The following is a 1,153,433-nucleotide window of genomic DNA, read 5'->3' on the forward strand; positions in this document are numbered from 1 at the left end:
ATCCCAAGTCACTGAATTTTCTTCAACTTGGCATTGATGTGGCACATTTGGAATAGTCTATCTAGCTTTGTGCCATCTAGTTAAAGCAGAAAATTAAGAGACTGGAAAAAGTATAGGAGAGGGCTCTCAAGAGGCAGAGGACACATAGCCTACAGGAGAGGTTGAGGGAAGCAGGCTTGTTTAGTTTGACAAAGAGAAGATTAAGGCTGAGAAGAACAAAGTGCAGCCTATAATAATTAATTGCAGGGGAGCTACAAAAAATAATGGTGTCAAACTTTTCAGAAAATGACCTCGAATTGTAGGTTGTGAGGTTCATACTGGGCATTAGAAAAAATTCTTCACTGGGAGGATCCTGAGCATTGGCACAGGTTGTCCAGAAAGGGCATGGACTATCCACCCATGGAGATTTTCAGAACTCAGCTAGAGAAAGCCAGAGCTGACATGATTTAGATTAGCAACAGTCATGCTATAGGTGGGAGACTGGACTAGGTGACCTCCAAAGATCCATTCCAACCAATATTTCTATGATTCTGTCTGAAGAACTGAAAACAAGCATGTAGTGCTTATCTCTGGAGAACAGCAACAACAACAAAAATAACAAAACAAAAAAAAAAAAAAAAGAAGATGGAAGATGAACTGCAGTTTACCTTCCACAGCAAAGTGTAATTAAATCAGTATCATCTTTAAAATTACCTTTCATTATTTTTTCAGCTACACTAAAATGAAGCTAGTTCAGCAGGAAGAAAACTGAGATCTAAAAGCCCCAGCTGGAGGCAAACACCTTTGAGGGATGAAATTTAGACCTTATTTCTCTTCCCCACATTCTAACTACTCTACATTTTTCCACTCATCTTTGCAGCTTCTTTGAACTTACTTCTAAGGTGCTTCACTTCCCCTGCTGTCAGACAGCTGCTCTCTGAACAACAACTGGCAGAGTGAAGGACTGCAACAATCAGGCACTATTTGCCAATGCAGCTTCTGAACCCCGCAGCACTCCTGCTGAAAAAGATGGGTCGAAGGCAGAAGGGAGAATGCCTTGTGTTTTTACTTCTATTTATTCTGTAAATTAGAATAGCCTACACACCAAAGACTCGCTAGATACGTTTCATACATAGGGTACTGTAATTAGCTACAAGCTTTTTCACTAATATTAAAGCATAGAAGAACCATCACAGTTTGGCTTCCTTTCCTTCTCTACAAGTCTACCATGGCTGGAGGAGCAGCTAGTCTCAAACACAAAATGTTTAAACAGATTATTCATATCTTCCCTGGGAATTATCAAGAATGAAAGAGCACAGTGGCTAAAGGAATGAAAGGGGGTGCCTCACTAATTCCAGAAAATCATAGTAAAATAACACACATTTCTTGGCGAATATAGTTTTGTTCTGCTCTCCTTTATGAACGTACAGAAACTCTATACCACAATGGCTCAATATATTCAAAGCATTAATAAATGATAAATATCACACATACCTATAAATCCTAGAAAATATCACACTCAATTCTATAGCATAAGAGAGTCACTACTGTGCATCTAGAGCAGTAAAGAAACTGTAGTTCTCGACTTTCCTTTTCAGACTTTGGGGTTTTTTGGCATTAGATTATTTTAATTAGAGAAAAGGAGAACATGTCTGTGTGGAATTTTCATCACTTTTCCATTCTCAGCACTCACAACTTTTATCTTTGTATCAAGCGTGTCTATATTTCCATATTAAAACAACAAGAAAGCATTATTCCATCACTTTAAATGTCACATGTTGCATGTTGTGGCTTGGTCTGTTACAATGGAAGACAAATGATGACCTAAGAAGCCCTTTCCAGTTTCTGGTGTCATAATTATTTGTAAAAAGCACATAGTTGTTGGTGTCAAACAATCTGCCACTACTGATTGCACAAGGAACAATGCTTTGCCATCATTTGTCTGTCTGATTTATTTTTCCTTCTACTTAAGAAGTCTTTTCCCTTCATGATAAAACAACACAATTTTTTTTCCTTTACATATATGTATGTGCATGTGTTTATATTGGCCATGAGACTTCTTGTTCTGATTGAATTCCTAAAAAAAAAACACAACACAACAACAACAAAAACACCACTACACCACTACCACTACATTTTGTGATGACTCAAAAAATATCACTGGGGAAAAAAAAAAAAGGGTGTGTGTGGGGGAGTTGTCACCTTCTGTGGTATGTTTATGAAGATTATAATTTTGAGTAACCTGGAGCTGGAAAAGTCTCTACAGTCTCCTCCAACATAAAAATGTGGAACATCACTTAAAAGGAAATTTAATTAGTTGGCATGACTCCTGGGTGAAATTTATTATATTATATTATCAGTAGAAAAACATGCTGATACTCCAACTACACTATCTTTTTACTCTCAGAGACAGAGGCAATTTCTCTCTCAATCATTAAAATAAAATGCATGGCCAGCCTCAATTTTACTCCTCTCAATAAGAAAAACAGCAAGCAAGCTACAATATCTACACTGCTGTCTCATCCTCAATGGGTAATTCCTGTGCACCCAAATCTCTGGTTTCACTATGTTCTCTAGCTTACTGTCAACCCTCACACTATCCCCTATTCTTATCCTATAGTAAGTCACAACAACAGACAAATTAATGCTAAATATCCCAGAATAAATTATGACTAAACAAAGGATAAAATAAATGGCAGACAAACCATTAATATTTTTTAGGATACAGCATTTCTTTACTTCACAAAGACTGAGCATACAGAAATGCTCTTTTTTCTTGATCTTTCTTGTAAATCTGAGGAAACTCTAATGGCAGGAAATTAATATTCTTTTATTTCTGGAGTATGAAATGGCACTAATAAGGTCAAATATCTAGTTGAGGAGATTGCTTATATGCCAAATCCAGAATACAATGAGGAGAGGAAAACCTGACATTTCAATACTCCAAGATTTACTTTGAAGCTCTGGTTAAGGAAAGTCAAAAGGATATTCTAAAGCTGTTCAAGATATTAATCTAAATCATGAAGTTTTCTATTTTACACTTACTGCTTGGAAACACTGTGTCTTTCTAACACAGCTGCCAAACATTTTGTCTTGTTAAGCTAAATACAAGCTTACTGAGAAATTACCAGTAACCCTCTCTTTTCGTTTCACATTGCCATCTTAAGCTGTAATATCTCTTCCACATCCCCCCTTCTCTAACTTCTCTAACATATTTTTGGCAATCCATTCTCCTCCTCTTCATATATCCATCCATTTCAAAAAATATTTATATAATTCTCGACATTTTTCAAAAATTAATGCTTTATTGATCCCTTATTGTCTTTAATATGATTTACCTCCTTAAAGGAACCATTAAAAAATGCATTATTTATAGTGTTGCTTGTCACCACACTTCAAATCTGTAGACAGTTCTTTAAATTTTTCATTTCAAATGACAATATAAACAATTATGCCCGCCATTTTTTTCCCAAATGTAATTACTATTCATATTTGTTATCTGTAAATTAGTTTGAAAACAGTCTTACTATATGCCTGGTCAAAATTTAACCTGTATTTAAAAGTAAAAGTGTCTTCTACCAAATTCTGAATGGGTAGATAACCAGTAAGACAATGAGTATTTATTTTCACTCATTCATGAAGCTTTAGGATTTTCCAGCTCTCTTAACTTCTCATTCACTGTAGAGAGGGGCTTGCTTCTTACGCTGCCATTTGTTACCCAACCACCAGCCACACCCCACTACCCATTTCTGCACTTTAAATCACTGGCAGCACTAGTTCTCAGGACACCAACAGATTGTAGTATGAACTGTGCTATATTACACCAACAACAATTGCTATTCTTTAGTTCAACCTCCCCAGCTTACTGAAGACTGGAAAAAAATGAAAGAAATCTCTAAGATTTCTGGCTTCCCCTATAAAGCCCTCTGTCACAATTAAGCAGCATTTTTTGGTTGGTTGGTTTGTTGGTTTGTATTGGGTGGGGAGAGGGAAGGCAACAGCAATCTATACCTGATCATCAGCTACTGTATTCTAAACTTCTTGTAGTGCTGACAAAACCAGCCAACTGTCCCCTTAGATTCAGACTGGTGAAAGTGCTGTGCTGGTGTCACAGGGAAGGACTATTTCCTGAAGAAACCCTGAACTAGTACATATATATACATATATGCGTATAGACATCTCTCCCACCTTAGTGTGCTGCCTAGAATTTTATCCTTAGCTCACCAGGGCAATATTGCTCAATTTCATAGTTCTTCCTCATTACCCAACTACTATCCAACAATAGTGATGCTACCCCTTCTCTAAAGCGCAACTGGAATATATGTAAAAAAATTCACAGTGTATAAACTTCAACTATGAAAGAGTACCATTTGACTAATTAGCACTTGCCCCAGTGAAAAGTCACATGTATAAACTTAAGTAATAATAAAGGTAACAATTTAATTAATCAGCATTAACTTCACAGCTCTGGAATGAATGCTTACCTTGCAGAACAAGTGGTAATTCATGCCTATGGTGACACTTATACTGCTATTACCATCTTGTTGTTTGTTTTTTTGTTTGCTTTGTTTTCTTCACAGATCTAAAGTCTTCCTTCTCTACTGGCTACTCTGAAAAAAAAGCTTTTGTGATTCTTAGAATCCTCCCTGAAAACTCACTTTCTGAAGAGAATATGGACAAGTAATTTTATGTTTCAGCGTGCTTGTACCTGGACAGTGGATTAGGGATCAAATCCAATTTTATCTTCTGCTGCACTTTTTCATATAATTCTGTTTGCTCCTGTGTTGCACTAAATTGAGATGTTTCTTATTCTAGCTTTCCCAGAACATATTTTTAAGTAAATCTTATATGTATTTATGTTTTGTGTTTATGGTTTTTACTCTTAGTCTGGTTATACCAACACTACTGTTCCCTCCTTTGGACATATTTCACACTCACCATTACTCATTATCTGCTTACACTCATGATTTCCTATATTTTAGTGTCATGAATATCAAAATCTTAACTTACCTGCACATTAGTGCTTAAATAAACACAACAAATAAACAAATTACAGAGAAGCGACAACCAGAAATGAGTTTATATTTACACTTCAATCACTTTTGAAATTCTTCCATGTCATATGTTTTACTGTTTGACATAAGCATGCAGATATACTCTATATTAAATAATAAATTTAAAAAAAAAAATCAGTTTTGAATCTTCCCCACAAGTATCGTACTTTTTCCTTGTGGCTGTAGCTAAAGAGTGGGACTGTTCTTTAAGAATTCTGTTTTTAATCTGCTTAATAAATTCGACACATTCAAGGAAAAAACAATCTTTCTTAGCAATTTAACTTTGTAAGAACTTCAACTCCTTCTAGCCAGCAACCTAATATATCAGAATGGTGTCATTGAAAAGCATTAATTTAAATGTCTCTAGGAAAATAATAATAATAATAATAAAAGTCTATGGATAAGTTTAAGAAGACATAACTTGGTCATTTGTCTGTAGTTATTTTATTTGCAAAAAGTTTTGCAGATACTATATTTTGCAGATTAATCCGCAAATCAGAACTACCCACCTGCCTTCAAACTACACTAATCTAAGCCTTTCTGTCCTTACCTTTTACCTGTCTATTCTTTCCCCTCCCATCTTTACAAACAACAACAACAAAAAGCTTACAGTTTCAGGTGAGGTCTAGGTAGAAACTCTTTCAGGTAGGGAATAGGTATGTTCCGTAACAGCACTAAGTGATTCAGTTGCATTCAGTTATTTCCTTAATGCTTCATTGAAATTAAACACTTTCTCAAAATGTGAAACAACTTCAAAATTTTGGTAGAGAAAGATTTATGAGTTAGCAACACATTTTTTGAAAAAGTATGTAATGACGTCTGTAAAGAATTCAGAACAATGGCCTGTGCATACATAACCTTAATGATACAGTTGAGAACATAAACATACCTATGTGTATGGAAAATGTTAATTACAGTACATACAATGGGACTTTACACCGACACAGTTGTAACTCTCTCCAGCCACTTCTGACAGTCTTGCACCACCACCAGAGCTGCCTGGGAGCAGATCCAAGGCCCAGCGCTGATGCTGCCAGTTGTGTGACCTTAGCTCTGCCTACTGAGGAAACTGCAAGGTGAGAGCAAGCAAGGAGAAGATCTGTAGAGTAAAACCAGGCAAGATAAGAAAGGTAAAATTGCAACTAGAGGATTACTGAGGTAGGGACCCTTATCAAATCAAGTTAAAAAGAAAAGCAACAAATAAAGATATAAAATTTTGGAGGGGAAAAAAAAAATAAAAAAAAATGAGAGAATGACAAGAACTATCAAGTGTCAGTTCCAGGGAACAGCAAAAGTCAACCTTCCCCCCTTGACTGGTACCTATCTTGGCCAGCAAATGCTCTTCAGGTGTTGGTGAACTTTTATGTGTTTTAGCCAATAAAAGTCTGCCTCCTGCATTTGACTTGGATGTCTTCTGCATGTAGAGTGCTCTTTTACAAAAGGTGCCTGAACAAAGCAACTCCTCTGCAATCACAGAGGGAAGGTAGCTGTTGCACAACAAAGGGTCTAAAAGTGCAGTGCACAACCTACTTGCAATAAAAAGAAAAATGTCTGGCTATACACACTTGCAACATCTGCGTTTAAAATAGTGAGGGGGTGTTCTCTGGAGGGAAGAGAAAAAAAAAAAAAAAAAAAAAAGAAGTTTTACCTTCAAAGAGAGGAAACTTAAAATAAAATCTACATTTTGAGACCTGGAAAAATGTTATGACAAACCAAAATGTTGCATGACATGGATACTTGTAATTGCAAGGATCCTGATTTAATGACCCAAGATGTCCCCTTCCAGTCTTAAATTCATATTTTGATCATATCTGGTCCTGTTTCATGGTCAAACAAACCCAAACTCCAAACATTACAAAACCAGTCCAACTTGTTCCTCTAAATACACTGCCAGGTGTTAAGAATTATAACACATACATATAATTTTTTCTCTTTGGCTTGAAGTTTAACTACACAAAAGATTATGCCTATAAAGAAATAGGTTGGGAAAGGATGATCGTGATTTTTTTTTTTTTTAAAGCAATACTTAAACAATTTCTGCATCTTTACTCATAAGCTATATATCCTGAAACACGGGATGGGAGGCATAGGAAAGAGCTTTGCTGCCTCTATGGAAGAAACTGATAAGACCGAACAATTTATTAAATTTAGTATTATAAGTCAGTGAGGAACATTTCATTATTTTAAGTTATAACAACATTAGAAAAAAGGGTCAGATGAAGCCTATATTTAAGTTATTTATAATCAATATCTTCTGGTGAAGTCTGAGCACAAGAAAAAAATTAATTCCCAGGCATCATTCTGTGACAAATGGCAAGTCTCAAAAGCTCGGTCTATATTAGAGAATTAAACAGGTCTGGGACAGTCTCAAGCACTGTCCTGCAGTTTGTTTTTTTTTACTTATTTATTTAACTCTTAGCATACTCCCTTACTATGGTTTTGCTGTGTCAGATTCTGCTCTCCCAAGTTACCTCATATTGCTAGGATAGCATGAGCCAGGCACCTACCCCAGTAGACAGTATGATATGGCCACAATGTTTAACATAGATAAAGAAGGGAAAGGTTGGTTATATGAACACAAGTTATAATGTGACATTTGCCTTAAAAGTCAGAGAACACGCTATGTTGTATTTTATTTAGTAATACAGACACAGCAGTATGGACTGCACTAGCAGAGGATAGGAGTTTTGCAGAGACAGCCCCCTGAGGTCTGTACAAGAAATATATTGTGCTGCCTCGAAGTGGATTATAGAGCTTTAGAAATGAGTACCTCTCAGTATTCCTAAATTTCAGTGGAGGCAATAGAAAGACAAGTTTTTCATAGGGGAAATTGTAACTCGTCCTAAACAAACAGTATTTGTAGGGATATATAAATATATATATAATTCATATATATATATATATATATATATATGAATTTTATTGAGTTATTGACCATGAGTAATTAAAATGGTCTATACTGCAAAAAACACTGATGATAAAAATATGGTTGAAGGTCTTATCTATACAACAACAAAAGGATCATTATAACTAAGTTGTTACATTACTAAATCTGCAGTATAGTATAAGTAAAGAAAATTCACATAAAATGCTAATGTTAGTATAGGTTTTTCCTCTAGAGGAAAGACAATAAACCATACTGGTAGTACACGTTTGCAAACATAGCTACATTCACACCACAATTTGTACTACTTACCAACTACTTTAGTTAAAAAGAAAATCAAATTCTTAGTGGGCATTATCACAGTAAAAAAGTACCCTATTCAGCAAAATTGGTTTATTTTCTATAATGAAGGCTTACAGTCATAAATAAATGTCTCTCTGCATGGTTGGAACATCTACTAAATACCAGGTGAATGATTTATCTCAAACAGTATTAAGACATTAATTTGAGGCACTTTAACTTAGACCTATGTTCAGATCACCTAAATTCTAACTGACCTAGAATGCAGGTGAATCTTCAACAACCAAAAACTCTTTACCATTTTTGGAACTGCCTTTATATACTTATTTTGGGAAGGCAGGAAACAAGAAATATGCTTCCAGCTTTTTTTTTTTTTTTTTTGCTTTTTTTTTTTTTGTCACTATACATTTTATAATGTGAAAGGCATCTGTAATCCGGGATTATAAATAGCAGTTGACAAACATGGAATGAAACTGCAATCAATATTTTTGGAAATACTTTGGGGAGCAGAAATTAGTAAACATGAATGGTCTAAAAATATAAAACATTTTGTAGTATTCTAAACAATTCACAGATGGTGGACTGACAAATGCAAAATAAGCAAGGTACTGCACTTAAGATTCTCACAATAGGATGACGAGTGTGAAAGAAATGACTGTACAGCTAATAAGCTGAAATCCATAATAGTGTGAGGTATGCTTAGTGACCAAAGGTGTCTGAACAAGAAAAAAAGCCACCGAAACTATTTCTTGTAATGAGGATTTAGTTCCTTGCCATTCTCCAGACAAGCTTTCATAAACACAATGAATCATTTTAGTACACCCCAATCCATTCTTTAAAAAGAATGCAGTCTTTCTTCTTAGAAAAATGTGCTACTGTAAGCAAACTATAATTATTTTTATTTTGTATTAAACAGTATTTTAATTTTTATATTCATTCATACATAAGGCTTTGAGAAAACAGATTTGTTCTCTTTGCATTTTCTTCTTACTTTTTTAAAGGTACTAACAAGTATCACCTGAAAAAAGACTCCAATATTCTGCCTATCCCACCTTCTTTATTAGGTTGCAAGGATAAAACATTTATGCTTTCTCAGATGTTCTCTGCCCGATAAGTCATAGGTCTAAGATAAAAGTTTCAAAAATGTATTTGCATCCACTGCATATCAGATTAACTTTCCTGTAGGCAATTTTGGAGGTGCTGCTGCAGAATATGTCACAGTTACAATATTTCAGTGACTTTTAAAAAAGAAGTTCTCACCCTTCACAAATATTCACAAGTCTCTTGAAATGAAGCAGTATTTCCCTAGCACCCAATTGATAAGCTAGCTATTTAGAGCTATTTAAAGACCTAGTGGATGAGATCCCATGGAACACTGTCCTCAGGGACAAAGGAGCTGAACAGAGCTGGTGACTCTTTAAGGATGTTTTCCTTAGAGCACAAGAACTTGTCATCCCCCTGTGTAAGAAAGCAGCCAGGGAGGGCAGACAACCGGGATGGCTGAGCAAGGACCTGCTGGTCAAACTGAGGCACAAGAAGGAAATGCACAGGCAGTGGAAGCAGGGACATGTGGCCTGCAAAGAGCACAGGGATACTGTGCGGATGTACAGGGATGGCATAAGGAAAGACAAGACATGGATGGAACTGAGCTTGGCAAGGGATGCAAAGAATAACAAGAAGGGATTCTATAGGTACATTGCTCAGAAAAGAAAGGCCAAAGAGAGCGTATCCCCTCCAATGGATGAGAAGGGTGAACTGGTAACAACAGACACGGAGAAGGCTGAGGTACTCAACAACTTGTTTACCTGAGTCTTCACTGGCAGTCAGGCTTCCATGTCTCTCATTTCCCTGAACCTGTATATGAGGGCTGGGGGAGCAAAGTCCCTCCCACTGTAAGCAAAGAGCAAGTTTGAGACCACCTGATGAAACTAAACAGGTACAAGTCTATGGGGCTTGATGACATGCATCCCAGTGTCCTGAGGGTACTGGCTGATGGAGTTGCCAAGCCTCTCTACATCATATCTGAAAAGTCCTGGCAGTCAGGTGAAGTGTATGGTGACTGGAAAAAGGGAAACATCACTCCCATTTCTAAGGGTAGAAAGGGGTATCCAGAGAACTACAGACCTGTGAGCCTCACCGCTGTGCCTGGAAAGATGATGGAACAGATCCTCCTGGAAGCAATGTCAAGGAACATGCAAGACAAGGAGGTGATCTGAGACAGCCAGCATGGCTTCACCAAGGGTAAAGTGTGCCTGACCAATCTGGTGGCCTTCTATGACAGAGTCACTGCATTAGATGACAAGGGAAGACAGACCAATGTCATCTGCTTGGACTTGTGTAAGGCCTTTGACACTGTCCCATGTGACATCCTGATCTCCAAATTGGGAAGATATGGGCTTAATGGGTGGACAATTCAGTGGATAAGGAGTTGACTTAAAGGCCTCACCCAGAGAGTGGTGGACAATAGCTGTATGTCCAGGTAGAGGCAGGTGACAAATGATGTCCCTCAGGGGTCTGTCTTGGAACCAATGTTGTTTAATATCTTTATCAATGACATAGACAGTGGGATCGAATGTACCCTCAGCAAGTTTGCAGATAACACCTAGCTGAGTGGTGCAGTTGGTACAACAGAAAGAAGGGATGCCATCCAAAGGACCTGGACAAGCTTGAGAAGTGGGCCCACGTGAACCTAATGAGGTTCAATAAGTCCAAGTGCAAGGTGCTGCAGTTGGGCTGGGGCAGTCCCAGACAGAAGTACAGACTGGGAGAACTCATTGAGAGCAGCCCTGCAGAGACGGACTTCGGGGTTCTGGTGGATGAACTCGACATGAGCCAGCAGTGGGCGCTTGCAGCCCAGAAGGCCAACTGTGTCCTGGGCTGCATCGACACAGGAGTGGCCAGCAGGGCAAGGGAGGTGATTCTGCCTCCATATTCTGCCCTTGTGAGGCTCTACTTAAGAGTATTACATCAAGGTCTGGAGCCCTCAGCACAAGAAAGATGTGATCCTGTTAGAATGTGTCCAGAGGAGGGCCACAAAGATGATCAGTGTGCTGGAGCACCTCTCCTATGAAAAAAGGCTGAGAGAGCTGGGGTTGTTCAGCCTGAAGAAGAGAAGGCTCTGGGGAGACCTCACTGCGACCTTTCAATATTTAAAGGGATCTATAAAAAAGATGGAGAGCAACTTTTTGCTCATTCAGATAATGACAGTACAATGGGGAATGGTTTTAAAGTAAAAGAGGGGAGATTTAGATTAGAGGTTAGAAGGAAATTCTTCACTCTGAGAGTGGTGAGGCACTGGAACACTTAGGAGCTAATACAGAGCCACAAAATTAAATTTCCTTTTGAAAGCCATTGCAACCAACAAAGGTTGTACCAAAGTCAGTGCAGTCTGAGCAAAAGGGGTCTGAGCAGACCAATGCATTTAGATTGATTTAGCCATTTAGACTGAATTCAGTAGCTTTGCTGCCCATTATTAAATCATAGGAGGTATTACAGAGGACATAAGTAACTGCTTTCCCAGGTCGGGATGCCTCTAAGCATACTCTAGCAGCCATCCCAATGCACCAAAACTGAAAACCAAAGTGGAGGACTGAAATTACCTGAGCTTGCCTCTAGAGCTAGGTGATGCCAAAGACCAGACAATTAGTTTGCCTGAGACTTGGCCTTCTAACAGTGAGATACAAAAGGTATTTGGGCAATTTGAATCTGACCCCAAGCCCTGAACTCAAAGGGACTAGGAGATTCTCCTGTGCTTAAAGACCCAGAATTCACTGGATATATCACCAAGTAAAAATGTGTTATTCGTGAGTTCAAATTCAAGAATGAGGATAGCACTGTCTGAGGTACTATGGCAAGAAACAATGACCACACCATCCAAGAATAACGAGTTGTAGTCTAAACCTTTTTTTTTCTCAGTTACAGAATACATTTTAGACATGGAACAAAACATTTGTGTCATAACTATATAAAGAATCCAGTGGTAAACCTCTAAATCAAAACCTAAGTAATAGAGATGATTCATGTATTGGTATAACTAAATTGTAAAAAAGAAGTATTTCAGGTTTTGATATTTACCATATGATGTTTTGCAAAATACTGAGTTTTGAACTGAGTTTTAATGATGTTTTTGTTCACCCCCAAAATGGCACTTGTGTTGATGTATTATCAGAATAGTATTATTTATAAACTCTTCTCAAATACAGGGAGGTAAACAAGTGTACTTATTTGGATCAGCATTAAAAACACAGAATACTTATTCCTAATTTAGCTTTATTTCAACTGTTCATGATCTTGCTATAGTTTCTGGATAAAATGGTAGCCATAGCAACTGCATATCATATATCAGATAGAAATCAGTATTGAATCCATTCACCATACACAAAAATGTTAGTATTGAGCTAAGGAAAAAAAAACTGAAGAATATTTGTATGTCAAATTTGTCACGTTGAGAAGCTGAGTTGATCTACATTACTTCAGCAGATTATGTTTCATGTACAAGGCACTGTTGCAACATGTCACTCTGATGATCAAAGTTCAGACCTGAGCACTCTCAACAATAAAGGGTAACAGCTGAGGTGCAGAGCTTCCCTTAATTAGAGAGCTGCAGGACAAAACTGCATCCATCTCCACCAAGTGACCATTTTACTAAAAAATAACTTTACTTATGTAAAACCATTGTCAAATAATCATATACATTCAATCTCAGTGAGGATAGACATTAAAAATAACAACAACATAAAACAAAACTGGTTTTACCTAATTCTGTTCTCAATAAACAACTGCTGCAATTTCAATTTCAATGATATATGACTATATTTAAGGCCAGCATAGTGGTAGATGCAGTTTACCATAAATATTTCATTTTCTGAACAGAAACTCTCAGTCATGGGAAGCATGAAAATAAAAGTCAGCTTAAACAGAGCAGTTTCCGAGACTGTTCTCAAGGCACAAAAGGACAGTATTTTTACCTAGCTTTATAAAATGACTTGTTACCGCTCTCTGGCATATGCAAACTAACTGATTCTTAAACCCATGCTAGCGTAACAGCTTGGCTGGGCTTTTTTTAGTAACGTTGTTCTTATGGGAGATCAGTAGCACTCATTGTTCCACTTTGCACCCCTGTTGTGCCTTTTAGCACAACAGAGAATTACCAGGAGCATTAACAGTTATTCCATTTCTGAACTTCCATTTTAAGCTATCAATTAAGCAGCTTTTAGTTAAAGAGTGTGTTTTTTTCTCAAACAAATAAACTCTCTCACAAAGCATTTTACACAGTTAGCCAGTTATACAAAAACCTTCCCTGAAGCAAGACTCAGTATCTCAAAAATTGAAAGACCAGAACTGAAGAGGCTCACAGCCTTATTTCATCACTCACTATATTTGTTTAATCACAAAGTGATGATCCAACTGAAATTACTGAAATATAGAGTAACCACACTGAAAAAGCAGCAGATTAACAGAACACCTTTGTTTTTCCCATTCTTCTTTTTTTTGTGTGTGCATTTCTAATCACAATGCGCATATGTAATTAGAACACAGTCCTATACAGTAAGGAGCAACATACAGAAATTTCAAGCTATCTAGTAAATGAATTCAAATACTCCAGGTGTATATGTTAAAAGTCCATTTGCACAAGTTAAAATATTGGTTTCAGGAAGCATATCATTAATTTGAAGTCACACTGAAATCTTTTATGTTACTTTTGTGCTTAAAATTAAGCATGTTCTTCAGTATCACTCCTTCACAGTTTTGTCTTGAAACCTAATCACCCAGTTTGCTTAGCAAGATCCTTTGATATCATATTTTCAATTCCCAGCCAGTAAGGTGACTTTATTCCTTTAGCTTTAAAGAATGATTAATTACATTTCATATACTTCATCACCATTCGTCATGTTGGTACCATAGAAACTGATGTTTTATCTGCCCAAAATATTACATAATAATGTAGGTACTGCATAAAAAGTAATTTCTGACAGAAAAGGTTTATCTTGCTGTTCGAATACCATGTTCTGTATTCTAAGGTTTGCTTGCAAGAAGCATTCCAAAAATTAATTATTCATGTAGTAAAAGAAGTTTAACCTTCAGTAAACCAGCCTGAGGTTTGCCTGAGGGATTTTCCAAATTCTCGTTTTGTGTGTTTCATATAGATGCTGATCAAATTTCTCACCTGCAAAAGTCTATATGATATAATATTGTCTCACGCCAAGTAATTTGCATCTAATACAAAGTTGAAAAGTCCTATGGCTCCTTCTTAAAATATAAAACAAGGGAGAAGAAAATCTAATATTGATTGATCCTCAGTTATTTCAAAGTATACTTTCTTTCTGATACTGAAATGTGTCAGGAGGTGACAAAATAAACCCAGGTTTGACACTTTATCGATCAAGTGTTTTACCCTGTGAACTGCAAGAGTATGTAGAACTGTTCCCCGATGCTGTATTATTATGTGCACACACACACACTGCTCAGTAGCCATGAATCTTTATATTTCTTAGTATTTTTAATTTTAACTTTAATGATATTGTTCAATTTAACTCCTTTTTCTCCTCAAAACTCAAATACCATATTTAGTCATGCTGACAGAAAGAAAAGACACTACCAGTTCTTCTGTCTCAGCTTCCACCCACCCTAATTTTCCAAGTATTCTTTCAGTCAACTCTAAAATAATTTTAGCTTTTGAAAATATTGTCTGCTACAGTGGTATATCAAAATGACTCTTTGGGGGGGGGCTGGCATTCTTTCATCATTGATATTATCCCAGCTTCTCAGAGGATAATCAGTTCAAATTTCAATGCCTCAATCACATCAGTACATCCTGGGAAATCACTGTAGGCTTCCTTTTGATTTCAAACTATAATAATAGTTCCTTTGGTCCCTTTAAAGGATTACATTCACTGTAAAATCTACGCTGGAATCCTTCCTCTGAAGAACAGCTGTTTTCAGAGAATGGCTCTGATAGTGAGAAAGCACTTAATCAGGCAGATAAAAGTGAGTAAAATGTAGTTCAGAATTTAGATAATGATGGTCAAAAATCAGATAATTCAGTACGGTACTTCACCTGTTGCAATATATTGCCTATTCTTGCTTTATTCTATGCAGGTTTTTACACATTTGTCACACTAGTGTCTGAATGCCTTCCAGTAGTACACATAGCAATGTGACTAACATCTGTCACATGTTGTTGTTCCCTTACCTTCTCCCTAGGGAGAACTGTATGTGCTGAGGAACATTCTGCTTCAGTAAGGCTTGATTATTTTTAACCAAGCACTAGTAGTTACTGCAGGAAGGATGAGAAATTGTAATTAAATGGGTATGGAATTATGACTAAAATGTGATCCAGAAACAAAGCTTTTACTTTAACACTCTATAGTATGAGAAGATTAGATCAAATAAAAACTCAAGAATCAAAAGCATCTGAGGTCCATTTCAGCATAAACATTTTCATTTCAGTTCCAGTTTCGGCATAAACAGTGGCTGAGCAAAGATATGGATGTGCTTAAACTAAAGCCTAATTTGGTTTCATGTTTTCTCTCATTAAACACAGCATGAGAAATCAAACAAACTAAAATATCTATACCTTGTCATGGTATTATTTTTTTTTTCTAAAGGCTGCAGGCCCCCTTTTGCCCTAAGATTAGTTATGATGCCTCCCTCCCTCCCCCCATTCCCCTTATGATTAAAGCACGGACATGAGAAGGATTCAGCCTGGGGCTGTGGTCTAAATCAACAGCGGTTCTCTTCTGCTACTCCACAGTACTCCACAGAAGAGTTCTGACATAGAGTATTCTGTAAAACAAAGCATAGCAGCAGACTCGGTTTGTTCCATCCTGAAGGTAATGATTATTTTGCAGAACCTTTCTGGTGTGGAGATTGAAGATGTAAAGATGCCCCTGAAGCACACAGAATACTTAAAGAGCACCATCTAGCAGGTTCTTGTTAGCAGAGACAGGTCTGGTCAAAACCAATATACATCTGGCTGGCGTGTACCAAGAAACACAGTGACACTTTTCAATATAAAGAGGAGTATCTGTTACAACATTTTTACTTAAAAAGTAATATCCCAGACCAATTCTGGATGCTTTGTATTTTATGTAATCCTGGTGTTTCTAGCCACAACTGTTCCAGCAGAAATTGTGTTCCCTGTGTGACTGTGCCACTACTGGTAAGCCTACATCAGTAAACCCCTTTCTTACATGATGGTGTCGCTCAAAGTATGTCTGCACCATGAATTCTTCTATGACTTTGTCCACATAGCTCTCCAGCTACTTCAAGTACTTGAAGAAATTAAGCTGTGCAACTCCATGCTCAGTATAGGCTAGTGATGCAAAAAGATACTTGTCACCTGGATTTTCATGTTGTTTTTTTTTTTCCAGTACCAAAACTCGGTAGCTTGAAAATGGCTTTGACAGATCTCCATTACATACCCATGTCAACACATGTAAGAGGAAAAGTTTTTTGTTTAGATAGATAATTTTTAGGTATAGAAATGTAAATCTTCAAATGTTTCTCATTGTAAACATCATTTTCTACCACTCCAAAATATCTTACATAATAATATATTTTCCACAAATGTATGTAGGTTATTTTGATTATTGCACCACTACTTAAAAGCAAGTCAAAGTGTTGCTCTCATATAACTATAGACTAGATAAATGATTTCTAGGAAATCATCAATAGTTAAATGAATAAAATCAAACACTAATAGAAATTAAATGTTAGAACATGAAGTTCATACTACAATTACTCACAGGGTTTGCAGGGTCCAACCAGACAGCTTTATTAGCATCATCTATCGCTTCTTTCCAATCTTACAGAATAAATGAGATAAAGCAACAAATAAAAGTATGGACATTTTTCTTATGATTAGACACATTTCACAATTAAATCTGAACATTTAATATTTACAATAACATTTCCTTTGTTCTATCTGTAAGTATCTTCTAAAAGTTTTAGCTGAGTTAACTTCATGTCACCTCAGGTTATCTTCCCAAATGGAGGATGGAGGGGGGTATTTGCTGAGGAGTTATGTCAGACAATTATTCTTCCAAAAGATCTTTCTTACTTGCTTTTTTTTTTTTTTTTTTTTTTTTTTTGCTATGCATTCAGAAGCAAATTCAGGATAAAATTATAACCTCCTCTGTGATGCTTGTAGTGCATATACTACAGAACTGTCATGCTGGTCCTGTAGTCCAGAACCATGAGATTAAGGAGGGACATTCTAAATTAAACTTCATGAAAATATGGTATTCTTTTAGTAATTAAACCCAAAGCGAAGTTACTTTTGTTTGTGTTTGCTTTTTTTTCTAAAATCTTAGGCTTTTAATGGGACTTTTATGTAAGCTTTTCTTAGTATTAAAAAACAAACAAACAAAAAAAAAGATGTTTCTTTTTGGTTTAGAAGTCTAAATGGAATATCAATGTTCAAAATAGCCATCAACAGGATCAAAAACATAGTTGAAATATATGCACAGAGCGGGGAACCAGAAATTCTAAGTTGCTTTGGAAGCTCTATCTGTGACTCAAATATTATTCAAGATGTCTAATAAGACAGACCTGTGGATTACAAGCATGAATCAAAATATGTAGGAACTGTGGTCTAGAAACAGAAAAATCTTGTTATACAAAAATAAATAAGTAAATAAATAAATAAATCTAAGAATAGACAAGAGATACTTCTCTTTTTAAGAAGATGGTAGGAGAAAATTTGTTTATTGCAGAGTACCATATGCAAAGAGAAATGTAGTGAGCATAGCTGTAAAGGTCCACTTTCAGAAATATTGATATTTCTGACACTACTTCACAATCAGTTGTAATATGAAGCTGTAACTTCAAAATTATTCCACAGCAGTAAGCTATGACCTAGTTGAGAAACCACCACAAATGGATTAAACATATACTTTGTGGCTGAATAGGTGAATCTCTTGACAAACATCCCTGAAGGCTCAGATTCAATGCTCAGTAGGTTACTTCTCTTCAAAAGTAGTCTAAAAAGTAAAAGTAATAAAAGAAAGAGAAAGAACAGAGCTTTGGATGAAAGACAGCAATTATTAAAGTCCACAATATTGCTGTGGAGAAAAGCACAGAATTCTTTGGAAGAAATACTGAAAATACTGCTTATTCTTAATTTAGTATAGCACAACTACCCAAACTAAATACTTCTATTTAACTGAGTAAGCTGAACTTACATAACAGGTTGCAGCAAAATATTTGACATAAACCAACACCAAACCATCTACGTTCTCTCATTCTTCTTATATTTTCAAAGAACACTGTTTCATGATATGAAATGTTTCCCAGAAACTCTGTTCTGGCATAATACAGTACTGCAGAACAGTATTTGAAAGCTGAACAGTCAATATATAGAAAATTAGTCTCGTTCAAATTGTAAGAGCTTTAAGGGAAAACATTGCAGCACCCATTTGAAAGCTGTATTACCTGTTCCTAGGCAATATTAAAATATAAAAAATAAAACAACAAAACCAGCCGAGTATTAATAAGTAATGTTCTAAGACAATAAGCTTTTATATGTTATGTTGGAATAAATCAGTACATACAACAAAGGCAACATCCAACAGCATTTATTTTAATACCGTAGTATTAATAATGTAATAGTAACAGTATAATGGGCATTATACTTTTATGTGTGATGTTTAATTTATTTTGCAGGAATAATATTTTAATGAAAATATCATATTTTTGAAGTATTTTCTATTACATAGATTTATATACATTAAAAAACTACAGATTGATAAAAATTCCTTTTCAGATTAACTGTTTTCACTGTGTATCCTAAACTCTTACTTTAATTCCCCTGCAGGTCAGCAGAGGAACAATATCTTGGAATATCAATAAGTATTAATTACTGATGAAGAATTTACTGTGAATCAAGAAGCCCACTAGGCTGCCCAGCTGTCCAATTCACTCTGCACTCAGAGTACAAAGTGGGCTAAGACCCCTGTTGATCCTAAACAACACCACTGCTGCATGTGAATGAAAGTCAGAAAAATATTTTTATTACTTAATTTCCCTACTTTTCCAACATCTTGACTGTGGTAAACATAGAATCAGGAAATAAAGAACAAATACATCCCCACAAGCATATTTTTATACCTGGAATGTCAATATTTGATACTAAAGTTAACCAAAGTCCTAGAGAATCTTGCTAATTTTCACATATGCATGTGCTCTTTGAGAAAGTGCTGGTGTTTGGAGGACAGATCTGGAGTCACAGCCAATTTGCTATGCTCTCTGAAGAAAAAGACAGGATCATGAACTATAAAGTTATGATATAAGCACCAGCATTACACTACATCCAATATCGTTACACCAAATAAACATTGTCATTACAAACTTAATGATATTCTTGAGACATCCACATTAGCACCATTGGTCTTCTATTTATTTCAAATTATTGTTTTTATTTACCTCAGCAGGGCTCTATACGATTACTCCCCAGACTGTTCAGACTCCTATGGGGATGATTTATGCTGTCATTCCTACATAATGTTTCCCATAATTGTACTGTGTTTAAAAAACATTAGAACCCAAGGGGCTAGACAAGGAGTTATAACATTAACAGCATGCTCGTATAAATCAATTTACTCCCTTGGAGGGGAAAAAAAAAAAAAAATAAGTTAATAAGATTACAGAAAAAAAAACTGCAAAGCCAATGCAAACTTACCATTATCAGCAGGTTTAATCAATAAGTATAAATGCACCACAGATAAATTCCAGAAATGAAAACATAAAGAGGGATCCATTTCCACATATATGTTATTACATGCTATTGACTTTAATAAACATTAATCATAAAATTAGGAAAAATAACACTTTATTGAAAAGATTCAATCCTACAAGCTGGTGAGCGCCCCAAAAGCTCTAAATGTACCATATTTTACAAGAGTTCTCGGAGCTGTGTAAGATCAACCTAATATTAGCAGTGGATATAATTTCATAACTACATAATTTCAAAAAAATTCAAGTATATTGGAAGGATCAAGATGTTACCCGTGATTTCAGAAACACTGACCATTAAGGAGAAAACCTAATTATAGGGGTTATTTGGGTAGAGAAACAGAGAAGTTCAGCCTTTCCTTTCCATTACCTAACAAAATACCTAATTTTACTCAAAAAAAAAAAAAAAAGCAACACCTCACAAGTCAATTTTTAATATGCTTAATGTAATGTGCAAGCATAAGATAACCTAATATATTCGGAAGATGGATTATTTGTAGCACAGTCCGATCTGAGCCTCTAAATGTAGTATTGTTTATTGCATTCACTGATCTAATTTTGCTGTACTGTAACTTTATTCTAAGATGCAGCTGTCACTCAGTTTAGAATAAATTTAATGTGATAAAAAATGACAAAACTAAAACAGGACAATGTATATTAAAAAACGCTATTTTGATATACTCCCTGATCAAAAATGCAGCAGTTCACTAAACCTATGATATTCTTCTCCCCACAAAAGAGTGCGTTATTATGCAACATACATACCATAAAATTCCACTGCAGATTTACCTTAGGGATAAATGAAACTTCTGTTGCTTTAGTGAGTTCATCCAAAGCCTCTTTATGGCAGTTCTGTTTTTGCAAGGCTACAGATAGATGACAGCAAGTTTCAAATAACTGAAACATATGACCAGAATCACAAATCAGTTTTTGGAGTTTTAGCCTTGGTTAAGTTCATTTTGTCCTAATGAAAACTACTTTTACTGTTTTTCCTGTGCAGCCATTATATAAGGACAGATTCTTATTTCCATAAAGCAGTGTGGTCTATAGGATTAAATGGTAAAGTGGTACTTTACAGGAGCTGAAGATCTAACACTTTGGTCACTAGTTAGTGAACAATAGAACTTGAGGCTGATATGAGAACTATGTTATTATTTCACATTACAATGTCTTCTACTAAGTAAGAAGATGTTTCATAACTCTGACAAATTAATTTTAAGTTCTGCAAAGTTATCACAACACTAAGCCACAAAAAATATATTTATTTCAGACTTGTAAAAAAAAAAACAAAAAAAACTAACAACAAAACCACCAGCATTTTGAATTCCAATATCAAATGACACATAAGCTGCAAATTGGACTGGTTAGGTAACCAGGGGTATTATCATGGAGAAATTTTGGCATCTAAGAAATAAGTAGGTATGCAACCGATCAGAAATTGTATTGAAAAAAAAAATCAAGTTGTTCAACATGAAGTATTTCATTTAGGCAGCTACTATGAAACTGCAAAATCTGGAAAATCCAGACAACATACTGCAGGACAACTTTTCTGAATATTAAAAGCCTACAAGCACAGACACCATAGAAATTGTAAAATTTATTGGTGGGAACTGCAATAGAGGCAGGAGCTCTGGGTGTTCCATGTTAAACTTGCAACAAAATTATAAATCATAAACCTTACTAACTCCCTCATGAACAGGAACACCAGTAACTGGAGCCTGGCTGTTGACTGAAATGCAATCAGACTTCAACACCTTTAAAAGATGGGGGGCATGGTGAAGGTGAAGACTTCGTAGGAAATCTGAGAAGTAACATGAAATTTAGTCTTCACACTTTTTGAATTTGTAGCTAAGACTTTTAGAATTTTCTCTTGCGCGCAGGAGGTGTATACTACACTTTTATACCAACTTTGGGGACAATAGCATTAATTGGTCAGACTAAAATTCTGCTTCTTTTCTTCTGGTGACCCAAACCACGCATTCTCCCAAATTTCCTAGCAGCTCTCCAGGATGTCATCAGTCAAACACATAATTCAATTCCATGATACTTGGCTAGCATGTCATGTTCCCATGCTTAGGAACAAACAGATTGGCAGAGAAATATTCCCTGAACAAAAATTTAAAAGAAAAAGGTTTCTTTGTCATTTTCACTTTAATCTCCAATATGGGGAACAGCACATGGCACATATTTTTTCTCTTTCTCTCATTCTGTGGCATCTTTTACCATGTACATTTCTGGTCTTTTACACTAAAGCTCTTGAATGTTTTGTGGCTTACAATCTGAAAAGGACAGATTCTAGTAAACTGTGCTGGGTTTTCATGTAATGTGGACTTGGCACCTATTCAGGCAAGTTGAATTTGATGATGAAAGAACAGGGCTGAAAGGGCACAAACATTTCTAAAATTCTGTTAGTGATCAAATTAAGGCTGGATCCAAAGCTCCATTGAGAGGAGAAGCAGTCCTTCCATTCAGAACAAGAAACAAATCCACTAGTATTTTGTGAAGTACCACTTGCTCAGTACTTTTCCATTCAAATTCCAGAACGATGAGCCAGCTTCCCTCCTGTGACCTCATGTAAGTTAGGAGTACTAGACTTCACAAAGGAATCCATCTTTTTTGCCATCACGTGTGTTTTGTTCACTGAGTTTACTTTAAGGTTATTGAGGTCATTGTTGATTTTTGTGTGTTTGTTTGGTTTTGGTTGGTTGTTATGTTTTTTGTTGTTGTTTTGATTTGTTTTTGAGGAGGGAAGCATTTGGGAAACTTCCCAGAGGGAAGCTTCCAAATTTTATGTAATGAAAGCTGCAGATTTTTTGCAAGAATGTGGCCAAATATGACAATAGAGACTGAATCAAGGAGCTCTGGTCTCCTGTTTGTAATCTGTGAGACAATTTCAAGGTTGCCAACTGTGAATAGTTAGCATCCCTCTCAAAAGATTAATTATCCTCTTTGAAATGCCACCAACATTCAAAGAGGTTCCTCTCAAAGGCAAGAGGTAACAAAACATCGTGGTGGATGGCGTGGGCCTGAGCTTCTGTGAGGTAAAAACATGGCAGCAGCCACCACAGGCCACACCGCAGCAGGGCAGCCAGAGGGTGGCCCTGGAGGCAGGTGGCCCTCGCACTCCCGCCTGGTGGGAAATGGCCTTCAAACTGGCTGAAGTTTTTGGCTCACTGAGGAGTGCAAGACTATGATCCGTATTGTTGAATAGTGGTGGGTATTTGCGCAAAATATTTGAATTTATAGTTTGGTAAAAAAGTATATTTTCAGATGAACTGACTCTCCTGGCTGCCATAATGTATCAAATATATTTGGGGAAAGATAGTTTCCTCACTTCCAGATACAACTGAATTCAAGGCAAGAAAGAAAGAATTAAACATACACAAAAGTTTATTTCTTGTCCAAAACTTGTCAGACTTATAAAGCCCAATCTTGGGTAACAGAGATGAAGATGAGGCCAGTCAGCACTAGTTGCCCTAAAAGTTGTGACAAACGACTTTATGAATGTTTAGTTTAATTTCTGGGCCTGAAGAATATTTGGAATGCTGTTTTTTCTTCATTATGCTTTGAGAAATAGGTAGAAATTAATTACTTCCTATTCTCTGGTCTCTTGCTACACAAAGCAGAAACAGTAAACTTTAAACAATCTTCTCTACCTGTTACTATTATTCATTTTCTGTGCTTTAATACCAGTGTTCTAATATATTAATATAATATTGATACTGTAATACTGAAATAAGTTATTAAAATGAAGTTATCCTGTTCTGGATATTAGATCAAAAAATGTTTATTCATTTAACTGAGAAAATAATAAATACATCAGGAGACCTTGATACTTGGTGCACAAATTCAGTAAGTTATTTGTTTTCTAAACCAACAAAGCTGTTGTCTGTTGGACATGGAGCACAATGATGGACTGCAGAGAGCCCTTGGGAGAAAACTGAGTTGCCAAGTTAAGGTATTTCTGAAAGCTACAACACAGGCAGGGGATATCTGGTGCCAGAATTTTCTCACATTCTTCTTTCAGTCAGCTTGGTTTTCTGTTGTGTATTCGTAAATGAAGTGAGTGATTTAACTTCATACATTTGCCTCTTCTTTCTTTTGATACTTTCTTCCAAATAATACTTGGCTTAATTTCCCTGTGGCCTTTCCACTGCATATCAGATGGTATCAGCTGGTATTATAGGAAATCAGTGTACTTTCCTTCTGCTCCTCCTCTGCATGATGGTATTAAAAATTTGGCTTGAATAAGATTGTAATTCTGAACAGCCATAAGCATTACATTGATCTGTGCCTGTTTCAGACTAGAAAATGCTCCATCTTTAAAAAAAATAACAAAAAATTGTTAAAAAATAGTACAAGACTAGGAAACAACTAGCACATGTTGATCAATTACTTTTTGTAAGTCAGTATGTTGGCTGTATAAACTTTCCTCCATGAAGAAAGCAGGTAAATCACATGAATGAAACAGATCTGACATTTATTCTAGTTTTTTCATAGTAAGATTTGAATATCTTCCCCAACCAGTTTTAAAGTTTGCATCCATTTATTCCATTAAAATTAAATCCATGGTCCAATTCCTTGGAAAATACAATTGTTCAGTTAACAATGTAGTTTTGTGATTCCTGGCATCTGACTTTCATTAAAAATAATTAAATAAATAAATAAAAAAAATAAGTACAACTTAGCATGAAGACAAATAACAGATAATTGGTCTGGATAATTTAAGGGACAGATGTTATAGTTTAAAAGCTTATTTTAGACCATTTCAGTGAATTACATTTGTTTAATCATGTGTACTTCAAAAACATTCTCTACATTTTACTTTGAAAAGAAGAAAAAAACTCAACATGCTGTTCACACACTCATTGGTTCTGGCAAAGTCACGAGTGTATTGAATCTCTTGTCCTTGTACACATTTATCTCTGTAAACAAACTACATCCTGGGTGTGTCTGAGATACTGCAGAGTCTGCTTACAGATGTGTCAGCAACACGGAAAAAAAAAAAATCAGAGTTTGGTGCTACAGAAACACAATTCAAAACCCCATGTGCAGACAATGACAGTTTGAGAATACATCTAAGGTATCTAATGACTGCCTGCAGCCAAAAGGGGCAGTCCCACCACCTTTCCCAGTCTGGACAGTCAAGCACCAAGCTGACATTTATCTGACACCATGGAAAGGCAGTTTATGGAGCCATCTGGCTGGAAAATCTGAACAAGCTCACTGCAGGATCAGGTAAGCACCAGCACAGGAGAGACAACTGGAGAACAACTGAAAATCCAAAATCCTATTACCTCTGCAGAGTTAATGTTCCTGAGCTAGCTTTCACCTGTATGGCAAGCAGAGGCTAAAGCATTCTCCTAAGAGCTGGCAGTTACAAATGCTATTACCAAGAACACAGCAGGGCTTATATATTTTTTTTTTTTTAAATCACAGAGAGAGATATTTAGTCGTGAAAGCAGGCCTGTAGTATGTGGGAGAGCAATATGGAAATCTCTTTTGAGCATTAAGATGGTCAGACACATCTTCCATCCTCTAAAATAGTGTCCCACCCATCAGGCTCTATTCAAGGCAGAAGAGGAAAACAACATCTGCAACTTGCAATTTGCAGTGCCTAAACTTGCAGACCTTAATCACAAGCACATGAAAGAAAAAAAAAAAAAAGGAAAAAAAAAGGAAAAAAAAATATGTTTTTCATTTGGCCAGACTAGAAACTGCAAAACACAGTAAGCTAGTTCTAAACTATTAGCCCATTTAGGTTCAGAATAAAACCACTGAAATGGCAAAATACAAGTCCTTTCAGACTTGTACTGTAGAACACATGAAAATCTAACTCATAACACAATGACATTGTTTGAAAAATAACCTTCATTTTAGCTGTAATTTTCCTGTCCATAGGTGCTAGAATTACCTGCAAAAGAGGTAGTTCAAATAGAATTAATAAAAAGTGAATAGTTATGTACAGCAGCTACTTTTAAAGATTAAAATCATTTTGCCTGTACCAGAGGCACCAGACAGTCACCTTACCCCAAATTGTAACGTAGATCTTGAGAGGTTTAGAGCACAGAAGCAGGCTGCTGTAAAACATGGAAGCAATTTGCCTTGGAGCAAAAATGGTAGCCAGTAATGACAGTCTATTTTATGCCCCAGTGACTGAAGAGGTGATTAAGTTTAAAAAATAAAAATAAAAGAAAGAGAAAAAAGAAAAAAGAAAAAAAAGAAAAGCTATAGCATGGTTAACAGAGACTCTAAGACCTGAACTTCAGCATAGTGAGGAAAAAAAATAAATAAAACAACAAAAACTATTGCTAGGTTCTTTGAATTATCCTTTCTGTAGTACATTCTTATTGTTCTCACAGAGAACAAAAGAAAACAGGCAAGTCCAAATGTTTTATGTTTTTTGCAATATTCTGTGATCAGTGCTTTCTGTACCTAAGCAAAGACATGGCTTAAATGGAACGAATATTCAAAACTCATTTCCAAGTAAAAAGTATTAGGTAAGTAATTTATTTTCCAACAGAAGCTTAGGGGGGAAAAAAAAATCATGTATTCCATATAAACAAGGAGAAAGATTTTTTGTTCCAGTTCTAAGTTGCTGACTGAAAAGTTGATGAACCTGTAAGTACATTTTTAATAAAATTCTCTGGTGAGACTACAGGTAAATCCATAAAGAGGATATGGGCACTAAAGCCTACACATCCAGCAAGCCACAACGGCAGTGGTAGAGGTGCTCTTTTCATCATTGCTCTTGAACCAGTACAAGTGTGCAACAAATCTCAGTTCATGAAATCAGAAGTGAAGATGGGATGACTGTGACTCCCTAATTAATGGTTAGCAGAGCCATTTTGGAAGGTGGGCTCATGGGTGTTCTCATTGCTGTTAAAACTGTTATGTATTTTATATTAAATAATGTTTTGATATAAGCAAGGATAAGTAGATGTATAGAGAAAAAAATTGTAACATCATCTGTCTAGGAGAGGACCCTCAACTTGAGAGCCCTTCCTACAGCTGCAATTGCTTGATCCCTCAGGAGGTTTGAATTCTTCTCTAGGTGACAGCAGAGGTTCAATGAACAAAATGGAAGAGACAGCCAAGTGCAATAGCCTGCAGGTGACTGCACTCCTTTTGGAGATGGTAGGTAAACAGGCTTTAACATCTCTCTTGCCTCAGCTCAGAGGAAGGCATGGAATGGGTCTCAGCTGCTGAATGTGCATCACCTGTGCTTCAAAATGCACTAATTCTCACTTTCATGTGCTGTGTATTAAGCGCTTTATTACAAAGCCCACTGGAATCAGCCCTTCTTGGAAATGGAGGTGTGCCTCATTTCTGGGTTCTGGCTGGGCTGAGGCCACAGTTAAGCACAGAGCTACGACATCTGGGTAGTTCCGACCACCTCTGATGCATCCCAGGAGCAGGCACCTTCCTCCAGAAACACAGGATTGTACTTCAGCGCCTAAACTCTTCCTGAGCCTCACTTCCAGCCCTAAAGTTGTCTATCTGATCTGGCAGTCTGCTGTAAAGACATACAGTCATTAAAAATTTACCACAGAAACTAAGCATAAATTTATGAAGCGAAGAGTTATATAAGGTTTTATTTATTTATTATTTGATTAAATTAAACTTTAAAAATCTTTATAAAAATTACAGATTGCTATTACTTACAAAATCAAATATTTTAAGTTCTACAGCTGATCCTGCAATTCTGCTGAAACTTGAGCATCTCTGGCTGGGTGCAACAACCCTCCTCTTCCTCCCCAAGTAGAATGAAGCTAATCAGGCCTCTGATACAGAATCCAGAGAACACAGAATCTATCAGAAAAAAATAATAATAATTCATATTCTGGCTGAAAAAAACAGCATAATAAGACCTTATGTTCCTTTCTATGGATCAGCATGTTCTGCTATTAAATCTTAATCAATTGAATACTGCTTCTGTTATATAAAATGGATTAAAAAATTTACAATTCATAGTAGACAGTTATTTAAAAAAAAAATTGAAAACGAATACTCACAAACATCATTTTGAAAGTAGACTAGTGATGTGGTACTGTGCAATCCAACATTATGCATTGTATGCTTTTGCTTTAAATAATATGAACACCTTCCGCTGGTTCTTCATGATATGATTTGGTATGCTTCCTTGTCAGCTTTCAAAATAGATTTGCATAACATGTACCACTGATTTATAGAAGACTGGTCAGGGGGGTGGTGAATAGGATGTCTAGCCTATTTTCTATATGAGTTATAACTGCAAGAGCAAGCAAAATACTCGCAAAGCTCTCATCCAACAATATACAATAAACTTTTAATTCCCTCACTTTCCTTTAAAAAAAATGCAGAAGGTTTTTCAGATTGCCAGTATCCATATAGATTTTGGAAATGCTGCCAGAGGCAAAAGCCATCTGTCCAGAGACCTTGTGTTTCCACACAGCTACTCTGAACCTACATTTTTACTCAGAATTAGAGCACGTATAAGATACTGTTGTAGACCCTAGGCTCCCTTGCCTTATAACAAAGGAATCACATTAAAAGACTTTAAATAAATAAATAAATAAATAAATAAATATTTATCCCTCATCCCATCATCAGGTAACAAAAACCTAATGCTGAACTAACAGACATTTCTCTCCACCATCAATTGTCACTAGGTATTGGTATTTTGCTCCCCTAAGTGGATCCCTGTTAATGAAGGAAAGAATCAGGTTGCAAATTTGAGAGCATTTTGCAGAAAACTCTCAGCTGGCAGCTCTATGCATTTTAGAACAATTAGTGTTACATCTGTTGTGCTCTTGCTATCCCTGCCATTCCAGGAGCTGTATAAGGACAGAGAGAAAAGTCCCACTCTGACTTAGGAGTTGTATAGACCAAAGCCTATGCCTCAGACAGTGTGTGGAAACACATGGACATTATGCATAATGATAGAATTCTACTAATCTATGAAGTAACATTATTACAAGGAAAACAAACAAACAAAAAAAAAAAAAAAACAAGGCTGCTCATTTCTCCACAGCTTTTCTCTTTATTTTTCTAGATAAGGTACAGCATGGTAAAAAATACATCACATACCAGTATCTAATCTTAGAGTTAGGCACAGGATCCTCCTCCAAAAGAAATACACATATCTTGCTGGGTAGCAGAAACTGCCATGACTAGCTAAGAGCAGCAAGGAATATGTAGTTCTCCATAAATTTGAACTTTAATCACAGCTGGCAGTCGCACATCTTTAGAGTGCAGATGTGTTATTTTCCATGTCTTCCCGCAGGTTTCCTCAGCTTCCTAACATTGCTGCAGTCTTGAGTGTTGAACTGCATCCAACTGTTTCACAGCTATGTCCTGGTCAAAAACAAATAATAGGTAAAGTGATGAACAACAACATTGATGTGACATTAAATATTATTTTGTGAAGAAAACATTAAGTACCCACCTTCAGTACTAGCTATCTTCTCTATTCCAATGAAAAATGGAAGAATAACTCTTTCAGCCATACATACAGCAGTACTAGAGTCTGAAAATAGTTCAGCACAGATAGCTAAAGACACCAAGAGAAAATGTAGAAAACTGTTGACTTAGACTATTGATAGAATCTATGATTCTACAGCTGGGAAAGCAGACACGTGTTGGCATTGCATTCTAGGCAAAAAGTCATTAAGAAACATCAGGATAGCAATTATCTGCCATTGTATTAATAGTGCAGCTCTTTCCTTTCTAGTCAACTTCTAATATTTATATTGGAGATCTTTTTGAAGAATGCAATACGAGCAAACCATATGACAAATTTCAGATTGATGGAGTTCATTAATGTTAAATTGTAAAAAGGTCTCACCTTTCCAGAGCATTAGATTTAGATCAGACAAGATAATTTCTATAGTAGATTCCAAAGCATTAAATAGTTAAAGTTCAGATCAAGTGTAGTGATCTATCTGTCTATATGTTACAAGTTTAGGTATCTATGGTCTCAGACACCAATCATCTCAATGTGCTAGAGAAAAATTTCTAATTGATTGGCCATGAGCCCATGAGGATACTCAGTCCTAAATGCTGATTCTTCTTTGCTTCCAGTGGCCATCAACATGTAAATATTGTGATACTCAACGTTTTTCATTGAAGTGTTCATGACACTGCTCTCCTGTGATTTCCACAAGGACATCATATCATAAGACTGTCTCTCTTCATATCGATCTATACGTCAAAATTTTGAGAACCCCTGCTTGGTCATTTTTGGTCTTTTTTGGTCATCTCTATTACCAGCAAGACTAACAAGGTTAACAGTGATTTGCATCTCAAAAATTTAAGTACTCAGAAAACTTCTTGAAGATTCAATGTCTACTTAAGGAAGTCTGAGGAGACCAAAAGATTCTCTCTAATATTTTAAAGATCTTCTCAGAAAACATTTAGTCTTTGAGAGGAGATTCTGCAGTGACGTCTAGCAATTTTCTTTAACTGCCCTTTCCCTCTCCTCTTCTCTCCTGTTCTCATCTCCCCTCTCCTCTGTTCCCAGACGTGCCTTCTGTGCCATTAAATTTTGAAGTAGGGAGGTTTCCATTCCTGATCAGTAACCTCCTTCAGAACATAAGTGAATACAAATACCACAAAACAAATACGTGAGTTAGTCAAGTTGTAATTCTCAACTCAGTGTTGACAAGCATAAAGATGCAAAATCGTTTCATTTCCAACATATTGCATGGGATGTCTTTGCTTGTTTATAGCATAGAGAAAATTTGAGAAAGATCTATGCATGTAAAAAGATCAATGCACAAGTCTTATTTTACAGAGGTAATGCTGTGAAAAGGGTCAAAAGTCAATCATATGCCTCTACAAAAGATCTGTCCACCAGGGGACCATGATCTCCATGCAGTTTTAATCTCTGGAGGCATAGAAATAACAGGAGAAGATGTAGTCTTTGAAGATGGTTGTCTTTTTATGTTCTGGCACACAAAAAAGATAAATAAGCATTCAACCATCAGGAGCAGCAGCAATAAATATTCAGCATTCTGATACCTAATTCCTAAGCATTCATAATCTAAAACATTTTTTTCACCAAGAGTCTGTTTTATTGTGGTCCCATTTTTTTCCAGTTTAATATGAACCACCAGAAAACCAAATAATATTTTACTTCTGGCATTATGTCTTTGTCAACAAGAAAATTGATTGTTTTTCTTTGCTGTGTATGAATGCATTTTCTAAATGTTTAAATGTTGAATAGGAATGATCCCAAAATGTCTGTGCTAATTTATTTTCATTTTATTTATTTTTTTTTCTCAGAAAACCTCAGTTTAATCTCTGTCTTTGCAATTTTCTGATTTAGAGCAGCTCCCAAATAACCTCTGATGTATTTAAAGCAGATAGCCTGAGGGCTTGGGAGGACCACTGCAGAAATATTTGCCGTGCAGTGTTTGCATGTTTCTTCCAAGGGACCATTCTAATGAATGTTTTGCCAGTATGGTTAGATGAACCATGCATTCTAATGAATGTTTTACCAGTATGGTTAGATGAACCATGGTGGAATTATTCAGCATCTAATTACACAAGAATTCCTACCTTGGTAAGAAGCAGGCGGTGATGAAGATGCTTGAATCATTCTCAGACCAGTTCATTTTTGTTTAGTGCTCACTTCAATGGAAGTCACACGCATACCCATAGAGCGAAGACTGTCCCTTGGGGCTGGAAGACAGCTCAAGTTGTGGACTTCTATCTTTCAGAGTATACCTACTGTAAAGGACCTGGAGTGTCATCGAGCTAAGTAATTGTATTTATACACACATGTAGCATGCAGGGCAGTCTCACTCTCTCTCACATTGTTTCTCTGCAAGAATTCCGGAATTGGGGAACTGACAGAAATCACCCACAATTTTGTAATAGATGTTAAGTCAGAAAGAACTGTATGTGCAAAAAAAAAAAAAAAAAAAATTAATTCTATAAAACCACAAAGTATAAAAGAGTCTTTCTCCCTCTTATCTATAGCAGTCTAAGCAACAAGAAAAAGGTGACACCAGTGTCTCAGGAGGCATTGATTGGAGAGAAAAGTCAATGGCAATGGGGGCTTACAATTTCCAAAGGGTTATAAAATGATTGGCACCAAATGTCTGTACTTTTCATGTGGAGTTATCTTTACAGTGGAAAAATGAATGGCAGAATGAACAAATTAATGTATAAATGAAAGAAATAAAGGGAGTACTCAGCACAAACACAAAGAGACAACCAAGATGGAAAAAATGAAACTAATGTAGCTTCTTACATTCAGAACTGTATCTTGACATGCAAGCGGGTAGAGAGGATTTCCAGAACTGAACACACAAAAAGAAAGGTGCAACTGACAATTCCTAAGTACTCAGTTTGACTTAACTTTGAAGTTAATCCAGAAACTAAACATGCAGTGATATTTTCCTCAGCACAGCTCTTACAGTAGGATAAAACTCAAGTAAATGAAATTAGGCACTCATGTTTCATCTTTGAACATACAGTGGCTCTATGAGCTTCTGGTGAGATGTGACCTTGTGCCTGAGTGAGCTAAATGTTCTTCATATTGGAAGTCAGGTGGTTCTTCTGTGATTTTTCTATCTTTATATCATGACAAGAAGGAACTACGGCACAAGGCAACACCTAGGAAATGTCTTCTTCTCTGACCTAGGTCACTGCACGTTCCAGTGGATGACAACACATTAATTGTAGTACACAGCACAGCCTCGCTCACAGCCACGACCCCACATGCCACACACTGTTCACAGATCACAGGCTCAAGTGCTGTCTACATCTAGTGCATGGAGTTGCGTGAGAGAAGGCAATCTGGCTGGCTGCCCTTCACACACCTTGGTTAGGTGGTCGCTCTGCAAAAGAATCTGGTACTCCGTGCATAACCTCAACACTTCTGTCATTTAATCACTACCTAGTTTCAGATACACTTCTTCCCATATTTAATTTTTAACTATTCCTATCTCAGCTTTTGAGTTGGGGTATTTTTTGGTTGGTTTTGGTGTTTTGTTTTTGTTTGTTTGTTTGTTTGTTTTGGGGGGTCATTCTTAAATCTTGAACACTAGTTAAATAAATGACAAAACACGATTCTTTGTGATTGTGTTTCTCCATTTATTACATGTTATGGGTAAAATCTTCATCCAAATAGACTCAGTGACAAAATTTACACTGAGATCAGTGACACTGAGATTTCACTCTCTGGATATTTTGCACATAAAGAAGTCGTGTCAAGAGAACAATAATGTTTCACTATCAAGAACCCTGGAAGTCAAATAATTATCATTTTGCAAACAGAATTAAAGTTTCCTTCCTCTGTGTGCCTGCACTATCACATACCCTTTAGACACTGCGGAGTAGTTCAGCTGACACAGCTTCTGGAAACACTTCTTGCTATTCTTCTGCCTCCCGTTGCACCTCCTTGGCCTGCTTGGGCTCTTGCTCACAGGGGAGTTCCACCCCGTGCCCCTCTGCCTGATGCCTGTCCCCAGAGCTGCTGCTTCCTCTCCACACAGCCGGTCTGCTGGGACACGAAGTAATAACATTACAGCTAATGTTCAGAGTTTAAATGCTTACCTGATTGGCTGCCCATTCTGTAGCATGGCAAGAAGGACCAGGTTCTGGGGATGCTTGTGCCCTAAGCTGTCATTGTAAAATTCCCCAAATAGGTTTGGTGATAGAGACTGGGCCACACAGCTCCTTGTCTCCCATAGGAACAGGACCTGATGATGCTTAGTCTGTGTGTCTTGTGTGGTCTTAAACAGAAGGTGGATCCCAGTTCTTTCAGACTGAAAATATGTGGTAGCTGAAATTCAGGCACTAGAGAAACTTACAAGTAAATGTAGGTGACCCTGATCAGGCAGGATTTGTAGAGACTGTTCTATTGACACCTTTTGGCTCTGACTCCAGGTTTCTGCTGAGCATGTATAGACTGAGACCTTTCAGAAATAAGTGCAGTCTGGGGTAGCATTGCACTGTGTAAGGCTGTTCTGGCCACAAATACTGCTTACTGACAACTCTCAAGCCCTACTCAAAACTTAGGGATGCAAGATCTGATCAGAAGAAAAGGCTGCCAAAATTCTTCTTAACTTAGCAGCACATCTTCTCCTTTTGTCTCACTCTCAGAAACAGCTGAAAATTTAAAGCAAAGGGGGATGAACCAGGGAAAGGGAAAATCCTGTGTGAATGAGGCATTCAGCAAGAACATTTTCAGTACAGCATCTGAAGTTTGGCAAAACTATGGCAAACAAAGTTTGGATCTTAACTTCAAAAGTACCATACAGTTGTATTCGTTGGCACTGCTACCTACCCTGCTTAATTTGGCACATCACTATCTTCCAATCAGTGCTAATTATAGCCTTCCAAAACCATGATTTGTTCAAACAGATGCTACTTCCAAAAAATAAATAAATAAATGGCCACATAAAGGTTTCTTTCTTTCTCCCACAGAATCTCTCTCCCCCATTATTACAGCAATATGTGATATGAGATGGGTAACACGCGGGCCAAGCTAAGATCTAAACAAGGCAATTTTACACCCCTTTCGCCACTGCTGGCACAGTCACCGTTGTTTTGAAAAAACTGTTCTCCCATGAGAAAAATGCACTTTATCTTTTCAGTGGACTCACAATTTCTGCTGCAATTCGCTGATCAGTATCACTAACGTTTTCAGCAGTGGGGTTGCGTTTATAGATCTGCTTTCACTGAAGCATTTTCTTCTCATAAATCATTTAATCTCTTGCCAGGCTGCAATATCATACTTGGGCTGCACAACATAAAAACAGATGGATGTTTTGCAGCCAGCAAGTGAGACATCTAGAGCACTATATGCTCTTTCATGAGTAGTCTACAAATAACATAATTTCATCATTTTAAAAATGTTGCTTTTCTCTTTTTTTTTCTCTTTACTTTAAAATGCACAAAATTTAATATTTTAAGTCCCACAAAAGTAATGAAAATGTAGGCAGATCCACATGTAACATTGTGCGTAAACAGAAGTAAACCAGAAAATCATTTTAAGCAGCAGATGGAAATAGAGTCTCTTGAAATGTATGCATGTATGGAGCCCAGAAAGAAATGATAAAAACATTAGGTAAACTATCTGTCCCTTTGCAGATAGGATCTGGTATATGTATCTATGAAAAATATCCGACTACTTCTCATGTATCTATCCAGTCAGGAATTAGAGCTAGCTATCACTAAGCAAGTTTAATTATCCCAGAAGAGAAAACATTAACATTTCTATGAATTGTATTGTAGTCTGTACAAAAGACACCATAAAAAGTCACAGTACTAAAGACTAATTAGAAATTGTGCTCTCACACCCGGGGTAGCTTTATTGAAACCTGTGGCCTTTCAGAGAACATGAGAAAACATTTAGATAACAAGAATTGCAGAATAAATGCAATTAGTACAGTTAGATATACTGAACAAGGCTCAAAGCACACTGTGGATTATAAAAATGGTTATTTTATTGTTTGCATTATTTTCAGCATTATGCACAAGATAATGCGGAAAATTGTACAATATTGCACCACTGCCCTTACTGACAGACTGATACATCATACAGAAAACATCTTTTACTTCTAATAGAGGCACGTTTAGTTGCAGCATTTTCAGCATTCTTTATTAGAATAATAATAATAATACTTAGCTTTAAATGAAATGAAATCCCATTAAGTATCTGAAAATGACCATATACAGTGGAAGCTCACTATTCTGACAGTTTGGGACCTTTTTACCACCCAGATAATGGAAGGTTTCTGTAAATCTATGTTCTATAAGTCTATGTTTTTCAGAATCTAACAATTTTTTTTTAACAGGTTGTAATTATTTCGACCTAAGATAAAATATAAAAAGTAAGAAAATATGTGTACTAAACATATAATGGTGGGGCCAGAACAGTAATGAAGGCAACACTAAGCTCATGTTCAGATTAGATTCAGAAAGTAGTTTCCACAGTGCTCTCTAAAATATAGTTAGAAAGAAAACAAAATAATTTTCTCTCTCACAGTTATGTAGAATAAACACTAAGAAGGATGAAAAAGTAGCATAGTTAAAAAGTAGACAGAGCCCATATCAGTGTATTTAGTGTTCTCTGCACTGATCTCCCTAGAGTCCACAACATTATTCGTGAAAATAGGACATGGTTTCTTTTGCTTTTGACCAGATGCTCAAGTCATAATCCTGTACTTTCTGTAGCCATCTTTCCATGCTGAATTCCCTTTGTACAAGTTTTAATTAGCTATTACATGGAGTGCTTTAGCATTTCTGCATCCATCAATTACTTGTCACAATAAAGTTTATGCTATGGATATGCTGATCACCATACTCAATGAGTTTCTTTTTCATAAAACAGGAATCCAACTATTTCCTAAAAAAAAAAAAAAAAAAAAAAAAAAAAGAGAGAGAGAGACAACTTTGGCTTAGCAACTGTATAGCCATTATTTTTTTACCAGTTTCAATACTTTGAGGATTTATGATCAGTTGTTTTCTGACTAAAAAATAATTAAATCCAGATCTATGACAACTGCCAGTAGTACAAAAATCCTGAGTATACACAGTTAGAATTCAGAAATCTTGTTAATAGACCTCATTTGAAAAATTAGATGGCAATAAGTTAAATTATTAAATAATTTTGTAAATGTTTGTGTATTCCAGAAGCAGTATAAATTGTTCCTCTGTGTCAGTACTTGCCCCAGAACAGAGTTAACCATATACATGTTTTCTCTTCTCCTTTCACAGGTGTGTTTATAAATGCATATATGTGCATTTCTGTGTTTGTGTCCACAAATAAAAATGAAGATGCTAGAAAAATACTCTAACAGCTATATTTAAAAGTCTAGGGCAAGTAAACACACAAGATATTTCTCAATTGGCCCAATAAATGAGATCCCAGGATGCCAGGTAGGGATGGTAGATCAGACTCTATGTTTGCTAATGCTTTATTCCACTGAGCCACAAGCGACTGTGTTAATATTTTTTAAAACAGCAAAGAAACCAACGTGGTGCCTCATTACTGATGCTGATAGAGAATCAGGAACCTAATTCTGTTCTCATTTGGAAATAAAAGCCATTTTTGGGTAAATCATGCATAACTTTCCTGAAGTCGATAGATTTAAAACAGTGTAAAACTGGGGTGAGGGAGAAGACGTATCTCTCAGCCGCATAGGAAAACCATTTCCATGATATATTCTATAAATTTGTAGGAAGCCTACATAAAATTTTCCATTTAGGCAATTTCCTGTAGCATAGCTAATTACTGCGATCTAACTAAAGGGAAAAATGTAATTGCAATATGACTCACTAAAACATTAAAATACTCAACAGAAGATATAGTTTGCATAAACAATCTCAGTAGCAAATTAATCTTTGAACAATACTGTTCTCTCACTATTTATTTCAATATTTTGCAAAGAGATATTTAAAAACAGAAAAACTGCTTTATGGTTAAGGTTCAAGAGTGGGAGGATGTGTGATGACTTCTTTCCTGAATGTCACTGCAAAGTAGCTATAGTAGGCACAAGATTATAAGCACAAGGTTTTTTACAGTAATACCACCTGGATACTTTAATGCTTGTTTCAGGGCAGGCTGAAGATGCGCCTGAATTTTGGAAGGGCTGAGAAGCTCTCACCTTTTGGTCACCCACAGACCAGGCATTTCTTCTATGGTCTCCATGGGATAAGTTGGTGAACATTCTTGACCACTTCTGCCGGGTCAACACAAGGTTGAAGATACAATAAACACTTCAGGGGGCTGAACATACTCTTGGGATCTGGGACACCTACTCAGACTTTTTCTCCATATCAAGAAGAGAATTTAAGTGCATATCTCCAGCATAAAGCTCTTCTCTGTGTAGGTTCAAAATGTAGGAGGGCGTCACTCTAAAGCCTGTTGATGGGTGTTCATTTTTTCTTAAAAGTTGATTAAATCTCTTCTCTCAGTTGAAGTGCCTTTGGGTCCACACACTGACTTGTTTTAAGTTTAGGTTGTGGCACTCTCAGTTATTCCAACTATAGCAGGTGCTATGGTAAAAGATACTGGTTCTCCCAGCAAACCTTGCCTGATATATGTGCCTAGGCTTCATGGCTTTAACAGTACTACTGCTGTGGTGGTGTGTGTGAGGAGCACAAGAGCACAAGTCAAAACTACAGAGTCTATTAGGTGGCAAAGCACATAAAAATCAAGTTTGGTGACAGTCATCTAGATATAGTCAGAATATTACAGAAAAATTCCTTTCCAATGTTGGATATGTTTGTCCTTTACAGCTATTGGATTCATTTTGATGCAGTGCACAGACTTTGAGAATTAAAAGTGTGAACACAGCTCTGTGACAATATGAAATTCAATAGTTGCATATAATCTGTCACTTCTGGTACTGAAGCCTGCTTACTGTCAACTACCATTAAAAATCTTTTGTTCTCTTTATCAAAGGTACAGACAGTGAAGGGGGAAAATGAAAGCACTAGGAACTGAAAGTATTAAGCATTAATTATACGCTTTCTTTTGAGTTGCCTTTTAGAGGACAGCAGTTGTCCTATTTGATCAGCAAAAAAGGAAAAGCTACAACAACTCCAATTGCAGCTGCTGTTGTTCTTGCTATTGAAATCTGATTTTGTTTTCGAAAGGTAAACCAAAACAAGCACGTACAAAACAGGACAGAAATGTTAAAATAACCCGCAGCTTTTTGTTGTGGCATTAATTGGATTTCAGTGCTGGAGCACCTAGTCCTTAAGACTTTCCTACATTATTAGATGGCCCCTCTGTTAGCAGCTTCTGTCTTCAGCCTCTTCCTGATATTAGAAGATAAATGTTGTTTTCTGACCCTACTTTCTGAACTGCCCATGTGGGTGTGGATCCTTATCTTCTGAATAAGGACTAGAAGCATCCAGCTTTGCCTCATGCTTTGTGCTCACTTTCACTGTCACTCTTGTCCTCCCCTGCATCCTCATCTCAGTATCCAGAAGGACACGAGCAACTCATCCAGAGCCAAGTAAAGATAAAACTCAAAAAGAGTTTATGTTAGTAGCAGACTGTCCTACGGATCCTTGTGTTAAAGGGAAGTCTGCCAATGCAAGTGGCCGAACAGACATATAACTTTTGTCTTTAGTAGGGGACTAAACATATATTTCCAAATAATTTGGAAGCCAGTTCTGTAAAGAAAAATAAGATTTTTCATTTTCCTCCGTTGTGTTTTGGAACTCCTTAGTCAGTCCAAAGAGATACAGAAAAGGAAGGGACTTCTGAAATTGTGCCAGATTTGGCCAAGGAGGGGATGTAGCTGTACCTCACTGCACCACCTGTGGAGGGAGTTGGGACAACTGCAGTGCATCCTTTCCAATATAATAGATTCTTCTCTTATAGCATAACTGGCAGAGCAAGAAAGAAAAGATTCTTGAGGTGCTGCTTTAATATAATGATGCCAGAATCTTCAGTCTTTCTGCGTTCAATGACATGACAGAGACATGTCACTGGACAATTAATCTTACTTCTGCAACTAAGAAGAGCACAGTGCTCTGCGCCCAGCTTTGCTCTGCGGCATCTACTCAGGCACACATCAGGCTGAGCCTGGGCTGCATCCACAAGCCTGAACATGAGGGGATCTGGCTTACCTGCTGGTCTTGGTGCGTGCCCTGGACGTCACCTGATGCTGATTCCCTATAGCTAGCACTTGCTTACTCATGCAGATCTTGTATTCTTGTCTAAGCAATATTTAGAACCGTACAGTTTCCAAAGTGTAACTTGGTTTCTGTTGGCTGACATTCAGAAGTAAACAATGATTTGAATTAATTTAATAGCATAATTAGATTCAAAAATATCTGTAAAGTATAATTCCAGTAGCCCAATATACCGATATCTTTTTTTTCTTTTCGTTTTTCTAAATTTTTCAATTAAAAGGTTGTGTTTTTTTTTTAGTACTGAAAACTGTTTCCTCTCTAATCCTATGCAATTTGTTCATTATATACAAATTAGTGATTATGCTTTGTTCTCTAAGAATACACAAATACAGGTATGTTTAACCCAATGTATAGATCTACTTCAGAGTCACAGCTATTTTTCATGTATGTAAATAAGTAACAGAAAAATAAAAATAAAAAGAGCACTAGTTTCTCAAGCATTCTTACAATTTTGTGATTAGAATTAACATATATTATATAACATATAATCATAGGAAATAAATGTTTACCTACAAAGGAAAAAGAGTTTCTAATTCCACGGCCATGGGAAGATTTTCGTAGAAAGAGAATGCAAATCCAAACAGAAAAAAAAATGTCAGTGTAATAACCATTACTTGCTACTATATAGACTTATCTTTTCTCGCATAGATCTGAGAAGTGTGGGGGACAGCAGCTGACTGCTGTCTATGCATCTTCTAAGATGGCCTCAAATTTTAATGGATTTCCTAATGTGATTAAACACTTCAGACCTCTAGCGGAAAAATACCAGATTTCTATTTTTATTTTTTCCCTGAATATCCTTGTCCTTTGAATAGAGGAATATAAAGGGCACTGGGAAATGACCGGAGATCAGCGCCTAAGATTACTGGCTGTGTCCGACAGAATTCAGAAAGCAAGACAAAAGGTCCTATTCTATTTGTATCCACAAAAAGGGTTGAGTTGGATGTTTTCCTGGGAAAGAATACCAAAACTAAACCTCAAATACATATATATTTTAATATGAAAATCTTTCCTATATTAGAGGACTTCCCCTTCTCCTTAGCTCATACATATTTTACTTTATTACATTACCCTCTCCACCTCAGAATTTCCAAAAGTGACCTGCATGCTGTGTAAAATAAAGTGAGCATTAAATGATAACAACCAACATCAATTTTGTACTGGCAAAATGACTATAGCTTACACAGGGCAGTGAAGAATATGCCTCATTTTATATACAATTATACAATTAAGTCCTTCCCAAATTTTCTAAAATGAAAATACAACATTGCTTATTAATAGACAGTGATCTCTCTTGGCTGTAGCCTCTCTGGTCAAATGTAGTCTTTCCACACACACTAAAGCACAACACCCAATTTGCTTCTGTTACTCTCATTTTGTTTCAGTGTAACTCCAGTAACTCAGCACTTAAAAGTGGAATTACGCTGGATGTTGGTGTAGAGTGAATAGAGCCCATTATTTATGTTTGATAAGATACAGCAGGTCCTTTCAGTTGCTTTGTGTCACTGTGATGACACAAATCATTATGGAACTCTACTTAACTGGGGTTCCTGGTGGATTTATCCACAGATTTCCATGAATGTGAACAAGGCATACACTTCCACAGATGCACCATCTGTCACGCAGCAATACCCTCAGGAACTCAACAGACTTCTTCTTGGCCACTGAGAGCGAACTGTACTCAATGGAAGAGCATTTGAAGAAGAACAATTCTGGCCTGGTCTGTTACCATCTAATTGCCACTGAAGTCAGAAAATATATCAGAAAGAAAGTAGTTCTGGTATTTAAAAACAGTTTTTCCTTGGAACATTTATTAGGAAGCAGAAAGTGATAGAAAAAAAATTTAATTCCTATTAAACTGTACCATTTGCATCCAGGCTAAGGTCACTCAAGACATTGGATATGCATGACATTTTCAGACCCTTCAAAATGCCAGTTCAGAAATACCTTGTGTGGAAAAATAATAAAAATAGAAAACTGAATCAGCAGTTTTCTTTTGTTTGTTGTTTAAAATTCAAAAGGCATTCCTAGGCTTACAGCGATTGAGCTCCTTTGTTATTTTTACATAAAAATGCATAGATGGAAAAACACTGTAAAGCAATAACCTGCAGCTAAGTTGTCCTTAATGTACTTATATTCTCTCTTTTGTAACAGTTCACATACTGTGGCTGACTCAATGTCCTCTTCTAATATAAATATACTTTATCATTTGTAGCCAATAAAGTACAGTGAAGTTTTAGACAGAAATCCCATAATACCAAAATAGTGATTTTTAAAAAGTAGGTTTTAAAAAGTAGAATCAGTCTCTGCCTGCTTTATTTGCTTTAAATTTGATAACAGTACTTCATATCATTCCAGACTTTCAATATATATCACATTCACATTCATATATAACGTTTGATATTCCAAAACTTTAAAAAGCTTCATGAAATAATTTCTGGCAAAATATCAATAAAATGAAAACCTGAAACTTCGCTCCCAAGTGAGATTTTAGGATGCTAATATATTCACCACAGCACTGAATATATTTTTAACAGTGTCTGGATTTCAAAACAGCAGAAAAAGGGCAAAGGTTCAAACTTCAGATGTGAAGAAAGATTTTATTTATACAATCAAAATATTTTTTTTATTATTAAAACTTTCCCCCCCCAAAAAAACACATCAAAAGTGACTTGGAGTTTTTCCAGGACTTGAAGCCTTCACGAAATATTTTTAATAGATGAGCAGCTGCACCGAGATAGAACTGCAAAGTTTGTTTTAGGTCAGTTCACATAATGAAGCCTCCCGCCTACCCCAGTTTCCTTCTGAAGAATGAATGATGCTGGTATCCTAGATGGGGGCTGACATAAACCTGACAGTACACAAAACAATGTGGACTGCATGCGATTGCTCTGTCCCTTTGTCTTCTCATGCCTGTCTCAGTAAAGCAGCCATATTCTTCATTTCACCTTTTCTTTGTGCCCACTTTCTTTTTCCCTTTCCCTTTAATGCCATTCTCTTCTTTTTTTATGGCCCTCATGCCACAGGACATCCTAATAAAATGTAAACATCTGTTGAGGACAGTGATCCAGAAGATTGCTTGTACATTCCCTTAGCAGCTGGAGGCTGGAGGTTTATGGGATGACCCTAGAAGCCTTCCTCTCTGCTGCTTCTCCAGGGCCTGCTGGAGCCATGACGCTGGGCAGACCCCTCCAGAGGCAGCAGGACTCTCTCCGCGCTGTCCCCTGCATACTCAGCTAAGGAACAAGGAGCAGGGCAGCCACATCCGAATCAAGCTCTTTGGCTTTATGGGGTCTGAAGCCTTCAAGTAATCAAGTGTTGTCTCCACAGGGCTGCAGGCAGTCTGCACAGGAGCAGTCTCCATCCATTCCACTGAAGCTGGAGCTTTCGTACTAGGAGCGAACATTTCGTGGCCAAATACAAATTCAAGATATGAGACTGAGAAGAATGTATAAAACAGACAACCTCAAAGATCCAGGTGGAAGTCCATGTTTTATTGAAGGCTTTTTAAGTATGCTGCATCACCTGGTATTTTCCTGTGTATCTGCAGGAAACGTCATTTAGGGAATGCAGTATTTCAAAAGACAAATATTCCCAGAAGGCACAGAGAGAATAGATCCAGTTTCAGTCACTGGGTGAATTTCCCAGATTCTGCCTGGAAAGGTCTGCATTTAGTTCTAGACATAACTGGGTGAAATTTCTGAAGTCGGTGGCAAACCTCCTGTCATACCTATTAGGGCCAAATGTTAACTGAAGGAAGCATTGTGCTCAGTTGAGTACAAGTTTTTACTAACTCAGATGTAAGGAAGAAAAAAAATAAATCATTATCACCACCACATGCATCTACAAAAATCTTGATGCAATCCTGCACTCACTATTTAAGCAACTGTTATTGTCTGTTCCAGCTTTGCATATTGGCTTGTGGCTGTCATCTCATACATAATAGCAAACTACACAGAAAAGTTTCATACTACCACTGGTATTGGTTAAGATTTGAGAGAACAAGACAGAAAATCTAATGATTTCCCTTTAGATAAGTTAAAGTCATCCTCACTCTCTGAGGGTACAGGTGTTTTTCTTCATTTTCATGCTGCGATTAAGGCCAGGAGTGCTACTAAACTGCAATAAATAAATAAACAAATTTCAAATTGCCTTTATGGCAGCAAGAAAACTAATGGAAACTGTCTAAGAGCTATTTCCAGTACAAGAGGAGGTGAATCCATTTCTTGTAATCATTAATTTAGGAAGCTGATAAGAGATTTATGGGATTTTGAACCTTGAAATGTAAGAAAATTGTTCCTATAACATGTTCAGCCTGCAGTTTCCCATCGTGTATTAAATTCAGTGTCAGACATAATAGTTACCATTTGGAACTTGTCTCATGCTTACCAAGCAATCTTCCAGACTGGTATAAAATTGCTCGTCTTGGACAGAAGCATTTTTTAATAAGAATGAAATGTGATCATTTTTCCTAAAAAAAAATGAAAAAAAAAAAAAAAAAGTATGTATTAAGATTAAATGTTACACCTGTACCAAACTACATTTCTGGAATTTTTTGCTACTGTATCTGTTAGATCAAAGGCGCCTTCGAAGAGCAATAACTTACTGGGTCTTTATTTGTTATTTTACATCTTTAGACATGTGTGAATTCAATATAGTTTGCATGTGTGCATTTAGATACGCACATACGTATGGATATGTCTGTCTGTAATATAAAAAAGCCTGCAACAAAATAATATCAAGGCTGCAAATTCAGGTATTCATAAATTAGAAAATGCTAGAAGGAAAGCTGCCAGTGCACCATCATTGGCTCTCCTATCCAGAAGGACGAGTATCCTAGATACTTTTTCACTTTTTAAATATTATTTCTGTGGCTTAAAAATCATCACAATGCTCTACACAGATATGTACACATATAAATATTAATCCCACTGGTGCATGTGCTAAATCTTAACCACCAGCCTCTCCGAAAACACATGCACACACAAACACAAATGATATAGCTCTATCATTATTGTTATTGACCCATTTCATGCTTTTGTCTTCCATTTCATACTCATACCCTTCTTTGAAGAACAGAGATAACTATTCTCTGTTTGTAATATGGATAGACATTTAGAATAAAGGAATTAGGAGAATATAGCTATTCCTCTGTCAAGTTTCCTTCTCATTTTCTACCCATCCTTCTACATTCTCCCCAGTAACTTCTCTCGCAATACTGGTATGAATTACAAAACATCACAGGTCTGAAGCAGCCAGCCTGGGTGGTTGGCTTCATAGAGCTCCAGTAGAGGAAGTGCTCTGTCCCCAAATTATCTTGTTTACCTTGGTCTCTTTCTCCTTCTTCGGCTAAGGGAATTGCAACAGGATCCAGATACTAGTAATACACTTGTGTGTTGTACACCCTCCTATCTCAAATATTTGTTGGGTTTATAATGGTACCTAAGACCAAGTGAATTTGGATTTGCTTAGTTCTAGAGAAATTAAAAACACAAGACAGGAAATAGCCCTAGCTGCAAAGAGTTGGCACTAAAAACAGACACAGGAAAAGGATTATACCATCTGGGAGTCAATTGCTTGAGCAACTGCTTTACGTTGGGAGGTACCTTATGACACCAGACAAGCAAGAATGGATAAAACACAATTTATTCAGATTGCTGTTGCTGTGCTTCTCTCTCTTCAGAGAAGCAGCTCCAATGTTACAGTGCCATGCACTACAGGAATCCCTGAGACTTTCCAACAAACCATCTAATGCCATGATGTATTCAGTGAGACTGTAACCCACCCCACCAGTTGTCTCTGGAGCTATCATACCTGGGAATCTTCCATCCTGGCAAACCACCCTTGGGCCACCTGGAGTTTTGGGCAGAGGAAAGTGCCTCTCAGTGCTGGATCAAACTAAGGACGACGTCACTGAGAACCCGTCTTATGATACACACAGGAATTAATAATTTCAATAAATCTGGACAATTAAGATCATAGGGTAACTTGGATTGGAAGGGACCTCAGGACATTTCTAGCCCACCCTTGCATTCAAAGCAGTCACCTGTGAAATCAGACCAGGTTGCCCAGGGATTTATCCAATTGGTTCTTGACAACCTCCGATGCCAAGATGGACACCAAACATTTCTAAGCAGCCCGTTCCAGAACCTGACTGTCCTAAAAGAAAAAAGTCGTTATATCTAGTCAGAACCTTTCTTGTTTCAATTTATGTCCCTTGTCTCTTGCCCTCCTGAGGTGCACTGCTTTGAAGAGTCTGGGTCCATCTTCTTGATGGTACCAAGAGTACTGGCAGGCTGCTGTTAGGTGTCCTCAAAGCCATCTCTCCTTCAGACTGAAGGGTCCCTTCCTTCAGCGTCTCATCACAGGGCAAGTGCTCCAGACATGGACTATCCTGGTGGCCTTCTTCTGAACTTTCTCCCATTTTATCAGGGTCCTTGTCCTGGGGAGACCAGCAGTGGATGCAGTACCTATCTGTGGTCTGACAAATTCTGATTAAGCCTTCATCAGGCTTTACAGAGAAATTATAAAATCAGTGTTGCAATAGGCAGGTTCTCAACTCAATGTTTTCACATATGCTCACCGATTTACATAAGACACTGTGAACTGTGCAGGTTTAATGCCATGACTTGGAACTGAGTTTGCCCTGAACTGTGAAATTTATAATCACACTGGCAATTAGTATCATGGACTCTGAAGTTTCTCTCTTCTGCAGCTGAATGCCTAATTTTAATCTAAAACTAGCTAGTGTGGGTCCTGGTAGAAAAGCAGTCATTATAATATGACATTCAGCACAGGCTTGCTCCTCTACTGTACTTGTGTGAGCAGTACTGTCTGAGATAGACATTGCTGCAATTGTACTCAAGCCAGTACTCAGCTCAGTCAAGACAATTTAGCGCTGATATATTCCATTTTCATGAAAGAAAGCATTTGCAAATGAAATGGTACTTTACCAGGACCATTAAAAGGCAAATAAAGTTGAAGAGAAGTCCTGTAACTTCTGTATTTTAATAATATTGTCCTAGTTGGAAATCTGTGTGCAGAGAAGAAATGGTTTGGATTGCTAATGTGAGACTGTGTAATGGAAGCCGCTAAAATAATCTTTATGTAAGTGATACTGAGTTTCTGAGGGTGAAGGATAACATTGCAAAATGAAAGACCTAAAATTAGCTGTAACATTTAATGAATAATGGATTTCTGGAAATTATTAGTGTATGTGTGTAATGCAGATTCTACTCCTTAGAAAAGGCAGGACAAAAAAAAATAGAGAAAGAAAAAGCAAAAAAGATAAAGGCCATCTTCAGCTCTTCAAACAACTTTCTGAATGACACTCCAGATATCAAACAAAAAGGAATAACTACCTCCTTTTTCAGCATTTCCATTGCAATATGGAATGCTCTGGTTAACAGAAGTCCATAAAATAAACAGGAAGAAAAAAAAAAAAAAAAAGATGTTAATTAGCAGGAGAAAAGTAATCTAATTATGGTTATATCTGTCTAGGTATTCCCAGCTAACTTGAGATTTTCTGTCACTCTTTGCTATGGACCTGCATGTAAATTTTGATCTGGACTTCCCATTGTAGTGTAACCAGCATACTTGTCTTTTAGCTATTCCTTTCAAAAATAGACAAATAAATACAGAAAATACATCTACTCCTGTGAGCGTCCACATGAATGGCTTATTCATGGAAGAGTGTTTTACACTAGTTTCAGAACAACCACTATACACTAATATTTTTGGTAGCCAGATTGGAGATAACTGTAACCAGGTCTTCTGGCAGAATTACTTCATCCAGGGAAAGGAAAGAAGAACTGATGGGCTCTTAAAGTGAATAGAATTGAACGAGCCACCTTCTGGTTACCACAACCAGCGTTTGAGTTCATGGTCATTCTCTAGAAAGTTGCTAACATATTTTCTGTTTTGGTTTCCACTTGGCTGTGAATTTCTTTTTCAAATTGTCCTGATAGTACCAGACCATATCAAACACATAGTACAGCTTAATTCTGTAATCCACTAAGCATCATAAAAGCAACAAAATGGCCTTCATATATAAAAGCATATTATAAAGAATATCCATTTTTTCTAGAATTTATTATGTAAATTTAAAATTATTTAGCCAGAAGGGAACTTCACAGCTCTCACTCTTCTGCATGAGTTTTTGGGGGAGACCAAGGACACAACTTGCTTGTAAGTGTTTCTGTGCACACATCTCTGATGGCAGAGGTAGAGCAGAGGTAAGATGACCCATTAGCACGGTAGGACACATCATTAGAAAATTCTCATACCATCCTGATGAGGACAGGGATGTACAAGTAGGTTTCTCTTTAGACTGTTTTCAGTCTCCATTCATTCTATCAACTGTGATGTTGAAGGTAAATTTTAATGGAAGTGGGATATGTATAGAAGACAGAGCAGGGAAAGAAATGCTTTGCTATTCTGTAAACCAGAAACATAACAGATATTGCAATTTAGGTAAAAGGTCTAATTATTATGTATAAGTCAAGATATTTACCTAAGGTTCATCCGAAGTCAGTCCCTGAGTGGACGAAGGAGAAGAAGGGAAGCAGCAGATACCGCCACAACTAATAAGTCCAAGAACCCAGACAATAAAAGTGCTCATATAAAAATGCCAGTCTGGACAACAGGATTGTCACTCTCTGGCTACAAGGTTTTGGGGGGGTGAAGCTTGCCTCATGCTCCACAACCTCCCTGCTTACAACATCACTGCATAACCACATGGTCTAAGTCAGGGAGGAAAGGAGAGAGGCAGGTAAGAACAGAAGTAGTGCAAAAACAGGTATATCTGAAGAAAACCTGCTGAATCCAGGCATCCAAGATCACTGTCACAAAGAGCAAGTGTCACAGCCCTTGCATAGATCAGTGGGGTACCCACGTGCTATGTAGGCTGCTTAGAGAGCAAACAGGTCAAGAAGGGAGATCGGACGGCAAGGCCATATTCCCTGGCATTGACATGAAGGATGTTGGTGCGACCCTCATTGACAGGACCAGAAGAGCACTGATTAGCTGCAACTCATTAACTAAGGGCTCATCAGTCCTCTGAAGAGTTAAGCCTTTTAACCTCACTATGAACTGTTTTTATGATAGATGCCAAGATATCAAGGAATTCAACAGCAGGACTAAGGTATGTCCATGCATAAGTGAAGACAGATTTCCCTGTGATGAACAGAACTGAAGATTTGTACCAATAACACTGGGCAGAAACATTAAGGCTGTGTTCAGCTCTGATACTTTACCAGGAAACAAGATGTAAACACCGGTTATAATTTATGAGTTTTGATGTTTGCAATATAGAGTTTGAATAAAAATGGATCAGGAAATGAATGGAGCATACTCAGAATGACACTAACAAGAACATGATTTATTGCATACTGTTAAATAAGTGAGTGGCAAGCACACTATCTAAATGAAAGCTTCTTTAAACCAGGTATCTCACAATCTCGTTTCTATCAAAATAATGCTCTGCTGATGACTTGATTCTATGAGACGTGTGATTTGCTACTAAGGCAATAGCCTTGAGCTTCAGCAAAAAGATTAGGTCCTCAATATCTTTGAAAACTGTGTCCATGACTGTTGCCTCCGTCTTAAAACACGGATCTTAGATCAGCTATGGCACATTAGTAGCTTTGAAGGAGAAAGTGTGGAATAAAGTCAGCAGCGGTCATCTGTTGGTGCTGTATTAGAAGAAGCAAATGATTTTGCAAATTCTTGTTCCTCCTCTGATGTTAGCAGCAGAGCATGTGCTTTGTCTGCCGTTCCAGCCAAGGATTGTGCCAAGAACAACAGAAAGTTCTCTGATTTTCAAATCTGTTGTTGTTGAATAATTGATAGTTTTGCTGCCACCACGAGGACACCTTCAGAAACAATGCCTACATGGCAGTGAGTCTTGGGCTGTAAGAGATCTATGACGCATGCTAATTAAAATTACTAATTTAAAAAATATATTTTGTCAGTTGAAGATAAATAAATGCATGAGAGATTTGTTTCCTGAGTTCCTATGGTCTGAAATTACAGATGACAGTCCTTCTGTAAAGGGTGAGAGAATTCATTTAGATTAAATTATCCTTTCATTTCCTTTCCTAAAACATCAGAAAACCTCCCTAACTGACATTTTTGCCTTTGTGTCAGGGATAGCATTAAGAATAATTTTCTCTGATTGTCTCTTCGACAGGCAGAGAACTCATTTTAATCGATACATCGTAAGCTGTTATTACAGCTATTTTCTATCTTAATTCAGCCTGCCCTTCATAATTATGTGGGTTTTCTCCTGTTTTTTAAAAGCTCTGGAAGGTGGCAGATTTCCACCACCTAGTGGAAAAAGTCTGTATTGTCTCCTGAAAAGCTTTGTTCAGCTTTCTCTCTAGTGCCTGTTTTAAACATCACTACTGCAAGTTCCCTATTTTTAGCACCTGTCACCAAAGAAGTTTTCTTTTTCACTTTTACTGGTGAATGTATCCAGGCATGCACAGATGTCGTTGAAGGTATCAGAATGTTACATCTTCCGTAAACTCTGTGGCACAATGTACAGGAAACCTATGTCTGTGTTTTTCCTTATTTGTAAGGATCAAGTAATTTGTAATGTGAACGGGAAATCGGGAGGCTTTAAAAATGATTCAAGGTCTGCCAAGGAACATCACTGCTTCCCTGCAGCCCATCTGCTTTGCTGTGAGCCCTGACCCCCACCCAGGTACACACTCCAGAGCAAACAAGAAACACTGAACTTGTTCGGGCAACGTTCATGTAGGGATGCTCTGCACTTTGGGTGCTGAGATTGAAATGCTGAATGGAGTCAGGGAAAAACTGCCAGAAATAAGGTTAAAAATAAATAAAAATAAAAAGGCAAATGCAAGCAGTGCCATTGTCACCTCTTATTATTACTGCCAGAAAAGTCTCTATCCCTTGAGCATCCTCTCTCATCCCACCTGTTCCAAAGCAAGCAAGAGGCCTCCTTTGGCCTTTCAGAGAAGAAACTACTTTTGAAATCCAGCTCTGAATGTGAATTGACAGAGGTAAAACAGCAGAATCACAGAATCACAGAATGGTTGAGGTTGTTAGGGACCTCCAGAGATCATCTAGTCCAACCCCCTGCTCAAGCAGGGTCACCTAGAGCATGCTACACAGGAGCAGGGTTAAGAAGCTCTTGTCTTTTCACACTGTACAGGCAGAATGCTGATTCTGAGGAAAATCCTGTGTCTGTTGAACCTGGTAGAATTTTTCTTAGTGTTGCCCCTGGAAAAATATGTCATTATCTGGCTCTTATCAATAGATGTCTCACACTAGTTAGTTTATCCCCGTAATGCCTCTTTGAACCAGCAAAATGCTGCTACCTCTCTCCACTTCATACCAGTAGATTGGGGAGATTAATGTGTAAATTAACAAACGGACATCATCATGACAATCCCCTCTGTGGTGAGTTACTGGGATCTGAGTGCCACAGAGATCCCCAGAGATCCTCCTCCTGTTTGGTTGTCTTTCTAATCCTCTGGACTGGGTTCCAGGATACAGCTTTAGGCACCTTGTTTCCAGTGCTTTCCCAGCTAACTGCCCCTTTATTCATCTGTGCTCAAAATCAAGAACTTCAAAACTCCAGGTAATTTGCCATGATACATTGGAAGCAGCCAAACACATCTTTGCAGCAGAAAGATTCCCTGAGCATCTAAGTACCCTCTCCTGGCAGTGCTAATCCATTAGCATCTAGTTCACAGCTAAGATCTGCCAGGATTCAGAAATGAGCTGCTTGCACATATCTCTCTTCTACAGTGCCCAATCTGCTCAGCTGTTCAGAGCACATCTAATGAATCATGGTCTACACAGGATAAAAAAGACACTGGTAGTGTTACTGTCCCCACTCCTACTTTGTCCAGTAGCTCAATGAGAGGCTGCTCAGCTATGATGAAGCAGGCTTGAGAAGATTTCAGCTACTGCTTCCTATTTCCCAAATGAGGACTGCAGATCTCAAATTACAGGTTTAAATGTAGCTCTCAGTGACACCTGTTACAGTTGTACCACTTACATGGGGGAAAAATACATTAGAGAGAGGAAAGGTTTCAAGTAAATGTATCAGTAGCTCTTTCACATGAAGTTTATATTTTTGCAGGAGGAACAAGAAAATACAGTTCCTGAATAGCTGGCAAGAAATTAACAGCAGGTGAGAAGTCTGCAGTAATCATAAAAGAATCCCCTAAAGAGACAAGTGAAATAGAAATGAGAAACCCCATTGCTTTTTTAGATACCTAACAAAGAACTGGAACTAAGCTGTACAACACAAATTGTTGGAAACTACCATAAAGACCTTTTACTGAAACACTCGTCAAGGACACCTGGAGTCACAAAGGAGAACCTGTATGGAAAGTTTTCTGAACAGTTTATTGAATGCCAGGTAATCGTATTAGTGTTTGTTATTCCTAAGTAAAGTGTAGGAAATTGTACTGACTGTTTTGGAAGGTGTGTTTCCCTTGCCTGTGTAATACAGTGTGGTACTAAAAATGTAAAGGCTGCAGTCCTGTAAATGGAAGCAGGACTCTGTCCTAAGATGCACAGAATTATGATGATATTTGTCAGAAATAATATGCTTCTCTTTCTGCCGTGACAAATAGCTAAATTAATAAATACCAGACAAAATTTTGTGTATATCAGAATGACAGCTTTAATGAGACAAACAAGAGTTTGTCTTGAAATGCCTTAAACTACAACAGGTTACGATCACGCAGAGCAATCGGCAAGCTGGCAGCTATCCTGGGACTGCTGAACAGAGGTCGCCCAGAAGGAAAGCCAAGTACACAGGAGACTGGAATCTCTCAGTGGTGAGAGGTCCGACCCATGTGCATGGACCCAGTTCACCCTGGGATGTTTGACTGCTCTTAGCAAGAGCAGAAAGAAGTTTGCTGGCTACTTTGGGATGGCAGGTTCTGCTTAATAACCTAATATTGGGAAAAGCTGATGTAGCTATTTCAGCGAGAAGACAGAAATTCAAACTATGAATCTCAGATTCTTATAGCAAGGAAAATGATGGTCTGTAAAACATAACAGTTTCTTGAATGATCTTTATTGAAAGAAATGGCTTCATCTTCACTAGCTGTAAAGGGTGTTGGGAAGGGTTAAGTGGCCTAAGAAATTCTCCATCTCAAAACGAGTGGATAGATCACTGATACATAATTGCACCTTGCATTATAATCATTTTCAAGAGGGTCTACATCTCCCCAAATCAATAGATATGCCTACCCCTTGTCAAAGTAATCACTTAAGTGTGTGTGTCCGTGTCAGTGGTTGTCTAAAAGGTTTACTTGCGTTTTACATTTGTGTGCAAGTGACCAGTCCAATCAGTGGCAAAACATCATTTTATCACGGATCTGAAGGAAGGAAAAAAAGGTGCTGAATGGACAGGGGGACCCCAGCCAACCATCACCCAGAAAACACTTCCCCTTCAAGGCTCTACGAGGCAGCCTACACACGGGTGAGGTCCTGCTCGGCAGCAGCAACCAAAAGCAGCAGCCGGACCCTACAAGCACTGCAGTGCTGCCCCCAGCTCCCAGCTCGGCAAAACCATGGGCCCCTGCCTCACGTCGCCCGGGCAGGGCTGCCCTTCTCATCTCCTCTGGGTTCACCACAGGCCCTTTCCCAGGAGCACACACAGCCCTCTGACCTTGTGCCCAAAAGTGGCCATGTTTGCAGTGAAAGGGGACGTTTAAAAGCTCAGGGACATTTGCAAAGACGTGTTGAGCTGTTGAATTCCTTCTTAGACTTGCTCATGAGCCCCTAGGTGTACCATTGTACAGCAGAGTTGCTTCACAGGCCTGGGGTAACAAAGTCAGTGCTGACCAGACTGCATACTTAAAAAATTGTATTTAATATGTTCACATTTCTCTCTTTTAATTTTTAAGTTAATATTTTTGTTCAGCTGAACTTTTGCCAAACCTCCTTGCTCTTCCTCCAAGCCCAGCAAGGAGATGACTCGACAATTTCCATGGAAATAATAGCAATAAGCAGCTAAAAACTTATTTAAAAGGCATTATGGCTGCCCTTGGAGGTAAAAATAAATTAAAAAAAAAAAAAAAAAAAAAAAAGAGTAATGAAGAAAACCCGGCTCTGCCTGACAGCAGCCTCTAGCCAGCAGTGCCCTTTCGGCTCAGGCGCACGGAGGCGTTTCATTACCCCTCGCACCCGACATTTCGCCGCCATCGTATCGGCGCCTGCAGTCTTGCCGTGGCCGTGCCTTGGCGGCTGGCCAAGGGCCTCGGTCCACGCTGGGATTATCCGGCTGAAAATTGCCCCACATCGCCCCAGCCTGCGGTCAGCGTCACGTTCCCAAACGCCCCTCAACCCCGGGACCCGGCCCCGCCGCCATTTTCCCTCGCCGGGCTCCCCCTGCCGCCGGGCTCGCCTCAGCCCCTCCGGGCCGCGCCCGCCTCCGAAATGGCCGCCAGGGGTCGCCCTGCGCCAGCGAGCGGCGGCGGGAGGTTGTCGGTGCCCTGAGGGCCCGGCAGGACGAGGGCAGCCGGCGTTAGCCCCTGCCCTCCCCTCAAGCCCACCGCCTTCCCTCACACCCACAGCCTTCCCCTCACGGCACCCAGCACCCGACATATCGGCTGTTGTCTGCCAAGAGATGCAGACCCTCCTGCCCTGGTCTCTCTGTAGAGGCACTTGAGGATAGACCTTAAAGCAAGTGCTCGGAGGCAGGAAGGCATTTGGTAGGGCAGACACAAAATGTTATGAAGGAACATCTCGGAGAGTCAGGTGGCTCTTTCTTGACAGTTTATCCCGATTTTTTTTCCTGTGATCACTCTTCCTCATGGAAAAGACCTAAATGAGTCAGTCAGTGCTTATTTATAGCTGCTGAATCAGTTCAGTAGATGTCATCTGCTGCCCGTACACTTTGACAAGCTGACTCAGTCGCTGTAAGTGGCATCACGGCCCTGTGGGTCCTCCTGCCTGAGGTTTTTGTACGAGATAAGCAGCAGATAAGGTAAACCAGGCACAATAAAACTGTATAGGTTAGGTTGTGCAAGAAGCAGTCTTAAGAAAACTTTCCTTCCTTACCACAGTGAACTGATTGGTTGATACTATTAAAATAAATAAATAAATAAGCCACCTACATCTAAAATTATATTAAAATAATATTAGGAAGTTCTCTTTGTTACTATTAGTTTACAGGTAGCAAGCTTTTTCCCTCATTATCTAGTTATTTAAGCTTGCTCCAGGATGCAAAGTCAGTTGGTCACTGACGATGCATAAAAAGAGCTAGAATCCTTGTCACGCTTGCTGTTGAAATATCAATTAAAAATAGCCCACATATCTACCCATATGATTATGAGAACCCAGGGGGAGGTTTTCTGATGAAAATGCTTCAGTTTTCCCTCAAGGGAAAAAAAAAACAGAAAAAAAAAAAACACCTAGAGCATTCAGTAATTGTTGGGAGTTAATTAATCAGCCACAAGCTTTTGCAGAGGAGCAAAGAGTGTCTGAATTTGAAAATTTCATGTCACCTTGTAGACAAGCAATGTTTTCCAAAGTCAGTTACATGGTGCAGAAGATATTGAGATTAAATGAGCAGCGCAGAACATGAAAAACAAACCCATAATTATTAATAGATTCTTAAATTGGCAGGTGATAGATTTTTAAATTGTCCTTTCACCCTTCTGTGTAAGTCAGTTTGCCTCACAATGATAAATTAGCGGCAGCACTGTGCTGAGCCTGTTTCCACTGGACGCTTCTCATTACCATTCAGGGGTTTTGCTGGCTCATCAGTGCATCGTGGACAGCATTTCAATTGCTGCAATGTGGCCCAGAAACAAGAGAAAGGATAGAAAACAGAGTCTATAAAAACCTTTTCTTGAATTCTAAGATTGATCAAGTTCTCAAATAAGTGTAAGCTCTTTGGCCATGGTGTTGCTAGTTTTTATGTATCCCAGAGGAAGACACAGTACATTCATCCCCTCTGTTCTTCTCTTTAAATCTCAGTATTCTTGTTAATCTATCAGGAAAATAAGAACAGTAACATGTAATGGACTGAATGTGCTTTTTTCTCAGTCGAAGAGAACAGCTCCTTTAATCCCAGTAGCACAAAGCTACGAGCTAAGGATTTGGTCCAACTTTTATTATTCACCAGCATCTTCCAAGAAAAATGAAACCAGCAACCTATAAGAAGATCGTTAAACGTCTTGGACAGATGATTTTCAATTATGAGTCAAAACATCAATTAAATTTTTAGTTGTTATTCTGCATTTGTTTTACGTAGGTGTTGCTTAATCAGAGTTCTAATTAAAAATAGTTGTAGTTCTATATGCCAAAGTAAACATTTTCAAAATACTAAGGAATTTTGGAGCATGTTGCTCTGATGATATTTCCGATAGGGAAGGTTCTGAATCTGTGAACTGAAATTCCAGTCGGACAGGGTGAAAGGAATAAGAAAACCTGAGAATTCTGATATGTAAATGGATATTTGCAGGCAACTTCATGTATAATTTCACAATATCTTGCTTTGCTGGAATTAAAATAAATATCGGATCTTCAAAATCTTAAAAACCCCATGAAATAGGATTTTTGTTCTTCAGATAATTCTAGTTTTGACAGTTCCCCTTCTGCTTTGTTGAGCATTGTTACACCCTGTTCATTTTGCAAATACATTGACACTGCATTTAATGTTCCTGAATAGTTAGGGTTGTGTACAATACAAAGCACATCACCTTGAGAGCACGTGGTCTAACAAAACTTGTGACCAGCCTTTTACCACTCCTGGAATTTTCTCTTCTGCCTCCAGATTCAGAGTACACACATCATTATTATTTTTCACCCATGTTCAGCTTTGTATTGTTACTGGTGAACAAAGCATGTGAAGCTTTCTACCTAAATCAGTAGTAATAACAAATGTTAGTCCTTCCCACTGAATCTTTGACAACTCTTTTTCCAGATCAAAACTGAATGCACACTAGAGGATAGATGTTGTATTACAGTTCCAAATATCTCAGGGTTTATCTTAACAGTAAAATCATCTCACAGAGTTATTATAATAAGTGAAAAAATGGAAGGTAAACTATTTTTCATGTTCACAAGCAATAGACCAGGTAATACTTGGCTTAAATTTCAGCAAGGGAGATTAGAGTTAGACTTCAGGAAGTTTTTTTAACCATGTGGTTAGCTAAGCACCAGAGCAGGAGACTTGCGGAAGCTCCATCACTGAAATATTTTATGATATGAATGGACAAGCATCTGTCAGAAATGGTTTAAGTATATCTGATGGTGCTGTCAGGCAAAGGGATAGATTTATTTGCCTCTCAAATTGTCCCCCACCTATCTGTGCATCTTCATTTACTGAAGGTGCCCACGGTCTGTATTTACCTAACCCCTGACAGTTTCATAGACAGATCTCTCTAGAAAGAGTATTTTGTCCTCTGTTCTTGCTTGCTGCTTGTAGCCATCAAGCTCTATTTCCTCGTAGAAAAGCACAAGACTAAGACCAAGACCTGACATTGCATTGGAAGCTGACCAAGTACATGCTGATGTTCTCATGGTAGCCCAACGCCAAGGAAGGTGGGGCCTGTGCTAGCTGGTCCTCTGCTATCTGTTACTGTACGTTATCTCCACACTTAGCTCCATGTAGTCAGATATAGTAGTCCAGACTTGTGGTAACAAAAACATGGACAGTTGTGGATATCGGAAACAAAGGGGTGAAATTCTCACAAAACTCACCAGGGGAAAAAAAAACATTTTGTCTACTGATATTAACTGATTACCTAAAGATTGAAACAACACTTCAAGAACTTGCACTGTGATGCCTTTGATTGAAGCTGCAGATAATTTCTTGGTTAAATCTAGGTGTTTCTCCTTAGTTACCATGATATTTCTAATATTGTCCAGATTTATTCAGCAGAAAAATTCCTGAAGTCAAGTTGTCATTTCAGTAATTATAGTTGTTGTAGCTGTGGAGAGATGAGCATCAATGTCATGTTATTAAATCTATCCAAACCCTTTGTGTGTCATATTGCTTTACAGTGAACTCAAATAAACATTGAAAAGCCAATGATTTTGTTTAAGTGTCTCTATAGTCTTCAAATACGAGCAAAGAGAAAGAAGCAGTGCTGCTGAGTGTGGTTGTAACAACACTATCAGTTCACCTTCCTGGATGGAAAGTTGTCACACCACCAGACACTGCAAAGACTCCTCAAATGTGCAGCAGAACAGAGACCTTATCCATGTCTACGGGAGATAGATCCTAACATACACTGTATATCGGTTGTACCACATGCTGTTGGAGCTAGGAGTTTACTTGTTGCTTAGCTGTTTATTCAGGAAGAGGATCGCGGAGCTCTGGAAAGAGTTGAAGTTCACTTCAGGGTCAAGTTCATTGGAGATTTTGAGTCCAGCATTGGATTGTTTGGGACTATTTCACCGTCTGTAGATATGACAAATATGTTCCCCTGAAGGAGCCATTCCTTGCTGCTGTTTATGGGGGTACTCCAGAAAGTGGTGGTGGAGTGGTTGTGGCACTCTACTGTCAAGACAGCTATCACACCTGCTGCTCTCATACAGAAGTCATCCTCACTGTAAATGGATATTGGGATAAATTTGAGCTGGGAAGCCATAAGCAGCTGTATTCATTGCTGCTCCATGTCACTCTTGTACACAAGTAGCTCCACCAACAGATGTTTCAACAGTGTTAGCAGGATGGGCTTAAGGAGTTCCTTGGACCTTTGCACTTTTAAAATCACTGCTTTAAATCACTGATCGCTGCAAGTGAAGAAGCAATTAAATACAAAAAGGATGATTTGGAGGCTCAGTCCTCTGTGATACTGAGCACACCTACACATTGCTGGTCCTATCTAAGTCTGCGGCAGCTGAGGGTACTCAACACCTTACAGGCTCAAACACTGGAGGGAAGAATACCAGCACTCCTAATCAATAATAGACAGACAGAAAAAAAAAAAAAAAAAAAAAAAAAAAAGTGGATTTCCTATGATTATTGACTGAATAACCAGGTTAACAGAAATTGAGGACAAGATCTGAGAAATGAGGGCGCTTCCATTTCTTTGGGGACTGTTGCTGTAGCACAGATTTTATTTACGTTGCCTCCTGCCAGAAAAATCTACAGACAATTGGTGTCAGTTTCTAGTGAACCACAGACTGTTCTGATAGCTGCAGTTGCAATGAAGGATGTGACAAATCCATGTTTGAGATGCACTGAATGCCAAATACTAGTTGTTTCTCCCTGGCTAACAAGTACAGATGTGTGTCAGTGTGAGACAAGAGCCTGAAAGCAGTTTTGGTAGCTACAAGATGAGTGGGAGAGATGAGACCTTAACAGTGTCATTAAAAAGCAGCTGACAGGTAAGAGAACAGAGAAACAGCACTGCGAGTGTCATGTTTTTAGTCATACGACACTTTTTCTTTCATCATTTAAGAGCATTTACAGAAAGATTTTTTTTTGTAGTCTTTCAGATTTCTTTCCTTGCAACACATTCTACAGTTACTTTTATCATTCTATTAGCAATAGTAAAGTCATCTTTGTAACAAACACTGACAATATCCAGAGGAGATAGCTATGACTCCAGCTGAGAATTAACAGCAGGAGTAATAAACTCTTAAGTCTAAACCTCAGTTTTCATGTGAATGATTTGACAGTAGTACAGAAGAAAAAGAAAAATGGTGCTCAAGAAATAGAAAGAAAGTGATGCAAAACATAGGTGTAAACCAAAGTATTCCTCTTAGAGGGAATAGAATTCCTATGAATCAATGGGCAAATCCAAGTAAGGTCATAGCAAGAAAGACTCCTGTACCTAGTTCTTCAGTCTATTGTAGATGATGAAGTCACCACAGCACGAATTGTCACTCATTCTGGATAAGGAGACTGCAATACAAGTGGACTTTGGAGACTTTTCTGTAAAATACTCCAGAAGAGATAAGAAAGCTTTGGATGAAAAAAGGAGAACTTGAAGTAAAGGAGAAGATGCTGGACATACTCCAGGGTGTCAGCTGCCATTTATTTCACTCTTGTGATGGGAGTAACCAACTCATTTATTGATAATTGAGATGGCTTCTTAATGTGCATACCAGTATCAGGACCTGAGTACTAAAATGACAAAGCTACCCACCAGCGTCTTATGTGATTGTGCTTTTGGGTCTCAATCTCCACACCTGCATGAAGTCAAAGTGAGAAAGCATCAGCTGCTGCTTTTACCCTCAGCACTACTTCAAAAGGAGGGCTCAGACCAGATTTCCATCTGGCCCTGTGGTCTTTCTCCAGTAGTGGCCAAGAGAAACTACAGGGAAGAGTACAAGTACAGCTAGCGTTTTCCCCACATTTCTTTATAAAACACTTGGTCTTCCCTCTGAAACTGACAACAAGTACTGAGTAGAGCATGCTAGCATTGTTGTGAGATGGGTATTACCAGAATGAGTTCTCTAAGCCTATTTCCCATGTAAGACTATATGACATCAGCTTTCAGTCATCAGGAATTTGGACTGAATATGGCATATTATGAAAAGGTTGTTTTTTAGATGAGTCTGTTTTTTGTTTTTGTTTTTTTTTTTTTAGCAGAAGTGGTAAGTCGATCTATTTAGATGTAAAGAAATGTAAACCATCAAGCTCTGTGGCACAACAGGTTTTATTTATAAGTTATGAAATCTGCAGTTATCCTTAAATACAAATAATATAGAAGCAAACAGAACTCGTTCCAAAGTGAACAAGATCATGCTGGAATCATTTGAATAAAAATCACCATTTCATGTTATCATTCACTTAAATTTACTTTACATTTAAAGTAAAACTAAGCCCCTAAACCTGCAATTAACAATGCTCAGAGAATCTGAAACTCTCCTGAAAGTTGTTGACCATCCACTGTTTATTTTGGATTATACGAGCTTAGTTTTCATAATCTCTATTTACATGAAACAGGACCAAATATTCTTTTCTAATATTCCTCGTTCAGATAGCCTTTCCAGTGTTCCTGTGACCATATCAGAATGTTTAAGTAGCCTGTGTATCATATGGAAACATCCGAGTGCATGAACAGAGTGATGCTGAATTTCATTCTGAAGTAGATTTATTCCACAGGGACTTTCAGCTCGGGATGGGTGAAGAAATCATGAAGATCAGGAGACTCTGTGAAGAGGTGTCTCCCCTTTTCCTTCATTCCTGAGTGATTTAGATACTTTAATATCATATTGTTCATTTTCTTAAGCTCCTCTATGTTCTTCTTTTCAGATAATAGTCTGTTTGATATTTGGTCCATCTTGTTTCTAGTTTGAACTGGGAAAAGAAAATGTACCATATTAAATTGGCAACATATAGGCCAAGAGCATCACTACCCTCTCTTGCATTCCTGTGTTAAAGTGTAGGGAATTATTATGGATTAAAATATTAAACAGGAAAACGGCAGCAGAATCCAATGAGAAAAAGTTATGCATCTGGTGGAGTTACCTGCTCATTAAATTCTTCAACTGCTTATTTTCTGTCTTATTGACTGCAACACGGTATAATACAATAAAATACACTGGTTCAGACAAAATTTACAGTCTTCAGCAGTGTATCTGTTCCATTTGTGTCCACAAGAAAATGTCTTATTAAATGGCTCCAAGTTGCTATTTCTGGGCACTGTCCACCTATATTTTTTCTAAAAGTACGACTACTAAAGCATGCCAAAGACTACAGCCGTATCACCCGATTTCCTGAAGCATTTAGGTTAAAGGAGAACTCTTGTAAATACTGGCATTAAGAGGCACGTTTACTCTGGACCACCAATATGCAGTATACATTACACACACTTCTGGAGCTATACTTGTTTTGGCTTTCTGAGGCTGAAAAAATTTACCCATGGGTTTTAAAGCAGACAGAAGTTTAGTTCTAATGGTGCCAATGCAAAACAAATCTATGTCTGTGGATTACAAACATTATCTGACACAAACACTACTGGTAACTGGTTCCAAAAAGAACAGGTCTCTACCAACCTGAGACCAAGCAAATTTCTTTAAACCCTGTAAGTAGTCTTTTCACTACTACTTTACCATTTTTCCACCAGAGGGGCACATTACTCATTTATGTATACCAGGGCTCTACTTTTAGCAGCAGCCCATTAAAGATATCTAGAATTCAAATATGAGATATTTGAATTAGGCTTTTACAGTCGTGCCACTGAAGATTTCCTTTGTGTTCTTTACTTGTCTGATATTCTGTCCCTTGAGAACTTCTAAGCAAATTCAGTCAAGGATGAGGATTTTTTCTTCACTCTAGTAAATTCCCTACTATAGAAGAAAATAAATCTTAATTTCATATGGATTCCAATTCCTTCAAAAATGGACTGGTGAATCAAAAAATGCACCTCAGACTCTGTCCAATAAATTAGCACAGAAAGCCCCAAGATGGCAAGGGTTCCATAAAGCAAGGTCACCTGTACCTGTAGCCATGTGCTTAGCAGCACTAGCTGAGCCAGCCCAACCAGCCCACCCCTTATGTCTGCAGACTGTATGCTACGTGCCAATTTTGACATATGTCATCTGATTTTTTGTTTCTTTGAGGTTTTCTTAGTTACACTTTCCAGTCAGTACTTAGCTTGCAACCCTCAGGTCTTTCTGAATAAAAGAGAATATCTTCAGGGAGCCTGATTTAAGTGCTATTCCATTTATATTATTAGTGTAATTCCAGTTTCAGTGGAATGACACCAATACTGAATTTCACCTGGAAAGATACAGAAAGCTTACTCATTGCCTTATGATCAGCTCTAAAATTTAATTTAATTTCCAGTTGGCATTTTCAAAAACACACTTTCACCCTTCTGAGATAAATTCTTGACAGCTGTTTAAGCTCACAAAACCTTTACACAAAGAATAAAACTGTGCCTGGTATCTCAGAGAGTAGAGGCCTGTGCTCTCACTCCCAGGACCAAGACCCACTGCCCATAGCCAGCTAAGTGCTTTGGACATGCAGATATGACGGTAGGATTTTATAGGGTAGTATGACACATTTCAGCAAAGTTCTTCTTCCAGTTGGCCCCATATTTATAAGAACCACTGTTGGTTTTACTTACTTATTAAGAATATTACAAATGAAACAAGTGCCAAACTGACGATCAAAGTGAGAATGAAGATGATGAAGAACAAACATTGGTTTCTTGTGTTATTCCCTGCCGTGGTTTCTCCAGTACCACCAGTGTTCTCATACTCCTCATCTGTAATGAGATAACATTGATAAAGCTTGATAAAGTGATAACATTTGTCAAGGTGGGTTAGAATAAACATGCCAAAATGCTTCTGGCTCCAGAATACATCACAATTTTGGCCAATAGACTTTGTTTCCTGTGATATTCCATGAGAAATGAAGAAACCAACTTTATGATCTCAGCTTGAATTTGGATGTACAAAAACTAAAGTATCTGTTATAACTGTTGTAACATTTTCAACAACAACAACAACAAAATGTTTCTGTTGTTGAAATACACAGTTTTGTTGAAGTTGACCTGTTTTTACAGTTTACATGTATAAGACTGCAATGAAGTTTTCATCAGAAAGCTTTCTGAAGGTTTCAATGGACTCAGCCTTTTCAAAAGAGAAGAGAGAAAAAAAATCAGATTGAAAACCTAGTTACAGATTCATCCTACACATTTATCCTTCAGATCCACTTCTTCTTTTATTTGATGGTATAAGTACCCATGGGATGACTAAATTTCCAAATTAAGCAGCACAGTTGCTCCTGATGTTGGATACGATGACTGTAGGCCTCATTTTTTTATCTGAAAACATGTTTATTATTATTATTCTTTGAAAACACTCTATCGGTCTTGTTGGTTTCATTCCAACAAAACATGTAGTATATATCCTCCCAAATTGCCCAAATTGGAATAGAGTTTCACATGGACTACATATTTTGTCCTTCAAGCACAGGAAGAAAGAGGGGAAAAAAGAACAAGCAGTTGCTGTGCTTCCTTGAATCTGAAAAGCAAGACAGTTTACTGTGCTCTTAAGAATGTCTTGCATAAAGGGAAAGTCAATAGCTTCTCTCACAGTAAGAACTGCAATCAAATGAAAGATGGCAATAAACCCTAAAGATGATGGGTGAAGTCAAGTGAAGACCAAGACGAAATTCAAGTGAATATCAAAGAAAATCACGCTTGAAACAGAATTGTTTATTGACTAATGTTTCATTAATTTTATATTTTGGGGAGAGCAGGGAGCTAATGTAATTTCATTTTAGTGTCAGCCTCTTACATGCAAAGTAAAATTACATACTGTAATTTCTCCTCCTATAATTGCTGTCTTGCCATTCTGAAAGGGAGAGTAGCAAGTGCATCTATGAAAAGTGTTTCTAGATCATGTTTTGGTATTAGCTGGTAGAAATCTCTGAGGGCTTTGCAACTGAGCCTTTAGTGATAAAGCTGAGGGAAGGACGCCTATGCCATAACAGCACTTTAATAATGAACAAACCTGGGACTGAACAATTCACTGAGCTAACTGGAGATCTCTGGGAATATCTCAGCTTCTCTTTATTGCATTTAACACGCTCCTGACTGTTGGTAAGTAGAAAACCTTTAATATTTGTTTTGGTGGACTTTATGTTTATTCCCTTAGCATTCATAACAAATGCATCATATACTAAGTACCTGCACCGATATCGCTTTCTAATTAGCATAATAAGGAGGGGGGACAGCCTGCTACTACTGCCTCTCAAGTACACTAAGCTATCAACAGAGTTCCCAAAAATGGTGTGTGCTTGCTCTGCTTACTGACTGTTTCTTACTGACTGGACTAGCCAGCATTGTAAGGAGTCAGTGAACACAGACTCTTGCCAAGCTGCAAACAGTGGGACCATTTTACCGTCTAAAACATAAAGAAACTTTTGCATGGCTGCTACCAAAACAATCAAAAGTTGTTTGCATTTTAAATACATTTTTAACATGTTTGCTAGTGTGCTTGATTATGCCAGGTCATATAAAGCTACTGAACAAAAGGAATGCTGTCTGTACTGTAACACTCTAGAAACGTCATTTTTAAAACAAACTGGGCATCAGCTAATATACCTAACAGACCTTGTTCACAAGAATGTAGTGTTTATCAGAAACACTGATGACTGATAACTACAGAACTCCTACAGAACTGATAACTACAGAACTGATAACTACAGAATCTCCAAGCTTTAAAAAAGGTAAAAGACGTGTATGCTAAAATGAATAATCCTAGAAGCCAAAGAGCCAAAGCACTTTACAAATGGATGCATAAAATACATAATAGGCTACCTTTTTTTACTGCTGAAATGTGGGGAGGAACATTTACATGACTATTCCACAGAACCCTTTGAAAGTAAAGAACACTGTTTTATTAAAAACTACAAAAGAGAATAAGACAGACACACTGCAGGGTGGCACACTGCAAAACCAATTTATCCCGTTGTCTCATTTTGTACTTGTAGAAACCAAGATAATCTACATATGAAAATTAAGCAGCTTAAGTCTAACATCTTTGTGTAGAATCCAGAAGCTGACAGCACTCCAGTTACTTGCATTAGGAGAACTGTTTCAATGTTCTCTGGAAAGGCATTTGTGCCCCATGACTAGAAGAATGATTAAGTTACGGCCCTTTGAATCTTATTTAAATGTAATTGTCCTTCTATAACTTTTCTTCAGTCAAATTTGCCATTATAGTAGAGGAAATAAAAACTGATTCAAATGTTGTCATGTGGAATGCTGCTGAAGAACTCCAACTTTCAAGAAGTTTCCAGGTGACAAGGAACACAAGTATATTTTAACTATCACTGGCCAAAAAAAAAATGAAAAATCTTGTTGCCATGAGCAAGTCAAAGATAGAAGCCACATAAAAGCAGTAAGAGTGGGAGAGCCCATATCTGAAACTGTGAGTAAAGAGATTCTGTGAATTAAAATGCTTAAAAGTCTCACAGGTTTGAAACCTTAGATGTGTCTTAAAAGAATCAACAGAAATTCACTGTTTTTTCTATTGCTGCATTTAGTGTGCTAGAATTTATGCTTGTGAAGAGTTATGATGTTACTCATATAAGAGGTATATATTGGGCAGTACTGGAGAAATTATCTTGCCTGATGGATCTCAATGGAAGTGAAAGCCAAGTTCAGGCTTCTTCAGTGCAGAGCTTGACATATACTTATTGGCCTGTTGGGCTGTTGACGGTGCAACACAATGTGGTTAGAGCTTTCAAGTGCCATACATAACTCTTTTTTACAGCCTACTGTATGTACTCAATAACCACGGAGCATCATCTGTCATAGTGTTGTGGTTTAACCCGGCCGGCAGCTAAACACCACACAGTCGTCCACTCACCCTCCCCCCTCCCTCTCTGGGATGGGGGAGAGAAACGGGAAAGTGAAGTCTGTGAGTTGAGATAAAGACAGTTTATTAAGACAGGAAAATAATAATAATAATAATAATAGTAATAATAATAATAATAGTATTACTAATAATAATGTGTACGAAATAAGTGATGCACAATGCAATTGCTCACCACCCGCTGACCGATGCCCAGCCTATCCCTGAACAGCCGGTCCCCCCACCCCGGCTAGCCACCCCTATATATTGTTCAGCATGACGCCATATGGTATGGATATACCCCTTTGGCCAGTTTGGGTCAGCTGTCCTGGGTCTGTCCCCTCCCAGCTCTTGCTGCACCCCTAGCCTGCTCGCTGGCAGGACAGAGCGAGAAGCTGAAAAGTCCTTGGCTTGGTGTAAGCACTGCTCTACAACAATTAAAACATCAGCATGTTATCAGCGCTCTTCTCATCCTAATCCAAAACATAGCGTCCTACCAGCTACTAGGAGGAAAATTAACTCTGTCCTAACTGAAACTAGGACACATACATACCTAGTGCATGTTGGGATTCATCTGGACAAGCGTTTAGTTTGTTTAGGTTATTTAAGGAATCAACAACATAAAGTTTTCCTTCTTCATCAGTATTGGGGAGGTTAATTTCCAAAGAAGGCCTCTCCATTCTGTCTAAAATAATAATAAAAAGGTAAGTTAAAAAAATAAGTATGTGAAATAACTAGTAACAGTAAGTGTCCTGAGCTGCAGAAGTGCTGAGCAGCTTTAGCAACCCCTAAAATAAAGGCATTTGAAGGACCAGCATGCTTGAAGGGAAGGGTAACGCAGTATGTAACATTTGTTGTTTATTCTGGACATCTTTAATGAGTATAAAATTTCATTTCTGCATTGTATTTGTGCACATGTAAATGCACATATAGATGTGCATATACATATACAAATATACATAAATAATTATACATATGTGTACATATGTATATATACATGTAGAAGGAGAAAATTATTTCATTAGTAGTGATTTGAATATTAATTATTCCGTTGTCTGAATAACCCTTTGCAGGGTACTTGGGAGGTACTTGGTAAGATGAAGAGCGATACCCTGACCACAGCGAAGGCCAAAGCTTCACTAACAGCAGCAGGAAGGATGTCACTCAGGTCCTGTGCTTTCAGCATCAAACTATTCGGAGGTGAGACGTCCAGAATACTGGCATGGACGTAGGAGACAAGGAGCAGGAATATGAGTCTGCTTATGCACCTTGGAATGTCACCATGAAGTTATTTGTGAATAATGGGGCAGACAATAATCTTCTAGTGTAGTTCTACTTCATATAGATGCGAGTTATGGATACATTAAAGCTTGGTGGTAAAGCCTTTTCTTCAGGCCATTACTCCTTGCCTTGAGAAAAGCATTGGATGGGGCCCAGCCAGCTTCTCTGCAAAGTCCGTGTGCACATGCTGACCGAATGATTGTATAAATACATACAATTATGAAGATTATATAGAGAGAATAAACAATACCTAAGCAGTCTCCTCTGTGTGTTGAAGCACTCTACAGTTCTAGCCATTAGGAGATGCAGTTGTTCTAACTAGGCATCCTAGCCTACACTAGGCGCTGAAAACTCCCTTGATAGTTACTGAAGAAAAATATGTACCTCCAGGAAATATTCCCCTTACACTTACATAGGTCTTCTCAGACCTTAGAACTGCAGTCTAAGGGTACCTTTTCCTTGCCAGCAAATGTAAAGGCAGCGCTCACAGAGGTTAGTTTACAGTTGAAGTGAGATACTTCTAGCACATTTAGTATTTTATTAAATCTCTCAAGTTCAATTTTACCTGCCAAACATAACTCAGCACTTCATGGGACGCAAGCCTCCTGTTGGTGGATGATGATAAGCATCTAAGGGTGATTTCTGAATCCCAGAGAGGTGGAATTGCCCTTTTTAACATGTCTCCCTCCCTTTTCAGTAAGTAAAGAACGCAGTGTGACTGGATTCCTAACTCAGCACTTCAGTCAAAAACTAAATAAAAATTACAAGTTCAAGGAATACAGGCATATATGTTTACATAAAGCACCCATTCTTTCAAATCAAATCAGACGGAGGAGATTGCCATATTTGAGCACACAGCCAAGTAGATATTCACTGAGTCTTAGTAAGACTGAAGACTAAGTGCTTATTTCTCTCCTGATAATGGGAATATTTCTAATAGTGGAGATTGACAGGCCTACATGTATACTTTTCTATTTATATTTAAGGGAAGATTACAGCTTAGTGTTTCTCTGTTCAAAATTGTTGCTGAAAAATACAAAAACGAGGTAGAAAATTGATCATAGCAGCGGTGACCCTAAGGCAGTGCCTGGTTTTCAGGTGTGCAGCAGTAATTTCAGGACAGAGCTGCATCTCCTTGCATTCCCTGGAATTTCACAAATGTCACAAGGTTCAAGACCGCAGCACTGGCTAGCCGCAGTGCCACCCATTTTCTCTCTGCTATCTCCCCACAGGCACATCCGTGACTGACCGCAGGCATTACAGAGCCCTGTGCTGCCACAGCATGCTAAAAGCTACCCCCTCGTGCACAGACGCCTGGGCTATTTTTAGCTTCCAAAGGGCAGTTGTTTCTCTTGGGTATTTTGGTTAGTACCTCCCTGCAACTTCAGGGAAGACTCTTCTGAACAACTTGGGCTGTAATAAATGTGAGTATCTTTCATTCATTATTATGAACTGAATTTTACACTTCTGATTTCATTATTATTTAAAACCACTAAGTAATGTAAGTGCAGTGAAGAAAACCCATCTTAACTCAATGATGTATTACAATTATTATTTTCCCACTGACATAACGAACAAACGTGAGAGGATACATCACCATCGCTGGCCAAAAGCACTGATTAGTTGCTCAGCAAACTAATCTAGACATTTTTGTTGTTGTTGTTGTTGATGGTGGTTTTTGGAATCACTCTTTCTTGTACTTTAACCTTGTTTAAATACTTTTTTCCCCATTTGACTTCTAAATTCCTCCTTAGACTGCTGTAAAATTAGAACTTAGCGTGAAGATGCTGAACATTCTTACCCGAAAAAATCAATCTAAAAGGAATTAACAAACAGGAGAATGAAACGTTACTTACAACATAACCACGTTCAGGTAATACGCCAGTACGGAAGAAATCAGCCAGTGCCAATCACCAGAACAAAACTCGTGCTGCTGTTCCCCTCTGCCTTTAGACCTATCGGAGCCCGTCCACTCCTGCAGGACCCATGAAGGCAGCTATGAAGCAGGCTGTCCCTTTCAGTCTATATTTAGCATTCATCTCGGCCAAGTATACTGACTTCACAATATTGACCTATTTAAAAAGAGATCGGCACATATACCGCTCAGTGCTTATTACTCTATTGGAATTATTATAATATCCTATAAGAGGAAATTGGAAGATATGTTACTGGTGATCAATATGTCACTAACCCTTTGGTTTATGATGCCTTTTTAAAGCTAGTTTGCTATGCAGCAGAGTCATAGCTACAGTACTGTAGTTATGAGCAACCAGTTTGCTATGCAGCAGAGTCATTTCTATAGTATTGCAGTTATGAGGACTTTAAAGGCATAGACTAGGAAAACAGAGTATTTTCCTCCTCCCACACACCTTATAATTTCAAGTGAGACTGTGTAAAGGCACGGACTAATTTGTACAGCATCCAGAAAATAAATTCTGAGCTGTTTGTGGTAACTGTTCCTTCACGGATAGTTCTTTACTTTTTTTAATTGCTAATGTCACAGAACATAGAGTTACAGCATGCAAGTGACAGGCAGTTGATGCTAACAGGGACCATACATGAAAACAGTAAGTCCTTTCTGACTTCTTAAACGTTGAACTGCTTTAAACTGACAGTGGATGTATTTTTCTTTCAGGTAACACGAGATGACACATTTACCAACCCAGACTTTCCTACTCCATGCTGAGAACCTTTGAAGCTGGCCAGCCTTAGATGTTGGGGCAGAAACGCAAAACAAATCTCACTTCTGTCCCTGAAAGATTCCTGACACCATTGTAATTATAAGTCAATATCCAGACCTCCACTTTTCTAAGCTTGCAAAGGTCTATAAAACCAACCACATCTCAATCGGGCAGCAAAACGGCCCCCTCTCACCTCCTTCCCTCTAACAGCCTTGGAAGCCGTCCTAATCTCTGTGGCTGGCACCTCCAGCATACTGGGGGAAAGGGGAACCACGTGCCTGGCCCTCTGCCGAGAGGTGCTGCAGAAAGCGATTCTGCAAAACCCAGGGAGCACAGGAAGCTACCACAGAGCTGCTTTATGCTACTTGAGTACACCAGAGGTGACCACCCAGTATCCAGAGGGAGCAGACCAGCTCAAAGAGGGCAGGGTCTGCTACATCTAGTCCAGCGATCAGGGGCTTCTAACTCACGTATTTAAAGATCTGCTCCTTCAGAAGTGGCAGCTATGTAATTTCTCTATGTAAGTTCTATGTTTTCACATAAAACCCTCACTGTCCCCCCACAGCAGACCATTTTTATTGGCACATCTCAGTCCTATAAAGAGGGAAACTGAGGGCACAGTAGTGGCTTTCAATATAATAAAACAGGGCATCTAAGAATGTCTCCTGTCACATAAAAATACTTTGCAGCACAAAACATGGGGAAAAATTTGAACTTTAGTCCACAGATTTCAGGCTATTACTAACAGTATGCATTAAAAATGCACAGTAGGCTACTGTGCAGACTGTATGTAAGATGCACCTTCCAGAGACAGCAGGGTACAGTTCCATGTAGCAGCTCAATGCAAGAACATCGAGGTGCTTGAGAGAGTCCAGAGAAGGGCAACGAAGCTGGTGAGGGGTCTGGAGAACAAGTCTTACGAGGAGTGGCTGAGGGAGCTGGGGTTGTTCAGCCTGGAGAAGAGGAGGTTCAGGGGTGACCTTATTGCACTCTACAGGTACCTTAAAGGAGGCTGTAGCAAGGTGGGGGTTGGTCTGTTCTCCCACATGCCTGGTGACAGGACAAGGGGGAATGGGCTAAAGTTGCACGAGGGGAGGTTTAGGTTGGATATTAGGAAGAACTTCTTCAGGGAAAGGGGTGTTAGGCAGGGGAAGGGGCTGCCCAGGGAAGTGGTTGAGCTACTATCCCTGGAGGTCTTTAAAAGACGTTTAGATGTAGAGCTTAGTGATATGGTTTAGTGGAGGACTTGTTAGTGTTAGGTCAGAGGTTGGACTGGCTGATAGTGGAGGTCTCTTCCAACCTAGATGATTCTGTGATCTGCCAAGGAGTTTAATGTAAGTCAGCCACATCAGAACAGGCAGCTAACTGTAGTTTTGCATGAAAGACTCCTCTTTCAAAACAGAGGTTGTGCTAGCTTTCCAACTTTCCATATGAATAGTAATCACTAAGACAAAGAAAGCAGTGAGAAAGATCTTTATTCCAAAAATTAAACATCCAATTTGAAAACATATGAATCTTTATTTTACATTGAGGCAAGTATGTCATTTACTACTTTGTTGTAAGTGAAGGTAATGTAGCTTCAGTCCTCTTCCACATCAATTCATACTATACAGAAATTTTTGTCCATCAATGACTCAGGGCATTTTAAAAGGTACTAAAATAACTTCACATGAACCGGTTCATCCTTCCATATTAGCACATTTTTACCAAAACATTTGGTCAATGAATTCATTTAATTTACCTTACTGTGAAGTAAGGAATCCAATCCGACACATGGCAGTTGACTACGTTTATGCACAGCCTTGAACAGTTGAGTTACAATATATCCAGGGTTGGAGCAAGTTGCAGCTAATGCACGTGTTACAATGTTCCCCCAGCACCCAATCTTACATCAATCTATGTACAGTGTATATGCAACTAAGCAACAACATGCATTCTATTTACAGATTTTATACAATATCCCTGCGCACAAGTGCAAGCTGAGTACAGAAATAAAAAAAGTCAATTAAAGGTTACAAATCAATTATGAAATAGTTAAAATTGAACCCCACAGAGATCTAGAAAAACTCCCCCACATCTGCTCTTTTATCACGACATTTACTTCTAGCTTTTGTCCGAGCCTTGAATGCAGCAGAGTTGTATAAGTGCTACAAGATAAAAAAGAGAAATTAATCACAGACATTCAAAAGTTTGATGCCCTTTACAGATTTTTTTTTAATGCAAAGAAATTGAAAATATTTTTACTTTTTAAGGAAGTGGTTGGCTGGCCTTCTGAAACATGCAATATAATCTTTGTACCAAAGGCTGACTTGTTTTAATGTGTATGCTTAAAGGCAATTTGGAGTGTAAGGACTAGAAGCATTTCTATAAATCAGTCATTCTTGAGCATCATACAGGCATGGTATAGATTAAGTATATTAGTATATAAGATTTCCTGAACACCCCAAACCCCAAAACCTAGGGCTGTTTGTCATAAGAACTCAAGCATCACATGTATGGAGCATAAATCTGACACCAACTGGCAACCAAGTCAACCTCCAGACCTCCCTGGAAGGCTGAAGCAGACAGGTGCCCAATGGAAAAGCTAAAATAAGAGGTCAAAGACATGCAACGAAGATTTGTTTTCATTCAAAACAATGAAGCTTTGTTAAATTTAAACATGGTATCTTCTGAAGCCCACAATTTGAATACTATTAGTGTGTTAAGTAAAGAAAATATATTGAGGTTCAATAACCTACCCTTTCAAAACGGGAGATCTTCATTGTTTTAAGAGCTGCGGCATCGAGCATTACTGGTGGACCAAGCTCAAACACATTCCGAAGAAAATCATTTGACTAAACAAAAAACATACACAGTAAGTTTCCCTTCTGATGAAAAGTCACAGATGACTGAATAAAATACCAGTATTCCAGTAAAAAACAGCAGCAACTCAACACAACTCTTAACTTTTGCAATTGATCCAGGGAACAGTTCTTCCTTGTACCAGAAGAAGGCCAAGAACTCAAACAGTCCTATCAGGCAAACACAAAGCCACCCCCCCGTGATTTTTTTTGTTTGTCCCAGCAAGTCACACACTGTCCTGCTACATCCTTTGCACAAGACTAGGCAGCTGGACACAGATCCATATGGTTTCACAACACTGATTTGTTCTATCTGGCTGTAAAAATATTTGAGAAAACTGAAAACATTACATGCCAGCCCCTGCCCCAATCATTTAGAAATGCAATTCACATTGGACCAAAGACTTTAACCCCATAATTATCACATTTGGGAACACTTTGGGAACACACACCCCTACACTGCAGTTGCCACTTCCAATATGCATCGGAACAGATGACTAGGGAACAGGCAGTCCCTAACAGATAAGGACAGAGATGGTGGAAGTGGGCAGCTTTACAGCAGCCAGACTGCACCGCTCTACTGAAATGGGATTCAGGAGGTGAGTAGGAACACCCTGAAGCTACATAAATATTCAGCCTGAGTTTCATGCTTTTTGGAGAAGCCTTCGAACCGCTAACCCAACTCACCCAGACAGTTCTACCTCGCTGTCATTCTTCCCCCCTCTATTTTTAACTCAAGGTATTAAAATAGATCTTGTATCAAGGAGGCATGGCCCTTACTTTGCCAAATTCAAGTAAACGTGTTTTTAAACAAAGTTTTATTCATTTCTTTAACTGCTGTCATCTAAAACTTGAAATTGTTTTTTTGTTACACCATGTTCTACGTAACACTTTGGACCTCATTTTCAATTGCCACCAAGAAGCCTCTAGTTAACAGTCTGGGCATGGATCAAACAGCAGCTCACCTGCAGATGATATTGCATCCCTGACCCCAGAATCTCCTTGAAGGTATCGTAAGTTTGTTTTTTAACCCAGCAGTCAATATACATGCGCTCAGGTCCAAATTTAACTGTCTCTGTAGGAAAGTCACGCTCCTGTACAAAATTAAAGGAAAAAGCATTTATGATTTTTCAAGTCACAAAGCATTCAAGTATATGTACCTGACTTTTTTTCTTGAAAGTGACTTCAGGAATTGGTCTCAACTCCAGGAAAAAAAATAGTTCTGAGATTGAGTCATCTTCCAGTCAGTTTGAGCATCATTTACACCCCACCCTTCAACTGCAGTACTATGAAGAAAGCTCCACTTGTGACAATGGAACATAAGTGCTAATAAGTGACTCAGACTCCTTTGCAGGTCATCTCAAAGGTGAATTCAAATCACTCCAAAGCCTTCTCCTTAGCATCTGTGATGCGCAAGAATTAAGACACTTACTCCCTGCCACCCATATGCAAACACTTGTTCAGGCCCTGACAGAGATACCATTTACAAACGTCTCAATACTAAGCTGATTTGTGTGTTATGCACATCAATTCAATAAAAAGATTTTACAAGAATATTTTGAAATAAACCTTTTTAAACTATTTGGGATGTTAATCTGAATGTACTACAAGTTTTGCATGAAAAATCTGCTCAGGGCATAAAATAAAGAAAATTTAGTATTTACAATATGTTCAGCCTGTTTTCAATAGAAAAAACTCTATGACACGGAAGTCAAATTCAGAGGAAAGTTTGACTTTGCTAAACTCCTAAAAAATTTTAAGTTGCATTTAAATTTACAAATTAAATTACAATTTTGTTAAATTGTATTTAACAAAAATGATCAGCATAATCTGAAATCTCATTTAAGTTCTCCTGTCTTCTTCACTGAAACAGTAATTTTCATTAAGTTGTACGCTACATGGTTTACAATCAATACACTTGAGTAAGCCAAAAAGATCACCTCCACAGCTCGCAGAACATCTCTGAAGACAGATCGCTGCTTTCTTTTATCTACTTTGGCTCGGTGCTTATTTCCGTCAGTAGCTAGAGCTCTTAGTTTCTCTGTTAGAAGTTCCATGTCCTCATAAAAGAAATCCTAATCCAAAAAAAATCACAAGAGAACAAACACGTTCAGTTTCTGGCCTCAACATTTGTCCCCGCAAGGGACTGATCTCTCCAAATTCTGGTCATGGAAACCTCTACAAGCTGTTAACTTAGTGATGTCCCTGTCTCTTTAAATAAAGAAACTTCCTTTAATCCATTAAGAGTGAAGTCACCCAAGTGGGACACTATCAGCTCCATGCCAGTAGTCAGAGCTACATGAAGCAGTCCAGATCCTTCATGTATAGATCTGTTGAGTTGTCCTGTTCAGCAACACCAAAGGGCTCAGCCTAATTTATCTGCTGAACCTGGTTGGCAGTCCTGTCAACAGGCTGAGGGCACTTCCGAGTTATTACTACAGAACTTATGCTACAGGTGACTGATTGTGAGATGCTATTACACTGATATTAAGAAATATATAGCCTTAAGTCTTTTAGACCTAAGTTTCCTACCTTAAGTTAGAAAGCATTTAAAAGTTCACTTCTGTTCGGCGTTTTTTAAAGGCAAAATTCCTCAGAAGGGAGTGTTTTCTTCCCTTCATTTACTAGTTCAGTGGTAGTCTACCTGGATAAGTAAGCCACTTATGTAAAGAAAGAATCACCTCATCTGAACACGACAACTGACTAGTCTGAGCTTACAGCCTACTTTCTGAGAAAACTGATCTAAGACAAAACAGTAAACATCTTTAATGTGAAGTGGTTTTTAAGGATCCAAAGCGAATTATTGGTAGCAGTTAATGGAGCCTTTCCTTAATGGAATAGAACAGGTTCTATGTCAATATAGACTTATTACTGAATTTATAGTTATTGGCAGTAAGTTTGACCAAGTAAAGGATCAAGTTCTGGTCTCATTTTTTCTTTCAATGTTGGCTTCCACAGTCAGGACTCAAATCCCTCCTGTTTGAAATTACACCCAATTCTCAGCATACTGTTTCAAATTTTGCCACGCCAATGTGTTTTGTACCCTTGAGTCAACTAGTTGTCCTTTGGACAGTGTCCTGGCAAAGCACGGCAGCCTTCATCAAGCTAGGAGTCACTCAGGCAGCTATGACAAACTGCGCTTTGTGTGAGTGGAAACAATTTTCCTCTGTGCTGTCAGAAAACCAATCCAGAAATTAATAAGGCATATTGAAGAACATAAAGACAAGTTCAGCTGTGCATGAGGTAATACAGAGAAGCTTGCATCTAATCCAACTCGAATGCAAACCCTAAGAAATCTCCAACAGTAACACTGGTATCTGCACGAGGTTTGTGCAAATTGTTTCAAGACATCCCCTCTTAATTTGCAGCTGACTAAAAGTAGTCACAAGTGCTGCTTAACTGTTATACAAGTTACTCTTCCTGAGGATACTGAAAAAGAATATAGAAGTAAACATGGTTATTGCTGAAGGATAGATTTTTATATGAGAACAGAATTGTGCAGGTTAGGAATCGTTAGAACTTGCCTGCAGAACAGTAAGGATCTAATGAATGTTCCCACTACAGTAACAGTGTTTTATAGTGTTTTATCTTGGAAAATCTATTTCCAGGGATAGTTTCCCTTTTTAAAAAGCTGGTATTGTACTTACACACTAGAGCTTGCACACTGCACTTGTAGTTACTCTTAACTACTGTTTAATGTGGTGTGTTTCTTTGTTTGTTTTATACTGGTCCTATTTTGCAGCATCGGAATCAGTGTAAAAATGATAGCTAACCTGATCTAAAATCTTGCTGTACCCAATTAAAGTGGGGCTGTCTCACTACCAAGAACATCCCCAGTGAACTGGATGCCACTTGCTGAGATCAGGGATACTCTATAACATGGGTTAACAATCTGTCGTCATCACCCCAACACAATAAAACTGCTGACTGATACTTACAGCATCTGTTTCACGTGCCAGTTCAAACAGAAGAGCTAGTGTTTCTCCAGCTGCTATTCTCATGTTGACATCATCACAAGATAGCATACTTGGAAGTTTATGCAAGTGCCTAAGGAATATTTCATGAACATGTTGTTAATTACTGTTCATTTCTGTGAAATGAAGCGATGTCACAAGTTCTGTTTTCCAGAAAGATACTCACATTTCAATTTTCTTCTTCACTTCATTCATTGGACAAATTGTCAACAACAGTGTCCATGCTAAGAGTGCACTGATGTGAAGAACAGTATTGGGAGTACTTGATACACCATTAGTGTCTCTATCTCGCGGATAAGCTTTTATGAAGATGTTTTCCAGGCACTCCATAGTAGAGTACAGCTCCTGAACAGAGGTAAAAGGATTATGGAAGTTGTTGATGCACATTTTCATATCATGAATTAAAAGAAAAAGGAAGTATTACTTATCCTCACCGTAATGTCATCAGTGACGATGAAACAGCAAATCCCTAAGCAGGTTGCACACTAGACAAAAGAAAAAAACTGTCAGTATTTGATGTTAATGTTACGACTGACAAAGTCTTTAAATATGGTGTTTGAAGTGTGGCAGCTGGAGTAATGAAGACTTGAGATTAAAGCCTTAGTCTTCAAGATTGCTTAATCCAGCTCCTTCACAATAGTTAGATCTCACTTCCTGTCTTCTCTCAGGATGGTTTTACAACATATGCCACTCTTAAACATTCACTTCTCCTGTTCTGTTCAACACCTTACAAGTACTACATGTAGCACTCCCTTCGCCCAAGTATTTTTAATCCCACTAGAGTCCACTAGTGGAATTATACAGACTAAAAATAGTAATGGATCTATGGCATTTATTTACAGCTGTAGGAAATTTTTCCCTCTGCCCACTATAAGTTATACTGCATGAGAACGCTGACTTCAACAGCCTTTCCTGGAACTACCCAGCTTTTATCACAAGGTCCTACAAGTCCCTTCCCAATTGCCCCAATTCTGCTCCATTTCTTCTCACGAGGAAAAGGGCTCTTCTTTTCAAAGTGACATTTGCACTACAAAACCACACAGTATCCAAAAACTATACTCAAACATCACTTTAAGTGCCAGAACAAGCTTTTGTTTGTAGAAAAAACTGCTATTGAACTACTATTTCCTCTTCCAGAGGACAGATACTATTTTATAAATATAAAATATAAATATAGGAAGACACAGTCAGAGGGAAAACTTTTTCTAAAGGAGTTCAACAAAGTCACCCAAGAACAAAGTTAACAGCATGGCCTGAAAGAAGAACTGACAATCTGAAAACGTGTCCTGTGTCGCTCAGCCCTCAGAACTGCGGTAAGGGAGTGCAATATTGTAAGTTAAGAAATGGACAAAATACTAGGTGTAACAGCTCTCCACCAGAGTTCCTAGGTTAAAGGGAAGAATGACATTGAAGCTTTAGGCGGAGTTCCTCTAAGACAGTGAAGTTTGCTATGCATCACCCAGAGCATACGTCAACATGAGGTGTTTACACTAGTGCAGTAACCTTTAGTTCTGGATGACACGGTAGTGAGACTGCCTAAAACTGCCCTCTGTCCCTCAACGGACAAAAACATTTAACCTTCTAAGACTTACGGCCTGTCGGGCTTGGACACTGGCTGTTCCGTCACAGACGATCTTCTTCAGAACTGGACCAAGGGTCTTAAAAATCTCTTCACTTTCAATTCCTGACCCCATCTGCACGCACAGGAGACATGCCAGTCCGGCAGCTGCACACTGCTCCTCACTCTTACCTAGACATTAACATACTGTGGTGAGCGATCACCTCGTGCATTCCTCCCTTCAGTTAAAGGCATCAGTTTGAAAACCTTTAAGTGGAAACTCGGAAACCAAACAGAATGACAGAATGTAATTTCAGTTAATTTTTGAGGTCACTTAAAATATGACATCCAAATTCAGAACAGGAATTTTGTAAACACAACTAAATTAAGAGCTCTATAAAGCACTAGAGAAGCCTCACAGACTTCTCCCCCAAAAAAAAACAAACAAGGCACAGCATTGGCATTACAGCTTTCTAATAGCAAGCACTTTACCTTTCTTTATGCAGCGTTCAATGCTATCAGTTAGTGTCATTCTCCTTTCCATGATAAATTCATATAATATTTTAGAAGAAAATGCACTTTTCAGACTTTCAAGTGCTGCTTGTCTTGTTTTGGCACTGTTAGAAGAAAGAAGGAAAACTTCTTGAAATCAATGCCAGTTAAAGCTCAGCCTTTGATTTTATGGTCATCTACATTTCTCTGGTCCCAACAGAGAGCAACCGACCGCAGAACTATAAAGCATGAAGTGCTATCAATTATCTCCTTCCCTCAAGGAGTGAAAAGTTCCAGCACAAGGCCGGAAATACAACTCACAATAGTACAACAGGCTAGAAATAAAGTCACTCTACTTGAAGCTCTTCGGAAAGTCTGATTCTCACTTATCTAAGCACCTGGTAGGCTTTTCAGATCCGAAAGAAAAGCAAGCCCTCTCCAGGGTGAAATAAACGTAGTTTCAGAAGCATACAAAGAACTTCCCCTATTTTACCAGGAAGCCACCAAACAACATATAAATTAATTTCTTCAAAGCATACTATACCTCTTGTCCAACGTAAGATCAATAAATCCCTTCAATTTGTATTCTAAGTCTTCTTGAGTGGCTTCTTCATCAACTTCAGGCCCTAATCCATAAGAAATAGTTTATTTAGATGCATATTTTATTAGCAGACATTAGTATCTAACACTGAACATTTTTAGTACTAATAAGAAGTAGTTCAGCATAGACAACAGCAACAGAATTGTTCAGTATTACAACAGCTATATCAAACTGCCTCTTATGAAAGCTGACCGGTTGATACACCCATGCTGTTTCCGTACCTGCTCGTTACATGTTCTAAAAATGAACGCAGGAGTTAATTGGGTCTCACATAAGCTTCGTACGACTGACAGACCAGCACCCATCCGGCCAGCAGTACATTTTCATCCTGTCCACCATTTCTACCCCCTGACGCACAGGGGGATATTCCCCGCTGATGCAGTGAACGCCTCATGTCGTATCTGGCATCACATCAGACACCTCCACAACAGTAGCTTGGGTACAAGTGTCGCACGTATTCACAGGGGAGGCTCCCAGCCTCATCCCCCTGAAGCAGAAGCAGGCCTTCAGTCCTCTCCTCCCAATGAGGGGTCATTAGCAACAGCCCAGGTTGAGGAAGAGACAAGCTGCTGCCTACAGAGGGGTCTGCCACAGCACAAACCTCATCCCAACCTGCTAAGTGCAACTAACTCCGTCTCAAACTCCCCCACACTTTCTACCACCTCACCTATAAGACAATTTTTTGTAATGTACCTTGATTTTTTTTTTTGTCTCTAAAGTCTATCATTCCCACAGAAAGAAGCCTAATAATAAAAGAGGAAGATAAAAATTAAAGAATTTACCATCCTCAGTGAAGCTAGCAGGATCACTGAAGCCACTGCAGTGGCTCATAGTTTCAATTGAAGCATCTTCATCACTAAAAGGCTGCACATTTCTGGGCTGACCACCTTAAAAAAAGATGAACACAACTGGTCAGTAACTTGAACACAGAAAAGAAAGATCTGGATACCAAAAGTAGAATTTAATCCTCTCAACACACCCACTTGCTCTGATCCAGACCCAAAGCACGTGTCCAGCCCTCTACCTCCTCCTTTATTCCCACCTGTCCAGAAGACTTGTTGGGCTCAGTTCTGGAAAATCATGTGTGAATGGTGGGGAAGAACCCACCTAGTTTTCCAAGTATTGGTAGCAATCCTAACTCTACGTTTAGGAATTTTCCTGTAACCCAAGTCACGTTACTGCACTTTCCTGTGACTGTGTCCTAAAAATAGCTTCATATTGATTTAACTGTTCGGAACAACTACCTAAAAACTTGCCACACGAACTTTACTTTTCAATTTTGCAGGACTTCAGGCTGGCCTAGGTTAGAAGCGTAGGCAAACATACATTACCCAGTTCAACGCAGGATTTACTGGATTAAGTGCAGTATGTGCACTATCAGCAACACCCAGCCCTGTGCTCTGATCAACTGCTCCAGCCGCTAAGATTTATGTTCTAAGCAAGTTGAGAGAGTTGTAGTCTTAGCTCATTTTCAGTAGAAGCTAAAACATCAAAGTGCCAAGAGGAAGAATTTTTTTTCCCCTTCAAGAAGGCCTCCTTTTAGTAACTTCAGTCTTTTAAGAAGGCATCATTACTGCCTGTGGTACTCATCTCTGGAGCTTTTCATATCTTATTTTTAGAGCAGTAATAATTGGGTGAGTTTGAGCTGGTAATACTGTAAGCTCTATTATTGCCTTATTCTAGCTAAATCTACTGAAGTTGATTAAGAAAAAAATAACTTTACCGCTGTTTGTCCAACAGCCTTTCCAGATGCCTTCCACAGAACTCCAAATTTTACTCTTCCACTTAATTTAGAGGCAATGGTACCAAAAAAATTACATCAGAGGCCAACGCACAATGCTTGCCTGTCTCAGGCAGACTTCCTGACTACCAAGACCCAGCAAAGTATTTTTATTTAGGCAGAATCAAACCTGACTTGATCAATTTGTGAGCATTTTCCAGTAAAGCTGAATTCACATTTCGGAGGCTTAACAAGCCTTAGACGCCTGGCTGTTGCACTGCCCACACTCGTGGTGTTTCCTATGGTTACAGAAGGCAAACACAAACGTGCTTGCAGGGATGGAGAACGTGTAAAGCTCATGGCTCTGGCACGGCCACCTTCATGCTCCTAGTGATGTCAAACCCGGTGGACAAAATGGCAATAGTCACCGCCAGCCCTGCACAGAGAGGCAGCCGCAGGAGGATACTGCAAGCTGCCCGTGCGGTTAGGCCAGGGCCGTAACAGCCGGAAGGGCAATCTCCCTGCCCCCAACAAAGCCTCCACGCCCTCCAGCCACCATGACCCCCTTCTCCTTTCCACACAACCCTCCTCACTCAGACTGGGCACTTCCCACAACCCCCCTTTAGCCCAAAAGGCCCGTATTTCCCCCCAAACCGAGGGCAGCCCGGGGCCCTGACACCCCCCCGCGGGCCGGGCCCCGCCAACGCCTCCAGGCCCGTCCCCCCCCGCACCCCCGCACCCCCCCAGGCGCATGCGCACTGGCCGCGACCCGGCGGCCCTGGAGCCGGCTCCTGTCAGCGCCGGCCCCGCCCCGGCGCGCGGAGCCCGGGCCCGGCGGGCGCCTCACGGAGGCCCCGCGGCTCCCCGCTCCCGGCCCCGCTGTCTCACCGGCGCCGCGCTGGTGGGCGCCTCCCCGCTTCTTGGCCTTGGGCATGGCCGCAGCGGCGCTCGGCCCGGCTCGCTCCCCGCGCGCTGCCCTTCCCTCCGGCCGGGTGCCGGTGTCCGCGCTCCCCCCCTGCCCGGGCAGGGCCGAGGATCAGCCGATGGAGGAGCAGGCGGGCTTTTTACTCCAACGTCTCTGCGAGGCGGCCTTCCCGGGCCGGGGCAGCGGAGGGGATTGGCGGCGGCAGGCGGAGGACGGACGGGCGGCGAAGGCAGAAATCCCCGTGGAGGCCCGCGAGCGGAGTCGATGCATCTTTCTCCTCTCAGGCACCCGGGGCGAAAGGCGCCGAGGGGGCGCCCGGCGACGCTTTTATACCCGGGGGGCGGGGCTTGGCGCCGCGCCGCCGCCGCGGCCAATCAGCGGGCGGCGGCTGGCTCGGGCGCGCGAACCCGTGACGCGGCCGCGCGGAAGGGGCCGCGACGTCAGCGGCGCCGTGACGCGGGGCATGCTGGGGGCGGCGGGCTCGGCTGACGAGATTTGGGGGGGGGGGGAGGGGAAGGGCGTGGAGGGGCTTTACCGGCTCTCTGCGCGTGTGGTGGGTACAACTTTAACAAAAACCCTGTTTTTATCGTTATTTTTTTGTCAGAAGGGAGACGCTGTGAAAGTCGGGGAACAAAACCCGCTTCTGGTGGCCGCAGAAAGGAATTTCTCGTGTTTTTTCACGCTAACCACCCAGAAATCCTTATTACTGTCTACATCTATACTGAAAGCCCACGTGGTGTACAATTCATGTGGCTTAAAATCTGAATCTTACCCAAAAACTAGTATTTTTTGTCTTCTGCTAAGCTCAATAACAACATTCCCATCCACTAACAAGAGGTTAAATGACAACAATTCCGAAACATGAACGTTAGAGGCTCACACTGCAGTGGCTGAGGGGCAGAGGGCGGTTTTCCAGAACGTGCCAAAAAGTTATCTCAGGTGCAACAGTGGCGGCGTTACTTGAATCCCTTCATGTACAAAACACGTTCATGCTGTGGCTTCCAGAAAGATAAACTTTCATAACAATTCTGTGTAAATGATACACGGAAAATAAAGGAATCGGGGCTTAGCGAGCTGTTTGTAAGCAAATGGCTTAGCGAGCAAATGGTAATAGCTTCAGCATCTGTTTCTGGAAAATGGTTACTGGTTATCAGTTGTGATATTTGGGGGGTGCTGGTAGGGCCCACTGCTGTGCCGTGGGAGTCTCCTGGTGAACAACTCCCTCTGGGGCATGCAAGAACCGAGTTGCTGAGAAGGCCTACTCACTTCATTTCTTTTAAAATCCTGTTAAAAAAAAGGGGGACAAAAGTCAGTAAGCACTGCCTGTGTGCAGGGCAGCACAAGAGTGTCTCAGAGGCACCAATTTTTCTCCTTCGAGATGGTTCCTGTGAAATGTTAGGGAAAAAGACAGCCTTCCAGGTAAGTAGGTGGAGGAGTTTTAATTAAATACAGGAGGTGTAACTGCACCCCTGGGTACGCAAGACTCAATATTAGAACAGGGGAGCTGAATAAGCAACAGCTCCTAATAGCAGCCGAGCAAACTTGTGTGGTAGGTGTGTTTTAAATGCAAGATGCCAATACCGTTTTATTAAGGTCAGCCGTGTCCTAACGCCTTCCTGTATGTCTGCTCTCTTAATGCATAAGTTACTTTCACAGGTACAGGCTGACCAGTTGGCCCAGACTTAAGTGGAGTCGTCGCCTTCATGCTGGTGCCCTCGTCTCAAAACAATGCTGTCTTAAGCTGCCAGCAAGGATTAGGTTGAACATTGAACTTCTTGCAGGTGTGACAGCCGGAACAACAAGTGTGAAGGTGGTCTAACCAGGACAGGTGGAGGCAAAAGCCCTGGAGGGGGGGAGGAGAAAAAGTTGAGGCTCAGGTGGGAAAAGCAGCTGCTGAAGTACAAGAAGGTGTTACTAGACTCAGACAACCAAAATAAATTACAAAATGTGACAAAAACAAGGAACCCGTGACTACTTTGTATCTGTGACCACCTTGCCTCTGACTTTTACTTGTGGCTTATATTCTGATCCACACTCTTGCCAGGTTACCAAGATTCCCTGGATATCTGACCAGCAGCTTAGTGAGATCTCACAAAAGGGGTTGCATATCACTGCTTAGTTTTGCACAGCTTGTCTGTGACAGAACAGCCTCTTTGTCCTGCTTGTTGACTTCTTGCCCACTATCCTGATTTATCATACTGGCAGGGACACATGGCGCCACTAGGTTGGCTCAAGACTACTTTCTGACAAAAATCTCTGGCTAAAAGGAGAGTCACGTGGTGTCAGAAGTCTGTACCTATTGTCTGGCTCGCACTGGAGCGACTGGTATCGCGGGTGTCACAGTAACAGTGGCACCAGTGGTACCAGCAGAGGTGAAAGTTAGCATCCCCTGGCCAAAAGCGTTTCACGAAGCAGCAGGGGCAGGCAGGTCTGTAAGGCAAAGCGAGCTAGGAGCCAAAGATGACACGGAGGCAGGCATGAGAGTGGCCTCACTGCCAAGCAGGTGCAGTCCCACAGCCCCCAAAGAAGAAGAGCAGAGCAGGTCAGGTGGTGGTGACCAGCTTCAGCCAGGAGTACAGGCTGCCAGAGGATCCAAGTGACCGTAGAGACAAGCAGGTGTGAGGTCAAGCCAGAAAGTGAAGCCAGCAAGTCAGGGTCCGAGTCAGGTTCAGTGACAATAACCAGCACCGGCCGCTGGTGTGGTCAGCATCAGATAAGCCTGCAGAGAAGAGGAGGATCTGAGATCAGCTCTGCTGGGTCAGGGTCTGGGCCAGCAGGTATATGGCCAGCCACAGGCATGTCTGTAACATAGCTCAGGCAAGGACCAGGGCTTCTGAGTGAAAGTAAGCGGGCCCTGCTTCGTATAGCTCTTTCTCACGCAGCAGTCTGATCTGAGGCCGCACAGCAGCACCATGGCAGAGCTGGCTTGAGCACAGACAGCTTGACTCTGACAAAGGACCTAAGAAAAGGTGTGACGAAGAGCTTCAGCCCATCTGAGAGGCGTGCATACGTAACTGAGACGGTATATGGGACTTAGTATTTTATTGCCAGAGTTTATTTGAGAGACATGTAAACCACCATCGTATAATGAACAATTGGAGGCATAGTCAGACATACCTTTTACACCATTAAGTGCTGTAAGTCAGAAACGAAGGAGAGGAGCTAGGAATTCAAGGGGTCACATGGATCCTTGATTCATGTGGGTGTTTTCCTCCTCTTCTAACATGCTGGTTCTCCTATCTTTGCAAACAAAATCCCCTGGATTTCTTTTCTTCCTTTCTGCTGTTCCTTTGAATATGACCCTTAAGACACCACAGAGAGTCCCAGACTTGTACGGGTTACCTTGTATTGCATGATCAACTTTCTCACAACCACAAAAGATCTCAGAAGCAAGAAAAGACCACAGAGCTGGAACACAGGCCGTGCTAAGGGCATCCCTGGCCAATACTCCAAAGTGCCAGTGACTACCTTACTGACAGCCTGTGAACCTGTTAGCAGCACCACAGGCCTTGCCCTGGAACACTTAATGCTCCAAATTAATGTTCTCAGCTTTAATGTGTAGCCTCAGCGCCCAAAATAAATGTGCCCATAACAAATTACAGCCACAACCTCCCTCTGCTCCGGCCACAGTCGCTACTGTGGTATACTTGTTTGTGACTTGTCTCTGTAGGCAAAGGCAGCTCATCCTGTTCCTTCCAGGGTACCTGATCGTATGCCCGGGAAGAAAGGCTGAGACTTGGAGGGGAAAGCCCTTGTAAAGTCTGAGCAAAGGTGCTCAGATACACACATCTACTTCCAGGTATGTGTCGACAAAATTTCTGAGCTTGTGATCACGAGTAGCACAAATTCTTAATGTGCAAAAGTAAGATGCAAACCGCAAATAAAAATATAGAGAGGAAAAGCCAAGAGCTGCAGCTTTTTTCCCTTTGAGTGCTGGAACACATGTTAAGGGCTAAACAGTTCCCACTATAATATTTCAGGGGCATTACATTACAGCAGAAGTTGTACGGTGTCCAGGTTGGAGGTCCTTTCAGTTTTCATACATCGTTTACCTCCCACCTTCTTATTTATATTCTGGAATCCCGGCCAGCTGTGGTCAAACATCTAAGTCCCGAATAAAATTAAATGTGACGGCAGGCTAGCTATTGGAGCAGCTATTATTAGAGCCTGAGGGAGTTTTGGCCTTAGCTGAAGAAGTAACTTCAAACACCGAAGGTTCCTGACGTCTACAGCTGGCTGAAGTCCAGTACCGTAAGGTAATGCGAAACAAGCCTGTGGTCATTTCCCTAATTTCAGCGGCACTGTGTGTATGGACCTTCAGAGGGTATTTTGGAGGGAAAAGAAAGCAATCGGGAAAGAAGTTTGATTATTTATAGTGAGTAGATGGATTTAGAAAGCCTGCCTGCTTAGAGGCATGACCATGCAAATCAGCCAGGCAGACACAGATATCCTCTCACAACCTTGGGGGTGTTTACAATGTATATGTGCTAGAGGCATGTATTGCACTTTGCACATAAAAGAAAGATGTATTGTGCTGTTTTAAATTTACGATCCTCATTAAATTAACTCTGTCTGCAGTAGAATATTTATGCACATTATCAAACACTATATATTTTATACAGTTGGGCACATCTTCAGTCACACAATACCCTGACTTTCCAAGGCAAGGGGGTTCGGCTGGGTCCCTAGTCCAGAACTTTTTGCTGATTTTATCCATTTTTTTACTGATACTTACCTCCTTTTCATGAGGCAGATCCTTCACTCCATACTTGTGACTTATTCATGCCAAACCTTCTTGGACCTCAGTAAGAGCTTTTCCTGGTAAGAAGGAAAGAAACAATCCATACTTAAGCTCTCTGGTACATATGCCATTATTAATTTTACGTCTAAATTTGGCCTCCTGAACTTGGACCATCACTGTCGATAGCAACTGACCACAAATGTTATTCCTGACCATAACAGCATTACAGATCAACTGTCCTCAACTGGAAAAAGAAAGACAAGCCTCCTTGTCAAACTTAAGCCCTTGCAATCATTTTGCAATAGCTAATAATATTTTGCTAGAATAAAGGTGAACAAAATAGAAAAAATGTAATGGGATGCTGGATTTGTCTCTAGTTTATTGCTGTGAGGCTTTAGTGAAACAAATTTGGGTAATCAACATTGTGCTGTTTTAAAACTGTGTCGTAAAAGCCAGTGTTTCGTGCCTCTTAAAATCTTATCTGTTGTTGGTTTGTGTCTTGCTTCACATGGTTTCTCAGCCTGTTTTGCAAAATGTCGGATTTCCTAATATCAGCCTCTATGATATGGTTCAATATGGTTGAGGAAAATCATCATTTTTCTGCTATTCTAAAATGAAATATTTTAAAAATGATTTCTTTAGATCCAAGTTCAAGTTTAAACCTAAAATTCCTAATGACTTCCACCCCCCCAAAAATTGTTTGCGACTTCTCAGGGTTGGATAGAATTAGAGGACTGTGACACAGCCTTTCCCTTATCATGTGGTACAACAATCAGGAGTACACATCTTGTTCCCCTCAGCAAACATGTTTCTATTGCATTGCAACCCTGTTGACCTGAGCAGTTAGCCAATGCTCAGTGGCATTTGTAGGGGAATCAGATATTTTTCTGTTTCTGCCCCTTTATCTCAGGCAATGTGTACAGAGGCTCATTCCACTGAAAACCAGTAAGGATTAAATAGCAGGAGACAATACGCCAAATCTCATTTCTGCCAACAATTAAACCAAGCCCTTTCCATGCTCACAGTCCCGTGTCCTTTTCTAGCTGCTTGCCAGGTACTTGGTTGTGCTCTGCCACCTCATTTGTAAACACACAGATGCAATCGATAATCCTTGTTTGTATTTGCAGGGAAACTTCTAACTGCATGTCCAGCCACTTCAGACTCACATGCGGAGCTGGTCCATGGGCAATGATTTTCCCTTACTGCAACAGCCAGAAAGTGGAAGGACTCTAGCCTGGCCTAGCTTGTCATCAGTTGTCTACACCACTGCACATGCTACACGTGCAAGTGACTATGGGAAGCACGTTCATGGCATTTCAGATCCTCCCGAACAGTAGTACCTTTGCAATGCTCTTGCCTATTGCTTAGGAGAGAAGGCCTCCCTCACTTCAGACAGCACAAGTAATTTCATGCGGTTTGCTGAGATATACTGTGCAACTACACATGGGAAGCTCAGAAACTCATTGCTTTCTTGGTTGTTTTCCTCTTGAGCAATTCTGATCCCAGGAAACAGATTTTCCTCTTGCCTCTGCGTGATGCACATGAGCAATGACAAAGCGGCAGCACCTTCCATTAGCTCTTTGCCAAAACATGCTGGTTTGCAAGGCATCTCTGTTAATGCAGATGTAAAGCGTTAGTCCTGTTCGTATTCAGTGATAAAAATCCAAATAGAATAGCGCAGCACAAAGGATTGGAAGGGATTTCTTTGTATCTGCCTGTCTAAATGTTTGCTTTTCCAGGTACGTTCTTCATATAACCTCTTAAATTAACGTGTTCAGCTGCAACTTAGTTCTGGTTAAGAATCCATCTGCATATGGGAGGCTGTTTCCAAAAATCAGCTTTCTCTTTACCAGAGCAATTTATTCATGTGCAGCATTTATCAGTTTGTCCTGCTGATAAACCTGACCTTCACCTCTTCTGTGGTGTTTACTCTTCTGAGAGCAGCTGGTTGCTTTCTCAAACTTTGTTTTTGAGGGCACCATGTAGGGCAATGTTCTTTGCATGTAGCTTAAATTATTTAAATAAAATGTCTAATTTAAGACCTTAGCTAGAACTTAGGCTGAATGGCTGGAGATACCCACCTCTTTCCATCACCTGCAGGAGTCCCAGGTGACTGTGCCCCTAATTGACATGTCTTTGTGAAGTTTCTGAGGTGGGGAGCATGAATCCAGGCTTTAATGTTGTTCTTTATCTCTTGACGTCTTTCTCTGCACGGGTTCTGATGAGAATTTATCTTTCATGGTAAAAACACAGTATTCCAGTATTCCAGATAAAGTCTCATCACTGTCATCAGTAGCTTTCATACTTCTCTGTCAGAAATATCCTGAAACAGTCGCCAGCATGTTAACTTTTAACAGGCCTGAATTCTGCACTATATTTCCCTCCTCACCATTTACAGTTCATTAACTCTCTAGTTTAGACTTGAAATTCATGTTAGTCTGAAGTCCATGATCTTTCACTTCAGATTATTAAATTTTTAAATTATTACTTTATTTCTGTCAGCCCCGATCTTAAAGTGAGTTCTTCTTGGGCAATATTTTAAATCTTCTCTATAAAGACATCACCTGCCACTTCACACGGCAATTTTACGTTTCATTAACGCGCTCTTGTTTTTTGTGTCCTTGCCATCAGTGGCAGCATTGGTCTGCCTGCTCCCAAGAACAAGAAATTCCTGTCAGAAGCTCTCGTTCCGTGCTGAATAGTCACCCACTTGTTGCCTATACGTTTGCCAGGCTGCCCAAATAGCAAAAGGTATCATTTCTTAATCATAAAGTTGTTCTTGGAACAGAGGGAAATGTAACAATAAAGCTGTTATCAGCTCTTAGGCAATCACAGCCCTATTACCATTCAGTCAGTGGAAACTGCTGCTTATTTGAAAGACGATTATTTGATTGCTGCTTATTTGAAAGGTGATTTCTCACTGCAAGTTGCACCGAAGCTGCTAGGATCTGCCAAAGCCCGTGCTCCACAGTCTCAATAACATTCAGACTTCGTACTTCTCTTTACACCAAAAACTGGAAATACGAAGAGTGGTTAACTGGTGGAGGGGAAAGATTGTTTCAGCTGCTGGTTTACAGTGTGGTGGTTGAGCAAGATAGGGAGAGGAGTGATAAAGGTCACTTCCAAGAAAGGGAGAGTTGATGTTTTTCTGTAGTATCATGAGGGGTGATAGACACATGGCTTTTAGTCTACCGAAGTCCATCAAGGAAAGATCAGGTTGTACACCCGGTGGGGCCTCAAAGTCCTGTCGTATCCCGGATACTTTTGCATACCTGCATTCCTGTTCCCCACAGGATGACTGTGTGCTGCCTTCCCATCTCTCTCTACTCAAGGGATCTTCGTGATGCTGGAAGATTTTATCAGCTTATATTTCGAGGGGTGCACATTCCAGCTACTGGTGAAGCTGCTGGACATGCTAAATAGAAGCTCCGACTGTCACTCTCTGGGTGATTGTTCTCAACATCAGGCATTTTCTGCCCAAGGATGTTGTAACATTCCTCCAATATTCTAGAAATGACTGAATGTGGTGTAGTAAAGCTATCATGTTACAGGCAAGCATGAACAAACTGACGTGGGTATGAAGTTATGTGCAGGCCCTGGCTTCAATGCCCACAGGTGAGGACACGCTCCTGGATGCAAAAGCTGCTTTAACCTTCCAGGCACTGATGAATAAAATGTAACAAATCAAATTGCTATTGCTTAGCCAGCATTTAGTCAATAAGGAGCTACACAGAGGGGCTTTTGCACTAAGGGGAAACACATACACCTTGTAGAGGAACTGGAGGGCCCTTTCTGGAAGAAAACAGAGAAAAGCAGGTGTAAATGGAGCAGAAAAACGATGCAACCCCTACAGAAATCTCCCATGCAATCTGTGGAGTACAGGGAATGTATAGGGCAATAAAGTTTAGGATTTCCAGGTACCGTCAATGCCAGCCAAGAATAATGACTCATTCAAGTGTGTGTAAGAGGTGCACTTTGAAAATAAGAATGTGGGCAAACAGGTACTGGCATGGAAACGCACACAACAGTTTGTTTAAACACTATCTTTCCTAACCAGCTGCTCGGGGACACGTGACAAGCCGTGGTCCTTTGCCAGGCCCTTGGCGTACGTCTCCTGGCCCGGCCCCTTGCCATGAAACCCTCCTCAGCTCCCAGGGTGCTTCCTGATACTGCGATGGGCCCAGCACAAGGACCTTAAGAAAGAAAGAGGAAGAAGGAATTATTAAGAAAAAAAAAAAAAGAAGAAGAAGAAGAGAGAAATGTGTGTCATGCAACAGTTTCATACTGAATGTGTGGATGAGTAAGCCTCCACGCTGGAGATCCCCCGGTCCAACAACTCACTTCCTCACGTAAGGCCCAGCCCACTGAAAATACTGCCTGCGTAACCTTCAAAAATGGCATCCCTCACACAGGAGTCAGAGGCCCCTCTGTGGTCCCCACGCTGTCACCTCGGACAGCCACAGGCAGCAGGAGCGGGAATGGCCCCGCATTCCTGGGAGGCTTCAGGGGCCCCGTAAGCGTGTGTCTGACCGGAGCTGCCGTGGAGGTTGTAGCAGAGACGCGGTGGAAATAGCGCGGTGCTTCATGAGCTGGCTCGTTACAGGCAGTAATAACAACGTGCAGCATTCCTCTGCCTTGAGATCAGCATCCCAGACCAGTCAGACTGATGCCAGCACCGCGCCACACCTGCCCGTGCTGTCATTAAAAGCCAAATCCTCGCCTCAGAGAAGTCAGTGCCAAAACCCCGTTCAGTCTTCCGCTGCCTTTTTGGCCATTTTCTGCCAGCCCCAGGCGTCAGGCACAGCCCTGGGGATGGCGACATTGGCCCACGAGTGGGTGGGGGTCAGGATCTCCTAGCATCTGGCAGCTCCGCTCCTCTGGTCTTCCCATTCCTAGCACAGGGTCAATGGGCTCAGGATGGAAAACAGCATGAGCAAGGTGGTAATGGAAAAAATAAGACCCTACAAGATATAAGACAATACAATGCAGTATTGTATGAGACATGGCTGCTATTGTTATGAGGGCTCTTAGTTGGCCAAGAGACAAAATACATCTCTTGGGGTTATTTATCATTTGTGTGTGTTTTAAGGTGTTTTTTGAGTTTTTGGTTCAGTTTGATTTTGCCCTTTTTTTTTTTTTTTGGTTTGTTTCAGATCCCACTTCTAAATATAGGGAAAGTTCCCTTTTGTCTCTTGGCATTGGAGAGAGCCGATCACTACTCTGGTCTGAATTTACATCTGCATCTAAATCCAGTCTTTTCAGAGAGCTCCTGATTTTTGACGGAGGCTTCCAGCAAAAGTCTGTGCTGCAGCTTGGAAAGGAACCCAGCACCCTGCCTGCACAGGGAGAGGGGTGGAGCTCAAAAGCCTTCAAGTGCCCTTCCCTCCTCCTGCAGGGCGAAGTCCAGGGAGAAAAAAAAAAAAAAAAAAGCACCAGAGCAGGCTCCTCTTGGGAGCTGCTGCCCAGCACCCCACGCTTCCCTGAGATCGCGCACCACTGCGTGCCACAGCACCGGTATTAAGAAAGTGACCTCAGAGGACAGCTAGAAACTGTTTTCTCCTCACATCACAGAATTTGTCTATTCATAATTGTACCTTGGACTGTTAGAATAATCTCTTTAACTCTCTTCAGTCTATTTATTTGCTATATAAACAGTGCTGGAGGGATGAGACATACCCTGTAGACTAACGATGGGCCACTAGTTTTGCATGTACCACCCCTTCCATTTTTGATTTGAAAGCATCTCCAGAGCAGCAAAATAACATGCTGAAAATGTAATTCTGGCTGCCATTTGATGCAGTTGAATAGCTAGCACTAAGGAAGAGTCAGGTTTGCATGCTAGGCTATTACAGGCCCAGATAGGATGAATACTCACTGTAGCTTGCAACAAAATTTTTGACACAAGTAGTAATAAAACATAATAGCATTTGAGGTTTTTAAAAGAAGGCACTTCCCATACAGACTAACCACAGGAACAATTAAAGGTGCAAAAGTCCATTTTCCTCATGTGCTGTCAGACAGAATACATTAACCTACGAACAAACCCAAGGGTTGCATTCTTTTGTTCTGCAAATTAGCTAACCTCATAATTACAGGGTTTTATATAACTAAAGGAGGCTTCTTTTGATCTGCACTTCTTTTAGATCAAGTTACTTTACATCAAAATAATCACTGGCCTGGTTTGCACAAGGGACATCTCTGAGCAGTGTTAGTGAGATTTTCTTGCAATAAGGCTTATTACACCTTGAGGGCTTTCAGAGAGTATTCAGGAGGGTTTTCAGAAGGAAAGATTACTCTGAAGTATCTACCGTGTTCAAAATGGAGCGTAGCTACAAAAGCCATCTATTCTTTCTGGAAATATTATCCTTTCTAACTCAAGACAGCACCATAAAACCTCATGACATCATTTGTTTCCATTAGTCACAGCTCATTTCTCACTAATAAAAGAAGTGCAATCTGGGACAGATTGACGTCCATAAACATGATTTACTCTGAAAGTAAGCCACTAGCCAAAACTTCAGGTGTTACAGACGTTTCTGTGGCGATAAGCCGATGATGGAAGCAGATGTTTCGTCAGGATGGGAATTGCCGTTCACTCACAGAGAAGACAAGATGACTTACATCCCCAAACCCAAGAACTGCGATAAGGGGCTGTGCCGTTTCTCACCGTTCAAATTCCCTTTCAGGAGAGCGTGCAACCAGCAATCTTTGCCTCTTATCCTGTCATGGGCTGTGGAGGTATCAGAGCACCTGTTAGGCTCAGCACCAGGGCCTACCTTGATCGCGGGCCTACCTTGCTCGCAGCTTCTCCATTCCCTCTGCTCGGTGCCACACAGACACAAAGCAATACCTCATTTCCCTCATGTGCCCTTTATTCTGGGAGACAGCATGCTTGTTCTGGAAGTGAAAGCTCGTAGCAGAAGGCACTTAAAGCCACCTGCATTTACCACACAAGATAAATCCTGGCTGTTACACGAGCCCCCACGTCAGTGAGTTTAGCAGCTGTAGTGCCCTGAAGTCTGGTCCGTGTGCAGAAGGGTAAATAAGGCTCTTTTCCTTGGTGGTTGCTGACAAAGCTTGTAACAGGCCTAATAATGCTTTTGTCCTGTGGGAAATAAGTATGTTAATTTGTCTGTGTAAACACTCATCCCTCTTCAGGAAATGCCCTGCTTGGCTCTACGTGTCCCTCCACATGTTTTATGGAAGCAGTTATATAAACAGCTGACTCCCTGTGCCTCTTCTCACCTCCTCATTAACACAGGTCAAAAATCCAGCAGCCCAAACCCACATTTCTGCTCTTTATGCTGTCTCCCCAGGATCTTCCCAGTCCTTCTCCCCTGTAGAATCAAATGCTTTTTCTTGAATCAAATGAATTCAGGCTAATACAGTCTCTGTCAGTCACGGTAGCCCCGGGAAGTCATCCCTTTTGACGTCTCCATCCCATTTATTGACGTCTCCAGACCTGATCTTTATAACTTTGGCATTGAGAAAACGACCTTCAAACCTCGGGAACGGAGCACGCTGTTCCTTCCACACTTCACATCTTTTTATCATTTCTGTGTCTACAGTTGTGAAGACAGCTGCTTTTGGGACAATTTTCCTGTTTTAAAGCGATTTTTAAACGTTGACATCGTATCCCCGATTGCCCCTTCGCGTGAACCGTAATTTCTGAATGGAGGGCCCAGAAGGAGTTTGCGTTGCTGCCATCTCCCGGCTCAGCCGGTGAACTCCACAAAGCAATAACAAAGGCCCATTAACAACGACGAGAAATTAAACAAACTCGAACAGAACATCAGTCTTCCCGAGGGCAGCTGTTAGATGCCAGAAGAGCGTGTTAAAGGCGCTACACACCAGAAGGACCACTGCCAGCTGGAAATTGCGGAGCTGTCTGCAACCGTCTCGCCATTGTTGTCGCACCAATGTAACACCGATGGTGATGTTAGGAGGCATAAGGAAAGAAGCATTTCTCTGCGTTTTGGAAGGCATTTGATAAGTGGCTCTGCAGTCAATTTTATGGCTTTCTTGAAGTCATTTCCCTGCTGCTCGTACAGCTCTTTCAAAGCCTGGAAAAAGAGAAAGAACGTTTTTTGGTTTTAAGCAGGTAAATGGGAAACAATGGAAATTACCTCCGGACGCTCAAGGAGAGGTGCAGGCTTAGAAATTAATTTACTTTTAGGAACTGATTGGCTGACAATGTCTAATTACTGTGGTTCCTATAGCTATGGTAAATACGGCATTTGTAGAGACTTTGTAGCTGATAAATTAAAAAAAAAAAAAAAGTATATTTTCATTCAAGGTTAAAACATTCATTAGAGGTTAAAAATGCAATAACCTGAGCAAAAATAATTAAAATAGTAACTATTTTTGCTGCACACCACAACACATTTCAGAGTAAAAAAAAGTAGCCTTTGTTGTGCTCTGCAGAGAAAGCAACACCATGAGGTGCACAGCAAATCCAGTATAAATTCATCATATAAATATACAATATGTTTAATTTCTGCCCTTATTTTGTGAAAAGCACAGTATTTTGTCTTTACTCCATTCACATATGCTGAATTTCAGATTCTTTGCAGTTTTATCGTTGCACCGGCTTTCTCACGAAAATTCTTCATATATCAAAATCATGTTTAATGATTAGGAATCCAAAAAGCGCTCCGTATTCTGTGAATGACACCTCTGTACTTCAGCTCCAAGCTCTGCCACTCCTCAGAAATTCATTCTGCTGCTGCTACCCGGGATGATGGAGCACGAGCGAGCTCTCTGCTCCCTTCCGCAGCCGTGGCTGCATTCATCAGCCAGCCAGCTGGCTGCACCAGCTCCCTTCGGATCCTCTTTCCCTGACTAAGCAGCGCTGCCATAAAACTGCATTGTCTCTGCGCGCTCTGCCCTTCCTCCACAGATGTTACCATTTCAATGGGCATACACAGTCCCTCGGCAAAGCTAAAATAATGCTGTGCCAAGTTCCTCTTGGCCAAGATACTTCCTGATGCTGATTTTTTTGGAGCTCGTGCCAGCAGCGTACCTTTCCCACCCCAAGGACAGAACGTCTTTGCTTTATGCTGCCTGGCAGCCTGCCCGTATGGCATCCAGGTTTCTTAAGTTCAGCATGGTTTCCATATGATCAGGTTAAATTATTTTGGGATAATAAATGATTTCGTGGCACACAACACTCTCTGGAGCATAGTCACTTACACTCAACAAATATTTTGCATACAAAATTGCATGCAAAACCTAGAAATGTAAAGCCTAACCTTAGGAAGAGCTATTTTTCTTGCCTGGTGCAGTAAAGCAATAACCCTCACTGAGGCATTCCGTATGGACATCTACCCCATGCAACGTGGTCAGTAATTTTTATCTGTCATTCTCTATTGTTTAATTCCACCACTGATTACTCCAGTGAAATACAACTGCCCTAATGAAGTTGTTCAAGAATAACCGTGACCAGAATCTGCCCTTAGTTTATAGACATCACCACTGCTGTACAGAGCAAGCTAACCAAAGATGCCCATCTCTCTGCTGCTCTAGTGGCTCTCTGAGCTCATGTGTCACCTTAGTGGGATGCTTCATACGGGTATGCAAAAGAGAATTAGCACTCGTTAGAGACACGTGTGGCCAAATGACGGATGTGCTCAGCACAGCACGATGGCCAGGCACCACAAAACGACAGCAGTGGTGGCAGGCAGGTGCCCGGCGCAATGCAAGGTAGGGTGCAGCCAGGGACACCAGGCTCGCTGCTTTCTCACTGAGCGGGTTTGAACGAAGGAGCACAGAGGACGACATAGAATGTTTGTGCTGTGCTCGTCTTTTCATAACTGCTATAAGTGTCCGACATGCCTATAAGAAATTCCCCTTACCTTCAGCAGAAGCACCCCCTGTGAGCATTTGGGAGCGAATGGCAGCCCAAGGGAAGCATTTCGGCCAGCCGTGCCTGCACACATAGCAGCGGGGATGCTGGAGGCAGGCGTGTGCTTTCCTAACAGCCCCGCAGGTAGGGCTCACAGCAGTTTCCCAAACGCTCCCGCTGCTGCTTTGCCATTCAGCAGCTTTGTCGTGGATCCTGGGAGAGAGATGGAGCTTGAGAGGCTTGGTGGGTGATGGATTCACCTTTCCTTGAAGGCATTTCTTACCAACAAGGCAGACGTTGACTCACTGCTGACTCTGCTGTGCCTCTTCTCCCCCTGACTTGGAGACCTCAGTGGCCACATTTTTCACCCCACAGCTTTCACGTGCACACAGTTACATCCCATGCACAAACGTTAATCACAAGCAGTTGTTTTGTGGGCAAAATCTGGTTCCTCGCAGGTCATTGCACACATCCTGCCCCACAATAACCCTTGCAGCTCCTCTACCTGCTGTAATGCAGCACTGGCCAGGTCTCCTCCATCCCCTTTACTCCCTCCCTGGTTCCTTCAGCTGTATGTCATGGGATCACTAATTCCTCACTGCAGTGCTTCATCTTCCTCTCTCCTCTGTATTTTGACAGCTCAGGAGGCAGCACATGCTCTGACGGCCTCAGAGCAATGTGTGCTAACTGGCTGGCAGTGTTCACATGCTGTGTGCTTGGCCAAGGGCTGCCTCTCGCAGCGGAGGAGGCCGAGCTGCCCTTCCCTCTCCTCGGGATGCGCTGTTCTGCCCTGCCACTGGCATCTGGTGATCCCTCTAGGAGTTACGTATTCATGAGACTCCTCATTCTTTGGCATATTTGGTTAAAATCGCCCAACAGATTCCAGAGACTTTAGGTCTGAGAGGCAGGCAGGAACACCAGCAGCTGTAGCAATCGCATAGTTCCAATTCCTTAGGAAACCGGGCAAAAAAATGAATTATATTGGAAAGCAGATGCTAAGGAGCTGCACTCAGTACCAACACTACCTCGCTGTCTCACCACCGCCTTTCATCTGTCCACCAGTCTTCTTCTCATCTCTCATTCTGAATTAGATGGCAAGGTCCGTGGAGCAAGAAATGTATTTTTGCTCCCTGATTTCCTCATTACAGAACTAAAAAAGTAATAACATAGAAACACACGGGGTTTGAATAGGTTCATTTTCTAGAACAACTGCTTCTCATGAAACTGTTTGAAACGCCTGGCACAGAGCTGGTGAGCTCAAACCTTGGGGTGAGTGAAGGTGCTGAAAATTGCTCCTTGACCTCCTCCCCAGCTGCTCCCTTCCTCCTAACAAACGCTGTGCCACTGCGACCCTCTGACACCCAGCACGCCAGGTCGCCACCCCAAATCTGCTGCCAGGGAGTTTTCTTGGCCAGAGCCCTTGGGAGGGAGCGTGCGTCTCTTGGCCATCTGCGTGACGGGTCCTGAGCAAAACCACCCTGCCCACAGCTGCGAGGGCAGGCACAGCGCACGACGTGGCTCGAGCATCACACGGTGCGGGCAACGCATCAAAACAAACTCTGAATTGTGAACACCACCAGGGTTTGACCAGTTCTCCACACAAATCTGCAAGCAAATTGCAGAGGGTGGCCTGCTGGCCCGCTGAACCACCGTGGCAGTGAGGGCTGCAAAGAAATAGTAAAGCAGGAAAAGTCGTGTTCATCGTGTGCCAATAACGTCTCTGGGGTGGGCTGAAGCATCGAAAGCCTGTCTTAGTGCTCAGTGCTGGGAACAGGGGCTGAGAGACATCTTCAAATAATGAATCAGCTTAATATGGTTAAAACTTCTTTCTTGTTAGCTTGAACAGCAGGATAAATGAGTGATACATGTGCATGTCACAAGGGGAGCAGAACGATGAAGGAGGTTAATTCACACAGGAGGAAAAGGCAATAAATATCTAACCAAGATGAACAAATGAAAAACACTGGAAACAGGGTAAGCCTGTTCTCAGTGGTTTGAAATATGACAGTATTTATGGTCATTGTCCTGCGGGGTGCATATTAAATTTCCCTGCCTCGTGGGGCTACTCAAATGAAAACTAAAATTTCCCATCTTTTTCAAAAGCAGTAGGCAGGAGATGTGATGCTGGATCACCGTGACCACCCTTTGGAGTATTGAGTTCCTGCATTGAAGATCTTGCACTCCTCAAGCCCACACCACCATTGTTTGGCTCTGCCCAAAAGCTGGCCCCAGAGGAAAGAGGATGTCGCTGAGGTACAACATCTGCCACCGCAGAAGCAAACCAGGGCCGGGGAGTTGCAGAGCAGCTCCCTTTCTGATTTTGCTAGAATCCTTTTCACAGCGCACACTTGGATACCTGCTGTTACCCTTAGTTTGAACCCAATAAGCGCCGTGTTTGGCAGGGGACAGAAATAGATAACACGTGAGAACAGAGCCAAAGGTTCAGCCATCCAGCTGAACATGTAGCTGGCATTTGCCCTTGTAAAGGTATTCCTCAAAGCGCAGAGACTTTGACTACAGAAGCTGCACCATGCCCAGCTGGAGCCCTGCGAAGGAAGTCCCACGTCATCTCCTATGTACGGATCTGCCAGCTGAGAGCCAGGAAGAGCCACAGCACTCGAGACAGGACCATCCTCTGCTCAGGGTCGGCCCGGCAGTGACGTTGCTTTGCTCTCTGCTCCCTGCCGTGAGGCCAGGCAGTGGCCGCAGGGTGCAGGAGGAGGAGGAGGGCTCCCAGAGGAGTCCACGGTCATCTACCAGGGGAAAGGCCCTGGGTTGGTGCTGCCTTCAAAATCTAGTGTCTGCAGGACCGTGGTCCTGGAGAGAGGAAAAGCTGCTGTGTGGTGGCACTGGGAGACTTGTAGGGGACTGGTGGGAGAGCTCACACAGGTGAGAGGCACCAGTATGGTGTGGCCACCCCGCTGCCCGCACTCTTCTTAGCGTGTCCATCTGTCTGTCTGCTCTCTGCTCACTGCCAGCCCCGTGGTACTGGCAGCTCTCAGCACGAGCTGTTTGCGCTGGTGGGCTGCTGGGGCACCTTGCTCCTGGGGCTGCAGCTGGAACTGTGCCGCCCCGTTTCCCTGTGGTGCCCTCTTGTCCTGGCCACGCAGCAGAAGCCTGCCATGGGTCGCTCCGCCTCACACCAATTGTGCTTCCCCCCCTCTGCAGATATAAACGGGCTGATGCCAAAGGCCGTGCTGACATCTGTGCCTCATTGCCATGCAGGCTTCCTTTGTGCATCACTTTTAATGCTCCCAAGTGACACGCGGCCACCGAGTGCGTCAAGCCAGGGCTGGGATTTGAGTTGGGCTCTCCCCTCTTTGCCTCTCATCTGAGGCAGCGGCAGCTCTGAGAAATGGCTGCTGGGATCAGCCTCCTGTTGGGGACTACGAACAAACACTAGAGAAAATGAGAGCAAGGGAACATCGAAGCTTCTCATGGAAATTAGTCATTGCAGCATGGCTTCTGACTTTGTGCGCCGCGCTGAGCTCTGTCAGCCCTCAGAGAGCTACAGGCCACAGTCAGTGGCACAAAGCCCTCTTGCAGGCAGGGCTGAGCTCTCTGAGCTGGTTAGTGTAAAGCTGCTCTGCACCCAAGGGTGTGGAGAGAAGCAGGCAGGTCTGCTGCGGGACGGGGGCTGTACTGGCAGGAGCCCTACCCGCAGTGCTGCACACAAAGAAGACCCGAGCCCCAAGGGGTGTCCCCAGGCACTTATGACAACTGCAGGGACAAGTATTTGGTGGTGGAGCTGTGTGCGTGCATGCAGGAGGGAAAGGGCCACGGCATGGTTACGACAGAAAGCCACGGAAGCTGTTGGTGTGTTAAAACTGGGTCTGCAGTTGTAAGCAAGGAAAATCTCAGGAAAAGGACTATGTTATTAATAAGGACACCAAAAAGAGCCCTAACTCCCTCAATTAACCACTGATGTCCCTCAAATGTGTAACCTAAATGGGTTACAGTGGTAGCTGTTGGAAAAGCTGCCACATGATACCTGAAAACCCTGCCAGGAGTCAATAGCAATGAATTTTGAGTGGATATTCTCTTCTCCCATCCCACCACATTCCTCCTTTTTTTTTTTTTTTTTTTAACCATTCATCTTTGCCTAAGCCTCGTGCATCAACTAAGTCACCGCACATCACCCAAAATCATGCACATATGTGAGAAGTAGGCATTTGGATGCTTAAGCATGTACAGCCTGTGCTTTGTCGTAGTTGAGATTCCAACCGAATAATGAGACAAAGAGTCATGAAGCTTGCGTCCTAAGGAGAACAAAATAACAATCCTATCTCCAAGTCCCCTCCGATATTATTAGAATACAGCAGATTTAAAATGCCTCTATCAGCTACTACAAGACTGTGGTTTCCCCAGCTGAACATCCTAAAAGAAATTTCCTTAAGGTTCCAGTCCAGAAGCAAATGTCGCCAGGTGCTTGTCCTTGGCATTCGTTTTCATCCCATTCAGCCCCAGGGTGCTGAGTTAGGACCCAGAGCGGATGATGGCAGTGGGCAAGAACTAGTCACTCAGGCCAGGGCTACTTAAAACAAAGGCAAGGCAGAAACAGGACCTCTGGCAGCTCTCTGTAGGCAGGGAGGGTGGGCAGTGGTGTGGGAGCAAGTGAGGACGTAGCAGCTGCTCACCAGTCCCTGCAAGGACCGCGAGGTCCCCGCCAAGCAGGCGGTGGCAGGATGCAGATAACTGGTCAGGCTGGGATTGGGAAATATGAGAATGCAATGTTCCTTGATGAAGCCATAAAATAGTCTTACTGGCATAGCAGCATATGACCAAATCATCAGCACGGTGCAGAGGCAGGGCTTCTCTGCACTGAAGTACTTTAACTGAGGATCTGCCTCTGGATCTCTCTGCCCGGCTTGTTTGGTGAGATGTGTGATCTCTCTGATCCTGCTACCCACCTCACGGAGTCACTTTGACCCCATGTAGTCTTCTTTTGCAGCCTGCCAGCCCCAAAGCTCTTGTGTCATTCGCCTTGGTCCGCTTCCGGAAGGCGTGTGCCTCTGGTCTGCTGGGACACCCGTCTGAGGTTGGCGTCCAAGTTAAAATGCGCTCAGTGGTCATGTATCCAGGGAGATCAGATCGAATCTGACAACTTTTTCATCGCCTTCTCTGGAATTGGTTTTGGCAGCCAGTTCCCAAAGTCCTGTTCAGGTTCTTCCGAACTTGCTCTCTTGTACCCGCCTGAACCATGTGAGTCACTCCTTTGAGTCACCCTTCTGTAACGATTTAAAACATTTCTCTTGCTTCCGTACAACTGACACGAAAACCCTGTTCCTGTTCCTTGCCGGCTCATTATTTTTTCTGTGGCTTCCACCCACCAGCTAGTCAGGGAGGACACTTCAATCTCGCCCGCTTTTTGAATCCAACTTTTTCTTTTCACCTCTGTAGGTCACGCTGTCTGCAAGACCGTGAATGTCTTTCTTTCCCACCTTTCTCCACACGGCATTGTGTGACAACTGAAGGAAGGCTGTGATGTGAAATAAATCGCATTGCACTGGGCTGTGAATGCGCTGGGGGCTCGGTAACGCCGCAGACCAACAGGGTGCAGTACCACACCGCACACTGCTCCCCACAGGCACCCTCGGCAAGCCCACGGGCGAGAAGTAATTTCCCAGTTCCCAAACACGAAATTCAGTTGGTTCTCCCCAGTTTAACATCTATTTCTCAAGCACATGTTAACATTCTTATCTAAATGAATTTGGATTGCACATAAATATGAGAGGGCAGGTGGAAAAACGGCTTTTTTTGTAAAGCCACTTAAAACAAACACTTTTCACCTGTTCAGTTGAAACCCTCACAGTAGCAATTACCCACGGCATGTTTTCACGGCTATGAAGCCTCAACAAATAGCCACCAGCCTTCAGATGAGGTGCATGCATGCTGACTGCAAAGCGGATTTAAAGCGATCTCTTATAAATAGTTAATACAGCGTAAATGGAGTATAAAGGAAAAGAATTGCTGAGCAGGAGAGAGAGAATGGTATCTTACTTGTGCACACCACTGCAGTCAGCCCAAATGCTTTCCCTCTACCGCAGTACACTAATTTCACTCATGGCTTGCCATTTCCATCTTCCAGCTCGGCTAATACGGCTGCCTGAAAATTAGAGAAGCTGGAAGCCCATGTTTGTTATTTCCATTATAGCATGCCATGGTCTTTGGCTGCTGTGCAATGGCACAGGTCCACCAAAAAGCAAAGAAAACCTGTCCCATTAACCAAGACACTGCTCTGTGTTTATGGTCATGCTATATCCCGGACTCTCTAGTCCAGCCACGGACTGGTACTGAAGTCCTGGTACTGACCTTCTGTTTCTCTTGACAATAACAGCAAAATAAAGTGATCCCATATGTATGTAATCTAGAGTCTAATTCCCATGAAATATTTAAAACTATGCTTTTGGATTCATCTCCCACACTCTGAAAAAAAATAAAATCAGGCAGATGTGAGCTACCAGGATCTGGAGGTACCTGGGGCTTCTTGCTCAGCTATGAGATGGGGCTTTGCTACAAAGGCTTCGGCCTTTGGAGGAGGAGGAGGAGATTGTCCTCTATGGGTTTTCTAGCAGTCGGTAGGTGTGGGTAGTGCTCAGTAAGCTGCTGGAGGTCAGCCCTGCCCTTGCGCAGCCCCTGTCTGCCTGCTTGCACCCGCAGAGGGGAGCCAGCGGTGCTGCTGGGGATGCTGCCACACCGACACCACAGCGGTAGAGGCCAGCTGCAGGAGCAAGGTGTTGAGCAAACAGGATTTGGTCCTGAGCCTGTGGCTTTAGGGCTGGTTTTGACCGCAGCTGAAAGGCATCTCTCCTTTGTGCAGAGTCAGTCCTGGTTAAATGTACACACGTAGATGTGTAGCTGATAGTACTTCAAAAACACCACAAGGGATCCAGCCTCCCTCAGGTATTTCTTAATTTTTAGATTATGCTAAGATGATCCTGTTAAAAACCTCTTATCAGAGAAGGCGAACGGGGATTCCTACCAGTGCTCTCACATATTTGCAAATAACATCATCTCCCTAAAACTGTTTTGCTCCGTTTCCTTCCTGTCGTGTGTGACAACATTTGCTAACAACAAGCAGAAGACAAAGGACGAGGAAGCGAGATTTCAGCTCTTCAGATAGGAGATCGTCCCCAAGGAGAAACTGCCTTTATTTTTGTAATCTGTTTTCCTTTTCTCCTCTAGCTTATCTTCAGCTGCCTTTTTCTCCAGTCCAGTCACCACACACTGCCTGGAGCAGAAAGAAGCCACACAGAAGAGGTACCGTTACTCATGGGGTCACAGAGCTTTCCTACCATTTTTTCCCTACCGCACAACAATAACTACAATCAGCAAAATTTGCTCTAGGACCAAAAGAGGGAAACAAAGGTATTTTAGAAACAAATGCAGTCAGGCACTGCAGTGTTTGTAGTGTTAGGAAGTTTGTTTGTCAGGTGTACTGTGGGTAGTGCAGGTCCAAGCAGGAGCAGTGGTGAGAAATGACAGCGAGCATCGTCCAAACCGATACCAAAGTGGAGAAGGAGTGGGGAGGCCAAAATCTACAGGAAAAATCACCCAGGTGCTGTTCTGACACCTGAAAACAAAACAAAACGAAGCAAAATAACAAAGCAATAGCTGTTGCTCACACATCCTGCCTGCTAAGAAAACCCACATGATTCAGCAGAGAAACCCACCCAAAGACGTGGGCAAAGCTGCTGTGGTTTGAGAAGTGAGCTTCTGTCAGATCCAAGGGCAGCTTTGGTGCTGAGGAAGTACTTAATTGCAGAAGGTTGTCAGAGCACGAAATTAGGATTAAAGGGCTCTGCAAGACTTTTGGAAGTCTTTGAACTGTTTCTAAGGAGTATCATGCCTTTTATCTTTGCAGTTGCCAAACCAGCCCTTCAAAAGGTGCAGTAGTGGAGTAGAAGTGGATTGAGATGCTACTTAAAACCCATTCTGTTTTCTGTTAATTTGGTGCTTAATGTCTGTTTTACTCAGGCACATCCAGGTTATAGTTTGATGATTTTGCTTCCAAACAATATGTGTAAAATTACCCTTACTAAAAAAGGAAGGCTGGTATTTTTTATTTTTATTTTTTAATCAGAAGGAGCTACAACATCCAGCAATGGGCAGAATACAGTTAATATGACAAAAGTCATGTTACAGCTGTGGAAGTTCACAGCCCCTTGCCTTTGTGATAACGCTGATGTGTGCATGCCTGTGCTGATGTTGAGCTCCTGTTTTGCTGGGGCAGCAAGGAGCCAACACCAGGGTTTGCTCCTTCCAGCACCTCAGTTTTCAATACCCCACACTGCCGTACTCTCCAGAAGGACAACCTGCAGTTTATTCATGTCATTTTCTCTTTGTCCTGCTTAACCTTTGCCTGCAGCCCAGCAGTCCTTCTGGGAGCCGCTGCATTGACCCCTGCACAAGCAGTGCCTGCAGTGCTGGGATCTCCAGACCGAAGGTGTGTCATGAAGAATACCTGAGGTCACAAGAGGCTGCTGTATTCACCAGCCTTTGCCCGCTGTATCCGCCAGTCCTTGCCCCCATCAGGGCATTCCACTCACGCTGCGTCCCAGGTAACCTGGGTAAAACAGGAGTGTGGAGTCTCCTCTTGAGAGCTATCTGCATTGGAAACAAAACCCACAAAACCAAAGTGAGTTAGCCACAGGAGAGAGATGAATCCTGCATCGTGCTGGGTTTCCTGTGGGAATCACTTCTTGCAAGTGCGCTCCTCCGGCGATGACTTGGCAGAGCAGGCACTCACAGCAGGTCTGAATTCTGCTCTGGGTTTCCAGCACTGTTGTGACTTACGTGGCAAGCTGGTTCAGGTGACAGTGGCTTATAAAAGGGTTAGATTCTCAAACAGGTTGCCCTGCTCGTTGTAATATTCGCGTCAGCAGAGGAATGGAGAGGTTACAATCTCTTGGTTCAGTCCGTGAGCACTGCCCAGTCATGAAAGGATGCTGAAGGTGAGAAAGCTGTGCCCAGCTGCGTGGTCAGTTGTCGGTGTGACCACAGGAAATGTCAATCTAAATGCCTCATCTCTGCAAAGAAATCAGAGCTCTGAATAGCCTTTCTAACCATAAATATTATCTAAAGTATTATTTCGGGACTTAGAAAGCAGCTTGTGTAACCCAAAATTGTTTAAACCAAAACCAGAATTAACAGACAACAGTTCATTATATTTTTTATATCTTACAGAAAATTACAACAAATCTTTTTGTAACTTTTTGTTACAATTTTTGAAATTGTAAAACTAATATAATTTATTTATGATGAACTTGGCCTCCAAATTTCCAAAGAGATTTCTGTTGTACAGAGAAGTTATCAGCAACAAAACCAATAGTAACTGATGGAGAAACGCAAGTAATACAGGATAACAGAATCTGCTCTTTTTACCAAGACTAAAGTTGGTCACAGATCAACGCCTTTCTCTGTTGATCCTTCTGTAAGGAAGACACAACAGTGGTTGATTCTGGAGGCGTATCATCTGGCAATGAAAACCTGGGATTTTCCCTTGACCCTATAAGGCCTTGCTGCCTAGGCTGGTGGGCAGTGGCCCCCTTGGTGGCCACAAGGAGCATGCTGTCCTCCTTGCCCCTACAGAGCTCTCCTGTCCTCAGAGGAATTTTGGGCTCTGTGTAAACCAGTGGCTGAATCTTCCACCCAACTCACCATGTTAACCAGAAAACCCATAAAATGCTTCCTCTCCATTAAAGCCACCCCTCACTATTTGAAAGAGCTGCTCGAAAACTTTCTAGCACTATGCTCCTCTGCTGAAAAAGCTGACTTGCCTAGACCCAAAGGTCCTACAGAGAAAAGTCTATTTTGGCAACATCTTGATTTTCCATAGAATATTTCATCTTTTTCTTATGAAGTACTTTTTTTATTATTATTATTTTTATTTTTTTTCCCTTCAACAGCAGTGCATTTCAGTAATTAATCTGGTTCCCAGTTCCCAGCTGGAATACAGACTGGCCCATGAATGGCCTATTAGTACTGTTTTGAAATGGGCAGCAAAGTTTTCAATAACCAATTGTCACTTTCTCTCTTTATTGTCATTTATTCAATTCCAGCTTTAAGATAAAAAGAGGAAATCAAATTGCATCTGACTGACCCAAATACAATTTTTGAAATCTTTCATTTTCTGTCATGCAAGCAAAGTAATTTTTGTAATGTCACTGTTGCCACAAACTGAAATCACCAGCTTGTGTCTAATCCTTTTGTTGCGTAGGTGAGAATATACGTGGAGGGAATACCATGCAAATTCACTACAGACTATTCTATAAAATATAATACGATAAAGTGAGCATGTTTTTATTTGCCTCTTGAACCCGCTGACAAGGACTTGTTCTGAGCTATGGTTTTGCTGCAGTGACCCAGCTGTCTCTGGGATTACCTGGCTCCTGAAGGGTGGGTTTGGTGAGTTAAGTGATGAGTGTAAATACCTAAAAAGCTGATGCATGCTCAGCCACCTCCTGATTTTTCCCTTGGGTTCTCTTTTCTGTCATTCCCATATGACAGTGAAAAAATTCCGTTTCACTGAGTTTTTACACCACAGTTGGGAATTTCAGAGGCGTACGGACTCATCCTGGCAGCAGGTATTCGTGCTGTCAGTACACAGCCATGGCACACCAGGAAACTCTCTCAAGAAGCTGACTGTTGGGAGATCCTATGTGCGCACCCAGGGGTGCCTTGTGGTACCTGCATTATCTTCCCAGGGGCACAGCCAGCACGATGGGGTGATGTGCTCCAGAGGGGGATTTGGCTTAGGAAAGGTTTCTATTCCCTTTTCTTTTCTTTCCTTGGGGTGGATGTGCAGCCTAAGTCACAACACAGCCCTCCAAATGGGGTACGCAGGTTTCACAAAAAACGTGTAATTATTGTTCTGAAAAAACGTTCCTTCCTCTAACACTACCGCAGGCACTTGGCTGTACCCTAAAAGCACAGGAAGGCCTGCTATCTGTAACACACCTGGGCTAAGGCAGACTGTGAAACATGGCTACACACCACCACGTTTTTCCAACAGCCATGCTTCCTGACTGGTCGATATTTCAGATTCAAGTTTCTGCAGCCACCTGCAGAGAGCCTAATTTAGATCTATGTCTTTCAACACCCTCAGCAAGGGTTTCAGAGGTTTGTTAGGCATCATCAAGCTGGGTTCCTATTTCTTTAAGGTTAAAAAGAAAAACCTCTCCATCTTTTTAAGGAAATTATGTTCCAATTGCTGCACAGGTTTCCAAGTAATTTCCTTCCCCTGCAAAAGCAGGTGATGCCCTAATAATACCTCAGAGAAACTGGGAACTGGCAAATCCACTGCTGCCAGCAGTGACTTGGGTTGCACGGGGGTTGAAAATGTGGGGAGCCCTAAGGAAACGAAGAGAGAGGCCAGGACTCTGGATGCTGGAGCTACAAATGCTTTTTTGCTGGTGCTCCCATGGCTCTGCTTCCCCGTGAAGCAAGAACGCAGTGTTCAAAGGGAAATCTTTAAAAGAGGCAGAGGTAGTCAGTGGACCCAAACCTGAAAGGAAAACATCATAGAAAAGGAAAAGCTGGCACGGAGCCTGTTTCCAACCGAACGATTTCACAAAGAGGCATCCAGGCTGCCCCTTGACTCACTTCTTTTCTCATCTTGCTTCTGGGCTCGTACAGCCTGATTTGCAAAACAGCAATGTACAAAAGTCTGTGTGGCGCACCTAACTTGCAAGCCTGATTGCTGGAAATGCCAACATTTCACAGTAATTGAGCATATAACTGAGCCCTGCTGTTGTACACGGACTTTTTAGTGCAGCCCCGGGCAGAGGTCAAGGTATATTTTTGCATCTGTGTACTAAAGACCACGTCTCCGACCACAGCAAGCCGTTCGCTGGGACCAGTACATGGCTGATTTTTAGCAAGGATTTGGCAAGTTAGGATTTAAGCTGTGCCTCTCTGTCGCTAGGTAGTGAAAACAGAGGGCTTGTTTTCGGAACAGACCTGGCACGCTGGCTTATGGTGAACGGGGATTTAAAGTGAGGATGTTTTGTTGGCACGCACTTGTAGCAGACCTTACCTTGTCCTCCCACTAACACAGTAATCTCTTTAATGGCCAGCCCAGCTAGGATATGTATGATCTTTGTAATATTCAGGCCCCAGGCCAAAACAGACAGAGCTTGTCTACAAGGCATAACACTGTACCATGTAGATCTTACTTGGAGGTAGCTCAGAGCTTTTCTGCAGAACTGCCTCATGCCAGAGACACGTACCCTCATTAGTTAAAAGTCTGAAACACTCCCAGTTTAAACTCAGAGCAGACCAGGGGCAAGTTGGAGGAAAAGTTTTTCTAAAAAGAGCCTAAAAATACAGCCATGTTTACACACCTCTACCAGCAGAATAGCACAATTACTAGAAAGTAGCAAACTCTCCCTACATAGGTAACTGGAGATACATATATCACTGTGTGTTTCACTGAAGTCAAAATTGCTGAGGGATGACGAGAAATGATTCCTCATTCTCACTGAGTAGGTATGGGTTGCTCTCAAATTCCTTTGCTCCTGTTGAGCAATGTCTCTGTTTGGAAAAGTAAGATACTATCCAGCATCCAGTTAGCGAAAATGGCAGTGTGCAGTCAGTCCCCTGTGAATGCAAATGAATGCACGTTGGACATAGGAAGAGGTTTTCAGTACATTGTCCTAAAAACAATTCCTGCAAACAGATAGTAAGCAAAAACAGTGTGCAGGTACCACATGGTCCTGCAAGGTATGTCTGAGAAGCAGGGCTTAGATTCTTGTATGATAGTGCACAGTATCCTTCCCTGTGGCCCAAAGTTGGTTACCAGGTATGTATGGTACATATCACTTTACTGCCACTGCATTTGAGTATTGTAGCATGTTTAATTCAAAGATCTAATAACAATAATAATAATAATAATTAATTATAATGAAAAACAGCAACATGCTTAAAAATGCCTCTCCTTATCCCACAACTAACACAACTGGTTCACGACTTGGTTTCATCCAGGCATGAGTGATGGAAATCTTGAGGAGAGTAGTGCTAGCCTCCCTGTTCAATTAATGGGCTTAGCGTGCATCTAAATGACTTCCAGGTAGTTCTGGAGGATGACTTTCCTCACAAGGGCATAGGTTTGCACTAGCAATGTTACCAGTTTTAAGACTTTGTTGTGTAGCAGTTAGACCTTCTCATTGTAATTATTCTATCCTTCAAGTCCCTGCTCTAGGTGAACCCAACAATTTCTGTAAACATAATAGCATAGAATTGGTCTGTCCTAGAAAGCATGAAGAGGACACATTAACGAAATACATTAGAGACGGAACAGTGTGGTTTAAGAGAAAATTAAGCAAGTATTTAAGTAATTGTGGTGGTTTTACCGTGCTAGGCAGCTGAACACCACAGCCGCTCTCTCACTCCCCCTCCTTAGATGAGGAGGGGAAGAAGTAAAGGAAAGAACAACTCACGGGTTGAGATAAGGATGATTTAATTAAAGGAAGAAAAAAAAATAATTATTAAGGAAAGATTATTATTAATTAAACAATTTAACTAAACAATTTAACTAAACAATTTAAATAAAAAATTTAAATAAACAATTTAACTAACAATTAACAATTTAACTAAGGGGGAAAAAAGGAAAGGGGAAAGGGAGGGGGAAAGGGAAAACTAAAAAAAAAAACAAGTAAAGGCTATGTGGAAGTGCAGAGGAAAGAAATTACTCTCTACTTCCCACAAATGAGCAATGCTTGACCACGTCCTTGAAGCAGGGCCTCAACGCACGTAGCCGGTGTTCGAGAGGAGAACAGACGTTTTCACAACGAGAGCCCACCCCTCCCTTCTTCCTCCTTTTTCCACCTTTTATTGCTGAGTGTGACATCATATGGTATGGAATATCCCTTTGGTTGGTTTAGGTTGGCTGCCCTGGTGATGTTTCTTTTCTCCCATCTTTGCCCACCCCTAGTGGGGTTAGAGAGAGTCCTGATGCTGTGCCAGCACTGCTCAGCAGCAGACACAACACTGGTGTGATACCACTGCTGTTTTAGCTACAAGTGCAGGGCACAGCACTGTATGGGCTGCTGCAGGGAAAGTTAACGTCCCAGCCAGACCCAGTGCAGTAATTCAGAGGATGTGATTTAGCATGTAGTAGAGCTAGTGGGACACACCCCAGCAGCGATAAGCAAAAGCTAATTGCTGTTCCCTGAAGCTGTAAGATGTCTAATGATCCAAGACAATTTGTAAAATTACTGTAAAAATATATGACTAACATTTTCTGTGAATTAAAGACAGCAAGCAGTATAGTGTGATTCTTATATTCAGACTTCAAAGATGTCTGTAAATCTGCCTTTATTCCCTTCAGTGATCAGAAAACTTGAACTTTTTATTTCCTTATCTAGGAATAGAAATACTTGTGGTATCAATAATATAATTTCACGTAGGCTTATATGCCAGCTGGAACAGTGTGCAGAATAGTGAAGTAGTTGAACCTAATTATAAATTGATGATAACTGCGCATGAAGTATGAGAGTATGCACTTACCCAGTGCTTGAAAGAAGGAGCTGGGAGCTAATATTATCATTCATTTTTTATATTATGCCAGAACCTAAGTCAAAGCAGGAAAGGTACTCATGAGAATTTGGCACTCCGCAAATACAAATGGACATATTCCTGATTCTCAGAGCCCAGGACCTAAATAGGATTAAGATGTGACAGGGGAGAGGAGAGGGGAGCAGTAGTAAGACTGAAATAATGTTGTTTGTATTGGCTAAGGTAACGTCAAGGCTTCCCAATGTTTTTTAATGAGAACCTACTGAATCATTAAACAGTCTGCCAGCCTAGCCTAAGAAAATATCCTATAAAACAAGGATTTAGGAATCAAATGCAAAGAGGGTTTCTCCTAGTTCATTATATCTCCACGTGTCTTACAATTCCCTATACCCAGAACAGGGAATCAGCGTGCTCACTGGTCATACACACAGGACCCTGTCTCTTCCTTAAGGACATGGCACCCTCAGCAGAACTTGACAGCACACCATGGTACTCATCACTGTGGGGCAAAGAACATTGACAGAGTCACAGGACACTTGTAAAAGAGAGAGGGAAAAAAAATTAGGGAAATTAATATGCAGAAACAGGTAGAATTAAGTCTTTTCCCCAGTGCTTCTTCATAAACAAGAAGATACTACCTTGAACTAGGATTTCAGCTCAGAATTTTTTCTGCAAATCAGCCAGCAAAGACATCAGTGTTACTCTATAACATCGTGTTAAAACTGTTTTTGCCCTTCTACCAGCAGTTTTATCTAATGCAATTGCAGTTATGCTCTCTTTTTCCCCCTCTTTTCACTCCATTCACAACAAACAAACAAACAAACAAAACACAAAAAAAACTGCAAACAAGTGGTAACATGGTAGCTATGGGTGGCAAGCTTTTGAGGCTGAAATAAACCACTTTTATAATGAAAAGGCACAAATATTTTAAGAAATGTGCAATTCCCTTAACGAGCTTTGTCAGTGTTAGGCAGGACAGACAATGCAGGTACTCAGCCTTGTATGCTCTTCTTGGATTGCATGACCTGCATTAAACTGCATCACATTAAAGTAAGTTGGAGAGAGACTGTCTGACTTGCATCCTCACAAAAATGTGATGAGTATTTCATGAGGCTGCTGAATGAAGAACTACCAGAAGATAACAGTGCATGTGCTTGACTTACTAGTGCAAATAAAAATACAAGCATTTGCTGAAAGTCCTCTTAAAATCTCAAATTAACTATTATTTTTTTTCCTAAGAAAAAAAGGTAGAGCCAGAGAGACAAGAATTTATTCCCTGGAAAATTATTACTAAATATACAAATAGCTGACACTTAAAGGAGTTTGACTGATGGCACAAGCTGTAAATGCCAACAAAAAACCTGCACTTGAGATCAACATCTGTGTGCTCTCATTGCTGCCTGAAGAAACCACAGGGTGAGGCAGTGCTTCGGTTCCATGCCTTGCCTTCCAGATGTTGGCTGATCACTGAAATCAAACAAATGTGCCCAGTGATTAAGGCTCTGAACTTCATCAACTGCCAAATCTATGAACTTTCAGCTCCCAAATACCATTGAACTGCATTTGAGCAAATGAGCAAAAGATAAAATCAATAATGTACAGAAAATAATAAATAACAGATAATCAGGCATATCCATGATTCAAACCCACCTGAGCTCTTCTTCAGTGTTATTGGACTAAAGTACTTGAGGAATGACTTGAGTTCAATGACCCAGGCTGTATCTCAAAGACAGCTTACTTCATTAAGAGAAATGGTCATGGAGCACAAAAGCTAAGATGAAGCAATGTACAGCTGGGCACAGGTGGTTCATCCCACAGCCCTTTCTGTCTTTTCAGGTCAGCCATTCAGGTCAGCCATGCTCCCTATGTATTCTATACATAGTTTTTACTCAGCATATTTCTTCATAAAGCCTATTAACTCCCACTAACTGAAAAGTGGGACAGACATGGTCCATTCCTTTCTTCTTGAAGTCCTAAGTCTGTGGTTTCCAGCCAGAGTCTGCCTCCAGAGGGAACAAGAAAAGCAAATTCATACACTGTATGTGTGACTGCAAGTGCCAAACTGCTCCAGGATCCGCACCTCCACCTGAAAAAACAGGGATGACTATTACTGTTCTGCGGTATTCCTGTGTATTTCTATACAGTATTGGGCTTACATGGCAAGGTTTTGGTAGAGGGAAGGGAATGCTGCAGAGGTGGCTGCTGTGAGAGGAGACCAGGACCTGCCTCATGTCAGATCAGAGCCAGCTCCAGACGGCTCCAAAAGGGACCTGCTGCTGGCCAGAGCTGAGCCAGTGAGCGACACTGGTTGGGCCTCTGGGAGAGCAGATTGGAGAAAAGGGAAAGCAACTGCTGTGCAACAGCAGCTGGGAGAGAGGGGTGAGAAAATGTGAGAGAAGCAGCCCTACAGCCCCCAAGGTCAGTGCAGCAGGAGGGCAGGAGGTGCTCCAGGCACGCAGCACAAGTTCCCCTGAGGCCTGCGGAGAGGCCCCTGGCGGAGCAGGCTGTCCCCCTGCAGCCCATGGGTCCCCCATGGAGCAGATCTCCACGCTGCAGCCCGTGGAGGAGCCCCCGGTGGAGCAGGTGGATGTGGCCTGGAGGAGGCTGCGGCCCATGGAGAGCCCCCGCAGGAGCAGGCCCCGGGCCGGAGCTGCAGCCCGTGGAGAGGAGCCCACGCAGGAGCAGGGGGTCTGGGGGGAGCTGCCGCCCGTGGGGGACCCGTGCTGGGGCAGTTTGCTCCTGGGGGATGGACCCCATGGTATGGACCCATGTTGGGGCAGTTCTTGAAGAGCTGCTGCCTGTGGGCAGCCCCCACAGGATCAGCTGGGGAAGGACGGCATCCCGTGGGAGGGACCCCACGTGGAGCAGGGGCAGAGAGGGACCGTGAGGGAGTGGAGGAGACAAAGCGTCAGGGACTGACCGCAGCCCCCATTCCCTGTTCCCCTGAGCTGCTTGGGGGGAGGCAGTAGAGGAGGGTGGATGAGGTGAAGGTGATTTTGTTTTGCTTTTGGTTCTCACTGCTCTACTCTGTTACTAATAGGCAATAAATTACATTAATCTCCGTACACTGTGTGTGTTTTGCCCATGATGCCAATTGTTGAGTGATCTCCCTGTCCTTATCTCAACCCTGGAGCCCTTTTCCATCATATTTTCTCCCATTGTTCTTTTGAGGATGTGGGGAGAGATAGTGGTGTGGTGGAGTTAACTAGCCATCGGTGTGAAAACACCCTATATACATAGGAATATTTCTGTATTTCTGTACTTCTGAAGTTGCCACAGATCTATCTTTCCATGTCAGTGATTTTATTTTATTTTTTTTTGCCTACCATCTCAACTCTATTTATTTATTTATTTAGTTAGTTATTTTTGTGAAGGACACAAAGTCATTTTTTCTGTCCCTAAAGATTAGTGAGAATGAAATTGTGAACTTAAATTATTCAAAATTTTGAGAAAGCAGGCTGCTATTTGTAGTTTGTCTGCTGACTCTAGCATGTTAAGTGGCTAATTTCAGAAGTCTTGCATGCTTGGCAATGTTTGCTGTCAAAACATCACACACAATTTTTCGGTAGGAAGTCTGCAGCACACCAGGCTGGAGAAGCAGTTGTTTCTGTGTTTCTCCACACGTGCTAAATGACAGTAATGGATGCGGAGCCTAAAGCGGTCAACTTTCCAAAGGTAAGGTAGTTTGCAATCTGTCACCAGTGACAGAAACAACTTCAAACAGGAACAGAAACACTGTGTAGAAAAAGACGGGAGAGACCTCTGCAGTTTGTTAATCACATAATGGCAAAGTTGTGGTAGCTGTTACGGCACATGTCCCTTTCACAGCAATTACCTGCAGGGCTTTAGGAAGTTAAACAGCACCGACACCAGAGTGCTGCCTCGAGCACCCAAGCTTGTGCTAAAGCAAGGCAGTGCTGGTCACTGTGCACAGCAGTTTCTCCACCAGACTTGCCCTTCTTCTGCTCAGCACCCAGCTCTACACACAGGTAGGGACTGCGGATCCTTTAGTGGCCTTTGCATGTAGCTCAGATACTGTGTGAAGCCCTTGGGTACCTGTCCTAGCTGTGAAATCAGAAACCCTGTTTGGTACCTGGGTCCCTTTCTAGTCCATGGGGACACACATCTTAAAAATGAAGCCTAAACCAGCCACCGTACCAACAGGGAGCCAGCAGAAAAAGATGAGGGAGTTTGTGTCCAAAAGCCTTCTGCTCATTCACATGCAATTTCCTGAGTGAAGGCTGCAGGCATGTCTTCTAGGTAAGGTATGGAGCCAACAGGAGGCAGATTTCATCTAGTTTTACATTATGGAAGGGCATTCAGCATTTTCTTTCTCACTCTGGGCAGAACTGGCATGGACAGGCCTAGTTGGTGCAGCTGCACAGGGAGTGGGGATCTGGTCCACTGTTTTTCTGAGCCAAAAATGGCTTCAAGTTGTGTTTGTAGCCAGTGTGTAAATTATTGCCCTCAAAGGGAAGAAGGGATTAAAGACAGCAGGGCTTGACAGCAAGCCATCCACCTGCAATCCCTTCCGTGACCTGCTGAGGCAGGGGTAAGAGCCCATGCTCCGCTACACAGTGGAGGACGGTGAATATAAACAAAACACTCTCCTAAGAAGGAGCTAGGAGGCTTTCTTACTCTTCTGGCCCTCCTAACATGACGCGGAGGCTGTAACCTCCCACCACCACAGGAAAAGGACAAGCTGCCGTGAGATTAGAAGGCAGTCATCTACAGAAGAGCTTGAGGGTTGGAGAAGTGGTTGCACCCAGCTGCTGAAGAAGGCAGGGGGTGAAAATGAAGAGATGTCCTTCCCTTCCTCACTCTCTTTACAAGCTGCTCCTGTTGGAGCAGGGGCAGAGAGTGACTGTGAAGGAGGGGCAGAGAGGAAGTGTTAGGGACTGACTGCAGCCCCCATTCCCCTTTCCCCTGCACTGCTGGGGTGAGGAGGTAGAGGAGGGTGGATGGGGGGAAGGTGTTTTTAGTTTCCTTTTAGTTTCTCACTGCTCTAGCTTGTTACTAATAGGTAATAAATTTCATTAATCTCCCTGTGCTGAGTCTGTTTTAACCATCACGATAATTGTTGAGTGATCTCCCTGTCCTTATCTCAACCCTTGAGCCCTTTGCATCTCATTTTCTCCCCCTTTCCCTTTGAGGAGGGGGAGTGAGAGAGTGGTTTTGGTGGAGCTCAGCTGCCCAGCCGAGTAAAACCACCACAGCAAAAAGATTGAATCTTCTAGATGGATATAGCCTTCTCACAGGCAGACATAAAAACTCTATAATTAAAAGGAAGAAATATTAGTTGGTTCTTTGAAAACAGAAAAAATAAAATAAAATCTGTATTTCTGTTACTATTTTGTAGCCACCAGAACATCAATTCATAGCTTGCACAAGAGATGACACCAATCATGTTTACATGGCACTCACATATTGCTGTGTCCAATAGATTAGTACATAATTTACCGCTATGATTTACAAAAGCTGTGTTGCAAGATCCCATAACTACCAAATGCACTTGGATCATCCAACATACATGCAGAAAGTCTGTTTTTGCCTTTTCCTTCATGACCAGTACACAGACAGCACGTAACAGGACTTACTTACTAGCTTCCACTTCCTCTGCAGAGCCGTAAATCTGCACAGGAGACACCCCACACATGTGCTAAGCTCTTTTAAACCCTTAGCTACCTGACATAGTATTTAGTCTGGCTTTCAGCTGGCATACTGATACCTCAGGCAGTTACGTGGCTTCATCGGCAACCGCTGTTTCCACTGAGATGACAGGTTGATGCTCTGGCTTTCTCAGCTCTATTTTTGGCCAGGGTTGCCCCGGTATTTTCAGCTTAATATTTTTATTCTAATAGAAGATGCTCGGTAGTAGTCTTGTCATCTTTCTTAATTTCTTTTCCTCCCAGCCACTGCTGTCACTCTGGAAGTCAGCGTGAGTTTCCATTTTGTGTTCCAAGGCAGCCCACAGTCCCTCCTGTGATTTCTCCACCGCTTATGATCCAATTTACTTTTTCATTTTAGTCTTATTTTTAAGGTAGCACCTGGGGCATAATTTTTACAGATTCCTTTCTCTTAGCTCCACAGCCCTTTCTTTCTTCTCAGGTCAGCTTTCAGTTGCTGCTATTGTCTTATTGAGCTCTGCCATCCCATGGGAGGAGGGCCAGAGCCAGAGCTCGTGCTGCAGATGCGCTCCTCTGAGCCTGCCAGGTAGGCCTGGGTGAGGAGCAGGAGGTGGCCAGGGGAGACAGGAGGGATGGTGGCAGGGGGATAAAACACTGGGAACAAAGAGGGTAGAGTATCAACTGTAACATTTGTAATCAACGCAAAGCCAAAAAGAAATTTAATGGATAAGCATTGTCAAACATGAAGGAATTCGTTTTTTTCAAACCAAAAAAAAACAACCCTAAATAGCAGAAAATTCTTGCTTGGCAGGGTGTTGAAATTCATTTTAGATATTGACTGGAATCCTATCTAACTGATTTTAAACCAGTCATTAGGAGCAATTAAACATTTTCCCAGTGGCACCAGGAAGCAGCAGAAGCACTGTCTGCTTGATATTTAAAGGTTGCTGGTCACTGGGGACGGTCTGGCACCCATGGGCCAATGATCCACGCTGCTACATTGCAGCACAGACCCCAACCTCCTGCTGAGACCTCAAGAAGTGGCTGACAGCTGCCCCTGTACCCCCAAACCATGTTTAAGGGGGGGCGGGTAGCTAAGAGTGCTCTGGGACTGCCTTGGGTGTAAGCACCCACCTGGCCAAAATCTCCAGAAGATTTTTTCCAGCCCCAATGCAACAGGGGTCACACCAAGGATATTGAGAGTCCTGTTATTAAAGATCCTTTGCTGGATTCCCATTGGTTTCCATGGGAAAAAAAAAAAAAAAAAGAGAGAGAAAAAGAAATTAAGCATCTGGCATTAAGATATTTTTCATGCTTTATGTCTACAGAAACAGCATCAGTGTTACTAAGCAATCTGTAATTTCCCAGATTGCTTACCTGAAATGTGGCCTGTTTGTCTGACTGGCTCAATGCAAGTCAGAAAGCTCAGGCCTCTCATGAAGAAAAGAATATTCAGAATATTATTAAAGGTACTATTACAGTAAATCAGTAAATTTGCAAGGGGAATTTATCCAAGTATCAGCTGTAATGGAGACAAAAAGCCTCTTCTTAACTTAGAAACTTTCTTATCCTGAAGCAAAGGTAAGGTACAAACAATACCACAAACTTAAGAGAATCCTGAGAAATCTTTCTTATATACCTCACGGGTATTTACTTTGTAAGGAAAATATTAAACCCATGCTTGGACAGTTCCAGAGAACCAGGATTTCAAATGGAGACTGTATACAAAGCAAAGCAACAATTAAGTGAATTAAAGGATTAACAATACTTTGAACATCTTTCTTTTAATCTCAGCAAACTCATGGATTTGTAGCTTTTAAGACTTACAAGAGGTTAATGTGAGCACCTTCTCTAGCCCTGAGTGGAACATTGCCATTCTACATCCTGTGATGGCTTTTTTCCTTATAGAAAATTGGTCTTTGTGTGCAACTGAGCACTTGGAAGATCTGCATTTGACTAAAATCAGAGGGTCTTCTATATAATATTCTTTCCTTGTTTAAAAACCTCAAGTGATGGCAAATTAGACATATTCTGAAAATCTGGTTCAGAAATTAGCCCTTCTTTTTAAATGGTATGGCTTTTAATTTTAATATTTTTTTTTCCTTATAGGAATGTCTCCCTAAAATTAAGTTTCTTATTGAATCAATAACTATTTTGATGGTAATTTTTATCTAGTAGCTATTCTTGCACAATCACCATCTTGCTGGTTAGGAAACTGAGGCAACTGAGGGAAGAAGCAACATTTGTCAAAGGATGTAATTCGTCTATAGGAATTCAGGAGGCCAAAACTGTCACATGTTCATGAGCTTTCTTCTCTAAAGCTAAGCCCTGTCCATAATTATTTGCTCTTTATTTCACCTAGACTCAAACAGAAACATCATGCAGAACAGGCAGTTTATTAGAACGGGTCAAATATCAGTGAAGACCCACACCAGCGTTTCTGTAAATGGTATCAAGGCAGACGTGCATCAGAAGGTAACACACCAACCACAAGCCAACTGGAACGTTAAAGCTAAACCCACCTCAAGGTTAAAACAGCACTCAGCTCCGTGGCAGGTGGTTTGCAAAGATAGCCTCTCTAATGAGGAATCGGTAATTCCTGCATTATTTATTTCTGTGTTGTTCTGATATTTCCAGAGAACACGGAAATGAAAAATCAGCCTCCTAACACTCAGTGGTGCTGTGGCTTGAGGCACCGCCAGGAGCCTGCCTGTAATTGTTCTGCTGGATCTCACCACATCCTGACCTGATGTGACAAACGCATCACACAGCTTCCTCCGAGCCCGAAAGTTTGACAGATTTATCCTAAAGAAACACATCTGCAATTCACCGGTGTCCAGGTGCTCAGCAGTAACAGCAGAGAGCTGCCACTGGCGCTTCCTGGGCTCCTCAAGGTGCCAAAATGAAGAGCGAGGGTTTCTGGAAGGTCTCTGATCTGCTTAATGATAACGGTGTGGTACCCGCAGCGAGATCTCGCAGGAGTGCTCAGAGTCGGTGAGTGGGCACAATGGAGCATTAAATGCAGATAAAGAACAATGTATTTTTACATCCTGTGATGTGATAAGGCTCCTCATGTCCTTTGTACTTTCTTTGTACTTTTTTTTTACGCTTGTAGAAACAACTATCAGCCCACAAATTTTAAAATAAGAGTCAGTAATGACTAATATCTGACCTAGGTTTCACACCTAGCTGCAGCTCCCACAGTCTGAATTCACACCCAGGTCCTTGTAGTGTTCTGGCTTCCTGTTTGATGTCGACACTGAAAGGTAGGGGCTGCCAGCCACGGGGCCACTTCAGTCCCAGCTTTGTGCAGAGCGACAAACTCTCCTTTGCAAAGGCACCCAGAGGGGATACGTGCTATTTAGAGTGTTACCTAATGCTTTCTTCTGTGATGAGTTGGTACAAAGACTGCTGTAATTCATGTCAAGAGCCAGGTTAAATTAATCGCCATAAGCCCTTTTGTTTTGGAATGTCACAACAATATCATCACTTTGCGTTGTAACAGAGATGTGAAAAACGTGGGATGTGGTTAGAAAGGCAGGAGTGGAACAGTCTAGCAGTTTTAGCCGTATTCCTCAATGAAATCTCTACACTTCTACCACCATCTTCCTTCTTCACCTGTATTCAGACTCAGGAGGGACTTCCAAGACACAGTAGTTCATGGGAAGGAAAAACAGAGCTGTAACAAACTACCTGTGGAGCTTGTCCAGCTTCTCGACTACTCCTGTTAAGCAGGCATCTATTCAATAGCCAACTATAACTGAGATTCTCTGGATCAAGGAAACTCTTATGTACGTATTGTGATGCTTTTTCTGTTTTTAGCGATTTGTATATTTAGATCCATGATTATAATTTAACCTATGACCACACGTGCCAAATGGTAAGCAATTGTCCTCCTGCCCCCAAAGCTGCTGTGAGAACAGTGACAGAGATTAAATGACTGGTTTCAGATATTTCCAATACAGCTGTCAAAGCTAGTTCTTTCCAGAAGGCAAATCACCTGATCCATGTAGACCTCCAACTTCAGATTACATTAATTATGCAGGGTAGGGTTCTGATCCAAATTGATGTAACCAAATTTAGGAGTCCAGATGTAGGTGAACAGATGTGACCTAGGTGTCAGTTTCCACTATAGTTCACACAGTCTAAAAGAGATATTTAGCTGCCAGCCAAAGGTGCTGGATTTAGCCGCTCAGACTTTGGTATGCCTCAGGGCCATCTGAGATGCTCCACGGCATTTGAAATGCCCGTGTACAGTTGACAGAACTGACACGAGACCTTTGAGAGATCAGCATCCTTTAGGAGCAGCTGCTGGAGACCAGGTTATTTTCAAACATCTCAGATGACACTTAGATGCCTGCCTGTGAAGAACTGAATAAACTTTTAGGTGTTTTACTGTGGAGTGAGCCGAATGACTCTCTAGGATCCACGGGCTACACTGACTGTTTATAACAGAAGCTCAGACATTAGGTTTGTATGTATCTACACACAGGCAGATCCTCGGTTCCAGGATGGTAAACCAGACAGAGAACTGTGTTACAAGGAACATTTCTAGCAAGAAAATGCTTTTACTTCTATCTAAATTAGTGCAAACAAGACTGATATATTTTTGATTGTACGTATCCTGAATTTCCCTGCTCTTCAAGCAGAGAGAGTGAATTTACCAGGAATGTAAAATATCAAATGTAATTTCAACTAATAGGTCACATGGCAATTTCTAACCTGATCTGGATCTTCCTGAGAAAGAGTTTGGGGAAGGAAGCTCTAAAATCAAAGTCGAGGCAGCTAAAATTTTCACTGGTGGAAGAAGTCAAATGAAGCGAGCCTTAGAAGCAGAAAAATTCCAACAGAGGGGAAAACAAACAAACACACAAAAACCAACAGCTTTGGGCAGAACAGCACATTCAGTACTCGTGGAAAAAAGGAATGAGTTTTACATTAGCTGGGCTTTTTGTTCAGCCACTGCTGCCTGCAGCATTTCAGCAGTGCTGATTCTAATGGCGTTCAGGTGTAATTGCAGTAACTCACTCCGAGGTTACAAATACCTGGTCTACACAACAGTCGTTATCTAACCAAGGTTTATGGACCTGGCAGAGATAGATGAGGGTGTTATTTGACCGTACCCACTTCCGTCTTTCTATTGTAACTAAAGCCAATAAAGCATCTTAGCAACAAAACAACTAAACAAAAATGACCTATCAAAGACAGATTTAACAAAACTTCCCGGGGAAAAAAAAATCATTGCCAATGAGAAAAACAGATTTTCTCCAGGGACCTTTGATTCTCCTTTGCCTCTGTATATAAGTAAAATGCAATAATGCAAGGACATTTAATACAGCAACAAGTCGTAAGCAAAGCTGTGAAATTTGCTGCTCTTCAATAGCAGTCCTTTCCAAGGACTACGTCCAATGTCCACTCTGGATTTGACTTTGCCCATGGAGGCTGGTATACTTGGAAGAAAGTAACTGTACTGTACACAGGTGTCTTGTACCAGACTTAAGTTGAACAAATCACTCTGTGAACAATAAGAGAGAGAAAATGAGAGATCACCAGTAGCGATCTAACCAGAATTCGGAGGCAGTGATGGAACTGAGAGATGACAATAGCGAAGAGACATTTTAGAGACTTACTTGGGTGTTTCACACATGGCTTACCATTTAGCCAGCTGAGAGCAGCCACTGACAGTTCTTGCAAAGCATGCCAGACAAATGTAATACAGAAACTGAAAACAGTAAGTGTCTTAAATGAAAGTCAGTAACCATCAACTCATTAAGAAAGATCAAGTCTGCATAGAATTGTCAGAATAAATTGTACGTGGAAGAGTATCAGAGATATAATTAAGGTATTTTTAAAGCAGGCAGGAGAAATTGCTGGTCACCAGGACACAAGCTTTTTTGCTCCTTTTTGCTCCTGTCAAGAGGACAGTTTTAGATAAAGTGAAGGGAGTATGTACATGGAGTGAAGATCTAAGCTAAGAGGAAATATTATGGTAAGAAATGTGTGCTGGACTTAAACTAGAGCAGCTTTTTTCATAACAATTAGCACCACTCATTCTTCTAATTTGACTCTATCAAGCACAGTTGCCAACCCCAACTCTGTCTATTCCATGACTTATAAAAAAACTATTTTGTAATACTTCCAAAAATGCTCGTGTTAAAAATATGTATTTGCGCGTATAAGAGCTGAGCCTATACACTGTCTGCAGTCATAACTGTGTCTCCCATCCAATGGCAAAAAAAAATACTTCGGTTTTAAAACAGACACTCATATTAGCTGTGCTTTAGACAGAGGACAAGTATTCCCTGGGAAAACTGTGGCTATGAAACAAACAAAGACAGTATGATCAAGCAAAATCTTTAATTAGAAGCATCATTGTGCTTAAATGAAGACGCTCAATATTTACTAGAAATTGTACCCCAACTTTCTCTCTGAACTTATGGAGACTTTAAACCTACCTTGTTGCCTGCCGTGCATACTTGAAGTAACAAGGTCAACTCCAGTCTGATTCCTCACGTTCCCTGTATTTTCAGTGAACTGGTACACTTTTGATAAATTTTTCCTGAGTACCTTTTCTTCTCTACTCAAAAAAGTCAAGCAGTCCATGTTGTTTTTACAATTTTAAACTTTAAATTTAACAAATTTAAAAAAAATTAAAATTCCTCTTATGATACTCTCTTAATTCTACACTGAAAAATTGCAGTTTCAGATTTCTGTTAGAACCAGGAACAACAGCCATCTCATATTGCTGATATTAACATCTTTGATTTCACTTTGTAGGGTTTCGAGTGACTCAACATGACATTCCTCTTGATTAGGAAACATTTTGCTATTTCACTTTATGATATAACAATAAAATTTTATCTTTCCCCCTAATGTGCCTTTCTGAGATTGGCTTGCCATAAAACACATCTGTGTGCTGCTGATTTACCCACAGTTCCCTTGCTGATTTCTTCCACTGCTCAACAACACACTTATTATTAATGTAAACCCTACTAACTCTTACTCCCACCTCAGCTGTAGAATCTGATGAAAAAGCAAAGACTGGGATCAATTTCTAATTTAGGAAGAAAAGTAGATGCTTGGGAAGAAAAATACATAAAATGAAAAAAAAATCAATAGCAACAGCCAATTACTGTATTTCACATGCAAGAAGTACAAACTACAGTTTCTTTAAGATGGTCATATGTTCCAGTTCAAAGAAAAAAAAAAAAAAATTTTGAACCAGTTTATTCAAAGTCAATGCAGATACATGAGTACATCTGCCCCCTTCCTTTGTCTGTATTCTCAGCACCTGCTGAACCACTTCTATCCCATTTCCTCCTGACAGAGAGAGAAATTGCTTCTGTGTCTGTTTCACTGTGCAGTTAGGGGGCTGCTCTGCCTTTCTCAGTACATTTTCAGCATCCTGTTGTTGTAACCTATCTCTAGAGCACCTGGGCCCCAGAGCAAAAAGGAAAGGGGAAGCAAAGAGAGGTGCTACTGGGTGATAGGTAATGCCAGGACAAACCAAGTTCACTACAAATTAGAAGAAATTGATGCAAATATACTGCATGGTGAATTAGGCTGGATATAGAAGCTTAGCAGAACATGTGTAAAGATTTGAGCTTTAGCTCCTGCTCCTAGGGACTGGTATCTAATTCTTAATCACCATATAATGACAAACGTAACTCTTATTGACAGCAATCTAGTTCACATAAAGGGACCTGTGCAAAGACAAAGCTATGGCTTTGAATCTTTTCAGGCAGGGAAGGGCACTGAACCAAGTCTCCCATACTTTGGGCAAGTGCTTTAACACTGAGCTAAAGGAGAAAAAGGAACGGGTTACCGTTTGAAAGCGGTTACACAAAGCCAAACCTGAACTCTAGCACTACCATAAATAAAATTTCAGAGGAGAAACAGAGGCAAGAATACCTAGTTTTGATCATCCTAGTAGGACTTAGGGTATGAGCTGTTTTGCCTTATCAACACTATGGTGTTTCTGGACATGGTGAAGGCCTATCACCTATTAGGCGGGGAACTCTTAAGTTCCATATTATAGTAAATACGGTAACTTCAATGGACAGCTGAGTAGAGATTTTGAGGATTTAATTTGGACTTACGTGCCTGCAATCCCCTAAGTCATTTATTTCGCATCTCAGTTCATGACCATGCAATAAGGCTATTTTAAATTCTGTGGATTTTTGATGCAACCAAGATTGCAATTGTCCTACACATTTTGAGGCTTCATATTGACAGCATTCCATGCAGTCAGATACCCATGAGCCATGCAGAGCTTTACTGATGTTTCTGGGCCAGTTTTCAGAACAGGCACTCTGTATCTGGTATTTTGATAATGAATAATAGAAATATACAGATCCATATTCACTTTGAAGAAATCTAAAAATAGCAAAATTTGCTTTATGTAACAGACCAGAAGTGAAATTCAGGTTCTTTTCCACATGCTCTCTAAGAGCAGTAACGCATAGAAGTTTTACTCATTGGCTTATATATAAAGACATACTGTCTCAATTTTTCATGTTTTTCATGAGATGGCCTTAAAGTAGAACTCTGATTTTGGTATATTCAGAAAAAAAAAGAAGAAAAATCCTATTTTTGAATAATACCAACAGTATTCTAAGAACCAAGCAGAAAATCCAGCACTTAGTCTTAAAATAAAGCTAAAACTTAAAGGAAGATAAACAAAAAACTTTGCACATAAATTTTATTTAGCATTCCCATTCATGTAATATTTGCCCAGCGACAACATTAATGAGGTGAACTGTAGTCCAATACGAGTGGAAGAATGTGTTTTTTGTCTTCCAGGAGAAACACTCAAAGGTCAGCAACTGTAATTCAAGGTCAGTTTTTCTCCTGACTGTTGTTCTCTTCACACAGTAGCTGGTTTAAAACACTGCTCTGTTTGAGAGCTTTTAGATTGGATATATCTTCACTTACAACGGGGATATCTTCACTTTGATCCTCAGTTACCAGATCTTCACTGTCTGACAGTGTACACAGCAGTGTATCATTTTCATAAGTAGGAAAATAATACCTGGAAGCAACAAGGTTTAACAGAACAGAATATTACTAGATAGTCACATATTTTGTTTTAAAAAGGCTGTGCTTATTTTATGAGATTAGATTCATAAAACGGAAAAATGAGAAAGTTCAGTTTACTGCAATGAGTAATCAGCATGCTCAAAAAATCAACTGACAGGTGCACCTTGGAAGAGTCACACAGAAGAGGCAGCAACAGACAAGCCTTCCCCCATTTCTTGCCCTGCCCATTCTCACAACTGAGGCCACGGATCCAGATCTGTCCCATAACAAATGCTTAACAGATTTTTTTAAGTGAGAACACTCCCTGTGCTCTACCATCTACGCCATCATCCCCTAGATATACAGAACATGCTTGCAATCTGAATCAGTGCTATGTTACACTCTCTCCATTTGCTCTGGGAAAAACCACGGATAAAGAGACATCTTGTTTTGATGCCTAAATTTAGGTAGATATTATACATATATCTACATTAGATGTGCAAAAGAAGGGGTTCGATTTGTTTCCAGAACCATATGTTCACTACCTTTACTAGCAATGAAATATGTGCCAGATGCCCATCCTAGGCAGGAATTGCATCTCTGTAGAGAGCTAATGGCTCAAAGACCTTGTGTCTAGAATTTGGAGTGTTCAAGATGCTGCCTTAGTGCACAGATTCAACCTTTGCTCCACCAGGAGAAAGTGCTCAGAGCGCAACACTTGTGCTTTTCACTGTGCACTGCATGACTGCAAACACACTCAAAAGACAACTTTGAAATAAGATCTCTAGCATACTAATTTGACAGTGCAGACATGGCTTATGGTGACACTGCATCCAGGATGCAACTAGAAGAGCAGTATCCCATGTTCATTTTAGCTTCAGATAGTACAGGGATTTCTGAGTAGTTCTGAGACCACTTACTATTTTATCTGTGCTAGTAGAGCTGAGGGGCTTTGGGCACTGCAGCACTGGCAAAAAACAGAACTTTCAACTTCTTGCTTTACAGACATTAACAGACAGCAGTATAAATGCTGGAAGAAATATGTTTGTCCTTACTGTGGTTGGTCCCATGTAGACCTGGGTGGCAGGAATGTGATGTGTTTTGTCTCTTCCATATGACTTATCAATCCTCCTTTAGACTGAAATTTTTCCTGGCAATTGTAACAACGACAATGATGGATTTCCCTCCTTATGAAGTTCACTAGCTTTACTTGCTGATAGAAGTTCAGACCTAGGACAGACAGTAGTAAACAAACACTTGAGGAATATAACAATTTACAAATGCTTTCCTGGATTAAGCATTAAGGTTTATAAAGGTTACTGAAGACCAGCACTGCCTGAACGCTGTAACTTAGCAAACTAACCGAGCAAATGTTTCTTCCCAGCTGCAGGGGAACTGGTCCTTCTTTTACAGTAAAAATTACAAACATTTTGCTTCCTCTCTGTCTAGAGGAGAAAGGAAACATTGGGCAAACACAGCTTAGACCACAGCCTTCTAAGTTGCAAGCAAGTCTTAACAGGCATAATAATAATAATCCTATTAATAATAGTAATACTTATTCCAGGGCTCTGCCAGCCGGATGTGGGACTCATAGAGCAGCTATTTGTAGAGGCCACTCTGTGAAAGAATCCAATGGTTCTAAAGAAAATAGCACACATCCTTGGCACTAACAACTCTGCTGAGGAAAGAAGCAGGGAAAGTGCAGTTAACAAAAGCTTCTGGCCTGTGTTTTTTTTGCAAATCTGACTTCATTTTTGTAATGACTTAAAATCCTGAGGAGCATGCAGAAAGCAAGGAGCTGACACAGGTATGAGAGTCCCAGAAAAATAAAGTGTTCTTGGCTGTCTTTTATAAGCTGGCAGAAACAGTTTCCATAATGGAAAAGTTAGATGTCCAAACAAAAAACAAATTGATACAGCTGTTTTCCGGTATTCTTATAATGTGGTTTTCGCCACACTAGCAGCAAATGCTGACAATTACAGCATCTCTTACTCACCATGTTCTGACTTTATTTTAAGGAAGTCAAATCCATGTGATTTCTAGAGGGAAAGAAAAAAGGAAAGGAAAAATTCTCATTCCCAATAATTGTACTAGTCCACGCTGAAGACAGCTCAGCTTTTCAGACTGACACAGACATATAGACATGCAAACACTAATGTATGGAATAACGCCCGAAAGTTATTTCATCAGAAACTTTCATATTCTGTTAAACTGCAACTCTCCTATTAATTAGTTTATTAAAACTGAAACACAGATGCTAACCATCAAATGTTTTAAATCATCAAGCAACTTTATTATTAAAAATGCTACTATTTTATTGTATGTACCAGTCTGTACACTCAAAAGTAATAGCTATTCATACTATTAATGTAAAACTTGATTCTATTGAATATTATAGAGGGCAGATGCTAGAGATGCAGTGCCTTCATTGTGCACTAAAGAAGGCATTCCAGTTCAGCAGCTGATTTAATCTTAAGAAAGATGCCACAATCCTACTTTTGAATTCCAAAGTGCTGAAAGAACTGATATTTAAAACAAGTATATTTGGCTTACATAGCAAGGTTTTGGTAGTGGGGAGGGGGCTGCAGCAGGGATGGTTGCTCTGAGAGGAGACCAGCAGCTGCCCCATGTCAGATCAGAGCCAGCTCCAGCCAGCTCCAAAAGGGACCCGCTGCTGGCCAGAGCTGAGCCAGTGAGCGACACTGGTTGGGCCTCTGGGAGAGCAGATTGGAGAAAAGGGAAAGCAACTGCTGTGCAACAGCAGCTGGGAGAGAGGGGTGAGAAAATGTGAGAGAAGCAGCCCTGCAGCCCCCAATGTCAGTGCAGCAGGAGGGCAGGAGGTGCTCCAGGCACACAGCACAAGTTCCCCTGCGGCCTGTGGAGAGGCCCCTGGTGGAGCAGGCTGTCCCCCTGCAGCCCATGGGTCCCACATGGAGCAGATCTCCACGCTGCAGCCCGTGGAGGAGCCCCCGGTGGAGCAGGTGGATGTGGCCTGGAGGAGGCTGCGGCCCATGGAGAACCCCCGCAGGAGCAGGGCCCGGGCCAGAGCTGCAGCCCGTGGAGAGGAGCCCACGCAGGAGCAGGGGGTCTGGGGGGAGCTGCCGCCCGTGGGGGACCCGTGCTGGAGCAGTTTGCTCCTGGGGGATGGACCCCGTGGTACGGAGCCAGGTGGGAGCAGTTGTTGAAGAGCTGCTGCCTGTGGGCAGCCCCCACAGGCTCAGTTGGGGAAGGACGGCATCCCGTGGGAGGGACCCCACGTGGAGCAGGGGCAGAGAGGGACGGTGAAGGAGCGGCAGAGACTAAGCGGAGACGAAGCGTTAGGGACCGGCCACAGCCCCCATTCCCCATTCTCCTGTTCTGCTCAGGGGGTGGAGGTGGAAGATGGCAGATGAAGGGGGAAGGTGCTTTTAGATTGCTTTTATTTCTCACTGCTCTACTCTGTTATTAGTTGGCATTAAGTTACATTCATCTCCCTATGCTGAGTTTGTTTTTCCATGACAATAATTGTTGAGTAATCTCCCTGTCCTCATCTTAACTCATGAGCCTTCTTTTTACATCATATTTTCTCCCCCTCTTTTTTTTTTTTTTTTTTTTTTTTTTGAGGAGGATAGTGAAAGAGCAGTGTGGTGGAGCTAAGATGCCCATCAGCGTAAAACCACCACCACCAGTCTTACCTGCATGTGAAGATAGAGTTTTCCAGTGGTGTCTGCTTGTTGTTCACAGAACAGGCAAACTGCACACACAGGATGCTCTTCCCAGTCAGACCAGTCTCTTATGATTAAGAGTCAAAAATATTCATTTAGTTGTGGAAAACAGTAGAGATATTTTGTGAAAGAGCGCTTCAGCTTCTGCTCTTACAGCACCAGAAATAAATTCAGAGAAACTGAATACTTTAAATGGGGTGGAAGAGAATGTGGATTTATAGCTGAAAATGTGATTAGAAACCGCCTTACTGTCTAAAAAAGATTAGCAATTCAAGAATAACTGAGCAGTTACTGCTGAGTAATTCCTGTGCAGGAAGGCAGTAAGTCATACTTGAATTTGCCTGCACTGCTAACAACAGGATCTTAACTTCAGTTTCTATCCAGTTTGACAAGTTATAAAAAAATTGCTTTCAGTATTTATTTTTGTAAGATCTTTCAAATTTTTCTAATCTTTCAATACACCAGCCACAGACATAAACATCACACAGAGTTCACTCCAAGTGTTACTTATCAAATATTATTCTAGAAAGAAACACTCATTTATGCAACATTTAGATATGCACATAGAAAATAAATACCAACATTTATCCATTTAGTTCCACAACACTGCTTAGAAATAGTGGTATTGTTGCACCCAGTTTTTAATCAAGTAAAGTTAAGCTTAAGTCACAGGCAGAACTAGATGGGTAGTGGAGGTTTGGTAGTGACCTGAAGGCCTGGAGCCAAGAATAACAGACAGAGGCAGATGTTGCCCTCAAACAGCACCGCTGAAGTTTCCTTCAAAATTCTGCTTTAATCTCTAGCTGTTACCTTTTTATCAGACTTTTTCATACAACTTCTTTTTTATGCTGACATTTTGGATGCTTACTCTAGATTTGAAATGTGAGCAAATGCAGTTCAACCATTTTTAAATACGAAAGTCAAAAAAAAAGTATTGCCCACATCATTATAAACCATAAAGACTGTTGTTTGAATTATATGAAAAAAAATACATAGGCTTGTGGTTGAAATATGAAATTTATAGTTCTCATTGTGGAGAAATGTCTTTAATGAGAACAATTTGAAGTTGATTTGACTGGCTTAAATGAATTTTAACTGTGTACTAACTATGCACAGCATTTTCCCTGTAACTACTTTCAACAGTAATGTTCTTTCAAGTCTTTATAATGTGCACATACGTAACTCTTACTTACTCTTCCACGTTATCTAGTAATTCCCGATCATCCTCTGACTGCACTTCCTCCCAGGACTTTCCAAATTCCTTGTGAAAAAGAAAAAAGAAAAACATTTTCTGATTCACATCACATTTTATATATCGAATGAATATTTGGGAAGTCATAATCAACACCTTATTTTGGATCACTCTGGTATTTCTATGAGTTAAAGGCAGTCATACAGCACTGCCTTAGTAATAACTTTTAAAATAACAATACATTTATCTTTTAATGGGCTCCCCACACTAGATCTGTGAAGAAAATGATTTGGCACAGAGCTCTCACGAAGAGCATTCAAGCTCTGTGTAAAACTACTGTTGCAACACTACCAAGAAGTTGCCAAGGTGGGGATGTTTGATCACTGGTTTGTGTTTGCCAGCACACTTGCTCAATCCAATCTGCCCTCCTTCTTCTTCATGCAGCATATGCTGATTAAACAATGCAGCTATTGCTTCTGAGACTTCACTTGGCATAGCTACACCAGCCAGTGCTCATATCTCACACAAGATTATGCTGGTAAAAAGGCGTAGCACAAACCTAGCCACAGAGTACTACAGAGAAGCAGCATGAGCTGAGGCACGGATTAGAATATAGCTTCTCTTCCACCCTCTTCTCAGAGCTGAATGTAAGCATACCTATTCATGACGTTCTGTTCTTTCTTTTACCCTCTGTATTGTTTATTTATACCTTAAAGATCTTCAGCACAAAGCCTATCACAATACTTTTGTGCAGTGTTCAGCACAATGGCGGGCACTCTCGGCATGACTGTGATATAAATAACAGACAATAAAAAGCTGAAGCACTCTACTGAAGTTCCAGCAGTGATCTTTAGCTAGTGTTTTTCTTTCCTCTGACAGGTTCTTCCTGCCTTTAAAAATAAACCAGGGCCAACTAACCAGTAATTGAAATAGTATTTTTGAACTCATGCTTTTGATGGCTGCGAAGCATTCACAAAGATCATAGTTGATGATCTTGTCCCCAGTAAAAAATGGCAATGAACAAAAAGGTCATTCTTTCATTTATTTCATTCAAGTACTTCCTCTAATAAATATATTTAATAACATCCTTAGCAACAAGTGTTATTATTGTCTTTATGGCTGTTTGGAAAAAGAATTTAAAGATACACATCATTTAACAATTTAATGAGAACTTTCAAAGCTGTTACTGTCTATCAGGTAAATGATACACAAATATCTCTAGACAGCTCTAAACATAATGCCATTAAAGTTTACAGAATGAAAATTCACTAATTAATTCAGGGATGCTACGTGGTAGTGTGCAAACTCTCTGAGTTACAAGGGAGACTCATTAATGTCACCATTACTGTGAGATAACATGAAGCCATTAACACGTCTCACCACATGTTCTCACAGCTGCACACAAGTTTCCTATAGCTTCTACTATTAACACCTTAATGAGAGGATACCAGCTCACAACCACAGCAAAATGAAGACGGATGCTAACAGTTTTTCCCCTTAGCAACCTGGAGTATATGTTCACAAAAGTGCTTGTTCAAAACAGCAGCCAATATTGAACTTCAACTTTTAATTGAAGGGGAAAGGGGATAGATAACAGCTATGCACAAGCTTCGTCATTGTTGCTGTTTCTTTACGGTATTTCTGCAAAGAAGGCAGTGCAGGATCTTGCAAGAAGTCTGCTTCGCTCATCTATACTTATTCAGAGGAGAGAAAAAGAAACACAAAAGCTAATCAGGTCTTGTACCACTGGAAAATTCCAAGGTAAATGGATAACTGGGGACATGATCATGAAGGTGTCAAAAGACTGAAGCTGAGCAACTGGGTGGGACAGAGTTCTTCAAAAGATTTTTGAAACTCTTTCAATTTTGTCTTAAAAAAACCACAAAACACACACAGAAAAGAAGCAAAAAACATTACAGCTTGATAAGCATCTGGGACCAAGGGTGGCTTTGTTATACATTCAAGGTCCCTTGCTCTTTCATCTGGGATGCATGAACTCTCAGTAAACATCTCTAGAGATTCCAAAGAAATCCTTAACAAAACCAGAGAAAAAACTGCACTTGACATTGTTAATAGTTCACACAGTAGAAAATACATGATTAAAGGCACTGCAGGACTTGATATATACCCAAGAAAAAACAACTATTTTTTAAATACTTGCTGCATATCTCATGGAGAGGAAAACTCTTTAGAAGAGTGAGGAGAGCACGACAATATGCATGGTTTGATGATTTTCTCTTCTAAAAAAGTTTGAATGTACAGAGATGAATTGCCTCACCAACAATTTATCTCCTCAACTTGAGCACAGCTTTAAAGGTTTTGTAGGGAAAAGGCCTGCATGCTTCACTGGGGCAACATACCCCAACATGAGAAGAAGTTGTGAGATGGGAGAAACTAGACACAGGCAGCTGCTATCTCAAGTGTTTTTCCCAAAAGAGCAATTACTGAACTACATGCAAATAGTATTCCTGGCCTGTGGAGCTCAGAAACTCCAAACAGCTGCTGATTTCCCTGCAAATTTCCCCTTGCCTTACTATGATCATCTGATTTGTTTCATACTGCTGCAGAACTTAGTGATGCTTTATCATGTAGAAGAGATGCTTTTACCCCAACATTAATGAACAGACATTGGATTCATTTTAAAATGAAGTGCTTCCCCACTTGGAGCCTGATCTCTCCTTGAAGAGAAACGAACATACCAATTTTATTAAGACTTGAACTACCACCAACTGAAGGAGTGTTTCCCTTTACTATTTTACAAACTATTTGCTACTTAAGTCAGAGCAGGCTAAATATAAAGAGTAACCTCTATAAATTCCCTTCCCTCTTCAGCAACAGCTAATAATGATGATTTAGAGCTTGGCAATGAGAAGAAAACAGCTTTTCATCTTTGAGGAAAAGTAAAATTTTCTAATAAGTGATAGGTCGCATTTTTAGCTGTCTAGCTTAGTCATAAGCACATTCATTATGGTGATGTTACATTACTACAGATACGTGACATCAACTTGAAAATGAACATCATCACTTTCTACAAGGGATACTCCATACTTAAAGTGCAGCTGGTAACCATCTTGCGAACAAAGGCAGGCCCTCTCATGCTGGGTCTACCTCAGTTCTCTGGACTGGGAACAAGAGAGTTTTACGACTGCTTTCTGTTCTTTTATGACCTCGAGCAGGTATCACAGACTACAAAGTTCTTCCCTCTCCATTTTTACTTGACCCTTGGTGCAAGACGACTCATGGGGACACAGGCTTGCAAAGGCACAGAAACAAGAAAATTAGGTTGGAAGGTTCTTTTTTTTTGAGAAAAGTAAGGTAACCTACATATATATCTTGGATGTACTGCTGCTCAGTTCTTCGTCCTCTATCCGTTGGTCTTTTTCAATCTATACTTCAACCGTTTTGGAATAGGATTGGTATCATCTTCCATACTTATACAATACTGACAGAAGACCTCCAAATCAACTGTGCAAGTGACCCCACTGCCTTTCGAGTCATTTGCATAACTGCAAAACTCCCATTCTAATTCTATGTAACTACCAAGTAATAAACTTTTGATACTTCCTTATGAAAGAAATCTGTTATATATGCATGTGACAAAAAAGTGCTTCCGCTCCTGCTAAAGATCATATGTAATGCTGTATCTTAACATTAACCTGTGAGCAACAGAACATGTGAATAATACGGAGGTAGACTAATCAAAGCAGCTTGTGGGTTGTGACACAAGTTGTGAAAAGTCTTAGAACACCAAAACATTTACAAAACAATTTGCACTATTATTCATTGTGAAGCCAAACTGAAAACTTAGGAGAGGGAATTATCAACACACAAACAGAAAATGTAACTTATGTTATGAAACCAGATTCTTACAACTGCAGTAAAAACACAAGGGAAGCCAGAAGTAGAATGGAGGGAAAGGAAGAAGGAAGGAAGGCCTACTGCTCTAAATGAAGTCGATGGGAACTTTGCCATCAACTTAAAAACACAAGAACTGGCCAGAAGATCATAAGGCAATTCAGCAGGCATTCGCAGGACATGTGAACAGAAAGCCTTTAAAACCTCTCAGTAAAAAAGCCACAAAATAAAGGAAACTGCCAGCTCCAGCTTAATAAGTCTATTTTACACAGGGCTTGGTGAAGATAATATGTAACGGGAAAAAAAGGACATTAACATAAATACAACTTGGCTTTAAAGAAGGTGTCTGTAAGATGGTACCAAAGAACTATCCATTTAAATAGCTAAAGATCCAGCTGCTGATAGAAAAGCTTTATGATGCACATCCTAAAAGTAAAGAGGATAATGCTGTGATGATACTGATGTTTATCATTAGAAACCTACTTAGTCTTACAGTCTCTTTGTGATGAAAACAAACTTGAACAAACTTGGAACATGGAAATATCTTTTTTACATTCTCAAATTCAAACTCTTCTGTGAAAACATGAAAAATAGATAAATTCTAAGTCTACATCTTTAGGTCAAGATGAATTGACTAGTATATATCAAAACAGTGTATCTGTCAATTCAAATAAAATATTCAACTCATGTCTGTAGCTGTGCAATTGTATAATTCCCCTGGAAATTTAGAGCAATAGAAAGAACAGATCTTTAAGACTCCTTGAAAAGTCAGTAAAGCTTGACACTACAGAAGAAAATCCTCTAGTAAACTGTGAAGGGCTGAGGGAGAGGAAGTAAAACCACTAGAAGTCATTACAGCAAGTATACCTTGCATAACATCTAGAATTGACTGAATATAAATTCAGTTTTAAAAAAGTCTTATGACATTAACATAATCGACTGTAGACTACAAATGTGCAGTAGAGATAATGTTATTTCTCCTTACATATAAAGGCTATTCTACAGAACTCCCAGTGAAAAAATTAAAGTTCTTCCCTGTAATCTCTCTTCCTCCTTTGTGAAGATGTTCAAGAAAAGAAAAGAGTTTACCAAAAGCTATTTTGAGAGCATATACATACTTTCTGCTACATAGGAACTACTCTAAGATTTTCATGTTAATGGAAAGTTTAATCCCACGTAGTATGAGTGTGCAAATTCACATTGTATAGTGAACTATTCTATAAGTGCTTAAGTTTTTAGTCTGTTTTATTAAAAAAAAAAAAAGCTTTACTTAAAAGAAATGTCTTAAGTGCTGATATGGCTACACTCTGAAGGATCAGAAACAGTGAATAGAAACAGTCCATTTTGTATAACATAGTGAAAGACAAAAGAGAATATGTGAAAAGAAAACATGGCTATAGCAGAACACAGAGACAGACAAAAAATTGTGATCTTTCAAAGTATGTCCAAGAAGAAGCACTAGAAACACACTGTCACAAACCTTGCACACATAGCCCCCTGCTGATCTTAAGCATTTTGGTGGTTTGATATTTTTTATTTGAATTACATTTACCATCCCCTGTCTGTAATACCAAGGACATGAAAAATACATCTCTAAGTGATGCTAACAAGTGACCAGTACCAGAATTGGTTCAGGTTGGCATACGAAGTCACTCTGCAAAGTCCTGCCCAGAATACCAGCGATAACTACAGAGGTCCAGGGCACTGACACGAGCAGTGTCCTGTGACTGCCCATGCTGCTTAATAGTTTGCATGCTCCATGGCCATGCCAACAGCACTGCCCAGACAATGCTTGGACATGGCTCTGGAAGTGTACAGGCCACAGATCATTCCCAGTAGACAGCATGGACAAGGCCACTACTTTGAAAGAAAAGAGGTTAGCTGTGTGAACACCAGCCTTGCTGTTATATTTAATCTGGCCTGTTCTGCATGTTAACATGACATAGCTGCCGTGTCTTCACTGATATTATGACCTCCCTGCATGTCTATAAAATTTCTTTAGGCAGTCATCTGGCTCAATTTCCTGACCAAAGCTGGGACCAATGCAAAGCTGAACATCAAATGCAAATTCAAGACGGAAGGGAATTTAAAGAGAATGCCAAGTTCTGAATGAAAATATAAGATTACCTATAAGACTAATAGAGAAGAAAATAAAACATTACAATCACTTACAATTACAACATTAAATTCAAATCTGCTAACTTGTAAGGAAGAAGTGAATGCTAAGTTCTGTTGGGAAGCTGAGAATAACCAATATGCAAAACTTCACAACTTCTTCCTCACAATGCAGCAAGTATAGATCAGTTTTAAAGCAGTGGTATTTAAATATCTAGAAAAGAAAATAAAGGTCTCAGATCACTGTTCTTTGGAAGGAAGGCATACAGGATCACAGAGGGAATTCACTCCACCCAGGGTAGAAGGGACTTTGCAGAGCCTTAAACGTCCAGATTTTTGTTCTGAAGATTGGATTAAAACCCAGGGAAAGAGATTAAATGGAAAGAGTGGGTAAAACATCCAAAAGTGCCTGAAAAAATTGTTTATAACCTGGATATTCACAAATGCAAGAGGCACAGAGACTAGTTCAGGTGAAATACCATTATTTCTGGGAGAGAGTGTAGAAGCTTTTAAAGCAGCTCTTACATTCAAGAGTTGAAGACAGGAAGTGAAAATTTGTTACACACACATCATACACACTCTCAAAGATCTGAGATAAAAAATATTAATACCTAACAACATACACCTACCTGGAGGCTAAAAGCAAACACTTACTTTTTCTTTCATCTATGTATCTTTCATTTTCCTCCTCTTTGCATTTAATTTATACTTTGAAGAGCACTTCCAGCCTAAGGTTTGTAGAAACAAGCTCAAAGCCAGTAGCATTCAAGTTAGATCTCCATTTATTTCATTACTTTATCTCATTTTCCCTTCTGGTTATTAAAGCAGAGACTGAGCACTAATGACATGATGATTAGCATCTCTTCAAGCTGCATTCTTGCATCTCTCAAAATCAAATCTCAACAACAAATGTTTACTATTCCTTAGTTTAATAATTATCCAGAATATCATACCATAAATGAGCATATTTCTTAAGAGTCCTTCACTTGATTTTTGACCTTTGTACTAATTGCTGGTTTGGAATTACTCACTTCTAACAAGATATTGTCTGCATCACTCTAGTTGATGTACGATTTATTCACAGAACCTCTTACCAAGTAATTAATGATATAAAATCTGTCATATTCTTTGTTTTTGGCATTGATTCTGCGATGCTGCTTCTTTCTCATATGATCTTTAAGTGTGTTTTTGTCTCTGAAGATTTTTTCACAGTATAAACACTGCAAACTAGGATAAAAAGGTAAACAGGTCAACATGTTAAAACAAAAATAGTGCAAGATAATATACTTAAATAAGCTGGAGATATATAAAGTAAGATAAATTCTAAGCACATGAGAGCAAACCAAATGAAAAGGAAAGTCAATTTATTTGCAAAAAGAATCTTAGATCACAGTACAGTCAATCAAACACTGAGATAACCAGACTCCTAACAAAAACTACATACAATGAAAATATAGATAATAAAGTTTACTGTTTGACCCAGAAGTAAAATGGGAGAAAAGTCTGCTTTACCAAAATTGTCCTATCAGGACATGGGAGGGACGTTGACTGGTAAGCAATTGAATTCTTAATTCAGCATGCACTTATACAAGAATCTAATCAATGAGTAACTGTTACATTGTCATTTAGAGAGAGAAAAAAAAAACATATCCTGAACGTGCTACATATCTTTTAACCCTGAGAGGTTGAAAGCAATGTGTTAAGATTCTAAGTTTGACTAGGAACCAATCTCTTAATCTTATAAATACAGCAGTCAGAGAAAGACTAATTTGAGCTCTCCTTGCTGAAGCAGTGGGCTGCACAGCAGTGATCTCTCCTTGGGCTGGGACACCTCTCAAAGTTACTCCTCACGGCAGAGGAATCCTTACTAACTACCCTTGTTGGTGAGTGGAACTTGAATTTTTAAAGGTACCTGATTTATGTTAAGACTTAGCAACTTAAATATGCAGTAGACTAATCAATGTGACTCCTGTCATTATAACAAATTAATTATATCAATCTATTTACTGTAATAAATTAAATTGCTGCAATGTCATTAAACCTTGTAAGTGTTGGATATCTCCTGCGACACTAGTTAATGTGTTAAAACAGTATTCTTATAAGAGATGGCTTACTTATCCTACCAGGATGGACACAGTTTCTTTTGGCCATCTCTGCAGAAGGGTAGGGAAAATCCTTAGAAAAATCAAAATCCATTCTGTTCAATTAAAAATTTTGTAACTGGGAATTGTATCTTTGTATTTGTGCTACTGGCTAGCAGGAAGAACAGTGTGATTGAACGGCGAGTCAACAACACTTCAAGACTCAAAAGACATGGACATTAAAAAAATACGGTGGCTATGAACAAAAGTGATCACCCATTTTTTATTTTTATTTTTACTGACAAATGAAAGCATGCTCGATTATACAATCAAAAGGAGTTTTAACAGTGTTTGGGTCAGACCTTTCTGTAATTTTTCTGTGGTTTCAGACACACACGTTGAAGAAGAAAATTATTTTCTCACTCAAGTGTTTGCCCACATAGAAACAATACCGTGTCTAGCAGGTCTGTTCCTGCACCCAGAAAGCCCTCATACTCCTTCAGCAAAGGTGCAGCTAGATTCCACTCAGCTCTTATGTGTGGAACATCAATTCAGGATTCTCAGTATCCTTCTGCCTTACAAGAATTTTAAAGTTTAGGCTTATTGAGTTCTGCTTGTGCTTGCAGCCTAAAAATCTGAAAACTGCCTAGCTCGTGGATTGTAGGTCCAGTGGCAGAATACATGTTTAAAAATCTGCTTTCCTCTACCTGCTTACAATAAAGTGTATGCTCTGACTGTGTAAGGCATTCCCAGGAAAGATGTGTAATGCATTTCCTCAGAATACACAACGTAGTCATGATATTCGTCTAAAATTAGACTTTTCTGCTCTCAAAAATATTTTCAGGCACTATCCTACTAGCACAGCTATTAAGTCTACTCTCAGCAGGAGGAGAAGAGTGGCCTTTCATTGCTTTGGAAGCAACTTCAGTGTGTGCATTAACTACAGGCTTAATTGGCTTTGAAAAACCTCCATCTAAATGACACCCTGAGGTCCTCCTGATAATCAGTGCAGCTGCGATTTATCAGTTGCAACACTAATTATAATACAGAAGGCATTCTTAAAATATCTTCATTTCAGGAGGATGTTTACCTGTATCTATCATGACTGCATGTTCTTTGATAGGCCACAGATTGTAAATTAGAGACCACCATCGCCTTTCCAGTCTTTTGAATCTCTTTTTATTTTTTTGCAGATGTACAAGCCAATGGATTCTAAATTTGTCTGGAAGGATACTTAATCTAATTTCTATACCCCAGTTTTCACAAATTCCTGCATTTTGAGGCTTTTAATTACAAAGCTTAAGATTTACACATACTTCTCCTAGAGTCTTTGGTTACAGATTGTATTAAAATCTACTAAGCTTCTTAAAAGCTACAGTTTCACTCTTAAGGTTTACTCTTTAAGGTATGGTTTCACTCTTTCTGCTAGAATCCTAGAATCCTAGAATGGCCTGGGTTGGAAGCGACCTCAAAGATCATCTAGTTCCAACCCTCCCCGGCATGGGCAGGGATGCCACCCACTAGACCAGGTTGCTCAGGGCCTCATCTAACCTGGCCTTGAACACCTCCAGGGATGGGGCATCCACAGCTTCTCTGGGCTACCTGTTCCACTGCCTCACCACCCTCTGAGTGAAAAATTTCCTTCTAACCTCTAACCTAAATCTTCCCTCCTTTAGTTTAAAACCATTCCCCCTTGTCCTAGCATTATCTAGAGCCCAAGTGATATGTGTTACATACTTGTCCCATTTGTGAAATTCATAAAGGGCACTTACACACTTGCAAAAGAAACTCAAAGTGAAGAATTCTTTGTTCTTTGCTACCTAAGTTCTTCTCCCAAATTGCCTTTTTAACTTCTTCAGCCATCTCAGATTTACATGCTTCTCAGGCAGCATATACATTAGCATTCCCATTCTGCTATGGGATGTAAGGGAGGGCCCCAAAATCTCACATATTAAATATACAGAGAGAGACAAAAGATGATTGGCACAAGAACTCTGTATTAAGTGATTAAAGAGACGTCTAGCAAAAAGATGGTTACAACAAGAAATAAGATCATTGACTCCAGCAGTTATGAGAAAAAGGGGCATGCTACTATTGACGTTAATGAAAACTGTGCAACTTAACTAAAGCACTACATGTGACTCTATTATTCCAGCAAACACATACTACAAAGTGTTATGAATTAGCTTTCAATAAATTAAAGAAAAGCCTTCTAAGATCACCCACGCAAAAGTTACATTCTCTCTTAGTTTCTTCTTAACTAACCATGAGTGCTGAATTATTTTAACCCAACTTCTTTCCAAGGTTAAAAGAAATATGACTCAAGTCCATTTAAAAACAACAAAACAAGGAACCTACTTACTTGTCAAGCTTCTCCTGTAATACAGCCAAGAATTCACAGCAATTCACAATGTTATCTGGCAGCCCAATGTTAAAAGCATGCTCTCTTGCCATATGATTGAGAAGGACAGATCTACAAAAGACATTCAAAAAGAACATTATGTATTCCTGAATACATATGAGAATTATGTAGCTTGTGACTCAAAATATGCCAACTGCTCTAAAAATGCATAAAAGTCAACATTAAATAAACAATAATAGTGTTTCTGCCACTGCTAGAAAAAAAAGAATGCAACTTATTGTATTGGGAAGTTTTCAATTTCAGTTCTACTGTATGTTCAGTGACATTTCATCTGATTAATCTGCATGCATATAATATAATCTTTTTAATGAAAATTACAATATAGTTTTATTTTGACCCTCTCTTAGCAAATCTCATTTATTAACTTGAATAAGAAAATAATATGTTTCAAACAACAGTCTTGAGAAACATTCAAAGAAGCCATTTGTTAGTTTTCTCAGTGCTGGTTAACAAAACGGATTCTTTTATATCAATATTGCTTCATGCAGTACTAGCAAGACAATGAGCACTGAACTGTGTTCATGAACAAACATGATATTCAAACAAGTTATTTTTTCTAATAGAGATGTAATGGTTAATTACTTAGGTGTCTAACAGCTCTATATTCCTCAGCTTCTGCTTTTTGGGGACTAAAGAAATCTTCAAGTGTAAACACTGCTGAGCCTTCCTCTCACCACAGTCCAAGTGCGATTTTCAAATCACATATTCTGTCTGTCAGACCCAAGTAAGCAGTAGATAAAGTTCTTGGGGGCTGAATGATGTGAAGTGCGGTAAACCATGCAGTAAAGCGAAAATGACACTCAGCCAAAACTGCGAAGACCAGCAGGGACACGACCACAGGTTCTTCTACCCTTCCAGAGTACCAGAGCTACCCATGCAATCAGACACATTCAGGGATAATACTCATTCTCTCCAGCTGAAACTGTTTTATTGTATATAAATAAATTTTCAGTGGAGCAGACACTTGAATGCAGCTCCTGCTTGCACTTGACTGATGCTGCAAAGCACTCCATTCTCACTCTAATTTTCCTCCCTTTTTCATTCTATCTTTAAATCTTGCCAAACCAGTGTGAATTTAAACAGAAAAATGTGTAACTGGATAGATACATTTTTAACAGCCATACTGGCTTAAACAGCTCTCCTTGACACCAAAACAGCTGACACAAAACTCTCTCTTTAAAATGGTTTAGTTCTCAAATCCAGCTTACCATATAATTCTACAAAGTTGCACTGGAATAATTATAGGACTGAGAAGTGGGAGAAGTCTACTTGAAATGTCAGTGCAGTTGAAAGAAATACCTAAGCTACATCCCAAAAAGATTTCTAGCTTCTGAGTCCCAATATTAGACATTAACTAGCTCGATGATGTTAAAACCATAAACAAAGAAGCTGAACAGACATGAAAAAAATAAAACAAACCTGTTTCCTGTGAATTCTTGATCACAGAACATGCACATACTATGAAAACTTGTGTCATCTCTCTCTCTCTGTTGCTGTTCTAGAATTTCTCTCTATGAAAAGAAACAGATAAAATTATTCAGATTAAAAATAACAATCATTTCATCACATAAGCATTTTACCTCTTTATCCTTACTGGTAACAATGACCAAATGTGCTGACAGAAACCAGAAGTTAGTATTGGAGGAGGAGGGAGTAGCTCACAAAAATTACAGCATTTTTTTTCAAAGGCAGTGTGCGCTCCAGTCAACTTCCAGCAAAATTCCCCTACTATTATGCAAGTTCATAGAATCACAGAATGACTTGGGCTGGAAGGGACCTTAAAGACCACCCTGTTCCAACCCTACTGCCATGGGCAGGGGCACCTCCCACTAGATCGGGTTGCTCACGGCCCCATCTAACCTGGCCTTGAATAATTCCAGAGATGGGGCATTCAAAAGTTCAGTGGGAAAGATGCATGGAAAGAAATACAAACCGCAGAGAAATTTCACACAGCTATTTAAATGATTCTTTATATAACAGATCAGTTTATTGTCTCTACTTAGGTACAGATTTATCCCTGCTATCAGCGAGCAAGCTTATGGGTAACCACATAAACCACAGTGGAATGATAAAAGTAAATTCTACTTGTTTCATCACAGGCAATCTAGAATACTTCTTTGTGATGCAGAAGGATGGCAAAAATCCTGGTGGTTTCTGCAAGGAACTATGGCATGCAATAAATTCATAGGAAAGGAGAAGCTGATGATTGCCTGTACCACTAGTTTTATTTAATTTAGAGCAAATTAGAGCAATTTAGATGCTTTACAACTCTTGACCAGAATTTTCCTAACATCGATAAAATCATACAGCAGGTGATGCGCTCTGGTGCTGCAACAGCAATAGTGTGGTTATGTTGTGGAGTTACTCTACACTTCACATGGAAAGGCCTGGATCATCAGGGACATGGGGGAGTCAACGTTTGGATTAAAACAGCACATCTTTAGTCTAGCTATACCCTGCCTTGTACTTGTGTTTTAAGAACGGATAACTGGTAAAGCATTTATTTTCTGTGTTACGCAGAGATGTTACTGTCTGCTCTCTGACACGTGGGATCATGACTGAATTTTTTAGGGGATTTTCTCAACCTCTTTATCTCCCTAAAGCCGGCAACAGTGGGGCTTTGTGCTTCTGACCTACCTCTTCTTCTTTTTGCGTGGATTAAAGCCCAAAGTAGCCTACAGTCTGTGTGTAAATTCACATTCAGCGATGCCTGGTAGGTGAGCTCCACGGAAGGAAGGAAGGTGAAAAATAATAAGGGAAGAGGAAGGAGAAAAGGAAGGCTTGAGGCATTGCCATTGCAGGCCCACATGTGTCCTGCAGCTGGAAGATGCCTGGCTATGCAAGCCAGTCTACCATACCACGGAGGGTATGGCTGATGTTAGGGCAAATAAATGTGGTATTGGCTTCTTTTCTGCAACAGCAAAATGCTGTATTGAGCAGAGGACTGGGGGATTAAAAGGACATCTGCTGGAAAACAAAGTAACGTGTCACACTTGAGTTATATTGGGCCTCAGGCCCATGGCTGCTGTGGGGGGAAGAGTGCACCATGCCTTAGACAGTTTTAGGGCCTGTATTCAGCCAAACAATTTGGGAGTTTTACGTACGTCACATCAGCTAAGATTCCGTCACCCTCAAAACACAAATTCTGGGGCTTTTTTTGTTCACTTTTACACTACAAAGTACACCTTTTTATTGTAGTCATGTTCAGCACTACCTACTCAAATTCCAGACCATATCCTCTGACATCCTGCTGTGTTATGCAAAATGTCAACTAACAAATATAAGTGGATATTTTTCAGGGCTGACTCCTGGGAAAAGATAAATGGAGCATAAAGTGTCTTTTGAGAGCCCTTCAGCAGAGATACAATTAAGTAAGAATATCCGTGCTCCACACGGGCAGAAAGCATCCCATAGCATGCCAGCGAGAACTGGACTTTTACTGGTACTCTTGGCTGTCACCTCTCTCTGCTCAGCAGTACATCTCATGCTGTTTTGCCAACCTTGAATTTGAAGGTATCTGCATGTAGTTTATAGAATTTGTAAAATAAACCAGAAAGAATCTACAAGGAAAACAAAAGATGCCATATACAAATTAAATATTAAGATAGCAAGAGTTTAAGCACCTCACCCTCCTATTAGTGACATTCCAACATAGCTTCCTAATTGTACTCTACTGTGAGGAAAGAAGTGTTCTACAATATTTGACACTTGGCTGCTTAACTCTACCCACTTCCCACAAATTGCTTACTGGAGCCCTGGTGAGCTGCTATTCCCAGTTATGCCTGAGGGGGAATGTGAAGCACACTGTATCCCTCAGACACTGCTCCTGATACTCTGCTCTCTCACCCTTCTGGTTTCCCCCTGCACCAGCAAGCTCAGCAGCTGAGAGGCCTTGTCTAACACAGCATCGTTGCTTTACAAATTTTCTCAGTAGAATTTAAAAAATATCTTCCAATGTAGAGACTCCTGTTATCATTTGTCTGCATCATCCATTGCTAGATGGTACTTTCCAAGCCAGAAAGCAAATCCATTACTTGCACAGGTGAGGAATTAAAAGCACTGGCTCAAGTCCAGTACAGTAAAAGTGAGAGCCCTGCTCTGCCCTGCTGACATTCCCAGACACCCTCCTACCTCCATTCCATTGCTGGGACTTGATGGGACAATAGCAATAACAGTAACTTGCATAAAACTCTGGGGATTTTTCTGAGTGGAGATTTTCAGCTCCAGAATTGACGCCAAGTTTAAAGTCAAGTCGTGATGCAGGAAATGAACAATTTACTTTAATACCTGCACCAGTTTCCAAACTGTTCCAACTGTAGGCACCATTAGTATTAATTTGTGGTTGATATTAAGAAAAAAACAAACAAACAAACATAAAAACATTTCAGACATGAGAATTTTCCAAAACTTTTTAGGATACTGTGTCATATCAAAGCGCCAGAGAATGAGAGGGCAATGTTACTCAAGGAAAAAGCAAACAGGACAGAGTAAATGTGTATCAGTTTTCTTTTCTTACAATGAATACAAGAGCTGAGTACAGACAGAAAAGGTAATCCAAAATATTACAACAGTAAGTGGCTCAAATGCTAGAGTTTAATTCCAGGCAATTACTGTACAATATTGATGCTGTTTGATGAATAGTTCCTGACCCCCATCTCTTTCAATCTTTTGTCAGAAGTTCTGTTAGCTATTTGTCCTTCAATCTTTCTACCATATTGTTTGATACACTAAAAAAATGCATTACTTTACTGAAGACTGTCAAACTAGTTATGAAACAACCATTAATTCAATTTCCATTTTTTCTGTGTGGAAAAACACTCTTCTACAGCTCTTAGCTATACACTTTTTAGAATAAGGCAGATTTAAAAAAAACAACCAAATTGTAAGATCATATCTGTGCTGTGTTTTAACTAATTAAACAAGAAAAAAAAAAGAAAACCATGGTAAGAATATGCAAGCATTTATACAGGATAATCACCTTTAAATATACCACACTAAACTAGAAATACAAAATAAATTCGATTGCATGACAATTTGTAACTTGGAGTTTAGAAAAATGCCACAGACATTCATGATGCTCAGTTTGAGGTTGCGAGGAGTTCAGACCTGCTCCCAGTAGGCAGCAATTTAAAATGTTCCTGAAAAAAATGCGCCTGTCTCTCTCCTTGGAAGCAGTATTCTGGAAGAAATTACCATTTTTTTTTTTCCCCCAGAAACACTTAACCACTTTGCATCAGCAAGAATTCACACTGATAATGAGTAAAAGTTGAAAAATGCATACTTAAAGTGCTTACTTAAGTAGACACTTTTCCCTAAACAATTACTTCATTTCTGGTCTGTAGTTCAAAATGCATTCACGACACACAAAATACCTTGAAAAGGTAAGACAACCAACTCCACTGGATGTCAAAAGATATGCACTCAAGAATGTTGGTTTCATGGCACATTAGACTTTCCCGATATTCTAATACCTGCTACCCCTTCTTCTAAAACACAGTCTAACCCAGCTATTGAATCATCTTTATTGGTTTCAAGCCCTGCTCTTTCATCATACACTCCTTTACTAACAAATAGTTTACTTAGCTATTTAAATACATGGCTCTGATCAATTACATTGAACTATCACATAGAACATTACATAGAACCATCACAACCAGTACTTGGCACAAGTTTTGCTGCTTTTGCTTCCAACCTCAAGAAAGAATTACTGGTCAAAAGTTTCTTCACACTACATCAATTGGTCTGACAAAAAAGCCATTACTTCTTTCTCTAAAATCCTGACTCTTTTATAATCACGGCACTTCTGAGAGAGAAGAAATTAAGGCAGAAAGTACTTCTCTAGCTGTAAGATAGAGGCAGATTACACTAGGTAGTTTGGGACAAGATCATGCAGTGAATTTGTGGCTGCAATGAGACTTCAATTTATTCCTCAGTCCAGGAACCCATTTGTGAAGTGGAGAACTGGATTCTGTAGTTCAGTCTGTAAAATGGAGCTAGCAGCAGGATGGGTCTTCATTTTTAAGATGCTGAGGACAAAAAAAAAATATTGCCATAAACCATGACAAGAAAAAGTCCAAAGTCTCTAGTCCAAAGATTTAAGCCTACAGGTAGTCTCAGCTTTAAGCAGGTGTTTCAGTACTGGGCTGGACTTGGGCAAGGGCATTTTGGAATTTGAGGATTCTTGTTGCCATTTGTTTTGCCAGGTCTGGTCATTTGCTCTTAACCTCTCCAGGCAAGAGACTACAAAGACAGTACATTATACAAGCGATCGTTTGAGAGAAGTTCCAATTAAAGCTTTTTATAAACAGAGCTATATCCCCTGGGAAGGCAGTTTGCCTGAAGATGTTTCTTTGAAGAGGAAACCTCTCAACTATTAGAGTGTGAAGCACTCAAACATCTGAATCAGCAGAGTCCTGCTGCACTGAGCACACTGTCATCCTCACTGCTCCGAAGAATGCACAATTACAAGGTACGCTTTCTGCTGTTAGGATAACTGACTCATTAATACTCCTGAAATCAGACTGTCTTGTCTGGGAAACAAGTAACCAGAGGCAGCAAGGTGGGTGTGAATCTGGATCTGAATAATACCAGATAGAGACAATAAGAATACATGTTTTATCAAGCCCTCCTAGGTGATCTCTCAAACACACAGCGTGTATCTTTAGTTCTAGTTTCTTCCAATTTAAATAAGAGCTACATTTCCCCGCTGAGTGCTCACAGAAACTAGCTATTGCTGTAGGCAAAGGAACCAAGCGAAACAGATTCTGTTAAAAAAAAATAAAAAATCACGCTGACAGATCACAAGAAGCTGCTTATATATTTTACTGCCAATGAAACAAACGAGTACAGCACACTGCAACAAAGACTAGGACTGGTGAGACTGTGATGCATTCTAAACACTTGCCAAGCATACTATTTGATGATTTTATACACCTTTAGGATAAACTCCTTTTAGAGTAAGAGAATTAAATTTGCTTTTATGTGTACAGCTTCCTCAAAGATTGGCAGATGAGCTTCAGATTGTGCTTGTGGCTGCTAGACAGAAAAAATATTTATAAAGAATTATGGTATTGGAAACTTCATACCTCTGTAAAGACCTGCAATCATATCTGTGTATCAACAGCCTGGGTCCTAACTTCTATACTTAGCTTCCCTCCTTACCGATCACTGTGTTCAGTTCTCCCACTTCAGACATTACTCTTGCCTCTTGAATACAGAAAAACGGCTTTAAACTGAAAGAGGGTGTGTTTAGATTAGGTATAAGGAAGAAATTCTTCGCTCATAGGGTGGTGGGACACAGGAACAGGTTGCCCAGAGCAGCTGTGGATGCCCCATCCCTGGAGGTGTTCAAGGCCAGGCTGAATGGGGTTTGGCCAACCTGGTCTGGTGGGAGGTGTCCTGCCCATGGCGGGGGGTTGGCACCAGGTGATCTTTAAGGTCCCTTCTAACCCAAACCATTCTGGGATTTTATGAAAAAAAAATCTTCCAATTTGTAATCATTATGAAGTCCTCCATGTTATCTCACAAAGAGTGCCTTTTCTTTAATATTATCAGAGATGCCTGCTGGAGAAGTCCTGCAGGAAACAGCTTAACATGCATGGAAATACAACAAATTTGTCAAGATAGGCCCTCCAGTCCAGAAAATGCTCAACGCATTTGAAGTCATCTGTCATACCATCAATATATATGTATTTGCTGACTACTTTGCACACTTTTTCTTCTAATTCAATGAATTTGAGAATTCATACATAGTTCTGGAGCTTCATAAACAGAGCTCTACTGGCTTGACAGATAGAACTGCTGCCAAAGACTAAGAAATGAAAGATGATGGCATTAGAGACACACTTTTGGGAAATGGAAGAAAACAATGGAACAGTGACCTACAGTCGTCCAAGAGAGGCTGCCCATCTGGTGATGAAACTGTGAATACTCTGGTTTATCTGGTACAGGCTGATCACTCAAGCGGGCAGTTCTGATTTACTGCATACTCAGATAAGAATGTTACCACAAAACTGGGAATGAGAATGGACAGGGGAAGTGATGAGTAACATCTTCCTGTATCTTTCTGGGTGAATTCAAGGCACAGGACACCAGCTTGCCAGCTAAGCGCGGAGACTTTTAGACAAGGTTTGAAAGGACAGCGTCAAAAACTCAGAGAGAAATAAGAGTCGTGATCTACTGGAAAAACAGGAAGTTGGGAAGGAAACGTTGGTTGTGGTGGGGAAAATGTTGGATAATCTGCTGAAACCTAGATCCTAGGCAAACTGAAAAAAAATTAGTACAAAGACTGAACTATAACTTAACTGGCATTATAACCAGCAAAAGTCTCAGGACTGTAATATGGATATCACAAATTTATTGTGAAACCCCTGAGGCACATTCTCTTGGTTTGTTTTGTATGGCAAGTTGCCTCACAGAAATAGGGAAAATGTTTTTTTCCATACCCTATCCTAGATACCAGCCTTGTCGGCAGAACTCAGGTTCTAAGTAACCAGAGGGGCTGAGTAATAGTGATAGCTGTAAAGGACTGTTTCCCTGGCTGTCTACTCCACTTGTTCTCAGCTGTTTCCTATCTTCCATCTCGCTCTTCTTCTCCAGTTGACTCTGATACTGAATTCACTAGAACATTCACTAGAAATAAACATCAAAGAAGAGCAGGAATCCATTACTTAAAGTAGTAGGAGACCAAATATAGACAAAAGAGGAATGCCTCCAGTATTCAGGGCTTCAGTCTTTGCAGGAAAGGTTATTTATGTCAAGACTATTAGCAAAATGCATTTAAAACAAAAGAAACAAAGAAACAAGACAAAAAAAAAAGGTTAAATGCTGGAAGTTACATATATTCAAATCTTCTGGAATACACTCACAAGTCATTATGGAAGTGGATAAAACAATTCCTGACTGTTAGTGCAACAACTCCTCAAAAGCCCATGGAGGATGGACGAAATTCCAGAGTGCCAGAGAAAAGCCATTAAATACAGATCTTAAAACAGGGAAAAGAAGGACCTATAGAATTTCATCCGTGTAGGTACTGACAGGCTAACATTATCATTAGCATAAGACTAGCATCCCGATCTTTTCCGGTGCATAGCTTCAACTTCTTGAACTTTGTCTCAGCTTAAGCTTGTGACAAACTGAGGATGGTAAATACAACTCAGCTTAGGAAACTGGTATAGCTCTGTACTTTAAAGGTGCCTTTGTCCCTCTTCCAGTTCTTGTGAAGGTTGCTCTTCAGGCTGGATTTGCTAGGAGGGACTGCAGCCTCTTCACTTTAAAACTACCAGCCACACAATAGGAGAATGGCTGCAAACACGGTAGCCACACAAGGCCAACGTTGTGGTAAATATGGGTAAATTTTCAAAAAATAGATTTGGGGTTTTTACTTTTATAAGAAGTGGTGTATATAAGCCCAAGTGGTGTATACTAACACTGACTCTCCTAATCTCATTTGAGTTTTGCCTCCAGGACTTCCTAGCCTGGTTCCACTAGTGATCTTCACAACCACTAATGCTTTGTGAAGACTGTGTTTTTCCAAAAGACTGTATCTGTTTTACATTACATAGTCCTGTTAGCTATTTCAGCAAGCTGCACTCTAACCTAGTTCAGGCTCATTCCTTGGCCTCTCTCAATACATCACAGTCACCATAATGTCTCGGCATGACATCCACCTTGGCCAGCTCCCCTGCTGCAATACAGCCTGAAATATTCCTAAACTGGAGTTTCAAAACTGCTAAATGAAGTGCTTCAGCTAGCACATTTTAAACATAGCATTTGTCCTTGTTTCCTTGTTTGGGCTTGCTGTTGGGGACAGCAGTTAGGATTCAAAGGCTGCAGAAAAATCACCAGAAGTTTTACAGTTCTGGTCTTTATTCTGAGCAACTCACACAAGCCCACTTGCCAGCTCACTCTTAATTGCTAGACTTGTCTGGAGGTACAAGACTTTGCAAAGCAAAATAACTATTTAACTTGCAAGTCAACACTCAGATTGCAGCAAAAGGAAATAAAAAAGTAAACAGACTTTATTGCTTTAACTAGAGCTGTGATTCCATTAGCCCCAACTACAGCAGCAGCTTGATTTCACAAAAAGCTTCAGTGAAAACTGAAGATATGATTCTGATATTTAAAGCAGTGTTAATATCAAAGGCTATTTTACACCATAATGATTAACTCTTTCTTTTCAAACTTAATTATGCTGTAAACAAAAGCAGCACTTGCTTTGGGCTAAAACCTTCACTCTTCTGACTTTGAGGAAACAACTACTTGCAGAGGAGATGAGATGGCTTACCTGCCACTCCCTTGACACCAGTACTCTGCCCTCCCTTGACACCAGTAGTGGAGAGAAGGCCTAGCTGGGATAGGATTGTATAGCACAAAACACGGAAAACTCAGAAACAAATGGCCTTTTAAAAAAGAAAAAGTACAGTTCAAGGTGTAGCAGCCAGGACTTACTACTACAGCAGACAGTTATATGAAAACAATAGTTGCATGCTCAATAACGATTCTCTTCCCTTCCTCAAATAACATGAATGTGCTTGGGAAACGAACACCACTGTGACAGTGCATGCCTGCATGCGATATACAAGAGGTCTCACATAACCTCAAGGGGAATACGGGAAACTGGAAAAGGTACAGAGAGGTGTAACAGTGATGTACAGGGAAGAACCATGACATAAACAGCAACTTCAACCTAGAATCACTGCATCATGGAAGTTTGAAAGGACCTCTTGAGATCATCTAGTCCAATGTCCTGCTCAAACTGGGTCACCTAGAGCTCGCTGTCCAGGACTGTGTCCAGCTGGGTTTTGACTGTCTCCACTGATGGAGATCCTACAGCCTCTCTGGGCAACCTGTTCCAGTGTATGACCACCCTCACAGTAAACATATGTCTTCTCCTTTTCGGATGGAATTTCCTGATTTATAATTCATGTCCATTGCCTCCTGTTCTGATGGGGGGGGCATGTGGTGGTTTTACCCTGCTACACAGCTGAACACCACAGCTGCTCTCTCACTCTCCCTTCTCAAAGGAAAAGGGGAAGAAAATATGATGGAAAGGGCTCAAGGGTTGCAATAAGGACAGGGAGATCACTCAACAATTGTCATCACAGGTAAAACAGACTCAGCATAGGAAGATTAATATAATTTACTGCTTATCATTAAGCAGACTATAGCAGTGAGAACTAAAAGCAAACTAAAACACTTCCCCCAATTCAACCTCTTCTACCTCCTTCCCCTGAGCAGCGCAGGGGAACAGGGAAATGGGGCTGCGGTCAGCCCCTTATACTTCGTCTGTGCTGATCCTTCATGGTCACTCTCTGCCCCTGCTCCACCAGGGACTCCTCCACGGGCTGCAGTGTGGAGATCTGCTCCACCATGGGACCCATGTCCCTTTTTGGGGACAGTCCTTTTTGGCTCACAGAGGCCACCCCTGAAGCCCCCTTGCTACCATGCCCTTGTCACGTAAACCTAAGACAGAGCAGCAGTGAGAGAAGTCTGGTTTGATCTTCATTTCTTTCTACTGCATATTTATACACATTGCTAAGATTCCCCCTGAGCCTTCTCTTTTGCAGGCTTAACAGTGCCAGCTCTCTCAGCCTCTCCTTGTATGACGGATGCTCCAGTCCCTTAATCATTTTTGGGACCCTGCAATGGGTTTGCTCAAGTAAGTCTGTATCTTTCTAGTCGTGGGAAGCCCAGAACTGGACACAGTACTTCAGGTGTGGACCCACCAGTGCTGAGCAGAGGGGGAAGGACCATCTCCCTTAACCTGCTGTCAAAGCTCTTCCTAATGCAGTCCTGGATGCTGCTCTTTGCTGTGAGGGCACACTGCAGCACATAACTAATGGAGGACATGATGTAAGGTAGGAAAACCAGGAGACAAATCATGGATGGTTTGGATAAGATTAAGGACGAATTGTTCACTACCTTTTCTAATGTGAAAAACTTTCCAAGGGGGAGGGGAGAGATTGGAAAGAGCCGAACAAACAGTTCTCTCACAGTGTAGTTAAGCTGTGCAACTCCGCTGCAGGAACTTGTGGATATCAGAAGCTTGTAGGGGGCTGAGAGTTGGAGGTTCATGAAATAAAAATCTACTGTGTTAAATATAGATATGGTGTTGTTGAATTTGGAAATTCTTGAGCTGTCAGTTGCTGGAGACTAGGAGAATATTTTAAGAAAGAATCACCACTGGATCAGAGCAAGGCAAAAACATACCAGACACTTGGCTGCTGGCAAAGGTAAGATACTGACCTAGGCAAACCTTTTCTGCTGATCCAGGGTGGGCCTTATGATGAACTGGGAAAGAAGCATGCTAGGCATGAGTGCACCAGACGCTTTTTTCTCAGTCCATGCCAACCCAATGGACCTACACAGGAATGAAGATTTCAGCTGAAGCACCTCCAACTCTGTGGGAAATCCTCAGTTTCAGAACTATTACAATTCTCCTTTGCAAGAGCTGGGACACCATGGAGAGCTGTGTGAGACCTGTACATATTCCACAGATTCTGGGGATTCACTTGTTGTGTGCAGCAAGATTCAGAATGTGACTTTAGCCAAAAAACAGATAGAGCATTCCCAGGGTAGCAGCTTTTGCCTGCCAGTCCCAATCTTCCTGAGCAATAGAATTTGATTTTTGTAAGCATCCCCCTCATTCTGAATGCTTGTATTTTAAGTTGTTTTTCAGTTGCATGCTGTGTACGTAGACTTGTAAAAGAAACATAAGGTTAGTAACTTGCCAACCAGGTAAGGTACCAGAAGAAACTGCAAAACAAAGAGCTAAAAGTCCTGTATTGATTAATCAAAGGACAGAGCTCCCAGCAGTAAACTGAGGAACTTGCTTATGTCAAGATCGAAAGGCTTGCACTTTAAGACCTCACAGCATAGATAACTTAGCAGAAGACCCTGCATCCTAACACTAGGAGCTTGGCAACAAGACTGCAATGCATCACATAGCATTCATTTTTAAATTAGCCTAAGAGGAAAAACAGATTACAGATGTGTATTTCAAACAAGGAAACAACACAAAACAGTGGTCAGCAACCTGGGCTAAGACTCATGGAAGCTGAAATCAGCAAGAGCCTAACACAAATGACACCCAGACAGAACTCACAACTCCTAAGATATGAGAGATTTGTCTAAAGGGCTAGGGTGTCATCACCAAGCAAAAAGAAACCCAGGGGGTTTCCTGAGGACTCAACAGCTGTCACAGAGACGATCCTGGACAGACTTCCTCCACTCATGCATCTTGGTGCATGTGAGTATGTAAGTGTGAATTAAAACCATCCGACTGAAAGTGTATTAGTACACAAAAGCAGTTTGCTTGAAGGCTTTTTAAGTATCACTTTCTGTTTCACAGTAACGTACACTGAGTTTTATTTTGCTAATGTCCCCACATGTAAATTACTACACAAAAGATAGTGTGTCAGTGCACTGCAGGTTCTTTGAAGAAGAAAAACATTCAACACACTCAGCCTTTTTGTTATGCTCTGGGTGTATTTTCCACCCCTGTGAAACACTGACATACAACCTGTAAATTTATTCCAATGAAAAATCTATAAACAAGGACTTTATATACTCTTCCGTAGTAAATAGGAAAATGAACTAAAATAAAAGCATTTTGCAGTTTAGTAAAATATGCTTTATATATAAAATGTCCACTAAGTTTCCATATATTATACTAATGAACTGTTTACCTTAAAAAAAGGAAACAAAAGTGATTTCTTACCAGTCTCTTTTGCTGAAGTTGTTCTCTAAGTAACCTGTCTTCCGGTAAGACGTCACAGAGAAGAAAATAGTTGTCTTGTTCTTCTGTTAAGAGATCAGGAAGTGTGGGTAAGGGATGGGAGGCTGGTGCTGTTTTAAATATTTGTAGCATATAATCTGCTAAACCTCTGGATGGATTAGGAATAAGAGATGACTTCTTCAATCTATTAAAGGCAGCTATTTTAATTGCATAATTTAATGAAACATGCTTAAACATTTGTATACACTTACTCATAAGGCTTTATCAGCAATTACATACATACATCCGATCTTAAACAGAACTGAATTCACACCATTTATATTGCAGTACAAAGACAAAAGTCTTGCATAGGTTTTCCCCACAACCACCCTTGTTCTCTTTTATGTTGGTTCTTCCGGAGACAGAGAAACCTTTAATCATTGATATTAGTCACAGTATATAGTCAGCATAAAAGAATCATTAAGTGACTTTTAGTTCTATCTCGCATGTGGGATTTTTCAATTATTTCTCTAAATAATTATTCATTTTCAGTAGTTATCATTTGGCATACCCTTCACTAACAACACCACCTTTTACTGTCAGATCTTGTTCCATCTGCAAGTGTGTATCATAGCTGTTTAATAACACACACTGCGGCTTGCCTAATTAACATTTTAATTGTTTTATGTACATTTTATGTTTACTACACTTTTTACTGTTTATGTTCATATCCATTTTAGTAATGAAACAAATCTCATTCAAATTAATTACTTTAAAATTACTCAGCAGACAACGATATATAAAAACATTTAAGAAAACAGTTTGCATTTGAAACCTACTCATTTATTAATCAAAGGGTTGTGTGGCTGGTGAGCTGAACTGACCATTACTAAGTCTTTCTCCATTTTAAAGTTTCCCATTTCAGCCTTTCCCAACTTTTCACACAGAACCTGTACGAAGTAACATAAACCTCCTGATTTCTGAGCTATCCGATTTGAAGGAGCTCATCATTAATATTAACAAAATAATCTCACTGTCCTTTGGAATGGCTACTGTTGGATCACAATTTTGGTAGGCTCTAGCCTTCAGGTGCTTGATTTGCAATTTTCAAAATGAGTGGTAGGTGTTAAAATTTCAGCAGCAAAAAAATACATATGTAAGAGAAATGTAAGTCTTTGGAGTGATTTTCACATTTTCCAGGACTATTTTTCTTAAAATTAATTTGAATTAGAACAGTTTATTTCCACGCATCTCTGACACTGTCTGCATGCATTTTTACTGTCTTATAAGCTCCCCATAGATGATTAAAGATGTAGGAAAGCCCTAATGTTCTCTTATCTGCTTTTATGTAAATTATATATTTTTGTTAGGAAGGGGAAGCCAAAGAAATATATCAGCTTCTGCTTGGAACAGAAGGTGGTGAAGTTCACAACAGGAAACTCATTTTTGTGGAAATCTGTTTAACAATTTTGTGTCTACTTCTGAGAAAAACACTTCTTTTGCACTGTCAGCCTCTGTCCTTATGAAGGAGCATCCAACTGGGCCAGAGCTGTGAGGTACAGTCCTTGGTCTTGTGTCGGAGTGCAGAAAATTGCAGTCTTTGTACCCTTAACGTGAAGATATTTTCTCTTAACATTTTTGGGGCAATAAGCACAGGGAGAGGAGAAAGGAAGCATGACTGCGGCCCTGCTGCCCAAGAAGAGCTAACAGCATGAGCTGGGGGTAGGGGACAGGGTGAATTTGGGAAGGTAGTTCCCTGGGAATGTTTCTCTACATTTCTGGAAGGACTGCCAGCAATTATTTATGGAGTGGTTACCAAAGCTTCCCTAGCTATGATGAGGAGCAGCACTGCTTCTAGGCCTTGTTTGGCAGCTGGCCCCACTTTGGCAGAGTGTTGAAGCCTGAACTTGAGCTCATCCTTGCTCAGCACCTTACTGAAGCACATTGCCACCCTTCAGGAAGGTATGTTTAAATATGTAGCTGAATTAAACATTATTTCTGTGCTTTTCTGACCTAGTGTCAGATTACTTCACATTTGACTGAATCAAAGCACCAGTATATGCCAGAAATTATCATATGATCTGGCCAATAGAGAAAATAGCAGCATACTTACCTAATGGAGCTTCCGAATTTGTTCTTATCACACTACAAAAGTCTGTGATGGGTTGTTCTGCAAACCTCTTCTTCCAATGTAAGATATACCTTGAAATTAAGGGGGAGATGATTAGTGAAGAAGGAAAAACCCAAACTGTTTAATAAACAGTTGATCTGCTCTCATTTCTTGTATTCTTTAAATTCTTATAGGTCTTAAGTGTTGGTTGTTTTTTTTTTAATTCCTCTCATTTTTTTCTTCCTTTAACCTGGTTTTCTCATTCATTAAATTCACTCAGCTTCATTAAACCTGGGTTCAACTACCCTGTCAAAGTGAAGATCTAAATAAGAAAGATTTGCATTTGGTTTTACATAAACACTGTAACTTATTCACATTTTCAGACATATGTGCCATTCAGATGCATCTTTACTGAAAAGATATACTACAGAGTACTCTCAAATTCCCAAAATATTGCGCTCGGTGTTCTGCAAGATGCAGGCAAGGATCTGAAACTCAGTTAAAACACCAACTTGTCAAAAGTGAGGTTTTGGCAGGTCTCCTGTGGAGTTACAGTGAAAGCTGTAGCTTGGCAGACAACTAGGAAGACAGAAAAATGAAGTCCCCAAACACCTGGGGGTGGGGTACCAGACAGAATAAGAAAAGCCCTAAACACAGCTTGAAAGTTTAACCCATCAACTACAGTTGTTTAAAAATGTTCCTGTACTATTATTGTTTGTCACAGCAGCATTAACAGACCACAATGGAGATTCTGAAATAGAAGCTACTGTCTAATCAAAAAATCATCACCCTCAGTTCTATGATGAAGTGAATAAAGCAGCCCCTGTGCTAATTATTCAGAATCTTATTAAAGAAAAATAATCTGAAAACATTTAAGTGTATGCTTACATTTATGCCTATTGCATAATATTAATCATGTAAGAGTTGGTCAGGTAAAGGCTAGCTCTTCAGTGACTGTTTCCTATTGACATGACATCAAATTAGGAAAAGAATCATAAAAATTCAGACTATTATGAGGACGTTTCTAGATATTTGTAGCTGCTCTTGACATGGAGAGGATTAACCTCTGGTACAACAGACAGCTAAGCACAGTAAAACCTGCAAGCACAGATGAAGCTCATTCAGAGGCATCATTAGATGTCTGTAAGTGACAGGTGAGCATTTTGTTGTGCCTCTGCCCACTACTTTTATAATGTATGATGAAATTAGTCTTGCAGCTACATAGAACAGCAGGTCTTCAAGAATGGAGTTTTTAGGACATGAATGTTCAAATGAAAGGATTTCAAGATGCCATTCAGTCTGTCCCCTGAACTGAAATAAGCGAACACCATTTAGACAAACTCACCAAACCAGAACCTTCTGTGCCATGAAGCTTACTGTTAAGGGATTTTATATGATACGGCTTAACCCAAATAATCAATGCTCAAATAAAGCCAATGCCTTGTCATACTTTCAGGAAGAGAGAGTAAGTGATCACTGTCCTCTATGTATCAGTCATGCATGTATTGGATGTATTCACCTCATCTCTATTCCTTCTCCTACTGCCAACTTATCTTTATTTTTCCAAGCTTACAAAAAAATAAAATGCTTTCCATTAGCACTGATCTTCTCTGGACTTTCCAGTGCTTGTTGTTCTGTCAAGAAACACATACCTAAGACTGGTTCTAACTCACTGTTGAGTATAAATATAATATAATGTATTTATAGTTATTTCCCTTTATTTTTCACACTTCATTTTAACACCTCAGATTATACTTGTCTTTTTTTGTTCACAGTATTAGACTCATTTGCTGGTATTCAGTACAGCAAATAAGAGAAGAAACACTTCAGAGTAACAGCTCCACCACATCACATCCTGGGGCTGTTTTTCTCTAACATTTGGCTACCTTCCAATTGCATTAGAAGCCAAAAGAATCTAAATGGACATTTTCTTGAAAAGGTGATTTAAAAATAAATTTCTAGTAACCCAGAATAATCCCCCAAGTGCACTTAAACTGGCATTCCATTACTGAGCAGTTCTGATCCCTTTATTTATCTGAGGAAACTAGCATTATCTCCAAAGAACATTGCATTCTTGTTCTGCCTGCCTTCTGCACAAAACCAAACAAAACAAGTATCAATTTTCAATTTTATGCAGTTTTAAGCTCCTATGTCTGACTAAGGATTTATATGGCTTACATTCATCTTCCCAAATTTCATATTAATGTTTAGGTTTTTGCACTTTGATAGTTAGGCACAAGTTACTAGCTTTGGCAGAGTAACTGATCACGGAAGGCCTACCACAAAAGTCCTTCTATTTGAGAAATTATCCAGCTAACACTTAAGCACTGCAACACAACTAGTTACAAAATCAGTAGGTACCATCTAGCCTTCTGACAGGACCATACATCATTGTGTGTGAAAACAAAATGCCAAGCAAGTGCTGAGCCCCTGAAATCACAAGCCAGCTGGGCCTTTGCCAGCTACTGGAAAAAGAGAGAAAGCCAAACGTGACCCCACCGAGAAGATCGGTGACACAGCTGTACGAGTCACAGTTACATGCAGATCATAGACCTGTGAAGTATAGTTAAGGATTAAATGTGATTTCTGTGGGAAAATACTGGCATCCTTAAGATAGGGTAAATGAATTTCAACCCAGAATGTGTAAGTTCACGTACTGAACAGCTTCTCTGTACAATACATCTTTACGGCATCGTACAGTTGTAGAAACTGTCTTCTCATGTGAATAAAACCGAAAATTGGAAGAGTTGACCGTCTAGAATGCCCTTTATGAAATAAACAGCTTTCTAGCTTGTACACAGCTTGCTGGTTAGTAACAGGATCTGAGAAGTGACAAAGAATTTCTAACAGAGGAATTGCCCTGTGCTGTAGCTACACAACACCCCAGTGTAAAACAAGTATTTTAGAAATACAATCTCTAGTTTTCTGAAGCTTTATATAGTAACTGTACACATACATACCCATTTTTAACAACATAATCTTTACCTTCTAAAATCTGCCACCAGTTTCACATCAGCGATGACAAGCTTGTGTTCAATTATCATGTGCTTCAGGAGCTGGCTTTGTTCCGGTAGGATATAGCATTCTTTGCAGAAAATGCAAGGCACATATGGAGAATCCTCTACAGCAGCAACTCCCGCTGGACTCGCTGGACTTTCTGGCAGAGTCAGAGGCTCCAAAATACACTCCGTATCTAAGATAAATGAAAAGAATAATTACAGTAATTTTGGCTAAGTGAATAAATCTCTATCACTTGGAGCACTTTTAGGCAGTGTATGTAAAAACCTGTTTTGTTGCGCCCCAGTTTTGTTGCATGGATGATTTCAGCAACAAGGTGTATGGAAGCCACTTGACTGCATTACACTATTGGGTTTATGTGGCAAGGTTTTGGTAGCGGGGGGCTGCAAGGGTGGCCTCTGTGAGAAGACTCCAGAAGCTGCCCCACGTTAGATAAGAGCTAGTTTCAGATGGCTCCAAAGGGACCCGCTGCTGGCCAGAGCTGAACCAGTAAGTGATGTTGTTTGTACCTCTGTGAGAGCAGATTTATGAAAGGGGAAAAAAAAACTAAACTGCTTTGCAACAGCAGCTGGGAGAGAGGAGTGAGAAAATGAGAGAGAACCAGCCCTGCAGACAGTGCAGAAGGAGGGCATGCAGCAGAATCACAGAATCATCCAGGTTGGAAGAGACCTCCAAGATGACCTAGTCCAACCTCTGACCTAACAAGTCTTCCACTAAAACGCGGCGGAGACAAAGCGTCAGGGACTGACCACAGCCCCCATTCCCCATTCCCCTGTGCTGCTTGGGGGGAGGACATAAAAGGGGGTGGATGGTGGGATGGTGTTTTTAGTTTGCTTTTAGCTTCTCACTGCTTTAGCTTGTTAGTAATAAATTTTATTAATCTCCTTATGGTGAATTTGTTTTGCCCATGACGGTAACTGTTGAGCGATCTCCCTGTCCTTATCTCAACCCTTGAGCCCTTTCCATTGTATTTTCTCCCCCTTTCCCTTTGAGGAGGGGGAGTGAGAGAGTGGTTTTGGTGGAGCTCAGCTGCGCACCTGCGTAAAACCACCACAATTATTTCCAAGATGGGCAGTGTGAGGTTAGCAGAGGACAGTTCTCAAATATATACTCCAGATGAAACTCTAGTTGACAGCAAATCAAAGTTTATTAGACAGCACAAGTGCACTGCTTATTACTAAATGAAGTTTTATGATGAGAAACCCACTTTTCTTTCTCTCACTACATAGGTTACCTGTTGATGTGAATGAGGCTTGTCTCTTTGCCATATTCCTCATACTATGAGGAAGGCATTAAATTGTATAGCACAGACTGGTTTGTATGTTGATTTCTCCTAATTATCTTTTCACATATTACACAATACTTCCACCATTGTCTGACTCTTGAAGTTCTCTATATGTTTGACTTGCCTCTTTTTTGCCAGTAGGATCTTTCTTACTCTTTCGTGACAAAATAAAAGATAATTCTTCTTAGAGATTACTGCTACCTGGCAGCCTAGGCCCACTGAAACACTTCCTACCTCTACAGGTATTAAGCAGGGCCCACACATGCCCTTGTGGGAAGGTTAACAGCTTGTGTTTGTGATAGACCCTACCACCCAGGCATAAGTTGCTCAAATGACAGCATACAGAGGTGAGTCACCCACTGATGTTCTCCAGATTCACGGCTGTTCGTACGTAGTTCAACAAGGGGCTGGATTGCACGGGACTGCAGTAGAGTATTGTAGATTCTCCCTTTCCCGAACATGCAGGCTTACCTGGGGTATACGTCTCCCCCCTAATTAAATAACAGCAGTGTAAACTCCAAAGCTCTTCCACTGGTATAAATGAGTGTAATTCATTAAGACACGCTGTGTGACCATCAGATTTCAACAGCTGGCCCTATTAGCCTCACCAAATTCCAGTTGTCTAGAAATAAACCATGTTGTTCATTTTCCAAACAAACCATACCTAGGTCTTTGCTGAGGTTTTATTTTAGAAACAAAATATCCATTTCAATACATATCTTCAATTTCAGGTAGCACAAGGAGAATAAAAGCAAACAGAAAAAGCTCTCCAATTGTGCCTGCATCGTGAATGAAAACAGAAAACATCACGGGTCTCCTTGACTCTTTTGATATGAAATTAACTTGAAAACTCCACATCTTTGGATTCCTGCAGTGATATGAATGCCTCTGGAAAGAAATTTCACAGGTTCACAGAATGGCTGAGGTTGGAAGGGACCTTTGGAGGCCATCTGGTCCAACCCCCTGCTCAAGCAGGGACACCCAAAACAGGTTGACCAGGACCACGTCCAGGTGGCTTTTAAGGATCTCCAAGCAGGGAGGCTCTACAGCCTCTCTGGGCAGCCTGTGCCAGTGCTCAGTCACCCGTACAGTGAAAAAGTGCTGATGTTCAGAGAGAAACTCCCATGTTTCAGTTTCTGAAGGTATCTACAGAACTAAGAAAAGATAAGGACATCTCCAGCCTTCTCCCAAGCCTATTATTTTGCCACAGAATTTTAAAATATGTAAGGTTAATGGAAGTTTAATTAACACTATTTATCAGATAGAAGAATAAATGTACAACAATTTTCATCCTACAAAATTCACATGGATGTATTATATTGCCAAGCACACTAAATCTGGTACCTGATAAATCTGATAACTTGTCCACATGGAAAAAAATGAAAAATAATTTTAGGAATCATATCCATTTAGCTTTTTTTTTCTAGGTGAGAAGTTCTTCTGCAACTCACCCCACCATCCTCTGACAAGACTTTGAAATAATCAAAGAAGGGCTGAAGTTTCAGAGACAGAGCCATGAAACTCCTAAAAGTCCTGTGACAAATTTCAGTCAGGTAAACGAAGAGGCACAGACTGGGGCGTGGGACACCCCATCCATCACACGTGCTGTTCAGCTGGTTTGCACGTGTAGTGCTCCAAAGCAGCCACAGCGTGCACTGATTGCTGCTGCAGGACAAAACTATAGGATGTACAGCTTCTTGAGTTCCATGCTGCTCGTGGAACTAAAAAGCTGCCCTGCGCAACTGCTAAAGCCTCTACCTAAGCAATTTGAAAAATAAAACTTCCTGGCAAGGCAGTGCCTTGGCAGAAGACTGATGGACACGTTACACTGAATTCAGCTTATCTCGTCAAACTACACAGCGTGGAGCAATGGTAGTGCACAGAGCACACCATTACCTGGAGCAATACAACTGCAATTGACAGTCTAACGTTTCTTTTCTCCTAGTTTTACCTGCACATCAGCCTGTTCCCTTCCCCTAGATACTTCTTTATTAAATTGGGATTGTATAAATTGTTCCATTTTTTCCTATTTTAAGAACAGCAACTGCTACACAAAATGATATAGCAATCCTGACAGAAGGGTCAGCACTCCTAAGCAGAACATTTTAGCTGCAAGATTCTAGGTTTGTGCATTCTTACAGTCGGCATGGGTTTATAGCCTGGAGAATCATTAAAATGTGTTTACAGAGAAAAGTAGAGCAACTTAATTTCCTTTGCAATTGCTGACTCTCACTGACACCAAAAGAGCTAAGAGGATACTCTGTCAGCCAGGTCAGCTGTGCCCAGTAAGCCGCTAGCCTGCTTTTTGTTCATTTTTGGTTTAGGTCTCTTGCAATGACCTATTTGAACATTTAGAAGTCCAAATAAACAAAAGCCTATCTGCCTCAACAAACTAACTTTCCAAAGATAGGTATGCATGGCAAGACTTGCTATTCAACATGGACAAGGAGCTGATATAGTCCCTTAGCACAAGTACCAGGCAGAAACAATTATTTGGGCTTGAAGAACAGACCTGTTTATCTTTCAGTGTAGGGGTGAGTTGCAGAAGGAATAAAGGGAGGTGAAGTATTTTTGATGCCCAAAGAGAGTAGCTGATACCATATGACAATAACTTAAATATCGTTTGCTGGACCAGTGTGGCGACTGAAGAAGCTTACACAATTTATTTCAAAGGCCCTTAAAGGAGGAGGCGAGGGGGAAAAAAAAAAAAAAAAGAAAATATCTTTGTACTCATCTGCTGCAAGAAAACACTGAAAAAGAAGGTAAATGCACAGAACAAAGATGTACAGCCTTTAGCATAGTACTTAATGGATTAGCACATAACACAAACATCAAATAGTCCAAATAAAGCTACGCATATTACTGAAATCCCTGAAAAAGCAGCTAATTTTGATGCTATGTTTGGAGCAGAGTGGCCACAAGTACTGAAGAAATGCTGTTGAACTCTATAAAGCACAGCTAAGGGCTACCAGGGAGGTAAAACACTTGCATGGAGTTCTCAGGCTCCAGCAGACTCCCACTTGCAGTCGCGTGAAAATGAGTGAAAAGCTGCAAGCTTTTCTCTTAAAACCTACTGCCACACGAATGACTTCACAGGGTCAGATTAAACATCCATCTAGTGCAAGCACCCTGTCTGACAGTGGCAAGAAGCAAATACCTAGGGAAAACAGGGCAAACCATCAGCGATCACACAAATAGCAGAGTCTGCCATCAATCTGAGGGTGGAGAGTTTAAGACACAGACTGTATCTGTGCCTCGGTTTTACAGCATGTTAAGGATTTTCCTTTCATGGATTTGTTTCAGCGCTTTTTGAAATTGTCTGTCTTTTAACACCTACCAAAACCTGCAGCAGCATTTCACATTCTCCTCACAGTTATTCATTCCTCGCCGCCCTCGTTCAACCCTTTGCCTGTCCTACTCACCCTTTTTAGTTGGGAGAGGGAGTGGGGTGAAAACAAGAGCAAAAGAAAATGGATCTCTAAATCAGTGCAGTTTTTCCTCAATCTTTTTTCTGTTCCTTTTCTATTCATAGTGTTTTGCTTGCATTTAGGATCATTCAGAACCATTCAATTATCTTCAGTGTTTCCAAAGTCTCAGAAAAGTAAATCAGGTATTAACATACATGACAATGGCCATGTTCTTTGTGTTCAGTCCCAAGTGCTCTGCATTTGTTAACACTGAATAGCATTTTTATTGTCCAGTTCATTCAAATAACGTGAGATTCTTCTGCATTGCTTCAGTTGGCCCTAATGCTTACTACTTGGAAAAAAAAAAAAGTTCATTAATAGCAAAATTTATCACCTAATACCCTTCCTATTTGTGGCTGTGGTGAACAGCACAGGATCCAGTTACTTACAAAATCCCTCCGTAAAGTTTCTGCCCAACTCTCCTTTCACAGGTGAGTTCTCCTCCTCTACCCAAAGGAAAATCAACATGACTTTTATTTAAGTAGATACCCCAAGGACTTCAGAGGAAGGCCACCCTACTCAGGAGCCAAGAAAGTCCCTCTGTCATTCACACAATTGACAGCTGACAGCTGACACCATGTTGTTCAACCTTTAACATGACAGATAAAATTGTAGTCTTTTACAGCTAATACAGCGCTAAAAATGTAAATTGCTAGAAAGAAGAGATTAGAGGAATATATTCTTTGAAAACAAAGACTAGAAGCTATACCAAATTCTTCAGGGGAAAATAAAATGAATACTTTAAAGACATTTGATAATGAGATGGTATAGAAAATGATGTGGATTATGCAAATTACTTTGAAAACTGGAATAGGCATTACTTTTCGTTATAGGTATGCATACCATACTAGTACAATGGAATCCTGATTCCTGCACACCACACGCTCTATGTACCACCTTAACAGCAACGAAAGAAAGGAGGCTGTCCATTAAAGAAATTATATGGCTTTATTTTAACTGTTGTTAAATATAGACTAGTTAACCTTCACAACTAATGAAGCAACAGGCTCAAAATGGATTCATTTTCCTTACTGGAACATTTTTAGTTTTAAATACCGTTGTTCCCAACTCAAAACTAATGTTAGTTTGCACATTAAGTAAGTGCTATACCCACACAGGCACAATAAAGACTATAGCAATACAGGCAATGTACTCTGCACAATCACACATGCAATTATCACAAAGCAACACGCCGTGTAATTTTACGGCCAATACAGCAGATCTGAGTAGCAGAAAGAAAAGCAAGGAAAGATTTGTGCATTTAAAGGCCACTTGTGAACGGCAAAGTCCTCGGAGACAGGTTAGCCAGTGCACAGCTTGCTGCCACCTACAAGCACAGGGAAGCTTTGTTTTCTGTCCTTCTCCACCTCATCCTCCCACCCTGAACCACCTACTGCCCTTTCGCTTGCGCTGGCTCCTCTGCTTGCCAGCGTTCAGATCAACAACAAAGCTTCACTATTCTGATTGCTAACTCACATGGCCCGGCCCTGAGAAGGAATCTGCAGCCTCGATTCATTCGCCAGAGCTCAGGCAGAGGCAAACACCTCCAGGAGGCACTCAGCAAGCTGAGGGAGGAACTCCCCAATTAGTCCGCTGGGAACGCTGAACAGAGGGTCACTCATGCCCTTCCTTTTGAAGTTTTGCCACTGCAAAACGAAGAATGAACGTCACGGGACTAGAAAGGAGGTAACATAAGCCCAGTACCATGGGTTTTTAACTATGAAAGAAGAAACCTAATTCCTTTTAGGAAAATTAAGCATTTTCTGATCAGATGAAGAACACTGAAGAATATTTCCAGAGAATACTCTGAAAATTCAAGACTGTGAGTATCCGAAAAAATTAAATGATGACAGAGGAATTCATGCCAGTTGACTTAGGACAGAAATTTAGAGGTTTCATGTCATTTTTTGCAGTGTTATGGCACAACAACAAGGCTTCAAGTTGAAGAGCGTATTATGTAAATACCACCATGTACAGTATGTATTTATAAGCCCACTGTTGGTAACACAAGGACAATGAAACAAAATAAGAACATCTGCTGGAATGTTAAGTGTCTTTCTAATTAAATCCAGTAGTTGAATGAATCAATTCATTACCAACAAGTCTGGTTTATTATCTCATTAATACAGCTGGTTAATATTATGAGGAGATTAGCAGGAGAACTTGAAACGATCCTACAACAAAAATGAACGCCCCAAAGATATACGGGCAAATAAATGAGACCAAACAACGAGTAAAAGACTGAGCGTTTTAGACATGTAAAGAACAAAGGGGAGAACAAATGACGGGAAAACAAAAGGCGCACAGCAAACCTGGCACTCTGCAACAACAGCATAACAGATGCCTACTGGAAAACAGAAAGGCTGAGCACCCTCCCCCAAGCTCACACCGCTTACATGGCAAAAAGATGTAGTTCTCAGAATAACCAGCCCCCCACATTAGGGAGCTAGGCTGTATCCCTACAGGCAACTCTGCACAAAACAGCACCACATTTAAAACTCTTCTGGAAAGAGTAGGTTTAAAGCTCTGCCTAGTATTTGAGTTTTCTTGAGCTGTAATAAAAACGAGTATCAAGAAGTACTGGCATGCCTCTCGAAATGCACACATGACAGCTTCCTTCTTTGGCAACCTTGGCACTACAGAACCTATCTGCTGGCACTGCTGCATTCCCTAATTTGTGGTCACATTCTTGGAAGAGATTTTATACTAATTACAGGATTTTTTCCTTTGTTTTCTGGAGTATGAAAGATGGATGACTAATGACTTGCCAAATAAACAGTATTCAAAAACAAAACTCAGAATAAAGGAAATAAACCACCCTGTCATCATCCTCACCAATAGCACATGCAAATATGTTCCTTAGGGAACGGAGAATCAATACACATAACAATTTCCTCGCTCTATGTATTAAAGCACTCAAGTACTTCTATTAAGTTGAATTATTATTCAGTCTGAGTTCACGAGGAATTATTTAGCTATTACTTCTGCTTGTTAACACGCTATTGACGATATTTAGTTAAAATGTCCATGTGCTCTAGGAGAGGACTCATCCCGTAGCTTCCCCCAAGATCAGTCACGCTCAGCCCTGTGCGGTTTTTCATTGAATGCAAATGAGCACTTCAAGAGCATGCTTAATCCTACAGCTAAACCTTGCCAGTTTTGCAGAAAACGTACATATTCTGTAGCATCCGCTGTCCGGGAATATGTGAATTTTACTCCAGTAAAATGACAGATCTAAGAAAAGCTGTAGGTTACCAAATCCTAGTGTCGCAGGAGTGAGTTTCTACAGAGCAGGTGTCTGCTGGGAGCTGGAACTAACAGAAATACAACTGTGCTAAATAGCCATATTTAACAGGGCTGCTCTGTCGGGGAGCTTAGGATGTTGCAGTTTCATTAGCATTAACAAGTGTTGCTATGGGTACCGGAGTGGAGGCATCAGAGTACAAGTGAATAGAAGGAGTGGGAAAGTGATTAATAAAAATGTGAAGTGTTGGAATTTTAATAAAACAAAACCAATCCGCTTGCCAACGAGATCATGTTTAAATAATAGACTACATTACTGCCTAGTTCACCAACAGGTATATGCCACTGCTTGCCATCTTTCTGCTTAAGCCCAGGAAGACAAAACCCTGCGTGAATAACAAGGAACACCACAGCAAAAGCACTGTGCTCACATTGAGAGGGACTTACATACACGTGCACAGACAGACGAAAGTGACCCTAATAAGTAGTCATAACAATATTTAAGTGCTGATGCTAATACGCCATTTATAAATATTTAACACACTACAGACAAGTTCTGTGCAAGCTCAGAGCCACATAATATCTCATTTCTGGGTAAATAGCATTGAGTAACATTAGCATAGCAGGGTTTGATGTCTTTGTCATAAAAATGAAACAATATTTATCTTTAATTCAGAATGAAATATTTTTATTACATCCTTTAGCACTACTCTGATTTCTTACCACTGCTGTTACACAAAATTAGTGCCATTTCTGTTTACAGAACACCTGGAGGATGAAATGGTAGCATTGCCTGTGTACCCATGTCAAAAAAAACTTGTGCTATAACTTGTGCTATACTCAAAATAAAAAGTCAATTCCTATCCTTTGCAAAACTAGGAAAAAATTACCGAAAGAACATATGTTTACCTGTTTTTTTTTCCACCTTCCCTGTCCAAAAGTTGGAATTAAAAAATCTACAGTAATTCCCACAAGTGACAACCTATGTGATGACTAATAGCAGAACTTCTGCTTTGCTGTTTCATTAACCACTGAAGGCTGTTATCTTGGACTCTTCCTACAGCAGTTATTTCATCAGTTTCAGTAACATCTTCAGAGTATTTCCCAAGTTGTAATGCATCCACTCCTGCCAGTCAATACATAACAACCAATTCCTCTGGAGGTGCTTTAGGATTTAGCCTTGCCTGTGGGTGCTGCTCTAGGTTCGCAGGATAGATCCTGGCTATTTCCTATGTGCTGTGAAGGGAACGCAGGTTTTCACTACTCCCACAGCCAAAACACCTTCAGCACGCCTGTCTTCCACTCCTATCACTACACCTTCTTTTCTAACCCCACCCTGCCTGCTCCTCCTGGATACCCTTACCACAGTCTTCCTCCTCTGCTGCTCTAACACCTTCAGCAGACAAATCTATTCAGGGGTGTGACACAAAGTGGGAAACCAAGGTCAGTTTAATTACTTCACACAATTTTCCATAAACCTTAACCCTCAGTTGCTTCTACTCTACCCTGTTCCCTGCCCACTACCCAAAACCACAAATGTGGCCCATGTATGACTTACACCAGCCATCAGCCCCCCTCCATCCTCCAGCTCCATCCTTTCAAGAGCACTTATTTATCTTTGTCATGTGATCCTCCCCAAACGTTTCCTTTCCTGAATCTTGGCTTTGGGTGCAATCCGCTGTGCAAACTTTGTGGTTAGTTCTACAAATATTTATTTGTGCAAACATTGCACTCGTGAACAATCTCATTCAGCAGGCTATCAGACTTACTTCAGTGCATTGGCAAGATGAAAACTGTAAGCATAAATACAGAGAGACTGTCTTAATAACTAAAGAACTGCATCAGTCTATACTTTTTTCTTTATTATTAGAAAAGCAATGAAGCAAATCAAGACGATTCTGAGGTGGTACTCCATACTCAGCGGTCTTTGCTGACATCTCCCCTGTTTAATGTTAAAAATTGATATTTATAAATTACTTAGGTTTATATGAATTATTATACTGATTTGGCCTTGATATACTTGGCCTGTTCAGCCTGGAAAAGAGGAGGCTGAGGGGAGACCTCATCGTCCTCTACGGCTTCCTCATGAGGGGGAGTGGAGGGGCAGGCGCCGATCTATTCTCTTCAGGGACCAGCGATAGGATGTGAGGGAATGGTGTCAAGCTGAGGCAGGGGAGGTTCAGGCTGGATATCAGGAAGAGTTCTTCACTGAGAGGGTGGTCACACACTGGAACAGGCTCCCCAGGGGTGTAGTCACGGCACCAAGCCTGTCGGAGTTTAAGAAGCATTTGGACTGTGCTCTTAGTCACATGGTCTGAATTTTGGGGTGGAGCCAGGAGTTATGTGGTGCCAGGAGTAGGGACTCGATCCTTATGGGTCCCTTCCAACGTGGGATATTCTATGATTCTATGTTTTCAGGGGTTAGACAGAATAGTAGGACACTTCAGCAAAGAAGTTTTTTTTGAAGCAAACAATATTGATCTTTTATTGTTTAGCGTGATCACATTACATGGTAGACATGGGGTTCAGTTCTGTGTTAAGATATTAAAATCTGGCACTAAGAAGCAATGATTAAAACTTGCCCTACTATCTTGAAAGATTACCAAGGTAATTATGTGGCCTGAAATTCTGAATGTTTAGTTCCCAGGGAGAGGAGGAAAATATCCAACACAAGAATCTGAAACAGGAAAAGAGTGGTCATTTTGGTTCTTGTTTTGTACTTATGGTCTAAACCTAACTAATTCAAATTACCATTTTTTTTCCTGGTTAATTTGCTGTTGTATACATTAGCATATCAAAGGCATCATAATAAAATATTAAACAATGCTGTTTTAAGGCTGAGGTTTAAAGACTAAATTTCAGTGATTTTTAAATGAAAGCTGCTGCCATGCTGATCAAGACTGATTTTAAACCTCTAAAAATATCCCCTCGAGGGTGTCAGAAGTGAAGACCTGTATGTGAATTCAGTGCTTGCGTATTTTACCGCGGCCATTGCTCCATGGACTTCTCTGAAAGCATTAGCAAGCTTGAAGTTACCATAGAATAAGAGTCATTTAGGTTGGAAAAGACCTCCAAGATCACCAAGTCCAACTGTCAAGTGACCTACGGAGTCCCATCACTAAACCAGGTCCCTTAGTACCATGTCCACACATCTCTTAAATGCCTCCAGGGATGGGGACTCCATCAATTCCCTGGGCGGCCTCTTCCAATGCTTGACCACCCTCTCTGTGAAGAAAGAATACTTACATAAAGGCTCTTTCAGGCTTCTGTAAACCATACAACCTATAGGTAACCTGTAGGAACCTGAAGTTCCTTCAGCCTGTGTCTCAGATGTTTTCCTAAGCTTTTGAATAACAAAAATACCAATGCCCTCCACCACCACAGGACACATTAGACAGTCTAACACAGAATACTGATTTTCTGTATTTCAAAGTGATGTGCAAGTGCTCGTAAATAAAGGCCTGTTGTCAGCAAACAAATTCAACACATAGGAGTCTATCTTAGTTTCCATTTACTACAATTGTGACCTTAGCTCTTACAAAACCAAGGGGTCTTAACAGTATGTTTAATAAGGAGAGTAATATTTCTTCTATAATGTGTTAACTAGTTTACTCTGTACTTGTCATTATTTAGCAGAGATCAATAATCCTTTATTACAAGAATTTTCCTCATCTTTCATTTTGTTACTTTTGCTATTCCTCTAAAAGGATTCAATTCCCAAGAACATATTTATCTACACAGATTCAAAACTTTTCCTCTCGATGTTAAAAAGGCTTCCTGGTGGTCTTTTTAAATTATTGCTTTGCTTTCTATAGATAAAAGTAAGACTGTCTGATTTTCCTTTAAAAATCTAAAGCCTCCTTTTGAGGTTCCTATGAGACATCCTCATGTGATTATAATGGGGATTTTACCATGCTCCTGACTAAACTGTATTACAGGGCTTCTAACTCTTTTCCAATGATACACATTCCTTGAAAAATGCATTTGAGAAAAACGAGTTTTAAAAAATGTGAAATTTTCATTTTAACTGTCACTTTAATTTTTATAAGGCTAACAGAAATTAGTCCTAAACTTAAAGCATATGCCGAGAAACCCCATTTCTGACGTTTGTAGGTTTCATAATGGCAGGACAGGTGGAAATCTCACTCAGGTATTCTGATAGAGCTTCTTGATATTCAGAAGGCCTTCAAGGCCAACTTGTTTACCGAATTTTGTATTTAAGGTGAATGAGTACAACGAAGAGGCACTGTGGTATCAGAAGCACTGTGAGCTGTTGCTGCTTTCTCAGCGACCTGGAGCTTTTCCAGACGGAGAGTAGCAAAAGAAGTTGTTTCTACTTTTAGAATCAAACCTCCATAAATTGGTATTCAAACTGGAAAAAACAATGGCTGAAAAGGACAGCTCATTATAATGTGCAGTGATGTGGATCAATATAGTTCAGCCTAATTGATACCTTAGCTAAGGAAAACAAAGCCTTGACTGTATTTCAAATAATCCACTATTTACACATTTTACACTTTTTTTTTTGAAAACTAATTTCAGAAGAAAGTATTTTAAAGTCAGAGCTCAAATATTAATGTCTTGTAGATCTCGGTGACATCTCACAGCAGTCCATATCAGATTTCTGTGAACATACTCTGACTTTATCCCAGAGTTTGAAATGAACATTTTGTGATATTGTACTTATTTCTCTTGACCTTCATGCATTTATTAAACATAGGACACAGATCTTTACTTCTTAAGTATGGTGTACACTTACTGACTGTTTCTGCTAAGTAGCTCTTAGACATGGATGGTAAAATAATTGAAGTTAATTTCCTCAAGAAACAGAATTAGAACATTAGAATTAGTGATACAAGTTGTTTATGTTTTTCAGGCAACATTTTGCTAACTGTATAAATACATGCAGACTCCTGAACATTAAATTAGCACAGTAATAACACAGGCTGCATATTTTCATTCCACAGAAGACAAAATCAAATTAAAACCTCAAGCAGGATGTTTTCTGTTACATGCCATCCTTCAGAAAAAAAGCTCTATCTCATTTATTCATGCATTACTGAGTCATAATAAAATTCCATGCTGGCACACTGGTCAAGACAAATGCTAGCAAGATGCTCCAGTGACAGTAGCATCACTTATTACTGCAAGCATTTGTTCCATAACCACTGCTGTTTCCATGCCATGAGTTGTGTTCTGCTTCGGGCTGACGCAGCGTGCACGCAGACCTTTGGCAGAGCGCTGTGCCACGCTTCCCTCTGCTCCTCACCAGCCCCTTCCCTCTTCCTGCACCTCTCGGAGCAGATGCAACCCGCACAGGAGTCCTGACATCCCTGATCAGCCTCCGGCTGCTCTGCACATGGGTTTGGTTCAGAGGGCAGTTTTGGGGCACGCTAACTAGATTTGTTTGGAGTCCAGGTACATGCAAAATGCGCTCCAAGTCCTGGCACAGGTCTCCAACAAGGGGCACCATTTCAGACAGCTCTGCATCACGGGCATGCTGGGGCTGGTTGGTGTGGGAAGGCTGACTGCATGTGATCCCAAGTAAAAATGCCAAACCACAGAATATAGTTGTAGGGACTGCAGCACCAATTGCTTTTATCTACCGTGCCATTCCTATTGCGCCAAATTATTTGTTAATGTAGAAGAACCACACCGTACCTGCTTGTGAGGTTGAAACAGATGGCATATCTAGTTATAAAGCTTCTACACCAGACAGATAAAGAGAAGGCTTTTAACCTGCGGCTACTACAGAGGGCAAGAAAGAGGAACAGCTGCTCCTCAGGGACCAAACCACTGATGATAAATGGGAGAATGACATCTAAATGAGCCAGCATCAACCAGAAGCAGCTGGGCCATTTCACAGTGGTCACTGTCTTTCACAAAAATCAGAGAAATATAGAAGAAAGTGGAAAAATACCCGTTCAGAAGAAATGGTCCAGTGAAAACATGAGGCTAAAAAAATCAAACAGAAAGTTTAATAAAGCCAGCTGAAATATATCACTAAGAACAGATGACAAAAGTGAATTTTGGACTAATGAAGCCACTGACAAAAGATCTACTCCAAATCCTCATTTACAGTTCTACTATATCAAAACACTACTGGCAAACAAGCAGTGAAGACTGAAGCATGGAACTACTCGCTGGGAAACCCGGCCTTGATATCAGTGACCAGACAGCAGACTTGTAACTACACCGTTTCCTACAGTTCAGAAACATTAAAAGTTGATAGTTACTGCTGTACACTGATTATCTACAATCCTTTTTAATTAGAGAATAAACTCAAGCAAAACACAATGTTATTTTCATTTACTTCATAATTACAATTTGACTGCCATAACATGTAGCATGTTTTGTAAAATTAATAAAGATTTTGGTTCAGCACTCCGGGCTCCCTACCATAATCAAAATATCAAATATGGGTAACTATTTATTTACAATGAGGTTTGAGCACTTCACACTTGTGCAGTAAAAAAAAAGTGCTATCGTTTATATTTCAGGGTATAAATCATGTGTTCATGGAAGAGAATGTGAAGGAGAAGCCTCAGAGACAATCTGGGAGCACCAAAATTTTGGCAGTGAGAACACACAGGTAAGGAGTTCTGGCCGGGGCTGCAACACAGGACACGATGGAAGGAAGTGCACAAGGTTGAGAAACGTTATGAAGGCTGTTTGGACAGACAAATCAAGAATTTCACCCGTACCGAAGTAAAAAAAAAAAATTTTTTTTTTAAGTCCTTGTCCTCCTTTCCTACCATCCACGCCTATTACAACAGCATCCCAGTTTAAGCACTACATCCCTCCTCACAAAAGCTGTCTGAAGTCTCAGAGGGAGAATTCTATCATCTGTCTATATGACAGGCTCATTCTACTGCAGACATCAGAGGATATGATTTACAGGTTTGGTGCTCTTCCAGAGAACTTGGCAAAGCAAAACACAGTAAGATAATTGTGAACAGGGTGTTTCAAGGGGCACAGCAAACTCTCCTGGCACCTGTGCTACACTCAGAACAATGAGAAAAACTTGTACCTCTCCAGCCCACACCTCCACATCTACATAAAGCATTTCCACATCCATTATTTGTTCAAGTAACGAGAAACTCTTTTCAGGTAATATTGAGGCAGTTTAAATGACTTCATCAGTCTGCAGACTGAGGAACCACCACTCGCTATCACAGAATCATGGAATCATACAGGTTGGAAAAAATCTCCAAAATCATCTGGCCCAACCATCCCCCTACCACCAATGTCACCCACTAAACCATGTCCCCAAGCACCACGTCCAACCTTTCCTTGAACACCTCCAGGGACGGTGACTCCACCACCTCCCTGGGCAACCCGTTCCAATGTCTGACTGCTCTTTCTGAGAAGAAATGTCTCCTCATTTCCAACCTGAACCTCCCCTGGCACAACTTGAGGCCATTCCCTCTAGTCCTATCACTAGTTACCTGTGAGAAGAGGCCGACCCCCAGCTCCCCACACCTTCCTTTCAGGCAGTTGCAGAGAGCAATAAGGTCTCCCCTGAGCCTCCTCTTCTCCAGACTAAACAACTCCAGTTCCCTCAGCCTCTCCACACAGGACTTGTGCTCCAGGCCCCTCACCAGTTCCATAGCCCTTCTTTACGCAGGTAATGGAAGGTCTGGGCAGAGATTTCAGACAACGTAAAGGCTTAGCATGCAAACAATTATCATGTTTAAGCTGTGCTGCGGTCCACTTGCACATGCTTAGATAGTCTGAAGCAGCTTACTTCTCAGAGCTCTAGTCTCCGCACATGGTGGCTGATACTTGGTAGTGTGCTCCTAAGTCAAAGCCTTGACTGAACTCTGAGCAGGTAAGAATTGGCTTGGATTCCTGGATTTAAATACAGCTGTACCTCCACTAGTAAGCAGTTAAAGAAATTATACCTAATGAAGATCAGGGCCATCCATTTTCTTCTTCATTTAAGCTATGAAAATTTTCTGAATTCAGAGAAAAACAAGTTGCAAGCCTTTACTGGGTATTTTTGGAGAATACAACATGGTCTATGTCTTGTGCTAATGGGAGTTATATATTCATGGCAAGGTGTGAAGACACCCCTTGTCTTCAGATAAAACACACTGCATATTTGTAACACATCTATTTGTAAAATTATGGCAGGTTAACAGGCAGCTCAGATAGTATTACCAAGCAGTGCAATCCTTTAATTATTTTATTAAGCCATAATTACACATTTAAGAAAATACTTAGTTTCACTTGTATATTCACCTGTCATCAGTTCCGTAGTTGTAAGAAGTGTCCTGGGGAAGGCTAAAAGACACTACGGTCTTATTGTAACGGCTGCATGGAAGTTTTTTGCCTTTTTACTATTCAAAGACAGAAGCACATAAAAGATTATTTTACCAATTGTAACTTAGTAATTTCTACTCCTCCATGTGACCTATGTGCTTATTAGGTAACCATTTCAAATTACTATGAGATTGCATTTTTAATTAAAAATCATAACAGATATGCTCTTAAAACATTTTTAGATAATATTGTTTTAGGAGATTCGTTCTTGTAATCACATTACAATAAACTGTGCTGCGCTCACAACATTAATTAGCGAACCTCTCCTCCAGGTATAATTACTAGTTGTTCTATTCACAATGATTAACCTGCATCAAATCGAAATCCTTTAAAGAGCTTATAGCGCCTACTGGCAAAAGGATTCTCTTCCTCTCTCCAAAATCTGTGGCACAGTGGAAACACCAGGTCTTGAAATCCTGAACTGAATGCATAGGTTTAACTTAAAAAACAGACAGCGGCATTGTGGACGGGGGGAAGCCTCCAGCGAAGAACAAACGAAGATGCAAACACGTGTGTCAACATTTGGAACTGGCTGGGTTTTAAGAAGGGTACCAAGAAGGATACCAAACTCTAAAACCATCAGGCAGATGTGGACAGATGTGGGTGGGCTGGGTGACCTACCTCCTGTGCACCTAATGTCTGAGGAACTCTGATGAATGAATAGGCAAGAAGTGACAGCTACATGCTTGGGGTAATGGCTGCTTTATCACCTTGTTGGGGTTTTCGCCCTTGACAGAAAGTAGCCATCAGCTCCCTGCTCACAAAAGCACATGGCAGATGTTTGAAAATAAAGGAGGTAACTCACTCACTCAGGGACTGTTTGGGTAGGATAGGTAGTATAAGGATATGTGGAATGGGAGGTCATCTGGTTCATTAACATATTTGGTTAACAACTACTCAGTATAAAATAACAAGTAACAGAGAAAAAGATGGATTACGCGCAGGCACACAAACATTAACGAGCAGGTGATGACAGAGACAATAACGAAGACCAGAAGTCTTTGGTCACTACAGGAACTAATGCCATTAATGGAACTACTCAGACCTAGCTTTGAAGAGATTCAACCTGTACTTTGTCACCGGTAAGAAAGGAGAAACATAATTATTGTACATACTATCGAATATTTGAGGGTGCTTGCAGAATTGTGTGAAACAGAACGGATTGTGGATTATGTGGATTGTGGGATTATGCAAACATTATTATGGGAAATGTAGAGGAGGGGCCAACAGCACAAAATGGGAAGGATCTGGGAGGAACAAACATAGGGAAATGCAGGGCGAGGGGAATAAAAAGGGCAATTGAGCTTAAACAGGCTGCTGGTGGGCACACTTTTCTGACGAAGTCCTGAACCTGATCACCACTGCCTAGCCTTTCTTCTTATTAAATCCTTTTCTTAACTATTTTTGTATAAGTCACCCTCTGTCCTATGTATAAGACTGCTCTGAAGTCCAAGCGTCAGCAACTGCACAACAGGCTGCAGGTTGCAGGGCCAGATACCAGCAACTAGAGAGATCATGGCATATTTTTATCTTCCTAGTGAATTTAAACCTGTACTTATCATAGGTATATGTGTAATTTGCTAACAAAATTCAATCTGGACTAGCCAACAAACAACCAGTGAGTATAAGCAGACCTGTACCTGGGAAGACAAGGCCTGAGTCAGTGGCTGGTAAGGGGCTCAAGGTCCAGGCACGACCTGAGCCGAGGCCTGCAAGGCAGTCCAGGCAGCGGACATTGAGGCTGAGATAATGTTTGAGGGATCTATGGCCATGGGGTACTTGTGAGACAAGTGTGGGTGCATGCCTCCATTCTGACAGCAAACACCAAGATGGGTTAGCTGGTGAGGAGGAGACCTGCACGCTGGGTAAGAAGCCCAGAGCCCAGATAATCAGACAGGGTTAGAGGTCATGGCAATGTTCAAAGGATCCATGGATGTGGCTATGCTTCTGAAAGTGACAGCCAGGATCTGTGCTTTCGCTAGTGGACTTCAACCCTGATCCAATTTGTCACCCCAAATGGAACACAAGAGTACCCCAGTCCTTAACCTTTAATGTCTTAAGAACGGGCTTTAGGGCAGAGCGCTGCCAGGGACACTGCTGCTGCTAACGCCGCCCTCTCTGCCTGGCTCTCCCAGGGTACTGGGATCAGAGCAGGCGTCAGAGAGGCAGTCTCCTTTTTTGAAGAGCCCTATGTGGCCTGGGGCTACTGCCAAGGAATCCCTTTCATTGCTCCTCCAGCAGAGCCACTGTGATGCATGCATGAGCTTTAGCTCAGGTGCTCTGCAGCACCATACCTTCCTACATAGCTTGGAGCAGCAAACGTGGAGGAAGCTGTCATTACAATGCTATTGTCAGAGCTAGCAGTAACCCAGGGAGGCAACTTAAGAGTGGGAAAAGAGAAACACTTGTCCACTCCCCCGCTCACTTTCCAGCTTCCAGAACAGAAGGGAAGCAGCAACGTGGAGGCCAAATCCCATCTTTAATTTAGCACATGGGAGCCAAGAAGTGCTTCACTTCCCCCACTCCCAGAAACTGAGTGCACTATTAAGCTCAGTAGGCAGGAGAGCTACAAAGAAAACTGTGAAGAATGGCTGGATTTCAGATGAGTAAGAGGGAAGTTGTGTGAGAAATGGCCAGGCTTCACAAAGAACAGTGGGGGAGGATATTGGGACCTTTTGGGGAGTGAAATCTTGCAAGACCTGCAGGGCTGAGCTTACTGTATCAGTGATGCCATAAGAGGCTGAAATGACCCAGGTAAGAGCATCAGAATACCAAATTTGGTTACAGACAGAGCACAACTGGGACCTATGGGGAAGAAATAATAAAGGGCAGATTTATCTGGGAGGTGAGAAGGGCGGAGAAATGGAGGAATAATGACAGAGAAGAACAAGCACAGGAAAATGGAGAAGATGGGCATAAAAAGAGCCAGTTGCATGTAAGTACATTCTTGAGCCCTGCACATGATCACTGCAGTCTATCCTATATTCTAACTAAATTATGTTCTTAACTTTTGTGCAATCTTACTCTGTCACACAAATGAGGGTGCTGCAAGGGCTAAGCGTAAGCAACTTGGAAAACAGACTTCAGGTCACTGGGCCTGCAGGTCTAGATGCCAGCAACTGGAAAGCCTGAAATGCAAGAGGTCTGAATGCCAGCAACTGGAGGGACCACAGCCATAGTACTTGTAGGTCTAAACATCAACAACTGGAGAGGTTGGACTGTACATGTGAGAGGTCTGAACATCAGCAACTTGAGGGACCAGGGTGTATTTACATTTCCACAGCATCCTGAGAAGTGACAGAAGTGAGTAGGAGGAGACCATCATTTAGAAACACTGAGTCTGAGATGCTGTGTCATTTGCCCGAGGTCCAGGAATGGATGTTAAACAGACTTAGAGCCCATGCTGATATATAAGAGGTCTATTAACATGGGGGGTGCCTGAAAATCTAGAGAGGATTCTATAGTGAATGTCAGTCATGATGAACCAGAAAGGAAGAACAAGATTGGGCTATCCGTATTGTTGTTTATGTGAGTGGTATAGGTGTTTATGAGGATATGATAAAGCCAGTTGCTCTGTGGTTGCCTGCATGGCCAACCATTAGATTTTCCTGTTTCTGCACGCCCCTCTTGAATGCATGCTCAGCCTTGCTACTGGCCAGACCTGCAGACAGGAACAGCAGCAGCCGCATCCATGAACCAGGACAGAGAAACATCTCTCAGGTCTGAAAATACACAAAACTGGCTGTCAGCAACCAGGAAAGAGGAATCCTTGGATCCCAGAGTCCATTGGATTGAGCAGCTCTCATAACATCCTTAACAAATGGAACTTAGAATAGAGCTGAAGAAACGATGCTTATAGTATCAGAAACAAAACAACTTTCACTGAAGTATCCTCTAGGCAGTAATTAAAAAGAAGAGTAGACTTGTACAAGACCAGTCAAGCCTCAGTTTTTCACAATAAGTCAAATTCCCTTTAAAACAGGACACAAGAGATAGTGGGAGAATAACATGTTGTGCTTGGACGTGGTATGCTCCAGGAACATAGTACTGAAAAGCATTTGAGCACATTAAAACCCTAAGTAAGAAACTGCAACTTTCAGACTGCCTATGAATTTATGAAAGACATGCTTCCACAAAAAAAATAAAATCCATTGCCAGATGCTGTAAGAAATGTTGATATGTAGCTTAATTAATGTAGACTGAATAACTTGTACTGTGGACAGTGATATGTTTTTTATAAGCCACTCAGTGACAGCTGCTAGAGTAAATTAACTAGAAAGAAACGCAGTCCTGTATTAGCATATACAAGCATGGGCTTTCTTATAAACAGGAAATTGCAAGACAGGAAAAAGTATTATATTTTATTTTCCTATATTCTGTCTCCAAAGAAGTGACACACCTTCTCAGGTGCACATGGAAGCACAACATAATGCTAGAGTGAACAGCTACGTGGAAATGAAACTTTTGGAAGAATAGGAATTTTACTTAGAGCCAGGGAAATGATAATATTAGTATCAAGTATTTTCTTTGTCTACAGGCAGTGCTTTATAGTACAAGATCTGTTTATTCTAAGTGACTGGAGCATAAATGAATAATTTTGAAAAGGATGTTTCAGCTATTGGCTAGTTTTGTCTTTGTTCAAGGCAAGAAAGAAGACGTGCTCCAAGCCTAATAAAAACATGCTGAAGACAGTCATGGCTAACATGACGGACAGCAATTAAAAGGCTGTGGCAGAATTTCATGACTCCCAGCCAACATGCCGGCAGCCCTCTCTCATGGAGAGGAAGATTGCTTGGACGTACATGGAAATCTATAGGCTGGGACAGAAGTTAATTCAGCCTGGCACCTACTGTTTTGATTTTCAATCCTGACTTTTACACATATTGTCACGTAGGGACTCCAAAGGATCTGCAACAGGATGTAAAGCAAGTCTGGGAATCCTGAGCAAAGTCACTGAACGTTCACTAATACTATCAATGAGTTTTTGAATTCACTAACAAGGAAACACCATAGGTCAGATCTCTAAATTCCTATGGAATAAACTTTCTTCATACTCGTCTCGATGTCTTCACATGAGTAACCTGGAAAAACCTGAAACTCACCTCATTGTCTCTAGTACCCCACAGTCCTATATGCAGTGGCACACAGACTTGCACAGACAGAAGCAGATGACCTTTTTAACAGCTAAAACAACATAGCTCTGCCTTTGTATGCAGTTACACTAGCGTAGTCCTCTAGAAGTGACTGGCTTTTCATGGAGGCGAAGCTTATGCCAACACAAATAAAGCAAGAGTACTGCTTTAACTAGCAGCACCATTAAAATGAGATGAGTTTTGTGAACAGAAGCAGGGGACGTACTACAGAAACAACACAAAAGTGCTTAAATTACTCTTTACCTGAGTTTGACAACTAGAAGAGAAACCGAACAACCACGCTCCAGACCTAGGTTTGAAGTTGCCTGCTTGCATGATTTCTTCCAATGTGTCTTTCACACTACTGGTGACAGAAATTCAACGTAACGTGACAATAAAGGCTAAAAGACAACCTGAACTAGAACAACTTGAACTGCTTTCCTCTCTTAGTTCTGAAAACATTAAAACTGAATTTTTGTTCAGCTGAAACTGAAACATCCCAGTTCAAAGTAATGATGTGACTGGAGGGTAGTTTGTGTTTTTTTTAAAAGAAACATGAATTACTCGTGTTAGAGGTGATGTGTACCTGGTGCGGCCCGCAGAGCAGCACTGCACACTATATTCTCCTCTTTTTTCCCCCATTTCCCCCTGTTTCCCCCGCCAGGACCACACCACACAACCGCAGCTCCCGGACCCCCCTCTCAGCGCCCAGGTGCCTCCTACAGTCCCCGCCCGAGCCGGGGGGCTCGTTCCGCATCGCCCACTCCGATCCGGAGCCAAGCCGCGCCCGGACGACCCGGGGGAGCCTAGCTCAACCCCCAGCACCCTCAAACCCACGCGGGTGCCCCCCCTCACCCCCAGACCCCGCCGGTCCCCCCGCACTCACCTCCCCGCGCCGCCCGCCCGCCGGCCCCGCGGGGCGCCGCCATCTCGCCGCTCCCCTCGCTCCCTCCTTCCCTCCCTCCCTCCCTCCACGCTCCGCCCCGCCGCCGTCTCCCTCCCCCGGCGGCCGCGGGGCCGGCCGGGGCTCGTAGTCCCCTCCGTGCCGCCGGCGGCGAGGGGCGCGGCCGCGGCGAGGCACTACGTTGCCCGGCGTGCAGCGGGACGGCAGATATAAGTGGCTGGCGGCCGAGCGGCGCCTCTAGTCGGTCCGTCCGTCCGTGCGTCCGTCTGTCTGTGGGTCGGTCAGAACAATGCATCAGCCGCCGGAGCCGGGCAGCCGCGGCTGAGGAGCAGCCCGCCAGGCGGAGCCGGCCGCCGCTCCGAGCGGAGCGGTGCCGCCGGCATGTGGATACCCACGGAGCACGAGAAGTACGGCGTGGGTGAGTGAGGGGCCGGGGGAAGGGGGCGCCGCGCCGGCCCCGCCGCGCCACCTGCTCGCCCCGGAGCTCCGGGAAGCGGCCCCGGGGACCGCCGCGAGCCGCCGGGAGGGGTCCCCGGGTCCCCGCCCCGCCGGGGACCGCCGCGCATTGTTCGGTCCTGCCGAGCCGTGCCGGTCCGTGCCGAGCCGTGCCGCAACTTTGCCCCGGGGCAGGGCTCCGGAGCCCGCTGGGTCGCTTTGTGCGGGGAGCGCCGTGACGGCGCGCGTCGGTTTTTTATATTTTCTCCCCCTTTTTGACAGCGCCGCGCCGCCTCGTCCTGCACAATGGCCTCGCTTGCCCGTGCCGAGCCGGGCGGCAACTTGGGCGAGCTGCTTGGCTAGCAGCAGCCCCGCTGGCCCCGGGGTCGGTGCCGCCTGGGCACCTCACCCAGGTGGGGCTGGGCTGCGGGACGCCCCCTGCCCGGGGTGAGCAGAGCCTTAAAAACCTCGGTGGGACCCCCCGGAGTGGCTGGCTGGGGGTTGGCAGCCGAGTGTTTCGAGCTGCAGCCCTCCTCTCAGTCTGCTTGTTGTTGGGTTTTGTGTGCGTGCGTCTATTTCTTTTGTTTTGTTTTATTTTTTTATTTCCGAGAGTAGCACGCTGTTTCCCAATTGCAGCGCTTTTTCCGATTTATGAGATAAATGCGATCACAGAGCATCTCTTTTAATACCACCGACAAGCACCGAACAGCCTTCCCCTTGTTTGAATAGCTGCCGCCCGGGCAGCTATTGAAGTGCTACGCTTTGAGGTGCTACCCCTCCGCCAACACTTCCCCTGTTTGGCAGAGCCTTTAGGTGGGTGAACGTGGTGGAGCTTTGTCCAGCTCTCCTCTCCTCACTCGGGAGGGCTGGGCTCGTGTTGCTGCGATCTCAGCTCGCTAAAGAGGCGCGCTCGTGGCTTCTCAACAGCGGGCTTTCTTTGGATCGGCCAGAAAGCGTAATTCGCTGAAAGAATCCTCCCTGGTTGTGCAGATATCATATAGGCACAAGTCGGTGCTTATTCTTGTTAAAATTCATTCCGTGGTTTTCTGCGATTCGCGTTCCAAAGGCTATTCAAGATAGTAACAAAAAGCCACTGTTCGATTTGGGTCCGCTGTACCCCTGGGACAGGGGTGGCAGCGTGGTTCGTACAGCCACCGCAAAATGATGGAAAACGGGTCTCAAGTCGTTATTATCTCTCAGGGGCTGTGTTTTATGCTGTGTGCTGGCTCACCTGCATGATGAGTGCTATCTGCAAAATCTTCACACCCAATTACGGTGTCAGCTATTGTGCTGCCTGGCAGCGGTAGGGGAGGCTGGAGAAATAGTTGTCTCTTGCTGTATAATTCTTTAAACTTTGATTTATGAAAGCCACTTTACACAATCCTGTATTTTGTACCAAAGATCTACTTTTGTATGTTCCTTTTTAAAGTCGTGCTGTTGCTGTGTTTCCAAGCAGTTTTTAAATAACAGTGTGTTTATCTGCCCTGGTAAAATGGGTGCATTATAAAACCCTTGGAGAATCCTGATTAGTTGTACCAAGCATATGTATCCTTTGTATAAAGAGCTCAGGGCTTGCATTAACATCAGACCTCATCTGCATTTTCAATCTGAATTTTGCAGCACATGCTGTGTGCTGCACATTTCTACTGTGACATGCCAAAATGGATGAATAACCAGGCAACAGCCACCTGGCTGCACTGAAGGGTTGCTGGTAGCCAGGTGGCTGTTGCTCGCTTGCACAGCCTGATCCCCACTTTGAGGAGCAGTTAGTGCAAGTAGCCATCTCTTCAATTTTTTTTAAAACTTTTGCCTGCTAACCATCGATAACATATAATTGCTTTTTTTGAGAAGGCTGTTTTACTCTGAGTTCATTTGTTAGTAGCATACAGCCATGATGACCATTACACTTAGATGTGATAGTGTTTGTACTGCAATTTTTGTGGGTTTCATTTCTAAGGCAGTAGATTTGGTCAGCTCTTTATTATCCCCCAGGATGCTAAATGTGAGGCACTGGAGCAGCTTGCCCAGAGAAGCTGTGGATGCCCCATCCCTGGAGCAGTTCAAGGTCAGGTTGGGTGAGGCCCTGGGCAACCTGATCCAGTGGGTGGCATCCCTGCCCATAGCAGGGAGGTTGGAGGTAGGTGATCTTCAAGGTCCCTTCCAACCTGAGCCATTCAGTGATTGAAGTAAGCATTGAAATAGAAGTGCTTCTGAGAAAGTTTGCTTTGTCTGGGTTTTTGATACCCTTATTTGCCAAACAGAAGGTTAAACTGTATTTCACTTGGATGCTTCGTTTGCATTGAATTATCCCCTCAGCTGTTGTGTCAAACTAGTGACAGCATCACACAAAGCATCCACCAGTCAGGTACGTGGAGCATGTAGCACAATGTGTGCTGATGTAGGGGCAGAAGAGGTAAGCTTTTGTGGGTTTCTTGGATTGTTGTTAACAGTAGCTAAAACAGGTAGATGTCAAGTGGAGTTGGCTCAAATACATTGCATGCCGTTCTATACGGACTTGGAACATAACAGCACAATATTGTTTAGAACAATAACCAAATCCGTTCTTAAAATGAGTCATTTAAGACTGTGTAGCTGTGGATCCTCTGCAGACAGCAAACCAGCAAGTGCAGCTTCTGAAGTTGATTCTTGCTGGCTGGTGCAAACTGGAAACTTCTAGCTCTAATAAACTAAAAAAAAAAAAAAAGATAAATCACAAGAGTAAATGATTATTTTGTAGATGCTCTCTGGGGTAAATACAGAAGTTCTGTTAGGCAGTCTGAATGTAAAGGATCAGTTTTTCTTTTTACCTCACTAGCTCTGCATACTGCTGTACTGTCTGTGGTCTTTGATTTACCTGCACCTTGTGAATCAAACCTCAGGTTTGATTAACCTGAATGTGAACCTTGCATTTATGCTGTCTGCAATGTAGGTGGCTTACCTTTGTCTGGTAAGCACATCACTTGACAAATTTTGTTGGGAAGGCATTTTTCAGATTAGGATGGAAAGATCAGAGAATAATTAATCAGTTGCTGAATGCCTCATCTAATTTATAGGTGGCATGTTGTTCCAGGTCCTGAAGTCATTTCATGTAGCATAATCTACCAATTTAGCTCAGAAGTTTAAATAGTGCTTGGTATTTTAGTGTGGTTAAGCTATAAATCTGGCTTCCTGAAGGGGTATGAAGTGTGGCTATCTCCCATTTTACAGAGGAAAAGAGAAGGATTAAATGACTTTGTGCTATAAGCTGAGGTTTATGGGAGGAATAAGCCAGGAGTGTATTAGTTGATCACAGGAGCCGTATTGATTGGCACACAGCAAAAGCTGAATCAATTGGCTTGTGCCCCATTCTTCTGAGTTGCAGTTGGACAAGTCTCGCTGGCAATCCTGTTGAAAGCTGCTGAGATATCTTTGTCTTCATGCTGCAATCATTTTTTTTGACTTTGAGGTAACATTACTGTAAATGAGCTTGTTGTTGAGCTAAACAAACCAACAAAGATGACCAAGACTGTGGTGTGGCCACTGTCATGATGTATCTGTCATAAGAATGCTAGGCATCTAATATAATGTGGTTTGTTTAACATGTGCTTCATCAACTTCTCTTCCATCCCTCCCCAAGCAGTACAAACAATGCTCTTATTTCCCTTCTCCTGTGTTGATCTTGCCTCACAGTTTTATGTGGAATTCAGCTTGCATTTTTGCCTTACACTAATACAACTTCTAATAATGAACCTGCAACAAGCTGCCTAAATCTCTATTTAGAGGTGAGGCCAGGCAAAGCACAGTGCTTGTTGGGGCTTGTGAACCCCTTTTGGCTAGGGAGCAGGCAAGGTGATCTTTGTCTTCTTGTTACAGCATGGACTGTTTGGGGCTGGTCACCTGCAGGGAGGTGAATGTGGGGTGGTACAGGGCATGGAGGCTGAACCTAGCAGGACATCCATGCTCCCTCCACACCCTGGGGCAGTGGGAGCCCATTCCCATTTCATGAAATACTCCCCAGGTTTTGGCTCTTCGAGATACAAGACGTGGGCCTTACATTGTCACGAAGGGTTTCATACCCATTTAGGATGACAGTCAAATAAAAATGACATTTTACTGGTCTTCTACATAAACAATAACTATCAGTATCTTCCAGAAATGATCTCAGCTTACAGCTTTTGGACTAGAAGTAACTAACTGCTTTCTGTTGGAGAGCAGAACATAAAGGATAAGATTTTAAAAGCCAGGTCATAAGACTAGCCCTAACTTACTTCTGTGATGATTGTAAAATCAGTGAAATTGCATTAAAATAAGACTAACACAAGATTTATTTTTTTAAAATGGGTTTTTAATAGTTGCTTCCAAACGCCTAGAGTCTTTGGTATGGGTGTGATCTGAATGTCCATACCGTCCCCTGAGGACAACCCAGAGCTGGTTGGTTCCTTAACACCGTATTACATAGCTCCCATCAGAGTTTTCATCTTTCCTGTTCACTGTGTATATAGAGCTACTAGGGGAAAATTTAAGACTGATGTTACGGCGCTGGCAGCTGTATACTGATGACACTGTCTTTCTTCCTGTTCAGTTGTATTGAGCTTCTTGTCACCGTTCACCTTTTTCAGTGTTGGGACTTGTGTGGCTACTAGCTGGGCAAGATTTAGCCAAAAGACAATGGAGCAGTGGTGAATTAAATAGCACAAGGAGTGAAGGCTGATGGAGTCTGTGACTGCTTCTGGGAGCTCAGACAGCACATGATGCAGTCACTAAATTCTCTGTCAAGGAGGCTACATCTGTTATTTTACTATTATCATGCAGATAGTGGAAACTTTGCAGTGCTGTGAGGTTGTCTGCCAGAACTGCCTTTTGATACACCTTCTTGCTTCCCTCACCTGCAGCCAGGAAATAAAACCTCAGTATAAAAGAGGATTTCACGTTTACAGACTAGTTCAAGGTGAACGTGTTATTTACCACTTTCCATAGTTTCCAGCTCATTTGAGTGTAATTCACTGTGCAGGTTTTGGTCTATAAATTCTCTGTAATTTGAGTCTTGGGATCAGGGAATATCCTGAAGAGAGCAGTTTGAGATCTTGGATCACTTGAGGTACTTGAATAGATGCAGCCACTGATGGAGCTTCCAGCAAAAACCTCTCACCCCATGGGAGAAGTGCTGCTTCATTTCTTTAGGTTGAGCAAGTACAAGTGGTGTTTGTGTGGGTTTTGTTTTTGTGCTGCAGGATTGGTAGTTGATTCTGTGAAGGTTTAGGGAAACCTAGATATAACCCCTCAAAGTCCTCTCAAGCCTGTCTTGGTGGTTTTGCAAAGAAGGGTAGAAATGCAAAGGTCTTGCTTCACTCTTTCTGGAATTGTGTTTGTTACTGTTTATTTTTGCATGTCCTTTTGTGAGGAATTGGGCAAAATGCCTTCAGAGGTGACCACTGTCCAATTTCCAGTTGGAAGCCAGAGATTAACCCAGAGGGAGATACCATTTTTGTTTTCTAGTTTGCATTGGTGGTAGGAAGGGTCTAACACAAATGTAATACCCAGGTTTAGTAGTTTTGAGGGACAATCAATAGAAACTCAGGGGCATGTATGTCTAGGAAGGGTTTTGAGAGGCTTAGTCTGTGCTACTTTCTGAAGGCCTAGTCAACTCTGTCTCTTCTGAAGGATGTTTGCCAGCGTGGTCTTCAACATGCTGGTAACAGAGCGTCTGTGACCTCTGTAGTCAGTGCTTAGCAATCCTACTACTAGAAAGTTTTCAGCATTGTAGTATGGTTTTCCTCTTGGATATATCATTAAGTGTATATGAATATTTGCTGAGACTGTTTTATCTCGGAGCCAAATAGCTCCAGTTACTTCATCCTTTCCTTGTAGGCCATGTTGGTCTTATCCTTGACCTTAACCTGTGTCCAAAACTGGACCGAGAAGCTCAATCAGGCAGAGCAGGAGAACCTTTCAGTGTGTTCTCCAGGCAGTGTGCCTGCCTGTCACTCCCACCGTGCTATCTGTGCCTTTTGCAGCAGCATCACGCTGACTCATGTTCAGCTGGGAACCACAGAGCACTTCAGATCCTTTTCTGGGGTATGCCTGTCTAGACAGTCATTCTCCCATCCTGTATTTGTCAGCTGATTACTTCTGCTCGTGTGTGACACTTTGCATTTGTCCTTAATGAACCGCACCTTATTTCTTCCATACTATTTCTCCTGGTTTTCAGCTCTGCTGGCTCCCAAGTTTCCCTTCTCACGTAAGCCTGTTGGAAGCACCTTGTCTGACAGTTTTGTGAGAGATGCAGTTTAGGAACCATGCTTGCTAACAGAAGCAGAACTTGCTAACAGAAGCAGTGCTTGACGAGCTACTGAAAGACACTTGGATGCCACCTGGATTTGCCATTAGTTTTGGATCTCTGTTTAAAGGGAATGTTTTCTTCAGATCTTTACAAAAACAAAAGACTGAGGTGATAGGTACTTTCTGTCTATCTTCATAATGCATGTTTCTCGTTGTTCCGAATGCATGCTACATTTTAGTAGTTTAAATAGGATGTGATAAGTTGTCAACTGTGCTTTCTGAGGCACCTGAAATGTTTCTTTTGAAAATAATGCTGATCTAAGTTCCAGGTGCTCTGGGGTGGATGTAAGAGCTGCGAACAGTGCAGCTCTGAAAGTCACCTGTGATGGGGACAAAGAAAGAAGCTTGGATTTTGCACTTTGTAATGCATTATGCTTGCTGGCTTTGTTTTCTTGAGTAGGAAAATAGGATAGAATCTAATAAGAGTTTTGTAGGGATTTAAAAAAATCAGTTCTGGTGTGGGATGAAGCAAGATGATGCGCTCTTGAAGGAGTGCTAATACAAAGGAAACCCTGCTGATACGGATTGCATGTTTCATCTTTCCCCAGTTAAGGAACCAAGTCAATTTTTTTCAGATTCACGTGTGATATTTATCTACTTCTTTAATAATAACAGCTGGAATTATTATAACTGAAAGTAAGGAAGTCTTCTTACTGGGCTCTCCAGTACTTTGAGTTTTGTTGTTTTGGTAGTTTGTGTGTGGAAAAACACAACAGCAGAAAAAGGAATAAACCCCCAGATTGGGTCATTGGTTAGCAGAACTCAGAATAAGGCGTTTGAAGGATGACTTAACTTTATTTCAGTTTTGTTTGCGTTACTGTATTTTGTCTGCTTTGTCTGCTTTTGGCCTTGCAGGGCTCTGGGAGCGGGTGGTGGCTGATCTCATGCAGTCAGGAGGTAAATGCTGAGCTTGTGCTGCTTTTCTGGCAGCAGAGGAGGAACGGGGTGCCCTTTCTCAGTCGCTGCTTGCTATTTCTCCATTCGGTTTTTAGTATTGCTTGCACTGAACTTAAAACTTCTGAGATTGATTTAGAAATGCAAAATGATTCTTAACCATAAAGATCATCTGTATACTGACACCTTTTCTTCAGTAACTTGCATTGAATGTATGTGAATCTGTAGATGCTGGGGATAAGAGGTGGGCATGAACTGCAATAGGGGCTCTTCTGTGACAAGTTACTGTTTTGTTTTATTTTTTAATAAAGCATTTTTATTTTACTATCAAAACCCATTAACTATTCAATGAGATAATGTTTCATGTTCTGAAGTTATTTTAAATTACAAGTTGCAATGCAAAAAGTAATTGATTACTCCACAAAGCCTTGTTTCAACTTGCCTACAGAACAACATAATGAGTGAAGGATGCACAAGATGCCATGTGGAGAAAGTTGTATTCCTGATGCTTTGTTTTCTTATATAAATTGAATGCAAGTTAGCTGCAAAAATTACATTACTTAAGAATCATACAAACAGCAATTGGGAATTGATTCCTAATAATGAGGGACGTTATATAACTATGAAACCATTGTTTTTCTATAAGGTAGAATTACTGTTTTTCTAGGTAATGTTCTCTGTGAAATCAGATACATTTCTGAGGAAAAGTTCTCTGTAAAGGTGGTAATTTGATTTTTTTTTTTAAGTGTAATGTCTTCTAATGTTTTTTGAAAAAGAAAAAGTGGCCTTGGGAAACTGAAGTGTCATCAGTGATTGATAAAGGCACCTCTGATTCCTTGGGCACAGTGGAGAGACACTCCCTGAAATGACATGGTAGAGAAATCGCTTTTAGGTTGTAAGTGCTCACTTCTGGTAAGTGATAGTGGTAGCTTTTGTAAAGAATAAAGTTGGCTAATACTTTGTAACTTAAAAGCATGTGTAAAGCTGCTTTTCTCACATCTGTTAGTTCTGTGAGGATAAGGAGCTTGACATGCAGCTTCTGCCTTTGCATGGGATTCAGAATTGCTCCTTTCTGGATGTTAACGTTATCCTCTCTAATTATGGTAAGGGAAGAAGAAATCTGAATATGTATTTTTGAAATGATTTACTGGATAAGTGCTTGCAGAGCTGCAGTGTTATTCACGGTTAATAGTGGAAACTTCTTAAACATTCATCACTTATCTGTCTCTTCCCTATTCCTTCACCTTCCCCCGCCTTCCCCAGCTTCCTTCCTTTTTTGGTTTGTAAAGATTCAGACTAAAAGAAAAAAAAAAAGAGGAAATCCTAAGGTGGAAAACAACGGAAGATCACTGCTCTTCTATTTCAGTGTAAGAGCACATGTCAGTGCTGTAGAGAGTTCATTCCTTCAGCTATACTTGCTTCTCTTCCTCCACCCGTCCATATTGGAATGAAATTGAATAGCTAATTATAACTGAGGCCAAAATGCTGTCACTTCCTGATATCCTTTCTTCTGCTTGGGATAACAAAGGACCCAAAAGCTAAATCTCCTTTCTCACTGGGCTAGCTGTAATTTTGAGTGCTCAGCTGTGTCAAACAAACAGGCTTATTCCTGTCTCTTGCCAAGTTAAAGAGGTAAAGTAAGGGTACAGGTATCTGCCCACACATACTTTGCCATTATATTAATCTTAGGAAAATGTGCTAATGATAGTAGTATGCGTCCCAAGTTACACATTTTCCAGCTACTTACATAACAAGAAAGTTAAATTTCATACTTTGATTTTTTTTTTCAAATCAGATTGGAAGACAAAATATTTGCATATAGTCCTTTCTGCATGCAAGTTAGGCTTTTTGTAATAATTTAATTATCCAAGGCCTTTGAAAAATTTCTTACCACCAATTAATTGAAAAAGTAGTAAAAGATGCTGAAAATAGGTACAATTTTAAAATAATACAGACTTCCAGGAAAGTGTGTGGTGTTCTTGCATGTCAGAGGCAACTGTTGGTTTAGAGTTTAATCCTCTTTGAAGGTTGTATTTTGAGATGTGCTTTGTTAAACAATATTCAGAGGAATCTGAGATAACAGGCTTCCCAAGTTCTGATTTAGGGTAGTATGGAAATCCCTCCTTCCACAGTCACCTGCAGAGTTAACATTTTTATTAGGTTGCCCTCTGGTTTCTTTTGGAAAACACTGTGGTTCTGTTTATTTTTTCTTCCCCTGCTTAAATAAGTGGTAGGTTTTTCTCAAGCTATGCAATTATAATCTGCTCTAAGAAGCAGTATTTAAAGCTTTTTCCCTTGGTGAAGAGCATTGGCTTCCTAGCAGCGGGAAGGATGTGTGGGGTCAGTTCTGCTGCTGCTCCCTGTCTGTTGTTCAGTGTTAGACCACAGCCATGGCTTTTGCTTTTTCACGTTTAAACGTGGTCATGCTTGCTTACGTTCAGAAATTTCACTGGGAAGCCTGTGAGACTCAAATTGTTGGGTTTTGATGTATTTACATGCAAAGGAAAGTGTCTTGTTTCAGATCTGCAAAGAGTGTTCTGCTGAATAGGCTGGGGCTGGAAAAGAAATGCATCTAAAAATGTGTATTTAATAGACGTGTTAAGAAATAACACCAGTTCTGAAGGTGATTGAGATAAAGTACAGAGGTTAGTTGTTACATTAAATAGGTACAAATTGTGTGGTTTCTTTTTTTCCCTAAATCATTACAAAAAAGCAACTTGGTAAACAAAAAGTGCAACTGTAACTGTAGAATTGCCATGAAAACCAAAGCGATTTCTCCTACAAAGATCTCTTTGGATTTATATGTATAAATAATGTTTCTAGCTCTTTTTTCAGCAGCCAGCTAACTGCTTTATATGTGGAAATGTCTTCAATGTGGTTGTGATGCTGATGGAGATCTTAGCACCGTATCGCTGTCTCACCTCTGAGTGCGGTTTCCACAGCAGAACCATGGCCAAATAGCAAGAGGCTGCTGTGGAAGGGCTTGGTCTTAGAGAAGCAAAAGTAGAGAGTCAAGATATTTAACCACTAGGTGTTGAATAGACTGGTTTAAATTAACAAGCTACATTTTTTTGTTAATCTCTGAAATTGATCTATTGTTTGCGGAACTGTCGTAGGTTTGGCTTTTTAATGGCCCACATAAAACACCTTTTATGCTTTTATGGACCTTATGCAAAAGTTCAAAAGCACTGTAGACTACAAATACCGGGTTTTGTGTAGGCTGTGCACAGTTACAGTACCATATGTTAGAATAATTCAGGAAACTTGCAATAACATTGCCTTGAATACAAGGAAAGAGCTTAGGTGAGCTGAGTGTCATTGCGTGGGGGTCAGCGCAGGCATGGCCTGGCTGGGCCAGCTCTGGGACCGTCCTGGCTCCGGCCTTGCTCTCCCCCAGCCTTCTGCTTTTGTAACAAACAGTTGGGAGCAGCTTATCTGGCTGACAACAAACTGCCCTTTTGGCAGGGAGGGATTCCTTCGTGCCAAACCAGAAATCGGCACCTCGAGCTGGGCTGGGGCTGCCCCCCACAGTAGGCCGGACCCCAGGGTTTCTCACTAGCCTTGCTGGAGTGCCTTGCAGCCGCAGCGTGGTGCTGGGCTGCTGCTGGCATCCGTGGGCAGCTGCCAGGGCATCTCTGCGTGGTGCTGGACCTGGCTGCATCAGGGGAAGTAGACTTGACAGTAAGCTACGGCCTAGCGAGAAGTTTAGTTAGCCTGTCAAGAAATACATTGTTGTTTTTGTGGGGCAGGGACAAATAATGAGTCGAAGTAGGTGGTTTAGTTTTGTCTTCTCATCCTGCTGTAGTGGTCTGAAATCATGAGTGTGCTGTTCTCTGAACCTACTGCTGCTTCAAAAACTTCTGCAAATTTTAGGCCATTCCCACTTGTTAGTGCTATTCAGATGGTTTTAATTTGAGCACTTTGACTAGCTCTTTCCTATTGTACAGGCTGCTCATTAAGCTATCCTTGCTCTCAAACTGTCTCCACGTGCAGCAAGCAGAGCTGTCTAAGCACGTGTCCTGGAAACTAAGTTGGGATTGACTCTTGTCAACTCTGAGCAGGCTACTAAAATGCAGTTTGAGTGTCACAAGGTAAGAAACTAAACTCTGAAGTTGCAACTTCAGTTCTGTTGATACAAGATTGTTCTATCTTTTTCCAGAAGTTTTGCTCCCTGGAAAAATTAGACAAAGACAGAACCAAGAACTAGTAAGTGTACTGTGAGAGTTCAGTGAAATGTAAGCAACTAAGTAAATCAAAATGAGCACAAACGTGACACTTGTGACATCCTTTCAAGGGTTCTGTGTCTCATTGTTGCACCCCAAACTGAAGCGGACAAAACTTGAGTCCTTTCAATATAGTATGGGAAAGGAAAACAAATATTTCTGCTTAGTATAAGCAAAATATATTTTATAATAACATATTTATGTGGTTGATAGAAGACAACTGAGTACCCTTGGATTAATGAAACTTCTCCCAAAAATGTCTCAGTCCTGTCATTCAGCAGCATATCTGTTCTTTATGCACCAAAATTGGTACTCAAGCTCAAGGGAAGTACTCTTTTCTTATGTGATTTTTTTTATGTTCTGTACCAAATATGGTTTTAGGTACATTACAAGAACATTTTAGGACAGGATAAATTATTTGCCTGTGTTCTATGGGGGTACTAGACTTTTCACATCTAAGACATTGAAGCACCATCCTTAACTCTGCTATGGTAGCTATAAAGCTAGGGGATCACATATAATGTTAATCATATTGGAGGCACTTTCTTGTGTGTCTTCCCCCACATCCTCCTCTCAGTTAGAGGAGCTGTGAACTGACTTAATGTGTTCAAGGCTTTTTTTTGTTGGAGGTATCCCTGGGGGGGGGGTGTGGTGGGTATGCTTGCTGTACAACGGTGTATGAGAGTAGGGACTAGAATGTGATGCATGACCTGTGTATGTATTTCTTTCCAAGCTTTTTCAAGCTGGCAGTCACCTTGTTTGTGACACTTCCAATTGCTAAGTGTGTTTTCAACCTGTTTTCATACTGGATTTCCAATTTGTCGCATCTCCCTGCTGTTCAGCCCTACCACAATGAACTGAGTGAAAGGGAAGAAAAAGAGCTATTGAGTGTCTGATAATCATCAGGCTGGCTCAGATCAGGACTATGTTTTTTGGAGAGTTCCATAACACAATCTTAAAATATGTAACTTGTCTGAAGAATTTAATATTCTCTCTTTTTCCCTTCATGTCTTGAATCATTTAAGGACCTTTATTAGTAAAGGGGAAGGTAGTTGCTACCAGGCTTCAGTACCCTATCCTTGTTTTTAGCAAAGATAGCTTGATAACCGTCAGTGTTCACATCTCTATACATGTAATTTGCACAAGAAAACAAGTGGCAATATCAGTTTTCAAAAGGAATTGTTTTGTGAGTGATCTCCCCTATAGAAGGGTAGATATTAAGACAAATTAATGATAAGCGATTTTAAAAAGGAATAGATTAGTCTCGTCAGATGCACATTTAATAGACAAGCTAGGCAGGTCTGGCTTTGCTTCTCTTTAGTCCCAAAGGCTAGATAAAGAAGTCCATTGTACAGCAATTTTCTTTTTCTCTGAAGCAGATTTTGTTTCCAGAAATTCATCAGTGTGTAGTTCAGTCTTAAAATTGTTTTTGACTTTTCTCTAGTACTCATAGAAGTTTCTCTTAGCTAGTTTGGAATAACTGTGTTCTGCGTGGACGTGGATCTAGTGACTGTGGGAAGGCATTCCTGCAGCCTGTGGTATGTCACACCAGCCCCCGGAGGTGAAAGGAATGCTGTGGCCTCAGATGTCGCATTGAGATACTGATACCACTAGTGTAAAACGATGCTGTACTGTTCACGTGCTGCAAACCTGATTTAAATACCCTGAATTCTACAAGCATATAAGTGCAACAGGGTTTTGTATCATCTGCATTGTAATCGACACGTGCACATCTCTCATGTAACACGATCCTTTCTGTATAAAGTTAGTTTCAGGCTTATTGGTTTACATTTCTGATAATATGAAGAATTTAGGAAAAACAAACCAATCTTTGCAGTTGTGCGGAGATGTATGCAAAGATCTTGGGCCAGTTATCTTATGTTTACTTGCAAATTGTTTTTACTTAAACTATTTGGTAATCTTGCAAAGGTTAAAGAAAAAGAAAAAATCTTGCTATAGATCATGAAGTAGTGTAAGTGAACTAAAAACATCTATGCTAATTATGTTTTTATTTGTTTTTGTTTGTTTGTTTTTCTTGAAAATATGGAAGCTTGAAGGTTGTTGCAGCAGCTTCAGTTGGAAGGGAAGGGAGACTTGGACAGAGATGGGCCTACAGAGCTGGACTTGGCAAATGCAGTAGGGGATAGTGAGTATCAGACTAGGGAAGTAGAGACTGGATTGAGGGATTTTGGAGCCTAAGCTAAGTGGTGAATAGGGGCAGAGGTCAGACTTGCAGCATGCTATTATCACGTCATGAGGTGGGATTTGCAAAGGGTTTAGTAGTAGACTGGCGGAGGGGAAAACTGGCAGGCACAGGAGGAGTCACAACTGTATGGAAGACACAAAGTATGGAAGTGTGGGAAGCTTTCTTTGCTTCACTGACAGGCTTTTTGGGGCATCTGCTGCCTGCCTGTCTGGGATGGAAGTTGTAATTAAGGCTTGCTGCAAAACTTGTAGAGCTTAGGCAGTGGTGGGAGCAGACCTTCTGCCCAGCTGTTTCTGGAGGATGTGCTGTCAGGGATTGCGTTTTGTAAGGGGTATGTAACATGACTTATGGTGCTATTCGGATATTATTAAAGCACACTTCAGAGACAAGACCACGTCGGGATTCTGAAGTACTTCATTCACCTTGCATTTTCTTGGTACTTTGGCTGTGTAGTTTTAGGTAAGGACTTCAGATCTGAACTTTCTGTAATCAGTTGTATTTATCTCAGTTTGTAGGTCATGCGGGTTTTAGTTCACTAGATAATGACTCCAAGAGACTCTTGAATGCTGCTAATGAGATTTCAGCTAATCAAAAGTCCTTCTCCTGTGGTGCCAAGTCAGGGCTTGCTGCTCTCTGAACGAGCTGTTCCTGAACATACAAAGTTCTCAGTTGCAGAAAACTGCTTGGAAACTTTTGGCTGAATGCTTGATTGTGACCTAAGAAGAGCGCTTGAATTAGGAGAGCTGATGGCATAATCCTGTTCCCTGCATTACGTGCTCAGCAGCTAAGCTGCTAGTGCATTAACAAAGGGTGGGCAGTTCTCAGCTACATATTGAAGATTCAGTTGCTTAGGTGACCTACAGATGACCAAGACGATGGCTGATGCTGAAAGATACAGACGGTGGCACGAAAAGATGTTATCTTTAATTCTGCTTTACTGGGGTACTGGATTCTGTCAATACTGTGTTGCTTGCGGGAATCAAGCTTGAACTTCATTGGTAGGGGAGCTTTGAGGTGGCCATACCAATCTTGATTAAATGACACGTTCAGTTGGCTTTAACGGAGTGCTGTGTTCACTCTAAGAACTGTCAGCATTCCTGGTATTGTTTGTACCACCTCACTTAGAATCAGTGAAATGTAGGGACTAGCAGTCCCTGGTGCTTGTGTACCAAAAATACCATTTATTAAATAAAACGAGTATGTATTTGTTCAGAAGTGTAGAAAGTGATGAATGAGCGTGATTTTGTTGGGCTAAGGTTGATTGCACATCATAGGACTTCTTTTTTTGAGGTCACGCCTGCTGGAGGCTGCTGCTTAGAGCATGTCCTGGAGCTGCTGGCAAGCATTTTATTTAGAAAAGAGTGTGTGAGTGCACGTGTACCAATAGTGCACAAATGCCATCACAAAGGGCCTTTGCAGAGAGTTATAGGAGTTGAACCTCTATTATCATGAACTGTGTACTGCAGAAGTACGATGAATGCCTGTAATGTTTGTGAAATGGCCTTTTTACAGATGAATCACAATAGATAATTTTAAAATGCTTTAAATTCCTATTTTCTTGCATAGTTCACCTCTGTCATCTTAAATATTTATGCTTTCTGGTTTATTCTTACAAATATGATTTCAGTTTTCAAGTAATGCAGCTGTGTGTTGTGGGAGACACGCTGGTGACCTTACTAAAGACTGAATTCAGGCCACTCGGCTACTGTCCAAATTCTCTGCCAGCTTAGCTACTTGACCACCTGCTTCTGTTTTTTCATCCCCTTTGCAAATGTAGGTTTTGTTCATTTTCTGGCATCTCAACTTTGCCTTTTGTAAAAAGAAATTAAACCACGTGGGTAAGGTCTACGCTCCAGAGTGCTTAAGGGTTTTTGCAGTTCTTGCAGTCATTTGAATTTCCACTAGCTGTTCAAGCATGGATTTGCAGGGAAAGAACAGAGGATGGCAGCTTTTGCACCTCCACGTCTGTGCTGCCCAGCCAGGCTCATGCGCTTCATCATGTAGGACATAAAGGCAGCTGTGCAGTTCTGCATAGTCACACGGCAGCTTTCCTGCTCTGCAGGAAACTTGGTGGATGCTCAGGTGGGAGATGTCCAGGTAGCACTGATGTACGCCTGGGGCGTGACTGTGTTCTTTAAGCTGTCAAAATACGCAGCTCAAGTTTGTTGTCTCTGCTCATACCTCTCTGACATGAAAAACTAAAGGGAGGTAAGAAGGAAATACAAATCATAAATCTGACTTGAAGACATGATGGTGAGCGCCTTTCTGAGTATGAATCTCGTAATAGCCCATAGCGGCTATTAAGCGCTGGATGGGGAGTCTGCAGTAATGGCTTAGATTCCCACGTCTGCTACGGACCTGCCCATTGAATGGGTCCGAGTTACGCGACCTCAGTGCCTGGCTTGTAAAGCAGACACTGAAAGGCTGGCTCTCGCTGCTGGCCGAGAGCTTGAGTGCTTGTATCCTCTGACATAGCTGAGATACTTCAGGAATTGCTGCTGTGGTTAGCTGAGGAAAAGTGAAGAAAAAAGGGTTGGCTGTTCTGTAACTTCTCCCTGTTTTAAGCAACGCTATCAGCTTCTAAAATTTCCATCCCATTTTTGTCATCAGATATAACCATGATGCAGTGATTTGAGTGCACATAGATGTAAAGGAACTATAATTAAAAATAGGAAAAATCTCAGAAATAATTTCTGGTATCCATGCAAATGCCAATAGGTTGTTATTTTTATCCTGGACCTTTTAAAATGCATTAGTCATGTGGACAAAGAAGTTATGTCTGTGCTGCTTTTGTCTGTTGCTTCTGGAGACTGCCCTGGAGAAGCCATATCTAATTGAGACGCTCTTTGAGTCCCCAAGCCCGTGGCATGCTTCCAGCCCACCCTGACAGTGCCCACGTCGCAGTGAGGGCTCATGGCATCAGTTGCATGAAGCCACTTCGCATCTCCACAAGCGCCCTATGGTACCGTGCTGCTCAGAATGCCTGTGTACCTGGTACTGCCGCAGACATCAGCGCTGCTGAGTGTCAACACTGCTTCATGGTAGAGGAGGGTCTGCTTTACAGTGTCCACTGCCTTTCTCTGGAGACTAACGTATATATTTGGTGTTCTCACAGTCACGGTCTACTGAAATAGCTTCATGAAGGAGAATATCCATTTCTGCTTCTATTACCAGGACATACTGTCATGTCTTGGAGTTGAGGCTCAAGGACCAGCAATTTCCCCTTGTTTTTTTTAGTAGGAGTAGGAAAGAGGGAGTGGTGTCTGAAGATAGAGAAAATGCCAAGTCAGGCCAGCTGCCAGCAAAGCCAATTTCATTCCATCTCCTTTGCTTTAGCCTTTGCAGTGACCAGGTGTATATATACAAGGGTGCAAAGTAGTTTTCTACCAGGATCATTTGTGTAGAATTATTTGTGGACTGAAAGATATTTTTCTACCATTAGTAGCCATAAGAAAGATGCAGTAAAGCCGTAAAAATGCAGTAGCCTGCATTTCCAGGGGCAATCTGCAGTATTGCATGCTGCTGTTCCCCCTACTCAATATTCAAAAAAGGAAGGATGAAATTGGAGTGACTCCTGTATGAGCACCTTCTGGATATCCCTTGCAGGACTGAAAGGGTATTGGGTAAGTTTAACGCCACCGTGTGTTTTTCTAGGGCTGTATGCTGTGGTCCGTACCCAAGGAGTTGCTGTGCCATCTATGTCTTTTGAACGGTTCTGGTGCATGCTCATAGAAGGAGATGGTCCATGTTTTGGCCACAGATGAGAAGTCCCCCATGTGATTCATGGGGCACCCTGTGCCATGTTGCAGTTCTGTGATGTACTGGCACTGGATTTCAATGGAGAAAGGGAAGAAAAGGGGCATACTGAGGGAGACGGTGTTTGTGCTGCTGGATGGGATGGAGTAGGAAGGTACTGCAGAACCTGTGCAGTGGTCAAAGACTACTCACTTTATTTTTGTGTTCTCTTCCATTGGTTTCCGTAATACCTGCAAGAACTGGCATCTTTCAAAAGGTGGCTTGACCACCTGGATAGTCTTCTGCTGGTTGTTTGGCAGGAGAAGAAAGTGTGCTGAGCAGGTACTGGCTTTGGATTTGATCTAGATATGAGTCAGCTGTGCACATACTTGCAAATATTGGCTAGAGGATTGCAATGTTGTTAGCTGGCTCTATTGCTTGTTGGACAGATTACAGTGACTTGGCAGTGCTGAAATGGGAACTTTGGCCTGTGAGGCACAGAGTCTATTAAGAGGGTTGACTGCCTACATGTTCCAGCATTTAAAGACATATCCATTGTGTTAGGATGATGGGATCTGGCATCAGGGCCTGGTTATGCAGTCTCTACCAGTTATGAGGTCTCTCCAGTTAAAAAGTTGAGAAGAAATCTTAGCTTTTTCTATGCCTCCTCTATACAAGCTTCAAGAGAAACATTCAGAATTCTTTAATACTAGCTTACTAGTTTTGAAAATTAAATTCTGTGATAAAAATAGAACACTGAGCTGCTACTCTTAAGCTTCCTAAAGTAAATGTTTGTTGTCTTTTGATTTTTCATCTAGTGGGCACCAAGGATATACTTAACAGCCAAACTGACTTTCCTTCATTCTCACATTTCACTTTTCTCTTCTCCTCCTTCATAAAATAATCTACCACAGAAGTCCACAACACAAGATGATAAACTTAAAACAAACAAACAAAAAATACAACAAACCACAAAGGAACCCAACCCCTCCAAATCAAAAACAAAATACAAAACAGTCCAACTTGAACTAATTAGTCTTGTATCCTGCTTTCACGATAGTAGAAGGACAATGAAGTGAAGCAATTGCATGGAAAGAAATAAATGAAGTGTGGTGTTTTTTGTGTTTTTCTGTTTTAACTCATTACTCCTGAACATTCAGAGTTAGGTGGAGAGAAGTCTGGCTTGGTGTCATCATGCCGAGCAGGATTTCTGTATTTCTGGTGCTGTCCTGTTTAGGTCTCTACTGCCTGAGTGGCAAAATATTGTATAATTGTATATTGCAAAGATCAGTCAGGGAAGGCATTATCTCTTTGAACCTCTTACTGTTAACCTCTTGTGCAAATCACATACTGCCAGCTCTTTTTTAGTGTCCAGTATAGAGATTTATTTTTATCACTGTGGTGTGCAGGCTTTGCCACTGAGTAGTGGATATGGCAGCAATTTGCTGCTGCAAGTTAGGAGTAGCAGGATCTCGATTAAGATGACAAACAGTTTTTCTTGATTCACCCTAAGCAGCTGTTAGAGCATCCAAGCTCTCCAGAGATTTGATTAACTAGCTGCGTGCTAAGGATATCTGTGCTTCAGTTTGGATAGATTTTGACAAGCCTCTGTTAGGAAGAGTTTAAAAAGTAGATGAGGGATTGTATTTTGTAAGTAATCAGCATAAGCCAGTTATGCTTTTTGTAGCTAGAATTTACAGCCTTATTTTTCAAAATAAATACAGAGAACTGGAAGTCTTGTGATGCAGTTCATAGTTTTGTATTTTGTTTTTCTTTTCAGTCTTAGGCATTTGGACAAAAGATGCTATCAATGTCAACAGAAGTTGAGTGTAATAACAGTTGGGCTGAGCTCTGACCATTAGTTTGCCCTATGTTGTTAGGTTACCAAAAGAAGAAACAGGATCAATATTCTCTTTGCTGTTCTCCAGATTTTGCCATTGGAGATAGAGTTAAGTGTAAGTCTAGCTTGAAGGTTTGACAGCTGACTTTGTTATGCCACATTAAACATGATGTGTAGACGCCACACATGAGCTATTGATATTTTCTTGTCTAGTCTGGAGGGAGTGGTCTTAGTTCTCAAGCTGTCATGCCCAGTAGAGTCTTAAGTCCATGAATAAAACATCATTACATTAGTTCGCTGTGACAAATTGTATTCAGTGTGAGTAAGCAACAATTTATTGGGAGCGGCTTGGGGACCGGTGGAGGGGTGGATTCCAACATCCTTGCTGCAAACTAAGGAACTGGTGGGACCAAATCAATTTATTTTTCCAGTATTTAAATGTCTTTAAGGTTTGGAATCAGGAAAGCCTTGTTGTCAAAAGCAGACAGACAAACAGACAGATTCGCAGAACCTAAACAAAACCAAACCCATTGCCAGTTTCTATCATTCAGGCTAGAAGTTTGCTCCTCTCCTAGTAGAGGGTAAGCAGAAGGGAATGGGGAATAGACCTTGCTGACTTCCAAGGTAAAAGTGGAACTTCTTCAAAAACGTCCAGTTATCCTAAGATATTTCTGAAACACTTATTTCCAATTGATCTTTCTACTTGATATGAGGATTTCTGAAGTATCTATAATATAGAATTTGGATTAGCACTTATAACAAGACAAGAATATATTTTCTGACAATAACTATTGCATTTATTTCTAGGTTTGTCACAGTAACTCTAGAAAGATTACTTTTTCTTTTAAACAGTAGCATGGACACATCTGTAAAAGCAGCTGCTTTTAAAAGATTCTTAATTTACATTAAGAAATATTCAAATTTATTTTTATATTGCTTGTTTTTCTCATGTTTATTAAAGTGTCAACGCTAGCTAGTGCTCCAGGAATCACTGGGATTCCCTGTGTCCTTTGGGGTTTATTTGGATGACCTCCTAGCTCTCCCAGTCAATTTGAAAATTAGAGATGTTCACTTTAGTCATAGGAAAATAAGATCCGTTGGGAAACTCAGGATTTAGTAAGATACAGCCAGAGTTCTGCGAACTTGGAAACTGTCAAGGGAGCTGTTAGAGACTTTGTGATGATGGAAGGATTTGTGAAGAACGGGTGTAGCAGCAGCTCTCTGCCTCTAGCAGGTCCCGAGGTCTGCTGAAGTCCACAGATATGGGCAGAGGAATGAGTCTGAAGCATCACCTGTTTTCTGTGGCTTAGCAGTAGCCTCTTTATTAGCTGTCTCGAAGCACTTGATTGTGGAGATGTTATTTTCTTTCCTACTTTTCACAGAGGGCAGTAACACAGAGTCTGCCCATCTGGTACTGACCAACTGAGAACGTGGGTGCTCTGGTTTGATCTCTGCAGACACTTCATGTGCTGCTGATGTTCCGGGCTGCCGCTGCCCTTTGCAGCCTGAACTGAGCAGGGGTGCTCAGCCCTTTAACCCCTCTTCTTCAGCTAATGCTCAACTGATGTCCTCACTTCCAGCTCTCCTTTTCAAGTTCTTCTTGCATGCCTTGCAGCAGATCACTGTGGACAGAGTTAGTGACAAGAAGTCGTCAGCAGGACTGATTTGGGGAAGTCAAAACTTGGAGCTGTGAAAGTGGATGTTATCTCAGGCAGGAGCTGCAGGAGGGGAAGTGAAAACAGACACGATTAACAGGCAGATGCCAATCCAGAGCTCCCTGTGCTAACTTTGTTGTTGTTCACATGTTCTTTGTACTCCCTTATGCATGTAAAAGCTCAGGTCTGATGTGGACCTGAGGGCCCCCTGTCCTGCCTGGTGAGTACCCCAGGTGTGCATGTACCTGCCTTCCCTCAGGGACAAGCCAAACTGGCCATTCTGCCTAGTATCTGCCTGTGCCAAGAAACACATTAAAAATATTTTTGATTCAGTAAGTATGGGGAAGGCTTCAAATTGACTCAATTAGAGCATATTATTTTCATGTGATAGTTCTTAAAGTTCTTGGAGAACACTGATAGCAGGGGCTTAAAAGCTATCATTAAATACACCTAATGCCTGGTATGCTGAAGTGCCGGGGACTTTAGGTTCTGTTGTAATGGAAATGATAATTGTCATCGTGGTCTCCACCCTCATCCACACCCAGTGAGTGTACCTTGAACTGGCTGCACATCTAATGGACAAGTTCCTTGTATGTGCCATCACAAAACATGAATGGATTGATGTAAAGCATACCTTGAGAGCTACCTCGGTTCCATCCATCAGCAGGTGTCAACGCGGGTAGTCTGACCTGAGGCTGCACAAAGTAATAGCTGAAGAAAAGCTCAGAAGAAGGAACAATATGAATCAGGAGAACTTAAGACCTGAAGTTGAAAATGCTTTGAATATGCTCTCAAAGCACTCAAATAAGCAACATGAAATTAATTCTAAATTAACCTCCACTACATATGTGACTATACAAACTAGTAAAATGCGCATATAGACAGATTTATGTATATCATGCAATGTAAATGTTGGAAGATTGCTGAACATGAGTAGGTGGGAATTTAGTAGGTTTGAGCACCCTCGTCAAGTCTGGCATGTGAAGAATGAAGACACACCCATAGGCCATCTCACTGTGGTTAGAAGTGGTTACCTCTCCATGTTTCTCATTATGCAAAACCCTATTTTCAGCAGGTTTAAATGAATTTAGAAGTGGATCTAATGGAGTGAATCTTGTTCTCATGAATTATTTGTGAATCTGAAGTACTGACAAGACTTGAACATACCTAAACCAGAGAAAAAGAGGAGAACTTGTCCTTTTACTGAAGAAAATAAAAACGAAAAAATAACAAAATTCACAGACAAACCAAACAACCAAAAAACAACAAACATATAATTTTAATTAAAACCTTGATATTTATTTTTTAATAGCTCATAGAAATGGATGATATAAACTCGTTCCAGATATTCAGTTTCTTAGTGTTCGTTCATGTAGCTGTATTGTTTTAACAAGTAATTTTGGTAAAGTATTATAATTCATGATTGGCAGCTTCTCTGGTAATTAGCAGTTAATTTTCTTATATTAATGAATGTAATAATCAAAAACACTTTAACTCATAAAAACAGTCTAGTAAACAGAAATAATTACTGAGAGCTACAAAGACTTGGGAAAACGCTATGGATTTTCAGTTAATTTCAATGACTATTCAACGTACTTCTAAAACTTCTGTAAAATGAGCCTTCAGATCTATTTTAAAAATAAACTATGCTTGCATTTCTCTCCATGCAAAGAATAAACTGCTTTTTGCCAGTTTCCAGAAACAGTTGCAGCAAACTTTTTTCTTCCAGTGTGTCTGACATTTCTTGCCATGTCAATGGACATATAGTACTGTCATTTGTCTTGTACTGGACTTGTGTCTATGATGATTCAAATGATTGACAAAAGATGAAGTAGATTCTTTGTATTGTAGAAACAGGAACTCTGATAGAGATGAGCCCTGTTAGACTTCTCCCCTGTCTGAGTTTATTTAATCTGTGCCAATATTTCTGTAAGATATGAGAGAGCCTTTATCTTATGGAGGAATAAATGCCAGTCTCTGTTTTTAACAAATTATTTGCACAGAACAATCCTACTGTTACAGTAAAGTGTTCCAGCTAGTGATCTATAGCTTTTATTCATGAAACATGGAAGCTGTTCTAAATTTTTAAGCCACTCTAGAAGTGTGATGTATGATTTCTTATCTTTTTCAGGACTGCAATCGAAAGTTAACGTTTAAAGTTAACCACTTACTCCAGCAAATATTTGGGATATCCTTTAAGAAACATTACTCATCCTCTAGTCTTAATTTTTCCCTGCCACTTCCTGTATAGAAGTGTAAGCGTAGGTTAGACTTAAATGGACTTTTTATTTTCTTTCCTTTACTACATGTCATAAAACTTTATGCTCAGTGACTGTTGTCAAGCATTTGATTATGCAAGTCTGTTAAAATATTCAGGTACCATATCATACTTGCCAAGTTTTCTTCAGCTCTTCATTGCAAACTGCATGCATGCCATTCTTGGGGATGCAATTCCACATTAGGAGGTTTGAGATATGACAGAAAAACCACCAAAGTAACTTCATTATGTTCAAACTTCAGGAAAATCACTGACATAACATTTGTTTCTAGTAGTTAAGATTCTTGCCTTTTAGAGTCAAACAGGCACTATAGTTATAGAAGCATATCATTTTGGGCAAAGCCTAAACTGGGTGGCATGAGAGAGCATAAGAGAATGTTTGAGGGACTCCTGGAGGTCCTCTTGTCCACTCTCTCTAGTGAAGCAGGGCTACCTACAGCAGACTGCCCAGGACCATGTCTAAGCACCTCTTGAGTATTTCCAAGGAGGAAACCTGCACAATCTCTCTGGGCAACCTGTGCTGTGTCACCCTCACGGTGAAAAAGCGTTTGCTGATGCTCAGACGGAAACTCCTGTGTTCCTTTCTGTGCCCATAGCCTCTTGTCCTGACACTGGGCACCACTGAAGACAGCCTGGCTTGATCTTCTATGTACCATCCCTTTGGATTATTTGTACACACTGAGATTTCTGCCCCTCTAGCCCCCTCTTCTCTACGCTGAAGAGTCCCAGCTTGCACCATCTTTCTTCATAGGGAGAGATGCTCCAGGTCCTTAATCATTTTGGGGGCCTTTCGCTAGACTCTCTCCAGTATGCTGGAGTGAGTCTGGCAATAATGCTTGCTCATTTTCAACTTAAGTGTCCACCAGGACTGACGGGTCCTTTTCTGCACAGCTGCTTTCTAGCTGGGTGGCCCCCAGCCTACCCTGTCAAATGGGGTTGTTCCTCCCCAAGTGCAGGTCTTTGCACTTCCCCATGTTGAACAGCATGAGGTTCTTGTCAGCCCATTTGTCTAGCCTGTCCAGCTCTCTGGATGGCAGCGTGACCCTCAGGTGTGTCAGTTGCTCCTCACAGTTTTATATCATCTACAGTCTCCTGAGGATGAACTCTGCCTATCATCCAGACTCTAAGATGTTGAGTAGAACAGTATGCTATGCATGGCTAGTTGCTACTGGCCTAACTGCTGCTGGCTTCCAGGTAGACTTGTGCCACTGGTCACCTCTGGGCCCAGTTGTTCAGCCAGCTTTCAGTCCACCTCACTGTCTGCCCATCCAGTCTGTACTTCGTTAGCATCTCCTTGAGGGAGACAGTATCAGAGGCCTTCCTGAAGTCTAGGTAGACATCCACTGCTCTCCCCTTGCTGACCAAGTAGTCTTTTTAGTACAGAGGGCTATGCATGTGTTTGTATGGATGGGTATTTAACTTGTAACTTCAGAAGTGTTGCTCTGACCAGATTTGCTGCAGGATCTGTGCTACTGAAATCATGCATCCCTTCCTAGAACCTCACACCTGAAGTTATGAGCTCTTCTGTTTGAGGTAAATGACTGATGGTATCCTAATTGAAAAGAAATTTCATTAACTGCAGAATGACTTAATATTTCAAGCTGAATTTAAAGCTTTTTAATTTCTGGTTTTAAATTTTTTAAAGACTTTTCATTGAAAATGACTAAGGAATGACCTGCAGTAGCTGTATCAGTAGTTCCCTGCCTGGCCTGACCTTATGTGATTAAGCTTATCTGATTGTAACAAGTATTACGCTTTTCAAAGATAAAATTACAAAAAGTTTCATTGTACTTTTCTGCCTTAAGGTTTAACATAAGTAACTCCAGAGCGAAACTTAAGCGTGAGGACAGCATTATGATATTTTCCCATCTGTTAAGAACAAAGAAACCCCCCCCCCAAAGTGTCCCACAGTTGCCAGGTTGCCGTGGATACCAGCCTTCCATTTTGTTGTCTCTGGAGTGGATGTGCTTTATGTACACACTTCAACTGGTTGAACTTCTGCAAAAGTAATGGTAAATAAATTACGTGAGGTAACCTTAAACCTTTTGTCTGCTTAAGCACTTTTGTGTAGGTCTTTATGATGATAGATAACAATGTTTTACATTTAATTTCTGTTTTACTTGTCAAATTGAACGAGGGCTTCTGCTTTGGTGACTCTGGCTACATGTTTTTCATGAAGCTGCAGAAATCAATGGCAAAAGAAAAGTTCTAGCCCTTTTGAATAAGGCTGTATTATGTTTAGCGGAGCATTCAATGAATTTTCTTGAGTTGTTTCACGTTATAGGCTTGCTTGTTTATTTGAGGGGTGTACGTGCGTGTCTTTTACCTGGATTTGTAGGAATGAAAATAAGCAGCAGCTGCCAAACCAGGAACCTTTAGTTTGAAATGTTGCAGGTCAGGTATCTTAGTTTTGCCACATTAATGAAACTACCACATTGATAACTAATCAGGAGGTCTTGTGAGGCACAACTGAAAAATTCAGGTAGTTGTGGAATATTGTACATTATGTAAAAATTAAGTTAATACAGTTGTGGCTGAGTTTGCCAAACATAAATATTGGTTTGTGGCAGTAGGTGATATCTTCTGTGGCAGAGATACAAAGTCTCTTTGAAGTTGCATTTGTCTGAGCTTGGTCAGAAGATGTGCTCATCAGTCACACGGGCACCAAGCTGGCCTCTCACTGCCTAGTCTTGTGTGTGGCCTTGGAAGGGGACACGTGTCACTGAACATCTAATATGGTTGATTATATAAAATGAAATAAGGACCACGTTCTTTATGTCAGTCATTGAGAAATTGCAATGCGCTTTTTCTGATAGTGCACTCTGCAAATAACATTAGTGCTGTAAAGATGCTCTCCTTTAGGGCATCAGGTACAAAAGGGAGCAAGCGTTTTCCATAACTGTGAAACCAACTTGCAGCTTCTGGAGTCCTTAACTCTGTGCTGGGCGATGGGCTAAGAAGAGTATGACTAACTCAGAGTCCTTACGGAGCTCTGGGAATAGACAGGTCTGATGAAAAGACTCGGGCAAGGTCTTGTCAGTCATTGTAGTTGAAACAAAGGGCCAGGAAGGAAGAGGGTTGATGTGTCTGTGTATGCGTATAATTTTTAACCCAGAGGTGTTGGAATGACTTGAAATCTTTCCCCTTGACAAAAAGAAAATGTACAGCACAGGTTTGGGGGAGATACTTAGAGTTGCTCTGGAGCTCCTGATAACAGTAGAGCAGTAAAGAATCAGATAATGTGTTATTAATATTTAAACCTTAAAGTCCTTATCACAGGCTTCTTGTTTCAATATTTAGTAGAGGCAAAAAACTCTGTGCCTTTTTAATTTTAACAAATATATATATATATATATATTTCTTTAGGGATTAAAAAAGTATTTGAAGCCCTTCACTGTGGGATTTGTATTGTTCACTTATTTCCTTTAATTACTTTCCAGGTGCTGTCAGCCACAAATTTCTTGCAGTATAGTTTTAGCAATAAAAAATATGGAATAACATACAGGGCCTGGGCTGGAAATAAGGAAGATTGTGCTCTATTTTTAGCTCTTCCTCTGTTTTGCTTTATGACATGCAGCAAATTACTGAACCTCTTTTAACGATCATTTGTTAAGCCTAGGAAGAAAATTATATTCTTATATTTGTAAAAATACTTGAGGATACTTCAGACAATTAATTGATTGTACGGTGCATGTATTTTTTACTCTTTTTATAATACTTGAATATCTTCAATACAAGTGTATTTCTATTAAGTATCAGAGGAAAGTAATACGTTAAAGTCCTCTTAATTTATGTTGTAGTATAAAAGGGATTTTCCAAATTATCGGATGTCATAGTTGAGATGAAGCATAAATAATGTATAAAAAATTTATAGTGAATTTTTAAAATGTGATCTTGTGCGAAAGTAGCTGTGCTTGCTAATCAGTGAGACCAGTCTGGTACCTGTCTGCTCTGTTCTTCTTTTCCATTTTGACAATGCAGAAGCCTAATAATGCATTTCTCCTGGTACTGAGTTTGTTTAACTGCATGTGCTTGGATCCATGGAGTGCTCTGGTTGCTTTTGGAATAGCTGGAAAGATTATGTCTCCAAGAAAAATTGAAATGTGATAACTTGCTAGCATCTGAAAGAAGTATAAAAAGAAAATAATAAGCAAATTAGTTTTGGTAAAATAAGGTGTGTGCCTAAGATCAGTTATATTTTTTGGGTAGTCCAGGAGGTGAACTGCTAAGTTGAAGGCTTTCTCTGTTTTTCATTAATTTTAGAGTATAAAGTAAGAAACACAGGCATTATAGGAGTCAAAACCAGAACAAATAATCTTCAGTGCAAACCTGCTTTAAGTATACTTCAGTCACTCCATTGTAAGGTTTTAATTTCACTTTTGCTGAGAGAGAAATCTGAATTATTTGGTCAGAACAACAGGAGGAGATTTATCTTAATGCCATGGAGCCTGGCTCACAGGGAGGAGCAGTCATATGTCAGAAGTACTTACAGAGAGTGCAGATCACTGCATAAAATATACCTTATTAATGTTTACCTAGGGAGTCTATAATATTGCAGTGATTGCTGTGAGTGGACCCCAGCTGTACGTTGATAACAAGAAGTCATTGTATTTACATGGTAATTGTTTTTTCGAAGACATATTTAGAAGTAGCAGAGTTAATTGGGGTCAAGCTGTTGGCTGGTATATATGGGCACAGTTCCATTAACTTGAGCTTCTCCTGCAGTGAATTTATCCTCTTCTAATAAAAATTTATGGCTTTAATGCTTTCTAGTCTTTGCAAGGATTGAGCACAGACATTGATGCTTCTTTACATAGAACTGGGGATCCTTTTATTTGTGGCTGTTTATCCATGTCTGTTGATGAACAGGAGAAAAGTGTCTTAATGTGTTTTACCTGTGCTGAAAGTGGTTAAATTGAAGTTCCTTATCTGAATACAGGCTGGCCTTGGCACAAAGTGCTGAGTCCACTTTCAACCTCTATTTTTTTTGTGGTACCCTTAAATGTGAAGAAGTTAGAAGTGCTGGTAACTTTCTTTTCTATCTCTTTCCTGACTTTCCTCAAGAACAAATAAGAATTCCAGTTACATGTTGGGGTGAACACACATCTCTGGATTTGACCCTAATAATCTTTGACTTGGCTGTGAGAGTTGCAGCACTCACATGGTGTAGGAAGGTTGGGCAACAGTTCCTTTCCTTGGCTCCCCTGTAGGCAAGACGGCTATTTCGGTAAGAGAGTTGAGGTTTGTTGGCTATGTCTGTTAGAGATGTGTCTAAACTTTTATTCATGTTTAAACAAACACGTTTTATGCAGACTATAGAATCAGTCTCTTTTAACTATGAAGTCAGATATTTCCTAGGACTGAAGAAAGCAAGGAGGGAAAGAGGCATATTTTGTTGTTGTTGTGTGATGTGCTATTAAGTTAAAAAAATAAATAAATCACTAGATGATGTGGTAAAAGGCAACATATTGCAAGTTCTATATGTGTGGTTTGAATGTGTATCCCCATTCTCTAACCTTGCTTCTGCTAGGAAAAGTAAAATGAAATAAAGGACAGCATGAGAGATCACTTTAATGAGTAAATATAATCACCTGAGGTTAAATACACTGTCTGACTTTCTGTGTTATTACTGTGCCTGTTTTCAGTCTTTGAAAGAGAGAATTTTTGAATCATGTTTTCATAACATTTTAAATCTAGTCAAAACCTTTGACTATTTTTTCAGATGGACTGGTACTTTGACAATTGATGTCTGAAATCAAGAGCAACAATGAAATGTGACAATTAAATTTAGCTGTGTAAGTTAGCTTTTAGCTGTGTTGAGAGCCATTTCCTTATTTCTGTAAGAAATGTATGATATTCAACAGAATTTTAGTGATTTTTTTCAATTTGTTACTTACGTCAGTATAGTTTATATCAGTAGAACTCCTAATATAGCTACTGTACTTAAAGTCTCAATGAGATGAGAAGGAGAAAAAAGGCACACTGCATATTTTCTTGTACCTCATGCTTCAAGAATTTTCATGTGCAGCTTCTTTGCAAATAGAAGATACCGTACCCAACCATTTAGGTTTGTTTTTTCTAATTTTCAAATGAGAAATGTCTTGCTCCTAAAGATTTGGCTTCAAATGATGAACTTAACTTTTAGACAAACACTTGTAATACTGTCTCTTGGGTTTATAACATGCTATGTTGCTGTAGAATATTAAAACTTCTAGAAATGGTATTATTTTATTATTTTTATGGTATGGTCTTAGCAATCTAATATTCTCATTGCCACTGGACGTTGTTTGATGTTACAATAATGAGTTGAGCATGTATACGAAGGGAAATATTAGTGGTGATTTTTGAGGAATTGTTATGGCAGATCTTCTTGGAAGGAAGGTATTTTCAGCTTTTGTCACAGAGCAGTTTCTAAGACATTGAGTACATGTTGAGAAGATAATGAATCTTTTGCCACCTCATAATCCAAAGAAACACGATATCAAGAATGGAAGGAAATACTGAAAGGAAACACTCAAATACCTGATTTCATTCCAAATATGTGAATGGGGATACATTCCTCAGAAGTTTATAATGTTAATTAAGAAGTTAAAGTGACCCTAACAGAGTGGAGCTCGTTCAAAGTAACGCTTCAGCTCATCCACTCTTTTTTAGCTTTTGTCTGTACAACTTTCCTGGGTGAAACTTCACTGCTTCCTTCCTATTTACTAAATTTATGTTGAAGCTCAACATTTTGTTCAAGTGTATCCTCCATGTTGAAGCAATCACTTAGGGTACGTCATAAATTGCTTCAGTTTAGGTTTACTTTTAGCAAAGGGATTGCATTCACACACTGCACAAAAATAAATAAATAAAAATATCCAAGACTGAACAGTAACAGAAAGCTGGGATGGATTATTTAAGCTTGTTGATACCATGCTTAACTGGTTCTCAAATAGACAAGTGTATCCTTTTTTTCCCATTTACCTCCCCTCCCCAAATATCTGCACTTTCAAGTAGTAAATTTTACACTAGAAAGGGAACGTCTAAAAGGCTTTCAGTGCTGGCAACAATTCGTAGAAGTTGGGCAGCCGATTGACCGAACTACGCAGTTGTTATGGCTGCTGCTTTCGGTTCCCTGGAGGAGCCGAGCTTGTTTGTCTCTCGTCCGAGCTGTGACCAGGCTTCGTAGGAAGTGTGTGGCCACTCGAGTTCTGATTTAACGTACATCTTGAGGAAATAATCTAACGGCTTTGAGGCACGAACACACTACCTCCAGAAACACGTTTCTACAGACTAGTGCAGGTAGGGCATTGGGATATTTATTTGCAGATTAAGCAGACTACTTTATAGAGGGCGTGTTTGTTTTTGCTGGTTAGAAAGGAAATCTGTGACTTACGGGTGCTAAGATAGGCTCCGTTCTGTACAATCTAGGGAAAGTAGAAAATGCTGAAATCCAGTCTACGGCAATAAAAGTGGCATTTTGCTGGGCCTTTTTTTTGCATGCAGTTCTAATGGTAGCATATCCCCGCTGCTTCGGTGTTGTGCATCGATGTGTGTAGGATGGAGTGGAAGAGGCCGATGTGAGGTTGGTGAGCGCTAATGTGTGTTTTGAAGCACCACTTCCAGTTGTGCTTTTCATGGGATTTAGGGATCCTGCTGTCCTGTTAACAGAGACTCAATTCCAAGGTCTCTAAGCAGCTATCAAAATGTTCTCAAAAACCCTACCACCACCAAAAAAAAACAACAAAACAAAACCACAAACCATCCGCTGCCTCCCTCCTGCAACAAACTGGAGTTTCAGATCCCCCAAAGCACTAGTGGCTGGTTATCTTATAGGCCTTAATCTCCCAGTTCTCTCCCAGCTGCACAGAGCCCCCATGCCTAACTGAGCACATTCAGACTCTGAATTCTTCCGTCACGAGAGCCACTCTTGATTCCATTTTGCAAGATAGCTGGCTCTGTGGACGACTAGGTGACCTAGGAACTATGGGGCTATTTATACTGTTTATGCTGCTGAAACTATGGAACCACTGTCTACATGGATGAGACTATTGAGTGAGAAGCAGAATTTTCTTTTTATTTCCTTTAGAGTTTTTCTCAAGCATTTGTTGCAGAGCGCAGCTCTTCTATTGCACGTTATTTCTCATGACATCGGGCATGTTTCATGTATTAAAAACAAACATATGGAAGCACCAAGAAGGTGACCAAGCCAGGCAATAAAAATGTAGGGTATGAACAGTGCGGAACAGAGAGCTGGTATTATTCATGGTGTGTGGGGAGATAGGAAATGAGAAACTGGCTTATGAATTCCAATGGCACTGATAACCATGACAACAGTGGCTAATACAGATCGGACTGCAGTGTAACGTGTGGTAAAATGTATTGAAGAGGTAGATCTGTGGGGTTTTATTTCAAATTTCACCAGTTTGAATTGTTATATTTGAAATACGTAGTTCTCAGTTTTATGAAAATAAAACGTAGCATAACATATAATGAATGAATCTTAGCATTCAGCTCTCCAAAAGTAATTTATCTTCCTTTTATAACACTTCTGCTGCTCATTACAGTCTTTCAATCTTGTTTATTCTGTTTGATAAAAGGAGCTTAGCTTGACTATTCATTTGCAACAATCCATTCGTATTTCTTTCCTGCAGGTAAAACCCTGTCTCTATTCAGTTTTAAACTGTTGGGTATAACTCCTTTCTGTACTATTCGTGGACTAAGGGGTTGGGTATTAGGACAGCAGTAAATCGTTTTAAATCAACCAAAATGGAGAAGAATCAAGCAGGATTTAGCAGGCGTTTAGGGAATTAATCATCCCTCAGTGTTTTGTGTGTGGACTGCTTCATATGTGAGTGTAAACATGTAGAAAACACTCAGTGCTTATTAAACCCCACGCTTTGTTTGTTAGCTTCCCTGAAAATTCAAAAGGCTTTCAGTGGAGCTACGTATAGCAAGTTAGATTGCCACACACATGCATTTGATTAATGTACATTTTCTGTTAAATGAAGATAAATGGCAGGTCACCTAGCTGAGAGGCCAGAATTTTAGCTTGGTTTAGTTTAAGGCCAGCTGTTGGTTCTGATTCTGATACCTAGCCCCACTGATCCTCCTCCCCACCCCGTCCAATAATTACAATTAAATAATTACTAGACATTTATTTTCTCTTTCACAATAGCCACAAATTCAATTCCATTTTTTCTTTGCTACCTATGTGTGCTGATAAGAAAGAATTGAGAAGTTGAGGTAAAATACACGCATGTGACAAAGTTCTGCATTACTGGTGATACTGTTAGTAACTCTAAGCAAATAACCTGGTGTTTCAGCCGTGCTTGAAAATATGAGCTGCTTTTTTTTCCCCCACTTAATTAAATTGTAAAATGGAAAATTATCTCTCACAGACAGGTCATGTGGCCTTTCTGATGAAAATATGGAAAGGACACTTTTAACTGGAGGTGTGATTCATTTGCAAGAGGCCAGGGTCTGCGCTTCAGTGGGAGGTGTGAAAAGAGCTGCTCGGGAGCCTCAGCACTTGCCAGCAGGGAAGGGCTCCTCGCGGTGCCAGGGCAGTGGCTCATCACCTAAAGCTTGCCGGTTTGTGCCCTTTCAGAGCAGTTCATATTTTAAATGTTACTTCTAATGGTGGTGGGTACCCTTGCAAATATCCAGTTCTTTCTGGCAGTTTTGCTAAGCACTTGCCTTCCGTCTCTTGCTGCAATTAGATGCAGTAATTACTGTAAACAGGGATTTCTGTACGAAAGGTTTTTTCCTGTTATCAGTTCTAATTTGCTAGCCTTACAGTTGCATTGTCTACTGTAATGTCATGGGAAAGGTTGAATAGATGTTCCTGACCTACTTTCTGTGCTGTTCGTTACTCTGCATATCTGTACCACGTTGCCCCTTTAGGGACTTTATTTTTCAGGGGGAACAACTCCTGATATCTCTTCATACAGATGCATTTCCGCTGCTCTTATCTAAATCTTGCTGTGGCAAAATTAAGAAGCTTTGGTCTCCATATTGTCAGTCCCCAAAGAGAAAACTTCTTTCCTTCTCTGAAGTTTGTAAGAAAGCTCTTGCAAGGAGCTATCTTCCCCAGGGAAATTTTCTCTTCTCCCTTTTTCATACCTCACTGACAAAAGACGTCGATGTTATGAGATGGAGTACCTTGTCAGTGGGCTCCCTTACTTCCAGGTTCTTTACCACTGTTCCTCTCACCCTCTGGCAAGATGAAGATCTTTCCAGGAGGACAGAGGAATGAGCTGTCCCATATTTAGATACAAAATTACACGTGTGCAGTTGTCCTTCTGTGCTCAAGGTGAGATCGGTCATACCTAAAAATCACAGCCGGCTTCAACTTTTTTCTTATTTCATGGATTTTACTGCAGGAGGGTTAAGGAAACATGAACTTTTTTTGCTGCTTCTTGAAACAGCTTCTAGGAAAGGGGCACTTGGATCAGTCCTGGGCAACACCTAATGTTGAATTTGGCTCATTCAGGGTAGCTATTTGCTGTACTTTCCCAGTGGGTATTGGTAGGAGTCTCAAATTCACAGGACTTAGTTGCATTCTGTCACCTCTCTGTGAGGGACAGTACTTGTGCTTTGCCATGCATGACTTACAGGGGGCCAATTGTGGGGAATAATGCTTTACTGGGGGAGAAGAGCTCTTGGAAGTATATTTTCTTTTGCCTCCTGTACAAGTTCACTGTTCAGGACAAAACGTACTTAGGTTTTTAGGATTAGACATGTATAGAATTAGGAACAGGGACTTCGCTGCAAGTTTCTGCATGTATTATTGGAAAACATGAAGATAATCACTTTGATAATATTTGCTTCGTCATGGATTGGATCTGGCAGTCTCCTGTCTCAAACCTCTGAGCTGGTGTGACAGGATATAGTTCTTAAATCTGGTCAAAGGGTTAAAAGTGGACTTATATACAAAAGCAAAGAAGCTGCTTGCTTTCTAAAAGGCAATCCAGAAGCAAGGTAGCAAAGGATATTATTTCCACATTCAGAAAATATTTAGAGAAGAGAGGGAGGGAGGTACCCAGTGTACCTCAGTTTAACACCTTAATTATATTCTGGCTGACTGCGTGTGTGAAATGAAATGAGAAGAGATGCTCAAGAAAACAGTCAAATATTTCAAAACTGCCATCCATCTAGTGTGCCTTCCAGGAAACTACGGGTAAGCTAATCAGGGGGAAATGACTTCTAGGCAGTCATCACGTCCTTTTATTTTCCTAAAGCCAAAGCCTGGGATCAAGAAGAATGATAAGCTCTTTAAAGTTGCTGCCTGGAAGAGGTATTTTGAGATAGCGACGTGTACGTAAGTAAAGGAAGCGCAGACTCTTGCTGCTCAGGAGTTAGCAGAGCGTGAGGCGGCGGTGTGCGGCAGAGGCAGGGGCTCTGCAGGATGCCTGCTGTCTGTAAGTCCCCGTACGCTCCTGCTTGGGCTTCTCTAGCCTATAGAACAGCTGCAGCTGTGGAAAAAGGCAGATAAGCCATAGGTAGGTGTTCGTAAGCTCTGTGAAGGAAAATCAACCATCCACGCACAGGTCTTTTGTGACCCTTCCTTCCCGCTGGCGCTCTGCTTCTGTGAATGGGTGGAAAATTCAGCTGGAGGCAGCTGTTTTGGGGTCATTTTAGCAACACGATGCTTGCAAGCCCTGGAAGAAGGGAATCCAACAAACAGAAACTGTTAGTGGCCTCTGAGTAGTTGACATGTGCCTTGCACCAATTCAAACATGGGCCTGTGTGTTAATATGTTTAATAAATGGTTTGACAGTCCTGGGCCTTGCTGAATGACAAAGCTGAGCAGCTCAGCTGGGGAGGAGAGGCAGGCACAGTGGAAACCTATCATGGTACGAGAGACTGCAAGGCAGTATGAGGTATCGTCTGCCCTGTAATCATGACAGTCTGATGAGAAATGTGTTGTTGTACTGCAGAAATTTCCTCTGAAATCAGGTGCAGTGTGCATTTTGTGCTGTAGGGAATGCAACTGCAACTAGAGGGTTATTTCAATATAGTTCCACAAAAGAGAGAAGAGGAGAAGTCAGAGGTACAGCTCATCCCCCAGCTGTAATGAGTTTCTCTAATAGTTGTGAAATATTTCTTCTGTCTTCCTACTCCTGTACAGGGAGTGATACTGTCAGTGCTGGTTCCTCTTCTTCCATCATGACATATTTTGAAACCAGAGAAATATTTTTAGAAACCAATTTTCTCTGGCATTCTTTGTGAATGCGGCCTATCCCTTCTGGAACCTGTAACTGTATTTATATGCACTGGACTCCTTTGTTTTTATAGAGCTGTGGAAAATAACTTTAAAGGGGGGGGAGTAGAACGCAAGTGGCTATTTTGTTGTTGTTGTTGTTTTTGCTGCTATATTCGTTTTGTCTTCTGCAGAAGATGGGACCTTTGAAATCTGGAAAAGCTGAAGCCGTTGGGACAGAACTCATTCTGCCACCTACAGGGATAGCGTTTTACAGTGAGATTTCCATAAACATACAAATTCATAATTTTGTGTGGGGGGGAAAAAAAAACACAACAGCAAAGCAATAAAAAACAAACAAGGCAAGAGGTAAAGAATGTATACATAAGCACAAAACCACTCTAACTTGCTTTGAGTCGGTCAGCATCCTGAGTCAGTGGTTAGTCTGAGAAAAGCTCGCAGCCTAATGTGAGAAATGCAGTGACTTGCTCCTTGCACAGCCCCTCAGAAGCACACTGAGCTCTTCCCGAGGGTCCAGGGAAGGTCTGTCCTGTCTACCCTGTTACACACCTGAGCATGTTAGGGTGTCTACAGAGTCAGCCTAGAAGCACAGGAGATAAGAAGGTTGTGTGTGTTCATCCTGCTTATGATACCTTTCTCTTCCGTCAGTGCTCATCTTCTAACAATATGGAGTTACTATGGTCCATCAAAATGGACCTAGTACTCACCAAACAAGTGATAGAGTGAGACCCAAAACGTGGAACACCTGTGCTCTTACTGGTTGTCTGCATACAACATACCTGTCTCATTCATGAAATATTTTTTCCTGTGCTTTCATCATCCTTGGTGATGAGCTGTGTATTTCAGTGTCAGTGGCTTTGGGTGATACGCCAGTTGCTGAGTAGTCAAAAATATGTGCAGTTGAAAGCAGCTCTGAACATTGTGCAAGGGGAAACAGTGACACGATCTGTAAAATCTGGTTTGATGTTCTCTGGCATATTTGATTTCAGTTTCTGAGCCCAAATTTTGTTTTTCCTTCTTGGGCAGTAATTACACCTCAAGTATTTTAGAAGTTACAGTCCTTTTGGACCAAACACGTTTTTTGCAAATCTAACAATGGGAGAAAAGGCCAAACTAATTATTGGCAAATGTTAATTGAGTTAAAATCTCTATTGTGGGTAACTTGAGAGTTGAAGATGAACACAGCAATAAAAAATGCTCTTGAGAAGAATTTGCAAATTTGATGCAAAGAATTAATGAGGAGTACACAGAACTTTAGCTTGAAGTTGAGTGTTTCTTAAAACACTTCAGCTAAATCAAAATGCAAAGGAAGGACGCTTCATCCAATGTGTGAAGAGAACTGAATAAAAGTTTTGGAAAGAAAAATTTCACAAATTATTGTTGTTAACTTATTTACAACCACTGAAGTGCTGAATGAGACCTACAAGGAGCGTTGACCTTTTTTTCCAAAGAAATATCAATAGCTGCCAGGTTTGTTTTAGCAATTAAGAGGAGACCTTATACAACTGATAGAAACAGCAGAAAGGTTTTACTTAACATAAGGTTTCATTTGTAAAGGGAATGAAGATACTGGTACTGCACTACTGTCCACTTGACGATGTAACCATATTTTTAATGGAAAGATATTCTAAACTGAAACTGGAGTGGCTGAAAAGGAGGAAGAAAGAAAAAAAGAACCATACAACAACAAGCTTATGCTGAATGTTTATTGCAATTGACTCTCTTCAGGGGTTTTCACGACCCTTCTAGAATCCTGATTCAGAACAGACTGCAGGATCTCGTGCTGATCTTCTCGTCATTCTTTGCCTCCTTAGGGGTTGTGTGTGTAGGTAACACATACATATGGACAGCTACTTCTAAAAGGTGGTTAAGGAATCACCTTAATACATTATTGTCCTGAATGCTTCTAAATGTTTCTTGTTTATTCAATGAGAAAATTATTTTGATCCTCACTGGAAGCACTTATGCCTGAACTAGTTGTTTTGCAAAGGCAAACAGACACAGGTAGAAAACTCCTACTCAATTGTACGTCTGAACTAAATGTTGTTGCAAGCTTGATCCCTGCTGTCCAAAAGTATTTCCTCCATTTTCTCTGTCATGTTTATTGACATTTTGAAAACATTGTATACCTCTTAAACTTTTTTCCGATTAAATGCATTTGTTAAATTGAAGCTCAAGAAGATATTTCTATTCCTGCTGTCCTTACTCTTGTAAGTGGATTAAGGAATAAAATATTAGGAACAGATTGGAAGGAAACTTGGCTTCAGAGCAGAGATTTGATAAATGATGGAAATATCGTGGGCACACACCTTTTTCTCTTGCAAATTCCATGTGCTACATAGGCTTAAATTTATTTCCCTTCTGTAGTTTGGCTTTCCTAACTACAAAAACATTCTGCACAAGCATTTTCTGTGGCTTGACTTGTGTGTGCACGTGCACCTAGATGCTGACTAGAATGTCCTCTCCGTCTCTTCTGTATTTGAGTGGGAATGTGATTGTTTTGTGCAAGCTGCAAGCACTGTGGGTGCTCAGAGGAAAATGCTGGCTGGACTACTGCAGGGTAAAAGCCAGAAAGCAGCTGGAGTAAATGATTACTGAGACATTAAAACTGGTAATTACAGAGACGAAACAGGTCTCTGACTAGACTTGCGGAGGGAGGAATATAAAATATTGCTGGTTGTCATCAGCTTCTGTATCAGTCTGAGCTAAAAGGAGTTAGATGAGTATTTGGGCATGGCTAGCTTGTCTAAACTGATAGTTGAACATAATTTACACAATGGAGAAGGAGTTCAAGAAAAGATAAGAAGATTTAAAGTAAGTGGCTCTTGTTATTAGGCATACATACAAAAGTGTACATAGTGTATACAGTTGTATATATGTATACATATAGTGACTCTCCAGGCATACATAAATTCTCTAAAAAGTTAAATGATGGGCGCTTTTACTTCATGACGTTTGCATGAGGTAAAAATGTAATAGAAAGCATTGTTCAGGATTACAGGCTATATTATTTAAAAGTTAGATGTCCATTAGAATTCAAAATTCAAAATCCCCTCACAGAGGAGCCGTGCTGCCGGCACCTGGGCATGGACACCAGGAGGACACCAATACAGTTGGATTTGTCAGCTGTTTCAGAAAAGCCGCTGTGAAATTCCTTCAGAAGAAGCAAAGTGGCTGGCTTTGGTATGTTAAAACACTGGTTGGTGAATCCCATATGTTTGGCTCCTGTCTAGGGCTTTTCAGGTCCCCTTGCTGGGCAGAGTGGGCAGCTCTGAAGTAAGGCTTGTGAAATCCGAGTGGTGAGCCTCTAAGTACGTGTGTGGTTTTAAAATTCAGTGTGCTTAGCATTCCTCATTTTGTTGTTTTTTTTTTCAACTTTCATGAACAACTTGCTTTGTGTGATTGAAAAAGTAAGAAATTCAGAGAGAGCTTGAACAAGCATGAAGTAGTTGTGGCTGTGTACTCAATCTCATACAGATATAAACAGCTCTAATCTCTTACCCTGCTCTTCCAAATAAACTGCAGTTGAACAAATGACTCCTACGTGACAAATGTATGTATGACTTCAAGCAGCATGCAAAAGAACAGCTGAACCCCAATTAAAAAACAAACAAACAAAAAACAACACACAAACTTTAAGTTATCTACTCTCCTCTCTTCAACAAAAGTAAAATTTTGGACTTGGGAGCTTGTGTGGAGAGTCATTAAGTTTGGCCTCTTGCTGCTTGAAAACAACATTAATTCAGGATCAGAGTATCTGTGGAAAAGGCCTGCGAGCTTCCACTTCGAACGGAGTTTTTCAGCTGGAGCAGCTCTGCAGAGCGTATCTTCTGCAGAGCAGCAGCTGAGGGAAGTCCTGGGTTTTGGTCTGAATGCCAAGTCTTTATGGTTTTTGCATTAGTCGTTTTTGGGGAATAAAATTGGAAGATCCCTTCTCAAGCAAGTCTAGCAGAGCCAGAAAGCCATATGTGCCTCATGCATGTATGCTTTCATTCCATCTCTTCAGTCAAAGTATAGCTTGTTGGAGATTGCTTGCCGGGTCAAACCCTTTGGAGGGGAGACCTGCTCTTCTACCTTGTCCCTGAATGCCTGTCAGGTGTAGGGGTAGAAATGTGTATAGTTTTCAGCCGTCTGGGGAAGATGCAGCTATAAACTGTGAGAGCCTAGAGAAATAATTTTGGCAAGAACTGTTAAGGGCTTTTGTAGATCACATCGGTGTGTTCAGGAGCCTAAATGCACGTCTGCGGTTACAGTGACATCTAAGGAAGACACCCTAAAGCTCTTGTTAGAATGCTAAATGGCTGATCAGAAATAGAAGGGTTTTTTCAAACAGCCTGAATAGGACAAGCCTGAGGGGGTAAGTTGGTGTGTGAGCTGGTTTATGTGAGGCACCGTAAGGAGCAAGTTGTTGACTCCTAAGGTAGATGCCTGGATGCAGCTGCGGAATCGTGCCCCATGTTCATCACATGCATTCGCTGCCTGAATTCGTATACAGAGCTCCGTCTGATATGATGACACTGAGCAAGCATACAAAAAAAGTTTTTTTTTCTTTGTGAAGTAAAACAGAGATTCACGGTGTATACTTAAAAATGTGGGGCCCTCTAAAGAAGATCGTGTGACTGCAAATATCTTAATTTCTGTCTGAAATAACTGGCCAGCAGTCTGGGTACACAGTGCCCCTTCCTCTTCTTTAAAATACTGACGTGGTACTTTGTGAAAGTGGTAATTTTAAATATTCTGGAATGCTTTGTATAAGTTGGAACACATCTCAGAAATGTTTGCTATTGATTCTTCTTCATAAAAATATTTTGACTTATGGAAGAAACAGAAATGTATGGTGGAAAAAACAACCTTTTTCTTGAAGCTGATTCTCTTGACACTGAGGAATTCATTCTGTCAGTTCTTTGTGGTTAACTGCTGCGTGCTTATACACGTGCTATGTTACAATCAATACTACTTAAGCCTGTGGTTTTATTGTTACCTGGCAGTACGTTCCTCAAGTGGCCTGTTTAATGGAAAAGCAAATTATTGGAGAAGTATTTCCCTCCAGTTGCATGCTTGTGCGTTATTTACATTCTTATTGTTTGCAAAATGAGATAACAATTTGCTTTGCTATTGTATAAATCTGGGAGCTGATGTTATGGTATGCATGGTATGCTTGTGTGGATCCAGACTAAGGGAACCTGATTCTGCCTACGTCCTTTGGACACTAATTCCTTCATTATATATTCACGTCTACGAGTGGTAAGGAAAGCTTGAAAGTTCTTATACTGGATTTAAAAAAGCAAGCTATGTGAAATTTCTTTTTCTAGCTGAAACTTCTATAAATCTCAGGTTTTAATGAAGACGCATTTCCTCAATGTCATAGGAATTTGTTGGAAGCATTTATAAATAACAAAAATACACCAAATTTGTTGATATGTTATAGTCTGCTCTTTAAACTTTCTACTTCAGACGGCTTGTCAGTCGGGTAGAGTGTTGTAGCCTGTGGCCATGTGAAGATTTCTGCTGTGCAGTTTGTAAGAACAAGGAAGTTGATGAAAGGTAATTATTGGACAGGCTGTAAAATGGCATGGGCTAATTAGTTGTGACTTCAGCTGTACGATGACTCCTCCAGTAGGCTAAGCCTGTGTTTTGTATTGAAATAGTATCGTTCTCCCTTAAGAAAAGCCTATAGTGAAAATATTTCTCTGTTTATTTAAAATGCAGTCAGTAAAATGAAAGCATTCTTGTCACCTGCAGCGGCTGCCGTGCTGTAGGCAGCTTGAGTTATTACAGGTAAATTGATAGTGAAAAGCCTTTCTTTCTGCAGGATGATTTCATTAGAGAAAATTAATTGCTGTGCAGTTGTGCTGCCCGACGCAGCCTTTCTAACTGAATTTAAACTGTCCAATCAGACCATAGTCAAAAGTTCATTGTGTGGGTACTGCATACCTGGAAGAAGGGAGAAGCCTGGGTAATGCTAGGCATGTAGTGCAGGAGCCGCTTCAGTGACCCTGCAGCAGTCGCTTTGGTTTTAGCGGGATTTATTGCCCCCAGCTAAGCACTAGCCACGCGGGACCTGAAATGACTCTAAAACCAGCCAAGTGTCCCTGCAGCGCTTGGGTTCTGCGTGGGTGCAGCAAATGTATAGGGCCAGCAGGGACCTGGCATGGTGCCCCAGCAGATAAACCTCCCCTGAACGCAGAGAACTGGCTGGGGGGCAGCACAAAGCCCTATTTAAACTCGGTGCCTTGGGGTTTGCAAGACGTGGCTGCTCTGGGATGAAAGTCGAGGCCAGGGGGATGCTGCAGCACGTAGTCCCCAGCGGTCACAATTTGAGGATTATGATCTTAAAACACCTGAGCTGCTTCTCCATAAAACTAGCTCAGCTTTATAGCTGAAGTGAGGAGAGACTTTTTTGGTTCCATGCTGGTACCGGAAGCGTTCAGCCAGACCTGCTGTCATTCTTTCTCTGCTTCCCTTGCCATTCACTCTTCACTTTTTTTTTCTTTTCCATACCTCTCTTCTCCACCTTGTTCCATCCCAGTCCTTGCTTGCTTCACAAAGTATTTCATTCTGTCGGCTACCAAAAGCACTTGTTTTGAGACTGAACTCTGCTTCCCTGTAAGCTTAATTGTATTCCGTCAGCTCCCAACATCTAAGGATGCCTGGTTTTTTATGGTTAGTTATGCAAGTTGTGGATTGTACCCCTGTCCTTTCATCCCTAATTGCAGCTTTTAGAGGTCTGGGATATGATTCAGCACAATATCTAAGTATTGCTTGTGTACACTTAGGGGCCTTGCTAAATTTTGACATGGAGTACAAACCACAAATGCAAGCAAAGGGGGGTGGGGGAGAAGGCAGTGGTTCCTGCCTTCGAAACATGGACGGATGAAATGGGACTGCTGGTTCTGGGATTCTGTTTTATGTTTATGCCTTTCTTGTGAGAGATGGCTGTTGCATAGATGTAAGTATGCATGACAGAGGTGTACTAGATGTGGTCACGTTTTTCAACTTACCAGCCACTCCTTCTTTTGAAGGTAACTTTAGATACTGAAAAATTCTCCTTTTAGATATATAAGAAGCTTCTTGAGTGCAATCAGCCTCTGTAAAGCCCATTCTTCCAGTACAGTTGTCTTTCTGAAAACTATCAGGTCTTCAGCTACCGCTCTCAATCTCTAAGGAAACAGGCTTTTCAGTTCCCTCTAAGACAAACTACAGTCTCGTCAATACATCTCTTTTTCCCTTTCCTGGTTATGTGAGAGCTGGAGGTCCAGCCTCTGCCACATCAGTTCTTTATCAGAAATGAATAAGCAGATGATTTCATATCATGGGCGTGATTCCAACATTTTTATGATAACACTTAAGCTACTGTCTAGTTGGTAGTAGAATATATGAATGCATTGCCGTTATTTATATACTCTGGAAAGGGGTACAAAAATGCAATGTAAAGTATGTTAATTCATTTTCAGAATTGGCCTTGTTTTCCATGATCACAGCTGTAGCTGTTCCCCCCCCCCCCCCCCCCCCCCCCCCCAGCATGTGATGATGCAGATGAAAACAAATCTTGCAGCATCTTATAAACCACTATGAAATGTTTTGAGGGAGACATCTGGATCTCATTCACTTGTGGAATTGTTGTTCTAGTCTGCGGTCACTACGGTGAACCCCACGACTGTGGGGATGAATAGGAAGCAAAACAGCAAAGGGAATGTTGTCCAGAAGGAACATTAAAAACATCGTGATCGTGTGTTTTAACCATCTTTCACATGCTGCTGATGCAAAAATCCTGGCCACTTTGCTATGAGTTACAATTAGGAGGTGTGCTGTAGTGACTTGTTGCATCTGTACGAAGAGCAAAGGTGAAATTATCTGCATTAGCTGATGTCCTTCGTGTTCGTGAAATGTATGTTAAATAACTTTGCTGTTTCCCTTGACAAATAGTAACTTAAGACTTGTTTAGTCCACTTTTATAAGGCTTTTTTTTTTTTATCTGATTTGGTACTTGATGAAGCTTGGAACTCCTTGAAGGTCGGAGAGTTTCAGTAAAAGCTGGGTATTTCAATCTCAGCACCTTAACGGTGTTTGAGCACTTTCAGGCTGTTAAATCTATGCCAAATTCTAGCAGGTCTGACAGCGCAAACCTAGTTGAAGGATCCAGGTTAAATGGGTTGTAGAAGGAAGAAATACATTGTTTTATTTTGCATCCATGACTAGATGGCTTGTGTAATTTGTGTTAATCAGTGCAGAGATCTGTTTTGACATCCTACCCTTTCCTAGAGTTGTAAATTTCTGTTAAATAGTTTTACTGCTTTAATTTAGTCTTGTGCAGCCTTAATACCATTAAAAAGAATGTTTTTGAATAAAGACAGTTTCAAAGTCTACTGCTATAAAGCTGTGCTTCTGTCTCTTACGTTCCCTGTGTGCTTAAGACTTCTCAGCCACCGCCACAATCTCTTATTTTGAGATCTGACCATGGTAGCTTTAAATCTGACAAATCTGCTTAGAGCTGTCTCTCTGAAGACAGGTAACAGCTTCAGTTTACGAATCTGGACTCTTGTGAGAGCTCCTAGGAAAAAGGGTTGTTGGAGTGCTGCTTAGGTGGGTTGGTGAAGTGCTGCTTGCTCCTGTTGATGTCTCGGTGTTGCATGTTTTTATCATGTGAATGGTGATTAAATAGCATAACTGGGACTTGCACGTGTTATATGACAAATGCCGATGTCCATGTGTTGTTACAGCTTCTCTGAAGTTAACCCAGTGATTGTTCTCTCTGGGATGGGGTTGTTCTCTATGGCAGATGACAGGATTCTGAAGCTGTTAGAAGGTTTCAGTGAAATTGTCCCTTTAAATCCCTTTTTTCATTTCAGCACTTAGTTTTATCACAGAGTGCTTTTAATACCTGCCCACACCTTTGCTTGAAATTATCTTTAGAATTGCATCCGCAGTTTTCAGTGGTACTCTCTGCAGCTCTTCAGCTGTTCAATGCCTGCTCGCGTTAATGACAATTGAGACTATTGTTTCCTCTCTAGTAATTTAGACTTCAGTTATATCAGTCTGAGGAAAAATGATCAGTTCTCCTTAAATAACATCAGAGTTAGCATTTTGTGATAATTTTTAGTTCAAAGTGCTTTTTGACAGGTGTTGTTTATGCTCACCAGTCTCTCTGTCACTTGTTAGATAGTAAAAAATAATGCTCTTGCATCATTTGAACTAGCCTAGAAAACCACTTTTGATTAAATAACCCCCCCCCCCCCCCGACATCTTTGAAGGCATTCATATGAATTTTACTCGCTTCTGTAGGTTCCCAGTCTCAACTGAAACTCACACTTACTGTATTTTGTCATCCGCAGTCACACAGGGAGGTGCAGCCCTGAGCAGCACACGTGCAGTAAGGTTAAACCAGCACGGCTGCGGTGCTGCCTCCTTGGCTCCGGGAGCCGTGCAGTGGTTTGCAGTCTTGGTTTTTGTGTGATGTTTCTGTGAATGAAAATGTTGTGGATATACTTGTGGATATAGTTGGATATCCTAAATTTCTGTCCAATTTTTAAGTCAGAGCGTGTTCCGATGGCCACGAGACATGAAATGAAGAGGTATGAGAAAGCACTCCCATTGCTCCCAGGCTGGAACTGTGCAGGTGAGAGTACTCCTGCCTCTGCTCTGCTGCCATGAGAAGTGGCTCTGTTCAGGTTTGCTCTGCAGCACGTGGCTGCGGTCATGTTCAGACACTTGGTGCCTGTATTTGGGAACTTTTGTTTCTCATTTAGAATAGCTGGGCCTTTTTTCTGGACAAATGTAAGCTTTCGCTTCATCTTTCTGTTTTTTTTTGTTTGTTTGTTTTAGCATCAGTACATCAATGTATAAAATCAATTTCATATCACTTAATTTGGTGCAAATACTTGCAAAATAAATGTTTTTATTTTTTATATTTGGCTTGTAAAATGGGGCCTGTGCTCTGCTTTCTGAGGATAGTTTTCCTTTTCTGCAGAAAAAAAGAGAACTCTGTAGTTAAGCCTTTAAATCTCCAGCCTTTGTATTTACTGTGATACTGGAGCAGACATTGATGCTGCTGTATTTGAGAAGCTCTCTGGTGTTTTAAGTTTAGAAGTTACTCTTACGTTATGTTTCTTTTGTGCAACCCAGCCTAATTTAGAATCCATTAACATGAGATGCTTTGCCACTTTTTATTGGTCATGAGCCTAGAGGTGTAGAAGAAAATCCTTGAAATTTATTTCACCACCTAACTAGAGTGGTTAGGGAATTATCACTTCTGAAGTAATATTCTAGTAACAGTAGTTAACCACTAGGAGATTTGGTACATACACAAGTCAATATATTGTAATATATGGAAGCTGCTATCTATTCATGATTTTCCTTCTGGTTTGATTCCACGTTGTTCTTCGGGTATATTTATATTTGTACAAAATTGTCCTCAGACTGGGTGTGATTGTTTCATTTCCTTGATCTACTTTCAGATGGAAAGCAAAACTTTCTTTACATTCTTAGCCCACACAGTGAGTTTTTTCCTCTTATTTTTTTAAGAAAAAAAGAAAAATGAGAGATGTAGTATAGCCCTGCGGGTACTGTATGGCGAATGTCCATAACTGTCACCTACTTGCTATATTTTGCAAGAGATTTAAAAATATGCCTGTAACATAACCAATTAGAGAAAATGGAAATATGGTAGAGGGTGTTCTGGCTGCCCTTCCTGCTACATTATTAAGCAGGTAATGCTCAGCATTCCTGCCCGTACTATAGCTGGTAGAGAGCCCTGAGCCCTTTGAGGCTTTTCAGTCAATACGGATTTGTGGAGTACTGTAGGTAAGGGATTTGTTTCGGAGTAGGCTGAACAACACAGAAAACCTCTAAGAAATAAAAATAAAAATAAAAAAAATCACCACCCTACTTCCATTAATTTTTCAGTCTTTTGCCTCTAAGCAATTGAGATAGAGATCAGAAGTGAGAGGAGAATTGATGCTGTTCTGTTATCTGGGAATCGTTTCAACACGAAATTCACTTTAGTTAAACTGAAGTCAGCTGAGCTCTCACAGGTCCTCCTGATCTCCATTCAGGCTTAAGGACCGGCGTGTTTTTTTCCTCTTACGTAATTCCTTCTGTGGCAGAACGCGTGTTGTATTGGGGGATTTTAGAGTCCGCTTCCAGTAATGTATAGCAGCTGTGGAGGCTGGATAATCTTCTGCAGCTAAACTGGGAAGAAAAAAACAACATGAAAACAACCTGAAGTAATTTATTGCTTTAAAGAAATTGAAGTAACATCTGCAATACAGTAATCAGCCAAGTAATGCTTCGATACTCATCATAAATTTAGTCTGTAGAAATCAGCCATTGATTGTAATTGAGCATGATAGACATACTTTCCAATGGCCCTATCGTCTCCTATTTTTAGAATTGCTTTCTATAAAATGATCTACATCATTGCTTTGCCTGAGGTGTAAGTGTTTAAGAATTTGATATTTGTCACTTGAGTTATTGTAGTGAATAGTAACATTCGTGGATGAAAGGTGGATTATGGATTGAAAGGCTCCTGGCTTTGTGGGGTGAAAGGTAAAGGAGGTCCCCAGGACGCCTTTGTTCCCCAACCAGTCTGATCTCCGTCAGGGGAAGGAGGATCCTGTATTGTCCCTGGGGATTTCAGTTTATACCCATGGCTACAAAGTTAGGTGCTCTGGGCACCTTGTCCTCCTTCCTTGTCCTTTTAAGTGCACAGCCCCCTTCTCAGGTGAGCCTGCTTTATTTACCAGGACTCAGTGGCACCTTTGCATTTGGATCATTTTTGAGGCTCCAAAATATTTCAGAACTTTTATCAACTGTCCAACAAACTTTCACAGATGGAGGAGAGAACTTGAAGAGGAGACTCACGGTAGCAGTGCCGCCTGTGGCTGGTTTCTAGTATTAATCAGGTCTCTGGGTTAGGATATGCCTTGAAAATCTGCAGTAGCTCACAGGATTGCTTCAGAAGCTGGTGGATGCTGTCAGGAGTACTCAGTTTCCCTTTATGTTGTATTTGTGGGTTCTTGTGTTTTTTTTGTTTGTTTGTTTGTTTTGAAGAACAACAAAAAGAAACAAAACCATCCAAAATCCTGACTCCATTGCATTCCCTTTTCCATCCCCTTCCTCCATTTGTTTTCATGTATTCACTACCTCCTCTGTTTCCTCAATTACTCTCAGGTTTTGTGGATTGTGTCCCATGTTGCCTTCCCACCAGAGCTTTTGATTTTATAGGATAGGGTCTGGATCTGTCCCTGCTGTGGGATACCCTGGGGACAAACAGCGATAAGAAAAGGATCTCAGCAAGTTCCTGTTTGAGATGGGACTGAAGGGCCGTTCCCTCCTGTCCCTGACTCCTTCCTGGAAGGTGATGAGGAAAATAAGAAAATAAGGTTGCTGCCATGACCATGACTGCTACCATTGTCATCATGATCATTTAATTCCTGCAGCCACTCTCGCCACCATCGCATGGGAGTAATTAACAACGTGGAGAAAGAAGATTGAGGATAAGAAGTGCATACCCTGATTTACATATCTCTGTACGGAACAGATGAATCGAAATGAGAACTCAGCACAATTACGCAGAAAAGCTTGCTGCTCTTGCCTTAGTTCTTGGAGTGACAAGCTCAGATGTGGGGTTTTTGTTTGTTTCAAACATGGCTTGAAAGCATTATATATTGTAATATTGTACAGTAAATTGGTAATGTAAAAAAAGCTCCCTTTGCTGCTTGTTAAGTGTCTCATCTAAATCTATATTGCTGGCTTCCAAGGCTAGCAAAGGCACAGTAATTTTAGAACAAATTGCTCTGCTTCCTAGAACAGCTGGATTACATCAAAGATCCAACTGGAAGCCATCTCTGCTCTCTCCTGTAGTGTTAATATATCAGTTTTTCCGTTAATTGCATGATCACTGTTAATTTAATCTACAACAGATCAATGTTACTGAATTACAGAGTGTGTTATTTCTATTGAGTAGAAAGTGAATGGGACGTTTGAACTGGCTTAGTGTGCTGTTGAGAAGGAGAGCAATTGATTGATACGGAAAAAATGAATGGGAGGATGGCCCTGTAAAATATGTGGAGTCTTTTTAGCTTTTCTACCCTTTTGTTTTCATATATTTCATTGAAGTCATGATCATTATGGCAATAGCATTCACGCAGATTTCTGTGAAATCATCCCTGATTTTCTAGGGGATAACAAATTAAATGCTGTTTGCTGCTTTTTTTATTAAAAGTACTCCATCTCCTCTGACCTCCTTCGTCCTACGTGGAAACGACCTGTTTTGCTGTCTTCTTCCCATGAGTCAGAATCCCAAACGGCAAGAAATGAGCTGGGAAATCCATCTATTCAAACTGTAGCTCAACCGTTTGTGCATCCTGCTGATAGGGCTACTTTCAGGCCTGTAACAATCTTAAATTTGTCGGTCATTCTTCAATGAACCTTCAGCAATAAGAATGCAAACAGTCTGAGATACTTAGGCACAGGATTTTGTGGCAGCTACGAAGAGAGCTGTAGCCGATGCTTCAATTTGCTCGTATCGCACGGTTCCCATGTACCTGTCTGCCCAGAGGCAGCAGCTCAGCATGCCAGGTGCCTTTTGCTATAGATGAAGAAGCAGTAACGTGTAGGCACCTCAAGAGATGAACACTCTGTTACAGGCTGTGGCATCTTTACATACAAACCTTACCCTCTTCAACTGTCAATGGCTATTTAGAAAAAGGAAGGTAGGAGAACAGAGTCTGAACAGAGTTTTTTTCATAAATTTTGGGTTTCTTTTTGCAGACGGCTTAAATGTTGAAGGAATTCAAATGGGTGCCAGCTTGAGAAGGCAGAAGGAATGTATAGTATTTAGGCCATGATTGAAATGTTTTGCTCTTGTACTTTACAAAAACTCGTAATGTATAGATACATTGGCAGGAGGTCTAATGCTGTTTTAGTATTTATGTCAAACAAGTACATGGAGGATACGGAGCTCTTACCGTGTACTTGTTTTCAGCAAGGTAGTGTTCTTTAACACCGTCTGAAAGCATATATATGCTTTGTTCAAGCAAAGATTTCACTGATCGTCAAATGACATTGGATTACGTTAGCCACTTATCAAGAGGTCGATGTAAGACAAACAACCCCTTTATTAGGAAAATCTTCAAGAAGTCTGGAAACAACGTAAATTCCATCAGCTGTATAGTGAGCATCTATTGTCTTTCACTGCATAAGGATGGCTACTGCTCCCATTAGCAGGCAGCAGAGGCTGATGCTGAAAAGACCATTTCAAAGCGCAGGTGCAGCAAACTGCAGTAATGGATGTGTTTAAGAAATGGGTTTGAAGTTAACTTGAATAAAAAATGATTAATTTCCTGGCAGCTTCTCATTACTTATTCAGCTTACTTGCTTTTGTTCTTTGCCTTTTTGTCTTAATGTGTTAAAAGAGAAAACACAGCTTCTTTGTTTCGAGAAAAGCTTCTCAAAACAATGCGTTAGATGCTTACAGAGTGGTAGGTTTGGGAAAGTCCCCATGGATACCCTGTCCACAGTCACTAGGAGTATCCTTCAGTGTTTTAGACTTGGCTTTTTGTCCCTTTGAAACAGTTAGTAGAGGAGCAACAATACTGAGCGTCACTGAACAAAAAGTGCAGGGGAAGGGGAGAACGGTGCAGCACCAGAAGCTGTTGGTGTCCCCACCAGAGGCCTGTACTGCACTAAGAGAATGAGGAGCAGTGATTAGCGTGCCTGGTAGGTCGGTGGCCATCCCTTGAAAAGCGTCCTTACCATTTGTGCTTCAGCTATCACACTGCCGTGGGGCAAAAGGAGAGATCCTGCAGGACCGTCTTACTTCCTTTGCCACAGCGTAGCTGAATGTGTGCTTATTCTGTGGGTTAGTAGCTTGTGTGATTCACTAGGTCAGGAAATCTTCCAAAACCAAAACTGAGGCTGGACAGCTGTTTTACTTGTCCCAACAGCTGTTTTATTTGTCCCACAGTATCCTTCATCAAAAGTTTGATTCTTGATTCATTCCCGTCTTGTACCTGTGATAGCTGTAGGGTTCTCGCCGCGGGGTTAGTATGCAAGGCTGGTAGACCTTGTGTCAACAGCCAGATTATCTTTCCTTAGCTAGTTGGGTCTCCCACCTTGATCAAAAAGCGGTATTCTTCTCAGTAGATGCCATGCTGGCAGTGCTGTAGTTTTGACCTGGATGCTTAAGCCTCAATTAAATAAAACGGTGGCCAGCCATTTATTTTCAATATGTATTGTCCATTCCTCTTATAGCAAAGTCAATTGTGTTTAACTGATATTCTGCCTGTTTTTAAATGGGTATACAATTTGGTAAAAGGAGCCCATCTGTACAGAAATCTATAGCATTCTAGCTTCTAGCTGTGCTTTTCCCAAAGATCATGCAATCGCAGGAAGGCAGAGGCTACGAGACACCTCTGGAGACCATTTAGTCCAATCCCATGGCTCAAAGGAGGGTCAGCTAGAACGCGTTGCTCAGGGCCATGGCTAGGTGGGTTTCAAGCATTTCCAAGGGTGGAAACTACACAACCTCTCTACGCAGTCTGTTCCTGTGCTTAGCTAACCTCACAGTGAAGTGTTTTCTTACATATTTCAGTGTGTGCCCATTGCCTCCCATCCTGTTACTGCGTGCCGCTAAGAAAAGTCTGGCTCCATCGTCTTTATCCACTTCCCCAAAACTGGGTATTTAAATACACTGATAAGATTCCCCCCAAAAGCATTCCTTTCTCCATGTTAAGCAGTCCCAGCTCTCAGCCTCTCCGCATACATCAGATGCTGCGAGCCCCTTATCTCCATGGCCCTTTGCCAGACTCACTGCAGTAGGTACCCATCTTCTCTGGAGAAGCCCAGCACTAGGCATGGCACTCCAGATGTGCTGAGGAGAGGGGAAGGATCTTCTCACTCAGCCACCTGGAAATGCCCTTCCTCATGCAGCCCAGGGCACAGTTGGTCGTCTTGGCCGCAAGGGCACACTGCTGACTCAAGTTCAACTCAGGGACTACCAGGACCCTCCAGGTCCTCTTATGCCAAGCTATTTTCCAACCAGTTAGCCCCCAACATGTACTGGTAGGCTCTATGTTTATTGTCTGCCGGCTGGAGGGAGTGCATCACCTTTCTTTGCAGGTTAGGCACTGGGGTATCACAAAAAGTGTTTGTAAATGAGTCCCTACGAAGGGAGGTGGTCCACTGCACTGATGCGTACCTATGCTTTTGAAAGCATCAGTAATAATTCACTCAACTTACTGCAGCATAAACATCTAATGATGCAAAACACGACTATTTTAACAGTTTCCACTGTAAAATTCTTAGTTTGCTGTATGCATATTATCCTCTGTTCGGTGACTTTGCAGTAATTAGAAATTGTAATGGGTACACTTTAAATAATATTCAAGATTTTCAAGAGTGATAAAAGAATTTTGAGTGCTGTCTTGAAACTTTTAAAGGAAGGCGTAAGTATTAAAGCCTGCCACATCAGCACTTAGTGAAAATCAGAGTTCTAGTTAAGTGCTCCACTCTTTGTTGAAAATCTTAGTGTATAATGTAAGGAAAGATATTTAAATAAGTGAATAAGTGGGTGGAACAGCAAGTAGATTAACTATTACTAAAGGTTTTTTGACCAATAAACTACAATCAGCCATCAAAACTTCTTATTAGTTAATAAAAACCTTTATTGTGGCAGTTCTATTTGAGCACACCGCTATTCATGGTCTTCTGTTCCATCAGTAGTATGCAGACCAGTTTGTGAGTGACTGGTATGAACCTGAGAAGTGGTTAGTGTGTGTTTGTGAGCCCACAGTGCTCCACAAGCCTTGCGTATAAGCTGTCATCAGTTTTTTCTGTTAATTTCTTGCTTGACAATAAACTACTCTGCTAGTTTTACTCGTGATGTATCAAACCCTTTAAATTATTCAATACGCCATGAACTGTGATATTATGCACGAGCAAGCCTTACTGCTTTTGTAATGTCCTTCACTTTGAAAATCCTTTAGGAATGTTATACACTGAACTTAGCCAAAGCTCTACTGGTCTTGTGGAACAGATAATTGCAAATAGTAAGACTTAGGCAATTTAGCATCTGTTTTCAATAAGTGCTGTAGTGAACATGGAAATTCAGTTTTCTGTTTGAGTTGGATATGCCAGTCTTATGCTTTCCTATGCCATACCGTGTTGAAAAGCAGGTATATGTCATTGTTTGTGTTGTCAGAGAAGTGAATGCCTAAAGCCTGTCAAACCTACTGTAGCGCTGGGTAGTTATTTCTGAACTTGTGTCTTTCTGCTTTGAAGGACAGGATTTGAACTGAGTAGTTGCGCTGGTGATTTTTTTGCAGCTCTTCAGGGTCTGAAACAGCACTGTATTGACTAAATATTCCATAGGGCTCTCCTGTGCAGTAGAAAACGTCAGAGACATGCTGTCTCTCCTACAGCTATTTCCATTTCCCAAGGATTAGTAAACCGATTTCTCTTATTAGAAGGACTCAATGTTGTGCAACATGAAGTACTTCACGTCTTGCTCATGCCTTCAGAGATTGATATAAACAGATGCAGATTGCTTTGTCTGTGAGCAGAATGACAAAAATGCATTTCAGGTGTGGTGAGATGTTGAAGATTGAAGGCGGTGCAGTGAGATTTTGATGATTGCAGGCGGTGCAGTGATGCTGCCACAACTTGCAGGTAGCGCTGTGCCTGCGTGGCTCTGCCAGGACCTCGGGAGGCGTAGCACTTCGTCAGAGAGACTACTGCTTTGTACTGTTGTAAGAACTTTTTGCTAATAACAGCAGATTTATAGATTTCAAAGCAAATATTTTCTCTATTTGTATCTGAAATCTGTTTAAATAGGTTATTAAATAATTAACACATTTTGCACAACTCTTTTCCGTTGGCATTACGTGGTACTGCTGTTGGTTAGGAGAATGCTTTAAAATGCTTTGCAAGTGTTCTCATAAAATAGTAGTAGTATCAGCCACACTCTTTTTCTTTTTCCTATATTTTTTGTAAATAATTTCTTTAATTTATGGAATTTTGTCTTGGCTGTTACGTGCTGAAGACAGGTGACGACCACTGTTTGTGCCAGGCAGTCTGAGGGAAAGGGCCGGGTGGTTTGGCTGACAGCTGAGCTAGCCTAATTCGGCTGGAAAGTGGGACTCAGTTCAGTTGTGCAGAGCGCTTCTTGCTCTGAGTTACTGTCTGCATTCGCCTTCTCTTCACATTTGCTAAAATCAAGCATTATGTGCTGGCTGGGTGTGCAGTGGCCAAGCCCATTCATCAAATCGGAGGTCCCAAAGATTCGTTCCGTACTTTGAGAAATGAAGCCCTTCATTTCAGTGATGTATTTCACATGGCTTATTTTGATTTCCATCCTTCAACTGCAGGAAATAACTAGTATTTAATAAAAAAAAATACTATTTGGTCTTCATTGGTTTTGAAATTAGAAACATAGGTGTTCAGCAATGTGGGTCACGGGTTTTTGATTGTATCCTCTGATCTTCTCATTGATTGCTTCTATTTAATATTTTCATATGAACCAAAGTTTTTCATATTTTGATCTTACTAATCAATGCATTTTAAAAAAATACTGCATCGATTTGCCATTTTCCTGGGTGTTGTGAAAGTCTCTATTCACTTCTATTTGCTTCAGGTGTAAATAACTGAAAATCTTACTTCATTATGCACAGAGCAAGTACATTCTGCCTCTGTAACGCAGGCCTTCGTGCTAGCCTGGTTTGATGTGGGATGGCTCCCTGAGAATGCAAAGCTCTTACTTCAACCCTATCTGTTTAATGGCCGAAAAGGCAGAACTTCTTAGTGACACTTGCAAACTGCCCTAGCCACTGAAGAAAGCTATGTTACTCAAGTTCTAATGTTATGGGGATGGAAAGTTAATCTGTTCAGAGAAATAGTGATTTGTTTTTGCTTGGCTTACTGTTTCACGGATTTTTAGGTGTAGACTTCATGTTCCTACTCAGGGAAATCTTTTTTCCATCAGGTGTCCCCACATGGGAAAGTTAAGTTAGAGGTAAGAAAACTTTTATTTTTTTATTTTGGGCGAGGTAGACTGGGTAGTCCAAAAATAAATCTATCTCCTATTAGAAACGTATGTTATTTGTGGCCATTGTTTAGAGAGGACCAAGAGGAACAAGAGAGCATTTATTACTATTAATGCTGCATTAGCAGTTCACGATACAGATTCCGTGCAGCTAAATGCTGTAACAGCACACAGAAATATGTGACTGCAGTAAGTAACCTCTTTCCTCCCTTACACTCTCTTGTCTTTCCTTTTTTATTTCTTTTCTATGAGATAATGTCTGGGAATGTAAGGCTTGCAATATTGTGAAGTAATCCTAATTGAGACATTGGGGTTTATTGCACCAGAGAAATGAAATAAAAATGATTTGCTGTGTAGATATTAACGCTAGCAATGGAAACCCTCTCCACGGAAATGTCTCTGAGGCTGGTGGCCGCCGATAATGCTGAGCTTTGGGATGATTTGGAGACGGCCTCCTCTCTGCCTGGCAGGGGAGACAGCACGGGGATTAAAGCATAAGTGCCAAATGTTTCATAGCTTCTCTCCTTCAGAGTTTATGCAAATTCATAATGGCTCAATTTGCATATTCCCAGGTAGTTTGCACATCTCGTTTAAATTGCGTGCTTTTGTTCCGAAGGTAAACGAGGTCTATTGTTTCAAACACGTGAGGTAGGAACGGGGCAAGTCTCTGTTACCCTGCTTAGGATCTTTGATCCCAAGGGCGTGCTTCTTCTTGAGCAAGCGGACAATTTAACTTGAGTGTCCTTTGCCTGGTTTATTTTTTGTGGTTCTGCTAAGTGACAAACACTGCAGGAGGTTCGTGCTGCGGCACTCGCCTCTGACATCACTTGCTCGGGAGGTGCCACCAAGCAGTGGCTGAAGTAAGCACCATTGCTCACAGTCTGCTGATGTGCGTGGGCCTGCAGTAAACATGCAGTCGAAAGACGTGACTTTGTAGTGCCAAAAATGCAGGTAAAAATTGAGCTTCACCTCCCCATCAAATGGGTCACAGGCAGTCTGCTGCAGGATTGACAGCTTGGGGGGGTTGTGGTGAAGAACAGCCCAGTGAAAACCCAGCACAGCCACATAAGTTTTAACGCACGGAAAGCTTTGAGGTGAAGGTATGGAGAAGGTTTGGGTAGGGTTTAGCTCAGCTATGCTTACTCTACATGAGCCTTTTCAAGATTTGTCATGAGTGCTGCCTGTAAACCCTACTTTATTTTATCACTTTGCCTCTTGCTTGTTTCTGAGGGCTGCTGAGCTCTTCAGTTTCTCATCCATCCAGAACACCCGAGTCGTGTGGATGATGGCCTCCAGAATCACGTCTTGGTTTGGACAGCCTGTATTGAATTGGTACTGGATGGAGCTGTAGAGGAAAGTGCCATGTGAGCCACGCAGCTTTTGGCAGCCCTGCCCCAAGACAACATTGTGTGAGAGACAAGAAGTGGGGAGAGGGAATTTCACCTGGAACTGAAGGGTTGCAGCGGTCACTGGAAGATGGTTGACAGCATGAAGCAAAAACCTACATCTGAGGTGCTGCAAGGAGCAGGGCTCTCCGACGAGAGTTTTTGCCTGCCCCTGATGGGAAGAAATTAAATGAAGAATATTTGGACTGAACTGTGCAGCTCTTTGAAGTAGGATCTATGTGATCAATCATCCCTGGAAAGTGCTATTGACTGCTATTTTAACTAGACTGAATAAACCATTGTTGCGTACTGTAAGACGTAATTTTACATTGGAGGAGGAATTCGCTAATGACCTAATAGATAAGCTTTTGTTTCTAACTGTCGCTCACTTTAAAAGCAGACCTAGAATGTTAATTTTTCACAGAGGAGTAATTTGGGCAGAAGAGAAAGCAAGACTTGCCTTAATTTTTTTTCGGACTTGATTGTGACTGCTGGACTGTGCAACAATTCGGTCTTTGTAGAGCTGCATCGGTAGGGATTTTTAAATGTACAGTCATTTGTATGGTAACAAAAAGGTTCAGCTCATCAACGTTCAGCTCTACGGGAAACCTCTTGTTACCATGCCTGTGATTTTTTTTCTTCGTACTTTTCCATAGATACAGTTGGTGGGATGGTGGTTGTATTTTTGTGTTTGTTGGGTTGATTGGTTTGGTTTGGAAGAACAAGTTAAACTTGAATTAAGCTTAGTATTCAGTGGTCCAAATTTTTATCAGTCTTCTAGTGAATGGGCTTTTTGCCTAATTTTTCAACTTCTCCAGCTCAGCCACATGCTGAAATGACACAAACATTTACATGTGTTTGATAAAAGCAAAAATGGAGAAATGAAGGGCGTTCTGCCTTCCACTCACAGTATACATTTGATGTTTTGATGCTGTTAATGGTTTTTAAGGCATAGACTTTCTTTTCTGTGCTTTCTCTCCCTTCCCCCCCTTTAAGTAGTAGGTGCAATCTCTTCTTGTGTTACTTCTATTTTCAGTCTTTCATAAGAGATAGTTAAAATGTACTGTAATATGATGAGTTGAAAGGAGCTTCTGTTTGATTATCATGCAAAGCTGGAAATCTGGTTTCCAGATCTCTGTTTTAGCTCTTTTGTATTCTGCTTGTCTGAGCTGGTCACTCAGCTTTCTCCTGTTAATGCAGCAATGCCTTTATCCACCTGCCCAGTTTCTGGGGCTATTTTATTCCCCAATAAAGCTATGCTCATGCTTGGTTTGGGCTAATGCAGAGCGTGTCCACACTGTCTAGCAACTTTTACCTTTAAATACAACTTGAAGACTTCCTGGAGCCAATAGTTACGTGCTTTTTATCTGCAGTCTTATCCTATGGTGTTGTAGGTGACAAATGTAGTTGTCATCATTTGTTCTTTCATTACAATTTCATTGCTTTTAATTACTTTGATTCTTACTTTGATACGTGTAATGTATGACCGGGCTTCATTGCACTAAGTGCAGGAATGTGCAGATCCAAATAGGTTATATTTTATTTTGAACATTTTTTTTTTCTCCACAGAATACCTTTCTATCCCTTATATTTTGCTTTTACTTTGGGGGAATTTGCCATGAGCATATCTTTGTGATTTCCTAGATAGCCTTCAGCAATTGATGTGGCTACATCCTTCCCTATCCCTTGGATACCAATACGGCCACCAACAGTAGGGTCTGCAAGCTGGGTAGATGTGCTTGAGCAAGACGCAGCAGTGCTGCTGATCCTCGTGGTTCATCTGAACTCCCTCTTGCTCTCAGTGGGAGCAGGGCGCAGGCAGAGGACTGGCTTCTGAGGAACACAGGAGCTCCAGGCTTTATTTAGACAAGTCTCTCTTCATTTAAATAAAGGTTGTGTTTGCTGTAGTCTCATCTGAGCTGGGTACAAAATGTGCAATTACATTGCTTTTCGAGGAATTAGAATTTCGTGGGAATACTGAATAACAATTTTTCTTCCTCCTTTTGAAGATCAAACAGATTATCCTTAACATTGCTTCTGAACATGACAACAGGCAGGAAGACAGTAAACATAGTAAAAGAGCTCTTCACAGTTTACTTGATGTTTTGTTTTTTATTTTTTAACCTTTTCCTGCATGGCTCAGAATTTCAGTCACAAACTCGGCTTGAGAACTCAGAATAAATCTCACAGTATCTGGGGGGAGAAGGCCTCTAGAGCAACCTCCGGCTCCGATCAGGGTCAGCTGCAAGGTGAGACCAGGCTACTCGGTGCTCTATCAGCTGGTGGCCTCGGCAGGTTCTGCTTATGGAGACTGCATGACCTTCCTGCGCAACCTTTTGTGCTGCTGGACTGCCTCGTGCTGGCACCGTTTTTCCTTATATCCACTCAGAAGCCGGATGTAAAAAGTCTAGGACTTCAAAAGGAGGCAGAAGGAGTCTGTTGCAAGTTTTCTAACCCTGTTCTTCTCCTTTGTAACCTTTTCCCTCTTACTCTTTAGTCCCTGTTGTAACCTCAGCTCTACTACAACTCCCTCCTGTCACTTAGTAGATGTGTACATCTCCTTTGAATGTCCCACAAGCACTTCTCTTTAAATGCTTGTAAAGATGAAGACAAAAAGAGCTGCAAAAGGAAACTAAGGCAAAGAATGCTTACTGGTAGCATTAAATTTGAAGGAAGTATTGCATCCTTGATGCTCAAAGCCTGGTCCAGATGGTAAGCAAAAGGAACCATAGCAGAAAGCTATGGTTCATTGCAGTTTTTCTTACTTGTTTAAGGCAAGCATAACATGGGTTAAAAGCTACAATGTGTTTAACATTTTTTTCAGAAAGGCTAGAATATGGCATTCTATGAACTGCTTCAGTAGGAAAACCGTAACAACATGCATACAGTTCTATTCTCATTTTTGGGGCTATTTTGGTAAGTTTAAGTTTTACTAAATTCAGTAGAATTTCGGTAAGTTAATTTTTGGTTAAATCGTATTTTTTTCTTGAAATATCCCAGAGCTGAATGTCAGTTCTGCACTAGGGGATATTCCTTGAAAGTGATATCAAATACGCTGTTTTTTGTTAGAACAAGAGTTGTAAAATCACAAATCCCATATGACATGAAAGATACCAAAATATGCAGTTGTTTTTAAAAGGTGATTGCAGAGTCCAGTGTGTTGCTTGAATATTAAAAGGTTAAGATTTGCCTTGAAAGACCTGAAAAATGGGACCATGGATTTTTTGCCTAAAGCCTAGTGAATTTATAAACTGACTGTGTAGTACAAAGGCGGAGTTCCTCTGGACGTAAAGTCGATCCGTTGGTGTCCCAAGGGAACAATGCTGCAATCAGTGTCACTGCGGGCCTTCGTCAATGATTCAGTAGGAGCCGTACAATGCAAGTAAGGCAATGTGGCCCGGCACGTTGGTGGCTCACTGCTGCTCACAGTGACAAAACCACAGTGCAGTGCTACCCGAGTCTCGGGCCAGTAGAGCCTGGCAGAAAACACAAGAATTGTCTTGCACTCCTCCAGTTATACTAATGAAAGCCACAGCTTACGAAAACGACACTTTTCTGACTTACAAATTCCTCATTTGGAGGTTGAGAGAATGATATTAGCAGATTTTGGCAGTTGAGTGACAGTGTATCCTATCTGAAAGAGGAATTTAAAGCAAACAGGGTTCTTTAGCTGTTTTGAAAACAGATGGTAGAAAGGTGAAAAATATATCCATCAAAATGGTGATTTGCCTTCAGCCAGAGTAGTGTTCAGTTCTGTTGTTGCAGTTGAAAATGAGGCAGCTTAGATTAGTGAATCTGATCTGTTCTGGGTCAGAAATCAAGCTGAAATGGTTATTTACAGATTTATTAGTGGTACGATATGCAATGACAGGGAAGCCAAGAACTAATTGGGAATTGAACACTAGTTTAATTTCCCAAATGTGTAGATGGTGCTTTAGATAAAATGCTTGCTGATGTTGTCTCATAAGAAAAATCCAGAGATTATCCCAAAGCCTAATAAAGAATAAAATTGGAAGCCAGTTTATACGATCTCATTTACCTCCAGAAGTAACTTTAAATTCTTGTAACAAATGGTTTGATAAATTCAAAGATTTTAAAAGTCTTTCATACTAAGTCAGCTCCTGGGTGATTTAATACAGGTTAATAGACTGAGGAACCATTGTAGCTGGTTTTGTAAAAGACAAATGTAGTAAGTCGCCTGTGGTCCTCCTCATGGTGTAGTAAATTATGAATAAGCTTGCTATATGAGTATAAATTTTTCTTCCCTACAAACCTATGAGCATAAAGAATAACTGCTTTCAAGATTTTTTCCTGAGAAAAGGTCATTTCGAGGAATCAACACGCTTTTCTTGTTAAGATGCTACTGTGACCTACAGAAAGTGGATGAGAGCTGCAGGCTTTGTTTGGGGTGATAGCATTTAATGGAAATGAAAATCTTTCTTTTAGCGGACATATAACTTTATTAAAATTGGAGTAAGCATAATTTTTTCTTGTCATGTGGCCTATGCAAATAAAATGCACTGCGGCAGTTAAAATTTAGTTACATAAGTCATCAAAATTCGAAGCGAAACTTAAATTTTCTAGCTGAGGAAAAAGGAACAAGAAAGTTACGCATCAAAAATGCTGTGCATGTACCTTTGTCAGAAATGCAAATCAACCAGTAATGGGTTACTGGAAACCAGAGGATGGTTGAGGAAAGCTTTTTATTGAAGAACAGAATGGGAATTTGTATCCCAGTAGTAGTGAAGATGGTTTCCTTTTCAAATACAAACGGTTACCATCAAATTCTGTTTGTGAAGCTTCTCAGACTGTGCCTGATCGTGAAGGCTGTGCAGCCACTGTTTGAGTAACGTTTCACTTTGACCATGATGTCCTAGCTTCGCTAGTAATTTGTCATGAGATAAATTTTGACGTTTCTCTTCAAGGAGAGAAGGCTGCTTGTCTCAGTTGAGGAAACATACCATGTGGTACCTCGATGTTTATACAAATGCTCTTACTCTCAATGGGAAACTGCAGAAATGCTACCATTTCTTAATAACACCTAGTCTCATTGCATTTGGATGTCTTACTCATCAGCTGGAGGCAAAACAAAAATGTAAAACTTTTCTGTGATACAGAGACAATTTTGGTAACAGCTTGGAAAACAAAACAAAACAAACACCTAGCTGCATCCCTCTGGGCCTTTTATTCCTTTTTTTCCATACCCACTTACTTTTTTACCCACTACTACTTTTTTTCCATACACACTAGTATCTCTGAGATAACAAAAAAGAGCTCTTCTGCTCTTATTGAATATTTGTTTAAATATTTACTCTGTGAGCTCAGAAACTATGTGCCTTCAAGACTGCCTCTATGCTTGTGGATTTTTTTCTCTCCCATGCTGGAGATGATGCTTTCTGTCTGTCTGCGTGGCTGTTTGATGCAGCGATGAAGGAAGGCTCGTATATCCCACTCCAACTGTGTAGAATTTCACCAGTCACCTGAGTTGAGAAGCTTTGAAATATGAGGCAGATCCCTGTATCTTCAGCTTCACTGATGCCTAGCATGTGGAGCATTTACCTGTCCTTTTCTTACAGTTTTCACACCAAAAGTTGTGCTCAGAACACTTTGGAGATGAAGATACAGGGTTGGAAGTGTGGACAGGAGGGAGTAAGGTCCAGCAGACCTGAGAAGTAAAAGGTATTGAAGTCTGGAGTAGGGAAAATTTGCCATCAGAAAGCCAAAACACACATGCAACCCTGGACTTATCAGCTCACGTCACACTTGATTCAATAGTAGGTCATAGAGCTGTCGTCAATCTGTTTAAAAGAGAAATCTTTTGTTCTGGGTCGATACTCTGTGTTCATGCTGCAGGTAAACATTTGCTGTTCTGTAGCTCTAGTTTTGTAACAGATTGTTCTGCATGTGCAGATATTTCTGAGGCTGGAGTTAATATGCTTACCCTTGTTGTTTTGGAGAAGCCTTTCCTAAATTTTAAGAAGTGAAGAAAGTCCCTTTGTACTTCCTTGTATTATGGGGATTTGAACAGGCAGCGTCTGCGTTTGTTTCCTTGTTAATTATTATTGCTAATTGCACAGACCAATCTTCTGCCTGTAGAACTCTTTCTGTACTTCCCAATTCTTATCTGTTGTCTGTTGCTGAAGGTCTATTTGGTAGTTGTTTCTACTACTTGTATAACGAAGCATGTGGTTTGCAGGATACATCGTAGTAGCCTATTTTTAAGCAGTCATGATGCTTCTTAGTGGTTGTTGATGGTGTTCTCTTCCAGACCTCAAATTTATGTCTGCTTTCTCAGGGAAGCTGGGGTTTTTTGAGACCTGACAAGAATGATACAGTGAAATGGTTCAGGTTTTTGTCCATGTTTGATTTCTTGGTCATTCGTTATGCAGTGGAGGAACTTTGTGTTTCATGAATAAGGTAGTGAGGAGTTCCACATTTTTCTGGTCACCCAGCTAAGCCTGGCTCCCAAGAGCATTACATGGTTTGTTACTTCAACAGCTATACCTTAGTTTACCAGTAACAGTAGGGTGTGTGTAACATGTTTGAAGAAGGAACTTGCCCTGAAAAACCTGGTCAATTTAGCAAATGAGAATTCAAAGAAGAATTCAAAGAAACTTGCATTCAATGGTAGCTTTACTCCTCTAACAGGTGAGAACCAGTGGCTGCAATGGTCTGCGTGTAGAGAGCCACGCAAAACGCAGTTGAGCCTTTTAGAGGCAATGGCTTTGTGATATATCTGCATTCCCATCTTAGAGCATAAGGGTGAGAAGATCTGTATCTGCATTCATTTTGTCAAAGAATATATTAAAATAAGTTTCAACCTTCTCTTTAATTTTGTGTAGGTTCACTTTGCATCTCTACATATGCAAACACGTTGAGCTCCATTTAAGTGGTTGAGCAGCTACTCCCAAGATTGACTCCAATTTCTCTTCTTCCTTCCTGAACTTTTAAAATTCTTCAGATATTTAAAAAATAAAATCAAACACCCTTTAGACTCCCATGCTATACATCTTGTGTTACTGATCTTTAGTCTCTTACTTAGTCTCTTCCAGATTTTGGAACATTTATTTGGGCTTGTCTTACCTGAAGGCTTGTTGCAGTGATAAATAACTTACCTTTGGAGATACTATTTGATGGTTGACCCTTAAAATGAAGTAGTTAATTATTTTGTAATTGCTAGTCTGGGCATTGTTGGGATGCTTGTTCTGGGTTACAGATATTTGTAATTTGCTCTGGCATGTCGAGGCTGATCCCTAGGGTAAATTGCAACTTTTTAGTTTGGAAAAAAAACAGTTTGGGATTGCCTAGCTCACTTTGAGAGTTATATTTATGGCAGCATAATTGCTTCAGTCATCTTGAGTTTAAAATACAGTGTAACATGTGACAAACTTATTTAACACATGCTTAGAAAAGGCTATGGGGGAGGTAATTGAAGAAACACACTGTCATCCTTTGGGACTGAGACACGAGTGCAAATCTTGTGAGTGGGGGGGAGTGGTTATATTGGTGGTGGTTGTTAGTTGGTTTTCTTTTTTCTCTTCTCTGTATCCTCAAAGTATGCAACAGCCAGTTACACTACAGTTAACTTGGCTCTCTTTCTGGAATACTTGGTTTGCCTGGTTTTTGTAAGGGCCTATTCTGAAGTGAGATGGTCACGTCGTGCCGCCAGCATTAACCAAGAGTAGGGCAGAGGATGAGAGCAGAAGGTTCATCGTGGTGGGCTCATGCTAGAGAATAAAAGTCCGTGTTTATCACAGTATCTCTGCGATTATGTAAGTTTCCCTCCGAAAATAGCAGCCGAATTACAGCTGTGGTTGGGAAAATGAGCCTGTGTGAGATCTAGTGCCTTCGTGGTCAGCTTGAGCAAGTCATGGAGCACGGGACGCGTTATTCTGCTGCTGAGAGCCCCAGCTCCTGCCTAGCCTCAGCGGGATTTGCACCCACAGCAACACCCACGGGCAGCTGTGAGATTGCAGTGCCACAGCTGCCCAGCCCTCAGCAGCACCGCTTCTCGTTATACTGACCCGGAATACTGCCCTACATCTGTTTTAGAGGATTTTTTTCATTTTCCCCTCTTAGCTTGCCTGAAGCACCCTCCAGATGTTAAATCAGCTGGTAGTTGCAATATGATAGATTGGCTGCTAATTAGTTTTTTTTCTAGAAGCGTTAGTTGTTACCTTTTAATGTTTTTTTGTACCCTGCACTTGTCCTGGCATTTTACTTTCTCTGACACATCAGAATGTTAATTAGTCTTCTGAATTCATTTACCTATGCAAATACAGATGGTGTAGCCTATTGGGTTGTTTCCTGTGCAATACAGTTGTGAACTAGCCAGTTCAACTGCTACCAGAAGTTGCAAGCAGCTGTGCTGTTCCTCCCTCACCAATTTATTGCAGTGCTTTTGTTGTGATAAATCACAACACCAAGGCTTTCGTGTACGGTAGCTAGTATCAAGTCACTTCATACTGATGTCCTTAACTATCAGATATGACATGCTGACTGGCTTTTATTGGTCTTGGCCTAAACAAGGCATAAATATTACTCTAAAATAGGAAAGGATGCTGACGGATAGTCAGAAAGGGCATTCACCTCTGAAATGATGAATGTAATCCAGAAATCATAACACTCTGGTAACACTCTGGTAGCTGTTTAAGGGCTTACGTGGGATGACTATTCACATCTTGGTCCTGTGCTCTGAGGACAAGTGTCCGTATCACAAAAAGACATTAACACTTACTGGTGTTCTGTGAAGAAAGAAGTTTGGGAAGCCAACAAGCAAATGCATTTTTCAGCACCCCCCAATTCAGCACCGCTCCTTTCTTGTAAGATTTCATGTACTTTGTAGTTTCGTTTATGCCAGCAATTAACCTTCGCTTTGGATAAATAACAAAACTCGGCTGGGTGAAAGCTGCTAGGCTTGCATTAGCATTGGTGGGTATCACCTCAGTATGACTGTGTGCTTTTCAATTCCTTAGGTTATGGTATGGTTTCTTAGACTCATCTTGTGTTTCGGGTGCAAGTGTCTAATGAGGGTTGTCTGTGAGCTGTCCTTGCATGAAAGCAGGGTCTTGGAGCCATCTGTAGTTTAACAGGACCGCTTGCCATCTCAGAAGGACTCTCTCATGAAGAGATGCAGTTTTGACCTTGCTGGCACTGAGAGTTTAGTTACCTGTCCAGGGAAATGTTACATTGAAAGCATATTAAAAATATTTAGGAATATGTATATGTTTCCTAAAGATTTTGTCATGTAATTGTTCTGTTCCTCAGTGGACAAAATTTTCTGCATTTCCAGCCTGCCTCAGTTTCCTTACTTTTCTGATGCTTACTTTCACTTGCTTACACTGAAGCCTCCGCAAGGCTCGTTTTCGTATTTCCCCCTACCTCACATGGCATCAGCTCTGAATTTTTGACACTCCCTCCAGCCTCCCGGTCTGCTGCATAACCTGGCTGTGACTTCCTCAAATTCTTCAATTCTTCTACTTCGTTTTGCTGCTGCTTCCAAATCTCTCAATCTCCACCCACGTGAGACCAAGATTTTCGAGAGTCTGCATTAATAATTAACAAAAACAGTTCTGTCTAGGAGTTCTTTCCCTTTACAACAAATTTGGTCTTGTTTGCACTGATAGATGTCGTTAAGGTTTAATGATCCTTGATTCACATTCCCCGCACAAATGCCAGTTGGTTAGCACATGTCACCAACCTGTTAGCAAGGGAGAAAGCACTCGTGGTACAACTGGAGCTGGTATTAATATCGTGGGCATAGATTGACAGATTCTCTAAGCTATTGCACTTAACTTGCTGAATATTTAAAACCTCATTAAGCAGTGTTAGGAACTTCTGTTCTGACACCTTACTTTAAATATCTACGGTGGAACACTTGGGTTTGGAAGAAGTAAGCCTTCCCTTACATACAGCTACCTCGATCCCAAAGCAAACACCTGAAACATGACCGTCTGAAAACTCACCATGAAAGGTGAGCCCAGTGGCTTTTACAATGCAGAACACAAAACATCAATTTTAAGATGTGTCGTTTCACCTAGTCGCTGCATCCAGTATATTTTTCCCTTCTGTAGGCATTTTAGTTTTTAATTTTTTTCTAAAGGCCAAGCAAGTGTACAGTACTCAAGTCTGAAGATGCTACTTTTTAAAAGGGTTTAAAGATGTAAAAGAAATGAAATCTATTTTAGGATTTCTGTTTATTTGTTTGTTTTTTAAGAAAAAAATGCTAAATGTTGCTTGGCAGGAATTAGCTAGATTATTTCCTGGGAAACAGTAATCTAGAATAAGATTAACGTGTTGTGTTGAAATGCAGTGTTGATGCAGTAGTATCTCACTTTTAAATTATGATAGCATGAGTGTAAGCCTATATTCCCAGGGTGAAATCTAAAACTTTGATCTAGCAGCAAAACTCCTAGATACAATTGCCATCTATCAGAATATAAATTTTGGATTTAAGAGTTGATCTGGAAGCTCAATAGAAAAGTTTTACTTGTAATGAAGAATTTTATCCACAGGTGTTGGCACTCCATCATTAAAAAAAAATAAAAATGATTTGAAGTTCTAGTATCCTAAATGTCCAAGTTAACTCACTGAATTTAAGGAAGATACAATTTTCAATTAATTATTTAATTTAATTTAATAAATGTTAAGCATTAGGCATATTAAATACTGAAAGTCATTACTGCAACATTAATTTTTACATGGATAATCCTTGCAGTTCATAGTGTAAAGAAGCCAGACAGTTGGCTAACTTTTTTCATTCTCGGCTTCTTTTTTCTTTATTTTACCTGTAAGCATAGATTTCAGGATGTGACGAAGATTAGAATAGATGAACAGGATGACATAAATTACAAATGCTGTTCACAAAGCAATAACTGTTTTTCCCCCTCTTTATCTTGCAGAAGTACATCATTTAATTGAAAACTGGTCTAAAATCTTTGTATGTGAAAGTTGGATTTTATTCTCCAAAAAGCCTGAGTTCTGAGAGTAACTTAAAAAAAGAAAAAAGAAACCCCCTTATAAATATATGTATGTTTTGAAGTAGGATTTATATCTAATGTATTCAGTCTCTAATACCTTCTAATCATAGTATTTAAGATAATACTGAGCAGCTGTAAATCACTACTTGAGACAAACATTGAAAGAATTCTAGATCATTTAGAACTGGTCTAAAAGCACACAGTTCATCATTAAATACTTCGTTTTAAAGAGTTTTAAATATTCCTTTGTTTCCAGAGAGAATGGATCCTTTTATAGTTGAGTCTTGGTCAAAATCACAAGGAAAAAAAAAATAGAAGTATCAAGTTTTGCAAGGAAAGTGATTTGCATACTATTACTTTGCTTTCTGTCAAATTTTGTTAAGCTTGCTGTGACCTACTTAAGAGTCTTATGATGAGATTAAGAATTGCAGTGAATTCTGTGTTGCAGACTACACTAGTTTTAGCACTTATGTTTACCACACCACTTTTGTCTTAGTGGAAGTAGTGCAGAGTTTCTCATCGTAAGCCTTTGGCTAAGTCTTTGATTCATTTTCCTCTGCAGAGTCTAGTTTCTTCTTAGGGTTTTTATTTTTTGTTTGTTTTGTTTTGGTGGGTTTTGTATTTCTAAATTTTTTCAGGCAAAATATGGCAGCTGCAGGTTCACCCTGCCTGTTCTGGCAGTCAGCTTTACTATGTGAATTGCAGGTTGAACCCAACTGGAAACGTTTTTGTTGGGCCAAAATTTTTATGTCACTGGCAGAGTATTGTTTCTGTCACCACAGCTATGACAAAGTCCACTACTGTCTTTACTTTCCCATCTTAGTAATACTAGAAATCTGTGAAAAGCAAAATGCACATACACAATAACCCAATGTCCTTCTCCTCAGGGCTGCTCTCAATCCATTCTCTGCCCAGCCTGTATTTGTGCTTGGGATTGCCTTGGCCCAGATGCAGAACCTTGCGCTTGGCCTTGTTGAACTTCATGGTTGGTTCTTCATTCTCCCAGTCCCTGCCTTTGCCTTCTGCAACTTGGGCAGCGTGACTTGAGTACTTGCCGGTGAAGACTGAGGCCAAAAAGTCTTCAGGTACCTCAGCCTTCTCCATATCCCAGGTAACCAGGTATCCCCTTTCCTTCTGGAGAGGGCTGAAAATTTCCCTAGTCGTCTTTTTATCACTGATGTACCTATAGAAGCCTTTCTTATTGCCCTTGATGTCCCTGGACAGATTAAATTCTATCAGGGATCCCTAGTCCTGATGGAGTATGATCGTAGCTCAAAAGCCTACTTGGGCAAATCAAGTTGCAAGGTGGAATCATTAAGATGATATTTTAGTCTCATTTCTGCATGTACTTGCCCTACATTATAGTTAAGTCCATTAATCAGTTTAGTATTACAGTGTAATGGAGACCAATCTTCACACTCGCCCCGTCAGGCCCGTTCTGTGTCCTGGGGACTACTGCAGGACGTTTGCAAAGGCACAAGTTTAAGATCTCTTCAGTTTAAGTTTTAATTCTAATGCATCCGCCTCTTTGCTGTTTTGAGCTCTCGTTTTACTGGTTGTTGCTTGTTATGTGTGAGGGTGGGTGATCTTCTCAGTCCTTAAAAAGAAAAAAGGGAGGGGAACGAACTGAAATGGTAAAATAGAAACATTAGGGCAGATGAAAATAAACACAGCCAATTTCAGAATCTTTAAGCTAACTTCTTATTCAGAAAAGGTGAAGTGCTAGTAGGAGTATTTTCTAATAAAACCTGTACTTTGTCTCTTCTTGTGTCTACTCTAGCTGAAATATAACGGCTTCAAATTTCACCAGATGTACGTGAATGAGAATAGTCTGTTTTGGCATGCTTGACACCTTCAGTTCTTTTGGAGACTGAGAGCATAAAATTGTCTAATTTCCATACATTTTAGAAAACAAGTATGAAAAGTCATAAGACTTTACTTCCGTGATTTTGCTCATGTGTAATTTCCTTTCTGTGACACTTCAGTGCTTTAAATGAAGGCCTTCAAGGATTAGATAGGATTAGGTTGGTCAAATAATGGTACCTCCTTCTGGCACTACGAGTAACCAAACCACAAATGAGCATAATTAGCATATCTGTTAACACTGCTGCTGGTTGGAACTAATGAATTTCAGTGTGAGCCGAGTAGCAATTGTTGGCTGACCTTTCAGATAATCCTAGTAAAGTGGAAAAGCAAACCCTTTTAATTGGGATGGTAATTTTAGAGTTAATAAAGAGGATATTTTTGATAAATGCATTGAACATGCTATATTTAAACTTCTGAAGAAATTTAGAAGCAGTGTTGCAAGCCTTGGTGTGCCTCTTACTTTCCTATTGCTCCACAGGTTTAACTCTTTACTGGGTTGCAAATACTTTCTTACTCCATAAAAAGCCATTTTCCTTGACTTGTTCTCTTCAATTCCTTGTTAGGAAGAACAGACCCGTTACAAGTTAGATGTGTTACTGATGATTTACATACCTGTAGTAGTTTTAATTAATGGGTAGGATTATGATATGGATCAAAAGCTTCTGCTTATCCAAGTCTAAACTAGTGGTTATTCATGCACAGTGTTCCCAGTGATTCTATTTTGAGCTGATATCCCAGCTACCTAAATTGAGAGGTTTTAGGCATGTGATTTTTTGAGAGAGGAGAAGGGAATAATGCAGAAGTACTAAATAGTAGAGTTGTTTTAAAGCCAGGTAACTCTAAGGAAAAATAATGTTGTTTTTAAAGTATGCTTGTGCTTATTCATCTTCAGATTCAGCATTTGGCTTGGAACTCAGCAGCTGATTCTTTTCAGTGCTTCTGAAAATCTTCTGTTAAAAAAAGGAAAGTCCATGTCGTAGAAATGCCACCTGATTCATCTCATCAATTCTTTTGCTTATTTCATTCAATTTCAAAACATCTTAGCAGTCTCCTAATCATCTAATTTACTTATTTTCAACATCCATACATTGCTGTTTAGTCTGTACTTGGCATCAGAAACTGCTACTACTGCTGTGTAGCATAGGAACTGAACAGTTGTCAAGCTGGGTCAAGCCACATACGCCCGTCTGTTTTTTTACGGGAATTTTTTTTACTGGGAAAAAGCATAAGGAATAAGGGAAATATAGATTTAACCATGCTTGTTAGAGCCTTTCCAAAGACTAAGATTGCATTAGGACTGTTGTACTTAAGTCCTCCTATATCAGTAATCCCTTTTAAAATTGCTTTTATTGTCAACCTTGACAGCATTCTGTGACAGTGATGTTGTGTAACTTGATTGTGCCTCCGTGAAAATACTATTTGGTTCATTTTAAACCTGCTGCTGGACCATTCATTCCTTTAAGGTATTATGCTATGAGGAGTAGGAATTGCATGTTTGTTTTCCCTTAATTTTTGTGGTTTGTGTTCCTCTGTATTACCTTGTCAGTTACATTTCTTTTCCAAGCTCAGTTCAGGAGGATGATGCATGCCTTGGATAACCTTTTCTGTCTTTCTTTGACCAGAACCTGTTCTGGTTCTTCTGTTTATTCCAAAAATGGGAACCAGAATTTTGCAAGGGGGGATTTCTCTATGGATTTAGGTAGTGGCAGAACTTCTGGGTACTGCAGCAATTAGTTTTACGTAAACTGTGTAGCTTTGTAAGCTTTGAACATGTTATGTAGATTTTCAATCACTACTTGCTTCAAGTTGATGGATTAAGTGGAGTTTTGCTTGTATCTTAACTAAGCTTTGTTTTGTTTTGTTTTGTCATCATGGTGGCAGCTACAGCCTTTGAGGTATTGACCTTTGAGATAGAGTGGGTGGAGATGGGATAGAGGCAGTCCTCTTGATACAGGAAAAATACCCGAGTTGACTGCCTGATGTGTCTATGTGTCTTGCTCCTGCCTCTGTGGTACACTTTATCACCAGACTCAGGAAGAATTATTTTGTTAGATTAGATTGGCAGGAACCCTGGTTTCTTGACTCTTTTTTTTTTCTTCCTGTGGCACTGTACAGCTGCAACTCAGTCTATGATTATAAGAATCCACCTTGCTATGAGGTGCTAGGAAATGATGTGCAGACAGCGATGTGGAAATGCACATTGCACAGACACAGTGTGGATGCTTCTGGGGGCAAATATCTCCTAATAACCTGCGATTATGGATTATGGGTCACGAGCATTTTGGATGTGCCCCATACAGTATCCTCTAGTCAAAGGCTAGAAAAACTGGATATTTGGTTGTGGTAAATTATTTTTTCAGCATTTATTTAAGGAATAAATCTGTTTTCTGAGATGTTGAAGTGTTTACAGCAAAGCAGAAAACATCATGTGAAGAATGCCCTGTATAATTTGCAATGGTCAGTCCTTAGTTTTTCTGTGGATGATGCAATTTTGTGTATTAACTACAGGACACTGACAAGATATTTTATGGTACAGTCATGTATGTAATTATTGTTTTGGTTTTTATAATCGACAGTGGTAACATCTGGGTGATTTATTCCTGCCAATTATTTTCTGAATTAATATGCTCAGTCTAAGGGTAATCAAACAACAGAGCAAAAAGCCCAATAAATCGGGAACCAATTTTTGAAGGCAGATATTATGATTTTTTTTGATGGCTGTGCAGTGGAAAAGATCAGTTCACACACCATTTCCTGACCAACTAATTTGTTTAACCACATGCGTTACAACCAAAGGTATGATCGCCATAGTTTATCACTTAAAAAATGCTCATTTGCATCAAAAACCATAGAATATCCTGAGTTGGAAGGGACCTGCAAGGATCACTAAGCCCAACTGCTGACTCCACCCAGGACCACCCAAAAATCAGACCCTATGTCTGAGAGCGTTATCCAAACCCTCCTTGAACTCCGTCAGGCTCGGTGCTGTGACCACTGCCTTGGGGAGCCTGTCCCAGTGCCCGACCACCCTCTGGGTGCAGAACCTTTCCCTAACACCCAGCCTGACCCTCCCCTGTCCCAGCTCCATGCCGTTCCCTCGGGTCCTGTCGCTGTCCCCAGAGAGCAGAGCTCAGCGCCTGCCCCTCCGCTCCCCTCGTGAGGAGCTGCAGGCCGCCATGAGGCCTCCCCTCAGCCTGCTCTGCTCTGGGCTGAACAAACCAAGTGGCTTCAGCCGCTCCTCATAGGTCTTGCCCTCTAGACCCTTCATCATCTTTGTAGCTGTACTTCAGATATCTCTAATAACTTTATGTCCGTCTTATACTGTGGTGCCCAGAACTGCCCACAGTACTCAAGGTGAGGCCGCACCAGCACAGAACATAGCAGGACAATCCCTTCGCTCGACAAGCTTGCAGCACTGTGCTTGATGTACCGCAGGATACAGTTGGCCCTTTTGGCTGCCAGGGCACACTGCTGGCTCATATTCAACTTGCTGTCAACCAGAGCTCCCAGATCCCTTTCTGCGGGGCTGCTCTCCAGGCTCTCATCTCTCATCCTGGACATATATATCCATGGTTGGCCCATCCCAGGCACAGAATCCACCACTTGCTCTTGTTAAACTTCGTATTGTTGGTGATATTTTGTTTTACTTATTTCTAGAATATCTTTTTGTAAGAGGTCTTCTGCTTGAGTTTCATGTTCTCATTTCGGAAGTTTTTTTGAAGCATTGGAGGAAAACACAGCTTTTTTCTCTCCTTACCTCAGATGCTGGATAAATCCTATGGGGCCTCTGTTATACTATCTGGATGCCCAGGAGGCTATTAATTGTAGGAAGGAAAAACAGTCTTTCAACAAATGAATGATTTTAAATTAGCTTAATAATTATATCAGCTGTCTGTGCTGGTAAGCTGGCTCTCTTGACAAAATATGTGGCTGGGAGTTCCTGTGCTCACTGCCCCTCACTGGGAGTGGTCCCTTCCAGGGCAGCAGCCTTTCAGGAAGGCTTTGCTGCTGGTTTTGCTTGGCTTTCATTTCTCCTCATTCCCTGCCTCACCCATGCCCCTTTCACATGGAGCTTGGCAGCTGCTTTTCCTTCAAGTCTTTGAGTTTTGTACTTAAGTTCAGTGCAAAGGAAGTGCATGATGTGTCTTACTGGCATGGACAATGGTCAATATATTGTAGATCTGATCTGAGCTCATTTCAGCTTTGCTACCAACCTGCTAGCAGATGCTGAGCTGACAAAAAGTGTTTTTACCTGTTCCTGCTCATTTTTCTTATTTATGAAGTAAAGTTTTTGCTACTTGCGTTGCTTTTAAAGAGATTCAGAAAGCAGTCATGTGGGTTTGTTCATCTGGAGAAGGATGGGAAAACTCCTTAATAATAAAAGAAAAAAACAAGCACCAAGGACAGCATTATGAGCTGGTCAAGGGAAATGATCGTCCCACTCTACTCTGTGCTGGTGTGGCCTCACCTTGAATACCTGTGTCCAGTTTGCCTGTCAAGACCTTGACTAGTTTTATTGAGGAGGTATTTCATGGTTCAGAATGTAATGTGAGTCTCCCAGTACTGATTTCTTAGAAATACTTCACTGTTTTCTGTGTTTTTCTGGACCCATGGTATCCCAAACATACCCCTAAGCCACCTCTAGAGGAAGAGTTAAGGAGAGAGCTGTAATAGTGGCCGTTATTTTTAGTGACTCTCCCAATATGTTAAACAGTGTTGAAAACAAAAGAATTATCTCGATGTACTCATACATAAAAAGATAAATGCTGAGATGCAGCAATGAATAGTAATATAAACATTTGAAGAGGGCTGTTTGCTCACATACTTCCGCTGATAACTTCCTTCCCGCCAAACAAGACTATCAGTCCCTGGTCAGCAATCTTCATTATCCTATAACTGGCTGCATATTCTTTTCAGATACATTTTTGGATGCTCTTGTGCACTTTTATAAGCAGCCAACTGAACCTAAACCCTCATCATCCACGATTTTGGAGTAATAGGTATAATTTGTAAGCAAACATGAGTAGTACAGGAAGGATCTGATTTTTCGAGAGAATTCTTCTGAAAGTACATCAGAAGCCTGCAGGGATACTGTGAAAAGCATATATCCAGATAGATTTATTTTTTTTCCGGAGCTTTGACTAGAAAAAGAGTAAGTTTATTCATGTGTTATGTTTCCTCTTTGGGCGTACATTTTAAGATACCTGTGGGATTATGTTAAATATCCCTGTAGTTTTAACTTTATGGAGATTAGTGATGAAACTTGTCAGGGCTAACTACACTGAGTTCTGCTGGCTCAACGATTGAAGGCAGGCTGAAAAGTGAAATGGTTATTTCCAACCATTAAACCTCATAAACCAGCTTAAAACCAGAGTGGGATGTTTAAACTTCTTCAGTTCAGCAGTTTCTGAAAATTTTCAGAGGAGAAAGCAGTTTTGCTTCACCAGTCATGAATTTCCAGTATAATTTGAAATGTCTCTCAAATACGCTAGATCAAGAAAGTTCTGCTTCATTTAAGATAAAAAAAAAATGCACCAGGGTATTTGTAAGTGATTTGTAATCATCATCTTCCTTAGATGCACTTACCTAGATGCACTTCCACACCTTGCAAACAGACTAGTTTTTCAAGAGGTTTTCTGGGATTAAGTTCACATCTACAGATAATTGGCTGATCTGTATGGCAGTCTACAACAGCTCACAGTTACACAAAAAATCTTTGGGTTTTGTTTATTTTTATTGCTAACTAAATTACACAATGTGCTTATTGCGTAAGTTTTTAGGGGTTTTGTTTTATTACTGAGGAAATGACTACTAATAATTAGAACAATATTGTGATAATTTTTGACGTAAAGCAAAAGATTGGCATTTAATAAATATACGTCATAAGTAACAATGTGGTTAAGGCTATAGATTACCAAAGCAGAATAATTTTGAGTTATAAAATGGGAGAGAGAACATTACAGGTAGGTTAAATTCAAAATTAACAGAACTCTTATTGATAAAACAACAGTATTTAAAATAAATTTATAATGATATGGTTGAATGTCAGAGAAACACAGATTACCAAGAGACTGCCTCTTGTCTGCGATATAATGATACGAGACACACTGAAAAGTATTGGCACTAAAAATTGCGCAGGGTGTTGATTTTACTTTTGTTGTCTTTTGCTGATGGCATGTCAAGTACAGAGTTGAACACTGTTCTTACGAAGGAAATAAAAGAAAATTGGACAGTGTTTTATCTATAATGGCATTTGAGGGACCTGTCTGTTATAAAAAATTTACTGCAGAAGATAGATGGCCTGTCTCTTTTTCATTAGTGAAGAAACCTTATGCTCTACTTTTGTTGGCCTCCTTGAAAGTCACTTATTACTTGAATAGGAGTAAACACTGAAATTTTAACGGGAAAGTGGTCTAGTTTGCCAAACTCTTTTATACCAAACACATGGAGTTTCTCAGCTACTATACTGTTGTCTGACTGTGTTCTCCTTGGAAGGCTCTGATAGTTGCTGAAGAATGATGTTGCAGTTTGCACAGCAGTCTGGTTTTCTTTACAGTTCACAAGACTACAGCTCTTTTGAACTTGGGTTTGTATGGCGGTACATGAAAAGTTCATTAAAAGCTGTGAAATTATTGACCCTAAATTCAGGGCAGAATGTCGGGCTATAATGCTTTTTTGGGACAGAAGAGGAGAATAGGGAAATGTTGGTCATTAGGCTTTGAACCAGACCCAGTACACTTGGATTAAATCAACACAAAATTGTAAGGATGCACTCAGCTATTCAAGGCCTGCTTTAAAATAAACACCTTAGTGTTATTCTGAAAAAAGTTACATGCTTTCTTGGAAGTGTCTCCTGAGTCTATAATTACGTGAAACACCCTTCATTTCGTGCTGTCTGTGTGGGGATGTGAGAGGTAGCCAGCAAACCTTCTGGCATATGCAAGAATATCACCATGGATCTGGATTTGAAATCATGTGCAACTTTGAGTCTTTTAAATTTAACTTTCTGGAGGTTTTAGTGAGCACCACATCATGCTTTAATGAGGCCCCAAATACACTGAAGAGTCATGATGAGACCTGGTTTCTGTGCGTACAGGGCTTTGTTGACTTTGTTGGACCTCAGATGCACTTGTGCTTCTCCCGTACACGCATTAACATTTTTTTCTGTATCTGACACCTACAGGAAGTTGCCAAAAGAAAAAGAAAAAAAAAAGAAAAGAAAAAAAAAGAGAGAAGAAGAAACAGGTGGAATATATTTGATTTTAATTGAAAATTTTGGTTCCCCAAAAGCTGTGAACAAAACCTGAAGACTTTTTCAAGTTAAAGTTACATAACAATAACTCTTTCCTTTGCCGATGATATTGAAAACTAAGGCAATTACTTAACAAGCTTAAAAAAAATAGTTACTTGGAAAGACTTAGTTGTTTGGAAATACTTAGTCATAATGAAAGTCATAGTAACGGTTATTTTTATCTGAAGAAGGTTGTCCTCATAGATAATGTCATCTTTAACATAATCTACTTTTTTCCACGTTCTGCTTTGTACCAGCTGGATTTTTTAAGTTGTTGCTGATACTTTGTCCATACTTACTGCTCATGATGTCAGTCTAAGAGCATCGATACTGCTTCCGTGGCTCTAGAGAGAGTACAAGAGAGCTGTGAGACCAGATGGTCTAACTGCACGTAGCATAGCTCCTGCATTGTGTTCAATCCTGTGATATGATTCAATGCATGACATCTATACCTTATGGGACTGCGTTTACCTCGCTTTCTACTGCTATACCTGAGACAGGTTTTACATGCACATTCGTTCTCTTCAAAGAAGGAAAGTCTTAAAGGAAATCTGATAGCGAGGAGCTGGATCATCTACTCATAGACTCCAAGGTGCACTAGGTTTTCTAGATGTGTACAGACCTGCTAGTTTTATTTTCTTTTTACTTTTAAATTTCCATTTCCAGAACTAATGCAAATCAAGAAATTGCTCTTAGCAGAGTCAAAATGTAGACATAGTAAGAGGTGGTAGGAGCTCAAGAAATGCTTAACTCATATTTGATTGAAGAAGAAAAATAATTAGTGAAATCTCATACCTGCAAGGATAGGCACTCTGGTGGTGTATACTGAATTACTCCTGGTATTCTAGACGGGCAGCCATTCTCAACAGCAGGTAGGTGCCCCAGGAAGCCATCACTTGTTACTTTCAGTGCTCTTTCCTAAGATACAGTGCTTAATATCTAAGGTACCTAAACGAAAGAGTTAGCAAAAGTTTCTGCAGATGTTGGGGGAACTGTTATCAAACCAGGTGATAAAGTTCCTCCCTGAAGCTGAGATGCAGGATGAGCAGAGCTTGACAAATGCTCAGACAGGCACACTAAACTGATTATCTGTATTAGAATAGTCCTATGGGTTTTGGCAGCATTGTAATCAGGGATTTGAAAGCGATTACCTTGCTGAATTCAAATGTTGAGACCAGAACAGGGGGAGTGTGCTCTGCTGCAGCTCCGTGTTCTTTGTGTATTTCAGCCTTGGTATTTGCCTTGGCTGTGCAAACAGCTAGTGCTAGTAGCAGCAGGAATTTTGGATGTTGGCTTTGTTTTTCAGACAAGCAAAGAACGGTCATATGGAAAGGTTCATGGTTCTACTTACATAGTATTTTCATAGCTTGGACGTTGCTAGAAACTTTTTAATGATTTTTGAAGAGCCATGAAGTATTTTCCTAAATAGCTGTTCGATAAATATTCCTATTAGGAATATGCCACACAGGCACTCATCTCTGAAGAGCAGGTGAACGCTGCACTTGAGCAGCACTTGAGATATTCAGGAGTCACGCGTGGCTCAGGAGCCCTGGGCTGTCAGCATCTGAGCTGTGTGATCCTTTTAATTGTGGTCGGCATACAGGAGAGAGAGCTCACACTCTTTCATGTCAATATAAATTTAAGGGTTCTTGTCCTCAGTGACCTGCAGGAGATTTAAGGATCACTTCTGTTATCGAGACTAACACGGGTATTGTCTCTATCGAGGAGAGGTTAGATTGATTTCTTTTTTTCCCCTCTCTGCTTTTCTGCCATTGCCTTCATTAGCTTGTTTTTGGTTAGCAGCAAGCCTTCTAGGGTATCTGGAGGCAGCACAGTGCATTACTGAACAGATGCCTGAATTAACCCGTGTAATAGAAGTGTGAGCATGTAGCTGTGCTGTCGTGGCACTCCATCCAGATCAATTCATATGCAGGCAAAGCTGAGTGCATGCGGTGGCCTGGGACGGTAAGCTTTGGCCGTTCAGCATTAACAACGTTGTACGCCTGCGTGTGTTTATGCTTGCAAAAATTCTGCCTATTTAGAAATCTAAAAAGGTACCTTGGCTTCTTTTGGGGAGAAAAAACTCATCCTGGAAAACATAGAGCTAAGGAATCGTTTGGAGAAAAGAGCAGAGAAGGTGACAAGAGAAGGCTTGCTCAAACTTTCCCACAAGAACAAGGGGATGTGAAAGGAAATTGTAAGCGGCAGGTGTAAAATAAAAGGAAGATTTCTTTTTTTCCTGAACCTTATTTAAACTGGTGAGTTCGCTTCCAGGGGAGTTTGTCAGCACCAACATTACAATGCATTCATAATACATTAAATGCATACACAAATTCATTAGTAGCTGTCGAACACGGAATGATCACATCTGGCTCAGGAGACACGAGATGCCGAGAGCTGTACCGCTGGATGCTTGCATTGCTTGCCGGTGGTCGGTAGCATCAGGATGACTTTGCAGGCAGAATCCTGAGCAGAGATGTTGGTCTGACTTCTTGATTTTATTTAATGTCTGCTTTGATGATGTGCTCTCTCTAATGTTGCATTTTCTGCAGCTGCTTACATTGACAGATTAGTATTGTGTTTGCTCTCCATATGTACATATCTGTCATTACTCATCAGTTAAAGGGCTGCATAAAAGCAAGCTCAATTTTTTGTCATAAATGGAATACTGAACAATAAAGGATTTATCAACTGAACTCTATGCTGTCCTTTTAATATTACAAGCTCCCTAATTGTATTTATTACGGCTTTTCTGGTATGTTTTCAAGTGTTGAATTCAAAATAAACCTCTTGAAATGGTTGTACCTGAAACTCTCAGTCTGTCTAAAGAACAGCACTTCAAGTCCAGAACACAAACTCGAAAAATGGCTTTTGCCGCAGAGAGGACCTGATTTCAATTATAGCAGATAATATCTGAAATCAATATAATAGCTTCTGGTCATCTGTTAGGAGGAAAGGAACAACACTGTGTGCCTCATTAGTTCTTACATGCAGGTCTCCAGTTATTTCAGGCGTAAAAATTTTAAGAACGTAACCCCAAGCAAAACTTGGAAATGGGCCACCCACCCCTGCTACCAGTGGATCAATTCCTTTTCTATCACAGCATCTTGTTCCTTGTCAAAACCAGCCCCTGTGACACAGTGTTCCCACCCTCCAAATCAGTTATTTTCCTGTGTTTTTATATTTCTGCGTGGTTCCTGTGCTGTCTCTGGTAGTTGGGACATCACGGCTCGGGGCGTTGAACTGGAGTCTGCTTTTAATTCCACCACTGAGCGTGCACAATATGGCCAAGTAATTTTAAAGTGATGATTAAAGCAATTAATGTTTTTCTACCCCCCTCCCCTCTTTCTTCAGATGAAGGACTGTCTTTTATTATCTGAAACCTGAGCCTCCTGTCGTGGCACAGATTGCCCAGCTTTGAGGTATCGGTCGCTGCTGCAGATGTCGCCTCCCCTGCTCCCGATGCCTTTGCGGGTGGGGATGTAAGCCCATAAGCCCTGCTGCTTAGCCAGAGCTGTGGTGTGCTGCCTGTCTTCCTTCTTAGCACTGAGCTTAATTTTAGCTTGGGACAGGGAGCATCCTGAGCACCACGTTGCGTTGCACCCTTTGTGGGGGAACATTTTCATTTTATAAACAAAAACCTGAGCCAGTCATGAAGCTCAACGTGGTCTTGGTGAGTCTCAAGTGTTTCTTTATAATGCTAACTCAGCTGAAGGAGTTCAGTGCAGTAATTGTCACTGGGAAAAAAAAATCTTGTTGTGTTTTTCAGAACAGCAATTCTGTTTGTGCTGTAGAAGAGCAGAAGGGTCTTGCACCAAAGAACTTCATTTAGGCTTTAATTAAGACCTTGGGCTTGGATTGATCTGTTTATAGGCCAGGGGCCTGTGTCTCACAGCTGTCCAACAGGGAGCACAGACAGGCAGTGACTTAGATAATGAAAGAGATGAAAGGGAAAGTTTCTTTTGAGAAGCTAAACATAAGCTCCATCAGATCACTCCTTCTGTCTGCTCTTTCTCCTAATTGGGACAGTGGTCTGATGTGAAGGTAAGACTGGAAACCTCATTCCAATAGTTCACAGTGAAAAAGTTGTGAGAAACTCATCAAGAAGGTGTCCAGTAATATTTCTTATCACATTCCTGATTGAACTGACTCTGTTTTATTGACCTTTGCAGAAGGAAAATATTATGGATGACATTTTGGATGATTTTTAGCAGTTTATCACAGATAAGTAACTTAACCCAAAAGAAAACCTGTGCGAGATGGCCAGTTCTCTCCATAGCTCTCAAGCAAATGGGTTGTTTCAAAACAGGATTCATTGCACCTGTAATACCAAAGACATTCTGATCTTCGCCTTAACCCAAGAACTTCTTTAATGTTTCATATCACTGTAGATCTCACTGTATGATTTCACCTTCTGTATGGACTGGGATTTTGTGTCCTATGTTGTTTTACTGACTTACCCTCTCAGTACCCTTTGGCAGCAAGAAAATACTTAATAGTTCCAAGTTAGCTGTTGTATTTGAACTCACTTTCAAACCTCCTTCTGGGAATATATCCTCCTGCAAACCTTTATTCCGGAGTTTCACATTTCCTCTTTCTCTTGTGGCCGAGGGGTGATCGAAGACGGCATCAATCAGCGCGCCTGTGCCTGAAACACGAACAGGAAATGTGAAGGACCTTCAGGTACTACAATGACAAAATGTATGTAGGTGTAAGTGCTTGTGATACACAGCTTCCTGTGCCTGTGCGTGCGGACAGCACATCTGCAGGGACTGCAGGTACTGGGAGGAGAGCCGTATGCAGAGGGGATTTCCTATCTATCTCCTGCCCACCCTCCTTTTGTAAGGTCGCCGCTCTCCAGTTGCAAGGGAAGCGAGAGGAGGTGATAACCACAGCAGCTGCTGTCGTCGTGACAATGAAAATGGTGTGCATTTGGTGCACGTGCTTCAGTGAATGCTGTATATATAAAAAGTCCAGTTCTGTGAGTATGGTGAACACACACCGCTCTCTGGAGCTAGGTTGGCAACACCTTCAGCCACATCACTGCACCGTGGTTAGTTGTATACAAACTACTACAAGAACAAAGTAACGAGCATCTGCAAAGTGTTGCAGAACAACGTGGCCATTGGAGGAAAGGGCAAGAAGCTTGGTCCATCAAACTTGTATCACAGCTGGGCTGTGCCCTACTCGAGTTGCTGAACCCCAGGATCTCCTCTAGTAGAACTGAAGCTACCTCCTCCCATGACTTCATTGTTATCCTCCCTCTGTTCTGCGTATATACATACATCTCAGATAAACTCAAAAGACACAAATAGCTGCCTCCTGTCTTGGTCCCGGGTCTGAACATGATTAGTAGAAAGTTAGCCAAGGAACCATTTCTGTGATAAGTTGCTTGCTCTACACAGAGTGATTCATCTGTGGATTCCTGTGCCTTGCCTTACATTCTCTGCTGCTCTGCAGTGTGCTTTTCATTTGTTTTGAGTGGCACTGCTAAAGACGTCAGTCTGCCTGTTTTGAGCCTGACCTGGCTGCGAGACCTCTGTTAGACTCCTGCCAGAAATTTGCAAGTGGATGGGGTGACTGCGCTGGCTTGGTGGTGCAGGTGATGCCCTCATTTTTTCTTTCTTTTTTTTTTTTCTGATACTCTGCAGGTTATCTTTCTAGAGGATATTTCAAGATACAATTTTGTCTTCCGTACAAGCTCTAAAATGAATTCTGGCTATTTTTTACTGTGTCAGATTTCAATCTTTTTCTGTCCTAAAAGTGTTTTTTTTGAAATTTGTCTTCAAAAAAAAAAAGAGAAAAAAGGAAAAAAAAATATCTCTAACAGATCTAGTAACTAAGTAATAAAACCTGAATGTCACAGCAAAGTTGGATCATAACAATGTGACAGGATATGCTGGCTCTTAAGGAAAAAAATAGTCCTTCTTTTTACTGCGTGGAATTTAAAAATAAGACATCTCACAAGTATAATAAAACACAAGGATTTTGTTTGCATGCTAGTTCTGCAAATTCTTTAATTTTATTTCAATTGCTCTACTTCTGTCGGAGCTATTTTGGCAGACTCCATAATACACATTTACCTCTAGCAGACTGGAAAGCTGACCAGATGACGCCTGTCATTCCTGTGCCGTAGAGGAATTCAGATACGCATTTTATTGACTTTTTTTATTTATAAGTAAGCTGTTTTCACTTTTAGATATTTGTGTAAGAATTAACCAAAAAATTCTTATTATTCAGTTCTTAGACAAACTTTTTCAATGTAAAAATGCTTTCTAGCGACTAACGCTCTAAAACTGGTGTAAAAATGGTGTACTTGATCACGGTGGGAGAACCGTAGCAGGTCTTTTTATTTCAGTATGCTTATCTTAGGGGATTTTGTTTCCATATAAATACCTGGGGAGTAGGAGTAGCACTAAACTGAATGTAGATTATTCAATACACGTACCTTGGAAGAACCAAAAAAAAATTAGTGCTGCAAGTTGTGGTCGCATCAAACTCTTTGGGTTGACTCAGACACATAGGCTGGCAGGTTTTTTTCAAAGGGTTCAATAAGGACTGTGGGTTACAAACAGTGGTGATTCAGCAGTGACTGACATATTCTGAAGAAAGATTTGGCAAAGATGTACATCTTTGTCTTTTAGAAAAGGAGGTAATGTTTTGTCTAGAGAATTTCCAAGGAGCATAAAGTTTAGCCTTACAACTTGCCAAACAGCAGAAGCGTGGAAGATACACACGTATCCAGTTTCAGCAAAGACAAATAGAAGTTGTGTGTACATCCAAGGACAAGATTTGGTTTGTGCTTTTAAATACTTATATCTCAACGTGTGAAGAAGAATTCCTTAGAAATTGCTGCTGATTTTACAGCTGAAGTAATTTATTTCTGTGATGATATTTTAAAAAAATAGTGCCTCAAACAGGTTGAAGGGAGATAACGTTTTTTTTAGTAGCTTTTGTTTCCACAAACGCCTAAGCTATGTACATTCACAATGGGAGATTTGCACAGTTGTCATTATTTACACTTATTGATGAAACAAATTTAACTCTGCATTTCCAAATCGGCGTAACATCAAAATCGAGCGTTTTCCCTGAGCTGCTGCACGTCATGGGGTGCATCGTCCTACAGTACAAAACATATCCTGTTGTTTGACTCTTAAAATCTGGAATTTTCTGGCAAAGATTCACAAAGGAATTTTAAATTTTCGTGGCTGCTGACAGCTGATCGCTGCTGCTGCCTCTGAGGAGCATGGTGACAAGAGCAGGAGGGTGGCTGACATTACGGTGTGATCGAGTGCAGTCACTGCTCGTGGCGGGAGAGACTCCAGACAGTCAATGGGCTGCTAAAATGGATTTTTGTCACTCCAGATGTTGCATTTCCCTTGGTGGAAGAATAGGTACTTGATATGCACAGCTGTACCCAGGGGGGTTCCTTTTTGCTTTTACATATGAAGATTTATTCGCATGCCTCTGAGTTGGTTTTGTTTTTTGTTTGTTGGTTGGTTGGTTGATTGTTTTTTTACTTTGCTGTGAGATTTTTTTTTTCTACCTAGATTGATAGGTGTTTGATAGCAGCAAGACGTCTGTTTGGTCATTGAGTGATTTTCTGCATCACGTCCCGCTGATAATGGTAGAAAGCCATTTTCCTCTTCAACTTCAAAAATAAGTTTCAGAATAATGTTGCAGTGCAGAGAATCAAAGTCACTATTGCTTGGTGTCATGGCCTGAATTAGGCAGAATTTTAATTCAGAATTTCAGGTACAACAAGCAGAGGGTTGAGTAGCCAAATTGTTATCTAGCATGTTGATGGATTTTTAGCATATGTAGGAGTGAGCTTTTCGAGCGGCTTTTGAGTATTACACGTTGGTTCTGAACAACAACAACAACAAAATCAGCTGGTTATTTTTTTTTAGCGCTAACAATATACGACTTAACTCGTGACTATTTTAAGTATGAGGAAGAGTCGCTGTGTGACCTGGTGGGTGCTTTGTTTCCACGGCCCGTGGCGTGTCCAGTGCGGGAGGTCCACGTGTGCAGCTCCTGCCCCAACTTCCCTGGCCAGCAAGGCTGGGGGGGGAACGATGCATGCCGAAGGATTTCAGCAAACAGCCTGCTTTGTAGCGTGCCTACTATTCCCCATCCCCTAACCATTTCCTCAGCTGGGATTATATGGAGTGTTGGGTCTACAGCATCCATTAAACTTCTGAGAAATAAGTCTTTCCTTTTGTGACAAGTCGGTGGTACAGATGGCAACAAAAATATTGGCACTTTCTGCTTGCAGACGTCTGAGGTCAGCTATGTGTTAGTGGGAACATTTGGAATAAAACAGTTTCTGTCCTTGAGGGTAGTTATGGGTAGTAGACTAGCTGGCAGCCTTCTCCAGTACAAGCTTTCCATTCATGCGTAGTAGGTCTGTGTGTCATTTTTTTTTTCCAAATTCTATGTTTTAAGTATTCTGCTCATAACAGTGGCTTAACCTCTGGTTCTTTGTACAGCTCATGGTTTCAGTATTAACACTTAACTACCCCTGTTAGTATACTGTTTTTATTAAAGAACAATCCTGACTTATATCTTAGTAATTTAAACGTCCTGTCTCTTTCAGTAATAGCTGGTTTTCGAGGGACAGTCCCCCATGGCCTGTCACTGGAGATTGGAGACACCGTTCAGATACTAGAGAAATGTGATGGTGAGTTCACAGGCTGGACTTCCAGTGGTAATGAAGGCTCCTATACTGTTGATTTGAACCCAATTACTTATTTATTTTCTTAAATGAACACATTTTTTTAAAGTCAACAATACAACAAATTCCAGTCTCCATTTTTTCCACAGTTCTAATGAGCTCTAATTCCTATCATAATTTATTTGTAACTCATCTTTTTTATTTAATCTCCTTGTTTAATAAAACTTCACAGAAGATAACAGTTAAAAGAGCAAGGAGTTGTCATTATGATTCTTCTGCTTTCTGGGTATTTCCTGGGGAAGTCTGACTGCCATCAGGACCCTTTCATATTCATTTGAAGCCAGAAGTTTAAAATCAGCAATGTAAAAATTCTCTTCTGCCTCTGTTCTGAGTTAGAGAAGACTAATATATTTTTAGAAAACGACCATTACTAGTATAAAAGAAATAAAGCTGCAGTTTTTTCATAATCTGTTCCCTTAATTCATCACCTGAAGTTTATCTGTTAATATGATTTTTTTGTTCATTTAAGATTATGTAGGTATTTTTGTGGTTTCATGTTGGGATTATATACTATTAATCTTGCTGTAAGAAATTTTCTTATAAAAGGCGTAAGATTCATCATTTTGAATTGGGTATATTATAAATCTTATATAGTAATGTGGTTGATAAATTCGGATTGTGAAGTCCAAAAATTATCTGTAAATGTTTACAATGAATATGAAACCATTACCCCTTTTGCACTAGACCTTTTGTTGATACAGGTTTAGAGAGTCATTCCTGAAAATACACGTGAATTAAGTCACCTGAATATGAGCTGGTTTAAACAAAATACCTTTTATTGTGTAGAAAGTCCTCTAAATGAGTTCAGTCTGCCAGCACTGTGTAATAGTCATATCTGTCCAAAAGGGAAAAATTAAATCTGTTTTACATATGGAAATGATTTGCATACTTTAAAAAACAAAATGTTCTTTCTCCGCAGGATGGTACAGAGGATTTGCCTTAAAAAACCCCAATGTTAAGGTAAAGATCAATTTCAGTTTTGCGTTCTTTGGCAAAAATGTGTATTTACTTCATAAAAGTTTATAGTCTCCATGTAAGTATATGATATTTACTTTTAAAAGAAAACTGGCGCTTACAGTTAAGTATTTTATTGATATTGCATGAATTAGATTTGGACATGGATTACACTTCTCAAATGCTCCTGTGTATTCGGATGATACACTTTACAAACCTGAGGATCTGGCAAATTTTCTTTTATATCTGATTTTTAGAGGCTTAGTTAATGGGAAATGACTATTGAGGATATTAATTATAAATAATGTTAGAAAAGTTAATTACACTGTGCCTATTTTCTTGATGTTATGCATTAATTTAGAACATCCAGTGGAGACAAATAGTATATAGGAGCCATATGCATCATATCAATTGAATAAAATATATCTATTTCCATCTAAAATATGTGATTCATTTTATTTTTCTTTGGTGTGTAGTCTTCAATTTCCATAGGATTATAGTTGATAGTACTCTAAGCCAGATTCCACTGTTTTTTGTTGCATTCAGACATGAAATATTATTAAATTCATACATTTATTTTCTTCAGCATTTGTTCATCCTGATTGTGTTTAAGCTTTTCCTATCTTAATTGTCTTTCTATTTTCTTAATCTCCCCTGTCAACCTGCCTCTATCACTGTAAAGACTTTGCTTTTCATATGGGAAACTATTTCTTTTTTTTTCCCATCCACACAGTACTAGAATTTTTAGTTTTATTAATGTCATTGAAGAAAAATGAAGCTGTCGTTCCTTTAACTCACATCGTAAGCTTATTTATTTTTTTTTCCCCTCTTCATTTCCAAGCCCCTTCAGCTGTAAAGTAGGGCATATAATGTATTAATCTCAAAAGTTTCTAGGGGCTCCTATCATACAAGGCCTTTTGTCCCTAGGCCTGCTGTCTCTGTTCACATAAATGTGCTTTGCTTTATGTGGAAGGTCAATGTGAGCAATAAATTTAGCCACAGTGTCTAATCCGATGTTTACTCCTTTGATCTCATTGATATATACTACAATTTGATTTATAAGACATGAGCAGTTGAGATTTGTTATCGCATCTTCTGTGTCTTTTGTTGCAATTCTCACCACATGCTTGCTGTCACTGTTGCTTTGTGGTCTGTCAAATGTGTTGATAGAAGTTATGAATAGGTTTTCTAAACATGACTTGATGTGTGAAGAACCGAGAAATGTATTTTCTACTTTCATAGTGGAAATGAATGCAGTTTTCCGAATTGGATTTTTGAAGGGAGTCTCTTCAAAAGTAAAGTAAGAGCACCCTGTAAGTCAGCTTATTGTTGGTATTGCACCGTCAAGATTCCTCCCTTGTTATTCTGCCAGCTTGGACACTCAGAGAAATTATTTGTGGCAGCTGGTCTACCGTAACTGCAGGTGCATGTCCTGTTTTCTGGCACATCGTTACAAATGCCAGGGCTGCACATCTTGCTGTCCTTGGGAGATCTCTCCGGAGCTACATCACATTGCTGAGAAGGAGCATTCACAAGGGCACTTGACATACATAGTAGATAACCTTTTTGTCAAAGGTCCAAAATTGGTTTCTGTGGTAAGAAAACAGGGCACCATCACAAAGGAAAGCTGTATGTAGCTGTGCTTATTATGTAGGAGCACATATATGTATTTTCTTTCACTGCATTGCGTAGCTAGCTGTAGTGTGTTATTTTCTGAGTCAGAAGTTGGAAGGTTAATTGCTTCGTTTTGCTTACCGCTATGATTTATGAAGGTTAGTGCGATATAAGAGCACTACAAGTGTTGTGGCAATGCTTTTCATGCACAAGAGCCCTTAAATAACTAAAAAGGACCACTCTTGTCTCGACACTGAGGCTCTTTGGTAGGCATCTACCACACCTTTTGGGTGCGCTGCATGGCACAATAGCTCTCAAATAAAACTTTATTTTGACTTTGTTAACTTCATTTAAGAACTTAAGTGTATTTATTTTTAGTGAGCTTCATTATCTTTATTTATTTTGCAAATCAGTATTAAAGATACTGTTTTTGAGATCCTGTTGATAAGAAGTTACCTCACAAAATTGGTCAGTTTCTTGTATATGTGGGGAATGATTAATAAATCATCTAGGATAAGTGAGCTGTCAAGCAATCTTCTACATGTTCTACAACTTTATCTTCTAATTTTTGTAAATATTGAAGGATTAAAACTCTGCTGAAGGCATTTTCATTTCTGTTAGATCTGTACTGGGTATAGATTGCATTATTTTTCTGCGTATGCTTGTTGGTAATTATTTAGAGGACTTTTAATTCAGCATGTCTTTGCATATTAAATGGTACTTTAAGATTACTCTCCAAACTCATTTAGGGGGATTTTTTTTGTTGTTTTTAACTAACCTATTTTGTTTTTCAGGGTATATTTCCATCCAACTACATTCACTTGAAAAATGCATGTGTTAAGAACAAAGGGTAGGTGAAATATTCTGGATTCAAATATTTAAACACGGTCAGTTACTTATACCAAAGATCTTTTACATATATGATAAAGAAGATAGTATTTGATTATGTTATAATATCTCAAGTCAAGCTTACTGCCACAGGATTTGAAAAGGTTGTCTTTAGCTAACCTGATACTCCTGCACGGTCATAAAATTGGAGTGGTATATTCTCTGAAGACATGGAATGCAACTGGGAAAATCAGAATAAAGAGAAAATGATCACGTTTTTGCTTCCCATCATTGAATTTGACTTGAAAAAAAGTTATTGCCTTAACTAGAATAAGTTATTCTATACAGAAGCTTGCTATTAACCTGCTGTTTAAGATTAGTAGTTGTTTTCTTCAAGGACATCAGCTGTACCATGGCAGACAGCTGGCATTTTATAAAAAACTGTTAAAATAATGTATCAATACAAAAGCAAAAGATTTCATTAACATTGAAAAAAAAAGAGATGTTCTTTCCCTTAATGCTTTCCTTCAGATGATGAAAAGCCAATATTTATTCTTGACAATGACTGATCTCACTTCATTTTAGAAGAGCTAATAAAATTGGAACAATTGGTTAAAATTAGTTTTATTTTATTTTTTGAAACACAAATGTTCTGAGTAAAAGAAACAGTGATTTTTTTTTTTTGAGATGTAATACTTACCTGGAAAGTATCACTTTTATATTTGTCAGTGATGCTAATTCAGTACAACTTTTTCCAGGTTTACATACTTTGAGAATGTTCACATTGTGTCATTTATTTAGATGTATTAATAGGGAATTGATACATGACAATTTGAAACTTCTTTAAATGAAGACATTTCTTATCAAATTAGATGGAGAATGAACCATCAGGTGTAGGTGACCTGAATTTGGGGGCTTGAATGAGCGAGTGTGTAGATGATACAGGTTTCATGACTGGCAAAAATTAATCACAAAGACTGTTATATATATTTAAATAAATATAAAAAAGTCTCATTCACATAGCTGTAAATAGAAGTCATATTCTGGAGATCTCCATGTTGTTTGCTATGGAGTTCAGTCCACCCATAGTTTGTTGTGCACTAGGATCATATTTGCTTTGAAAGCAATCGTAGATAAAACCGAAGGTTCAGTGAAATAAAGTTGTTGTAAACTGTCACAATATGACAAAGCTTAAAGATGGAATAATTTTTGTTAACAGACACCGTGACAATGCTTTCAGGGAGTTCAGTCTTTGTTGCTTCTATTTTCTTCTGTAATCTGTGTTTCCCATTCAGGCTCTGTACTCTACAGTGTATCAGGGCTAGGGGCTCTCATGTTATTATGTTAACTCCATAGAAGAGAAATTATATCATGAGAAAGGTACTCCAGGCATGAGTGCAGACCTTTGAAATGTACTGTGTGTGAGAACAAAGTGGTGTGTAAAGTGATGGTGTACTTAAGACTTTGGTCTTGACCAAGCCAACCTGGGTTTTTCTTGGCCAGCATCAAATAGTCAAGAACTCACTCACACTGTACTAAATTTTATTTTGATTTTTATATCCTCTTTCAGCTGAAGGAGTGACTTTTTTTTTTTTTTCTTACTTCTGTAAACATATGTATTAGAAAAGAGTGGCAACAGTCACTGGTTTGCAGTCTAAGCAAGATCCCTTTGAAAACAATGGGAATTACTTTGACATAAAAGTACTGTTTGATGTGCTTATCTCATAGTAAAATGGTTTCCTTGACTTCTTCAGAACCAAGACTTTCCATGGGGATTAAACAAAATGTATAAGTAAAAAGTCTTGAGGGTTGAAGGAACTCCCATTTAGTTTAACAGACGTTACTGTTGGCAGGAAGTAGTCTTTATGTTAGTAATTGTAATGTGATTTGTAATGCTTTTGTAATATCATGTGTTCTTCTGCATATTACAGACAATTTGAAATGGTTATTCCAACAGAAGATTCGGTTATTACAGAAATGACATCAACTTTAAGAGACTGGGGAACGATGTGGAAACAACTCTATGTGGCAAGTACCCTGAATAATGTTGCTTTGATTGAATACTAACTCAAAAGACCAGACACATTGATAAAATATAAATATTTTTGCTGGAGGAAGAAAGGGAAAAAATAAGTTTAAAGGTAGCGGACAATTTGGGATTTTCTTTTCCCTTTGGATTTATTTAATTGTTCATTTTTTCAATGATTTTTTTAAACTTGGCATTAATGGTTTTCTGCTCACCCAGTCCCAGTCAGTGAATAAGTCAAAAAGGCTTTCCCTCTTGTTTTAATATAACTTCAAAAATGATAAAATTCAGAAATGAGATGGAAGAATTCTTGACATTGTGTATATACAATTGTAAATGTACAATATATGTTGTATATATAGACTATACTATCAGATCCAATGTACTGATGGAAGGTAGATGGATGTTTTTCACAGGCGAGTGATCAGAATATATATACGCATACAGAAGGAAAAGAAGAAAAGATTCAGAAAACTTTATTAAGAAACAGTATATTTTAAAAAAATGCATTTTTGGACAAGCTGTTGTTCAAGTGACATTAAATTGTGAGTTACAGAAAATCTCTAAGCCAGTTGATTTGTGATTCACACTCACTTTCTCATAGATTTCTCTCTTGCATTTAAGACCTCTCTTACATCCACACATTCACAGGCACCAAGACATGCCCATGTATATGACATGTCTTGTATATGACACAGAGATCAAAGGATTCCAGTTGTTGAGTCCTCACTGATGAGGGAGGCAGGGAGCTGTTCTTGATTAACAGTGATAAACAGATTTTGGACTTACCTGCTACACACTTTAGAAATGGATTCTGTCTTATGACTTTGTCTCACACTTCATAAACCTTAAGCAAAAGTCCCACTTTTCACAGTTCTCTTGTTTTCCGTGAATGGGCGTTTTGTGGCTCTGGTCCTTTCTCTCTCTTCCTGACTTCTTCAGACCAGTTTGTTTCTTCTCCTTGCTTGAGTTAAATCGCACTTAAGGTGCTTTGTGGCAATTAATGTATACTTTCCCTTGTTTTTTCATTTCTTGTTATGTATACATTTTCATATTTGATTCATACTGTGTACTTCCAATACAGCTCCCTACAGAATATCCCTCAATAAAGGGAATTTTTCATTGTGAAAAATTCTACCATTTGCATCTCTTAATTGTCTGCCACCATGGGTAGTAATTATGGGTATACTTAAAACACACAGAAAGAAATCCACTTAATCTCTCTATTCTGACTGAAATTTGCGTTCTCTGACCATTCTGCATCTTCTCTCTTTTTTTTTTAATACATATAATCTAACTCATAATAGTTGGTATCAGTTTCCTTTTTCCATACCTACTTCTATTTCATCTGTTCACAGCTTTTTTTTTTAAACTTTCCCTTGACATTGGAATTATCTTTAAAGGTTTAACTAGAATATTCAAAATGTTGCCCCCATTAAAACTTGTTTTACACTGTGATTTGCATTGTGATTGTCTTCAGTTCTTAACATTTGACCTTTTAATCTGCTACATTAAAACCAAACCATGGTTTGGACTTGACACGATGTGCACACATCAAATGTAATCAAAACGTGTGTCCTTGCATTCCCATGGTCTCCTTGCATTTTCCCATAGTTAAAACCTCCAACTCCTGGTCTTAACTCATTGCTTAGTTGATAACTGTGACTTAAATTGTGAGAAGTTTACCTGTTATCTGCATTTCTGCTAATAAAGGGGCTGCTTCTGCTACGCAAAAAAAAGCAAAAAGCGTGGCTCATATAAATCAGGATGGTCCAGAAGTAACCAGTTTGCTCCTTTTTTAGAGATGATTAAAGGGAATGTATTCAGAGAGGCTATTCAGAACCAGGTGACCTTTCTGAAACCTGCCATTGGTACAGTTGCTAATTTGTTTAGTCAAAGTTTTTGTACAAGAATCTACAAAATCCTATATTTGTTTCTGTTGGATTTTAAGTTACACAGTGTCAATTTAGACTTGTCAGTGAAATTGCAATTAAGCAGTGTGAACTGTTCCTTGAGATGAGCTTCAGAGCATAGTTGAAAGTTCTCTAGATTACAATGGGAAGTAGTTTTCCCAAATGTCTGAAGCACATCCAAGTGTGATAGCTTTATGTACTTATATATTAGCAAGTATATTAGTGCAAAAGGAGCAAATCCATGATCTGCTTCTGTAGGTAACTGTATCTGTAAAGCATGTGCATTTGCTTGCAGAGCCACTCAGCACTTTGAGATGCAAACAACTTAGACAAATTCTAAATCTTTGGAAAAAAGGATGCTGTCTTGAAAATGTTATTTTGAGCTTAATGGTGTTGTTAAATACTAACGTCTTTTGTATTCAGCTGAATAATTTACTTCAGCAGAGCTTGTCATCAGATACTGAAAACAAAGGTGCATTTGAATTAGTGTTTATTGGATTTATTTATTTTTTAACTGAAAAATGAAATCTTTATCTGATGGAAAACCATGAGCACATGCTGTCAGCCTAGTTCTCTGTAACATTCCCATAAAGTCTTGTCTTTTTTTTTTTTTTTGGTTTTGTTTTACTTATAAAGGTCAGATATCCCTATTTTTCTTACTGAAGCCAATTCCTTTTTTCTTCACTGGTGTTATTATTGTGTATTCAAAATACACTGATTTTGTTTTTTTCCAGACAGCCAAAGTAAATAATAAATCAATGCCCATTTTAGTGAGCTTATGAAGTGAATGAATATGAAATAAAAAGAGCAAATTTGTCAAACAGCAGAGTTTGTCAGAGCCCTTGGAATATAACATTTACTGACAGAGAGTAATGCTGCTTCTAAGTGAATTTTAGCTTTTCATGTCAATTATGCAGCAAAATTAGTTGAACTTCATTTTTATGGTGTTTTTTTTTTTTTTCTTAGGAAGAAGTAAAAGGGAAATGAAGGTTTTTGTTTGGTTGGTTTTCGTTTTCTTTTTTGCAAGAGTAAGCATCACAAGTCTGTTTTTTTTTTCAGTCTGTGTGATGTGCCATTTAACAGAGGTTGCAATAGTTTCCTCAAGCTGAAGTTTCTTAGAAAATTATATTAATTAAAACTACCTACAGTCAGTGAAGGAAGAGTTAAAAGAACTTCTGCTGCTTGGAAGGAAACAGTTATGGGAAATATTATGTCCTTAACTGGAATATAATTAGAGTAGGAGGATGTGGTTTATTCATATTCACATAATTTTCTCCATTTCACAGTTAGACGAAGCAGAACTGTCTGGAAGAGATTTCTGTCTACAGGATACTGTTTATTTACATAAAGACCATGGCATGTGCCTGTATGTCCCTGCAAGAAAAAGTTAAAAGAACATTAATGCTGTGTAGTTCAGAGTTTGAATGCTAGGAGCTTTGATCCCCATATGTGTGTGAGTTCAAATAGTCACAGATTACGTGTTCAGTTTTGATGAGACAACAACACAATGAACGTGCTCTTGGAATAAAACAGTGCTGTAACATGCAGCAATTTTTTGTTGAATCTTTGTAAAAACTATCACATAAATTAGGCTGTGTAACATATTAGGCATGAGAAGTTGGAGTGAAATTTTGGAGTGAGTTTGGGGCAAAGATATAGTCTGTGGTAAGCTCTGAGATGGTTTTATGCACATATGTACACATACATGCAGGTAAAGAGGTCACACTATAATGGGGAGATGAAGGATCATGACTAGCTAGGTAAATAAGGAAGGAGTTTCTTTGAGTTCCATACCACAACTGGATTCGTTAGGATTGTAAGTTTATGCATGTGATGTAGATGCAATTCTTTATTTATCTCACAGAGAAATGAGGGGGATCTCTTTCACCGACTGTGGCATATAATGAATGAAATCCTGGACCTCCGAAGGCAGGTCCTTGTTGGCCATCTCACCCATGATCGAATGAAGGATGTGAAGCGACACATCACTGCTCGGCTGGACTGGGGCAATGAGTGAGTAAATACAGTAACAGCAGAAAATGGTGTAATCTAATTCTAATACCAGTTTTAGGCTCATTATAGGATGTTGAAATAAGGAACAAATTTCTGACAAACGTCACCTTTTTTTACGGATTTTCTCTATTGTTTTACTGTCCGCTGTGTTTTAACAGTGAAAAATGACTTACACCTTTACTTTTTTCCTTTCACTAAAGGAATATACTTGCTTCAGTTTATTTTATGTAGCAGTGGTACTGTCTGCAAGAAAATTGCACTGAAATGTCTGCAGCTTCCCTTTAAGTCTTTTAAAAACACACCTGACCAGATTCTCATGCGGCACAGTTTAGCATAGCTCTGCTATGTTAACTGAAATTATATTGGTTGATGCTGCGTTCTTTTTGATTTGATTTGTGTCATATGATTCAGTTTCTACTTAAGCATCCCTAACATTCTTCTTGATACTATGCTGTGCTTCTTTCTTTTATCTGAATAACTAATAAAAAGAGCTAACTCAAGTCATATTTTCTTTCTTCTTTTTCAAAGCAAGAAATTTTCATGTTTTTGTCTTAAACCCCCTGCTACTTCAAATAATGTCTCTTCAGTATTACTAAATGCCTAACAGCAAAAAGTGTTCTAGGGATAGAGAATTGCTATCATAATGTGTGATGTTGAAAGTGATTTCTAAATCATTTTCTGAGTATAGCTTTCACCAATCTTACTACTACCTGGTGTAGTTTGAAAGGCCAATAAGCTCATCTCTATTCCTGGTACATCACCCATGGGGAAAATAAGCACAACAGGCTACTCTTGAATCCGGTATTACTGGTGAAAACAGTGGCACAGATTAACACTGCATTGGCATTTGCAATGAGAGTCAAAACTAGCTTGAGCCTCTGCTCTTGCAGCAGAGAGGCACCAGGCTCTTGTGATTCTTTCTTAAAGAAGTGACAGCTTAGGCTGGCTTGGGCGCCGTTTAGCAGCTGAGTAGTATGGAAAATGCAAAGATGAAATGTGCTTATATTGGTGACATTGGCATGCGTGCCTTGCTTTTGCTACTGATTTTGCTTTGAGCTTGAAAATCTGAGACCAGATGAGACTACAGAGAAAGTGAATTTTTGTTCTGTTATATAAAACTTGTTTTGTAGTGCCTCCTGTCTAGTAACAGTGTGCAGCTTGAATTTTTGGAAGTCCATAAGGCCTGTTGCTTACATGTACTTCAACTGTTTCCTCTCTGAGGCATTTGTACTTACTTTTCTAGGTCTCTGTGAAAGGAAGGGCAAGCGTAAGATCAGTGCTTAGGCCACGAGCCATAGGAGCCTCCCTTTTCCCTCACACTGCACTATACCGAGGCAGTAACATCAGTAAGAATGGCATTCTGTGTGTCCATGAAAATAAAAAAAACATTTGATTTCTTTGATCATCTTCTAAGAAAATAAATTTGACTTCGGAAAACTAGTTAAACTAAAACATACAAGTAAACTAATCTCATAGATTAAAATCCTGTGCTATTGAAATAGTAGCTATTGTACCAGAACAGGCTGATAACGTGACACAGGCTGATACTCTTCTTAGACCAGTCCTCTCTCTACTTTGTTCTTTAGGAAACTTTTTTTGCAAACTGTCTGACTATACATACAATAATACAGAATATGGGAAGTCCAAATCAGCCTTTGAAAAAATAAGCATATTCTTTGAAGCTTGTGACTGGAATACACTTCAGTCACTCTAACTTTCAGAGTAGAAATAAATGCTCTCAGTAGGAATGGCTATGATTTAGATCTCATCCGTAATATTTTCCTCCCCCACTGCTGTACGGGTATGGAGCCATTAACTTACCAACGAGGCTTTTTTTTTTTTTTTTTTTGGCCAGAATGCTGATCTTTCCCTTTCCTCATTATTTGTACCGAACAACATTCTCCAAATTATGCTACAACAAACATCATAAACTGCTAATTGGCACAGCTTTAGACTTCAATTTATTTGCTCTGGTCTGTCCAGTACCTTTAATTCTGATTTTTGCAAGTGTTTACTGCAGTGGCTACAGAAGGGGTTGCAGAGGTGGATTTTATGATGTGAGCATCTGTCCTCTGAAACCTTAACCCAGCTATGAAACCTGGGCTGGATCTGAACCAGTGATGTGGACTCAGCCAGGACCTCTGAGTTTTAAAAGGATCCCTGTTTGCTTTCTTTTCCCTCCTCAGTCTCTTTAGGGAAAAAGTGTCATCACCAACCATTATTCTGTTCTGAAAGTGACGAGATTGTTTTGGGGGACCACTTAGAGCAAAATTAAGCTTCTTCCAGCAGAGGAATTCATTGTAATGTTGGAGACTCAAAACACGCTTGAAAGTTAAAAGCAGATGCAAATTTGAGGCAAAACCATAAATGGCTGTAATTGCTTTCAAAAATCTCTACTTCAGATGGGACAAGATAGTGAGACTTGGTCTTTGCTCAGCTTTCTAAGTTTGCAAGTGGGAAGACTAGTGCAATACTTGCTGAACAAGTTCTCTGAATTCAGATGTGTTGCCTATCAAATGTGTTTGAGCTCATAATTTTGTGTATTGGTAATGCAAACTCTTTGCACGTTTGTGTTGGTGTCAGAGTGTTATCCATTATACAAGATACCATGGATAGTTCTTATTATGTTGTTTTCTTTTAATCAAGCGTGTTCTTTGTATTTATTGTAGTAAACAGCAGAAAGAATGCTACAGCTGGTTTTACTGCACATCACCTTTTATTGGTCATCTCCTAAGTCATTTTTGATGTGTTTTAGCTTCCTAATGTAGCAATTTTTTTCCTTAACTATTCATGAAACACCCTTATAGTTATTTCAGTCTTAAGATATTCTTTATAAAATAAAGGATATTCTGAGTTTTTAATACGTTTTTTATCTTCTTTACTTAAGAATTCAATTTCCACAGCATTTAAGTAGGACTTCATTGTTTTCTTCTAAATACCTGATAAAGTTGTTATTCAAAACCCTTGAGAGAAACTATTAAACGCACAGCAGGAGTGCCACAAAAGACTGTCCAAAATACAATTTTGGCTTGTGTAAATCTTAAAAAAAAAAAAAATAAATAATTTAATGAGTTCTAAGTATATAGTTTTGCCTAATGATGTCGTGTTTACTTGCAGTCAGCATGAGTGAAAGTGATACAATTTATATGTGCTTATTGAAAGCTTTCTACACTGTGATAAAGTATTTAACATCTGAAGTACAGGTCTTAAAAACAGAAAAAAAATATCTGAGTGCAGCCACTGTATACTATATATACTATATATATATATATATATATATATATATACTATATTAGAGCTTATTTTACATAGACGAGTATGGTTCTCCTGCCATACTTCTTTCTAAAAGGTGTTAATTTCAGTCTAATTTCTTTGCAGCTTTTCAGCCCAAAGGAGACAAGATAGATCGCGTTAGATCTATCCCTGTTTGCATTCTGTACTATTCCATTTTTATGAGACCAGCACCATAAATTCATTCTCTTACAATTTTTGCATCAACTCCTGAATATCACAATCTTTCAAGTAGATAATGACTAGTAACCTATTTGATAAGGTTAGAATACATTTTGGCATTTGAGTGCTGTTTCCAAAATCTTTTCTTTAGCTTGTATTTTTTTCAGTGAAACTCTGACTAGATGCAGAAATATTCAGTAGTAGAATTAATGGAATTTCAGGGGGTCCTGAAAGTACTGCTATCTGAAAACCTAAACACCTAACACAGTGGAAGAACTGTCTGCTCAGAATTATGATGAATACTGAAGTCATCAGTTCCCACTCTTTAAAAACATAATTTTTTTCAACTTTCTAATCTTTCAAGTTTTTCTAAATTCATCATGACTACCTACTCCCACATATGTGTTCTTAATCCTTATTGATTGCTGCTGTGCTGAAAATAAGTTTTATTCCTGTTGACTGAAGTGTATTTCATTATTTCATTCAGGGTATGCTGCCAAGCAGCTTTGATGCCTTCCAGTCCAAATTAAAAATAAACTGATATTTTGACGTTTATGGGTTTTCTTTTTATATTCTTTTCTACTGTTGTCATTCAATATGACAATATAGTGCAATTAACATTGTATGCTGCCCACAGTAGTACAAAAGACAGCGTCCATTGTATATTGTTCATGATGTGAAAATGAGTTTAAAATTGTGGAAAAACATATTCTGCTAATGTAAAAAAAAAAAAGTGAAGAAAAGGGAGGAATCGTTCATGAACAGTGGATACAGCTGAAATACTTAAAAACAAACAAACAAAAAACAACAACCCCTCAACAACTAATGACTGTAGAGTACCAATTAACATCTGCTTTGCTGGATGGAATCTTTATGTTAAATAGAAGAAAAGAGTTAAATTTATTGATTTATTTTCTCTTCGTATGTAGGCCGTATAGTATCTCATTGTTTCTCTTTTCCTCATACAGACAACTGGGACTTGACTTAGTTCCAAGAAAAGAATATGCTATGGTGGATCCTGAAGAGATCAGCATTACAGAGCTCTACAGGCTGGTACGTGAACATAGCAGTCCTTGAGCTTTCAAATTACATGCTGAGGTTTTCATGGCAACTTTCTTCTATTTAATCAAAAGTACTTTTTTGCTCAAATACACTGGAATTTTATAATGCAATGGGGTTTGCTGTGAGGAAAGAAGATTTCTTTTTAATAGTTATCTGTTTAATAGTAATCTGTACCTCTGTATGAGATGCTTTGATTTGATATCAAGTTTGCGTGCACACATCTACATACTACATATTATTTGTTGAAGGTTTTGTATTCTAATATAACATTAAAATTATGGGTTCTTACATGAATTTAATCATTGATAAAAGCTTATGAGACTCTTTAACAGGCCCATGACTCACATTAGATACGATTAGTGGAAATATAACAACATACCTGTGGTACAAGTATTGTCATGAGTAATCTTACTGGCCTGTTGATCTCTTCTAATATACTAATGTGAATAGCAGTTGAACTGCGTAGAAAAGCTCTCCTTTGGGCATGAAAGCCCATCTTGGCTTACTGTAATTGTACTGATATTTCTTACTCTGATTTAATCTCCAGTGAGGTGTAAGAAAACATGCCAATTCATTTCTGTGGGCTTTGGCTTATAGTGCTACAGCTGTTACAGTAATAGAATCCTGAGCCCTATTTGCTTACGACTAACCATTTATTTAAACTAAATTTTATTTACGGTAACCCATGTATTTAATATAGAATATGGAATAAAGAAGAAAATTAATTGTGTAAATTTGCTGTGGAGCTGAAATTATATGTTTAATATTTTTAATGACTTATTTTGATGACTTGTACTGTCAAGTCTAATAGTAATGTATTCACACTAGATTCAGTATACCTTTGGGCAGGTTCAGTCATATGTAATCTTACGGAATCTTGTTGAAGCACTAGATGAAATACAGTGAGAAACCATTAAACATAAGAAAAAACATACAGAGGAAGAATAACGCAGAAAATTAATGATGAAACTCATGGAGTGCACTTTCAAAAATAAAGAGAAAGAAAAAGGCCCGGGATAACCTCAGTTTGAAGGCTAAGTAACTTAGAAAGATTGCTGTTTTAAAATTGGTTTTGGTACAGCGTAAGAGAGAAATAGTATAACCTTAATAGATGGTTAAAATGGTGAAGGTATAAACTGGAATGTCAAATCAAGAGAGCTTAGTAGCCTCTACGCAAGTCTGTCAAAGATTAGAAAATAATGGAGTGATTTTTTCCATTTCAAAATACTTCTAAGTCTTTTGCAAAAGCATTTTTTGTGTATTTGAATGCTAGAATATCAGATTTTTAACTATTTAAGCTAGCTATGAAATACAACCCAGTAGGTTTACAACAGAGGTTTAAAATGGCTTGAAATTCTCAGAGCACAAAAAAGGTAATCTTGTAGAGTTTACTGTTGTATCCCAGTGATAATTATGATGCAGTGTAACAGTGGAAAATCTCTTGCCTTTCTCCTCAGACAAGGAAAAAAAAAAAAAAGAAAAGAACAAAACCCTATTGCAAACTAATACTGAATTAAAAGTTTAAATATTGGGAATAAGAAAATAGTCCAGTATTGTGTTTTCTACCTCTTTTTATTTTGATATTTTTACAATTAATTCAAACTGACTACTGTGTTTTTTGTGCTATTTTTAGATGGAGCATCGTCATCGAAAAAAAGACACACCAGTACCGGCTAGCAGCCACCACCTTTTTGTTCAGATGAAGAGTCTGATGTGCTCCAACCTGGGAGAGGAACTGGAAGTAATCTTCTCACTCTTTGACAGTAAAGAAAATCGGCCCATCAGGTAGCACATGATTTTTCGCTGGAATACTGATTTTACATAAATGTTGTCAATGTGTACTGTCTCTTTCAATCCTGGTGACAAATTTCACATTTAGAAACAAGCAAAAACTAGTCTTGATTCAGGATTTTTTTTTTTTTTACTTCCTTTTGTAATTTAGTTCCTATAGTTAATATTTGGCAGTATCATTCTAGATGTAAATAATTTATTTTTCTCCATGTTGTTTACTTATTTCCGTTTCCAGTTTGTTTTGCTTGAGTGGGAACATAGATGCGTACAGAGTGAATATTAATTCTGTGACCCAAAGGTCTTTTTTAAGTATCTCTATTTTTCTTCCTCCTAATCAGCGCACATTCAGAACTTAGAACTGTTGCTTGCTCTGTAATATTTATAAAATGAATTCTCCTAGATACTTTGGACTGGAGAGCTTAGTGAATTATAAATCTCTTTATAATAGGAGCCTGAGGTGCATGCTCTTAAATGAAGCAGTCAAAACTGGTCTCACATCTATTTAGAGTTTGTTTGGCTTCTGTTTTTTTCATCTGGGAGCTGATCCTGGAACCATTCATCTTCTGTTTGTCCTAGAGCTGAAATTCTGTGCAAGCCCTGACAACACTTTAATTTTAAAATGATCAGTAGTTATTTCTATTCCCAGCATGTTTCTGGCCAAGAGAGAGGACAGGAGCAGAACCATGATGCAGTTTGTAAATACGAGTACAGGGGGAGAGCAGAGTTAGTGGAAGAACCTTTTGTATGAAGAACCTTCTGGAATATTGCAGGAAGACTGAATAAGCAATGCCACACCAAATGCTTGTGTTGTGGTGATGCGAGACTGGTCAGAAGGCTCCGACTCCTAACTTGCTGCTGGTTGTTAGTGTATTCTTCTCTGTTCTCCTACCTGTAGTAAGAACGTGTACTGGAGGCAGCAAACATCTGCTTTAAGGCTGGCCACTGAAGAAATGAAAGACTAGAATTCAAAACAAAGTATAGTTAAGATAAGACAGCACGCAAATACACCAACAGAAAGAAAAGCCTGTTAATAGGGTAAAAAGTGTTATTCTAAACGTGTACAAAGTCATGACTGTGTACTACTTGTCTTTTTGTATATACGGCAATACGAATTTGGTTGGGGTGCATGTGGAAATTGGGCTGAATTTGACAAAATGATATTTGCTTTGCAGTTGTGCAAGATAGCTACCTACTTTGAAGGAAGACAATACTGAGTAAATTGATTTTTATTGTTAATGAAATAGTGTAACTATTGTTGGGATATTAGCTGCTAAGTACTGACACTTCATTCTGGCCTGCACGTTGGACATTAGTCACTGAAAGACAGTTTACTGTCATTTCTGAGAATTAATTGTGCATCAGGGCTCATCTTTTGTGTCCATTCCAGTGAATGGCATAGCAGGTGATGGATTTAGGAGAGAGCTTCAGACCTTGACAGAAACAATTTGGGAGTTATGGATTGCTGAAAACAAGGTTATGGCAGTAGTGGTTGTATGAAAGCAAATGGATTGGATTTCACGTTCACATGAAAGCACAAATTCTCGAGCTGTTTGTCACATGCTTGCTGTGATCTGACCTTTCGTTATTGATTTCTGACTCCAGTGTCTGTTTGCAGCTGCTTTGTTATGTGTGAACTTCCTCATCCCATTACTGACAAACCTTGAAGAAACGTGTTGTCATGAATCCAAACTGCCTTCTAGAGCATGGGAGGAATGACAAGGTGATATTTGTGAAGGTAGTTTGCTACCACCTGTAAAACAAACTCGCGCACACACCCCTCTACCACAAAAGAAAATCAACAAAAATCCCTGCCAGGAAACAAGAATCCCCTCAACGCATTGAAAAAAGATGAACCTGAGAGGGTTTTCACAAGAACAAATTAAAATATAAGGTATATCTGTATCGTAGAGCGATCTGGAATGCAGATGTGTCCAAGCTGGAGACAGGTGATCTTTGTGGACTGGATCTGCAAACGACATTACCATGTTGTCACAGACTTAAAAGGCTTTTGTGCTCATGCTCAATACACGCATGGCCACAGTTTCCAGCCCTACTCTGTATTTCAGGCAGTTGGCTATTTGTAGAGCACATAAATAAGTCTGAAGTCTTGCGTATGTATTGCGTACACAGCAATACAGTATGAGATACATTTTTCATTCAGTACAAATTGGCAGGATATTTCAGAGGTATTTATGCCCTGGCTACAGCTGATACATGCATGCAATAAGCAGCCTCCCTCAGGAGGAGACCATGTGTAAGAAGAGACTGTGTGCGCACTCCTCAGCTACTGCGGCTCACACCCTGCCATGAAGCCGAAGTCTACTGGCAACAACAGAGTCGTGAGCTGCAAAGTGTGCAGCCTGGATGTACATGCTCTTCTGCTAATTCTGGAAGAAATTAGCAGGTCAAAAAGGTGTGTTTAGCAACACCTCACTGTTTGTCACAACCTTGCTGGGTGATTTGCCTGTTATTTCCTAGGTCATTGCTTTACAGTCCACTAGAAAAATGCAATGAAAATACTAGATGAAACTCTTGCTAATAGCACCTATAAGCTTAAGGAACAATACATGGTAATTTATGTTCTGAAATAGAAAGATACTTGATTAAAAATAGAAATATATGAATATATGTAACTTATTATGTATTTCTTCAATTTGTTGGTTATGGTATTAGAATATTGGGGGTTTGTTTCTTCAGGCTTTTTTGCTTATTACCTCAGAATTCAGTTTTGCAAGCACTATATGTATACCAAGCTTTCCTTAGGTGGGTAATCCTGCTTGTTTTAATGAGGCAGTTGGAATGCATAATGTTAAGTACAAGCTTAGAGGTACAATTGCTCCAAAAATGTGACTGCTTATAGATTCTGATCTGGTTTTCATTGTCCGCCTGATGTAAATTGACATAAAACAGGTGATCTTTGTTGCCTCTTAGAGAAAGAGTTCATTTGGAGAGAGTAAAAAGAGCAGAATTCAGATTTAATGATAGAATTTCTGTTCTGATATATTTTGTTGTTAAGACTAACTCATATTCTTATCAGATCAACCTGCAAACATAAGATCTCTATATACTTGTTTCATTATTTATAACCTCAGGTTTATACAGTTGAAATAACAGCTCTAAAAGACTGTTGGGGTAATAGAAACAATATTATCTGTTTGTGGTGTTTTTTTTTTTTAATAGATTGTGCAACTTTTTTGAGGCTGTGGAAAATATAATATTTTTTATTCTCAGTTTCATACATTCTATGAAGCTGTTTGAGCAGAAATGTTTGTTCAAGCATCATGGTTAAAATAAAAATGCAATTGTAGATACTGAGGCGGAGCAAGTATATACAAAAGGGAATAGTAAGGCTTTAGGAAGCTTGAGTAGCAGCACTTTTCCTAGTCCAGCTCCAGACTCGTGCAAGAAAAAGACTGTGAGTAGGATGCTCTAATCTAATGCAGGTAACTACATTAAAAAAGGAGTATATCATGTTTCATCTCACAGATCACCTGGCTTCTTCATGTTATTGGCCTGCAGGGAACCAAAGCATATAAAGATATTTTATTGTGATATAGATTATTTTATAATGTATTATTATAAATCTGTCTGGATATCACTGGAGAATTTATACAGAATATTTTCATTATATTTTGAGTGTTTAAACATTACTGATAAGAGGATGTCATTTTCTTACATGGATAAAACAGTCTGATCTTGTGATAGTCACTTTTCAGTGTTTGCAGCTATTGATTTTTTTGATCAACTGTAGTGCAGTATGCTTTGAAAGGGTTTCATTTTCCTCTTCCTTTAATTTAAAAATATCTGAATTTATTAATAATGTGGATAACATGTTACCATGTGAAAACCAAAAGAAAAAGGAATGTACTTGATAACATACGGAAGGTATGGTTTAATAGCTGAACCTTATATTAAAGTGCAAGAATAAAGTTGCCCTTAGGCCATTGTAAAGTTGTAGTATTCTCAGGCAATATTAAGAACTGCCCAGACTTATATTGTCATTGAACAATGAAAGGTAATGAAACATTTTTTGTTGTTGTTGTTGCTATAGTTATAGGTTCTTTCTGGAAAAGGCACGCCATAGCAACTGTGTTAAACCAAGTTACAATCAGCAAGCAAAATGTGTTAACAGATCTTGCATTTGATTTAGTGGGGCGAGAATTATTCCTAATAAGAGAATACAGCATAATGACATGAAAAGGCCAGATTGAAAGAATATAGGTGTATAAAGTAGAATGAAGTTTAGATATTATATTGAAAACTATGATCTTCAATATCCGCACACAACTTTTATCTAGTTCTCATGACCCTTATGTTTTGCATAGGAGCTAAGTTGTACGTGTGTTCTTGGCAGGGCTGGATTCTAACACTTCAGTGTTAGACACTGTTTGTCTTTGTAAAGACAACCAGAGGAGGAAAAGGAGAATACTAATGATTGTAATTCCCTTTACACAATATTTTAAGGATGGTTGCTCTAGCATAAGAAAGAGTTGAGACTCCCTGGGAGATAGGAAATGTAAGGCTGAATATTTGAAGACAGAGCAAGAAACTGAGCATGGGTCTTTGTCTTCTTAAAGAAAATCCACCCTGTTAATATAATTCCGTTCTTCAGCTATACCACAACCTTGTTTCTCGTAAGAAAAAACAAAAAGGCAAAAAAGCCCAAAGTGGTCACAGCACACTTTATCCTTAAATTTACTATATGCTTCTTCATCACTTTTTCTTTCTCCAATTGCCGGTGGTTCATTAGGAAAGAAGAGGGAGGGATGCATTTACACTCTGGAATCTGCATCAGTGGAGGTATCTTTCTGTAGTCATGAGTGAAATACCAAGATTAAGACTTATGCCAATGCTTAGCATTTCTTTTTTGTTTAGTTTTAGAAGGTTTAATGGTGAGTAAATGGACTTTAGATATCTTTGGAGCTGTATTCCAACCCTAAACTTGAAGTCTTTGTGTGAATCACATATCTAGGCTTCTGCTAAGCATACAGACTGTTTTAGTTGAGTTTTAATCGGTGAAAATGAGAAAATGAGTCAGCTGATGATATGTCTATGTCTACTTTAGGGCATTCTGAATAGCTCTTTAGAATCCATCAGCTGTATTTATTAGAGCTGCCCTGTATACCCTGAAGTAATTTTGACTTGAATCCATCCAATTTCTTTTTTGTTTTCTATGCAACTACTTCAGATCTCAATAAAGTTTCAGAAAGAGTTGTTGTTGAAATCATAAAGGATATAGATACTCAATTATCTGACTGCTTGAGATTAGCCTCTCAGAGTGGAACCCGTAAAGAAAAGTACCCTGAATATGCTCTTAAAATATTTGCAAAGAATTTGCAAAGAGTAGGGAGATCAAAGCCACGTCATGAATGTATGCACAAATTTATAACTGTTGCTTAGGTATATATTGAAATTCTTTTGTTAATAAAGAAAGCATTGTCTGTGTGGCTCATCTGTTATGTTGCGGTAGGCAGTGTAGGCGCTTGTGGTAGGCAGTTCCAATGTAACAGAGAAATTGGTCTTCTGGTTGCGTGTGACCTACAAGTGCATTTCTAAGCTAGCACCTGTTAAGTAAAAGATTTAAACCATAATATCATTACTCTGGCTTTGATAATGTATCTTAGTATTTTTAGTGCATCAAATGAAAGGAAAATTAAGGAAAAGAAAATTAATTAAAATTATAACTACATTATTTTAAGTAATTTTTTATTTTAACAGCATGGATAAATGCTCACAATCTTCCCAACATGTAGAAGAATTAGATAGTAATAGCTTTTCAGGTGAGATGTGAGAAATTGTGATGTAGGAATGAATTAGTGACTTGCCCAGAGAAGAAATCAGATAGTGACAGAGATTCAGCGTGATGCTGGGGGAGGGAAGGCAGTGTCTGACCTTCAGACTTCCTGTCTAAAGACTTCTCTAGATTGGGAGCAGCTGTGATGTATCACTTGCACCCAGCTTACACACACTTTAGGCAACAGAATTTTTTTCTGTCAAATTTCGTAAGATAGAGATAAATGTTCTTTTGTGATCACTGTCTTGCTCTTGATAGGAATCTTAGCTTTTGTTGGGGACTGTACTTTTCTCCATTTATTTTGTTGCTGGAAATTGCTATTAAAAATTAATTTTTTAATTACGTTGGTGTCTGCAGAAGCATCAATTCTGTTGAGTATTAATTATGTAATAGTAAAATACAGGCTTATTTATGACTTTATTATTGTTAATAAACAGTTATGATTAATTACTTTGCAGAGTATTTCTATATTGATATAATTTTACTAATTTTAATGTGTGCCTTCAGGCTTTAAAAAGCTGTTTGGACATGAACATCTACTTCTTTTTGAAGCAGGAAAACTGCAGAAGTTTGCTCTTTATAGTCAAGTATTTTAATATGAGCAATGATGTACTTAGGTACTTGATGCATTAAGACTGGAGTTGCAAATAATTTTCTGCCTAATTGGTATGTACTAGTTTCTCTTGACTCTGTGTGTATGCATACGTATTTATACATACTTTTCAGCTAGACTAACTACTAGGAATTATTTTTTTGCCTTTACATTAATAATAAACAGCCCCTGATGAGTCCCATAGTTTTCACTGTTGTGTTCATTTATATTGTTCCATTTGCCTCCTGCTTTCTGCTTTGCAGTTTTCTTTCCTAGGATAGTAACAGTCCCTGCATGGTACGTGGCAAATTTGTGAATGGCTCTACTTTAACATGGTACAGCCATATGACTTGTCCCAGTAAAATTCTTTGGTTGTGTCTTCTACTAACCTTACATTCTTCTTCCCCTTTTATTTCTGTCCAGGTCACAAACCTGTTTGTGAATTTTTCAATTTTTTTTTAAGTAAAAATTTGCCTTGATAAAGCTTTACTTTGTAGCACTAATTACATTGTAAGAATTGTAATAGACAAGTAAAATTTTGCATGTACATAGTTGTAGAGTAGTATTGGCTTTGTATTGTAAGAAGTCCATGATCATAACTTCAGTTTTTCTCTCAAGGCTTTTTTGTTTTTCAGTTCAGTCCTGTGGGCTTGGCCACTGCTGAACTTTTACTGGGTACTCAGAGTTGTACAGCATCTTAGTCTGTTTCTAAAGTACGTTGTCTCAAACATACTCTGTCTAGATCTATTGAGAGTCCAGACGGTGGTTAATTAGTGTTGTTCAGAAATGCTTTTATAAAATCTGTTCCTTGAATCTGGCATGCTCAACAAATGTTTGAGAAAAGCAAAATCCAAAGGGCTTATCAATTTAGTACCAAGCTTTAATGGTTTGTTTTAATATTGTCTAATTTTCTTATAAGACTGCTATGTACAAGCAGTGCTAGCCAGTGGGAGTAGAGTTGTAGAGCATTAGTTGATGCTAAGAGCTCAGTGTTAACGTGTGAATGTTTGGAGGCTTTTACTAAGGACAAACTGATGTGGTTGTGTGGACTGATTGCTCAGGAATGGCAAAAGCATATCTGCCAGTTTAATCCAGGAGAAATCCAGTTCAATAATTTAGACTGTTTTGTATTGTGAATAAAATATGACTTGTGAAGGCAATCGGGAGATTTTCTTCAAAAGCAAACACCTGATACAAACTAAGCTGATCATGTAGATCATAAAATAGTATATGTATAAAATAGTGTATATGAGATGAATATTACAGGATTATAGTTTGATTGGGGAAAATTCCTGTAAAACATGGAGCAGCTCAGCTCTAATTCTATCAGTTTTTACTTTGGGTGTTAGACATTGCAATTACGTTGCCAAAACATTTTCAGATTTAAATGGGATTATAGATTGATTTCAGCTGATTTTACAATGAGATGCACTTATAGGAAAATAACTGATTTTAAACTAATGGCAAAAGATAAGATATCTCCAAAGGAAGACTGGAAACGTGTGTTGTCAACATTTCAGAAGAATGAAACAATCTTGTGTTCTTCATTAGCTGTTTTATAAATATATTGTAAGTTGTGATTAATTATAAGATTTGTGAAGTTTTTGAGATTTTTCTATTCCTAAGAAATTATCAGTAGCTTCTCTTCTGTAAAGTTGGAGTATGAAGACGCTTAGATTCCCAACATTGAGAGTACCAAAGAATGTGACAATGATTGTGTGCTTTGGGGTGTCTTATTCACTTGCCAGCGTAAAAGTTAACTAAATGAACCCTTTTCCAGCAGTTGGATCACATGTACAAAGTCTGTAGTATGTATTTTAACTGATTACACAGATCCCAGTTTACAATGTTAGTTTTTTTGAGACATAAAGGACATTTGATGATGGTATGTTCTTTTCACCCTTAAGTGCTTATATCGTTTAACAAGTACCGCCGTTTGTTGCAGCAGTGATGACCTTAGTGGAGCCAGAAAGCCCATTTGTGCTGGAGCTCTACCACCATTCCTTTAATCAAAAATATATTGATTTTTTTTTTTTAAATCAGATCCTGGAAAGATCTCACTTGCCAGCTTTTAATAGAATTGTTTTAACAAGTTGCAAGGGACAACATAACAACTTAGCTGTTTTCCAGACAATGCTCATTGTTCACCGAGAGTCTAACTTTATTTCTTACCACAATAATATTCTGCTGTTACCAAAAAAAAAAAAAAAAAAAAAAAAAAGTTTACCAGATGACTACTTTCCAAACTCAAATATCACAATGTCCTTTGAGATGCCTCCTTTTCTCTATAGCTACTGTAAGACCATATTTGTATTTGTAGTACATTGCTATCTGGAGATCCTGTTTATTTCTATAAAGAAAGTTAAAAGCACAGGCAACTGTCATCTTGGGGGTGCACTATGAGAAAGAGAATGGAGGGTATTAAGCTGGCTACCTGCATTTGTCCAGTTAACACAGTGGTCGCTGTTCTTGTTACTGATGAGTATGCATGAGGATGCTGCACCATCTTCTGCCCAAAGTCCCAGCTGCTTAGCTGACCTTTACATTTACGTAGTGTTTGTGCTTCTGTGTTGTGACAACATGCTGCAGTAGAACACTTTTTTTTTCTTAAATCTGCAGTAGAGCACATGCTTCTTGTGTAGCAGTGTCTTCGCTAAGCCATTTTCTTAATGTTATCATTTTCTCCAAATAGCAGTGCTATTAATAGAACAATTTAAGGCAGCTCTTCAGAAAGATGGGGTGTGTTAAGAATTTCTTTCACTGATGTACGCTTTGTGTCTGTGTCAATATGATAGGAATGTCTTATCACAAATGATTGATGCCTCTGGCCCCATCTGTGTGAGAAGCAGAGATAAGTTGGCATGCTAATCCTCCTTTTCCCATCACCTTGAACAACCTTGTTTGTAACTATCATATTGCCCTCAAAAGCGCAGATTCTTCGGCAGCACAAAGAGGAACAGGCTGTTTATCCAAGGCCCATAAAGGCAAAGTGCAGTTTCTATACGCTTAAGGACTGTGTAGGCTCTATACCATATCAAAGAATAAGCAGATTACCCTTCATTTGTTGTACTTTCAACCGCAACTTTAGTGACATTCATACACATTAACCATTTTATGCCTTTCTCCTCTCAATCGTGTTATTACTTTAAATCACTTAAATCACTAATTCACTTTCAGTGGAAAGCTGAAATCCACATTTTGATACTCAAAATATTTGTGTTCTAATTTATTCTTTTGATTTTTTTTCATTAAAAAAAAACATGTTGTCATTTTTTCCCCTTTTAAGAAACAAATGCTCTCCTCCCCTTTAATTAAGGGAAATCTTAAAGTATTTTGGTATACAAAGAAAATGTTTAAGGGCAATTTTTGTAACTTCCCTCCAAGTCCCCAAACATGAGATTTCCTCTGTTCTATGGCAGCTGAAAGAAACCAACTTCTAACCTCCCTGTAGCTAGAAGCTTACAGAACTGGCTAGTGTTAATTGTTAAAAGTCAGAACAGCAAGGAAGGGCTTGGACACGTCTTGAATCTAGCTGATGATACCCATCCTTACCCAGCAGACTCACTGTTTTGAACCCATGGTGTCTTTCTTCTTTACAAGCTAAGATGTCCTGTGACCTCTCTTGAGCTACAGCTCAGAGAGTCAATATTACTTTGAGCATGTAAGTCGATGAGGTTACACCTGAGTTTCAATCTCCAGTTTACTCAGGATCAGTGCTCCAGGCATCAGCACTCTAAATGCAGGAGATGCAAATAGCTCAGCTCCTTGTTGCTTCTTGGTAATGTGGAACACTAAGCCACAAAGGAGATGGAAAGCAGATTTGTGAAATGGTAGGGTGTGTACTCAGTGCAAGGCTATGGAAGTTATTAAAAGAGTCCAGAAGTATCCTGCATGGATAGCCATCTAGCTATGAAGAATTTGTCACCTATAGTTATGGGGAGCAGTTCATTAGTCATAATCATTTGAAACTTCAGGGCAAAGAAAGACAAGTGGTGAAGTGGTGTAGCACAGCAGTTATTATCTAGCAGAGGTGGAAAGTGGAGAGGAATGTGTAAAGAACTATATTTTCATAAAGAACCAAATGATCCAGCTGCCTATCTATGCTGCCTTTATGTGATATTCACAGAGGTTCCGATTCAGAACCACCTACTACTGAATTTCAACTTCTTTTTGGTTCTTTTCATAACACTATCATCATAAAAATGATAATGAAATGTTAGAAATGTTATTTTGGACACTTTTTGTCATTTATAATATGTGCATCTACTGTTCTTTTCAGGTTCTTTCCAAACATAGCTCTTTATTTTCTTATTTGTAACTACTGAGAGGATTGGGGGAATAGTGAGGAGGACACTTTAAAACCTGATATGGAAAGCAGTTTAGATGGTGCAATCTATATTTTTAATACAAAAGCTGGAGAGAGAGTATGCACACATTTGTTTTTATATATGTGCATACATGCAAACACATTAGTTGGAATTCAGATTTTCTGCTCCATTGCATATCTGATTGTTTGATATTTAAGTTCTGTGTTTCTGAATGTCATGGAAATTCAGAGGATTTGTTAACAGAAAGAGGTATTCACTTCCAATGTTATCTATAAAATCAATATTCAAGGAAAAGAACAGAAATTGTGTGTTTTTATAAGTTGTTTAAGGTTACGTTTTAACTGTATCTCAGACTAAGTTGCCTCCTCTTGTAGCACAGAATTTCTGGAAGGAGTGAACTCTGATTAGAGAGGCACAGTTCAGACTGGACTTTGTTGTATCTTTACAGAGGATTTTTTAAAGAAAAAATATATATACATTGAAAGTATGATTAGTACAGTGCAATATAATAAACTATACAATCTAGGTGCTCCTTATAAACTGTAATTAAGTGATTGGCTTCTCTGCCTTTTCCCCTTAGAATACTATGTTTTAACATGTGAAAGACTCCTATATGCAGGAATATATTCAGGACATTCAGGCTTTTCTTGGCAAGCACAGTGAAGTAGTAGAAGTCATAGAGCATCTCGACTTGATCCTAGAACAAGGAGAAATTCTGGAGAGAATTTCTAGACTCTTTTCTGATCTCTGATGACTCTCTGGTGACTAGAGATTAGCAAAGATGTTGTGTCTTGGTTGCTGTCAGGTGGATTACTGCAGACAGGAAATGTAGAGGATGTGCCTCGAGTGAATAATACGCGTTGTTTGAGAATACTGAATTAAACTCCCTGCTGTGGGGTTCCTCCACATCAGAACGAAGAATGCCGAAGTGCTGCCCTAGTCAGTTAGTTTGCTCCACTAGCTACATTTTCATTTGTTTTACAAAGCAAAACAGCTCCAAAAGCACCATACTCACCTGACATTTAAAGTCACTAATAAATACGTTGGAACTTGAACCTGTCAGGTATCACATTCAAGCAATTTGTTCTCTCAGTGTGAGCAGGATTTCTTTTTTTTTTTTCTTTTTTTTTTTCCTGAGTCTGCTTTTGATCTGAAAAAATCTATTCTGTATTTAGAAACTTGACAGAACATACCGTAACCAATGAGAAATTTCAAAATTGGTGGGTGGATATCTTACAAAGATTTCTATGTATCTGACCTGTTTCTGCCTTGTACCAATTAATATTTTTTTGTCCTTCTTTCCTTCTAACAGTATGTTTGAAGGAAGATAAAAGGATTGGATATTTTTGCCATTTATGGTGGCCACTCCCTACAGATGGTATTGCAGTTAAGTTCAAAATCATAATAATGTCTCTTATACAAAATAAGTTTACATTAGCATCTTGTGAATGTGTGTGTGGTGCTCAGATACCAATAGCAAAAATATATTTTATTTATCCTTCTCAATTAGGTCATTTTTGGTAGCCCAGTTTTATTTACTTGTCAACAGCAATAGCATAAGCAGATATGATTTATGTTGCAGGCAGAATGTGTATGAAAGGAATGTTTGGCACAGCTGCATCCTTCAAATGTTTTGGCCTTGTGGTAGTTTCTGTAAAAAAAAAAAAAAGTCTTTTCTACAGATCTGTATCACCCTTCATTGCCAGGTGATCAAAACGTTTTGTCCTGGCTTTAAGAGGTTCTATATGTTTTAATAATACTTATTTTTATAGCTCAGTCCTTTAATCTGACTTTATGCGATACTGTGCAATTTGCTGTTTTTAATAAGAGTTTTGATAAATTTCTCTTTAATACTGACCGTTCCCGAACTGCAAGAGAACAGCATCTTCAGGGTAGAGTTCCAAGTGGTTTTTGAGGAGCTGGCATTTCAGCAGGCCCATTCGCATTGGCCTGACTGTCCAGACTTTCCTATTTAACAGTTGTAAGGGAGCTACTGCAAAGGAATTTCCAGCAAAATAACTACATTTGTGGGTAATAAATGAGGTAGAATATGATAGGAATGAGCTGCCAAAGACAGACACGAGTATAATCTAACAACAAAATGTTTTGGAAATGTTTTTTGTTTGTTTGTTCCTTTCTTTAATGGTTTTGTATTTTATGGGGAGACATAGCCTGTTTTTTTTTGTTGTTGTATTTTTATATGCTCTCAAGTCAACACGTGCAGATGGATTATTCCCAGTTGATGTCTATTAGAAACTAATTATGTTTCACCACGTAGCTCAGTTCCTCTCATGAAAGCCCATTCTCAGTAAAACAACTGTACCTACCTATCTGTGTTTTAAAGATTCTTTTTCAAATATCTTCTGCTTGCTGTGGTTGGAGTAAAGATGCTAGCTTATGCCGAGATTTGATCTGTTCTTATATAGACACACAATTCTTTAAAGCAGGTAAACCGACCTGAACAAGACAAACCTGTGGTCTGGATTAGGTCTCCCTTGAGCATTAACAAATAACCCTCTTACTGTTTTTATGGTAAAAATTGAAGAGCAACAGAGGGAGTAATTCTTCTTAATTGCTGTGACGAAAACACTGCAAAGGGTGACTTTTCCTATAGCTGGTGTTTTACCATTTGGAGCTTAAATGATAGATTACATTCAGAAACGAGTGAAGTTTTAGAGTAAGAGTATGTGCACCAGCCGCTATGTATTTGTGACAGGTTTACGTAATGGTGAGATATACTGAAAAATAGGGGTATTCTGGTGGGTTTGCAGATGATCTTACCAAGAACATGTTGCGCTGGGTACTAACAAAAAGCATGTCAGAGTCAGCACAAAAAAATACAGACCTGCCATTTATAAATCCCCAAATGGAGAAGAATACACAGGTGCACTTGAGCTGCTGGAGGGAGGGGAATTCTCCTACATGCCATTGCTTCCGTTCACCTTTGCCACTTCTCCTGCTCTCTTCAAGTTGAATTTCCATCTCAGGGGAAAGATACTGCAAATCTGCTTGGATCCATGCTGTTATTTCAGCCAGCTACTAGGATAATGATCAAGACCGTAATTCAGCTTAAGGGATCTATAGGTCTGTGCACTGATAATGCTGTTCTGCAAAATGTTTATCCGTGTAGCAGACTAAGCTCACAATTACTGAGAGCTCCAGCTTCTGGTGTACATTGTTTCTATAGTTGTAAACACCTGCTGAGAAATTCCAGTGTGCTTTCTGCCACATCATCTTCCTCTGGCTCCTGGTACCTCACAAAAGTAATTTGAAATTGTTGTTTTCCTGTGCAACTTAATCTTTTCAGGAAATGTGTCATACCACCTTTTAGTTAAAGTACAGTTGTGAATATCTAAAATAACATAGAGTGTGTTCACAAAAGCTAATTTCTCAAGTCTGTCTTCTGTTAGTGGAGAGAGAGACACAAGATGGGAGCAACAGCTTGATTTAGCTATGTATGTCTGGTTTTCTTTTCCACCAGTCTCCCCTCCCATGGGCTGCTGCAGGGAAAGTTAACGTCCCAGCCAGACCCAGTACAACCCCTTTCTTCTTTCTTTTTTCCTGCCGTCCTCATTAACTCTAGTTCTACAGAAAATTTGGCTCCTCGGCATAAACCTAGCATTCGAACATTTTTTTTCTTCTTCCCACATGTTGTCAGCACATCTAGGAGATGTGATGATGAGCTTCAATATAACATCATAATATTGGTTTGTTTGATTTATTTTTGTTGGTACTTCGATATTTATCTGAAATTGGCTGAAATCTTATTTTTATAGTACTCGTTCTTCCTTTTCCCCTTTGCTGCTTATTTTACAGTCAGAAATTTGGTTATGGTTTTAGCAGAAGTGCACAATGGAGTTAAACTACAGTGGCTGACTTACTGTGGAACAGCTTGTACTGCGAAGTCATGTTGGCACGTGTACCGTCCAGTTAGTCTGCGATTAAGAATATACTTTTAAGGCTTTTTTATCTATTTATTTCAGTAGTTTATGACATGTTGTCCCACATTCCTCTGCATTTCACCACTAAAAGGGTAATGTTCTGTGTCTGATAGTGGTTTCATGAAGTCAGTGAGTCTAAACGCAGTCTACCTGGATTCAAGCTCTTAATGAACATTCCCTAATGCCGATCTGGAATGTGATAGACCCGAGCTGGTGAAGTGTGTGGCAATATTCTCATATTATCTCTCATCATTTGCTTTAGAAATCACTATAACCCATATTTAGGTAGAGAACACTTACAAAGATGTCGGAAAGTGAAGTTATTATGCTAAGAGCTGGGACTATTGAATGATGCAGCTTTAGTGCACAAATATGCCATGTGGCTGATTTTTTTTTTTTTTTTTTTTTATAGTGTGTTTATAAATCATAGAACAAGCAATCTGTCTAGACTGCTAACATGTGACTGGTAACATTTTCCTGCTAATACCAAGGAAATAGGGGTCACTTATGAAAATAGAACAGTTTGTGGCTATGTTTCTTTTAAATTCATGTGTTAAGCCTGCAGATTTGGAACACATTGTTGCTTCACTAATACACGAGAAGTTACAGTACAGAAATCCCTTGCTGACCTTCTTAAATTAATCTCTCCAGCATTAGTTATTTCCTTATTTTCAGTGGGAAGACAGCAGAGTTTAAATCTGTGCAGCATATTTAAGTGGTGAGACTGGTGCTCATAAAAAATGCATTGCAATTTAAACTAAAATCAAACCATCTTCATACAAAGGAAAGGTATTTCTGCTTTGGGATACTGCTGTGTGTGTCTGCTGTATGTATGTATGTGGAACTGACTGCTAAGAAAGCTGCTGTGAAATAAGATCCTAGTCCTAGATTTCATCCTCTGGAGCTTTTGCTGCTGTTTGAAGGCAAGCTTTCAGATCTTGGGAATTCTCAGTCTTTATTTTGTTTTAGGAAGGCTATTTACTTTCCTCAACCATTTTCTAACCTGTTTTTCTCTTCAGAAACGCTTTGAATTGTTTATACACATAAATGCTCTCTGTACTTTATCAGAACGTCATTCTGTTCCCATAATCTTACAAGTCTTAACTGCTTGCATTTGCTCCCTGGTAATGTTCAAAGATAACTGTTTTTATCTGAGCTGAAACTGGTGCTACATTTTTGCTTGAAACATATTGAAGCGCTAAACAAGGATTAAGATTTCTTTGGATTTTTTGTTTTCGGTTTGCTTTTTTCATTGCCACTAGGTCCTGTGCTTCAGTCAAAGAAAATTTCAAATTCAAATGAGGAAATTAGATCTGCATAGCCATTAGATGTCTGTTGCAATCAGTGCATTTCTTTGTGGCATGACAAAAGGCCTTGGCTTTTAATTGTGTTGTAACTCGTAATCTCATGGTCTGTGAGTATAAGCAGAGCTTGAAAATTTCACATCCAAGCTGATAGTGAGTAGGAAGCTTTCAAAAAATGTGCCTTTGATTTCTGCAGAATGTAAGTTTCAATAAAGAAAGAGAACACTGCCAGTTAAATTCAGCACGATGAATACCTATGAATTACAGGTTCATAGGTAAACTGTAAAGATAGCTTATCTACAGCAAGGTAGTTTCTTATTGAATAGTATTTTTCTTTTAACTAACATTTCTAGTGGTTTCTTTAAGGCAAAAAATGCAATGAAATATGTATATATGGGCATTACTTGTAAATAGTTTTACAGACTGAAGGTGATGAAATTCAGAATCACCTTGAATTGGCCTAATTTATATTGATGCCGACAAATGCACTGCAGGTTTCAGTGCACAGAAGCTCTATTGTTACTGTTGGAGCAGAGTCTTTTTTCTTTTTATTCAGTTTTGCATAGTACCCAAAATAATGGGTCCTAAAACTTTAACTGGTTGATAATAAAAATAATAATTCTTGTTCAGTGAGCAATATCTTTGTGTGAGATCTATAAGCCAAACATTGTACTTTTTTACTGTATTTTCTGCTATCACAAATGGACTAAATGTAAATGAAATGACAGAATTATTTTAATAACATTTTAAAATCAACAGCAAAATACCAATTTGTTTCTCTTTAAAAATATATCCGTGTAAACATTCTTTAAAACTCAGTTTTAAAGTTTCCATGGAGACGTAAGCTGCAGAAAGTGGCTGTATCATAAAACATGAGTGTTTCTGAGAAAATACATTTCATGTGCTTTGAGGTATTTGAGTTCAACTCTACTATTCTTAGGTTCTGCCTTTTTTGCTGTCTGATTAAAAAAAGCTGTGTAGCTGAGGATGGCACAAATGTTTTTAAATGTTCACAAGTCTAAGCATTTGTAGAATCATAGAATCATGGAATCATTAAGTTTGGGAGAGACCTCCAAGATCATCTGGTCCAACCATCCCTCTACTACCCTCTACTACCAATGTCACCCACTAAACCATGTCCCTAAGCACCACGTCCAACCTTTCCTTGAACACCCCCAGGGACGGTGACTCCACCACCTCCCTGGGCAACCCGTTCCAATGTCTGACTGCTCTTTCTGAGAAGAAATGTCTTCTCATTTCCAACCTGAACCTCCCCTGGCACAACTTGAGGCCATTCCCTCTAGTCCTATCACTAGTTACCTGTGAGAAGAGGCCGACCCCCAGCTCCCCACACCTTCCTTTCAGGCAGTTGCAGAGAGCAATGAGGTCTTCCCTGAGCCTCCTCTTCTCCAGACTAAACAACCCCAGTTCCCTCAGCCGCTCCTCACAGGACTTGTGTTCCAGGCCCTTCACCAGCTTCGTAGCCCTTCCCTGGGGCTCCAGGGCCTCGATGTCCTTCTTGTACTGAGAGGCCCAAAGCTGAACACAGCACTCGAGGTGCGGCCTCACCAGAGCAGAGTACAAGGGGGCGATCACCTCCCTGGTCCTGCTGGCTACACGATTCCTGATACAAGCCAAGATGCCATTGGCCTTCTTGGCTGCCTGGGCACACTGCCGGCTCATGTTCAGGCGAGCATCGATTAGCACCCCCAGATCCTTTTTCTCTGCACAGCTTTCGAGCCACTCTCCCCTGAGCCACTCTGCCCCAAGCCTGTAGCACTGCATGGGGTTGTTGTGACCAAAGTGCAGGACCCAGCGCTCACCCATATTGTAGGTTCAGCACTGGGTAGTTGGCACGCATAAAACAAAGTATTCTCCAGACATAGCTGTTAAGAAATGTGCTCTTGAAGGTAGCAACATCCTGGGCTATAACAACATAATGTAGCCAGTTGTGCAAGGGAAGTGATTGTCCCCTTCTGCTCAATGGTGCTTACACTGCTTGTGGGTGCTCCAGCACAAGAAGTCACTTCAGCACAAGGGCCCAGGTCGGTCGCGGGCAGGAGCCCTGTGAAGGCAGGCTGAGGGTTGTTCAGCCTGGGGGAGAGGTGGTTTCAGGGGGAGCTTCCAGGCACCTGCTTGGACCTACAAGGTGGTCAGTAACATCAATGGATTTAGTTGAAAAAAGAGAGGCTCTGTCAGACTGTAAGAAAAATTTGAGGACAGTCAGGCATGGGACAGGTTGTCCAGAGAGGTTGTACAGCCTCCATCACTGGAGGTTTTCAAGACCCAGCTGGATGCTGCTCTGAGCAAACTGATCTGACCTTAGAGCTGACACAGCTTTGAGCAGGAGGTTGGACTCAGAGGCCTTTTGAGGTCCTTTGCAATGTGAATGGCTCTGATTCTGTCATTGATCAATACGGATTTTGTACACGGCAAACGCTGGTGCAATAAAGATTTCATTAGCCTCTATTGAGTTGGATCTAATCCAACATATTCCTAGTGATTTTCCAGCTGCACTTTGAAAAGCTGTGAATGGTATAGAGCAGTGGTATACCATGTTTGGCCTCTGGAATATGGAGAAGAGGTGAAAAAGCCCAGTTGCAATAAACTCAATCTGCTTTTTTTTTTTTTTTTTACTTGGAACATTACAGGGCATCCAGACTCAGCTGTCTGGCCAGCTAGGGATGGGGGCAAAAGGGGTAAAAGTAACGTATGTAACACTTCTGCACAGCTTACCATTTCTGACATCCTTGCTTCTACTTTCCCTGTCTCTCACTGCAGAAATATTAGTGATATTCCCATGTGTGAATAGCCAAGAGATCGTCCATAATGAACCTATTATCAAATAGGAATTTTTCAGAGTAATTTCTCTTTCAGTGGGTTCTTTTGCCCTCTTCTACTCTAAAATAAGAATTCTCTGTATCTCGCTACTATCAGTACTAGTTTTTGTATCAGCTACACCACTTAGCACCCCTCAGCAGATTGCAAAACAGAATTCTGAAAATGAAGTTTGCCTTGCTGGAACTTACAAGACTGCTAAGATCAGTGCAGTCTAGAATGAAATTTTCATAGGGCTAGGTAGGAAAAATGTCACCTGGGATCATCATCTTATTTTTGAAAAGAATTTTGGTTGAATACAAATGTGGCAATGTTGACATTTATTTAGCAAGAATCAATACCACCATAATAAACATCTAATTTCAGTTCTAGGATAAAAGGATTTTATTGCTTAAGCTTTTCTATGCACTAGGATATACAATGTCATTCTTCCAAACTACAATCAGTCTTCTAGTTTGTATCGAGTTTTCAGTAATTTTGTTAGATCATTAAGTAAATCACGGCCCTTATCTAGTCTCTTTCTTTATTTCTTGTTACATCTGAGGCTTTTAAAAGGAAATAATTTCATTCTTTTATATCTTGTGGAAGATTACATCTTCTAGATGTAAGATCAATGTGAGATCTAGTTTACTGTAATGTTGTTCAACATATTTGTCATATTTGTTTTCTTACAGTGAAAGATTCTTTTTAAGACTGAATAGGAATGGTTTGCCAAAATGTCCAGAAAAGCCTGAAAGACACTGTTCTCTTTTTGTGGTGAGTTATTCCTATTCTTAATCTTTTTTTGTGCTGTGTATTGAAAATAGTAGTTGGATTAAATTATTCTGTGGTTGACTCAGTGGTGCTCCCTACGCTTTTACATTGTTATGAATATAAATTCTAAAGCCTGGTTAAAGGGTATTACTGAAATCCCAAGCTGAATGTTTTCTGGCAATATGTGGTCACTCATATCTAAACTTCCATATGTTGTATATATATATATGTATACTTCCATATATAGCAGTCTTTCTCCGTGCAACAAGAACTAATCAGTTTTTATGCTTCTGCATTTTACAGCCAAAAGATGGTTTGTGCAGTGCTCTTTGTACTTTCAGGACATAAGGAACTGCACAAAGGCATCATTGCTGTTCAAGGCACACAGCGAGTCTTTTCTGTCCTCCCACTGTCCAATTATGCTGCTTTACAGCATATTCTAGCCCATGATATTGTAGGACAGTCATTTTAAGTGCATGACCACCAATTTAGAATGTTAAATGGATAATTTGTTAATTCCGTATAAATGAACTCACTGTTCATTTATCACTTTTGCTGGCAGCAAAAGCAATGTGTAAAGATCTTTTAAAATGTCACATTTTAATCAGAGTCAGAAATAATGAGGTTCTGCTCTCTTGCAGGATTTGGGTAGCAGTGAACTCAGGAAGGACATCTATATCACTGTGCACATTATCCGAATAGGTAGGTATAATTGTCTGTGAGTAGTAATCTGACATTTGGTAGATACACAGCAGTGAATAAAACTGCTTGAGGTCAGCTTTGGGTTCCGTTACATTAGTTAGGCCTTTGAATAAATTTGGTAAAGAAAATGCCTCTCTTCTGATGGGATTTGCCTTGGACTTCTCAGCATTCTTTTGTGTTATATTTCAAGTGTACTGCTGAGTTAGGTGCAAGATGTTTTGTTACTACTGCAAAACAAAATGAAGGTGTCATATGAACTGTCTTAAGATGATGGAGTTGTTGCTGGGGAGTCCACTCTTGTCCCAAAGAGAGCAATTTCAAACATCTTTTGTTCACTGGAGAACTTGCCTAGAAATGTAACGTACCTACTTAGCGTATAATATCTGAAGTATATCTGAACTTGTTCAGATAAATTTTGTTTTCTCTCTGATCCCTTTAAAAAGGGGGAGAGGGAAGGCAGTGGAGGAAGTCTTGTAATGATATAGGCAGATATCGTGTCCTCCAAAACAAAGCTGAAGAGATGAAAAGCATGTGTTACATATGTATTTTAAGAAGTTATCCTCTGGGTTGTACCGATTTGAAGCAAGAGTCTTTGGGTCTGCTTCTGACTTCTTAGATGTGATTTTTTTTGTTGTTGTTTTGTTTTGTTTTGTAAATGGTCTCCATAGCTACGTCAATGAAGTACTAAATACATCTCCCTATTTTTACAAGGTATTTTGCTTTTAAATATAGTCTCTCTAACATGTGCTGAGTTCAGAAACAACTTGTTACAAAGTAAGCATTATTTTACAACTTTGATGGATAACTTTTCTTTGCATTTTCGTGCTGTTCTAGTGTTTCATTAGAATATCAAAATACTGTATTTTTATTGGTAAGGACTGGGGAAAAGTGTGGTAAACTGATGTAACACAAGTACGTTTGATAAGAGTAAATGCTTAAAAGAACAGTAAAGAGTAGATTTTTTCCTTCTGTATAATTTTCAAATATATTCTCAGCCAAGTTTGTAAATGAAACAAATAAGTTAAAATAAGACATATATGCTTCATGGTGTATAAATGAACAATTACTCTTCTAACTGCTTTGACGTATAGGAGTGTTCAGAGGAGGCATTGCCCTGCTGCATCTGCAGCCAGAGGCTTTTCTTGTCAGAAGTTAAGACTTGGTGGGAAATATACATACATAGCTGTCAGGACACAATTGAATAAAATGCTTTGAAAGAGGGCAGTTTCATGTACTAGAAACGTAGGGAGAAGATTGATGAATTGTATTTAAATCAAATAGAAAAATATTTTGTTTCAATTCTCTTTTCCTTGGCTGCCTTTTTTCCGTATCGTAATTTGTTCTCCTGCTCTTCGTCATCTTTCCTGCCAGAGTTTTATTCTTCTTGATTTCTGTAGCTGGTCAGTTATCCCCTTGCTAGCTAGTTACCTGTTTGGAGTCAGTATTTGATTTCTAAATTGCAGTGGCTCAATCACAAGACCTCTCATATAAATCACAAATTACAGCAACCACGGTAAAATAATTGTTATTGGACAGCAAATGTTGAACACTCTGTCATGTCTGAGCTTTAAATTTAATTTGGTGGTGTCTTGAGTAGTACTGTCACTGGGCATCAGAAAGAGTTGTTTGGAGACTGGAGGTCATACGAGGATGAGCAGTGCCTCTGGTCTGAGCCCTTACAAGATCACCACATCTTTAGTGGGCTTCCTGGACCATTTGTTATCCTAACGTACTATAGAGAAAGATGGACCAGATTCGCAGAGAGTACACTTGGCATCGTCTGCTGTGACCTGTCACCATACGGAGCTGGATTGCTCTCTGCCTCCCATCTGTGGTTTTAAGGGACACAGTTCCAGGGATTATGCATCAAATGTGTATTTTGTTTGGCAGGACGAATGGGAGCTGGAGAAAAGAAAAATGCCTGCAACGTACAATACAGACGGCCCTTTGGCTGCGCGGTCCTCAGTATTGCAGATTTGCTGGCAGGAGATTCAAAGGATGACCTCGTCTTAAAAGTATACATGTAAGGAATGTTTTGGTTTTTTTTTCTTAGAAGTATCTTAGGGTAGGTTTACGTCAAAAACAGTGGTTTTAAGTGCAAATGTGAATAAATAGCTGTAGCTCTTTTCTATTCCAAAAGAGAGTAGTAGCTAATTTCTTTTTTTTTCTTTGTCACGGTTTAGAAAGTGTGGCTAGTTGTACGTGCTTATAGAATGAAAAATGAAGGTTGCATCCTTTTAGATCTTTGTGTACGTTTCAGCATTTATCACATCCTTGTAAGTGCTTCTGGAGCTGTCTTTTTATGGCAACATGAAGTGCTTTTAAGACTTGTTTAAACACCTTGTGCTGCTTAGGCAGCTAGTGAAAGTACTTTATAACTAGAGAAAAAAGCAGACAGGGTAAGCTATTATAGGAAGTGAATAGCAAAAGTGCGAAAGGCAGTTAATGCTGGAGAATAAAAAATCAAAAATAGATTTTGAAATGAAAGGTTCGTTAAATAGTGGATTTTGACAGATACTATTTGGAAGAAACTTAAATTTTCTATTTGTAGAAACACAGTGCATTTAATCTCCTGCTGATCTTGGACATTATAGTAAGAACCGTTTTGCGGAGTGGTCTATTCTAAGTACACAGACTTGGGACACATTTATCATGCACATGAGGAAGTTCTGCCTCTCCCAGGGTTAGCACTCAAGTCCGGAAGGCATGGTGGGCTTTCAGGCAGCCTTTCTCTTCTCCTCTGTTCCCCCGCTGTGCTGAATTAGAGCTGCTGAAGTTGGTGCTGCAGAAAAACTATCCAGTGTGGCAGTGAAAATGTGTGCTGGTTCTTATTTAGACTCCCAGGATGTTAAATTCAAATAAGTGTTTGCTGTTGGATAACAAATTGTTAAAATTATAAGTTCACTTATTATATTCTGTTTTCTAAATTTCGCCTGATTGTTCTTTAAAAAAGAAAAAAAAAGAAACCTGTCGATTGCAGATTTTATGCAAAGACTAATTCCAGTCTAAACCATGAATAGTGGCTGATTTTTCCTTGTGGAAAAGCAGCTACTAAATACATACTGAAATGTAATTTGGCCTTTCACTGTCTACCTCCTGAAGATCATGTTCCATTTTAAATAACTTCAAAGTGTACAGCACAGGTACAGAACAGCTCTGAGTTCCGTGTCTCTCCCTGAGTGTCACAAGACAGATTTCTGTGTGTTTTAGAGCTGAAGGATGGATCTATATAGATAATGAACTTGGTCATGGTTGAGTTCCTGAGCTTAACTGCTCCTATCTTTCTCCCACACTTTGCCACATGAAGCAGATATTTCCATGAGGCCTTTCTCAAATGGTAAGAGTGCTCTCACCCTTTCCATTGAGACATGCAGTTTCATGGGGCTTTATTTGCTCCTGTTGAGGTAATTCTGTGAACAGAAGAGGATTTGTGCACAGATATGTGGTGAAGCTGGTCTGAAAAACTTGTATTCCCATTTCAGACTTAAGAAAACTATCATTTTTATAGGTGCAACACAGAGAGTGACTGGTATCAGATCCATGAAAACATCATTAAAAAGCTGAATGCACGTTACAACTTGACAGGCTCTAATGCAGGTGAGTAAATTTCAACTTTTCTTTTTTTTTTTTTTTTTTCATTCTTAGGCTCTGTTCATGTGTAAGGCTGGTCAAATTATTGATCTGCATTGCTTGATGATTTCTACTTCTGATCTACGTTTTTATCAGGAAAACAAACATTGTTGAAATTATATATTATACTTCATAAAAAATTGACTTGGACCTACAGACCTTCCAGTGCTCTCTGCATTCCTACTGGCTAACTGAGCAAGATGCAAAGTTGATGTTTAAGAACTTATCAATAGTCCTCCATAGTCAACTGTGTGTCACTAAGTGTCATCAAAATAAATGCAGTTGGGAGACTTAGGAAATGGGAGATGACTGACCTTTGTTATTGTGAGATGGTGTCTTAACCCAAACGAGATGTTGGAGTTTATTTTGAAAATATATGTTCAACAGTCTTTAGTGGATGACTGAGAAGCACATAGAAAAGCTCATGGTATTTATCAGGGCTGAGGTTGTATATATGTATATAACCATTCTAATCTTATAATGTTATAATACAAAGTCTAATACATACATATATTTAAAGTTTAAAATATATTGGGCAATTAATATGCAATTAATATAGTGAAAATGCAAAAGCACGTTACTAAGTTTAGTGTTCTTAAACAAAATTATCCAAAGTGACATTTTATACTCATCCAAGTGTTCCTAAAAATACAACACATTCACAAGAGCTATGGGGTTATGCTATTTTCTTTTTTTTCTTTTTTGCTAACATTTCTATTTCATTAAAAGTATATAATTAAATATTATTAGTTTCTCTTAAGTATTTCAATGATCATAAATCAGAAAAATGTAAAGAATGAATAAAATGAATAACGTAAAAAATGCTCCGGGGAGCAGACTAGACCCGTCTTTGCCATTTCTCTGTAAAATTTTAGCTATGTAGTTTGTCCATTTAAGATTGCCTTAGAGTTATAGGCCAAGCTGATGGTTAGACATAAGCAAGAATGTCTCGCGCTTTCAATTGTTAACTCCTTTCAGTAGTTTATAAAATTACCAAGCTGAAGTTCAGGCTATGTTTTCATGCTGTCTGTTTATCTCATTTTTTCTTGAAATAAAAACAGTTTGAGACTAGAAAAAGGGGGATTTTTAGATTAAAACATTCGAGTCCACAGGACTGAAAGAAAACTTGAAATTTATCAGAGAAATAACCTCAGTGTTGGAGAGGTGCCCTTTTTCTTTCCATATTTAAAATCAGACTGGTATATCATTTGCTACTGATCGTGTACCTTCTGACCCTTAAACATGGTAGGGGAGTGGTGTGGTTTTACTGTCTTAATGGCAGGATCTGAAATACACCGGGAAGGGAAAAATCTAGTGTGTGTTGAGATTAAAAATCGTCTTTTTAAAAGCATTTATGCCCTTTTGTACAGCAATACCTGCTTACTCTGTGATATAATCCCTTATCTTATTCCATTCTCGTGAAATAAGAGTTCACCACTAAATACCCGCTTGTCCTAGGAGACGTTCAGTAAATTTGAATACTCTTAATTATGTGCGTATCAGCATGAAATACATGTGGGACATGAACTTTTTCCAGGTTACAGGTGCTGGAAACTAAAGCTGGGAAATGCAATACCACTTACACTTTGAAAAAGGGCTGTCAGGGGAAGGAAATGGGGAGTAGCGGATGTAAAGGCTGGAGAAGGAAAGAGGATGTGAGCAGTAATGTCACTTTGAGTACTGAGGAACTAAAAGATAAACCATGAAAGGTTATTTACATTGCATACATGAAATTTGTTCCACTGCAACTGCTTAGCAGCCTGAAAAAGCACTTGCAAGGCTTCAGCAGTATGTTCAGATACTTCTGCTGACACCTCATGGAAAATACTGTTGTTACACTGGTCTGTATTTTTTCTCTGCTGTCTTTGTCTGTTGTAGTATTGAACGGCTGGTTCTGATGACCCACTAGCCTCGTTTGCCATTTTGTAGCTGTCAAAAAATGGGAAGAAGGGGAAAATCTTGCATTACAGAAACACAGATCTTTTTTCTCTCTCAGGAACATTGTAGGTATGAACCAAACATAGGAAAACTTGAATTTTTGGTTTCTATCCCACTTCCTTATCAAATCACGTTAAAAACACTTAAGAAATGAAACACAATCAACACACAACAGCAAAAATTCATCAGACTATTGTCTCTGTTCTGGCCTTGTTCCCTCTTAACATTCTGTCCTGTACAGTTTCTTCCAGCTCAGCAGATTTTCACACACAGTTTTAGTTTCCACAAATGGGTATCACCCACTGCTGAAATAGTTTTATCAGTGAATTCAAATTATTCTTCAGCAAAAAAAATCTTCCAATTTTCTGGGGAAAACTGAAACTGACCTCAAAACATTTTGTGTCTTGCATGTAAAGCACAAAATCGTCACACTATAGGTTTTGTATTTAACATTCAAGTCCCCGTCCCCCAAAATGTGCTTTTTCTACTTTAACACATGACAATTCTTATATGTGCAGAATCCTCTTCTATCTTGTTCTCAACTTGCATCTAAAAAAAGAGGATAGAAAAAAGGCAAATGACAGTGATGTCTTACCACAGCCCAGGAAGGATCAGGGGACAAATGTTCGTTCCTTTTCCTCTTCACAGTGGATGCAGGACCGGTAGGACTCAGTCCCGTGGATAAGCTGGCATCGTTTGCCAGAGTGGGAACTGGAATGTGTTTTCTGCTGAAAATTCATGCAAAACAAACCCTGTAGCAGGTAGTCGATCAAATTTCCAGTCACCACTGGTATTTTCTTGCTGGTGTCAGGTATCAGCTTACTGGAAAACAGCTGATTGCCTCATATAAGAGATTAAACCATGAATGTAAAGGCCAAGTACTACAGCCTTTGCTGCATTAATAGCATTGTTATTTCTTATCTTTGGGGTGTATTATGTGTAGAATAAGTACTATTTGATCTAGATGATTTCTTAATTATTAAACAAACCAAGTTTCAGTAATCTCTAGAGTGGAGCTGACTAAAAACTATTTTTCCTATAATATGTTTCATTAGAATTAAAGGCTAGCTACTTTGTTTTTTTATTGGAAAAAAAAATCTGTGGAAAATGAATATTCCTACATAAAGATCACACCCAATTACACCAATCTTGCAAGGAAAATAACACATTTATATTTCTGTATCTGTAGGGCTAAACATCAGTGAAATATATACTGCAGATACAGAAAATGGTTCATGGCTTATCTCAAAGCACCGTATCAAATTGTCCTTTATCCCCTTCTTTTCATGCTTTTGTAGGCTGGCATTTTGCTGTTACCTTCATTAGGCAATTCATTCAGGTTCGGGCAATTCCAGTTTATACAGCTGCTGTGCTGAGGCTGCAATACATAAGCAAACAGAACTTCTCTGTGTTTGTTGTGTTCTTATTGTAGCTGTCTGAATTTTAAAATGCAAAAACTGGACTAAACTGGAAAAATAAAGCAGGTTTAACCTTACGTTTTAATTCAGATATAAAAGTTTCAAAAAGAAATATGTAATTTCACAGAAAAAAAATATTGCCTATGATGGCATAGTCATAAGTAATAGTGTATTTTAGACAGTGAAGCCTAGACAATGTTCTTGCTCTCACATCAGAGCTTGGGCTTCTGTCAAACGTAATTTTTTTCTGAAGGGTTTGCAGTGTGGGTCATGGTTGCAGATGTTGTTCTTTGACTGTGTGACTGCAGCTATACTCTGGACCTTTCTTGGGACTTCAGTAAATAAATAGTATTGGATGTGGACTGCTTTTCTCTTTAATAAAGCAGACACTAATGCACAAAGTGCCTTGTAAACTGTTATTGATCACATAATAGCTGCTTCATTTGCCCACAGAATTACTGTGCGTGAGTGAACCTGCCTGTTGATTTTTAAAATGGTTTGAAGTGTGTTTTAGGACAAGGGGCAAAAGAACAAGGCCAGATCTGTTTGTCACTCAGTATGGTTTTATACAGAAATAATAAATGAAAGTCAGTGAATGCAACTCTGATTGTACACACATATACAGAGGCATGGATTTCTTTCTTCTGATTCTTCTATCATGCATAACTTTGTATTCATGACTATGGTGCTACTTTTTTTTTTTCTCAGTTCTTTATACTTTTGAAAGTTGAAACACAATTTATTTAATACAGCACACCATGATGGAAAGAATGTCTACTGACTAGAGTAGTCTTTTGAGGTTTGAAGGTGGAGAGATTTGTCTGCAAAAATCACCTACTTAAAACTGTGAGCAAGTTACACTGCTAAACAGTGATGGTCCTTGCTGTAATCCCTCCTTAAATGCCAGCAGCATCTCAAAAGAACCTCCTCAAGTGCAAGATCTTCCTGTGGATACCTAAAGGTGTCTTTGATTTCTGCCACTGCTTGAAGTTGAGAATGGGAGGTGGCTGGGCACAACCAGGGCACTTACTTCCTTGGGATACGGGTGGTCTGGATTCCGCTGCCTGAGCACGAGGCTTAAAAAAATGCTGGAGCTGATTGCTGTGGCTCTGGTGCTTGTGCTATTTCAGGGAATATATAAATATTCACTGGGTTTACCATAATTTTTTTTTTACTCCAGTGATTGAAACATTGTTCAAAAAAAGAAATAAAATGTCTTGGTTTATACTCTGATTTGGAAAAGGATTTTCAGTCTGTCTCACATGTCTCAGGTGAGAATGCGAATCACTTGGCTTCTCAGACTTCCCTGCAGCAACTCTTCAGCTTTGTATACAATCAGAAAATATTCATTATACCATGGGGAGAGTGAAAATGGCTCTAAAACCTGCTGAATAGTGCATGACTTTCATAAGTGAGATCTGTACTCATGTCATCTTAGCAAATCCTATAGACGAGAGATTTAAACCTCAGTCTTGTGTTATATGTGAATATTCTCCCTAATGAATTATCTTATAAAAAGCATGTTAAAAATTATTTAAATGTACTTGCAAGTTCTTCTTTCTTCCCCCTCCTTTGAAAAGAAAGACTGGATTGCTTTATTTTCCTTTAAGGGGATCCAAGACATTCATTTTGGCTCCAGTTTTTACTTTATGTTCCTGACATTTCCAAGTGTAAGCTCCTGTGTAGATGCCAATTTAGATTCCCTTAAAACAAGTCTTAAAAAGCCACATGTGCCTGATGCAGTAGTTTTGGAGAGATAAGACAAGGGCACACGTGCTTTTCACTTGCTACAGCAAAGGAGGTGAAAATCCTTTCAAATCCTGCAGCGATTAAGTTACTGGTGTAAGAAATTACGAGCATATCTAGCTGCTTTGTAGCCTTGGACTCTTGTGTGGATTCCGCAAAAATAACAAATGTAATGGGAAGGTCTTTTCCTGTGCCATTATTTTGGAATGCTGTGATGAATTAGACAAGGGTGATGTAACCTAATTGCATGTTTACTGAATGCAGTATGGTGGTAGTGCAGCCAAAACTGCTCTGTGACTCCACTGAAAACACCGGTAATTACACATTAGCTTTAATTGATGGGAGGGCCTTAAACTGTAGAGGAGACGCATTGAAAATGGTGGGATTTCTCTTACCACTTCTGGCTTGAGAATGATTCTTTCCAATTTTTGATTTTTAACATGGTAGCAGTATTAATTTTTCATCTGTTGCATAGGAGTCAAAATACAGTTCTTGGAAAGTCTACATAAATCTTGTATGCCCTCTTACATACAGTTTGGATCATAAAAAGAATAAAATCAAAAATTACTATACTGTATCCCATAGTAGGCAGAAACAATAAGTTATTTTAGATATAGCAGAGACAAGATCTGAGTTGGGAGGCTGTTCTTCAGGCAAATCCGGGTTGTGGTTTGATTTGTAAAAGATGTTCCAAAGCCTGTCAGCCGCAAATTTAAATGTTTTCTGTTTTCTTTAAAACAGAAAGATGCACAGGTAGATTCTTCAAATTAATGTTTTACTGTCATTAATAAATGCAAACATGTTCCCATGATAGCTGTGCATAAATCTGCAGGCATACCTGAAGTGATGCTGCGTAATAAAAGAAAGGTGCTTAGTAAGTTGTCAACTGCCTAATGCCCAGACTGAAGTGTGGAGGGCTTGAAGCCCGCATTGTTACCAGATGTTTGCCAGGAATCCCATTCTAAGGAAGGATAAACTGTCATCAGAGGGGAAAGTTACTCATCAAATCATACAGTAAGTTAGGTTGGGAGGGACCTCAGGAGGTCATGTGGTCTGACCCCAGCTCAAAGGAAAAACGGCTTCTGTTTTCGTGGGAGCTAACTGTTTTGAAGAGCAGGAAGGTTGCTCATTCGAAGGCAAATCTCACTACATTGCTACTATTTTAATTCAACCAGACCAAAGTAAGTTTCATAAAGCAAACATTCATCATTTTGGAGAACTATTGTTCCCAAGTATAACGTCAGTTGGTACTGAAACTCAGGGTAGCTCAGTGGTCATTGAAGACTTGGTTAGAGAAGGCAAACCATGAGGCAAACCAGCCCAGGGCATGAGCCCATACGACAAGATGCAAGCTCTGAGACAAGTATGGCAGTGGAGGCATTTAGGTAGAAACAGAAGTATGTGCCCTGGGGCATTATGTCTTCCTTCACCTCTCTCTCTCTCTGCATTCAGCAACTTTTTGACAGTCTAATAATCTCTTTTCTCCATGGTTACGGGGTTGTGGTTGACAGCAAGTTGAATATGAGCCAGCAGTGTGCCCTGGCAGCCAGGAGGGCTAACCGTATCCTGGGGTGCATCAAGCACGGCATTGCTAGTCGGTCGAGGGAGGTGATTGTCCGGCTCTACTCTGCGCTGGTGCGGCCTCACCTCGAGTACTGTGTGCAGTTCTGGGCACCACAGTACAAAAAGGACATTGAACTGTTGGAGAGTGTCCAGAGGAGGGCGACGAAGATGGTGAAGGGCCTAGAGGGGAAGATGTATGAGGAGCAGCTGAGGTCACTTAGCCTGTTCAGCCTGGAGAAGAGGAGGCTGACGGGGGACCTCAGGGGGGTCAGGACCTGAGGGGGGAAGTCTACAACTTCCTCGCGAGGGGGAGTGGAGAGGCAGGTGACCTATTCTCTGTTATCACCAGTGACAGGACCTGTGGGAACGGTGTGAAGCTGAGGCAGGGGAAGTTTAGGCTAGACATCAGGAAGAGGTTCTTCACCGAGAGGGTGGTCGCACACTGGAACAGGCTCCCCAGTGAAGTAGTCACTGCGCCAAGCCTGTCTGAATTTAAGAAGAGATTGGACTGTGCACTTAATCACATGGTCTAAACTTTTGGGCAGACCTGTGTGGTGCCAGGAGTTGGACTTGATGATCCTTATGGGTCCCTTCCAACTCGGGATATTCTATGATTCTATGAAATACCGAGAGATTTAAAAAAAAACAGGTGGAAAACAATATACTTTGGCTGTTTCATCTCCTATTTCATCAAAGGTAAGCTTTGGCTTATAAATTACTTGATTCAGAGGGGAAACCTTTTAGAGTTAGTATATGTCTTCCAGTGGTGAAACTGCAGAGGCTCCATCAGGAACATCATTTTTTCACACTTTGTATGATGAAAAGCTACAAGAGATGAAGTGTAGCAGGGAATTGGTAGCTCAGCATAATAATTTATAGAATTAATATTTCTGTGAACAGAGCTGTAGTAACATACACACAGTATTTTCTGCATACAAGAAGTAGTGCAGCTCTGTTTACATGACAGTAGCCCAGCAGTAGGGGTCCAACCTTATAGCCCCCTTGGAGCTGTTGCAAAGAAACCTTCTTCCTGTGAGTCGATGTGTGTAATGTCAGATGGGAAACAACGCGTTCATTCCCTGCTGGGAGCAGCTGCTGGCCACAACAAGAAGGTGTAGGCTCATGGTGGAGAGACGGGTATAGTAATGGCTAATGGAAAATGAGGAGGAATGAGGGCAGGACTGGTAACATGAACCTGACGGAGAAGAAGGAACAGAACAAAGTACATAACTTCTAGGTAACTCCTGAGCTTATGATTCATCATGTCAAGCTGTGCCCTGCATCTGTGCACAGCTGAGAACAGCAGCTCTCTGGCATTTGTCTGTTCTCTGCAGAGTGCATGGATGTGTCAGCAGTGCTCTGAAATGTTTTCTGTAGCTGCACATCACTAACATTTAAACAGCAAGTGCATTTGTTTAATTACTTTAGTTCTATGACAATTTATTAATCTGCCAGTTTTAATCTTTTGTTAAATTTTGTGACAAGGAGATTATGCGTATTCTATTTTGATGTGTTTAAGAATTAGTTGTCACTGAAGGCTGCTATTTGAAATACATTTAAAATAAGAACAGCAGTCTTATGTGCTTCACTGTAAGTACACAATGAATTAAAGCATTCTTTTTTGCTCTCAACAAATGCTAAACCTGAAAGATTAAATAATACACAGAATTTGCGCACAAGTTGTTGCTCAGGATCATTTGTCCCTGAATGACAAGCCATGTTTAGAGCAGGTTTTTAGACGAGGATTTGTAGAACCTTACTTTTCTAGTTATGTTTTTCAGGATGGATGATACTGTTCAGCTATCTACTGTTAAACCCTTTTTCCAAATTCAGGAGTAAACAAATCTTTAATGTTTGTAACCTAATGTAGCATGTAGTATTAACTATGGTAATTTTGGGATATTAATCCATAAAAATGGTGGACTCACAAACCACTCAGAAATAATTTTCTATATTTACATGGGAGTCCAAGCTTGTGTTGTTGTTCTTTGAAGGTTCTTGTTTTACCAAAAGGACTTCAAAAGTCAGGTTCAAGATAGATTTTTGGTGTAGTCATCCATAAGTGTCCTTCATACAGCATGACTTATATACTGTGCTGGAAATGAACAATTTAATAAAGTTAAATTCAAACCGTACTCTCAGATGTTGCAGAAAGGCTTGTTTTTAGAGAAGAATGAAAAATGTGATATTCTGCAATGCAGTGACACACACAAAAAACTAATGACTTGCTGTTCATCTCAATACTGCAATTATGCATGTGATTGATCTGGCACCCTGAAATTCCTAGGTAAGTCTACATAACGGGTGTAGCTGGCTTGTATTTCCATCTTTGCACTGGGTTGTGTCTTATTACTGAGTTTTTTCTAAGCTGTTTCCAAAAAATTACTCTGCTTATTACTATTATATAGCATTATTGACTTTCTTAACTTTATATACTGAAAGAATAATACGTCTAAACACAGCTTCAGGTGATAAATTTAATGAATGTTCATGCAAGATATTATCTCCTCCAAGGGTTATAGTTACGAATTCATTGCTAACATTACCTGGGCTTTTACGGTTTTAAAAAGTTTTTAACACTTTCTAGAGGTCTCAGTCAAATGTTGACTGTTTCTTAATTTGAAACATGCCATGTACCTAAATTTCTCATGCAGTTGCATGAAAGTTGTTTGCGTGACAGAGCTGCACTTCGTGAAGGAAAAAACAGGTGTTTTCCTAGAACCTTTTGTATATTATTTGCAATGAAAGCAATATAATACACTGAAAATTGTCAAATTGTCTGTTTTGTGCACAGCCTAGTATTCTAACAAAGCTGTGTAAAAGTGTAATTTTAATTTTTTTGAACAAGATGATTTGCTTTTGCAATATAACAATATAATGTGGCAATGGGAATTGGCATGCTATATGCATTGTTAATAGAAAAAGGGCATTAATGGGCTTACCCAGGTAAGAACTGGAGAAATTATTGCTGAGATCTTTGTTGCTTGTATAAGGAGATTAGACTACAATAGTCATTACCCAGTTGCCTGTATAAGGAGATTAGACTAGAACAGTCACTTAGCCTTCTGGTCCTGTAGCCTTCATCTTATGGTGTTTCTGGCAAGAAATACTTGAGGTACTGCAATCTTCCCTGTAAAGAAATTCCAAGCCAGTTTTCCTGTGATAATATAATGCTATTTCCATTTATGCATTTATTTTCCATGTGAATTAAAAAAAAAAAAGTGTGAGGGAGCAGAAATCCTCCTCTCTTGATGGCCTTTCTGACAAAAGCCTTAGGTACAAGAGTTCATTTAATTTGTGACCCTCAAGAAAGTTGTAAAAATCTTGCAAAGGCTGTTTTTCTTGCGTTCTTATCTACTGAGCCAAAAAAAAAGAATGTAAAGTTGAGGGAAGGAGTAAGAGTTTGGAGTTTTGCTCGTTCAGAATAACCACAATCCAACCTTTAACAAGGCCTGCAGGGATTGAATTTACCTCTCTTTTTCTCTCTGTTCCCAGACTGTAATTTTTGGGATTTACTACACAGATTTTGCTGTGACCAAATTTCACAAGATATATACAATTATTTTTCCCATATCACAATGAACTAATAAAAGATTTTGTTCACCAATTATAATATGAAAATCTACTGGTTTTATCTTTACAGTTGTATTTTGGGCATTTTAAATACTATGAGAAACGTGAACACCTGTATGCTTTCAGAATATTTTTAACACCCTTAGGCAGCTTTATTTGGACAGATGCCTTATTTTATTACCTTTCTTAAAATACAAACATTTCTGAATAATATTCTCTCTGTTTTGGTTTGGTTTTGGGGAGGAAGGGGGGTTGTTTTGTTTGTTTGTTTGTTGTTTTCTGTCAGCTTCCTGAGCAGCTGCTAGGCATTTTCTTCTTAATATGATCTAGGATGCTCTGTTGCCAGTAGATAGAAGCTGAATGTAAATGCTTTCCCCTCCTCCAGAAGCTCAAATGCAAATAAGTGATGTGTAAGTATAATGAACAGTTGCCTTTTGTTATAACTAATTGCAGAAATCAATAATGCAGTATAAAAGCTGCCTTAAGCTAAAATCACGTATCTAACAGAAATACAGGATGCTTATTCAGCAGCTTGTCAATTTTCTGTATTCTCTGTCATCTGAATGATAAAAATAATCCATGGTGAACTATAGTACAAGTTAGCTGTGAGAAATCTCTACCATTTACATAAGAAGTAAAAGCAGATCTGTTTGCAGTAGCACATGTAGTTTTGTAGCAATATTTTCAAAACTGGAGTACATGAAGAACGATAATTAACACAATAGGTTTTAATTATGAAGGAGGTACTTTAAACATGAGGTAAGTAATCGGATTTTTTTCGAAGGGGACAAAGCTAGACCGTGTACTTAATTAAGGAAAGTATGCCAGTCATTTAGAGACTGGATCATCATTTTTATTTTCATATTTTAGCTCCAAATGTTCTAGAAATGGAAAATGTATACTTGCGAAGTTTTGGATAGATTCTAGGTCTCAGAAATGCTTCAATGATCATATCAGCCACCATCAGATGCCACATGTGGTGGCATTTTACAGTTTTCTATTTTGCTTTGTCCATGTACAGCTGTTCCAGCAGGAATGCTCAATTTTTTTTAATTTTTTTTTATTTTTTGAAGCTGAACTCGTTAGAGTTGGCTTATAATTTTATAGTCTAATGAAGGAACTTACATGAGAAAAAATGGTATTGACATACATCATCAGAGTGGAATTAATTGAAACTGAAGGATATTAATTTTGTTATAAGACAGAAAAAGCATTCATGTTTTCATAAGAGAAAAGTTAATCAATTATCTTTCTATTTTCTTATACAAAAAGAGTACCTTTATTATTTTCATTGCATTCCTTTTCTTTGAGTATCTTCTCCATCTCCCCCAGATTGGCTACAGACCAAATTGGAAGCCTGCTCCACCTTGACTCTGTCTCATTACTGTCTGGTGATGAAACGTTCCTTTCTCAGAGCAGTAATCTTATCTCCCCCCTTCCCTCCTTCTCCCTAGAGATAGCTATAATTTCTTGCAAATTGAGTTCAGTGGCTCTCTAGCCATTACAGAGATACACAAAATTCTGCTAATATTTTGGTGAGGAAGGTGGTTTCTTTAAACTAGTCGGTGCCTCCTCATTTCACTTTGTTTTGCGGTGTGTCTGAGCGAGTTCCTCTTCTCTTCAATTGAATGTGCAGGCAGTGTTATAAAAATCTGAATGGCTCTGTGGTGTGTCTGCATAATTTAAATTGTATTAGTTAAATTGATAGTCTGGTAACTTGATTTATGATAAGGATACAAACTCGTAAAGTGTCCCTTGTAAAATGTGTATTATTCTGTCTTTGCAAAATACCTCTTCCTCATCATTTGTATTTCAGATAAATGCTTCCTCAGTCACAATGAGTGTCTAGTTTCTTTGTCAAGTGGTATTTTTGTAGACCATAAATATGGAATTGATATCACATATAACTGGCCACAGGTTTTGTGTTTAGCTGACAGCACAGTCCTCAGGACCTCTCTGGCTTTGGCTGGCTGGACTTGTCTTGGCCTGCCTGCAGATTTGTTTTGACTTGTAACAGCATTTATCTAATAACAAACCAATAAATTATATCTACTTTATTTTAGCTCTTACTTAGCTTTGTTCAGTTTTACAGTGCAACACACATTGATATGAATACTTTGTGCTTTGTATCTAGTAGATATAACATGTAGCTACTGTGTGTAGAATTGACTATATGTAATCGCACAGACTGAAATGGAACACTGCTCTAGTTTGTTAGTAATAGGTGATAAATTTCATTAATCTCCCTTTGCTGAGTCTGTTTTGCCTATGACAATAATTGGTGAGTGATCTCGCTGTTCTTATCTCAACCTTGGGCCCTTTTACTCTATTTTCATCCCCTTTTCCTTTGAGGAGGGGGAGTGAGAGAGTGGTTGTGATGGAGCTCAGCTGCCCAGCAAGGTAAAACCACCACAGACATAAGCAGGCCACCAAGGGTTTGTTTTCTGGTCTACACTGATAGCAATTGTCACTTCTCCCTAGAAGTTTTTAAGTGGTTAATCACAGAACATATTACCATTACCACGATAAATAATGTCCGTTATTAAATTCAGTCCTTAAACTAGAATAGACTTCACTGAACATTTTTCCTTGTAATATTTGTTTATGCACTGATTTGGAGATGCGTAGGTGAGCTCTTTTTCATGCTAAGAGAATGGAAGTCTGGTTAGAGCATCACATTCTTTGGAGATGCCAAAATAATAAAATGTAAGAGTAGATAAGAGGAAGAACATAAAAGATGTTATGCTAATTAAACCTCTGATCTCTTCCAGGAAGTAGGCTGAACTAGTAGTACTTAGGACAGATCTTTCAGGTTGCGATTTAAGAAGCATCAGACTCCAAGTAAATTCATTCAATTAAACAGTTACATGCTCATAGGGAAAATTTCTTCCAAAGCCCAAAAGACCAATGACCTTGTTGTTCAGTTTGTTTTTTACTTAAGCTTAATCTGAAGTTAATCAGTTGTCTCTTTATCTCCAGTTGTTCAGTGTATATGAAGAGTTTCCTCTTATCTTCCCCTTGATCTGTTGACACATAATATGCTGTAGTAATGCTGAAGGTCAGGGCAGATTAATCTCTGCAAACTGTATCACCCTGACACTTGTCTTGGTGATTATATTTGAAATAACCAAAAGGCATGCCTGTTGTTTTTGCTAATTTCAGCAGTGATGAAGTATTGTGTTTGCAATTTGTTTTGTATACTGCAGATATAATAGGTGAAGTTATGCTTCCTAAATTCTAAAGCAATAAATGTTGGGAAATGATTATATTATCACCCTTGCATTTTGCATGTCTATTAGCAGACATAGAAAAGAACATGATTGATTAAATCCGATGAATATTGAAAAAAATGTAATTTCAGTCATTATGGCATTACTTTGCCTATGTAACAAATATTGATTATGGTAGATTTGTTTATTGGAGTTTTTTTCTTCAAATTTTGGATGAATAATTGTATTACTTTGTGTAAGGTGAAATGATGCTTCGTAATGAGATGTCCCTGTTTTTCTGATGGATAGGGAGCACCATGGTTGCACCTTTTTTTACATACCAATGAAGGCAGTGTTGTGTTGATGTAAACGAAAAAATTAAATGGTAGCAAGTATTACCAATTGACATTTCTCCTAATTGACATTTCTCTAACTTTTTTTTCCAGTTAAGGTCTCTGTCCATCTCTATTGAGACAATTTTGATCTGATGTGTCATTGTAGTTCAGTTACACATCAGTAATAATCTGCTAATTCTTTTTCATGGGTAGTTGTTTTCTCACCCTTCTGGATTTCTGGGTGTTGATACCATTCCCAAATACGTTAATACTATTGATATTACTAAATATAATAACATGATATAATAGCTTGTAATAATACGATAATATAGTAATAATATAACACAGAGTAATGATATAATAGCTTGATATTACTAAACTTCCTCTCAGTTGTCTGACCTGTCAGGAATGCATATATACTTGCAAACATACAAAGTTTTGAAGAAGTAATAATGATCATAGTCTGTTTGAATGTCTTATTTTCCTTTGTTTTTCTCTTCAATTTCAGGTCTGGCAGTTTCTCTTCAGCTGCTTCATGGAGACATAGAACAGATTAGGAGAGAGTATACATCCATGTTTACCCATGGAGTATCCATAACAAGGAAGCTAGGTTTTTCCAATATTATCATGCCTGGTAAGTTTAAAAGAACAAATTTTCCTTAAGCAGCAGGAGGAAGAAATTATGAGAAATTACTGATCTTTCAGTTGCTTTCGAAACAACTATCTCATTCTAAAAATCCTTAAACTTTTCTGGAGACTTTTATGTTTGTTTTTTTTTTTTTTCCTGATGTAAATAAAAGTAAGCTATATCCCAGAGGCCCCATCAGATTAGATAGTTACTACATCAATTTCAAAAGGGCATACAGCCATAGGAGTCTCTTTTTGAGAGATGAAACTCTACTTTATGGAAGTGAAGGTGACTGAATACAAGACTGCTGAGCTCTGTGCAGAGAAAGCAATAACCGGCAGAACATTATGTTCTTCAGAGCTGGTTACTTCCTAAATAAGGATTCACAGACTTTTACTGACACTGTACAGTTTCTGGTTTCACCAGGTTCGTGCCTCAACTGATGAGATAGAGATACTGGAAATAGGTCATTGTAGGGATGTGGAGACTTTATTTTGAGCAGATTGTATGATAGTATACTTCAACCTGTTTAAATGCTTGAAGGAAGGAGGGTTGAAAGAATGTGTCAATATGTATGTGAAGAAGCAAATATAGGAAGAAGACAGAGGTAATATCTATAGTTCCTTCCAATAAATGATTTTTTTTTAATTTAATGGGTTGCAGGAAGTTATACAGCCAATGTCTTTGTAAAGGAAAAGCACTCTTACAAGCAGATGAGTTAAGCAAGATTTTTGTGTTACTGAGAGATGTTGGAGGGAGGAGCTCATAGCTTTGTTTCAGCTCTGAGTCCACATGCAGTGCCTTGACTCTCTTGGATGTAAGTCATCCTCAGGACTTGGAGTTTTTTAATAGTGACTATTTCTTCTTTGTAAATACATGCTTTGCATTCCTTTATACATACATTAGAAGCAAACTGAGGTTTGAGGCAAGAATATGTAAGCTTCAGTGGTTCACTAATCAAGGAAGTCATAATAGGTATTTAAAACTCAGTAATGAGACTCGGCTTTAGCTATAAGCATGTACTTCTCTTGAATTTCTGCCTGAAACTTGACAATTGAGAATTCACTCTTGTGTTCTTACTGCCAATTAAACATCTGTCCTTCTGCATCCCTCGTCAGTACTACTAATCACTTAAAATTTTCACAGAGCACAAGTTAATAAAACAGGTTTATCGTTATTATGAAAATATTCTGCTGATGTCACCACGATATTTAGAATAGTAAAACGCATGAGTCTGGTACCATTTAATTTAGAGGTAGATTATATACGCATGTTTAATGGAAGTCTTCAATTGAAGTCTTAAGGCTTTTTAGCTAGGTTTTTTTTTGTGACTGTTGAATTTTTCTTATGAATCAAATGTGTATTGTAGATAATATGGCTGATAACAATGGAAACAGGTTTACAAAGCTACAAAAAGCACACTATAATTCCCATTAAGAAACCTTTCTCCATTTACTCATTATTTATCTATGATTTAATGGCCTTCTGCTCTGTGTTATCAAATTTTCTCAGTCCTTTTCTTAGTTCTTATTTTCCATTTGTGTAATAACTTGATGTACTGAACTGCTAAAAGCATGTTATAGCAGAGTACTGTGTAGTGAGCTGCTGGAGGAGTTTTCCAAACCAGAATCAAAGAAATGCACATGCTCAGTTTGTCCTTTTTTATTGAAAATATAATATATGGATTTTGGTGTACTGCTTTTTCAGTCAAAATGTATGCATACCTCAGTTTAGAAAAAGTTCAACTTTTAGTCTGTGTTTGTTGGCATAGAGGAGATTTCTCCCAAAGAGAAATAATCATCTCATTCTTCTAACGACAAGTTCCAAGGGCTAACCAGAGCAGTGTGCTCTAGGCAGTGAAATGCCTGCGGGAGCCTACCCTTTAAAATGATTTTTTCTTTTAAAGCTCCCCTTTCATTTTGTTTCTCTCTAGTGTCTCTTTTCAGAGATGAATGAGAGAACTTCATCTTTTGCCACTGGAAATGGTCACTAATTAGGTCTTTTTTGTTGTTTTTTGTTGAAATTGAGTGTGTTGCTCTGGCTAATTAGCACGTAGGTTAGGGTTCTGAACGAGACTGTCTTGAATTATTTAGTAAGAAATACTACATGCTGCTAAACTAAAGTATCTGTTGTATAAAGTGCCAGATTTTAAGACCACCTCCTATTTTGGCATATTTAAACTCTAACTGACCTTTGTTTTACATTGTGTCAGTCCTTTTCTTTTTAGAGGTTTTGCTTCTAAAAGTAACTAGGATCAGCATAGGTGCCATACCGGAGTCTTGATGACAATAATAATGCATATTTTTACGGAGCAATACTTTTTATGTCAGTGAAGACTGACAGGGTGAAGCCTCTTTTCAGGATCAATGGAATTTTTTAATGAAGAACTTCAGGTGTTTTAAGACATGAAGTAGATGAGTAAAAAAAGGCATATATGATTCAAAAAAGGCTGTGAAATAGGTAACTCACTCTATTCTAGACCGCAGAATAAGGAAAGGAAGTAAAATAAAAATGTCATCTTATGAGCCTAATCAATATACATTTTCTAGGTTTAACAAGGATATAAGGGCACACTGTATGCAACCACTAGTACTCCCTTTTCCATCGTCCTTGTGTGGCAGTTGGCAGATGTGCAAGCCGATAGTCTTGGAAAGCTTTGTACCGCATCAAAGGACAACTGTGCTTACACTCTGAATTTCTATCTTAACAGTTCAACGTTTCCTGAAAGGACAGATAGCCTCATTGTTACTTATATAAGTACACTGGATGTCTATGAACATACTGAACTTTTAGAGAAATACTTTAAATTAATGTACATAGTAGTTGATAGAATGTGAGAGCCCTTTTGTATATTTCTATACATAACTGTACCTGCTTTTTTTGCTCTTTTATATTCTGTACTCATATGGAGTTTGGTTTCAGATTTAACTTACAGCATCTGCATCACTGCCTAACATGAGTGCTGTGTGTTATGCTCGTGTGTTCTGGCACATATGCATGCACTTACTCTTTTGCATCTGTGCAGAAGATACCTAACTCCTTAAAGAAGCCTGATCATTAGCGTGTGTTGTATGAATATTTTAGAATCAGAACAAACCGTAGCACAGGTGTTTGTCTAAATGAAGATTTACTGGAAGGGCCAGAGCTCTCTGCTGGGGCTGCCAGTTGTAAACAGACTGTAAGCTATCATGTGGTAATCATCAATAGAGTTGCACATCTTTATTGTGCTTGTCAAACTAGAACTGCATCTGGTTTACTTTATTTAAGGTAGAGTGTTATTAATAGTGCTAAGTCTACTATTGTTAGTATTTGTCTTACTACTTGGTACAGCCAAAATCCATTCAGTGTGAGACACTAGCACATAAAGTAAAATAATCTTGTGGATTTCTGTAAGAATTATTTTTTCACTAAGAAATACAGTGAGGCCCAACCATTGTTTCCTGAAATTCTACCTAGAAATTTGTTCTATGTAGCTTTCTATATAATATAAAAGAGAATTCTGAATTTAAACAGCTAGAGATGTACGTTTGAAATAGTATATATATTTTATAGCATCTCACCTTCAGATGCCTTAGTCCATAAAATATACTGCAGTGTATAAACAATTGGCCTGTTGACTGACATCTCAACAGATTTTCATAGACAGATATCATTTACCCATAGGCACCCTTTTTCAGTTTAGGATTTCAGATGGTGGCATTACCACTGCTGAGATCTGACCACCACTTCCTCTGAGTTTGGATTAGCATTTACATTTCTCCCTGTACATCCAAAGTATTAAACTCTTTTGAAACTAGAAGAGGTTAAAGAACTGACAAGTCAGCACAATGGTATTACATTGACCACTGTTTTCCCTATATGTAACTGTAAGTGGTCTACAATGCTGCTATCTGTATCTGTGCTAGTCAGTCCTGACTGGAATATTCTTTGATTGTAATACTTCTCTGAATTTTTTGGTCCTCTTCTAATCCTGTGATTTCCCTTCACAAATAGCATAGCTAAAGACTCTACGTGAAGCTGCAGCATTAATTTCTGTAATAGAATTTTAATGCTTCCAGACTTCTCTTATGTTTGACAAACAACAGAAGTTGTGTTTTGTTTCTCAGTGTTGTCTTTTATAACAATTTCTGGTCATTTAGCAGATACAATGAGCTGCCTAGGATGTTTCAGTACTTTGAAATTGCATACAAGCTTTTGTATGCTTAATTTAGGAACAGTAACTTTTTTTTTTTACCATCACAACTGCATTGCTTTACATTTGTCAACTTTTAAATGAATGAGGATTTTAGCTCACCAGTTATAATATCTCACCAGAATTGTCTTTGAAAGCTTCTGAATATATTTACTACTCCTTCATATGGATTATTAAAAGGTCTTTTGTTCTTTTCATGTGCAAGTACACTCTTTCCAATCTTTCTTTCTTTCCCTTTTCAGAAGCTTTTAAAGTGAAACTAGAACTAAAATATTTGTCTTTTTATACAAATGATCTCACAAAATGCTATCCATGTGATAACATGCATTTTTCAACGATGTGATTTTGACTAGAAGCATATTCCCCCTTTCAAAGCTTAGAATAAGAGTCTGGAGAGCAAAAATGTAAAGAAAGCTATGGAATCTGTTCTCGTCATCATGGTAAGTGTATGTGTCTATGTAGCTGTCAGTGAGCTTGGACTTAGTAAAGAGCTGTTGATTCTAGGAAGAGAAATATATGTCTGACACACTTAAACGTTTTTCTCTCCCGCAAGGAGTGGTATGAATTTTTTCCAATCTTGATCAGCCTGTATGGAGTACAAACAGCCTAAATTTCCACCTGCCACTGTTTGCTGTTCTGATTTCCAAGAATCCAGAAATATGTATTTTTAATTACTGAAAGTAATATTGCCTTGGATATATTAGTTACACAAAATATGTTTGAGCAATATTGTCAAGTAAAGACACCTTGAATTTTGACCTTTCACAAAACTGTAGCGCTCCGTGGGGAATATCCTCTGCTTTCAAATCCTATTTTAATACTATTTAAAAGCTTTGATCCTTTCTACCAAAGGAAAATCACTGGAGAAAACAAAGATACTAATACGTGACTCCATACTTGGTTAGGCAAGTGCAAAGAACTTTTATATTGTTTTCCTTCTCCTTCCCATGGCCTCTGTCTTACTTCTTTGGTTCATTAGGAACTGATGGAATAATAGAAAAGGAATATGGAAAGGGAAGAAAAGCCAGAATTTAAATGAACTTCCCTCAATTTAAAGTTTCCAAATGAAATTTAACAAAAGCAAGTGCTGGATTCTGCACCTGGGGTGGATATATGTACAGTGGGGGATGAGAGGCTAGAGAGCAGCCCTGCAGAAAAGGATCTGGCGGTTCGAATTGATGGCAAGTCAGCAGTATGCCCTGGAAGCCAAAAGGGCCAGCCTTATCTTGAGGTGCCTCACCTCGAGTCTGTGTGCAGTTTGGAGCACCACAGTGTAAGAAGGACGTAAAATTATTAGAGTGCCTCCAAAGGAGGGTTACAAAGATGGTGAAAGGTCTAGAAGGCAAGACGTATGAGGAGCAGCTGAGGTCCCTAGGTTTGTTCAGCCCAGAGCAGAGCAGGCTGAGGGGAGGCCTCATGGCGGCCCGCAGCTCTCTCACGAGGGGAGCGGAGGGGCAGGCGCTGAGCTCTGCTCTCTGGGGACAGCGACAGGACCCGAGGGAACGGCATGGAGCTGGGACAGGGGAGGGTCAGGCTGGGTGTTAGGGAAAGGTTCTGCACCCAGAGGGTGGTCGGGCACTGGGACAGGCTGCCCAGGGCAGTGGTCACAGCACCGAGCCTGACGGAGTTCAAGGAGGGTTTGGATAACGCTCTCAGACATAGGGTCTGATTTTTGGGGAGTCCTGTGTGGAGCTGGCAGTTGGGCTCAATGATCTTGTGGGTCCCTTCCAACTTGTGATATTCTATGTTTCTGTGAAGTGGAGAATGAGGAAAAGGGCCTTCTGCAGATAGTATATTTGGAGGAGTAAGGTGACTTTCTTCTGAGCATAGAATAAGCAGCAGTGATACGTTGGAAGTATATACAAGGCAGTTATGTCTTGGAAGTCTTTCTTCACTAAAACAGGTAAATAGCATTAGGAGACTAACAAGTGAATGTATTAGCTCTGAAAAAATAGTCTCAAAATTCTGTTAAATTCCTTAGAAAGTCAACAGGTCTGTTTTCTGTTAAACAAGCTTGTAAATCTTTTACTCCCCACTGTTTAAATCAATTTGTTTTACATCTCATTGTTAAAAGGAAGAGCAAGGAAAAGTTACACAGAACATGGTAGATCTACATTTTGTTTCAAACCTGAAAGTTTTACAGTTTGAGAATCCGATTTGTAAAGGGCATTTCATTTGTTTTGTCAGCTGCTTTCTGATGAGTTTTTTTTAGGGCTTGTTGAGAGTTTCTGCAATAAAGCTGAAATGTAAATTATGTTCTCTTGAGAAAGGACAGTAGGATAGCTGAGAAAAGGAGTCTGTTTTTTCCTCTTGGCCTTCAGTTTAAATGCCAAAGCTTACTAAATCTAATAGTAAAATGGCAGAACTGTTACCAAAGTCACCAATGCTCCTGAAATTCTTATACATTGTTCTAATTCTTCTCTTATAGTATTACTGATAGTCATGTTAAATAAAAACTAGCTAGTAACACAAAAATAACAGAAATTGTCTTATTTCTTTCTGCCCAGCCCGTCATGTACTTAAATGCAGTCACACATTCACACACACACACCCCAAATAAGTTTTTCCCAACTGTCACCCAGAGGATCCCAGTCTCAGACCTTTTCTTTTTGTATATATATATTTAAGCACCCTGTACAACATTCTCTCATTCCTGAGCCATATGTGAATATTACTGACAAATAGTAATTATTGTGAGTTTGTGCTTCTTGCAAATAGCAAAGTTGTTCTTTGCAGCAGTAAGCAACAAGTCAAGATATTGCTAAACGAAGAGAAAGCACTGAACAGACATCTGACTGGTGGTTGTCACAGCCCTTAAACCTGACACACATGTTCACTAGCAGCTTCAGTCATGTCAATGAGATTTGCCTTGTTTTTAAAAGTATTGATAGTATTTCTCCCTTCAGAACTGCTTTTTTTAAGAATACATTCACTGATAAGCAGCCAGCCACTTTTTCAGTACTTTCTACAATGCTAAACAGAAAAGTAATTGTTGCAGTAAGGGGAGTTCACTTATTACAGTGATGAAATTCCTTGTGAAACGCAGTGTGCCTGTATGTTCTTGACTTGATCTTTCTAAGGATGTCCTTCACTCAGATAACATCATTTTGCACTGTGATTTTCATGAATGGTGCCAAATTGCTTAACTTGCCTTTATTTTTAAATTGACCTTTTTAAATGAAATGCAGCTGTGAAGCTTGACATGAAATTCTTATATGCTAGAAGAGAACAAATCATGAAAGTTCAATTGCCAGAAAGGCATTAGCGAGTATTTAGTAGTGCTATAGTGTTCCAGGACTTTTTTTTTTTTTCTCCAAAGTGGATATATTAATAAATACATATATTTTGATTGTTAAAGTATTTACAGCCTCCAGGTTGAGACTACTGAAAATACATACCATCAGCTTGCAGTACAATTGGTTGAAATCTGAGCTATATGCTGTTTTGTTATCTGTAGTCAGTGTTGCATCACCCAGATAGAGGGCCACCTTCTTTTGCATTGTTGCACTGCTGCAAGACACCTCTTCTGTCTTGTTCCCGGTGTTTCTGTAAACTGCCTCCTATCATACCTGTAGCCACGTCAGTTTGCACGTTTACTGGCCTAAAAAAAGGAGTGGAAGATTTTCTGTTTTGTTTTGTTTTTAATTTTGTTTTGCTTGTTGTTTTCAGAATATCAGCATGAATAGTAACTTCATTGCTGCTAAGAGATATAGAAAATATTGAATCGAAGGGCTGGACACAACATGGACGAAGGGTTTCTAGCCCTATCCTCAAGTTTAAATCACCTTAAATGTGTTTGAGGGTTGTTTTGTTTTGGTTTTTTTTTGAGATCTCCTTACTGATTATGGCTACACAGTTCTCGTCCTATTTTACAAAGTCTTTTCAAGAACTTTACTCTAAAGCATTTTGCATCCACAAGATTTGCATCCTACATAGTACCATTTTGTCTGTGCCATGTCCAGAGAGTTTCGCTCCCTGCAACTGAAATTGTTTTAAGAGCTGTTCAAGTCATGTTTAAAGTATAAAGCACAGCAACTCATTAGCTTGCACTTTACAGAGATGTAAATTAACAAGAACTTTCTGTAAACCAAATACAGTTTTATGCTCCTGCTCAATTCATGGTTCTAAAGGACCTATAATTCTGAAGAAAGCTTTCAAAAAGGCAGTTCCCAACAAAAGCTCCCAGTGAGTTCTGTGTAATTATTTTCAAATTAGCAGCTGCTGTCAGGACAGTTTAGATTTGCACACTGTAAGCTGTAACTATCAGAGATGCTATCTCAGTCAAATACAATCACACTGTGTTTTGTTACAGCAGTAAATAATTGAATTGGAATTTATTTCACTAGAAAGCTTTCTTGAGGATGACTGGCAAACTAAACTCTCTTCCCTTTCTAACAAAGACAGCTACCTTTGATCTTTGACAGCTATCTTCAGCTTGAAAAGCTTGTTCCATATTAATATGCTACAAGAAATTTTACAGTTCTGAATATGGTTGGAATATGAAGAAAGTCTTGTTGTTACAATATCTGTGTTGCAATTGCAACTCACAGCTCCCTCAGTGTAACTTTGAAAACAGTTTTGCAATGAAGGATCGTTACTTTGACACATAGATAAGGTACAAGTATATCTAGAAAAATAAACGAACAAACAATACATTCATACAAATGTTCTCGTGGTGCTTGTCCTGACCTGATCTTCTTCTCCCTAGTGATTACCTATGTTGCTCTCATCACCTGAGGTTTAGTGCAAGCCCTGAAGCTTCTGCGGGCCAGGGGCAGCTCACATGCAGGTCCTGTATCTGGGGGCACATCCTGTGAGCAGCAGGAGCTGCGGACCAGTGCCTGTAAGCAGGCTCCTGAACAGTGATAATTCAGCTTCCTATCTATGAAGGAAAGGTAGTCTGCAGAACCATCCCATAATGAAACTGCAGGGTGAAGATAATAGGACCCCTGAGCACGCACTGTCAGCCTGCAAATTATTGCTGCCTCCCTTCTCTTTTCTGTTTACTTAACATTTGTGTTTTATGTTGGCAGGTTCAGGAAGGCTGACCTCTATTAGCTAAGCATGTCCTCCGTCAGTATGTCTTGCGGTTGTTTTGGGGCTCTAATTGGCCTTTCTTTTTGCTCCTTGTATTTGCCTCTGTCATGTAACTGATACTGATCAGGTCTCCATCCTCCACTGCGGTTTAGCCCATGATACCTCATTGCTAGTTGGGTTGCAGCCATGAGTGAAGCTTCTGTTTCTTCTCAGGTCAGAAACACTGAGCTGTAGTGTGCCTGGTTAGCACCTACATCTGGGACAATAAGGGTTTGGAGTTTTTCCTCTTAGCCTACAAATAGTGCTTTCAAGATGTTTTTTGCCAGGTCCAAGCTGAAATGTTTTGGCAGGACCATATGAAGAGGCAGTTACTGCCAATGCTGTGTTGTACACGTTTTGGTTTAGCAACCCAGGCATTTCAGTTCCTCACTTTTCACATACAATTAAATTCACTTACCAGACCAAATGTCCCTTCAGTGTGTACCCTAAATACTTGTGCTGCATTGGAAAGTGAAAGCAGTATAATCATCCACATCACTACATCTTTACGTTTTTTTTTAATTCCATGGAACTTAGATTTCCATATATCTCTAGTCCTCCCCTGGTACCGGAAGCTCTTGTAGGAATGCTTCAGTCTGTAGCTTCTAATATTTTAAAATGTAGTTTTGATTAGCCAAACAGATAAAATGGTAGACTGCTAACTTAGTAGTGTCAAGGTCTAATGGGTTGCTTCTGTAATTAGGACAGAAGCTATTGATGCCATTTTTCAACACGTTGTGTTATTGCCTGAAGTAAGAGCAATAGCAAACAGCTTCCCTAGATACACTCTTTGATCCTCACAGTTCTTCCATTTTTCCAAGAGACAGCTTATTCTTACTCCAACAGGGACTAATGCCAATATTTTTTTTTCTGCTTTGTTATTTGTCATCTTACATCTAATCTACAGCAACCTTCTGCCTTACCTGTGGTTGGTTGTATCGTGTTAACTTCTGTTTTTATTGGGATAGTGGGTAGAAGGTGGCTGTGCTAAGATAAGCAGTATTTTTATGCAGCAAAATTATTCAGAGAACACAGAAATGCAATGCATAACTTCTTTAATTTTCTTTTTTCCATCTTCTGTTGACTCAGCCCCTCACCCACATGTCTAGAAGTGCCCTTTGCTTCTCGGGAGCCCTAGGTGGTTTAGCTTCACAAAACATGTTTAATGAGTCTTAGTGTGAGTGGTTCAGCTTCCTATAGCTTTTTCTTTCCCAGAAAACTGTATGTCACTCCTAGAGAAAGCTGACTTATCTTGGATGTTTCAACTCCACACTGTTTACCACCGTTATTAACTGGATGTCCACACCTACATGTTCATTGCCCAGCCCACAAGCCCTGGTGAATTCAGAAAGCTTGAAAAAAACTGGTTCTAGTCATACAGGATTGAGGTGATGGAGATGCTCCGTGAGAACAGGTGAAAATGAGCTGCCCCGTCTTTTGAAAGAAAACCTCTCAAAAGATCTTCCACACAACTTAATTATAGGTAGAGGTAGGCTTGTCACCTTAAAGTTGAGCAACATTTTGCATGTTGCTTTCAGTCACTTATTCCTGTACCAACCTTTATGCTGAAAATAGCCATTGCATGTTTTCACTGAAGCATATTTAGAGAAGGTGACATTGGTACTTCTGAATATTTAGCTGGAATAAGTATGCTGCTTTTTTCACCATGTTTAAAAGCTCATTGTGTCTGATTGAGAGTCAATTTTATAGGCATGTTTTCAACCAGTAATTAAAAACTGATTGACTCTAATGTCTGAGATGTCCCTTGCTTGTTTCTGTGTAAATTCTGCACATTTGGTCAAATGTAAGACAGTAGAAAAAATCTCAGTGCACACCCACCTAGGGGAGATTTATTTGAGTCATGCAGATACTTTAGCAGAAGATACCATCTGTACTCACCAAAGTCTACCTCGGAACTTAGGTATTCAGCAGAATTTTGACTTTCAATGCTCCCTGTGGCCGTAATTGCCTCTCTTGGTGAAAACAAGATGATATAATGTGAGAATTATCCATCTGGTATACTTGTCAAGGAAGAAATACAATAGAAAAAGGATGCATATTCTTGTAATCAAATGTGTAATTATAGTTTCCAGAAATGAAAAAGATCAGTGAAAGGAATATAATTTTAAAAAATCAGACGTTTGCTGATGTTTCAATACTTTATAGATCAAGTTGGAATTGTTTTTACTTGAAGGGGGTTCACAAAGGAATGCCCCAGGTTAGTTTTACACAGAAAATCTCACTTTTTTGACAGAGAATATTTTTCAAGGAAGCTTGAAGCAATGGCATTTCTACATTTGGGAAGTAAAAGGGGTTAAGATATCTCCAGAACTATATACTAAGAGCTAAATACATTTTAAAAATTAGTTCCAAATATATTTTTGTATGTTTTTATCACAGTTTTCTTTCCTTTTTCCTTTCCAGATTGAAGTTCACTTCCCAAATGCCTTTTCTTTTTTTCAGTCAGCAGTTCTATTTTCTGATAAGGCTTTGTGCTTGATTTTTACAACCCCTTTGACTTTTTAATCTTATGAGCTTTCTCTCATAATATGTTCACATAAATATTGTGCTACAGATTTGTCAGGAGCTTGGTTTTAAATTCTTAACCTTCCAGTACGCTTATCTGAACTGTACAAATTCAGCATAGCTGGTTTTCGTACATTTTGGTTGCAAGTAGTGATCTCCTTTAAAGCAAAAGTGAAATATGTGTGAGTATAAATCCAGACACAGAAAGCCAAATTCAAACCAGAAGCATTTTTGTAAGGATCACAAGATGTCAGATATGCCACATACATTGAGGAAAGGAAGTTGGCGTTTCATCTGCCTGATGCAGACTGTAGCCATGATATATAGCCCGGAGCTTACATTCTTTTTTGTTTAATTTTCCAGTGCATTTCAGTTGTTTCCCTTCTGCTTTTCTATCCATCTGTTTCCATGTAAATCATCATATGTCATGTACGTCATTGTTTCTCTTATAGTGTGAGAGGCTTAGTCTCCTTTTGGATTTAATTTGCCTTGCATGATAATGGAGAAAATACGACTTTTTTTTACAATAAGGTGACCCACGTGCTTTGATTTGCTCTGAGACATTGAAAACAGAATAGAGCATCCTGAATGGATGTGGATCAGGACAAAAAGTGCCTGAACTATCCTCTCATGGCAATGATTGCGCACCCTGCAAGGTTCTTTAAGAGGAGAACGGGACAGGAATTATGAAGGTACATCCACCTGTGCCTTTAGTCCCAGTGATATGATTTCATCTGACATTTATAATGATGAAACTCAATGGGTATAGAATTTTTTAAAAACCTCAAAATGCAGACACCATTTTTAAAAGCCTGCTTAATTTCTGTATAGCTGTGATTACATTTTTAGCAATGTTTCCTTATTTTTCATTTAAATCCCATACAGTTTGCTTGGCTTAAAAAGGGAAAAAAAAAGTCAAAGTGAAAATTTGGTTTTCACTGGGTTTTATCTGGGCTAAATCATGAAATTTGTGGTGAAATTTTTTTTTTTTTTTTGGTTGTGTTTCTGTGAAGACTCCATGGAAAATGGAAAGAATTTCTTCCTGACAAATATCATGACAAAATGTAGCACAAATGCATGCAGAATTCAAGTTAATCTTTAGAGATATTGCTATAACTACAAGTAGTTTGCTAAAACCAGTTATATTACAAAGCTTCTCTTCTTGGTTAATGTGCAAATGTCATTTTTTCTGAACGTAAAACTCCTGAAAGTGACCAAGTGCCAGCACTGACTAGAACCAGTCCTAGAATTAGCGTGTGCCAAGCAAGGACCAGCATGTTGCGTGCTCTTTGCTAACCATACTGTACTGCCTTCTAAAACTTCTATAATCAAATACTACTGAAATGTAGAAATAATCAGAAACTAGTAGTTTTAAGGGTAATTTTGTGACTTGAATCCTAATAACATCTTTACTGATTCACTCAAAGGGCCTTTCTAGCCAACTATTGTAAACAGCCACCTAAGGAAGAGACATGCATATATGCATGTATGGTAATGACCCCCTGATGCTCCCCCTGCCTCCAGCTATTTTCAGCTCAAGGGATTTCCTGAGCTGCTTGTGACCGTCTGTTTCTTATCCTTCAGTGGATCTGCCTTCCAAGACTTCTCTGTTCTCCCCATGAACCCTTACAAATTTCTGACATTCACAACATCCGTTTCAAAGTGTTTTTTTTTGTTTTTTACAAGTCTGCTGTCTATCACAAGAATAGCCACCACCTTTTGCTCATTCTGAACTTCGTTCCCATTGGGAACCAGAGATAGATTCAGTGATTACACACTGTTATTAGTAATTTGGCTTTTTCATCCTTGGCTTCATGTAAAGCTCTTAAGTGAATACCATCTGGTCCTGGTATTTATTTCTGTTCATGCTGTATATCTGTACTCTAACATCTAGCATCATCATTTCAGAAGACAATTAATAAGATAATACAATGGCAGATTTCCCCTGCTTTTTATGGGCATGATTCTTGAGAGGTTGATAATATTATCGGTTTCCTCTTTTACCTTTTTTTTTTTTTTTTTTTTTTCCATTTGGCAGTGGTTCAGATTGTGCTTTGGAGGAATCGTTTAATTAACTATTTTGCATAGAGTGATGCAATAATGTTATAAAAATATTAGATGACTGCACAAGATTAAAGTTTCTGGTACTTGAAAATTGCTGGAGAGTTGCATGCAGTAAAACAAACACAAGAGTATGCTGGAAAGTTCAAGCGAGTCAAATTCAGCCCGCATATTAAAACAAAGCTGAAAATCGAAGATGCACTGATCATTTATCAGTTACATATCTGTTAATTAATTTTACCCACAGTACAAGTATCCACCTCCTGTTTGACTTCTAAGTAGTATGCCTGTAAATACACAAAACTGTCATACTTGAGTTTTTCTTCAATGCTCAGTGAAAATCTGTTTTAATTCTACACTTGCATTTCACTCGGTAAAAGCATATATTCTTGATTTTTTTCTTCCTGCAAAGTCTAGAAATTAGAATTTTAGAAGATGCTCCTAATGATAATGCTGTTTTTCTAGAAACTCCCATCGCTTCGAAGTAGTTTTAGTAATGTTTGTCCAGAGACAGGTTAGTTTTGGCTTCTTAGAAAGAAGATTTAGTATCTGCTTAGAGAACAGGGGCTTCCCTACCACCTCACTCCAGTCACCACAGTTAATGCTTCTTCCCTCTGTCTTCAACAAATGCCAAACAATTCTTCCGTTCATCATCTATAAAGTTCATGTTGTGTCAGATGAAACTAAGATAAAATTAGCATAGATGTCTTTCGGAATTTCTGGTTAAGGCCTGATGGATTACATAATTTGTTAATGGATAAATGTGCAAAGAATTTCCATTAAAACATGCTAGCAATATTTAATAACTTACTCATATTATGTAACACTTAGGTAGTGCTTGCATTGGATTCGTAATTTGACTGTGTTGATGAAGACTTTAGTCTGGGAATCCTTTCCAGCAAGTGAAAAATAAGAGTACTTTTTATTACTAAACTTTAGAATAGGCAGTTAGTATAAAATATGTTGAGGTCTCTTAGATGAGAAAGATTTGAATGCTAGCTTGGCTTTTTGCTTTTTCAAAGAGTAATGAGCAAAGTAATACACCTTCTTTAAGTGTGAAAGAGGTTATGTGTAAAAAAGTTCTAATGAGGAGTCATTAAACAGAGAAATGTAGAGATTACTAATGAAAGAAAATGTGTTGATATTTCCTTAGACTAAAAGAGGAATGAAGGGAAGGGAAGCCAGACACCAGCTTCAGTCTAAATGGAGACACCGTGGTACATACCAAAACCAGATAACACAAATAAAAGTCGCTAGAATTGTTCAGCACAGCAGATGATCTCACAGGTTTTCATAGGGATGAAAATCTGAAAATACTGATAAATTGTATGATACTGTTCTTTGAAAGAAAAGATGAAAGTCTGTTAAAGTAGTAAAAGTGAAAAGTAATCAATTTGAACTGACTTTTGCACACCTTTTTTTTTATAGGTGAAATGAGGAATGATTTATACATCACTGTAGAAAGAGGAGAATTTGAGAAAGGAGGGAAAAGTGTGGCCAGAAATGTGGAAGTGACGATGCATGTTGTGGACAGCAGTGGTCAGATTTTAAAGGTACTTCTGTTGTGTATTTTTCCTTCCTGTAGTTAATTTTGATACACATTTTCACATGTAAATAATCTTTTGTGGCCTAGTTTGATGAATACAAAATTGCTTTGGAAAGGTCATATGTATCTTTTGCTGTGTTTAGATATTCAAAGCGTTTCCACTTTGCTTAAAATCTCTATCAAAGTGCATGTGTGTTTTTAATTTATGTGATCAATTACATGATCCAGTTATCTTAGGTGCTTATCTTTTATCTTTTATCTTTTATCTTTTAGGTGCTTATGCACCTAAAATTGCCACCCAAATAACTAATGATTCCATTAAGGTGCTCTAAAGTGTTGAAGCAAGATTAAGTTCTGGAGAATTTTTGATTTGATAACTTTTAGTAGATATGCATTTTCTCATGTTATGCAGAACATGTTTCAATCATTTTGTATCATTATTTTTATTGTCTAATTGAAATAAATGAGAGATCACTGATGCAAAAATGACCCCTGTGTGGGTATTAATAAAAGAATAAATTACTGTTCCTTCTTTTCTTCAAGTTTGGTTGCATGCTGCTGGTGATACCTTAAAGGCACTACTCCTTTTAGATTTTCATTATTAGTAGATGACTGTTTCTCAGATTTTTCTGTACCAAAGAATTTCTGTTCACCTTCAACCTTTTCCATACATATTTAGCATCTTTTTTTTTTTCTTTTTATTTGAAGGTACTTTATTTTTCATATGTTCTTCATGATGTTGAGGGCTAAGGGCTGACAAAGTGTAGAAAGGCTGAAGGAGATAGTCTGAATCAAATTTTGTGTGCGTGTGTGTGTGTGCATATCTGTGAAGTGAGGTTGTGTGTGTAAATGCATGGAGTGTGATGAATGTCTATTATATATAAAACCTTTTTTTATATATGCATATATATATATATTTATGTATAAATTATATTAAGATGCAAAGGCGATCCTTTATAACTGCTGAGGAGAAAAGCTACAGCAGTAGCTTATTTTTCCTGCAGAGAATTGATAGGTATCCCCAAGACAGGACATAGACAAACCCATTTGCTTCCTTTACAATGGAGAAATCATTATGAGTTTTGCAAAAACAATCCAATACTGTGTTTGTTCCTGGTCAAGGGATCCAGATTTCTTTACTGTTTCATGCTGGGATGTATCACTGACAAGAGCAGAGTTACAGGTTTATTTCAGACGACTAAAGATCCTGGAGTCTGGGCTGTTCTCATCTCGCATAAATTCTTATTTACTGCTTGAGCATAAATACTGGATAGAACAGCCTGTATCATGGGTTTCCACTTAACATATGTTGCTTAAGCCTTCTTGATCACCCAGTTTCCCCTATAAAATGCTTTAATTCTTATCTATGTGGATGATTCTTGCCATGATTTTTTCTAATTAGCAAACGTTAACAAATTGCTACTATTTTTGTGGGGTTTACAATATTGAGTACTATCCCACGTGTGGCATTTATGATAATAATATGGATATTAAATAGTGTTCTTTGTAAGAACAGTTCTTGATGACATCTTAGGAGTGATCTAATCTATCTTTAAATATTTAATCAATATTTTTTCTTCATTAGGATTTTATCTCATTTGGCTCTGGAGAGCCACCAGCCAGCGAGTACCATTCCTTTGTGCTTTATCATAATAATGGTCCCAGATGGGCTGAGCTGCTGAAACTTCCTATTCCTGTGGATAAATTCAGAGGAGCCCACATCCGCTGTGAATTCCGGCACTGTTCCAGTAAGCACTGTTCACGACTTCTCCTAGTCCTCTCTGTTACAGCTGCAGTCAGCACATGAGTTTCCGTAACACCTCAAGAAAAAGATAGCTGCGTTAACTTTCTCTCTAATGCTTTTATGACGCAGCTTTTCAGGCTTGTAGCTCTGCTTCGTGAAACTTGGTGCTTTGTTAAAGCCTAAATGCTAGGAGAAACCAGTCTAGTTTTATTAAATAGTAATAGGCAGCACTGCAGGTGCAAATGTAAGCATAATTTCGACATGCAAATTTAGAATTTACCTGGTGAATTATCCAAAATGATCCAAAATCACACCTACTCCTTAGTAGATGATTAGCAATCCAACCCCTTGAAAAAATATACAGATACAGTATGGTCAATTAACATCACTTTTGTTTTTTTTGTATTTTTGTATATATAAGAAACAGTGACATCTTCAGTCATATATATAGAGGTAGATACTTTATTTGAAAACAGTAGTGCAGGTTAGCCTGAGGATGACCTAAAATGAAGATCAGTAGGTAGAACCTACTATAGCGGATAAATAACGTACACACAGTAAAACACAAAACAAAATTTAAAACAAAACCCCTTCTCTTCACATTGGAATAGCTAGATCACATTCATTTGGGTCTCCTGGCATTCTGTATATTGCAAAGGTTTTGTATCCGGTGGTTTCCACTATTTGACATTAATAAAAACCAAGTCACTCCAGAATACTGCTTTCTGATTTATAGTGAGATAACAGAAAACATTAGAGGAGATAACATACAAATCTGCAAAGAAATGTGAAATATTCTTAGTCTGACTAGCTGCAAATAGTTCCAGAATACTTCCTTATGCTGTATTATACCCGTTTTTTTCGTCTAAAATATGAAACATTAATTTTAAGTGTATCTATTTACATATGTATTTCAGCAAAAGAAAAGGGTGAGAAGAAGTTGTTTGGCTTTTCTTTCGTGCCCCTAATGCAGGAGAATGGGAGGACACTGCCAGATGGCACCCATGAACTCATTGTACACAAGGTAATTTGAATTAGAAATCATTAGCTGCAATGATTCCTCTGGAACATACTACAAATGCCCAGAAACATTAGGTTGAGAAAGTCTGTATTCATTACCAAATGAGTGATAATCTTGTCTCCATTAAAATACCCATTGCTGATTGTTTAATTGCTCCTTGTTACAAACAGCAATAGAATCTAGGTGTACATTTCAGTGCACTGGATGTACTGTGGAGTCTTACTATGTTACATTATAATGAATTTCATAAAAGTAAGTTCAATTAAAATAGAATGGTGATAATCCCTTCCTGAATTGCTAAAAATGGAAAATGAAGCAATCTTTCATGCAGATCTATTCAATGCTATCTTTTTTAAAAAATATTTCTATCTTAAGTGATTTCTTATTTGTTTCCCCATTTTACAGTTATCTTTTTGTCCAGAGGGTTTGATATTCTTCCAGATAGATTTTAAATTTGAATGCAAAAATTTGTAGCTATTTATTTGATATAACCTGTTCAAAGTTTTTACTTTGTTATTACCTCAGTGTCCAATATGAAGCTACGATTCAAAAATAGTTGCAACAGGCATTTTCCATTACTGAGAACTATCCATGAAAGCAGTGAACCGGAAAACATGCTTATATTCTATATGTGTGTGACCACTTAATCTAATTTTCCGATCTGAAATTAGTATATTTTCATTAAAGAATGTGCTGACTCATTTTGTCTATATAAATTAACCTTCGTATAGATGGATTAGATAGCTCCTGTAGAGAAAAAAAATAATAATAATTGTAAGGACATGTAAACTTATTTTTGAAATCTTAGGTTTTATTTTGGTAATGTATATGCATGTGTGTATATATACATATATATAAACACACAGATAATGCATGTTTAGGATGGCTTGATGAAGTTTTTTTCTGAGTTATAAAAATGTTTGAATATTAGTTCTAGGACATTAGTCTTTAAATATTTATGCTATTTTAAAGTATGTTTAAACATAGATACTGAATGTATTGTAAAGCAATTTTTTCATAGCTTAAATTCTACTTGACTAAAGGTAATGGTATTTATTTAAAATATTAAACACATAACTTTGCATTGTATTTTTTTCTGACTCGTGTTTTGAATAGAAACAATGTTCAATGGACTTGACCTGTTTGAATTCATTTGTATGAGACCTTTAAAAATTCTTCAATTTCTGGCAGAGAAACAATAATCTAGGGAATTGCATGCAGTACATTGATTTTAACTGGTTTGTTTTCACAGTGTGAAGAAAACACAAATCTTCAGGATTCTAGTCGCTACCTCAAACTCCCCTTTTCAAAGGGAATTTTCCTAGGAAATAACAGCCAAGCAGTAAAAACCACTAAAGAGTCCTTCTGGATTACGTCCTTTCTCTGCTCCACTAAACTCACGCAAAATGGTAGGATATGTTGATTATTTAAAACATCATGAATTCAAATGAGTGTGATAACTAGCCTTTTCCGTGCCAAGCAAGGATGGATATACTCAAAGATAGCTTATGTTCTATCAGTTTTACAAACAGGATTTCTTCACAATTTTTGATATCCAGATGGAAACCAATGCAGCATGATAAACCACTGATTTTAAGTAGTTCAAGAATGCTTTTTAATTTAACATGATATTGGAATCAAATGCAGCACTCTTGGAATCAACTATCAAAACCCAGCTGCTTTACAAACCCTTTTAATCTGTTTGCCTTGGAGTTTTTATGAAATACTTATTTTGTAGGCTTTAGGATGTGGCTTTTTGGTTTTTATTAGGTACATATTGCTTTTCTGTTTTATCACTTCTCTTCCTTTATGCCAACAAACATTTACTACTGCTTAAAGCAACCTTATACACTGGATATTATGAGAAGGAGATGGAAATACATGTGTGATATGCTCCTTACCATTGCTGTGCATACAATTCTTAAAATTCTTGTTTATTTGCCATACTAATTACAATATATAGCTGTTACTCAAACAGGCTTATATTTTTGCCAAATTTTCTACAGGCTTATAAATATTGTGTATTTTCTTGATAATGTTTCTGACTATTCTTTGACTATTTCTGACTATTCTTTTAGTTTTATATTTTTCTTAGCTTTTTATTTCATTTGAAAAATCTTGCTTAGCTACCTCTTGTGTGAAATGATTGTATCTTTACCCTTCTCACATGTATGATGATAAAATTGCTAATTGCTTGCAAATTGATTATAGGTATATAACAAAAACTAGAGCAGCTTTTTAAGTGGAAACAGTCATCTTAATTTTCACCATTTAGTAGCAAGTTTCTGAAACAGAACTATGTGCAAAGAGTAAATGGTCTGTTTCACTGTGCACATCCATTCTGTATTCTCATAACAGTTAGCTTCAAAGTAATAAAAGTTAGTCAATAAAAGATTTTCCCCAAAGATGATAATAGGCAATCATAAGCTAAATTTGTTCCAGTTAAAGGCCTTGATTTAGGAAAATGCATGAATCTGCTGGTGCTTAGACATGCCTGAAAGTGCTGCTTGGGACTTAAGTGTCTCACTGATGAATAGTTTTGCTGTTGACTGGGGTTATAGGAATTTCACTAATTTATGTTCACGGTACAGGAGTCATTTTATAGTTGATGTAAATAGATGTGTGACATAGGGCATGAAATTTCCATTTATTTTATTTTACCATATGCAGAGTAAGAGGGTGTAGAATATCTGAATAATATTGATCCCCTTTTCAGCTCTGAAAGAGTTAACAATTATTTCAGCAGTACTTCAGAGGGTGGAAATATTTTCAATAGACAGGCTCATATTTTCTCCAAGGATCTTCTTTGGGAAGTTCATCTTGGTGAGTTTCCAAATCCCCATTCTTTTAAACAAAAATTTGCCAAAATCTATTGCATGCTCAGAAAATGAACATAGAGCAAAGCATGTGGATACTTGGTCATGTGAGCATTACTTCAGTTACCCCTGAGAGAATGTAGCATATTTATTACAAAAAACAAACAAAAAAAAAAAAAAAAACAAGATTTAAAAGATCTGTGTATTGTATTTACTTTTGTAGTAGATATTTGTATCAGTATTTTTGAAAATTGCTGATTTTTTAAAATCTGTTTTTAAATGTGGAGATTTTTCTGAAGTTGTTGGAGATTTGCATGTGTCTGCAAACACCAATGTCCTGGAAATTAATTGGAAATTACACTGTTGGTCTGGCTGTGATTTGGGGGAAGACCCCAAACCCAGACTCGTAAAGGGTATGACTGAATTAGGCCACAGCTTTCCTAATTTGCTGTGAAATTTTACTTAGCTGTCATTCTCTCATTGACTGTTCCCACATGCCATCAGCCCTCATGCATATTAAAATTATGGGGACTGGGGGAAGGAGGCTGGCTTCCAGTTGGTGGAATCCATAATTTCCTTACCCTAGGTGCTTTGGAGGGGACTTGAGGATTATTTCCAAGCAGTTTTCAGAGAGCTTCTAACAGGGGAGCCTGTGCATCCATCAACAGCTCTTGTGAGAACCCATCCTTATTTAATCTGTCTGTCAGTTGTCTTTTCCTTAGCGTGACCTTTGATCCTAGGTAGTTAATCAGTTGATGTTAGCAAAACAAAAAACAAAACCAAAAACATGCCTGTTTCTTACCTGAATTTGAGTTGTATTTCAGTTGTATTTTATTTTCCTAAAAAACAAAGTAGAAGAGAGAATATAGTATTTTTCTACTGAGTAGTTATCAAAACAGTCCCATGTAGGTTTTGACATTTAGGAGGGATCTCTGCCTTCCAGAGAATCAGGATCCATCCAACAAGTTGGAGTATTTTAGCAAGCTGGCATCCACTGATTTCTCAGCACTGATCAGCACATCCCCAGTAAGCAGCTGTTCATCAACAGAACAACATGCCATACAGTGTGTTTCTTGCAATGCAGGGGTGTAATCCATCTATCAGAGGAGGGGAAAGAAAAAAAAAAAAAAGTGAAACTCATGATTAATAAAAGAAAAGTAATGGGGTAACTTTTCAGAGTAACCTCCTCTTGGATGTTATATGGGTGTTGGCAGCCCCAGAAGCAGCCTGCTGGAACAGGAATACAGATTGCTGGTTAAAAGTTTGGCTTTTTCATTTGGAAGTGCAATAGTGCTGCACTAGGCCAACTGCTGATGTCTTGGGATTTATAGGACAGAGACAGAAAGATCATCACTGACCTGCTCCTTATACACCGAATTCTAAACCATTTGTTACACCTAGCACTTTGGATTTAAACTACTGACTTTGAGAAGGGAATTGTTTTGTTTGGCAAGAGTGGTAGCTCAGGTGTCGCTATTTTTTATGTACAAATCAGATCATGGTATAGAGAAGGCATTGGAAATGTTTTTCTTCTTCAGCAAAGTTTATCAGCAGCATTGACTTCTTCCCTTTTCCAAAACTATGCTTTCCTAGTGGACTTATTTTTGGGGACATTTTTATATTCTCGTTTCTCTTACTACATGATGCATTACTGTCCCTTCCCCTTGTGATTCACGTCAGATTTTCTATTCATGTCATTTATGCTTGGGCTATTCGCTAATGCCATCTCAGTAGTGTCTTTCCTACTTTGCATTTTCCTAGAAATAAGTGCTTTGAAGTGAGTGTCTTACATTTGCTTTCTCCTTCTTTTTTTAATCCTCCAACAAATCCCTAATATTGAGTGTCAACTATCTACCCACAAAGTTCTTCCAGCAGACCTGTAAAGAAGTATTTTTACTACTATGAACTGACAGCTTTAGCTAGTTTCATTGTTCCTCAACTTAAGTAGAGGCTTAAACAGAATAGAGGGTAGGAGTCCAATTAATTATCCAGAAGACAAATGCAGTTCGATATGGTTTTGTAATGTTTGTTACTTGAAAACTCCTGACAGGAGGAATAATAAGACCTATCATTTGTCCCTGATCTTTGGAAGGTGTCTCTGACACACCTGGGACCTTTCCTCACTCCTAGCAGAACTCGAAGACCTCTCTTAATCCAAACCCTTCCACACTAGCATATTGTGAAGCAAAACAAAAAAGAAATGTATAAATGTATGAAAAGAATTTGTGCCCACCAAAAGCAGCAAAATATTAGTGGAATAATGTAGAGGGTTTGCTGTTAACAGTTCTGGCAAGATTTCAGTACAGGTGGAGATTAATGTTATTAAGGGCAGAAATGCTATTTCATTCCTTGTTATGGGAGAGAGGAACTTTCCTGGAGCAAGCTGGGAAAGAAGTGACACAAAATGTGTGTGGATCAAATGTTATTTGAGTGTGAAAACTGTCTGTGGTAGAAAGAACCCAACTAGCTACTGAAGCAAGAGGAAAACTTGCAGTTATCTACTTCTCTTGGTAAGTAGCGAGAACATTTCAGAAGAACTGGACCCTTCTAAAACGATACTGGACTGTGATCAGGTAGAGAGTGTTTCAGCTTAAGCTGATTGAAGGGTTGGACAGTGGTTAAAGTTTTATATTTCAAGCAGCCAGGCTTTGTGAAATTCTGAAAAGCTGGTTAGTTAAATGTGCAAGTAGTAAACTTGAAGGTAAAGGAACTTTGGGATTTATTTGATTCAAGAGTTTGAAAATCTGTGGAACTTCTGTGCTCTGAATGCAACTTGGAAGGAGTGCTGCAGCCCTAACTGGGAGAGTCATGGGCAAAAAAGCGTGAGGAGTAAGCAGAGAACCTACACCAAAAGGGAGAGAAATAACAGCAATGTGTCAGGGTTCAGCAGGGGTCAGGATGAAGTGAAAACTGTTCAAAAGCCAAGCAAAGTTCACAAAACTCTGTATTCAGATACTGAATGGTATTTATTGGACATGAAATTCCCCATCTCGTAGCAAGCTGGGATTTCTTTTAGTATATCTCTGAAGCTGAAAGCAGTAACACATGACTTAGTAATAAATGAGTACCTAGGGGTAATAAATATATTACACAAGTAATAAATACAGTACCTATGTTTAAGATAGGTGGAAGAGTAGATATGTTAACTGGGCCATCACTCTGATGAATTTTGTGCAAGTATTTACAAGAAATCATAGATGAAAAAGTAGACACATAGCTAAATGGAATATGCTACAAAACCCAGGATGGGTTTATCAAAGGCATTTCGTGCCAGAATAAACTTCTTAATCTTTCTTTTCTAAGTTTTTTTTTGTTGTTGTTATTCAGAGGAAACATAGCAGATCTAAACCATCTGGACTTCAGTGACACGCCACATGGGAAATTACAAGAGATACAGATTAGAATAAGTATTTTAAAAACTGGTAAATAACAGGCTAAAAGGGAAAGAGCAGGTTGCACTGTAATGGAAGGAATTTCCTTCCTGAATGGAAGGAAAATACTACAAGATCTGAAGAATTTTGCCTGGTACTGATTCCTCTCATTTGGTGGGGTGGGCCTGGGGGCTGGAAGGGCTTGGAAGGAGGAGTTGCTTCACTAAAACCTGAGACTGTAAAAAGCCTGTTAATGAAATTTGCTGCTAATAGGCAGCGGAAAAGGCTCATCAATTGAGGGAACCAAATTAAAATATGATACAGACAAAACAAGGCAACTTGGATTTAAATGATTAGCTAGAGTAGAAATTAGATGAAATCTAATGGTACAAAAGGCATGATCATGCCCTAATGGAGACTACTGGGGATTCTGCTATTGCCAGGGAGCTGAATGGCATTAAAAAGAAGAAAGAGTTGTTTGTGTCACCAAATGTATCTCAAAAAAGGAAAATTCTACAGCACACACGCCAGGTGTTTGCAGCAGACATATGAGCCTGCTAATGATGATACAGAAAACAGTGATGAGGTCTCATCTGTAATGTTGTATACCACGTTGATCAAGAAGGCTGAAGGAGAGTGGATTAAAACTGGAGCAAGCATGAAGACACTTAAGAGTGGTTTAGCTCAGAAGAGTTTATTTTCCAGTAGAGATTGTCTTGCGTATTAATAAAGCAGAGGCATTATGTTTGTGCTCTAAAGAGACATAGGAAGATGATTATTTTAAAATACATAAAAACAATTCATACCTAATTATCAAGAGACTGTTTCTAGCTGTCAGAAGACAGCTCTGGAAGGTGTCCTTCAATGGGATATGAGACAGCAAGATAATTACTTTTCTTATGGTGGCAGCTGACAAATTTCTAAGCAAGACTGCGTAATGTAGTTGCCACAAGAGATTGATTTTAGTGACCCAATACCATGTTTTTATTTTCTGTTGGTGAAGCAATTATGGGATGGAATGAAAAATTGTTATCGTTGGGCAGATCATATTATAGCAAATCTTGAGATGTTTTCTTTCGTTTTAATGAAGCCCAGTTTTGCTGAGTGGACTGTAACAGTAGAATTTAAAATCCAAAATGCAGCTTTGCTTCCAGCTTTAATCTTGCATTTTGTCTTGGCAGGAGATATGCTTGACCTTCTGAAATGGAGAACCCACCCAGACAAAATTGCAGGTTGCCTATCAAAGTTAAAAGAAATTGATGGTTCTGAAATAGTGAAGGTATATACCATTCTTTCATTTCTTCCTTTATTTTGCTTTCAAGTAATATGAGGGAAATAATTGTCTGTCACAAGTATACATATTTGTGTGTCACAAAAATACATATTTAATAACAAACTGCCTCTTATTCTTCAATCAGTTTCTTCAAGATACACTAGACACTTTATTTGGAATTTTAGATGAAAACTCTCAAAAATATGGATCAAAAGTATTTGATTGTTTGGTAAGTTTTGTTTTGTGAGAATGTTTAACACTATTTAAGAACAAAGTAAAAAGAAAAAAAAAAAGCAAAAGCTTTTATTTTTTTTCCCTCACATTTAGGTTCACATAATAAATCTGCTGCAGGACAGCAAGTTTCACCACTTTAAGCCAGTAATGGACACTTACATTGAAAGTCACTTTGCAGGAGCACTTGCATACAGGTGAAGTCTGTACTTTTTCTAACTGATTTGAATACTGAAAGTTACTGGTATACTAAGCAGAATCAATCATCAGGTTAAATTAAACTGTAACAGTAGGAATAAAATTTAACGCTTATATGAATGCCCAGATTTAGGCCATTAAAAAAAGGAGTAAAATAATTTTGAGTTACCATAAAGGTTACTTGTGAAAGGCCTCATCTTGGCTTAATTTGGTCTCTTTTTCTTCATTGGCTTTCTTTATTTAAATGACTTTGACCAGCATTGGAGCCTTAACATCATTCAGTTACAACTGTGTTTGCTGTGTAGATCAGTACACTAGTAAGCATCACTTACTATGCTATCCTTTGTATTTATTTTCTAGCTGAACTTTCATTAATGTGAATGCAGTTTAATGAGACTGCAAACCAATTCATGGAATAGCAGGGGTAGTCTATGCTGGCAGAGACTCTTGTATCTTAATGAGCTTATGTATCCCTCTTGAAATAATTCCACTGCATATGTGATGATGACAATTATTTCCTGTTCATTAGAGGTCTGTTAGGTCTATCGGCAGGCTGGAAACTAGCTGTAATATTGGGCTTGTAGTGATTAGCAAAACTTTGTGGTTTTTTTCAGTGTTTTTAAAGGAAAGATTATTCTGCATTCTAAGTTCAAGTTAACTCTTCTTCCGCTTCTGTGTAGTAATACTTTCTAATGTGTTATTCTAGAGATCTTATAAAAGTACTGAAGTGGCACATTGATCGAGTCACCGAAGTGGAGCTGCATGAGCACATACAGGAAGTACTGAAGGTAACAGAAATCTTCAAAGGCACCAACAGGTTTAACTGAGGAAAAGGAGCACAGTATGTGTAAATGATGGAAATGCAGTATTAATTCCAGAGAATTGCAGGCTTTTTTAGTGCTGTCAGTTTATTCTTTTTTCTCTTTTGTCAATAAGGTGGTCAGTGGAGCTTGCTACCATTAGACTCTGGAAGTCTATGTTCCTTACTGAATGAGGATATGCATGAGTAGGAATTGGATCTAAGAAAGCAAAGATAGATTACATTGGTAGTATTAACGTCTGTCACAATAACAGAATCTAAACGGCAGACAAGAATGCTGACTTACTGGTTCAATCCTGACAAGAGGGAATTTGCTAAAAATGGAAATTTGGTTGCTCTCATCCTGTTTTGTACATCAACAGTGCACAGTGTGGAGACAGTCTGAGTTGTACAACAGAATAATCCCATTTGGGACAGGAGCTGTGATCTGGAAATAAGATATCAGTGTGGTACCCTGTGCTTTTCTAAGCTGCTGTTAACTTAGGTGTTTCAGTAATAACAAAAGTCTGTATATTTGTTGCATTCTTAACAACAATTTAAGTTTTGCAACTTAAATTAAGCTTATATTTGCAATTTAAACTAAGCTTATATTTTGGCATTATCTTGTTAACAATTCACAGGAAAACATTTTTAACATTTAACAGGCAGAGGAAATGCCAGAACAGCTCAAAAGTTTGAGTCTGTTTCTTATATTGGCCTTGCATGTTTATGTCCTACATCTTTCAGTAGCCACAGACATGCAAGGATGCATTGCAAGGGGCAGTGTTGAGATTTTGCAGTTTTATATTTGTTAAATAAACAAATGTTCCCTGGTTTGTAGAGGTTTTAAAAGGCAAGGGAAGAGTATTTCTGAGTATGTGCTTTTGTAATGTTAGTGTTTCGTTCGAAATTTTTTTTAAAAAGTGCCAAAATTAAATAGCAGTCTCCCATTTCAGACCCTTGTCATTATATGAATTATATAATCATAGCATTTGTTGTTTTTTTACATGAGTTGTTTTATTTTTATGAGTTATCTCTGATTTTGACATTTGTAGGCACAGGAATATATCTTTAAATACATAGTTCAGTCTCGAAGATTATTCTCTATTGCCACTGGTGGACAAAATGAGGAAGAATTTCGCTGCTGTATTCAAGAACTACTTATGTCAGTACGCTTCTTCCTGTCCCAGGAGAGCAAAGGAGCTAATGCTTTATCCCAACTACAAGTAAGTTTGTGAGTGTGCCTTGATAATTGCCACTTTCCACATGCAATATGAAAAATTGATGTTCCTTACCTATGTTTCCAGGAAAGAAAATGTGTTTTTGTTAGAGCAAAATGACATTTTCAGCTCATGCTCATACCTTTGACCTATACTGTGAAATTTTCATACCAGCAGCTTTTGAATATGCTTGACAAAGATAATCCTGAATCTAATAAATAAAGTAAACCCAATATTAATTTTTATTTACAAACAGTTTGTTATGTTTTTGGCAATGCCAGTGGTTAAAATGACTTTCAGAATTGCTGGGTACAAATAAAGAGATTTCTCTGGTTTTGGCACTTTATAGCTTGTTTTGTTTTAACCACATTGGACCTGAAGAATTTGAACTGAACTAAAGGCTCTCTGAGTTTTCATTCTCTGCAGAAGACTTTAAATTTTGCTAAACTGTACCTTTTAGTACTCAGGTGGTATATATTTATTTCAGCCGACTACTAAAATTGACTAGTGCTATAGGGAAGAGGCAAAACACACAGGAGACAGATCTCTACAGTAAGTGTGGTAGATTTAGCAATGTAGATGTACTTCCTAGTCTTCTTCCCCTGCTTCTGTAACCATGGGTGCTTAAGATCTGTTGAGAATTATTCATTTCTTAAGCTCTGTAGAAAATTATTCTTCCAAGAAGGCGGCAAATCAGAGAGAAAGGAATGGAGAGATGGTTCTTCCATCTCTTATCACATAAGCAGCTGGAGTGAAATGTTTACAACAAAATTATATGAACAAATGTGTTTGGAATTCTTCCTGGGTATCTTTAACCTTGTATGTCATCTGAGCTGACACCAGAGTGAAGAAGGCAGAGGTAGGAGTAGCTTTTCTCAGTTACAGGATTTGGAGAGGAAGAAGGGAATGTCAGTTCTAGCTTCCTTTCTCTGGCATTGTCCTCTTTTCTTTTTCAGTTTTTCCACACTGATTATATTCGCCAATAAATTCCTAACCCTATTTCAGGGTTGTTGAAGTGAACCAAGACTGCCACTGCTGTCTCACTCCAAAATAAAAATTTTCATTACTAGAAAAATGAAAGATATAGAGGCTGTTATATTCCTTATCTTGAAGCCAAACAACTCCCCCTCAAATCTTTTTGTTCTGGTATCATCAGCAGGCTTCTGGTATCATTTGAAAAAAAAATCCTCTCATGCACAGATCACGAGGAACCTGTAAATAATAAATATTTTTGTTCTAAGCTGAGCTTTTTACTTTCACTGTGTCATGAAAGAAATGAACAGTCATTTGATAATGCTTAAGGGAAATAGTCACAAGTGTAGGCCCGTTAATGAATGTGAGGATATTTCCTCGGAAAAATCTGACCAATTTTAAAGCTACTGACTGTCCTTGAAATGTAAAAATGGATATTTTTCTACAGTTACTTACATGTCTATAGTTATTTAAATTCTATAAATATCAAACCTATGCTGCAATATCTGACTGGCCAATTTTTCCCTTTTCCTCTAGGCTGTGTTTCTCAGCTCATTCCCATCTGTGTACTCTGAACTTTTGAAGCTCTTTGATGTCAGAGAAGTGGCAAATTTGGTTCACGATGCTCTGGGCAGCTTGCCGACAGTCATGCATGGGGATGAATCCCTTCAAGCTGTTAAACTTCAAAGTATTGGGAAAACTGTAGAGAGTCACCTGTACACCAACCCAGGTAAGGTTGCCCTGGGCTGCCTGCAGTACAGGTCAGCAGGTATTGAGGGGAATCATGCCCCTCATAATAGTGCTTCCCAAGTAACAATTCTTGAAGCTCTGTTCTGTACAAGCTGCTTGTTAACAAGAATACAGATAGTTAAATTTAGGGGTTAGATTTTTAGAGACAAGTACTCTTAAAGTACAGTTTTGTTTTGATCTTGTGCTGGCTATATGTCTGTGAAAGGAGTTTTCATAATATTTTAAAAGTAATTATAAAGGAAAAAGCTCTACTAATTTGATTTTTTTCCCCTCCTTTGGGGGCAGTTCAGCAAACAGATTCTCACTTATCCATTAAGTGTTATTTGTGTAAATCTTGCTAGTTCAGCACTTTTGATCCTCCATTTTCTTAATGTAGCATAAAAAGCCTACACAGATGCAAGTGATACTTGGTGTTTATAGTATATAACAGCGTGTGCTACATGGAAGAAAAAAATGCTGTGCAGTGGTGTCACCAATGTTCTTTTTTTTTTCATTCCTAAGCAAAACACATAGAAATGACAAAATATTAATTTTGAGAGGAATTAATTTTGTAATAAAAAGTGTTAATTTACTTACTGCAAGTGCTCTTGAGAACTGTTGGCTGATGGAGTTCAATAGAAACATTAACTTAGATCATTTAAAACATTTAACACCTAAGGACATTTAAAAAAAATGTCTTTAATGATTGTACTTTAGAAGTTAGAGCTCAAAGAAGTGGATCCTGGCTACTTTGCTTCTTTCTGGTTGCAAAAGCAGCTTACTCTTTCCATTGTGAGTCTCCACAGCAGTCTCCTCCAGAACAGTGAGGTCTCCTTACAGCTGATTCATCAGGCCTTCAATACTCTAGATCACTGCCATATTCACAGAGCAATATTAAGGACACTCTAACTTATATTTTGTATTTTCCAAACTCCCTTGTGGTAGGTAGCATTCATTTCCATTTTCTTCCCATTATCTTGGTTAGGTCAGCCTCACCAGAGGATCTAAGAGAATGAATGTATTTAAAGAAAGTTATTTGTTGCCACGTAAGAGACTCTTGGCAACTTTCTTGGAACTGTAAATCTAGTTTCAGATGTATGAGAATTTTTTTTGGTAGCCTACTTTTGTAAAAGTATTTGTTTTTCATTCAAATGCAGTTTCACTACTAAGAAGTCATCAGAGTTGGTTTCAGCTATAGAAGCAATGAAAGTTGCGTGTTAAAATTTACATGGAGTGCAGGTTATACACAAATTGAATATAAATTCCTTAAACCACAGGGAAACTGATGTGAAAGACATTGGGCGGTAATGTAAGCTTCCAGTGTCCATGACAGAAATCTTAGGCAAATACTTGTACAGTGTAATTTCAGTCATCCTTGAGTTGAAGGGTCTTGTGGAGATCAGTATCTTGGTCTCTTTCCCAGTAATGTTTTCTCTCTTTAAATATATAAAAATATAAGTAGACTTTAGGTAGTCAATCCCTAGAGGGAAGTCTTTTGAAAATCCTATTGAAAAAATAAATACTGCACTAAGCCATGTTAATGTGTAAAGTAAACCATACATCCTAACATGAAGTTGAGGCTTGCTGCTATGAAAATAATTGATTTCTGCCTCACAGATGAAGACAATGAACACTTCAAGCTGCAGTACTAGCTGATACATTTGGACTAGATGGAATGCGGAAAATAACTATTTGTTCGAACTTTTAAAAATGAGGAGGGCACTTCTTAGATAACATTTTATATTTTGTGGAGCTTGCTGAGAAGCAAGTGAGAATATGTGAGCATGGAAATTGCATGCATTTTGTGCTGCTAGGGCTTGAACGACTAACACATTAACTCCCACTGCTGCGGAAATCAACCGACACTGCATTTGTGCTTTTGCTAAAATCTGGAGGTATATTGGGTATATTATTGAAAACATATGTCAGACATGCCAACGTTGATTTAAGATGCCCAAGCACAGATGTTAAGTGCAATTTCAGACATATTAGATGCATCTGGTCTCTGCCTACTTCTCTTTAGAGAATGCAGGTGTCCCATTGGTTATATATTGTATTTACTGAAAATGTGTGGATAGGATTTTGAAGTGGCTCTGTTATTGAGGCTTTGGCTTGAGCCTCTAAAATACAATAGAAACTATTTGTATTTTAGCAATTTTAGATTTAAGACTACAGCTCTTCCAGTAACAACTACAGAGATGTTAAAAGATGTCAACAGATTAAGTCTGTATCTTAGCCCTGTCATAGTGTGCATTGCAGCTCTTTATCTCATGATGGAATTTTTACATGTCACAAAAATGTGTCTTCTCAGAACACAAGGATTTGGACCTCTACTGAAGAGTAGCTGGATAAGACTTTCTCTATTAGTGAGGCAAACTGTTCAAAATAAATAGAGGAGGAGTTCAATTCTCTGACCATTTACACTATAAATATCATATATACCAAAAATTAGGAATCTAGGAAAAATCCTGAGTTGTTGTTTTAAGGACATCTTCATGTGTTTATTTATTTTGTTCATATGAAAATTTCCACTTAATATAGAATGTATTTCTTACCTGCTTTTTTATTATTTTCCTTATTTGTCACTGAAATCTACTATCAATAGATTAGAAATGTGACAAATACCTATTTGTTTTCTTTCTGAGACTGACTGCTTCCCTTAGTCTGTCCCCTTGAATGAGTTTATCTGAGAATTGCATCCTGTGTATCACAGGAGAGTGTACATGTTGGAAACTGTGTTTCTATAGCCATTCAGAGGTGAATATCTAGACACAATCAGTAAGAATAATTTAATATCTTTGAAATAGCTTACGGAGTGGATGCTGTTATACGTTACATTTCCTATTGAAATGAAAAAAAAAAATGCTAGCAAGATTAGGGAAAGATACCATTAACTGATAAGGAGGTTCAGGCTTGGGAGCTCAGTATTGTTTTCCCTCTGATTCCACAATTTTTTCAAAAGGCTCACAACTTCTTTTTAATAACAGTCGTAACATATTTTAGTGCTCATTGCAAGCTACTATTAACACACACTTTAGAAAATTGACTCAAATTTTTCAAAATGTGAAGGCTTTATACGTTGATCCATAGATTTTTTTTCTAGTACTCCAGGATCTTTTTCAGTTTAATTAGTATTTCTTAATTTGTCTTCCATAGCAATTTATTGTTCCTTGGAGTAGTCTGTGTGTGTGTGCTTATACACTCCAGCCTCTTGGGGAAGGGGTGTGTGTATGCATAAAAAATCAACAAAGCAAAGACCAGAAAATATTTTGTAAAAGCCATGCAAGTAATTCTTTGCATCTGTGGTTCTGAGGAGTTTCTCAGCCATACCCATGTTTTTTCTTCAGCACTACAGGCAATTTTGAAAGCATTTCTTCATAAAAGTTTGAAAAATGACTGAGAACAGTGACATGCCAGTGCAGTTGCAGAACAGGCATATATGTTCAGTTTTGGAATTGCAGTGATGACTGTTTGGCTTAAGCATTTTCTTCTCCTACCTCCCCCAAGTACAGTGGTTCTTCCAAGCAGGAAAGCATAAATTGAATAGGTCCAAATAAAACTATCAAAAATAAGAGCAACTTCCTCACTTTTCACTGTTCAAGAGCTTCTCAATGTTTATTTAAAGATGTCCAATTAGACTAGTTCTTGTTCCAAGTAGGCTGAAGTTTTGACCATCTGTTCAGATGTAGTCATTGAAATGAATATCATCTTTCTAATCTTTAAAATACACTGGAGTGTAGAAAATTTTGTATGTCTGTGCAGGTGCTTTACCACTAACTGAAAAGCAAGGGGGAAAGTTGTGCTGTGGGTTAAATGTTTAATGTTAATGTAGCTTGCACAGGAAAGGCACAAGGATTGCCCAGAGTGGTCTCTCTTTCCAGTCATGCCAAACATGAACTTGAAAAGCTCAATGTCATAATTTTTTTCTTTCTGTATAATATTTGCAAAGGACAAGTATTAACATTTTAAACAGTCAGCTAATTTGGCTTTCTGAACAGAAGAGAAATTAGGACAGTGACTGATGGCTAGGAGTTCTGATTATTGCACCATTCCCTGCACTCATTAATTTTATTGTACACGGTGGCTAACATTGCAGCTGGCAATTTTTAAGGAAAAAAATAACCTGAGACAAGTGGTGTATGCTGCATTCTCAAAACTTACTTGCATAGTCCTTGGTTGAGCCTGATCAGAGGTGAAGATGTTAGCTATCCTCTTCTGTATTATCACTAGATCTCTCATCTAAAGAGGTCAAGCCAGAGAGGTATTTAGGTTATGGGCTTACAGGGAATATGTCCAAAGCTGTGTTATATGTGGTAGTCAGTTCAGTAAGAGGCGCTGTTATCTCCAGTGTATAGTTGCAAGTCTTAACATGCTTTTTGCTAATCCACTCGATAAACCGCGTTTTCTGATCCTTTTATGGAGCTTTTGGAAAAATGGGACAGTTCAAACTGTTGAATGAGCATGCTCAGCTATACCTGAGACACTTCAGGCCATACCATATGGAAGTTGATTATTTACAAGTCAGGTGTTGCCACACGTGTTTTCTTTGGTCTTCTAAATGGAGTTCATAATGCCAAGCTTATATGGAAGCATTCTGTGCAGTGCACAGAGTAGGGGGCACCTCAGAAAATGAGGCACTAAATCCTGCATGTGCTCATCAGGATGCTGCCTGGAATTAATCAGGATGAAACACCTTGGTACAGGGCTGCTGCGATTTTCTCCTTGCCTTCTGGGCTAAGGGATTGGAGTTGTAGCTGCAAGAGAGGACCTGCTGTCCTCAGAGGATCCATGACCTGTGGGGTAAGGCTCACAGCAGCAATGTGTGAAAGAGCTACCATAACTGCTCTGTGACAGTTGTGTAGCTGAGTGGTGATTTGAGTATTGGTCTGGGAATGGCAGACCAGGCCCGGTGCTTTGTCAGCCCGGAGTCAGCTTCACATCACTTGCCTCCCAGGAGAGTACCCCAACCATAGACCCACGGGCTGGTTTACAGAGTGAGCCCTTCATCTCTGCTCTTGAAGATGGATTACCACGTGGTTAAGAATTGAATACACTTGGCAAAGCAGGGAAAAAGGAGTTGGCCCTGTAGCCTAAATGTCAGGTCGTTTTTATAGGAATGGAGAGTCCTGCTTTTTGCCTTAGCCGCAGGCATTAGTTCTGTCCATTTCATCCATCAGTAAGCAATAAACAGCACTGGCAGTGGGGTTCAGAAGGTGGTATTTTCCTGACCAGAGGTCTGCTGACTAGCCCATCTTCTTGCCCGCTCTCATTTTCACCCAATAGGTCTTGCAGTGGTTGGGTTAGTGGCAGCTGTGCATGCTTCATGTCTCAGACTACCTGGAGCAACACCTTACTATGCTTCTGTTTTTTGGATGGACTAAAGAAAATGCCTTGTTGGTTTGGTTGAGATGCCCCTGCTCAGCTGCAGGCAGATAAGGACTCTTATCTGACCAAACCTGATGAAAACCTACTGAGGCACCTGCAGAGATAAGCAACCACTGGATACAGGCTGATTGTTCTCTGATTTGGGGTTTTAGTACCACTGGTTCCAGATTCACAGAATCACAGAACTGTGGGGGTTGTAAGGGACTTCAAGAGATCATCATGTCCAACCCCCCTGCCAAAGGGGCAGGGGGGCCATTCATTTATGGCCTTTCACCTACTGTGAAATATATTTATATTTTTTCTTCAGGAGGAAAACATTTATTCAAAACATCTGAACAAATGCTAAGCATGAAGTACCTATTCAAAAACAGCAGACAAGCTTCTTTTGAAAACAAGAATATATTTAAATAGTTTGTACAAATCAACTTGTCCCTATGATTTTACTTGTGTTATATGTATAGTTAGTGAAAACGAGAATAATAGAGAAAAACAAGATAAGTGCTATATTTCAGCAAATGAAAGAAACATTCAATAAATAAAATTCCAGAATAAACCTGATTTTTCTCCTTCCTGGAATATGCTTGAGGAAGTATTTGAAGGTTGAAAAAGTGTTTATACAAAGACTAAACCTGGATTTTTTCCTGGTTGGAAAATTATTTTAAAGGAGAAAAATTTTCTGCTAGATAAACTTAATTTTTAGGAAATAATTACATTAATGTACAAAGGAACTGAGTAGATGTATATATATTTAGATAATATAATCATCTTTAAAGTTTTAATAGAGGAAATAATTCAAGTATACTTCTATGAAAACATCGTTTCTCAATTAAGGAAAAGATCTAAAAACAAAAAAAATGAGAACAGATAACACCCATTCCATTTATCAAGTTGTAAATAGGTGTTTTATGTGTTGTAACAAGTTTAAGAGTTAGGACTTTCCCCATTTAACATTGTCTTCAGTGATAAGAAAAAGAAGCAAGAAGAAGTAGCATGTTAATGAAGTTCTTGCATCATTTTGAGAGAATTCAGGACTAAAAATAGCACCAAAGAGCTGTGTTTAGAAAAGGAAATGGTTAGAGGAAAGGCAGATTATTCAATGTAGACACCAGTAGTCTAAATTGCTCATACTCAGTAGGAGTGAGGAATCTGGAAAAGCACAAATCCTGAAAGAAATCTGAAAGTACTGCTGGTCCATAAATTAGGACTCATTAGCAGAGTAACAAAACTTAAAGTCTGTTGTGACCTTAACATGCAAAGGTATCCTGTCGCATAGCAGGAAAGGCTAGAGCATAATTCCACATTATTTTGAATTTGAGTATTATTGTGCTATGTTTTTTTGCATGATAATTCAATAAATATATAATTTCCATTATATACTATATTGCACACAGCGGTGTTTGTCTCTGTCCATGGTACAACATAGAGCCTTTCCACACGTCGTTCATTCTTCGAATATTTGCTTTTGTTTGTTATGATATTATGATGTAAAGGCTTCCACCTATCAAAACTGTTGGTTTAAGCAAGTAAAAACTTTTGCTTCTCAGAACTAGAGCTCTGAACAGAAGACTTATTTGTATATCTGTATTAAAATGAAACGATTCTGCAAGAAGCTCCTACTCATAAAAGTTTTCATTTTTTTTCAGATTCTCGATATATTCTTCTTCCAGTAGTTTTACATCATCTCCACATGCATTTACAAGAACAGAAGGATCTTATAATGTGTGCACGTATCCTTAGCAACATATTTTGTCTCATCAAGAAGAACAGCTCAGTAAGTAAACAGCATGTCACATCCACAAGGTACTGAACTTCTTTATAGAAGACGCAGGCTGGACCTTGACGAAGAGCATTTTAAAGAATTCTCTGTGTAATGAGTCAAATGTAAATTTGATTTCTCAGACACCTTTTCTTTTCATGAAAGAATACTTTAATTGAGGCACGTTATTTTCTGCCAAGCTTTGACTCTTTCTGAGTGTTGTGTTTCAGAAAGAAATGTCCACTTTCTGGTAGAGGCATGGGCTATTTATCATGGGCTGTTTAGTCATAGGGGACACAAAGATAGTATAGAGAAGGGATAGATATGACTATTGCAGGAATTGTACTTAGGGATTAGTTGGTAAATTTTGTGGCCTATTTCTAATGTTTGTGTTTGCAAATTCATCTGTGAAAACTGCATATGAGAGCTAGCTTAGGTAGGTCTGTTGGCAGGCATGAAGATGATGGTGAAGTTCTGACAGGCAAAGGGATGTAAGACAACAAGAAATAAACATAGCTTGTATTCAGTGCAGCACATACAAACCAAGGCCAGCACACCTTACCCTGTAATGCGTTGGTGAGAACTGTTGTATGCGTTTCTTCATTTCATTCTTCTGTTAGAAATTAAAGTTGCCCGGTCACTGATTTGGTGGAGATGTGACCTGCAGCTTTGGCACTGCAATTTTCTTATTGCAGCTGCTCCTGGATTAGTGTTAGTACCTCTTCACAAGAGAAAGGGGTGGATGATAAAGCATAGCTGTGGTTTTGGACTGGGAGAAAGGCTTATATGTCTGGTCTTAACTTCAGATCTTTCATTTGGATTCACCAAATTGCTCTGATCATGAACTCTAGAGAAGTACATAACGTAAATTGATGTCTACATAAAGCTCTCCCCAGCGGGCAGGATATGCAAACGTGATTTTCAGTGATCTTTGAGTGACAGAGTATTAACAACTTTGTGACTGCCACTTGATTTTTGTGGATCGGTTCACAATATTATTCCTTCTGTGGTGATCCAGATAATTCAGAGGTTGATGGAACAAGTGAATTTAAGAGACATATCTTTGAAAAGTGATTTTTTTTTCTTTTTCTGTTGGCCATTCTAACAGTAGTTTGTACATGAGTTTTGTACATCTCAAGACAGCAGTTCCTCAGTACACTGAATACTGTCTGCCTTCATAAGTAGCAAAGTTAACAGTTGATTGACACTAGATGAAGTGACAGAGAACACGGCCATGACACTAGACTCATCTTGAGTCCAAACAAGAGTTTTGAGTTTTGTTACAAATCATATGCTGAGGGTGTGTAGGAAGGGAAAAAAAAATCTCACTCCTACACCTCAATGCCGACGAAGTTGAATGATTCTGTTTGTCAGCTGAGTTTTAGCTTGGTTGTGTGCATTTGATTATGAAGTGTTTCTTTCTGCAAAGAAATGTCATCTTAAATTGTGGATAAAATGGCTCAGATGAAGATGGTGTTGTCTGCTGCCATGGAGACAGAAAACATTGCTGAAACAGGGAAAACATATTTTCGTCTGATTTAAAAGGGAAAAGTACAACTTGACTTCATCAAGTCTTTTCTTGTGTCTAATTAAGGTATTCATGGTCTCTTTTGGTGGTGAACACTGGTTTCTTTGTATTGTTGTTGTGTGTGTACAAGTTGTAGGCTTACATAAATGACTAATTTGTTTGTGCTACTCAGTTGATGGAAAGCAATGTATCTGGTCCTTACTGCTGAAGCAGGTCTTGAAGGTTGAGCACCATCTGTTTGTTTCTAGTGATAGTTTCAAAGTGTGAAAACAGAATTCTACTTTTTGAACTTTAAGCCTCTCTTGGCAATTTCCCCAGAAAATATATGGGCATTATGTATAATAATCTTGACTGAAAAACCTGCCTATATTATTCTAAACATTAATTGAAAATAGTTGTGCTAATTTGATGAATGCTTATTTATTCAAAGTCCCCATAACTGTCCTCTGCATTTCAGTACAACGTAATTAATTGAAAACTGTAGGGTGGTAACATAAATAGAATTAAATAATATCTTAACTTGAGAATGGTCTTTATTTTTTCAAGTAAAACGTTCGTAGCAAAGCTTCTATTGCAAAACTTCTATTTGCTTCTAAAGACACATCAAAAGAAATATGCCTGTGGTCACCTTTCTGTTTTTACAACTTAAATGTTTTATTGATTATTTAAGGAAAAATCTGTCCTGGAAGAAATTGATGTGATTGTAAACAGCCTACTAGATATTCTGTTAAGGACAATACTAGAGATCACCAGCCGACCGCAGCCATCAGGCTCTGCTATGCGCCTCCAATTTCAAGATGTGACTGTAAGTTTCTTGTAATGAAATACCTCACAACTGTCACTGGTTGAACTATTAGATTCATGAGAATTCTGCCTTTATATTGTTATTCAATTGTAAGATTTTGTGTATTAAACAGAGATTGAGCAGAACAAAGAAAACTTCTTGCACTTTATTCATTTTCCATGGAAATGGTAATATTTTTTCATTATATTATATATATTTTGTGACCTTAAATAAAAGAAAAGAAAGTAACACTTGAGGTTATTTCAGGACAGTAACTATTTCACTGTTTCTTTTGTTGAGATTTTCAATAGCCTTCTTAATCTCTCACTAAGTTTGAATTCCTGAAAGTGGGTACTCCTGAAAGAGTATCAACTAATAACAATTTACTTCCTAAGACGCATACCTTTTTTACATGATGAAACAGCTCTAAAAATGCCTCCAGAATCTGTGATGCTAGCCTGTATGAATCCAAATTTATTAATCAAAAGTCATTCTATTGTTCTCTGGACTGAGCATTTGAATTTCATTTCTGTCACATGAGGTAGGGCATAGAGGATGGATTTAGAAGATTAACGAATGATATTTTGGTCAATGTGATACAACAACTCATGCAAATTGGAGTGTTGAAATTGAGCCATTTACAGGAAGGCTAATCGTGAGCATTGATGAAACAAAATGAAGTATTACTTTGCTTTGTTTTCAGCAAGGTTCCCAGTTTGCATTTGAAGGACAAATCTGTTCTAATATAGCAGGGGATATGACCCCAGTATGAAGTAGGGGGGTAACTTTTTGTGAAGAGAACATACTATGCATTGTGATTTACCATCTCATTATACACTTCATTAATTGCCTTATTTTTACATTGTAACATTTTTATTAATGAATAGATGGTTGCTTTCCAAACTAGAATTTCCTCTGAGATGAAACATTTGAAAAAGCATTGAAAAACCTGTGAAAGAAATGTGTTGTTGCCTTTTTTGTTTATTTTATCCCACAAAGAGCAAACATTAGTTGAAGTGTTTTTGAAGCTGACTAAGTTCTGTAATAGGATAACACCAAGCTTTAATCACTGTGGTTCAGTAGGACTGTACATCTAAGAGTTTGGGTTTTTTATCTGTAAATTATTAAATTACAAATGTACTCTGTGTGGCATATCAGACCATTACAAGAAAGCTCAGCTGAAGCAGGGGTTGTAGTATTAGACTCCTAGTGCAGCAAAGCTCTGAGCTTATTGGTTTCTTCTGATCTATCCACTCGCTTTCAGATTAAGTTTTAGTAAAACACCATGACAGCCTAATTCTTTCACGCTATCAAAAATTAGACTGAAAATTCTTTCAAGTTGCAAAATTTTCTTTTTATGCATAAGAAAAGCCATGTCATTGTCACCACAGGCATCTGAAAGAATACTTAATGTGGAAGTGACTCACAGCACAGCATAAGGCAATTATATACATTTATGTAGAAACATCATGCAGCATGGGCTTATGGCAATGCATAGAGCCAAATTTTGGAACTATTTGTAGAGCAAGTATGATGAAGTACCCAATGCAAGTACAGCAGTAGAGTCTGTTCCAGTGTGTTACCAGTATTTCAAGCTGCACCCATCATAAAATATTCTTTGTGAGATGTATCCTGGCAGCACACTGGATAAAATTCTATCATACCTTTTTTTTATCAGTTATAGTCTTACTTTTGGACATAGTCCCAAACTCATTGCAGTGTGATCTTATAGGCCCACAGGTCACTGTTTTTCTGCAGTTCATAAAGAAAATAAAAAACATGGCTTTGGGGGGGGGGGGGGCAGTGTTACAGGTGTTGCACTAATTAACATCGAATTCAGTGGAATGGTGAAAGTGAAAATTATACATTAATTACTTTAGGATATCAGTAATTTGGATCTGTAGGTTTTCTTAAGAAAAGCGTAGTAGCAGAGAGCAAACCAATTAGAGCAAATATTTATTTATTTGAAATCTTGGAAGTTTAGTCCCCGAGAGTTTAAATGAATTGCAATTTAATTGTCAGCTTCCTCTAGTTTAATAATTATGCTCATTCAATGAGACACAGAAAACTACTTCAGGATTCTACATAAGTGAATTTGGGTTTACGGCTTGGCTTGATTTAGGGCACTAGGATCTGGTCTTCATGTTTTTTATCAAGGCAATTTTGTTTGTAGAGTTGGCTTCTGTGCATGACCGACATATCCCCTGACTAGTTAGTCTGTGGCTAGCACTGGCAGAAATCTTAACAAAATTTGTTTTCATATTGAGTTCAACAAATGCAGCTGAACATTCATTGTTGTTCTAAAAACTAGCTGCCTGTATAGCTACCTAAATTTAAATCAAAAGCTCAAATTTAGAAGTTAACAATTAGCTAAAGCTGGTACCATTTTAAAGCTAATCTGTCTGTCAGTTGTAATAGTACAGCTTTCTATAATAGACTGTGATTTTTAGTATATTCCTCTAAGTCAAAATAAGTGTGGGATCATAGAAGGTGACCAGAAAGGACTGCTTAAAATGCTTAAGCAAGAAGGGAAGTGTTTAAAAGATTCATACGCAACTTTTGTCACTCAAGCTGACAATCAGGTCAACTTATATCTTTAATTACTTTTCTTATTTTGGCTACTTAGCCAAATCCGAGTGGTCTCAAATTTTATAGCTGGAATAAAGGTCTCCAAAATTTGCCTATTTAGATGAGCCTACATTATTTTAAATAGCATGATAAAATCATATTGAGACTCGATACAATGAAACTGCAACTCTTAAAAAATAATGATAAAACACCCAAGTCTTTTTGCTCTCTGAAAAGAACCTGATAGGATTGGAAATAATTTTTCATTATGGATATTTACAAGATAACAGCTGTAACCTTGCTGGTTAGGCCCAGACCATGAAGGTTAACATACTTTATAGACTTCGGATGTTGTTTTGAGAAAGCTGGGCTCACTGTAAGCAGCAATAGTTTTGCAGGAAGGTAATTAATTTGGGATCATTACTTCAGTGTAGAGTATTATTATGGGCAAGGCATACTTATTAGTTTACCGCTATGTTGCCTGTTAAAGCGAGCACCTGACACACCACCAAGTATATAAGATATAATCACAAGTGTATTAACCCTTCCAGTGTAAAATCCCAAACAACCATTTCTGTGAAGACATATTCCTTTTTTAATCTTGCTTTCTGTTTTTAAGGGAAGACAGAGGAAAATACTCCCAAATTTTCACTTGAAAAACTAGTGAAAGACAGCATTTTAAAGTAGTGTTATCATACCCGTCTGTTTTCCAAGTCTTGTTCCCATTTCTGGTAGTTAAGGGCCAGAGTTTATTTCCTGTTTTTGAACAAGTTTGCAAGATACTAGAATTTTTCTTCTACAGCACTGGGATGCAATCCAGACCCTATGATTAAGTTCCATTTATATATTTATATACATATATATATATATGTATATGTATGTTTTAATGAGAACTTCCACTGTAGGTCCAAGAAAACTTTTTATCAAAACATTTTCAAATTTTGTCCAGTTGTATAAATGAGTTTTCTTTTTGACAAATATGATATTTCAATTAAAAATGTTTTGAAAAAATCCCAGCTATTTCTTCCCTTAAGGAAAACATTAGCATTTTTCCCAGAGTTGTTGCAAAATACTTATTTTCTGTTTCAAAACAGAGTTGACAAAGAGATTGTAATGTTAGCAATCTAAATAATCCATTTAAAAACAAATACAAGGGAAATAACTGACAAATCAAACTTTTACTGCATTAGCTCTTCTGGATCTATAGATTATGCTGAGCAAGTAAACTGTTTTGAGTAAAAATTAATTTTTTTTAATGGTAAGGAAATTTATAGCTAAATTAATGTATTTTCATTAAGTATGGAATAATGTTTTCTAATCGTCATTAATTTCCCTTGCATTTGTTGATTACTTTAAATGCTTATCATATGACAATTTATAGTGTCTTCTGTATATGAGCTTAATCTCTCATATGTTTATTCATGGCGGTTATCTGAACAGGGGGAGTTTGTCTCTTGTTTGCTGTCACTCTTGCGACAAATGACTGATAGACATTATCAACAGCTTCTTGATAGCTTCAGTACAAAGGAAGACCTGAGGGTAAGTACCAGAACTGTCTTTTTACTTGTTCCAGTCTCTATTTATATCTCTTTTCTCTTTCTCCCTCTTTCAGATATTCCTGTGCTTTGATGAAATACATCAGTGTTTAAATGCAATATGTTTTTTGGATTAGTAGCTTTTACACAGATTTTCATGTGTACTCAGGGCAACTCTTGTGATGGAGCTAGGATTCTATTGCTTCTACAGTGACAACTGAAAGAGTAGAGATGGGAGGACTATATAATTGCTTTAAGGCCATATACAGTAGTCTCAAAGCCTGTTGTAAAGATTGTGTCAGTCTAAGGTTACACAGGTCTGCTTGATTCTTCCCATCAGCTGTTTGTTTGTTTGTCTTATTTATTTACTCGTTTATTAAGTTATATATGGCAATGACAAACACACAGCTTGATAAATGAGTATTCAAATAACGCTCTGTTTTGCCTTACTGTGTAGCAGGTCCCTTGGCAGGAGGACCTGTCAGACTTGTAATGTTTGTCTGCCCTGTTTGATCATGTAAGAGAATAGTTGCAGAACTTTTTCAGGGCAGATTTTACCAATTTTATTGATGGACTTACCAGGCTCATGGAGACGCAGCATTTTTAATTCGTTTTTGGAAGAGAGGGATGGATTAACAACAACAACACAAAATAGTAGTTAAGGCTTCCTGCATAAAGACATAACACCAAGGCTTCCACTCTGCTAGACCCTGAGAAACTAGTATAGGACTGCATTTGATCCACATAAGAAATCTTGAGTGATCACTTATTCCCATTATTCAGCCAGTGATTCTGGATAGGAGAGTAATGACGTCCTAGAGTGATAGTATATTTTTAGATGTTACTTTTAAATTATGATTCGATAAACTTAATTATTGCCCTGAAATGGAGAGCCTAGTCATGGTGCAGTTCCAGATTTTCTTAAATTCCTGTTTAGAGATGTTCTGAAGAGAGCATACCATCCATGAGTGCTTTTTCTCTGTAGTGGGGTGATGATATTAAGTTTGAAAGATAGAAAGAAAATAGTACTGAGAGGTTATCTCTATCAGGAGTCAAGAGTACTACCTAGGAGTTATATAGAGTGGGAGATTTTTAGACTAGTACTAGACCATCTGTTTTCACCTGGCATAGTTAGTATCCTTAGACAATTTTTAATATATGTTGTTGGAATTTAGGCATTTTTTTTTCTGAAAATATTTTCCCTTTTGTTTGAGTTCTGATCAGATATGTGTTCTTAGGTTTAGATTTTTAGATTTGCTGAAGGTGTTTCACGCTTGATTTCTGTGTTTGATATATCTGTGAGTACAGTGTTGAGTATATTCATACTTTTGTGCTTCTAGAACATGAAAATCTCTAGAGTTATTGCTTGAATGGTGTTTGATTTGAGACACATTTATATTCCCCGCACACGCATACCCTACTATTATACAAAGACATATGGAAAGCAGCTGTAGCTCGTGCCATCAGCTATCAAAATAGAGGTCGTAAGAACTCAAGTCCGGAGTTTATTTTTCTCATTCTGATCTCACCAAATCAGCGTCAACTCCACCAGTGATTAAGTGGCAGTAGGTTTGATGATAATTATTGCAGCACTCCTTCTCTTCTGAATCTTAAATAATATAAGAAATTGTTTTTTCCTCTCACTTGGAAATATCAAATATCACTGCAATGTGTGACTGACAGGAAGAGGGAAAGATGAGAGTGAATGTGTTAGTCTGACACTGCTATTAATCATAAGGTGACTGTGTGTGTCTTGAACCATCTTCACTCAGAGGGTGGTGAGGCACTGGGACAGGCTGCCCAGAGAAGCTGTGGATGCCCCATCCCTGGAGGTGTTCAAGGCCAGGCTGGATGGGGCTTTGGGCAGCCTGGTCTGGCGGGAGGTGTCCCTGCCTATGGCAGGGGGGTGGAACTGGGTGACCTTTAAGGGTCCTTCCAGCCCAAACAATTCTATGATTCGGTGCTTCTGTGATCTTGCCACTTACCTCTGTGCTATGCTTTGTTTGCCAAGCATGGAACTTCTTTCATATTTTATTCTGCTTTAAGATATGTTCCTTAGGAACTGACGTCAGTATGAGTAAATCGGGATTGAGAAGGTGTAAATATCTGTGATAAGACATTCTTATTTGAGGTATTTTTAGAGACTGAAGTAGTAACCATAGTTATTATTCTGGTGGCTAGTATGTATTTCTGGATTTAAGCTTCAGTGGTAAATATCATCAACTTGCTGTATTTTTGAATCCTCTTTCTGCACCATGGTCAGTGATGTCAGATTGGACTGGGTGTTCCGTAAGCCACACTACAAACTACATATATAATACAGGGTTTGCAAGTGACTTATCTGAGTGTAACCCAGGCTTCTGAATTGCTATCTGCTATGCCTCCTTTTTTTTTTTTTTTTTTCTGCTTTGTCTACCCCTGTTTATAGGTATCTTTCTATTCTAAATGATGCATACTGATATTACAAGGTATTTCTTCTTTCTTTGACTAATTCTAAATTCAGTCAAAAAAGACTGTCTCAAGTGTTTGCAGGAATGCATGTTTGCACAGTGTTTATGCTCCTATTCATAAACTATCCCCATCAAACCACTTTTCCAAACAAAAATTCACTCATGTAAATACTTGTAAAAAAGGAAACAAAGGTTGTCATTCATCATCAAAACATAACTCCAGTTCTTATTCTTTCTTATAACAATCTATACCAAAATTATTAAAGGCTTTTTCCAGCTTGTTCATCACAGTATAGCAAAATGGAGTTTGAAGGAATAACATCAATTTTAAAATGACAGATATATCTGCACATTTTATATGACACACATCTGAGCGATGATTTAAACAAGTGCGTTCATAGAAATATTTCCTCTATTTTTAAATATATTTAGTTTAAGTAACTGACATGTTGACTTTTTATTTTAGTTGTTTCTTCAAGAGTCAGTTTTTTTCCACAGACAGCAGAAGATGGAAGAAGCGTTTTATATTTGAAAACGTGCAAATGAAGTAAGAAGGAAATGTCAGGGGATTCATGGCTGAGTGGTACTGCCAGATATTCTATTTCACTCACTTTTTGAAACGTTTAATTTAATAAGACAATAATTTTCAATGCTTCCTTTATGTTTCAGTATTATTTTTAAGATATGCTTATTTTGTTTACCACAAAATAACATCTTATTCTGGTAAATATATTTTTTAGCAATTTACATAACAGAGGCTCCCTTGTAGGCGGATATTTGCTGCCACAAAAAAGCTCAGATCTAATTTATGACAAAAGATTACAGTGGAAATTATAAATAGGGGTAGAGAAGTGGGAAACTGAATGAGAAGAACAGTATATATTTGCATAATGCAGCTTTGACCACAGCAAAATGGTTTTGATTGATATGGATGGGGTTTTAATTAATAGGTTAAAAGAAAGCAAAATAAAAGCACCTGTCAGAAGGCCTAGTCTTTATCCACTGCTGGTGTATGCTAGATAATGAGGCAGGATAGATATACAGGAGAGATCTATTGTAGGAAAAGAGTGTTTCATGGGGCTGGGAGTGAACTTCACCGGTTCTCTGATCCCTCTCTTCCAGCTAAAGGAGCCTGAGCAGGGTACTAAGGTGGGTACTAAACCCTACCAGCAAGCACAGTGTATTCCACAGCTCTCTTCTCTAATGACAGCTTAGACTCTCTTCTCTAATGACAGCAAAGACTTTTTAGGGTTCGTTGGCATGGGGTTGGCAATTTAGGTGGCTTCTGATGTAGACTGAAGAAGCAGTGAAGGAAAGAGGATCTGGGAAAGGGTTTGGCCACAGGATGGATATGTTGTCCTGGCAGAAACAACTCACTTTCGGAGACAATTCAACCATCTTTCTTGTAGGCACCTTGGCACTCTGCAAAACATCTCTGGGACACTGTACAAAGACTTGATAACAAGTAGCTTGATAACTCTGCAGTGTGAACCACGGCATAGGGGATCAAGCAACTAGCTTAAAAGTGGACTGTTGTCCCAAACTAAAATGCTAATAGATTTACCCCGAGAAATCTTGTATAGAGTCTGCCCGGCATTACAGAGGATTTTACGTGTATACAGGGAGACGTGAAAGAAATTCAAAGATGCGTGTTGATTAAATGACTAAATAGTTTCCAGTCTTTCAGAAGGCCATGCTTCTCACTGAATTGCAGTTTCCTAATTTCATCAAGCAGGTATTGCAGCTGAATGAAACTGAACTGTGATATTATGATATTATTTGAGTGTTGTAAGATAGTACTAGAGCTTATATATGCTAGGTAGGAGTATTAAGAGATGATATTTAGTTGCATGGAGTATGTAAAAGGACAAAATTACTCCATTACTGTCACTTAAGTTAAAAGGCATATGAGACATCAATTATAGCTGTATTCAACCAACCAAATGTTAGTTCACTTACAGTGCCGGCAAAAACACTTTTTAAATGTTAAAATCTGTTACTAAGTCATTCTGAAGTGTTTAGCAGAGCAGATACAACTATGAAAGATAATAGCTTATTGCACAGAAAACAGTTTAAGCTATAGTTACAAAATCAATCTACCATGAATGGTACTTCATAGTTATATCTGGTGATGGTTTTGGAATGTTTGGACCATGAAAGAAAAATGAGCAATCACTTCATGCAAAATCCCAGTCACTGTAATGCTGATCAAAATGCTTTGTGGAATTGCTGTATGGAACTGTTGGAGGGGAGCTCCTTGGGTATCAGAGACCTGCCACTGAATACTGATGAGCAGACCTGAGACGTGAAGGCTACTAGTGCATTAATCTCAAAGCATCAGACTAGTCAGCTGGCATTTTACTCTTGGTTATTTTCATGCTTATGGATTCCTAGGGAAATGTATTATCAAATAAAAAAAAATCATACATGAAAAATAAGTTAGGCAGAGATTAACTCCGGAAATAGAAGCTTAATAGTTGTATCTTGCAAATCTTGCAAAAATGATTTTTTTTCTATTATTTTAATGAATTTTCTGTTTCTTCAAGTTACATTTTAGCTTTGAATTACGCTGCATTTTTGTTTGTATGTTTTAACATTTACTACAACACGGACAAACTTCAATCTTGGGCTTTTCAAATTTGTATTTTATATCTAATAAATCGTATTACTGAATTGATGACACGATTTTCTATTTTTTCTGTTAAAATTAGAAATAATTAGCCTTGTGTTGCTGATCCAAACTATAATGCCAGTGTCTACATTTGCTTTGTTTTCGAGTTTGCTTGGAATAAAAGGTTCATTCTGTTCTTAGCCTAGTTGCCTAAAGAAATGAAGCATATGTGATCTTCCTTTCTGTCTGTCATTCTTTCCTTAACAACTTATGAACTAGCCAATTAATTTCAACAGGCTTGGCAGTGGCCTGTTGGGTCTGAAAGGCACTAAATTTTACACCCCATGCAACCCTGGAGTTTTAAGTGGTCCTTAAACCATTCTTTGGTTTCCCAAAAGCAGATATTTGGTCTTTTCAGGTCAGCAGCCATTCAGCAGCAACACGTATTGTGTCAAGACAGTGAACAGGATAGAAATGGGATATGGGAGAATGGGGGTCAATACTGTGAAGTGTCCTACAGCAGCATTTGGGGCATTGCCATGTTTTTGGGATTACTGCACAGAGCTGCAGAGATTACTGCACAGGGAAAGGATGTAACCCCTAAAGAAAAAAAAGGAAGAGGCACAAGTGTTGAAATCGAACTACAAGGTGGAAAACTATAAGTAGGCAGTCTGGAATAAATATGTTGCTCATGGAGATACTTGTTTATCTGTAAAGCTGGTCACCTGCGCTCAAATGCTGTATTATCTGCACCAAGTCTCATTTATACTCTTCAATACAGAGGATTTTTTGGCCTCTTACTCAGAAAACAGGTTGTCTCTTTTATGTAATCTTCTCTGGTGGGTGGGTGCTGGGATCTCAGCTGCCTTTCCCAGCGCCTGCATTCGTCCCCCTTTACAGTGATTCTCTAATGAAAGACATCTGTTGTGCAATGCCCATCATCTACACTTTGGTAAATGCACTTGAGAATATATTTTGGTGTTCAAAATTAGTTGGTACCTCTGGTTGTATCTTCATCTCATCCTTGTTTTGAACTCAGTCTCTACAAATGACATGGGCAGAATCAGTATTTCAAACATTTCAAGGGCAGGTACAACACTAGTTCTGTTAGTTGGATTATATCATTTGCCTCCTGTTCCTCACAACATCAAAAGCTCCATTTTGCTTACTAAAAAAAAAAAAAAACAAGCAATGTTGTACACAATCAAGACTGACCATTACCACCTTTGTTTAAAGCATTATTTATCAAAGTATATCTGAAAAATCTTGTGCTGAGAGGAATAGCAGGAATAGCTTAATTTAGTTATTTATTAGTGAATTAAATGACATAGGAGATGATAATACTGAGCTCTTTCTACATTCATTCTGCAGTGCTTTCTACATTCAAAGTAGCTCGTGCATTTACTACTTGTATGTATTCAGCAAATGAAGCTGAAGGGTTAAGTGACCTGCATACAGACAGACGGCTGTGTTAGCAGTTCAGGGGTCTGGACGTTGCTGTTGACTTCACTGGTCTTTGCAAACCCAATGATAAAATTGTCATTGCACTCTCTCTCTTTCCCACCAAATAATGCTACTTTTAGAATAAATCTTGAATGTGATGAAAACCTGGCATGATTAAGGAGGTATTCAGAACTCTGTGGTGTTTGTAAAGTGCTTTTTTGATTTGCAAATTGTTCTCAGGATCACATTTGTGGAAGTGTATGGGTGGAAACCAAATGCATCTTTGACATTTATCTTATGTATTGCTGTCAATCAAATGGCAGATTAAATTATTTTTCTCTTTTTAAGAAAAAATGAATTAAATTGCTATTTAAAGCTTTCTTAGGGAATCAACGATGAAAAAATATTAAAAGGTATATATTTTGAAAATAAATGTGCAATTTGCTATTTCTATAATGATTTTTTTCTGCCTCTGATTAAGATATTTTTAAAGCTCACTGCTCTTTTTAAAGTACCAGAGGTATAAGATTGCTTCTTTTCCTTCCACAGGATTTCCTGCTGCAGATTTTCACTGTATTTCGGATACTGATACGACCAGAGATGTTTCCCAAAGACTGGACAGTGATGCGTTTGGTTGCAAACAAGTAAGACATTTTTAATGGTAACAAAAAAATAAGGGGTGTATGTGAAGATCATGGTGTAAGCAAACACAGTTATATGATGTATATAATAAAAATGCAAAATATACTCTATAACGCTGGCTGCAGTTTTTCATTTTTGAATTTAAGATTGGGTTTAAGTTTTAAAATCCCTGCACTTATTTTACACAACAAATTCATAGTATAATCTGTTCCTGTTTATCTTCTAAATTTCAGTAAGAACGTAGAACTGGTAACTCAGAAACACTTCTACAGATTGAAGATGCTAAGCATCAACAGCTTTGTTTTCCAAGCAGCAAATGACAGATCTCAACAGAACTTCATTTCAAATCTGTTTGTTGAAATGCTGAGTTGGTAGAGATCTGTTTGCTCTCAAGAAGAAATTATCTGCTATAATATTATTAACGATGTTTTTGCATGTTTGTTAATTTAGTGCTTGTCAGAAAAATCACAAATCAGGAAATGAGGCACAGCACAGGCAACAGTAGCATGGGGCTCTAAGCATTGCCTAGTGATACTTTGGGATATAACCTGCCTTTGAGCCATTCTTTCTTTGCTCTGGCCTTATTTTTACAGAAACAGGTTCCCAGCATTTCTGAGAAGTCATTATAGTAAGTCTAGAACTATTGAATTTTATTTCACCTGTGTCACCAGCTATCCTTTTATGTAGGCTTAGTTTTGGATCAGATAAGCCAGCTGAACAGTCAACACAATTATCTAAAAATCAGTGTCAGCAGAAGAGGGAGGTTGTATTGAGCAGACATAGGAATCCAGAATTTAGGATTTACTTAAACTGCAATGCCTTATGAATTGTTTTTTAGTCTTCATTGTGCCTATCAGCTCCAAAAAGAATTTGAATTCATAGTGCTGTACGGACAACTAGTGCTTATCTTCTGGTTACAATTAAATTTGGCAAAATTTGTATTCATAATAGATGTTATGTATGTGCCTGACATAGCGTTTGTTCAAGCTTTATCATGACTTGAGAAAATAAAATTTTTTGCTCATTTTTATTACATGATTTAATAGTGCTAATCTTTCCAGATTTGAATTCCAGCAAAAAATGTTAATAATCAAAGAATCGATATGATGCATCTGGTAATAGTGCTTAAGAAATAAATTGAGAAACACAGGAAAGAGGGAAAAACATAGGAACTCTTAGCCTCATATATAATCTAAGAAATCGCTACATATTCCAGAAACAGCTGGCTTGGCAGATGGCTTTGCAACAGCTGACATGTACAAAACTAAGATTTAGGAACGACCTTGGCATGTGTTTCTTGGAGTGGTGGTGTTCAGATATGCTAAAGATGTTGTTAGCAAGTTCTGCAAAAAGAGTATTTGCTTGCATTAGTATTTTAGTGAGCATCAAACATCTTTTATTATTCCGTGTCATGTTGCTTTTAACCAACTCTGGTGAAACTGTGACTCTGTGTCCAGTCCTGTCAGTCACAGAAGACAGGCAGAAGCTGGCGAACTGAACTCATTAACAAGCAATTGCATAAGCATTACTGTCAGCAAATGGCATGTTAGCACACCTTTACCAATTCAGCATTTGGTAATTTACCTTGCTAGGTATATGTTCCTTTGTGGAGGAGATCTGCTTTGCTGTGTGTAACAGAGGCTTGGTCAGATGTTTTGCCTAAGTGTGGTGTGAACTGAAGAACCGTCATTCCCATGTTGCATATTGACGGTTAGTTTCTGTTTCTTTTCGAGGCAGCAGAAAGGAAATTCCACCTCAGTTCTCTCCTCAGGTGCAGGACACTAGTTTTTCTGGACTAGTTTTTCTAAATGGGAATGCCATCCTTTCACTTGTTTCCCCCACTGCCATTTCAGAGGCTGCCTTCTGTTAACTTCCCTGAGGAAGTGGCAAAGAGACTCAAAGCAGTAGCTTGGCTGGAATTTTCCCAACCCCAAATCTTTTATTGAAAAGGGGAGATTGCAGAGGCAGGTTGAGAGGTTAGGGCACTGCCTGCACCAGACAGAAGTGCCTGTGAGCTGTTATCTCTTCCCTCCGCTTGCTGAACCAGAGTGCTGCCAGTAACCTGAGCCCCTTTGCAACTGAATGCAAAACTTCTTGAACTCTAGCCCTGTTCATGTCTACAAGGAAAACCTGCAAGGTGTTGCACATCCTTTTAAGAGCATAATCAAGTAATCCATTAAAAAAATTATTTTTTTTTCTAACTCCTTCTTCCCAGGAATAAAATCACTGGCATGTTTCCTGGGTCAGACAGCCCCTTCTCAGCTGTCTGGGCTTCAGCCTGAGAAGCTGTAGCTAATCTGAAGGCAGCATGTGTTTTGGGAGCTTCGCCATCGCTGCAGTCACATCACCAGCAGCACTATCTTTGCTCTCCACTCTCCCCAGAGTGATATAAAAATTCAAACTGTCTGGTATTTACAGGAAGAGAGATTTAGACTGTCTGAGCCTAGGGAAGAAATGAGTCCTAGTAAGGGTATAATCAGGTAATAAGCTTTTCCTGAGGGGGAAAAAAAAATCATTTTTTCTCTTATTTATCCATGCAGAACTTCAATTACCTGAAAGATTTTTAGGTCTTAAAATGACATAATAGTCTTTCTAATATGTATTAATTATATATAAAAATATTGCTGCCCCCTGGCTTCTAGAATTTTTTCTTGTTGCAGTATTTTCAGTAATTATGTAGTATCTGGTACTTGGATGCCGTCTGGGATAAAACAAAAGAGAAGGTACTGCGAGCTCAAGAAGACAAATCTGGAACTAGCCAGAAACTAAGATACTTTACGATGATACACTCATGGTCTATAATTCTGAATGTCTGAATATCCATCATGAGAAAGCATTAATGACTAGCATTACAAAGTCACCTAGTGATTTCTAAAATTCAAGATATAAATTAACATTTAAGAAGGCATACATAGTACTAAAACAGAGAAATAGATCTTTTTTGAGTTGTGTGATGGAAGGAGAAGTACACACAAAAAGTCTTCAATGTTTATCAGCTTCTGGCAATGAGACCAATTAACTCTGTTTAAACTACATAACCATGTAACATCTGTATTGAGCTAATCAGGATACATTCAGCAAAGCAAAGTGATTACCTATGGTTATCTAATATTTCTATCAGGGATTTTAATAGAGTGGCAGATTATTTTTCTTTTATATATTTTATAGAAATCATCTTTATTTCTTTCATTATAGGACAGACCCACTTTGTACATAAAATAAGCAGTAAGATATGCCAGACTAAACCTGAAGCTTTTGCATAACACCTTCATAATGTCTCTCTCAACTGGAAATAACAGTGTAATGGTCACTCAATTTACCCTGAGGTTAGGGAAAGGATCACTTATCCAGTGCTTTAAATGACTGACATCTTTTGAAAGCCTTTAACAGACTCAGCTGAACTCCAGGTGTGCCATGTTTCATTAACAATTGAGGAGGCTGTCAGAAAGCAAAGTGAGGTTCCTATTACTTGCTGAGCAAAGGTTTGATATTTGTAACATACGGTGCCCACGTATTATGTAACAATGAATTAATTTTCCACTGCCCTTGCTGTGCAAGAAGCTTTCAGTTTAAAGATCTCATCCTTTGAGCATTTTGTTGAATAGTAGAGATGCTAGATCATCCAATTCTCAATTTGAATTCTAAGAGCCTACAAAATGGATTTATGAATATGATTATTTATAGTAAAATCATTGATCTATAGAGTAAGATTTACTATAATGTATTGTTTATAACACATTTACAAATGTATTTGCTGACAGTTGGGCATACTGACTTTTAACAGAAAATCCTTTTGGTTATCTAATTCAATGACAATTGGAAGACATTATTATTATTTAAAAACATTAATTCAAACAGAATACGCAATAAAGGAAGACATCAAATTAGCATTGGTTTCATCATTATGGCTGCTTTGAAGAATCCTGTTAGTTCCCATGGTGTGGGAGTCTGAGACTCCTACAATGAACAAAAATTCTTGCTTTTATGTAATACAAAGTGTTGCTAACAACCTCCTTGGTTTTATGTAATACAAAATGTTGCTTACAACTGAACGTGTAAAAATGGTTCTGCGCCATTGTCTGTCACAGAGCATAAGTATATGGAGATATGCATGTATGAATAAGTTTATATACGTGCAATGTTATGTATATACACATTTATGTGAATATTGTTTATTTATGAAATATGAAAGACACTTTCTTCTGTTCAAACACCTTAGTGCTTTTGAAGATTTTATTCTGCAACAGCAAAGGCTAAAATGAGAAGCTAATGTGTTATGTGTTTGCCCCATACCAGAATGGGAAAAGAGCTTTCATTTTCTGCAGCTGGCTGCCCAAGCAAATCCAGTTTGTCGTAGCACATTCCAGGCATCAGAAAAGTTGTTGAACTTCTGGGGGCTGCCATGAACTTTTCAAACAGCTTATTGCAGAAAGATTTACTGTGCAAATCTGATGGAGATGCCACTCTGTCAGAAGTGCCCTAACCAGGCCTCGGGTTAGCATTTTGTATATGTGCCCAGAATAATTGAGTAGCTAAAAGCAGAGATTTTCTTCTTTTAAAGTCGGGGTTTCTGAACAAACTTGTGGCAGGTGGTAAGAGGAGGAAAAGAAAGTTTTGTCACAAGCTCAATGTTTTCTAGTTTAATACTCAAATAGATTTTAAATAAATATTTGTTATTTTGAAATTGTTGGCTGGGAAGCAACATGGAATGTGGATAATTGAACTGGATCATTCAGCTGTCCATCTGTCCTCTGGCTGCTTTCTCTGCTTTGCACGTTTCTGCTTTTTTTCTTTTACAGAACCTATGTTATTTGTAGGAGGAGGGGAGAGAACCCCCACACTTAGCAATGTTTTCTGTCCTACCTGATTTTAGTTCTTGAGGATGCAGTTTGTAGGTCATAAACAATGGCATCATCTTTCTATGCTCAGTCTGTTTGTTTGTTTAATCTACAACATACACAATCTCACTCTACAGACCCACATCTTATCAACTAAACCGTATCATATATTTGGCTTACTAAATAAATCAAAGTGGAGCTATGTTGCCTGTAGCAACGACTACTTGCACTGCAGTTATTTTGCTATCTCAGGAAAATTCTGAAAAAGTCTTCTAAAAATTGCAGTTAAAATTCTACTCTAATTATTTTCTCATATGGATTTAAGCAGATCATTCTCTTCAGTTTCACCTAACATCTGAATGTGGCAAGAAAGGAATCCTTTCAGATATAAATAGATCTATGTAATGTAAACTTGGCATTACGGTTGCAGTTTGGGGGATGTTTGGGGGATTTGGGAAGAAAACTATTTTCTCTAGCATATAGTTTTTCAGAGATTTATTACTTTGGACTTAGGTTGAAATTTTACATAGTAATGGTTCTCATGAACTGACCTTTTCTATCAGAACATCTTCCTGAAATGTGCAAACTGTTTCCATTTTTTCAAACATATGGACTGTAAATTAAATCATGCACAAATACAAGAATGAGGGGATTCTTATTATTATTCCTGCATTGATTCTTAGCTTTGTTTATGTTACATATTGTTAACATTTCACTTTGTTTTCCATGCTACAATAGGGAGTGCTGTGCAAACACTGTACCTCCCTGTTGGTGGAAGAATAGGGTAAACTGCACAAACGAGTGCTAAACATGGAACACTACTTGGATAAAAAAGCTAAGATACAATATAATTGCTGAAAAAATAATACATATGAAAGTTACTTTTGAGCAATTGAACTAGAAATAAGGAAACCCTAGAATCAAACAGTGGTCTAAAAACAGTCTCAGACTTAACTGTTACAGGTGTTCAGACGCATCGAACCAGAAGGTAAAGCTTGACAGAGGCAGTCATTTTAAAAGTTGGGAAATGGAAGTAAGCATTTCAGCTAGTGAAAAGCTAAATGATATATAGCCATTTTGTATGTATAAGCTTGAAATCTTGTCAAAAGTGCCAGAAGAAAAATATTATTTATCTCCTAGGTGGGTTGGTTAATGTATAATTCCTCACTGCTGTGACGGTGAAAAATATAATATAAAAAATATATACTATTATGTATTTGTTATTATATTTAGTAAAACATTTTATCTTAAATTCATTGCAAAAAATGAAAAATGAAGTACAAACTGTAGAAAGGGAAACAAGTTTTAGCACTGTAATACAGTACAGGTCAAGAACCATGTGCAAAGAAGATCTAGATGTATTAACAGCAGATAGATGGCAATTGCATGAAATATACAGATGTAACCTTATTTGCAGAAGGTCTTTAAACATCTGATTGTTGTGAAATACATGAGTGTAACAGCAAAAAGATCATTCTGTATTTACCTTCTTTTCTTACTCCATAAGCATTCACTACCGACTACTTTCGAAAAGAATGTAATGGTTTATATGGATTTTTGATTTGACCAAGTAAGTTGATAGACACAAGTGCAGCAGAAGTTGGCTTAAGGGCTGACATACTGAAATGGTATATATTTAAACAATCTTTGAGGATGTTCTGTTTCTGTAGATAATCAAACTTGCATTTTGCCAAGTGCTGTTTGCTTGCTGCAGTGATGAAGATTGTTATTGACACCTGGTGATGATCACTGTGAAGAGGTTTTGGTTGTCTATATTTATCTAAGAATAATATAATTCAGGCAAGTGTCCGTGTATGACAATTATAGAACCATACAATCATTAAGGTTGGAAAAGACCTCCAAGATCATCTGGTCCAACCACCACCCTACCACCAATGTCACCCGCTAAACCATGTCCCCAAGCACCACGTCCAACCTTTCCTTGAACACCCCCAGGGACGGTGACGCCACCACCTCCCTGGGCAACCCGTTCCAATGCCTGACTGCTCTTTCTGAGAAGAAGTGTCTCCTAATTTCCAACCTAAACCTCCCCTGGCACAACTTGAGGCCATTCCCTCTAGTCCTATCACTAGTTACCTGTGAGAAGAGGCCGACCCCCAGCTCCGGTCACCAGCTGGATTTCAGTCCGTTCACCACCACTCTCTGGGCCCAGCCGTCCAGCCAGTTTTCAACCCAGCAAAGAGTGTACCTGTCCAAGCCATGGGCTGCCAGCTTCTCCAGGAGGTGCTGGATGTACAACCATTGGCAACAATCAGAACAGAGATCTTTAGATGCCAATATTTCTCACAGAGTTCAAGCAGTTTTGCATTTATCCGTTGTCATTAAAAAGGCATTTTGTCCATAGGGCTGTCAGTATTGGATATATGGTAACTACTAGATATTTTGCATTTATATGCACATATTGTGGGACCAAGAAAGTTAAAAGTAAATTGCCCAACTGTATATATTAGTATTAAATGTGATATCAGCAATATTTGCATAACAAATTTTATCATTTCTCTTTTTTAACAGTTCTGTTGTTCTTTACAGATAATCTATTTTCAGCACATTCATTCTTTTTCTTGATGTGCAAGTTCTTTGTCAATAGGTGCTGTTAGTAGTCAGGCATTTGTGTATGTTTACAATGCAGTATTTAATATTACCCTACATTGTACATCTATTTTTTCATTGAAAAATTGGCTGTGAGTATTACCTATGAATTTCCCCGTAATGAAAACTACTCTCTGTTTTATTCTGTTCCTACCAGTGTGATCATTACAACAGTCTTGTACCTTTCGGATGCCCTTCGTAAAAACTTCTTGAATGAAAACTTTGATTACAAGGTAGAGTAAACATATCTAATGTAAGATAGATGCAATAGCTGCTACATCATCCTGTGGCTTGGTTGTTTGTTGTTATACTTAGCTCCAGCATCTAAATACCTACAACATACACCACATCAGCATTTCCAAGTGCTCAGAGATTAAGTTTGTTGTTGTTGTTGTTGTTGTTTGCTTGTGTTTATTTGTGTTTGTTTGTTTGTTTTAATACAGGATTGGCTTAAAAATCAAGAATGTTGTGTTTTGTTTTGTTTTAATTTTTGTGTTTTTTTTTTTCAGTCTCTATGGTAGACTACTTATTCATTTTTTTGTATAGCTTTTTTTTATTACAGAAACTATTTTTCTTTATTTCTCTGTTATTTCCCAGTTACCTCAGAAAGGAAGATTAATCCAATTTTTGACTCAATGTAAATTTATCAAAAATATGGCTTTGTGTTTCTCTAATTTCTCTCAGGACCGATTAGCTTGCTGCATACTTAAATTTTAAAATTTTGACACTCCATAACAAATATGCATGCCCGTTAGTGAGTACCTCATACAGTGAGGTATAATACCTATGATAAACCATGAATTACAGAATTATGTTTTTAGGATTCAGATGACAAGACTTGGAGTGAGTCCAAAATGGCCCATTCCCATGGAAACCAGAACAAATATTCTGTCCAACCAAGAGGCATTAGTCTAATTGCTTCATCATAAAAACTGCAGAATTTTTCTTCTTTGAGAAGACAGAGCTCCTGTTGAATTCAGGCAGAGTTGTGGATGCTTCTCTGAAAATCCAGACTCCTGTAGGAGAGATTGGAAGGAATGCATATTTATCTACTGGGCATAACTGAAAAGGAGGAAGCTTGTCCTTTACAAAGTTCTGCAATATAAGAGGCTATATGTGATTAAAGAACTACCTGCAAACCAGGCATCTATGTTCCCTAAACCTCCTTAGCAATGTTACTATCCTGCAGAACTGCAGTCTGCAATAGGGCTACCCTTACACTTCTTCATTCCTCCTGCCATGGAGCATTGAGTAATTGAGTAATAAGAAATCATATTTTAATTGATGTTAAATTTATCTTTTAATCTTCTTTGTAGAAATTTCAACACCCGATTCTAAAAACATATACACAAACATCTGTATATTTACAATTTGATAACAAAGCCTGGCTTCAGTTTTGTCCAGGGAAGCCTGTAACTTTTGTCCAGCGAGACTTGCAAATAAAGTTAGAAAGCAGAACAGGCCAGAAAATGATCATTCTCTTATGTGATAGCTTTTTAGGTGTCAGAATGCTTTTGGTTTAAAGGCAGAACTTAGATGCAGAACTTTTTGTAGTCCTTACTTAAATATACCAAAAACATATTTCCAAATTTAGAAGGTAAGGTTTCCTGGTTTTCTGGTTCAGGGTTGTAAAAAAATACATATATATATATCTGCAATTCTGAAACTTTTACATTTAAGAGATGTAGAATATGTAAAATAGATTATTTCTGCTGAACATTTTGGGACTGGTGAAAGTACACTTGGATGCAAAGAAATCTGGTCAAAAACATTTTGGGTAATTTATTACCTGAGACTGAAACAAGTGATGTGATTTGAAAATTTGCATGTTGAGTGGTCATAAAATGGTAGTACTGAGAAAATGAAATAACCAAATGCCATATGCTTATTGTAGATATGGGATTCCTACTTTTTTCTTGCTGTCATTTTTATAAACCAGTTATGTCTTCAACTGGAGATGTTCACACCTTCCAAGAAAAAAAAGGTTTTAGAAAAGTAAGTATTGCTGTCAGCTTCTAGAAAACTGTAATAGATCAAACACATCCCAAAATGCAAGATGTGGGAGGTTGCAAAAAGGACCTACCAAAAGAGCACAGTAACAATATTTCCACTGGCTTGAATGAGAGTTGGTTCTGTTCCTTTGTATAGGTCATCTGAGCTGATGGCAGCCTTCGTACAAGTGCCCAAATTAGTTCAGATACTGGGAGCGAAATAGACATGTTGTAGCAATGCCAACACTAATTTCTAGTTCATGCATTAGTTAATTCAGACTCATTCAGGTATTTCTGGTAGGCATTGCACTGTTATCTGTATTGAATTAATTGTATTTCTTTAAGCTAGAGGAAAACTATTTGTTTCTCAGGGAACTACAAAAAACAGCTGCTGCTTCACAGCTATATTGCTGATGTATATCACTTAGAAAGAACCAAAACTTTTGACAATATTGCAAATCCACCTGAATGTAGAAATCTAGTTTTAGCTGCGTACAACGGAAACAGCAAAAAGTTGGAAGAAAGCATCTCTTTGAAGTATTTTTTTTTATGAACAACATATGAGACATTTCATTTAACAGTGTCACAGAATGATGTATGAACTTGATTTTCTTAAATGATTTTCTACTGTTTTGCTTTATTTTTAATGTATTTTAGATATGGTGACATGCGGGTAACGATGGGATGTGAAATCTTCAGCATGTGGCAAAATTTAGGTAAGGAGTTAAACACTTTGTCAGAAGCTCAAAAACTGAAAAGCACATATTGTTACTTCAACTATTAAATACAATTACCAGTAATAGAGGAGTTGATGATAATTAAGTCCACATGAAGCCTTGATTCAAGTATAAGAAAACCCTCGTCATTTGTAATTCCCTTCTTTATAGCTAAACCCAGCTTTCTAAGCACTGATACTTCTATTGTGTTGGACCTCTCCCTATTTCTTCAGAGAGAACTAAAAGAAACCTGTCAAAGAAAATTAGAAGAGAAAGTACTGCTCATTTGGGGCAGAATTATTATGCCTGAAAATATACTTAAGTTCACGATTTTAGTTCTGTTGGCAAACAGTTTATGGAACAGGCATATATCTCAATTCTGAAGCTCTCCTGAGATGCTGGATTTGCATCAAATCTTCCCTTAAGTCCTAGCTGCACTAAAATATAAAGGCATAAACAAATCAGCAACTGACGCATAAATGACACGTCGGACAACAAGAGAAAAATATAATGCTTGGTTATAAACTTAGGAACATTTTTATATTTATAAGCAATAACTGTACAAACTGTTTAAAAATATAAGCCTTGGAGAAATTAGATGTTGTTTGGGAAGATAATCAAAACTGATTATAAGCTTGGGATACCAAGTTTGTCATCTCTATATTTCAATTATTCATTAGTTTAACACATTAAAGGGCTAATTAAAGATATGAAGGTCATCAGTGGTTACTGAGATCTATCACCTCAATTCTATACATTTTTTCCCTGGCAAGATATGTAGTAGTAATAAAACTGGACTTTCTGATCAGCCTGTACTAGAAAGATAAATATCCAAAATTAGAAATATTTGCTTATTAATGTTGTTAACATTTGTCGTGTAGCATATTTTACTTATTTACAGTACTTACTATTGATTAGTGACTCTAAGGCATCCATACTCTAACTTATTTGGGTACACGATGGATGTTTCTAAACTGGTATATCAGGGATCCACTTCTGGGTCCCATCTCCTTCCTGCATGCTAGGATACGACTTTAGTGTGCATCACTTTCCTTCTCACATTGTTTTCTGCTGAACAGAAGCCAGCTACGCAGGCAAGGAGGGAATCATGATGCCTTTTAATAGGGGCAAGGACTGTTGTGTACACCATGGAGTTCATCTGATAACGTGTCCAATTAAATCCTGCAGGCAGGGTATTTCATGTAATTGCTGTCAGCATTACATTAATGCTAGTCAGCATTACAAAGTTGTATTGGCAGTGCAATTCATCATAAGCTTTGGTCCTTGTATGGTCACCTTGCGTTCATATGGGTATGCATCCCAGAACGTTTCCAGCATAGAGGATTGTGGTTTTCCTTTGTCCAAATACCAAACAGAGTGTCAGTCTGGTGTGACTGTCCACTGGAAGATAGGCTGGGATGGAAATGGATTCCTAGCTTGGACAGTCAGCGTATTGTGATTATAATCCTCCTATTCTGAAGATCTCCGAAACTAAATGGTCAGTTTTTGCTATATACCATTCCTTCCTTTCCTGACAAGACCTTAGTTTTGTAGTTTCTGCTGAGTAGAGTGTGATGAGCTAATGGAAGGTGTTTTAGCACTGATTTTGAAAAGGAGTTGTTTTCAGAACAGCTGAGTCACATCTTCCTTAGCTGCAGTCAAAACATGTACTTCCATTTCTGTACTCACAAAACTAAAGATAGGTAAAAATTAAAGTACTTAACTCTTTCAGATGAGCGTGTAATATCAGATAGTTAGCCATTTTGTAAACACAAGAATGTAGAGCACAGTACCCAAACCATTCTTGGGAAAAAAAAGTGAAACGCCCAGAGTGCTTTTTGTCTTTGTTCTCCTCCTGAAGATTAACTTGGGATATGGGTAACCCACTGTCACATTTGAACTCAGTATTGCATAATAAAATCTGATAAATTACTCTGGCCATGTATTCTCCTGTTGTCTGCAGCTTTTCTCTTCGCTTTTTGTGTTTACAAAATAGCCCATGCTCTGATGGAGGCTAGGTAAAAATCTGTAGGCATTTAGAATTCTATTTTTTAATTCTTCAGGTAGTATTTGGATTGCTTGATAACTCCCAATTCACATTCAAGTTCATGTTCACTTTCATTTTAGGGGAACACAAGCTTCACTTTATTCCAGCATTGATTGGCCCTTTCCTGGAAGTGACCTTGATTCCTCAGCCAGACCTGAGGAATGTAATGATTCCCATTTTCCATGACATGATGGACTGGGAGCAAAGGCGAAGTGGCAACTTTAAGCAGGTACTGTATGTGAGGCCATTTATAAAAGAGGACTGAAATTCAAGCACTTCAGAGAGTGCCAGTCCGATTCATTAGCATTGAGGGTGGAGAAGGTGCCCACAATATTGTTATACCCATTGGAGAGGGATTACCAGGGTTTTCCCTTTTGACTGTGTGCAGGGGTAGTAAGATTCTGCAATGAATGAAATTCTGCTTTCATGTTAGTGATGTAACATGAAGGATAAAATCTATGGCCTGCCAAAGTGAAGAGCAAAACTTCAGTTGTCTTCCACAAGGCTGATTTTGTTGTGGGGTTTTTCATTTCTACTTTACAGCAGTAGGTAAGATTCAACTAGCTTCCCTTTGGGTTTGTATGAAAAAAAAGATCAGATGGTCCTTGAGGAATGTTCTTCTGTAAGGATCCAAGTATTCTTGCAGCTCAAACACCTTCTTAACGGGCTAGGAAGGAACGACCAAGTGTGCCATCTGCTCCCACAGCTCCCACTCACTTCTTTAAGGCTGCCTCAAACTATTTCTCAGTGCTTTCCTTCATGCTTTGTCAAATGAAGGAAATCAGAAGTATTTGAATTGATACCAAGCAATCATAATGCTTAGGGTGGGAGCTATATCACAAACACAAACCAAACTATTAAGAATGGAGGAGTACCTATGATGTAAGTAGGTAGCTTTTCACTATCAGTATATAAGCTTATTGTTAAAATAACCATCCAAATGCTAAGAAGTGTTAAGAATGAGAAGGCAAAAATCTGCTTGTTCTGCTTCTCTGTTTTTTCAGCTTGGGTTTGAATGTAAATTCTAGCAGATTTATTCTGTAATAAAATATCTTGACAACATCTTGGTTTCTCCCCTGGATTTGTGGTTGCTAATATATTACTGCTAAAAAGGAGCTTTGAAAAATTAGCACACAGTGTAGCCTCATCTCTCTCTTTTTTTGTTATAATTAATACACTTAAAAATATTCATTGAAGTCATTAGCCACCAAGTATGTTTTTAATTTTTTTTTGATAACTAATATGTAAATCCAGCAAATTGAATTTCTAGCCAAATACACTAGAAAGTAAGCAAGGCTGGGAACGTAAGTTTAAGCCTCCAAATGTTGAACAGTAGAGACATTTATAAAAAATGTAATCTACAAAGAGTGGGGTACAGGTTGGAAAAGATGAGATTTTTATTGAAGTCAAAGAAAATGGCTTGTGCTTAAGACCCTGCAGTGAGAAGTCAGGCAATTTATTTGGGCTGTGTGCTTTTTGTCTGACTCCATAAATAGATAGCTGCCTTAGCAGCAGCAAATGCTACTCAGCCTGTAGTTTTAAAGTCACGTTGCTCAATTTAAATTAGCTCCCTCCCTCCAGGAAAAAAAAAAAAAAAGGAAAAAAAAAAACACCAAAAAAAAGAAAACCCCACAAACCCTGGGAATGATAACAGCTTCAAAGAGATGAAATGACTTATCAGATTTACATGATTGACCAGTAATTCTAATTTAGCAAAGTCCCATACATTAAAAAAATAAGTCCACCTTCATTTTTATGTAATCTAAGTAAAGGGAAAAGAAGCTGTTTACACCACACTTATATGTTGCAGGTGGAAGCAAAATTGATTGACAAACTGGACAGCCTAATGTCGGAAGGTAAAGGTGACGAAACATACCGAGAGCTCTTCAACAGTATGTGAGTAATGTGTTTATCTTACACTAGTTCATTCAATTCAGTTATTTGTATTAGATGCTAATGTCAATGTAGAGAAGTAATGCTTACAGCAGTTGTGAATCTTTTTTTTTTTCTTCCTGAAATTCTGAGGAATAAAAACATTTTATAGTATTGTATGGCATCTGTAAAGTCTGGCTGTACTTCTTTGCATAGCTATAATTGGGAAAGGCTAAATCTGTTATATCACAGAACGTTCTCTGCCTAGATTTAAATTCAGAAAAGCAAGAAATGCTTCATAATTGTATAGAGTGCAGGTAGTGCACAAATGGGGCATTTTGAAAAATAGGCATGAGAATTCAACAAAAAGCTGTTTAGTAAGTAATTTTCTATTGCCAGAAATGTATACTTATCTGTGTAATGTCACTTGTTGATTTCTTGATTGATGTATACAATTTTATTTATTCTGATAAGATTATTTCTTATTATTTTCTTCTATAAATTACTTGTTAAACATTCACTATATTTTAATAAGTACCACTGAATTCTAATAGCAAAAGCTAGTAAAAATGCTAGGGTCTAAGGTTGCCCATAAGTTATCCCATTGATTGAAATAAATGATTGTCACAGAGTACAAGTACAAAATAACTAACTGAACTCTGTCTCCTTTGCTGTTCCTTAGAACTCAATTCCACCTAAGTGGAAGATTTCTCTCATTTCTGATGTGTTTAGTACGAGTTGTATTGTTCCTCTTCAAGAATCCAAGCTGCCTGTTCTTTAATGCTGTTAAACACACAATCTTTTTCTGTTTACGTAGCTTCTTAACCATTCCTTCTTCTTTAAATATTACTTTTTACCTCTGTTGTCTTTGCTTAAATAACAACATTCAGAAAAGCAAACATAGGTGTGCTCTAAAGTCTACTGCATATAATGTCTATGAATAGCAAACATAATAATGTGCAATTATATTGAGCTGAAAAAGATAGAACTCCTAAACATTTATCCTTTTCAAAAGCAAAATTGGGTAGAGATATTAGGCAAAATAATATAGGAATTGATGAATAAAGGTAAACAACAGTACCACATGCTAAAGTAGAACTTTCTTGCAATTATTCATGATTTTTTTTCATAGTCTTGAGTAAAGAGAATAAAAGGTAAGAATGTTTCAATATTTAGTAACAGTATTCTAACTTAAAAATAAAGTCATTTTTAGGGAGAATCTCTATAAAATTAAGTGTCATTGCGTTCTCCTGCAAAATACATTAGGATGTCAGTCACTGAAAAAGCTTAAAATTCTGTAAGGCATATTAGTGTGAAATCTAGTTCTTAACTTCTTTTAAGTTTTTGAGTTGGGTTTAAACTGAGGGAAGTTAAAATATGTTGAAAAATGGTGAGAGCTTTTTTTAAGTCTGAATGCTGAAGACATGTAGTAATCTAAATTGTAAAATGTCTCACAGCATCAGTATACTTGTTGTTTCTATTCTGGTATAACTGAATTATAACTAGACTTTTTGGCAAATTTCAGAGTAACAGCTCAAGTTCACTTCCAGCTCAAGAAAACTAAGTATTTATCATTAGTTTTTTGTTTGTTTGTTTTTTTATAGTTTTTGTTTGTTTGTTTGTTTGTTTGTTTGTTTTTATCTGAATTTGATTAGAGTCTATACATTACCCCCTCTCAACAGGAGAGCTTGGAGAAGAAGCTAATCTAAAATAGAGGATGATAGTTTTCCAGGGTATGTGGAGGAAAATTATTTAAAAGCAGACAATTTAGGGAGTCAGCTACCCTGAGATTTTTTCTGCAAAATTAAACTGTCTTCACACAGTGCAGGAAAGCAGACTTGTTTAGTCTGAAGTAACAGGGATGTGGTATTTACCCAAGGAATGTGAAACTAATGTAGGTCTGAGACCAGCAGTGATTACACAGTCTTTAACCAAAGCAAATGCTGCAATGTTACCTGACCAGTCTGAAGATTTGCCAAGGTTGGATTTGATAGGTACAGTTGGGAGCCACAGAGATGCACACACCTCCTTTGGATACACAGTAGTAACTGCAGTGGGTGTGACACATACCATTTTTGTCATGCTTTTTGTTTATTTTGTCTGAATCAGAAAATGAATTTAAATCTCTCGACTCCCACGTTAACTGCTGTTTTGTTTTTTTTCCAGAGATAATCGCTACATCTTTCCTTTGAATATCTTCTGTTTTCAGGGACAAATTAAAAGCATCTCTGGATGTCTCTAAAATACTCTGTGCTTAGAATTCACTGCTTATAATGGAAATATCTTTATCAAATGAAAACACAGTGAAAGTAGGGGAAGACGGCTGCTATTTGTTTTGAATCAGTGTCTTTCCAGGGACTTGAATGTGACCACACAGTGATTAGCTCATGATGCCATTTGAAGAGCTGCAGAACATTGCAGTGGTGAACATTTTGCTCTCGTGAGGAACTAGATGTTTTAATTGCTACCCAGTGTAATTGTGATATAAAAGGTGTCCTGATCTACATTTACATTGTAACCCTGAGAAGGAACCCCTGATTTAATTAGCACAGGGTGCCTGCTTCCATTTCATTAACAGTTGGTGGTTAGAACAAAATATTTGGAAGCCAAGGGATATACTTGAGTAGCTCTTTTGTTCTGAATCTCATGGATGCTGACATTTTGTTAAATCTATAGTTGTGTTCCAGTTTGGCCTAACACAATTTGGCCATTTCAGGTGTGGAGAGTAGGTGGCCACATTATTGAAGCACAAAGCCTGAGCTGGCAGGCTCCACTGACGACTGGGCTTCTGCTTGAAGAAATGCAGCTAGCGTTCAAGCTAAGCAGGCACTTAATATTTAGCTCTGTCAGTTCTTGGGTAATTTCACTAGCCATAAGGCTGTTGTATAAAAAGTGACGACTGCTCTCTCTCCCGTGCAGTCAGTCTTTCTCAGTCTTCTTAATTTCTTCCCCCAGCTGCATGACTGAATTTAGCGCTGCCTGGTCCATTAGACCCTGTTTGGACTAAATGTTTTGGTGTGCCTTGAACATTTTGTGGGGTTTGGGAAGCTCCTCTCTCATCTGTGAATTACAGCAAAATTGGACTTTGACCTGTCTGACTAAATGAGGGAACCTCTGGCTATAGTGAGATACCTGGAGGACTTTGTACTCCAAAGTGGAGATCTAGATGATTTTAAACACTGCTACGATTAGGTGCTTTTGAGTCAATTTTGAGTCAATTGAGAATAACTCTGTAGTTTAGGCATATAAAATCCACTTCGGTTGGGACTTAACTACATGGATGAGCTAACCTGAACATGTTTACAAGCCTGGTGTTCTTTCCTGGAGAGCTCTGATCCTCCAGGTCTCCACTCCACACCCTTATTCTTAGGAACCCAAGATAAAAACCAAAATGTTCAAGGGAGCTCAGATGTTAGGCGATAGTAGCATGGGTAGGCAGAAACATTTTCCTTGTTTCCCTTACAACATAGGCTTTGGCTGTGCTTTGGGACCTGTACGTACCATAAATTGTACGATGGAAATAGGCATAACACAGGTTAAGGAAGAATTTATCCATGTTTATGGGTGCATGTGGGGAAGAGGTTGCATTTGGGAAATAAATAGATCCAACAAAGGGATCAAACAGAAGAGAGGTATTAAAATAAGGCGTGCACATATTTTCAAACACAATGTGATGGTGGGGAAAAAAAGCTTAAGCCAGTCATTTATTTCTAGTTCTATCTAGGTATTGCCATGAGAAAGCCAAGGGTTGTATCTGAGTAGCTCTGTTGTTTTGAATGGTAGTTCTGGGCATAGTGGTGAAAGATGTATGGTGGAGAGGGGGAGGCATGCATCAGAAGGCAAGACATAAAATTGTTCACTGACAACACTGATATCAGTTTGAAAAAGTAGTTTGAATGCATCTACACCACCCATTTGTAGAAATTATCTATTTATAACAAATATGCCAATAGAGTTATAAAGAACATGTGTAAGTCAAATACAGATTAAGCCCATCTGTTTTAAAAGAGAACTCGGACTTCTGCAGGTTTTTCTACAGGAACTGTAGGTAACTATTTTGTTGAATTTGGGTTAAAATGTTCCTGTTTAACACAAGGTTGAAAGGCAGTAGAAAGGAAAAATCAGTGCAGTAATCAGTGCTTAATAATGTAACAGGCTCTACTCTTATTTCTTGCTAGACACAAAAACTTGTATTGAAAGGGAACATCAGGGGTTTAAAAGCAAATTAAGTTAGCTTATGCATTCTCTACGGAAAGCAGAGATGCTGGATTAGTGCTTCAGCCTCTTCTGTTGGGGATGGCTTTGTCATCCATCTCTCCCAGCAGTGACTGGTAGCCAGTCTTTGAACGTAAGAGAAAGACATCTGATTGCCTCCTAAAAAGAAGTGGTGAGTCTAAGATCGATATAAGGGTGCAGAATGAAGATCAATGTTTCCTCCTGGCTTCCAGCACTGTAGAGCTTCATTTAGGTCAGATTAGCTTGCAGAACTGCATCGGCGACGTCCCTGTATGTAAGGAGCTGAACAGAGCTGGAGTGCACAGCTAGTGCAGTTGGCATGTAGGAGTTACTGGGCGCTGGTATGTGTTAGGTGAAATTTGGACGTAGGAGTTTTATGGGACTGAACATGCTCAGTATAGATGAAGGTCAGTGGAGCTGACAGCTTACCCACTGCAGACAGAAGGTTCAGAGATGCTATTAGCAACTCTCTAAAAATCTCCGAGTGTATGGATGTGGCAGTTTTCAGAGACTTCTAAGAAAACCATACCCGAGTGCTTTTTCAGGGAGACTACCAAGATGTGTCCTTGGGCATGTCATCCATCTGAGGTCCTGCGCCAAAGCATAAAAGTAGCAGAACTCTGTAGATAAATATTTCCATGTTCATTTTCAGACAGAGAGGAAATGCTGGAAATTCATACTCAAATTATTACATTTGATAAACATACATAGTAAAAATTGGAGGCCTCTAAGAGAAAGATATTAAGTATAATTTTACTGACAGCTCCACTTATAACACAATTTTTAAATCTTTTCACTTCAATCTGTAATTTGTATTTACATAAGAATTCAGCACAACACAGTTTTTAATAAAGAATTTTACAGCAATTTAAGCTAATGGAATTCTACATGTACATGATAGTATGTTCTCAGAAGGAAATATTAAGTTAAGTGGGGAGGAATCATCTTATTGACATCCCTTCCCCATTCTTAAATTTAATGTGTGCCAAAATGTTTGAGAAGTGAGGAGGAAAAATCTTTGTTAAAAAAGCTGAGGTCCCATTCAGAAAGTTTGTTGAGTTGGTAAATATTATTTTGTAGATATGTCTTCAAACTCCCCCTTTTATGAAGTATCAGCATGAAATTAATATATAAATTTTACGTAAAAACTTTGTTAAGTCTTTGGGATATTAATATATTCTGAAAATTAGGTATTTGATATATTTTAACCTGATGCAGCTAATATAAAAATCATTTGTTTTGTCAATGCTTCCTGGACTAGAATTCCACTTTTTGGTCCTTATCCTAGGTAAGACATTGTTTGCAAATTGTGCTTCTTGGGAGGGTGTTTGTAAAGGAAAAATCTAACTATCAAAGATGTTGCTAAGGTATTAAGGTACTGGTAAAAGCAGAGTGGTTGTCATAGTGACAGTTAAAAATAAACGAAATTGTTCTGGCTTCTTTTTTTCAGTCTGCTGAAGAAAATTGAGCGGGAAACATGGAGAGAAAGTGGTGTTTCATTAATCGCTACAGTGACTCGCCTCATGGAAAGGTTACTGGACTACAGGTGAGTGATTATCACAATTTGTCAGAAGGGTTGTCATCTTCAAAATATTAGGAGAAAAACTTGGTCATCTTGCACAAATGGTGACTGCACATGGATGCATCATCTGTACACGCTCAGGATCTCTGGCAGCAGCTGCTTAGTCAATCCACAAATGACACAAGCTAGCTGAAAACCAACCCAAGTATATATCCCTCCAGTGGGATGAAAATCCGGTGGCTTGCACCAGTTTCCTATCCAGAATATAGAAACTTTCAGCAGTAGGTTAGTAACTGAAGTCTACCTGAAGTCACCAAGCTCGGTATTAATCACCTGACAGCTGTCTTACAGAATATGTAAAATTATTATCACGATGTCAGTCATGCCTAGTTGTAGTGTCAGCTGGCACAGTAAGTATGTATATAGAGATATGATCTCTGAGTGAGGAGCTTGCATCTGACTGTACTGCACAAAAAAGGGATAGGGAAAGAAGAGACATATCCTCCTTTGTAGACGTGGGAGACTACAAGTGATTTTCTCAGTCATTTGTGAAGTCTGTGTAGAAACTTAAGATTCAGTTTAGTCCTCTTCATTGACATCAATTGTAGCACTTTCTAGAGCTTAAGAGTTTGTATTTTCCCCAGTTCCACAGGGAATCACTGGTGAGACCTGCAACTCCATTTGCTATCCTCACTGATAGTATGAAAAGAAAGCTACTCTGACAACAAAAAAATGAGCTTTTTCTATCTTGAAATGCTTGCTATTCCTCCTCAGGGATCAGTTGGATTACAACCTCCAGGGCTGTCAATACAACATCTTTCAGAACAAATGTGTATGTTAGTGGTTATAAGAGCATTTGAGACAATTGTTTAGCTCATGTATACAAGAACGTTTTAAATTTATGTAAAATTTCTTTTAGTGACTGCATGGTCATGCCTACCTGTTACTTTTTACGCCAGTATGGTTGTACTAACACTATGTTTCCCTGTTTGCTAATCAAAATCTCTTAAAATGGTTCCCTTTTGGTTCCAACTTTTTTTTGACTTGGGAATCAGATCCATTGCTTCACCAACTCATAAATGATACTGATTATAGTGTGCTACTGAGGAAAATTTGGTTGTCCTCATAGCATTTACAGAGGAGGTCAATGTCATTCTGCTTTTTCGCAGAGGAACTAATGTCGTAATTCTATGACCACTTTAGATTTACACTGTCTCTGAAGAAAGCAGACTCATCTCCTCACTCACATCACCCTCTTCCTTGTGCCAACACAAGTGTTTGTGCTGCACTGTGGTGATCTGACTGAGATGGGCTAAAAGTAACACAACAAAAGATGCTGCCTGTTTTGCTTCGTGAGGCTTCTGTAGGCCACAGTGCAGGACTGGGAATGAGTGCCTGAGAGCCAGAGGTGAGCAGAATTGTATTGCTGGCTTCTGCTGCCACAGTTTGAGCACAAGGTGTGAAGAAATCAAATGAATCTACAGTAGTCATATGGCGAATGACAGATGTGCTTTATGTTAAGAGTAGGATAAACTTCATTCCTTTTGAATTTTATTACTTTCTGTTTCAGGGACTGCATGAAAATGGGAGAAGTGGATGGCAAAAAGATTGGCTGCACTGTTAGCCTTTTGGTTTGTATAATACTTTATCTCATCTTTTTGATTCTAATTGAGCATTTTCTAGTATATAACCACATATTTGAATGGGAGATGGCCTGCTTCTTGATGCATTTTTAGTTGACAGAAATACCGTGCTTAGTATCGCTAATATTTTTTTCAGGATGAAATTGATACAGTAGTTTTCTCTGGCATTGTATAGTTGAGTTCTGAGGGATTCTTGTACTGTTTTATTCAATTCTCTCCCTACTAGATAAATTCAGTCTCCCCCTGCTAGATAAAATTCACCAGAGTATTTTGCAAATATAATTGGTCTCCCAAGTTCTTAGAAACAAACAAACCTTTCCTCCTTCCCAAAACCCAACCAAACTGACATGATTTCTCTAGTTTCCTGTCTTACTCAATAGCCTGTTCAGGTTGTTTCGAATGGATATATCTTATAAGGGATATAATTTATATCTTATATAAGGGATATCTTCTGAAGACTGCAGGCTCCTCCCAACAGAAGAGTCAGAAATGCTGCTCCAGAGCTTCTCATGTCATCAACCATCAATGCAAATGCATAGTATGAAAAATATTTCATTTATGTTTAGAGGGTACATTTTGCTTCTAGGCCAATTTCTACTGACAAGTTTGTTGATTTCTGTTAACCTTGGAAAGTTTCCATTTTCATGGTGATTGTTTTGGAAAGCTTTATTTTTAGCCATGGGGAAAAAAAAAAAAAAAAGCAAAAGCTGACTTGTAATTCTGCATTTTTGACGTCAGTGAAACAATTTGGTATCACTTCTAAGTAGCAGTTATACATAAAAGAATAAAGGATTTCTTCAGCAGGGAAATAGTGCTCTCCGAATAGGGACGATGTTTACTACACAGCCATAGAGCAGCTGTCTTTCTGTCAAAATCTCTGGCATGATTTGAATTCTTTAAAGCACCTGGATTATTTTTGTTCTATCACTAAGGAGTTTTTAAATTATTATTAGTAAATCATTCATTCAAGATTTTCACAAAAAGAAAATTGAAGCATTTAAGAACCTCAAAACATCATAAAGCTTTTTAATAGGATTTTTCATGACTTGTACAGGCTAAGGCAGATTTTCTACCCTAATAACATTCAGACAAATGTTACTATTTGCCTATCAGAGAAATAACTAATGTTAAATTTTGAAAAGAGAACTTTTATTACAAAAGCAGCACACCACTTAAGACATTTAGTTGTCCATATGATGGATGAACTGCTTATCATCTCCAAAAGATGTTTCATGCAAAGGGTAATTAGATGAATGTATAAAATAAAAGGCTAGAGGAGGAAGCAACACTTCGTTTTTCATCAGCACTTTGAAGGTATTCTGACTTCCAAAGATAAGAGGACTGGTTGGCATGAAAAGAGAATATTTATGTTGTTTTGCTGTAGAGGTATGTGCTCTTCTTCTGGGAAATAGAATTGTCCAAGTCAACCAAGTTATCAAACTCACTGGAATTATGCTGCATCATGCAATATGCTGAAGGGCTCTGTATAAGTATCAGTAACTTAGATGAAAGGAAAAGGTAGGATTTTTTTTCCTGTTCTACTCACTCTGGATCACCAGGGTTGGGTTTCACATTAGTAATGTCTGTTCAGAAAAGCTGGTGTAAGAGGGGTCTAGTGGAGTTCCTTATATGTAAAAATCATCTAATTTCACATTTGAAAGTTGAATTTCTGATGAAAGAAATCATCACAGAACCATACAAAAAAGCACTGAAAGAATATAGAGTAACTTTTGATAACATTCTGAATTTTCTCAGGCATCCCTGGTCTTCATTGTTGTTTAACATTAAATTCATATTTTAGATCGTATTCATTTAGAATTAAATATTATTAGAAAGGGGAGATTTTTCCTGTGATGCTCTACACTGGCCTATGACATGATGTCATTTAAGTAGAACATGTTCGTGCTGCCTGTTTGAATGCTGTTTTCAAGATGTTTTTTCTTAGGAAAAAAAAAAAGTCTGTCATAATTAAGGAAGTCTACTTTTTACATCACGTCCCCTTTTGAAGACTTTATCTATTATGTTTTGTGTCTTGAAATAGTTTGTTGATAAAAAAAAAAGTAAAAAACACCTTTGTCACTATATTGGCATGACACATCTCCTGAGCTGAGACTGGGTTGTCTTGCTATTGTCTGCCTTAGAGACAAATTGGACTTTGTCAGGGCTGAGCTTCAGAAAACCAGTTGATATGTATAGTTTAGACTTGTGACAAGTACTGGGGCCTTTAGTGCACGGGGGTAAGAGCCAACAGGTTCAGTACCGTAGTTCAGTGCCATATTTTGTCTTTAGGCCTTATTGCTTGCTCTTGTGTGTTATTGAATATGTTTTTTTTCAGACAGGTAAGCATGAATATACACGTAGATATTTTTTCATTTTCTCTTCTAAGAAAATAATCTGTTCCTGGTCTACACACTGTGGAAGGAAAAGAGAAGTCTTTGGATTATAAAGTCATATGGTGGCCTAAAAGGGGGCATGTCATTACAGAGCTATTGATGAGTAGTCATTTTCTCAAGCCAGTTAAAAACGTACTTTGTAGTATTTTTGTTATGATACTCTCATAATGATCCTCCCACTTTTCTCTTTGATAATATCTCAAACTAAGAAAATGTCACACAGTAAGAATACTTTCCAATAAGGGAAGCATTTTGGCTACTTGCTTAGAATTCAAATAGTAGGAGATTTGAATAATAGAACACAAATTGTTAATTGCTAAGGAGAACCAGTTCAAGATTCTTGTATCCTATAAATTTTTGTTAACCAAAGCAGGTTATCCTGAACATTAAGTGTAGCTACCAGAGAAACTGTAGCTGCATGCCCCTTGGTGAGTATGGCAACACTTGTGGATAGCGCTGTAGGGTTGTGCTCCTCTCCCTCTAACATTATGTTGCTTCCCATGTTTTATCCAAGTAACAACAAATAGCAGTTATACATCCAGAAATCTCTAGCCAGAAATCTTGTAGAAATTTTGTCCTGAATATTACTTTTGAGTGCAACTTTTTATATTTCAATCATTTAGTACAATATTTATGCATCAGTTCCCAGTGTCAGTTAGGGCTGAAGAAATCATGTTTTTCATTTGGGATTATGCCGTTTCCAGTACTGAACAGTTCTTTGTAGTGTTACCAAAGTCCTCCTGGTATTTTGCTATGACAGAATGAAGTGTAGACATACCAGGCAGTAGATATTTTGTTAAAATATAAGTACAAAAGTTAAGAGTGCTGTCAGCATTTTAAAACCAACGAAGAGCTTTCCAGCAAGATGCTAAATGGTTAAATGTTACAGAGAAAGAAACATCAGATTTCAGTTTTGTCAGGTTCTTCCTCTTATATTCTAAGATAATTTAAAAAAAATCAAGAGCATGTTGACTGATCTATTGATAATTTAATGGAACTATTCATTGTATTACTGAAGTTCTGTGTAATGCCTTCGTACATGTGAAAATTTCAAATATAAGATGTATTTCTATAGCATTATGTTCAATATCTTTTGTTTGTAATTAATATATTTAATACCTACTGCATTTCATTACTAAATTCATTTTATTGCAGAATTTTTACAAGACAGAACTGAACAAAGAAGAGATGTATATTCGCTACATTCATAAGCTCTATGACCTACATCTGAAAGCACAAAACTTCACAGGTAACTTTGTACAAACTGGAAAAGGCATTTAGGCCTAGACTGTGATTTGCAGCCTTTTGTAAACCTACAAACTGTATCGCAGTGCAGAACATACAGGCCCAGGCAACAGCAGGGTTCAGCTGTTCCTGCTTAATTTCCTTGCTCAATTTCTCAGTCTCTCTCTCTCTCAAAAGAAAAAAAATAAAAAGGCTTCTTTTCGGCCCTACAACTCTACTACTTGCTGAGCCATATTGAAATAACTACTACTGATACACACTAGCAATAAATGTATGATGGGTCATTCTTCACCCAAGAGGAGTGAAGTTTAGAGGAAGCTTTTGTGAAGTGGTTTGGTAGTATCTGAGCCCCTTCCCTTCCTCAACTCCCTCTCCCAAATGCTGCTGGTTAGCTCTTTGGTGCAGTGTGTTCCTACTTCTGGTTAAAAAAAAAAAAAGAAAAGAAGTAAGAGCCATATAACTTACATGTGGTGAAACAGAGATGTCTTTTTGAATCTTTGCATACCACATTTGCAGTACTATTGTCCAGTATTTCTCAGTGCCAATTTAGCAGCAGGGCAGGCCATTATCATTTAAACGAAGAAATAGAAAGATAATGTGCACGGTTGTTGTTTATACAGCAAAAGGGGTACTTCATTTGGGTGACTGCATGCTATCAAGGATAGCTGGAGTGGACAAAATCAGTATCGCTTTAAACTAAACAGTCTTTGCCAAAATGTTCAACTGACCTTATAATACCTCTATCCATTCCCCAGTGATTGCAATTGCAACAGTATTTGTTCAGAATCTCTGCAGATTTTTTTTTTTATTCTTAAAAGTAGATTAGTTGGTTGGGGGGCACTAGTAAACAGGCTACAGGTACCTACTGCCACAGTAAATTTCCTTATGCTTTTCTAAAATCCACAGGAAAGATCCTTAGCTTGGAATTTCTACCATCCCTTCACAGTTCATGGGTTTAAAATCTCAACTAAATAGCAGGGTGTATTAATGAGAGGATTTTCATTTCCTCATGTGATCTGGCAGTAAGAGCTTTGTTTATCAAGCAGTGTCTTTGTCCAAACTGGCTTTTCTGACAAACTATTAATTTCCTGGTTTTACATAACAGATTTTAGTAACTCTTTAAGCAATACTGAGTTACCTTTGCACATTGGCTGCTAATCTGTGTCCAGTTTACCTTCAGCAGTGATATGAATCTTTTTATTTTATTATTGTTTTGCCATCCATTCTTACCTGAAATTGCTCACAACATATCTCCAGGACTTTGTTATATATCCTGTGTATCTATTATTAACACGTGTGATTTTTGCATTCTTTGCCATGGTAGATTCCATGACTAAGATTTTTTTGCCGAGGGAAACTTAAGGAAGGATTGGCTCACACCCATGGCATAGGGGTAGGGGCAGTCTTTCCACTAGAACATAGATTTATGTAATCCATTGCCTTATCAATCTGCAACAACACACAAACCTTTTGTAAATTGTCTGAATTCAAGTACATGGGAATAGGAAAAGAATTTTGCTACTTTGGCAGCATTATTATATGTACCATTAGTTTGCTAACTGCATAGTTTTCTCACCATTTCTTCATCTAGGGATAAAGCCAGCTTGCCCTTAAAATAATTATTCTCTTCTTTTGCAGTATAATTTACAGGACTTTTTCTAATAATTCTCTGTGAAAAAAGTCTTTTTTTTTTTTTTTTCTAATAATAAAAGACCTATCTGTAAATCTCTCTTTACCAAGCACTCAGTTACAGCTATAAATTTAACTCTCTCAAGGCCGAAGCACATTAATTTGCTGGATCCTCTTGTGTCCCTTCAGTCACCTGACAAGTGTAATGAGATAGTCTTTGTTAATATCCATCTTAGAAATGTTTAGGTTTTTTGAATCTTTCTTGTATAAATTGAATTTCCCCCATTGTGAATCAACCCTGTTTCTCTCTTGTTACTGTTTCAGGGCACAGCCAATAGTTACAGACCTCTTCTGTGCCAAATCAGTACCAATACACTATTTGTTATACTGGCCTCTGCCAGAGATAGGATGCTGGGTACAGGGACCCTTCAGACCTTTTGTCAAGTATAGCCATTCTTAGTTTAGGTACTTTCTATATATATTTATGATAACTTCATACAAACAAACAAACAAAAATACTAGTATGACTGAGAAAAATCTACCAAATCTAAGGACATACATGACAAGTTAGAAAGAAAGGGTCATTGTGAGCTATAGTGACATCTGTTTGTGATCTGCTACTTTGCTTTCTTTGAATTTTGAATACTTTATCATCAACTTCATGGATTTTTTTTAATTGTTATGTAAACATGCTGCATATTTTGACTACCAAATTGTAGCTTGAAACAACTAGGATAAAAGTACGTTACTGGTCTAGCAATCTGAAAGCAGTGTGATGCCAAAATCAAGACTGTGCAAGTTCAACTGGTCCCCCTTGTGTATGCGATACAGCATTGTTTTGCACTATACTTAGCGTTTTACAACATTTGGATTCATAGCCATAACATCTGCTGCAGTGATGGTTTTTCATCCAGGGGTTTTTAAGCTGGACATCTAAGAGGAACACTACTGTTAGAAAACAATCTCTGTATAGTTTGGTTGAAATCTTTCAGGAACTTACATGGCAGAGTCAGAAGTAGAATATAGTTGTCTGGGGCAAGTTTGCCTACTCAGCATATAAAACCTGCAATAAAAAAAAATCCAGTCGACAACTTTTTCCTCCAGCGCAGAACGTCTTCAGAACATGGCCCATCTTTGTACAGAATAATGCAAAATAGTCCTCTGGCTGGAAAATAGATTGAATACTAACTCAGAAAACAATAACGCATATACATAGTTAGCCAAATTGAATTGTGATAACCAGTATTAATTCTGGCGTTTTGTACTTGGCCAAAGTCTGACTTTGCACTGGGGAGTTTCTCTTAGTATTAGTTTCATTGCACTGTTTCTGAGGAATTCCTTAAAGCAAAGTTAAAAAAAAAAAAAAAGTAATATTGTTATTACCTGATAATTCCTACTAAACATGATCTAAAGATTACTTCACAGTTCTCTGATACTGGAAAGCAATAGTAAGTTTGATTCATACAAAACTTTTTTTTAAAAAAAGGAAAAAAAAAAGAGAAATTTTGTGTGCATTTCTTTTTTTCCTATGGCAGAGTGTTAAGTCAGCTGAGAGGAATTTATTTCAACTATAGAAGAAGTGAAGACTATTAAGAAGACTTCTTTCTCCATTTCCCTCCCAACCTGATCTCTTTTGGCCTGTATCCGTAGTCCTATCTATCTTCTTTCCTCTTTCTTGATGTTCCTCAACCTCCAGCCTGTGTTCTCTTGTTCAGACAGCAGAATCATTGAGAGCTTCTCCTTAGCAGAAGGAAAGTCTAAGGCTAAGCAGGAAATTCTTTCTTAATTTCCGTGTTTCCTTTATATTGTCAGATTCAGTAAAACTGTCCCAGTGACTCTGCTTTAATTAGTGTTTGAAAACTGTCAGCTGAAGTTTTTATAGCTGTGGATAGTAGCCATCCAAAACTACCGATACCATTTGTTTTATTACTTGAAATAAAACGATTATCCATTAAAAAGATGCATATCAGTAAGAGTATTCACATTTCTGTTTACTTTCTCTGTCTGTTTTATTTGTTTGGTGCTCATATGTACTGTGGTGTAATTTGTCTTACAGAGGCAGCCTACACACTCTTGCTGTACGATGAGCTGTTGGAGTGGTCTGATCGGCCACTGAGAGAATTTCTCAACTACCCCATGCAAACAGAGTGGCAACGTAAAGAATATCTCCATCTGACCATCATACAAAACTTTGATAGGGGAAAGGTAAAATAGTCCTATTGTACTGAATGGATCTAGAAAGGATAGTTAATTCACTTTATGGCATTACTTCCAGTGTTGCAGCCTTTTCTCATATAGGGGGGAAGTGTTTGTCATTGCCTGATTAAGCAGTTACTTAGCGACACAGTAGGTTCCTTCTAATCCTGTGTTTGTATCCTAGAAATCTCCCACACTAAATGTGAGAATAATTTGCACTCGTGTAGCAGTTCTCTTTGTGTCAAAGCACTTTATAAAAGATGGTATAATTTCTCCCCATTTTGAAGGTGATGAAAACAAGCCATATAATGAAGGAAGCTTATGCAATTCACTCAGTGACCAAGTGAGGAATAACATTCAGGGGTCTGGATTATAAGGACTATGCTTGCACCTACTAAATCATGTTGTGTCTTATAGAATAGCAATTGCAGAATCTCTGAAAGGGAATTGGGGGGGGGGGGTCACAGTTCGTTGTTATCTCTGAGAAATGTTATGAATTAAGCAAGAGTGATTATCCTGTAATCTAAAATTTTATATGCCCTTTGTGCAATGATTTGTCTCAGTGATAAACAGGCAATTCATTGCATTTTTGCATAGCTAGTATAATATCCAGGTAAGCATTGTAAATGTAATCAAACCTATGCTAATTATAATTTTTTTTTCAGAAAATTCTGTAATCAGTTTGTAATTTAAACTATATGGTACAATGAAATATTTTCCAAACTACAAAAATTAATTAGGATATGTTACGAACACATTTTTAAAATGTGAAAATCTTACTCTGTTGCATCAGTCTCATATCTCAAAAGAGACAGGCATCACTCTTACAATGACCTATATCTTGTGCAGTGATTGCCCTGTAAGACTCATGTATTAAATAAGTCTCTAAATAGATCCTTCAAAGAATTCCTCACTATTACTCAGCAGCAATCTGTATGTCTAATGAACACTATGTTCAATTATATTCAGTTACTGGAAGTATGACAGTGTAGAAAGAACAGGTTTCACTAATAACTCATGAAACAGTCGCTGCAAAATTACTGAATGTCTTTTACTTGCTTGCAGTGTTGGGAAAATGGCATTATCTTATGCAGAAAAATTGCTGAACAGTATGAGAGCTACTATGACTACAGAAACCTCAGCAAGATGAGGGTAACGTACCTGAGAACTTTTCATCAGTCACAGATCAAAAAGCTTTTTTAATTTGGGATATAAAATATTACCTCAAAACCTAAGTTTGCCACCGAGTGGCCCTTCAGTTAGCTTTGAAAATATCTTTTTTTTTTTTTTTTAGCTTGTACTTGTTTTCTCTAACAAAGATTATAACAAGGAGTGTAAGCTTTTTGAAGAAAAATGGAAAAATAAGAGGTCTTGCAATGTTTGTACCTGTACAGCACCCCCTCTGTGTGTATGCCTATGCAAAAATACTGTATCTACTAATTCAGTTTCACTTATTTCGTATGGTTTATCCAGGGAATGTTCTCTTTATGCAGTCCTTTGCTAGGAGCAGTGACATGTCTTTGCAGTTGTAATTGGACACAAACAGTTTGCAAAAAGCAACATGCAACTTTACAAATCTGTTTATTGCATAAAACTGTGATCTGCTTAATAACGTAAAGCCAACAGGAATCTTTTCTGACAGTCTTCCTGCTTTCTCTATCATTTTTAGAGCTTTGTTTGTATGTTCATTCTTGCTGCTGTGGTATTTTGAAGATAATCTGGTCTTCCTTCTTCATGTCTGTTTCTGATGGATTCAATTTTATATATTAGTTTCCTTTTAAAACTTTGTGTACGTGTGGTATGCTTGCTGCTGGAACTGACTAATCCAGAGCTGCTTAACAACATGATACAAAAATCTCAACACAGGCCTAGGTAGCAATACTCCTTGTGATCTGCCTACTCCATACTTAGATATCCCAATTACAGAATCGTGTAAGCAAAAACAAACTATCATCATGTGAATAAAATACTATATTTATAGATATTTAACTGCACTTAATGTGTTCTGTATTTGAACTTGTCAATATCCTTTACTATATCTGTGCCACCTACGCGTTAACCCGAAAAGGAGGGGTAGAGGATTTCTCATACCAATGTAATCTTAGCAGCTACTGGTATCATAGACACATTAAATATCTGTCTACGTTAGCTAAAATGGGGCTAATACTGTTTTTTTCATAGTATAAAAAAGATTATGAACTGAGAATGTTTTGCTGAAAACAGGAGAAAATCATTCAAAAAAAGGGAATTTGACATAAAGTACACTTTGTGTCAGTGTTTTGAGTAAAGTTAAAGTAGTATAAAATTCAAGTAAAAATAAAATAAAAAATGTAATTGCTATTGTGAAATTCATCAAGGAACTCACGTTAGACACTTAAATCATTGGAATCTGGTATGATTTGAATACAGTCATTTGGAATATGGTTCCTCAGAAATCACAGTTTGCTGTCTAAACTGACCACATTACTGCCATGTGTTTGAATAATTAACAGATTGCTAGGTCACATTTCAAATTGTATATCGTGTTTCTATTACTTCAGTTTTTCATTAAAGAGCTATACATTTTGTTATTAATCTTTTACTCTTTTAATATAGGTACTTCATAGTTAAAAGCAGGGGTTTATTTTAGTTCTTGGAAGCTTTCAGGTCACTAGGAAATATAAATATTCAATCTAATACATTCCGAGACTTGTAGTTCTTCTTGCTGTTGCTCAGAGATGCAATGCAATTCCAGTGCTTCACAGCAATGTGCTAAAACACCTTGTATTTTTTGATAGCTTAAGGAAAAGATACGTTTTCAAAAAACACTAATTGCATTTCTTCTCAATCTCACCCAGATGATGGAAGCATCTTTGTATGATAAAATTATGGATCAACAGCGTTTGGAACCAGAATTTTTCAGAGTTGGATTTTATGGGAAAAAGTTTCCATTCTTCTTGAGAGTAAGTGAATAGAAAATAAACAGAATGGAGTAATTCTGGGATTTATGCTGTCATTCATAATCACTTTCCCTACCAGAGAATTTAATTATACCATATATGAGTTCTTTTCCTATGAGAAATAGGGAATTTTCTGTGTTAATTAATGAAAATCCTCATGTTTCCAGGGGCAAGAAAAGATCCTGTCTAACAGAAAGACAAATGCTAGGCTTTCAGAGTCCCACATAGACTTAAGGTTCTTGTTTGTATTGGAATCCATCCACCTGTATTATTCCACAGACCACCATCTTCTTTTCATTGTAGCTTGTTCCCACTGTTCTGTTCGTTTCATGCTGGTGGCTGCTCAGAAGGTGGCTATCAAAAGAGAGGTATCGCTTGACAGATGGACAATCAGTAATTTAGCATCTAAGTAATTACATTTCCAATCTCCATTTTCTTAATATGAGTTAAAAATTCAACATGCTGAGTTTCATTGATTAGCAGCGTACTAAAGCTGACTAGATACATAAAGTTACTCTTGAACATTAATCTTAGATTCTGAGGTTACTGAAGTGCCCTTGGAAATGTTATTCTCATTATTCTGTTCCCCTCTTCCACAGTCTGCAGTGGTTTAGCTGCGTTGACTGTCACCTTGGGAAGAGAACAGAATCCATCTTATTCATGGAGCCACTGCAGTCGTAATCCAAGCTCCTCTTCCTATGGTAATTCAAATAAGCGATGAAGAAACCTCCTCTGTGTGGTGGAGGCCTAAAAGCCTATTTTTTCTTTGCCTTTGTGGCAGGGAAAATCACAAATTCCAAATTGTAAATATAGCACGAAAGACCCCATTGAAAGCAATGCTCAAAAATAGTCTGATGGGCACATAGTTTTTTATTGTCTAACAGTCACCTGTATATATCTTATGGATAAACCTATTTGAAAATGTTAATTAGAAATGATAGAATGCTTATGTTCCTAAAAATGTGTCCTAAAAATGAAGTAAAAATGTGTTCCTAAAAATGAAGTGAAAGTACTGGAAAAAGTCTGCACAAGAATGCAGTATTTTCAGACCTGTAAACCCTTCACTGTTTATGCATCAGCACATGAAGTATTTATGTATTTTCCAAGTCATATGTACGTAGCACTCCTAAAGAACAGATTTATGCTTGCTGCACCAACGAGGAACACCTCAAAACTTAACTAAATTTGATTTAATGTTTTTGTGGGAAAGTAGTTTATAACTCCTTTAAGCAGTCTGGCAATGTTTTCTATAGAAGGAATAAAGAACAAAGCTTCAGAATAAAGCTCTCAAATTTTAATTTGTAGGTGCACATTAACACTATTGCATTTGGCTTTGTATAGCGTTCCCATTAAAGTCTAGGATCTCAGAATTCAATGCTTCCTGTCTCTTGTCAAGGCACAATAAGGACAAATACTGTTTCTGTCTAAATCTGCTTCAAGTAAACTTTAGTAATTACTTTTCAGAATTTTCTAACATAGATTTTAAAATGAAGTTCACTTAACAGTGTTTTTTAAAAAAAATAGTTAAGATATTTCCTTATTTCAAACACGTGTACGAGCAAAATCAAACCAAAAAAGATTTGTCCAGAGACAGGAAGCCCTCATTACCAACCCATTTGGGAACTAGTTCCAGTGGGTACTTCATATCCAGACATCTCGTGTTTAATGTGGGACTTGCATTATATCTATATTCATGTTGTACAGTCTCAAGAAAATAATGGTGCAGCTTCATGGTGAGCATCCAGGTTAAAAGAAATGGGGTTCCCTAGTTCCTCATGGAAAGGACTTTCTGCTTATTTCATTGTCTTAACTGTCTGTTGCATTATATTTTTGTTACATATTTTATACCATTTGATATTTTAGGTTAGCTACACACTTTAATCCAATAAGAACAATTTTTCCCTTCAAATTTTTATTGAAGATTTAAGTATAATCATTTCATTTTTCCAGACTTCTGAATAAAACATTCTTTATATGGTAGAATTTCCTTCTTCTGTTAACTTCCCTGCTCTTTTTAGATTTCTTATTTTCATCCTTGCCTTCTTTCTTATTTTTTCCTTCTTAAAATGATGTAAGAATTGCCCTTAGACTGTATTTAAAATTGTGTTTGGACTTATGTGTTGGATACCCATTTATTTTTGCATAACTTGCTCTTTTTTTCTTTTCTTTTTTTTTTTCTTCTTATTCTGCTCAGAATAAGGAATTTGTTTGCCGAGGACATGACTATGAAAGGCTGGAGGCCTTCCAGCAGCGAATGTTGAATGAGTTCCCACATGCCATTGCTATGCAACATGCTAATCAGCCAGATGAGACCATCTTTCAGGCAGAAGCACAGTGTATCCGCATAATCACAAACCCATACTCTGCAGTTGTCTTTCATGCTTTCAAAAAATGTAGGTACACCTATAGCCAATTTCAATCACAGTGTGCCACACTGAAGGAAATGGTAGGTGAGAATTCCCGTGCAATTTGTCCCAAAGGCTCTATTATGTTTGGATTTATTTTTGTGTAATTGTTGGTTTTCATTAAAAATTCATTGGCAGATAATTAAGATTCTTACTTTAACCAAAAATACTAGTATAACGCTCTCAGATTTCAAGTTACAGTAATTCATGTTCTTACAATACAGCATGTTAGCACAACATTGTGTACTGTATGTAAGAATATATTTAATTAAATCCCTTTATTCCCTGTACATGTAAAACATGTATGTAGCGCTATTTTGGGTTTTAAAAAAATCAACAAAACAATAACAAAGAAACCACAGATCATCAAAAATCTCTCAAGTTCCTCTCCCAAACTATCAATAGTCTAGAAGCATTTAATGATACAGACTTTTAAGAGTTTTTTATTCTGTCTTGCTTCAGGAGTCATTGTGCTCTGCTAATTTCAATGAAGTGGGATAGCCTTAACTCTTTACATACAGACTTGCAGATCTATGCTGTGACACCAATCCCAGAAAACCAGGAAGTCCTGCAGAGAGATGGCATTCCAGATAACATCAAGAGCTTTTACAAAGTAAATCACATCTGGCGATTCCGGTATGACAGGCCGTTTCACAAAGGGACCAAGGACAAGGAGAATGAATTCAAGGTAAAGTACCGCGCACTTTCCTGAACTACTAAACCCAATGATTTATTTGTAATATCAACTACAGTTTTGTTATTGAACTGAGTGTGTTCTAACAAATTCTCTAGAGGATATGGCAGGTCAGGTTTGACTGTTTCACTACTCATTTTAATTAAAATAATATGATAAATATATGGGAGATTAAATGTCTTTTTTTTTTTAATATGACAATAGGAGAGCAAAAAGTACCTGTTTTTGCATCAGTGATATAGTGAAAGCACAACTGGAGAGAGCGGAGCAGCCTCCAGAGAAGTTTATAAGGCAGATGGGATACTGTCACTAAGAATGGTTATCTGTGGATTACCAAAAATTATCTCTCCCTAGAGCAAGGGAAAGACAGTTTTGACTAAGCTAAAGCATAATGTTCTGTTCCTGTGACATCAAGACTAAAAACTACATCTGAACTTACAGCTTGTCTCAGGGAAGAGCAATAGTTCCTTCCCTAATATGTAAATGTTTTCTGTTCCTCCTAAGAAACATATCAACTGGAAATTCATCTTACAATTTTTGGTGTAATTTCAATTTTGATCCACTAGAAATGCTTACATCCTCACATGGGAACGTATTCTGATATTCAAACAAACAAAGAGAATTATCCCGTAATAATGCTCTTAGAAGGTTAGAGAGAAGAACTTTAAGGGTAAAAAATTAGCTAAATTAAATCTCTGCTGTCCTCTAATTAAAGCTTAGGGTTTTAATTTAATTTTATGGCTTGTATATATTTTGTGTAAGAGCTATACTGTGAGTTAACCATTACTCTGACTTCAGGTGATTTCTCATTTTAAAAACCTCTTGCTCTAAGTGTTTAATAGTATTTGAGTATCACATCGGCCATGCATTTTGGAATCTCAAAATAGACTTCACAGAGGAGAGCTGGTGTAAGCTGTTCTGCTTCTGAACTCTCCCTGTTCTCGCTTGTTATCTCAGAAAGGAAATATCAAAATGCTAATTTAGTTGCGAGTGACTTTTAGAGATGAGGGAACAATATATAATGTAGAATAATACCTTGTTTAAGAGTGCAGAACCAGCAGAAATTACTGCATAGCAGCAAATCCTAGAAAGTAAGGAGAAAAGTGGAAGTCATAGGCTTCTAGGATGGACATTTCAGTATATACTTGGAAGCTAATACTTTTTTTTTTTTTAATGTATACGGTTTCTTAGATGGAGATATTCACAAATAAAACTGTGCATAATTAAGAAAATTCTAGAGGCAAATTAGGGGTAAAAATTGATTTTTCATATTGTAGAGCCTATGGGTGGAGAGAACCACACTGATCTTGGTGCAGAGTTTACCTGGAATCTCCCGTTGGTTCGAAGTGGAAAAACGTGAAGTAGTGAGTATGAGACTGACAGCAATATGTATTGTGTTGGTTTACTTCCTTATCTATATGTTATTTGAAAAGTACTGTAAGATTAATTACCCAGATCTAATTTCTTTTAAAAGTTTTCAAGCTAGCTACAACAAAATTATTTACAAAGTAGTAAATAATTTGAGTTGTCCAGTTCCTCTTACCCTGTAAAGTATTATTAAGAACCACCCTTAGGATTCATTTTAACAGTTGAGGGAAAAAGGAGTTGTGAACAGTAACAGGGAGTCAGAACATAGACAAAGGCAACATTTAATGTTAGCAAATTTCTTTCTTAAAACTCAGCATGACATAACGTTTAAGACTTAGAATATCTGTAGCTTAACATTGCTTCCAGTATTCTTGAAATGCAAGCATTCTCCAAATTCCTGTACTATAATAAATTCCATGTGGGTATATCTCTGTGTCTGCCTGGAGCTCTGTGGAAGTTACCAGTTCTCAGCATGGGCACAGAAGCATGCCTACGTATGACTTGCAGCAATAGGTTCTAAAGTACCAATCTGTTACTGATACGTTATAATTTCTTTTAATTCCTTGTTTTATTTCTTAGAAAATCCTTAAATACTTTTCATATGCATTCTGAGGAGTGCTCCTAATATAAAGATCTCTAAATAATTTGGTCAGTTGTTGAACCAGGGAATATAACACCTGCAACTGCTTTCCTTTCCGTCAAAGCCAGTTATACAATAATTCCATTAAATATAGGAATACTGTTGTACAACGGATTTTCTCTAAAAATCTATTGTGTTTTTCTTTTATAATAGCAACAAAATATTATTTGTTCACCGTCCTGATACTCTTCTGTAGAAGACTAAAAATGGAAATTAGTAAAAATCAAAAAATTGTGTGTGACATGAGAAGTTTTGTTAGTTGATTCCTATTAAGTCCTTACTAGGTTAATATGACCCCAATCTAGTTACTACATGGAAAATGAAAAATAGAAGAACCACCTCAGTTAGTTACTGTGTTACTATTATAATCACCATTTCCTACAGTTAACTCTAATAATTTTTTCTGGGCGTGTTGTGGACTGTGACTCAGATTTGTGCTTGTATGTTTTGGTAAATTACAGCAACTGCAGGCCTTTATTCTTCCCATCTCTCTGCTTTTTGCTTTTCCTGCAGTTCATGCCAACAGTGAGTAAAGCTTCCTCGTGCTCTTGAGAAGACAGGCACATTCTGTTCAATGACTGCCTTTAACTGTAACTTGATTATCATCTTATCTCAAAGCCTGCATTCACACTCCTCACCCATAACGTCTAGCTGTTGACTTTACATTGGGTGTGTGAACTAGCTCACCCAAACTTAAACTCTGGTCTGTGCCCTTAAGCAAGGTGAAGGGCTCTGACTGTGGTAGTTTTAATGAGGTGGGCAGCTGAGCTACACCGCAGCTGTTCTCTCACTCCCCCTCCTCAAAGGGAAAGGGGGAGAAAATAAAATGAAAAGGGCTCAAGGGTTGAGGTAAGGACAGGGAGATTGCTCAACAATTATCATCACAGGCAAAACAGACTCAGCATAGGGAGATTAATAAAATTTATTACCCATTACTAACAAGCTAGAGCAGTGAGAAACAAACAAACAAAACAACAACAAAAAAATAAACACTTTCCCCCCGTCCACCCTCCTCTATGTCCTCCCCCCATGCGGCACAGGGGAAGGGGGAATGGGGGCTGCGGTCAGTCCCTGATGCTTTGTCTCCTCCACTCCCTCATGGTCCCTCTCTGCCGCTGCTCCACGTGGGGTCCCTCCCACGGGATGCCGTCCTTCCCCAGCTGAGCCTGTGGGGGCTGCCCACAGGCAGCAGCTCTTCAACAACTGCTCCCACCTGGCTCCGTACCACGGGGTCCATCCCCCAGGAGCAAACTGCTCCAGCACGGGTCCCCCACGGGCGGCAGCTCCCCCCAGACCCCCTGCTCCTGCGGGGGCTCCTCTCCACGGGCTGCAGCTCCGGCCCGGTGCCTGCTCCTGCGGGGGCTCTCCATGGGCCGCAGCCTCCTCCAGGCCACATCCACCTGCTCCACCGGGGGCTCCTCCACGGGGGGGCTGCAGCGTGGAGATCTGCTCCATGTGGGACCCATGGGCTGCAGGGGGACAGCCTGCTCCACCAGGGGCCTCTCCACAGGCCGCAGGGGAACTTGTGCTGTGTGCCTGGAGCACCTCCTGCCCTCCTGCTGCACTGACCTTGGGGTCTGCAGGGCTGGTTCTCACTCCTCACTCTCCCAGCTGCTGTTGTGCAGCCGTTTTTTTCCCTTTCTTAAATCTGCTCTCACAGAGGCACAAACAACTTTGCTCGTTGACTTGGTTCTTGGCAGCGGCAGGTCCCTTTGGAGCCAGCTGAAACTGTCCATTATCTGACATGGGGCAGCTTCTGGACTCTGCTCATGGAAGCCACCCCTGCAGCCCCCGCTACCAAAACTTTGCCACTTAAACCCAATACACTGATCTCACCCCAGATTAGGTAAGGTTACCAAGGACAGTCCAAAAATAGCCCCAAAGCCCAGCAGTTTCACTACATGTTGATGTGTGTGCATTTTGTAGCAGGTGGTGAGCATTCTCCCAGTGTCAGATAATAAATCTACTAGAGAGTGTTGTTTGCTTTGGTCCTTGATTACTTGATAAAATTAGTTCTCTCTGTTCATATGTTTTATAGTGTTGTCCAGATGAGAGAGAACTTTTTCAGCCCCAACACACTAGAGCATAGAATGATGTTGTTTTCAGGTTTAGAAATCAACGAAAATTACCTTTAATTTGTTTCATCTTTTAACTGAGGATTAAGCATGTTTGCAATTTTTCCTCACTTCTTTTTCAGGTGGAAATGAGTCCCCTTGAGAATGCCATTGAAGTTTTAGAAAATAAGAACCAGCAGCTGAGAACATTGATCAGTCAGTGTCAAACTCGACAGATGCAAAACATTAACCCTCTCACAATGTGTCTAAATGGGGTCATTGATGCAGCAGTTAATGGTGGTGTTGCTAGATACCAAGAGGTAAGCAATTTATTTTGTATTTATTAACAACCCGTTATGTGGTAGCTTCTTTCTGAATCTTTGTCTGTACAGATGCAGTTCCTCTGTATAAGCTTAGGACAGAAACTATTGTATCAATAATACTTTTAATTACAGTTATTTTACGGTGAGCTGATGTTAAATATCTATAGTTTTATTGAAACAACTGTTTTGGTGCAGATAGCTCTATAAACACATTCCGCTGACAAACAATTTCACAAACACTTGCATTCTTTAGTGGCTAATGCTTTTCTTTATCATTATTTTGCTTTAGAAACAGTTAGTTCTAACTGTATTGCTATAATATGTACACCCTGACCCCACGTCTGGAGGTACTTCTGGCCAACCAGCACATTTCATTTTGTATGCTGATGTTTTGATTTAAGAGACATAGTTTTTAACAACAAATGAATTCACCTCATAGAATTGTTTTTTTTGTTTGTTTGTTTGTTTGTTTTTACATCCTTCTTCTGCTTCTCCCAAATTTTTGATCAAAACCATTTTCTGGAAAAATCTAGTGAGTTGTAAAACATATTATTCAAAAACGTCCAAACTTTTACTTCAGTACTAGATTTGTCCCCAGAAGTTGTTCCTGATTATTATCATCTCTAAATCACCTTAAGAAAGCTTACATTTTGGGATGCTATATTTTCATGAAGTTATGTGGGATTTTGAAACTGCAGTAGAAAGAAAGGACTACTTTTTTTCAGCTCAGCTTGATCTCTCTGTTTCTCTTACTAGTCTTATGAAATACTTGAATTGACTACTTGTTCCTTTTGCATTTAAAATGTCAAGTTGAGTAGTTATCCACTTGTGTCAAAGGCTACAAGATTTGGTGTTCAGTCAACAGTGGTAAATTTGATAAAACTGCACCTAAATTAAACGACAAGAGATTTGAGTCTGCTATAATGTTAGAACCTGTCATTAATACTGCAGCGTTATGAAAGCTGGGAGGCTAAAGCAAAGCAATACCATGTTTGATGTTTCCCAGCTGCCTTTAAACAAAAAGGACAACAAAGCTGTTTAGCATAGCGAAGCACCACTAATGTAGTCCCTGGAGCAATAGAGTCATGTCAGAGCTATGTCTGGTTTGAATTAGTAGTATCTGAGTTTGGTCAGAGCTAGCCAGATGTCTCTGCACGGCTGTCCCCATTCTTCAGGAGTGTATTAAAGGTTTTAGCTTGTTCCATTCTTTTTACTGTTCTTAGCTTCAATTCTTGATCTCCTAGGTAGTCTTCATTTTTAGTTTTTGATTCCCTTCTGTCCTTTACCCATTTCTCTCTCTTTCACTATCTAAAATAGGATATTACACATTTACATTTCACCAATTTGTGTTTTAAATGCCCAAACTGATAGTACTGGCTGTGAGATTTGTGTGGTTTTTTCTTCACCTTTGCTCTCTTTTCATATTCCCTTTTCAGTCTTTATATGTTTTCCTGCTGTTTTGCCATTTCTCACCTCCTTTCTATCTTCCTTCTTTTCTGTCCTCTGTAAGTGCTTTTCTCTGTCCATATGGTTTGCTTGCTTTAGCCTTCTCCCCTGTACAAAACCCAGTCAGTCTTGGAGCATGTTGTCTTTAAGGTAAGTTTAACTGTGTCTTTCCAGATACTCTTTCCCTTTTGGCAGCTTCCCAGCTTAAATCATAGAAGACCCAGCAAATAATGTATTTTGGCCAACTGCTGCCTTCTTGATTCTGCCCTCTTTTTTTTTATTTTTTCTTTCTTCTTCTCTCCTGATGGGATAAAGAAGATTCATCTCTAATCACTCTGCCCTTGATATTGCATCTCTTAGAAGTACCATTTCTTTCACTGGTTTTGGTACAGAGCAGATCCCAAGAAAATCTAGAGAAGTAATAGTTATGCAAAACCTTTCTGTACACTAAAAAGCATCAAGTGTGTTTTGTGCCCATTAACACCTCTCAGATTGCACTTTATGCTATAACATACATTTCTTTAAGCTCCTTTGCATATGCTAGGAATAGAGTAGAGACACTTTCATGCTTAATTATTGGAAACCACCAGTTCCAAGACTGTTACTGGATTTAGTCAAATTCTGGTGGTTTTGTTTTTTTCTTCTAAAATACTGGAGATTTTGCTTAAAGTTAGAGTATTATATCTCTGACTCATATTACAGCTCTTGCAGTTCTCTCTCAGCTCAAAACTACTGAGACACCACCTGCTTGATATTGAAAAAATATTAAGATTTTAGACGAGGGAAAAAAATCAGCTGACAGAAGTTTGGGGTTTGGGATTTTAGCAAGTATCAGAGGTCTCCTTTCTACAGTTTAGACTTATAAGACTTCATGTTGACTTATCTGCAGTGAGAGGGCCATGTGAAATAAATACTCTTCACTACAGTGTCAGCATTTTCTGGACAGGTCTCAGCACTTCCTTGTTATGGGTTGCCACAGCATGAGATTTTGGAACTGTCAGAGGAAGGGGTATATTAATCTCCAGCTCCACCCTTCCCTATATTTACAAATGATTATGCATAGCAAAGATTTTAACAGCTAAAGTTGTATGGAGGGTGGATGTAAGTGGTGTATGAGAGAATCTCTAACACAAGTGGAAAACAGAGCACAGAGTAACAACTACTGTCCTCTCCGCTCTGTGGAAAGCAAACTATGTGTACATAGGTATGCAAACGGAGACCTTTTGTGACAAATGCACTTCTGAGAAGGTCCATAAATCTCTCAAAGGAGCAGCTGGGCATTTTCTTTATAGAGTAGAGCCAAGCAGTGTTGTAAATTCAATGTAATCCCTTTGCAGTGTAGGATAGGTGCCATGGTAAGGAAGATACAACCATGAACAAAAAGGTGACTGCTATGTCCAGGCTACTGCTGGTAGGTAAAATGACTTCAGGGTATTATGGCTGGTGCTATTTAAGCGTTGAAGATGGCATGGAAAGTCATATAAGCTCATTAACACGCATGGATGTTTATCAGATGCTCCTGTAGTGGAAAAAAGTGTGTATTTTTGAAGTTTTGAAATCATTGTGATTTTTGAAATTTTGAACATTTCGTTTTGAAATCATTGTGAGTTCTTTCAAACTTTAATCATATTAAGAATGAAAAGGATTCTGTCACAGCTCCAATACATGTAACAGCATAAAATTATGTGTTGTTCTTAAGGTATCTTTACATTTAACGGATAATGAACCTCCTAGTATGAAAATAATTTCTGCCTAAATCTTTGCAATTATTTGAAACTTCTATGTCACAATAAGTGAGGAAGAGATGTTTAGTTTCAACTATGATTTCGAAATCAGGTTTCCAAATTTGATTCGTAATCTGTCCAGGATATTGAACAACTGATTGAATTACACTTAAAGAATGGGTTCATTTTATTTGCCCATACTCCAGCAATGCCGAAATGAATAATTAATTATTTAGCATTATTTAGCATCTTCTATTGTATTGGAAAAGGAGCTTTTGCTTCAAAAATACCGTGAAGAAACTGTTGTGTTGTTTTGTTTTTAAAAAGTCATTTGCTTCTACTTTTTTTACATTACTTTTATGATTTTATTCTGCTTTAGGCATTCTTTATCAAAGAATATGTTTTGAACCATCCAGAGGATGGAGAGAAGATTACGCGCTTGAGAGAGCTGATGCTCGAGCAGGTAAAGTGGGGGTAAAAAATGGCTAGGTTGCCTGCTCAGCTGTTCTAGCTAAAGTGATATGTCCCCAAATAAAATACTAAATTTCAGAGGTTAGTAATTGCTTAGTGGTCTGTAGTATTTTTCTGAATTAGACAGCAACTTCCTATATAAGCAGGTTTCCAGGTCATGCTAATATATGCTCCCTAGTCCCTTTCATCATCATCTTAATCTATTCAAACTATTCTAAATTAGAAGTTGAACAAGAGCCAATTTTTTGTCTTCTGATGATCATGTGCAAATATTTGCACAACATATTTTACCGCTACTACAGAATAAACATTCTCACTAAAAGGTTTGATGGCTTAACCAAATATTTGTACATTGCAGTTTACCACTAGTACAGAATAGACATTATTTTTACAACAAAGTTTATCATAAGAGCAAAAGGGAAGAAATTCTGCACAGTGGAATATTCTATTCATTACATGTTTTTTGTATTATTTCTTCATTTTTCCTATTTACTGTGGTCTTTACATCATGAATATTCCTGTAGAATTTGCTAAAATAAATAAATAAATTAAAGATAAATGTTCTGCATAGATTTTGATGAATTTAAGGAAAATACGGGTTCTAGAAGTTGATTTATTACATTATATAATATTTTTCATATGTTTGTGGGTTTGGAGGCTGTTTTTTTGTTCTTTTTTTTGTTTGTTTGTTTGACCTTTGTTTTCCTTTATTTCAACAAAGCAGGAGGAAGGTAAAAGTATCCTTAGATGCTGATTTGGTTAAGGAATAAGCCAAATTATTAAATTCAAAATAGTCTCATTTTTAGGAATGATGAATAAATCAAATATTTGCAAGGTGGAAATTGAAGAAAATGCCAGGATGTGGAGACCTAAGCCCTATAATTCAGTCCAGGAGCAGGGTTTACAGATGAGAGTGGGAGCTGAGCAACAACTCATATCTACAGTAGCTCAAAAGCTACTGCAGAAATCACTGGGAGGCTAACAAAGAGGGGAATTATGTATAAAAGGGCTGGAAATCCTGAAACAAATTATTTTAATCGATTTATCCTACTATCTCAGCTTTTTTAACTGACTGATGTATCTTTGCTCTATGCAGCATTTTGAAATTTCAAACTTTCTTGCCAGCTCAGGATGAAAAGGTATTGGAATTTGGCAAGATAGAAATTCAGTTTTTCATCAGTGTTGTGGTATCTTTTGGTCAGATCAGCCAAAGTGACAGATCCTCAGGGAGTATAAACCAGAACAGGTTCACTGGGCTCATTTTAGTTAAATTTAGATAACGTATATTAACTTTACATCACAGTTTCAGTTTTTCAAGCTATAGCTAATCTTACTAACCCTTAGAATTTAAAAATAAGAGTTAGTAAATTCCCATGACAAAATGTGAATTCCAAGCAATTTCAGTTAAAACCTGTCTGGTGCACACAGGTGATTTAACAGAAAACACAAAGGATTCAGAAGGGCCAGGCTGGCTCAGTGTGTGGATACACGAGCTGGGATTATAAACTGGGGTCAGTGATGCTGTGCAGCTGCATTGCCCCCGAGAGGCCGATTCAAAACATCGGCAGTAGCTCTCATCCAAAGATATTACAGCACAGTATAACTATTTTGTTTTGACATTCAGATTTATCTGACTCACCACTTAACCAATTCAATATTTTATATTCCTGTGACTAAATTTGAGCAAGATGGGAGTTTTAGCAAGGTTATTCTGAAGCCTGTTGGGCCTTACACTGGGGATATACATAAAGCCACTGCTTACTGAGGTCTCTGTGGAAATGAGATAGAGCAGAGAACAAAGGACTTCACAGAAAATATATTCCAAGGTCTCAGGTTGATGTGGTTATTGCTGTTCTGTTTCATGTTTTTTATGATAACTGTTCTCATTTCATTTAGGGCTTAGGACTGCTCCTTTGTACAGTTACCATCTAGCCAGATTTTTCACTACATTATCTGTAGTAGTTCTTAGATTAGAACTGAATTCACGTAAGCCAAATCTTTTGGAAAATCAAGTAGTAAAATAGGAAGAGGCATAAATAGTCTTGTGTGTCCCTTTTTTGTCTTAGGCCTGGTTTGATTACAGTTCTCTCAGGGTTGTAAATAAATTATTTTAATACAATATGCATTTCATTAATTTTTTTTTTATTAGTATCATAAATGTTGGTCGTTCAAAAGATGAAAGTGTAAGGAAAACAGATCAAAAAATATTTTTCCCCTCTTTCCTACTGTCTCATCTGCAGGCCCAGATTTTGGAGTTTGGCTTAGCAGTGCACGAGAAGTTTGTGCCCCAGGACATGAGGCCTTTGCACAAAAAGCTGGTGGATCAGTTCTTTGTGATGAAGTCCAGTTTGGGAATACAGGTACATGAGCAGGTGCAGAGATGAACCAGGAGACAGTCTAGTTGCATTAATGGTTGTTACTTTTCGTAAGCAACATATAGTGACATCTTTTGGTTGTTTGTCCACATTACATCTTGTTGTATTACAGTATGACAAAGCAAAGGTAAAGTTCATAAACTTTCCATGCAGTGCAGAGAAAAATATTCATGTTTTACTAAAGGGAAAATGTCATCAACAAAAAGTTAAAATGTTTTTCTTGCTAATGATGAGGCTGATCTAAAATACAGCTGTAACTATTCAAATGAATATCTGTGTGTCACAAAATGATGTTATGTTCATTGTAATCAGTCTTTTCACAACTTGCAGGAATTTTCTGCATGTGTGCAAGCTAGCCCTATCCATTTCCCAAATGGAAGCCCTCGCGTGTGCCGAAATTCAATACCTGTTTCTATGAGTCCAGATGGTGCCCGGGTAATACCGCGACGCAGGCAAGTTAAATTAATAAAAGCTGTTAATGTTGTTCCTCATGGAAGATGACCCATAGAATATTTTGTGTGCACACTTCCTTCCTCTAAGGTCAGCCTGAAGTATCTTCAGGCATGAATCTTCAGGCTTCTCACTTTCTCTCTTCCCCCTCCTCCCTCACCAACAAATTCAAATTAAATTGTAGAGGTTAATGTCATGTGCTGTTTTCACATGAAAAATTATGATTGGCAACTGGAGTTAACCATTTTGTATTTCATTATTTTCATAATAGTCCCCTGAGTTACCCAGCTGTCAATCGGTATTCATCCTCATCACTGTCATCCCAAGCTTCTGCTGAAGTCAGCAATATCACTGGGCAATCAGAAAGCTCCGATGAAGTTTTTAACATGCAGGTACAAATTGTTGTCATTCTTCAAACCATTTTTTTCTTGTGAAGTTACTTTTAAATTGATGTTTCTATTATTCCATTCAGAAATCTAAAAGTCACTGCTGATACATTTTTAAAACAAATATTTACATGGGCTGTTAACCTCCTTAAATTACGAAGGACAATTCTTATGTAACTGTTTCTTCCAAACTTGGAGTATGAATTTTTGACCAAATTAGTAAGAATCAATTCACTTTGCAAAATTATCTGACCTTATTTAGACATTTCTGTCCAGTAGTCACAGTGACGTAATATTTTAACATATTAATTGTATTTCTATTTATTCAATATTGTACTAAATCTTTTTGTGTAGTTACGTTAACATTCTTTATACTGTTTTGCTGAAAAGCTACTACAGCAAGTTACTAGTTCTTTATTTTAGGAAAAAAGTTTTAGTGAAATGTATTATAAACTTTTGCTTTCCGAAGTAGTAAGTGTGCTGTGGTAACACCACCATCTCTTCTGAACACAGCCTAGTCCATCTACCTCAAGTCTGAGTTCTACTCATTCTGCTTCACCTAATGTGACCAGTTCTGCTCCATCCAGTGCCAGAGGTCAGTGCTCATCTCGTGTGGTAAACTGAATTAAATGATTCTTGATATGTTGCACAGCTGAATCCTTAAATAATTTTTGCACAATGTCACCAGACATTGAATTTGGCCATTTTTTTGAGGAATGAGAATTATTGGTAGCAGAGGATTTCTTTGTCATAAATAGCCTTAGAGAATTGAAATGTCTGAATATCAGTGTGTGTATTTAATCACGACACGTTTATATTGTAGCCTCTCCTCTGTTGTCTGACAAACATAAGCATTCCCGAGATAACTCTTGCTTGTCCCCGAGAGAGAGGCCCTGCAGTGCCATCTACCCTACTTCTTCAGAAACCTCACAGGTAGGAAACTTTCTGGGAGGCCCCCTAAAGTTAAGATGACATTAAAGGCACTTGAACTTTGAGCAGATTTTGTCTGCTCACTGCTATGATATATATATATTTTAATAAATAATAGCTTAGCACACATGAAAGAGGTGTGAATAGAATGCACTGTACTTGATCACATTTCTGCTTCCTTTTATGGGGTTAGATCTGGTTTTGATATTTACTCACCGGAGTGAGAGGTGCAAAGACTTACCAGATCGCATAACATGCTTGTCTAAAACAGCAATATTTATTCAATCTAGAGAAGAAGAAAAATGGAAAAACTAACAGTTATCCTAGCAGTTATCCATGTTGACCTCCCCTTAATCTCTTTGAAATAGCTAATCCTAGCCACTGTGAGATAATAACCCAGTCCATGTGGCAATTCGTATTTTCAGTGGAGTTTCAGAAAAGATGTTATGTCACTCCAGATGAAAGAATGAGTTGAGTTCTTACCTTAAAATTATTCTTACATAGGTCTGTATACAATCTGTATCTTCTGAATTACCTGAAATGCAAAATGGGCTTGGTGAGCTAGCCAATTTTGAATCCTTATTTCATCTTTTCTTCTGAATGGACCTGGTTTCCTAAAGCACTTTCCTTTAATATAGTCACTATTTCAGTCCACACCATCACACTATGCACATCTTGCTGAAGATGAGAAAGAGGAGAACAGAAGTATATTGTGAAAGTCCCTCTTTTCAACAGTAATTCTCGTTTCCACCAGAAGTTTTGCCTCTGATAAAATACGATGTGGTAGTTCAGGATCCTTTATTTTAGAAATGGTTTGTTGGTTTCTCTTTAGTTGTTGCATTCTTGTCTCTTGCTCGTTGAGTTACTGAATTGTCTGAATTTTTTCATCTTCTTGTTTAAGCCCTCATGCTATTATTACCTGAGGGCTTGAGAACTAGTATTGAAGCTTAGCCAGACTTAACAACAGTCCTCAGTAGCTACTTACTGATGTATCTATTGGGCACTTTCTCACTGGTAGTGGAGCCAAACCAGTGTACAGGAAAGACCAGGAGATGTTCTTTAAATAACGCGGTTTTACAGCTTGCCGCAAAGAAAAATTATCCCGTTTTTACTCCCAGACTGCAAACTCTTGCTTTGCCAAGTGGAATGTGACTTCTGTTCCCCACTCTACCCGAGATTCGATAAGGGAGGCTGAGGAGCTCGTAGGCCCAGTCCCCACTCACTCAGAGACTCGCCTGGCAGCAAAATCTCCCAATCTGTCTCTACCCTCAGTGTCCCAAGAGAGGGTAAGTAGAAAATTAACTTGCTTATACAGTGAAGCATGTTTCAAAGATGAGAAGGTCTGACAGTTTCTTTTTGCCCTCATAACTATAAATGAGGATATATCTTTCTGGGGAAAGGTGCAGTTTCTTCCTCTGGTGCTGTATTTCCTGAGCAGTAAAAATGGACGGTGATCAGAAGGAAAATTCTGGTTCTCTACATTATGAAGAAGACGGGAAAAAAGAAATCCTCACAACAACTGTAAGGAGATATCTTGGAGATACCCACAACTCTCATTAGAATTTAGATGCTCAAGTTTTTCCTTGTACTTTCTATTTTTATTCTAACACAAGTTACCTTTTACAGTTTTGGTTGGAGCTTCACACTACATTAATGAGGAAAGGACCACCCATTTATGAATGTCTTTGTTATGGCTTAACGAATGCAATTTTCACAATATTTTTTCAACCTGGAAGCATGAGATGCACAGGCAAATTCCTGCTCTTCAAGTCCAAATCCAGTCCTTTCAGGCTGTAGCTACCTCTTTTAAGGAAGTTTGATGGATTGAGTAGAACTGGACCACAGCAATACTGCATCTGATCCTTCATTGAAATTGCTGCTCAAGGTTCTCTATGTATAGCTGCATTGTCAACATCCGTTTCTGATTGCTTTTTGATCTCTGACTGAGTAATTGTACAATGTCTCTCTAGCTTCTTCCATGCACTGAGGGTGAATGTCTATTGTCATTGACTGGTTCCTTAGTTTTTGTGCTATTCTTCTTCGAACTAGAGCTTTTTGGCTTTCACATATTTGGTTCTTTTGCAACTCATTAAACATCCTGTGATTGCTCTTGTTCCTCCATATGGTTTTATGTGCCATTGTTTCAGCATGTCCTCATTTCTCTGTAACTCATGCAGCTTTTGCCACTTTTAGCTCCCCCAATTTCAGTTGCTTTTTCAGCTTTCGCTCTTTACCTTCACAACAGAAGACAGACCTCAGCAGTAGCGCTACACTTGCCCACCAAATCCTAAAATACTGCAAACTTGCTACATAGCGAACATTTGATCCAGACTAGGCAGGAACATATGATCGCATTTTTATCACATTAGAATACACACATAGTTACACCTCCTCAGTTTAATGGTAACTCCAGGAAAAAAGATAATGCCTGATCCTGCGTGATGAGCACAGCACAGATGGGCAAACCTAGTCTGTGTCAAAGTCTACCAATACATTCACTCACAAGATGCTTTAAATCAAGTCGAATAGGGCATGGATTCTGTGATTCTGTATTTATTCTTCACTCTGAAACGTGGTGCTGCAACAGATCTACGATGATTGCTCTGGAGATGGGTTTGCCATTGCGTGGAACCATGGTGTAGTGTCTCAGCAACCTGGCACAGGGCCTCTATGAACACTGGGAGGAGATATGAGAATAGGGTTTGATAGGTTTGGATTTCACTGATCTTCCCTTTAAAAAAAAAAAAAAAAAAAGTAAAATTGGAATTAATTGTATATTATTTTTTCCTGTTGTCAGGATAAACTAGTAACCCACTGATTGTTTGAATGTTGCCAAAAGAAATAATTAGTGGAATTTTAAAGTAATTTTGTAAATTTTCTGTGACATTTTTAAGTTAATATTCAGAAAAGGAAAGAAAAAACATACCTTGTGGATCGGGTCTTATCCACAAGAGAAGCAAGAATGATACTACTAAAAAGTCAGGGTAGGAAATAATACATTATGAACTTCACAGGTAACAGCCATAACTTGGATGTTGTCAAACACTACACCTTGGCCAGATGCTGATTCTGCAACGAAGTTATTGCAAATCTATCCGTGCACGTTTAGTACTTTATCAAGGTAACTCACTCAGATATCACTTGAAGAACGAGGCTCATTTTGTCTTGCAGGAAGCAGGAAACTGACAGAGTTCAGTATATAATAATCTTCCCACTGAGTGTGTACAATTTTCAGACAACTAGTCTATTTGTATACATGTGTTTTTATTAAATTATTTATGTTCCTAGGTGATGTTTATCACTCTACCTCCAAGTAGACTTGTGTGGTAGGGATAAAAACAAAAATATATTTGTTTTCTCAAAGGCTACTCAAATACAATTGCAGTTATACATAAACCATGCTGTTCTCAATTTACAGAGAATGCTGTTTAATCATATTGGAGATGGTGCTTTGCCACGAAGCGATTCCAGTCTGCCTGGCCCTGACAAAGGTGAGTGGAAATCGTAGAATCATTAAGGTTGGAAAAAAACCTCAAAGATCATCTGGCCCGACCATCCCTCTACCACCAAGATCACCCTCCCAGTCTTGGAATCAATGAAAATTCACACGTCATATTCTTGTAGAATGCCAACTGTTGAGCACATAATGTCATCTCCAAGCCTCAAAGCACTAACTGAAGCATGCTAACGTTGTCAAGTTTCAAAGCACTGCCAAAAAGAGGGGAAAATGGTGTCTGTTTGAAGTGAGTGTTGCACTCAGAAGGGCCCCTAAGTTTACAGGAAGGGGTGGTGCAGATTGTGTGTGAGATCTGTCCTTTCAGCATCTACCTGCTTTGTTAGAGTAGCGTAGGGAGTTGAACCCTGGCGAAGATGGACTTCTGGCGACTGGGGCACAGGGAAGCTGAAGAGATGGGCAGAGTCATGAAGTTTGGTACCTGCAAGTTCCCTTTACCAAACATGTCTCTGTGATTTTAGTTACGCTTTGGAAGGGAAAAGATCAATTTGTGTTTTTATTTTTTTTCCTAATCAAAGTAAATAAGAAAGAAACCTATGAATTGCAATAAACAATATTGCCTTTTATAATTTTTCGCATGGGGAAATTCAATATTATTGGCACAGTTGTTTTGCCAAGATTTTGTTATGTGCTCTGTGTGCATTTTATGCTCCATAATTTCATTGTGCTACCCTTTGTTGCACACTGAATAAAGGCTACAATAAAATAGATGTATTAAAAGCTAACATTTCAAGAGCATACTATAAACAAGAAGTGACCGAGAATCAGATTTTCATCAGTAAGAGTTGATTTTTATAAATATTTGTGTGTCCAGGTTTTGATGTAAAATGAAGAGTGGAATTTTTCACAGGAGTGAAAAACATGAAATAACATGAAAATGTCAAAACTTTTCCATTGGTCTATGCAGCCAAGTACATTACAGAATTGTTAAAATAAAGTATTCTCTCCAGGAGACTTTTTAGCAGACCAAAGAATTGACTACTAGGGTAACTTAAAAGGAAAAAAATTGGCTTCTCAAGAGATTCAGGCATTTGAAGTACCCAGGCCTGGTGCCAAGTCATTTTTAGGCTGAGGGCAAAACCACACTGCTAGGTGACAGCCTACGATAAAAAGCAAACAGTGAATTGCATACTCTGGCAATAAAGAGGCAAAATGATCCTCTAGAAAACAGACAGATTATTTTGTGCACTATTCTCAGGGTCAACTGATGTGCAATTATTCTGTAGCAATATTGTTACAGATACAGTACAAATAATATTTTTTCATGTTTTTTTGTGTTAAGTCTGGTGTAGACTAGTATAGCGTGATTCCAGTCCTTATGAAAGCTCTTGGTGCTGCCACAATAGCAATAATTGCTAATATCAATCAGCACTCAGCAGCAGCACTTTGAATTTCACTCTGTCTTAGTAAATGAGCATGAAGTCCTTCCACGTGGTTCCTCACAAGTATGACACTAGCAGACAAGAAGGAAACTGTCTTAGCAAGGCATGAGTTCATGTTACTTCCTGAAAAACTTTTAACTTGGTGGAAGAGGTTTGAGGTTTTAAAGCTCTCAGGTATTCTTCGCCTCTGCTAGTTTGTTTGTTTGTCTCATTTTTTGTTTGTTTGTCTCATTTTTTGTTTGTTTGTCTCATTTCTTGTTTGTTTGTTTTCTTTGGAAGCAGCTTGTTCACTGTTTATGGGATGTGTAAGAAAAATTGCAAATTTTTCATTAGTTTGTGTCCTGTCCATGTTAAATGCCCTTTGTGTCTGTCTTATTCTTTCCAATAGCAGTGGCTGTATGATAACAAGAAATAATCCAGTTCCATTATGGAAGCTGTTCCAAACCTTATGGGGATCATTCAGTTAAAGACATGGAATTTGGTAAAAGTAACACAGAAAATACAACAGCCAGTTTTATACATGTCCAGGTGATAGTCAATTTGCAGGATTCTGGACCACAGATACAGACAGCGTATATATATATTGTATATATATTGTGTTAATCCATAGTATTTTCTTAATTTGATTTTGTTCAAACACTTTTATATTTCTCCCCATTTTCACTCTCTCCATTTTGTGCCCTTCTTTCCGTCTTCTTTCACTTCTGAGTTCGTAGCCTATGCAGGCAACAAAAGGCTGTTAGCACTGAAAGCTTTCTGAGGGATCTTGATTGGAATTTGGTGAGTTCTTTCTCTAGTCCCTTCTGCATATAAAATGAGTTAATGGAAACAGTTTATGAGTAGGCTGTTTTCTTACACCTAGAAACCTTTAAATAGGAGTCTGGTGCAAAGATAAACTGATTATGTTAACAGGCTTCAAGCTTATCTCCCTTTGTGGGAGATTTGCGGTACACCAGAGTGCTATATCAGCTGCTGCTGTTATTGATGGTCCAAACTGCTATACAATCTTAAATTGACCCCAGGGCCAGATGCATATGTCAGGTAAACCAGGAGACTGACAGGCTTTATTTAAGAGCCTTTCAAATGATGATGCAATCACGAGAGCTTTTCAGGCATGCAGTTACAGTTGTTTAACATTTTCACTCTGCATATTTGTACCCACGTGGAGAAAGGCAAGTAAGAGAGCTTGAATGTAGCAGCTAAAAGTGGTGATGCCTGTGTCAGCTTTTGCATTCTCTTCCAGCTGTAAACACCACTCCCAGCAGCTGGAGCCTGGACAGTGGGAAAGAAGCCAGAAACACATCAGACAGTGGAAAGCTTATATCTCCTCCTGTACCACCGAGACCTGCACAGACTGGTGAGTTAATGGACATTTCAGGCTAAACTCCAGTTAAAAAATGATTTACCTGAGTGCTTAGATTCTTTCCGCTCTGACTAACATTTAGCTTCTTGGGCACGTTAGTTTATTATTTGATTACTTACATAGAAGGCTGTAGAACTTCAAGTATTTTCATCTCATTAGGCTTCTTTGTAGCATTCTGTTTCCAGTACTCTGCCTCTTCATTTAATGACTGTGTAGTTTCAGACAGTTCATTCTGGTAACTAGGGAGGATGATCAAATTGAATCTTTTGATCTTATGATAATTAGAGGTTAGCAATCGGAAATGATCATTAAAGAAAAAGAATCTTACCACATGCACAGCAATCATGAAAGTACGTGAGTTCTGTTCCTATAACCAATTTGCCCTTCAAAAGACTAATTTCCATTTAAAGAAAAGACTTCTTAAGTGGTATTAGAAATATAATTGCTCTCAAGGGGGTGGAAACTTTTTGGAGTTTTAGCCTTATGCCTTAAAGTAAGTACATTTTGTATTGCATTTTTCCTACTTGACATAAAAATACAGAATATAATTCTTAAGAAAAAAAGGAGGATGGGAAAAGGGGAGAAGAAAATACTGACTTAATTTGAGTCCTGTATCATTTGGTAGGATGTAAACCAATTTACAGTGGTATAAAATAAAAGATGGATGCAGAAATTTCTTGTATTTCATTGGTTGTATGGCAAGATAATCCTGAAAAAAAATAACATAAACAGAATCTCTAAGACTACTTGCAACTATTGAGCAAATACATAGAGGGAACCAGAGATAATGCTTGTATGTAGAATGATCTCTTATCTATTTAAAAAGATTTCTCAATGAAAATTGTAAAATTGTAATACTAAAACTGCATTGAAATCTTTCTGACTTTACAGCGTCACCAGCAAGACACATAGCCACTGTTTCCCCTTCTCCCGCTGGCAGATCACCAATGAAGGTACAGTCTTTTTGCAAGTGAATTTCCTTTGTGGGACTGACTGTAGGTGTTGTGAGGTAGATCATATATGTTAAATATGTTATTTGGGATTACCTCTTTCATTCATTACACTGAACTATGTATATTTATTTCATTATCATATGCCTATTCAAAATCCAAAAAGTAAGTAGTCATAACAATCACAGCAGGTCTGAAGATTTTCAAAACTGCAGGTAAGAAACATAATCTTCAGACTCTGTAGCCTGTCAGTATTAGACTTCTCACTTACATGTGTAATCAAGCTCACCTGAGTCAGTGGACAAAATGGAGTGTAAGAAATAAACGTAAGAAGTGCCAGCAAGTCCAGAATGCTGTCTCCAGCAGTGGCAAAAGGAGATGCAAGTCTGCAGTCATCTTGCTGCTTATTGTCCCATGAGCCTGTTACTTTTCCACTTGTGGCTGCAAAGTGGACCAGGTTCAACACAGAGGGATTGTGCTTGCTGTCACGTGCCCTGTAGTCCCATTGCCGTGGTACACCTTGTGCTGAAGAGAGCGCTGATGCCAGGTTTCCCACTAGCTGCTTACGAGGAAGCTCTTCAGAGCATTAGGATATTGTACAAAAGGCGAGCGATGGCCTGCGTTCTTGAATTGACTCAGTACTGCTGGTTCTTAGGGGTATTTCAAGCTCATCCTAACCTTTTCTTCTAAAGGCCCGGACAGAATTTAAGCGTTTTACAGCCAAACTCTGGAATGCCACCTGGGAGGAGAGGAATGTTGGCCTAGAATACTTGTGAGAGTTGCTGGATCTCGCTTCAGGCATCCATGAGTTTCCAGACACTTTTGGTGTCTAGACTGTTACTCACCACCGACAGGAGCAGTTTGCAGCGCTTTCAGGAGCTAAGTGCTTACCCCTGCTCAGCTCCTGAATTGAAGCAGGCAGGATTTACGCATATTTGCTCTTGTTCTGAGTGACAAAAGCAAATCTTCTAAGTCTTATCTATAGTCACTTAATCCAAGTGTCAAGCGCTCTTGGAACTTGAACCTATTACGTCATTTATTTGAAAACTTTGACCCTGGATGTTTGTGTGGATAGGAGTGCAGCTGCAGCTTCCTTGCACACAGGGGGACGGAATCTGAAGCAAGTATTTAATAAGCAGCATCCCCACAACGTGTGAAATGTTTTCAACATGTACTGAGGTTGTAAGAAAACTTGCTCTGTTTTTCCATAGCTTGAATGGCTCGATCTTTAGCTTTTTTTCCAACTGTTAGGTTCTGCCAGAGAAGACTGTCTTTGTACAAAACCCACTGATGCAAATGAATATTTTTCCATTGCTTTCAGGGCGCTGTGGATCCAGTCCTAATAACTGAGATTATCTCAACAGAATAAAGTCAGTGCAGCCAGCTCGTACCTTTCTGCCCCTTTTCCCTCCCTCCCCTCCTCACCCCTGTTGCATGGCTCACACTTCCACCTAAAGCTGAGCAGCTGGGTGCCAGGCAGTCTAATAAGAATCGGGGTCAGAAATTTGTCTTTGACATGATTTCTCCATTCCTTTTTTAGTCTCTTAAATCTAGGTTGTCCATTAAACCATTAAATCTAGGTTGTCTCAGACTGCTCTAGTCAAAATCAGAAATGTCGCAAAGCCTTTTCAACTTTTAACGTGTGCTCTAGTATCTGACAGCGTTAGCTGAACTTGCTTCGCTAGAACAGGGCTCCGTGGTGTTAGGTAGGGCTTTCCTGCCTCTGCCTCTGCTCCTTGTCGGTGCTGCCGTTGGTCCCTCACCTTCCCCACAGACCCGCAGGGCTGCTGGTGCAGTGCCTGCAACCTTTGCCCTCCCCCAGATCCTCGTCCCTAGGGCTGTGGTGGTGTTTTGGGTCACGCACAGCGGCACGGTGCGTCTGAAAAACACCCGGGAGATGGGACAGAGGAACTGCAGTTCAAACACCGCGGCCTAAATGTGCTTTTCGTCGCGTGACTAAACTAAAAGTTGTGAGAACAGCTTTGGAAAATGGATGTTGAAGAAGAGATCGAAGCATCAGCTCTGAATGCGATGCAAGTCCTGTGTTTTGGCATTAGGGGGCAGGACACCACTAGGCACACACGATGCGTGGGTATGTGTTTCGTTTAAAGAGCTGCGAAACTCGAGAGTTCGTTTTAAAGGCTTCCAGATTTTTCCAGAGTATGATGATAATCAGATAACATTTAAATACAGTTTTGCTTCTACTTAAATTAATTACTGGCATGAGCACTGCTTAGGGTGTACTTGGGCACTTTTGAAACGAGCTCGTTATTGGTTTCTCACTGGTTCTTAATTAAAACCGAGATGCAGCGCTTTACATTTATCAAACCACAGAACCTGTGCAAATGCCTCTGTCTGTTTTCAGTCTGGGGGCTGAAATGCTCTCCCTGCTTTACCGCGGGTAAATTCTTCTTATGCCCTTTCATTTGAGCAGGGGTCCGTGCAGTCATTCACGCCGTCTCCAGTGGAGTATCATTCCTCGGGGCTCATATCCAATTCCCCGGTGCTGTCGGGGAGCTACAGCAGCGGCATCTCTTCGCTCAGCCGATGTAGCACGTCGGAGACATCGGGCTTTGAAAGCCAAGGCAGCGAACAAGCAGTGACTGTCCCGAGCTACAGCGTTTCGGAGGAGCCTGTGAGAAAAGAAAGCAAAACCCCGCCACCTTACAGCGTGTACGAGCGGACTTTGAAACGCCCCGTTCCTCTACCTCACAGCCTCTCCATCCCACCCGCTGCAGACCCGCCGGCGCTGCCGCCCAAGCCGCAGCTGGTGCGGCCGAACAACCTGGAGAACAGCAGCAGGAGGACTGAGCAGGTTCCCCGGCCCAGGCCTCTGCCGCGAAAAGTGTCTCAGTTATGAGAAGCCACTTTTTGTATTTAATCGCAACCAATTTGTGACCGTTTAGGACATGGTATTTTTTAAAAATGGTAAAATGCGTTTAGTTAGGCACTTTAATGTTCTGCCCACTTTTTCTTTTCAGTAATTTTTAAATGCTGATTAATATTACGTTGCACATTTTAAAATGAAATTACTAATTTAGGTTGCCACATATTGCAGGAAGCATGAATGAGAGGCTTTTTTTTACTTTCATGGTGGTGAATACTGATAAATGCTTTTATTTGTACTTTGTTTTTATTTAAAAAATTGAATCTAAAACCCTACAACTCTCATCTGAGCTAGCTGAATGCTTCTTACAAAACACGGAATATACTGACTGGATCTTTACTACTAGAAATAAATGCACGCTTTCTAACCAAGTGTAGTCTGTAGACTAGGATGTTTCCGCAAGTAGGCTGGAAGTTGTTTCTCTTATCTGTTGAACAGGTTGGTCATTTCAAATGTCTGTGGAAAAACTGAGATATGATGCAAGCTATACTGCAGAGAACTGAGCAAGAATGTGGTTTGGAATTTTTGAAGCAAATACTTGGTTCATGTTATTTTTAAGATTGGGAAATACCTGCATTTCGTTCAGTGGAGAGCACCTTAACGGTGAATCTCGATAAGATTTCTGTGCCATGATTGTATTGCTGTACCCAGTGCATCCTTGTCTTTTTGAGGTGCAATTTACCTTTATTGTTCTAGTTACTGGTTTTGTTTTGATTTGTTTTTAAAAAGTAGCAGTTTGCCAGTGGAGGTTCTCTGCTGTTTTTTAAGAGTTCATCCTAAAATGTGGTCTGTGTGTTACTTGGGTACAAACAAACACGTTCATTTCATTCGTGTACAAGAATCGGCACTGGCTAGCACCAGGGCAATTCACTAAATGAACTAATTTGAGAAAACACGAATTACTGGATATCTGTCAACAAATTTCAAAAGCGAGTTCAAAGGCCATTAACAATTTGATAACAACCTACCAAGATTCTGAACAGCTCTTTGGATGTGCATGTACCGGTGGAGTCAGGTTTGGGGTTTGCTTTTTAGCTCGAGTTCGACACCATCATCTATTGTAGGAGGATGGCGTTTGGCCTTACGTTGTGTGCTAGTGACCGGCATCTGGAGAGCTCTGGAAAGCTAATGCCAAGTTGTAGGAATGTGGAGAGGAAAAAAGAAAAAAGCACCTTCTGTATGTATTTTTTGTATCCTGTTTCTTTTACTGACTATTTAACATGTGCTCGGGAACAGATGTATGAACTGCATTTTAAATCATGCTGTTAAAAATATTCTCCCTCTTTTGTTGGGAAGCTCATGTCGATTTTAGCTGTGTCTGATTTGTTGATAGTTTAACTGGAAGAAAGTGACCACTTTTTATATTCTCTCAATTAAGCCTTCAGCAGTTACAAGCTGCTGACGGTGGTTATAGAGGTTTTCTATAATAAATGTTCAAGTATTTTTGTACATAATTGGTAAATTTTAATAAGGAGTGTACCATTATGTGAAAAAGAAGCGAACAGTTGTGTATGCAGTAAGATTGTTATAATTATGCCAAATACTTTATGTATGGAAAAAAGAATATTTGTAAATATGTGCTTTTAACAATAATTCTGCCATATTGACTTTACAGGTTTGAATGTCAGAAAAAATTAATATATGTTAAAATATTTATGTTTTAGTGAAAGTATTCATAACTTGAAAAGGAACAAATGAATTTTAGCTTTGTATCTTGCTGATTTCAAAGTCTGAAATTCCTTGAGCTAGCTCTTGCTTTCAACTATAACATTTTTGTGTCTGTAACCACATCATAAAAGGTGTAGAAGGCTACATATTTATGCAGATATAAAGAGGTAATGGCTGAGATTTAAATAAGGTGTCACACGTAAGATAACAAAGCTGCTTTGTTTTTGTTTTTGTATGTTCTTTTTGTTTTGTTTTGTTTTTCTTTCCCCCTGTGTAGTTTAATAGATTTTGTTGGCTAGTGCTTGAGCACAGTATGAATCAGTGTTATTTGCTCCTGAAGCCATTTTTTTATTTCTGGCAGTGAGCAGAGTTGTTGAATTTATCATTTGTGTGTGTTACTGAAGTCAGCTTTGCAGCAAAACATTTCACGAGTTTCTGTTTACCTAGACACTCGTCTTGGCTGCTGCATAATGGTAATATTGGAATAAAATGACTTGATTAATCTTTACAGTACAACTTGTTTTCTATGGAGTGAGAGATTATAATTCAGTTTATCATGGAATTTAAGTTCTGACTCCTTGTCTTGCTAAATCCACGTGCATTTCTATTAAATATCTCCTGATGGATCTAGTTTTCTCCCTATTTGGATCCTTAATTGCTTTGTGAGATGAGGTGGAGAGCATTGACCTGCTCTTCTGAACAAGTGAGGAACGTGAAATTCACTGTGAGAGTTCACTGTAAATTAACCTGCATGAGCGCACTGTTTTTACAACCATGACATCGGGAATACTCTGAATGATAGCAGATGGTATAAAATTGACAGAGTACTCTAAAACTGAGCTGACACATTTTCTGCTTAGCCGGTTTTGACAAATTGATTCTGTAGATCAGCTTTTCAACCTGATTTCCTATAAAAATGTAGTATGAAATTTTGTTATGTATGTTGCAATATCCAGAGCTTGAAACCCTAATGTAAATAAAGGTCTCATTTGAATTGTATGCATCACTCCTAAATGTAGTTTGGTCACTTTGGGGATGATGGTGAGCAATTCAGAAGCTCGTAAAAGCAGACCCACAAGAACAAGTTGCTGTTTCTTCTCAATAGCTGGAGCGTTAGCTAACATACCTGCAATGGTTGGGATGATCGTGTATTCAAACTGCGTTTGAGCTGCTGCTGTCTCTGGGATGCCACAGAAGCGACTGCAGGCTCAGCTGGCTGGCTCGCAAATGTCACAGTTCAGCCCCGTCCCCCAGTGAGCTCCTGCTTGTAAGTGGGAGCGAGCTGAAGTCCCAAGGCAGATCACAGCCCGTGTCCTGAGAGGAGCACAAAGCTAAAGTTGGCTTTTGCTAATACAGTTTTTAGGGTAGCGCGGATATGACCAAGTTTACCTGGAGCAGAGCAGTTACGTGCAGATCTCCTCTGTGTGAAGACGGCACCTTGCCGTCCTGCCCTGCCAGTTTCTTCTTACCTGCAAATTGTCCAAAGGAGTCTTCAAACAGCCCCGTGACCCAGCTACAAGATACCTATCGGCAGGATAGATGATGCTTGAGGTGTAAATGGCGAAAAGCAGCGTGTCTGAGCGTAGCTGGGTGCAGCGAGGCATGCAGCAGTGTTGTGCCAGTAACCCAAGGGGCTAGCAGACACCACTGGTTGCTCCAGGGCTCCTCTGGTAGCTGGGCTTTACCCCAACACCCTGGTGGGCCGGGCAGGGCAAAGCCCCATCTGCTGGGGCAGGGTGAAAGGGGGCTCGCCACTGGAGCCTGGGGGATCCTGAGCTTGAACCTTTCCCCACCAGATTCTGTAAGAGAAAGCCCTCTGCATGTGTAACCTGTCTTTTTCTCCTCCCTGTAGTTCTAGTTCAGCTTTTGACACGCATCTCATACAGACATCTGCGATTAGTTGCTTTGAATAACACTACCAAATCCTCTCGCCATGAGATGGCAAAGATTTGCAAGCCTCAGGAATGTGAAATGTTTTGAGCTGCCTACCTCACCTGTGCACCAAGCATCGGGATGCGTGACTCTTCCTGGGAGGTAAAATGAGGCTGCTGATGAGGCAACTGGGTTGTTCTGTTTCGTTTTGTTTCGTTTTGTTTTCAGTTGGATTGTTCCGTGAGGAACTCGGTGTGCCTGTGATACCAGGCTGATAGCTTTGAAGACTGCAGTAGGACACAACCTACGACACCAGCCTCCCAGGCACGGCTGGGCAAACGCACCCAGGTTATGACTTGTGCTAAGGACACAGTTCGTAGCTCCTCTCTAATTCACTGTTCCTGGGTTTCTATTTATTTCAGGAAGGCTGTGGTAGAAGTGAGGAAAAGGTAACCAGTTGATAGAAAAAAAGCAAATGAAAAGTAGTGAAAACCCATGACAGCTAGATAATTAGTGCAAGTGTGTTTTCACTCACCCAGGAAAAATAATAGTGGGAGAAATAGAAATATTAGCTGGAGTTGAAGTATCAAATCTATTTCCTTCAGCTGCTGTAGTATGATTTTATATCAGCTTAACTGCTGGTTGAGCTGTAGGGAGCAATAGGGAAGCTGGGAGTCCTGACAAAATAGGATTTTATTAGCCTTTGGGTTGTGGGTTGTTGGTTTTTGTTTTTTCCCCTTGGAAAGGCCTTACCAGAGGAGAGAAGCCAGAGGACAGAGAAGTTGCAAGGGAAAAGAGTTTTTAAAGCCCTGATTTTTTTTTTTTATTAGAAAGTTATTTTTGCTAGACAGTTGTTTTCTTACCCCATTGTGCATAGCTGATAGCAGTGTGTTTTGCAATGAGCAGAGAATTTCTGGGAGCAAATCCGTGTCCAAATTTCATTGGAAATTGCTCCTCTGATAGCTCATAAGCTGCTGGAATTTCTGTAATATATTTACGTGTTTTACACCACTGATTTACTAGTGGCACTAGTTCCTCTCATGTATTTCAATTTGCTCCATTTATTTAGAAATTATTTTGCAGAGGGATTCTCCACATTACATTCTTGTTTATTTGCGAAAGGCTGCTGTCGCTGCTGTTTTTCCTTGACCTCACTGACTTCCCTTAAGTGCTTCCTCCTGCTTTTCAAAAGAAAGGCCATCAACAAGGAGCTGCTTCAGCCTTCGCTGTGAGCAATGCTTCAGAAGCACAAGGGGATGCAGCACAGGCACGTCTGCTCGTGGGGGAGGATCCCTGGGGCCTTCAGAACAGAAGCTTGTTGGGGCAGGTCGCCTGCGGGGCTCTGTGGTCAGCGACACAGCGACAGCTCAAGGACAGAGCCTAAATGAACTTTCCACAACCAGGAGGAGTGCTGAGGTAATGCCCTGCAGGGACTACACCTCGCCCAAGTATGAAGCTCAGCCCCAGGATGCCCTGTAAATGGAAATCCTTTGCCTCACTTCCACTTCCTCTTCTATTCACAGAAAAAAAAAAATATGCTAGGTAGATACCCGATGTTTTGAAAGAGGGTTGCTGAGCATGAGATAAAGGGAGACAAATCACTCTTGTTCAGGGAGCAGGGGAATGCTCTGTCTACACTTTAGACTTAGCATGACTTGAGACCATTGCTCCGGGCCTTTGGGCTGGCAGCCATTCAAGGGATGTACACTGTCGGGTGATTTGTCCTTATCCTCCGAATACGCTCCGGTGGCACCAAAGTGACGGTCTCAGTAGAGCCAGCCCCTCAAACTCTTTGAATTCCTGTGCCAGCCTCATTTTCACCATCTGTTGCAAGAAGCGGCTTGCAGCAGGTGTGTTCTCTGGAGCAGTCTGCTGTTGCCTGACCACCGTGCTCCCTTCTGAGACATTCAGCTGACCTTTATAAAGGCACTGCTGCATTAAGTCCAGGGATGTGATACAACGCTTCCTAAAATGAATGCAAAGATTCATATCAACACGGTTAGAAATTGGCTTGTGTCCAGGAGGAGTTGGGTGAAAGCAGCTGGTACGTAATGAATAGTTCCACCTGAAGAAAACCAAAGTCTAACACTGACCACAGGACACCTTACAATAATCTCAACTGTTGGGTTTTTTTTTCTGTTTTTTTTTTTTTTTTTGGCTAGTGCACTAGGAGATGAAGCAACAAATATTGCTGTGCTTCGCTCTTCTCAGGCATTTAAGGGTACCAAAGGAAGTTTGTGCACGCTGGACAAAGACTTTTTATGTTGCCGAGGAGAGTTTTTGTGCATCTGCAGTCCCCCTCCAAGTTGTGTCTCGGAACTGAAGCACATCCTGCCAATACCCCTAAAGCTATAGCTCAGTGGAGTTTCTATAGCTGTAAAACCTGAGCTGCATGATGATAAGTGATAATAAACAAAGTAAGCCATAACCTGCAACTTTGAACACGCAGGCAGGGTCTATAGGGGAGCAAGCAGGAAGAAAAAGAGAAAGAGGAGAGTTTTTCAGGTCATGAAGGTCTTTTCACTTCTGGAATATTTGCTGCTTTCTGAGAAGTGCTGGGTTTTTACCATATGCTTTAATGTTTTTTCCCCTCTGTGTGATATAATGCTGGGGGTGTTTTCTCCACGTAGGTTTGATGTATCTGCAGAAGATAATTTTTCGTTTGGTTGTTTGTTTTCCTCAGTTCTGTGCAGAGAAGGGAAGGACAGAAGAAAAGAGGACAGAAAACAATTCCGGTCAGTGCTACGTGATCTCGTAGCTCAGGGGTGGTTGTGTTTTCTGGCTGGCCCGTGATCCCAAACCTTCAAAGGGTAAATATCAGTTCTAAACTGTGAATTTGCTACTTGTTTGACTATAAGATAAAAAATAGCTTCCCGATCTTATAAGAGAGCCAGCAGCACTCCAGAGGAAGGATTGTGTTTATGCAGGAAGCCAAGCCCACAAGCACCTCCAGCGTGTGCTGTAACCACCCCCAAAAGTACCTGGACAGGAAAGGACAGCCACGGGCAGGCCAGAGGTTCACACTTCGTTCCTCAAGAGACATATTTACTTTCTGCTCCTCTGCTCTCTTCCCCCCGTGCCCAAACGTGCCTGGCTGAAAGCACAAGAATAAATTCTGCTCCGAGTGTCTGGTAAACACAAGCCAGGAAAGTACCACCACAGAAATGTTTTCTCTCCGAGCAAATCCTACGGCCTACCCAGGCTGGCCATTCCTCAGCTGGTGGCCACCATGGTCTAAGGCAGAGGCATTGGCAGCCAGATGGAGCCATCCGTAGGGGACAGCAGGGCTTCCACAGCTGGTTCATGGGCCATGGCTGAAGCCTGCCTGGCTCGGGGCAGCCCTGCCACCGGCCCGCTCACTGCTGGCCCCTCACACACCCAAGGCCGAAAACACGGTGAGCGCCATGTCGCTGCGGGACGTGGGCTCCTGCTGTGGCACGTGAATGATACACTGCAGGGAGCTGCAGCACCATAAAGGACACAGAACCGGCTAAAATACCATATTCTAAATCAAGCTAGCTATTTATTGTGCTCCTTTGCTGTTATTGCTCCTTTGGTCTGGGAAATAATAATAATAACCCTACACTTATTTAGCTTGAGAGCTGAGAAACTTGGGAGATTTTGCAAATTCTCTTATTGAGCCATTTCTGGCAAGGTGCTGTTTTACTGAAAGCATTGCCAGCTCGCCTGGCACAGGAAGGTGTCAGCAGTTGTGCTAGCTGAAAGCAGGCACAGCTGGAAGGATGGCACTTCAGCCCTGCTCTGGCTCATTAGCGAGGTTTGTGTCCCACACCGCGTGCGAGAAAAGCGACCGACCTGGGATGCTCCGAGCAGGCACTAAAACGGGGGAGCAGCAACAACACAGATGGCAGGGTCAGCTTGTCAGCCACGTTTATCTAATTGAAGACTTCCAATATATTGTCAGGTAACAATAAAAAAAAAAAAAAATCCTCTGTTAGAAATTCCACCTGGTCGTAATTGATCATCGTTAATAAACCTGTGCCAGAGCAGGCTGCCAAAATCTCAGCTATGACCGTATAACTCAGGCTAATTAGCAAACGATGACTGCTGAAACGAGTTGCTCTGGTTGGGTGAGTGAAGGAACCAATGCCATGGTCACTATTGACAGAAGGGAAAGCTGTTATGAGGAGGTTTACTGGGCTGGCTAAACACTGGGCGAGTTTGCTGGTTTGTTCTTTCTCTGATGATTTGTGTATTGTAGAATACAGGGCTGTAATGATTTTTTGTTTTTTTTTTAGAAATGTTGATTATACATAATGAATAAATAGTGCAGCTAGATTCATCTGAATGTGCTCTGGAAGCCACAACTTTATCACTGATTGCTACCTTGGTTTCCAATGGAAAAGGCAATAGACAGCATCCAAAAATAAAAGAGACTTGTTTTAAACCATATTATGAGTCTGTTGTTGACAGAATATTGACAAAATGAAAGCAATAAATCAACTGTGCATGGACTTATCCGTGCTGCCCTCCTCAGGGACCAACGTGCTCCCCCAGCAGGCCCGCTTTGCCTCTCTCCCCATCCATACTGTGAGGGGCTGGTGTAAGAGGGGGTGAGTGCTAGCAGTGAGGCAGGATCCTGCAGGCAAGGCACCGTTGTGCCATGCTGTCTTTGTGCACCATATTTAGCAGCACTACAAATAAATTAATTAATAACACAAAGTTTTTAAATCTCCTTGGTGAACCAGCTGAAAGCAGGACTTTGCAAAGGGCGTTGCTGCAGCTGGATTTTTATCTGGAGATGACAGATCGCTGTGGCTCCTCCTTGGGTCCTCTGCAGCTGGCTGGCTCGGTGCACCGTGCCCAGGGAGCGGTGCCTCGACGAGGACAAGGAGCAGGTGAGGGAAGAACAAGTGGCCTGCCTTACTGCCTTTGCCTGCATTTGAGTAAGTGCCCATTAAATGATGCTTCTGCATAGCATGGTGAGAATAGCTCAGTGCAAGCCAAAGGGCAGGCTCCCATCCCTATGCCTGCTTTCCAGTGGGAAATCATGGCACAGCAGGGCCAGAAAGTAGCAGACAAACAAGAACAAATCAGAACAACGGGGAGAACAACTCCACGGGGTGACTGGTCCTGGGTGATCAGGTCATTCTGTTTCACACCTTGCTGTATGAGTACTCAGCATCCAGAGAAAAATGTTATAGGTAATATTCAGATTTTGAGCTCTTCCAGGACTTTGAGTTCAAAAGGGTTATGTTTTTGCATAAATATGCTGTGATGGGGTTGCAGGACTATTTTCTGATTTTTTCTAAATGTGTTTGGAATAAATAGCAGAAATTGGTGGTGGAGAATGAAGGTGTTAGAAGAATAAAAAGAATAAAATGTCAAATAGTTTATTACTATTTTAATAACCTCATAGTATTATTTAAGCAAAAGCAATTTTCCAGCACTCATAGTCTCGCTTTTGCTGTTGGTTTGTGTTTTAAGACTAAAGAATGTTTTAAATTTAGTGTTTCATCTTGTTTATGCATTATGCAATTGGGAATAACCACTCATTTCTTTGCATAATTGGAATTCTTTATGCAATTGGAACAAAAGTATTTAAACTTCAAGATTGGTTCACTAAAATATTTTTGCTCTATGCAGATTACAACCTACATCATTTTCTTTAAGTTCCTTCCTCTAAGATCATTGCGTCTAATAAGAGTATGAAAAATGTATATATAATCTGGTGCATGCTCAGGGTGAAAGTGGAAGCTCTTTAAACCACTTACAATCAAATAGTTCAGAGGCAATCATCTTGAATAGATTAGTCTTGAAATGCTCTCGACGTGGTGGAGAATTGAAGCAATAAAACTGCAATTACTATGCAGTTGTGTTTGATTTCTGTAATGTGTTTTGAAATCGTGATGCTACACATTAGAACGTCAAAAACCCGTTTTGATATACAGCATGCAATTAATAGAAAAACAAAATAAAACAATCCAAACTCTTTCTAAGCTGCCAGAAATAACTGATAGCAACATGGCTGCCTTTTTTTTCCCCCTCTCTGAACAAGACTTCTCAAATGTAAAACTTGAAGTACATTGAGAAGTCTAAAAGCAGAATTAGTGTACTAAATCTTTGAGAGTCAACAATTGCCAATGAATTATAACACACAACATTACTGGGAAGACATCTTTTAAACAACCAAATGATTATCAGAGAAACTTTTTGGAAACAGAAGTTAATACAAGATTACAGTGTCATTCAGATGCTGTTCCACAGATTGCAGAATACTTTTTCCCAATTTGCAGGAGCCGAATAAATACTGAAAATAGTTTTCCCTTTACCTCTTTTGTCCTAAATTCAGAAAACTGTTCCCCTTGCCATGCTGAACTCATGCCAAAACACATATGAAGGAATGATAAGGTGCACCCCCAAACAAAACAAAATGAAGTAAAAAATCCACCCCAAACCCATGTAATCTGATCTCTAAACAACGAGAAAAGATTTTTACAATTATTACCTTTAATTTATATTTTGCCTGCACACATGCAGACTTACTTTCAGGGTGAATTTATCATGGTAGACCTGATGGTTTGTGTGTGAATAAATCCTCTCAGTAAAACTGTACCGGGGCTTCATGCATATGATTTACAGTGTTCCCCAGAAAATACAGGAATTTTAATCTGACGTTTGATTTTAGTTCCTGCTATTATCTGTGCGTTATATAGAAAGTGTGCTTTATAGCTGATACAAAACAAGTGGACATTCTTGCCTTACTTTTCAACCAAGGCATATAATGAAGGTTTCCCATTGTTATACTAACTGCACAAAGTATTCATGACACTTTGATAAAAATGAACTAGTATTTGTGAAAGCATATGCTTTTTTTTTTTCTTTCAGGCTTTTGACTTGCTTGGTGTTTGCAAAGGTAACTAACTCACACCAGAGGCGCTATTCTTTGTTATTCATAAGTATTTTACCATATGCTAAAAGCATATGGTAAAATACTTATAATTACAAAATATAGTTACAAAACTGAAGTCGGTTACTCAGATCTGATATAAAAATAAGTGTAACTTCAGTAAATTCAGTGAAGTTACTTCAGTTTTACAGCAATGTAACAGTATGGAGTAAAGTCCAAGCTGAAGAGATCTACTGAATGTATTGAATTTAACTGAATTTGTACAATACGTTGAATACAATACATTCAAAGGTATCCAACTGATACCTGAGGTATGCAGTTATCCAAAGTCTTCAAATGTGAGAGGCAAAAGGTCAAGGCTTGACCTCACACCCTGTTCTTTATTGCTTATTAAAAGTCTTTACGAACATGAATCTTTGCTTCATCATTCTATAGGCTTGCAAACACTCCAGAGAGAGGCGCACCAAGCATTTAGCTCATGTGCAAGTATGCAGTGCTCAACCTCGCAGGAGTCCTCATGGCCTTCCTAGAGAGACTCCATCAGAATGTGACCAAAAGAGGCAGCAGCTCCTCCTTCGCCCCGTAGTCCAGTGGCCGATGCTCTCAGACAGAATGTGGCTGACCCACTTGTTGTTTCCTGGCTAATCTCCAGCCACTGTGGAGACCACCGTAATGTGGTTGCTTTTGTGGAGACCATATCACCGGCTGCTGCAAACATGCAGAGCACTGGTAGGTGCTTCCCAAATTTAATGTTAATATTATGTAAAATTAGCTATGTTAATATCAGTATGCATGTATCAATTTTATATGTAATATGTTTTAATTATATTAAGTATTAGTTAAATATTAGGGACCCAGATTCCGAAGTTAAATCCTGGTGAATGTCAAAAACACCAGAATAGAGCGATGCATTTGTTCTTTCTCATCTAGTGTCTTGTTCTGCCCCAGCAGTTAGTTGCTGTGCATGCTGTGTATGTTATCTGTCACCTCTGTCACCTCCAGCTTCCCAGCACGTGAAAACGCTCTCCCTAACAGGCTACCCACCCAGGGCAGAGCTCTCCTGGCACAGCTTTTCCAGTTTGGGTGACAAAATCAGCAATTTACCGTAGTGTCGAAGACAGCATGTTCCAGTCATGCGCTTCTCTGGGGAGCAGGAAGCTGTGGTTACATACCTTTCTCCGGTCTGCTCAGCTAATTTCATTTTTGATTTCATAGTCGTCTGCTGACACAGAGCCAGAGAGCAGCCCTCACGGCCATTTGGCTCCCGGGGCAACCATTTTGAGGGAGAAAATGAGGCCCTGTAAGCATATCTGTGAACACACAAATACCAGCAAATTAAAAACATGACCTATGAATGCTGTCATCATAGCTCATTTTAATGAAAGATCTGAAAACCGAAACTATAATGCCTTCATTTGCCCAGGCAAAAGGGAATATGCATATGTGCAATTAAGTCTGGGAAAATCTCTAGGATCACTTCTACTCATTTCCCTAACTTCTACCACTAACTTCTACTACCATTCTTAGCTCCTGACAAGCTTGTTGTGACGTTCAGCTTCAGCGGCTCATGCTGAAACGTAAAGATGAGAAACTGAAAATGAGTTATTCTAGAAAGCATTTAAAAATGGTCATGCGCAATGAGAAACGGAGACCTTTCCTCAGTACTGAAAGAAAAATCTTGTGTCATGGCTTAAATGGTTTTAAAGCTGAGTGATGGGAACAGAAATTTGGGGTAGCAATAGATGGCTGCACCAGGCTTGATGGGTTTATGTACCCTCGGAAACTGCACGGATTACTGGTGAGCCTGTCAGAGTGCAGTTTAGTATGCAGATGCGAGAAGCAGACAGAAAGTGAAAAGTGAGCCAAATTCCCACTGCACCGTGTCTTTTTTGCCTGTTACTGCCCTCAGCAAGTTCAGGGTTTCTTGCTTACCTGTTCAGAGTACTCAGGCCATGCGGAATGGATGGACCAAGGTGTGCTAAGAGGACAGAAGTAGTCAGAGGGATGAACAGTCAGGTAATTTACATCCAGAAATGTTACTATAATGTGTGTGTATACATGTATACACATACATACGTATGCATGTAAAAGTGGTGAGGGAGCAGACAGCAAGAAAAGACCAAACCCCATTCAGTTAGCCATATAACCATCTTTATGTCAGGCATCCCCATCTAAACTCACTAACTTTCAAAACGAGTGTTTTACAAAACTGGTCCCCAAGGGCTCAGAATTTCATTCCAAAGTGCATATGATGTGCCTCGGGGGGGTGAGTTTAGGCTATAAAGCTGCGAATTGCCTCCTGCAAAGTACCACAGGATGAGTTTTACAGCAGTGGGTGGTTCGGGTACATGCCAACCTGATTAGGTCCTGGAAAGTGTTCACTTTGTCTTCAGGCCCTTAGGGGCTTGCTCCAGCAGGCAATTTTAGAACGTGCACTGAGCTCCTGAAGCAGGAGCTGTACAAATTCAGGAGCAAGTCATCGCTTTATTTTGCCACTCAGCAACAGCAGTCAGCGTTTCCTCTTGTATATGGGGCCAGATGGCACATTCAGTCTGGGATGTATGGATCAGCCCTGGGAACTCGTGGGTTCCAGAGGCTGAAACCAAACGGTGAGCAGGAAGCTGGGATCAAGCTCTTCTGCTTCCTGCCTTCTCTAACTGCATGGTGCCTGCATACTAAATGCTGCTGCTTTAAAGCACGTAGAAATATTTGTATCTTGTGAGAACCCTCATCCTTTCTTTTTTGGGGGGGGGGTTGGGGGGGGTGCAAGTCATGCTCTGGTAATTCTCTGATAATTCGTATCAGATTTGGTGGGGTCTTAAAATTTGACAGCTCTGCTCAGGGCCTTGGTTTAGATACGTGCAGCCATAATTTCATGCTTGCAGGAAAGCAGGCTTTCACAGAGAACTCGCAGGTGAAATGAGGAGTTATCGACAAGGTTATACAACAGCTGAGCAGTAGGATTTGGACCATAACTCTGGGTTTAAGTGTCTCAGTTCTGCATCTGATGCCTTAGTTCTTTATTGGCTCTAACTTCATGTGTCTGGAAGGGATTTTTCCCGTGGGAGGTTTAGAAATGGAGCTCTAAAAGTGCAGCTAGCTGTTCTTCGGGGATTTTGGATACAGAAGGTGCTGAACTAATTTAAAGAACATTTTAACGCAGCCCATTCTATATAATTAGAAGTAAAAATTGATTCAGCAAACAGGATGTGCTCAGAGCACGGTGACCTGACAACCTGTAATAAGGTGCCCAGAATATGTACTGAATAAAGGCACACGGAGATGCCAACTGCTCCTAACAGTGACACCCGCTGCTTTCCTGTAACGCTGTGCAGGTACTTGTTCTAAGTATATTAGGAACAAAGGTATTATGCTTCCCAAATCACAGTACATGGAAAAACAAATGCTTCAGGTGGCATTAGCAAAGAAAGCCTTCTAAGAATGATTCAGTACAGCCCCTGCCAGCTCCAGGCTGCTGCCTGGGGACTCGTGCCAGCTGCCCTCCAGCCTTGTGCCTGCTTGCAGGAGCGTGCTGGTCACAGGCAGCGTGGTGTCGGGGCTGCGTGCGGCAGGCTGCTGTCCCACCCGGGCAGGAATCAATGATATCCCATAGGCTGGGGCTGGCTGGGGCATCGGAGTCGAGTTTGAAACACAGGAGAGGGAAACTGTTGCTGTCCTCTTGAAAGTGCTGCACTCGGTGTACGCGTCCATTCAGTCGCAGCAGGCTTCTGTGATTACACAGCTCAATTCTTCCTGCCTGTTATAAACGGCTCTTTGTTTCTGCCATTTGTCTCTCATATTCACCCACACTCTCTATTGTATTTCTGCTTGCTTGTCCCCTGCCAATTCCCCCAGCTTCCTATTTGCCATTTCGATACACTCAGCCCTTCACGCCCCATTTTAATTTCCTCATGCCTCCGCTGTTCCGCGTTGCTGTCTCGGTAGCTCTCAGCCCGCTCCCCTACTTCCATTACAGCTCCCACTCTCTCATTTAAAACCGTTCACGCTGATTTTACTTAATGCAGTATAATTAAGGGTAGGGCTTTTCAGAAGGAAAAATATGTCACTTTTCATAGACCAGAATGGAAAAGTTGACAGGATGATGTTGAATTTTATGGACAGACTAGAAGGTCCTGAGGATAAGGCAAACAATGTCCAGTTACTTGTTTTTGTTTTTTTCTTTTTTATTGGTACAGACCTTTTTTAGTGTTTGCTTGAGGGCCATCCTGAGGCCAGAATCAGCTATGGATTTAGCTGTTTAAAAAGAAAAAAAACAGAGACAGAAGACTAGCTCTGAGGGAAAGATTTGGCTTGCTCTTTATAGTTACTTTAACAAAAATGTATTTTATAACCATTTGTATACAAACAATGTAAATAATAAAATTACTTTTTTTTTTTTTTTTAATTTTATCTTTATTTTTTATTGCTACCCCTCCACCACTTCTGTCACATCTTTGAGCCTAAATTTCCTGGCCTTCTGACACTGGTTAGCTCCTAGAGCACCCCCTGTTGCATCCTGACTGTCAGCTGCAAGGACAAGGGTGGCAGCCTGGAAGTACTCCACTCTGTAGGGCACCTCCTTACCATGCAGCTGGCTCAATTGACCTTCAGGGTCCCCTGGATCTGCTGGAATTTGCTTACACAGCTCCTGCATAGCTCTGCAACTTGACTTGTTCTACCACGTGCTTTTTGTCATCCTTGGGTTATCAGACGTGGCATCAATCTTCCTGAACTAAGGTACAAACAATGTGCCTGGTGCCTTATATTTAACCATGTGGTGGTCCTACATCCCTTCCACTGTAACAGCCATAAGGAATGCAACCTAGGGCTTCCCAATCCTGTCAGGAAGCTCATTCCTTCCGCTCTGTACAATTGTCATATATGAAGCATCCAACTTCACGGAGTCTGGCATCTTTGTGAGGAAATCACCGCTTAGATGGTCCAGGTGTTCACAGACAGACTGGCAACTTGTTCTACATTAAAAGGAAGGAAATTAAAGATGCCTGTGCTATCTACCTGTAATGGTGGTAGAAGCACTCCTGCTTTGCAGAGGAGGTTTTCCAATAAGTTCTTGCTAATTAAGTGACCCAATATGAATTTGTCATATTAATGTTTGCCTGTGGTAGTGGTGGAATGTGATTAAAAGCTCCCTTCGTTTTTCAGGAGAAGAAAATAGATGGGAAAGGGAGGACATTCAAGTGTTGGGCCTTGAGGATATCATCAGGCTCTGAAACTACTGGCATGGCTGCACATTTGTGGACTGCCTCTCAGCCCAAGCTTATCACTACCACTGGCCAGCCTCTCCATCAAACACCGGACTGCCTTTTCCTCAGAGCAGCTGCACCCCCAAATTCTCTGGCTGATGAATTTGGACTTTTCAGAAGATCTACTCTGGGTCTTGGGTGCTGGAGCTATCAGAGCTAGCAGATGCAGAGAGCTGGCAAGTCTGCTTTTGTATCTTCTCAGTTTGAGTGGAGGCTGGGAAGGTCTTTCTGATCTATTTCCAGATGGCATAATATATATGGCTTTGATGCATTTGCTACAAAATGGCAATCAAGCACACTCCAGGATCCCAATTTTATGTTAATAGGCTTGCCAACCTTGATGGGCTAACTAGAACAGAATCAAAACAACGTGGTCTTAGCACTGTAGCAGCTCAGACACTGGGACTGGACCTTCCAAGCACACTATGTGCACCCTGCCAGCCATGACCATCCATCTAAGCAATATTCTGCATGAGGAAAGTACACAGGGCTTCCTTTCTGGTTTAATTTTCTTCTTTGAAGCTAACATTTTACAGAGAAAAGTCTTTTTTTCAGTTTGTGATAAGGCATTTTACTGAGGTCCAAGGTCAACACCTCAAGTCTAAATCCCAGGCCTAGAATTACAAGGTGATTGGATCCAGCAATTCTTCCTCATTGTGTGTATTTTTATGGCCATGTGTTGATTTTATAAAGCCAGCCCAGATTACGGCCCTCATTTTCCTCCAAGTATTTCACAGCTGTCCATGTTCCACGGAGGAGTTTTAGATACATCCAGTCTGAATAGACTCTATGGGACTGCAAATGCTCATGCTTAAGCAAAAGCGTCTATGTGTCAGGAATGAGTTGCTTATTCTTAACTTGTGTTTGCACCAGTGAACAGGAGGTGCCTATCTAAAAATACTTTCTAGCTAGGAGCTCTGAAGACTTTAGCTTGCCCTTTCCATCCTCAGTATTCTTACTTATTACTGTGTCTGTTGCCTTAGTGCAAGCATAACTGGGTAACTGTTCAATATGGACTATTTTGGGGCTTGCTGCTTCCCAGCAGCACTTTATCTGAACCTAACACAACTTTCTGGCATTTCACAACAGGGAAAAGCTTTTTTTTTTTTTTTCCTCCAATCTGTCAGTGACATAAATATTTTTTATACAATGCAATACATATATTTTCTCTAGACATTGTTGTCTTCAAGCAGGCTCCTACTCCTGCTTTTTCTCTGAGAGGTTCAAGTACTGCCTGCTTGAGTGACATCCCTCGAAATGAAGACTTGGGCAAGTGAAATCTGTTCAACTTGTAGCAAGCTGGTAACTTCCATAAGATAAACAGCATCTTCAACTCGCATGCTTAGAAAAGATGTAAGAATTCAGGGCATGCAGCAAAATCTAGCTTTGAAGTCAGGAGAGATGGATGGGAGGGAAAGCTGGAAAATATATATTCCTAGTAGCCAGTAAGCAACTTTAGAGGATTAGTCCAAGGGCAGCTTTTATATTTCCTTTGTAATAGGTACTAAAGATAGTATCAGCTCTCTGCTCTGTCCTTTTTTCATCACCATCACTGTGGGTTGAGTACTGAAGTAAAGACTGGGCAGAGATGGCAGTGTGCACGTTAGTGTGGCGTTAGAGGGCATGTCACCTCTCCGAGCACAGCTCTCCTACCAGGGCACAGTGTCTGCTTTACTTCAGACTGATGCATTTTACCATCAGCATTTTAGACTGATGGTAAAGAATACAGGTGGAAAGAAGTGAGCGAGTGTTTTCAGTGAGAGGAGAAAAACTCCAGCCCTGACTGCTTTGTGCAGCTGAGCTGCTCCTGTTGTTAGGGCAACAGGGGGAGATGTCTGCTGCAATGGGAAAGGGTCAAGAAATTTGTCGGAAAGATTGAAGACAGGTGGGAGAAAGAAAGAAAGAAAGAAAGAAAGAAAGAAAAGGAACTGATTTCAGAAGAGATGCAGCAGCAGTCACTGATCTAAGAGGGAGGGTGGAGAAGGTAAGTTTATGTACATGCATACTGTGTTGCATCCATCTCTTTCTTTTAGACACGTTCTGGCAGCACAGGGCTAACAGAGCGGCAGTCCGCACTCTGGCCCTGTCCATACTGTGTGGGGTAAACAAAGCACCTGCGTATCGCACAAGGGGAACATCAGCAGGCTGAAACAAGGCAAACGAGTACTTTGAAACCATGTCTGGCTCTCTTATGGTTAGTGTCACCTCTCAGCTGGCATGGCTCACCCCTAGTGATCACTAAGACCCAGAGTACTGCTTGTAATGATCATTACTATCCCCTCAGTAAACACAGAAAACAACAGGAGCTCTGCTTGTACCTCAAAGGTAGCTGGGCATGCTGTGCAGTCTTGACCACAGTGATACTTTTTGTCATAAATTAGCTAGTGCATGTTCTTACATGATTGTTACCAAAACTGTAGAATGTGCTTTTTATTAAGTAGCTGTGCTGCACAGCTATATAAATCCGGAACGGCCACTGTCCGGACAGCAGGCCTGTACCTACACCGTTCCCTCACCAGTGCCGGTGCCAGCTTCTGCCATCAGCCATGAAGCAGCTTACTGGAGGGCTCTCTCTCACCTCAAGGTTGACACAGCTATTGTTGGTACATGTGCCAAACAGCTGAGATTCAGACAGTACATGCTAGTTTACGTAACCTCACCCAGCCTCCCACAATCTGCCTGTATGGCTGTGGCCTGCACAGGTCTGTGGATGGTTGTAGCAGGGGAAGGAAAGCTCCTGAAATGAGCCTGGTGTCTGAATCCCATCTGGCTGTTGGTGAAGCTACCCGAGTCCCTCTCTTGCCTTGCCCAAGTCCCAGAGGATCAGTCCATCACATCACGCTGAAGTAATGCTTCAGCGTGTGCTTGAGGGATGTAGGCCCTGTGAAGGGCCACAAGCAGGATCTTGGGTCTGAATGTAAAGAGGGCAGTGGGGCATGACACAAGATCTAGGGGAACATGTTTGTGGGGTATTGAAGGACACAGAGGCTCAGTTTCATGCCTGAGGACACTGAGTCCTTGATGTAGTGTGGACATGGGAAGTTGGGTGGTGCTCCAGGAACCTGCCACGTGAACGCTGTCAGAGCGCTGCATCCTGCAGTCCCCTCAGCAGGGCTGCCAGACGCCCACAAGCCGCTCTCTCAGTCCTCCTCAATCTGTAATGCCAGGGTGGATAAAAACAGTGCGAACAGACACTGACATTTTTCTAAGGTACACCACAGAAAACAGACGAGAAGAAGGATTTTTTTTTCCATTGTACAGTGGAAGTTTAACATTTGAGGAAATTAAGACAGTAAAAACAATACAGACTTAAGTGTAAAATATATGATAATACTTTCTGATGGGAGGCACCAGCACTACAGGTGTAGGATAGACTCCTATTTTTCTATTAGGTCAACTGGCCTGTGAGATTCAGTAACTAGACTCAGAAGAAATACTACCTGAACCCATTTTATGACAGACAAAACATGGGTGCGAAGACCTGCAGGCAATCTGGGTATAAGCAGTGTTGCAAACCACGCTGCCCTACTAAGCCACACAGAACAACCCTCAGTAGGTGAACCAGGATCAGCAAAGGCAAGAAATGTATATGTGTAAGAATATGTTCTTTTTAGGTTGCAGGCTATTTATAATGCTTGCCAGAGACAATGCTAAAATAAAGCCAGCAGCAAACTCTCATGGGTAGACACCTTCACACATAGCACTGTTTCAAAACGTGAGACCACCACTTCCCAGGGGATGAAGCTGTCTCTCTCCCTACCTCTTGGTTGAAGGTATCAAACACAATTATTTTGCTCTCTAGTGAAAAAGGAGTATGTGGGGGAGGACTGAGCATTGAACAACAGAAAGTTCTTAAATTGTCTTGGTCTTCAAAAGCAGCCTATTTTCAAACTATCTGAGAGTGCTCAGATGTACACTTCATGTAAATGCAGCTAATTCCTTAACTTATGTGAGTTAGTGAAAGGACTGCTGTTTTGTGCTCATATTTTAACACTTATTAAGTTTTGATTAAGGCTTCCCTGGATACTAATTGTTAATGAAATTTGAGGAATTGCAAATGGCTTCACAAATCTCCTAATCTGATGAAACAGGCAAGGAATAATACAAAGGGTAAAAAGCCTCAGCATCCTACTCTCATCAGAGTATTATGGGAAACATGTAAATAAAGAAAACAAATCAGCGCCCAGTTCACACTTCATCAACTGCCTAACAACTTGCAACCAGTTAATTACACACCTTTAAAAGCCATGTACAGGAGAAATGATTCAGAAATAAGCTACTATAATGAGAAAGGACAGTACAGAAATACTGATTCCACTAAGGGAATTTTAACCCCTTAAATATGACGATGCTGAAAGACTGTACTGTATGGATTAGCTGGTTTACAAACAACATATAATAACCACTAATTTACAGTGATTTCTCCTTCACTAGTGTATTGCTACTAAGGATGTTGTGTAATCTCTTCTCTGCAGTTAAAAAGAAGATAAGGATGTACACATTGCACATAAGAACTGGATACTGATATTGACGACTGCAAAATGCTAATTAATATGAGGTCGAGTTACTTTCACATTCCTGAATACATAGGACTCATGTAGCCCTTAATCCAGGAGCGTTGTAGCTCAGTACATCCAGTTTTGCTATGGCTACTAGCAGAACATGAGCTTCGTACGGACTCTGCAAACCCTCAGAAATTGTTGGGCTTTGCTGAGCTTGCTTTATCATGCCCGAAACTCTGTTTTAGTTTGCTTTTTAGAACAATTTTCTAATGATCAGGAGGTTATTGTCTAATATGTTTTAATTTTGTGAAATTTTGTATGTGTGTTATACAACCATAATTTTTGTATGGACAGTGGTTACAAGCAGTTCCTTGTTAAGACTGAAATATTTATGACCCTAACACAATAAGCCAACGCAGAGGAATACAGTCATGGTGTGACAGGAGTGGGGGGAGGCACAACATGACACTGGAAACTCCAGGGCTATAAACATCAGCAGACAGTTAAAAATACACTGACCTGGCAGCTGGGGAAAGCCAGCTCTAGGGGTGGCAGAGAAAACCAAGACACCCGGCAAAATCAAGCAAATGACCTAAGTACCCACAGAAGCAAAAAAAGGGTGAGCATAGCACTGTGGACAGAGGGAGGCGGATGTTAGGAAGTTTGCATAAGAATTTTAACTGTATTATTATGGTTTTTATTCCTGTAATAGGACTGTTTTCTTCTTGTTGTAAATATTAGATCTGGACTGATAATTCTTTGATTAGCCTGTCAAGATTTTACGTACACTGATGATAAACTCTTGAGTTTGCAAATCAGGTTTGCTTCTTTTTTTTCCCATGACAAGAATCTGAGGGCAACAACCATTCCTTAGGAAAAGTCAACACACCGAAGCTGACTGTGGTAATTTTTTTTATCTATTTTATGCCCTTCAGAGATTATGTCTGTTTCACTGGCCACACTAAGGATTTCAGGAATAATTTTCCTGTATTTTAACTCCTCTCTTTTTCCCCAGTGCGGGGTTTTATGCTCTGCTGCCTGCCTGACCAATTGGAAGCAAAATCTACTTTATTCTAATCAGTTTTTGTTTCAGTATGCATGAGTCGTAACAGAAACAATGTGCAACAGTCAAAAGAGTATCAACACTAAGGAACAGGAAGGTAATTTTGTTTGTCCATAAGTCGCTACACAAGAGCTTTCATACAGTCTAATAATCAACTTCAAAGACAACCCAAGTATATGCATAGGTATTAACATCAGTCAGGACGTTCTGGCCTGTGCTCCTGCTGGTTTTTGGTAAAAACAGCCCTCAGCTAGGTCTGGAAACCTGACACAAGTAGGGTTGTGCTTCCCCTTCCATGGCAGACAACTTGCATGCCTCTACACCTCAGCGGTCATCCAGACGTGTTCAGAAGATGCTGAGGGGCTTCTAAAATATTTTACCTGATTTCTTTGCAACATCCACACTTGAATGACATTAATTCTGTCCTAGAGGGATCCTATGTCCTATAAAGATAGCTGTGTTATACACACGTCAGTAGGTAACTCCCACAGAATAAAAACTTGCAGCAAAGAAGTGTTTTGAGGAGGAGAAAATAAAATAAAAGCAGTGTGTAAGTCCTTATCACAAGCCATTATCAGAATCCAGAGACTAGCAAGCATTACGTGCCTAGTAATGTAATAAAATGGAAATGTTTAATAATAAAATAATACTTAAAGGTTTATGACCACTTTTTTATTTTTTTTTTCCCCAGTACATTTGTAGGTTTGAGATTTTATTATCCTCTTTTGTGCCACAGCATACTTGCCCCTGGGCCACAGGTCTTTCAAACTCTAGGTGGATGACAGAAAGCCTTTATCAGCAATAGGCATTTAAGCATCAGGCATCTTGATCTTGTGCCTCCAATGATCTTGTATCAGGGCCAGGGGATCGCCGTGTAACCCAGATCAGGAAATGAGATAAGAAACGCTCACACATTTCAGCCCACTTAAGTTCAGTGATCCAGTTTGCTGCATGGTCCCCCAAAGCAGCTGTATTAGCATGAATACGGGATGACTGGAGCCACACCACAGGTGTTTATCTATGTGTTTATCCAGCCCAGTCTGTCCTCCAACACATACCTCTTCAGAACAGCATACTCGGTCCTATTCAAAGATTCATTACTTTACTATATGGAGGAAGATAAACAGGCCTTGAATACCCGACTGATAGATATATTTTCAAATGTACAGTACTTGGTTATAACTCAGAGGGTCTACATACCTCTTACTGACTTTCCATGCTCTTAAAATGCAAAATGAAATAAACTAGGAGAAACAGAATTCATTACATGTGTTTTTAGCATAAAGCCATAGTCTTGCTGCAGTCTGCTTAGATTATTTGAAATGTATACTGTGGTACAAAAGTTTCATGAATTGCCAAGAATGATTTAATGCTACTCTCAACTGAAAAGCAATAGAAGAGTTGATTGAAAAGGGCATTCTTTATATTTTTTTCAGCCACTGATACATCAAAGCATGGAAGTATCAAAACATTTTCAGTAGTTATGTGTTACACTTGAAAGCAAAATAAACTATTCTCTACTTGCAGGTAGTGATATAACTGCACTAGTGTAGTCCTGAGCTAAACAAAACAAAGGAGACAAGGTAGGAATATCTACTAAAAAAAATCTGTAAATAAATAAATAAATAAAATGGTTTGAACATTTGTAATGCATCATTTGCAGCCAGTAACTTTACTATCAGCTTTGAGAGATATAATTTTATTTGCACATAACTGTTAAATAAGAATGGATATTTTCTGCTCATTGTTTAGTACATGTATGTCAAAATGAAGAAAGCTGCCAATAAGTCATCATTTGATCAAGAGGCATACAGCAAAAAAATCTTTAATCAGTATTTAAAAATTGTCATAGAGTCACAGAATCATCTAGGTTGGAAAAGACTTTCAAGATTGTCAAGTCCAAGTATAAACTTGACATACCACGTCCTCAAATTTGGTTCATGAACAAGTATTCTATGGTGTTGTCTTCTGTGATAATTTTGGGTTGATTCCTGTCTCAAAAAACGTGGAAAGACTATTTCACATGTTCAAAAAAACACGGTCTGACTACAGGTAACTATGCATTCATACTTTCACAACTGACTGCCAAAGTCAAGGTAATTTTGATTGTAAATACAAACAATTTTATACTCAAATTAAAACAATGACACAATTTTAATAATAAATTACAAGTAAGACCGCACAGTTAGACAAAGGTATAATCTTACATTACTTCTAAGAACAGCCTGAATAGTAGTAGCATCTCCTAGCATCCATGCTATGGATTCCCTGAGCCAGAGGCAGTTTGTGTGTTTAATATTAACCCTTAGTGGATTTTCTCTACCACAAATTTGCCAATCTTCTCTTGAAGGTAAGTGAACTGTCCTGTCCTAGACCACAGTGGCACCTGCAGTTGTTTTGGTAGGTGATAAAAATACCCCCCCATTCTACATTTCTGAGTGAAATCACAAACGCCAGTATTGGTGTTAGGAAAAAACAACCCCGATTTTTAAACACTGGACAATGCAGCCGTTTAGTGAATGATGATGCATAGAACATGTGGTTGCCATCAGTCAACGTGAAATCTGGTACGCACCAAGAGAAACACCAACTAAACAAAATTATTTTTTCTGGGTGGATTATAACACGTGATACGTTCACAACTGGTTTATAAGTAAATGATATCTAAAAACACTAGTGCTACATGTTAATATTCAAATTGGTTTATTTTATCTGACTGGCAAAAACCAGATGCAACTTTCATGTATTTTAATCTCCACATTCTCCGAAGGGATTTATGACCACTGTTAACAGTGGCCTGAAGTCTTCCTGGACTCAGACGAACTGCAAGTAGACTTAAAAATGAACACAGGACAACACACTGTGATATTTTCTTCTCAGAAACGAGTAGTCAGGCGGAGGGTCGGCCTCCTCTCACAGATAACTAGTGATAGGACTAGAGGGAATGGCCTCAAGTTGCTCCAGGGGAGGTTCAGGTTGGAAATTAGGAGACATTTCTTCTCAGAAAGAGCAGTCAGGCATTGGAACGGGTTGCCCAAGGAGGTGATGGAGTCACCGTCCCTGGGGGTGTTCAAGGAAAGGCTGGACGTGGTGCTTAGGGACATGGTTTAGCGGGTGACATTGGTGGTAGGGGGATGGTTGGACCAGATGATCTTGGTGGTCTTTTCCAGTCTTAATGATTCTGTGAGTCTATGATTTTACACCGTGCCGTACGCCTGACACGCCCCAGACCACACCAGCGCCACGGCCCAACCGCCATTTTGTTGCAGCGCGCCGGCGCCCCTGCTCCCCCTCCAGCCCCTGCCCCCTCCCGCAGCGCCCGGCCCCGCCGCGGTGACCACGTGACCGCGGCGGGCGAGAGGCGGAGCAGCGCGACGTAAGCGGGAAGGGCTCGGGGCGCGGCGGGGCGGGAGGGAGCGGCGGGGGAACGGCGGAGGGAGGGGGGAGTCGGGGAGGGGAGGGGGGAGCGGGGAGAGCGGGGCTGAGGCAGGCGGGGGCCGCGGCGGGCGCGCGGCCGCGGCGAGCACGCGCGCGGCTCGCGCCAGCCGCTCGACTCTGCCCCGCCCCGCGCCGCACCGCCCAACGGCCGCTGAGCGGCCGTTGGGCGGTGCGGGGCGGTGCGGGGCGGGTCCCTGGGAGGGTTGAAGGTGCCCGGGTTGTTTTTGCGTGTTCTGTGTGTAGGAATCGCTGGGTGCTGTTCGTTGGTCCTGGGCTGGGTGTTGTTCCTTCTCAACATGCTGTACAGTCAGACACTTGAGTCAGCTTCGCTGTTATTTTTACACGCTGCACAAAACAGTGAGGAGGTTGAGAAGTTAGGAGGAAATTCTTAACTCGGGGGGGGAGGGGTGAGGCACTGGAAGAGGTTGACCAGAGATGCTGTGGTTGCCCCATCCCTGGAGGTGTTCAAGGCCAGGCTGGATGAGGTCCTGAGCAACCTGATCCAGTGGGTGGCATCCCTGCGTATGGCAGGCGGTTGGAACTGGATGATCTCTGAGGTCCCTTCCGACCCAAGCCGTTCTATGATTCTATGATCTATTTGTTCTATAAGGACTACAGTTAATAACAGCTCTCTCCTGATTGAGGGGCTTCTGTGTTACCATCCATGCTGAACATCTGAGAGAGATTATTTTGGTTTATACTCTCTACTGTAACATCACTTAAAGCAGCGGCTTTTCCACGCTTGGTGCTTGTCCGCTCGATTCTTTGCTTAATGCTTCCCTGTATGGAGACCACAGTACTTCTTCACAGAATCATCTAGGTTGGAAGAGACCTCCAAGATCTCCTAATCCAACCTCTGACCTAACACCAACAAGTCCTCCACTAAACCATATCACTAAGCTCTAAATCTAAACATCTTTTAAAGATCTCCAGGGATGGTGACTCAACCACTTCCCTGGGCAGCCTATTCCAGTGCCTAACGACCCTTTCAATAAAGAATTCCTTCTTGTAGCTAAAGAGACTGAGCCAGTTACTAGAAATGTCTCCATGATGTTCTTAATCCTTTTTAAGTAAAATTAAGTTTTTTGGAAGTCAGTGGGAAGCATAGATAGAAAAACAGCAGAACACCAAGTAGACTCTAACCTCATAATATCTTTTTAATTAGCCAATATTTCATTGTGATTTTTTTTCTTATCTTGCTCTTACATTGAACTGGAATTAATTCATTACATTGAGATACTGAAAAAAAAAATGAAGTTGGTGGTCTAGGAAAGCTGCTTCACCTCTCTTCAGATAACTTTCTTGTACCGTTGTTTTTTTTTCCCCTTCTCTCTCCAGTATGTGTGCATCTACATATAAGTATTTGTTCCTTGTTCAGTTGTTATCCACAACTCAACACTACAGTTAGGAAAGAAAAAAGCTATTGATTGTCAACAGAAGATAAGTTGAAGGGAAGATCTCTCAGGGATTTAAAATAAATATTTTTTTTTAACTTAAATTATTTCTCAGAGTTTGGAATTAGACTTTTTTTTTTTTTCGTCCAGTGTGCAGTTTTATAACTGATTCCACATGCATTTTCCAGAAATATAACAGTTTTAGCCACTGTGACTGGGAGATTTCTATGAGTTGTTCATTTCTTTTACTTCAAAAATTACAGATTCTTCTGTGTAACTTTCAATAGGTTACCAAAAGAAATTTGCTCCCCAAATTGCTGGGAAGGAGCTATGCACTTTATGTAATAGTGGGTGGTAACCAGATCATAGAGAATGGTATTTGATTGTGCTGAACAATAGTTTTAAGATTTAAATAGGTTTCACAATCACAGCCTAAATTTTATGTTGAGGTACCTATAATTTGACCATTGTTCCCCAGATACCAACTCTTTCTGAAATACCTGGATCTTATGCTTTGCTTTTAGTTCAGCTTCTTATTAGTGACCCAAACCTGCGTTTTTCTATTAATTAATATTATAACATTTTCAGAGTTTTTTTTTTATCCTCATTGAAATCTCTGCAAGAAGAACGAAATCTTAGTTCCTATGTGTTAGAGTTCTTCCTGTTGCAAATAACTGTTTTTTAACACTTGAAAAAGAGTCATTGAAGTTCTAGATCCATGCTGAAAAATGTAAGTTTTAGAGTTCATATTGTATTACAAAGATCGGACAAGCTGAAGCCCCAAAATTCCTGTTATAAACCTAAAACCAGTATCAGTCAGTGTGGAACGAACACTCTTAGTTTTACATAAGTGTGGCAATCTTATGTTTATTTTTTCCAGCTAAATTTTTAGTCCTTGAAGATGAGAAATACGATTCCATTTCATGTATTAAGAGAAAAATACCAATTGCCATTGCCTGGGATGTACCCTGCGAGTCCTGAACTGCTAGAAAAAAACATATATTGGGTTGCATAAATAATATGCTACTCTTTCTATGGAAGGGTTTTAGTATTATTTATTTTTTAAACTGGTATTTTCCTGAACTGTTATTTAGAGTCCTACATGAAAGAGGGAACGACCCATTGGATAACTTTTCTCTAGCTTTGCAAAAGTTACTGATTTATGCTAGAAATAAATTAACCTGCAAATACTAAAAGAAATTTTTGATTTTCTACTGTAGCTAAGCTGTAGGATGCTTCTGTTCATTTTTCAGTAAAATGATTAATCATGTCTTCCTCAAACTATTTGTCTTTAGCTGTGCTCTTAGTTTTACAGAGCTGAGAAATTTAGCTGGGAGCTGAACTTGTCATAAATCCCAGGCTCAAAATCAATATGGTGGTGTAAGGTTGCTACAGAGCACACAAAATACCCTCTTAGAAAGCCCCACAGTGACCTCTAATGTTCAAGAATAAAACCCGAGTTGTTGAAATAAAGGAAGTTATTTTTCAAAGGCATAATTTTGCATGTTAGTTTGTACATTTAGTTTATTAATGTGCCACAGGCAGTAGATAGCGGTTGCTAGGTTTCATGGAAGTAGTAGATTTTGGAGTCAGTTCTAATTCCTGGCTGTTTTGAGCAAATAAACGCAAGGCTTTCTTTGTAGAAGTTGTGGGAGAACTATTTATTTTTGTAAAGTACACTGAAAATGGAAAATATCATTCAAATACTAAACAAGTTCTCTCTGTTCTTTCTTTTGGAATTATTTACTCGTACTATATTAAATGTTGTCATTTATTATTTTGTCCTTACATACCCAATACATACTTGTGTCGTTTAAAGATTCGTAGCTTAGAAGCTTGTTTCTTATATTTACTCATTTGATTTTGCATTCAGCTAGGAGAAACTTCCCTGTTTTGTGTACTAAACTTACTTGTTCTTAATCCAGATAGAAAAAACTTGTTCACATTTTTTTTCTTTTCTTGTTTTTTTTTTTTTTTTTGCCTAGAGTTTGATTCAGAAAGACCACACCTAACTGCAGTGGCAGCTTCGTGGTACTTGAAAGAATACATAGATAAATGTGCAAATGAATTAAAAATCAAAGGTTATGTTGTTATTTACTGTAAATATAATTTAGAAATTTACTCTGTTCAGAAGCAGCACCTCATTTATGCAGTCTGCCTGAGACCAAAACATGGCAGCAGCTGGTAGTTGTTTGCAAAGGGTGCTTCAAATCAATTTATAAAATTCACTTGTTTTGCATGCATTGAATCTTTAAGCTGAAAGGCAACACAGAACTTTCAGGTGCAAGAAGATAAATGCTTTTTATGTTGATCACTTAAATGCGTTCCAAAACTGAAGCAATTCAGTACTTTCCTCTACGTGGGATATATATGAATGATTATTAGTTTCTTTGAAGAGACAGAAACACAAATAAAAGCAGTAACTGTATTTTTCAGGTTGGACCAGCTGGTACTCTGCCAGTCGCCTGTGGGATAGTTCTTGAAGACTTTGCATTACAGCTGAAGTTCAAATGCTCTGAAAAGATCTGGTTTATAAAAATTACTGATCATGTTTTAGTATCACAATGACAATAGTAAGAGTGATCGCATTACTGTTCTTTTTCTTGGTTGCTTACATGTGCAAAACCAAATCCTGAGTAACTTGTCAGATGTGAGAGGTGACTGATTACTCCCCATTCTGAACTAATTACTACTTGAATTGCTGTGAGCAATTGTCATCTACAGTTACATATTTTTCCACTTTTGCTTTGTATTTCAAGAATAAAATGTTTTCATTGGAAATACACAGTTGTTCGTGAAGGTAAAATTCATGTCCTTGACGCATACAACTAATTAGTAAGAATAAGCTATTTATTTCCAGTCACAAACAACATGTGGATTGAGCCTCAGTACGAGATAGATCCCAGTGATGGGATATGGTAGTAATATTAGCTCGAAGGAAGAATCAGTTCCACAATAAACTGATTTTTTCCCCCACTAATAATTCTGTGGTAGATCAGGTTGTTAATTGTTGTGCTTTAAGCTTTTTTGTTTTGATGTGGCTTATAAGCTGAAAGGTCATTGTGTTGGTTTGTCTTCGTCTGCTTCAGGAACTTCTATGGATGTTATTATCTCCAAGAAGATTACTAAACCTGATTTTTACTGTTGCTTTTCTGCACTGTGGTATAATGGAAAAAGTTCTTCATAATTCACAGTGATGGGAACTATCACATGAATATTCTTAGATTAAGCTTTAATTAAAACTAAGGCATAAATAAATGGTATATAGTGGAATTAAAGGTAACAAACTCTGCTGTTACATATTTGGAACGTTTGCAGGACAGAATGGTAACTAAAGTAGAGCAGTAGTGCTGCCTGAGGACACGTTTCTGGACTCTTACTGACGTGCTGAAAGTTGCATATTCCTCAGGCTGCTTAACTTAGCCTGTGCGTAAGTTTTGCTCCTGTTTCCAGTTGTGCCTTGACTTATTTTTGATGGGGCTATTATGGGCATGTAACCTGAAGATAAGGGGAACTTTCTTTGCAGTTGAAAGAAAAATCTAGAACCGAGTTGGCTGGTGAGTTTAGTTGAACAGTGTCGGTATGATACAAGTCCACAGAACCTCTGTCGGTGCTTCAGATGGCTTAAAGGCCTTAAACAGAGAGTTAAGTGCGTTTCTGTCCAATCTCTGTATTACATTTGGTGTCAGTCCGCAGTTATGAGCTAACTCCTCAGTTCAGTGGATATTTGGGTTTAGTTTCCTACGTAACCTTCAGGGAAGAACCTTTTAAGTGCCTGGTTTCTGACGGGCAGGAAGGTAACTGGAATTTGATTATTCTCAACTTCTTTCTCTTCTGGCTGCCTAGACTTGGCTATTGTCAAAGTTCTGTTTTGGATACTAAACGTTAGCTGTCGTCTGCATGTGGCTCCTACGGTCACCCGACCATACCTGGTTATAAGTTTATCACGTTTTCTGTGGCTGCATCTCTACCGAAGAGTAATGGAGCAGTCACTTCCCTGAGGTGTTGCATTTCCCACATTGTAATAGAGCAGTATTCTTTAATGACTGTCATGCCTGTGTGCCAAGGGAACACAGGGAGGTTATTAGTATGGCGGAGGTATGCTGCTGAAAACCTGTAAGGAGAGCATGAGTACATTAATAGATTAGAAATGTCACCATTATGGTGGAATAATACCAGGATGGAGTAGTCTATAATAAAGGATAAATGAGAGCTCCTTCTGGAAGGAGACATTATTTTTAAATGAAAACTTTACATAGACTAATCTATTTTGATTCTTCCGTGGCAGTCATCACCATTTTGTCTCTGTGCATCAGCCTGTACTTGGATAAATTTATATGAATTAAATTAGTTTACTATAAAGCATGCATACCCTCCCCCTTACAAAAATTACTGTAGTGTAAAAGTTACCGAAATGTGTGACAAATGGGAAATGAGTGTCAGGCTGCATGGCACTATTACGCTGGCCTTGTTTCGGGAAAGACTGCAGAAGAGGCACATGTGAAGAAGGTCACACAAATTCTGATACTGAGCAGCATCCGATTCATTATGGTTGTTAAACTAGGTATAGCCTTGTCATCAAGTTGTACCAGTCTTGCTTAAAACAAGAGCTCTTGTTTCTTGCTGAATTTTGTATTTCATACGATGGATCAGAATTTGGCTCATGTGTTGGTACGTTGTTACAGCGGTCTGCCTTGTTTTCAAACCATATATACCTGGATATATGATGTCATTGGTTTGTAGAAAAATACATGCCAAGGCAGGAAAGTTGGTTATTTCAGTGGAACCTGGAGTTACAGTAGTATATATTTGTACAGTTACTCATTCCTGAACGAGATTAAGTAGGTCGTTTCATACTAACATAGTCTTGGCTGGGTAGTTGTTTTGCATACAGGTTGTAATTCCTTCCTTCCTGTTTCTCACATACCTTCTTGTAGAAACACTTCAGGGGCCAATTTCTTTCCTTTGTGGATGACTGCTAATGCCTTGTTTTTACAGCTATTTTTCCTATCATACTTCTGTGGGTAATTTTTAAGTACTTAGATTTGCAAATATATTGTAACCTGGGGCTTTCTGAATATTACTTGATGACTTTCTGCAGGCTGTTTGATAAACAGTGTCTTCTAATGTGCAGGCAAGTATAAGAAAAATAAACATTTTATACATAGAGAGCTATCTAAATAGCATCTCAGCTCCATATGTTGTAGTACTCACGAGAGGCTCATTATAATCCCTGGACCTTTTGTGCACCAAATACTTCAGTCCAGATAATGCTGTGCTCCATCTGCCTTAATCTCTGAGCTGCACAATGTGAAATTCTTAATGCTTTGACCTGCTGTATGCTGGCATTTTTGATCTTGGATTTTTCTTGTCCGTGTTGTCATTTCAAACAAGTTTTCAAGATTGATACTTTGAAGTTTGTCAGTTCTATTGAATTACTCAGTTATTATTTTTTTTTCCTAAAACAAGTGTAATTTATAAACAGTGTAAAGTGTATTCATCTGTAAAATATTTTTCTGTGTTTTGCTTGTTTGTTTCTTTTACACCATCTTTTAAGTGTTAGGATTTGTTAATTTTATTCAAGGTGTCGCTGACTGGGCAGAGATCCAGAAATATGTGTTGATGAACTTATTGAGAGTCCTTCTTTTTATTTATTTATTTATTTATTTTTTAAGCAAAGAGTCCTTTTCTTGCTCCATTGGCACACATGTAAACCTGCTAAGTATTTAGCTGTCAGCATAGAACAGACACAGCAGTGGATTTCAGAATTTCACTCTGGAACTGTGATGCTCATAAAATCTACAGTTAGTTTAGAAATCTTTTAAATTTTACATACAATGAGTTCACTCAATATCATTAAATAATGTAAGTTCACAGAGGTATTTCTTACCCTTCTGGTAGGAACTTTTTATTATATAGAAGGACTTAAGGTTAAAGACAGATTTCTTTGTAAGTAATTCTTCTCAAACTATTGAAATATGCATGCATATATTTATTATGTTTGGGAAGAGGGACTTGTACAGTAGAGTAGAGTAATCTACAGGTTTGCTCAGTTTGTGTCCAGGAGAAAGCTGTCCTTTCCTGTGGGGTATGGGGAGCCAGGAAACTTCTAGAATGTGGTGCATGAGTAGAAATGATGGATTTATCTATGACAGTATAAAAGATAAAGCCAGTGGTTTGCTCAGTTGTGCAAGGAAAGAAGAGGAAAGGAAGGAAGAAAGGAAAATTCAGGGCAAGTAGAGAAATTCCTCAGCTCTTGCTGGCTTTGGTGGCTTTGAAAATCAGTTGCCTGCAGGGGTGGTGTTGGTGTTTGGCTGTGCCTTGTAATGCTGTATATGTCCAAACCCACAAAAGTAGGACCTGAAGTCCAGGCTTTGCCCGGAGCTGCCTAATACTCCTGATATTTCCATGGCCAAGTGATGTACCGAGAACACAGCATTTTATCATACCTTTTTTAACCTGGTTGCTAGATTGTGTGTCACTGTTAATTGGCTTGTAGCTCCAAGAGCATATGGTCGGTCTCCTGTGGATTGCCTGGCCAATTACTTTTCTTCAGATATTGGAATTTTCTGTAGATACCAGCATGGGTCTTTTGCAAGAAAATTACAGCAAGATCTGTGGATGGATTTGGTAAAAGGGATGGGGTCAACATTTATACTTTGCTATTCATGAAAATAGGTTGGACTATGAGGAATTTAATGAGCAAGTTTGTCTAATTTCTTAAAGTTTGCAAAAAAAAATCCTAATTTAGTCATATTCTATTACATTTGTCAGGCAGAGTCTTTAAACTCAAAGAGCAACTGTACATAGAAAGTGGAGGAGGCTGTTGAGGGCGATGTCCAAAAACTGCGTTTTGAGACTACCATTTCTGTAAGAGTCGAGAGGTCTGAGATACAGCAGACCTGGCAGTCGAGGAGTATGTTCCAGCCAGAAAACTGGAGAAGTGAGGTTCAGATTCAGGGGACTGAGGGAAGGGTGTTAATGTGCATGAGATTGTATAGGTTGTTAAACAGTAGACAAAAAGCTGATTCCTAGGGCTTCTCTTTTTATGTGGAATACTTCTAAAGGTAAATCTGTGCTGATTGAGGCAATAGTATCTTTTGATCGATTGGTTCCAGTAATGAGTTCTTACACAGTAAGATGGAAATAAAGCATTTTAACGTTTGTTTTGAATCGGTGAGTTTTTTGTTCTGTTTCACAGCCTATTCCAGATTCTTTGTGAAAGCTGTTGATGCAAATTGGATTATTTTTTTAAATGAAATGTACAGGAAGAAAATATAATTGTATTACAAACATTAAATATATTTACTCTTTTTGCTAGGTAGGCTTCAGTTGTGTGCAAAAGTTATAGGTGATGGTGAAATATTTCCACATTTAAGAAAAAAAAAAGTAAAAGGGATTAAAAACCTTGTGAAGGTGAATGCCAGAATTGATGGTAAAGATGTTGCAGTCTTTTTGAAGATAGATTTTGTCATTGCAAAGCTATTAATATCCATAAAGAATTCAAGTGAAGAATATGCTGACGGTATATTTTGTAGAACTGGGTTTCCTCTCGTAATTATAATGCATTATAGAATTAAGTAGCCATATCTGTGACAGAAATACTGCTTTCAGTATTATTTCATCAGAGTTATTTGAGGTTGTGCTTTGCATACAAATAGTTCATCACCTCCATATTTCTGAAAATGCAACAACAAAAAAATATTGTGGAAGTCTGAATGTACTGTTAAGAGCATGGAAACAAACTGTGTATTTTTGTTGAAAAATAATTCTTTGTCCTTGAATATAAACATACTGAAGGACTCGAAAGTTCAGGGCAGAGTCTGTTCTCATCTTCTATTCCTGTCTGCCAGAGTTACGATGTGATAGAAGGAGCAGGGACTTCGCAAACTGATCTTGTACAGGCTCCACCAGGTACTCATTAGACAGAAACAAAGGTTTAAATTGGATTTGCCGATAGGAGAAGAACTGTATTTCTTATAATACACTACTTAGGAATCTTGTCTTTCTGCTAAAAGAGGTTTATTGAATTGAACTTCTGGGGCTGCTCAACCACTTCTCCGTGCAGTACTGTTCAGGCATTGTCTCCCACATGGCTTCCACAGCCTAACAGTCTGTCACACCCTCTTCTCGAACTGAGAGGTTAATTAACATCACGTCAACGAGTGAAATCTTAAAAAAAAAAAAAATCCTGAAGTTTGACAGCTTTGTAAATTACGCTGCAGGATCTCACCTTTTTAGATCATTTCCTTCCAAGCCCACCCAGGTCATGACCAACTCACCAGAAGGGCCTGCTGCAGCGGAGCCGGGAGCGCGGGCTGCTTGGTGGCTGGCCGGCGGGCAGGCAAGGAAATGGCGGTTCGGTAAAGTAGGCTTGCACCTTTGCAGCAGTACCCAAGTGACGATTCAGACTGATGTTTGCAGTTACCACAAGGGTAGAAATGACACACGACTTGTGTGTGTGAAACTGTTTAATAAAGAACTGCTAATGTATTGTAAATGGTCAGCTTTTCCTTTACATAACACAATCTATCTTTCGGGCTCATGAATTTATAACTACTAGTTTATGGGGAGAAAATTACTTGCGGCATTTTAGTTTTGAACTCCAGTTGAATGTTCTGAAATTGGTTATTACCATATAGCTGATACATCTATCTATATATTTTTTCAGAAATACATAGTTGAATTTTGTGTGGTTATATCAGTTTGCTTCTTGTTTAGCCGAATTGTTGTCCAGGCATTTTTATCAAGTACTGCCGCTAGCAGAGGATCACTAGAAATGGTCAAATTATGTAAAGAGTAAATGTCAGGTATCACATTTTCTTCTGTACAGTTGACTTTTAAATTTTGATGAATATTTCTGTTCTTTTTCATTCTTATGTGTACATTCATTTTTTCACTGTAGATATTGAGATAACAGTATAACAGATAAGAAATCTATTCTTAACTCCTCCTCACTCCAATGATTATTACTTAATAATTGCTTCATAATGACTTTTTTTCCCTGTTTTTTTTTTAAATCTTTTTCAGATTATGGCACACACTCAAGGTTTTGGGAGAAGATACATTAAAGCCTTCTTTAAAGGTTTCTTTGTTGCTGTTCCTGTGACAGTGACTTTCCTAGATAGAGTTGCCTGTGTAGCAAGAGTGGAAGGAGCATCCATGCAGGTATGGTTGAAAACATCTTTTGTGTGTCTGGAAGTTATAAACTGGCTGTCCACTGACAACAGCAAAATGGAAGAAAATCTTTTTTCTCAATTGTTACCAAGTGATCATAATTATAGTATGGAATAGTTGAATTTTTAGTTTGTTACACAAATAATTTTGTGATATGAAAATAAAAGCTTTTGAGAACAAAACTTCCCAAAATGGTATGTAAAAGCAAAATATATAGATAAGTAGTGGTAAAAGTGTTGGTTTTTATCCTCCTAGTCATTTAGAAATCAAGATTTTTTTTTTTGAGCATTACCTTTTGTCTTGATGCACCACTTGATGACTCACAAAGAAGCTTTTTGTTTGTTTGTTTTATTTGCTGTGTTATAATAATTGCAGGGCACAAGGCAAAACCACTTCTGGCCATAGTTGCTCTTCCTATTGAACAAATGTAGCACTATTTCAGTGAAGAATGCTGCAAACGGCATGAACCTGATATTAATACCTATGCTTATTAGGGAATAAATATAAGTTAACTTTTTTTACTTTGCTTATACAGGATGCTTATACATTGGTGTAAGCATATCAATTCAAATATGTTTGTAATGTTTGAAAGATAAATACTCTTGATAATGAACAGCTACTTTGCTTCCTGTTATTAGGACTTGAAAAATATATGTTGCAATGTAGTTAGCCAATTTTTATATTGTTACCTTGCTTTCTAAATCATATGCCCTGTATACTGCAGTGCATCACTACTGATACTTGTAATGTATTTTGTTTTAATATCGTAACATTCCAATTAGCAGAGACTAAAGATTTGATTCATGGATGCTGAGCTCTCTTTTCTGATTATCAGAGTAAGTTCAGAACCTTGAAGACAGGTTATATAAGAATCAAGACCAACTGTTGGAGTTTGAAGTGTACAACATTCACTCAGGCAAAACTTGGTTTAGAGCCTGGGCTTGACTGATTTGTGTGTAATGCCACAGAAAAGCCTAGGGTGGGCTGGAGGGTGGCATAGTGCCTTTTGCAGTAGCCTGTACCCTGGTGTTCAACTTCTGTCAAGAAACCTCAGCTAGTCTGGAAGGCAGCTCTCACCTCAAGAACGGGGACTGAAGTAAAATAATCATACTCCAGTAATTCTACAGTCCAAGAACAGAAGTTAGGTGTAACATGCATTATTTTTTCCCTTTTCATAAGCGTTATTCTGAGTATCATTGATGTATCAAATATATGAGTATCAAATATATGAAAGTCTCAGGACGGCTTACAGTTGCAGAGCCAGAAATTTGCTCTAGAAATGAGTAGAGGAATGGGAAAACAGGAAAAACAGTTTCATTCTCTGTTCATTTAATTTAATTTCATTTTTTATTATTTTTTTCTTCTTTTTTCTTTTTTTCTTTCAGTCTCTGGCATAATATTCTATTTCCCAACCATTCTTGTTGGGATAGTTTTAACTCAGTAGCTGGAAAGAAATGTTCTAAATTTCCCTAGTCCACAAGCCTTTTGAATGGTCAAGACCTCAGTTTTATGTTTCCCTTTGAAGTCAAAGTCTCAAGTGTTCGGGAACACTCTGGTATTGTTCTGGAGTGTTGTTTCTGTGCTCATGTGAAAGGGCATATGGTTAACTGTCATTTATCTTTGGAAAATGTGAAAAACACTACAGTTATGTGCTTAGATTTATCCAACCTAACAAAAAAGGGTATGCAGTCTTCATAGTGGCAAGGGAGAGTGATATATATTCAATTTACTAATTTTACTAATTTTAATGGCATTTCAGTGTCTGTAAAATTCCCTCTCTGGTTTTATTCTGGACTGTAGCAGTGAGGTAGAAGTTTGTTTTAAACTAACATGATTCTGCGTGCATGGATGTTTTCAGACTACAAAAAATCTTCCTGGTGCTTTTAATAAGATACTAATTTCCTTGCCAAGATTTATTAGACACCTAAGTAAGTCTGGCAGGAACATAATTATGAGGAACATATCCCTCTTTTGCAGAATAGCTTGAAGGAGTACAGGTCATTGCTTTGGAATTCTATCTGTTTACAGTGTTCCCTGAAGAGTGATCTATGTTGAATGTATCTGAAAGCTTACGGGTAGGAGGGAGGGTGAAGCCCAGTCAGCATGTAGTCATATATCCATCAACTGCATGTTTCCAATGATACCGTATTGTCTCAATGTGAAGATATCGTGATACGATTTCCAACAATTTGATTTGTAACAGTCCTCTAAAATGTCTAGCTGACTTTGTGTTCTCATTGTTGTTGCTCCTGCTTAGTCTGAAATTAAAAGTTCTGACAAGAAGCAGGGAATAAATCTCTCACTCTCTCCTGCTTTGTCCCCTTTCAGTTTTTGTTTGGACCAGCCATACTGCTGCTTCATAGTTATTGATATTGGTAGTTGGTAGTACTTTTTCACATTCTGGCAAGCATACTGCATTGAGGTTCTAATTAAAGTACATATTTTATGATTTATTCCCAATCAATTAAGACAACGATGCATTTCATTTTCTCAAGCTGGTTCAGTGTTTCTACAGCATAATTCTTTCACTTTTGCTACTACAGTGTATATGAGTATTAACTTTGAAGTATAGGGAATAATACTGAAGTATTGAAGCTTATAATTTCAGCATTTTTAGTTGCTTCATTGCCTTCTTTTTTCTTTCCAAAATTACTGTTTTTTAATCCTCACGTGAGGTGTTCTCAGTTGCTTAGAATTTTACAGATTGATGTTCTCATCTAGCATTGCTTTAATAGTGGGTTTCAAGTGAATTACAGCATTGAACATACGTGACACAAATAATTGGTATTATGATTTCTTAATTCAATGTTGTGGATTTTTTGGGACTACTCTTGTAATGCTGGATGTGTACTTCAACATGTTTTGTCTTGTGTTACATACATTGCTTGTCTGGTATTATGAACTTCTCATATATAATGGTGTGGAAAAAGGAAACCCTTATGGATATATAAATTCTTAAATTCATTAAATCAAATGGACTGTTTTCAAGTGAGATGAAAGATGACAATTTATGTGCAGCTCTATATGGATGTTTCTGTCACAACCAGTTCAATACCAAGAATTAGAGCAAGTTGCCTGACCAGTGATCTCTGACAAAGCCCAGTTGTTTCAGCAGCAAATATTATTGAATGTTCAGTGCCATTATGCATAATGGCAGTTGTAATTATTCTGTTGCAGTTTCTCCTAACATTATTAGGATTACTGTACCTAAGCCTGGAAGCTTATGTGAATATTCTTTCTGTTCCCCAAGCTAAAAGCAAGTAAGTTGTGACCTTCTGGTATTCACTAGTAGCATAACAACTATAAAGTTAATCATTATTTATAGTAAAAGGGCATGCTTTTACCCTGTTACTTACAGAACCTCATGTCCTGTGAGGCTTCATCATATGGCTGGGGATCTCAATTTGCATGCTTTTAGCTTTAGATTAGCTGGTAATTGGAAAGAGCGAATGTTTTGTGACTTCCGCACCATAGTTCTAAATTAAGACCTATGTGTCTCATTTGTAGTAGGCTGTTATGCCAAGAACTTGGGTAAACAAGTTATAATGCTTCAAGCTCCAGAAAGAAAGAAGCTCCTGTATTATTTTGTTTCTTATAAAAGTAAAGAACTCTCGTGAGTCTGTTGACTGCTTTTTCAGAAACTGTATTTTTGTTTTGCTAGATCTGAGATCCTACTAGCAGTAAAAATGTTGAGGAGAACAAGTTGTCTCTTATACTTTATATTATTTACCTTAGAGAGAAACATTTACTGAATGATTTGGATGATTTTTTACAGAAGATTGTATTGTTGATATAAAGTGAAAGTTGTCTCCTAGTTTTTCTTTCATACCTTCTTCTACTGAAATATTTTTGTATTTGTATGCCTGCATTTTGAATACGTTACTTTGTGTGAAAGAAAAAAAAAATCCACGTTGTCATATTTCTCTCAAATATAAATCTAGGAAGTCAGGAATTGGATATCCACTCTGTAAATCAAAACTATGAGTGATGTATTGTTAAAAACAGAAAGCCATATGGCATTACATTTAGAGTGCTTTGAGTTAAAAGGATTATGAAATACCTAACTGTATTTAAACTGTGAAACATTTCCTTTGTTTAAATACAGAAAACAGTAGGAGTTGACTAGGGCAATGCTGTAACTACATGGTATGTTTGTCTGTTAGATGAAGTTGATACAATTTTCGTTGCAAGGACAAGTTTATGAACATTCATACAAATCTTTGCTATGTATTAGCTGTGAAATGCATTAGCTTTTGGATCAATGTGTTTAAAATTACCATTTGCCTTGACTTTCTCTTTCTGCCTTTTAAGGTAAATACCACAGTTTATTTTGTGGGAATATACCATATGCATGATTCTCACTTTTTTAGCTTAGCCTCTTTGTCTAATGTTTAATACAGTTGTTAGCTTCTGGACCAAAGAATGCCTTCTTTTGGTTAAATAAGTACGATTATGAATTGTTTGTGAATTTTTATGTAAAAATACTATTATTTTGTTGAAGATGCTTGCTGTAAAATTGGAAAATCATTTTGGAAAATCCTTATTAAAAGAATAATAACCCACTATCTGCATCTGGTTTTCATTTTACTGGCTCTTGCAATGAATAGACTCCACTAAATAAAATAATGATGAATGTTAATGTCCTTACAGTAAGGACATTAACATTAATTTATGTTAATGTCCTTACAATAATGTCCTTACGCTGTAAGGCAAACACTGAAAACCTCTTCTATAAAAATACCAAATTTCAGCAAATATTGTCACTGTCATGTCAATAAATGAGGAGCTGTGTAGTCTCAATACTTCGTCAGATTTGGTGCTGCATGGGGCTATAATCATAGAATCATAGAATATCCCGAGTTGGAAGGGACCCACGAGGATCATCAAGTCCAACTCATAGCTCCATACAGGTCTGCCCAAAAATTCAGACCATATGACTGAGAGCACAGTCCAACTGCTTCTTAATCTCTGACAGACTTGCTGCCGTGATTACATCCCTGGGGAGCCTGTTCCAGTAATTTGCTTTATTAAATATTTCAAATAGCTCTAGAGTCTAAATTAGAGACCATTGCTGGCCAGTGTGAATACAACATAATTTTATTTGCAGAGTCTTAGAAAGCATATTGAAAAATATGCTGCCAACAGACTTTAGTCTGGATTACTGTTAGATACTTTCTGTGTAGTAAAAGAATTATATGTATTGTAATAATCCCTAAAACATCAATGAAGACAGTACTAATATTGGCTGCTTACTTCCTCTACTGTTTCTGATGGGTTAACTCAGAACCAGGGTTAATCAGGTACCATAGTTTTGTACTGCATCATACAAAATAATTATGTATGGTTCTGAATATCTCCTCATACTCATTGCTAATTACTTATTCAGTTGTTTCTAACTGTTGAGGTTAGTCAATAGACTCATTTCAATGTATATTCCTGTGAAAGTTCATGCTTCTTTGGATCCTGTTATGGAAGGCCTCCATTTAGTGGTATATGCTGTAGGTGTAGGGTTTTTGTTTTGGTTTGGTTTTGTGTTTGTTTTCTTTCCTTTGCAACGAGCATTGAGATTAGTATTGTTGCAAGTATGTATTTCGTTTTTGGTGCGTTATCCTTGTATAAACAGTAAAATGCCTGCAGAAAGTCTGTAATTTCTGGGAATTGGCATTCTTGGTTCTCCTTCGTTTGTAATCTTAGATGATAGGCAGCAAAGGCAAACACAATTTTTCATGAAGCTCATCAAAAATATGTATTCTATGTAATTAATTTGCATATAGTAGTGTATCGAAAGATGTGAACTACTTTTTACCATAAATTTATGACATTTAACATAGCATTTAGTAAAGAAATATATTTACTAGAATAAAACAGATTCTTGGTCCTTTTAAAGTAATTGGGTATGGTTTTACTGTTTCTAATGGCTTCAGGATTTGACCCATTGATAGTATGAGAGTTAGATGGAGGATTCATAGAGGCAGTGTAGACTTAAATCTGTTCTTTTGCTCTCCCTAAGCCTTCTTTGAATCCTGGGGGAAGACAAGCATCTGATGTAGTGCTCTTAAACCACTGGAGCATTCGAAATTATGATGTACAACGTGGGGACATTGTGTCATTGGTGTAAGTAATCTTACATATATTTCAATATTTATTCATATAAATGTTCAGCTATTTAATATTTATTTATTGAGTATTTTGTGTTTTATCTCTGGCATACTGCAGGTATATGTATGAACAAGGAACATCATTTGTTAGTAATGCATTATAGTTAGTCCTATAATGAGTTTGCAAAAGTCAGGAGAAGGTCAAAGAATGTATTATCAGTTTTTTACTTGAAAGGAGTGCAGTGTAAAATACTATGTGATACAGTAATATCTGTGTACAGAAATGGCCAAGAAAAAAGAGCTGTGATATAAAGAGAAAAAAACAGAAAAAACATATGGCTAAATGGAGTACAGGTTTTAATTTGTTTGTCTATGCATTCATATTTATGAGAAAAATAGCGTTTTCTTACAAATTAACATTATTTTTTTCTGGAGAAATCTTCCTACTGAATCAAATTTTAAATAATGTTACAAGAGTTCAACCTTCTTCAAAAAGGACTAAAGTACCCCCCCCCCCCCAAAAAAAAAAAAAGTTTTACCATTACAAGGGGGAGGTCTGTGTATCAAGCCAAAAGGTGGCAGTGTTTCGCTGTTGAAAATATTCAAGACTAACGAGACAGAAACTCCATTTCAGCTTTAATGTAAGATAGAAATGGAGTGCCAAAATGTGCATAACTGACACAATGATATAATACTTGTAGTACATGCTCGGATAGTTTAAGCTTAGGGTATCTAGTTTTGTAAGTGTGAAATGCACAATATGTAGATTACAGCAGAAGAATTGTCTTTAAAGCTACATTGTCTGGCTTCCTTTTTGTCAGCCATCTCTTCTAATTGTCTCATTTTATTCTACTTCTTCATTGTACAGGTAATTCATATAACAGTTTTTACTACCAGCTCTTAGAGCAAACTGCTACCCTCATGTAGTGTTGTTTTGTTAGAAACCTAAAATTTATGTTCTTTCTTGTTGTCTGGCATGTAAAATTATCTGTAAACGGTCTAGCTACAAATACAAATTTATTCATGTTTGCAACACCAAATATTACAGAAGAACTCCAGTTTGAAGTCACGTAATGACTACTTGCAGAATTTGATTTTACCTGTGTATGTGTCCCGCTGCCCAAGTCACGCTCTAGTAACGGTTTAAAATACTGGATGTACCTGGTTACTAATTAATTGACTGAACAGCTTGTTTTCCGATCAGAAAACAGAACGAATAGTTTCATTCTTATACTTCTTCAAGGTTTGTGGTACTGTCTGAACCAGCTGCCTTGATTGCTTTCACTTTGCTCTACGTTCAGACATGATGACTAATATTTTAGATATTGTGGGTGTTTTTATTCTTTTTTTTGGTATGTTTTGAAAAGTTCACTTACTGTTGATTGAGCTTATGTACATCCATGTGGAAGAAGTCACATTGTATTTGAGTGTTGTACTGAAGTTTTTCTTAAACATTTGAGAAGTACCCTGAATAGTTAGGCTAGGGAATTCATAATACACTTTAAGGACAATACAAACAATGCAAAACTAATATATTGAATATTTTTTGCTAAAAAGTGAGGTATATTTTATGTATCAGTAACAGCTTTTAGATTACTTCACGATACAGATTTGTTAGAAGCATCTTTGGCCTGCTAGTTGGGTTTAAAAGCTTACTGTAATTTGGAAGTTTTCACTGTTGTTGCGAAGACTTCTTCCAGTGAAGGGGGCCTACAAGAAAGCTGGAGAGGGACTGTTTGTCAGGGAGTGTAGTGATAGAACAAGGGTCTTTAAAGTAAATGAGGGTAGATTTAGGTTAGATGTAAGGAAGAAGTTCTTTACTCTGAGGGTGGTGAGGCCCTGGAACAGGCTGCCCAGAGAGGCTGTGGATGCCCCATCCCTGGAGGTGTTCAAGGCCAGGCTGGATGGGGCTTTGAGCAACCTGGTCTGGTGGGAGGTGTCCCTGCCCATGGCATGGGGGTTGGAATTAGATGATCTGTGAGGTCCCTTGTAACCCAAACCATTCTATAATTCTGTGACTTGAAGGATGCAGTACCTGGATGTGGTTATGTACCTATGTGGGTTGTTCGAAACTTAACCTTTTGTACATGAGGTTTTTATTAACAAGTTTTAAATATATTAAGTGAATATTTTTATCCTTTTCGTTTTGATTGTTTACCTATGATTTCTCTAACTCAGAAGTGAATAGATATGCTATGAATATTCATGAATTTTACTAAGTGGTCTTCATATAGTAGATTTGGGAGATTTGGGTGAGACATGAACAGGGAAGGCCAGTTTCCCAGTAATTTGCTGCTGCTTTTCCTGCTTCTGTTAGAAATTCAAATGAGAAGGTGATGGCGTGATGGAAGCAGGGAGATGGAGATGTAAAACTTCTTTCATATCCTACTTGGCTGCTTAACATTTAGCATTTGTTTTCTCTTTGCCAAGTCATAGTACAAACTAGCAAAGAGGTTGTGGGAGGGTGGTCTTTTGCAGGATAAGAACTTAGGTTGAATATTCCTTGTGACAGCTTGACCAGAGCCGTCCAAATTCTTTGCCTTCTTCATACCATCAGAAATGTGTCATTCTGGATGGGTGCTGTTTTTACCACAGCTCTTAAAAGGGATTATTGAGATCCCAACTGGCAAAGCGTAAGTAGATGGCCAAGATGGGTAGATACCCAGCGTAAGTAGATGGCCAAGAGCCAAACCTTGAAGCAAAGAGATGAATTAATCTTGTTGGCTTTGGATGCCCAAAGAAAGCAACAGTCAGCCTGTGGTTATGCTTGCAATATTGCTTGCAGATCCAAAAGTTTGTATTTTTGTTATCTGCTGACTTGAATTACAAATGAGCACCCTGTCCCCCAAGCATTTGGTGGAATTTATGTCAGGTTTAAGAATTAAATGAAGACCATCTTTATGGAAACATGTCATGTCTGTCATCCCTGACTTTGCATCTGAGCTGACCTGATGTAGCTGTAACTGTGCATCACAACCATGGCTGTGCAGTTAGTCACTGTGTGTACGCATGTGCATGTAGCTATTTTTAGGCATAATATTTAGAATGGCATGACTCCTTAAAATTATAAAATTAGAGTCAGATAAAACAAATGGAGAGAATAAGTTGGTAGCAGAGGATGATTTCTTTACTTTCAGTGTAATGTTTTAGAAGTAGCTAAATCTTATCCCAGCTTTTTAGAAGCTGTTCTAAGTTAACGTTTTTAATTTTAGCTTAAATCATACTTACTGATACCAGAATTAAGGGAGCTCAATGTTATATGTTACAACTTTTGAACTCACAATTTTAAATTTATTTGGAAATGAATATCATCATCCTTAATTTGATCACTTGCTTCAATGCTTAATTTTGACATTACTGTATTACTGGGACTTATATCAAAAATTAAACCAGGACTATTATTCCAATAAATTAAATAATTTCCATTATTATATGTTGCATAATACGCCTTTCCATCGCTTAAACAGATGCAAGGAAAGTGTGTTATTTTCTTTGTTTTGACAATGTTTACTTATCTTCACATTTTGCTTGGAGAACATCATGTGGCGCATGGGTTTATCTTTAAAAGATAAATGAATGATTATTTCTAGCAGACAGACCTTGATCTTTTGGTACTTTTTGTGGTGAAATAGGCATTTATTTTGCAACAGCTGTGCTGAGGTAGATGCCAACATTTATGATGAACTTTATCAGATATTGCAGAGTGGGTTATGGGATCCTAGTTGGTTTTACTCCAGAAGTTTTGAGTGTCAACTGCATTGTAGTTGTAGCAGTCCACATCACAGTGTGGGCTGTACAGCTCAAGCAGGTCCTTGGGCATATACGCTGCAACTGCACTTTGCAGTGCTAATGGAGATTGTACTCTTCTATTGTGTATTAATGGACATTTTTGCCAATTTACCTACACGTAGCTTGGTTTCTACAGTGTACAAATACAGGCTGTGGTAAAAAGATGTTGCTAAAGAATGTTTTATAGCTCTAGAATTCTTTTCTCTACTGCAAAAATCCCTTATATCCTACTCTCCGCTATCCTTCAGTCTCTACTGAAAACCTTGTATCCTGAGTATAAACTCTTCTCCTCTTTTTATTTCAAAATTCCTGTCTTAATGTAGCAAAAAGGTGTTGCAAGACGTAGAAAATGGCAAAATTAGTATGTATATGTACGGTTGTGATTTTTTTTTAATGGAAATGACAAATTTTAAGTAAGCTTTTGAAATGAAGACAACAGTATTAGCTCAGATTTACCTGTCTGAAAAAACATTTTAAAAGTTTGGACATTGTCGAATTCTTTGCTTGGTTAATAGATTTTTTAACAAAGGAGTAGGTTCAACAATTGTAGTATAAAAAGGATTGTTAGATTTTGAATGATGAAAGTTCAAGACTGTAACTATTCGCAGATACAAATTTTAGCTTTTGGAAGCTGCGCTTGTGTAACACAGATACTTCTGTGTAATAGGAGTATCCGTAATACAGTACCTTCTGCAAGGTGTGACCGAGAACAGGGACTTTGTAGGTTGCCAGGTGTCCCTCCATTTCTAAATTAGAATGTATTTTTATGAGTTAAATAGAAATATCTATGCTAATGTAATCTGGGAAAGGTTGAGGACCAATGCAATTTGTTCTGTGTGTTCTGAATGGTAAAATGTTTCTGAAGTTTTTAACTATAATAGCTAAATGAAAACAGGCAGTGTATTTAAAAACATATTTTTAAAGGACAGCAATAATAATAAGGAAAAAAATGTATATTTTGTCAGCTTCTTGTGAGTTCTCAAATAAAAGCATAATTGCTTTAATACAAAACCAATGTTCTACATGGAAGATTTATTGATGTTTAAAAAAAAAAAACAACTTACATTGTATCTCCTGTTCTGATGAAGAATATTAAGTAGCTTCTGTAACTGCTACCTTTGACTCTAAGATTGTTTTCAGGCCTTTTGGTAAGCTACCTTTAGATAACTGCTAGATGTTGTTATGTGAGTTTATATGTGTATTTGAACTTTGGAAAATACAGTACAAATCAACATTCTGGAGGAAGAATCAAAGTACTACATGCAAGATTGTCTCTGCTGTGGTATCCCTCACTGTTAGCTATTCAGAAATGGAAATGGGAAAAGGTAGTTGCCATGATGATTTTATTTGGCAGTTCAACAAATTTCAGTCTATTCACACAAATCTGAATAATCCACATTTTGAAGGAATGTGGTCCTGTTCGTATGATGGAAACAAAAGAATTCTCACATGGTGTAAATTCAATACATACTCTTCATAAAACATTGCTAACTGGAATTTCATTAATGAGACTAGCCTAGTAAAATAAAAATCAGTAAGAATGTACTTATTGAATGAACTGCCTTGAATTTGAATCAGTAGCTGTAATTATAAAAAGACTTAGTACAAAATTCTGATAGATGTAGCATGACTGAATATTTACTGGTTCTCGCATAAATTTTACGAAGGTTTTTTGTGGCTAAAATATTGAACTGCCTTTTAAGAATACCTCCGCTTGACCTTCTTAAGTCTTCCAATTTCTATTCTCTTTTTGTTTGTACTTAGGTCCCTGTACCAAGTCATCTATCTTCTGGCAGGCAGGACACTGCAAAAGAGGTTGTGCTGACATAGAAGCTAAATAATCACTTTACTTTCTGGGCCTCAGTGACCTCAGGAAATCTTTTCCCATTCTGTCCCTTTGGCTGGAAGAAAAAAACTCATGTCTTTTCCTGATAAAAATCAAATATGTAGTTCTACTATTATTATCTGTGTTACAGTCTAGATATCATACTATATATGAGTGCGTTAATACTGTTGTTGAAAGAAAAAAATGTTTTTTATTTACAAAGTAAATAAAATGCACTTTTTAAAGAATGTTTTTAGATACTATATGTAATCCCAGGATTTTTAATGAAGTGCTTAGGATGAGTTTAAGTGGGCAGTTATTGTAGTACTGTGGAAACTGAGCAGTTGTGGAGGGAAGAATTTGTTGTATTTACAGCTATGGTTATTGAATTTAAAGTCTATTGATACAAGTAGGAAGTTTACAAGATTTGGTTGCAACAATCATTGCTGTAGAGAGTCTAGATAGATTATTTGGACCAAAAAGTAACAGATATGATTTTATGACTTTAGAATTCCTTAGTGGCCAATTTGCAACTATGATAATTAAAAAGAAATATCTTCTGTTTTCTAAAAAGTTAATGATGTGGAAGTCAATTAAATGGTTGGGTCTCTTTGTAAAAGAGGTGTTAGTTGATAGGGAAGAGTCTTGTATTCTTATAAATGGTGTCAGTGAGAACTTCATATTCTGGTTGATTTTGGTTTTGTCAGCCTAATGATAGTACCTTGCTATTGAATGAAGAAAAAAATTACTGCTTTTTGAGAATATTGCTTACTGTATCCATCAGAATCCTACACTGCAAGTTTACTAAAGCCACTACATTGATTAGTGAGTTAAGCTAACAGGACAAAACAAAACCGTTAATGATAAAAGATGAAATTATCATTCTATCACAGGAATATATCAGGTAGTATTAAGTCTACATAAGGTATTTGATAGGATAAAAGTGGATCTAGAACCTTGCCATAACATCAGTAAATCCTACTCTAAAAGCAAATGTCAAGATGTAATAACAGGATCAGTTTTTGTAAATTTTTGTTCAGTTTTTGTAATAACAGGATCATATATAAATAACAGTTTTTGTAATAACAGGATTTTGTAATAACAGGATCAGTTTTTTGTTCTAGTTAATATACCTTTGAATAAATTTATGGACATCAGTGTGGTTGTCATAAATTCTGTTTAAAATGTGAATTCCCGTTAGTTGGAAAATAGCTTAATCTTCATGACTGCTAATGAGACAGTTCCATCAGTTTTTATCTGAGGTATTGCTATATAGAGGCTGAGTTGGAGAAACATAAATCACTATTACCGTGCCTTTTGCTGTTGGCTTGATCATTTTAATTTACTGCATATAGTATTTGCTTTCCATTTCAAATGCAACATTGAGGGAGTTGACAAAGAAATTAAAAACAGATATACTGACTGTGATGTTTGCTTGAATTTACTGTTGAGACAAGTAACATAAGCTTCCACAAAGATATACTCTAGTGAAATGAAGGGTAGTTACGATCTTAGCAACCGCAGTACCAATTCAATAGCCTCAGCATTAAAGCTGTTCTATACAGCATCACCTGCAGATCTACATTCCTTGTTTCAAGTATTTTGCTTCTTGGCCCATCTCTGTTCACCCTGGAATTTCTGAAAGATATGGCTCTGTAGCACCTCAGTCAGATTAGGATGAGAATAGTAAAAACAAGGTGCATTTGAAGTTTCAACCAAATATATATGTTTCTAATTCTTTGGAAGGCAAGGAAGGTGGGAGGAAAACTGGTTGTGTTGTTATCTTTAAATTGTAAGATGATCAGACAAGGTGTTAGCAGCTAATTAGTAGATAAGGGGGACGTGCTGAAGGAGAACTGTTAACAGTAATTTGCAATCTCAAAACAGAATTAATTAATTTATTTATTCATTTGATTAATTGATTCCTTTATTTTTACTTTGCTTTTTAGTAATCAGGCTAGCGATGAGGAGGAGAAAAAAAGCAAAAACAAAAGACAAAACACCTTTCTAACAAATGAAGTAACTTTTACCTGCCTCTATTCAATAGAAAAGGAAACGGTATAGAATAGGCTTTTCTACTGTTCTTGATCATGGGCAGTCGCAGTATTTTGGAGATACTGGGTATAAGCGGACAGCTGCGTGAAATATTGCAGAAATTACAGCCACCATGTGATTGGCTGGAAAGCTGTCTGTGGTCCTGTAACTGCCTGACTTACAGCATGATGCCTGACTGCCCTGTGAAGGTCATGTTGAGCAAAAGGAGCTTGAAAGCTGCCTTGTTTTAGAAAAATATCACTTTTTCCTTTTGAAATATTTATAATTTAGATGCTAGGAACTTGCTTTGGTTTCAGCAGAATCTGATGATATAAAAGCCATCTGTGTTACAGGTACAGAAAGGTAACAATATATTTTTCCTAAACTTTTTTTTTTTTTTTTTGTTTAACCTTAGAAAGTTTGACAACTATGAGAGGGGAGTATTTGATACGTTTTTTCACAGTGCGTTTCCAGTTGCTGAGAAGTAATTGTTGATTACCTCTGACTGGCATTGCTTGTAGGTGCCTAGAGCTAGAAAAGGCATTGGAATAGTCTACATACTCTCATTGTTGGAAGTAGCAGGAAATACAATCATTTCATTTCATACAATTATATCCTGTGTAGGTTGTTCATTTAGAAACTTCCTTAAGTAAATTCAGACTGAACATCTTTGATGGTGTATGATAAAAAATGTCATGGGTATTTGTATGGTTATCCTTGCACAAAAGTCTGAAGTGTATTGTTGATGATGATATGTGTAGATGGATTGTAATATTCAAATGTGTTCTCAATACAGAATCACAGAATATCCTGAGTTGGAAGGGACCCACAAGGATCAACTTGATGAGTACTAGCTTAAAAATTCAGAGGACTGGTAAACTGTAAATAAACTGATAGCTTAGGAAAGTAATTTCCTTCCCTTGAAAGTAAAGGTCTTGTGGGGAAGCTAATGGACCAACCATGATTCCTAAAGATGTGTATCAAATACTTAAACTTAGGTTCCACTGAACTGATGAAATGCTGAGGGCTAAATTGATGAAATACCAGACTCAATTTAAAAGAACCTTCTGGTTGGATTAAATCTTAGCTTTCATACAGCTTTACTTGAATCTGGAAGGATTCAAACGTAATACAAATTTTAGGTCTTAAAGACGTTGTATCAACTTCTGTTATGAACAAGTCCTATTCCTGGAGGGGAAGAAATGAAAAATCTTTTTGTAGAACAACTCCAAATATCAGCTTTTTCTTTCTTTTCCATATGAAACCATTCTGTTTCAAAGATGTCCAGTTCCTTAACATCAGCGCTTTAATACTCCATTGCTAAATTGTTGCCTGCAGTAGTGTGAAAGCTTTAACAAAGATGTGTACATAAGATGTTATAATGTGATTCAGCAATGCTTGAAAACCTAGAATGCAGTAATTTCTCTTCAGCAATGAAACTTGATTTTTTTTGAGAAAACAGAGGGACTGATGTCCTCTATATAAGCTGCTAAACAAATTAAATTGTTTCCATAGCTTTTTGAGTGTACAAAAAGAAATCTAAATATATTTTACCCCTTCATGCAGTTAGGGCAGCTTCTCTTTTGTGTACAATCTGGGAAATACTGAACTGATATTTTATTATGCAGGATATTTCATACTATTTGTTCTTGGACAAATTATAGTTTAAATACTGCCACAACTGTCTTCATATCTTTTAGTAATAACTTCCCCTAAGCCAGTTGTGTTATGAGCAACCATAAATATTAACTGCAGAACGCTACTTCTAGGAATCTTTCAATGCACTATGCATATGCTGACAAAGTGGGTTCTGCATACCTATCAAAAACATTTATTTCTGATCTAATTGGTGAAGTTGGAAGAAAAACCAAGGGTCTTGACCTGTGCTGAGTATATTGTGGACATGAATATTTTTGCATATAATAAGCAGAGTCTTGGCCTTGTTTTCTGTTTTCTTTCTTTCTTTCTTTCTTTTTTTAAAATAGCCTGTTAGCAAAGGTAAAAACAAGGGAATGGCAAATTATCATGTTTAAAATGATAATTAACCTTATCATCACTGTATTTTCTAGGGAAATTATATTAGGCTGCATTCATGAATGTAACGTTAGTCTTTTATGTGCAATCAGCTGCTCCTGGAAAGTGCAGTTGAACAAAATTTAGCCTTAAATACATACATATATATTTGTTCTGTTGAGAGGGGACCTTACTGCAGTTGTCAGCTGCGTTGTTGATTAGTTTCAGAGAAATGGAGTCAAACTCTTCTCAGAGGTGCACAGAAACGTGATGAGATACAATGGCCACAGTTTTAACAAGGAAAATCTGACCAGATTGAAGACAAATATTGCACAATTATAATGGCTAAGTCATTCTCCAGAGAGACTGTGAAATCTCCCTCCTTGGAGACATTCAAAACTTGATGAGCCTAAACCTGAGCACCCTGACCTACCTTTGAAGCTGAGTCTGTTTGGGCCAGGTGGTTGAAGTGGATGACTCCCAGAGGTTGCTTTGAACCTGAATTATTCTGTTTCTCTACATCAAATGGAATTTCAGCAATTGAACTTTTAAGATATGAGACAATTGCTAAACCCTTCAAAGTTAGAAGTCAGCAGTACCAGTTAGTGTTTAGATTATTCATTATGTTGCTTTTAATTGGTTTTATAATGCAGAAGTGCAGCTTGTAAAAACCTCATCTGTAGATGTGTCTGTGGTATTTGTCTTACAGTAGCATCTAGAAGACCCAGTCGTGCTTAGAAAGCCCGTTGTGTTAATAGGTGAAGGTACAGAAAATGGTAAGATTGCATTTGGTTTGATAACTAGACTGTAAATTTTATAAAGCAGAAGCAATGAGCAGATTCAGGCAGATGCATATAACGAAACAATCAGTGTGGTGGGTGGCAATCTGCATGCAGACAGCTAAACGTTGGGTCATGTTTAACATACTATAGTAAAGGAAACTCCTCTGCAAATGTGTGTGGAGAGCAGTTCCCAAGTGAGAAGAGGAGCCTGGAAAAGTACACAAGTAATTGTTTGCTCACTTGTTAAATTTTCAATTAAGTCTGACTGGATTCATTCGTAAGAGGCAGGGTCAACATTTTGACTGTAAATCGGAGAGAAATATGTCAGGAATAAAATATAAAAGACACCTAAAATGAAGGCAAACAATTTAATATGATAGAAAAATGAAAGCAGTTCAGTTGCAAAGAGAGGGGTTACTTGAAAAATTTAGCATCGTGGCTGTAATTTAATGACTCGATGCAGGAAGAATCTACAAGAATCTTTTTCACTTATCTCATAGATAGAACTTAAATTGATTTGAACTTGACCTATCTCCTCTGCCAACATACAGCAGAATAGATACAGTCTGCTACTTTTTAGCCATTCAGCTTATATTCTCCCTGGTACTGTAGATATCTTCTTTTATAGCTACCTTTTATGAAATGGAAAAACGTAGCATATGAAAGCTCCTTTTTAATTTTTTCTTTATGCATAATATGGATTCTATGGGGAAAAATATGGATGACTTTGAATAGTAAGTTGATTTCCCCAAGCCTGTTTAAAAACAGACAAATAAAAAACCCAGGAGATGATCAAGGTTTTCAATGAACATCTTTCTCATATACCTTCAAATACAGATCATTAAAAAAGAGGTACCTATTGAACATATTTCTCGTGTTATGTGTTGTTTCATATGTCTGCTTTAAGGGATGAATTAGTGGCATTCTTAGAACAATAACTTTGATGTTCCAATAACTAGGGCAACTATAACGAGAGAAGTGTGGTCTTGCCATATAAAAGGAAGTATATTGTCAAGCAAGCAAAAGATAATAACGTCCTGTACACCCAGAAGGCCTGCTATGATGTTTGCGTCTGCGTAAGATCCCCTTTGCCCTCAGAACAGTCTATTTTTAAACTAGTGCTGAGTTTGACCTTAGTAAGGAGATACTGTTGGAAGATATTGAAATGCGTGATCATGCACAGTGTGTTATTCAGTCCTATAGGACACCGATAGTAGTAATTTTTCTACAGCGGATTTGTATTAGTTTGCAGTTTCCCGGAGTTCAAAGGCTTATCTGTTTAACATTAAAAGGGAAACCTTAATTACAAATTATATTCCATATCCTTAATCAAATAATAGCTTAGCTGAATGCATGAGGCAGACTCTTAGTTTCATTGTTCTGGACGGTTTAGGAAGGGATGGTTTCAGATCTCTGATTAATATAGGAAGAGTGTCCATGGAATGTGAATTGCTGACTTGGTTGAAACTACATTTTCTCTGCTGTAAGCTGTGATTTCTCTCTAAGTTCGGTGAAAAACAGATTGTTCTAGGTTGGTATGACCATTGCTTCACAGGAACAGCATACATACCTTTAGGAGTTGAAGGGGGATGTTGGTGTGTATTTATTGTAACATATTCAAAATACCTTGCAAAGCCAGAATTTGTAGGAACAATAGTCTTTCATGGGCCTCTTGTGGCCTTCTAAGATAATGCTTGACCTTTACATTTTCCCATGATATCTGGACTGTAATATTGAGCGCTAGCTAGATTTTTAAATGAGTTGACTTAACGTTTGTCACCCTTACTGCATGAAACCTTATGTTTGCGTGTTGTGAGACACTGCTTCTTGTGCATCAGCAGGACTGCAGTACTAACTACAGCTTAACTGAGGAAGAGGGCACCGCATTCCATATGTTTTAAAACTGATGATGAAAAGGTATGGTGTTAGGAGGAGTCTTTACTGGGAGAAATCTTTGAAAATTATAACTAACACTAAGTTAAACTTGATTTAGCAAAACAAAGGACCTCTGAATGTCCAAGCACGAATTTAGCAGAAAATAAAAGCATATATCAACATCTGAAACTCTGTCTTCATGCTTCTTAGTTCTGATAATTAAAACAGCTAAGCACTTTCATATAGGATCTTTACTCCTCTTTCTTTTTCTTTTCATGCTTCCTTTTTGAAACATTGTCTCAGTGGTCATCTGTGTGAGAATTTTGAGTAACCGGTCTTCCAGATTTAATCTTCTGGACAGTTGTCATTTTCTAATCCCATGATTAGAAATTGACAACTGATGTTGAAGAGTTTGCATAAAGTGAGTTGAGGTTTATCTAAGTATTTAGACAGGGCAGTAGTTGGTGCTGTGTTGTGTTGCCTGGATGATTGTGGTCTGCTCTAAGTTGCCTGCTTTTCTGAAGTCTGCCCTTATTGTTCCAGCTGTCTCATTCCAAATACGGTTTCCAGTCTTCTCCTTTATAACACTTAGCATTTTTGTTTGTTTTAATGCATGTTTTAATTAGCTTTTACGCGTACTTATTAATCAGGTATTACTTATTATACTTATTAATCAGGTATTACATAGCATTACATAGTAGTCCATATGTGAATGAGCTGATCTATTTGAAAACACTTAGATCTCTCAAAGACTCTTTTAACAGTTGTATTTAGGATTTCTGTGATGTTTTAACTATATGCAAGGCAACTCAGCAGGGTTTTTCAGTTCACAGGATTTGCTAATGCAGCAGCAGTTAACTGCCAAGGGAAATTTAAATTTCAAGGGACACTTCATGTCCTGATTTGCAAAAGCTCTCCTGTGCTGTTCCAGAAATTTCTGCTAGCACCTATGTTTAGCTGTACCGTGGGGCTTGTTTCACCTGCTGTATACTGTTTCCTAAAGCTCATGAAGTATTATATTGCAGCAACAAGTATATTCTCTAGGTGGTAGTGGCAGGGCTAGCAAACGTGTCAGCCCCTGGTGTTCAGGCAACATATGCAGAGCATTTAGTCTTATTAGCACAAAGCGTTACTCCAGGCTAGAAATAATCCATTTTGGTATCTAATCTACCAGTTATATTTTTACTTTATGATATGTTAATACTAATGTTGCTGATACTGGAATGGGCTCAGAAAAGGTACTAATGTTTTTCTTTGTCTCATACTTGCAGTTGACAAAGTGAACAAATAAAACAGATCAATACTGTTTTGTCATGAGGCTCGTGTCATGAGATTTCATTTTGAAAAAAAAAACAACACACACACAAACATGAACCTTGAACACAACAACAGTTTTATGATTCCTATATTCATAAATTCCTGATAGGTCTCCCACGTGCTTTCGAAGAATAAGGTGGTTTTGGAAATTGCTGTCTAAGTTTAATCCAAGTATAAAGATGAACAAATGTAGACTGGTATAATAGCTGATATTCAAAGTGATCTTTAACATTGGAAGTAAATGAGCCACACTAGGAATTTGTGAACTGTAAGAGCAAAAATATGAATGGGTGTTAATTGGTGAGATTTGCTTAAAAAAAGTATTGATCATATTCTTGCTGACAAATAAGAGGCTTGCATACTAATTTAATAGTGCTCATCATATGTATGTAATAGTTGTCTAATTTCATATTGTATAATCTATTTGTGAAGTATTCATTATGGGCAACGAGAGGTCATATTTTGGAACAGCTGGCATTCAGTAGCAGGATGAATGGAACATATCACTCATTTCCACCGTGGAAGTTCGTAAAGGTGTATGTTGTTTTTGAAAGTTGGTCATTTTCTCTTTTCCTTGAGTGATTTGGAACAGAAGTGATGTTTGGTGCTGTTGAGAATCCAGACCGTGAAAGGATTTGGAATCCCTGTTGTCATAATTCTTTGAGTGTATGAAGCTCATGTTGCCTGGGAGAAGAGACACTGTAATCCCCTCCTTGCTCTTCCAATTTACAGCCCAGAAGATTACTCGTCAACTTTTTATCCTTAGGGTCAAAATCTACTATATATTTTAAAGCAGTTCAGAAAATCAGACTTCCAGTAAAACGGAATATGTTAAATTCATTTATTTTACAGTTTAAAAAAAATCAAAACATAAAAAGGATATCTACACTCTTTTGTTCTATATTATATACAATTTTTAGATCCTAGAATGACAGTGTTTTATTTGAAAATAACATCCCTGGTTTTCTATTGTACTGAAGGTGCATGCAGCAACTAAAGGGCCTCCACCCAGAATGGCAAGCTGCTGGTCAGATATGGAATTATTCAGTTTCTTAGTAATGAGCAGGAAAGATATGTGGGGGATGTTTCAATTTAGGGTCCATTTAAAACAAAACTAATTCTGGCATGTATTTACAGGCAAATGAGATTTCTCTATAAAGCTTTCTGGCTATCTCAGTTAGGATATTAAGGAGGATACTAATAAGCTGAAGCAAACCTGTAGCACAGCAACAAATGTGATTATGAGATTATATAGAAGAGTGCTCTAGAAGCATATATTTGGGTTTTGTCTGTAAGTCATGGTTTCTGATGATCAGATTGTGTCTGGGTCTAAGGTCCTGCCCAAGCCACAGGTGTTGTGCTATGGGATGATTTTCAACTCTCTACTCCATTTGAGTGGATAAATCTTGGGATGTCAGTCACACTACTTTCAACCTGTCCTAATAACAAATCCAGAAACATGAGAGAGAAAACAAGGAAGATGAGAACAGACCTGTGGTGGAGAACAAAGGTACATGATTGACACCTTGTGAGATGCTTCTGTTTTTGTTGTTCCCAGCGGAATTTTGATGGAGAATCTCTACTGAATTGAGATTCTAGAGAAGGAATTGTGCCATCTTCATTTTACTTCTGATCTTATTTTTTTATTTTTTATTTTTGTCTATGCAGACTTACTTCAATAAATAGGTTACATTGATACTTTGTTACAATGCTTGCAACAGACTAGTTCATCTGTTAGTTTGTCTCATAAGCAAATGTCTCCTCTCTTTGTGGCATATTTTGACTTTTTTTCCTCTTTTTTTCATTTTATAAATCTCTAATTAAGCCTTAAAAACAAAGCCTCTAGGCTATTATTTAATTCTTCATTATATTTTGTCATGCCTAAGGGTGCTGCTTTTGGACAAGAGTTTCATTGTTCAAGAAGCTCCACATAGATTTGTTCGTTGCCTCAAGGACGGGGGTTCTGCATTAGACTTCCTTCAATCATCTTTATTGTTTTCATAGTTAGATACTGTAAATCAAGACTCACCAGAATTTCTCTGTAGTCAATGGAGAAAAATGAGTACTTCCAAAAATGAATTTTTATTAATTATCCTTAGACATTTCACTTTAAATAATGGGCCAAATAAATATCATGGATTTTAATTTAGAGTAAAACCATTGTTCTATATGGATTTTCCACTGCTGTTCCTAAACTAGATGCCCTAATAGTATTGAAATTACTTGATTTTTTTCTCCAAACAATTGTATGGATTCTTTATGCAGAATTTACTTACCCTGAAATAATATTTTTCTACATCACATCTTTAATTTCATCGTAATGCCTCTTGCTCTTCACTGTACACATCTTGGAGCATCTTTTTGAGATTATAATAGTAGCTGAGTATGCCAACAAGGGTCTTAAATGTTGCAGTAAATTTTCATCCTGTGAGTTACACTTGCAGCTAATTAACTGATATTGTTGAGGGTCTTCCTTATTTTTCTTGTATTTGCATCAATATTTTTTTCCTTCCTTTCTCACTGGCAGTTAAACCACACAGAAGGAAAAAGTCATAATTTAATGGATGACCCCTTGGATCACAGATGCTGACAAAATGAAGCCTGAAAATTTTAAATTGGCTAGCTGCTGTTATCCTAGCAGAGCCCATTAAAGTCACACAAGAGAGCATAACTTATTATGTAGCTAAACTGTGACTTTTTCATGGTTTCTTTGTAAACATGACAAAATTTATGGACGGCATTAGTGATACTAAGTTGACAGAATTAAAACCACTGTTTATTGATACAGTTCAGTAACTTGATTTAATTAGATTCTCACCACATTGATCTAAGAGGATTTTCAAGCAGTGTTTTATGACAACGGTTTAAAGGAGAATGCTGAAGTTCTCACAGGGATGATGAATTGAAATAAACATTTTCATTTAAAAATATATATACTTAACTAAATACTTAGTGTTTAGGCTTTTGAACTTTTCCACAGATATTTGGCCACTGGACAGGCACAAACTCCATCCTTAAATAATAGTGTACTGCATTAACACTGGGCGTATTAGTATGACAGAGATTCAGCTCTACTTAAATAGACACATTAGCAGTTGGATGTCAAAATTCAGGCTCCATTGATGGGATTGACTGTAATGGGAACTTCAGACCCTTAGTTCCTTTATTGATACTCGCATTTAATGTGCTTTATGGAACAATTACATAAGTGAGTGAGGTTATTAGGATAATCAATTAACTCTGAATCTGTTGGAGCAGATAATACCTTTTAATTTCTTTGTGTTTCTTTCCTAGGCCTGTCTTTCCTTAGGCTACCTGTCTCTGTTAATAAGCAACCTGGTTGTAAATCTGCTAAGCACTGTTTTATACCTTTTTTTATTTCATAAGCTTTACTGAAAATAACAGGCAGTACTGGTCTGTGGTCTTCTAAGCAAAAGTTTTTAGACATGAAAGCATAAGAAATGATAAATTGAAGGCTAATTGAGGCAAGAAACTTGAAAAACCTTCATGAAATTATAAATCTTCATAAATACTTATCAGTAGAGACGCCTCATGGATTTGCATAAGGCTTTTGTTCCATTAAATATGGTAAAGGGTTGTAAGGGATTGCTGTTGTATTCAGCTTAAAACTCCTTGACAGAGATTTTGCTGCTGTGCATTAAAGTTGGTGTAAACAGTAATGGTTTAGGGAGAGCAGCAAAGTGTATTGAAGAAAATGATAGTCTTTAAACTTAAGTAAATCTGGTTTTGTACTGCTTGTCATACAGTGCGCTCCTTTTTCACAGTTACTGGTTTAGCCTTAAAAATACACAAGCTTTCAAGTATTTTCACTACTTTTACTGTTGAATGGATGTCATCACAATAATGAATACTGTCATATAATAGGAACAAAGATTTTGTTTTACTAAATATACCAAACTGACCAACACTAACATACTCGCTTGGTTGCTTTCTAGTTCAGTTATAAAAGTAGCCCAGCAGAGCTTCTTTCTATAAAAGGATTATTCTAGGGAACATTTGCTTTACCAAGAACAAAATATATTCAGTGTTACTATATTTGACAGAACAGGCGATGTGCAGTATTCTTATCCTGTATATACAATGAAGTGATGCTCCTTCTCTGTTACTAGAACTCGGATATTATTTTTTTTTAGAATGGTCTCAAAAACCCTTCCTTAAGGAATTTCATGGTACATTTAAAAGTATATTTTCTTTTTGTAGTGTTCTTCGTACTAAAATAAATACAGAATCTCTAAGGCATGATGGAAGATATATGGGAAGAGTTTCTACTCTAAAGAAAAACAGTGCAGTTTGAAGAGATTATACAGTAAAAGAGGACTAATCTAAGAAAACGCAGCTATAATATTGCTGAATCTTTTCACTTTAAGGCATTCTGCAGAATGCTGATGTAGCCAATAAAAGGGCACATTCATCAAAATGTGTAATTTAATTTTAAAAATAAAACACTTCAGTTTAAGCATACAGTACTCAGATCTCACATGAAGGTGAAGAAACCCCTTAGGCCATTTAAAATTTATGAGGAGTCTTGTGATTTCATTCATTATGTTGACAATATGCACAGCTTCTTTCGAAAATGGATTGGACCAAAAAAGGTGAACAGACGTGGTCGTAATAGCTCTTCCCATAGTGTGTGCTGAATTATGAGAGTTACTTCTGATTATACGTTACCCAGGAGGACTGTTTAATGTGCTTGGTTATATAGATCTGCAAATTTTTAGCTGTGGGCTGGTATCCATACTGAGCCATAAATTTACAGTTGATGTATTGCTTTCTAGGCAGACAACTCATACTTTGATAGAATTAAAGGTAAGAATTGATTTCCTGCTAAATAAGACACATTTCAGTTTAAAGTCTAATAAATGGAAACCGGAATCTCTGTATGAAAATGGATATATTGTAAATGTTGCATATACAAAATGTGTTTTTTTATTATAGATTTGCATATAGATATGGAAAGATACCTTTCTGAATGAAAAATATCTTTAATCCTTTCTGCTAGTTGGATTTCAGTTGTCAGAAACATACCTACCATATTTTTGACTGCTTCGGCTCTCTCTCTGTTCTGGTAATATAACATACTATCAAGATATACTTTTGTGGTTTTAGCTTGTGTTAAGTACTGAAGTGAATATTGCATGAGTTAGCAGACTCATATGCTCATAAGTACCATAAAAGATTAAAAAACAAAACAAAAAAAAAACAACACACCTTTATGTGGAAAAACAAATTAAACAGTGGTTGTTTATCAGCTATGTGCCACGAAGGGTCTTTGTGAAATTTGGAAGGAGGCTGCTTCACTAAGACTCAGAGCAACATCTTCTACAAACTAAAGTAGTTTCTCGTAATCAGCAGGTAAGCAGCCAAGCAAGTCTGCTTAATTTCACTGTGAAAACCGGCTGCTGTTTTAGCATTTTCATGATACTTGTACAACAAGTAAAGGAGGAAAGAAGCAATCTGTGCTGACAGAATAAGGAAAACTTCGCTGTGTGATTTCAACTTAATTTATATTTGGAATTACATCGTGGTTCAGAATTTAAAAACTTGCTCTCTCCCCTTTGCCTCTCTCTCTTTTCCCTGTTCCCCATGCACTCTTTTTTTTTCCCCCCCCTCTCTTCTTTCTATGTGTTACTTCTGCACTGAAGAATGTGCTGTGTAAAGTTTAATGAACTAGGATAATCCCTCATCTGAGGGAGTTGTATCCTGGAGGATTTCAGGTCCTGTTTTTTCCTTTAGAACCATTTACTATAAACTTTCAGTTGACAAGTGAAGTAATGTGTATCCTTCTTGTCTATAAAGGAAACATTTTTCTGTAAATATTATTTCTCAAGTGTAGTCTCATTTAGTGTCAAAGCTTTGCTGTCTGGAACACCACATCCATCTAGTTTTTGTTTTACATGTGAAATTTTCATTTAATTGCTCTGCTACTATGTACATTTGTAACTGAAATTGTATATCTACTCTAAAATAAAGGAAGCTGTTGTCAACTTATGATATAGCTTCTGGGTTAAAGCTGTGTGCCCAACAGTCTCCTCCTTGGTAGCTTTCAGAATTATTCAGGATACCTGTGGCTGCAGAACTCAACTAAACAGATTTCTAGGATGTTGTTGGAAATACACGTGCATATCTTTGTATATATAATGAATTTTCTGAAGATAAGTAGTAACTCCTGAAGAAATAAACAATCATTTTTTCTTCTGAAAAATGGTGCTTTTTTTTTTACATTTTACTGTAGAAATTGTAGTGTTTTACAGAAATTGGGAAGATGAGGTATGTGCCACAGAAAACTCACCAAATAATTCAGTGTGGGTAATAGTCAGGATCATATGGTGAATAATTCAGATATTCAGGTAACACAAACCTGTCTGACTGGGTCCATGCACATGCTCTTCTGGTCCTATCCGTACTTTCCTGCCTTTCCTGTGCATTTTTCTTGCAACACCATCTGTGTTGCTATGTATGATGGATCTGTTAGCTCAGGCTCACCAACCAGTGGTTGACAGGAGTATTTATAAGGCAGGACAGGCACTATTATGCTGTGATTCAAATACACTTCTAAGCAACAGTCAAAAGAACCGTTTATGGGAATGTAGTCCCATTACCTCTTTGATCATGTGACACTGATGTGACACACAAAGATGATGACAATGAAATGAAATGTGACACTTTGACTCAGATGTCTGGTATTATTCTGTGACCCAGGATTTAGGATGTCCCAAAGAATTTGAGCATTGGGAAGGAAGGAAGATTCAGCTTTCATCCTTCTACTTGGATGACTACATGGGAAGGTTTTTATACCTAGAAGAGACATATTTCAGTTGGGAAACAATTGCAGGAGTTGCAGGTATAGAAGTTCCTAGTACCAAACGTCATATCTTTACACATGCAAAGTCTTTCATTTCTGTAGGGAAAAAATACTGATGATGATCAACAAATCGAATTAAAAATAAAAACAGAACCAAACAATTCCCTCTGTTGGAAGAGGGCATGCCGGTTACTGAGAAGAAAGGTGATGCTACTGTTTTCCTACTTTTAGGCAAACTACTTTTCAAAACTGTCAAGGAGTTCCTAAATTTGAGTTCCTTCTCAGCTCACCATTACCTTAAGTGAGGACGTGTCAGGACAACCAAGCCTAGATTTAAAGAGATGGCCAGTGGAAGAACGGGTTGCAGTCTTTAGTCTTACTTGCATGCTATAATTAAAAACTGAGATACTACACTACTCTCCAGGAAAGAAAAGATGGAATTTTTCTGGAGTTTCTCATACCCTTCAACTCATATTGATGCATTTCATCCCAATTTATCCCTCTCTTCTAGAGGTGGAAGCGGTAGAAAGTATCACACTAGTTTTTAGGGAAACGTGTTTTAAAATGAAGGGTTGATCCAATCTTGATCTATTAGACATTAGGAAGGATTTTTTCAGTTGGAGAGTGGTGAGGCAGTGGCATAGGTTGCCCGGAGAAGCTGTGGATGCCCCATCCCTGGAGGTGTTGGATGGGCCAGACTGGATGGGGCTTTGGGCAATCTGGTCTAGTGGGAGGTGTCTCTGCCCATGGCAGGGGGGTACGAACTGGGTGGTCTTTATGATCTCTTTCAGCTGGAACCATTCTTTGATTCTGTATCAATGCAAGTTCTTACTTCTGTATTCTTCTCTACTGGTATTAACTGAACAACATTTAAAGCTTTATTTTTATTTTTTTTAATTACATGTTCTCTCTTTGTTCATCATGACACTGGAAAAGCAGCACTTACCTAGTTCTGTTTTAGCCATCTTAATTTAGAGTCATAAGCCTTAACATTAATTCTTTATTCTAAGCTCTAAATTTTAGCTTCTTTTATATCAATGCTTTGATAAGTGTTTTTTTTTCCTAGGTATGTTTTTAAAGTGGTTTCAGAAATAACATTTATCAGAGGTTGTCTGAATCCCACTCTAAATTCACAAGAGCTTTCTTTTATTTCTAAGAAGTGTCTGTTTTCAGGTTAGATCTTGCAGGCATTTCCCCTGTGCGGATTCGCAGTGTTGTTATATCTGGTGCTTTTTTGATGCACTGTACATATGTATGCTTGCTAGATGTTACTTCCTTCTGCTGCTCTGAGTTGGCAGCTCTTGGCTGCATCACCTGCAGTTGTACATTGTTTTGCAAATGCAATACATGGCCCTACATCTTATATGGTTCTTGTTTTATGCTGTTTCTGGCAGTATTTCCTTTGTGAGGGTTCTTCTAAGTTTTTACTTTGTACTCTTATGTTTTTGCTTTTTGTCTGTAGTTAAACTAAGTATCTTTGTATTGTTCTTTCTTCTGGGCATTTTCTTTTTGTCCTGAGTGATTTCTGCAGCCCTGCCACGTCACATACCACTCTTTTCCAAGTGTGAAATCATATCGTTCATTAGTTCCTTGCCCCTCGCCCTCCACCCTGCAGCTTTGGGTATCAGAACTGAGTTAATATCTGATCTGTTATAATGAAATCTGCCAAGTGCCTTAATTATAAGCCTGACTTATTAGTTTAAAATGAATAAAAGATTCTTCAAGGAATTCTTTCACTTTTTGCAGTTTCATCTGCAGTCTTTCAAAAGTCTCTCTTTTGAGGGTTGCAGCATTACTGCAATTTCAGCTCAGAGCTTGCACTGTCAACCTGGCTCTGTTTGGAAACTTGTTAACTGATCAGTAGTTACAGGTCCAGCAAAAACAAAATAGTAGTTATCAGTGAAATTTATTTTCAAAAATTTACCACGTGTATCCAGCCTCTCCCATAGAGATGCCAGATACTTATTTGATTTTATCATAGAACATCCCAGTTGGAATACCCGAGTGGGAAGGGACCCAAAAGGATCATCAAGTCCAATCCCTGGGTCCCCAAAGGGCCACCCAAAACAACAACAAAATCAGACCCGATGTCTGAGAGCATTGTCCAAATGCTTCTTGAACTCCAGCAGGCTCGGTGCTGTGACCACTGCCCTGGGGAGCTTGTCCCAGTGCCCGACCACCCTCTGGGTGCAGAACCTTTCCCTAACACCCAGCCTGACCCTCCCCTGTCCCAGCTCCATGCCGTTCCCTCGGGTCCTGTCGCTGTCTCCAGAGAGCAGAGCTCAGCGCCTGCCCCTCTGCTCCCCCTCGGGAGGGAGCTGCAGGCCGCCATGAGGCCTCCCCTCAGCCTGCTCTGCTCTGGGCTGAACAAACCAAGTGACTTCAGCCGTTCCTCATGTGTCTTCCCCTCTAGACCCTTTACCATCTTCGTTGCCCTCCTTTGGACTCTCTCTGATAGTTTCACATCCTTTTTGTACTGTGGTGCCCAGAACTGCACACATTACTCAATGTGAGGCCGCACCAGCGCAGAGTAGAGCGGGACAATCGCTTCCCTCGACCTCAAAACTTTTACTGAAATCCAGAAATACTACATTGACTAGCTTCCTTTAGACAACTAGGTGGGTGATCTTGTTGTAGAAGGAAATTAAGTTTGTTAGATATGACCCTCCCTAGTGAACCCATGTGGCTCTGACCAATGTCTGTGTTGTCTTTTAGGTGTTTTTTAATAACTCCCAGAATAATCTTCTCCATAATTTTACCAGGCACTGACTTGAGACTGACAGGCTTGTCGTTGCCAGGATTTTCCTTCTTTCTTGCCATTCTTGAAAATTTGGACCACATTTGCCAGCTTTCAGTCAACCGGGACCTCTCCAGATTCCCAAGACCACAGAAAAATAATTTGAGAGAGGTCCCATGATGACATCAGCCAGCTCTCTGAGTACTCTGGGGTGAATCCCATCAGGCCCTGTGGACTTATATGCATTTTCTTCCCGCCATTCATCAGTCTAACACTTGTTTTGACTTGTTACTGGCCTTTAGTTACAGCACTTCAAGTTTTTGCTCTCTCGTTCTTAAGTGTCTGTCTTCCTTACTGTTTTCTTCTGATAATCATAAAATAGTTCAGTTCTTTACTATAGAGTTATAATTCTGTAACTTTTGAGTTACATGGTCCAAACACCTGTTTAAAGCAGAGCTAATGTTAGATCTAACTGTGTAGAGACTTAACTAGACATTTTGAGTGTCTTCATTAATGAAGATCACATAATCTTGTATGAGTTCCCAATTGGTGTTACATAGTGCTGTGATTTTTTTTTTTTTTAATAGGAGAGTAGAGGAAATGTTAAAATCGCAAGTGTTACTAAAGTTCAAGCCTACTGCCGGGGAGTCTGTGATGTAGCGAGATGCTGCACCTGACCATATCCTAGTTTAATTTTCCCTGCTAGTTGCTCAAAAAGGATCCGTTCACATGTCTGAAAATACTTATGTTAGTGTGACTGCCTATAAAACAGAAAGTGACAGTAACTGTGCTGAAACAAATGTTATGGCTGATACAGTACTACTCTTCTTGAGTGAAATAGTCTGTATAGCCAGAACTGGACTGTTAAGTAAAGAACATATTATAAACAAAAATCTATCCTTAGTTAGGAAATGAATTCCTTTGTATTTTTTCCTGTCTTACCGTATTATTATTTTTTGGTTTAAGCTCTTTGTTCTATGATAGTGGCCATTTTGCTGTACTTTTTACTGTATTTGAAGTAATGTATTCAATTTAAATATTTTAATGCTACTGTGAATGTTAATTTCTTTAAAATATTAATCCAGTGTTATATATTCGACAAAATGAAAACTGGTGTCATGTAGAGATATGGTGTGTAATGGCAAAGGCTCTTTGGTTGAAAACTATATGAATAGTAGGGAAAAAAGTGGAGGATGCTGTTTGTGTGAGGAAGCTTTGTACTTGTCTCCTTGAGGAAGAAAGTGTTATATTTGCCTGGTGATATGTATGCATGGTTAATAAATGATGCATAGGAATTAAAAATAATTTCTGTCTATCATTTAAAATATTTTTGTTACTGTTGATCCTTCTTGAAGGACAAATGTCTTGAAGGACATGTGAAGTACTTTCTGAACTGTTTGTTGCCTCAGGCTCTCTGATAAAACATGAAAGTTGACAACATGTATTCTCCTTTCATGGAATTAATCACTACTTTCAGGTTGCTTTTGTTGGTACTTCATTTAACATAGATAGTCCGTTCAGATTTAGTTATTATGTTTTTATAATAAAAAGCATTGGTCTTTGCGTGATTCAAATGTTTAGGAGTGGCTTTATAAGCAGGGTTTCAGAGTTCAAAATCAAACCTTTTTAAGCTTTTCGTAGTGGCTACTCTGCTTCTGTCTTCATAGGATTATCATGTTTTAGTTTCATCGTAAATGTTGAGAATATTGAATATTCCAGTATTTAGATGCATTGTAATTGTATCAGTATTTTGTCCTTGCTTAGAAAGTGTTCAGTTTCATATATTCATAGCTAAACCCTAACTCCCTCCCACTCTAACCCTGTCTTATTGATAAACGAAAGTCATGGGCATAGTGTAAAATCCTTCATGAAACAGCAGGAATCACTTGAAAAAGCTGTTTCTAAAGACAGCTTGTACTTACTACAGCAAAAAAACCTGGGAAACAATAGGCAACCCTTTCTGCTTGGTTCATTTACATAGGCCATTCAGTGGAGTGCTGCCTCTACATATTTGTAGGATGTAACACCAGAAGGAGGGAGCGCTGGCAGAACTGGATATTAAACCTTTTTTAGATGGGGCCTTCTGTCCCAAAGACCTTATGGTTGCAGGTTTTCTTTGTAGTGACTAAAACTGAGCTGTGTGAGCACATACGAGACCTACCATTCTACAGTTTGAAGATTTGCAAAATTTCCACAAGCTTTGAATTTCTTATCAGGTCAATAATGGAGCCAAATGGGCATACGCTGCCTGGATTTTTTTCCTCTTTCCTTCTTCTTTTGAATATTAACCCTACTGCTTGCAGATCCCTTTCATATTGTTAGTTTTTCCTTCGTTTGATATTACAGTCAGTCATTCACCGTAAGACACCTATTAAGCTAAGGGAAATAGTTCAAGAATATTTTCGCTTGCCTTTATAAAGCTTGGGCTCTCTAAACGAGTTCTGAACTTCCCATGTTGCCTACTGAGAAATACTGTGCATATGAAACTTGTATTATTGTAGGTCATTGAATTCATTTTTAAAATGCCAGTTGACATCATTCCCTTAGGGAGTTGTAAGTTGCAGCCTCATATTATGTTCTAGCACAAATGTGGAAATTCAGCGTTTTAGAAGGGAACTCATTTGCAGTACAGAAACAACTTAACATGGATCAGGTGATGCCTTTTGAGCATTTAAATCTTAATAGGTGGAAATAGCAGGCTTTCTAGAGATCTTCACTCTCATTACATATTTAAAACTCAGGAGAAAACTGGGTTTTGTTTCCTTACTTCTGGCAGCAAACTTCACAACTGCTGTTGATTGTTGTGTTTTGCATAACCCAAAATGGAAATTAGAGTAGCAATAATGGACACAACTGCTTAGTTCAGCACAGATATGGGACACAAAATGCATGAAGAGTAATAGACAAAAACCAGCTATCAAGGGCTATTTGAGTGAATGATTTTTTGATTGGAAAGGTCTGTGGATGTTACTGGTGTTTGTTATATCTTGCTGACATATGGCATGCATTTTGTTTTTGTCAAATAGTCAAAAATAGAACACTGTATATGAAAGATAATCATTATCCAATAAAATGAGGTTTACTTATAACCATACCAAGGAGCGTGGCACTTAATGGTTTGTTAGTTTTTTCGATTCCGCATCTGCTGAAGTTTATAAAAATGGTAATTTTTATTTTTTATAGTTGTGCAAAGCAAGGTTGCTGTCTTTGGCCCATCCTCCCCTATAGAAACCCTCCAACATCATCTTGTCAACATGACTGTTACAACTTCTTTAGGTCAAATACAGAAGTTTCCAGAATTGACATATCACTTACTGTGAAAATACTGAGTTTCTTGAAGCACAATTGTATGTGTTCATACATATTGTTCTAATCTTTTCAATAGCACTTTTTTTTTCCCTGTAGGTGTGCTTCTTTATTTACAGTAGGACTGTTTCTATTTAATATAGTCAGCGTGGAGTGATTGTGACCCTCTGAAACTTGTCTGTGATGTTCGTGAGTCATAACTCTTGAATTGAGAATCCACGCCTTAGTTACAGGAAATAGACTAAGAAAAACAGTTAATTTATTTTTAATTAGGTAGGATAAAACACTAGATAATATGTGATACAGCATATATAATTTTGGCAACAGGAATAAAGATAATATAATATATTGGGTTTATTTTCCAATTCCCATCTCCAATTGGAATGATTATATCCTTGAATAAGCAGAATTCTTTTTGGCATTCTCCAGTGAGAGGTCATATTAATAATGCATCTTTCATTTTAATTTTTCTTCTTTTTCTTCAGACTTAATTCAACTATTTTTGTTTGATTTCGTAGCTTGTCACTGCAAGTGAAGCTTTTAATAGCATGCCAAGGATACCACAAACTGTGCTAAACTTTAAGCGCTGTTTTATATGTTTTTTTGGGTTACATGGTTAAAATGGGTTAAAAGCATAACATCAGTTGAAGGAAGAAGAGGGAAGGAGGGAAATGGTTTCTTTATATTGTTCAGACTGCACAGTGAATTTACATGAGAATTTTATCAGCATTCTTGGTGATATGCCTACTATGAAAGAATTCCCCACAGATGCAAATTTTTTGAACTGGCTTCTTTATCTTTCTTCTTTTGAGATACAGACTAAAAGGATGGATCTGCCTTTTATGTCTAGAGAATGATGCCTTGAGACTTATTTGCCATATATTTCAGACAGCCTGTCCAGCTGTTGAAAACAGAGCAATTTTGCAGACAGTTTTTACTTGTACTAGGGTTGAGGTTGAGACAAAGCAATGGGAAGAGCAGCAGCTTCTTTGACCATCCATTTTACTGTAGTTAATGGAAATGACTCAAACCACTCCAAATTTTGAGTATTTCTGACACATAAGCAATCTAAAAAAGTTGGCCATTTTGTTAAGACAAATATCTATGTCTTTACTAAACCTGAAGATCTGTGGTTGTTGCATCACATCGTAAATCATAGGATAATTCAGGTTGGAAGGGACCTTAGGAGGTCCAGCCTTTTACTCAAAATAGGGTCAACTGTGATGTCAGACCAGCTTCCTCTTGACTTTATCCAGTTGGGTCTTGAAAACCACCAAAAGTGGCCCTGTCTGGCAGGCTGTGTGTCCTTATTGGGAAAAAATCTCTCCTTGTATTCTGCCTGAACCTTTCTTGATTCAAATTATGTAGCTTGAAGGAGCTGATTCCTCTTAGATGACCTGTTAGGGTCCACGAGGAGGGTCCAGATGAGGGACACAACGATGATCAGAGGGCCGGAGCACCTCTCCTATGAAGAAAGGCTGAGAGCTGGGGATGTTCAGCCTAGAGAAGTGAAGGCTCTGAGGAGACCTTATAGAGGCATTTCAGTACTTAAAGGGGGACTACAAGAAAGACATGGAAAGATTCTTTATCAGGGAGTGTAGTGATAGGACATGGGGTAGCAGTTTTAAACCAAAAAAGGGTAGTTTAGATTTGCTATCAGGAGGAAATTCTTCACTCAGAGGGTGCTGAGGCACTGACACAGGTTGCCCAGAGGAGCTGTGGATGTCCCATCCCTGGAGGTGTTCAAGGCCAGGCTGGATGGGGCTTTGAGCAAACTGTTCTAGTCGGTGGCATCCCTGCCCATGGCAGGGGGTTGGAACTGGGTGGTCTTTGAGGTCCCTTCCTACCCAAACCATTCAATGATTGCATTAAAGTTTGCTTTTGTATGATTGTGTGAAGGTGGTTTTGTTTTGTTTTTTCCCTTCAGACAGAGCTGCTGTGGGAGGTAGCATGATTTCTTGGCTTGATTGGTTCTGTCCCCTTTGGAGAAAATGCTGAGGACTACATTAGGAGAAGGTGTAGAATTCATTTTTGTATAATCTTGTGAAATCTGAAGGCTGACACTTTAAGCTGTAAGCATGATCAGCAAAACCTAGCAAGAAAATCTCATTCTACTTGGTGTAGACTGTAGATTGTATCCATTACCTCCTGTATCATTAAAAAAATCATTCGTTTGCCAATGTGACTGAAGAAAGACTGCTACTTCAAGGCAGCAGTGTGTCGGGTAGCTCTTACTGCTCTTACAAGCTGCATAGCACCTTGAGTTCTCAGGATAGGCAGTTGCTGAGAGTTTAGGGAGTGATAGCATTAAGTATTGGAAAATAGGGTGATAGCGTGCACATTTTTACTTACAGAGTTCATAGTTTTGTGGGGGTCATATCTTTGGTTTAATACTAATGTGACACACATTTTAAACCATCAGCTGTGACTTGCTTTAAAATGTGCATATAGTTTTCACAGAATCACAGAATCACTTGCTGTCATTCATTTTGAAAGCTGTTGACAGATAACATGAATTCTAATAGTATCTGGTCTAATTCCTGAAGTATGTTGTGACTAAGTGGTCCCATCTGTACAAAGTTTTAGCCTTTTTAACAAATGCCATACCTGGCAGATTGGGTTCAGAGTTAGTGTATGAGTTGTAACAATTTTTCAATGCTCGATTGTTTTCACAGTCTTAATAGCATTTTCCTGAAAGCCTAGTTTACCATATTGCAAAATACACCTCTATCCCTTTTCTTCAAATTATGTTGTTTATTCACAGGAGTGACTTTCTTTTTCTGTATTAATAATGCATGAAATATCTTGAAATCTGAGGTCTCTGCCCATCTATAAAATAGAAAGAAATCAAGGTGATAATATTTCCATTTCGAGATGATAAAGATAGTTGCAGGTCTGATCTGATCTGGTAGTCATTATTCCAGATACTGGTATGTGTGTTCTGTAAACTTGATTTGTTTGTAGTTTTCACTGAAATTTTAAAAACAAATACAGAATCAGAATCCGTTCAGTGGCTAGATTACATGTGCGTGTAATTACTGAATATCCATTTATGAAATATCTGCATGAAGTTACTGAATATCTGATGATTTCTCCATTTCAAGCATTGCTTTTGCATAGCGCCTTGGAACTGAAAGGTCAATAAGTTTATTTTCTTGATGCTTTCCTTCCTTCCTTTTTTGAAGTTTGCCTCACAACAGGTAAGATACTTGGAACATTTAGGTACAAATGGAATTTTGAGACAGAAATCATAACAAATGATGAAATTTATTGAAATTTGTATGTTTGCAAATATTATTAAGACTGCAACTTCTTTCATTTTGTTTGGGACCTCATAAATGCCTTCATGTGTTTACAGATTATTCTGTCTAAATTGGGAAACTAAAAAAAAAATTACATGTATAAACGCAATTGTTAAAAAATTGAAGGCTCTTAATTGACTTCTCAATTCGAATTTGCTTTTTGTCCTCCTGTACGTTAAAGCCATAATCATTCTCTCTTATACTCATGAACACTGACATATAAGTTGTTAAAATATCCAGTAGGTACAGAAGATAATTTGTTCCAGGACATCACTTAATTATCCAATTAATTGGGTATTTTTCATTTTTGCTTTGTCATTGGAACAGTAAGAAATGTCGATTTTTGGACTGCGTTTGTGGAAAAAAAAATTTATTTATGAGCATGAACATGAAAGGAATTTCTATGCCTGACTATAGTGCTGACTTTGTGTTTTGGATTCTGTTCTCTGACTGAGGCACCTTAAAGGTAGTCATTATGTTGCTGAATATCTGCTGGATTATTTCCTCTTTATTGGGTTTCCATACTTATGTTTAAAAAAAGCATAAAATGTCTGTTTGCGATGGTTGTGATGTCAAGTCTTCTGTTAATACTTAACCTGTCTAGCTGAATAGTGGTTAAAGAAGCTACGTTTCCACAAACTCAAGATTAGGTCACTCATATATAGTTATCTTCTTTATTGCACATTTATAAAGAATAGTATTTAACAAATAGAAGGCTATCACCCTGTTCGTGGAATTATAAAACATCACATCTCCTAACCTTATGTTCCTCTATCAAAAAAATGACTATTTAAGGTCAGTTACTGCCTCAGTTACAGAAAAAGGTACTGAATTTTGTTTGATGAAGTGAGTCAGTAACATTTCTCTTGCAATATGATTAGTAAATATTCTAAGTATTTTAATTTTCTATGTCATGTGTAAGAGCATTTATTTAAAAAAAAAAAGTGTAAGACCCTGCAGACAAGGAGCAGAACCATGTGTTTTTGTAGCATTCTAGCTGTCTCTCCCAGTTCTTCATGGATTTTTTTTTGTGTTCCTGTTAAATTCTACCAGCATCCACAGTTTAATTTTGGTTTTCATAGGTTTTTGTCAAACAGCTTTCTTTCATACCCCAATCCCTGATTTAAATGGAAGTATTAGCATTATGAGTGCATTTTCTTTTGAAATATTGTAGATGTCTGTGAGTGTATAAATCCTGTTTTTTTCATGTGTTGCAAAGTTAGAGTACTGAGTGAAAAAATAATAAAATACGAGCCTAGGTGACTATTAAAACAATCATACATTTGACAATGAGGTAACAATTAAATGCCATAAAAGGAACTTACCAATATTTTCTCTGAAAGTAGGCATAAATTATATCAAACAGGCAGGTGAGGATGATTCTTGGCCCTAATATTGTCAAATGTTATGACAGTTCGAGAAATTCCTTCAAAATCCAAAGCTGCTTTTTGTGGGCAGTATGGTCTGTTTTCTGAACTAACTAGAGAGTTTATAGTCTGACAAGCTTGCTGTAGAAATTTGAATAAATGAATGTTGTATCAGTTTGCCATACTCCCCCCGGTAGTGTTTTTACTGTCCATCGTCATACAAAGTATATTGCATTAGTTTAGTTCCGATATTGAAAACTGTTTTATTATCCACTTCTTAAGAAACTGTTTAAATTAAAGTGGAATTGAGCTATAATCTTACCACACTACTGTAGTAATGTCATCATATACAGTGGGAGCTGGACATAGATCTGTCAGTAGCAAAACTCCCAAAATACAGATTGAAATCCATACCATTGTGGTATTGTTATTTTTGAGATCCACAGCCAGCCAGTCTGAATATATTGAATTCTTCCTTGCTGTAGCAGTGAAAAGATCAATTCTGTAGTTCTGCACATCGCAAGTGGCAAAATCAGATTTAGGGTGTTATCATGCTGATTTAGAAACAATTGATTTATTATTTCCATGAAAATGAAAAAATAAGTGAATACAAAAGCAGGTGAAGTAATGGAGAAAATCATTCTGGATTATATGTTCTCCTTGAAAAAACTTTTGTTATGTAATGGTAATCTTATTCAGAAAGAAGCTAAACACTGCCACTTCAGTTGTGAAATCTTCTTAACTAAATCTAACTAATCTAAATTAATGATGCTTCCTGCTAATTTTTGTGTGTCTCAGATGTGTTTTTACCTTCTGCCATATGCAGTATAGTCAGCTATATGTCATGCGTATTTGGTATACATTGTTATAACTTGCACTGGGAAAGATAGAATGAGTGCTAGTACTGTATGTTAAAACAAGCTTACTATTTGTAATGTGCATCTTATATCTAGTATGTGTCTCTGTAGTGGTGCAGGAGAATAAGAATATTAAATATTTTTTACAAACTGATTTTCAGTTTTTCTTGTTCTTGTTAAATGTATATTCTCTTTACCAAAAAGGTCAATGAAAAACCATGAGGTAGTTTCCTGTATAAAAGAATCTGCATCGCATTTCTCTGAGATGGTTTGTAAAATGCAGAGGCTATATATGCTCTGTCTTCTCCTACCTATCCAATTTGCTGACAGCTGAACAAGTTTTATTTTCCAGATAGTGTTCTTATTTTTCTTAAGGTTTTGGTCAGAATTCTTTTTCCATGATTACAGAAAAGAAGTCACTGTAGAATCTGGGCTCTATTGAACTGGTATGTCATGAAGAAAAACTGGAAGAAAAATATTTAGAAAGTTAATGTCATCTTTGTTCATAGGACTGTGGAGAGGAGATGCTGTTGTTAGCGTAAGTATGAAAAAAGTAGACAATACTGGAAATAAAATTTAGAAGAAACCAAATGGCCTCATATCACTATGTAAGTTTATTCAAATGTATGCAGATAATGGAGGATTGATTTACTTTTTTTTTTAATCCTCCTTGCACATTTAATACTGAGAAAGTGGAAAACTCATGCTGTTTAACATTTATAGACTGGAGAGATTAAAGGTGAACAGGAAGAACTGTTTCCACCTGGCTCCGTACCACGGGGTCCATCCCCCCGGAGCAAACTGCCCCAGCACGGGTCCCCCACGGGTGGGCGGCAGCTCCCCCCAGACCCCCTGCTCCTGCGGGGGCTCCTCTCCACGGGCTGCAGCTCTGGCCCGGGCCTGCTCCTGCGGGGGCTCTCCATGGGCCGCAGCCTCCTCCAGGCCACATCCACCTGCTCCACCAGGGGCTCCTCCACGGACTGCAGCGTGGAGATCTGCTCCATGTGGGACCCATGGGCTGCAGGGGGACAGCCTGCTCCACCAGGGGCCTCTCCACAGGCCGCAGGGGAACTTGTGCTGTGTGCCTGGAGCACCTCCTGCCCTCCTGCTGCACTGACCTTGGGGTCTGCAGGGCTGGTTCTCACTCCTCACTCTCCCAGCTGCTGTTGTGCAGCCGTTTTTTTCCCTTTCTTAAATCTGCTCTCCCAGAGGCACAAACAACTTTGCTTATTGACTCGGCTCTGGCCAGCATCAGGGCCTTTTGGAGCCGGCTATAACTGTCCCTGGTGTCTTCTCACAGAGGCCACCACTGCAGCCCCCTGCTACCAAAACCTTGCCACGTAAACCCAACGCATCAACACATTAAATCTGCATTTTTAGATTTTGTGGTAAAAATTATTTTCCAATATTACCAAGGCAGATGTCCTCTTGCATCTTTCACTTTTAGAAATAATGCTTAAACGTATTCTTTGTTGCTTCATGCAGATCTACTTGCCTGGAGCAGTGTAATAAAATGAAGTAAAACCCAAAATGTTTAGTCTGTATGGTGACTGCAAATGTGCAAAGCTGTTCATGTTCAACTGTCTAGCTGTGGAAATGTACAGCAATTTACATAAATAGTGTACAAATTTAAAAATCAGCTACATATACTAGCCAGGTGTCTGCCACTTACTAGACTTAAAGTATTTCAAATCGGATGTGAAGAACACATTTGTATCTTAATACCAATCCTTGTTCAAATGTTTTACATGTCCTGATGCATCTTACTCTGAACTCAGACTACAGCCTTTGTCATGGTTATGAGAAAACTATTTTAATATTTTATTCACTTTATCTTACATTATTTGTAAATCTAAGATCTATTAATGTAGCTGACAGAAAAAGAAGGGATGTTTCTCATGTTCATTAATATTTGAAGCTTGTATATAACTCTTAATGGTACCAAAGCAGGAATTGCATACATGCCTTGGCCACAGAAAGAACAAGCTATTAAATTACCACTTTTTACTGAGAAAAATCTGAATTTTCAGTATACATATTTTAATTACGTTCTTGGTGGCATGTGTTTTTCCAGGCCTGTGCTAAGAATGAAAGTTAACAAAACAACATTTATAAATCCATTCTCTATATGATATTTTTAAAGCTGTGCCTATTTTATATATGAGATATAAGCTAGAGCTCTAGGTATAAAAACAAACAACACCAACAAAAAAATCAAACCATCATGTATGAACCAATGGCATGAACTGGGTGTTTGTACCATCTTTCTGGAAATTGCATGCATGTCGGGAATGTTTCTAAATCCTCTAACTCAACCTATTTATAACTGTTTATAAATAGCAGGAAACAGAAGTTCAAAAACACAGCAAAAAATATTTTTGGAAATAAAAAAACAACAAAAAACAGCACAACCTCTGACCCCCTAAAAACACACAAAAAAACCCCACCCACCGTGATTAGAAGAAGTACAAGATAAACACTCAAACACTCTAGTTTTTAATCTGAATGTGAGGTGAGCAAAACAAGAAAAGAGACTTTTACTCTTTTTGAAGACTTAGTACTATATGGCACTAACAAAGCTTGAGAGTTGCATATAAGATTTATAGCTGTAGTTTCATTTCAAATTCCTTTCCTTGTACCTGAGAATTAGAATAAAATATTTTACTTTCTCTTGAACTTTTATTTTCCAGTTAGGAACATACATTCCTTAGAAAGAAAAATTTTAATAAAAATGATACTGACTACACAGCAACAATTCTGTTCCAAGCTTCTTCGTTGTCGTCTTATTTTTTTCTTTAATCTTAAATGTATTATTGCCAAGAGTGTTCTGCCTTTTGATCACACACTTGAGAAGAAGCAAGAAAAAGCAGTGTTTATGAGTCCAGTAGGCAGAACAGGGCATAAGTTTATTTTTTATTTTTATTTTTTCATGCTGTTTGTCTGATAAGAATCAGCTTCAAATGTATTTTTTTATTGTTCTTGCTATTTTGGTTAAACAGATGAGCCTCTTTGTAATAGGCATGAATATACCTGCTATGATTATGTATGTATTATGGATTGGATTTGCATTTGGTAAAGCCAAAATGTCTAATGTCAAATCACAAACAAGTAGTTAAGCTGCCATCAAAATCTGTTTTCTTTGCTTTCACTTCAGAACTAAAGGTCTGGCTTTATGAAACAAGTTCAAATTCACAGGAAAATTTAGTTTTTCTATTTTTTCGCTACCATTCTTCCACACTACCCAGACCTGGGTGTAGTAATATCCAGCAGGATTCTTCCATATCTCAATAATTGTGCCTGGGAACTTTTATAATATTCAACTAATATGTTTATTAATTTATTGACTCATCTTTGTTGTAGCTGCATTCCAGGCCAAGCCTGTCGTATGGAATTTTGCCAGCATGGCAGGAAAACAGCAAACTAGCTAAGAGAAAACTCTGTCTGAATTTGGGTCAGCAGACAGACAGTACCTTTTACCTGCTTGGTCTGTGTCATTCTGAGGAGGTGAAGTACCTCTACTGTCAAAACTATTCCTTCTGATGCCATGTAACGTCTGTATTGTATCTTATTTAAATCTCTCTCTCTGAAAATGAGATTTCTGATAAAACTTAGTCATCTAGACCTCCTTCGTAATTGACAGGGCAAGCAGACACCTCCAGAGAACAGTTTATCCTATTTTAAAAGACATCAGATATATTTGGGATGAATTGCCTTCCTTTGGTGCTTGTCTTTCCCAATAAATTGAATGGAGGTTCTGGATGAGTAGCTTAGACAAATCTATCTTTTAGGTAGCTGAAGTAAAGTGTGATGAATTTGACACACAGGGTACTATGAGGTACTGCAAACTTACAGTGAACCACCCATTTAGTCTAAAGGATGTAAGCTTTTGTTAATGAAATCATAAACTCTCAACAGTCTCTCAACAGTCTGAAAGTAGGAGAACTGTATGTAGGTAGTTGCATGCAAAAACCATAGAGACCATAAATCATATGTAAAATAAATTAGAAATTTCAAAAGATTTCACCAAGACATGAGAATAACATTAACTTGAAGGGTCTTGTTGATTCCTAATACATAGGAATACATTTCTGTTCTCAGCATGTCTGAATCAAGTTCACATTAATAGTTCAGAAAAGTTGCTACATAGCTCTTTTAAAACAACCAGTAATCTTTACCTGTTAATTTTTAAAGCACATATGTTTAGAATCTTCCATTGCAAGACACTGAGTAGTTCCTGCTGGGATGGAATTTTGTGATAAACTGATATCAAATGAGGTATTTGATACTTCTAGAAGATCAAATAGGCCTAATATGCTAAATACTTCTAGAAGTATCAAATAGGCCAAGAAGTGAAAAAAATGCATTTATTTCCATAAAAATTGATCCATCAGTAATTTTGCGGCATTAATGGTCAATCTGTTGGTATTTGTAGACCTTATGTTCCCAATAAATTCAAATAATATAATAATAACGAAGGACAAAGTGAAACAAGGCTGTAAGAGGTTCATTGTGTTGATAGCAGGATTTTATCAATATTTCTGTATTCAGTAATCTTTGTGTTTTGTTCTGTGTTCTGCTTATACCACAGTCTTGATTGCTTTTGTGTGCTGGAATGGCTTACTTGCTTCGTAGTGGCCTATAAGAAGGTACAACGCTGCCCTACTACTAAGGAGTAAGTGGGGAGGTACTTACTTAAAGCAGATGGAAAACAAAAGTAGAAGGTGAGAAGAGAAAGAAAACACAAAGGGGAGGGGGGTGGAAGCGTAGTAGAGCTGTATGCGAATGAAACTTACTTTGATGGGAGAAGGCAATAACTACAGTCATTCTATTATATGAATTGTTGTTTTGACAATACGTTGTGAGTAAGCCAAATGCAGAGTTTCTATTAAGGCTTTCATTACCTACCGTATCTACTTCTAAGGTATACATAGAGAAGGCTTGGTAATTAGTATGTCAGGCTTTACCTTGACTTTGTACAAAGGGGGATTAAACAGGTGGGAGGAAAGTAAACGTTTCCTTGTCCAGATTTTTTATATGCATATACTTTAAAAGGAAAAAAAACTCACTTAATGAGGGATGGCGAAGTGGCCTAATAGAAGTTTATATTCCCAGAAATTGTTGGTTTACCTTTTTCTCATCAGGTATACAACACCTCAGCTTATTTCATAGAATTTTAAATAATTTTTGTCTGCAGTGTCCCACACTTAGAAAATGCATAACAATGATTTTTCAGTAACACGTTTGTCCAGGGCCTAGAATTTGAGTGAGGAGGCCTATCATTGCCTTCATTGTATTTTGCTTAGCATGCTGTCTTCTTAAGTGTTTCAGTAACATCTCCTTATCCACTGTGCGATTTCGGGTCAGAAATCCTGCACGCTTTCGCTGTTTCCTGCTTCTAGACAGTTATTACATGTTGTGGAGAGACAGCTGTTCTGGAGGGGAACATAGATGTTGCACGCCTCTGTTTATTCTGCATTTTTATCAATAATTCTTTCAATTATATATTTCAAGGGAGATTTAGGTCTGTTGACAATGTTCCTTTTAATCCTGATACTAGCCCAGTTTGCTGTTCTCCCCTCCCACCCCTTAAAATCCTCATACCTCACAGTTAGAATAAGCGTCTTTAACTCATCTTTTGAACATATATTTGTGTTCAGGTTCTTTTTATTTATTTATTTTCCATTATTTTTGAGTACAGGAATTAGGAACTTGAGGCAAATTGCTTTGATTTGTGAAAGTATTCAAGCAGTTGAGTTCCACTGCAATTGTGTATCGACATTTCTGCACCTCATTTTATGCACTTTTGAAAGATAAGAGTACATAAAGCTCTTTTTGATGTGTGAGATTCTACTGAGTGAAACTCACGTCTTTAAACATAGTGTTATCTACAGATGAAAGTCCGCTGGGTCGTAGTTGAGATTTGTAATTCATTATTTCCCTAGTTTTGAATAGTTAGTGCTTTCATTAGTGTCTTTGTTTCTATTGTGGAGTTACATAATATCCAGAACAGTGAATATTCTGGTGTAGTGATTACAGCAATGCTCACTGTACCAAAGAAAGAAGGGAATATGGAAGCCGCCCTACCTGCTTTGGACTTTCCCTTTAGATGTGAGGCGTTGACTGTGCCTTGAATCAGAGAATAAAGTGCATGAATGATGAGCTACATTGTCATGCTTCCTCTCTGCTTTACATGTAGTCATTGCAGATGCAGGCTCAAAGGCAGCATACCTGTTCTTTTCTCAATTACAGGATGATCAAAGATGAAACTAAAATATAGTTTCAATTTATGAGAAGCAGCGGCTTTTCAATACTGGGAAACCTAAGATGCCACAGAATTGTTTGCAGGAGGTTACAGTAATCTCTCGGATAGAACAGAAGTTCCAGTGGGTTTATATCTAACCTCAGGAGTACAAATAGACAGTGTGTAAGTAGTTTTTGGGATCAGTAAATGTGTCAGTGATTAGTGTGGATAGAGTAAAATTTGCATTAAAGATTAGATGTGTACAATTATTCTTCTGAAATCAATTTTCCAGGAGGAAAAAAAATTACATGAGAGACTTTAAAGAATAATAATGTCAATGTGAAAAGTATTTCCACTAAATTCTGTGTTTTGGTACAATACACTTTCAGCCTTGAACAACTTTTCCCTTGGATTGCATATGAAAAACTATTGGTCTTTAATGAAAATATATGCGTGTATTCAACTGCTTACTGGTATAAATGAGGCACACTTGCTGTTCTAAGAAGAGAATATAGTGAGAGTAATCTGTTTTAAATATATTCCCTGACTGCCTAGAGATCTACAATGTGATTGTCAATCAAACCCTTAGATGTTTACTTGCTTAGCTGCATCTAGATTTTAAAAATGATACCATTACATTTTCAACAAAATTTAAAAAGACAAAATACAATCTTCTTCTACTTTTCACACCATCCTTATAGAATTTGTCAGAATCGCTTAGGTGTAGATGAAGAATCTGAATCGTATTGGACAAAGACCATTAAAGCCTTAAATTTGTTGTTATTAATCACATTTCAAATTGAGTGGTGCTTTATTATTTTTGGTCATCAATGTATGTTTTCATGCTCTTTAGGTAGGGATGTCCACAAATCTACATTTGGACTTCTAAGGCGCAGTTTAGAACATGATGTGTCAGTTCTGTATTGCCTATCTCCCTTCAGTTTTGTCTATGTCCTTCTGTTACTTTTATTAGGATTGGCTGTTAAGGTCTATGAAACCCAGCAGTATCTGTTGTGTAGTGTGAAATGAGTAACTTTATGGGAAAGATAGGTGATAACCTTCAAAGAGTACAGAATAAAACAATATTGTAGGACTGCTGAAATTGAGAAGCATAGAAAACTTTCCAGTAGATGAAGTATTTCATGAAACTCATATCATTGTTTGAAAATCTGAAGAATTTTATTAGCAACCGCTTTCCCTACATCTGAGTAAATTACCACAGTATGATTGATTGATAGATATGCATGCCATTAATTTAATACCAAATCTAATTTAAAACGTTATTTTAATAAAAAAGAACAAGTTGTAATCTTAAATAGATCTTACTGATTAAAGGATTGATTAAGAAATGAATACATACTTCCTTTTACTTAAAGAGCTACTAATTTAGTGTTCACTTGCAAGATTGTAACTTTAGCTTAGATTGCTAAAACAGTAATCTTCTGTTAAATATGGATTTTTTTTTAAAGCTACCATAGTCTTAAATTCTGTTGTGTGTCTGTGTCCTTCCCCTCTCCCCCCTGGCTTAAGGTATATATCAATGTTTTGTTTGCGTGGTGTCAGACCTCCTGTTACTTTGAACCTCTTTTATTGTTAAAACAGCGTGGGGTAGCTGCATATTCAATTTTACAAGGTCTTGTCAGTTAAAACAGAAACTTTGGAACGAGCTTGTTTCATCCGGAGTACTCCTTTCTGTGGAGTTTCACACTGATAACATTAAATCATTGTTATCAGAATCCCCCTCCAGCAGCTGATTTGCTCTTACCCTGTTTTGAGGTTGATTTGTGATAGTGGTGGCTTCAGAGAGGATTATCTCAGCTAATAGCTCTGCTCAGCTGTCAGCTGTCAGGGAATGGGAGAGGTGGAAGGGAAGTCCCCTTTAGGACGGAGACTGTGATCTGCTGCTGCAGTCCTAAGTAGGATAAGAAAGAGTTTGACTACCCAGTATCTGTTGTTCTAACCAACAACCTGTCCATCTTGGGGCCATTGGACTGTTCTGCTGACATGGCACCACATGTTGGTGCTTCTTAATTCAAGCACCGTATGATTTTCAGGTTACAGCTTCCAAGCATTTAGGTATTTTCAAAGGTGATGCTTGTCTTCTGTGAGTTTTCTCTTCCCTTTTACGAAAATATATAGATGTCTAGATCCTGTGGCTCATTTGAGAGGGGCTTATGGAGGAGCGGTGCTCTTGTTCAGACTTCCGAGTCTCTGAGCCTCAATAGGGAAATATTCATATATATGTACACATAGAGAAAGGGAATCAACACTACCAATTTAATAACAATTTAATAGTTGCTGTAAAAGGGATTCAATTCATGCCTCAAAATTTATATTAATGACTAATATGATACATGTATGTTCTTTCTTCTATCCTTCAGCTTCCCTCTCGACTCTCTTTTTGGAAGAAGGAGTGAGTTATTTCCAAAGGAAAAGGGCTTGTCAGGGACTATGTCCTTGTTTCAAAAAATGAATGGAAGGCCTAGTAGACTTCTGTCGTCATTTACAGGTTGCAGAATGGAACCTGTAAATGGAATCTTATGAAGGAGTCAGCAGCTGTGCTAGTTCAAGTCTGAGGAAGGTTGTTGACGATTTTCTCATAATATGACCTTTGTTTCTTAGACAATACCCTCTATTTCTGTGGAACTAAAATCACTATAACTAGTGACTGTCAGAGATTTTCAGGTTTTTCACCAGATCTATCAGATGTTTAAACTTTATATAGTCTTCTAGTGGTGGTAAGAGGAACTTCTTACAGCCTTCTTGGGAGCTGACCCAGCACTTTGGATATTGCCAATACAAGGCTTTTTCACATGTGCAAGTAAGATTACTGGATGAAAAACCTAAAAATAGTTAACAGCATTTTCTAAGTCTGAAAGTAAGACAGAGTTCCTAGTTATGCAAAACTATCTGCTTATTTTCTTGTAGGAAGTAGGAACGTGTATTAGTAAGAGTAAGATATCTTACTCTTCAAGAGGATCTATCTCTGTCTTTTGAAGAGGAGGCTCAGGGGAGACCTTATTGCTTTCTACAACTACCTGAAAGGAAGTTGAGGGGAGCTGGGGGTCGGCCTCTTCTTGCAGATAACTAGTAGGACTAGAGGGAATGGCCTCAAGCTGTACCGGAGGGGGGTTCAGGTTGGAAATTAGGAGACATTTCTTCTCAGAAAGAGCAGTCAGGCATTGGAACGGGTTGCCCAGGTTGGTGGTGGAGTCACCGTCCCTGGGGGTGTTCAAGGAAAGGTTGGATGTGGTGCTTAGGGACACGGTTTAGTGGGTGACATTAATAGTAGGGGGATGGTTGGGCCAGATGATCTTGAAGGTCTTTTCCAGCTTTAATGTTTCTATTCTATTCTATCTTGCAATATATATTTAGAACATAAATTCTTCATGTGAAATAAAGCATGGACTGTAGAAAAGTGATGCATGTGTTTTCTGAGCTAGGTATATGGCAAAGGGATACCACAAGATATATTGCAATGCATTTATAATTTCAGTGGCAACATCCTTTTAAAGTGATACAGATTTAGGGTGATAGTTGAATTAATTACACAGGAATTAGGATACAGGAACATAGGGGAGAAATGCAGATGCTTTTTCAGAAGGCTAATTGCAAGTCTATTTGGGCAAAGTAGGGTACAAAAATATTTAGAAGTTAACTAGCTTCTTCATATAAAGCCTTCATAAATTTTATTAATTATTTAATTTATTTTTAACATCATCATCTGTGTCACTATGAGAGAAATGTCAGCTTCTGTAATTGCATGGGTTTTTTTCTTTATATTCTGGATGCTTGGTCTTGCAATATTGATTATTGTAACAGCTACTAAAATAAAATTGTTATGCATGTTGCTTCAGGAACTAGTCTCTGGGCCTTTTTAATTTCCATGCTGTGTTGATCTAATCATTCAGATGAACTCACTGAAGTGACTGCTGTGCTGTAACAGTGACAATGAGAGTCAAGAGAACTAATAAATATGGTTAGACAAATCAGACTTCTCTGGTGGTAGTCTGCTTTTACATCTTAAGAAATTCCTAGGGTAACTTCAAAGAAATCCTCAAGTATCTTCCTTGTAAAGATTCTGGAACAGCCTACTTTTATCTGAACGTTGTCACTTGTGCTAGAAAATAGTAGAAAATATAGCTTTTGTTACTGTATATTTTTTTATCTTAAAGAAAAAAAAGTTCTTTGCTGGCAATCAGTTGGAACTTAATGAAAACCTGGTTTTGCTTAGTAGTTAAAGGTTGGAATTCTGTTGGGAGACCAGTGCTTAAATGTAAATATCTACATGTAGGTATCCAGCAAATTAGGTACTGTGATACACAGTGGAGATCTAGTCAATACCATCTAGAAAGCAGATGGATGCATATACCTAGGCACCTAAATTCAGGTTTGTGAACTTGGAACTGAAGTGTCTTAGTCTTTCTCTCAACAAAACAAAACAACCTTTGCCAAACATCTTTATTCTTTTGTTGAAAAGTTATGTAGTCGAATTAGTATTTGAGAGAGGATGCTGAACCTTCTGCTCTTACTGGGGTGTTTTATAATTAGCTAGCTTTAAATAATGTATTTTGATGGCTTTTTTCAAGAGTAATTGTTTGGGTTTCCTGTAACATCTTCTGTTAGGCACTTTAAGCCGAAGTGACAAGTCAACAAGTTGCAAAGAGAACATCTGTGGTTAATTAGTCAAACAATTTTCATTTGTCTCTGTTCAGCACAACATCAATGAAAGGAATATTGCTTCAGAATGTGAAGTGCACAGGAATGGGGATTATATCAAACAGAAGGATTGTTGAATTACTGCAATGGATGCTGTAACGTGTTGGAGTGTAGTGAACACCTTTTTGATTTAACAGAATAAGAGAGCGGCTCTCTTCTAAAGCTTCTAAAACTTGGTAATTTGACTGAGTCTTTATATTCAAAACAGTGCTTCAGATTTGACAAGGATTTTAATTTGTCGGGGTAACTGCCATGTTTTTCTCTTGCTTTGATAGATTGAGAGTAAAGAAATGCATTCTACATAGCTTTCGGCTTTTTCACTTGCCCTGCAAGGGACTGTGGTGGTTTCACCTTGCTCCTTGCTCCTTCACGGTCCCTCTCTGCCCCTGCTCCACCTGGGGTCCCTCCCACGGGATGCCGTCCTTCCCCAACTGAGCCTGCGGGGGCTGCCCACAGGCAGCAGCTCTTCAAGAACTGCTCCCACCTGGCTTCGTACCACGGGGTCCATCCCCCAGGAGCAAACTGCCCCAGCACGGGTCCCCCACGGGCGGCAGCTCCCCCCAGACCCCCTGCTCCTGCGGGGGCTCCTCTCCATGGGCTGCAGCTCCGGCCCGGGGCCTGCTCCTGCGGGGGCTCTCCATGGGCCGCAGCCTCCTCCAGGCCACATCCACCTGCTCCACCGGGGGCTCCTCCACGGGCTGCAGCGTGGAGATCTGCTCCATGTGGGACCCATGGGCTGCAGGGGGACAGCCTGCTCCACCAGGGGCCTCTCCACAGGCCGCAGGGGAACTTGTGCTGTGTGCCTGGAGCACCTCCTGCCCTCCTGCTGCACTGACCTTGGGGTCTGCAGGGCTGGTTCTCACTCCTCACTCTCCCAGCTGCTGTTGTGCAGTAGTTTTTTTTCCCTTTCTTAAATCTGCTCTCACAGAGGCACAAACAACTTTGCTCGTTGACTTGGTTCTTGGCAGCGGCAGGTCCCTTTGGAGCCGGCTGCAACTAACCCTTATCTGACATGGGGCAACTTCTGGACTTTTCTCAGAGAGGCCACCCCTGCAGCCCCTGCTACCAAAACCCTGCCATGTAAACCCAATACAGGGATTCATACCATCTTTGAAAGTCATATACTTACTTCACAGTATAATTAAAATCATCGTCCTTAATTTGTATTATCGCCGGTGTTTTCCTGTAAAACATGGATGCAATTTTTTCCCCAAACTATCTAAATCATTTTTTCACTTAAATTCTCTGTCAAATTCATACACTGAGGTTCAAACATTTCTATTCAGAATCAATTTATCTTTCTGTTTTAATCAGCATGCAGTCTTCTGTAAATCTGGTTTTCCCATACACATCTGCAACAGTTTGCAGATTGGACTTTTAAAGCTTTCTGTGCTAATGTAGGATTTGGTGAGTAAAGTATGGACAGCTAGCATGTGATACATAGTCATGTCATACCTGTGCAATACATCGGTACTTTTCAGATGTGTCAGCTCTGTTGTGTGTGGTAACACTGTGCTTACCTACAACACTGCACTTTCCTGAACAGTTGGTGTTGCTGCTGAAGGGGCATCCTCCTTGCTGTACACAGAAGCGCCCAGTAAATCATATGGATGAAGGAGACAACTAGTAGTCATTTGGAAAGTCTTATTCTGTTTGTTTGTTTGTGTATTGATTATTTTTTTCCGAGAAAGTTGTAAACCAGTTCAATTCCACAATTCAGGTCTTTGGTAGATTCACAAACGATCTGTCGTGGTTGGGGTGGAGCATTGAGGGAGTGGAAGGTGAAGACCAGGAGCTGGAGGGTGAGGAGAGTAATTCCTTCATTTGATGCAGTGCTTGGTGACATTTGTTTAGTCTGTCCTTAAAATCATAGGACAAGTCTGCTGCATTTCAAATGGCAAGTGTGTGTGTATCTGTGTGTAGGTGTTAAGTACTTGCTGAGAATATGGAGTTTACTGTGCATATGCTATGTGATGCAAGCTCATGCATTTCTGTATAGGCTTCTCCAACACAAGTGAGAAAATATTTTAATTTTGCAGTAAAGTCTTCAGCTTGATGTGTTCCTTTAGACTTGATTTTTAAGCCGGAGCTCAGATAAGTACTGGTTACCCATAAATCTACTCACATAAGGTCTTAGGTATAGTTGATACTGGATTTCTTGCTCAAGATCTGTTGATATTGGTTACAACAAATGCACTGGATTATCTTCCAGAAAATGTTGCTCAGTCTTTTTTTCCTCATCCAATTAACTTGGATTAGTATTTAATCTTTCTTCTAGAGAATACGTTCTGCAGTTTAGACATGGTTCATGTAAATCAGTAGCTAAAAGCTTACACTGTGATTTGTATTTCCATTAAAGTTTTCAAAAGTTTTTCTCTGTTAAAAACACCACATTACTGTATTTCTCAACAAGAAACTGCTTCCTTTTTGAGCTTCTATGATCAGCAGAGTATTAGAAAAATTAATGATAAAATGAGCTATAAAAGTATTTCTTTTTTTCCTAGTATTAAAATAGAAATGAAAGGCACACAAACAAAATTCATAGACTCTTTAATGCATTGTGTTAACTATTAATTTTGCGAAAAGTTGTAACTCTATTTTTGATATTTTCAACTTCACTCCATGTCTCATGGATTTCTTCTAGCTGATTTATTTAATTTGCTGCTTCATCTTCAATTTATAAGTGCAATTTAATCATTGTAATATATATTTCTCCCATTGAAATATCAAAATTTCTACTCTCAGTATAGATTTTATTTTAGACTTACTGAATTTAATTTCCACTTTAGTATCACGTTGCGTTCAGTTTTTGAAAGTTCCCTTGTCATAAAAACTCCATTGATTTATTTTTATTTTTATTTTTGGCACTGTCAGCAACAGCATAACAATCAGCACAATTTTTGAGTAGCCATGATATTTTCTTTGGGAAAGGGAAGATGTCTTGCACGTTCTTTACATACTGCAGTGGGTACTGCTCATTTTCATTATGAACATTTCTACTGTGTGTCAATGTAGTAGGAGAATAGAAAATGAAGTGATTATCTTGCTTTGAAATTTAAAGACATCTGGAAAAATAAGAGTTGAAAATAATGCTATCTGGTGAAAAAATGATAAACTTTTTATATAATCAGGGTACTCTAGAAGGCCAAGTATCTCATGAAGAAGTATGACTGTTTTATAAGTTGCATTTATGATCATTCCTAATTCAGTGAAATTGTTAAGGTTCTTCGTCAGAACTCAAAATTTTATCTATCGCTACTGAGATTAGTTTATTCATTACAATAGCTCAAGGGTAAGCAAAAAGAAAAAAAGGCATAATTCATCTTGGTAGAAAACACTTGAAAGGACTTGATTATGCTAATTGATTTAAATTTTGTCGGTATACAAATCAGCCTCTGGTACCAAAGAGTTTAGCTCTATCACACATAAAGTAGAGTTGAAAAATGTCTTTTGAAAACATGGGGTAAAACAGGCAACGTTTTTTTCATGTTCTGCTGTTCAAACTGAATGTATTTTGCTATTCTGATGTTGCAATTAAACATGGTTAGAAGCTGCATGAATTAGCAAGTTTTTAATAGCACTTGTGGTCATCACAGGTTGATATGGATGACTGAATTTCACTGTCAATTATGGATAGATAGCTCTTCTTTGTTGTTGGTTACTATGAAATGATACTTCATGCTGTGTCAATTTTTGCTGAAATAAATGGAAGAACTCACTAAAAATCCTGTGAACAGATGACTACTTCTTCAAAGAAAGTGTCCCAAGTATGTAGAATTATTTGTCTTAAATCATTGCTTTTTACAAATTTCAAATGTTTTTAGTCATTTTCAGTGTTCTGTCAAGCTACTGTATGCTAACCTTGGAATTTAGGCATTTTCTAGTGTCTTCTCACATTATTTTAATAAACACATGGTGTGCTATTTTTAGGATGTTTTTCCATTTCTATTATTTGCTAGGTAGGCATCCCTTACTGAGATGAATAAAAATTGAAAATAGGTTTAATTAAGTGCATATCATATTATCTTTAGGTCCTATACAAAATTCAGTTAAGCCTCCTTATTTAAAAAGCATCTCTTCACATCTGTAGAGTGCTTAACCTTTCACATTACCCAAGTTTGCAGTAGCAGTTCAAAAGTGAAAACTCTTCAGTAAAAGCATTCTGCTTCCAGTCCTCTTTTATGCTTGTCATAATTCAGTTGAAGAAAGGCATCAAAACTTACAGAATATACTATATGGAGATAGATCTCTCTTAAAGTGCCTAAGAACAAGTCTTTTTGCACTAGTCACGTTTCCATCCTGAGAATTTTCTAGTAGGGTAAATTGAGGTGGGTTTCCTGTGTGTTTTTCAATTTAATTATTTATTTTTATTTTTATTTTTTTCCTTAATGCTGTTGTGATATTAATTGCTTCTTTCTCAGAAAGCTACATGGGGCATCTGCAAAATAAATCAATAGCAAATGCAAGGAGCTGGTAGGAGCCTTAGGTAAACCTCAGAGGGCACAGACGCTGTATTATGTTCTACCTCAGGATAGGCTTAGTAGGAGGCTCTGCCAAGATAATCAACTGCTGCAAATTTGGGAGATTAATTTATACACATGAATGAGTGAGAGCTCCAGGAGCTGAGGATTTTTTAAGGGTGTCTGAGATTCATTAGAATTAAGACAAGTAACTTTTCTTGAGAGAAGTGAAACAGGGGCTATGGTGACCTGACAATGCAGTAACAAGAAACGTTTTTCATCAGTAGGAAAGGTGAGCATTGGAGCAGGTTGCCCAGAGACGTGCATGGTAAAACCCTGAACAATCTGACCTTTCTGGCAGAGCCTGCTGTGAGCAGAGACCTCCTGAGGTCCTTTCCAACCAGTATCATTGTATGATTCTAAAATCTTAATTTTTGACTCAGAAGATTGCAAGGGAACAATGAAAATATGAATGTATATGAAACTGTTGTCAAATTAATATTTCTACTAATATTTCTACCGTGATACCTGTAGCATGAAAATGTGTGCAGAGTTTAAACTTGATTATAGTTATTCCTAATGATTCAATTACCATTTTTCTATGAGAAGTACATAGCGGGTTCATGTCCTGGGTGAAGTACCAGATCAGGGCAATCGATTTCTAGTCACTAATTCTAAGCAAGGATAGGCTACACTGTGCTATGCTAAGGAAGCCATGAACAAGATGGGAAGTGATGAGATCTGAGGACTCGATGGATCAGGAGGAAGGTAGGTAGCACTTGTTAAAAACTAACAGAAAGCCTTGACAGTAGTTCAATAGAAATAAATCATCAATTCAACTTTCAATTGTGCAATTTTTTTGATAACCAAAGGACAATCTATTATGTGCCCTTGGAAAGGCAAAAAGGAATAGCCAGTCTTCTGAAACAGAAGCGTAGTGTTTAATCAAAGGTATTTTCTGCATAACCATTTGAATAACGTAAAAATATTGTAATGTTATGTACCATTATGGCACTCACAAATACTTTTTCCTTAAATCTTTTTCCCTCTCCTGTTATTTTGTTTATGTGAGTATCTTGAACTGTAAGTATCCTTTTGAATACCCTGCAAAATTAGTACTAAGCCAGAAACTTCCCATGATTAGGCTTTCTAGAGGGTTAAAAGTCCTGGTCTATGAGGTGATTGCAACAGATGGCTGTGGTTGGACCAAAGTCTCATGAAAGGCCTGGAGGGTTAGCTAAAAGCAGTTCAGAACAACACAGTTTAAAGCAATGTTTTATCAGGAAAGGAATTAGTCAGGAAATCAATTAACAGCATTTAATGTGTTCTGTAGTCTGTTTGCAAGTTAGTGGCAAATTCTTCATGGCTTTAAAAAACAGGCAGCGTAACCTTGAAGTGACAAAAATATTGTGCGCGCGCACGCGTGCTTAATGGTCCATATCTGATTTTCAGTTGCCTTTTTCCATGGAAGTAATTAAAACAGTTTTGTCTGCAATGCTTTCCAGAGAGCCAGAAGGTATCTTGGATACAGAAAGACACCTGCATTGTTTACAGGAATAACAAGCATCAGCATACGGCTCTTAGAACTGCTGCTTTATCTAATTACTTTTGCAAGTATATAAATATCCTTTTGCTCTTTTGTGGAGCTAATCTCTCACTGAGAACTCCATTTCAGGCAGCAAAAAAATAGGCTACTGAACTGCATCAGAAAATTATGTGAATCAGAAGATCCAACAGAAACAAAGAGTACTGTTATCTACAGACACGGTAAATGTGCCTACAGAAAGAATGCTTCTCACCAGCTCCAGCCCAGCTGTTATAAATCGTCCTTCATCTGTTTGCTGCAGTCATCCTTATATATGTTTTAAATGTTTTCAGTCCAATGCATTTAAATGATATAACCCTGCTTTAAAAAAGTGCTGTTTCTCCCATACGATTAAAAATACTCTGTGTTGTCCTGAAGTGATTCTGTTAGCCCAGAATCCACAGCCTCCTTTAGTGATATCTCCTCGTTTCCTCTGAATATTTCCTCTTACTTTCACATACTGTTAAACTGTGGATATGAGTTCAGAACAGTGAGGTCTGAAATCAGGTAGCAATGAATATTCATTTGGTGGTGCGCTGGAAGTATTTCCCAACCAAATGTAATGTCTTGAGCTCCTGACTGGACTCTGAATCTAATTGACTGTAGTCTTTAAGAGCAAATCTGAAGGAAAAAGAACTTGTTTCCCTTTGGAGAGTTACTGGGACTTTTCTGAATAGACTGAATGTCAATATATTTTTTCCCACCAGAGTAGGAGGGGGTTTGATGTGAATTTAGAATTTTAGATAAAGAGAAATAGGTAGATGTGTCCTCATTTTCAGTTTTAGTTCCCTGTTGCAACCCTGTGCACTAGTTTACAACTTAATTATACCAATGCAATGACATTCTTTGCTGAACTCCCACCGTAGGATATTTATGTTACAGCGGTCCTCACTGTTTAGAACATTGTGAAGTTTCTTAGTATTATCTAGGTGAAAAAAGGCTAGATAAATTTAGATTTTAACAACAGATTTTCCGAACTCAAATCTAATCAGAGTACCCTTGGATGTCTAGAATACAGAGTTGCTCTATCCTGGCAGTGATACTGGCACACAAATGACTGTAGCCAGTCTTGCATGCTGCATTCACATTAATCACACTTGCAAGGGCTTGGATCCATGCAGAAAAGCGATACAGAGAGTGCTTTACAGATGTAGTAGGTGAAGGCATAGAACAGTAATATGTGCAGATATAAAAGACATTTTTTTCCTGACATGACAGAAGGAAAGCTGTCATGTCAACATTCATTTTATTGAAATGAAACTAGTGTTAATGTACCTGAACATTATTTCATTGAGATGTGGTAGTCTAATCACATTCTGCTTTATATTAATAAATCAAATGGGATATACTGAGGAGCTGTGTAACAGCTTTCTTGAAAGACATAAACCTCCAAAGTATGAAATGGTGTATAATGGATGTATGGTACATTTCTGACAAATATGAGATAGAGTTGTCATTCTTTACTCGATTAGACTATATAGCAAAAGAAATTAATTAAATATTGAATGAATCAGCTAAAATACTGTTGACATAACTCTATATTAGACTTCAATGTGCTTTTATTCTGTTGATATAGAAGTCACTCACTTTCCTATTTGAATTTCATGAACCCATTTAACAAATAAGAATTTATAGGTTTTGTAAAAGATTTTTTATGCCCACAGTTAGAAAAGTTATTTTTATGATAATGGATGCTGGTTATGCGTTCTGGATCTGTGGTGCAGTCTGTATTTGCATATTATTCTCTGTCATACCTGTTGGTTGCAGTCCAGAATAATATAAAAAAGGCTTCTTAAGCCATTTATTTAGTGGTGTGGCCTTGAAAACATTTGTTTATAAATCTTAATAACATTAAATTCCTGTTACAGTTCTGATTCAGATAAACAAAAACTAAAACTGGCTTTCATACTGTTGCAGAAAACCCATAAAGCCCTCTGAATACCGTTGTGAGACACATGCTAAAACATGAAGTCACTTCTGGATGTATCCCTGGTGCTGCATGCTGGAAAAAGTCTAAGGGACTGCATGACAGGATTTTGGGGAAGGCCAAATGAACCTGTGCCATTTCTCGCACGTGGCTCAGGTGGCTGTAAACATCACTCCAAGCTCGGAGATTCGGGTGTTTTCTTACTATACAAAGTATTACAGGACCCTATACTCATCTAAAAAGCTTAGTTTTCTCTTTCCTGATCGTCTTACCCATATTTAATTTTAACTTTATGACCATAAAGTGAATTACATACGAGATTTTACAAGTTTTTTTTATCTAAGAAATACCTACTTTAGAGTAGCCAACATGCTTTATTTTCTCCTTTATACATAATGAGTGCATAATATATACATTGTACAATTCATAATACTGAGTAACACTTACTTATAATATATGCTTCTTGGTGTAGTTTTAGTTCAAAAGAAATGTTAAGTATAGTTAGAGATGCATGGATAATCACGGTCTTTTACATTATTTTCTATGTGTACTATCTCACACATTCTGTATTTTGCCACAGTACTAAATTTGCTCATTAGGAACCAATGTCCTGTAAATCCCAGATGACAAGTTTAATGTTATCTGTAGCATAGGGTGTATTAAAACTCCTCTTTATTGCAGAGCAGTTATTGACAGAATATGCTTCTGATGTCCATGTATAAAATGATCCCGTGCAGGCTGAAAGGTGCTTCACTCTAGGCTTGACTCTGAATGAAATGCAACCAAAATACTTCACTGCAATTGTGGATCTCATCAGTGATTTTTTTAATATACCTTTATACATAAATTATTTATTTTAAGGCTATAATTACTGCTAGTTATGCAAAGGAAACAATTAAATCCTGAGTCATCCTTGCTTTGTTTATTTATTGTGATCACCTATTGAAAAATAGAACTGCTTCAGTTTTTAGTTTCAGATAGAAACTGGTAATTTTCTGTCAGGTTAATGCTAAGTAAAGCTGTTAATTCTGACAACTAACAGCCTATCTCGCTAGATGAAAATTGCTGTTACGAATTCTTAAAAAAAAACAATAAAAAATATTAAATAGCTTTTTTTTTCTTTTTTCCCTGATTGTTTGGTTTTAGACAGTGAAAGTATTCCATCTTCTGAGATCAAGGATGAAATCAGTATGACAACATATTAGCGTGAAGAAACACCACACTATTTTAATGTTTTACAGATTGAATGGAGTTTTAGGAAAACCAAACCTGGCTCTGAAATTCACTGAGATGGAAATAGTTGGATGCTGGGAGAATATGGCATCAAGGGGGAGGGAAGGATGATATACTTGTTCCCTGTCACATACTTTTGGATGCAGCTCTTTTTCTACCTGCTGTCAGAAATGGAATACCAGGCTAGATGAGATCTTTGATCAGGTTCAGTCTGGCAGCTCTTATGTTTTGAATTATTTAAGAGAAAAATGATGTAAAATGATTGTATGAAGAGTTGTACATTCTTGGTTTTGCTTAGTTGTGAAATAGATTTTTTTTTTTTTTAACTTTCCTTTTGTGTCTTTTAAACATGCTGGACAGCTGTTACACTGATACACAGTTGTGTTCTAGGTATGAAAATTTCTTATTTTGTGTTTAGGCAATGTATCCTTGCTGCACATCTTGTCTGTGGAATTTAGTTTATAGTTCTAATCATGTATTGAAAGCAATCCGTGTTTCTCTCATTTGTTCAAGCATGAACAGTTGGTTCAATGGGATGCCCTTGTTCTGATGGGTAATTCCTGTCAGAGGAAATGTAGATGAAAAGGGTCAGAAAATGCCTTTGTTTACTTCCTGATTTGAAATGTAAATGTACTGAGGAAATTCTAGCACTGACGTTCCTGGAGATAGGAATCAAACAGCTTTATGAAGTGCAGGTGTAACACCACAAAGTATTTTTGGGAGAATGATTTGTAAACTGGTAATGCTGTATGGAAGTAACAGGTGAAGTGCAGTTTGTTTTCTCCAGAACTGTATAGCACAGTAAGCCAGAATTTGTAAAGAAATGCAAAAGTTACAGTTAAATATCTTCTGGAATCTGAATCTTTTATCTCTTCCTTGTGTTAGAAAATACAGAAGTGTTTTTTCTTAATCCCAAACCTGTTGTCTACCATAGCCATTTGACAGCATTGATGTGCGCCATAATGGGAACCTCTAGCAGGATGAAAAATGCAATTGGATCTACTAAGAGTTCACTGGGTGAACAGGGGTGTTTCCACCTGGGGATTCAGCCTTTCTGCCAGGAGGAATGGAGCAAAATGGTTCTCATGGGAAGACTGAATGCAGAATTACAGGTTTGGCTTGCTTCGGAGTTGTCCCAAGTATAAACTCAGAAGCAAACCCTAGGACTGACTGGGCACTGTGTTACTTTCTCTTCTTCCACCCATCCATCTACCAACTTTCAGACTTGAATTGAAAATGAAACATAATATAAAAGCAGGTATCTCTTGCTATAAACATTCTTTAGCATTACAGGTTTAAAATGAATAAGAGGTTTGGCCAGAGATATGCTGTAGGTATTTTAAAAGTTGTTTTTATTAGTATGATGCTTTTATTAGTAACATAAAAAGAGTTCAGGACTAGGAAATTCAACCTGAAGGTTTTGTTTCAAGTTAAATGATTTATATGCAGTCTGTAACACCAGCATAAAACGTCTGTGTACCTCTTTGAAAGAAGTATACACTGCATACTGTTTTAAAAGGTCATATATAGAGAGAGACAGTAAGAAAAATAAAGATGAATATTTGGTGAATGTGGATTCCTAAGACATTAGTCACTGGCTGACAGGAGAAGTGAACAAATGTTTTAAACTGTAAATACTGTTTGTTTTTTCTTTAATGCTTTTCCATTTAGCTATGGCAGACCTGCACTGTAGTCATATTTATAGTAACACTGGCAGTAACTACTGAGTTCTTACCATGTCTGCTGCTGCTGCTTCTTAGCTTGGTGCCCATCTACTGATTTTGGATTTGCATTTTGTACTCTTTAGGAGCTGACAGTGATTAAGATCTTTTGACTCTCTGTCCTGTGCCACCTCTTGGAGGTGTACTCACTGTCTTGCCTCTCCTTACATGGGTGACTCAAACCCTGTTCTTTACTTTCCACCATCATGCTTAAGTGGTTTGAGTCTGTAGGTCGTTAAGTCCACAGTAGACTGTCCCTTGTTTTAGGCTGTTCTTTGTTTTTCTAATTTTTGAAGCTGTTGGTGGACGTGCTGCAGTCTTTAAGACCTATTGTTTTCATCAATACATGCATTCATGCTTCTGTCATTCCTTTTTGTTATTTCCTTCTACTCCCCTGCATTCCTTTTAACTCTCCATTCATATTAGTATTAACATTTTGTTTACAAATCTCTACAGATCGCTTACTATGTGCTTCAGCTTTTTTGTACCTCTGTGCTTGTAAAACAGCCAGGATATTCAAACTTAGAGAATGCCTTTGCAGCTAGTGGTAAATGTGAAGTGCTGCCATACTGGGTCAATACATGTGCTATTTTATCCAAGGCCAATATTTTGGATCAGTGGTACCTGTAACATCAGTGAAATGATGAGAGAAAAAAAATAGAAAAATATTCCTCCCCTTGAAAAAGATTCAACCCTCCCCCCCCCCCAAAAAAAAAAAGTGTATAATGTAGTAGCACATCAATTAAAGAATATTACTAATACTGTTTAATCTTTTAAGTGTAATGAACTTAATGAACTTCTTTTTAATCTATGATAACACTTTCAGTCTCCATTGAGAGGAAAAGATATAATTAATCTTTGTTGGTTTTTTTTTTTTTTTTTGCCTGCTTCTGGTGATGTATGGAACTAGCCCACCAGGGCCAGTAAAGCTGTTGGAAAACAAGACCGGTTTGGTTGTTATGGCCCCTGGAGGCTGCAGGCACATCCAGGGAGTCCTGAGGCATGGATAAATCTCAGAAGCACATCCCTCTCTCTTTGAATGGCACCTGGAAGGAAGAGCTGTGCTTCGAAGCATTGTCTCATAGTAATCTTTTGCAGCTGATGGTGTTGACTGTACACAGAAACAAGAGGTTAGTACAGAGTGCAAGGCAACAGCTCTGTAGTAGGAGGTACAGGCCTGGGCTTTTCTGGTTTAGTGTACTAACTCAGGCATATACTTAATTTGTGCAGAACTTTTTCAACCTGACAGATACTGTGGATGTGAAAGGCAGAGGGAAGCCTTTTCAGTTAAACTTTCATCTTTTACAAGAAATTAAAGTGGTTTCAAGTAGCAACAGCAACTGCTGATAATTCATTTTAAATAAGTGTATCAGTCTTTCAATTCTCTTCATTATAAAGACACCATAAACTCTTCACTGGGGAAAGTATTGAACTTCTGTGCTGTAATGTATTTATTTTAATATTAACGGTATCACATGTGTCTCTTTGTGTTTCTTTATTTCAAGTAGAAAGAGACAAGAAGTTGAAAAAAGTTACATTTGTGTTTCCTACTAGATTGAACATCCTGCTGGATGAAACGTCTACAATAAATAAAGTGCAGTCTTCTGTGACTTGGCTTCAGCAGGGGGATGACATCTTGTGATTTATTTTTTCCGCTTTTCCAATCCACTAAGTTGAACTGTGTCCACAAAGAACAACATTTTTTGTTTGTTTTAAATCTCTGTTTGTAGCTTAGCCGCTGATCTGCAGTTGCCCATCATCAGCTCTTGGATTTTCTTTGCTAAGCTACCTGTAAGTGCTTAACACGCTTTAAACTGATCACCTTGAAGGTGGTTGTGCAGGTGCAGGGGACTCATATAGTTTTACCAACTGGAGCAAGGTAGGGCTGTTTAAAGATACAAGAAGCTCTTGAACTTGTGGGTCTGCATGCAGGAAGTTTGAATTTGAGGCATGATGACTGAATGAACTGTTACCACTTCCTAACTTCAAAGAATCAACAAGAAAATGAATTAGTTACTCAATATTCCAGTACAGTACAGAAATTAGATGCAGTCATAGAACATCTGTATCAATTCTTTGAAGCAGGAGTTGTATTTTCTTTCATATATGAGCCCTCTGAAGCATAGGGTAACATTAGGTAAAATGCAATTTGTAGTAAGAAGTAGGCAATATTGTGAATATAGAGCATACAGTAGTTCAGTTTTCAGGAAAGAAACATTTCCATATTTATGACAGATTAGTAAGACTGTCTGTTTAGTCATCATCATCATGTTTTAATAATGGATAAGACAAATCCTCTGAGCAGTTTTGTAAGATTTTAGCTTGACCAAGCCAAGATGTCCTTCAACTTGTAAACTACGTGATACCTTATATTAATCTCACAAATTTATAGCAGTGTTTTTATATCTTAGTGCTAAACCAACTCAAAAATGTGCTTAGATTTTTGCATATGTTGAAATCATTATCATATAGCAATTGTATGTATTTCTTGCAGTTCAGATTTTCCGTTAAAATTTAGTAAATAAACTTGTAATTTTTTCTCGGATCTAAAATGTAAGCAGAGATGGTCTTTTGTATAGTAGCTTGAAAGTTGATGATCTACTTAGTTTGAGAGTCATAGGCACTCCTCAGCTTGATGGTGTTTAAGCCAACTTCCTAGGAGTATTTCTTTCAGAAATTGTCTTTGTCCCTTTATTTGAGACCATAGCCAAGACTAAAAGGAGGCTTCTGACTGCTTTACCTCGTGGGCAGAGCTTCTGTTCCCTGCTGGAAAAACAAAAAGCTTAATTCTAACAATTGGTCACTTCCCTAGGTCTATATTCTTCAAATAAGCTTTTTTTTTTTTTTTCCACAGTTAAGCATTTTATGTGTTTCTAGCAATACTTAGAAGAATGTCTTACTAAAACTCTGAGTCTGATTCTTATCTGAACTACTGTTAGTGGCATTGTGTGTGATTTGGAATGAATCGTCTGTAAGCAGTTGAGTAATGAAATTCCCTAAATAAGCAGTCTCAAGATAAAGTAAACTATAAATATGACTACTTGGATGTTTCTAGAATTAGGTATTTGCTTCATATAATAATGTAATCATTTATTCACAATTAAGGATCTGCATAAATGAAGACAAGCATATAATGAAGATAAAGAACGGTTGTGAAAGTTTTTTGATCTTAATATGAAAGAATTAATTTAATTAACCCAAATGTAGGAAGCTCTGGCAGTTAGTAAAAGTCTTGAAAATATAAACAGACTTCTATACTGATGGCCTGAAGAGGCCTGCAATTTTATATGACGTATTACAGATGCTTTCAGAATTTGTATGGAAGGTTTGAATATAAAGTTCAGTAGATAAGCTGCATATTTGAGGAAAATCTGTTTTCTTCAACTTTCAGCAACAAGGTGTGTTGGAAAGAGAGATCACCTCATCAGTGAAACTGATAGGAAGTTTCAGGAAGCAGCAGGAAGGGATACAGAATGATATGAGACAATGGAATGACATAAGGTGATTTGACTTGGACAGTGCTTATTCTGGTTTGTAAATTACTGTTTTAAATTACTTTGATTTTCTTGTCATTACAGATATAATTATTTCCATCAGTTTCCTATCTTACTGTCCACTGCTGTCATTTAGGGCCGTTGCTTTTTGTCCCATCCATAATGGAAATGTAGAATGTTCTTACCCTCCTCTTTACAGTACCTTCATGTTTATTTGAAGACTTTAAGTCTTTACTTCAATCATCTCGTTATATTAAACAAACTCAACTCTCCATATTTTTTTTAGATAATTTTTTATAGACTTGTGTTTGTTCTTAGTACACTTTTCTGGACTTCCGGATTCTTTGCAGTTAGTCCATGTCCATGTTTCTCTAGGATTATACTATCCAAAGTAGGACACAATATTTCACCCAAGTACTTAGTAATACTGAACACAGTGGCAAAATTGCTCCATGCATTATATGTAATCTTAAAGGAAAATGTCTGTTCCCACTGGGAAGACGGATAATTGATGGTCATACTCAGGCTTTACTACTGATAGGAATGATTACTGCTAGTAGTATACTACTTTTCTAAATTTAAACAGGGAAGGCACCTTGCTTCTAACAAGTTTGACATGATATGTAATGAATGTGTTACCGTGTGGTACATTCTGGAGTTTTCTTCAGTTCTTTCTTTGATTATCACTATGGTTTCACATGGTTTACCTTTTATTTATGATGTCTGTCAACTCTCTGAGCAATTAGAGCCCAGAATTTTGTTGTTTTTTCCCCGGTATGTCCTGAAATATAAAATATCCCTGTTCAGAGATCATATTTTTCATTTAAAAGAAGATGACATAGTTGACTTACATAGTTTGTAAAACTCTTTGGCCCAAGTTCTTTGTGTTTTCCCACTGCAGAGAGAAATAGCATTTCTACTTAAATGGAAGAAAACATTTCTAATCTCTGATAGTAGACCCACTCATCTGTAAAACAGAGTTTATACTTTAACATTTCCACAATACTATACTGAAAAAGTGACTGTAGATATCAAAGATCTTGAAAGTATGATTTGAAAGAAACAAACTCATAAACATATTTCTCACAGTATAAATTGTGTGTTTCCAGGCATTACTGGAGCACCAGATAAATCATTCTACGTTATTTAATTTGCTGAGCCCTTTCAGAGCAAATGTTGCCAGTGGCAATCAGTATTCAAATATTTAGAAGCTTTTCTTACCTGATGCATTAGAGGCAATGACATTTATATCATTAAAGGTGGGATCCGTCTTAAGTAGCTCTAGATGTCTAAGCAGTCATCGACAGAGAGGAAATACCACCTTCAGGGGTTAGTTCATCAGCCTGTAAGACTGCCAAGTAAAGCTGCATGAATCTGTTTAAAATATCTCTTTCTCTTCACTGACTAAAGAGGGGATTTAGATCTCTAGCTTAAACTGCATGCTGATTTCAGATGTGTAAGGTCAGATGAGGTAAATCCCTGCATGGTTTAGAAGTTGTTGTTTACAAAACATGCATGAAGCCAGATTAGATATAGAATAAACCTCTCTATTGAGATCAAATTTATATTCACTTTTTTGAAGATGGATTATGGATTTATATGTATATAGCAATGTCACGTGCAAATAAATTTTCTGAATATTTTTATTTACTGCCAGTACTACAATGGAAACTTCTGAAGAATATGCAATGTTATATGTCCCAGTTTAGGGCAATAGTATCTTCTCTATATATTTTGGGAGTATTCTGATCATGAGAGATCTGTGTATGGATTTATTCAGAAAGTTCACTCAATTAGATACCATTATCATCTCCAGTTTTAAATTCACATTAGCTAGTGAAATTCATTGCAGTGAACAAGAAATGATGATGGGTCCTAAATAAGCTGTTTTTCAAGAATGCGTCTAACAATTAAAACAGTATGTTCATTAAAAAAAAAGTTACAGGATAATTTTGTATACAATGCTTGCTCATCACTGAGAACTTATTTCACAAGAAGTAAAGAAATAGGAACTTGGACTCAAGAGAGCTTCTGAGGAGGTGAAACTTGTTTACTGTTGCTCCTGGCAGTATATCTTTTATCTTCTGCTTTGCTTACCAGTAAGGAGTGATAATGAAGACTGATTTTTTAAGAGCTTATCATATACCCCAAAAAATGTGAGAATAAAAGATTTCACATAGAACCGTTACATTAGTCCTTTTACAAATGCACTGTCTTCATTATCTTGTGAGTATAATGAAATGAAAATCACAGAAAATGATGTGAGTCATAGCTAAACATTTACTAGAGACTGGATGTGAAGCAATATGCTTTGGAGTTCTATTCCTGACCGATATACTGAATCCTTCTAATTCTGTTTAAAGTGACACTTTGGTTATAGTTTTGACTGGATTTGTGCTGCCTCATAATCAAGACATAAAACAAATTATGCACATCAAATTACTTGAAAATATTTATGTTTCTCTTGATTAAAACAGACACTGAAATATAATTTGCCTTAGTGCCACAGGAAATTAAGGAAATCTTTAAGTGCTGTCTCCCTTTGATACTGATCTCTGATTTCTTCCTGTTTGTTAAATTCATAAATCCAGGTAATTGGGTAATTTCTAAACTTCATTCTGTTCTCTGCTTGAGGTATAACATGCACTACCACTTGTGACATCACCGAATCTGTCATGAAGAATCAGTGGACAGGTTTCTGTGCACCATTTGTTTTTTCCATTTTGGAGATTTCATCTTGGATAAATGTATAAGTAAAGCAAGTTGATGGGCGTGTTAAAGTTGCATATGGAACTGTTGTTTTGGAATAGGATGCAGTAGCTTCTCCACTGTTTAATGGCAAACACTTACGCACATCACTTCCCAAGCTATACATCTTGTTTTGGCCTTTCAGTAATATGTAGAATCTACCCACAAACTCACACATGAATTCTCTCCAAAATCTGACTGTAATATAATCCAAGAAGCATTATACTTCTAATTAATACATATCGGTTCAAGACACAGGTCATAGATAAATGCAGTGTTGCTTGTAGTTTTCTTTGGGCTTTTTGTTTGCTTGGGATTTAAAGGGGTAGGGCAGGGTGTTGGGAAGGCTTTGCCTCATCCCTGGGTTTTGAATTGCTTTTGAGACATGTAAATGCTTCATCAATTTTTCAATTCCTGCTTGAGATAGGAGGCTCAATCTGAGACTCTGACTTGTCAAAAGAACTATGAGGTACTGCTTTCTGATTAATATTTTAGGTTAATAATCTCATCACCAGTGTAAGTCATAGAAGTGTGCACTGTCATTAAATTCCATTTCAATAGGGAATTCCAAATACAGGTTTTTCTAAAAAGGCCAGGGGAGCATGTCAATTAGAAAAAGAATATTTTCCAGAATGTTCAACTCTATATTCAGATCTTTGCAAGACTTACTGAGATTCAGACAAAGATTGAAGTGTTATAGTGAACATCTAAATTATATTCTTTAGGTACCTGAAACATGAAATTACATATCCAATTTTTATACACAGTGTATGTAAAGAAGGACCAGGATTGAGATAGAAAATTCTGGCACAGTAAGCAGGCAAGAGGGCTACAAAGATGGTGAAGGGCCTAGAGGGGAAGACGTATGAGGAGCGGCTGAGGTCACTTGGCCTGTTCAGCCTGGAGAAGAGGAGGCTGAGTGGAGACCTCATCACGGTCTACAGCTTACTCACGAGGGGGAGTGGAGGGGCAGGCGCCGATCTATTCTCTTCAGTCACCAGTGATAGGACCTGCAGGAATGGTGTCAAGCTGCGACAGGGGAGGTTTAGGCTGGACATCAGGAAGAGGTTCTTCACTGAGAGGGTTGTCACACACTGGAACAGGCTCCCCAGGGAAGTAGTCACTGCACCAAGCCTGTTGGAGTTTAAGAAGCGTTTGGACTGTGCTCTTAGTCACATGGTCTGAATTTTTGGGTAGACCTGTGTGGTGCCAGGAGTTGGACTCGATGATCCTTATGGGTCCCTTCCAACTTGGGATATTCTATGATTCTATTGAGTATTTAAACTATAATGGCATAACCTTTTAACTCCTAGGAATTTGGGCATCTTGGCTAAATAGCAATGTTGCATCTGTGTCATCTCACGATCCTAAAATTTGGCCTTAGACCTTTCTTTCCTTTTTTTTTTTAAAGAAAAATCTATATTTCAAAAATGGAAGAAAAGGGAGGTAGGTAGGACAGCTTTCCCCTTTCAAAAAGGGCTCCATGCCCTGTGGTTGGCTGTGGCTCACGCTTCCTCTGATGGAGGAGATTGCACACTCAGGAATATGCTGTGCCCACAGCGCCATAGGATACTCCGGGATAAAGTTATCTTTTCTTCTGCAAGCTTTAGGAGCTTAATCATAGGCACTGAGGTGCCTGCAGTGTTTGTGAACATCAAAAATCTTAAATGTTGGTGAGGTGCCATGTTTTCCATGCTTCTAATTTAAATTTCACTTCATGTAAATACACAAAGAAATATGAAGTTACATATGAAGTTATATACAAATTGCTGTTACTTTTAAAAAATGCAAACCTTTTTTTCCACAGTGTTTTTTCCAAAATTCACACCTGTGAATTTTGATGGGTTTGTATTTTGTAACTAGTTACTGTACAATCTTTAAACTGATGATTGTAGAACCATAGTGTAAAACTATTTTCATGTTTGTGGACTTTTAACAGACATCTGCCTTTACAAATGGTATATTTGAGTCAATTCGCATGTCATATCCTGTGAGAGCTGGTTATCTGTCAAATACTGTAGCTTGAAAAACTAACAGATTTGCACCACGTTCTCAATTCATGCAAATTGGCCTGTTACCACTGAAATTAATGGAGCACTACTGATTTATACAAGCTGTAGATTTGGTTTGTTGCTTCCAGGTATTTTGAGGATGATGTTAACTGTGTGCAAAAAGGCTCACTTTCTCTCGTTCAGATTGCTGATGCAGTAGTCAGTGCTCTTTGAACTATGTTCCTGAAGATGACTTTCCCTTTTAATTTGCTGAGTGGTCTCTTTATAGCACATTTACAGTCAGGAAGTCACAGGTAAAATATCTTAAGCTCTACACATGTATTGTTGAGATCCTCACTAGCTAAAGGGTGTTGTACTGCCTCTTGTTAGAGTGAAAGAGATCTTTTTGTCCTCTCTGTTCAGCAGCACCAAGCGTTATCTGAAAAGCCTGTCAAATTGTACTTTCTTCTTTTTCTGTCTCTCACTTTAACCAGGAACTACTTGAAAGGAGTGATCATGGTCAATACCATGCAAAAAGTTTCGTCTGAATGTTTCTAATCTAAATCTAAAGTTTTCCTGTAATTTGTTCTAAACTGTTCTATTTTATCTTCCTCTATTAGAAATATTTTCTTAATGAAAGTAACACATGGGGGGAAAGGTTTTAAAATATTTTATGATATTTTAAATATAAATATTTTAAAATAGCAAGGGAGTTTATTTTAGGTGTAGCTTGTTTTAGATATGCTTGCTTGTGTTGAAGTAGGTAAAGGAAATGGCTGAGAAATGAGGAACAGAGCAGTTTGCATCTTTGAGGTATTGATCAGTACCTGAAAATGTCAGTTCAGTTGCTGTACTTTCAAATTATGGAGGAAGTACATTTAAGAACAATCTATGATTCTATTTCTGTCACTGTTGGGAGAATAACATGAAAATTTGTAGAAGTCTTCTTTGACTTTAATTTATTTTATTTTACTGAGAAAACTTAAATATTATCCCCATACTTAGGGCAGTCTTTTAAATCTTTGAAAACTCCGAATATCTTGTAATACAGTAATGCCTTACCTATTTGGTAAAATTCATTGGAATTGTTCTTTTATTTGTAGACCACCTTAAAAATACATTAGAGGTGTACCATCATAGCTTTTTGACCTGTTTGTAAACTAACTAAAATGTATATGGCTACATGAGGTTAAATGGTATTGAGTAATGTGTAGAATAAGGATAAAAATTATCACAGAAATCAGCTTCTTTCTTGCAATTTAAAAGTCATACTGCTGGAAGAACATTTTTCTTAGAAGAGAATGTTTTTGTCTTAGAAGAGAAATTGTTTTGTTACTCGGTGAATATATTATGACTAAGAACTAAATGTTGCTGAATTTAAATATTCAGCATAAATCTAGTGGATTAAAAGCTGAATTTCAGATAAACAACTTTATATCCAGTGAAACCCCAGGAATTTCAGGATCCTTGCTACCACAGATATAGCCTGGTATTGTAATCTCTGCCAAGAAGCTCTTCTGACATATGCAAAGCAGGTGCTACCTATTTACAGAGAAGAAAAGGGCCACAGGAATGCTGTGTGAGGTGTGATTCTGGGTAGTCTGTGTGAAACTCGAACAGAGCAAATAGAGAATTGCTGGAGAGTGACAGAGCTTCAAGTGCAGCCCTTTGCAGCTGTGAGTCTCTGTTGCAGTACAAGATCATGTGCTGCTTCCAGAAACTACAATTTATAGTGTATACTGCTGCTATGACAACTTTGGCGGGCTTATATCCAGTCTTTATCCAGCTGTTACCTTCAGAAATTACCTTGCACCTATTCTGTGAATTTGTAATAGTAAAACCAAACAACGTACTTAGCTCTCTCCCCCCAAAAATCAATATACTAAGTTGTTTTAATGAAAAGCCTTTAATTTTCAGAGAATAACATTCAAAGGCTATGAGGTGTGGTTTAATAATTTGTAATACAAGTTACCTACCCTGGCCTCTGTGATACAGGTGCATAGTGAGTCAGATACTCGCAGTCGCATACTGGTTAAAATACTGGCCAGTTTTGGGTAGAATATCCCACGAGATCCAACAGTGCATCTGAATGTGTAAGAACAATTAGATTTTCCAACTAACGCCAATAGTTTTCCCAAGTATTTTAACAAATGAACTTGTTTGCTTTGGACAGTGAGGAAAGCCTTATTTGAGACAGTAGCTTCAGTTCCAGATAATCTCTTTGTGCCTTTCCTTTGAAAATCTGTTTATCCACATTATCTTACTTTTTAGGGCATTTATGCTATCTTTGTCAGTGTGTGGATTTATCCCCTGCTGAATTTAGCAGATCGTAATGAGTTATATTCCATTGAATCAGTGTGTTTTGTTTCATGGATAATTATCGAGGTACTGGAGTGTGGTGGCTGGCTCTGGGTTTTTAGGTTTATCAGGATAATCTAGCACTTAAGAAAAAGTAAAATGACATACCAAAAATCTTGTGAAATCTGCAACAAAGAAAACCAGTGTGGGTTCCACCCTAATAAATAAAATGGCATTTTTTAATGTTTTGTTTTTAATACCCAAGGGCAATAATCCACGTTAAGGACTTAATGGTCTGTGGAGAATTCTAGAAGGCATAACAAGGACTTTGAAAACAGTAACTTAAGTTTTTCTGTAGTTGTTGTTTTTAAAGTAAATGAGCGTAAAACCCAAGCTGATTCCTCCCCTTCAAACTTCAGTTTGCTGTAGCTCTCCAAGAGAAGGGTTTTGAACAGTATGCGGACATCGGCCTTGTGGTGGTTCCACCCTGCTGGGCAGAAAGGGAGAAGGTGGGCAGAAGGTATGATGGGAAAGAAAAAGGCTCATGGGCCGAGATGAATTTAATTAAAGGGAAAAGGAAGAGGGAAAAAAAATGCATGGAAGTAAAGAGAGAAAGCAATTATTCTCCATGGGCCATGTTCAGCCACATCCTGGGAAGCAGGGCCCCAACACACATAGCGGTTGTCTGAGAAGTCAGACGTCTTCATAAGGAGAGCCCTCCCTTCTCCTTCCTCCTTCCCACATTTTATTGAGTGTGACACCATATGGCATGGAATATCCCTTTGGTTGGTTTTGGTCTGCTGCCCCAGTGATGTCCCCTCCCCACCTCTTGCCCACTCCCAGCCTGCTGGCTCTGGGGTGTTGGAAGGAGTCCTGATGCAGCGCCAGCACTGCTCAGCAATAGACAAAGCACTGGTGTGATACCACTGCTGTTCTAGCTACAAGTGCAGAGCGCAGCACTGTATGGGCTGCTGCAGGGAAAGTTAACATCCCAGCCAGACCCAGCACAACCTGAATTGTTATGACCAAAACATGGAAACTAAAATGGGAAAATGATACTGAATATTAGCTGATGACTAAGATGTCTGAAATAGGTAAAGACCCCTTTTTTTAACATTTTGCATAAATGTGTAAAAAGTATACAGTTTATGAGAGGGTGTGGTCTAATATTAGAAAATCTCTCAATTTCCCTGCATTAAATATTTTTTATTATTTATTATAATATGGATAAAGCTACATTTGCAACTTTGTGTAGGTTTTGTATATTCAAATTAAATCTTGGTAGCAACTGTTGCAGAAACTCATACGGACAGAGCTTTTGTCATGTTACTGAATTAGTGTTGCTTGTTCTATTTTTGGGGAAAAAAAAGCAGTATTTCAAGGGACGTGGCTGGCATGTAGGTCAAACGTCTCATGGTAGTATTCCATTCAACCAGGATTGTTTGCATACTTTGCAATTTTTCATAAGGTTGAGATCTCTTACATAAAAACAGGACAAGTCAGTAGGCTTGTTACTTAATTGGTTCTGACCTTGTAAATAATCAAATGAAAATTATTAAACTATGAAAAACACTGCTTGCATAATAAGATAAATGAAATCTTACTCAAAACTACAAAAATCTAATGAGCTAATCTCAATAGTTGGTTACCACACTTGTAGTAACTTTTACTTAATGAAAACGAGTATAGAAGACAATAACAGACCAGATTTCAAAAAAGCTATTCTCACTCTCATTGTTTCGCTATATAGATTGCTTTTATACCTCACCACCAATTATTCTCTGTACATATGTAAATTATACCTCATTATGGTATAGATGGTAATATAACTCTTTCTATACTTAGTGCACCTCTTAACTGCTGCTTAACATACAGTGCAGTGCCTGATATGTTTTAGCACAGTAGAAATGAAATTTGCAAATATATGAGGACACTGCCTTTTTTTTTTGAGTAAACTGCTGCTAAAACATTATTATATTTGGTTTGAAAACATTTCAAATCTAATATTTAACTTACCCCAAAAGTAATTGCTCGTTACTGCAGTAAGAAGCCTGTATGCTCTTCCTTAAATTAAACTACTAGATAATTATCTGAATTTTATGTGCAGTGTAGAAATACTTTTTCTGCTCTAGACAAAAGAACATTGTAATCAGGCTTCTTGAAACCCTACATGGTTTTATTTTATTTGTCTCCATACACATTAGCACTAAAAAGCCTTTATGCTAACAACAAATGCTTTAATGCACTCACAGCTTTGTAACTATGGTTTTATAAGGATAAAAGCATTGCACTTTTTTTTTTATTATTTTAGGAGGAGGTAGACTAATTGAAATAACAGAAAATAGACCTCCTTTTGAGCATGTGAACTTCTTCAGGTCTTATATAGAGGGCTCTTGCAGGGCTACTGTAAGCTGTTATGAGTTTAACTTGTTTACTGTGCTGCACCATCTGAAAGATAACATAGTGGATATCTGTAGAACAGAGGTGGAGGAAGGAGAAAGGATATTATCCACAGAAACGACAATACAGTCATTAAGTCCTTTCAGGCAGGGAGATCGAGAGGAATATGAAGCATGAGGTTAGATATGAGGGACAGTTATAATGCACCAGAACCTAATATGCTTTCTGTGTTTTTTAGTGTTCTTTGGAGTTTTTGTTCCAGCTCTCTGAATGATCTGGGCTTTGTGAATCCCTATCAGAGTCAAAACTGGGAAGTTTAGAAGATTCTGTGAAAGCATGGATAGACTTCTCTAGAGTGGTGCGTTTATTCAGTTAAAGGTCTTACATTGCTGAGCTGGGCATCAGCAGAGTGTGATACACAAGGAATGTTAGTGGTGTCTGAGGGCTTACTCTATTTTACAGCCTTCTTTGTTTTGGGAAACACCTAGTTCGATGCTGGATATGATATTTTGCACGTTTTTTATGTGTAGTAGTTTGTAGGTTTTCTTTTTGTGTTGAGTACAGTGGGCAAGAAATTGATAGTGCTGTCGATGTATTTGAGATTCAGTTTGATGGTTATTAAATCTTGTCATAAAAAAATTGAGGGAGTCCAGGAGTTAACTGTTCAGAATCTTCTCTGTGTATTTCGTGTGCAAAATAAAATGGTGCTACATTTAGTGTCTGATTTGTAACTTGGCAAACTGAGGATCAGTCAGTATTGGCAGGTAATGTAGTTGTGGGTGAGAATGGAATCAAGTTAAGGTTAGGCAGGAAATCTGGGTATTGGTCTTGTTCTTACTGAAGACAGACAATGATTTGCTGTTGTGAAATGGGCCAAGGTAGTGGTGCTTTCTTTTTATGTGTGTGTGTGTGTACATGTAAGAAATCTGCTATGCTTCCCAGAGAACTAACCTATTGAGCAGTTGGAGGTTTGGTGATGGTTTATGTGAATTCTCCTGATTCTTCAGTAAGCATTATCTTGTATGTAATACAAATGGGTTAGGATTTCCTTCGTTGTGGTTTTAAAATGCAAGGGTGTCAGTTCAGATTGTATAGTTTTTCCAGGAACTAGTAAGGATGGGATTTGATATCGTTGCCGAATAATGTGAAGCAGGATGCAGTCTTTTTTAAGACCTGGCAATAGGTGGGGTCAATCAGTGGTTGCTGCAGTTTATAATTACAAGATCACATATTTCTATTGACTTCAGCAGGAGAATCAGTGTTGAACTCACGAGCAAAAAGTGCCATCACCACAACTTTTCTCCTTCTGAAGAAAATCTATAAAGTCCTTGGCTGTGGTCATGAAATCAATAGACCAAAGAGGAGCTTAGGAGGAGAGAGATCAAATACGAAGATGCAGTAGTGTACCTGAAAGATGACCTGTTCAAATCTTCACATTTATGATTCCAACTGGACGGGAAAGTAACTGTGAGACATGCAAAATATGTAATTCCTGGGATTGCCCTTCCCTTCCCTTCCCTTCCCTTCCCTTCCCTTCCCTTCCCTTCCCTTCCCTTCCCTTCCCTTCCCTTCCCTTCCCTTCCCTTCCCTTCCCTTCCCTTCCCTTCCCCCCTTCCCTTCCCTTCCCTTCCCTTCCCTCCCTTCCCTTCCCTTCCCTTCCCTTCCCTTCCCTTCCCTTCCCTTCCCTTCCCTTCCCTTCCCTTCCCTTCCCTTCCCTTCCCTTCCCTTCCCTTCCCTTCCCTTCCCTTCCCTTCCCTTCCCTTCCCTTCCCTTCCCTTCCCTTCCCTTCCCTTCCCTTCCCTTCCCCTTCCCTTCCCTTCCCTTCCCTCCCTTCCCTTCCCTTCCCTTCCCTTCCCTTCCCTTCCCTTCCCTTCCCTTCCCTTCCCTTCCCTTCCCTTCCCTTCCCTTCCCTTCCCTTCCCTTCCCTTATCCATTTACATCCAGGGAACAATAATAACTTTTGACATATGTTTCAGACTATACAGTGGAAAATTTAACAAGCTATGATACTTTAAATGAAAAGTATAGGCAGATTGCCAAGAGCAAAATTGGGTGGTGACTACCGAATGATCATTAAGGGTACTTGAGAAAGACCTGACATTGTATACCCATCTACTTGACCACTTGTAAACTGAAATAACTCCACTCAGTGGAGCCTGTAACTAGGTATCCCTTCTAGGTCAAAGCTGTGGACATAAGGCAGCCAGCCCTGGCAGCAAGACATCAAATGTCCCTTTCCAAAGGACTACCTGGAAGGCATCTTAGAGTCGCGGCAGCCAATACCTGCCACGACTGGTCTTTGTTGATGACTTTTGGTATCTGGACTCTTATTAACCCCAACTGGTATTGACTATCAGTAGCTAAACATCTAACCAGTACTATGAAAGCAGTCAGAAGTCCAGATAATGCATGGGAAAAGTTTAGCAGATTTTTGTGCTTGAGGTATCATTTTAGCTGTGTTTTCGCTGAAAATACTATGCATGTGTTTATTCCTTTTCCAACAGAAAACCTTGACATTTTTCAGTAGAAACATACTTGTCTTTACATATGTATGTACAGACAATGCTTAGAGAAACTGGGAGAAGAGTTTTACAAGATCCATGATGTGTGGTTCTTTAAAAATTCTGCACTGATTTCTGCAGTGACAAATGTTTCTTTTTTTTTTTTTTTTTTTTTTCCATGAGGGACAGCAATAGCATTGGTATTCCTCTGGTCATTTGAAGAGCTGAAGCATTCCCCTTTTCTTTTCTGACCTATGAAATCTGTTATTCCATTTTTGGTTAGGAGAAAAGAAGAGTTTAAAATGAGATAGCAGAAAGGAAATGTTTATGAGGAAGACTTCAGTGTGGGAAGAGGTGGCTGGTAAGTAGGTTGAGTGCTGCTGAGGAACGTGCATCTCCTGGCAATTGCTTGCTATGTATTGCAAAACTTATGAGGGAGAAAATGATAGTTACAGACAAGAGGAGGTCTCAATCTTAGAAAAACCGGAGGATAGAATTCTAATAAAAGTTACAGTTCCTCAGGGGAACAGAACAAAGCTACATATTATCCACATTTTAATGCCAAGGTCAAGTCAGAACAAAGCCTGTTGTTGTAGTTCTTTCATGCTTTTATAATGAAAGAATACAGGTCTGTGGGCGTATGATGGCTGATTAATTTGTATGTGTATTCAAGTATTAGGAAATATTGCATAATTTTTTAAGACTGTGGTATTTTTCTTTAAATAGGTAGCTTCCTAAATAGTAAGTAGGTGGAAATGTTTTATGAGGCAAAAAATAGATGGTGTTTTCACTATAAAGTATATCTCTACCTCAGTTTGAAAAAAATATTTCTTTAGTAAGAAACCAGTGGAATGAAACACGAATATGTTGTCTCCACACGGTCAATATAAACAAATGAATGGTAGCCATTTCATCTAACAGATACTTGTGTCTGTACATGTTTGTGTTTTTTGTCATGTCTGTTCATGCCTCTTTGTCAGCCTGGCAAACTAATTCAAGGTCTTAATCTATAAAATTCACAAATTCACAAAGTATAATTACCTACTCATCACTAGCAGGGAAAATGACAGAGATCAGAATTCCCTGCAAGATGATGCCGAAATCCTGATTGTGTCTGAGCATGTTCCCTGCAAGGTGACATTGAGTCAGCGTGACCTTGGAGCAGGCAGGTGTTCCTAGTAGTCAGCAGAGCTGTAGGGGATGCTGACAGGAGGATTTGACAAGTGCGAAACATTCGCTACTGGCTGGGAATACATTCCTCATTGTGTCATGGTAAAACAAATCTGATAGCAAATTCTCTCTTTCTTCACCCCCAAAAGCCTTGTTTCAAAGTGGGTTTCTACATTCAAAGGCTAGGTGGTACATAAAAAAAAAAACACAAAACATTTTGTTTGTGGATACAATTCTTGATGTGAAAAAACCTGTCTAGGGGTAAAACTGAACCATGGACATTATAAGATAAATACTTTGATGAGCCATAGTAATGAAACAATTGTATTTCTTAATAGAGTTATAGGTAAGCGAAATTGTCAGCCCAACAGCATGCCCTACCAGCAAATAGGTGATGCCAGAACATTTAGAGTCATGGGCTGGAATGGGGAGGGGAGGGAGAAGGGAAGCACATTACCTTGTAGTTAACAAGTAAAAATAAACATTTTTAACAATAGAAATATTTTTTAACCCTGAAGTTTTCCCACATCTAAAAATAGATTTTCATAATTGACCAAATGTTTTGTTGTATATTTAGTAAGTTTTATTTCTCTTCTGTAGTATTTGCCGTGTTTTCTTCAGGAGGTGAACATTTGCAAGTATTTATTTCAGAAACCTTTTGATAGTATTATGTTCTTTGGGTACCCCATTTTACACATAGGAAACTGGAGGATATTAAAACCAAGACAGCCAATACTATGCAACGTATTTGCTATCTTTGCGTCCCGGTCTTAGTTAAGGAAAAGTGTTGAATAGTAACAAATTTTATCATTTCTTTTCTTGCTGGCCTTTTCCAAATCTTGGCATTGAAGTGAAAAGCTTCAAGCCAGCCTTTATGTTCATAAAGCTTCTTTTTCAAATTTGGGTACTTTTTTGATGGTGCTTTTTTTCTTCTTAAACTCTGGAGGGTGACACAAGATGTTCTGTGCATCATAAACCTATTTTATTAAAAAGAAGAAGAATTGCTTTTGTTTCAACAAAATAATAACGAGCAATATCTACATTACTGAGAACTTGAAAAACTGATTTTGTTCCTTCTTCCAATGATTTGTTTTCATTGCTGTCTAGAAATGTTTAAAAAGGAAATACCAAGATATCATTTATAACACTGTAGGTTATATATCTTCTCCTAGTCAAAATGCCTGGTATATATTATATATATTAAATTCCAAGCCCTTCGTGTACATTTCTGCCATGCAAATATTATTTAATGCATAAAATACTTCTAAAGCAAAATTCAATAAATGCTGTATTCTCCATGGAGTGGCAGTTGAAAAACTCATAAATTTAGATTACACAGTCATGTCAGTGAATTCAAATTAATGAAATGGCATCCCACACAAGCACCACAGTAATTTACATATTAATTTCCACTAATGTTTTTTTATGGCTGTAACAGACTTGTACTAGTCATATTCGATAAAATACAACAGATTGTGACACAACAAACAGTGAGCAGTTGGGTATGATTTATCTGTTGTTCCAATGGATCCTCATTTTCCCAGGAAAATGCTTTGTCTACATTATTAATGTCTGACAATTTTCTTGTATGCATGCCCTGAAGCAGAATATGTCTGCTAATTTTGTGCAACGGCTGCTTTCATAACAAATGGTATTTATTTTTCATATTATGACAATACCAATAAATAGAAAATAAAGCTAGTTGTGTAGAGTTGGACACTAATATGAAACATGCATTTCTGTGTATACAATACTTATTTTAGGTTGCAGAGATGAAAATTTTCAGTGGATTTTGTGTGCTTTCATCCTATACTATAGCACCTACTTTGATATTGAAAGTTTCTGTTTCTATTTGATGGCTCCTACAAACACAGGCAGAGAACATGCCATGGCATCATGTGCTAGCTGCTTTCCTTCAGCTCAGTTGTATCAGCCCTCTCCTGAACCCAGGTCTCTTATCACAAGAATTAGCTTTCTTAGATGCTCCTCTGCTGGAGGGTCAATATAGAACAGAAGATAGAGTATGTCTGGAGAAAATGCTGTTTTAGAAGCTCTTGTGCTGCACTAGCTAAGTGGTAAAGCTGCATAGAAATTCTCCAGAAAATCTCAAAAACTTCTAAGATGATAAAAAATAACAATTAAAAAACCCCACTAATGCACGCTGGTAACTTTGAAATCGATATATTGTCTTAATGAGCGTATTAGCATTGCACGACTAGTCAAATACTTGCTGACATGTAATCCTAGACCTTGGAAGAGAAATATCCTGCTCGTATGTAGTTGTGAGCCTTTGTGGGAGAAACATTGCAGAAAATGTCCACTGTTGACAGTGTGAGTAGGGGTAATGTGAGAATGTGCTTAGCAGTAATGTTTGCAAGGAAGAAGAAGCTACAATGTCTGTGTCTGTATATTATTTTGTATGCAAAATATCTCTTTTTTTTTTTTTTAATTCTGGCAATAAACTTCTCCCCCTGGAATCTCAGAAGACTTCAGTTCTCATTTCTTTTTACTGCACATCATTTGTGTGCTCTGTGCTATATCTTCTTATTGACTTTGACTTTTAGAACTTCTTCAAAAAAAAGAAACACTGGGTAATTTTTCATAGCTGGGCTGAAATAAAAATAAACAAAAAGCTAAATGTTTTTGAAAAAATGTAGGCAAAGAGAGTGTATTAGGCAACTTTCAGTATGAATATTTAGTAATGCTGTTAAACTGATGCAAACAAAAGGGCTTTAAAGAAGTTGCTAAATGTAATGCACCAGGGTGTGTTTGGGAAACAAAGAGTATCTCCTGATTCCTCCAGCTCCTGCCTGTGCTGAGGGTTTACGCATATTGCGTGTTCCTGGCTCCCCAGAAGGCACGATCGCAGTTTCACGTAGCTGTTTACAGTGCCAACCTGCATGTGTTTGAGTGGGATGGTTAGGAGCTGATGGCTGCATCTTTCACTAGCTCTAACTGCCTACACTTCTCAATATTTTTAGGCAGTAAAATACAATTTCCAAGCTAAACAAAATCTCAATTCAGTGCAACATGCATAAAGATGTAAATTAAACAAATTTTAGGTAACAAGGTGTTACCTAAAGTTAGATTTCTTTTCTTTATTTTTTTTTCTTTCCTTTCTGCATGGGTAGAATGAAGAAAATAAGATTTTTTTTTTTTCATGTTTCTGGCCTCTTTGACATCACGTGAATAATAGCTTCTAGCTTCATTCAGCCAACTTACATTTTTGCAGTCACCATTGTCAAAAATATCTGTGAGGGAGCCTGGGCAAGCCCTGCCACCCACCACCCTGCCAGGGTTTAGCTGCCTGTGGCCAGGGCCAGCGCTGAGGCGGTGTCACTGCGGGTCTCAGCTTTGGGAATGAAGAAACGGAAGCTCACTAAATCTAAAGAAATATTACTGTATTTCAACATATTTTTACCAGTGTGGACTGCTTTCAGAAGTTTCTCCTGAATGTTCGGAGTGATTTGCTGCTAAGGGCAGGGGCAACGTGCACAGAAAGTGAAAACTTATGGCAGTACCCCTACAGATGGCTTTCCTTGAGCGTCCCTTTTCCAGGGAAGGTAGTTTTCCACGTGGTGAGGAGCAAGTGGCCCTAATGTAGCTGTAATCAGATACTAGTATTTGAATTATTACATCCTTGGTCAAAATTTGTGGCTTAATAAATAGTATGCACAGAATTCTTTGGAAATATCTTGGCAATGGCTATCATGACTAGGGAAAGGAAAAAAAATTCAGGCTTCATACTTTAAAGTATGTAATTCCGTATGTATGTGCATATCTTGCACATTTTAAGCCTTTTTTTGAGGCATTCTTTCTTTATTTATCCTTACTGTATTTTTTGTGTGTGTGCATGGACCTGACCTTTTCCCCTGTGCTGGCTGACAGCACAGCCTGCTTAGCTCAGCATCCCCTCCCCAGAAGCATTATCCTTTTTATCCTAAAAGTGTTATCCAACTTTGTGTTGTCTTCTTTCCATTACTATAGACAGGGAATATCTTTCTTGTATAAAAATGGCATTATATACCTCAATGTTGAGATATATACTGTACCAAAACCGTATTTACAGCTGTAGAGAATTGGTTGTTGTACCTACACCAGTTGTTTTTGTATCAGCAGTTTGGAAACTTCCCCTCCTTTTCCCAGCCTTATCATTCACCTAGATCTGTGTATATGAAACTGTGCAAATGGATCACGTGAAATGAACAGGACTGATGGATCACAGAAAGCTGTCCGAATTAACCAAACCTGAACAAGGTTGCACAGGTAGAAGTTTCAAGTGTTGGGGGAAAAGTTAACGGCAAATTTCAGAACAACAGGTTAGAAGTAGCAGTTACAAATGTGTTTGGTCATAAATAAACAGAGCAGGTTTTGAAGAACATCGTTCTTCCCACTTTGTTAAAAGCAGATTCAGAGGAAAAGATGTCAGTAATGAAATGAGCTGTTCACAAGGCTGTTTTCACCTCGATCATGTAATTGTTCATTTCTGCATGCAAATATGTTTTATGCAGCTGTTTTTACTATCTATAGCATTACTCTTGCAGGAGAGGGAGAATGCCTTGGGTGGTACAGATTATACATTAGTAATATTATGCATAGTAAATTAATTAATATTAATTAATAAACATTTTACAGTATTATTATAGGTCTTCTGGTTAAGTGGCAGAGATAACTGCTGAAGTACCTAAGGTTTCAAAAGTCTTTTGTAGGAATGTCATTTGAATTGCCATGTAATGGTAAAACATATTTGCTTATCTTGTAAATAGTTACATAACAATCTTTATTCAATGATAGATTTTCTTAAAAATCAAGGTTTAAATTTGTACATAGAAAAAACCCTCAAACTTCCCATCAACTCCATGGGAGACAGTACAGTGTTAAAGGAAAGCACTTGTTTGAGGTTACCTTGTTTTTGAGATGGTCTTTATATCGCATATGAAAATATCCTCTTTTTAAAATATCCTAAAAAAAATCAGAGAAAAAGTTTGAACCATTACAGATGTCCCTGCAGTTGTTCAAGCAATTCACAATAGATAGTCATGAAAAGACTACATTGTCTTTGTGTATATTTGTTCTGTATATTTGTTCACTGTTAATTAATTACAGAATTAACAGTGAACAAAGCACGTTATTTTTATGCAAGTTTGTTTTAAATTCTCAATGCATCATTGAAAGGAGTGGTTTCTATTGTAAATGATTTATTCACTATTCTGATATGAATACTTGCTATTTGTTACTTTTAAGTTTTACCTAATGGCTTCTTCCTTGGATGAGTGAACTAAGCTAAATTTCAAATAATGCTTATATCCTTCCGATGGCTCGAAACACTTTCCTTGTCTGATTTTGCCTAGTAAGAGAGAGGGAGAAGGAGACAAGAGGAAGAGGGGAAAAGCATGGAAGTGGGAGAGAAAAAGAAAGGGGAGAGAGAAGAATGGCAAGAAGGGAAAGAGAAGAGAAATCAAGTAGGCACAGGGATGTTTCAAATTTATAAAATTTTTCCTTTTTTTTAAAGCTGTATAACATTTTAGTTTGTACTATACATAGCACCCCTTAATTACTGTGTATGTGTTCATTATAATTTTCTGAGGTTTACTTATTTGTGCATTTCATTCAGCTGAGATGTTTTTCACCTGTGCACTCTCCTACTTCCTAGTTTTTTTTTTTTTTTTTTTCCTGAAGAACTAGCACTAGAGTAAAATCCCACTTTTCTTTCAGTCCAGCTCAGATCACCCCAAGCTAGCAGAGCATTTTCTCACAGGATCTTTCAGTGGCACGATGCCTGTCAGACTGTTCTTTGCCACATAATAGGCCAAAATCTTTGCCTTTGCCTTACCAGGACAAATGGGCCCTGACATAACACACTTCAGGCCTTCCACGTTCACAGAAAGTTCAAAATGTGAGTAGGGAGATCGGATATGAGGCAGCACATTACTTAATGTTGCTTCATGTGGGTCGAGGAAGATGGAGAGTTATTGGTATGGAAGCCAGCTCCTGCAGAAGCTATTCTGCAGCCTGAGGCAAAATTCTGTTTGAAGCTTTCAAGTTGTATATATTTTGTAAAGTTGCCTTTCCTTTTTAATCTTTTTTTTCCCTGCATTGCTTTGTTCTTTCTTTTTCATTTATTTGTGCTTCAATAACTAAGTACTAAACAAAACAAGACTTTCAAAAGCGAAGGAAACTTATGAGAAAGTACCTAACACTTTTATTCGAATAGCAGTGACCATCACATAGCAAATGAAACTGCAAAGTACAAAAACGTTTTTTGAGAAAAGAACTTTTTCATAGGTTCAAGTGATACTCATTTAGGTATTTTTCCGCTTGTGAGTGGCACAACAAGTGACAAGTGACACTCCATAACACTTATAATCTGTTTTTAAAGGAGTAGAGAGATGTGTTTACGATAGCGATTACTTTTACTCAAAGGCTGTTGAGGATTGAAACCTTAGTTTATGTATTTAGTAGAAGCTAATTATTCCCCTTTCGGGAAAAATGCACTCAGTGAAAAGTAGATCTTGTTTCAGAAGAGTTGGTACAGTTTGGGATAGTTGCAAGTCTATCAGTATTCAGTTTATAAACTGGCTTTCTGGTGCTTCGTCTTTTTAATGAGGTTAGTCAAATGTGTAATACAAGTGCTGATGTGCAATGAAGATAGCAAAAAATAAACAACTTATTTCTAGATTTGGAATGCCAGTTGATGTGTACTAGCCATGTGTCTGGTGGTCTGTAGTGAGGTGAGTGGGGAATAAAAAGGCTCTCCAGTATTTATTATGAGCTCTCTGGCTTTGTTCTTTTGAATATAGAATATTTTAATTGTCACATTAATTACAGGTACTGTGCGGAGTTGGTAGCTTATTTCTTTTATGTGCAGTTGGCTAGGAGAACATGACCAAACTTCTGTACAAAACCAAGTCTGCGATCGTACTTTTATTTCCCATTTGGTAGCAATACGTTGTTCCAGATAGCGACAAAGCGTTGCTGAAACATTATCTATACAAGACGTACTGCTTTGAAGCTGCAATGTTAACTGTAAAAACCTTTTACAATTAAAATAGTAGCACCCTCTAGTGTGGATTCAGTTATACTGGTTAGGATCCTTTACATCAGAGTAAGTATTTAAGAGGAAGATGAATCCCTGTAGCATAATGGATTTTTTTACTAGTATTAATATGTTGAAAGTAGAGGTTGTACTGTACAACTCTGGCTCAGCTGAAGGGGATGTATAAACGCCTGGTGTGTAGTCACATCTTAAATATATACAGTTATTTGTGAAGTTAGTCTGTATCTCTGCTCTTCTACAGATATTCAGCACTTAGGTCAGGCCAAAAAAATAAAATAATCGTTGATTTAAATCATTTTAAAGTAAAGTGATTACATTAAGGTTTAATGTAAAGTGACACCATACGATGATAGAGTTGAAGTGCTTTTTACTTTATTTACAGCGATTGTTTCTCATAAAAACTAATTTATTTTTCAAAAGGTTAAGGAAGGATGATAAATTGGCTTGCACTTTCCTTTGTCATTAAGCTGCGGGTTTTAACCAGAGAACATATGGACATTAATGAGAACTGATGGAAATCTGAAAATAGTGGTGACAATTAGTGCTTCAATAAATGCTCATCCAACTGAATCCAGTAGGAAGGGCCATTCATTAAAAAGTATTTTGTGGTATTTAAAGCTTATTCAAAAGCTTTCTAGAAAAAAACAACATCATCAACAACAAACCTTGTATTTTTTCAAGGTTTAAAGTGATTTCAATGTATTTTTGTCCTGCAGACGTGAGATGATATTTAGAGCCTTTTTGGCTTCTTTCCAGAAGGTGGAGGAATTGATCAAATTAGTTCTGCATATTTTGTATGCCATCATGTTTATTTGCAAATTCTGTAATCCAAGTCTTCATTCTTTGAATATAATAGCAATAGGTTAATAGTAGCAAATGTAGTAGTCCTTGTTCTCACATCCAGACCTCTCTCTCTGTTCACTGAGTGTCTTTAGCAGGATCTTAGCTTTGGTCACCTTCTTCTTTGCATCACAGAAACTTAGGTCTTTTCAGCCCATTCTTTGCCATTGTCAGGGATCAAACTATATTCTTGTTTAGGAGCTCCTGTGACCTCCACAGGCTCTGGATTGAATGGACTGAATTCTGTACTGGTACCTCAAATGGCTGTGATATTTCTAGGAATCATTACATCATATGCATCTCTTCCTTTGCATCCAAAATAACTTTCTCTGTGGTAAATAAGTTAAATTACTTTATATTCATTGTAATTTTTAAAAATATTTTGTAATTTGTTCTTGGTCCACAAAATATATAATATGATACTCAGAGTATTTTTTTTTTTTTCTTTCAAGAGTTTACCTATTCTTTCTGTTAACTATACTTTCTTTGGATGTTAATAATTATTCTTTTTAAAGAAGGTTTGAATTCTGTAATTCTTGTATGTAATGGTTTCTTAGAGGTAATGTATATACATGCAGTGTGTTATAACTAGGAAATAATTTATGATATTTTCTTGTAATGCTTTGGTGCTAAATTTAAGAAAATCTCACAAAGAAATGAGACGTTACTATCTAGGATAATTTGCAGATGAAACTGTGAGAATGATCTATTAACTGTTTTTTTTTAAATTCTTAATTAACAATACACCCATTTATAATCAGTGAACTCAAGCATAATTATCTCAGTTATGGTTGCTTTTCAAACTGTATATTTAGATAAGAGTAAGGGATTTTTAGGGTGGATATCAGGGAGAAAAACAAAACTAGAATAACATTTTTTACAGTAAAGTAAAACACTGGTTTATATTGACTAAGGACATTAAAGATCCTCTGTCTTTGGGGGTGTATAAGAATTCATTTATCAAGAACACTATAGGTAAAGTTGCACCTGTTTTGGAGCATAAGTATTAATTTGTAGACCTCTTGAAGTCCCTTATTCTCTCCAATGCTGTTTACAAATTAGGCTTTCTCTGGAATGACGTTCTGTTGTCTCTGCAAAACAATTTGCAGAAATGAAGAATATATTTTTTTAAGAATACTTTTTTATTACTATTGAAGAACTTATTTTGGCTTTGTGAAGTTCTTTTATGAAGTTATAACGTACAGTGTTTATGATGTTCTTTTCTCATGAATACTAAGTAATTTTCTTTTTGTGGGATGATATTATAAGAAGATTAGTTGAGAGAAATCAGAAGTAGTTCATTCATTCACTCATTCTCCATGCTGGTGATTCATAATACCATTTTCTTTTGTACAGTGGAAGTGATATCAAGAGAGCATATTTCAAATTCTTTTCATATGTTCTTTAACAAATCCTTTGCAATTCTTTGCAGTTTAACATAAACTTTCCTATTCCCTGCCTCTGGTGTTTAATTTTCTATAATGCTTGTTAGTTTTCCATGCGTTGGAGTTGAGTTTGGGGAGAAGAAGGATTATAACTAAAGTTTCCTTCTCTTACTGTTTCATCACCCATGTATATAAATTCTGTAACTTTTAAATGACTTTTTCTAGTTGTTGTTGGTTTTTTTTTTTTTAATTTATTTTTTCCTCAAAGGATCTTGTTACATGAAAAAGTAACTGAAGCAATTGGCTGCTGAAACTCCACATTTTTTTTCCAATGAAAAGTGTACCTTTGAGCCTCATTACAAACTTCCACTTTTGGCCAAACGGGACAAAGTAAGCTCAAAGAACATTGGTTTTGGAAAAGTCAAGAGGAGATTTTTCTTTTTTTACTGATTTTTCTTTTGCATTTTTTTCTGCTAGAATTGTATCTGCTATGTAGAGATTTTGCAAGGAATTGTGGTGTTAAGAATCTGCAGAACTCCAGAATGCTCTAGGCAATGTTCCTGCCAAAAAAGTAATGAGATTGGAGAAAAATATATCTTCAAATAGAAAGAGAGCTTAAATATAGAAAAATTGATAACTGGAAACTAAAATGAATTAAATATAGATATACAGAAATTTTGGCCTATAGTCCATTTGCTTTTTTTTTTTTTGACTAGATTTGGAAAAGTCTTCTGTGGAATGTAAAAAAAGCAGTCAAGATTTTAGAACCTAGTCATGTTTCTGGCTCCTGAGAGGACATTGACTGTCCTATGGGGTATGTTTTAGAGATTGTTTATGTGGTTTTGGAATGGCAGCAGTGTCACATTATCTAGTATAAAGCATCATACTAAGTGCTTCGTGTATGAGTAAATTGTTCTTCCCCTGTGAAGTAATTTCATAGAAAAAAAAATTATGTGGCAATATTTAGACTGTAAACTTAGATGTGAAGACTGCATTCTGCCTTATACCAATTACTGATTAACATGCTATGATAATCTAAAACCTAGTCTTGCAGTCAGTAGCCAGAATAGGTGATGTCCAGCAATAGGATCTTGGAACTGATTTTTGTTATTACATAATATTTTTAGTTAAAATTTGTAAAAAAATCTATATTGAAGAATAGAATACAATAGAAGCTTTCAGACTGACATTTTATGTCATGAATGTTTTAAGCTGGAGGAATTCTAACATTTTAAAGCATTTTACGTGTTGGATCTCATTAGTTTGGAATCAATCTAAGAACAAATGTGCACTTCCTCAATAAGTACATCTTATTTCTACATGTATTCCTTCTGTAAAGTATATTTTTTTCTTTTTCTTTTGACACACTGTTTCCTCCGGGAAAGAAACTCTCCTTCTATTGAAGCTGAGACTCTGATTTCACTTGGAAGTTTCTTAGGTATTCTATTAATTTAGAAAGTAGTGAATTTATAGTCAACATTTCCAGTGTATTTTTGAAGATTCTTTTACCTGAAAGTTGGCTTTATTGAAAAGTACTACTAATCTTTTTTTTTTTGAATAATTCAAAATATGCTTTTCTTTAAAATCCTGATGAAATCTAGAATTAAAGGAGTTTTCTCTTCATTTTCTGCAGTAAACAGTATGACTATTAAGAGAGGAAAGAAGAAATCAATAATTCCTGCGTTGCTTCATCCAGTAACCTCCCATTACAAACTGTCACACACGATAGTATTTTTTATAACTTTGTTTACCCAGTGGTTTAACTGGAAGGCTGTTCCAGAATCTCATCTCTTCCAGGATAAGAATCTGTAATTTTAGCCTAAATATATCAATGACCAGTTGACTTTCATACATACATACATAGAGGCTGTGCATATTTATTTATTCTGCTGTTACTACTGTCTTTCAGCTGAAATAGTTCTTTCCTACTATCTTCCCACCTAATACATTTTAAAGTGCAGTGATAGCCTTCTCAGACTTAATTTTATGTGAATCAAACAAAGCTCTTAGAGTTAACATGTAAGGCTAACAATGTGATGCACTTTTGTTTACCTGAATATTGTAGACGTCTTAAATCAGTGAGCAGTTGTTAGCAGTATAGGAGCATCAGTCCAATGGTGTTAATGCCAATCTCAAAGTCTGTAGAAACTATTAACAAAACTTGTCTTTGTACACAAAGAAGAGCCTGACTTTGTTCATATTACTTTTAAAAACAGTAGGGAGAAAATGAAGGGTATGCACATGTATAAACACCAAGAATTGCTGCTTTTTGATTTCTTAAAGGGAGTCAACTGTAATGGAAAATTTACTTTCCATTTCTTGTTTTGAGCTCAGTCATATCCAGATTTCTATGTGGAAGCTAAACCTTCATTTACCCAGCTGCTTTGTCGTATAGACTGTGGGACACTTCTTTTCTGGGAGACTGAAGAAGATAGGGGGCAGTTTCTGTGTTAATCTAGTCCCACTGCATTCAATAATTGATTGTTGGGTTTTTCTCCTGTGAAATGTTAATTAGTTTTAGTCTCCATTTCTAATACTTTTATTACATCGAGATACTATACTCGTCTTCTGAAGTTTGTTCATAAAATAATTCAGACCAAGATATCAGAGACTGTTGTTTCCAAATATTCCAAGTGATTTTTATATTCAGCGTGTTTCACGTAGTTAGTGAAATACAGAAATGGTCATGCTAATCAGGTAGATATCAAAGCAGGAAACGCCCTTGTACAAGGGGAAATACCTTAAGCTACCTTTGTGGTGGTCTAGATAAGGATATAATTTGCAGCAACTGCTGCCCAGAGTCATTGAAATTGGTAGAAAAGATCAATACAGGTATGAAAATGCCTCCAGGGTCATGGACAACCTTTTTCTTTAATGTGTTCTGATTGTAATATGACTTTGTTGTTTCAAGTGTTATAACGGGGAGCAAACTGGAATAGCCTCTATATGTTTACATCCTTCATCTCCGTGTGGAGATAACAGGACAGTTTATCTTTCATTTTTCAAAACATCAAGCACTTAATACAGATTTAACTTCACCCTTTTCTATTAGGTCAGTATTTCAGGATTATTGGAAACTGGGACTGGATGACTTCTTGTTTACTACTCCTATTGACGCTTTTGTAATTGGTACTGTATAATGCTGCTTACTCATAAAATAGGGAAACGTTTTGAGATAGAAAAATAACCTATGTTTTCAAAGAGCTTTTTCTCTTTAATGTAAAACGTGATTCAGTGGAATAGCTGTGGTCATTCTTGATGGATTTCTGTGATCGACACTCTAAAAAGATAAAGCCTTTATTTGCTTTGTAATTCTTTTCATTTGTGAAGTGAAATATCATCACTTAAAGTCAGGAGCCAATATGGAATTTTCTAGGACAATTCTCAGAAGGAAATTCTAGTTGTGCAACTTTATTTCTTCTTTCTGGGATAATTGATTGCAATAATTCAATTTTACTTGAAAGGGTATCATTTTTGAGGTGTTTAACATCATAAACAGTTACACAGTGTATTAGATACACAGCTTTGAACTCCTTTACTTGTAATTAAAAATTGAGAAGCACGGTTATTTGCTCCCTGTTGAATAGAAGTGCCTGTTCAACAAGTGTTACTTAAGTAGCACTTACTAACGTAGTAACTTCTTTATTCTGGCAGAAAATATCTACTAAATGGACAGTGATATAACAGGTGATGTCACAGTTTTGTCTCTGCAAAGATCTTTGGAAATGGATGAAATTAAATGGGAATTAAATCTCTGTCACCAAATAGAAGTATGACAAGGATAACATACACTGGATCTGCTCACTGGGAAAGAGTATTAGAAATGGAGGCAAGGGATTATCTTTTGAGTAATGAGTTTTTCCATCATTGCTGTTGCAAAAGCCACAATATTCTGTCCTGAAAAATGTAGGAAAGAGAAGAAGAAAACATTCTATTTCTATTCTATTTCACTTTCAAAACAGATAGGAAGCTTGTATTTGTCCAAAGCAAGGTTGAGGTACTAGGGAAAGGGCTGCAGGACTGGGACCAAGAGTAACTCATTGGAATCAAAGGTCTTTGTATTCTCATTAGAGCTGTGAGGGAGAAAAACCACTACATGCTTATAGTTTGCTTTTTGATGGTAAGGTCATAAGCTGTTCCCTGGCCCTGGAAATTATTAATGCCCTGTATATGAAGGGTTAGGAGAAGATCTTTGGGGACAAAAACAGGCACAAAATACTAGAATGCTTATGTTGTATTAAATGGGGAAAAATGAGAGAAGTGCTGGTTATGGTGTCAGTTTGCAAGATTTTAAAATTCACAACTTTGTGGCATCTCCACTTGCAGCAGTACACTGTAGCTTATTCACCAAATATACTGGAAGGATGGAAACAAATTGTTCAACTGAGAAATACAAAAATAGAGAACACCAGATGTATTTCCCCAAACTCCATCAGTTATGCCCCAAAATGTCAGTGTTTTTTTACTTCTATAAGGTAACAGTAAATATGTTCCATCTTCATCAAATTACTCTACTTTGCTCAACTTTTCTCATGCACAGTCTTAAGTGACCTACTTTGGATCCCAGGCTTAACAAGTTTTTCTCAGAATCCCAATCATCACAAGTCCCTCCGTTCACTAGTGGATAGATTTTGCTTTTGCTTCTTGAGGTGTTTCCACCGCATGTTCCTCATACTGCACATACTTTTTGTTTGCATTTAAGATGTTGCACAGCCTTACCTAAGCAAGGCATTACTTGCTAGATGTGAGTGCTGCTCTGCTTGCTCTGCTTTCAAAGACTGCAGATGAGAACGTGTCCCAGAAAGCTTGGCAGAGGAGGTAGGAGAGATTGTACGCCAAGTTGCCCAAAGGCATATTTTTGAGTCTGTAGGTGTTTTCTTTGCTTTGATACTCTACCGAAGACAAACGAAAAACAAAAGCCCACCGTTAACACTTTGCATTGTGTCATTTTAAACTTCCCAATTAACTGAATTCTTACAACATTGGTCACAGTTCACTACTACTGCATTTTAATCATTTATGAAAACACGAGAAGAAAAGAAGATCAAAACATATATATAGTCAAAACAAATGTGTAACTGCAAAATGACAAAAAAGCGAAAAAGCATTGCAGTCAAAGTATTTTTAAGAACAAGTTTATTTTCAGCAGCTTTGAGGTACAATATTTTAGGACTGCGTCTTTTTCCCTTTCCTAACATGAATTTTAGTTATGAAGAAGTGATTTAGATTTGACAGCAATAAGAGGCAAAGTGTGTCCACAATAATACCCAGACAGTAATGAAATAGGGAAGGATGGTGGGTGGAAATTACCTTGTGTTTACAACAGCAAAAACTGCAACGTTGTGACTTGCTCAGACTGGGATTGAATTTTCAAACATGTTCTTGTTTGCATGTATGACAGAAGGTCTCAGATTAAAAAGGGAAATTACTTTTTAATCTTATCATTTCATTCACTCTTATCCATAAACATAGATCATGCTAAGTACTTGGCAGTCCTTCCAATTTGTTAATTTAATTATTACACTTCTGCAATGCTTCTCAGCAGTGAAAGATAGTCAAATATTTTACCAAGCTAGAATAATTCTATTGATCTCAGAGGAGCTATAGTGTTGTATAATTAATACCAGTGTAATCAAAATAAGAGTTTCTATTGTAAGTCACTGGAGCCCATTCCTGCTCGACATGCTATAAAGGGACATGACTGCTTACAATACAGTAGAAACCAAATCTGTAGAACAGTTTTGTCAGATTTTGCTCATCTATTTGTACGGCACTACAGCTAAACAGCCATAATAATGTTATTTTTTTACAGTTAAGTACACTCTTTCCTGTAAGAAATAAGAAAACCCACAGAGATTCAAATGATATGAAATTACAAAATAGTTACTTCAAGAAAGTAATCTTTGCAACAGTAAATTATACTGAGTTGTTAAGTGCCATGGGTATATTGTGTCTGAAAAACACATTGCCTCAGCCAATTTTTAACTGATTTTGTTCTTTTTTCTTCTTCATCTAAAAAAGTATTTCTTACCAGTTGCTTTATTTCAGTTACCCTGTTCTCCATCTTGTCTCGTTGCTCATATTTTAGTGAAGGCAAGCAACCCTCTGTACAAGCTCCTGAGTGCCGTCATTTCCTAGACATTCATTTTCAAGGTTAGCATTTATTAGTCCTGATGTTCCGTATCTTCTTTCCTACTCTTTTATGTATGTTTTTCAGTCTATCTGCAAAGCAGTTTTGTTCCGTACCTTCAGATCCCTACTGTAAATTTTCTGATGCATATGAATAATTTACAAAATTGTCACCTGTGGGTATAAATTTTAAGTCCATTTACATGTCTGAGTTAACACAACATTTTAATGTTCTTTCTTCCACTCTGAATACTATCTCTTACTGGTCTTGCAGTTTCTTTACATCCTTTTGAGCCTGTAAAACCCCTAGTATACCAATAATATTTTAAAAAGATAATTATATCAAAATTTTATATTTTAAGTGTTGGAAGATTTTCTACTTCCACCATGATTTATAAGAAAGGGATGTAAGGAACCTCTGTTTCCCGACTTTCACTGTTCATTTAACAAGGAACACAGGCTTATTCTCTTAAAGCAACTGGGAGCAAATACATTCAGAAGTGTGTTAGTAGTTTGTGGAGTTTTCTGAACCTAAACTCTTCTGAACTGTGCTCCAAGTCTTGTTCTCTCTCTCTCTCTCTCTCTCTCTCTCTCTCTCTCTCTCTCTTTTTTTTTTTCCCTATCAGGAAGGCAAGATTTATAAAGAGTGGTAATAAGTTTTGTCAGCTAGAAAAAAAAAAGAGGCAGGCAGGCTTTTGGGTACACAAACCCAGGTCTTAAATGCAAACAGCACAGCTATACGATCTTGTTTGAAAAAAGATAGTACTTCTTCCTCCAAACTCTGACTTGTTTACATCCTTAAATCCTCACAGCTATAACCACAGTTTTATTTTTGACCTTACTGGTATTAGTCTGGCATAGAGAGTAAACTCTAAAGGCAGAGATACACATTATTATATTTATCAGATTCTGTTTCCAGTTGTGAGAATTTAAAACTTTACCCAAGAGTACTAAATAATAAAAAGCATATTAACAGTGAATGATATTATGTATGTAAGATCCCTGATAAGATTACAATCTTTGTCCTGGGGAGAGTTAAATTTACATTTCTATAGTTTAAAAAACATTGTTAAAACTATTCACTGTGTCCTAAAATTCTGTGGCTCCAGGAGGATTCTGAAACTTCAGAGCTTCTTTTCTTCACATTTTTAAACTTGCACACTATATCTTAGCTTTATGGGAACAGTCTAGGAGATTTTTTTGCTGTAAGCAGGCTTGAGTGGTGAGAAGGTCTATGATAAGGAGGAAGGCTTATCTTAACAGCTATTCCAAGAAAATCAAGCTGTTCAGTAATAATTAAGCTGTCAGTAGTGTTTCTCGTGTTTACTGCTATAATAGCTGGAAAGAAATGTCAGAAACAAAACATTTAATCAGTTCCAAAATGAGTTGGAAAGGAGATGAGGAAATTTGCACGAAGGATGTCTGTTACTATATTTTAGTATTTTTTCCTGCTTTTCTATAGAAAAGGCTTGATAGAATCAAAGATCATAGGGAAGAAGCAAGGTTTCTCAATTGGGCAGTCTCTGACAGAAGGAAAGCAGGTGGCAGGAATATATGTTCGAGTTTTATATTAGTTGTGCAGTGTACTTCAGTTCTTTGCTAAGACTCACATTGCTTAATGTGCTATTATTAGCTAGAAAATGGAAGATGTGCAGAGAGAGAGCAAATTTGCAGAAGACGCAATGTCATTTCGGCTACTTAGATTTGGAAGGCCGGGAGGTGCTCTAGCAAGGCTGACTTACAGCAGCATGATTGCAATAGAAATTCATTTAGATAGCTGCAAGGCAAGACATCCTCAATAGTTATTAGAAATGTCTATCAGTCCTGAAATTACAATCACTCAAACAAAATATAGTTGAATCGCAGGAGCAATCAGACTAGCATCAGAAACTGGTAGTAACACATAACACTGGCTAACTATGTAACTGCACTACTAGCTGAATTCATCTTATTGCAGTTTTTTTTCTTGAATGCTTCTGTGAGCCAGTCTCCATTCCTTTAAAAAAATAAGATAAAAAGGCATAATGCTCTTAGGCAAACTGCTGGTGGCGGACAATGAGGAATACTAAAAGAAAGAAAAAACTGGGACCACGGTACTGATGGAGTTCAATTTCCTTCAATAAGGGTCTCTCATTTTTGTTACGAAAAGAATTAAGAGCTGTAGCATGAAAGGTAGGTGATTCGAAGTCATTAACATTCTAAGAAAGGCTGGGACTTCAGAGCGAGAATGGTATGAAATCACAGAAGACTCATAAATTATTTGAAACGTTGAGCATGTTTACTTCATGTGGAGATCACTATAACTGGGTGATTGCACTGCAAAGAACCTGACATCTTCTGTAGTAGTATGTAGCTGGAAGAGGAGGTTTTAACTGCTTCAGCATAGTAGCTTATTTGTTAGCATAGTTGCCCAGGAGGCAAACTCTGCTTTATTTAACTAAAGTGGCTTTGTGTAACTCATCCGAGTGCTCTAACCACTGCTATGGGGAGAATCCTTCATCTAAGCTGTGAAATTGGGCCACTGGGGATGCAGTGCAAGAGTCCTACGTGCAGAAGGAAGGATGAGCAGTCGGCAGCTTTGTGTCCAGTTTGATAAGCGGGGGCAGTAAAACTCCGTTCTCTGGATGTTTCTGGACTTCTGTTGGGCACGTAGATTGAGCAAACACACACTGATAGTACTCCATGTTGTAGAAGCATGTAATTCTGGGTGCCCAGCTTTTTCCTGGCTACAGTGATAGCATCTCATCCCTGTGTCCCTCAGGTGTTTGTCAAAGTAGAATTAGCACAGTCAGCACTGATTTAACTTGTTCTCAGAAAACTCCCTGTGACAAAGTCCCTCTAAGCTCCAGAAACAATCCGTTCTATTTTTCTTTTTGACAATTTCAATACAATATGGTATCAGTACAAAGTAAGTGTATTTCAATAATTTCTTGTTGGAACAGTGAAAGCTGAAAAAAACTTTGATTTGGTCACACCGTCTCAGTATTCCCCTGACATAAATTAACTTTCATCTCAATTTTCTGGAACATAGGCCAATGAAGTGCCTCTGATACGAGCAGTGGTTGTTCCTAGTCCAAGATCTGATTATTATTTTCCCTGTAAAAGGAAACAAACCTCCCATCAATCAGACCTGCAAGCAAGCAAGTGTGATCTTTTCAAAAGATAACAAAATCCTTTACAGATAGTGTGTGTACTTAGTACTACAGCTCTGGATTAATCTTGACATATCATCATCCTGAACAGATACATCCTGAAAATGTAGGTCTGCAAAACAGCCTTACAATGATAACGGGAAAGGCTGGAGATGTGGGAATACTCCCTCAAAACTTAGAATGAAATTACTGGGGCATTGCATTTTTCAATAAGCAGAAGCCTCTGAAGTGATGCAAAGATGCAGGATAGTTTAGAAAGACATAAGCTTCAGATTGGTCTGGGAAAGAAATAAAGATGAAGTCTCTTTGGGAAACAGACATTTCAGCAAAATCAGGTAGCATCGAAGACTAAAAGAAGCTGGATGTGGTTAAGAAAGAGACTCAGAATTACAATGCTTTCATTATTTAAATGAAAAAGACATTCTTTATAAAGAAGTATTTTGCTACCCTAATTGTCTAAACAAATGACAAATGTGCTGATCAGTTAAGCAAATTGACATTATTGTTTGAAATAATAGGGAGACACAGTGATGTGCCTCTTTGATATTTGTTATGTATTCTGTTTATTTTCGAGAGCACAGATAAATAACGAGGAGAGCAAAACAACTGTTGCAATGTTACTGTGTATTAAAGGATTATGAAATAACGGGAGTAATGGAAAACGTATGCAAATACAAGCTGATGTTTTAGTTACTGTTTTTTCTTGTGTTTGAGGAATACCAAACTATTTAGTAATGGTAAGCTAGCATTAGGCTCTATATAGCCAGCAGTACAGAGGGATGAGACATCAACTTTGCTAGCAGCTTGCACTGGAAATTGTGACATAAGGCTAGTTTTTATAGTCTTCAAACACAAGTTCTGTTCCAAAAAGCAATACGCAGAGTTGCAAAGACAATTTTCTGTGTCCGTCTCATCCTGTTTTTCTGTTATCTCCCCTCCGTTGCCCTAGATTATTACTTAGTCTGCTTTTGTTTTCAGCTCCCAGCAAGACCAGCTAGTTCTATTTTCTCTGACTTCCCTAAATGCCTTTGGTAGAGCTATTGAAAGTACAGGAGAGACAGTCTACTCAATTGAAGTTCTCATAACGAACGTCTGCATCATCATCTGCATAATACCAGGCATGGGGAGCGATTGCAGGAAGAAGCTTGCATGCTTGATAGCTCTGAAACAGATCATGATACCAATTGCCTAGCATGCTACACGCTGCATTCAGTGTAGGATTCACAGAAAATATTGAAACTTCTAGTCAGTTTCTGGCATGGTTGGCTTAATTAGGAGATGAGACAAGCTGGTAAACATGCCCAGTTTTCCTTTGGGGGCAGATGAAATTTGCTAGCTCTATGGGAGGATTGAATCTGCTCAGTATAAACCAGCTTGTCATAGAATAATGTAGATGACCTCAACAGACTACAAACAAAAAGCAGTCTTCAAAGGTTTATCCATTTCCAGAATTTAAACAGTCTTTTGTTGGCTCAGAAGGAGGTATCACTTCATAGAAATTTAATCTCCTGACAAACTCGAAGATTCTGGTTCAAAAAAAAGTGTCATTAAAACCTCTCAATGAAATAGTTGTAAGAGCTTTGTAGTATTGCCAGAATAATATATTCTACTTCTACTTGTTTTTCAGCAATAGTTGAGCAATTGTGATTGGAAACTTAAGAAGAAAAAATCATCTTTTAATGGACAACCGACATGCAAAATTCTAGCCTGAATGGTGGAGGCTATAAAGGCTGGATTTTACAATTAGGCAATAGGTGTCACTGTACATGCTGTCTCTAATGGTCCTAAGGAGAAAGTAATTTAGGTATCAAACAGAGAAGAAATATTTCAGATGACCTGCTTTTTGTTGAGGCTAATCAAACAAATTAAAACAATTTACAAGCTAATTATAGTCCCTTTGCAGCAGCGAATGGGAGCGTGGTAGAGCTTCAGATAACTTCTCACATCGGTGTGGAGCAGGACATTTAAAAGAGACAGTGACAAATCTAGATTAATAACTTCAGTTAATCACTTGTATCCTGCTTGCTGGGCTTGAAGAGTAAAACGCTGTCAACCACACATACATGGGGACATAATTTTGGACACAGATCAAACAAATATTTGAATCATTGTAGTCTCTTTCATGGACTCACTTAGGAGTGAAATACCTTCACTGACAGGTGCTAGATTGAATCAATTTGAGCTTGCTGTTTCTAGAAACTACCAGGGGATATTTAAAGCATCTTTAGCCAAGAGTGATCATAGCAATCTAAATCCTATTTTTTTTTTCCTTTTTTTCCCCCTTCTTCACTATATTTCATTCACAAAGAAAAACAGCATTTGTGTTACAAACTCTCTGGACAGAGATGTTCCTGCTGTTGTACAGGGCTTTTCACAGTGGCCCTTTTGGGGCCTGGTGCTGCTGATTACAATTATCCTTCTATTCATGCATATTGAGAAAAGTTATCACAAATAAATCGAATCTATTTTAGTCCCTTCTTTTAAAATATAACGTTATAAATTGCATGTAATAGTAATTGGCATTTGACCTTTATTTTTATTGTATTGATTACTTTCTAAAATGATTTGGAGTGAGTGCTATTTCTAAATGAAATATTTTGAGTCATCATCCTTCTGAACTGTGATTGAGTTTGCTGGCCAAATGGATAAAGATAGATGATGTGGAAGTAGTTTTAATGTGGCCTTGTCTGTTGACCTATTTGAGACCCACAATGAGCATAGGCCTGTTTTAGAAATATGTTAGGCAGCATTCATTTCAAGAACATGAATTAGAGAGCTCTTTTCAGGACTGTAGGGTGCCTTAAAACCTACAGCAAATGTGCCATCCTTTTTGGCATGGCTGTACAGCTGTGGTATGAAATCTAAGTTTTTCTTATTTCTGAAAAGAAGTTTTGAAATTGTTGATTGTGAGTACAGGCTATTACTGTTCACTGAGAAAGAAAAATAGATGAACATAATTTCAATGCTTGTGTTGCTTAATTTTTTTTTTTTCCACTGGCACTGATGCAATTTAAACTAACTTCAAATCCAAGTACAATATTTTAAAATCACACCACCTTTTACCCTTTCCCAACTGATAAATGTCAGGGTGATTTTTGTCTTAATATTGTCTCTGTTCATAGTTGCAAATGTGTATTTTGCTGTCAAAACGTTTTGAGGTGTTGGATAAGAAACTCTTTCCTTTTTACTAGGTTTGACTCCTTTGTTTCTTTCCAAAAACAGGACAGAACATACAGGTGAAGGGCACTTGTTGCTTACCAAGCAACGATCAGGGTTGAGTGAAAGACTTATCTCTCTATACAAGATCTCAAGAAAGCAATGCCATGCACCAACTAGAATGGTCTTTTTACTACGAGGACTTTGCTTAATTTATTGTGTTTTTATTAGTCTTCTTCATTTGTCTTACCTGTGCAACATATCTTGTCATAGTCCACAAGTAACTTATTGAATTAGAGGCTTCTTTTTCTCCATTGAAGTGTTTTAATTAATAGTGTTGTAAGTAATATTGTCTTTTCCAAAACGAAATGATTTTCTCCGCTATGCAAAATGAACCTAGGAGGCAGCGGCCTGAAGTGTGTGCTTGCCACTCATCATCATCTCCGGATTTTGTTGGTGAGGTGCATAGTGCACTATTATTTAGCAATCTGTTGCACCATCATAGGTGCAAATTTAACATCTGGGTTGGAAAAAAATGTTGTGATATATTATGGAGCCATTTTCCACTCTAAAAAATTGTCTCAGTCCTTTTGTCTCCATTAAATTCATTTTAATATGGAATACTAATATCTGATCTCATGAATGAAATAGTGGATTAACATTTTAAGAAAAGTAATTCTGTTAACATTATTTGCATCCTCTTAATTCTTTAATTTAGGGTAATAATCTAGTTTCTGATTATTAGATCCCCTTTAATAGCTATATTTCCTAAATGCCATTTATTGCTTTTGAATGATTTGTTTCTTAATGGAACCTAATGGAATGAGTGAGTCTTTATCCTTTACATCTTATTATGTTTTTTTTTTGTTGTAATTGTTGTTGTATGTGCTTGCTATAGCATTTGAAACTAACTGTAAGGCTGTGGAGGAGCCATTTATTTACCTACTTTTTCTGAAGATGTTTTTCATGCCTTTGAGTTTCAAGAGCTGTTTTTCTCCAGTGGATACCCAGAAAATTAGGACGTTTCTCCAAAAAGTCTTTGTAAAAATCCCAGAAAATGCCAGATGCTAAAACTGATTTTATTTTATTTTTTCCTCCTTTTTGAGACCAACTATGAGAAAGAGAAGAGGTGATTTTTGTCTGTGTGAGAGAACAGGTGAGTTTCCTGAGTGTCTGCATTTGATTGCCATTACATATTTTCAGAAACTACAAGCTGGTCATACTGTTCAAAATGAAGGTCAGCTAAATCACTGTTCTGAAGAACAACATAATCTGCACATGTAGTAAAATTTCAGCCTTATTTCTAATCATGATTAGCACGGAGATTTAGCCTCTTTGTATATATATGCACTTTGTGTTTTAAGAAGTCCTTTTTCCTGTCAAATATGCTTGTCATTCTGTTGTTCTGTAATTAAAAAATTAAGGTGCTACAAAGTTTTGAGAATCCATCAGAATTAATACAAAATATGACATTTAATAATAAATGCTGAGAGGTGATTTTTCAGCTGAAGATAGAGAATTTCCATTGTGCCTATTCATATGGTCTCTGGATGTGGCTTGGGCATTATATTGTCCTGCTTTCTAATTTGCACCTGTTTGTGTTCATCCATCTGGCTGAATGCAAGGTGCTGAAATCTATGCCTCTGCCAAATATAACCAATATTTAACACATGCTTGTGCCCATATATGGGTGTCTGCTTAGTCATATTTTTCTACCATATGTCTTGATTTTCAATTTAAAATGACTTTGTTTTTTTAAAGTTAATAGACTAATAATGTTGTTAGATGAAAAATGAGTCATCTTTCACTGAGCTTTTTGGTTCCTGCTTATCTTTCAACTTGGGTATATTCATAAAATTACCTATTTCTCCCCATTTTTCATCTATAAAGACAATTTTTGTAGCCACCGAATATGTATAGTTAGAAGAGATTCAAGAGTTTTGAGACATAGATAAAAATCACTTTTTTAACATTTTCTGAGTGGATCCTGGGTAGGAGAAAAGGAAGTCTAGGAAGGGTAAATCTTAAGGATGTTTGGGGGGCAAGAAGGACTGTGGCTTCTAAAGGGCTGGAAGGACAGGAGCCCTCTTTTTCACCATTCCCTCTCTTCTGTGCTGCTCAAATCCCTTTGTCCTCCATTGTTTTGGTGTGGAGAATCCCCCTGCTTCCTTATGTTTATTTCCATTGTATCCATTAAATAATAGTATTGTAATATTCCTTCCCAAAATGTAGCTTGTTCTGTAGTGGATGTTGAGGAGGAGAAGGAAACAGAGAGACGGAACCTGGCTCTGCCTCTGCAGAGGAATTTGATCAGAGTACTCACTGTGCTAATGGAGCAAAGTAATTATTTGTTGAGCAGGTATTTTCAAAAGAAGAAAGACTCATTTACAAGCTTAAAGGTGACTGACTCTAGATGTATACAGAACTGCATGATTTCTGTTGATCAGGTGCTTCTTTCTGCCCCTAATTATGAATATGTTTTTACTGCAAAACTGTCTGTACTTGGCATGCTTTTGAGCAGATTTGTTCATGAGATTAATGTGAACAGATGGTAAGGTGAGCATCACAGCAGCACCTAAAATATGGACCAAGGCTTGAAGGTCTGTCTTGTTCCAGGTAAGGACAGTGCTGGTGCTGTAAAACTGTGATACAAAGTGCAATGGCATGCAGATTTCTTTATAAAAAGGAAAATCCTGTTCTGCACAGCTGTTTGAAGTCGAATGGCTGCAGTGGAAATTAGTTTAATTTACATAATGATTTCATAGGCTAAAATATTAGCTGTCCTATAAATGACTGAAAAGGCTGCTCATTAATGCACAGCTTTTATGCAGTTATTACAAATGTCTGACATAATCTTTGGGCAGAAATACAGAGTGAGGAAATTGAGTATGAAAATAAGCCACTTTTTGGATCTATCTGTCCTGTTTCTGTAATTCTGAGGAAAACATTCGATAGCCTCCTTCATTTTGTTTAATCAATGATTGCAAAACAAAAACTCTTACCGTATGAATGCATTTGAAGTTGGGGTTGGAATGCACAGTACTCATTTTTCTGATGGTCTTCAGTGAGGATTAGTCTTTCTTGAAACTACTTTACAATTTGAGGACTGCGAGAAGCAAATGTGGCTGCAGTTTGAAAAAGAAAGCAAGCATGGTTTCAGAGATGACCAGGAGAAGTACTTACATGGCCAAATTAGTGAAAACTGAATGGATAATAGAATCAATGAATGAATGGATAAGTGCAATATGTTTTTGGAAAAGCAAGCGTGGCTGTTGTGAAAGAAACATCCATAAATACTTGATTAAAAATCATGCATGATGGTTTGGTTTCCAGTGAAGTTTGTAAGACCTTTATTCAATGTAGATTTTTCAAAATATTCACAAATCATATGGAAAAAAAAAAGTGAGCAATTTGCTGTTGACTTACTAATAAATAAATTAAGGTGACTAAGATGGCAACGACAGTGAGAATTTGCCAGAGTACTTTATTGAATTGAATATCTGGCAAATAAAACAGCAAATGAAGATCATTATTGGTAAATATAAAATGGTATACTTTGGGAAAAAACGAATCTTAGCTCCATATATAAAATGATGGGGTTCAAGTTGATGATTATCACATGGCAGTGAAACTTTGGGATTATGACATGTAATTCTTTGAAAACTTGATGCTCAACAGCAGTCATAAAGGCAAAGCAAGTGTTATGAATTCTCAGCAAAAGAACAGAGAATCAGACAGAGAACATCCTTGTAAGATTGTGTAAATCCATGTTTTTTCTGCATCTACTGCCTACGCTTTTATTTACTGTACTTCAAAAGAATATAGTCAAATATGTAAAAATGCTGATTTTGAGGTAAACCAGTGGGCAAAAGCATATTGTCAAATGCTCTCTTTCCCCTGTTCTTATAGTTTTTCCAAAAGCATCTTGGGAAAATAAATCCTGGAGACAGCATGATGGGTCAGATCCTGTTGGTCTGACTCAGCATGGATGTTTTGCTGTTCTTTGGTGATACTCTCTGCCAGTATTTGCCCTGCAATTAACTGCAGTTTAGGTGTTTCCTGTGCTGCATGTGGTTCCTGTCTGGACTCCTCAATAGATTACTTTCCATTACCATGTCCATTTCCCATTGAAAAAATATAAACATTAAGTTATCTTTAGATAAATATTGAGTTATATTTAGACAAGGGGTTGTAAACCTGACAGAAAGAAACACTGTTGATTTGTCTGTTTTGAATTTGGCTTTGTCTCAGGTTCATTTGATGCTTTCTCATTCTTTACTCTAAAAAAGAGAGGGAACAGTTGGTCCTTATTTATCCTTTCCGTGTTACAGGGAGGTGGTGGAGTCACCGTCCCTGGGGGTGTTTAAGGAAAGGTTGGACCTGGTTCTTAAGGGACATGGTTTAGTGGGTGACAGTGGTGGTAGGGGGACGGTTGGACCAGATGATCTTGGAGGTCTTTTCCAATGTTTATGATTCTGTGATAACTTCATGGACCTTTCACAGGTCTGTAAGATAACATCTGAGAGGCCTTTTGACTTGTCTGCATCAGTTAGCTGTTAGCACAAACACACATCACATCATATAACCAGTGCTGATTCTGTTGTGACTCTTGATTTTTCTTGTATGTAATAATCCATATATGCATATCTGCAGTAAGAGGTATTATGTCTTTTTTAAAAGTCTGTAAAAAATTATTTTCCCACAAATGTATTCAAAAATCATCACAAATAACTAGAATTCTAGCCTGACAAGTCTTTTAAATGTTTCATGCAAGTAAAAGTATGTATGGAGAAGACTGTCATCCTTGTTCTGCTCTTTTAATGCTATTCAAGCTGTGTGAAGGGAGTGGGACTTCAGGCTTAGACTGTTGGCAAAGCTTACCAATTAGGTGGCCTATACGGAAGAGAAGGACATTTGCATGTGGTAAATGCATACCACTGGTCTGTGGGAAGCCAAGGGAAAGCTTTTGGAGTAGGATCCCTTTTACTGTCTACTAAATCTACAGGGACTATGCTTTTCGCAAGTATTACTACCTCTCATGTGCCTAGTACAGATGTATGAAAAATCCTGACTGTACGTGGGACCCTGAAAGTACAGGAGATTTGGCAGTACTGGAAGCACTGTTGTAAATAAGGTGTTATGATTTATATCTCACGGCAAAGAGCTTCTTGGCCACCATTTACTGGAAGCTTGGGTTCTGTCACATATCTAAATTATTCAGAACTTCACAGGCTTAGTCTATAAATCATACTTCTTCAAAACGAAGAGCTACTGGACAAGGATTTTATTCATTAGAATTGCATCTTTCAGGAAATTGATATGATGTGTGAATCTTTATTTGTGTAACAGTTTATACCAAAACAGTAAGAGGTTCTGAAAAAAAAAATAAACATTTTGAAAATGAAACATTTAGATTTGTGTCAAAACAATTTAGCTAAATTTACTTTAAATTAGTGTAAAAACAAGTCCAAATTAAACCCATCAGCCAGTCTCCACTTCCCCGTACTCCCCAAATTACTTAGCCCTGCTAGATACCAGACATAAGCATTCATGCTGATTTCTTCATTATGCTATTTAGTATCCAAAGAAAAGAAATAGCATGTAGAAATCCTGTTTCTAATTGTGAACAGTCTGAGCTCAACTTTGCTGGAGATTTTTATCAGTTAATATGGATGGGAGACAAGAAAAAGATTCATTCTGAAGTTTTCCATCTTGCCAGAAGATTTCAAATTAGACCAGAATTTCTTGGTCTCTGATGGCTGTATTCCTGGAATACTCAATATGTCAAAAATGTATAGTTAGCAACACAAACCTAAAATATTTTGCTGTGTCATATTTGATTCTGAGAGATAGGGGATACATTTTGCCAATGTGATTAATGACTAATTAGGCAGCTCTATAAGTGAGCAGAGTACAATTATAGCTACACACTGACAGGGACTTTTAGTTCTACATATGTTAGTTTTTGAGAAACTGCAATTTAAGTTTCTCATTAGGCATATTGCTCTGTAGCCTAGAAATATTCATGATGTTTTTTCCAGCCTGTTGAATTTTCCACAGCATATGAAGCAACTAAATTATGAAGGGGTGTAAAGAAATGGAACTAGAGAATAGAACATCATGTATTAGCTCATAGGAACTAAACTGAATAAAGAACATTAACCAAAAATGCATGACTTAAATAATCAGCCATCACAACAGGTCACAAGCTATTGTTAAAATCAAAGGGCAACAGAAGACATTGCATTTAGATTCTCCCGAAGACCTTTTTAGTGTTAAATGAGAAGAGAGATTGTTCTCCAGCAACAGCCTTTTACATATTTTGCTCACTGAACGGTTGCATTTCTTACATAAAATGCATGTTGCTGCTTTCTCAAAATACTGCCATCTCGGCAGTGCAGGTTTAGGAGACCAAAGGATTCCTTTCTAGTAGGTATTTACTAGGACTGTGTGGCCATGGACCAGCCTCTGTTCTTTGGAGAAAAAAAAAAAAAAAAAAGAAACAGTATGATGATTCTTGAAAGCTTTTGCATGTACCATGGGTTTCTGAAAGATCTCTGCCAGTTCCAGAGAAAAGTCACGTGTAACATCCATTAGCTGCTCAAGAAGGGATCACAGCCTCTGAGGTGAGCATAGGAAGCCCTGGATACACACTTCTTTCCATGACAGGCAATGGACGAGTGAGAAGTTACAGCTTCCAATGTCAGTTTTATTTTGATGCCTGTAATTTAACAAGAACTTAACAAGAAATTAACAACTTCTTAATTTAACAAAAATTTAACAAGAAATTGGCCAACAGCTGCAGTAGGGCTTGTTTCAAATTTATATGTGAGAGAAAGACTATTGTATTGTAGAAGCCATGTTCTTCTATTTAACCTCTGGCTGGAAGAAACTCCAGAAGTTTTATGTATAAAAGGATTAGGGATGGGTAATAATGGAAGTTAAAGCTGCCTAACCCATGCTATCATGAATAGGTCATCACAGTCACTCTCTTAGGCTCACTTCTGTTTGCAAAGATTATGTATGTTCTGGGTTTGTAGTGTTGGGTCTTCCTACAGTGAAGTTGAGCTTTCTTTCCGGGAAATCTATGGCTTCTCTCCAGAAACAACTTAGGAAGAAAATAATACAGTCCACCCCCTGTTGCTTATTGACACTTTATACTCAAGAAAGGTCTAACACTGGAGTTAATGTATATAAGTTAGGATAGAAATGCAATGGTGTGTGTGTAGAAAGAAAGTAACAGATCATTTGTTCCACGCAACTTGGCTGAAATCAATGCATTACGTATATTTCAGTGTGCAGGTAGAATAATTCTAGATACTTACAGTCTGATCCTCCAAAGGGATTTCTCAAACCAGGAAAGTGAAAAATATCATCAGGGTCACTTTCTTTGTGAATCTTCTTACAGAGTTTCCATATGTGGTCAGCAATATTTTTTGACCTTGCGTAGTGACTTTTGTTAGCAGCAATTCATTTAGAGAGATTTTTTTTTTTTTTATTCTTCTGGGAATTATTAGGATGCTAAAAACCAAGCCCATTTTCCCTAGTGTAATCAGATTGAAATAAACTGGAAGAATGCCAGGTTTATTTTTGATGCACCTCAAGCTTAGAATATCAGTGCAAACAAAGATTTTGTCCCTTGGTTTTGTGTTTTCGGTGTCTGAAACTAGATGTCAAGCAGACAAAGCTGCAAATGATAGTGTGCAAGTGCTTTACATACTGATGGAGAGAAGGTGGTGTCTTTAATCTCTGTGAAGCATTAATACTTTAAACAATTATAGCTGTACCATCTCTATTGGGAATTAGGCAAAAAAAAAAAAGCTCTTCTATTTTTGTTCCTGGCTCTGGGAAGAAATATTTGTTTGTTTTAAAGCTGGTCTTTGAATCCAGTGTTACCAAAGAGATGTTCAGAAAACAAGTGCTGCAGTGTGCTTGAACATCCTCATCTCTGGGTTCTGGGAATTAGAGGTATTGGTAATTTATTTCAGTTTATTAATTGCAAAATAACAGCAATTTTAATTTGAAATGCTTGTTAGTAACAGTCTTACAGTCTCTGAGGGGTAGTAGATAACCTTCTATGTCCTGCAAAGGGATTAGAAAATGCGGCCTTGGGAATTAAATAATTGTTTTATTGTAAATGAGTCCAAAAGCAGCCCATCCAAAAAAAAAAAAAAAAAAAAAGTCTAGAGATTTGGAAAGAAATATGAAGATACTGCTTTTGGCTGTTAACTCTACTCATGAACCCAGTGTTTAAACTCATAAACCCAGGGTTTTTAACATTTTGTGAAGGAAACATTTTGTGAAGGACTGTCCTAAATAAAGGGCACATATGTAAGAGAAAGGGGGACCTCATTTAAATCACACAGAAACCAAGCTGTTGGCACTTCAAATCAAGAATACTGCAGGAAAGTTTTTGAACTGTGGAGCTGTAAGAAAAGCTAACAGGCACAGAAGAGCATGTGGCTCCGGGTGACATTCCTGCGTTTGCGGATTCTCTAGCCTAAGTGCAGGATAGCTCAGAGAGTGGAACTAATCAAAAGGGAAACAAAACAGGTTGCCTTTTAAAGAGGGTGTCAAAAAAGGCATCAAATCAATAACACACCAGCTTTTAATCAAATTCTGGAAACAGAAGAAATAAGGAGATGAAAGTGCTAGCCCTAGGTCTATCCGAATTTTGTTGGAAGTCAGTCTATCTGATGTAATAGCAGAAACCACAACGTACAGGCAGGACAAAGCAAACCATGCCACTGTTGGACTGTTCCCATCCTGTACAGTATTTGGAAGCATGTTACTGCACTGAGCAGCTCCGTGCAGCTATGTCAGTAAACGGGGTTTTGTTAAACAAGAATACATATAGCTGGGCATCTGGAAGGATTGGAAGCCCACGATTCATTTGGCCAAAAGGAGGTATCTAAAGCTAAGCTTGTTGTTTCGACTTCTGTTACAGTCAGTGGAGAGGAATGGGCACTCCCAGATGAAACTGGAATCTAAAATGATTTACACTAATTAGGTCCTAAAAGTGACCGTTTTCTTTTTGTTCAGTATAAAGAAAGCACAAAGGGACTAGCTGAGATACGGACATGGCCAAAGTACATGACATGAATCTTGCCTGAAGTGGCAAGGAAAGTAGGCCACACAGATTTCAAAGCTTTTAAACTGGCAGAAGAAGCAACAAGGAAACAACAGTCATGCAGATTCACTGGAAGAAGAATTGAATTTATTTTCCCATCTTCCTTCCTTCCTTCCTTCCTTCCTTCCTTCCTTCCTTCCTCTCTCTCTTTCTCTCTCTCTTTCTTTTTCTCTTTCTCTCTTTCTTGGTTTATGAAGAGCCCTTTTAGCAATTGAAGAAATTTTAAGAAAGGAGAGTTTTAGAGATGTAGTGATTTCCATTTTTTTACAGTAAAACTCAATGTAATTCTGCCTCCAAAGTGGTGAGTAAACCAGCTGAATAGTAGCTTCTGTTTTCTGATTTTTAAATGAGGCTATCTGTTTGGTTTGTTTGGATTTGGTGCATATTACCACTGAAGCAATCCATTTATCTGCATTCTTTTAAAAATGCAGAGCATTTTAAAAGTGTTAGTTAGAAAAATGGGGGTTAAGTGTGGTTTGATGAGCAGGAAAATAATCTGGAAAAAATGAGTACATGTGCATTTTGTTCTCACTGTACTCATTTAGCTTTTTATGGAAATGCATGAACTGGTATAAACAAAGACATAATGTGTTTTTAATTCAGGAAGAAGTAGATCAGTGGGGTGAAAAGGAGATAACAAACTTTAAAGAATTTGCCTTGTAGAATAACTTCAGAATTGCTTCAGTAAAATCCCCAAAGAGCAAGCTTTTGCTGGGCAAAAGAATGTGAGTGTATTAAAACTGAATATTTCTGAGTAATTTGAAATCTGTGCTGCCTGAATTACTGTGAATCAAATCAGGTTGCTATAAACAATAACAAAATGGGTGACTGTGCAAATAAATGCACTGGGTTATTTAAATTTGCATTATCGTATTTTGTGAGATGCTGTGAAAGTGGCAACGTGTAATTTATACGTGACCTAAATCAGTCTGTTTTGCAGAACGACATGCCTTTTTCATTAATTTTTACTTAAAAATAATTTAATAGCTATTACAGCAAATTCCTTTTATGTTGTTCACTGAAAAAAACAGCACATCTCAGTGGGTATTGGTTTGATGTGTTAGATCATGTTCATGTAATCAGGAACAGGGTTTTTAAACCTTTATTTAGTCTCTGCAAATGTCTCTAGTGGCTTTAGAGTTAATGGTCTTAGGTCTCCACTACGTTAGCTTCTGCATCTATTACCTGAAAAAAAACATATAACCATTAAGAGCAAAAATTTAGCACAAATGAAAGACTACTGAAAACATAGGCAGAAATGTAGATAAACATGTGATGTTAGTCAATAAATCACTCTGTTCAGTTGGGTTAAAGAATGCTATTCTGGGGACTTGCCAACCAGAAAGAATTACTTTGGAATTAAAGAACAAGAGCGTAACGGATAATCACTGTATCCCAAAAACCTTTCATAATCACTGTTTTGTCTCTATAAATGTGAAGCTCTTTTTTTTTGACATGGTCCAACCTTTCCTTTCTTTCCTCATCTGTACAGATTTCGTGCTATGTTTGACATGTTCAGCCATATTCTTGATTCATGGCACAATTTTCTAGTGTACTCTATCACTTTTTCCTCTTTATTTAGTTCCTTTTATTGAACACTTAAGGTTTGTGACTGGCAGTTTACATTTTCTTAGGCCTTTCTGAACACAGATCTCCACTAGATCTGTTCACAGGTTTCAGTACTTCACATTCTCTATCTTGTGTTCTCATCCTTGATACCCTTCAGCAGTCTGTGAACTCTATATCCCATTTATGGTGCAGGCCTTTCATTATTTTCATCAGATGCTGAGGAGAAGAAAATATTTTGAATCAAAGCATTTCTCCTCATATTTGGGCTCAGAGTTTTAAAATATATGTTTGGAATTCTTTAAAATAGACAACGTTTTATGTTTACATGCGGTGGTCTTCTTGAATGAACAAAAAATGAAGTGTTGCTCTGATTTTGCCATATGAAAACAGAATTTTACTGGAAGTTCAAAGTGTAAGTGTTTTATCATTTAAAGACGATTTTTTTTCTCTTTGAAGATTTGAACATTGAAATTCTTGGAGAAATACTTGTTTGCCAATCTTCTGGTATTTTTTTCCACTTGAAGGACTCTTGATCAATGTCTTAGGCAATTTCTCATCCTAAATTGGTTTTGTCTTTGATTTTTATTTTGGGGGTACATTGGCTAATTGCAAACGAGTTCCAAGAAAATACAAAGCACTATATATTTCATTAACTTATTTTTTAAATATATTTTAAATCAATTTTGTCTTTATCGTCTGTGCATTCTGCTCTTTTCTTTTTCATCATTACATACTTATTTTACCCTTTGGAATAAGCTCCGTGTGTTTGTCTACTAATAGGCTATCTTAATGTCTTGTAAGAAAATTAAAAAGAAAAATCTCTCTCACAGCTTTGCTGAAAGGATGAAGCTTAGTGTTATTGTTAGCATTTGTTTCATTAATTACTATTTAAGTACCAAATGCTGATGATTCAGGGGATCAAGAAGAAAGCTAAATCAAGTGCATTATGCATATTTTCCCCTCAAAGCTGTAAAGGAAGTGACTAACTTTCACTTTTAGGTGGTAGCACAGCATCCTCTCAGAGACACACTGAGATGTGCTTGCCAGAGAGTATTTCCTACATTTATCCAACAGGTGTCAAGCATACTCCTAACCAGAGGCTTGCTTAATGAAGAATGGGCCATGTCTGCTCCATTTCCTTTCCATTATAGAGAACTTCACCTCCTCCTGGCTTAAGCAGTGTGTGCTAATAGTGTTGTGGTCATCAGAGGAGCAGCAGTACTACGTGTCGTCCTGGGCCAGGAGTGCTGGAATAAGTGTATTTGAGGTAATTCATAAGTTTCTCAGAGGAGCTGTTATCAGAGCCATAGAGATGTTTTAGTACTCAGCACTCTCCTTATTACCTGATGCGTTCTGGCTCCTGGGCTCTCCGTGCAGAAGGGTTTATAACACTGTGCGGCTACAGTCATGGCCATAGTGAAGCCATTTTGTTACACTAAAACTACCTTTGTCAGTTCTTACTCTCAATAGGAGCTGTACAGGGAAAAATTGTGTAAGAAAGAGGTGGTTTTAAGAGCGGTAGATGCATTAAATGATTTTAAACTTTCATGTATTTGTAATAATTGGAGCATATCTCTTTTACAAAACTACTGAAAAAATGCCTCAGATTATTTTTACTTTTCTTTGAATGGAAGATGTATCTTCTGATTTGAAGAATCCACAACCAATTTATAAAACACCAGATGAGATGAAAAGTTTTCATTGATACAGAACTAGCCAATTTCTAGATGAGCACAATGTGATTTATGTGGTTGCTACAAAATGTCAATATGTTAGAGTCATCAGCTATCTAATCAGTAAGTTATTGTGTATTCTGACAGTCCTCCGTGAAGACAGATTTGTTTTACTTTGCATACAACAATAAGCTGCCTCTGTAGCAGTTGCTTCAAAGAATGTTGTCATCTGTGAAATAGCTTTTTCATGTAGTTTTTGCTATATTTTGCCATCCTCAAACTGCATAGGAGAGACAATTAGTAAGAGTAGTTAAAAAAGAATATGTATCAAGAAGAAAATCAAATGATTAAAAGTCTTTTAAGCTGTGGTTTCCAAAAGGAATATTTCATATCCTGTAGTTGAGTATTATGAGCCTTTTAAGTGCTGTAACCTGAAAAGACATTAAAGCAGTCTATCACAAAGTTCAGCAATGTACTTATTCAACAGTATCCTGCTTAATACTGTCTTGCAGTACATTTCATCTGTATGTGTAGTTGGTTCTAAATATGAACTAACGATAAAAGATTTAGAATTAACTTTTAGGAAAAAAACAACGCATTGTTAAATATCATTTCAAGTTAAAAATACTCATTATTGGTCTGAGGTAATAATCCCACTAGAAAAGATAGCTTTACAGTTTAAGATAACTAAAAAGAGACAGGAGATACAAATCTGACAAGCAACTATATTCAGTCCTATCAGTGTCAGATCTGTTTATTTTTGCTGTGCTTTGAATATCAAGAAATACTAATAAAATCTGTACTGGGCTAAGGGTGATTTTTTTTTGTTTGTTTGTTTGTTAAAGCTCTGGTTTGTTAAGTTAGGGTCTCTAGAAGATACCATATACTGTAAATTTGTATTTAACTGAAATTTTATCTGTGAAATTTTATCTGTGAAATTTTATCTGTGAATATTCTTTTAACTTTTCTATCATGTTGTGTCAGCTGTATAAATATGAGTGCTACCAAACAAAAAGAATATTGGGATTAGCGGTCTACAGACTGACTACAGTCTGCATAGCTTATGGCTTGAAACAGAGTCTCTCAGGACATTTGAGATGCCAAGGAAAAAAACAAGTGCAAAGGATAAGGAATTAGGTGTGTCATAAATGCAGCCAAAGAGCAAAGACTGCTGGTCAAGAATAAGTGACAAGTGGAGTGAAAGGCTGTTTTGAGCTAGATAAACATGGATGAAAAGCAGAACAGAAGGACTCCAGAGAAAGGAAATAATGGGAGGAAATGTACACTCCTGGGGAGAATACATTCAGAGCTCTGACAAAAGGGCATTTTGGAAACCCTTTTATGCTTCTGACGTAGATCTCAGGCAAAAGGACAAGTTAGCAACAGAAGTGAAAATTGTCTTTGTTGGGAATTGTCATTACTTCAAAACGTAAATTTGATTGATGTTGTGGGAAGCAAATAATACATAACTTCATAGTAACCGAAGGAAAACATACTAAATCAGTCATATTCTATAAGACTTTTTCAAAATCAAGCAGTAGGGAGTTCAAATACTGCAAACTTTAAGAATGCATCTAAAACTGGAGCATTGAGAGGACCTTGGTGATAGTATGTATGAAAATCAGTGTGTAATAGAAGATTTCAATACAATATACATTAACTTCCTACGTGCTACAAAATAGATGTTTTTTGAAACAGTGTCCTGATATGGATGGAACTGCAATAAGTAACAGCAAAATGGTATGCAACTTTGTTATTCTTTGTTTCAAGATAAACCTTGTAAGTCCTTGATTTCTGTGCATGTGACTGTAAGCATGTGTTGGTACTGCAATACTGTACAAAACTGTATTTTTAAAAATCTAAGGTGTTCAGTGTTAAATTCACCTTCTGTTGTTGATGTATGCAGGATCCTACCTGCTTTTCCCTCATTAACAGTTTTTAGACTTTTAATGGAGTTGTACAGCCAATGTTGTTCCTAGAAAGGCATGAGTACACTAGGAATGTCTATGGATGCCACCACCACTTCCTCAGATATCATTGTTGTAATCCAACACAGTAATGACTAAAAAACAATAAACTATCACTATGGACTATATGCACTAGTACTGAAATTAAAGTATTGTAGAAATCTCAGGTCATAACTAGATTTACAACTGGGTTTTAGTGGGTACATTTGGAATTACTTGTGAGTGTAATGGAGAGGCAATAGATTCCTTATGGAGTTACCCCGTTTTGAAGATACTTGCTACTGCAAAGTTGAATTATGATGACTTTGTGCTTTAACTACGTGGCATCAATAATAATATGGCCAGAGAAATGCAAAGCAACCCTGCATATGCTTACCAGCTTAGTCAACTGAATGCCCTTAGCAGTATTTGCAGTACTTTTCCAAAGATGCCAAATTTACAGCTTCACAAAGAAGTTACCAGCTAATTTTATTTTAAGAATCTGTTAGGTTTTGATCTTTTTTTGGCAAAAATAACCCAGAGTGCATCCAATTTTTTTCTAGTCTGCAACTCAGGAAAGATGAGACACGCATAAGTAATTGCCATAGTTTAGCTGATAAAACTAAAACTGAAGTAACTCTCAGCAGAACAGTACTGCAAAAAGTTGCCCGTGACAGCTGAACCATACACTCCAAACTAAAAGTGGGTAAGCCCCTTTTTTGGTATACATGGGGAGTAGATAAACCATATACTAACCAGTAAAGTGAGTAAATTTCTTGACTCTTGCTTCCTATCCTGTTTAGATGTATTGCTTTATAGTTTGATCCTAAAATGGCTGTCAAGAAGCCTTCACTGCTCTCACACTTTCAAGAACATTACTACTGGGCAAATTTACGGTGTCTGATAAAGAATATGGGCAAGTTAGTGACAGAAGAACATTTATGGGTCTTATATTTTCCCATGGAAGTTGGTTTCATAAACAACCTAATTGTGATGCTTAGTATATTAAATAAATAAATAAAAATCATCCTTAATTTAGAGGCAATGTAAGATGAAAGGAAGCCTTGGGAGGGGGAAGGAAGAAGAAAAAGAGTATAAAAGGACATGTAGAAAGGCTGTTTGTAGCAGATCTTCAAAGAACTGTCATTTCTGATAGGAGTCTCTTGAGCATCTCCATTTTTAGTGTTCACCAAGAGAGACAGAAGTACTGATCCCTTTGAAATTCATGCACTAATACATAGTAAGTTAAAAAAAAAAAAAAAATCAAATGTGCAGTATTTTCTTGATGAAGTTGAAAGTTAATGTGTTTGGTTAGAGTATAGGTGAGGAGATAGCAGCACAAAAATACACTGTCAGGTTGTCCTGGTTTCAGCTAGGATAGAGTTAATTTTCCTCCTAGTAAAATGGTATGGTGCTGTGTTTTGGGTTTAGGATGAGAATAATGTTGATAAAACACTGTTTTAATTGTTGCAGAGCAGTGCTTACACTAAGCCAAGGACTTTTCAGCTTCTCACTGTCCTACCAGCAGGCAGGCTGGGGGTGCAGCAGGAGCTGGGAGGGGACAGACCCAGGACAGCTGACCCAAACTGGCCAAAAGGATATCCCATACCATGTGGCGTCATGCTGAACAATTAATAGGGGGGGCTGGCTGGGGTGGGGGGTGGACTGCTGCTCAGGGATGGGCTGGTCAGCAGGTGGTGAACAATTGCATTGTGCATCACTTGGTTTTTACACATTGTTAGTAGTAGTACTATTATCATTCTTCTTACTATTTTTCTTTCTTTTCTGTCTTAATAAACTGTCTTTATCTCAACCCACAAGCTTTCATCAAGCTTTCATTTTTTTTTTTTGTGATTCTCTTCCTCATCCCACTGCGGGGGAGGGTGAGCAAATAGCTGTGTGGTGCTGAGCTGCCAGCTGAGTTAAACCACAACACAGGTAAAGTGATTACCTTGCGTTGCTGGAGGTAAAATGCTATGTCGTATGTTTCATCAAGGATCTTATTATTTTCTGCACATTATTGAGGCAGTATTTCTGTGTTTCTTTTCTTTTTTTTTTTTTTTTTCTGATAGTACAAATTATTTTCTTGGCTGAATCTTCCATGCTACTAAATGAGTATATTCTTGCTTATTGGAGATCATGACATTTGCATGTGACTTTTTGAATCGTATAGCTACAAAGTGACAGCTAATGCCACTCAGAATGGCTCTTAATTTTCTACCATTGAGCTGGATGTCACATATACAAGCAAATACAGTCTCAAAATACCTTTATTTACCTTTCCTGAGGCCAAAGGAGATAACCTCTGAGCACTCCAATTTTCCTCAATTTTTCTTAAGATTGAATTCTTTTTTAGAGTATGTTTTGTAAAGTAAGATTACAATAATATTCAGAAATAACCATTCTCCTTATGTGCTGAGATATCTATAGGGATCTCGATTCTGAAAGCCTCCACCCTATCAATGAGCTTTTAAAACCCATCTTCAAAATTAGAAGTTACTCAGAAGAACAGTCAGCTTCAAAGCAAACTAATAGTTTCCCAGCGTGAGCTCACAGCTAGTGAGCTTCGCAAACCTTTATACAGAAACATTTAAAGAATGTATATAGTATCATCCAACCTCCTGCTCGGAACAGCATGCAGCATCCAAACTTACATCTTTCCTTAGTGTTTATGACATATCCAAAATATTCTGAATTTATCAACTCTTTTTAATGTTTGTTTGATAGTTCAGTAAATGCATTATATAGGGACAATGGTCATCATTAATTGCTAATGTTTTTATTTTATTGTTAGGTCTTATTTAGTAAAGTTTCATTTCTCCTGTGCACATGTCAATTATATTCTATAATTTGATTATATGACAACTCTGATTTTCATTCCTTGACCAAAAGTCCTCCAGTGAGTCTCATATTATTAAGTAGACATGACATATATATTTAAACCAAAGGCAACTGTACACATCTTTGGCAAATACATTGCTCAGTTTAAACTGTCCTGTCACATCTATTGATATTTTCCCTACGGCTAACATATATTGCCTATCAGTCTATGATATGTCTAGGAAATCCCATTTCACACATCACTTCTCACAGTATTTCATAATCACACAGTCAAAGGATTTTGCATTATTGGAGAAACAAGGAAGTATTAAGTCAAACCATCTTTCATATTGTTACTTAAATTTATAGTTGGGTTCTTTGCATCCTCACCTTTTCTGACATCAGTTGCTCTGTTGTTACTTGCACTGTTTTAAGTTTTGTGGTGTCACAGAATCACAGAATATCCCAGATTGGAAGGGACTCACAAGGATCATCAAGTCCAACCTCTGGGTCAGCACAGGACCACTCCAAAATCGGACTCTATGTCTGAGAACATTGTCCAAACACTTCTTGAACTCCAGCAGGCTCAGTGCCGTCCCCAGAGAGCAGAGCTCAGCGCCTGCCCCTCCACTTCCCTTGTGAGGGAAGGCTTCGTGAGGGAGCTGCAGGCCGCCATGAGGCCTCCCCTCAGCCTGCTCTGCTCTGGTCTGAGCAAACCAAGGGACCGCAGCTGCTCCTCTTATGTCTTCCCCTCTAGAGCTTTCACCATCTTTCTAGCCCTTCTTTGGAAACTCTGGTAGTTTTATGTCTTTTTTTTGTTTGTTTTTAATACTGTGGTGTCCAAAACTGCACACAGTACTCGTGGTGAGGCCTCACCAGCGCAGAGCAGAGCGGTACAAACACTTCCCTCAACCATCTAGCAATGCCATGCTTGATGCACCCCGGGGTATGGTTGGCCCTTTTGGCTGCTGGAGCACAGTGCTGGCTCATATTCAGCTTGCTGTCAACCACAATCCCCAGATCCCTCTCTGCAGGGCTGCTCTCCAGCCTCTTGGCCCCCAGTCTGTATGTATAGCCAGAGAACGTAGTCTGTATGTATAGCCAGTGTAAGTAATATTGATCTGCAAACTTTGGATAGAAATACAACTTTTGATTGTTTGAAATAGAAACATTGTGACTAGAAACAGTATTTTTTCCGTCTTAATAGAAGTTCTGTCCCTGGAAACTTTTGATCCAGGTAGGGATATGTTTATCAAATATCTCTGAAGTTCATTTGTATTCAGATCTAGAAATGTTTAACCTGTCTCTTGCCCTTAAAAGATTCTTTTAAAATGTTTTGCATCTTCAAATCTTATATATACTTTCAGTGAATATTTGCATAATTTTCATGAGTGTTTTTTGATACTGTAATACAAAGGATCATGTGATGTCTTACAGGTATATAAAAGACAAACAATTCTCTATGAAGTATATTATTCCCCAAGTAGAGCATTTAATAATTTCTTCCAAGCAACCCAAACACTTGTGATACTTAAAATCTCAATAGAAGATATACACGAGTAACAGAGGAGGAGGAGACAAGCAGCAGCAGGGCCGGTTAGCTCAGTTGGTTAGAGCGTGGTGCTAATAACGCCAAGGTCGCGGGTTCGATCCCCGTACGGGCCAGCCAGGTACAATTTTGAGGAGAGAGAGAAGTGCACATGCTCATCTCTCTGCTCTGGAGAACAAGACGGGAGGACACGAGGGAACCTTCAAAAGGAGAAGTCTGTGACAGGGGAGGTTCAGTCTGGATGCTAGGAAAAGGGTATTCACTGAGAGGGGAGTGGTTGGGCACTGGGACAGGTTCCTGGGAAGTGGTCGTGTTATTGAGCCTGCTGGAGTTCAAGGATGGTTTAGGTGACACAGACATAGGGTCTGATTTCTGGGTGGTCTTGTGTGGAGCCAGGAGTTGGACTTCGATGATGCTTGCAAGTCCCTTCCAAGTTGGGATATTCTATGAGTCTCTGATTTTATTTGCATTGCTTATAAAGCAGGTAGTTTGATAAGTATCACAATACTAACAATATGGATACAAACAGATAAGACATTTCTCATCTCCTGGTCAATCTTGAGAGTTCTGTCTCTTCTTTGGCTTCATTTAACTATCTTTCCATACAGCTTTCCACTTTCATTGTTGTATTGTTAGCACAAAAGACTCCCTTCTTTTTTGCCAAGGTTCAGTTATCACTGTATGTCTTTTACAGTTTGGAAGTTCTTTAAAAAAAAAAAAAAAAAAAAAAAAGCACATTTGAGAATTTTTTTTTTCTCAATTTTCATGTTCAGCATTTGGACAAGCAGAGCCTGATTACCAGGCATTTTGTATATATTTTTTGTAAATCATTCTGTTCTTCACTAGGTGCTAATTTATCCAATTTCAAATACAGATCTCTAAATTGTCTAGTACTCTGCTTTTGACCTTTTGCGTCTCTTCTATTTGAATGCTTGCCATAACTGCTGCCTCTTCCGCTTGGAAATATATATTGAATTGTATTTTTAGTATTTTTTTTTTCATTTAAGAAGTATTTTTCAATACTTTCGAGCAGCAGATCTCATGTGCATTGCTTCTTTTCCATTTTTTGGTAATTTGTATGACCTGGGATTTGATAATTCATTTTAAGTACATGGAGAGTTATAGCTTTGCCTTTAATTGTTGAACACTGACTATTTTTCTACACTTTTTCTGTAGACCTCTGGGGTCTTCATGGACCCATTAGTTACCATTTCTGAAAGTTTTCAGGGTTTCCTAACCCTAGTTTCAAGACTGCAGTACTACCCGTTTGCCAGTGTTGTACAGATTATCTCTGAACATTTTGACTCGCTGTTTGATGTGGGGTCATTTTTAGTGACTGGAGAAACGCTCACATGATCTTTGGCATGGAGAAATGAAAAGCATGAAAAACTTTGGAGTAGATGATAAGGATGTTATGAAAAGGAACGGAAATTAACCCAACATTGTTATTGCCAACCGAAATTCATTTTCCATTATTAAATTTCAGTGAATGTATTTAGAGTTAATTTTCAGTATAATCACACTATGTGATAAAGTATTTGTATTTTCTTCTTACCTGATGTTATGTGATTTTAGTGTTTTTACAGGAATTCCAATATGAAAAGTGAAGTTTTTTTTTTCAAGTAGAGTGCCTTCAAATAGCATATATAATAAAATTTAAATCAAATTAATTAGAAAAACACCTCATGGAGGTGCCTGAAGCCAGGGACTGGGGCTGCCCCCAGCTGTTCCCCCAGCTGCCCCTCTCCCAGCTGGGGGTGGTGGGATGAGCCCTGGTTGTATGGCTCTGCCCTGAGGACCTCTGGGGAGTCCCTGCCACTGCTGCCTGTGGGGAGCTGCCAGCCCACACAGCACCCTGGCTTTTTTTCCCTTCTTAAAATTTAATCCTAGAGTGTGTTTTCCTTGTATATAAAACAAGAATGATGCTAGTTTTCTTAGTTTGATGAAACTTGCAATTTAACCACGTAAAATAAATTGGGAAACAGTAAAATAATGAGATGAAATATGATCTTTAAGCCAATGAGTGTATATTAATAATCCATAATAAGAAATGCTCGTTCTACAAATGGAACTTTTAGATGTGATTCAGAGCCCTTCTGTTTCACCACTTCACATAGTTCTCAGCTTCTAAGCAGCTGCTTTATCAATCATTTCTGTAAGTGAGCCTGTAGATTGGTGTGTAAATGAAGTGTTGTATCTGCTCTCTCCCTTGTTTTCTTTTATGCCCTGAACCAATCCTGTGAAAGGCAGATTCATTTGTTGTTTAGTTGAAATAGAATGACTGCAATTCTACAAACAAATTGGGCCTCAGTCAGGTGCACTCTGTCATAAATAATCTCTGAGGAGATTGGATTTCTCTCCTTGCTGATGTACTTCAGCCGTACGTTAAACTCATAGCTTCTTAAAGGCACTGAGTTATTGCTCAGCTGAATGATCACTGAACAGCAGGCACCTGTCCTTGTTCTCTTGTGTTGTAGCCGTGTTTATTTCCCTAAAGCATGTTCAGCAAGGTTTATGGTAAGAGAAAGTACTAGTCCATTTTCTAGTTTTTTTTTTCACTCTTTGTCCCAATCTTTTCTTATTCACCTCCATGATACACTGCTCTTTTGGCACATATTTCCTCATGATCTGGAGAGAAAAGCCATTTCATAGATTGGTTAAGGGCATTTTCCATGGTCAGGTCATCTCATACTCGTATTTCACATTTAGCAGTAGACCACTTTGAAATTTAGCAGCATGTCTTTATTAGCTGCAGGAAACATCTTTAAAATTTCATTTATAATTTTTACACTTATTTATTTGGCTTTGTTGTAAGTTTGCTTTCCACTTCAGTGTACCCTTTTCCCTCTTTTTTCTCAAAAGCAAAATGAAACTCCTTAACTCTGTGGCTGGGAAGTCTGTGGTGCAGGCAGTGTGATAATGTAATCTCTGCCTTTACCCAGGCTACCTTTTGCAGGTTGTGTAATGGGTCGAGCAACATCTGCTAAAGTGTGATAGTTCTGATCTACCATTTCTGCACACAGCCAATTCCGCTGAACAGTCGGAGTTATACTTTGCTTAGATTAATTTATGTAACCACCACAACTAAAACTGAACAATTCCCGCAAGACAGCAATCTTTAAATCTTGATATATAAATAGGAGATTGTGCATGTTTGATAGCTGGTATGTTCAGACTTGGAGTGTCTTTGCATTTGATCTGTTTCTCATCTGCCAGAAAAGCAATATGTAGAAGGATAGTGAATAATAGTATAATATTTAAGTCTTATGTAAAATACTAAAATAACAGAATAGCAGTATCACTCATTGGTGAATGAGCTGATTTTTGATATATGTGGGGTCATTTAGAAAGCTAACAATAAATGGTTTCTCTCTGTCTCAAACCCACCAGTAAATCTGTTCAGGTATGTGATGTGATGTTGGAGAGATGCAAATGTGGGCTTTTAATTCACAAAACCAAGTCTCTTCGCTGCAGAATAGCATTTAAGAAAAAATAACCAAGAAAGCCATTAATATCAATCCAATTGATAGACAGGGGATGAGTACAGGCAGTGTGGTAGCTAGTGCCATGAAATGGTACTTTTCCCACATTACCCAGTGGTTTCAGGCATTGCGTATCAGAATCAATTTATATTATAGTATTTTAATAGTTTAGGGGAAGTGAAGTTCTGTCATGCATCATATGTGAACGTGGGTGTAAGAATGGGCAAATACTCTCATCACTACAAACCATGTGAACGTACTATAAATTAGCTAATAAGCAGTATATATCATTTTTCTTTCTTCTGCCGTATTGCACTTTGTATAGCTCAGGTTGCATTTCTGATATAAGCCACCTCACCAGTTGTGTCACGTTGCACATGGCTGTGAATAAGTAGACTTGGGCGTACGTGCATATACTTGTCAGAATGAATCAGCTGGCTGCTTGGTATGTAGGCTGAAAGGAGATATTATCAGCAGAGCAACTTGAAGGCAAAAAGGAACAGGCCTCTGATGGAGAAGCCTAACAAAAAGGGGTTTGAAGGTTGTGTGGCTAATCTGTGGTGGATTGGAGGTATGGGGTGGGGACTGGGCACAGCAAAATAGGCTGAACATGGTGTTTTAGAAAATTTTAGGGTAGCAATAAATTCAAGTTTTCAAGTGGTAGCAAAGAAGGACTCGCCAGAGGGATTCAAAACCATGTGGTTTAACAACAACGTTGCACAAAAATTGCCACAGAGACAGAAAGGATTGGCAGGAGAATAGCTCAGGACCAGAACAAGACCCTAATAACAGAAGAGAAATGATGAGCAGCAGAAAGGCAATGCTTGCTGAGACATGGAGATGAAATGATAGATACTAGAGAGAGATTTTGGATAACTGATGATGGGATAACAGAGAAGAAAGAAAAGGCAAAAATATAGCACATGGTCCTCAAAGAATAGGAGACTAATAGTAGTGATAGTGCTAGAAAAAGGAGCAGAAGGGATTTGAAAGTGAAGATGGGAGAACCATCTGTTTAAGGTGGCAGAGGCAGGCCTAAGAAGAGAGATTAGCTGGGCATAGGAGATAAGTTATTGTGACAGGTGGGTTTTTGAGTCATCAGTAGATAGCTTTATAAGCTATGTGAGTGGAAAAAAGTGTTCACAGTCACTGCAGAGTGAGAAGAGCAGGGGTCGAGGCCCAAGCTCTGCTTTATCATCATTATATCAGAAGAAAAAATATTTTTTGGAACAGAATACCAATAACTTTTCTGTATTTATGGCTCTCTTACTAAAGGTTGTATCTTCTTGTTTGAAGCATGACAGGAAACTAGTGGGAATATTTTTTTTATCCAACTGAGTTCGTACAGGTCTATTACTTCAGTGGTAGTGTAAGGAAGATTGTAAATAAAGTTTCTTTCTTCCTAATTGAAGGAAAATGCATTTTAAAGCTGTTCTTAGTGCATATTTGAATTGGTTCATAGCTCTACAAAATATGATTGAATTATTCCTTCATGAAAAGTGGACTTCAAGTAATGATGGGTTCCAGTCAGGGTGCTTTAGTGTAATTGGCAAGCAGCCGTCCATTTTGCTCTCAGTGTGATGTTAGACTTCAATGGAAAATAGAGAAACCAAGGTAGAGGCTTTCAGAGGAATTGTGTAGTGGATTGTTCATAGGCTCATAAAATGCTCCACAGTACACATTATTAATTAGGTAAATACGTTACATAAAGAAAAAATCTTTCTATTATTGTGAAAAAGGACACAGGATAGTTTAAAAAAACCAACTGAACTTTTTAAAAGGGATTGCTGTGTTACATACCTGCGGTACAAAAGGTGTGGGTGTTGTTTTTTTTTGTGTGTGTTTCAATTATGCATTAGAAACATTCTTTTAATTTTATTAGTGTTACTGCCTTGCTAGATTTTTGTGTGTAGTTATGGCTATTTCTGTATTTAAAAAAAGAAATCAGAAATTGTACTGAACAACATATGCTCTTATTTTCTCCTTGGAATCCATGGTTCTTACATTGCTCACTGAAGGCAGTGACAGTTACTTACCTTGCACTGGATATCATGGGTAATAAATACACAGAAGTTATCACACTTATTTTCCTAGGTGGATATTTTTTGAATGTATTTGAATATAGAGTAAAGGTTTTTGACTCTTCTGTGTGGTTAGAAGGGATGGGTGGGTGGTTCTGTAGGAGTAGGGCTGGAGGCCAGTACGTTCTGAGTGTTGGTTTTCCTTTCTCCCATAATGTCATTACGAAGCTGTAGAGACAACTAATATTTTGCTTCAGTTTCTTCAGCTGTACAATATAGACAGTGACAGCTGACTAAGACTGACTTAATTTTAATAAGCATTTGAGTCAATTGATCTGAGAAGCTTGCCATCTTTTCTCAGATAGGTTCACATTACTATATTTTATTTAAATTTCATAAGGCTAAAAAAAACACAGTAGCTTGCTCATTTCTCCTACTGTGATACGGGGTTCTCTTGTGGTTATTGCTCTCTGTTATCATATGTCTCTCTTGGAAAGTACCTTGAAACAGCTAAATGCCTTATTATCAGAAAAGAATGAAGAACTGGAATCATTTCTTTTCAGGTTTACCTATTTAATGAGTGAGGAAAGGAGACTGTTTTATGAATCAAACCATAACATGTTTTAATGTATTCTCAGCAAAACTCCTAAAATTCTTCAATTGATGGTTATCATACCTTCACTGTGAGACTATGATATTTTTCCCTCAAATTACCTGGATGTCTTGCAAGAATTTTCTCTAAGTGTGAAACCTCTTTTGAGCAGCTCAAGTAACTTAAGCAATTATGCTTCATTTGCTCTAACATTTCTTCTTCCATAATAGAACAAGATTATTCTGCCAGTTTTTTTTTTAGCCTCTGTCACATGAAATTAATATAATGTAAATATTGTCCTGTGAAGAACCAATATTCTCCTATCTAATGTCTTTATCTTTGTGTTTCTGCATATCTGTTCATCTTTTCCTGTCACTGTTCTAGAATGCAATTCATACTTCTATCTCCTCCCGTGCTTTAGAGAATGTATGTGCAGACTGTATACCAAGTATACAGTATTTAACCCTGTTCCCCAATAAAAAGTGGTATCTTCAATTTCACTTTTTGCCATAAACTCCTTGAACACAAATTTCTTTAAAAGATTAATTAACAGTTACCCCCAAAACAACACATTGCAAGGAGATTGATGTCTGGTTGAGTGTTTCTCTCTCTCTCTCTCTCTCTCTCTCTCTCTCTCAATCTCTCTTTTTTTTTTTGGCTATGTAACGTTGCATTTATGGAACTTTAGGTTTACTGAAATATTCTACAAATGTACACTTTTTAACTGTACAAGTAAGATGTAGAGTACAAATATCAAGCAAACTCAATAAATGCAAAACTTAATTATGAAGATTTTTGAGTGATTTCTTTAGAATTATACTTTCCATATGTTGTTGAGCTTTACTTGCATGCTGACTGGCCAACCTTGCTTTGTGCTATATAGTTCTCTGGCCATTTTATACTAATTAGGTGTAAACATCTTTTCAAAATCCTCTGTGCTTTCTCCATCATTTTAGTTTTCTTATTTTTTTCCAAGTCTCCTACATGGGGTTGAGAAATAGTAACTTGATAGATGAAAGCTTCATATTGTGTTGATATATTTTATTACGGAGATTCAGTATTCTAATAATTTTTTAAGAATATGAAAGGTGGAGACCTGTGATCCCTTAAGCAATAATGTTATTTTAATGGAAGGATTTTTCTTCTCAATGCAGCTGACTTAAGAAATATGGCAATAGTAGCAAAAATTTTGTTGGTATCTCACACTGAATATCTGTTAGTGAATAGGCTTATGTTGACATTAATAGCATTCACATATTTATTTGCTGCCATAAATACATTCTTCTATTGTAATGTAGTGTATTATGTTACATTTTAGACAGGTTTATGTTGTATAAACCATGCTCTTTATATAGTGATCTGCATTCTTTACTATGGTACAAATTTAAGCTTAGATTTTTGAAATTGCTTAATATCCACACTGGGGCCACAATAATAGAAACCTCATAATCCATCTAATTTCCTAAACATGGTAACAAAGCAGTCAGTCCTGGACACTTCCCACTGAGAAATCAACGTTATGAAGGCTTCTCACTGTTGTAGTAACCAACCTTCTTAATCCACTAACCAACCTTCCTAATGCAATGAGCATTGCTCATTGGATGATACAGACCACAGTGCTGAACATGCTTCATCTGTCAGGCCTTTGGAGGCTACCTTGGCATGTGACAGACCTGTCACAATGATCATGGCATAGTTTGTGGGACATGTCAAGTGAGAGTTTCTGCAAATATGTATTTGTATAGGGGTTTATCTTGTTAGCGTGTCTTTCAATTTAAAGCCATGTATACATTTAAAGGCAGAAAAGAACCTTCTTTCTTGTCTATGCTACTATCACTTTCAGTTTTGAAGAACATGTGAGAATTCCTTTCTGGGCTTTACAAGTAGGTCGAGTTTTGTCTACTGAGTGGGTGTTATTAGTATTTTTAACAGCCTCAACAGTTACTAGAGAAGATGTTTTAAATCCACAGAACAGTGGTTGCTTGTTAGACTACTACAGTTGCTATGAAACAAGCTGAAAAATGGCCTGGGTTACTTAGGAAAATTGCAAGTACATAGGCAGGCGTAACTTTTTTTTTTTTTCCCTGCAGTACTTCTGTTTTTGATAGAATCACCAGTCTCATTTTTAATGTCTAAATTATGCCATTGAGGCACATGGTAGTAATTTAGTACAAGGCAACATCTTATTGGGAACATTCTCTAGCATTGCAATTTCTAAAACCTAATTTTTGCTGAGTACCCCTTAATGAAACATATGTCTTCTACCTCGCCATGCTGCTTGTATGGAGATAATGCTGCAAGTTTGTCAGCTTCTGCTTTGACATTACTGTCTTCAGGGCAATACAGACATGCCATTGCATTCACAGGTAGCTTTTCCTGTTCTGCCTCCACACCTGTATAAGGGTCCAATAGATACGTCTTGATAATGAATGTGATTGTGCTACTTCAAAACAGAAGCAGCTGTGCTCTAATGGCCGTCTAGGAAGCCTGGGATATGTATGCAAGTGAAGTATATAAAGTAGGTGGCATGAATAATCCCTTACTAACTTGAAATACTCAGTTTCCAAAGGTCAAACCTCTAATATGTTGCAACCTTCAGTTACAGTAGTTCGGGTTCATACTGGTGGGTTGAAACAGCTGGTTACATGCCACTGTTTTCAAAGATAAAATATAGCTGTTCATGGTTCTTTAAGTTTTGAGTGAATCCACCAGTTCTTCATGGATATTTTCTTTTGCAGTGCACTCTAGGACAAACGTAGTCTGTGTATCTGAAGAGACAAGTGAGATGTATGTCTCTGATTTTCAGGATTCTGCTGGAAATCAATTGCTACAGATTTTTATCTGTCAGCTTGCCCTTGGCTCTCTCAAGGAGGTCCCAAATGATCCATCAGGAGAGTGTTAGTGGTGGTTGTCAATGTTAACCTGTGGTGTGCTGGTGACACAAATAGCCCTCAGTTTGTAGATAATCTCAGGGAGGCTGATAAGGACAACCTCTGCCTCATGAAATATAAAGCTACCAGGGGCACATACTGCTTGCACAAAAGCTGTAAATTAGTTGGGACTGCTTTGACGAATAGTAGGAAGTTGGGTAATTGGGTGATTCATATGGATTTAGTGGAGACAGAACAAATCACTGAAGTACAATGGCAGGTTTACATAAAATTCTTAACAGTGAAATGAAAGGAGGAAAACAGATAAACTTATAAAAGAACAAAATCAATCTTGTGGTTTGCTTAATGAGTTGTAGGTTGTGCTCTGGCCTCAAATCTTGCTTGAACCTTGCTCAGAGGGTGCTTATCCAGTAAAATTCTTAACATATGCATAAATGTAAGCATGTGAGGAATCCCGTTAATAGCAATTAGTATTGTGTTGACGATCACAGGAGACTACTGGGCCACTTGAGCAGTCCAAAGGGCCTGGGTTGGTCAGTAGCTGTTAGGTGGATCCGAGGCCCTGGTGGGAAGCCCAGGCAGGGACAGACCTGTGAGGCACAAGGCCAGGCCCAGGCCCAGGTGCGCGGGGTCCCTGTGCTGATGAGGGGGGACCCCTCAAGGCTTCCCCCATCTGCAGGACCCATGGTGACATGGCTGCACCACCTCAGAGCTGGCTGTGGGCAAGGGCAGCCAAACCCCCATGGAGGGAATGAGATAGCAGGGCCTCTGGGTCCGCGTGGGACCCTGGTGCTTGTTTTTGCATTGTAACAAAAATACCATTCATATAACAGCAGCTCGTCAGTGTGCTTAATTAGTAGCCAAATAATTCAGACATACCTAGTCTTACCCGGTTGAATATATATTAGTAGCTGAAGTAATCTCAGAAAATCATCCAGGTTTGCTTTATAAGGGGGAAGGACTCACCCAAAGGTCAATTTATCCCGTCCTGGAATAGATATCTGAGATAGGAGGTTTTAAACAACTTCCAATATACTTTCCCAGTTTAGGTAAGCAAGAAAAATGACAGGCTTACTGTAAAAAGAGCTAGTTTACAGTCAGAAGCTGCTCTTCAGTCCAGGGAAACCCGTGATAAATTTTGGTGTTCATAGCTGTTTCAGTTACCTGTATTTGACCTTTAGCAACAAACTAATCTCTTCAGCGTGCATTGTGTGGGCATTGTGCAAATAACTTAAAAACATAATTCAGTTTCTTTTTATTATTATTATTTGTATCTCTTTTAAATATGTATTTTAAAGTAAGAACTAAAAAAAATAGTAGCTGAGTATATAGATACAGTGTTTTGTAAAATTGTTGTAAGTTGTTGAAGAAAAACATTTCTGTTTTATTTTCACAATAGTCACAATTTTAGTGTTTCTCAGCATTTAGAAAATACACCTTACAGATACATCCTTAACAGATCTGCATTTCTCTTATGAAGAATACATTTATTTTCATGAACAACTTTGACTATTATATGTATTGAATGTAAAAGGATGTGCATAAATACTTTCTGCTTTCTGCTGGGTAATTGAAGCATAAGAGAATACTGGATTTTAAAAAATTCTTTATTAAACTAGAGACATGACAGAACACTGAAAAAATTGTGCTTTTGGACATTTATTTATTTCATGAAGAAGAGAAGCTATAGAGATATAAACTTTAAGAATATCTGGTTTGCTTACATATCTGAAATAAGTATCACCTGAAAAAAGTTGTTTTTTTTTGATTGTTGTTTTAAGAAAAAAAAAATCAAACTTCAGATGCTGGTAGATTATTTGGATTATTATTTTGTTTTTAACAAATCCTTTAAAATTAAATTGAACGGTGGTATGACTTCCTTTTGTCCTCTCCTTTTTCTAGCCATATTTTCTACAGCTTGGGCTCTTGAACAAAGAACAGTTTATTATTGATTTTACTTTGTTATTCTATTTGAACATCCAGGGACAGAAAGTGTCAACAACATGTTCCTGCTATATCCAAACTATGTTTTTTTTTTTTTTTAAATATTGTCAGATAGAATCAAGAGCAGACTTGTTTGTTGATGGAATAGATGCAGATTGTTTTTTCTGGTGCTATGCTAAATTTGTGAGGAAATATTTTTATCAGATTAGTACTTTGAAATTCTGTGCACCATTTTCTTGCTCTAAACTAATACAATAATTACATATTCATCATACAAGAATAACTTTCAGTAAGTAGTTTTGGAGTTTTCGCTTGCTTTAGTTGCCTCTCTGCAATTTCTTTAGACCTGTTTATTGATATTATAAAGAACTTTTATAAATAACAAGGGAATAAATTGGTCTCTATTAAGTAAAATATATATTTTTCTCTCTACAAAATAAACAGAAAACCATGCATTACTTGATGGACTCCATATGTAGTTTCAAATTTCATATTTAAATGGTTGGATATCAGATGTTGAAACTAAGCATTCTGAAGCTGAATTACCTCTTCTCTGAGTAACTTTTTTTTTGATAAGCTTATATTATTTGAGATGTTCTTTGATTCCGGTGAAGTGATCACCTTCCTTTAATGTAGAATATATTAAATTGAACTGGTATTAGTCAGAACAGACATTTATAGTAAAAACATATTTTAATGTATTTTTTTTGTCAGGTGTAGTTCACAAATAATTCTGTCTTTTTTATTTCTAGAGTTGTTACATGGAAATTAATAAATCTAGGATTATTTTTCTGTCCTCAGAGTTAAAGTTCAGGAGGATATCAGGTAGGAAATTAATAGACATTATTTTTTGCTTATGGTCTTCATAGCCTGATTGTGCTGACATTTTTGGAAATTATCTTTTGGACCAGACTTTTCCTGTTCTATCTTTTAATAGATAGAGCAGACAGTAAGAAAAGTAGCTGCCTAGGTTTGATTACCAGACTGGGAGGGGTAGCTAGTACCCTATAGCATTTAAAAAAAAAAAAAGCTTTAGCATTATGACAAAAGAGTCGTATTTATAGAAAATGTAGCTGAGGCATTTTGGTTGCAAAAGAATGTGGATTTCAGAAGTAGGAATTAGTTCTGTCAAAATTCAAGGAGTGAGGAAGGAATATTCATTAGAAGGATCTCAGTGAAAAGTAAAGAAAGAAGAAAAAATACAAATACTTTGTGAGCAAAGCTGAAGTCTAATGAGGGTGATCTGAGAAGAAAATATACAGATTAATGTATCTCTTATTTAGGAAGACTTGACTGGAAGTTCGGAAGTACACTAAAGCTAATTCTGCTATTTAGATGACATTTTAATCAAAAACAGTGATAATGGGTCTAATGATTGATCTTAAAAACATAATACTTAAATGATTCTAATTTTTTGTTTACTGGTATGTCAGTTCCAGGAGGTTTTAAAATGTATGAAGGATTTATAAAGATATGCAGTGATAGCACTGCAAATTTATTATCTATCTAATTAGTATTTAAGATAGAGAAATGGTCATGCTATGTGAAATTACAGGTTCATACAGATATTACTAGATATAGTCCTTAAAAATACAAATATAGTGCTCAAATACTTAGTTGGCTTAACTTATGTTATCAATTTGAAACAGGAACCATGTTATGTACCTAGAATGTTAAGTCTTCATCAAGTGAAATGAAACCAAGTAAAACTTGCCCTTTTAGGAAATGTATAAAGCAATATGAATGTCCTATTACCGTACCAATGAACAGATTCCTTTTAGCTTTTCCTGTACTTACTGAAAATAACAGTAGCAATAAAAACATGTTGGCACATGCTTTGTTATTAGCCAGTATCCCCAGCCTCTGCTTCGTCTGCAGGAGGCTTGCTACTAATGTATGTTTCTGCATTTTCACTGCTGCTGATAAACCCTCTAGCTAGGTTGTGCTTACCCATCCTGCTACCCATGGGTTGTGCTACCCATCTCAACGTTCCTTTTGCTGAGAAGATACACCAATAATTCTTAAAAATTGCTAAGAGGCTTTGTCAAAAGCAGCTTTGATGACAGACTAGTTTATTAAATGTAAGATGTATATGAAAATCCTAAAGCCTACTCATTAATGGTTGTACAGCTCAGTCATTTTAGAAGTGTTATTATTCCAGGTTGACGGAGAAGTAACAGGTGTAGACAGTATAAATGACATAAATCAAACAGAAGAACAGAACTAATGTATTTTTTAATATTTAATTTCAGTGGACAGTTTGGTTTATCTCTTTAAACCTTAGAAATTCTTGTAAAAAGGCTTAGACTTAAAATTGCAGCATTTGGCATTTTGATATTTTCTGTTAACACATGTTCATCGGTGCATAACACTAATTTTATTTTCTTCTAGAGTATATAAATTGAGGCATGGCCCCCAGTAGTAAGGCAACGAATATTTAAAGCATTTATGCATAAAACTGCCTCAAACGATAATTAGATGATTATAATGTTACTTGCGTTGAGATAGCCAATTAAAAAAAATCTATTGCTCCCAAGCTTAATTATTTGAGTAATGATAACATATTAGCAACCTCTAAATTTGAGTTACTATAGCCAGCTATGATTAAAAAAGAAAAAAAGAAAAACATGAAATCAAGATTTCCTCATGAAGACCAGTAGACTGAAGCTTTACTAAATTTTAATTTTAATAGTTTTCTATGTTTCTACGTTTCTTCTTCTTCTTTTTTTTTCTATAATCTTGGAAATTTCATAATCAGCTAATGAGTGCTTTATAAATGACCCTCTGCTCTTGTGTGACACGTGTGATGTGAATGCCAAAGCATTCTTCTGATGTGTTGTATGGAGTTTGCATGTGCTACTAACTGCTTTTAGAGGTGGCAGGCATGAACGCATCAGCTCCCATTGTCAGCTCTTCTTACAGATTGTGTAGCTTTGAAAGCCTCTCTAAATTTGTCTTTAACTAGCCAGTCTACTGCAACCTTAGCATTGCAGAAATAGTGGGATGTATGCAGTTTTTGAAAACTGCTGTTTTATTGTGTCACGTCTCCTTTAGTTACAACAAAATTTATCTCTTATTTACTTTTTACAGCTAAACATTAAGCCGTTTGTAAACATTTCTTCAGCTCACTGTGAACACTTTACTGACATCATTCCATTCAGTTATACAGGAAAGAGCGAGGGGAAAAAGTAAAATTTCCTGTTTTTTATACCAGAAGACTATACCTGACAGCTTTGCCTTCTGTAAATTAATGAGTAGAATTTCAGGTTGCCAGTGTACTCCAGTCTGTTGTTTACTAGGATGTGTCTAGTGATGCTGAATTCCACTGCTGATTAAAGATTCTTCACTATTCTAAAAACAGACTGTGAAAACACGTTGTTCTCTTTCAATTTCCTCTGTAACAAATAAAATCAGTAATTTATAAAGTTACTCTTTAGACTAATAGGGTCTGTAGATATAATATTAAGTAGACCATGTATTTGTCAAAAGGAAAAGCACTGACAATATTAGAGCTGTAATAGTGCAGAATGTGCATTAACAGCAATGACAATTTTGTTAAGAAATTATAAGTAGCTATTTCTATAAATACAACTGCAGATGTATTGATATAAAGATATATCTATGTCATATCTTTTTATACATTGAATAGCTCAGCACTGATTAATAATTCAGAGATGTCCAAACTCAATAATGTAGTTTAAACAAACAGGTATGGTTTGTGTGTTTAAAGGAATTTTACTCTCAGGCATGATATTAATAAGTTGAAAATATATTAGATTTTTTTTTACAGGGAAATATGAAGAGAAGCAAAACACCCCAATTGATGCATAACAGCATATATTATCTGTGTGACCACTGATAACCACTTTGTACAGCTTATATTCTCAAAAATGGTGCTATATGTATCAGACTAGAAAAAAGATTAAATCTTTTTTTTCCTTTCCTATGATTTTCAGTCTTGCACTGTATATATCACAGAGAAGAACTTCTTATCTTTATTAAAACCTCAGTATCTGCATTTTTATTTATAATGTTAGAAACATAAAATTGAAACCTGCAAGTTGTGAAGGATAAAAAGTCATGTTTAAATAGAGACGCTAAATTACTCCTTCTAAGAGCCAATAAAACCAAAGAGCATTCATTATAAAAGTAATAAAAACTTATGAGTCCTATTTTATTAAAACTACTATCCAGTTTCCTGATGGGTCTGGATTACTTAGAGGATAAACCAGGGACATTTTATGTCTTGCAATGAGGTTTACGTCGAAGGTGAGGTCTCCTGAAATTAGATTGGTAGTTTTAATGTGAATCCTAAGGGACAAGTTTTTATGTCGTAAGATTGCAACTCCCGATTTAACATGAGCACCTTCTTTTCATAACATCATTCTGCCTCTTTTTATATTGGCCATTGTGACTCTGTTTGTATTGGCAAAGAATTATTTTGTCTCATAATTAATGAATGAGAGCACTAGGTTTTTGGAAGTAGTATATTAGCACTGTACATTAGCACTAAGTCTCGGGGCCACATGTAATGCAATTCATTTTTGATAACCTTGTTGCTTAGTAATCTCTGATAGATATTTTCTTGTTTATAATGTCTTAAAATTATCACAAAGGCTAGTTCAAATTTAAACTAAACTTATTTCTCTAAGGGATTTTAATATTAATAAATGTTGTAGTTTCCAAGGATGCTTTTACTGAAAACATTTTTATATCTATACAACAGATATATGTTAGGTCAAATTAAAAGAGGTGAAAATGGTTGCAATGTGAAAACATACTGTATATATCCGATCCACACTAGTATTTTTGTCCATGTTTAATGAAGATTATTGTATCATCACAATGATTGGAAAGTACAGCAGTGGTGTCTCCAGTCCTTAATAGGACTAGCTGAACTAATCCGTTGAATATTTTAACCCTTTGAATACGTTGCCTGAGCAACGTGTCACAAAGTGACAGGCAAGGAAAGAAAGAACACAGAGCACGCTGATGGGGAGAAGAGTAGTTCAGATGGAACAGAAAATGTATCAACCACTGCGTACAAACAGTCCCAAACTGGTAGAAAAGGAAGAAGAATGAAGACCAGAGGACAAACTTTTGAGGCTATTAAGAGAGAGAAAAGCATAGAAAATTAAGAACAAAAATGCTAAATTGGGTGAAAGCTGAGTAAAGGTGCGAGAAATAAACAAAAATTATGAACAGAGAAAACCCCACTTTTGCTGTGATGATTTTTGTCATCACAATAATACGTATCGATAATATGTATCGGCCAACACTAGTAAAGTTGTTTTCATTGTCAGCGATCGGAGAGCTACTGCTTCAGTAATCGGATGTCTTTAAGGCATTCAAATAATGTCATTGCAAGCCACACACTTTAAAATATTTTGGTATACATAAAACAATCAAAGAAAAATATTATTTAGGAAGATTTTCAAAATTATTTTTGACTCGCTTGTTTAACACATTAACATGAAAAGCAGAAAGGATTGTTTTTTCCAATGAGTAGTACTGCATCACCAGTTTTGGTGCATCAGGACCTTAGTCTTTGTTTTTGATATTTATGACTAAAGCTTTAAGCACTTATCCAATATAGGAACAAAAATCCAACAAATACAGCGTGCCACAAATGTGCAGCAATTACACAGAAACTGGAAGCTTGGACTTTTAATTAGTTTATATTGAATTGTTTTGCAGTCCATTATGAAATCCGAGTTCTAGTTGATTATTATAGCCCCTCTCCCCTATTTTGCTTCTTTTGTGCCACAACATAAGTCTTCACTAGTTATGGAAAGATTTGTGTCACATACATTTAATGCAGTCTTTTAATTGGGCCTTCTTTTCATCTCACCCATTTTTATGTTTTTCATCTTCCTTAACAAACCAGGCTGCAGTTATTTGTTTATCTGACACCTATGACAAGGTACAGGAAAATGGTAGCCAAAGTAGACCCATCTTGCTGTTACGGAGGGCCTTGCAGATGAAGCAGCGTGTGTCCCTGTCTTATTCTAGGCTAAGTTTATTTCTTGTTTTTAATACCAGAATAATTCCAAATTATTAAGTTTTCATATTTCTAACTGTAATATTTTTGTAATTGTTTCTCTGTGAGAATTTCTAATTGTCCCCGTTTGAATGAAAGCAATTTCTGAAATGTTAAAGTTGTTTTTTCAGTACAAAATCATTTTTCTAATAATTTCTATTAGTGTATGTTGTGGTTTAACCCAGCAGGCAGCTAAGCACCACACAGCTCTTTGCTCCCCCAACCTGTGCCATGGGATGGGGGAGAGAATCGAGAGAGAAAAAAAAGCGAAAGCTCATGGGTTGAGATAAAGACAGTTTAGTAGGACAGAAGAGAAAGAGAAATAATAATAATTATTATTAATGATAATAAGACGTACAAAGCAAGCAACGCACAATGCTCACCACCCAGTAATTGATGCCAAGCTCATTCCTGAGCTGTGGTGTCTGTCCATCTCCCACCTGTCCCCCATCCCTCCTCCTGGCTACATGGGCTGACACCCCATATTAATTGCTCAGCATGGTGCCATAATGGTATGGGATATCCCTTTGGCCAGTTTGGGTCAGCTGTCCTGGGTCTGTCCCCTCCCAGCTCCTGCTGCACCCCCAGCCTCCTCGCTGGCAGGGCAGAGAGAGAAACTGAAAAGTCCTTGGCTCTGTGTAAGCCCTGCTCTGCAACAACTAAAACATCGGTGTGTCATCAACATTATTCTCATCTGAAATCCCAAACACAGCACCATACCAGTTACTAGGAGGAAAATTAACTCTATCTTAGCTGAAACCAGGGCAGTGTAGAAGATTTGGAATTTGGAAGTTGATCTTGAGAGATATTTTAGCTTATATCATCGTCTGATAGATGGATAGGTAGTTATGTTTCACACTGCTGAAGCCATTTGTACTGGCAGCTACTGAGCAAGAAAATGTGAGGGAGGATTGTTATTTCAGTTGGTATTTTAGTTTCTGTTATCCCCAAAATTGTCACAAAGTAGTGCAAAAGCTTTGCAGCTGAGAAAATTCTATCAGGAAGAGTTTGTCTTTTAAGCACTTTTCTATCCACTTAAATTTCCAGGCTTATTTTTTTATTTATTTTTTTTCCTCAGATAGTACAGAAATGCATCTCTGGAACTGTCTTACTCTACAGACTGCTTACCTTCTCCATTATGCCACAACTACCTTTTATTTTGCTTTTCTTCCCATCTCCTTTCAACACTATTTTCTTCTACTCTTTTTACTCTTGAAAGAGGTTAACTTTGTCTTTATTGCACTGAGCTGTTACAAAGAGCTAAGGAGGCCAGATTTCCTGCACAGATCTCTCTCTATTCCATCCCATTCCCCCACATTATCCATCCCACTGCGGTACACTCCGTTCTTTACTGTCTCCCACAGCACTAACTCCATGCCTTCCCCAGGTTGCCATTGCTTTGTCTAGTTTCCATCCAACACATTGTATAGTACCCACTGCTCCATTGTGAATTCCCACCTAGGGCTGTGGAATGGGTGGAAATATGCCATGGCTAAGCTGGCCACGGTGCAGACCATATGGAACAGATAACGTTTTGTTCACTCTTATAGCCTTTTTCCATGAGGGTCCATTAATTTAAGTGTCTCCTTCCCCAGCTGCTGATTTTCATTAAATTTGCAGAAACTTAACACTGAAACTTAATACATTGATGCTTCGTACTCCTGTGCTAAATTGGGTGCAAATCGCTCAATAAATTAAAAGAAAAATTTCAAAGGGGTGGATCTGTGGAGATAGTAATGCAATCCCATCAGTGTTGGTTTGCTTTTTACTTCATGAAGAAAAAGCTAAGCTGTAAAGATAGCATGTATGGCTCAGGATTCTCTAGACTGAACATTGCTCACAGATTTTCTAGGGTATTTTGAATACACACCTGTTCTGTTGTTACACTTTTCCCTAAACATCCTTTTTTGGCCATTGTCAGACAGAAGGCTAGTTTATGTGGACTGTCCTCGCTTTCTTAAACTCAATTACAATGAGACTGATGTCAGAGATTTCTTTTTGTAACAAAGTGCAGAGGAGACTGATATACAGGAGAATGATGCAGTTATCCGTAAGTTACTCGGTTAAAGCAGTGCCCCAAATCAGCAGAATTAGAGAAATACAGGGAAAAAAACACAAGGATGGAAAAAGAACAGGATAAGTAAATTGTACATAAACTGGTACCAGAAATATATGATTGGGCTCTGAGACTGGCCCGAGAACTAGTTATGATCATCTGACTTCAGATCCTTCAAAACTATGCTGTTATTTCAGTCTGTTAGAAGCATTTTAATAAGAGCATGAGTGTCTGAGCAGCTGTTTCTGACTTTAGAGCACTTTGTGAACACGTGAACACTGCAGTGCAGTAGGTAAATTATTCCCATTTTAGTTATTTATGTCATTAATGGAAATTACAGAAAAAATGATTAGGTTATGTCGTCCTTTTAAGTTGCAGGATATTTATTTTCTTTTACAAGAGTATTTTTAGAGAGCTTTTTTTATCATTGTAGTTCTCAGAGTCCTTCACATATTGGCAAATTCTATCTGCTTGTTCAGTCTCTATTTTTTTTTTTGACATTGCTCTCTCTCTCTGTCGGGATTCACATGTACGCATATTCTTAGATTTCCTTTGTGCCTAAAAATAGTAACACTGCCTGTTCTTAACCTATTTTCCCACATTATGCCCTTGTAGATTCAGATTCACTTTGAAGATTCCTTGAATATCTAAACTCTTCCTCTAGAGCTAGAAAGTTGACCTGCACTTACACTTTGTTCTAGTTACTCAATGAACACCAGATTTATTCACTCCCTCTCATATTTGTCATTTTTAGAAGCTGTGTTTGATGTGTATATTTGAGTGGTACGTGCAGAGTATTGTTGCCCCTCTGGTGGCATTCTGGTGGCATTCATGTTGGGTCTTCTCCATCTCCGTGATAACTTGTCTAGAGAGAGTAATCATAACCTTACAACTTACCATAATGATAATTTTTATGTAATATCTCATTTGAATATAATAGGAACTTGAATGACTGTCTTCTTTTCTTGTGATTCAGGATTGATGCTTTAAGTCAGATACAGACATAATTCCAACTGGGCAAATTCTGCACAAGAAAAAACTTTAATATTAGCTGAAATTCATTCTCCCTGTTAAGTGCAGCTGACAGAAGTGTTAGGTTTTAGGTAAATAAATGGAGTCTTTCCTGATTTAACATTAAAAGATATGTCTGTAAATTTTATAGATCTATAAAGTTCTCTTTATAGATGTTATAAATCTTTATATAAAACACATCTCCATAAATTGTATTTCTATAAATTATAAATCTACAAAATTTATAAAACTATAATATTGAAATGTTAATGAAATAAGTTTTCATAGTGGGATTGTAGCAAGCTGTCATGGTTCCCAGAGAAGGCCAGAGCTTTGAAGAGAATCTTATTTGAATTTGTCTTTATGGGGAGCTCCTGTAAAAGACCATAAGGTTTTTAAACTCAGAAAAAACAGTTTATGCAAGATCATTATTTTTAAAATAGAAAAACAAACAAACAAAAAACAGTAGCAATGCCACATGTAGCTAGGTTGGCCAGAACAGAATAAACAGGGTTTACATTGCTCTTTTCCTGTCCAGTGGGCCCTTCCTAGCACGTTCTTCATCCCACGCTTGGTTTTAACCACCACATGGTTTTCTGGGATGATGAGAACTAGAAATCTCTGATCCTTAGTTTTCTTTCTGTCTCCTCCTGGTTGGATAAGCCCTGCCTGTCTTGGCACTCCCTGCTCTGCCATCCCTTGCTGCCTTTGGGGGACTTTCCTTCGGTGCTTGGTTGGTCACTATGAAGGCACAATCTCCTCCCAGTTCCAGATGGTTTTACCCGATTCACTCTATTTGAAGAGAGAAAATAAGTGATTAAGAACACATAATGAAGAAGGTCGTGTCCATCATAGAAGTCGTAATTTAAGTGAAAAGTACTTTCTGATCTATAAACTTTATATTATGTGGCTGTGAATGGAAGGAGAGTAAACATATATTGCTATCAATGGTAATTTTAGGCTTAAAGTCCTGAGATGTTCATCCCAAAATGCTTTCTTGGAACATAAGTAATGTAGTCCCATGGTCAGCATTCTTAGGTATGAAGCAGGTGTGCATTCTTAGGTATTAAATAGGTGTATAATTTAGCATAAAGTTGCTAAGTTCTGGTGTCATTCTTTATTTTGACAAATTACCAGCAAATGAGTTCAAATAAATTCAGTGGGTGATTACAGGAAAAGAATTATCAGCATAGTCCTCACTGAAAGCTGATGTTTAGAAATGTCCATTAAATAAAATCTAATGATTCATGTATATAGCTTGGCGTGTTGAGGTTAATCTACCATAGCAGTTTATATCTGTGCAAAATTTGGTTTGAGAAAAACAACCTTGGATGTCTAATTCTTTGAAACAGTGTTAGAACAGTTGAAGAGCACCAGCACATTTGGTGTCACAATATGTGGAACATTATTTGCTGAGTCTGTTACAGGGGAAAAAAAAAAAGAAAAAAAAGTCTACTACTTGCAGAACATCCATTTATTTGTGCCATATCACAACAATCAATGAAAACCCAACATAACTAAAAAGGAAAATATCCTGAATGTGGCACTTTATGGACTTCACATGTTTATTTTTGTCAGTGTCTCTTTTATTTTTTCCCTGGGGTAAGTGGGTTTTAAGAAATAAGGAATTTTCTTGACAGAATGATGACATAAACAGTATTTAAAAACAGAACAAACTCCCATAGTCTGCCCAAGCTATAACATATGGAGGAAGAAGCATGTGTTTCTTCTCCTGGTGCACTGGGCTTCCAAGAGATAAGATCCCAGTGACTGTCTGAGCCACGGGCTGCATTTGTATTGTTTTGTTTAATACCTCGATCTAATTTAATATCCACCCTCCATTAATCCCGGTGACCCCTTTTGTAACTCTTCAGACTTCTGGATGTTAAAGCATGCTGCGGCAATAAGCTTCTCATTGCAATAACAGTTGTACAACTGATGTTGACAGTAATTCAAAGTTGTTTTGAAATGGGAGTTTGTGGCAGACATCTAAATTTAAATATGGTGAGGCATTTTGCCTCGACTTTGCTGTGCTCTGGATCAGGCCATTTTGAACTTTGCTTATTTGTTGGTTTAGTCTAATGTCTATACAGCAACTGTCTATAAGCAATAAGAAAAAAATCAGAAAATAGCTATGCTCTTTTTAGTGAGTGTTAGTGCAATTTTGCTTGTCCCTAATGTTGAGCTAATTTCCTGTCTGGCAGGCACTGGCAGTATTTCACTTTTTCATTAAAAATAGAGTGAGAGGAATAAAAATAAATAAATAAAAGAAAGAAAGAGAGAGATGTTGTAGTAGATGATGTAGATTACAATAGTAATTGACACAGTGGTTTAACATGCCGCTGGGATAGTGTATAAAGCTTTCTGCCTTTGAAAACTGCAGTTCAGCCAGTGCTGTCTGGGAACATGAACAGTGATGGAATTTACTTTTTTTCCTGAGTTATTTGATGGAATCCAGATGAGAGAAAATGATATTTCAGTTGTGTGAACCACTAACTCAACTACCAAATAGCAGTATGTGACTGCTTGCTGGTGATAGTCCAGTCTAAAATTAAAAGCAAAAGAAATTTTATTCTTAGATGAAAGTGGCTGTTCTTATGGTACTCTCTGTTCTAGCAAGTCACATTTATAGATCATTTATCTCTAATAAATTATCATTCTCAGGTTTGTCCATCATCATGTTCTGGTTCTTTGAGGAGCTATTAGTGAGATGCATTTCTTACTTTCCTAGTTGTGTGTTTGTACAATGAGTATTTCTGAAGTCATATTTTATTTAAGGATGAAAACCTCATGTACAGCCACAGCGATTTTTCACTTCTCTGAAAGTGAAATACACTCAGGACATGCATTTCATTGTCTAAATAAGTGTGCTAGCAACCAAGCCTGTTTAACTCCCTGCTGCCGTCTTCCTTCACTCTGCCACTTACCAAGTCCACTTGTCCTTTTTTCTTTTAAAAAAAAGAAGGGCTTCAGGTTTTGTCAGATGCTGACTGAGCCGTAGGAGTACACCGAGGCATCGGGAAGCTAACCTGGCCACCCAAAAAAAATAATCTTTTGCCAACTTAGCATGCTGAAATTACTCAGTGAGGGGCCTGATGGGTATCAGCCAGCAAAAGGAGAGGCAAGGGGCAGACCTAACATCCAGCAAAACTGCCTTTGAGGGAAAGCTTTGATATGTTTTTTCATGTTCAGCTTAGAACTGCAGCCCAGGTTGTGTGCTTGGGCTTATGCAGCAAATTGTGCTATTGAAAAAGTATTTTTACAAGGCAGTATATAGCACTTTACCAAAAAGCACTGGATTGGTACAGGATGTCCTACCTGAATCAGCAGTTGGTAATGGGAACTGTGGGAAACCCAAGGGTTAATTTACATCAGCAGAAACAGAAATGCAGCTCTGAAAGGGAGACCTGAGCTGAACTTTCACCATTTTGAAAGTTGGAGTCCATTTTGTGGAAGGGGTGAGTCTCTTTCTTTTTTTTTTTTTTTTTTTCAAAAAGTGTCTCGTTTCTAGGTATCTGTCCAAATCATACAGAAACTTGACAGTAACTAGAACAGAGAAATCACTTTGAGCCCAGACCAGAGTGAACGATAGCTCTCAGGCATGTTATTGTTTCACGTTTTTGTCACTAACTATAGCAAGTAATATCTTAAGCTGCTCATTTTAGGTAGAATGAACTGACTTGAGAATTTGTTAAATATGAGGGACTGACAGACCCCAGACATGCCTTTGCCTGGAGGTTGGCAGCTCAGCAGTGGCGTACCTGCTAACGGGAGCCCGAGGTCCTTCACAAGCTGGTGGAGCTCTCTTAGGCTGATGTCCAGTGCCTGATTTGGAAACTTGCTTGTGTGAGCTGCTGGTTCGTGACAATGGCCTCATGTTGGCAACTGTTATCTGGTACTTCCACGGCATCCGTCTGGAAAATTTGCTTTTTTGCCCTTTTTTTTTTTTCCCCTTTCATTTAACTAAATATTATAAAAGATTAACAACAACTTGGAGATACGCTATAAAATTTTATTCATGCCAGAACACTGTCATTACTGAGTTTGGTCAGATAGCCATTCTGTTGTGAGTATGTAAGCATCCTGAATCAAGCCACTTTTAGCTAATTAGTAATTCCTATAAGTGTGTTTTCTTCCATCCGGAAAACCATATGTTTAGAGACAGTTTTGTAGGCTTCAAAATCCCGCATATTCTCCCGAGTGCTTCTGGAATCCGCTTGATTCTTGAAGCATTTATGTACTACACTAACTTATTTGTTGTCAACCCCATTTGGCTAATGGTTGCATATCAGTAAATGAGGATAGTATTTGCATGTTGTTTTCTATTTTGCCTCCAGTTACTAAAATCAAGAAGTACAGATTTGAAAAGGTGAGTTATAGGTGATTGCTTTTATGTATTAATGGTGCCTATGGAGGGTCTCATTAACACTCACAGCATGGAAGATTCCTGCAGCTACCCTACAGAGCTCTGGAAAACATGACTGCTGAGCAGACTTTATTGTTTATGCTTCATTTTTCTAATTTATTCTGTAAAAGGGTATTTTTGCAGCTTCCATATGACAAATAATATACCATATGGGGAAAAAAAGAACTGGACAAAGGCAGCAGGAATACTTTATAAATTCATTTATTTATCACACATTTTTTATTTTGGGAGTGGGACTTTCATTTTAATTGTATTCTTGTAAATGTTTGATTTCCAAGCTGGTGTTTGGTACATTATTAGAGCAGCAATCAGTGTTAAAATGTCTTGTTGCAATATTTACACTTGGAAAACTGAATTATATATGTACAATGAATATATATATATTTTATAATGGAGTTATTTTTCCAGCTATAGCATGAATTATGTATGTCCTTATGAAGGTATTCATCCAAATCAAATACTACTACTACTTGTTGGTATTTTAGGGTAATTACATAAATTGGAAGCATTTTAATTTAATTAAAAATTATCCTTAAAAAAAAAAAAGGAAATATTTTTTATACTCATAAAAGGAGTTCCTTTCTTCTCCTATCAGTAAGAAGATACCCTGCGATTCAGTGGTTCAATATGCATACAGTCAAGGGCAAGAGACCTTATTGCTCTCCACAACTACCTGAAAGGAAGCTGTGGGGAGCTGGGGATTGGCCTCTTCTCACAGGTAACTAGTGATAGGACTAGAGGGAGTGGCCTCAAGTTGCACCAGGGGAGGTTCAGGTGGGAAGTGAGGAGACATTTCTTCTCAGAAAGAGCAGTCAGGCATTGGAACGGGTTGCCCAGGGAGGTGGTGGAGTCACTGTCCCTGGGGGTGTTCAAGGAACGGTTGGACGTGATGCTTGGGGACATGGTTTAGTGGGTGACATTGGTGGTAGGGGGTGGGTGGACCTGATGATCTTGGACGTCTTTTCCAACCTTAATGATTCTATGATACATACCATAATGCTTTGTGTCGCTAACGACACAATAGTGTCTGACCCTTTCTGTCTTGCAATTACATTTGTTGGTGTTTAGTTGGATGAGCAAAATGGCCTTCCTGTGCTAGAACTGATGCCATGGTTGCTCCATAAAATAGCCAACATCAGTACAGCAGTACTTAGATATGTGTTACCTTGAACGCATCAGTCTTCTGTGATCTACATCCAAGGTACTTGTTCATGAACTAAGAAATTGAAGCTGGCAGCCGAGCCTGTCATGCCACCATGCTGGCCAAAACTTTTTATACATAGGCTGTTGAAAACCTGTGGAGAATAACATCCACTGATTTCAGAGATAAATCTTTTTAAAAGATAAGATTACTTCCAGAATATATTTGGACTTTTAGGATAGTTTTTTTTTTTTTTTCATGAATAATTCAGGAAAGCTTGTCTCTTTCAAATGAAGTCTCTTTTCCTGATTGCGAAATACACCAATTGTTTAACTGATTATTTTCCCTACATGTATTTTCTAAAACAATATAACCAAATTGTTTGTGAATATTTCCTCTTGAAGGTTGAATATGCAATGTTCAATATTTGTACTGTGCTACTAAATTATGATTTTGCAAAAGTATTGTTACTGGGTAGTTACAGGTCCTTCATTGGTTGAATGTGTGTGTGTTTCTCTAAATAATCATGTATTTTTACATTTACACATAGTATTCTCATATGTGGCTTTTGCTCTGACTTTAAAATATCATTTAGCTGGTTTAAAAAAAAAAGGGAAATAATTCCTTAATTTTAATGTGAATTTGGAAGTTAGAAGTTGCCATCTGCCATTGATAATAGCATGAAGATGTATGTGAGGAGTCCACAGGCATTTTTGATTCCAGGCATTCCCTTTACACAAACTCTTGATGTTCCAACTTGTATGTTTGAATATTTTAATGGACAGAGCACATCAGAGAAAGATCTGCCAGAACTTTTGAAATTTTGTAACTTGTGAGTATGCTACAATAAAGATGGATCTGTGGACTTGACATTCTCTGGGAAATTAGAACATCTGTCTATGTCTGTTCAAGGAAAGTACAAAAAGAAAGGTTTTCTTTGCCCCAGTCACAAAAAGATTCAAGCAGGTTTCTCAAGTCCTCTGCTTGTCTTTGTTCTTATTAATTTACAGCTAGCTGCTGTCTGGATGGATCGCTATGCTTGTCATAGGGCCGTATGGTGGCATACAGAGATTAAAAGATCAGGCTCCAAGGTCTCTAACGTAGAAGAGAGAGAGAGAGAAAGATGTGACACTCACAGATGATCCCTATCATTTATCAGGACTTTCCAGGAATGTTTTAAATATTCAGTGTTTTAAGCATCAGCCATTTATGTGCTTCTCATCTACAGAAGACTTTAAAAAAAAAAAAAATAGGACTTCTGTGGGTAAAGAAAAAGTGAAAAGTAATACTGAAGAAACCATCTAATACCATCCAAAAAGTATATGACTTTTTTTCTTCCCTTTCCTTCTTTTTTGCTAGGTTTTCCTTTTAGCCTATGTTGAAATCCATAGGCAATGACCATACTTTATATCCCACAGCTTCTGATGTAAAACTAGCAAGTTCATGAAATTCAAGGAATGAAATTCACTAAAATGAAGGTGGGGAGTTGCCACCTAAAATACATTTGTTTAATATATTTTTAATAGAATTTGTCACCATTTTTCCTTTATTGGTCTGAGGCAATTAAGGGCCCTGTTACTTTGATTTTTGTGGAATTATGACTTTTTTTGTAATCTGGTCTACTGAATGTATTTCTAATACCTATAATAAATGCTGAGAACAGCATATATCACAATGCTTTATTTCACGCAGTTCAAAGAAATGTTTACTGGTGTGAATTTAATGGAGATTTTATAGGTCTGTAATTATAAAGTGATACAAAGTATCACTGAATAGGATGTTAGCCAAGTGTAGATAATGTGTGTTTTAAAAATGCAACAGTTTTCTTGAGTTCATTAGTTTAGGTGTGTCACATTTTAGTGCTACTCAGCAGTGTTGGAAAAATTTAATTTTGCCCCCTCGAGAGCAGAGATAAAATGCTTTATTTTGCCTTCATCTAATGAATTGTAAATTTTTGATGAAGCAGAACAGCTGCTTTTTTCTGTCCTCTCTCCCTTGCCCCTTGGCATGATGGCCTCTTTTAAATGAACTCTCTGCCCCAGCAGTCAGCCAGTTTGCTTCCCCACGTCCTAGCCTCCGCAAATGTCCCTATGAGCCATGCAGGGACACTGATTAGAAGGGGAGGTGTGAGCTGCTTCGCTCCGTCCCTGTGACCATCAGGCTATGGAAGGAGGAGCTGAGAGCAGCCACACAAGCGTGTGCCCCATTACCAGCCAGCTAGCTTAATGACCGCCGGCACTGTGTGCTCCTTGGGGAGCGCGATGCTGCAGATCTGCTTTCCTCCTGCCATATTTTGTTGCCTTTACTTTGCTGCCTGACAGCCTGAGTAATGGCCTTCTCTGATGATGGCTGAACATAACTCTGGTCAGACATGTGAAAATACAGCCATTTAAGCATCCAGTTCAAGTATTAGGAGGATGTTTTAGAAATAAATTTAAATAAGTGGGGGAAAAAATCACCATACAGCTAGATTGCTAGTATGCATTGCAAATAGGTGTGTGCTTATATGTTGCTGCATGATTATTTGTCATTTTGTACTGGTAGTGTAGGGAGCCAAAACCGAAAGGGATGAGCAAATTGCTGCTTGGTGTTCAGGAAGGCACTCAGATATTAATGTCAGCATGGAATCTGGATATCAGCTTGCAGTCTTTTCTGTACTTTTTTTGTTTGTTTGTTGCTTTTTTATTTTTATTTTTGTTTTCCCAACCTTGTCAATTCATTTTTAAAATTGATTCATATGTCCTTTTTTCCTGGATTTACCTAGTGAGAGGTTGCAGGTGTATTTAAGCCCTAATGCATGGAAGAGAGCATTATTTTGGAGATAAAGACAGGAAAATAACCTTTCTTTAGCTTTGCTTTTTAAAAGGTGGTTCATCCTTGTTAGCATGTTTTTTGTTTGTTTGTTTTTGTTTTGTATCTTGTATTAGTCTTTGAAACATTTTTTCTATCTCTGTATAAGGACAATATGGAAGGTATTTCATTATCTCATTGCATCCAAAATGTTCTTATCTATGCAATGTCCACTTTGTATTTCTTAAAACAGTTGCATTTGCAGGGCAGACTTAACTAGAGTGCAGAGAGAGGGAGAAGTTGCTATGTGCTGTTTCCACTCTAACTCACATCTGCTTTTACATCTCAAGGCAAGATGAGACTTCATAGTCTTCTCTCCTCCCTCCCACAGAACACTATGACTATACTTTGACCTTTAAAGTGTTGTACTTTCTTCAGCAATCTTGATGTAGCAAGTCTGGGTGCTAAGCCAAGCGGCAGATACAATCCAGCTAAAAGTTGTACAGGTGGTGATTTAATTAAAAGAGAAATATCAGTAAGTAGTGATAAGAAATCATTAATTGTCCTTTAAAAAAGTATTCTAGGGATTTTTTATGCTTTGAATTATTGAACTGTCTTTTGCAGCTCTGTAATATATGGAGATTAAACATCTATTTGGGTTAAGTGTTTACATAGATGATTATTTGGTTTGATATTTGTTAGAGTCGGTCCATAAAAGCAGTAATAGCAAGGCATGAATTAGAATCTGTTGTTCCTTTCTGCTCACTGAGAGAAAACTGTATACCTGAGCCATTCAACCATTCAATTGGAAGAAGGCTTCTGGAAAACCCTGAATTTAATTTGGAAATCACGTGATAAAATGCCCTCAAATTTGGTCTTTTGCTTGCTTTCTGATGTTTATTTTTCAGGATACAGTGAAGGATACAGGAGGCTTTTAAAAAAACCCAATAGTTTATTTATTTATTTTTGTAATGAGGATTATTTTTTTTAATTAAATCTGAGATTCTTGTTTAAATAGTTTGTCTTCTAAAAACTAGATTGTACAACATAAAATGAATATGATGTCTTTTCAGATAAAATAATGTGAATTATTAATGCGGTAAATGGAAGTAGATATTAGCTCTGAACATACAATTGCCTGGTTTATATATTAGCTGATCTACAAAGTGCCTGTGTTTCCTAGATTTTCTTTCTCCAGCCCAACAACTATTGGAAGGCTGATGGATATGCCTATCATATTTGTATTGTTATTAATATTGTTCTGATGCCTAATACCTAGCCTTGAAACAAGACTCCTTTTTGCTGAGTTTTGAGCAAAACCATTTTTTTTTCTAAAGCAAGCTGTACTCTTAATTGTAAAGAAAGACATAGGTATGGTAGCTGAAGTGGACTGGAACCTTGATTATTTGATTTGTTTAAGTTTATTTATTTGAATTCTGTATTCTGCATCAGTGAAAGATGTACTGAAAACTTGCTACTTGTGGCTGGGAAAAAACCTTTCTCCAGTAACTCGATTTTAATTTTTTTTTCTTTGATATTTTTTCCAGGAAGATCTTTGAAAACCAAGAAGTTATTTATGAGGATGATGTAACTTCACTTTATTTAGCATGTTTGACTCACAGTGTTCTGATATTTTGATTTGCTTTGTCCCAGAGAATATCAGTGGTTAGAAAAAAGAAAAAAAATCAGAGGCAATCATGGAATCATGAAACGATAGAATGATTCACTAATATTGATGTTATTCATACAGGTATATTGTCATCTGACCTTCAGTTAGTGTTGTCAGTTAAAAAAAGAAATGGTGAATATAATTCCCAAGATATATCTGAAACATAGTAAAGGAATCTCAGGTTCCTCACCTTTTGCTATCTGACTTAACTAATTTTACTTAGTATTAATTACAAAACTAACAATCTTGACCAATGTCAGAAAGGACTTTAGCTTTATTTCCTTATCCGCCATGTAAGATGATTTGAAATTTTGTCTTAGCATACAGAACTACTTCACAACTGTTTACTGCTCTTGCGAACTTGATAGCATATACTTTCCCCAAACTGTCCTGATTTATTAAGTTGCTTCAAAGATTCTCTTCTTGGAAGCTGAAACACATTTTAATATTAATAACATGATAAGTGAGCCACGATAGAAATCATGAGAGAACTTGAAACAATTTGGAGAAAGTGGTTTATTCTAGGGATCTTCGCTTGTGTCTTTTGTTCTTGAGGTTACTTCAAACTAAAAGGCCTCATTTAAAAGGAAGAGGAGGCTTTGAGAGGAGAACAGCTCTTTACTGTTGCAAATGTTGAGTAGGCAGCTTTAACAAGTATGTTGCATCTCAAATACAAAAGTATGCATTTTTCAGGTGGTGGTTTAAGGTTTTTTTAAATATTTGTCTTCAGTCAAATAGAATAATGAGAATCATATTGGAGCACTCTATAGAAAAGAGTGAAAATACTTTATATCAGGTATGTATATCTCATGTCTGGGTTAGGTATAAAAAAAATTACAAATTCTCTGTCACAGGAAGGGAATTTTGAATGACAGTGGTAGAGAGGTATCATGAGAATTTAATTTGGGGTTTCCTATTTTAGTTTCCTGTTTTAGTTTAATGTTATAGGACCCTAAAAATGCATATATAAATATATATAATAATTTATTTAAATACAGTGCCCCTATATAATGTCAGCAGTGGTAACCTAATAAAAATATGCATAATTTACTACCCTTAACTGTTACTCTGATTATAGTCTTACTTACTTCTAATAAAGTGACTTAATATATTAGTTTTAAGATGTTCTCAGAAAACTACCTACACTGGCCAAAAATCATTATAAGGTTAAAAAATATACACTTAGACTGTTTTACTTGAGTGCAAAATGTTAAGAAGTTATTTCTGAGCATATAAAATATTCTCTTTGATTATACTTTTATAGATAGAACATACTGCAAATTTTCTCTTTATTGGCGACCCCTGGAGTCTTGTTTCTGTCAGCAAGTGTACTGTAGTACTTGATACAGTACATAGTATATCACAAAATAATATCAAAATATTTTTGTTGCTTTCCAGTTTTAAGAATAAAATTAAAGTATCAGTGAGGAAATAGTTTTAAAAAACAAACATATATTTTGCTATTCTATTTGTTAATTACTATTATTTTTTTCATATTTATATTTATTTCAGATTGGAAAATGAAAATAGAGTACTGGAGTTTCTTTTTCCTTGCTATGAAACTTTAATTTCACGGTACCTTTTCCATGGCATGCATGAATTGAACGCTGGTGATAGGGTTGCAAACACTGGAAGAATGTTTGATTTGAAACTCTGATTCTCAGGGAATTGATTAAAAACATAACAACAGTAGGTCCTTATTGGCAGAGTATCTGGAATGAATTACCAAAGACAGTTTAGAGATTTCCAGGATAAGGATGTTCATTGCTACATGAATAATTTTCTGGTACCTTAAGTCAGACAAATGGCAGTCTTACTAGATACTGAATCATAGAATCATTTAGGTTGGAAAAGACCTCTAAGACCATCGAGTCCAACCGTTAACCTAGCACTGCCAAGTCTACTGCTAAACCATGTCCCTAAGCACCATATCTACACATCTTTTAAATACCTCCAGCGATAGTGACTCAACCACTTCCCTGGGCAGCCTGACCCAATGCTTCACAGCCCCTTCAGTGAAGAAAATTTTCCTAAAATCCAACCTAGACCTCCCCTGATGGAAATTGAGGCCATTTGCTGTTGTCTTACCACTTGTTGCTTGGTAGAAGAGACCAATCCCCACCCCGCTACAACCTCTGGGGTAGTTGTAGAGAGCAATAAGGTCTCCCCTGAGCCTTCCTTTTCTCCAGGCTAAATAACCCCAGTTCCCTCAACCACTCCTCATAAGACATGTTCTTTAGACCCTTCACCAGCTTCGTAGCCCTTTTCTGGACGTGCTCTAGGGCCTCAGTGTCCTTCTTGTAGTGAGGGGCCCAAAATGAACACAATACTTGAGGTGCAGCCTCACTAGACTACAGAGAGACAACCACCTCCCTAGTCCTGCTCATCATGCTATTCCTGATGCAAGCCAGGATGCTGTTGGCCTTCTTGGCCACCTGAGCACACTGCTAGCTCATATTCAGCTAGCTATTGACTATTCCTGTATGTATTCCGCTATACTTCTATTTTACTTCTTCTATAGCTAAATGTAAATTAGAGTCAGTTTCGTAATGCAGAAATACTAAGTATATTTAACTTTTTTTTTTTAAACAAAACTTTGTAATCTGAACTCATATCTATCTTCAAACGAAGTTTCCAAATACCCAAGTTATTTATTAAAAAGCAGTTGGGTTCAGTGTAACCACTGAAAAAATCTTAGTGATTGAACAGAATAAGGGTACACTAGCCAAATGATAGCATTTTCCCTTATGCATTCCTGTGTAGCAGCAGTTTTTTGAAGTCTTGCTTGCAAATTGATTTTTGGTAAAGTCATAATACTCATAGTTCAAGCAGAATACACTTTCTTACAGAGCTGCCAATACCTTCTACCAACAGGTTAAACAGTTCATTTTTCATATGGTCTAAGCTGTGTGTGAAATCAGGTTTTTAAGTGCAAATGTAGATCTGTGTGTTGTGGAGTGGCTGGACTGGGAAGCTGAGGCCTGTTTGAGCTGCAAACAGTGAGGCTGGAGAGCATGAAGAATTGGATGGGTTTGGTAGGAGACATCCAATTTTGAATTACTTTGGCAGATTAACTGAAATGTTTCTGACACTTTTACTGATGGCTAGGATAGGAGGCATGACTAATAGGGAATGGTATTGAAGGGGAAATTGATCTGTGGGTAGAACTTGGGCTACTTAGGCATGGGACTGTATATTCTTTTAACAGTAATTTTTCAGGATGAAATGCTATCTCACTGAAGTCAATGAAAATGTTGACCTAGTATAAAGAGATTTTTTTTCTTACATATCGTATAGAATACAAAGATCTTCCATAGAAGATTGTGATCTAACCTGAGCGTATCTTTGATATTTTATTGTTTCTTTCCAGTTCCTTAGTTCCCATCTGTGTTTTTGACTTTCTCAGCTATGCAGGAATTAAATATACTTGAATATTTAATACGTGCTTGAATAGTAGAAGTGCATAAAGGAGATCCAGAATAAAATTACGTGCTTTCCTCAGTCTCATCAATGGTGAGAATTTTCATCTTTTGTGGAATTTGTACCTTGGTGTTACATAAATAGCCCTGAATTTACTCTGGTGAAACACATGCTCATCCGTGTAGTGTGTTTCTGCCTGGGTGAATCAGTTCTTCGTGATCAGTTTCCCAACATGAGGTTTGACTAGGTGGAACAAATGAGTTAAAGGAAGGCTGTTATCCAGAGATGAAGGCATATATTTTAAACTTCTCATTCATTTAAAAACATTCTTAAGTATTTTTAGCAGTTTACTTACACGCTACATTTTTCATCGTGTATTTTCATTTTTTATCTTAGTTTTAAATGAACTGCACAAATTCCTGGATTTAGTAATCATCTCAGTAAATTTTTGAGTCAGTGATTAGTGTTTCTTAAATTTTTCTAATATCTGATAAATAACAGAAGGCAAATGGCTGAACTATGGCTGAAATAATTAATTTAAAGAATTTATTCAACCAACTAGATAGATGGTAAAATATGGATTAACAAATGAAGAAGTCCTGAGTTCAGATAAGATTAATAAATGCCTAAGAAAACCTTAGATTATATTTTTTTTGGAGTTCAAAAAAACTTTCCAAGCCCCCGAGACAGTCTAAATCTGTGAAGCCTAACATACAAGTACACCAAAAATTTCTGTGCTATGCTGGCAGGTTAACAGGGTTTTAAATGATATAAAAATTATACTTACATCATTACAGATTAAAGTATTACAGTGACACAAGACTGGAAATGTAATATCCTGTGATGTTCAGGTCTTGAGCACAGAAAACAAGGAAAAAGTGCCAGTACATAATGGCTGTATATTCTCCTTCTGGCTCCAACCGTTCTCTTTTTCCAGAAAGACTGCACTTTTGGATATTCTCAGTAAAGTTAGAAGTTCTGTAAGCTTTTATCTACACTTTCTCCTCACTGATGGTGCCACTCCATTTTCAATTTCAGAAATACTTGGTCCAAGGCAGCAATGCTCAAGGTGATGGTGGCAACTCTTGTAAAATATCTTAATGTTTGCAGGCCAAAAACAGTCTTTAGGCAATGTGATACCATTATTCTGCATGTCCCCTTCCCACCCCCACTGCCTTCTTCTCTTACAGGGAATATAAATTAGCCATCTTCATATCAGCTGCGAGAGGAAATGCCTCTGGCTTAAAATAAAGTATTAAAAAGGGGGGGGGGGGGGCAGAAAAAAGCCAAATGGCATCCTATTGTCACATATTACATTACAGTTCATTGTGATACACAGCGGACTTCTGATCAACAATGTTAGTTACAAATATTCAGAAAAGAGAGCTAGAAATCCCACCATTATTGTTTGAGTCCATGGCAGACATTTTTTACCTGCGGGCTGATTGTTCATGTGAAAGCGAACACATTTTACATTTAAAAGCACTTCAGTTTTTGCTTGGATAAAGTTTCTCTTGCAGCTGGCAAAGTCAGGATGACCTCAAGGCTTTACAAATAAATATGTTTGCTACATTTTCATTATACTAAATATGGAAATTTGTAAGCATAAAAATTGTTGTTTAAAAAATAAAAGACTGAATACTCCCCAAAATAAAAACAAACACAGATTAAAAAAGAACTCCTATCTGATATGCCAATTTTATCATTTCATACAGCAATCAGAATTTATTTTTAGCTCATTTATGGTGAGGAAACCAGGTTGCAGTTCTCCAACTTAAACTCAGGTTGATTTCTGTGATTTTCATAGCTACATCTATAAGTAAAAGTATTTAGTGATGGGCTTATCCCCTCAGTTCCCTTTTGTGAAATGATTTAAATTTGGCCTGTTATGAACAGGAGCCAGACACAATTTTGCTGTGTAATCAGCAGGGAATAGTGTGCGTTTGCTGCTCCTTTGGTGGGCAGACAGAGTAAACAAATTTGTGTTTATTCTTGATTTGATTGTGAATGATGGAGGAAGTATTTGGATATTTGTTCAAAAATGCAATTAAGGAAGAGAGACTATTCTTTAGAACATGAAACATGATGTAGTTTGTAAATTTCAAAACAAGTGTGTGTGGTATAGGGTTGTTTTCCTTTCAATGGAATTGCTTTGTAGTATATTTAGAGGATTTTTTAAAAGGATAGGGCCATTGATGACATTTTATCGGATAAACCTGTGTTTGGTTTAAACATTTTTAAATACATTGTTCTTGTTTTAATGCACGTTACCTGTTATATTTAGAAAATACTAGGTTGTGGTTTCATGTAAAATGTATAACTATTCTAAACTTTCATAAAGGCTGTTTTAGAAATATGAGGCGCGTGATAAAAGTCATTACACATGCCACTGAATAGATGAGTGTGTTTAGCTGTTTGTTGTTTGAAAGCTGTTTTTCCTGTAATTTTTTAGGCAGCCTACACTAGACAGTAGCAGTATACTTCATTTACTGTTGCAGCATCCAAAGGTTCTCATCTATTATGCTCTTTTAAAGTATGCTTTATTTATTATCCTTTTTTTTTTTTTGTCTGGAGAAGATGTGGCCATTTCTTTACACAGTCCAAATCGTGTTCTTTCCTGCCCTTGTTGTGGTCCAAGATGAGATTGTCTTTTTGAGGCAGCTAAGATTCTTTAGGTTCATATGGCCTTTTGAAAATAATTTCTAAATATACTGTTATCTTAAAAAATGTGTTACAACTAATGGTCAGAGTACCTTATGCAGGGTTTATGCTAGCATGGCTATGCTATCTCAGCAACTGAGGCAACCCATTTAGAACAACCTTAGGCACCCCTGTGATGCACATGCAAGCAGAAAATGACTTTCAAAGAATTCATGATATGGGTTTTGTCTATGCGTATTAAATGTGTACCAAAAAACGTAGACTGCATGTCTGCAAAAATGGATTATTTAATTCCTTAGTTACTAGTATTTTCAGGGAGGACATGCTCCACAGGTTTCTCAGGATATTCAGGTTCTGACAACATAGACTGCCATGTTTTATCTCCTAACTTCTGTTCATGAATTCATGTTTATGAGGTGTTTTTTTGTGATGCAGTAACAGTGGAGACAAGAATATTAATGAAGCAGGTAGCTTTGTGAATTAAAGAAAAATGTCAGGAAACTTGGAGTATTTTATATTATTTAGTCAGTTAAAAAACGTGAATTAGCCAATAATTGTTGGCTAGGTTTAACAAGGTATTTCAGTGCTCAAGTGCACAAATAAGAAAATAGTGCCTGGTTCAGTTCCAGGTGGACACCTACATTTAGCTGATTGCATATGAACTTTCTAAGCTACCAGTGTAGCCAGGGAAGATCTATCCAGGTCGGCAGAGCAAAGCCTTTAGCATTTGTGTAAACTTGTGAATGAATGAATGCAAACATGTTCCTGTATCTACTGTTGGAGAGCAGCAAGAGCAGGTTGGCTCCATGGGGAAGATAAGGCAGGGTGTAAACCACTGAAAGGGTGTAAACATGGGGGCAGAGCTCAGGGTTGGTATGGGAGTCCATTGGTAGCCCCATGCACAGCTAAGGTCCAGGCCCAGGGACCATCCCAGGAGTCTCATCAGCAGCAAAATGTGATGGGACTAGAAACAGAGCTGGAGACAAGGCTACAGAGTGGGTCCAAAGTCCATTCAGATGGCAAGGCTGGGATTATCTGCCTACAGCATTGCTGTTGTGGGGAATGCTGGCTGCAGACTGAGGTGAAATTGGGCTCTGGGACCATGGGCAGGGGTGGTAGGGCAGGTGGGGACATTAAGCCCCTGGGTGCCCTTAGGGCTCAGGCATTTGTCTGCAAAAGAAACAAAACCAACAGTGCACCACTCACAGTTTGGTGGTTGTGTCTGTTAGGTGCACATTAAGAGGCATGCTACGTTGCTTTTTCCTCACAACATGTAAATCATGTTTTTTAATGGAATTACTATTAAACTAACAAGCATGTTCAGTTATAAGAATCTGCTAATGGTTCTGAGGCTTTTACTAACATAGCTTTTTACTAGTACCTGCTACCTTATCTTTGTCTTTTGAATGCAATTTGTAATGCCAACCTTTTAAGAACTGTCGAAAAACACGATGTCAGTATCAGCAGGCTTTTTGAAGCACACAGTGTTTTGTAAAAAGGGGTTCTTTAATGAGCCCTTCTGGCGTCTCTGTTTATATACATAGAGTAGATGGATTTAAGAACTTGCTTGAGTCTAATCTAATCCTCAGCTCCAGTCAAAAGAAGCCTGAATAACACAAGGAAGTTGTTGGTAAAACTAGAAGTTACTGTCTTGCCTGTTCAAGCCCAAACATATGTATCAGAGATCTTAAATAATGCTGATCACTTTGGGGATGTTTTTCCTCAAGAATTGACAGGATAAGTAGACAAATTCTAAACCCTCTTTCAGGATGATAGGAATGTCATAAAAATCGATTTCTCTGCTTGATTTTTTTTTCCCCCACTTCTGGAGAAGTAAATATGTACACAGTATTTTGTTGAAGATTGAAAATAAAACGAGGACCAACAAATTAGGGGGTGTGGAGGATTATCTAGGGCTTAACTGTAAAAGAAGTTGCTGCTATTTTCCTTGCACTTGGTAGTGATGAGAAATGCCTGGCATTACTGTCATTGCTTAAATCTCTGTACTTTTGACAGTGGTGATCTTTCAGGTTATGCATTTCCAATTCCTATATCCAAAACCATTTTTCTTTTTCTTGTATCTGAAAACATAAAGGTTGGAGATTATTGATGTACTTTTGTTACCGTAAAAGTTAAAATGTTGCTGATAATGAACAAACAAGGGCATAGAAAATAGGAGAACTAGTTGGTATCATGAGTGCTTTGTTTTCTGGATGACTTTTTTTGTGAGGACACAGTTCCACTAACATACACTTTAACACACTAGTTTTTCCACTAAATATATAAACTTCACAGAAGAAATTTTTTATTTTTCTCTGTTTCACATTGTTTCTTCAGCTCAGAATTGCTTCAATGTCAAACTAGTAACTAAAGAAGAAACCTTAACATACATGTCTAAGCCATACTTTTTCCTCATGGATCTGACACTGAAGTCTTCTAGTCTCTGAGACCATATTTGTTTATTTCTGAACGTACTAACTGGGGCAGTGATTCTTCCACGTGGTAGTGCAGTGGATTCACAGCAGCAGGATTCTGCAGTTTGCTATGCTTAAATAGTGTTCTGTTTGAATTAATACAAAGATCACTCTGAAGAGTTTATGTGCTCAATTTCAGGGTAATGATAGATTGCAGCATAGAAACATTACTTCAGTTTAAGAGATAGCACGTCTCTGGATCAGATAATGTGGTAGCTGGCTAATTTTCTGTGAATAGGTCTGCTTTGATTTACCGTCATTAAAATAAAGAAAAGAAAGAAAGTACAATACACACTGCTCACTCAGGGGTAAGTGCTGCGTTAAGTTGTATGTGCCTTTCAAGATAATAAGTTAGAAGTTCATTGCATGGCAATTGCACATGTTCAACCTGGTTATGACTGTATTATTTTTAAACACTTGATAGATAGTATTAAAACATATGATAAGTAGAGAATTATACTCTCCTAGTATATGGAAAAGTACTATACTTTTTGATGCCTTTGGTTTAGAAATACCCATTCATGGAAACTTAGCGTAGTATGAACAACTTTTCAGAGAAATGAAACAATAGCAATCTTAATAGATGCAGTTAGCAAGACTAGTGTCTTCTCTAATGATGTGAAGGTTTACAGTGTAGTGACCTACAGAACTGGCTCCCATCCAAGCCTCCTGTTTTACAGTTGCTGCCGGACTGTTTGCCTAGCAACATCCTTAATGGACCCCTAGGGAATTGAGACTTACAGCTAGATGAGTGTAGAATGCTGAAGACGAAGACCAACAGTTCAGGTAGAGGAAACAACGAGTAGAAGAAAGCATCTTCTCCGACAGAAGCCTGAAACTGTGTTGTTTTTTTTTCACAGAAACAACTCCTTCCTAGTTTTCCTTTCACTTGCTTTATATATATATATAAACCTTCAAAGTTCCTACTATAAAGACAAGAAAGTAAACTTCAGTTGATTTTATTATCTTAAAGCATAAATGTTTTTTTTACTTCCCAGCACAAGTTTTCATTTAATGAAGTTGTATTGAATGAAAAAATAGTTTGAAAGTAAAATGAGTGAATTGTGAGGAGACCAAAAAAAATTAAAAAAAAAGAAAAGCCTGACAGAAATAAGCAAGGGAATTTTCTGCTGATAACGGATGTCCTTGATTCTGTTTGTCAGTCTTTCAAACAAACTGCTATCTAATAAAGGTTTTCTATGAGCTTGCCCACTAAATTAAATAGTCCCTGCAAAGGGAAAATGTCTTTCAAGATTTTCTGTGGTGTCTAAGTGATGTCTTAGATATAAATCAAAACACAAATCAAATCTTTGTATATGGGGAGGTAATACTTTCAAACAGCAGAAATCTAAATTAAGTTTTGGTTATTTTTTTTCTAAATCACCCTTCTAGATACAAATCTCAATTTTTTTCTTCAACAGATGTGCTTTTTTTCTTTCTTTTTTTTTTTTTTTTCCAAATTTATTCAGTGAAAGGTTTTGCTGTGTTTCAAGTAACAAATAATGGCAGACACTGTTTGGAGGTCATTACATTAGTTCTTTCTTCATAACATTGCATCAATCAGTTAGACTAAAATTTGAACCCTTTTTGTATTGTGTTATTTTGACCCCGCATTATAACATTGCAAAAGCAGGTCCTCCATATTTTATCGAGTAATGTGTATGCTCTAGATCAACAGTATGTTGCGTCAGGAACTGAAGTGGTGTGATTTGCAGGAGGTTAGACTAGATTATGTTAGTAATGTCATGTCATTTTGAAAATGCATTAGTACTGTTGTAAGACTATCACCCATTTCCATGCAGAAATAGCTCAGGTCTATAAGGCAATGTTATCTTACAAGATAACATTGCAATGCTGCAAAAACACGTCCATGCCACTTCAAAGTTCCCCTCAGGTCTGAAAATGGTCTACTTTCATTTGGCACGGAGTCAAAAGGCAGCAAAATGTCAGTACCTGTTGTGTACCCTACAGTTATGATCCACTGATGTGTACCTTTGTTGGGTCCTTGGTGCAGGTTGTGTCCACTGTCCTTTTGAATGCTTAGATTTCCTTCTGAGGAAGCCCAGACAAATAGTTGGGCAATGTCAGCAAATTATGTGGATTAGTTTATTGAGTATCCAGGATATTTCCCAATGGAAAAAATAGCAGAGAAATGATTATGCTTGAGAAGGTCTAGTCTCTTAAGAGTAAGTCCCAAATGTATTCCACACTTTTAGATCCTGGGCATTTTAAACATGGATGTTATGCTTTATGTTCATCTATCTTTATTTCCCCCCTGAATATTTCAATCTTTGTTACTACTCACTTGCCTTCACTCATGAAGTGCAAATAGAGCACACGAGCATTCTGTTGGCTTTAGTGTTTTAATTGCTACTGTGATATGAGCTGGGTTACCTAATTCAGTAACAGAAACATCTGTACTGGAGCTGAATCTATTTGGCTAAAGTGGCTTTTTGGAGAATTGATCTGAAGGGTAACTTTCCCTGACAGACTGTGAAATCTGTGGTTGTAAAAATAGCCACATTGCTATTTAGTTTTCACCACTTGAAAACCTAAATATATAAATAAATCCCCACCTGTTTTTATAAAACTTGACTGTGTCCTATAATATTTTCATATTCTCTCTATCATGGAGAATAATTCTTTTTTCTTTCTGTAGGAAAAGTGTAGGAAAGTCCTGTGATGGATGGTCCAAGATAGCCTGAAAAATTAAAAAATGATAATGAAGGACAATTCAAAGAAGATGTGATACAAGAAATGCATAAATTTTTCAGTTTGTCTAGGGAAGGCCCTGAATGGCCTTATCAAACTATGAAGTTAACAATGGTTTGAGCAGGATGATCTCCACAGGTTCTCAGCGCTGAAAATCATTCTATGATTCATTGTCAGTAATTTTTTTTTTTTTTTTTTACTTAGGCAACATTTGTTTTAGTGATATAATTAAAATATTTATAGTGCGCTTAATTTAACCTTGTAAAAGCCTATAATAAAAGCATGCAATTCAAGAAAAGTTTTCAGGAAATGAAGCTAGCAAACATCTAACACAGGTGAGATTTAATAAGCATCTAGGAAGGATTTTTTCTCATATTTTGGCTTAATCAAAATGTGACAGCTGTAAACTGGGGTCACCTTTTGCTTCCTGTAATTGATTAGGCAGTTTAGCAATAACATACGTTGTGGTTGCAAGTAGATTGTTTCTCACAAGAATTTCACACATGATTTATTTCCTTCATCAGATGCTTTTTCTCATTTAGCTGTTCTATAAAATAAAAGAGAGGTATACATCATTTGCAGTTCTAAAATTTAGTGTTCTAATCATGACACTAGTATATGACATACTGTATCTTATTTTGTATTATAAATTGCTGTGACAGAATAGAACAATAGTGATGGGTTTAGTTTATGAGCAGAGAGTACTCTGCTTTGGTGTTACTTACTGCTGCAGAACAGTTTCTGTCATAATTCCTTGTTTCTTAGTCAAAAACGTTTCCTTTGATGCTGAAAATCCCTTTTCTTCTTTATTAGGAAAAAAACAAAAACAAACAGTTCTTTGAATATCTATACTTGTAGCCAGAGCAGATAAACAAAGATTTGTCCTTTTGCCAGATGTAGCTGGCAGGCCAGCATGAATTGTATGAGTATGCACATTTCAAATAATAAAACATTATGAAAAATTGAGTATTATGAGATTATTACAAATCGCAAAAGAAAATATAGAGTTATGCAGATTATAATCTTCTAGAAGAGACAGAGTAGATCTAAATTATGACATTATTTGAGAAAAATAACAGACCATTTCCCATTGTAAGGCTAAGTGACACCTTAAGTATTCCCCAGTAAATGTGACAGACTCCATTAAAATTGCCTTATTGCTATTGATTTTGTGCAGATGGTATTCAGATAGTGTGGTAGTAATTCTAAGGTAAGACTGGAGAGATCAGATTAATGAAAGAGTAAGAATGAAGGGTCCTTTTCAGTATGACAATATAGTAAATTAATATATTGTTCTAAGATTTGGGCTGTTTAGGAATGGTGCTATTGAAGAGGAGATGAATTTCACATGTCATATTGAATGATTCGAATGAGTTAATATAATGGAAGACTGAGGAACTCCAGAAAAAAGCCAAGCTGAACAGGTAGTCTAATGGGATATAAAGCTCATCAGTAACAGATGAACAGAAGTAGTAAGCTGGGTTACCCTAAGAATTCCTAGTTGAATTAAATTTACTACGACTATACAGAAAGGTGGAATGATGAATACGTGGAGAGATTTTCTTGAGAAGAGAGGGTTTAAAAACTACAACTATTTCATTCGGTCAATTGATGAATAAATGTTCTCAGGAGAAGTGTAAAAATGAATGATTGTTACAAGGAAAGCAATTGAATCGTGCTTATTACTGTTTCTGGAATCACAAGAATAAAGATACCTTTAAGAAATTCAAAAGCCACAAAATTATAAACACATTAGGGTTTAATTTTTCCTTTCCTGTCACAGTACATGTGGGCACACAGAACGAAAGGCATCACTGTACTGAGGAGAATTATTCAGATATGAAATAAATTCTCCTTGTTTGTGGTTCCTGCCTTCTTTTCCGGGATGAATCGCAATAAGTGCAGATACCTTGGCAGTGATAAAGTAAGGGGCCTTTAGCAGACACGTTACACCTGTGAAGCTCCCTGGTCAGACTGAAGCTGCAAGCTGCATCTGACTCCATAAGTGCTTACACACACATACAGAGAACTAATAAAAATGTATTTGATGTGGTATAAATGCTAATCATAAGAGGAAAGCGAGAATAAATTAAATGTATATTGTTTGATAAATATAGGTGCGTTTCCTCTGTGCATAGGCTATGTAATACATGTGCTATGTATTAGAATCTGCTGTATATATTTAGAAACTGTTTGAATGTTTTTTTTTAACTGAGTCATTTAAACTAAAAGGTACGCTCTCCTTAGCAGGAAATTCACGTTAATTTCCCTTGTTACACAAAAGGTTGCACTGTTTTTGTGGTAAGAATAGTGTGTATAGTGATTGAGCAATAGCATAGTCATTTTCTAAATATAAATAACACAAATGCTAAAAAAAGATGCGGAGGGCTGGTTGAGACCCATCCTTAGGAACAAACATTCTCATCTGTATGTGTTATCTTGATGGTAATAGACACTGTGGGTTTTTTTTGTTGTTGTTGTTGTTTGCTTGTTTTTTCAGTACTGTTCTCTTAAACCTCTGTTGTACTCTGTTGTATTATGCTGTCATTGCATGTCACTAAATCAGAACAACAAAAAAAAGATTTAGGGAGATTTATAAAATTTTGTTGGGCTTGAACCTCCCTCTCTCCAGGATAAGCTCTGCCTCTGGCTTAAGTTAATTTTGATTCCAAGCCTGAAAAAGTTTCATGAAATTGCTTCTTCTGTGGATTTCGTTTTTTAATGTGTCTGTTATTTAGTTGTATATTGATAGCTAAACTTATATCACTGTATTCATACCTTTTTGAAGTTAATTTTAACTGAAATAGTTTCCAAAGACTAGTTCAATGTTTGTAGCATCCTTTTCAGTGCTATAGAAAGTAAGAGTTGTGTGGAGCATTCCATTTTAGATTAGTAATTAAGGCAGTTGTTGTTAGCCATGTTACTAGCCTTTTCAAACTCTCTAATCTTGAAGAAAAAAATAATCTCCATCCTCTAATGTAATTATAGTTGATTCTTTTCTAATACTGACATTCTTTCTTTCCTGCTTTTTGTCCTTTACTTATACGGAAATTTTATGTCATTGTGTGATATTGATATCTAGGAAAGAAAAAAAAAAAAATGTTTCATGGCAGCTCAACTGACCGTAAATATGAGCTATTTTTCTGCAATGTTAGTGTTGAATCTAACAATACATGTGAAATAAGTAATTGCATATTAGCCAGATGTTTTTCCAAGTTGCATATAGTTTATAAGAAGCTTTTATCTAAAGCAAATCAGGTTTTGTGTGTGTGTGTATGAAATACAGTAGTTCTTGTTATTTTGTTTAGGAATGAAAAAGGTGTTCAGTAAGCTTTTACCTTGATAAACATGCATTTGTGCATTTTTCTGTGCAGGATGAGGGAGCTGGCATTTTGAGTTTTTTTTTTTTTTTTACTTTAGAAAATAGTATAATTTCATGGTGTTCAAGGTTGTGTATCCATTGATCACAGTCCTGTTTTCTGAATTTCTTATCAAAAATAGAGATGGAACGTTTAATTGTACTTCTGTGTTACGGTGTTGTAAAATGTACTTGCTTACGTGGTAAAATGGTGAAATGCCAGAAATCGTTAAGTTATTAGCGATGTTTTGGGACTAGTGCTGGAAAGACAGTTCGAATGGACTCAGAATCTTTTGAACACTTCGGTATCTCATACTGAATATAGTGGTGGTTGATTTCTACTTTGAGCAGAAGGTGATAGGGCAAATGATCCGATGACCACAGCACTCTGGGACAGAGTCTATAGGCACTTATGTTCTTAAGTACATGCTAAATTTTATGCTTGAATCTACTCTTAAAGTCAATGATTGCAAGACTAGAAAATTGTGAACATGTCCTTATATGAATATTAATGATATAATGATAATCTCAATGCTGTTTTTTGTTGTTTTTAAGATGGAAATTAACCTTGTAATTTCTGCCATTTGTAGTAGTTGCTGGCTATTGTAAGTAATAATAATGTTTTCTAGAGGACATATGCATTTATATATATATATATTTAATGTAATATGTAGGCTAGAGATTGTGAATGACTCATTCTGTGACAATGAAATTACTGGGAACTCTCTCTTTCTAAATAAAAGGAAGAAAGCAAGGGTGTATGAGCCTTCCAGTGGCTCATAAATTTTTTTGTGGAGAATCATTCACTGTAACATCTTGAGACAATTAGAAATTGAGATTTGAAGTACACAAAATTTGAATAAGCAGTAGAAAATGTGAATCTTTTTGTCCTTCTTTTAACTAGATACAGTAAATTGTGTTGTGCACAAGGGAAAAATATCCATGCACTTTATGTGGCAATCATTCATACTGAGTGGATATGAACAGTCATTCAGAGAACAATTGATTTTGCAGTATCCTAGACTGGGTTGGAGACTTGTGCATTCATTGCACTATACGCTACTAAAATTTATATATAAAGTTCACATTAAAGTGGCTGTTTTAGTAGGAAAATATTTTAAAATTGAAACTTGCCTATCTTAGCTGCAGAAGAGGATGTTTTATCAGTGTTTACAAATCAGTTGAAGTCTGAAATCTTTATAAAGTGAAGTTAAGAGAACAAAATGTTAGAAATCACTAAATATGCTGCTACAGCACATTTGAATAACTTATTAAGAAGTATGGAAAACTTTTAAGAACTTTGATATCTCCTAGAGTAATGAAAAGAGACACTCTTTTTTTTATAGGTAATATTTTGGAGATAATTTCAAAGTCACAAACTTTCAAAGTAGTAAAAAGAAAAAAAAAAAAGGAGCACTGGCGGCTTTGCCACTGAGGTGAAATTTGAAACAAGGAAAGATGTTAAGGTAATGAGGCAGTTAAATGTATGATTGGTGTGAAGTTACATTAAATAAGTTGCATTTACTGGTCTGACTAGCACGTAGTAGGAAGAAGTTGAAGCTGCAAAGAGAATTTCTCTGTCGTGAATGTATCTGATACTTCAGTGTGGCATTACAAAGTAGATTCTAGGCAGGTGACTACACAAGTAGAAAATTTTGAACAAACATGAACTTAAATATAAAAGTTATTCCACTATTATCAGCTTGACAAAAGAGAGGAATTATTGCTGCTGCTGTAACATGATTGACTTGTTAATGTGAAGAACAAGGATTAATGGAGGTCTGTATGACTCAAGACTTTAAGAAACGAGTGTTTTAAATAAAACTTGATTCCCTGCTTCTAGAATTTTCCATTGGCTGGGAGCTTCTGAGGGAAGTGAAAAGGAAATATTGGGGACAGGGATAAAGGTAGAGTTAGGAGTGCTTGTAACTGTGTTAAAGTTTAGCAAGTGCATAGGAGAGAATGCCAAGATCGCAGGCATCAGTCATAACACGGGAGTAAGAAGAACTAGGCAAACAAACTAAATCAATTATTTGTGAGAAAAATATACTGAACTCAAGTTGATATCATTAATTATTGCTTGAAATGAAAGAGCACGTTAATATCAGAAGGTAAAATGAAAGCAGTTGCTGTTTCTGAACGTTCTCTCACCAAAGGTGGAATGACTAATGAAGGTGCAGCTCTCCTAGGTATGATCCTCAGGACACAAGAAGATTTTGACCCTGGCTGGTGCTGTCAGTTTGAATGGTTAGTTGTTAGGATCTCAAGGGTAGAAGCAAAGGTTGCTCTCTTTAGTAGCAAGCAGTCCTTTTGCCTGTGGACAAAAAAGCAAATGGTTTCAATGGTATAGTGTGTTTGAAGTTTGAGAGAAAAGCTGGCAGAGTGTTTGTCAGCATGCATCAGAACCAATAATCCTACCCCTGATCAATTCTGATAGCCTCTGGTGATGATGCTGCAGTGAGAGCTTACTTTGTGTTGTAAAGGCGAAAGAAAATGTGAAACAGTTTGGAGAAGTTTTATAGAGGAATATTTTTAAACTGGAAACTATTGTTTTTAAACTAGAAAAGCACATATATATATAAACTGTGAGATTAATGCAGTCAATCATTTGATATTATTGCTTACGATAAATACAGATAGAGTAATCTTAGAAATTGTGTTAGAGGCATCGGGTTCTATGAACTTAAGGACTCAGGGTTCTTTGTGGTCTGCTGGAGCCATCTTTGGTTTGTTGTAAGACCTGGCGATGCCCCCTGTTCTGGTGCAATAAACGTGAGGTTGCTGCAGTTCTGTGTCCCGAGGTTCAGCCAGCGGGAAGGCTGAACACACGTTCCCCATAGGCAGATGCACATGCTGTGCAGTACACACGTGGCCAGCCACACAGATCAGCACGGACATGAAACAGCATCTTTACCATCAGCAAGCTAAGCACATAAACGTGAACAGTGTGGATCAGCTGATCCTGTTCCCCCTTGTCTAACCGATAAGGACTGAAGTTTGCTGGTGCTCCCATCCAAAACCATACACAACACATCACGGTTCCCTGAATAGCTGGTTTCAGACATTCATTCAGTCTACCCCAAAGCTGTGGCCCAGGCCCCAGTTTCCTACAGTTGCTGCCAGCCAGTCCTATGAGCCCCCCCAGACCTGCAGACCCCCTTGAGCAGTTGGCACTGAGACCTCTTGTCCCACAGAGGTTCCAGATCAGCTTGATGTTCTCTAGCCGATCGTGCATGCACGCACACGGACTGGAAAGCATACTTACACAGAAAACAGTTGGGACTAGAGTTTAATGAGACAGGACGGATGGCAGTGATCAGGTACAACACTTGGCCTGACAAAGTGTACTGACCAGCCACTGGCTCACAGGTGAGTGGCCCCTTTTATGTTTTTTTCCCCTATGTTTTCTTTACTGATTCCCACCAAATACACCTTGATTCTTTCTTCCTGCTTTTACTACTTAAAACTTCCTACACAATTACACAATCCCCAAATTCTTTTTCCTCCGTCTCCCAGATCAATTTTTAACACTTCTTTGGGCAGTAATCCCCTTTAAATTGCATAGTATTTGGGGACAGTTTCTTCCTCTGGGTCACCTTGGTGGCTCTCACACCAGGGTTCACATTAGGGTTCCTCCACCTGTCATTATTCCTCTGATCCCCAACTGGTCTTTGTGTTTAATTTGCTAAGGTTTTACTCAGGTAATGTAACATGGTGTAGCACCTATTTTAGGATGCTGGCCACATTAAAATTCTAAAAAAAAATTCACCAAACATTTGAGAAAGTTGACCTTTCAGTTAAAAATGAAAAATGTTTGTGAATCCTCTGCATATGTGAAAAAAGAAAGTCTCTATAGTTGCATAAGGCTGTAAAAAAAAATCACACATCTCTTTAACGTGTTGTTAAACATTATTAGAACTCATTGTCACATCGGAAGGATGTTTTGAATGCTAAATATTTGCATAGATTCAAAAACTGCTTAGATGAATTCATGAGGGAAGAGTCCATGAAAGGCTGTTAAACATGAAGATGCATGAAGGTTCCCCTGTGCAAGGAAGTTCCCAAGGTCTAGGAATGCAAAGAGATGGTAAGGTACCATGGAAAATCACCCTGTTCCTATGCTCTTCATTAGGCATTTTCTGTTGAACATTGTCAGAGACAGGATACCAAACAAAGCAAACTTGTGATTTAAATTGTATTCCTATGTATATACCAGAACGTTAGTTGGTTGCTTAATAATAAGAACGTAATGCATGTGTATCTTAGATTACCAGATTATTTTTTTTCTGAAGTATTCCCACTAGCCAGTGATATTATCTCATATCCATATTTGAGCTCCGCTTATTATTGTTTTTTGTTTCCTTTGTGACTGAATGTCTTGATTTCTGCTGCATTTTCCATGCGTATTTCCAATAATTTTCCTGAAGGGATAGATGTCTCCATTTTTTCATTCTTTATTATTATCTTTTTGAAGAAGTTAATTTGAATCTTTTTTTCATGTTGATGAATTTATTTTGAATTTTTTATATTCCAGAAAAATGGGTGCTAGTTATAGCTAGTTACTCATGTCTGGGTTAGAAAAAAAAAGAAGCTGGAAACATTCTTAAATTTAGTTTCACAGTCTGTTGCTCTACATTTATGCAAAATCATGCCATTTGGACATTTAGAAGGAACATCATAGTGAAAATGGTAGATTACACATGTAAGAAATTCCTAAGAATTTCTTCCAAAAAAAAGTAGATTAAGTATCTTTATTTTAAAGTATGATCACATATTGAAAAGGTATGGAAATGTCCTTCTGCATTATGAATGCAGTTTTAAAATGTAGGGATTCAAAAGACTTAATGATCTACCCAAACTAGAGCTCCTTTGTGAGACTGCAGCTATTTTGAAACCTTTTTAAATGATAACTTTAAAAGGAATAAGACGATATTCCTGATCAAAACTTTGGAGTCATTTCAGCTAAAATATTTCTGCTTCTCTAAACACTTTACATCTTGTATATAATCTCTGGGGATATAGTTCCTTTTCAAAATTATTCAGATTGAAGAGAGGTCATGTAGTTCAAACTCCTGGTCAAAACAGGTTCAACTGTGAATCAGATCACGTTGCTTGTGATTTTTCCCAGTTGGGTCCTGAAAACCTCCAAAAAACAGAAATTTCGTAACATTGCTGGGCAACTTGTTCCCAAGATTATTTTCCTCATAATTAATTGTTTTTCCTATATCTGGATGAGACTTCCCTCTCCCCTCCTTTCACTTCATGGATGTTGTCACTCATTCTCCTGCTGTGCACCTCAGTAATGTGCCTGGCTCTGTCTTCTTAGTACCTCTTACATACAGGAAGGACGCTACTTAGTCCGCCCAATCCCTTTTTTTTCTGGGCTGAACAAGCCCAGCTCCCTCAGCCTTCCCTCTCAGGGCAAGTGCTCCAGCCCCCAACATCTTGGTAGTCTTTTGCTGGACTTGTTCCACTTGAGCAATGTCTTTCCTGTGTGGGGGGACCCAGAATTGGACACAGCATTACAGACATGGTCTAGCAAGTGATGAGTAAGGAGGAATAATAATTTTCCTCAGTCTACTAGCTACATTAATGTTAATATGATCCAGCATACCGTTAGCCTATGTCACTACCAGGGAGATTTAGCCCACTGTCTTTATGACTCCTGGGTCTGTTTCAGCAGAGCTGCTCCACAGTGAGCCAGTCCCAGGGTTTTACTTCTTCAAGGGTTAGTCTGTCCCAGGTGCAGGACTTGATATGTCTCCTTGCTGGATTTCATGAGCTTTTTGGCCTAATTCTCCAGCCTGTCTAGGTCCCTCTAAATGGCAGCCCTGTCCCCAGACATATTGTCTGCATCCTCCCCTTTAGTGTTGTCACGCTTGATAATGATTTTGTCTCCTCATCCAGGTCGTTGATAAAGTTGCTATGCAGGATAAATCCCAGATTAGACCCCTGAGGAACATTGGTTATGTCTTGTCTCTACAAATCAGTAGCCATTACTTTTTGAGTGTTGTGTATTGTTACTCAAACTACTATGGATGATAGTACTGGGTATTTTAGCATCTTTCTGAATGAATAGGGGGTCCTTCCAAGCTAGTCAGGGGGAGTGATATTAAGCTGATTGATTATGTTCAAATGTACTTGGACTCAAGCTCGTGAAAGCCTTGAAAGTACTGCACTGCACTTTGTGGACTTACTTATTTAGATCTCTCCAAACAGCATCTGCAGAGCATCTTTAAGTGTATATATATATATCCTCAAAGACTGAATGGTTCAGCTCTGGGTTTACATACGGACACCTAGTTAGCTTATTCAGTCTTACTTTCAAGTTTTCACTGAGTTTTCAGTTAGTTTATTCCAGACTTTTAATCCTTTTTTTAAAATGGATTTTAAGAATTACTTTTTTTTTTTAACCTTTGAAGTTTTTCATGTTGAATTCCGTCTACCTCTTGCTTCAGTGAGTATTTTCATATATAACTTAAATATATCAGCTTAACTTATGTAACTTAATGTTTAATTGTTATTGCCTTCCACCTTTCCTCTTAATTTTATGGGTTTTTGTTTTCTTTGTTCTCCCCTCCACTCCTCCTCTTCCCACTTCTTTCTCTTCAAGTTTTTAGTCTGTGTGACAATGATTGGCTTCTTTTTTTTCGTGGAATACATTTGCTTTGGATATAACTTAGAACAAACTTGAATACATTCCAGTGTCTTTTGTTACTGCCTTTAAATGGATTTTTTGTTATTCCTTTAGAATTAATTATTTTTAAAGAGTTTTGGGGCTTCTTAAAAGCAACAATAAGAATAGCTGTGGCTCTGGTAATGTTTAGGAAATCTCAAACCTTAATTGGTTATTAGTGGCATTAAAATTGATATTGTTAAGCGGTTTCAGGACCTTGAGCTCTGTCCTTAATTAGAGGCAGTAGTGTCTCCTTCCCTCTGAGACTTCTTTACGAAAATATTTTGCCTAACACAGGGTTATCAGCTTTCAATTGTCTCCTGGATGAAACATCCAGATGACACTACCTGGTGTAGCTCCTTTCCTCATTCTAGCCAGAATTTCCAAACATGTTTTTCTTCATTGTTTAAGCCTTTATTCCTTACGTTCTAATAAATATTTTTGTATTGATTGTTTTACTATTAGTACTGTAACTTTTTCTTGGCACTTGCTTATTTTTACTAATGAGGTACAGAAATTATAATTTATCTCCTAAACATGTTTGTTTCCCAACATTTCAGAACATTCTTGCGACTTTCTTATTTACTAAATATTTTGTCCCAACCAAAGCATATACTCCTGTTGTCTTTTATTTCTTCCCCATTCTTGTTCATTCTTCTTCATTACAAACTTCTGTATATGTATATTAAATAGTATCTTCAAGGTCGCTTGTTTCATGTAGCCATTCCTTTGTCTCTTTATCATTAGTCTTTCTCTGGTTTTGATAATACCGTCACTTGCTCTTGCCCAAAATTTGCTTCCAGCTACTGATTCATCTCTTGCTAAATTTAATTCTTGTGATTCCAGAATGGGCTGTTAGACCTGTGTCTTAGCTCTTTCCTCTTAACAGTCTTTTCCATACCCTTCCTCTACCCTATGTTTCTTCTTCACCATCATTAAAACTACTTGTAAAAGCTCATTCATTCGTTCATTCTTCTAGTATTTATTGATCTTGTGCTGTTGCCAACTTGATCTTTTATCAGTTTTGTCCTTTTTGGCCACACTTTTCCATCTCCTTTCTAATTTGTTCTAAAATATTTCTATCATCTTGTTACTATTTTTTTTTAACTACTGACTTATGCACCTTTGAGTATCTACAGCTTCTTATTTTTCTTCACCTTCATTTATAATATTTATATGGTTTGCACTTGATTTGTTAGCAACATGTGACAAGGTTTGTAGTCTATTTTTATTTGTTTTAAATGTTTTTTGTTCGTTTGTTTTTTCCTTCCTTAGACTTTCATTTTCTGAATATTTATGAGGTAGTTTCCACTCTCTTGATAAAAGTAAACCCCACTCACTGGAAAGTACATCCATTGCAGTGGAATATTAGTTTTGGAAAGGGAAAAACAGAGTTCAGTGCCAGAACATTTAGCAAAAGAGGAGATGGTAATAGTGGGAGAATGATGTTGTATGACATACAAAGACAGGGAACTTTCACGTGTAAGATAATTGGAGCAAAATTTAATTTTCAGATGAAGGAGACAAAAGGAGGAGGAAGACAAACTAAAGTCTAAGAAAACGTGTAGGAAGATAATTGATTGTTAGAGATGAATAGTAGGAGTGGGGTCTTGCAAAGTTTTTGGTCAGGAAGAGTAAGAATTTGAGGAAACATGAATTCTTGTCTTACAATAGGATCATTAGAGTATAATTTAAAATATATTGTATGGCATATGAATTTTGTTTGTAATTAGATAATATCTGAATACAAAGAACATTCCTTTGCTGGTACACACAATTCTAGACTATTATTTCTTCGGTATATATTTAATTATTTAATCCTGAAACAGATGCTCTCCACAAAGTATTCTATTCAAAGTATTTTAAATAAGTAATATCATTCTTTTCCCATTTTGTCATAATTAAAAATCTATGTAATGTTTTCAATTAAATGAATGATGTATGTTGCTTTCATACTGTCTTCAGTAGAGCCATACTTTGGCATAATGTGTTTATTTGTATATGCTCATAAATTGTAATATGCTTTTGAAAGTCTGGATGAATAATAAGATTGTTTTCTTTGTTTTCTCTTTCTAATAAACCAGATAGCATATGAGCTAGAAATAACTTAAAATTCCTCTAGCACTAGCAGACATCCTCCATTTTGATCAGGTTTTTGAAGACCGAGGGAGAGATTGAACTTCAGTTAATATAATGTTAAGGGTTAAGAAGGGTTAGTTGTTGAAGAAGACAGGGGAACAGAACAGCAAAAAATTTCAGCATTGCAAATCTTAAAATTTAACCAAACTCTCCACTGTTCTCTGGCAGGCTGTGAGCATTATTGTGATATGGATTGTGGTTCATATGTCTTGTTTATTGATAGAAGCAATTTTCCTCTGGCTACACTTGAAATTTTCACTCAAATCCACAGAACAATTCAGCTTTTTTTTTTTTTTCATATAATCGTGCAGAAATAATAAGAAATAGCTTAGAGAAGGATACATGGGAAACATTTCATAGGAGCCTGGGAAAAAGACGAAGCATTAATGAAATAGAATGTAGTTAGAAAGGAGCATGCCCATGCTTCTGTGATTTTGTATAAGGACAAACAGTTTAGATTAATGCTAAGTGAATGGAAGAAATATGGAAGGTGAGAGAGAGATTGAAATTTCAAGAAGGGCTGAAAAGAAAGTAGTTTTGAATTGGATCTCTAACATGCTGAAAGTCAATAGTGATCTGGACATACATTCACATATGTCGGAAATGTCCAAATTCATAACATGAATACAGATTTATAAGTGTTGTGAGGATAGACATTGCTATTCCGAAGCTCCGACTAAGAGTCTGGAAGTCATGGAGATACAATTCATACTAGCTGGAGGATTGAATCCTCATATGGCTTTAGAAAAAATGGAATTGATGTGGTTGTGTTCATGTGTTATATTACTTTAGGTAAAGTTGTGCAAGCAGGTATTTTAGGAGAAGAAAACATGGTATCACATTTGGGAATATATTATGTGGCACATGAATATTCAATGTAGCACTTGGCTAAAAATGGTCATGTACTTCTCATAAATAACTGCAGAGCATTTATGAACTAAATTACATAATGCTAACACTTAAGGTCAGTAAACACTTCAATTTTTTGCAAAGCACAGAAACACTACTGAGTCGGTAAAATGCATATGACTGCATTTTAACATGATGATTCAAAGTCATATAAATGGATTTATAGAACTTTTTTTTTTTTTTCTCGGAAGCAGTCATAGTATTACTGTTTACACAATAGTCTAACTAAGCAAAATTGCATTTTTTAAAACAGCTACCCAAATAATATATATTTACCTATCCAATTTTATAGTAAATGTTAAGGTAAGATTAAATTAACCTGAGAAAGTTGAACTGATAATAAGTTTGATTTCATTTAATCCTTTTATTACCTAGTAAGTAAAGAAAGATACATCTGATTGCCTGTAGTTTAATGATCATGGTTGTTTTATTATACTGAAATGAACTTTAAAGTTATTTTTTATTTTGTGTAATTATTAGACACTTTGCACTTAATTTAAAAGTGATAATTCTAACTCTGTAGGCCTTTTCTTACAGCTTCAATTTAAATGTTCGAATATATAGAATATTGTAAATATAGAAAATATAGAATAAACAAATTTCCTCAAATGATTGAGTGTCCTATAAAATCATTCCATCTTTATGTCAGAGCATTGTCTTTTAGATGTACTCAGCAGTCATCAGAGAGAAACACAATTTCTTTGGTGCTAGAAAGTATTAGGTTGTATGTTTTTAAGTTTAGCTGAAATTCATGGTAGAGACACAAACAAAAAGACAAGACGATTTTTAAAAGGAGTGGCCAGCAGGTTGAGGGAGGTGACTGTCCTCTACTCTGCCCTTGTGAGGCCACACTTGGAGTACTGTGTTCAGGCCTGGGGCCCTCAGCACCCCTCTGGGTCCAGAGGAGGGCCACACAGATAATCAGAGGGCTGCAGCACCTCTCCTATGAAGAAAGGCTGAAAGAGATGGGGATCTTCAGCCTAAAGAAGAGAAGGCTCCAGGGTGATCTTACTGCAGCTTTTCAATACTCAAAGGGGGCTTGTAAATAAGATCGAGAAGGAGAGCGACTTTTTGCTCAGTCAGATAATGACAGGGCAAGGGAGAATGGTTTTAAACTAAAAGAGGAAGATTTAGATTAGATGTTAGGAGGAAATTCTTCACTCAGAGGGTGGTGAGGCACTGGAACAGGTTGCCCAGAGAGGTTGTGGATGCCCCATCCCTGGAGGCGTTCAAGACCAGGTTGGATGAGGCCCTGGGCAACCTGATGTAGTGGGTGGCATCCCTGCCCATAGCAGGGGGGTTGGAACTGGATGATCTTTAAGGTCCCTTCCAACCCAAGCCATTCTATGAATCATTCTATGAAAAGCATAGAGTACATTTATATACCCCCCCCCCAAAAAAAAAGACAAGATTCTGCCCTCAAATGTTATGCCCAACAGCCATCTCATGGAATCTGAGTTGTGCTCACATGCAAAAAGACGAAACTGTAAACCTTTTGACCTGTAAAGTGTATTACATGAATTCTACAATGCTTTCTTTATAGAGTCTAGGGCTGAAAGAAATGCATATAGAAGAGAATCATCACTGCTATTTCAACACTAGCATTAAATATTTCTCTTTGAGGTTTGTCTGTCCTTGACCAGTGCAAAATCCATGTTTAATCTGTGTTTATTCTACTTTTGAAATGAGCATATTCCCTTTTCTCTGATAAGGTTCTGAAGTACAACTAAGTAAGTATCAGGAAAGCTGTAAGATTTTTTGTTTTTGTTTGTTTGTTTCCTAATTATTTGGTTATCTTGAAAAGCAGCATACTGTTGTCCATACTGTTGCATACCTCATTTTGGGCATGCCTCAATCCTTTTTTTCTTTTTTTTTCCTTTTTCTTTTTTCTTTTTTTTCTGTTACAGAGATAACCTTCTCATTTGTTTCTCCTTCAAGGTGTACTGATCATGTAGTTGCTAGCCTTAAAAAGATGAATAAGGTAATTTTTGCACTGTTGTGATGCCACTGGAAACTGCATTTAGTGAGTTTAGTCCTTGAGAAGGAATATATATATAGGCTCACTTTTGTGTCTTGATTTCTTCCTTGTCTTTTGCCTTACTATTGATAGAAGAGACTCTTACTGTCCTACTTGTCCTTGTTCTGGCAGCTAGCGCTCAGGTCATCCCACATGATGGAGAGTGAAATACGTACATGCTTCTGTAGGAGTTCAGTTCTTGCTTTTTCATCTGTAACAACAGGCAAAACTGAAGAGATCAGCCATTAATACCTTGTTATTAATATGGGACTGTTTAAGTTTGTTTCCTTCTCTCTGTGAACCTGAGAGCTGTCTCTTTGGCTACCAACAATTTTTGTCTGATTAAATCCAGTCTGTTCAAGGACTGGCAAGGTGATACATTATGCCAAATGTCATGGAGAAGCCTGTTGTTGCATTGGTCTTGGGAAATCTCCATATGCCATGCAGATTTACACTTAGATTAAAAAAAAGTTGGGTTGAACTGTCAAAAGGAATCAACCAGTATATTTTATGATAATGACTTGGAAAGTAGCTTTGTGTCATGTGTGGACATTTTGAAGCAGTAAGTAGTATCTAGGGCAAGAGTTATCTCCTTCCTTCACCCTTGATTTAGCACTGAGCTATGGAAGACTATCTCCTGTAGGTACAGCTGTCCTCAGCATTTCTGTTTTCCTTTGAGTTCTAGCCGGGATGCACAATGAGTCGTGAATTCAGAGTAGTGCTTAGAATTCAATAATCTGTAGATCTTGGTAGTGTGTTTAACGGGTAATTTAATGGGAAGGAAAAATAGGATTATTTATGATAGCTGTTCTAAGAAGGTGTTTCAGTATGGACATATCTTTCCATGTACTTTCCTTTCATTAATTTCTGTTTTAGTGGACAATTTCTGCTTCAGGAAATCCTGTTAGATGATTGAGGTGTTATGTGACTATATACTTTGAGTGGGTGGGAGAAAGTCACTGAATTCAATTTGTGGGGGGAAGTTCCAAATTTCCAAATTCCCATCTACCATTAGAGGGTATATTTTGTAGACGTGGATGTAAATGGTCTTGGATCAAGAAACTACGATTATTATAATAAATAATATCTTGTTCTTTTGAGCATTTATTCTAAATTTCTCTTTGCACCTGAATACATCCAGCATATAGCTTTGTGATTCCCAAAAGCATTATGGCTATTTGGAGCACAGCATGAAATTGTCATCAACACGAATAAGGAACAATAGCTACATAAGGATAAGGCTGATGGAGTAGTTTTCCACTCTTCTAAACTGTAATGTTAAAAAGAACATCATCTATTTTAGGATCAGGAATAGGCCATCTGCCCAAATTGCCTGCCCTTTCAGCTTTACCTTACTCCCACATTACTGTCATTATTTTCATGTGAATGTCATTACATTTTTATGCTGTATTTCTCTGAAAGATACTTCATGTCATTAGCTGATTTGTTTTACAACAGGGTTTTCTTTAAGAATTCCAGGTCTTTCTTTAATATTTGTATTTTACTATTCGTGTGTTTTGCTTCCAAATATGATGTTTGCTTGCTAATTTCATTATTAAGTCAGACAATATCTGTCCTTACTGGCAGTGTTGGAAATGATGTGACAGCCTGGCAACAATAGTAGCAGGAAATAAGCAAAGGACTAACAGGGATCATGAAAGGCAGAGGAGGCAGCAAGGCCAAGAAAAGGACTTTGGGCCAAAAGGGTGTAAAAATAATTGAAGCTGAGAAAAAAAAAAACAACAAAAAAAAACACTTGAGCAAGTGAACAAGATAAGTAAAAAACGTTTTTTAGCAGCCAGAGGAATTTTGTTTGTAGTTTTCATCTGTCTCTGAAGGGAAAAATGATTCAGTTGCTTTGAAGACTATTGATTTACAGACTTGAATGTCTTTGTGGGTTGAGCAATAGAAAGAATTAAACATTTTCCAATGGAACTTTTTAAAATCTGAAACTGTTGGTTCAATGAATATCAGTTGTTCTGCAAGAATGTCAACACTTCATATCTGCATTTCTTTTTATGTTTTTTATTAATACATGTTATGTAAATACCCGCCTTTGATCTGTTACAATAATTTGGCAAATGAGAATGGAAGGCTTTCTTCCTAAATTTCTAAATAAATCCTTAAAACCATTTTAATGTTCCAAGTACAGTGGACATTTTTTTTTTTTTTTTTCCTCCCCAAATAAACTGAAATACATTCCTATCTGAGTCAAGAAAACGTAATTTAGGGAACTGAATTGCCATCCCAGTTGGGTGCTGGAAGTAAGAGTTTCATTTATGGTGAATAGAAATGAGCTCCACTAACTGTAAAATCACAATTTAGATAAAATTTTCTTTGTGTACATGATTGTTCTGAGTATTCATTCATTGTTCATTCATAGTTATGTAGTTATGTTACATAAACATCTAGAGGTGTTTTTCTTTTTTTTTCTTTTTTTTTTTTTTTTTTTGGTGCTCTGGGATACCATAGATCCCAGTACATACAACGTTGACAAGACCTATGAGAGATAGGAAGATAGGTGTTCTTTGGAACAGCAACTGAATGTCAGAAGGGATGCACCCAAAAGCTTTCAAAATGAAACAGCATATTTGTGTTTTGTTATACCTTTGTCCTCAATGTTATACGTAATGTCATCAATTAGGTTTAGCAGGTACAGGAGTTTACAGGTTATCTGAATGGTTGTAACCAAATACTAAATTGTTTATCTATCTGTAAAGATAGACTTTGTTATTCTTTTCTTGGCATTAATTAAATATATAAACTACTTTGTACTCAATTTTTGTGGTTGTAATTCTAGAAATGGAAATTAAACAGTTGTAGTTTATGTTTTGTTCATATTTGGTAGCTCTGACAATTGATCATAATTTCTTAAGCAGACAAGGACAAAAGCAATTCATTTTTTTTTGTTTGTTTGTTTTGTTGGGGGGAGAGGTTGGGAGGGGGAACAATTGAGGTTAGTGGTTACTTGCAGTATTTCTTTTACAGTTGCATTCTTTGAAGATCAGGCTACTTCATATATATATATTTCTAAACTGAAATTGTAAAGAATTCAGTATAACTGCAGCTTTATATCTTTCTAAGAATATCATAGCTAAGCAGGTAGGCAAGTCAGTGCATGTCTGCACACTACTACTTTCACTATAGAAATGAAATACTACTTAATGTAAACACAACAGTAAGATGAAGTGTTTCAATGTGTGTATACAGTGTAGTTAGTCTCTTTTTATAGGGTCAGTTTTCGTTATTCGTTACTACTTCTACTGTATGCTTATGCTATTTACAAATTATGTCTGTAACTTTTGTCTCAAAATACTGAATCATGGACAGAATTTAGCATGATACAATATATTGTTTTTTCACTGACCTGTAATTCAAACATGTAAGATGATTCAACTCCTTCAGAACTTCTATTGAATTTTCAGTGAATACGTCAGTTCTCAATTTGACAGCACAGTTATCATAGAATATCCTGAGTTGGAAGGGACCCATAAAGATCATCAAGTCCAACTCCTGGCACTGCACAGGTCTGCCCAAAAGTTTAGACTATGGGACTAAGCGCACAGTCCAATCTCTTCTTAAATTCAGACAGTCTTGGTGCAGTGACTACTTCACTGGGGAGCCCGTTCCAGTGTGCAACCATCCTTTCGGTGAAGAACCTCTTCCTGATGTCTAGCCTAAACTTCCCCTGCCTCAGCTTAAGACCGTTCCCATGGGTCCTGTCACTGGTGATAATGGAGAATAGGTCACCTGCCTCTCCACTCCCCCTCGCGAGGAAGCTGTGGACCACAATTAGGTCCCCCCTCAGCCTCCTCTTCTCCAGGCTGAACAGGCCAAGTGACCTCAGCCGCTCCTCATACGTCTTCCCCTCTAGGCCCTTCACCATCTTCGTCGCCCTCCTCTGGACACTCTCCAACAGTTCAATGTCCTTTTTGTACTGTGGTACCCAGAACTGCACACAGTACTCGAGGTGAGGCCGCACCAGCACAGAGTAGAGTGGGACAATCACTTCCCTCGACCGACTAGCAATGCCGTGCTTGATGCATCCCAGGATACGGTTAGCCCTCCTGGCTGCCAGGGCACACTGCTGGCTCATATTCAACTTGCTGTCAACCACAACCCCCAGACCCCTCTCTGCAGGACTGCTCTCCAGCGTCTCGTCGCCCAGTCTGTACGTATAGCCAGGGTTGCTCCATCCCAGGTGCAGGACCCGGCACTTGCTTTTGTTAAACTTCATGTGGTTGGTGATCACCCAGCTCTCCAATCTGTCCAGATCTCTCTGCAAGGCCTTTCCACCCTCATCCGAGTCCACAACTCCTCCAAGTTTGGTGTCGTCGGCAAATTTGCTCAAAACACCTTCTAGTCCTACATCCAAATCATTTATAAAAACATGGAAGAGGACTGGCCCTAAAATGGAGCCTTAAGGGACTCCACTAGTGACCATCCGCCAGCCAGATGTGGCCCCATTTACTACAACCCTTTGAGCCCTGCCCGTCAGGCAATTGCTCACCCATCGCATGATGTTTTTGTTTAGCTGTATGCTGGACATTTTGTCCAGTAGGATCCTATGGGAAACCGTGTCAAAAGCTTTGCTGAAGTCCAAAAAGATCACATCAGCTGGTTTCCGTTGATTGACTAGATGGGTGATCTTATCATAGAAAGAAATCAAATTTGTTAGGCAGGATCTACCCCTCATGAACCTATGTTGGCTGGGGCCAATGACTGCATTGTCCCCCAGGTACGCTTCAAAAGCTTCAAGGATCATCCCCTCCATAATTTTACCAGGCACTGACGTGAGACCGACAGGCCTGTAATTGCTAGGGTCTTCTTTCTTACCCTTCTTGAAAATTGGCACAACATTTGCCAGCTTCCAGTCTACCGGGACCTCTCGTGAGTTCTCATGAGATAGGTTATGGTCATGTACTTTAACATTCCAATCATGCAGATCTCACCAGATGTCAGTAATCAGGTTTCACTCATCTTGAATTTATCTATATACATGTCTAAATGCAATTATTTTCTTTAAAATCCAACTTCTAAAACTATCATATGGATAATTTAAGTATTTTTTCATTTTATTCTCATGATCTTTGGCATCTTGGTTTCAGTTTTGGTTCTCAGTGTCTAGATTTTATGGTCACAGAATGTTTAGGCAATCTTTCTCCTTTTTTGATAATACTTCTCATTTTGTTGTTGTTGTAGCATAGTATTTATTCCCCAGGTATTTCTTTAGCTTGGAAGATTGGTTCAGGTTTTTTCAAATGGTATACAACTGTAAGCTATTCAAATTAAACATTTGGTAGGGCAACCAGCTGACCTGTGAAACCAGTTGGTTAGGGAGGTAAACCAATATTCCAGAAAAAATGTAATTTTTGTTTCCTGCCTAGCATTTTATGGCAACACCTTTCCACTGTTGCTCACAGGTATTTTAAAAAGATCATTTTCTTAATGGTATATATTGCTACCCCTCCAATTTTATTTAAGATTCTGTAAGCTGTGTTGTGATGAAGTATCATGATCTAAAGTAGACAAGACCAGTATTTTTTAACTCAGTGTATATTTCTAGTTATCTTGTTTATAACCTCTACGAAAACAGTATGCGGTTGTTAATCACATACCATGCAGATTTTCTCATCTTTAGCATAAGACAAATTGTTAGTCTTGTGTTCAATGTCTATTCTCCCTCTTCTGTTTAACTATATCCTTAAAAATGTCTTCTTCGCTTTTCATACTGATTGTACATTTTCTACTATGTAGAGTTTCTTGTCAAGAGTCTGTTTTCACTCTATTCAGTTCATTAACAGAATTATTTTTCTCCTTTAAGTTTGATGGAGTGATTCTTTCCAAATTTTTCTCCTTAATTCTTCAGGAATTGCTTATTATGTGAACTTATTTTCTAGACTATATAGGCATTTCCCTAAAATGTTTCTTCTGGCTTCATAGTAACAAAGACTACTTTATAACTGTTGATCATTGCGTCTTTTCTCTGACTGGGCAACACAAGATTGAGGAAGGAATCTTTTTATTAGTGAATTTTGGAAATGGAAATTTCCTTTTAGAATGGAAATCAACATTTGTTCTGCGATCTTTTATTTATTAATTTTTTTAAGCTACTATTTGGACTTGTTTCACATCGTTGTTGCTAGAATAGAAGTTTAAATGTACATATATGTATGTTAGCATTTTGGCTGTGTTAGCTGATGGAATTTTGGAATTGATATTTGTAAATGTTTTACCAAGTAGTAAATGCTTAATATTTCCATGAATAGAACACGGTAATTTTCAGTCTGGTAGCTGACAGAAAGACATAAGGTAACTGAATTCAAACACTGAATGTCTTATGTTTTGGGTATTGCCTAGCCAGACTTTTCAAACACTGATCTTGCCTTCTCCTTTCTTTTGTTAGTAACATGTTTCGGAGTGATTTTTGCTGTCAAATGCCAAGTTAAAATTAATCCTATTTTGAGCTACTGTTTTCTGGTATGAATAGTCAGTAAGTAGTGCTTTTAATGTGTTGGAGTCCTTAGAGAAAACTATTAAATAAGAAGGAAACACAGGTGTGTAACAATACTTTTTTCTGAAGAAATTAGTTTTCTGAAGAAATTAAATGTAGCTAGTTTCCAGTTCCTGCTTCTCTTAAAGAGGGTAAACAACCCAGCTAATTAAGAAATAAATGACTTGAAACAATATTAAACTAAAATATAGGTAAATCTTCTGAAAGTTCTGCAAAAGTCGTAAGTTTATGTGATAAGTTTTGCAGTGGCTGGTCATGTAACAAAATTTCCTGAAGAATAGATAATTTGTTCTGAATTGTTCTAATTGTTCTGAATTTGTTCTAAAAGGGTGTATACTCAATACTTGCTGTCGTTTTTTTAAAACATGGTCAAGTCAAATGCCATATGTTCCCAAGTACTACCTTGAATTGCTCACTGTGCACTAAAAAATTCAGCAAGGTTACCTGCAAAACTCAGAGCAGTCATTTAGAACCACAAGTGTTTTATATAGAATGTGTAAGTGTGAAGCAAAGTATTAATGATACGAAAATGTAAACCTGCACAAAAAGGTCACAAATTCATATTTTAAGTTTGATTTCTGCTTTCTTGTGATTTGCAAACAGAGGGGGAATTGGCACGAAGTTGAGTTAGTTTGAACGTGATTTTCGTAAAGTAACTCTCTCTTTTTTAAACTCTCTTTATCAGAATTAGAGGAGTTTCCTAGAATTTAAAAGGCCCTTGTACTTTGTTTTTCCTTTGGGCATCTTGCGCCAACTACCTACCTGCTTACCTTAGAGGAATGTAGGAAAGCTGTATACAGAAAATGAAAGTCTGAAATGTAAAGGTCTACCAGCAGAGTGCTTTGTTCTTAGTTTACTGTATTTACTTCATCATGCTGTAATGCATAACATTGAAGACTGGACTTTATAACTTAAATAGTTTAAAATAGTTTATTTTTATAGCAGTAAGTGGATGTTTGGTGACTTATACAAAATAAACACCTATCTCTGTGTTAGTAAGATATAAAATGGTAATGTCAGAATAAAACTTCTGATTAACTTAAAATGGGATACAAATGAACTGAAATTAATAAAAAAACAGGAAAAAAAATAGGCCTTTGCCTTGTGTGGAAAACAAACAAACAAACAGAAACAAAAAACAACTTCCCTGTAAATGAAGAGATTATTAAAAAGTTTACTATACCACCATTAGGAAGTTCTTCCAGTAGTTTTGTTTGTTTGTTTTACAGGGGCTGTTTGGCTGGGAAAAAATCTGTTTAGAATTTTTTTTTTTACATGTCTGTAAAGTAATGTAAGTTAAATATATACTAAAATATTGTGGCTGAAAAGATGATTTATAATTTCATATGTTTATGGAGTAATATATCTGCAGAAGGAACAGCTATCCATTTTTATTGCTACACAATCCCATTGCTTGCCTGTAGCTTCATTGGGGATTTTAATGTGAAGAATGTATTTGGTCATGGAGAAATAATGAACCGTTTCAGGGATTTGTTAGGCTAGTATCTTGGAGAGTTTCTATGTAGATATTAAAGATGTTATCTTTATATGGATGGGAGGTGGCTCACAGTAGTGCCATTCTGAGCATTGCCATGTGTTATACACATGCATAAAATAATATGAAATAGATATAATGAAATAAAGGTCTGCAGTCTGGCTAACATGTTGCTAATGGAACACAGGTACTTCACACACACACACACAAGGTGTGTATATAATAAAAGGGTTAAAAATGGTTTGTGTATATTAGAAGGATAAAACAACCATTCATTAATCAATATACATATTTTAATCTGTTTTAAGTGAGTTTTAATGGCTTCACCACCAACATGCTTTAGGTTTAGGTTGGATATTAGGAAGAACTTCTTTACCGAAAGGGTTGTTAGGCATTGGAATGGGCTGCCCAGGGAGGTGGTTGAGTCGCCATCCCTGGAGGTCTTTAAAAGACGTTTAGATGTAGCCCTTAGTGATATGGTTTAGTGGAGGACTTGTTAGTGTTAGGGCAGAGGTTGGACTAGATGATCTTAGAGGTCTCTTCCAACCTAGACGATTCTGTGATTCTGTGCTTTTAGCCTTTGACATATTCTTACTGTAAATAGAATGATTTCAAAATGTCACTACGTGCCTGTTAGAAACATGTAAATTTTCAATTTAAATTCAAAGTGTCAATAGAATACTGAAGAATTGCAGTGCTGTTGATGTATATGTTCATGAATAAATGGATGTTGGTATTATCTTGAATGCATTAGTAAGTATGTCTATTAAAAGTTTTAATCTAATTTTGCATGTGTTTCATTCTGCAGATTTTTTTGGTAAGAGTGAGAACTCTTTGAAGGAATATCACTGTTCTGGTTATTATAGTTGTATTCCTCCTCTGTACCAATTAGATAAGCAACCCTAAAAAATTCACAAATTTTTTATTGGATGAACTATATAAAATCCTGTGATCTTGTAACCTATCGTAGAGAAACTGTTGACCTTGCTCATATGGACGTTTTCATAGTATTTCTTCAAGTGGCACTTTTAAGTGAAGGTATACTTGCACAAATAAACAATATTACTCAATTTAATTATGATTAATTACAAGAGATGCATCTTTGTGGTTGTTTGGTTACCAAAGTTTTTTTTTTTTTTTTTTCCTACTGAAAACAAAAGCTCAGCTTATTCTTTAAGAGAAAGGAAAGTGTAAAGTTGTAAAATGTCTTCTTCAAGGTCATGGGAGAGGAGGATTGCAAAGGTACTTTAACAAAATGCAGTTGTATTTTTCTTTTTGAGAGATAGGTGAAAACATATGCATCTGAGCAATTAGAAATAGAATAATCCATCTCTTCTTAAAATGTTACGTATATTTTCATTTGATATCAGTATAAAGTATGGAATTATTCAAATAATTAGTTACTCAGCAGGTTAGCATGAAAATTCTATATACCAATGCATTTAGTCTATTGAGAAAAAAATTTGGTGAGATATTTAAATAAAGCAAGTATAATCTGTATTTATTCAGTGGGGCAGGAAGTGTGAAATTTTCATATCAGTGCTCCCAGTTAGACTTGTATTCATGTGCTGTTTTATAACACTCTGTGGAGCTGTTTTCTCATGAAAGAAATGAGATTCTTGTTTCTAAGCTCTAATAAGTGTAAGTTCTAAATGTAACGATTCTAGAGGTAGGCGTGCAAGGTATATCCACAAGGTTCTTGTTACCATGTACCATGTGCACAGTGAAGGCTGTGGTGATGGGTACCTGTTTTTCATAAACAAATCCCCTCCAGAAGCTCTGTCCATGGTGCTGAAATGTGACACGCCCTTTCAGCATCTTTATCTGATACATTTCAATGTGCCTGTGTGTGCAGCAGAGATTCATCGAGTTTGTTTTTTTTTTTCCTCAGCGAAGCATATAAAATCTATTAATATCCTATTGTTTGATAGTTTATAATTAACATCAGGTTGTTCTTTCTGCCTTTGACAACTTTGAAAACAACCTTTGGGATTTTGAAATCCTGGGATTTAATTATAAAAAGGACATCTTTAACATGAAAGTATGTTATTCATTAGCAGTAGGTAAAATGAAATGATTTTTCCATGTTATAAACGTTTAAAGACCAATAATATTTTGAAAGTATGTAAAAAAAAAACACACTATAAATAAGTGGAAAAGTTAATGTCTATGCACAAGAAGTAGCTCGTCTGCTTCTACCTCCAAAAATCTTGTCAGTGATTCCACAGCCAAGTCTATAAAAAAATGTAAGCTATTATAGAGTTTTAAAAATATAAAGTTTACTAATGACTTACAAGAAATATTCATCACTTCTATTTTTACTGTGTAATTCAAGCTACCTATTCATCCAATAAATATTTAATTCCCTAAGTACAATTTACAATGATACCTTTTTTTTTTTTTTTCCCCTATTTGTATATATAACTATCAACTGAAATAACATAAAAAATTTGCTACCATTTCTTTGTTTGGAGTCACCATATTTTTTCATCAGCTATTTTAACAGTCAGATATCTTTTCTGTACTGGACTTAGGAGTAGTCACTTTTTTCATCCTAACAGAATTGGTTTTAGCTTGTAATCAACATTCTGATCAACAGTTTTTTGTGCACATTTGCTGCTTATGGGCCCAGTCCTACTCTCGTGAGAACTTTAACTTCAATATGAGTAGAGTCAGGTATTCAATGTTCTCTTTTCGTCTTGTTTCATTTCATTTCTACTAATAATGTTTCTGTCAGTCATTTATTGCTTGTTACACTGTGAAAGCTGGGGAGGTTTATAAGCTAGTCAGTTGTTGTTATTGCTGAACAGAAGTGTGCAGGTCCAGAAAGAAATCCTTAATATCATCTAAACTGTTCAAACTAGTTCACTCTATCACCAGCCTAAAGTTTAGACATTACTAATAAGTGAATTACCCTTTTGACTGAAGACAAAATATTGAATTTACATTTTCTGAGTCTAAAAATTGCATTTAGTTTTCAGGTTTCTGGGGAGGTATCAAAGCAATTCAAAATGTGCTTTAAGCAGTAGCTAACAGCCTGTTGCTCTATCAGTCTTATGCCTCCTTTCTGCACTTCTTCTCTCTTCCTCCTCCCACAGTAAGCAACATGTAAAATACAACATTATTACTTAACAATATGGGTAAGTACTTTGTGAAAGTGTTTATTGTGTAGTTCATTGCAGTTGTACAGCCTAAAAACAGCAAAAATAACCTATGTGCTCAGATTGGGGTTTCAACAGGAGAATATGTAAGGAAATATTTTATCAGACTTTATAATGAATTTGTTTATTGTTAGACAAGAGCTCCCAGAATATGTTTTGGAAACAAACAAGACAAAAACTGTTTTGATTTTAATCAAAAATGTATTTTCCTCATAAAAAAATTTTACATACTCACTGTGTCTACTCTACAGAATTTGTCCATTTCATTACACCATGTGTCAATCCTAGTATATCTGTTCACTGCAAAAACTCGTGGCTAGTGTGTGTAATACAGCACAGGAGGAGGTATTGCTCAGGTCCACTACTTTTATGTAATAATAATTAAAAAAAAATACAGAAAATGTGGCTACTTTCACTGTATTCCAGACTTAAAAGTCTCATGAAAGTTCTAGAAAATGAAGTTAATCGTATTTGGTTGGTAGAATACCCTTAGAAGCCATATTTAAAATTCTTCTCTTATGCTGAGGCAGTACATATTCCCATTTGTCAACAGCGGCAAAGTCCAGGCATCTGATTTCTAAATGAAATACTTTTTCTTGTTCCCTTTTTATTCAGCACAAATGCAGTCATGTGATTTTTATTTCAGAAATTGATTGATATTTATGACATATTGGTTGGTACACCTATTACAGTTGCTTTTACTTCCATTGCTGTGCTTTTTTCTTTGCCCATGTCCCAAAGACTGATTAAAGGAGGATAAAGCTCGTTGAGTGAAAAGGATTGCTTCTTCAGGTAAATCTTTAGATAGCTGTGTCCGACGTCATAGTTCATCTCTCGTGAGACGCAGCTGTAGAAATATACCACAGAGATGATTCCCAGAAGAGTACCAAGGCAGACAAGGAATCCTATTATGTTGTTCTTTTCATAGCGTTTCACTGCTAAGTCCAGTCCTTTTGTGGTTACATTGACACATTGTTTCTTATTTTGTGGATAGATAGTGGGAATATCTATACAAATTTTGTATTCAGTTGATGGATTTAAATGTGTAAGGTTGTATACCTGTATATCAGATGGTACTCGAGCGCTCTGTGCAGCCTGAGAGTTTTCAGCTTTCAGAAAAGCAGTCCATCTAACGCTGGACTTCAGAATTTTAGAACTTGCTTTCCATGAAACCAAAACAGAATTAGATTTTATGTCTTTTATTTTAATGTTCAAAGGTCCATTGCTGTCCTGAGGGAAAGAGCCATCCACTTTAATCATGACTGACTTTAGGTCTGCCCCAACTAAATTTGTTGCTATGCATGTGTATAAGCCACTTTCTTTTTGTGTTACATCACTTATGTCTAATGTTCCTTCAGAGTGAATGTAGTACTTATTAGAAATAGTATTAGGCAAAAGTTTGTGTCCTGATGGCGTTATCCAGTAGATTTCAGGTTCTGGTTCTGCTGTTGCTCTGCAGTGTAAGGAAACATGGCTGCCAGTTTTCAAATCCAGAGTAGATGGAAAGCTTTCAGGAGCTATCAGAGGGAGACAGATTTCCATCATTTCTCGGAAGTGTATCTGTCTGACGTTCTGGCCTTGGAATTCGGGAGGGTCTACACAAAACAGAGACTCCGGCTCCATGAAGCGAATATTTGTTTTATTCATGTTAATCCAGCGGATGACACAATCACATCTAATGGGATTGCTGTGTATACTGACTTCCTTCAGGTTAGGCAATGATTCAATTGTGCTGCGGTACAGGGCACTCAGCGCGTTGCTGTTGAGCATGAGTGATTCCAGCTTGGGAAGTCTGTAGAATGCATTTGGATGAATGTATGATAATCTGGGGTTGTTGGTAGCTTCTATTTTTCTTAAATCTGGCAAATTATCAACAGCAAGGCTATCTATGGAAATCAGTTCAGGCATGTTATTAATTCCTAACTCTTTTAGGTGCAGCATATTGCTAAAGTCTCCTCTTCGTATTCTGTTAATGGGATTCTTATTTAGGTCCAGAAATTTAAGATTTGTAACCTTTTGAAGAGCAATGTGGGGCACTCTAGCAAATCTATTGTCATAAAAGGAAATGCTTTCTAAGTTGTCAAGGCCAGCCAAAGCATTATCTGGTATTTCAGTGAGATTTATTCCAGCTAAAACTAGGCTGCGCAGATTGGTAAGGGCCTTGAAGTTCATATCTTCGATTCTGATTATTGGATTTTCTCCAATCATGAGAATCTCCAGATTAGGAATAGCTTCAAACCACTTACTGTTGATCATTTGCAGACCATTTGAATTGAGATGAAGTCTGAGAAGATTATTGAGGCCTATGAAAGCTCCAGGTGCAATCACAGAAAGCAGGTTATGATTAATGTAAAGCTCTTGTAAATTGTGGAGTCCAGAGAGACATTCTTCAGGGAGTTCAGTAAGTTTGTTTTCTTCAAGGTACACAGAAAGCAACTGTGGTATCTTTGTAAGATTAATGCTGGCCACTGAGGATAAATTGTTCTGAGATAAATCTAGACCAGTTAAATTCACTGGAAAGTCTACTGAGTGTTCAATTTTTGCAATATTGTTAGTCTGTAGAAGTAAAACCTGTGTGTCGGCAGGCAGTCTGGCTGGAAAATTAAAAAGGCCTAAATCATTACAGTCCACTGTTGGAGCCTCCATATACACAGACTTGGGAGTGAACCAAGGTCTGATCTCACATATACATGACTCTGGGCAGTCTGCTTTTTTTTCTACAGCTTGTACTACTGCAGTGATAACTAGGCCAAGTAGAAAATTAATTTTGAGTTGCATGTCCTTCATCTTAGCTCAAATGTTCAGAAAAGTAACAGACCCCGTAAGTATTCCACGGTTATGGTTTTGCAATTCAGTATGACCCGGTCAATTGATAAAACACACACTTGCATTTGTCAAATGCTGATTGCGAAGGACTTTCTTCCTGAGGATAAGTGATAAATTTGCAACCAACTTGTCCAGTAGTAAGAGACATTTTGTGGAAATGAAGGTCACTCTGTCCTTGATGACATAAAATTGATAAGCTTTGTGAAGATGAAGCATGTATAGATGGTCATAGGAGATTAAGCAATTCATTTATTTAGTAGTATTAACTTCAAATCCCATGATTGATTAGTGTTTGCAGGAATGACAGGATGACCTAAAATATAAGAAGAGGAAATAATTAGTATAAGAAACTATAAAGTTATAAATTAATTTAGCCATCTCTTGCTATCTAGTGTTAATTATTGCAAGTAAGAAAAGAAAATGACTGTGGTGCCTAGAGTATTGTAGTGGTATCCGGATAGCATAAATGAAGTTAATATAGTAATATATCTTCAGACTTGTAGCTTGTCATACGTCCAGTGGAGCATTGCTCTGAAGAAAGATGAAGATCCATAAAGTATAAAGCAAAATACATCAGTGAGATTTTTCTACGTATTTTATGCCCCTTTAAAATATTTTTTTCTTACAGTTATCACTAGAAGCAGACTGAGTTCTGTTGGCTTTGAAAATGTAAACACTGAGCAAAATCCTACAGAGCATGAATATTTAACTTTTGAACATAAAATTTATAAATATAAAGAACATAATTTATGTTTAATCAAAGGAAAATTGAATGGTTGGATTAATACACATTCCTAATGATGACATTCTTAGGCAAGCCTTTGAGATATTTATACAGATATTTACAAAATTGATAATCCACTAACTTTATCATTTTCTAATTCTTTTTGTAGCTGATGTTTAGGAAGAAAACTTTCTCTCTCTCTCTCTCTCTCTCTCTCCCTCTCTTTAAAGCAATTAGAAAGGAATATGTATCTTATATTAAATGTCTTGTCATTTTGGCAAATTTAGTCTAATTACTGGCTTGCTTATTTTGGCTTCAATAACTTCAATTGCAGGGAATAATAAAAATAGAAAATTGTCTTTAAAGTGATAAGAATATAAGAAAAAACAGCCAACACTAGCAGTTGCTTTTTCATCTGTAGCTCTGCAAGAATCTGAAATTTGCTATTAAGTTGCAGATTGTCTTCATATCCCAATATAAAAGACTGGAGTCGTAGCATTCTGAAATGTCAAATGTGTCCTCTCTTCAGATTTTTGGTATCTACTTACTTTTCCTGAGGAAAAATATACTACGAGTGTACATTGTATTCCAAGTGATATAATTCAAAAGCTTCTGTGTTTTTATATATGAAGTAGTATACATTAGCTGCTGCATTTATTTCAGAATATGGACTATACACTAACCGTTACTAGACTTTGTCTCAGAAGGCTGCTATATGATACACATTTATGCCCTTTTTCCCTTTGGCTTTTGTATTAAAATTCACAATGACATTGTTTACAAACTGTAAGATGAGATCAGTGCTTCATTGACATTGATAAATAACTTCTGAGATGTTGTTGGTATCGATAGACAGAATTACAAAAGTCAAGTGTCAAGGATTTGGATTTTAGATTTCCTTTGCAGGCTCAGGAGGATTGGACATGTTGATCAAATAGGCATTTCGTATCAGCTCAGAAGAAAGGTGTTGGACAATGTTGAGTATTGAAGAACATTTGGCAAATGTTTGTGGCTTCTGTGTTATGTACATTTTAAGACATTTAATATTTTATTTTAACACATAAGTATATCAAAAAAGTGAACAGACAATGTGTGAGGTAAACATACAGAAACATTCTGCTGTTTTGAGGATTAATAATATGTTTTTGTGGAAATGGCCCAGTTTATACTGAAATGCAAAGCTATGTCGATAGAAATAGTAAAAATATAATCTGTTCCTTTGTTCTGGGAAATGAGATGAACTTGGGGCTTGCAGAAAAATAGAGATTTGCATTGGACAGCTAATGCCTATAACTTGCTCTTAGTTTAGTCATCAGAAGGCAAGGTGATGTGCCTTTGTGGAGTACTGTCCCATTTACTAAAGGTCTCTCAGTAGAAATCATTCAATGCCAAATGCACAGATGTAATTTACTATATAGGCAGAGGAGAGGATTTGGAGGAGGGGGGGAGCACTTTTTGAGTCCTGTTCCTGATGCACTTTCTTAGGCACATGTTCCATTGACTTCTGGAATTTTAATTGGATTGTATATTACAAATATATTTGTATGGCAAATACAAAATGTAAGCTTCTAATAATTGAAATGTCATTGGAACTCTTACCTGAGTAATATAGATATTGAGGTTCAATAAATTGCTCCTGCAGATATCTAAGCTCAGCATTTAAATTCTATTATGATGCTTAGGACTTCTGCTCAGTAGAGGTGCTGGGAAAGTATTTTCGGGGAGCATGACTATATAATTGACCTGCTTTTCTGCTCCACCCTGACATTTGCTGTTGGTCACTGTGAATGATAGGATGTAGACAGAGATGGACTTTTCATGTGTAAAGTACTAGGTACCTGAGATGCTGTACCAGGAAAAGTATGTATATTACTATGTTTTTGTGTGCATAAAACCAGCATCAGTTAGTACTTCAGCTTCTATGGGATTCTTGAGCCCAAAACAAGGACATTTGTGGACATTTTCACATCATATATTAATTAGGCTGGGCTTTCTGCAAAAGGCGTCAAAAAGATGTGAGAGATCCAGGCTGAAATTCTTCTTTATGATTTAATCTGATGTCTTTTCTGTTTCTGGTGAATGCTTCAGCTAATAAGACACCAGCTCAAGCTCCTGTAGTGTTCTAGCATTAATCTTTCTTATTTCTCCAGTTGAAGTGCTTCTGCCACGTATAAAATATTCACTGGGGTTGAGTGCCTTGAATAACAGATTGTAGAATAATTTTCACCCTCTCCAAGCCTACAGAGTCATCATTCTGAAATACATTGTTTCACTTCAGAAAGTTTTTTTGGTTTAAATAGTGTTATATTTGTGTATTATTTTATATAAAAATGATTTGCTATTGACTTCATTCAAGGTGTGGAATAAAAGAATATTTCTAGAGTAGTATGGGTATCCATGGTGGCTTGTGGGACACTATAAAAAAAAAAAAAGAGAGAGAAGCAGTGAAAGGCACAGGAAAAACAGTGTAGGATGGTTTGGATGGCAAAACATTTGCTTTGGTCTTTTTGTTTCTAATAGTATTATTTTGTGAATCTTCAATATACAATGTTGACAAAAATGTTAAAAAAGCATGGATTACTGATGTTAAGTTTTCTGGTCCCATCTGAAGAGATCAAAACCCAAAATGAAGTTAGGCAGTATGACTTTGCTCATGTCAACTGGTTGTATTTATTGTGTGAGTCTGTGTTCCTGTGTGTATGTAATTAATTTCTAACTTTGAGATGTGTACAAACACATTTTGAACTGAGAAGTGAGCTGCAGTTTACTGTAATAAAATAAACCTCATGTAAACTGCTATCTTGCACTCAAGACTATAAATTGTAATTGAAGTTCAATTTCCTTGAAGATTGCAGCCTCACAGAGATAAATGTTTATATTGGAAAATAAGCATTTAACTTTGTGATACTTTGAACTTTGGGAACATGTTGATTCCCTTTCTTCATTAATATACTGATAACAGTAAATAAAGATTAAATTGAAATACTCTTACTAACTGTGACTTTCAGAATTTTTATTAATGCCTTCCAGTGCTTTAAAGCTAAGTGCTTTGTACCATCTGGAGCTTTATGTGAAAGTTTTGCATTTCAAATATCCAATTTTAAAGGTACCAGTAAAGAGGACAAAGAGAACCTGAAGGTCATTTGTCCTGTTCCTTGGAATAGTATTTAAGGTACCTGAGATTTACATATAGAGGCTTCCTGTGCAAAAGTAGATTTTTTTTTTCTAAACAAACAAAACAATTCAAATACTGCAGTTACGTAAGCGTAATCTGTTAAATAAAAACACTATTTTTATTATAGCTCTTTTTAGTGGATTTTGATGGTGATTCAATGTATTTGATGTGATGCAATTGATTCTTAAAACTTGTGCTGACTATGATGCACAACAGCCAAGCCTGTAGAGATGAGTCTCAGCAGCAAACTACCACCTGCTAGCTGAGCTGTGGGATTAGTGTTTTCACACAAGCAGCAGCAGGAGCTATGCACGGTAGTTTTAGGGTCTTTGATGTAAAAGTCTTTACTTGAGTGCACTGAAAAATTATTATTAGCAGTCTGATTGTACATGTATTTCTTCATTTGGATAAAATGTTGTGGTTTGCTTCCTATTGTCTGCAATTGAAAAGCCTAAATAGCTTCTGCATCTAAAATGTTACTATTGCTTATTAGTAGTAATAATTATTCAATATTTTATTATTGTTTTTCTGTGCTATAACTTCTATCATAAAGTATTTAAATTTTTGTTGAGAGACTCTTTAATTTCTTCTGGAAGTTCATCCCTGTTACATTCAATCCATAGTTATGGTCTTATTAAACACGGTGTGTCTCTTGCTTGTAAGGTATTACCTCTTGCTTTTAGGAAGACACGCCCTGGATTCTTTGGTAAGTGTGACTTTTTGCAACCTAATTATCTCTTGTGTAGACAATGATTGGTATGTCTTAATTAGGTTTGTTTCGTTTACTGCTACTGACAGCTGGAGCCTTGGTTTACAAGAGGGTATCACCATTATTTGAGCTGGAAAAGACATTCAGTGAATGAATAAACTGAGCAATGTTTCTCGTCACTGGAGCAACAGACAGCTAAAAACCAAGTCAGAGTGGGCAGAAAGGAAAAGAAACACGTCAGGTTTTGGCAATCTTTCTTTTCCACTTCAGCAGTTACAGAGACAGTGATAAAAACTAAAAATGCAGCAGCTACACTGCAATGTGCCCTGCTGGCAATAAGGCAAACAGTTCACTTCACAAGGACCAATTTAGAGGTGGCAAGCATTTTGAAAACACAGCTGTTCATACAAAGCTACCTTTCAAAAACATCAACCGAAAGAGCCACTTCTCGGTTCTTGTCATTATAACCACTTTGAGCATTTCTGTGGACAGAAATCCTGGAAACGTCAACTAACCAAAAACTGGGGATGAGATTTCATTCCTCACTTGACTGTGGTTACAGCACTTAGTTTTTGTTTGTTTGTTTGTTATTATTATTATTTATTATTTTTTAAAGTCAGAATGATGGAGTTATACAGAGTACATTTGAAAATTTAGTATTTTTCTGACACTTTTTGTGATGTTCTTCTTCCTTGCTTGTTGAATGATTAAAATAGAAAAGATGTTTTTTCTTGGGGCATTTTTATTACAGTACTATTGATTAAAAAAAAAAAGTGCAACAACTTATTTATTTGAAGCAGTTCAAGAATTGGTACTTTTTTTTTTTTTCCCCTGTATAACTAGGATGTTTTTGTTGAAATAAGTGTGGAGTCTGTGACGGAGGAATAAATATAAGTTTAGTTTTAAAGCACAAAAAGATAATACAGTAGATTTTCATAAGAGAACCTGTCCTGAAATAAGATATTTCTGGAACTATGCTCTACTAGATGGTCTGATACAATTGCTGGAAATTATATAGGCTTTGTAAAAATGGAAGGAATTTCTGCTGGAAGGAATATGGAGTCTTGCTTTCATTCCACACTCCATAGCAAGGAGTTTCATACAGAATCCTGTTTCTCTTTACAAATTAACAAGTGCAAATTAACAGTTAACTGTAATACACTCTTGCTGTTTTCTGTTGTTATATATGGCGAAGATACAGTTTCACACTGAAACACGAATGGGTGTTTCTGAGAGTCTCAGTTTTGAGGTGTTCAACTTGGGTGGGTGACAGTATCAGATGATAGCTGGATTTTTAGAATCTTAGGCTGAAAAACTCAAAAGTGAGTATCTAAAATTCGTGGACATGTTTGAAAAATTTGACTAGGGATTACTGTTGGGATGTTGTTTTAATTACGAAAATCTACTTTACTTTCTTCTAATAGTGGATTTTTAGAACTTCAGGCTTGCTCTGTATAGCAGTAAGTGCAAGATGCAAAGGAAATGGCAAAGCTACTTGTATTTAACCCTAGAAGCAATTTGCAGTGTCTGAATATTTATATATTTATTTCAGTGCATGTGTTTATTTTGTGAATTTGTTACACTTTTTTTTTTTTTTTTCCATTTTTGGAACAAATTTTCCTGGGTGAAAGCCAGAAGTATAAGATGCTTATTATGTCTGTAAAACAGAACAAGTTCTCACACCATAGACGCTACAAGATAAGAATGGCATGATTTTATACGTCATTAAAAGTTCTTAGCATCCATGGGCATTATGTGCTTTGAGTCTACTTTAATGTAAAAATAAAAATAAATTCATAAAAACATTATGATCAGATAGATCCACGTGAAATTTACTCTTTCTTCTTCATTAAATGAGTCTGATCTACTATCCTTGTGCTCTTGTTTACTCTATGTTGAAACAGTTTCACAGATATCAGAGGAATTACCAACATATACAATTCATTAAGAACTTATTGTAGTTGTATCTCTTGTATCAGTTACAAATTACATTAAACAAACTTTGTGATATTATAAAGCACAAAGCCTTAAAAATAGATTAAAAATAGATATGTTGAAAGTATGTACAAGAAAGTAAAATGGAAGCCAAAGGAATATTAATATATGATATGTGAGAATTTATTACACATTTTATTTTAGAAAACCTTTTAAAAGGACTTGAATGAACAGTTGGTAAAACCTTTTAAAAAATTGATAATGGAAAAGATATTGCACTTGTTTCCTAATGTATTTTAAACTGGATTAGCATCATTGACCATGGAGTGGCAGATAACTGTGGGACCACCTGCATGTGAAGCAAGGCATTTATCAATCATAATCACAGTGCATAACAGAAATAATACATAATTTTGTTACTATTCTGAATTTGGCACCGGTTGCGACTGCAGCATTGTGCATTGGAGCCATAGTGGTGGATGAGGACCACCGTCCTGTGCGCTAACTCGCTGCAGAACAAAATTGTGATCTGTATTCCATGGAGCTTACAATTCAAATACAGGAAAAGTGATGACAGATGACAGGGCAAGAAAGAAAGAGAAGTCACCATGACAATCTCAGAACATACCAGGTTTTATTTTTTTCCTTTAACCATGGCATAGTAATTTACTATCATGATCTTGGATAAATTTTCCAGGCTTTTCTTTTAAATTTTCAGTCTGTAAAACTGAAACTTTCTTTTTCATGTGCTTTTGACTTATTTTGACTTATTAAATCTGACAGTTTCACAAGTGGCATGGCAAAAAAGAATGAAAAGTTTGTGCAATGATACTGGGTAAAGGAAATCATCGTTTCATCAATTAGTTACCTTTTTTTTTTTTTTTTGGCTACTACTCCTAACATGAAATACACAAAATAATATGCAGGTATTTCTTTCTGAGTGAGCAGAGATATTAGAAAATTATATTTACATGACAAGATGATGAATTTCAATTGAAGTTACGCACTTCTTTTCCATTTTTGTTATAATCTATCATCTCTGTTCTGATTCCTTGTATAGCATTCCAAATCCTCTTGTAATAATTTCAGTGCTTGTCAGTTAGACTACATCTAATAACTTTATAGACTTGGATTAATTGTAAAATAAGCCTCAAAGTAATCAGATTTCTTTACTTCTTCTTCAAAAATCAGATATTGAATGTATAATTCTGATTTTTTTCTATTTTTTTCATTGCTACAATTAATTGTTTTGATGTCTAAAATAAAGCTACATATCTATTTTCTAGTTGTCAAAGAAAATCGTAAAAAGATTGAAAATAACTTTTCAAGGTACTTAAATCTTTTGTATCCTTGTTATAGTTCCTACCCTCAGAAATGTTTCTTTGTGTAAGTGGGTTATCTATTGTTGCCATTACCAGGCAATTATGTTAAAAAAAAAAAAAAAAATATTGCTGTAAGTTGGGAAAGTAATGTTAGTTTTAGATTCATCCGTACATGTTCAACTCCTTTTTGACAGTTGTCATGTTAGTAGTGGCAAAGCACATTTTGGCAGTTACCTAGGCACATAGTTGGCAAGGGAACGATCACGTTCTGGATGTGGGTGAATGTACCCAGTTACCAGATGCTCCAAGCAGATGGCCAGAACTAAAGATGAGTTAGACCAGTTTTGGCTGGATTTTCTAGAAAGCTACCACACCAATTCTGGGGGCCCATAATACATATGACTAGTAAAGAATCCTAGCCAAAATCAAGCAGAGCTGTTGGCAAAGTCTGCATTTTGTATTTTTATTTTGTGGTTCTTACAATGTAAATGTTAAACATGCCTACAACATAGAAGCAGGTGTGCTCAGGTGGTTGTAATATAGGCAAAGAAAGATAGTGGCAGTATTTATCACATAATATTTTCCTTGTGAATTTATTTTGATTTTTTTTTTAATTTTATCATGGGAAAAAAAGGTCACTGTAATAAAATTAGCATAATAGTAAGGAAGATAATTTTAGGAGCTGTAATTTCTTTGTATAATTTTTCAATAACAAAGATTTAGATTTGAAAGACCTGAATTAATTTAAACCGTCAATCTTTAATGGCAGACTCCAAATGTTTAGTGTTTTCACCTTTCAGTTGTTGCTATATTTATAATTTGTTTTGAGATATCATCATGTCAAGGTAAATGCCCCTACACCTAAAAAAATAAACACCTAACAACAAACCCAACCAACCAACCAACCAAACACAGTGCACACTGGATGGGATTTTAAATGACAATAATCTAAAGATATAAAAGGGCCTAGTGAGTACAATTGTATCAGGAGCATCCTGATACAGTCTCAGCCTGTATTGGATGTATACTGCATGGAATGTGGTTTAAGATCCACGAAGGGAAAAAAAAATATTGTCATTGGAATTAGTGGAAAATCCTGAGTAAAATATATACATATATGTTTGAAGAGCCAGTAGTGGGTGTGATAATCTTTTCTATATTTTGAATCTTCCCAGCAATTTAGGCCAAATTGCTTTAACTTTATAATTATGAATATATGGGGTGATTACTTTTATCCTGAGCCACCTGTGGAATCAGATTCACAATGTATTGTTCAACAGAAGTGGATATATATATATATATATATATATATTTAAATATTCTTCAGGCAGTGTAGAGATTTGGACTGATGAAAAAAACAATTTCAGGATGCAAAAACTGACAAGGTGTAAAACAGAATATTCTTTGTAAGGATTAGGACATAATCCTTGCAATCCTATTTTCTGCTGTGTTTTATATCCATTGGAGTGATTTATGCATACTCATAAATTACCTCACAGAGATACTCATTTCTGATTGCAGAAAGTATTTTGATTTGTGTTTAGTTTTAATTACAGTTTTTGCTTGGTTGAGCATCTCATTGCTAATATTTCATGTAAAGTTTTTTTTTACATGATTTAAAAAACTATTATTATTTTCAGACCTGAAATTACTGCTTTTTTGTATTTATGACCCATTCGTCAGCTCTAATCCACACTATAAGATTATCATGGTTCATTTCGTATTTCCCCAGAAATGAATACATTTAAATGCAGATCTTATTTTCTTCTTATGATTTGTTTTTCAAAATAGGACCAGAAGAAAAAGGATAAATACAGGATAAATAAATAGAAGCACTTAAGCTAAGTACAGTGTCCCTTCTTGTACGTATAGCACTACAGCTCAATAATCATATACTTCTAGAAACACTAAATGTATCTTCTTTCAATTTTTTTCTTCCTTTCATGTTGTTAAGATAATTTATGTCCAAGTTTGCAAACTTACTGATTCCATTGTACCTCTCCAGCATGTGTAGACTCAGAGGCACCCTTCCCATCTCATTTTTCCCCAGTATATAGTCCTTCTATTTTTTCCCATTATTTTAAAGGATTTTTTTTGTATACCTGAGTTTTTTAAAGGCATCCATGTAATCTGCAATATTTAAAACCACACATGTTGCTGTGTTTCAGAGAAGAAAAGTACACATACACCATGGAAAAACTTAAAGCAAAGAACACGTTATCAACTCCCTATGACATTTGGAAGGGTTGATTTCTCTCTTACTTGGTCCTTCCCTGGCCATTGAAACCAGGCAGAGAGTATCTCAAAAGTTAATCCACTATCTCAAAAGAAGAGGTGCAGGTGGCAAGGTGATACTCTAAAATTGTAACGCAAGTCTGCTTTCTTGCAGTAGTGTGTAATAATAGGTAATGCAGGTATTTGTGAAGGCCAATAACAGACCTACTTGCTTGCATTACCTGATGCAGTACAAAGGCCAATACCAATAAATGTGCATTGGGGATTAAGTTGTTTAACCATAGCTTAAACTGATAAACAAGAATAATTTAGCTTTGCTGTGTGGCTTTTTCTGCCAGTTCTTATAAATGTGAACTGAATATGCAGTATAAGTTCTCTTGCAGGATAATTATCCTTCCTTCAGGCAACAGGTGTCACCTTATTTAGTATTATAATGATGGAAGATATAAACCACCTGTCTTTCTCCTTGCAAATGACTCTATGTCCTCTGTTAATGAGCATGGAAATGTCACCTTAAATTGCTTTAATATTCTCAGTCCTAAGAAAACAAAGCATGGAAATAATTTGAAGTTCAAAATCCACACCAGTTGTTAAGTTTGCCTTAGTATGCTTTAAATTGTCCTTACTATGATATCCTATTTTTATGTGGGCAGTGCTGATTTTGAAAGTAAGTCTAGATTTGACTTCTATAATTTGGAACATAGAGTACAGAGCAGTGTGAGCATTCTAACTTCTTTATTTTCAGACCCTATCTCTGGCTCAATTTTCATTACTGGTTATCAAGAATAATTGTCATGTATTCCTGAAATACCAGTTCTGAATCTCCAGTGCCATCTGGTAACTTTCAACTGGTTAAAGGTTGACATTATTCTGGAATCAAATGAACGAGTAAAGCAACACATCTGAATGGCTGAGAACTTGAAAAGTCCTGAAAGCATTTCCCTGAAAGTGACAGAATGTTCTTTTCTGTCTCCTGTCATCCATGAGACAGAAGAGATAATGTGAGGAATCCAGGAAACATTTGAAAGTTACAGAAGTAATAAGTAGAAAGTTATAGCAAATATGAGGTGAAATAGCTTTGTTTGGCAGTCCTTCAGGAACAGGCTTTTAGGGTTGATCAAGACTTGCATTACAAGCAGTAAGGAAAATACTCTGAAGGCCATAAAAATGTTTGGCTTGAAAACTGGGTTTCAGTTTCATTGGTTAATAAAGGTCTGTCTTGGAACAAAACAATGAAAAATTATAGAGATGAGCTCTCGTTACAGTCAGGATGTCTAATTCCTTTTAACGTCCTTGTGGTTTATACAGCCATATGGACATAGAAAACTGATTTTCACTAGCCTAAACTTTTAATGAAAGGTGCAGAATCTACTCTAGGTAGGGACATAGGCACTTAGTTACAAAAATCTATCATTACCTTGAAAGAAAACTGGAAGACTGCAATTTCATATTGATGAAGATAAAGTGAAGCTTGTTTTTTGGTTATTGTCAGGTAGGGATCTGTGCCCGGCCAAAAAGATTTCACAACAGGTTGAGCAGGTTGTGTTAACAGTAGCTTGGTCTGTTATCTTTTTTTTTTTTTTTGTCAAGAGAATTCCTGTTTTGAATATTTTTGAATGTATTTCCAGGAGGATTGTGTGTGCTTTATCATAGCTATAATAAATAAGACATTATCTAGGATATTTTGGATATAAACAATTCTTACTTGATATTTGCAGATCAAAATATTAACTATTACCTAAGCTCAGCTAATAAGCGCTTATATTTGTTTTTTTTTCTTAGGATGAACAATATTATTATAATGCTGTGTGCTTGCCAAAATGATAACCTAGGAAATGCTTAGTTGAAGAAGTCTCTATGACTTTCATTTGTTCCTCTTCCTGTTTTTCCTTGCTACCTCCTGGGTTTTATTAATTTCAGGCACTGCTATAAGACTTTGTGACTGTGTGTCAGAGAAGAAAGAATTACATTCTGTTCAAGCAGAAAGGCTCCTGATGATGTCCCCAAATACTTCTTCCTTATATGTGGAATCAATTTCTAGAGCTGTTAAGGAAAGAGGGGCAACATGTCTCTTCTCTGAAGTAGTTTACAGAACACACAGTCCTACAGCAACCCAATAACTCTTTTTTGAATTGGAAGGTTTGTTTTGATTTATTTTGCTTTCCTTTGCAGATAAAATAGTAGATTATGTACAAATGTGATCCCTGAAAGATAAACCTGTACATTCTAATGAAAAATATTTCTGCTTAATTTGCTCAATTGTGAAATACCATATATTTCAAGCAGTTTCTAAGGTTTGACATGATTAGCCTTCATTAGTTTGGTAATTAGTTTAAGCAGATTGTTTTGGAACGGGCTCGTTCCTGCTACTGATTCAATCATATTTTGTTACAAAAGTTCACTCTCAAACTATTTTTCAACACAATTTTAATTGCTTTCTTTTTTTTTTTTTAAAAAAAAGATAGTTAAGAAGCATGAAACTGCAAATTTGTCTCACTGAGAAAAATCCTTAATTCCAGAGGCTGCACATACTAGTTTGATATTGTAAAGTTTGTGTTCTGCTTCTGCATGTTATAGAAAGAATGTTGTAGGGTTAGGTGGATTGTATAGATAGGTAACAGAGAAATGCAGGTAGTTACCAGGAAACATCCTTCCACTGTAACAGTTGTTATAGTACAGTCTTTATTAAATATCCTTTGTTATGTTCAAAATTATTATCATCAGATTTTCTGTCTGATGTGACAATACTAATGGGAGCACTGACAGTGCCTGAAATACCACATGCGTTTCTTCATAAAATAGACGTCAGATGAAGTCGAAGAGATTGGCCATAGGAAAGGAGGATCCATATAGAGTGTTCAGCAGTTAGGACATGTTAGAATCCAGGTAAGGTTAATTGTGGTCTCATTTAATTTTGTAACTGGAAAACATTCAGAATAGTTATTGATGAGAAATCAATTTAAGGTAGCTCCATCCATATCTCCCAGCCTTGCACATATTGATTTGGGAGATGCTGGTATGTAGCATTCACAGTCTTCTTGTCAGTCAGTTTCAGAGTTTAAATGAATAGTATTTGGTAAGAAGAGTTATCATACTCTTCGTCATGGCTATGACTATTTTGTTGTTTTGTTTCAGTTTGGTCATCTTAGACGCTGCTTAGCTTTGTAAAATAGCTTTGGAATTATAAGGAATTTGCTGATTTCCTTCTTAATACCTATGATTCTGAGCGCAAAAGCACAATTTAAACTGGTAGTATAGTACCAAAATAAAGCTTTGTTTTTTTATGAAAACTATAGGTGCAAACAGTCATAACTCAGCTTTTCTCTGCTAGAGACAGAGAGGAGAGTAAGATGAGGGGAAAAGAGAATCTCTTTTTTTTCTTTCTGGTTTTGTCTTTCTCTTGCTCACCATCTTTGGAAGTTAACTGAGTTAGAAGTAAAAATGAATAGATTTTAACTTGATTCTACTACTACTCTACTAGATGAATAGCAGAACTTCACTAAAAAAAAGAACATTTATTTTATATATCCTTTGAGGACTCTTTTTTTTTTTTTTTTTTTCCTCAGTCTGAGGGCTTGTTTTGCTCAGGCTGAAGCTATCTGTGTAATGGATGTTTGGAGACCCACGTGGCAAGATTAGACTTCTCAATCCTTTTTATGCCCAAAAGAGGCAAGTGAAAACAGCAATTATCATGCCATCAGCCTCCTACCAGACCTCGGCTTTCATCACGCATAATTTGAAAGATCTCAGATTGTAGTCAAAGCTCTATGTTTCTTTGGGTTATCAGTGTTTCCTGCTTTCTGCAGCGTGCTGTCATGTGTTCACTTACCAGTTCTGGATAATGGATTTTAACAGCAAATGATTAATTGATAAGTTCAACTGCTCCATTCAAAAATCGCATGAAAACAGGTTATGACTTCTAAATATTTTTTGCAATACTTTTTGCATATAAGCAATTTGAATTAATACAATAGTTGTTGTTTGATATTCTAAGTTTACTGTTTAATCTGTGTAACTTTAATCTTTGTAATGCATTCTGTTGGAGTGACTCTGTAAATGAATGACTCACTTTTCCAAAAATTATTTCTTATAAACTGTGTTGAATCCAAACCATAATTTCCTTTGCAGCTGAAGAATTGCAATAATAGACCCCAAATTTATTTTGAACAGCTTTTTATGTGAATATGGTTTTATTCATAGAAACAAGTTTAAGAAGAAAAAAAGAATGTATTTGTGAATAAATATATTTATTATAAATTTATTTTTATTATAAATAATTATATGTGTGAAAATATATGTGAATATTGTTCTAAGATATGATGCAGAAATTCTCAGTCACCTTGCATTATTTCCTCCTATATTTAACTTCCTATGTGATACACATAGGTTCTAAAAATGCTACAAATACTTGTGAACTGTTTCCTGATTTTTTTTTTTTTTTTTTACATACAAGGAACTTGCAGAGTGGTCCAGTGCACAGTGTTTTTATCTGCTGAGAGATGCTTTTTATGCCACTCAGAAAAGTCTATTATTTCCTAAGGGCTCAATTGTGTCTGGTTAGGCATAGATTACAGAATAAAGTGGTGATGAGCTGCATTTTCTAAGATAACCACATGGACCTAGAGTGTCTCTGGAGATTAGACTTGTACAGAGTCATGCAAAACTTTACTGAGATAACCACATTGGCCTAGAATACCACCGGAGGTTAGTCTTGCACAGAGTTGTAAACAACTTTTCCTATCTTCTTGCAATGGTTCGTCAATGCTGTAGAAATGGTGGATCAAATTCCCTATCTGAGGACAGGAACTGAAATTTGGGGTTCTCAAATCTTTGTTTCCATGATACAAGAAGCAAAAATCACAAGGCACTGTTTTTCGTATAAGCAATAAGATTTTGACAGAGTTCTAATCACAATCAGGTTAAGTTAGTATCAGTTTGCTTCCATAGTTATAAATAAAAATGAAATATTATTAAACCAAAACATACCATAATAAATAAGCTACAGTTTAAGATACCAGAACAGGATGTTTCATTGATAAGAATAGAAAAGTATTGCACAGATAAATCCTCTGGAACGGTCATTATACACACCAAATTATTGCTCACTTTCTTTTTAATAGCATGTCTATGGCCTTGACATTTAATCAGAGCAAGAATGGCATTTATTGAATCTCATTCAATAAGTCACCAATTAAAATTATTTTTTTAAGGCCAATAAAATGCAAAATGCTTGTTATTTTTATTTTATTACTTTATGTGGTTTTGTTTTCCCTTGAAAACATGTTTGGAAACTTTAACCATAAAGTGTTGTTCCCCTGCATTTCATATATTTATTTTATCTGTTTATCTATCTGTACAAATACAAGAGAAAACACAGGCAGGATTTTGTTTAAAAATAAGGAGAACAATTTCTAGATGTATATACCACTAAAAATGGTATTAGTTTCTTCTGAAGGAGTACTTGGATCAGATATTAAGTTTATATAAGAAATAAAGTAAGTAATATATGAAGAGCTAGAACTGACTTGAAAGCGTTCATGCAGATAGAACGCACAACATACAACCTCTGTGCTGTCATGGATGGTTTTACATATCTATACCAAGTGTGTCTAAATGTAATAAAATCTTTATAAATTCTCATTAATTGATGGAGGATTTGATACACTCAAATAGAAGTGTAGAAATTTTCTAGTAGTTTGACTCTAGTTTTACTTGTTTAATAGATATGTAGATTATGGTTTATTGGTGTTTACATCCTTGGTAATTGTTTTGCTTTTCAATATAAAGAACTAGGCTGCATACATGCATAACATATTAGAAATGCCATTAAGCAAATGAATGTGAATTAATGTTTTGCCTCTTTATGCTATGCAAAACACAAATTTTCCCCAATTAATTTACAATTGATTGCTCTATATTGTGCCCCAAGGGAATAGAAAAAAAAGTCTGTTTCTATGTTCCCCACTATTCTGTTTTTGTAGTTTGATTAAACTAAGCATCAAAAGAATAAATTATTTACGCATTACTAAAGGTAAATGATTTTAATTGCAAGAATCTAATCACTTCTATGTGTGTATATTCTGGACTAGGATAACATTGCACCTGAATTTATTGCGTTTATTTATCCGTGATATATTTTTAAAGCACATGTATCTAAAGGGAGGCGTGTGTTTTCAGCATTTGGACTGCCCAGTATACGTAGGTATATGTGGTCTATATGAAACAAATGTGTTGATCTTTGTCCAGTTCACCAATGTAAGCTTGCATTAATATCTGAAGTACCTGTAGCTTGCATTCTTGCCAAAGCATAAATACATATTTAGCCTCTGTTAGTTTACCTTCTCAATCTAAGAGTTTCCTGCGCTGCTCAACCCATTCAGAACTTCTGACCTGTTCATGACTTCTGCAACACTGTTGTTTTTCTTGTCAATCTAATACCAAAATTCACAGTTTTAGCCAATGCCATCCTTCGTATGTTTTACAAAAGTCTCCTTTTGTGAAAATATAACTGGGCTTCTTTATACTTCTTTTTGTTCCTCAGCTTCTAAGGTGCATGGTGATATAGAAGAAATCAGAAGAGACAAACAAAATAGGCAGAACAGCATTTACTTGTTAGACCTTGTGAAAATAGCTGTCAGGAAGAATATTCAAACATACAAATGCTTATTTAAATCCAAAGTTTTTAATTTTTGATTATTCTGTTTCAAGTACAAATTTAGAAATATTTTTATTATCTGAATTGACGCAGTCATGTATTTTGGATGACGAATCAGTATTTAAGCAAGCTTTTTCCTGTATTTTATCCCAAAGTCCCATCCAGAAAAAAATGAACTGGGAGATGGGAAAAAAAGCTTAAGATTATTGGCTTGACTTATGGAACTGAGGCAGGACTCATAGTTTATATTGACTGCACAGAAAAAGGCCTGTGTCCAGGACCTGGGCTGTAGACCTCAGGTGGCCTCTTTCCAGCCTTCAAAATGCAGAAGAATGACAGAATTCTCCTTAATGTGTGCTCATTAATGGCTGGCTTCAGATGGCTCCCTTTTTAGCATGCTGGTAGTTTTGTATTATTATTCTGAGGCATCTCTCCATAAATTATATAGCACCTAAGCATATAACGGAGTTCACTTCATTTAGGCGGGGAGGGCAGATAATTAAAGATTACCTGTGAAATGTTTTAATTCTTACTTTGAACTAAACCTTAACCCCTGACAGGTGATGGGAGTTGGAGATCTACCTTCTGATTATTCTTTGTAAGATGGCATCTCCTACATCATTAAATAAGTTTTGAAAGTTTTACTCATTTGGTATATGGCATAGAAATACACTAGAGCTGTAATAAAAAGAGAATGTGGGAAACAGCTGTCAGATTGGGCAGAATATGAATCCTTCCTCACACAATGCTTAATCTTTGCTTCCCATTTACACATAAAGCAATAAAGAAAATGAGACTGCAAAAAAGATAAATGCAAAATATATAGCTTTTCCTTCTCTGATATGTCTTCTTGAAGCTTTGGGGAAAACCGTGTATGTGTTGTGACGCTTAGTTCCCAGTTCTCTGTGGCGTTGAGACATCCTGATAAAAGTGAACAGTATTATTCTTTTATAGACTGCTCTGTATCTCAGAAATAAATGGAGTAACATGTGGCAGTTGCCAGGGTAACAATTTTTTTTCATTATGCAGAAAGAAGTCCAAGAATAAAACACGTGTAAAATGGCAGTGTGGAAAACAGTGTCATATCCAGCCTCATATACTTAATTTGCTTTTTATGGTTTTCCTCCATAGTATTTACATAACAATGAATTAGATCTGTTTCAGCTTTTACCTTGAATTTCTCTGTACTCCTGTATTTTGCCTGGCTGAGGAAGTAATTTAAGCATTCAGCTTAAACTGTTTTTTGCCCTGTCAAACTATCTATACTTACTGTCAATAAGATATAGCTGGGAGTAGTGTAAGTGATGATGATGTTCTCTGGGTGTGATTATCAGGTCATGTAAGCAGAAATGAAATCTAATTTTAAAACTTGTTTCATTCACTTAAATGTGAGTTGTAATCGGTCAAATTCCATTAAGCATCTATCTTGAATATGAGTATCAGTGGAGAGCCAGAAGGCATTTAGAAAGCTGAGATTTTGCTGCTCACTGAGGAGCCCGGTTTAGGGCCTGAACAGAAGTTCTTATTAAGGGAAACTTTCTTGTGCTTGTTTTGAAACGTGTTTCGTAATGAATTCCGTGAGTTGTTGCATAATGAGAAAAGCATCGTTGTAAGAGGAAATAATTGTATCATTAACATTTAGATTCGAACTACATGCAAATACTTAACCCCATTAATGGCAACAAGCAGGCTTTGTCAGGCATCTTTGTAAAGACCATAGCTAAGAAATAGTTAATGGCACTATGTTGGTATTATTTTGGTGAAACACTTGGTGCTTCTAAAACTTCATTGCATTTTACACTTCTGAATTTAGAGTATACTCATGTTGGGATATTGGTTTAGTAATTTGATATAATACCAGTGATTAATATAAACAATATAATTTAATTTTTGCAGGAGTACTTTCCATAAAAAAACATTATGAAAGTGTAGCTTTTACTCATTGTAAAGAACTGAGTTGCAAATTATCTACACAGATAATGTATTCTCTTATAAGAAAAATACTTTAAGGGCTTCCCGACCCTCCCTCTAATCCTAGTACCAAATAAATCTCATTACAATGATTTTATGTATGTTCATACCTTCAAACTGAAAAAGCTGTCTTATATAGTCGATAACACCAGATCAAATTCTGGAATTTGGTGTTGAAGCTAATTTCTGCCCTGTTTTACATGTAGTATAATAGCATTGTTCTAGTTCATCATCATTTGCACATTCCTGTCTTTTTTTTAGAGCTTAGGACTAAAAATGGTGTTCATTTAACCATCTATATGAGTGTTCTCTAAATTTTCAGTGACTCTAATTGACCAGTTCATGTTTCTTAAATTACTCTGGCAGAAGTAATTACTGGGTGGATCTTGATATTGGAGATAACTCTGAGAAAATCAGCACAAATAATAACTCTAAACAGGCAAGATTTCTCAGCAGAATCCCTTCTTGTGAAACTTGTTGCAGGTTTATATCATGTAAAGAGTGAAACAGATTAAATATATTCACTACATGAAATAAAATACCACTCTAGGAACTGAAAGCTGAAGTTTAGAGCTTAACATGAAGTGGTTATTATGTTAATTCTTGTTCACAATTGTTAATGCTGTATTTTCAAGACTGTCTATAAATCTGTAGTATATTCAGCATCATATCTGTGGAATACACTGAACACTTGGCTGAGCAGAAATACATGGGTCACAGACTGAGGTGGTAAAGCTCCAGGGAATTGTTCTCCCCTATGAGAAAATGGATATTTTCTGTTACCTGAATAAACATTGTGTTATTTTAACAATTTAAAACAAAATAGGAGGGCATTTAAAGAATTGTTTTTGTATCTGTTGGGATATGATCAAGGTACCCTTGTCTTGATGGTTAACAACAAAGCAAATATTGCCTCATGTTTAATCAGTTTTATTTTCTTTGTAGCTGTGAGCAGTCTATCAGACTGTCCACCTTCTCAAAATTTTCAGTTCCATACCACTGGATGAGATACCGAACTCAAAGCGTGTAGAGATTAGCAACGTTCCTTCCACCTCTGGTAGCATCTTAATTACTCTCATCCAATGCAGTCATACTGAGCCATCTAAGCAGACTCCGATGAAGACAGTGATTCTGTAAATTGTCACCCATGTCAGCAAAGTAGCAAGCCCCTCTACTGAAAACATCATAACACCATAGGATACTTCAGGTTGGAAGGGACCTCAGCAAATTTGTAGTCTGACTTCCTGCTCAAAGCAGGGTCTGCTTTTATGTCAGATCAGCTCATGGAAGGTAAAGTTTTATATATGTATGTATATATATATATATATATATATATATTGTATAAACCTTTTATCAATTTTTAATAGAATTGTAGAATGGCTTGGGTTGGAAGGGACCTTAAAGATCATCTAGTTCCAACCCACTGACATAGGGGAGTCTTCTTTTTCTTCTTATTTTTTGTAGTGTTTTCTCTGTCTTTCTGCTATTGCTAGCATTGATATAATGACATACCAACACAAGACATTTTTGGGATAACTGATATGTAAAACATTTAAAACAAGGACTACAGAAGTTTAATCCACATCCACCCTAAGTAAATGGAAAGATTTCTCATGCTTTCTGTGAACTTCTGGTAAGCATCAGAAACTGTCAACGCAGTGATGAAAAGTAACACTTGAAAAACAAAGTTTAAGAATTTTTTAACACTTAAAAGAGCAAGGTCTTGTTTTTCTGTTGTAAACTTAAATACCTGTGTTGGTGTAACTCCACTGATGGAGCTCTACTTTACTTCAGCTGAGAGGATGACCAAGGACCCTAAACACACTTGAGAATTTGGACAATGTATGGGGAATTTAATCTTTCAGCAATTAAATCTTTGAAATTTCATGTAATTTTACTTCTTTATTCTATTTATGGTTTTACTGTTACATGATACCTGGAGAAGGTAATATTTAAATGCTTTAAAAAGGCAGCAGGATCTGGATTGCAATGAGAAGCCTCTGAAGACAGTTGCAGCACTGACAATCAAAATTAAAACAACAATAATAATCCACCTTTATTAGAGGAAGTTCTTTTATGTAAGTACCTAAATATAAATTAAAAAAAAACCTTTCTCTGACTTCCACTTTCAAAACCCTCAAGGCAAATACAGTTATAAGAAAAATCGTTCTATTCTATTTGAATCAATATTTTTCCAATGAAATCACACATTTTTTATTGGTGTACTGTACTATATAAATAATACAATCCTTTTAGAGCAGCTTCTAAATCTAACTGTTGAACAGCATAAGTAATAGATGTAGAAGTGGGAAATGAAACCTAATCATAGAAGCTATATAGCTATATAGTATAGAAGCTGTAAGTATTATAGTTTCTATCCTTAAAATGCACTATTGTAATTAATTCTGGAAATGGAGACATTAAAATGGGCCTATTTCTTTAAAATACCTTAAAAAATGGTAAAAAAAAAAAAAAAAATCTTTTCTCTATAATGTCAGTGACATCTGGGCTAGCAGCTTGAGAGCACAGGTCAAATTATGTAAAAAGAAACAATTCTGTTATTTTCATTTGCTTTAAGATTTTATTGCCCAGTGTGACAATAATGATCATGGATAGAATAACAGAATTACTGAGATGTGCTAACTATAGGTGAATGGAGCATTCTATAAGTAATAGGCAAACATTAATGTCTGTGTTAGACATCTTTTTGATAGGCTGGAGAGGATGGATTTATGCAGCAAACATGCAAAGATCTCAGTATCTGAATATCTCAATATGAACATTTATTTTCCGAGGGATAAAACTTATTAATGGACAAGAGGAAGGTACATGAGGCTAGAATGGAACTGGAGAAGATAGGACACAAATCATGAACAGTTTGGAAGAAAAATCTTAGTTGCAAGTTATCTGTTAAGACAAAACAATAAAGAGCAAAAGCTTTATTGGAAGTCCCTCCTCTGAATGATTGGGAAGTTGAACTCATACCCCTGTCATTAATAGCAGTAAGAGTACTTCTTTGATGTCCATGCTGCTTGAACAAAACTTTGTACTTTCATCATACATTTGCTAATTAGCCATAGACCTCCCCATCCCCCCCAAGTAAATTGATTATGGCAGTTCTAAAAACTGCCTAATCTTATTCTGCTTACTCCCAGGTAATAAACTGACAAATTAAGCACTGATGTTCTTCATGGAAAAATGCCTAACTACAGTCGAGTGAGATATGAAATAGGGGCACCATATGTTTCCATTTTGGAACATCAATTTACTTTCCATGAGTTACATTTCAAAGTAAGGTTTGTCTTAAATATTGAAAAGGCCTGCTTCTCCTTATCAAGACTGATGATATGCCATTTGTTGTTTCTGAGTATTCCTGTTTCATCACACAGGCAAAACAAAATGTACAATAGTTGCAAAATGTTTGCCGTAATTCTGCTTAATTAAACTCCATTTGACCCAAAGTCAAGAATTCAGCTTGTTTCCAGGGTCTCTCAGTGTGGTGCTCAAAAAACTACTTAGCCAACTTTTCTAGGGGATACGGACTGATTCCAAAGTTGGTTTTGTTTTGTTTTGTTTTGTTTTTGGAGCTGGCTAAGTAGATTCCTTTTCATCTGAAATCCTGGTTTTCAGAAAGTTTTGGATCTCCATCTAGGTGTTTTAGATATAGAGGCTGTGCCATAATATGTATAATAATGAGGATTATTCTAAAAAACAAGAAAAGGTCTCAAGGATCTTTTACTTTGTGGCATTAGCAGAAGTGATCCAACATGATGAATTTCATGTTTCTGGATAGAAACATGATGGAAGCACCAAAAAGCAAAGAGAAAAAGCTTTTAGAAATCCCTTCTGCATCTGTTGACATCGATGGGAATTTTGCCATTTACCACAAATGGAAGTAAAATTATACTCAAAGATAGCAATTCTGAGGACCATCTGTGAAAGGTTTCTGGATTGTTCTATCTAGTATGGAAATTTTAATGGTAACAGTTTCATTTGTGTGTTTTTAGCAGATAGTTCTCTTATCATTACTTTTACACATAACTCAAAACAACGTTAATGGGAAAGTAGAAACAAACACAATTAGCAAAAAATCAAGAAAGAATAAAAGATAACAATTTCAGTTGAGGCTCCCACGATGGTTTTGATCCAGCCTACTTTTACTGAGGTATTTGTATGGAACAGAAATCAGCAGCAATATACAGTATCACCAGATTTAGAGGTACATAAGAGGGCAATTTATGTTTTAGTATCTTTGGGTAATGGCACAAAATTATAGCTAACGTGAGTTTTTAACCAGATTTTCTTTGGCCTATATCTTAAAGTTGTTTTACCATGCTCTAAAGGCATGGAAGTGTCTATACCAGCATGGACACAAACACACTAGCTCTCCTGACTGCTGCTGAAATGGAGCAGTGGTGAGGCTATGGTAGGCTTTGTTCTGAACCCTGGATTATTGAAAGCAAGTTTAGGTTTTATTTTACCAGTAACAACACTGAAATATTCAGGAAAGTTCATCCAATTAAAATTAGTCTATGCACTAATATCTAAGGGGATTGCTTCTTATCTGAGTGTGCATCAAGTTTGTACGGTGTATGTCCAAATATGTACGTTACTTTTGGGCCTGTGGAAGTGAAAAAAGTAGGGCCAGTGCTGTGCAGTACCTCAGATTCATGGGCTGTTCTTTCTGCTCAAGAAAAATAGTCCAGCAGCTTATCTGCTGCTCTTGAAGAGCAGTATACTTTTCCATATGTGTTTTGGGAGTTCAGAGTCTAACCCTAGAATAATATGCTGAATATCCTTTTTGTCCTGTATTGCACAATAAAAATGGAATGACCGAAAACGTGTGTTTGTCTGACAGAGTGTTGATGACTACATAGCAAAGCAACATTCAAGAGGGTATGTTACCTGAATTATACGTGCTGGGTGAAATTGTTGTTCAGACAACCATTTCTAGCTTTACAGATGATTATATTTGCAATTACCTAATTTTGTCTTCTCTCACCTCATAATGATACCTCTGTAAACTGACATAATAGGCATTAATCTTTTCCTTTCTCTCACGTGCTGTAGTGTTTTAGCCTTGTGTTTGTGCTTACCAGTAAGTAACTGGCCAAAAAAATTAAAATGGAGTGAACAATGAAATTACTGGATTCCAGGAGAGTGTCATAAAACAGCTACTGTACAGCCTCAGCTGTCTTTTTTCAAAGTTAATATGGCGCATCCATTGTAAAAAGAAATAGATATGTGAAAAGGTGTAGTACACTGAATGTATCCAGGATAAACTTAGAGTTTTATGCTTCAAGAGTAACCTAAATAAATAGCTGTGCTTTGTTATAGACTGGTATTAAATGGGAGTTATGCAGATAACATCCCTCAAGCTACACTTGGGTAATGAAATTACTTGGCTGTAATTCTATTTTTCATACTGAAAGACTTTTTCTGTTGGTTTAGAACTTGCTAAGGGGAAACAGCATATTTAATAAACCCATTGTACTGTTTCTGAAACACTTTCGCACTTGGGAGGGAGGAAGAATTTTTGAAAGACTACCAGATTTCTGTACGGGACGTGTGAAATGGCAGTTTCATGTGGTGTGATGGGTTTGGAGGGGTTGTCATGGTGGGGAAGAGGTTTTTCTGTGAGGCTCGGCCCCGCATGAGTCTTGGCTGGAGTGGGCTCTCCTGTCTCTCTGCTCGTCTGGCCAGCAACATGAAGCTAGCTGGGGTGGAAAACTCAGCAGGTAATTCTGCACTTTGGTAGAAACATGGGGAATTAGCTCACTGTTAAGTGGCGTCTGCAATTGCTGATGCTTGACATGACCTCAAGAGATAGCTGCTTTCCAGAGGGGAGAGGAAGTTCAGGGGCTTGAAAGAATGTGGCCACAGGAATGAGCTTAGGGTGAAGAAAATGAATAAATGTCTCTAGTAGATTTACTGCTACCGTGACACTGACTAAAATGTTTGAGAAAAGTCTCTGTTTACGCATAAAAATTATCGCTCTCAGGATGAACAATTTTATTAGGACTTCAGGTACAGAATAAATCACATAAATATGATATAAACAGTGGCATGAATATATATCTGTTTTCAGCAGAGATGTGGTATTATGCAGCAGAACGAGGAGACATTTGTGTTTATCCTTATTCAGGGAACAAGTTAAACATTTGCAGTTATTTAAGTGCCTCCCAAGTCAGGGGTATATTTCTTTGTTCGTCTTTAGTATGGATGACTTTGCGTTTTAGCACCAGGATGACAAAGCCAATCTGATTGTCAGCTGGGGTTTCCTTGAACATCTCAACACCACTCTAGAAGAGCCCTGGCAATTTCTGACCTTTGTGTTGCCATTACACTGCCTTTGTAAAGACTATTAGGGGACTCATCTTCTTTTCCCCAGGATGATGGCTATGTTGTGATGATTTAAAAAATGTCTTAGTGCACATCTTTGCTCTTCATTGTGTGTTCTATTACCTGGTGATAATTCTGGATTATTGTTCTGTAATTTATTCAACAGGCAATTTCTGAAATTGTCTGATCCCTAGGCAGAGAATTGTATAAACAATCATTTTTTATTTTTTTTTTTCCAATACCGGTAACTAAAAAATAGCCAGGGAAATTTTTGTGGAGTTAAACTTAAGACAGGTATTTTTACCTTTCTTCCACCACATGTTTTAGACTTTGGAGTATTTCCTTGCAGAGTGTTATTTGCATGACAAGAACCCTCTCGTAAAAGATTCTTGGGGTAATTCTAATAATCAGTAGATACTTCGAAAAAAATAAATAAAATCCCTATAGCATTTCACTCAGCTTTGCAGTATTTGCCTCTAAGTACAGGAAAGGGAACTGCTAAATGATTTCTTTTGTGCCAGTGTTGTCAAAAATCATTTCCCAGTTTGACTAGAATTGTGGGAGTTGAGAGCAGAAAAGAGGTAAAAAATCGTTTCTGTTCTAAATCGGAGGTCAGTAGAGTTAAGCTACCATTAAATTTGGGGCAGATATTTTAATGAATTCCATAAATACAGCAGATGAATAGAAATAATGGGAGTACAGAGATCTTATTTCCCTTGAATTATAGCATTACTGCTTGTGGCCAAGCAGTTACAGCAAATAGGCTGGCTGAAAGTTTTATAGAGACAAATCTTTGGTGAAGAAGAAATATTTCCAAATGAATGATAATCATTTCAAGAATGCAATGTATAAATCTGTGTTTATGAAATTAAGCTTTCCATTCATTTTAATGTCCGTGCAATTTGTGCTTTGCAACAAACCAGTAAGCAGGCTTGGGAATGCTAGGGGTGAGAGCCCATCTGTAGCTTGTTCTTCCAAACTCTTTGTAAATTAAAGCCAAGAAATCATAAAATAGAAGTAAATGAGCATGACAAATATAATCCTATTTATAAAATGACATATAATTTTCCATGTATGACTACAGCATGTTACAGCATGTCTTCATTGTGAAAAGAAAATGTGTACATGTTGACTCTCTTTATTCCTTTACTATTCAATTCATTATGGTAGATTTATTATATAGTACCATCTTCCATGTATAAAAATAGGAAATCCTGTCAGAAGAGGGTAGTCAGATCAAGTAAAATTGTGAAAGTAGTTTGTGTTTTGCCCTCATGAAAGTGCTCTTTCTCAGGAGGTGGCATTCTCAGCTACTCCAAAAGAGCCCAGTGTGGAAGGACTTTATTGACATCCATATTGTCAATATGCATTCCTCTGGTGCAGATGAGTACAGCTCCATGGGCTGTGCTAATGAAACTTCATCAGTTCAGGTCAGCTGAGGATAGGAATTTCTTGTGGTGACATTGATGACATCATACATAGATTTGTTGTGGTGATATCGATGGCGTCATTTTTAGATTTTGTGTATAACACTGAGGTTCATACTGTTTGTTTCAATAAAGTTTTTGGCATCAAGAGCATTAAGAAATGTTCTTGTGAACAGTGTTTCACAAGAATGGCATTTAACAGTTTGTGGATTGGTCAGTTGATTAAGTAAAAGGTAGGGTAATTTTGTTTTACAGTTACATTACAGTTTTAATGAGAAGTATTGATTTTCTATTAATACTAATGTGCTTAATGACCTTCTTAATGACATCTGTCACTACTGTTTCTCAAATTCTACTGACATTTTCCCTTCAAAAAAAAAAAAAAAGGGAAAGGAAAGGGTTTTAATTGTTTATTGTATTTTTAGAATGAAAATTACTGTTCTTTTTGAGGTAATATGGGGGCTTAAATACATGGACGGGGGTGTTAAAAAAAAAGAAGAAATTAATGTTTTAGAAGTTACACATTTTTGGACAAATCTACTTTGGGAAACAGTTGCTTGAGTGCTATGTGTCCAACAAGTTTTTCACTGTCAGATTTTGCTTGTTGTTGTTATGTTGAATGTCGAATGTTGTTTGTCGAATTTCAAGTGGAAGGGTTTGCTAAGATATTTTTTGGCCTTGTCTCTCTCAAGACTTTTACTTCTTTTCCTCCAGCTTTTAATGGATAGGATATAATGGAAGGATATATGAGTAAACTGAAACATTGATGTACCGTAACCTACAGAATACATATTTCTACAGTTCAAAAAATGCTTGATATAGAGTTTGCCTTAAAAACCTGCTTATGTTCTTCTACTGTGTCAGCTGCCCAAAATCTGGCTATTAAACACCAGCCATTTAAAGATATAGTTGTTCTCACCAAGTAGCAAAGCTTTTTTTTTTTTTGCTTTTTTTTTTTTCTTCTGCAGAGTAAATATTAACAGAATTAGATTAGGGGGTAAGAGTCACAGAAAGTGGCTACAACATTGCTAAATAGTTTGCTCTCACTTGCAAACACTTAATTTTGTCCTCTAGTGTCAGGGGATGAGTGATCACAAGTGACTTGCAGGAATTATTTTCATAAGCTGCTTTTCTTCATCAGTTGACAAAGATAATACGTGATATTTATGATCTGCATTTTAGGTAGCAATGTTGCCTAGCTGATCTGCTCTAACCCTGGTGCAAAAGGGGAATGCTCCCCTACCTGTGGTACTCCAGACGGGCGTGCTGTGATGTCATGCTGGAGCACACCGCCCCGAAAGGCGGTACGGCGGAGTTGCCATAACAACATCAGCCAGTCATTGTCTGACACTACAACGTTATCGCAGGAGCTTTTAGGGAGTATTAACCAAAATAGTCACCAAACATTTGGGCTGGTGCGCTAGTTAAGAATGCGTGTGCTGTGTGCTCAGACGGTGCATGTGCAGCGTGTTTTCTCTGTACGTGCGTGGTTGGGATGGCCAAATTTTTCTGAAACACTTTGGCTTATCTATATAATATCTTAAAGCAGTGCATTAGAGTAGCAAAAATCAGTGCACATTAGTGTGAAGTTACCCACAGTTACTTAATTTTTACATTAAAAACCAGTGAGACTTAAATCAGAAAAGCTGAGCATGTACCATGATCTATAATAGAAAAAGTTTCATCTGAGTAGTCCTTTGCATATACCATGAAGAGATCAGAATCAGGCTTTATCTCCTTTTTGCATGCTGTGTTCTGTAAAAACACAACCCAGTAGCTTGAAATTCTTGTTTTAACAATGAAAATGCACATGTAATGTGGGTGGAAAAGGGATATTTAATGAATTGAGCCTGAGACTGTGGTTCACATAATAAAATAAACCAGCTTGCTTTAAACAGATTTCATACAATCTCTGAAATAGGGGAAGCAAGCTTGCCAATAGCAGGAGCTAATGCTTCAATACCTTTCATTCTGTACTCTGAAAAGGAAACCTCTTCTTAAGCTCATTCATTTTCCAGAGCGAAAATCGAATGCTGTGGCATATTGTCAGAGCTGCTTTATTGTCACCATTTACAAAGGTCACCTGAATTAATTGACTTCTTACCACACATATTGTTAAGCTACCCGTTCCCTGACATTTATGGAAAGGTGGCAGGCTTACAGGCATTGGCTATCTGTTGATGTTTCACGATGTTTGTTTTTCAAAACACAGTAACTCTAAAATTGCAAGTAAATAATTGCATTGCTGCAAAGGAACAGATTCTTTATGATGTTCTCTAAGGTGTACAGAGAGGGGGTTGGTGGTGGTGGGGAGAAGTAGAAGAAATAATCTAAATACTGAGCTGTTTTTAATGCAGGCACAGTATTCTAAAAAGCAAACAGGAACATGCAGGACTATTTAGGTTGTAATTTTTCACTTTGAAGCACACAGCAGATAGCTAACCTGTCTTTTCCACAGCATAAACTAAAATCTCTATGGCTTTCACTGGTGCGTGAATCACAGATCCATGCTGATGGACTTTACTGAATATGTTTTCATCTGAAGGCATACTATGATACAGTTATACTGCATGAAAGAAATGACATACACGAGGCAACAGTATTGCTAGCATGGAATTTTATGTTGATTAAAATAGTGAATAATTACTGTCTTTTTCTTCTGGCCCCCTCCCCGCAGCATTTACTGCCCCCTTGGTCTCCTTGTGTTGGGCTCTTGTCTTTCTGAACAGCAGTGCTGGGCAAAAACTCAAACTAGACATGTGAAAACAAAGGCATGGAAAGCAAAGACAAACACTTTTGAACCTTCCTATACTAAAAGAGGCAAAGCTTTTATAGTGATGGATTTGAACAAGCCGTCTCCTTATATGAAAATACACTTTGGAGACACCCTGCTGTGATCCTGTTAATTACCAAAGAAGATGAGAACTCTTCTGCTTAATGTGATCCTTTTACCTAACGCGTCTGTTCCAGCTGCATCAGTAATCAGACATTCACACTGTCCCTTCTGACTGGAAAGGGGATATTTTTAAGCGAAGTCATTTGCCACAATCCTTAAGATGTAGCCTGGCAGAAATTCAATAACTGTTTGTGATATGCTCATTCAGCCCTGCCGCTCAGTGGGTTTTAGGTCCTGACATAAACAGCATTTCCCTTAATCCTTGCACTGGCGAGAAGAAAGGAGGCTGTCCTGTGTCTTGTTTTATTGGTTTCAAAACACAGAGCAACTGTGTAATTTGATTTTGCATCCGAAACATCAGGGGGAACGTTCTCCCTTTATAATTTTCTTCCCTTTGATGTTCTTTCAAGCTAACAAATGCACAAATCTGATACTCTCACAAGCATATTTAGGTTATCTCTGGCACAAAAAGCAAATTGCATTTGCATTTCCGTTCTGAAAGTAAAACGTGAAAATGCGCTAATAAAATAACTTTGCAAAAAGAAGAAAGGAGAAAGAGTTTACATGTTAAAATAAAAGGAGAAAAAGGAAAATACAGAGGAACTTACCCTACAATAAGAGTAGTTTCAGAGCTGGAGGAGTTCTTGCATCTCGGTAATTTTGATTCCTTAGTTCAGGCAACCACATACTTGTATTAAAGCCAGAGTCTGAGCAGACGTGCATACGTGTGGGTGTACGTCTAATGGTATATAATACAAAGATGTATCTATCGATATCCTACAGCATGAGAGCCTCTCGGTGCTGCCAGCTGAGATCCCTTATGTTTGCCAGGGCGCTGTTGCTGCCTGGCTGGCTGAGGCTCGCAATCCAGTGGGGGGAGAGTGGGAGAGGGAAGAGCTGCTCGCTAGCTCTTATTTCTCCTTGTTTCCATGGTGGTTAGCGGTGCGTCGTCCACCCTCCCGGCTGTCACACTGACATGGTGCTGCCTGCTCAGCGGTCATTAATAACCGAGCCCCTTCCACTCCCCAGAGAGGAGCCAATGCCTCGGCGTGCCCGGCTGCGGCGTAGGACGCGCGGCTGCGCCAGGCTGGTTGGCCACGGGAAGCTGTCTGTTACGTGACACGGCTCCCCGGGTACGGATGCACGAAGCTTGCCTTCGCACGCTTCCAGAGATCTCTTCCGATTCGTGGGAGTTGCAGGGCACGCTTTGTGTTTTCGCAGAACGGCTCGGGAAGCTTACATTCCTTATTATTTATTTTTTTTAAGGGTACATAAGCATATGAGGATGTTATCTGTGTTTGGCACAACTGATCAGAGATCGCTGAAGTTCTGCAGAGGTTACTGCAATTCAGGGGATGCTGTCTGCTGAACCATTCAGGAAAAATGCCCCCATCCGCCCTGTCATTTTGCTGCCTTATTTTTTTTTTTTTTTTTTTTTTTAGTTTAAGAAAGTCAAGGATTTTTCATACTCCCCCTTTCCCAAATCTTATAAAATATTAAATTTTATTGCATATGTTTATCAACAGAAAGTAAGAGCAATGATATACCTTTCTGAGAAATAAAAATTGAGAATAAACCAGGGAAAGGGTCACTGAAGTAAAATCACTTTCTTTTAATCTCTGTCTCCTTCTTGGCCATCCAATTATATAAACAAAGGGCTACACAGATTTTACCTTTCCTTCCTCCCTTCTCCCTTCCTTCTTCCCTTCCTTTTCCTTTCTCTCTTCTTTGTGTCATATTCTTTGGTGAAGATTTTTTCCTTTTTTTTTTTTTTTTTTTTCTCTGTGAGCAAAGGGCATAAAACCTGTGGAGGTTTCAGACATTGTAAAGTAATTCACTTTTTTTTTTTTGTGTGTGTGTGTGTGTGTTTAAGGGAAGTCTACACTGAAATTTATTATCCCTTCTAGATATACAAAACAATATAGATGCTGTTAGGAGAAGCTTTTTCATTGTATATAGTGTTTTATGTGAAGGAAATTACTTTGTAATGGCAGATGAACAAAAGGGAAATACATAGAGTTGGTTATCAACAGGTCAGAACTAAGTGTTGGCTGCCTTGCATGCATTCAGCACTCCAGCCCTGAGTGGGACCGGCCACCCTCTAGTGGAGCACAGTGAAATGTGGTTCTCATTTCACGTCTGCTGTGTTTGAAGAAAGCAAGCCTTGTGGTCCTCTCTAACAGTGTGAAAATTTTCTGAAGGTTAGCAAACAATGTAAATTCATGTACTTTTTGCAACAGCAGTAGCACCAGATTTCTCCTATAAGATGGTTACTGTTTTATGAATGCTATGTATCATTTTGATTCACTTGGACTCTGGGATCGTGGACTGCATTAGTTTTGTTTTTATTTTGTAAGAAAATGATTTTACACTTCACAAAATCACTTATTATGAAAAGTGAATTAAGGTACTGCCAAATTCTTCAATAAATTTCTGTTTGTTTTAATTGGTTAGGAGAAATTTTGCAAAACCAATCCTGACTGATTCACCGGTACTTGAATTGTTGTGGCTGTAATTAAAGCAGCTTTTTTTCCCTTCTCCATCAAATTTTTGAGTCCTGCAATTAGAATAAGTACAGAGAGCAACTTTTAAAAATCTGTAAAGATGTGTGCAGTTCAGGTTTCATCCATGCAACTGAGCATATATGAAATAATGGCATTTAAGTGAGAGGCTGAATATACATGCAATACTCCAGGGTGGGAGGAAGGCCGTGTGGCCCTTCCATTTTTTCCCTTTCTGTTATTATAGCCATTTTTTTTTAATTTAATTTATTTTTATTTTTATTTTTATTTTTATTAACCACCCAGAAGGTGGTTCAAAGCACCTCTGATAGTATTTTAATGTTCACCACCATGAGCTGCAAATGTGAACTATGGTAAACTTCCCAAAGCGAACCTATAAGCCTTCCCTGCTGCCTGTTTCCTATGGGACAGCACTCAGGATGTGTTAAGGAAGCACACCCGAAAGCCAGAAAAATAAGGCCGCTTGCCAAGCTAGCCCCCATAGGAAAATGGAAATTCTGCCTGATCCCAGCCATGTGGGTAGTTGCACCTGGCCCAGGACAAAAGATATAAACCCTTGCTCTAGCTATTAGGCATTGGGTGGCCTGGGGGGTGAGAAGTTAAAAGAAAAAAGAAGAGATTTTCAAAATCTGGCCCAAATGAAAAATAGGAAAAGGTTAAAGCCAACAAAGTACTGCTACTTCTCTGATCTCATCCAGTGGAGAAATGAAGATCTGGAGAAAAGGGAGTAGGTAGGGACTGCTGTTGTTCAGTGTAAAGGTTTAGTTAAGTTTAGTAAAAGTTAGTAAAAACTTAAGTTTTTGCCCCTAACCTCACATACTCACTGTCATTCATGTAAAAATCTGACCTTCTAGTTAGCATGAGACTCGTGTAAAAACATATTCAGTGATTTGACATGTGAACTTAAGATTATACAAGTGTTTCATTTTGGTTGATTGGTGTGGACTGTGTAATTAGAAGGCTAAATAATTAAATCAGCTAAAGTATACTTGCATAAAGAAAGTTCTTATGATAGACTATATATGCAATTAAAATACCTCCTTGATAGGCGTACATTTTCATATTAGTTAAAATGTTATTATATTATAATAGAGTTCTGATTCATAAAAAATGAAATAACTGAATTTTTTTAATTAGCTAATGCTAAGGAATACATTTATTTGAACTGTCTGCAGGTGAAAAATACCTTTTATAACAATACAGTCATGATGATTAAGGTTCATTAAGTTATTTTCCTGTTGATTTCACCATGATGCATGGTGGTTTTAAAATAGCAGTGTAATCTATTTCACCAGAATTATATATATAGCTTATTTGGTTACAGGATAGAAAAAAAAATCTCAAACTGATAGAGAGATGATGAAAGTAATGTGTGCTAGCTCCAGGTATTTATTCTGCACACATTTTATCTGATTACTGGGTCCACATGAAAATAAACTAAGTATTTATTTAAACATTTAGTATGATGAATAAAATCCTTAGTTATTAAAATATAGTGGTTCTATGCATGCATTCTTCTTAAAATTGAAAGGGGATTTCAGAACTTTTGTCATTAGGGTGAAAGGTGAAGCATCTCTGGGCTTTAATATCCTGTAGGCTCCCTGTGGGTCAGGCAATTAGCAGAGACCATTTCCGTTATTCTTAGGCTCTGAGTACACAGCTGTGTTTAGAATGCAGCAAGTGCAGTTAAAAAGTGAAATAAATACTATGCAGTTAAATGGAAAAAAAAAAAAAAGCCCAACCACTACAAATATTTGACTTAAATTCCAGGGTGAAACACCTTATACTACAATTAGCAATTAAAAAATTCTTCTCAAGTGCTAATCCACACAGATTACATTCACGTGTAAAAAAGCAGACACATTTTGAGTAGCTTTATCAATTATGAATACGTGTGCCACTTTCTTGCTTTCTGAGGCACCACAGTGACAGGCAAGAGGGGTGAGTGGTGACTCTTTGCACTTCACTCTCCCTTCCTGTAGCCTGTAGTGTAGAAGAGGAAGGAGCTGAGGTTTGAGAGGAACGCTCACCAGCTCTGCAAAGCATTCCCTTCACGTATCTTCCGTGTCAGGTGTGGGGTGGTGTTCTGTTCTGAATGAATGTCAGAATTGCTCGGATTCAAGAAAATCTATCTTGTGACTTCATCAATTAACTTATTAATTGACTTATTAATTATAGGCACTTGTCAGGCATGATTTGCCTGGAAGAGGAAAAAGTGCCATCGCTTCCTGTAACCCCGTTCTAGCAGCATTTTCAGTGCTGCTTACGCAGTGTCGTTAACCTGACACTGTCGGGCACTTCTAGATATTATGGCAACTAACTGTTGACATTTTCCTAAGGGCTATGCTTCCATACAGACAAGTAGTAACTTTTATTAATGTGTCTCCCTCTGCGATTGAACCATTTTTTCAAGGCACAAGTAAAAGCAACATTTCTAGTTCTAGTTCTTTGTCTTTTTTGAAGATGAAAGGCTTGTTGCCAACAATGAGTTCAAGTTTCTGAATGCAGTTGTACTTCATAATGGAAAGTGTTGTGCTTGCCTTACTTAACCTGCTGCCGACTCTGTTTTATCAGATCTCAGAGTTAGTGTTGATAGGATAGAGATAAAGCAGATGGAAACAAATCTAGGCCGTGAACCTGTAAAGAATTTCATATAAGGAAAAGTTCACATCTCCACAAAGCACCAGATACTTCATTAAAAGTTATGCAAGTAGAAGGTGCTGTATGACTTGGCAAAATCTGGAACTGAGTAGTAATAGGAGCTGAATAGTACAGGCAAATTCAATCATGTGTGATGTGGATGAATGAAAGCAGTGGTGATGAGCTGATGCTTATCTTGGTGATCAAGTGGATTTTGCATATTCCAGCAAACTTGCCTATTCATGTAGCAACTGTGCTCGATGAAACAGAAAGGATAAGATCCCAGGCAAGAACTATAGTCTAATTCTTCATTATAGGTCCCAGTGCTCTAGTCAGCCTTCCTCAGGAATAGTCTGAGATCCAGAAAGTCTTAATGTGTTTTATTTATACTGGTACCTACCAGGTCTGACTTGGAGGGATATTAGAGTTCTTCTCGTTTTTATCCCTGGCTCTATTTTAATAGGCAAGAATCTCTGGCATAGCAGCATCCACCAAAGGCTGGGAATGAGTCACACGTAGCAACCACAACCTCGCTATGCCGCGTGGGAATCTTAATGAAGATGGAGTAGTGAAAAGCAGCCAGAGAATTCTTATGTGCAGCTGGATTAGGTAGGTGAAATATGAGACCTGTAAAGAGGTTCTCAAGCTCAGTGTATGTATTCAGCTTTCAACTGATTGCACCTCTGTATGTTTATGTCTTGCTTGTGGTCATACCTCAATTTTTGTAAGCTATAATAATTGGATATAATTTGTTGGTATCTTCTCAATGGTAGCTCTTGAAGACTGAAGTGTTCTTGCTGATTTCATAAGAATCTGCCTGTCGTTCAAGGGACCCAGTGCGTGCATGGGATATACCTTAAAGTGCCATGGTTGTCTGAGTTAATCAGTGTCTGCAGTTGATAAAGAAAATGGTGGCAGTAATGATTTGAATATAGGGTCTAGAACTTTCATAATGATTGTGACCTGTTATAGTTCTTACAGGTGGTGGTAAGTCGTGAATTTTGTGTCCTAATCAAGAGGATTTTCTTCATTTCTTTGCTCAAATCTGTTTTAGTTTCTATGGAGAATTAACTGATTTTTTATGCAGAACAGATTGACCCTTTTTCTGTTAACACTTTGTGGTGTGGAACATAATAGATGATCAGTGAGAGGGAACCTCATTCCCCCTCAAATCTTTTTTTTATGGTTTTTAGCTACTTTCCCCAGTAAAGTCACATTTTTTTTTTTTTTAAGTATATAGGGCAAGCCATAGTGTGTTCGTCAAGGGTAGAACTTCAAACTTGGGTGAAACTAAACAGACACTATTTTGTCATAGTTTATCATGGTTTAATATTAAAAATGGATGGACAATAATACTAATTCTAGATTAGTTGCTTTCATAACTATTTGCATGAGTTACATTGCTGATTTAGAAATCTTTACAAACACAGTCACTAAGCTAAATATTAGAACTAGAATGTTGTTTTGCTTTTACTTTTTTTTTTTTTTCTCTGAGACTAAGAGAAGTATCATAGTAATTTTCTTATGCTATCAATAGCGTTCTCAAACAGTGGTCATGGATAATTGCTATGAAGTTATTTTGGCGGTGACAAGAAGCAGCATGGATATGGGCAGCGTGTGTTCAGAATATGGTTAGCTAATGGTAATCAAATACACTAAACTATTGGAGTGTATTGGGTACCAAGTTGAAGTTCTTAGTACTTTACTTACACAATTTCCTTTTTTACAACTTACAGATCTAGAAAATTAATTAAAAGGTCACTGGAACATACAACATCCTTACTGGTTAGAAAAAACAAATTGTTTAATTATGAATGCAGTAAATGTTTTCCTTCTCCTCTGTAATTTGACTGCCAAAAACTGTGGGTGCACATTAAATATATTTTGTGGTATACTTCAAAAGTTATCTTTACTTTAATAAGTTGGAAGTAGAAAGGATCATGTACATAATGACTTACTAGAGGAGGAGCTGTCTCAGAGACTTTCACATAGTTCCCATTACTAAGGAAACCACTTATTTTGTCTGTGCATGTTTTGAATAGATCTCTCATTTGAAGTCTGGTGCTCAAACGCTGAGAATTGCATTATAGCACTGAGAAAGAGGCAAAGGAGACAAAAGAGGCTTAGAAACATCACTTCTTTAAGGAGCACGGTCGAAGACTATTGCATTACATGCTTACGAAAGTGTACACATCTGTTTATATTTCAGGAGTGTATGTGTATGCATTTTAATTGCTTTGTTCCTACTAAAATAAAGAAAAAAAACACACAACAGAATGAAGGTATTAATTAGTAAAACAAGGCACTTTGCATGCCTCTGTTGTAAGGACACTTGAGAAATCTGTTGTACCATTTTGGTAGTATCAGATATGAGTTCTAAAATGAAATGTGGTGTTAATTTGAAGTAGAAAGAAGTGCCTATCCAATGACAATGGCTAAAACAGTGCTGTGAGGATGGCCATGGATTCAACAGTTGACCAGATTTGTTTAGAAAGTGAGCCTGTGTTGGCAAAATTCCTGTTTTAAGACATGACTACAAACTCACAAACATATTTACATTATATTAGAGTCAGCACATTTTTCCCGTATGAATAGCACGTGTATTTTGGTCAAGAACTGACTAAACACTTGTCTTAATAAGTGAATGCAAAATCCCCCTATTATAAATTGCATGTTCTCAAATGATATGCTCAGAAACAAAAGGTTGCTTTAGTACCACCAGAAGAATCTGGTTTGAGGGGATATGTATATAAAGTGTAAGTATTTCAATTAGTTGGAACTGAGTCCAAACTATTCCTTAAATATTGGAATTGTTCACAAATAAACTGCAAGTGTCAGAGAGTTGTAGTAATCTAACAGATTGACAGGGAGCTGTAGGAAAATTAAGTCTGTGGTCAATAAATGTTCTTATTCAGCATTTCCAATACTTGAATTAGTTTATAAGTTAGTTTTTCTGTCAAGTGGGACAGACAACTGAAGACAAAGACAGAAATTCCCATTTTTCAGGCATACAAATCCCATGACTCTGTAGGAGTTGTAGGCAGCAAAAACAGTGCTACAGAAAGTTTATTTTCTGTGAAAACAGAAATATATTCTATACTTTCAAAGTGTTAGTGCCACTTTGATATATTTTGAAATGAAGAACCTTAAGTTGTCAGCAGTTTGGGGTTTATCTGATGTGTAATTATTCTTAATATACATTGTGTAGTTCATATGCCATTGCAGTTGACAAGGGATTACTTTTAAAGCTAACATGCTTTAAAGGGATTTGTTTGTGCATTTCTGTGCACAATTAATATGCAGGCATTCCCATATAGATTTTCCTCATTAACTCCTTGACTATTTTATAAGGGAGAGAATGACAGCTGTGTTAAAGCTTAAATGTCCTTGGCTTGACCTAGTTGAATACTTTTGGTGAAAGAAAATAAATGTCTTTAAATTACATAGAGATATCAGGCCTCAGTTGTCTCAGCTAAGAAATATCAATTTTTAATATTCCCTAGTATTTGTGTTGTTTCAGTGCTGTACTGGTTATGTTTGCTTTCTGCTGCCTTACTGCGAGGATTCATAACATGTCTCAAGGTAAACTAAAAGCATTGCTATTCATTATCCTTAAATTTATGTTTGCAGCAAGAAATAAGGTCTTTGGTGTTTGGTAATACTGACAATTTCTTTTATGGTGTAACTGGTTTGTTTCCAAAAGAGTGCATTCAGCCTCCAACTCTCATCAGTACTATCACAAAAGAGAATAAATCAATATTTCTTATAAAATAACTGCGATAGGAACTCTCAGAAAAAGCAAGGATTTGTTTTGATACAAGAGTGTCAGTCTGTCTGGTGAGAACTGTAAATGCCTTTGGAGGACTGGAGGACACATAAGAGTTAGTAATTAAAATTGTAATCCTTTTTACCAGAAAAGAGAAACTAACATTTTTTTTTAATAACTGAACTTAAATATTTGATTAAAAAATATAAAATGCAGTAGATACAGTAAAGAATACTTCAGTCCCAAGTAACTTTTATAATGACATCACTGTGAGGAGGAGGTGAAGGACAGGCAGTAGAGGAGGAGGGAGTTTTTCCTGTGATAAGCATCTCAGAGGAACATAGGGATATCATTCAGAAAGGTTGTTTGAACTTCAGTAATAGAAATGGGATTACACTCCAAGTAGTCTACGATGAAAGGTCATTTGGAGCCAATAACATGCAATTCTGCTGTAAGTTGTGGGCATATTACTTAGAAATAACTGAGGAGGAGAACATATGTCTGTATTACTGGCCGATCAAGAAGTATGAGTTGACAAAATGACACAGCTGTGAAAAAGGCAAATATGATCCTAGTATGCACTGGGAGACTTATTCCAGTAGCAGTAGGGAATTAGTATTACTTTGGACACCTCATTTGGAGTAATTCATTCAGTTGTGTTTTTATGCTTGAAAAAAAGGTGAACTCAAGCTGGAACACATGCAATTAAATACTGTTTAGATGATGGCGAAGCCCACATTACAGAGCAGTTTATAAAACCTTGCCTTGTTTGGTGTAGTAGAGTCAGAGAGAAAATAAGATTCCTGCTGATAAATACATTCTGCTCATACACAATGAGAGGTAAAGCTAGCCAAAGAACAAACGTGTAAGTGACTATGATTAAATTTAAGTCTGGAAATTAGGAGAGGTGTTTTTCTGTTTGCTTGCTTTTGTTTGTTTAATTCTTCAAGTTTGAGTCATTACATCCTGGGACAAATTTCCAGTGAAAATAGTTTGGATAGAAAAAACAGTCAAGAAGATACCAAAGTAGTCACAAACCAGATGAAACCAGCCAACCAAAAAAAACAAACATCAAAACCAGCCAACCAACCAACCAACTAAACAAAATATCCAGCCTTTGAAGATACAGTTTGTTATATTTGTAAAAGAGGTATGTTTACAAATAACTGACTTCACACATATAGAAGGGGCTAGACTTACCATTTTAGCAAGGTCTTTTCTGTCCTTTAAAAACCTTACTTAGCAGATTTCTGTATAAATCCCATCCCTATCTATTATGTTCTAAATTCTATTAAACTGTCTTTGATAATCTGGAATATTTGGAAGGATGGAATTTTCTAACTCCCAATCTGGAGAGAGCACTGTTCTTTCAGTTGTAAAACACCTTCTCTCAATATTTACCCCAGCAAGAATAAGTAAAGAAAATATACGTTTAGTAATTTACAGTTACTTACCATTATAAAATAGTGGTTTACCTATCTCTACTTACTAGTAGTTGAGTGGCAGTGCAAAAAAAATTGGAAGAAAAAAGGAAACTAACAACCTGCATTATACCCTTTGATTTCCAGTTCTCTTCATATTTTTGAAAACAGTAAAGACCTTGATAATATTCTCTGAAACTAATTCTTATCCAAAGGCCTTAGATTTTACCATAACTTTTGTTCCTGTCTGCCAGTTTGATCACCTGATACCTGTTGTTCAGGTAATGTTTTCAGTAACCTCAAGTGTTTGTGTTTGTTTTTAGTTACTGTGACAGATAATTAGGGTTTCCAAGTTCAGCTACATGGAAGTCACAAAAATCCTTGTATGCACAAAAAGTACATATAAACCTCATTATCTTAAAGGCAAAGTCCAAATGCCCCAAAACTACCTAATTTTTTTTTTTGGTACAATCCTTTAGCAATTTCATTTTGCTGACATCTACTTTTTCTACGAGTAGCTGCAAGAAATAGTAATAAATCCACTTTTTAGATCATTCTATATTTTTTCATTGGGCCTTAGGTTGAATTTCTCTAGCAAATAGGCCACCTATGTATTCAGCCATCTTTTAAAGTGGCTTTAATAGGCAAGTGCATTAACTCATTTCAGGTTTTCCTACAGAGAGAGATTCATCATGATAACAAACTTGATGATGGAAGAGAGTACTTTTCTCATTACTGCTAATTCAAATGTTGTGCCAAATAGGCTTTCAGGAACCGGAACACAAATAGATTTGGCCTTAGTGAAATAGTAATAACATTCAAACTGGAAACCCAACAAGTTAAAATGCCTGGGTTGAAGAGGGGGAAATCAAACTGCTGATTCAGTGTCAGATTTTGCTAAATGTACTCTCAGGCCACATATTTTTATCACGGTTACTGTTATTTCACATGAAGAATATTGAACTTAATATAAAGGAGACTTTATATTGTCATTTACAAATGTGCCTCAAGAGTGACCTAAATGGTGGATAATTTGGTATGTCAGGCAGGAGCACTAACTTTTGACCAGGAGAGGAGATTCTAGTAATTCCATTAATTCCGCTACCCCCTCCTGAGACTCTCTCTTAGTTCTGGGTGTGAGTGCAGCTGCCTTTGGAAACAAGCCAAAACCTTCATTGCTGCCTACACTATACTTCAAAACCTTTAACTGAATATTCCTAGCTTGGCTAATCAAAAATTACTTTAGGCTTTGAATCTCACTTTCCACTGATTCAGCTTCCCAGTGCCCAGTCTTTCCCTCCTCTTTGTGGCCGTGCAAAGAACATTCAGTTGTTTTCTCCCACCTTGCTCCTCATTTTGAAAGAAAGTAGTCGGCCCTACTTTTGTCTGAAGAAGAACAGAACAGAATATCTTGAGTTGGAAAGGACCCACAATAATCATTATAGTCCAACTACAATAGTAGTCCAAACAGACCATATGTCCAAGAGCGTTGTCCAAACATTTCTTGAACTCCAGCAGGCTCATTGCCATGACCACTGCCCTGGGCAGCCTGTCCCAGTGCCCGACCACCCTCTGGGTGCAGAACCTTTCCCTAACACCCAGCCTGACCCTCCCCTGTCCCAGCTCCATGCCGTTCCCTCGGGTCCTGTCGCTGTCCCCAGAGAGCAGAGCTCAGCACCTGCCCCTCAGCTCCCCATCATGAAGAGGTGATAGAAGTCTTGAGTGACACTGACAGCTCATGTCTTTGTCCTGACTAGTTTCTTTGTCTTTGCTAGCTTCTGTCTTGAGGGATGAATATTTCAATCCTCTGCTTCCTGCTCAAGTTTAGTGAAGGCATCTTTAGCACAAGCCACTTTCAGAGATGTCAGAGGAAAAGCTGGGCCTTCCTGGTTGTGTGGAATCCATTTCTTCCTTTGCTTTTGGTTAAAAGACCCCTCTGAAGGGGTCTGCTTTAACAGTGCTGAACACATGGCCACTCTGACCCCGGGACACAGCTGTCAGCCCAAGACCTGGTTCCATATCTGCTGATAGGGATTTCCCTTCTTTCCATACAGACTGTGTGTGGGGCAGCCGGGGAGGCCCGTATGGACACGTGCTGTGTGATCAACACCTGCCCCCCTTACTGCAGTGCTTCTGGAGTCAGATGGTGAAACCCTGTTTCTGTTTAAATTGTGGGAAGGTGAAATCAAGAGTGCAGTCACATTTTCTTCTTTTTGATGGGATGGAAGGGCAGAAAGAGATGTAGCAAGGCATGTAATTCATGGGTAAATGCTTGGAAAGCTTGTAAGGCAAATGGATTGAAAAGTCAATGTTGTGGCTATGATAAACTGGTGAGAGAAGCTTCCGTGTGGCATGTGCCAGTATGACCTTCTCCTTGCCCACTTTCAGCACAATTGTACTCCAAGGGCTCTAGGGTATTTGTGGCACCAAACATCCAGCATTTCTCTATGCAAATTTTCATACCACTCTGTGCATTGAATAAATTTTTTCTCTATAAAGCTTGAAGGTCTACGTTGAAAATTTACTAAAGCCCATTTAAATATTTATTTATAAATTAGGCTGGCACCTTCAGTATATTTATGGTCAACCATTATTTCTGTGTTTAAAAAAAAATGTTCTGCAGATTGCTTTTTTTAAAGGGAGTCTAAAGTTTTATGATCTTGGCTAAGGAGAGGTACAATATGAATTATTATCCTTATTCTATACAGTTTCTATGGTTCTTCTGAGTCAACCTAAATGACAAATTTCAATGCAAGTGCAAACAACAACAAATTAAGCCTTTTTTTTTTTTTTTCTTAACACACAAATCATTAAGGAGTTAAGATATGCTTATTAACTGGCTCCAACTCAAAGCAATGAGCAGGGTCCAAAAAGGTTCAGAATTTAAAACCAAGTGTCTCGACATGTGAGGTATCTTTTGCATAGGTTAGTAACTGTGAATTACTAACTCTGCCTGTATTAGTTTGAGCATAAATGTGTCACAACCTTTAAATAGTACGATTAATCAACCCTTTCAGAAGAGCTCCAGTGTTAGAGCGCTCTATAATACATGGCAAATCTTTTTGTTCTGAGAACCATACTTCTATTATTTTATCTGTGTCTAAATCCTGGGTATATTAAAATCTTTCATAAGCTTTATAAAGGATTTAAAGAAAGAGAAACTGCTTTTAAACAATGAAAGGCTGTAGGTCTTTATTTTTGAAAGCATTCAGTAGGCTCTATAAACACGTACCTTACCTTAATACTGCATAATTCAGTATTTCAGTAGTTCAGTGGGATAATGCTCTGGCTCTTTAAAGAGCTTGTGGAAATGAAACATTTTGCAACAACAACATGGGGCTTATTTGGTAGCTAATTTGCAATAATTTATTGATAACATCTCAAGGAAGCATGGAATCATTCTCACTTTCATTGACAAATCATTCCATGGCATATTTGTATGGGATGAGATAGATGGTGTAATAAAATCTTTTACATTATGGGCTTCAAAATTAAAGTTTTAGAAAGACAAATTTACTACTGATTTTCTTGAAGCCATGAAAATTGTGAAATGGTGGCTTTCATCGTACTGATCACTGCATATGTTATGGTCACTTTTCTAAGGCCTATTGTAAACTCTCCAAATTACCCATAAGCTAAAATAAATACTAGTGAGCAGTATATATAAATTAAAACCTGGGTAAAATGTCGGTTTTGTTGAAGAGAGTTTTGTGAATTACTGATTTCAGTGTGCTCAGAATTTTATGTCTTGGTTTTAGCAATATTAATGCAAAACAAGTCCATAAGAAGAAGAGAAGAAAGAGGTTATATTTTTAGATATGCAGCTTTAACAGTTAATGTAACGTATGTGCTCCTGGATAACATTTGCTGAAACACTCCCCTGTCCTGTTTTGTGTGTGTATGTGTGTGTGTATGCATGAGCGTGTGTGTGCGTATACATTTCTAATGAATTTGTTTTTAGGGAACACAAGTGTATCTGCAGGTGGGATGATCCCATTTTCCATCTACTGTTGTGTTGGACAAAAGACATTAATTAGACGAACTTTTGGCCTGATTCTAGTTTAATTTTCTTTTGTCATCTACATTTAGTCCACATAGACAAGTTAGTTCTTTGTGGGTGTAAGATTCTGCTATTTACTATTTTCTGCTTCCACAGTGTACCTGGTTACCATAGAAGCTTATTTCCATTGCCTTGGGAACTTGAGTCAGTTATTAAACTTAGTCATCCTTCCAGGTATATGTATATGTATATAAGTACATTTTGTTTAAATAATATACATATAAATGAATACAAATAAAGCATGTGGTATACATTCTTAATTCTGCAGAAAACAGATCTCTAAGGTGGTTCCAAACAGTGGTAAATGCGTACAACATCATGTGAATGTGTAAGCGTGTTCAAGAGGGTTTTGAAAACACTTAATTAGGCTAATTCTAATTATCTTGAAAGGAGGGCCATCCTGATCTAGCAGTACGACTCTGAGTTTCAATCCTGGCTATCCATATTGTACAAGGTACTCTCAAATTGAGCTCCAATGTGATATGAACTTCTTTTTCGTAGGAATATAAACTGACAAATTTTATAGCTGTTTCATTTTTCTGTTCTCTTATCATCTTATAAAAAGAACCATTGGTATAATGTATAAAGGAAAGAAAATTACATTGTTTGGCATGATAGATGATTATTTCTCTTGATTCTGAATCTTTTTATTTAAAAATTGGCTGATTAAATTTTAGGATTTTAGTCCATCTGTAGTGCTGCTTATATTGATGGATAATAATGATGTTTTCAGGTTTGTTTTTAAATATATTTTAAATACATATACAGAAGACAGTATACCATGAATAGAACCCAAACATGGCAACTTTGCACAAAACCAAACAGCTTAAATATCAGGCTTATGATCATTAGCATCGACCCACTTATGTATTTAAAATCCATGTTAGTTCATTTCCTTGCATGTTATTTTATATAGCCTTCACCATATTCATACTATATCTCTTCAAGCAATTATAGCCTTTTCTTTTATGTTATGCTTTTTCTTTCAAAATACAAAATTAATTTTTGTTTGGGCAAGTATGTTCTATCTGTCATTCCATTTCTAGCCTTACTGTCAGAACTAAGAGATGTTGTGTTCAGTCTGCTGGCAAGGCTGTTCTTCAGGTGTAAAAGATGTATTGAAAAAGGATGATTTGGGTAACATTATTTGCTAATCTAGCCAGTTAAGCCTTTCTGTAATTTTTACTGCAGGGGAAAAAATGTACCATCAACTAATGTAAACAGTTTTGAAACTGTCCTCATTTCATTCATGTTTCTTATTGCAGTTCATTTCTTCATGTGAAACTTGAGGCTATATCATACAACACCTGCCTCTCAAGTTTTCTGTTTTTTCATGTGGGTGGTTTATATGAGTAGTCTTCTTGTGTCATTTCTGTTTTTGTCATCTATTTGAAACATAGCCATATATTTTCATATTCATTTCAAAATTTTGCCCAAATGATTAAATCCATGTCTATACTTACATAGGAAATGTTATTTTCCAATAATATTGTGAAGATTTCTTACAGCTCACATTGCTTTGTTTTAAAGATATTAATATAACTTACCTCCCTAGCCCTCTTTGTTGTTCTATATGTTGTGTTTTAAAAGTATATGCTACCTACGGAGTTGGGAAATTACTGAGGGTCTGATGACTGTCTTGAAACTAATGCAGTTTAAAGTGAGAGCCACAAGATAGGACTAGAAGGCTCATCATAGTCATGATGGTAGATTGTACACTGGTGGATATTACACAGAATCTTTCAGCAGAATCAGTCTTACAATATTTTATAATGGTATCATAGTCCCTTCATATCAGATATTTAATTCACGATATTCTAATTTCTATTTCTAATCTCAGAAGTGTCATTAGGCTAACATGGCAACTTGTGACCAACTGCACTGTTTTTAGTACTATATTTTGATGCCTTAAAAATTGACCTTGTAGAAAGGTTTAATATACATTTAAATAATAGGTTGTGGTAAAGTGTTCAAAGGGGTAAGTCTAATGTCTGAATTATTTAGAAAAACGTGCAGAAGCAAGTCAAAAAAGGCAAGATGGAAAAGGTATCCAGAAAGCAAAATTAGGCACTATATAGCTGATGCCAGAGTTTATTCCAGAATTCTTATTGTCCAACTTACAAATCTTTGTTTGTTTGATTTAAAAAAAAGATGGAGATGCAGTATGAGATAGGAATGCAAAGTGAGTAATATATATATATATATACATATATGTATAAATGAAAATTTGATTTCTAAACCAGGAACACATACAGTGTAGATAAATGATTGGAATTTACAGAACACTTAAAGTGTGTCATTGTATTGGAGGACAGTCTTGGGCTGATTTTCCTACAACAATGGACAAAAAAAAAAAAAGGTAACAAATCTTTTCTTCTTTCTGATCCTATTTGGAGTTCACAGCTAAGATGAAGGATGGATAGTACTGCTGAGAGTAAGTACGGCCAGTAATCAGACAGGGAATTTATAAAATGAAAAGTGTACTGGGGCACACAGAAGATTTCCCTGGATAGCTTTTTGCACAATTACCTGCAGAAACAAATGTAGTCCATTTGCTACACAAATGTAGAATGTTGCAGAAAGAAAAATACATCTTTTCATAAGGATGCTAGGTGGCTCATGAGGAGATAAATTTGTTAAGTCTTAATCCTGGAGTCCATTTCACACATTCTTGGTACTGTTTTGCATGATCCACAAGACTCAGTTAAGTGCACAATAAATAAATAAATAAATAAATAAAAATGCATCTGCCAGGTTGCATAAACTAACCTTATCACTTCCAGAAGTTCTGTCCCATACCTTCCCTTTTTTTGCTCTTTTATCTGTCTTCTGCTCCTGTATTAGTATTTGGTACATAATGCCTGTTCTTATCATTTCTTCCAAATAAATAAAATTTATATGCAGGTTAGGAATATGTTTTGGCACTTCTGATACTTATTTTGAAAAAAATAAAATAAATATAACTACTCTTCTTTGTGTGCTTATCAGTTTTGAAGGGTTGCTGGTTTGAGTGGAGTTTGCAAGGTGTACAAATTCTGGCTCTGAAGAAAACAGCACTTATTTTTGGAGAACTTTCTGTGTGGCCAAAAGGTTAATTGTGTCAGAACCTGTTCTCTTTTCCTCTTTTCCCAAGTCACGTAACTAGGGGAAGTTTTCTCAGCTGCTGCCCTGGAGTTAAACATAGAGCTCTTTTCACAAGTCTGCTCACTCTGCTGCCTCCTGTCCTCATTAAAGTTTCATGATTTTTTAAAGGAGAAGTTTATCTTTATACAAATAAGTAATTAAGTCATAAATATTTGGACAAGATACATCATTTAATGATGTATTTCTTTGTCTGCAAGTATGCCTGCAATCTAACACTATGAGATGGTGAATGTCTATTTCAGTACTGCAGGGTGTTATCCCAGTGTATATATATATATATAAATATATATATTTTTTTCCTTCTGGCCTTGTTATGAAGAAATGTAGTATCTTTTCTAATTGATCCATTAGGCAATCGACACTGCCATAAGTTTATATTGTGGAATCTGGCTGAGTTAATTATTTAAATCTTCCTGACTTATAAATACCTTTCATACATTTAAATTGACATATACAATAATATTTTTAACACTGACTGGCACTCCATTTGGTTTATAGTCAGCATCTCAAATACATTGATTAGTTATTAGTTATTAATATTACTAATTCTTCATTTGCATTACAAGTTTATAGATAAAGCAGCTCTGAAGGAGGAGAGATGCAAAATAGAGCTACACGGTTTGGGGGGAAAAAAGCAGTATTCCTGTTAGTGAAGCTTTTGAGAGTAAAGATACTTCTGCTAGTTATAATTTACTTACTACTTTAACAAAAATATATTGAAAATAAAAACAAACCTTTAATTTAAATTAGCAAAGTATTATCAATTTGATTTGGCTAATTATCTTTAGATATACCAGTGATTTAGATAAAAAAAACAGCATTAATACATAGGAAGATATTGGTGGCTGCTAGGATATATGTCTTTGATGTACAGCCTGTTAAGGTGAAAGGACATGCTAGCTGCTAGCATTCAGTCTGAATAAGGAGCAAATTATTAAATGTCTGGTTTTGGTTGTTGTTTTTTTTTTTTTTTTTAGGGAAAGTAGACACAATAGAAGCCATTATCCATGGTTGCACTGGTTTGCTTGGGCATGCCTTAGCAAAAATTGAGGCTGTGGTTTCAAAACTGAGCTTCCTCAGCATCTGAAGGCTTTCCAGTCTGCCTTCACACCTCTCTCATCCTTTTCTGTTCCTTGATGAGTGTTCCTGTCACCCAGCTTACGTGCATACTGTCAGTCATTGTATTTGGGGTAGCTGTTTGCTCTGAGGTGGGTGCAAGCAGTTCCTAAAGGGGTTCAGCAATGCCCAGAGGAGGGCATGGCAGGGGAGCAGGGGAGATAAACAGTAACAGCAGGGAAATGGACAAAGAGGAAAAGATCTGTCCTGACAGCAGCAAGCTCTTCGTGTGCCTCAGGAGCCCTGGTACCGGGCCATAAGATGACCTGCTGCAGTTGTTCCAGCCTTCCCCGATCCACAGCTGCTTGTTCCCACTGCCTCCATGGGCTCTCCTACTCCTCTGACCCCCTCTCAGCCCTATCTGCATGCTGATATTTGGTACTGACAACAAGCAGACAGAGCTCTACTTTCCTAACATCCTGGAAGAATGCAGTGAGTGATGGATCCACCAAGTGCTGCAGCCAGGAGGAGATAAAGGCTAATGGCTAAGAGAAGATCATGGCAATCAGCTGTTAGACAGGCTGAGGCTAGTGGAGAACTGCAGGGTAATGCTTCTGAAGTGTCTGCAGATTACATTGCTGTTGAAAAAAGCACATCCTCCTTTCCAAGGCTTGTTTTCACCCTGATGCTGGCTGTTGGCACAAGAACTTGTATGATAAACTGGATAGGGAGGCTGAGCTGGCAGAAAAAATAGCATTTTCTCCCCCTCTTGGATTAGTGTAATTCAGATCAGTGCTACTGCTGAAAGACATTTTTATTGAACTGTGGTTTAACTTGGAGGCAATAGGAAATATTTCTCTGAGTATAAAAATAAAGGCCAGGAAACTGGCAGATAGAAGAAGATGGGAAAGCCAGATCAGGCAAGTCAGAGAAGCAAGGGTGAATGAAACAAAACTGTGTAGTACAAAGTCTAATTAGGAACTAATAAGATTTTCCTGTTATAAGCTGGGAGTTATAATTGGAAGTGTCAGAGGAAGAGAGATCTGGTTTTATTACTCTCAGGCTGACTAAAGCCACAATGTGACACAGCAATGAAAAAAGGCAAGTGTAAATATACACCAGGATGTATTACTTACAGTGTTTTTCAGAGAGAAAAGAAAATATTAAAGGCAGTGAACATGATACTAGCAGAATCTCATCTGTTTGTAGTGTTGGTCACTTATGATCAAAGCACGACTTCTAAAACGAAGAGGTACAAGATAGGTACCTAAAGGTGAGGAAATACAGACTCTGCCTTATGCAGGTATTATAAATAGATCTGATTATCTAGCCTTACAGAATAAAGAATTTGTACTGTCTTTACTTTCTCTTCAGTGGGTAACGCACTGCAAGAGAGAGAATGCCTGTTTAAGCTGTAGAACTATGTCAGCAGAGGAACAAATGTTTATACGCTGGCAGTGATGACTTATTTCATAGAAATGAGGGACAACAACCATCTGGGAGTGAGATTCTGGATTAGTCAGAAAATGTGCAGTTTTGGTTCTTTGTCCTAGTGCTAGGATGCAACTTGACCACTTTGTCACATGGAATATATAAAATAGGTAATTCTAAAAGCTGGAAACTAGACCTCGAAATCAAAAGATTCTTTCCAAATTAAAAACTTATTTTTTTCCTTTGCACCAGAAATGCTGGAGGATAGAGGTAAAGTGGGAGTAACTAGGCACATACCTCTTTCATTAGAGGAAAACAATTAGTTACACTTCTTTTAATTATGGTATTTAGTGAAGCTGAGGTTTATTTTCTATGACATGAAAGAGTGGTTTTTAAGTGAAATTTGTACATTGCAGTACCTCCTCTCCTGAAGCCTTTGAAGGCTTAGGCCTTCAAAGAACAAAAAATTCAGGCTATATGAGGATATATATGGTGATAAATTTAGTCTTATTTAAGGGCTGAAAACAAATGAAAAGATTAAACCTGTTCAGTAACTGACAGCGTGTATAAAACCAGTAAGATAGATCAGGAAATTATATATCTATTTGTGATATATCTATTTATCTACTTGTAGTTAGCAGCTACACAAAAGGTATTAGAGGGAAATGCATGTTCCCTTTGATATCTTTTGCTTTTTTGAATTGATTACACCTGTAGAAACAAAAATAAGTGGTTAATTACAGAATATTTTTGCATTGTTGCTAGCAACATTGGCCATTTCTTGATTGACAGAAGATGAGATAGTGACCACTGAATGTCATTTCTTTTTCAGATCAGTCTTTTCACATAATTACACATTAGGTTGTATATAGGAAGTCTGCCTGCATCTGTAGTAACTATATAGTGGTACTGCAGTAAGGTATGGTACTATGATACTATAGTAAGGTATTGAAAATAGAAAATGAGGAGCTAAAATTACAAATAGAACAGAAATAGAAAATACAGACTAATTTTAGACTAATATTATCTCTTGCTGCTTTGACCAATTCAGAGATTTGCCTTTATATTTCCATTTAAAATTTTAGTTTTGATTGCGTTTTCTGAAACTTTTCCTTTGGGGTATAAATTCTGAATATTTCTTTCCTGAGGATTTTATACGCTCAAGTATGGTGTGTTTCTGCTGGAGGAGAGAGAAATTAAAAAAAAAAAAAAAAAAAGGAAGAATAAAAAAGTGAATGAGGCCTTACTTTCCAGTAATTAAAAACTCTTTTACTTGTTAACTTTCCAGATTTTATAGCGGTGTTTGCTCCAAAGAGTGTGCCATTAATATCCTAAAAATAAGTGCAAATAAAATTAAATAAAATAGAACGATAAACTGAAAGACAGTTCCTGGATTTTATGAAGAGGCTTTGGTAAAGATTTTTGGTTTAGGTTTGTTCTTCATTGTGATGTTATACTCAGAATATGAAGAATTCTGCTTCCTCCTTAAGACAATCACATGTACTATTGCTTTCAGAGAAGTGACAGCATAAAGAACATACATATGAAATACATAAACTCCTCTAAAAGCTTCCTTAATAATTTGAGATTTTCAACCTAAGGATTCTGGATATTTAGATGCCTTTGCATGGTTGTCTGTGTTTCAAAGTTTCCATTAAACTCTAAGATTTCATGTAGAACGAAAATATGCTTCTCACATTCATTTCTTATAAATATACACTCATCCCAACATACATCACTGTATCTTCCTCAGCCTTGCCTTGCAGAGAACAGTCTGTACTATGTAGGTTCATTGTTAACTTCAGGTGTGGCTGTCAATGTATATGTAAATCACTAAATAGTTGCTGAGTACATTCTGTTCTTTTTTTCTCTTAAATGATAGAGAAGCTGAATGCATCAGTTCTCTAAGCACATTTATACATTTCTGTGCATGTTTTTATCTGGCCCTAACTCCACAAAACGCTTAGGCTCAATTCAAGTATTCCCAGCCAAGAGAGCCCTTCGAACATGGTTAAATGCTTTCCTGAAGCGTGGCCATTTAGAGCAGATTGCCAGCGTTTCATGTCATGAGCAATAGACATTCTTACTTACATTAGTCCACCTTCATTGTGGCTAATAGCTTGCTTAATGTAGTTACCTACAAATCTAGCATGCAGTTAGGAGTCTTACAAAGTAGCTCCTTTATCTCATAAGCTGTGTAGAGCATGAATGTTTTCTTCATTTGGGGGCCCAAGGCCCATTTTAGACCTTTGGTACTGAAGTTACATAGCAATAGCCATCTAGCTAGTAATTAAAGAATCAATAAAGTTTGTAGGTTTAGTGTGGCAGAGTGACCAAAGATGTTGATGATTTTTTTTCCTTGCTACTGTGCATTTAAATTTTTTAAATTAATATTTTATTAGAGCTGTCTTTCTGTATTTAATATGTATTTTGTCAGCACAGTAAAGTTGGTTTATCGTGAGCATTAGTTTATGATTAACATTCAGAACCTTTGAGCTAATTGTTTAATTAAACATCAATGCTGGCCAATGTTGTGCCCCTGGAGTGAGGTGAGTCCATTCCAAAGTGAGGACTGACTCTCAGTTCCAGAGTGGGAATGGAAGATAATAATGGCTATAATGTTTGTGTATGGTATAATAAATCCTTCATATGCATTTTAAACATTAGTTTATGAGCAGAGAATTGCAAATATAACTCTCTGTGGACAGAGACTTAGGGCCTGGTCTTGAGAAAAATTTGCTCCCCGTACTCTTTGAATTAGTGCTCATCCTTTGTTTTGTAAATGTTGTTAGTACTGTCAGGCCTGTCACTACTGATTGTTAAAGAGATTTGTGATCATTAGATAAAATGCTAAAGCTATGTAACTCAGACTAATTAGCATGTCAGTAATATGTATTTTTTTAATTTTCTTTTTCACTTGTGAACATCCTCTTGCACATTTCTCTTCAAAATACTATTATGTTGGAATAGATGAAAAAGTGGATGTTCACAGTATGGCTTTCTTACCTCTTAAATTTTTTACTGTGGTCAAGAGTGCTGTCAGTGTGTAAGTGGCATATAATTCTGACTGCAATGTTCTCATTATCAGTAGGTAAAGAATAAAGATATTTTCATTTCAAGATCATCTAATAGATATGACTTGACTAGGACATGTGGGTTCTGTCTCATGATGATGGAGTTTCTGTGAGATCTCTCTCCTTTCTCTTCAGCCCTCACTTGTTGAAGCATTGCAGGTATAAGCTTTTTGAGTGCAACGTGCCAGAAATCATAACAGTATCAATAAAATTATCGATTTTTGTCTCTATTTGTCAGAGACAGACTGCAAACCCAATCCACGTGTTTCAGAGTTAAAAAGTGAGACTCATGTAGGAGCCACTGATGTGTGTGTTACATGGCAGCCTGCAGAGAGCTGCTTACTACATTTCCTCATTCCTGCTTTGGTTCTGCTGCCAGACAGTCCCAAAGTTTTCCATGCTCTTGTTGCTGCAGACCTTGGCCTTCCTCCTTGTAACATTTTTCCTATCATATGGTCTTGTAATTTTACTCATTTTTACTGTTCTGTTACTACTACTCTTCAGATTGAGGACTTTTCATTCTCTGTGTCCAGTAAAACACCAGAAAAGCCCTTTTGGCCATCACATTGACCCATTCTCTTTATTTCATTATTTACCATGCATTCATATTGCTACTTTCCATTCATATAAAGTGTTCTGCCAATACTGATCACCCCTATCAAGAGGCCAAGAACCCCAAATGATTTGGCTCATCCTTAAACAGAACACTCTGTTAAATAAGTTTGCTCCATGTTTGTGAGAAAGCAATATACTAATAGAAATGAAAGCTGAAGCTCTTAGCTTGTTCCATAATAGCTGCCTATTTTATTGGAAGTGAAGTTTGATTTAACTTCAGGAATGCTGGCCTATATATCTTTACCCAGCAGAGTGAGAAAAGTGTCTCAAGTGAATACTAAATTTTTTGTAGAATGACTGCACAATGTACAGATGTAAATTTTTATAGTGATGTTTTCATTAGTTGTCTTTCTTTTAAAAGTAAAACTAGTGGAAATTGCTTGTGACTGGGGTGACATCATGAATTAGAAAGGACATGAATTTAATCTCTCGTAGAGGCAGCTGTGTCTGGTATTTTAATATGGTTTTGGAAAGAAACAAAGGAAGGCTAATTAATGTGTTTATGTAAATTCTACAGATTACAGTGTTTACCACAGTCAGTTCTGCTTTACTACGGAAGGAAATGATGGTTGTCCTGTCCGTGTCTGTTGCAGTGATTTAAGGCCTACCCAAACAAATAATTAAAAAACTGTGAATGCTCTGGTTGCTAAAGACAAAAGCCATTAAACAACAGGCTGATGAGAAGAAGCTTCTGACTAAATAATTTTATACTAAATGAAGAAAGAAAGATTTCAGTTCAGATGGTGATAAGTAATTGAATTGCGAAACACAGTGCAACATTACCGTGACCATAAAACAATAAAACCTGTTCTGCAGTAACTGAAAACATTTTTAAGGTTGATAACACTAGCAAATATGGATGTACCACTACGAATCATACTTTGTTTTATGGAAGTGGTGAAAAGCCTTGTCTACTTGTTTAAAGGTCTTGTCCTCTTGTTCCAAAACTGAATTCCTGCAGTGGCAGTAACAGAGGCACAGCCACAGGGAATAAGACTTCAGTGACCACCGTCATCATTGCTACCATGCTCAGCAGACTTCAAGTGTTGATCAGGTGTCCTTATGCACACCATGAAATGCGTAAGCTATTGTTCATGTCTGAATCAATTTGGACCGTTCAATTTTTAATCTGTAACATAGGAATCATCTTTTTTACTGGTTTTATTTCTCTGCAGATTGGTTTCTAAGATGTGTAGAACTTTAAGCATTCCTACTTATTACTAGTCTAGCTTTTGTTAAAGTCAATGCTGAGTTAATTGTCATGAACAATTATAATTATGTAGAAGAAGGAAAATATGAAAAGTAAACAATTTAGTTCTAAATTGTTCACCTGCCACTGAGATTCAAAAGGAAAAAACAGGGTGCAGAAACTCTGTAGCAACTAAGTTAAGCCAGCCCTTAAAAAAAAAAGAAGTTTTGCAAAGATGGTAATAGAAATGATTTCAGGCATTTCTTAAAAAAGAATATTCATACTATAAAAAATAATGATATACAGATAGACTAAAAAAACTAACGGAGGCAGAAAATCAGTTCTAACACTTCCTTTGCTTCAAATTTGGTAAATATCTTGGGCAAAGATGATAAAATTCAAAACATCTCTTTTTATTTTATTTATTTATTTATTTATTTTTATAGTTCATGAGTTTCATTACAGAGCAGCAAGTACATTAGTTTGTATTTGGAGATACCAAAGTGGAGTCAATAATCCTCCATGTCTCTTACAGTAGAGGCAGAGGTCAATATGTTCTGTTTTGTTCCTAGATGTACCTTCCCTTGAAGGAATCTTTCTAAGAATGATCTTCCTGCTTATGTTTAACGTTAGATGTCTTTCATCTCAAGGCAGCATTTCTGAATTTATGGTAGGCATTTGGTCCCTTTGCTGATACTCCAAGTTTAATATTCTGACAGACTTTGACATTCCAAAATTCTCCAGAATGCAGACAATAATTTGATATGTTTCAAAAGGCAGAAAACTGACATGAATTAGGTCTTTGTGGTTAAATTATTGTTTATTGCTTTTCAGTGGGCAATGTTTCATCAGTGTAAAACTGGGATGGGGAATCCCCAGCTTCATGCTGTTTTACCGTATGCTAATGAAGCTATCCTATCCTTTGTACTTTGTTAAACATGCATTCATACTGACTTAATTCCACTAAAAGTAGGAATTTTGCCGGTGGGTTTTGCATGTGCCAATAACATGACAGTTGCAATGTGTTATTTTATCTGAACAAAGGGATCAGTGTCATTGGGACAGCCTTTGGGCCCGGGGCACTTTGGCTGCCAGTTGAAATTAGAAGGAAAGAAACAAACACAAAAACCTGCAATGAGAAGAATTTTTCTTTTGCAGAGTGTTACATTTTTATGAAGTGAAAAATCAATATGTAGAGGAACGTTAATTTTATTACATGTTAAAGCTTTAACAGAGTGAGAGAGCTTGACTTAATGTAGCTTTGGTTGGAATAAAGGCAGATGGGCTGAGTATGCTGCAGTCTTCAGAGCTGCTCCTTTCCCAGGTGTGCCATATTTAGGTTTTGCCTATTACTCCAAATTACCACTTCATTGATTCTTGCTGATACTAAAGATCTATAGATGACATTTCATTTCACTCTAAAATTGAAATGCCTTTAGATCACTTTACATCAGAAGCTGTAAAGACTTTAAGGTTTTGATACCAAATGTGACATTATCAAATAGAATTGAAGTGTTGTAAGCCTCTGTGGATTTTGATAATGTAACTATTCACTTTCCATGTTGTCTGAAATCCAGAAGTATTTTACCTACCTGTAGTGGAATAGTCATAAAGTGGAATAATATATGATAATTTTCGTATTTGAGTAAGTCCTGTATTTTGTATCTTTTAAAGACTGTTGTTTGGGCCTGGCTGCATGGCAGGTAATTTACAATTTATCTACTATCAAGCTAATGTTGAGCAAGATCTGTTCCATGGGTAATTGCTGTTGTGCATTTTCTTACTACTAGGTGATATGACAGATCTGGAGTTCTGTACAGGGTTAGAGATGCATCTGACAGTAACTCCTAGCAGGCTTGAGCTATTGCTGTGAAATGGCAATTTTAACAGTTTGACAAAAAATCTTATGATAGAGCATTTTTTAAGGAAGAAAAAAGAATACCCTAATGTGATCTGATGTAACTGTCAATAGCAAATGCTTCTTGAAGAGGATTAAAATCAGTGAAATTATTAGATGTCTGTAAGAACTCTTGTCTACTTATGTTGTATGAATTCACAGTTTGGTTTTGGTGTGGGAAATGTAGATCTTGATTTCTATGTTTGTATGTCTAGTATTTTTGTGTCTGTTCTTTAGATTAGCATATATACTTGCTCATACATATGAGACTAAGTCATCAACTTTTTAATGATTTAGGATGAATAGCTACAGTTGTTATCAGTTCATTAAATGAACCATAGAAAACAGGACTCCCTGACCTCCTGAGGATGCTTCTAATGTAGCTACCTCTCGTCAATGTAGTCAGCTTTATCTAAATTATATCTGACAGTTCTCTGCCTAACCCCCTCTTAATAGCTTTCAGTGACTGAGTGGTTTAAGCTAGACTGAATTTCCTGAATTTGCTTATGTGATAGCACAGGAGTCAGTACCAAAAGTCTAAATTCATTAAGTTGCAGAATCATCTTTTTTTTTTTTTTTTTAACGGTCACTATTAACATTTAAGAATGAGTTTACATTCATTCCATAATGAGAATAAAAGAAAAAGGAAATAAAAATAAAGAAAAAGGAAAAAGTTGTCTTTTGTGGCAAACTTTGTTATGATTCTAGAGTACTGTATAATGAGGATAGTTTATAATGTATTATTTTTTAGATGGTGGATTGTTATACGGACCTATTAGATAAAAATTTTCACTGTTGTATGGTAAAAATCAAGACATGTCTTATCAGACTCTGGATGCAATAGCATCCAAAGGTAAATCAATATCGCAAGAGATACTGACAGTGGCACATTAGGTTGTTGAGGATGATGAACAAAAGTGAGGATGATGGAAGTTTAGATTTAAGAGGGAAACATTAAGTGCCTGTTTATCTTATACATACATATATTTACATCTGTGTGCATCTGTATGTATGTATTTACATTCAAATTATGTATATGCTCAATTTATACGTATGTTTGTGTTATATTTACATAAGATCTCTGCATATATTTTTAATAAAGTAACTGTTTATATTTTAGCTAAAAATTAGGAGATCATTAAGGAAGATGAAGTTTGAAATATCTTGTGTATATGAAGACCAAAGGTAGGAAAGAGTATGTAGGTAGTTCCGTAGGATATTATGGATATTATTAAAATAAAAATTTAGGTTGAATCTTGGAAAAAAAATATTTAGTTATTAAGTGGAAAAAATCTTCCAAGAGGAGTGGTAGAATTCCTATTTTTAGGGCATTAGAAACTTTACTGATGAAATACTAGATATGTACCATGATATACTAGATAATGTACCATGGAGAACAATCTTTGTGTAGTGCAGAGACAGAATAGTTGGCCAACCAGGCATTTTTAATTTGTAATACATATGATTCTGTTTTTCTATTCAGATTTTAAGCATCTCTTTTTAAAAAGGCCTATTCTATAGATATAGAATAAGATATAGATATAGAATATAGAAAAGGGTATACTGGGAAAAGGGAAGACATGCAGAAAAACGGCAGCATTCATTTCATATGCATTAACAAAAATGTATATCCTGTACGCTAGTACTTTCCCAATAGTGAAAAACACTGCTGCCTCCATACACACAGGCAAAGATTATAATATGGGGAATAAGAAAAATGGTTTATTAATATGATGCATTGCTTTATTGTAAATGAGATAGATTCTGAGGAAGAATTTTCACGTGGCTATTATACTGATATTTCAATATGAGCTAGTGAAAGTCACTGGGACTGCACATGAAAAAAGACATGAAAAGGATTGTATGAAGAATATCTTAATCAAAGTTGTGATTCAATAACAAATTAAACTGATTCATCTACCATTAAGCACATGAGAATTTTAATTGACTTCAGTAGGTTAATATGTTGGTGATTTAAGGCAAGTATTTGTATACATTGGGGCCTGCTAGCTATTGTTGGGGTTGCTGGAAGATAAGTGTAAGATGTTTGCCTAACAGCATACTACAGTGCTAGTACCTCCTTTGTATTTGGGAAACATGCAAAAATGTATTTGCAGCAGGCATCCCTTTTTCCATTTCAGTAGTCTGTATATTAAGAAGACTGACTAGTTATTTACAGTAGTAGTAGTATTCCTTTTTGTTCCATTTACCTCGACAAATCATTTCAAACCTTTACTTTTTTTTTTTTTTTTTTTCAGATCTTAAGTATCCAACTGTGTTATCTGGTACATTATAGATGAGAGGGAAAAATAAAGCCTGGAGTCAGAGTTTCAACAAAAATTTAGTCCAATTATATTTGCCACATATTTTGCTTTAGTCATTTGATCAAATAATTCAATCTCTATAGTGACTGGCTTCATGATGCATTTTAGAATGGCTGATTAGTGGGTACCTGCCTTGGAAAATGAAAGAAGAATCACATTTGGAAATTTGATATGTCTTTCATTTCTAATAGAATTCCGTGATTAACTGTGCAACGTTCAGCTTCCAAACTTGGTCTAAGCTGGTCAACAGAGATGACTGCATGTCAACTGCAGTTTCATCTAGAATTAACTAGAATTTCCTAGAAATAGGGTTTGTTTTGGCAGGTGGTCTTTCCTAACTGAGCAATCTTCCAATTTTCACTGGGAAATCACAAAGGCACTGTTAAACCTGAATTGCTGAGTTTAAGAGTTTATCTTTTTGGTGACAAAAAGGTCGCCACTGCGTTTCATCCTTTCTTATTCCGTATAACTAGAATAGCAGAGGAGATTTTCTTTCTTTCTTTCTTTCTTTCTTTCTTTCTTTCTTTCTTTCTTTCTTTCTCTCTCTCTCTCTCTCTCTCTCTGAGTTTGTGCTTTATTATGTTGCTCTTAAGCATAATTGATTTAACAAGGGGATAACACCTCTGAATGTTAAGAATTGCAAATGCAATTCAAAAATGTATTTGACTAGCAGTAATTTTATATTAGGACATGTGGCTGTTCTTGCTAGTGCTGCCTTTGGATTGCACCATAGGCTTAAAGAGGGACTAGGGAAAACTTTGCTGTGAATTGTTGTTTTGATGACATGACTTTGAGAATTCCAGAGCATATATCAAAATTAATTGATTGGCATGCATAGTTGAGTGATCCTGAGATCAAAGTATTAAAATAAGAATGTAATAGTCCTAATAAGTAGGATTTTTTTAAAAGATAATAAATTCATTCTTATTAAAATATAATTTAAAAATATAAGCCATTCTTTCTGTTATTTTCGTGCCTTTGAAGGAGTAATGTGTGTAAATTAAAACTGGACTAGAATAGAATTCTCACGTAAAAATCTACAGTGAAAACACTGGAAAAGTATTATAACCCAGTGAAGTAGTTAATCATTACATGAACTGAAAAGATTAAAGAGTCTTTGGGATAATGTTAAAATATAATATTTCAAAATGAAGACATGCAACAATTGCTATAGATACATGGAGAAAACAAGTGGTCTGAAAGTTAAAGTGGGAAACAGGAATTCTTATTGCAAATTTTGGTAATATGCTTAAAGATAATAAAGATTTCAGAGCTACAGTATGCTAGTAATTTGATCCAGAGTAGCCACAGTAATCTTGAAATGGAGATGATAATTAAATATGTAATCAGAGTTGCTTATAAGACAGATAGTTCTTTTCTTGGGGAAAGAGTGCTGCTTATGCATATTCCTTTATGGCTTAAAGGAAGACTGGTGAAGATGTATAAATATGTGACTTTAAATACCGTTAGTGGTATGTGCTTAAGTTGATGGGAAGTTTAATTAATATCAGAACATATTTACCATTATTGCTTGTCTCGTGATTGAAACACAATAAGTGATCCACATACATCATGTCTTCAATGAAAACACATCTACATACGTTACGTTTTAGTTGGAAGTTTCAAAAATGCCTCTTTTGTCTTCTTTGCCAAACTAAACATAAAATAATCTATTTATTCTTGTGTTCACAGTATTTTACTTTTACTCCTCTCACCTGGATGGTAATTCAGTATTGTAGTCCAGAGATGTTCCTTCTCAATTACAAAATAAATGTATATCTTGACTTTTAGTAGTAAGTACTTATGGTAACAGCAAAACATATTTAATCTCATTCCTACAACCTGATATTCTTCTGATAGACGAATCTGTCCCTTAGTCAGTAGTGGTTTGGCACTGAGAGTGGGGTGTGAATGAGTCTGTGACTAAAGATGAGGTTACTTGGGAGTCAGAATCATCAGTTCAGCCAACTTGTGTGACTCAAAGTTGCAGTGGGTAAGTTGGAACTGACAGATGCCAAATTTGCATTTCATTTAATGTCTATGTATTTTCCTGAAGGTATTTTTGGTAGCATGTAAATAAAAGTGTCAAGATGTTTCTTGCTAAGTAAATTCAGAACTGTTGTTAAGCTGCTGGCATACAGCGTGGTGTCTCAGCACATATTCATGCATTAATAGATAATCTTTTGTGAGAGGTGTTCCACATACTTGGCTAAGACCTTAAAATAAAAACAGCAGAGTAAATTTTATGCACTGAGGTTTTTAGCAAAGTTTCTAAGAAGTGTAGTACTTAAGTGTAGTACAAAAATATCTGTGATCACTCTTTTAGCACAGACTAGTGGGGTGTAGTTGGAGAAGAATGAAGCCTCACTGATGCTAAGCCACTGCAGTACACACAGATTTCTCTGATCATCATCATCCAATCAGGGAATTTTTGCATTCAAAAAACACCCTGTGCATGGTTTTCAGGTGAGTTATTAATTTACAGGCAAAAAATCATGAATCTTGGGATAACAGTGATCCAGTTTTGTTTTCCTTGAGTGTGAATAAATATCACTTGCCTATGTAGTACCATCTTCCCCAAAATTTCATTAAAAGGCCTGGTTGCAATACACAATTTAGCTAGAATGAGAGTATCATCAACACACACTTCAGATTTCCTCTGAATGAAAGCTTATTTAGTTGAACTGAAAGTGTGTGTTAATTTACAGTTTAATTAAGTTAAAAGATGTGTGTTATGATACCAATTAGCCCACCTCTTTAATAACCTTATATAGCCACCAAAATTAGAGTGTTTTAGAAAAAAATATAAAATGTAGAAAATATAACTGTTCTAGAAAAAACATACTGTTTAAGACAGATCTCCAATGATCGCTGATCATTAAGACAGACCTTGCAATTCAGCTACATCGCAGATGCTCAAAATTTACATTGGATGATTTATCATTATATTTTTAAAGGTATCTATCTGAAGATAATATTAAAAACAAAAGAAAAACAACACATTAGGCCTTGGTTAATCAGACCTGATGGGTCTGTAAGTGAGGGGAATAGCATTTCAACCAGCTTGTAAGCAGGAGCAAGCAAGCATACACGCTACTGATAATTTGTCATTTAAGGCCTGGAAGTTTCCTGGCAGTATGGTCTTTCTTCATGAGTTTAAGCAGGCTGTTGCACTGTGATTTAAAAAAATGCTTTTTTGTATGTTAGTAGAAATCATTAAAAAAAATACCTGTTTTCTTTAAGTCTTTACAATCTTTTAGTTTAATTTAATGTCCTTGGGGGAAAAAAAAAAGAAAAAAAAAACTTTTAACATTAAACCAAAGCAGTAGCGTCTTCTATTAAAAAATATGCCTTCAAAAACCAGATCAGCTTAGTATCTTTGATATCTTCAGAATCGTTGCATATTATAAACACTAAAATGCTCATGCTTTCTGAGACCACCTTTGAAAATGTGTTAGTATGAGTTGCATGCTAATTGGAGGCTTCTTACCTGTTTTTTGGAAACGGGTACTCTGCTGCATGTATCTAGATGTCTTCCTGTGGACAGTTGATCCTGTGAGACATTTTAAGAATTATACTTTCTTATTTTGAGTAAAGTTTATTATAATATAAATGCCTTTTTTTTTTTTTTTTTTTTTTTTTTTACTTTCTTGCTTTATAATATAAATGCCTATTGTTTTTTTACTTTCTTGCTTTTAATTTCAAAAATATTTTGTTCTAGATAAAGGCTTCCAGAGGTAAGGAAATCTAATGGGTTTATAGAAATCAAGTTATTTTTGGTAAAGAGCTTTTGAACCCCAGAAACTATTAAATCACCACAGCCCTCAAAAAATTTAATTTGATAATTAGTGCGAAATTTAGTAGTGGCAGAAGATTTAGCAATAGTAGAGTTCTCATATAAATATTTTGAAGTTATGCAGAAGTAATTGAAGAATCATAATAATTCTTGCAAACAGAAACAAAAAGAATTCTGTAGTTTCTAAATGCATTAAAGAGGACATCAGAATTTATTTATGCTGTAAATGTTATTTCACAGTTCAATCAGTTATCTTGCTGTGTAATAAAAGACCCTGAAATTAAAATGACCCCTCTTTGCGGAGTGTGACTGTAGGATTCTTTTACTATGAGACTGCCTTGATTTGATCTTATTCCTACTGAAACGGAAAATGATATCCAACTAATGCATCTGAAGTGGGTTTTTATACCATCCAAGGCTCTCTTGTGAAATTAATGGTTTCTGCTTTTGGCCTCAATTACATCTTATGATTATCCAATTTCATATGGTTTTCCTTTTCTTTCTTCTTTGATTTTTCAGTAGACTTCTGGTGATATTCTAAATCTATCTGAAGCACATGCATCTGATACAGCACATATTTACAAAACAAAACAGACCCGCCAAAATTTGAAAATGTCAGGAATGTGATTAATGTTCTGTTCTGTGCGAAGTAGTTAAGGACATCTTAGCCTTTTAAAGCAACTAACAGCTTGATCAAGGAAATCAACCTACAGCAGAACAGCATAATGACTACAAAATATTAATTAAATGTTTACATGTTAAAAAATAATATAATTTTCAGTCTGAGTGACCCTAGACAACAAGTTTATTAGCTGAGAGCTAAATATCTGCTTCGTACCTGTAAGTACTCATTAACTGTAAGACCCTTATTCTTAGTCTACATCCATACTTACTCTGCTGGAAAGCATTGTATCACTCACCAAAGTCAAATTTAGAGACCTGTTTTCCTTTCTAACTGCAAAACCCACATTTTTTATTTGAGGGTGATATAAATAATGTATTCTGAATAAGTAACGCAGGCTGTTTATATAAGTAAAAAAATCAGACATGAGTTTCCTTTTCATCTTTATTCTTTATTAAATTTATAAATTTATATAAATATCAAAATATAAATTTATATATAAAAATGTTCTGTTTCTTCTGATGTAAAATCATAGTATCATGGAATGGTTTGGGTTGGAAGGGACCTTAAAGACCACCCAGTTCCAACTCCTCTCACAAGACCAGGTTGCCCAAAGCCGCATCCAGCCTGGCCCATCCAACGCCTCCAGGGATGGGGCATCTACATCTTCTCTGGGTAGCCAGTTCCAGTGCCTCACCACCTTCTGAGTAAAGAATTTCCTCCTAACATCTAAACTAAATCTCCCCTCTTTTAGTTTAAAACCATTCTATCTTGTCCTATCATTATCTTCCTGAGCAAAAATTTACTCTCCATCTTTTTATAAGCCCCCTTTAAGTACTGAAAGGCTGCAGTGAGGCCTCCCCAGAGCCTTCTCTTCTCCAGGCTGAACAACCCCAACTCTCTCAGCCTTTCTTCATAGCAGAGGTGCTCCAGCCTCTGATCATCCTCATGGCCTTCCTCTGGACCTGCTCTAGCAGGTCTACATATATTGTTCCTAATAATAATAAAAAATTGGCAACATTTATAGTGTAATTTCATTCACTAGTTTGCTACTCCCAGCATGATAGACCTCTGGTTATGAGACACTTTACATTTACACTTTATAGTTGAGAATTCCCTGCAAATCTGTAATTTTGAATTCTCACAAAAATAAAATCTGAAGTGTTTTAAAAGTTAAATAAATGAACAGGGTTGTCCCAAATCATTGTGATATTACTGCATGCTCTATCGCCTATTTCAAAATGACTTTGAGTGAGTTAAGACTACAGGAAATGCTTTTGTGTGCAGTGTTCGTGTTTGTAGGTTCCTCCTGAGCTGGCAGAACCCTTGGTGTCCTGAAGTTAGAGCCAGGATTTATTGTTCTGTTGGATTCCAGAATCAGGTCTAAACTCTTATGTTTAGTTAGATGTGTTTACCTCTAAAACCTCTTCATGTCCTCTGCCAGTGGTATTTTTCTCACTTAAACAATCTGAAGAGAGAAAAAAAAAAGTAGGAATATAAACCTCTGTCCTCTGTCTACAGTAATCATTTATAATACTCAGTGAATCCCATGATCCTGGGTTGTCTTAAGATTGCTTTAATTTTCTCTTGACTATTTCAGCCGTGCTATCACCACTAATTTGTGTATATACAACTGCAATAAAAACCAGGAAGGAACAGAAATGCTGTTAAAAATTGAATAGTGAATCTGAATGTTTGTTCCATAAAGGATTTTTATAGCTTACATTACAGATTTGAGTGAGATAAATAGTGTTGTGTGTGTTTATTTTTTTTTCTTTCATTATAACATATACTGGGTTGTGATGAGAAGAAATGTAACTGAATTGCCAATGATAGTCTTTTTAAAATCTGTTTTGTGGGTTAGTTCATCTGATTCAGTTCAGTTGACAGCAGAGGTGTTTCTTGTGAACAGATGTTCGTCACTGAAGTTTTAGAGTGGCTTATCTCTTATTCATTGTCTTCTGACTGGACACTGGTCTGTTATTAATTAAGATAGTTCGTAGTGTACTGCAAAAAGCAAAAAACAAATTCTCCCAAATGCTCAATTCTCAACTGCACTTGTCACTCAATTCTCACGTGAAAATTTACCAATGGCCTTTACTTCCACATCTTCCTTTCTTAGGAGGTCAAACCAATTCAGATTGTCAAGATCGTGGTGATTCTATCCCACACCTTCAGATAAACTTGACCGATGCTAAGAGTTGAGCTCTCTTTTGTCATTGGTAGAAACTGAGTTGTCCATTTGCTTGCAGTTGACTGTTTTAGTGGCAACTTGTGGAAAAGGTTATTAAATACTTTGGCTCTTTCTCAGCACTCTTTCTGTCAATAGCCTTTCCTCTCTATTGAATGACAGGTCAATATTTTCTTTAGCTTTCTCTCACTGCTACTGTATTTACAGGTTTTTTTCATGGTAGTCTTGATGTTTTTTATTTATATTCCATAATGTGTGTTGGCCTTTCTTATTTTGTCACTGTATGTTCTTTTGTACTTGTCCTGTTTTATTTTTAAGATCGATGAAAGCTCTGCTTTAGTGGAATTCCATCCTTTTACCCCATTGGAAAAAAAATGCTCTTTGATCCTATCTTCTTAACTTCCTTTTGTTGTTTTTCTTTCCACTGATTCATCTAAATTTGTTTGCCTCCTGAAATTCATTGTTTTATTTTGCTGCTTTCCTTCTCTCAAAGGAATGTGAATTCTTTAAGTTCATCATCAGTCTCACCCAAGCTGCATTTATCCCACTGTCATATTCTCAGCCAGCTTGTTCCCTGGAGTCAACATCCAGTCTAGAGGAGCCCTTCTTCCAGCTCCTTTTTCTAGATGGACACCAAATGTGTGTAATATTGTATGATCTTAAGAAAAATTATATTATTTTTAAAAAGCCATCAGTGATTTTCAAGAACTTGCTGGTCATTATGCTTGTCCCTGTATTCCTTTCCCATCATCTTCCCTGTTAGTTAACAAGTGGCTTTTGCACCATGCCTTGTGCTTTTTTTGATGCATATATCTTCTGGCAAAAATCTTCATCCACTTCATAATAACAATGCTTATATTCATTTCATTTTCTTTTTTTTTTTTATTTTTATTATCATGACTTGTTCAAAGTGTATTGCTGTGTCCTGAAAGCAGGCCCATACAGTTTCCTATCAAGGGTTATCCTAATTAGGAATTTACTGCCATTGAAAATGACAGCAGTTAACAGCATGAGCAGCAGTGGTGGTTAACAACAGCTGTCAGGTCTGTGCTGGATCATGAATCCTATTTTTTGAAACTCTGACCATTATAACTGTGTTTAGAAACTGCCAGAAATGCTCTTTCAACAGTTTTGATAGTTGTTGAAAAGTTATTTTATTTGGTTATATACGACATATTTTATAGAGGTCTCACTAGCAGATAAACACTTCTCTCTAGTGCCTCTCAGGAGCATACTCCAGTGCTGAAATCAGTAGACACTTTTGTGAAAACTTTTGGTACAGAGCTGTGCTGTAGCAGTAGTGAAAATGATCTGCTTCCCCCCTCTAACTTGAATGTGGAAGTGTGTGTATATATATATATATAAGCCCATCCATTGATTAACAGTGAAGTTGGGATATCACATGTCTTTGGTGATGTTTCTATTCTGTATTCTAGTAACATGTCTCAACTCTTAGGTCCTATGAGAATTAAAGGATATTTCATTCTTTTTGGCTTTACTGCCAGCGTTAGTGATTTCCATGGGTATTACTTCTCCTTATGTGTCCACTGGGAACTAGGAAAAAAAGCGTGTCAAGTGCTCATTTCACATGGGCCACTAGGCAGGCATCAGATGTCCTGGGTGTATCTGCATTCCTCTTTTCAATAGCAGTTTCGTACCTGCTCAAACATTTATAGTTTGTCCCTATCCCATTAGCTAGTGGTTGGTTTTCCAACATGACGGAAACCATTTGGCTTGCACTGTGAGTTACTGACAATTCTACAAGAAGTGAAAGGGGTGAGTTTTATCACCAGCATTCTTCGTGTACATGCAACTAACAATCCTGATGTCTGCATATACAAGCAGTGGATCATTGCATAAAACAGGAATTATCTGAGTCAGGTTCCAGGCTGCGACCTAGAAGCTGAGGAGCGCAGTATGCCATTATCTGTCCCTGGAGCTATATAGTCCTGCTAAAGAATTTACTTTGACATTTGTCTTGTCTCTATAGATTAAGCAGTTTGCTGTTTGCTGCAGTCTCACCATGAGAAAGTAATGTGCTTTGTGTTTTTTCTTCCTTGCTTTCAACCTTTATTGGTATCCAGTAATGTAATAATAATTTATTTACAATGTATTTCCTTGTGTGCTTTGTATGTCTCATAATATAAACACAGTTGAAAGTACACTTTAAATGATTGATGTTGCAGTACAAATAGAAAAATAAAGTGGTTTTAGTCTCTAAAAGTAATGAAGTAGCTGATTTAATACAGTGCAAGTCTTCAGTGGGATCACACTGTGTGGTAAGTCCCATGGTACCAGAAAAAAAAAAAAAAAGAAAACTTCAAGACATGATAAATATATATAAAAGCAAAAATACCTACTATAGCTGTTGAAATGTGCAAATAAAGACACTGATTTATGTCTATGATAAATGATGTTTGTATGGGTGCAAAATCATAATGGCAAACTAGAAGCCTTACACACGAATAAAGTTTAATTCACAGTATGATTAACATTTCTGTTTTAGAAGTGTTTTGCCAGAGCAGGTAGAGGCATTATTATTTGTATATTGACGTACCGTATTTCTATATAGAAACACAAGTCAGTGTTTTTTCAACCAATGTATTCATTGTACATCGACTACCTCTCATGTATGATACTGAATTAAAAAAAAAAATGTTGGGCTAGGTCCTGAACCTCTCCAGTAAGATAATTTAAACTTTCCTCCATATTTCCTTTTGAAATGTTGAAATCTGCCAAAATACCTTGAGTGTGTCAACTATTTCCAGTTCATATCCTTATCTAAAGCTGTAAAATATTATCTCTGTAACATCATAGCCTACTTTTTTTTTTTTTTTTTTTTAGTTTCTGAATTATCACTTACTAAATACATTTTACATATAGTTCTTTACTGGCTAAACAGTTACAGAAGAAGTCTTCAGATCCACAGAGTGTGTATAGAATGCCCAATAAGGGGGATAAAATGGTCCTTTTCCAAGTAGATTGCTATTTCAGTTGAACCTGAGAGTCTCCATGAAGTTCTACATTAGCTATAATAAGATTCTTAAAGCATCCCAGCTGTTCTTTCTCAGAGCGAGAGAAAAATACATGAAAAGCTTTGATTTTCCTCCATCCTTCCCCTCCACAACCCCAAGCTATTTTTTTTTACTGAGTCAAACTATTGTCATTGACTTCCCATTTTAGATTATTCATCTTTTATGTTGGGCATGCCTTTTATGACGTTTCTCTACACAGCTTTTACCACAGGAGCACCTCAAATAACAGGTGCAGTACAAATATAAAGTAAAAAAAAAATGCATGATTGAGAAAAAGAAAATTATATTAGTGATATACACAACCTTTACAAAGAAAGAAACTGACTGAGTTTTTACTATGTAAATGAGATGCATGTGAGAAAATTTTAGATAGGTATATAATATTTTTTTTGTTTCCTTTTGGAAGAGCCTCTAATCAAATAGTAAGTATAAGAATGTTTGCAGAATACTGTAGATGCATTTTGAAATGCTCTCTTTGCATTGGGATTTTGTCATTAATTACTGGTGCTGGTTTATGTGTATATTGTTTAGAGGATAATTATTAAGCAACTTCAAAGGTGATGACATCTGCAATGCCTCTACACTGATTGCAACAGCTAGTTTGTGCAATTTAAACACAAAATATGTCCTAAAAGTATTGTGACGCTTTGCTGTAATATCACTTGCTGCTAGTGCTTGTTATTTCAGAACTGTATTATTTCAGAACTGTATGTAAAGTAGGAAGTGGCTAGAAAACAACTATTATAATAGTAGAAATAACACTCGTATGATAGCTGATGAAATATTTTTTCATGTTTACAAGCTGTACTTCAGGAGTTGCATTCAGTGCTTTATTATCAAACAATATTAAACATTCATTTTTTTTTTTCCTTTGGGATTGTGTTTGTACAACTGTGCAGGAAAGAAGATTATAGGAGATTAAAGAGTGGTTGTACAGAATACTTTCATCATTTTGTCAAAGCTTTTAAATTCCTCTGTTCAAAAAAAATTTTTTTTAATGTTTTAAATTTCATTAACTATTAAAGCAGATGCTTTTAACCATTGTATCGACTGCAGAACTCTGCTTTTCCTGTTAGTTGCAGGTTTGTTATTTGAACTGACAATTCTAATCTTAATAAGATCTCAATAAGAATTCCTTTAATTCATTTCCTGTTGGGACGTTAAAAAAAAAAAGAAAAAAAAAAGACTAGTAAAACCCCAGTTTGCATTTGAAAATCATTGCAATTCTAGTCTCTGAAATTGAATCTCATATTTGAGATTTTGTCATTTGGTAGTGGTGCAAGTACTTACTATTCCTTTTATCTTCCTAGGTTTTTAAAGTTTGAAAAAGGAAGAAGAAAAAAAAAAAGGAGATATAAATGTTCTGGTCTTCTCTGTTTCTTTTGAATTTGCTTCTTGTTCTTGGTCAGTGGAAGAAGAATGCGTTTGACCTTAGGCCTGCAATAGTAATACACTTCTAAAATAAGTGCAAAATTGTCTTCTTTGACTGGGAATCCCTGGAGAAAGATACTGTCAGCCACTTTTCTTCCACTAGCCTTTAGTGATTGAAAGTTTCATCTCTGTGGGACAACCTGTGTGAAAATTTCCTTACAAGAGTCTGAGGCTCAAGTGGTCTAATTAAAAACAGGATTTATTAACAGCACAGGAGCAGCTCAAGATTAGAAGAAATGTTTTGCATAGTGTATCTAGCCTGACATCATTCTGCAAAACTCATCTAGATAGATCTCCCCTGAGTTTAGTTACAGTGAATAAAAATACCTTACATTTATAGAGAATCTTTTTTTTTTTTTTTTTCCCCCTGACTTTCATTTTAGTAGTGTATTTGCAGAAATCTTTCCTTTCTGGGGACTCAGGCTTTCGTTTTTCTTCTTTATACTACACTCTTTTACATTTGTGACCTTTTCTGTTGTTAAAGATTCATTTTCATGTTATTGTATCAAGTCACTGGTAGAGTATATATATACCTTCCTAAGCCATGTCACCCTATTCCTGATGATGAAATTCAACATCCTTTAGAGAATCTTGTTCAAATAAATTAAACAACATTTATGAGTGGTCATCTGGTCATGTCCACAGTCTGGGTTATCTGCAAACCCCACCTGTGTCTGCCAACTGAGTGGTCAGTGAGCAAGGCAATGGTTTAGTAGTGACAACACTGCTGATCAACCCCTTGCTACTAAATGATAGTGGTTTTGATGACATTATTCACTATTGCCAATAGGACTTGTTTCCCGTGCCTGGAAGATATCACTGAAAATAACATTTCCACAAGAGTTGTCCCACCTATGGACATACTTCCACAACAGCCTTGTTAAATATGTTTAGTTTTCACATGCGATTCATGCACCTTAGTTCTGTAGCTCGTAATTGGTGAGGCCATCTTAATGGCATGGGATAAGTAAGTAAAATAGGGTGGAATCCACATGTACAAATATTGCCAGATCTACGGTGTCTGCTGTACCACACCACCTTGGACTGGGTGGGCAGCAACTGAGGAGGCAGCAGCAGTCTTAAGACAGAGCAAATAGTGAGTTGAGCTTAGTGAGAGTCAGAATATTTCCATCTTTCTCAAGCAAGTCTACAAAAAGTTGGGGGTCATTGACTTAACTCACAGGTGTCCCATTGACTAAGCTCTGGGCTATAAGTAAGGTATTCCTAGGCAGAAATAGAAATATGGTGTGTTCAAACTATATTCTCAATGTTGTTCTTTTTACTCGCATTCTGCTCTGTGGAACTCTTATGTAGGCATGATTGGCTGATACTAGAACTGAACCTTTCAAATGACAGGAATTCGTGATACTGGAGCTCTGATTGGTATGGGAGTGCTTTCAAAATTCTACAGGTCTTTCTCTTCCAATAAAGACTCTATAATGGATTTCCATCTTTCTTTCTTTTTTTTTTTTTTTTTTTTTTTGTTGGATGCGTGGTTGTTATAATCACCTCACCAAGCACTGAGATGGACCTAAGCCTTGTGTTACTGAACTTCTTATTCTATATCTTAAGGTACATCTTGGGTTGAAATTTCTTGGCTATTTATATGTAAATAACTAAACTTTCTGTAATTGCTACCAGAATAGTCTGCTTTCAGCCCAGTAATCTAATCTAAGTTGCATTTTTTTTCTTCATTATCCATTCATAATGGCATTTGAGGGCAAACAGTTTGATCCATCTGTCAACATTACTTTCCTGTGTAATAACTGAGAAAAAAAGAAACTTTATTTTCAGGATTGAATGCAGATTTTTTTATTTTTATTTTTTTTGTTAGCAACATACAGTGTTAGACATGGCACAACTGAGTAGGGAGCTTTTAAATGAAAAGAAAAAAGGATTTAAATTGTTTGCTTAAAACAGGCATAGAAAGAGAAAAGAGAGATAACTGGGATTTACAGGAGATGGGAGACCCAGAACAGTACCTTGAACAGTACATCAAGCAAATAAGTTTTGAATATAAAATTTTGGTATTTAGCATAAAGGCATATGTTCCACCACAGAGCTAATTCAATGCTCTTTGGAGTCAATGGAGAGCTTTCACACACTCTGGTGAAGTTAAATCAAACCTATGTAAAAGATCGTTGTGCTGCTACAAAGAGGACAGTCATATGTTACATCCAGAGAATGTCCATATTGAAGGGAAAGAAATAGCTATTTAAGACCATCCCTCAACAAGAAGTGACACTGATCTTAATGACATTGATATTTAAATCCATTTAGTTACATCAGTGCAAGTTCTTCAGTGTACTCATTTGAATCTACTGCAACTGACCTATATCAAGGGAGTTTTACAATATGGTCAGTTGCCTAATTAGTTTAATTTATTTATAGATAACACAATATGATTGTGTATATACAATTGGGAAGTTATGGGCAAGTAACTCATTTCTCTAGGAAGAGCATTGGGTGTGGAAGACCTCAAAAATAGTTTTGAGAGAGTAGATGGAGGAAAGATCAGTGTAACAAGAAAACAATGCCAGATCTCAGAATAGACATAAAAGTAGTTTTGTCAAGGAGACTTGTATTTCCGGGTGGCATCATGCAAAGAGACATTTTGCTGAGTGATTTTGAGTCCTTGTACTGGGTATCTCAAAGAACTCAATTTTAGAACTTTTAGTGGATTTGGCACATTTCAGTGGTCTGAGAGGAGAGAGCCCTGGGTTGGCACAAGAACTTCAAGAGCACTGTTTGCAAAACCAGCAGCAAGGAAGAGGGTGATTTATTCAGAAATACTTCATGTACACGCTACAAAAGGGTGGAAATGTGTTATTATTCATAGCAGAACATTACTTACATTAGGTATAGTGGGAAAGTTGAGTTTTTAGTTTTGCCCAGAGTATGTTAAGAGTATTCTTTTATGAAAAGCATGGAAGAGAATGTGAAGTATTGCTTGAATGTTGTTTGCGAGTTGGTATATGTAGACTCATGCATGTGTATGTTAAGCTATTACAGGCTTGTAGTTTAAGTGTTATGTATTCTCAACGTAGTCTGTTAAGGCACATTGCAGATTCCTGCAGAGGGTAATTCAGAGCATCTAAGCTAGATACCGAGGAGCCTGACAATGAGATAGTATCCCTGAAGGTCTAGATGTCACTTATCAAAAAGTGGTACAAAATGTCTCATTTATGTTCATTGTCATTCATGCAGTTTTCATGAACTCTTACATATTTTAGTGAATGTTCATATAGTGTGGTCAGTGAAGAATTGTGAAGTATTCATGAATATACATTCATATTTAATAACTACTCCCAAGGGGTTCTTCCTGTTCTGGTAATTTGTGTTTCATATTCCAGCTCCCGTCCTTGTGAAACAAATTGTGTCAGATTCGACAGGCAGAGAGACTGCACAAAAGATTCTGGAAGCTGGATAAGTTGCTTGATGTTTCAAACATAGCAACGTTCACAGTCTGAGTAGTGCATGGCCAAAATTTCATTAGACCTTTTCCGTGGGAGACATTTTTCTATTCTGTCATCAATCTGGTAACTATCTTCTGTTCCTTCTCCCACAGAAGTCTTCTTAGCTAGAGCCTGTGGAGTAGCAGTTTTGTGCCAAACACCTGTGTAGTCTGGCCTTAAAGCTAGTTTAATCAGTTTGATCATGCTTCTTTCAGGTCAAGAAGTGGTTTTCCCATGGTATAAAGACAACCTGTTAGCCTGACCTTGTCACTGTTTGATTTAATGAGAAAGTAGTGCGGTGAAGACTAGAAGGTAATCTTCAGTGTTCTTTGGCACCAATTTTGATTTTGGGTACTCTTGCAATGTACTGTAAATTAAAGATGCCTTCAAGCCTGGGCAGATGAAGGGAATGCAAAGGTAACGTGCACTTCAGTTTCCGCACATTGTTACCTACTCTTCCCAGAAGAAAGCATGCAAATACCTGCAGATTATTGTGGTGGGATTGTTACAAGAATCTATGAAAGTCATTTGTCTCCAAAATGGTTCACTATAGCGGCAGTTTACATGGAACTATTTACCAATACATACCTGAAAACATTATTCCAACCAGGAAAATTTTGTTCATTATAACAGCTTTCTAGCAATCGGAGCTATTTTCTGTAATTATCCAACAATGTTTAGGCTCCAAAGGGAGACTTGCAATGCTTGATAAACCTTAAAGAGAAATGACAGTATGCCTTCAAATGGTACCTTGGAGAAAATGCTGCAAGAACATATTTTTGGAACAGAAATATTTTGCTTTTCCTTCACTGTGTTGTCTAAAATGGATAGAAAATGGACAAAAAATGTTATAAAATAATATTAATCATATTACATGCTTGGAAAGCTTAATCATGAATGAAAAAAAAATGTTATCAAAAGTAGGATTCCTCATTAAACACTTGATTGTTAATGATTTTTTTTCTCTGTCAAGTCTGAGAGAGAGAGAAAAAGAGAGATGAGACTAATATTTTTCATTTTGGATGATGCACTCATTTACTAGGACGAATCCTCTTTTCTCTACAGAAGCACATATGGCAGCAGGAAGCAAAATAAATCTGGTTCCTTTTTGTACAACGGAACAGGATGTGGAAAGCTTATGTTAGAGCGTAAGAGGGATGCAGCCTTTTGCATTAGGGACATATGCTTGAAGGGGATCCATCTGTACTGCTGTGCAGGAGTGTCACTGGGGCTCTGTGACTGCACTGGGTGGGAGCCAAGGCTGCTACTGCTGTAAGGGACTCCGGCCATCTCCCACCTAGTGCTTGGAGTGAGTCAGGGTTCTCTGCCGTACTGAGGGCTCCTTTGTCAAATTGACCTTCTTCACAGTGATGCTTGGTTTGCTCTGTGTGTTCACAGATATATATTTATGTTTTAATTTCTCCTCAGATACTTCCTGGAAAAAAAAATCTAAATATCTATTCTTGGGCTGAAACCCAGTGTCTCCCAGGAGTATATTTTCATGGGTGAATTTTGAACCCCTTCAGAGTAGAGAATTTTAATAGTAAAGAAATTTAATTTGAAACTCAGAACAGAACTTAGTTACTGTGCAGCTGTGACACGTTATCTGAGCTGAATAGCATGCACAATGAAGAGCTTTCAACTTAAGTGCCAGGTAAACAGGAAGCAAGAACATTTCTTATTCTTATTCTTGAAATTCTTTGGCCTTAAGCCAGTGTGCTTAGCATTCCATGATTAGCACTTTATTTTAATACAGAATTATTGGAGTCTGGACAAATAGTAAACAGTGATTCAAAGTAGAAAATTCTAAACTACATGAAGGAACTGCCACTCACTGACTATAACTGTCTTTGGTCAAGGGCCTTTCGAGGTAGTTTGACTAAAATTCAAACCACACAGCTATTGATTAAATGTCATCTTTTAGTCACAGGGAGAAGGATGTTTATGTTCCTTTTATTTAATTTTCTTTTCACTTTTCTTGCCCATGTTGTCAGTATATGACTCGACCTATTGCTGTAGCTGAGCAGTTATAATAACATAGGAAAAGAAATTCAAACATATTTGCATGTAAACTGAAGAACTGACCTGCTTTATTTTGACTCACTGCTTCCCTACTGTTTTCCAGGCATTGATAACATACTTCTGTTTATTATCAGAACTGCCACTGCTGAGGATGGTATGGATTAAACTTTACTACAGTGTTGTGATAGTATGAGATTGCTCTTTCAGTGTGGTGAAATAAATGTTTTCATCACTGCCTTAAAATAAATGCATTCGGTGCCTTGAAGGTTACAATGCAAGCAAACCCAAACTATCTTTAGAAACCTTCACTGCATGGAAATAATTTCTTCTTCTTCCTAGTGAAATATTGCTGCCATTTCATTTGCCACAGTTTCTGTCCTATGTCTGTCGTAATGCCAGTAAGTGTTATTTTTCATAGGGCCAAAATCATCCTTCAACACTGTTTTCTTGCTGAAGACTCAGCAGCCTACCATTTGCATAGTTACAACCTGCTCTACTCAGTGCAATGTGCTGCTCAGTCCAATCATGTTCTTAGAGTCATGGGGACACAGGTGAAGACCCCAGCCACGTCCCCATTCTATTTCAGTAGAGACATGTCCTAATTTCCTTGGAAAGGAGATGTGGGTGCCAGTTCCAGAAAGGACATGTGTGTGTCACCTGTTGTAGATGATCAGGAGACCAGAACTTCAGGACCACTGCAGAGGGCACCTGTCTTGCTCTAGACCTTGTGGTCAGGACCTGTCGATCAGAATACCAGAGGACATAATGAGCACCCCATATATACCTGTCTCTGTGTCTTATAATAAACAGGGGTCCAAATACTGCAGGGAGTAAATATACATAGGTATCTACATCTGAAGTGCAGGCTGGGAAGATTGTTTCCCTGCCTGATCTGAGAAAACAGAAAACTGATTTATATGCTCAAAGATGCACTCAGTTTCTTCCAGCATTGTCTGGAATCCTGTATTGGAGCAGGCATAGCTACTTTGCCTGAAGCAGAAAGCATTCTCCCAATGGTATCTTTAAATAAAAGGCAGTCTGTCCTTTTCTTGCTTCAGTGGTACTAAAACATTTGTTTTTGCTATGTCCACAAAAAATGTATGTGCATGTGTCTCTGCATTTGTGTTGGGGTGGTAGTGGTATTAATCACTGTTCAGTTTTCTTTTCATAGCCTTTTATAGTCAAATCATCCTAGTTTCATCTGAGATTACAAGCGCATCAAGCAAGGAAAAACCTTTATTTTGTGTGTTGAATAGTTTCTAGACTACTGACAAAATTTGCAAATAAGGACTAGCTTCACATTATACGAAACAAATGGATTGTGGGGGTAATGTCATTTTACATAGAGAAGACAGGAATGACTAATTGGGTGTATGTCATTGAAACAGAAAATTAGTTCATTGGGAGGACTGAGAATTAGAAAGGTTGTGTCAGAGTATAGAAAGTCAAATGATTATCTCTTTAGAATAATACTATACAGGTAAAGATATATAAGTAGTTTAAAGATACCAGAATGATAAACCACAGAAGTAATAGAAATCAAACCTTAATAATTTATTTTCAAGCTCTCTGATGAATAAGATTTCTGCTATTTTAGTCCTATGAAGTCTTTGATATGTCTTGGGAACACTGCAATTAAAGTCAAGCAAAACATTCAATCACCAGCTATGATGCTCTTATTATAAGTTATTATTAAGATTTTAAACCAACTCTTATCCGTAACTAAGATGAGAGGAAAAAAGCCCACCCATTTTGGCCGTGTTAGATTTGAAATCAGTTGTCATCTCTTGTTTGGCTCAACACTTGTGTGAGTTGGTCTTCATGATTCATCAGCTTTTCCGCTGGTAGTCCGTTTGCATGTCTGCAGCAAATTTTTAATTTTCTTTCCCTTTCCCTTCTCCTTTTTCTCTTCTTATCTGACACTCTCAAAGCATCTTTAAGCTTAGAGTATTATATATTTTCTTTTAAATTTAAGCTATTTGGTTTAGACTTCAAGATTTAACAGAAGCTTTACATAAACCTGAGCAACTTATGTTCATATACTAGTTTGCTATCTCACAAGAAAATCACACAGAAACTGAAGTTCAATAGTCACTATCTCTGTATCTACATATTTCTTAAACAGATTAATGCAGTATGCACACATTTGCTGGATATTATTAGTAATAGTGGGGTGTGTCTCTCAGATCACTCTGGTTTTGCACAGTGCAGCTGAAAAGCAGCCCAAAGAGGGCAACTGAGTATTTACCTAGGCCAGAGAAATCTTCCAGTCAGATGAGACCAGTATAATTTCTCCTTTTCTCTTACCAAAGAAACTGTGTTAAGAGCTGACCAGAGAAAACATTTGTTATTTTTTTGCTAATTGGCATCCAAAGACCCTTTTAGAAATCTCTGTAGGTTATAAAAGCAGATAGGCTGACCTCTTATATATGAGAGCTAGTTGGTTCTACAGCTTCTTGAGTTTTTAGAGAAAGCAGGAATGTGATAGAAAGCCATTGATTTAAGTAAGCATTGTTAGGTGTTGAGTCTGTCACATCAAAGAAAAAGTCCTACAAGTCCTTTACAAGACATGTCCATAAATAGAATCATTCTGGAAAGAATTAAAATCCTGTCATCACTGGAGTATGTTGTTTTTTACCTTAATAATTCAGGTTACTAAAATTATTGTAGTGCTATAATGATGCTATGAGGTAATAGCATGCTTAATCCAGATATCCTAAAGCTTTGGGAAGAGTAGTTGACCTGTGGAGGTATCATGTTTTATATTGTCCTTTATTTAAAATCTGGGAATATTTACTTAAGTTTAAATGAGGTGATTTTATTTTTAACTTACATAGGAATTCCCTTAGAAATACATAAAGAGTTATTCGAAGAAGAGAGCTTAGTGTTCTTCATTAGTATTGTGAATATAATTAATAGAACTGAGCAAGTGAAATGAATTGACATTTCAATAACTGTCCAATGGACCATGGATTTACTAGTCTTTTGTTTGAAGCAATTTTGATCAAACTTGGATCTGACAGGCGTGAAAATAAATGAATTCTCTAAGTTGAAAAGGTTCTCTATTGTCTTATACTCTGATGCAAAGTAGCCTTGTAATAATTGTAGTTACTTTGGTATGATGAGGTTGGCTAGCCTTTCAGTTGGTTATGGTAGTCTAGTTGAAAGGGATGACTCAGACTGTGCACTTTACCTATACATGCAGTTTTTTTCATCATTTCTGTGTGTATGTAATCACTAGAGGCTGTATTTCTCTATTTACAGGGTCGGTAATGCAGGATTGCATGTATGTTGGCTTTGTTCAGTTGGGCTCGTGCTTGGGGGCAGTTTAGTTTTTGCAAGTACTTTATTAGTAGCGTTTCTGATAATAGAAAAAAGAGCACCAAATACTTCTTTGTTATGTGGACTTGTCATAGAAGAACTGTATGTGTAAATACCAACTTTGCTCCCTTATGCTATCAGTAAACTTGCAGCTAGGAATTACTTGCCAGAGTTACCATAACAGCAGTCCTTTTGTTCATGTGTTGTCCCACTGTCATTGTGAGATTTAAGCTTTTGTAACCCTTGTATGACTGCAGCCAGGGAATAAAATTGCTGTCAGTCTTGCATATTGTACTCATTTTGATAAGCTAAATTAAAATAGCTGACCCATTATAGTATCAGTTCTTTTTTATGTATATCCCTGTATAACATATGCTACATATTTCTCATCCTGGGAAAAAAAAAAAAAAAAAAAGGTGTTAATCGGGGCATACGCTGCCAGAAAAGAGCAAGGATGTAATCAAGACAAGGTGGCTGGAGTAGGGTTGAAAAAGCCACTCTGACAAGCATTGGCATATCACTAGGTGACATTGATTAAAGTAAACAATCTATGTTGCAAGATTGATGTCTGCATATATTGCATTTGTATAATTCATGTCTATTTCCTTCAGACTGAAAACTGAAATGGCAGATGATGAAATATGGAAGTTTCAGCATAAATGTTGAAAAATAACAACTTCAATATCTAGTCACATTATGCTGCAGGTTGTAACAGTAAAAATGAACTGTTATCATCAAAGTCATTTTTGTGTAGAAATTATATCTGTTGGAATCCTAAAAAGCATTATTTAAAACAGTTTTATTGGCTTCCTTTAGCCAGGGCCATGCCAACCATAAATGCCTACTTGCAAGGTAACAAATAGGAATCATTTCCTATCTATATGAAAAAAATCATGGTAAACTCCCAGGGATGCTCTCACGTATTTAAAAATGACTGCCTAGGAGAAGAAATATTCAATTATGGAAGTAGTGGGTTAACAATTTATTTTCACAGTATATATTACTGCATTCTATTTTTATTTTATTTTTTTCCAGATTGAACTTCCAAGTCTGGATCAAAAGAGCACCACTGTTGTCACACACCATATGTTTTTCGTTTTTCTTCACTTAATTAAAAAAACAGAGGAGAAAAAACATGAAAAGCTTGATGAAAATGATTACAGGGTTACATTGTATTACTGTTTGCCCAAAAACACATAAGAGATTAGTACTGCAGTTGCAGCACTACATTCAGCTGTATAGTGCTTATGCTACAGGTGAGTGTTTATTCTCTGGGGAGATTGATTTCACTGAGCAGACAAGTATAATTGCTCATCAACGTTGATAAAGGTTTTGCAGTTTGCCAATGTGATTAGATTACAGTAAGATACTACAGCTACCTCTGAGGTCTGCAGTATGTTAGTCTGCCGTATTGAAAATCACTGGTGTCTAAAAATATCAGGGAAATGTACAGTGGTGACTCAGGAGTGACAGTTGGATGTAGTTCATTATTTGTGTGTTTGCTACGTGAGATGCCAGCTGTATAAAACTTGCTCCCACTTCTTAGAATGGAGAATATTTCAGCTGATTTTCACTTATCTGAGAATCCAGCAAATGAGCTACTATTTGATGAAATAACTGGATATTCTTCTTTAAGTTCCTGTCTGAATAGAGCATTTAGGCAAGCTGAAATTGTGCTCATCAAGTAACATGGTATCTGCATTTCCTAGGAAGTGATGGGAATGAATGTAATTGGTACTATCACAAAGTGTGTTGCTCAGTAACGTACTGGCATTTCCAGGGCAATAGTACAAAGTTGTCTCCCCCTACATTTGGGAAAAGGGTGCTAGAATGCACCCACTGCTTCAGGAAAATCTGTCTCCCGCTGTCCCCTGCATCAACATTGTATTCTTAAAATAGTCTTAAGTTTTATCCTATAGAGATTTGTTTGTTTGTTTGTTTTGTGCTTAATATATTTGGAGGCTCCCATGGAAATTGTTATGGCTTTTGTCTAATCCCAGACTAAGTTTATTCGTGATAATTTTATGGTCATCAGTCCAGCGTCAACATCTTCTATCCTCACAATATTTAAAGAGATCAATTAATGCCTCTTTTCACCTTTCACTCCATGTGCCACCCCCCTAGTTTATATAGAAAAGTATCATCATGCAGTCTTGTGTCTGCTTTGTCAGGCAAACCAAATGCTGTTAGTCACTTTTGTGAAACAGTGTGTGACTTTTGGTCTTGCAATTGCCTCTCCTTGTCATGTGTTCTGAATTGCTTCAAAATGGATGGCCGGATTTGTATACGGTGCTGCAGTGATACTTTCCAGCCTTTATTGCAAATAGGCTACAGGTATCTTTTTCACAGCTGCATCACAGTGGTGCCTTGTAGTCACCTTGACTGACGGTTATGCCACGTTTTATTCTTCTGCTCTTTTGTGTCTTGGGAAAGTATGTTTATTCTCCATAGGTATGAAAGTAAAATTTTAGTTCTTTGCTGTGTTTTGATTTTTTTAAAACAGCTGTTTCTATAACTTGTATAATATTATAAGGAGATCTTTATTAACAGCATGAACTTTTAATATTAGTAATTTTTCTATTGAAAAATCCTTAAGAGCACACATCTAACATTTTTGGTTTTGGTGAAAGGGTCTGTTAAGAATAAAATAAGGAAATTATATGATTATATGTTTTTATAGGCTTTTGTTTTTATATAAATTGAGATAATTTGTGCTGGGTTGGATCTGGCCTTCATCAAAAAATATGTAGAGTTCCTGACACCATGACATGGGAAATGTCTTAATACTCATCTATAGAACTACAGACACAATGATATGATTAAAAACATTAACTGTCCAATTAGAGCTAAATTGCATGTCAGCCTACGGCAAGTTTGGTTTAATAATGGATATGATGATATAGAGATTTTATTTCTTAATTCCTATGCCAATGAAAGAATATATTTTAAAAATGTGAGTGTAGTCTTAAAACATTGACACAGTGCATGAACGAATTTCAGGACTGATTTTTAATTTCTCTTCAAAGCCTGTTGCATTGCCCTCAGACCACAGAATTTTTGATTGGCAATGAGAGCCCTGTATGTATGTAAAATAGATTTCCTTAGGTTATTTTGCTGTTCATAGTGTGGCCAACTTTCACTGGGCAATGGTATTTACCTTCTAACAGTCTTTGGGACCCTGTTAGGCTCTTAAATAACTGCAACCAGACCAATGGGACTGCCTGAGACAGGAGCCCATGACTTTCATCTTACCATTGCTTAGATCAGTGATTTTCAACATTTTAAAAATTGAAAAGCTTTTTACAATTTTCTGATGGAAGTGAAGACCCTGGAATGGTGCTTCTATTGAAAATACAAAATCCATTGAAAATAGGCCTGCATTTCACCATCACCTCACGCAGACTCCTTACAATAGTCTACAGCACATCTCTTCCTCTCCCCTTCTGTTCCCCTACTTCTGTTCCTGCACCAGTTAAGCCCTAGGGTTTAACAAATGACTTGAATGTCCCCTCTGTATCTTTAAAAAGTTTCCCCTGTTATATTTTATATCTGAGATTTATGTGGAGGAGAGACCTGCTGCAAAAAGGGCCCCATCCACCTCTCCAGGACTTTCTCTCTCCTGGCGTACCCAGTTGTTTTAGGAAGGAGAAACTCTTCATCATTTGTTTTTAGTATCTATTGCAAGAAATATGTAGCAATCAGCGTATGGTGGAGAACAAGCTGGGAGGTTCTCCTCCATCATAGTCTTTGTTAGCAGTGCAAGCTGAATAATTCAGTTCTGATAAATAGAAAGGTAGGCATTTAAGTAGAATGTGGGATTTACATTGAATTATGTAAAGAAAACTTATTTTTTATGTTATGAGTCAGACTTCTGGCCCATCTCTGACCAAGATTCAAATTGGCATTCAGGCTAACTCCTAGATGTTCACGTGGCATGGCAGAGAGTTGGCTGTATCCATGAGATACTTCTTCATTCTCATGAGAAGTTATAACGTAAAGTTTGGACATGAAGATTTTAGACACTGGAATAAAATACAATTTTCATGTAATGACTAGAATGAAAACTCGGTAATGTGAAGCCACACTGATTGCACCCAAATGAGATGTGACCAGCTCAATTTCTTTAATTAACCATCAGAGAAATTAACAAAAATATTCTTAAACCTGTAATCATCTCTAAATGACAGTTGGGGTTATACTTAGCAAAAGTTAAAAAATCAATATATAAATAGTCATATTTTACTACATTTGGACTCTTCTTATGAAGGCCACATTCTACTGCCAGAATCAGTTTGTAAACTGTGTTTTCCGCTTCTGAGTGCCCTGTGATTTGACAGTTCTATCTTATGAAATGCGTAGTATTAAATGATAATCCTATATCAGAATTGGAGTAGGTAAGTACAGCCATTGTGAAATGATGTGGTTACTGCTTATTGTGGTGAGCAGCTTAGGTTATAAATGAAATTGTAATAGCTAATACGGAGGGATTATATTAATGACGAAAATCACTAAGTAATCATAAATGGAATAAAAAATAGTACAGTGAGGAAAGCAAGATGAAAAGAGTCACAATAATTCTTTCTTTACATAACTATAATAATGATATATGCTGAATTTCACCCCAGTAGATTTTACAAATGCTTATGACAGAACATGTTTGAACAACAGAATATCTTTGTTCCCTTGAACATCACAATATTACAATGATGGGCTGTCTGATTTTCTAATGAAGATGTTAACATATTGAAATGACAAATTTAATGTCCCTTCCACAATATCTGTACTCAATAACGTCTTGCAAGAAAGGCAGAAATTTCAAATGTAAAATTTAATCTATGTGTTAACCAAATTCTGCAAGAGCTGTATTTTTTTTTTTCCACTAATTTTCACTATATTAAATGCAAGACATGGAAAACTCATTCAGAAATATTGTACAACCTGTTGTGAAAGACAAAAAACAAAACAAACAAAAAAAAACACCTACAAAACTTATTTGTTACACCTTATTCTTTAATCCAAAATAACCTGTACGATCAGGTCAGAGGCCTACCTTAAATACCTCAACAATTAGATTAAACACACACACACACACACAAAACAAACCAGAACAAGCAAACAGAAAAAACATGAATAGTAACTATAACCAATAAAGGAATGAAACTGTAGTTTTTGTGTGCTGAAGATGATCTCTCAAAATGGGTGAGATGTACACTGGCACTGTTTCTTTGTTATTGCTGTTATTCATAACAGTCTTTAAATGCCTTTCACCAGAATAGTGCTGCATATAAAAAAGGCTAAAATTATATTTTAAAAATGGTAACAGTCTCCTTCATTGGGATATATTTTCTAAGAGGTGTTTTTAGGCCTGCATCTGAAGAAGCTTCATATTAATATCTTCAAATGTCTTACCAGTAGTAGTGGAACTTCATCCTATCCGTTCATGCAATTTTGTCTGAAATATGCAGTATGGTTGACATCGTTGCATTTGTAGTTCTAGCATGTTGCCTCTGCAACGTACCCATTCTCAGGAGCATCTAAAGGGCAAACATGAAACTAGATTTCTTATACTGCCCTGCCTGAGGGTCAATAAGAAAACATATTTGCCCTTTTTGAGAAAATGGATGTGATTTAATAAGTTCAGGAATTAAGACAATTCAATAATTTGGACAGAGTAGGCTAGCAGAGCTAACTGTTGTTTTCTTCAGTTGCTATTGCATACATAACACATTTAATGGCAAAGTATTTGCTAATTTGTTGTTGTTGTTTTCCTCGAGAGGCTATTACTTTCTCCTCACTTTCTTCTTGCTAGTCACAGTGTTTTCTACTATTTTTTTGAATTGTTTTGAAAATTCATTCAAGGAATTCAATGAATTTTCACTGAATTAATGTTGAAAATCCACTCACATTTGTTAGTGGGTGTGGCCTGCAACGTATCATTCAGTAGTCCTTTAGTTTATGTAGAATGTTTTGATTATATATTAATTAGTTATAGTGTAGAGATTCTTGCCCGTGAATGGAAAATAACCAGTCATTCATGGATAACAACAAGGTTAGGTTAAAGCTCAAGTAGCTACAAGTTGCTTGTAATTATCTTTCATTTTATATTTCCTTTCTGATCCAATGAATATTCACCAAGGGAATGATAATTTTAACTAAGTGATTTGTAGCTGGATGTTAGCCAAATTGCTTTAACTCCAGGGACTGAATGCAAGTGACATACAAGGACAACACTAATATATTCACTGTGAAGTTGGCAATCTGAATAAATATAAAAAGTAGTAGTATGCCTGAGTGTATCCTTAATCATAAGTATTTTGATATTGGCTTAGAATTTTGATGCATTTGGATGAACTTTTCCTGTGAACAAATGCTCAAATGGTCTTATTAAAGCTGTCTAATGAATCTGCTCTATACTACGAAATTCTTGCCAAGACATTTCGAAGTGCAATTAACTAAAAGAAAGGTGCAATGGCAGAAGTTATTTTCACAGAAAAATAATATATTTGTTTTATTCAAACTTCATTCTTAAAGTCCCTGGTGGTGGCTGGTTGCCTTAAAAATGCTTTACTGTGATATTTTGTTGGATAACAATAAAACATCTGTGTCATACTTAAAATGATAGTGAAGGAATAATTCCCCTGCTTATTACTAACTAGAAAGTCTGTGGTTTCAAATGCTGTAGCGTATTGCTGTATTCCCATTCTGCTGCCAAAATTAATCAAGCATCTTTTGCTTGTCTCTGGATTGTTCAGGTAGACCCCCCAGAAGGTCTAAAACTCTCTTCTCTGGAAAAGGCAGCAATTAAAATAATGTATTTCCTTTCAAAGAAGACTGCTTCAGGCCTCTTACTATTCATTTTAGTCAGTTTGTCTTGAAAATCACCTTCCAGTTTCTGAATGGAAAGTTAAACAAATCATTGGAAACAGACACTATACCATACTCTAAAATTCTCTGGTTGGTTGAGAAACCTCAAAGCATGAGCTGCATTTGAAGTCTAGGTTATAGCTTATAGTTTGATAGTTATTTACAGCTTTCCTTGTTCTAGTCCTAAAGATTTCAGATAAGAATTACAGGCTTGGTCTTGGCCTGGCTTGATCAGGGGAAGCTTTTCTATGATTTATTTCTACAGAGCTAAACTAAGTACTGTAACTTAGTTTGCATTAGATTGATATATACTTGAAAATGATACCTTCTTCTAGAGTCAAGCAAATTGACCTTGGCTTTTAGCTTTTAGAGTAGAAACCTGCTTATTTGGAGGTGAAGAGCCCAAAGTGCACATGGGTAACGTACACATGTAATTTCATGTTGTTTGATTTTTATTTCTTAAAGAACAGCTAATTTTTCAGGGATAGAGACTTCCGTTTTCAGTTTACATCAATCCCTTTTTCATTAACAAAACAGAACACTTCTATATTTTTCTCTGTATCATTGCTAATTATGTTTTTCTGTGCATTATGTTGATCTTACATTCTGTTGTAAATCTTTTCATGTTGCAAATTTCTTTTCAATATTGAAATATTTTCAGTATTCCAAAATCAAAATTTTCATGTGTGTCAGTTTCTAGCATGTCCTTTGTTTCACATTCTTCCTGCTAGAATCCTGTTGTAACTTGTAATTAGAAACAGGCTGATTTGGATGCAAGTTCGCGTCTTTGGAAGAGAGAAAAGTACAGGCAGTTGCTGGTATGTGGAGAAAAGACAGTTTCCACAGTGAAACCCCCCAAAAAAAGAAAAATTACATGGCAAAATAAGGTATTTTCATGAGAACCTTTGTAACAAACCTCAGTGACAAACCTTAAATGGTTCAAGTAAGGTTAGGTAGTATGACTCCTGAGAGATCACTTCACCATCTTGCTTTAACGATTTATTTGGTTAGAATTCAGTATTTTCACATGCTCAGTCCCTTTACTAAATACAGTCAAGCTGTTATTTGTTTAACAAGAATTTTATTTAGAAACCGCATGCTCATTTTCAGTTGCAATACATTTTTTTTGTTTGTGGAGCTTTTGCTAAAAGGCTTGATATCAAATGTTAGCAAATAGCTTGGAGTCCTGAAGAGGATGATGTGGAAAACAGCAGATTTTCAGAAGCTTATTAAAGAAATCACAATTGAGCTTGTTGGGAGACTTTATTCAGACAATATTATGGCCAGGAAACTCTGTGGGTAGATAAGTAGATAGGCTTTGAGTAATGTATTTTGTCAGAAAAATGTATATATATATATATATATATTTTAAAGAAAATATAAAATACTTGGTCATATTCTATGTGCACGAGCTTCTACTTAATGAAGAGAAGATATAACTCCTACTAACATTCTCATTTTCCGACCATCTTTGAAGATGGTCCATGTGTTGTAACTGATAGGAAACCTCTAGAAAGTGCCTTCCTCCTGAGCAGAATCAGAACATGCTGCATGCAAGCTCTTTGCCTTGCTCCAGGGGAGGAGTGGTAGGTGTGTTGGTACTCTAGCTTGAAGCTTGCTGTGAGGGTCACACAGGAAATTTCTGGAAAGAAGGCTGGCAGCACCACATCATTTCTGCTGCCTTTTGTGCAAGGAGAATGGGGCAGGGCAGAGAGAATTTGTTCTTAAATACTGAGCTCATTCCTCAGACCTGGGTGTCTGTGGGCTATCTGTGTGATTCTATCTTGAGCACTTTACTTTACAGAGCCAGAGTTATTAGCACTTACTGCACAGTGAAAAATGTACCGGTCTGTAGAAGCTGGAGAATCACTTTGACAAGTAACCTTATAAATAAACAGTGGTTAATTGCAGAGGCCTCTGATATTTCCATTTCAATGAAACCTACTATTATGGTGACCCTCACTTTTACTAGATAATTTAATATCTAAATTTTAATGATGTGTGATTACTTTGTTCTGTTAGGTATTTAAATATGGCTTGATATTCTCTTATTTTACAAAACCTTGAAAACAGTAAATATCTTTATGTGATAGTTAATTCCTTTATGTGATTTTTCAACTCTCAGAAAATCCAATATGCAGTTATGCATGTAAATAATAGGTTTGTGCAGTATGATACTGTGTATACATTATCTATCAAATCTGTTTATTCCTACAAGACTTAACTGCAGCAACTATTATTCAAAGTGAGAAAATCTATTTAGAGCTGTCTCATTGCCTTGTGTAATCTGCTAAATCACTTGTGGCCACAGTGGCCATTTATTGTTACAGTAAATAGTGTAAAAATTCCACACCCACCTTGGACTGAGAAAACTCTCAGTCCAAATCTCTCCCAAGATGGACAGAACAAGCATTGCCCTCCCTCGCAGAAAAGAAGTAAACTGAAACAAACTACTTTGGAAGGGTGAAGGTAAGACTCTGAAGACTTACTTTTATTAATTACAGAGAAGGAAGAAGTGCATAACAACTTCCCAATTGTGGCCTGCAATCAGAGTCTTTTTAAGGTTTAATGAAGCAGAGTACTTGAAAATAGCAGGAACGTAGCTGGGTGAGTGAGTGGGTTGGTGATCTGAGAGAGTGTTGTTAAGCTGTACACAAATGATGATGAACACAGAGGCATTGATGCAGGAGGCTATCAGGACCCATTCCTTCCCCTGCTGTTACCGTAATTATTATGCCCCATAACCGCCAAATAGGAAACGATACGTGGTGGATAACAGGCTGTTTTTAGTAAAGTTGTTCAGTTTTAACTTCACTCACCAACTGGAGCAAACCAAACCTTAAATTTACTTAAACTGATTTAAGCAAGGACTGTGTTTGTCTGAGTGTAATAAGGCAGTTACAAGGAATTGAGCTAAAGCAATTTAAATAGTTACTATCCCTCTACAAACGTTGCTGGTCTCAATGTAATAATAATAATAATTAAAAATTCTAATATTTTATTTCACATTGCTTGACTAGTTTCATGAATACTGTTAATCACTGACTTCAACCAAATTGGTAAATTCTCCCAACGTTTTCTTAAACCATCCCAGTTGTAATGGTCTAGCCATCCCATAACTTTCTGGTTACTTCAGAATAAAACAATTTCTGTCCTTCTGCCCATCCATCTGTTCCATCCCACAGTTAATGATACCTTAGTCTCCGTCCCACTGACAGGCTACATTGTGCAGCTTTAGGCATGTGGTTTCCTTGTTGTCCAGCGTAGGAAACCTGTGAGATTTCCTCTTTTCCCCTCAAAGTGGTAATTTTCTTTCTTGCCCTGAGCTGCTCATCTAGCTTTTGGAATGGTCTCACCAGCTGGCAGATGCAATTGTTTTACTCAACACCCAGAAGCTTTCATTTGCCATCCTCAAGAAATAGCTGTTTCTGCTACGCTGAATCAAGAACACGCATGGAAATGACCTAGAGCTTTGTTAAACTGGTTTAAGCTCAACTACATTTGGGAATTTGAATTCGTTTAATTAAATTAATTAAAATTTACTTTAGCTACTTTGAAGCCACTTTGTCAATGCTAATCAGGTCTTTGTAGTGCTTTAGTGCTGTATGAATTAAGACAAAGGCATTCTGGCTTCGTGGGTGGCAAGACCGCTTAAAGAGTTGCAACAGAAATCCCTCAGAGAGCAACAGGAGAGAAGGGACACAGGGAGCTGGGGGCAGCAGGGTGACAGGGCAGTCCCTCACCCCCAGGGTGCAGCCCCTGGACAAGCAGCATGCTGACAGCCAAGGGACGTGGTCAGAGCAGCCCGGAGTCCAGCTTGCCAGACACATCTCCTTGTATGAGGCAGGTACAGGGTCAAACTGGCAGGTTAAATTTGAGGGTAGGACCGTCAGTCCACCTGGTAGGAAGGAAAAAAAAAAAAAAGCATCTGTAAAGCACTCCCAAAAAAGGTACTATAGTATTTTCTCATGACAAAGACTATCTCTGGATAAAGAGAGATGTATTGATTATCTCAGCCTTGTCTTTGCTGTTGAATGCACACTTTCACGGTCCGTGTCAATTCAGAAATGCAAGATCAAGTGATATAAGCACCTGCAGCTTGTGTGTAGCGCACAGTTAAGGGTCCTTCAAATAGATATTGGTTGACAAGCTCTTTTTTTTTTTTTTTATACACCTAATGACTTTTGTACCCACTTTGAACTAAGCGAAAAAGAAGCTCTTAACCAAGAAAATAATGAGGCCCTCAGGTGTCTTATGTTGGGTATCCAGTACCACTGCTCATTTTATAAAATTTCATTTGAACTATATTAGCTTTCTAAAATATGTATGATTAGAAACTGGTCAGTTGAGTACAGGGATGTAATTCCACACATAATAAAAAACATTAAATACACAGTATGCACTAGTGTTTATATATCTAATTTTCTTGCCAACATTTATTATGCTTTTTAGGGTTTGTTGTATTAAAATGGGGAAGGCCTTTTCAATTTCATTCTTACATTTTCTGCTTCAGTACATGAATAAAGACATTGTGATTCAACAGTTATGGAGAAGACTGCATCTGTCTCATTAAGTTGCTTACAGTCTAAATTTTTTTCTGGAAGATACGTGATTTCTCACTGAACTGCTGGCAGCAATCGAAAACACAAATGAACTTGGCAGTAAAAATTCTAGTTTATACATTTTTTCTCTCTTTCTGTGTTATCTCCAAAAGCTACCTCTTGATGTCATTAATATTTTAAGGAAAGAAAAAATACATTTGTTTTCATAATATGGTTATAAGTTGTTATTGTAGCTTACAAAATTGTTCTTGAGTGAACAGGGTTGTATGTACTGTTAAATCTAATCTATGCAGTTTTTAATTATTTACATTTACCCTTTTATGCAAGTAGTTTGGGATTTTCCATAAGCTGGGAAATATCATCTTGTACTTTTAGGAGAATAGTTCTATTGCCTTTTGCAAAGACCAGATGACATGCCATCTTCTCAAGGTTGAGAATATATTTATTAGGACAAATGTGACCTGAGATCTATCAGTCAAGGTTGTTGTAGAAATTTATTTACTCATCCAACACTCAGCTGGATGGGCCAGCACTGAGCTGATTTTTTTTTTTTTTTTTTGTAATGCAATTCTTGCGACTTTGTGACTGTTTAATTCACAGTTCCTGGTTTATGCTTTCTTAATTATAATCTTTATTGTTTATTTGGGTTTTAAGCTGTTAAACAAGCTTCCTTCTAGCCTGTCTGACCTTCTTTTTAGAATTTTCTACTTAGACTCCAATGTCAAAAATTCACATTAACATTTACAATGCACCAAAAAAAAAAAACAACAGACATTAAGAGATAAAATCTGTTAGTAATTTCCTTATTTCACACTCTCACTTAAACAATGGCCACAACTTTTCTTTAGGTTACACCATGGTATATTTTTTTACACTTTTTTTTTTCTTTACATATTTTTGTCATTTTTTAAAGTCAGTTTTTCCTCTGGCTAAAACAGCCACTTCTTCCAGTTCACCCAAGGTTTAGGCGTGCAAATGTAAGTTAGTAGAGCAGAAGAGGGGAGGGGAAAGTTTAAAGAAAAACTTAAGAAAGTTTAATGGAGAATAATGTGAGGGGAATGCCATTTTTTACCTTATTTATTTTTTTTTCAAACATAGCATTAAATTATTCAAAAAGTGGTCATGATACTGCTGATTATATAAAAGAAAAAAAGGGTCTTGCATCTGTCTTTGGATTGAATAACGACTTATAGGATGTAAAATAAACTTAAGTGTTTGTCAACCATGTCTTGAAAAGGGGGAAGATCTTCTGTTCTTATACCCAGCATTTGTCATGCATAAATGTAGGCAGTAGAAGTGATGGTAGCATTGCTAGCATGTGTATACAAACCCTGGCATGTGTCAGAAAACAAACTCCATATTATTTCCTTTTCTTATGGACACTGAACTATAAAAAACAAAGAATTGAAAAACTCTGAGGAATAAGCTAAGAAACCACTTGAAATTTTCTCACAATTGTGCCACAAGAATGACATATACATAGTAATCATATAATTACATACTACAAAAGTTAGGCCACTAATAACTTGCTTGCATTACAGAAGTTCAGTTGACACAATGCCATGTTTCTTTGAGATGTCTAGCCTTGAATGTGCTTTAGATTCCTGCCTTCCATTTCAGTATAGGTATACAGGATGTATTTTTTGCATGGTAGAGACCCCATGAAGAAAATGCGTATTGAAGTTATGCAGTTATCTTTATTAATCGTAGGAATTGAAAAAGAGCATGAATTAGCCACGCCATTCGCAACAATTTTTCAACCAGTTACAGTCACAGTGTATAAACAAATTATCGATGGGATAAGAAGTCTGTATATAATATTATGTTATGTACTTTCCTCTCTCAGTGGAAGACAAAATATAATGTACTATGGTGAGGTATTTCAACTATTCCCTTTATGTATATTTCCCATGGTTTATTTATTAAGTAAAAATATAAAAACAAACCAAAATGTTTATTTTTCCAGATAGTGATTGTGTTGGCTGGCCTAATCCAACTGTAGATGTAGCAGATGTTGAGAGAAGGCAAGTGGAGAGACAACTGTGCATGTACCAGCAGTGTAGCCCTGCGATGCCTATGTGGGGTTACAGGTCAGGGTCTATTACGGGTCTATTCACTTCATTCAGAGAGATAATACAGACTAATCCTAGCAAAGACAAGTTTGTGAAAGTCTAAAGGAAGAACAGCTTTCTTTTTTCCCTCTGAGGAGCTGATAAACAGGCGGGAACTTGCGTGAGTTCCTGTTTGTTCCTATACAACATGTTTAAGTCACAAACATCCTTGCCTGCTGAGCAGTCCTTGCTGTCATTAGTTGTTTTGCAGTTGGTGACTCATCTTGCCAACTTGAACTGATTGCAACTTAAAGCTAGGAAATGTCTTCTCTTTCAAATGTGACAACTATATATGTATTTTTAACAATGTTTTGATTATGTTCCGATTATTTATTTTTGAAGACTATAAGACTAGTCCCAATGCATACTGTCTGCATAGCAAACTTGAACATCAGAGATGTGTGCACAGGTAGCTTTTGATCAAACATTATAAATCACAAATATTAGTAGTATTGTCAATTAGGGCTTTGAATGTACAGAGTTACTTAAGTGCTAAGTGTTAGCATTGCTAAGTGTTAGCATTGTTACCTCTCAGTTGAAAAGAGACACAGTCTAATCCTGAAATGTATGCATTAAACAATCCTTTAACCAAAATATGTAGACACCTTTTTATACTCTCGTATAGTTTCTTTCAAACAAGTAAGGCTTATTCTTAGAATCATAGAATCATTAAGGTTGAAAAAGACCTCCAAGATCATCTGGTCCAACCATCACCCTATCACCAATGTCACCCACTAAACCATGTCCCTAGGCACCAAGTCCAACCTTTACTTGCATCATCATGACATCCAACAGCCCTACTGTTGTATCATGTCCTAAATGTTGCCAGCTTGAGTTTTAAGAAACTGTGTGAGTAACTGTTCTGCAGTGATGCATCATTTGGAGCATATATACAAAACCTATATTTGGATTTTGAGACAGAATTATCTCAGAACACCATGCCATACAACTCTAATACATTTCAGTATATATATTTATGGTCTTTGTCTGCAACAAATGCCTATTGGGAATAGATAGTAAAATATTACTGAGAGAATCCACATCAAAAGGTTAGACTGTTCTAAACAATTAAAATTGTGTTGCAATAGGCACCACTGTTGTAAAGATCTGTATTGTTTCCACAATTTTCTTTCCACAATTTTTTCCACAATTCCACAATTGTTTCCACAATTTTCCCTTGATATTTGTCTCTTCATAACCCCAGTAATGTGTAGCGCTGTTCTTGCTTTCTTAAGGTAAGGGGCTGAAAGTGCTTCTCTCAAATGGCAGTTTGTGTTTCAAACCTGTTTTGGAGATGCACTTGTCATGGAAATATGAAGTCTTAAGTTTAAATGCCAAGGTAACAATGCTAAGTTTGAATTAACTGAGTTAACTGAGTTAATCTTTCTGTGCTTTTTACAGATGTTCTGTGTCAACAAGACATGCAGTATCAACACATTTCAGAATCTGTCAGTACTGTCCAAAATACACAGAATAATATGTGAACCACATATTTATAAGATTCAATCCAAAATCTAGTAGAAATTCTTAAAAGTTTTGTTAATGCTGCTGCATATCCTGCATTTATTCCTCCCAGGTTTTCATGCTGCTAGCAGTGATTACATTTCCAACCACTAAAAAGTAAAGAATTGTTTTCTTCCATATTAGTTTCTTACGCAAGCCTATATCATCAATACTCCTAGCATGAATTTTATTTGCTAACCTCCTGACTGTTTTCTTGGAGGGGACTTTCATCCTTTTTTCCAGGAAATGTTCAGAAAAAGAAAGCTTTTTTAAAAATAAAATGTGGATCGACAGACTAGAGAAATGTTAAGCTGGTATAAACATTTTGACACTTATCAAAACTGTAGAATTCACCTAGTTCTAACATGGATTCAATCTGAAAAGAATAAAGATACAAAATTGATAACTTATTTGAACTTTTGCCTCATGGAGGATGGTGAGGAAGGCATCTTCAGAGTGTGTGACAAGTGTATGGAAAGTTTAATTCATCCTTTTCCCCTCCCTTCTTGCTTCTCCTGCCAGTCTCTCCCTTTTCTAGCAATATTCTGAACAGTGTATCATATACTTGGAGAAAAAGGTGACAGTGACCTTCTGCAGGGAACTGTCACACAGGATTGGGTTTGACAGGCTGGGTGGGCGAGGGCTGGTTTTGCTGCTGCCTGAGAGGGAAGATACATTTTGGGTGGAATAACCGGTAGGGACGGTAGTGTAGGAAGAGAAGCATTGCTGGGGAGCTGGGGAGCAAGTGTGCAGACCAGACCCTCAGGCTGTGTGTACAGATTGGCCTTCACAGAGCAGGGGAACACTATCTAAGAAGCCTGTAAACTGCTTTGTGTGAAGGGAAAATCATCTGTAAGTACAGATATTTTACTAATTCATGCTGTTCACTGTTGTAGACACGTCTGGTTTCTCTCATCTTTCCTTTTATTTTTTAAAATAAATAATAAATATGTTTATCATCATACAAGACAGGAAGTGTCTTGGCAGGCCAGGATTCTGAAAATCTTGTGGCAAAAACCAGCATAGGACACCATTTTATTCTTGGCAAACTTTTCAGAGTTCTTTCATGTCTGCTCAGGTGATCAAAGTCTGTTAAAGCAATATCCTCAGTTACTGTTCAGGGTTCCTTCTGCTATCTGTGAAAGCACACAAGTAGAGGATAATGCAATTAGTATCAAATGGAGCACAATGCTTGATGACCTGCTGACATAGTAGATCAGCTTTTGACAAAGAATATCATGTGGAAATATACTCCCTATTAAATTTCTCATTGCTGCTCTTTGCCAAATCCTCATAAGCAGGTCATAACTCCCATTATTACAAGGATTTCTCTCACAGTAGCCATCTATGGTTAATTCAGCCTGACTTCATCTGCAGAGTGGACTCCTGCAGTTAATTGTGGGCATTTTTCCTGAAAGGCTATCTAAGCTAAAAGCAGAAGTTGTGAAGGAAAAAAAGAAAAAGTTAGTTTGTAGCCATGTCCAGTTGTCTTAGCACTGCTTTTTTTAGAAAATGTTTTGTTTTTTTTTTTTTAGAAAATTAACTTTTAGAAAAAACTAATTCATCCCACTTTAATTATTACCTTCTGTGCCTTGACAATAATGGAAAAAAAACATTTATATAGTATGTGGCAATATTTAACAAAAGTAATTAAAAATAATTCCAAATTCAAGACTTGTATTGGCCTCTGTAGATATTTTCTAAATTGTTATGTTGAACTGATTCTCTATTCTTTTTTTTTTTTCTTTTTCTGATTTCTCAACAGAACAAGCTAAATTAGAACGTAAGAATTCAAAGCTATAAACAGTTTGTCTTTTCTATCTGTTTTTAAAAGTAGCAGTAGAAGTTCATTTAGCTTCCAGGAATTTTGCTGCTGATCTTAGCAGACAAAGATCAGCTTGATCTGTTATTTCTTAATCCACACGACATTTGATGATTTTTTTATTAAAGATGTGTGTTACAAATATACGATTTTAAGAGTATACGTTTTGTTGTTATTGGTCTTCCCTTTATCTCACTGCAAATATTTTATTTGCTGTCCTGTGTATTTTTTTTCTTTTTAATCTATTCTAGATTCTTATAAAGTAGATGAAACAATATTTTAAAGAAATTTATCTTTAATCATTTCATATTGAGATGGTTAGAGTAAGCTGAAGTTTGGCTTCCTTTGTAGTCAATGAGGAGAAATTCTCCTCCAAAAGGTGATTCATTCCACTATAATTGTCTGGTATCTTCTGTGCCCTGACAATAACAGACTTAACTCCTCTGGAAGGCTTAGCCTCTTGACCATAGTAGAGGTTAAATGCAAGAAAGTATCAAGCTGTTCAGAAATATCAAGAATGAGATTTTCTCAGCAGGTGCTTGAAGTGGCATTTAGGAAAATGTAAAAAGCAATGTGCTTCTTCTCATTTTTAGGTGATTGAAAAAAACAGACAAAAACTTAGGATTCTTCAGAATCACAATATAGTTTCCTCTCTAAATTAAATAAATTATGTCTATCTAGTATCCCATATGGCAATCTGAGAATGATTTTCAAACATTTGATTACATTTTGTAGTTTTTTGCGCCTTTCTCTGTTGTCTGTTTGAGCAGAAATAAGTCATGTTTTATTTCTAATCAGAGTAGAATATTTGAGCAGCTATGACAATGATGAAATTTGTTTCTTACACTACACCATAATGGTTAACAAAACTGAACATTTTACTGTTGTTGACTTAAGTGTAAAAGACCAGATATTCTCATAGATCGTAATAACTTCCTATTTGATAGACAGAAATTTCTGTGTACGCTTTCTAAAGCAAATGTTAAAGTATAGAGTTTTTCAACCCTTTGGAAAAGGTGAAGATAAGGTGAAATGGCCAGTTAAAACAGCAAGTAATTAATTGAGCCTCTCTGTTAACAGGAAGAAGGTCAAGTGCACATAACTGTTGTGATTACACAGTCTGCATTACAAGCGGCTGAGTCATTTAATCTCAAAGTGGTTAGACTGGAAGGCTATTAAATGTGATATTACTTCAAAATACTAGCTATGCTTGTGAGTTACTATACTATCTTAAAATTTTCAGAGTGAATTGTCATACTGTTTTGCAGTCTACCAATTATTTTTACTCTAATGAAACATTTTAATTATTTTTCAGTTTTTCATTTGCTTTGTTTTTGTTTTTCTTGCCTCACTTTAGCTAATGCTGAAATCTTGAAAAGTTAACTTACTGTCTTATGGAGACATGTTCGATTTTTTCTTTCTCTCTTTTGTCTTGACTTTGCCCTGTAAGTGATTCTGAAAGTTTTTCAGATACATAGTTCTGATTGCTGGATTCAAAAAGGCCTGCTTAATTTTGTCACATGGCAACAGTAGATCTAGTTTCCACAGGGGAAAAGTCCAAAGTTATCCACTAAGAACCAGCTTATTTGTTATAACTTTTCAACATCTCTGTTGAAATAAAGAAAACCTTCTGCAACTGATGTCTCATTTGAAAATGAGGCTGCAGCTATATAGCATGCTGTAGATAGACCAGGGAAAACTGAATTTCACTGAAAGTGTGCAGATCATAGAATCGTAGAATCATTCAGGCTGGAAAAGACCTCTAAGATCATCTATGCCAACCTTTAACTTAGTACTGACAATTCCACCACTAAGCCATGCTACTAAGCACCATATCTACACATTTCTTGAAGACCTCCAGGGATGGTGACTCAACCACTTCCCTGGGCAGCTGATTCCAATGATGAACAACCCTTTCAGTAAAGAAATTTCTCCTAATAATCCAACTAAGACAACCTAGTGCAACTTGAGGCCATTTTCCCTCATCTTATCACTTGGTGCTTGGGAGAAGAGCCCGCTCCCCACTTCATTACAACCTCCTTTAAGGTAATTGTAAAGTACAATAAGGTCTCCCCTGAGCCTTCTCTTTTCCAAGCTAAACAACCCCAGCTCCCTCAGCCACTCCTCATAAGATTTGCTCTCTAAATCCTTTGCCAGCTTTGTTGCCCTTTGGACATGCTCCAGCACCTTGATGTCCTTCTCGTACTGAGGGGCCCAACACGGTATTCAAGGTGTGGCCTTACCAGAGACAAAAACCAGGGGACAGTCACTTCCCTAGTCCTGCTGACCACGCTATTTCTGATCCTTATTCTTTTTCTCCTGAATTTATCTTAGAGATCTCTGCTAAATAGCATCTGGTACCAGGAAATGCATTATGGATGTGTATTTACCATGAAATCTACTTTTTTTCCTGAATGTATTATCTTTGGAGAGATACTTTCCTGCTCTGTTGGAAGACTCAAGACTAAATCAGAATGTAGAGAGGAACTAAAGCTCTCTGTGGCATGGGGGGCGGTGAGAAGGGGAGAGAATTGTGAATATCCAAGAACTGCAGATCTTGAGGCAGTTGTTTACGTGTCCTATGTATTCACAGAATCACAGAATCGTCTAGGTTGGAAGAGACCTCCAAGATCACCCAGTCCAACCTCTTACCTAATACTAACAAGTCCTCCACTAAACCATATCACTAGACTTAACATCTAAACGTCTCTTAAAGACCTCCAGGGATGGTGACTCAACCACTTCCCTGGGCAGCCTATTCTAATGCCTAACAACCCTTTCAGTAAAGAAGTTCTTCCTAATATCCAACCTAAACCTCCCCTGGCACAACTTTAGCCCATTCCCCCTTGTCCTATCACCAGGCACATGGGAGAATAGACCAACCCCCACCTCGCTACAGCCTCCTTTAAGGTACCTGTAGAGAGCGATGAGGTCGCCCCTGAGCCTCCTCTTCTCCAGGCTGAACAAGCCCAGCTCCCTCAGCTGCACCTCGTAAGACTTGTTCTCCAGACCCCTCACCAGCTTTGTTGCCCTTCTCTGGACTCTCTCGAGCACCTCCATGTCCCTCTTGTAGCGAGGGGCACAAAACTGAACACAGTACTCAAGGTGCGGCCTCACCAGAGCCGAGTACAGGGGGACAATCACTTCCCTAGTCCTGCTGGCCACGCTGCTTCTTATACAAGCCAGGATGCTGTTGGCCTTCTTGGCCACCTGAGCACACTGCTGGCTCATATTCAGCTGCCTATCAACCAGTACTCCCAGGTCCTTCTCTGCCAGGCAGCTTTCTAACCACTCATCTCCCAGCCTGTAGTGCTGTTTGGGGTTGTTGCACCCCAAGTGCAGGACCCGGCACTTGGCCATGTTGAACTTCATACAGTTGACCTCAGCCCATCGGTCCAGCCTATCCAGATCCTCCTGCAGAGCCTTCCTACCCACGAGCAGATCGACACACGCACCTAACTTGGTGTCGTCTGCAAACTTACTGAGGGTGCACTCAATCCCCTCATCCAGATCATCGATAAAGATATTGAAGAGGACTGGCCCCAGTACTGAGCCCTGGGGGACTCCACTAGTGACTGGCCTCCAACTGGATTTGACTCCATTCACCACAACTCTTTGGGCCCAGCTATCAAACCAGTTTTTAACCCAACGAAGCGTACGCCAGTCCAAGCCACGAGCAGCCAGTTTTTCTGAGGAGAATGTTGTGGGAAACAGTGTCAAAAGCCTTACTGAAGTCAAGATAGATCATATCCACAGCCTTTCCCTCATCCACTAAGCATGTCACTTTGTCATAGAAGGAGATCAGGTTTGTCAAGCAGGACCTGCCCTTCATAAACCCATGCTGACTGGGCCTGATCGCCTGCTTGCCCTGCAAGTGCCACGTGATGACACTCAAAATAATCTGCTCCATGAGCTTCCCTGGCACTGAGGTCAAACTGACAGGCCTATAGTTCCCCAGGTCTACCCTCCGACCCTTCTTGTAGATGGGCGTCACATTTGCTAGCTGCCAGTCAACTGGGACCTCCCCCGATAGCCAGGACTGCCGATAAATGATGGAAAGCGGCTTGGCCAGCTCCTCCGCCAGTTCTCTCAGTACCCTCGGGTGGATCCCATCCGGCCCCATCGACTTGCGTACATCCAAGTGCTGTAGCAGGTCGCCAACCATTTCCTCGTGGATAGTGAGGGCCACATCCTGCTCCCCATCCCCTTCCACCAGCTCAGGGCACTGGGTATCCAGAGAACAACCGGTATTGCCGCTAAAGACTGAGGCAAAGGCGGCATTAAGCACCTCAGCTTTTTCCTCATCCCATTCCATGGCTATATGGCAAAGCATATGACTGCTTCACTGGGACTTTACGTTTTATGATATTCAGATTGTTATTTCTGTGTAGAGTGTGCTTAAAATTCCCCATGAAGTTTCAGGGATGCTTTGCTTTAGTTGCTGTGAAGTTTAAAAACTAGTAAATCTAAAATACTATCTTTCCAACAGTACGTGCTTGCAATCTAAAATTGTTACAAAACACTACTTTGTGTGAAATAATAAATATTTTTTGGCAGTCAGTGATTTTTAACAGAGGTTTGACTAATAAATGCTAATACAATGTGGAGTTAAATTAAGAATTACAGGACATTATTAGAAATATAATTTTCCTTGTATTTTTAATTATATCATTGTACATATTTTCCAGTGGAGCTGCTGAACAAATCAAGCATCACTGGAACTTATGCTTAACCAGTTGGTGCAACTGCTATCTTGAAGTACTTATTTTGTAAATTATGGATGAAAAAATGGTAAATGCTCAAAATGTCTCACAACAGAGGGAATTCAGGAACAACTGAAGAACGTTTTCCATTCCTGTCATTATCTGTTAACATTGTGAAAATTATGTATGATTTCTGTATAATATTTCAGTTTGAAAAAATTTCTAAACTATAGAGTTTCCTTTAAATTTATAATACTGTTTAAGGTCAAAAGGTGCAAACATTGCTGACAGGCAAGCATGGACTGAAACGTTTTTTATAGTGTGGAATACCATTTTGAAAATGCCTCTTCAGCAGCTGAAGGGGAAGAAAGACAAAGGGGAAAATGCAAATAATTTCAAAATTTGCAATACATTTTCAGTATTTAAAAGAAACAAAGAGAAGGGCCTTAAGAAAGTCTTATCTGAACAAAATGATCACAAGGCTTATTCTCACTCTATCAGTAGAAACTAAAATATGGTTAAAGTTAGTCAATTCAGAATTAGGATTTGTCAAGCAAACGTGGAAGCTCTTACCAATAAAATTACAAAATGATTAGGTAAAGGCAATTTTGATGATAGCAATAATATAGAATATATGTTTTCATTAAGACTATTTTTTACTACCACATAATATCCTGATGTAGAAGCTTGCCTTTTATGTAATAAATGTAGGCCATAACATTGTAAATTGGCTTAGTTCAACTGTGAAGATGTATGGTAATATTTCTATCAGATGGCTTTGTGATCCAAAGTCAAGTACTCGTTTTTTTTTGTCAGTTATCTTCATAATCATTGGTTAAGCCTGTGAAGAACATAGAGATAGACAGGGCAGTAAATAAAGCATCCCAGTTGTTATAGCATGGCCTGACTCGATCACCTGGTTACAATAGATATATATCACTTTACAGAATGTGAAGTACAAGTAGTAATCAAAACATATTGGTTAACTGTTTTAGCAAGCAGTTTACTCAGAGAAGAGTTTAGATGTTACTTTTTGTATCCTCTTAACATCAGTTCCTACTATGAAAAAGATGAGCTTATTGCCTGAATATATGAAATTAATGGAAAATAAAAAAGAAAAAAAGGAAAGAATTTTTGCATTAAGCCAACATAATAATGCTAGATTACTCTCCTAAATTTATTGTTAAGTATAGTAGTAAAGCTGGCTGAATCTTCTCATGTTTGTGTGCCATGAAGAAATTGTAAATGTTGGAGAAAGTTTGAAGCCTGGTCATAAAAATGATTCTGGAATTGGAAAACTAACTGTATGCTAAGGAGCTTAAGGAGCTGATGTATCCAAGAGAAATCTAAGAAAATTGTTGTGCCCAAATCTTTCTGCATGAAGAAGAAATAAAACATTGAGGGTTTTTCTGCCTTGGAGGAGAAGGCATGAACTTGAAAGTGAAGTTGCATAAATTCCATTTTGAATGCAGATGCGATTTCCTAATAGGAAGGATAATTAAACTTTGAAATAATTTATCTGGATGATAGACTCATTGTCATTCAGAATGTTTGAGATGATTCTATAACCGTCTATACAATGCTTTATGGTAGAATTAGGTACTGTTCAAAAAGACAAGCAAAAAGTGATCCATAGGCATTCATTAAGATGATCAGTATGATCTCTTTCGGCATGCAGAACCTGCACATTGTTGTTTTTTAAGGTATCAGAATCATGATTCTTCATATATTTGAATGGGACCAAAGGCTCTGCATAGTTACAAGTACAAAATAGCATATGTTGGAAGGCATCACTGTTGATCATTTATGCCTACCAACCACTCAAAGCAAGGTCTGCTATGAAGTTAGGTCAGACTTCTGAGAGCCTTGTCCAGTCAAGCTCTGAGCATCTCTGAGTTTCTGTACTGCTGCTTAACCACATGCAGTGTGATTTTTTTTTAATTTTTTTTTTTTCTGGTGTCCATCTGGAATTTCCCTTGCTGCAACTCATGCTGTTTCCTTTCCTCTTTCTGTTGTGCACTTCTCAGAAAAGTCTGACTCTTTTCTTTCTAATCACCAATCAGATAGTTGAGAGCAGTAATTAAACCTTTTTCTTCATCTCTCATCTGCACAAACCCAGTTCCATAAGCCACTGCTGTTACATTACTCTTCTGTTACTATTTTTTTGGTGGCTCTTCACTATATCCGGTTTGTCAATATCTGTTCTGGTGGGTCCATACTGAGCACAGATACTGGTCCTGATTACTGGAAACATCTATTGCAGCAATTTTACACGATAGAATATGGCAGCAGGAATGACAGCAAAAAAATAAATAAGTGCGGTCAGTTTTTTTTCCCCTGTTATTATACTGTCCTATTTTCCACAACATAAAAATTGTCTCAGAATCTGTGATATTATTAGTTAAATATTATGTTTATTGTTGTATTCGGTATCTGCTGAAAGAAATAAAATATTCACTGACGAGGTAAAAAAAATTAAGTTTAAGTCAAAGTATTAATTGTGATCTTTCTCTGCATAAAGAATTATGGAATTAAAACAAAACTTATGGATTGGGAAAAAGTGAATTGAACATATTAAAATGTTTTGATTTAGAAAATATGTGCATATATTAGGTAAATTTGTATTCTTATACAACTTTTATAAATAGATCTGCTGGATCTGTTTTATCCTAGCTATTGTACTAGGAGTGATGAAAGAATGGATATTGCTACGTATTTCCCACTGTACAGAGCTTAAGCATCAGCTACTATGCTGACAATGGGAAGCTCCTTCTTCATTGACCAAGGGCACAGATCTTGTTTTTGATGATAAACATCTTTATGTAGTGTATGATTCAACCAAGTAGAACACCCTGTTTGTCTTATTAAGCAAAGCCAGCAAATAAAGATGAGATAGCTACTACCTCTGTTTTTACTCTTCCTCCAAGTATGGTTTAAAAATAAAGCCACCAAAATTGTACTTTGAATTGTACCCAATTCTGTAGGTATATTAGTGCCATTTATTTTGGGCTCCAACTACATTTTAGTTACTGCTCTGGCTATTTTCTGGATCCCCAGAAGGCTCAAGAAGGAGATAAACAACTAATTTTTCTTCCTGCAGCAGGTTTGGAAATGCACAGAAGTGTAAACTGTAACCATATTGGAATTTTCAAATCAGACAGGAATGAATTTTGGGAAATGAAGAGGTCATTGAATGGATGGCTTTGAATCACAGCTTTAGATTAAGATCTCAAAAGTTCCCCCTTCATCCTGTTTTCTGGAATTGAAACCTTATTATCTAGCATTAATGACGTGAATCAAAGCGGAAATGATGTTTGTGAAGGAGATGGCCTCCATTATTTGAGTCTTTTCATGCTATAACAAAACAGTGTTCATTGTTTCAGTCACTTCCATATAAATGGTAATCAAATCACATAAATCTCGATCTGAAGTAAACTGAATAATCTGAAGGCAAACTTCTATCTGCTGCCTAAACGTCTTCCTTTGATCTCATAGAAAAATAAAACCATGTGCTAACAGTAATATGTATATATATGCATGTAAATAGATACATTTAAACACAACACAAACTTCAGGCACCTTTCACTTCAACTTTTTAATAAATACCATTCAATGGCCTGTTTTGTAAAATGCTCACAGTATCAAAATTCAAAGAATTTTCAAAAGTGAGCACAAAGAAACTAAACAGGTTGACTAAGATAATGGATAGGTAAAATTAAACTTCTAGATCATCAAAGTATTCAATTCAAGCTGTTTAAAACATATTAGCTGCTTTTTCATGATGAGTTCACGGTATAACATCTTTTCCCAGCACATGCACCTAGAAACTCTGAGTGCTCGTTCAAGGAAGAAACTAGTGAAGTAGTATGAAGTAGTATTTATTTAGTTAAATTTTATAGCTATTCAAGTCAAATTTTTGTCTTCTGATGATAGCTATTGTGCTAATATGTGTTGAAAAGTATAATTGTTTATAATTGCTTTTGGTGTGTCTGCTGTGTGAGCATCAAACATTGTGTTTGAACATTATCTGGGATCAGTGGATTCCTTTTTTATTTATTACAGAGACAGCATGCTTGGCAGGGAATGATATCATATAGTATTTGGGTACACATGTTAATATATCCCTTTGGGGAGTAGAAATGAATTAACTGTTTTCCTTCACTTACTTTGCTGGGATCTTAGGGTATAGCCCAAAGAGTACTCCCTCTAGAAAAGCCTGTAGAAGCTTCAGGTCTAAGCTCTTTAACATGATTTGCTGTGAGCACTTTTGAGAAGAATATAGTTAGACAAATCAAAGGGTTAAGTAACACATACAAAAAGTAGAATTGCTATGTTAATTTAATTATAGATCAAATTTTAATTAGCTAACGGAGCAGTTATATAAAATTGTGCTAAGCAATATCCATTAGAGTAAATAAATAATCCAAATGATGGAAGGGGAAAAGTTTTGAAGTAATATTGTGACTGAAGTACTCAGATATTCAGTCAGGAAAGCAAGCCTTCAGAGAGTCATCAGCCTTCCTCCAATTGTTTTTCCAGGTAAATATGTTCTGTAGTACTGCTATCCTACACTGTACGTTCCCCAATACAAGAATGAACATAGAAGAATGCATGCTTGTATAAACTGATGTATGTGTACTTGTTCGTGTGTGTATGTATGTATATATTTATGTTTTCTGTAGGAGTGTATGTTTAAATAAAAACATAATCAATGTTTCAGTTTTAGTGGAGTAGAGGTAATAACTCTAAAAGGTTGTCAGTACTTTCCTGAAATAGAACAAGGTCTTACTTTCGAACAGAGAAGCAACTGTTATACCCCTCCCCAATAAACTACCTCTTCTTATAAACTTGTCAATTATCAGTATATTTCAGACTCTGATTTTGGGGATGTACCACTTTAAAAACCTAGCTGTAGCTGTCTCACCAGTCTTCCTTTTCTCAGTATTTTCTTTCTATGATGATATGCAGTATCTTTAGCTCTGAAATTATTTTATTTATTTATTTATTTATTTATTCAGTAATAAGGAAATTGAGCTCTTTATAGCTCTACTTCTAAAGCATATCTTTTAACTTTTGAATCTAATGTGTGTGTAAGCAGGAGAAGGTTCCTATGTATTCTCCTTTTTCTTTTTTCTTTTCTTTCTTTCTTTATTTATTTATTTTTTCCCACCAGTATCAGTTGGAGAGAGAAAAGTGCCAGAATACTGTGTAGGCTGGAGATTAGAATATTGTATCTTAAAGCACTTGCTGATGATGCATAAGACATTTGAATCTGCCCTAATTGCTGGCGTGATCCACCTTCTCTTCTACTTAACCTAACTCGCTTATTTCCTTTTCAAACAAGTTGCCCAACATGACAGGCTTTAATCCAAAGTTAATGATGTCCTGATGGCATAGGCATTTGTTTTTCTTCTTTTACTGTAGTGGAATTCCTCATTAGTTTTTAATTAAAGCTGTGTGTAGATGATGGCTCTACAGCTGAAAGAGTAAGGCAAACATACAGGTTTAGGATATCCAGCTAGGTTTAGGAGAAGGCTAGGATTATTACTAGAAATTAATCAGGTTGCTTATACTGAGTTGCTAAGGCTGCATCTGGAAAACTGAATACAAATAGATACCACATGTCTAATGTTCCCTTGGTATTTATTTTTTACCTCAAAGCTCTGAATCTGGATTTTGTCATCATGATTCATGACTTTGTGAATGAGGCTGGGATTTCTGCATTGCACCGTGCATAAGCTTACTTTTAGGAACAAATTAGAAATTGTTGCTAAGGCAGAGTGAAATGTCCCATCAACAAATGGTGTTTCAGAGAGGATGTTTCTCCTTTGTTCTGTTATTTGCAGCCAGCCATCAGGTGACCTGTAGGTGAAGTTTAAAGAATTGTTTTGACAGATAAAAATCTAAAATATTTATCAGTCTTGGATGCTACAGAGATCATTACTTTCTTTTTGTATTACAGTGTTTGTTCTTCTGAGGTGCTTGAAAAAAAAAATAGTTCAGCTTAAATAGAAGCTGTTAACAATGAATTATCATCAAACTTGAGAGACACACTGCTAGACTTGCCTGTTCTACTTTTCTTCACAAAAAAAAGGAAAAGTGACTATAAGTGGAGTAGAATTCAATCTGTATTTAGCAAGTGGATTTATTTTCCAGAGATGTTTTTCCTAGTGCATTCCTGATGTGTTGCTACCTGCTACTTAAGCATTAGTATTTGTAATGTGCTTGAGATTTTCATAGTCATCCTGACTGTTTCTACTTGCTCTGTTGTCCCTAATTCATGCATAGTGAGAAACGATTTTATGTAAATGAGAAAGTATATTTACTAGGGAAAATATGGACTTAACTGTTTTAGAGAACGATTTAGAAAATGGTTAAGATGTGTCCAAACTGACTCCTCTGTGAAACACAAGATCTGGATCTGGCTGTTAAGTGTATGAATGGTTGTTATTAATTCATATTAATGATATTTATATCTTCTGAATGCCATCTTTGGGAGAAAAATATTCATTGTGTGTTAGAAATCTCATTTCTTCCCACACAATATTGTTTGAAATGAACTTGTCTGAACGTGACCTTTTATGTAAGGAGAATGAAGAAACAGTGTAATTTAGGAGCAGTGCAAAGAAGTAGATCAACAGTTTCTTTCATTTTTTCATCTATTTCCTTCTGTTTTGAACAAATCCCATTTTCAAATATTATTTTTTCTTATCTCATGCAGATATTAGTGAGAGAGGAGTACTAAATGATTACTGGTTGTTTGTTTCTTTCCCCACTTTATTGTTTAATTTTATCTATAGCTGAATATGGTGAAATTTCAAAGACAGAAATTGCCTATGTCTGCATGTTATTGTTATTTCCATAATCAGTGAAATCCCACTGTTAAACTAAGCACCTTTCAGGAAGGTCCATCATTTCAGAACTAGTCTCTCTCACCTCCTGTTTATTTATTGTGGCTCTTGAACAAAGCATTCTGATCTCCTGTTGAAAATCCTTGATTTAAAAGTGGTTGTGAGCCTGCTACTCCCTCTCTTACCATTCCTTTGCCATTTTCATGACTTTGAATCAAAATGTTAATATAAAGTTTATTTTAAATTATTCTGGCTTCAAATATTAAAAATATTCATGAGTTATAATAACTATCTACAAGGAATTCCTTGAAGTCTTTTTGATAAATTATGTGTTTTGGTTAAATATGTCATTAGTAGCAGAAAAGTACCCATACTTTAGAACTCATATCTCAGAGACATGTTTAGTCTTCCTCAAAGACGTGAGGTGTTGTTTTGGTGTTGTTGGTTTTTTTTGTTTGTTTGTTTGTGTGTTTCAGAATGAAGGCAAATTAAGGGAGATGTTAGTACTTTCACTACAATATGTAAGTACTAATCAGGTGTAAATGCTAACATGGGACATTTCAAAGAACCTTTGAAAGTAAAGTGTTAAAACAGGACAGAATTTTGAAAGAGTGAACCTAAAATTTGTTTACATTCAGTCTTTAACAAATGCACAATTCATCACAAACACTAGGTGTTATTTCCATTAGTTAAATTTTTACAGGAAAATGCTAAAATCTGAGTATACGTGTATAAATGATAATTAACAATGAAATAGTTTTTACAAGTATTTTAAATGTAGAATAGCATGTAATAATAAAACATTCTTATTTAGGCTGCCTCTAATTTAGAATGAGAGAAGGCCAACGCCTGCTAGAGCGTGCACTGAAACCTGCTAGGAAGCAGCATGAGAAAGTGCTGTGGATCCTCCAGATATTTGAATCATATGAACATCTAAAACTTGATTAATTCTGCCCAAAACTGAAATGTAAAAATATTACAAAAATGTGTATTCTCAGCCTGAGATGAAAGAGAAGAGTAAACTGGAATATACAGCTCTTTGGGTAAAATTTATACTAAATAAAATCTTACTGTAAATGTTTCACAAAAATGACTTGAAAATTCCAGTGCTGACTAGGGAATCAAAGTATGGTCCTTATTCATGTTCACTGTTCCACACTGCTTTGTGAAAATAGGGTTTTCAGGTTTTTTAAACTGTAAAGTGAAAATATCAGTTCTTTTGAAATTCAAAATTATGCTCCTTTAATTTTATTTCATTACATTGAAATATAAATATATTGCAAATATATTGACACAAAAGTAAAACTATTGAAACATTTGGAATACTTTCTGAATTCAAATTAAAAAATTATTTTTGAATTCACCTGAAACAATTTTTCTTTTTAACTTTTGGAAGTGAAAGTGAACTGCAAATACCTGTAGTCTTGAAGTCACTAAAAGCAATTGTTTTAATCTCAGCTTTGCTTTTTAAGAAAATGTAGTCTTAGTGTGCTACCTCTTGACCAGAGGTGAGCTCAAATTTACATTGTGAAGATGGCATGGCCAATGTTTTCAGGCATAAATCCTGTAATATACACGTTTGTTATTGCATTGCTAGCAGGCTGTACTTGGAGTCTAATATAAAGAACCCAAGCATCAGCAGAAAATCAAAAAATTCACTGCCTTTTCAATATACAAGCAGCAGATAAAAAGGTTTTTTAAAATAACATAAAAACACTCTACTAAGTTTGCATAGTTAAATAATTAAAAGTTAAAAATGAAAGAAAATGACGTAAAGTGTGTAGGAAAGAAAGTCCTTGGTGCACATGGGTCTACGTTAGTCTATCATTAAACTGAAATAGAATAACACTTCTAGGGTTCCTATCTGTTAATCTTCCTATCTCTTAATATACATTCAGAAAGTTGGACTATTCAGACTGGGCATGCAACTTCAACTTTGTTTTTTGTAATACTATGTAATGCATGATCATAATCCACTCAATGTAATATATTCATATATTTCATAACTTGAAGTGAAAGCTTGGTATTATATTAAGAATCCTTGATAGTTGGAGAAAATTTTACTTGTCTTTTTAAACCGTCCACAATTCCCTAGGCAAGATTTAACTAAATTAGTGATAAATATCAATATAACATAGGGATTTTTTTTTCCCCAAAGTGAATGAATGACATTCATGTTTAAACACAATATGATGTTACAGTTTCATGGAGAATTTGGGTTTTAACATATGAATCTATTTGCAAAGGTACCCTCTTCTTCAATAGTGGGACATTTTATTGCTAATGATGTGAAGTATATTTTTCATGATAAAAGGTATGTTGATTATTGTAGTGTTCGTATGCAGGTCATTTTTCAGCATCTGCTCTTCAATGATGGTTTGCAATGAGAATGATTACAGTAGCTTCACTTCAGGATGGAACATCATGATTGATGCTATATCAAGGAGAACTTGGAATCTCCTAATGACTTTAATAGTATCTATTTCTTTGTGGAATTTCTTTTCATTTTCTTAAAACAACGGGAACATTACTGATTGTATAACCTTATCCCCTGTCTCAGGTCTCCTAGAAACCCTGAACAGAAGATCATTAAACGAGTGATTGCTCTTGAAGGAGACATTATCAAGTAAGTATTTTAAGCCTTAGTCTCTGAGTCTTTATAGGAATAGTGCAGCTTTTCAGTGGATTTTAAATCAGTATCCTAGACAACGAGAACTTTCTAGTATTTTCTTTCTATCTGTCCTTAATAGGGTGTCAGTGTTGTACCTGTCTCCTTTTTAATGAGAGGAGAAATGCTGCACAAAGCTACTCACTCTCTCATGAAAGGTACATGTGTGCAAATAAGGCTTATTTCTTAGAATATCACATATCCAGGCAGGTAATCATACATCATTTTTTTTAAATAAGATTATAGGGCTCTGATTTTTTAGTTAGAGAGTCCAGCTGCTGTGTCATACTATGGCTGGCAAATTAAGGTCAGATATTCTGAGTGTTTTGTTTTTTTTTTTTTTTTTTGGGGGGGGTGGGGAGGGAGAGGTGGGTCCTTTTTTTCTTTTTCTTCCTTTATTTTTGAGACAAAGAACCCTCACAGATGACTGCCTTTCCTGCAGTCTGTAGGAATCTGTAGGGAATATGGTGGGACTGGTTTGGAGTAAATTATTCTATCAGAAAAAGAATCGCAGAAAGAGTAGACTCTCGAGTACTCCAGGACTTAGTTTACTCTGACAGATAGCCCTTCCTACTGGGGCTGATTGGAAATAAATTACTAGTAGATGTAAATCAAAAGTTTTTGTGGAAACAGTACCATTTTGATGAAAATGCTTATTTGAAAGGGTTTCTTTTTCCCAGGTATAGAACAGAATAGGCATAGAGCTGGGATGGTAAATCCCTAGTTTCCCACAGTGAGATATGAATGATCCTGGGAGCTCTTAGACAATATGGCAGTCTGAGACTCAATTCATTTGGATAATGATTCTTCCTCTGGTGTAGTGAATATTTAAGAAGTACTTGGCAGCTGCAATTCAAATCAAGAATTTGAGTGTGGTCTCAATGAGCCCTAGTTAATGGCAGCACTGACGGGCTGTTGGGCTCTGTGGGTTATGTCTGTGCCTTTTTTTTTTTTTTTCTTTTGCAGTCCATACCACTTTTGTTTTACTAAAAAATTCCCAAACATCTCAGTTTGAGAAAGAAATTCTGACATTTCTATTGAAGCAAAAGGCTGAAATAATAAATGCTAAGAAAAGATTTTGATGTTCAAAAACTATGGATATCTACAGCTAAGACTAGCTATCACATAAAAGAAATAAAAACGTAGGAATAGCATGTGCTACTGAGTCAAAACCTATTATCTGAGTAAACCTATATCCTAAAGAAAGTACTGATTCCTTGATATAGTTGATATTACTGCTGATATTATAAGTGGTAAGACTGGTATTCATAATTCAGTATTCCTCATCAATTTCTGTAGCAATGCCAGAAAAAGATTGCAATAGAAAATAATTTCAAGTGTTACTTTTCAAAATTCTATATTATGAACATTATTTGTCTGTATTTTTGAAACGGAATGGAATTTTTGATAATATGAAAGATGTTTAATAACTTAAATTCCAATTATAGGAAATTAATTATGCTATACATTCAAATGCCTTAAAACTCTGAACTATTTGTTAACTTCTGTGGGTGTTCTTGGCCAAGTGGACAAAGGTGTTGGAGCATAATAGCTGAGAGTGCGTGAAGAATAGTGACAAGCCTGTAGGTTAGTATATCACATGGGGGTATAGAAGACTGAGTGATGATTCTCATTTGTCTTTGTAAAAACAGGTTAGGTTAATTTATTGTTAGAAATATTAATACCAGTAATTCAAATGTACTTTTTCTTTTCTTTTCTTTTCTTTTCTTTTCTTTTCTTTTCTTTTCTTTTCTTTTCTTTTCTTTTCTTTTCTTTTCTTTTCTTTTCTCTTTTCTCTTTTCTTTTCTTTTCTTTTCTTTTCTTTTCTTTTCTTTTCTTTTCTTTTCTTTTCTTTTCTTTTCTTTTCTTTTCTTTTCTTTTCTTTTCTTTTCTTTTCTTTTCTTTTCTTTTCTTTTCTTTTCTTTTTTCTTTCTTTTTTTTTTTCTTTTTCTGTCTAATCACATGGAAATTGTCTCAGAGTCTTTTGCTTAATCTGTGGAAAGTTTTTTTTAGATAAAGAATACGTTATTGGGCTATTACAACTTTTAAGGTTTTTTTATATGCCATTGTCCCATAATTGTGTGTATGTGTAGACAATGTAAATAATACTTTTTGCAGGACTAGGTAAAGCAAAAGCTTAGATAATAAAACAACAAACTGGCAAATTTTTTTCTAAAATAAATATTATTTTTGTAATGAAACCACAAGCAGGTGTCTGACCAGGATATTTCTTACTAAAACAGATGACTGGTTATGCTAAGAAACAAACTTTTTGACTAGGATTTTGATAGGATTTTGACTCCTATTTGATATATCTGAAGACAGTCTTTATTATTACAAACCCGAAAGTATTGCTGTTGATGATGAAGATTTTATGTCTATCTATTTATATACATTAAATTAATCCAGATCTACATAAAAATGATTCTCTTAATAAAATTGAGAGTTTCTGAACATGTGCAAAAAGTAGACCTGAAGGTATTAAAATGATACTCTTATCTATTGTTCTGACTCCTTTTTGGTATGGGTGAAAAGTGATGTGGAACTGATATATGCTGACCTTAGAGGAATATTTGAAAATCCTTGCTCCTAATGTCTGAGGTGGAATATATATGCCTGTACACTAAAAAAACCACGACCTCTTGCTGCTCCAGTGATCAATCAGAATTTCTTCTTGCCAAGAAAACAACCTGTCTCACTGCAGAGCAGTTATTTCATTTCCCACGTACAGAAAAGTGAGAATCATGAATCGTGTATAGTGGGGTTCATGTGCTTATGGAGCTACTTGCAGGTATAGCAGTTTTGCAGAGAGGTGGTGGTTATATAAAGAATTGTGCCATGTTGGACATTGTATGTGGAAGGTCAGTGAAATGTATGAAGTCTGTCTGTTGCTCTGCAAATTTTGGTTGATGTCAACTGACAGAATTAATGAAGGCATGCTTTCAGTGGTGAGCAGACTTTCATTGTGAAGAAAGCTATGCAAATAACTGTGAGTTGGAAGGTATTTTCATTTAGTGTTCCACTAGATGGGTGATAGATGATATGGTCTGTGGGTCTGTAGTTATGCTATCATAGATGAATGAATCATCTGTATTCAATCTGTTTGGTGCTTGATATGGGATAATTTGTTACAAGAATACTGTGTTGTCTTATTAATTAAAATAAGTTAGTTTTCATTTACTATCTGTTAATAACTGAAAGTAATGAGATACCATATAGACAGAGACATTATTATCAAAGGGCAGGTTCCATGTATTTTGACTTGTGTTCAGGTGTTTTAAGTCCACAGTAGAAAAATCCTGTTTTTCAGTCCTTCATTTCTAAAAGGATTAAATAAGAGGAAAAAAAAAAGCTACATTTTGAAAATAAAAATGGCTACATTCTAGTTTTTGAAAATAAATGTAGGTGAGACATCTATAATGGGTCCATTTTGACCTTTCATTTTGCATTATTCAGGTAGTCAGAAATTATGAATAACGTAGTACTTCACTTTTGAAATATGCTTTGATGGGTGGAAAAATGGTACAAACTTGCTGAATAAAAATCCTGATCTTGTTTCTAATCTAGTTGAAAGTCCAGGTGAAATGAGTTGTGTCATGTAAATCCCTAGAAGACTGTAGTACACTTCACAAACGTATAACTCATAATTTAATTTGGATAAGCTAGTGTAACTTCCTCCTGAAAGGAATTTAAAGAATAGAAAATCACCATTTAGCCCTTGAGATGTCAGCTTGTATATAGATAATATTGCACAGTGTAGATCCCATAAATCAGGTTTTGTTTTGTCTTCCATGGATTCACAAGAGAATTAGCTTTAAGTAGGAAATCATTACAATGGTTCCTGAAAACTATTTCAATTATAATTCTTCCAAGGCAGGACTTCTTTTAAAAGTCAATATAATTTAATTTGTTAAAAATAAATGTTGGTATTTTAAAACACTTTATATATTTTGAAATTAAGCATATTAAAAGTCATTTATCTTAGATACACTAATGCAAATTCAAAAATCTATAGTAATCTATCACAGATGGCTGAGTCATGGTATGTTTTCAGTAACACAAATAAATGAAGGTTTATGAGGAGGAAAACAATATTAAAATTGGGATTAAACTAGTAACATTTAAAATTAAGTCCGTTCAGCAACTTGCTGAACTAATCTTTCTTCTGTCTATCACAGTTGCCCAGGTCTGCAAGAGCTTGGTGTGCTAATTCTCATTCTTACGTGTCATTGTTTGTTTCTTAACACCACAGCTGATTTAGGAATTACTGGTGAGCCACTAGAAAATGTAATTTTAAAAACTTTTGTCCAGGGATATTGTTAAGCTATGAGGAGACAATGTTATAGCACTGAATGGTTCAGCAAAACAATGTTGCATTTAAGTGTGGCATCTTGCAAAACTGCTCTGAAGATGTGAATAAGGAGATATTTACTTCCTTTTTCTCACATTATGACAGTGCAGAAATATATCATTACATTACTGTTCTGTAGGTCTAAAACAAGCATCAGTAACTTTTCTAATTTTACTATGAGGTGCATCATTAAATTGGGAAGGAAAAAACTATAAATGAGTTTGAAATAGGAGTAGAGATTTCATAGGAATAAATCCCATCAGCAGCTATTAAATATAGTGATCACAGTATAAATTCATGTACTCCTCTTGTCATGCAGGATGTTATATTTCTTCCAGACAAAGATCCCATACTACATTAAGATATGACCAAAACCTGGTTATTCTGTCCACCTGTTGGAGTACCCTTTCAGATTCAAGCAAACCCCTTGCCCTATCACTGCATGCTGTTGTAAAAAATCCCTCTCCAGCTTTCTTGTAGGCCCCCTTTAAGGTACTGGAAGGCTGCTGTAAGATCTGTCCCAAGCATTCTCTTCTCAAGACTGAACAATCCAAAATCCCTCAGCCTGTCTTCATAGTAGAGTTGCTCCAGCTCTCTGATCATCTTTATGGCCCTCCTCTGGACTTACTCCTCCAGGTCCACGCACTTCTTATGTTGTGGGCCCCAGAACTGAATTCAGTACTGCAGGTGTAAGAGAGCAGAGTAGAGGGGGAGAATCGCCTCCCTTGACCTTCTGGCCGCACTTCTTTTGATGCAGCCCAGGATACAGTTGGCTTTCTGGGCTGCAAGCATGCATCGCCAGCTCACGTTGAGTTTCTCATCAACCAACAGCCCAGGTCCTTCTCCTCAGAGCTGCTCTCAATCCATTCTCCATCCATCCTGTATTTGTGCTTGGAACTGCCCTGACCCAGATGCAGGACCTTGCAACCTGATTTCGTTGGACTTCATGAGGTCCATCTCTCAAGCCTCTCCAGGTCCCTCTGGATGGCATCCCTTCCCTCCAGTGTGTCGACTACACCACATAGCTTGGTGTTATTGGCAAACTTGCTGAGGGTGCACTCAATCTCACTTTCCATGTCACTGACAAAGATGTTAAACAGCACCAGTCCCAATACAGACCACTGAGGAATACCACTTGTCACAGGTCTCCACTTGGACATTGACCACAGCTCTTTTAAGTGTGACCATCCAGCCAATTCCTTACCCACCAAGTAGTCCCTCTGTCAAATCCATGTCTCTGCAATTTAGAGGCAAGGATGTCATGCAGAAAAGTGTCAAATGCTTTGCAGAAGTCCAGGTAGCTGATGTCAGTTCTTCTTCCCTTATCAACCATGGCTGTAAGGCCACAGAAGGCCAACAAATTTGTCAGCCACAATTTGCCCTTATTGAAGCCATGTTGGCTGTCACCTTTAAAAGACTAGCAATCACAGCTGATAATGATATACAGGCTATGTTTATGGCTATTCCCTTCCTCCTCAAAGTCCATTGTCTCTGTTGGGCTTGTCAGCACAGAATGTGGCGATCCACATTGACAAGGTTGCTGGTGGGATCAACAGAAATGAGAGCAGTCAACTCTACAGGTTCACAGCACTGTCCTTGGAGACTACAAATTTTGGAACATCTTTCCTTTGGAGTGAGTAATTGTAGTTTTCATATTGTTCTGTCTTTGCAATTCATGTATCTAAAGGAAGTAGTAACAGTCAAGCTTCTCCTTAGATGAAAAGCTCTTAGTCATCCAAAATGTTTTTATGTTTTTATGTTTTTAAATGTGTCTGTATGCATGGAATGCATATCTCGTGGTGTCTATGCAGTTTATTTTGCACTACTTATAGTTAGGTACTGATGGGACTTTTTTAAGTCAATGAAAGCTCTTGTTATTTTCCAGCAATACTGCTCTGTCATGACTCTTCAGCATTGATTATATCCTTGCAAATCTCCTTGTCCTGGTTTCAGTTAGGACAGAGTTAATTTTCCTCCTAGTAGCTGGCAGGGTGCTATGTTTTGGATTAGAATGAGAAGAGCGCTGATAACATGCTGATGTTTTAATTGTTGTAGAGCAGTGCTTACACCAAGCCAAGGACTTTTCAGCCTCTCTCTGTCCTGCTAGCGAGCAAGCTAGGGATGCAGCAGGAGCTGGGAGGGGACAGACCCAGGACAGCTGACCGAAACTGGCCAAAGGGGTATTCCATACCATCTGACGTCATGCTGAACGATATATAGGGGTGGCTAGCCGGGGTGGAGGGGGGGGGCCGGCTGCTCGGGGATAGGCTGGGCATCGGTCAACGGGTGGTGAACAATTGCATTGTGCATCACTTATTTCGCACACATTATTACTATTAATACTATTATTATTATTATTATTGTTATTCTTTTCCCTGTCTTAATAAACTGTCTTTATCTCAACTCACAGACTTCACTTTCCCGTTTCACTCCCCCATCCCGGAGAGGGAGGGGGGAGGGTGAGCGAACGGCTGTGTGGTGTTTGGCTGCCAGCCGGGTTAAACCACAACACTCCTAAATAGAGTTTCCATTGATTTTGATTCTGTTTCCATATGCAGAGTCCTTGCATGACTGGACTCCATTTCTTTAAATGCAAATGATGAGAATGAATATTGGTACAGTGTCTTCAAGTTATAAAGGCAACGCAACAAAACTGGAATGAAGATTTCCTATATCCATAACGAATTTCTGAGGTTCTGTAGATCCTTAGCCCCAGTAATGAAGTTCAGCAAAGCTAGATTTCTAAAATTCAGCATTATTCAGAACCACTATAAAGTAGGGAGAGACGTTTTTGCTTTGCATTAGATTTTTGGTTGTCTAATATTTAGGGAAGATCCATGAAGAGAAAAAAGGTTAAGAACAGAAAGTTGAATTTCAGGAAGAAATATATAAATATGCTGTCTTTTGTCTTCAGAGAAAAGAGTTATATATTTTTTCAAAAATGCATAAAAAAAAAGAGAGAAGAAAAGACAATGCCAAAAATGATAATTTGCAGTCATGGTATAAAGGTGATTATTAATATTATATTAATATTTACTCATTGTTCCATGTACTTAGGTCTTAATTCCTTAAATCATATCCATAATATTTATAATTTAGGTGGTGGAGTCACCATCCCTGGGGGTGTTTAAGGAAAGGTTGGATGTGGTACTTAGGGACATGGTTTAGTGGATAATAATGGTGGTAGGGAGACAATTGGACTAGATGATCTTGGAGGTCTTTTCCAACCTTTATGATTCTATGATTCTATCTATAAAATAATATCTGTAACATTTTAAACATATTTTCCTCTTCAGAGTACAGACAGCAGCAGTACGATTGCTAAAAGGTTGTGTGTATCATCAGTGCCATTTCTCTCATATTTCTGTTGGTTGTATTTGTTGAAACTCAGTGAAGGCAAAGGAGTTTCCATGTAGATGCTTTGTGACCTCTGGAACTCTTATATTAAAGGGAAAGAGTCAGCATAATGTGATTCTCCAAGACTGTACAGAATTTGAAGGATTGGCTTACAGAAAACAAAACAAAACAGAAACAACATATCCTATTACCTCTGAAGTGAGGCCATTTGATTTGGGCAACACTGAGACAATAAAAGAAATACCATCAACACTAGTTTTCACAGCTACTATTCAGACTAAAACCAAAAGTACTAAAAAGTTGTAGTAAAATATAATAAAATAAAATATAATAAATAAAGTGTAAATAAAATGTGCAATTGTGATAAAATAAGTAGTCAGCAACTCTCTATTAGTGTGCATCTGAAGCAAGACACAAATGACAGCTGCATCTACAGGAGGGAGAAAGGTTTTTTTAATCGTTTCTCCTCCCTTCTTTCCCCCTCTCCTTTTTGAGGGGAGTTTAATTAGGGAAGCAGCACTATAAAATGCAAAAATCAGCATCTCTTTTAAGATGGCATAGCTGTGAACACCGCGCGTAACGAGTCTCAGTAGTGTTCAAAGACTATTTTAATCTGCCATAGTAATAAACCACGGGGAAGTTTTTTAAATGCTCTGTAGACAACTTGGAGTAACACTTGTCTTGGCTTTCAGTAAATCCCTGTAGTTATGCAACCTATGGTTATTGTGAAGTATACTCCAGCATATGCGTGAAATGTATCTTCAGACACTTATTGCCAGCATTAGCTGTAGCCGTGTGAAGTACCATTCTATCTTGAGCTAATACATATTATAGAAGTAAGAGAAAAGAGACAAACAAGCATCTTATGTCTTTATCATTGAAAACTACAAGGATGGAGAACAGAAATATTGGAGAGGAGCTGGGAAAAGTGCCTTTTAAATAACCTCAGTCTATCTGGAAAGTGCTTGCATCAGCACCTGAGAGCATGCAGCTTCAGCTGGTTCATTCCACCACTGGTCAGTTGTGAAGTTCTCTGTGGTGTAAATATTCAGCAGAGTTATGGTCACCAATTTACTTCTCCTGTCAGGCTTCCATTTGCTGCACACTGAGTAGAAACCAGCATAAGAAAGGGTAATAATACTATTAGGAAGGTCTTTATTTTCTAGGAAATTATCTCTTAGGACGCTGAGGCGTTTTGATGGGTTTTAAATGCAAGCATTCTGAATAGGGCTGTGACAGGGGCACAAATACTATTTTAAGAAAAGTACCATTGTATCATAGACAGTACATAGCCTTCCAATGTCCAGTTTGGGGCAGGAAATACATCAATAACCTGGAGTGAGTTCAGCAGAAGGAACCCAAGCTGGCTAGGGGCTGCAGCACTTGCCCGGTAAAGAGAAGATGAGACAGCAGGACATCATGGAGGAGAGGAGGCTTTGGGATCACCTAACATCAACACCCCAGTATTTATGGGGAGATTTGCAAGGAGATGGAATCAGGCTCTTCATAGTGACAGGAGGACAAGACAGTAGGCATAACTTGAAATAAAGAGAGATTCAGACCAGACAGAAGAAACTTTTTCCCCATGAAGGTGGCCAGGCAGTGGGGCAGTTGCCAGAGAGTTTGTGGTCTCCATCACTGATATTTAAGATCCAACTGGATAAAGCCCTGCTCGGAACCACCTGGTCTGACCTTATAGCTAACCCTGGTTTGGGTGGGACATCGGACTAGAGACCTCCTCAGGGCCCTTCCAACATGAACTGCCCTACGATTTTATGACACTCAATACTAATTTTTAAATGTATTATGTCACATTTAGAGGAATGATATATTTGTTATATGTTCTCTTATTTAAGAGAGGATGTATTTTGTAGGCTTTTTTTTCTTTAAAGAAACACATTTGATTTCTGTTTCACTGAAAGTTGATGTGCTGCCAAGATATCAGATGGTTAGAAAAGACATGCACACAAGTGTAATCATCTCAATGGGAAGCTCAATAGGTTGTCTTTATGAAGATTTTTTAAAAAGTGAGCAGCAAGTGATTAAAATGCAGTTTTAAAAATGCAGTTTTAAAACATTTCATAGTTAATAAAATGCTTTCACATATTTTAATTCCAGCAAATTATTTTCTTTCTTTCTAAACTATGGATACAAATGTCATTGGTGGTCTGAAATCTGGCACTGGAATACATACTTAGGCATCAGAATAAACGGTTTTTAGGAAAAATAGTTTTTATCCCAAGCAGTTTAGGACTTCATCTTCTCAACTTCTAGATGTTTGGTTAGTAGTTCCTGGAGCAATGTTGGGGTCACGGATAGTGTTGTGTTTGCAAATTGAAGGAAAATATGCTGAAACAAAAAAGTCTACTCTGAATAACATAAATAAATCTTACTGTTTATTATTTCATTCTACAGCAGTGCAAAAGTCCTCTTTCTATCTTATGTAAATATATTTAGGGTGGTAAACTCAGCCAGTGACATGGCGAAAGAGTTGTATCCACTTACCAATAATGGCTAGAACACGGTTCTGTGAAGTAGACAAGATATGGGGTTGTTTCATCATCTGTATGGTTAATCATGGGTTCAGAGTCCCAGACCATGACTTTTTTTCTTTCTTGACCAAATTCCATTGCTGCCTTTGGAGTAGAAATTAAGCAGACTTTCTGTTCTTTTTGAATCAATTAATACCTTTTAAAAGGTATTACTTTTCTTGTCTCCCATTTCTACATGCACACACACTTCCCTGCCTTCTTCACTTCCCCACAGCTGGAGATACTGCATCCTGAAGTGATTCATATAAACTGACCACATGCATGATACTAATCCAGTCTAATGAAGAAGATTAATTTCAATCTTTATTAGTGTAGGGAAACAACAGCAGTTGTAACACTTTTGATATGTATATATATATATATATACATATTATATAACAATAGTTCACCCCCAAGGTGATATGTATATATATATATATATATATATATATATTATATAACAATAGTTCACCCCCAAGGTGTTCTTCCTAAGTGTCCATTTTTCCCTCGGTTTCACTTGGGCTCCCTTTTGGAACTGCTGAAGGCAACTCAAGTGAAAAATGTATACTTGACGTTGCAATGACGTAACAGGGACAACGTGTCTGCCTACCAATGCTAGCTGAAGCACAGTAACTTCTTTAAAAGCACTGACACCCCCAGTTGTGACCATATAAGCATACTCTCATAGGATCAATCTCAGTTGGTGTGAACCATCTTCGCTCTCTTAATGTTAAGAGACATAGACCAATTTAGTCTAAATGAAAATCTGGTTAAAATGTATTTTCTGCAGTATTTTTCTTACCTTACATGGGCTTTCCTGGGATGAGAACATATATTAAAGACTACAAAAAAGTCACCTCTTCAAAGATTTATAGTTTGATACACTTCATATTTTTCCATTGAGTGAATTAATAACCACAAAATTGTACAAAATATGACCTGATGATGCTTTCTCTCTCTCTCTCTCTCTCTCTCTCTCTCTCTCTCTCTCTCTCTCTCAAATTTAGAAAAACAGTGTAAAGTTTTACATTTGCTTCTTTTCCTCATTTAGACCCTGACAAAGTTCTTTAGTGCCAATTTGTGTTTTATAGCACTGTTTGTCAGCCATAAACAATGATTGCCAATGTTGTAATTTGAAAATTTTGATATTATTGTGCTTGTCATTATGTAAAGCTTACAAGTATATATTGGCAGAAATATTAATTGTAAATTGTTCATTTGAAAAGATTGCCTCCATAGTGTTGTGCTGCAAACTGATCTTGAAATGAGGGTCTGACTAGGTCACAATAGCAGAACTAATAAGGTTTTAAATTTGATCACCCCAGTGGTTACGAGATTCAAATGAGAATAGGAGGGAAAATGACTATTATCTTTTTTCATTATTATAGAACTTACTATTGTTGACATTCTACTTCTGTGAAGTAAATTGTGTGATAAAACTGTAGAGTATTTTGGGTATAATGGGTAGCAAGTCATTAAACAGGGTCTCCAGCATCTGCGATTAGGGGAGGCAAAAATATTTTCTGCTTTACTGTTGTTAGTTGGCAGTGATTGCACAAATGGTTTCTGCTCACTGACCATTATGCTACAAGCTTTTTAATATTCAGCCATTATGATAAACTGTATGTCACGTATTTCTATAGCTTCAGGTGTATCTCAGGTCATATTTCTAATGAATAGGTTTCATTTTTGTACATATAGCAAAAATAAATTACCATTTAATCTTTTATTATAGCATGAAGGGGAGCAAGTGATACATGCTGAAAAAGATTGTGATACAAGTTGCTATAATTGAAAACCAAAGCATAGTGCCATACTAGTAGAGGTAGGAGTCTGATAAGTGATGGACCTCTGAAAGAGAATAGAATAATGGATGAGGAAATCAACGAACAGATTAGAAACTGGTACATACCTAAAAAAGAAAGGTGACCTTTAATGGATTTCAGGGGACTGATTTGGTGACTGGCTAAATTAATCACAGTTCCACTGCTAGTGCAACTTTCTGTGCAAAAAGACCAAAATTGTCTACATGCAACATAATGGAAAAGGATGGTATCTAATTAGAAGTAGCAGTATCATGTGTGATTCAGAAATATTCTGGAGCATGTCGTGTCATATTTCCAATGTAGTATATGTAGATATGATCATGTTTAAAAGGATTTAGATTTCTAGTAATAAAAGTCATTCTACTGTTTCTAAATCTCATGCAGTAGTTAAAACTTTAATTAAACAGGTTTGCAAGAATGGGAAATAGAGACTAAGTTCATAAACCAGACAGATACGCTTTGTAAATGAAAAAGAAAGCTAATTAAGCCAAGCATAGCAGCATAATATTAATTTTTAAAAACACTTCAAGCATATTTGTAGTAAATATTTCCTAATGAGTTATTCTACAGTTTAAGTTCAGCATTTATGCTGCCAACACTCCATAGTCAGGTATAAAAATTGTATCCTTAGGCTAATGTTTATTTCAGTACAAGTAGGGCTCTTTGAGCCCTATTTATGAAAACAAAACAGCAAAAATGACATATGGAATTTTTATGTACCAGAATATTTTTCTTTCCTGTAAATTGGATTTGGCTAATGATAATTCTAATCTCTTTTCGAAGAGACAGAGATTAATATGGAGGACATGATTGTCTCTGTTAAGAGGTCTCTCACATGGGATAGAAGAGAGCTAAGTTTTGTAATAATTATGGAAGACAATTAATGAACTGCTGCATTTTCTTCCATATGGAGACAATATTCCACTAAATGTTTTTACATTGCAAGATTTAGATAGTTAAGTTGATAGCACTACCTCGTGTTTGGATACGGTGTTTGTTTATGCTTCTGTGTTTCCTTAAACTATTTGTAAAAAAAAAAAAAAAAAAAAAAAACTTTAAACATTTCAAAGTGCAAGTATTTGAGAGAGGTGATAAACCTGCTAGACTACTGTTTCTTTGGCTGAGTTGCTGTACTTCTTTAAAGAAAGCTTTCATTTCATGACAGATTACCAAGGGATCCCTTATTCTTTTCTTCTTTGGGTGGGAAATACTGATGATGTTTGAAAAGGTTCAGATAGATTAGCTTTAGATATGTTCTTTTGGGATCTGTTAAATAGAATCTGAGAATTTGGGTCAATTTTTGAAGTAATATCAAATGCCTAAGGACTTTTGAACTGTTTCCCTCCGTAACCTCAAATACTCTTTTTTTTTTTTTTTTTTCCTCTACAGGATATATAGTTGCTGTTGAATTTTTCATAATTATTTTCCTTCTGTCTCATCCACTTAGACCTAAGTTGTTTTATTGTTATAATTAGTAGCACCCTTAATCTTTTCTCGGTCGTTCGTGCTTGACATTATCCAAACTTGGGCAAAAGTAGCATATATAGTGTGTATATATAATTCTTAAAGTCCAGATTATTGTCTTTATTGTATGAGGGATGAGGAGGTATTTCTGAGCCATTTAAATAATAATTATCTACTGGTGTTACCTACTCAGCTCTATGTATTCCTGAGTTTAAATTTGTAATCCAAAAGCTACAAATAAAGAGGTAAAAAAGGGAAAGGAGAAGAAAGGGTGACTTAAAAGTCATTCACAATGCATTCCCTTGAGAAAACCAACATCAGAGACATATCAATGTCTTGAAATTTGAAGGTACAAGGCCATGAGGACAAAAGCCTTTGGGTGTACAAGGTAAAAATATTGCCCCAGCAGCCATGGGGTATGTCAGTGAATGACTTACAAAGTCAAAGGTAGACTTTCAGTGCAACAAGTGAAAAGCTACAGGGCTGTAAATGGAAAGACTCTAATTTTGCAAACCTTAAAATACATGGCAACATCTGTACCCTTCATTTCTCTGTAAATATAATGCGAATAATAATAATAATAATGTGAATTTTATCTGTGAATGATAATGTGAATTTTTTTGATAATGATGGTGAGAAAGAAAATCCAGGATCATTTCATAGGAAATTTGAGACAGTATTTAATGTGAAGACCAAAATTCTGCATGAACAAAACTAACCATTTACAGTAGAAATACCTGCATCAACAGTTAATCATATATTGTTGTGTAATGTGGTGCAACTCATCCCGTAACCTCTCTTTTAATTTTAATGAACATTTTAGGAAATGACGTTTTGATCCCTACCCCATTTCCCCACCCCCAAGTATCCTCTATACATCTTTGTACTGGTGCTAAAATTGGTCTGTAAAACCCTGCATAGGTAATTAGGTCCCACTCCTCTGACATCTATAACAGATTTTGAGGGGTGTTTTAGAAATATTTACAGATTAGTGTAAACTGCCCTTCATACACAGGCATGTGACGATCATTTTGAACATGCCATGATAAGTTGGATGTCTGCTCTTTAGACCACACTTTAAATTTACCAGAGTTTAAGAAGTTTCTGGCAAGTTTCATCTTTTAGTTGTTTAATCCTTTTCTGCTGCAGTCAACTGTTAGATGCTGATTTATTTCCAGGACAAGGACAAGAGGTTAGCATATGTTGCTGAAGGATGTTTTTTTTTGTTGTTTTTGTTTTTGTTTTTTTGTTTGTTTGTTTTGTTTTTCCTTCTCTTATTGGCTACTTTATGGCTTGAAATAAAATGTTTCCTGCTATGAGCACTTTCCATGTTGTATATTCAGTGCTGAAAGAAAATCATGTAATTCAAAGTTGAAATTTTTTAATCCAAAGTCTTCTATAATAAACAATTGAGGGCTAAGTGATTAAACAAAAATCTCTTCCTGCACAATCTTTAATTTTTGAATGAAAACAGTAGATTTTACAGGTTTTATACGTGTGATTCATTTGCTTAAATATACCTGTCTAGAGACGTTTTAGACGTCCTAGTTATCATGTCTGGTCTTACAAGCTGCAGTTTCAGAAAGTCTCTTGAACATTGTGTTATAGCTGCCCCTGTCATGAGGATGCCTCAGTAGAGTATCTAAAATAGCAGCAGTCACTTATGTATAGGCACACAGGTCATTCTTCGTAACAAATTAGATGGTTCATGAGAAGCAATTAAAAACATCATGCTGAAGTTTTGGCAAACATCCAGCAGCATTTTGGGGCTTAAAACTTTGAGTCATTTTACTCTATAGAAGTTCTTGAAATTTTCTTATATGTATGTGAAGTTAGCTTAAGGACAGTGTTTATCTTTGGAATGTAAGGAGTACACCTTTAACAACGAGTGAAAATTCATTGTATTTGAATTATTATTTGTTTCCCAAGTATCTTCAGTAGTTGAATTTTGAAGAATAGTCAACAATAGAACAGCATCACTGATATTAAGATATGTGACCGGCTTCCAGTGCAATTGTCTTCCAGACATTATTTAACATAAGATTGATGGGATAGCTGCTTTGTTTTGGTGAAGAAGTTTGTGTAGAGCACTGTCTGTGATAGCGTACAGTAAGGACAGAAAGTGACAAGGCACTATTTTTGCTAAATTTATAAGCCTTTCTAAATATTTTATATAGTGGACAGATTTTCAATTTGTGTATAGAATACAAATATATATGCATATATGTACTCATAGAAATGTATACATATGAAGTATACATGAATAAGAAAAAAAACTGCTGAATTTGTTAAGAATCAAGAGGTATGAGATTGGTCTTCAAGGAACAGAACTGAAAAATAAACTGAAATGAATCATGATTCAGCTATTCAAAACCTAGATTCTGTGTTGTCACTTTGCAGGGAACTCAAGCTTTCAATGTAAATATAAATTAAGTGTATAATATATGCTTAAGCAGACTGACTTTAATTACAAGAAATTCAAAACATCCTTTACTCACTGGAGACAAATTGTGATATTTTGCTTAGATTAAACAGAACCATACTGGAGGAATAAGCTTCATGTCTCTTATAACAAGGAAAGATTGCTAAACTGGTGTTCTGACATACCTGAAACTTTCCATCATACATTCACAGCAACTGGCAATAAATGCAAAATTGAAAACAAATTAAGTCGAAAAACTTAAATTGTTTTGCTTTCACTCTTTTGGAGCTTTGATTGGTATGCTATACCACAATGATATTGTCAGTGTTGCATCTTTGAAGACTGGATTTGCATCCCTGTAGATCTGCAGAAAGATCTGATAATGAGAAATTTTCCAGAAATTGCACCTGAAAATCAGATTAAATTTAACATAATTATTTTGTTTTCAGTTCTGGCCTCAATTTTAAAGTATTGAACAGAAATAAGTGTGATTTGCTAAAGCAGATATTTCTGATGTCAAACACTTAAACATTGGCAACTGTGGTCACCCTTCAAGCTTCTGTGTAGAGATTGTTGTTAGATAGGTCAGTAGTTAAGAGATAATCAGAATCATTACTCATGTTTATTCCCTGACAGATTTTCAGATACTTTAATTAAGCTAGGTATAAAACTCTTATTGCCAAATGGAGTCTGTAGCCCCCACTGGAAGATGCAATGCACCATGAATCTTGAATTCCAAAATAAAACATATGGTTTAAATTGGGGCACCACAAAAGAAATCATGTTTGCGAAAGAGAATGGAGTTCCAGCTTCACAAAGATATGTCTCCATTCCATCTTACCCACGTTCTGGGTGGATATTGAAAATCAAATGAGTCTTAATTTCTGACATGAGTCACCCAATAGCAGTTGTATCAGCATAATATCAGTCCCAAGAGTATCGCACTATTGGCTACTGAAGATCAAGGCCATATGTAAGTGTAAACCTGCAGATTTCTGACAAACAAAATCCAGTTGAGAATTGGATATCATGAAGCTGGCTGTGCCCAGACATTTAGACGGTCAAAAAGAAGAAGGGGACCTATCACCAAAAAGTAAAAGAAAACAAATATATATAGATATAAATGTGTGGGAAATAATTGTTAAGTTGCAATATTTAATGTATGTTAAAGATACTGAGAATCCCTGAGAACAGTGGCTGGTAGGAGCTTAGGAATTTATTAGGAAACTTATTAGTCAAACTAATAATCTTGTGTTTTGTAAATATCTCCAAGCTTTTTTAACAGTAACAATCACATTGATATGCAATGTACACATGATGTTTATACATATATTATTTTAAAACATTCAGTGGATTTCTGATCCCCTGATCATTTTTTTTTTCCTGCAGTAACAAGTATTCTGACCCACAAAGTTATAAAAACAAACAAGCTGTCTAGTTTTGCAGAGAACTGTTTCTCCTTGTTTCGGCAAAGAAATAATTGACTCTTCCCTTTATTTGTCAGTTTCAGAAAACAAAATACCTAACTAAATTTTTTCAAGCTCTTCAGTTTCATTTCCATCAATATCTTATTTGAAAAGAATCTCCTGCAAAAGTAAGGATCTGTTTATACACAGGAGATTAAGCAAAGCCAAGGACTGTAACGAGTCTTTAAGGCTACCTTTCAGCACTTGATAATACAAATATTAACAAAACTCTGAACTCACTTATACCAATGGAAATCTTTCCATTGTGTTGAGGGAATTTTGGATCAGATCTCTGTATTATAGTAAGCACTGGAAATTCTGAATGGCACTTGCTGAATAGGTGTCTGAATATGAGGTGTTATTGGCCAAGCTTTCACAGGTTATTCGATGGAGACATCTCAGTACAGGTTTGAAAAATCTTACTTTTGGCTTTTAGAAATTATGTCCCATTTAGCTTAGAACTGATGGCATACAAGTTATACTGACAAAAGGCTATTCTGAGACAAACAAAAATTTACAGAGTACTACATCCAGTGTGTAAAATCAAAGTTAAAAAACTGTGCAGTTGTCTCAGTCGTGCTGCAAACACAATTCCTTCTCTGCTCCCAAGAACAACACTTGTAATTCTCTACTTGTGAAAATGGAAAAGCTCAACAACGACAGCATAAGAGGCTGAAAAACTTGACACACGTTACCACATCTCACTCAAAATAATAGGTGCAGATGTCATTTTTCTGCTGTTCTTTGGAAAAGGCTCTGGAGGTTTGTCACAGTATAGAGCATCTCTACAGCCACAATATTACATCTTTTGGACAAAGCCTGTAGCAGAAGCAATGACAAATACAAATTTCTGTTGATTCTTGACAACAAACTTTGGTTTATATATTTAGTTTATATGAAACAGTAACTTCAGGATATTGAAATGCTACTGAATACATGATTGTATAATATACAGTATAATGTACAGTTAATATAGCTGTAAATAATTCATATCTGGCCTTCTAACACCTTCTATGTTCAGTGGTCGTTACTTTAAAAAATGTTGAGCAGTAATCTTGAAAACCCCTGTAGCAAATCTGCAAATACATCAGTGACTCTTCACTAATGTTATATTAAAGTTAAGCTGTAGTATTCAATTTTTTCACATCTTGTCGATTTTATTACAGTGGAACTGCACAAAAATAAATGAATCTGGGGAGTTCTAGAGTTTCTAACCTGGGAGAAGTATATGCTAAGTAGTTAATTTGTGTTTATTTCACCTCATTTAGAGCTATGTTTTGTTCTGAGATTCATACTGTATTGTACTGGGAGATAAATTGTACATCTAAGAGGCTAGCAGTAATATCTGTTTGAGATTGCTGCTCCACCAGCATCTAGAGGCTCCTAAGAGTGAACTAATGTAGTTATTAAGGCTTAATATGCCTTACCCTGTGACAGTTAAGAACATATTTGACTAAACTTACTGGAGAACTTTTTAGTTCCACATACCTGTTAATCTCCTGTATTCTGTTAAGAACTAGACGATCAGTATTATTTTCTATGATTATGATATATTCCATTCATTTGGTGGCATAATCAATATAAATCAGTCTTCCCACATGTAAGCTCAATAGAGAACTACCAATCTGTATGTGATTTCACACATTGCTTGTCTAAATGGAAGATCCAGATGCAAGCTTTTGCACTGGAACTAGTAAGTAGATTTGATCCCCAAACAAGGATATGTCTTGTTGATAAACTGATGAATGTGTGGTACTAACATGTATAAGCAAAGGCTTTCTTTTTTCCTTGCAGTGCATATATGTTATTAGTAATCCTTTGGGAACTGGAGACGCTAAATACAATATAATCACAAATTCAAAACAAAGCAAAGTATGATAGATAGTATCTAACAACACAAAAAACAGAAATATATATATTATATATATATATTATATATATATATATATTTTTTTTTTTTACATGTCCATAGCATGGAATAAGGCAGATCTTTTCTGAAATGAACCTCCATTAAAATAAATAAGTAAATCCATCCAAAGAATCCAGGTTTTCTTAAAAAATAAACAAAAGTTTGGAGTAGACAATGTCTTCTCACTGTAGTGATGCATTGATATAGGTAGTCTGTCAGAGCTGATAAGGTAGTTTGTAGTGTGATTTTAATTCACTGAGAGGCATCCTTCTTGTCATCTCATTTGTCATAAAAATTGCAAGGCTAGGATTTATTGTAAAAGAAAAAGATTGGAGTAGGGGGAATATATGTAACAAATCGTGAATAGTGAGCAGGAATGCAATAGTTTTACAGAAACTATATTTAACAGAAACATCTGAGGATATAGTAGATAATTGTTCACTACTGCAGAAACCTCAGCAAGAATGGCAGGTTGATTTCTGAGTGCACCTAAAAGATGCACATGATCTATATAGTTGAGAAAAGGCTGAAAGAATTAGGTTTGTTTAATTTAGAAAATAGCTCTTGATCGAGGAGGTCTGATAATTTTCAATAAGTAAAAGTTTGCTACATGATTAATGTGATTAACTACTCACCATAGTTTTTGAGAATGAAAGGAATATGAGATTAGAAGAAGTGATTGGATTAAGTTGTTAAGAGTTATGCATTAAATATTAGGAATAATTTGATAACTAAAGGATTGTTATATATTACACATTATTTTATGCTAGGAATTTGTGGTACATCTGCCACTGGGAGATTGTAGTAACAGCTTGAACCAACTTTTGAAGAGATGACTATTTTTCATCAGACTTTTGTTTATTAGATTAAGTGTGAATGATATATAGATATTTAATATGGAGACCTTAGTTCCATCCTATGTCATTTCTGGGTAAAAAAGAAGAATGTGGATGTATTTCTTGTGACCATATTTGCAAGATGACTGGACCTAAAAATTCTTCTCAAGGAGATCACTCATGATTCCATTAAAATGATCAGAGTTCTGTAAATGTATGTAGAGTTGAAATGAAATAGTTTCTAATCTACATAGCATAACATAATGCACCCGTTGTTTTCACTCCTGCATAACTCATGCTGTGCTTCCTTTCTGGCCTTTGTATACCTGATTTTCCTTTCCAAGGAAAGTAAGGAAGGAGAGGATACAATGTACTTGTGGGGGTCTTGTACTAACACCAGTCTAGGATGGACGAGGGGTAGTCTGGGAGCCAGGACGTGTTCCTGAGATCTACAGGCTGGCAATACCCTGGATCTTATAATTTTGATAGGCTAATGGTCTAGTTCAGAAGTCCAGAACTTAAAATACTTATGTACCACAGAGAAAACTGAAAGTTAGGAATACAGAGCTGCATCATCTATAAGCCCCCATAGTAAGAAAAGGCACAAGTATAAGGTAATTTCTTTCCACAATCACAGCCTTTCAAAATGTCATGGGTTTTAAGTAATTTTCATCACTTTTTAGTGACTACAGTTGGTAATGCAGAGATAGCTACTTGAAGACATAATCTTGGGAAGTAAGTCACTAACTTAAATTCCCTGTATTTTTTTTTGTCCTCAAAGCATGTGGAGGTTTTGTTGTATAATATTTTATGTATATACACACAGATGTGTATTCAGGGTGTATGTAGAAAATGTATATAATATATTGTATTATTAGAAATGATGTTATATGTTTATGACTATATGTATGTGTATGTATATATATGTACACAAAATTGCTGTGAGAGTTTCCTAGTGTACCATGGCTGGAAGAACAAGGTTCTCTACTGTACCATGGCTGGAAGAAAAAGGTTCTCTACTGCTATTCTGCCATTTTAAGGAGAGTACAAAAGGAGTCCCATCTCCTTGGAACACAAAGTCTCAGCAGTTACCACAGTCAATATGATGAGATACAACAGAATTAAAGACTAAGAATTTTAGCTTCTCTTCCTACCTGGAATGAGGAGGTGGGAGCACAGCTATTTAGAAGAGTACACTTTAATGCATATTAAAATGCAGTGTGTTTAAACGCATATATAAAATGGACTTCTCCAGGCAAGAGAGAAAAAAGAAAGATTTAAGCTATTTGAACATTTTCTGAACCTGGTTATCTTTTGCATTCTCTCTGTCTCCTTAGAGATTTTGCATGCCAGTTCTGTCCTCAAGTACTGCCCATTTTCATCCTTTGTCCTAGATGCTGTTGGAGGAGGAGCCCAGGGAAAATTCCTTCTGGACAATAATCATTTTAATATGTAATAGTATTAATGGGAAAGGGCACTTCGTGCTTTGAACAGAAGGCCTAACTGAGCATGCAACTGCATCATGTCTCTCCAATAGCCCTTCTTTTGTGCCGTTAGTATCTCTTAGCAGCTCTATACTCCCCCCAGTCTCCCTACCACTTTTGAAAGAGACCATGATAAACCATCAGAAGACAGCTGCATTTCAGGAATTTTTTCCTGTCACTAGAGATTTCATCAAATAAAATATGGACATTTCCATAAATACTATACATGCATATGATTCTTCTCTCTACTCTATTTTTTTATACAAATACAGTGATTTCTGTGAGATAAAGGTGATTCCTGTTTCCCTCCATTTCTCTCACTACCTCCTGTTCTACTCTTTCCAGTTATAGACGCAACAGCTTTTTTGTCAACTGTCCTTTCTCTGTCCTTTGATGATTTTTTTCTTCTCTGTTTCTTTGATGAATTTTTATTCTTTATCCTCTTTTATCTAATCTTTTGATTTTTAATCTTGTTTATCTGTCTCTTTCCCCTCAGTCTGTAAAGACTCATTGTTCAAGTCTGTCTTAAAGAAACTTGTCCTTGATCCCAATTTGTCTTTTTAGCATGTATCTCATTTCATTATTATTTTTTTAAAATCTATGAAATAACTGAATGCTCACTATTTATTTATTTATTATGGTCAGTGCCTCAGGTTTCTGGCCTACTCTTCTGTCATAGACACTTTCCAGTTTGATTTGCCCCCTTACATTCACCTGAAACTTTTCTCACCAAAGTCTTCCTAGGCAAATTTTAGGACCCTTATTCTGTTCTTCTCTTCCTTGATCAACCAGCTACTTTCCTCCTTGCATTCAAAGTTTATGTCTAGTATAAAATCCAGGGTATAGCCACTATTTATTTATTTATGTTCCCATCACAGAATCAGCTTTGATAAGTCACTTGATACTCTGCGTAAGTTATTTTCTTAACGTATGTTCCCAGTTCTGGGTATATGTTGTGCTGCTGACATCATTAAGCTATCTAATTTAAATCTCAGTCATGTTAGGTGACGTCATTCGTGTAGCTGCAGGACGGAGTTATTTCTACTCCAAATCTGCTTCCAACTGTCCAAAGTAAAATCTTGTTCTGCCTCCCTGACACCACCTTGTGGGTGTGTAATCAGTAACCCATCTGATGTGTTCCAGTGCTCTCATTTGCCTTACATCCTGGCTGGTCTCACAGTTTTCTTTTTCAGTCCTTGCATGTCACACTGTCTGTGTTTTATTTCATCTCACTTAGGTCCACATGCCAAAATGCACTGCATGATTTTCTCAGTCCTCATATCAGGCTACAGTTATGTTCGAAGCTCACATCACAAAGAATATTTCATAGCTATAAAATGGGCTAGTAAAAGTCCAGTAAGGGCTGAATATCTTTAGACTTGATTACTGTAGCTCCAACTTCAAAACACTGCAGAAGATGCATTTTGTATTTATCTGTATAGTGCGCTCCTTGTTCTTTTGTGTGCTGTATGCTGATTTGTATCCAGTGCTACTTATACTTTGATTGCAGACCTTTTGGGACATGATTAAAAAAAAGCTGTCAGAGTAATGACAGTAGTCTGTTGGTAGAGATCCTAGATGCTAGTATAACACAAATAATAAATTCCCATAAATAAACACTTTATTTGCTCTTAGCTATCTGCTTGCATGAAGTTTACAATGTGAATTTGACCTATGTAATTGATGCTGTTTCTATAGAAAGCTTAAAGAGTCTTTTACATATTATGACAGATAGAAATTAGTTATACAGCAGCTTGAAATATTTAAAATAGATTCCTGTTGGAAAAGGGAAAGGGAAAGGAAAAGGAAAAGAAGGAAAAGATGTGTTTTTGAAGTGCTAGGTAGCATTAATGGTGTATTACCTTTTTACTTTGTACATATATCTTTCTTCATTTTCCTCATTTTTCTCTGTTGTTTTTGAAAATCAAAATCCTTTGATAATGTAATTTGTAGGAGACGAAGAATAAAGCACCACAAAAGATGTGCTTTTAAACAAACTGTAATTAATTGCATGTGCAAATGCATTGTCTAAGTTTGGGTTTGCAATTAGATAACTAATTATGTTGAAAATGGCATAGCATATTTAAATAGATGTTGGTGCCTCTGGCTCATCTAGTTCTCTCTAGGCCATTACTTAAGTATGCAACTATTCTCTTGCTGCTAGGTATCACCTGTTCTAGTTTAAAAGCATGGTTGCATGCCTAATTAGACATATAATTGTGACATTTACATATGGAAAATATAAAATTTTTATATTAATTTAAGGTGCATTCTTCTACTTCCCACAACTCTGTCAAACACTGTACAGAAGACCTGTTTATTATTGCAGCATTTCTTAACAAAAAGAATAAGTTTTCCTCACTATAAAGTACAGAATCCAAATTGTGACCCCTTGTATAATGTCTAGCAACTACCTAGTTCATTTCTTTATAGTTACACTTTTAGCTACCTGTTTATACCTGGTTCCAACCTCATCAGTTTTTCAAGGTAATTGTTTTAGAGGAGATTTAACGTCCCCGAAAGAGGAACAGTTAGAGTTAAGAAAGAAGATAGACAATTGTCTCTCAGAAATAGTGTAGATCCAGCCTAGCTGCAAAGAGTAGAAGGAGATAAATAATTTCACCAGTTTCAATGCCATTAATATTTTCTTGTATTTAATTTTTGACTAATAATACATGAGAACCATAATTCTGATAACGAATATTAGAATTGTCAGAACAATCACCATCAAAGCTAGCTTGAAGGGTATTTTATGCAGAATTTTTGTATATTAATGGCTTGATAAATTGGATTCTAAATAGCAAATAACCATTTTGATAGCCAGTTCTTTTATCAGTCTGCCAAAAGATAATACTGTCTACTTATATATGTTCACATTAACAGAAGATACTTGAGGTGTTCAAGTCAATGTATATGATTTTAATATACTGTATATGCACATACTTCTGAATTATTTCTTTTCAAATGCAGTATTGATTCCTTGTACAGTAGATGATAGCCTCATTGCTTTAAAAAGAAGGCAAATGCTCATTTAGCATTCATGTCTATTTTAGCATTACATTAGGAGAGACTGAGGACAGTATTTTGATTTTAAAGTTGTTCTATGAATGACATAATAACACCTTCTATACAAAAAAAAATAAAACAAACAAAAAAAAAAAAAACAAGAAAAAAAAACACAACCATCACATACAAATTTTTAAAGGGCCAGCATTCCCTTTATCAGTTCTCAGACAGTGCTGGAATAGTAGACATTGGGCAGATCTGATGCAGACTCCTTGATATTACACAAGATACCAGTGTAGAAAAGACTACTCTTCATCTTCCTGTGTTTTTCCTGACAATTTTCATAACATGGTTATAATTTAACTGTGTAAACCTCAGATTAGTGAACCAGTTTTCCTGCCAGAACAAGTTTAGTGCTGCTTGGTGTTCCATTTTATTTTTTTTCCAGGGCTATAGTGTATGTGTGTGTGTATATATATATATATATACATATATATATACATATATATATTTACGTATATATATATATGTATATTCCAGAAAATAAATATATTGCCTTCACGGGATAAAGAAAACCTGATTGTCATGTGCTGAATTTGGAAAATGGCCAACCAAGAGCTTTTAATACTTTTTATTTTGTGATTACTCTTTTCTGTGGGAAATTTTACTCAATAGCATTTTCAGAAAGTAATTATCTTTAACTCTCAGTTAAAAAGTCTTCTTCTGCTTGTATCTTAGAGGGATTTTCACACTTAAGAAGCAACTACCTTTCTTCCTTTCATCCCCCTTTTTCTCACATATATTGGTAAAAATCTGTGCTGGAAAAAATACTGAGCTTAGGCCCTTAGATTATTGCAGTATTTTCACCTTAAAATATTGCTGATAGAGATCCACCATTAATTATGTGTGACAAGTTTGCTAGAAATACTCAAACACCTTTGTACAGTGAAAAATCACATAAACGTCAGCATATTGTAATTATATTTTTTCTAAAAAAAATAAATTGGTTTGGCTTCATGAAGGCATCTTTTGTGGTTGACTAGTTTAATATTCATGATGTTAGCTGCAATTGAAGGTTATTAAGCCTGACCTAGATTTTGTTGGTGTACAGGTTAATCTACTCCATTATCTTTTTGTGTCTGTATGCATTTTAACTCTCACCAGTTTCTACTTTTGAGTTAGTGATTAGGAAACTCTTAAGACTAACCCAGAAATGGTAAGAGAATTATTCTTTGTAAAAGTTAACGATGTACTTTTTTTTTTTTTTTTTTTTTGTTTTTTTCCCTTTGCACTGCATCCTTTTTGAAAACAGTTATCCAATTATAAACTGGATAAAAGTAATGATTTAACAAGCACTGGCATCATGCTTCACTAGTCTGGTACAGCAGCAGTTACCATAGGAAGTCAGATCTTTATCCCTCATCCCATGCCATACAGAGAGGACAATGTGAGATAAAGAGGGAAGACAAAGAGGGGTTCCGATAATGGACAGACTCTGTGGTAACAATCAGATGATAGAAGAAAGTTGCTGGAAGCACATCTATTCCCTCTCTGAAAAGAGAACAATACTGCCTCTGGAGAGACCTCACATTGCCTCTTCTTTTGAAGCTTTATTCTAAACAAACTAGAAGGTTTTGAACTTTGCATCTTGATGAACAAAAGTGGTATCTTTTTTTGTTTTATCTTATTAAATATTTAATACTGAAAAATGCTTTCACATTTATTTTTTTTTTTTGGTGTTGTTTGGAGTTCTTTTCAACTGAAAATAATTGTTTGGAAAATCTTGGAGTTTTAAGTGTGCTATATTTATCCAAAAACTGACTCTCTACAAGATAACAGGAGTTCATATATGGGCTTATTCTCTTTTTATTCGAGAGATGACCTTCTGTTAATACTCGTGCACTGAGGCTCAATTCTATGCTCATAGTTAATTTTCCATCACTCAGGCTTACTTTCTCTTCCTATCTAAAAGATTTTAAATGATAAAAAGTGCCAGAACACTTTTTTTTAAACCTTCAGTTTGTCCATCACAGAGTAGGCTTTTGAAAGAATGAAGCCCCATATATGCGGTCTCAAACCTTTATTTAATAATTTCATTAGGTTTAAGGTGTTTTTAGTTAAAGAAGCACCTTTTATTGAAAAACATCTTTAATTTTCTTCATCTACTCCAGTAGCAATTGTAGCCATAAAATAGAAATGAAATGGGGAGAATGGTTTAATCAGTTTTCTTGCAAAGAATGAAGATAACAATATTCTGACGAATGTTTGTCTGGCTTGTTCTAAGCCTTGCAGAAAGCTATTCTACAGTTATCTGAGTAGCCAGAATATTTTTCACAGTAATTCATAAAAGTAAATTATCTTAGTGAAAATTAAGCAATTTTCTCCTGCTGCTTCTAAAGTTATTGAAAAAATTGATCATCATTTCTTCTGAAGAACATCATAGGGCACTTCAGTTCTGCATGCTTCTTCTTTCCCTTAGTCTACTTTTTCTATAGTAAAGAAGCCAAGCTTCTGTTTTTCCTGATGAATCTTTTTTGTCACAAACCATCCAGGTCAGAGAAGAGTCTGAAGAGAAGGCAAGTGCATAGAGACTCTTCTCATAGAATCATAGAATCATTAGGGTTGGAAAAGACCTCCAAGATCATCTGGTCCAACCATCCCTCTACTACCCTCTACTACCAATGTCACCCACTAAACCATGTCCCTAAGCACCAGGTCCAACCTTTCCTTAAACACCCCCAGGGATGATGACTGCACCACTTCCCTAGGCAACCCGTTCCAATGCCTGACTGCTCGTTCTGAGAATACTCTCCCAGCTTTGAGCAGTGTCTTGAAGATTTCCCAAGGCTGATGATGCCTTTAAAAAAACTTTTTCAGCAGACCAGTGTCTGATCGCTTTTCAAACCCTTAAAACTCATAGCATCCACAACACCCCGTTCAAGCAGTTCTGAAACTTTTCTGTGCACTATTTGAAGAAGCAGTTAGTTTTGAACTTACTGCTTTTTGTTTGATGTTCCCTACTTTGCCTATTGGAAAAGTAGTTCCCTATTTACCTTCATAAGGTACACCTTTGTACCTTTACTGTTCTTAATTTTTTTGATCTTCATGATTCTCTTCTGCTCAGTTATCTCTTTCCCAAGCTGAAGAATCCAAGTATTTTTAACAAGTGTATTGCCCTTCTCTGAATCTTTGTCAGCTTTACTGTATCATTTTCAATTTTTATCAAGATCTATCATATCAGGCATCTATATTAAAACTGCACACAGTACTCAAGAGGTGATACACCATGGTTTTATATAATAACAGAAGGACAATGTCTGTTTTTTTTTTTGTTTGTTGTTTTTTGTTGTTGTTTGTTTGTTTTTCCTCTTTCTTACTATGCCTAACACTGGATTTGACTGCTAATAATCATTGAGCTGACCTTTGATCAAATTGTCAATAATTTTCTCAATTATAATTTACTGTGGGGTAAGTAAGCCCATCCTTCTGTGTATAAAATTATCCCATAATTATTGCTTCACCTACACTGAGACCTAAATCTATGTTTTAAATCTAGCATGACTTGTTTGCTCTTTCCTGGATTCTCTCCAGTAGGTTTTTCTTTTTCTTAAGTTTGATTTGGAACTTCAGCTTGGACCTAAGCAATTCATAGAAGAAACAAATTGTCCATTTCCCTCATATTTTATATGCAACAAATCTGTTAACAAATCTCTGTATTACATCTCTCAAATACTCGTCTTTTTTTTTTTTTTTTTCATCAACATTATCTCATATTTTGTTTGTTAGCAGGTGTAGTGACCAAATCCTTTTCTGCAAAATAGTTGTGGAAATAAAATTGACGTTTTCAGTTGCTCCTTCCTACAGAGTATTTTGTTCATCTTTAGTCAATCTCACGGTGGTGTGTTTTGGGCCATCTTTAAAATGTAATGGAATCATTTAAAATTCTGATATTTCTTTTCAAAGTGTTTAAAACCCATCACATTTTTGTTTCATTAGAGTACTCTCTATTTCATCTCCTACTTCCATAGTAAAAATGCCGAGAAGATCTAAGCATACACTTAGAAATCTTTCACCCATCTAGTTTTACTGTGAGATGAGCATAATTCTAACAAATACTCTATCAAATAGGATTAATTATAGATACTGTAAAACAGGTAGTCCAGGTACTATGGAATGCATTTAGGGACCCTTCATCAACTGCACTGTAACTCCAGGTCTGCAGTGTAGTGATGGTACAGCTGGCACTAAGCTTCTCCTGTGGAGGCTAATTTCTGCAGAGCTACACTGGATAATATATGCTGTGCTCTTTGATGCTCTGGAAGGTTTAGTGCATCCTAATTTTTTCTCGCCCCTCACAGAATCTAGAAGAAATCATAATAATGTGGCATGCTGCAATAAACAGTGATCTCTCCCTCCCCTTTTCTGTTGGGTGCTTTACAATATACACTGCTGCATTACTGTTACATATGAATGTGGCAGATTTATTCCCATGACTGCAAAACAAAAACATCCCCAAAACAATAAAACACTTTTTTGAGAATGTTTCTGGGAGGGCACCGAAAGGCTCCTTATAAAGACGATAAAACACTTCTGTTGCTTTTCCTACCTGTGATAGGCCAGGAGTTATGTTAAAAATAATAAAAAATTGATTGATTTAACAGAAATGACTTTTTAAAATCCAAACTGGGTGTTTTTCACTTCATCTTTGTATGTATGTTTCATATTGAATTTATCATAATATCCTCTAGCATTTTTTGGCTGTTGAAAAGAGACCAACTGCTCAGCAATCTCTGGATCCTCCTTTTCATCTGATATGAACATAAGCACTATGCTTACTTTTGTTAGGTTTCAGAGATATCTTGTGTCCTGCATGAATTATTGAAGATAATCATTGGTTCAGAGACTGTCTTGGCTAAGGGAATTTCATTCTGCATTACCTTCTTGAGTTCATCCAGAATGTATATCTTATATAATTTATTCTTTCTGTGTTTTGGTTTGCAATCCTAGCCCATCATTAAAATCCCTTTAATTATGTGTTTGGCCGTGAATTAAACTTTTCTGTGAAGGCCAATGCAAGTAGAGTATTTACCTCCTTCAGCCTTCTCTCAGCTCTATGACAGAAAATCATAGCTTTTAATTCTATGTAAGTATTATGACCATATTATAGCTATTTTTTTTCTCTCATTCTATTAAGTAAATGCATTTGAAACTGAAATGCATTTTCCTTTGCTTTGTTTTCCCATTTTTTAATTAAACTGTTTGCTTTTGCCTTTTAGGCTTCTTTCTTCTTTCAACTCATTTTGTTCTTTATGTTACCAATTTTATGCCTACAAATTTTTGCTATTCATTTGTAACTATCTTTTTTTCCTACATCTTTATTTCCATTTTCTATAAAAAAGCAATGCTTTCTCCCCATCATTAAAGCATGTTGTGTAGTTTTATGATTGCTTTCACAGAAACATGTTTCATTTTCAATTTTACAATGAGTAAAATTTAGTAAGTAACAAGTAACTTACAAGGCAGAAAAAAACGAACACTGTTGTGCCACCTTTCTAATTTCGACAGTTTAAAAACATGAGACGTTCAGAGAAACTGTGTGATATCCTGTTTCTGTTACAAACAGAAGTTAAGGAGTTAAAATTCCCCATTGCAATTACCCTTCCTATTGAGAGTTGCCTCTAAAACTCACCCGTCTGTTACCTCCCACTTTTTATATGTGCAATTATATTGAATAAAATAGGCTGTTATGATAGACGCGGTGAATGATAAGTCATCTGAATGTGTCTTCTTTGATAACAACGAGTTTAGAATAGGTTTGTAACCTTTAAACTTAACGAAGAGAATTCCCGGTTAATGGGTATATACAGTATCTAACAATGGGACTCCAATCTTGATAGCTGCTTTTACAGTCTTAGAGGAGAAGAACAGTAAATAACATAAATTGTATTTTAACATACAGTGGATAGAAAATCTTGGGATTAAGGGTCATTGACTGTGGGTCTGAGCAGATAATTGGTAAAAGATATCACAATTTATAATTTTAGAAGGAAAATTCCACTTTCATAGAACTATTTAAAATATAGCCTTATTTAATTTTTTAGTACAATAAGGCTAAACTAATCACAGTGGAATCTAATCATTGTCCGGGTGATGACCCTTCCTGTAAGTTGTTACCTAACAATAATCTTTGCAATAGTAAAGGTTTTGGGGAGAGGATATTTACATAAGACTTAAAAAAACTTAAAGTTGAAAAATGTATTATAAGACTATAATATCTATCAAATACACAGCAATAGGAAAGTATTTGGCTAGTATTTGATCTGCCAGCTAGTAACTGATGCTCCTAATGCTAGTAAAATAATGAAGGACATAATCCTGACAAAATACTGAATAAATTACAAAATATTAATGATTGCGGATTTTGATTAAATAAAATGCATACCAAACACCATAGTGTAACGAGAAGTAAATGTGTTAACATATATTTCATATATGCCAAAAATATACTATTCACCTTTCAGTCAGTTATTACAAAATTTTCTGGCATGCAAAGTGTGATACTGTCTGAGAAAAAGCCTGGCGTGTACTGCAAAATCGGAGATATTTGTGCAATGTGACAAGATGAGTTGGACTGTAATACAATAAATTGTATCTGCAGAGACATACATCTGCAGCAAGGCAGCACCACTTATCTTCTGGTTTTCTAAGACAAAATATAAATTCAGAGTAGGTCATTTTTCTGAAAAACCTTGAAGGGAGATAGATATCACCAGTGCATTTTCGTCCAGCAAACATTAGTAGTATGCACAATGTAGTAGTCTGGATACCTGGAGAATTTTTAATGGTTATATATAAATTACAAAACAGTGTTAATTAAACATTGATTTTCTAAATGTAAAAACTTTTTTTTTTTTTAAATTCAGACAAATTATGCATAAATATATTTCTGTTGAAAGATGTACTGTGGGTTGCAACATAATGGTTCATAAACTGGGCTTAAAAAAAAAACAGTTAAAAGACATTTTTTTTAAGTAAGTTTTAAAGAATATCTGGGTTTGTCTAGAAGGAAAAGCAGCATGATCTAACGAAAGAGTCAGCTGGAATTATGCTAAGAGATGGGTTTGACCAGTTTATTGAGTGTACAATAGAAAAGTATAGACACTGAGTTTTCAAAATAGCAGTAAGTATGACATACATTAGTAGTCTTGTCAGCTTTTTGAACCTTAGATGTGTTTGTCTGTTCTTTTCAAGCAGGTTAAATATTAGTGAGTTATATGTAAGAGAATTAGATATTTGAAGGTTGAAAGATTTGTATATTTGTCAGATGGTACACAGTTAAAAAATACACATTGGATTTCATTACAGTGCTTTTCAGTATTTCTAATCTCCATTTTCTTTTCTAAGGTGTATGTATTGAAACTTTATGGAAGAATAAAATTTCATTTTTAGACTTAAAATCATTCTAGTTTTATTCTTACTCCTTTGCTGTATGCAATTCATTGATTGTTCCAACAATATAAAAAACATCTTTTGCCCCAATATATGAATTCACCAAAGAGTTTACCACTTAAGGTCCTCTACACTACTCTATGGTTGGCAGACACATCAGTCTTCCAGGAGGGCTATTTCTTCTGTATGTCAGATAAGGCTGAGAGAGTAGGAGTTTTATCATTCACATTTATCCATTACTTTGACCCTAACAGTCATCTTCCTCCTCTTAATAGATATAGGAGATAAAAAAGAAACAAATGAAAAAGAAGCCTGACATTTGGAGATTGACATAGCCTTCAATTTTCAACAGTGAGGAACATCTAGAGCTCTTACTGATTATGAAGTGTGCATAGTCATATCTTCTGAGAGTCACTCACAGAAATTTACAGATCAAATACTCTTATTCATTCATGCTAAAAAAAAAAAAAAAAACTTTTTTTTTTTTTTTTAATCATGCCAATTTCTGACACCTCTGTCTCCTTACTTACTCTGTAGGGAACTGTGTGTTAGTTGGGATTATTTGGATTATTTGGGACTGGAATAGTCAGGTATGCATAATTCTTGTACATCATACAGGAGTACATATATGAGAACATATGTACGCCCACACATGCTCACACACAAACACATACAGTATTCCTATCAGACCTCAACAGGCCTTCATGAAGCTCCATTTGTGCAGCACTCACAGATAATTGGAAGGTGACTAAGCCCTTTAAAATGCTCAGCTGAAGCAGAGAAATTCCATGTCTGAGTCTGTAAATGGCAAAGTAAAGCAGACAGGCCCATAAATTTTGATGTCAAAATGTTTGCCATTAATGCTCTCTCTTTGGACACTACTTCCTCTAGATATGCCCAGCTATCAAATCACATCTGAACTTATATTTAGAGCCTTAATAAATGTCTGACTTCATTTTGAAAAAGAACAGATGGGGTCATTGACAAAAACCAGGCTAGGTAGTTCCTGAGACATAAAACTGTCCTGATTATATTATGTTTGGATTTATATTGTTAAACTGAATGATGGGAAAATTGCCAAAGAAAATATTAGCATATAAGTCTGAAATGGAAGAGAGGACTTGTTTGTTATCTTACTTTCTCTAGCATTCTCTTGCTTTCTTGCACTCACGCTCTCTCTGTCTCTCCCTGCCTCTGTGTCTCTCTCACCTTTTCTGTTCAGAATAAGTGAGATCAGGATCAGATCTTCAGGGCATATTCCTAAGCAACAGTATTTGGTGCAGAGATCTGGGATGAAATGATGACCCCCAATGAAGCTGATAGTAGAACTCCCATCGATTTCAAAAAAGGCAGAAGTTCACCCAGGGAGAGCAGCGTACCTCTTGTGAGGAAGTAGTCCACAGAAGACTGGTGGGGAGAGAGGGAATTTGTTACAAAATATTACATGAAAGAAGCATTATGTCTGATAATGTATGTACATAAATCAAGAAGTTTAATATTTTAGTTCCCATAGCAACAATAACAATGCCACTTTGCCCATTTCTGATAAGGTATCAGGTTTTTAAAGGCATATAATGTAACAAAACAGTATTCAATATATAATGTAGAAGAAGAAAGCATTATAGGGTCGGTCTATAACTTTGAATTTCTTTCTTCTTTTAAATCCTTAAGAATTTTTTAAACATTTTTCTTCAGGTAGAGTAATCAATATCTTGTTTACATTTTATATGCCGTATTCCATAACCATGGATGCCCTGAAGATAATGCTATAATCTGAACACTATTTTAAGTTTTATATTTTGTCAGGTTTTGGCAGCTGATGAGAGTTTTGATAAAAGACATCTCATGGTGGTGACTTGTTTAGGAACAATATATCCAATAATATTTTCTAATTATCCATCTCTGACCAGATAGTAGACCCAATTTAAATCATATAGAATCATGGAATCATAGAATGGTTTGGGTTGGAAAGGACTTTAAAGGTCATCTACTTCCAACCCTGTTGTCATGAGCAGGGACACCTTCCAGTAGCTCAGTTTGCTCAAAGCCCTATCCAGCCTGGCCTTGAATACTTCCAGGGAGGAGGCAATCTGTAAGATCAGAAGGAATATGAACCTGTAATTCAGAAATGAGAAGGTACTCTCTTCTGAGCCATCCAGCTTTGCAAGTAAGTTATATTACTGTACAAGATTTAAGCCATTTGCGGTAAAGACATTGACTTCATGTTTGCGCACTGATGTTCATGAAATGGCAGTACTGAAAATAAATATGCTATCTAATTGAACAGGTGAATGACCTATTTATACTCCTGACATTTCTTCAATTTATCTTTTTATCTTTTACTGCCATTTTTCTCTTATAACCATTTGATTGAAAGTATGCATCGAACAGGCATAAAACAAGACTCAAATAAGAGGTGATGAAATATGAAAATCAGACCTTTATTGAGGTTTTCTCATTGAACATGTATTAGCTATTAATAATCTGACTAGTCAAATATTTACCTGATGGTTTCTTAGCATTGTCTGTGTAGAAAAACCACAAGGGCTAATGAGAAATTCTACATTAGTTCTGCCACTCCTGCTTCTTTTTGTCCACTCCCAAAATGTATGCAGGAAACATTGCCATTTACTAGACATTCAGTAAAAGAGGAAAACTTCTCACTCAATTCAGTATTGTTGAACCCCAGTTTTATTCGTAAAAGAGATGGCTGCAGTAAACCTTTGTACATAGGAACGTATTTACTGAGACTGCTATTTATAGCAATAGTGTGCCACAAAACCTAGTTCGTCTTTAATTTTCTTGCTTTCTTGTAAGGAATGAAGTTAAATAGTTCTCAGATTCTTTGGGGTTTTATGGAGAAAATTATTATCCTGTTCTTTTATTCCATATTTTTGGAAGGCTAAAGGAATGTATACTCCTAATTACATATGTTGTATTTCCTCAGTAGGGACTGAAGACTTTTATGTTATCCATCTTCCAAACCTACTGCAGTCAGACTCACAGACTGAGTGTTGAATTTCATAAGTGCCATAAATGCCTTAAATTAAATATGAGACTGACGTGATTTGTTATATTAAGAAAATTCAGTGTTATGGAAAGCCACAGAAAACTAAGAATTGTAATTGTGCCTTGTGTATCATCTAAGTATTAACTGAATACAAATGTCTGTATATCCGAACATTATATATTTGTCCATTCCTATTACTGACTAGTCTATAAAATATAATTTTATAATATAGTCTCTATAAAATATAACTTTATAATATAGTCTTTCATAATTAATTTAGAGTTAGAAATTTCACTCTAATGTATTCATTTTTTTCCTGCTCTGCTTTTCTTATATTTTTGTACTTTCCTTTCCTTTTTATGCAATACGGTTTTGTTAATGAATGCTTAATCATAAAAGTAATGCTATAGACCCAGAAAATGTTTCATTAGTGACAGGTTAAGGTAGAAGTACCTATTTCTGACTTTTGATAGTGTTTTCATGATTTTTTTTTTCACTGTGCTCAAAAGCTGCCATCCATTTCTTTGCACTTTATGGCATATGTATCATGTATGCACTGTGTATGTATTGTTTTCTAATATTCTCTGGCTACAGAAATATCAAGGAAGTTAGAAAGTGTGCCGTCTTGTCTGAAAAAAATAAAAATAAAAATAAAAAATCTTCCTAATATCTTCAGCCTGAAAAATCCAGTGCTCTTACCAATTTAATGGCTTACAACCTGCCTTTTAGCTGTTGTTGCCTCTACCAATGTCCTCTTAGAGCCACTATATTTCTTATCAGCAAGGTTGTCATTTTGGAGAAGCAGGTATGCACAGCAGCTGAGAGCTGTGTTGACAAAGGAACTTGCAGATAAAGAACATACTTTAATGTGCTTTTCACAAAGCAAATCTTTGCAGCCTCATGTGAACAGCTGCAGCTCTGAAGCATGGAGGGAATCTTTTGCTGTCTGTAGTTAGTAAATGACATCCTATGAAGAGAGAAGAGATGCCATGGAGCTTAAGAGTATGGCTCTATAGAAGGGCTGTATCAAAGCGTAACAGTGCTCAAGGTTTTGCTTGTTCTACCTCAACAAGCACTAAGAATTTATTGGACTGATTCCACTGAACCCTTGTGAAGTGCATGCTGTCTCTAGAAGTATTCCTTAGGGTTTCTGAGAAACCTAAAAGCCATTGTAGAACAGATCTAACATTTATTAGCTTTTCCCTTGAGAAAACATAGAAGAAGGGGAGAAGTATGTGAAAGGAAGATATAATGGCCTACAGAGAAAGAAATGATGATGATGACGATAATAACAATAAATAATAATAATAATAATAAAATAACTAAACCATTCCTAAAAAGCAACAGAAGTCTGAAATGGAAATGGCTGTTTTGACTGCTGTGGAATTGCTGTTTTATTTCCAAGTTTCCCAGTAGCTGTTTTTAAGCTATTGGTACAACTGAGAAGTCCCTTTGCAGTTACAGTGTGAAAGGCTTGGGCAGAAAACCTGCTTCTTTCCTCCCTCCCTCTCAGTAACTCCCATGTTAGATAACTTCAATGTTGCTAGTAATTTGCTTTTTCTCATTATGTCAATGAGTTCTGTAGTATTTCCACAGCAATATGGTAGGTAACTTGTAGCTCTGAAGTTTATCTCAGACGTACCAGGTGTACTGACCAGTGCCACAGCGAGGTGCTGGTTGCGGTTTATCAGGTGAGACACTGAGGAATGAATAGGATTTGCCCTACAGGGGAAAAGCACATGATGTGCCCTTAGTCATTTTCCCAGAGGAGATAAAGTCTGAGTGCCCCTCTTATAAAGAAAACACAAACTGATTCATTGAATGGGACAAAGAGTTGGCAGTCATCTGACTGCAACTCTGTTTCACTTTCCTATGCAACCCTATTTTCCTTCTCTCAATGGCCTATACAGAAGAATTGAACTCTAAAGCTGTCCTCTGAAGAAATTCATGTGTGCATCTTTTTGCTTTGAAGCAAACATTTACTTTTTTTTTTTTTTTGAGCTGTCACGTGTCTGTCAGATAATTTCTTTCTCTTGTAAAGATGCTGCATTATGACAGGGAGAGCTACTCACGGGGGATTATATAGTGCCACTTCCTTGTGTAGCTAGGCATGAGGAATTAATTAGTCTTAATGCTCCAGGGAAGTGACAGATTATGACTGACAGGGAGTTGTGCTGGAGCAGCTCATCTGAAAGAAAGGCAGGAAAGGTTGGCTCCCTTGGCTCCCCTCCCACTGTTAGGCGGTACAGATATGTGCTTTTTAAATGGCAAGTGGGATAGAGGCCTTCCCATCCCATCCTTGCCCTACAGCAACATTGACCATTTGGTCAATGGCAAGCTGAATCTGAGTCAGCAGTGTGCCCTGGAAGCCAAAAGGTCCAGTTGTACCCTGGGTTGCATCAAGCATGGCATTGCTAGCTGGTCGAGGGAAGTGATTATCTGGCTCTGCTCTGTACTCACCTCTGCCTTACCTTGAGCACTGTGTGCAGTTTTGGGCACCACAATATAAGAAGGACATAAAACAGAGAGAGCATCCACAGGAGGGCTACAAAGCTGGTGAAGTGTCTAGAGGGGAAGATGTATGTGGAGTGGCTGAAGTCACTGGGATTGCTCAGCCTAGAGAAAAAGACAGAGTGGAGGTCTCATGGCAGCCTGTGGATTCCTTATGAGGGGTAGAAGCTGATCTCTTCTCTCTGATGACAGTGACAGGACATGAGGGAATGGCATGGAGCTGGGACAGGCGAGGGTCATACTGGATATCAGGAAAAGGGTCTTTACCAAGAGGGTAGTCAGGCACTACAGCAGGCTCCCCAGAGAGGTGGTCACTGCACTGAGCCTCCCAGAGTTCAAGAAGCGCTCTCTAACATTTAGTTTGTTTTTTGGATAGTTCTGTGTGGAGCCAGGTGTTGGACTTGATGATCTTTGTGGGTGCCTTCCAACTTGGGATATTCTATGATTCTATATTATGTAAAGTGAACACGTTATCTTTCTTGCTACATGCAGTACAAAAGAAATGTGTAACCCAAACATGGAAGTGATTTTCCCATTTCATATCAAAGCCTTTCAAAAAGTTTCCAAGAGAATTGACAGTGAAAATGCATACCATAGTATGATTGCCGGCTGCAAATTATTTTATTCACAGCTTTATCAGTACTAGTTTTAATCATCCCTATATAGCTAATATGTTTATTCTTGTCCATGACCGTAATCCGGTAGGTGTTTGTGTCTGATGGACATTTCCACTGAACCCAAGAACTGGTTCAGGTAATCTGACTCCTCTTTCTAATGTCGCTTTTTTCTACTCATTTGTGGTAGACTGGCAAAGTGCTAGCCCAAAATAAGGGATTCAGTGTCTCCCCCTAGAAAGCTACTGGAAACTTCTCAGAGGTTCTCAAACTGTTTGTTTTTTTTTGTTTTGTTTTGTTTTCTTGTCCCAGAACCCTTTTTTATTTTTTTTCCCCAACAAAAGTTCAGAAGTTCCACTTGAACTTCAGACTGTTCAAACTGAATGGGTCTCCATATTTTTTATCCTCTGACATTACTGCTGGGGGTACTCAGGATATTTTCATCTTTTTTTTTTTTTTTTTTTTAAACCAGGAAATGCAGAATTTGTGTGATTTGCTGTTAAAAATCTATATTGATATTGCTAAATGTTTAGTTATGGGTGTTACTCATTCTGAGGATGGAAATTCTCACCAAAAATAGAAAGACCCATCCCAGGGACTGTAACTCAGCAGCAGGCTTTGGTCTGAATCTGAGTTAGGCAGAGATGGATCACCATGTGGAGTATCTGAGATGGCCTGGGACAGTCTGTAGGATGCAATACTTGTCCTGGCTAACTGTCTCCTCTCAGTGTGGTAAAAGATATCTGTTTCATCCTTATGAAGAAAGGGAAGCTAATTGAAAGAGCAGACTTTCTCTGGGGACATGAAGATAATTTCCACTGGGTTGAGTCACCAACCTATGGAATCTGATGTTAATAGTCTAAAATTGGGAGTTATAAAGTTTAAATAGATTAATTCCACAAATTGTAAGATTGAGACTTATTCATTCTCCTTTTGCTTTGCAGCATGCCAATAAATTTTCAAACTTTTCAGTATATATTGACAGAAAATAGAGCAACTTTTCTGTGATTTTTAAATAAGAATTTGGATATTTGTGTCTGTCTCAGGCTATTATGTTTAGAAGCCTTTTCTATGGCTTCCTGTCACTGTATTCTCACTTCTTTAGAACCATCTAATCATGCAGATAGTACTTCTCTTTCCAGAAATGCCAACATGCTGGGATTCTCCATTGTTAATACCAAAATATCTCTATTTTTTTTCCTGGTCTCACACTGCAAGATTATGTAAACCAAAATCAGAAATACTTCCTGTGTAGCACTTTGCAGCTCAAAAAAATAAATATAAAAGTACTCCTAGTTGCCAAGTATTTCGTAACGATACAAGACTCAATAAAGTGTTCGGCATACTTGTGTTCCTGTTAACATACAAGTCAGTGACATGCAAGTTGCTGCAATGGCCAGACGCAGGCTTAGATTCTCTATTGATATGAAAAATGATCAAAGAATAATTCTAAAGGCTTTTTCAAGAACTGATATTGAATGAACATTTTCTTGGCTTAGTAACTTTAAATGGAAAAACATACCTGGAGAGAAGGAGAATAGGGGCAATATGCTGGTTTAATGAGACATCAATTGACTCAGTGCTGTGAGGTTACTGAATGCAGTGGAAGTATTAATGAGGGCAATGTCCTTTCCTTTTCTAAGTGATTCAGATTATTTCTTTGAGGATCTTTGGTCTGAAATTTCTACTGCTTTGCAGTGTTTTGCTGTTAACAAGGCAAGATGGAATTCCAGTATTGTGAGAAAAAAAGGAAACTATCATTATTGTCTATTCCTAAGAGCAAAGATCAGCTTTCTAAAGCTTTTTAGGCTTCATGAAGAACCGCTTTACTATAGTCTAATATTAGACTGCATGTAATTGAGCTCTTTCAGAAAAAAATGTTTAAAGATGAACTCATGGCAAATAGTAGGCTGCTCTGAAAGGTATTAGGCTATTCCTAAGTTAAGTGTTTTTGTTTATTAAGTTTCCGCCGGTGATGTAAATTGCAGTACTAAAGCTGAACATAAAAAAAAATAATAATAAAAATTAAAAATAAAAATCAGCATAGATCTGCCTTAACAGGCCAAGAATGTAAAGCCCCTAAAGAACACTGTTAATTCTTACTTCTTGAGACATGATTTTAAAGACAGACAGAGAGAGATTAAAGAGAAAAACAACTAAAATGATGCTGATGGAGCAGTTGCTGGATATGGACAACTGAATCTTCAGTTTGCAGAGGGTGAGGAGAGAAATACAAAGGTTTGTAAACTGAAGATTTACAAAATTGGGAAAGCAGTGCATGACCTCAATTGTTCACCAGATCCCACATACATAATTCGGGGCACTACACAAGATTGCTAGGAGGTTGGTCTACAGCAAATCAGAGAAAATACTTAGTGAACTTCTGGAATTAGTTGCCCCAGGAAATTGTGCAGGCAGAGAGTATTAACAGGTTCAAAAAGGGTTAGACAAATTCATGGATTATGGATCAATAAAGAGATACTAAAAGAAGTAGACAATGACATATGATCAAACATCTCCAATACAGTAAATATTGATGATGGGAAAGCAGCTTGGAGGGAGTGGCCAGGCTTACATGCTTGTCCTGGTCATCGTCTACTTTTGCAGTTCTTTGGAGACAGAATATAGGGCTAGATGGACTGCTGCTTAGACCTAGAAATAACATATTTCTTATACCCTAAATATAAGATTAAAGATGAGTATGCTTTTTGGAGATGCTGTAATGTAGTCTTATGCTTAAACACCAAGAACTATTAATAGCTATGTTTAAAGGCTTATCTAGTACCAGGAAAAAAATGCATAATGTTTACTTCATATTGTAATTGTTTAGCTCAGTAGTAATAATTGTTTGCAGAAACCTCCTAGAAATTGTTGCCTTTGAAAACAAAAAGCAAAAAAAGACCCACCTTGAATATTTGTTTCATTCTTGCTTTTTTTTTTTTTTTCCTTAAAATAATCATACAGCTGTTGTAAGGAAAAAAAATCACCATTCACTTTGGCTGATTGCTCACTTAGTGAGTGCTTTACAGGACTGCAGGGCAAGAGAAGAATTTTTTCATATAGGCAACTCAAGGTGGATATGTTAGCCCTCTGAATAAACTGAATAAATATGTATATGTTCACACGTTCATGCACACACCTGTACTTAAGTTAAAATACTTTGTAATATGAAGAGGTGATAGTTTTCCTTCTCTAGTCTTTTTCTGTTTTGGGTAAGATTAGAAAGAGGAGGAAGAACCTGAATCCTAACTTAATGTTTAGACAGTTGGCTAGAAATTAAAACCAGCTGTTGTGTGCTGCGATCTCTACATTTTTTGTTTGTACTAACTGTCAGGCATGAAGGCACCAACATCATCTAATTAATGAGTTTAATTAGAATTGTGAAGAAATCATAGAATTAGGCACCTGTGACTTTAGTTATAAAAAAATAAAAAATAAATCAGAGATACTTCTTTTTAAAAAATTGAAAAGAAAAATTAATGGCATTTTTTCAGTTCTTTTATTCAGTAATTTACGTGTCTACTAGTTGAAATTATTTCAGGGGTCTCTTTGGAGTAACGTGTGTATCAGATGCAAATATATTGGTAGACTTTCATTTTAAGCAAAACTCCTCTTTTATCCAATTTTCCTTGCTTGAACTTGTTAACAAACTGTCTCAAATAGACACAGTTTGAATTCAGTTTGGAGAAATCTTGAATACCCTTCAAGACTTCCATCTGTGGAAGGCCATAAGATTTTATTCTAGACCAAAATTACCTGGGATGTGACACTGCAGTGAGGTTTCAGGACAACAGGGAGAGAAAATATGCCTCACTATTCCCTGGGTAGACCCAAGTAAACACCTGTGTGCACGGTGAGCAAGGTGGGCATACCAGGATCCAGATAAGTGTTATTATCTGACTTTGGGTTATCGACGAGTGACAGTGGGATCCTTCCTGGGAGATTTGCAGGCTCCCTACCCAAGGACAGGTAAGACGTGCAGGCAAGGAAAGTTATTCAGCCATATGCTCCATGGGCATTGTCGAGAACCTTAGGCACCGTCAGGTGTCAGTAGGGGTATGTGGATCCAGGTCAGATAGCATGGTGAGCTGAAGACAAGATAGGTGTAGCCAGTGAATGAGAATTAAGTGCATTGTTTTGTAATATTTAGTTCAGCAACAACAGTACATTATCAGCTCATGTTTGTTATGGACCCAGTAACCCATTTCTGACTACTTCAATTTTCTCTTAACCTGCTGATCAGGATTTTTTTTTAAATTCAGTTAATGTAGCTGTGATGGAGAAGACATTAAACAGTTAATGTTTTATAAAAGAAATCTATATCTCTCACTGGACATTTCCCAATAAAAAGAAAAAAACTAAACCTCTCTGCAATCACATTAATTTATAATGCTAAACAGAAAAAAATAACTGAAATATTTTACAAACCAAAATGCCAATTTTGAGAAGTGCTCCATGATAAAGGCTCTTGAAAGTGACATTCTGTATCTTTTGAAAGTTTGTTCTTAGAATTATTTAAATGCTCCTTCAGAAAAGTCTGTATTACAACTGCTTTATTATATTTAGTTTTTCAGTTGCATAATGATGTGTACTACTTTCACCATGTGTCAAGACACTTCAAGAGTAGTAATTTATACTATGGTGTACACTGGTAATGCTGGAAAAAAATCACACCTGGAAGTTTCTTTTAAAAAATATTTGTAGGCAGTTGAGGATCATATTATAGGTCATTTTAAATTTAAACATGATTAGAAATAATTTTGATATATAATCCAAGGTTGAATTTCATTGTATATAAGAGATGGGCAAACCTCAAAGAATGAAGTCTTGCAAAACTGTGATTTCAAAATTCAGTCTGAAATAGCATCACCAGTTCAAAAGTAGCTGTTTTCTGCAGTCAGATCACTCTCTCTATGTGTTCATATCTCTTAACAGAAGCCATATGAAACATATTGTTTTTTAGGTTTTAGGAGGAAGCTTTTGAGATTAAGTACAGGCACATCCAACCTTTTTATGACCACAGCTATTGTCGCATGGGAAAGCAAACAAACCAATAAACAAAACTAACCAATTCCTTCTCTTATTTTTTTTAATTTTTATTTTTATTTTTTTACTTTTTTTTATTTCAAGAAAGCGTGTAATGAATGGTATTTGTAATTTTAATAGTTCTCGGTTCTGCATTACATCTCCCAAATTCTGATCAGTGTCATATTGCATTTAAAAAGGCTATTCTGATGGTGTAACTCTATTTCCTTGAGGTTACATCAATTATTCCTGATTTTTCTCCACATGAAATATCAGTCTGATCAGTCTGATTTCTTTATTACTATTACATCTTTATTACTATTAAATATTTTTCCTAAATATTTGAAATAAAATAATTTTAATATTTGGGAATTTGAAAATTCATAATTTGTGTAATTAAAAAACACATTAATTCAATATCACAGAGGGGTTTTTTTTGTTGTTTGTTTGTTTTTTTTTAATGGCTTTACTTGCCAGCTTCTTAATTATCTGTTTGATAGGAGACTCCTTTAAAAATGAAAATGTACTTTTAAAGGAAAAGTAATAAAAGGCATCTTTTCTTACTTTTCCCTAACTTTAAAAGAAGAAAGGATGTAAAGTTTCAGGCTTCCATTGTACAGAGAATAACAGCTTTCCAGTTTCCATAAATAAAAAAAATACATCTTGAAAGCACTTACTAAATTAAGTTTCCACATTTTGTCTGTGCTGCCTAAAGCAGATTGGGAAATTTTAATACCTTTAGTTAGTGTTAAGCAATAATGAATGTAGAACAATTAGCTTCTGTATGAGAGGTGTGTGGGTGGGGAATTATTTTGTACATTTGGAGCTAGGCAGAGATATTGCCCAATTCTTTTAGCAGTCACAGGTCTACAAGACTCTGATTCTAACTGAGATAGCTATTCAACAGTTGATCTTAAAAGGTTAAAAGAAAAAAAAAACACCCAGCAAATGGAGTACTGTTCTATGTGATGTGTTAAAACTTCTTTTTGCACTTGCAAATGTCATTCTGACACGTACAGCTCTGCAGAATCTCTTTACTAACTAAACTGTATGCAGTCATAGATCTTTTTCTCAGTCTTGAGTAAGTTATTTTAGTCTTTGCAGAGAAGACAACATTAAAAATATATGTTTTGAATGGCCCCTTTGCACCACCAAGCAAAGTATGTTTCCATTCTTGGCAGAACTGGTTGGACTGCGCTGAATATATATGGTGCTCCAACAGTACTTTGTTTAGCACGGCTCGCTATTTCAGGCTCTGTGGGACCAGTAAAACTGGATCATCTGGATCTCAGCTAACTGCAGACTTCTTGCTGCCACTTCTGCCCCAGAAAGAGGTTTGCTACTTCAGCAGTTCCTTGGTACTTTATTGTAGGCACCTAGACATGGACAGAAGTGCCAGGTACCTAAATAGCCTAGACACCAAAATAGATGTGGTCAAAAACACAACTGAAGTCTTATAAAGTCTAAGAGGAGTTTAACCCCCCTTCTTATTGCTACAGAATGCTGTAATCACCTAGCTGCAAGCATGTTCATGGTGACTCTGTGCCCTTTTCTTCCTTCATGAGCTGAGTTGAGGATTGAAAGAGGTAGTTGAAGTTTAATTGAAAGTGATTCAGCAAGAGAGCAGGCAAAAAAAAAAAAGAAAAAAAGAAAAAGAAAAAAAAGAGACTAGTTCTAGTCCAGTTGCTAGCACACCCTTCCTGAGAAGACGAAAGACCTGTGATCACCCCAAAGGGTTTGGTTGTCTTAATGCAATGATATTGTGTTATAGAACCAAGATACCGTTGTTGCTTACATAAGAGTCTGGAGTGCTAGGTTGGTACAAAAAAAAAGTCTTTTTCTCCTTGACTGCATAATTTTCCCTGGCTGCACAATGATGTGGCCTCAAAAGTTCAGTTTAATATTTCTCTTCATCCTCTCCTCTCTACCTAATATTTGGGATTCAACCTGCCTTAAGGTGAGGAGGATACAAAAATCTTGATGTAAGAGGTTTAACCTGTAACCCATTAACATCTAGCAGTGACTAAGTGGCAGTGCTGCTATGACTACCTCTACGAGCTCTTTCTGAAAAAATAAACAAGATAGAGTGAGCTCGTCTCCATTCAGCATTTCCTCAGAAGATGAATAGGCCAACAGGATTCTCTATGGTGATAGAAGCCATAATTTTGTCCCTAGGATGCAAAGAATTTTCAAACTTTCTTCCTGTCCTTCCCTCCTCCCTCTTGCCTGTAAGAGCACGTTTGTTGGGAGGCTTACATGGCCAGTGGTGCCTAACCTGAGGCTGTGAAACTCACAGGGTAACTGAAGGGTAGGCTATGGCCTCTCTTGACAGTTTTGGTGGCAGAAGAAATGGCAGATGAACTGCTAGGGCAGAGGACTTGGCTGAGGAGAAAAAGAGCGAGTTTAAGCAAAAAGAGTTTTGTAGAGAACTTTATTTAACAATTGCAGATTCTACAGCCTGGAGGTTAACTGTTGAGTTGGCTTTTGAGTTCCATAAATTTTAATCTCAAAAAAAGTTAGATATTCTCTTCTCTTAGGTTGGCCTAGGCTTACTGAGAGGAAAACTTACCCATCTATGACCTTAAGAGGGAAAAGGCATTAAACTGCTGCAGTAGGTCATTAAGTCCAAACATATCAGGTGAAATCTTAGTCTTATTTTGAAAGAAAAAAAAATAAAATTTGCAGTACTGTAAATAACTGTCTTCAGCTCTTTCAGAGCCGTCTAAAGCTAAAATTTTTCTCATAAATTTTCCCAATTGATTCATTATTAATGAAAAGATAACTGGGTGCAAGAATTAATCTTTTTGATAGCAGAACTTCTTTGGCCTTCATTTATCTTGTTCTGACAGGTATAAAATTTCCAAATTGACAACGATAATAGGGTTTAGTAATTTTACTTAAACAACCTAGAATAACTAGTAAGTTTTTACCTTGGTAAAACTATGAAGCTAATGATAATGAATTTAAATGACTCCTACCTAATATACCATCTATCTAATATATGATGTTATATTGTTAATAGATCATAATGATATTAACAAAAAACTCTCATGTTAATTTTTAATATAACTTAGAGAAATGTGAGTAGATAATGATGAATACATTCATATGGTTAATGAGACTTCTATCAAAAAAGCAAACTGAGTAATTTTTATAATTTTAACTTGAAAGGGCACAGTATTGGCAGTTGGAATCAGATTCACAAGTGAAAGGCTATAGTAGAGAAAAATGAGATATAGTATGTTTTCTTTTTGCTGAATCAGTAAGCTGGTTAGTCATTTAAATGAAGCAAATGTAACAGATGAAATGTTGCACTTTTTTTTTTTTTTCCCCAACTAAAAATTGCTGTTCTGTTTTTGTTGTAATTTATCCTGAAAATAATTACGGTTCTTCTGGTTAAGAGAATGCACTGAACAAAAGAATGTAGTTTCAGTATCTCAGATAGGAATGACAGATTCGTGTAAAAGTGTGTACGAATATTTATTTTCAAATATATATACCATATGCAGTTATTTTTAGGTAGTATCTAATGTTGAACAAATTGTAAAATGTATATTGATATCAAATTTAGAATTTTCTGATACTTACTTTAAATTCAAATACTCTCAACACAGTTGGGGTCAGTAATACAAGTTACTTATGAACATTGAAAGGAATATGTTCCTTGAACAAGGAATCCACAGTATCACCTCAACAGTCTTTTGCTACACATTTGATCAATTTGGAGAAAAAAAAAAAAATGATTCTGCATTTATGATTCTGCATTTATATGTGTCATTGCAGATCAGCAGAAATCATCCTTAAAGTCATAAAAATTTCACCACAATTACATTTTTCTTAAGAAGGTTGAGGAGAGTTACTGTGGAAAGGATCATAAAATGTGACTGCTGTTAGTGCTAGAGCAGATGAAAGACATACAGTGAAAAGAAAGTGGCACAAAATCTGAAGGGAATGGTGTAGAAGACCAGTGAATGAAACCACACGTGATACAGGTAAAAGGGCTAAAGTCATCAGGGGGAAGGCAACTACTGCTAGTTGATGGTTCTTAGCAGTGGGAGCAAAATGAGTTCTGCCGTGCATGAATAAGTGATATTAAATGCTTGAGGTAGCCACACGCCTTCTGACTCTGTAAGCAAAACTCTCAGGAACAGAGAAATTCCCATACCACTAAGTGCTATGTGATCTGCGTTGCTCTTTTAAGTGATTTCTAAAGGAAAGTAGGATGAGTTGAAAAGATTACAGAAAGGCAATGTGGGGCTGAAAAGGGGAAACACAAAAACTGATTGCAAGTAAACACAAAAAACTGTAGTTGAAGAAAAAGCACTTTAAAATCTAGATCCTCTGGCATTGCTGGTTGATACTGTTGCTACAGCTCTACTGTTCACGAAATTTAGAAAATAATTTCTGTTAGCTGTAGCTTTTTTTTTTATCTTGACTTAACAGATTGGTTGCCCAGCACCTGTGTAACAGTCCTTTCTTATGCAGTATATAAATATATATATATACGCATATATATTTGTAGGTAAAAGTATTGGAAGAGGGGCAAAACATAGGCCCTAGATATGTGACATATCTTTAAAGTGAAGAGGAGAATATGCAAAGAAAATAAAATACAACCTAGAAATGTTATCATCTTATATATTTATCCTCAAAGATTAAGTCAAATTACAGTTTTGGGAAAAATAATGAATGGGCAAAGTCATGGAAAACCTTCTCCAGAAAGAGATATGTGAAGGAGAAGCAGATTGGGATAAATGTGCATTGTGTCACATACATCAAGCATATAAAGCAACAGCAGCTCCATAACTGCTTACTCATTAAAAAGCTTAGAATTGTTTTGAAAACATTTTGAAAATTCAGAAAAAAATGGAAGAAAATGTACTTTAAGAAAAATTGAAACTACCATTCTAATGTTGATAATAGTCAAACAGGTGTTAAAGGTAACAGAGGAGTTCATTAAGAAAGAATGCATAAGGTCAGGCATCAGAAATTAAAGTGATATGTCTTAGAAACCTGGCTTTATTTCACTGTATGTGTGATTCATGTTATGTGTATTTCCGTTCATCAATTTAAGTCTCTCTACAAAATAGGCAGGTAAAAAATAGGCAGGTCAAAATAAAGCTTTCAGAGATTAAGGAATCTGTCAGGTCATATGTAAAAAAAAAAAAAGTTATAAAAGTAGATGTACAGTACATATTTTCATATTCTCCTGACTTCTGAGGGGGAAGATAAAATTATCTTGGCAAAGATCCATGCTAAACTTTGAAGAGTAGCTTCCGTACCTATTTGTAACATGGCACTGAAAGTCGTATCTTCACTGATACATATGCATCAAAATTATCTTCAATTCCATTACAAAAACACAAAAGTAGAGTACTTTTTGGGTGACAACATTTTTAGAACATTTGACTTAGTCTTATATGTTTTCACACAGCCGATAATTCACAAAAACTGTAAATATCAGTATTTGGTTAGAGTGGTTTTTAATTTAAGTTAAAATCCAGTAATTTTTCTGAATACTGTATGTTTTAAAAGTGATTTACTGCAATTTTGAAGAAGCTGGTGAAGCAAGTAATGACTAAATAATTATTTTGCTTAGAATAACATACTTTCTGAGAAAATATCTAATTAATAAAAGAGAGCTACAAATATCTGCCATGACTTCTAGATTAGATTTCTAAAGATATTTACTGTTACCATCGCTGAGAGTTATAAATCTGCAATGATGCAACAAAATTAGCTGTGGCATCACTTTGGTAAGAAGGCTTTAGCTGGGAAAAAAAGAGACACCATCTGAAGTTCAGCATCATACTTGCTTCGCCTATTATAAAAACTTGCTTTTATTGTCCTTCTGTTCTGAATGAGAAAACTAGTCAATTAGTCTTCATTTTTCATAAATCTTCTAAATATCTCTTTCATAGCAAAAGGTGAAACCTACATTGTTTAAACGGTTTAAAATTTGCCCAAGTATGGGTGAAGGAATCATTTGTCTCCTTAACAACTGCTCCTAATCTCCCCAGTCTGGAGTCTCTTGTTTCTGTCATTTCAGCCTACCTGCTTTTGGAGGTCCATCCCAAACATGGATCTCCTCCGGCACTTCTCCAGAGCATGTTTTCAACTCAGATCTATTTCAATAATCGATTGATCTACAGCTTTTAAGAAAAACATGTTTCAGCTCTGAGGCAAATGTTAATAGCTGCAGAAAACCAAAGCATATTCCCAAACCTGCTGACATACTCTCATGCATAGTCTGGTAACCTGGCCTTAAAACAAAGTATTTATTTGGTTCACACACATAAACTTGTCTTCTAAAGGCAGCTGATTAAGTAACAGCTTGTGGTCAAAAGCATATAGAACTTGTAAGGGAAGGGTTAAAATAAAAAGACACAGATGGCTGCATGTGTCTGTTGGAAGGGAAAACAGAGATTTCTTAGGGGCTGGAAGGTGTTTAGTGTCATGTGGAAAATGCCCTGTGGTGATACTAATATAATTTACATGATACATTACAATAAGGTTTGTACCTTGGGATCTGGGTGTCATCTGAAATTGAATATCTTACTAGTTTTCATTCTGTGAAGTTGATGAAGATGGATACATGTGATAAATTTCCATGTACATCAATTTATGTTGTTTGGAAAAAGTTGTTCTTAGCATGATATAGGTTTCCTTTTTTTTTTCCTTTTTTTTTTTTTTTTCCAAAAGAGTTTGTGTATGTTTACTATCTCCTGTGCAAACAGAAGAAATTGTCTACAGTGTCTGTTCCCTGGTAGCACCCAAAGGTATGGAGACTGCAGGGACCTTCTGATTTCTCAAGGTTGAATCAAGTGGAAGGCAATCATTCCTCATCCAACTTAGCAGAGCCAAGTTGCTCGCTTTGGCACTGGTACCACATCCTAAAAAAGCAGATTTTTCTTGCTAGTGGACAGGTGGTTAGAATGCCATATAGAGCTCATTTTTGACTGTCAAGGTTAAAATTATTTCTCAGCCAAGGATAGATATAAGTACATCTGTTAACTATTAAAACATGGAGTAAAAAAAAAAAAAAGCAAACCAAACAAAAAAACCCAACAAAAATACCACCTTTGCATTGAGTTCAAAATGTATTTGAAATGTAAGAAAAAAAATGAAATTTCAGACAAATTTCTGTAAAAGTGACTAAAAGGCTAAAAGTAATTCCATTACATTCTCATCAATAAAATTAATGGAACTCTCCTAGACTCAGTGTTATTACAGTGAGTAGTCAAAACTGGGGTTTGAGCAACTGTAACATAGGTGGTCATGGCTAACCTCTCAAAAACCTAGGCAAAAGCTGAAATATTTATTTACACACATCAATATAGGTTTTTACAGGTGCTTGACTACTTTGTATGAAAATCTGGGTATTTTAATGTCTTTACCTATACTATTCTGAAAGTGGATTTTTAAAATGAGTAGAATATAAAACGCTGAACAGTTTGTTTTTTTTAAAGATATTATGTTTCAGAAAGTGAAAGACTGCCCTTTATCAGGAGAGGCTTTCAATGTAAAAGATTGTTCAGTAATTATAACTTGTGCTAATGAACTGGATATGGAATTAACAAATACTAAGTTAATTATCATTTGCACAAATTGTTCTCTTAAGAATTCACTCAGAAATCTTCTGAATTTAATTAAATACTTAATGTGTGAGAGCTAACGGAGGTCAAGATTACATGCAAATGCAGAAAAATGAGTTGAAGTATTCTCTTAACTTAGAAGGAAAAATAGTTTTTTTTGTACTGCTTTCAAAATACACAATTTATTGCATTCCTTTTATAGCAAAGGCCTCTCAGAATGAGTTGATATAAAATTCCTGGTGAACTAGTGCTGGTTCCTGGTGCTTTTATTTGATATTTGGCTTGAGGATTTTAGGTATTGTTATTGTTGAAGAGTGCTAGAAACATTCCTAAGTGAGTTTTCACTTTTTTATTTTTTTTCACAGAACTAGTGATCATTATACTTGTAATTTTTAATTACTTACGTGGTCCTGAATCTGAAAAGTGGATGGCAGTTGCCTGCAAGTCATAGCATTCTCTTATCCTTCAGAGAGAGACTTCAATCAACATTTCTCTTTCCTCTCAGAAATAGTGTTGCACTATTTGTGTTAGAATTTGGCCTTGTAGGACTGCATAAAAAGATGGGTGATGTTTCCTTTCAGCATGTCTGGCATGTTTAACTAATGAAATAAATGAATGGCAGTTGGTGTATTAAGAGGAAGAGCCATATTGCCAATGTGGCACACACACATGGTCTCCTCCTTGTAATTTAGGACTGAGATTAAAGTGTTTAATTTCTGTAAAATTCATGTGAGAGAGAGGCAGTGTTAATAACTAACTGACTAATTTTGATTATGAAACAATTTGGACTACTTTCAAAGGAGAGAAAACGATAACTTTTTTGTTCTTAGAAAAAGTCAACGTAGTGTTTGCAGCAGTAATTAAAAATAACCTACTGTCATTAACTGAATATGGTTTTCTGAAGCCTGGTTGGCTTGCATGAATGATTTATCGATCTGCTGTGGAGTAATTCAACAATGAAATTATCTTGAAAATTAAAAACAATATTAAGTAATGGATGATCCAATTTACTGTAACATGAGCTTATTGTTGTAGTTTGGTACTAATTCATGCAGTGAAAGGCTCAAATAAAACTTTGTTTCTAAATATCAGCCTGCCCTCCAAAGGACAGTGTTTGCAGGAGTATTGCTACAGTGGACACAAAGTCCCCAGGCAACTGCCCTGTGCAAATACCTACACTAACATTTTGAATGAATTATCTTAGGAAAATAATTTTTTTTGTCTCTCTTTTGTTCACAGATATACAGGTACTTTTTGTTTGTGATATATCCTGAAAATTTTACTATTGCTTTTACTATTGCACCTACAGGTGGGAAAAAATAATGATTTTTATACTCCAGACATTAAATGGCAGAAGGTTTTACATTTATCTGCAGAGCTTACAGAGAACTTTATCGATTTAGTATCAGTCCTATCTACTAAAATAGATAAACTACTGCTTCTGTTTCTTTTCCATTTCTCTTTCCTATTCCCTTAATACACTTATTAACCTTATCAATTTTAATTCTATATCTTCTAAGTTAAATCTTTTTGCATGCAATCATCTGTTATTTTTTTCAATTTGAGAATTTTTACATAATTTCTCATTAATCACTGAAAGAGACAGGGATTTTGCATAACTGAAACAAAATTTTCTGCTTTACAATGGCTTCTTCAAAAGTAGAAAATAAATATATATTTTCCTGTATTGTAGAAATAATAAAAAGAGCCAATGATAATTACTGAACTCTATAATCTATTTATTTTCTGCTTGAGACCCTAAAGAATACACTATACACTAGTGTTAAGCCTTTGTATTTTCATAGGCTCTCTGCAAATACAAGGTCTAGCCATGCAGACTAAATTCTCTCCATTTTTGTTTCCAAATACTTATTGCAAAAGCTTTTATTTTCCCATTCCTGTTAATAATTTCATAATTGTAATAAAGGAAGAGATTATTTGGGGGTTGGAGACTGTGTGTGATCAGAGAAGGAATCACTGACTGACATTTGCCAGATTATTTTCTTGGCATTTATGAGGCGAGCATGTCAGCAGAATTAACTTCTCCCATGGACGAAATTCAGTTTTGTACATAAAGTCTGTGAAGGTACAAAACTTCATCACAATCTACTGTTCTATATTCAGGAAGATGAATAGAAGAGAAAATTAAATATTTTTTGAGCTATTGTTTGCCTTTATCACTGATGGAAGATATTAATTTAGTAATTTTCAGAGTGTCTAATCAGACAGAACAGAATTAGTGGCCAGCTTCTCTGAACTATATCTTAAAACACATGCTTCTAGTAAAATATGTTCTCATTTGGTACTTAATAAAATAAGTGATTAGTGAGACAAAGCATTATGGAATCTCAAAACATAAACACTTTTATTGTCCAGACTATTTTTAAAGGAAAAAAAAAAAGTAGTTGCATTGTAATAAATAGCTATTTTAGCATAATTAAATTTTTACAGACTCTTTGCATTTTAGAAATCATATGTTTACCAGCTTGGGACAGTTATGCATTTTTATATAAATGATATAGCAACTCAGCCTTAAATATTATGTAACATGATTTTTTTTCTAAAGAAAGATGAAATGTCGAGTCTCTTTTTCCACAAATAGGCTATCATTTTTTCAGCTTCTAATAAAAACTCAGATAGAACTTCCATTAGAATTTAGTTCTGGCAGCCTTGTCCTTTCAGTTGCCTCTGAAGCTGTTTGAAAAAGCACTGTTTGGGTTCTGTGATTTACAAAGTAGATTATTATTTTTATTTGACTTTATTAATGCACTTTTGAGGATTCCTTGTTTATTTAATATTTCACAGTCATCTGGCTATTGATTAGCTTGTCCTCATAACATTCACTCTCTCTCCCTCCCCACCCCTCTCCAAAAAACAGTTTTCTCATTTTGGTTTGTGACCATCCCCAATCAGCTTTGTTCAGCTGAATCTGCTGGTGAAAGTGATTTTCTGTCTTCAGCTGACATTCTTCAGTTTTTGAGCATGCTCCTGTTTTGCCTTCTGCATTGAGGGCAGGTGGTGAAACGAGGTGAGCAGCTGGAAGCAGCAAGCTAGATCAAAAGACTGTTTCTCTCTGGTCAGATGTGGTTACCCAATACAAGATAAGAGGTATCACTATCTATAGTCCAGTCTGTAAATGCTTCATCATGATAATAATTCAGTGGCCCTGATAGAATTACCTCCCTGCATGAATGTTTGCAGAATAACAGATCCTGTCTGAAAGAAAACAAAAGTGTATGATAGAAGGCAGACTGCAGTTGTGAGAATGACAGCTACTCAGGAACTAAATACAGGAATTTTGCATACTGCAAAGCTTAGCTTTTAGGACTCTGTAGCTTGTCATTTTTGTAATATCATTGCATGCTGAGACACTGTTTCAGCATGAATTTCTGTAGAGAATGGCTTGAATCATCAATATCATTTTTTTTTCCATCAGTCGGCCTTCTTCTAGGTGTTTCCTTTAAGTTTATCCTGTTTAGCTTGTTACAGGTGAAGAAATCCTACCCCCAGGATATAGTAGACATTACTGTAATCCAAGCTCTGAATCTAAGGCCAGGTCACATATACCAGATTAGTTTTGAGGAGTACCTAATGCTACCCTGAAAGGAAAGCATACTCAATACAATATCTTTATGTGACTATGACATATGTCCACTGGCATTTACCTGAGATAAAATCTGATGGTTCAAAGAATTGTTACTACAGATATGGAAATAAGAGTTCCTTAATTATATTTAACTGAAAAGTCTTTTACTCCCTGTTGTGATGTGATTTTTGCCAGAGCAATTTAGTAAACAGGCCCTGATAGTGCAACTAGCTCGTACAAAATTGTTATTCATTTTTACTTGAGTAGCATTATTGAAACCTAAAGGACTTTAGTGGTTTTTTTGTTGTTGTTGTTGTTGTTGTTTTTTCTTTTTAAGCAAGTGTTCGTGGTGTCCAAGGTCAAATTCCAAAATAACGGTATGTGAATTTTCATAACAAAATGCTTTTTTTTTTTTTTAATTGATTAGCCTTTTTTGCAATTCTTTTTAGAACCATTGGATACAAAAAGAAGTATGTGAAAGTTCCCCATGGACATATTTGGGTGGAAGGTGATCACCATGGGCACAGCTTTGACAGCAATGCGTTTGGCCCGGTAAGTCAATTAGCTGTGTATCATTTAAGCTTGCAACTGAAAAGCAGTGCATATCTCTTGGGTAATTTGTGCAACACAGCATGTGTGAATTCCACATGATTGTGCTCTTACTATTTTTTGTGGGAAGTATTAGATTTCATAAAATATTTTGGTGGATTGTGATTGACTTTGCTTTTAACTATTATAAAAGTAACAAAGACTCCTTTGAATTCCCCCACATGGAAGAAGAAGGAGTAGAGCTTTTAAATTTGTAGGGATGTACCGGAGGAGTAGGCAGAGGGCGAGCCAGCTCCCTGTAGCTGACAGATGCTCCCTGAGGATGTTGCCAGCTGATGCAATTTGGAGTGGCTCCCTCCAGGGAGCTTGTCTTGCTCTAGTGCCAGTGCTGGGATAAAGAATTAGGAAACTGTAAGTGCACTTAGCAAGTGTTAACTGTTAACTGGTCTATGGATGACAGTAGGGATATTTCAAATCTTTCCCCAAAGTAAATATTTAAGTTTTCTTATTATGGGTCCATTTTAATATTGAATTATGTCAAAATGTAACCTGAAAGATCTTTTTCTTGACCGGTAAAAATGCGTCTGTTCATCAGGGAGACAGTAAATGTTTTTTCTGCACTCCAGTTTTAGTTAGCTTTTGGTTTTGTTACTCTGTGTGAAATCATGTTCTTGTTTTAACTTAACCTAGCATTCAGAAGATAATAGTCATGTAATCTGTGTGTACTGCTGTGTAAATACAAATCCTATAAATCCTTTTTGCCCTATTCCAAATGCATTTTTTGACATGTTTAAGGGAGAATTCTGTTCTAATATTATAAAAAGCCGGTGCTTTTCACAGGTAAGTTGCCGAGGCTAGATTTATTTCATCTTTCGTACCTATTTTATACAGAAGTCGTCCACTGGCATTAGTTGAATTAATGACAGCAAGGAGCTTATGAATTTGTCTGGCTTCTAGAAGATGAGATCAATTGTTTATACTTGTTGTCTAGAAAAAGATGGAAAAAAGTCTACTGTCTGGTTCCGAGTAGTCTAATGATGCCATTACTCTCTTCATTCTTCTCTTTATTGTTATTATTTGTGTTTGTGTTGCACTTGCTATTTTTCATTATTATTTTTTCTGTTACTACTTTCTAAGATTTCTGACATCTTGTTGTAGAGGTTCTCTCCTGCAGGATTTCATTCAGTCTGTCCTGTGGAGGTATCTCTTTCCTTTCTTTCTAGGCTATTCCTTTTCTGTTTCATTCTCCGTTTCCAAGGTAAATCATAGTCATAAAAGCACTTTTTTTTTTTTCACTTAGAAATATTTGCCAGTGTAGACTTAGAGTACAAGGAATTTTTAAGAGTCAGGCATTGGTTTCACATTTACACCATCTCACACAGAAATCTATACATGGTTAAATCTTCAAGGTAGTCACCTTATAGTTTTCATACAACGTAGCATGTTGGGGTAAATCTGAATACCCTGAGATTTTTACTCAGTTCATTGATATTTATAAATACTAGAAAATTACCTTCACAAGGCTTTGACCTCACATTAGGTGCTAGCTAACATCTGATAGTATGTCACTTTTCTTACAGAAGCAACCCCTTTAGAGAGCTACTAAGATAGCTTTGGACAATGAATTCTTTAGCTATTTGCAGGAAGAATGAGCCTTGTATTGTTTTGATGAATACATTACGGACAGGTCAACTGCAAATAGGTGTTTTTCTGTGACATTTAATTAGAGCAGCAATTATTGAATACACACAAAAGGAGGCAGAAGAGATCACAGGGCTGGAAACTAGCTTGAGAAGAATAAAATGTTGAGAAATTTCAGCTGTAGAAGAAAAGGAAGAATATATTTAGAAGAGCACGCTAGATGGCTGGTTCTTAACATTATACACAGATTAGATTTTAGATAACTGGGGCGCTTTGTACCCCTCTGTGTGCTGCAGTCTTGAGATCTCTTGCACAAGTGCAAGTAAGATTATTGGATGAAAAACCTAAAAATAGTTAACAGCATTTTCTAAGTCTGAAAGTAAGACAGAGTTCCTAGTTATGCAAAACAATTTGCTTATTTTCTTGTAGAAAGTAGAAACATGTATTAGTAAGAGTAAGGTATCTTACTCTTGAAGAGGATCTCTCTCTCTCTCGAAGAGGAAGCTCAGGGGAGACTTTATTGCTCTCTACAACTACCTGAAAGGAAGTTGTGGGGAGCTGGGTGTCAGCCTCTTCTCACAGATAACTAGTGATAGGACTAGAGGGACTGGCCTCAAATTGCACCAGGGGATGTTTAGGTTGGAAATTAGGAGACATTTCTTCTCAGAAAGAGTGGTCAGGCATTGGAATGGGTTTACCAGGGAGGTGGTGGAGTCACCATCCCTGGGGGTGTTCAAGGAAAGGTTGGACATGGTGCTTAGGGACGTGGCTTAGTGGGTGGTAGGGTGATCTTGAAGGTCTTTTCCAACCTTAACGATTCTGTTCTGTTCTGTTCTGCTTTAAAGCATTAAAATCACTCTCTTCAAGCCATTCAGAAGGTATGCTCTTAATTTAAACACCTTTGCTCTCACAAGACTACAATAGTCATAAGGAACAGACTGTGCAGTGGTGAGACATGAACCCCTTGTTCTCATTCTGTTGAAATATTATAGGTCACTTTAGAAATTAGATTATGTTATGTGCATCACGGCTCTGATTTGCAAAAACAAATATATTTTCTTGGATCACAAGACTCAGTAAAAATAGTATTCTTTTAAGGTGGGTTACGTTGTAGGCCTACCACTTCTCAAATTTCTTGCAATCTTACAATAGAAAAGCACATATACTGTAGATAGTCTGACAGTAATATTTTGTAGATGAGTTTAATGAGTTACATGGGGCATAAAAGGAAATTATGGAAAAACAGATTGAGAACAGATGTTAGAATCAATTTTTCTCTTTGAGAATAACAACATGTGTAATGGCCTAATGGGTTAGGTTGATAAAGCAACAACCCTGAGATCATTCAAGATCTAAATTAGATACACCTTCAGAGAGAGATGGATTTCGAAAATGTAAAATCTTGACAAATTAAATTATCTTTACTTAACTCATAAAAATGTTATAAAATAAATTCTATTATTTATTGTTATTGCATGCTTTTAAAAGGACTAAAATTGGAAAGTTAAGGTATAGATAGATGTTTTCCTGAGGTGTTAAATAAAATGAAAATATTTTAACTAAAGGTTTTACATTTCCTTTCTGCTTAGTTGTTTCTTTGAATAAAATTAATACCTCAACTGATGTTACAAAAATAACAGGACATGTATGATTAGTGCTGAATTAGACATGTTGTTAACTCTATATATTCAAAACTTAAATATTAATTGCCTTTCCAGAGTAGTCGACGAAATTAAATAGTGATTTTAAATAGTGTGATTATTGTACATTGTCTTTGAAAAACTGTTGCTTAGTGCAATACAGATTGGCAGATCTTACATAATACTACTGCTTTGCTGCTGTGTTTCAGGTTTAGAAATATGTCACGTCAGCCATTCATAATGCTGAGCATAGTGGTTTTGAATAGCAGCCAATAAATATTCAGAGAACTTGGATCTTTTTACTAATATTTAAGGGAATAAAAAAATTACATTTTTCTGGAAATTTATTTCAATTATCTGGACTAGAATAGTGATTTCTACACAATTCTCTCTTATTGTTTTCAAATTCTTATAGAATGAAATTGAGCATTTATGATATTTGTTTAGCATTATTTAAATGCTATGGGAGTCTAATAATGACTCCTTGCTTATATAATTATGATACTCCCCACCTTTTTCTTTTCAGTTCTGGTAATGTTGTAATTTTGGGCCTTTCTACTATGAGGTTGTAATTCAACGGTATAGGAAACATTTTTTCTTTGCTCAGAAATGTAGAAGCCACTTTATGTAAACTATTGATCTGCTATTAAACTCCTCTGCTGCTTCAGACTTCTTAAAGAATCAGGTAGCTTGATGGTGAGGTTTGTACCAGGTCAGTTATTGTCTGGCATTATGTTGGCTGTGTAAGCAACATACAAACCAACTGACAATTTATAATTTGAATCTGATATTGTGGATAATTCAAAGGATGAGTCATAAACTGTATACACATACAGATCAGATGCATAGAGTTGGCAGCCAGAGGTGATTATGCTACCAATAAGTAAGGGTATCTGAGAACAGTTACTAGTAAATGCATACAATAACTGATTTATATGTATTCTTGGATGTGTACATATGCAGTGAATAGCAAATATATAAAACCATTCAATTATATCTCATGGAGAGTTGTCTGGTAAATACAGGACTCTTATTGCTACATTTCAGTCTCTCCAGATGCCTCCAAACTGAGCATATGAAAGAGCTTTATAAAATTAGGGTTTAAAGTTAGTGGCAGTCTTGCAACTGACTGGTAAAGGACCTGAACAAAAGCTCATTAAAGTCAATGAGAGATTTCTATTGGCTTTAATGGCTTTGGATAAGACTCTTTATGAGTTAAGCTTCACAATCCAGTGTAAGGGCAAAAAGACTATTATCCTCCTTATCTTCCTGGGAAACCTGAGACACAGGTAGGTTAAGTACCTTGTCATAAAATATCTTTTTTGCCTCAGTCAGATCCCCATGCTAGCCCTTCTTATTAAAATTACGTATTTTAACGTGTTTACTCTCAAAACTGAATCCTGTTGAACTTGAGTCTGGCTTTTTGTTTAACAGAAATTTTATGTTCATAAGCTTTACTGTAATGGCTTTATTTATGACTCTCCATATAAGCAATTCTGTACTGTAAGTTCATGCAATAAACTAACTGAAAAAGACTCGTCTGTTTACCTATTATTTCTTCTTTCAGTAGCACAAACCTGTGACTAGAAAACTCGATAAAAAAGAGTGATTTTAATTTGCTATTCAAAGAGATATATCATAATCATTTTTGGATATAAGACAAAAATGGTTTGCCTGTTAACCCTCAATGGGCAAATTCAGTTAATAACAGTAACAGTGTGGCCTATTATAATTATAATCTTAAACTGATCCAATATTTCTCTTTGTAACTACTGTTAGTGAGTATAAATAGTCAAAATCAGAAAGCTTGAAAACAGTAAGGTGATCTAAAATAAGACGCTCTTAGTGAAGTTCAGTTCACGACTTCTAATAAAGGAATGTTTGAACCAAGAGATCTGCAGCCCATGAGAGTAACTGTTTCACATGCTCTCCTTCTAAGGCAGGATCAGAGGACAGTTGAAGGAGGAAGCAGATATCTTTCCACTGTACTGGATTACTTGCATAATAGTAAACACAGAATGCTACATATCCTAAAAGTACAAATCATCTTGGTGATGATTTTGCCATCTGCTGAAGATGAGCTACAAACTAGTGCAAGAATCCCCCTGAAATGCAGCAGCTGCTAAGGCAAAAGGTGGGAAGAGTTTAACAGCTAACAGCAATGTGCTGAGGAGCACTCTGTTAAAATTGCAAAGTAAGGTATGTAGGCAGGGCACACACTTCCCATAGGGAATTCTGCCAGATCTCAAAAGACTTTGTGATCCCATTTGTGTCCCCATACTCCAACCAGCCATCTCAAGTCTCTTAAGACAAATAAAGTAACAGGGTGATGACCTTTATCCCAATCCCTATTTTTCTTTGTTTAGACTAAAGTCAAGAGATGGTCAAGCCTTGTGAAATGAAATGTGATTTTTTGCAAACAACAACAAAACAGCTATCTATGGTTACAGTGATAAAGCTAATGTAGGTGAGTATAATGGTGATGGCATAGTAGTGAGTGAATACTGGGAATGACTTCAGGGACTTAGATATATCAATTTGCTATCTGGTGTTGCAGCTTCTTCTGTCATTTTGCTACCACTGACCACTGATTGCTCTTATGGGACGACTGATGACTCTTATGGGATCTGTGACATTTCTACTTTATCTCTTGGATATTAAAGATGAAAAGAAGCTGTGTTACAACAGGATGTGTAATGCAGATATGCAATCAATGACATCCCGTTATATTTATCTGTGGCCACTGGCAAAAATGAAATAAATAAACCTGTTTACAATCAGAAAAAAGACTTTTCCTATGGAGCATGAAGTTGACAGTAGTAAATATCATGCACACACAGCTTGAACTTGTGAAAGTCTACGATGAATAAAACGGATAGAACATTATATGTTACGAGTGATGATGAAGGGTAATATGCTTGTCTCTTTCGAGAGAATATTATAAGAGATTCAAATTTGGATGGTGGCTTGCCTGTTGAGAATGACAATTCACTCTAGGAGCTGCTTTGGTAATAAGATTATGTGGCCTCACAGTCTGTTAAATTATCATGACTAACTAAATTTGCAGAATAGAGAATAAAAGGTTCTCTATGGCTGTCCTAACTCTTTTTGAAAGTAAAATATTTAGTCTGATTGTAGTCTAAATCAATGCATAAAAGTTAATCTTTCAAGCAGCCTGGCTATCATCAATCCAGACAGGGCTCTCTCTGAACCTTATATAACGTTCCTGACTATATGCTCAGAAAGCTTTTCCTTTTTGTTACTCAATTACTGTAAATAGGATGCTAAATTTGGTATATCCTTTAAGCACATCCAGAATAGAGAATTTTTTGAATCCTTGTGACTAAAAGCTCTCAATTAAGTCTATGCTATTTCTTGATAGTGGAACATTCACGAGGACTTGTAAAGTAGCTGAAAGCTGCGGTTTTTATCTTAGTTATGTCAAATCCTATATATTTTATGCTTGCCAGCTAATTTTCTTTACTATGGTACTTGGAAGTGTTCCTGTTATTTACCATTCTACTATGCAAAAAGCTTCAGTCATCATGCTTATGGAACAGGTTTTATGTAATAACCCCAAGCACAATGAATTATTAATCCAAATATTTGGCAAATATTTATGAATACAAGGACATTTAAATGATTTTCCAACCACAGTGAAAAGAACGGTAGGCTGAACAGCATGCACCTGTTTTTGACATAATTTATGTTGACATAAACCAGGAAAAAAAAATATTGAAACAATTTTAGATTGATTTAATAAAATATTAAAAGAGATCAGAGAGCTGTCAGATTCATACCATCAGTTGTAATTAACTAATTTGAACAGCTCTACATTCAAATATATAATTTGCTGAACTCTGAACGTATTGTATACCTCTTCATCAGTTTCCTTACAATTCTATTTCACTAAAGTTACAGCTTGAAATGCCTTTTTTTTTTTTTTGATAAACACTCTGCAGAATTTATAGCATTATATCATCTCATAAATGACTTGTTCTAATAGAAGTAAGGCACAAAGGAATCTTTGCTGACTTTTCTATGGTTTAACTGGATAGAGAATTTTGATTCCTAAATTCGTGTTAAGATTTCCAAGGACTTCATTTAAAAATCCACTGAATGTTTTTGTTTCTTTCTACTTTTGCTTCCTTGAATGTGGAACATTGTCAAAGTTCAGTCAATGATTACTAAAATAATGTTCTAAATTTTATTTTCATAGAATCATAGAATATCCTGAGTTGGAAGGGACCCATAAGGATCATCGAGTCCAACTCCTGGCACCACACAGGTCTACCCAAAATTTTAGACCATGTGACTAAGTGCACAGTCCAAACACTTCTTAAATTCAGAAAGGCTTGGTGCAGTGACTACTTCCCTGGGGAGCCTGTTCCAGTGTGCAACCACCCTCTTGGTAAAGAACCTCTTCCTGATGTCTAGCCTAAACTTCCCCTGCCTCAGCTTGACACCATTCCTGCGGGTCCTATCACTGGTGATTAAGGAGAATAGGTCGGCGCCTGCCCCTCCACTCCCCCTCGCGAGGAAGCTGTAGACCGCAATGAGGTTTCCCCTCAGCCTCCTCTTTTCGAGGCTGAACAGGCCAAGTGACCTCAGCTGCTCCTCATACGTCTTCCCCTCTAGGCCCTTCACCATCTTCATCACCCTCCTCTGGACACTCTCCAATAGTTTTACATCTTTTTTGTACTGTGGTGCCCAGAACTGCACACAGTACTCGAGGTGAGGCCGCGCCAGCACAGAGTAGAGCAGGACAATCACTTCCCTTGACCAACTAGCGATGCCGTGCCTGGTGCACCCCAGGATACGGTTGGCCCTCCTGGCTGCCAGGGCACACTGCTGGCTCATATTCATTTTGCAGAATTACAGGAAATTATTATCTATCTGATTCCATTATTTTAACAGGAAAACAGTAGTGTTATCACTACTATTGTCATTAAGTTTCCTGATCCTAAAGTAAGACTATTTGGCCTTAGCATCTATACTACTGCATGTCATATCAAGATGTTAGACGTGTATTAATATGGCAGTGAATGTGCAAACTAATGCTTATTTATTTACAAATGTATGTTTGTTTATTTTGGGAGCAAAACATTATTAAATATGATGAGTAATATTATCAGAACTACCAATACTTCTGTAAATTATTAAAGGGAAGTAATTGTTTCCATATTGTTCCAATTGTTTTCTAGTTGGTGCCTGGTGACTGGGAGTACTGTGTCTGGTTTGGGGCTTCCCTACTCAAGAGTTACAGTGACACAGGGAAAGGATTCCTGTGAAGGGCTCCTGCAGTGGAGCTGTAGCACATGGTGTAGAGGAGAGCCTTCAAGAAAGCAGCTTGTTCAGCCATGAGCAGAGAAGGTGATAGGGTGGGCTCATGGTTGTCCTCAGCATACAGGAGAGCCAGACACTTCTCAGAGGCACATAACAGTAGGGCAAGAGACAACACAAGTCCCAGCACAGGAAATTCTGAAATAGGTATTAGGGTTTTTGTTTGTTTGTTTGTTTTTCAATATGCAAGTCGTGCATTGATTACCCAGAAAGTTGCTGAAATCTTAGTTCTGTGAGATAGTTTAAAATGAAATGAAATGTTACTGGACAAGTCCCTGAGCAACCCAAGCTGGCCTTGTTCTGAGTAGGAAGTTGGGCCAAATGACCTCCAAATGTCCCTTCCTACTTATCTGATTCTGTGCATCCTTGTAAGCCAATTTTATTTTGTCTATATTCTGGATAATACATTTACTGCCTTATGTGTTAACACATAAACCTTATTTATCAAGAGAGGAAAAATGGTCAAATTATTTACTGTATAAGGGCTTTGTTATTTTTACATTGTCTTAAAGGATTATAAAATATATTAAATTACATATCCGATTGTACAAGTTCTTTTTGTTTGTTTGCTTCCTTGCTTGTTTGTTTGCAAACGTTTATATGTGTTCCTTTGGTTCTAAAAGGAAAAGTTTAAAAGAACAGAGGTGATATGAAACAAAGGTGTCATGAGTCTTCCCAATTTGGACATGATTAACATTCAGCCTAGGCAGAGAAGATATGACATAAATACACATAAGTAAGATAAAAAAAGGTTATGGCTCAAAAGGATATCTCGTCTTGCTGTTTGAGCATGTATGGCCACATGAGAGGTATCTAAAAGGAAACACTTACTGCTCTTTTGATATTGAATTAAGTGAACCCATGATATTTTGGGCAGCACACCAAGAAATTAGGTGAAGGTGAAGCTCTCTTTTCCCTGGTCTCCCAGAAAGTGTGAGGACAGTCTCAGGATTTAATTTCAGATCAGATTATGTTTGTTAAAGAAAGCTAAGGGGACTACTATTCTGCTGTGTTGTTCTGTAATTTTGGGAGCAAGTACCAAGGAGAATTAAATTAGATTCTTCTTTTCCATGATAAAGGCCTGACCAAATGCAGTTTAAAATTCCATCAAGTCAAATCATTTCAAAATTTGTCTAGAACAGATCACATGACATTTTGGTATTAAAAAAAATAATGATTTAATAAGAAAATAATCAAGAAAGCCAATGCAGGTTTGGAAATAGTTTTCACAATGTGAGTATGCATAAGGAGTTTCATGATCCTTTAACAACATACACATTTTTGAAGAAGCACTTCAAATTTAGAGGTGTATTATGGAACAAACAGAAATATTTAATTAGAACTAGAATCCTGAACTTGCAAATGTCTACTTATACATAGTTTTATGTTTACAAGTAATTCTTACTGATGTCACGGGACTGCATGATTCAAAGTGCTCCTTTCTGTTTACTGTGTTTCTTTTTTTTCTCTCTTTATCTTTAAATCTCTCTTTATCTTTAAAACAAACAAACAAACAAACAAAAAAACACTTAATGAGTACCCTCAATTTAAAGTGAATCATTTTAGTGATTTTAGTGGCTCATTAGGACAACAGCTATTTCAGTAACATTTTTAATTTTTAAACAGTTGTAACTTTTCTTTTGTGGAAATAACTGTATTCCTGATTGTTAGCCATCAAAGCGTTTTCCAAGCTGTGTTTTTGATAAGTAATAATAACATAGAATGAAAATTTTTCTTTATGATTTTTAATGAATTCAAACTATAAAAATGTAAATTTAATTGTCTGATGAACATAATCATGGTGTTGCCTAGATAAACTTTCAGTTTCATAGTAGAATTTTGAATTTATTCATTCTCCCTTTCACTGCAGGAGAGACAAATACAAAAAATAATTCTTGAAACATAAACCCTACAGAATCTTAGATTTACTGAGAGAAGTAATGCCAAATAACAGAATAGTTACATGTATGTTTACAGTGCAATTTGAGACAGTATCAGTTAATTATACCTAGGTATAATTATTTTTATTTACTTGCTCTGAGGATTTGAGCACTAAAGATTAACTTTTATTAGGGTTTGAAACTTCAAGTTGGTTTCATTTAGAGCTACTACAACTCAGTATCAGATCCAGGAACCAGTACAATTATTTTAACTCTTCTCTTCTAAACCTTGAGATCTAGAAACAGTTGCATGTAATATGAAAACTGGTAGTGGTAATAACATTAAATAGTAATAATATCTCCATGATACTTCCCACGTAGTTAGTTAATATATGCTGCTTCCTTATAGCTTATGTAACTATACTATTTGTTTTCACGTAATTATTGAAAATATATTTAACTGCATTTGATGCAGAATAGAAATCTAGCATTAGGTGACCAACAGTGCTCTGTGGTCACGAGGGCAAGTTTTGTACAGACCTTTGAACACCACTGATGCATCGCAATGCCAGCAAAATTACTTTTTTCCTCCAGTGCATCTATTCCAATATGATGTTAGTGGTGTTTCTTCTTGAAACTGGAAGATCAGATTAGAAATTTTAGAAAACAGGAATTTGTAAGCATAATAGTTGTGAGGTATCTGTTGTTGAATTTTGAAGGGTGGAAGGAAACCAAGACAGCTGGTAATGTGAAGTGATAGTGAGGTCTGATATTTCTTTGCTTTCAAAGCTTGAAATTTGAAGATGATGAATAATTTGCACTTTAAAAGCTTGGATCCTTGTTCAATAATTGATCAATAATCAGAAAGAAGAAGAATGGAAAAAAATATCTACTGTTATTTTGTGGGAGTCATGCAATTTTAATAATGAAAATCCATACAGTATCAGTCAAAAAAAATGGGAAAAAAATCTTTTATAGTATTTTGTGATGGCAAAATGAGTTACCAGCTATTTTCTCAGAGTCACTCCATTGTGTTTAAGAGCAGAGCAAATGGTCCCTGCAATCACTGCTTTACAGCCATTGGATTAATGTATGTTAAGTAGTACTTATGCAATATTGCACATTGTTAGAGCTTATTAAACACTTTAGTTGATGTTGCAGAGTTATTGTTTGTAGAATATAGCTTTGATTTGGTACACAGCCAAGAGAGGAAACTTAAGAGCTACAAGCCTTCCCAATTTTAATTTGGATCACTTTAGGGGGAATCAGGTTTCTTTGTGGTTAAGTAAGTCAGAAGTTTTAAAGCCAAAGGCTGAGCTTCCTCCCACTAAAAATACACACAAAAAATATAACAAAGTCAAAAAATCCTAACTTGCTAGCAATTTAATATTTTAAATTCTTTATTATGCCTGATCTTATTAACATATTTCCCTATTATACAAATTAAAATTGAGGTTTAATTTGCAACTTATTAAAAACAGGTTTTGTATAATTTAGATGCCAAAATAGTAGACTCTTGGACTATTCCATAACAGATGTGAAACTGGTATCCAACATTGAATTTTGGCCATATACACACTATATCTAATAAAAGCCAGGGGAAGCCTGTGACCGAAACAAAGTGCTGAAAAAGTAAAGGGATCAGAAGAAGTAACTGCCTACAAAATTCCCCATGACTGCTCCTTTGCAGATCATGGCTCCACCTACTGTAATAGCTACCTTCAAATTTCACAGACTTAGGCAGGAAGGAAGAACATGCCAGAGGATGTGATTTTTAATTTTATTTTTTTTACGGTTTTATTGATTAGACAGACATACTCCAGAACCTGCCCATCACATTTGGAGGCCCTCACAATTTTATTTGTGTCAATGAAGGCATAAGGTCACAACTCAAAGTATTCCTTAAGTAACGTAAGATATGCTTATATTTAGTGAACAGAGTCATGTAGAGAGTAAGTCCACTCTTCCTAAAGTTATTGATATCTATTAAAATGTTTGTAGTATCAGAATGAATTTTTGTTCACATCAATTTTCAAAGTATCGTATTTTGAACTGAGCCAAGAGTTTGGTAGTACAACAAAGCAATTAACTGTTAAATGACATCAGTAGTTAGAATAAACAAGAAAAAAATGCTAATGAAGAATACAGTCATCATGCTTATATTGAATGATGGAAGTTAGCCTCTATGCTAATGCATGTAGTATGGGAAATAAACAGGAGGAGTTAGATATATGCACACCTGCAGGGCTATGACTTCATTGGCATTATGGAGACATGGTGGGATGGCTCCCATAACTGGAGTGTTAGGATGAAGGATGCAGGCTCTTAAGAAAGGACAGGCAGGGGAGGAAGGTCTGGTGGGAGGTGTCCCTGCCTGTGGGAGATGTCCCTTCCCATGGCAGGGGGCTTGGAATTAGATGATTTTTGAGGTCCCTTCCAACCCAAACCATTCTATGATTCTATGATTATTCATTTTGGATCCCACTCATGACTGTCTCACATCTTTCTATATGCCTTTTAGTGATGGCTACTCAGAGAGAATTTTGCTGTAAATATTTTATAAATATTTCTCTGGTGTCACAGTATCTCAGTTTCAAGTAGCAGAAGTGATAAATGTGTTTATTTCAAATCTGCATTTCACTCTTTCCTTATACTGCTGAGTGTTAGGAATTATTGGTGTTGCTGAAGTCAGCAACACTATTAGTCCCAGTGGGACCTTCTTGTCCAGGAAATGTATTTTAATATATGTTAGAAACAGAGTTCTGTAATCTTCTAGTCAGAACCAAGCCTAGCTTTAAAGTAAAGCTTTTTTTTTTTTTTTTGTGTGTGTTCTTAAAAATCTTGGTTGCCAGGTACAGAGGTGTACCATCTTCCTTCTGTTGTGCGTGCACATATTTCTGAATATTACTACTTATTCATGACACTTCTGTGTCAGTTATGAGGAACTTGATATATCCCTATGTAGCCTTCAAAAGCTTGGTGACCTAAATTCTCTTGGATGGGATCTCTGGGCTGCAGATATTCTTTTTAGCATACGTTATCTAGCAGGCTGACTGTGTTTACGGAATCTAACTAAACTCATTCAAATGTTTGAAAAACAATGTCTTCAAAGCAAAACATTATTCACATATTTGGTGGGGCTGTAGGAGCCAGACATAAAATTTTGCACCATAAAGTTTATGTCGATTTTCATATTTCCGACTTAGTCTGTCCTTGAAAATTTTATGTAAAAGCAAATTTTGTCTACTTTCCACTGTGTATAGGCAAAAGTGGACTGTGCTGTATCAGTATGCTCTTAGGCAACCATTCTCTTTCAGAGATGCAGCTGCTGTTAGCCTAACAGTGTATTTTCATACATCCTCCTCTAGGGAGTATCTTAAACTCTGCGTGGCCCTTATGACATCTAAGCTTGCTTTTTTCTTTTGAAAAGTAGCACCTGCAAAATGTTCCTTTGGTAGCCCAGGCATCTTTACTGAGTATCTGGTATTATGTTCACCCTCCTGGATTGTTCTCATTATCTTTATCACAGTGTCATTCCCAATTTTCTTCTATTTGAGTAAAGACAAAGTAGCCATCCAGGATGGTAATGAACTGTTGAACTGAAGGTCTCATATGCCCATAAATACAAAAGGAATTATAATTACTTTCCTGATTGCACCAAAATAGATTTTTCTTCTTCTCCAGTATGTTCATACAAAAGGATTGCTGTGTCTGAAAAAGCTAGGCACTAATTTAAGAAACATTATAACATTATTCTTTAATCAAAAATTATTTTTTTGGATAAATTTGCCAAGGAGAATAAGGTACTGCTCACATAACAGTATAAACTAACCTTGCATTTTCATTGTACCATTCATTTAATTTTTGAACACCTTTAGAAAATAAAATAATAGGAGATACCGTCTTAATCATTTGTATTTGAATTTAAAGACAGCATAGAACTCCGTATTTTAAATTTGTGTTTTAGTATGAAGTTTTAGGAAATGCAGTAGCATGAAGTCACCCACTGAAAAGAAAAGAAGAAAAAAATAATAGGAAATCTGTCTTCTCTGGTTTGCTTTTAGAGTTGTCTCCTGGCACATTTTACACAAATTAATTTGACAGTAACAAAAACTAAAAAGGTATTTGGATTACTTCAGCAGTAAACTAGCAGCAGAACCACGTCAATTCAATTTATCACTTGTTGTGTTTAAGTGTGTGAAATCTTAGTTCTTTATCACATTGCAATAGATAGCTTATATATAGAAGAAAAGCTGTAGACTTCACAGAAAAAAAAAAAAGAAATTATCAACTGCCAGCTGAGCCTTCACATTCTCCCTGACTTGCAGATTTTTTAGTGAATCTCACACTACCTGAACTAGAACAGCACAATAACCTTAGCTTTACCCTTGTTGCTATGTCTCAAGTTATTAGGGTTTTATCCATCAAAAAGAGCTCCAGCCCTAACAGCACATCGGGCCTTTGAAATTCTAACCTGAGAGACAAATCCTGTGAAACTGAACTTAACCTCTATAGCTAGCTTTTATCCTACCAGCATAAATCTATGCTTCTTAAGAGGATAACTTATTGGTACTCTGAAGATATATAACATATCCCTAAGGTTACAGAGGAAAAGAGCACAGCCACTTACCTTATTCAATGAGTTTTTGAAAAAAGATTTGGGGAAAAAAAAAAAAAAAACACCCTAAAATATTAGAAAAACATTAGAAAGTAATTGGAATTTTGATTTTGATTTTTTTTTTCTGTGATAGGTTCTCCAGAGATGGGAGTTGAAATAAGCTAGACAGATGATAATTATAAAGCAATTGCTAAACAAATAACAAGTGTTCCTTGAATACCGTTACCTGCATATAGGCCCAGTTATATAGTATTTCCTATTCGCTAGGGCAAAATGAGAGAAGTGTAGTCTCTTCTAGCTTCCCAAATCTGAATTTCTTCCTTTCTTGACAAAAATAAGTGAGATCATAGTAGACAGTATTTTAACAGATTCCAATATTTTATGTGGATGTTCGATGTGTTGAAAATCTGAATTGACTTATGTCAACTTGTTATGTAAGTAAAGGAACTAATAAAGCTCACCATCTGAAAAAAAAAAAAAAAAGAACAATTTTTTCCAAATATCTAAATAAAATAGACTTTGGGAACATTAATGTTATAGGTTAAATCTGTATGTAACTCAATGACATTGATTTTGTGAGGGTATTTAATAATATGCTACATTCTATATTATATGGTGGTTTTGTTATTGATCAGTATGATCTTGTGCCCTTGATAGTGTCTTGCCATAGAGACACACGCTGGTGATAACAACACTAACAATTGGTATGACACTTTGGGTGAAACAAAGCACTGACTCTTTTGATGAAAACAGGTTTTGATATTCTTTAGAGACTTCTAATGTCAGAATAGTTAGGTGCTTTTTCAGAAGAGAAAATTATATGATCTATGGAGAAATAATATTTCTCCAGTAAGTAGCAGATACCAGTGATATCTGGAAAAGATTGACTTATCTTCGTAATAAAAAAAATTAAGTTTATTCTTCTACCAAAATTCTGCTTTAAAGTGCTTCTTCCTAGCTCTCTAGAGAAAGTCCCAATCTACATTTAAATGCATGTATTTTAAAATGAGATTCATAAGGGACTAAAGCTATCAAAGTTTCATGTAAAAGAAAAAGAATACTGAGATGCTGCTTATAGATTTTGAAATAAAAATAAATAAATAAATTAAATTATGTCTTTAAAATGGAATGGTGCCAGCTTTCTGGAGAATAATTTAAACTTTTCATAGAATAAATGTTACATAGCATAAATAATTGGCAGCTTTAGATTTCACATCTTATCTGCATCCAAAGAAAAACTCAGGATTTTCTTTCCATTAAATTTGGGGCTGGACAAAAGATACCTTTTTTCACAGTATTCTCATCATCTTTAAATTTCAGCATAAGTGCAAATTAAGCTCTAGCATTAAGTGGACTTTCAGTCACTGCACTAGTGACATTGAGCAAGTTCTTGGGGAATTTTGCATTGCATTTTTCTAAGCTATATAGATATAAAGATATATTGCACTTTTGAAAATAATTTGTTACCTCCATTGAAGTCTGGGACATTTACGATAGCTTTATTACCGACATCAGGAAATAAAATAAAATAAAATAAAACCTTCTGCAAGCCAGAATGAGTTGATCTTTTGTCCAGTTTGTACAGTATGCTAAAGTAGTAAAAACTGGGGGAAATCTTGTCTCTATGGGAGTAACTGGGAGTGTTGCCAATAAAGTTCAGTGAGGTGAGGATTGCATCCCCCCAGCAGGTTTTTCCTGCTGACGCTATGCTGCAGGCTTTTAGCATCACAGAGTCTCCCCAGCAAAGGATGGCACAGAGCTCCCCCTGCCATGCCTTTCTCCAGTCCCTGCCATATTCCATCTGCCCAGGGCTGACAGAGTCTGCAGAGAAGAAGCTTCATATCTTTGTCACACAACAATGCACCACTAGAATCATGTTCTTGTTTGATATTTGAATGTCTGCTCTGGTATTCTGATAGTGATTTGTGGCACATAAGCGCTAAATACATAAATGATCTAATCTTCCTCTTTGTATAGTAAGAACCTGTCCTTCAAATGACCGTAGTCAGAGCCAGATGTTGCAGGTGAGGATCATCTTCTGTACTAATTCTAAAATTCGTAAATGATCGTGCATGTTTTATAGAATGAAAATGGATTACATACAGCAAGTGGAATACATTTTCTAGCATCCTCTTAGTTGTACATATCACAAGTGCTCATAATTTCTGGACTGTTCATTATAATTCATAGCCTCTGTGCATCTCAAGCTAAAAATGGAAACGGCTGGCAAATTGCAAATACATTTGCCGTTGTTTTTGTTGATTATAGGTACAATATCAAGCATGAAACAGTAAACTGAAATTCCCTTAGGGGTTTGGGTAATTAACCAGAAATACATTTAGTGTGGCATTGCTAATCCAGTTACAGAACGGGAAAAATATTTGCTAATAATCACTTTTATTAGGATACTTATAAAAACAGGATAAAGGTTTTTGTTTCTTTGTTTATTCATTTTTTAAAAGTTTATCTGTCAATATTAAAAAATAATAATCCAGTATATATTATTGCAGCTTGATTTTGTCTTTGTTATTTTTTCAGTCTTAATTCAATCCTATTAGTATATATTCTTTTACAGTTACTTACAGACTGAGGTAAGGATTACAATAATGTTTGATATTAAGTACAAAGGTGTCTTTCAGGTCATGTGCAATCTCATTTTGTTTGATGTCTAACTTGTTCTTTCTTTTTTTTTGAAATAAGCTGTGTGAATACTCATCCTCATGGCCACTTTTTTTTTTTTTTTTTTTTTTTTTTTTTTTATTGTTCTGAGCATCTGAGCAATCCTAGATACCATTTGAAAGGGTTTACTCTCATGATGGGTCTCCTGAAAGGCATTTCATCTGTCACAACCAGCCGTCTTTGTTAGTTCACAGCAGAAGACACTACAGATTTCTGTTTACATGGATGAAATAGAAAAGAATTTGCTTTTCTGTAATACCTTTTCTATTTCAAGGTATTTCAAAGCACTTGAAAAAACATCCCAACTGAGTTCAATGCTAGTGCAATGTATAATGAGGAGGCAGCTGCAGCAATCCTTCAGCACTGCATATTTAGTAACAGCAGAAAGGCATTTCAGCTAGTATAATGATAGAAGGTATGTTGAAAGGATTGTGAAAATGTGTGTAAAGGATTTCACTGTGGGAAAACAAGCAAAGAGACAAAACCATCAAAACCTATCTGAGAGGCATAGCATGTTTTAAAACATTTTCCTCATGTATAAAAGATGTTGAAGATTATGCGAATGTAAGTTGTTTCATGCTGACGGTATTTTCTTGTTTAAATAACCCCTGCTCTCTCAACTTAGTTTATATAAAACTTACAAGAACACTAATAATAATAATATTAAAAAAATATATAGCATCATGTGCTCTTAGCCATCTCAGCAGAGAAAACAAAGTACAGCAGTGCAGATATTGAATTATTTTCCATTACTGAATGGGGCCATATCTCTGTGCTGTACAGAGTATAAACCCATATAGATTTGGTATTGCTAATGCATGTTCTCTACCCTTTTGTGGAGCTGAATCTTGACAACTGTCAAATTATCACCTTTCCTCCACGTTAATATTGTATTAAATTTATAGATATTGATATATTTAGTGATATCGCTCCTTTTTTTTTTTTTTTTTTTTTTCTGACAGGTTTGTCAGATACGTAACATTCATTTGAAAGTACAGGCTAATTTGAAAGTACTAGACTGTCCCAAGGCAAGCACTGTGGTCAATGGTGTATCTGAAATGCATGTATACTGTTTTTGTGGCAGGGATGGAAATCTTGATAAAATAAAAATAATTAAGAATCCTTACCCAAAATCCCAGAAATACAAATTCCAAAAAAGATTTATACAAAAGATTTCATAAATGATGGAGAGAGGAAATTAGGGTATGGTGTATGTTTAAAACAGTATTTATAACAAGCACTCAGTAAGAAGTCTAGTTTTCAGTAATGATGCATACCTGATTCTATTGATGAATCCTCCAAAATAAATTGGGACTTTTTTTTTTTTTAAGTCCTGTGTAATCTGAACCTACGACCCACTTTTAAACCTCCAATTTATTAAAACAAAACAAAACTAACCCACTTTTTTTTCTGTGATTGTCCCTTTCCCTTCAGTTTTTTTTTTTCCCAGAAACAAGAGATTTTTTTATTATTATTATTATTTATATATTTTTTTTACAATGATCTGCATGTATTTCTTGTTTTATTAACAGAGATCAGTCTCAGGCTCTTTGATAAATCATATGAATTATGTTAGTTCAATTTTTTATTAGTAAGCAGGTTTCTGAATCCACTAGGTTTTTTTTGTTTGTTTGTTTGTTTGTTTGTTTTCCCATTCTTCGAATATCTGCAGTACAAGCTCAGCCAGTGGTCAGTCAGATGATGTCTTGAACCACAGGAAGAAAGGGAACTATTTGTTGTCTAATTGCCCCTTGAAAAACACTTTTCGTTCTTCCTAATGGAAGTAGCTGTTGAGGTTAGGAATTCAGTTTGGTCTGTTAGAGGTTCAGAGAGCTTGTGAGCTAACTTTCAGATATTGCTTATGGTTCTCATTTTGTTGCACTAAACTGTCTGTGAAGAGAAATTCTGTCACATCTTTGTCTTTACATCATGACTTTGCACTACAGACATTATACTACTGTTTAATTTCCCCTTTTTTTGCACCACTTACATTGGCTCCCTGAATGTTGTATTCTGCAATGTGAATTAGTCTGTGAGATATTGAGAACAGAGAGTGTGTGTTCACACATCTGCTAAAGCCTCATGCACCTTGGCACTCTGTAGGAATTAAGAAAATACATTTTCCAAAATGATGAAACATGACATTAATATAGAAAATGTCAGTCAGTAGTTATATTTTGTCAGATAAATATTATTTGCCATGGCAGAGTTCAATGCTTAATAATACATTGTTCTTGTCAGTACTGTTTAAAGTGCACACGATTCATACTAAACCTTTATCTTAGCTGATAGTGAAAGTAGGCATTTAGCATTTTCCTAAACCAAATCTCAGTTCAGAAGTTTAATGCACTGCTGTATTTACAGCAATAAAAAAGAATATTCTACCTGCTCCAGAGATTTATTTATCTCAGTTGTATAGAAGAGGTTTATGCTGCCATTGCTGCAGTTTTACATGATCTACTGAAACATTATTTAACAATGCATAGTGTGATAATGCCGGATTTGCATATATTTGAAGATGTTTCCTATTTAAATTCAGTTCAGAAATAAAAAGTATGTAGCAGAATGAAAACACAGGACAAATGTTGGTTAATATAGTCATTAAGAAGCTTTGCAAAAATTCTGTCATGTGGAGATATGCAGTAGTAATATTTTAATAAAATATCAAAAGTTAAGATTCCAATTTTTGCTTTTTGTATTCTAAGAATTTTAAAAGAAATATTTAAAGTTTTATTGCAGTATTTTTAATTTACATATATTTTTGCTGTAAATATCAGTATAAGTAGTTTCTGACAGAAAAGACCATTTACCTAGGACTGTATGAATCCCTCCTGAGATTTTTCTGAGATTTTTTCCAAACTCAATTAAGTCAGCAGATATTTGCAGATAACCTGCTTTATCCAGATTTGCTTATACCTTTGAGTGAGATGAGGTTTCCAAGGAGATGTATACCTTGTAATTCTTTTTTCCATTCTGTTCAGCAAGCTCCCAAACGTTCCTCCTCTTACAAAGGTAAAAAGACTTCATAGCATGCATTGGAAAAAATGTTTACGAGTGATAGTTTTGGAAAAAAAAAAATTACCTACATTTAGGAATAATTTTTGGTCATGTTTTTTCAAACAGCATTTTTTATATTTGGAAATTCACGCCAAGGTTAATTTACTTTTGGCATAGAGTGAAATTTTATATACAAATCTAATCTAACGGCTATCACTCCTACTGTATAAAAAATTCAAGGAGGTGGGATATCTTAGACTGTGAGTTTGAAAGCGCTTTGAATACATATAGTAATAGGGAACAAAATGTCGAGTCCATCATTAAGGTAAACTTATACGCAACTTTTTCTGTTTAGTATTTGAATATTAGGTTTTGCTAGTCATCTAGCACAATGCACTGCTGCAACTGAATATGTTTCCAGATTCAGATATAGATATATACGTGTATGTTTTTCAGGGAATTAGTGATTGCTTCAATGTCAGTATTTTTAGGACATCAGGCCAGTTTTAAACTTGAAAGCAAAACTTTACTAAATTCATTCATTAACAACGCACCATGCTAATAGTTCATTTTTATACATGATTAATCATCAGCACAATGTAAACAAAACTTAGTATTTATACTTACTTAGAGGGCTCATTTTCTTTCTTCTCAATTTTTTCTCCTTGTGTTTTAAAATTTTTATGTTATTTGTCATGCTCCTAAAAGGGGGATTGCATCATGCTTGTCTTATTTTTGATTTTGCCATTCATCCTTCTTGTATATTCAGCAGGATGCCTGTTTGCAGTCCTTTGTTCTTATCTTGCTCTGTCTGGCGATGTTTTAATAACCTGGGTATGCCCTATGTCCAACTACATATGGCTTTGTTTGCTGCTTTGGTAGTCATATTGCTTACATACTTATGTAAAAGTCTCATCCATCATGTCTGGTTATGCATTTTCAGAGTCATGAAATACTTATACACTGTCGCTGGTTACAGTACTTTCGTATGATTACCTTTGGGTTGAAAGCAAAGGATATTAATTGTATTCTGATTTCTTTTATAAATTATGTATACCTTAGAGGTTTCACAGGCTTCTACTTTGGCTACATTACATTTCTTTGGCTGTTTAGGCATTGAGCACCAAATTTAACTAGACATCTAGGAACCTGTTTTCACCCACAACACCTCTAGAAGGTGATTCATCCCATCCAAGAAGAGGGATTTTAGATGGATGGATGAATCATCCTCCAGAAGTGCCATGAAAAATACAGAAGACTCAGTGACTAATACAGGTTAGACAGCTCCTGTCAGCTGAGAGGAATCCCATCTCTATGGCACCGCCAGCCTTTCCACTAGTAAGCTGCTTATACCTGCAGCCAGTTCTCTAGCAGTTCATATACTAAAGATAAGTAGGGAAGACCCCTCCTTTTAAGTATTGCAAGGATGGATTTTTATGTAACCACAAAATTGCAAAAGTTTGTGGGCATTGTTACATTTTAGGTAAATTCAATATAATATGCTAACAGAAGTAATTTCTAGATTCCTTTCTATATTTCCCCTTTCCTGATTATTCTCAGGAAATGTTTATTTCTGTTTTTCAAAGGAAATGTGATGTAATTTTAAGGCTGGATTCACATTTTCTAGTATTTGTCCCATTTTCCTAGATTATGCAGGGCTCTGAACTATCTGTTTGCACTTGAAAAACTTAAGTGAACTCATTCAGCTAATATTGCTTGCAGTCTCACTCATCATTAACCTTTTCTACAATTGTAAGCATCTAAGGACAGGAACAAATACCTTATCCTGGGTCTGGTAAAGAATATACTGCTGTGGTTTAACAAATACTGCAAAATAATAATGGAAGCCTACATCATATGGAAGGAATACTTTTGGTTTGCAGTTATCTGTGTTTTTTCCCTTTATTAAGTCAGAGTTCCTCATCTTGTCTTTCAGTGCAAAAATTTCTGTAGTGTTTCTGCTCTCGCTTCATGCTTCTGAGCTTTGGCTATCTCTGCTCTTCAAAGTTGTGTGGCTTCAGTTTTCTGATTTTGTTCCTCCCCCAGTACTGCTATGCCTTCTTTTCTGCCTTGGGATCTCCTTTAACTTTGGCTGTCTTTGCCTTTTTCATTCAGACTCCTCATCAAAACACATTATTTTATGGTCAGCCTTATAAAAAGAGCATTTTCTTTTTTACTAGGAAAGAATGACATAGAAAACAAAAAGTGAAGATGACAGCATCTTCTGCACATCTCCTATGCTTTCTAAAATTTATGATAAAGCATGAATTGATGAAAACATGAACAATTTAGGCATGAATTCTAATAACCAATGTGTGTAGTTTGGATCACAAAACTTTGGTTCAAGGGCTCTGCCATCTTTTATAAGCAGTGACCACAACTGGAAATTCTTTCTAATAATAAAACACAAAGTGACTTGACAGCTGATTTTTAATCATGACTCATTGGCCTCTTAAACATGCTGTGACATGCAGCTACAGCTGGAATACAGTGCATCCCAGTGCTCCCTGTCTCCTGATCATCTGGTGTGGGAAAAGTTGCAGTTAAGTCTGTACACCTGTGGTTATAAGAATGGGCTTTTGAGTACCTGAGACTTACCTTAAAAAGAGTGGGTTGGAAATTGTGTCAAGATCTCATAGGTGAGACATTGACCCAAAACTATCTTTCACTCCTTTGAGTTCAGCCCTGTCATTTGGCATGGGATTGATAGCAGTATGGGAACACACAGAAGCAGCTTCTTTTTAACTAACTGGGATTTATTAGTAACAATTTGTCGGTTTTTCCTATTACGCTACAACAGTCAAAATACAGACATGCATGAATCCTGATACAACACTGTTTAGGATTTCTCAGTGACTTCTGAGTACTCCCCATTTTTCCACTGGATGCAGATGCTTTTCTCAGCTTGTGCCTACCTCTTGCAGTTGACAGCTTCCCCTTTTCTCTGTGAAGGGCAGACCTTTTAAAAGATCAGATGTCTTTTGATCTTATGTGTGGTATCACATTCTCAGCATTTAGCTGAGGCCCTCCTGCTTAGTTAGAGTTTGCTTTTTTTTTTTTTTTTTCTGGAGGAATGCTCTACTTAGGGACATGATTTATTCTAGCTAATAATATTTTTTATTTATTAATGAATGTTTATAAGAGATAGTACATAAATGATACACCAGTAAGATATTATAGATGACATTATTACAAATGAAGAATTGTAAATGTAGACAGAATGAAACTCAGTATTCATACAAGGCAGAAATCCTCAGGTCTCTGGATGAATTTTATCCAAGTTGCCATCAGCACATGCCAAAGCACCATCCCTCAGCAGCCTTTCCTGGTTCCATCACCTCCCTCCCATACCGTGATGTGCTGCCATCCAGTAATACAGTTTGATTATTTTTCAGCCAGCTTTCAAGCCATGTTTTCAAGTCTGAATGAGCTTTAGTGTGATGCCGTTGTAGTGCTTTATGAACATCTTACAGCTAGCTCCTTTTTGTTACCCACCCACCTTTAATTCTGTTAGACTGAGTGATATACATTTATGTCATTACTGTACTATGTGCTATAAAAGTATAAAATGTTGTCTTCTTCAAGAAACTTTCCTTTTAACTGATCATAAAAGAAATACACTTTTTATCATATATTAGGATAAATCTATCCAAACCCCCATAAATTATAGATAGTTATCTAGAATTTCAGGAAACTTATTTCTGCATTCCTCTGAAGATTGTTTAAATTCTCTACATGCAATGGTGACAGAAAATTAGAAATTGGAACATTAGAAATGTACTAACTTGTGGTGATCTATCCTTTAGCATCTGTTTCTTACAGTGGACTTTTTTTTTCCCCCTCATATTTCTGTGCCAGCCTGTTTCCTGCTGGGAAACCTTTTATCCTGATTACAATTCCTTGAAAATTGCTTAAAGAAGCTAACCTTTCTGGAAGGAAGAATGCTGTGATAGCCCCATTAGCCCTCATTAGTAATATGAACAGCATATCATAACAACAATTATTTAACAGGAAATGGGAGTTTCTTATTTTCTAGATAGTGTATTTTAATAATTTATGTTTGAGTGAGTAAATGGGATAGATAGCAGGTTAAATGTATGAAGAACTTTTTTAGAAATAACCACTTTGCAAAGAACAGAAAAGTATCAGTAACAAAACAATCTTGAGCAAACATTCAATATATACTGAAAAGAATACTTTAAAAATAATTTGGAGGTGATTTTTCTTGTTTTAGGTGCAGAATTTTACAGCTCTTGCAGGTTTAGGACTGAAACTTTTTACCTTTACTTTACTTTTTTTACACTTTCCCTTACTGGTTTCTGAAGTGTAGCTGGGGATAAAGGCATATGGGTTGGAAGACTGCATGTTTGTTCAATAGCCATCTGCTACAGTGTCCCTTGGGGATAATACATCAAAAGGAGATTTCAGAATGGGAAAGCTATGTAGCCATTACAGTGATGTCTTGGTTCACAGAAAGACTGGAATCATGACATAAGAAAGAGTGAACTGCTCCTCCTCTTCTCTGAGATGATAGTTTTGTAGCCCAATGGAATAAATGTCAACTCCATAAGCTATCATTTTGCTTATCACAGTAGCCAAAACTTCCAAAATGTGTATATCCCCAAATCCCAAGCAGTGTCCTTTATCAGATTCCAAAATGCACTCTACTCAGCTCCAAAGCCATCAACTTCTCTTCGACTTCTATTAGAGTGCCCTGCCGTGTCTTTGGTATGAAAACCTTAGCATCCTGGAAACTGAGCTGGAGTCAAATTAATTTAATAAAATAAATAATGTACATAGCACAGAACGGATTGCGTTAGCCAGTTTCATATTTAATTCATAAAACTCTCCATGTTTTAATTTACTTGCAGCTAGTGATGCTGCAGAATTTACATTCTTCTTCACCACAGGTTTGCTGAAGAGAAACCATTTTCAGTGACAATACAAAATACTAGAAAAAAGATAAAGGATGAAATGCGGAAATGAGTTAAATGGTGCCACAGTTTAGAAAATAAATGAAATACCGCTGTCTACTAGCAAAATCTAATGCTCTAGCAAGAGTTGTGGAGTTTTGTGGCAGAAAAAATGAAGATTGGCCTTGTCCAAATACATATTATGATAATAATAATTATTGTTATTCTGATTATAGTACCACAGGTGCAATAGGTCCTTCATGTACTAAGGCCATGATTTGGTCAAGATTTATGCTGTGATACTGCCAGGCAGCAAACCTCCAGGCAAGGGTGCAAAGGTGCCTCTGTGTAGCATGTGCTGCTGCCAGTTGGTAGGGGACACCAGGTTTAGGCTGTGGTCAGCAGCCACACTGACTTTCTTTTCAGAATGTTGGCAGCTCATTGCACTGCACGTTTTTCTGGACTTTTTTTTTTTTTTTTTTTTTAATGATATTGGTAAAAAGAAGCCCTTCTGAGGTCTCTCTTTCTAGTTGTCTTGAAGGACTCACAATAGCTTGGAACAATACGTTTGCTGTTTTCCATCTGTGATCAAAGTTGTGTCTAAATGTTGCAGCATATGCAGGTCTTATGCTGGCTTTTATATTTCTGAATTTGCCAGGTCCCTGTGTGCTCTTGCTGGCTCTGAGCAGCCTCACCAGAACGATGGTGCTGGCTTCCTTGGTTTCCAGCTCACTTGTCCTTTGGAAGGAGCCAGCCCTTGCTGCTTCCTGACAACTATGTCTTACCTTTCTTAAAGATGCATTTTTATTCCTACCTATCTTAAAAAAAATAATAAGCAATGTACAGAAACTCATAATACTGGTGGAAGGATTTTCAGAGAAAACTTCAATCTAACTCAAACCTACCGATTTAGTTTTTCTAACTTCTGGCTTCAGAATCTGGTTAAGACATCTTAAGCTCAGTGTTCTATTTTGGCTAGGAGTTTAAGTTTGCAGGACAAACATAATGATTTTGAGTTAAAGCATTTTTCCCCCATCCGTTAAAGCTGCCTTCCCGTGAGCACTGCCCAGAACCTCAGTTACAAGGTGGCAGCATGTCCTGGTTTCAGCTGGGACAGAGTTAATTTTCTTCCTAGTAGCTGATATGTGCTGTGTTTTGGATTTAGGATTAGAATAATGCTGATAACACACCATTGTTTAGTTGTTGCAGGGCTTACACAGAGCCAAGGACTTTTCAGATTCTCATACTGCTTTGCCAGCGAGGAGGCTGGGGGTGCAGCAGGAGCGGGGAGGGGACAGAACCAGGACAGCTGACCCAGACTGACAAAAGGGATATCCCATACCATGTGGTGTCATGCTAAACAATAAAACTTGGGGTGAGTGGGACAGGAACTGTCATTGCTTGGGGACTAGCTGGACCTTGGTTGGCAGGTGGTAAGCAAATGCATTGAGTACCACTTGTTTTGTGTATTCTTATATCATTATAGTTTTTATTATTATTTTCCCTTCCTTTATGTCCTATCAAACTGTCTTTATCTCAACCCATCAGTTTTACCTTGTTTCTCATTCTCTCCCCCATCCCACTGGGGGAGAGTGAGTGAATGGCTGTGTGGTGCCTAGCTGCCTGCTGAGTTAAACCATGACAGGGCAACCAAATAACACACAAAAGTGTTTTGTTTTGTTTTGGTTTTCCTTTGTTTAAAAAGCATAATGCAAAATGAACAAATTTGCAGTGCAGTATATTCTCTTCTATTGATCTCTGCCAGTTTACTCTAGCAGAGATTTTTTGTGCCTTTCCATTTTTGTTGGATACATCTAGGTGAACAGTTCTTCATGTAGTGATTCTTCTCTTGGTCGTCCATACTTGCACCAGAGAGGTAGACCGGGAAGAGGACAGAGAGGGGAGCAGAGAAGGAGAAGAAAAAGCAGGGAAAAGAGAAGAATAAACAACTGGTGACAGTTCCCTTCCAACCAGCTCCATGAGCTTCGTACAGTCTCACATGACTCTCTCCTTTTACTGAACACCTTTGATTTTGTCTCTTACCTCACTGCAGTCCTCACGTTCCCTGTGACAGAGGCAAGAACTATGTGTCTTGTTTAGCTAAAGCCATCTAACTGGCAGTCTTCACTCCCTACCTGTGGGGGTTTTCTGTATCCTTTCCATCATACACAGCCACTGCTGTCCCCTGGCCTGTGAACCTGAACTCACATTTCCCAGTTGGTGAGATATCGTGCTGTTTCTCACCATCTGGCAAGCCAGTATTTTCATCCAAAAAGGTTTGGATTAGAAGTGTAAAGGAGCTAATTATGTTCAGCTAGTGTTTCATGACATGCTATTATAGCCAAACAAACAAGAAATTAATTGTGGAAATGTTTTCTTGAGCAAGTCCCTATTCAACTGATTCAAAGATATAGAACAATGTGCGTAAAGAGTGGTTTGAAAAGCATTGAAAAAGCTATTTAGCACATTCAGCATAACCAATTTCTCTGTATGTCCTGAATTACAGTCTTTTTGGAGTAAGCGATGGGCAAGCTCTCATAATATCTTGGGTATGGTCCATTTACAGAGGATTTCACGGCAAGTGCTTTAGCATAGTTCTATAGTGGTGGTGTTTCAGTTTGGGCTGTGAGGTTTCATAGTGAGTTTCTCAGGCAAAACAGTTCATTTGCTATTTTTGTAAATACTCCACACAAATGCTTATTTGCTCTATAAATTTTTATTCGTCTTTCTTTACAAACCAAACTACACAAGGATAATTTGTTCTTTTAGAAAACTCCACAAATAAAATTGTCTAATACCAAATAGAACTTAAATTTGTGAGTCAAAGTTTATTACTTCTTTGAGCTGAAGTTACTGTTTGTATTGCCATTTATACTATTTTGTTTCTGATTAAGTTCCCCGTTTTTTTTTTCCAACTAGTATGTAGTTGTGTTAAAAAATTAAAATGTAGATACATACTTCTGCTTCAATTTTGTGAAAAAAGCAAAGAAGCACAGAAATGCAGGGCTGCTTGAAACCTCAGTGACAAACTAGGCTACTGCCTGCATGGAGACAGGACCAAGTATACCCAGACCTTTTTGAATGCCTCTATAACCTCTTCTGTGAAGGAGATTTAATGATTTTCTTGTCTTTTCAAGTCCTTCACTATTTTTAGACTTGGCTTTTCTTCACAAACCTAGATCATCTTTGTTACATTCATCTGATTTTTCTAGTCCTTCCCCTGGTGGAGATGGAAGGCAGTTAATCACTGCCTTTTTACGTAAATTTTACTTAGTAAACAAACAACAACAACAAAAATCCCTCTGATTTTCTTTTTTCTTTTTTTTTTTTTCCTTTTTTTTTTAAGACTAAAAACCATCATTTCCTTTAAAACTTCTTGTAAGTAAGTCCTGAAGTATTTATCATTTGTGGTCGTCTACTCTATACTGCCTTCCCAACTGATGTGTTTCTTAGTGTCACATGTATCAGTACCCGCTTCTCCAGGAGGGGCCATGAGTGCTGTTCAGAAGAAACAATATAACTTTTGTGTTTCACACACAATTCCATTTTTAAAACAGACAAGAATGAGATTTACAGTTTTGCAAGCGTTACAGTGTTTGCTTGTAACTGACTGCCACCCTCAGACACTTTTCTGTGGATTTTAATGATTTTCTCTTGCATAATCAACTTTAATGTATATATCCCATTGACATTAAAGACTTGTCTATGATTTTTGTTCAGAATATGCAGGAAAGATTTCTGATGAATATGGAGGAAATACTTGGAATGCCCATGAGAATACGGGGTTTTCCCAGTCTACCTGATATTTTCATGTGCTGTATCTGAAATAGGAATGAGAGGGCTGCAGTCCAATTATAGCAGAAATTTATTATTGTTTCCATTCATTTATTCTAAATTAACAAAACACAAGAAATACGGAAATGTTCTGTACATTTTTATCAGTTTTTTAAACACATCCTAATGGTTACTTGAAGATAAACCTGATAACCCAGTGTTAAACCTCATATATCTCAAACTTGCCTCCACTATCAGAGCACTCACATATGCAGTTATTACTAATCCATTTTCAAATTATTGTGGCAGAAGTTAACGTATCCCGTAATTGTCTTAAATATGGTGAGAAAGATTAGTATAGAAGTAATAAACAATATTAGTTATTTAATTAAGATTGTTTGAAATTAACAGATAACAGCCGTGACCAACTGATATTTAAGCCAAGCCTACTTTGCCTCCTTAGGGATCTAAACGATGCTCACATAGTAATTCCTTAGCAAAGAGCGTGGAAGGGTCCTTTGCATTGGGCTCTTGATGGGAGAGAAAACAGGACTGGCAGGAGTCTAGCAGTGACTGCCTGAGATCATGCTCAATTCAGCATAAGCTGAAACAGCTGAGGAACTAATTCAAAGTACATTGCTAATTTTAAATGACCTTTCAGTATTCAGCAACTAAGTAAATATGTGATTAGTGCAGGAACGCCTATCACAGAAATGGGATCCATGAGAACATAACTGTATTTTTTGTAGTCTGACCTTCAGACAGTAGTTTATGATTAAAAGGTCTAATAAGAGAGGAGTCAGTTCTGGCCTCTCTGAACAATCCAGTTGCAAGATATTCCACACAAACAGAAGATGTAATGGTTATATTTCAACTTTGCATTTAAAAGGGTGGCACTGGAATTTACAATCAGCTTGAATAAAGGGAGAATGTACTACTTCTACTTCAAAATTACAAATTCCAGCAAAACAAAATGAGGATCTTAAGGTCTTGATGATTTCTAAAGCCAACTGAATTTCTATAGTATGAGATGCCTACTTTTTCTCCCACTGAAGTACCTACCTGTAGGTCTACTTTTTCATGACACTACCAGAGTGCCATGCCAGAGTAGAAAGAAATCAGCAACTGTGCACTAAAGCTGGGGATTATGTTTTATGATAGCACGTTGCCTGACAGTCTCAAATCCCATAAGCCCTCTTTTGTCACACAGGTTGATATACCTGGGGCATATTGCAGCACATGCTGATGTGAAGAAACGTCCATTGCATGCCCATTTATGCAAGACATTCTGGGAGCATGATAACTTAGGAGGCTTGAGGAAAAATAAATAAATAAATAAAAAACAAGTCAGAAGAAACTGTACTAAACTGTGGCCCATGTTACTAGACGTAGACATGCTCCAACACCCAGTTTTTCACACTGCCAAATCACAGTGGTATCCAAAATGGAATTATTTGTACTTTGTGGAACAGAGCAGCAACAATAAAGAAACACAGAATATCTGTGAGTTCCTGATGCTTTGCAAAGAAGTATGAAAAGAAAAAGGATTCAAGAACCAATTAGACTTCAAGTTTCTCAGTGTGTACAGGCATATGTTTGGAAATCTACCATTGTAAGTTAAAATAGTTTTTTTTTTTTTTCTCTTATTTTCTTCCTTTTTAATTCTTTTTTTATCAGGTATTTTTTTCTGAAGGAGTATCCATTATTTACTGTTCCAAGCAAGAACTCAGTGCTGTATGGTCTTTAAATAGGAGGTTTTATGTATCAAATTAGCTTGAAAAATATATTATAAAAACAAAAGTAGGCATGTACTTCACAGGTAAAAAAGGTTGAGGAGGAAATGAAATATAATGCAGTCATAGTATAATTCTTGGTCTCGAAAGTACACTCAGAAGCTTCTTTGCTGACAAATCTCCATGTCCCTATGCAGGTCTGTGCTACTTCACATTTATCTTCTGTCATTGCCTCTACCTGAAGTATGAATCTGGCTTGAAAGACAAAAAAAATCAATTTTTTTTTAAAAAAACTTGCAGCTTGAGAAAAGGAAGAAAGTATACAAGGCAAAACTAAGTCTTGGAATTTACTAGCTTTAGTGTTTTTGTAAAGGGAACATGAGGTTATATTCAAAGGGAAAATCTTTGGACCATCAACAGCTGGTCCAGAGATGCAATGTGTACTGGAGCTTTGGAATATCCTGCTTCAATAGCAGTCCTGAATATTTAAAGAATGTTGCTGTTTTATTATAAACTATCATTGTTTCATCTTCAAAGACCAAGAGTATGGAACATATTCTATTGTAAGCTGAACCAATTCACTTTGCTTTACTTTCCAAGTTCTAATCAGTGAGGCCTCAATTTTGCCATAACTCTCATTCTCTTATTAGTATGAGGCAATGTATTTCATATTGCTGGCATAGCGTAGTTTAACAAACAAACAAACAAAACAAAACAAAACCAAACAACATGACTTCTGGTAGTTTCTCTTAAGTGTATTGTGGACTTTTTCTCAGTGTAAACTCTGACATAGTAGTGTCTAAATTATGTTGTCATAATGCTAATGATTGGTCAAATACATAAAACCTCATGAAGAGCTCACAGATTGACAGGATGAGAAAAATAAATGGAAAAGAAGATTTTCTTTTTTCGTTGAAGAAACAAAAGATGAAGTCTTAGCTTGCTTGAACACTAACCTTTGTTAGCTGTTGAATGCAAGTCCTCAGTTGCTTGTAACAGTTATCTCATGGGCATTGCTTATGAGAGGACATTTGATGTGGGTGAATATCAAATGGATATATGAAGGGATGCAAGACATGGACTCCTGATGGCTCTTGAACAGGAGACACTTATTGCCATTTTTCACCACTACATATACTTTCCCCGTAGCCCCACGCGCTGTCCATCCGCCCGAATCTGTCTTACAATTGGTTAGAGACCTTCAGACACGCGCCTTGAGCCAGCCAGCAATTGGCCACTCCCAAAGCTCATCTTTAACACTGTAGCCAATTTACTTTATCTCGACCTTGCTCAAGTTTTTGGTTCTACTGCTGTTTTCCTTATTATCTCTAACTCAGGGACGTGTGAAACAGCACAAAGCTCCCTGTGAATTCCTTTCCCACAGATATATGGGAAAGTGTAGTAAATACCATCTGATTTTTCGTTAAGTTGGATAAGTTTGGTACTAATGATAAAGGAAGTAATAAAGTGAACCCAATAAAAGCTGAGTTACTAAGTGAAAAAAATATTGAGAAATTCACTAAATGTTATTATCAGAAATATGAGCTTTCTGTGGTAAAAATGCAAAATTTGTGCCCCATAGTTCAATTTTGTCTTTGTTAAGTTGAGGAGATTTTAGCTGTGTCCAAATTGATGTGAGACGCAGTCTTTGTTGGCCAGTAGCCTTTTTCAATTTGTTTTGTGTATATATGATAACATGCCTGTACTTTATTATCAATGAATTCCTTGAAATAAATATGATTGTATCCCAGAAGGTGATGAGTGAATCACTCAGTCCTGTTGAATTCTACTCTTGTGAACACTCCAAGTAGCATTCACTGGCTAGACTGCTATAATTCATCTGTTGCCTGCAGCCAGTCTCAGAAAATATTTCTTCACATTTTTTTCTGGTAAATATTATACAGCGCTCTTTTTATGGATCTGTCAATTGAAGTAAAGAAAGTCACAGCACAAATGTTTACAGTAGGCAATGTAAAACAGATTTCTTCTGTGTTTCATATTGAAAATTTATTAGAAAAGTAGACTTGATACAATCTTAGTTTTGTTCTCTGCTTTTGGCATGCCATTGTCTATGTCCATAAACATTACAGTGTTTAGAGAGAGCTTAAAATAAATAATTAAAAAGGATGCAAAATATAGAATATGAAAGCCTTTGGTCCTTTAAACAGAATTTATTATGTTCAAAGTTACATCTCGATAAAAGGCAAGCATAACTTGAATTAAAATATTAATCCATCTATCCCATTTAGTTCTTTGAAATATTCATAGCCCTTTTTTGGTGGCTGTGGTTTCTTTTAAGAGGCGGGGGGGCAATAAAGTAGGGGAGGCTTTGATGAAGAAAGCTTTCATCAAGACCAGCACAGTCAAGCTGACATGAATGTCCTTCATGGGTTTAGAAAATTGGCCCAGCTGGGAGTTATGTTATTGTAGAAAATCTTCTTTAAACTTCATAGTCCATACTCATAAAGCAGTTAGAACATTCTCAATCTCTTCCTGCAAAATCCACTCCCTTCTCTCTCTTTTCCAGTGCAGACTTCCAAGTTCCGTCTTGTTTACTCCTCCACTTGTTTTTATTTCAAAGTACTATCAGTACTTTTCAGCTGCCACTGAAATCTATCTTATGTTTTCCCTGGGTGTTTAATGCTTGTTTTTCCTTTTCTTCCTGCTCATCTGGCTTACATTTCTGTTCTTATCTGTTCCTCACTGTGAAGTTTTCAAGGCATAAATGCTATCTTTTTAATTGTTTGCATTTATATAGCACTAGATAGAATCATTGGACACTTCTTAGAAATGGACAGCTGACATTGATTTTACATGTGAGAGTGTAAGTTAATGTGGTGTGGGTAGAAGAGAGAATGAAGCATGCAACAATAGTGCCTTGCAGTTACATAAATAGTTTGGTTACCTCAACTTTTATAATAATTCTATTTTTATTTATTTTTTAATCTGCATATAAAATTGATGCATGCTTATAAAATATGGTAGAAGTGACTTATATACAATTTTATTCTTGTAGATTTTTAAAAGTAGTAAAAGCAAGTAAAATTACCAGAACAAATAGAAAACTATATACACACATACATCGCAGTTACATACGAGTAAACAAATACAAGTGTAGTAGTAAAGAGTGAAAACTCTGTTTGATCAAAACCTCCTATTCATGGCAGGATTCTATTGAAATTGCAAAATGTTTCTAATAATTTGTCACCTCTTTGCTGATTTATGAATACGTTACCCTCTACCTTACTTGCCACAAAAATAACACTTTGCCATAATACCCTGTAGATCCAAGTTCTGTTTTTTTTTTTTCTGTGACACTTTTTTTATCAGCTATTAGACATGCCAATACTTGGAAAATGACAACTGGTGTTTATACAGCCTTTCTACACTTATAAATTCCAGAAAGAATTTCTATTATTTTAGAAAGACTGGGCAATTCACATATCTGAAGAGAGTAATTTTAGTTATTATGTCATGCTGTGAAGCTCGTTTTTCCCTGTTCCTAGTAATTAATGGTATATAAGGATCTTCCATGCTCAAGAAACGAAAAGTATTGTTTGAACAGAAAAGTGAAATGTGTAGATAGAATGTAAAGGCCTCAATAATTTAAAATAATTTAGAAATGGGAAAAAGAACAATTGCAGATAGTCATTTTTTTATTATTATTATTACAAAATTATTTCCTAGAGCATATTTTCTCGTTATTTATACAGAATGAATGAAAGTTAATAGTAGTAAAAGGGCTACATGTGTTACTATCAGAAGGAACATACATCATGAGCACATCTGATATCTGCCAGAGAGCTGCTTTTGGGAAGATTTTGTTTCAGACTGCAAGGCCTCTGCAACATTACCCATGACCTTGGTACTTTTGATGGCCATTTTCTGCCTGTGCAGGAAAGTCAGCATTGATTAGGTCCTTTCAACTCTGATGTACAGATCCTTCATTCAAAGTCTTTGGTGGGTTCAAGTGTCTCTCTGGTATTGGTAATATTGTGTAGAGTATGTGTCAAGCTGGTTTAGCCTTGTTCATGGCAACCATGAATATAACCAAGATAGAACAGAAAGGGAAATAAATTCTGTTTAGTATAGAGTGAAGGTAAGTTAAGTCTGCCTTGATGCTGGGGCAGACAAGCGTTAAAGAGTTTTCCTTCATAATGTTTGATTCCTAATCTGCAATGGGACTGAGTGGCTGTGCGCTACCTTTTACTCAGGGCTTTATATTTCTACTCAAGCTGACTCTTTGCCATTAGATTTGTCTAATTTTGTAAATAAAAAAAATGATAAAATTTGTATTTTATCAATATGACTTAAATGTTTTTTTCAGAATGAAAAATGATATACAACTTTATCTGAAAAATTACAATTTTTTCTTTTGCTTGTAAACTTATACCCATGGAAAAAGCTTCTGCCCTGCTCTGCAGGCTGAAGGCCATATTTTTAAGAAGACATCAAAGACGCTGTGAGTTTTCTAGCTGTCATTTACATAATATGTAACTGGGATGTGATAATAATCTTCAGACTTTCCTTTTCCCCAAACCCTAGCTGCAAGTGAAAGGCTGTTAGTAGTGCAGATCTTTTAAGAAGAGCAGCACAAAGCAAAAACAATCTTTCTTCTATCATACCACCATCCAAAAGCCAGCATTGTTGCATGAATGGGATGGTCATTAATTCCGCTGGCAAGAAAATATCTCCATTCAACCTGGAGTTGTGACTGCTTGTGAGAGTTAGAATCCTAGAAGAAATTAAAGCTGCCTTACCTTGGTAGTTTAAAGACCTCTAAATACTTTAATTCATGTGAATAAAATGCATAATTTCTCTGGCAAATTCTTAAAGTTAATACCTAAAATACCTAGAAGAAAATACATTTAAGTTTGAAAGAAGAAAGAATACATCAGAAAATTGTTCAAAAATATAGTAATTACAAATATTACTTGAAGAAATTATATCAAAGTAGCATTAAGAAAAAAACTTTTTTTTTCAACAGTAGCTAATGATGTACTAGCTTAGTAAGAGGAAGAATATTTTTTCCTTCAACTGGAAATCATTTATACTTGGTAAAATACTATGTGATTTTATTGCTGCTGAACATTGAAAAGTAAAGGTCAAGAAAGAGTTAAAATTAAACTACAGAGATTCATTGCAAGATAACTAATGGTCATGCCCGGGCTACCAAGTGTAATGTTATAGATGCTTGTATGCCGGAAGCATAGAACCACATTTGTTCATATACACTTTGTTGATGAGTTTCTGTTGTGTCATATGTACTGAGTTTAAATGAGCAACGTTGAGTAACTTCTGGTTGCACAGTTCATTCGTTCTGACAGCAACAGTGGGCAGAGTGGACTTTGGATAAGGCTTTTGCTATTAGTGTATGCCTATTTATTTTGCTATTAGTGTATGTTGCTGTACTTAAAGCTTTAAAGGGTAATGAGAAGTCAAAAGAATATATGACAGTTCATTGCACCATGGATGCCTTCATGTGCTAACTTACAAAGTCATTACAAAGTCATACCACGTTAAATGTCTGTAATTGAGTAAGTTTAATGCAATGCCTATGTGTTTGCCAAAAGACAGGTCACCTGCAAACTTTCCACTTCTGTTTTAGAAGCACACCAAAGTCTTAACTCACCATTACTATTCATAAAAGTTAAATCTGTTCATCCTAGTGTGAATTTCAATGGCACTTCTTTTCTTTCAGAACTATTAGTAAATACAAGTCTTGCAACTTTTTTAAAGGTTGGATCCCTGTTTCATTTAGTTCTGCATAGTCTAGGAAATCCTTTTACTAATGCACGTATGTAATTGTGGTCTTTCCACTTCTATCTCCAATTGACTTCCATCAGACTATTGCCTTTTTATTAAACATAGGAAGAATGTAAATATGTAATTATGTGTAATTTCAAAATCATTATTTTCAGTGTTTTTTTTTTTTTTCTTTTTCTTTTAAAAGCTGGTAGCCATCCAGATATTCTGAATATTCTGAATGTGCCTATTTGATAAATGCAGAGGGCTTTCAGACTCAGTTTTACTATGCTTTCAAACATTTTGAGTATCTGTTTAATATTCAGTGAAATAGTGTAAGAAAAAACATCTGTACTGCAGCTGCAATGACACTGCCTTTATTTTTGCTCTTCAGCAGAAAATCAAATGTATCCATGTATTTATCTATTTTTCTTTGTCCTTTTTTAATAGTTTAGGGTTTGAGGAGTGCTAGGAAAAGCGGAAAGTATAAAATTTGCACTTTATTTAAGTGAAACAGCTCAGGAATTTAAGTTCTTTGCTGGTTGTAATCTCCTCTTAATATTCTGCTTTCTCAGATGTATCTCTGCTAATAATTGAAAGATCAGTTACACTTTATGAAAGTACTAAAGAATGTTTATCAGTTCCAAATGCTATAAATGTACTTCATTTTATGCAATGTTAATGCCAATGGAGTATTATCAGCAAGAGTCATCAGAGAAAAGTTTGAACTGAGAGCACTTTTTTTTTTTTTCTTCACAAATACTAACTTGCAGTACAAGTATTGAAATTGTCTCAGGTGTTTTCACCTTAGTGAGTATTCTCAAAGTGGAAAATATCTTCAGAAATGAGCTGCTGATTAAGAATTACCAATTCAGAGAGGCTCTTCATAATATTCAGTTAACAAAATAGAACACTGAATGACCTTCTTGATCCTGTTTTAAGAAAGTATTTATTTTTATGCCCTATATAGATTATTAGGAGCTTTTTCCCACAAGGCTTCAACTTCTAGACTATGTTCAGATGGGAGAAGCATTCTCATTCATCAAAATATTTTCTAAGGATTATCTAGAGAAAAATAAAAGCAAAAATTACTCTTTTTTTTTTTTTTTTTTTTCCTGTTGCAAGTTTCATCAAAATCACTGGAGTTAGGCCAGGAACACATGTAGTCTGAAACACATGAGTTTAAAGTTCTAAAAGTGAGCTTGCACATAATGTTTCAGAAGAAAATGAAATGAATGTTTTAAATTGCTATATGGAAATTAAAACAAATTGCAGTTGCCATTCTAATGATATCAAATTGATGTTTGCAAGCTTCATTTGTTTTATGTGAGGTTTCGCATAAAATCTTTTTTGTCTGCCCTCATTCTATGAAAAGACATTGATTAGCAGACATTGACTGAAGTATAATTATCAGATGGAAAGTTTTATATATCTTTTTCCTTAACATAAAGTACAGCCTGAATGTTAGTATTTGCATGCATAAACTCATTGATACAGATTTTTATGAGGCTGGTTGTAGTGATGGTGGCTGCCGGATTCAAAGTGTTCTGCAATTGTCTGAAAAATGTCTGAGAGATCCACCAGAAAAACACTGCATGAGAACTATCTAGAGGAAAAATTGAAATGCAAAGAAAGAGGAGGTTTTCCAATAAAACAATGTGCTTTAAAAGGTTGCTTTTTCCCAATAATTCTAGTCATCACAAAGGGCAATAAATATCCTTCCCAAAAGCAACTATGCCCATTTTAGTTCAGAAGCTCCCCAATGAAATTCAAGAAATTCAGAAGAAGCCTTAGAGGAAATTTCTTATTTTCTCTCAATTTAGAAGGGTTTAGAATAACAAGAGGCCAAAAACAAATGAAAATACCATATCAGTTCTACCTTATTTTAATGGAAAGAGAAAAGGGGACAGAATAAAGTGGGTCATTCGCTTTCAAAGAGGAGTTCTGATGATGAAGCCAATGTACAAGCTATCCTGGATAGGCAGAGTATCAAGATAGCTGAGGTTGCTGATACATCAGCATATTATAAGCATACACAGAAGTGGAATGGAGTACATTGCATATTGCATTTTACTGGGTATTTTCATGTATAATTCCCATCACATCTGTATTTTCAATTTCCTATTCTCTGTGCATCTCACTGAGTGAACAGTAAATAAAATCTCAGTTGGCATTTCTGCACTGATCTCTTTCTTGGGACTGTATTTTGATATGAGTACCTCATCCATCTGCTTGCTCTCAAATTCCCTCTTGGGATTAGAACACAGGTGCTATTGTAAGAGAATTTGTTGAATATTTGATAGAATTTGCCTTTTGTTTACAAGTAGAGAAAGGTCACCACCTTTGTTTATTGGGATATCAGCTATCCTATGCTGAATGTGTGGAACTATTCATATGAAAAATATCAAGAAAGAGGTGAGCATAACCTCTCTTAACTATTTTTAACCATAACCATTTTAAGGTAAAAGCCAGATTAACCCAATAGTTTTGAAAGACATCATTTACTACAGTACAACTTTACTAGTATAAAAACATATTCATTTATTGCTCTTGAGATGAACAAGAACTGTAGTGGAGTGACTGGTTTTGTAAAGACTGAGAATATTCCCAGTGTGAACCTGATCCTCTAAGGTTCCTGACCCAAAGAAAGACCAAAGAGCCAAACATATTTCAATCAGTGCTTAAGTGGAATAGCCAAAATTATGTATGGTAGCAACCTAATTTTACTTTTTATCTCACAACATCTGCCATTGTCTTTGTTTTCATGAAAGTCTTTCAGAGATGTGAATTTTGTTGTTTCTTTAGGTTTGATAGAAGAGATTTTAATAAAGTCCAGGAGAAGAGGTTTCTTTTTTCTTAAGAAAAAAGGTTGCCATGAAAGAATCTTAACAAAGATCCATTTCAGATTCAAAATGATGGTGATTTTTTTCATTGATGCATCTGTCAACAATCTTTTCAAAAGTTTTATGGCTCCTGAGTTGCAGGACTTGCATTCTTATCTGAATATAATCAGCCAGCTTACAGAAATTATCAGCTGCTGGATACACGTGGACAGTGGCATGGCAGTTTTGTCACAACTTCCAATGAATGAAGGAATCCACATCTACCCGAATTAGATGTAGGTCTTGAAAGAATACTGAGGTAGCCTTATGCTGTACTTTTTGTTTTATCTCAGTGACAATAACAAGGACATACATGAATTACATAAAATTCTCCCCCCAGCATGGCAGATGGCAGGAGCATGCCCTCTGAAAAACATCTTCCCTCCAGTTGGTGGCAAGTGATCTAAGATCAGATGCCACTAGAGCAAGGTAAATGTGTCTGGGATAATCGGCTTTTTCTGAGACTCAAACAAATGTGTTTGAAATCTGTGTGTTTCTTATAGCATATGATCTGTGTGAAAACTTGGTCCTGATCCCACTGAGGATATTGAAAGAGGTTATCTTCTCAAATACCACATCAGTAAAGATGTTTTTTATAAAGACTTCTAAAACAAGCCACAAATGTTTGAGTTAGTTAGCTAATTCAGTGTGTTGCACAGCCACAAATATAGATCTCGAAAGCATCAGGTGTCAGAGTACAACTTATGTTGTACAATTTATGTTGTACTCCTAGTGCTTTTGCAGAACTCTGCATTGCAAATACTTCTCAAGCTTGCAAAAGACCAATCGTCTACTCCCTCTAGGTTAGAGATTCTCTCTACATTAGAGAATCTTTTGATGTTGTGGAACTCCAGGCTGGGAATGATAAGGTTGAATCCCTGTGGGTTAGGATCCGCGGGAAGGCCGGCAAGGCTAGCATCCTGGTCGGGGTCTGTTATAGACCGCCGAACCAGGATGAGGAGACGGATGAGGAGTTTTATAGGCAACTGACAGAAGTTGCAAAATCGTTGGCGCTTGTCCTCGTGGGGGACTTCAACTTCCCGGACATATCCTGGAAACACAACACGGCACAGAGAAAGCAGTCTAGGAGGTTTCTGGAGAGCGTGGGAGATAGCTTCCTGGCGCAGCTGGTCAGTGAACCTACCAGGGGTGGTGCCCCGCTAGACCTTCTCTTCACAAACAGAGAAGGACTGGTGGGAGATGTGGTGGTCGGAAGCTGTCTTGGGCACAGTGACCACGAAATGGTAGAGTTCTCTATTCTTGGCGAGGCCAGGAAGGGGACCAGTAAAACTGCTGTATTGGACTTCCGGAGGGCTGACTTTGAGCTGCTCAGGACGCTGGTTGGCCGAGTCCCTTGGGAGGCGGTTCTGAAGGGCAGAGGAGTCCAGGAAGGCTGGGCGCTCCTCAAGAAGGAAATCTTAACGGCACAGGAGCGGTCCGTCCCCATGTGCCCAAAGACGAGCCGGCATGGAAGAAGACCGGCCTGGCTCAACAGAGAGTTGCGGCTTGTGCTTAGCAGAAAAAAGAGGGTTTATAATCTTTGGAAAAAAGGGCGGGCCACTGAGGAGGACTACAAGGATGTAGCGAGGCTGTGCAGGGAGAAAATTAGAAAGGCCAAAGCTCATCTGGAGCTCAACCTGGCTACTGCCATTAAAGACAACAAAAAATCCTTTTACAAATATATCAACGCGAAACGGAGGACTAAGGAGAATCTCCATCCTTTACTGGATGCGAGGGGAAACCTAGTTACTAAGGATGAGGAAAAGGCTGAGGTGCTTAATGCCGCCTTTGCCTCAGTCTTTAGCGGCAATACCGGTTGTTCTCTGGACACCCAGTGCCCTGAGCTGGTGGAAGGGGATGGGGAGCAGGATGTGGCCTTCGCTATTCATGAGGAAATGGTTGGCGACCTGCTACGGAGCTTGGATGTGCGCAAGTCGATGGGGCCGGATGGGATGCACCCGAGGGTACTGAAAGAACTGGCGGAGGAGCTGGCCGAGCCGCTTTCCATCATTTATCGGCAGTCCTGGCTATCGGGGGAGGTCCCAGTTGACTGGCGGCTAGCCAATGTGACGCCCATCTATAAGAAGGGCCAGAGGGCAGACCCGGGGAACTACAGGCCTGTCAGTTTGACCTCAGTGCCAGGAAAGCTCATGGAGCAGACTATCTTGAGGGTCATCACGCGGCACTTGCAGGGCAAGCAGGCGATCAGGCCCAGTCAGCATGGGTTTATGAAAGGCAGGTCCTGCTTGACGAACCTGATCTCCTTGTATGACAAAGTGACGCGTTTGGTGGATGAGGGAAAGGCTGTGGATGTGGTTTACCTTGACCTCAGTAAGGCTTTTGACACCGTTCCCCACAACATTCTCCTCAAGAAACTGGCTGCTCGGGGCTTGGACTGGCGTACGCTTCGCTGGGTTAGAAACTGGCTGGATAGCCGGGCCCAGAGAGTTGTGGTGAATGGAGTCAAATCTGGTTGGAGGCTGGTCACTAGTGGTGTCCCCCAGGGCTCGGTACTGGGGCCAGTCCTCTTCAATATCTTTATCGATGATCTGGATGAGGGCGTCCAGTGCACCCTCAGTAAGTTTGCAGATGACACCAAGCTAAGTGCGTGTGTCGATCTGCTCGAGGGCAGGAAGGCTCTGCAGGAGGATCTGGATAGGCTGGAGCGATGGGCTGAGGTCAACTGTATGAAGTTCAACAAGGCCAAGTGCCGGGTCCTGCACCTGGGGCGCAACAACCCCAAGCAGAGCTACAGGCTGGGAGATGAGTGGCTGGAAAGCTGCCTGGCCGAGAAGGACCTGGGAGTATTGGTTGATAGTCGGCTGAATATGCGCCAGCAGTGTGCTCAGGTGGCCAAGAAGGCCAACAGCATCCTGGCCTGTATAAGAAGCAGTGTGGCCAGCAGGTCTAGGGAAGTGATTGTGCCCCTGTACTCGGCTCTGGTGAGGCTGCACCTTGAGTACTATGTTCAGTTTTGGGCCCCTCGCTACCGGAAGGACATGGACGTGCTCGAGCGAGTCCAGAGAAGGGCAACCAAGCTGGTGAGGGGTCTGGAGAACAAGTCTTATGAGGAGCGGCTGAGGGAGCTGGGCTTGTTCAGCCTGGAGAAGAGGAGGCTCAGGGGCGACCTTATCGCTCTCTACAGTTACCTTAAAGGAGGCTGTAGAGAGGTGGGGGTTGGTCTGTTCTCCCACGTGCCTGGTGACAGGACGAGGGGGAATGGGCGAAAGTTGCGACGGGAGTTTTAGGTTGGATGTTAGGAAGTACTTCTTTACCGAAAGGGTTATTAAGTATTGGAACGGGCTGCCCAGGGAGGTGGTGGAGTCACCATCCCTGGAGGTCTTTAAAAGACGTTTAGATGTAGAGCTTAGCGATATGGTTTAGTGGAGTACTTAGTGTTAGGTCGGAGGTTGGACTCGATGATCTTGAGGTCTCTTCCAACCTAGAAATCTGTGTCTGTGTCTGTGTCTAGGTGGAGACTCATCAAGACAGCTAATATAGCATATTAAAGATGTTTTATACTTTTCACTCTGTACTTTTCACTCTTTTCACTCTGTATTACTTTCATTCTGTATTACTGAGGAGTATTTAGCAGCCTAGGACATTTCTATTTGAATGTTAGCAACAATCTGTTATTTGTTATTGACAAATAAAATTCATACAGAGCCAGCAGTCTGTGATGTTAAATGATAAAACTCACTTACCACAAAAGAAAATATTGAAGGCTTGAATTTTGTATTCTAAAGAGGATTTGGGGTCATTGCCTACATCTGTTCCATCATGTCTTGCAATGATTTCTCTCCTTTGCCCCGTGATCCAAGAAGCATTTTCTTTAATCTAGGATGTTCTTAGTCATCTACTGGGGGATGACATCAGTACATTTATTAAAGATAGAATATTAAAATAATCCAGGCTAACTGTAATTCTTTCACATGGTGGAGCCTGGATTATGTCCCCTCTTTGTTCCTACTTTTCATTCTCTCATAACTGTGGGCTTAAAAATATGTAGCCACCTCCATTCTTATGTCCTCCTAGGGGATGTAATAAAAGTGCATAAAGTACATATTTACCCTTCGTGTTCTTAAGCTTTTTCTTTCCCATTGTTCTGCTTTCATTTTGTCATTGGCGTTAATCTACCAAATTTAAAAGAATTTTAGAAGAAAATATCTATACTTATTCTGAGGTCAGATTAGGAAATTAAAAATTTTAATTGTCTTCAACAGTCCAGTTCAATAAAACTCTTCTGCATCCGATCCCAGTGATAGATATTTTAGCCTGGCATTAATAGTTTTGTTTATGTCCAAAAGAGAAAGAGATGCATGCATTTTAAATTTAAAGATCCAATAAAGTTTCCCAAGATGCAAGTTGTCCAAGATATTCTCAGTTTAAAAAGTGGAAATTTTTAAACAAAAATTGTGTCACTTCTTTTTAGTGGCTAATCACTGTATACTGTACTAATTGTAGTTTTGGTACAAGCATTTGCTAATGGTTCTGAGGTAATATTATTAACCCACCAGAGTTATTTCTGGTGCAGTCAGAGTTTATTTTTGTAGTCATGTGATGTAGGAAGTTGCCACCTTTCCACCTCTAGCACAGACCAAGAAATGACTATTATTATTCCCTGTGCATGTAAAAATAGGTTGGTTCAGACGTCCTTTAATGAGTCATTTTCTGCATATCGCTTTTCCACCTTCTAGGATGCTACCCGCTTCTGTGTCATTCTTCTTTCTTTTGTCTATATGCAAGCCAACTATTCAGAGTACTTGTACGTTAAAGCATATGAATAACATTAGCAGGCTAAAGTAGAGGGATAATGTCAGTCACACAAATGTCACAATTTGATCTGCTGGGCACAGCAGATTCTATTCTATTTCTGTTCTATTTCAGTTTCTTTAATCCACTTTTGCAATAAACAGAAATACTTCTTCAGATTTCAGATCAAAATCTACAACCTTCCTACTATCTACACCTTTGAGATGAGCTTTATTATCTGACTAGCTGTGGTCCTGAATTTAATTGTTCAAATGAGAGTCTGAATCAACATACGGATCATTCATTTATTATAAATGTGGGCAGGCTAATTCCTAAGCATATATCTAGGGAGAGTGAAATGCAGAAATGTAGAAAACCTAATAATAATACTGTGCTCTCATTCTCTACAAGTTTCATTGTTGAGTCAATGAATCCCACTGTGACACAACTTTTTATGTTCCAGGTTTTTTTTATTCCCATCAATTTTGATAGCTACCTCAAATTTTGATAGCTACCTCAAAGTATTACATGACAGAAAATAGTGAATTATATCAGCAAATGAAAAAAGGGAAATTCAGTAAAGAAATATGATTCACAGATAATAACTATCAAAAAGAATAGACAATGTAACAATTCTGATTTTTAACAGCAGGCTTACACATTCAAATTCATACATGTTAATTAATTTTAACATTTTAATTTAGTTTGTTTCCATGGGTATAAGAACTGACCTTTGAAGTGATAGCTAAAGAGACCTGTTCTTGAGGGTAATAACAGTAACATCCTGAGAATGTATTGCAGTTTAAAACTGGAATAGTTCAGGTTATTTAGGAGGATTCACTGAAGTGGTCTGTCACTGATACCACTGCACTGTGCAGAATTCACATAAAACTACTAAGTGAATGGTAAAGGGTGAAATAGAAATTGAAAGTGGAAACTAAGCTTCCATACAGTAGATTTCATTTGCAAATAATTCAAATATGGTTATATAAAGAAAGATAATATAAGGTCTCTATCATGAGTGTGTTACTTCTGTTATCTCAACATGTAACTGTTAATTTTCACTGTGCAGAAATATTTCAGTTAATCTTGCTTATGACTGGTGTTGGTTCACATTCAGATTCACCCAAGAAGGAAGGAATTAGCATATATTATATATATCTCAAAAGTACCAAGTACATAATTTTGTCAAGGTTTTCGTTTTAAAAATTGATGCTGTCATGTATTTCTTTAATATATTTCTTAATGGTAGCAAGACTTTGAACAAATGAGTAGCGTATTATAAAACAGACAAACTTGATTTCTGTTTAAATTACAAATTTAGTAAACAGAAATATAATGTATTTGCATTTTTTAAAGTATTTGAAGCAATGTTCTTCTAAGTCTTAATAAAATAGCTAACAGGTTGTCTTCAATATGAATACTGTCTTACTGAGAACTGACTGGAGGATCAGAAACAAAGGGTAGATACTGTAAAACAGCAGGCTATTCTATTTTCTTTTAGGCTACTGTGGAAAGTGGCTTTAGAACTAGATTTACGGGGCACCTTAATTAATTGAATGAGGGAGAAATTATAGACAGTATCGATTACACTACAGAAGATATTTGATTCCTCAAAGCTGCATCACCAAAGACAAACCGTCACAGGTAAGATAAAGAATAGCCAGAAAATGAAAAAAAAAAAAAAAAGCAGCTTTAAAATGGAAGCAGAAGACATGCAGTCATTGAATAAATATAGATTGTGAGAGAGAGATATGTGAAATAAAAGTTTTAGGAATAGAATTAGAAGCGAAGCTGATAAACAAAATAGGTATGATGTTTTTGTTGGATATGGTACCGAAATTATGACCACAGGCTAATTTTCGTTTTGAGGCTACATGTACTATATGCAACATCATAGAACTGAGATCTGAGTCTACATTACTTCAGTACATTTTTTTTAGTTCAGACTATATATTACTAGAAAGAGATTGACAAATAAGAGTGAATTCACAGGACTGCAATAAAATTTATCAAGAGGAAAGCTATAGCACTCATAATTACAGCAAAGGAGCTGGAAGTAAGGTTCAAAACCCAGAAGGCAAATACAAAGCACTATGCTGTATAAAAACTAATAATTGATTTCCAGTATCTGAATCCTGATTTTGGGGCATAATGTTGGCAATACTGTCATATTCAGGCTGTGCTTGCTGTAATGTCAAGGGCATTTTTGCATTACGTTAGAGTTGGAAATCGTGAAGATAGAAAGCAATTTTATGTTTAGACTATTGAATAAATGAAAAAAATATATTAAGCACTGCAACTACTAATGCACAGTAGATCCACAAACTGAGATTGTTTGTCAGAATTTATTCCAAACCTGAAATTTAGTTCTATAAGTACATACCCCTATGGTGAGAACAGGGCCTGTTTCAAAATTTCCCCATATGCAAAATACAATTGCAAGAAATCTTTTGTGTACTCCAGAAAGGTTCAGACTTATTCATGTTACTTTTTCCTTTTTTTGAATTCATGGTCTTTAGTTATAACTAGTACCAGAAGATCTAAAAAGTCCTGTCTGAAAGACTGTTCTCACAGCTTTTATGGCTGTACTGCAAGAAGCCGACTCAATCTCGTAAAGCTATGTATACTTGTGAGATTTCCACTCTAGAATTAGATTCCAGAGACTCACTTATTTAGTTAAGTTTCAGGGAAGCTCTGAACATATATACACATCTGAGACAATTCAAGTCTCAAAATTGGAAATTTGCTTATCTCTAATTGTAGTAACACCAGTAAGCTACTACAGCATACTAGAAAGACAAAATTTTTCTTATAATGCACACTGCTAGACACATTGGAGTAGATTTATTTGCCATAGTTACATTGCTCAGGCACAACTGAGGATTCTTTGCTTCTATTTAAACGGCTGCAGGAGAACGCTAGACAGACACTCCTGCAATAGCAAGTCATGAGTTTTGTTTAAGTAAATAAAACTTTGTGGTTGTTGTTGCTATTGTTATCTTGTGTGAGTGAACTCTAGCTTATAGGTAATTGAAAATAAAGTCTATATTTTAATAATGATTGCAGAGACATGGTATTTAAGTTCCTATAATAGCTTGTGAGAAATATGTAGGGGAATATTTGCCTGGATGAGTATTAGTTATAGAAGAGTATTAGTGTAGAGTATAGATGAGTACAGAGTATATAGAAGAGTTTGAAATAATCAAATATTTTCCCAATTAAAAAGTTTTAAGGGAACATAAAGTTTGAAAAAAAAAAAAAAAAGCACATGGAGCATCACAAGTCCAGAAGTGTGATTAAACAAGAAAAAAATATGAACTTTGTAGGTATTCTATGGTAGTGCACAGAAACTCTGCACAAATCTTCAAATTTTATGATTGTACATTTGGTGAGCTTTCATTTGTTACCCAAATATATGCCTTGCTGTACAATCCATAGAAGACATATAATTTCACTGGGGATTTGGGATTTTAGGAAGTTGGATTTGGGCTATGTACTGTGGATCTTTTCAATATTTTTTACTCCATTAGAAAACAACAACAACAAAATAATACTGAATTCAGAATACTTCAATATGATAAAAAGTTCCTTTCACATTTCTTTATTTCAGAACTAGCCCACAGGCAGAAGAGCTGTGTAGATAAGTTTTGATAAAAAGTGTGTCCAAGACAGGCGATGCATATTCAGAATTTTTGTTTAGAATATGCTGAGATTTTTTTTAATGTTGTGAAAATATCTGTGAAGAAAAGGAAATAGATTTTGAAGGCATTGTGAAAATAATATGCTACTGTTTTACTGGTTCTTGTTTGCTTGCGTTTTTTTTTTTTTTTCCCAATTGTTTGATGATTTTGTTAATACTATGAGAAATTTTTCATTCTCAGCTGGTATGTCACTATACATATATCTTCAGTTTTACTTGAATTACCAAATAAATCACAGTTCTTCTGGTAGACTATTACTATCACTATTCTACTGTTTGGAAATCAACAGGCCATTTCCAAAGCTTTCATAACATCTTTTTATTTAAATGGCAATGGTGGCTATTTGGTAAGAAGACCAGATAGGTGATGACACAGTCCTAAATAAGGCAGGAACCATCCTTTCATAATACAATTATTTTTACACCCCAGGTCAGCAATATCTCAACATTGAGTAGCTAATACTTGATCTAAGGACAGATTTTGTTGTGGTGTAGATACAGATCTGTAAAACTGTCTTTTTGTACTTGTTGCTGTATGGTGATTTTGAAATCAAATACATTCAACTAGTACATTAAATACAGTCTAAGTACAGTGACTTAAACTATCCTTTAAGGACATATATGTTTGTTTTCTTCTATGTCTTTGTCAGTACTTAGTGTTCAGCAGGCCATTTTTTCTCTTCTATTACAATGCAGTCATATTGTCTTTTCATTGAGTAACTGCAGTTAGGCACTATATATAAGTAGTTTACATTGTTCCCGCCAACAGTCAATATTGTGCCTGTGTCAAAACTGATTTTTTTCTGCCATCTTGCTTCTTGTTCACCTACCGTTATTAGATTTCCCTGAAATTTTAAAATTATTTTGTCTAGTCATTAACAGTTTTCCATTGCCCATATTTCTGAAGCAGCTCACTGGAATTAGCACCAGCATAACCCAAATGCTGATACCACTGGCATTTTAGTCACTGTGTGAGACAGATAGAATCTGGACAGGTTTAGAAAACAGAAGGGCTGAATGCTGGCAGTCACTTAATGAATGTGGGATGCCAGCAGTTTCCACATCATAGGTTTGGGTGCATGCCCAGTCACGCATGCCCTGCATGTACGTCATCCTCAGCCCTCCTACTTTGTGCTTCTGTTGACAAAAAGTTTGGCAAATGGACTAGAATGATGTCATGGTCTTCTCCAAGGCTGGTTTCCTGATCTGCTCTGCCATTCTAAAAGCTGGGACTTCAAAGTGTCCACAGTACCCACACTTGTGATGTTTAAATTTAATGTTATGTAAGGACACAGTGGTTGCATTGTGGCTGCTAAATAAGCAACAGCAAAGTTTTGAACATAGACCAATAATATTTTTTGGGAAAAAAAACTCACTAAGAATTCAGTCTAGATATGCATATTTTCCAGCATACTTCAAAAAGAGCTTTAGTTTCTAATCAGATGTCTGGTTAAAGTTGCCTCTGTGAAATATATGCATATGGATTGTGCATCTCTGGAGAGAAAATTTCCTTCATCATATGCAGTATAATTGCCTGCATGAAGCAAGCAGGTAGAAATTTGTACTGCACAACTAGAACGCACAACACAAAATACCAGGCTTTCAGAAATGACAAGGTTTAATCCATTTCATATTCCCCAGTCCCAAGTTACTCTGAGGTCCTTGTGATTGCAGTCCTGGGAGACCTGTCCCAGTTGTGGTGTCTCTCCTGCCTGCCTGTCTGATTGCAGCTCTAGTTAAAATCTTTCAGTGCTGTCAGACCATTATGTCCTCTCACTCTCAGACCTCTTTATCAGGGGTATATTTCCTTCTTCTCATGGCTGCATAGTAACCTTCAATACTGTTTTAGGACAGACAGCATTGTACTTTAGTACTTTTAGTTTGTTTAAATTATGTGAACCAAAATAAGGTTTGACTCAATTGGCTGCATCCAATACCCCTAAATGAAACCTTTAGTTCCTAAAAAATCAACAATTTCCCTGTTAACTCTAGAACCTCAATTTTCAAGCAGAACTTTCTACTAGAATTTACTAGCTGTGAATCAGTTAATGAACAGCAATGGCAATGCACTTACCTTAGATGCACATGTTTAATGTAAGGTCATGAAAAAGAAAAATATCTCAAAAAGCTAGGAATTTCTGTTTGTAGGTCTGTATATGTCTTAAAGGAAAAAAAAAAAAAGAAAAAAAAAAGAAAAAAAAAGTTAATACAGTGACCTATTCTTGTTCTTAGAAAAAATGAAAAAATGACTCTTAACATTTGAACATGTCTTTTAGCTACATTTACCTGTGTGTTTTTTACTTGTTCAAACATTATTTAAGGTTATTCTTATATAACACACACAAGGAAGATATGTAAACAGTAGTGATCAGAGATTGCTTAACATAGACTGTGGTTTATCTGCCATTAAATAGATTTTGCTGTCAAGTCTGAAAATATCCTATCCTACTTATTTTCTGTTTCTACATAGTATTCGTAAAAGAAAGAGAGCCTCTAAGGCACAGGTATCAGAAAAGTAGGAAAACTGACTGTATCTAACATCTGAAAATTCTCTCCTAGCTTTTCCAGCCCTTTATCAACACACATACATTTGGAGCTGCAATAAACTATGAAACTGATAATCAGGACTGATTGGTTTACAAGAATGTATTACTTTTAAAACCTTTACTGAAGCACAAAGGATCAGAAAATAGCTCATTGTAATCCAGACAGCTGCACTGGTTCTCCATTTCCTGCCCTGATGTGTGAAATTCAGAATGTTCTTTGGCTTCAGTACAGCTGATAAAATTGCATATGACAGTGACTGCAGAACATTTAATACAGGAGATGATTAATTGCTTTTCTTTTCTTAGTATCAACATGATATTCTTTCCATGAAGTGTTATTTTGCACAAAGCATGCCATATGATGTTGACGAAGATTCAAATTAGATAAGGCATTGATTTTTGCCTGCTTTTTGATTGTTCTTTTAAATAAAAGAGTTTAGTGAATTTAAAGTTAAAATTAAGCTCTTCTAAAAAGAGTTTTCATCTTAAATATTGGAAACATCTCTTAATATCTGAAATGCATGTAATAAATTCACTGGGAGAACAATTTCAATATTTTCATTTCTAAGTTGTGAGGATGATTGCATTTCATTTAACTGCATATTTAATAATTGCTTTCAGAGAAAGGTAAATTCTAAGTTGAATGATAAGAACTGGGAAAATGAGACATATCAAACAGTAAAAGTAGATGAAAAAAGACTCCAACATAACAGTTGGAAAAGCTGCACTCTTTGTCCTGATCTGTTGCAAATTTCCTATTTGACCTTGGAAGGTCAGTTAATGTGTCTATATGTTCATATTTTTCAAAAGTTTGAGTGTATTTTTGAAGTTCATTAAAGTATGGTGAGGGGTCTAATTAAATACTTTAAATAGTTAGAAACAGCAATTACTAAAGAGACCTTACTATACTGTTGACAAGCGCAGGACAAAAGAAAGTAGACTGCAACTTTTCATAATTCAAAACACCACTAATATATCTTTTATTTGTTGTTGTCATCATTCATCCTTTATGTGACATGTATCATGTTTTCTTTTGAAGTAAGCACTACAAAATTGCTGCAAAGCAATAATTCTAGACTGCTAGGTAATATATTATGTGCTGTGAGTATTAACTGTGGCAAAGTGATGAGAACAGTAAACAATTTTAGGTACCCCCTGAAGGAACTATTCATCTTTTCCATGACACAAAGTAGAATTTCAGCCCGTAGGTTAAAAATAAGAAGTGCCTGACCCTGAATTATGAGCTAACAGTTTCAACTCCCCCACCTCTTCAAAACTAATACCATTCTTCCTTGATTTCAGTACCTTACTTCCCTGAGCTGTCTTGCGTGTTGCTGCTGTAGATGAACTGTATGTTTTACACCAGCACTAGAATGCTGTGTCAGATGTTGTTAAGGGGGAGAGATAATCAGTGCATTTGTACCACCTCAGGAGACCATGCAACTCCTGCTTAATGATTACATATCTTTACTGGTACAAATTTCTGATTTATTCCTTATCCCAAATGTTCTACAAGTTGGTCTGGTAGCATGTCAGTGCTTGTTTGTTTATGGCAGCATCTGTCCCATTGACAAGCTGAATGCTAAAATCATTTATAGTTTGTGTGACACAATAGTGAACAGGAAGCTTTTCCTGGAGGTATTTTTCAGACACCAACAGGTAGTCAGTGTTTAGATGCCCTAAGAGTAGCATCTCTCTTAAGGTATCTTAAGAGAGATGCTACTCTTAGGGCATCTAAACACTGACTACCTGTCAGTGATACCTTAAGAGACCTTAAGATACCTTAAGAGAGAGAAGATTTAAGGGACCCTTTAAACTGCTTGGATGCCTAAGACACTACTGGTGCTTCCTTGGATACACAGAGCTGTGCTGTTTCATATATACAATAGTTTATCTGTCTTTGACGAGATGTCTATTTTGGCATCTCTCTCCTGCCACCCATCATGTAGAATTAAAAAAGAAACTCCCTTGGTCCAGGGCTTTGAGAATTTCTGATTTTCCTGATTTTCTAAATGTTCAGAGCACTTTTAGTGCAGAAGCCTGAGTATATTTGAATACATTGCTTTCATACCACTCGAGTGCCTTAATTGCTCAGCTATGAGCTGTTCTTGGCAAAGACATACTCTGTTCAGCCCTCCTAGGAAAGATGGGCCTCTGTGCAGTCAGAAAAGTAACACTTGGCATTAAAGTATGGGAAAAGGGTTAAAATTTAGCTTTAGAACACAGGAATTCAGGTGTGGAGTCTAAGATGTGTTGTCATGGAATTGATGCCCTCTTCCGTACAGGAGGCACAATTTCTACCATGTCTTTTTTTCCTTTTCCTGTTCATAATTTAGACTTCTTGGGCTCAGTGTGTTGGCTCTTGGAAACCACAGTCCAGGAACCCAGATCTCTTCTATATGTTTTGGAGGGACTTCAGATGAGTGAGTTAGTACTGTGAATTCTGCTGAGAGAGCAGCATGTATTGTAATTAAGTCATATCACTGAATGTCTGCAGATACCTAATAAAAATATCCTACGTTTTTCAAGTGGAGTTGCTTGTCCCACTTTGTTATTACACTGCTACGAATAAAATTTTCTGAATAAGCATTAAGACATGAAGAAATCCAGAACTTGGTCTTTAGTTTTCAGTTACGCAGGAGCAAGAGAAAGGATCATTGCTGTATAGCTGACTGAGCGGTCTCTCTAGGTATGGAAATGTTCACATAGGTTGAGGTTGTATTGCATCTAAATGATCAAGTTTTAGTCTCTTTGAATCTGTCCAGTCCTAATGCTCTTGGATAAAACAGCCATTGACTTGAGCAAATATTTTATCAGAAGTCTGTGCTGAGCTTGTAGCTCACACTTTTAATGGCAGGAATTCGATAACACAGCATGTGCAGGGAGTGAACCCAACCTGCTCAGAGGAGACAATATTTTGGTTTAGGAGAAAGGGACACCTATGTTCCTGTTCTTCTAATTCCTCAGTGGGTGATACTTTTTCCCCTTCTTCCCTTTCATTTCAATGCCAGAATGTGTGACGTTTATGACCCAAAGGGCTATGAGTTTTTCAGAAACACATACTGTGCACATGAACAAATACTGGGCATACAACCTGGGACACGTGCTGTTAAAACATGCAGCACACCTGCTAAACTTGTTGAGGTCGTTTAAATGAAGAGCTTTAGCAGTGCAAATTACTTTGTTCTATCTATTAAAGTAGTCATAGCCACTTCAGCAAGGAGAGCCAGGTATAAACAGGCTTTGAAAAGCTTGTTGCAAAACCTCACTCTGGCTTTTCCTGCCAGTAATCATAAGGTAAAAGGTTTGTTATCTTGCTGGTTTCTATCATACAAAAAGCTTGTATGGTGACATTTTTTCTTGCTAAGGCAGTGCATTATGTGATGATCAAATTCGTTTGACTACGTATCAAATGTGACATTAAGGACATGGAACAGAATGTACTATTATTAATGACCCTTGGATATTATCTTGGATATGACAGTTTGCTAGAGTTACCTTTTTACTAGCAGATTGTTAGGGGAAAAGGGAACATCCAAGCACACGGATAACAAAATGTCTCCCCAAGTCAGCCTTATAGTTTGTTGCCCAAAGGTACATTTACTGTGAAAAGCAAAAGTAATTTGTGTGAGCAAGTTCATGTGTGTTCATGAACAGTATTTTTTAAACTATTCAAGAATCTTTTCTCTTTCACCGGTGTCCTTGCAGTGTGATATTTCTGAAAGTGAAAGTTTAAGTATATGCCCCCAAATTAAAAACAGGTGTAGAAACAGCTACAAAAACCTTTATAAATGTTTGGTCAATTGTACTGTCCTTGTCAGAGTGGGATGTGGGCATTTATCTAGTATGTCTTAGCTTCAAGTAGTTGGTGACCCAGATGTCTGCTAAAGAAAAATAGTAAAGAAAAAATGTTTTGGGCTCAAATCAGTCATCACAGTGATGGCTTAACATTTAAATGCAGACATATAGTACAATGGTATTTTTCATTCCATGAGACTGCTGGCTTGCGATGTTATGGAGGAATGCCTGATTAAAAGGAAGGCTGCAAGTTAATTCCCAACATGCGCCTTGGCAGCTTTTTTATTTCACTTATAGGTAGGAGCAGGTGGTGTCATTTAGAATTAAGTACTTCATGTCTAGGTTGGCAGGAAAACAGCATTTAGTGATGAAATGTTCCTGAAACGAATCTCATTAATTGTTCACCAATTTGTGGTAATTTTATTTATAGTTGCATACTGTAATGCAAGTACAATGGAACATCATATATTTAAATTGTACTTAACACTGAGTTTAACGAAAAGCAATAAAGGGCCTCAATCATTTCAGAACAAAAGATCTTTTAAGAGTTCTCTGCATCCTTTTTTTTTTAACTGAAATAAATATTTTCTATTTCTTTGAGATTTAAAGGAGAGATCTTCACAACTTATGAATTTGTAGTATCTTATAACCAGTTGGCTTTTGTTATACTGTTAACCTTACGTGAAACATGAAAATGTATACACCTTATTCATATGCTATGTAGCTATTTTTATAACATTTCATAAACAGCAGTTATGCTACATTTATATGCCAAAAGTTGAATTCAGTTTTGCGCTGTTGATGCCTAATGGTTGCTGGATGGTCTCGTGGCAAATAAAAAGTGCTTTTAAAAAAATTATCTTTCAAACAATGAATCACAATTTTACTCAAAATATACTCAGCAGGGGCTCACTGGTGCCTTACTGGTGGAGCCCCGCTTTGCAGTTCTATTTGAGGAGCCCCAGAAAGGACACAGTATGCTCTTTTGCACCCCATCAGCTCCACTGGTTAACATCAAAGGGAAAAAAGAACCCTATCAATTTTATATCTTTGTCATCTGTGGATCTGATAAATTTGAGGAATGCTTAAATCTAACTGCCTACAAAATAAAGGGCCCAGAACTGGAAACTCTTCTGATACCGACTCAGAGACAGCAATTAGCATCCAGTACAAGAAATGGGAAATTTTGTTTCCAGGTTGGGCTCTCACTGTTTTTTGTGCTCTCTCTAGACTTCAGTGCATGATGGTTTCCAACTGATGGGCAGCTAAGCTCCATCATGCTGCTCTCTTAAGCCCCTCCTCAAAAGAGCAAGGGGAGAAAATATGATGAAAAAGGGCTCATGGATTGAGGTAAGGACAGGGAGATCCCTCACCAGTTACTGTCATGGACAAAACAGACTCAGCACAGGGGATTTAATGTAATTTATTGCCAACTACTAACAGACTAGAGTAGTGAGAAACTAAAATGGGTCAATACCATGGGGTCCATCCATCAGGAGCCAACTAGCTCCTGTGTGGGCTCTTCTCCATGGGTGGCAGCTCTGGCCCGTGGGCCTGCTTCTGCGGGGGCTCTCCATGGGCCGCAGCCTCCTCCAGGCCACATCCACCTGCTCCACCGGGGACTCCTCCACGGGCTGCAGCGTGGAGATCTGCTCCATGTGGGACCCATGGGCTGCAGGGGGACAGCCTGCTCCACCAGGGGCCTCTCCACAGGCCGCACGGGAACTCGGGAACTTCTGCTGTGTGCCTGCCTGGAGCACCTGCTGCCCTCCTTCTGCACTGACCAGGGTGTCAGGTTCTCTCACAGTTTCCCACTCCTCTGTCCCAACTGTTGTGTTGCAGCAGTTTTTTTTTTTTTTTTTCCCCCCCTTTCTTCAGTCTGCTCTGGCCCAAGCAGTGTTGCTTACTGGCTCAGCTCTGGCCCTCAGTGGGTCCCTTTTGGAGTCATCTGGAGCTGGCTCTGATCTGACATGGGGCAGCTGCTGGGCTCTGCTCACAGAGGCCACCCCTGCAGCCCCCCTGCTACCAAAACCTTGCACATAAGCACAATACAGCTTGATGTAAGACTGACAGATTGGAGACCTATTTAAGAAAAGAAATAAGTATCAACAGAAGGTAGAAGGAAGGTTGATTCAAAAGCCTTACTGAGAGTCTGCTCACCTCTGTTTGTCCTGTTCTAGACACTCAGGAAGCACTGCAGATTTTCCATTTGGATTAGCTTAGATCATATCTACCACTTTAACCAGCTATTGCACAGCTGCGTTTCTTGTAACTACATTCTTTTTCCTCTGTTGCCGTCTCGGTCTGAGGTACTTCATAAAACTTCATGATCTCTCTCAGATTTCTGTGTTCTGTAAAAGTAGTTGGTTTAAAGAGCACCTTAGTGCTCTTATTTTTTCTAAGCAAATATGTTGCATAATGAGACAAATTAGTCTTAGCAGTTTGCAAACTCTGGACAGGACAGCTGCAGCTCGGAAGAGTTTCTCTGTTAACTTTTTCTTCTATAAAGTAATTAACTTGGTATTAAAATACTCAGGAGTTATTTTTCAGTCACATTTTCATGTTCTGCTACCTGCTAGCTGAAAAACATTTTATGTGCGTGAGATATAGTCTTTCACTGTTATTTTCTTTCTGCCTCTTTAAATTTTATGGTATAAAGACTTCTGGAAGAGAATAAAGCTGACCTTAATGTGGTAGCACTTTAATATCACTGCACAATACTAATACTGACAGACAGGATGATTATAATAATTAATGTTATCTTAATGACTTTCCTGTTGTTATTATTGTGATCCATTTTTTCATTATCAACCAATATTAAGATCTAATTTAACTTACAAGATACATACCAGGTAATTAATGTTGAACTAAAAGCAGCCCCATGGTTTCATTAGAACTCATCAGCTTTGTAGTTAAATACACTAAGCAACTTACCAAAGTTCAAGAAAAAATGATTGCATGTTTTCTTTATTTAAAGTTTATTTATTTACATTTTCAGTAGATTTATACTAACATATAATAGTAGTGATGTAATAAAGTTTTACGAGAAAAGCTCATAGTCCTATAGAACTTTAGATCTTATATTTTCAAAGTTACATAAACTTTAGACTGCACTCCAGGAAGTAATTCAGTTTTGATATTTTTGTTTTTAAACACCATCTGAAGAACATAAAGGAATTGTAGCTCAACGGCTGGATGTTTAGTGTTTACTTGAATACAGTTCCCTTTAGGATATATTGTTGCACACTTCAGAACTGAAGCACCTAAAATCATTGTCATGTTTATGAATGTAAGCTGACTTCCACGATTGTTTCATTGATACTCAAGCTATATCCTTTGAAAATGATTTGACACATTTCTTTCCAAGTAAGAAACCTGTGAAATAATTTAATTCAAAGCCACCTATGATCTCTTTTTGAAACCTTTTCAAGTCAAACCCTTTCACTGTCATAAAGAATTTTCCATTATCATGCCCAAATTTTCCCTTATACGTGCCATCCTTTTTGCATGACACCCAAGAAGACAATGATGCCAAAGTTTTCCTGAATTTCGCTCAGAGCTAACTCGTCCGTAACTCTGAGTGGTAAAAAGTCAGCCTTAGGGGGAAAGGATTGCGGAGAGGAGATTACTGCAGTCCATGGACAGTAAACCTACAAAAAGACGGAACTGTGGTTCCCACAGTCTGGCCTGAATGGAATCATGAAGTGCAATTAAGAGCTGGAAACGGCTAGGCCAGAGGAAAGAGCATGATAAAGGCATTAAAAGAAAAATCATTGAAAAGCTCAATAAGCATATTCAGTACCTAAGAAAAATGTCAGAGGTGTAGAAAATAAGCACTTGGTGAGCTATTAAGTGTAATAATTTAAAGTATTAAATTTACCCCCCGGAATACCACAGCATTGCATAACTTTCTTTTGTTCTAATCCAGCTGTGGATTCAGAAATATTACTCAGTTCTACATTCTACAAGAACACATACGGATACCTAAAACACCTACATATGCTTGTTTCTAATTCACAAGTCTGAATCCAACATGCTTCATACGCACCAGGCATCAAATTTCAAGATCCTCCTTTTTTTTTTTTTTCCTTCTGAAAAGATTGTCTTCCTAAACTCTGTGCTAACTGTAGTCATGCTTCACATATCCATTTGCCAGCTGAGTCTTACTCCTTAATTCCTTAGAGTTTCCTGTTTAAAAATTCATAGACTGTTAGCTGTTATCTCCTCATCCTGCTAGCTGTATGCTATTTAAACTGAACCTCTTTCTTATACATTACTTTTTCCAGTTTAACTAATAATTTTATTGATTTCTTTGATCTTCCTCTGTTGTATTTATTTGAGACACAAAGAAAAAGAGGTGAGATGAAAGGAAGTTGGAATATAGAAACAGAACAATTTTAGGGAAAAAATGCCAGGAGGAAAAAAAGAAGCAAAGAAGGAAAAAGCTATGGCATGGAACAAGTGAAAGCATCATTTGAATTAAATGTAAAAGAATTATTTGTGTTGAAACTGGATTATAAGTGCACAGTATTGACCAGTTTTTACCAACCCCACAGATTCATATTTACTGGCAGCATTCACAGGTCATTGTTGTGAGATTGCAATTACACAGCTATGAACTTCCTGTAATTGCTTGTCTTTAATGTGAAAAGGTGCTTCCAAGGATACTAATTACACACACCTATCTGCCCTTAAACAAGGCTCAATGAACTTTGGAGTGGTGTAGAGTATTACTGCCCCCTCCTCCCATGATTTGGTTGCATAGCACATTCCATGGTATAGCTCTTGAAGTAAAAGTCACAAATCTTGTCTTTCAGAATTTATTGTAAGTATAGGTTATTAAGAAAAAAAAATATAGTCATATACAGTCAAATATATAGTCATATACAGTCAAATCAGTTTTGAACCCTGATTTCCAATATAGCAAATCAGTCTGTTCTACCAACTTTGTTTTTAAAAAGGCCAGAGTTTTCTTTAAATAAATATGAAGAAGTGGGATGTTTGTAAGACGTTCCCTTTGGAAGAGCAGTATTACATATAACTACCTTTACCTACCCTGCTGAATTTGTTTTTCACTTCTTTTCATTATTTTCAAATATCTCAAAGATAAAAATCAATATGAATATGTTCAGAATTGGTAGTTCGATGAAACAAAATGCACACACTTAATAAGCTTGTATAGCATTTTGAAGACCTGATAAGGAACATACTTTACTTTTACAATTTAATAATACTTAATAGTTGAAGAAATATATATGAGAGTATGCAAAGAATTTTCACCCACATTGATAGTCCAAATAAATATAGGTGTCCTGATAGAAAAAGAGATGTGTTAGAAAAAGGGATTTCTTTTTCTTTAGCTGTCAATTTAATAAATTTATTCCTTGAATGGCTTAGGGAATATAAGATGAAATATGTTTTTGTGGAAAAAAATCAGAGCCTTTCTGGTTTCTTCTTGTTGATGTCATGGATGATACATTTACATAAAATTGTTTGCAGTGGTCCAGAAAGAGATGCAAAGATGCAAAACTGCCAACAATAACTAGAAGATTGTATTTGAATTCTGTATTTTCAAAAACATTACTGCACAGATAGCATTATATGTAAATTGATATAATTTTAGACACCATGATCATGTGTGACTACTGTAGCCTGTCGTGCTGGTCTGAATTTCTTTCTTTTTCTTTAGACTTGAAAATTAAGAAGACTATAAAGTAATTTAGGGAGGGGAAAAAAAAAAGAAAAAAAAGTTGGGATTCAGTTGGGATTTCAGTCGGGATTTCCTCTTAGCTGAAAGATAGACATGTCAGTCTGAGTTTTTGGCACAAGTCTGCCCAATCAGTGAGGAAGAAGAGGCATCCCAAATAACAATTAATCTTGGGAATGAAATGATGTATCTCAGGATGAAATAACTTAGAATCATGGAATCATAGAATATGCTGAGTTGGAAGGGACCCACAAGGATCATCAAGTCCAGCTCCTGGCTCCACACAGGTCTTCCCAAAAAATCAGACCATATAACTGAGAGCACAGTCCAAACGCTTCTTAAACTCCAACAGGCTTGGTGCCATGACTACGTCCCTGGGGAGCCTGTTCCAGTGTGTGACCACCCTCTCGTTTGAAAACTTGTTTTCTTTTAGTTGTGTTGAATTACTAGAAAGGAAGCCAGGAATATGTGTCTTAAGTATTTTACGTGCAACTTTTACACACTTAAAAGTAGGTTGGATGAATCAAGTCATTAAGCATGAAACCCTAAGCTTCCTAGACAGTTTATTCCTAGATAAAATCCTCAGATTTGCTAACAGTTTTAACAAATTCACAATAGCTACCAAATCTTGCATATTGAAGTTGTCCTTTTCATTCCAAATGCTCATCATTATCTATGATTTTGTCATTGGTTCCACTGAAAAATGTTGTGTTCGTGTATTTTTATTTAATTTAGCATCAAATGAAGTAAAAAATACTCTTGATTACAAAAACAAGTACAGAAATTATACCTTACTACTGCCATTAGCCATAGTTCCATCAGCCTAACTTTGATCCCAGTCAAAATAATGCAATAGCTGATACAAAGCTTGATAAATAAAGATTTAAGATAGACTGCCTAAGGTCATGCCAATCAGCTGGGGATTATAGAAAATATAATGTATTTTATAGAATCCAATATTTTTAATGAACTTGCAAGTAGGACTGTATGAATAATTGATTTTTAGTTCAGCTGATGAACTGAAAAATTACATAGGTAATAGCAACCAATCTGATTTAATTTTTGATATTTGTTTTTATTATACTAAAAATACTGAAACATGTACTTTAGGAAAACATAAAACTTTTAATTTAATATGATACTAAACTTTTAATTTAAGGTATACAGAGGAAGGCCCCCAAGCAGATGTTTTAATGAAGTGTTGCAGTGCTGCAGGCTAGCTCCCAATGTTCAGAATACCCTGTACCATCCTGTGCTCCTGAACAACTTTTTCTAGACCAAGGTCAGTGAGGTCTTCTGAATCACTGTTATGTTGCCCTCCAGCAGTGAGCAACCTTGTTCTTTTCTATTCTGATTGATCAACGAAGGATTCTCAGGAAAAAAAAGGAACCTCCCCCCCCCCCAGCCCCACCCCCCAAGCAAAGTAAAGCAAAACAAAACAAAACAGACCCACACCACAGTTGAAACATTTTAGTTATATAGGATGCTGAATTTGGAATTGAGTATACCCTAAATTATACATATGTAGAATCAGAAAGTTTCAAAACCATTTCCTGCTGCACCAAAATTTCTTTGGTAAGGTCTCCCTGGGCTACGGGGAAATTGATGGTCAGTTAGATTTTAAGCCAGATCTTACCTTACAAAGGAGTTGGAAGATGACTAGATGTACATCTGGACCTGAAATGAAATTGGGATACATCTCTGGGTCCTGTAACAGACATAGCCAAAATCATCCTACTTAAAAATGAATTGGTTGTTTCAAGACACCACGAACTTCACTTGCTGGAAATCAAGCTCATTCTATATGGGTAGCTGTATATAAAGATGTTTACCTATATATCTGAAATAGAGAGAATTTGGTTTATTCAATATTATGCTTTTTTTTTTTTTAATTGAAGAAAAAGGTTGATCAAGATGAATACAACTGATTTTTTTTTCAGAAGGTTTTGCAAATTGGGAAACTTTGTCCACCTATCTAGAATAAAATTATAGTAATTGTCAGTTTTTAGACAAGACCAGTTAGGAAGTTTTCTCCCCCTTTTTTAATGCAGTCTTTCACTTGGAATTTTGATTCTGTCTATTGTGTAAACAGCACAGTATTATGATAGCACAAGATTGTTTTTGAAAAAAATATAAACTTAATTCACCTGTTAAATATTTTATTGTTGTTTTCCAATTACAGAAAAAATCCCTAATTATCCTCAATAACATTAACATTCATAGGAGTATTTGCATATGTAGTAATAAGTAATGCCTCCTTTTGCACTTGGAGGAATGCATTCATGCTGTAATGAATTTGCATAAATGCAGGTGCTCTCCCTTGAAGTATCAGGGAAATTAGAAAAGAAAACTCTGTCTCTCATCAATATGTGTATATATGTGTGTGTGTGATAACAAGGTCTTTCGAATTTTATGATATAGGAGCACACATTCCTTTGAAAGGCAAGCCAACATGCACCTGTTACATTATTATGAATTATGTTATATACATGAATTATATATTAGAATTATGAAAAACAAATAAAAGCTTGGGCAGTTTAGGAGTAAAATGTTTTGATCTGTGATCTTAGTGTTGTGGTTGAAGACCAAATTAAATATGGAGGCTAAGTGGGTTTAGATACCATAGTATTTTAATCACAGATACATGCTATTTTATGGGCTGTACAGTTTATGGGTTATGCAATGAGAGAGATACTTCAGTGAGGGAGAGAAGTTGGGCAGGTTTGTGTAGTGGTTTTGTACGTTACTTTTCTGTTCTACTGGAGAGATGCTGCAGTCCTGCAAAAAGTCAAGCGGGTGAGTAGTGCCAGTAGGGTTCTGGGGCCTGGTTGTGGGGTCCTCTGGGCTCTTCCCTGCTCCCTGGTGGTCCCAGATGTTGGTGCAAGGTAACAAGGCTTTTCTCCTGGGAGTCTTCCCAGAAACTTCACTAACTCCAGTGTTCTCCAGCTAGGTGTCCGTAGTTATAGGACTTAGAGAATGACTTGGTGGTGATTAATCTGTTCAAATTGTGCTGTTGTTTTCTGATTTGCTGTCACTGCTCGTGGTGCTCACAGTCCAGACGTTTCTTCAGCACTTTTTGCACTTCTTGATTGTTGACAGATTGTTGGCATAGTTGACGATCTATGTACTTGAGCACACAATAACTGTTCAAGGTGCATGCCGTTGTGTGGGACTAGCAATTGATCATATTTTGTCTGCTTCTACTTACACAAAACATTTTCTAAAACTTTCTATTGTTAGTGAAACTAAAAGCTGGTGCAAGTTCACAGGTTTATATTCTAGCAGCTACGCTCACCAGGCGTAACTCATGCTGATTGCTGCGTACTGGAAAAGTAGTCTGTCCGATGTTTCTGCTAGGAAATGAAGCCACATAAAAAAGGTTTTGATTCCCTGTGTTGCAGCTGCCTACACAAAGATATTCGTTACAGACTTTTTTCATCCATAGCTGGTCTCAGAGGTCTACAGTCAGTACAGCTTCCGATCAGTACACAGTAAGCATCCTCATTCTTTGAAGTATCTAACAGACCCTCACAGACAGTTGAACCTAAACAGACCTCAAGACTTACTTAGCATGGCAATTTCTATGTTCCTGTATTTAAAGATGCAAATTACATTTTGTTACTTCTGTATGCTATTTAGCAGTGGCAAGAAGCTTTATTCTGCACTTACACATACCGTCTTTGAAAATGATTACTGCTAACAAGGATTCCCACTTTCCCGATGGTAAAAAGCTCGTATTTTATCAACATGTCTTTTATCTTCATTATTGGTCTCTTTTTCTTGTTTATCTCTTTTTGCCAATCTGGATGCATTGCCTATTTTTTGTATAGCTGCAGATGGTGACAGTACAATAAGACTTTTTAGTGATGTGATCCTCTGCACTTAGGAGTCTGCATAACTCAGGAAGTTAGGTGTCTGCATAACTTTTGCTTCAAAAGCAAAGCATAAACGTTTGCTTAAAAAGTGTATCACCCAACTTTGAAATCTTTTTTCCTAACAACATTTTTATTTCAACACAAAGAAAAAAAAGTAAGGAAGCAATGCCAGATTCTTTTTACAGAACATTGTTTAGTTCAGATGGATGTTTGAATTTGAAGTCAAACAGACAGTGAGTTTCCTTAAATAGGTAGTTTGTTAATAATATAAAGGAGGGAAATAGTTATACAGAGAATGAGAAATAAAGAAGAAAACTGAAATAAAGCTTCCATACAAGTAAGACTGAATTTAAACTGCTGTTACTTCAGATCTCGAAAGCCAACTAGAGAAAGAACAGTTCTTTTTTGTTTGCTTGTTTGTTTGTTGTTTTTTTTATCCTGATCAGTGATGTGGTGACCTTTCTAGTTTCACATTTGTACTGCTCACTCCCAAATTTGAGCCATAACTCACCTTTAGGTCCTAACTGTTATGACCTGTCAAAAAAATAGGATAGTTTTCTGTTGCAAATAAAAAATTAAAGGCCTTTGAACTATTTAAAACAAACAACAGCCTCGAGGAAAAACATATACTTTTATGTACTCAATTGTGCAAAACCAGAAAGAACTTTTTATTACAGATTCAATATCTTGCATAGTACAAGAACTGTGCTGAGATGATGAAGTCTTTCTGTTCCATCATCCTTCACTTCACCTTTGAAAGTGTTATGGTGGAGGGAAGGGATGAAAAGAGTAGATTTAGTTGCAAAATGGGCTAATTGACCAATATGAATATTAATAAAATGTAATTTAATGGATCTTGCAAAAAATAATAATAATAATAGCCTAGATCCATTGGGTAGTATAGCAATACGATTTCAAAGATAATTTTCCTCTGTAAGGGATGTAAGAGTTTAAGATGGCCAATCAACTGAACATAATAAACCTCTGAAGTATGTCTGAAAACAAAAATATTATCATTTTGGAAGCTGAAGGATTTTCTGGTATATTTGAGAGGTTTATGATCAATGCCAACTCTAGTGGAATTAGTGACAATGTCTGCTTTAGAAAATAGTGTGGACCAACAGGAGCTGATCTGAGCAATGAAACAGAAAGCCCTGGTGATTTATTTGTTAACTCACATGAATGGCCACATTTCTGTGTTTTTTAATTTTGAACTATTTCTAGTCCAATCCCACAAACCATTTGCAGCTGGATCACATTAGATACCTCCAGTTTAGTTTGATCTAAAAGCAATTGTTAGGCTTCCTTTTGGGTTAATTTGTTTGCACATCTTTAGATAGGTGCAACTTTAGACACTGCAAGCAGAATACCTACAAATGCATGTCTATATGTGTGTACACATGTTCACATTGTATAGACTAAAGTAAAAGAAAGCCCACTTGTGTAAATGAATGCACTGTTGTAAGTAAAACCACCATAGAAATACCTGGTGAAGAGTGAGTTGAATTTGTAACTTGGTTTTAAAGAAGAATGATTTTAACATAGGATTTCTCAGAAAAGGTGTAGGCATGATTTGAGGCCTGTGAGTTTCCTTTGAAGTGGGAGATTACTGTCCAATAACAAAATATTAGTGCAAGATTACATTGAACACTATGGATACAGTAGATTTTTATTTTAAAAATATCTTTATTTAGAGATATTTGATAGAAGGGAGGGTTTAACAAACGTTGCTTAAGATGACCAAGTGATTGGAAGCTGAAGTTGGGCCAATTCAAACAGAAAAATAAAGAAAACTTAAATGGCAAAGGGCAATAACCTCCAGGACATCTTGCCTTATGGTATTAGATTTTTATCACTTGCAGTCTTAAAATCTATATTGTGTTTTACTAAGGAGTTTCTATAGTTCATTAAGTTAATTTTTGGTAAGTGGTTATTGTAGAAAGTCATATCAGATGATCATAATGATTTTTAAAATCTGCAAATCTATTAAGGAGTATTAGATACGTATAATTCCACTCATTAAGGCAATTCCTGTAAGTTTCACGGAGGTATGGAGGCTAGAAGGGATCATTGGATCATTTAGTCTGATCTCTAGAATAGTGAAATCCATTGAATTTTGCCCAAGGATTTATTTATTTTTTTTATTTTTTTTTTTTTCCAGGCAGTTTATTTTCTAAGTCAGAAATGCTTTTTAAAGAGAAGAAGTGTTATTTCAAAATATGGAAAATATGACGTACACAATTCAGTCTGTGGAAATGTTTCTTCTCTTTGTTGATCCCAAAGCATTCCTCAGTGTAAGATTAAAACTGATACATATAATTTTAAAAGAAATTTAATTAAAAGATTATATATTTTTGGTTACTAGGGATTTTAAATCAGTGCTGTGATGCCCTTCAATCTGTCATGTACACAGTTTAGGATGATATGAAAATAGCTAAAAGGATCAGTCACCCAGGGAGCTCAGAATAAACTGAAATGGAAATCTAGTTATCAGTACAGGAAGCTCTCACTGTCCGTTACTTTCACTATTCGTCTCAATAATCTTAAAAGCTCCACAGACACACTTGCATGGACATAAGCAGCGTACTGTGTTGAAATTTAGCTGGAGGACTTTCACAAGTAATGCAAACAAACTACTGTTTGAAACTGTGCATCTTCAAACTGCTTCTAATTCAACCAGGCTACAACAAGAAAAATGTAATGTAGGTAGGCTGTCTGCTGTTTGTTCAACAATCATATACTGCTGGGTCAGTGGGGACACAGAGCAGGAGTAAAATATTAAAAAATATTATAATATTAATAAATAATAATATTATATAATAATATATAATATTAATAAATAATAATATTATAAGTATTAAAAATATTAAAGGAGTAAAATAGCAGATATTTAGACACACAGTTGTTCAGTCACATATTGCCAAGAGAGGATTGCATCTTCAGATAGCTTGTCCCTTTCATTTTTAAATAAATCAAACACTAGAATGCGATTGAGGCTGGAATTTCTGCCATATAAATCAAAACTTTGTAATGTCAGCCAGTTGCATTGGCCAGTGGAGAGGAAGAGTCACTCCTGAAGGTAAATCGTCCTCCTTGCCTTGGACACATCCTGGGATGAATTGGCTTCTGACAACAAAGTCTCTTATCTGGCCGTATGCATCTAGAAGTTAGGTATTTAGTCTAAACTCAACTTGAGCTATTTCACTTAGGGTAAGTAGTATATCTAAGTACATTTTTCCTAAAAGTCAACTGAACTATCATAATGCATAAGTTCCTCCTGCAGACTTGTCTAAATAATTCATTTTGTAAATCTTGTAATCTGGATCAAGATCAAGGAATTTTTTATTGCCTAGTTAGGAATAGATGGTAGGTCAGATTCTCACAGAAGAAGATGAGAGACAATGAATTGAGGAGAAAGATTTGACACCTTTCTTTTTTCCTGCTTAAATATGCTCTGAAGCAATTTTCCTAAAAGTCAGCTGAAGTCGTATTGTGCCTGGTCTTCTCCTACTAATAACTCATGTAACTAGGAAAATGTCTTATCAGACCCTTTTCCTTGCTCATGTGTTCTCCAAGAGCTATCTGGATTCAGGTATCTCCGCTGTTTTCTTTTGTGTGACTGTGTTTTAAATCAAAAATATAATATGCAGCACACTTTAAAGAAAATTCTGTGGTATTTCACAGGTGTTTACGTTTAAGACCATAAACGGTTCCATAGACAAGTTGACCTCAGTTGGGCATAATAAATTATTTGCATGATTTTGCTTATAGTGAACCATAATTAAGGTTGTTTTTACCTTAAAGACTCATTATTTATCATAACGGATATGATAAAATGAGATATTTTTTATTTTATAACATTTATATAATTTGCCTAATTAATAATTTTTTTAATTAAACTTGGGGATTGACAGTGCGTGCCAGTCCTTAAATGTTGTTGCTTGAAATCCCAAGGAAATGAAATGGATTGGGAGTGTAATTTCCTGATGTTCAAACACCTTCTTTTCTAAACAGTGATCACAATCCTGTGCTTATGTTTTATAATCTGTTACCATGGAGATATTACCATACACACAGGATGGCTGCTCCATTGCATATAATCAAGTAAGCTAAGAGCATTGATTAAAATGGTTGCAAAAGATGATTGTAGCCAATAATTGAAAAGGAAAAATAAAATCAAATGAAATACAATTTAATTATTAAAAAAAAAAGAAATCCTCGATCACATAATAGTGCAGATTTTCTGGTTTAGATTCCTTCTTTTGAGTTCTTCTTTATCATAGGCAAGACATTATTTTTACTTCGATGTACAATGAAACAGTCTTAACTGAGTAGCTAAATAAACAGTGATCCAGTTTGGACTGATATCAGTTTGACTACAAACGTGGTATATTTAAGAGTATGTTTCTTTTACCATTGTATAAAACCATAGCCAATGGACCTGTAACACATCAGACTCGAAGTTTTTTGCTTCATATTTGAGGAGAAAAAAAATCTACAGAATTATTTTACTTACAAAATCTGAAATGTGTTTTTGTATTTTTTTTTCCACACAGTTTTCAGAATGCTTCATTCAGCTTAAGTGGAAATTAATTTTGACAGTATGTATTTTTATTTTTTTTTAGTACTACATAGTAGTTTTAGTTTTATATTGCAAGGACAATATGTTATAAATCAATGTTTGGTAGTATAGGTCTGATCTTTTATCATTTTGAATCATTATTATTATTTCAGAAAACTCCAATGGCCTTCCCAGCACTGCAGAAGACACATAAATATACTGTGCTCCAGAAAGTATTAAACCATGAAAAAAAATGTCATGCAAGTGTGGCGATTTATACTCTTAAACATCTTGTTGAATCAGGCCATAAAATATTCCTTGCTTTGACTGTCTCTCAGTGAAAGACAGGCAAGATAAACAAAGAGTCTTGAAAGGACTGAGTTGAACTTGCTACATAAATCAAGATTAAATGCTTTTGAATATTTCCAGTAGTTTCTTAGAGTTCTTTTCATTTTTCACGTAAGATAGGTATACCCTAGACTTCTCAGGAGTGTGGATCATCTACTGTGAGCCCACAAAAATAATGCAAAATGGGAAAAATGTTCCATGCCCATGCTGCAGCAGGTCAGAAAGTGCAGAACTGTCACTGAGAGAATGGCACATGGCTGTCCTTGATGGAGAGCAAAAGAGAGATATGATAACATTAAATGTATACACATCGTAATTAATATTGGCAATGTGGCAAATTCAGGATTTCATAAGGTTTATACCCGATCTCTGAACATCTTGGTTTTCATGGGTTTAGAACAAAAACTGAACAAAAGCAAAATGCTTTTGGCCTTGTTATATGATAGTTGTAACATAGTAACATAACATCATTTGTCAAATGGTGCAATGGACGTACTTGCCATTGCAGTGTATTTACATTGTAATGTGATAAAAATTAAAATTAAATATAGACTTGCTAGAATGATGAAGAACATGTCTGGGGTCCTTACAATTGAATCCGTAATGGAATCCTAACTTCCCGGATCCTTCATATGTCCTGAAAAAAAAAAGAATCTCTTTTACTAGGAATTCTTCATCTTCTGCTTTAGGTGTTCATAGTAAAAAAGTTTCAGTAACTAGGACTACAGGAAAAGTAATCATATTATGGCAATAGTGTATACTGGATGCCCTTCATTTATTCCTTATAAGAAACCCAGTTTGTGAAGGCATATGTTCTGCAAACTGAGCCCACAACCACTGGGAGCAATATATACAGTCCAAACCTGCCAGCATATCACAACAAAACTCTATATATCTAACTAACGGGCCGACAAGAATGCTGATAAACACAAAAGAGAGGCCAGAATTCTCACTGGCTTCTGAGCTCCATTAATTATGTTGTGGATAGCTTTTCAACTTTTTGTTTGGATACAGTAAAAACCTACAACAGCCACGTGTTTCATCGTATTCTATCTATAAATCAAATTTCCATCCTTGATGGTAGTTTGTGTTCTAATGCTAGTGAAATAGAGAGGTTTTAATTTTCAGATATTTCTTAAATTTTTAATTCTTATTCCATAATATGTAGCTGGCTGCATCAAAAAACTTAACTTTTCCACCACCAGTGCCATCAAAAGTGTGGGATGCTTTGAGTTAACTGATTTTTTGTTTCTTTTGTTTAGTTTCTAGTATATGGTTTTAGAGCAAAAGGTCTGTATAATTTATTTGAATAAAATTATAAATGTTAAATATCTTAAGCTGCTCAATACAAATAATATTCATAAACTACCTTTTTAGCTGTAATTTGATCATAGGCACTCACTATGACATTCAATAAATAACAGGCATATTATTAGTGTTTAGAATGATGCCTCTACTTTCAATATTATTGTGCAAAACATATTCATATATCACCCAGATATTTTTGTTCACTGATTATCTATGATAGAAAATAAAATAAAATTGAGGGTTGTGTCGCAGCTTTTTCAGAAGATTCTAGTTACCTAATTGAACTCTAAAGGAGAACCTGTGAAGATTTGAGTGAGAAACTTTCATTCACAGTCACCGTTCAGGTAGAAATGGATGTTTCCGTGAGAGATTCAGAAGGCAGATGGTATATGGGTCATCACTACTCATTTAAAAAAAATAAAATAATAATAATAATAAAAAAAAGCATCTAAAAAAACTGAGCAAATTTTGAGGTGATATTCATTACATGATGGTTTAGAATTTTTTGTTTGCCTATCCTGGTCTACTGATACTAAAGGTATTACTTTACTCTTAAGAGTGACATGTTCTGGAAAAGATACTATAGAAGACTAAATTATCTTTAATGTGAATGTGAATCAATCATGTGCATACTGAAAAAAACACTTGGGAGCTAACTATTTAGGTAAATAAATTATTATCTTTAAGATAATTTAATTGTCTGTCTGTCTTTATCTTTTCCTTTGCAAACTACCCCAGATTCTGGTAACCTTAAAATAAATGTTAGAGCAGCCCTCTGATGACTCTCTTGATGGTATTCACAGCATGCTTCCTTGATATAAAGTTCAAGTTGACAGCATTGTGAATAGAGAAATATAGCTGTGGTTTCTGTGTGATTCACAAGTTACCTTGCAAATGTGCTCACATTTGATTCTAGAAATAGAAGATTATATATAATGAGGTAGACCCTAGCGGGCAGCAAATCAGATGAGTTTCCCAAGTATTTGAAAAGAAGCGTTTACACTTTAAAGTTCAACAAAGTTTGTGACAAGCAAGGGAAAATCTCCAGATTTTCTCAACATTGAGCATTTTGTTGCCACTTGGCTGAGTGGGAGTTGAGTAAGGTGTTGGAGAACTATAAACAAGTGTAGTTCTGCGCAAAAAAGCAGAAACCTCTAGCTAAAAGCCAGGGTGGTCCATCTGACCTGAAGACTGTTACGAGTTTGAGTGGACAACTTGCCCCAAAAGTTGTTGCTATTATTGTGGGTTATTAAGCCCCCTTCACATACCACTTTGGGAGAATTAAAACAAATGAACAAACAAACAAACAAAACCTACTCTAGCTCTTTTTAGATAAGATAAATACAAGGGAAGTTGTTTAAGGAAGGCAGATATTTTGGAAAGTAAGCAGAGTGTTTTCCTATATTCAGGTGAACCCTCTTGAAGGCAGGGATGCTTTTGCCTGAAGTCTTTCCATTTGTCATAATGCTATTGCTATATGCAGTACAGAACTGATCCTTATTCTTGAAAGTGCTTTGCATCTGCTTTAATTCAAATGTATTTTAATTGCTTTAAGGTGTGTAGTTTTTTTCATGAATTGCCCCTTTTTTTTCAATGCTCCATACCGCTGACAAACTGAGGGCCAAAGAGGAAGGAATAGGGTGGAATCTGTTTGTAACTGCAATCTTGGTATGTAAATTGTTTCAAAAAGGTAGAAATATATTTTAAATCAACTGTATTTATTTCTATAACACTGCTGGAAATAATTTCCACACCACAGGAACCTCTTCTGAGGGAAGCAGGGTGCAGCCGCCACAGAGGCTCCCTGCAGCTGTGTGCTCAGTAAGAATTTTGCTTCTAGGGAGTGTGCAATTTCTAATTATGAAAGAATCCTTACTTGGCATGGGAATGACAGACTCATCTGCTTGTTAATAAAAGCATTTATTGTCCACATTATAATATGATGTGTATTGGAGAAGGGCTGCCTAAAATCATTATGGAAACTTCATTAGTAGCTCACTATAGTCTGGAAGTTAAATCTTTCCCTGAAAATGCTATGCTTAGTCTGTGCTTAAGAGTAGTAGGAAAAAAATAGGTAGCTTGTTTTCTTCTACTTTTTAGTTTGTGCTTATGCTTGCAATCTGTGGGTAATCAGTGAAGCTGTTTTGACTGTTAGGTTCTGGCCCTGTGGTTTACTCTAAGCAGGAGAATAACTGCTACTGTGGGAAGCCCTGCTGACATTGGTGGGGGTCTGCACAAATCGTACTGTTGTCTCCTGATATTAGTTAAAAATGATACAGTAGTTATTTCATTTGTTTGTTTGTTTCCCCCAGCTGGTAGTTTATTGAGAATATGGAATTACTGTTTATCAGATTCATAACAAGCAGAAAATATTTTACACATTGTGGTACAGATCATAAAAAGGATGCCTAAGGTAGAAATTAAATGACCTTGAGGCATCTAATTTTAATTAAGGAAGCTGGCTAGGGCCTACCTAACACTATAAGTATTTATGCTTTCAAGGAGTCACCCTTTCTGACCCCAAAACACCCTTATTTCCTGCAGTGCCGTATAGAAGCACTCTGCTTTAGGAAGTTCAGTGCCATCATCCAGCTCAGCTTTTCTTGGGATCCAGAACATAAAAGAAGAATATGACCTGGTAGTCATGTCCCATAGAATCAGACTCCACTTAAGTGACAGCTGTCTGTGGGTGCTCCCATCTGCATGCCTGTACAAACCCTGTTCATTTCAGGGCTCCCAAAGTTGTGCTGGGTCATCCTGGCTGCTGATTCCTGCTTTCTGCCATATTTCTGCTTCGTGTAGCTGATCCCTAGTTTAACATCTCTTCTTCAAAGGCAGGTTCACAGGACCTTCTTCCTGTGGCCATGGGAATCATTATATCTATCTACACTTGCGCTCAGATTCAGTGAGTTAGCACAGTGCAATTGTAGCCCATTGGAAAAGCAATGCCTCCAGAGCTGTTCGGTGCAAACTCAAATCTCCTTTGAATGCACAAAGACCTCCCTCTTCCCTGGCCAGTGCTCTCATCACATACTGGGGCTATATACAAGACGTGCACCATCTTTAAAAAGATGAGCTCCACTCTCCTCATCTCTTTGAAGGCATATTTATTTATGATACCAAATGTCTGAGATACTCACAAAAAACTTAAGCCTGTAAGCACCACAGGGGAACAAGAGTTCCTGGGCTTAGCATTTGCTGTTGGCAAATGAGAATGTTTTCTTAGTAACATGCATGATACAATCACCCAATTCAAATGTGAATTATGTATGTGTGCAGTAGGATGGTTGAATGCATTCCTTATGTATGCCAAAACCCTTCTGGTATACATGGCGGTTTTGGAATTTTAAAGATCAAGGGAGTGAGAGGTCATTATGAAAGCACCGAGCAATTGATTTTACTGTTATCTCATATCAGAAGAGATTAATTTGGAGCCAATCTTTTTTACATGGCAGTACAACAGTTGGAGTAATTTGTGCTAAGTAAAGGCAAACCAGAGCCACAGCTGAGGGGCTTCAAATACTTAAGAAAGTGCAGAAGCTTTTGCTGAGATGCTTTTTGATCAGAATAACTTGGCAGTCATGGAAAAAGGCAAACTTGTATGGGTCCTTGTCCTCACATTTTATATTCCTTAAATGAATAATGTCAATTGCTTTACCCCTTGTAAAATTGGCTGGTGTCATAGAAGTTAGCAAGAAGCTTTATTTGGTCACAGTCCAGTCAAAATGATTGCCTCCTTTGAACCTTGGCAAAACTTTGGCCTCACGGAAATTGTTCAGTTCTTTCCACAGACACTGTTGGAAATAGGATTCACATTTTTGTGCTTTTAATAAAGTAGTCTGAGAAGGTTTCTGCTACTGGTTTGCTCTATGATAAAAAATATGACTATATATTAATTATATGTATTTATATAAAAGTGTATATATATATATATATTTAGAATGCATTGTAATGTTAGGAATGTTCTCTTAGCGTACTATTGATTTTATTATCATATAATCTTCTTAAATATTAGATTCTCTAGTTTCAGTAATCTATTTTTTTTTTTCCTGGCTGTTTTGTCTTGTTTCTTCAAGGTCTCTTAATCTTGCTTGAGTATTGAATTTGAGAAGAGGACTGTTAGCAAGAGCTCAGTCAGGAAGGGATAGATGAGCCTAATTTAAAAAATCTCACAGATATGTCACATTCTCTTCTTGCGTAGACCATGAGAATGGTATATGTTCTTTTATGTTGCAGAGTAAAAAGTGAAATTACCATTTGTTAGGTTTTGCCCATGCTTATATATTTATATGACATTTCCAAGCAATTGGGACTGTTCAGTCTGGAGAAGAGGACCAGAGTTTCCCCTGATCTTATCAGTGTGTATAAATAACTGAAGGGAGGATGCAAAGAAGAGGGAGCCATACTATTTTCAGTGGTGCATAGTGCCAGGACAAGAGGCAATGGGCACAAACTGGAACACAGGAGGTTCTCTCTGAACATGAGGAAGCACTTCTCTACTGTGCAGGTGAAGGAGCACAGGCACAGGTCGCCAAGTGAGGTTGTGGAGTCTCCTTCTTTTGGTCTTCAAAAGACATCTGGACATGGTCCTAGGTAACCTGCTCGAGGTGTCCCTGCTAAGGCAGGAGGGTTGGACCAGATGACCTCCACAGGTGCCTTTTTCTTAGACAAGCAGAGCCTTTAGAGTATTGGATTTTAAGTTCAGGCATGAGAAGTCTAAAATATTGACCTATCAAAGGATCATTGCTATAATGTGTTTGTTCTCCAGTTGCCCTCAAGCTGAAAGTCATATGTGAGGAGAGAATTTTGTCTGGAGCCAAGGTAGTGTGACAAATGATCAGACCTGGTCTCTATGTGACAATCGGCTGATTATTAAACGTATTGGCTTAAAGTTCAGGAGAGCCCAGTTATGCCAATTTCCACTCCTACAAAGTGAGCATAATATTGTCTTATGAAGTTCACAATGAATCACTGAAAAAACTATAGAAATACATTGTAATTTATAGTATTTAGTCTGCACTAAAATACCCATTTTTAGTTTAAGATATGACCTGTATTTTGGAAACAGGTCAGGATCAAAACTTACAATTTTCTTTCTGCTGTCTGTGTTCTGACTAGCTCTAGATTTTATTTGCATGTTGAACCTCAAGCCTGAAATAATTTCAGGTTTCAGTGTTGAAGTTTCTGAGTTGCTTAACAGTCTGTGAGAATTTTTTGGTTTTGTTTGCATAGTCTCACTTAAAATAACTCTTCTACACTATTATAGAAGAGTTAGTGAAGTAATCCAACTGAGACGTCAGTTCCCTAATGCTCTGAGATAGTTTTGCTTGACAAACATGCTCTTGCAAACGGTTCTGATAAGCTGAATATGTTGATGTGCTGCTCAATGCAGACAGATCAGTAGGCAGCAGCTGTAACTGTGCCTTCATTTTTTTGAAGTGTGAAGAATGTATGTGTTATGGAGGGAAATATGCCTGAAAATCATAACTGTCATTTCAGATTTGATATCACCCTCAGAGTCTTAAATGAAGTGGTCCCTGCAAAGTTTGAATACTGAAAACTTTTATTTTACAGGCATATATTCTGTAATTAAAAGCCTGCCAAACTTACTCAGAATGACTGTTTGTTAAAAAATGAAATTTGGATATCAAGAAATGTTTCTGAGCTGAAATGTGACAGATAATCTTATTCCAGAAACAATTTACTCTAAAATTGAATTGAATGTATTTTTGTCAAGTTTTGATGTAGGAGTTTAGATTGCATTTCTGTGCTGCTAGAACAAGATCACTAAAAATGCTACAGATATTTTCCACACAGTATTATCCCCCCTTTTTCGACACACTATATCACAGCTGCCCATCATTAAGTAATACGATATATAAAAATAATGCATGCTTTAATACCCAATGTTACACTGAAAATTCTTACAAAACAGAGTTGTTAAGAGAAATAACACTTCAGGGGTCTTGCAGCTTAGAATGGTCCTTTGATTTCTTTCTGATTATACTTACCTGACTTAAAGCAGGATGATCATGTTTTAGGTAATAGAGAAGAATTTTATACATCACATAACACAGAGCACATAATGCAGTAAAATGCACTAATATAACCAAATTCGAATATGCTTATTCCCTAATATCTATGATTAACTGAATAAAATGAATTGGGAACAAATTTTAGGAAATAAAGACATTATAGCAGGATGAAACAGTGTGTTAAGCCGTCAAAAAGAAAAGAAAGATGAATAAATGGACTTTATTCCAAGTATCCAAAAGTAAAGAAATTCAGTATATAGGTTGGCTGTCAAATTTTCCACTGACTAAATCCTGTCTGCACCATATAAGAATAAGAATATAATGTTAAGGGTTCATTTAAGCCGTAGACTTACAGGACTTTGTTAACAAGACAGCAGCAAGGGGGTTTGCACATACAGAATAATTTTTATGTCAGACACATTAATCAGCAGTGATATGTATAGCAACTGATCATGTAATTCCAATCTTTTCTTTGAAATGTCACAATTGGATGTACCAACCCATAGGGCAGTTCTTTTGGAAGGAACCTTAGCATAATCCAGGAGGTGTTTTGCAGTAACTTGCTCTGCCATGCAGTGCAGATTAGATTAAACCATTCTGATGCTGAGCCCATTACAGTCCCAAGATTTTTAAGTGAGGTAGAACTGCAAAGGTGGTGGGAAGTTTTAAGCCCATGTTTACAGTGCTAGCAGTATCTTTGCATTTAATAATGGAGTTGCCTGTCTAGCTTTTATATATTTAAACCAAGCATTTCAGCTTTTGATGCAGATGGCAGAATCATCAATGAATTGCAACAGTTGTGAGAAGTGTAGGGAGAGGCGGCAGCTAAAATTACTGCATCCCCAAATCATTTTTGGGTTTATGAATTTACCAGCACTTTTAACTACACTGATAAATAAACAGGATCCCAAGAAGAACACAGAAGGAAAATAACAAATACTTACTTCAGATTCATCTACTGCTATGTATGAGGATCACGTATAGTTTCTGCACACTTCAGGTTCTGAATGATTTTCAAGAATTGGCCTGCACACAGTAAATTTTAATAGCTCGATATAGAAAAGTAGGTGAAGAATACCTACTTTTGATGACACAGACACATGACAGAGAAGGGCTACTGAATGTAATAGAACTTGCACAGAGGGTTTGTGGGAATGTAACCATACATAGATGGAGATCAACAATTTCATTCCTGAATACCTGCATTCATCAAGCAGTAATATTATTTATTCCAAAACCAGCAGGTCCAATTTTACTGGATATCTAGTCCCATATGACCACAGCCAGCCAATGTTTAGGAATAATATGTTTTGTTTTGTTTTGTGTGTGTTTTTTTTTTCCAATAATATACATTGTTATCTTTTCTATGTTTGCATAGCAACGTATAGGAATGCCTGGACCTCTCACTATAATCAACTGTCTGGAAAACTGGCTAAAAAAGGCATTGATCCAAAGGCTAACTTTAGGATAATGTCTTTAGGATGCATCTATGATCAGTGGAAAAAGAGATTGATAAAGGGATTCTGTAGACAGTGATTTAGGGCCTGAATGCTCTGCCTCCATTAAGAGTAAAGGCAGTCAAGACAAACTAATTAGTGCCTAGAGTTAATTCCAACACTCACTCCTGTATTTATTTTTGTCAAAATATGAAATTATATTCCTGAATGTTTAATTGGATTTAGATTGTTGTGCCAGTTTGCACTCCTTATGCTTTGTTGTGATGCTGCTAGAGTAAAATACCAAATATTCAACTTGGGTAATTAATATGAGTCATGATGGAAATAGTTCTACATTTGGATTCTGCTGATTGACTTTATATAATCTTAACTGTATACATCTTGTTAATTGTTTACACTTTTGTATAACTTTTAATTTTTATTTTGTTTTATGCTTTTGAATTGATCCTGGTTTTCAGAATATACAGAATTTATTTCCAAATTGAACAGGAAAGTTGGTTTGCTTATAAGCAGATGGATTTTAAGATTCTTTTCCTTGAGGCATAAATGATAACAACAGAAAATGGCTTTTTAGAAGTAATTTTATTTATTCACTTCATCCTGCAGGGAATGAAACAAATAAATGAAGGAAGGAAAGTGCTTGCCCTATCATGACCGTAAATTACTCATTGTTCAAAATGATTTGAGTTGTCAAAGGCACACGATTGTATACTGTTACTCGAGAATAATCTTCTTTCATATATTGCTGTATTCTCTTTATATCGTGCTCTCTCTCTCTCTCTCTCTTCTCTCTTTTTTTTTTTTTTTTTTGTTCCTTTTCCCTAGGTCTTGTTTGTCATTTTCAGTATTTCAGGCAAGGAAAAAGATGTTATCTGCACTACAGACTAGGAACTTTAAGACCACAGGCCACTACAAGGGGACAGTATCAGTTTCTCATTGTTTTTGCTGTTTTTGATTATCTGATTGATTTATACTGAATTGTTCCTGTCTGTAAAATATCCCAAGATACCTAATTAAATCCTGCATCGGCAATTAGCTGCTGTTACTTGTTAGCCACTTGGGAGTCATATGATTCCATCCTGGCCACGTGGTTGCAAAATTAACTCCCTGACCACCAGGTTTAATTGGACCTCTCTAACATCTAAATGTGAAAATAGGGACTGCTGGATGTGCTGGGCCTAGCGCATGGCTTTAAAGGTTGTTTTTTATTTATTTGTTTGTTTTTTTAGTTTGGTTTAGCATTTTATTAGTATTTTCAGATATTCTGGAAATTTATCTTGAATATTTTTTATGCAGTTTCTATAAAAATAATTCAGAAAAATGTATTAAACTTTGATCAGACGATATTAAGTTTATTGCATTTGGACTCATCAGTAGTCAGATGATGACTCATACAGTAGTCGGTGTATAAACTAGCAATTCTGGTGTCATGATTTCATGATTACATTGCTATGTAAAGTAGCTTTGCTTAGGCAAGAGGATTCTCTCTTGTAGTTTAGGGAAAAAAGAATCATAGAATCACAGAATGTCTTGGGTTGGAATGGACCTCAAAGATCATCTAGTTCCAACCCTCCTGCCATGGGCAGGGATGCCACCCACTAGATCAGGTTTCCCAGGGCCTCATCCAACCTGGTCTTGAACACCTCCAGGGATGGGGCATCCACAGCTTCTCCGGGCAACCTGTTCCAGTGCCTCACCACCCTCTGAGTGAAAAATTTCCTCCTTACCTCTCATCTAAGTCTCCCCTCTTTTAGTTTAAATCATTCCCCCTTGTCCTGTCATGATCTGATTGAGCAGAGTTACTCTCCATCTTTTTTATAAGTCCCCTTTAAGTACTGAGGTCACCCCGGAGCTTTCTCTTCTGTAAGCTGAACATCCCCAGCTCTCTCAGCCTTTCTTCACGGGAGAGGTGCTCCAGCCTCTGATCGGGTCCTCTGGACCCGGTCTAACAGCTCCACATCCTTTGAGTTCTGGGGGCCCCAGACCTGGACACAGTACTCCAAGTGGGGCCTCACGCGGGCAGAGTACAGAGGGACAATCACCCCCCTTGACTTGCTGGCCACTTCTCTGTTGATGCAGCCCAGGATGCAGCTGGCCTTCTGGGCTGCAAGCGTAGTGCTGGCTCATGTTGAGTTTTTCATCCACCAAAAACAACTTTTAACTTTGAATGGTAATTTAAAAAGAAAATAAGTACTTTGTGACTTATCTAGTGTAATAGCTACTATTTCTTACTTGTAGGTATATTCAGGTGAGATATAATATTCTAAATGTTTGTAAGAAAACATTTGTTATTGAATCTCTTTTACTTTCATAGACCTTTTCATCACCTTACTGTAAAAGTGTTGATTCTGAGTCTGGCACTAAAATGGTGCTTTATTTTTAAAATTTAAAGTTGTTTTTTAGATAAAACCAATAAATCAGATAAAAGGAGAAACTATCTATCTATTTATTTTAATCTTAAGAAATTATGTTGCTCAAACCTTGTATTTTGTTTACTAGAAATGATGATTTTATTAGGGTCTCTGGGGACATTCAGAAGTCTGGTGAAACTGAATGTTTGCTTAATCCAGAGACACAGAAATTTCCAAGATTGTACTTAGAAAAATGATGACTAAATGTATTTAATCACATTTTTTCCTGGACAGCAGATAATATCCAGTTCTGTTTTGTGATGGATGCAATGATTCATGTGTTCCAGAAGTTGTTTTTTACCTTTTCCTCTGTATAAGATCAAAGCTGTGTTCCCAATGAACATACCAAGAGGGACAAGATGAAAGTGGGTGACATGGAGGAAAGGTCGGACAGGAAGTGACAGAATTTGAGATTTGTTTGGATGAGGTCTGTTAAGTCTAGAGATGCCACTCAGGTTAACTCTTAAGAAGTCAGTCTTTATGGATTTATTATTACAGTGTATTTAAAAAAAAATAAAAAGGAAAAGGACCAGGACAACAAACAACTGTGGATTGCATGCTTCCTGCAGCAAAAGTAATGCTAAGCAGGAAGAGAAACAGTGAAGTTCTTGGTGACTTCTACTTGTTTTTTGGTATTTGTGAAATATGATGGGCAATTTAATTTCCAGATATAACAGTATTTCCAAATTTTTCTAAAATTAGTGCCTTCTTGACAAGATAGATAGCACTTTTAGACAGAGAACTCCCTGATGCATAAAATGTGATAGCTGCCTTGCTCTGCAGTCTAATCCTTGAAAAAGTTGAGGCTTCCCCAGCTGAAAAACTCTCAGGATCTGCAATGGACCCTCTGCATAGTGCCAGCCTTTCTACAGTTTTTAATGTCTTGGCTCTTACTGCTCTTCTAAAAATGCTACAAATTCTGTAGATATCAAGGTTTGTGACCTGCCAGATGAATTGTGTGTGAATTTTAGGGTATGTTCATGACTTAATAAATCTTAATAATAAATCTGCATCTACTTTTAGTACATGCCTATGCACACTTTTCTTTCATCTTCAGACAGAAAGGCTACACTGTTCTAGGAACTGTATCCTGGTCTCTCATTCCAATTAGCCATAGACATTTCAGTTAACAGTCTGCTTAATCATTGTTGTTTCTTCCTAGAAACAGTGTCCATGTGCTTTTAACCTGGCTTAATATCTCTTTCTCAAGGTTTATTTCTGGAGATAATTTTCTAGTTGAACTTTAGTTTTTCCTTTGGGCAAGTCTGTGATGATACCAAGAGACTACTGATTGGATGACTCAGTTTTCCTTACTTCAGTCTAAGGAGGGTAGTGACTCTTCCAAAACAACGTACACAGCCAGTGTAGATTCTTCTATAATTCATGGAACAGTATAAAGTGCGAGAAGAGTATATCAAGGACACCATTTCAGAGAAAATATTCATGCACTACCTGCAGAAACAGAGTTCCAGCATAAATCTTTAATTATAACCACTTCATTTCTCTCAGTTTTTCCTTTTTTTTTTTCCTATTTCAAACTGAAACCAGAACCATATAATTCACTTAAGCCTAACAAATAATGTAAAAAATGAAACTTAGGGTCATGTTAGTTTAGTGTGCATATAGTTATATGCAACAGTTATAAATGACTAAAAGCGTTGTGTCAGTTAACCCTTAGTAAAACTAGGCACCATTGGAGAAATAATTGTATTGAAAGTAAGGGACAAGGAAATTGACAAACATGCCTTTGGTTGATAAAAAAACATGCTTTTTTGTTTTTTTGTTTATGATAGAATAATACCATATACATAACCAGACATATAGAATTAGCAGGACACATAGACCTAGATGAAGCCCAAACTTTCCATAGCACACCAGCTTCTGATATTTTTTAGCAATTATTTCTGCATCTCATGATTGCATCTCTTGCAGTGAATCCTCAATATATTTTTATTCTTCACTGGCTGCAGATTGCTCAGGCTTCACACAAAAGATCCAATCTTAAAGTACTTTTAGATGAAGTTCTTTTGACTGTGGGTAGTATAAAGTGACTAACTCATTTCAGATGTGGTACCATAGAGAAAACATGTCATATCTACTTCACTGAAAGTGGAAACTAGAAAAGAAAACCTAGGACTTGAGCTTAAATAAACTTTCTTTTTTTTTAATAAAAAGACAGTTTTGAGTAATTTAATAGTAGCCAAGATGTCTTTGTTTTTAATTTATGTTTTATTTCTAAAATGAGTATTTTAACCCAGCTTTGCATCAGTGATTTTTTTTTGGGGTGGGGGGGGGGAGGGCAATATATAGCCATGGTTAGAACAGAGGCAGTATACAACAATGTCTTTGTGATAGCTGAGATGAGGTGATTTCTGCCACTGAACATAGCAGCTTCCCGAGCAAAGCATTTTAAAGCAACAAAACTAGATATAACAAATGTGCTATTTAGACAGGTTCTGCTACATTTTATCTGACTACCCCAAGGGACTTTGGCTTTACTATTCTGATATTCCCTCACTCCCATAGCTGTCATGTAATATAATGGTATTTAACGAATTGCAGTTCGGGACTGATTCTACTCAAGGTCAGTAAGATTTCAAACACTGTAACCTATGTACACTAATCCGCTTGCAATTATTACTGCTCTCCTTTAGTATAAAAAGAAGGATTTCTGCCATAGTTTTCTGAGGAAAACAAACAACATTTATCTCCCCACCCCTTTCCCCTCCTCCGTATTTATTCATGAAGCTGGGAGGAAAAGCAGTATCAAGTACTCTATACTGGTCTTGAGCTGGTGAAGTCCAAAGGGAGCTTTGCTGTTGTCCTCTCTAAATTTAGAATTAAGTCATTTAGGAAGTTAATTTAATGTCAAATGATGTTTTCCATTTATTTTGAGAATGCCTTTTGAACAGATGGGTTTTAATGGAGAACATTACATAATCTTTAAGGCAATATAAAAGCCCAGATTCTTTTAATCTAATTGTAAGCCTTGAACAGAGACACCCAAATTAATAGCACAGTTGCCTAGCCTCCATCTATAGTCCATGGAGAGAAATGGGAAAGACTTACATTGTTTACTGCAAGTTTATATCACTCTGTTGAGGTCCTCTCCTTCCACTGGTTGTCTACAGAGTTTAATGTGTTTTTAAATTTAGGCTATTGTGTTAAGTGGGAGAATCCAAACTTGCTGATTTTCTCACAGGATATCAAGAGTATACTGAGAGAGGATCTAGTAAACAAACAATTCAATCAGTCTTCATTGACCTTAAGTCTGATCCCTAAATATTTTCTCGAACTCAGTTTTCTAACTTTAATTTCCTGAATTTAATATGTATTTTAAACTTCTCTAAATAACCTTAATATTTTTATCAGAGATTACTGCGCTCTCACACTTTTGTTTTAGACATCAGAGAACTTCAACAAAGAGTATTTAAATGACAACTTAAATCAGTCTGTTTCTTATGTCTTCACGACTCAAATTATGTTAGTTTGGGGCTATTAAAACACCTAAAGTATTTGCTTTATTAGCCCTCCAGCATGCAAATACCAATTTTTTAGGTCAGAAAGACATTCATGTAGGCAGTCGCTCTACAGAAGGCAAGACTGTAGCAAGTATACACAGAAATCTTTTGAAATTGTTCTCTGATGATTTCCAATGAACTTTTTTCTATGTAAAAGCATGTACACTTGAAATATGAAAAAATACAACAGGATAAGCCAAGGACAATAATTTGTTTCTCTGAATTTCTGTCTTCATCCACCTAAGGAGCATGGAATAGGGCCTGCATATGATTTCTTTTGTGGTTATTTTTCCTTGTGCTTCAGTAGACATTGGATCATACCAATAGGGTTAAAAACAGTGTCCATTGAAACGAATGAAATTATATCCTTTAAATCTAATAAGCTCTGTGTCAGTCTTATTGTAAATTTTACAGTAGTCTGCACTATATTCTAATAGCTGTCTGAGTCTAATGTCTGTGAGGCAATTGGCTGCTCACTACTCACATAAATGGACAGGAGTTTTATAAATTTCAGAGGGAATGAGTGTTCCTCCTTGTTTGAGTAAGGCTTTGTTCTGGTAGACAAACAAGTTCTCTAAATAAGTCCCTCAGGTCATCAACACTTTTTAATGCTGGAAAGAATCTTTAGTAGCATTCACATTTCTGCTGTAGAACTCAAACTATGAGGGTTTTTTTTGTTTGTTTGTTTGTTTTGGAAAACCTACTATTCCACTGATTTTTTTTATTTTTTTTCCTGTGACTCAGAGTATGTTTCTTTAGCGCTTCAGTAAGTACCATAAAAAAACAGTGTCTGTATACTAGTGACATCAATAAATCTCACGCATTTGCTGCAAACTCTCGTGTTTCCCAGATAAGTTATGACAAGCTGTGGTATTGTTACATGTTATGCCTATTAGAAATAATAGTCCTCATCAAAAGGAAAATGCAGCACAGTACTATACTGTCATCTACTTATGTCAGAGTAATAATACCGTTAAGCTTTGCTGTTTGCACTGTTCTATACATTAACAGTTGAAACCAGTAAGATATGAGAGGTAAAGTTTAACAGATGCATATTTTACAATCTTCCATAAAACTGGTTTTTGTTTGTTTTGTTTGTTTTTTTTGTTTGTTTTAATCTTCCATTTTACAAAGAAAATGAAATAAATCTTAGGGTCAGATTCAGGTGTCCTTATAGATGAGGAACAGCACTGGCTTACAGGAACAGTGCTCTCAGATTTACTGCAACTAGCTTTCAAATAAGTTACTAATCAGTTTGAGGAAGAGTTCCAGACTCCAGCTAAAGTTCAAATAACATCTGAAACTAAGACATTAAGAAATTCACAGCTCAGGATGGCTTTTTATACACAACATGTATCATTATTTAGAAAGAACAGACCAATATATTATTGGTTCTGGATACTTTTGTCTCTTCTAGGAAACACCAATGTCAGTAATTAGTCTCTTAAATACCCTTAAAAATTATAATCACAACCAAAAAGTTATGAAAAAAAAATGAATATACAAGCTTTTATTTTTATTTTTCTATCACTGTCCTATCACTGGTGACAAAGGTACTCTGGCATTCATTTTGACATTCAGTATCCATTTGTTTTAATTTCATCTAGTTAACTTTCTGTAGATGAACAAATACATATTATTAACAAAAATAATTCTGGTACTTTTGTTAGTGACTATAATTTTAAACACTCCTCAGCTCAAGTAGTTTATTTATGAAAAATAAAGGGCACTTTTTATTTCTGAATATTTCTCTTATATGTTTTATACTTTTTTATTTTTTAATGCAGGTTTTATACTACACTTTGAAGGCTGAGGAGTTTTCAGAACCTTTACAGCAATCCTCACCATATGCTTAAAACAGCAAAGCAAAACAAAAACTTGCACCCGATGCTTTCCCTATGGGTGAGATGTCATGAGAAACTTGTTGACTCCTGACTGATAGAATTTGACACACTCCAAATCCAAAAAGGATTTAACACAGAAATTCCGTAACTCATCATGTTAATGTCTCTGTCAAATTGAGAAAAATTAAGGCCTCGTGAGCATCTTTGTTACCTTTTCTGTTCAATTTATGGCTCTCATATTGTAACAGTGGTGTTTGGTAATGGAGAAGCAGGGGAACACAAATTGAGTAATTCACGATTTTCTAGTTTCCAGTTGGATGATGTCAATGTGCCGTGATCTAGGAGGGAAAGGGAAGGAAAAAGTATTTGCAAGGGCTGAAATTTAATTTTCTTTTTTCAAGACAATAATAAAAATGTCACTATTTAGTGATCAACTGGACCCATGTGTCAAGCATGAAATTTTCTGACAGTCTGTCATGTGAACACTATTTCTGACATGGCTTTAGGATCCAATCACAACTTATTTATAACCTACCATTTTAAATTACTTACAAATAGTTCTAATGAGCATGTTTCAAAATTTTGATATTTTGAACCCCTTTCAAAAAAACTCATTAAATAGAGATTAATTTTGGCATGGTTCTCAGTAATAAATCTCAAATGATAATCATCAGATAGGCTCAACCTTGTTAGTGTAGCAGAGAGAAATTTAGTAGAAGATGTGCTTTGACATAATAGAGTTTTTGATATCTTTTAGTAACTTCACATCTATGACAGTCAACTAAAGGAATATTTTGTGTGTATTTTGTACCAAAGTTAATGAATATGTATATAATGTCCTAAAGGATGGTAAGTGGTAATTGAACTTTTTTTGATTGTCACAGCTTTGAGAAAATGTTGACTTTTAAGAGAGAGTCTCAGTTTCTCTATACCTATATTTCACATACCCTGTCTAGCATTTTTATCAGGTCAATGGTTTTGTTTAGTGTTTTCAGAAATGAATGTTACTGACTAAGCAGTGTTCATAGTAATGCCATAATACAGGCTGTAGAATTATTATTATTATTATTATTATTATTATTATTATTATTATTATTATTATTCAGTTGCATTTAAATAAATGCAAAGTCATAAGGGCTGGGCAAGGTAAGTTTTACTTCACAACAAAAATTGATTGAATTGTAAACTCAGCAACTGAAACTAGAGAAGCATTAAAGCTTTTTTAAGCACTAAAGCTAATAACTGAGGCCAGCCAAAATATTACCTCCAAGAATAAATCACTTTTATTATTTTCTTATCTGGATAGTTGCTGTAGCATACACAGTATATATTCTACTGATTTTATATTTGTTTCATCTCCTTTTTGAGGAGTTCTCCTTAGAAACCCATATTCTTTGTGATTCAAAAGATGACCATAACAATTTGCTTTCATTGCAATCAGACAGCTGAGATGGCTTTTTGTGAATCTAGATGAGGTTTAAAAAAGTGACAAGAGAGATAGGACATGCCCCACTAATCTCAATCAGGGTCTAATCTAGGGTGTTGTTTTGTGGCCAGAGAATTAAATATTTGTTCAGATGCCACAGAATTTAGCTTTTTTATTGCAGCATTCACTGTTTGGTTGAACTTGGATGTTGATCTGTATTGGAAATTATTTTTGTATCCCTTCTCATCCAGATTCTGCTTGCAATTAGGCCTAGCTCTCCACCCTTCCTCATAAAATAGTGTTAGTGGATTTATATTTGAACCCTTGTATAATGGAGCTACGTAGTGGAGAGTCCAGGAACCTGAGCTAGGTGCTGTTCTGCTTGGCAGTGGAGGAAGACTGGTGGTATCTTCTGCCCGGGGAACACTGCAGCCAGCAAATCAGAAGCCTCGAAAAGGAATAACTGAGGCCAGCTGGCCTTGCTTGACACACACATGGGAAAGGAACAGGACTGCCAGAATGGCATCAGAGAAGTCACTGCAGAGCTGTAGCTAGATCTAACACATAGGAAAGCATCAGGATCCTGTCCAGATATGATCAGTGCTTCCCTGCACAAACACATACTAAAGAGTCATGCAATGGTTCTAAATTATTTTCTGCAGAGATCTGGAAGAGAGCATGAAGAAAGGTGATGTAAAAGTACTTTGAGATTGCAGAAAGAGCTGCTTTGCTGTAGAACGTAGAAGATGCTGTGTGGGACTTCCATTGCAATGGAGGTTAAAGGTTATCTTTAAAAAAAGGTTATCTTAAATCTTGCTCAGTTTGAAGCTCCCAACCTCTTACTTAATGTATTAGTACTAAATGGAAATGTTTTCCAGTTGTAGGTAATGTTCATTGAGTTTGTGTTGTTACTGAGGCCTGGAAAGGAAATCTAATTTGAGGGTGTGAGTTGTTCAAGCAACTCTTAACACCTATCCATAGTTGTTCTATCTACAACTTCCTTTTTATTTTATTTTTTCCCCTGAAATTTCTTGAGATTCTGGCCCTGCATTTGCTTGCTTTTCATAAGAACTGCACTTTTCCCTATCATTAGATACTAACTTCTATCTTCTTACTTGCTGCGTTTAGAGTATCATGATTTTGACTCATAATATGTATTTGACTCATGGTTAAAATCCCATCCTCATGGCCAAAAACATATGGTGTGGCAGCTTCCAGTTTGAGATTGATTCACTCTTCAAATGGGTTAATGGTGCATACCACCAGATGGTGAGACTTCTGAGGACAAGGCAGCTTCAGATTCTCCTCTGTCTGTGTGTGACTCCAGACAGCATGGGGACTTGGATTACTGCAGGAAATTTACAATATAGCATGGAAGCATGTCACTGTAGGTTTTGGTGTGAGGTTTTTTGTTTGTTTTGTTTTCTGTTCAATTAAAATAAGCATTGGACTCGTTGAACAAGGAAATGCACAAAATATCGTTTGGGAAACAAGAACGCATAGTCATCAAGTTCAGATTGGGTTGCTTAAGTTGTTCAGTAGTAAGGGAACAAAGATTCTTCAGACAGGTTGCCAGATCTCCCTTGCAAAGCAATGGCAACTGCCATCATTCCATAGCCTTTACCTGTAGCTGACAGTAATTCAGTACTCTAAAGCAAGCTAGAAGATGAACTATGCATAATGGCCTCAGAATCATATTTATTTTAAAATATGGATCACTTTTTTTTTTTTTTAATTCACTTTGCATGCTAAGATCCTGAAGCAGAAAAAAACAACTAAGTAAACATACAGACTATATTTTTCCAGAGCAGACTGATGAAAATGTGTTAGATTGTGCTGTCTGCACGTCATTACTGCTGTCTCCTCAGCTAATGTCAGAGACGGTATTTGGATCTCCAGGCATTATAGCAATGGTGATGGATATGCAGTCTGTTGCTGACCTAAAATGTGATTTCTGTCCCCTAAAACGTTGAGGTACAAAATAAATGTTGGATTTGCAGTATATCTTGAGTAAGATTGTGTAACAAAGGTGAGCACTCAAAAGGAATTTTAATTTGGTTGATTTTTATTCTGGAAGTGGAGAGCTCCATATAATGAATTATTTTTAATGGTATGAAGTTTTAACATTTAGATCTTTCAGCTCCTAAACGTGCTAATCCTTTTCCTTTACTGATGACCTGGCAGTCCTGTATGGTTATATTTTGCTAAAGTAGCCTAATAGCTGCATATAGTCTGAAAAATTGAGTAATTTAAAGAGTTAATAGATCTGGATCATCAGCTCTCTGGAAATTATATTCATTTTATTTTATTTTACTTAATTTTAATAATGTGCTTGAGTGTTTTACTTGAATATTTAAAGTTCAGCACATGCTTTTCTGAACTATGGCTTGATTATGACTATGAGAGAATATTTTATTAAATATGCAGGAAACTGAATTCATTAGTCTTCCATTACTTTCTTGCTCATGCTGTATAGCTTAAGAACAAGTCTTAATATCTTCTTGAGATAAATATAGCTCTTGATGATGAAGTAGTGGATTAAATCTGCTTAGTGTGTTTGGCTGAAGAGGAAGGTAACTTTTCATTTTGAATGAACACAGTCTGTGCCTCAGTTATTTGGTTTATAGTATCCTGTCTTGTTACTTAATGGTGTGTTAAAGAAAACTAGAGAGCAAGGGGAAAATAGAAAGGGGGGAAAAAAAAAAAGCATATTCCAGGAAGAATACCAGATGTCTTGAGGAGAGCGACTGTGACTGTCTACAAAGTAGTTTTCGTATGTCCTAGTGAATCTGAGACATTTATGTGCAGTAAGAAGTAGCACAGGACTTGCAGGAATCCTGTACCTCCCTCAATGAGGAGACAGTGGCCATTAGAAGTTTCCTGGGGCATCTCAAATGGCAGAATGGACCTCATTGTTTAGGCCAATGAACTGGACCTCTAACCTGGTCAGGAAGCTCAAATGTGGTCTCCTCCTCTCCTTCCTTGTTCTTCTGACATCCGCATAATGATGGAGAGCTGCATCACCCCGACTGCTGGTCTCCTGCCTCTCCTCAGTATCAGTCAGCTCTACCTGGGTGCCCTGGTACGTGGGCCAGGCCTGGTGATTTGATCCAATATAGTCACTTCTCTATAAAATTTCCTTCTCCATAACCACACATGAAACCTGTTTCCTCACTGAGGGAGTTTTCTGTGGAGAATTAAACAATCATCTGACATGTGAAATCCAGCTTTGTAGACTCAAGCTTGCACAGAACTGCAACAGCTTCTGAATAAGGATATGAATGTTAATATACTTCTGATTACTTTTTTTGTGTGAAGCTTTTTCCCTCAGCAGAACCTGTTATGCCATTATCTTAAGCTGATCAGGAATGAACTAAAGAGAAAAAAAATGTGAATATGAAGAGGATTAGTTATGTAGGATGAGGAAATTATATTCATAATTAATAGTGTTGATTATTTAATCACGACTTCTGTTACAAAGTGAAAGGATAGATATATGATCTGAATTATACCAAGAATTTGACAAATGGTACAGTATCATAAAAACATGGAATTCTAAGTAATATTAAGATTGATTAAGGAAAAAATGAATGTTTTGGGGACAGTTTTTTCCAAGTAAAGTAAAAGTTGGTTTTAGTACATTTAATCTCTTCTCTGTAGGTTCAACAAAAATACGGAATAAATCAGATAAAGACAAGAGAGGAAGTATTTAAACATTCTTAAATTCATAGCTATTATTATAGCTATAAGGGGAAGAAAAATCTTTGCGTATATATAAAGTATTTCTGTGGTTTTTTTTTTTTTTTTTTTTTTTTTTCCTGTAAATCAGACTAGGGAGATTACATATACACAATTATCTTGATGAAATTTACCATTTTAGATGAGCTCTAGCCATCCTCACACAAAGACCTCTATTAAAAAGTCTTTTATAATTTTAATAACATATCATGAAGCTATTTAATGACATTTTGATATCCTAACTGCTCATTGAATATTTACTCCCCATTGCTTTTTGTAGCTTATATTGCCAACAGCATGTTTTCTGTAAGTCAAACTGCTTCTGTATGCCATTTTAGAAGAAAATATAAGCAAGCCTCACAGTAGGATCTTTCTTAAAATATTTAATTAAGTAAGTGAAATAGTCTATTGAACAGTGGTCTTTTAAGGTAAGAGAAAGACAAAATGATGTTATTAACAGTATTGCAACAACTTCATTTGTATCAGATTAAAATTGTGGAAATGTGTGATAAAAATGGAGAAGCTTTGAGTATGTTGGCAGATCTATTTGCTGAACATACAAGCTATTACTGAAAACTTCTGAACATTTCTCCAATAACAGTTGTAATGTTGTAACCTGCTGCACCATTACTTATTTATTTTTTAATTCATAGGTATTTTCTCACCTACTTCCCTGAACTAGTTTTTCTTGCTACTGCCGACCTTCTTTACTTTGTCTTTTTTTTCCTTACCTCAGCATTTGATAATTATAGTAGCATGATCTTCCCTGTTTGCCAGGTATCTCCCAAGTAAAATTTAAGGTAATGACCGTTCTCAGATGCCTGGGGTCTGGTGCTGCCAATGCCACCCTGTCTCGGTGCTCATTAACAGAGCCACCCAGGCTGGCACTACCCCTTATAGAGCTGGGGCAGCAGTGGGATGGGATGTTCTCCATAACATCCCTTGGTGTTGACACTTCCTTGGGTTTATAAATAGCCTTGATTTCTGACCGGTGAGACAGAGTGCTTTCCTGAGCTTCTGGGAAGAGTATGTAGAATACAAATCAGATGGAAGACCTAACTGATGTGCAGGATTTTTTTCTTCTGTTCACATGTCTTGAAGAAGAATTTGAGTGCATCTAGAAACTGAAGCCTATTATTGTGTTCTGACAGAAGAAAAAAAAAAAAAAAGATTAACTTTGTGTGGGTGCAGCCACACTTCCAGAACTTCGGTGGAATTTGATCTTTCATCTTAGCTTGTTTGCTCAGCTTTGCGATGCTAGTCACTCATCACTAGGTCCTGCTTTCTAAGAGGCAGGTTTTGCTGGACACCTCCATGAGTGTGTACTGGATAGCATAGCGTGAGTGTCCAATCTTGCAGCAGGATTTAAGAGCATCACAGTCAATCCTGTGGCCAGAGTGGTGCCATCGAGAGCATACAACACCACAGACAAGGGAAGTGGAGAGCATAATTTTACCTGCTCAAGCAGCATCCCATAGAGATGAATTGGGTCTGCAGCGAAGTGGCATAGTGAGGTGGTGAATCCAATCTCTGGGTAGTTTGTGAGCTCTGGGAGCTGATCTGTGACACCTGCCATTGTAATCCCATACAGCTGTGTTTGCCAAAGATTTAGAATGAAACTCTGAATTAATGACACACAACAGAACAAAAATGGAAATCAACTTAATTTGTAACGTACAGCATTTCCGCATAGTGTCCTAAGTGTTCAGTCAAGAAAGACAATACACATAATCAATATCAGTATAGTAAGCTGAAAAATGTCACTAAGCCTGACATTCTTCTGACTCTGCTGGCACTAACACAATGCGTTGCTGAATAGGAATTCACACTGAAGGCTTTTATATATTCCTGAATAATTAATACACACAGATTTGGGATATAGCTAATGCTTTCTATGTGAAGATAATAAATGTGTTGTGAAAATTGTTTCCTGCTACTTAATTTATCAATTCTTTAAAATATTGAATTGCAAATATATTACTGCTTTTTAATGTGGGGCTTTTTTATGAATGCTATTAGTACATGTTGTTCTTCTGTTGAGTTACATGACTTAGTGGCAATCCTATTTAGTCTCTGAATGTTGTGCTTCACCCAGTGAAATATTAAAAAGCTTTTAACTATTAAATTATATTTATGTATAAGCAGCATGCAAAGCACATCATAATGTGCACTAAGCAAATTCTTTCACCGTTTTTGTAACTAGAAATCTAAAATAAATAATAGATTGTTTTGTAAATCTTTTTGTAGACCTATTTAGCATAATGGTTCTGTTAATCATAAGCAAGAAAGAATAATTTCTAAGAATGCTATACTTACTGAAGATAAAAGACTAGTAGCACTCTGTTATATGTTAACCTCTTTTTAAAATACTTCTTTAGAAAACACTGAAGAAAAAACTAGGAAGGAACAAAGAAATTAATGAGCTCTGGTGCCATTTCAATAATATATCCTTGACTATTCCAAGATAATGCACTGAGACAGAACTTAGCTCACACAATATTTGTACCCAGCCCACTACTATATTTAATTTAGTAATATTAGGTATTGGCAGCTGATTTCTTCACAAATTGAATAAAAAATACACTACTTGATAATGAATTCCTTTAAATCTCCACTGCTTTTATAAATGTTAATCCAGGTTCAAGGTAAACCGTCTCTATGCATGGATAACTGTAGAAAGATCTAATATGTGAAAAATATTCTATTTTCAGTGATCATTTCCTTCTTTGACCTCTTCTGAAATGTAAGGCTTAAAGTAGATGTGCAGACATGATTGAACAAAATAGAATATAACCCAGTTATTTTGATATTTAGTAAATTACATTTTTTTTCAATTCAATGAATAAGATGAGCTTTTATTACAATGCACTTACTTCTTCTGATATGGACAGCTTAAACTGCAAAACCATGTTGGATCAGAGCAGTCACAATTGTTATACTAATTTCAGACAAATATTTTGTGCTAACAGGCAAATTTTAGTTCTGGGAATCATCCATTGCATTTGAAACATATTACTCTGTTTCATGTCTTATTTTGCAATTATGTCTGTGCATGCATGCACATGTAGTGCATGTGTATCACTTCCGAGTGTCACATTTGAGTGTCACTATTTTCACTGTTTAAAACTTTCTCAAAATGAAATTGTTGTCACAATGTGATTTACAAATTTTCACATATGTTTATAGTATATTTGCTATCTATATAAATACTTCTGAATTTGATAACTTTGATAAGGACCTTTACTGATTATACAGTAGCTCTGTGAAAGAAAATGCATATGGAATGTTTTATCTATAGCTGGAGCTGCTGCTTCAGCTATCAAACTAATGGAACTGTAATGGAACACTTACTAGCAAAATTAATGGGCTGCATTCTTTTCTTTGTCACTAGATCTGCATGGCTCCATTAGGTCTGATTTGTTCAGGGACAAGAGGAAAGAATGATGAAGATGCTAATATTTTGCTGAAAGGAATCAATTACTGTATTTTTTTTAAATATTCATGAGCTAGTTAGCATCTTGTTTTGCTAACCTTCAGCAAGCTGATGTAAATTAAAGAAAATCTGTTTTGGTATGGTTTTATTTACACATTAATTTATTGATTTTCATCTTTCTGTGATTCTTACATACGTAAAAAGAAGGAGGTCAAGGATATTTGTTTCTTCTGCCATTGTTCATTATCCCAGGTACTTCTACTAGAGGAAGTGGTTTCTCTGGGATTTTACTGTAATCCGCAAGATTTTATTTTATTGAGCCTTTTTTTCCTGCTACTGCACTTGATAGTAGCTGTTTCAAAGTTCAGCCATGTACAGAAAATGAAATGTAATAGCAATCATGTTTACTTTCTATTAAAGTATGGATTTTCTGAAGAGACTAATTTACTGGGAGAATTCTCTGTGAGACCATTTTACACCTACAATCTAATATCAAAGCCCAGTGTAACAACCTTTCTTAAAGACAAGCAATCTAATTTGACACAGATACCTATCCCATACTATATATTTTTGTTAGTATTTTAGCTGAAACACTGCATAGTTGCCTAGGTATTTCTATCCTGAGGTTTTCTTTGAGATTTTGGGGGCTGAAGTAGTCCAGAACTTTTTTTCTCTCCTTTCTCATTAACCTCATCCCTTTGGAGACGGTTTTCAATCTCCATAAAAATTTGGCATTTCCAGTTTTTCTGAATCCGTATATTTGCTGGTCATCTCTAAATCTCCCTGGCTATCTCCATATTAGGGGATTTTTCACCTACTGTGCATGGGCACCTTTCAGAACCTCTGTGGGGAGCAGCAAGTGTCCGGTCAGCAAAATGCAGTCTGCATAGACCTTTACTGCTAGAGGATTTTCCCCAACCCCATCCCCAATGATGCTGTGTTATGAAACAGAAAATCTGAGGAAATTGTTTTATGTACGGCTGATGTTCCATAGTACTGAGCATGTGAAAGGTTGTATATAAAGATTCTTTGCTAATGTACATATGAAGAACAAACAAACAAACAAACAAAACAACAACAACAACAAGAAAAGGTGAGAATATAGTACTTCAGGGAATAGAAAGCATAATTTGAAACACTAATTGTGATCGGTATTGTTTTCTCTTTTGGGCTTGAGAGAACTTTAATTTTTGTGTTTGCATGGTTGCCATTGTCCTTGGATTTTGGAAGGCCTGTGCAATACTGCTATACAGCATATGAGACTAAAGCAAATGCGACTCCTCAAAACCAAAGGCTAATAATGTATGTGTTAAAAATTGTGATTTTCCAGCAGTTGATGAAATTTCTTAAGTAGACAGGTTATAATATGTGGCACTTTTAATTTAGTTCTGTTTCTAGTTAGGTAGCTATTATTGTTCTCTTCCAGTGAGATTTAAAGGATTTGCACAATTTAAACATTTATTAATGGGACCAGGAGACAAAACACAAATTAATAATGATTTTTTTTTTCTAGGTTTAAACATCATAAAACAAGATCATTTTAAGATAGTATTTTTAAGTAGTATTTCTTTCTTCAGAGCAAGTATATTCATAATTAAGTGCTTATTCAAGTGCACCTTAAGAAAAGATTGTTGTGTTGATCCAATATTAAGGATTGCTACTGTGCTTTTTTATTATCTTCCCATTCTCTTTGCTTATCTTCCTGTGTCACATCTAGATACTCCAAGATTTCTTATGTTATTTTATACTTTTTGGAGCACTTGTCCTCCTCAAAAAGAGGGGAAAAGCTGTTTTAGCAAGTTGTGTGGACATCCTGAATTCTTCACCAAGAGGACTGTGATGTTGATGGTTGCTTCTTCCTCACTTTCTTGGTGCTAACTTAATACATTTGCTGACATGTATTTTGCCTTGTTTCTTCACTTCTTGGCAAATCATTTTTATCTATATTTATCATACATTGTATGTTTATTACACTCCTTGTTCTTCTGAACTCTTTGATAGTCTTAAAACCTTTTTGTCCACCTCCCCAGTCAGGTGCTTTTCAAGTGAGTTGTATTTAAGCTTGCAGTCTTCAGTGTCATTCTGTGCCCATTTCTTATTATCCTATGCCTACAGTCATGTAGACACAGACACAGACACAGACACAGATTTCTAGGTTGGAAGAGACCTCAAGATCATCGAGTCCAACCTCCGACCTAACACTAAGTACTCCACTAAACCATATTGCTAAGCTCTACATCTAAACGTCTTTTAAAGACCTCCAGGGATGGTGACTCCACCACCTCCCTGGGCAGCCCGTTCCAATGCTTAATAACCCTTTTGGTAAAGAAGTACTTCCTAACATCCAACCTAAAACTCCCGTCGCAACTTTCGCCCATTCCCCCTCGTCCTGTCACCAGGCACATGGGAGAACAGACCAACCCCCACCTCTCTACAGCCTCCTTTAAGGTAACTGTAGAGAGCGATAAGGTCGCCCCTGAGCCTCCTCTTCTCCAGGCTGAACAAGCCCAGCTCCCTCAGCCGCTCCTCGTAAGACTTGTTCTCCAGACCCCTCACCAGCTTGGTTGCCCTTCTCTGGACTCGCTCGAGCACGTCCATGTCCTTCCGGTAGCAAGGGGCCCAAAACTGAACATAGTACTCAAGGTGCAGCCTCACCAGAGCCGAGTACAGGGGCACAATCACTTCCCTAGACCTGCTGGCCACACTGCTTCTTATACAGGCCAGGATGCTGTTGGCCTTCTTGGCCACCTGAGCACACTGCTGGCGCATATTCAGCCGACTATCAACCAATACTCCCAGGTCCTTCTCGGCCAGGCAGCTTTCCAGCCACTCATCTCCCAGCCTGTAGCTCTGCTTGGGGTTGTTGCGCCCCAGGTGCAGGACCCGGCACTTGGCCTTGTTGAACTTCATACAGTTGACCTCAGCCCATCGCTCCAGCCTATCCAGATCCTCCTGCAGAGCCTTCCTGCCCTCGAGCAGATCGACACACGCACTTAGCTTGGTGTCATCTGCAAACTTACTGAGGGTGCACTGGACGCCCTCATCCAGATCATCGATAAAGATATTGAAGAGGACTGGCCCCAGTACCGAGCCCTGGGGGACACCACTAGTGACCAGCCTCCAACCAGATTTGACTCCATTCACCACAACTCTCTGGGCCCGGCTATCCAGCCAGTTTCTAACCCAGCGAAGCGTACGCCAGTCCAAGCCCCGAGCAGCCAGTTTCTTGAGGAGAATGTTGTGGGGAACGGTGTCAAAAGCCTTACTGAGGTCAAGGTAAACCACATCCACAGCCTTTCCCTCATCCACCAAACGCGTCACTTTGTCATACAAGGAGATCAGGTTCGTCAAGCAGGACCTGCCTTTCATAAACCCATGCTGACTGGGCCTGATCGCCTGCTTGCCCTGCAAGTGCCGCGTGATGACCCTCAAGATAATCTGCTCCATGAGCTTTCCTGGCACTGAGGTCAAACTGACAGGCCTATAGTTCCCCAGGTCTGCCCTCCGGCCCTTCTTATAGATGGGCGTCACATTGGCTAGCCTCCAGTCAACTGGGACCTCCCCCGATAGCCAGGACTGCTGATAAATGATGGAAAGCGGCTCGGCCAGCTCCTCCGCCAGTTCTTTCAGTACCCTCGGGTGCATCCCATCCGGCCCCATCGACTTGCGCACATCCAAGCTCCGTAGCAGGTCGCCAACCATTTCCTCATGAATAGCGAAGGCCACATCCTGCTCCCCATCCCCTTCCACCAGCTCAGGGCACTGGGTATCCAGAGAACAACCGGTATTGCCGCTAAAGACTGAGGCAAAGGCGGCATTAAGCACCTCAGCCTTTTCCTCATCCTTAGTAACTAGGTTTCCCCTCGCATCCAGTAAAGGATGGAGATTCTCCTTAGTCCTCCGTTTCGCGTTGATATATTTGTAAAAGGATTTTTTGTTGTCTTTAACGGCAGTAGCCAGGTTGAGCTCCAGATGAGCTTTGGCCTTTCTAATTTTCTCCCTGCACAGCCTCGCTACATCCTTGTAGTCCTCCTCAGTGGCCCGCCCTTTTTTCCAAAGATTATAAACCCTCTTTTTTCTGCTAAGCACAAGCCGCAACTCTCTGTTGAGCCAGGCCGGTCTTCTTCCATGCCGGCTCGTCTTTGGGCACGTGGGGACGGACCACTCCTGTGCCGTTAAGATTTCCTTCTTGAGGAGCGCCCAGCCTTCCTGGACTCCTCTGCCCTTCAGAACCGCCTCCCAAGGGACTCGGCCAACCAGCGTCCTGAGCAGCTCAAAGTCAGCCCTCCGGAAGTCCAATACAGCAGTTTTACTGGTCCCCTTCCTGGCCTCGCCAAGAATAGAGAACTCTACCATTTCGTGGTCACTGTGCCCAAGACAGCTTCCGACCACCACATCTCCCACCAGTCCTTCTCTGTTTGTGAAGAGAAGGTCTAGCGGGGCACCACGCCTGGTAGGTTCACTGACCAGCTGCGCCAGGAAGCTATCTCCCACGCTCTCCAGAAACCTCCTAGACTGCTTTCTCTGTGCCGTGTTGTGTTTCCAGGATATGCCCGGGAAGTTGAAGTCCCCCACGAGGACAAGCGCCGACGATTTTGCAACTTCTGTCAGTTGCCTATAAAACTCCTCATCCGTCTCCTCATCCTGGTTCGGCGGTCTATAACAGACCCCGACCAGGATGCTAGCCTTGCCGGCCTTCCCGCGGATCCTAACCCACAGGGATTCAACCTTATCATTCCCAGCCTGGAGTTCCACAACATCAAAAGATTCTCTAATGTAGAGAGCCACGCCACCACCCCCTCTGTGCTGCCTGTCCCTCCTGAAGAGCCGATAGCCAGGCATTGCAGCACTCCAGTCGTGGGAGCGGTCCCACCACGTCTCCGTGATGGCAACCAAGTCGTAGCCTGCCTGCTGCACGATGGCTTCCAGCTCCTCCTGTTTGTTACCCATGCTGCGTGCATTAGTGTAGATGCACTTCAGCTGGGCCATCGCCTTCTTCCCCAGCCTAGCCATTGTTCCCCCTGGCACAGCTCCAACAAGCCTTGTTTGAGCCCCATCCCCCTTCTTACCTAGTTTAAAGCGCGCTCTATGAGCCCCGCCAGCTCCTGGCCTAGGATCCGTTTTCCCCTTGGAGATAGGGACCCGTCTGGGGCCATCAGGCCGGGTGCCAAGTAAAGCTCCCCATGGTGAAAAAAAAACAAAATTTCTGTGCTGGCACCAGCCTCTGAGCCACCTATTAACCACGTGAGCTTTCCGTGTCCTCTCCGTGCCTCTCCCTTCCCCCGTAGGGATAGACGAAAACACCACCTGCACTCCCGCTCCCTCCACCAATCGTCCCAGCCCCCTATAGTCCTGTTTGATAGCCTTCAGGCTTCTCTTTTCAAGATCATCACTGCCAGCCTGGACTATCAAAAGCGGGTAATGGAGGGGCGAACCAGGTTTGGAAGCTTCCTGGTAATGTCTCTGACCCTGGCCCCAGGGAGGCAGCAGACTTCCCTATGTGTGGGGTCAGGCCCACAAATAGGGCCCTCCGTTCCCCTGAGGAGGGAGTCGCCCACAACAATCACCCTTCTTTCTTTCTTGGTGGAGGCAGTCCTGAGGCGTGGAGTCAACTTCCTCACCTCAGGCATCCTCCTGGGTAGGCTTCCTACCTCGTCCTCACCCACCGGTCTCTCAAGCTCCAGGTCCTCAAACCTATTGTTCAAGGGCACCTGGGAAGGCGGCGCCGGAAGGGGAGGCCTTCTCGACCTGCGAGGTCGAGAAGGGACCTGTCTCCATTCCTCCTCAACTCGCAGGTCCCCTCCCTCTGCCCGATGGCGACAGGGCAGGGGGTCCACCCCCCTTTGGGGCGTCTCACCCTGGTCCCTCTCCCTCCGGTCCTGCAGGGAGTTGCTCCACCAGTCTATCTCCCGCTCGCACTCCCTGATATCCCTCAACCTCTGCACCTCCTCCTTGAGTTCCGCCACCATGCGGACCAGGTCGTCCACCTGCTCGCACCTCACGCAAGCAGTCTCTCTGCCTCCCGCCGATGGCAGCAAGAGGCTCAGACACTCCCCGCATCCGGAGACCTGAACTGCCGCATGTTTGGACAGGCAGTCGGTCTGGGTGTATGTAATCCACGTTATTGCATGAAGGTAATAACTATTTCTTTCTACACAGAAATACATTTCTTTCTACTTCTTGCTATATACAAACAAACAAGCAAAAAACTATTATACTGAAAGATCATGCAAATATAAGGAAATACAAACATATATAAGCAATATGAGCAAAACTATAACAAAATATAACAGCAGGTCATTGGAAAAAATGTTGCAGCTAAGCAAACTAAATAAAACTCTAAGCAGGCAAGGACAGTTCTAGCAAAGCCTGAGCAAGAAGTTCTTGCAGAGCTGGTACAAGATCTGCAGCTTGTTACTAGCAATGCCAATACTGGCTTACAGGGTTACAATAACAACAGAACAAAATGTTCTTGTACTGCTTTTTGTCTTTTTGTCTTATTATTACTTTTAATTAGCAAATTGAGTACTTCGGAGTCTCGATTTAGAAGAGGTTGTAGATACCTATTCTTTTGGTTCTGTATTGCTTTATCAGGTTATATTCAGTGCTACTGTACTTTCTTGGTTTAGTGTTGTTAATTATAAAATCCTGGCTGTTTAATCTAGATCCAAGTCACCATAGGTTCAAGGAGAAAAGAAGCAAACAGATATCTGTGGGGAATGCTCCTAACCTAAAGTGATTATCACAGCCTGAGTAGACTTTACATATCCTGAGAAAGCAGAGAATACCATTGTTAAGGTCACATTCTTATCCAGGCTTTTCCTTTTCTTGAAATCTGGACTGAGGACCTGGATTTCATAGAAGATTTGGTGAGCACCACTGCATGCTACTTCTCCACAGGATTCTCAGTCTCAGTGCTGCTTGTCCCATTGTGATTGGAGATTAGAAAAGGCATCATGCTAAGGGACAGTGAAGATTTCAAATAGCAAACAGAGGAGAAAAGGTGGAGAGTACAGTCTGTAAATCATTGAGAATTTTAAAATGATGTATTTTGGAATCAAGGCAAGTAATACATACTTGCCTGTATACCAACTACATACTCTATACCAACAGAGGTGCACTTATCCTAACCTGTTATGACAGAATGAGAAAGAAAGATGTAAATATCACTGCTGATAGCACTACCAAGCTTAGGCTTATCTTCTCTAATGCAGTGCCAAAACTAATCAGTCTCCATGCAACTAACATAGTAACAACAAACAGGCTTTGAGGAAATATGCTTTTATCACAGTAACAGTGTCAAAACACTATTATTCATTCAAAACTTGTTTTGTGATAAAATTTCCATCTCAAACAAGCAAAAAGACTTCTCAGTTGGTCAATTACATATTCAAATATTAAAAAACATAAATTAATGCCTAAACAGGTCAGGTTGGGGAGAATAATATGGATTCAGTTCAAAATAACATCTGTTGTTGCTACAGCAAGAATAATTAATAGCTCATAATGTAGAAATAAGAATCAACTATTTAGATTGAGGAATGTATTTCATTTACAAACATGACCAAGAGATATTAGCAAAGAGTTTTCATGTGGAAAGGGGGTAAACTTATTTTCTTAAGTAAAAAGAATAAGTAATGTCTGTAAGGGAACTGATCAATCTTTATTTTAATAGATTATTTCAGTATTTCACTGTTGCAGCAGAAAGTGTGTCCTCTCTGTTCACCCTCAATCCACATCTAACCTTGATGAGGGTAAACCCATTAACAAGGACAGGTTATTCACTGCGAACAATTCTGTTCTTCCTCTGTGAAATTCATGGCTGCTGTGGTTACTACAGAATAATAATAGGCAATGGACAAAAGTTATTAAGGTTCTTTGCAGAAGTCAGACAGCAAGGTGCTTTTAAAGTGAGCCTTTAAGTTATTATAAAATAAGCCCTATAGCATCAGTGTCATCTGTTATTTAGTAAAGACTTCCATAACCCTACAATACCCATTTTTTACTTTTTAACACTTGTCATGTTGTCCTGTAAATCAGGTTTATGAGAAGGATATTTCTTTATTAGTTTCAAGTCAGATGATAGTCAGTAGAAGTAATCCTCTGGGCAAAATTATTCCCAGTCTGAGCTTCAAACAAGTTTTGATTCATTTATTATATTCTCAGTCTGTGTACAGACCTCCTACTGATATCAGTAACAAGCAATGCTCTGAGAAAAACATAAAGCTTTGAAAATGAGATGGTATTTGTGTTGGAGAAGAGTATTTTAATATTTTTCTCTGTACAAATGCTGTCATATTTTATATGCAGTAGTGGGGTTTGCAGTAGTTTTTTATTTTGACACCAACCTGTAATGTATGCTATCATGCTGTATACTCAGAGAACATAACCACTTGGTGATGTTACATTTGCAGAACACTTTATGGAATAATTAAGATAACAGATGTTGTGAATTCTATAAATATCAAAAAAATACACAGAACTATGTCAAAACTTAAAAAAAAAAAAAAGTAGCTAAATCTTATCAAAAAGGAGTTATCACTTTGCAGTCTGGATATATATTGTTGTTTGCTCAAGTGTAGGATAAAGAAGCAATGGATCAGGGAAATAAGTGATCCTTGCAAGAGATCAAGCAAGTGAAATACAATGCTGGACTGTGATTTCAGTGATTCTTCAGATTCTTTTAGATATTGTGGGTTATTAAGTAACCAAATTATATTCAAGTAATTCAGCACCTGCTTCATCAAGCTACAGAATATGGAATTAGATATAGACCACTTCAGCTTCACTGATTTGATTATGTAGTAGAGAGAGACCACTGAATATACATTAATCCTATGAAATTAAATCAAGAAAATTGGTTGAAGATATTCCTGGGGGCCTATTTGGTGTCCATTTGCATAAAATGCTGAACTACCTGCTTACTGAAATCTTTTTTTTTTTTTTTTTTTTTTGGTGTGATGAGAAATGGAATGGAATTGAAGAACTGAGTTTACATAAAAATTTAAGCAAGAATGTACAGGTTCAAACCAGAAATACTTTTAACTTCTTCTCCTATAACAGCCAATATCAGATCATTAGTATATAAGGACAAAGGAAGTACATATTTTTTTCTCTCAGCGTTTCCTAATCTGGATCATAGAGACCACACTGTTCAGTTATCTGTGATGGAATCTGCTTCTACTATTATTTTCTGAACCAGTTTGTTATTCTGGTATGTTCTCTTCAGTATCCTATATAATGTAGTCAAGCATGATGTAATTGTGCACATGGAAGAAGCGTTTCCTTTTTACAGGAATACAATCTGTAAAACAAAATACAACCATCAATCAGAAAAAGGAGGGATGACAAAAGAAAATAATTAGGCTGTAGCTTAAATTTGTTTAAGAAACTGTTATCTGATGTTTCCTTATTCTTATGAGATATGATAACATAACAGGCAAATAAGGCCTATACATTCTTTCCAGATGCCACTTATAAAATTGTTGATGTCTATATAGGAGTCTAAATTATTTAATCTTTTCACATAAAGGGACATTGCAATATTTCTAACGATGTTTTTTTTTTTTCTATTTTTTAACTTTTCTGTTAGCATTGGCTACTTTATGGTGGGAAGCTTATTACTCATTGTGGTTTTCAGAAGGAGTCTAAAGTTTAAGATGCTGAAATCTGTCATAGAATCATAGAATATCCCGAATTGGATATGGATCCCATAAGGATCATCAAGTCCAACTCCTGGTACCGCACAGGTCTGCCCAAAAGTTTAGACCATGTGACTAAGTGCACAGTCCAATCTCTTCTTAAATTCAGACAGGCTTGGTGCAGTGACTACTTCACTGGGGAGCCTGTTCCAGTGTGCAACCACCCTTTCGGTGAAGAACCTCTTCCTGATGTCCAGCCTAAACTACCCCTGCCTCAGCTTAACACCGTTCCCGTGGGTCCTGTCACTAGTGATAACAGAGAATAGGTCATCTGCCTCTTCACTCCCCCTCACGAGGAAGTTGTAGACTTCCCCCCTCAGGTCCTGACCCCCCTGAGGTCCCCCGTCAGCCTCCTCTTCTCCAGGCTGAACAGGCCAAGTGACCTCAGCCGCTCCTCATATGTCTTCCCTTCTAGGCCCTTCACCATCTTCGTCGCCCTCCTCTGGACACTCTCCAACAGTTTAATGTCCTTTTTGTACTGTGGTGCCCAGAACTGCACACAGTACTCGAGGTGAGGCCCCACCAGCGCAGAGTAGAGCACCAGCGCAGAGTAGAATCCTTTAGGCATTTCAAATTGAGTGAGATTAACTCCATACCAGTATGGACCAGCAAAGCCTGTAAAATCCCAATCCGAAAATGTGATGGTTCTATTCTCAAAAAATCTTTAAAAGTTCTCAAAATTTCTTAATCTAAGCATTTCTTCAAAAATCTTCAAAATGTTCTAGTCTAAGCATTTCATACTGTAATTGAAAAGAGCTGTGTTTATAATTTTCTTAAGGTCTTCTAAGCCATTCAGTTTTCTAAACCATGTCACTTATAAGGGATTCATTTGTAAGCAACTCCAATACTGACTTTTATTTCAGTTTACTGAATTAAAACATCAGGAAAGCAAAATTATTGAATTAACACATTAATAAATAATATGATGTAAAACATTTACAAAATCTTTGAATAAAGTGTAAGTAGTCCTAGAACTTCAAAAATCTTTGATTTATAAACATATTTCAAATAATTCTGCCAGAAATACATTTTCATCCTAGAGAAATATTTACAATTCACAGTAATTTCTATTTTTGGTTGGAGACAAAACTGAATTTTGAAAGACAGAGGGAGATGTGGAAAGTACAGCATGTTTGAGAAAAGCTAACATCCTGGTATGGTTAGTGTATGTAGCTCAAAGCTGGAACACAGGTTTTGTTGAACTTATCCAGAATTGATAGTTGAACCTTTATCTGCCATACTCAAAATAATTAATCAGCACAAGCTTTTGGTGGATTATGAAATACCTCACCTGTTTTGACTGGCTGCTGCTTCTTGAACCTGAAAAAACATTCCTAGTTCATGCTTGTTATAAACAATGCATTTTAACAAGTTGTATTGGGTTCCACAAAATGTTTCATCAACAAAAAAAAAGAATTGTCACTGAAGCAGTTTTTCTTTCTCTCTCCTTACATACATGGAACATTCTTTATGCGTACAAACATTCTTTACGCATACAAAGAATGCATGCATACAAAGAATGCGTTCTTTATGCATACAACATTCTTTATGCATACAAAGTTCTCTGCTTTGTATTCTCTCATTGCTCTAACAAATCATCATGTATCTTCCAGATTTCACTTAACTTGCCATATTTAATATTCTCTCTGGTTTGTATTTTGGGTACAGGTTTCTCTTGGACTTCTACATGCCCGTGCTACTCATATTCTCTGGCCTCCGAAGCGCTGGCAGAAGCTACAGCCAATACTACCTCCAGAGCGCAAACCACTCCAGAGAGAGCAAGAGTGACCTAAATGTGCAGATGGAAGAACACTGAAGTGAAGTTTAGCCAGCAAGAATTGCAGGTGTTATACCATCACTTGTAAAAGCTTAGCCAAGGGTGCTTTAACATCAGGTACCATATCAGCAAATACGTGCAATATCTTCATGTTAAAATGTCATCTTAAGAGTAAATTGTTTGTAAATTGGTTGTTTGTTATAATCTCAAATAGTAGCACATTGTGCATTATTTAGTTTGGAAATAATTACACATTGGTTGTAGGTTTGAACGTTCAATTTTTCTGGGAGCAGTAAAATGACTGAGTTGTTATGTCTCTACCTGTGCTTCTCTGGATAAGAAATTGTTAAAAACTTAAATAAAATATTTTAATCTTTTACATTCAGCTTGTTTCTTCAGTAACCAAACAGATCCTTCATTATTATTGTTGATTGTATATGAAAAAATACACATTTACACATAATATTTTGTATTGTCTTATTATTTTTAATACTGAAGAATCAGTACTTCTGTAGCTGAAAAGTTAATCATATATGATAGATTTTTTTTTCAAATAGCTATTGAGGTTTTTTTTGTTCTTTTAATGTGCTTGTGTTTATTATTAAACTGAGTACATTTTACTTATTTTTAATATCTCTTTTGGGACTGCTACGTAAACATTCCTTGTATATCTTCCTGAAGTAAATATTCAGTCAAAATGCGTACCAATTACATTACAGTATCTGAATGTAATGCTTCACTCATTTCTCAAGTATAGTAAAACATTACTATTGATTGCCATATTTATTTGAAAATATGTAATTAATATATAAATACTATACAATTAATACTATAAATACATAGTGTAAGTATACTCTGAATGTCTAGTAAAGCTTCTACATGTTAGAAATTAGAACTAGAAAAATGACACCTTTTCAGCTGCAGATTAATGAGCCAGCTTATTTTCATATTTATTGAATTTTACTTCAGATAGGATAGTACTTAAAAAATTTAACAGATCACACAAAAGGTCTTTAAACATTTCAGCTGCAATCATGCAATTATCAGAACTTCAGACAAGATGAAAATAATCTATAGCTCTTTGAAGACACATCTGTGTATCAGTGAGATGATAGGTTCAATGACAGTGAAAATTCTCTATTCTCTAGACAGTAGTCTAACCTTCTTAAATGCTCCAGCCCTGTAGACTCTCGGAACTCTTCACTGTCTGTGTCCTGTATCTTTGTTTCATAAAGCTGTTTCATTGGTCTTTGAACCCATCTTAGTTAAAACTAGTGCAGTTTGTTTGGACCTTAATTGCAGTAAATTCACAATTATTTTGATTCGCTTTTTTTTTTTTTTTTTCAAGCTAATTAAGAAAACTAAAAAAAGTACAAGAAATTTCCAAGAAATAATTGTCATAATTAATTTTGGTGACAAAGATACTGACACATATCTATAAAAGGGGAAAGATAGAGGCAAACATAAAAAGAAGCAGAACAAGAGCAGATTAGATGAGCTTTATTTCTCTCAGTTGGTAGGGTTTATTTCCTTCCTTTCCATTAGTGCAGTTCCTCCATCCTCCTCTTCTTGAGCTGGGGTGATGTTCTTGCATATATTGACTGGAAAAATATAAGCTGGAAAATTCTGCTCGCTCTTCTTATTTACTGGTATGTATTCTGCAAAACCAATGTCAGAGAGCTGTTAATAATAACAAGGGCTTTTGTTCCTCAGGTTTTTCTTAATTTTCTTTTTCTGTTCATGTTGTGTAAAGGAACAGCCAAATCTGTCTATATCTGCTACATTTACAAACAAATGCTGTGAAGTTCTTTAGGTTTGTAGGCATATTCCTACACTCAAGAGGCAACTGGGGAGAGTGAGGATCCAGGCTCAGCTGCTGGATGGATGGGGTGTCTGAGCCTAGTTATTGAAGGGATCCATGACTGGAGAATGGGGGTGTCTGTATCAGCAATTGATATGGACTGCACCCTTGGGGGGCTTATATGTCCAGGTGCCGCCAAAGCCATCTGTCGTCTCACACATTACCTTATACAAGCTATGAAATTTTAAATGTCACAAGAATTCAACTGTGATATGCCTCAAGGCATATTTGTTAATTTATATTTGCATGTATATATTTATAAATATGTATGAATTTTTATGGATATATATAAATATAGGATTTATATATATAGGATATACATATATATATATACATATATGTAAATGATGGACTAAAGACTATGTCAAGTTTGAAGATGTTACAATGGTAGAAATATCTGCAATCATTTTGGAGAATGATATTATACCACAGTAATCTGAATTCAGTAATGATGTGCAGAGAGTCTGATTGAATAATTACCAATGCACATGCTGGATTAGGTTTAAACAAAATTTGGAGATTACAGTGAATTGTAGTTGAGCATGAATCAACAATATGCTGCTATGAGTAAGGAAAATACACACTTCGTAAACAACAGTATAGTCCATAAATGCAGAAATCAGTATTTTGGCTTCATTCATCTGCAGTCTGCTTTTAGGCACCAGATTCAGGAAAAATGAGGGACAACAGGAGTCTTTAGAAGGAAGCAACAAAAAAGAAATCAAAAAAATATGACCTATAAGAAATGTTGGAAGGACTTGTGTTTATCTAGTCTGGACAGCCCGGGGCAGAAAGTCTTCAAAATCATAAAAGGTTGCTGTCAAATGGAAAAGAATTATTGATTTTCTAATTCCATCATGTACAGGAGGGAAAGCATTGGACTTAAAATGCAACAATATGACTTTCGGGCTAGACATGGGGAAGGAAACATATGAATTTTAATAATAATAAAACATTGGATTAGCTTATTTTTCATTGCAAGGTTTTAAAAATTTCTTAGACAAATATTTATCTGGACTGTCTGTAATTTGAGACAAGAGAACAGGCTAAACTAGACCTCGAGATCCATGTCAGTTATTTTGTATATTCTGTGATTCTGAAGGTATTCTGTTTACCAAGATTAGTAAACTTAGTGTTGTCTTTAATGATGGGCAGGAAGGCAGCTGCATTAGTATCTACTTCCTTTATAAGATTCAGTATATGCAATCCTAACTATTACAGTAGCCTCATGTACCACTTGTAATAAGTATCTAAGATACCCGATTCCTGTAAAAGAAACCATTTTGCTACACATTGATATCAAATTACCGTGCATGACATTTTACATCATCTCATAACTAGCTGAATGGAAATAGCTCAGTGAAATCATAAGCTGAACATGCTACTGATTTGAGTAAGATATGTAACAGATCATTCATTATCCAGAGCATGAAGAACAGACCATATTGCTAAAAGCAGAAGGGACCTAGCAGCAGCAATAACACTCAGTCACATCTTAAAAGGTATTACTGATGTATGATTTTCAACTTCCAGATGTGAAACACATGCTTGTTCTGGCAATAATTAAATCTGTGGCAAAAGTCGCATGGACTCAAGCTATGAAGGATGCTTCTAAGTCACCATCCTTCCTCTTCAACCCCAGTTTTCTGGCATTTTGTTGCTGGCTCATATCTGCAGCACGACAGGGAACTGGCTTCATAGGAGGTATATAAGAATGAGAACAAGGGAAATGTAGGACATTATAAAGTGATAAGTTGATTTGACATTTTAAATCCTTTTTTTTTTTTTTTTTCTTTTCCTCCCTCTATGAGGTGCCACATAAATGCCCCCTTTATGAATGAAAGTATGGAATTGCATCTGCCTTCTAAATTCCAGACTGCACTTGTAGAGCAAGCTGATGAGACATCATTACTCTTAGCAGACACAAGCAACTGCATCTGAGGGAGTAACAGGGCAAAACTATACACGTCAGCAATGTGTAAGCATCAAAGCCTCATGAAGAAAGCCAACGAACAAACAAACAGAAAACAATAAAACAATTGAGAAAGTGGAAAGCTGGTGCAATGAATGAATAATTAACCTAATGCACATTGGGATTCATAAGTATGAATACAGAACTCCCTGTGACAAAGAAACAGTCACCATAGCAGAAGATGGGGTGATTTCCCTGTCTTCCACCCATTCTTTTAATATGACTTACCTAGATGATGCACCATGAAGACTAGCAACCTGTCATGGTTTGCACAATGAAGCCTTCACAAAATTGAGAGTTTAGTGCAGAACTATCCAAGGAAAAAGAAAAGGCAAAGCCAAGACACCAGATAGTGCTTTAGTAAACAAGCAGTTTACTGTAACATCAGGCCGCGCAGGGAATTAACTAGTGAGGTCCCCTGGGAAACTGCTTTTAGAGGTTTTCAGGTCCATCAGTGCTAGTCACTTTTTAACTACCACCTCTTGGGAGTACAGCAACACGCAATTCCAAAATGTTGGAAGTCAAGCAGGTGGAGCAGAAGACCAGGTTGGCTGAGCAGGGATTCTCCTCTAGAGACGAAGCAGAACAAGAAAGTGTATGGACACTGGAAGCAAGATTGGATGACATGGGAGGATTACAGAGATGCTGTTTGCCACTGTAGGGAGAAAATTTGTGTGGACCAAGCTCAGTTAGAGTTGACACAGGCCAGTACTGTGGGAGACATTAAAAATGGCTTTTTTTTTTTTTTTTTTTTTTTTTTTAGTGTGGGTTAAGAGCAAAAGGAGGACCAGAGAGAATATTGTGCCATTACTTGATGAGAATGGTTACCTCACAAATAGGGACATAGACAAAGCACAGAAATTTAATGCCGATGATGGGCTCTGAGATCCCTGGAGCCCTGTGTTGGAGGACCATGACTGCAGGAATGATAAATTCCCAGCCAACCCCGAAGTTGTGCGGGATTTGCTGCTCCAGATGGATGCATATAAGTCTATGAGGCCCAATGGAATTCATCCCAGGATACTCGGAGAGCTGGCTGATGTCATCATGAGATCTCTCTCAATTATTTTTCAATGGGCTTGGGAATCTGAAGAGGTCCCAGTTGACTGGAAGCTCATCTGGAACATTGTTCCAATTTTCAAGAAGGGCAAGAAAGAAGACCCTGGTAATTAAAGGCCGATCAGTCTCACTACAGTGCCTGGTAAAATTATGAAGATTATTCTGGGAGTTATTGAAAAACACCTGAAAGACAATGCAGTCATTGTTCACAGACAACATGGGTTCACAAGGGTCTTGTTTAATGAATTTAATTGCCTTGTATGACAATGTTACCCACCTCCTTGACCAAGGGAAGCCAGTTCATGTAATATTTTTGGATTTCAGCAAAGCTTTCACTTCTGTTTCTCACAGTATCCTTCTGGACAAAATGTCCATCATACAGCTAGATAAATACATAATACGACAGGTGAACAATTGGCTGCTCAATTGGGCTCAAAGGGTTACAGTAAAAGGGGTTATATCAGGCTGGCAGCCAGTCACTAGCTTTGTTCCACAGGGCTCCGTTATAGGGCCAGTTCTCTTTAATGTGTTCATAACTGACTTGGATGCAGGACTCGAAGGTAAACAAAGTAAGTTTGTCAGTGACACTAAATTGGTAGGAGCTGTTGACTCTGTCAATGGTAGAGAGGCCTTGCAGAGAGATCTTGACAAATTAGAGGGCACGGCAATCACCAACAATATGAAGTTTAACAAGAGAAGTGGCAGATTCATCACTTGGGATTTTCACACAGAAAGGGATCTCGGAGTTCTGGTCAATGGCAAGTTGAATCTGAGTCAGCAATGTGCCCTGGAAGCCAAAAGGTCCAACTGTATCTTCAGATGCATCAAGCATAGCATTGCTAGCTTGCTGAGGGAAGTGATTATCTGGCTCTGCTCTGAACTCACCTCTGCCTTACCTTGAGTACTGTTGCAGTTTTGGGCAACACAATATAAGAAGGACATAAAATATAGAGAGCATCCACAGGAGGACTGCTAAGATGGTGAATGGTCTAGAGGGGAAGACGTACGAGGAGTGGCTGACGTCACTTGGTTTGTTCAGTGAAGAGGAGACAGAGAGAAGACCTCATCAGGAAACAGCTTCTTCATGAGCGGAGAGGCAGGCACTGATCTCTTCTTTGGTCACCAGACCACCGGTAACACCTGAGGGAATGGCATGCAGATGCATCAGTGGAGTTTCAGATTGCATATTTAGAGAAGGTTCTTCACTGAAAGGATGGTTGAGCAATCGAACAAGCTCCCCAGAGAAGTGGTCATGGCAGCAAGCCTTTTGGAGTTCGAGAAGTTTTTGGACAACACTCTCAGACAAGTAATGTAGTGAAGTCAAGTGATGACAGACATCAGCTGCTGCTAAGCAGAATTTTGGTTTTCACAAATCTTTTCATTCATTTAGATTTGTTTTCCACACTATAATCAGAGTTCTGAACACTTTCTCTTTCAGCATATTACAAGTAAAATAGATGTCAGAGTCATAATTTTGTAGGCATCCTGCTCAGGATTCTAAAAGCTCGTGAACCTGCATGCTCTTGTGAGACTTTGGCAATCCTTTGGTTTTGTGCTATACAATGGAATAATCCTCTCTCTTTGGAATATTTTACTATCATTAGTATTATGATCAAGGAAATTACTATTCTCTTCCTCCCCATACTGATATGTCTTATCATGGTCTATTAAGCATCTTGTCCAAGATTATGTAAGATAATCACAACCAATTTGGAAAAGAACCAGGATTTCTTGGACCACAATCTGCCTTCCTAATGGCAAGATTATCCGTCATTCACAGCATTCAATGTCTTGCACAATTAATGTACAAATGCGCCATTTATGACGTAGCATACAAATCTAAATGAAAGAAAGAAAAAAGAAAAAAGGAAAAACAAAACAAAACAAAATTCCAAGTAGACAGCTTAACCCTCCATCATAGTGTGGTGAGAGCTGTGCTGTTGTGCCGAAATTAATCACAGCTTTTGAAGAAAAGTGGAGGACAAAGGCTGCAAAGAAACCACATGGCTGTGGTTTATGGGGTAGACCAGGAACCCCCAAGATAGCAGGACCCACCTCCTCATCCCTACATCTGTACTCCTCTTCAGTAATTCCTTTGTGTGAAGTCCATATGAAGATTATTAAATCTAGTGCCACAACTTCAAACTTAATATAATCTAGTGTTTTCAAATTGAAAAAAAAAAAAAGTGTGTGCCCTGTGGTGGATGTTCTAGCATTATCTGTCATGCCACTGAATGCTGTGGGTTTATTTGTTGTTGTTTGTATGTTTGTTTGTTTCAATTTGTGAAATAAAAGATAAGCCAGAAGCTGGTTTATGTATCCGCACCTCAAGAGACTTTTAATAAGAATGTTACATAGAAAATATTGCCAATACTCAAACTATGCCACCATCTGAATATCTTCTTGACTGGAATTTATTAAAAATGTTATTGGATGAGAGACTCATCTTTGATCTAATTAGTAAATAAAAAGCTGAAGGTATTGAATATTTTTAAATGCAGCAGCTGTATCTGAATATCAGGTTGTACTCATCATACAGTGACAGAAACTTTAAAAAAAAAAGTTTAATTTTTGATAACTTGTTTGAACAATATTAACCCACCACATCATGTACTATCTTCCTCATCACACTCAGAATTTTTATTTAACTCACATTCACTCATCATTTTATTTAACATCTAACCCTTTCTCGTATCCCTCTGTTTAATGTCAAAATTTAATTTTATATTCTTTAGGGACTAAAACATACCACCCTCAGTTGGTTTTTTTTTTTATTTTTTCTTAAACACTTTTCAATTAATAAGTAATTGAAATTGAAGTAATTGAGATTTTTTTTTAGCAATCTCTATCGTTTTATATATATGATCACAAGGGTTAATCACACAAATAGCCCTGAGTTTTCTGTAGAATTGTGATGTCTCAGGATCTAAGATCAGGCTATACTATTTAACTTCTTAACCTTCTTTAGATGAGCCTGTAATTAAAGAAATGTATTTCCTTTTTTTTCTCCTGCATTCTTCCATGATTGTGAATGGATGGTTTCTGAAGCTGTTGTGAAGTATCCTAAGGGTTCAGATGGGTGGTCTATTTGTCCAGTAACCCCTTCCTGACAGGGGTCAGTAAGTTATATTTCCTATAATTGAGAGTTTGAAATAACCTGCCATAAGGAAAATTAGTCGCCAACCCCAGGCAGTTAATGTTAGTGCTGTACCCTGAGGCATGAAAGTTTAAATTCCTTACTTATCTTACACTCTTTCTAATGTAACTGAATGTTCTCATTATCTATACAAATGCTTAATGCTTGCTTCAACAGCAACTTCTGAAAAGTCTCAGTTCATAAATAGCTTTCAAAGAGTGAACAGTGGAGTAAAGACTGAAATATTTGGCTTTAACTTCTATTTACCTGTGCTGCTCCCTATGTAAAGTTGGGAGCAATTATTTCTTTCTTGGCTGCTTCTGCCTGTGGGATGCTTGGCCCTCAGTATCTGTCTCAAAAATCTGGTAAATGGAAATGTTTTTCTTTTAGTCGTCTTCCTCTATGGAGGAAAAACATTACCTCCATAAAGCATTTTGAAAAATACCTATTAAGACTGATGTCAGTGTTAATGATTATTTTCATGACATCTTACACTTTTAGAGTTTCACCATTAAAGATTACAAAGATTCAGAAGGCATATTTCTATATGTGTGCCAAGTAAGTGACTATAGTCAACATAAATTAGGCCCTAGTGTTTAAGAGGGTTGGTCCATGAAATAGACTCTGGCATCTATGCTAACCAGAAAGTTGTATGGGAAGACTCAGGGCAGGCTGAGAAGGGCAGTATTTAGTTATTGTATTTAAGGTGATGGAGGCAAGAATGAAAACAGACCTGCAACCTTCTGTGGGGCTAGAATGGCTCCATGGGGGAATCTATCATCTGGGACCATACCCTCGAGATTTTATTTTAGTACATATCTTGACAGAAAGGTGCTTAAAATGACTATTTTCTACATGATAGCTAAATGGCTAGCATATTCACCTACAAAATAGCAAGGTTCAGGTTCAAGGTTTTCCTCAGCCTGAAGAGCTTGCATCAAACAGATTAGCTGCTACATTGAAACGAGGGGCCTCACAGATATTGCACATAGAAATAGAGTGGATATTGTACAGAGAAATAATATACAGGGGAATATATAAAACAAGGTGAGGTACAAAGTGCTAGAGGAAAGCTGAAATACCTTTTGCCACAGAACTCTCAACAACAGAATGTTTTAACTTGTGACGAGATAAGATATATACCTTTTTTAAAAATATCCACAACCAGAAACAAATTTTACATAAATGCCTGACAGAATCTATAATAGCACTACCTAACACCTAGTAGCGAGGTCAGCTGATTTTTAAGGTTTTATTTTCAGTGAAAAGAAGGCTGTTAAGTCTCCAAAGGGAAAGAACAATTATGTCTAAAAATCGAAACGAGGTGCAAGCTTGAAATAGAGAAGCTCACAAACACCACCAAAAATTATGACTAAGATGGAAATGTCCACTTTTAGGCTTTATACAAAATGCCTTGGACTTTTTTTCAGCAATTATTAAGATTATTTTCTTTTCTTCCTGCCAGCCCTCTAGAGTGATGCAGGGTAAATGGAAAAGCCATGCCACGATCTTTCAAATAGTTCTACAAGAAAACACTATGTGCTAAGGGAATTATTTTCTGACACCTCTACAATTTAAAAATAAAAATGAGAGAGAGAGATTTTCTGTGCCTGCATTTTGGAGAACAGTTGGGATAAAATTCATTTTTCATCTCTTAATGTGATTAATGTGTTAAATGATGTAGCACTATGAGCAAACATCAGACTAACATTTTTGACTGCAGATTTTTTTTTTATTTTTTATTTTTTTTTCTGAAAGATATTAATTGTCCCTAGAAGATGCTGCCCTACAAACAGAGAAGACCTCAGGAGTCACAGTAGGATCCAGAATCTAAATGGATTTTTAGGGCTATTTGTGAACATGGGATACTAAATTCTCTACAGAACTTCCAAGCCAAGATTCATTTACCAAACTTCAGGCATTTTACTGTGGCTGTATGCATAGCCAAGGCCCTACTTAATTGATTTTTGTACACAGACTCCTTCAGAGCATCCACAGGACTTATGTGTGTTGAGCTGCCCTCTGAAGTTCCAGTTTCTCTTCAGTGAATTGAAAAGAGACTTTGTTGGTCTCAGTTAAGTTCCATGGAACTGAGCCTTAATTTGTATATGATTTAGTACTTTGCACAGCAGATTACCATCAGAAAACTTAAACAAATCAAAATCATGGCCGAATTGTCTCCTAATTCTGCTTGAATTTTATTGCAGAAATTAATCTTGACCTTCCCTTGGATCACACAAAATTACGTAGTTGCAGGTTTCTCCAAGTGCTGATTTCTTTTCTGATTCACAGTTGGAGAGCACTCAGGCAGGCTTGAAGATGACTTAAAGATTTTAAAAATAATTTCTACCAAACCTAATGCCTATTATTTTTCTACAGAAAAGGTTGAAAAGTCTTAGACATTTCGTTTTAACACACATATATCAGTCAGGTATTTTTTTGTTGTTGTTGTTGATTACATCTCCTTACAGAAAGAAAACATCTGATCAAAGACTACAGGTAAGCTAAAATGTTCACAGTCCAGACAACTTGTGCTTTGTTTTAGGTCCTCTGTAGATTATTGCCAGATTATCACTTAAAAATCCCATTCATGTCGCATACTCTAGAAATTAGGAGGAGTTTTATGTAAATAAATCAAAGAATATGTACTTTTCTCTCTTCTTAAATGTTCACACAATTTTTCAAAAGATTTGTTTTAGCTCTTAGTAAATAAGTCCAAAATTAATTATATAAGTAAGTGAAGTCTTATTTTTTAGCCATGCTAAATACAGTAGTAGCAAGTTCAACAAACAGTAAGAATTTCTGTTCTCTCTCTACAGTTGGTTAAATTTATTTGGATTGCCTTATGACACAATTCCAAATCCAAATCTGACACTGAGTCCTCAATAACTGAGTGCCAAGCATGAACAGACCTGCTGCTCAGGGGTTGATTTTTCAATACTTTTAAAAGCAGATCTTTCTACTTTTAAGGCATTGTAAATGATATCCTTAATCTGCTGAATTAGTAGACACTACTGAAAATCATTGCAGGGGTGTGAAACTAAGTTTGAATATTAATGCTTTTTTGCTAACTGGATTAAAAAAAATAAAAAAATAAAAAAAAAATAAAAAAAATAAAGAAGAGAGAGAGAGAGAGATTTCCTCTATCTTATCTTTTTTTAATAATTTGTATTTGGAACAGACCCTTCTCAGAGGTAGGCAGTTGAAAGTTTTAAAAAACACTGAAAAATTCTGATGGGATTTTCTAAAATACTTGAATGACTTAAATGAACAAGTTTGATTGAAAAGTAATGGAACTTTCTATCCTAAATCATTTTGGGATAAATCCAGAGAGCAAATTAGGCATCTAGCAGTCAGCACAACTGCTTTATCCTATCATTTAGGCACAATGAGTCTATTCTGTCTTGCATATTTTTTTTCTCTCTCTCTTTCACACACACAGACAGAGATTTAACTTAATCCTATAGTTATCCTATAGTTATCTAAAGTATTAAAAGCTGCATTCACAAAAGCTTTCAGGTGCTGCACTACTTCTTTTGTGAATTAACATCTTTAATCCATGCTCCATATAAAATAAATAAGAAGAACTATGTATGGAATAATGAGATTTCTAAATTGCACTGAACAAGGAAATGTACAAACTGTCCAAAACCAAGAAAGTTAGTCTCTAAGATTGCATCAGTACTAGTAAATTAAAACGCCTGCAAAGCATCTCTGGCACAGTTTTGTCTCAGGATAATTAACACTTGTTCAAGCAACTCCTGGAGTTCAAAAGTCTACCCGGGTCTGTGACTATTCTTATAGACAATTTGAACAGAGTGACCCTCTTTTGGAGAATAATAGCTAATTTAATAGTGTGAATGTGGGCCATTGGTATCAATACCAGATAATGAATGGTCCTAGACACACATCATTTACCTACATAACATAAGGGACTCAGTAGCTATTGCTCTTCTGGGGCGTAGACACCACTCTGTTCTCTACACCATCTAATGGAACTAGTTACTCACTGAAGCTATTTCCCATGCTTGGTAATCATACTCCCATTTTCCTTTGTTAGATTACTTGTCATGGTTGCAGAAAAGCCAGTATCTACTCCACAGGAAGGATGTGAATCTGTATGGTCCAAAAAACATCTTTATCTTTTTGCATTTTAGCAGAAACTTTTTTCATGGCTTTGGAGCATTTGATACTGTCTTCTTACCACACATTTTTGTCCTTTCAATGCCTTTTCCTTCTGCGATATCATTTGTGAAACCATTTTTTTTTTCTGAGACTTTTCTTAATCTCTACGCTTTTACAAATTGACACAGAATATTTTCCCATGAGTATTTCCCAGAGTTTCAATGACATTGTCCTCACTTTTCCTTCACAGCTTTCTTTCAAACAGTCTTTCCTCAGGTTTACAAAGACATAGCCTTTTCTGCTCTCTGATGTACACACTCCCAGGTTGTGCCCACCTGCTCTGAGCATTTTACCCTCCATCCTTTGGGGCTGTTCTTCTCTTTTCTCTTCCTTGGGGAAGTAGAGTTAAATAAATAAATAAATAAATAAATTCCAGCCTGGACATGTCTGCAGAAAGGATGAATTTGGTGTTTTTTATACAAGGCAGCTTCTGCATACTGCTGCCTCAGGTCCTCCAAGCTCTGCTGCCCATTCCCACAAAAGGCGAGTGCAGCTTTTCTCATCAGCATTGCCAGCCACAGTCTTGAAGATCTGGAATGGCTTGGAGGCCTTAGCAGTATTGCTTTAAAAAATTAGTCAGTATATTGGAGAAGATACACTATTTATCTCATCATGTACTGATAGAAGGCAGAGATGGAAGAGAACCTTAGCCAAGGGAGCAATTCTGCATTTTTACTGAGGTTCCAGGTGAAACACATAAACTTGACGTCTGTTTGGCTCATTGTGGTCACTTTACCTTGCTGGGTAGCTAAACTCCATCACAACCGCTCTCTCTCTCCCCCTCCTCAGAGGAAGAGGGGGAGAAGGAATTATGCTGGAAAGGAAAAAAAAAGGCTCAGGTTGAGACAAAGATAATATAATCAAAGGGAAAAAGAAGAGGGAAAAAAACAAGCAAGGGCTGTGCGGAAGCACAGAGAGAGAAAAAAAAATTCTATACTTCCCATCAATGAGCAGTATTCAGCCTGGGAAGCAGGGCCTCAATAAGCGTAGCAATTGTTTGGGAGGACAGACATCTTCATAAGGAGAGCCTTCCCTCTCCTTCCCCTTTCCCACCTTTTATAGCTGAGTGTGACATCACAAAGTATAGAATATCTCTTTGGTTGGTTTTGGTCAGCTTCCCTGGTGATGTCCCCTCCCAGTCTCTTGCCCACCTCCAGCCTACTGGCTCTAGGGGGGTCTAGAGGGAGTCTTAATGCTGTGCCAGCATTGCTCAGCAATAGACAAAGCATTGATGTGATACCAATGGTGTTCTAGTTACAGCGCCGTATGGGCTGCTGCAGGGAAAATTAACTTCACCCCAGCCAGACCCAGTACACTTATGGATTGGTAAATTCCATTGTTGATGTTCTTTCCCCCTTCAGTGCTATGTAGTAGAGGGCTGGCCATGACTGCTGGGCATCTCCCTGAAGGGAATGCAATGAGAAGCCTGGCGGTTTCTTGGAATTTCAAATTTATTATACAATATTTTTTAAAACTTATGGTGTGTTGCCTGTTTGATGTCTGAAACATAAACACATCCTTTAGGAATAGAAATATACGAATATATGTAGTTTAAATGAGTATATAGATTCAAACTCTTGAAATGCAGAGTAGAAAGTTTAAAATTATAGATAATTAATTAAGAAAGCACATGTTCAGCACTAATGCTACTCCAGGTCTTCAAACATCAGCCAATCAAGTAAATAGAAGAAACTAAACTGATGAATGGTGTTATTTACACTAATCTGCTCTGAAGACTACAAAAAGGGATCAAATACACATTTTACTCTATTCTACCTGCATGGTCGAAATGTGTCTATATGAATAAAACTAATTAGTTACTAAGGGAAAGACTACACTCTTATACTGCAATCAAAACAGATGGGCCTCATCGAAAGTTTAGCATATTACAAGAGCTGCCAATGCTTGAACAGGAAAACAGGAATAGGATAATTCCCTTAATTAATGCAGATAGTTAGCATTCTATTTAGAGAGAAAAAGCTTCAATGATTAAAAAAAAAAAAAAAAAAAAAGAGAAGCTTTTGCTTTCTACTCCTGACATGAAGAAACTATAGATATTTATAAGAAGCTGCTGATATGTCTTTTGACTTACTTTCAGTATTTAGTTTTAGGACTTTTGCTGTGTAACAGAATTGTTAGCATTTCTGTTATTCATATACAATAAGTCATTTCTCCATAGCTGCAAAATATAAAAGAATTAAGGCAGTTTTCTGAGTTTCATCTAGAAACTCCTATGTGTATATCCCCGAGGGAGCTACACAATAGAAACTTCATATATTTAGCTCTTGTTTAATATTATCAAAAAATAATGGTTCTATAAATGCAGTAACATTTAGGTAAATAATCTAAATGATCTCTACTTATTTACTGAACATGACAACTGCCTTGCCCTCTTATCTTACAGTGTTATGAGGAAGAATAATGGCAATGTTTGAGGAATGGGCTGGTGGGAATCGAATCTCGTCCAACAGAAATACTTCAAAAAGTGTAAAACCATTTCAAACTTCCTGTAATCATAAGTGTAGCTGTGGCTGCTCATAAAAAAACATAAACAAATAAAAACTCCTCACTGCTTCTACCTGCAGCTCCCCTCCTTCACCCTGTAGCCTCACCAAGGCCCTGGCTCTCACCCCTGACGCCTGCCAGGGCCTCGCTGCAGCCAGGCTTGTGCTCAGCCTTGGGCCTTGCAGGTATGTCCCTGCCTGGGCTTCCCAGTAAGGCCTCTGACCTGCCTGGTGGCTACCAACTACCCCAGGCCCATGGGACTCTGGGCTGCTCTGGCCACGTACCAGGCCCAGCTGCCCCCTGCTTGTTCAGTGTCTGTGAGGGCAAGGGAGTGCCCTACCACCTAATGGCCCCTAGCCCCTCTTTCACCCAGCAGCCCTGTCCTGTCCAGCCCCGGCAATGTAGGGCACCATATGATGCCCTGGGAGGGCTTACATCACAGAAAGTTTGTTTTATTTGTTGGCAAAAGTAATAACAGGAAGGAAGCAGAATGGCCTATTGTAGTTGAAAGCTGTGTGTAGGAGGGGAGCTGTTTCACTGCTTCATCTTGCTTTGGCTTGCCACTGGCTTGTCATTATCCATGTACAACTTCTCATTTTTCCTCTTCTGTGTACCATATGTGTTCTGTAATCTTACCAGTGTGTAATCCCTGGCAATAATTAGCTATATCTTACATGTAAACTAGCCACGAAGTGTTAATATTTTATGGTTTCTGCATGTGCTCTCTCCAACTATCCATTTTTCATGGTAAACAGTTATTTTAGAAAATATGTGTTTGCTACTGTCTTCTCTGACAAACCTGTGTGTTTACAGAGATAGTATGACCACAGAAAGCCTAAAGTCCATGCTGAACCTTCATTTAAACCTTGCCATGTCACTGTGTGGTTGAGAGGGCAATTTGCATAGCTATTCTAGTCCCACGCTGGTTGAATACACTTTCACATTTGCACATACAACCTAACAATGTGCATTAGGTATGATTTTCAACTGGGATATTGCAGTCAGTATTGGTGGCCAGAGTTCCAGATGTCCCAATACAAGAAAAATGGAACGAGTTGTGAAATTGGCTGGACAATAATATTTCCCACTGTTCTGATCTCATCATTCCAGATGAAGAAACAGCAAGGGTTAAACAAATAATGTTAACCCAGTCTGATCATTTGCAACGATTCTGATAAACACCTTGAATTGTAGCCTTACCATTATAATGGAATCTTTTAAAGTATATATATATATATATATATATATATATATATATATATAAGCCATTTTCCAAACTCAAATCTAAGCATTTAAATTCTATTGACATATTATCTTATTGTTTCTATATAAGTCATCAGTGATATGAAAACTATGTAGTACAATTTTAATGTAAGGAAATATAGCCTTCTATATGCTCACAGCTAGCTTCAAGAAACATTTATTCTGATCTTTTTCAAATCTTTCACCTTAAAGCAACTGCGTTGTCTGCTGTCATTTTTAACTCTCTTCACATCATAGTGTTGAAGGAACTGACATAACAGGCAGTCACTGGGAACTGAAGTGCAGCTTGCATGATCAATTGTGTAAACATGCTGACAGTCACATAGTTCACTAGTATAACATAACAAGGTATATATATATAAAGTTCCCTTGCTCAGGATGGCATTGGGATATTACTGGGCACAGAACATCTTAAATACAAATTTTCTGAAAACTATAGGCATGCATTTCTTATGAAAAGTTTATCTATTTAGTTTATTTTAGTTTATTACTAAATTTGATCCAGATTTTCACATTTTTAATGACTGAGCAATTAAATTTTCCCAAGCAATTTGCACTGAGGTGTATAGAACTGCATATTTATAAACACAACAATATACAAATACTTGAAGTTTACTCTTCGGCGAAAGACCATGGTATTTTATGCCAATTAAAAAATGAAGACAGAAGTTTACAAAACAGAAATAAAGAGATTATCTTTAATCAGATCGGAAAGGTGCCTAGTTCAAAAGAGTAGCTCGGAAGCCTATAATACACTAATGGCTGAGTCTGTAGCGTTCAATCAACATTTGATGGCTGTTGTTTCTGTTTTTTTTCATAACAAGTATTTCAACTGAGCTATTTCTTGCATTTTTAGACTGGGTATGTGCTCTCAGTTTTCACCACTTGCAGGCATGCCGTTGAATATCATTGAAGTCAGCAGGTTTTCACATTCAGTTAAGTCTCTGGCTAATGAATGTATCTACATATACATTATTTTCTTCTATCCTGTTCCATGTATTACATCTAATGATATCCCATTGACATATACTTGAGAAGTAAGATGTAAGTATTAGTTTTAATTACTTGTAAAACCCTCTTTTCATAATTTATGTTAACATTTCAGTGGCTCTAGACCAGCTTTTGCTGCAACGGGGAGGAGGCGGGGTGGGGTGGGGAACGGGAATGGGAATGGGAGGAACGGGGGGATAGCTCTCTAGAAGAATTAATGCTCTCACTGAAAACTGCATTTAAAATGCATTTGCTTAAAACCTTAGAAGAAAAAAAAATGATTCAGGCTAATGCTTTTGTTTGAAATGTCAATACAAGATGTACTTGTTAGCTCATTAACTTTCTACTATACTGTCTCTGTCTTTACTACATAGTGGACTGTGGTAGATACATATCAAATATATTGTTTGGTATTAGGTTCCTTGTCCTAAACTTCATCTGTCATGTTTTTCATATTCCTACTGTGGCCATCACTCTTCAAGACAGAAGCATGTCTTATGTATAGAAAGAAAAGCAATTTTAAAATCCACTACTGTGAAACAGAGGTATGTAAGAAATCAGCAGGAAAAAAAAAAAAAAAAAAGGACTGGAGAGATATCCAGATTTCTTATCTCCTTTATATTTCAGTATATTGTGTAACTGTTCGGGATTGAGTGTATCACACGTTTCAATGGATTTGAGAAAACTTTGTTGTTTTGACAAAGGTAAATGTCTGGACAGATTAACTTGAAGGAGAAAAAATATTCTGTGTATGCTAACAGTTAATTTTAGGAAGTGGATGAGATGGGAGAAAATTACTGAGGAATGCTGTAGAGGAAACTTTATTTCACATAAAAGCCTGTCTTGATAACTGTTGCAATAGAAAGAAGTAGAAGTAAGTGCAGTAACTTATGATAGACACAGAGAAACCTGTACAGCAGATGAAGGAATTGTAAATGTAAATCAAGTATGAACAGATAGTGACATGAAGCATCTGGAACAAGAAATGGACTTTCTGGAATTTTGCCATGCTAATAGCTTTAAAAAAAAAAAAAAAAAAAAGCAGAACAGTGAGTGAATTACATAAAGCTGAAGTATTTGAAGTATTGCCTGCCTGCTACTAGCAGGCGCAGTATTGCAGTATTGATCTTTACTGAGGGTGTTGGACCATGTTGTTGCTGTTTTTAAGATTACTTTCTTTATATTCATTTTATCTTGATTGGTTTTAAGCTGTGTTTTATGTTATGGTATGTGACATCTCAAGAGGATTCTCTTGTAAAGGAAAAACAAATTCTGGAGACAAATAGAACCTGAGAGAAATGTATTTACATAAATATCATGAACAAGCTTTATCACTAGCATGAATGATTGTAATACTAGAGCACTTCACAGTACAGAGCAAATTTAATTAATTTAATTTTAAAATATTTAAATAAATTTAAAATTTAATTAATATTAAATTAATAACATTTTTGTATTTGGCCTTCACTCTGATGTAGATTTTCTTGAGAATGAAATTAGTAAGAACAGGATAATGCCCAAGCTTTCAGAGCAGAGTACAGCTCAAGTAAAACAAACCCACATACTACAAGAAAAGTTGATACAAAAATCATTCTCATGTTAGTTTCTCATCAAAGACTTCAGACAAATTTTTTTTAGGGGAGTGGAAACAGATTTTAAAGTGCTGATATTTGGAAAAGAAAACTGCATAAATGGATATTAATTGTTTTAATTAGGTAAGTGTATTAGTTTTGATGGAAGATTTTTAGTGTCTTCCTGGTTTTCCAGAGATTATCATGCTGATAATTAACAAGAAAACACTTTTTGCTAACGTATGGTAAAACTGCAGTTAACAAAGATTAGAAGAGGTAAGTTAATTATGTCATGGAAGAAATTGTATTTATCTTGTATCATATACATTTATCTGTGTACTGTATACATGAGTATATGTCCCATCTGCATTTAACAAAATTTGATTTAAAAGAGACTGGTAAAGAGCATAGGACTAGTTCAGGGCCCAGTAGAGAGTGGTTTGACATTAAAACAAAACAAAACAAAACTCCCTAAGACTTGTATAGCCTCAACTTGGTGGTATAGACAAAGGATGATGCTGCTACCTTTCATACCGCAGGTAGATCAAAGGATTATCTTTGAGGGAAAACAGCTAAAGTTTGTATTTTAACCATGCCATGTTTTATAAAGCCTGCCACAAAAGAAAACTGAAGGAAGAGGACATAAATTGAATATGGACAGAAGCAGACAGATCTGGACTACAAGGCAAGTCTGTAAATTATTTTTTTAAAGACTGTAGAAGTCTGTAGTTGAATACTCACTTGTATATGAGATTATCCAGCCAAAGGAAAAGGGCACATTCATGAGCACCATGCCAACGCCATGTAAATTAGGAATGGGGAAATCTCTGAAGAACAGTTAATGAATACTGATAGATATAATAAGTATGAGAATCAAAAAGCCTGAAGTCATAAAAGAAGAAGGAGAAGCATTTATATTTTTCTGGATAGCCAAATCCTACTTCTATATTGAGTATAGTTCTTTTTTTGCCTTTAGGCTCAGTCAAAAGGTCACTCTTCAGCCATGCTGGACTTCAGCTACACTTGCTCAACTGGCAGCACGCTTGACTAAGAACATATTATTACAGAGCAGTGGCTCCCTGCAGAATGGAAATCCAACATGCAAACAAACAAGGCTGACACTGCACAAAAGAAATTTAAACTGGTAATAGTACCTGGCACCTTCACTAAGCTAAGGGAAATAGAGCTGAGGCAGCAGTTAGGGTTGAAAGTGGTTCTCAATTCTTTTTATTCAGATGGACGATGTTCATATTGTGAAAACTGGTAACAAAGGAATTTGTGGGATTGTACCAAGAAATAGGAGTGTTGTGAGAGTGACTTTTGTTATGGCTAGTTCATCTAAGATTATTTGGAATGCATAATTTAAAGAAGATAATCACCTTTCTGGAAACAAAACAATATGGCAATTCACTCAGCATATGCCTTTCAGCAGTTTAAAGCTTTTGAGCTCCTTACACACGTTTAGCTTCTATTTAGCTTCTATTATTCTTATTTTAAACTTCTGTGTCTCAGACAGTCTTTCTGCTAGTTTGTTCTTCATTAGTCATGGTCCATTTTTAAAAAAAAAAATTTTTTTTTTTTTTTTCTAATTTTATTCTCCCTATTCCTGCTTTTCATTCCTAGTTTTTACTCTATTGTTTTTTTACTCACCCAGTTATTTTCTTTTCCATGGGTGCTGTTCTGTTTCATGATCTCCAAAATATTGTTTGGAATTTTCCAAGAATGTTATCATGCAAATCAACTTTTTGGAAATAATGAATAATAAGGCTTTACAAAACCAACCAACCAACCAATCAACTTTTTTTTTTTTTTTTCCCTATTACAATGTTGTTACGTTTGGAATTTACTAGTTATAAATTTAATTCTTATGACTAAGAAAACATAATTTTTCTAGTTATATGATGGACCTAACCTAACATCTTTCATCTCAATATTAATGTATCATAAATTCATATGCTGCTAAGCTGTAAGCCATGTGACACTTGCAACAAAACAAGCTGAGATTTAAAGCACAGTTGGAACACAGTGGGGGAAAAAATCTATTGATGGATACCTTACATAGACAAAGTAAACTGTGTCTTTAAGTGTATTTTTCTGCTTAAGAAAGCTGAAAGTTTCTTTTTCAAAAATGTTACTTTTTTGTTTGTTTGTTTGAAGGCACATTCTCTCACTTGACAAATTTTGCCTTTACTGGTTGCAATTAAACAGTGACTAATTGGAAGTGTTTTAAATTCTGAGAGTAGGAGAACAGACTGGTCAGAAAAACAGAGTTTGAATCAGTGACTAGGCCAGAACCAAAAGGTCATAGGATGTAGTTAAATAAGCCATTGACCTGTCTATAACCACATTTCAACAATATGGAATATGTCAAAGATTCTCTAACAAGAAGTTTAAATTAACTGAAGAGGGAGCTGGATAAATTGTTGAAGAAGGAATTAATTGGAGGGCAGATTGAGACTAAGGTTAAGAAGTCTTGTATGGATTGGTTTGATTTTTATCTAGGTGAAAACAAATTAAGTGAAAGAAAACAATCTAAAGGATAAAAGGGTTAAGACAGTGTACTACATGGTTTCATGCCTTATGTATTCCTATGCTGTGGTCCTAATCAATCTCAGTTTTACTGACACAGCTGTAAGTGCCTCTAAAGCAAATCAGATACTGTAGGTAGAATAGAAATTATTCAACATGACCAAAGAGTTTCTTTGAAAAATATGCATCCATGGGCTACAAGTGCTCAAGATCAATGCTTTAGTGCTCTATTACAAATAGTGGACAATATTGCCAGGCATACAAAAATATTCATGATGTTAACTTCCTTTGTCACTGAAATGTCACTGGATTGTCATAAAGAATGACTGCAAACCTATGTATTTCATTTAAAAATCTCTCTATGGAGAAATTATATCCTGTAGGTTGAACACTAACATTCCTGTATGTATTAGTGCATTTGAAGAAAGCAATAATACAGACACATTTCATATGTGAAGTAGCTATTTTATGGGTTAAGAATTCTACTGGAAAATAATTACTGAAAAAAAAAAAATAAATCGAAAATCACACTTTTTCATTACTCACAATCTTGTCCATGAAATAAGTATCCAGAGGGGAAAAAAAAAAAAAAAAAGACCTAGATAATTTAGGGATGTACAAATGTTCACAGGCAGACAGCACATAAGCAGAGCTATGCCCAAGAGGCCACTCTATATGTGAACTTCTCAGAAATGCAATGTCAAGAATGATTTCTATATATAGACTTGGAGACTCTGCAAGCTAAAGTTCAAGGAAGTGAAGTTGGAGGTTAATGATAAGGCAACATATCTGCACAAACAACTGGATGTACCTCTTGATTATCATCATGTGGAAATAAAATTTTAAGAATATATATTTTCTCATTGTCAGTCCCTATTAAACAGTATACGTATAAATTATTCTTTTATTAGTATGAGTAAAGGAACTGCTCATACTTAATTTTATCTGGTACATATATTATGCTTGTCTTTGTCTTTCTTTTTTTTTTCAATGCTTTAGGATACATACATATATTTCATTTAGACCATACAAAGTCTAATAGCTTAGAAAAAGACCAATTACGCAAAATAACCAAACAATTTGTAAACATCTGTGAATTCTTTTATTCCAGAGCTGATTTTGCTATTACCAACTGAATGTCCATATTCAAATTTTGTCAGGAAACTTGTATTACAACTCAAAAGCAAGTAACAGATGTATTCAGAATGTGTATTCATATTTAATTTTTCAAGGGCGTTCACTTCACCCAATTCATACTTAGGAACTGGTATGAATATATGTGTTTTGTTAGATATTATAAGATGGTGTCCAAGTTGGTAGTGGTAGGTGTTTAAGCATTGTTCACTCTTTATAGACAAACAGTTTTCTTGTTAGCGTTATACAAATTCCTGAATAATAATAAATCATGATCAGTATAAGAGTTTCCACTGTGCTTTGATTGCTAGTTAAGATTCTGTTCCAGAGTCATAATTTATCCACAGAGGCCAAGTTAGCTATAAGTGTTTTGCTTTCATTTGTGAAAGAGGATTACTTGAGTGATGGTTTTTTCCACCTCTGTTCTAGGACTTGTATAAAGGGGTTACACATGAAAAATACTGAAACCCTGTCAATATTTCTTCCTCTGTAGGGAATGTGACCTGCAAGATGTTGAACATCTGCTACTACCGTTTATCTGGGATTTACAGAGTTGGATGGTGAGTTCATATAAGAATAGACAGATACAATTAAAAATAAAATGTAGGGTTTATAAGAAAAATATGCAAAGAACTTTCCTATTATTGTTTTAGTCTACTAACCCTTTCTTTCCCTATAGAACTTTGCTTATCATCAGTCAGATAAAAATTAAATGATTAATACATATAAATGTGGCACATCAAATAAATGTGCTCGAGCTTTTGTTTCCTCATACGGTATGTCACTATAACTGTCTCCTTAAACTGAAATGTCACTGCCTTTGGTCTTGCTTTTAGAAATAGAACTGTGATCCTGTAACTTTCAATATTTTTATACTAACTGCATTAACAGTTTTTGCCTGTGAGATAAGAAGGCAAAAGAGGATATTAGTGACATATTTATTTTAAAGTGAAATATATATATTTAATAAAGTAACTCTTTGTAAAAGCATATACTTCATTTTATATTGGATGTTACATAATGGAATTACACTTGAAACACAAGAAAATATAAGCCTGCACCGCCATTCATCCACATGGATAGAAAACATCATGTTCAGAATTTGATGAAGGCACAGTGATCTCTCTCCGAACATTAGCTTATCCTATTTCAGCAGAACAGGAAATCACTCCATTAGTTCTAGTGCTTGAATCCTAGAGGGTAAAGCCGAATCTTGTAAGTGTCAGGTTTATTTTTCATACTGAGCTTAAGAAGTGAATATCATTGAATTTACAATTTTCAAATAAGGCTGCAAAGACTTGTTAGGTAAGCCTTGATCTTCCAGAGAGTAGATCATTCAACCTTTAATTTTAAGGTACCTATACCTTCATTTCTAAACAAATACTGTCACCATAAGCTTGACTATCTTGATTTGTTCAAGATGCTTAGTGGTATTTATATAAACATGGAGATCAGGAGACTTATTTGACAAAATACCAAGGATCTTGGAGATAACATTTAGATGGAACTTAGGAAACTAAGTTCAAGGGGGAAATCCACCCCCCCCAAAAAAAAAAAAATCCAAAACAAAACAAACAAAACAACAGCAACAACAACATAACAAAACTAACAAACAACAACATAACAAAACTAACAAACACAAAACCACCATGCATAAATTGCATAGGTGTTTGAGACACCCTCAGTGCTTAATATTTCAAGTAATGATTTTCCTAGGTACCTCAACCTCATTGTAGGTTGTAAACAGTACAACTCCTAGCTCAGAAAGCTGGTAGGTGGGAATAGCAATGGGTGACCTGACTTCTTTCTGCATTGAACTATCATGCCAGTAATAGGCTTTAAGCTATCTGAAGCAAGACAAGAACCCTTTCCCATGTCTTGTTAATCAGTGCTTTGCAAGTGGTCATAAAATCATGGCTTGCTTACAGTTTCACTGGAAGAGAACACAACCTGGACAGATTTCCACAAGGTCAGATAACTCAGTAGGCAGAGTGTCTGATTCATTTTCTGACACCAAATCTATTAATTAGGTAGTAGAGTTGCAAATAATGGCTTTTACAAATATCCCTTTACTTTAGAGGATATCTGAATGTATTGATTTCCTCTATAAGCTTTAATCTATATCTGTATTTATGTTTTATGCCATGTGCAACCATGATAGACTAATGGCATCTCATGTTACAGGTTAGATGTAAACACTACAAGGTTTAGGGCAGTGTGACTCTAAACAAAGGCACTGTATACACACCAGCTTATGACAAGTTTTGGAGCACTGGTAGCAAAATAAAGTCACGGTTTTGACAGACATTAAACTGTACTAGTTTAGAATGAATAATCAGATGTCCACTCTGTCCCTTCTTTTACCTTTTCCAAAAAAGCATCTATCCAACTAGTTGGCTTATGAAAGAGAGAGTATCAGTCTCAAATGAGTGGTAGAATTCAGCAGATGCTGGTATGATGCCTGCCAATTCTGTTAAATTGTTTGCCTAGCGAGTTTGCAGAGAAGTCAAAAGACCTATGGAATCCAGCAACATTCTGTTCTAACTTTGCTATGACAGATATTTTATTTATTTATTTATTTATTTATTTATTTATTATGGCTTTTTTATGCTTTCATTTTTCAAATGAAGCATCTTGAGGAAAAACAAAGCTTTTAAGTGATCTTTCATAATCCTCCTAAAATGTTGACACAATTAATTATTCTGACTTATGGACAGTCCATTTGGCTATCCTAATTAGTAGATCAGCAGTATCCAGTTCCTACAGATGAAAAAGAAGGTTTCATCTTATTAAACAAAGAAATTTTATGAAATAGTTTGTTTTCTTTTTCAAATAAGTTAAGAGTCTTCATATTGCTCCCAGCACTGTTTGATGTAGTGTTAACAGACAAATTTAAGGACAGCTATTGGCATATGTTACTGCATAATCTTGAAAACTGCAAATGCAAATTCAGATACAAAATAAATTTAAGAAAAGCTCATATCTTACAGATATTCCATTGACCACTGATTACTTTGCTACAAACTTAGTGATCTCATAATCCATCAGAAAACCCTGAAGCCCAGACGTTATGCTTCTATTAAGACAGCATATCTTTGTAATGATCCCTTTAGTGTCCAGTGATAACATGTGACTAAGGCTGCCAACAAGTTTTGTTATCTTAGTAATGAAATGCAGTGGTTGCTGATGATATCACAAAGTATATCAGCATGGCTAACACTTCTTTGGTAAATTATGGTGCCAGCCACTGACTGACCTCAAAGTTAGTTTTTGAATGGGAATATTATGCTGCTGTTGTCATAGTTTTATGGCTGCAAGATTTGGACAGATTGCTATATAAACACTTCATTCATTTCTGCCTATGCTGATTTCAGCAAATACCTAGTGTCAAGTGGCAAAATATGATAACTAGTGCTGAAGCTTTGCAGGTCTGTAAAAACACTGACATTGACAGTGTAATTATCATATCTTAGATTAGAGAGCAAAGTCATATAGTTCATATGCCTGAGGGGAGCATCCTTTTTTTTTTTTTTTTTTTTTTTTTAATAGAAAAACAAAAATGCAGAGCTGGGTGGCTGAAATGTTAGGAAGATGATCTTGAGGCTAATCTTAAAGCATGCAAAGTAAACATATCTTAAGACAAACATTGATGGGAACAACTTTGTAATACTAATGACACAAAGGGACATACATACATACACTGAGGTGAAAAAATCTTTACTGTGGAGCCAGAAAAGAAAATAAGGACATGATAAAAGAAAAATCAGAAAGCACAAAATTAAGAAATGACTTCAGGATGTCCCAGGTTTTGCGTGTGACATGTCCACAGGGTAATGTGTCTTCCAATGACTCGCTCTTATCCTAGAGTTTTTGATTGAACTTTGGAACACTCTGGTGCGGATTTTCATATGTTTATCACAAGGGAAAGCTTTTTCCCCTGTAATAGTATGAAATAGTATGTTCCACACTAGTCCCCCTTGGATCACTCTTGACTGCTCCAGAGGGTTCATGGTCTGTTGACTTTATTGTCTTCTCACTTTGAATATGAATGTTGGAAAGGCCATACTTAGTCCTGAAGTAGAATTCATATTAGTGAACTTTAGCAAGTGTGTACTACTATCTAAATGGATTTTACTGGAGTATTTTGTTATTTGGGAGCTCTTTGTGTTTGGATGCAGAACAAAAGCTGGAAATTTAAGCTCTATGAACCATAATAGGGCTAATTATAAAATACGTAACTACTGCAGACTTCAATTAATGCAAACTGCAGCATCACTTTATAGAGTTAAGAAAGATGAGTTGCTGTCTTTTCAAGCAATAGAAATGTCCAAGTACCCTACAAAATAATTACAGTCTGAAGTGTTCCTCTAGGCTTAAACCAACAGGAAAAAAAATCAAAAGGTATTAAGATTTCACCTTTCCTTGGATTTTTATCTCACTTTATATTAAAGAAATGATAACTGTAGTTTAAATTATAAAAGCTACACTCTGGTTTCAGTGCACTATCACTAAAATTATTAAACCTACTCATGTTAAAACAGATAATATTATTAAAGCATAATCATATGACAAAAGTTATCTTATGACTTAAAGGGGTCACAGGAGTTTCTCCAATCTCCACAAGAAACCTGCTGTCCAACCTCAGCGGCAGTTGAAAAAGCTGGATATGTTAAATCTACACTAAATTAAAATAGGAGAATGAAGCATGTTCAGGTAAAGTGATGCTATTAATGCAATGACTTTGCATATGATATTTCTAATGCATTATCATACTTATCCCATAGCTATATATCTTATCAGCTACTATTTCTCTTAAACCCAGAAGAACTTGTAGAAAAAGGAACATACGTTTGATTTAGAGCATACATGTAATAAATACATTTCTTTTCTATTCTTCAGTGACTGATTCTGGAAGTTAAAGGTGCTATATCTTGGACTGCAGTTTTAAAAATCAATCAAAGCTACATCTCACTCTGAACTTCTTTAAGTTTTGGTGAGCATTCAGATGCCAAATGTAGTTCTAAAATCTAGGATATAACACTCAGTTAATGCACTAGACACACGAATGAGGATCAGGATGCTTGCATTTTCTTCATCCAGACAGACTTTTTGTGAAAAATCTGCTTGGTTTGCTGCCTCAGTATCACTGTGAAATATTTGCTCACTGCTCCAGGGTGAAATATACGGGGCAAAACTCATCAGTAACTGAGAGGTCCTCTGAAATAGCAGAGAAAAATGCTGGTCCTTCCTCTGGATCCACAGTAGTATCTCTGCTGAAATCAGTACTTCTGTGTTAGTTCAGATTTAGATAACAAGAAAAGAGCGGTTTCTTTCAAAAATACTGTGTCTTCACATGAATACACTGAAAAAGGAATCTCTAACAAGTCAAAATCAAAACCAGGGAAAGGCTACAGTGGGTCAGTAACACTGGATTTTAAATTTTGTAAGACTTTGCTAGGTTTCTCATGCACATACACTATGCATCCATCCCACACCTTTGATGTCAATAGAGTCAATGGGAAGTATTCTACAGATTAAATATGTACATTTGCCTCATCAGCTTGTCTGGTCATTCACCTATTTCCATTTGGCCATTACCAGTGCAATATTCCAGGCAATAGTCTCAGGAGTATGTTTTTTTCTTTCTCTTTCCTGAGATTCCACTTTCCTTTCTAAAATACATTAGTTTCTTCAGTGCCTTTTGAAAGAACAAGCAAATCTATGCTTACTTATACTAGTTTCAGTCTGACCCGACCTCACTGATATCCAACACTGTATTGGATTTTCGCAGGTATTAGTTAAAGCAAATGGGACTCTCAAATGCATGGCAATATTCTTCTTTTCAGAACAGACGATGGTAAGGATAGTAGGCTAAAAGCTTGCACCTCTGGGTAGGGTGAATAAAGTTCTTTTTTTGGTTTAAGTGAAGTTATGCTAGTTGTATAGGTAGTGATGCCCCACATTTGTCTTTTTCCATTCTGTTCTTTGAGAGATAAGTGGTCTTTAAAGCTTCAGAAGCTGGTGCTGACACATACACACACACACACACAAAACAGCACGTCTTGTTGCTTTTTGCTTATTTTCAAAAATGGACCTTCCTTAATCCATCAGCACGCTAATCTTTTTTTTTTTTTTTAAATCCTTCTTTTTTTTTTCTTTCTTTTTTTTCTCCTATTTTAATTTTTTTGGGGGGATGGCATAAAAGCTGCTTAATCTTTGGCACTGTAACATTCAGCAGATGGATTAAAAGTCTTATCTTGCTAACACCAGCAACATCAGGAATCGATATATCAGTGACTTCCTCAAGTAATATCTCAAGATAGAACACAGAGTTTTAATAAGTTTACAGAAATGATCCTAACTCTTTCCGATATATCTGTGAAGTGAGACAGAGAAATGTGGTTTTGTCAGTACATTTGAGGCTCACATAAGGTCACAAGGGAAGAACATTTGTGCCCAAGCACATCTGCTAATAGCTTTTGCAGCTTTTTCAAACTGAGTAGCTGATGTGGCTTTTAAACTTTGACAGCCATAAACAAATTTTTCTTTGATGAACCGGCATTCTTCTCCTCCTTCTCTTGTTTCTCCTTCTCCTCCTCCTCCTCCTTCTTTTCCCTATAATTCTGTCAGACACAATGAGCTAAATAGAAGTAATATCTTTTTCAGTCATCAGACTGTTCTATATAGAACAGGCCTACACTTGCATAAGTAAATGGCATCTATTCTGCACCAAAGTTCCATAAAAATCCTAAAATACCTTTAGCAGACTACCTTCAGCCTTTTTCACACTGTGAGCTCAGATCTTTGCCCAGTGAGAGTGCCTATATGGGGAAGCTGAACAACAGCTCACTAAGCACTTAGTGAATGCTCTTTGGTATAGCTGAATCTGACCTTCGTCCGATGCAATTCAGCGTAGCTCCACTGATACCAAGGGAACAGCAACAATTTATACAGGGTGAAAATACAATCCATAATATTTATTAAGCCTTTCTTCTACTGTAGAAATAACTAGATATCCAACAGGGGTAAATCAGTGTAGTTCCATTGAAATCTGTGTAGACATACTGATTTAAAGAAGTGAGAGAACTGGCCTGCGAGCCTTTCACAAATGAATATGCTCTTTTTGCTGATACTGTTTTCATCTACTTGTGAAGTCCTTATATTACAAGTTAGTTTTTCTCTTTTCATTACATACTTTTCTACAGTAGCACTTCAAAAGTGTGAGCCTCCCTCTCACCCTCTCTGACTGTCACCACTACAACACTGCTAAGGTCACTGACTTCCAGGCTGGAAGCTTCTTCCATTGCTTTCTGTACACTCTTTCCACCATTGCCAGAAGGCTGCTATCAACACTGCCTGGCTGCACAGTCCCTGGGCAAGACTGTGATGTAAACACAAAACCAGACCTGGCCTGAACTGCCAGGTGAGGCCATTTTCCGTTGTCAGGAGTAGCACAAGACTTACAGTCAATGGAGTGCATCACGAAAAAAGCCTTTGAAACCACACTGGACTTTGCAGACTACTCCAGTAGACTGCACTGAGGAAATAAAGTCCTGATTAAAGTGATTTAAAAAATCACTGTAGACTGCCTATGGTAGTGTTAGTCTGTAAGGTTATATTCAAGTGTCTTTTGGTTGGGTTGCATAATGCTTCAACTTTATGGGGCTGCTTGCAGCCCTTTTCTAAATAGGCTGCAAAGCTCCATATTTGGGACTGTGTCACATGGTATGAAGAGTATGCCAAAAGGCTAAGGAGATTCAAGTGTTTTTAATTTGTCTTTCAGATGTGCTTCACGCCAGTGTCTGACCTCCAGAAACAAGGGATGAACAAGGCAGGGCTCTTCCCAGAGTTCCTGCAGAGCTTCTGCTCCTAGGTGTGGGCACAAGTTTGTGTCTGCTCTGGGGCTGTGCTGGTGTGATATCTGTAGGCATCTCTGCAGATAAATAGCTGGTGCCTAGATCAGAGGCTCCCAATGGGTTATGGTGGTGAGAAAAAACAGCACATATGAAAAGCTGAACCCAAGCCACTGAGGTCTTCCAAGCTGTATTGACTGTGGTAGGGACACTGTGGAAGAGGTGGCCGTCTTAGAGCTGGGAGGAGAGGAAATATGGATGATACAGAGGTTTGAGACATTCTCAGTCTTTTCAGACCTGTTTGATAAAGACGTCTCCAGCCCACTCAAATCCCCAGTTCTGACTTTACCTCTGATAATGTACCTGCTCTGCGTCTGTGTCAGAGGAACTACAAGAAATCTCACTTTCTCCTTTGTAACACAGTTCCCAACCTCTGAAATTGCTAAAGGGAACGCTCCACTGAAACTAGTATTTATTCTATCTCAAAATACATTACACTGAACTTTCTGATCTCAGGAGTCTGAAGCTGCATAGAGAATTGACCTGAAAAGGTGGGTGCCATGGCTTTTACAGCACTCTGAACTGATTAGAGGACAAAAAAAAAAAAAAAAAAAGTTACTTTTTCCTCTGTCTCCTATTAGTTTCCATATGGTTGAAAGTGAACAAGCTCAAAGGTAATTAAATTTTAAAGGTGCAGAAAGAGAAAAGAAATATATTGATCTTTAGGAAGGCTAACATAACATTTTTTTCATTTTCTGTTTATATCAACAACTTGTTCCCTATGAACAGAAAATGAAAAACATGTATTGCCGTAACAAACATCTTTAATGTATGCAACTGTCACTTAAAGCAGCATGTAACTTGAGGTTTTCCTGACCTTGGCAGCTTTACAAGGTGTTGGGAATCGAGTTGATTTTTCTCGTCTTGGCATATGAAGCTTGAGAGAGTGCTTCTGGCTCCATCTCCTAAGAGTGCTTGTGGCACGAACATGATGTATACACAGCAACTTTATATGTATCAGAAATAGAAATATCAAGAATGTCAACAAAAGCAGACAATTCTGGAACATTTTTTTCCTGCCAGCTGCTGAACATTTCATACAGACAGAGCCCGACTCTGCTTTTATTAAATCCGATGCAAAGCTCTCAGCAGACATTATGTAGTAGCTTGTTCTCTTTAAAGGTGAAGAGTGAAGAAGTTCTTGAAAACTTGTTTACTGCAAGAAACCCCAACACTGAAATGTTTTTCTACATTTAGACCAGGTATTTGGAAATGCCTTCTATTTTAGATATTTAATTATTTCACACATCTGCAGGTAGTAGCTGTACCTCATAAACTTTAATCTATGTGACCTAATATATCTCACTCATGTCCTAGCTAATGGAAAAATTCAGAAGAGATATTACTTATCATCATTGCTGCTGCATGCAGTGTGATATGTATGCCCCCCTCAGTACAAGGCAGGTTAAAGCATTGTTTATACCCATAGTTCATCAGTGAGGGTAATCTCTTGGAATAGGGATGATTTTTTCTTTCTTTCTTTTCCCCAGAGGTATTTCAACAACATTTCACATGGAAATGCCACAACTCCCATTTTCTTTAGAAATTTAAGCATCAGAGATGTATATGAGTCAGAAAGAAGTGACATAGGAATTTGAAACACATAACGAGCAAATTGACTCAGGAAGTGAAATCTAAAATAATGCTTACATACTTAATGTGCAATTTAGATGCCTAACTCTAAGAAAGCAATATAAGGATATATAAGGATGGGATGAATACTGAACTGGAATGGCTGGGCTGAAAGCAATGTACTGAACTAGAAGAATAGATGATTAAGTGGCTTGAAAATAGACTGTGCTTGGGCTCAAAAGGGCTCAGAGGATCCAATATCTCTATATCTATCTGATAGCTGTGAATGAGCATTGTACACTGAGGTGAGTACCAGGCCTCACACTGTTCAACATCTTCATTGATAACCAGGGTGATGATAGAATGCAATATAAACAAATTTGTTGGTGATAATAAATTAGAGGGAGTCACTGACACAGAGAGTGTCAGTTTGGATGACATGAGGACAGCGCCAACAGTATCTCTAGGAAAGCTAGCAGGCAGAAATACGGAACAACTTTGCACATGGAGTAGAAAGCATCCACCACCTTGCAGTATAGACTAGGAAGCAAGTGAATGAGCATTTGCAATTTGCAGCACCTGGAGATGCTGCCATCATGGGAGGACTGAGCACCCAGGTGCTTCTTGCTCATGAACCCTGTTATGGTCAGACATTTCCTCTATTAAGGGCCTGGTGCAGTTGGTCTAATTCACGTAAAAAGCTGATTCAACCTGCACTGGGCGGGGGGAAGTTATCCATAAGAAATAAAGAAAAAAAGAAAAGGAAGCAATAGAACAACGTTTTATTTTGTTTAGTGGTATAGTGAATGCTCTGCATACAAACTTGTGATCTGTGTGGCTTCCTGAATACGGCCAGCTTCTCTCTATGATTTCTGGGCCTCAATATGTTCCCACCAGTGCTGATTGCATTAGCCTGAGTGCTATAGCTTGGCAAGTAGGAGTTCTTCTGGTGACATGAAGCCTAGGCAGGCTAATCTGATACATGTGACAGAAAAATAACCACAAAAAAAGGACTGAGTTGACATACTGTACTATTCTGAAAACTCTAGGATGTCCAAAACTGCCTCTGAGACAACTTCAGGTTCCACGATTTGTATTACAGTAGCAAGGATCAGTGATAGAAAAGACCAGTTTCTCAGTACATTTTCTTCAAAACATTTGTATTTTTTTTTCCAAAATAGAGTAATTCTTTACTATGGTTAGAACCCAATATTAGGTTATATGAACTTATATTTGCATTAAATATAATTTTTAGCAATCTTACAGAATAAAAAAAAAATCTTTAGTTATGTAGCTATATATTTACTACCTTTTTATCCCATGATACATACATATTAAAGACTTAAAATATCAATAAATAGCTCGAGGTGAATGCTACAATATTCTGATGCTTACCTACTCTTGTTTTTATTCCATCATCGTTCCTGGAATATTAATGCTTAACTTCTAAGTATTATGCTAATGGGTCTGTCAGATATGCTCATATATTCACATGCTTCTTGCAAAATACTTCAATTTGAATTTTGATTTCTTAAAATATTTCTAAAATGTGAAAATTTGAAATATATTTGTGTTGACATACGTATACTCTTACATTTATTACAAGACATGTTGCTAGTCAGAACACACATTAGAAGTACAATAAAAAAACAGCTGGAATCTTACACAGTTTAAAGTACAACAAGAGTTTTCCTGGCTCTTTCTGATAACTGCAACTATAATGTAATATAGTGACAGAAAAGTAAATTACACACACAAAAAAAATCCATTTCCATGCTAATGGAGTGTGTTGTATGAGACTGTTAGCGTGCTTTCAGAGAGCAAATAGATGTTATTTAAGAAAGTCACTTCTTAGAATAAAGGTGTACATTAAAATTACTGTCTGAAAGATTCTAGTCAGCTAAAAAAATCTATTTCTTCTTAATGAAAGCATTTATTTCTAAGTAGAAAATGCCAATGAGTAGAAAAAAAGAGTGAAGAACTGTAAAGACTCTTTCTGTTTCAAAGCTCTTTAGCTGGTTTCACAACAATACTTTGAAAATGAAAAATATAGGATTGGGAAATTCTGTGGATGTCAACTGACAACAGTTTCTGCCAGTTTCCAGCCTGTAGAAATGAAATACCTCGGGGGGTGGGGAGGGGTGGGGGGGGGAGGGGGTGGACACAAAAGAAAAAAAACAACAAACTTTAACTCTTTAACTGGAAAAAATACTTATGGAGAATTTCAGCTGAGAACTGTCATAATTAAAGTTGAACAAAGAAAGAGAAACTCTATGTATGTATGTGCACACTCTCATGTGTGTATGTGACTGATTGAGATCAAGAAAGAGAAGAAAATTGTATATAGACACCAATAGTACTTTGCTAACATTTTTTTCCCATTACATGAAAAGATTAACAGACTTCAAAAGCAGACAGGTAATTGGTAGAGTCACGGCTGCCTTTTGATACATTCTGCTCTCCAGCAGGTCTACTCAATCAGTCCTTCTGCAGTACTGTGTATGGTCTGTAATATTTTTTTATTACTAGAAGAGTGAGAACACTGATGTCTTTAAAAGCAGACTTGGAAGAGGCCTGGGAAATGCAGCAGCAGAGTGATTCTTCCACATGCAAGCTGGTAATTTGCTTTGCTGGAGGTGCAGTTTACCACCACTTTTATTTGCAATCATTTAGGGAGGTAAATGTGTACTCCAAATGTTTGCGGAGATCAAAACAGTAAAAAAAAAAATCCATTGAAAGTGTTTGCATTTGAAATGCTTACAAAACTATTTTAAAAAAATGTATTTTATCTTTTACACATGGTACTAGCAGATATATAGAGAGAGAACTTTTTCTTCCTTGTCGTTAGAATACTATGCAATGCAGAAGTTCTAGTGCAACTCTTTGCCTGGTTTCATTTATAACAGCAGTTAGACTCCAGCTTTGCCTTGTACCTAGTAAGTATTGTGAAGCCAGACCATATTCATAGGGATCTTATCTGTTGCAGTTCTACTTCACACATGAGTATTAAATATATATCAGAGGATCTGTCCTTACCTCTCCAAACATCCGTTCAAACAGAACACTTATTGGTCTTCAAGTTCCATCTGTTTTGGTTTAAATTTTTGAGACTTGATCCTGAGATCCTTGGGGTCCAGGTAAGCTTCTCTTAGAATTTCAGGTGTTATTTTTCACTAACAGTTTGGAGTTTTCATAATATAATTATTTATTAAGAAAATACTGCTTTTGCAGTCCTTTCTCAGTTCATAGATATTACTGAATATGATATCATAAGATGCACGTTGTCCTGTTTTTGCAGTAGGCACTTTATTTGAAGAAAAGAGCTTCTAACCCCCATCTTAGCATTCTATATGCATGTATGTAGTCTGACTTGGTGCTCAGCTGGCATCTGATAAGTGAAGAACAAAGAGAAAATCATTTACTATGATTTATAATCTCTAAAATTTGTTGTGCATTAGATTGCGTCACTCTTTATCTTAACTTCTTTCTGGGTAACCTTTGAAATCTGTGATATTTCTTGGGGGCTATGTCTGCCTGTTAAAACACGTTGTCTGAGGCTGTTGTTGCTGTTTAGGATAGTGAAGAAATGGTGTTAAATAATTGTTCAAGATGTCCTGCTCACACAGTTTCATCAATATCTGTAGCTCTACTCTCTACTTTTCCAATTTTGCATTTGAATTACTAGCAATAAAGCTAACTTTTTGGTTTGACTCAATATCTTGTTTGTGAATGTGAAACCAATTGTATCATCGAAGTTATACCTCCTGAAACATTGCAAGCATGAACCAGTGGGATAGGAATGAAATACACACAGTCTAGTCTCTTCCTATAGCAAATCTAGAATTGGATTTTCTTATATTTCAGTTCTATTTTCCCCCTTCCAAAATGTTCAGTATTGTGGAAGGTCTAAAAGCACAAGGAAATAAAGAAAATATATTGGAAATAATATTCACCTATCCCAAAGTTGTTTATGTCATTTCTTTTGGAAGTCAAGGTGACACCGACATTTAGTGTTAACAGTTTTCTAATCATTGCTGATTTATTTCAGCTTTCCTTGATATCTGTGCATTCAAATTACATTTTATTCTCTGCTTTCTCTTTGCTAAGCTTAGTTTGTGGATTTTCATGCAGCCTCCAGTGGGGGAAAAAAACAAACAAACAAAAAAAACCACAAGCTTTCAAAGATCATTAATAACTTCCATATTGCTGAATGATGCTGTCAATTCCGATGTTAATATCCCCAGGAAGTTCTTTATTCTCTCCCAAAGTCAATAACTCCCAAAGTTCTTGTCAAAACATCCTTTTTAGTTCACTTTCTCCAATGTCTTATGAGTTCTCTTTTAGTTTTGGAAATTATACCTGAATTCCATCTACTGTGGTGTGAGTAATACATACGTATTGAAATAATTCATCAGGATTATAAAAAATGCAATCTAATTAGCAACCAGTCAGAAAGAGGTTGTTATCTTTTATAAGGTGCTTTTGCATCTGCTTTGGGGAAAAAGTGTAGTGTTTCATCAGTATCTGTTACTTATAAATCCTACAACAGGACACCTGTTTAGGCTGAAGCTGATCTCCTCTATAGTTGCTTTTATAGTGTAGCCTTACAGACATTTATAACAGGTGTCAGACAAAATTTATTTTATTGTCTTTGTTGATCTTATTCCTCTTAAATTTATTATAATTATTTATTAAATTATATAGAGTAACCTATATATAGTTGAAAAACCTATAAAAATACCCTTTCCATTGGTAACAGATGGAAACCTTTGGAAAGCCATGACATGCATTTTACAAGTTATAAAATACAATAAAATTACATTCATTTTCTTGAACACCAGGCAGGAAATCCTGGGTGGAGAACAATGAAGTTTTGTTGTTGTTGTTTTTCCTAAATGGACGTATGTATACATTTAAAAGTGGATGGTAAAAACAACGGTATTAATTGACACTTATTGTCATGGTATCCAAGAAGATAATGGGTTAAATTCTGATCCTAATAGAAGTCCTCAAAAAACTCCTGTTACTTCTGTTACATTTAGGAAATACCATACTTAGGCAGTTTTTCTGAAGTGATTCAGCACTACACAATGGCATCCTTAATACTGTTACTGAGTGGTAAAACACTAATGCAGAGAAAGGGACCTCCCATACAATACAGAAAATACATTTTTGAATTTAATAAGATAAATCAATTATATTTGCTTCTAGATTAATAAAATGAGTCTGTTACTGTGTTTTCAAAAACTCCTTCCATTTTAAACCTTGTCTCAGATCTCTTATACTTAGAGATTGCAAATATAGCTATGGATTAAAAATGGCTAATAAATAGGAAATTTGGATTAAAAAACAGCAATTAGAACTGGCCAAAATGAGACATATTCTAGCCTTGACTTAGGTGTCAGTTAAAAATGAAGGTCTGTTAGAGGTTGTTTGAGGAGCAGAAAGAGTAAAATTAAACATAAAATTAAACATCAATAAGGTCACTGTGCAGGGTTATCCCTTTCACAGGAGTCACAGATAATTCACAAAAAGTAAATGTATGAATGTATGAAAGAGAAAGAGTTAAGACAACACCAACAGAGGGCATTTCATCAGACAGATGCAAATAAGAGAAGCGTTCAAAATAAAATTATTCCTGATAGTTCTTAGACTATAACAGTTTTGATTCAGTTAAAACAGATCCCTTGCATATTGCCTCTTTCCATTTTACCCCCAATAATGCTTACAGGGGTCCTAAGGCTTCTGAGAACTCATCTGAATGGAACTAAGAAGATTAGAGCTAGTCAGCAAATGTTATTTGTGAAGACTCTCAGGATGTTTTCCTGACTTGTACTGAAGCATCATTCTGTTGGAAATTTCGTGCGCAGCAATGATACACTGGTAGCTGATTAAGTAAAGCTGTCTTTTAGAAATGTTTTTCCTAGCCATAAATGTTAATAATGTGAGGTTCTTGAGGCTTATTTCCCTAGCTGTCATATTTCTCTTTCTTCACTTCAGCATACTATGCAGTGCCCCCTCTGAGTACAAGGAGAAATTGCCTCTAGAAAATGTATTCTTGCGTATTTTATTTACCTATTTATTATCAGTCTTTAGTAAGACCCCTAGAGTATATTTATTTCTTCTGCTTTCTGGAAACTGTTGTGGAAGATGTGTATTATGACTATGTTCATTTTGCTAAGCTCTGTTATTCTGTTTCATCTGCACTAACGCATTTGTAATCTATCTAATACCTTTTAGTTTACCATAAATGGTATTTTTCATGCCATAAATAATGCTAACACGGTTCTAAATAAAAAGCAAGTTTTCTAGCTTGCACAGTAATGCTGTATCTAAAATTTTGAGAGAAGGCACTTTATTCTTGTGGAATTAAGAAAGCTCATCTTCCATAAATTTGACTAAACTTTAACATGAAGGAAGCCTGTGTAGTGTTAACTTCAAAGAAACATTTCAGGTTGATCAAGGTGAAGAGTTGGGAGAATGTCAATACTTTTACCTCCCAAAGATTTACTGTTTCCTTATATTAATATTTCCCTATATCAATTCTTATCCTTTAGGTTCTATTCTTTAGATGGAAGGAAAATTTCAAAGATCACCTAAATACAGTGCTATCAAGCTTCATATCAGATCATTGTGAAACTACAAATTGCAAATGCTGTCAGTGAAAGATTTTTATTTTTTTTTTCTGAGCTTTCACATAAAGAATAACATGTTTTCTACAGCTAATACCTTTCCTAAAGGGACCTCCAAATTTTAGTGACTTAAGCATTCTAAGTATTTAATTCTAATTAGGTAGAAATACTTAGAAATAATTTCATGCTATTTTGACTACAAGCACACAGACATTGCTTTGAAATCTGCCACTCATCTACATTATGTAGCCTAACGTCAGACCCATTGTTGCCAAGCCTGCTTGAGGGCATCAGACAGCTCACTCTGTTCATCAGCTTGGGAGCTCAGTAGGCAGAAATTCTCACAATGTAAGCCTGCGAGATTCAAGCCAGTTAATCCCTTTCAAGCTTTTTTCATTGGGTTTTGTATCTTTTATATTATAGGACATGATAATTTAAATCTAACGGTAATGTTCAAAAATAAACTGAAAAACTCAATAGCGATTTGGTTTTGCCTATTTCTGAATATTTGTGTTCTTTGATAAGATCAAACCCAAAGATCTTACACACAGCATTTCTCAAAGTGTTTTCAAACGGTATTCTACACTCCCAGAAATAAAAAGGCTACGTAAAAATCAGTTTGTACATTATCTTGTGTATGAGAATAACGTTTTTAGATTCTGTAGAATGCCTCAGAGAAGGAAGGCTTGGTTCAATCCAGAAACTAGGCAAAAGTGTTTTTTTTTCCTTTATTATGCAAAGTGGTTAAAACACTGTACATGAAAATGGGTTTGAACAAACTTAACATTGTCAGTTACTCAAAGAGCATGCCAGAAAGGTCATATCTTTCTGCAGTTATATCTGGTTTCTTCAGCATTGCAGCTTCCCCTCAGCACATGCTGGGAGAGCCAGATCTGCTTGCCTCAGGTTGCTCCTCTGCCTAATACGGTTAGAAAGGCTCAAGTTATACCCATCCATAATGACACTCATAGGCTTAGACAAGGACAGACTTTGATTATTCATCTTATTATTATTCTTGCCAAGACAAAGGAGGAGCAGATGACAATGTTCCAAAAATCTTCCATTTTCATGCTCATAGGATTTTTTGGGAGGGAAACAGCCTCAAGGTAGGTTAGACTGCCTTTGTTTTTCCACTTTATACATTTCATTTTAAAATGTGCCATGGCTTCTTCTGAAAATGCATGGCATGATTTGATGCTCCTTCATACAATGCTTCTTAAGGAATGAACTCTTCTTGTAAAGACGTAAAGCCAGAGAGAATAGATACTTTCCCTGCTCTTAGCCAGCCTCCACATACTCGAATCACATTTGTTCCCATGGGAAATATTGTGAAGGGTCAGGGAAAACAAGGACTTTAGGCTTGAGACATTTCCTCTGGGTTGTCATTTCTAGACTCCTGCTATTATAAGCTAACTTATGACAGTATTTTCAAAAGTCTCAAGTACACAACTTCAGAAACAATCTTCATAGTGGAAACTTTGTTGTTTCCAATTTCCTAAACATTTTTAGTAATCAAAAACATACCAAAAAAAAAAAAAAAGATTAGAGCTGGTAAGTTGTCTGCTTAGCCTGGCAACCTAGTGAAAATAACAGCTTCCTCAAAAAGAACAGCTTTTTAATTGTATACTAATGGAAATCCATAGAAGATTCATCAAGATATTACATGAGGTTTTAACCAAAGCTTGCTAAAGTCTTGTGAACCTTTCTTTTCTTTTTAATGGTCAGCATTTCATCATCCTGGATCATAGCTTCTCAAAAATGGTCACCCAGAAATTGCTTTTTCTTCATTTCCGTTCTTTAGACTCAGGCATTGCTGCCAGCTTTACATATGTTTTATCTACAGCGGCCTCGGAGTTCTTTTAAAGAACTTCATTAGCTGATGAACAAGTAGCAAGCAGTCACTATTTGAACTTTTCACTGGGCAAGCTGCAGTCTAGGAACCAACCAAATTTGTGAAAGCTTTTGAACATTTCTTCTACTTAATTGACCAAATCTATCTGGAGGGAGTACATTAAAGGCCACAGAGCATTTGCTTTGGTTTGGGGAGCATTGTACCTTTCAAATCTTCAGTGTCAGGTTTAGTTGACAGGCTTAATTGTTCCCAGATTCAGCATTCCTCATTAGTTTGCATTCAGTGCTCTGTCTTTTATGGATGGTAGATTATTTGACATGAATTGGTATTGCAGAAATTGTTATTTCCAAGCTGCTTCTGAGAGACTGCAAATGATTTTTATTGTCTAACACCCACAAGTTTATACTTTCGCATTCTTCTTCCCAATCTTAATGAACCTTGCTTAAAAAGGAAAATTTAAGCATGACTATCTGCTCACTGTAATTTCACACACATTATCTTAAACAAATGGGAGTGTCTTGAGACTTGTACAGCGCAGATGCCAGGGAATATGCAAACATTCATTGATTACAGTAAGAGTTTTGGTCACAGATGATGTAATTCTCTGTAACATTCTTATGAGTGTTGCTAATATAGAAAGATAAAAGTGGGGTAGTTTGGCTTTTTTTTTTTTTTTTTTCTTCCCCTCCTACATTCTAAAATTTCAACATTCTGGGAACGACAGTGTTCCTTTCTCTGATCCCCACAGGAACCAATAAGTATCTTTGTGGTATAGTAATAAATGGCAATAATTATTATGCTGCAATAATAGCTTAACTACAGACTGTGTTAAGCTTGCTTCAGTTTGTGTTTATGTTCATATCATCCATAGTAATACATTCAGAATTCCTTCAGTTTTTTCTTCTTTTTTTTTTTTCTTTTTTCTTTATTTTTTTAGTAGACAGCCAGTACTACCCTCTGTCCTGCCCCATGTTTTACACCACATTTTTAGAATTGGATATGTTATTTATAAAATAAACTTCTACAGAGAGGTAAAAGCTGCAGCTAGCACTCAGGCTATGTGCATACAAGACAGATTTCTTTGTGCTGTCTTCCATCCCGGACTCCTTCCTCCAAGTTGCATTCATTTACCTATCCTTCCTTATTTTAGCAATATCTGTCATTACATAGTAACTTGTGTTAGTATTGCCTGATGTGATGGGACAAGAAGATATTAGTAAATATGGTATCATATGGACATAGCCTTTATCAGCAGACCATTCTGGCATGCTCACCATCTCTTAGTATTTCTTAAACAACTTGCTGTTATTTCATAAAACTTACTGTTTGAGTTATCACCAGTGGCTTTGCTCTGCCTTTTGGCCTGCCTTTGATTTGCAGGTCTACTTGATTTCATTTCTGCTGCCCTGAGTTCTATTTATATTAAACATTCAGGATGAATCTTGATGCATACATAGGGGCTACAGATTATTTATTTATTTATTTATTGTTGTTGTTTGTTTTTCTGTTGTGTATGCCAAACACCTGGAAAATGTGTCTGAAGTTTCTCAATCCGTTCCCACCTTTCAGAAATGAGAGTGTTTGCCAACAAGAGTGGAATTCCTCTCTTTAAAAATTATGTCATTTTAGTGCCAGATAGTGATTTAATGAGGTTGGAGAGTTTTCTAATGGAGAGTTTCTAATAGCTTTGTACTTCACGCACAGTATAGATGTTCAATGAATTCATGGCCTTGAATGACTTTTGGCTTGCTCCTTGTATATTGTTTTATGTAAGTACGGAATGTTTGCTTGTATCAGTGTCAGCTCATATGTCACTGTTTAGGACCATCTTGCATTCACAGCTCATCCAAAAACAAGCTAGCAGTAGGTGACAACTGCCTTTAGTACTGGATTCCAAATTTTAGAGTATGCATTATTTTAATGGATGGAGAGCTTTCACAGAAAAGACTTTTTGGATTGCTTGGGGTCTTCCAGAGGGATGCAGAGCACTGTACTGCATGGATAAAGCTTGTCTCCTGTGCTACAAAACTGCTGTCTGGAACGCATTTGTGTTTTGGTCTGTAAAGTGCTGTCTGCTCACAGCACTTTTCTTTGACTTGCCTTTTCACTGTAGGGCAAGTCAGAGAATTCAATAGTGATTTTTTTCTGGATGATTTTTAATGTGACAGATGGGTAGACTGTAGAAAAATAATTTAATATTTCCATAAGTTATTGAATTTCATTTATTTATTCTGATGTCTCTGCTTTCAGTTTCTCTAAGTGCCAATATAACCATACCAGGTCTTCTCAGTTTCAGCTTGTCAGCATGCAGACAGTTACTGGGAAATGCTTAGTAGTTATTTCAGTTTCTTGTTGTGGTTCTGGATTGCTTCATCCTTGACCCCTATTTCTATTACAACAAAAATGTCATCCACAATTGGTTCCTGTGAGATCCTTATTGTCTGGCTGCAACAACCCATTTTTGGCCACAAATATATCTGACTCTACCAGAACACATTCTTGGCATATGAAGTTGTTAATACATCTGCTCTGAGGAAATTGGGTCTGACTTCCTTGGTTGTTTTTAGTGTGTAGTTGAAATACATTGCAGCTAGACTCCAGTTTGCCTTTGATCTAATATTACAGTTATAGTTGAATAGCTGCAATGCATCTCATGAGGAATCTTGGATTTTCTTAACTCACTCCTGACATTCATTTCTCTGAAAACCTCTACATCTCCAGTCATGATATATACTGCTGCTTTTTCATCCTTTAGCTATAACATAGCTCAAAAATTGTTTTCAGACCACGCTCAGTGGTAAATTAATCCAGCTGTACACCATTACATTTTGGCAAACCTGCGGTGTTGGTTTGGAGATGAATTCACTGGTAATGCCAGGGAAGAGGAGAAAGAATCTCTGCCATGATATCTGCATTTGAAGATGGCATTGGTTGCTTTGAGTTGGAGTTATCTGCCTCTGTAAATCTCATTTAATCAAATGGCAGAGTGAAAGGCAGGAAAGCCAGCTGTAACCTTTTTTGGAGGATTCTTAGCTCCTTGCCTTCTGGGGCTGTTCAGCCTCGAGAAGAGGAGGCTCAAGGGAGATCTTATTGATATGTATAAATAACTGAAGGGAGGATGCAATGAAAATGGAGCCACGCTATTTTAAATGGTGCCCTGTGTCAGAACAAGAGGCAATAGGCAAAAACTGGAACACAGTAGGTTCCGTCTGAACATCAGGAAGCACTTTTTTACAGAACAGGCTACCCAGAAAAATTGAGGAATCTTTCTCCTTGGAGATTTTCAAAAGCCATGTGGACATAGTCCTGAGTATCCTTCTGTAGGTGTTCCTGCTTGCACAGGAGGTTTGGACCAGATGACCTCCAGAGGTCCCTTCAAATCTCAATCATTCTATGATTCTGCCTGAACTCTGTGATCAGCTTATTGACAAGAAACCTGTGGTTATATAGATCCATATTCATTCTGAAGAGATCACCAAAATTGTTTTCTAGTATGCCTATACTGAGCTGTGTTTTCTTTCTTTACTTTCATTTATGCTGCTCCCTGCTTTCATCTAGGATGAGCAGAAGTACCTGCTGGTGTCTTTGCTCTTACCACTTCAGGATAGCTTCAGCTACCCTTAACTGGGAATATTTTTCTATTGCTAAATGTATTTGATTTCCAATATTTTTTCACAAAAAAATGTTTAGTCTATAACATAGAATCTTTCATGTCTCTGGAGCTTAATAAGAATCCTCTTACCTGCAGCCTGTGCTCCTCCCCTGGCTAGCTGCCAGCCCTAGCACAAAGCTTGGTGACCTTGGTAGTGCTATGGCAGGAAATATGGCAGGGTAGCCTTCCCAATGCTGAGACTAGGACAGTCAGACTTAATGACTGGTAGGCAGAAAATCAATATGAAAATGTGTAAGTTCATTATTAATTTTCGAGAGTTAAGTTCTTATCTGATAAAGCTTGAGTAGCAATTTTGTGTGGGTATAGGTAGAAATAAAACTTCATGAGCCCATTTTTCTCTGAAAGGTTATTTTCAACATGTTTTAGTCATAGTAAACCAAGATGGAAATTGTGTTATTTCCAGAGTTGTTTCTATGTCCTTACAATACCATAAAATAATCTCATATATTAAAAAAAAAATAAATCTTGAAGCTTTAAAAAAAATAAATTGATGAACATACAATATATGCAATTACAGTTATTTATGTTAATAACACTCCAATATTTAAAGTTTTCCTATCTGGATTGTAATTTTCACTCAAAAACTTATTTACATTAAGTGGGGGAAAAAAAGATAAAATCTGAAATGGCAATCAGGAAATATCTTATGATAACATGGTATCATGATATCATAATACCAGTTATAATCTCCTATATTGACAGTAGCTCTTTAAATTTCTGTTAATATCTCTTGTGACTTGCTAATATTGGCCAAATATATAAATGATTGTAATGAAAGTTAAACCTCTAGAAATAACATACTGAACATAAAATGTAGAAGTTAAAATATTCTTAAAAGTTGAAATGTATCAGAAATATTTATCTTTGTTTAAATAGAACTCTTCAGTATTCTATCTAGAAACTTTTATAGGTAAAACATTTTATATAGTGTGGTGTACTTAAGCAATATAAAAAGTTAGAAATTAAAATATTTTAAATATTATTAAATATTAATTTTATTTTATTAACTTTAAATATTATTAAATATTAAAGTAATTTAATTATTTCTATCCCAAACCATTATTATTATGAAAATTCTCTATCTGAATATTACAATTGAATATTACGATGTTCTAAGAGCCAAATCAAAAAGTGATTTATTAAAATGTCTTTTTTGAAATTTACTTCCCCCCCCTCCCGTTTTTCATTCTATTTTAGAAGAGAAAATTGATTCTCAATAAAAGACTCTCTTGCCAAACAAAAACTTGTCTGTCATACAATTTGAACTTGAAAAGATAGAGCTTCAATTTCTACTTTTCTTCAGTTCCTGGAGTTCCAGAAAGCTTGTGGGTGAAAACTTTGGAAAGTTCATCATGTTCTACTATCAGACTTGAAGGATTATGTACTATGTTTTCCACTTTTCAATCTATTTTTTTTCTATATTGAAAACTTCTTTGTGTTTTGTTTTGTATTTCTAAGTTCTGTGGAATGTTTTTCCTTGAATTGTGTGAGGGCCAACAAAACTTGCAGAGAAAGAATGGGAGAGGAACACTGCTCATATGGCAGAAGTTTGTGCACAATCCCTCAGCCTTGAAAGGCTTATAAATCAGTTTCTAGAATTACCCCAGTTCCCCCATGAAACTGCCATGGAGAAGGGAAAGGATTAGAAATGAAGCAGAAGTTTTCTCTGATGGAATAGTTATTCAGTGTAGAAGAACAACATTCACAACTGGCTTTTAGATTAACAGTGAGATACGTCTAATGATTTTATATACTACAATTTTGGCTCTTTTTTTCCTTTAAAACCTCTAATATTTCCCTCCTGAAATTTTGCAGTGTTGCACTACTACCATCATCTCCAGGTTCATTATTGAACATGTGAACAGGAAGCACCTTCTGAGTCTGCTATGATTCGTCTTGACCCTGATTCTTGTCCAAGTAACCTCTTCAGGACAGATGCCCTAAATGCAGCTAAAGTAAGCAATGTTAATATTCATGACAACTAACATGGCTGCTATGCTTCCTTCCAAATCATCAATGATTTATGTTTCTTTTACAGTGAGTTTAGAAAATTTAGTTCTTTTGTCTAAGATTCTCAACAACAGTCATACTGAGAAAAATTAACTAGTTGGAAGTGACAAGGAAAATTATGTGACCCCAGGTGCAATACTTTTAAGCTGTCTGTTTGAAGTTATATACTCTATATTTCCTGAAACAGTGACTATGACTTAGAATCATAGAATCACAGAATGGTTTGGGTTGGAAGGGACCTCAAAGATCATCTAATTACAATGCCCCTGCCATGGGCTGGGACACTCTCCATTAGACCAGGTTGTTCAAAGCCCCATTCAACCTGGTCTTGAACACTTCCAGGGATGGGACATCTACAACTTCTCTGGGCCATCTATTCCAGTACCTCACCACCCTCATAGTAAAGAATTTCCTCCTAACATCTAATCTAAATCTCTCTTCTTTTAGTTTAAAACCATCCCCCATTGTCCTACCACTATGCTCCATGATAAAGACTTAGGTGTGCTCTTCCCAACAAAGCTTGTAACTTTGCTGCGCAGATGAACTCCACCACAATTGCTCTCTCACTCCCCCTCCTTAGAAGAAGAGGGGAAGAAGAAAGTATGCTGGAGAGAAAGAAAAAAAAAAAGAACAAACAAACAAACAAACAAACAACTCATGGGTTAAGATAAGGATAATATAATTAAAGGGAAAAGGAAGAGGAAAAAAAAAAAACACAACAAAAAACAAGCAAGTGTTGTGCTGAAGCACAGAGAGAGAGAAAAGAAATTACTCTCTACTTCCCATCAATGAGCGATGTTCGGCCATGTCCCAGGAAGCAGAACCTCAATAAGCATACCGATTATTTGGGAGGATGGATGTTTTCATAATGAGAGCCCTCCCTCTCCTTCCCCTTTTCCATCTTTTATTGCTGAGCGTGACAACATATGATATTGAATATTCCTTTGGTTGGTTTCAGTCAGCTTTCCTGGTGATGTCCCCTCCCTATCTCTTGCCCACCCCCAGCCTGCTGGCCCCTGGGGGGTTGGAGGGAGTCCTTATGTAGTGCCAGTATTGCGCAGCAATAGACAAAGCACTAGTGTGATACCAATGGTGTTCTAGCTACAGTGCAGAGCACAGCACCGTATAGGCTGCTGCAGGGAAAATTAACTCCATCACAGCCAGATCCAGCACAACCTCCACCCCTTATTCCATAATGTTTGTGTCACACTCAGGTCCCACTTACTTTATTATATAGATATACTCATCACCACTGCTCCCTGTCCTTTAACAGATTTATAGATAGGTACTTTTCATTCTATAGGTCTCTCCCAAAAATGTTCATAAGAACTGTTGATGATTTAGACTTCATCTGCCAAAGTGGTCACTCAGGGCAGGTGGAGTTGAATTTCTGGACGCCAGTACCAGCTTATCTCAAGTCATTGGTACACTTGCCTGGCTCCTCATGAAGTTGGCCTGTCATTTGTTCTGCAGTGCCTTCCTACAACACATAACTCAGATTACAGATTAGTTATCTCCCAGGGTTAAATCTCTTTGAGGCATGCACCTGATATCCCCATCCTTTTGCATGACTCACCAGGTATACCCCGGTCCTTGGGTGAAGACATTCCCACAGGTGGGTTTGCCTTATCCCAAGGCAGGAGCAACACATACCGCCTTCCCCATTGACTTCCCTACATGCACTATGGGGACTTTAGCTCCTCCCACAATGTGTAGGGTTGTTGTTTTTTTGAGCAGGACCAGGGCAGTTGTCAGACCCTCTGGTGTTAACTAGCCAAGTGGCTTCTGGTAGATTTATGTCCCAGTATTGCCATGTCCCAGCACTCAATGTTCACAACATGGTCTTTAACAGTCCATTGTACCTTTCAACCTTTCCAGAGGCTTGCGGGTGATAGGGGATGTGATACACCCACTCAATGCCATGCCTCTTGGCCCAGGAGGTGACAAGATTATTTCGGAAATGACTCCCATTGTCGGACTCAAGCACTTGCCTTTCCAGGCCCAAGATGGTGTTTCAGGTGGTGACATGGTTTACTGGCTATGTTTCTAGCCACCCAGTAGTTGCTTCTACCATGTGAGTATGTAACGTTTACCTTGGTGGGTTTGTGGGAGTGGTCCAATATAGTCAATCTGCCAGGCCTCACCATACCGAAATCCAAGCCACCTCCCCCTATTCCAGGGAGACTTTACCCTCATGGCTTGATTGCAGTACCATTTTCACACTCACAGGTGATATTTGTGATGGCCGCAATGGTCAGGTCCACACCTCAATCATGAGCTCATCTGTATGTGGCATCCCTCCCCAGATGTCCTGCTGTTTCATGGGCCCATCAAGCTACAAACAGCTTACCCTTATGTCCCCAGACCAGGTCCACCTGAGCCACTTCAATTTTTGAAGCTCGGTCCACCCCTTCGCTGATCTTCAGTGGTGCGACTCTTGGACATGTGAGCATCTACATGAAGTACCTTTATATCCAGGTTTTCTACCCAGGCAGCAATATCTTGCCACAGTGTAGTGGCCTAGATAGGCAATGCTGCCATTTGCTCTGTTTCCATTGCTGCAGCCACCCCCACAGAGCATTTGCCACCATCCATGAGTCAGTGCAGAGATGCAGCACTGGCCATTTTTCTCTTTCAGCAATTTTTAGGGCCAGTTGGATGGCTTTCACTTCTGCATACTGACTCAACTCACCTTCCATGGCCTCTATGGCTCGGCCTGTGGGACTCCATGCAGAAGCTTTCCACTTCCGATGGCTCCCTACCACACAACAGGATCTGTCAGTGAACAACACATACTGTTTTCTGTCTTCTGACAACTCACTATATGATGGTACCTCTTCGGCATGAGTTACCTCTTCTGTCGGTACTCTGAAATCTCTGCCTTCTGGCCAGTCCATGATCTCTTCCAGGATTCCTGTGTGGTTGGGTTTCCCCATCTGAGCCTGCTGTGTAATTAGTGCTACCCACATACTCCATGCAGCATCAGTTGCATGGTGTGTAGTGAGGATTTTCCCTTTGAACATCCAGTGTAACACAGGTAACCATGATGCCAAGAGGAGCTGTGATTCTGTACCAACAACTTCTGAGGCAGCTCAAATCCCCTCATATGCTGGTAGTGTCTCCTTTTCAGTTGGGGTATAATGGGCTTCTGATCCTTGATAGTCCTGGCTCCAGAACCCCAGAGGTTGACCTCAAGTTTCTCCTGGGGTTTTCTGCCAGAGGCTCCAGGAAAGGCCGTGCTCCCCAGCTGCAGTGTAAAGTATGTTTTGCACAGCTGGTCTGGTACAGAAAGGCCCAAGGCTACTGCACCAACCATTTCTTGTTTGGTCTGTTCAAAGGCCTGCTGTTGCTCAGGGCCCCACTTGAAATAGTTCCTCTTTCGAGTCACCACGAAGCTATGAAATAATTCTTTCATGATTTTTCATTGTATTTTGATGAATACATATTTGTATCCTTCTTGCAAAGTGGGACAGTCACAACAGGAAGGACAGATGGAGAGTCCTGCAATGCAGGTCACAAAGTTGCTTATGAGGTCATTCCCTGGCATGAGGTTTCAAATTCCTCTTGACAGGACTGATTTGCACACATTCCTGATAAGTGTCATAGCCTCTAAACTCATGGATTAAGTAGGGATGCAGTGTAATAAGCACTACTGCCAAGGCTGCCTTTTCCAGCTCAGTTTTCTGATGATTTCTGCCAAGCTGGGAGAGGCAGTGACATGAATAAATGAAGACCTTTTCCTATCCCATCCACAGTTAGGCAGAAGACTAAGACTGAGCAGGTCAGTGCTGTAAGTAGAGTTCAATTGCAGGACATAAAAACTTCTTTGGGAATTTTTAAATGAATATGTAGGTATCATCAAAATTAGGCAGGGAGTTTGAGGATGCCCCTGATGTCAAAAGTCACTGATATGATTATATCTTTCTATAGCGTGATTTCTTCAGTAACAACACAAATATAATACATGTCAGTGTGACAATTCTTCAGTATTTATTACATTCTGAAATCCCAAAATTAAAGGAATACAAGATTAAAGGAATTAAATACGAGATTAAAGAAACAAATGCAGGATTATTTGTTTGCAAGAATATTTCTGTTGAGGTATTATTTGTTTCTTTGCAGTGTTTTAGACAAATACATGTATATATTATGGGAGAATGGACTGGAAATTGAGACTTTGGTAGATGTTCTAATCTTGATTAGTGAATATCTCCCTTTGAGATGTTAAACCTAATTTTTAGCATTCTGCTAATCATCTTTCCTGAGAGAATTTTAGGAAAAAGGGTTAAATCTAAGTTTAATTTTTTTAGTTCATATTCACTTTAGGAGAGGTATCTTCTTTTTGTATTTACTTTCCCATTAGACACCTCACATTTCACCAGTATATTGCTGTAAATGAAAGAAAAAACAATAGCAAAAAGAAAAAGGAAAATAAAAGAATGTAGAGAACAAATTGTGTCTTTGAATGCAAAAGAAAAACATTTGGCTTTTCACTCTGTTTAACAGTCATAAGTTTTTACTAATGTTGAAGCTTTAGGACTTTTCCTTATGGAGTAAGATTACCGTATTTTCAGACTGACAATCAGCCAATGTCCTGATGGCTTGTGTTCTAATTGCTTCTGTGACACTGTATGACATCTCATACAGATTAAGCTCAAAAAACTCATATAGTGATGTTGGATCTCTGATAAACATCAGCCTAAATGTTGCATCTGTAGCTTTGGCAAAACAAAAAACAAGCAGCAAACAAACAAACAAAAAACCAAACCCATCACCAACACCAAAAACAAACAAACAAACAAAAAACCCAACAACAAAATAAGCAAACCTAAAACAACATGATGAAATGTCCTTAATTTCAGCTGTTATTTTTATTTGGAGAAATATTTGTGATATCTTTCAGCTGTGTGTGTCTAAATACATGTTTGTGTATATGTGCAATGTTTGAGGAACACCGTTCCAGTTCCCTGGTAAAACAATGCTAGATACACATTGCATGCTGTTTTCTCTCTTCTAATTATTTCTATTGCCTTGAGTCAATTTAGAGATTATTTTAAAATTTTGTATATAACTGAACACATCGTAATGTGAAACTTTATACTGTAAATTGAATGTACTGGAGCTGTATGCCAACTAGTCAAATATCCTAATATGTATATATATATATATATTTCCTTCAAATCTTCCAAGGCACCCCATTCTTTTTCTCTACACAACTGCTGCAGATTTTATTAATAATAATTATAATACACAATATAATATTATTAATTCTAATTTTATTTTCTATTTGTGTTTTTCTATTAGGGAGGCAAAAGCCTAATTAAATTTCAGCAATGGTTTGACAAAATTGGGACAATATTTTTGATTGAAAATTACTAATACAGTAAACAAAGTTGATAGCATAATGAGAAGTAAAAAAATGAATAAATAATGGTATAAGAATATGCCATTAAATAATGTAGGCACAATAAGAGTATGTTCTTGAAATAAACTCTTAGATGAGCCATATTCCACCTTAAATAAGCTCTTAGATGAGCCACCTGTTCCTTTGAAATACACCTACACCTCAGGTGACTAAAAGAGTAATTCAGAATTAAAGCTTTTTAGTAACTAAAACAGCAAATTGAAAAAATATTGCATCAATTCCTAAAAAGTAAAATGATTCAGATATTCAGACTTTTTCTTTTGTATGAACTGGACAGTAGTAAGAACTTCTAACTGACTGTTAAACTGAAGATTTTTGACAGACACCAACAGTAACTTGAAATAATATAAAATAGGCCTCATAAGGATGCTACTCTGTATTTGGAAGTTTAGTGTGATCATCTGTATTGCTAGGAATTTCTTATCACAGATGCTTTTAAAAACAAAACAAAATGAAAACACCTGTGCTAGATTTACTTACAGTAAGACAAAGATAAGGGAGATTTAAAGGAAAAAATTGTAAAGACATTTAAATGTTCCCAAGAAATAATTATTGAATAAGTTTTCAGGCAAATTCCAGAAACATGTGGAATGATTAGCTGCATGACTTCATGTGAATATATCTCAGTTAAGTTTTAAAGTCTTAATCTTTAACCTGATTTAAGAATATGTTTTTACTTACAACTGATATAGAAAAAATCCTGAAGGAGAAGATGATGTGGGAAGGACAATATAGAAAAAAACCTTTCTGTAGAATAATGACCTGAGATTTAGTGGACAGACAAATATTCAACATTGTTCAATAGTGACAATGCAAAATTACAAGGGAAGAAGAAATTGTCCAATATTTCTTTGTAGATGTGAATTTGCATTCTGGCAGCCGACCAGCATTACATATCCGTGACATCTAATATGACAGGTTTACAGAAAACAAAGCACTAGCAAAGCCTAGCAAGTATTATAAGAAATAAATAATACTAGAAGTGGAAAAGAGACAATTTTCCTATTCATGAAGACTAAAATCAAGATTCTGTGCCTTACCATATAACATATATCAGTTTAAATCAATGAGCATTCCATGTGACATCAACCTTTACGATCATATTTGTCTTGTTACTTTTAAAAGGAATTGTCTAATATTTCCTTGTAGGTGTTCATTTGCATTTTGGCAGCTGGCCTTCAGTGAAAAGTTTGGTGTTCTTCCTTTAGATATGACTTTGACATTTATTCTTAGCAGGGTAGTGTTCTATTGTATTTCATTTTCTAGAGTATCCTTACAAAAAGAAAGACAAAGTGGGCACAGAAGTGGTCTGACCTTTTTTTCAACTACCTGTTGCTCTATTAAACTGTTTTTCATGTTTCAAAACAAGATTTCCAAGAGCTAATTATCACATCTACTTTCAAAGCAGAGTTCACTGAAAACCTTCAAAAACTTTTCACATTTTTGAACAATATAAAAATAAGGAAGGGTACATATGACAATGAAAAATAGTGCTGATTATCATATATATATATATATATATAAATCTGAATTTACATGTTAGATCTTCTACACATTTACTTCTCAATAATTCTTATCATAGATGGATGTAGAAAAGAGATTATTTTGAATGTAATTTCATCAATAATGTACCCATTTGTTTTAAGTAAATACATCAGCATTCTATTTATTTAGAACTTAAATTTAGCTTTATTTTCATGATGAAGGCCCAGTTTTCAAACATTGTGTAAATTACGTATTTTTACATATCTATTCTATATGTCACTGTTTTCTTATATCAGTCCAAAAGTAATGTTAAAAAATAAAATAAAATCAAAGTAACAGAAAGAACAAAATGAGAGTTTTACACACCTGTGTGGAAACCTTGCTGGTACATTCTGGATGGTCTTGTGTTCTGTACTGGGTCCATTCTGCAGTGGGTCTCATTTCATTAAAGAGGTGAACAACACACATTTTATTATTCAGTAAAAATTATGTTACTGTTATTGTATAAATGATGAATCTTTTTGACACAACTTATATTTGATTTTAAATGCATTTGATCACTGAGTGTTGATATGTAAGTATCTATGGAAAATGCCATAGAACATTAAACACAACCTTTGCTATAAAAGTTATAAATACTGGCTCTAGATAGTATTAGGTGACCTATTTTAGCATTCCAGTTCCTCAAGAAGAATGCTGTGAATAAATCACAAGTAGGCTAGCTTCTGGGAAATGCAGGGAGAGAATCCTTGCACTTTTCTTTATTCACCTTGTCTACACTAGTTGTTCAGGCTCCTGCTGTTGTCAATATGGAAAGATTTCCTGTGGTAGTTCATTGTGTTTAACTTGAACACCAACTTGAACAACATTCATTGTACCTATAGACACCTGCAGTATAGATGTTTCAACCTGAAATTAGTCAGTGTAAAGTCATCTTTTTATGTCAACGGAGGGTAACAGATTTTATTTCCATAAAGAGGAAGAGATGGTGATTTGATGTTTTCAGCACTTACCCAGAAATTTACATGTGCTGAACAATTCTTAACCCTGTGGTGTCCTAATTTCCCCAGCTACATATATGTGTGGCAGTCCATTTTCCCTGGCACCTCAATTTTGATATTGGTGAACGCATCACTGTGGTTGCTGATTTGTTTTCCTTTGCTTATGGGAGTCCCAGGGCAGGAATGAATGTTTTCACACTTAGCTCTGGACATTGCCATGTAGATGTCTACATATGAGCTAGTCAGTGTAGGTTTTGTTTTAGTCAATCCACATAAGCATCTATACAGATAATTGTTCTGCTCTGTAGTGAGACTTTAAGCTAAGATAATACATGCCTTTAAAGTGCTCATTTCTCCCCATTGAGTATAAAGGGAGTCTGGACACTTAGCTCAGACCACTGAATCCATGACCTGGTAGGAACAATAGCAGAGTTACTGATCAGTTTAATTTTTCTGAGGTTTTCAATATTTTATTCAAATTACAGTCCCTACATCCTAGTGAGCCAATTTTTGTGTTAGGTGTTATTTTTGATTTTTGTTGTTGTTTGTTTGGTTTGATTTTGTTCCATTTCATGTTTTTTTTTTTTTTTTTAATGATTCATCCTAAAGAAAAAGTGAAACATAGCAGTCAATCTCTCCCCAAACTGATGAAAAAAAAAGCAACAGATAAACCCCATAAGTTTCCTCTTAACAACACATAATGGGCATGTGCAGTGGCCAAACCAAGTGAATTTGGGTCTATGCTGGAGCCAGATGTACAGTAACGTATAGAGATTTTATTTTTATTTTTTAAATTATAACACGCTTTTGAAATTGTATCTTTTACAAACAGAGAAAGAAACTATTTAAAAATATTCAAACATTTGATTATTGCCTTGGAGAAGCACTTGGAGAAGGAGAGAGTCCTGACAAAATTAGTTTATATGTGCCTTATTTTTATTTAAGAAAAACACTATATTTTTATTCATGCTTATAATTTGAAATGCAAGGAGCACTTCTGATTTCTAGAAATTCATAGCTTAAGAAATAAGACCTTAGAAAATAAATCCTATTCCTACGTGAAGAATTCAGACAGGAAGAGTTTTCTCCTTTAGAAATAAGAGTAGACCTCTCACATACAAGTAGCTCAAACCTACAAGAAGCATTTAAAATGAAATAGCTCATCTTTGTCCTATAGAGGACAAATTAATGTTGCAAAATCCATCTTTGTAGGGTTTTATTATTCCTATTAGTTTCCCTTGTAGCCGCTATATATATTTAAAAGAATGACAGCATATGATACTATCCACGTAGCTAAGGGTTAATAATAAATTTTTTTTTTTTGAAGACATAGTTGATGTAGCTGATATATAATGTGTTTTGCACTTTGTGGGTGTTATTCAGAAACACAAAAGGTGTTATTCATAATGCCTCTTATACTGGAAAATGTGTGCTCACTAACTTAGCTTCAAATGCTGTTAAAAGAAAATCTGCAGATGGAGCAAAAGGGCAAAAGGGTGACATCTGGCATAGCAGACTTTCTAAGATGATTTTGGCACACAGCCTGCATTAAACAGCAGACACTGAGAAAAAAAAAATGGAACCAAAAGGAAAGTGAATACAATGAAAATTTTATTTTGAATCTTTAGCAATTGCAAACCAGTCAAAACTAGTCAAAATGCTTTGGTTTATTATCTATTTTATCTTCCACTGGGCCATCTTTTGATCTCTAAATGACCCAAAAATGGGTCTGAGGTGTGACATTTTGTCTTTCTGATTACATCTAACCACTGCAGCATTTCCTAATCTCAATACACTTGATTTCACCTTTTCAGTTTTCACCTGAATGAACGATATACAAAAACGTCCTCATCATTACCAGACCTCATGCACTTCATTTTTCAGAATGGCTGAAAGATGAAATGCATGACATGCTGTTTGAAGTGTTGCCAAATGCATTTTATACTTTAAACAAACTGTGCCATGGAAACTATGATATGTATGTCCTTGGAAAGAAACAGTACATGTGTTCCATCTACACAGGGAAAGAAAAAGAAACGGTGGATGTTAGAATTATTAAACCTACTTAGTCAGGGACAGTTTCAGAGACAATGTTTGAGCTGAAAACTAGAATTACTGATCTTTTTCTCTCATTGAGTTAGTTGCTGCTCTTTTGTTTGTTTGTTAGTTTCAGATATAGCTAAGATGGAGTGGAAAGGTGGATATTAATTTTGACTGATCAAAATGATCTCATTGTTTTATGTATTTGAGGAAATAATTCTCCTAGATCTCAGTTACTGATTCTTTCTGTCTTGACAGAAATATGAACCTTTGATGCCTTTGAAAGCACATACAAGAGTTTGAGAGGTACTCTTGTGATTTCTGTGTTGCTAATGAGAAGCCATGCTGCTAAATAGCTTTGAGCAATGTGTGTTTGCATATATATGTGTATGTTCTAGTTTGAAATCGTAGTATCAGCCTCTTCATTGAGCTTTCTGTTCCTGTTAGGTGGATATGGATAGTGTAAAATTTCACCTTGGATTGTATAGGCAACCTAATTATTTTACACCAAAAAATTTAGGTGTATTCCTGCATTATTTGGATCTTGACTTCCTTGATTTCACTTGTCTTTGTGTAGTACTGTCTTGTAGGTACATTTTTTTCATGGCCTTGGGTTTCTTTAATTATTTTTTCTTATTTTTTTTGAATGCTTGCCTCACCATTTGGGCTCCTCAGCTTCGATAGACACACATACACACACACACAAAATAGATTAAGGTTTGAGACCTCTACACTCAGAATCAGCTTTGGGTGATCAAGCACCTGGAGAGTAAACACTTGTTCTATAGTGCCTGCTAGTCTAGGAATTTAGATAGATGCTATGAAAGTGGCAGTTGTAGGTCAGGGGATTTTATACTGTTGCTTACTGAGTATTAGAAGAAAAAGTCTGATTCTGAACTCCTTCAGTAGATTTAAATTAGGTTCAATTAATGTAACACAAGGCATGCAGATCCCAAAATAGAGCTGTGGAAGCAATGTATTTGGAAACAAACAAAAACCAAACAAGTAAACAGACTTGGTACTTGCCTTTTTTCAGAGGCTGTAAAGAAACTTGAAAAAGCAAGCTCACTTCTACAGCTCTATGATGCTCTCAGATAAGCACAGAGGTTTGAGGTATGTCATAGACCAAATTTCTTTAGTCAGCTTTTGGTGGTGGAAGATATATTTTACACTTCCACATATCACCATCGAGAGCTATATCTTATAAAACACAAAGGGAAACATTATAGATTGAACTCTTGCAGTGCACCATTACTCTGAGGAAACAATGAAAAATGAAGTTTGGTTGCTGTTGAAATACATGTGGAAGTCTCAGTTTAGTTTCCAATGGCCTTTCATCCAATATCAACAAAAATCTGGGGGTGGGGGTGGGGAGGTGAGTTTGAGGAGAAGGAGTCAGGAGGACTCTCAATATGAAAGCATTTGTCTTCAGGAGCATCTGCTACACATATTGAGGCCTTGCTTCCCAAGAAGTAGCTGAACATCACTTGCTGATAGGAAGTAGAGGGTAATTATTTTCTCTTTCTACTTCCATACAACCTTTGCTTTTTCTCTCAATAAACTACTCTGACTTTTTTTTTTTCCTTCCTTCTTCCCATTTCTCACCCTCCCACCCTCTGCTTCCCCGACCCTGGTGAGCAGGGGTGGGGGAAGAGGATCTGTGTGGTACTTAGCTTCCTATCAGTGTTAAACCAGAATGATTTTACAGCAACTTTAACCAGTACTATTAATTCATCATTGTTATAGTTAACAGAATACCCTGAGCTGAGGAAAAACTAAAGAAAATTAACATTTGCAAAAGAAATTGTTGTTAGCATCTGTTCTTGTAGGTAAGAAAGTATTTAGAAATCCTTTTCTTCACTAAAGTAAATGAATGTTCCACATTTTTTTTTTTCATATATTCTTTTTATTATTTTCATACATATTTACTCTGTGGGAATAATAGGTTACCACATCAGTTTGTAGCCACGCATGTATGGAGTTCTAGATACACAGAAAAGTGAAAAACTGGCTGAAAGTTAATTCAGTTTCTTCCTTCACTGAATTATAAGTGCATAAAAGTAATTCCAATAAGCTAGTCCCGAGAAAGTTACAAAGAATAGACTTCTGAAATTGCATCAAATTGTTTAAAATTGGGTTAGGGACTGATTTTTATCTTCTTCCTGCCATCCTACAAGAAAAGCATACACTAATATGGAAGAAATTCCTGAATACAACTGTATTTAATTTGAGTTATTAAAAAAATAATACTTGGTATAAATTAGTAGTGAGCTATAAATGCTGAAAATGAAAGGAGTTTAAGGCATGTAAAGCTTCTCTACAAACATAAAAGAAGGAAATATCTCAGGAATGCAGAATGTATTTTTTACAGGCTTTCTCTACTTTTTCAGTGTTCATAAGGCCATCCATATGGTGTCAATCTTGCATCCAATTTTTTGTCAAGAATGATATTTGACTGAGGGAAATTACACACTTATAACACACTAGTTGGGATGTTATAATAAAATCATCTTTTGAAAATTCTGCAGCTTTAGTATGCTATAAGCTGTGCTATATTTTGGCCATGTGCCCAATTTTGGCCATGGGACATGCTGTAAGGACCTGATCGATCCTGGGTGAAAAGATGTTGGCAAATATTTAGTTTGACTTCAGACAACTTCAGTGCCAGCAACGGAATTTGCTGTTCTCTAGGAAAAAAAGGAGACAAAAGCCATGCATAAGAATTACGTAGTCTACAAGGCTATGGATATGCACAAATGTCAGTATGCACTACTGTTTCCACAGAAATATGTGTTACAGGTATAACGTATTAGTTTCACCTTGGATGACATTTCATGTTACTCCTTTTTTTTTTATTTTTTTTTTTCAGTTTATAGTGGGAGAGACAATCTCATATCCAACTAATCAGTCCAAATACTCCACAACTTGAGCTATGTCTCTGTTAGATAGTGATCTACTTCATCTGACTTGATCCATATATAGAATTGGTTGGTGCTGTGACCCATCTACTCCATATTTTACTTTGGGGTTGTACTTCATTTTAGATTTGGATTATGTCATGAACTGAACATCCCCACTGAGTGTACAGTGTGTTGGCAACCCGTTGTTATTTTGGATACATGGTTCCATAAAATGCTTGAAAGAATTTGAGGTACTTCTGAAGCAGAATTTCCAGTTTAATACCCACTGAAAATGAATCTAGTTCACACACTCCAGTACTGTCCTAAAAAATGAATCAATTCATAGCTGGTGAATAAAGACTTTATTCCCAAGCTGCACTAGTGCTCCAGAACAGAAATGAACACCCAGACGTAACACTTATTGCATTAAAAATATACCATAGAATCAGATGGCTATTTAAGAATATGTAAACCATAATTTATTTTCCCATAAACTGACACATAGAAGTAGCAAACAGCAAACAACATACAGAATTTCAGTGAGGATGGAGACTGTAAACCAAACTCTCTCTAGGACTGAATCAAAGTGGAATTATTTTTATTCAAAGCAAATTACTCTTAAATATGTGTTAATGTAAAAATTATGTCCAAGTCCTCATCTAATTATCTATATTTATTAACTAAAAATTTATTTTTTTTTTAAAAAATTACCGAGTACCAGTTATTCTGTTGTCTCAGTGAGATGACAGTGATGTGAAACCTATGAAGGTAGAAGAGAGTCGAATTTTATATTTAAAATAAAGATTAGGATCATATAGTACCAACTTGTAGCAATACATGGAAATCTCAAATTTTATACAAAACCATCAGTCTTGTGCTAACAATCTTATTTTTTCTAACATGCTAGCTTCAGTATTAGAGTTGTTTGACTTGCTCAGAGAATCTAGTTTTCTCATTTAAAATAGACTGAATATCTTTTAAAGGAAGACAGTTAATCTTTCCCTTTTTATTAGCTGTACTCATCTGTTTCTATTATCTTTGTTTCTTTCTTCTCAGTTTCCTTCTTCTAAATCATTTTCATCATCATCAAAGAACTTTTCTTTTTCATATAAATTTACCCATCGAACTGCCATCTGAAACTGAAGAGAATTGTCTGCTCAATGGTAAAAGTTTATATAAAGAATTTTATCTTCACCTCAGTTTCAATATAGATCTAGTAAGAGAGGGACTAGAAAATCTAATCTTGTATTTATTTTTTCTCTGGTGTGAATTCTTGCATTGTCTTTATGACCATAGTATATTTTGTAGTCATCACTGGTCATCACTGTTAATTTCTTTTGGTAAGCATGGCCATGGCTCATTTTTCTTTATATATATACACATACCTTTTTTTTTTTTTTTTTTTTTTTTTTTAGGGAAAACATGTCTTATTAAAGAGTGGTTTGTGTGTGTGTGTGTGTGTGCGCGCTTTAATGTTATTATTCTTTTATTTGCTCAAAGTGCCTTGTTATTATTTTGATCCGATGTGAAGAAGGAAACCTTACCTTGGGAAGAAAAATTATATTTTGCACAATGGATTAATTTTCCCCAATAAATATAATTTTTAGTCTGTTTATACTACTACTACTACTACTACTACTGCTACTGCTACTGCTACTGCTACTACTAATATGAAAAAACACAGGTGTTATCAATAGCATCCTTGGAAGAGGTTTTGGAAGTCATTTTTCCAGGCAACTCAGTAGAAGAAAAATTATATATTCCAGGGGAAGTGGCTGTCAAAAGTAGCCAAAACTGTGCTTTAAATATTTAGAAAGAAGAAAAAAAAAAAAAAGACAGCTGAAAAGATTGCAGTAGTTTACCGTAGAGAATATTGGGATATGAATGATAAAGTCATGCATGCTGTAGAAGGAAAAATAAAAAGTGGTAAGGAAGTGGCAGTTCACAGACTAGGGTTGACGGAAAAAATGTGTGAAGTAAGCTATTATCATGGACAAAATGTCCAAGATCTGGAAGGGTTTGAGTCTAACTAGAATAGACACTTAAGGTGAATCTAGGACTACAGTACTTTCAGTCTGCTATTGAGTTTTTTTTTTTTTCCTTTCATTTGAAATAAGCTTTACTTTCATATTTGTAAATGATTTAATAACTTTAACCTGAAATTAAAATGGTACAAGGCATCTTCCTGAATATGACAGAGGGATAAATAGCAGGTTCCAGAGACTAGAACTCAGCTCTAGAGTTGGTACTTCTCCTTGTCTAGAAAAGTTTCCTGCTTTACATTTACTTGTCAGAGACTGTTTCAATTTTAAGTGTTATAGAAGTTACATGATTTCTTTCTCCAAACTGGGCTGACTGTTCTCTTAAAACTCTTAAGAGGTCAGTTTGTGCTAAAGTTGGAAACTGGACCGAAACATGTAGAGGTTTGATTGCAGTCTGTAAATAAGGAGATGCTAACTTGATTAACTTTGGAAGTTTTTTTTTCTTTTTTTTTTCTTTTTTTTTTTCTTGTTGTTATTCTCATCTAATTAAGGTAATTGTAGTTAATTGAAAAGGCATGATTGTTTAATTGGATCTGAAGATGCAACAAGAAAATCACTAACAATGAAGATGTAATTGATTCGATGGTAACTGCTCCAAACAAAAATGAGGTCTGAGAATCATGGATCTCTTTAGGGAAAACCATTCAAGAAAACAGTCATTTTTGCATCATGCTATCTATGAACAGGTGCAGGACTGTTGTAATGAAAATAAGTAGAAATAGTTTCAATCTGATACATTTATACAGCTTTGATATCTTCTATAATGGCCTTCATCTCTCTAATTGTATTGCAAGCTGCTTTGGTTTGCAAGAGATAGTGGATATGGAAAGATTATAATGTTTAGGGAAGTGGACTGCACCCATCATTGAGCTCTAGAAGGATCAGAGCATACTGGGGGAAAGTTCAGACCCCGTTAAAATTCACTGGATTTTTATATAACATGGTATCTCTCGATTAGTTCTGTTCCCCTTTTAATAAATGTATATCTAAAGAACTGAGGAATTAAAATTTGCTGGTGCTATCCTACAAGGAATTAAGCAATAGGGCCTCATTATTTGGTACCCACAGAAATAAAGTCCATACTGCTCCCATGGGAGTCATGGAAGAAGGCTCTGAAGCCTTTGTAGAGAAGCAGCAATATACTCAGCATAATTATTACTCAGAATAGTTGGACAGGAGTCATATTGTGAGATAAACATTTTAGCAATTTGACTCTGAATGTATGTGGCTTTTCTTAAGAGTTAGTTTTATGGTTAATGATTTACAATTTGTTTTTGAGAGATAAAAAAAAAAAATCTTAGCAGAAATAAGTAAAAATGCAGAGTGTTAGTGACTGTCCACTCCAAATAGCATTGCAAACTGGGTTTAGTTTGCATAAACTTTTGCAGAGATACAAGAAAGAATGAGCCTAACCACCACAAGATTTTATTAAAAACTTCATTTTTACAAAATAATTCAACACAAGGGATGCCAACAAAGATACTTTTTATTTGACAGGAGACTAAGTTTGTTCTCTGTAAATTAGACTGAACCAAAAAGTTACATAAGACATAATCATATAAAAATTATAAATTTAAGCTTTCAGAAATGTTATAATCAGACTGAAAGGCATAGCTTAAAAATAAAGAGGAATACATTCAATCTTAATTGACAGAAAGGTAGTTTGAAATACTTGGAGAAATAATAAAGACACATTGCAATTAGAACCAAGCAAAGAATGTAGAAATGAAATGGACAGAAATGGCTGACCATACTAGCTAGAGCATTACCACTGTAAAGTGATGCAGTTTCTTTAACTCAGCAGAGTAATAACATACACATCAGGCTGAGCAATATTCCTAAGGAAGGAACGTTTTCTCTTCTTACCAACTTGGAAATTGCACCTGTTCTTGAAAAGGCCTTTACATGAATGAAGAAAACACTGTTCTGAGGAGGGCTTATTTTCTGTGATGTACCTCATGTAGTTTCACTACTGTGAAGCTGACATGGCTCATGTCCATCAAATGTGGACCTTCCCATGCAGCAGTTTCATGGACAGTTTACTGGGTTGTCTTGAATCAGGCTGTATTCCTCCCACATATAAATATGTTCACAATGCACTTCTAAATGCAGGTGAAACAAATCAGGCTACTGTACTGTTTGGAAATGGCCCGTATTTTTGTTTCTTTGAATCAGTGAATCAAACATCCTGGAACTCTGTCAAAAGTTCTTTGGTCTCCTTCCAGTGTTCATTGGAAGGACTGTGGTGCAAAGGCTTCTTGGTTGTTTCTTCCCCCACACTTGTATAATTTTCATTTTGCCGTAAGAGGGAAGTGGAGGATGATGGAAGAATGGGATTCAAAATAGGCATCTCTTTTAGAAGAAAAATGATTTAGAGAAAGATGAAAATTTGGAATCAATACTTTCACTAAAAAATAGCTGTCACAGCTAATGGAGAATAGCAAGAAGCTTAAAATACAATGGAGAGTGAATTCCATCATCATCATCATCAACAACAAAATAAAATCTGTGTTAAATTGGATGTCTTTTATAGTATGTTCACACTCTCGCACAGATGTATCTCATGAAGGAGCTAGCTTACTGTCATTAGGCAGGATATTAGAAGCAAAACCAGCCAGGAGTGCTGCAAATCACTTGCATAGGTGCAGAGAAAACTCTCATAAGATACAGATTTTGCTTTCCCTGGAAGGCACTCCTTTCCCATGAAGCAGTGCCTTCCATTGTAAAGATATATATCCTTTTATTAAGCATGGTTTATCAGCTAGCATTTTCTTGTGCAAAATACCAGCTTCCTACATTCCTATCTGAAATATTTAGTAAATCCCCACGTAAAAATGTGTGACCGATTATGCCCCATCTTTCAAACACATATATTAAAGATTTGGCAGTAGATTACTCAAGTTCAGTGACTTGAACAGGAGGCCTGCAAAGAAGTCTGCAATTGAATCCGTAAAAGATAAGTTTCCATTTTTAGGGCATAATGTCAAGCAACTTCACCAAAGAAGTGAAGCTTATGGTCAGGAAAAAAAAAAAAAAAAAAAAAAAAAAAAAAAAAAAAAAAAAGCTCAGCATGCTATAGAACCTGGTAATTTGTCTCGGAGATTCATGTTTACCACTTTCGTTTTTTCACCGATAAAATTCTTACATCAAAATTAGAAAAATGAATTGAGGAGAGGGGAGGAAAGAAATCTGAGACAGGGAAATGTGCTAAGTTAAATGTGCTAAGTTGAATGAAAGTGCCTGAACTTCAGTATGATGTTTTATGACACTGCATAAGACACTTTGTACTTACAGATCCAATCTGATCTTCTAGAACCCTAAGATTCTCATCTGTTGCTACAATTGCTAAATATCCTGAAAAGTATGATATCATCTGTATGGCTAAATCACGGGCCTTTGTCCAGCATGAGAAATGAACAAAGAAGTGTTACTGTCCATTGCAGATGAATCACATGCATGCTTTTTGTTTTCAATCACTGCATGCACAGAGCAATCTGACATTTTATATGTAGCTGTTTTGATTGGAGCTACTGAAAATATTGTGTAGTATCCCTGTGTAATGTAGTGGTTTGGGAAAACACTAACCTCAAGAAAATATCCAGATACCTCTACACCTTTGCTTAATTATGTCAATGTACGTATAAATAATACAGTACTGGAATGCAAAATTTTACATCTAAAGTGTTTGTTTTTTGTTTGTTGTTACAATAACAAAATTCATTCATGACAGTTGAGCTTTGCAAAACTAATCTGCCTCATCCTTTTCTAGAAAAATGTTGTGTTTTTTATTAGAACACCTAATACGTGTTTTCACCTATTTTAGGTGAAAAGCAGTTTTATGTCAGATGTAAAGCCATTCTATTACAGAGCTTGATTTTAAAATGACAGCTCTTATTTGAAAAATGATGATAAGAAAAGAGCAAGTGGAGAAAAACACTGTGTTCTATTACTGTGAAAAAAAAATATATTTTTTATGGTTAACTATATAAAATACCTCCTGAACTTCTCCTTCAACTTGGAATTTGTTGACAACAATGTACTTTACAAATGTAAATAGAGTGTGACATGATACATTGACTACTTTTTTTTCCACAAAATAAAATTACTTTTTCACAGATGGCAATTAATACCTGATAACTATATGCAAGCCATTGTAATGCTGCAACACTATATATTAGCACCATGATAAAAATAGTCCATCATGTTGTTGTCACAAAGCAACAAGAAATTTAATTAATATTACAATTTTTCCCTTTTTTTGGGAGTGTAAACCTTTCTTCTAAGGCTTTAAAATTGTGTGAATGTATGTACCCACATAAATATATTTATGTATATCTAAATAAAAAGAAAGAAAATTTGTGGTGACAAAGATTTTACTGGCATTCACTCAAAACCATGTTACTCACAGTGGCAACACTTTCTGTTTTCTGTGGAAAACACAGGTCACTAGCTACTTGACAAAGAAGGCCCTCAAACTTAAGGGCCTAGCTGGACCAAGCTCTTTGGCCATTATTGGTGATGTTTTAACTGTATCAGCTGTAGTGTTTGTCTCCCATGGTAAACTGTTCTGGAAAATTTTTGGTTCACTAACATTTTCACAAATGTTAAAATGTACTGAAAGTTTATAAATTTGTAAATTTCTGGGCCATAAAAATTAAAAGCACAATGGTTTGGTTTAACAGTTCTCTTGCTACTTACTGGAACTATTTTGCATAATAACTAATAATAGGAACAGAAGGATCATTGCCAGTGATCCATCCTAACACTCAACATTTTACTCTGTGAAGGAAGTGGAAACAGCATAACCTGTATATTTGTTTTGGAATCATAAATATAGAATCAAATAAATCCTGGTTTTCATGAATGAATGAAAGCAAGGAGAAGCTGTGGGATGCTGCCTCCCTGGAGGTGTTCAAGACCAGATTGGACGAGGCCCTAGGCAACCTGATCTAGTGGGTGGCATCCGTGCCCATGGCAGGGGGGTTGGAACTAGGTGATTTTTAAGGTCACTTTCAACCCAAGACATTCTATGATTCAAAATTTTCATAGAAGTGGCTATATTTTATCCACTGCTTTTCTTAGTAAGGATCAAACACAAGCTACTTTTTAAAGACATATCCATGACAAGGTAATATAAACAAAAAATTAAAAGAAGCCAAAATATCCATATACATTGGCCTAAACCATGAGTCTGTCTTCTTCCCAAATCCCCTAGAAGAAATCTCTTCCCTTAAAGAGAATCAAGAATTGATAAACTAATGCATTCTGCAGGGAGCATGTTCCCTAGTAGTATCCCTTGGATAATCCTTAGAGGAAGGCCTAATTGAATTTCTTCACCATTTGGAGTGGTGGCAGCATGATCTAGATATGAAAGTAAGTGCATATAGTGCTGTGATTTGACCCCAGCAGGCAGCTAAGCACCACACAGCCACTTGTTCTGTCTCCCCGATGGATGGGGGAGAGAATTGGAAAGGTAAAAGTGCAAGAACTCATGGGCTGAGATAAAGACAGTTTATTAGGTAAAGCAAAGCCATGTGTGTAAGCAAAGCAAAATAAGGAATTCATTGGCTACTTCCCATTTGCAGGAAGGTGTTCAGCCACTTCCAGGAAAGCAGGGCTCATAACGGTTTCTTGGGAAGACAAATACCATCTCTATGAATGTCCCCTACTTACTCCTTATTTATCCCAGCTTTTATTGCTGAGCATGCCATGATATGGTTTGGGATATCCCTTTGGTCAGTCTGGGTCACCTGTCCTGGCTCTGTCCCCTGCAAGCTTCTTTTGCAACCCCAGCCTCCTTGCTGGCAGGGCAGCATGAGAAGCAGAAAAGCCCTTGGCTCTGTGTAAGCCCTGCTCTGCAACAATTAAAAACACTGTTGTGCTAACACCACTATTTTCATCAAAAATACAAAACTCAGCATCATACAAATCTCTACAAATAAAATTAACTCTATCATAGCTAAAACCATAACACACATATATAGATACATACATATATTTTTGATAAGGAAAAGAAATGCTCAATATTTCACAGTTGTACAAAAAAAAGCCTTTTTTTTTTTTTTTTTTGGAGGCAGTATTTAGTACTGTTCTGTTTGCAACACAGAAATTTAACACATCCTACTACACAGGTCTCAAAACAGCTTTTTAGAAATCTCTGAAAGATTTAGTTATAACCCTTGGGTGGCACAGTGGAAGGCACAGACAGATAAACCTAATAGCAAAGGCTGACCCTTAAAATCAGTAACAGTGTATGCATATAACAACAGTGCTGAACACTGTAAACATAGCATGTCAGGAACCTTTTTGATCAAATGATGAATAAAATTACAATGTTTCTTTCAGGAATTTGGTGATTCTATTTTTGACCTTAACTGAAACAAGATAGCAAATAATCAAATATTTAAATTAACTGATATTTTTATGCTTTTTAAATGACCCATTTGAATTATAAGCAAAGGCTTGAAAGAGCTCTTCAAAATCTAACCTGATTTATAGAAGACTGTGGTGAAGGCACTGGACTGATACTTGAGAGGCTTTACAGTGAAGTAACAGAAAGTAAGTTCGTTAACATTTAAGAAATGCTCTGATACACCGGAAATGCAGCTAGATAAGTAGAAGTGTAGGTGTGGCTTACCACTCCAAGGCTGGTTGGGATGACTTCCTGCAATGTTCTGCCTAAATCTCATTAGAGGGTTAACGATCTATTTATGGACAGATTCCATATTTGCACATGTAAGCAACACTTAGATGTGTATATAAGGACGTTCTAAACAAGATGGTGAAGTAGTGATCACTGGCAGTCATAGTCTTACTACATATCATTTTACTTATGACAGTTTGAATTATTACTTTCATGTGGAAGAACCACATTCACATGGAATACTCAAGTTGTTTTCAATTTCCTGTCTAGAAGTTTGCTTAGATGTTTAGCCTTACAAAATTTCCCTCTCAATCTTGTTTCATCTCTTTATTTCTTGTAGGTGACAGCATTGACATCAACTTGATGTACAGACTTGTAACCATGCTGAACATATTATATTCCTTTGCTCTCCTTGGTCTCTTCCTGTTTCTTCTGTATCAAAGGTAAGACTCAAGGACTTGGTTGCATTATGGTAAGGATAGTGTAGCTGTAGTTTCTAGCTTACAGAGACTGTTAGGGATCCTGTGCTGTGAAGAGGAGAGAAGCGTTACAGTTAAGTGTGTGAGGGAGTATAGGAGCAACATATCCTTAAATGAGGCAGCAGAGCTAGTTGAAGTAGTAGGCTTAAAATCTGAGAAACCAGCAGGGGAAGGAACCAGTGTAAAAATCTAATAGAAATTTTACTGTGATAAAGCATTGACTGCTAAAAGTACCCACTCTAAAATTTGGATTTGAGTGCAAATCAAATGAAAGACTCAGAGCAGCATATCAGTAACTAAGATTCAATATTAAACAGAGATGATTAGATACACTGAGGGAATTTATTATTGAAGGGAACTAGATAAAGGGTCTAAGAGCCTATTTCTTTAAGAAACAGTTTTCTCAAATATCTGTCCCTAGCTATAGGAAGAAAATTGTAAAGAAGAGACAGAGACCCAATGGAGGAAATAAATGCTTCCTTAAGAAAGAAACAAAGAAATACACAAACCTGTAATAAAAAGGAAGGATTCATGTTGGTTGAAGTAATGCTTGGAATCCAGCAAGCAATGAAAACTCATTACTAAAGAGTCAGGAAAAAATGGATCAGTATCATGGTAACAGAAATTTGCATTCAATGATTCTTTTGTTTAACTCTGAGCTCCTCCTGTCCCTTGACAATGATACTTTTGGACAAACAGACTCTTCCATCTTTCTGCAGTAGATGTGTGCAGTATGTAGAGCCATCAGCCCACTCTGAGGGTTTTGTTGGGGGCTATAGCATCACTGACAGATGACAGCATTCTTATAGGCTGATTTTGTCCACTTGTTGGTGTCCTGATGGACAGTGTAACAATAAGAATTTCCGCTAGGACATATTGCCACTGGGAAATGAGTGGTTGTACTAGCTAATGACAGGATTGCAGAATGGCTATCTCCTATCACAGAGGAATGACTGTGAAAATTCTATGGTGGTTCTATGATATATCAGGAGAGGTGCTCTCAGGAGCTGAACTGACACAGTGAAACCTCTCTGTCATTTTAAAGGCCCTAGTGAGATTTCATCTCTAATATCATGTTCCATTTTGGTCCACATATTAAGGAAAGATGAATTGAAATCGTAACAGCTGCAGAGAAGGGTTGTAGGGTCTTGCACAGGAATGAAGAGCATATCTCTCAGAAAAAGACTTTAAGAGATTAATCCAGCAAAATGAAACCTAAGGGAAGATATTGTTACTGTATATCAGTGGGGGCAAGCATGTGAGAGTGAACTGTTTTTTAACATAAAGGATCAGCCTGGCATGGGAACAAGTGGCTATAAGCTGGCTGTGAGGAAGCTGAAGCTGGAATGAGAAGACAGGTTCTAACTCTCAGAGAGCAGTTCTGGGTCAACCAGTCACAGATACTGAGGGCAATTCACCCCCATATGCTTTAAAGATAGAACTTGGAGAGTATATGAAAGTGATTTCATGTTTGATTTGTCTGCAGGGAAGTGACCAAAGAGGTCTCTGGCAGCCCTGTGAATAGACCATATACCTTTATCTCTTCCTTCAAACCCTTTCAGAGTACTCATTTTTTAGGCAATCTTTCCTATATTTTTCTTATCACTATTCTCTCCACAGCTTCCCATGCACCTCCTTTTTTGTCTTTGTTTTGTTTATGTAGCTTGTTATTATGATCTCCACAGCACAGAAAATTTGTCTTTTGTACAGTGGAACTTATGTTCATGGTACTATATAGATATTAATAATAATTAATAGTACCATCTGGACTATCAAACAGTAGCTAACTATATAAGCATCAGCCTTTTCATTTGAGTCTCCCAGATAACTACTTCATTCAGTCTAAGTTCTCAGAATGTAATTAAATGTAATATTTCCCTCACAGAAAATATATACAATGAATAGAAACAAAGTCTTAATTGTTTCATCTCCAGCTTGAATTCACCTAATGTATAAATATTGAATATGGAGTCACATATGTGTAATATAAACGGCTACACATAATGCATAGTAAATGTATATACAAAATAAGTATATATTGAAAAGCCCACATAACAATGTATCATGTAACATGAAAAATCTAAATGGACTGAGTTATTCTATGTCATCTGAGAAGCAAAATTTTATGAAAATTTGGTTTAGAATGGAAATGAACATTGCTAATTCAATGGGGGAGCTGTTATGATTATGCCAACCTAATGACCTTTAAAGAAAAACAAACTTTTTATAGAAGTGCTCACTTAATTCCTGTGATACTGGTAACAAAAAGGCCATCAGTTTATTTTAGTGTTTTGTGGTGGTTTGACTTGGGTGGGCGGCTGAGCTCCACCACAACCGCTCTCTCACTCCCCCTCCTCAAAGAGGAACGGGGAGAAAATACGATGAAAAGGGCTCAAGGGTTGAGATAAGGACAGGGAGATCGCACAGTAATTATCGTGACGGGCAAAACAGACTCAGCATAGGGAGATAGTAAGATTTATTGCCTATTACTAACAAGCTAGAGAAGTGAGAAACAAAGGAAGGAAACCAAAAGCACCTTCCCTCCCATCCACCCTCTTCCACCTCCTCCCCCCTGAGCGGCGCAGGGGAACGGGGGTTATGGTCAGTCTATAGCGCTGCTTCTCTGCCGCTCCTTCTCGGTCACTCTCGTCCCCTGTGCTGTGGGGTCCCTCCTCCCACGGGATGCAGTCCTTGCTGAACTGATCCGGCATGGGCTGCCCACAGGCAGCAGCTCTTCAAGAACTGCTCCAGATATGGGTCCGTACCACGGGGTCCATCCCTCAGGAGCAAACTGCTCCAACCTGGATCCCCCATGGGCAGCAGCTCCTGCCAGGTCACCTGCTCCTGCGTGGTTTCCTCTCCGCGGGCTACAGGTCCGGCCCGGAATCTGCTCCGGCAGGGGTCTTCCACAGGCCGCAGCCTCCATCGGTGCAGGTCCACCTACTCCACTGTGGTCTCCTCCACGGGCTGCAGGGTGGAACCCTGCTCCACCGTGGTACTCCATGGGCTGCAGGGGGACAGCCTGCTTCACCATGGTCCTCACCGCAGGCCACAGGGGACTTCTGCTCCGGTGCCTAGAGCACCTCTCCCCCTCCTTCTTCACTGACCTTGGTGCCTGCAAGACTGTTCCTCACTCCTCTCACTCTCCCAGATGCTGTGTGGCACAGCGTTTTTTCTCCCTGTCTTAAATATGCTCTCACAGAGGCGCAGAACAACCTCACTTATTGGCTCAGCTCTGGTCCGCAGTGGGGCCCTTACCAAACACGGGGCAGCTTCTAGATCCTTCTCACAGAAGCCACCTCTGTGGCCCCCTGCTACCAAAACCTTGCCACGTAAACCCACTACATGTTTGTAGTTCAAAGTGGGCCTAATCTGATTTTTTGTTTTCATTGTCCCCGTATTATTTCGCCAGGCTTGTAGTGTAATCTGTGGTTTATAGGGAGTGCAAAGACAGTTGTAATATCTCACATTATTATCATTTCTTGCATTGAAGGATTTCCCCTGTGCTCCTGTTTCAGTTCCTTCTCTGATGCTGACTAATTTAAGCAATATTGACAAGGCAACAGTGCTGCAAAGTGTTATTCATGCCCGAGTGCCCAAAAAGCAATTGGCCACAAACCTTTAAAAAGCAGCAACAGTTGAATGAAAAGCCTACAAATCAGAATTCTTGTCAACTTAATAGCTCTCATTCATTAAAGCAAATTGAATTACTGCATGCAAATTCATTTTAAAAGAGGATAGGGGTGACTAGCTACTACCTATGTTGTCACAGTAGTCACACTGATGAGTTACATGTGCTGTTAGCCTGACCTGTCTATAGTTTATGTAATCATAGCAATCAGAGAGAAGCTAAATTACAACCTAATTTCCTCAAATATAGCTTATGCACAAAATTTCAATGCATGTTAATGACAGGAAGTCTAAACATCTGTTTTATTCAATTCCTATGATCATTTGGGACACAATAAAGACTGGCACAGATGTCAAAATTCTTAAAAGGCCCCAAGTTTTAAATTAATTTTAAGTCATAATCTAACTAATAGGTATTATTACAAATGAAAAAAAAATGCAGTAGGGATATGTAGTAGCATATCTAGTATGATTTCTGTGTAACAAAAAGCATATTTTTGCTCTATATAACAGACACATATTATTTCAACCTGATAGCACTCGGAGTTTAAAATCTTGTCCATACAATAGTAGTATGGCACTGCATCTGGTCTCAGCTGGTACAGGCATGGTGCCATGCTATCCTGGGCAGATCGCTTTTTTACCAGCTTTGAGTGTGTGCAGATGTGCAGATGTTAGCTGTGTACACCCATGGTATACATCATAAACCTATACACATAAGCTGAATCTTTCAAAAAATGGCACTTTGTCTTTCAAATGACAACACAGGCACACAAAAAATGTTGCTAAAGCAAGCATAGATTAATTCAAACACAGATTTGGTCACAGTCATTATTTATTTTGAACAACACCTTGCTGCAAAAATTTGTTCACTGAAGAGGCAAATCTTATCAAACTAGAACATGGTTTTAAAAGAGGCATGCAAAAGTCCAGAGTGGTCCACAAGGGCACAGGGCAGAGCATAATTTTCAGGAGTCCATTATATCTCTAGGGGTTCATTTGATGAGGATAGGGATCTCAGGCAAGGAAAATAATCACCCAGTAATCATCTTGTCCCATGCCTTATGTGGTGTCTAGAACCAGAGGTTCCCTTCAGGTTTCCTGAAGGCCTGGCAAAAAACTTATGTGCCTGCCCTAGGCATTCGAATGGCACTGGTTCTATGGTAAGACAAGAAGGAGGTGGACTCATAGAGAAGTTGGAGTTTCCAGATAAATTTTCTTGATTAAGAACTCTTTAAAAGTCATTCCTTCAATTACATCATTAAAGGTTGCCACTAAATCATTTATTGAGTATTTCAGAGTCATTTTCTCTATAACATGTAATAATAGAGATAATTTATTCAGAAGCTGACTTCTAGGAATTGTTATTAATGCAATACTTATAAATGTTATCTTAGTTTAAGGGCTTATCATGAAAAAGGTACTTTAAAAATTGCTTATTGAATAGCACCTTCTTCATTTACTGACAAAGTAACAATGATTCATAGAAAACTTTTCTAAGATTCTCAGTAAGTTTTCCCATCAAAGATATCGAGATAAGAACTGGTTCCATTGCCAGTTTGATGGCAGATATTTTTTTACTGCTTAGCTTATATTTTTCTGAAGAAACAGAAAGTCATCAGATCTCATCTGATCTCTTCAGCTGTTGTTATACAGTTCCTGGAACTGTTGGAATGACTGGAAACACAGGATTAGGTTTATTACTAGACTTCAGTAGCACAAAAAGCAACTGCAAACCTACCACAACTTGTCACATAAGATAAGTGTATAGCTGTTTTGCCAAAGAAGGTGGTTTCAAAGTTGCTTTTTGTCACTGCTGAAGCATGGAGGAACCAAAACATAACAGTGAATGTGTCTTCCAAATTATACTACAAATTAAATTCATCAACAAACGAACAAACAAACAAACGAAAGGTGGAGAAAGTCTGCAACCTTTACCACTATAGGTTTCCCACCAAAGTCTGAATTTTTACACCGATTTTAATTCCTGAGTGCAGGCTGATGAAAGGCTTTTACTAAAGTGAGCATTCATTTCAGAACTAATAGATTTCTGTTCTGATGAAGATTACCTCTGTGGGCCAGGATTTTAGAAATAAGCCATTTATTCTTTAAAAATAGCTAGATGAATTCTATTTCATTCAAACCAAGACTTGCCATGGGTTCAGCTTGTTTCCCAAGAGCTCGGTTTCTTACATTAGCGAGCCCAGACCCCACTGAAACAAAAAATTCAGAGTATGTTGAAATTGAAATGCTACAATTGAAATTATCTACAATATAATATAGACATAGAACGATCTTTGGTGGTGAAGCTGTGAACTTGAGAATTTTGTGTAACATCATTTTCTAGCAATGCAGGACATACCACCTGTCTATCAATGGTTTCTATGTAGAAGACTTACATACTGATCTTTGTGGCTCTTCTGATCAGCTAACCAAAAAAAAAGGGAGAAACAATTAAAATCAGCTCAGTAATGTCCTGTTAAGGGGAACTTACCAGACTCAAATGTTTGCCTTTTTCAGAGTCCTGCCAAGGACTTTTACTGAGACAGTTTCACAAAGTTGAACATATTTAATTAAGCGTCAGATATAACGGATTCAGAATTGCTGTTGATAAATACACTTACTGCAATAACACTAATATATAATAACATTACTAGCAAAATTCTATCCTGGGTATTCCTCACCAAAAGGTGAAGGCACAAAGCTTACCAAGGAGGCATCTCTGTCTTGGTGGAGGAGAAGAAAAGGAGCACAGCTTCTCAACTGCCCCCTGCTCTCCTTTCTTCCTCACTTTAACTTTTTTTTTTTTTTCTAACACTATTTTACACTAACTCCTAACACTCTTTTATATCCTAACCTTATCTGTTCCCTCTCTGGGGTGACATTTAACATGATTTTGTTGAAGAGTTGAGTACTATAGTCATATATGTTTAGCATGCACTTCATTAAGCTCATTATTTTATTCAGGGTATTAACTTTAATATTCTTTTTATGAATAATGTAGCAAAAATTTTCAGTCTGGGCACTGTGGCTCTCAAGATTCCGTTCTGCCACCAAAACAGGACTGTCCTGCCAACACAAGGCTCTCTCCTTCATCAGCCTCTCATACCAAGCCTGTGGACTTCAATCCACAAAGTTTGTATAATAGAGAAGCAGGAGTAAGCTGCTCAACTCCCTTTTACTTAAGGACGGTGCTTATCAGTGACACTAACAAGTCTGATTGATTTCCACAAGTAAGGTGAAAAGTTTCACCTGTGTAAACCCTCTGTATGCTTCCTAGTTGCATTAGAAATTTCTGTGTATTTAAAAGAAACTAAATGAATTTTCCTCTTCTGTTCAGGCTGCACTACAGCTTTTGCACTACTTTTCTGAGTATAACCATAAGATATTTATCATTCTGTATTTTTATATATTTATTTTTAATCTGTCTATCATGACATCAACCCTTTCCAGAAGACTGGAGAACTCATTCAAAATTGGATGAAAAAGCTTCTGCTTCAGCTGTCACATTGACATGCCACTGTTACAAAATGCTTTCTGTAGACCTGATCTCATGTCTCTTAAACAGTAGGGACTTTCCTCATTTGATTTCATTTGGAGCAGGGTCTGACCCAGTCTATCACTTGCACAAATACCCATAGTAAAATCAAAAGCCCAGCTTGCCTGTCGTCTATTTAAAATCTACCCTTGAATGTCTGGGAAGTCCTCTGGATGAATATTATGGATTACCTATGTTGTTACAGTTGAGCAGCATGCAGCCAATGCACTCGTTTTGCCATATCATGTATCATACTACAGTGAAAGTAGCTGAAATATTTATGACTAGGCAGAGTTTTTGGGATATTTTGCTGGTCAAAAGCAGTATGATTGACTGAAACTGCTTTGTAACATTTGTTTATTTTTTTTATTAATTTATTTTTAATACATTATTATTTTAATAAGGTTATATTTACATATATCAGTCCTCTAAAATTCTTTCATGTAAAATCTCAGATCTTTGGGAAAAAATGTTGAATTTCTCTATCCTAGATATTAGTAAAGACACTTAATCTAGTCAGTTCTTGTCAATTCTGGACAGAAAAGAATTCAGTTTTCCTGACATCACCATTCTGATCATTATTTACGTATATATTTATTTATTTTAAAGTTTTGCCCCCAATTACTTTGCATATGCAAAGGAAAGGATCTTCTTTTTAATGCTATCCTGTTATTTTCAGGATGCATACAGCTTTTTTTGAATAGATCCTTGGACATAAAAAATATATCCTTACAGATGTGGACTAAAAAGAGGCAAAATGAACTGTCATTTTACACTTTTAACGCCAGGATGGAAGGCATTGTACATCACTTAGTGGGGAAAGAGGTTTTTTTTTTTTTAATTTCTCCAACTAGATTATTTTCTCTGTCAGGACCTAAGTCCAAAGTAGGTAATAGAACAATATGGACTATTGAAGGTCTACTTTAATACACTCAGTCTATAGAAGATTTTTTCCCTTACTTTAGAAAGGTATTTAATTTTTTTTTTCCTTATTTGTCTTTTTCTTAATTACCTCCATTTCCTCCCTACCTCTTATCCGAAAGTTAATCTATCTAGGATTTATCTATTTAATTCATCTATTTAATTTATGTGTAGAAAGAACAATAATTTATTCTGTTTTCACTATGCTTACAAACTTACAGCTGCCAACTATTTCCACCTTTTTGATTCACTTGCTCCTCTTGCTTTAAAAGTCTGTACATTATTTCATTTATGCTATTGTATCTGCATTTGAAATCCCTTACATCTGCCTTTTGACTTTTGCTTAATCTCATTGATTTCTGTGCTGCTGACATGTAGATTTCATGAGTATTAATATACTCTTTTCTGTCTCTTCTTGAAATATGTTCTGATTTTTTCATTACACATGTTCTGTACAATAGTTAACCGCAATCATCTTTCCTGAACTCATTACATATTCTCTGCAAATGTGCCTTTTAAATTTTAATATCTTCAGCTATTGTCTTTCACATATAATGTCTAATGATGGACTGTGCAGCTTTATGTGTTACATAGGACAACTCAGAATGTATTTTCAAGGGTGCTTTTTCATGTGGATCACACAGCATTCTTACTTCATTAGAATATAAATGTTTTCCTTTAACTTTGAATGGAAAGTAAGTGTTTATAGCACAATTAAAGGTCTAGGTTCAAAGAGGTCTTTGAAATGGTTTGAATACTTTGAATTACCATAAGTAGAAGTTAAGTAATGTTTGTTTACGATTTTTTCTATGTACTTAACATATTCCTTAGATGCATTTTTAGCTTGCTTCTCAGGAGCACCAGAAAACTCACAAATGTGCTGCTAGAGCATTTACCTAGTAGTGTACTGGGTTCCACCTTCTTTTTTCCATCACTTTATGTTTAGATTACATTGCTAAGAGTGACTGATGGACTTCAAGTCCCTTCAACAGCCAGTATGAGGAGATGTTTAATACTTCTAGGAGCACATCATACATTTGATGGTTCTACAATTAGTGGCTCAAACAACTGCATAGATGATGACTTAAGTCCTCAGTGATCAGTGTTCTAACTCTGCTGAGGTTCTCTTTCAATGACATTGCATTTCTTCATGTATCTTTGATCCCTCCAAAGTGCTGAAATTTATTATAAAGCAGACTGTATAGCATCCATACCATGATATGCTTAGAAAAGCAATAGATATTTTTATGACCTCTTCTTCCCAAATAACTCTTATGATACCTTAGAGTATTTCTAGTGTAACTTCATTTTTATTTTCAGTGTTATCTTTCATGTACAGAACTTCAGTAAGTGTATATGTATGACAAGTTCAAATAATTCATCCTTCCTATATATTACTTATTTTACTCTTAATTTCCTAATTTTTGGCAAAACCTCCATTGTTTCCTTACATATTTTTATCGATTATTGTGTTTTACAGCAAAGCATCAAAAAATCCAATTAACAAAACCTTGCAGTAGCCATGGCTGACATATGTCTATTGATTATTATATGACTCTAGGTATCAAATAATATATAATTTGATATAAAGTAGACCCCTGATTATTACCCTGTCATAGAAAGACTGAGAAGTGGTACAACTGATCTAAAACTTTGGTTAATTAATATAAAAGATGGACTATTAAAAAATTTCTGAGCTTATGTTTTGCTTCTGATTTTTGAGGGAGAAAGATTTTGGTAGATAAAGAGTTTTAACTTACCATTATATCTTTCCACATCACTGAAACAGACACCAGTAAGCATGGGACTAGTACCTTCAGGGTACTTCTGTACATTTGGTAATGATTGCCTAGAAAACAGCTAGAAATACCTGTGCTCTGACCATGTTTTCCACACACACAAGTAGGAGAAACACTGCATTTGCTTTAGGGAAACTATTTTGAATACCTATGTGGTGTAGTTGAGCTGTAGTATGACATATTTGCTGGCCAAAAATATGCATTCCATTTTATAAGGATGGATTCACACTGTCCGCATCATCTAGTTAGATCCACCTAAAAGACTTTAGGTCTCTCTATGGTTAGTGTAGGACATATAGTCATTAAAGTTCCATACGCTGCTAGGTGATTAATTTAGGTGAGATGAATTACCTTCTGGGGTATAATCACCACAGACAAAACTCATTTGCTCACAGATATGAATTTAGTGCCCTTTTTGGTACTCTAGAAAATTTAACCTGGTCTTTAGCTACCGGTCCATAATGGGACAGGTTTCCTGTGAACTCCATGTAGATGTCTCATAGGAATATGATGGGTGTAGATGCCTATGAGAAGATGACTTCGTCTCTAAAATGACCATAGAAATAAGATGTCTACATACAGTCTGGGAGACACAATTAATTTGGCTAACAGAGACATTTTGCAGATCTTGTGTTAACAGAAGCACCTGCATTGTGTTGGTAGATACAACAGTAGATTTATGGGCTACATATAGTACTTCTAAAGCTACAGCTGTAAGATAGTTAGGATGTCTCATGGAAACCAACATGGCTGCATATTTTGAGAACTGAATCCTACTCCAGCTGTTTCGCTTCCAATGATAATGAACAGAGATCTGAGATTGCAGTTGCTTAAGCATAAGAGTTTTGGGTTATTGAGATGCTCTACGGTATTCTGGGTATTTGCATGGGTTAGCAGAAATGACTCAAAAGCTTATGGGAAACCATATGGGGAAAGTTCTCAAGCCTATTCTGGGCAATCAGCATGCTTGGATGCCTCTCTGAAATCATAGAATCATCTAGGTTGGAAAAAACCTTCAAGATCATCAATTCCAACCATCAAATCTCTGTGTACTGGCCATATGGCACACATGCTGTGTGTTGTGGTTTAACCCATCTGGCAGTTAAGCACCGCACAGCCATTTGCTCACCCTCCATTCTCCCTCTCTGGGATGGGGGAGAGAATCAGGAAAATGAAACTTATGGGTTGAGATAGAGACAGTTTATTAGGACAGAAAAGGAAAGAAAAAAAAATAATGATAATAGTACTACTACTACTACTGTGTACGAAACAAATGATGCACAATGCAATTGCTCACCACCTGCTGACCGATGCCCAGTCTATCCCCGAGCAGCCGGCCCCTTCACCCCGGCCAGCCAGCCCTTTATATTGTTTAGCATGATGTCAGATGGTATGGAATACCCCTTTGGCCAGTTTGGGTCAGCTGTCCTGGGTCTGTCCCCTCCCAGATCCTGCTGCACCCCTAGCCTGCCCGCTGGCAGGACAGAGAGAGAAGCTGAAAAGTCCTTGGCTTAGTGTAAGCACTGCTCTGCAACAAAACATCAGTGTGTTATCAACACTTCTCATCCGAATCCAAAACATAGCACCCTACCAGCTACTAGGAGGAAAATTAACTCTATCCTAGCTGAAACCAGGACACTGTGTCCAGTTATTTTTTCCCCATTATAAGAAAAACATCCACTTGCTGGAGCAAATGTAGTACAGGGCCAAGAAGACTGTCAAGGGACTAGAGCATCCAAGATGATGCTGAGGAAGCTGAGTGCACATTGTACATTTAATGATTCTACAATTAGTGACTCAATCAACTGCATAGATGATATTAATCTGTCATCTGGGGAACAGAAGATTCAAGGTGGGTGAAGGGATCTTGTCAATGTCCATAAATATCTGTTGGGAGGGAATAAAGAAGGAGAAGCTAGACTATTCTTCAGTTGTTTCCACTGACAAGATGAGAAGTAATGGCACAAATTGAAAATCATGAAATTCCATCTGAAAACAAGAAAACACTTTTTTTTTTTTTTTTTTGGGGGGGGGGGGTGGTGGTCCTACACCTGGGAAGGGGCAATCCTGGCTATACATACAGAATGGGTGACAAGACGCTGGACAGCAACCCCGCAGAGAGGGATCTGGGGGTTGTGGTTGATAGCAAGCTGAATATGAGCCAGCAGTGTGCCCTGGCAGCCAGGAGGGCCAACTGTATCCTGGGGTGCATCAAGCACAGCATTGCTAGTCGGCCAAGGGAAGCGATTGTCCTGCTCTACTCTGCACTGGTGTGGCCTCACCTCAAGTACTGTGTACAGTTCTGGGCACCACAGTACAAAAAGGACATTAAACTGTTGGAGAGTGTCCAGAGGAGGGCGACAAAGATGGGGAAGGGCCTAGAGGAGCGGCTGAGGTCACTTGTCCTGTTCAGCCTGGAAAAGAGGAGGCTGAGGGGAGACCTCATCGCCGCCTACAGCTTCCTCACAAGGGGGAGTGGAGGGGCAGGCGCCGATCTATTCTTTTTAGTGACCAGTGATAGGACCCGAGGGAAGGGAGTCAAGCTGTGACAGGGGAGGTTCAGGCTGGATATCAGGAAGAGGTTCTTCACTGAGAGGGCTGTCGCACACTGGAACAGGCTCCCCAGGGACGTAGTCATGGCACCAAGCCTGTCAGAGTTTAAGAAGCGTTTGGACTGTGCTGTTAGTCATATGGTCTGAATTTTGGGGTAGACCTGTGTGGTGCCAGGAGCTGGACTTGATCACCATTTTGGGTCCCTTCCAACTTGGGATATTCTATAATTCTATGATTCTATATAGCTGCAGTACCTCAATTGACAGAAAAACCTAAGTTTAAGCCACTGAACAGAGGCTCTAGAAAATTGATAGATCCTATCAGACAATGAAATTGGATTCAGCTGACTAAATGCAGGTGTCTTGTTTCATTGTGATTGGGTCTACCTGCCTGCCAGCTGCTGTGCCAGAAGGGCGTAGGTATTCTGTAGAGCCTTTAGTGGCAGCATCATATGGGTGCCTCAGTTATCCTGGAACAGAACACCTCAGACAGCACTACATGCCTGTATTTTTTCTTTCTAGTATACACTACAGAAGGAACTGAATCTATCTCTAGACTCTACTACATGTATCGACTAGATCATCATTGATTATAATGGGAGCTTAAACCTCTGTTGTCTGTATAGCAAATTCAACAGGGATGTCTAAATTTAGATTTCCAATTCTAAATCTACCCTTTCTCTATTCCCCTCAGTGGCAAATTAAAAGTTGTTAAGCAGTCCTATTTCCTCAAAGGCTGTAAAAATAGAGTAGAGTTAAAGACATAGCTTAGAAAAATCTGCTACTGGAAAGCGAGAAGGAACTAGACAGTGCCTGTGGGAAAAGAGGTACATGTTGAGAATTTACCAGTAGACTTTTGAATTGATTTTCTATATGGTGATATTTTTTTTCCTTACCTAGTCATTTTGAAGAGGAGTACAGATGACTCCAAACTATCAGGATTTTTCCTTTTTTTTTTTTTTTTTTCCTTTTTTTTTTTTTTAAGCTTTGAAATGCATATTTTCCTCAGATTCTTTGAAAAGTTCAGATTCATGATCAAAATTTACATCAAACAAATAAACAAAATCCCTGACACTTTGTAAAATTTTACCATGAGTCTTCAATTTTGGCTTTGGTAAAAGCTGTACGTTAGATTCAGATCATCTTGCAGAAAGCTGAGCAATTCCAATAAGTAGTGTTACTAACCCGACTTACAATTCAGTATATTTTTTGCCTAACTCTAATTCTCTCTCTGTGAGAAATTTTTAAAAAGAGCTTGTCTGTATCTACCTAATAAACAGTTATTCCATACATACATATAGCATTGCTTTGAACCAATATGGAAGAACAGAAATTTACTGTTTCCAAGTTTCTCTTTCTTTTACTCTTGCTCTCCTACCCCTCTGGTGTTCACTGATTACCACTGCAGGGTTAAAAGGAAACTGCTATTAATATATTTCAGGCCTTTGTAGTTCAATTCCACTGAGAAATCCAAACCTCATAAAGTACAAATGTACAAAAAAATTCTCAATACCTGGTCCCATCATTAGTGTAAATGTTTTAGCAAGCACACCAGCTTCCTCAATGAAACATGTTGTATGTTAACCTCTTCAACTTTTGGCCAGCAAACAATAGCTTTTGCCTGTTTCAAACAATCTGAACACCAAAATTATGTACATGTACTTAGGACATTAGGAAGCCCTCTCTACAAATTCATGTAGCTGGTAGGTGAAAAGTAATTTCACTTGAAACTGTGTAACATGAATTAGAAACACATTTTTAAAGTGCTCTATAAAGTGAAGCAGATTTAAAAAAAAAAAAAAGAAAATCAACTTCTAAATCAAAGAACAAGTGTCCTGTATGTCAAGATATGGAATTCTCTATGGCTGCACATGACTTTCCTTTCATGAATGAGGAAAAGAACAGTAACAGCAAATTCCCCTACTATGAGAGAAATTCTACAACTGTATTGTAAAAGTGCACATTTGTGCGCATATGCACACTACAGTGAACTGTTACCAAAATCTAATTTTCAGAAAATGTCAAAATTTTCAACCAAAAAAAATTATAGGATTTTAGAAATCTCATAAGAAACGGACTTATTTTTACATTGGATGTGATTTAGGAACTAAGAAAACTGGACAAATACCTATGCCAAAACATATTAATGGGAAATAAAAGTAATAGTTTTTAAATTTATTTTCAGAGTTTCAAATACTTGATTTTTTATTTTTTATTTTTTATTTTTTGTATAAAAATATATATATGAGGAAAACTTATAGTGGTCTGTGACATTACTGATAATAGAGCACAGTTGCAGATATTCAAACATATTATGGGAAATTAACACAGAAGGTTATTGGCTACTGTATGTTGGTTACAGTTTTATACTGTTTTTAAGTTGAATGGATAACAGAAAAGGTGATCTTTATAGTTAAGCAAATAAAACCAACACTTGCTTAAAGACAAGGTAACTATCAATTAAATGTCAGCAACTATCTATTTCAGTTTGTGTCAAAATAGTATCTGTGTATGTGGAAGTGAAATGTTTAATAGCAAAATGTTGGCAGAAAACAGCAGCTTGAATAAAGAGGTCTGTTATTTCATATAATAATATTTAACATTTTCATTATAACCAAAATCACCATTATGCTCTCCTCTTCAAAATTTCTTAATCTCTCAAATGGAGAGAGAGGTGCCGGTCTCTTCTCCCTGGTAACCAGTGATGGGATGCGTGGGAACAGCTCAAAGCTGCATCAGGGGATACAAGGAATAAAATTCTTTATCATGAAGGTGGTGCAACACTAGAACAGGCTTTCTAGAGAGATAGTTGATGCCCCATGCCTGTCAGTGTTCAAGAGGCAAATGTACAACATCTTTATTAATATGTTTTAACTTTTGTTTAGCCCTGATGTGGTCATGTATTTGGACTAGACGATCTTTGAAGGTCCCTTCCAATAGTCTCCCTAGAATATTCTCTTCTATTCACCTTTGGGTGCACGTTAACTAAACTGAAGAATGATGGATTATCATTCATTAGAAAGAGTCTTCTCTATCCTAGCCTAAAACAGTTTTCTCGAGTTATTCTTACCCTGCAAAGATCTGTTTCCACTAGAAAATATTAGGGTTACAGTTTTTTTTACTAATTATCAAAAGCCAAATTTTAAAGATCTATGAATACAGCTCAGCCATCATTGTTCACTATGTTAGATGGCTGATTGTTTGTTTTTTCAAGACACAAGCATTTTTGCTTACACTAGGCAATGTAAATTATAAGTCACTTAGTTCTCCAGTGTAACACAAAATCTTAGCAAGATGACTTTTTACAAGATTCTTCTTGATGGGGGTTGTAGTGGAAACTTTTGAATTTCAATCCTAATTTAAAACTTCCAAAATTTGCTTTATACTGCTGATGAAATACTTAAAAAAGATGAGGAAATGTTATTGCAGAGAGACAAAAAAAAAAAAAAAGTCGTTTTATTCATTAGAATGTGATAACACTTTAATGTTTGGTATGAACTATTTCCAAGATGGTAGCAAGTATTTAACTAAGTTTACTGAATATACATCTGTTTTAATACTGCAAGATATTGAAGCTCATTAATCTTTCTTGGCATATTACTAATCAGTTTTATAGGACTAATTGCATGTTTTATAATTAGTGGAAATAATGATAATATTTTTCAATTAGAAACTTTAAATAAATAGTTCACATATCATAATTTACTTGCATCTTTTTAATGACATAATTGCCAATATTATAGTGGGAGCCTATGCATAAAAAGGCAATTAAATAAAACAAAATGACTAGAAACTGAAATAAATTAATGTTTTCTTTTCATTAGATTTTACCTGTCATTTTGGAGAACACCAAAAATGAGCTTGAAAGAATAATCAGATGATTTCTTTGTGGGTTTATGGATTTGTGTCTTTAAAGGGACAGAACATGCCTGATGAACTGGACATCTTTCTTTGATGAGATTGTTGGCTTTGTTTACATGAGGAGATCAGCTGATGCTGTTTGCTTTTCTTTTAGCAAAATCTTTGACATGTTACCCCATAGTATCCTTAGAACCATGTTGACTGTATAACTAGGTAGAAAACTGTCTAGATTTCTGGAATCAAAATGCTGAGTTAGGAGATCCAAAGTTCAGCTGGTGTCTGGTCATGATGGGTGGCATCCCTCAGAGATTCATATTGGATTTGATGGTATTTAACAAATTTGTTTAGTGGCCTGGGCATGGTATGGGATTTTAGCAAGTTTCTAGACTATTATTTTGTTATTTTCTGTAGGAAAATAACATTGTTATTTGTTAGGACAGGGCTACTGTGTGCTGGGAGAGCTATAAAGGCTGGGGAAACAGGCTGGCACATATCTCAGAAAGTTCATCAAAGACAATTGTGAAGTCCTGCACCTGGAAAGTTATAACCCTCTTATGCAACTGTGTATAGACTGGTTAGAAAACAGCTTTGTAGAAAATCACTGTGGAGTGTTGAGAGTTAGCAAATGATATTAGTCAGTGCTGGGGAAGAAAGTAATCAGCAGATGAAGGTCAGCGATTATTCCTATCACTCTAACACTTGTGCAAATGCATCTGGTGTACTGCATCCAGTTTTGAGCTCCTCAGTACAAGAAGTACCTTACCGCCTAGTTCCACAGAGGGCCACCAAGAAGTTTGAGAAGAAATAAAGTTTTAAGAAGACAAAATTGAGTGATCTTATTGCTACATTTGATCACATAGTAGGAGGTACAGAGAAGACAAGACAGACTCATCACAGATGTACAAAGTAATAATGAAAGGGGCAATGGTCAAATGATTCAACACAGGAAATTCTGATTAGACATCAGTAAAAGATACTCATAATGAGGGAAGTCAAATGTTGTTTAGCCAAAAAGGTTGTATGTTCTTCATCTAGATATTCAAAACTGTATTGAACAAGGCCTTAAGCAGCCTGTTCTAGGTGGACCTGCAATGAATGGGAGATGTAACTAGATAATCTCTGTAAGTCCCTTCTAACCCATGTGACTCTATGCTTCTGCAAAAGTCTCTATTCTATTCTGTTCTATTCTATTCTATTCTGTTCTGTTCTGTTCTGTTCTGTTCTAGTGTTCTAGTGTTCTAGTGTTCTAGTGTTCTGGAGTAGCCATATCAGGCCAAGGTCAGGTAGATTATAAGCAAAAGAGTAGTTTAGAGAGTCTCTCCCAATATATCCGAAGATACTCCTGCAATAAACTTTGTAATGGAGATTCCCATAGCTACCAGACAGTGAGCAACTACCCTGTTCAAGAGATTAGATACTCAATGCAAAATTAGTCTATGCTAAAGTCCAAATAAATTAGTGTACTGGGTGTGGATGTTAACTTTCTTCCTAGCAGCCCATACTGTGCTGTGTTTTAGATTTGTTACCAAAACAGTGCTGATAAAATGCTGATTTTTTTTATTTATTTTTTTTTTTTTATTGATGAAAAGTACTTACAAACAGTCAAGGCTTTCGCCATTTCTCACTCTGCTCCCCACAACAAGTAGGTTGGGGGTAGACAACAGGCTGGGAGGGAAAGAAGCTGGGACAGCTGACCTAAATTGATCAGTGTGGGATATTCATATCATATCACTGAATCATAGGATGGCTTTGCTTGGGAAGGACCTTAAAGGTCATCCAGTTCCAATGCAGAAGGACAGAGTACAGAGGGACAATCACTCCCCTTGACCTGCTGGCCACTTCTCTGTTGATGGATGCAGTTGGCCTTCTGGGCTGCAAACATGCACTACTGGCTCGTGTCCATATTCCATACCATACAATGTCAAGGTCAGCAATTATACTTGCTGTGAGTGTGTGCACTTGCCAGGGTTTTCCATTGCTCAAGGATTGGCTAGACATTGTTCATTGGTCAGTTGATGGTGGGCATTTGTTTTTACATCACACGTTTCTATTTGTTTTGTTTGTTTGAATGTTTCATCTTTTTTGTTGTTGTTCTTTTTTTGTTGTTGTTGTTTTTTTTTTTTCTTTTTCACTTAGTGAACGGTCTTTATTTCATCTTATGAGTTTTCTCAGTTTTGCCCTTTTGATTCTCTGCCCAGCCTGCCAGGGGAAAGTGAGTGAGCAGCAGGGTGGAGCTTAGCTGCCTATTGGGGTTAACCCATAATTAATTTTTTGCCTTTTTAATAAGTTTTGTGTATCTGTGCAAAACAATTTTTTCCTGTATGTGTCCGATATCTGTCCTGTATGTCAACAGAGATGGAAACACAATGATCAAAAGGGGAAGAAAAGTCAGCTTATGCACTGTACTGGGACATTGCTATCACTGAATTGTCTCCGGGGATTATAACATGATGTATCAAATTACATTTCCAGTTGTGCAAATGTTTGCAAACGTTTGTTTTCATTCAAGTCTAAAGTGAAAGAGTTAGAAGGTGCACTAGGTGACATGGATAACGTGAACTGGTTTTCTAAACACAAGGATAATCTGCGAACATTTAGGTAGCAATTGGAGAGCAATTTTTTCTCTCACTTTTGCTATTTTCCTTTAGGTTTTGAACTTATTCAAGTGAGTTTACAAGCACTTTATTGTTCTCCGGAGTTCAGATAGTTGCTGAACTGCTCACTGCAGCTTTACTTTAAAACACTTGTTATAACTCCCTACAGAGTAGTAAAACACTATGCCTTACCCCCATTTGAGCATACTGAAGAATACTTTTAACACCTTTGTTATTGCTGCTACTTGAATTAATATGTTTCACCACGTCCAAAACAATTGCAATCACTCTGTAATTAGAAAAGGGGTTGGGGTGACCCTGCATAACAAATGGCTATGATAATTTGAATATTTGTGAAGATACGCACAGAACAAAGAATAACAATTCTGCCACAAAGAATTTACAAATTGAGAAATATTGAGAAAATCCCACACTTGTAATCAAGGCATAAACACTAATACTACCTTACAGAAATGGAAGAACTTTGGATTCAAATATCATTTCAAAAGCTAGTTTCAAACAAGTCTAGTCAATCCGAAAAACATTAGCACTTCACAATGTCTGATTTCTACAGAAACCTTGATGTGAGGACAAGCCAGGCACACAGATATAGTGCAAGACTGTAAGTGCAAGACTTTAAGTTTAAAAGGATAAAAATACAGCAGTGTGGGGGAAAAAGAAAAAGAAAAAGAAAAAGAAAAAGAAAAAGAAAAAGAAAAAGAAAAAGAAAAAGAAAAAGAAAAAGAAAAAGAAAAAGAAGAAAAAAGAAAAAAAGAAAAAAGAAAAAAAGAAAAAAGAAAAGAGAAAAAAAAGAAAAAGAAAAAGAAAAAGAAAAAGAAAAAGAAAAAGAAAAAGAAAAAGAAAAAGAAAAAGAAAAAGAAAAAGAAAGAAAAAGAAAAAGAAAGAAAAAGAAAGAGAAAAAGAAAAAGAAAAAGAAAAAGAAAAAGAAATAAGAAGAAGAATAAGCAGCAGAAGAAGAACACGAAAACGAAAAAGAAGAATAAGAAAAAATAAAAGAAAAAGAAAAAGAAAAAGAAAAAGAAAAAGAAAAAGAAAAAGAAATAGAAAAAGAAAAATGTTAACTTGGAAAATATCATTGAATCATACAACAGCTTTGGTTGGGAAGGACCTTAAAGGTCATCCAGTTCCAACCCCCCTGCCATGGGCAAGGATGTTACCTGCTAGATCAGGTTGCCCAGGGCCTCATCCAACTTGGTCTTGAACACCTCCAGGGATGGGACATTCACAGTTTCTTGGGTCAACCTGTTCCAGTGCCTCACCACCCTCTGAGTGAAGGATTTCCTCCTAATCTAAATCTCCCCTCCTTAAGTTTAAAACCGTCCTGCCTTGTTCTACCATTATATGCCCGAGGAAAAAGTTGCTCTCTATCTTTTTTATAAACCCACTTTAAGTATTGGAAGGTTGCAATACGATCACCTCTGGAACCTTCTCTTCTTCAGGCTGTACAGCCCCAGCTCTTTCAGCCTTTCTTCATAGGAGAGGTGCTCAAGCCTTCTGATTGTCTTTGTGGCCCTCCTTTGGACCCTCTCTAACATGTCCACATCCTTCTTGTGCTGGGGGCCCCAGATCTGGATGCAGGACTCCAGGTGGGGCCACACAAGGGCAGAGTACAGAGGGACAATCACACCCCCTGACCTGCTGGCCACTGCTCTGTTGATGCAGCCCAGGATGCAGTTGGACTTCTGGGCTGCAGACAAGCACTGCTTGCTCATGTCAAGCCTTTCATCTACCAGACACTCCAGAAAACACAAACAAACAAACAAAAATTGCGACCATTAGTCTGTAGTCACAAATTCTTTTATACATGTGAATATTCACAGCATGTTTTTATGTCTTTATTTAAGTCTATTAAAACAATATTATTTTTCACTGCTTTAGGAAACTCCGGAATCAATGAATCAAGACCATATCCCCTTTGGTCAGAGGGATGATCAATGACTCAACCCAGATAAATTAAATTAAAGGATAGATAGTTAAATAAAATGGGTCATCTGAGCTTCTTCTTTGGGTCATGATTGTGAACACATCTTGAAGGATTTTTTTCCTTCAAATATCTAGGTGGAAAATTTGTTGTAAACATAAATTAAATGTAGTGGAACTTCTTGTAACAAACCAGTTAGGCAATTAGAATATTTCACTGTTAATATTATGGATAAGGTTTAACATTACCTTATGATACTGAAAATGGTGATATATGAGAAATGTTATTTATTAAAAAACAAAACAAAACAAAACAAAACAAAAAAACCTTAATATACTAAAGAGAAAGAATGTCCCTCCATGGATTTTAGCAGACATCATTTGATATAGCTGGGAATTTGTACTATCACACTGAAAAAAAATGTAAAGAGAGACAACTACGCTGGATCTGAATCAGCCCTTTTTAAAATCATCCCACAGTGACTAAAATAGAAGCTGTGGATGGTCAGGTTTTACATTTAATCATCTCCTGTACATGCCTAAATTTGGATGGAAATAATTTGGTCTGTGATCTCCACAATTTAACCTTGAAATATGCCAGTGTCTCTTTGTATAAAACATCCTAACAGAGTACTGGCAGTTTTTTGAGCATAATCATAACTATTTTGCTGTATTAAATTTAACATCTTAGCTAGATGGAAAGATAAAAACATTTAGTCAGGTCTGACCTATACTGGCTATCATCTTGCTACGTAGTCCCCTTGAAATTAGTGTGACTACTCAGTAAGTAAAGAATGATTACTCAGCATGTGCAGTGAAATGGAATCTGACCCATGATATATTAGTTCTGGTGAAAAACCCGGATATTAAACAAGGTACATTAAATAATAGTAATACTTAGAATGTCCTCTTAAAATTAGCTTTGTTGATTGACAGATTACTCTCTGTTGCAGACTCCAGGATAAAAGGGTCATTTCAAATATATTATAATTGAAGTCTTGTTTATGTTTCCTGTTAGCTTCAAATTCATCTTGTTATAATCCCCTGCTTTACAATACAGAATCTGAAAAGTAATCTTATTTATTCATATTTTCCTGCAAACTGGTATTTTATTTTCTTTCTTTTCTCATCCACCCTCCTATTCTTTCCTAGTTGCAAGTCTCAGTTAATTAAAATATAAAAATATCACTCTATAATATCAAACCAATTTGATCTACCTCATTCTCCTACCAGCTGCAGTCAATTTCCAAATACCAGTTGTACTGAATGTTTAGTATAAACTGTGTTCCTATCCCCTCTCCAGCTGCAGTCTCCATATCTTTGTAGATGTAATGGTAAGAGACTGAGGGAACCTGGAAGGGCACAGGTGGAGATAAGTAAACAAAGACAAAGTGCAAGGATCACAAGAAAAGGGTAGCTTTTTAGCTGGAAGAAGTAGATTTTTACAGTGTTGGATAAAATGAGAGTCAATGGCTAAACCACAGCATAAAAAGGACACAAAACTGTTAGAGAGTGTTTGAATGAGAGCTACAAAGGGTCTAGAGGGGAAGACATATGAGGAACATTTGAACTCACTTGGATTGTTCAGCCCAGAGAAGAGGGTAGGCCTCATGGCGGCCTACAGCTTCCTCATGCGGGGAGTGGAGGGGCAGGCACAGAGCTCTTTTCTCTGGTGACCAGTGATAGGACCCAAGGGAACAGCATTGGAGCTGTATCAGGGGAGGGTTGGGCTGGGTGTTAGGAAAAGGTTCTTCACCAGTAGGGTGGTTGGGCACTGGGACAGGTTCCCCAGGGAAGTGGTCACAGCATCAAACCTGTTGGAGGGTCTGATTTTGGGTGGTCCTGTGTACAGCCAGGTGTTGGACTCGATGATCCTTGTGGGCCCCTTCCAACTCAGGATATTCTATATTTCTATGATTCTAAACCACTATGTATAGAATCTATTTATACTCAATTTCTTTTTTAGAGAGGGGAAGTATGCAATTATATGGGAAGAAACAGGAAAGTTATTTTATAAAGAAACTTTGTATTATTCCCCTGGTAACAGAAGTTTGTTCTGAAAATGTAATGATAAATAGTTTTCTTCCACAAGAAGTGTTTCTCATACATGATCATAAAGGACAGCTGAAGAAATTTCCAAACATTTTCAAGGTACAGTTAGAATCCCAGGAAAAGGAAACCATCTTGGTTTCCTCTAGTTACAAGACACAGTTATCCCTCTCCTGATTCCCCAGTTGCTATTCCTCTATCTACTTTAAATGGTTGAAAATGGGCACGCTTTTTTTTGTGCTTTGGAAACCTGGAATAATATCCTGGAGGACTAGGCATTTGCCTACCATGAGCATTTTTAGGAAGCTAGTCTATAGATTTATTGCACTTTTGTGGGTGGAATACCTTATTGTTACCCAATTACCAGATGTATTTCATACTATCCTAAAACTAACTCAAACCACGGTAAATAAAATGCAGAACAAATGATTTTGTTTAAAACATGCAAAAGAGGCAAAACAGCTGCTAAGTTTACAAAAGAAAGAGGAAAATAAATAAAAGAAAAACTATGCTTAACTTACTTGTTTTCTTGGTTTAATGTTAAGGGGAGAAACAACTTTTTTCCTTTTCCTTTTCCTTTTCCTTTTCCTTTTCCTTTTCCTTTTCCTTTTCCTTTTCCTCTTTCTTTTCCTTTTTCTTTTTCTTTCTTTTCCTTTTCCTTTTCCTTTTCCTTTTCCTTTTCCTTTTCCTTTTCCTTTTCCTTTTCCTTTTCCTTTTCCTTTTGCTTTTGCTTTTGCTTTTGCTTTTCTTTTTTTTTATTCCTATTTAGGTGATTTGTGATAAATTGCCCAGACAAGATGATTGTCAGGGATTTTCTGTTTTTGCTTATCATTCTCGTCATGTTGCATTATTAGAGAATACCCTGTCTTGGTGATGCATATTAGGTTTTATAGCCAATCTCTCCTTTGAAATCCTCCAAGGCTCCAGACATGTAATCTCTTTCCCCAAAACATTTTTAAGTCTTCCTTCTAGAAGAGGCAGACAGCTTGTCATGTCTCTTAATCCAACGAAGTGGATTAATCCACAGCCTTGGAAATGCTAATGTGTTTTTGTTAAATCAGATGTCATTTCATCTACTTTGCTACCAAATAAACTTTGCCGCAGTAAGACGTAAATCCTTCCTCATCCCGGCTTTGGTAACTTGTTGCGTATATTTGATTGTAAAGTATCATTTGAATAAAAAAATATGTTTATATCAAACTGTATTTTATATCACTCTTGACATAAAGGTACGTACAAAGATCTAAAGAGCACAAATGTATGCACCTTATCATTGGTTCTTGAGTGATGTCAAATGAGACAATAACTGGCTCCTCTCATATGAAAATGGGTATGCATGGCTGATCCTTGTTACCTGTCTCTGAAACAATATTCTTATAGTAGAAACTGAAATTGGTTGCCTAGAGAGACAGGGCAGTCTCACAATACTGAATGATTAGGTGAAAAAATAGCAAATGAAATTCAGTGTGGATAAGTGGGAAGCAATGCACATGGGGAAAAAATGTATGCATAATGACAGGCTTTAAATTACTTAAAACCACTCAGAAAAAGAAGAGAGAGAAAAAAAAATATCTTATTAGATAGTTCTCTGAAATGCTCAGCACCATGGTTAGAGATGTAAATAGACTGTTTAGGATTATTTGAAAAAGAATGAAGGCAAATAGAACAATCACTATGCCACTAAAAATCTATGGTGTGACTTTAAGCTAAAAACCTCTTCAGGTTCTGGTTTTCCTTTATCAAAAAGAACTAAGAAAAGCACAGAGAAGTGTAGCTAAGTTTAAGAAAGATTTGAAGCAACTTCCTATTAAAAAAGGAAAATTGCCTATGAAAAGGCAAGATTAGAAAAGACAATTTAAAGCATGATAACAAAAGGGTCTACAAATTTTTAAACTGTATAGAAAAGAAAGCTGGGAAAAAATATTTCCTTTCTCACTTATAAAACTGTGGAACTCATTGCCACAAAGTGCTGTAAAAGCTTAAGTGTAAAGAAAGACAAAGTAGTTTAGGAGACTTCAGATTGGAAAGAAAGAGCCAAAGGGAAAGACAATGGAAGTTTATAAGAGCATATATTGTGTGTAGAAGGTAAACTGGGAACAATTTGTCACTATTTCACCATTATTAAACTGTGGATCTCATTGCCACAGGTTTCAAGGAGGTCAAAGTATAAATGGGTTCAAAAAGAAATTCATAAAGTAGAGCTCCATTGGAGAACATTTAACATTATGGTTCAACCACAACCTCTGGCTGAAGATACGAAATTACTTTTTTTCTAGAAATAATCACTTTGTACAGGTTGTGTTTCCTGTACTCCGGGAATTCTCATCTAGCCGCTGGCAGAGGGAGAATATTGAGATGAGCTAACATGTTGTTTTAATGTTCTTAGTGATGTTTTAATTAATTGAAGAGCTTTGGGATCCACAGCTGTTCTTCCATATATTTATTTATTCTCAGATCAAGGAGGTGTGCAGATTAGAAACTTAAAAATAATATATTTCCACATATATCCTTTGCTATTCAGCACACTTAGAATATGACATTAGCCCTATTTTCCCTGATGTGCTGGCAGATCATAGCAAATGTTGCACTTAATAAAAGGAATAGTTTGGCTTACTCTGAAAACTTTGTGATTTTCCTTATGCAGAAACACTTTTCTTATATTTAATGTCTGACAAATTTTGCAAGAGCTTAGACAAGGAATCATTGTTACTTATCTACAGCTTTGTTAATAAAACTGTGAGTTGATGGACCTTTTATATATTATATATATATATAATAATTTTGGAAACAAGAGAAAGCAGAAAATGTCTTTAGGAAAATAGATTTTATTTTAAGACATGTACCTGCTGCTGGATGTAGTTTTGAATTTAGTCATTGTTATTTTGCCTTGGAGTTTTTTTTTAAGGGAACTGTAACTAGAGTGGGACACAAGCATGTAGGGTGTCAAACCAAGTGAATTGAATGAAATGTCTCAGATCTAGGGTGTTAAAAAACCTTTAAAAACCTTCTAATATTAAAGTTAAATTATTAGTATATGACAATTACTAACATTGAGCACCTTATTTCAGGACCTTATAGACCATGCAGTCAGTAACTATATGTTTTGAAGGACACGATATGTCATCTCTCAACAAAGATCAGTGGTTCTGCATTACACTGCGTTTTAAGAATGATGCAAAAATTTCTGAAAAGTGAAAATGGAAAGACAAGTTCTGGCATTAATATACCAAAATGCAATGGTGTTACAGGTCACAGTGAACTAACAAAATAGTTCTGCTATCTGTCTCTGTTGTTGTTATACTAATAATACTTTGACTGTTGATATTCACGGTATTTATAATTTATATATAATTTAACCTGATAAAGTGCCAGAAAAATCTGAGATGTGTTGCAGATCATGACTGATATGATGTTCATTTAAATTAAATACATTTGTATGTGAACAGCCATCCAAATATACCTATTATAGCACCAGCAGTATGACAGAGTCATCATTTCTTAAAATCTCTATTACTAGACTGTAAGTGGACTGTTAAACTTTGGCTCAAGGGCACAATAACCCTCACATCAGCATAATTTAATCATCAACATAAGCTAATGGAAAGTTAAATTTGATGTTCAAGTCAGTGTAATTCTCTCCCGTTTCATATATTCCATGCCTATAGATTTTCCAAAATGGTTAAATTTTTTATATTGAAATGTCTTTCTGGACATAAATATTACTATGCATTTTTATACTCTTATTATTTGATGGAAACAAAATTATCTCATTTCTCTTCTATATGCCTTGAGAATGATGGCTTTATTCATTTATAAAATATTTTCTGATATGTAACTTCCAAGAAATTAAAGTATATATTTGTCTGTACTAGGGACTTTGACAATAGACACCTCAAACTGACATAAGTTTTTACTGAGATACTGCTGACAACCATACAAAATATTCTATTTGGCCTACAAAGTTTTGTGGACTTTTTCGTATAAAGGGAAATAACCTGAGAGAAGCTCATAAATATACTTTTGTTTTACACATGAATCTGTCCCAAAGATTTTCTCTGACATGGTATAACCAAGGGGTACACCACACAAAGTGGAACCAGGTGATTCCACATGGAAAGATGGAGCAAGGATCTTTGGATGGAGCAAGGATGGAGCAAACACATCAACCCACTAATATATATTGAGGAGGATCATGGCTGCTCCAAACTTTATAGGGCATATTATAGGACTAATATTGAAACATTGCTCCCTTTCCTGGGCATGACTCAGGAATACATCATCACTGTGGTAAATTTGGGGCTGGAGCACCTCTCCTATGAAGACAGGTTGAGAGAGTCAGGGTTGTTCAGCCTGGAGAAGAGAAGGCTTCAGGGAGACCTTATAGTGGCCTTCTGGTACCTAAAAGGGGCCTGCAGGAAGGCTGGGGAGGGACTCTTTGTCAGGGAGTGTAGTGATAGGACAAAGGGTAATGGCTTTGAACTAAAAGAGAGGAGATTTAGATTAGATCTTAGGAGGAAATTCTTCACTCAGAGGGTGATGAGGCAATGTAACAGGCTGCCCAGAGAAGCTGTGGATGCCCCATCCCTGGAAGGGTTCAAGGCCAGGCTGGATGGGGCTTTGTGTCCCTGCCCATGGCAGGGGGGTTAGAATTAGATGATCTTTAAGGTCCCTTCCAACCCAAACTATTCTATGATTCCATGATTCTATAATTCTATGATATCCTTCCTATTTGTAGTATCTATGCCAGTAATACAAAAGTAGCTATGTACAGGCAACAAGCAGCCTCCACATATAGCTGAATGGACTGTGCTGAGCAAGTTAGCACTGGGAATTTTTGCTTTATTGTCTTGATGTAAACCAAATTAAATGAAGAGGATGATAGGGCCATTGTATCTTGACATAGTCTGTGTGGTTCAGATGACAAAAGAAATGATGGTCTGGTGGCAGTTACTCCATTAGATGCTTTTCTATACCAGGCAAATAGTGACTTTATTTCTTTGAATTGTAGCACAGCATAAACTCAACCTATTCTTTCAAAACTCTCTAAAATCACCTCTTCTGTGTCTAGTAGTAATCTTACTACACCTTTCATCATAGACACTAATTTCATGTTTAAGATGACCAGTCAATTAAAAAATAAAACTCAGATTCTCTCTCTCTCATTTTTTTTTTCCCCAGGCTCTTCTACATCTTTCTTTTCATGGAGTGATTGCTTGACTTGTGATTTCATTTTATCCTTAAAAACACTGATGACGGGGACGTGTATGAGTTTGATTTTGATTGTGTGTGTGAGTGTGGAAACCAAGTAAACCAAGTATAACAATGGAATTAGATCATAGACAAAATCTGGTATCTGTTAGATAAAAAGTCAGGCCATCAAAGTTCTTTTGAATTATAAACCTCACTGTAAATAATGAACTTAAAGTATACTTGTTAACTTGAATGCCTCTTCATAGTTTAAAAGATCTAACAAATCTTGGATTATTAGGATGCAATTTTTCAGTGTTGCCTGATCATGTATGGCATTTATGATGAAGTGTATTTTTTGTTAATATGTAATATTATCCCATAATTTGCCATTCAAATGTATTACACCTGGTGATAATTTTTTTTTTGGTGCAATATGTTTTTTTTTTGCCAAATGAAGTCAATTTTATTGGATATCTTCTTTTTATATATTCAGATCTTGTAAGTCTTGGAGTTATCTTGATGATCACAAGACAGAAGAGTCTTGCATGACTGGGAAGGTAAAAGTCATACTGACTAAACTGTTTGGAGTTTAGTTAACATCAATTTAGTTCTAGTACTTTACGCACGCTTGTCTGACACAAAATCTTTGTTAAAATGCAAACAGTGGAGCATCTTGGAGTGGAGGTAAAAAATGAGCCTAAACATTTTTGAGATATTTAGTATGGTATTCCTGCAAAGGTAAGGAAGACCAAATTCAGTTTCTTATCACTTATAAAAAGGAAAAAAAAAAAAAGAAATTATGTCTTCAATAATAATAATAATAAATCTTGTTATCACCAGATATGCCCATGATGGCTCCATTAGTTTGATTTCATAGTATGCTGTGCTACAGAACAGGAGGAATTGAAGGATGAATTTACTGAAGCACCTGCATGAACAGAAAATAGGATAAAAGGAATTAGATTTCCAGGGTAGGAGTGCCAAGCAAATCTTTTTTTTCTTTCTTTTTTTCTTGTTCTTTTTCTTTTTTTTTAATGCAGTACCTGTTCTTGTAAGATATATATAAAAAATAAAAAAATAAAAATGTTCATACAGTGTTGTAGGAAAGCAGTTAAATATGAGATTATGGTGATCGGTAGAAAAATTGCTGAATGAATATGAAAGGAGTTTTAACTAGAACTTTTAACTTAACTAGTTTAACTGAACTAGTTTTAACTAGTTCTTTTAACTAGAACTTTAGCTTTAACTAGAAACTAGTTAAAGACAAGAAAATAGTGGGTTGTGATGAAAAGAGGGCATAAAGTGAGGAAATGTGAGTAGTTCACTTCTCAGCTCAAAATATTGACGTCAAAACTGCTTTGCATTACTGACATTTGACAATGACAAATTCAAGGACACTGTCAATATAGAAGGAGTGGATTATTGTATGAGAAAAGTTAGATATTCTTGAGCTAGTAGAAGTTAATTGAAATTCATCAAGAAAAATTAAAACTATGACTTTTTGCATTTAGATGTGAGATCAGTCAGCAGAAGCAACACAGGGAGACAATCACCTAGGTATATTAAAAAGTCACAAGACATTTATGAACTACTAATAGTGTGGTTCTGAAACAGTTTATCTGAAGTTGCTTTAGGAAGGACATTCTACCATGTATGGGGCTCATAATTCCTTCTTAAAAGACCATATTGAACTTTCACCAGGAATAATGTACACTTTGTACACATGTCCAAGGCAGATGAATTTGGAATGCAGATGCAAAGAATGGCTACTAGCTGTATCAGAGAAGGAAATCTAGTACACAAGGGGAGACTAAATGAGTTTCATCTTGTTTAGTAAAACAGAAGCTGTGAAAGGACAAGACTACTATCTGTAAATGCACTGGGGAATAAACGTTACTTAAGATGAAGGGAAATGTTAGCCCAAGAAAAAAGAAGGATAACTCATCGTGAATAAATTTAAGTGGAAATTTGAAAACGAATGTCTAACCATCAGAGAGCTGGTTTCTGAAAAAACTTCCCTATAAAGGAACACAAACCACCACTTTAAGGTAGATACCAGATTGCTGATCCTAAACTTAACCTGAGTCAACAATGTACCATGGGGATCAAAAAAGCCAGCCATACCTGGGGTGCATTAAGCACAGTTTAGCTAACTGATTGAAATAAGCGATTGTCCTGCTATACTCAGCACTGAATTCTCATCTTGAGATCTATGTGCAGCTATGGGACCCACAATATAAGAATATAAAAATATTGAATATGTTCAAAGCAGGGCAACAAAGATGGTGAAAGGACTAGAGGCCATGACTTATGAGGAACAGCTGTGGATACTTGGTTTATTCAGATTAGAGGAGACTGGGGGTTGACCTCATTGCTGTTTACAGGTTCTTCATGATGTGGAGTGGAGAGACAGGTGCTGATCTCTGGTTACTGGTGCTAGGATGCAAGGAAATGGCTTAAAATTTTGTCAGGGGTAGTTCAAATTGGATATTAGGAAAACGTTCTTCATTGAAAGGGTGGCCAAGCACTGGAACAAGGTTCCCAGGGAAGTGGTCATGGCTCCAATCCTGTCAGCATTCAAAAAAGTGTTTGGACAGTGCTCTTAGATATATGGTTTAACTCTTAGTTTGCTCTGCATGGAGTCAGAAGTTGGACTTAATCATCCTCCCTGTCTCCCTTACAACTCAGGATATTCTATGATTCGATGATTCCATTGTGCTTAACCCAACTGAAAAGGACCCAAATCTGAAACAAGTCTATAAATTCAAAAGGTCAGATTAGTAAAAATATTTTAAATAAATTCAAGATGAGCTACTTTGAATCATCCTCAGTTAATGAGTTATAAAAGCATGGATATCTTTAGTGTGCTAACAAGCCACTCCTTACCGGTGGTAAATGTGAGCTAACTTGCTCTCCTTCTGCAGAAGGTAACTTGGCTTTTATCACCCCATGTATACAAGGGGTCACTCACTCACTCACTCACTCACTCACTGACTTACTCACAGTCCATGAACACATGTAGGCTCACTCCCTTGGCAGAATCGAAACAAAGTGAGCTAGCTTTTCATTTAGTAGAAGAGGGGTTAGCTGTAGGGCATCAGTGAATCAGTTTTGAGTGGCCTCTGAGCAGAGGACAGAGAATCTACAATTTACCATTCCAGGATAACTTCCTAATGGGCAAATCTAGAATAACCCCTGGAATTTGCATCCCTAAAGGATGCAAAAATGTCATGCTGCATTTAGATTACTATAGTATATGTCATGACATAATTGCCTGCAGTAGTACACTACTGGACTGAATGACCCAAGAGGCTCACATTCATATACATCCCAGGTACATATAAAATGTTAAATTTACTGTAGGATTCAGGATGTTAAACATCTGAGTCTGTGTATCACCCAGGTCTTTCTAGTCTGAACTAAATTCAGTCTTTTTAATACAATAAAATTCTTCAAATGTTTCTTGTCTGTTGTTGCTGAGTTTTCTTGAAAATGATTGTTGAAGGACATGATTATTCTGTGGCTGAATCTTTGCATACAGTGAGAAGGTGCATAGAAAATAGCGATTTTTAAGCATTAATGGTCAAGATTTTGTAATGAAACTGGGACTATAACCCTGCTATTCAATTTAGAGAAAAGTTTGTTTCCTGTAGGTATAAGCACAATGTCATTCCTAAGGCAAGCTTCCTATCCGGAGGTTATACCCTCTGTGGTCTACCAAAATAGAAAATGATCTTAGTAGGAGCTTAAAGAAATTATATGCCTTAGACAACAAACTGTACTTAAATGCATGACTGTTCACTAACGAATTCAAATAGGACCTTGTGAGTAAAATGCAAAGAATATGAGCTGCTGAAATAAGATTGTAGCTGTCAGGGAGCCTATTACATTGCTCTACATCATTTGTTTCTTTCAGTTGAAAACTAATGACAGGGACCACCCAGACCACCTCAATGCCAGAGACTATATATATCCAAGTATTAAGTGATTTAAACAAAAAGTGAAAAATCCAGTCAGAAAATAGATATTCTGGTTGTGACAACAAATGGCAAGGATCAGAGAGCATCAACATGATGCTCATGTGAGCATCAACATCTCCTCTGATAAAAAGAGAGAAGACTGAATTACTTAATGCAGACCATTCTGATGAAATTAATAAACATGAAGATTTATTGAGTATCCCACAGAAATGAATGAAGGCACAAATCTAGTTAACTCTCCTTCACCTCTCCCTTTCCCCCTCCATACTTTTTGTAGACAACCTTTTCATGAGATTCACAGATCTTACAAGTCTGTCCCTTGACAGGCTTTCAATCTAAAGTTTTCAGTACTTTCACTAAAATGAATGATTTAGAAAATCACCTTGCTGAAGAGTATTTTGCTTGTGATTAATGACATTCTTCCTTTATTAGCCATTTTCCTGTACCAGTCAGAAGTTTGTCTGTTTTAGTCTGATAATCTTATGTGGTGGGGCAACTCAATGAGTACCTGCTATCACTAGACATTATTCTCAGGAATTTTATAGTAGATGGAAGACACCTGCAAGTTTGCTATAATGAGGAATATCTAGCTACTTATTAATTTTCACTTCCTCTCAAATCATTGCACCTTTACAGTCAATATTCTGCTTCTTCAGTCTCTTTTTTTATTTCTTCCTGCCTGTTACATTTTTCCTTTCCCCTTTCCTCTCCTCACCTCGCCTCGCCCCTCCTCACCTCGCCCTGCCTTCCCTTGCCTTGCCCTTCCTTGCCTTGCCCTGCCCTGACCTGCCCTGCCCTTCCCACCCTGCCCTTTTCCTTTTCCTTTTCCTTTTCCTTTTCCTTTTCCTTTTCCTTTTCCTTTTCCTTTTCCTTTTCCTTTTCCTTTTCCTTTTCCTTTTCCTTTTCCTTTTCCTTTTCCCTTTTCCCTTGTCCTTGTCCTTGTCCTTTTCTTTCCCTTTTCCTTCCCTTTCCCCTTCCCCTTCCCCTTCCCCTTCCCTTTCCCTTCCCCTTCCCTTTCCCTTTCCCTTTCCCTTTCCCTTTCCCTTTCCCTTTCCCTTTCCCTTTCCCTTTCCCTTTCCCTTTCCCTTTCCCTTTCCCTTTCCCTTTCCCTTTCCCTTTCCCTTTCCCTTTCCCTTTCCCTTTCCCTTTCCCTCTCTTTCCCCTTTCCCCTTTCCATTTCCCCTTTCCCTTTCCTCTTTATTTTTATTTTGTTGTATATTGTTGTTTTATTTTATTTTATTTTATTTTATTTTATTTATTTTTATTATTATTATTATTATTATTATTATTTACTATTTTATGTTTTTCGTAAGATCCAAAACCTCCACAGCATGGAATATCCACCTCAAAAAATTTGGACTTTGATTACTATCAAACATAAACATTTCCTGAACAATTTAATGAGTAAACATTTATTTCAAAACACACCAAATCTGATAATATGTTGATCACATTTCTTGACCGCATGGATGACGGGTGTTCTGCAAACATAGTGAAGAAAGCAGTGCCTTGAATGATTTGTCCAGCCCTTGTCCCTTGTCTCCAGTCTCCATTCCAAAGTCTTTTTTTTTTTTCTTTTTTTTTCTTTTTTTCCCAGGATTCTGGTCCCCTGTAGCTTAACAGGAATCTTTGACATTTACGATGAGTAATGAAGAGGCTTCCTGTGTGACATCCTTTTCCCACTGGAATTTTTATTTCAGTTGCACGGGAGAAAGTATCACTCTCAGAGCAGAAATATCCCAGGGAAATGACCTTCGAGATTCCCCTCTGTAAGCACTAATTCCCTAGGGGTAATGATCTGCTCCTAAAACAGCAGATGAAATATGCTGTATTACTTTTGTGAACAACATATTTTGTATTTTCCAATATGTTTGATTCATTTTTTGAAAAGTGAGCATGAACAGGTTATTTCCCACTTCTCTAAATGCAAAACTAAATTCTAGGAGGTGAGTGATAAAGATGGAGATATTTTCCTAGGCAGAATAATCTGTTGGCATTGCTTTGTGCTGATGAAAGCCGGTTGTAAATGGAAATGCATCTGTCCCCCATATATAGTAATCTCATAGTAAACTAAATACTGGTGCAAAGCAAGTGCTTATTTTCAACAGTCTTGCCAGTATTTCCACAGTACCATCATTGGGTACAGGAAGAAGTAGTGTATATTTCTTATGCTATCCCCATCTCTAGCTTTCATTTTAGATCCTTGGAGCTAATACAGCTCGAATAACTGAGAGCTCCCTCAGGCAAAAGCTGTCTCAGAAAGTGTGAATGTAAATCCTACACAATATTTGCACTCCCAGTAATAAGATATGTGCTGTTTGCTTTATGGCTGTAGTATCTGTGCCACTATCTCTTGATTGTTCCAATATGAACAAAAAATAAAAATCAAATACATTGGAATTCTTGAAATTTTCACAGGAGACATCATCATTTTTAAAAAATGAAATGTATCGCTTTAAGTCTGACTTTGTATCAACTTTCTGGTGTCCCAAAATATATATTTTTGCTATTAGAGCATCTGTAGTTTCAAAATATTATACCAGACAGTACTACAACTATGGAAATCTATATAGAGAAGGTGGGCATACCGTAATGAGAAAAGTTTTATTGAATAAATGCTTTCAAAATAAAGATAATTCTACACAGATGTAACATATATTTATAAGCATATGGGCACATGGCATCACAAATTTTTCTATTTCTAATAGGACAAAAATTGTACTGCCTTATGTTAGTTTCACATGAGGGCTTTTCTGCTCTCTCAAATAATTTCATCTGTTCCATAATCCTGATCGTGACTAAGTTTGTTTGTAGTAGATGAGCCCTCCCATCACAAAACATTGAGCTCTGAGGTTTCAGCACCAAAATCCACAACAAGTATTAGCTTGAGTGTTACCATTCCTTGATGCCATGCTTTGGGTATGGAAGTCACAAATGAGCATGAAATATGTGGTTATCCAGAACAAATGCAGTGATTCAGAGGGTGTTCACACCTGTCATCATGGTAAGGAAGCACTGTACTAATCCAGCAGGAAATTATTTTCCTAAATTTGACAAAACCTCAGAATGTGAAACAGTTTTCTCTACTTGTGCACATTAATCATGCCTTGGAATTAGCATGACACAATTTTCTATCACAAATTTCTATCCGCAGCAGTCTGCTTTTTGCTGTCCCTGTAGCATAGATGGTTTCAGACTGTGCCTACTAGATTACTCACCTGGGGAATGTAGGTCTGGTGCTGAACTAAAAACCACCTAAAGTACAAGTGAGACACTCAAAACTGCTGAACCACTCCAAGAAGGTGAATTAGGGCACGTGCAACAGGCATCAAATTAAATTTCCTAATAAAAATGTGAATGTATAGGAGTCTGAGTCATCGGAGCAAACATGTAAGCATACAGTGAATGGTCAGTGAAGTGAATTCTGCTATTACATAATAGATCTCATCCTAATGTTGATGCCTAAAACAGCTTAAGTGAACTGTACCCTACGTATTCTTTGTCATTGATCATAAAGAGATTTGACCAGTAAATATTGACACTGTAGATCCAAACTATATATGATTAAACCTTTATGGACACTTTAGATATCAAGGTATCTAGATAATGAATTCTACATGGACTCATGGACACTTACACATTCTTAGGTTAATCAGTGTTCTTACAGATATCTCATTTGGATTTAGATTTCTAAATTCTACTTAAAACACATTTCACATTACCTTGGAGAGTCATTTGAAATAATTGCAAACATACACTGGAAGAGTTCATTGGTTATTGCTTGTGGCTTACTGATCTGCTGGAGCTATTTATTCTTCGTGCTGGACTTCTCTGTAGTGCAGACTCTCCAGCTCATCATTCAGTCACAGCACAGGCGACTGGTTGCAATGTCTCATTACTGTACGCAAGATCAATGGGGTGTAGATGAGACAGCCTGAAAAATGTGTGTAACTCATAGTGGTTTCATAGTGTGACTGTAACCAATATGTAAGTGCTGAACCAACACCTTAGCTAATTTTGTGGTACATATAGTGCAAACAGGGGACAGGTCAGAGTTAACTGTAAGGGAAAAGAGAGAAAAAAGTTTATTTTTGCAGTTCTTCAATCATAGGAGCATTCTGTGCATGATTATTTCCCAGAGCAAGTTGTTGATGCTGTTATTATTATTATCTATATTAGCATCAGTTCTGCTCACAAGCTAGCATGCCGCTGTTAGAAGCTAATAAAAAAATATCAAAAGGTCTTTTCTGCAAAGAATCAGTATTCTAAATGCAAAGGATGAAACATCAGATAGCTACAAGCACCCGAATAAGACCATGCAGTACTACAACTGGTCTTGTTACCATATCTGTTGCTTGACTTTTGTTGGTTTTTTTTTCTCTTTTTTTCAGACAATTGGATTAAAAATAAATAAACAAACAAACAAACAAATAAATAAGGTTTACTAAAAGAGGGCAAAGACAAATACAGTTTTGTACATGTAACTCCTCCCAAGTGACAAAGGGGAGCATCGAGATAAACACAGAGATGTTCTCTTGAAAATTTGCCAGGTGTGTGACATGAATGCAACTGTGGTCCAGTGAAGGAAAAAATTACAGGCAAGACTCGATACAGACTAGTGACAGTGGAGAGAGAGATATTTAAAACAGTACAAGAGGAGAACAGAGAGGGAAAATAGATGAAGAGATGTGTAATGGTTAATATTTGACAGAGTAGAAGCCAAATCTTTGTAGCAGCATCTCTATGGTTATTAGTAGGGAGATCTGTCTTATATAGAATAAAAAATCCAGTCAGAATGTAAGGGTTTTATCTTTGCAAATGGATAGGACAGGCTGTCTCTTAGATCTGTCACTCAGGCTCTAAGTCTTAAGGAAATCCTGGATATAGAATGAGAGAATGGTTTTTGCTGCTGATGATATACAGGGTGAGGATCTGCAGTTCTCAACAGAAGAGGTAGCAAGAAATGTACTTCAACTGAAATGAAGGATTCAATTTAGCTATAATGAGACATTTATAAAATAACGTTGGTTAAAATGTCTAATGTTTGGTTATAATGTCTAATGTTTGGTTTGGACGAAAACAAAAATCAAAAACAAACGAACAAACAAAAAAGAATGTGGAGAAATTAATTATACCTGTGCTGCCCTGCCAGCAAAACAAGTCTACCCTATGGAGATACTATGGCTTCCAGAGGCATTCCAGAATATGGAGTCAGGAAAGATAAATATGCTTATGCTGGCTTTTTGCAATTAAATTACGCCTGTGCTTTGTATAGACATTTTTGGTTTTGTTTTGTCATACCAGCTTTAGACTGGAGTTTTCAAGAGATCATATCATAGTAGAGAATCTAAACACCTGAAAAAATAATCTGACAAATGAGTTCCAAGTGAAGGAATAGAGACTGTATGCATTCATCCCTGAGGTCCATGGCAGCTATTTCCATAAATTTTATTAAAAATTGAGTTATATCTAAAGAAAAATTAAATTAGAAACAACACGACTGATCATTGTGTTTGTTGAAATTCACCCTCATAGCTGCTTTTCTGGAAAACAAGGATTTGCTGGTCGGAATGTATTTTGTTCTTTATTCAAGAAACATACAATTTTCACAGACAACCAATTAAGCCCCACTAAGATCAGTTGCTGAATATCAGCTGCCTGTATGCAGTGACCTAGAACTTGCCATTACATGAATAATAGGGGCTAAACAAAGAACACAGGCATTAATTTCTGAAGTGGAAGAAAAGAGCAAATTGTTTTAATTTATCTGTACTTTGAATAGCTTTGCCTGAAGAATTTTCAAGCTCAGGATGAAAAGGAAATTCATTCACTTATCCACTTTTTTCTATTCTTCTGCATGGTAGCAATCAGATCTACTGAGAGTGGTAAAAGCTAGCAAATAAAAAATGTATTTGACAAAGACAAATCCTCTGTGCTATGTAATAACCTGTGAATAATTATGTTGTCTGGAAAAATAATAGTTTAAAAATTCAGGTGTAATTACTTAGGGTGCTGATATCTGATATCTAGTGTTATAATAGTAAAATTAATATTTGGGATTAATAAATGTTGTAGTTATGCACTGTATAGCAATATAAGCTGATTTTATTATCCAGGCTGCACTGAGTAGGACTTAAAGAAAATGGAGACACTGTCCTGAAGGATGAATTTGGTAATATGCTGTCCATTTATTATAAAACAGTCAGGAATGATAACACAGGACAGGACTTCCACATATAGACACAGACACAGACACAGACACAGATTTCTAGGTTGGAAGAGACCTCAAGATCATCGAGTCCAACCTCCGACCTAACACTAAGTACTCCACTAAACCATATCGCTAAGCTCTACATCTAAACGTCTTTTAAAGACCTCCAGGGATGGTGACTCCACCACCTCCCTGGGCAGCCCGTTCCAATGCTTAATAACCCTTTCGGTAAAGAAATACTTCCTAACATCCAACCTAAACCTCCCCTGTCGCAACTTTCGCCCATTCCCCCTTGTCCTGTCACCAGGCACGTGGGAGAACAGACCAATCCCCATCTCTCTACAGCCTCCTTTAAGGTACCTGTAGAGAGCGATAAGGTCGCCCCTGAGCCTCCTCTTCTCCAGGCTGAACAAGCCCAGCTCCCTCAGCCGCTCCTCGTAAGACTTGTTCTCCAGACCCCTCACCAGCTTTGTTGCCCTTCTCTGGACTCGCTCGAGCACGTCCATGTCTTTCCTGTAGCAAGGGGCCCAAAACTGAACACAGTACTCAAGGTGCGGCCTCACCAGAGCCGAGTACAGGGGCACAATCACTTCCCTAGACCTGCTGGCCACACTGCTTCTTATACAGGCCAGGATGCTGTTGGCCTTCTTGGCCACCTGAGCACACTGCTGGCTCATATTCAGCCGACTATCAACCAATACTCCCAGGTCCTTCTCGGCCAGGCAGCTTTCCAGCCACTCATCTCCCAGCCTGTAGCTCTGCTTGGGGTTGTTGCGCCCCAGGTGCAGGACGCGGCACTTGGCCTTGTTGAACCTTACCTATAGGTAAGCCTTGAATGAGAAAAATCTGTAAAAATGTGCCAGATAACTAATTAAAACAAATTAGTGGAAATATGTTTTCAAGAGAACTGTGGAGAAAATTCACTGCTTCAAATGGCATGTGACAGTACCAAGAGACATGTATTTGTGTGAGACAGGGAACCAGAGAGTGCGTTATTGTCTGCCTGTCTCTAACAAGGAACACCAGGACCTATGTGGAGAACGATAACCTTGTTGGAAATGCTTGCTCTCCACTCCCGAAGCAAACACATATTTCAGCCCTGGAAACTGGAGAAATGCAAGGGTGATGCTGAGCTGCTGTGAAACATGCATGTAAATGAGACTTCTAGTGTTGAAATACATCGAGGTGGCTGAGAGTTCAGAGCAGAGACAAGAGAGAGAAAAGGCCACAAGCAAATGCAGGCCTGGCCTGACTGCTTCCCTGCTTTGTTCAGCGTGGGGATGCAGTGTGAGGGGAACTTGCTGGCAGATGTGTAGGCAGGGGAGAAAAAGTGAAAGGGTAAAGGTGGCTACAAGCCCCCTCACCACAGGGGAGACCCTCCCCACTATCAGGAGCATATCAGTCACAGCATTGTTACTCCTGGCAGCAGAGTCCCTTCCCAGAGATCCAAAGAGATGCCACGAGAAAAAAAAACTGGTGAGAGTTACAAAGGAAGCAGAGCCAGTTTAAAGTGTAGTTACAACAGATGCTTGCCTGCATCTTGATGGGCATAACAAGATCAGTGCTCAGAAATCTTTTTAAAATTGAATCACACACATGGCCTTTATGGATACAAAAAACTCTCTGAAATTGCCACTGAAAGGTAACTGGTGAAGTGCTCTGTGTGTGTGCATCTCTAGACAGGCTGGTAAAAATAGCTCTGAGCTGCCTGAGGTGTCTCATTTGGTAGCTTATTCAGGAAATTAAATGAGTTAGGTCACAAGTGAGACACAACAAAAGGCATTCAGTACTATACTGAAGCTGAAAATGGGAAGAATAGAATAAAACAAATGGAATTTATTAACAAAACAAATACTTTGGAGGCTGCTGTGTTGATGATTTTATTCAATTCCATATCTAATTAAATGGAGTTCTTGAGTATAATTTTAATTTATTTATTTTTTTGAATAAACACCAGACAGTCCACATGAGGCCGTAATATCCAAGGACTGTGCCTGAAACTTTACAGCCAGCTTTCACAGAATGTATGAAGGCTTGCCTGTGGGATGTGGGCCACACACAGACTCAGTAGAGATGCTGCCCACCACCCAGCAATAGAGTAAATTATATTCCCTGTGTGCATGCACACACATGCTACTCCAGACCAGTTCCTCTGGGGATCTGATGGATCCTCACCACTTTATCAGATCAGTGATAAGCCTGGGAGAGGGCACCAGGGGATCTTAACAAAGTGTATTGCTTAAGTTTTAGGAGAGCCAGATTTCTGTCTCTTGTATCTTGTGATTTTCCTTCAATGAAACACTACATTTAATAAATGTTTTTTTTAAAACCCACTGAAGCAATGAAATCCACAGTAAAAGACTTTCAACATCTAAGCATGCTACGTGTCTGTGTAGTATTTCTTTTATAAATTAATTCCCAGCAGCCAAAAATAAACTGGATGCAGAGCAGACAAAAAAAAAAAAAAAAAAAAAAAAAAAAGTATACTGGAGCCCATAAAACTCAAGGATTTATTTAGTGAAACTACCAGATAATACACCAAGGAATAAATTTTCAGTGCAGTAACAGGAGTTGTATAGCTAAATTCCCATAAGCACTACTGTGAAAATATAAATGCAAGAACACATAAAAACAAGAATTTAATAATTTAATCACTTTTGTAATAAATTGTAATTAATTTAACTGTGATTCCATTTAAATTTAGTATCACTGTACTGAAATCAAAACTTATTTTCATTGCTAAGTGCACACCTGCCAAAAGACAAATTGCTGGCTTTTTTGATTTTAAACGTCTTTGTCTACTTTATGAAACAGTGATCATGAAGGTATCTGAATGCCTTAGAGTTAACAATAAATAAATAAAACCTTTCATACTGAAGTCTTCCTCTGTAGATCCTGTGTCTGAGTCAAGTGATGGCAGCCACAGCTGGATCTGCCTGGGACACCAAATTCTTATTCTGACATGAGGATTGTGTCTGACCAGCAGTGATATCTATTTGAAGCAAGTAACATCATCTTTCCAAGGTGAGTGCATTCAAGCAAAATCTACTATTAACTGGTTTTATTAACTGTGGACTGGTTTAGCTCTACAAGAAAATGTGAATGGGGAATGAAACAGTCAATGAATAATGTAATGTAAATTAAAGGTAGATACAAATCTGCAGTATATGTTCCTGTGATCTCATGCACCAGAAACAAACAAATAAACAAACAAAACAACAACAAAAAGCAAACAATAAAAACCAACCAACCAACCAAATGAAAAAAAAAATCAAACAAACAAGTAAACCCCCTGAAAATCAAGTCTCTTAAGAGAAGTAAGAAACAAAGAAGAGATGCCAATCTGCCATCAAAAGGCATGCACTATTAGATTCTTTGATATGGCCTAGCTGCACAGTATTAGTGTATTTTTGAGACAGGGAAGAAATGTGCAGAGGATTCAACATGCAGAGGAATCCCTAAGTTCATTCCTCTCACTGTTTTCCTTCCACCTTAATGCAGATCTGATGAACATCTTCACTGACTCAGAAGATCCTATACTGATCTTGTACAACATGAGTTAACAGGAACTGAAGACACCAAGAGCAGACACTTAAAAAGAGGTCACCAGAGAAAAGGCCTTTGCTTTACACACAGCAATGTTAAGATCTTTATTACAAAAAGATAACCCATTCTTAATATGCAGAATGTTTCTCTTTGGTATTATCTTGATAAAATCTGAATGGCTAGATACTTGCAGAAATGTTAGTCTTCAATCTCTACTTAATTTGACCTACTTCTGTGAAATATGTAATTTGGAAGGTTATTGAATATCTGTAGAAAATGTTCTCTATGATCATAGAAATATAGAGTGACTCACCATGTGTAATGGCTTTTTGTGCCTGTGACGGTAGGGTGAATGTACATGGGAGCAGAATATATCACGGGGCCTTTCTGAAGTATTTAGTATGATACTTCATTATTTCTGACAAGAATACCATTTGATCATATTCTTATACTCAGTAATTTATCTTTTCTTTTTTTTTCCCCAAAGCAAAATATCAAATTATCTTCAAGCAGATTTAAAACAGATATCACAGAAAAAAATTCTCAGATTATTAACAAAGGGAGTCACATACTGTTGGCCATGGATACACAGGGCTGTAAACAAAATCCCATTAACAATTGGCAAGATGTCCTCTGGTACTACTGACCACATATTTTTCATTTGTTGGTTCAAGGGATCCTTAAGCATGAGAATAATGTATCTCCTCAAAATACTAGCCCATAACTTTCAACATCTGGCACAATACTTGATGAATTTGTTATTACTATAACCATAGAAATCATAAATTTAGATACTGTACTGAGTTAATGGAAAGAGAAGTTCTGGCTGCCTATTGGATAGGAGAATCTGTTCTCAAGACCACAGAAAATTTTCTCTAAGCAAACATGACTGAAGCTTAGGAACAAAAATATATAAACCTGAGAAAGGCTTCAAAATTTTCTTACTGATTCCCTGCCCTAGCTAGATGCAGAAATCCCAGATACTGGTTAGTTCAGTCAGAATCTGTAGGAATGTCCACTGCTCACTACCTTCAGAATCAGGCTGTTTTAATTTTAAAGACTATTTATAGACACACTAGCTAACTTCTAGTGAACCAATTTAGAAACTGCCAGCCTCTCCAATCTTTCTGTCCCATTCTCCTTGGGTGTTACTACTGTCTCACAGGTCTACACTTTTCTCCCCATCAAAAGTAACCCATTTATTAATCCTGATATCTCTGCCTTAAAACATTCTCTTGTACTTGTTCTCCAGAGTGAATATCTTCTTTATCTGTCATTATGACTCATGTCACTCTGACTGTAGTTCATCAATTTAAACAGTTTATTCAAGCCCATATATAATTGTCCTCATGCTTAGACATTTTTTTCATATCTGTTTCCCTTGTTCTCTGTTCAGCCAGCACAACCAACCCTAACATGTTCTTCATGCATGTTTTAAATGAAGATATGTTTTGTTTTCTGTATTGCTTTTGAAACTCTTTCTTCATTTCAGTTTTCTTAGTGTGGCTGACCATAATCTCCCGTGGTTTAAAATTTTTCTTGATATTGCTCTCTTAGCTATGCAAATACAAACAGAATGACAGAATCTGGGACTGTCTATATAAATTTATAAAAATCAGGAAACAGCATATATAAGGAACTTCATCATGGTTGCTATGGTGATGCCTTAAAAGTTAGAGGGTACCACAACTAAGGTTGTCTGCAAAAATATTCACTTGCCTCTATCTGTTCCCAGGTCATGAGAAAGTTGATTATCTTATATTTTTTTTCCCTAAAAAAAAAAAATGAGCTCTGCTTCATTCAGGATACAGGATGGACTGTACTAACTAGAAAAAGCAAGTACCCACTACTTTGCTTTTTCCTGTTTTTGCCCACGTTTGGACATCTTATTTACAGCAAAGCATAAAAATTATGCACTGAGGACAGAACCATTAATTTCCTCTTGGGTTTTTCAAAGAATCCATCTCTACAGTGTTACTAAATGCTTTAAAAAAGTTAACTAAGTTTCAGCTCCCACTTCTCCATGGATGGATTATTTGGGTTGCAGATTAAGCATTGCATGGCTGTGGAGATGTGTAAGAGCCAGCATGGGTCCAAGCAGGCTCTGTCTGGAGCAGGCAGAGCACCTCACGGCCAGAGCTGACTCTATGGCAAGCTCAGGCTTGGCAGCACAGTTGTTCTAGCACAGTGAAAAAAAAAGAAAAAAAAAGAAAAAAAAAAAAAGCCTTTCACTTGTAGAGCGAAAAAAATGAAAGCCAACCCTGCATTATGTGTGCTAGTGATGCGGGATATTGGTGCGGGTGTCTCTGAACTGTCTCCTTAGAAGCAGGAGCACTGGTGCACTGGTGGGTGTGAAGGAGAAGTGGCTGACCTGGCTCCACATCTGACTGCTTGGAGCCCAGCAGGGCTAATTGGCTTCAGTGTCAATAACAGCCCTGCCAGAGCTGGGCTGTGAGGTGTCTCTAAGCTGTGCAGTTTCTCTAGTGGCTAAACTATTACACCAGTTTGCCACCCTTCCCAGTGCAGTCAGTCAATCCCAGCCCCCGACCCTACCCTCAGCAGTTTGTGAAGCTGCACTGTAAGCTTGCTGATGGAAATGAGCAGGGTGAGAAACAAAGAGATAAAACTGAATGCCCGCCAAAAAAGTGTTATTATTATTTAATACCCATGATTTCACTGGTCTGGCTCACAGCATGAATACACAGGCACAGCTGAATCAGCTTAACTGAGTGGGTAGTAAAACGTGTTATGGGGGAGGTTTCAAACAGTCAGAGTGAGGGAAGGTCAGGGACCTCAATTAACCAGCTTTGTTATTGCACACAGGACAACTTCAAACTCTTCCCTAAGCAAGTCATCCCAGATACCAAATAGGACCTGACTTGTTAGAGCTCTTTACACAAAGCAGGGTTGCCTTTGACTTTGTCAGAGTTGTGAGAGCTGAGCACTTTGGATCCAATTTTCAAGTCAAACCACTGGTATAGAGGACCTGATAATTACTACTTACCTATTACAAGTCTAACAAGAACTATTTGGCTGCCCTAATTGTCAAGGCATCTTTCCTATCACCACAGGCTTCTGCCTCTATTTGCAAAGTTATGATTTTGTGATAAAACAGGAAAGGATCCTACGAATAAACATTTATCTCCCACTTTTTTTTTTCTATTTTTTCTATTATTTTAGGAAAAACAAGATGTGTAAATAAGTAAAACTCACTATAACATTGTAAAAATCATCATGTTTGAATGTTTACCTCTGTATTCTTAATAATGTTATTTCAGCATCTCTCTCTCTCTCTGTATCTCTGTTAAGTGTGTATGCATGTGGGGGGTGTATGTAATGACTTTTGACCCACAAGCCATGACATTATAACTCTGTCATCATGGAGGAGCTCAGCTTCTCCTGTTCATTTCACTTAATTTTGTTCCCTTTTTCCATGTTATCCCATAATCTTTTTTTCTTATTCTATGGTATTTATCTCCTTCTGTGACAAGGTGACCTATGTAGCGAATGAGGGAAAGGCTGTGGATGATGCCTACTTAGACTTTAGTAAAACTTTGACACTGTTTCCAACATCATTCTCCTGGAGGAACTGGCTGCTCACGGCTTGGACATGCATATGCTTCACTGGGTAAAAAAAATGGCTGGGTGACTGAGCCCAAAGAGTTGCGGTGAAGGGAGTTAAATACAGTTGGAAGACCGCCACCAGTAGTGCCCCCCAGGGCTCAGTACTGGGGCCACTTGTCTTTAATATCTTTATCAATGATCTGGATGAGGGGATTGAGTGTACCCTCAGTAAGTTTGCAGACAACACCACATTAGGCAGGAGTATTGATCTGCTTGAGGGTACGAAGGCTCTACAGAGGGATCTGGGTAGGCTGGAGGCCAAGGCCAACTGTATGAGGTTCAACAAGGCTAAATGCTGGGTCCTGCACATGGGGCACAACAACCCTATGCAATGCTACAGGCTGGGGGATGAGTGGCTGGAAAGCTGCCAGGTTGAAAAGAACACGGGATTATTGGTCAATAGTTGGCTGAATATGAGCCAGCAGTGTGCTCAGGTGGCCAAGAAGGCCAACAGCATCCTGACTTGTATCAGAATAGCATGGCCAGCAGGTCTAGAGAAGTGTTTGTCCCTCTGTACTCAGCTCTGGTGAGGCCACACCTTGAATACTGTGTTCATTTTGGGCCCCTCACTACAAGAAAGACATTGAGGTACTTAAGCATATCCAAAGAAGGGCAACAAAGCTGGTGAAGCGTGTAAAGAACAAATTTTATGAGAAGCGGCTGAGGGAACTGAAGGAACTAGAGAAAAGGAGGCTCAGGGGAAACCTTATCACTCTACAACTGCCTCAAAGGAGGTTGCAGCAGCGTGGGGGTTGGTCTCTTCTCCACAGCAACAAGTGATAGGACAAGAGGAAATGGCCTCAAATTTTGCCACGGGGGGTTTAGGTTGGATATTAGTAAAAGTTGCTTCACTGAAAGGGTTGTGAGGCAGGTTGGAACAGGCTGCCCAGGGTAGTTGTTGAGTCACCATCGCTGGAGGTATTTAACAGCTGTGTATATGTAGTGCTTAGGGACATGGCCTAGTGGTAGACTTGGCAGTGCTAGATTAATGGTTGGACTCAATGATCTTAGAAGTCTTTTCCAATGTAAATGATCTCTGGGATAAAGATCTTTCATTTAGTGACTATGCTCGATATATTTTTTTAATATTTTTTTTTTTGGGGGGAGGGGGGGGAGGAAATTACTACTATTACTGTAGGATTTTTTAAAATAACTTCAAATGAACCAATTTTTCCTTCTGTCACCATATGATGAATTAATAAAGACAATGAATAGTTATTTTACATTGTGCAAGCAGCATAAAATGTTAGGTTAAGTTGTGTGTAATCTGTTATGCAACTAAAAATTTAACAAACATTTTGGAATTGGAAAAGGCAATTGAAAAATTTTCCTTTACTGTTGGTATTACTCTGAGGCCTTTTTCTTTTAAAATGACTTACTATATGCAGTAACTTACTATATTATTTCCCCCCTGATTCAGGATCCCTTTAGTCTCTGCAGAAGTTTGGAAACATGACATTATCATATTATGCACAAGCTGCAATGGTGAAAGTATTTGATTCAACCCCCTAAAGAGTTAGTTCATGGGAAAAAAAAATCCATCAATGCCTGTTGACATAAACATACACAGAAAAAAAGATACAAGGATGGACCCAGGAAGCCCCTAAGCTTTAAATTGCTGAAAATGAGGAATTGTCATTTATTTGTGCTGTTTTCACACTTACTTTGCAAAAGCAACCATAATTTGTCTACTACTAAAGTCTATATAAAATATCTACATTTTAAAATATCTACATCTACAGATATTTTGTTTGGCCCAGCATGGATGTTCTGCTGTTTTGGTAAGTGCATTACATTGTTGCATATTATCATTTTCTTTTTCAAGGCACTGCAGTGGAAATTGAATTATTTCACTGTTAAAAGATTTACAGTGGAGTCTGATTATCTGAAACATATTTCCATAAAAGTCATTGCTTTGTTAAAGCATTAGCTTGTTTTCTTTATTACCTTTTGCAAATGCAATTAACTCATGTACCATAGAAATAGCATCAATGGATGAGGTTATACTTTAGTACAGTTGAATAAATTCTCAGTATCTCCTATATTATAGTTTATCCTGTATTTTCTTTTAGCTGCCATAAAGCCTGAACTAGAAGTTTAATGGAAATAAAACACACAACAGGAATACAAACTGGAGTTCTCTGCTCCATATAGTAGAGTAGTTTGAGATCCTCTGCAAACAGAAATACATTATGCAATATACATATACAACACAATACAGACTATGTATTGTTCACATGTAATTCCATACCTAGTGTTTGAATTCATTAGTGCTATAGCTAAGGTAACTGAATGGATTGTAGAAAAACACTGGACACAGTTTAAGAAAGTGATGGGTATGACATTAGCAGTGAAAACCTGACAAAAGATACAAGTAGCGCCATGACGTTGTATGCTGGGGAGCTATGGGAGACAAACTTCACAGATAACTGGGGGGACTAGCGGTGATCTTTTGGGAATTAAAATCCTCAGAAGAAAGAAGTTCATAATAAAATGGTATCAATGTAAGTATGGCATCAGTGTAATGGTATCATGTAAGGTGGAGATTGCCAAAGTAACAGACATACTGAAATTGGGAACAATGGAGATAAAGTAGTCATCAGTGGGTTGTATCTTTGGGATCAGGGGTGGAAAAATGGAAGTACAAGGGTGGTAAAAAGGATCTTCAAGAAAACAAGAAGAGAGATAATACAGTTTGAGAATCATGCAATTTGTGCTGTTGAGGGTACTTGCTGGGAAGCCCTGTGTATTGGGTTTAAGTGGCAAAGTTTTGGTAGCAGGGGTGTTGCCAGAGTGGCCTCTGCGAGCAGAGCCCAGCAGCTGCCCCATGTCAGATCACAGCCAGCTCCAGGTGGCTCCAAATAGACCCTCCATTTGCCAGAGCTGAGCCAACGAGCGATGTTTGCGCCTTTCTGGGAGCACATTTAAGAAAAGGAAAAAGAAAACAAACAAACAAACAAACAAAAACAAAACCGAAAAACTTGCTGCACAACAGAAGCTGGGAGAGCAAGGAGTGAGAAGCAGCCCTGCAGCCCGCAAGGTCAGTGCAGCAGGAGGGCAGGAGGTGCTCCACGCATGCAGCACAAGTTCCCCTGCGGCCTGTGGAGAGGCCCCTGGTGGAGCAGGCTGTCCCCCTGCAGCCCATGGGTCCCATACGGAGCAGATCTCCATGCTGCAGCCCGTGGAGGAGCCCCTGGTGGAGCAGGTGGATGTGGCCTGGAGGAGGCTGCGGCCCATGGAGAGCCCCCGCAGGAGCAGGGCCCGGGCCGGAGCTGCAGCCCGTGGAGAGGAGCCCACGCAGGAGCAGGGTGTCTGGGGGGAGCTGCCACCCGTGGGGGACCCGTGCTGGAGCAGTTTGCTCCGGGGGGATGGACCCCGTGGTACAGAGCCTTGTGGGAGCAGTTCTTGAAGAGCTGCTGCCTGTGGTCAGCCCCTGCAGCTCAGTTCGGGAAGGACGGCATCCCATGGGAGGGATGACTGCAGCCCCCATTCTCCTGCACTGCTCAGGGGGAGAAGGTAGGATGAAGGTGGATGGGGGGAAGGTGTTTTTAGTTTGTTTTTAGTTTCTCACTGCTCCAGCTTGTTAGTAATAGGTAATAAATTATATTAATCTCCCTATGGTGAGACTGTTTTGCCCATGAGTGAATTTTTGAGTGATCTCCTTATCTCAACCCTTGTGCTCTTTTCATTGCATTTTCTCCCCCTTTCCCTTTGAGCAGGGGGAGTGAGAGGGTGATTGTGGTGGAGCTCATCTGCCCAGATGAGTAAAACCACCACACCCTGCATTTGGCCACTGTAGTCTACATCAGAAAAGCAAAACCTGTTGTTATGGCCACACCACAAGCGTGAAACCTGTTTCTGCAGTCAGAAGGATGGGAAAGGTGTCCTTGGCTTGCAGAAGAAAATCTGGACTTTACAGATCACCCACCCTAATATCACTGCATCAGCGCCTGTTCCAGGCCTCGCAGCATTAGTATCTTTCCAATAACTGCCTGACAGAAGTAAGCACACAGGAAGGACAACTTTGGGGCTGGTGAGAAGCTGAAAGTGAAAGGAACAGTAGGTCTACTTCCACTTACTACATAATTGATCTTGTTAAATTGCCTTTTTATTTACTACTTGCTTAATGATGCTTTCAGCTCATTTTTTCTTGCATTATGCTCTGCAGAGCTTCAGTACAATAAATAATATTTTTCTGGGTTCTAAGTTATAAACCTTGACATTTTCTAAAGTTTATATGTCATAGGTTGAAGTCAGACAAAATAGTATGATTACATGCCTGCAATTTTCATATAATTTTTCATACTTGGTATGCACACAGAAAACACAGATGAGCATCAACTGCAATAGAACTAGTTCTCAGATTGGGGATCTTCTACTATAATACATTTGCATATAATGACCTGAGAAAGCGTGGATTTGCCTATGTTCTCCAGGTCTTATTACCTTAAAATAATACAGAATTGAATCCCTTCCTTGATTTCAAATTGAGAAATAGGCAAGTACCTGTATTTTCCCATCTTTGTCTGGACTCTCACTGGTTTCTTTATTCATCAATCCTGTAACAAAATCACTCTCTCAATCTGCAGGAGCTACATGGCAATCACCACTTGCAAGATTACTAAAATATATTCATATATAATCATATCCCTACTAGATATTTGCTACTTTATGTCATTTAACAAATAAAGATTAAATATATTTGCATAGGTAAATAGAGTAGACTGGTAGCCCTGTGCTACTGAATAGAGAAATAGACTCTTAAAAGCATCAGTACACATGAATGCCTTTTTCCACAGGCAGTTGGCTTATCTTTCCTGGTTTAATTGAAAAGGCTCAGAGAAAGTTTGTTGTGTATGCAAATTGTAGTGGTAGTGATAGAGTATCAGTGACATTTTATGCTGAGCACTGCAGTGATTTTTCAACTGACCAGCTGCAAGGCATTTTTTTATCTAGGTGCTGTAGAGCGCCTGTGAAGCACAGCTGGTAGCCTTTTCAGTTCCATCTGGGATCTGTTCTTTGTCACACTTTGGGGGCTATACATAGCAAAACCATGGCCTAAAATGGTCTTATTGTCACTCAGTACCTCTTCTTAACACTCTGTTTCTCCTCTTCCTGCCTTCTCTTTTTACCATGGGAATGCTTGACATCCTTTCTGGAGGAATTGCTCTTTTTGTGCCAACAGAGCAAATAGACTTGGCAGGTAGTTTGGCAATAATTGATCATACCCAAACAGTAATTGAATTTTGTTTGCTGTCAACACAGAAGAAGCCAACATCATGCTGTCTCTTCTGTGACAATAAGCACCAAATTACATTACTTATTTCATTGCTCATTCTCCAATCCATTTCTCTGGGTGTGAAACTTCACAATCTACCTGGATGGGAAAGGGAGAGAGAAGGAAACGGCTGAAGAGACAGTTTGGCTGTGACTGTACCAAGTGGCTTGGTGCAGTCAGATTAACGAATGAAGCTGTGGCCCCCTTTCTGATATCTTCTCCTGAGAAAATCCACTGTGCTTTGGTTTCAGCCAAGCATTTTTTGCTCGCTTCACATTATCATCTCCAAAATTTTCAGGGCAATAATTTCAGATTACTGTGCGGGGACCTATCAGCAATATTTATTTTTCAATGGGCCAGACACTGAACTTTGGCAACTCTGTCAAACACCAGCTGCAGCTTGGGCTCAGTTTTTCTTAATCACAAACAGTACAATGTAACACAAGAGACAATTTTTCTGTCTGTTACAATACAGTGCTTGCCACCAAATTTTGTGTTTTATTTTCTGACACTTTTGGATGTGAGTAAGGATAAAGTAAGGAGCCTGGCAGTCCCCCCTTCAAAGTATACTTAATTCCTGTTAGGTTTGCCATCTGTTTCAATATATTAACAGGGACTAAAGAAGACATGATTTCTTTTATGGGACCCTTCTGGTAAAGGGAGGAGAGTAGACTGAAGTCAGAATGAAAATGTGTACGTTCATGTATCTTGAAGTCCCCTTCTGTGTGAACAAGTGTGAATATGTCCTACCTATATCTATGGATGAGAAAGAGCTGGCTAAAGAGAGGAAAAGCATGAGATGAAGGGAAATGTGTGAAAGTGTACTGGAGACTTGTGGTGCTGTTACATCTGCAAGAAAGGGAAGAAGACCCAGAGTTTCCTGAGTGTGTATGCAACCGCCGTCACATGCTAGCACTGGCAAAGAGCTGTGCAGGTCAGACCACATCCATGGTGACAGTGGTGGCTCTGTGCAGTCAGAGGCAAAAGGACTGTGCGTGCCACGGAGGAGCAAGGCACCGTGTGAGAGATTTTCTGAACACCCACCTTGCATCCACTGGCATGCCACTGCAGCCCTGCACTGCTGAGCAAACATCAGGGCTGTGAGTGACGCATGTGACAGAGAGTGCATGTGTGAGAGCAGTGGGAGGGAATAATCAGATGTACCCTGTGAATACTCATCTGCTTATTACAACACTGACTTAATAAAATATATTCCAATAAATATTACTGTGGTCTGTATATCCTCCAACTCAATCCCCAGTCAAGAAAAAGAGAATTTTCAACACATACCCACTCACTATTGTATGCGTAAAAAGGTCAAGAGGTATTTACTGCAGTAGGTACAACAGCCAGAAAAGATCTTCATGGATTCTGTAGAGCTTTCCAATGCTTTGCAGAATCAACTACCCTCCTGAAAGCAAAAATCTTGGGTTAGCATTATAACTGACCTAATGTTGTGAGTTAGAATTTAACTGACTTGACTGAGATTGAAAGGAAGTAATTTAGGACAGGAATTGTTGGTAAGTGTAATGGGTACATTACAAGCTGGTTTCAATTTCTGCTGTTGAAGAAGTTGTAGAAGTAAAGTCATTTCAAAGCAAACTTTTTGCATTTGGACCACATGAAGAGGCCATCCTGTGTTTTCTTCTAATGCATCTGTGCTTTGTAGCTCTTAAAATCATTTGGCATTGCAACTGCCAATGATAAAACAAAAAGAGCAGTTACTAGTGAATAAAGCAGTGGACTTATTTTGGAAAGCATGATATACTGAACCTCTCTTCCTTTTGAAAGAAAATTACCTAGTTATGTCTGAACATGAAACTGTGATTTCTGTATGATATGACAGGATTAAAGAGTTCTGTTTTTCTTTTTCTTGAGTCTTCAGGGTTTCTAAACTGTGGAGGTGAATGGAGTTGACCTGTGAGGTCAATGTATTATCCCTGTTAAGACAAAGAAACCTCTGAGAAAACCCGATAAACACTGGTACTCCTGATTCTCTTTGAGCCATAGCAGAGGGAAAGGCCTCAAACAGCTCTTTTTTGTTTTTGAAATATGTACGGCAGTAAAATTAACAGAATCTTAGTGAAAATTGGTGCAAAATTAAAAAATCAATTTAGGAGAACTTGCCAACATTCTTAAAATGAATCAGAGCTCCTTGTGACTGTAGAAACTTCTGAATGATTTGTGAAGTTTTGTAAAGTATGTACCTGGTTTTATGAATTTATTTTGCCTTTCTTTCTCTCAGGAAGCTTTCATTTTGCTTTCTTCCTTAGACAAGCTCTGTTTGATCATGTTCTGGAGAGAGTCAGAGTCACTTACCTTTTCCCTTAAAGTCTGCTGCTCTGCAGTGTTTGACAGCTCCAGAGGGAGGGAATATTCCAGAATTTTGTGTCTTCTCAAAAGGAAGCATAAATGCCAGAAGATGAGATTACCCATAGGACAGAAAACTGACAATACAATGGACAAGGCAACTGAAAGTAGGCAGGAATACAACACCTCAAAACACTGTAGGTGTAAAGTGCTCTTACTGAAATGAGTGCTGGAAACTTAATGGGAGAACTTAAGGAATATACTTTTATTCTGTGCATTAAGATTAGACACACACAGCTGGAGGTCTTACTCTCATGTTGTTAGAGATATGACCTTCTTTGGTGGGAGTTCACTCTCTCCCTTCTCCTAAATTCTTCTTGTCTCTCTCCCCCCAGCAATAGCTACTGGCCTGACCTCTGTGGTCCCAGGAGTGTCTTCTCTTCCTGTATCCACACTGCCATGCAGTTACTCATTTCCAGTGTAGCATTTTGCCTACATATCCTTTAGCCATTTTCTGAAACTAGACAAAAACTGTTTACTTTATCCTGATTTCTAACATATTTCTGGCAAATTGGGAAAATAATGTATATTACAAGAAAACTGCACTGTTCTGCCTTTGGAAAAAGTCTGTTTGTGTAAGAGCTCAAAATGGATTGACCATGCTGTGACCTTTGGCAAATTGCTCAGCCTCTCCATCTCTGTTACATGCTTCAGAGAAGGCATTTAGACAACTGATATTGCAGCAACCCTTGAAAGTGCGCCTTCAGCTTGGTAAATATGAATATATTGCAGCATTTAATACAAACATTTAGTCAATCTAATCATGCCCAGAAAAATGGCTAACTGCAAAATGGCTAACACTTTTTATTGTTTTCAATGCAATGCATTACAGTTAGATAAGTAACACATTGCTAATTATTAAGTTACTTTTCTGCTGAACATGTCTAAAAAATAACTTGGACCTTTTTCCTCAAAGGAAGCTCTGTCTGATTCAGGATGCATTACACCTTTAAATACTTCTGGGGACCTGGGCTTGAATGGTTTTTTAGATTGAACTCACTAAAATGGAAAAAAAATTAAAAAAGAATTTTTTGTTATCCTCTTAAAGACTGTTCAAATTACTGAAGACTGAAAAGGCTTTTAATTTTAATTTAGGAAATGCAGACAGACTTATTGATAGAGAATGGCTTGTTACTATCTGTCTGTGTCCACTTACCATATCTATCTGAGTTTTTCTTTCTTGATGACATTGCTTTCTTTACAATATTTATACAGACAAGGTTCCTAAAAGGTAGAGAAGTGCATCATGACTGTTTTACAGATCACAAACTGAGAAGTATGGAAACAAAGGGGCATTTTAACAGCAATGTTTTAACCACCTGCCTTTATGATGCAAAGCTGCTTTGTCATTTCAGTCCTACATTCAGCATCTTTGTTGCCTGTCTTTGTGCTTATTTTGTCACTAAAGAGTAATGCCTTCAACAGATGCATACTGAACAGGAAACTGCTTAAGGCAGGCAGCAAAAGCATTAAGAGATGATGGTGCCTGTAACTTAGCTGCTTACTAAGTGTAACTGGCCCTAGTTAGTTAGACATCCTATGCTAGTCGCTGGACAGAAACAGACACTTCCAAAATATATTTTGCTGGACTAAAAGAGGTCTGAGAGTGACTAGTTCAGATGTAAACTACTCTGAAAAGACCTAGGTGTAGTCTGATGAAGTCCACATCAGTTAAGCTGGTCTGTTAAGGATATCAAGGTCTGAACTGTGGGCCTACAAGGGAAGACAGGCAGAGCTCAGATGCCTGCATTGTTTTGTGCTTTTACCTCAAATGAACCACCTAAAGCTTTGCTAAGTATGCAGCTGAGTAAGGTTTTAAGACTGGATTTCCTGAGTCCTTGTGCTAAATGGCAAGTTTGAGTCTACACATTTTCCACAATAATGTAGGGAGACGCTGCCAGTTTAGCAGCATGTAATCCATTATAGTGATGGATTAGACCCTTCTGATTCCTTAATCTTGGTTCCAGTCTCCTGTGAGCAATAAACTGGGATTTTCTTCTGGTATTTTGGCTTTGGGTCCCTGTTGACTTAGGGATAAAAGAGTTCTCTTAAGCCTTTTGTGGACTGAGACACTTAGTCCAGCTGTTGTCGACCTTATCTGTGTTTCACCTGCTCTTCTGTCATGAAACAGTTTTCTGGATATCACAGCAGGCAGCTACTCAAGCACAATCAGTGCAGTCGCTGACACACAATCTAAACTTGATCTGCTTGGCAGGACAAATACAGCATGTGGATGACGACTCCTGTCCTGCAAACACAGACCAGGCACAAATCACAGCTCAGCCACTGTGGTGTGCTTTACACCAGCCTGTCCAGATGACCCCTGCGAACAGGAGGCTCACCCTGACTGTGGCTGACAGCTCAGTTTCTACACGTGGCAATTCCTCTCCTCAGACCACAGCATCAACATGGTCTTAGAGATCAGAGTAACGTCTTTCTTCTGAGGGGCTCTTCATTGCTTTCTGAATTAAGTGTTAACTTATTATCTAGCTTCTAATCAATTCATCTAATCAGTTCCAGCTGGGCACATACAGTGAGGTATCCTTTATCCAGGTGGGTAGGCTTTTGGGTACTGTCACCAGGATTTGTTGACAGCCTGTGTGGTGGCTGCAGTTCCTCAGTTGGGAAAAAAAAAAATTAGTGGATGCATCATGAGTGACTTTCCTGAAAGTGATGCTTTTGCTGTTCAGCACTCTCTGTTCACTACACTTATATAGGTTGAATACTATAGAGTGATTGGCATAACAATAAAGGATCCAAATCTGGGTTTTCTCTATGTGTGTTCAGAATAACAAACTGACTTTTATAATAGAATGCTAAAAGTCTTCCCATGAATATTTCACCTAGTACAATTTATTTATTCAGACCTTGAATAGGAAACACATTGATCTACAAAGAATTTCTAACCTGCAGCAAACTTCATTGCTAGAATATTAATAGGAAGTATGCTTGAAAAGGATATGAAACTATGTAGATTAATTTTAAAAATCAATTAATATTCAGAGATAACATTTTGCAATACTTAACGAGCCCTATTCCTGACTTTGTGATAATGCTTGTATACCCTTTTGCCATGCAAATTGACATAATATAGTGTAACTTTTATGTTTACAACAATTCTCCTGACTTTGGTTTATAATTTTTTTGTCTGGATACAGCTGTTGGTTTGAAATATAGAAAGGCAAACTGATGAATGTCAAGAAGTGCTAGGATGTCACAAGTTGCTACAATCAAAATTCAGTAGAATTTAGGTAATCTTTTCTTGAATCTTCATTAAACTCCCTAACACCACTGAAGAGAATAATAATAATAAAAAATATCAGATCTAAGCAAAGTGATACTCCAATAAAACTTACACAACAGTGTAAATAGTAGTACTTTAGCCAAATAGATCTTTACCTCTTTTAAGTTCTCAAGGTAGCCTTAAGTTTGGGAAGAATTTTCAGAAATCAGATGTTGAAAACATGGCTCCCTTGAATGTCTGGCTTCTTATAAACCTTTAGAAATGATTAAAAAGCTTTTAGAAGGGCTGTACTGTAATTGTCAGTACGAATAACTTCTGTGTATGAATGGAAAATACACTTCAAGTGCAGATGGTTAATAATGACATCATTTTTGTCTATGTGACAGGAATAGATGCTGTTATCACTGGGTGTGTATGTTCTTGTGCATGAGTGCATATGCTGATATACATTTACATAAAAGCAATTGTTAAATGAGTGGTTTGCTGGTTTTGTGCTTCTCTTTTTCTTTTTACACATGAGAGATGAATCCTGCTTAGATGTTGACAATATAAAGGATGCATAACTGATTCCTTTAGGAAGGTTAATTTTAACTTTTGACACTTTGATTTAATCTTACTTTTGATTGCCCATCACAAATGAGGTGATATAAAATTTATTTCTTGCACCTACCTGCACACACTAGATATTAATAGATTTATTTTTGTCAAGCTTCATTTCAGATAGCCTTTTTTATTCAGTAACATAATTTATTAATATGGAACACTTTAGGGTATTTTCAACAGAACATTAACTTAGTGAGAACATTAGGTTTTTTCATATGCTTTGTAAGAGATATAGGTTTCACAGAATTACAGAATGGTTGAGGTTGGAAGGGACCTTTGGAGATCATCTGGTCCAACCTTCCTGCTCTAACTGGATCAGCTAGAGCACAGGATTGTGTCCAGACAGCTTTTGAATATCTCCAGGAGAGGAGATTCCAAAACCTGTCTGAGAAACTTGATCCAGTGTTCAGTCACACTCATAGTAAAGAATTTTTTCCTCATGTTCACACAGAACTTCCTGTGCCTCTTCCTGTTGCCTCTCATCCTATTGCTGGGCATCACTGAGAACAGTATGTCCCCATCCACTTGACACCCTCCCTTCAGATACCTGTACACATTGATCAGATCCCTCCTGACCCTTCTCTTTTCCAGGCTAAACAGACCCAGCTCCCTCAGCCTCTCCTCACATGAGAGAGGCTTCAGTACCTTAACCATTCTAGTAGCCCTTTGCTGGACTGGCTGTAGGAGCTCTGTGTCTCCTGTACTGGGGACCCCAGAACTGGACACAGCACTCCGGGTGAGGCCTCACCGTGGTTGAGTAGAGTGGGTGGATTACTTCTCTCAACCTGCTAGTAATACTCTTTCTCGTGCAGCCCGGGGTACCGTTGCCCTTCTTGGCCACAAGGGCACATTGCTAGCTCATGGTCAACCCGTTGTCCACCAGGACCCCTGGGTTCTTCTCTGCAGAGCTACTTTCCAGCAGGTCAGCCCCCAGCCTCTGCTGGCACATGGGGTTATTACTCCCAAGGTGCAGGACCCTGCACTTACCTTCATTGAATTTCAAGTGGGTCCACTCTGTCCATCTCTCTAGCTTGTTGAGATTCTTCTGAATGGTAGCACAACACTCTGGGGTATCTAACACTCTTTCCAGTTGTGTATCATCATCAAACTTGCTGAGGAGGCACTCTATCCCTTCATCCAAGTCACTGATGAGTAAGTTAAACAATACTGGACCTCGTATTGACCTCTGGGGGTCACTGCTATTTACAAGTCTCCCATTAGATTCTGTGATCACAACCCTCTGAGACCTGCCATTCAGCCAGTTCTCAGTCCACCTCACCATCTGTTGTCCAGTCCATACTTCCTGTGCTTCATTGACTCCAAGTCTTCAAGAGGAACAAAAGCCTTTCTCCTTGTACAAGGAGTGACACATTCCAGTCTTCATCATCTATAGACTTGACTTTGTTTCACATGCCACAGAGCCCACCTGCATCTCCACCACAATGTGTGTGTATGTGTGTGTGTGAGACTCCTGAAGCTGTAAGGTCTCTGGGAACATCCTATCTATCTCTCGCTCATCTTCATGAATGCTACACAGCCTGCTTATTTCCTCGATAACTCTTTGACCTGGTGACATGACTCATCCATCAGCAGCAATACACCTTCTGCAGAAGAGATGACTGTCAACTCAAGCTTCATGGGAAGCCCCAGGCACTCGCTGCAACCTGAGACCTGCAGAGCTACATCCACTGTCAGAACAGAAATTCACTGTTTAGAACAGAAGTTCCGTAATACAGTGGGAGAAAGCCTAATTGCTCATGACAGGTTGAACAATCCTTATTTCATGGTTTCTTGACAGGAAGCCAGGATATTTATGGATAGTGAGTGTCTTTCGTAAGCATCAAAAATAAGGATAGAACAACCATCATCAGTGGTTCCCATAGCAGCCATTCTCAGGAGTCTCTGGTGGGAGTGGAACCATGAACTGGTTTCTCCCTTCAAGCTGTCTTCTGTAGGAAAATAACCTTGGAAGAAAGGAAAAAGCAACTGTGCTAAAGAGAAAGGATGAGTAAAGTTGTGATCCATGCGTGGAGATAAAGTTATGTTTTACGCAACTTCTGCATTAGATATCTAATTTGAAAAAATGATTTTCAAAAATTTTGCACAGCTGCCATACATTCTCTGAAGACTATAAATTCTCCCCCCCCCCCCCCCCCCCCATATATATATATATATTTATCTACAGTATTTGGTTTGTTCAAAACTTCACAAGCAGAAAAATTCCACCTTTTCTCCACAACACAAAATAATTTTGTAACGTGCTCTTCTCTGCCTGTAATGTCCATGATGTTTGACCTTGCATTTTTTAATTCATGTGAAATGAAATTCACTATAGGAATTGAGACTAGACAATAGGTCTTTGGTTTACTCATTTTTTCCTTCATGGCTAGATGTTCCTTCTAATTTTGTCTGATGAGTAGCTCTGTTTCCTCTTAGTAGCTAATACGGACTTGAAACACTTGGCTGCTTTCTCCCTTTTCAAGCAAGCATAAGCTGCATCAGCATTTCTGCTTCTTGATCAGTTATGCTCAGGCTGCAAGGAGAATGAAAACTGAAGGTGGGAACACCTCCAGTTCACACTATTAATTCCTAATGTGTCTGGGGAGGTGTCTACATAAAGAGAGAGCGGGACATAAGACCCAGGGAAGTAGTGAATGTGAAAATCACATGGAAAAAAAAAATCACATGGAAAATGGGAGTCTGGGGAATGGATAGTTACAGCTGCCAGTGTTGGCAGAAATGTGGGTCCTGGCCATTTGCCCCCCCCCCCCCCCCCCCTTTTTTTTTTTTTTTTTAAGATATCTAGAAATCTGCTGGATTTCTGCTTAGAGCTACAATTTACCAACAAGAACAGTGGTGTTATCAGAAGTAGGAAGGAGTTGGTTGCTGGAGAATGCGAGAGAACACAAAGGACTGGCATCATTTAGGACTCAACAGGAGATGGAAATTGTGTACACAATGTGAGAAAGGCCAAGATATTTTCTTGGTATTGCCAGGTGTCTATTCTGTCTGTAGAAATTCTTTCTTGTGCAAGGTTATGGTCTAGCATCCCCCTTGAGCAGGTGTAAATGCATGCACTGGCGGTGTAGGACAGCAATGAAGCAAACACCATGAGACTATTGCACATGTGAAAGAAATTACTGATTGTCCCTGTCATTCATTTTTCAGCAGCAAGGTATTTCTCTTTCATGTGTTATTTCAGATATTCTTTGTGTAAACTTCAGATAGTGGTTTTTTTATTTTATTTTTTACTTTTAGAAGTGAACACTTTTTGTTTAATAAGAGTAAACACAAATACATTTTGTTTAATATATTACAGAGGCATAAAAATATATACTTTTTAAATGCAGTATGATTGGTAATGCTTTTATTTTTTTTAATTTCATTTTGGTTTGTTTTGTGTTCTTAGCAAACAAAGTCAGTAACACTCAATGTTTTTCTGGTGATCTGACCTATGAACGTCAGATTTCAGCAACTGCTGCATGTCTCAGACTAAAAGTAGACTTTACATTATTTTCAGTGAAGGACATTGGAAGCATGAGAGCATAATGGCAAAGTCCTAATGTAGAGACATCACTGAAGTTTGTTATATGTGCAGCCCATTATATTTTTTAATAAACTAAACAAACATCCTATTGGTAATATCTCTTGGTACCCTCATGTTACAATTTAATGAAATACTTACTGAAAGAGGTTTCCTGAAGTACTTCTATTGAAATATTCTAGCAAGTGGCAGATGGCAACACCCAGTAGACTATAGCCTAGGAAATCTTGAAGGACTTCATTATGTTGAATTGTGAAGAAAATTTCAACTTGGAAAAGTTTTGTTTCATTTTTTGTACAGTATGCCATGGGCTATCCTTCAGTCCCAGTTCCCACTCTTACTATAAATTGCTTGCTTTGACTGTATCATGTCTGAAAATGCTTTCAGAAACATTTAATTAATCTCTTTTTCTGTTCAGAAAAAAATAATTTTGTAAAAGGTTACATTAAAAAAAAAAATATATTTTTTTTTCCTCCCCATATTTCAGTAAAAGCATGTAGTAGGGTAAGTGATCCCATTAGGATTAGGGTGAAAAATCTTAACTGAAAATTATTCGATCTCGACTGGTCAGAATCATCAGACTCAGCCAGTTGATAGCTCTCATCTCTAAGGCAAAGTCTAGGCTGAGCAGTCCTTGCTACCTCCCAATACAAGAGTAAGTCTAGGCTTCTGTTCTTTCTGCAAATATTTTCTTCTGTTTTAATTCATTTATACCCCTAGGCATTTTTTATTTTCAGTTTCAATCTTCACAAAAATTTCAAGGATGCATTTGTATTCCACTGAATCTATTAGGTTTTGGCACTGACTTGAATGATTGTGAAGGCCTCCCCTTGGATTGAAGGGCCTCCAATTGGGCACATTTTACGCCTGTTTAGGAGGCCATTTCACATTGTTAGAGCAGTGATCATTAAGGGACCTAAGCTATACAGCACACAGTGCTCCTAAGCTTGTCATTAAATAACAGGACAGCCAATGTTTAAATCCTAGCATGTCCCTTACAGGCATTTACCCTTATAATCTTTGATTCTAGTGGTATGATAAATATGATTAAGTACTCCCTGCAGTGAAGGCACATTAAATGCAGACAAAGATAAGTTTAAAAACAGAATTATCAGCATAAAACAGAGAACAATAAGGGGACAATGAGTACAGAGGGGGAAATCTAGGGAAATGTTGATTTAGAAGCTGGAATTGCCTCTGCCTGGGACTGAAAACCTGTAATATCTCTATTCAGAACAAAACAGAAACAACAAAATAGGGGGAAAAAACAAAAACAAACAAACAAACACTTCTGAATGCCCAGAATGCTTCAGGAAATACATTTTTGGAAAAAAAAAAAGTCCATCATTCTTTTAAATGGATTAATTATATCTCCTTTATTTTCATATTTCATATAGCTGATCTATGTTAGTTTGGACCATTTCCTTCTTGTCTAGTAACATAATGCTGAGAGTAACTAATAATGAATGGAGAGGCGGTAAGATATATAAATTCTACAGAAGGAACCTTCCATTTGTTTTCTTATGCTTTGCAATAATCACAAAACTCTTATCACCTGCTTTACTGGGAATATGGATCTCACATAAGCCTGATTATTGCTTAAGACTCTTTCCTCCTACCTAGTAGGAATGTATGCTTACTGGGAGGTCTTTAGTGCAGAGCAGAATTCAAGTTTGCATAAGATTACATTTAAATGTTATTGTCTGATTTGCTACATTTTCCTCTGTCTGTATTTATTGCTGTATTAAGTCATCTCATGAAAGGTCTGTTTGAAGGGCTTTTGCTTTTCCTTGCTACCAGAAAATGATTAGTGTGCCATTGGCTGTAATAACAAGTTGCTATCTCTGATGTATGGACAATTATACACAGCCAACACTTTAAAAGTATCTCTCTTAAAGAAATGTCCCTCTTCATTTGATAAAATGTTAAGTAACTGGAATTGCTTGTTGCCTCTCAAAAATGCCATGAAGCCTATAATCTGCCAAGCACAGATTTACAGGTTGAGGGAGATATACTTTAGCTGTGTCTGTTATTATCTGAGCAAGTGTGCTCACTTTGCCAGACCTGGTGGCTGAGCAATCCCCCAGTACTACTACTATTTTTCTTCTCCATAGCAGCAATGGTGCAAGGTGAGAGCTGCTGTTCACATTGTGGTCTCTTTCAGTTTCTGTGAAACAATTTTTCCTTTGAGTCACAGGAACACAAGGCAGAGGATTAGAAGGACTCTCCTGGATTGCCAAACCCAGTCTTCTAGTAACAGAAGCATTTTCATGATCTTAGTCATATACTCAACTTCAAAATTCAGCAGGAATATTTTTGTTCCCATAGCTACTACTGTCAAGTTGTTTCAGAAGAAAACCTCTTCCCTCTGAGGTTTAGAACCTTTCTTTTAAATTGCATATGGTCATTTTGTTCCCAGCTTCCCACACTGTTGTTTAATTTACATGGTGATTACACTGTAATGTGCATAACATACTTCATGTCTCTATATTTGGCTAAGCAAAACAAACATTTTTTTTTTTAGTCTTCTCTCAGAGGGCTTTTTGGTCCCTTGAACATCTTAATAACCCTACTTTATGTCTTTTCCAGTTTGGATTTATATTTCGGGTTAACCAGTATTTTACATAGCTTTCACTGGAGGCAGCTGATGTTCCTTAGCTGATGACAGGTGTCAGAAAGGATTGCTAAAAGAGAGAAAACAGACTACCTCCAAATACCATCTCTTCAAGGCCTCTGTTTTAGTGCTAGACAGGGACAAAATGGGCAACTGTCTGAAAGATGTGATCTCCATGCATCTAACTAGTTAATCCAGCCCCCTTTCTCACCTTTTTTTTTTTTTTTTTTAAAAAAAAAAAAAGCCATATGGATGTGCAAAGTAGTAAAATGGCACTAAAGGCTCTGTCCAGTGTCTGTTATGGAGCTCAAGGAACTGAGGAAGGAAAATTCATCCTGCAACACTCCTCCCTGTCCTGGTATTTGCAGTGGCTGGACCTGATTCAAGTCCAACCTTGTAGAAAACCAGTGCTAGAAGCAAAACCTCTATTTTGCACTTTGCCATGGAGTTGTGACACTGACTGTTCATAGGCTTTAAAACAAAACCAAAGTATGACTCCATCTTTTCCATATCTTTGGGCAGGACCATAAGAAAGAGAAACAATATTGTTCTTTACTTTCTGTTCTCGAATTAAACATATAAGAGTCTTTCCTTCCTGAAACAGAATGTTAGCTTCTTTCATTTAATCTTAGTATACAGTTCTCTAGGGTTTCTATGCCAGTAATATTTACAAAAGAAGGGGTTCCAGCCTTTTGTCTTCAAAAATTAAGGCAACAAGGAACAATAAGACATTTCCTTAGTCTAAAACATTTCTGTAGCTTAAACACAAAATTTAAGATTTAAGTCACAAAGAGCTTGAATATGAATACAATGGTGTCTGAATGAACACTGCTGGGAAGTAGCCAAGCAAGCACTGAGAGGCTTAAGCATCTTTTCCATTGAAATTGTTGCATAAAGTCAGCCATCACACAGAAAAGTACTTCCTCCAAAGAGGAAGTTTGCAATTCAAAGGAAGTAACACCAGACTCCAGTCCTTTGCTTAGTTCCATGTAAAACTAAACTAGCCTGTAAAGCCCTGACAAATTGCCTCTTTTTTTTTTTTTTTTTTTCCTTTGACATAAGCCCATTGATTTAAAACAAACATTGGAATATTACCAGTAAATCTCTTGGTAATAAGTATTAACAGTAAATCAGCTTGGAACTTAAAGCTAAACCTATTAGAAGTGTGGCATTTAATGCAAATGATACACATTAGTTTGAATGTCTGATGAACCACTAAGTGCTTTATATATTCATTTTGTATCACCTATACTATTTAATTACCAGTTTCTTATCAATAGCCTGCTCATGGTATGCATTTAGCTGCTTGCCGGGCAAGTTGCTTTGATTTCTCAGTACAGAAATACTTTAAAAGAAGAATTTCCAGATGTGCCTAAGGGAACCAGACATACAAGTTGGAATGGATATAAATCGTAAAGAAATTAAAGGTTTCTGTGTAGGATTGCAAGATATTCCTTTTTACTTTCATTCTTATTCTGATAGTGCTTAGAATCCCCACCTGTTGTGCTGGTTAATAAGCACATAAATAAAATACTAAAACCTTCAAATTCAACATATAAAGAAAGAAGCCAAACTAAGGAAGGCAAGAAAATGTGATGAATAGAGTGACTGAACCTTATCTTATGTGAGTGAGTACAAGGATTTTCACCCAGAAGAGCAGAAATTGCAAGGATGCATAGTAGTTAATCTGCTCAGGGAAGCACAGATCTGTTTTAAGAATAGGTACTGTGTAGACGTATAGCTAGTACAGTTTTACCAGACACACTCACCAGAAATAGTAGACTTCTTGGAAGAGCAGAAATGCCATGAACTATCATCCCAGAACTGCGTTAAAGTCCCATATAGGTCCATGTACCTCTATGTTCAGAGGCTTTGTGCTATTTCAGTACAAAAATATACATATTAACTCTACAGGTCACAGCTCAGTAGATCAATCAGTACACAGCTACAAATCACAGTGCAGGGGACAGCATCAGACCCAGGTGATAAACACAATCAGTCTTAACTACCACAGTTGCAATTAAATGCTACCTTTTTTGTTCTTTTTCTTTAAAAAAAAAAAAAAAAAAAGAGATACATGAGAAGACTATACCTCTAGTTCAGGAGTTTTATCTCTTGGGGGAAAGTGAATTATCTTAATAATGCTTTGTGAATCGCTACTAATCATGCGTACTGTAGGGAGTAACACAAAGGGCATCTTAAGGACGGAAGAGACAATCCAGAGGGTAAAGAAGGAAGTGGTACAAGGTAAGGCATCAGTGGAGGGAAACTAATTTGCAGAAATTCAGTTGCCAACAGCAAGCTATAGTTTCTGTTTGTGGGTGGCAGTTGTGGAGGGAATGTAGGATCCTAAAATGAGCCTGGATTGTCCCTGCTGCTCTGGATAGTTTCAGCTACTGTTGGAAACTGTCTCCCAATCCTAAAATGCTGGCTTCACCTGTGCTAGCTTCTGCCTCTCCTACCCCATGTGGTTGGGTGAAAATGTGAAAGAGGAAATTTGCATCTTACTGCCTTTTGAGGAAGAGTCTTGTTATCCTCATAGGAGTCTGTTTACACTGGAAGAGTTTATCATTTTATACAGGCCATGCTGATTATTTTAATGTAGATTTTGAATAATTAAATAAAGTTCTTGCAATTTTGAAGGCATGAACCACAGACAGAAAGGATTAATGCATGTTGTGATTTTTACTTCCTAAAGCAAATATTGTCTACTATAAATTAATATATATTTGTTCACTTAATATTCTAAAAATCTTTATAGTCTGGAATATATTATGTAAAGTTAATTTAGTAATTGTTAGAAAAGTGCCCATGAAAGATTAGTATTTTCAAACTAACATGGATAAAATTGTGTTCTAGAAGCAATTTACACTTTTTAATAAGTATATTGTTCTTGTTGAAAGAGATTATTGTATTCACTGACAACCAATTTTCTAGTGATGAATTGTCTAAAAACCCTTCTCTGATATTTTTAGCAAGTAGTTCAATAAGTTGCTAGCTAATTTTTATGTTTTTCTTTACAGATCAAAGCTTTCTTTTAATTGTATTTCCTACCTGTTACGGATAAACATGACTGTAAGAAACAGTGTCCACGTTACATTGTTAGAATTATTAGTCTGTTTTGTCATTTAGATCACTAATTCCTTTCTACATTTTTTGTTGTTGTTGTGTTTGTTTGTTTGTTTGTTTTTAATTCTGTTTTGTTTGTCCGGGGCTTGAACTAATGATCAGGGAAATCACTGAAAAAATCCCTGCCAACTTCATAGATTTTTGATTATGTTTTAATGCCACCCCCCTTTTCCTATTTATAAATGTATTTCCATATTCTTATTTTAAAATACTTTCTGTTTTCCCTCTTCTCACAGTACAAAACAATCATAAAAACATTGTTGACACGAAAGTAGTTTCTTTCAGAAAAAAACACAAATTCTTATCTTTGTCTGTGGACCTGATCTCAAACTCTGCTGATATATTCTGTGCACAATAATTCCTATTTCAGTAAAACTCTGTAAGTAAAGCAACTGCAGCAATGATATACAACACATAACAAGTATGTATGACATTGATTTGTATCCCTGAAAGAGGTAAACTGAAAGTGTGATGGGAAAAATTGTTTTCTTTTTTTTTTCTCTCTCCTAGAAATACAATAATTATGAAAGTATAAAATTCTCTGCAGTCCTTGTATGTTGAAAAGACCAAATCTCATTTTCTTAGGTACTGCACACTTGCTGTGATACAAAGGAATCAAGCATATACCATCTTGATAACTCTTTTTAAAATATTGGGATTAATTGTGCATCTCTTGGTACACAAGTTGCCTGCTGAGGAGAGACAGACCCTTTCCGGTACTCACACTTCTGTGTATTTGCACATCATTTCTGATGTGTCTTTTCTACCAGGCTTTTCTGGGCAAGATGGGGAGGTCCCTTTTATCTTCTCACTCTAGGTAGTGGGCTGAAGGTAATCCATACCCCATTGGTCAAAGAAGATAAAACCTGTGCAGACAGCAAACCTGATTCCATTACCTGGTAATTTAGAAAAACATTACTTCCTTCTGGTAACCTTGAACACTTTCAAACAACACAACACAGGAATGATGGAAAGAATAGCCTATGGTCTGAACATTGAGCAATAATGGTGAACTTTGGTGAATGGTGAAGTACTTTGTTATGAAGGGCTCCATTTAGCATGAGATCAAAATGCTGAAAATTATAACTAAGCAGCTATTGAGTGGTAATATTAGGAATGTATTAATAGGCATTATACTATGATATTAAGCACTTTTTCAAAAGTAACAAATTGTTTACATTCCTAAAATTTCAATAAGGGACACTGTAAAAATTCAGTCAACAGCATATTCACAATATGTAGATATATAGATGTTGTAATATCTACATACGTGTGTATCAGGATCATAAACCCTGATATATATGCAGAATATAAGACCTCAAATACTGGGTTTGTCTAGAAGTCTGTTAACATCACATAATAACTCATGGAGATACCTGAACTTCCTCATTAAAGACAGTTTAAGCACCAGAATCCTTCTGTGAGAAATAAAGAGCTATTTATGGGTTGTTGGCTTCAAAGAAGTTTCTGTTCCACAAATAAATCCGTCCGGAGCTATTTCTATATCAGAGTCAAAGCACTTGGAAACCTCTGTGGTATTTCAACACTACACAGCATTCCACCATGTAGATGATACGGTTTAGATACATATCAGAGCTAAAGCTTCTGGTTTTTCTCTTTTTTCTTTTTCTTTTTAAAGGCTTATTTAGTGTTCTTATGTTCTTGTTTGTTTGGAGTGTTACAGGTTTCATTGGCCAGAAGATCAGTATGTGGTTTTGGAAAAGGCCTGTGTCAACAGCCACCTTTCACAAAACTTCAAATAGTCAGAATTTACTGTATATAAAGCTGCATTAGGAAACTACCTCTGTTCCAAGCAAAGAGAAATCAAGAGTACTTCCAAAATTTTGACTTATACTGGTATTTTTTACACTGTTTGCCTTGATCTGATTACTCCTGACTGTAGTTCAGTTCTTGAACATTTTCATAATCATTCTCTTCTCCCTTAAGTGATGAACACTAAGTGATAATTTTGCCTATTAGACCATAGCTTTGACTGTTGTGTGCTAGCATAAGACAATGATTTCTGGGGCCATCCACTCTAGAAATAATAAAGATCTCAATCATTATGAATGCAAGCAAAAGAAAAATACATAATTATTTCTCCAAGTAGAGATTTTTTTATTTTTATTTTTTAAAGTCATTAATGATCACTGTGGCCACATAGTTACCCATGGGAGGCATTGACTTGAAGAGCTCTCCATGGCTGTGCATCCTACCATCAGTCAATGGAATCCCTCACTAGAATAATAATATTTCACACTAACAGTATATTGTATACTTCCAAGGATTATAACATGCCACACATGTCAATTAGTTAATTCCCTGATCTGTTCTGAAGCACTATGCCTTGGAATATATTATTTTACTTGTTTAGAGGTAGATAATCTGAACCAAAGCAAATGACGTATCATAAAATGTCAGTGACCAAGCCAAGAGCTGAAATTTGAAATCTAGATTTTTAATCATATCTTACTAACCATTACATAACAATGCCAGCTACTGGTCTTGTTTACCAGCACATTTAATTAGTTATTTATCTTTTCACAAACACTGAAAAAGAGCTGAGAAACCATGTGTAGATGACTTTCAAATACCTCATAAAGCATAAAATGCATATTTTGAATGTTTCAGCTGTATTTATTTCTATTGCTGTACAATGTTAATTGTCCTAAAGTGTGTGCTAAAAGCCTTTGCTTCAATCTGTAATCACTGAGAAGTGCCAGATTTCCATTGTATTTGCCAGCATCCTGTATTCTTTCGATATGTCCTGTAGCCCATGTCTCAGCTAAGAACTTTGACAATATTGTTTAAATAATTTTTGAACACTTGTGTTTAATATGAACTGACATGCAGTAGTGTTTAAGGTTTATGACATACTCTTTAACTTTAGCAGTCACTATGCTATATAATTCTTAAAACTGAAAGGATATGCACACGATGAAGACATTTGGGTGTCAAGAGATTACAAAACAAAACAAAGGGAAGGAAAATAATTTTAAAAAGAAAAAAATCAGAGTTAGTGATTCATTCATCTTTTCTCTTATTTCCTTGGCCTGATCCAAAGCTTCGTGTGGATTCTGACTCTGCTTATTGGCATGATGCACCGGGCATGAAGCTACGGACAACAGTGAGAGTGTGAAAGTTTGGAGAAATGAAAAAAGGTTTGGAAATTTGGAGAAATGTCAGTTTTCTGCTTATGGGTTCTGGTTGATGTTAAATTTCTGAATGTATTGAAGCCAACTGAATGTTGCACGGAGAATCTAAGACCTAGACAGGAAGATGTCGAGGAAGCTATGTATAAGCTCAATTTTGTAGATAATAGGCTTCTTACATGGTCATATCATGTAGATGGATGTGTTGATTGGGGAGAATATTTTTTTGTTTGGTTGGTTGGTTGTTTTTTTTGGTCCTAAATGCAGAAATGATGGATCACCAAAGCACCAAAGTTTATTATTATTATTATTATTATTATTATTATTATTAGCGTAGAATAACGTATCTCTAGATGCCTGTATGTTTCTAAAAATAACATATGCTTATTTTATCATATTCAGAAAGCTGGAATAAACATATTTTTAGTGCAGTTCAGTGTCTGGCTGAATATGTGGGCTGTTATAGAGTGATTTAGATATTTCTTTATGAACATGAAGAGGATGGTGACAGGTCGTAGAAATAGGTCATGGAAGTCAAAAGCTGTGTTTTCATGAGAACAGCGAGAACAACTTAATTACTCCAATTACTTAATTACTTAATTGCCACCTTAAAGAATGAAGATTTTGCATCTTCTTTTTTCACAAGCTCTACCTCCTTGCAACCCCATCATGTCCCATTCACACTGTCCTGTTAGCTCAGTGAAATCAGCTTTGGAAAATATAAGAAGCCTCCATGAGCTAATTCATTTCTGGCCCTTGGAGTGCGTTTCCCTTTCCCTCTCCTTTTGCCTCTCCCTTTCCCTTTTCCATTACCTTTTCCATTAACTTTCCCTTTCCCATTCCCTTTCTCTTTCCCTTTCCTTTTCCCTCTCCCTTTCCTGTCTTCTCCTTATCACTAGATTAACTTTTAGGGCAGTCTGACAAGCACCATACTCATAAAATAAGAACAGGGAGGAGAAAAGGAATGGAATGAGTAAAATCTCCTCATTTTCGTGGTGGCAAGCTCTTAAATCACCTTGTTGTCCAAGTGCTGCTGCTAGTAATCGTGGACTTCTACTTTCAGATGAAACAGCTGGGAAAGTGGGAGAATGAGAGGAATACGCTTACAGAGTATTGGAAAGAATTGCAACTTGGAAAAGCAGTTCTTTACATGAGGAGTTGTGGACAGATCATTATTTTAAGTGCTGTAAAAGTCTGTCATACTGAACTGGGAGAAGCCCACATTTAAATAGTAAAAATGAACAAAATTAATGTAAATGCTATTTTTACTTCCAGGCTAATATTTGAAAGACACTAGGTATTTCTCTACTGAGCATTATGACAGTATTTGACCAAGGGCAATAACACTCAAACCGTTTTCAATCTCTGGTTGTACTTTAATAGGACTCTTGCAATCAGTAGAACATAGCCATAGTGAACAGTTATCTTCCAAGAACTTCACAGATATTAAAAGCCTAATCCTTCCACTTTTAATTGTGTTCTGTGATCATTTACTTACATTGGGGGTCAGGATAGCAAAACCATGGCCTGGGTCCAATGCTATTACTCATGCTGAAGAGTCATTCTTCACCTACTGACATAGTCAGTGCACTATCACAAGGATCTGGGTGCAAAGTGCATTAGAAATACTCTGGTATAATAACTAATGTTCTTCTTTTGTTGTGATGTTGAAGAAGATGGTTCTTTTTTTTTTTTTTTTTAATCTCAAAAAATATATATAAAAATTCAAAACATTTTGGACCCTTCTGGACTGCAACTAGCAAATAAAGATAGGGGCATTTAACTGCTAACAGTTTTGTAAAGTGAAAGCATATAAATCCAGTATAGAATGGGGATGAGAAAGGTACAACTAAAGAAATTTATGTAATACTCCCTACAATTCAGGACAATATAATATAACAAACAATGTAACCCCCACAACCACTCTTACGAAAGCTCATGACAGATTGCTGAGTTTTAACTTCAGTACTGTTTGTTCTAGCATACAATTTATGGTGTTCAAAGTCAATGCAATTAGACTTATTGCTCTCATCAGCTTATGTTCAAAATTAGTAGAGTATATTCCCTGCAAAACCTACAAGTCTCATGTTTGAAACCAAGCCTTTATCTTGTTTATGGATTTACTCAAAAAACAGAAGTTCAGGGAGACAGTGAGTTAAGTGCTTTATCTTCATGCAGCATATATTATATGCCAATAACTCCAGTAAAGGATTTTTGGAATTAAGAGAGCTTATCTCTGTGCTTATTTGTTAAAGGGGTTATTTATTTATTTAATGAGCATTTGTGTAGTATGCTGTTGTGGATGGGATAAAGTTTGGGTTCTTATCTATTATTGCATTTATCTGTGCTGAGTTAGCAAGTGGTAGGACAGTGCCTGCTGCCTTATCACCAATATATTTATTTTTGTTATTGAAATTAAGGTTGTTATACAATTTATTAAAATTTTCATACAGGTGTATATAGTTGGTGTGGAGAAAAGGATTTATGTGTAGGAAAGGTGTAACTGAAATACGGAATAAAGGCAAAAGAATTCAGAGCCTAATACTATTCCATTGTTTTTGAATTTTGGAATGAGGAAAGAGAAACAATGAATTTAGTGCATTGTTTTTCCTCCATTTATTGTCTGCTTCTGGGCAGAAAAAAAAGTGCTATCTGCAAAAAGAGAGAGTGAGAAAAAGAATGACTTCACGGTAGTAGATTCACATATTTATCATAAAAAACAACCATAGATATATCTAAGAAGAAGAAGAATTTGCACAACTGAATGAAAAATGCTATGAAAACAAAACCATTAATTTGGAAAAGCAGAGGCCCTGAGAAGTTACAGTTTATTGTGTTGAGTGGTAGGTAGTACTACCATTTTTATTGTTTTCAGTAATAAAATTATAGTAAGGCTTCAAAGTTTATCATATGTGGTTATCTCAGCTTCTAATGAATATTCATATTTAAAAATCCTGAGGCTCTCATATTAACTTAACTAAAATACCAGCAGTATCACATTTACCAATTGCTATGGTTAGAAAGAAGATTGGATACCCAAGACTGAAAAAGCATTGGCAAGCAATAGGGTTTTAATTCTGTGGGTTTTCTAGCTCTCATCCTCAACTTTCTCTTAAACCCCTGGGTATGTGGGTTTCAAAGGAAGTAAAATCAGATTGATTACATTAAGTTTTTGATATTCAGACGTTGTTAGGGGAATAAACATGTAACATGGATTAGGCTAGGGTCATCAATATAGTGTGTAGGTGAAAATGGTAATTCTGTGTGTTGCTTTTCAGCAATAGTGAGGGGCTTTGTATTACTTCAGTCAGCAGCCTTGGGAACCTTCTGTATTTAGCAAAGAAAATTAGTTCATTATGCTGAACTGTTGAAGAAGTACCTTTACCTGCAAAGAATAAATATCATTTTGTGTTACATCAACAGGAACCTACCTTTCTTTGTTGATGTTGATATTTATTTTATTAGTTCTCACTTGTAGCAATTTAACACATGGTAGTTATAAAACTATCTCTTTAAGCCCATGAAAGAGTTGTGTGCATAATGCAAAAGTTACCTGGAGCAGTTTTACAGTACAGTTCTCTTGCTGGCTTAGCTAATGTAAATATTGAAAATGTTTTGGTACTACATCTTCCCTAGAAAATCTAAAAAGCCTATTTCTGTATTAGAGTCTCATCACCTTCAATATTCTAGAGCTATAACAAAAAGAAAGTCCTTTCCAAAAATATTAGAAATGTGATTCTTTTTCTGTTGATAGTTCCCTGTACTTTTCACTAGGTTTCACGTTGCTCTGAACATAATAGTACAGCCTTTCTCTACACGTTGTTTTCTCTACTGATTTCTGGAGAGATGAGTGCAACTCCTGCTTAATCAGTTCAATAGCATACAGCTGATGCTCTGATCAAGTCCACTAGATCTAGCATTAAATTTCTAGCCTGGCATATATTCTTTATTCAAATTATCAAATCCGCACCTTCTCAGTATTTTCTAACACAAAAACAGTTCACGTACAGGAATCTGAGGAAGAGGCAGACAGTTCTGAAATATCTTACAAACATATTTACGCAAATGTAGACACTATTAAATTCATTATAACACACAAAGAACCAGTGCAAAGCAAAAAATCAAAAATCAAAAATATATAGCTTTTAATGCAGAAATCCTCAGTTAAATGAACTCTTGCAGCTTGACAGTTTTGGCTCAAGGTAGGTCTGTGGTTCAGACAAGTTGATACATCAATATTTATGACAGAAAGGGAAGGGGTAAAGATGGAAAGTTTCACAGAATATTTGATGCAAATTTACTGCATCATTTAGTATGAAGCAAATACATTACCTAGATGTATTAGTTGAAAATGGAGTGTATATGTTTGTGACTGTAGAGACAGACAGAAATTATCTTTTGCCTGATATGAAAGCTCTCTTCCACCCCTTCTGAGGAGATATCTCACTCTCATACAACCAATTTATTAAACATACATAGGATCATAGCACATCATAGGGAATGTGAGAATGAAATGAATGAGACTGTTTGACAGGTTTCTAACAGGAAGACATGATAGAGAGGAAACCATGGAAGCAAAGATTAAAGCATTAGCAGAACCACATAAATCTCTATTAAAGAAATCTCTATGCCTAGCTTATATCAATAGCCATAGAGTTAAAAAATGTGGTTGCATGAAGAAAAAATATGACACATCCTGAGAAATGATTGTATATTTTTGCCAACTTAGAACAGTTGACAAGATTTAGATTTGGAAGTATGACATAGCCTTGTGCTAGAACCTTATATAATTTCATCAAGGCTTTTACAGACAACTCTGCATTCACTTCTTTGACATGGTTAGTGGTCCAGCAGGGAACCAGCAGAAGACAGTTACTTTATAACAAGAAACATAGATACTGAGGTTACTGACTTTGAAGGGCCCAAAAGTTTTAACATGCTAGCTAGAATAATCATGCAAACCTCTTTGTAAAAGACACTACTTGACATTTTGAATTATTTCTTCTAATGAACCAAAGGAAGTCTTTCACATCTCTAAGTGTCTGAGATTAAGCTATAGTTTGTTTTCCTGTTTGGTGTGTGATTTGGTTGTTTTTGGGAGGGTATTCTTTTTGGGGGTGAGGGGAATTTTGTATTGATGGAAGCCATCAATAGACAGAGCCATCAATGAGACAGAGCAGTTGTTTGATAGATTTTGATTCAGAGACAGACTATCTGGGACAAAACAAAACAAAATCACAAAGAAACAAAAAACAAACAACCAGCCAAACAAAAACCAAACAAAAAAAAAACAAACAAACAAACAACAAAAAAAAATATCTGTCTGACTGTCCTAGGAAGCATACTAAAAGAAGAGCAGATGATGCCTGCACTCTCAGGGTTTCATCATAGTTTTTCATCTTAATAACAATAAATTGCACCAGGAGACTTCCCAATAAACTACAGAAGAATGAGGATATGCTAATTAAGTGGAAGTGGATTTCTTGTTTGATCAAAGTCTATCTGGTTGATCTTTGATGGCAATGACAGCAATGATAATCTAATCTAATCTACCCACCCATCTGTTATTCTTAATATGTTTATTGTACTGTTGTATCTAAATCATCAGTCATGGATGTAAAACATGTAAAGACTGCATGCATAAATAAGGGATGACACTGTAATTGAGCAACATGTAAATTGCTGCATTTACAATGCTGGGAAGTGGGTACTCTAGGGAACTTTTCATTACAGATCAGCTGCTGATATGCTGCTATTAACACCCAGCTGTTTGCTTCTGCCACACAGAGGCTTGTGGTGATACCTACTGCCACTTAATACTACACTGTGAAAAAAATCTTTGCTGGGCATTTAAATGTAATTCTGTGAAACAGTCATGAGGAGAGGGAAAGAAGAGAGCACACCAGTATTTCATACACATTAAATTTATTTACTGTCTTGAAACTTCCTTAGAAAGAGAGCCCTCCTCTGCAAAGCTGGCCAGTGCTATCTTTTCTCACTTTCTTCATTCTTACTGCCTGCTTTGATGTTGCTGGATTCCCATTCCATCTTTCTTTTGAGTTAATTAATCCTCCATATAAGCATGTCTAGTTAATGACTAATGTCACCTAGGCATTAAGTTTTAGTTTCTGCTTTTCAGTCACTACTATGTCTTACTCAGCTTTATGCAAGTATCTCCTTGGTCCAGTCTTGTCAGGCATTCCTTCTGGGACATGAATTTGGGGAAGCTCCATAGCATCGTTACTATTTTCTCCCTCTACATACTGCCACCAACAGTTTTTACTCAGTTTTTGGCTGGACTGCAGAATTTGATACTTTTTTTTCAGATGATTTTTTAATATACTCTCAATTTCTTTAATTTCCTAGATGAAGGTGGTTGTTTTCCACCTTGCTTCAACTTCCATCTTAAGTTTAAGTGTATTGTATTACCTGTAAACCACTCTGATATGAGTTTCATTTTTGTATTTCCTTTAAATTTTTAAGATGAAATCAACACTTTAAAGCTAAATTTTATGCACAGAAATGATGGCATGCACTATCTTTTATTTATTTATTTATTTATTGGGTGCGATTTGTGTCTTAATAACATGTAAGAACTTTACTAAGTCTAAAAGACATAATGTTCTTAAATGAAGGCTTTGTTCAAGGGAGATAAAAAGTAACTGATTTGTGTAACCAGTCAAACATACACGTATACAGATAAACACACATGCAAATGCATACATTAACTTCATGTCTCCCCACTTTTTCTCAGATTTCTTGTATATGGTGAAAAATGTAGTAAAAATACAAATGTAAATTTCTGTGCCTCGTATTCTATTACCTAAGTGGGTGATATAATTTCCTAGCTTTTAAAAGACAGAGAAACATGCTAAAAACCTTACCTGAAAAATTTGAATACAGATTTGTTTAAACCCCAGACACACATTTTCCTCTGTGGTTGGACATAAGTTCCAAGAAGAAAAGGATAATGAAGAAAATAGTTGGCATTCAGCCTTCAATTGCTTTAAACAGAAGAGCCAAGAATGTCAAAGATCTGGTGCTGGAAGGCTTTTGTTCTTGGTCTCCTAAGATCATATTCTATATGGCAATCAACGGTTTCTTTTGGCTAGACTAGCTGTACTTCAGACACGTTTTGTGATCAAAGCATTTGGTATGTACATCAGCTCCAAGAACCAGAGTGGTCCCTACAAATACTGCATAACTCCAATTAATTTCACTGAAAATAACATACAAAAAACATAACTAAATAACACCTACTTCGCATCTGAATTACTGAATTAATTTCCACTACATCTTCCTAATGTCTGAGCTTTTGGGTATACAACATCCAAATGAAAAACAATTCTGAACTTACGCTGAGTACTGATACCTTCATGTGATATAAGTAAACCTAAACCAATTAGTTGCCAAAATGAATCCATTCAACAGCTAATGACAGTAAAATTCATTGCTATAAAGAATGTATTAATATTTACAGTACCAGTGAGACAGAATTATTTAGGTTTATTTATGTCATAAAATTAAGGCACAAAATTGGAATGCAAAATTTAACTTTTCACATGAACAATCTGAACAAGTGCAGTGGGTGTTTCAGTATGTCAAGTATATGTTTTTGTTGTTGTTATTGTTGTTGTTGTTTTTTTTTAATACTGAATATGTTCTACGATGCCTCTATTTAACAAGAACAGAGCTAAGTGATAGCTTCAGAGGACATACAAACATTCATGCATGTAAATACTTGAAATATTTGAGCACAAAGAGGCTAAAATAAATCTGAAAAATACACTTTTGCTTAAAGGAACAAAGTTGGACACACAGTTTGACAACTGTTGCAATGAGAACTGGACCAAAAGACCTTGTGTTACTTCTGCAACATAAAGACATTTTATCAATTTAATGTACATAATGCCCAGACTGTACTACACTCACTGTTTCCTTAAAAAATAAATTGATTACCATAACAACTGTGTGGAACTTGAACAAATATCTGAATAATTCTAATAGGAGTAAAACTGTAATGGTTCTAAAACAGAGTTCTTACACAAAAATATGCTTCAGCAGAAATAAAAAAATGCAAAATATTATGTTTAATTAGATTATTTAAAGACATTTTATATATATATATATAAAAAAAAAAAAAAAACAAAACATTAAGATAAGTCTTGAAAGAGGCCCTAGTTAAATATTTTTTAAAACATGTCAATACCATTTTTGCCAGCTCTGCACATCTGTAAAAACTGAACATTTGCTTTGGAGATTTGATAGCTAGCAGGATAAATTATTGTAACATGGGGAATTTGTATGAAATATTCATTCAATTAAGTGTTCAAAACCCTCTGAGCCATTCAACTACTCAGTAATCAGTCAAAATGAGCATATTCTAGGAACAGAAGCATTGTTTTTTATGGTAATGGACACAAACTGATTTCTTAAGCAAGAAGTGATTTCTTGGAAATCAATCTAATGACTGTATGATGATAAAGGCTAGTTCCCAACCCAGGAATTCCAGAAAATGTTTTGTTGGCTCTAGTGTGCTATAAACACAATTTGTTGTGTTCTCAGTACAGTTATTAAGATTCTATAGTACTAGTGATACTTTTCTGAGTTAGGGTGCTTTAGTTTGCTGAGTGCTCAAGCTGGTGCTGAGTTGTACAGCTTTTTGATTTGGCTGTTTCTCACCCTGATTATCATCTTCCCTTCCCTTCCCTTCCCTTCCCTTCCCTTCCCTTCCCTTCCCTTCCCTTCCTTTCCCTTCCCTTCCCTTCCCTCCCCTCCCCTCCCCTCCCCTCCCCTCCCCTCCACTTCCATTAATATTGACATACTCTGAGTTTTCAGTCTGCTTGCTTTGTTTTTCTTGATTCAAATGGGAAATAGAGATATTGTTTTTCTTCTGGTGCAGAAGGTGTTTTCTTCTGTTTTCAGGAGGTGTTGAGGGCTTTACCACATAATGGTCTTACCTAAGATTCAAAAACTACCACAGTGGGCCTGGCTAGAGGCCCACTTAATCTGATTTTGTTTTGTATACACAAATGCTCAGTTAAAAATGAGCCAGATATGAAATGACCTTTACTAAGATCTCATTTTATCCCTCAGTCATTTTATTTTAAAAGCATACTTTATTTTAAAAGTGTATTGGGTAATCTTTTGCTTTTAGTTGCTTCTCAAATCATTTTTGCCATGCTTTAGTGTTTCGTTTGCCTTATTGTGCATAACAATTTCTATTTTTCTCATTTGAATGGGAAAAAGATATTTTTTTCTTTGCCAGTATTTGTGTGCTTTAGTCTATTTTTTAAAACGGTGCTGGATTTTTTTGTTGAACCTCTGCAAAGTGTTGTGAAACTGAACATCTTTGCCCTTCTTTTCCACCTAGAGATGTTTAAACAGTCTCTCTGCTGACATATTTACTGTGATTACTCTATTATATAGTAACTATTTTGGAAGAATGATATGTGAACTACTGACGACTAATTCAAAAATTTTATTTTTCATTTTGTAGATCTCCAATTGCTCCAAGAAAGAAAGAAAAAGTAAATGTTAAAATAAAAAGAAGTCAATGCTAATTATTAAGACAAAGACCATAATGTTAAGTTATTCACCTAACTTTATTTGAAAGTGTAACAATAAATTAATAGACCATTAATATTTGCACTTCACTACAGTGCAGTAAAAAGAAAAGCACTGAGCACTTCAATTATGTGGTTAACTCAGTGGGTACATCTATACTAGTGATTGCTCTGGCTGTAAAAACTGGGGTTTAATTTCTGTGCTTCTGTGTGGTCCCAGGTCCATGGATGTACATTGTGTCTTAGCCAGCTGTATTAGGTTTACATGGCAAGGTTTTGGTAGCAGGGGTGCTGCTGGAGTGGCCTCTGTGAGCAGAGCCCAGCAGCTGCCCCATGTCAGATCACAGCCAGCTCCAGGTGGCTCCAAATAAACCCTCCACTTGCCAGAGCTGAGCCAACAAGCGATGTTTGCACCTTTCTGGGAGCATATTTAAGAAAAGGAAAAACAAACAAACAAACAACAACAACAAAACCTGCTGCACAACAGAAGCTGGGAGAGCAAGGAGTGAGAAGCAGCCCTGCAGCCCGCAAGGTCAGTGCAGCAGGAGGGCAGGAGGTGCTCCAGGCACGCGGCAGCAGTTCCCCTGCAGCCTGTGGAGAGGCCCCTGGTGGAGCAGGCTGTCCCCCTGCAGCCCATGGGTCCCACATGGAGCAGATCTCCACGCTGCAGCCCGTGGAGGAGCCCCCGGTGGAGCAGGTGGATGTGGCCTGGAGGAGGCTGCGGCCCACGGAGAGCCCCCGCAGGAGCAGGCCCCGGGCCGGAGCTGCAGCCTGTGGAGATGAGCCCCTGCAGGAGCAGGGGGTCTGGGGGGAGCTGCCGCCCGTGGGGGACCCGTGCTGGAACAGTTTGCTCCTAGGGGATGGACCCCGTGGTATGGAGCCACGTGGGAGCAGTTCTTGGAGAGCTGCTGCCTGTGGTCAGCCCCTGCAGATCATTTCGGGAAGGACGGCATCCCGTTGGAGGGACCCCACATGGAGCAGGGGCAGAGAGTGACCGTGAAGGAGTGGCGGAGATGAAATGTTGATGAAACGATGATGGGGACTGACTGCAGCCCCCATTCCGCATTTCCCTATGCCACTCAGGGGGAGGAGGTAGAGGAGGGTGGATGGCAGGGAGGTGATTTTAGTTTGCTTTTAGTTTCTCTCTGCTCCAGTCTGCTAGTGATAGGTAACAGATTATATTAATTTTGCTATGCTGAGACAGTTTTCCTCGTGAAGGTAACTGGTAAGTGATTTCCCTGTCCTTACCAGCCCTTGAGCCTCTTTCCATTATATTTTCTCCCCCTGTTCCTTTAAGGAGGGGGGAATGAGAGAGCGGTTGTGGTGGAATTTAGCTGTCCATCAGAGTGAAACCACAAAACCAGTAAGGAAGCTCACACTAGTTGCTGGCACTAACCACACACTGCATGTCCATTAGGCAAAACTGCAGAGTCTGGCATAGGGAATGCTGCACCTGGGTCTGTCTTGGTGTTTTCACGGTATGTTACTTCCACCATGGACCTACCAAGAGGAAAAACATTTTGAGAGCACCAGTGGTGATCCTGTATGTGCACTTCTATTCCAGTCTGATTTGATCAGGACAAACCAAAAAATGACCTGTAAATGTTCAAAATGATTTCAAACACAGTACAGTCTCCCAGCTGGCCTTCCTTTTAGCAAAAAATCATCCAGCTTTCTTTCCATCTTTCACAACATCAAGCCAATTTTTTTTTTTTATTTTTTATTTTTTTACAAAATAGGATCTGAACATTCTGAAGTGGTTTGTCTTATGTCAAAATATTTAGTGAGCTAGAATTTACATTGGAAATATTTAGCATTTTTTTTTCATATCTGTATGTCCCTAAATAGTTATGAAAATCAAAAGACAAACCCAATATCTGGAAACTGGGTTACTGATTCCAAACAGACTACAAGTATTAATGCAGGGGGAGGTGCTGATATCTTCTCTCTGGTGAACAGCAATAGGACCCGACAAATGTCTTGAAACTGTGTCAGGGAAGGTTCAGGTTGGATATCAGGAAAAGGCTCTTCAATGAGAGGGTGGCTGGACATTGGAACAGGCTCGCCAGGGCAGTGGTCATGGCATTGAGCCGGCTGGAGTTCAAGAAGCATTTGGGCAACACTCTCAGACATATGGTCTGATTTTTGCGTAGTCCTGTGTGGAGCCAGGAGTTGGACTTGATGGTCCTTGTGTGTCCCTTCCAAGTTGGAATATTCAGTGATTCTATGAAAAACTGCAGAGAAACAGGGCTTGTGCAACAATATCTATTATTTTAAAACTTCCTTCAGCAACACACCTTGGGTATGACAATTCTTCATTGTTCATTCTGCTGTTGCATCGCAACTGCTAATTTTTTTTTATAATATTTTATGCCTTACTAGTTCAATATAGTTTAATGTAAGACTATATGTGTATATGTTCTGAGATGAGAGCTCCACAAATCTACGAAGATGCTATTCTTGCCATATTTTGAACCTTACTTGAACTCTGAGGGCAGGACCTTAGGGACATATTCTGTTCCTGTTCCTGAGAGGGACACTCCTACTGCACAATTTCAGCCCCATTCCAGTTTCCTGGTTGTAGCAATTGAAACAGTCACTGGATAAGCAAAGTAAGTGATCCAGCACTGTGGTACTTTGATGCTGTATATTTCTGTGCACTGTCTTGAGGAAATGCTAAACAGAGTTCAGTTACTGACTTTCTGCTGCCAACTGAGATTTCAGATGTTTACATTTGTATAATTATTTTTTCATCATATGTAAGGGAGAATATTTTGTGATGAACTCTCAAGTGGTGTACCCCAGGGCTCAGTATAGGGGCCATTTCTCTTTAAAATATTTATTAATGATCTGGATGAGGAGATCGAGTGTACCCTTAGTAAGTTTGCAGATAATACCAAGTTGGGTGGGAGTATTGATCTGCTTGAGGGTAGGAAGGCTCTACAGAGGGGTCTAGATAGGCTGGACCAATGGGCTGAGGCCAACTGTATGAGGTTCAACAAGCTAAGTGCTGGGTCCTGCACTTGGGGCACAACAACCCCATGCAACGCTACAGGCTGGGGGAAGAGTGGCTGAAAAGCTACATGATGGAAAAGAACCCAGGAGTATTGGTCAATAGTTGGCTGAATATGAGCCAGCAGTGTGCTCAGGTGGCCAAGAAGGCCAACAGCATCCTGTATCAGAAATAGCCTGGCCAGCAGGACTAGGGAATTGATTGTCTCTCTGTATTCAGAGTCTGCACCTTGAATACTTTGTTCAGTTTTGGGCCCCTCACTACAAGAAGGACATTGAGGTGCTGGAGCATGTCCAAAGAAGGGCAATGAAGCTGGTGAAGGGTGTAAAGAAAAGTTTTATGAGGAGCGGCTGAGGGAACTGAAACAACTGGAGAAAAGGAGTCTCAGGGGAGACCTTATCAGTCTCTACAACTACCTCAAAGGAGGTTGCAGTGGGTTGGGGTTGGTCTCTTCTCCACAGCAACAAGTGATAGGACAAGAGGAAATGGCCTCAAGTTGTACCAGAGGAGGTTTAGGTTGGATGTTAGTAAAAGTTGCTTCACTGAAAGGGTTGTGAGGCATTAGAATAGGCTGCCCAGTGTAGTTGTTGGTAGTCACCATCGCTGGAGGTATTTAACAGCTGTGTATATGTAGTGCTTAGGGACATGGCCTAGTGGTAGACTTGGCAGTGCTAGGTTAATGGTTGGACTTGATGATCTTAGAAGTATTTTCTAACCTAAATGATTCTATGCTTCTGTGTGTTCTAGTCCTTGTTGGAATTAGGAGTTTGAATTTTTTCAATGACAAGGCAATTTGGGTGAGAATACTTGTTGAAGTTCAGATTATTTGAAGATACTACAAGTAGTCATATTAAAGAGCCTTATATCAAGCTACAGGTGACTGTCATGACAATATTTCAGATAGAGCTTGGCTTGTAGATTGTTATTACAGTAGCTTGAAAGCTCTCAATGTAATTATGAGAATCTTTATTAAAAAAGAGATTTTACAGCTATCTGAAAGTACATGTATATTAAACATGGAGGTGGATATGCACACTGTAACTATTCGATATATATATATATATATATTTCTGGCACTCAGACAAATATTTTTGCTTGTCTTTTTTTCACAGTTGAAGACATAAATAATAATTCTTTGATGTTTATTTTTCTATATGTAGGAATATTCATTTCTTGGAAGTTATTGGAAGCTACAGAAATTAATCATTTTCATGGTATCACTGACTCTGTGGACCTGTCACTATATCCATTCATAGAAAATGAAACATGAAACAACATTTGATCTAATGTGTCATTAGCTTTTGATTATTTCCTTTCCATTGAGCCTATCTCATTTCCTCATTTAAAGTAGTCTTAGGGAAGACAAAGCCTTACATGAAGAATCACTACCTCCTAATTATGAAACCCAGACAGCAAAAAGTCTAAGATAACCTGTGACTGTAACAGCTTTGGGTGTGACTTACGATGTATAATATCAGACTCTATCGGATTACTATTCACACTACTTCTCTTCCACGTCTTAGCTTTATGCTTGTTACCCACCCACTGTTAGTTTCTTTGAGGAGAATGCTCTCTATGCAAGAAATGCCATAACTTGCTGAAATCAATTGCAATGTCACAGCTGTCAATGAAAATTTTTTAATTTTGGCAATAATCTTCTGGGCCAAAAGGCTAGTTGTTTACTGTGACAGAAAACTTGTCCTGAAACATTCAGCACTTACTAGCATCCAGAAAGATCATCAGACAGTTTAGATCAGCATAACTGTTGGCAGAGAGTTGTCCTCACTGAGGAAGTGGCTTCTTCAGAATGAAAACTAAAAAATCTCAGTAACAAAGTTCTTAGCTAAGAAAGAATCCTATTCTTCAGTCCTAAAGAATTGTTTTTCTCTTGTATTGCAAGAGCTTCTTGAAAATGACTCCACAGTTTGGCATTGCTAGATTTGTTTAAAAATAATGAGACTTCAGGTTTAGCATGGCTACTTGCTTTTGTTGCCATCTGTCATATTTGCTTCTGAGATGTTGCTTGCAAACTAGAAATATATCATTTAAAGAAAGGACAGGTCTGTATATCTATCATATGTTATATTTCACACTGAGATAATCAGTAGTGCCTCTACGTTGGCACTATGTTGGGGTAAAGCAAATGATCATTTGCATCAGAAGCATGAATTTAGACTCTTAAGGCAGCCCTCCTAGGAAACAAATGCTGTATGTGAATAAGTGGAAAACTAATGGTAGGATTCATCTTGCCTTATTTTAGTTACGTACAAGTTAGACATATAGGCTTCCTCTACAATCAATGAGACAATGACCAGTGAGGCAGTCCCCTCAAGGAGGCAAGCTGTCTCCTCTGCAGACAGGTAGTTGTTGTGAGGGAGTTCTAGAGGGCATTCTGTCCCTTCCTGTCCCTATTTCCCTATAACTGGACATATACATACAACTATATATACATATCATGTACAATGTAAGGTAAGTAACATATAAAACGTAATATATTTTTCATTTGTTGTATATATTATGCATTATAGAAAGTGATAAATAAACAGATTAATTAACAATCACCACAATATAAGAAGGATATAAATTTATTAGTGTGTGTCCAAAGGAGGACTACAAAGATGGTGAAGGGTCTGGAGGGCAAGACCTATGAGGAGCGGCTGAGGCCCCTTGGTTTGCTCAGCCCAGAGCAGAGCAGGCTGAGGGGAGGCCTCATGGCGGCCTCAGCTCCTTCACGAGGGGAGTGGAGGGGCAGGCGCTGGGCTCTGCTCTCTGGGGACAGCAACAGGACCTGAGGGAACGGCATGGATCTGGAACAGGGGAGGGGCAGGATGGGTGTTAGGGAAAGGTTCTGCACCCAGAGGGTGGTTGGGCACAGGGACAGGCTACCCAGGGCAGTGGCCACAGCACCAAGCCTGTTGCAGTTCAAGAAGTGTTTGTACAATGCTCTCAGACATAAGGTCTGGGTTTTTTTGGGTGGTCTTGTATGGAGCCAGGAATTGGACTTGATCACTGTGGGTCAAACTCAGGATACTCTAATTCTATTCTATTCTATTCTATTCTATTCTATTCTATTCTATTCTATTCTATTCTATTCTATTCTATTCTATTCTATTCTATTCTATCGAACAGAAAACTGTCACCAAAACTTCAGCCCTGGATATGGGCAAGGCAGACTTCAGGCTGCTCAGGGAACTAGTCAGCAAAGTCCCCTGGGAAACTGCTTTCGAAGGCATTGGCATCCATCAGTGCTGGTCAATCTTTAAGCACTGCCTCCTAAAAGCACAAGATCAGGTGATTCCAAAATATCGGAAGTCAGGCAAGCGGAGCAGAAGGCCGGCCTGGCTGACCAGGGAACTTCTACTGGAGCTTAGGCGAAAAAAGAAAGTGTACAGCTGCTGGAAGGAGGGTCAGGCGATGAGGAAAGAATACAGGGATGCTGTTTGTGTTTGTAGGGAGAAAATTCGTGTGGCCAAAGCCCAGCTAGAGTTGAAGCTGGCCATGTCTGTGGGAGACAATAAAAAAGGTTTTTTTAGATATGTGAACAGAAAAAGGAGAACCAAAGAAAACATAGGTCCGCTACTAGATGGGGAAGGTCTCCTCACAGACAATGACATAGGCAAAGCAGAGATGTTTAATGCCTTCTTCGCCTCTGTCTTCAGCACTGATGATGGGCTTCAGGACCCAGGGTGCCCTGAGCTGGAGGACTATGATGGTGGGAATGACAAACTCCCAACCGACCCTGAACGTGTGCGGGATTTGCTGCTCCACCTGGATCCATACAAGTCCATGGGTCCGGGTGGGATTCATCCCAGGGTGCTTAAAGAGCTGGCTGACATCATCGTGGGACCTCTCTCAATTATTTTTCAATGATCTTGGGAATCTGGAGAGGTCCCATTGGACTGGAAGCTGGCAAATGTTGTGCCAATTTTCAAGAAGGGTAAGAAAGAAGACCCTAGCAATTACAGGCCTGTCAGTCTCACGTCAGTGCCTGGTAAAATTATGGAGAGGATGATCCTTGAAGTTACTGAAGCACACCTGGGGGACAATGCAGTCATTGGCCCCAGCCAACATAGGTTCATGAGGGGTAGGTCCTGCCTAACAAATTTGATTTCTTTCTATGATAAGATCACCCATCTAGTCAATCAACGGAAACCAGCTGATGTGATCTTTTTGGACTTCAGCAAAGCTTTTGACACGGTTTTCCATAGGATCCTACTGGACAAAATGTCCAGCATACAGCTAAACAAAAACATCATGCGATGGGTGAGCAATTGGCTGACGGGCAGGGCTCAAAGGGTTGTAGTAAATGGGGCCACATCTGGCTGGCGGATGGTCACTAGTGGAGTCCCTCAAGGCTCCATTTTAGGGCCAGTCCTCTTCCATGTTTTTATAAATGATTTGGATGTAGGACTAGAAGGTGTTTTGAGCAACTTTGCCGACGACACCAAACTTGGAGGAGTTGTGGACTCGGATGAGGGTGGAAAGGCCTTGCAGAGAGATCTGGACAGATTGGAGAGCTGGGTGATCACCAGCCACATGAAGTTTAACAAAAGCAAGTGCCGGGGCCTGCACCTGGGAAGGGGCAACCCTGGCTATACATACAGACTGGGCGATGAGATGCTGGACAGCAGCCCTGCAGAGAGGGATCTGGGGGTTTTGGTTGACAGCAAGTTGAATATGAGCCAGCAGTGTGCCCTGGCAGCCAGGAGGACCAACCATATCCTGGGATGCATCAAGCACAGCATTGCTAGTCGGTTGAGGGAAGTGATTGTCCCGCTCTACTCTGCGCTGGTCCGGCCTCACCTCGAGTACTGTGTATAGTTCTGGGCACCACAGTACAAAAAGGACATTAAACTGTTGGAGAGTGTCCAGAGGAGGGCGATGAAGATGGTGAAGGGCCTAGAGGGGAAGATGTATGAGGAGCGGCTGAGGTCACTTAGCCTGTTCAGCCTGGAGAAGAGGAGGCTGACGGGGGACCTCAGGGGGGTCAGGACCTGAGGGTGGAAGTCTACAACTTCCTCGCGAGGGGGAGTGGAGAGGCAGGTGACCTATTCTCCGTTATCACCAGTGACAGGACCCGCAGGAATGGTGTTAAGCTGAGACAGGGGATGTTCAGGCTGGACATCAGGAAGAGGTTCTTCACTGAAAGGGTGGTTGCACACTGGAACAGGCTCCCCAGTGAAGTAATCACTGCACCAAGCCTGTCTGAATTTAAGAAGAGATTGGACTGTGCACTTAGTCACATGGTCTAAACTTTTAGGCAGACCTGTGCGGTGCCAGGAGTTGGACTTGCTGATCTTTATGGGTCCCTTCCAACTCGGGATATTCTATGATTCTATGATTCTATGATTCTATGATTCTATTCTGTTCTGTTCTGTTCTATTCTATTCTATTCTATTCTATTCTATTCTATTCATCTTCTTTCTATCTCCTGCTGTTAAGTTGTTGTCAATTGAGTCTTTGAGATTAGCTTAGACTAGATGCTTAATTACATGACTTAGTTTATATAAGGTAACTCCAAAAAAAACTAAATCCATTATCTTGAACAGGGGTCAGTTAAACACAGGGGAAAAACTACTTCCATATACTTCATATTAAAAATGAGCATATATACTTATTTATTTATTTTTTATAGCCATTCATCGCTCTTCATCATATAGCTCTTCATCTCTGGCATTGTGATACATGAAAGCTGAATTATCAGAAAAAAAAAAAAAAGAAAATGTACAATATGTGGCTTCAGACAGAAAAAAGTTAATTTAAATACTAAGAGGACCTTACACCAAAAGTAAAAGGTAAGGCAAACGGTCTGCTTGGGTGTGTCAAAGAAAATAAGCTCTGATGCATAGTTTAATTCCTGGCAAGACTCGTAAGGTAATGGACATGTGTATTGAAGCAGTGAAACTGCAAGAAAACTGCTTTTCTCTTAGTTTCAGGAAAACAATGTGTTCTCTTCTCTAACTATACTCCTGGCTTAGGGAACCTTATAGCTGTTTTCTAAAGGAATATTTTATTGGTAATAATTCCCTAGCGCAAATGCAGGAGCAGAAAGGAGGACACAAAGCCACTCTAGTTGACCCTTATGAATACACAGGAGAGAAAAATATTATAGGTCATTATACTTTTGTTAGGATATAGTAGAGCCCAGTGACATTCAATTCTTTGAGGTGTATCTTCCTGTGATTTCTTGAAATGATCACAATGAAACCATCAAAAGGGTGTTCAGTCTTTAATGATAAATTTTATTGGAACATGAACTTAAATAAAGAAACAAACAAAAAAGACAACCAATGAACCAAGCAAACAAAACAAACAAATAAAAACAGCCAAACAAACAAATAAAAACCTTTTAAAGAGAAAACTCAGATTTGAAAAGTGAGAGAAGTTAATAAAATAATAATAATAATAATAAAAAGTATTGCTCCTTTCCAATTCACTGAAGTCTTGCTGATCCAGTTTTGCTTTTCTACACAGTGGTTTTGAGTGGCTCCTTGTATTTTGACTGTCTCTATAGAATAGCAAGATTACCAGTTAATTCAGGCTGGAAGGGTCCTCAGGAGATCTCAAGTCCAACATCCTGCTCAAAACAAGGTTAGTTACCAAGTTGCTCAGAGTTTCATGCAGTCAGGTCTTTGCAATCTCAAAGGATAGAGACTGCATAACCTCTCCAGTCTTCCTGTTCTACTGCCTGACTGTCCTCATGGGGAGAGAGTTTCTACCTGCATCCAATCTGAATGTCTCTTTTTTTAACATGTCAGTATGGACATATGTTAAACAAACATATACATAGACAGTAGTTGCAAATACAGGAGGCTGCTTTAAAAGATCTTTAAAATCCAGACATCTGTAGCTTAAATCATCCATCACAGCAGTCCAGCCATGCAAGAGGTCCCACCACAGCTCAGTTACTGCAATGATGGTGCAGTTTTGAGACAATAAATGAAGCTGTTGTTTCTCAGGTTGTGTGTATCTGTGTATATGCCTTTTGAGGCTGGGTCCTTTCAGCCTGTGTTTCATTGTTCTTGGTGTCTGTCTTGATCCCACCACCCTGTACCTTTCTTTTGCTTTGCAGTGTCTTTTTATCTATACAGGAAAATCTTCTTTCCACTGGTTCTGTATCTGTTCCTAGAACTAGGAATCTCCTCAAGATTCATGCTGCATGTTCCCTGCTTTCCATCTCCATGTACTGGGTATCATTGGTATGGAGTTAATTTTCTTCACGGCACCTCATACCTTACTGCATTTTAGATTTGTGACCAATTTTGATAACATCAATATTTTAGCTACTGCTGAACAGTGTTTGCACAGCATCAAGGCATTTGCTTTTTCTCACTCATACCACCTAGAAAGTGGGCTGAACTGAGTAAGAGGTTAGAAGAGAACATAGATGAAACAACTGACTCAAAGTGGGTCTGCTGGTAGGAGGTGGTGATTGTTTGCCTTTTCGCTTTACTTATTAACCCATTTATATTTATCTCAGCCCATGATTTTTTTGTTGCTTTTGGCATTCCAATTTTCCCCCCATCCCATCAGGGGATAGTGAGTAAGTGACTGGGTTTAGCTGCTGGCTGGAGTCAACCCACCACATTCCAACCATCACATAGGATGCAGAGTTACATGGCTTATAATATGTTGACTTTGAGAATACTCACAGGGCATTTGTGTATTTCTTTCTGCATGTCTGCTGTGCTAATCTGGGCTTGGTATCTAATTCTCAAAATGGAGAAGAAGGAGGGGAGACTATCTTAACATACAGCAAACTGCTACCAGGTACTGCTGTTATTATTAATTTCTGTGAGTGTACAGAATTTAGTACAATTGATTCTGTTTTAGAAGTATGGGTCTCTAGCTGCTAACACAATACAACTGTTACATAATATCTCTGTGAGCAGATGTAAAGGCAAAGAAGAATCGTATTATAGAATCATAGAATGGCTTGGGTTGGAAGAGACCTTAAAAATTGTCTAGTTCCAACCCCTCAGCCATAAGCAGGGATGCCACCCACTAGATCAGGTTGGCCAGAGCCTCGTCCAGCCTGGTCTTGAACACCTCCAGGGATGGGGCATCCACAGCTTCTCTGGGCAACATGTTCCAGTGCCCCATCACCCTCTGAGTGAAGAATTTCCTCCTAACTACTAATCTAAATCTTCCCTCTTCTAGTTTAAAACCCTCTGCCCTTGCCCTATCATTATCTGCCCTAGCAAAAAGTTGGTCTCCATCTTTTTTATAAGCCTCCTTTAGTTATTGAAAGGCCACTATAAGGTCTTCCCAGAGCCTTCTCTTCTTCAGGCTAAACATCCCCAGCTCTTTCAGCCTTTCTTCATAGCAGAGGTGCTACAGCCCTCTGATCATCTTTATGGCTCTCCTCTGGGCCCGCTCTAATGGATCCACACCCTTCTTGTGTGGGGGCCCCAGACCTGGACACAGGACTCCAGGTGAGGCCTCACAAGGGCAGAGTACAGAGGGACAATCACCCCCCTCCACCTGCGGGCCACTTCTCTCTTGTTGCAGCCCAGGATGCAGTTGGCCTTGTGGGCTGCAAGTGCACATTGCTGGCTCATTTTGAAATTTCTGTTGAATGGAACCTCCAAGTCTTTCTCTGCAGGGTTGCACCCCAGAGCCTTCTCTTCTGTAGGCTGAACAGCTCCAGCTCTCTCAGCCTGTCTTCATAGGAGAGGTGCTCCACCCCTCTGATCGTCTTTGTGGCCCTCCTCTGGACCTGCTCTAACAGCTCCACATCCTTCTTGTGCTGGGGGCTCCAGACCTGGAAGCAGTACTCCAAGTGGGGCCTTACAAGAGCAGAGTAGAAGGGGACAGTCACCTCCCTCGACCTGCTGACCACTTCTCTTTCAATGCAGACCAGGATGCAGTTGGCTGTCTGGGCTGCAAGCGCACACTGCCGACTCATGTCAAGCTTTTCATCCAGCAGAACCCCCAAGTCCTTCTCTGCTGGGCTGCTCTCAATGGGTTCTTCTCCTGCTCCGTACTCATGTCTGGGATTGCCCTGAACCAGGTGAAGCACCTTGCACTTAGACTTGTTAAATCTCGTTAGGTTCACATGGGCCCACTTCTCAAGCTTGTCCAGGTCCCTTTGGATGGCATCCCTTCCTTCACTTTATTGACTGCACCACACAGCTTGGTGTTATCTACAAACTTGCTGAGGATGCACTCAATCCCATGGTCTATTTAATTGATAAAAATATTAAATTGCACTGGTCCCAAGATGGACCTCTGAGGGACACTACTTGTCACCAGGCTCTACCTGGACGTAGAGCCACTGACTGCAAGTCTCTGGCTCTCGTCATCCACTGAACAATCCACCCTTCAAATCTATACATCTCCAATTTAGAGATAAGGATGTTGTGTGGGACCATGTCAAAGGCCTTGCAGAACTGCAGGTAGATGACATCAGTCAACTGATGCAGCCAATCCATCGTAGGAGACCACTAGATTTGCCTTTGATGAAGCTGTGCTAGCTGTCTAAGATCACCTCCTTGTCTTGCATGTGCCTTAACATTGCTTCCAGGAGGATGTGTTTCACGACCTTCCCAGACACAGATGGCTCACTGGCCTGTAGTTTCCCGAGCCCTCCTTTCCACCCTTTTTAAAAATGGCCAGTGATATTTCCCTATTTTCAGTCACCGGTGACTTTGCTTAACTGCTATGACTTTTCATGACTTTATCTCCAGAGATGGAAAGTGGCTTGGCATCTCCATCAGCCCTCAGGACCCTGGGAAGCATGTCATTGGGCCCTGTAGACTTGTACCTGTTTAGTTCCATTGGGTGTTCCCAGTGGAAAAACAGTCTGAGTAAATTATTCTGTTAAGGAACACAGAGCTCTCTCTGTCATCTCATGCCTCTTAGTCTTTAGAACTTTTGTCCCATTTTTCATCTTATTAACATTCCAAACAGTCAAATATTCCCTGAATGCAACTCATGTTTATAAATACTTTCAGTATTATTGAGATTTAATCATTTTCAAAATTTCATAAAATGATAGAATAGATACATGGAATTCTATCTTAGGGAAAAAAAATTAAAAATAAAAAATAAAAGGATGATTCCAGGCCTCTCCAGAGCTATATAGAATCAGATTAGAGAGAAACACATTTATCTGGATAGTCAACAGTGCTAGGTGAGTTATGCAGACCTATTGGTCAGGTTCTTGAGATCAGTTTAACAGCACCTGGCAGCGTAGGGATATTCTTAGATCAAAGAGTTGCTTTCTCTAGCTAAGTCATTGTAGCAGAACTTGGAACCCTCCTACTTTCTGACCAAATCACTGATTAAAAAAAAAAAAAAAAAGAAAAAAAAAAAAGGAATAGTATGCCAGTACCTTCAGATAGAAGATAATTCAAAGCAAATTTTATTCAGTAGGGCAACGAATTGGAGCAAGCCTGAAGCAGCCAAACTGCAGGTACTGCATATGGCAGACCCATCAGCAATTTCTGAGCCACCAGCACAGATGCCTCAGGAACCTGCCAAGAGGCCAGATGTCACTTTTGGAAAGCTACATAACACAGCTTGAGATGTGAATCCTTTGATGGCAAAGCATTTTCACTGGGTCACATTCTGATCTCATTTGCATTGTTTCAAAGCTGAGGTTTCAAACAAAATAAATGAGAACAATGTTTCTTAAATGAAAACATAAATGTAAAGTAGGCTGAATTTCTTAAAAGAGAAATAATGAGAGAGAAGATGCAGAAAGTGTTTAAAATTTGATTCTCATTTTACAGGAATATAGTTTTCCACTAAAAAACAAACATTTATATGTGTAATTTAAATAATGAAAGTAATGAGGGGAATTAAAAGTATTGCAGACATTTTGCCATTAGAGCTTTAAAAATAATTCTTATTGCAGGTTCTTGTAAATTAACTTTTATTATCATTTGATATGTTAGCAAATAGGCGTGTTACTAAATATCTAATGAGTATGAGGTGCTTAGCCATGAATATTTTTCAAGTATTTTTTTGAAATAGTCTTTTTATTAAGAGCTTATCAAGATGCTACTAAAGGAAATGTATAAAAAGATAAGCCTAGTAAACACAAATTCAGGCTATCAGTAACACAGTTTAATGCCTGTATGTAAGCTTTATGATGTCTCTCATATATGCACAATAAAACATGTAGCGAATTGAACAAATAAGTGACCCGTCAGCCTCATTACAGTAACAATTTAGACCTGCTCAAGAGTACTGAGAGCAGGTGTGATATTTTACTTCTAGGAGCATAGAGGAGCTATAAACTTTTTAAAGGCTATTTTAACATTATAATAATTATTTTTTTAAATGTAGAGAAAGTAAACTTTGCTTTGTAGGAAGCAAAGCTTTACTTTGTGACTATTTTACAATCAGTTTATTGGGGAACATTTCCTTTCCTTTTTTTTTTTTTTTTTTTCCTGTGGAAGCATGAACAACTTGCTCTGCAAAGTTGCCTTAACCACCTCAATATCCTGCATGATGGTCAAACTACTGTATCTTTATTCTCTCTATATACAGCTTAGCCTACAGATACTCATAAGACTTCAAAGCTTGTATGCAGAACTACAGCCAGTAATAGTAACTACAGCTCAGTTTTGGTTGTGGAGCGCTAACAGGCTCTGCTTCTATACCTCTCTCCATGTCTAACAACCAAAGACCTCTAACAAGGCAATGTTATGTTTTCCAGAATGACAAGATTTACAGAGCATGTGAAAGACCCTCTAGACAATCAATCCATGATTGACTTTTATTATTTTTTTTTTTTTCCAAGAGAAAAATGTGTTTTGTGTTGGGTGTTTTAAGTCCAATGGGAAACTCTAAATGCTATTGCCAATATCTACATTTTGTCAGTTAAGACCAATTCTTTCCCAGACAAACTATAAATAGAGGTGTTTTCTTGCTCATCTTCATGTTTTAATGCACCAGTATTTTCTACTTTTTCTAAGACAAAGACAGTAGTATGATCATTATACTATGGCCAATAGTCTGTTCAAAATCCATTCATTTAATTGAATAAAGGGTATTATAGCCACATGTCAGAATGCATTAAGTGTATTGTGTGTAAATGATGCAGTTTAGCACTAAAAGAATATGGAAAAAGGAGAAAAAGAGGCTCTAGTGTTATGTATCTCGTTAAGCAATTAAGAATATTCATCTTCGGATACATAAATTAACAAATATCATAACAAATATTGCAAATCCACATGCTGGAAATACAGGCTGAATAGGTTATTATTGTATGTGAAACTGATCCCTTGCTTCTATTCAGCTTACAGGTGACAATTTAAAGGACTTAACATTTTGTAAAAACTTTTTTTTTTTTTTGTGATGAAATAGAAAATTCTTTTGAAGTTCTGAATTTTGCAAGATTAAGATTTTTTTTAAAAAAAAATATTGAAGGAAAAATTAGAAGGGAGCTTTTTATAACTATCAAAATTATAATTCTTGTTGAAATGATATTTGATTTTTTGCTATCTTACTATAAAATCATATTTCAAATGTTGTTTTCTACAGAAGAGCAATTTGGACGAATGTCCTAAAATATCTAAGTTTCGGTTATATTTCTGGTTCAAATACAGACATTTATGTGCCATTTACACCAGTTTGCTGCTGTGTAACATTTTGTTTTTCTTAATCACATCCCAGTAAAGAACTTATTTACATTCCAGTTAAATGATTATTTCGACTGCAGTAAAGAGGATGTATATGAACTAGCAACAATTGGAAGAACCATACAGGCCATTACATGATGATGTCAAAAAGGGCTTCAAAAAGTTCAACCATCTACTCTAATCCTCTGCCCCATGAGAGGTTTCAGTATAATTTAGGCTATACCTAACAAACACTTATCCAACATGACTGACCTTTTCAGGCTAAAAAGGGATGACTGAAAGAAGATGTCAGAGATGGCTGAAAGTGGCACTGGGATGGTGAACAGGGAAACACAGTTTCACAACACAAAGGAAACGCCTTTTTCAGGAGAGGAACTGAGAGACATTAAATGGCATTGCCAGGGGGCAGGCTCAAAAAGATCATTAAGAGGTTCTTCAACCAACACTCTGAAATGTATTCACACTGGATATTGTATAAACTGAAAACTATAAAGAGGTTCACACACAAAATCCAGAGAAGAAAAAATCACCCAAGAGTATTAAACATGAGAAAACTGCTCCTGGTTTATGATTCCATGAGTTAGAAATTACTGGAAGTTCATTGTGTGTTTTACAGAAGATACTTGCTTGTTTTCACTGTCTCACACTCACTTCCCCCTGCCTCTTGATGACCATGTGAACACAGTTCCCCACTCAATCCGGGAAAACCATCTCACTAATAATGCTGTCCTCCCTCTCAGGAATCTGGGAAAGCAGGAACTCCGGAATAACCCTTTTCAGCCATTCTTAGATCTATGGATCTATCTCCTAAGTCCTTTCACCCACTGTTAAAAGTCTCCAAGGAAGGCAATTTTTAAAATTTCCCCTAGTTTGACAATTTCAGTGCTTATTACAGTATTAGAAAATTTTTGTGGTATTCAGCAATGTCTTTTTACTGATAATCAAAGAGATTATCCTTTTGTCCTTGCCACAAGAGAAATGGAAAACCCTTGATCAAAATCTTGCTTATAACAGAACAGAACAAAAGGCAATTATCAAGTTCACCACATAGTCTTCTACTTTAGAATTAAAAGTCCTGGGCAAAACATAGATCATATCTTCCAAATTTCTTTCTCAGCTTTAGACTGACCAATCTGTCTGCATCAGTTTAGTTTCCCAAATTGGATATAGTATTGCAGATGAAGCTTTCTCAGCACCATGGGAAATAATTTCTTGAGTTTTATACAGAACATTTCTCAGATAATCATTATGAGACAGTATCATAGCTTTGACTCTGACTAGCTTTGACCTACAAATCCTTTTCCTGCCATATGACTGGTTGTAACCTTTTTGTCTCTACCTTACAATGATACTTTTGATTTTTCCTTCCTGTAAATGGTGCTTTTCAGTTTTCTTGACTGAATTGTCTCCTAATGATTTTTGCTATCGCTCCAATCTGCAAAGATCATTTTGAATTCTGATCCTCACCTGAAGTATATTTTTATTTCTTCTGTTTTGGGGTGACTCAAGTGCACATACTTTTTATTACCTTACCTAAGTTAGTGGCATGGAATGAAACACCGCTGAAACAGCCCCATAAAAGATTCTCATTTGTCTGCCTCCCCCCCCCCCCCCCCCCTTCTTACTAAAGAATTGAGAAAAGGCCCTGCTTTTTAAAGAAATATTCTCTTTTAATATGAACAACGTTTCCATCATTTTCTTATGAGAATATCCTATACAGGCAGTGTCAAAAGTCAAACAATAAATCACATACTATTTCACATTGTCCACCAGAGTAGCTTTGTCATTCTGACAAAGATGGAAATGAAACAGTTATTGACATGATTATGTTGGCTATTTCAGATCTTATTTTCAGCCAGGAGCTTACAAAATGATTGATATAAAAAACAATAAAGACTGTTTCTATGTGTTGAAACCAGATTGATATTTATAACTTCTGGTTCTTCTTTCACCTCCCTTTTAAGACTAAATACTATGTTTGGCCTTCTTCAATACCCTGGGACTTTCTCAATGCTCACTGGTTTCTCAAAGAGAATAACTAATGATTACAAGATTGTATTAGCTAGCTCCTTAAGTACTTTGGGGAGAGTTATATCTGAGCCTGTGGATTTGAGTACATCTGATCTATGCACACTTTTAAAGCTATGTTTTACAAATTCTGCCTATGCCAGCCACCATGTTGAAATTAATTTTCCTTGGAGTCTGGTCACAATTAATTTTTTTTTTTCTTTTGGAGAAGAGTGAAGTGAGACAGCATTGAATACGTCAGCTTTCTGTAAACCATTCTGTATATATTTCTCTCAAATAAATAGTAGCAGTAAACTCTGTCTTGCTCTTAGTTCTAATGTGGATGTAGGAATTTCTTCATTGCTTTGTTTGGTCCCATGGTAGTTCTAACTTGTTTTCATTCCTGGCATTAATTAATTAATTAATTAATTTTATTTATTTATTTACTTATTTTCAGACTGCAGTCTTTTCTAATGCATTTGCTTCTTTCCACTTTTTGACCCCTTACTGATTTAAAAGCCTTTGAGACTCAGGAGGTCATGCTAAGGTCACAGTTCTTGATGGCTTATATGACAAATGCCTTCCGTGTTTATCTATATCATACATATACATATATACAGTTCCATATGTCCACAAATGTATATTTTTAATATTTTTTATATACTTGTCTGTTTTTGGTAGACATTGTGGAGAACTTAGGTCATTGAAGTAGCACACATTTCAAATACTTCATCCTTGATGTTCTCTCCTATTGAAAAGCTGTGTGGATGTTGGAGACCATTACATAGTAAGGGGATCAACCTCCAACGTGATATAAATAAATGATACTCATTATGTGTGTGATAATGTATGAAAAGAGAAGAAAAAAAAAAACCATAAACACTCATTTCTAACAGGATTTGATTTATGAAACTGAAATTTTTTGAGGATTCCTAGGCATAATAAAATGTTTGAAATTTTTCTTGAGATAAACGACTTGCAGTCTTGCACAAAACAAACAAACAAACAAACAAGCAAACAAAAGCAATCAAAGAACAACCCACTTTAACATAACATTAGAAAGCAAGGAGGTTAGTATTATAGTGGATAATATTGTTGGCTGTAACAATGACAACATGCATCTGCTGTGGATGAAAAAAATCTGAAATAGGCAGCTATAAAATGACCTTCCAGATCCTCAGCTACAAAATCAGCTCCTGATTACTAAATCACCACCTGATTACTAAAATACCACTGACCAAGGAAGTTGAGGGGGTTGATTTTCAAATACAGTTGAATATGCATTTGGACTAGTTCTAGAGTACAAAGTTTCCTTTGCCCGTATTCTTGCTGAATCTTTAATTCTTGAATACAGCACATTCAGATAATAGTTTCTGTCATGCAAACATTTTCTTTCTGCTTGTCTCTCTTCTCTCATGAATCATTAGCTGAAGGAAAGAGGTCTCACTCAAAACAAGTAGATGTGTTTTTGAATATTTTGTTATTCATTAGTTATTTAATCAATACAAATTTACTTGTTAAGTATACAATTATGTTAAATTACCTGCTCAGAGGTGTATTAACAGATCTCAGTAAAATGGATTAGCTGAAGATATAATTCTTGAAAACATAACAACAACAACAAAAACCTAGAGATACTATGCCATAGCTTTCTAACTTTTTTCTTCCCATTCTTTTTCCTAGTGACATGTATTTTATTTTATTTTTTTGACAGTCATGCACATAATCAAGTTGCAAACCACTTATGGGAACCTGCCCATTACAGGCTTTCATGTATAATAAAACAATTGCGTACTGTATTGTAATAAATTGCTTAAAGGAGTGACAACTTAATTATCTAGACAGAGCAATGGGCTAGAATCGAAATTCCTCATACCTGTGGATAATGACACAGTTAATCTGATCAGAATAGTATCTGGAAGACCGCATTTTGTTTTCTGACACCCAAATTAATCACTCCAAAATAACTGCCTGAAAATGCAAACAAATGTTGATATACCATTAGGAATGCAGGAACATAGCTGCAGCCTGGAATAATAATAGAGTTGTAGCAGAGCAGATATGATGTAAAATGAAGAACAAGGGAAGTGATAGATGATTTCTTAACGTAGATTTTGTAGACTCATCTCTCTCTAGATTTTTATATGATGTTCTTCTACATGATGTCTGAGTATCTTGGAAAAATGTATATATATATTTTTTACTGAGTCCGCTAAAATTTCCATAAAATGAGCCATCAGGAGTGATGAGTAATTGCATACATAATATGTAGGAGACAAAATTGTTTACCTGTATCTACATCAATAGACCTTGTTCCAAGGGAGGGGCAGAAGGAATACTGTTAATCTCCTTATAACTAGTGAATCCATGACGTTTCAGTCAATAATCTTAAACTTCTAACTTCTACCTTTTAACATTTGAAATTGAATATGAGATTTACAGTATTGGTGGATTGGGGAAGAGCAACTGACATCATCTACCTGGACTTGTGCAAAGCATTTGTCACTGTCCCCCATCATATCCTTGTTTCTAAATTGAAGAGATGTGGATTTGATGGATAGACCACTCAGTGGGTAAGCAATTGGCTGGATGGTTGCATTCAAAGAGTTTTGGTGAACGACTCAATATCCAGGTGGAGATCAGTATCAAGTGGTGTTCCTCAGGGTTCAGTACTGGGACTGGCACTGTTTAACATCTTTGTCGGTGACATGACAATGAAATTGAGTGTACCCTCAGCAAGTTTGCCAATGACACCAAGTTGTGCGATGCAGTTGACACTCTGGAGGAAAGGGATCCCATCTACAGGGACCTTGACAGGCTTGAGAGGTGGGCCTGTTTGAACCTTATGAGGATCAACAAGTTCAAGTGCAAGGTCCTGCACCTAGGTTGGGGCAATCCCAAGCACAAATACAGGCTGGGTGGAGAATGGATTGAAAGCATCCTGGATGAGAAGGACCTGGGGATATTGGTTGACGAGAAGCTCAACATGATCTGGCAATACGCACCTGAAGCCCAGAAAGCTAACCATATCATGGGCTGCATCAAAAGAAGTGTAGCAGCAGGTCAAGGGAGGTGATTCTCCTCCTCTTCTTAGACCCCACCTGCAGTACTGTGTTCAGCTCTGGGGCCCCCAGAAGAAGAAGGACATGGAAGTATTAGAATGAGTCTGGAGGAGGGCCATTAGGATGATCAAGGCACTGGAGCACCTTTCCTATGAAGACAGGCTGAGGGAGTTGGGGTTGTTCAGCCTGGAGAAGAGAAGGCTCTGAGGAGACCTTATAGCAGCCTTCCAGCACATTAAGAGGGCCTACAGAAAAGCTGGGGAGGGACTCTTTGTCAAGGAGGACAAGGGGAAATGGCTTTAAAATAGAAGAAGGTAGGTTTAGATTATATACAAAGAAGAAATTCTTTACTATGAGGGTGGTGAGGCACTGGCACAGGCTGCCCAGAGAAGCTGTGGATGCCCCATCCCTGGAAGTATTTAAGGCCAGGCTTGATGGGGCTTTGAGCAACCCGATCTAGTGTGAGGTGTCCCTGCCCATGGCTTGGGGGTTGGTACAGGGTGGTCTTTAAGGTCTCTTCCAACCCAAACCATTCTATGATTCTATAATTTGATGTGTATCCATAAACCTACTTTCTAGAGCTGTAGGGAAACAGTAATTTCTTTGGGTCTGACTATGGATGAAACAATGTTTGTGTATGCATTTTGTTTAAGTGAGTAAGGCATGTATTGCACTTTCTCTCTTTCTTACTCTATAGTAGCATACTAAGAGATGTAAATTTTATCAGATGCTTGATCACTGTTAATCTGATACTGTACTCCAATAAGTGTGAGACAGTGAAAGGTAAAGGCATAAAAGATCCCTTAACAAATGAAAAAAAGCCATGGTAGATAAAAAAAATATATTGGGTAGAAAGGTAGAAAGTTATCAGGAACTAAGTTTACTCAGACTGATTTATAACAGGACATTTAGACACAGTCAATTTAACGTATATGTTAGTGTAACAAGGATATACAAAACAGAGGTGGTGGTCAGGCGAAGTGGGAACTTGACACTTTGTAGGTTACAGAAACTCCCCTGGTGTTGCACCAGGAAAATTGTCCAGTGTGGTGATGAACAAGAACCAAGCAATTCTATCTGTAATGAATATCATTTTGTTGCTCTTCTCCCTTCCCTTCCCTTCCCTTCCCTTCCCTTCCCTTCCCTTCCCTTCCCTTCCCTTCCCTTCCCTTCCCTTCCCTTCCCTTCCCTTCCCTTCCCTTCCCTTCCCTTCCCTTCCCTTCCCTTCCCTTCCCTTCCCTTCCCTTCCCTTCCCTTCCCTTCCCTTCCCTTCCCTTCCCTTCCCTTCCCTTCCCTTCCCTTCCCTTCCCTTCCCTTCCCTTCCCTTCCCTTCCCTTCCCTTCCCTTCCCTTCCCTTCCCTTCCCTTCCCTTCCCTTCCCTTCCCTTCCCTTCCCTTCCCGTCCCTTCCCTTCCCTTCCCTTCCCTTCCCTTCCCTCCCTTCCCCTCCCTTCCCCTCCCTTCCCTCCCTTCCCTTCCCTTCCCTTCCCTTCCCTTCCCTTCCCTTCCCTTCCCTTCCCTTCCCTTCCCTTCCCTTCCCTTCCCTTCCCTTCCCTTCCCTTCCCTTCCCTTCCCTTCCCTTCCCGTCCCTTCCCGTCCCTTCCCTTCCCTTCCCTTCCCTTCCCTTCCCTTCCCTTCCCTTCCCTTCCCTTCCCTTCCCTTCCCTTCCCTTCCCTTCCCTTCCCTTCCCTTCCCTTCCCTCCCTTCCCTTCCCTTCCCTTCCCTTCCCTTCCCTTCCCTTCCCTTCCCTTCCCTTCCCTTCCCTTCCCTTCCCTTCCCTTCCCTTCCCTTCCCTTCTCCCTTCCCTTCCCTTCCCTTCCCTTCCCTTCCCTTCCCTTCCCTTCCCTTCCCTTCCCTTCCCTTCCCTTCCCTTCCCTTCCCTTCCCTTCCCTTCCCTTCCCTTCCCTTCCCTTCCCTTCCCTTCCCTTCCCTTCCCTTCCCTCCCTTCCCTTCCCTTCCCTTCCCTTCCCTTCCCTTCCCTCCCTTCCCTTCCCTTCCCTTCCCTTCCCTTCCCTTCCCTTCCCTTCCCTTCCCTTCCCTTCCCTTCCCTTCCCTTCCCTTCCCCTTCCCTTCCCTTCCCTTCCCTTCCCTTCCCTTCCCTTCCCTTCCCTTCCCTTCCCTTCCCTCCCTTCCCTTCCCTTCCCTTCCCTTCCCTTCCCTTCCCTTCCCTTCCCTTCCCTTCCCTTCCCTTCCCTTCCCTTCCCTTCCCTTCCCTTCCCTTCCCCTTCCCTTCCCTTCCCTTCCCTTCCCTCCCTTCCCTTCCCTTCCCTTCCCTTCCCTTCCCTTCCCTTCCCTCCCTTCCCTTCCCTTCCCTTCCCTTCCCTCCCTTCCCTTCCCTTCCCTTCCCTCCCTTCCCTTCCCTTCCCTTCCCTTCCCTTCCCTTCCCTTCCCTTCCCTTCCCTTCCCTTCCCTTCCCTTCCCTCCCTTCCCTTCCCTTCCCTTCCCTTCCCTTCCCTTCCCTTCCCTTCCCTTCCCTTCCCTTCCCTTCCCTTCCCTTCCCTTCCCTTCCCTTCCCATCAGACCAGAATTCTCAGATTCATGTCAAAGTGTGATTAATGAACTGGTCTGTTAGTGAACATATGGCCAAATCTATTCCTGAGATACCTGATCACTGCAGAAGGAATCATTTTCAATGACACTGCTTGAAAATGCTAAGGACTTCTATTCTTTTAAAAAACTAAAGATTCATTTTCTGAAATGTTTGACTTGCTTAGGTGTACTTAAACACAATTATAAGCTTACATTGTTCAGAGCTATTAATCATTAACTATTCTGAATTAGTTGAAAGCAAAATAATTTTTCATGATTTTCAACATAAAACTTGATTGTATGTCCTCTGTAGAGGCAGTGCTTATTCAAGTCAATAAAACCTTTGCTCAGTAAGTTTATAATGAGTCCTTCAGTTGTGGATGCCTTGAAAGTATGTATCAGGAAAGTTCTCACTGTTTGCACCTACAATTCTAAAAAAAATAAATAAAAAAAGTAAAAAAGTGAGGCAGAAACCTACCCTTCAATAAACACTACGATTGTCTTGTAACTGCTCATATTTGTTTCACAGAAACCGAAGAATGATCTCGCTGCTGGTTAAACAGGAGAGAAGTAATTCTTGTGTGAATTCTAGGGTGAGCTTAGTAGAGTACCTGATATGTTAATAATGATTTGTTTAGGATAGGAAGATTATGTTATGACTATTCTTCCTCAGCTGTGACTGAACCTCTGTCACAGACTCTGTATTTAGGCCACTTAATTATTGGGGGGAACAAAAATGTGATCATAATATGACATCAGAACTTTAAAGACCAGCTCCACAGTGTGGAATCACACCAAGAAATTGAAAATTTCACAACAGTCATAGTTCGAAATTGTCTGGAAATTCCCCTCACCTGTCATGAACAGCATTATGCAGCAATGTATTTATCGATATAATGTAGTGACCTAGCAAAGTTTAATCATAAATGAGACAGTGACTTAACTGTATTTGAATGGCAAGGTCATTTGATTATGTACTGCATAAAAGGCAAGGTCAGACAAAACTGTAAGGGAGATCCCTCCCATTGAGTCATGAGGTTCAGAATAGACCCCTGGTCAACGGCTTATGTCTAAAGGATTATATGTGCAATCAACCCTTTATATCACTTAGCTAAGATTACAAAGTGTACTGTTAGTCACATACTGAATATCTGTCGCAGGTAAGGGGTCTCTTAACATCAAGGAATAACCTTGAGAGGAATCTCTGCTCAAGGCGAAGATCCTAGCATACATCCTGCTGCTATGCAGAAGAGCTCAATGGTCTCTGGGCTCTCTCCTATCAATGGAGTAAGATGACTGAATTATAGTCATATTCGCATACCAGACATATTTAGTGAGCACATGCTCAGTTAGCCCTTGGCTATTGTGTTGTTATATTTCGTGCCTGAATCCACCTTGAGCCTGGACTAGGTGCATCCATCATGGCTGGTTATCACTTGCGAAGGGTCAGGTGAAAGGTTGGGTTGTGTGTATGGGGAGAAGCACACTGTCACAACACCCAGTGAGAAACACCACACTCAGCTTTTTATACCCAATTCATTTTGGAGAACAGCATGTCACAGCTTTTTCAATGTCAAGGGAAACTTCATTTCCATAGTAGGCAACATCAGCTTTGCATCAGCCAGAGTATATAGCTAGGGAACATACAGTGGCTTACAGCTCTCTAGTATTCACCTTGGTTAAGATAACACATTTCTTTCTGCTAACAGACTTACCAGAAACTTTATTTCTCCTAATGCCTGTACTAGCCCTTGTGCATGACATACATTTTTGTCATTATGTAAACATTGGAAATAATGGTCAATTAAGCAATGTCATTGGATTTACAATTAAGATTCCTCTGTAGAAAAGGCTTCAAAATAAAAATAATAGCAAAGAGAAAAACTGATAATCTCTTAATCGTCTGAACTACTTGAGCATGTCAAACTCTGATTTCTTTCCTTGTTTTTGTGTCTGTGCTGTTCAGTGGATAAATCTTTACCTATATTTGTTGGAGATAATTTAGTGACATCTGTTACACTAAGCCAGCAGGACCTGTGGGAGAGTCTTCTGTAATTCAGTATAAATTTAAACAAGCTATGTTACTACACTTTCAATTATATATATACATATATATTGAGCACGAGCTCAAAAAATTCTCATTCTAAAACACGGAAGCAATTATATACTACTTTTCCAAGTAAAGTATAACCAGTCAACCCATTCAAAAGCTTTTTCTCCATTTAGATCTTTGTTAAAAGTACAATTGGATTAATAAATAGTCTAATACTGTTGCAGAATATATATATAAAAAAAATGACTGCAGTATAAATTTGAGACTGCAGCATTTGACTTCGAAGACCAACTATCATAGAAATACAATACCTGTTTAAGTATTGATGTGAGCATGTGTAGTTAGTTGTGAATATACCCTACGAGATTTATAACTTTAACATTTATGTATATAAGAGCAGAATTAGATCAAAACATTATTATTTTTTTTCTTTTAGTTTAGTAATGGAGCCACATGTCACAGGAACTATGACTGAAGAAATATGGAAACGCTCATTTAAAATATCCCAAGCCCCATGATTAGCATTCATATAAAAAAAGCCTTTGGGTCTAGGCTAAAACATGTGCTTCAGACATCCAGCAATTACTTCTAGATACCACACAGTTTTCCTGCGAGCTGGGCAAATAATTTGCCGTGAATATTCACTTTTCAGTGAATCCTTTCACTTTTACTCACTGCCTTATGTTAGTCTTTTCATGAATATTTTGTCAAATGAGTTCTTGAAAGGAAGCTGTACGAACGAGAATAATTTTCTATAGTAATCACAGAATATTCAAATAAAATAAATAATGAATTCAGAAACTTAAATATTTATACTATCAATTCTGGGCTTATCTGGCCTTGGAAATTCTTTGTGTTTCAGAGAATTTTTTGTGTGTTCCAATTGCTTCAGTTGCTTCAGTCTTCCACTCCCTGGTACAAGATTTTTTTTCTGTAGTTTTATACCCATTCAAACCAGAACATTGATTTTAGCTATAAAATACAATGACAATAAATTACAATCACAAATTTGTGAACATGCTATTCACCAGGATCTGCACAAAATAGTCCCTGAATAATGACAATACTTGAGAAAAATGATTGTGAATAATTTATACACAGGAAGGAAGACAAATTAGCCCATATGTCTAACACAAATAATTAATCCCAGACTCAGAGTTTTCTGCCTGATTTGTATCTAAGGCAGCATGATCATAATTGTTTGTCAATTAGAACCATTTAAGGAGAATTACAGTAGGTGTGAACTGTGTGGTTGTATTTGCACAGGTATATTTTAATGTGTTTATGATTATCCCAAACCTTCTAAAGGAAAGAATGCACATTTTAGCATTATATTCAGGTTCATTGCTTTTTGAGTATCTTTTGTTTAGAGCAGAGTTTTTGTTTGTTTACTGTAGCACTAATAATAATAAACTAACAATTGTTAGGTTGAGTTTAAGAAAAATGTTAATCACTTATTAAGGTCACCTTTTTGAAAAATTACTTGCAGTGATTACAAGATTAAAGAAAGAAAACAAAAGCAGGGAATATGCAAATGAAGTTTACATTAATTACATTTCTCTGCATGACAAGAACTAATGATATTATTTTAAAATGAGAGAGTTACTCCTGAACTGGTGTTTCACAGCTGACTTTAATTGTCATGGTAATTTCATAATTAATCTTAATAATATTATATTCACAATAACAGCATGCCTTTCAAGTATGAGTGCAAAAATAGTTTGCTATTAGTCTCAAGTCTATGGTACTTTGTTTGCATTCAAATACGATAGAAAACAAAACAGAAAACAAAAAAAAAACTAATTTTTCTCGGAAAACAGAACACAAGCCAGTAGCTAAATCAAATTATGTAGAGATACTAATTCATTTAGGTAAGAAACCTTTCATGAAGCAGAGGTGTTTTTTAAATGTTGCATTCTGTCTTTCACAATCTTGCATGTTTCACACGGACAATAAGGATGCTCTCACAAAACCTTCCCTCAAGATAATGCAAAATCATAATCCCATTTTTCCTTTATTTCTTATGATTTGAATAATGACATAACCAAAATTAGAAATGTGTCCCATAGCACCAGACTTACATATAAAATAAACTTTAAAATACTAAAATAGCAGTAAAAGAAGTATCTAAACTGAAATTTACCAATCAGAAACAAACTATTAATTTAAATTCAGCCTTTGTTATTCAGGAGTATTGTACAACTTGCCTAAGTGCAGACCAGTAAACCCCATTTCAAAGGATATGGACAAAAGTTTTTTTGAGTCTCCTAAAAGTGAAACTGTTTTTTGACTGGAACAAAATACTAAAGTGGGTGCATTGCAAGCCAAAGAAACCTTGTGGAAAGCAAACTTTCAGTATGTCGTTTTTTAAACTGAGATGCTCACACATGGCAAGTTATCAGTAATTTTATATGTGTTTACCTTACATTTTAACACAAACACTGGTATTTGCAGACTTTTGCATGAGAGAAGTTTTCACAACTTCAAAGTTCAATATATTGAACACTATCATCATGGCTAATGATATGAATGGAATGTTTGACTCATTCTGAGGTCCAGCTCTGGCAGCAGAAGTCAGACACATGCCCATGTCCAAGAGGCAGTTATATACACCTGTTGGTATTTTCTGCCTCCTTTTATGGAATCATTCTGAATGACAAAGTTTAAATTGCAACAAGCTTCAATTTCAGCTCAGCAGAGTGATTTTTTGCACTGTGATACCCAATTTGCAAATATTTACAAACTACCTATTGCATACTATTAAACACAGAAGGATGTGGAACCTCAGAGAAATCTGCGGAAAAGACAAAATACCATTTAAGAATACAGAGAAAAAATATAATAATTTTATTGCCACTAACTAGACTAGGTCAGTAATGTCATCAACAATGCTAAGGGCATCTGATAATATGAAAAGCTCATAACAATAGCTGCCATAGACTCTTGACCTTATCGTATGGTATTGCATGGAACAGAATACAACCATCAAAATCTTGGAAAAAATGCAGGTCTTAGTAGGATATAAAGAACTGCCAGACTAGTTATTTTGTACTATCATGTCTTGTCCAGACTTGGCCACATACTTCTCACTTAATTATAATCTCTTAGCTGAGGCATCTGAAGTTTCTCTGTATTGTCAGTGGAGGAGGATCTTTGAAGAATGAGTCCTATTTGGTCCCTTGTGATAATCAGAAGGCTAGTAACCATGTTGCCTGAATGACCATGAAAGATGGGCTTTTTTAACTTGATTCAGATGGCATTACTCTAGACATTTGGGAAAAATAGCAATTGATAACTTTGAAACTTGAACTTCCATTAGAAGAGAGAAAATAATTGCCCCTTTATACTTAGTGTTACACTATACTTAGTGTTAGATTAGTTTGTCTTTTGGTGATATTTCATATGAATGGTCAATATTGAAAATCCAGTCTTATAACTCAGGTAGGCATGTGACCGTTCTTTAGAAAAAAATATTTAGATGACACAAAAGGAACTATCACAAAAGGTATAAAATAAGACATTCTAATAATCTCTGTCTTATTAAAAACATAAGCATAAACAAATATAAATATCTATTAACAGCTCAGGTGAACCAAGGCTTCCTATACACTATAATTCACAGAATCATAGAATGATTTGGGTTGAAAGAGACCTTAAAGATCGTCTTGTTCCAACCCCTCTGCCATGGGCAGGGACATTTTCCATTAGATCAGGTTGCTCAAAGCCCTGTCCAACCTGGCCTTGAACACTTCCGGAGCTGGGACATCCACAGCTTCTCTGGGCAACCTGTTCCAGTGACTGTCAAGTTGCTCTTTGAATTATTTTTTTTTCCCTTGAATATTGTATTCTGACTTTTGCAGAATAAATTTGATTGACAGACATGTTAAATGCTGTCAGATTGATGGATTAAGGTTAAAGGCATCCACTTTCTCCCTCTGTTTTGATTCACATGATATTAGAAATGTTCTATCTGCTGGCAGTAACAGTGTCAAAGGCAGTAACAGGGCCTCAAACTGTTAAAGTTTCATCATGAAATAGGTAGAGGAGGGCTTATTTCTTTACTTCTTTTTTTTCTCTTTTTCTTTCTCCTCCCCCCCCCCCTTTTATTTGTTTGTTTGTTTGTTTAATTTACGTCTAACAGTTTTACTTCCAGTCTTTGGGCTGATATCTCTTTGCAGGAATGAGGAAGTTATCTTATTTATGCTCTCTTTTCATATATGTGTCTTGTTGAAACAAGATAAGAAGCCAGACTAAAAGAAAGCTGTTAACCATAAAAGATGAATATGGACTGAACATTTGGAACAGCTTCCCCTGTAAGCATCGGCATTATCTACAGAACTTTGAATGTTAGGTTGTCCTTCTGTTTGAGACACTGCTGACAGCAACACTCTTCTGACCTAAAACAGTGTGATCATAAAAAATGTATGGGACTGAAAAACTGCATGATTTTTTTACTTTGGACCCAATTTTAGTGCAAAAGATGAGCATCTATGGAGTGATTCATGAAGCAGAAGGAACAAAATGCTATATTCTTACAAACTGATCAGCTTACATACTCATCAAATCATTGGTACGCTTTGAGACTTATACTCCTGTCATGTGGGAAAAGAAAACATGGAAATTACTGTAGGCAGACATGAGAATTACTCTCTGGAGAGAAGTAATAAGTCATAGATTCTCACTCCTTATAAACACTGGTTCATCACTGCAGGATCATTCCAATTTCATCTATTTAAGCCATTTCCACATCAGTCAGGTTGACACAGATATCAAATATCTGGCAGCAGGAAAGGCTGGGCTGCTCCACTCATGGAAGAGCCAAGAAGTCAAGGGTCACCTCCGTGCTGGCACTGCTTCCACCAAAACGCATAGTCCCACAGGGACTGAACCCTGCTGCAGTAATGGGGTGCATCATGAGTCACAGCCACAGCAATGGATGCACTGTGTCCAGAGCCCAGGACCATGTCTAGGTACCCCTCAGAGGACCAGAAAGGAGATGGTGCCAGAAACAGGACCGGAGACAAGGCTAAAATGGCTGAGATCCAAGGAAAAGACAAGGCCAGAGACATGCTTCTTGATGACTTCTTAAAAAGGCTTCCTGGCCCAGTTGTCTGGGGACAATGTGCTCCATCCACACAATTTTCAGGTGTGACTTGGGAGTTGCTGTTCATTTCAATAAGCAAGCTGAATGTTGCTGATATGTTTTAGAAACTAAACCTGTTCAGCTGTATCACTGTGGTCAGAGATTCCCCAAGACGTCCAGTTCATACAAAGGTCTGCGGCAATGTTAAGTTTTGGTATAGCTAAAGACTATCAGAAAAAATGCTTTTGTGTTCTTGTGTGGAACTAGAAACAGACTAGTTATTAACAGTGAGCCAGAAAAGCATCTTGTGTTTGGTGATAAACATTGAAGGTGTGCAACTAAACCTGAAATGGAGACAAATCAGATCTAGAATTTGGCCTCTCAGAAAGAAGAATCTTTTGATAGAAGTTATTTATTTATTTAGGCAAATAAAAATCCCCAGATTCTTTCTTCCTATTAAATAGAGAGGAAGAAACATCTGCAGATGTGATCTATTTCACTTCTGAGATGCATGTCTGTAGTGGGTTTACGTGGCAAGGTTTTGGTAGCAGGGGGCCATAGGGGTAGTTTCTGTGAGAAGAATCCAGAAGATGCTCCAGGTTACATAAGGGCACCACTGCTGACCAGAGCCAAGCCAATAAACAATGTTGTTTGTGCCTCTGTGAGAGCATATTTAAGAAAGGGAAAGAAAAAACAAACAAACAAACAAACAAAAAAACCTGCTGTCACACAGCAGCTGGGAGAGAGAGAGGAGTGAGAAACAGCCTTGCAGGTGCTAAGGTCAGTGAAGAAGGAGGGGGAGAGGTGCTCCAGTTACCAGAACAGAAGTCCTCTGCGGCCTGTGGTAAAGACCATGGTGAAGCAGGCTGTCCCCCTGCAGCCCATGGAGTACCACGGTGGAGTAGGGTTCCACGGTGCAGTCCGCGCAGCCCCCACTGGAACAGGTGGACCTGCACTGACGGAGGCTGAGGCCTCTGGAAGGCCCCCACAGGAGCATATTCTGGTCCGGAGCTGCAGCCCATGGAGAGGAGCCCACGCAAGAGCAGGGGGTCTGGGGGGAGCTGCTGCCCATGGGGGACCTATGTTGGAGCAGTTTGCTCCTGAAGGATGGACCCCATGGTATGGACCCATATCTGGAGCAGTTCTTGAAGAGCTGCTGCCTGTGGAAAGCCCCTGCAGGATCAGTTCAGGAAGGACTGCATCCCGTGGGAGGGACCCCACATTGCAGCAGAAGAGAAGGAGTGGTGGAGACGAAGTGCTATGGACTGACCACAATCCCCATTCCCCCGTTCCCTTCGCCGCTCAGGAGGTAGAGTAGGGTGGATGAGGGGAAGGCATTTTTGGTTTCTTTCCTTTGTTTCTCACTTCTCTAGCTTGTTAGTAATAGGCAGTAAATCTTACTGTCTCCCTACTCTGAGTCTGTTTTGCCTGTCATGACAATTGTCGAGCGATCTCCCTGTCCTTATCTCAACCCTTGAGCCCTTTGCATCGTATTTTCTCCCCCTTTCCCTTTGAGGAGGGGGGAATGAGAGGGCGGTTGTGGTGGAGCTCGGCCGCCCACCCAAGTAAAACCACCACAATGTCAAATGTTGTTGACTTTCTAGAGGTGTCTGCTTTTGTCAAGTGGTTAGAATAGAAGCTGGATGTAATTAGCTTAGATTTAATAGAGTTTTATTAGGTCTTTCAAGGCCTTCAAAGCCTCCGCTCTGCTTACCTGTCTGGGTTTCTCTACTTAGCACTGCAGCCTCTTCTCTTTAGATTATTCAGACTGGCAATTGAGGAGTTTCCCTTAAACTCAGGTAACAGATATTTAACAACAGCTTCTACAATGCTTTTCTTTTCCCTCTATTCTACTGGAGCATTTGTATTGTCCTTGAATTTTGACAGCATTAAATTTCCTTATCTGATAAAAAATTGGTCTTCATCATATCCACTAAGGAAATGTTTTCCAATATTAACTACTTTTTGATTGTCTAGTACATCCAAAGGTGTGTAATACCTGTCACAATCCTCATTTATTTATCCATTACATGTTAATGGTAGCATCAACAAAATTAACCAGAAATCACATTTAGCATGAACAGGCTCCACTAAGTACTGTATTTTAAACCAATAAATTCAAGATCTCATGATGGGCAAAACCTGCATATCATTGTGCAATTTTTTGTTTAACGGAATGTAAAGTATCTTTTCATCCTTGCTGATGTGAACATGCTTCTGATCCTTTTAGCAATGTTTGGATATCTTAACAATGCTTTTCTCCTCTTCTTGTCACATTTTTTGTGTATTCAAAAGATAAAATTGTGTAAGTAGATACAACAGTAAATGCCAAATAACGCAATCTGGTATTCTATTGTGCCAGACTGTAATAAAAAAGACTTGCAACATTTACATTTTTGTGAAAGGACATGCTTCTGGTAACATTTTTTGTATTATTTTTAATCTTTCCAGTAGGCTTATCTTGATTCCATGCATCTCTTGGGCCTATTTCAGGTTTCTTTTTTATCTGAGAGATCTTTAAAACTTTCAACAATGTAATCATGTCCAAGGAAGACATAAGACCTTTACATTGCTTTTACAGCATAAGGAATCAGCTTGAATTTTCTTTTGGCCATAGTACACAAAATAAACACAGGCATCTCTCTACCTGCTATGTAAATATGTCCCTAGGACTATAATTGGCAGCGATCAGCATAATATTTAAGTGCCTCAGAACTGGTAATGGGTTTACTATTAAATCCAAGTAGAAACAAAAATTAAATGTGAGTTTTATATGAAACTACATTAGCTTCTCAGGGACTTTGGCCAATTACTATGTATGAAGGTTCTAGAAGATGGAAGAAAAAGCTGAGAAAATTATTTTACAATATGCTAAAATCAAAATTGATATAAGCAGGAGACTACTAATTGAGCTAAATGCCATAGCATATTCCCATAAGGCATCTAAATTCCAAAAAAGAATTTTGATATCAGTAATGGCCTCATGAAACTCTAGAAGCATTTGTAACTTTGTAACCCAGTAAATGTAGTCTTGAAATTGTTAGTAAACAGTCCACAGGCTTTATATGAAGAGAGAAAGCCTCAGGACTTATCAGGCTTTCTTTGCACTTGCCTTGGTCTGCTGGAGAATGACCAGAAAATCATTAGATGGTTTAGTTAAAGTTCACCTCATTCCAATGGTGTTGGGGCAATTCTTACTCTTACTATAATACTCATATGTTTATGTAAATGATAACTAAAAATAGTCAGTAGCTATGATGTGCAGAAAGAGCAATCTATGACACTAGAACAGGATTGTATTGTAAAGGAGTGCAGCCATGGGGTGACCACAGGGGCATTCAAACTGCAAGTCCAGAACTTCGACTGTAAACATAATCACAAATGCTTAATTGCTTGTCAATAAGCAGCTGGGCAAAAACAGCTTTAGGATATCAAAGAGAGCAAAGAAGAAATATCCAACATATAATAAAACGAATAAATAATCATTACACACAAGTGAAGAGAAAGCAAGTAAGCTGATGGTGTGGACAAGCATATAAAAATAATCACAGGTGTACCCAAGATCAAGGAGAAAGAAAAATCCATAATTACCATCATACTCCTTTGGACTTGGGACACTGGCATCTTGCTTTATCAACACACTGGAAGGGTGAGAATAAAATCAGGGAATAGGGTGAATATCAGAGGGTTTGTGTATAATAATTAGCTGTGTTATTAATATAAATTAGCTGTAACAAATGGATAATTTGGACTATCAGTATTAGCATTTATTTAATTGGCTAATCATAATTTTGATTAGATTGTCCAGAGAGGTTGTGGAGTCTCCCTCCTTGGAGACTTTCAAAGGCTGTCTGGACATGGTCCTTAAGCAGCCTGCTCTGGGTGTCACTTCTTGAACAGGGGAGTTGGACCAGATGATCTCCAGAGGTTCATTCCAACCTTAGTAATTCTGTGATTCTGTGAAGATGTCAATTAGATAAAGTAATTAATGTCATAACGTTAATTATCAATAAATTCTTCCCTCTTCATATGCACCTTTGGTCTGTGAATGGTAGAGGGTGTAGTGCAGCACACAAGTACTTTTCAGGAAAAAAAACCCCAGCCCTATGGAAACAAAGAAAGGAACATAAATTATATACAACACAAAAAGAGAGAAAAGATGACACAGAAGTACAGAAATAAATCTGCTTTCAAAGGCATAATTATAATATTCCTATTTGGGGACAGTAGGAGGTGTGTTAAATGCATTTAATAGAATTTAATGAATCTCAGAAGAGAACAACTGTTCCATACATAGACACAGGCAAAGATAACCATAAACGTGTATGTATTTGTGTCTGTGTGTATATATATATATATATATATGCATATATATATATATATATACACATGTGTGTATGTGTAATATACACAAGCTCTGGAAAGACTCAGCAGTCTGCCTAGGTATGAAAAGCAAGCAAACAGACAAAACCCCAGCTAATTAGAATTAAAACAATTAAGGGAAACTATATTACTTCTTTGGCTGAGTATTTAATTGGAACTTCTAATATGATGATGCTCCACATTTTTCAATTAATTAAAAGCAAGCAAACAAACAAAAAAAGCATAAGAAGTCCTGTTTGACAGGGCACAGATAATACTATTTCTACTAAGCATTCACTTAATAAGTCCAACTCCCATGAACGTCTCTGATAGCATTTGTGCTTGAAATTTCTCTGAATGTATTGGCATTTTCTGATTATACCTGGTTTGATCAGAACAAAATCTGACCATCTGTACATAGAAGAAATGCTGAAATAAACATATTGTAACTTCCAAGGAGAAAGAAATGAGTGTCATTTAGGTTAGCAGAATGAAAATATCTGCTTAATGTACAGTGTCAGTCAAAAAGAAGATATACAATCCTAGGTTTTATAGGGAAAATGAGTAGAGAGCAATGCTAACAATATTATGATGCTATTATATAAATTAAAAGGCATATTTTTCCTTTGCAGCTTCTGAAGCAGCATCTGCACTAACAACATAATATATGTTGTTCATTTCTAGCCCTAATGAACATAGGATGAGTTTATCATATCACATATCACTTCTGCAAAAGAAGAATATATCATGTCTTATGTACATGTAGATGGAGGCATTTCTTTGTTATATCACCAGCTATAGTACAGGTGTTCTGAAAACTAAGCTAAAGGTATTTTAATTTTGTCCTTTTATTTCTGTAATTTCTCAAGTCCATAACACAGCAAACCCAACCTCTAGTCCTCAATGACATAAAAACATAAGAATACAACAGTGTTTACATTAAAAAAAAAAAAAAGGTAAATTATGGAATAATATTACAGCCTCTCTTCTACGTTGTCTCTGCACACTCTTCTGGTTCATCAGCCAAATCTGAGTACGACAGGCCTGGGAACATGCGGTGTGGCCTACCCTGGTGTAATCTTTCCTATCTCAGTGAGCAGCCATCTGCCAAAACAACTCACCTCAAAGAAGCACACAGTGTTACTTTGCCTGATAAAGCCAACAGTAGAGGAATATATTGTCATTTGCCTTAGTGAATTTCTCATTTTCACTGTTATCATAGTAGAAGATAACTCTTTCTCAAAAGTTTTATGTCATATGAATTTTCTGTTTGTACCGGCTTAACCAAATTGAACTTAAATTTACATAATTTATTAAAGGCAAATCATTGCATAGTTTTCAGTTTTTCACTCCAAGCAAGCTTATTTTAAGGGATTTGTTTCTTGGTTCAAGAAGTTGTTCCAGCCCAGCATTTTTATTGGACTCAAACTCTACTAAGCTTTTTCTGTGTTTGCTTTCTTAATCTGTGAGGAACAAACTTACTATGTTGTCAAGGACAAAGATCTACATACAAGAGTTAAAAACTGGAAACCTATACAATCTCCTATCAAGAAAACATAGATTTTTAATTTAAAATGTTTTTCAGTGTATTAGCATGAAAATGTCATCTGTTTTCTTAAACAGATAGCATCACATTAGGCACAATATCAAAAAGAGTAAATAAACAAACAAACAATAAAACCCACACAGATAAGCTTTATGAAAATGCTTCATTATCTTCTTTAGCTGCCTGGCACAGAAGGACCTGGGAGTATCGGTTGATTGTTGGCTGAATATGAGCCAGCAGTGTGCTCAGGTGGCCAAGAAGGCCAACAGCATCCTGGCTTGTATCAGAAACAGTGTGGCCGGCAGGACTAGGGGAGTGATTGTGCCCCTGTACTCGGCTCTGGTGACACCGTACCTCAAGTTCTGTGTTCAGTTTTGGGCCCCTCACTATAAGAAGGACATCGAGGTGCTCGAGCGAGTCCAGAGAAAGGCAACAAAGCTGGTGAGGGGTCTGGAGAACAAGTCTTATGAGGAGCAGCTGAGGGAGCTGAGGTTGTTTAGCCTGGAGAAGAGGAGGCTTAAGGGCGACCTTATCACACTCTACAGGTACCTTAAAGGAGGCTGTAGAGAGGTGGGGGTTGGTCTATTCTCCCACATGCCTGGTGGCAGGACAAGGGGGAATGGGCTAAAATTGCACCAGGGGAGGTTTAGGTTGGATATTAGGAAGAACTTCTTTACTGAAAGGGTTGTTAGGCATTGGAATAGGCTGCCCAGAGAAGTGGTTGAGTCACCATCCCTGGAGGTCTTTAAAAGACGTTTAGATGTGGAGCTTAGTGATATGGTTTAGTGGAGGACTTGTTGGTGTTAGGTCAGAGGTTGGACTAGGTGATCTTGGAGGTCTCTTCCAACCTAGATGATTCTGTGATTCTGTGATCTTCTTTTGCTTACAAATGTCCATACAAGAAATCTATGATATTTCTAGGTCTTTGAAGCAATAAACTTCTAAGGTGAGACAAAGTGAAAATTGTCATACCTGATAAGGAAAGTAGCAGCCAAATGAGGGTTGCTAGCTTGTTGTTCACAAAATCTTTTCAGTAATAGCTCTTTCTTTACCTGTGGCAAAGTGTCTTTAGAATAGGACAGTCATAGCACAAAGTTATGGAACAGCCTTTCAAACAGAAAAGTGAAATGAGGAAACTGGCTGATTTTTAAGTGGATTATGACAAAGTGATGCAGGGGATTAAAAAGATATAACTCCATGTAAGACCCAGAGACTGGCTGGCCCAGGAGATGCTGTCCAGTTCTGTGCCCTTTGTAGCATATTTTGGACAAGTATAGTATCATCTGTAAGTTCAAAAATGCTGAAAACTTAATCTCTTATAAGCAGTTTGCTAGCCTTTTCTGTACTGTTAAAAAGAACTCTAAGAACTGGCCTGAATTTTGTGGCACTCAAACAGATGATTGTTAAAGTAAGTTCTCATCACTTACTGAAAACTGGGACTTTTAAAAATGTTTTAAGCTGTATCTTCCAGAATGCAGCTTCCTCAGAGAAAAAAATAGAATAAAGATTTAAGCTCTTGTTTTGAACATATTTAATATATTGTGAAATTGCAGTCTAAAGATACTCTACAAGCTTGGTTGCATTAAAGCTTTGTGCATGAATCACAAAATTTCAGAAGTTTCCACATTCACCTGTCAGTTGTGTGTTTAGTAAAAGGTTCTATAAGATTTGCAAGACGCTGATACCTTGTACAGAAATTAATATTAACAGCAGGTTGTAAATGCCTCTCTCTTTTTTCTGCTTTGAAATGTGCTGGTATGGAGGACTGCTCTTGTGGTTTTTTTGTTTGTTTTTGTTTTTGTTTTTTTCTTCCTGTTGGTTTCCTCAAATCAAAAACAAATCTACTTTCCTTGAAGAGACTGAACTGAAGCAAGCTCTTTGAAAAATTCAGGGTCATGACTCTCTATTTTTCACCAGTTAACCAGTTAGTGCAGAGATAGAATTGAATTGTCTTTTGCCACAGAAGTATAAAACCAAAGACTAATGTTCTGCAATAAGAATTACCAGTCAGAGCTGTTGAAAAACATTAGCACTTGCTTACTAAATAAATACTGGAAAAAAATACTTTGCAAAATAAATACTAAATAAATACTACTATGCATTTCAGTATTTCAGAATACCTTAATGTTTTCCAGACTGGAAAGAAAAAAACATTTTTTCCATAATAACATAGTTATTGTAATGTACTGATATAAATGGCATATTTTGACTCCCAACCCTTTTGTAGAAAATATTTAATTATTTTAAAGCAAAGCCTACAGCTGCGATAGGAAAGAAAACCATCTCTACATACCCTGAAGTGTAGAAAACTCTCTTGGGAAGTGAGATAATTAGTTATCCCTCAATCCCATAAGGGTTTTATCTTTTGATCTCTTACATGTTGCATAATTGTGGCTCATGCTGTAATGTCTGGTGCAGGATCAATATCTCTTCTCATTTTCTCAGTAGAATAGAATAGAATAGAATAGAGTAGAATAGAATAGAATAGAATAGAATAGAATAGAATAGAATAGAATAGAATAGAATAGAATAGCTTTCAGTTGGAAGGGACCTACAAATATCATTGAGTCCAACTGTCAGACTATTTTGGTGCTGACCAAAATTGAAAACATATAATTAAGAGCATTATCCAAGTGCCTATTAAACACAGACAGACATGAGGCATCAGCCATCTCTCTAGGAAGTCTGTTCTTATGCCTAAATACCCTTTCAGTAAGGAATATTTTCTTAGTGTCTGAACCTCCCCTGATGCAGTGTTGAACTATTCCCATGCATCCTATCACTGTATACCAGGAAGAAAAGGTGAGCACCTCCGTCTCCACTCCCCTCTTCTCTGGAGAGAGCAATGAGGTCACCTCTTAACCTTCTTTTCTCCAAGTTTAACAAACACTGTGTCCTCAGATGTTCCTCACAGGACATGCCTTCCAGGCCTTTTATCAGCTTTCTTGCCTATTCAAGTATCTTAACATCTTTTTTATGTTTTGAAGCTCAGAACTGTACATAATATTCCAGGTGAGGCTACACCAATGCTTCGTATAGTGGGGGAATCACCTCTTTGGACTGGCTGGCTATGCTGTGCTTAATATACCCCAAAATGCAGGTTGTCCTCTTGGCTGCCAGGGCAATACCACTTGCTCATGTTGAGCCTGCTGTCAATGAGAACCTTTGGGTCCCTTTCTCCAGCCACTCATCTCCCAGTTTGTACTTACATCTGGCATTACTCCATCCCAAGTGCAGAATCTGGCATTTATTCTTGTTAAATTTCATGCCATTGGTGATTGCCCAGTGATCCAATCTAGATTCCTCTGGAAAGCTTCTTGTACCTGAAGCAGTCAACTGCACCTCCCAGTTCAGTATCATCAGCAATTTTACTGATGATACATCCAGATCACTGATAAAAATGTTGAACTGGACTGGCCCTAGAATTGAGCCTTGGGGAACACTTGTAGTGATCAGCCATCAGCAATATGTAGCCCCATTTGAGCTCTACCATTGAGCAGCATATCATGAACCTGTTTATATCACAGTTGGGCAATTTGTCCAGAAGAATACTGTGAGGGACAGTATCAAAAGCCTTGCTAAAATCCAGAAAGAAATACATCCACTGCCTTCATCCACTAAGTGGGAGGTCTTATCATAGAACAAGATCAAATTACTGAGACAGGACTTTCCTTTCTTGAATCCATGTTGGCTGGGCCTGATTATTATGTTAGAATCACAGAATCATAGAATATCTTGAGTTGGAAGGGACCCATAAGGATCATTGAGTCCAAATCCTGGCACCACACAGGTCTGCCCAAAAATTCAGACCATATGACTAACAGCACAGTCCAAACGCTTCTTAAACTCTGACAGGCTTGATGGCGTGACTACGTCCCTGGGGAGCCTGTTCCAGTGCGTGACAGCCCTCTCAGTGAAGAACCTCTTCCTCATATCTAGCCTGAACCTCCCCTGTAGCAGCATGACACCATTCCCTCAGGTCCTATCACTGGTCATTAAGAGAATAGATCAGCACCTGCCCCTCCACTCCCCCTTGTGAGGAAGCTGTAGACCACAATGAGGTCTCCCCTCAGCCTCCTCTTTCCCTCGCTGAACAGGCCAAGTGACCTCAGACACTCCTCTTACGTCTTCCCCTCTAGACCCTTCACCATCTTAGTAGCCCTTCTCTGGACACTCTCCAATAATTTTCACATTCTTTCTGTACTGTGGTGCCCAGAACTGCACACAGTACTTGAGGTGAAGCTGCACCAGTGCAGAGTAGAGCGGGAAAATCACTTCCCTCTATCGACTGGCAATGCTGTGCTTGATGCACCCCAAGATACAGTTGGCCCTCCTGGCTGCCAGGGCACACTGCTGGCTCATATTCAACTTGCTATCAACCACAACCCCCAGATCCCTCTCTGCAGGACTGCTGTCCAGCATCTTGTTGCTCATTCTGTGTGTATAGCCAGGGTTGCCCCTTCCCAGGTGTAGGACCCAGCACTTGCTCTTGTTAAACTTCATGCGCTTGGTGATTGCCCAGCTCTCCAATCTGTCCAGATCTCTCTGCAAGGCCTTTCCACCCTCAAAAGAGTCAACAACTCCTCCAAGTTTAGTATTGTCAGGAAATGTACTCAAAACACCCTCTAGTCCTACATCCAAATGTTATCATTTAAGTGTCTTTCATTGGCACTGAGGATAATCTTTATAATTTTTCCAGTTATTGAAACTAACAGGTCTGTAATTTCCAGAGTCTTCTCTTGTGCCCTTCTTGGAAACTGGGATAACACTCCGGTCTGCAGGGACCTCCCCAGACACATAAGACCTTTGGTAGTTTGTTTCCCTTGAAGTCAGAAGGAAAAAAAAAAAAAAAAAAAAAAAAAAAAAAAGCTACTTACTTACCATAGAAGTTATCTTTGTTTAGCTAAAATATTTGCTGAATTTTATCCACATTTGCAAATTATTTTCATTTGACCAAAACTACAATTTTAGTGAATGCACTGCATTCTAATGCACCTAGACTATTTAATAAAAATTGCTACTTCCCTTGATTAGATCTGCAATGCTTATGCATTTAAACATGAGAGGAGTTGTGCTCCACTGAGGTGCAGCAACAAATACAGATTAAATATTTTAAGTCAGCTTGAATTTTGCTTAACAAAATTTGAACTGCTTACTATAAAGTTACAAATTTTTAATAGTCATAATAATATTCAAATTTGGACACATAAAAAAATCTTGCTAATAAGACTTTTTTTTTTTCCTAAAAAATGTTGAGTTTATAAAAAAATCTGGAATAGTTTTTGTTACCAGATAAGTCAACTTCACTGTCAGCAGCATCTGAACAATGGACAGTATTCTGCTCTTGAGTTCCAATCCAGAATAGAGTCAGTAATTTCTGTTTGTCAGAATCAAATAAAAAATATGTGTTGATTAACCACTATAGTAGGGAGTATACTTGGGAAAATTAATTCCTATTAATTAGGAATATTATTACTAATATATTAATAATGTAATTACTATAATTACCAATATATTAATAATATATTAAAATTTTATCAGGAATAACATTAATTTCTACGAATACCATTTTCATTCAACATTAATTGATATTCAGAGCATCACTGAAGACCATCTTTTCCTCTTATTTAACAGTGTCACTTCAATATCTTCCAGATCAGTTCTACTTTTTACATATTATGGGTATAAGGGGTTGAGATCTTCCAGGGAATACGTCTGGCATATGGCTTGGCATCTGGCTTTTGTTTGTTTGTATTCCCTTATCTCTCTTCCATAAATTCTTGAAGATTTTTTGGAACAATATCTTTGTTTTTTTTGTGAGCCAATGACTTTTTTCCCTAGGGATAAAGGCTAGTTCTTCATTGCCAGAATAACCAAGAATATTTGGCATGGTTTTTATACAACATAAGCATCTTATTTTATTTTTAAAATCTCCTTTGCTTTAAAAGCATTTATAAACAGTTCGTCTACATCTAATGCATTCTGAAAAACCTTCAAATTACCCTGCTGGATTTCTAAAGAGAATTAACTTTAGTCTTCTAATATATTGTTTCTCAACCAACTGTTAGCTCTGCATCTGTGTCAGTTTCTTGTTTGACTTTATAATTTCTGAGGGTATGAGTAACCAAGTAGTCAATTTGTACTGTAACTTGAAGATTTCTCCCTGAGAAGCCAATGTTATTTTTCTTGTGAAGAAGTTTTTGGTATCACTGAAACCTATTGTGTGTGGAAATCCTACCAGTTGAGTTCTTGCCTAAAATATACCCCATGCAGTAAACTAAGCTATCCAGCTACCTACATATTAGCCTACTTGCAAAATATACACACACCTAAGATGCTATGGTGTTTTTTATTTCACTTCAGAATTCTAAATTGCAAGTCAGTAAAAACAAAACCTTCAGCCTGGTTTGTTGTGATAGGTTTGGGCTGAGTTACCTCGGAGGTGCAAATACTCTCAGATGTAACATTTTTCTGTACTCCTGCAGGATCTTTTACGATCTTGACTTTCCAAAAACTCAAGTCACTGTGTGTTTTTTTTTTAAGTTGTTTTGTTTGTTTGATTGTTTGTTTTGTTTTGTTTTGTTTTCTTTGTTTTTGACGGGTGAAAATATTATAGCAAATCCGATGTTCTGGGTTAGTATGGTTTATTGTAAACATGTGCTGGAGTGGAATATTGTGAATAGATAATTATTACAAAGCTGCCCTGGCTTCTACCCTCACAGTTTCATCTGTTGCCCGTGGCATAAGAATGATGACAGTGTCAGATTACTGTGGTCTTCTTCCTTTCCTTCTACCTTTCCTTCTTATTCCATGTCCCCATCACAAAACGCTTTAGTTTTCCCATTTATATACCTCATTAAACCATTTTTTTCATATCAAATCATCATGGCAATCATATACCTGTTGATGTAATCTTATTTTCTAATACCCAGTGTTGTAACATTTGCTTGTGTCCTTGACATAAAGGACTCAGTCTGGCAGGACAGCTGATATCAGTTAAGCTAAATATATATAAAAATGGTGGAGAAGCTCTCAACCTATCACTGCAGTTTCCATATATATAGTTGGTCTTATTTGCGCTTGGTGAACCTACAAAATTTGAAGCTGTGTTTTCTGTTAATAGCTTATCCTTGGTCATAACTGTTTGGGCAGTGTGTTCTCTCTTTCTTCTTACTATATTAACCAGACCTGTGTGATTCATGACTGAAATGATGCTCTTTTAGTTTTTGCCATCTTATATCATCTCAGTCTTTAATGACTGATTGATTTTACTGGATATTAAAGGTAAAACATAGTCCTGCACAAAGATGAGATACAGGTACAGTAAGATAAATTTAAGACAATTAAACCTAATAACATTACTATGTTGCCTAGGTATAGGCATTTAGTGAAGCCTGAGAATTTTCAGGGCACCCTATCTGGCCTCTGTCTACCACTACAGAAGAGTACAGGTCTTTTGTAGGCCTTTTTGTCATCTGCCAGCAATAGTTCAATGTCTCAGATATCTGAAGATGAATAATATAATGTTAAATATTTGTATCTGGGCAACTTAATTGTGTTGTAGATGTCAATACATGAGGTACTGTTTAATTTCCCATTGTGATCAGTGAAGATCTAGAACTTTTCCTAATTTCATGAATATAGGCTGCTAGAGACATTTTTGATGCCCTGAGATATTTGCATGGAGTTGGTAGATATGACTGAACTAATAGGAATCTTGTGCTTTTCTGATGTGGCAACTAGAGGCCACATCAAGTCAAGTCACCTTAAATACCACTAGCCTATCACTATCTTAGGCAACTAAATTGCCTCTTTAGTCAATACAATCAAGTCTGCTGAGAAGATAAACCTCATCCAAAAGAAAACATCTGGTGACCAGTCAACTGAGCATCTCTCTATACTTCAGTGACACTACTGAGTGTAACTCCAATGACTATAATGGAAACCCCTAGACTCTGATGGAACTTACTTCACCCCTAGACACCCAAATGTAGATGTGAAAGTTTAGGTTTCAAAATCTTGAACTAAATCCCACCATCACTATCTTTGATTCTGGAAAACAGATTTTTTATAATGTGTGTGTAATATCTTTAGATTTCAGAATCTGTTGTGCATTTGAAAATCTGTGAGCTTAATGATATGTGACAGGAAATGTAATTTATCTGATATTTTAAAAGACAGAAAAAGACAGAATGGATGACCTGTTTAGGGAGAGGTTTAAAAAGGTTTGACACAACTTTGTGTCAAAACAGTATGTAACTCATGCTCCCTGTGATGCAATGCATAAAAGGCTTATAGAACAAAATATCTAGCTGATCTTTATCTTTTTCTGACTGGGAAATTAACTAGGAATAAACTTCCTTTTCTCACACCAGCACAACAATGTCAATATTTTTCCTCCTTAAATAAGAATCATATACTATATTGTACTCTACTGGGCTAAAAACTTCTTCAAAATCTTCCTCATTTAATGCATATGAGTGATCCTAGTAAGTTCAATTGACTGAAATTATATGGAAAATTAAGCAAGTGGGTTGGGTTCTGGGTTTGTGTAATCTAATCTTTCCATGACAATATTTGTAGCTGTCCCAAAGAGGCCCAAAGCAGTAAACCAGCATGACTGCAAGTTCTCTCACCAAATGCTTACCTGGGGTAGTCTACATTTGAGCCATTCATCCTTTATAGTTTCTGAAGAAATATAAAGAGGAATTGGCAATTCACCTGACATAAATTTCAGTTTTCTAATGAGATGCACTGCAGCCTGTAATTTTTCATTTCTCTCCACAGCTTCTAAAGGAAACTTTCAGTGGCTACTCCAGACTAAGGTCTGGACTAAGGTCTCCAGACTAAGGTACTGCACATGTTGCAGTGAAACCCACCTATGCAATTCTATTGTATAAAGGCCATTTAGTAACTCTTCAGTGGCAACTTCAATTTCTGTTATTGACAGTTATTGACAGTAGTTAAATAATGCAACAATAATTTTCCTGTTTAATAGTAATGTAAGATAGAAGTCAACATCTCTATGCTATCTAAAATATTACAAATCTCTTGAAAAATAAAATATTTCACGGCAGTATATACACATCTAAATGTTATCACAGAAATAAATTTTAAAACATTTAAATATAATTTAGCTTGACACTGTTTGCTCTTTTATACCAGCTTTTACACTGTTTGAACATACAGACTTCTAAATCTATACAGACGCTTTCCTAAAGCCAAAGAATACCTTGTTGCTATCTTTCAGCGGAATCCAGATAGATTTTACAAATCACTGTTTGGAAGAGACAAATACAGAAAGTGTCTATAAATGGTAAGAGAGATAGAGAACAATAATATCACTATGGACTGTAAACTCCAAACCAGTAAAACAGAACTGAAATAAATAGCAACTGCTTTTGTCAAGCTCTCAATATAAGAAAAGGACACTGCATAATTTGATTATAATTTGATTTTTTTTATTATTATTTTTTACTATTAAAACTTGTTCTGAAAACAAGGGTTTGATAATTTCTTGTACTCCAATACAGCATAGGGCATTCTCATGGGTGATCCTGAAATATGGAATATATTTTTCTTTCTTAGGAATATAGTTACAATTTATTGATAAAAATGGAGAGAATTGAGAACTATAAAAAGTGTGTTATCTTTAAACGTGCACATGGTAGTCTCTTTCCACTGTTCATGTGATACATTTATGTAATAAGTAAAAAACAAACATTAAAAACAAACGAACAAACAAAAAAACTCATATTCTAATTATATGCAGGGCATTGCAGTAGATACTGTAGAGATGCCATATTCCTAACCAAATAATTTCTGTGTATGAAGACAGCCAGTTGGTATCTGAGATCCGTCCTCTTAGAAAACAAACTCAGCAGCATCTGAACATAGTTTATCATAAAAATCATTGAAAGACACCTCTGAGGTCTACTCAAAGTCCGTTAGGATTTTCACTTCCGAGGTTGCTCGTGGAAGCAATAGTGAAGAATATCTTAAGGCATCTCATGATTTAGTCTTAGAGGAACTAATTTATTTACATTGAAGGGCAGTGGACCAAAGAACATCTTAGAGCATCATTCTGATGCAAATTCTAGGGTATTTTGTGCTTGGAATTGACAACATTTCAACATGAAGGGTATTCTATGAACAACATAATATGGTATTCTAAAATCATAGAATCATTATGGTTGGAAAAGACCTTCAAGATCATCTGGTCCAACCATCACCCTACTACTAATGTCACCCACTGAATCATGTCCCTGTACACCCCCAGGGATGGTGACGCTACCACTTCCCTGGGCAACCCGTTTCAATGCCTGACTACTCTTTCTGAAAAGAAGTTGATTGGTTATATCCTTTATCTACCTCTGTGTTTTCCCAACAGACATAACAAAGTTTATGCTGGTGTATCATTTCAAAGCATGTGACAGAAAAAAATTTTAACAGAAAAAGATGCTGAAAAAAATGTTTCTCTTCATTCTGCACATTGTTTCGTTCTCACTGAGAAAAAACTTGTTTTAGCTACCGACATCCATAAGAGACTTCCCAGAGATTTTGCTGAGATTAAATAAGACTGTACATGATTAAAGTCACTCTTCAGCTGTCTGCTCTTCAGTATGGGGGTGACTGCCTGTATCAGAGTCCAAGCCCACACACAGAATTTTTCTCCAAACTTCTAACCTCCCACCCTTATGGCAAATATTTTTTTATATATTATTTTGTATTTCTGTAACCGTAGCCTGATGAATTAGAATAGGCATCTCAAGGAGAAGAAACAGAAAACAAGAACAGAATATGGAAATATTTGCACTGGATCTGATCTGAGCTCTGTCTATCTGTGTGTTCCATCACATGAGCAGACAAATACTAGATACTTCAGGGGAAGATAGAAAACCCTTCTATATAAGTAGAAATTGATTACAAGTCTGCGTGACAACCTTATATTAATATTATATATTAAATTCACCTGAATACTAAGTAGGAAGTTTAGTGGGCTTTCTTTCATTATTTTCAGTTTTCTTTCAATACATTTTTTGAGACTGCTTTGTTATGTTTACTACATGAGTCACAGGTATCTATTGCCATTTTGAACATACTAGGGTACTTAAAATTAAACATATGGAGCTGGCATCTACAGAATGGGTGCACCCTTCTGGAGAAACAGCTGGAGGTGAGGCAGGATGCACTAGAGCATTTAAAATGGCATGACATCTCAATGAGGCAAATTAATGTTATTTATGATGTGAAGTACTTTGTTAATACATACCAAGTTTACTTATGCTTCTGTTTTAAGTGACTGGGGTGAACATTAAGCCTTTTCTTCTCCTTATGCTTATCTTACATTTAACTTTGATTTAATTTTTTTTATTTTTTTTAAATTCAGTTTATCTCCCTAGGGGTTTCTACATTATTCATGGAGAAATTCATATACATATTATACATATGTAATATTGTGTGTATAACATTTTTACATATTTCACATATATCAATGCCATATTAACTCATTAAAATATGGTCTATATGTTTTTCACTCCATTTGCTACTCACTCTAAATTCTTGTTCATCTCTTGAAACAGCTGGGTGAAGGATGCCTACATCCAGCCTAAGAACAATTATTTAAAAGCTTTAATGAATATAACCCTGTTCATATTAGCAGTAAATGTAAATCTTAAGACAGTAACTTAAGACTAGATCTGGTACACATCTGTTTGGAAACATGAAGTTTCCAAGAACTCCAGTCACTATGTTAATGCAAGAAATTGTATGGAATTAATCTTTGATAAGAATGTTGTGCAACATGTTTTAAACATTACACAAACTCACAGAGAACAAATAAATATGCACATTTCTGAGAAAAACAAAACAAAACAAAACAAAAAAAGATTCCTTTAGCATGAGGCAAGTCTATTGCAGTGTAGTGTGATATTCTTTCCATGAAATTGGTCATGTAAACATCAATACATTAATAGATTATTCAGTTTGTGTCTCAAATGTAATCTGTTAGGTGAGAACAACTAATAGATATGCAATGTGATCTTCTTTCTAGATCTTTAAACAATTTTGCTGATATAGTGTGGAACCCAGTGAATACTCTTGTTTCAAAAGTACGCTCTATTTCCCCCTAAAGCAAATGTATTTTTGTGAGAATCAGTGCACACATAAAGATTTATGGTACTGTAAGTATTCAGTAAGCATGGGCATCTACTTCTGTTGAGTACGTTTACAGAAGGTGGACATTTTGAAGAAGAAAGACTAAGAAAAATGATGTCATAGACAAATGGTGCAGCTGTGTGTCCTTGGATAACAATGTTATGAGAAAGAACTGTGGGAGATAGGAGCTCCCCAGCTTTGCTCAGGAGCTGCCTTGAATCCTAGTCCTCCTGTGCCATAGCTATGCATGGGCATGCATGGACCTGCTGAGGTGGATGTGACTGGTGAACTTGACTTCCCGGTGTGACCCCAGACCTTCCAGGAGATCGCTGGGCTGGCTGTGCTCTGCTGTATGCTGTGTGACTGCACCCTGATTGGTGGGGTCACTGCCCTGCCACCTTTGGTCTCACTCCATGCTTTTGGAGCAGAGCTGTGAGAAGTAGCCTTACCTTACTGCTCCCTGACACAGCATCACTGAAATAAGAACTATTATTATTATTATTATTATTATTGTTGTTGCTGTTGTTGTTGTTGTTGTTGTTGTTTTGTTGTTGTTGTTGTTATTGTTATTACTATTATTACTATTATTACAATTATTACTATTATTATTATTATTTGACAGATTAAGAAACCGAAACTTTGAGAACATGTTGAATTTTTCAATGTGAAAGACAAAAGTGCAGCTAATAAAATTTTTAAAACTTATGGATTCTAAAAGAATAAACTGAAATTTTTAGGCCAAACTGTTATTTTTAGTACTTTTTGCTGAAGATTTCAAGTAAGTTTTGTCACATAAGACATAAGGTTGGCTAAGAAGTCTCAGCAGTGAGATTCAGAAGGGACAACTGAGCACATGAATTGGAAAGAAAATCTTTTGTTGAAACTTCTTTTGTTTTTATCTTGCTTGGCTATGAGGCAAGCAAAAAGGCAATACACAACATGAGAGAAAAGCTTTTTAATGACATTAAGGATTTATTTTTGTTGCTTTGTCTTTTTATTTATTTTTTTTTGAAACCTACCCAGGAGAAAGGTAATTGTGCAATTAATTTTCATTTCTGTTATAAATTTCTTTTGTATTTATAGACTTCAAATAAAAGGCCATAAAGATATTTATACTCTCAGTATTTTCATACAATGGGTTTGGCAATGACTATAGTCCTGACCAATATTTTAGCTCATAACATTTACAGGAAACTGTGCTGATCAACCACTGTATATAATTATCTGGGACTGAGACACGGCATTTGGATTTGGACTTTGAACAAAACTGTAAGTGTTTAGATACTTCTTTGATTAATTCCGATTTAAAGCTAGGAAATGCTTCCCTGTTCTGAATGTAGTTTGGGGTTTCAATTTTAAGTTGTTTGCTTCCTCTTAAGGTTTGGGCACATTCATTTACTCACTCTTGAATATCTCCCATTTTACTTAGGAATACTGTACGAACACTGTACTATAGTACACTTCACTTTTTTTTTTTTTTTTTTTTTTTTTTTTTTTTTTTTTTCTGTGTGTGTGTGCATCCAAGCATGTGATGAGGCTATATTTACCCCCACTTGCAATTTCTTTGTGGAGTACTCCAGGTCCTGGTGAAGACTTATGTTCAAGTATTTTAAACTTACATCTGTATCTAATTAAGTCATTGGAATAAGTGTTTTGTTCTTTTGCTTTAATGGATGATTGTGAGGGTTTTTTTTGAGTCGTAGTACAGGGAGATGAAAACTAGCATCCTAAATGCCACCATAGAAATGAAGTGTGGATTACATTTCTATGATACAGTAAGCAATTAGTTTGTCCAGATTATTTTCTGTAAGAGACTGATAGACAATATTTATATTTTCAGATTGCACAGCACATAAAAAGAAGTTACATTGTAACTGCAATGGACACTGAATACCTAAGGAAGAAGTTAGGGGCTAACTTTAGGGTCTCTTCACAATTTTTGGGAGGAATTAAAATTGTTGTTGTTGTTCTTAACTGCATGCAGTAGCATCTACATAGCTATTAGAAAGCTCAAACACCAAATTTAGGATTTTATAATCTTATCAGAAAGAGAAAACAGACGGAATAATTTATTAAGCTAAGGTTCATGGTAACTGCACAAAGTTCAAACCATGAAGAGACTTTTGCTGACAAAAAATCAACCTTGCTTTTCTTTCACCTATCATTTTGTTTCTAAAAAAAAAATTAAAAATATGAACTTTCATTCTGTATCTTACAGAAGCCAACTTTTCAATTGCATGCTCTAGACTGATGCTTGTCACTACATAGCATCTGTGATAAAAAACAATAGCACTAATAAATGATCAAATCTGACAACAATTGGTAGGAAAAAAGAGTAATAGATACGGGACTGTTTCAGAAAATCTGAAAGAATACTGGATAAAACTCAGAAAGAAAATTTGTAAGAAAAAAGATTGCAATGATCTAACTGATTTATTGAGGCATTGTCTGACTTCAGAAGTACTCTATTTGTAAATATCCCTTTTTCTTCTGTCAAGTAAATTGATAAAATAGATGTAGAGTAGTTTCACTGGATTTAATTTTCCTCTGATCTAAACTCAAGGTCAGAATAAGTCAGAAATTTCCCAGTGGTGTTGGCCTGGTATAGAGCAGCATAACATGAGTATTAAATCTAGAATACATTACAATATAGTGTATAGTAACATATCATGACCTTTTACTCTATTTCAAATAGGAAATACAAATTACAAATGCAATTTACAAATATGTACATATACAATTTACAATATTTTACAGACACACAGGAACTGATAGTAATGGTTGCCACACATGCTTATTGCTTAATGAAAATTCCCAGTGTGCTCAAATGAAAACAAATGGACCAAGGTTTCTACTGGATGACATTAGAAGAAACTCTTCTACTTCAGCTGACTTCAGCTGCTTGCAACATAACATCAATGACAGTTCAGAGGCAACTGTTTTACTTTAGCATAGAAGGAGTTTGAAAGACATTGCAGAGTGCTTTATTAATTTTACTATTTCATCTAACCTCACTGTCTTTTAAAATTACTGCAAGATGAAACATCCATAACTGAAAAGCTATTTCCTGCATTGAGATTTTTCCCTCGTGAAAATTTAGATTTTTTTTTGAAGTGCTTTGAATCTTTTTTCAGATGAGTCATTAACTCCACAAAAAAACGACACTGCTAAGTAAACTTTTATATTTCTTATCCTATTTTTATCGGTAGATTGAAAAATCAAATTGGAGAATTTTGGAAACCTATATGAATAAAGTAAAACTTAGTGGAAGTAAAACATAAGTAAAACTTAATGGAAGAGAAAGGAAAACACATTTTCTTCCACAATTAAATAAATTAGCATTAGCCACTTAAAAAAAAAAAAAAGTAAAAGAATAGAATTCCTGTTATAAAAGTAGAAAAAACAAGTTTAAGTTGCCTACCAGGCATGATATCCTTTGCTATCAAATTAGGCATTATTTGTCCTCTGTCAGATGGTGAGCGAGGGCACTTAGAGGGTTTCACAAACTGCAGAACATGTTCCACTGGTAGCAATTATTCCACAGAGACAGAGAAGAATATGTGAAGCTTCACTCCACTAAGAAAATTAAAGAAAATATGCATTGGATAAATGTTTAAAGTTACTGGACAGTATTGATTTATTATTAAAAAGCAAATATTGCTAGTTCTATTTTATTTATTTTCAAATGGTATTAGCATTCATTCTTGATTCTCCTGAAGGAAAAGTTGAAGACAGAAAAGATGAAGAATTGATTTCTCATCTAGAGTTAAAATGGGACTCTTGTAAAAAAAGGAAAACAGTTTTGAAAGTCAAAATAACTGTTCCAAAAATTCACAAAGTCATTATTAAAAATGAGTGTTTTAATGGCAGGGCAAAACAGACAGAGGACAAAAAGGTAGTTAGCTCTTCCAGTTGCCAGGTGTTCACTACTAAGGCTGGCTGAATGCAGCAGAATGAAAGAGCTGAACTATCCCACTGTCTGACAGAGCTGCAAATGGTATGAAGAGTGTGCTGCACAGTGCCATGTTCTCTCTGTTACTCTTTCAATGGCACACATTGCTAAGAAGTTGGCTATTGGCCTCACACTATATGGAGAATGTTCGAGTTCACCGTGCCACAGCAGGGAAGCAGCAGATGGTGGTGCATGGGGAAGGGTAAAAAAACCCTGTTAGCTTTTTCCTCAACCACCAGATCCAGGTCTGACAGACAAAGTGCTTAGTGTAGCTGTCCAGTTACTTAGGATATCCAGGTTTGATAAATGTGCTTGTTTTGATAAATGTTACTAGAGCTGGAAATTGCATTTAACTTAATAAATTCACTCAAAGCTGAACAGCCTGTCTGGTGGAAAGAGATAATTGGTTGTACAGAAACATGTTGTTTAATAGCTTTTTTTTTTTTTTTAAAGTCTTTTATAGTTTGAGAGAAAGACAGAGACACAGAGAGAGACTTACTTGTCTTGTAAGCCTCTCAAAAATTTTTGAGATGATAAAGTAGTGAGAAAATAGGTGGTAAGATCTATATAGAAAAGAGGAAGTTAAACAGGGAAATAAAACAGTATTCCCCTTGGTTTCTTCACAGAAACCTACATTAGAAAAACTCTAAGAAGCTTTTAGAGTGAGGCTTCAGTATAGTGTGGATGCACCTAACTACTCACACTGCCATATTAATGTTCAATGAAGACACTACTGGAGAAGAATCACAGAATCACAGAATTACAGAATTGTAGGGGTTGGAAGGGACCTCAAGAGATCATTGGGTCCACCCCCCTGCCAAAGCAGGTTCCCTAGAGCAGGTTGCCCAGGTAGGCGTCCAGATGGGCCTTGAATATCTCCAGAGAAGGAGACTCCACAACCTCCCTGGGCAGCCTGTTCCAGTGCTCCATCACCCTCACCATGAAGAAGTTCTTTCACATGTTGGTGCGGAACCTTCTGTGATACATTTTGTGGCCATTGCCCCTTGTCCTGTCCCCACAACTACTGGAAAGAGGTTGGCCAAATTCCTCTGTCTCCCACACTTAAGATATTTGTAAACATTAATAAGATCATCTTTGTGGCCCTCCGCTGGACTCTTTCCAGGAGATCCCTGTCTTTTTCAGAGACAACTGAAGGATCTTTTATATTCAGTATAAGAATGCAAAGAATAATGCATTGAATGATTCTTCTGATCTTGCAAAAGACAAGTGAAAAGCATAACTTGAAACCATTATTCCATATTTCACTATGATACAAAAGCTGAAAAGCAGATTTCTTGTGTTTGTGTATACCATGGACATCTTATGGCAATCTGATTGTTCCTAAATTTGAAAACTCACCTTTAATGGGAAATAAAGAGAAAATATTGTTTGTTCTATCACCTTAATTTTCATAGTGCTGCAAATTCTGATGTTACTATGAATATTTCAGAACAGTCTACATTCTTTCATTTACAGCTTGCAAACTTATTAATGAAGGACACTGTTCAGCATTAATTGGCAATAAAGAAAAAAAACAGCATACAGCATCATATTGCCTTTTTCTCCTATGCCACTGTTAGATTACTTAAATGATGAACAGAGATACCTTCTTCTGTGAAGATAAAATGATGTAGTATATGGAAATAAATTTGAGACTTATTTCTTAAGATTTAATGACTTCTTATATGGTTAATTGCTTATTCTTTTTCTATTAGATAATTATTTGAAAATACATCTTCTCATTTCCTTTAGCCATTTAAACACTAGATTTACTTGAAATTACCACAGTACACTATAGTTGTTCTGGGCATTTGTTAAACTCCATTACATTTTTCTAAAAATAAACAACCATATTCCAATATATAAGTTTACAAAGACTACCAAAGCATCTTGCTGTAGAACAGCCACTCTTCAGTTTTTCTGAAGTGTTGAGGTAAATAACCTCAATTGATATAAAATGCTTATTTCTTTAAATATGTATGTTGAAAATACAGTTTTATGACATGGATTACATTCAAATGAAATTTTCATGAATCGTCAGAGGTTAAAGATATAGTTTTTATGATTGGTTGTTTATGGTTTTGGTTTTTTCTTGGATGTTTGGTTGATGTTTTGATATGTGACTGTCTCCTAGGAGAAAAAGCTATTTAAAGAGAGAATTTGGTAGTAACAGAGGGGGAAGTTTGGGACAGCAAGATTAAGCTTAGTGTTTAGAAAAGAACCTAACAAGTTTCCTTCTGCTTGCAGAAATGACTTTGTGGTATAAGGATGGTTCTGTGCTTACCTGTGTGGTAGATTTATTTCAAACCTTAGCACACACTTTTGAAAAAAAGATGTTTTAGTGTCTCTGAAAGAAAAGGTTCTACAAACCCTTACTTAACTCTAGCCAGTTACAGTTTCTGAGAAGTTATTAACCAACATTGAAATATTTATATGGTCTAACTAAAGTAATTACATAGGCATACTTTGTTTTCTGAGTTTGTATTTCTACTTCCCTTATTCTTTTATTTACAGTATAATATTCTGTGAGTTTAGGAACCTGATGATAGCACAGGTAACATCAGAATATATAAAGCTACTTTAAGCTTTGAGTCAAGTTCAAATGAAAGATGACAAGGAATCCTGTCTTCCAATAGACTAGCTGTCCAATTAAAAAGAGGGTTACCAAGCTAAATGTTTGTGTTTGTGCATATGTGAATATGTACATATTAGAACATATATGGATATTTTATTATTTAAAATTCAGTAATGAACAATTAACTGTTTTATTTTTATTTTTTTATTTTTTTCCAAGTGTGAACTGTTCAACATTCACTAACCAGAGTTCAAAGTAGAGACAACATAAAAATATGAGCATCTAAGCCTTGCGAAGAAGCCGAATATTTTTCTGGTACTTGATTGCCTTAATGAACTGGAAGTTACTGAGGCTTATTTTAATCATTTGTGACCTGCAGCTGCAGTTATTAAGCAGAATAAAATGTGCATAATGCAAGTTTCAAGAGATTGAGGCTGTCTGAAATGGAAAGGAAATTTTGTTACATAAGATTTTGGCTCAGTGATGCTTAAAATATATTTATCTCCGCACACAGATATTAAATGACCCATGAATGGAGTTTGAGTTTCATACTAGAGGTGGGAGGAGGATTTTGCTGTGCCAGTCATGAACTCCACACTATCTTTTGTTGCCTGAGGAGACTGGTCTCAGTTGCATACACTTTCCCGTATATCCATCTGTAGCTTAGATGACCAGAAGGATAAACTTCCTTGTTAAAAATCCTTATGACTCAAGACTCCTTTAAAGAAAATAAACATTTAAAATACCTTTGCATGGAGGTTCTCCCACATTTTTGACATAAGTATTTAACAGATCGCCAGAATGGTTGGGGTAAACTGAAGAGCAGTTTCTACTTTCCAGGATGGCATTAGACTTCAGTTTTCCCAAGGAACTGACAGGTAGGGTCATGTAAAAGCAGCTCTAAGGGACAGAGCTGTACCCTGAGGCTGCTTAGCTGTACCCAGAGCTGTACACCTGAGGAGCTAAAGCTCCTCATCAGACCTATTTTGTTTACTTATCTTCAAAGACAGAATACAAAGGAAGAAGACAGGAAAAAAAAAAAAAAAAACTTTTATCAGGTATGCAGATGATACCAAACAATGGATGCATTAATATGCTTGAGGACAGGGCTGAGATTCAGAGGGGCAAGGACTGGTTGGACCAATTTTTCTATAGGAATTCAACAAGTACAAGAACATCAGCAGATTAGATTCCACATAAGGTGAATAGATCACTGTGGAATAATTGTCCAAGGTGACTTGGAAATTAAACTAATATTCACATTTTAAAGAAAAGGTACAGCACTGGAGAAGCCTCCAGGGTGGAAGTGTAGCTGCATTACATAGAAGTTCCCTAGGCCTCCAACCTTAAATGTTAATCACATTGGGGGAACTTGGTATGCTGACTCTAAGAGGAACAGTACGGAGTGTGGAGCGGAGTGGTGACACTGAGGCTAGGCTCTGTGATAAGATGGGAATTTGATTGTTCTTGTGCACACTGAAACTGATAAGCTGCACATTTGCTACCCTGAGCTACTGGCCTGTCATATTTTTGACAAAATTACTTTGGTGAACTTTGCTCGTTATAAAGTCATTATAATACCAAAACATACCTCTGTTCCAAAAGCTACCCAACTCCAAGCTGTGACCACCCCTCACTGAGCATGCACTCTGAATTTTTCTGAGCCTATTCCTTTAAACAACAGTGAGAAAATTATGCACCAATCATAACCAAGATATGCATGACTAGAGTCACTCAAGCTCCACCTAAAAGATAGAAAATAATATAAATTGACTTAAGAGACAGGATGTTAGGGAAGGTACCATCACGAAGGATACCTTCTGACTTCTGGGATCAGTTGACAGGCTGAGCCTCTCTTCCCCCGCACTGGGACACTTTTGGGTAAGATTTGAACACTTGTTTATGCCAGTTGCCTCCCTGGGATACTTAGAAATCTCTATACAGTCGCTTTATACCTTTTAATGCATTTAGAGCCAGGCTGAGTTACTTATACTTTTGGTATTTGTATGTGCTTTGTCAACAGTGAATTTATCACTGGCAATCCAAAGAACCCGTGTACCTGTTGCTTTAATAAATTGCACTACTCATTAAATCTAGACATGGTAGTTCTCACTGAATGTGACCAAACTCTTTAAGTGTGGCCATGGTAGCTCATGGAACGCGATTAGATTGAAGGTGTATTACATTATTTGTGAATCCGTTATCATGATAGTTCAGTACACTGAACACGACCGGACTTATAACAACTAATTGGGCATCACTCACAATTAGTTTAACCTTTAATGTAACAATCACCTACTCATCTATGTCCACATTTCTTTTTAAGGGGACTCTGTACTGTTTTTGTCATTGTTATCTTGGTTAATGCTTTGTAAAAAGGAATTAAGGTTTCAAAGCTACAGGACTGAATTCCAAATAAATGTGTTCATTAAACAGAGAGTGCTTGGCCATTACTAGCATCAAGTTAAAAGCAGGCAACACAATTTTAAAACTGTTAATTTTTTTAGGTACTATAGTCCATATGCTGTCCTATCTTGATTATTCCAGTTTAGAAGGCAATACTGTTGAGTGTCTCTTAGCTGAGTTTCTGACATTTTCTTTCTTGAGATTAAAAAAAAAAAAAAAAAGGGAAAGGAAAGGAGGGAGGTGAGAAGAATCAGATGCTTTTCTGATTCTACAAAATGGTTGGATTTCATTCCTTGTTTGTGTACATACATGTGAGGAAAGAGAGAGGTCTTAGACCTAATCTAGACTGGGTTAGAAAATTTGAGGACACCATTAGTTAGTTTATATTTTAAACAGAAATTACTTTTCAATGTATAGCTCAATCAAGCTTTCAGCCAGGACAGAACATAAATAATTTATTATTGTTACTATTGTTATCGTTATTACTACTACTATTTTTATTTATTTTTTTAAAAAAGCTCTTGGATCTGTTTTCAGTTTTATTTAAAATTCAGACAAGGTTAACATGCTGGACATATGGTTTAACTATACACAGTTTAATATGGGCTAAAATATAACATTTTAAAAGTAAAAACAAAGGTAAATTCACCCAGGAACTAACAGACTTCTAAACTTCTTCACACAAAAAATGGCAATGAAAAGCACCTCAGCATAATGTAAAAACTGGCACTGAGAATGCAAAATTATTGACAACCTAATAACATATTTTGTTGCATGTATACTTGACCAGGAACTAAGTTATTCTACATTTCAGTGTCTAATGTGAATGACCTAGACTACCTATGCAATGAAGTTGAGTGTAAACACATAAAATAATTAACAAAGAATCATTAACAAATGCTAAACTATTTAGGCTAAATCCAAATGGATGAATGTAAGCTTGAAACTTAGCAATGCTCTGGATTCCCATTTTTAACTCTCTTAACTATTTCTGAGTTAATGATTTAAATACTATGGACACAACATTCAAAAATATAGAATTACACAGTCAAGGAAACAGAGAATTCCTTCTATGAAGCAAGTTACTTGAGACCTAATATAGTCTTGAAGATAACGCGCAAAATATCTCTTGTCATTACCCCATCATCAATGTTTAGTTATTGAAATGAAGAAGAGAAATTAATGTAAACCCAAATGTTACTAACTATCCATCGACAATTTAGCAAATACAAAAAGGGGACTGTGCACTATGATGTATATCATTATGGGAGTTGAGTTATATTTCAAAGATAATTATATATGACTGTGTCACCACACAGTCAGAAGCTGCTGAAGTATTAATCAAGACTGTAAACTCCTCAAGTGAAAGGAACTTTCCTATGAATACTGTGAGAAATGTAGTAAAACTTGCTGAATACTAAAATGACCATCCTGCTGCTGACATAATATCAGCTAGAGTAGTAAAGACCAGTGCAGTTACCCTGAAATTTTAGTCTTCCTTAATCAGAAACTGATGGACACAGCATTGACTGACTTTAGCAGCATCAGTAAAAACAACTAAAGATTTTTTACCTTTTCTTGTTCCATACATCTTTTGACAGTTTGAGACACCGTAACCATACTCCACATTTAATTCAGCAACCAGATGTGAATCTCGTATTTGTTATATTTCATGGTTTTGCTTAATCTTATCTAGGTTATTTTGTGACTACTCCCAGTTGGATTTGAGTTTGTAATCTATTGCTGTTCATGTTATTTCTAATGACTGAATTTCATAATGTCTGTAATAACGGCATATTCATCACTGCATATAACCTGAACCTTTATTTGAATGTACTGTTAAGAAATGACGCGTCCCTTGCTCATTTTTCATGAAGACTATTTATTTTCATGATCTCTCTCTTTTAAAAAAAAAATACTTTTATGTTTTCACAACACTGTGTGCTGCATTTTTGTATATTTTGAAGAGCACACATTTTGCATTTGTATTTACTTTCACATTCTTTGTTTTGTATCTTTTGCAATTTGGTGAGTAAAAATGTAACTTCCTCAGGAGTACTAATTCTTTTTAAATTAATCACAGAGTGTTCTTTTCTGTCACAGTGCAATTCAAACTGAGACAAACAGCAAGACTACATAACGTATTGTTTTTATACTTCTGTGCTGTTAGCAGTTGCTCTTTGAAGCGTTTTTCCCTGTCTGTAAAATTTATGACACTAATAAAGCATTACACTACACGTGACTGTACCGTGAGCTATGAATCCCATGGAAATTGAGAAATAAAAACCACAAGTATACATTCAGACAAGGACATATCTGAATACTTCTAAATGTGACTCGAAGTGTGAGCATTTGAGTTAGCAACATGGTGACTCAATTTATTCTTTAAAAGCATGGACTGTTGAAAATTGCTGCCTAGAATAAATATAACGTTACAAATATAATGGGAGGGAGAGGTTTCTGAAGGGATGGAGATGTGTGTTGGTGGGCTAGCAATAACATCCAAAGTGTCATGAGGAGACACTAGGCAATCGTGTATACAAGTGATCTGGAATTTGTCTTGTTCATTGACTTTAAGGCAATTTCCATCTTTCTCTGTTATGGTACGTTGTACAGGAAAAAAGTCTCCCTTTATACCAAAATCTACTGTAAACTTGTAAACTTAATGCAGTGTTTTTTGTTTGTTTGTTTGTTTGTTTGTTTGGTGGTGGTGGTGGTTTTGTGTGTGTGTGTGTGTTTTCCAGTTAGCTCAAATATCTTCTTCAAATATTCTGCCTTTGATAGCATGAACTTACTGTCTTGTTATGAGTGTACTAAATACAATGACATTATAATATAATAATAATATAATATAATACAATAACCACTTTTGCTAGCCAGGAAGTGATGGTGTTTCCCCCCGTCAGGTCTTAACCCAATGAGATGAAGGGGATAATGGAAGGTCACAGGCTTAGCAAATATGTCACTGATAAAAGAATATGCTTTCTGAGCTCCAGAAACAAAATTAATTGCAGAGTTAAGCCCTGAAATACAAGCAGGTTCAATAAGTCCCATGTGCATGAGTTGTTATTGCTATCAATGTAAACATTGAACATAAATTCAGAGTTAATATCTTGCTTTTTTTCTTCATAGCAGCTATGCTCTATGCATAGCCATTGTCAAGTGGAAATTAATATTGGAGTTGCTGACACACAGCAACTGTCTCTGTGTTTATGACTAAACAAAATCTAGCTTTAGAAGGAAAAGTTTGATATTTTGATCGCTTTATTTTCAGGTGAATTTTAATGTCTGTGGCATCCAATGTGAGTTAATTTTGTCTATCATGGAAAATTGATAATACTCTAAATCATTGTTAAAAGTTTGCAACAGTCCCAGAACTTGCAAAAAAAATATATATATATATAATTTATTTCTTTATCTAGGTTCCCCCATGCTCAAGTTTTAATGCAGCCTATTATGAAGGGTATTTCTAATGATCTGTTATTATACTAGTCAGATAATAGCATATAATCATAACAGAATACCTACTTATTTTCTAATTGAATGCAGACGTTAGTTCTCTGCAGAAATAAAGATGTGACAATAATAAAGGTATGTTTTAAAGATATGTTAAAACTATTTCGCTTACTAAAAGTATTTGTTTTAAAGTGTTGTTTGGTCATTGCTGTGAAGATTGCATTTCCATAATGGTTCAGAGAAATCATGGGAAAATTGCAAACATACTTCCAACAGGCAAAATAGTCTCATAATGACAACACCTGCTCTGACGTCTCATTATTTTACTGTCCCAGTTTAACCAAGAAACATATATCCAAGATCAAACCAGAGAAAGAAAAGTCTACCAGTGAACAACAAAAGAAATACAGTGTGTTAATACCCAATCAATAAATGTCTGTTTCAACCTTCTGAAAAGTTGCAGATATGTTTTTGTATTAGTGTGTCTACACTGTCAACTTCTCCTGCTGGAGGGTTTAATTCTTTGTAGTTGCAGGTTCATCTTCTCCATCCCAGTCACTGTTAGAAGCAGCACTGAGGAAGTGAGCATATGAAGAAATAAAAAAAATTCTTACATAGTTTTTCTTATGAAAACTTTATAGAATGTCCAGATTTTCAGACATTTCAAATACAAATGTAGACTTTTATTTTCAAGGTGTAAATATTTTTCCATATCAAAATATTTTCATAGTAGTGAAAAATATAAATTATTCTGGAAGTGTATTTTTCATTAACATGCAAATCCTTGTAAAATTAAGAACAGCTTTTCATGAATTTTCATAAATTATGCTGTTGATATTTAAATGGTAGTTTAGCAGTCTTTCCAGCTACTGCTCTGAAGTTACAAATAATTCTGGTAAGAGACAGAAGTTCTTTGGTAGTAGCTGTGAGACTCAACACTGATTTATGCTTCTTTAGCCAAGGGATAATTTCAGCATGTACACTGATTTCAACTTTTCACTATTGCAAACCACAAAAAAAAGAGAAACCTCAATCCAACTGCAGGATGATTCTATGTTTTTTCAGGGGCTATTATCTTGCTCTAAATAGGCATATTGATTTCAGAGACATTTCAGAGGCAGAGAGCATTTATCCTTGATCAAACCACTTGCTTAAATTTAATTATTGTCTTCCCCCTAAAAACATCCAATGTAGCACAATGTGAAGTTAAATATCCAGTTCTTTGTTGTTGTTGTTGTTAAATGTGTTCAATACTGTTGAGTCTTTCTTCCCATTTTTGATCTATAAACAAATGAATAGAAAATGAACTTAATAAATCACAAGTGACAGGTTCAAGAGAACCCTGCTGTTCTTTTTAACTGAATGCTAAATGAATACGGTTAAACATATAAAAGGAATTTGGTAATGAGAGTGTATTATTGCTCTGAACTCTTTGTAACCTTTGTGATTCTTTAGTAAATTTTAATGAAAATCCAGTGCTGGCTTTGTCACATTGAAGTCAGGACAATCAATTAAACTGCAGTCATTTACCGTTATCTTCTTGGAGTTTACCAGTTTGGTATGTGTTCCATTGTTTCTTAAATCCAGAAAAGCTAAATTGTCTCAGGAACACTTAGGTATCTCTTTTGAGAACGAGCATCTCATTCTGTTGCAAACATACAGAGTAGGATTCAGTCCTAGGCTAAATCACGGGCATTTGGGTTGCCCTACAGGGCCATATCGCATTGCAATAAATGGAGTTGTAGACTCAATTCAGTTGCATCCATGTATGTTTGCACAGGCCTTTCCATAAAGGCCTGGTCCTGACATAGACCCTGTCTTTCTTCTGACTGTCCTGTGGAAATAGTTCAGATACAGCATTTAATATGTCTTTAGATGACAATGATTAGGCAAATTAAATTCATACGTTTCTGTCTGTTGTAAAGAGAGGTTGACTACTCTTTTACATGCATAAAAGTCCTTACATAAACAATTCAATTTCATGTCACCCATAGGAATTTATTCCCCCTTCTTGAGGTCAAAGTTGTTTTGTCCTGGATTTCAGTTAGGTTAGGACTGTTTTTATTAAAGCCCAGGATATGTTTTATCACAAGATTTATCAACTGATATTAAATCATATAAAACCACACAACATTTTGGGGTCAAAACTGTTATTCAAAATAATTTATCTGGAAGTGATTTTTTCTTCATACTTAAAAATCCAATACCCAGGGTGGCCCTCCTATGGGATTAAATCTGGGCTATCATCAAGCTCAAAAGAAATTTTCTCTTTCCAATGGCCATCTATATATCTCATGCTATCCATTAAATTTCTAAATAGAATCTGGAGTCATAAATTTCTGACCTTCCAGCCTAAGAAAAGGTCAGCAGAATGCCTACGCAAGGCCATCAGTTGATTTAAAAAATAAATAAATAAAAAATAAAAATAAATAAAACTAACTAAATAAAAAGATCTTTCTCTTAAATATAACTCAATGCTGCTTCCCTATGGAAAGTAGTCAATATGCCCAAATTTGTCTTGCTTTTATCATGTTCAAAATACTATAAAAAAAGAATTGCTTTTTTTTGTTTGTTTGTTTGTTTTGTTTGGACAATATTTAATCTTAATTGTTGGTATTGCTCTTCTGCTCTCTTGAACATGTGCAGGTAGGATGGGAGAGCAAGTGATCTCTTGATTATAAAAATGACTTTACAAACAGCATGTTCATCAGATAGTTGTATTTCCACCTCTACAGAATATTCTTCTGACAATAGCACACTAAATAAAATTTATAGTGATTAATCACCATGAAATCTTCCCTAAGGCATAACTATTCTCATTGAACTTTTTTACATCAACATATTATCCTTCTTCTCAAATTTGATTCCTTCCAATTATTAACTCACCAGACCACTGATTAGTTCCAAGAAGGCCTCTATAGCTATTTTTGAAAAGTATTTCAGCATTGGCAAGAATCTATGCAACTTGCATTCACATATTTCAAATCCATACTTGTAGAATTTGAAGAACTTGTAAAGGAAGATGAAGAATCGTATTCTAAAGGACAAATATTCAGACATGTCTATGTACATAGACTGGATATGCTACTCTAGGTTCCAGCTCCAGGTATTTTCTCTCATCTGTCATAGGTGTCATATGAATACAACATCTTCTGCCACAGAAACAGATGGGGTTTCTATGCAGAATGAGTTTGGTTAAAAAATATGCAATAATTACTAGTGACTGCAGGAGAATATATTAAGGACAAAAAGGCAAGGCATCCTGCCTATACCATCAGTAGGACAAGGACATGAAGGGAAAGGGAAGTAGGAATCAAGGAATTCATTAATGGTTATCATTTGAAATGCAGTTTAGGAGAGTGTATCTATCATTTCTATTTTGAATTAAGGTATCTGTATATTAGCTGCCTCATACTTCTCTATCTCTTTTTATGAATAAAATTCCTTGTTAAACAAGTCTCACATAAACATTTCTTTTCCAAATATTAATTCACAAAAAACACTTTAACAGGTTATTGCAGTTTTAGAAATAAGCAATGTTATACATATTCAGAAAGATACCTCTTTTTTTCTGAATACATTTACTGATATTGCCAGAAAAGCTTCTAAAGTGTAATTTGCCTGTAATTCAGGAAATAAAATACCTTACAAACTGAACAAGAAACTTTTTAAATAGAAGAAATAATGAAGCATGCCTTCATTTGGTTGTGAATTTCATAACTAAATTGCAATGTTACATTTTCCTGTGTCAAGTTTCCTATATTCTCCTATAACGCTGTTTTAATCTTTCTTCTATACTCTTCTCTTGGATTGCCAATTGTTCTCATACTAATTTGACCTGTTACTATGCAGTGATGGCTGCCTGGCTGACCTCTGTGTAACTTTATAAAACACTTCACCTCTCAGATGCTGGTATGTCAGACCGAAGACCATGGTCCTGTACAGGTTTTCCATGGAAATGTAATAATTTTTAGCTGCACTCCTCTGAGAAATCTGATTATAAATGTTCAATAGAATTCCAAAATCAGAAAGGGGGTAAAATATGGGATCAAACAGAAATGCATCTGTACATTCAGATACATAACTGTTATGGCTCTATAAGCTTTATTTGCTTGGACTTAAAAATTAATATTTACAAACTTCATATTTAAAAATAAAAATAGAAAAAAGACTAAATAGATAAGATAAAATAGATAAGATAAAAAGATAAAAATAGATAAGATAAAAATAGATAAGATAAAAGATTAAATAGATAAATAGATAAAAAGATTAAAATAGATAATAAAAAATCTTAGTTTACCAAGAAAATTTGGCATTGTGTCCAATATGCCTTGATTATAATATAATCTTTTGGTCCTGTATAAAACCAATACAAAATGATATCAAATCAGAATCTTAGTATTGGCCAGGAACTTTGCTCGTATTTTGCACAATTCCATACCTACGCATAGGGACACACTGTTACCTTGACTCATCTTTGTTGAAAAAGCTATACATACATATAAATGTCTTAAAACAATGTTTTGCACCAACCTGTTAAATGTTTGAAAGCAGCAGTAGAAAGTCTTAATGTATTTTGAAAAAGCTTTTCTTCATAATTATTTTTGAAAGACTTAGAGGTGTATTGGGCCAATTTTAATTTCCAAGGATTTTTTGAAGGTACACTGTAGTAAAATGAATGTTTGAAAGGGGAAAATCATGCCCATATTTCATAAAACACTATCTTTTTTAGCATACAGAGTGTCAAGGTGAAAAAAACATGAAGTTAAAAGTATTCTTTCTCATTCATTTGTATATGACTGTCTTTGAATTTTCAGGAAAAAATGCTGGTTTTCTTCATGATTCTGAGCTGTTTTAAAATCGTTTCATTTATAAATAATTACTTCAGTATACAGTTGGCACTAGCACAATGTTTATTTTCATTTGAAGCAGAAATATATTTTTTTTTAATTTTTAATCAGAAAATTACATATTGTCACTCTGATCTTTCTAAAGAACCTAGACCCAGTGACAGTGATTACTACACAGTTTTAAGACTTGGAACTCATAATTGCTTTTCATGGTTAAGAGAAAATAAATGAACTGCAAGTGCAGCACATAAAGAAGAATGACATACAGTCTTTAACACCTTCTTGCCCTTGTGAAGAAAAACAAGAGGATATCAGCTATATGCTTCCTGAATCTTGTTTCTAGGCAAAGCATAAAGGATTTTGCTTAGCGCTATATTTAAGAAGCTTTTCAGGGTAATCTTTTACTGACAAATAAGTTGTTGAATTTCCTAGATTTAATATGTACAAATACGCTAATCATAGTATATTTATGTATATGTGAAGAAAAACAACTTAGCAATATATTAGGTTCCTGAAATTTTTAGGCATGGTCTATAATTCCTGGGATATAATTCCTTGGAATTCAGGTGATTCTGAAAAATATTAATTAATTATGAAATTATAGTAGATTTTCTTATGAAATTCCTTCTCTAACAATCAATCATTCACTGTTCTGAAAAACTCACTGTGTTACTAGGCAGAAACAATATCACGAGAGTCATGTGACTTACCACACCATACAAAAAATGAGTAATAAATGACTGAAGCAAATGGTTGGCAAAAACTCACATGCTGAATTGCAGAAACTGAATATGTTCTGTTAGAGTAAACTTCTGAAGTTAGATTAGAGCACTGTAAGAAAGCAATATGACTGAAAGCAATATTATGCAGATAGAAGTAATGCTAATTAACTATCTTTTGGAAGAATTCCAAAATCAAAATTGTAATTCTTTAAGCATACAATAGGTGAAAACTTTGCTGTTGCACGGAGAAGACAACTTTACTTTCTGTCCAACTGCTAATACTGGATTAATTTTGAATCAATAAGTATTAACAGCAGGATCATTTAGATAATCTTCAGTTGCTGAAAAAGGCTACTTATTTTCAGATGAACAATCATTAGTTTCAATTAATATACATCTGAAAATTTACTTTTCTTACCATCATCTTCTCTGTTGCAGAAACTCAACAAAGTGACATCTATCATAACTAAATAAGGTAAAAAATTCTTAAATAATTATTCAAACAACTGGAGTTTGAATAGCTGAAGTACACAGTCACCACAGCGATAAAACCAAGGACAATTTTATTGTAATCTCCAAATCTGTGAAATCTGTCACTTTGCAGTTTGAGAAAAGCACTCATAAACAGAAATTACAACAAAGACTTTGGTAAATGTGGTTGGGGGAAATGGAAAACAATTTCTGGTAAAGGAAATATGTTTGCTTGTGAAATATGTCAGCCTTTAAGAAGAAAAATAAATGTGATGATTTTTAGCCTTTTATACAGCTTTCCATCACTCTCATATTTCACAAATTAAATCAACAGCAAAGTCCCTAGTAAACTGCACAGGGTTTCTGATATTTTTGGTTTAAGGAGGAAAAAAAAAAAAATAATGTCATAGATTTCTGTGAATATTGTCATTTAGAAACATGAAAATATGTTTGTGTTCTGATTCTTCCTCCCACCATTCCTTTTACTGTGTCATAACATTCAACAATAACTCTTGACCTTTTGCAAATTTCAGCCAAACTCAATGGAATGATAGAGGACAGCAGTACTGACTGATAGAAAGGTCACAGGCAGATTTCATATGCTCTTTGGCATGACAGAATCCATATGAAGGATAAATTCTTCAGCAGTGTGAAAAGTTCCCATCTTCTTAGATCCTAGCCTGTGCCAGTGAATCATAAGACACAGCCACACTGGAAATCAAAAGATGACTTCTTTTACTGTATTTTTAAGTTTTATCATGTGCTGTTGTGTTTAAAGTTTCCATTTTTTTTTTGAGTTAGTAGGGCACTTTCATCACCTATAATGGTCATCTTTGACTCTTGTTACCTTGTCTCTGCTTGGTTTTATAGCCTAAACTTAAAAAATACTAATAATAATTTTTTAAAAAAGCTTAGCTTTTCCCACAGAAAGATGTGCTTAGTTTCTGTCCAGGAAGAAAAGGCAAAACTTCCAGATGTGCTTGACTGCAACAGGTCTTCCAGAGACTGATGATAGTCTGCATAGTTAGGAAGTAAGTCTTGAAGCTTATTTTAGCAGTCTGACAACTGGACAGATGTAGGGCTTTACAGTGGTAATAGTACCAATTCATCAGGTAATAATTAGAAACGTAACAGGATTCAGATAAGTACATGGTATTTCATACTGTTTGGAGAGTAAAACTCTCCAAAATAAAGAAGAACATATATCTAAATCATTTCAGGATTCAGTAGAGATGGGAGGTCAAGGAAGTGGAGCAATTATCTTTGTCACACTGAGATCTGTTTGAGCAACTGGAGACAGTAGAGTTGGTCCATCTTCTCCAACAACACCATATTGGAATATAAGAAATACCTGCTAGTAAAGATTGCAGAGAAGTCCAGTAGTCTCAGGACTATTGTTTCTGCCATTATTAATTTCTGTGTATTACTTTGTATTGAGAGAACATGTAGATATCTATGCCGAGTCTAATGACATGCCCCCATATTTGATTTGCGCAACAAAACCTTTTGTCCCGTATCATAAAAAAACTGTAGCATAATGAAAATAAAACAGAACAGGTAAATTAATCTATTTTGTACATATAGGAAATGGATTCTCAAATTACATAAATTCTGCCAATCCGCATTTCTCTCAATTACATCACTGCTTTTTTTTGTGAATATTCACCCAAATCTGGAGTGAACCAAGTCTATAAACAAAGGTAGATATACTCACATTGGTCCTTCTGAATTAAATAGCAAATAAAATAAATCAAAACAGCACTAAGATTTCTGGTATAGATGACGCTTAAGGAAATTTGCAGTCACTGTGCTAGACTGAATACTATCTGTCTCTTCCTTCCACTAGAAAATAGTCTGCTCATAACTGCAGTGGGTTAGCCTTGGCTGGTCACTAAGTGCCCACCAAGCTGCTCTCTTCACTCTCTCTACTCAGCAGGACAGGGTGAGAAAATTAGATGAAAAAAAAAATAAACTTATGAATTGAGATAAAAGAAAAAAATAAAGTTTTTTTTCTCTACTTCCCATCAGCAGGAAATGTCCAGCTACTTCCTTGGAAACAGGGTGTCAGAATACGTAGCAGTTGCTTCAGAAGAAAAAACAATCCCCTCTTCACCCCCGTCACTTCTTTTCTCTTATCTTTTATTGTTGAGCATGATGTCATATAGTATGGAATATTTTCTAGGTAAGCTCTCCCAGCTATGTGCCCTCTCAACCTCTTGCCCACCTTGCCCAGCCCACTGGCCATTGCAGGGGAGTTTGGAGAGACAGTCTTGACGCTGTGCAAGCTCAGCAATAGCTAAAATATTGGTGAGATGTCAACACCATTCTATCTACAAGTGTAAATCACATCACTATGAGGCTACTGCGGGGAAAGTTAACTACATCCCAGCCAAACCCAGTACGGTAACAATGTACGGTAATTGTCCTCTGAAGAAAAGAGGTGCCATTTAACTTGTCTTTCAATGAAAAGGTTTCAAGAGTAGCACCCCAGCATGATCTTTCATCTCTTACTGCTGCCTGGTTGCTTTCAACAGGCCAAACACATCATCAGTTCACAGTCCGTGTTTAAGATGTTGTTGCCTTCCCAGTCCCCAGGGCTGGAACATGAAATTGAAAGGAAATAGTGAACTAGATTCTTAAATGTAAGCTTGACATCTCTCAATACTGATAAAATGCACTGGAGAAGGTGGATAACTACTAACTCTTCTCCCCTGAGAGCTGTGACTGAAATAGAATGAGAATATTTCTTCAAGAAAATTTTCCCCTGACTAAGTGTCAATATTGGGAATATTATTATTATTATTATTTTTCAAAATTAGGTATATTTTAAAGAAACCAATTTTCAAAGTGCTTTTTTTTTTTTTTTTCCTCTGTTTCTTTCAAAATACCGGCATCTAACCCTTCCCTTAAGTAATAATGAAATATCTTAGACTTGGAACATAGAAAGGACAAATACCGTCATGTCTCTTTCTCGGTTTTCCTAGAAGCTGTATGGATTTAAGCACAATCTTTAGACTGTACCTCAAAGAGTCTATGTGCAGGTGTGTCTCTCACTCACATCTATTTTTATACTAATTACTCATACTGCTCTAAAATTCATCTCTTTTCCAAACCTGAATTCATCCAAGTTCAGCTTCCAGGTGTTGGGGCTTTTTATGCCTTTATCTGCAAGACAGCAACCCTACTATCACATCTCTTTTACTTGGACGAACACCTGTATTTTGATTAAATCACCTTTTAACCTTCTCTCCAGATATGCTTAGTTGATTGAGCTCTTTATGTCTCAAATAATAGACTGGTTTTCAGATTCCCAGAGCATTTTTATGTACCTTCTTTGAACAATCTTCAGTATTTCCATATTTATCTGGAAGTGGACACTGGAAGCAGACATATCCTTACAGAAGTCTTTCTATTTCACACATATTAAGTCAAAACATACTTTAACCTGACAGTTTTCTTTTATGCATTCATGGATAGTATTAGCCCTTTTGAGGCTAATTAGCCCAGTATGAGACTGAAAGGTCATGTTAAGGACGTCTAGTGATGATTTTGAGTCATTTTATGAATGGAAAGAATTTTCTGCTTTCTGAGGCAATCTCCTCTTCTGTAGGGATAGATCTAGCTCTTTGTTCCCTTTAGTATTACCCTTATTGAACTGTACTAAAATACATTTTGGTACGTGGTGACCATTTGTTTCAGAGTGACTCAGATAACTCAGCTGACCACTTGTCCTCATTAGTTACAATTCTTCTCCTAAATATATCTACTATGGTTTCATAACCTTATCTAATACAGACAATAAAAATGTTCTACGTGTGAAACCTCAATAGAAACAGCCCCATTCACTGAAATCTTTTCACTAAAGAATACCTGTCATGGTCAGTCAATAAGTGAATTGTAAGTCATTTATTATCTGCTATGTTGATTCTTTACCCATTTTTAAACAAGACATGGTGCAATATTGAAACAAAGCTCACTTTATCAAAGTAGAGATTTTTACCAAACTATTGGATTCTTGATAATAAATAAGTAAGGAATTGTTATGAAACTGAATTATATATCACTTATTTTATGTTTGCTCAACTTTTAGCTACTGTTAGGACTGCAAACTTTGCATCATATTTCTATGATCTCTTTGCTGATAAAAAGCATAACGTAACAGGGAAAAGAAATCACAGCTTTCATTGGTATAAGATCGCCTGATATTCTGTAAATTCCTTTATCTATGTAGTCATACTTGAAGTGACAGTATTAGTAGATCCAGTCCAGTGCCATTATCAAGCAGCCTTGGAAAGAAAGGGCCAACAACAGCATATCTCTAACAGAAGAAAGCATGATGGACTGACAGTGAAGCCAACTTAGCAGTTCAGAAAGTGTATGAAGTGGCCCCATGCAAATTCCAGGGCTCTGCAGGGCCTGTAGATATTTAGATATCAAACTATTGGTGACTGGATTTTAAAACTAGCCCACATCAAGTCAAAACAAGACCAGCCTACTCTCAAGTGAGCAATCATACCCACAAAAACACTCACACACTGCATTTCTGAATGCAGCAACGCAGTATAAGCACACTTAGATATTACCATTGTCCCAGATTTTCTCCTGAACATGGCCTATGGAAAGCACATGTTGCCTGAGAACTATTTAATGACTCAGCTAGAGGCCTACAGATCAAGTATGTAAGTTCCAGTTACTTGTTCTCTATCTATTCAGGACAAGGGTTTTGAGTATTATATAGCGTATAATGAAAAGACAGAAGGATTTAACTCACTTGAGTAATCCTATTTCCTAACATTCATTATCAGCAACTTCACAGCTGCTGTATGGCTTACCTATTAAAATAAAAATTAAGAAGAGAAATCTGTTGATGGCAGATTCATTCAGAGTGGCAAGACTTACCACCTGACATATCTAGGTAATTAGAAGGGGGCTTTAACAGAAGGTTAGAGCTCAAATATTATATAGGATTTATTACTTGTCATGCTGAACTGAGTCTTGGCCAGCGTAAGGAATTTTCCCAGTAATGTTCTGAACTGACATTATGTAGAGATGTTTGAATAGTTTCTTTTTAGAGTCCTGTGCATTTTTTTCCCTCTAAATAATCCTCCTTTTTCATATCATTGCCCCTGAAACTTAGTAATTCATCCTTAACTGGGAAGAAACAGATGAATGATTAAACAAAATCACACTTCTTTCAAAGGAAGCATATAGTAAGCAAGGTCAAATCTCCGAACAGAGATGATATCAAGGACATGCTTGTATATTTTACTAATCTGGAAGTAGTATATTATTTTATTCCATTATTCTGTTGTTCCTATTTCTGAGACTTCCACCCGCCACCCCCCCCCCAAAAAAAAAAAAAAAGTGCTTTACATAGTATGCCTACCTACTAATCCTTATGGAAGGAAGGATAAAAAGAAGTCTTGTTTGATTTGGAATATACTTCCTTGTTCTGCCCTTCTGATAATGAAGTCCCAAGTGATGGAGGTCTTCAAGCTGTTTTGCTTCAGATAGGTCCAATGGCCATGAGGTACTTATGCCAAGATGGTAAGTCCAAAAGATACATTTGTGCCTGCTTTATCCTATTGCAGGCTCCCCATTCAATTCAATTGAGCAAATTGGTTATACAGTTATCTATGTCTGCATAAGTTCTTCTAATGTGCATAGAGTATGTCTATACCATACCACACTTTCCAACTGATGTCTTTCTTGAACAACTGTAGACTTATTTTATGAGTCAGAAATGCTCAAGAAATTGGGGAACGGGTATTCAGGATGTTTTTGTACTCCTGTAATGGAGAATTGCATTGGTAGTTGTTCAAAAAAACAGGGAAGAAGACAATTAAAAACCAGACAATTAAATCACCTTCTCCACTTCTACACTACTCATAGGTAGGCAGGGTGGGTTCAGGGCTGGGGCATGAGTAGAGGAATATTAGTGGACTAACATTAGAAAAAGGAGGGCATGGTGTTTACTCAGCACGCTATGCTAATAAAATGTGACAGACACAGAGAATAATTGCAGGAAGAGTTATCGGCATACTGGAGATGTTATCTTCTCTAGATACAGTCCTACACATGGCTTTGGTGGAAAGTCTTAATAACCTCAGGAATTTATAACTGGTCTTTGCATTACCCAATATGCCATTGAACTGGGTGCAATATAGATCCCCTCATGCCACATGATACCCAAATTTATCTTTCATCCTTAACTGTCAGGCCACTCTATCTGTTTGTATTCAACCAACTCACTCCAAGGTGTTTTCAAAATAAAGCTTATAGATGGCAAAAGCATCATCTTTGATACTTGAATAAACAGAAAACTGAATTATAATGCTTTCATAGTAATTTCCTTCCTCTGGAATAGCAGAGCATTTTTCATCAAGATTTAGATATTTATTTTTTTTTAAGTATGAAACTTAACATTATAGCACTCTTTCTCCAGAGAAGAAAATTGTAAAGTGGGAAAATATTTTTAGCTTTCCTAGAGGGAACACTATAAAAGGGATGGATGAGATATTGTAATAGAATTTTCCCCAATATACAATACCTGTACATCTCATGTAGTGATATACAAGCATTATAAAGAATGTTTAAGTAGACGAAAAGAAGAATGATTATGAAAAGTGAATTAGGAACAATTAGGACAGTCAGTTGTTATGGTTTAAATTGTATGCCAGTTTTTGAGACATTCCCTCTGGTTTATTGGAGCATACTTATTTTGTCATCCAGTTAGATGTTTGCAGTGTAGCAAACTGACAGCTGAAGAACAGAAACCATCAGAGTGCTGTGTGTTTCTGGTCTGCAGTTCTACTACTGCTGACCCACAGCATGCATTATTTGATAGACTGTTTGATTTGTCTTGAAAGTGTTCCTTAAAATGAATTTTCTCTATCAGGCTCTTATGGACATTAATGCTTGGCAAAAAAAAAAAAAAAGTAAGGATTTTGAATGGGTAGAACTTGGGGTGGGGAAGCTGGAAAGGTATTAGAGTGTTTATGAAATGGGCATTCTTCACAAATAACAATCCCAAAACATTGTCTTCATCCTAGCCCATCCCATTGGTAGGTGTTGGGTGTAATGCTGATCAGTATAAATCGTCTCATCAAGTCAATTAGGGCTAATTTACAAATAGCATAAAAAAAAAAAAAAAATTACATGGAAATGCTCCTTAACAAGACATTTTTCTGGTCCAAACAGAAATGTGCACCATCTGTTATAGCAGAAAGAAAAGCAGTTATTGGAGAGAATTTGTTTTTAAATTGCAATTATTCAGAATGTTTAGGAGTCCATTTAGTGCTGTCCATTTTTGGAGAGCCCTTTTAACTCTAGTAGGATCAGAGATATTTTTCCTAACATGAAATTATAGGTGTTACAAAAATACGGATTTAAGTGGGAGGGCAAACCAGACAAAGTTTCACTGATAATTTTTCCACTTACACTCCCACACAGTAGCTCAAAAACATATTACTGCATCTTTATACTCCTACCAACACACATGAGATCACAAACTGTACACGCATGTTGTGGTTTAACATATGGTTGTGGTTAACCCGGCAGGCAGCTAAGCACCACACAGACGTTTGCTCACTGCCCTCCCTCCCCCAGTGGGACAGGGGAGAGAATAGGAAAACAAAATAAAAGTAAATGTTTGTGGATTGAGATAAAGACAGTTTAATCATAGAATCTCAGAATCATAGAATCATAGCATGGCTTGGATACCATAGGACCATAATCAGGTATAGGACAGATCAGGAAACCAAATAATAATAAAACCAATGATAATAGTAATAATATATACAAAGGGAGTGGTGTAAAATGCAATTGATCACCACCTGCTGACAGATGCCTAGCTCATCCCTGCATGATGTCTATCCCCTCTCCCTGGCTAGCCACCCCATATAGTTGTTCAGCACAATGCCACATGGTATGGAACATCCCTTTGGCCAGTCTGGGTCAGCTGTCCTGGTTCTGTCCCCTCCCAGCTCCTTGTGCACCCCCAGCCTCCTTGCTGGCAGGGCAGTATGAGAAGTTGAAAAGTCCTTGACTTAGTGTAAGCCCTGCTCTGCAAAAACTCAAACATCAGTGCGTTATTGACATTATTCTAATCCTAACCCCAAAATACAGCGCCATATCAGCTACTATAAGGAAAAGTAACTCTATCCCAGCTGAATCCAGGACGGTGCAAAAGTAAATATATATTTTATACATTTAGAACATATTCTCCCTGAGCACAAATGAGCATTAAGGAGAAGGCTGTTTGTGAAATGGTACAATTGGATGTCTTCAGGTTCACTGAGAAAATACATCCTTGTATAATAGATAGGAGAGTTCAACTTTGAAATACATGTACAAGTAATAAGTATACATGTACAAGTAAATTGTACATTTGGGACTACATAGCAGCCAGTAAAGAAATATGAACTTATATCATGTGACAATCTGGATTCTATAATGTCCTGGTTAAGATTTCCAACTCTTACAACTGATGAAGACTGTATGTATATTTCTCTTCTGTCTCCAAATACATAACTTGGTTTCTTCTTTACACCTTTCAGTGACATTCATTAAAGCAAAAGAGCTACATTCCACTTCATGTCAAACTGTGGTACAAGAGATAAGATAGTATTGATTTTGCTGTTGCAAATGAGGCAGATCATCTTTCTATCACTAACAGAGAGAATATTACAAAAGACAGTCCACTATGCACTGACACAGGTGGGCACTGTATAAGCTGCAATATAGTGAGCATCTCTGCATCTTGTCAATTAATGCATGTATTGGAATCAAAGGAGATGATAAATGGGAAGTATGGTCCATGCTATTTCTTCATGTCTTTCCATTATAATTTCATCTTTTATTCTAAGCTTAAGTAAGAGGTATATGCCCAGCAGCACATAAGATTAAATATGATTACAGTGGGAGACATGCTACAGTGACAGATGTTTGTAAAAAGTGACTAAAAAGATACTGAAATTAAAGTAATAAATTGGGCAGGAAAGACTGACTTAAGGTAAAGCAAAAGCAGGCACAAGAGTTAAAAAAAAAAAAAAAAAACTAACTGGAAAGATATTTTAAGTGAGAAAGGGAAACCTAGAAATCACTCCTGTCAGTAGAATTTAAATTTACATTAAACTAAACATTAATTTTTACTGTAAAATGTCAAGAACAAGAACAAAATCCACAATGCAATCTTAAGTTCCACAAGTTGGTTGCATTATTCTGCAGGAAAAAAAAAAATCCTAAATGATCTATTAGAACTGTGAGTGGAAAAACGAATTTATTTGTAGGTTTCTCATGAATAAAGCAATAAACTGCACAGAATTTAGTTCCCTGAATTATCAGAAAGCTTATCAACAAATGTGAATATTCATATGTAGATCACTGCAAATACAGCAATAAAAATGTTGAGAAAGCTTTTTGTACTACTTTTTCTTTATAATGTTAGGGAAAAAAAGGTCTAGATTACACATTTTTGATGTTTCAAGCTATTTCCAGGACATTTCTTTATCATGGTGATCATGATACCTATGCTGTTTTAGCTCATTTTACCCCTTGGAGCTAAAATCTATAATAATTTATCAACAAAGCTGACAGACACAGACAAAACTTCCTCCAGTACAGCACAAAGGCAGGCAAGTAGAAAGATTCTAACAAGATACAATTTAGGACAATCATTGGGTTTAGCTGTACACAAAAGTAGTGTAACAATCAAATGAATTTTTGACAGAAATGGAGGTGGAGGAATAAGGTAATGTCACCATTTATTTAGTTCAGAATTTGAGAATGTGTTTAAGGAAAGTGTAGACTTAAGACTAAATCTTAAATATCTGCATAAATAACTTTATGGAGGTAGATTTTTTCCCTCCATCTCTTTTAACTTTCCTCAAAATATGAATCCAAAGCATGCTTATACCATAATAAGGTAAATGAATTTTAATTATATTACGCATTGCCTAACTACACTGAAACAAATAAAACATTTTAGGGGAATTTTTAAAACTTTCCTTGAAGGAAAAGTAGAACACTCTTTAAAAGAGAATATATTTTAATAAAAACTCTTAACATTTTTCTAATTTCATTGTTATTTGAAATGTACTTATATATACAACTATAAATCCAAAATGACTGTCTTAGGTATCTATATTTTCATTTGCTTATTGGAAGTTAAACCAGTTAAACATTTCTGGTTATTAATAAAGACAATGCAAAAACAGTTGCTTTAAGTGCATGTGGAGAAAAATAATTAGTATATGTATGTTTTTAAAATGTGTTTTTAAATCTCAAACAAGCACAAGAAAACTCATTGGAAATTTAGTTCGGAATTGTACAAGGAAAATGTTAACAACTGTAATTGGCTTGATATTGCAACAATGAGAAAGCTCCTTATTTCTGAAGCTGACTTAAGTTTTTGCTTGATTATTGGAGAATTTAGGAAATCTCTTCCAGCAACAATTTAAGATTATATTCCTAATGAAGAATCAGATCTACACATACTAGGAGCCCAGCTGCATATTAAATGCTTATATCTGCTAACTATACACTTGGAAATTGCTGTATACTATTGGGTACTGTATCAGGCTTTCTTGGCAAGGTTTTGCTAGCAAGGAAGCTGCAGTGGTGGCCTCTGTGAGCAGAACCCAGGATCAGCCCGAGGTCTTATCAGAGACAGTTCTTGACAGTTCCAAAAGGGATCTGCCGCTGGACAGAGCAGCCAGTTAGAGATGCTGGTTGGGACTCTGGGAGATTTAAGATAGGGAAAACAAACAAACAAACAAACAAACAAAAACAAAAACAAAAAACTGCTGCACAACAGCAGCTGGGAGAGAGGAGTGAGAAAATGTGAGAGAAGCAGCCCTGCAGAGCCCCAGGTCAGTGCAGAATCAGGGCAGGAGGTGCTCCAGGCACGCAGCAGCAGTTCCCCTGCAGCCTGTGGAGAGGCAATGGAGCAGGCTGTCCCCCTGCAGCCCATGGGTCCCACATGGAGCAGATCTCCACGCTGCAGCCCGTGGAGGAGCCCCCGGTGGAGCAGGTGGATGTGGCCTGGAGGAGGCTGCGGCCCATGGAGAGCCCCCGCAGGAGCAGGCCCCGGGCCGGAGCTGCAGCCCGTGGAGAGGAGCCCACGCAGGAGCAGGGGGTCTGGGGGGAGCTGCCGCCCGTGGGGGACCCGTGCTTGAACAGTTTGCTCCTGGGGGATGGACCCCGTGGTACGGAGCCTTGTGGGAGCAGTTCTTGAAGAGCTGCTGCCTGTGGGCAGCCCTTGCAGGCTCAGTTGGGGAAGGACGGCATCCCGTGGGAGGGACCCCACATGGAGCAGGGGCAGAGAGTGACCGTGAAGGAGCGGCAGAAATGAAGGTTAGGGACTGACCGCAGTCCCCATTCCCTGTTCCTGTGCACTACTTGGGGGATGAGGTGGAAGGGGGTAAATGGAGAGAAGGTGGTTTTAGTTTGCTTTTAGTTTCTCACTGCTCCAGTCTGTTAGTGATAGGCAATAAATTACATTAATCTCCCTAAATTGATTCTGTTTTGTGCATGATGGTAATTGGTGATTCCAGAAATCTCCATGTCCTTATCTCAACACTTGAGCCCTTTTTCATCATATTTTTCCCCATGTTCCTTTAAGGAGGGGGGAGTGAGAGAGCAGTGTGATAAAGTATAGCTAGCCATCCACAGGGATCCCTAATTCTCATCTGATAGGACTTTCCTAAGTTATCAGAAGGCCAAAACTCACCAAAATCACAGAAACATGACAAAATCTCTTGGGTTTAATTGTGCTGTGTATCTTGAAGCCTATTTCATGCATAAGGTTTGTAGGGTAATCTCAGTTTGTTATTAAAATATCAAAGATCCTTTGGGACCTGCTCCAGCACAGAACTTGGGCTCATTAATATTTCAAATTTTAACACCTAACTTTTGGTTACCGTCACCTGGATGGGAGTACACAGCCTACGTTAGGTATCTAAGTTCCCAATATAGCATGAAGGAAAAGCTAAGCAACTGAGAACAACATGATAAGTAGAAATCTTGGATCAGAAATCACTGCTTTCAATCCAGAAATTCCCCAGTGCTTTCTTTCAAAGTTTTCCACTCAGAGGCATGTAACCCAGTACTGTTTAACTTGCAAAGCTGATGGGAACAAAGGCCAAAGAAAAACAGCTGTGAGCTTCATTCCCACTTTGTCCTAACATATGAGTACAGTGAGCCAGATGATCTGATCAAGCATCCTCACACGCATACGCAAATATACATGCATGTACACATATGAACACGCAGAAAGCAACTTCTCTTGATAATAAAATCAGAAAGCACTTCTAAAATGAATGATCACATTTTCTTTGTGTTTCTCTTTTTGTGCAGCTTCTTGTTTTCCCTATTTTCCAGTTGACCTCTGTGCTTTTTTCTGTACTGAGCAACACTGTGAGAGTGAATGTAAAATGCTGATGATGAGCAGATGACTTTTAAGCATGGTTTACTTCTTTTTACTTGATCTCATCAGCTTTTGCTGCCTGGGAATCTGCTTTTACTGATGTTTTCACAGGAAACCATGCATGCATTTCAGTCAGTAGTTTTGAGGAAATGGATGACTGCAAAATATTCTCACTAGTATACCTGTATGACATCCTGCAACCTATCTGTGTCTTGCACAAATAACAATGATGTAAATAAAACTGAACTGAAAGATTGCATGAAGACTTCATTACATACACTTCACTATTAAAAAAGTTCTTTCCATTTATCTTTTAATCTTTAGGCAGTATTCCACCTTATTTTGCATTTTCCTATTTTGAACATCATGACTGAATAAGAGATTGTAAGGAACAAGATGATAAAAAAGAGTAATCCTTTCAAAAAATAAGTACAGAAATTCTAGAAATAAAGTTGGCTATCAGGGAGTACATGTCAAAATTCCACCAATTAAAATAATTTTAATGGGAGGAACATGATTTCTGTGCTTTGGCATGCTTTTGTTCTTTATTAGAATTATTAGCTAGTAGAAAAAGACATAATGCAAAGTACCTACTCAGCTTTTACAGATACACTTCTATAACAATTCTGTATTCCTTAAAATGTCAAATATCATACATTATGTATGGCAGCTGCTTTTGTAACCATTGTATAACAAAAAATATTTGATAGAAGTTAACGTGAATCAGCTTGCAAGTTCAAAAGCTATGAAGTGGATACACTCATCTTTTAAAATCTGTTGATTCACAAGAATTTTGCAAGCATATTTGCTAGTAATTATCTATAGCTAGAGATTCAGTGCAGTTGGGATATATCTCAAGTATAAGGAACTTCTAATAGCCTCTTGCACATGATGTTGAATAAGGATAATGAACAGTTGGTATTTGACTTGTATGAAACTCTGCAAGCTCAGTTTGACTCCATGGAATTACATATTAGACTGTGAGTGTAAGATGACTTACTGTTTTGTCCTGACCACTATGTGTGTCTGTCATGAAGAGCATAGGCTGTGTCCTCCGTGTCTTGTGCCTGTGCAGAACAGCAGATTGGGAACTAATTCTTTGTTTGTATTTCTAGGTAGTAACATAATACAAGTAAAAACGTTGCTTGCAAGTAGATCTGTAGATAATATTGAAATGGGAAAGAATTATTTCTTCCAGTTGTTGATTGCAAACCAAACATTTTTTGATTTCCTTGTCAATTTCAGAATGCCACTGATGGCTGCAGAATCAAGCCCATGTGCTATCAACTTCTGTGACCTCTGGTCCTGCTCTCCTGGGACTCAATAATTCTTGGCTTTCCTGTATCAACCTGGTTTACTCTTGTCCTGAGGCTTCACTGCAGTTTCCAGGTTCCTCAGGTCGAGGAGAATGTGTAGACTGGTTTCTTCAGGTTCAGTATTTTAAGCAATATAGTTCAGACTTGGTGAGTATTGTTTGAAATTTTGTGTTTTGCCAGAAAATTTCTAGTCTAAACTTCACTTTATTATTTCTTACCAAAATTCTGTGCACGTACTGGATTTATTCACTCAAGGTGCTTAGAAGCTCCAAAGAGTACAGCTGAGAATATGCATGGTTTTGAGAAACAAACCTGTTTTGTACAAAGAAAATGCCTTTTCATTTCTGCTGACCAAAGCATACAAAACTATCTAGGATAAACAGCAACAAAGAGAAGACAATTTGGTATTTCACAAAAAATATACTGCCAATAGATGGAATAACTTGTTTCCTACAGGAACCATGTAAAGTCCTATAATAGACTTTATGTCATTATAGAAATAATAACAATAATAATAATTAATAATAATAATATATCAGTGAAACAAGTTCTCAAGTTCCCAAATTATGTCCTCATCTGTGCAAACCTAGCACAATAACATAGGATATTTGCGCATAATCTATTTTCTGTTGTTTAATAATATTAATTTCTATTGAGATTGCAGAAGAGAAAACATAATTGATATTGATACTGCAATTGTCTGGTTTACAAGCAAAACACAAATTACTTTCTTATTTCTCAGGTTGTACATTCCTATGAGTATCACACCGAGAGATGGTGGTGGACAAGCTAGCCATTCACAAAATATAGAAGAATAAGCTTTAAATATAGTCAGTCTTTTCAGTATATCATAAGGGTGACTCAGGCAAGCCTTAGCTCTGTGTTCAAGGTTTTTTAGATTGTACTTGATCTCAAAGAAAGAATATAAATAAGGTTCAGGAAGGTGAGAGAGAGGGGGAGAGAGAGTGGGAGGGAAGGAGGGAGGAAGAAAGAACTTACTGAAGAGATAAGGTTGCCTCTCCTTTTTGTGCTGAAGGAAAACTGAGAGATTCAGGAGTCATATCCAACATGATAAACTGATTTTATGCTGTATGAGACTTAGACCTGAAGAACGAGCCTCAGGATTGATTGGAAACTTTGTAACTGATTTCAGCGGGGGGGGTGGGGGGGTGGGGGGGGGTGGGGGGAATTAGGTCTTATTTATATTAACATCTTATTAAATCTAAATACCCCTTATGCACTACTGCAGAACTATTGCTTCAATGGCAACAACAACAAAACATTTGTTGAAAATGATCCAAGTTCTATATACAAATTACTTTTATATGCAATTAAACCTTTTATTGGTGTAGTTATATATGTGTATGTGTGTTTATAGCAATATACAATCAATTCAGAAGTGATGCTAATAATAAATCAGAAGTAGTTGAACTATATTGCTAGAAGTCAGGTATACAATTTGGAAGTCAAGTGGGTGACAAAATAACTCTATTTTTCTTTAAGGTTGTAAATAGTTTATTTCTTGTTTAAAATTCTAATCCCCTTAAGTATCTGAAAAATATATATAGGAAGTTACTTATAGCCATGTATAAGATTGGATTCTAGTAAATAGTTCAAAGTATGCATTCTTAAAAAGAAGAAAGTTAATCTCTCTCTCTCTTCTAAGTAATTGCAATTCCCTTACATAAATTCTGGGATTTTTAACTTCCTTCATAAAAACAACAAAGACTTTATCCCTTCTCCATTGCCGGGCAGAAGTAACCCACATACTGAACTTGCAAAGTACTTTAGAAAAGTAGTTTTAATTACTTGCTGTTTTATTTGCACTCACTAGACTGAACGGTGAAAAGTATTCCACGTATAGTGATCAGTTTAATGCTGCTAATTAAAAAGAAAATGAGAGTTTAAAAGGTCATAAAATTCAAGGAACTTATTCAAATATCAGTATGACTATGAATAATTTAAATGGGAAGTCAAAAACTTACTTGTACATGGAAGAAACAGGAAATACATAATTTTAAACATATCTTTATAAACAGTTTTTAACATATTCTGCACTTTATGGAAAAGGGGTTTTAATGGTCACTGCAAAAAACTGAGAGGAATTTTATTTCCAGCTTGCTTTGTAACTTAGGAAAAAAAACATAGAAACTAGTGCCATTTTGCCATGTAACTGTCCCCATCACTCAGTATAACAGCACCTCCTGGGCTCACAGTAGTGGTGTGGATGTTTCTCCTTGATATTTGGCAGCTGTTACAAGAGTCTCAGTTACACTCCAGTACCTATGCCAGCAAACAGACTTCATACATGAACTGGTGCAATGGTCTGACTTAAGAAAGAAATGAACATATACTTGTGGTTCATTGGATGGAGACCACTGCAGATCTCTTTCCAGGCCATGACCGTGAACTATGATGCATTGATATATGCATTTCAGACTGTCAAATTCACCTCTCTTTCTTTTAATCCACACCTGCATGCTAACTCCCCCTTTCCACAGCAAATAAAAGATTCAGCTGACACAACCACTTCTGTATCTTGGTCCTGGTGAGGAGCACCTCTTGCAGCAGGTTGCTTGTTGGCCACTTTGATTTTCTCAGGATGTTCCCTTGCACAGCTTTGTTTCATATCAACCAACCTGTTCCACAGCAGTTCCTCAGCACTGTTCAGGAATTACCACTGATGAGGTTATTTTGCACATGACTATTCTGTGCTGTAGGTAATGAGATTTTAATGGCACAGACATAGGCCACACGGTGCTCCTTGGTTCTAGTGTCAAAGAATTGTCATATTTTATTCACTAGCATAGATGTAGCCTTCAGGTCTGTTTGTGATCACTAATGTATCACAAACCAAGATGCACATGTCCAAGCACCTGCTAAAGCATTTACTCATTTCTGCTTACATGTAGTCTGATGCTGTTTCATGATGTACAGTCTTTATATGGCTTCAGTGTAGTCAGTAGGGACCCACATGCAAGCAGAAATCCTGAGACAGGATTGCCTTTAGGCAAGAAAATGCAATACAGAAGGTAATCCTTCCATAAGCCCATTTACTGGGTATCCTTGAGGTCCAAAACTGATGAATAATTTTTGCAAGTGGACTCCCAAGTGTATCAGACAGTCACTAGTATTTTAGCTTCCAGTGGCTAGTTTCATTATACTCCGTTAATTTCTGTAGAGGATTATTTCATTACAGATGGCTCCCTGGAGCACATACACTCACTTACTCATTCCTGCAGAATGAAAATGGCAGTCAGATGCAAGGTGAAGCTCCTGAGGCCCTTGCTGCCTGCCACACCAGCCCCAGATCAGCCTCACTTTTTAACTGCAATCATTACCAGCCACCCAGAGGGCATTTTAGACAGTGATTTTTCACCACAAAGGTATTTATATCTATTTTGCTAAGTACTTCTACACTAAGAAGTAAATAAACAAACCATTTATGTGAAATGTTATGCTACTGCCCAAGGGATTCAAGTGCAGAACAAAGTTCTGAGCAGAGTGATGCTCATGGGGTTTTTAAACCTTGCAGTGTCTTGGTGACTGCAGAAATGTTTCATTTTACTGCAAAGAAAATGAGCATCATATGAATAAACACAGTCTTGTCATAGAACCTATGTATTTAAAGTTATTTACCTAAATAACAACGAGCAATCAACCTTTTAGGATGTCTGGTATAGGGCACAGGGGCTGCCCCTTATGGCATGCAAGCTGGTACCCTGTAGCCCCTGCTGCACAGGGGTGTAGATGGGGCTCCCCATGGGAGGCTGGTCAGCCACTGGGGCCTCTTGGTGCCCTCAGGGCCCTGACACCTCATTCTTTAATAAGGAATCTACATTTAATAAGGATCTGCAGCATTTCTCTCACATTACTACAGCGTATACACCTAAAAAGGTGAATTTCTGCTCTGGTATACCAGGACCAATACTGTTATATGTTGCAATACCCACTGATAAACTTTTAGTGGTTTTGCTGTCTAAGGACAACATTTGGATTAACTGAAAATATGTCTCCCAGAGTGATTAAGTCACCTCCAAAAGCTAGGAATAAATTCCGCTGTCTGTGGGAACCTATTGG

At 37.5% G+C, this 1,153,433-nt stretch overlaps 6 protein-coding genes and 1 non-coding gene across 18 annotated transcripts; 3 read left to right on the forward strand and 4 right to left on the reverse strand.

Moving 5' to 3' along the window:
- Positions 1 to 60,197: 60,197 nt before the first annotated feature.
- On the reverse strand, positions 60,198 to 69,305 carry LSMEM1 (leucine rich single-pass membrane protein 1). Its single transcript, XM_040545550.1, has 4 exons — positions 69,009 to 69,305; positions 66,425 to 66,556; positions 62,631 to 62,771; positions 60,198 to 60,856 (listed from the first exon to the last, which is right to left on the reverse strand). The coding sequence occupies exons 2-4, from the start codon at positions 66,549 to 66,551 to the stop codon at positions 60,651 to 60,653; spliced, it is 474 nt and encodes a 157-aa protein (XP_040401484.1). The 5' UTR covers positions 66,552 to 66,556; positions 69,009 to 69,305; the 3' UTR covers positions 60,198 to 60,650.
- A 1,987-nt stretch (positions 69,306 to 71,292) lies between these two features.
- Positions 71,293 to 82,258, reverse strand: IFRD1 (interferon related developmental regulator 1). Of its 2 annotated transcripts, none has more exons than XM_040550580.1 (12): positions 81,907 to 82,257; positions 80,081 to 80,185; positions 79,242 to 79,323; positions 78,698 to 78,822; positions 78,240 to 78,397; positions 77,082 to 77,132; positions 76,814 to 76,992; positions 76,612 to 76,720; positions 74,614 to 74,748; positions 73,639 to 73,767; positions 72,572 to 72,667; positions 71,293 to 71,980 (listed from the first exon to the last, which is right to left on the reverse strand). In XM_040550580.1, the coding sequence occupies exons 1-12, from the start codon at positions 81,950 to 81,952 to the stop codon at positions 71,891 to 71,893; spliced, it is 1,305 nt and encodes a 434-aa protein (XP_040406514.1). In that variant the 5' UTR covers positions 81,953 to 82,257; the 3' UTR covers positions 71,293 to 71,890. The 2 variants fall into 2 exon arrangements, 1 of the variants encoding a protein (XP_040406514.1); XR_005817984.1 differs by having other exon boundaries at positions 71,942 to 72,343; positions 72,490 to 72,667; positions 81,907 to 82,258.
- A 43,101-nt stretch (positions 82,259 to 125,359) lies between these two features.
- ZNF277 (zinc finger protein 277) lies at positions 125,360 to 182,317 on the reverse strand. 3 transcript variants are annotated; one of them, XM_040550609.1, is made up of 12 exons: positions 182,243 to 182,317; positions 159,872 to 160,079; positions 156,890 to 156,978; positions 154,780 to 154,862; positions 142,479 to 142,570; positions 141,000 to 141,110; positions 137,651 to 137,783; positions 130,588 to 130,655; positions 129,365 to 129,461; positions 127,687 to 127,729; positions 126,746 to 126,920; positions 125,360 to 125,703 (listed from the first exon to the last, which is right to left on the reverse strand). In XM_040550609.1, the coding sequence occupies exons 1-12, from the start codon at positions 182,283 to 182,285 to the stop codon at positions 125,511 to 125,513; spliced, it is 1,335 nt and encodes a 444-aa protein (XP_040406543.1). In that variant the 5' UTR covers positions 182,286 to 182,317; the 3' UTR covers positions 125,360 to 125,510. The 3 variants fall into 3 exon arrangements, with proteins under 3 accessions (XP_040406543.1, XP_040406544.1, XP_040406533.1); XM_040550610.1 differs by lacking the exon at positions 182,243 to 182,317 and adding an exon at positions 176,144 to 176,242; XM_040550599.1 differs by lacking the exon at positions 182,243 to 182,317 and adding an exon at positions 167,053 to 167,110.
- Positions 182,318 to 182,391: 74 nt separating this feature from the next.
- DOCK4 (dedicator of cytokinesis 4) lies at positions 182,392 to 431,685 on the forward strand. 5 transcript variants are annotated; one of them, XM_040550612.1, is made up of 54 exons: positions 182,392 to 182,678; positions 267,212 to 267,295; positions 268,269 to 268,309; positions 270,712 to 270,767; positions 272,677 to 272,773; positions 276,549 to 276,697; positions 281,119 to 281,203; positions 282,846 to 282,997; positions 302,475 to 302,556; positions 303,195 to 303,255; positions 305,146 to 305,278; positions 306,764 to 306,852; positions 321,176 to 321,301; positions 336,579 to 336,703; positions 338,282 to 338,444; positions 339,358 to 339,464; positions 340,714 to 340,870; positions 346,830 to 346,927; positions 347,067 to 347,150; positions 347,249 to 347,349; positions 348,057 to 348,138; positions 349,205 to 349,375; positions 350,879 to 351,071; positions 358,099 to 358,226; positions 360,410 to 360,544; positions 364,532 to 364,630; positions 371,680 to 371,774; positions 379,378 to 379,453; positions 381,115 to 381,215; positions 381,869 to 381,927; positions 384,055 to 384,203; positions 385,785 to 385,870; positions 391,344 to 391,370; positions 391,533 to 391,628; positions 393,175 to 393,235; positions 396,796 to 396,889; positions 400,571 to 400,719; positions 401,776 to 401,862; positions 403,548 to 403,652; positions 405,844 to 405,985; positions 406,576 to 406,742; positions 408,026 to 408,112; positions 410,954 to 411,130; positions 414,683 to 414,766; positions 417,015 to 417,134; positions 417,480 to 417,601; positions 417,871 to 417,991; positions 418,499 to 418,580; positions 418,809 to 418,918; positions 420,034 to 420,201; positions 422,334 to 422,406; positions 425,055 to 425,168; positions 426,066 to 426,127; positions 428,559 to 431,685. In XM_040550612.1, exons 1-54 carry the CDS (start codon positions 182,642 to 182,644, stop codon positions 428,982 to 428,984), a joined length of 6,075 nt encoding a protein of 2,024 aa, XP_040406546.1. In that variant the 5' UTR covers positions 182,392 to 182,641; the 3' UTR covers positions 428,985 to 431,685. The 5 variants fall into 5 exon arrangements, with proteins under 5 accessions (XP_040406546.1, XP_040406565.1, XP_040406556.1 ...); XM_040550631.1 differs by lacking the exon at positions 420,034 to 420,201; XM_040550622.1 differs by lacking the exon at positions 391,344 to 391,370.
- A 21,878-nt stretch (positions 431,686 to 453,563) lies between these two features.
- IMMP2L (inner mitochondrial membrane peptidase subunit 2) lies at positions 453,564 to 922,347 on the forward strand. Of its 5 annotated transcripts, XM_040550667.1 has the most exons (7): positions 453,564 to 453,627; positions 464,114 to 464,251; positions 470,271 to 470,374; positions 722,828 to 722,881; positions 761,084 to 761,149; positions 816,083 to 816,185; positions 921,860 to 922,347. In XM_040550667.1, the coding sequence occupies exons 2-7, from the start codon at positions 464,117 to 464,119 to the stop codon at positions 921,977 to 921,979; spliced, it is 582 nt and encodes a 193-aa protein (XP_040406601.1). In that variant the 5' UTR covers positions 453,564 to 453,627; positions 464,114 to 464,116; the 3' UTR covers positions 921,980 to 922,347. The 5 variants fall into 5 exon arrangements, with proteins under 5 accessions (XP_040406601.1, XP_040406607.1, XP_040406630.1 ...); XM_040550673.1 differs by lacking the exon at positions 722,828 to 722,881; XM_040550688.1 differs by lacking the exons at positions 453,564 to 453,627; positions 722,828 to 722,881; positions 816,083 to 816,185 and adding an exon at positions 462,915 to 462,997.
- TRNAI-AAU lies at positions 581,322 to 581,395 on the forward strand. The gene has a single exon. It is a non-coding gene; the product is annotated as a tRNA-Ile (tRNA).
- LRRN3 (leucine rich repeat neuronal 3) lies at positions 648,865 to 682,244 on the reverse strand. The gene is made up of 2 exons (XM_040550655.1): positions 681,704 to 682,244; positions 648,865 to 652,017 (listed from the first exon to the last, which is right to left on the reverse strand). The coding sequence occupies exon 2, from the start codon at positions 651,663 to 651,665 to the stop codon at positions 649,539 to 649,541; it is 2,127 nt and encodes a 708-aa protein (XP_040406589.1). The 5' UTR covers positions 651,666 to 652,017; positions 681,704 to 682,244; the 3' UTR covers positions 648,865 to 649,538.
- Positions 922,348 to 1,153,433: the final 231,086 nt, after the last annotated feature.

The sequence above is a fragment of the Cygnus olor genome, chromosome 1 (genome assembly GCF_009769625.2).
Source record: "Cygnus olor isolate bCygOlo1 chromosome 1, bCygOlo1.pri.v2, whole genome shotgun sequence".
Classification (NCBI taxonomy): Eukaryota; Metazoa; Chordata; class Aves; order Anseriformes; family Anatidae; genus Cygnus; species Cygnus olor.

Bases quoted from the DNA above. Each gene is read 5' to 3' on its own strand.
- LSMEM1 (XM_040545550.1), bottom strand. From the start codon at position 66,551: ATGGAGAGGCCTTCTTTGGAAATTAACCTCCCCAATACTGATGAAGAA. The intron at 62,772-66,424 runs GTATGTATGTGT...ATCTCATTACAG, and splicing joins TGAATCCCAACATGCACTAG to ATGAGGAGTATGAGAACACT. The intron at 60,857-62,630 runs GTAAGTAAAACC...TTCTTTTCCCAG, and splicing joins ATTTGTAATATTCTTAATAA to TTCAAACTAGAAACAAGATG.
- IFRD1 (XM_040550580.1), bottom strand. From the start codon at position 81,952: ATGCCCAAGGCCAAGAAGCGGGGAGGCGCCCACCAGCGCGGCGCCG. The intron at 77,133-78,239 runs GTAAGTCTTAGA...TCTTTTGTCTAG, and splicing joins GTGTCCAAGCCCGACAGGCC to TGTGCAACCTGCTTAGGGAT. The intron at 76,721-76,813 runs GTGAGTATCTTT...AATATTCCTTAG, and splicing joins GTGAAGAAGAAAATTGAAAT to GCACTTGCATAAACTTCCAA.
- ZNF277 (XM_040550609.1), bottom strand. From the start codon at position 182,285: ATGGCGGCGCCCCGCGGGGCCGGCGGGCGGGCGGCGCGGGGAG. The intron at 160,080-182,242 runs GTGAGTGCGGGG...CATTTATCTTAG, and splicing joins CGGGCGGGCGGCGCGGGGAG to ATACGGAGTGTATTTTGGAG. The intron at 130,656-137,650 runs GTAAGAGGTTCT...CTTTTTCACAAG, and splicing joins TTTATATCATTAATTACTTG to GAATTTGGAAAGTCCTGGGA.
- DOCK4 (XM_040550612.1), top strand. From the start codon at position 182,642: ATGTGGATACCCACGGAGCACGAGAAGTACGGCGTGG. The intron at 272,774-276,548 runs GCAAGTACCCTG...TTTATCTCACAG, and splicing joins TGTGGAAACAACTCTATGTG to AGAAATGAGGGGGATCTCTT. The intron at 417,135-417,479 runs GTACATGAGCAG...CACAACTTGCAG, and splicing joins AGTCCAGTTTGGGAATACAG to GAATTTTCTGCATGTGTGCA.
- IMMP2L (XM_040550667.1), top strand. From the start codon at position 464,117: ATGGCACACACTCAAGGTTTTGGGAGAAGATACATTAAAGCCTTCTTT. The intron at 722,882-761,083 runs GTACATCTTGGG...CCCCTGTCTCAG, and splicing joins TTCTTATTCTATATCTTAAG to GTCTCCTAGAAACCCTGAAC. The intron at 816,186-921,859 runs GTAAGTCAATTA...TTTTGGGTACAG, and splicing joins ACAGCAATGCGTTTGGCCCG to GTTTCTCTTGGACTTCTACA.
- LRRN3 (XM_040550655.1), bottom strand. From the start codon at position 651,665: ATGAAGGACATGCAACTCAAAATTAATTTTCTACTTGGCCTAGTTATC.